We start from the raw sequence: 853,264 nt of genomic DNA on the forward strand, positions 1-853,264 counted from the left end.
ACTACGACCTCCGGCGCTCCCACGGGTCCCTGCGTAGATGGCCGCCGCTGGACTCCGAGGGATGTGGACGGGGTGCTGAGCTGGAGTACTGCGGGTGATTGCGGGGGAGGAAACGCTGGCCGTGCGACTGGAGTCAGACCCTTACGTCCGGGTCGGACTCCCCCGAGCGCCGGCAGTGGTGTGGACGACGTCGGAGCCCCCTAATACTAGCTCTCCTCCGCCACCCTGAAGACAAGCGAGCGGACTCCATTTCGTAGTGTCTTCCTGCGGCGAGCGGCCGGTTCTCGCGGTGGCCGTGGGGCGCTCTCGCCCGTTGCAGTTCCCGAGTGGAGCACGACGCTTTTCCGGTGTCTACATCCTCGGATCATAGTCATTTTTGTCCCGTCACTAATTGCCCGCAGTGGAGATGGCAATGGCGTCTGCTCTTCTTGCTGAGACGCTGGCTGACCCTGGACTCGCAGTGTCTGCGCGCCCATGTGCCCCGGAGCTGATTGCCGCATCGGAGGAACAGCGGGATAGTGCGGACCGATGCTTGGTACAGAGGGACCCGACCTGTTGGGATGTATTGGCCGCCCTCGTGGCGTTAAAAGTGGCAATGCAGAGTAATTGCCGGGCGCTGACCCGGAGAATCGATGAGGCACTGTTTGCAACGGGACGTCCCCGGCTGGAGGATCCCCCGCCGCCCCTGTTTTCTCCTGGAGGTGAAACAATGTCGCAGAGTGAGGGGACGGTGGCGCGGAGTCCTCCTGGCTACAATGTAACGCGTCAACCCATCGACACGGCTACAGTTGCAGGGACACCCTTCACTTTGAACGTCGTGACTCTGCCTACGAACTACCTGCTGAGACCTAGCCTTTCACTTCCCTTGCCAGTTGTTACCCTGAATGCACCTATCGCTCGAGCCTCTGTGGCATGTTACTGCTGCGTTTGGGACCCTGCGGTACGATACGTCTTCATTGTCCCCTTTCCTCGAGAGCGGCCATCTTGTCTCTTTGTCCTGGCTGAAGGTGACTCGCAGCAATGGACGGGCCTGAATCATATCTGCCGGTCCGGACAGGGGTGATGGCATGCCGGTTGTCGCTTTGGTTGGATCGGCATACGGGGCCCTGGACTGATACACGTTTTGTAATTTTGGATGCGTAGTCCTTAATGACCAGTTTTTGTTACATGTCGCTGTGATTTCGCCTCCTGTTTCCTTCTTCTGCCGGGGGGAGGACTTGTGAAGTGCTGAAGTGCTGGGTGTTATTGAATCGGGACCACTGGGTTTAAGTGGGTCTTTTGATACTGTGCTGTACATGGCGCAGGATGTATGGGCGGCGCGGGAGTCCGGGAGTTCGGCAGTGTGGTGGGCTCCTCCCCGCTTTATGGTCTTTTTTCCTTTCTTCTTTCCTTAATTCTATATTTCGGGTTCCTATGGGGCGACAGACACGTAGCTAGGGGGGGGGTAGGCCATAGCCTCGGCATGCGTGTAGGGTGGGGGGTCTTCTTCGATACGTTTTTTGTTACTATGGGCCTTCTTTTTTTTTTTCTTCCGTCCTTTTCCTACGTCTTTTTCTAGGGTCAGTGGGGGGGAATGGTGTTAGGAGGGTAGCGGCTGGGAGGCACATTTCGCTGCGTATCTATATCCTGGTATTATAGTTTCGTGCCGCCATTTTAGATATGTTCACTGTTAGTTGACTCTCCTGTTGGATGTTACCCATTTATCGTATGTCTGTTCTGTGCACTGATCCGTTCTAGCTCTGTATTTCCTTAAATTTAAAACTTTTTAAAATTAACCTTACTGTCTCCTGCCACTCAGTGCACGTGGATTTTGCAACATAGGTCGTATGCTTTTATGTGCTGCCGTGCCACCGAGTGGACGTATACTTTGCTATCAAGCATCAGAAGTGTCGAGGCCGGCCGGATGGTTGTAGGCCCGTATTTGTCTTGTACACAGTGCTAAATAAAGGTTTTATAAAAAAAAAAAAAAAAAAAAAAAAAAAAAAAACCACACGACACCCTGTTAGTGGAAAAAATTGCTGCAGGTTTATTTGCATAACAAATATGCCAACATGGTGGGTTATCTTACGGGCGATCCCAGGGCAGGCCAACCCTTATGCCGCCTGCCCGTCTGATGAGCCAAATTACACTGTGGCCGTCGCCAATCGGTGTTTATCAATTCTTGGGAGCGGCCACCCCTCCCATCAGTGGACCACCAGTCCACTCCCTTACTCACGCCCCCCAAAAAGGTGGGCGGAGCGTTCCAGGCAGCCCCCGGTTGCTCAGACCCACAACCGCCCGTAGGACTAACGGGGCGCCGTAGTTCTTCCAGGGGACAACGCTAAGACATCCCTGGGTATCCTTGGCTTAGCACCATACTGTGCTGCTGCATGAAGTACCCCTTGGTAAATTGTAGACTCTGGATCGCCCTGTAACTCCTCCTGCAACACAAAACAATAGGTTAGAAATTGTACCCCCCCCCAATCCTCTTCATTGTCCGTCCGCAGGGTACGCGGTGGGGCGGGCAAGGCGAGACGGGCAGCGGACAAGAGGCTGCTCAGTGGGCGGGGGACAGTATATGTACCCCTGTCCCCCCTCCCCTCCCACTACCGGAAGTGGCCGGCCGAAAGTCCCCCTGGTCCCACGCCCAGGGAAACTAGGTGGCCGACTCCAGTGCCTTCCTGTGGCACTAAGGCGGCCGCCCTGTTGAGGGGCCACTGCGTGGCCCCCCGGGCAGCCTTGACAATAGCAAACGCTTCAGTGCGCTCTGTGTCCTAGTGATGAGTGTTGTTGGTTGAGCAGTGAGTGACTTGCAGGTCGCGTGTGAAGGGAAGAGGAACAGCACGAAGACGATACGTTCAGCTCCTGGTGATCAGTGGGCCCTTTAGTCGGTTTCTCCTGACAGCCATCCGCGAAGGCAGCCATATTTGTAAAGTGTGCGTATCTCGCGCGCTCCGCCTGTTTGGCTAGGTGTTACGGCGTCTCGGCTTGGCCTAATAATACTTTTCCGTACTCCTAGTCCTAGAGAGATGTGTGCGGAGATGTGGGTTTAATTATGATATGATTACGAGGGTATCAGGAGAAACTCATGTTCTTGGGGTTGGCTGTCATCTCTCTACCTACCGAGTCTCCAAGAATGTGTTAGGGATCCTGTTATGTAGGGATGGTCTGTTACCAATCGTTTGGGTTAGCACGACAAATACTTTCTGGAAGTTAAGGCATGCATTCAATTAAACCGCTTGTACTAATACAGTTGAATACTGGGGACTTGGGTATGGAAAATCGGGACCTGGGAGTCGCACAACAGGGGTTCATGTGGTCAATCTACCGAAACTGAATTAAATCGGGGTCATCCGGTATCTCTGCCCTTGTTGGAAAATCTGGTTGATTACCAACTACCATGTATGTTGTAGGCTTATTTCTAAAGCGTATATTATTGATGTCCTGGCCCCGAAGTGCTGTGCGCATGCGCAGCAGGCTCTTCCGTATAGCCGGAGTGGTTTTGAATTGTATTGTTGATGGGAGTGGCCAGTGGTGTAAACAATTCTGTCATGCTTAAAAAAAAAACGCAGTACTGTTTCATTGGGTTGAGCTCCTCTTAGCCGTGTTGCTCCAATTTATTAATTGTAATGCACATTGTGTATCGGCTCCTTGTGGGGGGGGGCCCTTCATAATTCGGTAGGGGAGAGACGGCTTTAGAATGCTTCCTGAATTCCAGTTAGTCTGTGGTGTTTATCTTTGCTACTGGGAAGCTGTAACAAAGGGAGCTGGTTTGTAGAGAGGAGGAACACATTGACAACCATTTTGATCCAGGGTGCTGCCAGAGTTCAGGAAGTTTATATATATTAGTTTTACTGCCAACAGGTCTCGCCAATGCCCCAGCATCTTTCCTCGCTTACTGCACTATTTCCTACTTATACAGGCCACTCACCGAGTTCTGTCTGCTATTGAAATACAAAATGGCAGACCCTCGCTGAAATGTCTGTCGCTAGGCAAACGCGTCTCCAATGTAGGCCCCCTGCAGCTTTAGGGCATCATATTGTACACTTTCAGACACCGCTTATATGCGCCCAACAGCGTGTATTCAAACGCTCCGTTTTTATCAGCGTGGCATCATAGTTTCGTCTTTGATCCCCCCCATCACGCTAAACGTGAATGAATGAACTTCCTTTGAGGTGTGCAGAAAAAAAAATCTGACTGCTATCATTGTGCTCAGGACTTGACTTTCAACTCTCGAATCAAGCAGTTCTTCCTACACCTAAAACTAACATGCAGATCAGGGCTGAAGCTCATTTAAAAAAAAATACAATGAACGATTTCCAGTGCTTGGTGTTTTCCACCCTAATGCATTTTTTTAATATATTCTCTTTAGAAAGAAAAGTAACAGTTTCGCAAACTGTTTATTGGAGTCTTAAGCTTTGAAACAATGTGTGCACCTAAAAACCTAGGTAAAATACAATATAACAGTTTGCCTTTTGAGTCTTGTATTTCCATGGCTTTTGAGTCTTGTATTTCCATGGCTTCTGAGTCTTGTATTTCTATGGCTTTGAGTCTTGTATTTCCATGGCTTTTGGCTTTTGAGTCTTGTATTTCCATGGCTTTTGGCTTTTGAGTCTTGTATTTCCATGGCTTTTGAGTCTTGTATTTCCATGGCTTTTGGGTCTTGTATTTCTATGGCTTTTGAGTCTTGTATTTCCATGGCTTTTGAGTCTTGTATCCCCATGGCGTTTGGGTCTTGTATTTCCATGGCTTTTGAGTCTTGTATCTCCATGGCTTTTGGGTCTTGTATGTCCATGGCTTTTGAGTCTTGTATTTCCATGGCTTTTGAGTCTTGTATCTCTATGGCTTTTGAGTCTTGTATTTCCATGGGTTTTGAGTCTTGTATTTCCATGGCTTCTGAGTCTTGTATTTCTATGGCGTTTGGGTCTTGTATTTCCATGGCTTTTGAGTCTTGTATTTCTATGGCTTTTGAGTCTTGTATTTCCATGGCTTTTGGGTCTTGTATTTCCATGGCTTTTGAGTCTTGTATTTCCATGGCTTTTGGCTTTTGAGTCTTGTATTTCTATGGCTTTTGAGTCTTGTATTTCCATGGCTTTTGAGTCTTGTATTTCCATGGCTTTCGAGTCTTGTATTTCCATGGCTTTTGGCTTTTGAGTCTTGTATTTCCATGGCTTTTGAGTCTTGTATTTCCATGGCATTTGGGTCTTGTATTTCCATGGCTTTTGAGTCTTGTATTTCCATGGCTTTCGAGTCTTGTATTTCCATGGCTTTTGAGTCTTGTATCTCCATGGCTTTTGAGTCTTGTATTTCCATGGCTTATGAGTCTTGTATCTCCATGGCTTTTGAGTCTTGTATTTCCATGGCATTTGGGTCTTGTATTTCCATGGCTTTTGAGTCTTGTATTTCCATGGCTTTTGAGTCTTGTATTTCCATGGCTTTTGGCTTTTGAGTCTTGTATTTCTATGGCTTTTGAGTCTTGTATTTCTATGGCTTTTGAGTCTTGTATTTCTATGGCTTTTGAGTCTTGTATTTCCATGGCTTTTTAGTCTTGTATTTCCATGGCTTTTGGCTTTTGAGTCTTGTATTTCCATGGCGTTTTGGTCTTGTATTTCCATGGCTTTTGAGTCTTGTATTTCCATGGCTTTTGAGTCTTGTATTTCTATGGCTTTTGAGTCCTGTATTTCCATGGCTTTTGAGTCTTGTATTTCCATGGCCTTTTACGGTAGCGAAGTCTGCATGCCTCCTTGCTATCTAAACATTGATATTGATTCGTCAATCTTGTCCAGAATGTTCTTTAATTTGCTAGTGAGGCCTCGTGGTCGAAAACCTTGATCATTCCTTCAAATTTAAATCGGTAGCCTCCACTATTGGATCTTCATTGATAATTCATTTGTTTAAGGGGTAGGGGGGCAATTGGTCTGACAATCATTCCTAGACTGACTACTGGGACCAGTTCAGGCACGTGAATCTGAAATTTACCAGCACTCCAATTTTGTTTTCTGGACCTTCCCTGAGAACTACATCAATTCTTTTTTTTGTTGCACATTGTGCTGGAGAATTCTAGCTACAGATGAGTTCTTATCTTTCTGGGCCATTCCCGAAGGGGACCTTATTTTGTGTTCTTGGACTTCATTTCTCCCATACAAAGTGTGATATTTTTGTCAAGAAATGGGGTTTGCCTCAAGCAGTCAAGAAAACAAACATTGAAAATGCAATAGGTCTCGCCTTTGATTAAGTTTTAAAGACATTTGCTTTGCTAATGGTATTATATAGCAAAGCAAATGGCTTTAATTTAATAAAGGGCGAGACCTATTGCATTTTTAATGCTTGTTTGTTTATCTTGCTCCTACGCCCAGTCCGACTAACCAAACACCCAAGATTGGCTATCCATATGGACTACCGCTCAACCAGACGGCGGGGTACACATGTTTCATGCTTCTTTCTCAGTACCTCTTCCTGGATCACTTCATTTTTTAATCCCTATCCCACTGTGTTGCGATGGCTTAAGAAAATACTTTATAAGCAAACAGCAGAGCATCTACAGGACATACAAATCTGAATTATCATTTGAGAAATGGATTGGCTTTGGGGCAATTGGATTCTGGAAGCAATACCAATCAATCAATCAGTCTTCTGACCAGCTACCAGTAAAAGACTATTGCACCTTCGACTGAGTTGAGCTTTTCTGAATGAAGAAATGACATTTTTATGGAAGAAAGTGGCCATCCAAATATTTGTCACGCAGTTCTTTTTCCCGTAGGAACTCCATAGAGAAAATTCCTGACTCAAAGAAAATAGATCTATTTACTTAATTATAGGTAGTATGACTTTTTTTATAATCACATTTTATTGTTTTTCCTCAACGTATACAGTCGCAAAACAGTCAGCAGACCATATTTAAGGACAATAATTATCACTTTGATATAGAACACCCAAAATGGCTTCAAATTAGACATGACACCTGACCATTTCCCCAGACACTCGTTTGAGGGCACCATCTGGATTTGTAGAGTGGCTTCTCAAATTTAGCACACCAATCCATCAACACCCTCCAACATGTCATGGTTGGGGTGAGGGGGCACGCCATTGTTTAGCAAGGTCTTGTTTGGAAGATGATTGTCCCAATACCAAGGAAGGTAGATCTCCCCTTGACCCCTCAAAATCTTTCTCGTTGGCGAGCAAGGATATTCTTGAGGAGGGCTCCACGGATTCCCCGATCACCTGTGAAAGTACAGTAAACCCTATCATCCAGTACCTCCCAATGAAGGGAGATTCCTATATCGCATGGTAGAAATGGGTCTCTTTGCACTGGCATCGATTACAGGGCGAGGCGGCCAGCATGATCGCAGGGATGTGAGGTAGAACATGTGCAGGTAATTGAGCTGGATGAGTCGTACGTGGAGGGGATCCCTAACACTATAGGCGACATGCAAGCACCTCTCAAGTCCGATCATTGGGGGGGGGGGGCAGCCACTGCTCCCATTGTGCTTCTAGGCCTGTGAGGGGCTTGGGGGGGCTCTATGACCAGGGATCTATAGCTGCAGGAGATACTTGCCTTACCCATGGGGAGTTATACCTCTAGTAGACTGCATTCGGGGATGGTATCAAGAAGTAAGTGTTGGGAGTGGAGCGCATGTCGTGATTGTAAGTAATGAAAGAATTGGGATTAGTGTAAAGAGTATTCCTCCTGGTGTTCTTGGAAGGAGTTTAAATGGTGACCCTGCCAAACAATGCCCACTCTGGTGATTCCGGTTAGGTCCCACCTCTCAGATCCCTTGAGCATTTCTGCATGGTGTAACCAGTTACCTGTCCAGAGGGGAGTTTCAATAGTAAGTTATTGGTCCCAACCTGTCCATTTAAGTGCAGAGCGCCAAGACCAAAGGTCCTGGTGATGCCATGGAGGAAGTGAGCCATTAGGCCATCATAAAGTACATTGAGTATGTTATCTCGTCCTATCTGGGCCAGTTCAAGGGGGTAGGCCGGGCCATGCCGGCGCACACTCAACCAGACATTAACTGTCAGGAGTTTCGAGTCCCATGAGTATACGCAGACATTTACTATGCCCGTTCCTTCATCGGATGGGGACTGAACACGTTTGTCAAACGCCTTTCTGAATGGTTGATTCAGCCCGAGGAAGGAGCAGATTTTGGCAGCCATGTTTTGGAACCAGGGTATCGGCAGCGGAATGTTCTGCACGGTGTCAGGTATGCACGGAAGCATGATCAGTTTAAACACCACCACCCTGCTGAGCACATTTAGAGGGAGGTAGGACCCAGTGGGGAGGCTGAGCACATTCAGAGGGAGGTAGGACCCAGTCGGGAGGCTGAGCACATTCAGAGGGAGGTAGGACCCAGTGGGGAGGCTGAGCACATTCAGAGGGAGGTAGGGCCCAGTGGGGAGTCTGAGCACATTCAGAGGGAGGTAGGACCCAGAGGGGAGGCTGAGCACATTCAGAGGGAGGTAGGACCCAGTGGGGAGTCTGAGCACATTCAGAGGGAGGCAGGACCCACTAGGGAGGCTGAGCACATTCAGAGGGAGGTAAGACCCAGTGGGGAGGCTGAGCACATTCAGAGGGAGGTAGGACCCAGTGGGGAGGCTGAGCGCATTCAGAGGGAGGTAGGACCCAGTGGGGAGGCTGAGCACATTCAGAGGGAGGTAGGACCCAGTGGGGAGGCTGAGCACATTCAGAGGGAGGTATGACCCAGTGATGAGGCTGAGCACATTCAGAGGGAGTGAGGACCCAGTGGGGAGGCTGAGCACATTCAGAGGGAGGTAGGACGCAGTGGGGAGGCTGAGCACATTCAGAGGGAGGTAGTGACCCAGTGGGGAGGCTGTGCACATTCAGAGGGAGGTAGGACCCAGTGGGGAGGCTGAGCACATTCAGAGGGAGGTAGGACCCAGTGATGAGGCTGAGCACATTCAGAGGGAGTTAGGACCCAGTGGGGAGGCTGAGCACATTCAGAGGGAGGTAGGACCCAGTGGGGAGTCTGAGCACATTCAGAGGGAGTTAGGACCCACTGGGGAGGCTGAGCACATTCAGAGGGAGTTAGGACCCACTAGGGAGGCTGAGCACATTCAGAGGGAGGTAGGACCCAGTGGGGAGGCTGAGCACATTCAGAGGGAGGCAGGACCCAGTGGGGAGGCTGAGCACATTCAGAGGGAGGTAGGACCCAGTGGGGAGGCTGAGCACATTCAGAGGGAGGTCGTGACCCAGTGGGGAGGCTGAGCACATTCAGAGGGAGGTAGGACCCAGTGAGGAGGCTGAGCACATTCAGAGGGAGGTAGGACCCAGTGGGGAGGCTGAGCGCATTCAGAGGGAGGTAGGACCCAGTGGGAATGCTGAGCACATTCAGAGGGAGGTAGGACCCAGTGGGGAGGCTGAGCGCATTCAGAGGGAGGTAGGACCCAGTGGGGAGGCTGAGCGCATTCAGAGGGAGGTAGGACCCAGTGGGGAGGCTGAGCACATTCAGAGGGAGGTAGGACCCAGTGGGGAGGCTGAGCACATTCAGAGGGAGGTAGTGACCCAGTGGGGAGGCTGAGCACATTCAGAGGGAGGTAGGACCCAGTGGGGAGGCTGAGCACATTCAGAGGGAGGTAGGACCCAGTGATGAGGCTGAGCACATTCAGAGGCAGTTAGGACCCAGTGGGGAGGCTGAGCACATTCAGAGGGAGGTAGGACCCAGTGGGGAGGCCGAGCACATTCAGAGGGAGGTAGGACCCAGTGGGGATGCTGAGCACATTCTGAGGGAGGCAGGACCCAGTGGGGAGGCTGAGCACATTCAGAGGGAGGTAGGACCCAGTGGGGATGCTGAGCACATTCAGAGGGAGGTAGGACCCAGTGGGGAGGCTGAGCGCATTCAGAGGGAGGTAGGACCCAGTGGGGAGGCTGAGCGCATTCAGAGGGAGGTAGGACCCAGTGGGGAGGCTGAGCGCATTCAGAGGGAGGTAGGGCCCAGTGGGGAGGCTGAGCACATTCAGAGGGAGGTAGGACCCAGTGGGAAGGCTGAGCGCACTCAGAGGGAGTTAGGACCCAGTGGGGAGGCTGAGCACATTCAGAGGGAGGTAGGACCCAGTGTAGAGGCTGAGCACATTCCGAGGGAGGTAGTGACCCAGTGGGGAGGATGGGCACATTCAGAGGGAGTTAGGACCCAGAGGGGAGGCTGGGCACATTCAGAGGGAGGTAGGACCCAGTGGGGAGGCTGAGCACATTCAGAGGGAGGTAGGACCCAGTGGGGAGGCTGAGCACCTTCAGAGGGAGGTAGGGCCCAGTGGGGAGGCTGAGCACATTCAGAGGGAGGTAGGACCCAGTGGGAAGGCTGAGCGCACTCAGAGGGAGTTAGGACCCAGTGGGGAGGCTGAGCACATTCAGAGGGAGGTAGGACCCAGTGGGGAGGCTGAGCACATTCAGAGGGAGGTAGGACCCAGTGTAGAGGCTGAGCACATTCCGAGGGAGGTAGTGACCCAGTGGGGAGGATGGGCACATTCAGAGGGAGTTAGGACCCAGAGGGGAGGCTGTGCACATTCAGAGGGAGGTAGGACCCAGTGGGGAGGCTGAGCACATTCAGAGGGAGGTAGGACCCAGTGGGGAGGCTGAGCACCTTCAGAGGGAGGTAGGACCCAGTGGGGAGGCTGAGCACATTCATAGGGAGGTAGGACCCGGCGAGGAGGCTGAGCACATTCATAAGGAGTTAGGACCCAGTGGGGAGGCTGAGCACATTCAGAGGGAGGTACGACCCAGTGGGAAGAGGTGTTGACAGTTTAGTCAATACGAGGACTAGGATTAAGCTCTGTGTAACGATTGATTACTTTATATAAAGACTGTTGAACTGGCTATAAATGATGACTTCCATGTTCAGAGTGGATGCAGTTTGCTCACTTCATTCATTTTTTTTCTGGGAGCTTTAAGTTGATTCTGCATACCAACTCTATACATATACAGTATCTTGCAGGTATAAACGTATAGATCCCCACCTTTGAGCTCTAACATCAAATCTCTCTACATTTGGGGTCTCAGTTAAAAAAAACTACATGTAAAATTGTACTAAAAAAATACCATTAGCTTAAGTCAGCAAAAGGTCATCATTTAAGTATCCAGTGTAACCTAAAAATCAGCAGATGCAAAAATAGTGTTTTTACTGAGCAATCCAGTCATAAAATGACTCGACACACAATGCAAACTTTTCATTAAATAGGTGCAGTTTTTATTCGGTAAAATCATTTTGTTCTGTATTTCATAAGAGATAAAAAACAAAAATATACTAGCTTTACAAAAATGCAAAAGGAAAATTGTGATACATTGGGCTAGACCAAGAGTCTGAAAATATGACCTATGTAAGAGGGACATGTGGAAAGGGCACTGGCAGAAGAGCAGCATTTTAAACTCACTTGATTGGACGGCAGACGAATGGCGGACATGTCCCTATGGCCTGAGATATAGATGAGGAGAGAGAGCAGTCTCCTACGAGTACCCCTTTGATGATCTGAAAAGAGAAGACCAAAAATAAGCTGCTTAAAGCTTTGGGAAAATACTTGGAAAAACCGAACCGTAATAGCACATTAAAGATGGCGTTAGAAGGAACTTAGTAGGAGAAATTGCGGCGATAATTTTATCGCCTGTCTTGATAATATGCCCCTTCGTAGGAGAAATTGTGAACGGAACAGTTTACAACAGATACAGCTGGGGAGGCCTGCGGGAAAGAGAGCAGATTTGATGGGACTGCTGCTGTCTTTAAGTATTGGACTACTTGATTTGACCTACTGTGGATGTAGTGTGCATTCTCCAATGATGCTTCTGTGTATGAAAGTTGCTGGAAAAAATACAATATACAAATTCATAAAAAAGTAAACTTTACAGAAATACTAGACTATGATTTATTGGAATTTAAAGTTGGTTGGGATGGACGGGAACCAAGGATTACATTTAAATAAGAGCACAATAAAGGAGGGCAGAGAGATGGGCCAGCAGAGGCAGCCACACAATCACCAACAAACTAGATGGTTTAACCAGTCTGACTAATAGCTTGTCATTTTAATGCCAAATTCGAATTACTGGATCAGCCAAGAGATAACATGGCCACTTCTGAATGAAGAATCGAGACTGGGAGCTCATATGTTTAGTAAGGGTGGGCGGAATTTGCAAAATTGACTTTCGCAAATTATCGTGAAATTGCGCAAAATTTCCGCGAGCGTGCGAAACTTTCACGAAGATGCGGAGATTGCTTTTCCCACCCGTTTACGATGTGTTTTTGCGTGCTCGCGGGGAAATATATCTAAAACTTGCCCATGCGGTCGCTAATGGGCGCGGCCATCTTGCTCGCGATGCTTATTTCCTGTTCGCGTTCGCAATGACGTGTTCGCGATCGCAAATTCTCGCGGGATAGCGCGACCGTCTACCAACAATCCAACATCTTGTGGCGTGCGCGAACGGATAGGAAAACTCGTCGGCGAACGCAGGGACCCGGTAAGTCGCGACCGTGCGCGCGATAATGCATTTTTAAAGCGTGAACAAGAAAAATACTTCCATTTCAATGCAGGTTGCGAAAGTTTTGACATTTTCGCGCTCTCCGCGGAGCGGAAAAATTTCAAAATATCGCAAATTCCGAGAGCGGAACGAAATTTACCGCCCAGGCCTAATGTTTAGCACGTGCCGAACACAGCGAGCTCCAATTGCCAGAGAGGAAATAACACATTTGATTATTTTTCCAGTGTTTTATAGCCATCAGTGTGGAAAAGATAAAGGCTATGGAATACGGGTGCTGCAATATGCTCTTCAATTTAACATAGTGTGACATAAGAATGTATTAAAACAAGTCACCCAAATAAAGCCGAAACATGTCATTCAAGAGAACTCATACAAATGACGAGCCATTCTTTTTACCATTGAACACAGAAGGAGCTAGACAGGAAAAAGGGAAAAGCGCACATGCAAACGTTTATTAGCTAGAAATCACCGATCTACACTCATCACATTTCTCTCTTGTACTTGGTGTTTTCTTAGACATACCATGCCACGAATTTTTGAATGTATAGATGCACTATGCTCCGCAACAACTGAGAAAACCCTTCGAACATGTACCCCTTTCTAGATTTGTATTCAATCTGGGCACAATTATTATATTAAGTAATAATGGGAACTATCTCGGTCCAAAATGTGTCACAAAAGCTGGAAAAGCTACTTGACTCCGCTTCGATTATGTTGGTAAGGTAAATGTTTCAAAAGTTGAGAAAAATACTTTACTCATGTGACGTGTGCAGACGTTAACAACTGTAAAAGGTTAACAATACAAGACTGATTCCATAGGTTAAACGTGTCACAACAGCTTTCAGGAAAGCTCACTCTGAACAAGACATGGTAACAGCACAAATAAATGCAGTCAAACAAAAATAAAATAGATGGGCTAAGTATGGATGACAATAGTAAAAATTAATTTCACGGTTGCAGGGTCACTCACATTTTACAACCACGTACTTGAAAAATATAGTAAAACTGTCTAAAATCCTGTACTCATGGTCCACAGCGTTTACTCAGACAGTCATAAAATAAAAAGGCAATGTATGGATAAAAATGATAAACACATTTTGTGGTTCCAGGACATTAAAGTCTTTCAGCCAGCAACACACCAGAACCCCCTGGGTTGCCTTCAAAACCTGTTAACGATACTTTTCAATGTAAATATTTGTAGACCATGAAGCCAGTGAGCAGAACGAGGAGAAATAACAAAAACAAAGGTCAGGTGGAAGGTCAGGCGGAAACGCTCACAATTGAATGAATCATTGCTCTGGTGATGAACAATGCTCAGAAGCGATATAGGCTGATTCCAAAGACCATAAAGCAGAGAAACAAGCCACGAGTTTTAATGAAACTACACCCAAATCAGACTTCCAATATGAAATAATAAGGTAAAGTGCACGATTTGTTTAAATCACTTTACAAAGTTTACATTCATTTGAACGGAGCCGGCGGCTGCGGCAAGCTTCTCAGAATCAGCGCTTATTGGCCCTTATCAAGGATTTCCACACAGTCACATTAATTTGTGCACGTGCAACTTTACTGTGCCACAACTCCACTTTCCGGATCGAGCGCGTACTTTGCTCACAGGAAACTCCAGGGGGAAGTCAGGATCTTCTCCCCCAAGATCGTACTTCACTCAATGCCCTGAAGTAGTTCATTGTATATGAACGAAACGCGTTGGCTGGTAACTTTAACTGTTTGGATGCTTATGAAAATAAAGGACTTACCAAGACAAAACAAACAAAACTATATGACTTGTTGAAAAACAAACTTTGCTTCAGAGTAGTGCACCACTCCAACTTTTGGTTCATTCTCTCTTTGCCTAGCAGCTGCCACCCAACAACAGTGGCCGGATTTCGTGCTCGCCCAGGTCTGGAGTGTACGGGCGACAATCGCGGGGGCCGGTCTACGCTGATCGGGCCATCCCGGGGCCGAGCTGTGCCGGAACGGGTGGACGGCGGGCAGGAGCCGAAAAGCGAGCGTCCTGTCTCGCCGCCATATTGGCCACGCCCCCCCTGTTCTTAACTTTACAAAGTTTTGTGACCCACTCAAAATAAAGAATATAACTGACAGAAGCAAGACTTTCAGGTGCATCAAATGTGAGAAATGTTAATTCACACTGAAGCTACTAGACGATATTGTGTACGCATCACCTTCATTACGATACAAAATTACTAAAAACAACACAATATTTGAAACCTTGGGGTAAACTTTTTAGATGAAAACTGAAGTAGAACACCATTCTAGCATTACTCGAACTGAATGCACATTTATTGTTTTAACAGTTTTAATAGTTTCATTCAATGCAATTGACATCCATCAAAAAGTATTATTTTCAACAAGTAAAAATAACAAATCACAAAAAAAAAAATGGAAAACACTGCAAGCCCGTTATGAATCTTTTGTAGACTGGCTCGACAGCATTCTGTGTGACATTCAACATGCACAAGGCTGCACAATAGGCCATGTTCTAAATTCTGCAATAGTTACGCATTCATCTATGGAAGCTAGTCACTGTTCATATTCCATCTTTAGGAGGCATTTCATGGCATCAAACTGGTATGATCAAAGCGAATACATACAACATAAAAATGCTACCCAGGTAGATTCGGTTGATGAACTGGGCAGTGTAGACACCAACAAAAGACTGAGTAGGTCGCTACCGACACTGCTGTCACTGCACACTAATTATCACTTCCTACCCAACATGGAGGAAGTCTGCACTTTACATCAAGGCATGAGGGTTAATATTCTGCAAGCTCAGAGCCTAGCAACAACAGGTCCAACATAGAATGTTCTGAAAGGGGAACCATGGAACTAACTTGTCGCCCTAAGAGGATCTCGCAAGCGCCACGTCAGAGGACATCTTTAAACTGCATGCCACTGAGAGCAGTGTGCACCAAGCTTACTCAATTACACACCAATTAACTAAAGAACTGTGCACCTTCTGTGGTTAGAGGTAGTTATCAAGCTTGTCAGAAGTTAGGCTTTAGAAAGAGATCACAATCCGAGGAAAGCGTCATCATCTGCTTATAAATCTAAAGGCATTAGACAATGCACACAGGTAGCTTAAAAACACAAGCATTTGCAATGCAATAGGTCTCGCATTTACATGAGTTTGAGCTATTGACATTGCAAATAACAATGGCTTTTATTTTTGTTTTTAAAACATAAATAAAAGGCATTGTCATTTACAATGCCAATAGCTTAAACTCGCGTAAATGCGAGACCTATTGCATTGCAAATGCTTGTTTGTATAGTTGTGAGTAGTAAGCTAATTAAGTATAATAAACTTGTTTTTAAATAGCAAATAAAAAATTGTCAAATCCTCTGCTACTGTATGTGAACTACTGAGTCAGCCTCTCCCTCGTGAGGACGTCTTCAATGACTGTTGTCCATGTTATAGCATGTAAGCTTTAGCCTGCGTAAACTACCCCCGTCCGCGTCCATTAGACCCCGCCCGTCTGAGGGGAGCCAGGGAGGGAGATGTCACTTCCTGTGTGCAGTTCAGCAGGCGCGGGGCCTCATTCGTGCATGTCATCGGATTTTTTCCAACGTTTTCATGTAAAAAATGCAAAACGGTTGAGGGGTCCGTAATGCCTGAGTGAGAGTGCGCGGAGGTGTGTGATATGGAAACATGTTCTGCTGCACGTGTGTCTCTTTCGTGGAACCTCAAGGGCGCAGCATTTTAACCGGCCCTAGGGCAGTTCCCCCTTAGGAGCGGGGCAAATGAGATATACATTTCCTCAGCTCCTCTACAGTGGTCTAAATGTAACACTTGGTTTACTCCAAAATTCAGCATTTCTTTTGAAATTGGAGGAATTCCCATTCCAACCTAATAAACGGGCCCCTTTGTCTGACTTTCCTGTATCAGCATAAGTGGTGCAGAGGTGTGTTCACATTTTTCTTCTATTACTCATCTTCGTCTTTTGGTAATTGTTCTCTGGCAACCACTTCCTGCTACATCTGTCCCCTGAAACATGGCAGAGAGGGAGGGAGCGCCGTGTCTCTGCTCTGCGAGGACAGCTGGAAGAGTGAAAACTCTTCAGCCTTTCTTTCTTGATTCGATCTTCCAAAAGCCGACCATAAAAGGTGCATGAATAAAAACATACAATTAAAAGGCAGAAATATATATTTTTTTAACTTTTCAAAATGGCAGGGTGGGTTCGAAGTGTTACGAAGCGTACTCCAATTTTTTTGCCTCACTCATGCAGAGAGGAATTCCCTTTAAAAAAAAAAGAAAGAAATGGGTGATAGACTTGAAAAAAAGTGTCACCTCCCGGCTAGATTTGGAGATACGGGTCTTCTCAAAGGGACAGTATAATGAGCCAGACTTTCAGAGCTCAAATGAGGGTGAAAGTGCAGCACTGAGAGAGAGAAAAAAGTTGTAAACCCTGAGGGCACCGAAAAACAAGCCCGCGAATGGTGCGCGCGTGCGGGCCACAGCGAGCGATCTGTTTTCACTTATCGCGCCCGTGTCTGGGCACGATAATTCAAAACAGATGCCACCCGTGCGGGTAACCGCAAGCAATAGGCCGTGGGCGGAGCAAAGGCGGGACATACACCCGCCTTTGCCCAATTGCGTGCTATCTTTCTTAGAAAGTCGCACGCAAAGGCCAATAGCCTCTGACCAAAAACAAACCACACGCACAAGCATGTGGTCACTCATATCTCTCTCAGATATCTACCTTGCATTGTAGGTCTGTTAACTTCCTCACTTCAAGCGGTCTTCCCAAGTCTGCTTCCTTATAGAGCTCTACAAAGGCTAAAAATCCGACACTTGAGAAAAAGCGTGAGTTATTCTGACTTGATTCCGCTAGCTCAGGAAACAAAATAAGCAATCTCGTGGTTAGACCACCTTCAGGCGTGGAATGGAAGGTAAAATTTCAATTCTACCCCAGGGCTACTATTAGAATCTAACACTAGTTTTTCAGCATGGGCTGCAAGATCCAGCCAGTGATCGACTGGCAGCCTATGGTCTTAGACGGAGTCAGCAATGCATATAAATATTTAGAGCTGCTTGCAGGTTCCTTTGCTATCCAGATGCTTGCAAAGATCAGGTTTGCTGTTCCATCCCTCTTAGAATGGATAACCTGATGGATGCCTGGTATATCAGTCACTTCAGAGGCACATGCTTCAAACTGATGGTGAACCTAGCAAAACAGCTTTGGGAATTTGGTCTTTTTCACCCTATATCTGTATATTTGGAAGATTTTTCAAGTGGATCCCCACTGAGTCCAGGAAAAAAGTCCCCCATGTGCTTGTCAGCAGCAGATTGGACTACAGCAATGCACTCTATGCCGGCACCACCCAAAACTCATTAAAAAACTGCAGACTATCCAGAACACCTTCGTCAGACTCATCCTGAACATCCCCCGCCACAACCACATGACTGGTCACCTGAGAGAAGTCCACTGGCTTCTAATCAACAAAAGAATTACCTTCAAGCTCCTCACACATACCTACACAGCCCTCCACAATGTCGGACCTGCTTACCTCAACCACCGCCTCTCCTTCCACACACCCACCAGACATCTCCTTTCCACCCAACTGGCCCTGGCCACCATCTCACGGATCCACAAGACCATGACTGGAGGAAGATCCTTCTCCTACCTCACTGCGAACACCTGAACTTCCCTGCCTCCACATCTCAGGCAATCACAGCCTCTGCGTCAGTTCAGGAAGGATCTCAAGACCTGGCTCTTTGGCTGAACTGCAAACCCACCACTCCCCCACTCAGCTCCGTGAGACCCTTACGGGTGAGTAGTTCACGCTTTACAATTGATCGGTCACAGCAGTATGCATCCGAGGTCAGATGAACCCAGTGGTGGATTGGTGTTCTTTTCACCTTACAATGATTCGAAACTACACATTCCAGTTTTCCTTCGCATTCAAGGGATAAGGTGCCACAAACGCCTTTCTCCACAGTTGGAACCAACAGCTCCTTTACCCTTTTCCTCCATTTCTGATGCTGTGCGATGCCTAGCAAAGATCAGAAGAGACCTTTCTCCTGTGATCATATTTACTCCATTCTGGCCGTCTCAGGTACCCTGATCTTCTTCAAGTGTCTGTATGTATTCCATTACCTATACCTAATGTTCTGCATCTTTTCCAGAATCTGTCAAGGAACTTTCACAGCTTCACCTTGTCATGCAGTGGAAGGTGTTGGGAATCCCTGGTCAATCCCAGGCTTTTCATCAGGAACTATCAACCATATCACCAAAGCCTAGGCTCCCGGTAACAATAAGGCTTACAAATCGGCCTGGGCCCAATGGTCTGGTGTCTGGGATCAAATCAGACCCAGTTTCCGCAGATGTCCCTATTGTAGGTACTTTTGAGTCTTCAGGTAAGTCATACAGAACAATAGACTTAAATAGTTTAGCTATTTCTTTACATCACCATTACGTGGAGACGAAATCTGTTGGAGATCATATTTTAATTTGGAAACTCTTGAGAGGAACTAGGATAAGTTTGCCTCCTTGAACTAAATACAGTTCTTTATGGGACGTTAACTTAGTTCAAAAATTGTTTGTTGATTGCCCTCATAACTCGTTTTTATCCTTAAAGGCATTATCTGCAAAACTAACAATGTTCTTATGTTTAGTCTCTCTGTAAAAGAGTGTCTGATGTAAAAGCTTTCGATCTTTCTGGAAGGCAATTTTCCCCGTCCGAAGATCTTATTTTCTGCAGTAGAGTACCCTGCTTTTCATGATCATCCTAAACTTTGTATTGTGAATTGCCTCTCTCAAGGAATATGAGACTCGTACAGCTGCTTTCAGAACATCAGTTGCTCAACTACTTATTTCCTATTTGAAACCCCATTCCCAGTCTGTTCCGCCACTCTCGTCAGATGGGTCAAATTGATTATGTCTTTAGCAGGTGTTGATGTTTACATTTTGGAGCACATTCTTCCAGAGGTGCAATGGCTTCTAACGCTTTCTGGGTTGGAGCCAGACTGGAGGATAGTCTGAGAGTGGCCGACTGGCCTGCTGTTTCTACTTTTAAAACATACTACTGTAAACCTCTTTCCCAAAAAAGCATATGTTTCGTGACATAAAATCTGGATTTTCCAGGAGCTATTGCAGGAAAGTCCTCATTTCATTAAAGACCTGGAGGCGAGTATTATCCCACCGCTTTCAGAATAATTTTCTTCTGATCTAGCCCTATTTTCTTTGGCATATAATTGCTTGTTTCTTTCTAGTTCCTCAATCTACACTTGTCCAACACAACCACGGATGACAAGGAGTTTAGATAATGGATTGTTTTCTGGCTGATGATGCTCATCTGTATCTATTTTATTCTGTTTCTATTCTTTAATAAGTTGGACTAACTGTTTCAGCGTCAAGAAAGAGGACGCTGCGGCCCTACACAAGTCAATTTATACTTGGACTAATGCAACACCTGTGCTGTAAACATTAGTACTCCAAGCGTCAATGGGATGCAGGGAATTGTAGTTTTTGGTTATCTAGTTACCGTTTTCTTATCTTGCAGCTATTTAAATAAACACAATAAAGAAGGTATCATACTTGCCTCTGTGTCTTTAATAAAATTAGGAATTTCAAGCAGCAGCTTTTGAAAAAAACGGATTTTTCACTTGGTCTGTTTATGTCACCATAAATACATGCAGACTTTCTTGTCCATGTTCCAGTTACTTTCAGAAGTTCAGGTTTAGTACGAGCTGGGAAAGGCTCAAGCAGGAAAGCTGGCTTCAAAATTGTAAATGTATTTAAATAGCATTTATGAACCCTGATGAGGCATTAAAGTGTTTTTTCAGTGAGTAGCACGCTGCTCCGGAACCCAAGATTAGTGGTTAGTACAGTTTTTTTTCTGCTTGTGCATTAGTTGTGTTATGTTTGTGCTCTTGAGTTCTTGCGTGTTTGGTTGAGTTTTGAGTTGGGATAGAATGATAGGAATGGATTTTAAAACGGGGAGTTTGGAGTAGGGATAGAATGATGGGAATGGATTTGAAAAAGGGGAGTTTGGAGTAGGGATAGAATGATAGGAATGGATTTTAAAACGTGGAGTTTGGAGTAGGGATAGAATGATAGGAATGGATTTTAAAACGTGGAGTTTGGAGTAGGGATAGAATGATGGGAATGGATTTTAAAACGGGGAGTTTGGAGTAGGGATAGAATGATGGGAATGGATTTTAAAACGGGGAGTTTGGAGTAGGGATAGAATGATGGGAATGGATTTTAAAACGGGGAGTTTGGAGTAGGGATAGAATGATAGGAATGGATTTTAAAACGGGGAGTTTGGAGTAGGGATAGAATGATGGGAATGGATTTTAAAACGGGGAGTTTGGAGTAGGGATAGAATGATGGGAATGGATTTTAAAACGGGGAGTTTGGAGTAGGGATAGAATGATGGGAATGGATTTGAAAAAGGGGAGTTTGGAGTAGGGATAGAATGATGGGAATGGATTTGAAAATGGGGAGTTTGGAGTAGGGATAGAATGATGGGAATGGATTTTAAAACGGGGAGTTTGGAGTAGGGATAGAATGATAGGAATGGATTTTAAAACGGGGAGTTTGGAGTAGGGATAGAATGATGGGAATGGATTTTAAAACGGGGAGTTTGGAGTAGGGATAGAATGATGGGAATGGATTTGAAAAAGGGGAGTTTGGAGTAGGGATAGAATGATGGGAATGGATTTGAAAAAGGGGAGTTTGGAGTAGGGATAGAATTATGGGAATGGATTTTAAAACGGGGAGTTTGGAGTAGGGATAGAATGATAGGAATGGATTTTAAAACGTGGAGTTTGGAGTAGGGATAGAATGATGGGAATGGATTTTAAAACGGGGAGTTTGGAGTAGGGATAGAATGATAGGAATGGATTTTAAAACGGGGAGTTTGGAGTAGGGATAGAATGATGGGAATGGATTTTAAAACGTGGAGTTTGGAGTAGGGATAGAATGATGGGAATGGATTTTAAAACGGGGAGTTTGGAGTAGGGATAGAATGATGGGAATGGATTTTAAAACGGGGAGTTTGGAGTAGGGATAGAATGATGGGAATGGATTTTAAAACGGGGAGTTTGGAGTAGGGATAGAATGATGGGAATGGATTTTAAAAAGGTGAGTTTGGAGTAGGGATAGAATGATGGGAATGGATTTTAAAACGGGGAGTTTGGAGTAGGGATAGAATGATGGGAATGGATTTTAAAACGGAGAGTTTGGAGTAGGGATAGAATGATGGGAATGGATTTTAAAACGGGGAGTTTGGAGTAGGGATAGAATGATGGGAATGGATTTTAAAACGGGGAGTTTGGAGTAGGGAGAGAATGATAGGAATGGTTTTGAAAAAGGGGAGTTTGGAGTAGGGATAGAATAATGGGAATGGATTTTAAAACGGGGAGTTTGGAGTAGGGATAGAATGATGGGAATGGATTTTAAAAAGGTGAGTTTGGAGTAGGGATAGAATCATAGGAATGGATTTGAAAAGGGGAAATAGTAAGTCGCTATTGTACGTAATGTAGTATGTGCTTGCTTGTTGGGGGCATGCCTAAAAAAATAGGCGTGAAAACTTGAGAAGGATTTTTGGGAGTTCATAGTAGTCAGAAAGGTTTGAGATGAGACAATGAGAGGAGAGATGGGAAGGACGGCAGGGATTTTATTATTGCAAAATGTACATTATTTATATATACATATATATGGTGCATTCTTTATGGCTTCAAATAACTATAATTAACATCTATATACATAAATATACACATGCCACTTATTGTAGTTATTGGTAGCAGGTATAACACTCTATATATGCACCTATATGTACATAGAATCAGTCATTTTAATGTGGTCTGATAGACACATGTATCTTGTAGTGTAATATATAGTGTTCCCTTATATAAATGTAAATGCTTATAACAGGAGGCATAGTTCAAAGTACAATGACGTGTACTTGTATAACAAAAGCTCTTTTCCATATTGTGAGAAGTATAGTTTGTCATGTCAGGTTATACTGTTATGGTACATTCTTGAGTTGTGAGTATAGTCATCATGTGGGCAAGAATCAGCTCTTTATGCCTCCCTACTTTATTAAGGGGAAACTGTCACTATGTTGATGTATGTAGTGGAGGGGGGATCTCTTTCAGTGAACTCGTTTTACACATGTGCCAGTACCCGGTTGTTGTTTGTATAAATAAAATAAAAAAACGTTTAAAAAAAAAAAAAGAATCAGCTCTTGACTAATCTTCTGAAGTGGAGATGGGTGTCCGTGGATCTCAGTTTGTGGGTAAGAAATTCCATAGTTTGGCTGTTTCAACATTGAAAGATGTTCCATCCATTTACTTGTATGTAGGAATTATGAGGCAGGGATGCATTCTTGCGTGTAGGTGCCTTTGTTGTATCCATTTGTTGATGTTCTTCCTGATGAAGATTGGTCGTTTGCGATGTATTGCTTTGTGTGTGATACAAAACAGCATAAAGTAGGATCTTCTGGCAACTGGTAACCAGTGTGGGGGAGATGAGTGCTTGTGGCTTTCCATGTAGGAGGAGGCTAGCGGCAGCATTCGGAAAACTTCATGGTCTTCTAATAGTTGAAGAAGTTGAGCCATGATACCGACCATTGGTATAATCCAGTTTAGATAGGACAAGAGAGAAGATGGCTTGAACCTTGTGTAGGAATCCTAGGTGTGGGAAGATGTGTTGCTGTGTTTTCATTGAGAGAAAACTTGAGTTGGATACCTTATCCACTTGTGGATTCTATGGCAGTTTGGCATCCAGGGTAACTCAAAGGTTTTTTACATTCTTGGATACTTTTAGAAGTGGCCTGATGTCATCAGGCCAGACAGAGGCTCATAGGTTTTCCATTTACCACAGGTGAATATACCGGTTTGGGAGGTTTTCAATTTGAGGTGGCTCCATGCCATCCATTAGTCAATGGCCTGAAGGCATTTGACAATTTTTGATATTTTAATATCCTTTGGGCTTTCTAATTTCAAAAATATGTAAGTCATTTGCATAGTTTTTTTTTGGCAAATTTTTATCGACAAATATAAGTCATAGCACAATTTAATAAGCTACATGACTGGGTATAAGTACAGATGGAATACAAGGTGGGCACAGAAAGTGTTAGCCAATTTAGGACTGTATTCAGGATCATAGCAGTCCCTTGCCATTGGCCAGGAGTGGCGTGCAAGTGCTGTATCTTTTGGTCGTGATGAGAAGGATAAGTCTTTATAAATTAGCAATAAGAAAAGGAACTAGAATCCACTCCCCACAAAACTCACCAATACCTTGTTTTCAAACATGACAACAAAGGACATTGATATCAAAGTTCACGTCCATACTGTCAGGGGGGGATGGTACATAGCTGCCAAGGTTTCAGATTGTTTATGTGTGAAGTCATCATTTCAGTGTAATTATGAGTGACTTTCAACAACTTCAGTGACACTTTCTTGCAATCAAAATCAAGCAGAGAAAATGAGGAAAACATAAAATATCAGAAATTACACCCATTTGAGCAACAAGAAACTCAAAGATCTTAAAACTGCTGCAAAGCACCAGAACTGGAAGGGCACTGTGGGACCCAACTGTACCAAACACAAAGCTGACAATTTTTCAGTGTGCTTTTGAGTGACATTCAACTGTAAATGTGACACTTAGGCCATATTTACGAGTCTGGGAGTCTGAGGACTGCCAGACTCGTGGGGCGCTGCGGTAGCGGTCCAGCCACCACTGCAACGGTGGTCCAACCGCCCCATTATGAGTTGGCGTGGCAGTCAGAAAGCTGCAATATTCTTGGCAGGACTGCTGTGGGCCCGCCAAGCATATTACGAGTTTCCTTTCCTCCAGGGTTTACATGGAGATTCTTACTCCATGTAAACCCTGGAGAAGAGGAAACAAAAGGGGCCCTTCAGGGCCCCCTGTGCCTCCTATGCTTGAGGATGCACACAGGGGGGCATAACACATGCCCTCTATGTGCATGTACAACTGTTCCTGCATGGCATGGACTTTCAAATCCATGCCGTGCAGGAACCTTAGGAGGCGTTCCCATTGTGGTACATTTTTCAAAGGCACTGCCACTTTTGAAAGAGGCACCACCCTGGGAATGTCATGCCGCCCGCCTGCCAGACTACTTTAAAGTCGTATTCTGGAGGGTGGGTGGCGGGACCTTCGGCGGAGTGGTGAGCGGTGGTTTGCACCGTCGTGGCACCACTCCGCCAAAAGTTGTAATCAGGCCGTTAAGAGTGACAGTTTCTTGCGAGTAAAACCAAGCAGTGAAGTGCACGGAATGTGAAAAATATCCGAAATTACACCTGTTTGATCAATGAGAAGTTCTAAAAATATACTGAAACTGCTTCAAAACGCCTGAAATGGAAGGTGAAAACTTAGGGGCAGATTTACAAGCCCCTTGCGCCACTTTTGCGTCACTTTTCTCATGTTAAAAATGACATAAAAGTGGCGCAAGGGCCTTGTAAATAAGCCCCTTAGAGCCTAACATGCAAGCGTAGGTGTCCATGTGCACACACTGCTTCACATGACTGGAGGACTCGAATTTAGGGACAGTGGAGATGAAATCGCACCATACAACCAAAGAAATACATATTTCCTAAACTTGCAATTCAGGAAAGCAACACATCCGCGCTCTGGGCTCCTCCGTGCCCACAGTGGCCCATCCTCTCGTCTTCAATCTCTCTGGCGCCGGGCAGCAGCAGCAGCAGCATTTCAAGGAGCCCAGATGGGAGGGCAGGACATTGAAAGTCGACATCCTCACTGACAGGACCCTCCAGTGGCATGATCGAATCGTTTTAATCCACGTGAGACTCGACTAGAGCGTGAAGATTGCCGGCGGCGCCCGGGCCATTCCCCATCCCCCGGCGGCCGTGCATTCTTCAGAATGCGGAAGCCGCCAAATTAAAGAAAAGATCACCGGAAAATCTGCAACAGCCAGAAGGTCACGTGCCACCCTGTTAATGAGTGTGCTCATTATGTGTCAAGCAGTGCAGCATCCTGAAAAAGAGTGATTTTATTTATTAACAAGCATTGGCATAGCTTTTTGGACCGTATAAGTATTTAGTTATGCAGCACAATATCCTTGGTGCAACAACATCAACCGTTGCATGGCTAAACACTTATAAGGTCCCACAGGCGAGACCTATTGGCTATGCCAATGCTTGTTTTATTTCTGCGACTGCATGGACGTTTGCGGTAATGTTTTCAGGTGAGTGTTGCATTGGCCTATATATAGATGATCCTAGCGCTCAAAACAACAGGCATCGTAAGTGTGCGCGTATGTTTACTGGTTAAATAAAGTGGAATTATGTAAGTAGTGACAATCTTTTACAACACGGAAATCAATTATGGAAAATGAAAATAGGACAAATACAGACAAGATGGACAAACAATTTATAACTAAAGATGGAAATATTTAAAAGTATTGACATAAAACTGAAAGCGGTTATTTTGGGTAAGAAAACCTTGGATACAAAAATTACTTTAGGTTCCCACAGTTTCAAATTATCAAAAAAGACACTGAAATGCTATAATTCAATGGACACAGACGTTACTTGTCAAATGTACAGAGAACGCTGGCTCTAAAAATATTTTAAACAATTTTTATTGCAAACTGAAGGATGTGGGTACCACAGAAAAAAATATATTGTGAACTTTGACACTGCAATTATATTATTGCATGCTCTTAGATAAGCTGTCGATAGCAGAAAGCCAGGGCGCTGAAATAGTACCGTATTTCCCTAATTCTAATTGTTGGGGTGAAGTCAGTGGCGCATGCGCGTGGGTGGGTTTGACCTCATGAACATCACCTCTTCCCATTTGCGGCATGCACCGATGGCAATGACTTCACTTCCACCCGCCATGAACAAAGCGGCCTTAGAGTGGAAAGACTTAGGTCACTGCTCCTGAGCTGGGGAGGCAGAAGTCACATGTTGCTGATGTAACTACGGGACGAACGCTGATGTCCAGGATCACTGTGAGACGTAAAGATTTTTAGCTCACAGAGTACTGTGGATAACATGGAGTCAGAATACGTCTCAAAAGTGAGTATGGAAAGTGAAAGTGATCACGGGGAAAAATGCTACCGCCGGCCACAGCTTGCAGTGCAGGTGCGCGAGTGGTGCGTGCGCAGCAGTAATCATGCCATATGGCGCCTCTGCTGAAGCCCGCGCCGGCGCACATGCACTGCAAGCTGTGGCCGGCGGTAGCATTTTTTGAAGCCCATACTTAAAGTCTCGCCAAACCAGCACGAGCGCTGGGTCAGGCGAGACCTAATAAAAACAGTGCTGCAGACCTGACGGCAAGTGTGGCACACTGTCTCTTGACGGCACAGTGAGACAGACACACTGCAGCGCCGGAGAGGCCGGCAGCTGTAAATGCTGCAGTCAGGCCGGCTCCCGGCTCATAACATTGCTCCCATCATCCCTTCAGACAGGCCCTGCCACAGGAGCCAGCTAGACGGACCCACAACGCCACGACTGTCCCTCATTTAGCAGTGAGCACTTGGAAGCCGCACTGCTGTAATTCAATGCAGATCCGATGGTTGCGGTCACCCTGCTCGACCTCTCACAGCACGTTGGTGATCATGGCACTAAAAATACGTGATTATTGCATTTTAATGCGGTGATGCAGGCCACCACATAAACAAATGCGTTAACCTAACGCACGATGCGTAGTATTTGGCAGGACTGATGATACTCAGAAAAGCAGGTGGGGAGGCGGTGAGGTTTGAGTGTCAATATCTGCAGGAGTGTCTAAAATGACTAGGTAGTGTCTGATCTGCGGTGCAAATCACGGAGAACCAAATAACATAGTTGCCAACATTTGAAAGTAAATTCCAGGGACACGTTGCAGCACAGTTATCAATTACTTACTTGAAAATTTACCACACGCACTGCCCCAAAGCTCCGCCCATACCACCCAACTCACATAATTAATATAATTTAACCCTGCCTACTTATCATAGTGCAGATTATAGGGTCTACTCAATACAGAGAGATTGTTGATTTCCCAATTAATATGCAGAGAGAATCTTGATTTTATTAAAGACAACGGAGGCTTACATTATGCAAAGGCTTTTATTGCCGCTTCCAACTGCTGCCCCTTCAAAGAACGTTTAACACATCATAAAGATAAGAATGTTCATAACAGTGTACAAGTATCTGGTGCACATAGCCATCTTCCTCTTTTAACTGCTGACACAAGAAGACGACGAACGAACTTGGAAACTTTGGTATCATCCTATAAGGTGTTCTCTGGAAGAAAAAGAAAGAGAAAGAGAGTCCCAAGTAAAAGGAAATCTTAAACATTTTGTTAAGACAATCTATGCAGGTTAACCAAGATAAACCAAATAAAATAAATATATACCAATACCACTTCTCAAGGGAGAGGAGGGTGGGATAATGTTAGCCTCCGTTGTCTTTAATGAAATCAAGATTCTCTCTGCATAATAATTGGAGAATCGACATTTCATTACAAGACCGGAGGCTACCATTATGCATTTTGAAAGCCCCTTAAGGCTACGTTACTTACAGGCTCTATTAGTTTTACGTAGAATTTAACAAATGTGCTTGCGTTTGACCAGTCAGCTGTTTTGAGAATGTCTGGTAAGGAGCCACCTGACCAGAAAGCTTTACTAGACATTATACCGCTAGAAGAATGAGCACGAAACCTTGAAAGGTCGGCACCTGCTTCACTCATACCCATACGGATCCATCTTGCGAGACTCGCAGTTGAAACCGGTCTGTGAGGTTTCACATAAGATAAAAGAAGTTTGTCAAACCCATGTGCTCTGCACTCTGAAATCTTACTCTCATATCCCTTCATGCCTCTTTTTTTTTAAAACATACTTTATTTGTTTTCTCCAGTAACAGTAGAGAGGTACAGAGGAAGGAAATGATCAAAGATCTAGTTCTACATAGCAAGATCAAGATCATATAGATATACATGATGATGAGATAGCTCGTGTACAATCAGAACAGATCTCAGCCTTGTACCATCATATCGTACCTGTGAGACCGGCCTCACGGCGTATGCCCTCCCGATCATTCAGCCAACCTGCAACCACCCCCAAGACACGGCATCTCCGACTCCGGCCGCCCCAGCCACACAGACCCAAGGGCCGGCCAGAGCCCCCGACAGACTCGACACCCTATCACGCATGTCCGACCGAGGGAGCGGGAACCCCCGAGCCAGACCCAGAGGCGCCAGCCCAGTCACACCTCGGGTCGCCTTCCCCCGGGAGGACTCGATCGGCCACCAGGCCCCTGGGGAGCAGGCGCCTCGCCTGCCGAGCGTCTGGGGTCCCTCCCAGACCCACCTGAAAAGACCAAAGAAACGAGCGGCAGGAAATCCCGCCGAACCCCCTCAGTCTCCCAAGGCCCCTCCCTGCGAGGACTCCGGACTTCAAACGGCAGGGGGAGTATAATAAGCCTTTCCAACAGTACCCAACTTAACGGTTGTCACCCGAACATAACATCTATGCTCGTCGTGTTATTTGATAATTATACCTTTTTCCTGGACAAATATCTAGTCAGTGAGATACATTTTATAAACTCCCCAGCCCCCACCCCTACTGACGAGCCAACACAGAATATTGGAAGGTCTAAATAATAAGTGTGTCTAGGAGCTGGGGTATACACACTGAAAGAGTGGAAACGAAACCTTAGTAGGAAGAGTCTTCACAGATAGGGGGGTAGTTGGGAATAAAGGAAGAATTAAACCTGACTGTTGCCCAATCTAGGATGCAATAGTAATGTCTTCTCTTGGGGTAGGGGCTTAATAATGGAATAGAATGCCTCATTTGAAGTCCTATAGGGTGAGAATGTCGAATGCTATGAAAGTTTCCAACAAATGATCCCAGTTCATTGCAATTGGTTCCTTTCGTAGGCCTCTTTTGTCCTCTCTACGGATCGCCACACTCTCCGCCAAACCCCACCTTTCCACTTCCTCCTTCCAACTGAGTAGTGTGGGGAGCATTGGGGATATCCACCTTCGAGTAACACCTCGTTTGGCAAGGAGTAAAGCCAAATCCGCAAACCTGGCTTGTACTTTGTATTCTTTGCGTCTTTTGTATAGCCCCAGTATACTTGCCTCTACTTTGTGCCATCCTGTGTCCCCTACTACCTCTTTTAAGATAGTGGTTATTCCACCCCAGTATCGTCTCAGGGTGGGGCAAGTCTAGAGCATATGCAATAAATCTGCATCTTGTTCAGGACATCTAGGGCAATGTGGTAGAATGGCAGAAAAGACGGCATGTAGTCTATGTGGTGTCAAGTACGCTCTCTGTTTGATCATATACTGAATACATTTGAATCAGGTGTTACGGGAGGTTCGTTATGAGTATTCCAATATTGTTGCTAATTCCTTGTCTGACAGCGATCTATCGATGTCCTGTTCCCATTTGACACGTGTTACAGTGAGGGGAATGGGACGGTGTGTGCGTATGCCCCGATAGAACCATCGTGTTAAGTGGCTATCCGTCCCCAGGAGGTACATTAGGTGAACTGGTTCAAGGGTATTTAGTTTTTTCCCCGTTAGGCGCTCAGTACTTTTTGACATACCGTAACAGACTTCAATTGGTCAAGATCAGTGTCTCTGTGACACCCCGTACGCTAACTAAATCAGTATGTATGAGCAACATTTTGTCCCCAAATAAGTCCCCTATCGTTGTCACTGCAACTACGGTTCTAATTTACAGGTGGTGAGTGTTCCTAAGTTAGTCGGGGTGCCCAGTAGTGGAACATTCGGTGCATATGCAGGGAGAGTATTTGTGTAATTTATTGCCTGTTTCCAGTATGTGAATGCAGTTCTGAGGTGGGTTCCTGCTGTATGTGGTAATGATCTGCTCGGAGAGAGTAGTCTATGCAACGTGCCTTGAGCTAGCATACGTTTCGAGCATGCTATTTCCTGTAAGTTACAGCCTGCCATCCACTAGGAGAGCCATTGTAATTGTGAAGCTAGGCAACATGCATAGAAATCTGAAGCTCCCATTCCCCTCGTATCTGATGGAAGTTGGAGCTTTACTAAGCTCAGGCGTCTCCGGCCTGTGCCCCAGATTAGAGAAGTCAATAGTGTATTCAGGGTCATGAATACAGCTCTCGGGATTACCACTGAGAGATTTGTAAAGTAGTACAGTAATCGCGGGAGCATAACCATTTTGGAAATTGCCAAACGTCCCGCCACCGACAAAGGAAGTGATGTTCAGAAATCGATCTGTGCCCTCAGGACCGGATTGCTTTATACAAGTTGCCCTCAATAAGATCAGCTTTGGTTCTATATACTTGGATCCCTAGAAATTTAAAGGTAGTATGAGATATTGTTATTTCGCGGTGTCCAAATGCTATAGTCAAGTCTTCCATATTAGTACCGAATGTAAGACATAAGATTTCTCGTAATTAATTGCTAATCCAGCAATACGCTCGACTTGTGTAAAAAGTTGTGCTACAGGGACTAAGTTGTTCGGCAATCTCCTTGTGTATAAGATAATGTCATCTGCGTAAAGTGATAAGGCATGATGGGAGTTGTTAATGTTAATCCCCCACTCCGTTGAGGATGCTCGAAGTTTGTGGGCCAGTGGTTTGAGGGCAAGAGCAAATAGTATCGGTGAAAGGGGGCAACCCTGTCTTGTTCGCCGTTGTATTTGATATGGTTCTGAGATGTGTAATCCTGTGCGCACCCTTGCTGTGGGAAGATGATATAGCAGTTGGATCCAGCGGGTATAGACTTTTGGAATTTTCCTCAGTACAAGCAAACATGATGTTACACAATCTACGTATATTCAAAGATGTGCTACGCCCAGGGACAAAGCCACATTGGTCTGTATGTACCAGCCTTGGTACAAGGGGCTGTAAGCGATTGGCTAGAAGTTTACTCAATATCTTGAACTCGGTGTTCAATAATGAGAGTGGGCGGTATGCAGATAACTGAGAGTGGTCCCTCCCAGGTTTGGGGAGTGAAGTTATTAATGCTTGTATCATAGAGGGGGCTAGTGTACCTTTTTGAAGGCTTCCTTATATAGTTTATGTAATTGTGGGGCCAGCTGTTGTGCATAAGTTGCATAAAACTCCACGGGGAGGCCATCTAAGCCCAGGCTTTTGTTGTTAGGGAGGTTCTTAATTGCAGCTCCTATTTCCATGATAGTTATAGGCTCAGCTAACATTGTTTTGTTGCCATCTGATACCTGCGGAAGTTCCACTGATTCCAGTAATGTGTTAATTTCTAAATGATCGATCTGTGGTGGAGCGGTATACAATGCTTTGTAATAATCATAGAAGGCTTTATTAATGTCCGTTTGCGTAACTGCTTTAGCATGTTGGGGTGACCAGATTTCAGTTATAGGAGTGGGGGGAGTGGCATTTCTCAGAATCCGTGCCAGTAATGTACCTGGTCTATCTGATTCTGTGTGTGTTTTATGTAAATAAGTACGGTAATCAATTATATGGAGTTGGACCAATAAGTCTGCATATTTAATTTGCTCGTTCCTGGAGATCTGGTTGAGCCAGTGGGTCTCGAGCTGCCCTAGTTTCAAGCATTTGCAGTTTATCTTCAGTGACCTGCAGGTCACGATAGACCTGTTGTCAGACTCCAGAGGCAGTGCTAAGGGCCGTACCTCTTATTACCACCTTGAATGCCTCCCATTCCAATCCAACCGAGGACGCTGTACCAGCGATCTCTGTAAAATAATGTGTTATGGTGGATGCCAATATTGTGTGGTATACCCTATACTCTAAGTGGCCAGGGTTAAGACGCTATGTGAGAACCGGAGTTGGAACATGACTCCATGCAAGCGCAATCTCCAATGCGCTATGATCTGATATTGTTTTGCTCACATAGGCAGCTCGGGTGGTCTGTGTAAGGAGGGATGAGCTACATAATATGTAATCAATTAGTGTGTGAAGATAATGTGTGGCCAAGTAAAATGAGTATTCTCTTATGCCCTTATTGTGATTGCGCCATATTTCCATCAAATCCCAACCCTGTATCCAATTAAGCAATGTTTTCGGATGACGTATTGACTCAGCTCCAGCTAGGGGCGGATGGGATCTATTTAAACCAATGTCTGCTGCCGCATTAAGGTCATCTCCAAGTACCCAGCCGACATCTGACCAGTCAGCTAGTGCCGCATTGATTCCTGATCGGAATTAGGTGCATACAAACTTCCCAACTCCACTGGGCTCCCATCCAATGTTTCCCAGACCAGGAAGAACCTACCCTCCTTATCTATTTGTGTTTCCTGCACCACAAACGGGACCCCAGCTCGTAACCAGATAGCCGCCCCGAGCAAAAGCAGAGTAGGTCATATTATACAATTACCCTCTCCATTTAGTTTGAAGTTTAGTGGCTTCCAAAGTGGTTAAATGAGTTTCCTGTAAGAACACTATTTGTGCTGTTTGTCGGATCAATTCGGCGTGCACTCTATGCCGTTTATGGGGTCAAAGCCACCTCCCTATTGTTCTATGTGGTACAAGTATAGGACTGTGTCACACTTGATCTATCCATCAGCATACATAAGGATAAACCAAAGAAGAAACAGTGTCCATAACATCCGGCCCGTCAGCACCCCATTCAGACACCCCATACACGGTCCAACTGCGGAACTTGGTTCGACCAAACTATGATAACAACACATAATAATTCAAAACATAAAACATGTGCTACTGTAATGGGGGTCATGGCTGAAAGGTACTCCGGGAGCTGCCAACGCTCCAAAAAAGGAACCTTACTTCAGCAAGGGAGAGAGGGGGTACCGCCGCCCCCCAGCCCCAGGGACCCAACATCTGCGCCCTAAATCAGTGATCAAGTCTCTGTGAGAACAAGAGAGGGAGCGCAGACACCCGCCCCCACCCGGGGAACTATTATAACTTCTCTGACATATATGAAGTACACAAGGTGTCCAATACACAGTCTTACCTCCTTTGGCGGGAAAAGCAATATCGTCTCCCCCATCATAAATATGTTTACTTACAGAGTGTGGCACAGGAAGTCCGCCACAGCAGTATGGACTAGCCCATTTCAATCAAACATCTTACAGGTCTTTTAATTGAGCAGTGTACTCCCCGCATGCAAGGACGTTGAAGAAAACAGGGGTGGGCTATTGTCTGGTTCCAACTGAACCGCATCTCCTGTGGATGATTCGTCATCTGTGACTGTCCTTGAGTCTCTGAAGGTGGCAGCGGAGATAATAGCCCTTATTTGCTCTTCCAGTGCTTGTGCAGGTGTTGGAGCTGTGTCTTTCTCATATCGCTTAGGTTTAGTACGCTGTCGCTGAGGTTGCCATCGCCTGAATTGGGACTCCTCGGATCGCCAGTGAGCCGGAACAATGGGAATGTCCAGGAAGGTGTATTCGATCCATTCCCACGCTTCTGTTGGGGTATAGAAGAAGTGGCTCTTCTGTTCATGTATTATTTTAAATATTGCTGGATATAGGAGTGTATACCTCACATTTATCGCCTGTAAATGTTGTTTAACTCCGTGATATTGCGCTCTCTGCTTCTGTACTTGGAGAGGAAATAGGGAGATGTGTACATTGTCTTTTAAGATTGTTGCTTCTTCCCTTGCAACTTGAAGTATCTGGTCAAGGTCTCTGTAGTTGAGCACTCTAACTACGACAGGACGGGGCGGCATACCCGGAACTCTTCTACGTGTGGGGACCCTGTGAGCGCTTTTGATACAAAAGGTGTCAGTCAAACTTTCGGTGGTATAAAGGATTTGAGCCATGTTTCAATCTAGAGCGCTGCATTTTGACCCTCTGCGTTCTCCGGTACGCCAATAATGAGCACGTTATATTGACGCAATCTCCCCTCTGCATCTTCCACCCTCTCTTGCAGCACCACGATCTGGTGCTGCAGCCCTTCCAGTTCCTTCGAGTGTTCTTTTTGCTTTGGGAGTAGTTCCTGCACGGCCGTTTTGTTGGCAGAGACCTTTTCGGCAAGTTTCTTGTGGTCGTCACAAATTATGGCAACGTCTGCCGTCAATGCTCCCAATTGTTGTTCCAACAGCGCCCTTGACTGTCGAATTTCCTATAGGATGAGATCCAGTTTGTCTGGTTGTGTGCCTTCCGCTGTGGGTGGCACCGTCTCTGTAGAGGCGGCTGTCGAGGCTGAACCGGGCTCCTCCGTGTCCTGGTTCTTGCCCTTCGTGCATCCCATTTTGTTGCAGATAACGTGACGAGGTCCGATGCAGAATTATCAAGGTAGTATAGTTCAGCTGTTATCATCCGTGTCGCTTCAATTGCACAAGTACAGTTACTGAACCTTAAGTAGTGATCTCTCTGGGCCCCTCAAAAGTGAATACTATAAATACATCTGTCTTGATGTAAGGACCCTTCAGAAGTATCAGACACGCTGTTACAAGCAGCCCCCAAGTGAGGAGGACATCAAAACCCAGATAGGTATATGTTTTGACCACTAGGTTCGGGCACCAGAAATGTGTTTTCTGTGAATCCTGGGCTATTACCAACTCCAAAAAGTATGTGCCGCATGCCAGCTGGGCCCCAGCGGAGGGCAGCTCCCCCAATCCAGGCAGTTTTCACCAAATGGCCTGAGTGACAGTTCCACCATACTGCGTGGTCCGCAATTATAAAGGAGCAGTGGAAGCCAACACCCCAGCCCACCCCAGGCAGGGTCAAACAAACTGTGAAATGCCGTCCCCTTTAATAGCTAACCCCATTCTGGGCTCCCGTGGTTGCTCGATCAGGGTGGGCAGCTGCACCTTAGAGTTCATACACCGGCATGCAATCTGTTACCGCAGCACTCAATGGTGGACAGGGGTTGTATCACAGCTAGTGTCCCCCAGGGCAGGGGTTGCCCTCCCCTGTAGGCCTGGGCAAAAATTTCGTTCCGTTCGCGGAAATTGCGATAATTTGACATTTTTGCGTTCCGCGGAGAGCGCGAAAATGTCAAAAATTCCGGTTTCCGCAGCTTGGCGATAATTTGTTTCTTGCTCGCGCTGTAAAATAATACATTCTCGCGCGCGCGCGATCGCCTTACCTGAATCCCTGCGTTCGCCGACAAGTTTTCTTGATCCGGTCGCGTTCTCCATGAGATGTTGTATTGTTTTTAGCCATTTGCGCTGTCTCGCGACAGTTCGCGCCCGCAGTGACGTCATGCGTCGCGCGATCACGTCTTTCTTCTCGCGATCATGCACCGCGAGAACAACTCAAAACAAGATGGCCGCGCCCGCAAGCAACCACATGGGTAAGTTGGCGACCCGCAACCATGCAGAAAATCTCGCGAACATGCCGGAAAAAAACTTCCGCATCTTCGCGATATTTCTGCTTGTTTGCGATAATTTTAAACATTCTTGCGATAATTTGCGAAGGTGAATTCCGCAAATTCCGCCCACCCCTACTCCCCTGTGCTGTCTATTCCGCTGGGGTGACACAGTCTCGGTTGCCCCATATGATCTGCGCCCGATGAACACAGTGAGCCTCAGTGTGACTCGTATAATGATGCCTTTATATGATTCTTCAATGGCGGCCAGGGGCCATCTCGCGCATTAACTCACGGAGTCCGCCTCCAGCACGGAGCCCTCCAGAGCAACCGTGTCTAGTGGGGTCTGGAGTGCCCCTCACATAATGAGCTGCAATAGAATGAAAGACTCACTCCAAAATGTATCCTCCACTGGAGGACAAAGGCGCCGCGTCTGGTAGCTGGCCCCGCCCAGGGTGTCACCGCCCCACAGGAACTCCGGAGGCTGCCACTCCGGGGCACTCCGGTCTCCAGATCCGACACACACAGCATGTCCCGGCTTAGCTCGCCGCCGTGCTCACGAGATGCCCGGCTGGGCTGCAATTCCTGGCTGCCGACAGGAGATCTCCAGGGATGGCCTCAGGGCAACCCGAAGTGCACCGTCGCTCCTGTTCAACCCTATGTTCCTTCCTTTAAGCAAAGACGAGGGCCGCCATCTTCTTCTGGGCGAGTTATTGCGCACCTCCATCCATCAGGGTTCTTCGACAAAAATGCAGGGCTCCAGTGCAAGTATCCGGTCCACAATATTCTTGCCGCTCCTCCAGAGCTTTATGGGGGTTACAGGTGCCGCCTCAAACAGTGGATTTGGTGCCGACGGGGACCCCCGGGCCGGGTGACCAGGGATCACACAGCCGCCATGCTTGGTGGTAAGCCATGCCCCCTATCTTTCATGCATCTTACCACACATAATTTTTTACAATCATGAAAGAAAGGGTAACAAGCATTGGCATAGCCAATAGGTCTCGCCTTTGGGACCTTATAAGTGTTTAGCCATGCAACAGTTGCATAACTAAACACTTATAAGTTCCCAAAAGCGAGACCTATTGGCTATGCCAAGCTGCCCTGCGGCCCCGAAAGTGATCGCGATCGGGATCAAACATCAAAGCGGTCGTGCGGCCCCGAAAGTGAAAGTGATCGCGGTCAAGCGCGCGCGCCCGCACACATGCACACATGCACTGTAGCTCTAGGCTGGCCTGGTAGCACTTTTTGGAGCCCTCTCAATAAGTCTCGCCAGACCAGCGCATGCGCTGGGTCAGGCGAGACCTAAAAAACGGAATTAGACATGGTCTTGGTTCTTTTCCAGACTTCGAAGTGAACACCCTCACTAGAATAGAATCTGTTGGATATTTCCAATGCTTTGATGTCTGATACCCTTTTAAAGGATATCAAACAAAGAAGAGTAGCAAGTTTCATAGAAATTTGTTGAAGGGAGAGATAGGTGTTGTTAGGCCAAGAACTAAAAAGTTTAAAAATCAAGTTGACGTCTCACATTGATTCGTAACAAGTCGTAGGAGGTCTCTTAAGTCTCACACCTTACATAACTCTTCTGATCAAGGTATCACTCCTGATCGCCAAGTTATTAACTAAGGCATGACCAGAGGAGATAGCTGATCTGTAGCAGTTGATAGTTCAATAAGAAAGTCCTGATTCAAAAAGACTTGCTAAAAAGTTTGCTTTGAATTGAACAGGGGTTTTCACAGGATCAAAATCCCTTTACAGGCACCAACTGTACCACTTTCCATACCCCGTTATATCTTTTTCTTGTCCCCGGGGCCCAAGATTCGTCCAAAATGCTTTTAGCTTGTGATGAAAGATTCGGGTATCTATTTGATCTCCTGAAATCTTCCAAACAAGAAGGTTCATCTAGCCCTCAAAAACCAAAGGATTGTCCTCTCCGTCTGGTCCTTGTAGGAGGCCCAAGGACACCAGGACCAGGCGTGGGATATCCATGGCTAGTTCCATCACCCCGGAAAACCAGACTTGGGACTTCCAGAAGGGTGTTACTAGGATAATACTGCTGGATTCTAGGCTCACTCTCCATAGGACCCTTTGAATCATGGAGTAGGAGGGAAAAACATAACCTTTGTTCTTGCCTCATGATTGAAGAAAGGCATCCACAACTGTTGCTTTTGGGTCTGGTCTCCACTCTCCAACTGAAGTATGTTAGGATCTGAAAGGTTAGTCTGCTCGCAAATAAATCTACCTGGAATGGACCCTATAATTCTTGTATTCGAGAGAAGACATCTGGATGTAACTTCAAATTGCTCTGAAGCCCTGGAATGAATTCTGCCCGTAACACAATTTCCTCATCCCTGCAGAAATACCAAATTTGTTTTGCTAGACTAGAGAACATTAGAGATATGGTACCCCCCAGTCGATTTATGTATGATACAGCTGAGAAACTTTCTAAGCGTATCAGTGTATTTGAGTTTTGTAAGATCGCCTTGAAGCTCATAAGGGCATTCAGGCCAGCTAACATTTCCAGTTTATGTGGAGTGACTGTTCCTCTAAGGACCATCTTCCCCCTGTTTCTTGATTACCTAACTGGGCTCCCCAACCTTGGTTGCTCGCGTCTGATTCTAGGATAAAGTCCGGTACATTTCCGAATATGGCTTTGCAATTCCATGCTTCTAGATTCTTTAGCCACCAGTCTAGATCCTCCTGAGCCTCTTGGGTAAGGGTAAAAGAAACTTTGTACCACAGGCCCTTCCTTAGGCTTAAGGCATTTAGTCTCTGTACCCCCGATACTGGAGGGGTCCTGGGGAGATTGCTTGAATAAAGGATAATAGGTGACCCAAGACTCTTGTGAGGTCCCTCAGAATGACTGACTCTCTTGATAGTACCGATCTCACTTCATTTTGTATCTTTAATACTTTGTTGTGAGGTAGGATTAATTGGGATAGAATTGAATTGAATTGAAACCCCAGAAAATCTATTTCCTGAGTGGGGATCATGACAGACTTCTCTGAATTCACAATGAAGCTTAGATTCTCTAAGAGTTCTATTGCCCAGGATAGGTGTTTTAGCAGTACTGACCTGTCTTGCGACATGATGAGAATGTCGTCTAGATATATGATAAGGCGAACTCCCCTTTCTCTGAGATGACTGACCACTGGACGAAGGACCTTGGTGAAACACCATGGGGCCGAGGTTAGGCCGATGGGTAGGCAGCAGAACTGGTAAGTCACGCCCTTCCAAGAAAAATATAGGTATTTCTGGCTGTCCCTGTCCATGGGAATAGTAAAATAAGCATCCTTGAGGTCCAGTTTTACCAGCCAGTCATTGGCTTGTAAAATACCTCTCAAGAGGTGACTTACCTTCATTTTGAAATGTCTGTATATTAGGAACTTGTTTGGTTCTTTTAAGTTTATGACAGGTCGCCAACCCTTGTCTTTCTTATTTACCAAAAGAATTGTACTCACAAAACCTTTTATTTTCTCCCGATCTGATGTCACTCGAATTAAATCTCCTTTTTCTAACATCTCGGTCACCTCCTTGTCTATTAGATTCATTTTTTCCCTGCCTAAGCATAGCTCTCTGGCTCTTATCAATTGCACAGGGTATTTCCAGAAATCTATCTTGAAACCTGTCACGGTTTGCAGAACCCATGGGTCCTTTATTTTCTTTTCCTAATTTTGAATGAATAATCTTAGTCTTCCCCCTACTTTCTTGGTAGAAGAAGTGGTATTGCTTATCTTGGTAACCTTGGTTTGAGGCTCCTTTGGTTCTTCCCCCTCTGGTTCTCTGGTTCCTCCCTCTTTGAGGGTAGAAATTTCCGCTTTGATGGTAGCCTCTTCCATAATTGGTGAACCCTCGTTGCTTCTGAGGGTAGAACTGGGACCTGAATGTTCCTCGGCTGGCAGCCAGTCCCCTCCTGTCAGCCCTTCCAAAAAGGTGTCTTGAACGAAACACTCTGTGCATGTTGTTTTGCACTTTACTAAACGCCATAAAGGTAGAAACGCATTTCCCCAAGGTCTTGAAAAAGTCATCTCCGAAAAGGAGACCCTTTGTATGGCTCACATACTCTTTACTTGACAGGTTGGGAAGTTTTGGGTTCATTCTCATTAAGACGGCTTGGCGTTTTTCTGAAATCAAATTTGCGTTAGCGTTACCTAAAATGCATATGGCTCTTTGGGCCCATCCTCTTAAGAGGTCCACGTTAAGAGGTGTCTTATTACCTCTAGCGTCTTCAGCCATATAAAAAATGCTGGTCAAAGGACCTAGGATTTTCAGGAGTTTGTCCTGACATTGCTTCAGGCATTTCTCAATTCCCTTCCTAAGGTCCTTTCCAAATTCGAATAGAAAGGTTATTAAATCTGGATCTAAATTAGGGGTGTTACACACTTTGTCCAGCATTGAGGGTCTTGGGCACTAATTTCTGAGGCGGTTAGATGTTTCCCGGTCTAGGGGTTTCTTAACCCAGTGTGACAGGTATTTTGAATTGTGGTTCAATGGCCACCACTCTGCGCTTCGTGGGTGTCTTATAGAAGTAGGATTAAACATTTCGCCCCCAAAGGGGTCTTTAATTTCCTGTGATGTAGAGGGTTGTATTACATGTTCATCAAAACTTTCCAGGGTGTCATAATTGTCTTGGGGATCGAAAATGAATTAGTCCACCTCTTCATTATAAGAAAGATTGTCACTCAACATAAGGCTGTCTCTATGGTCTTTTGTGCCAAGAAGGTCACTCTTTCTTGAGACGCTGATCTGCTCCAAGCAGATAAGTTCATTTTCCTTCATTACCATTATTAATTTTTATCTCTGTTTTGAAGTTCCCTTGCGTGTGGCTTAACCCCACCCCCCCCTTCCTACTGCCTCTATACCGATCTCCAATTTACGGAGATCTCCCTGCACCCCCTTCCCTAGTCCCATCCTTGCGTGACTGACCAGATTAACCTGCCTTTTCTTTCAGCTTGTGTACTATTTCTAATGTTTGAATATATTTAAAGATTTTTAGATGTTTAATCGAACCTTAATATTTTGTTTTTTGTGTAAACCATTATTCTTCAATTTCATCCTTGTTCTACTTCCTCATGCCATAATTAGCTTACCTAATGTCTTCATTTAACTCCAGTTTGTCACCTCTTTCCACCGATGCAGGCCGCGCACTCCAACACGGCTCTGCATCGCTACCCTTTATTATTTCGGATTTCATCCGCAAGTAGTTATTATTTTACAAACTTATTCATAAAGAAAAAAAAAAGGGGTTTAGCTGGAAATCCTCATTTAACTGGCCTTTTCAACATTCTATAACAAAATTAATTATAATAAGAGAGGAATTATTCTCTTGACATTCCTTCATCTATAAACCGTGTCACTATTATTAAGGGAAATCCTCCCTAATTATCTTTCATTAAATGGCTTTACCACTTTTTACAAGTTAACATTTCCTATATACCATGTCTGTCTCTGACTCAGACAAGGCTCCTGCCCCTACTCCTAACATAGACAACGAAGCCCTGCAAAAAATCCTTCATAAGGAATTGAGGTCTGGCATGTTTGAGACCTTAAGTCAGATCCTGTCCTCTAAAAGGTCACTCCCTGATGAGGACGAAATCTCAGAAATTCCAAACCCCTACTCTGACAAGATCACTGAATTAAGGGGTAAAAGACTTAAGAAAAGTAAAAACATTGATAAGAGCAATATAGGAGGTCCAAGCACCTCAACTTCTAATGGAGGTCCTCGCACCTCGAACTCCCAAGGTGTCCCTAGCGGCATGACTTATCTGGGTGTCCTTAGCGGCACGAAACATCTGGGTGTCCCTAGCGGCACAAAATATCATAATGCTCTTTACAATATGGGAGATAACGAATCTAATGATATAGAATCCTCAGACACACCTGATGAGTATGTCCTTGATCTTTATGAAGATGATCAAGAATTTTACAATCCATAAGAGGAACTTCCATTATCCTCTAAGGACATTATCCTTGACCCCTTAGGGGAAGAAATGTTTTCCCCATTAAATATGAAACACCCAAGAAGTTCTGATTGGTTCCCTCAGAACCACGTTGCAAAATTCATAAAAAATGGATAAGAAACCTCGTAGAAAGGGACACTCGTAACATCCTTAGAGCCGAATGCTCTAGACCTTCTACTGAGGATAAAAGCTGCTATACCCCCAATTTGGACCCTGAACTCATTAAATTCCTATTAAAACTTGGAAGTGATCCAAGAAAAGGGATGGAAAAATCCCTGAAAGGGTGCCAAGACCATCTTCTCGACATACTGGGACCATTAGCCAGAATCCTAGTTTCCGCAGGAGACAGCCACATCAATGGCACCCCTCTCAACACCAATCTCGTCAGGGGATGAAGCCAGAGAGGATTAATTCTACTGGGCAATGCCAACGCTAGCATTAATGCAGAAAGACAAAGAGTCGTTTTGACTAAAATAAATCCAAAACTAACTGACATGGCGGATAAAGAACCCTCGCAAAACCCAAAAGGTTTACTCTTTGGAGAAGACCTCATTAAATCCTTGGGAAAATACGTCTCCACTTTCACCGCCCTGGACAAGGCACAGCAATATATGCGCAGAGTTTTCAATCCTAACCTTTTTGGGAAGGCCAGAAGACGAGGCCTCTCTTCCGGCCGCTTCAATGAAAGGCCATTTCCAAGATTCTGTGGTTTCGGAAGAGGGTATCAGCAGTACAACGTGCCTCAATTTTACCCCCAGAGAATTAGAGGCCAACGCATCAGAGGATTTAGATCCTGTGGAACCTTCATCTCAAACAACCCTGCAAGTGAGAACTCTCTCCCCTCTCCCTTCTCCTTCTTTCCCCCAAAAAGTGGGTGGCAGACTCAAATACTTCCTTCACAATTGGAGATTGATCAATCAAGATCCTTGGTTCTTAAACACCGTCAATGGGTTTATGATAGATTTGACTCACATACATTTACAAACTTCTTCCCCGAGAGACTTGCCTCTCTCTCCAGAGCAACAAAAAATAATAGAGGAGGAGATCTCCTCTATGCTTCAGAAAGGAGCCATAATAGAGATCCCATTAGAAACTTTAAGATTTATAAGCACACTCTTTCTTGTAAAAAAGAAAGACAAAGGTTGGAGACCTGTCATAAACGTAAGAGAACTAAACAAATATTTGGTTTACAGACACTTCAAGATGGAGGGCATCCATCTCTTGAGGGATTTACTTCTAGAGGGAGACTGGCTAGTCAAACTGGACCTAAAAGATGCTTACTTCACCATTCCTATGGCCAAATCCCACCAACCATTTCTTCAATTTGTCTGGAAAAATCACCGTTACCAATTTCAGCCTCTCCCCTTCGGACTCTCCTCTGCCCCTTGCTGCTTCACCAAGGTCATCAGAGCCGCTGCCTCATCTCTAAGAAGAAGGGGCATTCGTTTAATCATTTACTTAGACGACATTTTTATAATGTCTCAAGATCCTTCACAACTAGCCAAAGACCTGAAGACTGTGATGGATGTCCTAGAAAGTTTAGGATTCATCATAAACAAAGAAAAATCAATTCTGTTCCCTTTCAGATCTCTGGAGTTCCTAGGTTTCACAGTAGACACATTGAAATGTCTCCTTTTACTACCTTTCAAAAAGATTACCAAAATCAGGAAGGAAATAAGACACGTCCTGAAACAGCAAGACTTATATCTGAGAGAGCTAGCCAGACTTCTGGGTCTCCTCTCCTCCTCCATCCAAGCCATCTTTCCCAGTCCCCTCAACTATCAGGGCCTCCAAAGGGTAAAGGTGAGAGCCCTAAGATCTGGCCTATGGTACGGAGATCGGATCTGTCTGGATCAAGAAGCCAAATCGGAACTAGCCTGGTAGCTCGAGAACCTAGACACGTGGAACGGAAAGCAATCTTTGGTTCAAAACCAGAGTTTGTTTTAGAATCAGATGCAAGCCTTCATGGCTGGGGAGCTTGCCTTCTCAATCAGAACACTGGTGGTATCTGGTCACAAGAGGAATCATCTCACTACATAAATTATTAAGAACTAACAGCTGGGCTTTACGCCCTCATGAGCTTCAAACACTCTCTCCAGGGGAGGTCCGTCATTCTAAAGATAGACAACATGTCAGCGGTAGCCTATATAAATCGTCTGGGAGGCACCAAATCTGCGGACCTCTCGAATCTAGCAAATAAACTTTGGATGTTCTGTCTGGAACACAAGATCGCTCTCAAAGCGGAATACCTTCCGGGGAAATCGAACATCTCTGCAGACTGGAAGTCAAGATTCCTGTTAGATCACAGCAATTGGAAACTGAATATTTCCGTGTTCAGTACCCTGAACAAGATCTGGGGCCCTCTAGAGATAGACTTATTTGCGAGCAGACTAACCTTTCAACTGAAGAACAACTTCAGCTGGATGCCTGACCCGGGTGCTCTAGCAGTCAACGCCTTACTACAATCTTGGAAAGGAGCTAAGGTCTACGCATCCCCTCCCTTTGCCATGATTCAGAGAGTTGTTCAGATAGCGAGACAGGATCAGTGCTTCCTTGTCCTAATAACTCCCTTTTGGCCATCCCAAGCATGGTTCCCCACCACTCTAGAACTAGCTTGCAACCCTCCCTTCTTAATTCCTACACTAGAGAATCTTCTTGCAGATGTAGACGGAGGAGTTCACCCCCTAATTCAGAACAGGAGTTTAACCCTTCTTGCCTGGAGAGTGTGAGGAGATCCGATGAAATCTCAGGACTTTCAGCGACGGCTGCAACTCTCCTCTGAGAGTCTTGGGCCCCAGGCACTCACTACAGATATAACATATGGAGAATCTGGGTACGTTGGTGCCTGGAAAGAAACCTGGATTCCTTGGAAGCACCTACTGTTGACATAGTTAACTTCCTTGTTAAACAATTTGATAAAGGCCTCAGCTATAGAACTATCAATTGCTATAGATCGGCTATTTCTGCTGGTCATGTCCTTGTCAATGGTAAAACGGTAGGTAAAATTCTCATTGTTTGTAGAGGGATGAAAAGCATTCGTTTAAGAAGACCTCCTAAACCTAAATATGAAAGTCTTTGGGATGTCAAACTAATCCTTAATCTTTTCAATAACTGGCCTGTTAATACTCTTCTCAATAGAAAAACACCTTTCCATTAAAGTGGCTACTCTACTATGCCTAATCTCATGCAGAAGGATCTCTGATGTCAAAGCCCTGGAGATTACGAATAGATCTTATAACATGTTCGGAATCAAATTTGAGATTTATAGAAGAACAAAGACTATGTCTGATTCAATCTTTTACCCACGTTTTGATTTATGTCCAAAACTTTGCGTTGTGGACTGCATGAGAGAGGATGATCGCAGAATGTTTGCTCTTCGCCATCAGGATGTTAACCAATTACGTATATCCTTTGTTAAACCCCACAAAGGCATAACCTCGACCTCTATTGCTAGATGGGTTAAGACTGTTATGAGTTTAGCAGGTATTGACTTAAAGAAATTTCAAACTCACTCCCTTAGAGGGGTGCTATGGCCAGTCAATCTCTCTGGTCTGGAGGTAAGTTGGACAACATTCACAAAGCTGCTGACTGGTCAAATGCTAGCACCTTTGCACGTCATTATAGCAAGCCTATTAAACATATGTCTGATGTTGTTTTACAAAGCTACCAACATGCATAATGTAGCCTCCGTTCTTGTAATGAAATTGCGATTCTCATATTACCATGACTAGAGAATCTGGATTTCATTAAAGACACGGAGGCTGACATTATCCCTCCCATCCCTCCCCTTGGTGGTCTTACAATGATTTATGCTGTTTTTGTTACAGTTTATTACTGTGATTTTTATTAACAGTACTTGTTTCATCTCTTTTTCCTTTTGGCTTGATAAGCTTGACACTATTTTTTACATTCAAGAGATGTTTACTTCTTTCTCTTTTCAGGTAACGCTCCTTAACTGTGTGTCGTCTGGCCTTTGGTTTTACCTTCGCTCTTCCTTCTCCTTCGTCCTGCTCATCAGAAGATCGTTTTGATGTTTCAAGTTTCATGAACTTATTTTCCTCCATATTTAAAAGAGGCAGATTGTTGATGGCTCATGCCTTTCATGTGTTGCTATTGTTCTATTCTGGAACCTTTTAATATTGTGATGTAAGCGGCTGCTTGGACTGCATTAAAGGAATAATGCATAATGTCAGCCTCCGTGTCTTTAATGAAATCCAGATTCTCTAGTCATGGTAATATGAGAATCGCAATTGTCATTCAACATAAGGCTGTCTCTATGGTCTTTTGTGCCAAGAAGGTCACTCTTTTTTGATATGCCGCTAAGGGCACCTCTCCTGTTCAGGTGGCCAGTCTCTCTTGTGCTGCTTCAAGCACCAATCTCTATTGCAGTGCGATGGCTGCCATCGCTGAATGCATCATATGAAGCCTTATCAGGGAGTTTCTTCTTGTGAGAAACCTTTCCTCCTCTTTGGGGTTCAGAGGTAGAAGGCGATTCACCATCTGAAAGAAAGGAATACATTTCCTCTACAGGGGAATCCCTCTTCCTCTTGGCCAATGCAGTGTTCACCGCATCTCTAACCGAGGATCTGAGCTCCTCTAAGAAATGTCTTGATGTTATCACCCATTAAGTCATGGGAACCGTTATTAATATTGTTTCTTACAGCCATAATTTCCAAATATATATATATTTTTTTATGGATACAAATTAGTGGTATTTTACTCACAGTTGTTGATTCTTTATCACAATATAAAAGAGTGCTGGACGAGTCACTCTTTAGTCTGCTTTTAAATATTTAGGATATTCCAAAAGAAACGGGAACTATTCCCTTTTATTAATTATCAAAAGCGACCCTTAGATGGCGATATCATTGTATTTTTAAATGATAAAATATGTTTCACAGCACAGAAACAGCTCCTTCGGCTGTATCGGGCGTTTGTGGCAGTTTGTATTAGCTGCTGCCTAACAACGCTGTCAGGAGCGTAGGCGACAACAGGAAGGGAGGACTAAAGTCTCTCGCTTCCGTGTTGACGTCCAGGATGAGTGTTACAATGCACGAGATGAAAGGAGACGCGTCGCTCCTCATCTCGGCGCCAGCAGGCCAGTGTTTGAATGGCGCACTTCGTGTTGGGGGTTCGATCCTGTCTCCGAAATGGGAAAAAAGGCAGAGAACTCTGCTTCTGCGCCTAAGAGAAAAGGTAACAGCGAAGGGAGAGGAGTACGATTTTAATTATCTCCGCACAAATTCCTAACATAAAACACGCTTACCTTAATCTAAATGAAGTGGTAATGAATCCAGACGAATGGAGGTAAATTGAGAAACGAAGTTTATTGAAATACCCCACCCATCACACGGAGCATCCCTTTACGTCGAGACCCAAACAGTAACTGACTCGTACCGTTCGAGTCTCTGACAACGGACACCCCATGCGTGAGCCCCATATTCAAACACATACAAATAAACATCCTACAACAATTGGATGCACGAGTACCGCATCATGTGAATGATGCATTGCACGCCAGTCGCGCGATGCATGACTCACACATAATGTCGTACCGAGCGTAAGTAACCACCACATCACCTTCCCCCTTATAAAAATTAACAGAAGGAAAACATACAAATCATTTTTTTTTTTTTCAATATCTATTAAACATATTAAATCTTTCTGGTGCTCTGATCGTACGCCCTCGAGAAGAGCGAGGATAAACCCTTGAAGAATTCTGGTTAACAGTAAGAGGAGCACAGGGTGTAGAAGATGGAGAGGAATTAATAACCCTACCAGAAGGTTCTAACCAGTGACTCCAATGAAGGTCCTCCTTGTCCCTCCCACGCCTGTCCTGCATTATACCAACTTGGCGTGTGGACACCTTTACCAAATGTCTTTTATTCCACCAGCCTTTTCTATCAATAATCGCAGCCCCCTTACTGACTTTCATAACTTGAACTGGATCATAAAAAATAGATTCGCCCTTCCTTTTTTTTTTTCTTTTTTTTTTGTATTCCTCATATACCAATGTGAGCATTCTAGATGGAGAGTCCCGCCCTCTCTCCTCTGCCCGCGATGATCCGGCTCTGTTGTTTGTGACCCGAGGAGAGAAGGGAGGGAAAACAAACCCTCTAGTAGAAACTGTTTTCTTACTCCACTCCAATCTATTCAGTCATCACACCCCTTCGATTATTTGGAGGCAAGATACCAACAGCGCTCAGGTGAAATCATTGGAATACTCTCATCTGTTCCGCCATGCCACAAGGGCTGCCCAGATCTTATCATAGCTGGTACTGTCACAAGCCATATCAGATTCGCTTATATATATGAGATGTTTGAGACACTCTGAGAAAGTGGGAGCATTCTCATTTTTCCATTCCCTACATATCTCCCGCCTTGCCAGGATGATAACATAAAATATAAATTTGGATGCCATGTCGTTGAGATCGGAATCAATAACAGACCCAAACATGATCATCCCGGTAGTGACCACAACCTGTGTATCTAGAACCTCAGCCAAAAAGACTTGTATTTTGGACCAATAATCCTTTAGTTTTGGGCATTCTACGAACATGTGCAAGTCATCAGCGGCCAACAGATTGCATCTCGGGCAATGGTGTGCTATACTTGTGATTTTAACAAGTTTTTTTGGTGATATATAAACTCTGTACATAGTGAATAGGTGATTTCTTTTGAGAGGGGCTGACTTAACCACTGAATGGAGCATGATGAAGGAGTTCATCCACCGTTCCTTTAAGCTATTAGAGTCTAGATCAATAACGTCCCCCCACAGCCTTTGCAATTCAGATTCTGTCACTCCTTCTGCCTCAGTCAGAGCCCAGTACCAATAAGATAACTCTTTTTTCCATCTGCCCTTTCTACTTACTAGGTCAAACTTCAGGTTGGAAGCATTAACATCCCATGATATAGTGGTCCACCATCCCGAGAGCTGGTAATATTTAAATCTAGTAAGAGTTCCCCCTGTCAAACAAGTTAACGATTCCCAATGTAAAAGTGCTGAATCCCTGTGTAGATCACTCCAATACGTTAATCCTGCTGATTTAAGGGGGCGTGAGAGCTGATCTTTGAGGCAATCTGGCGTCCCTGGAGAGTCCCATATGGGGGCATTAAGGGCGTAGTAGGGAACTCTCAGCCTTTTCCTAATATACATCCAATTTTTCAGGGCTGTGCCTAAAACTTTTAATCTCACCCTTTTGTAGTACATAGCATCACCATATTTAAATAAAAAGTATTCCTGCCCTTGAGGTATACCATGGAGGAGTGCCTGGAACAGTAGACCCAAGGATGATGCGTCCGTCTTATCTGCCATGAGTCTAAAATTTTTAAAATGATAGGAGTGACAATATAACAATAAGTCCGGTAGAGCTAACCCTCCAGTTTTCAGACTTCTCCTCATCCTCTAGGAGATTCTCGATGTCTTTGTATTCCATATGAACGAGCCAATTTTTCCCTGGACTTTGGCTATGTCAGATGGACTAAACATTAGTGGAATGGAATTAAATAGGAAGGTAATCTTGGGTAAAATGATCATCTTAATTAAATTTACCCTCCCAAAGATGTTCAGCGGGAGGCCTGACCAGCGTTGCAGAAGACTGCACACGTCCTTGTAGACTCTATTTAGGTTTGCTTTTGCTATCTCTGAGATATCCTGGACCAAGTGTATTCCAAGATACCTCATGCGTGATTTTGTATCTGGAGCTTCCACCTCCTGATTCCATTGCATAATCTCGGTCTTCTCCTTATTGATCTTATAGCCTGATAATTTCCCAAAGGACTCTGCCTGCTCCAGTAGCCTGGGAATAGCATCTTCCGGATTGGAAGTTAACATTAAAAGATCGTCGGCATATAAGGCAAATTTTAAGGTGAGATCGGCAATATTAAAAGGTTTAATGACAGGGTCTAGTCTCAACTGGCAAACTAAAGGTTCAATATATAAATTAAACAGCAGCGGGGAAAGAGGACACCCCTGCCTTGTTCTATGTGAGATATAAACCCAATCTGTTAGCAAACCATTTATTAGAATTTTTGCCCTGGGAGTAGAATAAAGCAATCTAATTGAGGTAATAACATTTTCTGGAATTCCGAAACCAGCCAATGTCGACCATAGGTAAGACCATTTAACTTGGTCAAAGGCCTTAGCTGCATCGATAGCCACAATGGTCAAAGGCAGTTTTTTTTCGATAGCGACATCTATGGCAGCAATGACCTGAAACGTTAATTCATTTAACTGCCTACCAGGGATAAAGCCTCTCTGGTCACTATGTACTATCGATTTTATAACTTTTGCCAATATCGCCTCCAGGACTCCAGCAAAGATCTTATAGTCTGTGTTTAGCAGTGAGATTGGCCTGTAAGACTCAATTCTTACGGGGTCCTTATCCGGTTTCAAGATCATGGTGACTGTGGCTTCTGACCAAGATTGTGGAGTTGCCTCACTAAATATGTGTGTTTTATTAAACAGGATCGTAAGGGCCGAGACAACTTTATCCATGCCGATTTGATATATCTCTACCGGAAGCCCATCAGGTCCAGCAGCCTTCCCTTTAACCATTCGTTTAATCTGATTATGAACTTCACCCTCTTGTATTTCTGAACTTAAGTATTTTCTATCTGCCTCTGATAGCTGTGGTAATTCGAGCTGATTTAACCACTCTTCTGCACCCTGATTCGGAATGCCTGTTTCTTCTGCATAGAGATCCTGCATAAATCGTTTTGCCTCGTTAGAGATCAGGACATTGTCATGGGAAATACCCCCTATATCCCGTATATATCAGCCCTTGATCGAATTTCTGGCCCTATCGGACCTAACCTTCCAGGCAAGTAATCTGCCACATTTCTCCCCGTAAGCAAAATTTTGCAGTTTACTTGCATCCCATCTATCTTTGACTATTTTATCAATGTGAGCCTGATATTCGACTCTCAAGGAGTCCAGCTCATTCTGTATGATGGCTAAGTTAGGCAATTGATCTAATGAGGCCTTCTGTAACTGTTGTTCTTTCTGTTTTATTTTCATGAGCCGGTCTTCTTCTTCTCTTCTTCTCACTTTATTTCTCCTAATCATTAAGGTGGTTAACTGCCCTCTCAAACATGCCTTGAAGGCCTCCCAAACCGTTTGATCTGTCGCCGTACCGCTATTTACCCTGAAGAACTCAGTAAACTCAACCTCTAGGTACGATTTCACCTCCTTATTTAAAAGTAATGATCTATCCAGAGTCCACCTTCTTGATTGCTCACCTTGCTTAAACTTAATCATTAATTCTACTATAGAATGGTCCGAGAGTATGGCTGGAATATAGGATATCTTTTCCACCCCAGGAAGTAATGTTTGGTCCAGAAGAAAGAAGTAAATTCTGGAATGATGCCTATATCTACGGCTGTAGAAGGAGTAATCCCTGCCACTATCATTTCTGGCCCTCCAGATATCAAGCAAGTTAAAGTCCTTCATAATATTTTTAAGCTCAGTTAGTGATTTGCGTGGGGGGGTGAATTTAGCCCTCGAAGTGCGGTCTAAAGTTTCGTTAAAAATCAGATTGAAGTCCCCTCCTATAATGATCAGTGCTTCGTAGTTCAGGAGACTCGTTTTTAGGCTAAATAGAGCACCTGGGGCATCTAAATTAGGCCCATAGTAAGCTGCGCAAGTAAATCGTGAGCTGTCTACCACTAGAGATGCGGTCAGCCATCTACCTGAACCATCGGTCTCGAATTTCTCTACCCTAATCCTGCTGTTTACCCTGACTATGATTGCCACTCCCCTAGTCTTTCCATTCTGATCGGAACAGACAAGGTCCTGAATCCATTTTTGATTCCTGAATGCTGTCTTACATTCTTGTGACTCCAAGTGAGTTTCTTCGAGAAGGCAGATATCAGCTTTTAATGTATTTAAACATTCGCAGATTCTACAAAGTTTCCTACTTTCCCTTAGTCCATTGACATTCCAACTTATTATTTTAATTTTATTTACAGTGCCTACCATAGAAGAAAATATTCTGAGATATAAGACTCAGAGATGTCCCAATCATGTTTCTACAGAGGAATTGCATCTTATTTTTCTCAGCCTTTAAGGTTGCATGAGGAATGTTTTTTTTCTTCATAGACCCCACCCTCCCCCAAACCCATCCCACACCCTTGAGGAACCCTCCCTTTCTAACCTTGGCGATCATGTCGCCCTATGGGAGCCCTTACCCCCGACCTAGGATCAGCCTCTATGTCATAAGTGAATAAAAAGAAGCGTTGTGCTAATTAAACCACCTACTACCCCCCGATGCCCCCCTTTTGTATATGTATATATTTATTTTTTTATTTTTATATATTTATTTTTTTTCCTTTCCTCTATCACCCGTCCCTTCCTTCCCTTTTACCTTTCTTCCCTTAATCTTTTACTCACTTTTGTTGACATTTATACTTCTTTTCATTTTTTTTTTTCATTTTTTTCCTTCCTTATTTCTTCTTCCCTCCTCCCCTCTCTCTTCTCTTCCCCTTCTCCTTCCTTCCTTCTTTCTTCCCCTTTTCCCTTTATTATCTATTCTCGCCTCTTTAACTTTCTCTTAAAAGGGACAATAGGATAAAAAAAATAAATAAAAAAAAGAGAGATTAGGTTCTAACGTTGGGTCTCCTTCATACTGACTAGAAGGGCATCCACCTCCTGGGGGGAGGTAAAATTAAATGTTCTGTTTCTCCAAACCACCCTCAACGATGCGGGAAATTTCATTAGGACCTGAGCTCCTTGACTTCTTAGATCTGCCATTCGAGATCCCAACTCCCACTGCCTTTGTGCAGTAACCCGACCCACATCCGAGCGTATGAGGTATTTAGTAGAGTCTATCTGCAGGGAGGAATCTACGAGGGCCCTACCCAGTATCAGCTCTTTTATGGCATAGGTGTGGAAGTTAACCAATATCTTTCTAGATATAGAGAGTGAAATCCGGCGGGCTCATAGGGACCCTTATAGACTGCATCCTGATAGAAAAGCCCCTGGAAAGAGATTCGCCCTTCCTAACACAATTCGGTTTCTTAATAAGAACCCAGTCTCCAACCAGGACATCTTCATAAGACCCACTCTTTTTATCAAAATTAGTCTTCATCTGATCTTGTTTCCTATTCACCCTTTTATAAACTTCGTTCATGTTAATCTTTTTCTCCCCAGCAATATTTTGGAGCCAAGTTGGGAATAACTTGGAATGTACCTCCCTGCCTCTTAACAAACTAAAGGGAGAAACCCCTGTTGTGCAATGAGGAGAAGTATTATAGCTCCAAACTTTTTGTCTGATAAAATCCTTCACGTTAATCCTGGACGACAAGGCGGTTTGTATCCCTTCTTTGATTATTTTATTACCTCTCTCAACTAATCCATTCGATGAAGAGGAATATAATGCCACCTTCAATTGCTTAATGTCTAAGTTCTTCAAAAACGTGCACATTTTCTCTGAAACAAAATGAGTACCATTATCTTTAGGGAGCCTTCCACAAGAAAAATCCTATTTAAAAACGAAATTGTTGTGTCGGTGTCAGGAGACTTTACGAATTCATAGTACATCCATTTTGAATAGTAATCAATTAGAAGAATGGTGTACTTATTATCCTGATCCAAAATGGTATAAGGACCAGAAAAATCAATCCCTACTTTTTCCCAAGAAGAGTGAAGAAATTCGGTAGGGTGAAGTGGGACCTTAAGTGTTTGCCAGTGCTTATCAGACAAAAGACACTCTGGACAATCATTAACTGACTTTCTCACTTGACTGTCCAGAGAAGGCCACCAATAGTGTTGTTTGATCCTCATAATGGTCTTGGTAACCCCAAGATGCCCCTGATGAGCTTTATTTATAATTAAAGGTCGCAAATTTGTCGGGGGAACAAATCTGTCCCCTCTACGGACGATCCCGTTCTCCACCGAAAGTTCCTCAGCTATTTGGGCAAAAACCCGAAGGTCACCATTGAGGCATCTAGGATCAGTCCAATTTTTAGTGGAATACTCCATTACTTTTTGAAGTACTCCGTCCTCCCGGCCTGCTGAATTCCAATCATCTTCCGATAAAACTGAACAAAATTCGGAAACGGCGTCTACAACTGTGACACATTCAATGTCATCAGGTACAGACAGAAATTCTTCCATCACTGAATGTATTTCACCACAAAATTAAATTCTTGCAATCTAGAAACTAACCGCATTAATCTGGCGGACATTGAGGATGAATTAACTTTCTCAAATATGTAAATAAGTGGTTTGTGATCGGTGACCAGTTCGAACTTCCGACCCCATATGTACATCTTAAATCTTTGTACGGCCCACACACATGCCAAAGCCTCTCTTTCAATTGTACTTTATTGCTGTTCAAACAATTTGAGGGACCTAGACGCGAAAGCCACTGTTTGTTCCTGGCCATTAACTCTTTGCGTGAAGACCGCGCCTAAACCAGAGAGGCTCGCGTCCACTGTTATAATTGATATACAATCATCTCTAAACACGTGTAAGGCTTGTGCAGAAGTAATCATTTTCTTTACATCGTTGAAAACCTTATCTAGTTCCGGAGACCAGTTAAAGCTAGTGCCTTTCCTTAAGAGTAACCGTAAAGGTTCTACCATCTGAGCATAAGCAGGTACGAACCTGGCGTAGTACTCAGCTAGTCCTAAAAATAACCGTAAAGAGTCTTTGTCAGATGGGTGTTTTGCATCTGTAATGGCTCTGATCACCGAAAACTTTGGTTTGATTCCATTCTTCGAAACCGTATGGCCCAAATATTCCAGCTCTTGTACAGCTAATTTACATTTATCCGGACAGTCATGTTCCTAGATGAAAGAATTGATAAAACTCTTTTCAAAACTATGTTGTGTTCTTCAAATGACTTTGCAAAAATTAGAATGTCGTCTAAGTACGCTTGTACCCCGCTGATTCCATTAAACAGCGTATCCATAAGTTTCTGGAAAACGCTTCCGGCTGATGCCAGGCCAAAAGGAAGGTGTAAAAACTTAAAAGCTCCGAACGGTGTCACGAAAGTAGTCAACTCTTGAGATTCTTTAGCTAAAGGAACTTGGTGATAAGCAGATCTTAAATCTATCAGAGAAAACCGTTTCGCACCACCCAGGTTTGCAAGTAGTTCATGAATCTTAGGCAGCGGGTGGCAGTCAATTATAATATTTTTGTTTAGAGCGCGTAAGTCCGCACAGAGCCTAACCTCGCCATTTTTTTTTCGTGCGACCACAATGGGTGCGACCCATTGTGAAGAATCAGTTGATTCTTTAATACCATGGTGGCATAATGTCTTTAACGATTCCTTCAATTCCTTCCTCACACTTAATGGGACAGAACGTACTTTGTGGGTTACCGGCTGGGCCCCAGGGATTAACCTGATACGATGTTCAAAACCTTTTACTGACCCCACTGAGCTGCTAAAAACTGATTTGAACTCAGATATTATTTCTTTCGTAAATTCGGACTCAGTATTGATGTTGTTACATTCAACGTTACACACTGGTAGATCACCTACTTTAATTGGGTTTGCATCCCCTGGAACTAAATACAAGCCCATACGAGCAAGATCCTTCCAACCAATAATATTCTTGCCCTTTTCAGCAACATAGATCTTTGTCATAGTCTGTCTACCTAGACACTGTACCAAGCCTGGGAAATAACCCAGCATGTTAATATCTTTTTCCCCAAATGCTTTTGGATTTACATCGGACATCAACAGATTATTTTTTTCTTTCCATAACTCATAAAAAGTTGAATCCCTCAATATCGTGATCGGGGAACCTGAATCTGCCATTACCTGCAAGGAAACATTATCAATTATGGCAGAGCATAAAGGGCCCTTTATGTGATTTGTTTGATCATCACAATCTAAAGTTATCACAATGTTATTCAAAGAACTACTACAAGTATCAACAGCAGGATCTACATAGTTCACATTAAATGACTTTCTAACATTTCTACACACTCCTTGAAAATGACCAATCTTTTTGCATATAACGCATCGTTTGTTAATAGCTGGGCAATTAGGAGTATTGCCAATGTGGTTTTTAGATCCACATCTATAACAAAACATTGGTTGTCTCCTTTGAAAGTTTTTTTGCGGTTTGCTCCTAACATTCACTGTGCATAATGCTTTGTCATTGTCTGATTCAGGGGTTGAAACAATGTTAACTCCGCTCTTAGAGCCCTCTTTAACTTTGCTGGAGATTGTAGAACATTCAATGCTTAGAGCCAGATCAATTACTACAGACAACGTTGGATTCTTGCATCCTAGAATTCTTTGTTTAATTTTCCGTGAAGCACAATTAAAAACAAATTGGTCTCTGATATAATTGTCGGACAACGGCCCAAAATTACATGTGATAGACAAGACTCTGAGAGCAGATATGTATTCTTCTACTTTTTCCTCATCTTTTTGTTTCCTGCTGTAAAAATTCTGCCGTTATAGCATTATATTAGGTTCATCTGAAAATTGTTTTTTTAAACGAGCTACTGCTTCCAAGTACACATTTCATTGACCATCCCCTGCATGAGATGCTGGTGGGGGAATAGGAACAATACTGTCAAAAATCCTTTGGGCGGCCCGGCCCAAACATCCAAAGAGAATAGCAAATTTGCGGTCAGGGTAATAACCAACAGCGTCAATAGCCACCAAAAGGTTTTGGAAAAGCCTGAACCATTCAGACCAAATAATCTCAGAACTACCAGGTTTGCTGAGAAATGGAGGAGGTTGAGTAATCTGTTGGACATTAGTCATGGTGAAAAATACTTTATAAATACACACAATGCAGAACAATTAGAATGGGTTAACTATCACTCTCTGTGTAAATCAATGTATAAGAATCAACACTTATTAGATTACTGCATTTCACCCATCATCTAAAAATGCTTATTCAAGTTTGGTTCAATATATCTTTTAACTCTCTTAAAGGTCGGTAGTGTTTTAAAACCCTACACAAAACCAAATAGACTAATGTATAAGGTTAAAGTGACAACATGTTAACCAAAACCGTAGATGGTTGTAACCTATTAATGCTATGAGTTCATTTATAAGAATGCAGTAATGTTGAAAAAGGAAAACAATAATGAATATTTGTGTGGTCCGCTTTTCTTTACAGGTAACCTAAATATTAATTTTCTAAAATTTTGAAGCCAGTATTTAAATAATCCAATTGTGTATAGGCGTGCGCGTCGCTGAATAACAAACGACGAGCTGGGTGGAAGCCTGTATTTAAATAATCCGATTGTGTGCAAGCGTGCACATCGCTGAATAACAAACGACGAGCTGGGCACATGCAGAACAGTGAACTCGTTCAAGCGTGCGCGTCGCTGAGAAGCAGATCGACGCGCTGGACAAGCTCAATGAAATTGACACATCCAAGCATGCGCGTCGCTGTTAACACTAAAGATGCGCTGCAACAATAGCAACTCTATATCCGTTTTCTCAATACACAGAATCAGACATGCGTCGCTTTTAAAATCTCCAAACAGCTTTGACCAATCAGAATATGTCTCACGGTATGCTTGGGGAAAGCGTACGAGCCAATGGGACTCCGTGTCAATCAAATTTAATAACGTACCTCTTCCGGGACAAACCCTGATGTACGTGAAATCCGGCTTTGAAGACTGCCGAAGCGTCGTAGGAAGGACTTCAGGTCATAAAATCCGCTGGAATTGAATCCAAATTTTGAAGAGCGTGGGTATGGGTGGAGTTTCCCGATCGTCGCCAAATGAAGTGGTAATGAATCCAGACGAATGGAGGTAAATTGAGAAACGAAGTTTATTGAAATACTCCACCCATCACACGGAGCATCCCTTTACGTCGAGACCCAAACAGTAACTGACTCGTACCGTTCGAGTCTCTGACAACGGACTCCCCATGCGTGAGCCCCATATTCAAACACATACATATAAACATCCTACTACTATTGGATGCACGAGTACCCCATCATGTGAATGATGCATCGCGCGCCAGTCGCACGATGCATGACTCACACATAATGTCGTACCGAGCGTAAGTAACGACCACACTAACGCAGCCGTAAATTGGCTGTGTGGAAGTACATGGTACCATTAACATTAAAAATACATAATCCCATGTTTAAATTAAAACACTAAAATAAACATTAGATGTTAAAGTAAAATGAAAATACAATCAATTTGAATACAGACTTAAAGGCAGTAGTAGTCTAGCACTTAGTGTATCAGTGTTAGTAATAACTTAACATCAAAGAGCTGTAAAAAGACATGGTCTAAAGCAAGGTTTGTTTTAAGTGATAGAGGGCATACTTATCTTGGTGGTAGCAGCTAATAAAAGCGGAAGATGGCTATGTGCACCAGATACTTGTACACTGTTATGAACATTCTTATCTTTATGATGGGTTAAACGTTCTTTAAAGGGGCTGCAGTTGGAAGCAGCAAAAAAAGCCTTTGCATAATTGTAGCCTCCGGTCTTGTAATGAAATTACAGGGAATTGAGCCAGGAATTTCAAACTTAAGGCCAAAGTAGCTCAGTTGGACAAATTCTCCCATTCAGCTGCATTGGATTTGCTTTGCAACTCGTCTACTTTGGCCAAAAGTTTGAATTTAGAATAGTGAATTACCCGGAAAAGTCTCCAACTTGCCAGGACTATCCCGACAAAAACAGGACAGTTATCAGCTATGCAACTCCCAGTGCTAGGGAGAATTTTTGCAGACCTCAGTGTTCTTCTTTGCAGAATGCGGTGTTTTCTGTTTGCACCCCCTTTTGGTGCCGTCTGTGCGCCAGTGTGGGGCCGAGGGAGAGCAGTTATAGAAGGTGATGTTAACATACATGCTAACATTTCAGGGGAGAAAATTGAGGGATTTCAGAAAGTAATGCATTTCTCCCACTGACTTCTATTGAAGTAGAGGAAATTTCAGGTGGGAGACAGTAAAGCTATTTTTGGCTTCAAAATTTGGGAGCCTCCTACCTGAATCAGGTTTATTGGCATGTATGTGTTAAACCCCTTGATCAGGTGTGGTAAAGAGTAGGCTTTTGCTCTCATTATAACATGTGGTATGTAAGGAGGTTAAAACCTGGAAAATGCAATGCATACTACAAAAAGCCTTTTGAGGTATGTTCACAAATGGTAATGTGGATTCTGTGTCAGGACCGGAGGCTCCGATTATGCTTTTCTTTCCTTTACTACTTTTTTAACAGCAGCCAATCACAATAAAGTTTTAATAATTCTACATTTCCCATGATACCATAATATCACGTGAGCAACCATAGACCCACTGTCCTATATAATCCCCTCACAGCATCTCAGTATCCTCTTTCTTTGCTGCTTCGCAGCCACTTAAGTGCTCTTCAATTTGTCCTTCGGATATGCTTATTCAACTTGCCTAAATGTGATTATTGCGCATGTATTGATAAGAGTGATATGATTTTAAGACAGTAGTATGACGCTCGCGCGTTTGTAAAAGGGCATTGGTGGTAAAATAGCATCGCGTGGTAGGTGCGAATATTAGTGTGTGCTGAGAGCGCTTTGCCTCCCGATGTGGCGCCCGGCACCTGCGTCATGCGAATGTGGAGCGGGAGAAGGGAGCGGGGATGCGCGTCTGACTGACGTGCGATCCTCTCTTTATTATTACGAGGGGTTGGCACCACGCATGCACGGTGGCCATTTTGTGGGCCTTCAGTACATCAGGAGGCTTAAATCGAATGCGGGGAGCCGTGTATAAAAGCTACTTTGTCTCAGAACTTCTTAGCTGCTTCCAAGTGACGCCCTGCATGTTAAGCCTCAGCAGGGGTGGAAAATAAGCATAGGCACTGCCTAGAGTAGCAAGCAAGCCCTCCCTCCAATATATATCTACTTAATACAGTAATTCTACTGTGACCTGGCTTGCTTGGGTTGGTTCTACTCCCCCCTTATTGCTCCTGATTGAGGGTGTGATCACCCTAGTTTAACAGTGTTGGTCCTTGGTCTTAACCTGCTGGGACATTTCTCCTGCGTTGCAGAAACACCAAGTATGGCAGATTTTTATGAAGAAAATTATTCCCCATGGGTCCCCGGAGCAAGACCTGGTAAATGCATTGGATGTGGGGGTGCAGCATTCAGTCAACCGTGCCCAAGGACGGGCCATTGAACCCTTGAAACGTCATCTCTGTGACTACACTGAACAGCAGGGCTGGCTGCCTACGCCCCCCCCCCCCCATTGTGCCCCAGGACCAGTGGGAAGATCTCTAATGGTCCCCATGCAGCAGATTGTGCCAGGTTGGCCTCCAACCTGAATTGTGACCACGATTATAGTGTCTCTTCTGAGGCAGTGGCTCCTGAGCCACTGCCTCAGAAGACGAAAAAGGCTCCTCATCCCGCCAGAGCTCTGATCAAGAAGACGCCCCAGGATCCAGTAAATTCCCAGGGAAAGAGCGTCATGTTGACTACATCCCACAACCAAAACTACTGACCTTTGAGCCCTCAGAGATTATCCACCCAAAATCTACAGCCTAGCTGCCACCCCGAAAGTGGCCGAATGTGCAGACTCACCTGCGTCAGGCATTCGATAAGGAGGTTAAGGCTAGATTACGATCCGAATGCCCGAGACCAGACCTCCAGGGTAAGGTTGCAGATACTCCGGAACCCCACAATGATACCTACATCAAGAAATACTCCAAGGACCCCAAGAAGAGGATTGATAAGGCCTGCAGCTCCTGCCTGGACAAACTTCTTGACATGACCGGCCCCTTAACAAAAATACTAGATTTGGGCTTCCAGACAAAGGAGTCGGCCATGTCAATAGACCCAGATAAGCTACTAGGTTGGGCACAACAAGCCATATGCCAACTGGGGAATGCAAACTGCGCCATGTCTAGTGAGAGACGGCGATCCATCCTCTTGAAATTAGACCCCAAACTCACTGAGCTTTCCACCTCAGATGCCGGTCCCATGGCCCAAGGTCTTTTGTTTGGTCAACCATTCCTCAATGAGCTGGCCAAATTTGTGGCAACCTTTAGCAGTCTGGACAAGGCACAGGAGTCCCTCCGTAAAGCCTTCCAACCGGTTTTGGACAGGGCCGGACGATTTAGAGGGCGTTCGTTCTGCTGGGGATACCAGCAAGGTATTACCAACAACAACGTGAGGGTTATCAAGACCCTAACAACCCCACCATCTACCCAACTTGACGCTCCAACAGACACTGCTTCAGGAAGTGTAGATATGGAGGAAACTAAGGAGCCGTCCAGGATTCAGGGACCACAGGTGAGACTTATTCTGTGTTCAGAGGTGGTGTTGGGGTGCAGGATCCAATCCTTCCTTCATGCAAGCAATCTCGCAGAATGCATGGGTCCGGGAGACAGTTGAGGAATACAAATTCTCTACAACTCCCCCAGGCAAATCTCCCTTCCCCCAATAAATTATTTTTCCCATCAAGAGAAATTTTTTAACTCCTCCGAAATTCAGATCTTCCTACAAAAAGGAGCCTTAGTGGTCTTGGAAGCTCATCACCTCTGGTTTCTCAGCAGTGTCTTCTTTGTAGAGAAGAAAGGGGGCGAAGCACGACTGGTATTGAATTTGAAAGACTTCAATGGTTGGGTCATTTAAAAAAAAAAATGTACTTATTTGTTTTACAGTTATCGTGTGGCAACCATTTCAGTTCAATCATTCAACAGGTATTACACTCAGTATGTGAGCAGATTGCTTTGTCTCTTATTGGTGTTATCAGCTCATATATCCTACTAACCCCTCCCAGCTTCCTCTCCCCATTGCAGGCCTTTTCCACACGCTAATGATTAATGTTCAATGGTTGGATTGTTTACTGCCATTTCAAGATGGAAGGCATCCATCTGCTCAGCGATCTCCTCGAGGAGGGGGACTATATGTTCCGTTTGGACTTAAAAGACACATACCTTTCCATTTCCATTTTCGTGCCTCACAGGCGTTTACTGCAATTCCCATGACAAGGAACATGTTAAGAGTACAAAGTCTTTCCCTTTGGTCTCTCATTGGCGCCACAGTGTTTCACGAAACTCCTACGACTGGTGGTAAAGTCCTTGAGGGTTTGGGGGTCCGGCTGAATATTTATCTGGATGACATAATTATCATGGTGTGTTGTCCCAAGTTGGTGGTTACTCACCTGGAGTGGTCAATCTCTCTCCTTCAGAACTTGGGATTCATTGCGAACCCACAGAAATTGATTCTGATACCATTTCAAACAATAGAATGTCTGGGGTTCCAGATCGACTCTCGCAGTTGCCAACTGATTCTACCGATGCAGAAGGTCAGGACCATCAAGAGGGAGTTGAGATTGATCTTGAGCAGGCAGACTGTATCCTTGCAGTCAGTAGCCGGGAAAGTGGGTCTGCTGGCCGCCTCGATACAGGCCATTTTTCCTGGACCCCTGCACTATTGAGCACTCCAGAGACTCAAAATTTGGCATCTCCCAAAGGCCTCAGTTACGCTGAGCAGATTATCCTCTAAGAGGATGCGAGGTTGGAGATGTTGTGGTGGTTGGATCACATGGATGCATGGAACGGCAGGGCCATATTTGGTTATATTCCAGAGATAGTGATCGAGTTGGATGCCAGCCGCTGCAGTTGGGGAGCCAGGTGAGGACCGATCTCCACGGGAGACCGGTGGTCCCAAGACGAACTGACCATGCATATCAATTGCCTGGAGCTTCTGCAGAGCTCCTTCGCAATTCGCAGCCTCTCGCCGGTGAAGCCGGACTTTTGCATTTTACTCCGCATGGACAATGTCTCAGCGGTTTGCTATATGAACAAGCTGGGGGGACGAAATGTCTTGTGTTGGTGGAGAGATCACCAAAGATTTTTGGCATTTTTCCTTCAACACCGGATATCGGTGGTGGTAGAGTATCTACCGGGTCGCAACAACACTGTAGTGGATTGGCAGTCCCAACATCTACCGGATTTCAGCGATTGGAGACTTCACTGCAGAGTTTTCCATGTGCTGAATCGTCTCTGGGATCCCTGTCGGATAGACTTGTTTGCCTCACGGCTCAACCGACAAGTCCCGAACATCTTCAGTTAGTGCCCGGACCCAGATGCCTTAGCCACAGATGCCTTTCTCAAACACTGGAACTCCAATCTGTGTTAAGCGTTTCCCCAGTTCTTGATGATTCCCAGGGTACTGGCGCAAATGCACCATCAACTAGCACAATTGATGTTGATAACGCCTCTTTGGAGAGCGCAAGCATGGTTCCCAGCCCTCCTGGAACTGTCTTGTGCATCCCCGATCCTTTTCCCATTCTGTTAGAATCTCCTTCTGGATCCAGGGGCTCTCCTCATCCATTGTTATTGCCAGGTCACCTATCCCTTGTGGCTTAGTGGGTTTCCGGGACAGATGGAGTGTCCCTGGGATTTCATGAGAAGCTAACAACTTCATTAGTGAAGGTTGGTCGGTCAATACCTCCAAGCTCTATTTCTCTGCTTGGAAACAATGGTGTGGCTGGTGCCTTGAATGGGACATCAATACCGTTGGAGCACATTGCACTTTGGTAATTAATATTCTGTCTTCACTTGCCTTTGCAGGTATGGTTTACAGGACTGTTAATAATTTACGGTCTGCCATGTCAGCTGGCCACGATCCGGTTGATAGTAAACCAGTGGGAGAGCATCCCATAGTATGCAAACTTCTCGGGGGTATCCATATGGTCCGCCCTCCATGTCCGAAGTACTCTGTATTATGGAACATGTCCATTGTCCTATGGTTTCTGGAATCATGGCCAGTCAATAAATACCGTTCGAGAAAGCAATTATCTGCCAAACTGACCAAGTTGCTCTGTCTCGTATCATGTAAAAGAGTTTCAAATGTACCTATTTTAGATTTGGCCGGACGCAGTTTCTCCCCTGAAGGGGTTATATTCTCCATTTCTAAGCGTACCAAATGCAATACTTCTTCAGTCTCTTATCCGGCCTTTCTGGATAATCCCAAACCATGTGTGGTGCAATGTTTAAAAGCGTATGAAGTGAGTACTGCTGAGTTTCGTACAGATATGAAAAGGCAAATATTGATAGCTTTGCAGAAACCCTTTTGTCCAGTGACTACGGCCACTCTGGCAAGATGGGTGCGTTGGCTTATGGGTGAAGCAGACATTGATGTTTCCATGTTTGGGGCACACTCGGCATGTAGGGCCATGGCTTTCAAGTCTTTTGCCATATGTGTCAGCCTCGCTGACATCATGAAATCAGCCGACTGGTCGACAGAATCTACTTTCAAGAATTTTTATTATAAACCTACTGTTGATGTGGCTTATGTTGTGGTGGCTAAGCTTTAGACAAGCATAATTGGAGCCTCTGGTCCTGACATAGAATTAAAAAATTTCAAACATTTGTGACAAGAATTTTCAATTCTATTAAGGACACAGAGGCGAGGATTATCCCACCCAGGTTAAGATGTTTTACAGTTTATTGATGTAATGGATCAATCAATCAATCAATCAAGGAATTGTAAGCAGCTACTCACCCGTGAGGTTCTCAAGGCGCGGGGGAGGAGGAACGCAGATCTGTTTAGCCGAAGAGCCAGGTCTTGAGAATCAGTGCGAGGTTGGAAGATCGGAGGTTTCTTTTGGGTATGTGGAAGTTGATTCTGTCGTTCGGGTATTTGGGTCCATTGTTGTGTAGGCATTTGTAGGCAGGGGTGAGGACTTTGAAGGTGACTCTCGTCTCCACGGGGAGCCAGTGGAGTCTCCGTAAGTGTTGGCTGATGTGTTGGTGCCGGGGGATTCCGAGGACGAGTCTGGCCGCTGTGTTCTGTATTGTCTGGAGTTTGTTAATGTTAATGTTATTGGTATTTATAGAGCGCTAACTGTTACCCGAAGGTGTCCTGGTGCTGTGTGAAGGGCTACTGCAGACTAAAACAATGTGGGAATTTAACCAGATCAATTTGAAAACAACCATGTTTTCAGTGCTTTCCTAGAGGCCAAAAGATTGGTCATGCTTCTCAAGGATAGTGGAAGAGCATTCCATGATTTGCCCGCATTAGCTATAAAGTTCTGCCACCCCAGTTGGCTTTTTTCACCCAGGGAACAATCATGAGTTTTGCATCCGATGACCGCAGTGCTCTTTTTGGTGTATACCAGCGGAATCGCTGTTTTAGAAATTCGATTCCAGTTCCCTGGAGGGCTTTAAAGACCAAACATAGAGACTTGAATTGAGTCTATTTCCTGACCGGCAGCCAGTGCAGTTTTTTTTTATTTGGCTGAGATTGATTCGAACTTTGGTGTGTCTGTTAGGAGTCTGGCTGATGCGTTCTGCAGAATCTGTAGTTTATTCAATGATCCTTTATGGGTTGTAAGATATAGACTGTTACAATAGTCCAATCTGGACATTATTAGTGCAGTAACAACTGTTTGTTGCGCATCTTTGGGTAGTAGTGGCGTTATTTTTTTGCAAGATTTGAGGATATACGATGTTGATGAAGCCACTGTGTTCACCTGGTCCCTAAAACTTAATTTATCATCTAGCCATACTCCCAGATTCTTCACCTTCCTAATAGGAGTGGTGAGCGGACCTGAAGCCTCCGGCAGAGTAGGGACTTGTTGATGCGTGCGTAGAGTGCTTTTCCATAGTCGAGTCCGCTGGTGATGAGTGCGTGGGTGACTGTCTTCCTTGACTCAGAAGGGATCCATTCGAAGGTCTTGCGGAGGGTGTTGAAGCAGCTGGAAGTGACAGCGTTGATCTGTCTGTTCATGGTGAGTGATGAGTCGAGGACGATGCCGAGGTTTTTGGCATGGTCTGAGGGGGTGGCTGGGCTTCCGAGGGTGATGAGCCACCAGTTGTTGTCCCATGCTGATGGGGTGGTTCCAAGGACGAGTACTTCTGTCTTCTCGGCGTTGCGTTTGAGGCAGCTGTTGGTCATCCAGACTGCGATGTCTTGCATTCCTTTCTGGAAGTTGAGTCTGGCTGTGGTGGGGTTTTTTGTGAGGGAGAGGATGAGCTGGGTGTCGTCGGCATAGGATACGATGTTGAGGCCGTGTTGTCGGACGATGGCTGAGAGGGGGGCCATGTAGATGTTGAAGAGGGTCGGGCTCAGTGATGACCCCTGTGGGACTCCGCAGGTGATTTTCGTGGGGGCGGAGAGGAAGGGTGGTAGTCTGATCCTTTGGCTTCTTCTGGTGAGCAACAATTGGATCCAGTCCAGGGCTGTCAAGACTTTGACAACGACTTCACACATAGTGAGATATAGCGTAAAAACCTACAAACCTTCGTTAAAACAAACTAGGTATCCGCGTTGGAGAAGAAGATGTTTGGCGTCGAAACTCCTGTTGAGGCAATGCGTGAAAATAATAAAAAACTCTGGTGAGGAAAATGGTTGCGCAGGTGAGGACAGATCGAAGGCAGGTTGGCGGTCTAGTGTTTCCCCTCACGCGACTGTTAGGGAGCTCAAGGTGCGCGTTCCAAGAAGGAACTGCGCACTTCAACTGTAGCCCTCCGTGAGAGTGTAGCGTCTCCTCATAGTGCAGAGTTAGTCTTCTTCTATGTTCACGAAAACGAACTATTTTTACTATTTTGGTCAGCACACGCATGCGCAACGTGGGAGTCAAGTATCCTGACAAGGAAAATCAGAGTTTTGACAGCGCGAATGAGGAGAACATTCGTGTAGCACAATCGTTGTCTTTATGCCTTCGTGTTCCAGATAGCGGTATTTCTGTTTCACCTTCCTAGAGCAACTGAGGTATTGTGACTGAATTCTTGTATATAAAACATCATACATTTGACTCAGTCACTTGACAACCAAGGAATTCAAACTTATTACATATTTATTATTTTTATATTTTTTTGGGAGAATCTTAGGAGGGTTTCATAACTCTTCCCCTAGACAATAAGAAAACTACAGTTGGAGCTATACGCTATTATTTGTAGTAAAAGGTAAAAAGGGCAGTTCACTAGGTATATAGAAAATCATTGTTTACTAGTGTAGAAATGTTTATCTAAATGCTGTTGTTTCCCTAAATACAGATGCTGTAAAACAAATCACCAGAAACAACAAAAAGGGAGAAGCAATAGCCTGAGGTCTACTGGGTAAATCAAGCATTGTGTTATAATAACGAGCATAGAACAGAGTAGGCTGTATTTACATTTGTGTCTCTCATCCAGGTGCAGTTAAGAAGACGCCACAAAGACCATGGTGTGAAGTTCCATCTACTTCCGAGGCTGTCTCTCTTGTTTCTCTTCCACTTCCCCTTTCCCCCCGCTTTAGTCGTTACCTTGAGTAACATTCGGGTGGCGACTGAGGTGGCGGGGCGTTGGGACCATCATCGGCTCCTGTGGATTTCTTGGTACCTTGACAAGGGCTTTTCCTTATATGCCGGTGTCGTGTAGTCTGGCGACTAGTGTGCGGTGAGAGACGGTGTCGAAGGCTGCTGACAGGTCGAGTATGATGAGGGCTGCGGAGTGGCCTTGGTCCAGGAGGGTGCGGATGTCGTCTGTATCGGCGAGTCGGTGGTGTTGGTGCTGTGGTTGCTCCGAAATCCAGATTGGGACGGGTCGAGGGTGGCGTTCTTTTCGATGAAACACGTCAGTTCTCTGTTGACTGTTTTCTCTGCCACTTTGGCTGCGAAAGGGAGGAGCGAGATGGGCTGGTAGTTCTTGAGGTCGGTGGGGTCGGCCGTGGGCTTTTTGAGCAGGGGCCTGACTTCTATGCGTTTACAGTGGTCTGGGATGGTGCCTGTTCTGAAGGTGGTGTTGATGGTGCATTGTAGTTCGGGTGCGATGGTGTCTGCAGCTCTGTGGTCGTGACAGTGTCCTCGGTCGTGATCGGTGTCCAGTTAGAGATGGTGGGCTGGCTGGTGTCTTTGGGGGCGGTGGGCTGGCTGTGGAGTCTTGTGGGTGGTCGACGAAGTTGTCGTAGGGTGTTTTGATCTTGAGGTGGTAGTAGGTTCCAAGATTGTTGCAGAGGACTTGGGACGGGGTGAATTCCTGAATGACACTGAAGAGTTCCTCGGAGTTGAGGATTTTGTTGTGGATGAAGTTCCTCTTGATCGTTCTGATTTGGTTGTGGTAGTCATGGCATCCTTATAGGTGGAGTGGTTTTTGGTTGTCTTGGTGCTCCTCCAGTTCTTCTCCAGGCATTTGCAGGTGCGCCTGGCTTCTTGGAGATCGTGGTGAACCAGGCAGATTTCCTGGGGTGCTGTTTGCCGGGGTTGCGTAGCGGGGAGAGCTTGTCTGCGCAGTTGAAGATCCAAGTGTGGAGTTCTCTGGCTGCAGTGTTTGCATTGGATGCCCAGGTGTGGTTGGCTCGGGTGAGGTTGGAGTTCAGTTGGTCGTCGGTAACCTTGCTCCTGTTTCTCTGTGGTAGGTGAGGGGCTGGTTTAGGTGCCTTGGGTTTATCGACGGTGAAGTGTACGCAGTGGTGATCAGTCCATGGCAGTTGCGTTGTGTGACTGAAGTGAATGTTGTTACCTGCAGCGAAGATGGGGTCGAGGGTGTGTCCTGCTTTGTGGGTCGGTGTGGTGACGAGTTGGTTAAGTCAGATGTTGGCGAGGTTGTCACAAAGGATGGTTGAGTTGGGGTCGCTGGGGTTGTCGAGGTGGAAGTTGAGGACTCTGAGTATGTAGTTCACTGATGCAATGGCGTGGGGTGTGATGAAGTCGGTGATGGAGGTGGCGAAGGGTGTCCGTGGGCCAGGGGGTCTGTAGACAAGGGTTCCTCGGAGTGTGGTGTTGGGGCTTGTCTGGATCTGGAAGTGCAAGTGTTCGGCAGAGGGGAAGGCTTTGCTGGAGGTTGTAAGGTGGAGGGTACCCTTGTGGGCGATGGCGAGGCCCCCTCCCGGGTGGTTGGGGTGGTCCTTCGGTGTTGATGTCAGGGGCGGAGGCGGTGTTGGTCCAGGTCTCAGTGAAGAAGGCGATGTCGGGCGTGAGAGAGTCTAGTAGATTCCAGATTTCTATGGTGTGTTTGTGTATGGAGTGCACGTTGAGGAGGATGCATATAAGGGTGTCGTTGGTGCTAGCATCGGTGGTGTTGGGTGCCGAGGTGGTGGTGAAAGTCCGGCAGCAGTGGAAGCAGGAGAACTGGCAGTGGGTCGTGCGTGGCGAGGCCTGTTGGCAGTCTCCAAGTCTTCCGGGATTGAGTGCGAAGAGGGCGGTGGAGTCGTAGCGCTGGGGGGTTGTATATCCAGGGTTCCTGGCCCTGGTCGCGTCGCGGACCGGCGCAGACGGGCCTGCCTTTGGCGTGCCTCCGGTGCCCCAGCGGCGCAGCCGCTGCGCATGGCGGCTGCGCAGCGGCCTGAATTAAGTAGGGGAGAGGGGTGGAAAAGTGTAGCTGGGAGGCAGGAAGGGCAGGAAGCGGCGAGCGGCGAGCGGGAAGTGAGCGGGGTCTGCAATCCACAGAGAATTGCAAGAGAGGGCAGAAATGAAAATGGCAACAGAATAAACTAAACCAAAAACTAATAAAAACTAACCAAGGGCAAAACTAATCTTAATTTACGCAATGCCGAGAAAAAGCAAGCCAGGCATAGAGAGTGAGTTGATAGCGGTCTCGAATCCTGCTCCTCTAGGTCAGTGGCAGCGGTGACAGCCAGGCGGAGCTGCGTGGAGGGAGAGCAATTCCCAGGCCAGAAGGTCAGGGCACTTGCTTGATCCTCCGTGCAGCGGCCTGCATTAAGCAGGGGAGGGTGAGGGAAAGTGTAGCTGGGAGGCGTGAAGGGTGGGAAGCAGCGAGCGGGAAGTGGGCGGGGTCTGCGATCGACAGGGAATCGCAAGAGAGGGCAAAAATGAAGATGGCAACAGAATAAACTAAACCAAAAACTAATCAAAACTAACCAGGGGCAAAACTAATCTTAATATACGCAATGCCAAGAAAAAACGCGGCAGGTACAGAGAGCGGTCGAGAGTGGTCTCGAACCCTGCTCCTCTAGGTCAGTGGCGGCAGTGACGGCCAGGCGGAGCTGCATGGAGGGAGAGCGGTTCCCAGGCCAGAAGGTCAGGGCACTTGCTCTGATTCCTAATGTTCCCTCCCTTCCCCCTTCATAAATGTCATTGCTTTGTGACATGGGTGGCAAGATCAATGTTACGGTATTCCCTTTTACCTTCCCAGGTTCGGTCGGCCATATGCTATGGAGCGGATGTTCCTGGTCTATGGAAACCTTGGTTTGGTGAGGAGCGGGCCCACTGCTGGTTGCTGGAGAGTCGTTGAAGGATTCTTTGCATCCCGTTGGTCAGAGTTTTGAGTTGGACCCTAGTTGGGTCACGTGTTGTGGACCGGAGGCGAAAATTGGCCTATCATGGCAGGATTCACATACATGCCAATAGACCCGATTCAGGAGGGAGACTACCGATTTTTCAAGCCAAACATGGCTTTATTTTAGCTTTCTCCTGCCTATTATTGCATTTTCTACAATAGAAGTCAATGGGGGATTTTCATTCTCCCGATTTTTTATTTTAAATCTCCCATGTCCCTGTCCTAAAATGTTGCCATGTATGGATTCATGTTCGAATGTTTTACAAAGTTGTATAGTTTTGAACTGACTTAACTGTTTCTACTGGATTCTGAACAAAGAAAGAGGACAGTGAGATGCTGTGTGGGGATTTTATTGGTGCAGTTGCTCTATGGTTAGTCATGATAGTATTGTATCATGGGAAATTTAGTATTATTAAAACGTTATCGTGATTGGCTGCTGTTAAAGAAGTAGTAAAGAAAAGAGAAGCATAATCCTTGCCTCATTGTCCTTAATAAAATTTAAAATTCTTGTCACGAATGTTTGCAAATTTTTAATTGAGCTTCAATTTTAAAGAATACCATTTGTAGACGGTAAAAAAAAATCAATGTTTGATACATTTTGTAATTTCAGTTAATATTAATCAGAACAATCATAAGTAATTCGTGTTATTTTTTATTTTGGTGGAACTATATTCGTGTGTTTAAAGTAAACAAGCTTTTGAGTAATCACTTGTTTGTAATTTTCAGTGGATCACATTTTCGAAATGGCCGCTGCCGTCGCCTCAGTGAAAGTCACTATCCTATTTCTATGTTTACATGGCTGATGTTCCTCAGCTTCGCTCCTCTGTGCTCCATTTTACAAACGGGGGCCGCCATCTTTTCGTGACGTCACGGCGCAGCAAGCTTGGAAGGGATGGCGGGCGGGAGGAAGAACGGCACCTAAAAAGAAAATAAACAGAGGTCGCGCGGTGACGTCAGAGACAGGAGGCGGGGCCTCCGAGCCGGTGGGAGGAGGCTTGGAGCCGGCCAGGGCATCACGCAAGGGCCGGTGAGTGCTAGGCCTGGCCGGGCTTAATGGTTTCAGAGGGTGGGCGGCGGACTGGGGCGTGACAGGGTGAGGGGACGAGGCGAGGCCCACAGCAAGGAACTGGGGAGCGGCTGTCAGGTGAGAGCACACGTGAGGCAGGTTTCCACAGGTGGGGGTGACATAGAGGCGTCATTCATAACTTCCCGTGACCTGTCAATGAAGCCCTCCCCTGTGCTTCCTGTGAATGTTAATACTGCTCCCAGAAGTATCCCGGAGCTGCTGCGTGCACATTGGGAGTTATAACACCCCAGGGGGCTGGGGCGACCCTTCCTAGCCCCACGTTTACCAAAGTCCTCGAGCACCCCAGCTGGTGGCCTGGGGCGCATGCCTGCTGTTGACAACTTGCAAACCACCCTGCCTTGCCCTAGTAGGAGAGACAAAAACTCGAGGGATAGGTGATGGTATAGTGTGGCACAAACGTTACGCTTTATAAAATGTCAAAAGTCAAACTAGTGCTGTTGCACTTCCAAGCAATGCATTGGCAAGAAAAATGCAGGCATGGTTGCGTAAACGAGCTACAGTGCGAGTTTGCAGACAGTGTCATTTAGTTACATAATTTCCAAGTAACCAAGTTAACGTCGCTCTATGGACGCTCCCTTGCAAAAACTTCTTAATTATTCATTAGTGTCTTCAGCTCGCCTAGGTTCACTGGTTTTACATGTGGTCTTGGATACCACCATTCCCAGTTCTCTTGTAGGATTGCTATGCTTACCTTACACCCAAAGCAAGAGGTCTGTTGCAGCGTGCCCCTGCTTCCCCGTAGAAATGCCATTATAGTGCAACATAAATACTGCTTTATTGGACTCGGTGAGTCGGGTGGTATCATATCACACTTTTTCTGTACTGAGATCTACTTGTGCTCAATAAACATCCCGCACTACTAATATTAGTTTTGTAATAGTGACCACATCAGACAAGATTTGATTAGTGGCCGTTATATGCAAGATTATTAGCAGTAATCCCCGCGGTGCACCATGGAGGGTTTGCTAGCAGTAATGTAAACAAGTTTTCTCCGTTTCGGAGGCCTCCACGCAGGTAATACGTCATGGCTGTAGCTGAAATGCCCGTCACAAATGTAATAGTATCGTTTCCCCAAAACCACCTGAATTGGCACTTAAGTATCACCTCTAAAAACATTAGACCTACCAGGAGAAGCCTGGGCTAAATTTACATAATTTACCAAAGACTATTACGGCACCCATCCCAAAGTTGAATGTTGCCTGTGAGTGCCCGTTTTTCCAGTTGCCGTGTAAATTGTACTGCCTCACACTCAGCATGTCACTTCAAAGCACCCGGCTGCTCAGCAAAAATTTGCCTGCCAAACTCAGCATTATCCTTTTTTTGATAAGCAAATTTTTATTTTTGCAAATAAACAAACAAAAATACATGGACAACCGTCCAAACGAACTGGCATCAAAAGACATTGGATACATTCAGTGACCATCAGCAGCCCAACCCCCCGCCCCCTCCCCAACCACGCCGCTCCCCACACCTGCGCTGACACCCTTAAATTATACCCCCCAGCCACTTCCCCCACACTCTGCGAAACTTCTTGGGGCAGCCCCACGCCGAGTACATCGTGCGTTCCTGCGTCGCGCACCAGTCCACCCCCCTCCTCCATGCAGCACATAGGGGGGGGTCAGATCGCTTCCAGGCGGCAGCAATATCTCGCTTCGCTACCACTAAAGCCGTAGTGAGGAAAAATTTCTGATGACGGGAACCGTCCAGATCATCCGTTATCCCCAGCAGAGCCATTCGGGGGTCATGGGGAACCTCCCACCCCAGTATTTCAGTGAGTTCAGCCTCAATCTCGCCCCAATAGGGTCCCAGGCGCGGGCAGGTCCACACCATGTGGAAGAAGTCCGCCGGGTTCGTCCCGCATCGCTCGCATGAAGCGTCTGGGGAGAGACCCGCACGGTGAAGGCGTTCCGGGGTCAGATAGGCAGTGTGCAAATAGTACAGTTGGATGAGCCGCAATTTGTCCGAGGAGGTGATCAACCGAGGTGCCATAAGGGCGTCCCTCCAGTCGGCCTCATCCAGTGGCCCCACCCAGGCCTCCCAGCGCGCCTTTGTGGCCTCGCAGTCCGTTGGGGTGTTGTTGACATGGGCCCGATAAATGCGGGAGATACCCCCCCCCCCTACCCAGAAACCCCAACATCACCTGCACTTCCGGCTGGCTGTGGTCAGGGATCCGCGTATCCAGCGGGACATGGGACCGAACCGCGTGGCGCAGCTGAAGATATTTGTAAAACTGTGAGGGGCACAACGTGAAGCGAGCCTGAAGCTCCTGGAAGGAGCACATACGACTCCCCGCCACAAATCGCCTAAGCAGGAGATCCCAAGGAGGTCCCACGCTCTAAAGCCCTCCAGGCCCGCAACCTCCTGCAGCCAGGTCCCATGCCAGAGTGGACTCAGCATTATCCTTAATGTTTATGTACAGTGTACTACCTGCATGGTAAGAACTTCTGCTTCAAGACTAGTGTATTCCGGAATATAATTTGTTTGACGTCATTTCGCTGCCTACACCCAGTTACGTCATATTCACAACTTCTACATTGTAATGTTGCGTGGCGGAATCCCCTTTTTCCAAAAATCATGTAATTCACACAGTTCCTAACCCCAATTCAAATGTAGCCTGTAAGGTTCCCCGTTTCCCTGAGTTGTGCTTCCATTTATTTACTTTTTAAAAAGCAAGTGCTGGCAACCTGATTGCTGTGCAAATTAAAACAAATCATGCATAAGTCTTATAATCTTTTTCATGGGAGTTTTATGAATCTTGAAGCTTGACTTGATCCACTGTTTGAGAAAACCTTGCCCCACTTGCGTTATTTTAATGACATCAGGATTAACAGTGCAGTTCATTGTCCATTTCCGTTCTGGAAACGCCATATTAGCAGACGTGGACATACTGATTATGTAGTGTTTTATTGTCACTATTATTTAATAGCAGGTCCTTCCTGTAAACCACGTGTCTGCTGTATTTATGCATTTGAATAATCGAATAGTTCTTTTTAGAACGAATAACAAAGATTATGAACAATCTACCAGTCTGATCCAAGTAGAACATTTATTCACATTTTGAGTTCAATAACTTGAGAAATATGTTGCACTTTTTCTGTACTTTTTGTATTACCTATATGTGATATATTTGAAGATACCCTTCGATTGAAGGGTGTCCTTAAGGATGTTTTATTTAATGGTTTAAGAGTGTATGTAACAAATGGCACCAGTGGGTACCTGCTGTCTTAGTGTTGCGCCTCTTACGCCCAGTCCGTAATCTAACTACTGTTTATACTATACACTCAAACATTTACAGCATCATATTCATTCATAGCATTAGGTTGTTAACCAAATTACTCACTTTATTTAATTATGCTCATTGAAACCTGGCTTTTTCGGGACCAGAAATGCAGAACCATACTGTTTTTTTGACATAACAAACCGCAGCTATTTAAGATTTCAAAACTAAGTACTCTGCTTGTATTGCTCTACGACAGACACAGTAAGCCATCCCATTACAAATTACAGGAACAATAGAAATATCGTACTGTTTCGTTGCTCACACAAATGCATTTTAAATTGGTGTATAAATATATTTTTTTAAAGTATCCCATGTAAGATATTTCGAATGATATTGGTAGGAATTGAGGAATACTACACCACCAGGCTGATTATGTGTCCCGTCCACAGTGCTGTATGAATCTTGCAGGAAACATGATGTTGGAGCAATATAGAGCCAGGTATTGAGAAAGAATAAATCGGTGCTTTGCATATGTGTAGAAAGGTACAGTAGAGTGCATGCTTTGCAAAGCCTCAAAGTGATTAAAATATCATATCCAGCTTGCTTTATAGCCGTTGGCGGGTGTGCAGATGTGCAGGTCTTACTCACTTATGCTTGAAGCTTGCCGGCAGTCATTGTTTGGTTGAGTCACTGGGCTTGGTGATCTGTCATGCCTGGATGCGCCAATTGTGAGTTGTTTTTTTTCTGGTAGGGCATACACATGGAATTTGTAATGTTTCAGCATATGCATTTCTGTGTTTAGATTTCAGTGGAAGCATGCATTTTGTAAAGGAAATATTGGTAGTAGGAGTAGATATCCAGGTCTTAGTAAAATTACATTTTTTCAATTTTTGAAGTTAAGGCTTATTTGTGCACTGTAGTATATATGGTTGTTAGTGCATTAAGATTAGGGCTACTGGAAATATGTGGCAATGGAGGTTAAAATTCTGCCACAGGGTTAACTAAATTATGCAGCAATAAAAGAAAAATGATACTGTTTGATGCAGCATATTTCTTGCAGTATTGTAATTTTAAGACTGATTAATACTGTGTGAGCAAGCGTTTCACCTTGTTAGTTTTGATTTAAAGTCTGAGTAAAGCAGTCCACAACATAAAGGTGACTTTTGATAAGAGCTAGAATTTTTTTTTTGTTGATATCTGCAAAGTATGCAGCAAATGGTGGATTATGTGCAAGAGATAAATTCACAATTATGTGGAAAATGCCAAGGCCATAGAATCACATACTCCAGTGGCCCTGATCAAAATATTGTTTCCTGACTGGATGGTGTCATGATTTCTAAATGACGTTATTTATTTGATGCCTAATTGGCTTTTCTATATTTTCAATTACAGTATCGCTTAATGCCATGAGAGTGGTGGTGTTTGAGAGCTTTAAGTCTGTTAAATGAAGCCAGAACGTTTGGTTTACTTTTCTCTTTTTTGACCCCCCACCTATATTTTGGAGGGGTCAACTCTTAAAGCTGTACTATTTTTCTGTTTGTTTAGGTCGAGCCTGTAACAGCGCATGCGCTGTTCTGGCGAAGACTTTATGTAAGGGCTTTCAGAAATCGCAGCAAACGCTCACGCGTGTGCTTTTAGTTTTGCCCCAGGCTATCGGCCTTTGCGTGCGTCTTTTTAACAAAGACAGCACGCAATTGGCCAAATGCGGGCCCATTGCTCCGCCCACGGCCTATTGGTTGCGGTTACCCGCACGGCCGCCATGTGGTTTCAATTATTGTGCCCAGATACGGGCGCGATACTTGAAAACAGATCGCTCGCTGTGGCGCGCGCGCACCACTCGCGTGCTTGTACTAACCCATCTACCGCTTTATCTTTGCACTATAAATTTGAAATTTCCGTTTTCCCACTGCCTCCCCCTGCTGCACAGACGCGACGGTTCATGCATCAAGAAGCGGGTGCCATTGTGCACGCTTCCTCCATGTGCCATTGTCCCTCCTCCCTTACACATCCATGGCTTCCAGCGCGCACTCTACTTAATCTCAATCATGCTTTCCTGTAAACAATGTCGGCCGCCTTCAAAACATTCTTTGTTTTTGAAAGCGCCGCCGCATTCTGCGCTTTCAATTTAACAATGGCGGGTTCCAGGTCAGGACGGTCTTCTGTTGCACATACATCTTAGATGTGAGCTTCTTGAAACTGTAGTAGGACCTGCTTTTCAAAGAAGTGCTGTCGAAAGAGATGCTGTGACTTTAAAGACCGCTTTCATTTTAAAACCAAATGTAAACTGTGGAAGGCTGCCGGCCGTGGCTACCAGCGATGCTTGCACTGCAGTAAAATGTGTCTAAAAGAAAAAGAGCAATCCCCGCGACAGGACCCCAACCTCATGGACCGCGGCAGCCAGTGTGCAGCTGATGCTGAGCCTGAGAGTGTGAATCGTTTGGCAGCCTATGTTGGCAAAGTAAGTGGGTCAGTGGCTGGAGTGAGGTATACCTCCCTCAGCTGCTGCTTTAGTTACACTGGCATCGGGCCTGCGGGATCTCTGGTGAGGGCACACCCGGCTGCCTTGAAACTCCCCCCCGCTTATACTGCACTGGTACTCTGCCACAGGGTAGCAGAGGCAGGCGGCTCTGCTCTCTACTTGCAGCTGCTTCCTGGTATGCTTCCCTCACTGCACATATCTGGTGAGCATCTGCCCACTGTTGGGGCTTGACGGCGGCTGCTTCCCGGCTGGAGCCTCTGGCATCCTACTTGAGACACTCGTCCCAGGTCCATGTGGGGCAGAGAGGTCCTAGACTCCAGAGGGCACAGCACACCAGGCTATGTTTGTCCATGATGCTGCCACTTGTGTGCGTGTTTTTTACTAAGACAGCACTCAATAGGCCAAAGTCGGGCGCATTGCTCCGCCCATGGCCTATTGGTGTCTATTACGCGCACCAAAGGCCATGTGGTTTCAATTATCGTGCTCAGACATGGACGCAATAAGTGAAACCACATGTATCGCTGTGGCGCGCGTGCGCGCACCACTTGCCGGCCTGTTTTTATTTAATTTATTTATTTATTTTAACAATAGTGATCGTTTTCGAGATCGCTTTCACTGCCACTTGTTTTTTTAGGGTTGGGCAGCTTCCATCCTCTATTTTTTCTGAAGCAGTAGGGCCTTAAGATAGGCTTATACATCTTTTTCAGGCTCGCAACAATCGTGCACGATTTGAAAAGGCCACTTTAGAAATGTGCTGCCGCAGGATTACTGCTTCTGTGGTGTGTATTCGGTTTTTCTGAAATACTCAGATGCAGAACATTTTCTCGTGTTGAAGGCATACAAGGTGTACTAGTCTGCATACAAATTGTAACACAAACGTGCACTCACACTTTTTTGTTGTTTCTTTTGAATGAAAATGTTTTTTGAGAAAGCCCTTCCAGTACATGCACAATTATGGTGGTATCTGCAGTTTACACACAAGAAAGGTGCTTACTCCTGCTTTATGTTCAAATTATTGGTAACATAGAGGGGTTCACCAACGTTTTACGTGCAGTACCCCCAGGATCAACCACATACTCGACACTACCCCGAAGTTTAACTGCAGAAGTACAACTATGCTGATGAATTTCTACCTTTGCGAATTCACTCTGAAAATGGAAAGGCCCCTCGTAGTAGTGCATTTTCGGTGCGTTTTTAAGAATCTGCCCTAGTCCTTGAGGAGCCAGTGTGGTGCAGTCCTTGTGGTGTGGTTTATGCAAGTGTGTTTTAGAGTGAACACGCCCGGTGCACTGAGGCAGGTGTGAGCACACCCTCCTTCAGGCACGCGCATACGTATGTATGTCAAGTTAAACTTGCTGTCTAACCACATCCTCAAGTTATATTTCAAAGCCTGCCTTCGCTCCAGTGCTTATTGCAGAGAAAATCTCGTATATGTATTTTTTCTACCGCCACCATCTGCAACTAAGAAAACAGTTCTCTGTGTCATATATATATATATATATATATATATATATATATATATATATATATATATATATATATTCCAATCGACATTGCTCCCACAGTTGAAGACACCACACGCGATGTTTACACTTCACCATTTATTGCTTAGCAGGCTGCAACATCTACAGGTACGACTTCACAGCGTCAAATCTGCCCTCTGCCATACGCGTTTCAGGTTTCCCCTTGTTCTCTGGCTTGGCTTCTGGTGAAATAACGGCTATACAGAGTCTCTCGCACATGCGAGTAATTTTATAGTCCCGCCCTTTTGGGCGTGTGCATTGGTGCACTCTGGGTCTTGCAGTTTGGCAAGGCGGAAGAAATGCTACACTCAGCTACGATCTAATCAGCGACCCAACGGGATTGTATTAAAGGAGGAATTGTACAGCGGCACTACTATAGACAAAATAAACCAAACTGCAAGACTGCAAGATGTTGCAGCCTGCTAAGCAATAAATGGTGAAGTGTTAACATCGCGTGTGGTGTCTTCAACTGTGGGAGCAATGTCGATTGGAATATTTAGTGGCCTGCTCTGGCCACGAAGATACCCCACTGCTTCAGGGCGGGTCCTCGCGCTGTGAAGTTCGCAGCGCATTCAGGAGCGATGTTACCAGTTTAGCAAGGCGGAAGAAATGCTACACTCAGCTACGATCTAATCAGCGACCCAACGGGATTGTATTAAAGGAGGAATTGTACAGCGGCACTACTATAGACAAAATCAACCAAACTGCAAGACCCAGAGTGCACCAAAGCACACGCCCAAGAGGGCGGGACTATAAAATTACTCGCAGGTGCGAGAGACTCTGTATAGCCGTTATTTCACCAGAAGCCAAGCCAGAGAACAAGGGGAAACCTGAAACGCGTATGGCAGAGGGCAGATTTGACGCTGTGAAGTCGTACCTGTAGATGTTGCAGCCTGCTAAGCAATAAATGGTGAAGTGTAAACATCACGTGTGGTGTCTTCAACTGTGGGAGCAATGTCGATTGGAATATATATATATATATTACCTACTGGCGGTCGCCAGTAGGTAGTTATAGTTAGGACCCTGTTTCCATAGGAAAACCGCAACATTCTATTTTGAATAACTTTGGCGCCGGTCGACGAATCCTCGCGAAATTTTCAAAACTAATGGGGCGCTACGCTCCGCTCCTACCCTGAAAGTCTCGGGGGGATTCGTCAAGCGGGGGCTGAGAAAAAAGGGGGGTCCCAAAACGCGTTTTCCCCATGCATTTTTCCATAGGAACTTTAGACACAGCTACAGCCCGAACGGCTGAACAGAGTTACTTGAAATTTGGCAGAGAGGTAGTCTACAGGTCAAGGAAGTGCCTTTTGTAGGTCTGGTGTAAATCTGTTCAGTAGTTCCTGAGAAAATAGCATTTAAATCAATATATATATCTGTGGCAGCTTACGGTGCGCTTACCGTGCGCTTACGGTAAGCTTACCGTACGCGTACGGTGCCGTGCGCGAGCGCGATTCTGATTGGCTGTTAGATCTTAGTAAACATTCGAATCGGTCGAAACCAGGAAGTGTCGGCCGCCATTTTCTCTGTCGCACTCTGAGGGGGGGAGGAAAAACAAAGTTGGATAATATGAATAGGGGCAGGCTAGACAGCTCCTAACCACCTAGCCTTGGTAAGGGTGTCCCAAAAGAACCCCCAAGGCCAAAAATTCAATTTTTTTCCCCGAAAAAACGCCGATTACGCTTACCGTACGCGTACGGTAAAAAATAAATAAAAATAAAAATAAATATCCACCTATGGATATTGCACGGCATATCCATCAATTGAACATTTAATAGATAACCTTTCACAACGAAGCGCATGATATGTCCTCCGTGTGCGGACGGTGCGCGAAGCGCATCGTGCGTACATGGCCCATCAAGCGTAACGTGCACGGCACTAACTGCGTAAAGTGGGCACGCGGTGCGCGTGCTCACTGTGTGCGCACGGTGCGCGAAGCGCACCGTGCGCGCACGGAACGAACTGCGTGAAGTGGGCGCGCACGCCACGAACGGCGTAAAGTAACTTAGCATTTAAAAAAACGTACAAATTCACTGAAAAAACCATAGGTTTCACACACGTTATAGTTAGGAATTAGCATTTAAAAAACCTTGCAAATTCACTGAAAAAACCATAGGTTTCACACATGTTATACTTAGCTGGACATTTTACTCGTAAAAAACCATTGAAATTCCCCCGTTATAGTTAGTGCAGGCAACTATAACTCACGCGACCGCAATCCTCTGCGTAGTCATCACCAAAAGTGACAAAGGTGGCAACATCATTATTTGGCCCAAGAATCAGTATGTTGAAGAGGCACAACGTCAATTACAAGATGCATCGTGCTATGCAAGAACCAATTGGAAAGAGTACAACACAGCAAAAGACTCTCTCAATAAAAAGCTACATCAATTTAAAAGGGAAGGGATGATCTCACAGGATGAATTCAATTTTTTACAAGTGCAACATCCAGTAATTCCCATAATCTATTTCATCCCTAAAATCCCTAAAATCCATAAACAGACTGTTCCAATCCCAGGACGCCCAATAATTTCAGCGATCAACAGTATGAGCGAGCATGTCTCTCAGTACATTGACTTTTATTTGCAGGATCTAGTTAAAAACTTACCAACTTACGTGAGAGACACTGGAGATTTCCTGAATAAAATCAAAAATATTGAATGGGACAACAACATGATTCTGATGACATTGGATATTGAATCCCTTTACACGTGCATACAACATGACATAGGTCTTAAAGCAATTCAAAACTTTTTAAGTTTACGTCCTATTGAATGTTACCAACACAACAACACGCTACTTGAATGTATTGACTGGTGTCTCAATAATAACTTTTTAGGTCGAGGACTATCCGGTCTGCCGAAGGCAGAACCGGAAGTCGAGATTTAATGTTTCCTAGAGTGGCTATTTAGCCCGCCTCTCTTTTTGCTTCTCTTCCATTGGCTGGCTTCCTAAACGGAGGCCAGCCATTGGAGGAGAGAGCCGTCCCTCCAAATAGGCTCCGTCTTTTTCAGATTCGGGGGCGTGTTCCTTGCTGTTCTTTCCACTTTTTAGCTACGCCCTTTTAGACCAGCAGGAACACGCCCTCGAATCCGAAAAAGCTTGGAAGCTTCCCGTGTTTTCTTTTGTTTTGTTTGGCTTGACTTTCTAAAGCCATTTTTGGTCTGTTGCCTCGTCTCGTTGTTTGGCTTGACTTTCTACATTCTACGAGTGCATCATGAAACTATGTCCCAGGTAAGCGTGGATTTTTGGTCTATTGCCTCGTCTCGTCTAACCCTAATCGTCTTGTTTAAGTACTTGTGCCCTGTATATCTGGATGCAATGACAGAAACAGGAAAATACAAGTCGGGCGGCACACTATGCTCAGCACGGATTTTTAGCTCTCGAGTTTTTAAGCCACGCCCTTAATTACATTGGTCGCGCCCCTTTGAGAGACCCCTCCGTTTTTTCATCCCACTTAAAGCCCTGTGTACAACAACAGCACGTACAAACACGCTTTGGCGGACGAGCACTGCCCCTATATGTTTTGTGGAGTGGTATACAAAAGCATGCCTGAAAACAGACCTATTAACATCCTTATTATATATACACTTGCCCGCAGCTTTGTGAATACCTCTGCGCCGCCGTACACACGCATTCATCCCTTCTTCCCCACGCAAGAACCCGTCTCTAATTTCCACCTCCCGCGCTGTGGCGTCCCTCGCTTGTGCTTATAATCATATTATTGAAATAATAAGTATTGACAGAGACTCGAAAACAAATTCTCAATTTTCCTGAAAATTTAATTACAGTTCGTTTATTCTGCTGGTCGATACAGTTAAAATCGGGAGGATTCCAGACGCCCTGCTCGCTGCCGTCCTTCCTAGCACACGGTGTCTATCAGCCTGATTTGATCATTGCCCCAATCAATTCTTTGAAAGCATTTAGCGGGTCTGATAATGAACTTTTGTCAAAATAGCCTTACAGAGCAATAAATGAGAGCAGATTAATATTTCCTCGTAAAGCGGGGCGGGGTTTAACTCTAAAAGTTGATGCATGTTTTATGGAGATCTTTACTCATCCCTTCTGTCCGCAGAGAGGGTGGGCTGCGCCGCCGCGGTGGAGCCCAGCAGCCCCCGGAGAGCCTCGGGAGAGGCCCGGAGATTCCCTGCTCCCCTGGGGCTGTGCGTGTGCGGTTTCTGTTTGTGTACGGGATGGTGTTGTTGGGAATCATATAGCGCCACATGTTACTCATGGGTCTGTGATGGTGCCTGGATTTTCAGGGCACCAGGAATAATGTTATTTTGCCTCTGGAGCGCTCTTATGAACAGAAGCGGGCCATTTGTGTTTTTAGATGTCCTCTATTGGCTACTGCCTTACTTCACTCTATGGAAGCGACAACTACGTCTCAGAAGCTTTATGATACTGCTAGAACCACTGTGGGCATGGCCACAGGCCAGTGTACAAATATGCTAATAATACAAACCCTTATTCCTCAGGGCTTGAACATGCATTCCTCTCCCCTGTACCGAATTTATTTCATTCCGCCTATGTGCACGAACCAGATGTGTTCCATATTCGCTGTCAAGTGCTGCATAAGTGTCAATGCATAATAGGCACTTAAAACAACTTCCCAGACACACGTTTCAATACATTCATCTAGGACACTTGATTCTGAGTACGGCCAACTACTACCTTTTCTACCTTTCAGCATATTTATTTCTGAAGCTGCTATAAAAGAAGACAATCTTTTTTTGCATGAAGGGTCTGCAGCAGCCCCCCGCCCCCTTCTTCTCTACTCTGTTACTAATCCAGATATTGAGTGTGGATTTTGACTTATTGTTTTAGGTGTGGCATTGGCCTATAACTTTTGATTTTACTAAAATTACACACACACCTATGAATATACTTATATTACACCACTAAGGTTCAATCCACTACAGCCTGGAACAACGAGTCCGCCCACTTCAGCCATTGGACATCTTCCCTGTGATTGACAACATTCTTCTCCTTCTCACATAAGTACTTTCCTTCAGTGCCAAGGAATACTAAGCCTAACGGTCACCGATAACATATTTTTGCTTTGCTTTTTATTTGTTTATCTGTATTTGGGAGGGCCTGACTGCTCTGCCTAGAATAAACTTCACAAAAAATAACAAAACAAAGCCGCATTTACAAAGCCAAAAGGCTGGCAGCCAACAAAAGTCCTATTGGCTTTCACAGTGCTTGCTAGTAGGGTGCATATGTTCTTCCGCTCAATGAAAAAGCCTGTGGACTGAGAACCATGTTGTCCTTCCCTACGGTGATTAGCGAATGTCTTCAACATTCCCTTTAGCAAAGACAAGTGAACCAATACTTCTAGCCTATCTTGTTTGTTTCTGAAATTGAGGAATGGATGGACTCCCTTTAAAAGGTGACAGGAAAACAGCACACTGCACTGGCCCTTGCCTTCCAAGCCCAAAAGACACATATGTATGACTTCTGTAAACTTGCCAACGTGCTGGGGTGTTTTATGTAGTGGTTATTAGTGGTAGTTGGGTTTACCATGGAAATCCTTCAGTGCATTCCCTCCAGTCTCGTTGTGGTAGATCATTTGGATGTGGTCATCAGTCGGGGTATGTATGTTAATGTGAGTTCATGCAATGGCTGGTGGGATGGTTGAATAGGCAAGGAGAGATCAGATGCTGTCATGCTGCAGGGCTATGGTTTCAAATAAGCAGATTGTGATCTACAGGGTGAGGCGGGGGCAGTTTTCAGGAATACAGCTATATAGAGTAAGCAGACAGACATGACGCTTAGGGTAGGCTACGCTCAGAGAGAATAAGGCATACAGTGAATGGAGGGAAAGAAGAGTCATTTGATAAAAAGGGGAAGCAGTGCTTAATTTGTAAAAAATAAATAAGTACCAGGGCCCTCGTCAAGAGGCAAGTGTAGCTCAATCACTACCTCAATCACTCTCTATCTCACTACCTCACTCTTTCTATCTCACTAACTCACTTTCACTCTCTCTTTCACTACCTCTCTCTCTATCTCACTACATCACAACATCACTCTATGCTTATATATGACTACCTCACAACATCCCTCTCCCTCACTACCTCACTCTTTCACTACCTCACTCTCTATCTACCTCACTCTCTATCTCACTACCTCACTCTCTATCTACCTCACTCTCTCTCACTACCTCACTCTCTATTTCAATACCTCACTCTCTCTCTCTATCTCACTACATCACTCTCTCTCTGCTAATGCAATAGGTATCACATATGCAAAAAAGCTAATGCCAATAGAAATGACTATGCCATTTATTTAGGGATACAAAAATGATAAAAAAAATAATGAGCAATACCAATAGCTCTACCTATAATATTGCCGAGACCATTGCATTGTAAATGCTTGTTTCTTTTTGGTTCAGAGGTATTTAAGCAGCTGCGCGGTGTGGCCATGGGATCCTGCTTCTCTCCCAGCTATGCCTGTTTGATGGTAGGCTGGTGGGAGGAGCAGGTCCTGAGAGGTACCCACGCAGCAATGTACAATCAGCATGTGAAATTTTGGTATAGATACATTGATGATGTGTTTGTGGTTTGGCAAGGCAATTCAGATGAAGCACACACTTTTGTCAATACTATAAATAACAATCAGGTCAATTTGAGATTTACATCTAATATACATGCAGAAAAAGTAGTATTTTTAGATGTTGAAATTGTCATTAAAGAAGATCAGCTAACCACAACACTCCACAGAAAAGATACGGCGGGGAACTCCACCCTACATGCTTCAAGTAAACATCCCCCACATTTAATAAGAAGCATTCCCTATGGCGAGTTACTCCGCATTAAAAGAATCTGTAGCCAAACACAAGAACTTGAAAAATGTACAGATGAGGCCATCACAAGGTTTAGAGACAGAGGGTATGATGAAACAATCCTCAAAGCAGCACAGGTCAAAGTAAAACTGAATACTAGAGAGGAACTCCTGGAACCACAAACTGCCAAAGTCCAAGGAGCAGATACTGATGATTCTGAACCAAGATTGATTATGACTTTCAAACAACAAGAGAAAAAAATCAAGGCAATTCTCAAAAGCAATTGGCCCATAATCTTGACAGATGCGGTATTGGCACCACAACTGTCTGATAATCCCACAATCACATTTAGGAAAGGTTTTTCGATGAAGTCGCAGTTGGTCAAAAATAGCCCAGAGATCAACTTAGATAAAAAAATGTGGTTACAACCAAAACAGGGATTCTTTAAATGCTCAAGTTGTAGAACTTGTAAATTTGGAATTAACACCAGTAGCTATGTTATTCCTTTCAACACTAAATCCAAACAGATTGTGGGCCACTATAATTGTAAGACTGAGTTTGCCGTTTATGTTTTGGCGTGCACCTGTGGTTTAAGATATGTGGGCAGTACAAAGCTACAGGTGCACGTCAGAATACTGCAACATATCCGAGCAATCGTGAACAACGATGATGCTTACCCAGTCGCCAGACACTTCAAAGCATGTCATAACAACAATTTGAGTTGTTTAAGTTACTTTGTAATCAGCTCAGTATTAAAATCCCGCAGAGGCGGCAACAGAGAACGACAGCTGCGCCAATTAGAATCGCGGTTTATCATTGAGCTAGATAGCAAATACCCGAAAGGTCTAAACAACACAGAAGATCTTCACAATTTTCTATAATTACAACTCATTGCGTAAGTAGGTGTCTGGCTATTGCAAGGGCAATTAAAAATTAAAAATAAAACAAATATAAAAAAAAGTTATTTACTCATTTTTCCAACTCAGTTTCACTAGTCTTGTACAGGTATGCAGAACAACTGGCCTGCTTTTTAAGTTTAAATTCAAGACATTATGCAATGAAGATAGTCCAATGATAAATGTACTTACCCTTATTCTGATTATTCTGTAAAATAGTTTCTATTTGTCTCACTAAACAATTGATAAGAAGACAATTACAAAAAATTTTGTTTTCGGTTATTTATAACGTTGAAGACACAATACGTATGAACAGCTCATCGAAGCCATAACTTCCCTTTATTTTTTCTCAACATATTTTCTTTTCTATTTTTTCATAAATTATGCACCTAGAAACCTTGATTTTAAGCACTAGCACTTTAAAAAGCACTATGGGAACACTCAGCACTTTACATTGCACTATCGACCGTACCAACCAAAACAATATACAAATGTCAACTAGCGACATACAAGCACAATTTATGTGTGGTCAAACCTTGTTATGAGCAACTGAATAACATACTAGGTATAGATCTGTGTGTAACTCATTGAAAATCCATACAGATTTTAAGCATTTATGCAGCAATAGGCACAATGTGCACTTTATGTGTTTACACAATTTTAAACACAAAAGTATATCTTAACAAATCTGTGTTTTTTTACATATTTTAAAATATATATTAATATGTATTTATAATATTTAATTTTGGGTTTTAACCATCCGGAATTCTAACAGACAGCTTTTATTCATATTCAAATGTTTATGAGTGATTCAAATATACAAATAAGTCTCATCCATGCAAACGTATGTTTATGACCACATTATACATGCAATGTGCATTTGTCTTTTGGTCACCATTTAAATACCGAGGTGACAAGAAAAAGAGTAGTTAAGTTCAATGTTGTAGAACTTTTGGTATGAGATCATGTTAGTAAGTGTTTCTTTTATGTTTAACACAGGTGATTTGCAAATTCAAGTATAAAAATAGAAAGCGGACTGCGTTTCCGCATGTGATCAAGGGTACGTTGTATACCCGAAACGCGTCATAAGGCTTAAACAATAAAAAAAAGTTCCAGCCACGAAACCTTGGGTCCGTGATTATATATTCAATATCCAGGAGTCATTTATGATTTTATATATATATATATATATATATATATATATATATATATATATATATATATATATATATATATATATATATATATATTTTTAAACCGCCCCCAAAAAGTCCTGTCCTGTGTCCACTGCCTTCCTCAGTGGTCTCGCTCGTGGCCGCCGGTGTGACATGTTTATCCTCAGTACGCGCCTAACGCCGGGCCTGCTGCTAATACCCTCCACCTTCAGGCTCAACGGCTCTTTTCTTACTGACTGTTTTCTCTTTGTTGTTCCTAATCTGGAAATAGCAGTATTTTTCAAGTCATTTACAGTCATGCCTCATTTCGTAGTCGCCACTCGCAGGATCACTTCTCTCTTGCTTCCATTTTTTTTTTTAAGACATGGGGCCGTGTTACAGAATGTGCAGAGTGGGGTTTGGGGTGGAGGAGCAGGTGGGGGCAATGGGTCTATGCCCCTTTTTTTGCGCACATGAAAGAAAACAAATATCTTTTTTTACTATAAATATACAACGTCCTGATCCCAAGGGGTGTGCCCTCTGCACTGGGTTATCACCCATTGCAAATGAGAGAATATGTTATCTTTGCATCAACGCGGACGCTTCTCCTGGCGCTCTGTTATTGGGTTGCCAGGGCTCCGATCAGGGCAGTGCACTCTGTAAGTAAGGGGCGCCCCCAGAGGAGTTAACTGCTCACCCATACGCATGTGATGCCACTCCAAAAACAAGCATTGGTAATGCATGCCAATGGACTTGACAAACGTATGCTTTTCTTTTCTTTTTCATTATGTGAAAAATGCAAAAAATATTTTTAAAAACGCGTGGCCTAGCAGCTTAGCCATACCAGGCACTAGTTCACTCCTTTTCAGGCGGATGTACATTGTAGATGAAAGAAATGCTGCCACTCACAGTTCAAGGCAACCAATGTATTGGTTGACTCGCTGTCATATGTTGCATTTTCATACTGTTGTGGGCAGACACTCGAGCAGACCAATGGATGAAGAGCGCTGATGAAATTTTGTGCATGTGTCTGTATTATCATCCTACATTTTTGGAAAACACTTTGCTTAATGTACCATATACAATTACTCCGCCCCTCTGTGGGGTTTCATAGGCTTAGCACCACTCCCTTAGACCCAGAGGCCTTTTAAATATCTGAATTGAAATTTTCTTTAAATGTTGCAGATTTATCTGGGGTTAATTGCATGCTGAAATGCTTATACTGATATTTCATTATACTCGTTCATAGTAATTTTACGTCATTTGATTTGCTGCCTTAGGTGCTTCATACATCGGTCAATGTAAAACCCGGTGCATTTTGAGACTTCAATTTGTAAAGTAGATTCAGCAGAAAAAAGTAACTAGTTACAGACAAAATGTACAAAGTAATCGATGTGAAACATCATTCTAAATAATTCTCTCAATAGAAGCTTAGCCAAAAGTGTGGTCAGACACATTTTTGGTAGTATCACAGTTCCTCTGAAGATCTGGGAGTCTGGTGTACACAGTCAGTCTTGCCAGTCACGCAGTCTGATTCTCTGGTAGGCGGTCTCCTGCAGCAAGGTCAACTGCTTTAAGGCACTTTAAATGGACAAGCTCTGGATTTCAGGGTTGGCTCGCTCCTTCCTTCCCGCTCAGGCAGGACGGCTTGGAATCCTAGGCAAATCTTCTTCCTGATCAGACTTCAGTTGATGTCCCTTCACCTCTGGGGATCTGGATGTCAAGCACACACCAGCTCTGGTTGAGCAATGATTCTCTGGACACTCTGTGGAGCATCCCCTCCTTGGTCAGAGAGAACTTGGAACTGGATGTTGATTTTTGTTTTTTTGTCTGTTTTAAGCAGAACTGGTTTGGATTGCTTCCTCTTCATGTGTTTGAAGCTGTTTTCCATCCTTGGCTTTTGTCTTGAGTGATGCTGTTCAAAACAGTCATTGCTAGATTGGAGCATCCACAACAGAGGCACAAAGAGGTGTGAGCAATCTCCATCTGTCAACAACAAAACTTGACAGTAATCAGAAAGAGAGACAAAGGTCTGCACCTCTTTTAATAGACCCTTCTCACTCTGACAACAAAAACTGCAGTCCCACCCCCACACCCCTGTCTTTCACCAAATTGCAATCTCAGGAAGACTATTAGCTTCCCGCTGTATCAGAAAGGACCTACAAGGGAAAAAGACTGTCAATGCTTTCCCCACTTCACTGTCTGGGTTCCCTCTCTCCAGTCCAAGTAATGTCAGCAATACACTTCAACTATCTGGGAAAGCAACCTGACCTCCATCTTGTGCATATGAACAAGCCAGTGGCTTCCAAAATAGAACTCACTGGTCTAAGTCACTCTGTTCACTCAGGCACTCATTCAACGCATACCAAACTTCACTAGCATACATACACACACACCCAGGCACCCTGGATTGCAACAGCACTGTAGGTGAAAGGCCAGTTGGCTCCCATTTACATGACCAGGGTAAAAAAGACCTTGCCATACTAGAAACACTCCAAAACATGTATACTGCAACCACCATACTACATGCTTAAATGAGTGACAGCAACAGTAGTGGTCCTATCATTAAAGAGGGTCCCTTTAGTGCGTTCTGACCAGTTACAAATTAAAGCCCTTGTGCACACTGTAGATTGGCTTAAGGTTTTGACCAAAATCTGAAAAACAGGATATCTGGTACTACCAGTCTGGCAGTCAGGACAGGGTTCACAGCTGTACACCATACAGGGAATGTTCTATTCATAAAATTCACTGTCTTCCGCTGACAGTGATTTTCTTTGCCAGTGTTTCCTAGTGTCACTCACATCCACGTGTCTATTTCTTCGTGTCTGTGTTTAACCATGCTCCCTTTAATGCTCTATTGATTTTCTACATCCTTGTCTTCCTAAGTCTGTGTCTTCTCATGTTTTCTAACATTAGTCTCCAACATTTCTTCAATGTTTTTGTAGGAAGTTGGAATCTGACTATATGGTTGCCCCCGCTTTTTTCCTGGTGTTTGAATGGTTTTTGACTAGTCTGGCTGGGATCCTGCTATCCAGGACCCCAGCCATCTGCTTACTCCCTTAAATGATTGGTGTGCATATTAGATGCACTAGTGATTGGATACTGTGGTACCTTATGAGCCCCTAGTATATGGTACCTTAGGTACCTAGGGCATTGGTACTCCACAGGCCTACCAGGGGCTGCAGCATGTATTATGCCACCCCTGGGAAGCATTCTCAATCTGACACCACAGGCCTGCTACTGCAGCCTGTGTGAGGTAGTGTTAGCACTCCTCACTGAGGTATAGGTTCCTATATCTCACCATACACACACATATAAACCTATCAACCACCCCTATACCAGGCCTAATCAATCCTGAGGGCAGGGTGCTTGGTTTACTATGTGAGGAGGTGCTTCTGCATGAGCAGGACCCCTCTGCAGCTGGCCGAGTCTATTCTCTGTGGCTGTTTGTGGATGCGGTTAAACCATATACTCTTAAGTGCATCAAAACATTTCAAGTTGTTTGACACCAAACATGACATCATACCCCCACACCAGTAACTGGTGTGGAAGTATGATCCCACCCTTCTAGAGGGGATGACATGTACCCACTGTACTAAACGACAGAAATCCTATAGAGCCCTGGCATCACAAAATGGATGCCACCAGCACAGACACTGGGCTGCCCTCCTGCGGCTGACTGAAACTCGCAGTAGAGGAAGCCCAACAAAAGGTATCCTGTCACAGGGAGGTGTCGCCACCTTCCAGACAGGATTTAGTGTATTTGAGCTGGGTGGGTGCACTCTTAGAGTGCTTTGAAGTCCTGCACTGGGGGAGCAGTAGGCTCCTCTGTGCATATGCCATCTCAAACCGGTTCAGAGGTACCTGCCCCTGCTCTGGGGCGAAACTGGACAAAGGGAAGTGGGTGCAACCACCCACTACCCTGACCCTCCTAGAGGAGTGGTCGTAGAGCTTGTCCCTCCCCTATCTTCACTATAAGATAGCAAGCATTGCCATTGCAAAGCAGATTACCCTGGACGACGCTCTACAAAGAAGAATCCTGGCCCTTGGACGTTTCACTACTTTTGGAAGACAGAAGAATACCCCTTGGAGTCAAGGAGTGACTCCCCTGCATGGCAGGCACCAAAAACCTCCATCAACGGTTGCAAACTTTCCCGCTCCTGCCGGAGTTCGAAGTCCCTGCTGGCCCGAAAGTGGATTTCCTGACTTCTCGATGGCCATTGTGAGTCCCCAGCAAAGCTGTGGCGAGTGAACCCCACGAGTGACGAGGAACAGCAATACCCGGGGACCGTGCACTATTGTCGAGTGCAAACCCTAAACAACATTCTACGAACTTGTGCATTGGACCATCTGTGGCCCAAGCCTCCAGCAGGTCTTGCACCAAAGATCAGCGGCCTACCCCGTCCTGAGTGACCGTGGGCTCCTGTGAAGCATTTCCTGAAGAGGCGTCTTCGCGATCAATTGCCCGTTGGCTAGTGGGTCCCCCGAAAACTTTCTCATCGACTAAAAGGGCTCCCCTGGTTGCTCCAGGCTTGCCCTCACTCACCCTCGCTGGGTGAGTCCATCAGACATTGCTGGTCTGCACCATCGACTTTCTTCAGTCTACACAAGACTTGCAGTTGCCAAGGCTTGTTGGCTCCAATCCGGTTGCCGACACAGTCATCAGCTGCAGACGTCGTGGGACACTCCGAATCCAGCTGCTGGTCATCGTCGATCCTTCCTGGACCTCGTGAGCGAAGAGTTAAAACACCATCGACGACCTGAATCGATGCGACCTCTGTGGTCATCCATCTTGCTGGCCACCGGTCACTGGCAAGTGACCTTGAACACTGTCCCTTCAATTTTCAGTTCTTCTGCATCTTGAATCCACCTTCGGATTCCACCGGATACTTCTTCAGTCGACGTAAGCAGCAAGTCTTTTTGGGTCTCCATTGAAAACAGCGACACGACCCGACACCAAAAGACACCTATGCACCCGGCTTCCCTGGGTGAGGTAACTCCTGCACTCCGGTGCCCTAGTGTGTGTTGGCCCTCGAAGTACTTACCATGTAAGTGGCTTGCTTGTAGTCCTCCTCGAAGTACCCTAGAACTTTAAAAATCAAACCGCGACTTGCACCATTATAATCAATAGGGAACCCGCGGCTGTGTTCACACACTGCACGCGTCTCCCGGGGGCCTGTTACTTACCTGCTAACACTGCAGTAGTGAAGCCCCAGCGATTTCCCCAGGCCCTAGGCCTTGTCATTTTGCAAGTCGACATTGTTATACCATTTGTTTAGTATATGGTCTGGTACGCCCCTAGGGCTCAGCCATATTTGTGCTTAATTTATTGTGAAACGTTGACATTTGAATGTGTACCTGGCTTTTAATCTCATTAAGAGATTAGTAGAGTGTGTCTAGTAATAAATACATATATATTTGATATATATACCTGTGTGGTGTCCTTTCATTTGGTAATTCAAGAGATTATAAGGTAAAACAAGCTGCTTTACATTCCTCTGAGACTTAGCCTGAAGGCTGCTCTCCACAGCTACCACTAGGATAGCTTTCTTTAAAAGGTTGTCTTAAACCTATCTACCATAAGAGTCGAATTGGACTGGTGCAAGGTGGCCACTATAACTAGTGACCAGCATATGCCAGGCCAACTTCTCACAGTTTTCCTGTTTTTTTTGTTTCCCCCGTGTTCAGGTCGTTGAATGCGTATACTTATTGCACAAGCTTGTCTCTGTTTCTCCCCAACATTAAGTCCCACTGTGTTGGTGATTCAACTTACCCTCACTGCTTCCTCTAACTTTCTTCACTGTGTCTTTCTTTGCCTCGTAAAGGCCAAGTCTCACTGTGTTTGCTTCTCCACATGCCTTCCCTCTTTCCTGTAACTTTCTCTGCTCCCCTGTTCTATTTTATAAAGAACTTGTAAAGTGCATAGCTACCCATAGGTATCCCAGCGCTGATAGTGTGGCACAGAATAATTAGACAAGTTTTTGTTTCCCTCTATAGAAGGGAGTTCTTCTGAAACAGCCATGTTTTGAGCATTTTCCGGAAGGGGGGTAGCTTATTTATGTAACGTAGAGCGAGAGGGCGAGGCTGATCCACAGACTAGCTGCACTTTATGAAAAGTAGCGCCTTCCGAATCTTTCCCTTCTGACTTTGGGTACATTGGCCAGGTGTGCATTAGAGATCACAAGGTTCTTCTAGGGGAACAGGAGGATAGCAGAGAACAGGAGATCAATGACTCTTTATCGGAATGCGCCCTGTGGGCAATACAGAGAGATTTCAATTTGATCCTCTCAGTTATAGGGAGCCAGTGAAGGTACTTCTGGTTGAATGCATGTTTGGACACTGGGACACATTTCTTGATAAAGTGGGATTGAGGTCTTGAATGTCAGTGTGGTGAGCTGTGTTTACGTTATGTTCACCCCATGTAAGGTGGCCCAATTGGTAACCATCTGATGTCTGTTAGTGCTAGTGCAGCATGCAATTTTGACATATTTCCCAGGCCTAGCCATGCATATACACTCCATCATCATACTGTGAGTGAGAAGCAGAGTGGAAGTAGGTGAAAGAATTCGCATAAGCTGTTCAGATGTGAAACAGTTGTTTGGAGACCATTAGATTAGCACAAAAGGGATACTTTCAGAAACATCTCAGGGATGTAACTTCTATTTTCTGTTCTTGATACAGTGTCACTCAAAAGGTCTCACAAATGCCACCGAAATGACACACACAAAAAACTTCACACACAAACAACCTGAAAGCTTGACAGCTATGACTCTTTCCTGCATGGGGCCTCTCCCACAGCCTTTCATTTCTAATGCTTTGCAGCAGTTTTAAGAACTTAGCGTTTCTGCTTGCACAACTGAGTGAAATTTTGATACTTATATTTTTCCCACGTCTTCATTGCTTGATTTCGCTCGCAAGAAAGTTTCACTCATAGTCGTCTAATGTCACTCATCATTACACTGAAATTATGAAAATGTATCTTCTGTGGGAACAGGAGATTACGCCCCTACTCTTCACTTTGTTTTGCAGAATTTCGCTTTGTTAGACATGTCTTTTTCCCCTATATGTTTGTAAAATCCTTTATCTTCATATCTCGCATGCAATTTTCGTACTTCACTGTTTTCACTGTCCTATAGGAACTTGTGCTTTTACCTCCTTGTGTGCTCTTTCACCGTGCCTGCTGTCGTAAACACACCAACTGTTTGACCTATAAGCACACCGTTTTCTGTGTAGTTGTCAATAAATGGTCAGCTTTGTACCTTCACGCACTTTGAGACAAAATGGTAATTACCATTGGAAAATAAGTTATCATTGCTCAGTGCGCTATGCTTTGTTTAAGAATTCGATGAGCACAGTGTCAACACCTCTAAGATGCAGTGACAGGCACTGTGAGAAACTCTTTACTTGCCTCCTGCCGCAGCTCCAGAGCTCTGTCATGACTATGCACACAATACTTCACTCGCCCATCCCTAGAAGTCAGTTTACAGTATTTCGCTATAAAAGTCATACTTAATTTTTTTTTTTTTAAAAGACAAACGCCAATCCTGGAAAACAAAGAGTTTCAGGCAATGCAAGAAAACATGGGCTGCTTTTCTAATGTGTTAAAATGTGTTAATTACTCCATGCTAAAATCAGTGCCACCTTGGAAAGGGTTAGTATCTCCTTCATGGTGTGTTGTATGCACAAATATTTGTTACATGAGGGCCACACCTATTGGCATTGCCAATTCTGGTTTTACACACAGCTAAGTCAGCTCCTACTTTGCTGCTTCTGCCATTCAGCAATGTAACCCTCTCTTCCCTCCATTCTTTTTCCCACATCTTGCTTTATTATAAATTTGATACGGGGCTACTCCTTCGTTCAAAAAAGAAAAAATGTTTAGTGGCACGCTCTTTATAGTTTTTGTTTTAATTAACCCTCCAAGACGATGTCTAACCATCTTAAAATGGTAAATGAAAACAAAATGGACACCATGTCATGGTGCATTTGCAATTGTATATACTAAAACATGAACCCCTATGTGTTTGTCACCACGCAGGTGTCAGTCACTTTCCTGAAGTTCACAGGTGCCACTTTCTATGTGTGCGCTTTTTTTTAATGTGCATTTTTATTAAATAAAAGGAAGTCCCTGTCACCTGCTATACATTCCATTTTGCATTTTAAGATCTTTATTCGTATTTTTATTCATCCATTCACACCCCATTGCGTTAAAATAGCCATAGCTTTACTGTACAGTTACTATAAAAGCTTAAAGTATGGTATAGTAAGTACTTTTTTCTTTAAATTATCACTCCACTTAAAAAGCATAAATAAAAAAACATTGCCATTTACAATGCCAATAGTTCCAACGCCAACAAATGCGAGACCTATTGCATTGCAAATGCTTGTTGAACTTCCGTTCGTGTTTTGGTGGCAGGTATTTGAATGTGGTGTCTAACTATGAAGGCCGCAGAGTGCACTCTGCATCTGTTTTTCCTCTTCACCGTAGTTTGGTGTATTACAGGTTTCAGAGCTGTTTGGGAAGAGGGTGTACTTGGCTTCGACCCATTCCTGTTGATGACACACGCGTGTTGGGCTGCAGCTCTGTGTGCTCATGGTGTAGACTGTAAACATGAATCTGTTTCCAGGGCCATACTGCACGTAGGAGTGCTCTGTGTGTTGTGGTGCTGTTTACTAGGTCTGTCGGACTGGGTGCACTGGCTATTTTCTCATGCTAATGCCAGCAGCCCTTGCGAGCCGCTCTGCTTGACTTATTGATCGTCTCTGGACAAGACTTTCAACTTCACATGCACGCCAAGACAACCATTTAATGCTGTGATTCAGCTGACCTGCGGTCGGAAAAGGTCAGACTTCTCAATAATTGGCAGGCGGGTGGTCGCTAGCTTTATGTGCGGGTCTATTTTTAACCATAAACTGTTTCCTAAGCGTTAGAATTCTGTTACAGCCCCCCCACCCTCCATGATGGGACCGGATGCCAGTTGATTTTATTAAAGCTATTTATTGATGAGACCAGCCTCTCTCCCCCCCCCCCATTGGTCTATTGCTGTATTATTCAAATTTTTCTTCTGCCCATTACTGCCTACGATGTGGGGTAGTGGGTCTCCTCATGCACCCGTTGTCTAACTCCACTGTGAGTGATGGCATTCTACTTACTCAAGGAGCACATCTGTTTAAAGTTAGTTCACTTCTAGGCTAGTGACTACTATTGCAGTTTGTGCTTTGAAGACAAAAAATGTGTTTTTCTATTGGTGAGGGACCAGTCGGCTCCCTCAACATTTTGCAAAAACCATGCCAAAGTAGGTAAGTATTGACCAAGCCAAAAGGCTGCCAGGCAACACTAGGCAAGTTTGCTTTGAAAATGCTTGTTTAAAGATTACCATGCGCTTGAAGCCTGACAGTGCCTGTCGGTGTCGGGAATGAACATGGAGGTGTGAAATAACTTGGTTCTCAGGGTAGAGGTATGGAGGGAGGCGGCAGCATCAATTACATTTCAGTAGCAACTTGATTACCAGGAGACCTGGACTCCAGAGTAAACAACTCAAGATATCTACATGCACATTCTTCCCATTCCATACCCTTTGGGTGGTAGACTCCTCATCGCTGCATGGGCTCTGTATCTCAGTGCGGCTCTTAAGCTATGGTGGCACATGCACTCTTGCCAGACCTTTTACTAGTAAAGTCACGCTTTCAGTCCTTCAGGTACATCACTGGGATGGACAAGCTGCGAAGGTCCTACAGAATAATTTCACCATCTCTAGCAGTGCATACATGCCTTACACCGCTGACTTCACCTGCTTTCTTAATGTATATATTTTGTAGAATCAATGAAGAAATGAACAGCTTTATTTTTCTCTTTTATGGAATAAGTTAGCTTTCATTACTATTGGATGTAGTGCATTTTGTATGCAGTTGTATAGCAGGCATACACACTAAAGTCTGCAAGTTAATGGCCCATTTCGTTATAAGCTTACTCGGGCCCGGCTCCAGGATTTGGGATCTGGGAGGGCCATGAAGAAGAATGGGTGGGCCATAAAGATACGTGAGGCTGTCCAGAGACTCCCAGGTGTTGGAGAGCTGGGGCTGGGCATGCTGGATGGGCTTGTATGAATATGAGATGCATACCATACCTATTGCCAGGTCCTGACAACTAATTTTACCTGTGCATTTCTAGAGGTTTTAACGTATAGGTTTGATCTGCTCTATACCTCACCCTCCTGTCTGCTGGTGTCACCCTTCTGTCTTCCGACATCACCATCCTTTCTCTCCACTTCACCTTGCTGTCCCGCTCACTTCCCCCCTCTACTTCCTCCCACCTCGCTCTCTTCTTTCTTTATATCATCCTTCTCTCTTATCAGTTTAGGACCGAAATAGCAGCAGCACTATAATCAGGGCCTCTGGAATTATGCAACATGCGAGAATCAGATTATGCAGCGGGGTTGAATAAATGTTGCAGTGCAATGTGGGACAGTTTTACTTTATCAATTTTTGCACGTTAACACTGTGTGGAAGAAGGTTTCACTTCATTAGTGACAAGTAAACCTTTGTGAAGGGATATCTACTGTGCAACAACACATCATTGCATTTTTAGTAACATTTGACCCTTGTATAAGAGAGTTTTCTATTAAAAACTTCAAATTATACTGCAGATGAAGGATTATGTGACCAGTGCAAATCCAAATTTACTTGTAAAAACGCTGTGGCTGCAGAATCGCTTAATTCCAATGGCCCAACATAGCCAAAAGTTCTGGCTAAATACATAAGGTCCCAAAGGCGAGACCTATTGTCTATGCCAATGCTTGGTTTATGTTTACCTTTAATGCTTTATGCATAGTAATTATAGGGGACAAAAAGTCTTTTCGGCTCTGGAGAGTTTGCTTCTCTGTTGTGTTGATCTCCTGTCTCCTGACAAGAGACTGGAAAGTTGCTGCAACTTTTCTTTTTCCTCGATAACAATGAAAATTACGCATGTCCACGGAGGGTCTCCCTGTTAAAATGCACTGTAAGCGTAAAACTTGGCTCATAGGTTGAGGGGGCACGCAAAGTACACTTTTTAATAGAAAGTGTTTCTGCACTGTTTACCCATGTTGTAGTAGACTAAGTAGTGGTAGCATTAATCTATAGTCAAGATGTACCTGTACCTCTTGGGAGGGGTTGCCATCCAACTCCCCTCATGCTAAAGTTTTGTGTAGTCTGTCTTACCTGGATTCTTTTGCCCACTGTTGTGTTGGGGATATGTGTGTTTACAAGGCGAGGATGGATCGGTGCGTCCTTGTGTTTTATGTAAACCAAGCTTGTATATGTTCTGGTGGGCATCCCAGCTCCCTCGTGCCCTTCCTTTGTCCTCGCAGTAGCTTGGTGGGTTGAGGAAGAACCAGCCCTTATCTGTGGTTCGCTCATACGTTCCTTTAGCTGTTTAATGGTCCGGGTATGGGAGCCGAATCCTAATAATCACCTGTACCCCAATATCTGTAACACCCCCAACTATTACTTAATTAACTTGGCTCCAGAATCTCCAATAGATCATGCAGTTGGAGACTACACTCCTAATAAAAAATATACATTTCAGCAGAGTAAAACGGAATAAACAAGAAAGTGCTAATAACCGAGTTCTAGATCAAAATTAAAACAGATGTATTACTAACTTATTATTAAAGGCATATAGAAAAAAATGCATGGAATATCAGGAAACGGCATTACAGAAATAGTCATAAAACTTCGCCCCAATTAAACAAGTCTAAGCAAAATCCCATGTCAAACTCATTGAGTGCTGACAGCATCACCATAGGAAAATCCAAGTCAAATGGATATAAAAATGAAAACAATCTCCTCAGCACCCCTAGAGACACGTATTACAACTCCCAGCTCCTAACATGTAGGTGGAGCCAAAGCCATTCTCCTGATAATTCCTACATAATAGTCTAGCCACAGCTGAGCTATCAAGCCAGACCATAAAATCTATGCTCATGATTTTAAACTCAAGAGTTTTTATGCACTTGCCACACATTCTATTGATAGATTCTGCAAATTCAGTATGGTATGACCATAGTTCGTCTGATAGACCTTTTAGCAAATCAGAAACAGCCACACAATATTTAAAATCTTTATTGCTAACCCGTTTCTTAAGGTGACACAAACCTTCCTCTTACTTTCTCAACAACTGCACTTGAGATCAGCACAAAATGAAACTATTATTAAACAATGGTTCATAGAATTAACACGTGTTCAGCGAAACTCATTGAATATGATACCTTGGATACACAATGGAAGCTTGATTCACAACACACACTTTCTAACACAATTGTTCATCTTTTAGTCTTTGACGTCATTCACTTGGTGCTAGAGGCAACATCATTTGACGGCCTGATAGCCACTCTGGATGTGTACAGTGCTGTTGTTTGTTAAAATTGGGATGTGTGTCCCTTGGGTAGAAGTGCTCTCCTGCAGAGCTTTACAGAACTTTTACCTCCTACATGTTCGTTTTTAATGAGATTTTGGAGAATGCTAGTAGAACTTGTAACAAGAACAGAACAAGAACATGGGCAGAGATGGGGGGCGTGGCCAAGATGGCGGCTAGAGCGGACGCAGAGCCTTGAGCTCCGCTCTGTGCCCGCCGTAGTTATCCTGTTCTACACTTACCTGGCCGACTATCCTGCAGTGTACCCGGCGCGGAAGGTGACCGGCCTCCTGATCCTGAAGAAACCGAACCTCTCCGGGGTCCTGTGGTTGCAGCGAGCTCTGGTCTCCGGCTCCACGACTGGGTGTGCTCCCGCGGCCTGGAGCGTTTCCACGGAGCTGAAGTGATTCAGCGCCGGACGTACATCGGCGGCGCGGTGTGTGCGCCCACTCCCTGCTGCGGCCGGGTGCTCGCGAGGCTGTGCCCTGAACGCCCACTTGAAGGTGCCCGCGATGATGTGCTGCGGTGTGTGACGCGCGCGGACTTGCCATTTTGAATCGGGCGGCTTGTGACGGCCAGGCCGGCTGCGGCGAGAACCAGTACCTGGGGAGCCTAGCGGATGTGCCCTGGATGTGGTGAGTGGCTGCCTGGGGATCCCCCCTCTCTCTTCCTGACTCCCTCACGACTGGTGAGTGTTGAGCGGACTGTGGCCGAGCTGCCTGACCTGCGCACGTTGCACTGTGTGCAGCGGGCGTGACTTACGGGGACTGCCTGGCCTGCGGTAACTCTTAGGGCGGCTGGGGTCAGCTGGCTGGCTGTGCGCTGCCCCCCACGGCGACTGGAATCATATCTGAACCTCTGCTCTTAGTCTGTGGACCTACGGGGGGGGGTGCATATCGGTGCCGGGCCTGTGAGTGCCCCGTGGTGAGCAGTGAGGTGCCTTACTGGTGGGTCATACCTTCCAGCAGGAGTTCTGCGTGCCCCTCTGTGGTCTGCAGGTTGGGGTGTGAGGTAACGCGGAGTGCACTAATAACTGCCTGCGTGTGTAGCGCTGGGGGAGTCTGGTGTGGCCCCGGCACTCTGGAGTCGTCACTGCTGCCAAGATGTGTGGGACGCCACAGACATCGTGCGACGGTGTGATGCTAAGCGGTGGAGACACGCATCAAGGGGCGCCTCGATCTCGGACAGTGTACTACGCGCACCTTATCCTACTCCTCCGTCCCCTGCTAATCCTGACCTCTGGAGGTGTCCCTATACTAGCAACCAGTCTGTGATCTCTTGCGGGTGGCATAATGGGCAAACCCAGGGCGGACAAACCTCAGGCACAGCCTCCGGAGATGGCGTCCATGGACCGCGGGGGTGCGGACCCCCCACGGCTTTCCACCCAGGGGAAACACAATGATCAATCTCATTGCTTTGATGAACTATAAGCGGCGATACTGGATATCAAAACCACCTTGGGTGCGAAAATTGACTCTCTCCGTATTGATATGGGGTTCCTATGTGAGGATAACAAAAAACTCGAGGGACGAGTTGATGAATCTGTCTTGGTGTCCATGAGGCCTACGGTGACCACAACGACCACCTCGACCAGCAAGAGGTGGACTATCTCAAGGTGCGTGTGGAGGATCAGGAAGGGCGCTCGCGCCGCAGTAATGTGCGCCTTGTGGGTCTCCCAGAGCGGGCGGAGGGTCCCAGCATGGAGCTATTCCTGGAAGACTGGTTCTCACGTGAAGTCCTGCAGGGCAAAATGTCAAAATTTTTCTCCATCGAATGAGCGCACAGGGTCCAGGGGGGGCCTAAGTATTCATCACAAGGAGGGCATGGTCTCCTGTAAGAAGGCCGAAGAAACATGGGTTTGGATCGACCAGCAGGGTATGACACACGATCCTCCTATGCCACAGGCGGGCTCCACACGGCCATGGACCTTGGAGGCGGCACGTAGGGGCCGGGGCCGGAATCGGACACGGCGCCCAACGCAGACACCGGTTGCGCAGGAACGGGCGCGGGCCGTCAGGTCGGTGGAACAATTGGGCTCTCCTGGATCATCTCCTCGACAGGACTCGGACCCCGATGCCCAGATGGACTGCACGCTGCGACTCACGGACTCATAGATCGAGGCATTGGCGGGACGGCCCGGCCCTCACCCCGCAAACGGCAGATGCACAGGGTTGAAGACATCGAGGTTGGGCCAGTTCTTTGATGTGGGGACGGACACAACCCGCACACGCCAGCTGAGGGCTGGACTGATTCATGGGAGGCGGAATGGACGCTGCCCACGTTCTTTGCGATACCCTCCCCAACGAGCGATAAGTAGCTGATACAGCAACTCCCTTGTGGTTTTTTTTTTTTTTTCCCTTTATTATGTTTTGATTTGTATGTTCTTGAATTTGCAGTTTAGTGCGAATGGCCCATTGCCAACCAGGCCTGGGGTGGGATGTAGGGGTATTACTGATGATTTTGTTCTTTTCTTTTCATGTTTACAATTCACGAGTTCTGGTGCCAAAACATGTCTGAGTTCGGTAGTATGGGACTGTGAGTGTGTCGATGGGAATGCGGGCTGTCGCACAATAGGGGGCTCAATGCAATTTTCTCTTACACACCTATGCAGATGGCACTCTGGGATAACTCCTTTTTGACCTAGAATGTGAGGGGGCTAGCGGGATGCGCCAAGCGTCACAAAGTGGACCAATACCTACGCAGTCACAAGATCACGTTCGTGTTGCTCCAGGAGACGCATCTCACGAAACACACTAGTGTCGCTCCGCAAGCGCTGGTGGGGCACAGTCCTGGGCACGATGTACTCTGGCTACGCGAGGGGGGCGGTTATTTGGGTGGCTCCTGGGACTCCTCTTCAAATCACACACTCCAGGGTGGACTCGCAGGGCTGTTATGCTACCATGGCGGGCATGTTGAATGGTTTTCCCCCTGGTGCTGGTCTCCCTGTATGCCCCGAACTCGGGTCAATCCAACTTCTTGTGAATGCTCATACCATCGCTGCTTATGGACCCCACAGTTCCCACATATTGGGGAGGTGATTTCAATGGAGTGTGGGATCTCGCCTTGGATCGCTCCCGCCCTCATCTCACAGGGGTGCAATCCATAACACTAGCACACCATATGTGGGAATGGGCGCCTCAAATGAAGGTACACGATGTGTGGCGCAGATTACATCCGCAGATGCGCGTATACTCTCATTACGTGACACTGCATGATTTTCATACGCGGATCGACATGGTTTTGCTCGTATAATGCTCTACACAGTGTGGTACATGCTGAGTATTTGGCGCGCGCGCTTTCTGACCATACACCCTTACAACTGAACCTGACCTGGGGTGCTCAGCGTCCTGTGATTCCTCCTACCGGGCCACCCTGGTGGAGTCCATCACCTCCTACTTAGAGGAGAATGAGGGGACTGCCTTTTCGGTAAGGGTGGAATGGGACGCCTTCAAGTCTGTTCTTAGAGGCCATGCCATTAAGACCACGTATGGGGCTCATAAAGCCCTGACTGCAGCGCTTGCCACACATTGTCTTTGATCCAGAGTCATGAGCAGCGCATTCTGAATGATCCCCTGCTTGCCCACTCCCTCACCCAGGCTCGATTGGCGTATAAGAACGTGATGGATGACCTGTGTGCCTTGGACTACAGAATGTATTTGGCGCGTAGGCATGCAGAGGGAGACACGGCCGGGAGGCTCTTGGCATGGCTCCTTCGATCCGACACTACCCAGCCTCCTATTACTACATATACACGAGCGCTGGGACACTAGTGAACACACAGGCAGCTATCAACCTCTCCTTTTATGAATACTACACTACGTTGTATGCAGCCCTGGCCCCACACAACCCTGCTTTCATTCGGGAATTCTTTGCGGGAGTCCAGCTCCCACAGATCACCCCGGCCCACTGTGATGCCCTGGAACAGCCCATTGCGCTAGATGAGATCACGGATGCCATCTGACAGCTGGCAACTGGGAAGAAGCAGGGGACGGATGGGTGGCCAGCAGAATTCTATCGTACCTTCTCTGCGCAGTTGGCACCTAGACTGGCCAAGGTGTACGCTGAGGACTTTGAGGCGGAAGAGTTACCGCCCACTATGAGAGAAGCGACGCTGGTTATCTTACTTAAAACCAGGTCGAGACTCCCTTCTAATGGCCTCTGACTGCCCCCGGTCGATGCTAAACGTCTATTATAAGTTCCTGGGGAAATTACTAGCTAACCGACTACTCGTTACTGTTCCCCTGCTGGTCCACGAGGACCAAAATGGCTTCATCCCAGGCCGCAATACGGGGCTGAACCTGCAGCGGTTAATTACGCTCCTGGTGTGAGGGGGGGGGGAAGAACAGCCTTGGATCGCCTCACTTGACATAGAAAAGGGTGTTTGACATCCTTAGCTGGGCTTACCTTGAGGCGACACTGGCAGGGTTTGGCATAGGCCCCCATTTCCTACAATGGATAAGACTACTGTACTCTGGGCCACAGGCTAGGGTGAAAATGGGTCGCACTTATTCACCGCTTTTATCGATGGTGAGGGGGACATTCCAGGGCTGCCCCTATCACCGATCCTTTTTGCTCTAGCCATGGAGCTGCTAGCATGTAAATTACCGTTGCGGGAGAGGGACTAGGGTCTACGGGTCGATCAACGATGGCACATTATCTTGTTGTACGCCGATGACTCGTTGATTTACCTCCTCGGCGAGACCAAAATATTACAATCCATCATGGCTCTTTTAAATGATCATGCAGGCATCTCTGGAATCCAGGTTAACTGGGCTAAATCTGTGGTGTTTCCAATGACACCGATGATGTCGGTGCAAAGACCGTTGGTGCCGCTTACTCCGCTGAAGTGGGCGTTCGATAACTTTAAATACCTGTGGTTCAGATTTACCACTTGGAATCGGACACAATCGACGGGAACCTTGGCCGAGCTATAACGTGAGCTTGCTCGTCCCTTCCGTTTTGAACGGGCCTCCCTTTGTCTCCAATGGGCCGGGTAGCAATATCCAAGATGTTAGTCCTTCCTCGTCTCTTATATTTTTTTCTACGCACTTCGAAACCTGGAATCACTGCTGGTATCACTGATATGGGGTATTTCATGGGCTAGAGTGGCACTCCATAAATGATTCTTGTCACTGTCGGTTGGCGACCTGGGCGTGCCAAATTACGAGCGGTACTATGCAGCGGCACAGCTACAGTGGCCAATGTGGTGGCTGGCCAAAAGCAACCTCACTGAGTTGATCACTGGTGCTGTGACCTGGGACCTCCCAACACTCCAGAGGCGACAAGGCAACCTGTTAATGACAGCAGCCAGACGGCCCTGGGTTAGGGACGTGTCAGGGGGATGATTCCGAGTTTAGGGACAGCTCGATGCTGACTGGAAAAACAGTGTGTACGGAGTTACAAAGGAAACTGGCCTCGCCCGGTGCGTCATGGTCCGAACGTCCTGCTCAGTTGGTTCATGACCTGTGCTGTGTGCTTCCAACTGGCAGAATATTTCAAGTCAAAGTACCACGCTGTGCTTTAATGAAGAAGTGAATTCTTAAGCTGAATGCGAGTCTTCCATCGGACATGCCATGTCTATTACCACAAGTGAGAAAAGAATTGCCTGAACCTCAATTTATTTACAAGCTCTTATAATTTATGCTTCATGGCCAAACACATTTCTTTTTGTTTGTTTTATTTATACCTTTTACTTCATACGTTTATACTTTCATTGAAGTTTTCTGTATGAAAAGGGAAATAGTCCACAATTTTAGACAATACATATATACATAATGTCAAAAAAAAGTACCAAAAACATTTGAAATCCACATATCTGTTAGGACATACTCTACATACTACATCACAATACACAATTGTATACAAAAAAGTAGACAAAAAATCATAACCTTGTTCACAGGTTACAGTGAATAAATCAGTATCATAGATTTTTTAGGAAAATATCTACATATCCATAAGAGCACAAAGGCATTAATCACATAGTCAATCAAATAGAAATTAATTCTAATTTTAGTGAAATGCAAGTTTTTTAATCCTTAATCCTTATTCTATGCTCTTTTGTTGTGCCAACAAAAGAGCATAGAAGAATGTGCACGCATGTCGTCTGACGCATATCACTGGAATGCATTGATCCAGGGCCCAAGTCGGGGGTACACGTGAGTAAACAGTGTCCACCCACTATTTTCACAAGGTGGACGCCATCTACTTTGCCAAAAGGTTGGGCCCCACTAAAATGAACTCGCCCCGGTGTAATTTTCAGGCACCGTGACACATTTAGCAGCACCTGCACGTTGTCTGCTTTTGTTCTAAGCAGCAACATGCAGACTGGGAAGAGGGCTTTATTTTAATTTCCATATGGGCCCAAAACAAAGGCCGAATTTACGGGTCCATCAGGACTCCTTTTGTTCGGGTATGCTTGGCTGGGAGCCTCACACCTAGATGCAAATACAATGGAGGAGAAACAAAGGCACTCCGCTTGTTACTTAGCAGGCACTTAAGAGAGGCGTGGTTTCGACTTTGTTCAGTCCCTGTGTACAAGATATGCATTCACTGTGAAAATGTGGGATGTTGGTCTGTCACAGTATTTACACAAATAATCGTTTAAATGCCGCTATTTTGTTTTATTTCTTAGATAGCGCTGCTCAGCGCAATGCAGGGTTTCGAAACTCTTTTATCACACGTATACATTATACATGGGCAAGAAGTCCTACAAGTGTGTACAGCAATGTACAGGTTGATGTTTTATGTAAGACAGAGTAACAAGCGTAGGAGTCACAGGATCTTTGTTCACTGTGTTATATTAGCAGGGTTACAATTTATGGACTGCAGCTAACAAAATGATCTCTGCGTTAAAAGCAGTAACCCACTTACATATCTACATAAACATGTTACATGATGTGCTTTGCGGGAGACGCATTAACCTCCTATGCTACTTTTATTCAAAACTGGGTCTAGACAAAATTCATATTTTTCCAGCAAATGTGTTAACCTTGAGAGTTCTCACCTCTATTATTATTATTGGCACACAAAGATCTCTGCAGGAGGTGCCCTAACCCCAGAAGATATTTTTTAAAATGAGGACGTTGCAACCATTTAATTATAAACGATTCACCACCATGTTTCTCCTCGCTGCCTGTTTCTTAGTGGCAAAGTTTTTTTTTTAATGTGTATAAATTGAGGCCCTGATCTTGCGTTGGGAATGTGTCACTTTTTGGGCAAAACCCAGATGCAAAATCTCATTTGGTAAATCTCGCAGTGCGCTCAAATGTACTCTTATAAACCGGCTAAACGTGTCCGAGGTCTCAAGATCTGATGCCCCTTCCTGTGATGTTACATTCTGTGATGCCATGTGCCCTTACATCCCGATGACACTTGGATACTGGCTAACTTGGTTAGTCCGGCCCACCACACCCTTCTGTTTTTTTTAAGACTTGTGCCCATACGTGACCTATATATATATATATATATATATATATATATATATATATATATATATATATATATATATAATCTACTGGCGGTTGCCAGTAGATAGTTATAGTTACAACCTAGTTTCCATAGGAATTCTCAAAATTCTATTTTGAATAACTTTGGCGCCGGTTGACGAATTCTCGCAAAATTTTCAAAACAAATGGGGCGCTCCGTTCAGCTCCTACCCTGAAAGTCTCGGGGTGATTCGTCAAGCGGGGGCCGAGAAAAAGGGGGGGGTCCCAAAACGCGTTTTCCCCATGCATTTTTCCATAGGACCTTTAGTCGAAGGTACAGCCCGAACGGCTGAACACAATTATGTGAAATTTGGCAGAGAGGTAGCCGTAAGGTCAAGGAAGTGCCTTTTGAAGGTCTCGTGTAAATCTGTTCAGTATTTCCTGAGACAATAGCATTTAAAAGCATATGAATATCTATACGCGCGCACCCTGCCGTGCGCGAGCGCAATTCTGATTGGTTGTTAGATGTCGGTAAACATTCGAATCGGTCGAAACCAGAAAGTGTCGGCCGCCATTTTGTCTCTCGCAGTCTGAGGGGGTGAAAAACAAAGGTGGAGAACGTGAAAAGGGGGCAGGGTGGACAGTTCCTGACCCCCTAGCCTTTGTCAGGGGGTCCCAGAAGGATTTTCGAAAATTTTCGAAAAATCACGGAGAGCGCGCACGCTGCGCGCACGCTGAAAAAACCCACGTAAAAAATTTGTGAAAAATTTTTAGCGGAAAATTAAGCAAGGTTCGCGCACGCTAAAAATCCCATAAAAAAATACATACAGAAATTAGCATTTAAAAAACCTTTGAAATTCACTGAAAAAAACCATAGGTTTCACACACGTCATAGTTAAGAATTAGCATTTAAAAAACCTTGCAAATTCACTTAAAAAACCATAGGTTTCACACATATTATAGTTAGCTGGACATTTCACTCGTAAAAAACCAATGAAATTCCCCTGTTATAGTTAGTGCAGGCAACTATAACTCACGCGACCGCAATCCTCTGCTGATGACGTCAGATATTGCATCACTGATAATATGTGTCTTTCTGAAAAATAAATATTTGTAATATATGTATAGCTAAAGATTAATGGAAGAAGACATGGGTAAATAAGTGTCTAAATACAGTGATGTAATATCTGACGTCATCAGCAGAGGATTGCGGTCGCGTGAGTTATAGTTGCCTGCACTAACTACAACGGGGGAATTTCATTGTTTTTTTACGAGTGAAATGTCCAGCTAACTATAACATGTGTGAAACCTATGGTTTTTTAAGTGAATATATATATATATATATCATATTTTTTTTAAATGCTGCAAAGTGTGTTCTGACGTAGCACTTTACAGCCAAAAGTATGTGATAAAGCAAATGTCAGGCAAGTGAAGCGTCTTGGCTTTGTCAATGCATGTTAAATAAAGCAGTTATGCATTTTATGACATAAATGATAGAGCAATGTAACCCTCTGTCCTCAGAACTTCTGAAACATGCAGTGAATATGCGTTTTTCGCGTGAGCTTACATTTCTATTTATCACGTTCTACTGACTTAAAATTAGGTGGTGTTGCATTATTGCAAAAAACGCGGTAAACCTCGTCGTGCTCAGAAATGTCCCAGAGGTTTAAAATCTGCTGCCTGTGAACCGTGGAAACCCCTCCGTATTACCACACCTGTGGAGATGCTGCTGATCCTGAAGGCAGTCGGGTAATTACCGCATTGTGGCATTGCCCTCGGTGAGTTAGCCTGGCACTCGAGCAGGGGTCGATCAACTGCCTGCCTTTACTTTTGCCCTATAGACCCCCACCTCCTGCCTTGGGAAGCAGGCATGTGAGTGTAGTGTTTTGGCACAGCTCTGAACAGGACGTCCCCCCCACCCCCGGGGGCACCGTGCGCGCAATTTATGACTTGCGGCGCCTCCTGTGTCGGCTCAGGTTACCCTGGCACAGACGGTGGCCTGCCCCCGGGCACAGCCCCTCGCCGCTCTTTGAGCGGGGGACTAGAGGCATGTGTCCGGTGGGACCAGCGACTAGACGCCGCTCAGGGAACCAGCTAGTTAAAGCTTGCACGTGAGGCCACCCTGGTGCAGAACACCGATGCTGCGGGGGCGTGTGCACGTCGGTGTGTTGGTACACACATCCGTCCGGCTGGAAGGGGAGAGGCACGATAAACAAAGGAACAGGCCGCCTTCAAGATGTGTGCGGTGATCGGTGCCACCTGTGAGGTGGTGGCCGTGTGCGGCACACGGCAGAGGTACAGAGCGTCCGTGCAGAGCCGGTGTTTGTACTCTGCAGCCATGCGGTAAAGTGCCTTCCAAGGCGCACAAGTGTGCATCCGAGATCCGACCGCGTCGTGTGCAGCATGTGGGGGGGGAGGCGAGCACTCGGGGAGACGGTGGGATGCACGAAGATGCTCCCGCGTGTGGGGTGCAGCGGATGAGCCCCGGGCCAACAGGGCGAGGAGGTTAAGGGATTATTATTTTTTGTTGTTGTGTGAGTAGTCCAGTGCCCTCGGCAGGGTGCGGCGAGGGTTGGCGTGGACGAATGATGGTGAAGTGTTCTGCGCTGCGCTGGCGCAGAAGTGGTCCGTGCGCTTCTTTTTGCCGTCGCGCACACTCAGTAGCTGGCAATTATTTCTAGTGAATGCATTTTTTTCTGACATCTTGAGTCGGAAACACAGAGGCAGTTACGACAAACCAGGGGTCAGCGTTTCCCAGCTCTTTAGTCCGGTAAATATGTATTAAGTTGAAGAAATATTTCGATTGACCATATGTGCTCAAGACGCCCAAAAGAAGCGCACATACCCCCTGCACTGGCGCAGCGCAGCGCAGGAGACGCCATCGGGTGTCATTTGTGGAATTAGAGCAACGACTCCTGCTCAGTGGCAGAGATGAAGGGAGGTGTCCTGTGCGCTCCAGGAGGCCATCCACAGAAGTGTGCTGTTCGGTGTGTGACGGCACAATGTGTGCAGCGTGTGAAGATGGTACAGGGGCGTGTGCTATTTCGTAGGTAGAGAGCGCAGGACAGAGTTACGCAGGGAGAGGGCACCTGGGTTGCAGTGAGATAGGTAACTCGTTTTTGCAGAGTGTCCAGATACACGTGTCTTTGGCAGTGTGCGGAGATGTAGACCGGTGTCTTGTGCAGTATGCAAAATGCAGCATGTGTTGTGCAGTACACGAAGAGGAGTGTGCTGTGCACGGTGCGCAGCACCATAGACTCGTACCCAGCAGTGTGGTACTTACGATAAAAGAAAGGGCCATGTGCCTTTAAGTATTTGAATGCTTAGGTTACCCATTTCGCCTCCCAGACAGCACCATGCTCCTTTATGTGGTTTATCAAACCTGCAAACTGAAGTCTCATCTCACTGGACGTTTTCCCTTACCTTGACCCTCGTCCCGCATGTTTGTGCGTGATCTCAAAATCGTCTGGGTAAACGCTAAATGCAAATATTTCCGTGATCTTGACCCCCACCAACATTCCACCTAACTCTAACACATGGAAGGAAAAATAATACTGGATCTTATCTATTGTACCGCCAAAGGACGACATCTGTATGAATTGACAGCTGAGTAATACTCAATGGTCCCCCCCCCCCCCCATCAGAAATTTCACTGCAGGACCTTTGGAAACGGGTCTTACTGCAGGTGTGACCTAATTGATCTCTTAGGGGGACATCATGAACTCAGTAGATCACTACAAAAAGACAATCAAACGGTTGATAGATGCAGTTGCTCCCCTGAAACGGACTAATAACCAACCTTGATGCTTCTAGCTTGCAGAGAAAACCAAACTCACTAGAAATACCGACAAACAAATGGCCCCAGTCTAACTCCACTTCGCTTGTCTAAGCTAAAGAAACTGAGAAGGGAATAGAAGGCAGCCATGAAGTCAGCCAAAGCAAGCCACATCTGGTAGCAAATTAATACAGCAACAGTCAAAATCCACTCAATTGTTTGGCTTGTAAGATCCAACGCATCGCATCATATTAAAACGGTCCCATCACAAGAAAAATGTGATGAGTTTTCCAGTTGTGTAGTGAAAATCCAAACGATCGGAATTGACATCAGATCTCTCTCCACAGCCATGCAAGAGCTGCAGAAGGATGTTCAAGCCAGTAAAAAGTGAGCAACCCTCATCAAGAAACTAAAAGATCACATATCAAAGACTGGTATGAACTCCAATGCACCCTAATATAGGCCTAGGTAGCTACACAACATGACCTTTTACCTATATCTGTCCTACCATTGTTGTACATAACGGGTCTGGCACTGACCTTTTACCGAGTTAGAGGCTACATGACTAGTGTGGTTTTCTCAGAAAAACTAGCCTTGAATTATGCATCAGGATTCTCATTATCACAGCAGGAGTAACACCTCTGCATAATAACTCTGTATGAGTGTCATCTCTATCGTCATCCTTGCCCGACATGCCCATAGTTAACGTCTAGATAGAACCCCAGAGGGTACCTTTCGAGTAGAACCGCACTAGATCTTCCCTGGGCAAACTAGACGATAGTTGCCAGAAACATTTTGCTCCTTGGTAAGAGGGGCAGATAGTGGCACTGAGTGCTAGCTTGTCAACAGACTGACATATTCTTTGGGGGTGTCCGGAATCAGTCTGGACACCAATCCCTTAGTATATGTTGTCTAAATGCGCAGATCCTATATAGATTTGTCAATTTCTCCCAAAAATTAGGAAAAAGACCACCATTGGAATTGATCAAAATATACAATTCAAAATGTATAAGTGTAGCAACATACGGGGAAGGGATCTGGGGACACCGGAATGTCTTCGAACTGCAGAAAGTGGAAAATGCATTTTTAAGATATTTATTAGCGGTTCCGACTTCAACATCCACTTTCGTCTGCCACGCTGAGTTGGGAGTCCCTTACATTACGGACATCATAAAAATTCAACCCATAACTTTATGGCACCGTATTTGGAAGTCAGAAATAAACCACTTTAATCAGTTAGTAATAAAAAACACTTCTATGCGGACTCGATTAGGCAGGCAGAACAATCCAGCAAACAAGTGTTCAAAGTTGTACAGTCCTTCCTCAAACCTCAATGTATTGAGAGAGAAGTCACCCCCACACCTTTACTCTGTGAGCAAATTTCAGAATACTTTGACCATAAAATCAAGAGAGTTTATGATTCCTTTGGTCCAGCGATAAATACTGAGAAACAAGACATAGCGTACAACAGCGAAAAAAAAGAAACCCTCACCCAGTTCGCGCATGTCTCTCTGAACGAGGTGAGGCAAGAGCTCAACCGTTGTAAATCCGGCTCACCCGATGACCCTTGTCCGGCTAAACTTTGGAGCACCTTAGCGGGCCCTGTAGCGCCCACACTCCAAAGCATCTGGAACTCTTCCATTACGTCAGGAATCTTTCCGGACGCTTGGAAGCATGCTACGCTCCTTCCCCTAAAGAAAAAACCAAATGGGGATCCAGATGATCTGACGAACCTCCGCCCAATATCCCTTTTAGCCGCACCAGGAAAAATGCTGGAAAAAGTGATACAACGCCAACTGAGTATCCTAGAGTCTCCTGAGGCGGAAGCCGGGAGTGTGCTGCCACTGTTTTAACTATTGTTTTAACTTTTGTGTGTGATACCCTGTAGAAATACCTTTTTAAAAACTTGCTCGATCTCGCCTGAACAGCGTGTTGTAACGCTGCAACGTTTCCCCTGACAACCGCCACTCCGAGGGCGAGGCGCGTCATCGGACACGCCCACCTCAGTTGGCCACGCCCCCTCCCTGACTACAAAAGAGCGCGCAGCTCAAAAGCGCGACTCCCACGTATCCTAGAGTCTCCTGAGGCGGAAGCCGGGAGTGTGCTGCCACTGTTTTAACTATTGTTTTAACTTTTGTGTGTGATACCCTGTAGAAATACCTTTTTAAAAACTTGCTCGATCTCGCCTGAACAGCGTGTTGTAACGCTGCAACGTTTCCCCTGACAACCGCCACTCCGAGGGCGAGGCGCGTCATTGGACACGCCCACCTCAGCTGGCCACGCCCCCGTGACGCCCTCCTCTTCAGTCATAAATTATGTGTCTCGCTAGGAAGCGCAGCGGACGAGCGCAGCGGGAGCGCCGTTTGCGCGCCGAAGGCGCGCCTAAGGCAAGCCCGTCTGCGCCCGTCCGCGACCAGACCGCGGCCGGGGCCAGACATGCTGCCAAAAACGGTACATCCGGCGGACGGACAGTATGGTCCGGTGAGGACCTAAAGGTATTCAACCCACCATCCAACTGCTGCCCCCACTCTATAGATCCAGCAACTCCTGACCCCGCCCTAACCTGCAACAACTGTGGGATAACATTCGACAACGCCGCCCCCGCAATACAGCCCATCCTTAAAACCCCCCCTCAAACCCACATCAAAGCGGGCCTACTCAACTGTAGATCCCTTGTCAAACACACTGATGAGATCTGGATCTTACTAGAAGAACAGAACTGGGATATCCTGTTCCTAACTGAAACATGGATCAAAGAGGACAGCCTGTCCTCTACCGCTTTGGCTATCCCTCTGGGATTCAAAATATGCCTCGCCAACCGGCCTGGGACAAAAAGAGGCGGAGGCGTAGCAATCATTTTTAAAGAGCACATAGTACTGACATCCTCGGCTGCCACGACGATTCAAGGTATGGAAGGTCTCCACTTTTGCTTTCAAGTGAGCCCTCAGCTCTCACTAGCAGGGCTAGTGATTTATCGTCCCCCGGCCAGCGCAGACTTCATCCTCACTTCCCTATTAGATACAATAGTACAGAGTTCACTTCTTCATCCCCTTTTTCTTGTGGTGGGTGATTTTAATATCCATATGGATAAAGTAGATTGTGTCTTGGCAGAGACACTCCGAACAACGTTAGATGCGGCCGGCCTTAGACTGATCAATGAGGGCCCCACACATACTGGGGGCCATACGATTGATCTTATCTTTACCAACATTAAGGACGTGCGACCTGAAAAACCTCTCCCTCTGATATGGTCAGATCATTTACTTATCACAATCACCTTGGACTTCCGTAGTGATACTAAGGTGCCCAGTAAGCGCTACTTTATGAAAAGACAATGGAACAAACTGACCCCCGAGGTTATGCTCCCGGCACTGGCGAGTACCACTCCCCTCCTGACAAATAATCCCAATAGGGACGCAGTGCTCCTTAATGAATGGATAGGAGGAATGGTATCCTCTATCGCCCCGGCCTCTCGTGCCCTATCTAAAAGACAAGCCCCCTCAGCTCCCTGGTTTACGCAGGAACTTAGAGAGGAGAAAGCGGCCTGTAAAAAACTGGAAAGACTTTGGAGAGAAAAGTACGATCCAGTAGGAAAAGCTATATATAAGGATGCATTAAAAAAATTCCGGAAAGCTATTAGGAATAATAAAAAACACTTCTATGCGGACTCGATTAGGCAGGCAGAACAATCCAGCAAACAAGTGTTCAAAGTTGTACAGTCCTTCCTCAAACCTCAATGTATTGAGAGAGAAGTCACCCCCACACCTTTACTCTGTGAGCAAATTTCAGAATACTTTGACCATAAAATCAAGAGAGTTTATGATTCCTTTGGTCCAGCGATAAATACTGAGAAACAAGACATAGCGTACAACAGCGAAAAAAAAGAAACCCTCACCCAGTTCGCGCATGTCTCTCTGAACGAGGTGAGGCAAGAGCTCAACCGTTGTAAATCCGGCTCACCCGATGACCCTTGTCCGGCTAAACTTTGGAGCACCTTAGCGGGCCCTGTAGCGCCCACACTCCAAAGCATCTGGAACTCTTCCATTACGTCAGGAATCTTTCCGGACGCTTGGAAGCATGCTACGCTCCTTCCCCTAAAGAAAAAACCAAATGGGGATCCAGATGATCTGACGAACCTCCGCCCAATATCCCTTTTAGCCGCACCAGGAAAAATGCTGGAAAAAGTGATACAACGCCAACTGAGTAAATTTGTGGAAATCAGCAACATTCTCCATGAAACTCAGTCTGGTTTCCGGCCCGGTTTCAGTACTGAAACGGCGCTCTTAGAGGTGGCCGAGTCAGTGAGGTGGTCGATGGATGCAGGAAGTTCAGCTATGCTGGTACTCCTGGATCTATCGGCCGCCTTCGACACGGTGGACCACGCCAGATTACTTTGTCGACTGGCAGAGATAGGCATTCAAGACCACGCGCTGAGCTGGATTAACTCCTATCTATCTCAGAGAACACAGAAGGTGGCACTCGGGACGATCTCTTCCACACCTAAAACCCTTAACTGTGGAGTCCCGCAGGGCTCAGCCCTCAGTCCTCTTTTGTTCAACATCTACCTGGCCCCCCTCTTCACGCTCATTGCCAACTGGGGTGTTAAGGCAATTTCTTATGCCGATGACACCCAGCTGGTATTCCCCTACACAGAAATGACACAGGAATCTTTTGCAAATTTCAAAGGCTGTCTCCAGGACATTGCACACTGGATGAATACCAACAAACTAAAATTAAACGCCAATAAAACCGAAGTCATCTTCTTCGGTAAAGGCCCTGTCCCAGCCCCAGAGCTATGGTGGCCGGTGGAAATGGGTCCCTCACCCTTGCCCAGTCATTCGGCAAAAAATCTTGGAGTGAGATGGGATGATAAGATGTCTTTCTCTTCCCATGTCCAACAAGTGGCCGGCGGCTGCCTAAGTAAATTAAGAAACCTCCGTAAATTTCTTAAACTCCTTCCCGAGAGTTGCAGGAAAATGGTAGTCCACGCAACTGTCACTTCACGGCTGGACTACGCCAATGGTCTTTACCTGGGCCTCCCTAAATTCTTAATCCATAGACTGCAGGTAGTTCAAAATGCGGCTGCGAGGCTGCTACTGCGAATTCCATTCAAACAGTCAGTCTCTCCGCATCTTCGAACCCTGCATTGGCTGCCTGTCGCCAACCGGATAAAATTCAAAGCCCTGACACTCGCGTTCAGATCTCTGCATGGCTCCTGCCCATTCTACCTAAAAAAACGCCTTCCTAGGTATACCCAACACCGTGCATTACGGTCTAATGTCCGTATCCTGCTGGCTGTCCCACGAGAAAAAAAGGCGCGCCTTGGTGGTCGCACCTTTTCAGCAAATGTCTCTGTGCTATGGAACTCCCTACCTCAAGCAATCCAGCAGGCTCCATCTGAACCCTGCTTTAAGAAGTTGCTAAAGACTTGGCTCTTCTCTCAGCCTCGCTAGGTCTCCCTCTCCTGCCCCTGGACCTCTGTGGTACGTTCCCCTCTTCTAGCGCCGGGACACCTCCCTGTGAGGTAGCTGTTCGCGCTCTATAAATCACATTATTATTATTATTATTATTATTATTAGTGCTTCAAGATGTTCTCAAACTGGACCACTGCCTCGAAATAAAATGGATTAAGTATGTGAAGGATTTTATGACAGACATTGGTAATCCTGAATATTTTAACAATCCTTTTTCCATGTCAGCAATTGCAAGGAAAGATTTTAAGAAACGCTGCATGAATCACATGGAGAGTCTGAGACTAACTAGTGAAGCCACAAAATTATCAGTGAGCCATAACCTAATGATATCCACTTCACTTGGCATGCAACTGTATCTTCAAAAAACAGACAAAAGTTACGATAGATTTGTGCTCACCCGCTTCCGTTTGAACGTTTTTCATAGGCTGGTGACTTTTCCAACTGTCAACAATTGGTCAAACGAATTATTACACTGCCCATGTGATTCCGTTTCTGAGCAAACAACAATTCATGTCATTTTATTTTGTAAATTTTATGAAGAACTGAGAAGGAAATGGTTGAAACCAATTTTTTAACTATGGGGAATTCGTCAATGTCGACCAGCATTCTTGGCTCTTCAATGTCTCGATAACGACAGTATAAACTATAATGTTATCGCCTTCTTAAAAAATCTGATTAAATACAGAAATAGTATTGTTCTAGATTCATCGTGAATAGAGTAAACTTTAGAAGAACGGTAGATATCTGTCACCAAACGTTGTTTTGGATTTATCCCCCAACGCATCCTAATAATGCAGTAGGGGGCATATGTTTCTTCTTTTTTGCTCCAAAAGCTGTTAACTCATTTTAGCATTTTTTATATATGGATTTTTAAACTTGGTAATATTGTTTTGTATATCTGTTGGGTGGATTACCTCTATTGTCTATACATTACACTTAAATGTTTTTTAGTGAAAATGAAATGTTCCTTTTACTATGCACATACGCACAATGTTCTTGCACGCATTTGATCATACAAAGTAATAGTTCCTAGTTAGGCTCCAGGTGAACAGAGGGACAAATAGTACTATTGACATAAAGACATAGCTCCATACGTTGCTTTGGACTTATCCCCCAATCGCATCTTAATAATGCAGTAGGGGGCGTATATTATATCGTTCTTGATCCACAGTTTCACCTAATTTTAACAATTTAATAATCGGGTAGATAAATTCGAAATAATGACCTGCATATTTCTGAGCTGTAATGTTGTCATCGCTTTTCATAATCTCGTACCGTCTATCTCTTTTTTTTGAAGTATTACTTTGTTGGACTCATTTGTTACTTTCTTTATAAATCATGGAAATGAGTTCTCTTCGAATTATATTGTGTACATACAGGTTTTTACAAATCTTCTTTGTGTTTTATGTATTTAGAATGTTATGTTATAATGTACATGCTTTTATGGATTGAAATTAACTTTCCGAATAAAGCCTATTTTGATTTGATTATAGATTTGTAGGAACTACACAAGACCACATCCCACCAAAATCTTAAAGTACAACTTTAATTTGCCAAAATCATAAAAGGCAACTTTAACCTCTTGAAACCTAGTTGATGTCCTTAGTAAACTCTCACAAGGAACATTCCCAGATTCACTAAAAACAGCCACATCCCGAAAAACAGCAAAACCAACAACCAGAACACGGATCTCCAGATCGACTGCTGACCATTTTCTCCATATCCTCTACCTACGAGTTTCCAACACTCACTGCCGAATGAATTAATCCAAAATAAGTCCCGGTTTCAGTGTGGCTTTCAAGCAGGACTTAGTATAGAAGTAGATACACTGTGAGAGTTCCGATGACCCCCCACCACATCGTAGAGGGTGGCAGATCTCTTCTTGTCTCCCTATTTTAACCCAGCATCTATTATTGCATCTGATGTCATTACATCAGGACTCTTAACAATGCAGTAAGTACATCAGGCGTGTCTTTACATTGTAAGTGGCATTACTTCGCAGATTAAGAGTGTCAATATCACTACGAAAACCACACACACACATTTTTTAAGTGTACTCATTTTTTTTACAAATCTCACTAATTTAATTAACTTAATGTTATTTTAAACTACCCATTCCTGACTCCTTACCCGAACTCCTTACTAACCGTACCCATCCTTGAACAGTAAAACTCCTTACTACCTCATTCACTGCCCACCTGTCCATCCTAAATAGCCCTTAGTACCCCATATACTACCTATCAGTGAACCCTAAATACTCCTTACTACCCCAAAACAGTTTCCATCCCTGAACCCTAAAAAACCCTTATAGTTAAAAAAAAAAAGACTGCAACTTAAATCATATCCCCATATATTGAACTACAAATTTAAAACAACATTCAGTCCAATTCATATTTATAATTAATATATAGGCCTATTTTTATTTCCATTACTTGATGAATTAATAACCTTAAATATAAATCTCTAAAATATATTTTTTTAACTTGCTATTTAATGTAATAATTTAATTGAAAATACAATTTCAAATTAAAGAAATTGAACCTTTTTAGGTGTAAAAACAAAGGTTAAAGTGACGTTATAATGAGGTGTTGAAATGACACGAGAGCTAACATAAAAAAAAGAAACAAAAAAACCCACTGAAATACGCCAGTTATATTTTTTGGTGAACTTACAGGAACTTTCTCCCCCTCATGCACTGTTTATGTTCTCACATATTACAATACTTACAACACATGTACTAAACCCTCCACATGTGCCAATTCCCCTCCCTACAACACCCTTTTTAGGTCTCGCCTGGCGCAAGACTGCGCAGACATGCGCAGTCTCGTTGGCGAGATTTAATGATTTGAGGAGATTTCTCTAGTGGGCTTTAAGCCCCGCCCCTCTTTTCCATTGACTGGCGTTACCGTTTATGCTAAACGGTGGCCAGCCATTGGGAAAGAGCGTCTAGTGACGTACACTTTTCTCTTTTAGAGCCGTCCCAGTTGGACTGGCTGCCCCGACTTACTGCTGGTGTAAAAGTTTTTTTTCTTATCCTTATGGGGCCAAACACATGGCTCCATAAAGATAAGAAACCAGTCCGGCGAGCCAGTCCAACTGGGACGGCTCTAAAAGAGAGTTGTTGGCGTTGGCAGCGTGTGCTATATATAAAAGAGACAAATACGCAGCACGTCAAAAGATAGCAGTTGGTGCTGCGAGTGTGTCTGAACCCTTGTTTGGCTGGGAATCGTAAGAATGCGCACACCCCCTATACGGGGAGCGGCGGTGGAGGGCTCTCTCCCTGCAGCTCGCAGAGCAGCCCGCCTGTTGCGCCCTCCCTGCCCGTCGTCCTCCCGTCCCAACCCCCATTTCCTCTCCCAGCAGCTTGAACTGCAGCAAGTAATTGCCATTCAAGCAGGAAGAGCAGGCAGCATTCCTCCCCCTCCGCTCGCTTTTTGTCATTTTCGGTGGACAAACAGTTTCAGGGCAGACCTTGAATCCTTAAAAAAACACGACCGGATACCTTGCTGCTCTACCAGGGACTTTTCTTTCTTCGCGAAGCTGTGCCTCCAGGGAACTTTGGGAGGCTTGCATCTCCACAGTTTAATTTTCGCCAGCTCGCTGCTTCTTCCTTGTTTCTTAGCTCCAGGATCCTTGGTGGTGAGTTGAAAGTTATATTACTTGTTAGTCTGCAGTGCGCAAGCTATTAAAAGGTTGCACGCGCTTCAATGGGCGTTTTTACAGCTGCAGATGGAAAGGGATGTTTTCGCAGCTACGTTTTAAGTACCATAGAGTTCTGCAAAGTGTAATGTTTCGAAAATGTCTTACGGTGTTTATAGCTTAGGTACTTTTAGGTTTGCTTTGTTGCTGTGATGACCGGTCTGTGGCTTTTTAGCCCCAGCTGCACTTATGCAGTCGAGCTGTAGGGGGCGCATCTTGGGGTTACTTATGTGAGGGAAGCTTGTTGCTGTGTCTCATACTCTGTACTGTCAGGTTTCCGGGGGCAGTTCTGAAGGAGATGAACTGAACTGTCACATGAAGCAAACGTCTGAAAAACATTTAACAGCCTATATCTAATGCCCGTGTACGTACAAGGGAAGCGTGACGTCTCAGACGGCGCTTTTTCATAATGTCCCAAAGACTTGTTAAAGCGGGTGTTATTACCAACATCAGCAGTGCTTATTGTTCTGAGCTCAGAAAGACGAAGGAAGATGGCTGGAAACACTGAGGTTCGAGCTGGTGAACAGCGATTATCACTCAAAAACATACTCCAAGATGACAACTTCATTACCTGATAGAAATCAGTTGGTTCAATAATTAGGTACCGCGAGATAATGTTTTTATTAAAGGTCGACAGAAAGCTGTTCTTGGAACAATATTTAGATTAACTCTTTGCTTAATTCAGCGGATGTCTGTTAGGAGACTAAACATGTTAAGGAGAGGATCATATTAATGCCCACGTAAGTTTCACCCATTATCTAATGTCATTTCCGTGCATTCAGTCCCGGAGCCCCGCAGAAGAACATTGTTCAAGCAGGATCATGTTTACGGTTGTGTCTCTTCTTGATGCTTCTTCCCAAACATGTACATTAAGGGTAACTCCAGTATGTGGTTTTGGGTTCATTGAGACTGACGTATGATGTGGGTTAAAGACCACAGAAACAATATTTGATTTTGCTTTTTTAAATTTAATTAGCGCACCTCTAGCCTGTTCCTGTTGGGGGTGGGGGAGGGGGGGTGTAGGCAGTAAAAAGGCACAATACAATTCGTTAATAAAATCATTTGTGTTAGTAAGATTAATGGAACGCCTTGGAGCCAGGGATGGCAGGATTATCTTTAACAGCAGGGGTCACTTCAGTTTTGTCCACTGTGAGCAGGCTCTGCTTTAACAGCCGGGGTCACTTCAGTTTTGTCCACTGTGAGCAGGCTCGGCTTTAACAGCAGGGGTCACTTCAGTTTTGTCCACTGTGAGCAGGATCTTTAGCAGGGGTCACTTCAGTTTTGTCCACTGTGAGCAGGATCAGCTTTAAGAGCAGGGGTCACTTCAGTTTTGTCCACTGTGAGCAGGATCAGCTTTAAGAGCAGGGGTCACTTCAGTTTTTAGCCATGACGGGCATTATCAATATGTGGCGCATGCCCTTGACGTGCACTGAAGAGCCGCGCTCCGGGGCAGCCGCGCGCACCACAATGACGCTGGCTCGTGCTCCTCCCCGGTTGCCGGGATGTGACAGAGAAATCTAATGACGGTGCCAGTGGGCCCTCTGCTTTTTCGCTTCCCTCCTCAGACAGTGAAGCTGTACAGGCACTAATGAAAGGTTAAATTAATAGGGATGGCTGACCAGAGGTACAACAAGCATTGAAAATTCAATAGGCCTCGCCTTTTATGAAGTTAAAGCCATTTGCTTTGCTATATAATACCATTAGCAAAGCAAATGGCTTTAACTTAATAAAAGGCGAGGCCTATTGCATTTTCAATGCTTGTTTAATCTACTTTGAACAAAAGGAGGGAAGTAAATTTGGTAATAGCAATTTCTTCAAAAGATTTCTTTGTTCAAAAAATTCATACCTAATCGTAAAAAGAGCCAATGCGTTTCGTTCCCAAACTGAGGAACTTCATCTGGGCTTAAGGTTGTGATCTAAAGCACCGTGACTGTAGATCTTGCAATGTAATGTCGCCTTATGATAAAGGTAAGCTCCAAGTGCTACAGCTTGACACCTTGTTAAGTTTCAAGATTCTCCTTTATACGGCGCCGCGCTGGTATGTTTAAAGCGCTGCCTGAAGGAGAGCAGTGGCGTTTCCTGGTTTCGGTTCCTGTGTGTGTGGTTTTAAGTATGGTTTTATGCCCGCTGCCTTTGTTTAGTGTTGTTTTTCCTGCAGTTGGGCCACCTCGCTCTCTGGGTGTGTTGGGATGAAGGAGTGTGCTTTGTTACTCGCGAGGATTAGTTCTACTGAGCGACATCCCCGCACCTGGCCTGGTGAATGGCACAGGACAGTTCATGGAGGGGTAGGGAACACATTTCGCAAGGCACTTGTCTCAGGAGGCTGACAAAAGTTCGAAAGGATTTTCATGTGAAGTTCTAGCCACCGACTAGGAACGTAAAGCAGCAACTTTCTTTCATGTCTCAAATTCATCCGCAAGGCGGGGTGCGCATCTTTTATTCGGACATCTTGCAAATATAGAATGAACGCTGACTTTTGTTTTCTGCTCACGAATACAATTGTTGCCCTCCATTGGTACCTGGAAGTCTTTCGTGCTTCCATTTTCCGCTGCCAGTGGAAGGCAGCAGTCTTTGCCTAAGGTTCAAATATAGACTGTCATATTTCCCATCTTTAAGCTGGAGTAAAGCTTTAGCCATCACTGTAGCAGTCAATGTACTGCGCTCTGAGTTCACATTTTCCTTCCTTGAGCTGGAGTAAAGTTTTGGCCAGGAGCCTGGCCGTGCCTGAGTTTGTGTAGTCCACTCCAATGTTTCATGGGTCCAACCAGGGCTTTAAGTGGGATGAAAAAACTGGGGGGGTCTCTCCAAGGGGCGTGTCTGATGTAATTAAGGGTGTGACTTAAAAAGAGGAAGCTAAAAAAACATACCTTCCAATTTGAAGAACAATCCCACAGTGTGAGGAGGGGGTGGTGCCTCATGCTGAGAAGTACCTACCAAGATGAAACCAATATTTGCAATCCAATTGGTCTCACATTTTCTAAAATTAGAACTTTTGGTGCTGTAAATGACTGTCTTTTACTTATGTTTATGGATTGGATGTATTTGGTGTGGAGCAGAATTATGTGGGTTGGACTGAAATTGTTAGTTATTGAAATGCGTGGCGTGTAATAGTGTGGTGTAAAGTGGATTTGTGTAGTGGAATTATGTGGCATGGTGTGCAGTGGAATTAGGTGGATAGTAATTATGTGGTATTGAGTGTGCTGGAATTATATAGAGTGGGATTGTGTGCAATCACTGTATGTTAAACAAGCCTCCAACTAATGGTAAAATGTTTTTTTACGAAGTATCATGTGCGCTTACTACACACCTCCTTTGCATTCGTAAAAGGATCATCTGCAGTATGGCCCATGTAATATTTTGTTGTATTGAAAGGGACTAAACATTAAAGTAAAGTTACAAAATAAAATGACACTTAAACAAATACCCAGTCTACACGCTGTACAAGTTGCTCAGTGCAGTAAGTCCTTTTACAAGATGTTTTACTGATGAGCTGGTTAATCAGCTGCCAAGTGGCTGAAGTCCATGCAGCATCCCATCAGCTAATTATGGTTGTGTTTGCTCTGGAAAAGCGCATAATCAAAAAGGAAACAGGAACTTGCAAATCCCACATTTCAGTGTTCCTGGCACCAACCTCCCACCCCCCAAAAACGGAACTAGATAAATTGAAAAACGATGTTTCGTTTCCCACTTAGCATATTTTCATTACAAGGAAATTACATGATAAGATTAGCAAGACAGTTCCGAGCTGCCTGCAGCTGGAGGAACCACTGTTTACCTAGATATGTGTGTTTTCTAGTTTAGCTTCCAGCCACTGCTGCATTTTGTTCTCATAAACGGGAACTTCCGAAAACAACTGACCGATGTAGAAAGGATACATTTAGGCCCTTGCCCCCTATTAGTGCGTGAGGCTGCAGTGTCTGGTTAAGAGGAGTGTTCTTTTTGTATGCTTCAGACATTCCAGTCAGTGTGAGCTAGCCTGGCTGATGAAGGGTGTTACCCAAAAACCGGTCCCGGGATGCTTGTTTACAGTTCAGGGAAGACCTGGCTTGGCATTTCGGGCTGGACTGTTCCCATGAGGCGCAGGGTCAAGACTGATTTGCATATAGCTGGGTCTGAACTGAGGTGGTGAAGTGCGCTAAAGAATGATGATGGATTCAACCCAGATCTGTGACTGGGGGTGAGTGTCTGAAATGTTTCAGCGCTCCGTCCATAATCTCCTTGTGTTTGCTTTATTCGCCCTAAATTGGCAGGGTATGCCAAGACGTGGACCCCTTGCTCACTTTGCCACTGGATTCAAGCTAGCCTGGCTGATGAGGGGTGTTACCCTGAAACCGGTCCCAGGATGCTTGTTTCCGGTTCAGGGAAGACCTGGCTTGGCATTTCGTGCTGGACTGTTCCCATGGGGCACAGGGTCAAGACTTATTTGCATAAAGCTGGGTCTGAACTGAGGTGGTGAAGTGAGCTAAAGAATGATGATGGATTCAACCCAGATCTGTGACTGGGGGTGAGTCTGAAAAGTTTCAGCGCTCCATATATCATCTTATATCATCTCATTGTGTTTGCAGTGTGAGGAATGGAGCAGTGAAGATGACTCCCTTGGCTATGTCGCCGATACCTCACAAGGAAAGAAACATGCTGAAAAGACTGGTACGGCTGGGTCAGCTAACTACACGAGGAACTATACTCATTGCAGCTTATTACTCAAAATTAATATGGATAAAGATAAAACGAGCAGAAAATAAATATAGATAAACAGGTAGACATGGTAAAAAAAAAAAAAAGAAGAAAATACCATAACACCAGGAGCCCCTATCAAGAACATAGGGAACACATGTGTTCTGGAGTTCAACCAGGTGTGTGTTCTTTGTTGATAAACCAAGAATGCTCCAGACAGGAAAAAAAAATCTCAAGCACAGACCAAATTCTCCAGAAAAATTGTCCTCATTCGAAAATCTGTCTGCCCTCTAACCCGATTCTATCTGAAATGATTCATGAACACAATGTACATGTGCTACCCAGAGTGTCACTGGAATCGATTTTAGGCCACACCCGATATTGTGGCACTATCTTAACAAGTGTCTTGAGCCATCAAATGAAACCAGGGTGCCGAGGCTAGAAACGCAGCGATTCACACGAAGAAGGCAGCCCTACTTAAAAATCCTTGTGACTCACGAATTCTGTTTGACATCCGTCAATAAGTGCATCACTAACACATGCTTAGAAAGGAACCTTATAAAACAAAAGCGAATATATATTTTTAAAAATTCAGAAACTTTGGAAAAGCAATTAATTTTGGGAGCGAGTTCACAACTTGCAGAAAGCACACAGGGGGCCGGGGAGGTGGGGGTGGGGGGGCATTGCAGTGCGCCTTGGGGGCAAATGGAAAACAAGCATCGACCTTGGAGGACTGTTGTGGCGGGCTTGCACTGTTGTGGGATGGGTGAGGTGGTGTGGGAAAGGGCACAGGGAGATTAACATCGGCCCAGCGGGCACCAACAAATGAAGGACCGCTTTCAGTGTATAAGAGCATTGCCAACGAAAGCAGCACACAGGGCAGATACTGCTGGTATCCGCACAGACCCCTCCAAGATAAATCGCTACATTTGAGAAGTAAACCTACAGCCTCACTGCACCTTCCCACCGTCACTTACCTCGCCTAACTCCCAGGTTTGCCTAGATCTTCCCAAATTCAATCAACCCCCTCCTGCAAGTATTGAAAACCGAAACTCGGCGCTAAAAGTTAACAGCAACTGTGCTGCTGAAGAAAGAAACATGGACATGTGTGAGGGGTGATGTGGTGTGGGGAACTGCAAGGGGAGATTTGAAGCGGTACAGCGGTCGCCAAAGGTAACCAGCATTTGCAGTGCAATCAGTCTCGCCTTTAGTACCTTATATGTATTTAGCTATGCAGCACATCAGCCTGGGTGCTGAAACATCTACTGTTCTTTAACATGGAGGGAAAGCAAGCACCAAACTGCGTGACACGCCCGGTATGGGAACACATGGATAGAAGTATGGCCTTTCAGCGGGGAATGCTAGTGTCCAAGGCTCTGTTTTTAATATAAAAGCAGGGCCTTCGGTGGTCATATCTCTGAAAATAAAAGATTTGAAAAATATTATTGTCTACGGGTGCTTGCGGAAGACAATTTCTATGGACTGCAATCTAGAGAATGCTAAAGTGATTCTGGTATTTTACTGACCTCTGCTGGTCGTATTCTATCAAGACAGTTAAATAGAGGCAGTTGAACAGAAAAAAGTCCTTAAGCGGAAGCAGACCAGTCCTAGGGCTGATCTCCATAGCCCACAAAGTTCATACACATATAAGTATATACCAAAGTATGTACAAGAGGTCTCGAATGCTTGAACTAAAAAACACTGCCTGCCGGCTGCCAGTCCATCCCCGCCTCTTTAGTCGGCATCCCTGGATAAGATGGATGTGGTTTCTCATCCAGTGGACATTACGTATTATGTTTTTGTTGCATATTTATATAGCGCAAACTCGACCCGAAGGTATTGGAGCGCTATACATGAGCACCGTATTTACATTACACATTCAGACACGGGGAGATTAAGTGATTTGCCCAGAATCACAGGATGTGGACGCGACCTCGAGGCTCGAACTCTGGTTTCCAGCACCAGAGTCGGCAGTTTAAGCCGACTGACCACATCCTGCTGTCATCAGGGAAACGGGTGGGACTATGCTCCTTCTGGGTGGATGATTTTTGTGAACCTAAACAACCCGTCCGATATTTAGGGAAAATCTGCAATTTGAGTGGCAGTGGCAGGTTGGTTTAACAGACTGACCGCGTTTGATTATAAACTGGTCCTGCAAGCCAGGTAATCTCACTTTTGACTTGAAGCTCTGTGCATCAGTTTCTACTAGTACTTCTTGAACAAAAGCAAGCTGGAGAGCGGTGGAGTGTGGAAGGCGGTGAGACTCTGCCTTACTCATGCCCAGAGCTACAGGGCCAGCTGCTCTGTGTTGATGTCAAGAGCTTTGATTCCAAAGCCCTGCTGAGACATTAGACCTGTTGCTAGTGCCTAGTCCGATCCAAGAGGCTGGTCATCGAGATTGAAGCACTCTTCACTACTGCATTTCCCTGAGACAGGAGAGAATGCAGTGTGACATGCGCCACAAGGTGGGCGTGAAGGAAAATGTACGTAGCCCATGGAATGGAGCCGTACGGAAGAGGTGGAGTACTTGTTTCCATCTTCAGTCTCATTACTTTTGACTTTACTTTGTTATGGTGTGCTCAGATGAGTGCAAACATTTATATTTCTCATTGTTTCAAGTACATTAGTTGCACATTATTCATCCACAGATTTGTATATATTTTAAAAACTCCTTTACATACGCATTGACCTATCCAGTGCTAAACGACCATAACAACTAATCGAGCCCTGAGGAAGCCTCTTGAGAAGACAAGACGCGTTGGCTACTCGTGAAAATAGGATTTTATGAAGATTTAATAAAAAGTTTTTAAGATATAAAAGTCTGTGGATTAATAATGTGCAACTAATGTACTTGAAACAATGGAGAATATATATTTATAGGAGAGAAATTGTGTGCTGGTCATCTATGTGTAGTAATCTTACCGAGGGTCCATCCCCTCTGGGCCGGTGGTCACTTTCACTAGCAAAGCGTGCAGCAGTAGGGTGAAGAGGCCAGCAAGAGAAGTTCATCCTAGCGAGGTGTGGCTCCCTTCGCTAGTTCTAGATAATGAACCTATTATTGCCCTTGCCCCAGATGTCTGCATTTCAAGAATAGCAGCTTGTCAGTCTCTCAGTACATCTTGTAGACTGGGAAAATCCGGAAATGAACATGAAGAGCCAAGTAAAACACAAAAATGACTCAAGTTGATTATACAGTAAAAACCCACAACCACACAATCCTCTCTGGCTCTCAACTCCCCCAAACCATTCCCCACATTCCAGAACCCTACAGAAATGACAGGCACAAGCGCTTAATAAGAACATTACAGAAATCACAGGCGCTTAATAGGAACATTACAGAAATGACGGGCACAGGCGCTTAATAGGAACATTACAGAAATGACAGGCGCTTAATAGGAACATTACAGAAATGACAGGCACTGGCGCTTAATAGGCACATTACAGAAATGACAGGGACAGGCCCTTAATTGGAATATTACAGTAATGACGGGCTCAAGCGCTTAATAGGAATATTGCAGTAATGACAGGTACAGGCGCTGGATAGGAACATTAAAGAAATGACAGGCGCTTAACAGGAACATTACAGAAATGACAGGCACAGGCGCTTAATAGGACTATTACAGTAATGACAGGCTCAAGCGCTTAATAGGAATATTGCAGTAATGACTGGTACAGGCGCTTGATAGGAACATTAAAGAAATGACAGGCGCTTAACAGGAACATTACAGAAATGACAGGCACAGGCGCTTAATAGGACTATTACAGTAATGACAGGCTCAAGCGCTTAATAGGAATATTGCAGTAATGACTGGTACAGGCGCTTGATAGGAACATTAAAGAACTGACAGGCGCTTAACAGGAACAGTACAGAAATGACAGGCACAGGCGCTTAATAGGACTATTACAGTAATGACAGGCTCAAGCGCTTAATAGGAATATTGCAGTAATGACAGGTACAGGCGCTGGATAGGAACATTAAAGAAATGACAGGCGCTTAACAGGAACATTACAGAAATGACAGGCACAGGCGCTTAATAGGACTATTACAGTAATGACAGGCTCAAGCGCTTAATAGGAATATTGCAGTAATGACTGGTACAGGCGCTTGATAGGAACATTAAAGAACTGACAGGCGCTTAACAGGAACCGTACAGAAATGACAGGCACAGGCGCTTAATAGGACTATTACAGTAATGACAGGCGCTTAATAGGAGCATCACAGAAATTACGGGCACAGGCGCATAATAGGAACATTACAGAAATGACAGGGACAGGCCCTTAATTGGAATATTACAGTAATGACAGGCTCAAGCACTTAATAGGAATATTACAGAATGACAGGTACACACGCTTGATTGGAACATTACAGAAATGACAGGGACAGGCCATTAATTGGAATATTACTGTAATGACAGGCTCAAGCGCTTAATAGGAATATTACAGTAATGACAGGTACAGGCGCTTGATAGGAACATTAAAGAAATAACAGGCGCTTAACAGGAACATTACAGAAATTACACCCACAGATTCTCAATCAGAACTTCACGGTATTGCCTGATAACCTAGTCCACACAGAGCGCTGCTAGCATAGTAAGGCCTAAGTAACAGATTTGTTTCTGTTTCTAATTTCCTCGTTACCCCTCCAGGGATGGATGTTGAGGGGCTCTTGGTAATGCCAGTATTGCCTGTAAGGTTTGCCAGTGTGATTGCCAGGCTCAGGAGGCAGCAGTGGGTGTAACTTCTCAGCCCATCTCCTTTTACAGCAGTGAAAGATTCCCCCATAACTCAAGACCTACATTTAAAGCACTTCTCGGTCCCCAAATGTTCTGCATTTTAAAATATTTGCCTCAGTGTTATTTACATCTTCACTGGCAAGAATACCGCATGAGAAGCGAAAGTGTAAGATATGATTTGACCATTTTTGAACGTCTCCTCTCTACTTTCTTTGAAAAGTTGAGATGTCCTTTCATCGATGGGATACCCGAGGCTTACTTTAGCATTCGCTGCAGATGCCCTATACACTAAGGTATTAAACAAACCACAGTACAATGCCACGCAACCTAAACAGCACTGTCCGAGGCGAGTGTACTTAGGACTGGTGAACACCCGAAATATCGATTCCAAACTATCGACTGCCCAGAATATCGAAGTTTAAATATAGAGTGGACAGAATATCGAATTATCAAAATATAGATAGGTCAGAATATCGAAATTGGGGTACAAAATATCGATTTCCATAATATAGAATGTAAAAATATAGAATTCCATAATATCGAATTTTAAAATATAGATTACCATAATATCGTTTTTTTTTTTTTTTTTTTTTTTGTGTTATGTATGGTAGTATATGTGTTAAAATGATGTATTATTTTTGTAATGTATGTTTAAATTATTTAAACTAATGAATGTTATGTAATTTAATTTTTGCGTAATTTAATTCCGTAGCGGGTTTAGGGTTTATAGGGGAATAGGGTGGGAAGTAATTTAATTATGCTTAATTAAATATTAATTATATTTATATGTTTTGATAATTGATTGATAATTAATTATTAATTGGTAATTAATATTTATTATTTGGTAATTAATTTATATTAATTGGTAATTATGTTAATTGTATTTTTTATTAGGAGCGGGTTGTGGGTTTCTAGGGGAATTGGGTGGGAAGTAATTTAATAGTAATAAAGTAAATAATTATTTTTTTATTTGTGTATTGATAATTAATTAATAATTAATTATTAATTGATAATTAATTTGTATTAATGGGTAAATACTTTGTATGAATTGCTCGTTAATTTTTATTAATTGCAAAATTATTTTTATTAATTGATTAATTGCTAAAAATGTTAATTGTATTTTTTATTATTGGGAGTGGGTTGTGGGTTTATAGGGGAATTGGGTGGGAAGTAAATTAATTGTAATAAATATTGGGTGGGAAGTAAATTAATTGTAATAAAGTAAATAATATTTATTTTATTTGTGTATTGATAATTGATGATTAATTAGTAATTGGTAATTTGTACTGGTAATTAATTTTTATTAATAGCTAATACATTTTTTTCAATGGTAATTGTTATAAATTGGTAATTATTTTTAATTAACTTTTGATTGGTATTGATGATTAATGTAATCTTATTTTAAAAATAAATCTTTACTTTCTCTACTGTTGCACTCACTGGAGTGGGAATAGTAATTTTTACCCGTACACTATCCAGCGTTTTCCCTACTGTTGCATTCACTGGAGTGGGAATAGTAATTTGTACCCCTACGCTATCCAACGCTTTCCCTACTGTTGCACTCTCTGGAGTTGGAATAGTAATTTGTACCCCTACGCTATCCAACGCTTTCCCTAGTGTTGCACTCTCTGGAGTGGGAATAGTAAATTTTATCCTCCCGCTATCCAACGCTTTCCCTACTGTTGCACTCTTTGGAGTGGGAATAGTAATTTTTACCCCTACGCTATCCACAGTTTTCCCTACTGTTGCACTCACTGGAGTGGGAATAGTAATTTTTACGCTCTCACTATCCAACAAAATCTCTACTTTTTTTACATTACTTTTATTATGTTTACATTTGAAGCTTTTTTATATTATATTATGTATGTTTTATTTAATTGTTTTTAATATTTAATTACTTTTATATTATTTTTAATACATTTAAAAAATTCGATATTTTAGCCAACTATATTTTAACATTCTATATTTTGGAATCGATATTTTAGTACTTACCTGTTTGTAGATAGGGAGTCGATATTCTGTCTTTCTATATTTTGGCGTCGATATTTTGTGTAGTCGATATTTTGTCTCTCGATATTAAGTCACTGAACCCTTAGGACTCGGGGCGCTAAGGAGCTAATAGCGGGAGCAAGTATCTCACTCGAGCGTGCTGCTTGGCTTGTACCTTCCTCTCATTGGTCAGTTTCCCTATAGCACAACAACGCAGGAAAGTAGCCAATTACTCAAGTAAGATACTTTAAAAGCCTATATCCTCGTAGATATATTTTTATTGTAGCCAGGCAGCATTTCAGTGGGGGCATGTTGAAACAGCAGTTTCCAAAGTGCCTTAACAAACTATGGGGGAAATACTTAATTTCTGTCCTTTCCAACAGCTGTTTCAATTTACGTTGAAGAGTAAGGCGATGCTGTGACGATTGTTGTCTGACTCCGGATACAGAAGTCTGGGGTTGTGCATTAATTTGAAAGAAATTCCTTTGGGGGGGCATGGCTCATTGTCGGAGCACTGCAGTGGACGGCAACAAAGACTACACTTTAGGTGTATGGTGACTTCAAATGGATCTTGGGAACTGCAGAAGTGTTGGCACCCAGGAGACTGTCACACACATTCCTATTTTGATACCGGCCTCTTTCTGCTCTTTCTTCTTTTCTAGTGCACCCTTCTGTCTCTTTCCCCTCCCTTGGTTCTCTTTTTCCACTTGTCTGTATTTTCTATCTGTAGTCCTCCTTTCCCTCTTTTTGACCAGTTGCTGTCCTCTTCCCACTGCATTTTCAGCTCCTCTGTTCCTCTCTCCCTTCTTTTGTTTCGACCCTTATGGCGTATACATATCCTTGTTCTCTCTTGATCTTCCGGTATCTAACATGATCTGTCCATTTAGTCATTATGCTTTCCTGCCCTTCGTGCTAGCTCATCGTTCTTACTCTTCTGTGCTGCTCATCTTTAGTGTCATTCCATTTCTCTCCTCTTTCCCATCTCTTATCCCTCTTTATTTTCCACCTCCCCATTCTAATTCTGTTACATTCCTTGTCCTGCGTCTCACCTCCCTGGTTTTGGCTTCTCAATAACTACTTCTTCTTATAGCAACCTCGAGGAGAAATGTGGCGGTGATCAGGCCATGGTAGAGCATCCTGCATCTTTAGTCTGAGCAAGAAAGACTTTGAGGAGCCAACCCTACCCTTCGTACATAGCTCACATGGGGCTCATCTTTAGGGTATGACCTCCTTATGTCTTTGAAAAATGACTTACTTAACTTAACCTCCTAAAGCCCAGACAAAAGTTTGCTAGGAAATATCGGCGTTGGATCACCGTCTCATTTTCAGGGCAGTCTCATAAGTTTGCCAATTTGAGATTCGATAGACCCAACCGCGCTAGCAGTCGATGCACTGCGTACTCAAGCGAAGGTGTCACTAATGGAATGGCACGAGCAAAGCACACTAGAGTGCAGCTTTAGAACTGCGCTCCTTGTGCAGTTCACCAGTCAGCTGGCTTTTTCAAAGTACACTTTTCACCCAACAAGATTAGACTCGGGTGAAATTTAAATGATACCAGTGTAATCTTCCTAATTTCATTATTTTGCATTACATTTGTTATGCAAAATCCAGAAATTCCAACATTACATTATGCTGTACAATTACGTCATCGTTTGTGGAAAAATTATAATGCAGGAACAGTGCGAGCAATCAGTACATGAGCGTCTGTTCTTCACGGCACTTGTGCATTCTATGCTTTTTTTTTTTTTTTATTTGAATTTTTTTTTAAAGCATGAAATCTTTCTTGTGTCCTACATTAACCAGAGGGTGCAGTTTGCACCAAAATATAGCACTAAGGGACAGATTTGTATTTCTGAATCTTTGGTTTGTTTTTACAGAAATATGAGCACATGTCGTTGGTGCACACCAAGTGGCTTCTCCACCAGCGAGTTCCTGAAGCAGTATGCCACCAGTAGCTTATCTCGTGAGGACTTCCTGTCTGCAAACGATGACCTCAGCTACTGCCTGGAGTGTGTGGTGGAGTACCACAAGGCCCGAGATGAACTTCCTTCATTGCACAAGGTAATTATGTAGTCTGGGTTATGAATTCTGTAAGGTGAAAACCTAGGTAGCACAAGAGTTCTGTCATATTGAAAGGTGGATAGGCTAAACTCTGCCATAGACGCATAATGTGTTTTTTACACCACAGACATTTTTCTCCTTGACACGACGACATTCCAGCAAATATTCTGCATAGTATGGCAGTGGACTGCAGAGCAAAGTTCTTTTTTTCATTAGAAAGCTGCCTGTTGTGCACAAGGCAGCAGTCCGAAAGCAATGCCTCCTAACGTTGCTCCAGAAGTCTTTCCAAATGGGGAGTGTTTTGTATTTGCCTAGTATCCTGAATACATCACAAACGCTCACTCCAGCTATGACTAAGCTAATAGCTCATGGGCCTCCCTGGACTAGCCAGTGAGACAACCTCAGGGAAGGTGTTGAGCTCAGACAGCCTACTCCTTGCCACTCAAGTTGAAGTAAATTCTGGGGTCAAGCCTTAACCCTCTGTGGAGTGTGACTCTCCAAAGGTGATGCCTCTATCCTACCAGAAGCTTAACCTCTTATTGAATTTAGGTGGTTTTCAGCACACCTCCCTCGTCCTGCCTCCCAGCGGTTGGCCCACAGTTTAATGTATCTGTTGTACAAGAGGCTTTAGGAGTGATCTGACTGTAGACATAGCGACGGGGGACAGGCAGCCCCCAATCTCCGAGAGGGTCTGTTCTGTCTTCATATATTTCTTACCCTGTTCGCGTTATTTCAAACTCCTGCCATGCATGACTCCGCCACCCTTACACCATGCATCCCATCATTCCTTCCCCTGTACTCCTGTGCCTTGCATCTCCAGCCTCTCCTGCTCCCTCCTGTACTACGTGTTGGTTAGACACTGTTAGGCGTGAGTTTAATGTTATCCCTTCTCTCTCCCCCTTGATTTTGTGTACCTTTGTTCTTGTATAGCACTAGGTAAATGAGCAACATGAATAACATCATACAAAAACTGTTAAGTGAATCTGTTGGGAAAAGAAAACATATTTTGATGTACTGTACGTTTAGAATGATATTTCGAATGTGTTCAGTTTCATGTTTTATGCCTTTTGTACTATTTTATTGCCCATTTTTCACCTTTTTTGAGGCTCCTTCTGACCATTTCTACTGAAGACAGTAAGATAATTAGAGGTGAAGGACCTAAGCCATAACATTGTTTTAGCAGAGGCGTTGGCAGTTTTTTAACTAGAAAATTACTTTTAGTTGAAACCACTTCCACAAGTCTCTACTCCTGGAAATACCAGCTTGAATCACCTTTGTCAGTGGGAGAAAGAGCAAACCTCAGTAACAGGCTGTAGCTGCGACTTCTATTCCCCCTGCACGTTAAAAACTAAATATTTTGAAAAAAGCTTTATTTTCAGTTTCCTAATTTTTGTTGTTGTTTTTTTGTACTGCTCAGGAAAGCCTTGGCTACGTCTCACAGACCGCTCTCGTTGATAAACTGCGAAGCTAAAATCCTTGCTAAGGCAGGACTAAATTTGCTGATGGGCAGATTCGTTCTGCCCGATCAGGCCGGATTTATCCCAGGTAGAGCGACATCGCATAACCTTAGAACACTGTTATCAGTCCTGCAGGATATAGACCCAGACACTGCTGCGGTGGCGGCATTTCTTGGCACCACCAAAGCATTTGATTCTGTGGAATGGGACTTCCTCAGCGGGATACTTTGACACATGGGAATGCCCCCCTGGTTTCGTGATGTGGATACAGCTCCTATATCGGAAACCCCAGGCTATAGTCCTCCTTAATGGGTCCCGCTCACCTCCATTTGAAATTACCAGAGGTACGAGACAAGGATGCCCGCTATCCCCCATGTTTATTTGCACTAGTAATTAAACCATAAGCTGCAAAACTAAGACAGCACCATAAAGAATGGGCATTGGCATACCCTACCAGGCACATCTAATATCACTATATGCAGATGACATTACTCTATATGTAAAAGACTCACAAGAAAATCTGAATCCCTTGTTGCGAGAAATCACCAAGTTCGGGGAGTACTTGGGTATACAGATCAATTGGAAAAAATCAAGCATGTTCCCTCTCACAGACAAAACTATACCCTACGCCCTTGACTATCCCCTGGAATGGAACAAGACGGAAGATAAATACCTTGGGATCAAGGTAACTAGGGTTAAGAGTGAATTGATACGCATTAACTATGGCAAAACCCTAGACACAATGACACACTGTATCTCGGATCGCGATGCTGCTGTCCATGGCGGGGCGCATATTATTAATAAAAATGGTCATACTCCTCAAAATGCTTTACCTATTCACAAACATCCCATACAATCCAAGCAGGGTTTTTTCAAAGCCCTGCGAAACGCAAATGATCAGGCTAACATGGGGAGGCAAACAACCTCGACTCAAGTGGGAGGTACTTATATTCCCATACTCTCAAGGAGGATTTGAGATACCAGACCTTGAACTGTACTACTACTGTGCACAGGCACACCATGCAGCATATTGGTTCCACCCATCCCCCTTCATGCCACATTTAGTAGTAGAGATGGGAGATATGGACCCAATCCCCTTGTCAGGGTTTATCTCCACAAAGCCAAAAAACCGGTAGCATGCACCAGCACCGCACAGAAGAGAATAGCGAATAGACTAGAAGTGCCTATGCTATACTCCCCTCGCCTAACAATTGAGTACCATCCAGACCTCCAGGTTACCTACGAGAAGACATATAGGCAGGTCCTAGACAGAGTTCAGAGGAAACCATCGGTAGAACTCTATGAAAATGGGGAGTTTTTAACAAAGGAACAATATTTCAGAGACAAAATTCCCACAACGATGGAGTTATTCATGTTTGTTAGAATCAGACAAAGTGTCCGGGCCATCACACCAGATATCCCACAAGAGCCCCAGATTTTAACTCCATTACACGATATACTCCAAACAGAACCACCTCGGCATGTGACATTGCGCATATATCACAATACACAAAGTGCTATCAAAGCACCTCCGATGTTATCCCAAAAAGCTTGGGAGGAAGAACTAGGCACATGAATACCAGACAAGCAGTGGGATTATTGTTGTAAACAAACCGGATATATCTCCACTAATAGTAAGCTATAATGGATACATTATAAATTCCTACAGCGACTATATTATACACCTGCTAGACTATATAAGCTCCACTTAAGAGATGACGACGGGTGTGCACGATGTAGGTGGGAAGGGGCGGGATTCCTACACCTGGCTTGGGAATGACCGACCATCAATGAATACTGGCAACAGGTGTTCATAGCCACGAAACAAATAGTGGGCTCTCTTCTTCAGGCTACCCCGATTACGGCTATACTGGGATTATCAGATGGGGTTGAAACTATACACAAGAAGTTTGTTTCATTGGGGCTAATGATGGCAAAATGCAAAATCACTTGCAGGTAGGGTAGAGGCAGAGCCCCTAAATGTAAAGATTGGCTTTTGGACATGACAACATGGCAGGTACAAACTCTTACTTATGCAGAATTACTTCCACCCTCGTCAAGATATATGGGAACCCCTCAAAACCTACCTTCTCTCAATTCCAGATACTACACCAAACACTCTAGAGAGGCGGGAGGCGGAAGGACCACAAGAGACACAGCAAAAGTCACAGACAAATCAAAATATTACGGGGGCACAGTAGTGATCGAGTCCTGATTAGACCCAGCAGTAGCATACAGTGTAGATGCATTGTGCTGCCAGCTCATGACATAGGCAGTCTCACTGTGACATAAGGCACCTGTAACCTGCATATAAAGTGCAGACCTCTGTATAGACAACCAGGATACGATTAACAAGTACTGTTTTTTTCCCCCGACGATGAAAAAGGTAACGCTACTATGCCAACATGCACCGAATGTAACATATAATGCGAAGACTGTAAAGTTTATTTCTTTTTTTTATTACTTAATGCGAATGTTAAGTATAAGCTGTATTGATTATATGAAAACGCTTAATAAATAAAATAAAATGTAAAAAAGGAAAGCCCCGGCTCCAGTCATTGGTTGTCCATGCATTGCTGATCCTGCTGCAGGGCTGCTTCGCTAACTGAAATTAAAAGATAAGCGAGTGGGCATTTCTTTGTGCGGGTGCGAGGTGATGGTCCAACCTAGCTGTGGTTCAATGGAGAGAATTTTCAGAATAAACAGCTGTTGCGATGCTGGCCTACTTGACTGCCAAAAGGTGACCAAGAGACAAAACCGTGAAGCATTAGGAACAGAAGGAAAATGCTCTCTCTGCGACACTTGTAGACTCGAGCATAGCAGTGTTGGCTCTCATGATGGAGCACAGAGGTGTTGTTTTATATCTTGTTTGTATTTATTTATGCTTCCCAGCCTAGCTGCCTCCTAGCTGCTCAGCCTGAGTGAGAGTTGCCATTGAAATGTTGGTGTGACTGTGGTGCTTGGAATGTTTGGGTGCCTGTGTGGATGAGTGGTGATGGTTTGAGATGGGCTGAGCAGCAGGCAGGCTGTTCCTGGTAGGGCTGGCACAATGGACTCACCTGGTTTAAAGACTTGCATATATTTACTTACCTGCAACTTGGAACTAATAAAGAAACCTACAAAACTTTTCCTGGCTACCTGTCATAGGATACAACATATTTTGGCGACGACCTGGACTCGAGCTTACTTTTGGATCTTAAAGGAACTGTACATGATTTGGACAAGTAGAAACTAAAAAAAACAAGAATAAAGCACGAAGAATGGAGATACAGGCAAGCCAGCCCCACCAGTGTCCTTTTCAATGGACGGCCCTCCTACCAGTGTCCTAGTTAACGGACAGCCCCAGCCTGGATATGCTCCATTTGACTTTGATTAAGGACTTTTAACTAAGTTGGTAAGTGGTGCGTCTCCCACTAATTCCACATCTCTATTTGGCTATCTTTCACATCCAAATGGATCTACACGGTTTGTGGTGTTTGGAGGTTTACAAGTTCTACATCAGTGGCATGTACATGCAACGGAGGTGTCTGCCACCATGGTGCTTTGGTTAATTAGGAAACAAGGAAACCCTACCCACAAGGAGCCTGGGTATTATGTGTTGTAAGGAAACAGTGGCTCGTGTGGATTAATACTTGCTAATATAATGTATAATACATGATAACAATCCAAAGAAGAAAAAGGATTAAATGTGATGTCAGAAAGAAAAGCACAGCCATACACATTAGATCTTTTGTAGAATTTTTTTTCTTTTTTTATATTTGTAATAAAAGGGTTTTATGGGAAGTGGACATAAATTCACAATACAAATTGACAATATTTATACAAATTTCAAATAGTGTCCCAGTGAAAAATTAACCTAAACAAACAAGTAACATAAAGTGCAACATACATAAAGGTTTCAATTTGTCATTACAAAGGCAATCATAAACAATTAATAAATCCAATTATCAACACTAAATCATTATAAGTGTTGAAAGAATGATTCGCCTTTCACGTCAACGGCGTTTCGACCCTTTGACAATTAGAGGGTCTCGTCAGGACAGTCTAATATGGGGACACCTACGAAAGAATAATAAAGGAAAAAATCATGTCAGAAAAATGCTCTTTTATCTCTAAGAAAAAAGGGTTTAGAGGAGCATTGATATTAAGTCTCTCTACCTGGTTGTCATAGATGATATGTAACGTTTTAGTGTGCAGTGTCACCGTGCTCAATGTGAAATAAAATACTCACAAGGACCCAGCCGGGTGCTGTGTGAGAACAATGAAAAAACTATTAGTGCCAAACTGGATAGATTTTTTCCTTTATTATTCTTTCGTAGGTGTCCCCATATTAGACTGTCCTGACGAGACCCTCTAATTGTCAAAGGGTCGAAACGCCGTTGACGTGAAAGGCGAATCATTCCTTCAACACTTATAATGATTTAGTGTTGATAATTGGACGGAACAGACTTTCACCGTGTCAGAATTGCTGCGCAGCAAACCTGAGCTGCTTCGGGACGTTTTTGTGCACGCACACGCCTGGAGCCACCTGACGCGACGTCAGCGCACCGCCTCTTGCAGTTCAATACGTTGCTGTTGAGATAGGTGCACATATGTCTAGACCGCTCCGGTTCAGTTTTGGCCAGTCGCCTCCATCAGGAGCCAGCCCCGAGTTTTGGGAGCATTGGGAGATTTGCTGTGTTTTGCTTTTGGACAGAGTTATTAGTTTAAAAAAAATTATACAAATGACTAAAGAAAAGTGCTTGATTGAGTTTTAGCTCGTGTGGTTAATGTTAACTCTAGCAATTTGATTTGTTGATGTTAAGGATTTGGTCCCCTTTCGCAAGGGAAGTTCTAACCTAGTAGTTCTCGGGTGAGAGGTCGCTCACCGGCATGGGTTACAGTCGATATGTTCTACTGTTATAGGAATGGATTTTTGCATTGCTCCTGATCATTTTGTTTCTATGTTCATCTTAGCATACTGTTTCGTGATGCCACAGTTTACGCTTCATTACTCAAGGGTGGCCATTGAATTTTTGTGGATGTTAGTCACATTGTACTCCCTTTCCTGAGAGTGGTTCTGGTATTCCTGGTTCCATGTGTTGGTCTCCCTCTACTTACATTTTGTGTCGTGTTTAATGTGTGTAAGTCGTCATGCGCTGCACATTTGGTCTGCACGTCTTGTCGGTTCTATGTCATGCCGCGCCTCACTTGTTGTAGTGTTTGTCGCCCTGCGCCTCACGTGTTGTAGTGTATGTCATCCTGCGCCTCACATGGTTGTTGTGTGTAAGTTGTCTCACCGTGGGTACACTCTGTGTAGTTCACCATGTGCTACATGTGTGCTTTTTCTCTCCCTACTCTGCGTTGGTCTTTCGGGTTTTCTCCCTTACATGTTGGTTTCACCCTTTTTGCCTGTTTTGGGGTTCGTCTTGGGGTGTGGCCCACCCTTCACTACATTTTTTAAATTGTTTATTGGGAAGGATGGGTGTATTGCTTGTCAATGTTTTATTCTTGCTAGCCCATATTTTCCTTTTCCTTCAGGTTACACAGTGTTCCTACTCTTGTGAAGTTGTATTTAGTTTTGCTTCCCTCAATTTGAACCTTTTTCTCCGTCTGTATATTTTCTTGTCTTGTTTATTGTTATTCCAATGTTTTTTCACACTTAGAGGGGGATAATGTTATATCCTGTTTGTATTTATTTATGCTTCCCAGCCTAGCTGCCTCCTCGGTGCTCAGCCTGAGTGAGAGTTGGCATTGGAATGTTGGTGTGACTAATGAATGGAATGCCTGGGTGCCTATGTGGATGAGTGGTGACAGTTGAAGATGGGCTGAGCAGCAGGAAGGCTGCTCCGGGTGTGGCTGGCGCAATGGACTCACCTGGTTTAAAGACTGTTGTATATATTTACTTACCGGCAACATGGAACTCATAAAGAAACCTACAAAACTCTACCCGGCTACCTGTCATAGGATACATGTTGGCTCTCATGATGGAGCACAGGGGTGTTGGCTCTCATGATGGAGCACAGAGGTGTTGGCTCTCATGATGGAGCACAGAGGTGTTGGCTCTCGTGATGGAGTACAGAGGTGTTGGCTCTCGTGATGGAGCACAGAGGTCTTGGCTCTCGTGATGGCGCACAGGGGTGTTGGCTGTCGTGATGGCGTACAGGGGTGTTGGCTGTCGTAATGGCGCACAGGGGTGTTGGCTGTCGTGATGGCGCACAGGGGTGTTGGCTGGCGTGATGGCGCACAGGGGTGTTGGCTCTCGTGATGGAGCACAGGGGTGTTGGCTCTCGTGATGGAGCACAGGGGTGTTGGCTCTCGTGATGGAGCACAGGGGTGTTGGCTCTCTTGATGGAGCACAGGGGTGTTGGCTCTCGTGATGGAGCACAGGGGTGTTGGCTGTCGTGATGGAGCACAGGGGGGTTGGCTCTCATGACGGAGCACAGGGGGGTTGGCTGTCGTGACGGCGCATAGAGGTGTTGGTTCTCATGACGGAGCACAGGGGTGTTGGCTCTCATGACGGCGCACAGGGGTGTTGGCTCTCATGACGGCGCACAGGGGTGTTGGCGCTCATGACGGAGCGCAGGGGTCTTGGCTCTCATGACGGAGCGCAGGGGTGTTGGCTCTCATGACGGAGCGCAGGGGTGTTGGCTCTCATGACGGAACGCAGGGGTGTTGGCTCTCATGACATAGCACAGGGGTGTTGGCTCTCATGACGGAGCGCAGGGGTGTTGGCTCTCATGACATAGCACAGGGATGTTGGCTCTCATGACGGAGCGCAGGGGTGTTGGCTCTCATGACGGAGCGCAGGGGTGTTGGCTCTCATGACGGAGCGCAGGGGTGTTGGCTCTCATGACATAGCGCAGGGGTGTTGGCTCTTATGACGGAGCGCAGGGGTGTTGGCGCTTATGACGGAGCGCAGGGGTGTTGGCTCTCATGACATAGCACAGGGGTGTTGGCTCTCATGACGGCGCGCAGGGGTGTTGGCTCTCATGACATAGCACAGGGGTGTTGGCTCTCATGACGGCGCGCAGGGGTGTTGGCTCTCATGACATAGCACAGGGGTGATGGCTCTCATGACGGAGCGCAGGGGTGTTGGCGCTTATGACGGAGCGCCGGGGTGTTGGCTCTCATGACGGAGCGCAGGGGTGTTGGCGCTTATGACGGAGCGCCGGGGTGTTGGCTCTCATGACGGAGCGCAGGGGTGTTGGCTCTCATGACATAGCACAGGGGTGTTGGCTCTCATGACGGAGCGCAGGGGTGTTGGTGCTTATGACGGAGCGCAGGGGTGTTGGTGCTTATGACGGAGCGCAGGGGTGTTGGCGCTCATGACGGAGCGCAGGGGTGTTGGCGCTCATGACGGAGCGCAGGGGTGTTGGCTCTCATGACGGAGCGCAGGGGTGTTGGCTCTCATGACGGAGCGCAGGGGTGTTGGCTCTCATGACGGAGCGCAGGGGTGTTGGCGCTTATGACGGAGCGCAGGGGTGTTGGCGCTTATGACGGAGCGCAGGGGTGTTGGCGCTCATGACGGAGCGCAGGGGTGTTGGCGCTCATGACGGAGCGCAGGGGTGTTGGCTCTCATGACATAGCACAGGGGTGTTGGCTCTCATGACGGCGCGCAGGGGTGTTGGCTCTCATGACATAGCACAGGGGTGTTGGCTCTCATGACGGCGCGCAGGGGTGTTGGCTCTCATGACATAGCACAGGGGTGATGGCTCTCATGACGGAGCGCAGGGGTGTTGGCGCTTATGACGGAGCGCCGGGGTGTTGGCTCTCATGACGGAGCGCAGGGGTGTTGGCTCTCATGACATAGCACAGGGGTGTTGGCTCTCATGACGGAGCGCAGGGGTGTTGGTGCTTATGACGGAGCGCAGGGGTGTTGGTGCTTATGACGGAGCGCAGGGGTGTTGGCGCTCATGACGGAGCGCAGGGGTGTTGGCGCTCATGACGGAGCGCAGGGGTGTTGGTGCTTATGACGGAGCGCAGGGGTGTTGGTGCTTATGACGGAGCGCAGGGGTGTTGGCGCTTATGACGGAGCGCAGGGGTGTTGGCGCTTATGACGGAGCGCAGGGGTGTTGGCGCTCATGACGGAGCGCAGGGGTGTTGGCGCTCATGACGGAGCGCAGGGGTGTTGGCTCTCATGACATAGCACAGGGGTGTTGGCTCTCATGACGGAGCGCAGGGGTGTTGGTGCTTATGACGGAGCGCAGGGGTGTTGGTGCTTATGACGGAGCGCAGGGGTGTTGGCGCTTATGACGGAGCGCAGGGGTGTTGGCGCTCATGACGGAGCGCAGGGGTGTTGGCTCTCATGACATAGCACAGGGGTGTTGGCTCTCATGACGGAGCGCAGGGGTGTTGGCTCTCATGACGGAGCGCAGGGGTGTTGGCTCTCATGACGGAGCGCAGGGGTGTTGGCTCTCATGACGGAGCGCAGGGGTGTTGGCTCTCATGACGGAGCGCAGGGGTGTTGGCGCTCATGACGGAGCGCAGGGGTGTTGGCGCTCATGACGGAGCGCAAGGGTGTTGGCGCTCATGTTATGTTATGTTATGTTAGGGCATTTGTAGTGCGCACAGCTGCCCCAGCTAAGGGGCGTCCTGGCGCATGACAAGATAGACATAGCTGCACCCAACAGAACCAAGGAGTGACAGACAGACAGCGCGGAGGGGAAGAAATTAAAATAACACCGTCTTTAAAGCTTTGCGAAATGAAAGGAGATCATCCAAAAGGCGGATCTCCAACGGGATAGAATTCCACAGGATAGCTGCTTTTACCCGGAAAGACCGACCTCCCATACGGCTCAACTTGAATCTCGGGACCACCGCAAGCGTTTGGCCCATCGATCTCAAGGAGCGAGAAGGTACATAAAAGGACAGGAGATTCCACAGGATCCGAGGAGCTGAACCCTTCAAGATCTTAAAGGCCAAGCAAAGAACTTTAAAATCAATTCTAGTTTTCACCGGAAGCCAATGTAAGGATCGGAGAGTACTAGAGACAGAGCAGGACCTGGGCAGGCCAACTATGGCTCTGGCCGCTGCGTTTTGGACGCGTTGGAGGCGATTAATTTCCGCCAGATTTGCCCCCACCAGAAGGGAGCTGGCATAGTCCAAGCGAGAGATTACAGTTGCCTGTACCACCAGCTGCCTCGTAGGGGGGGTCAAAAAACTTCAAGACGGATCTTAGGCCTCGAAGAACCCCAAAACAGCACGCCGCAGTCTTCTTGGAATGCCCCACAAAACTGAGGGCGGGCTCCAGCCACACTCCCAGGTTTCACAGCTCCGTAACTGGAGTTGGAACTGGCCCAAGCTCAGGTGGCCACCATCTGTCTCCCCAGAGCTCTCGCCCCTTCCCGACAACCATGACCTCAGTTTTCTTCGCGTTGAGCTGGAGACAATTAACATTCATCCAGCTCGCCACCGCTCTCAGTCCGCTCTGGAACCTGGGGGCATCGCACTCAGCGTCCCCGCTGATAGTGACCGCTAGCTGGGTGTCGTCAGCATAAGAGACCATCGTCCTGTCCCACTGCTTGACGACATCAGCCAGCGGCCTCACATAAAGATTGAAAAGCGTCGGACTCAGCGAGGAACCCTGCGGCACCCCCAGGCCCAGGGGATGGAATTTGGACTGGTGAGGAGGTATGGCAACGCAGAAGGAACGGTTGTCAAGGAAGGAGCGGAACCACTGTAAGGCTACACCGCCAATGCCCATCTCCTCCATGCGACGTAAAAGAATGGGGTGTGAGACAGTATCGAAGGCGGCGCTTAGATCTAAAAGTATTAGCGCCGCCGTCTTTCCCGCATCCAGCATTCCACGTAGATGCTCAACCATTGCGAGTAGAGCTGTCTCCGTACTATGCCCAGCACGGAACCCATGCTGGCTCATGACGGAGCGCAGGGGTGTTGGCGCTCATGACGGAGCGCAGGGATGTTGCCGCTCATGACGGAGCGCAGGGGTGTTGGCGCTCATGACGGAGCGCAGGGGTGTTGGCGCTCATGACGGAGCGCAGGGGTGTTGGCGCTCATGACGGAGCGCAGGGGTGTTGGCTCTCATGACGGAGCGCAGGGGTGTTGGCTCTCATGACGGAGCGCAGGGGTGTTGGCTCTCATGACGGAGCGCAGGGGTGTTGGCTCTCATGACGGAGCGCAGGGGTGTTGGCTCTCATGACGGAGCGCAGGGGTGTTGGCTCTCATGACGGAGCGCAGGGGTGTTGGTTCTCATGACGGAGCGCAGGGGTGTTGGTTCTCATGAAGGAGCGCAGGGGTGTTGGCTCTCATGACGGAGCGCAGGGGTGTTGGCTCTCATGACGGAGCGCAGGGGTGTTGGCGCTCATGACGGAGCAGAGGGGTGTTGGCGCTCATGACGGAGCAGAGGGGTGTTGGCGCTCATGACGGAGCACAGGGGTGTTGGGGCTCATGACGGAGCACAGGGGTGTTGGGGCTCATGACGGAGCAGAGGGGTGTTGGCTCTCATGACGGAGCAGAGGGGTGTTGGCTCTCATGACGGAGCAGAGGGGTGTTGGCTCTCATGACGGAGCAGAGGGGTGTTGGCTCTCATGACGGAGCAGAGGGGTGTTGGCTCTCATGACGGAGCAGAGGGGTGTTGGCTCTCATGACGGAGCAGAGGGGTGTTGGTGCTCATGACGGAGCAGAGGGGTGTTGGCGCTCATGACGGTGCAGAGGGGTGTTGGCGCTCATGACGGAGCAGAGGGGTGTTGGCGCTCATGACGGAGCAGAGGGGTGTTGGCGCTCATGACGGAGCAGAGGGGTGTTGGGGCTCATGACGGAGCAGAGGGGTGTTGGGGCTCATGACGGAGCAGAGGGGTGTTGGGGCTCATGACTGAGCGCAGGGGTGTTGGCTCTCATGACATAGCGCAGGGGTGTTGGCTCTCATGACGGAGCGCAGGGGTGTTGGCTCTCATGACGGAGCGCAGGGGTGTTGGCGCTCGTGACGGAGCGCAGGGGTGTTGGCGCTCGTGACGGAGCGCAGGGGTGTTGGCGCTCGTGAAGGAGCGCAGGGGTGTTGGGGCTCATGACGGAGCAGAGGGGTGTTGGGGCTCATGACGGAGCAGAGGGGTGTTGGGGCTCATGACATAGCGCAGGGGTGTTGGCGCTCATGACGGAGCGCAGGGGTGTTGGCTCTCATGACGGAGCGCAGGGGTGTTGGCGCTCATGACGGAGCGCAGGGGTGTTGGCTCTCATGATGGAGCGCAGGGGTGTTGGCTCTCATGATGGAGCGCAGGGGTGTTGGCTCTCATGATGGAGCGCAGGGGTGTTGGCTCTCATGATGGAGCGCAGGGGTGTTGGCGCTCATGACGGAGCGCAGGGGTGTTGGGGCTCATGACGGAGCAGAGGGGTGTTGGGGCTCATGACGGAGCAGAGGGGTGTTGGCGCTCATGACGGGGAGCAGAGGGGTGTTGGCGCTCATGACGGAGCACAGAGGGGTGTTGGCGCTCATGACGGAGCACAGAGGGGTGTTGGCTCTCATGATGGAGCGCAGGGGTGTTGGCGCTCATGATGGAGCGCAGGGGTGTTGGCGCTCATGATGGAGCGCAGGGGTGTTGGCGCTCATGACGGAGCAGAGGGGTGTTGGCGCTCATGACGGAGCAGAGGGGTGTTGGGGCTCATGACATAGCACAGGGGTGTTGGCGCTCATGACGGAGCACAGAGGGGTGTTGGCTCTCATGATGGAGCGCAGGGGTGTTGGCGCTCATGACGGAGCGCAGGGGTGTTGGCGCTCATGACGGAGCGCAGGGGTGTTGGCGCTCATGACGGAGCGCAGAGGCGTTGGCGCTCATGACGGAGCGCAGAGGCGTTGACTCTCATGACGGAGCGCAGGGGTGTTGGCGCTCATGACGGAGCGCAGGGGTGTTGGCGCTCATGACGGAGCGCAGGGGTGTTGGCGCTCATGACGGAGCGCAGGGGTGTTGGCGCTCATGACGGAGCGCAGGGGTGTTGGCGCTCATGACGGAGCGCAGAGGCGTTGACTCTCATGACGGAGCAGAGGGGTGTTGGCGCTCATGACGGAGCACAGGGGTGTTGGGGCTCATGACGGAGCACAGGGGTGTTGGGGTTCATGACGGAGCGCAGGGGTGTTGGCGCTCATGACGGAGCGCAGGGGTGTTGGCGCTCATGACGGAGCGCAGGGGTGTTGGCGCTCATGACGGAGCGCAGGGGTGTTGGCGCTCATGACGGAGCGCAGGGGTGTTGGCTCTCATGACGGAGCGCAGAGGCGTTGGCTCTCATGACGGAGCACAGGGGTGTTGGCTCTCATGACGGAGCGCAGGGGTGTTGGCTCTCATGACGGAGCGCAGGGGTGTTGGCGCTCATGACGGAGCGCAGGGGTGTTGGCGCTTATGACGGAGCGCAGGGGTGTTGGCGCTTATGACGGAGCGCAGGGGTGTTGGCGCTCATGACGGAGCGCAGGGGTGTTGGCTCTCATGACGGAGCGCAGGGGTGTTGGCTCTCATGACGGAGCGCAGGGGTGTTGGCTCTCATGACGGAGCAGAGGGGTGTTGGCGCTCATGACGGAGCGCAGGGGTGTTGGCGCTCATGACGGAGCGCAGGGGTGTTGGCGCTCATGACGGAGCGCAGGGGTGTTGGCGCTCATGACGGAGCGCAGGGGTGTTGGCGCTCATGACGGAGCGCAGGGGTGTTGGCGCTCATGACGGAGCGCAGGGGTGTTGGCTCTCATGACGGAGCGCAGGGGTGTTGGCTCTCATGACGGAGCGCAGGGGTGTTGGCTCTCATGACGGAGCGCAGGGGTGTTGGCGCTCATGACGGAGTGCAGGGGTGTTGGCGCTCATGACGGAGCGCAGGGGTGTTGGCGCTCATGACGGAGCGTAGGGGTGTTGGCGCTCATGAAGGAGCGCAGGGGTGTTGGCTCTCATGACGGAGCGCAGAGGCGTTGGCGCTCATGACAGTGCTTCATGAGGCTGGGGAGAGGCCTGGGAAGTGCTGTTCATCTTAGCCAGCAGTAGAGTTTCAGACGAAGTAGTGATTTTTCAGGGAGGTGGAAGGGATTCAAGGCCGGACCCCTGAAGACCACGGTCTTAATAAATATTTAAGGGTATTTGTCGTCTTAACCCTGAGACACACACCGAATGCTGGCTGCAGGTCTTGTCCATTCTTGCTTCATTTGATGTAAATAAATAGGGCAGGGCGGGAAATCCTGTCGTTTGGTCAGAGTGATTTGAGCAGGTCCTGGTACAACACTGGGGTGGGAACAGATCCTGCTCTTTGGAGCACACGGGAACTATCACAGGAACATGTGGTGGTTAGATTAGTATCTCACATCCCATCGTATGAACTGTGTAGTAGGACAGAGAGAAAATGGGCACCTTCTGTCACCAAGCCAGAAAGCGTGTGCTGCTTTTCTCATTCTCGATCTTCTGTTTCACCTGCAGCCTGGCACTGTCATTGCTTCACTGTACTTCCATTCCTCATAACAAAGCAGGGAATGAGCGGCCCACCATAGCAGCGCCAGCTTTCAACAGGAAGAGCTGCTATTTCCAATGCTGCAGTTTGTCAGATCGAAGAACCCTTCACAGTTGTGTGTTGCCACAAGTTGCTGTGATATACGAAGTCAAGCAGCCACCACATCACTTCTTTTAAAATGAACCGTGCCCCACGCACCGGGAAACCAAAGGAAGGTGTTAGTCCAAACCGCTTACCAAGTTTAGCTATAGAGAGCCTCAGCTGTCTGACAGAGATTAAGATAACAAAAACACCGTAAAAAGTCGGTATGTAGAGGGGGAGAGGCTATAGCTCCAGCCCTTTGTTGATCGTCTTCACAGGGATTGGGTGGCAGCAGTTGCGTTAGTCTGCCTGTGAAGTAGTTCTCCTGCTCATAACTCATGGAGGCGACGTTGACACAGACCTCGAGTCAAATAGAGATGTAAGGGGCTTTGCATAGTTCAACCCCTTGAAAAATGCAGCAGTGAGGGGCTTAGCATTGCGAACTCTTTGGCAAATGCAGTAAGAATGGGTTTCTCGTTGTGAACTCTGGAAAAAATACAATAGCAAGGGCTTTACAATGTCAATAAACTGTGACCAGTACAGTAGAAGGGGCTTCCATTGTGAAATCAGACAAATACAGTAACAAGGGCCTTACAATGTGAACTGTGACCAGTACAGTAGAAGGGTGTTCACTTTGTAAACACTGACAAGCACGGTAGCAGGGGGCTTTACAATGTGAACTGGGACCAGTACAGTAGAAGGGTGTTCACTTTGTAAACACTGACAAGCACGGTAGCAGGGGGCTTTACAATGTGAACTGGGACCAGTACAGTAGAAGGGGCTTCACATTGTGAACTCGGACGAGTACGGTAGCAGGGGGCTTTACAATGTGAACTGTGACCGGCACAGTAGAAGGGGCTTCACTTTGTGAATTTGGACAGGGAAGCTCTTAGCATGGCAGGCAAAAGACAAATTGGTCCGAAATCGAATTGAAAGTATTTGGGACGAGGTAGGCAAAATACAACTAACTAGAACCGAGGATATCGGGGATGCCTTTTTTAAGCGCTACAAGGGAATGTATCAATTAGACCATCAAATGTCTTCTGACCATATAACAGGCTTTCTAGATAATTTGCCAATTCCCCACCTAAATAGGGAATTCAGAGAAGAACTATTAGATTAATTCACAAATGAAGAATTTGAATATGTGATCGGTTCTATGGCAAACTGTAAAGCTACCGGAGAAGATGGTCTGCCAGTCGAATTTTATAAAAGATTCGCATTAACTCTCAATGCACAAATTTTAATACTCGCTAACCACTTACTTAAAGGCGGTGAACCTCCGGCATCTTTTCATACAGCAGTAGTGGTTAGCGTTCTGAAGAAGGAAAAAAACGGAAAATGTCAACTCTTACAGACCCATAAGTCTCCTCAATGTTGACTATAAAAGTTTTACTAAGTTGCTTACAAACAGACTTAATAGAATCGTGGGCTCACTTAAACATGTGGATCAATTCGGATTTGTGGCTGGGAGACCGCTTTCTACCAACACGAAGATTTTAATAGAAGCACTAGATTATTTTAATAAAAATGAGATAGAGGCTCAGGTGTAGTTTTTAGATGCTGAGAAAGCATTCGACCTGGTATCATGGGAGTGTTTATTTTTAATTTTGGAAAAGTTTGGCTTCCAAGATGGGTTCATACAATTAAGAAGAAGCTTATACAAGGATTCACAGGTGCAAATATTAATTAACTATAAATGTAGGCACCTGTTGAATAAATAGGGGTACTAGGCAAGGTTGCCCTTTATCCCCGATTTTATTCGCCTTGTTTATAGAACCCCTGGCAATAGCGATCAGACAAACAAAATGAGTACGGTAGCAGGGGGCTTTACAATGTGAACTGGGATCAGCACAGTAGAAAGGGCTTCACTTTGTCAACTCGGACGAGTACAGTAGTAGGGGGCTTTACAATGGGAACTGTGACCAGCACAGTAGAAGGGGCTTCACTTTGTCAACTCGGACGAGTACAGTAGTAGGGGGCTTTACAATGGGAACTGTGACCAGCACAGTAGAAGGGGCTTCACTTTGTGAAATTGGACCAGTACGGTAGCAGGGGGCTTTACAATGGGAACTGTGACCAGCACAGTAGAAGGGGCTTCACTTTGTGAAATTGGACCAGTACGGTAGCAGGGGGCTTTACAATGTGATTGAACTGTGACCAGCGCAGTAGAAGGGGCTTCACTTTGTGAAATTGGACCAGTACGGTAGCAGGGGGCTTTACAATGGGAACTGTGACCAGCACAGTAGAAGGGGCTTCACTTTGTGAACTCTGACAAGTACAGTAGCAGGGGGCTTTACAATGGGAATTGGGACCAGCACAGTAGAAGGGGCTTCATATTTTGAACTCGAACAAGTACTGTAGCAGTAGCAGGGGGCCCGTTGATACAAAAAATTGCCAAATTTTAGGTCAATGTATAATTCTCGCCCGAAGAGATATCTAGGGATTTATGTGACGGAGAGAGTAGAGGATCTATTCCAATTGAATTATATCCAGTTGATACAAATAGTTAAACGTCTTTTAACGTGATGGAACCAACTCCCACTATTAATACTAGGCCGTGTGGCACTCGTATGCATGTCTATCCTGCCTATTCAATTTGCAGCTGCTCCGTGTGCCTTACAAGCATCTTTTTTAAAGGAGATAGACTGTTTGTTCTCATCCTTTTTATGGGCTAATAAAACACCTAGACTGGCACTTAGCACTTTAAATTACTCTATTGAAGATGGAGGGTTGTCCCTTCCAAGCATAAGAGACTGTTATCATGCGCACTTTGCACACAACAGCCACAGATTTTTCTTTCAGTCGGACCCTCTGGATGTAGATAATTTTTTTATGAATAAGATCTTGATAGAATATAAAATTTTAGATCCAACAAGAAAGAATAGTTAAGTAACCTAAGAAAGTATGGTATAAGGCTCTCCAATGGATTTTTCAACAAAAAACTTAACTGTTAGCATTTCATGTCAGCACAGTAGAAGGGGCTTCACTGTGCGAACTCGGACGAGTACAGTAGCCGGGGGCTTTACAATGGGTACTGTGACCAGTACAGTAGAAGGGCTTCACTTTGTGAACTCGGACGAGTACGGTAGCAGGGGACTTTACAATGTGAACTGGGACCAGCACAGTAGAATGGGGCTTCACTGTGTGAACTCTGACGCGTACAGTAGCCGGGGACTTTACAATGTGAACTGGGACCAGCACAGTAGAAGGGGCTTCACTGTGTGAACTCGGACGAGTACGGTAGCAGGGGGCTTTACAGTGTGAACTGTGACCAGCACAGTAGACGCGGCTTCACTCATTGAACTCGGACGAGTACGGTAGCAGGGGACTTTTTTACAATGTGAACTGGGACCAGCACAGTAGAAAGGGCTTCACTTTGTGAACTCGGACGAGTACAGTAGCAGGGGACTTTACAATGGGAACTGTGACCAGCACAGTAGAAGGAGCTTCCATTGTGAAATTGGACCAGTACGGCAGCAGGGGGCATTACAACGTGAATGAACTGTGACCAGTACAGTAGAAAGGGCTTCACGTGAATTCGGACCAGTACAGTAGCCGGGGGCTTTACAATGGGAACTGTGACCAGTACAGTAGAAGGGCTTCACTTTGTGAACTCTGACGAGTACATTAGTCGGGGGCTTTACAATGTGAACTGGGACCAGCACAGTAGAAGGGGCTTCACTGTGTGAACTTGGACGAGTACAGTAGCAGGGGGCTTTACAAAGCGAACTGTGACCAGCACAGTATACGCGGCTTCACTCATTGAACTCGGACGAGTACGGTAGCAGGGGATTTTACAATGTGAGCTGGGACCAGCACAGTAGAAGGGGCTTCACTGTGTGAACTCGGACGAGTACAGTAGCCGGGGGCATTACAATGGGTACTGTGACCAGTACAGTAGAAGGGCTTCACTTTGTGAACTCGGACGAGTACGGTAGCAGGGGACTTTACAGTGTGAACTGGGACCAGCACAGTAGAAGGGGCTTCACTTTGTGAACTCAAGCAAGTACAGTAGCCGGGGACTTTACTTTGCGAACTGTGATCAGCACAGTATACGCGGCTTCACTCATTGAACTCGGACGAGTACGGTAGCAGGGACTTTACAATGTGAACTGGGACCAGCACAGTAGAAGGGGCTTCCATTGTGAAATCTGACCAGTACGGTAGCAAGGGGCATTACAATATGAACGTTAACAAGCACAATAAGGAGGGACTTTACATATTGATTTCCGACAAGTGCAATGAGATGGGGCTTAACATTGACAACTTTTTAACATTACGTGTTATTATTATTATTTGTGAAGTGCTAACCAAAGTACGGGACAATACATCGGTATCGGCATGGTGCAACAGCTCCAGGGGGGCAGGTGAAACAACATGTTGGTTATTTCTCAGCAATACAATAATATCATCCCTCCATCAGCCACCACTCTCAGATACCCCCCAGCAATAGTAAACAAACCGACAACAATCCTAGCTGGGCAACTAATAAGGGTTACTCTGATTGCCATGTACATGAGGTAAGTAAAAAGTGCGCAAAACTGTGTCCAGATATATCTCGGCTGGGAGGATGCAGGCAGTAAGTCACTATACTGCTCTGTTTGCTACCGCATGTGAGTTCCTGAAGCCATTAATCTTTCATCTGGCTTTGCCACGTCCCCAGTACCGTGCCATCAACCTCTTAGCTAATAGCGGTGCAAGGGCAACAAATGTACGATTAGCCATGAACCCATCCCAGCAGTGCAACTAGTGGAGTAATTCACGTCTGCAATTCAGTCATTTCCTGCAGAGTATGCGTAATCTGTGACCAGAAGAGCTGAATCGGTTTGGAATGCCCTCCCACGTGAATAAAGTCTGCCTCACCCCAACCACAGTGCGCACAATTAGAATTGTCTCTCCATCCACACTGGTACAACTTCCAAGGAGTGTAATGAAGACGGTGAAGGAAGCGGAAGTATACAAGTCATAATCTACTACTTGGGTGTAATTCTCTTGTTTGTGCACAAGAGTAGGACCATATCTCCTCCTTTGTGGGTTGATTAAGATCTGCAATTTTGTCACTCCCCCCCTTAGAGAGAGTTCTGCCATAGTTTATGGACAGAACTTCCTCTTTATCTAAACTTCTCCAAACCCCCAAGTACTTGATGGGAGAGTCCACCCATCTCATATTGATGGGTACAAGGAGTGAGGGGAAAGAAGTATGATTTGCCCAGTTTATGGAGAGTCCAGACCACTCAACAGAGTATATAAAGGCCTGAATAATGGGGTGACGCCCATTACGCCAAAATACAGATGTACAGTGTGATATCATCCTCGTAGAGTGAAATTAAAAGGGCTCCACCCTAAAGTAAATAAAGCCCAAATTATAGGGTGAAGCCCATTACATTTCTTCGTAGAGCGAAATTAAAAGGTATCTACCCCCAAAACTCGGGTATTAGTTGCTGTATTGTTGATGTAATGTAGCCGCAAGTGGCTCCAGCGCGATTGCGAAAAAAATAGGAGCTAGAGGACACCCTTGCCGCGATCCCCTTCTAACCACAATAGACGCAGATATCTGTCCATTCAAATACAGTCTGGCAATTGGTTTGGTATAGAGCAATTGAACTACTTGCGCAAAGTTGCAAGGGATACCCATAAGATTAGGCATAGCGGATAGAAAGCTTCACTGAAGGGAATCGAATGTCTTTGTGGCATCTAGGAAGATAGTGGCTTCCGTATCTGTGTTTACTTTATTAATTAGGCTGAAAAGCGTGCAGACATTTTGTGCCGCTGACTTTCCTGTTATGAACGCTAGTCAAGTAAAACCAAGCTGAGCAAAAGTAGTAAAAGTCAATTGGCCAGAATTTTTGCAAGGGTTCATTAACGATGGGGGGCGATGAGAGTCACAGCAAGTGTTCCTCTTGTTGGGTTTGAGGAGCGCGATTATAATGGTCTCTCTCAGAAAATCGGGTAGCTTCTCCCCTCTCTCAACGCCTCCATGTAAAAAGCATTCAGCCAAGGCGCCAACAGATCGATATACATTTTATAAAGCTCCGCTGAGAGTCCGTCTGAGCCTGGTTCATTTTTATTTGGCAGCTCTTTAATGGCATCAGTGATTTCCCCTAGGAAATGAGTTTTGCTAAAAAAGCGCCTTTTGGCATCACTCAGCCAAGCGAACGCCACTCTGTTAAGACGCCCTGCAATACTATTGATGTCATGGATCGAACGTGAAGCATACAGTGTCGTAAAGTATTGTACGAACACCGTTCCTGTCATCCAATGCATATTGCAGCTCCCCCTCGGAATTGTGAATTTGTGTCACACTAGCTGCCGCCCATGGTTTTGTAATTACTGGAGCGAAGGCCTTGCCTGGCCTTACACTCTTGCAGGAAGTGCAAGGTGGTGCATATTTTCCTAGGTATCGAGCCTCCCTTTCTGCAGTGTCATTGTATTCTGAAATCTTATCACGCAAGGCCTCCAGCCAGTTTATACTCCAGCTGTTTGATGTCTGCTTCTAGCCTGGCGAGGTGAGATCACAATGTTCTCAGCACCCCATGATGCTTGGAGATGCATGCCCTTCTGAACATCACCTTGAATGCTTACCACGGGGAGGAATGCGTGTTCACTGGTCCTCATTAGCATGAAAGTAGCAATCTCTCTGTCCTAAGTTCCTCTCTGAATCTTGCATCCAGCAAAGCATTTGTCGGGAGTCTCTACAGATGGGTAGTCTGGGGATAACCAGGTGGGCGAGTGCGCATCAAGACCGGCAAATGATCAGATAATGTTCGAGTTAGGTGCATCACTTCCATAGTCTAGGTGCTGATATCATCTGTCACTAATCAGACGTCTAATCTCGACCACATATCATGAACCCCATAATCGAATGTGCCCTGCTGTAGGTCGGGATACCCAAGTCGCCGGACATCCCTCAGCCGTACTCCAGTACGTGGTGAAGCACCTGAGCATAGTTTACGTGTCCCCTCGCCAAGGAGTGTGATCTATCCAAATGCGGATCAAGAATCTTGTTATAATCAACTCCAAGATTACAGAGCCAACTTGCTCCGTTTGCACCAAAGACCATAGCTGTTGATAGAACTCTGGAGTGTCGTTATTAGGATCAAACGTTTTCACAAGGATCAACGATTGCACTGCCACCACCCCGCAGAAAATTACATATCTCCCATCAAAGTCGGAGCTGTGTGAAGTGGCCAAAAGAGGGTGCCCCGCTTAATAAGAATATCAACCTCTCTGGCATTAGAGGATTAGGAGGCCGTGTAGCACAGTGCTCCCTATTCAGGAAGCTAAGTATGGGCCCGGTCCAGGCAACCAGTGTGTCTCTTGTAATAAAGCTATATCATGTTGCAGCAGAAAGGAGGCCATTTTCAGTTTTTCATGATTACTGAGACCCGCACATTCCAACTTAGGAAAAAGAATGCAGTTTATGGTTGGCTGAGTGGGTCATAAAGCGACAAATAATGACATTACGCTATCACCCGTAGAGTAGCTTGCAAGTAGTTAGGAATACGTGTTGATACCCCACAGCTCCCCCCCCCCCCCCCCTTCAGCTCCCCCAACTCTGCTGATGGCTTGCATCCGCACACAAAATAACTGACAAATAGGTAAGAAAGCAGTGCTATAAAGAAAGCCACGCTGGAGTTTACCAGCAGAGGGTGGCAAAATCCTGGGGTCACAACCATGGGGACCTCCGCAGTAAAAATAGCAGATTTTTTGGGTCATCACAGTATCTAACAGTAACTGATTGGAGTATATACCTGAAAGAGTTCACTACTTGGCTGTGTACCATATTGTGTTTAATGGCGATCCTTAATGTGTAAGTCATAGGGGCCCTCCCAAGCCTTCATTAAGCCTGGGTCCCTATCTCTGTGTGCAAAGTAACTGGAGAATAATCAGCCTCCTCACTGCAGCATCTGGCACTGCTTCCGAAGTGTCTTAACGTAGGCGGTCACCTCATGCTGTTCAGTGAAAATCTAGGTGTTTCTCTGATGAGAAATACACTGCCTTGCCGCGTACATCATTGCATAATTGGAATTTAAGATCGCATGGTTTTTGTTTTATTTGCAAAAAAAAATATGACCAGCATCTTGTACTGCCAAAGGATAGAAGGAAGTCCTGTCACTCTGAAAGAGCAGGTCCCCATGCACCCTCGCGACTTGAAGTTCAGTGTCCCTGTCCTGATAGTTGAGCAGCTTGGCTATAATGGGATGCGCGGGTGCTCCAGGAGGGTGCCTGGTAGCTAAGGAATTGTGGGTTCTCTTGACAAGAAACATTGGAAAAAGCACCTGCTCCGAAGAGATTGGTGAGCAGGGTCTCCATCTTCCCTATGTTTGTCAATTCTGCTAACCCAGAATGTACAGATTACTGCATCTAGATCTGGCCTCTACGTCCTCAATTTTTTGCCTTGACTACTTTAAAAATTTGGTATAATTCATGAAGCTTCTTTGCCCAACTGCTGCGTATCTTCCACAGCAGAGATACAGCACTCCACTTCCTTAAGGCGCCAGTCATGTTTCTCTAGTTGGGCAGCAGTCATGTCAGCCAAAAAGTTTGTCTAGTTTATGGTAAATGGCAGTGAGGCTTGACTGCAGACATAGAGGGGAAGACTGCAACACGTGTCGTGTCGATCATTCCTCTCCAAAAAAACTCTGTGGGACTGTCGGGCTCGACAAATAGGCATGCAGTGGCAGAGTATCGGGACACCCCTGATATCTTCAGAAAAGATATTGAGCAAGGAGAGATGGCAGCGTCGGCAGCTGAAGAGGAAGAAGCCTTCTCCTTCCAGGACTCCGATTCAGAGTTGGAGATCGAACTGGAGTCCCAAGATGTTCCAGCTGGACAGGGTGCAGTGAGTAACAAAGTCCCTCTGCCCACTAAACCCACTCCAACTAAACAAAAGGCTATTGGGCCACCACTTCAATAGCCCATGGTAAGCAACGAGACTGATTCCAACGCCCCGCCTTCTGGCTCGGCACCAAAAAGTCCAGTCAAGCCGTCCGGATTGGGTGCGAACCCAGAATACCCCTTCGACTCCAAAATATTCTGGATCCAAAGAGAAAAAGGACATATCCAGCTCTGCACCGAAAATGTTGGCATCGAAACAGAAAGAAGCACCTTTAAAACCACCAGAGCCTATTTTAGAGATAATGAAACAAAACCTGGATCCAAAGCAAAAGAAAATTGATATAAATCCTGACACTGGCCGCATTACAACTAAGCCAACAGTACCATCTTCCAAGAGGAAAATAGACAGTGAATGTAAGAATCCCCTCAAAACGAAACAAGCATTTGCAATGCAATAGGTCTCGCATTTACGCGAGTGTGAGCTATTGATATTGCAAATAACAATGCCTTTTATTTTTGTTTTTAAAACCTAAATAAAAGGCATTGTCATTTACAATCCCAATAGCTTAAATTTGCGTAAATGCGAGACCTATTGCATTGCAAATGCTTGTTTCTCCAGAATACGTTGCAAGTGTTTTCATGTCATGCATGATGACAACCTATGTGCAGTTATCACATTATGGGGAAATTGCGACGGGCAGTTTGGGTGAGGGTATGTAAGAGACAGGCACACAAGCTGTAAGAACTAAAATATATAAGCTGTTAGACTACACCAGCCTAACCATAGGAGCAGAAGGATGCTGGGAGTATGCATCAAAAAAGCGTGTTAATCAGAAAATCTGTTCTATATGGTAACATGTACCAGGCACAGACGGTGCTGAACAAGTAAAATGATGCCAAGAAGGGCAAGGATGGAAATTGGTGACACGATCAGTAGACATAAGCCGTTATTTGTTTTTATTTTTAATGCAGGGAAGGGCACCGCTTACTCCTAAATAAATGCACCCTGTTAACGAGGAAGGAAGTGGAAATGCAATCCAGGCTCACAACTGAGCAAAAACGACAACCTCTTTGAAATGCTCAGATTCCTCCTACTGCTAGGCTGAAGTAACCTTATATTTTGGAGCTGGTATGTATACCCCGAACCCCTCCCAAGCTCCCGAAGACTACCAAAGCCAGGTACACCCTAGTTTGGTCTTGGCTCAGACACTAGGCGGACTGGCACCCCACGTGTGTGAGCATGAGAGGTGACGCGCCTGGTGGGTTGCTGTCCCGAAAGGGAAGAGCAAATCAGCAACGTGTACCGAGAACAAAGGAGACGGGTCACCACACCAGATGTGGCCTGTGGCAGAAACCCAAGCAAAAATGCCTGAGCAAACAATGAAGCATCAGTCCAGAATTTGTACACACCACAGAGAAAGCTCAAATAACTACAGCCAACAGGAGCCAAACAGTGGTTCACAGCGTTCTGATCACAAAAACAAACAGAATTGATCACTGTCGCACACTATTCCATGAGGACCCCATTCAAAACAGCAGCTGCAGGATTTCGAGTTGCAGGTCCGCATCAAAGATGGGCACAATCTTGTCTTTTTACTACTGTCACTCCAGGTGTATATAATAATACACTCCTCCCCACGAGAGGCAATGCACTCTGCTCTGCAAGACATATCCACATACAGCGCTGCCAGTGGAGAAACCAAACTCAACACACACTGCACACCGAATGAGGGATACACCTAGATAACATAGCACAATGGCAGTGCTAAAGGATTTATATTCAATCTGTTTTGAACACTGCAACACTATTTTACGGACTATAACTAATTGCTAGACACTAGATTTTTCCATAATGCTATCCAATGAGTCAGTACTAGGGTCAACTCAGTAAACCGCGGACGTATAGGGCCTTTCAACCAGTGAAGAGTTCCCTGAGGCTGCAATGAGATATGTGCCAGACATAAATGAAACCATGGCAGCAACCTTGCTAGGATATTTCTAGGGGAGTCTGGCGAAAGCATGCTGAAGCCTCAATTGCTCAATTTTCATTCACTAAAGTAAACCAGGTGTGAGGCAGCACAAAATAAACATGGCAGGAGGGGTGACCGAAGCGGATGGCAAAATAATCAATGACGAGCGGAAAGCATAAAAACAAGCGCGCGCGCCTCGCGCTGAAAGTTAAACAAAAAAAACAAATAATGCACGTGAGAGAGTGGTGGAGCAGGGGAGTGCTGCGTGCGTGCGCGTCTGCTCATTTTCAAGCACTGCACTCGTGCTTGTGGCGCGCCCCTGCGTGCTCCTGCAAGGTGGATGCCGCCACAAGCATGAGTGTGTGCTTGAAAATGACCAGAGCGACGGCTAAAGGTCCTCCTAAGCAGCGCATGCGCGCTGCATAGGCGAGACCTAAAAGGATATAGTAACTAGTCCTATTAACATTCCTCAGACACCACCGCCTTCTTCTTCAGTACCTATTATACCAGATTCAGACACTTTACACATCACACCACCAGGCTCTCCAAATACAAATCCTGAGATAGATGATGATGACCCCCTATCATCAGCCACCTGATCCGTGGGATGACATACAGACCCACCTTGAGGCATATTATTGGGGGCATTGTTGAATTCTAAGTTTGTAATCCGCACCCTTTTGTCTGAATAACCCTTGAACTGTGATGTCTTGCTACCCTGAGGGCCAAGTGCTAAAGGGATCTACTTGATGCTCCGTGTATTTCCAATCGTAAGGTGGCCCAGGACACCTGAAGTGAAAGACTAAAATGGTCATAGTTGGAGCTCACTAAGGACTGATAACCCTGGGTTTCACCTCTGAACCAATTCCCACATTCCTATATGAACTGTAATTAAGATGTATTGTTATCTCCGACATATGGAATGGACTGGTGGGCAGTGCCTGTTCCATTAAGCATCAAATGCCTTAGTTGCTGCAGCCTATTGACAATCACTGGGCAAGAGTTCTCTAAAAAAAAAAAAAAAAGAAAAATAGAATACTATGGTCTTCTGATAGAGCCTTCTAGTTCCAGATTCCCCATGTGTCAGGCTGGATCTGGAAACTTTTCAGTAGTACCTCTGCGTACCGATAGGTGTTGGTGTTCCTGTCCAGAAATGTTATGCAGAGCTTATATAAGTGCCACTCTGGCGCTGTGATGTCAGTTCCTTTCTTGCCGCACCACCACCAAATTTGTCTTTGGTCGAGCTACCAATCTAAGGCCTACAGTGAACCCTGAGGCCATCGAAGACCTTGAGGTGAAACTCGCACCAGAGAACTCCAGGATGAGACCGTTTCAAGTCAAAAGTTTGATCATGTTCGAGATCCAGAAGTTGCTGTAAATGTTCCAGAGGTGCCTGTTACACCTATAGGTTGCTCAAGATCTCTCTCTTGAATTGGGAAAAACTTTGGCTCGATATGTTTGCTGCCGCTGAGAATGTGCAATGTCCGCACTTCTGCGCGTTTTGAGATTCCAATGCATCTCTCGCACAGAGATTCGTTTCTTCTCGAGTAGAACTTGGGACTCCTATATGCCTTTCTGCTGATACCATTCTTTGCCGAGTACTTACAAAGAACAGGACTGGCTGGCCCCAAGTCATCCTAGTGGTCCTGGACTGGGAACGAAGAGTATGGTATCCAGAACCCATGGGCAACCTTCTGTCCTACTATGAGGCTGCTCCTCCGACAGGGTGTGCCATTGCAGCTTCAGTGCAGGGTTCTATACCCAGGCCTTCACAACCTCTTCCTTCTTGCTTGAAGATTGAGCAGCGACAGCTGAACACCTTCGACCTTCCTCCGGAGGTGGTCGATGTCATCTTGGCAGACCGACATCCCTCAACAACAAGCATTTACAATGCAATGGTCTCGGCATTGTTAAAGTTAGAGCTATTGGCATTGCTCATGACATTATTTCCGTTTATGTTTTTTTTTGTAAAACATTTAAAGAAACGGCATTGTTATTTACAACGTCAATAGCTTAATCACTCTCAAATGCGAGACGTATTGCATTTGCACCCACACAGAGCCACACACAAAGCCACCCACACACACAGAGCCACACACAAAGCCACCCACACACACACACAGCCACCCACAGAGCAACCCCCCCCCCCCCACACACACGCAGTAGCCCTCTGACCTATTTACATTATGTGGTTTTCCGCGACTGTATAACATCGGCACAGCAGGCTTTGTAATCTGAATATTTCTTGATTAACCCCTTGTGTGCCCTTGACGGAACCACGCCGTCATGAGCCACGGGCACCGTGTGCTCATGACGGCGTGGTTCCGTCATGGAGCGGCCGCTCCTCCCACGCGGCTCGAATTCCCCGCCTGTGCGGGCGAATTAGAGAGTGGGCGGAGTCGTGACGGAACCACGCCGTCATGAGCACAGCTCGCCCGTGACTCATGACGGCGCCGTTCCGTCATGAGCACCGCGCCACCGTGCTGCCCCCAAACCCCCCCAGCGCTGCGGCGGAATTCGCGCCGCAGCGAAGGGGTTAAAGAATACTCAAAACAAAAGAACCTCAATATAGATCTCACTATAAAGTGCAAGTGACTATTTACAGAAACATAATTGTCATAAAACAATTGCCAGCAAAAGATTTTTAACCAATACCACAGTTCTGGCCTGAGGTTTCTAAGGCTAAAAAGAAGCATTTAATTACATTTAGCAGCATCTAGAGGATAACAAAGACCCACAGAGGGTTTCTCGTTAGCACGCTGAGCTCACCACTGGTTCAGCATAAGGGTGGCAGGAAAGCAAAGTGGTCTTCAGGCAACACTGCCAGCAACATGAGGATTCTTGGGGTTGAAGCGACTGTTGAAGATCCTGTTGCCGAAGTAACTGATGACATGTTCCTACCCCTTGTCAATAATCCACCTATCTCTGAAAGGCAGATTTAAAGGGCCACCCAATCAGTGATGTCACAGTAGGTCTCTACAGCCAAGCAGACAAAATCTGGAATCCATGCTGCTGGTGATTAACAGTGCTACAGGGCATGATAAAGACACCCCCCCCCCCACTCCCCTTATGTTGTATGACCCTTTTAACTAGTGCACTATTAGAACTTGACTTCACAATCTCCATTATGTTTTGGGCGTCCTCTCTTGTTGCCTTGATCATGCATGAGGTAGTAAGTGCGTATTACCTTGCACTGCTCTCGTCTGACATTCGGGCTCTCAGATGCAGCTATCGAACTCTGCCTTTAAATGGAAACATTTATGGTCTGCATCCCTGCTTTCAGGCTGCTGCACTGCCTCCTCCAGGGTCCCACGAGGCTCCCTTATTATTTCCATCAATGAACTCCCCAGACCAAATCACCTACTTGGCTCGGCTTCTACACTTCTGCAGGAGAGCGACTCTGCAGCACACACATTTACACAGAATCGCAAGTGCAACTGGCATATGTGATCACTGCTCTGTGCGCTCTACAGAGAGGCCAAGGACTGGATGCCCATGTGTTATGAACACCTTTTGGCCGACTGACAGACACTGAGAAACTCGCGCTGCCTTCACCCTTAACTCAAATATGGGACCTATCTTCACCTAGATGCGACTCAATTCAAAGCAGGCACTATACAAGAGTAATACGCTGCCTGAAAAAACTACCTTAACACATCCTGGAAGTAAAGCTCTTGGGGGAAAGAAGATATGTAAGGCATGCGAAATATAAACAGCGATGTCTTGCATTACCCTTACTTATTTACACTAGTTGTTCAGAAATCGATCTGATTTTTTGCCTGTAAAGTTAAGGATATGAATACAGTCCCCGAAATTGACCCATTTCAATGTCCGTTTATAAATACTTCCAGGTCCGAGACCAGGCCCACTTAAAGCCCTGCGTTGGCATGTTTTTACCCCTCTTTGTAGAAACGCCGAAAGCCATCAATACATACATTTCCAAAAGATTTTTTTGTGTGTTTAGGACGAGGCACAGAGGGGCCGTGAGAGGAAGTTAGACCGAGGAACCGCACAAAAAAAGATTTCTTACATCACCCGGGAAACATTGAGGTAGACATTTCCAGAACAGGCGCGTGACAGAGGAGAAATGCAAAACATAAAAATGCAAAAAAGCAATAATCACGATGACCCTTTTAGTGCACCGAGTCCAGTTTATTCGTGCAGCTGTTTCGCTGACCTCCGCATCACCCCAGCAAGATCATTTTCAAAGCGGCCCACAGTGAACACAAGCCAAGAAGCTGTTCCCGGCTCTCTGGAGGGATCCGGGCCCTGCTCCGGACATGAGGCAGAGATTAACAGGGAAGGCGGCACCGTAAATCAGGACGCAGGGGGTGTTATTAACCCCACACCAGGAATGACACAACCGGTGTGAAGGGCACACCCCAGTCATATTACAGATCCTTCCCCCGCCTCTAGGCACATCCCTGGCCCCACTGCTCCTCTGTCCTCCCAGGCCCCGCTGGCTGAAGTTTACCGTCTTCATCTTGAATACCCAAACGTATACAAGCCGCCGCCTCCGTGATTATTTTTTTACAGACTTACAGCTATAGCATCGACTCATCAACATGTTCAGTCACGAGCAGCCTTTCTGAAAATGAAAAACACTACACCACGACGCAGTAAAAGTCACTTCCGCTTCCAGGCCGCACCCAGCCCTTTAACTGCTCGTTTACTGCTGCGTCCTGCCTTTGGCCTATGTACGCGCTGTACAAATATCACATCCACACATAGCTGGGAGTCGTCATTTACAACAACAAAATCCTACGAGGCACCCCCCTCCGCCCACGCACAGCCCCACACAAGCTCGCCACATGTACTTGCCTCAGAGGAACCGCCTGTGCCCATGAAGGGGCGGGAGCTAGCATGATAGGCAGACCCATCCCTGCAGGAAGTGGTAATGTTCGCGACTCATCAACATGTTCAGTCACGAGCAGCCTTTCTGAAAATGAAAAACACTACACCACGACGCAGTAAAAGTCACTTCCGCTTCCAGGCCGCACCCAGCCCTTTAACTGCTCGTTTACTGCTGCGTCCTGCCTTTGGCCTATGTACGCGCTGTACAAATGTCACATCCACACATAGCTGGGAGTCATTATTTACAACAACAAAATCCTACGAGGCACCCCCCTCCGCCCACGCACAGCCCCACACGAGCTCGCCACACGTACTTGCCTCAGAGGAACCGCCTGTGCCCATGAAGGGGCGGGAGCTAGCCATGATAGGCAGACCCAGCCCTGCAGGAAGTGGTAATGTTCGCGACATCTGTTGCAGATCCAGGCTCTGGATGAGATCATGTGTTTACTTCTCTTCCCGTTTTCACAAGTGTGGATGACACAAGGCGAGCTTTAGAGCAGGAGGAAGCAAACACCACAACTCCGTGATGATGCTAGGGTAGAAAACATCCGACTAGGCCGATTACGACCATCTCTCCAATCCCAGCCGATCCCCAGGGGGATGTATGACGTTACAACGCATGCTTTTACAACGCATGCTGTTACAACGCATGCTTTTACAACGCAAGTCTTTACATCGACATACACTAGATGGCGTGCTGACATTAGAAATGTGTAATTTAATATTCTAACTCCAGTCCACGTTGCAGTAGGGAAGGTGTTTGGATAGTAAACGACACTATTTCTAATGTTAGCACGCCATCTAGTGCAAGTCGATGTAAAGACTTGCGTTGTAAAAGCATGCGTTGTAACATCGCATGCGTTGTAAAAGTTTCGTTGTAATGGTAGTGCGGTGTAAAAATTGCGTTGTAAAGGTTGTTCCCCCCCCAGGGGCATAATATAATTAAACCGAAAATACGTAGATATTTAGGCAGTGACATTCTGGGTTTCTACCGGGATGTAGGTTTCGCAACAGAAGAGTAACCCGAAAACTGCCATGGGCCTAAACAACACACCACTGCCTTTCTCCGAGGCAGAGCAGAAATGCCTCGGGGAAACGCAGCGGCGTTTTCGGATTCGGGGGCGTGTTTTGCTGTTATCTCCTCTTGCCATTGGCTGGAGGAGATAATTAGACTTCTTGCAAAAAACACGCCCCCCGATCCGAAAAGGACGGGGCCTGATCGGAGTGACGGGCCCTCTTCTCCAATGGCTGGCCAGCATTGAAGAGGCCAGCCAATGGAGAACAGGGGAGAAGAGGGGCGGGTTCAAGCCCCTCTTCTCCAAGTCATTAAATCTCAGGTCGAGACTGCGCAAGCGCAGCCTTCGAGCCGAGACCTAAAAACTGTATGTGCCCATCACTGGGACAAATTTGTGGCTTGGTGCAATACTCTGAAGATGGACCCCCTTCAAGCAAAGTTATCTGATATTTTATTTGTTTTGTCCCTAGCCCGGCAAGGCCTTGCTCTGGGCACAGTTAAAGGGTACTTTTTCGGCTCTTTAAAAATGTTGCTTCCCAGATTATTTTTTTTGCAACATCACGCTATGAGGTTCCTCTGTGTGCAGCAGGAAGGCATGTCTTTTTGCTGCTTGTTCACCCTCCCAATCATGCTTTAAACTAGCATTTGCAAAGCCAATAGGTCTCACTTATGCTGGCATTATGTTGTTTGTCAATGTGTTTTAGCCATGCTGTACAGCTGCGCTGCTGCTGTGCCACATGCCTGAAAGTAAAAACCTCTTGCAGCCATGCCGCGCTGTTGTACAACAGGCTTTAAAAAAACAAAACATTGTCAAAGCCAATAACTCTTGCGTGGGTGAGACACATCGGTTTTGCCTATGCTTGTTTCACTAGCTGCCAGGCTTCTAGTTTCAAGAGTAAGAATCCTACAACACAATGAGCCTACTGCAGAGATTATTAAAGAGATGTCCTTGCCTGTATTTAGAGGTGTCGTTTCACACAATTTTGAGGAACTGTGAGTTGTTGTACCTAAAATGTAGTCTGCTGTTTTAAAACAAGTATCGAAATTGTTGGAAGTGCTCTGAAAAGCAACTTTTTAAATGTGTTTAATGGACGCGTTTATTTTTGTCCCACTGAATACTTTGACAGATGAACTCTAGCCGAAGCACCGCAGCTGAACAAACAAGATAGCATGTTTGATTAATTTTACCTCTTGGATGCCTTAAAGCGGGCCGAGAGTTCGCTGAGCCAAACTAAAGATTGTAGAGGAAACCACCAGGGACAACGTTGGCACAACATCCTGGGATTTTGGGAAACCACTCAATCTATCTGCCCCTGCCTAAAAAACATGAATGTGACCATGTGTAAATGTAACTGGTCCTTTTAGAAGTATCAACAAATGCCACCTTTAGGAAGTCCCTGAAGGCTTTACCTTTCTTTTAAAGCACTCTGGTTGGGCTTCTTGGGCCTAGAAGCAATCTTGATAGCTTGGTATTCAGTAGAGCGGCGTTTCTATCAATCCACATCAGTGATCCTTAACTAAACCCTCCATTTCTCTTGATGGTAAAATGAAACGTGCAGAATCCATTATTACATTCAGTGGAACGCTCAATCTTCAAATGAAGTATTGAACAAAGGAAGCGGGTGTATAAATGGCCGATCACTCAGACCTTCCTCTCCCAGCCACACTTAAATTTCATAAAAGACCGTTGTCTTGTTTTTCGTGCTCCCTTTCTTTACAAGCTCTTTCAATTGATTCAATCTACACACAGTCAACTCACGAGGTTCAATTATAGCTTAATTCCAGAATGTGTAATTCTATATCTAGCCCAAATTGCATCCACGTATAAAAAAAGAAAAACTGCACACAAAATAATGTGTATGGCAAATTTCAGGCACATGACGTGTGAAGAAAAGTAAACAAGTGGCATTTATTTGATTAGAACAGAAAAACCACAATTTACCGTAACTAAATCCAGTTCTTCACGCTGCAAGCAAATGAAACAGCACTCAAGTGCACAGAAACCGGCAACCCACAACGTGGCCCGAAATGACTGAGCTCCAAGATGAAGATGCCAGACACAACAAGGCGGATGCCGCGATTGAAACACAACATTGTTTTCTAACATATAAACTCCCGACCGGCAAGAAATGCAACTAGCCGAGGCCTAAAAACTGGGAAGGCGTGATAAACAAGGCGTCACTTCCCTGATGACATCGGAGCTTGGGAGCAGTGACGTATTCCACAATAGAGTACAATCCGGGTGGCTCAAGTCAATCCTAAGCCCCAAACACTGTTAAATTGCACGGACTGCTCCCCACACTCCTTGTGTGGTAGTTGTGACAACACTTTGAATTCAATTAAAGTGATGCCTTGTTAAATAAAGTGAGTTCTTGTAGCACTCTTTAGGTTATTTGATTTTGCAAGTCGATCTCGAAGCCCTGCCGTAAACCAAATGGGATGGGGAGAGGTCAGGTCAACATGGAACTACTTGGGTGGGTCTCTTGGGGGATGGAGTTAAGCATCATCAATGGGCAAAAGCACTAGCAGGACACAAAGAAAAAATAGTTCCCTAAACTAACACACAAACACCAAAGCATAAAGTTACCAGTCATTGGGCACTGCTCCGTTGCAGTAAACAAAAGTCAAAAAGGAGGGACAAAGAGGAAGGATTAACCACTAACAAGCACGTTATTTTAAAGGACAGTTAAAGTAAAGAATAAAAAGGCAAAATAAGCCCACAAAGTGTATACAACATGTCTCGAGACAGCTCAAGCACTGCCTATGCTCGACGTAAAAATGTAACATGGCCTTCCTCTGCTCTTCCTTCTCCCTTTTACTGGAGTTGCTTCAGGGAGTGGGGTGAGTGAGGAAGCCAGGCCTGTACCAATGTTGCCTTAAGATTTTCCAGAAGGTGAACATTAGCTTTTCACGTGTAGCGAGTTTGCTATATTTTAACTTTTACATACCAGTCCGAGTTTTCTTTTCTTTTTGTTTTTTATTTTATTTTACTACTTGCTTCACCCATCCTTTTGTCCACTCAAGGAGTGGTAAAAATATGGCAGAACTCTCTACAGGTGAAACGCTTGTACTCCTCTTTTTGAAACTCTAAGAAAATGATACTATACTATTAGTTAACAAGCGTATGTGGCTTGGATTCTTATTGTAGATGGAGCAACATTATAGGTTATTATAATCAAACTCTTTAGAGATTTTTGTATCCGCATGTCCTGAGATCACATATTTGAAGGTTTTCTCATATGTGGTAATGAACAAAAAGAAGGCTCAGTCAAATAAAGTATTTTGCCTAAGGTCACACATTTTGGTCAAGCAGGAAGCCAAGATAATATATCCTTTTTTTTTTTTTTTTTTTTTTTTCTTCACTGAAAAAAACATTGGTTTCAGTGACGTTATAGTTAGTTGGACATTTCACTCGTACAAAACCAGAGAAATTCCGCCATTATAGTTAGTTCAGCTAACTATCACTTGCGCCCCTCAATGCACTGCTGATGACATCACCGATGACATCATCCAGTGACTGTGTTTCTTTAAAGTTTAAGTATGTTTTATATATATGCCAAGGTGTATTGAAGAATAAGTGTGTGTTTACGTGTCTGGATGGAAGTTTTAGTGGTTGCGTGAGTGACTGTATAAGTGAATGATTAAATGTGTCTTACTGAATGCATGGGTTAGTGACTAAACTTGTGTGAATGTCTCAGTCTGTCTTGTGAAAGCTGCTGCATGGGTTGGTCAGTAGCTACATGAGTTTGTATATGGGTTATTGATTGGTTGCCTGAGTATTTGTATGGGAGACTGACTGAGTGTGTGTGGGTGGGAGGTGTGTGACTCTGTGCATAGATGTGTGAGTGGTTGATTCACTGGATGTATGGGTGGGTTCAAGAGTGCCTGTGGAAACAGCTGTATGGGTGGGTGAGTGTGTGTATGGGTGTGTTGGTGAGTGAATGGATGTCTCAGTGGTACATGTCCAAGTTAATACATATGTAAAAGGCAGTGTATGTGAGAGTTGGAGTATATAAAATTACTATACGTGAGAGTTTGTGATTGTGAGAGTGGCTATATGGATGAGTGTGTACTTGTATTTGTGATTATAGAAGAGTAAGTATGCATTAGTATCTGTACGAATACGTGAGGTGGATAACTGTATAGGTGAGTAAATTGGAGTGTGATTGATTGTTTGCATGAGTGACTAGGTGTGTGAGTAACTATGGATGAGTGGCGGTATTTGTTTGTATAGGTGTATAGGTGTATGAGTGCAAATGATAGTGCTGTATTGATCAGTGACTACATGTGTGAGTGACTGTATGGGTGAATGAGTGAATGTGTAGACCTATGAATCAGTGAGTGCGTATGTAGTAACTGGTATTGGTGTTTTAGAATCAAAGGTTATATTAGAGTGTGAGGAGGTGCATCAGATTTTCACGTGGGTGATGTCATCAGTGATGTCATTTGAGATGTCATCAGTGATGTCACTGACCATGTCATGAATGATGTAATATGTGACGTCATCAGCATTGCATTGCGGGGGAGCGAGTTATAGTTAGCTGAACTAACTATAATGGCGGAGTTTCTCTGGTTTTGTACGATTGAAATGTCCAACTAACTATAACGTCCCTGAAACCAATGTTTTTTTCTGTGAATTTCTAAGGTTTTTTAATGCTAATTTCTAACTAGAACGTGCCTGAAACCTATAGTTGTTTTCAGTGAATTTCAATGTTTTTTTAAATGCTAATTTCTAACTATGCCTACAGAGGTAGGACATGTGCAGAAAAAGAAAAAGGGCCAGAAAGAAGAGAAAAATGCAGAAAGAGGCAACAGAAGTCCAGAAAGACAAAGAAAGGTGCAGAAACAAGCAATAGATGTGCACAAAGAACCAACAGAGGAGCAGAAAGAGGCCTTGTTGCAAAGTCATCCTGTGCCCCAACCTTTTGCTGACGGGTACTGGTGGTAATTGACTCTTACTAAAGCCAGTGCTATGCGAAAAGACACTTAGAATACAGTGAAACACCTACATACACTGGGGAACACTATGTGTTGGGGTACCCCTGAGATTGGTATGACCTCCTCTGTAATGCCCTAGTACATAATAGGGCAAGGGGATTAAAACTACCTCTAACTAAGAGGTGCAGGGAGGCAAGAGAAGTACAGAAAGAAACACAGGTGCCGAAAGAGGCAAGAGAGGTGCAGAAAAAAGCAAGTGAGGTGCAGAAAGTAGCTTGAGCAGTGCAGAAAGAACCAACAGAGGTGTAAAAAGAGGCAAAAGGGGTGCAGAAAGGGGTAGGAGAGGTGCACAAAGGGGCAAGAGAAGTACAGAACGAGGCAGGAGGGATGCTGTAAGAAGGAAGTGCAGAAAAAGCCAAGAAAAGTGATTTAAGAGGCAAAAGAGGTACATAAAGAGACAACAGGGGTGCAGAAAGAAGCAAGACCGGTACAGAAAAGAGCAAGTGACTTCTTCCCCCATACTGAAGTCTGCCAGTAGGTGTGTTTGCAGAGTGGTGGAGAAAGGGGGGCATGGCCTCCTTAGATGTCTTAGCAATCCTACTGTGTGGGACTTAGTGCAGGTAACAAGAGGGGTAGTTGGCCTCCAAGGACAATCTTGAGGGCCAACTACCCCTCCTATTACCTCCAGTAAGTCCCACACAGCAGGATTGCAAAGTTCTCATAGCAGGCCACACCCCCTTTGCCCACCACTCTACAAACACGCTCCCTGGCAGGCTCCGGGATGAGGATTTAAGTCCCCTTTGCTGCTGGGGGCCCTTTAGGGGCCAACTAGCCTACGTCTTACCTCCAGTAAGCCCCACATAGTGGGATTGCTGAGAGGTGTACAAAGGCCACCCCCTCTTTCCCCACCACTCTTCAAACACACCTCCTGGCGGGTTTTAAGTTGAGATATTTAGTCCCCTTCATTCATGAGGGTCCTTGGAGGCCAACTAGCGCACCAGTTACCTCCAGTATGACCTCCGGACACAAGAGGACCAGCATTTGCAGAGTGGTGTAAAAAGGGGCATGGCCTCGGACCACCTCTCTGCAAAACAGCTATGTGGACCTTACTGGAGGTACCTGGTGGGCTAGTTGGTCTCCAGGAACCCTCCGTATTCTTGGGGACTTAATATCCCATCTTACAATGCGCCAGGGAGCGCATTTTCAGAGTAGTGCAGAGAGGGGGCGGGGCCTCCGGCGTGATGCTGGCATTTTTATTTTATTTTTGTTTTAAAGCGGGGGCTGTACAATGGGGCCCTGGGAACCCCATCTACCAGGGTCCCCTGGTTCTAAAGTTAAATAAAGAGAAGCAGGATGCTGCCCAGGAGATGCTTTACTTAAATCATCAGACCTAATACTTCACCTGATCACGTGCCATCATTCTACCAAGAAACGAGTGAGGCAAGTGAAGTCAGCCCAAGGCCGCTTACATATCGTTTTTTTTAGTTTAATCCCTTTCCAGGAGAAATGTCTGTAGAAATTTAACAGATCCATGGTAACTTCTCAGTTGAAAGGTATCTGGCATTTCTCTGCTCGCTCCACCTTCCCCTGTTCATTCGCACACATTCCATGTTTGTTGGGGGGGGGGGGGGGGATATGAGGAGACTGAGTGTTGTAACTGGTCCCTACGAGTGTGCTAGGTGCGGGATACGACTGCATTAACGCTGTCATCTGTGCCAGGAATTTCAAAACACCTGGCCAGTCGATTATAAAGTGTCTTAATATAATCTCCTCTGCTACAGCTCCACTCACGCCGGATAGGTGAAAGACCTAGTCTCTGTTAAAAACGCACACTACCAAAATTGGTAGAAAACTGCTAGCTTCAAGGTACCCATGGTTTTGGCCTGCGCTCTAATTCCGTCCATTGTGGTATTTCCCAAACTCTGTGGAAAGCCAATCATTGATAAACGCGCAGCCCATATTCCAAAATGTCTGTCTTCCCCAGCAGCATCATTGTCTCTGGCAAACAAACAATATAGGTGAATTCTGTAATATGACCAGCTACCTCTAAAGAGCAGAAATTATGAACCGAGGACAGGCAGAAAGAATAATGTGGGGAGGAAAAGCAATCAGTTTGTCTCCTCAAGTTAGAAATGACCCCCAACTCTGCTGTGGCAGTGAGAAGAGTTATGATTTAGAGGGAATGTTCTCGATCCCAATGCCCTTGTGTTGGGTCTCAGGAACGGTCTGCCTTTACAAATAGCAGCGTGGGTGCACTTGAGCATGTGGTGTCACCAGCTGGTGCCTGAAGAAAGCAAATGCGTGTTGTGCTACCGCTAAAGTGCGAGCAATCACAAACTGCTTCACATATGAATGTTCTGAGTTATATGGCATTGCTGTGAGAAACGACTCTCCAACCTTCGCACTGGTTCTGGGTTTGTACACGTCTCCGAAGAAAGGAACGCATCATGAACCTCTTAAGACCTCCCTCACAAGAACCAGCTGGGCAAGCGTGCTTGCAAAAGACGCCACCCTTTTAATATAGGTGCTATAAGAGTTGGCACACAAACACACAATTGTGGAAAACATATAAAAAGAGGTACAGGTCGATATATGGGAAGAAACTGGGCAATAAACGGGACCCACATCTGTTAATAAGCTTGTACGTAGAATTACTTCTAAAACAATGTTTTAACACCTCCATTACATACTTGATATTCAACCAGGAGCTAAATAAAACTAGTGACTGTTTTTTTGCTACGCGTCAACTGCCTTTTTGAGCATTTACGAGTTCACTTGAATTAGGAGCATTTCCAATGAGTAAATAAATGTGTCTAAAAACAGAGCCTGCTCTGGGATGAAAATAAATAAATAAAGCAATCGATTTTGTGTAGAAAGTGCAATCTGTTACATCACATCAAAAACATCTAGCCCGTTTTAATAAGTACCGAAACCATCCAAGGGGAAATGAGATTCTTGAACCGTAAAATTCGTACCAACACTGATGCTGGCTGATGAACAGGCACTGGGGCCATTTCCTGTTTACACCAGATAGCCAACATTGTCTCAGGAACATTTAATTAGATGAGGATGAAAGCGACGGGGCTTGGCACTGATCATCTAAGTGTAAAAACTGTGGAAAGCAGCAACAGCATGTCTGGGATTTTAGGTCTCGCCAGGCGATAGCAGCGCATGTGCTGTCCTCGCCATGCGAGTGCCTTTTGCGATTGATTCTCTGAATGCTTAACCTGCACGCGTAGGGATGGACAAAGATGGCTGCTCTCGCCATTCATCCAAACCTAAGAACATGCGCACGTACGTACGGACAGTGGACAGTCCAACGCCATCTTGTGCCAAGCTTTCCATTGTCATGGCAACTAAGCTTCTTATCAGAAGCTTCGTCACGCTGCCTTGTTTTTATAGCGCAAACTTCACCCGAAGGTATCGGGTATCAGAACGCTTTACATGAACACCAGTTGCGCTACACAAGGACACATATGTGACACCATGTCACGTGCAACGCGCTGACTCTTGATCCAGCAGCAGGCCCGTTGCGTGATTCCTGAGCCCACATCATTTGTAATCCTAGAGAACGCAAATTAAACTGCTTTTCCCAGAGTGCATGTGCCAGGATTTAGTGATCGTATCACACGTGACTCGTGGCGGCTTGTCACATCTGGGTCACCTCATCAGCACTGTAACTAGTGACTTGTCAGGAAAGTGCGGTCTGAGCGCAGGTGCCCCAAGTGGCTGAGCACCTTTTCCACCATTGTTCTTTAATTACATCGGATGCGGCCTCGCGCATGGTAATAAAGCGCCTCTTTTGATGTCCTGCGCGCGAGGTAATTTATCCGCTGCCAGGTTTAGGAACGTGATCCGTTCCGTCGCACCCTGCGCTCCTCTGAAACCTCAAGAGGAATGTGCGGAGGGCCCGGCAAACCTTTCAGCTTTCGCGCCCTTGGGACGGCGCCCGGTACAATTAACCTTAGAGTGCCTAGAAGGGTGCGGTAATCTGATCACCGGAGGTGTAGACTTGCTCTCGAGACACCATGACGTTCTCAACGAGACCCTTTGCAGTGGCTGCTGAGTGACCCGCATGTCATGCTTGACACACTCCGCTGGAACTTAATTTTCAGAGGACTGCGCTTATATCTGAGATTTGGGCCCGCAAATATGTTAACAAAACTACAAGTCCCAGAATGCAACATTCTGTCAACTAAAACCCAGGAGTGACTGATTGCAGCTCAAATGACATGCCACCGTTTGGCGGAGTTGGTAAGTGCTTTTTTGGGGATGTGAAATAATATTAGCACAGGGCTCTGAAACCCTGATCCCAAACCTAGCGAACGCACCTGCTACGGTCTGCTCTTTCCTTCTTGGGACTTAGAGACTGTTGTAGGAACTGCGAGTACAAGGGCTTCTGAAACCCTCCATGGGGTAAGAGCTTTAAGTGGGATGAAAAAACTAGGGGGTCTCTCAAAGCGGCGTGGCTTAAAAACACATAAGCTGAAAATCTGTGCTTAGCATAGTGTGCCACCCGACTTGTATTTTGCTGTTTGTCATGGCATCCAGACATATGAATACTACAAGTAACATCATACCTACAACAAGTCAGGAATATTGGCTTTGTCAATGGTTGTTAGTTGCATAAGATAAATAAGCGGCAACTATGGCTTGTATATAAAGATTCTACTTAAAGCCCTGGTGACACCAGGGCAATGTTGCTGCTCCTGAGTTTCAAAAAGAGAAGGGAAATCCAGAGAGAAAATGACTCTTTTTTGAAGGATTTCCCTTCCCCTACCACGTTCACCTGACATGACGTCATGCCGTAACTTGTCCACTAGTGAGAAGTGAGCAGCGCACATCGATGTGCCTCACTGCAGTCCGGAAAAAAACGGACCACCTGTGCTAGGGCACAAAACGGAGCCCAATAGAGACCCTTTTTGAGGCTTCCTTTAAAAAACTGCCGGTGCTCAGCACCAGTGAGACCCAGCCCACTTAAAGCCCTGGGTAAGAGGCACTATAGAGAAGCAAATACTGCAAGGATAATTAGAAAACAAAGTCAGTAGATTTGATTTACGTGTTCAGACCCGTCTAAAACAACAAAAAGGCTGTTGCAATGAATAAAACAAGCATTGGCATAGCCAATAGTTCTTGCTTTTGGAACCTTATAAGTATTTAGTTATGCAGCACAATATCCTTGGTGCAACATCAACTGTTGCATGGCTAAATACTTATAAGGTCCCAAAGACAAGCCCTATTGGCTATGCCAATGCTTGTTTGTTTCTGGCCCACCCTCTCCCTTCAACTTGATCTCCACCACTTCCTGAACACAATGGGGAACTGTACTGTAGGTGAAAGCGGCGAGGGGCGGGTGGGAGTGTCAATGTGCAGCACAATGCAATAAATTAGAGCGAGGCACAGTTACATAACAATAATCAAAATCATGTTATTCTGCATTTTACTAAACAATAGATGTAATGCAGGTGCTGCTTACTTAGGCAGGGACTAGGGTATGCATGTTTGATTGTGTTTGGTACGTTATTGCTGCTGGTCATTGTATGCGTTGTGTATAATTAATGGCGGAGGTGAGTGCATATGTCAGTTTTTGTGCATAATTGTACGTGATTGTGAGCTCGTGTATGTTTGCTTTCTGTAATTTATATTTTGTAGATCTGTGCGACTGGTGTGTGGAAAGAATTGTATGTGCATATCGAGGCAGTGTATGTAAATGTGCAAACGTATCGTTGTGCGTTCCAAAGTAGAGTACGGTGCACTATTCTTCAGTGCAGGTGCTAAATAGTGCGCGCTCCTCCCAGGCAATGTATCGCAGGGAGGGTAGACTGGTCCCCACTCTGAGCAGGCACATTGTGCTGAGAGAGCACCACCCCTCCACCCTGCGCTCTGGATCCACACCTTGGGCATTGTGTTTTACTTCCCCCTACTTATGGGCAGCTAACTGAATGGTGTGTAAAGAGGATCATTTGTGCACACTGTGGCGCCACGGTGGGGGTGGGGGCGTTGTTATTGGCGCAGCATGAGCTCGCTCTGCGGTGTTGGCTGATTGAGGTTGTACCGGCAACTGTATGTGCATAATCTCAGGCTGCGACAGCTTTAAACACCATGGACAGTGGCCGGGCCGTCAGCAGTTGGAAGAAGGACCAGGCCCCGCTCCTCATCAAGAGGGGGCCGAGAGCGGGCGCTTGGGAGCAGGTCTCCGTACCACAGACTGAAGGCCACTATTAGAGATGGCACACCCCTCAAACCGGTCTCTGCTTCGATTCACTGGATGCACAGATTCCGGTTTATTTTTATTTATTTTTTTTAAAAAGTTTTATATAGCGCAAACAAGATCCCGATGATTAACATATACACGTCATTCACACCTTCCTCCGAGGAGCTGGCTGCGTGTGACACCCACAAAAGTGCAGAGTAACGAGGGGGCCGTGGGCAGAGTACAGCGCCCAGGACCCACACAGCACGTCTACTGAGTCGCCATGCGGACACAGAGCCACACACTGCAGCATGGCACCATGGAAGAAAGGGAGTTCCAGGGCAGGAGAGGGCGTTGAGCTGTTATGGGAGCAGACTTCAACGCGTGAGTGGTCACTCTTGTGGTGCAACAGTACACCCAGTTGTAGGCTGCATGCATGTCATATGGCACGAGGGCTGGGACATTGCACCTATGGTGGGAGAGGATGACACGCACGAGAGTAAGCAGCTCCTACGAGTTCTAATGTAAACTACAGGGAAATACAAAAGGACATTTCCAACTGGCAAATTAAATAATAAGAGGCTCTAGCGCGGGGCACTAAGGAACACAGGGATGTATGGAAGCTAGCCTAGGAAGCGTGGGACCCTCCAATATTTGAGGTCACTGGCCAGGAAGCTGGTGGCATGCTGCTGATCATGGTAAGCACCAAGCGATCTTCCCTATTCAGAATTGTTCTAAATATAGCAATTTAGTAAAAGATTTCCAAAGTAGAGCACCTGCGCGTTCAATCCCTCCATGCAGGATGCTGCTGGTTCAGAAGGGGTGTGGTCTCAGGGAGAGTGGATTTCTCTTTGCGCCCCACATGCACCTGCAGCGGCTCTAGACGAAGGGGTACAGCCTCGTACAGTCACAGGGCAGGAGCCGTTCTGTGAAACAGTAAGGCATCGGAGGGGACGGACACGTGCTCGTAGTCATTCACAGCGGGCTCAGGCGCGCACAGTGACGCCAAGGGTTCCGAGCCAGCCCAGGATGTGGGAGTAAGTCACCAGAAAACACCCAGCTCCGCTGTAACCAGGCGTAGTAGCATACCAGGGAGGCATTCGGCCTCTCTGGTGGGAACCCAATGATGAAGCATGTCACCAACCAGGTTGATGAGTGAGGGTTCTTTTAACTCACAAGAGTGACTCTATTTCCCTTTTTTTCCTTTTAAACTTACCATGCACTCTTCTGTTGTTTTTTGTCTAGATTACTGAGGGGATCAAGAGTGTCATTTTCCTCCCTTCCTCTCTTGTTGTTATATTGTATTTAGACCATTGGCCTTTAAACAACACAACATTTATGTCTAATACACAATATAAATACCTTCTAACACATTTTTTAAAAGAAGAGAGCAAATGCATATATAACAGTAAATTTGATCTAATAAGACCATAAAAAGCTACTCATGTAAAATATGTGTTCAAATAAAATTTGCAGATAGTCCCATAAAATACATCAACCCTCATAGATACTAAACCTCAAAAATCACTGCACTGGCTAACCTCATGAATCTTCCAATGACACTTGCAGGTCTAAAAAGCGCATGTCAGTTAATTATTCAGCAGCATGCCCACTGGTCATAATCCCACATTTCAGGATTATTGGGCGTAATCACGGTCTCTGCTGTTGTTTAATTTTTAAGCAGTCCAACAGAATATGCAACATATCACATTTAGTATTCAACCCACAAGAACAATTTCCTCCTGTACGAATCATTTTTGCTTTTACCATGTCACTTATCTTACAAGGGTTGAGTCCAATTGCTTACTCTCAACACTTAGTTTCTTAATAGCTGGTTTGGTAGGGTATTCACATACGGGTAACTCACTTTATTCCGCAATGAGTTTAACATAAAATGTACTGGATATTTTTTTCTCACTTAAGTATTGATAGTCTGTCGATGAACAGTTCTTTGCCTAGTGCTTTTAGCTCACTCTTGGAGATTCTTATGTGTAAGTTCTGTGGGAGCAAAATTACTTTCATATCTTTAAAAATGGCACCTAGTTTGGTCCTATCATTTTTGCCCATTTTAATTCACTTTGCACAATTTTGTTCTTGCGCCACTGAGAAAGTTTCTGTCCGTCCTCCCCACTCAATTTTTCCCAAAATCTTATTAAGGCTTTTGGAGCCAATATATTCCATGAAATCATGCCAGTTTCTAATCTTATTGCTTGGATCATGGCAGAACTGGGGAGTGACATTAAATGCTTCAAACACTTTTCCTCCTCATCATCCCACCTATTTTTACCACTAATGTATAACAATTCGGCTTCGTATTGCAACTGCAGGGGGATCATTGCTGCGTAAGCTTTTGGGGCTAATCTGTATGACATTTCTCCGAAGGCCTTATTGAATTGTTTTCAGCCCAATCACCGAGGCAATAGCCCTGGTCTCCAGTGCCTCTAGGTGAATTTTCCAACTCAAGGACGGCTCGAACCAGACTCCGAGATACTTATAATCGTTAACTAATTCAAGTCTCTCCGAGACTAGGTGCCACTTAAATGTACTTTTGGTCTTACTGAAGCGAAGCACCCCAGTTTTATCCTTATTTACCACTAATTTTTTCCACCTACAATCCTCAAATGTATTTAACTTCCTTTGCAGGCATATTTCTGTCTAGTCTAAAATCACAAGATTGTCTGCATACAGAAGGCATGCCACATGTTTACCCTTCATTTTAGGAATAAATCAGTTTGCAGCAGCTAAGGTCACAGGCAGATCGGCGACAAATAAGGAGATGAGTAAAAGGCCTAATAAACACCTCTGTCTCAACCCATTATTTACTTGTATTTTTTTCGTTGAAGTTCCTGCAGTGTTCTTAATGACCTGGGCCCAGGTAGTCGTATGTAACTCCTGAATTAGTCTTAAGAGGTCTTTTGCGATGTCAAATGTTTCCATCTACTCCCATAGGCGGTTTCTGTCTTCCAGATCAAAAGCTGCACGAAAGTCTACAAAGCAGCAAAATAAGCTACCCCTGTGCTCCACAGACTTGCATGAAATAGACCAAAATGAAAAACAGAGGTCAATTGTCGAGTGCAGTTCCTTAAAACCCCCCTGTTCTGGTGGTACTATACCATTAAGATCAGCCCATTCCTTTAACATTCCCAGGATTCTTTAACATTCCCAGGATATAGTGGAGTTTCCAGTTGTGTTTTTGTCCCCTACCAGCCTGTCAGAGAAGGTATAGTATTGCATCCACACCTGTCCGTCACAGGACACACAAGCAGAACTACACCAGGCACATGAGAAGTCTGGAATAAGTGCATTTTTGAGGAAGCCGTTTTCCCTAAACGGGGGGCACCCCTTCCCTTGGAGTGTTCCACTTGGAGAAGGGCTAGCGTGTTTTTGGTCAGTGTGTGTAAAATGTATATTGCTCCCGTTCACTGGGTAGCTTGTGATAGTGATCCGCAGCTGTTTGTCCCACGTGGCAAGGAAAAATGTAATTCCACTAAACCTTTTTTTTTTTTATAACAAATTTTATTGGATTTTAGCATAATATTCAGGCTGGAGCAGCCTGTCTAAAGAAATAAATCATACAGCAAATACTTTGAAACAATGGAAACACAAAAACGTGGGCCTTTTATTGGGGTGTGCTTGTGCTACAGACCGAAATGAGCCATCCCAACTCTCTCAGGTAATTTCACATTGCACCATGGTACCTGCAGTTTGATTTCCCCGTTGTTATTTCATTGCTCCAAAGGTCCAGAATGCAAAACACATGACTGCATGTGCTGCCCATGCATGGGGCAAGCACAGATATTTTGGAATAATATCTTGTTTAGGTCTCACCTAGGCAGCGCTTGCGCTCTCTTTTCAAGACATGTTGTACCTACTCTGTGGTCTTACAGCCCCTCCATCACTTCCTATTTGTTACTTCATGAGCCCTTCTAAAAGACTTTCTTCTATCTGATTATTTGTGTTCTTTGTCACTCCTTTTGGTATCTGGGTTTGATTTGATTGATTTGATTTGAACATTTATAAAGCGCTCAACTGCCCATGGGCGTCTAGGCGCTAGTAACCTGAAGTTCAGCACGGTTGCCAAAAGGAATGTATAGGCGAAGTTAGTTGATGAAGAGCCAGGTTTTTAATGCCTTCCTGAAGGCTAGCAGTGTTGGGCTGTTCTTTATGCCATATGGAAGCATGTTCCAAGTTTTAATAGTCCCTTCCAGGTAGAAGTTAGTTGATGAAGAGCCAGTTTTAATAGTCCCTTCCAGGTAACTTCTTCCACCCCAACTCGCTTTTTAGGTCGAGGGACCGTCTGGTCTGCCGAAGGCAGAACCGGAAGTCCGGAGATCTTATGTTTCTTATAGTGGCTATTTAGCCCGCCTCTCTTTTTGCCTCTCCTCCATTGGCTGGCTTCCTAAACCGAGGCCAGCCATTGGAGGAGAGAGCCGTCCCTCCAAATAGGCTCCATCTTTTTCAGATTCGGGGGCGTGTTCCGTGCTCTTTTTTCCACTTTTTAGCCACGCCCTTTTTTAGGCGTGTTTTTCTCTGCTCCAGCCAATGGCAAGAGGAGAGAAAAAGAAACACGCCCCCGAATCTGAAACCGCTGCTGCGTTTCTCCGAGGCATTTCTGCTTCGCCTCGGAGAAAGGCGGCGGTGTGGGTGTTTTGGTCTTACTCGTGACTCTGCAAGTTGTGTTTCTTTTCTGTAGGTATTGTCTGGAAACCAGAGTTCGACCCTCGGGGTCGCGTCCACGTCTTGTGATCCTGGGTAAATCACTTAATCCCCTCGTGCCAGAATGTGCAACGTAACCGGCGCGCATGTAAAGCGCTCCAATACCTTCACAATGTAAATGAGTATCCCCTGAGCGGAATGCTAAGTGGGCGCCATTGGTGCGGAGGGCGCAGGAGTCAGAGGAACAGATGCAAGGAGTCTCTGGGCTGTGGCCTCAACGTTCAGGTCCCTAAAAAGATTTGCCATCACCCACAAAGGGAATTGCACACCTTTGCCCATCAGAGCCGTAATGTATGCAGCTTGGCCCGCCCCTACTGCCCGAGCCCGATAATCACTGCCCCGGCAGCATCTGTGTTTGCTCCTGTGGAAACCCTGGTTCCCTGGACTCGTGTTTCATTAACGCACTAAGCACTGGTGACAAAACCGTGACTCGTCTCTCATTTCTAAGGCACAATAGACAAGATCGGGGCTTCTTAGCTGCGGACATTGCAACTTTTAATCTCCCCGTGCCCGAATGTGTAATGTAAATATTGTGTGCTTTTTTCCTCCTGCTGTCCCCTTCGCTGTCCCCGTGATTCTGTGCCTTTTTTTTTCTCTTTCTGTCCCCTTCGTTTCCCCCAGTTACCCTTTCCCCGGCCTGCAGACTTTCAGTAGCTGCCCCGTTGTCTACCCCATGGGGATGTCGTTCATTTGTTCACCTCTCGTGTGCGCTGCGAGGGCGCCCCTCCACAAAACGCTTGAAGTTGTGGGGTACTGGATGCCATTATACCCATCTGATAAAAAAATAATGAGCAATACCAATAGCTCTACCTATAATATTGCCGAGACCATTGCATTGTAAATGCTTGTTTAAACCTGGGTGTTTGTAGAAATTTGCAGTGAGCAGATCTTAGGTTTCTCGGAGGTAGATACCACTTCAAATGATTCTTCAGGTAGTCAAGACCAGATCCATGCAGTGCCTTAAACGCTAGGCATTGGGATTTGAATTTGATCCTCTTGTCCACTGGGAGCCAGTGCAAGGTTCTCAATTTGTGAGAGACTGGCTGAAATTTCAGGATATCCAGCAGCAATCTAGCTGCTGCATTTTGAAGTCGCTACAATTTTTGAAGAAGTTGCCCTTGGATACCTACTTACAGTGCATTACTGTAGTCCAATCTGGACAAGGCGAATGCTGTCACCAGAAGTTTTAATGTGTCCGAAGGACTGAAGGGGCAAACTTTCCTGATCATCTTTAAAATAAAGAAGATTGATGAGGTGAGGGCACTAATCTGGTTTTTAAAGGTAAGCTTATCAAAGATAAAACCTAGATTGTTTGCCTTGTGCACAGGGACTGGAAGGTCTCCCATGCTGGATGGCCACCATTTAGGTGACCAAAAAGAGGTATCTTGCTCCCTTCCATGGAGCGCTGTCCTATTACTAATAGGCTTTGACTTTTGGCCATTTGTATTTGTTTCGGTGCACTATGTTGTTCATTGGTTTCTGCCAGTAACACGAGCGCACATATTTTCAGTTGTTCCGTGCCTGTTTATCATCACATTCACTGTGACAAATGTCACTCCGAGCTCCATTCTGATTTATCATCACATTTGACAATTGTTTTTACATTCTGGGATTGTCATTTTGTTTTTTTCTTTCTTTCAAGTATAGAGTTTTATTTTTAAAATGTTGGCATGTGATGTAAAGATCCTTGGCTCATTTTGATCTTCATAACGCTCATTTCGATATAGTGCTTGCCTTCTGTTTTGCCCTTTTCACAGGACTGTAGACAAAGGGTGAATGGTTGTTTGAATGCCCAATGTTGTTGTGATGCTCAAGACGCTTGAGGGCTAATAGGTTATGCGATTTGAAAAAGGATCCATCTCACTCTTCTGTGCCTCTGCCATATTGTAGCGACCTGTAAAGTGTTCATCTACCGCCAAAGTTATCTTAGCGCTTCGATGACCTTTGGTTTGATTGGGTATGCCAGCAATAGACACATGTACGTATTTCTGTTTCTTACAAAACCGCAGACCCTACTAGTCGCCAGTTTTGTTTTTGCTCCTACATTTTAACTAACCTAATTCTGTACCAGGATATTTTGAATTTTGAAGCGCATGTTTGATCCGACTATATTGGTTATGTGATATCAGGCTGGCAAATGCTATGTGTAAATTGCTTGTTACCCCATTTGCTTTACATTTGCAGTCTGGTACTTGTTGTCTGGTGTTGTTTATTCACCCCCGCCAATGTGGCAGTTATTTAATACCCCTCCGTGTTGCTTAGTCCCTCCCCAACCACTTTCGCTGGTTTTAGAAATATTGCACAGCAGAGCAGACTGTTGGGCTACATGGCTTAAAGGAAAGTGCTACGATGCATTTTTGTTTTTCAATTTACACTTAAAGCCATGTTGCACAACAGCCCGCGCAGCTGTACACCTGTTTTTATCAAAATTATGTGTGTTGGTTATTTTTTAAATTGATTTATATAGCAAGCATATGGCGTCCACCTTTTGAGGGACATTTTCTTTTAATCCCTTCTTTTATGTGGCCTGTAGTTAAAATTAAAAAGAAAATTGTACCAGCTTGCCAAGGCAAGATCTTTTGTCATTTCCAGTGCTTATTCTGTCTTCAACGTAGCTTCTGATAAGTGATGTTAGTTTAACAGCTGGAGCAGGTCTTTCAGTGTATTCATTCATGTGATTAAAGATCAGTTTACTACAAAGACAACCACTGCAGTTTGTGTTCGAAACGGAGTGTCCCCAGGATGCATCTAGAGCACGAGTGCAGCTTACAGATCTGAGTAGTGGTTTAAAAACCGTAGCAGGGCCCCGAGAAGAATAAATGCATGTCATGCATTACCTATAAAAGGGGCCATCCGATGAAACCCCTAGCTGATGTCATCACCCACAGCAGCGTTCCGGAACGCTAGTTGCTGGTGATTGCTAGAGACCCAGGACAGGTGGAAAGATCTGTTTTCTCTATGCTGGATGGCTGCTTTGATACAGGCTTTCAAAAAGTACACACAAATTGTTAAACAATAAAGTGATTGGTAACAATTGTTTGCAAAAAGTCTTAATATTTTTTGTTTGTATTCTGTGGCCAGGCCTTATGGGAGGCCGAAACGTCACGTCTTGTTGCCCAGTTTGAGAAGACTATGAAAGATGAGAGCATTGATGAAGAGGAGTTGCTTTTTGTGGAGGAAGATGGGGAGACAAAGCTACCGGAGTTTGTGGGCCCAGAGTTTGAGAACAACCTGCGCGTACCTCTTCTGGAGGTTCTCAAGTATCCATACCTGCTGCTCGATGAACGGCTCAGTAAGTATCTCTCTCTAGACAATGATGAGCTGCACTCTTTTTTTTTTTTTTAGGTCGCAGTGTACCAGACAGTGCATCTAATTTTGCTTAAGACCTCTTGTGGACATTCTGAAAGTTGACCTAGGAATACATTCTGCCCTTTGCTTTCCATTGGCTTTGTAGTTTGTTACTCACATTTTCTGGCTTTATATTTGCTAGCTTTATTTCCTTTAGTCTGTCCAACTCGAGTTCGACCCTTCTGTTGCCCAAACCTTGTTTACTGTGTTCTTCAACAAGCTTGCATTCTGTAGGCAGGCCTTTAAGTCTTGTCCTTATCTTGTCACAGTTGCTGTGCATTCAAATACAAAGGTCAGATGTCAAGCTGTGTCTTCCAGGGAGTTTGGTGTTTCTTTTCTCCGACTTCAAAGTGAGAGGATTTATGTGACATGCTTGCTGGTGGGGGTCTACACCAATTCACTCTACTCTATGCCAGTGCTCTCTACCATGCCCCACTGCACTCTTCACCACTCTATGCCACTTCACTCTGCCCCAATGCACACTACACCACTACTCTACACCACTCCACTCTACCCTGCACCACTCCACTCTACGCCACTTCACTCTTGTCTGAAACAATCTACTCTTCTTCACTCCACGCCACTTCACTTTACTCCACTCTGTGCCACTGCAGTCAACGCTGCCCCACTGTACTCTATGCCACTCAACGCCACTGCACCACTCCACTCTGAAACAACCTACTCTATGCCTCTGCAGCACTCTAAACCACTGCACTCTACTCCAATTTACTCAACACCACTTTTCTCAAAATCAACGCACCCTACACCATCGTATCTATGCCAGCTACTTTGCACCACTGCACTTTACGCCACCATGTTCTACAACATTCTACTCTATGCCACTGGACTCTACGTCACTCTAAACCATTGGGTTCTACGTCATTGCACTCTGACCCTCTATTCTGCTGTGCTCCACTGTACTGCCACTGCTCTCTGCGCCACTGCTCTCTGCGCCACTTCACTCTAGAGGACACACTGCTCTGCATGATAGCACTGTACACGCTTCACTCTATGCCACTGCACTGTATACCACTCTACTCCACTGTACGCTAATGCACTATGCCACTCGGTTTCACTCTATCCCACTGCGCCACTCTACCCCAATGTACTCCACACTCTACTCTACCATTCTGCCCTGCACCACTCCACTCTGCCATACTCCACTCTGCCATACTCCACTCTGCCATACTCCACTCTGCCATACTCCACTCTGCCATACTCCACTCTGCCATACTCCACTCTGCCATACTCCACTCTGCCATACTCCACTCTGCCATACTCCACTCTGCCATACTCCACTCTGCCATACTCCACTCTGCCATACTCCACTCTGCCATACTCCACTCTGCCATACTCCACTCTGCCATACTCCACTCTGCCATACTCCACTCTGCCATACTCCACTCTGCCATACTCCACTCTGCCATACTCCACTCTGCCATACTCCACTCTGCCATACTCCACTCTGCCATACTCCACTCTGCCATACTCCACTCTGCCATACTCCACTCTGCCATACTCCACTCTGCCATACTCCACTCTGCCATACTCCACTCTGCCATACTCCACTCTGCCATACTCCACTCTGCCATACTCCACTCTGCCATACTCCACTCTGCCATACTCCACTCTGCCATACTCCACTCTGCCATACTCCACTCTGCCATACTCCACTCTGCCATACTCCACTCTGCCATACTCCACTCTGCCATACTCCACTCTGCCATACTCCACTCTGCCATACTCCACTCTGCCATACTCCACTCTGCCATACTCCACTCTGCCATACTCCACTCTGCCATACTCCACTCTGCCATACTCCACTCTGCCATACTCCACTCTGCCATACTCCACTCTGCCATACTCCACTCTGCCATACTCCACTCTGCCATACTCCACTCTGCCATACTCCACTCTGCCATACTCCACTCTGCCATACTCCACTCTGCCATACTCCACTCTGCCATACTCCACTCTGCCATACTCCACTCTGCCATACTCCACTCTGCCATACTCCACTCTGCCATACTCCACTCTGCCATACTCCACTCTGCCATACTCCACTCTGCCATACTCCACTCTGCCATACTCCACTCTGCCATACTCCACTCTGCCATACTCCACTCTGCCATACTCCACTCTGCCATACTCCACTCTGCCATACTCCACTCTGCCATACTCCACTCTGCCATACTCCACTCTGCCATACTCCACTCTGCCATACTCCACTCTGCCATACTCCACTCTGCCATACTCCACTCTGCCATACTCCACTCTGCCATACTCCACTCTGCCATACTCCACTCTGCCATACTCCACTCTGCCATACTCCACTCTGCCATACTCCACTCTGCCATACTCCACTCTGCCATACTCCACTCTGCCATACTCCACTCTGCCATACTCCACTCTGCCATACTCCACTCTGCCATACTCCACTCTGCCATACTCCACTCTGCCATACTCCACTCTGCCATACTCCACTCTGCCATACTCCACTCTGCCATACTCCACTCTGCCATACTCCACTCTGCCATACTCCACTCTGCCATACTCCACTCTGCCATACTCCACTCTGCCATACTCCACTCTGCCATACTCCACTCCGCCCTGCACCACTCCGCTCTGCCCTGCACTTTACTCAACGTCACTTTACCTTGCAACACTGTTCTCTCCGTCACTGAAATCTACGCCACTCTACTCTGCATATCTTCATTCTGCTCCACTGTACTCTATGCCAATCCACTCTAAGCCACTTGAACCTACTCTGCATCAATGCACTCGGTGCCAATACACTCTAAATCACTCTAATTTACTCTGCACCACTGCACTCTGACACTCTAGATCATTACACTCTCCGCCACTTCACTCTACTGTGAAACAATTTACTCTATGCCACTGCAGTCTACGCCACTCCACACCCCTAAATTTAATACCACTGCACTCTAGGCCTATGCTCTCTACACCACTTACTCAAAACCAATACGCTCTACGCCACTGCACTCTGTACCAATCTACACTGCACTCTACACCATTGCACTCTGCACCACTCTACTCTGCACCACTCTACTGCACTCTACAATACTTTACTGCACTACACTCTATGCCACTTAAATCTGCGCCACTCTACTCTGCACCACTTTACTGTTCTCTGCGCCAATTCACTCCTTGCTGCTGTAATCTACTGTACACCACTGTACCCGATGGCACTGCACTGTACACTACTCTATGCCACTTCACTCTCCACAGCACTCCACTCTGCAACACCGCACTCTGCGACTCTAATCTACTCTGCACCACTGCACACTAACCTGCACCACTGCACACTAACCTGCACCACTCCATTCTACACCACTTCACTCTATGCCATGCTGCGCCACTCCATGCCACTGCAATCGATGCTGTGCCACTTTACGCCTCTGCACTCTACCCTGCACCAATGCTCTACTCTTTATAATAATCCACTCTATGCCACTACACTTTACTCCAATGCAGTTTACGCTATTCCACTGTACTCTAAACGACTACACTTCACGCCAATGGCCTCTACACCACTTTACTCCAAATCAGTGCACCATACGCCACTGCACCTTTTCCAACTACTTTGTACCTCTGCACTTTATGCCACTATATTCTGCAACATTCTACTCTCTGCCACTGCACATCACTCTACACCACTGTGATCTACATCACTGCTCTTTGCACCACTCTACTGTGCCCCTCTCTATGACTCTGCAGATCCTGCACTCTGACACTCTACTCTGCAGGACTGTATTCTGCCACTGCACCCTACTTGGCACCACTCAGCTCCATGGCACTTCACTCTATGCCACGTTACTCCACCCTGTGCCACTCTACGCCAGTGCACTCTACTCTGCACCACTCTACTCTACGTACGCTACTACACCCAATTTACTCAAAACCAATGCACTCTATGCCAATCTGCTCTGCACCACTGTACTTTACACCATTTCACTCCGCACTGTACTCCACTCTACGACACTCCTTTACATGATACTCCCCTATGTGATGCTCTACCCCACTAAACTCTGTTCCACTGACACTTTACTCCACTCTATGCCACTCCACAGCACTCTACTCCACTCTATGCATTTCGAAGACACTACTCCACTCATCTCTACGCAACTCACTTCACTCTGCCACTCTACTCCACTCTGTTCTGACACACTACTCTGCTCCACGCCAATGTACTCCACTGTACGCCACTCTACTCTACAACACTCTACTCCCTCCACAACACTGTACACTACTCCATGACACTCCACACCACTCAACTTTACTGTACACCCCTCCATGCCACTCTACGCCTCTCTGTAAGGCTCCATTCTACTTTGACACTCCACTCTACACCACTCTTCTTTACCCAATTAACTTTTAGCCATGCTGAACAGCAGCTGCTCTGCTAAAACATATTGGCAAAGCCAATAGCTCTAACGCAGGCAAGACCAATTGACCTATCTGATAAGGAAACTTAAGAAGGTAATGCCTTACATTCCAAATGATCTCAGGAAAACAGTTGTAACAACTTTGGTGCTGTCAACATTAGATTATTGTAATGGCCTATATATATACCTTGGGCTACAGACACAACATCTGAAAAAACTTCAGATGGTACAGAATGCTGCAGCCAGACTTTTACTAAACATACCTAAGTACCAATCAATCAAAGAGGAGATCCAGAAGCTCCATTTGTTGCCTGTGGTGCCATGTATTATGTTTAAGGTACTCTGCCTTGCCTATAAAGCAGTGAATAAGATAGGACCGGTACCATTGAAAAACCTCTTCTCATGGTACCACCCAGGGAGACAGTTAAGATCTACCAATGCCAGATTAATGTTGGTACCAAGTCTCCGAACTGCGAGTGCGGGAGGCCGTAGTATTGGCTACTGCACGGCCAAGTTATGGAATACACTCCCTGCACACATGAGAGAGGCCAACTCTCTCCTCTCCTTCAGAAAATTATTAAAAACGTGATTATTTCTAAACTAATCCCCACCCAACCTTCTCAGGGTTTACGTTCCAGTTCAGCGCCAAGACACCCCAGGGTATTTGTGTGCTTTAGAGATCTCACTAACATTAACAATGCTTGTTATTATAGGGTTGGGAATGCTGCACCGAGGTGTGTGGAGTACTGACCGCTCCTGGTTTTGGATATCTGGCTTCTAAGGCACGGAGTTCAGAATGCGTTCCCCACATTCACAGGCAGCGTTGTCCCAGTGGTATCTGGGTTAGTCAGATGCAATTGCTTGTTGCACGGGTAGCGCAAGGATTTCGAATGTGGAATGTTGGTTGATGACAGTTGGGTTAGTGCTGGCTGTGGGCAAACAGTTACTGCTTGTTCTCCTGAATGAACCAGAAGTAATCCTTCACAACTGGTGTAATTTACCACAAGTTGTCTCTGTTTGGCTTGCAAATTTACGGTGATGAGCACACCTGTTTGCATGACGGTTACCGATTGTGACTTAATCCTATAGTGCCATACTTTGGGTGCGTCATACCTCATGGTGTTCCACGGTGACACGCACACCATTTTATTGAGATAATTCTTGTACTTGTAATTATGGATTCTTCGGTGACACGCACACCATTTTATTGAGATAATTCTTGTACTTGTAATTATGGATTCTTCACTCGTGGGTGCAAATTATGGTGATGCGCACACCTGATTATCAGTAAGTGAGTTACCACTGTTGTTTTTAAATCATTTGGCGTGTTTTACAATTGTGAACTACATTGTACTATATGGTGATACGCACACCAAATTTATTGAGGCTCCCTCTTACCTGTTGTTCAGGATTCTAACTATACAGTCTCACTCTGGGTGTTTCCTTGCACTTGTGTTCCAGGATTTCTTACTTTAAGTTTTCACTGTGTTTGTGGGATCTACTCCACAATTTATTAATTTGCCGTGTATCTGAGATTTAGTTAACTGTGATTCACACACTGGATTTGTTTTAGTTCTGGTTGGCAAAGTATTTCTATTGTATTGTATTTACATTGTTAATTACGTTTTAACTCTGTCAGCCATGTGTGCACACACATTTTCTCTCACTCCACCATTACCTTTTCTGATGTTTCCAGTGGAGCCACAAATGAAGTAGCCATAATGGAAGGATTATTTTATGTGTAATATTTCAGCTATTGAAAAAGGTGATTATGAGGAATTTTCTGCATCAAAAAAACAATTCTCTTACATAGTCTAGGTCCGAAGGGTTTATGAATGTATGATCAAATGGAGAAGAAAATCAGAATTGAATTGGAAGGAGAGGTTTTCTTGAACATATCAAATACATTTTTATGGAGGAAGTAAGGGAAAACGGACCATATAGAGGTGTATGTAGCTGAGCTGAAGAAATTGCTGCATCTCGCAAACTTGGTTCTTTACACAATGAATTAATTGGCACCAGAAAGAAATACATACTGACTATTCCAATATACAGGGTACCTTACGAGTGAGTGGGGACTCACTGCTTAAAGACGTTGTAGCCATTGTAAAGCAAAATGAACTTTCTTAAACGTGTGCGAAGGCAGCCACATTGTCCTCTACCAAAGATAAAACGTCAGCATGTAAAGTTTCATATCCCAGAATGGTCAAAAGTAGTGATACTAGAACTGTTAACGATAATAATATAAAAGGTAGCTTCAAAGGGAAATCTGACATGGGGAAACACCTTAGTTGTTTTAGGGGTGGCAGCAGAGATCATTTTGACAGAGATAAGACTTTTCCAGCACCTTGGGCCAAATGCCCTTACTGTGGAGTGATTGGGCATTTTGCAAAAGTGTGCAGGAAGAAAAACAAAGTTATGGAACAAACTAAAATATGTTGCTAATAGTCTGTTTCTAAACAGACTATTTAAAGGGAGTTGAGTGAAGCTGAAGGGGTGCTCTGTGTTGACAGTCCCAGTTTGAATTGGTAGTGGGGTCAAAGGTCAGACCTGTGTGTGATTTGAGGATTGGTTGGTGGGGTTGACATCTCCATTGTTACGGATTCTGGGTCACTATGTCCAATTGTGACTAAATCTGTATGGAATGATAAGTTTATTGAAGTGCTGGGAAGTAATTTGGTGGCTACAGACATTCATCCTGTCACTTTAATGGTGAGGAAATTCTCATGATGGGGTGCAAATTTTAGATTTTTGAGTTCAAGGGAAGGAAGGTGATTGGTAAACTATATGTAGCATAATTGGGACCTTCAGTATTGGGTTGGATTGGATCAAAGGGCATTCGGTATCATGATGGACTCCAATAGCGGAGAAAAAGGTAGTTGTTGAGTAAATCAGAATTTGAGGCGATGTAGAGGTTGAGGACTTTTGATATTTTTGTTGTTGTTGTGGGGAAGCTTAAAAGATTTGTACACAAGATTGTTCTTAAGAGGGGAGCTACGTCAATTTGTTTAAAAATTAGGAGTATTCCCTTAAGTGTTAGGGTGGAGGTGACCAAGGAAGTGGATGAGTTGGAGAGGAAGGAGATCATTAAACATGTGCAATGTCCTGAGTGGCTTTCACCTTTGGTTGTGGCCAGAAAGGCAAATGTAGCAATAAGGTTATGCATTGATTTGTGTGATCTTAACAAGACTATTGTGGTGGACAAATTCTCTCTTCCTAGGATTAATGAGTTATTGGCCAGAACTAAGGGTGTACAAGTGGTTTTCCACGATTGCGTTGTCTTCCGCTTACCACCAGATATCTCTTCATAGGACTTGCAAAAACCTCACTGCATTTTTTATACCGTTTGGTTGAAATAGATTTGTCCACATGCCGTTTGGATTGGTGTCTGCAGCGGCTATCTTCCAAAGGTTAATACATGGGTTGTTTAAAAGGGTAGAAGGAGTTATGTATTTTCAGGATGACATCTTGGTTGAGAGGGAAAGTAAAAAAAGAACATGATGGTATCTTCCAGAAAGTCATGGAAATATTAAGGAAGAATTGTTTGACAGTAAAGTTGCGGAAATGTAAGACTAGGAGGAAATAATTTACCTACCTGGGTCTTAAAGTCAGTGAATTTGGAATATTACTTAGGAAGGAGATTATTGAATCCATCTGAGATTCTCTTATACCTACATGTAAAGAAGTTGTAATTTCATTTTCAGGATTGTCAGGGTATTATTCCAAATTTGTGGGGAATTTTGAAGAGAGAACCTTGAATCTGAGACAATTCTTAAAGGGACGTAATGTTTCATGGGGAATGAGGGCTTGCAAAATGATTTCCAGAGCATAAAAATGTATGTTCGAGGCATATGAGCTGCAGATTGTACACTTAGCATAGATCGCCATCTGGTGTTGGGCCCGGATGTTTGCAGTTTGTTTTTCTTCTTGGACAGTCTTTGGAAGTCACGAGTTTAGTGACTCCTCCTTCGGTCCGTACTGCGCATGGGCTTCGGCTCCATCCTCCAGATTTTTTTTTTCCGCCATCGGGCTCGGATGTGATACTTCGTGCTCCGGCTTCGAACTTCTACGGTTCCAGCCTCGACGGAAAATCCTTGTTTCTTCGAGTTTCTTCATCATCATCTTCATCTCTCGAAGCGGCACTTTTCTCCATCCCGTACATCGGCACCGGCCTTCGGGCCCTCCTCGACTCCGGTCCCGGCCGATGGAAAGGACTCCGTTCAAAAAGTGCCCAAAATGTGGGTCTAAATTTCCCCACACCGACCTCCATCAGGTGTGTAATCTTTGCCTCTCTCCAGAACACGAGGCCAGAGACTGCCCCGCCTGTAAGTCTTTTCGATCGAAGAAAACCATCCGGGATCGAAAAGCTCGACGCACCATGGCGCACTCATCGTCTGCAGCTCCACCGGACATCTTCGGAGACGGCGCCGAAGCTTCGGGGCAAACACACACCGAGCAGGAAGAAGACGTAGTCAGCGCTTCCGAGGCCGACGACTCCGACGTGGAGGACATCACACCGGCGCAGCGGGCCGTGAGTACTGTGCCCCCTCCCACCCCCGCGCCCAAAACCAAAGAGACTCAGGTTACTCCCTCGCCTGCCGGCCTGGGCAAAACCAAGACCAAAGCTTCGATCACCCCACCTTCGGGCCCGGTGTCGAAGCCTCCAAAGTCTCACGGCAGCTCGGGATCGAGCCAGCCGACGCCCGGTGCCGAAAAACAGCATCCGGCACCGAAGAAAGCAATATCCAGCTCGACTCCGAAGCCACCGGTGCCGAAGCCTGGACTCTCGGTGCCGACCAAACACAAACACAAATCTGTCGGCACCGACGCTCCGGCGCCGAAAACTCCTTCGACGCCGAAAAAACCGGAGGCCCCAAAAAAGCATGGCGCACACAAACCATCGAAGTCCTCGGTTCCGAAATCACCGGTGCCGACGGACGATTCGGCGCCATTGGCTCTGTTTACACCAGACCCTTTACAAAAGACTCTGTCCAAAGATCCAAAGACTGGGCTATTGACTTTAATTATCAAGAAAAGACGCCTTGATACTCCGGCTCCTCCTCCACCACCCAAACGGAAGGACTCTGCTACTTCTCCCCTCAGAGTGCCCTCCCCACTACCACCTCCCCTACCTCCTCCACCCCCTCCCCCCCCTCCCCCTCCCAGGTCTCCGCCACCTTTACCTCACTACTCTCCGTCCCCAGATCCGGATGACGGGGACCCGGACAATTATCCGGCGGACGCCCCAATGGATCCCACTCCACCAGGGACCCCAGACCCGTGGGAGGATTACAATAACCCTGATGTACCCGATATTCCTCAGGACGACCTATACCCATCCAGGCCGTCTCCTCCAGAGGACTCCTTAGGGTTCCATCATTTAGTGCAGAGAGCAGCACACTACCATGGGGTGGACATGCACACTGAACCAGTGGAAGACGACTTCTTACTGGATACATTCGACATACAGGACAAATCCACCTCTATCTTACCCATGCTTAAGGGTGTCACCAAGCATGCCGCAGAGGTGTTCAAAGACCCTGTCAGGGCCAGGGTACTAAACCCTAGAATAGAGAAAAAGTATAAGGCGGCACCCACAGACCCTGCATACATTAAGGGCCCTGCTCCCTTAGATTCCCTAGTTGTCTCTACAGCTAGAAAGCGGGCTAACTCCCAGTCCTCAGGAGAAGCCCCACCGCCAGACAAGGAATCCAAACTCCTAGACGCGTCTGGCAAGCGCACCGCCTCTCAAGCTGCAAACATGTGGCGCATTGCAAACACACAAGCGCTACTTGCGCGCTATGACAGAGCACACTACGACGAACTTGAGGCTCTTATGCAGCACCTCCCCGAGAAACACAAGCGTAGGGCTCATGAGCTAATACAGGAGGGTAAACTCATTACAAACACCTGCATTAAATGTGCCCTCGATGCAGCCGACACTGCTTCTAGAGCCATAAATACCAGTGTCCTGCTTCGTCGCCATGCCTGGCTCAGGATCTCAGGGTTTAAGCCTGAAGTCCAGGCGTCCCTACTCAATCACCCCTTTGACCAACAAACTCTCTTTGGGCCCAAGGTAGACGAAGCGTTGGAAAAGATGAAAAAGGACACAGACACAGCAAAGTCTATGGGGGCACTCCAAACACAAGCCTCTAAACGTTCCTTTCGACGCTCCTCCTTTCGTGGCACAGGCAGAGGCTTCTCCACCGATAGCACCTCTACCTCCTACAAATCCCCTCCTCAAAATACCTTTTCGAAGGGCAACCAAAGAGGTGGTTACAGAGGCAACAACAATAAGGGCAGGGGCAAAACTAACAACACCCGTTCTGCCACCCCGCCCACACAATGACTTCCCTCCGCTCCCCCCAGACCATTCCACTCCGGTCGGGGGCAGACTACAAAACTTTATCCACGCATGGGAGTCCATAACATCGGACAAATGGGTGACCCAAATCATTCGGTCAGGGTACTGTCTCGAGCTAACATCTACCCCGCCCAATATCCCACCAAGGCACCATCCAATGTCTCAAGAACATTCCACACTGCTCAAACAGGAGGTACTCTCCCTCCTCCAAAAACACGCTATAGAGCAGGTCCCCATCAATCAGCAAAATCTAGGGGTTTACTCCCTATATTTCCTAATACCAAAGAAAGACGGTACCCTCAGGCCCATTCTGGACCTCCGGCCTCTAAATGCCTACATACATTCAGACCATTTCCATATGGTCACCCTACAACAAGTCCTCCCGCTCCTCTGTCAGGGAGACTTTCTCACAACCTTGGATCTGAAAGACGCATACTTTCACATTCCAATACACCCCTCTCACAGGAAATACCTCAGGTTCGTGGTGGACGGGCAACATTACCAATTCACGGTTCTCCCCTTCGGGGTCACCACCGCACCACGGGTGTTTACCAAATGCCTAGCGGTAGTAGCAGCACACCTCAGACGTCAACACATTCACGTCTTCCCTTACTTAGACGACTGGCTGATAAAAGCCGCGTCTTACCACCAATGCGTGCAGCATACAAACAGCACCATCCAACTGCTCCACCAGCTAGGCTTCACGGTGAACTACCAAAAGTCCCACCTCATACCATCTCACACAAAGCAATATCTCGGGGCCACTATAGACACCTCCAAAGGTATTGCCTATCCAAACACAGCCAGAATCACAAGCATTCAAGCCTTACGCAAAACATTCCTTCCCCAACACTCTCTTCCAGCAAGAGTGTTCATGAAGCTCATAGGAATGATGGCGTCTTGCATCTTCATAGTGCCCCATGCAAGACTCCACATGCGTCCACTTCAAGAGTGCCTAGCACAACAGTGGAACCAGGCCCAGGGTCAGCTGACGGATCTGGTGTTGGTGGACGGCCGCACACATCACTCTCTGCAGTGGTGGAACACCACAAACCTTTCCAAAGGGCGGCCGTTCCTGGACCCGGTTCCTCAGGTGATTCTAACAGCGGACGCATCGCTCTCCGGCTGGGGAGCGCACCTCCTACACCTCACAATGCAAGGTCTATGGACGCCACAGCAAAAATTGCTCCACATCAACCATCTGGAGCTCTTGGCGATCTTTCTAGCCCTAAAATCTTTCCAAAAACAGATTTCGGGCAAAGCAGTCCTCATTCGCACAGACAACATGACTGCAATGTATTATATCCAAAAACAGGGGGGGACACACTCTCCCCAGCTCTCCCGCTTAGCCCAGAGCATATGGAGATGGGCAATTCCCCAAAACATCTTTCTCCTGGCACAACACGTTCCAGGCGTACAAAACACCATGGCAGATCTGCTCAGCAGACAAACGCAACAACTACACGAATGGGAACTGCATCCGCAAGTTCTTCAGCCATTCTTCCAACAGTGGGGGCATCCTCAGATAGACCTCTTCGCCACCCACGAAAACAAAAAATGCCCAAGCTTCGCCGCCAGATACCCACACCCATTGTCCAAGGGCAATGCGATATGGATGAACTGGTCAGGCAGATTTGCATACGCCTTTCCACCTCTCCCACTAATTCCATTAGTGGTCAGGAAGCTACAACAGCACTCCCTCACACTCATTCTGGTAGCTCCGACGTGGGCCAGGCAGCCGTGGTACACCACGCTACTACAACTATCAGTGGTACCACATCAAAAACCGCACCTATCCCCATGCCTCCTAACCCAGAACCATGGAGAAATCAGGCACCCGGACCCAACTCAGCTCAACCTGGCGATCTGGCTCCTGAAATCCTAGAATTCGGATACCTTAACCTTCCCCCTGATTGCATGAACATCATCATGGAAGCCAGACGTCCTACCACTAGAGCATGTTATGCCGCAAAGTGGAAAAGATTTGTTATTTACTGCCGTAACAATACAATCAACCCTTTAGATGCATCCATACAGCACATCATATGCTATCTGCTCCATCTTCACAGGTGTAACCTGGCATATTCATCCATACGCCTACACCTAGCAGCGATCGCTGCTTATCTACAAAACAGACAGCATTTATCTCTCTTCAGAGTGCCCGCTATTAAAGCCTTCATGGAAGGCCTTAAACGAGTAATTCCTCCCAGGGCACCACCTTCCCCTGTATGGAATCTAAATTTAGTTCTTACACGACTAATGGGTCCGCCCTTCGAACCAATGCATAAATGCGAGCTACAGTTCCTCACCTGGAAAACAGCTTTTCTCGTAGCTATCACTTCCCTTAGAAGGGTTGGTGAAATACAAGCGTTCACTATACAGGAACCCTTCATACAAATACATCACAGCAAGGTCATACTTCGCACAAATCCGAAGTTCCTGCCCAAGGTCATTTCCCCCTTCCATCTCAATCAATCGGTGGAATTACCTGTCTTCTTCTCGCAACCTCAATCTGTTGCAGAAAGAGCCCTACACACACTCGATGTAAAAAGGGCCTTGCTATACTACATACAAAGAACGCAACCCTTCAGGAAGACTAAACAATTGTTCGTCTCCTTCTCTCCACCACATAAAGGCAACCCCATTTCTAAATCAGGGATAGCTAGGTGGATTGTAAAATGCATACAGATTTGCTACCAAAAGGCTAAAAGAACATTATCTGTTCCGCCTAAAGCCCATTCTACAAGAAAGTTAGGGGCTTCTATGGCCTTTCTAGGGAATATACCCTTAGATGACACCTGCAAAGCAGCCACATGGTCTACACCGCACACCTTCACAAAACATTACTGTGTAGATGTGCATTCCAAGCAGCAAGCTAGAGTGGGCCAGGCTGTACTAAAGACACTATTTCAAACCACTGCAACGGATACCGGTGTTCGCCGCTAGGGTTGGGTACTGCTATATAATCTATGCTAAGTGTACAATCTGCAGCTCATATGCCTCGAACGGAATATGCTACTTACCAGTATGCATCTGTTCTTGGCATGTAGAGCTGCAGAGTTGTACACGCCCACCCGCCTCCCCGGCTACCTGTATCCGTTCCAGTACATCTTATTTAGATACTACACACATGGGTTTCTCACTGTGATTACCAAGCTCCATCATTTCCCTGTTGGCGAAAAACAATCTGAGGATGGAGCCGAAGCCCATGCGCAGTACGGACCGAAGGAGGAGTCACCAAACTCGTGACTTCCAAAGACTGTCCAAGAAGAAAAACAAACTGCAAACATCCGGGCCCAACACCAGATGGCGATCTATGCTAAGTGTACAACTCTGCAGCTCTACATGCCAAGAACAGATGCATACTGGTAAGTAGCATATTCCATTTGGATGGCGATACCATTTCAGGGTTTTGACCTATCCCCTCCTTCCCTTCTAACCACTGAGGCTAGTGGCAAGGGACTGGGAGCCGTTCTAAATTAAGTCTCGGAGGAGCAGGTCGAGAGCTCTGTGTCTTTTACCTTCTGTTCAATATTGCCTGTTGAAGAATAGTACTCAGCCATTGAGAGGATGATGTTAGCATGCATGTGTGCGACAGAGAAATGTAGACAGTACTTGCGAAGATCCTGGTTTATGCTACGCACCGATCACAAGCCTTTAATAAAAGCGTTGGCCACTGAAGGTTCGGCGAAAGCTACTTTCCGTATTGCTAGAATGTCACTTAGATTGTTGGACTATACATATGATGTAGAATATCTATAGTACTTAAGAATAAATTTGCTGACCATTTCAGCGAATCCCTGCTGCTGTTACAGGAACACATTTCTAATGAGTTGGATGAATATAAAGTTGCTGTTGTGAAAGGTGAAGTTCAAGCTATTGCAGTGAATGAGTGGTTGTGGGGTTATGACAATGATAATGTGCTTTGTAAGATTAAGTAATGTGTTTTGCACAAGTGGACCATTAAGAATAAATTGGATGAAGAGAGTAAGATGTCCTGGGAACTCAAGGATGAGGTATCCATTTTTGTTGAGGGTTTTTAGGATTGTTCCTCCCTGATCCTGGAGACCAAGGATTTTGGAAATTATGCATGAAGTGCATTTAGGCATTGGTAAATCTAAGAAAAGAGTGAAGGCTTCATATTGGTGGCCAGGAGTTTATTTAGATATGGAAAATGTGTAATATTGTGTGAGAGTTGTGAAAATATGGATAAATCTCAGAAGGTTTACAGACCTCCCTTAGGAGTTGGAGAGATTCCGGAAGGGCGTTGGGAAGAGTTAGCAGTTGATATTTTGGTTCCCATTTCGGACTACACAGGAGTGCCCTAAATTTGTGCTGTTAAATTTGTATTCTAAGTGGCCTGAATTTGAAGTGTATCATAAAGTGGATGCGGTTGCCATGGCTTCTTTATTGAAGAAATGTTTAATGAATGAAGGGATTCCAGAAATCCTACTGAGTGAAAGTGATTTACAGTTTACTGCAGAGAAGTTGAAGAGTTTCCTTTCCAGGAATGGTATCAAAGCCAGTAGTACAGTAGTTTATCATGCTGCTGGTAGCAGCTGTTGAGTGCCTCAATAGGGTGATTATATTATAGGGAACATTCAAGCTGCCATCAACACGGGCAAGGATTGGGAGAAGGAATTGTGCAGGTTGGTTTGGACTTGCAGGATTTCTCTTTCTGTGACGGGTCACAGTCCTTTCAAGTTGTTGAAGGGTCGGGAACCTTTCACGAATGATAGTGCTTGGTTGTTGTTAGAACTTTAAAATAAATAGTCCCCTAAGGTGGTTAAGAACAACCTGGAGTTGGCTCAGAAGACATATAAGGAGTATTCTGACAAATAAAGTAGAGTTAAGGATGTGGTCTAGTAAAAAGGAGGTTGGGTGAGTGCAAAATTATAGGAAAGTTACCAAAGGAAGTACCACATTTTTTCAACCACTTTTGGTTAGAGAAGAGTGCATGTTCAGCAAAGTTGAGTGATGGTAAAGTTGTCTAGGTGTAACAAAATCTCGTTAGGAACTCTCCAGGAGTAAAGGTGAATGGAAATGTGGTAGGCAATGGTTCATGGTTGCGGGAGAATGATGATGAAGTGAGCTCATTGAAACATAACCAATGTACTGATGGATGTAGGGTGGAGTCCTTCATGACTGGCGTAATTTCCGCAGCCCCCGACCCCCCCATAGCTGCTTCTGCCGTGCCACAGCCCGTTTGTTATTTTAACCACCCTTCATGTCACAGAGTGAGCCTGTAGGTTCAAGATTGAGTACCTGAGGCCAAGACCGAGAGCCTGAAGCCACTCTGTAAGAGCTAGAAACATAGTTTTACTACTGCACCAGTGTTGGCCTCCCTCTTAAAGGATGCAGAGGCTGCTGTAGGCACTGAAGCTCTTTTGCTGTATTTTGGAAACCTGTGAATTCCAGGGTTTGGTAACTAAGTCAGGTCAGCCCTATTCGTAATCCCCTTTGTAGTGAACAAGTAATGTTGTACTTGGCAACTCTTCCCAGGCGGGAATTGTCTGGTGTTTTATGCAAGGGTGTCCTCTTTTTCATTTTCCTTCTTTTTCTTCACCTTAGGTGAGCTGTGCGTGGAAGCCTTGTGCAAGATGGAGAGAGTTGGCTACTCATTCCAGGTCTTTGACAAGCACCCTGGTATCTATCTGCTCCTGGTGCACCCCAATGAGCTGGTGAGTCTGCTCTCTTGCAACTGTTTGTCTGTTTCACCTCTCACTAAGACGCACCTCCTTTGGAGTCAGTGCTTGTGCCAGTAAACTTCACATCCTTTGCAGTAGCTGAATAATTTTTCTCTGCTTAATGGCAGGACACCTTACTGAAGTGATAATTACCGTACACATGTGAGACTAACTTGCCATTTAAAAGTTTGAGCCCTGCTGGGGCCGACTGAAGCATTCATTCTTCCAAGGTTCATTAAACCAAAGCATTCCTTAATAAGACCCTCTGGTTATGCATTGTTCTATGAAGCTGTAAACGTTTGGGGTAGCGAGAGTGGAATTAAAAATGAATAAGAATTAACATGCTGTTATTTGTCCCACTCGCCTTCTGCTCCTGCTCTACACCAGTAATCAGTGCTCATCTATAGTGTTCATAGTACCATCAGGTTTCGCCACGTCTGTTTGGAGGCTGGGGGATGGCAGAGGTTTTGTCAACTATGCGTGCGTGGGCTTTATGAATATAGTAGTTGTTAGTACTCAGTTTTCACACACCACTTATCCAGAGTCCAGGGGCTCAGCATGATCTCCCAGTAGAGCGGTGTGTTGATGGCATGCAATGACACCTCATGGTTTAGTCTGACTGCAGTTTTCTGAACCTGCCTTCTCTGGTTCTGGAGGGAAGTGTGCCTCAGAATCTATAGCTAACTCAATACCTGTTCCAATTGGTGTGCAAAATCTAGACCTCTCTGGCTCCTCATGTTTTCATCTGAGCTCTAGAGGTCCGATTTGGAACGCAAGTAAACCAAAATTTGCAATTCATGCTTCAACATTCTAGGTAACGAGCAGGTTCATGAATGGAGCACACGATTTTGCCAACTTAAAGTGACCCCGCTTCTTGTAGAAGCGAGTTGGCAGACTTGCGTCTGTCAACTTTGAAAAGGCTGAACCATTTTCTTACGAAATTATAATGGAGAACCTTTGGTTAATATCACTTCTCAGAATGCTTCTTGAATTCCTTTTTAGGTCTCGCCTGGCGTAGGCTGCGCACATGCGCAGTCTCGCTGGTGAGATTTAAGGATTTCGGGTATTTCTGTAAAGGGCATTAAGCTCCGCCCCTCTTTTTCATTGGCTGGCATCACCGTTTATGCTAAACGGTGGCCAGCCATTGGAAAAGAGGTGTTTGTGACGTTTTTGTTCGGCTTTTTGAGCCGTCCCATTTGGACGGACTCGTCTGCCTTCCGTGCGTTGTGAAAGCTTTCTTATCTTTATGGGGCCATGTGTTTTAACCCCTTCCATGCTGCGCAAATTCCGCCGCTGTGCTGACGGAATCTTGCGCGGGCGTGGTCATGACGGAACGGTTCCGTCATGAGCACAGCTCAACCGTGGCTCATGACGGAACCGTTCCGTCATGAGCACCGAAGGGGTTAAACACATGGCCCCATAAAGACAAGAAAGCTTTCACAACGGACGAAAGTGAAAGCGGACCGTCTTTTTGGACTCCTGGCTTGTTTCAGATTGCAACGTGATTTTCTGCATTTGAACTGCTGAATGCTAAAGGTGACATGGATTGCAAGGAGTGACGGTTTGCTCGGAGTCAAGTTCAGTTCTACACTGACTGCTTGGCTTCTTTGTTTCACACACTACAGAAAACATGGTGAAGGGAGGGGCAGGCTTGGAGCTGCGAGGTTTGTCCCCTTCTGGTCTGACAGCCAAGAACCGGATTCCTGGGTTGCTGTTTCGTTCATTCACTCCAGGATCAACCGTTGCTGCTCTTCTTGGCAGCGTTCCCGAGGGGGTACATTTTTAAAGCCATATTAATATTGAATTGGTGGAGGGGGTTGTCATGGACCCTGGTAAGTGAGGCTTTAAGTGCAGCACGCAAATAAGGTTTCATATCGTAGGATGTTTGTTGCAGAGAAGGTACGACAAAACTAATGTGTTGGATGAATTCATTTTATTACTTGTTTAGTATTGATTGGTCACTGCGCAGTGAACTCGAGGTTTGGGTCAAAGGTCGTCGCCAGCGACCAGGCTTTCATACGTGTAATAAAGGCTGTTACTAGCCATTCGCATTATAAGTGTTTCATTTTGTTCTTTTCTTTGGTGATGAATTATTTAGGCAACTGGACAAGATCCCCAGCTGTTTGTTCGTACCTTCAAAATGTTTGTTTGTTGAGTAAGAAGGCCGGATGTTTTTTTCCCTCAATCCAGAAACTGCTGTTCTTTTTCCAATCCAAGGAGGCACGTGCAATCTAGAGTTGCTTTCGCTTTCTCCTCCAGTTCAAAACCGGGTTTGCAGGTTGGGAACCGCGTTACACACTGGACGTGCAGCTGTGGTATTTGCGTGATATTTGGTGACGTTGTGTACTATTCTTGAGCTGGCAAATACTTGTTTCGTTGTGTTTACATTGTAATGTTTATTATATAGAAGTATGCTTACTTCTGTAGTTCTATGACATATGGCGTATTGCAGACGTACTTTTTCGCGTTTTAGTGTTTTTTGTGTGTGTTTGTGTGTGTGTTCGTGTGTGTTCAACAGCATCTTATGTTTTGTTGGGCAAATTTGTGGTTCCCGTTTTGGCGCCAGTTGGTATGTTTAAATACTTGAAGCACGAACACACTGGCTGTGCCATCAATTCCCCTTTCAATTACTGTTTTAACCCACTGATTGATCTATCTGAGGGAAATTATTTTTTTCAGGAGACTTTTTGTATTTCCCCTTAAACACGAGACTGGTCTGGATAGCATTTAATAGTGCCAATATTAATTGCGGATTGTCCGTGCCTCGTTGACGTGAACTGAACCTCTCTCAGTACTTCACTGACCACGTTTTCTTCAGCTTCGAGAATCACTAGATCAGATGTCCACTTTGAAGGGTTCAAGCACAAGTGGATATCTTTATTATATCCGCATGCCGTCTGCATGTTAGATTTGACCATTAGTGACGCAACCTGCAACTTGTACCCCAATGCCCCTGAAGGCCATCTGCAAGCAGCAGGCCTGGTTATTTTTGGTCTAGTTCTGAAGGGACTTTCCAAGAAGTAGCCTTTCTCTTACAGGCAGATCACCTGTGAGGGAATGATCTCCAAAAAGATCTTCCCACAAAAAGAAAAACGCCGTAGGAAAGAAAAATCTTCCTTGAGGAAATCGTGCCATTCCAAAACCCTGGAATCTTCCTAGTCCCCTGAAGCTGCAATAGTTTCCATCTGCTTACCTCGCGCAGGCCAAGGCGCTCTGACAGCGATGCTGGACATCTTTAGGCTCCAATTCGTTCTGGGACACTCTCAGCGTCAGGCCCCCTCTTTTGGGCTTGACTACTCTGGTCCCTCCACAGATTCTGGTCTCTGCACTTAAAAGAAATTGCTTCTGCCCGTCTTCCTCCACAACTTTGTCCCTGGAGCAGACCTCCTGGCCGTACAGGCGCCTTCCTGCAAATCAGCTGAAGTTATCAGTGTCACAAAAGAGAAGGTCTGAACTTGCTCTTCGGAGCAGTCTTTTCCTAGGGCCCAAAAATTCACCTGGATGGAGGAGTTATTCGCCATGACTGAGATGCCATAACACTCCTTAATGAGGATTGTGTGCACACAGAGGATGGCAGTATTGAGACTGACAGTCTGCTTCCTCCTCCTTACTGTGATGCTGTCAATTATGTTGACTTACATATTGCAGGTGACCTATATACCTCTCTGGGACAAGGCATCCCTTTATCTCTGGGACCTTGATAGAGGAAGTATGTTCCTCTAATACAGTGTTGCCTGAACCTGCAAAAACTTCGGGTCTGGCTTTGCTACCTGAGGAGCAGAAGTCTTAATATTTTGCTAGAAATCTTACAAAATAGTTCTTCAGTAGCAGTACCCTCGCTCCTTTTTAAGGAGACTGTACTGGAACCTGTCTTGGCTGCCTGAGATAGAAGACCTTGGCTCCAGCACTCTTCATACAGATTGGTAGGTGCCTTAGGCCCTCTCTTGGTCTCATGACTGGAGATCATGGGCAAGAATGTTTCTGCTTCAGGCAGCTTCACAGTGAATGCCATGTGCCTGCTAGGACACCACGTTCATGCCATGTGGGAATTGGATAAACTGGCTGTTGTAAGCATACCAGAACACACAAGGAAACCTTTTTAGGTCTCGTCTACACATCGCGCATGCGCTGCATAGGCGGTCCTTTAGCCGTCGTTCTGCTCTTTTTGGAAGCACACACTCGTGCTTGTGGCGGCATCCAGCTTGCGGGAGCGCGCAGCGGCGCGCCACAAGTGCAGTGCTTCCAAAAAGAGCAACCTGTGTGCGCATGCACCACTCCCGGGCTCACCTCCTGCTCCCTCTCTCTCACGTGCGCACTTAACGAGTACAGTGATTAGGTAACAGACATATAATTTTATTAGTTAATATTTAGGAGAACCCCAAACCACGTTTGTTTTTAAGAACCTGATTGTTGTTGTTTTTTTTTCTTTTTCTAAACCTGCACGGTAAAGGTATAAATACTTACCTACGTGGTAATGGCATGCTTGGTAAATGCTGTTTCCCCTCCAGATGTCATGGCATTTACGCTTTCACCCTCTTCCAGCCTGCTCCGTCGCCAAGGTGCAGCTGAACGACCCTTCATGCACTGTAGTGTTTCTTTTCACAGACACTAAGATAGTGAAATGAAAATCACTGGTAAATACTGCTGCCCCTTTTCCCTTTTTCGTCATTGTATCTACTGCCCCCTTTTCTCCTTTCCTTCCAGCACCACTCATGGACTAGTCACCCCCACCCCACCTTCTCCTTGCTCTCTTCTATATGTTCCTCATTGCTGGCGTGTACCTGATGTAGGGGGCACGGGGCTACATAGTAGACATGCAGTGATATTCATTCAAATTTACAGAAAGGTCCAGATCCTTGCTGCTCACGTGCAGGGCCGGACTGGCCGTAGCGGGCACCGGGCAATCCCCCGGTGCGCTGCAAGGGTGGGGGCCTGTGGCCGTTTTTGTTACAGGGCCGTTCTTGTTACAGGGCCGTTTTTGTATCGGCTCTGTAACAAAATCGGCCGAAAACTGGCCCTGGCAAAGAGCTTGGCGGCACCCCCAAGCCCCGGGGGGGTGGGGGGAAGGCAGCTGAGCACTTTGTCAGGGTCGGTTTAGGTTCACAGTCCGGCTCTGCTCACGTGCACCTGGACTGTGGACCTCTTCGTAGTCTGACCAGCCCCTTTGGTGGGGGGCGGTGTTCCCGTCAGACACCCCATGTCGGTCACAACTCCCCGTGCCACTGGGTACCCATTGCTTTGCACATTTCTGTCTCCAGCGTCCTCTGTAAATCTTCTTTAGGGGCAGTAGCCGACTCGGCCGACAGCACGAGCCACAGAGTGTGGGGCCTAATCTGATGATTCGCACAATTAAAGGCTCTGCTCTCCTCTCCCACTGTAATCTTAGTACCACCGGATTGTCTGCCGACACCGCAGGAAGCATCTCAGCCACGCAGCAAGGCGCACCCAGAAAGGTTTTTCTGTGCACAGTTTGCCCATGGACAATTTGCCGCCAACAACAAAACAAGCATTGGCATAGCCAATAGGTCTCACCTTTGGGACCTTATAAGTGTTTAGACATGCAACAGTTGATGTTGTTGCACCAAGGATATTGTACTGCATAACTAAATACTTAAAAGTTCCAAAGGCGAGACCTATTGGCTATGCCAATGCTTGTTTAAGAGGCTTCCAACCTCTGATTCCTTACTTTAGATTATCCCCCAGGCATTAGACTAGATCCGACAAATTTTGAGCAGCACCCCTGCGCACTTTTAGGTTAAGTCCATAGCTCTGCTTTAACGTAGTCTGTGCCGGAAGTGATGTGCGGGCAGGTAGTGCACTGGTTTCTTTCTTTCTGTGCCAACAGTCATGGATCTAGTGAGCTACCTCAGTCACTTTTTAAGCAGCTTTGTCTCAACGTTTGTTAAGCCGTTTTTCCAAAACTATTTCCAGTCTGCTAAGGACATGTACCCACAGAAGCCCACGGGTTTCAAACCTTGCTAGAAATATCGCAGGCAGATGTCTGTGATTGATCCCTACTTGATGTACCTGTGGTTCTTGGGCCGCGACACCAAGTACTGTTCGAGCTGCCTTTCGATTTCGAATGCCATTCGGGAGAGGTTGCTTAAGCTTTGTGAGCCGCAGCAATGCAAAACCCGTGGCTTACCTGCTCCCGATGACCGTCTCGGTCATGCAGTCTCCAAACAACTCCCAGAGCAGTTTCCGTGACCAGACATTGTTGGGTAAGTCCAAAACGAAAAAGTTGAACCATTTCTTGCCTTCACCGTGCCCTCCCTAGTCCCCAGAAGGAGTTTGGGGCTCTCCCTCTGAATCCAGCTCTCACGCACCTCCGGTGGATCAAGCACAGACTCCTTCTCCATGCCTCGTCTAGTTTCCTGGAGCCAGTTACTCCTGCCCAGCTGCAGGAGGTCTATGAAGCCCCAGCACATATCTTTGCCAACAGACTCCCTTCGGGCCCCAAGGAGTTAAAAGTTGTCACACATGGATTACCCATCGATGGGACTTCCCACAATGCTGGTTGGATCCTCTGGATCTGCACCCTGATCATTACAGACTCTGGTCCCGTGCTCCATTTCATCTAAGCTACCCTCACGGGATAGCCATCCCGCGACACCTTCATCCCTGACGCCACATGATGAGGGTGAATCTATTGTCGTTTCTGACTCTGTGATGGTGCCATGTTGACCTTCTTCAAAGTTGGTGCTGCTTGGGACAAGACAGGTTTCGGGATCAGACACGGTGATCCTGTCCTTTGGGGGGGGTTGAAGACTGATAGTATTTTGTTTTTGACCCCATTGACAACATAGCCCAACCCTTCCTGGAGGAGAACTGGTATGAGGAGTTGGGTCACGCCTTTGGGCTGGACACCTCGCTAGATAATCTTCCCACCTGGGCCAGCCACTGAGGAGTCTGCGTTATTCACAATTGTGATGAGGAGGGCTGCTGAGTTCTTTGCTCTCTAGCTCCCATCATTTGAGGTTGAGGTTAATGTCTTGACAAAGGTGCTTTGGCTGGAGCATCCCAGTGCAGAGCCCCTATGTCCTTTTAACAAACCCTCACAGATGTCCTCCTGGGGGACTGGTCCAAGTCCTATTTCTTGGTTCCTATTAAACAGTTGGGTTGCACGTTAGCAGCGTCCAGCGCCAAGGGATCCTGCATTCCTCATTCATCACCCACACCCCCAAGAGCCTGGTGGTGCAAGCTTTGACACCCATATTCAACCAAAACAACTTCCTGCTAACCCTCAGTGTAGGTAATCTAAATGATTAGAGATCTTTGGGAAGAATTCAAGGCACAGAATGGCAGCAAGGTTCATCAACACTGCACTATCAAGTCTAGTCACTAATGTATTATGACACAAGTATTGCCCGCCTCAAATGACCAGCTGCCACATGGCCACAAATAAAATTCAGTTTGAACAGAAAGATGATAGGCAATACAAATTAAACGGGGATATGTCAGTGTTCAATGATGGTTCTTTCACACGTTTTTTGTTGTGCAATGAAGATTCTTTATTCTAGAATTCTTCTGAATAGGGCCACTTAGGTACACCTGTGGAGGACTCAGCGTTTGCACAATGTATTGGAAACTGCCGAATAGTCGTGGTTGGCGGCTGGGGTCTGGATGGGTGGCGGGGGGGGGGGGAGTGTCTCCGGTCTCTTAAGAGCAGTGGACGTGCTCTTTTGATTGCCTTGGGCTCGGATTTCTCGGACCCCGGGTCCCTCCCAGCAGAAGTGAAGGATGGGTTGATGCGGGCACACTGGCAGGGGGGGTAGAGAGGGTGGAGGGTTGGGGCCTTAGGGAGGAAGCGTGGGTAGTACGGATTTCTTCTGGCATGTACATTGAGGGATGAGTCTTTTATATGTTGTTGGTTTTGATGTGCTGACGGACAAATGTAATAAAAATATATAAAAAAAAAAAAAAGCACTACTCTAGAATTCTTTGTGTGAAACGCCAGCATCAAATTGCGTTAATACCGTCCCTTGTTCGGTCATATCATTTTATTCAAATGCATCAATCCTTGTACTCTGATAGCCTTAGTAAATCGATTAAGAAATTGATCCTTAGTTGACGCTTGACCATACACTGGAGAAGACTGTTACCTAATTGGAATGAGTCACTGACTTGGAAACGCCTGAGGTGGCAAGGGAGACACCGCTGATCAATTTCTTAATCGTTCTTACTAAAGCTACCAGAGTGACATATCACCGTATAATTTGTATTGCCTCTCATCTTTCTGTCCAACCTTTAGGAAGAAGGTCTTCTCTTTCACTAGCCCATCCTTGCATTCGGTGAACACCACTTTACTTTTGAGCATGCATTTCCACAGTCTGAGACTCAATGGCACAGCCCATGGTCCTGGAGGAGACTTGGGTGATCTTGACATACGCCATTCTTAATGGCCAAGATGCAGCAAGTTTCACCATCCAATCTGCAGGACGATGGGTTCCATGGTGGTTCTTAGATACCATGTTTGGTTGTGGTCAATGGGCTCTTGGGGTTGTCTGGGCGAGCCTCATGAACATGTTCTTTGATGGCTCGTGCCTGTTTGGCGAAAAAGCAGATGCAGCGCAAGAGCCACTTTAAGGACCCCGGCTCCCTCCTTGGGTTTGACCGTTGCCCCTTGCCAACTACATTCCTCCTTTCAGCACTCTAGGGACTACGGGAGGGACTTCGGACACGCCAGTATCAACCATACACACAAGACCAGCAGGCTTCCCAGCATTTTCGGGGCCTTGGCAGAGGCTTCCAAAGACCTCACGGGCATCAGGGACATTGTACTACTCAGTCCTCCACACCTCCCGCTGTCACCCCTCCCAAACATTTTTAGTGCACCCTTCACAATGCACAGCTATCTGGTGGGTGGCAGAATGTCATTTTGTACTGAAATGGCAGTCTGTCAACTCTGACAAGTGTGTGCTACAAATCATTCATGGGGTTGTGCTCTTCATTTTCTAGAAACCCAGCCGGCAATGCCACAATAGCTGTTGGAGGACCATCTTCCATTGCTACACCAAGAAGTGCAGGCTCCTTTGGCCAAGGGAGCCATTAAGAGGGTTCTGACACCAGAAGTAGGGTGTGGATGCTACTTTCCGGCTACAAACCTCTGCCCTATTCTATACTTGTGCTTTCTCAAAACCTTCCTAAGAAAAGGTTCAAGATGCTCACCACCCCTGTCCAGGCCCTGTCTGTCCTGGACTCTGGAGACTAGATGGTAACGTTGGAACTACAGGACGTGTATTTTAATGTTCCTGTCTTGCAGACCAATAGACAATACCTGCGTTTCAAAGTAGGACAGGAGCATTTCTAGTTTACCGTGCTCCCCTTTGGCCTCACCAGAGCCTCTTGGGTGTTAATGAAATCTTCAGAGGTTCCAGTCTTCCCCTACCTCGATAACTGGCTGTTGAAGACTGGCTCACATGAGTCACCCACCACCAGATTACGGCAAACCGTAATTTGTTAGGGTTCTCTATCAACGTGCCGAAGTCACTCCTGACTCTTTCTCAGATACTTCCTTTCATCGTAGCTATGCTGGACCCGGTGCAGTTTTCAGCCTTTCCTCCGGCGCGAGGAGTCCAGGACATTTGAGCTATTTTCTAGATGTTTCAACCTAGGTCCTGGATTCTGGTGAGTCAGTCTCTGAGTCTGCTTGGTCCGATGACTTCCTGCATCCTGCTGGTGACTCGTGTCAGATGGCCCTTTCGGACTCTGCAGTTGGAACTGAAGTCCCAAATAGTGCAGCACCAGGGGAATCTCTCAGATTGTGTCCTAATTTCACGGGAGACTGCATGAGATAAGCAGTGGTGGCTACTGAATTGCGATCTGGCCAGTAGCAGACCCCTCTCCCCTCCCCTTCCAGAGTTGGCAGTGGTGACTGATGCCTCATTTCTGGAATGGTGTCGCCACCTGGGGAAGGTGGAGGTCAGAGGACTCTGGTCTCCAGTGGAAATCTGGCTCCACATCAACCATTTGGCGTTGAAAGCCTTCTTGCCATCTTCAGGAGTTCATCCAATGAAAGGCTGGTGCAGGGGTTCATGGTCAACACAACTGCAATGTTGTACTGCAGCAAGCTGGGTGGGGTGGGGTCGTGGCTCCTATGCCAAGAGGACCTGTGTCTCTGGATCATCAGGACATCTTCCTGGTCGTACAACACCTGATAGGATCCCTCAGTGCCAGGGAAGACTAACTCAGCTGTCGACACCTTGTGAACCACAAATTGAGTCTACACCCGGATTTAGTGCAGGGTCTCTGCCCCAATTGAGAAGAAGCATTTCCCCTATACAATTCCTGCCCAGAGTCTTCAGAAAGATCAGAGCACGGAGAGAATCAATCAATCTATCAATCAATCGTACGTTTGTGTAGCACTGCAATTCACCCTTCGAAGTCTCGAGGCACTGGAGCTGTTTGCTCCTTTTTGGAGGTTTGGTCATTCAAACATGCAGTTCTTTAGTTCTGTTCTCAATTACTGGAGCGACGGTGCAGTCCTGAGTTACAGGGAGGGGGGGGGGGGGGGGGGAGGGGGGGTCAGGGGGCGGAGGGGGGGGGCGGGGGGAGGGGGGGGCGGGGGGTTGTTCCAGGTGTTGGCAGCCAGGTGCAAGTTAGCTTGGCGAATTCGTGGAGTGTCTGCGAGGAAGGGGGAATTCAAGCAAAGGTGTCTGGTAGGTTGATGGAAGGTCAGGCGTTTGTTGATGTAAATGTGGGCTCTTTATTGCACAAGGCCTTGTATGCATGGGTCAGCATCTTGAGCTGGCATCTGTTCTGGATCGGGAGCCAGTGTAGTTTCTTGAGATTGGGGGTGATGTTAGTCCTTCTGGGGATGTCTAGTATGTTAACCACAATTAAGGTACAGACCATTAGTGGTCAATAGGGGTGCACTGTAATGGGAAAATGTGACGAGCTACGTGAGGGGATATATCTTCCATCACCTGAGCAAGGAAAAAATTCCTTTTTGTTTAGTTACCCTCACACACCCTAGTGGTGTCATGCTTCATCATCGGGTCACCCCGACGCCTATAAGTCGGGGTGGGCTCAACCACAGTGTTGGGAGCTCTTTGAAGAAGTATAAGACCTGGGGGGTTGAAAGATTAAAACACCTCAGACAGATCCCCGATATCCCTTTATTTTTGGGTCTGCCTGGGTTACTAAAACAAAAAAGTATGGGTCTTATTGGAAGTCTTATGGTCTTAAGACCCTAGTGCCAACATGTTTCAGTCCATATGTGGCCGTAAAGGTCCTGGACTTTCTTGAGGGCAAAGTAGGCCTCCCTAGGGGACAGGAGAGGGGAGTTCCTATCCTGTACGCAGTTCAAGGGCAGAGTAGCTGCTCCTTGTGCAAGTGATTGGTTATTTATCAATCACACGCCATCCTCCATCCAAATTCTGGAGAGTTCCTGTATCTCGGGGAACCGTAAGGCTTCTAAGGGTAGCTCTATAGTCAAATCTTCATCAAGAGTCCTGCCCTGCCTGCAAACCTATTTGGCTTCGGTTCCCGGCTTTCGCTGTCTAGTATGTGTCTTGCTGCTGAGTTCTGTATTGTCTGGAGTGTTTTCAGGAAGCGTGAGGTGATTCCTACGTACAGTGTTTCCGTAGTCCAGTCTGCTGGTGGTGAGGGCCTGCTTGACGGTCCATCTGGTGTTTTCCAGGAGTCATCAGAAAATCTTGCATAGCATGCGAAGGGTGTGGAAGCAGGCAGATGAGACTGTGTTGACTCATGTGGGTGTTGAAGAGGGTGGGGCTGAGGGATGATTCTTGGGGGATTCTGCAGATGATCTGCTTGGGCTCCGAGGTGAACGATGGGAGTTGGATCCTTTGGGTTCTGCCGGTGAGGAATGAGGGTGTCTCCTTGGATCTCAATGTGGTAGAGGCTGTTGATCAGGATATGATGGGAGACGGTTCCAAATGCTGTAGACAGGTCCAGGAGGATGAGGGTTGCCATTTCTCCACTTGTCAGGAGGGCTCTGATGTCATTGGTGGCTGCGATCAGGGCTGTCTGGGTGCTGTCGTTAGCTCGGAATCCGGATTGGGAGGGGCCCAGAAGGTTGTGGTCTTCTAGGTGTTGGGTGAGTTTCTAGTTGATTGCCTTCTGGAGGACTTTAGCTGGATAGGGGAACAGAGAAATGGGTAGGTAGTTCTTCAGTTTGGCTGGTTTGGCAGATGGGTTTTTTATGAAGGGGTCTGTGTGTTTCCAGTCCTGTGGGAAGGAGGCAGCAGTGATGGTGGTGTTCAGGACCCTTCCGGAGCTCATCGCAGATTGTCTTACATCCAAGGTTGAAGACTTGGTTGGACAAGGGTCCATGGGTGCTCTCGTGTGCACAGAGTTCATGATGGAGATCGGGTCTTTCATGGTGAGGGAGTCCCAGTGGGTGAGCATAACTTTGAGGTTTGTGTTTGTGGGTGGGTGCTGGTTGATGCTTTAGGCGGCGGAGGGTATCCTAAATTCCTGGGCATGAGCATGTGTACTCTGACTAGGCTTCTCCTTTGGAAGGATCTCCTCTTGCAGCAAGAGGGCCGGTCCTGCAACCCAAGCTGCGCATGCTACATCTTTATGCTTTGAGGTTGAAAGGCAACAGTTGAGCATTTTTTATGTTCCTACTGAGGTTGTTATTGTGACAGCCAGGCGGCCCACATCGAAATCTGTATACAGTTGACGTTGGACAAGTTTGTGGCTTGATTTTCAAACAAGCATGTTTACCAACTTCATGCCAAACTGTTTGGCGTATTATTGTTTGTGTTATCATTGGCCTAGCAAAGCCCTGAGCTGTGCACTGTTAAGATGTTGGTTATACTGGTGTTTTTGCAGTTACCGGATCAACATTCTCCTTTTAAATCACATGCAGCACTGGTTTCTCGCCTTCTACCTTAATTATGGCCCAGTGGGAATTTAATTTGTTTTTGACCTACCTGATGTGTTTTCCCTTTTAACACCTTCGCTGCTAGGCCCCCCACCCCGTGCTAAGCCTTTTTTTTGGCTGTTTGAGGTAGTTCGCACTTTTTGACCACATAAGGTATCCACACCAAATTTGCGTCCTTTTCTTCCAGCATCCTGGGGATTCTAAAGGTACCCAGGGTTTGTGGATTCCCCTGGAGGGGACCCAGAAATTAGCCAAAATACAGCTAAATTTTGTTTTTGGGGGGAAAAAAGTGCTGCAAATAAAAGCTTCTGGGTTTTTCCCTGCAAAAGGGTTTGTGGGGCTGAAATCACCATTTTCCCAGTTTTTAGGGAATTACAGACTTTTGTCAGAAACCCAAAGCAACATTTTTTACAGTTTTGGCATTTTTCTGGGACGTAGCCTATTTTTGCTATTTTTTTGTGCTTTCAATCTCCTTCCAGTTAATGGTAGAAATGGGTATGAAAGCAATATTGGATCCTGGAAAGCTATACACTTTAGTAAAGTAGACAAAATTCTGAATTCAGCAAGGGGTCCTTTGTGTAGATCCTTCAAGGTTTCTTTATAGAAACTAACAGTTAAGTATAGGAAAAATTGAACATTAGTTGAAAAAAAACCAGCCTTTTGTGTCAACGTTTTCACATGTAACTTCTTCTAATTATGACAGCTCTTTGAAAGCAATATACTGTTACATCCACGGGACCTTACTGGTTCTGGGGATATATAGGACTTGTAGGTTCACCAAGAACCCGACGAACCCAGAGCCAAAAACTGAGCAGCAACTTGCAATGGTTTTTTATTATGTACCGGGTATATAGCAATTATTCTGGGAAAATGTATACATGGAAAAATTGGTATGAAAGACACCTATGTATTTCTGAAATGGGAACAAAATGTAGAGTTTAGAAACAGTAGATATTTGCACATTTCCGAAATTGGGAATACTCGTACTGAGGAAATATGAATTTTGTGATCAGTTATGTCCCCTATCGTAGACCCCAACGGCTCCATGTGCATGCTATAAGTACATGTATGTTCCCTCCAGTTCCAGTTATGAAGACGCAAATACATGTGCGTCCACCGTCAACATGTCCTCTTTCAGATCCGCCATGAATGGGTCAGATATTCCATTCCTAAGTATGAAAGGCCACCGACTTTATGTGGTTCACTTTCCACATTTTACAGATTCAGGCGAGTAGGCCCTGAATTCTGTCACCAAGCCTTTTCCTGCCTTCTGCCTCTGAAAGCTCCAGTCTGAGCCTGCATCTGTATCCATGAACTTTGTCCTACTCCCTGCGCGGCTAACGGTGCCTGATCCAGCCTGTTGCCTGCCAAAAACTGTATTTCACCTTCAAGATTATCTGCTCCGCTCCTCATCCGATGCATTCCTGTCTAGTAGTTTAGGTAAACATTCTTCCAGCTACCGTGCAAAGGGCCAGGCCTCACTGTCCTCATGCAAGTAATTCATAGCCCCTGTTACCATGGAAGATTCCTGCCCCCTTGCATCTCATGTAGACACTTAGACGCTTGTACACGCACTAACAGTCAGTATAGAATAGATTCTGTCCGAGAGACCTTTCCTTTTGGATAATACAGTTCTTTAAACATAAGATATTAGATATGATTTGGGATTAGGTTGACATGACCCCCCAGACTTCTGTCTCCACATGTAGAGCTAAATGTCAAGTCCCCTTCACCCTCTAGTTGCACGTCAATCACACGTCATGCGGCTGCGCGCGCATCTCTGCCAAATATTTCTGCTGACATTGCAGGATTCTCTTATGGATCCACCCACTTGTGACATCATGTATAATGACGTTTTCTAAGTTACGCCTATATGTCCGCCTTTTTTAGTTACGTATGCATATTTTATCTATCTTATCAACTGTTACGCCTCCTGCATCTGTTTCACTGTAATGCATTTCTTATAAAAATGATTACCTGTCAATAATGTATTGCCTTCCTTCCTGAACCTCCATGGTGATGGAATTTGAAGCCTGCAGTTCGAACTGTAATTACTTTGTAGAGGAATAAAGCCTTTTAGAACCTCTAATACCACGGATTCTGCCTCTTATATTTACTGAGTTATTCTTACTAGACTTTACCGCATAAAAAATAGTACCGGTAATGAAATATTTACCACATAAATTGGCGCCCGAATAGGGACACTTTCTCATCTCACGCGCCGGAGGTGCGTTGCAGGCCCGGTCTCCTGCCACAGCTGAACGGACAAAAACGCGTACCTGCAGGATTTCCTGTATCTCCCTCCGGCCAAGCGGGGGTGACTGAGGCTGCGATCAACACCCAGACGAGGCGGTGAGAAGTGCGAAGTATCCCGACCAGAGCCTAGCTGAGAGAGCAAGATCCGAGGTATACAGAGGCCCACCAAGTTCCGAAGTTCCGAAGTTCCGAGTCCAGTCGAGTCGAGTCCAGTCCGGTCCAGTTTCAGTTCAGTTCCGAGGCCTTCCGTTCCGCGCTACCCGGTGAGTACCATTGCCGGGGAGGCATTTAAACGTGCACATAGGTTGTGCCGGTCAAGACGGGTTTGGGTACACAAATCCGGTCTGCACTGTTTCAGCAGTGTATCTGTACTGTTTAGCAGTATATCTAGTATGTCTTGCATATAATTCGGTATTATCTAGTGTCAGTAATATGTCAGTAACTAGTTTTCTATTAGTTATTATCGTTCGTTAAACTGTTAAATGTTAATTGTTTTAATACGTTCTATACATTGTGGTGTGAATGATTGTTCATTATTGTGTTTATTGTATAAAGTGTGTTCTAGTAATAAGGTCTAAAAATGCCGCTCTTTTCGAAATTAAGACAGATCAAAACCAGAAAAGGGGTACTCGAAGAAGCTGTTCCCATCCCACCTAGGGACACTCCAGGGTACTTTATGTATCATAAACATGGCTTAGATGCCGTATTATTTCTTGATTTATGGGTGGACTACACCAAAGAGTTACCAGAGAGTCAGAGATGGCCCGCAGCGGGGACCTGGGATGCAGATTGCATCATGAGAGTAGAAGAAGAATTATGGAAAAAGAAAGCCAGACAGTCACAGAAAGATGCCATTGAATTATGGCGTAAAGAATCATATAGACGTACAGAAAAAGCGCTCAGACAGGAAGAGAAAGGTAGGGAGATTTCAAATAAAGCCCGAGAAAATCTATTAATTGAGGAAGGTACCCGAGTAAAATCAGAACAAGTAGATAGACAAAGAAACACTCTTATGAATGGTATGTATCCTCTTCTGGCCGAAGGGTTACCTAAGGCTACCCCGGAAATACCAAAAGACTTGACTCCTCCATTGCTCCCGATAAAAGCACATCCCAAAACACATCCTAAAACAGCAAAGGACGTTTTCCTTTCCTCCTATTTAGATGACGTAGCTCCCGAGTATGCTAATACCATACCACACACACCGCATGACGATGGTGTTCAACGTCAAGATCATCCGTCTGTGTCCCCGCAACAACAACCTCCTACGCCCATTCCCACAGGTCCATCCGTTTCTACTGTTTTTCCCGCATCTACAATTTCTATCTTACGTCCAACGAATCCTTTTTTGCCCAGCACCTCAGATGGTGCTACAGGAGGTACGACAGACATGTTTGCCACACCGCCGCGAAATAAACAGACCCTTAGAGATTTAGCACTCCAACGTACACCCCAACTAGCGACACCCGACATGTTTAAAGAACATCTTGTGGATTGTAGATATGATCAGTGCCAGGTAAACAGGACAGATTGCTACTATCATCACTACGTATAAGACGAGCTACATTGTATTTAATGACGATACCAGGAATGGTTGAACACCTAGACAATATATATCACTTCGTCCAAACAGGGCGAGGCCCAGAAAGTATTAACGAAGCTATGGAATACCAGAAAGTGGATGTACAAAGACAACTACTACGTTTTTTCATAAACTGCGTGATCAGGAACCAAGACAGGCCTGGGGCAGATCATGATACCATGCAAACACTTGCCAAATGGGGTCAGAACATATCAGATGAGAAACATGATAGACAGGCGTGTATAATCGCCATGTATCGAAAGATCCGCAAGGAAGTAGAACGAATACATAAAGAAAGACAAGAAGCAGACAGAATTGAATCAGAGGGAGAGGAGGAGCAAGAATCAGAACAATTAGATACGATAGCTTACGTAGGTAGAGGAAGACCCCATAATAATGCTAGAGGCTTTAATGATCCGATACGTCCGATACGTCCAGAATGTAATAGACATTTTCAAACCCCTATGTTAAATACAAGATCCCCTGAACACCTATTCCAAGCCGCTGATAAATTACTCCGAGATCGAAGGGGATACCATATGCTCGATTCCATGGATGAACAGGAATTAGCTAGGTCAGCAGTACAATGGGCTGACAGTCCCAGCAAATACAGTGATGATGCACTAGCACACACGTTTCTGAATCTTGCCCCAGACGAACAGCGTTTAGCTAGTATATACATGATTCAACACCTCCTTATATTCTATAAAAGCCAACACTCCGATCCTGGACCCTTACCTGACATATTGACAGAACTACTCACGAATAAATGGAGAGGGTCAGGTACTGATTTAATTGAAGAAATTCTAGAATTTCGAAACCAGTATATAGCTCTCGTGTGCCCAGAACACGTTCCAATTCCCACTATGGGAAGAAAAATGTATCACATAGATAGACTGAATCCGTTACGCGAAGTACACCCAATCAGAGGTGAAGGTAATAACTTTACACGCGTGTTTGTGTACACGCCTATAACCAAAATTGAATTATTAGAAATGAAGAAAGTAGTACCCAGCCATGACAAAGATCCAGCAGGTTTCCACCGTGAGATAAAAGACATGTTACTCATGGGAGAGTATACCTATCCCGACATTATGAAAATATTGAAAGTACTAATGCCTGCCGGTGTTTACGAGAAACTCAAAGAAAAGGAATGGGAGGTGGGAGACCAAAAGATAGATTGGACAGCATTAGAGAACGAAGAAAAGGCCCGAGCTGCAGGATCAGGGCTTGGGGAAAAGACTACAGCACTACCAGGATTACTAGTGCAGGTACTGCCACGTTTATTAACTACGAAAAAGGAAGACTGGGGTGCAATCTCAGCCTGTAAACAAAAGCAAGATGAAGACACTAGTGATTTCTATTCCCGATTTGAAAAATGTTTTGGTATTAATAGTGGCATAAAAGCAAGTAGCGAGTCATATCCACATCTGTTTGTGACAAAATTAGTTGAAAATTCCCTGCCGCAAGTTAAGAATAGAGTATTGAAATTTGAGAGTACCTGGCAAGGTAACACCCCGTCACAGATGTTACAGATGTTACAATATCACCACAATAGAATTAGAGAAGAACAAGAACACGAACAAAGACGTATGAAAGATACAAAAATGAAAATGCTTGTTGCTCAGTCAGTTCCAGCTGATGGTCATAAAAAGGGTGATTCCTTAGGTCCGACGAAAGGGACATGCAACTATTGTAAACAACAAGGTCATTATATACACGATTGTCCAGTCCTGAAACATAATATTGCCACAGGTAGAACCCAGGAAAGACCACGTCCACCTAGACAGGATCAGAATCAACAACAAATCCCTCAGCATGCACAACCTAGGTCAGCTCCGCAACAACTAGCTCCGCAACAGGCAGCTCCACAACAGACCGTAGCACCACCTCAAGTGCAGCCTATTGCTGCCACACAAGCAACAACACAACAGATGTATCAGTATGCACAAGCAGATTATCCCGATTATCAGCGATACACATGAAATAGCCTAGAGAGGGAAGTTGGCTTACCCCTTATCGAGGTTCCTGTAGACCAAGAGGGACCTTATGTACATAGTGAACTATTAGGGGAAGACAGAAAGTTTTTACTTGATACAGGGGCAAGCAGAACAACTATACGACGCAGTGAAGTTCCAGGGGCACCCCTCTCAGGCTCACAGAATATTTCCCTTGGATTCTCAGGAAAACCTATAATTAATGAAGTAACGCAACCCCTTCCACTTACGGTTGGTCCATTGACACGTACTACAGATTTATTGCTTACTAAATCATGTCCAGAAAACTTGTTAGGAATAAAAACATTGAAAGCTCTAGGAGCTATAATATGTTGTTCTCCGGAAGGAGTACGATTATTTTTACGTGACTTTAAAGGTCACTACGTGTCCAGAGACATGGATCACCGGCTGCAGAATTTACCTACACATTTATGGGCACAAGGCCCAACTGATGTTGGTTGTATGAACATTACACCATATCGAGTCACACTGAAAACAGGAGTAGGACTACCACGAATGCGACAATACAAGTTACCACCAGATGCTGTTGTGGCTTTGCTGCAAATCATTGACGAGCTCATTGCACAAGGAGTGGTTGTAGAAACCGACTCCAATGTATGTAATTCCCCAATAATTCCGATTCTTAAAAGAACGGATCCAAAGGCACCACCAGTATATCGATTGGTTATTGATCTGCGCGAATTAAATAAATGTATTGTACCACAATACCCTGTGGTCCCAGATATCTCTTCATTACTAACAGCTATTGACTCAGAAGCAACGTTCTTCACTGTAATTGATCTCAAGAATGCTTTCTTTAGCGTCCCAATAGATCCGGAAAGTCAATATCTGTTCGGATTCAGTTTAAATGGACGAAGTTTTAAATTCACACGCGCACCTCAAGGATTTACAGAAAGCCCCAGCATCTATAGCCAAGCATTGAAACGAGAACTTGACAGTATCCACATGCCAGTCAACACTGCCTTGCTTCAATATGTCGATGATCTGCTGATCACCGCCCGAAGCGAACATGAATGTGAAACAGCGTCACTGACGGTTTTGAAATTTCTGGCCGACAAGGGGCACAAGGTGTCCCCTTCTAAGCTGCAATTCTGTGTCCAGCGAGTTGTTTACCTTGGGCACTCGCTGTCCAAGGAGGGAAGACAGCTTACACCCGACCGCATCCAGTTAATTGCTAACATGTCACCACCCAAGACACAAAAGGAGGTGCGGGCTTTTATAGGTCTCACTTCATACTGTAGGCAGTGGATCCCTCAATATGCATTTCTAGCAAAACCACTCATCCAGTTGACAACACAGGAGGCAGCCACATCGACTGTTCTCCCTTGGACTCAAGAACATACACATGCCTTTGAAAGCTTAAAGAAAGCTTTATGCCAAGCACCCGTTTTAGCAACACCATGTTACAGTAAACAGTTTACACTCTTTGTTACAGAACGCGACGGTACTGCCTTGTCAGTACTCACTCAGGAACAAGCAGGATCACACAAACCATGTGCTTATTTCTCTAGTACATTAGATCCAGTAGCTCAGGCTCTTCCTGCGTGCCTGAAGTCAGTGGCAGCAACAGCTTTAGCAATCAGACAAAGCGATGCCCTAGTGTTAGGACATCAATTGATAGTACAAGTACCACACGCAGTAGAGGTTCTCTTGAACCGCACACAAACACAACACTTGACTATAGCAAGACTCACCGGTTACGAATTGACATTGTTTCAGCCACACATAGAAATCAGACGTTGTAATACGTTAAATCCTGCCACACTTTTGCCAGTAAATGGAACAGATCCATTAGCACATGATTGTATTGAAGTCATTACTATCACGACGACGAGAGTTAGTGGCCGCTTACGCAGTCACAACAGACACTGAAGTCATTGAAACAAATTGTATTAACACTTTGTCAGCTCAAGCAGCAGAGCTCATCGCTCTGACACAAGCCTGTATTCAAGCCAAAAATAAGAAAGTCAACATATACACAGATTCACGTTATGCATTCGGAGTCGTCCATGACTTCGGCGTACTGTGGCGAGAGAGAGATTATTTAACTTCTCACGGTGCCCACATCCAACACGGACCCCTCATTCAAGCCCTATTAGACGCGATTCATTTACCTACTGCAATATCGATTATGAAATGCAAAGCCCATACAAAAGTTACCGATATCATTTCTCAGGGTAACGACTTAGCTGACAGAACAGCTAAACAGACTGCTCAGAATCAGACTCACACAACTGACACGACAAAGACAATAGTTCCGATACCAACACATTGCATGACAGTTAAGGATCCCGCCCTTGATGTAATTGACATACAGACACATGCTACACCAGAAGAAATAAAGAAATGGACTGAATTAGGAGGGATCCAAACGGATCAAGGATGGATGACGAAGGAAAAATCTATATGGTTTCTTCCCGACTCCATGGTTCAAGTCATCATTAACACAATACATAGTCCAGCGCACCTAGGAGAAAAAGCTATGCTAGATAGTATTCAACACATTTGGTTCAACAAACACTTGCGAGCAGCAGCCAAACAGAAAGTACGTACCTGTATGATATGTTGTCAGTTTAATCCAGGTAAAAGCATCCCCGTAGAACAGGGTGGATTTCAACCTCCCGATCATGCTTTTGAAGTCCTCCAGATGGATTATATCCAGATGGAACGATGTCGAGGATTCAAATATGTTCTCGTAGTTGTCTGTGCTCTTTCCCGTTGGACAGAAGCCTACCCGGTTTCAGATTACACTGCCCTGACTACTGCCAAACAGCTAGTTCGAGAATTCTTCCCACGATTCGGTTTACCACGTGTTGTATACTCAGATAACGGCCAGCCATTCTCATCTGAACTAATGAAACACGTTTCACTTTTGTTAGGTTACCAATGGAAATTCCACTGTGTCCGACATCCCGAGGCAGCAGGTCTCGTGGAACGTCATAATCAAACCCTGAAAATTAGATTGTCCAAAATATGTAGAGAAAAAGGTGTCGATTGGATAGTAGCCTTACCAGTTGCGCTCTTTTACATGAGAATGGTAGCACATTCTCGAACAGGGCTATCCCCGTACGAGGTGATCTTCGGTAGACCACCAAATATGTGGGGGACGCCTATACCTCGCAAAATCACTGATGTTGACTGTAATATGCTGACAGATTACCTGGCTTCCTTGATGTCTGCACTACAATCTTGTCGTTCACAGGTAGCTGCAGCTTTTCCCGATAACACTGAGGTGAAACCCCATGACGTGGTTCCAGGTGACCTGGTTCTGGTACGGAATTTCGACCGGAAGACCCAACTGGAGCCTAGGTGGAAGTCGCCTAAACTCGTTCTACTAACAACAAGGACAGCCGTGAAGATCGAGGGATGTAAAGGGTGGTTGCACTCGAGTCATATCAAGAAATTTTATGGACTACCGTCCAGTGTGAACACTCAGCCCTGCATTCCCTCACAGACAGACTCAAAGCTCCCCTTGGTTGAACAGACAAAAACGGAACTTTATAAACTGAAATTAAGGTCTAGCAAGTCAGACAATTTGATTGTTTAAGTCCTCTCCAAGGTGAATCGGTTGAATTTGTCTCTGACATGTATCCTCTAGACCGGAATAGAGAAAGAAATAGACAGATGCAGCTTAAAAAGCATGCGTATTGTAAATCACTTCGTAGTCACTGCACAGTAACATTATTAATTTTGTTTTTTCTAAGTCTTCTGATCATCATTTCTAGTATATTGCTGCATATGTATTACCCTATTTCTAAACGTGCTTACAATGTTACTGCTGAACATTCTTTTAGCGAATTACCTCAGCATGAGTTGTCTTATAGATTTGCGCTGCGCAACAACACATTCATTAGTATGTTACATCATTCCCATCAGACCAGCAATGCTACAAATTGTTGGATATGTGGCCGACTCCCTCCCTATCAGAACTATAAGGGAGTTTTGCCCCTCTTTCCATATCCGTTCACACACAATGGCTCCTGTGGAGCATGGTTTAGTTTGATTAATTCCCTAGATTCAAATTCACTAGTTTATCAAGACAACTGGGTATGGGGAAACCTGAACCTAGTTTTGCTTAAAGTCTGCTACCCTAACAAGGAGGGACTTCCCAAAAGAACAGGAACTGATCTAGAAAATGAAGTATATGGATTAGGTAATTTTACACTTAACCTCATGATCCTGAATGTTGAATCCGAAGCCACACCAATCTTGCCCGCTATGTCAGTATTCCCAGTTAAAGGGGAATTATGTGTAAGAAAGAATGGTTCCATACACATGGGCCATAGTAAATGCACCACTGTGATAAAATTCAGTGATCAAGGCAAGTCTACATTTAGAGCTTCCCGTCATTCCTACTTAATATGTGGCCAGACCGCATATATACGTCTACCTCTAGATTGGGATGGTACCTGTTACATATCATTCCTTCTGCCACCTGTTTTCCTAGCCCCTCCTGATTATCACAGAAATACCCATTTAGTACACAATAGACAACAGAGAGATCTCCCGATTGTCGATTACACTGAAACGGCATGGGAGCAATACACAGATTTCAATAAAGGTTTCTTTCCCTATATAGGTACAGTCACTAATAGTAAGTTGATACGTAGATTAACTAGAACCCTTGAAGCAGTAGTGAACGAGACTACTTCCGCCTTAGGCAATTTAACAGAAGAGCAGTCTGCTATGCGGATTGTTGTGCTTCAAAATCGTCTTGTCCTTGACGTCATCCTGGCTGATAGGGGCGGAGCTTGTAGGGTCATCGGATCAAGTTGCTGTGTTTTCATACCAGAAAATTCGCTGTCAGTATATAAAGCCATAATTCGCCTTCATAAGATTGTGAGCCAGATACACCAGAGTCCAGGCACCTGGACTTGGTCCGGTTGGTTCTGGAGCGTGTTGTCAGCCTGGGGATGGAGGATCCTATCCTTCCTAGGTATTGGCTTTCTCATACTATTCAGTTGCTGCTTATGTCTACAATGTGGGCCAGCGATTTGTGGTCTGTGTGCCACATCGTGTATCCCGCATCCAAGTTTTCGTTCAAGATCCCGGAAGAAGAAAGAAGAACAAATGATGCTATATGAACAGATCGATGGATTGATGAAGATCGATATCTCTTGAGGGTCCGTAGGGGACAAGGAGGGAATGAGGAAATATGAATTTTGTGATCAGTTATGTCCCCTATCGTAGACCCCAACGGCTCCATGTGCATGCTATAAGTACATGTATGTTCCCTCCAGTTCCAGTTATGAAGACGCAAATACATGTGCGTCCACCGTCAACATGTCCTCTTTCAGATCCGCCATGAATGGGTCAGATATTCCATTCCTAAGTATGAAAGGCCACCGACTTTATGTGGTTCACTTTCCACATTTTACAGATTCAGGCGAGTAGGCCCTTAATTCTGTCACCAAGCCTTTTCCTGCCTTCTGCCTCTGAAAGCTCCAGTCTGAGCCTGCATCTGTATCCATGAACTTTGTCCTACTCCCTGCGCGGCTAACGGTGCCTGATCCAGCCTGTTGCCTGCCAAAAACTGTATTTCACCTTCAAGATTATCTGCTCCGCTCCTCATCCGATGCATTCCTGTCTAGTAGTTTAGGTAAACATTCTTCCAGCTACCGTGCAAAGGGCCAGGCCTCACTGTCCTCATGCAAGTAATTCATAGCCCCTGTTACCATGGAAGATTCCTGCCCCCTTGCATCTCATGTAGACACTTAGACGCTTGTACACGCACTAACAGTCAGTATAGAATAGATTCTGTCCGAGAGACCTTTCCTTTTGGATAATACAGTTCTTTAAACATAAGATATTAGATATGATTTGGGATTAGGTTGACATGACCCCCCAGACTTCTGTCTCCACATGTAGAGCTAAATGTCAAGTCCCCTTCACCCTCTAGTTGCACGTCAATCACACGTCATGCGGCTGCGCGCGCATCTCTGCCAAATATTTCTGCTGACATTGCAGGATTCTCTTATGGATCCACCCACTTGTGACATCATGTGTAATGACGTTTTCTAAGTTACGCCTATATGTCCGCCTTTTTTAGTTACGTATGCATATTTTATCTATCTTATCAACTGTTACGCCTCCTGCATCTGTTTCACTGTAATGCATTTCTTATAAAAATGATTACCTGTCAATAATGTATTGCCTTCCTTCCTGAACCTCCATGGTGATGGAATTTGAAGCCTGCAGTTCGAACTGTAATTCCTTTGTAGAGGAATAAAGCCTTTTAGAACCTCTAATACCACGGATTCTGCCTCTTATATTTACTGAGTTATTCTTACTAGACTTTACCGCATAAAAAATAGTACCGGTAATGAAATATTTACCACAGTACTAGCATGAGAATTATTGGTCCTTTTTTCAAAATGACTTTTTTTACACATTGTCTTTAATTTGGAAGCGAGAAATGCATTGAAAGTCAATAGGTAATAACAGTTGCTTTACAAATCTGAATTAGCCTAAGTCTCCCGATACAAATGGTACCTCACTTGTGTGGGTAGGCATAGTGCCCACAACAGGAAACGGCTCAAAACGCAACGTGAACACACCACATTTTCACAATGTAAAATTTCCCTTTTTTTGCAAAGTGCCTAGCTGTTGTTTTTGAACCCTAGCTCTGCCGGCACCTAGGGAAACATAGCAAACCTATAAATGTTTGAAAACTAGACACCCAGGGGAATCCAGAATGGGGTTCTGTTACCGGGAATCTATTGCAAACCTCAAAAAAAGTTTTAAAAAACCCACATTTTCCTCACATTTCTGTGGTGGAATGTTCTGAAATCTGCGTGGATCAACACATTTCCACCCACCCGCATTCCCCAACGTCTTCCGAGAAACATGGTACCTCACTTGCGTGGGTAGGCCTGGTGCCCGCGACAGGAAACTGCGCAAAACGCAACATGGACACCTCAATTTCACAGTGAAAAATGCACGCGTGCACTCGCGAACCGCTAGCCTTCAGCAGCACTTTGAAAACTCACCTACTAAAGTCTCTCTGAGCAGTGCATGCGCGTTGACTCAGCGAGACCTAAAAACGCCGGCCATGCTTTCGTAAAGCAGCTCGCCTCCGTCAGGTCTTCGGAAAGCGGCTTGTTAAATCACATTACTTGGCTCGCGCAACCACAGCTCGCGCACCTCACCGTCTCCCTGGTGCTGCTGGAGCTTTGCAGTCTTCTGTGACGTCTTCGCTGGAGCTTTGCAGCTCCACGCTGACTTTGGACGCTTTGCACCTAAGGCGTGCCTTAAGCCACTCGGAGTACGTCTCAAGAGCGTACTGCCATCTTCCGCTGGTCACGTCTGATGTGCTTTGCTGGAGCTCTGCTTTCACAACGTCAACCTCGTTTTTATCGGTGGTGTTGCACTGATCTCAAGTGGGGGCCTGTATTCCAAAGTCATCTGTTCGCGCTTGCACTTCATTCAACAATGCTGCTGGCATTTCTCTGCTTTCCAGGACTATGTCAATTTGCAGCTTGTTGTTTAGTTCCGTTGCAGTGATAGGAAAGATCCACTGTTGCAGTTCACACAAACACTACGAAAATACTAAGATGTTCAAAATCATACGGCGGTGAGCACAAGAAGAGGGAGGTTATGCTACCCAGAGTCCACATTGTCACCGGAGCACCAGAAGTGACTTGCTATTTACCCACATCCCCCCCTTCCACAAAGAATGTAATTTAGGGGGGCGGGGAGCTTTGTTTCGAATGAAATTTCCAAATGCTTCGTTGACCAGTGACTTGTGAATAATGTTTGCTTCAGTGTTGGGTGCCTATAAAAGGTTGGGAGTCTGCCAGTTTAATCTCTCGGGTGTTGCTTTGAAATGTGGTGTTTACATTTGAAGTAATGGGCTTTTGGACTCATATACTCAAAGGCCTCCTTCTGGCAATGACATTATGCCTCAGGTGCATGGATGCCCATGCAGCAGTGGAAACAGTCATAGAGAGGGGACTAGGCTCAGTGGCACAAGCGCACACAACCCCACATACACAACCCCACACACACCCAACCCCACACACACCCAACCCCACACACACCCAACCCCACACACACCCAACCCCACACACGACCACAAGCACACACGACCACACACACATGACCACACCCACCCAAACACGACCACACACATGAACACACACACACACACAAACACACACACACACATGAACCCACACATGAACCCACACACACAACCACACACACATATGAACACACACAACCACACACACAACCACACACACATATGAACACACACAACCACACACACATATGAACACACTCAACCACAAACACATATGAACACACTCAACCACACACACTCAACCACACACACTAAACCACACACAGCCCCACACACAACCCCACACACACACAACCCCACACACACAACCCCCCACACACAACCCCCCCCACACACAACCCCCCCCACACACAACTCCCCACACACACAACTCCCCACACACACAACTCCCCACACACACAACTCCCCACACACACAACTCCCCACACACACAACCCCCCACACACACAACCCCACAACCACAGCCACACCCACCCACCCACACAAAGGAAGGAGACCACTGCAGCAGGACCTTCGGCTCGATCAGGACAGCAGAACCACCGGAAAAGGAACCCCTCGGCACGACCTGGGCAGCAAGAAGTTGTCACTAGAGACATCGTGATCCTATGAACAATAGTGTCATCAATGATCTAATCCAAACGGTAAACTGTGACAAATAACATCCCTGTATATTGCAGTACCACAAAAAACAGCAACAAGCATTGGCATAGCCAATAGGTCTCGCCTTTGGGACCTTACAAGTGTTTTGCCATGCAACAGTTGTTGTTGCACCAAGGATATTGTGCTGCATAACTAAATACTTATAAGGTCCCAAAAGCGAGACCTATTGGCTATGCCAATGCTTGTTTGGCAAAGTGCCTAGCTGTAGTTTTTTAACACTAGCTCTGCCGGCACCTAGGCAAACCTAGAAAACCTATACATTTTAGAAAACTAGACACCCAGGGGAATCCAGGATGGGGGGACTTGACTGGCTCTCACCAGGTTCTAATACCCAGAATCCCTTGCAAACCTAAACCAGCATTGGCATAGCCAATAGGTCTCGCTTTTGGGACCTTATAAGTATTTAGTTATGCAGCACAATATCCTTGGTACAACAACAACTGTTGCATGGCAAAACACTTAGAAGGTCCCAAAAGCAAGACCTATTGAGGTATCATTTTACTTGGGACACTAAGGAGAACACTGTGGGGGTAGGACATTTTTGCCGGCACGGTGATTCCACACAAAAATGTGTAAAATGTGTTTTTTTCAGCTACATTTGAGGTTTGCATGGCACTCTGGGTAGGAAAACGTAGGGGGATCCACGCAAGCCATACCTCATTGGACTCCCCCGGGAGTCTAGTTTTCAGAAATGTTTGGGTTTGATTCTTTCGCAAGATGCCGGCCAATCCCAGGGCCAAAATCTCAGGTGCCCCCCCAAAACCAGGTAGCTTTCTTATAGGTAATTTTGAAGTCTCCACAGTACGATTTGGGCCATTTCCGTTGCAGCCACTATGCCTACCCACACAAGTGAGGTACCATTTTTATCGGGAGACCTGGGGGAACGCTGGGTGGGAGGAAATTTGTGGATTCACGCAGATTCCAGAACTTTCCCACACAGAAATTTGAGAAAAAAGTGATTTTTGTCAGCGAAATTTGAGGTTTGCAGGGGATTTTGGGTAGGAGAATGTTGGGTGACCCACGCAAGCCATACCCCGCTGGACTCCCCCAGTTGTCTAGTTTCCAGAAATGTGTAGGTTTCCCTAGATGGCCGCTGAACCCTGGGCCAAAAACTCATGGGAACCCCCTTGCAAAACCAGGTTGGTTTGCGATAGGTAATTTTGATGTCGCCTCAATAGGTTTTGGGCCCTTGCCTGTTGCGGGTCCTTGACCCACCCACGCAAGTGAGGTACTATTTGTATCGGGAGACCTGGGGGAACGCTGGCTTGGAGGAAATTTGTGGATCCACGCAGATTCCAGAACCTTCCCACACAGAAATTTGAGAAAAAATTGATTTTTTTTTTCAGCGAAATTTCAGGTTTGTAGGGGATTCTGGGTAGGAGAATGTTGGGGGACCTAGGCAAGCCATACCTCGCTGGACTCCCCCGAGTGTCTAGATTCCAGAAATGTGTGGGTTTGGTAGGTTTCCCTAGATGGCCGCCGAGCCCAGGGCCAAAAACTCATGGGACCCCCCTTTCAAAACCAGTTTGGTGTGTGATAGGTAATTTTGATGTTGCCTTAATAGGTTTTGGGCCCTTGCCTGTTGCGGGTCCTTGGCCCACCCACGCAAGTGAGGTACCGTTTCTATTTGGATACTTGGAGAAATGCTGGGGGGTTGGAAATTTGGTGTTACTCTCTGCAGCGTGAACATTTTAGCACAATAATGCAAGGAAAATGTCAGACACATTTTAAGGTTTGCAGGACATTGTGGGTAAGATAACTTGTTGGGATCCACAAGAGAGATATCACCATGTACTCCCATGGGTGTTTAGTTTATGACAAAATGTACAGTTGATAGGTTATTCTTAGATGAAATGTGCACCTTGGCGGAGAGACTAAAAAGACAATGATTACTGCACAGCCATCTATTCCTCAAGCACACACATACTGGTTGGATTTGGCACGAGGGCGAGTGATGGTTCAGTATATAAAATGTTATTAACGACAGATTTCACAAAAATGAAATGCACTGTTAATAATTGAAAGGACAAAAAACTGAACTAATGACTCGCAGCTTGTGAGCTGTAAAGCCACAACAAGGCACCGACCTCTTTACAGGCCATTCATACACCTTTCTTACATGTGACACATACAAAACCATTCAAACCGCCAGCTGCGGCCCAGCACATTACAACACTCACACCAGCAGACAGTGCCATTCAAGGGCACATCACTATCACACACCCACATTCCTGACACAGCAATCACACCAGCTCACGGATTGCGTGGAGTGGCGTTTGGCTAGCAGTGTGTGTAGTGACCAGCAGCTAGTCACTACTCACACCGCCAGCCAAGCGCCAGTCCACGCACACCACCAGCCAAGCGCCAGTCCAAACACCCCGCCAGCCAAGCGCCAGTCCAAACACCCCGCCAGCCAAGCGCCAGTCCAAACACCCCGCCAGCCAAGCGCCAGTCCAAACACCCCGCCAGCCAAGCGCCAGTCCAAACACCCCGCCAGCCAAGCGCCAGTCCAAACACCCCGCCAGCCAAGCGCCAGTCCAAACACCCCGCCAGCCAAGCGCCAGTCCAAACACCCCGCCAGCCAAGCGCCAGTCCAAACACCCCGCCAGCCAAGCGCCAGTCCAAACACCCCGCCAGCCAAGCGCCAGTCCAAACACCCCGCCAGCCAAGCGCCAGTCACGCACACCGCCAGCCAAGAGCCATTCACGCACACCGCCAGCCAAGCGCTAGTCCAATCACACCGCCAGCCAAGCACCAGTCCAAACACACCACCAGCCAAGCGCCAGTCCACACACACCGCCAGCCAAGTGCCACTCCACGCTGTGAGAAAGTGCCATCTTTCTTGCGTGGTATGCTCCCACTTTTTGCTGAATTGCTGATGTACTTTGACTGAGTGTGCCCTGGGCTCCTGCCAATCAGGTGCCCAGGGCCTGAGTTCCTTCCCTATAACTGTATTGAAACCTAAACCCAATTGGCATCTCTGGCCACATGTCAGCCTCTGGTAAATGGTACCCTAGGAACCGTGACCAGAGAACTATGGGCTGCAGCACTTATTGTGCCACCCTTAGAGGCCCTGTACCCTGACACACTGACACTGCCTTTGCAGGCTGAGTGTCTTGGTACAGAACAAAACAAAGAGTCGACATGGCACACATCCCTGTGTGCCATGCCCGCAAAACACTGCCCTGGCATACCTCAGTCACCCCTCTAGCTGGGTGCCCTATACCAGTGGTGTGGGTACAGGTGCATGAGCCCTGTACCCCTACAGTACCCAGGTCCATTCCTGGGCACTAAGTGCAGTGCTGCCATTAAGAGTATATGGTGCTGGGAGGTCATCATCACGAACTCCACAGCACCATGATGGCTACACTGAAGACTGCGAAGTTTGGTATCAAACTTCTCAGCACATTAAACCCACACTGATGCCAGTGTGGGATTTAATGTAAAATGCACGACAGAGGGCAACTTGGAGTTGCCCCCTGAAACTAACCCATGTCCTGACTGAGAGGATGCCTAGGTTGCCACCCAGCAGACATGTTGCTGGACCCCTGGGTAGAGAGCCATCCGCTCTTGTGGGCCTGAAACAATGCACATCCTGGGGCGAGGCCTCCTCCCCCAGGATGGGCAGGTGAAGCTTCAAAGGCATGCCGCCTTTGTGAGCCTCCCCAGACCACTTGCTGTACTCAGCAACTGGTCCCCACCGGTTCTGACCCCCACTCTGGCGGGAAGACTGGCAGTAAAACCCAAGTGAGGAAAGGGGGTGTGCCAGCCTCTGCCAACCCCACCCCTCAAGTGGGGAGGTGAGATGAAGCACAACTCCGGGCTCTCGCCATCTTGAGGATGGGGAGCCCTACCCAATCAGGACTAGGCTCCCCCCCTCCCCCCACTGGAGAGTGGCAGGATAGGGGGTGCACTCACCCCAGGAAAGGGCCCCATTGGTCCCTGACCTTTCCCCACCTGTAACGCCCCTAAATTTAGTGTTCGAGGCATATGAGCTGCAGATTACACACTTTTGCATAGATCGCCATCTGGTGTTTGGCCCGGATGTTTGCAGTTTGTTTTTCCTCTTGGAAAGTCTTTGGAAGTCACGAGGTCGGTGACTCCTCCTTTGGATCGTATTGCGCATGGGCTTCGGCTCCATCCTCAGATTGTTTTTTCCCGCCATCGGGCTCGGATGTAATCTTCGCGCTCCGGTTCCGAACAGTTTCCAGTTCGACGATCGACGCGGAATCCTCACCCCAAATCGCGGTATTGTTTCGATCGCGATCTCCTCAATTAACGCACTTTCTCATCAGCAAACCTTCGGTTCCAGTCGTCGACGGCGGCTTTCAGGCCTACCCAAGCTCCGGTCCCGGCTGATGGAAAGAACTCCATTCAAGAAGTGCCCTCCATGTGGGTCCAAATTCCCCCACACCAATCTTCATGAGGTATGCAACCTCTGCCTCTCCACTGAACACGAGGCTCGAGACTGTCCGGCTTGTAAGTCTTTCCGATCGAAACAGACTATTCGAGACCGAAGAGCCAGAAGGAACATGGCACACTCCTCGACCTCCGTTCCAGTCGATATCTTTGGAGACGACACCGAAGATCGGGGACAGCAGCGCACCGAAGAGGACCTCGTCAGCGCTTCCAAGGCCGGCGAGTCAGATGTGGAGGACATCACTCCGGCGCAGAGGCTCGTGAGTACTATAACCCCCCCACACCCTTGCCAGTTCCGAAAAAGGCTGCGGTCACGCCTTCGTCTCTGGGCCTAGGCAAAACCAAAGATACCGCTTCACACACCCCACCTTCGGGCCCGGTGAAGAAGCCAAGCAAGCCTTCCGGCGGCTCGGGCTCGAGCCAGCCTACCAGTGGTGCAGAGAAACACGCTTCGGCACCGAAAAAGAAAATGGCCTCCACCTTGACACCGAGCTCCGCACCAAAGCTTTCGGGGTCGAAACCCAGCTCTTCGGTACCGACACCATCTTCGGTACCGACCAAGACCCATAAGGCCACCGGCACCGACACTTCCAAGCCGAAATCCATCTCGGCGCTGACCCAAAAATTGGAGGTTCCCAAACCCGGTGTTAAGCACACTGGCATGGAAAAGCCTAAAAAGACGTCGGCCCGAAGGCTTCGACGCCGACGGACCAAACACTTTCTCAGGAACTATTTACACCGGATCCCTTGCAAAAGACTCTCACCAAGGATCCAAAAACTGGACAGTTGGCACTCTCTTCCAAAAAGAGACATTTGGACAAACCAGCTCCGCCTCCACCTCCAAAGAGGAAGGACTCTCCGACTCTGTCTCCAGACGATGATGATCAGGGGGACCCGTATCAAGATATAGGGGATGTGCCCCAAGACCCCACCCCTACAGGATCACCAGACCCATGGGACGACTACAATAACCCAGATATCCCAGACGTCCCACAAGATGACCTTTACCCTTCCAGGCCATCTCCACCGGAAGACTCATTAGGGTTCCACCACCTACTTCAAAGGGCGGCACACTACCACAGGGTAGACTTGCACACTGACCCCGTGGAGGAGGATTTCTTCCTCGACACATTTGAAACCACACATAGGTCTACCTCCATATTACCTATGCTTAAAGGTGTGGTAAAGTATGCGCCAGAGGTTTTTAAAGACCCAGTTAGGGCCAGGGTCATTAACCCGCGCATAGATAAAAAATACAAAGCTGCCCCCACAGATCCCTCCTACATCAAAGGGCCAGCGTCACTAGATTCCCTAGTGGTTTCCACGGCACGAAAAAGGACAAATTCTCAGGCGTCAGGCGAAGCACCACCACCTGACAAAGAGTCAAAGCTACTGGACGCATCAGGAAAGCGCACTGCGTCACAGGCAGCCAATATATGGTGTAACGCCAACACCCAAGCGCTATTGGCCAGATATGATAGGGCACATTATGATGAATTAGAAACCATAATGCACCACCTCCCTGAAAAATATAAAAATAGGGCCAATGAATTAATCCAAGAGGATAATAACCAACCAATAACCAACACCTCTATACGCTGTGCCTTAGATGCAGCAGACACAGCCTCCAGGGCCATTAATACTAGCGTTGTCCTCCGTCGCCATGCTTGGCTAAGAATATCAGGGTTCAAACCAGAGGTACAAGCCTCTATCCTTAATCACCCCTTTGACCAGGAACACCTATATGGCCCAAAGGTAGATGAGGCCCTGGAGAAAATGAAAAAGGACACCGATACGGTGAAGTCCATGGGAGCCCTACAGTCACACCCTCCTAGGCGCTCCTTTCGCCGCTCTTCCTTTCGAAGTACATCTAGAGGCTACTCCTCAGATAACGCATCCACTTCTACAAATCCCCTACTCAGTCCACCTTCACATGGGGTTATCAAAGAGGCGGCTATAGGGGCAACAATAATAAAGACAGAGGCAAAACAAATACCGGCCGCTCTGCCACACCGCCTACCCAATGACTTCCCCCCCGCTCCCTCCAGACCATTCCACTCCGGTCGGGGGCAGACTCACAAATTTCCTTCATGTCTGGGAGACCATCACCTCCGAAAAATGGGTGACACAAATAATTCGGTCAGGATACTGCCTGGAATTACCATCTACCCCCCTCCCCCCCCCTCCCCCCCCCCAACATTCCACCCAGGCAAGGCCCAATGTCACAAGAACATTCCACATTGCTAAAGCAGGAGGTAATCTCCCTCCTACAAAAACAGGCAATAGAACACGTTCCTGCCAATCAACAAAATATGGGGGTTTACTCCCTATATTTTCTAATACCAAAAAGGGACGAGACTCTACGGGCTATCCTAGATCTCCGGACCCTAAACACATACATGCACTCAGACCATTTTTACATGGTAACGCTTCAGCAGGTACTTCCTCTACTCTCCCAGAACGACTTTCTCACCACACTGGACTTGAAAGACTCATACTTCCACATTCCAGTACACCATGCTCACAGAAAGTACCTCAGATTTGTAGTGGACGGACAACACTACCAATTCAAAGTGCTCCCGTTCGGAGTCACAACAGCACCACGGGTATTCACCAAGTGCCTAGCGGTGGTGGCGGGACACCTCAGAAGACAACACATTCACGTCTTCCCATACTTGGATGATTGGCTGATAAAAGCCACTTCCTACAACCAATGTGTACACCACACCGCTACCACACTCCAACTACTTCACCAACTAGGCTTCATGGTGAACCACCAAAAGTCCCAGCTAACACCATCCCACATAAAACAATACCTCGGTGCCACCATAGACACCTCAAAAGCAATAGCCTACCCCAATCCGGACAGGATTGCAAGCATTCAGGCTTTGCGACAAAAATTCGTACTTCAACACTCCCTTCCAGCACGAGTGTTTATGCAACTGATAGGGATGATGGCCTCTTGCATTTTCATAGTGCCTCACGCAAGACTCCAGATGCGTCCACTCCAAGAGTGCTTAGCGCGCCAATGGAACCAGGCTCAGGGGCAACTGACAGATCTGGTGTTGGTAGACGGTCGCACCCATCGCTCTCTGCAGTGGTGGAACACCACAAACCTTTCCAAAGGTCGACCGTTCCTGGACCCGGTTCCCCAAATAATACTAACAACGAACGCATCGCTCTCCGGCTGGGGAGCTCATCTATTACACCTCACCGTGCAGGGCACATGGACGCCGCAACAAAAGTTACTCCATATCAACCATCTGGAGTTACTAGCAATCTTTCTAGCCCTAAAATCCTTTCAACCACGGATTTCAGGCAAAGCAGTCCTCATTCGCACGGACAACATGACGGCCATGTACTATATTCAAAAACAAGGCGGCACACACTCTCCACAGCTCTCTCAATTAGCACAGAGCATATGGAGATGGGCAATTCCCCACAAAATCTTTCTCCTAGCTCAACATGTCCCAGGAGTCCAAAACACAGTGGCAGATCTACTCAGCAGACAGACACAACAGATCCACGAGTGGGAACTTCACCCACAGGTTCTTCATCCGTTCTTTCAAATGTGGGGGCATTCACAGATAGACCTCTTCGCCACCCACGGAAACAAAAAATGCCTAAGCTTCGCCACCAGATACCCACACCCATTGTCCAAAGGAAATGCGATATGGATGAACTGGTCAGGCAAATTTGCGTACGCTTTTCCGCCTTTCCCACTCATTCCATTAGTGGTGCGAAAGCTACAACAGCACTCCCTCACACTGATCCTAGTAGCTCCGACATGGGCCAGACAACGTGGTACACCACGCTGCTGGAACTCTCGGTAGTACCACACCAAAAGCTACACCTCTCACCATGCCTCCTAACCCAGAACCATGGAGAGATCAGGCACCCGGACCCAGCTCAGCTCAACCTTGCGATCTGGCTCCTGAAATCCTAGAATTCGGGTACCTGAACCTTCCCCCTGACTGTATGAACGTCATCAGAGAAGCTAGACGTCCTACCACTAGAGCCTGCTACGCCGCCAAGTGGAAAAGATTTGTTGTTTATTGCCATAACAACACAATCAATCCTTTAAACGTGTCTATACAACACATCATATGCTACTTACTCCACCTACAAAGGTGTAATCTAGCCTATACCTCCCTTCGGCTACACCTTGCAGCAATTGCAGCTTACTTACAAAACAGGCAGCACCTATCACTTTTCAGAGTACCTGCCATTAAAGCCTTCATGGAAGGCCTCAAGAGAATAATTCCCCCCAGAGTACCACCCTCACCTGTGTGGAACTTAAATATCGTTCTCACAAGGCTGATGGGGCCTCCCTTCGAACCTTTGCATAAATGCGAACTGCAATTCCTCACATGGAAAACAGCTTTCCTTGTAGCCACCACTTCCCTTGGAAGGGTCAGTGAGATACAAGCTCTTACCATACAAGAACCTTTTCTACAAATGCACCAGAACAAGGTTGTTCTCCGTACCAACCCAAAATTCCTACTTAAAGTCATTTCCCCCTTTCACCTAAACCAATCTGTGGAATTACCAGTTTTTTTCTCGCAACCTGAGACCGTTGCAGAAAGGGCTCTGCACACGCTAGATGTCAAATGAGCCTTACTTTACTATATCCAAAGAACACAACCATTCAGAAAGACCAAACAACTGTTTGTCTCTTTCTCTCCACCACACAAGGGCAACCCCATCTCAAAATCAGGGATAGCTAGGTGGATTGTAAAATGCATCCAGATTTTCTACCACATAGCAAAACGCACGCTATCCGTTCCCCCCCCCCCCCTAAAGCCCATTCTACACTGAAGATAGGGGCTTCCAAGGCTTTCCTAGGGAACATCCCACTAGATGATATCTGCAAAGCAGCTACATGGTCAACACCGCACACTTTCACTAAACACTATTGTGTAGATGTGCAAACCAAGCAACAAGCTAGTGTGGGCCAGGCTGTACTAAAAACACTATTTCAAACCACTGCAACAGATACCGGTGGTCGCCGCTAAGGTTGGGAACTGCTATATAGTCTATGCAAAAGTGTGTAATCTGCAGCTCATATGCCTCGAACGGAATATGCTACTTACCAGTATGCATCTGTTCTTGGCATGTAGAGCTGCAGATCTACACACGCCCACCCGCCTCCCCGGCTACCTGTATCTGTTCCAGTCTATCTTATTTAGATACAACACACATGGGTTTCTTCAGTACTGTTACTACGCTCCATCTTTCCCTGCTGGCGAAAAACAATCTGAGGATGGAGCCGAAGCCCATGCACAATACGATCCAAAGGAGGAGTCACCGACCTCGTGACTTCCAAAGACTTTCCAAGAGGAAAAACAAACTGCAAACATCCGGGCCCAACACCAGATGGCAATCTATGCAAAAGTGTGTAGATCTGCAGCTCTGCATGCCAAGAACAGATGCATACTGGTAAGTAGCATATTCCATTTAGGGGCACCCTGAACCTTCCTTCCTCAGATCCCGATTCCGAAACTACAAAGAACAAGAAGAAAGAAGACCTGCCGTGCAACTGCTAACGAGGATGCCCAATTCCTGGGTGCCTACCTAACCTACAGCTTCCCAACTTACCTCTCGAAGTGGTGGTCGCACCTGAAGAATCTCCGTCTCCGAGCCTGCAGCCTTTGTTCGTCTTGCAGCTTTCCCATTGAAGTCCATTGGGCGCCCGACGGCCCAAATGCACCCACCAGGCAGCCGCCCCAGTGTCGCTGGGAGTGCAACCTCTGTTCTGTTCTACTTCTCCACTTGCCCTGAACCAGTGACCAGGAGCCCAGCTCCCACAGCCGCGTGGCCTGCCTGCTAGCAGCCACCAACTAAAGGCCCCCTACCTGCCATAGGCTAACATTGGACCTACTCTCTCTGCACCCGGCTGCCCCTGTGCCGCTGAGGGTGTAACTACTGTACCTACCTGAACCTGGGAGACTGCCGAGTCTAACCCCAGAACCTTAACTCTGCCAGTCGAGTACTTACCTGAAAGACGATAACTTAACATTTTTCCATAGGGTAACATTGACTGGTTTTCACTTGGAACTTCTGCCAAGTGTCGAGTTTTGAAACTTTGAAATATTCACTAAAAATCATCCGATCAACGAAAACAAAATTACTCACCTGTTACCAGGAGAGATCTCAGTGCTGGATCTTGGTGCCCAGCACTGACCCTGAAAAGTAATTACGACCGTACTTCCCTCTAACTTGATTTTCCCCCATAGGATAACATTGCCTGGTTTTCACCAGAAATTCTTTTAAGTGTCGATTTTTGCAACTTACAAATATTCCTTAAAAATCGCTTGTTTACTATAAACGATTTCTTTCAACTGTTTACAGGAGATGCACCAGGGCTGAATCCAGGATCCAGCCCTAAGTAATAAAAACATATTCAAAGTAATTGATATTGCATTTAGTTAAAATTCCCATTGAGCTCAATGTTATTATTTTGTTAGGATTGTGTTGCATATTGCAACAACTGTATCTATTGCATTGAAAAGTCTATTGCTTATTGAAAGTATTCAACTATAGCATCTCATCCTGAGAAAGTATTTTTATACCTACTTGCGGTTCTAAAATAAAACAACAATACATTTTTACATACAAAACAATTGGCCTAGAGTTCAGTTCTTGAGTATGTGAGACCATTTGCTGACTGTGTACAACAAATGCTTTACACTGTCCTCTGATACTGCCTTACTGCTCGACCAAGCTACCGCTTTAGAGAGTAAGTTTATATCTAACTTTAACCTCTGCCAAACCTCTGGTGTCTGTTGGACTCTGTACACACTTAACCTTGCGTTGGTGCAGTATATACAGAGCCACTTTCTTACACACGCACACTGCCATCACATTTAGGATTTTTTTATACAAATAAGAAAACAAATTGCAAATAGATACAAATCTACTAACACAAAATCTGAAACGAAATACACTCCACAAATGCCAACCTTGAAACTGAACAAAAATTATTAAACAATAGACACCAGGCAGTTCACTTTACCACTCATAGATGCTCCCAAAACTTATTTTGCGTGTGGTAAATACTAAAACAAGCAGGCACACACAGCCCAGGGTTAGAAGGACACTCTGGGCAGCACATATGAGTCTTTTTCCGCGTACCTCTTCGCCAACAGACTACATCTCCTACTGGGAAAGTCTTTTGAGGGTGTGGGAGGAATGGGATCAGGAAAGTGGCGATCTTTCAATCTAGCCACATCCTCCACCACTCCAACTCTAGGAACACTTGCCTGTTCCTCTAAAACAAGGCTGCCTATTACAGACTCCTGAAACTTTGCAAAAGTCATCTTTGACTCAGGACAAGAATCCTTGTAAACAACAAAAGCATTAAAGGTTGCCAAGTGGAAAAGATGGATAGCCAACTTCTTACACCAAATGTAAGCCTTACGAAGAGCAGCATAAGGTTCCAACCTCTGATCTACTGTCAACACCACCCATGTGCCTATTATAGTCTAAAATGCACACAGGTTTGCGCGCTTCAGCAACCTGACCCAAAACAGTCACAGGTGAAGTGCTTCGTCATGGATGGTAGTCAGCATGTAGACCTCTCTCTTGTCTGAAAACTTCACAGCTAGAAGTTCCTCGCAACGCACTGCACTGTCCCCGCACAAGCTTTCGACAAACAAGTTCTTTTGGGAAACCTTTACGGTTAGAGCGGATTGTGCCACAAGCAGCAGTGTCCACTTTGGCGGATTCCCTGAACATTCGCACACCAGTGTAGAAGTTATCTACGTATATATGGTGACCTTTGTTAAAAAGTCCTCTACCAAGTTCCCACACAATTTTCTCAGTCACTCCAAAAATGGACGGACAACCAGGGGGATTAATCCTGGATTCCTTACCAGTGTACACCCTGAAATTAGAGACATATATCCAGTCCTACTGTCACACAGCATATAGAGCTTAATTCCATAGCGTGCCCTCTTACTAGGAATGTATTGCCTAAAATCCAAGCGGCCCTTGAACAAGACCAAAGACTCATCCACTGCTATTTCTTTCCCTGGAGCATAGATCTCAGAAAATCGATCTACAAAGTGATCAATGACAGGCCGAATCTTAAAAAGACGGTCACACTCAGAGTGATATCGTGGCAACGCTAAACCATTATCGACAAAATGCAGCATCGGAAGCAGAAGCAAATACCTATCATGACTCATGACTGCCGGAAATATAGCCGTTGCCATCAAGGGACTAGTAGACCAATATGAAGACATTGATGGCTTCCTTAGCAAGCCCTTCAAAAAAGTTAAACCCAAGAACTTCTTCATCTCTTCCAGATTTGTGGTATCTGGTAGCTCTAGAATGGGGCTTAAGGCTGGCACTGTTGTCCCTCAAAAACTGTTCGACATTCAAATTAGTCTGCTCAACAATCTCTGCCAAAAACACATCGCCCGTAAACAACTGAAAAAATGTTATTGGCAAAATGTTTTCTGTATTCACTCTACACCCTGGAACACCAGTAAAGTCTGGTCATGCCGGCTGCACCATGCCTGGGGCAACGCAGAGATAATCACTACCAACTGGAAGCCTTGCAGCCCCAGGCTGCAACCTAGATGCCTCTTGCTGCACTATACCAACGGGAAGGCTTGCAGCCCCAGGCTGCAGCCCAGATGCCTCTTGCCTCACTATACCAACGGGAAGTCCTGCAGCCCCAGGCTGCAGCCCAGATGCCTCTTAGCGCACTATACCAACGGGAAGCCTTGCAGCCCCAGGCTGCAGCCCAGATGCCTCTTGCCGCACTATTGGCACATCAATGTCCTCCTCTAACACAGGCACTTCATCCGCACTGAGAGTAGCTTCATCCGCACTGAGAGTAGCTTCATCATCTGATGATGCCATGTGGAGAGAAAACTCACTGCCTGAATCTTCCACTCCCATCTCTGCCTCAGAATCAGTCACTATCTGAACCATGATCAGAGGAAGACTTGAAAAGCATACCAACAACCTGCTGAGCAGTAATCCTGCGGCTAGCCGTTATCCTTACTAAGAAAGGAGACTGCACCAACAAGTCAACAACAACCAACACTGTGCAAAATAAGTAAAAAAAAGTGTGCCTTTATCACAAAGATCTATATACTCAAAAACTATACGATTCACTTGCAAGAGACCGCTACACTCACCTGCACCTACTCTGCAGAGAGACAGGAAAAACGATATCCCACTAGAAGGAAGAAAAACAAAACCAATTACTTACAAAACAACAAAATACACATCGAGCATAAATGCAAAAAGTTTTTTACTCTCAAAAAACAGAAGCCAAACATTCTGCAATTACACCATTTGCAAAAAACACATTCATGCAGAGAAATGAAACTCATTTACATTGTACAAAAAAAGTCTCTTACCAAACATATACAAAACAGCAGAACCTCCAGTAAAAAAAACGCAACCTGGAACAGTCTAAAGAGCAAAAGCCTTGAACTAGAACAAAAAGGGAGAAATAAAGCATTAAAATTGTAATTCACAAGAAATAAAACAATTAACATTCTAACACGCAATGTCACTACCCAAATGGTCAGTCGGCCAGATGGGCCTTCAAATAGGGCTGAGAAAAATCGGGGGTGATCTTGCCCAAGGGATCAGATGAGGTTGTCTGCCAGGTCAATCTGTCCCCCTGATGGGGCAGAAAACAGCAGAAAGAAATGTGCCCCCCTTGCAAAAGTAATAAATCCCTAGTGCCTAGTAGAGTTTTCTGCCTCCCCCTGCCCACCTTGGGCAGAAAGGTCAAAAAAAGGGGCAAATCTGTCCCATGTTGCTTCCATTACACACAAAAAAAAATCCCTGGTGCCTAGTGGGGTTTTCTGCCCCCCCCCCTCTCCTCCCGGGGGCAGAAAGGGCAAACAGAATACACATAAAAAAAAATAATTGCCCCCTGGAAGCGATCCTTGCCCAAGGGGTCACTTCAATTTAAAATAATTCCCTGGTGTCTAGTGGGGGTTTCTGCAGCAAGGCCATAATACCGGGGTGATCTGCCCCCAGGGCAGCAGAATTCCCATACAAAACAAATTGGCCCCCTGGAAGCGACCTTTGCCAAAGGGGTCACTTCCATTTAAATTTGAAAAGAATCCCTGGGTCTAGTCGGCTTTTCGACCCCCCCCCCCCCCCCCCCCCGCCTCCCGGGGCCAGAAAATGCCAACAAAAATGGCAGATTTGCCCCCGGGGGAGGGGGGGGGGGGGGGAGAAAAGTCTTTAAAATAATTGGCCCCCACAGGAAGCGACCCTTGCCCAAAAAAGGACATCCCTGGTGTCTAGTGGGGCATTCCTGCTGCACGATCGTGAAGCAGGAATGCCCTGCATTGAGACATCAGGGGAGAGGAAATACTCTTTCCTCTCCCCCGATGCCTCAATGTGTGTGCATCTGGCCCCCCCCCGCCCCACCTGAGCACACAAACTCATCCTCTCCTCCGGATTCCGGCAAGCAAATGGCTTCCAGGCATCCCAGCGCTTCCTGATGATGTTCGTGCGCGCTGTGCGTGCTGACGTCACAGTATCGCCTGGGGGGAGGGTCGGGGGTAGCAGCGGAAGCTCTTCCGCTGCCATCCAACTTGGTGCCAGCATGTTGGGTTGCCCATGGGGGGAGCGCAGGTGCATCCCCCATGGGTGGGTGCCATGACAGAGCGGTTCCGTCATGAGCACAACCCAACTGATGCTCATGACGGAACCGCTCCGTGGTATGCTGTGGTATCTATTCTAAGGTAAGGAATCTGCAGTTTGAAGTCTTTTCCAAAAGAAAATGTTAATTACCTTCAGTAACTCCTTTTCTGGTAGCGAGACTATCTAACCTCATATTTCTTCCGACCCTCCCTTCTGCCCCACTCTGCGAACTACACTCCTTCCTTTAGCACACTGGTCGCTACCATTCTGACGTGCATCAATGTCTGTAGGCGTGTAATGTGTCCCGAAAGAAGCTGATGTCATGCTGGTGTGGCGGCTATAGAGGCAGCGCACACATCAATTCCAATGAGACAGCACTGATGCAGTGTAGTTAGTGCCACCTAGTAGTGCGCAGAGGTACTGCTCAAGACTTTCTGGATCCATTCTGACACCTGGGGGCTATTCTCAGGTAAAGAATCTGCTCTTAGGTAGAGTCTCTACCAGAAAAGGCTTTACCAAAGTACTTTGTGTAAAGACTGTATGGATTGTTTTGCAATGCCAATCCTCTTTTTGATGATTGAGTTTTTGCAGATATGTAAACTTATGTATGGTGCCTTCCTGACATCGTTTTCACTCTTTGTATAATGCCATTTAAAAAAAAGATGCAAAATTATGTTCTTGTGCCCGAGATTGGAAGCATTTCTTGTGGTGAAGCATGTAGAGGAGTTAATGTGCAGTTTTTTTTAAACTAGGTTCATGTCTCAACAGTCCTCCCTACATGCCTTTCACAGTTGGCCTTCGAAGCCTCTGCAGGTGGAATTGAAGTCTTGAACAGTTCATGTTTGTACAAGAGAGCTCTGCTGGTTATGCATTGTTTCCTCTTGTGAGAAACACTGCTAATAGATTTGCTTTTCCATAGCTTCCCCAGTAAAATAACTTCCCTTGGTCACAGAGTGCATTTTCTTGCCCCTGGATCTGTTGTTTCACTTTGCAAAAGATGTGTCCAGGCAGTGCCAACTGCTGAAATAGAAGCAGAGCTGGAGGTCCAGTAGAGAGAGAATGACACAGTCCTTAACTTCTGATGCCCCATGTGTTTGCCTGGTGTCATCCCTTTTCATGAGATATAACCTGTTTGTCTCTATTGTTCCTGTTATTTCTCTTGGCAGGTCCGGCGGTGGGCAATCCTCACAGCCAGAACCTTGGGCAAGGTGGACCGTGATGATTACTATGACCTGCAGGAAGCCTTCACCTGTCTCTTCAAGGTCATTGAGCTGGGCTTGTTCGATAGCCCTGATATTTACAGCTTTTACTCTGTTGAGAAAGGGAAACTCATTCTCCTGCCGTCACATCTCTACGATACCAACAACTACAAGAACTACTGGCTGGGTGAGAGGAAATGTCTTTCTGTGCTTCTTATTGCTGTTGATTCATTATAGTATGAAAGCTAGTCCTGCACAGCGCACATCTCCTGATAACTGGGGCATAATCTTTGGAGTACCTGCTTTGGCGTGTCTGTGTTATAGGGAGTCTGTACCCACTGTTCTCTGCTACCATTGAAAGACCCTCCATTCCTAGTTGCAGTATGCAGTGCTTTAACTCTATGGGCTGCCAGTAAGATTGTGCATCCTTTAAGCATTTCACCCCAGTGTCACAACCTTATGCTATTTTTTGATCCCCCATTCCTCAAATCAATGAGTGGACTGCAGGCTAATATTCTTCAAAATCAGGGCTCACGCAGCACAAAGGAGTCACTCAGAAAATCCATCTTCTGTTTGTCCACCTGGCAGTGCTATTGACAGATAGGAAAATCACTGGGGAGGAAGGAAGGATGCTGAAGTCATTCCTTCCGCATGGCCAGGCACATTGCAACTGCCTGTGGCAGATGCACCAATGGGATTTGCAGCCCCAAGGTAATTTACTAGCTTTTGTTGTGTAACCTAAGCTGTGCTGCTTCCTCCATGTGGCTCTATTAGTGAAGGTGATATAGGTTTTACGCCTGAAGATGTTTTCAAGGCGATAAATTCCATACTGATCATTGGGTGTTCAACGCCTCTTGTGCTTAAGATTGCAAAATTGGACTGAAATGATTTTTTATATACAATGTGTAAATATTCTTTCCTTGCCTTTGCGTGTGGCAGAAAAGCACCTTCTTCTTGTCCCTCTTCACCTGTCTGTCACCACACTTATTTTCTGTTCCCCATGGAGTGAAATTTTGAAACCTGAAGGGATTGTTGCGACAAGTGTATTTACTACACTCATCCCTCATAATTACAAGTCATCCTGGGAAAGCCGCGTGTACCCACAAGCCTGGGTTTAATTCATGTTTCACTTAGAAAAGTTAGGTTTCAGCTGGAGGTAAAACCTATGAAGATTGCACCAGTAGATTATTTTTATTGACCGGTTAACACTTTTATACGCTTAATCTGTAACTTTTAGTTTTCTTTCCCTCTTTTGTTTGATGCCCCGCTTGTAGAGATGATGTTGATGTACCCAGTAACCTTTTTTGTTTTGCATGTTTCACAGGCATCTGCATGCTCCTCTCGGTGCTGGAGGAGCAGACCCTGGATTCGCTGCTGCTAGGCCCAGACAAGGAGAACGATTTTATGCAGTCCATTCTTCACACCATGGAGAGGGATACCGCAGGTGAGGGCAATCCTGATCACGACGGACTATGCAGGAAAGCATGGACCCTTTGTAAAAGCAGATGCTTTCCTGTAATTGCATTGAGAGATGCAGGGCAAATAACTTTATGGCAATATAAGGACAAAGGAAGATGCAGAATCTGCTTGAGTGGCGAAAGATGGTAATACATGTGGATGAGTTATTATGAGGGTGATTAGTAACTTTCAGATCAGAGAATGGCTCTGACCATTGTGAACATACAACAACAAGAACACTCTGGGTCTTGGGCGATATTGGTAAGACCCATTCTCTGTCTTCAGTCGGTCAGCAGCTTTTGGAAGGAAATATTGCAGCGTGCTAGTCAGTCAGGGTGTACTCACTATGAATCTAAATGTGCCTAACACGCACGCCAAATGATCCATTCTGAATCTGTGGTTTAGATCCAGTTAACCCATGTATTTTCTGTCCCTTTTTCATGTTTGTTTCACGTGTTCAAGAAAGTCCAACCTGGTCTTGAAAATGTCTTCTAGCATATCTTTAAACAAAGCCCAAGCATTGAAACCATGCCCATCTTCACTTACCACTTGTCCTAGCTAGGCCCAGAGTCATATCCTCTGTCTTAAGACCCTCCCTGCCTCACAACTGAAAAGAAAGATACAAAGATCATCAAGAACACAGCCTGTGTATAATTCACTCTCCATTCCTCATTCCCTACTAAGCCTCTTCTTAACACAAACTTCGGCCAGCACTGCCCTACCTTGTATCGCTTCCTCAGAAATGTCAACCGTGCAGTCCCTGATTTGGTGCCTCCACTATTCACATGACTTACACCACCTCCTGAAAATGAAGTTGACAAACTGTCAGTATATGTTACACCGTAAAACCCCTCTCCCTTACCTCTGTCAATTGCTACTTCCACTCCCCACCCCTTCCAGCTACTCCACTCTGTAACTCCTGGTGTGCCTATTACACTGACTTGCTTCCCCTGGTACATAGATCCCTGGAGTTGGGGGTGGGTATCTGAGCTGGAACTCATACTGGAAGCAACATATCAACATTTCAGGGGTAGCAGTGTTGACATTTGTGGGAGTTGAACAGCTTGAAGAAAAGATAAACCTAAGCTCCTTGCTCATTTATTTAAAAAACGTCTGGCCCCTCTGGCTCCAATTGGGAGGACCCAGATTTGGTGGAGCCAGGTTTTAAGCACAAACTCGGGTAATGGAACCAAAATGGACACCTGAGGCTTGAGCCGGGTGTTTAGTGTGATTGCGCGACGCTGTGAGGCTATTTAGCATTGTTTTTACAATTTACTGCTTTTAAAAATTAAATTGTCACCCTACCTGTTGCTACAGACTCCTCTTTGCTATTTTGCACTTTTGGGCTGGTCGGAGCATTCTTGCACAGTTCGTGAGTCCCGGTTGCTCACACAGAGCCGCCATCTTGGGAGCAGCGAGGGTAGCGCTCTAGGCTTTCTAGCGAGATCCTATTTAGGTCGCTGCTCTCGCGACCGCGCTAGAGGACACCTGAGGCTTGAGCCGGGTGTTTAGTGTGATTGCGCGACGCTGTGAGGCTATTTAGCATTGTTTTTACAATTTACTGCTTTTAAAAATTAAATTGTCACCCTACCTGTTGCTACAGACTCCTCTTTGCTATTTTGCACTTTTGGGCTGGTCGGAGCATTCTTGCACAGTCCGTGAGTCCCGGTTGCTCACACAGAGCCGCCATCTTGGGAGCAGCGAGGGTAGCGCTCTAGGCTTTCTAGCGAGATCCTATTTAGGTCGCTGCTCTCGCGACCGCGCTAGAGGACACCTGAGGCTTGAGCCGGGTGTTTAGTGTGATTGCGCGACGCTGTGAGGCTATTTAGCATTGTTTTTACAATTTACTGCTTTTAAAAATTAAATTGTCACCCTACCTGGTGCTACAGACTCCTCTTTGCTATTTTGCACTTTTGGGCTGGTCGGAGCATTCTTGCACAGTTCGTGAGTCCCGGTTGCTCACACAGAGCCGCCATCTTGGGAGCAGCGAGGGTAGCGCTCTAGGCTTTCTAGCGAGATCCTATTTAGGACGATGCCCCCGCGACCGCGCAGCGGACGCGCGCAGCGGGCGCGCCGCTGGCGCGCCAAAGGCAAGCCAGTCTGCGCCCGTCCGCGGCCGGCCGGGGACAGGGGCCATAACCCCTGTCCAAAAAAGCCCTGCTATCTGCTGGAGCGCCCAGCAACTCCATGCCCTCTGCCGGCCTGTCGATAAAGCTTGTCTTCACAGTCTTAAGGCAGAAGATACTTCCATATGCAATGTGTCAATACAACTGGCGCATCGACCCTGCGTGTAAGATTATAAATAGAAGGCTCCTATGCGGATTACTGAACACTAGGTCACTGCGAAAACATAGTCTTGACATCTATGAGCTACTCATAGACCATAAGTTGGATTTATTATTTCTTACTGAAACTTGGCTTGATTCTGATTCTGAACCTGACATAGTGGCGTCTCTACCTCGTGGCTACGCCATGTCACGCTTAGATAGAACTGTGGGCAGAGGTGGCGGAATAGCCATAGTTTATAAAAATCCGCTATACTGCCAGCTTGAACTACTGAACATTGCCGACAGTGAAGCGGGTGCTTTTTCCATTAAGGTTAATGATGGAAACGTATTGAAGGGCCTTTTGATTTATCGTCCTCCAGGCCCTTTCACTCATTTCTCTAATAGCCTTATTGAGAGTCTGACTGAGACAGCTCTACGCAGAGACAAATTTATGCTCCTAGGCGATCTTAATATCCACTGGGAGGACCCACTGGACAAAGGAGCTACTGATCTCAGTCAGCAATTACAATCTCTTCAATTAGAGATTAAATCTGAAACCCCCACCCATCAAAAAGGACATTTATTGGATCCGATTTTTATGAACTGGAAAGAAATTGAAATTCACCCCCCCGTTCCACTCTCTTGGTCTGACCACTTTCTGGTGCCCTTTACACTAAGCATCCCTCCTAGCCATAACTATAAGAGCATTAACTCTAAATATATGAGTCGCAAATGGACTGCTTTTTCTAAAGCCAAGTTTGACATTGCTCTTACCAAGGATGGGAATCCAGGAGGTGTGGATGCTACATCTGCATCACAGAAACTAGAAGCTCGTATAACCAAGGCCCTAGATGATATTGCCCCGCTATGCTATAAGAATCCGCTTAGCAGATGTCAGAAATCCGCCCCATGGTATACTAAAGAACTACGTCTGATGAAAGCTGATTGTAAACAACTGGAAAGACAGTGGAGACTGGCTTATTTGGATCAAGCAAAACAGAAATATATCGCTAAACTTAGAGAATACCACACCCAAATTAGGCGTGCCAAAACCAACTATTTCTCTGGCAGAATAGCTGATGCCAATAACTCCACTAAAGAGCTTTTTAAAATTTATAAAGAGATTGCCGTTTGTGGCCCTTTGACTGACCCGTTACTGGTCTCGGAAGATTCATGCAATCGCATTGCTGCCTTCTTTTCGGACAAAGTGGCCACTATCTATTCCACCTTCTCGGGAGGAAAAACAAATGGAACAGCTTTCAGGGAGAGTAAAGCAGTCGATGTAGGAACAAACAGCTTGACTAACTTTCTTGTTCCTTCCTCGAAAGAGCTTCAGCGGTTATGTCGATCAATTACGTCAGGATCCCCACGCGATTCGGCATCTCCTAAGCTTCTGGCAGATCCTTGAACCTTACATCCGACAGGTTTTGGACCTTTCTTTTGGCCTCGGCAGCGTACCTCAAAGCTGGAAACAGGCTGTGGTACTTCCGATCCAAAAGAAACCCAACCTTAGTTGGGACAGGCTGGATAATCTCCGACCCATTTCACTCCTACCCTATATGGCTAAAGTGGCTGAAAAGGTGGCCAATCTCCAACTTATGGCTTTTGTGGACAAAGCCAACCTGCTTCACGCTACTCATTTCGGCTTTCGGGCCCTTCACTCTACTGAGTCTGCGTTACTTTTGGCCACTGAGACCATTAGGAAAGGGGTTGATGAGGGGCACACTGGCCCTTATACTACTTGACCTTAGTGCGGCCATTGACACTGTAGCACACTTCACCTTGCTACAGTGTCTTAACAAAGGAGGTATCACTGGTTCGGCACTTATGTGGATTCAGTCTTTTCTTACTGACAGGAGTTTTCAGGTTAGACAGGGAGAACATTACTCTCGCATGTTCTCTCTCAACCAAGGGGTTCCTCAGGGCTCGGCCCTTAGCCCCACCCTGTTTAACCTTTATGTTTCCCCTGTTGCCACTATTGTGGAAAGACACGATCTCCAACTAGTGTCATATGCCGATGACACACAGCTGGTCATCTCACTGACACGAGCTCCTGACGCCGCTGCATCCAGCTTCAGTGCCTGCATGCAGGAGCTTGCATCCTGGATGTCTAACAACTGCCTGAAGTTGAATGGGTCAAAAACTGAAGTGCTCGTGATAGGAGGTGCACCAAATGTGTGGTCATCGGCATGGTGGCCGGACTGCCTAGGACTTACCCCTATACCTTGTCAGCAGGCAAAAAATCTGGGAGTGGTGTTTGACAGCAAACTTTCCTTCACGGCCCAGATTAATCGGGTGGTCGGAATCTGCTTCGGCATACTTAAGAGTCTTAGGAAGACTCTCGACTTACTCCCAGTTAGTGCTAGGCAGACTCTTGTTCATGCCTTGGTCACATCCAGACTCGATTATTCAAATCTTTTGTATCTGGGTGTGACAGCAAAATGCCTCAACCGTCTCCAGGTTCTTCAGAACGCTATTGCCCGTTTGGTATTGAGGCTTCCAAGAAGAACATCATCTAAAGTGGCCTTAAAATCCCTCCACTGGCTACCCGTCAGGGAACGGATTATCTTTAAGGCACTATGCCTATGCCACCGCATCATTACGTGTAAGGCACCCACTCCTCTCTGTAATCTCATTACTCCCTACAGACCTGGGCGGTCGCTCAGATCCTCGGGCACTGGACTGGTCACCATCCCCAAAGTTCGAAAGGCTAGAATGGGAGGAAGATCCTTCAGATTTTTGGCGGCAAAAAAATGGAACCTACTCCCGTTGGAGCTGCGCCTTGAATCCTCAGAAATCAGTTTTCGTAAAGCACTAAAAACACATCTGTTCCGCACCGCACTGGTATGATCTATTGCACGGCTCGCCTTTTTGCTTCTCATCTTAGCGCGGGGACACGCCGGGGTGCGTAACCATGCGCTCTACAAAACTCCATAATAATAATAATAAGAACTTGCCACTGGGCAGGTCTTTTCCTAACCCACAGCTCCAAGTTACCTTCAATACCGACACATCTCTCATGTATTGGAGAGCACATCTGGTTCCACTAAGATTTCAGGGTAGCGGTGAACACATCAAGCAGTGCTACACATCAGTGTGCCGGAACTAACAGCAGAGTAACTAGACCTTCAAGCTTCTCAATAGCAAATTTGCAACAACTTAGTTTTTATTCGCACAGACAGCACCACAATAAAGCACCGCATTCAGAAGCAGGGAGGCATACACTGAATATGATCGTGGTCAAGCGCAAAACATTTGACACTGCTCCAGCAGCCACCACTGAGTACATGTGTTAGTGGAACACATCCCAGAGGCAAACCGTGAATTTTTTTTCTTTCTTTGTTCAGTAGGAGCTATCTGCAAGCCTAGGAGTGGGACATCAGTAATCACGTGCCAAACACTTGCTCTCAAGTTTGGGGCACACCATCAACCTGTTTGTAACCCATGAGAAGGCAAAATGTCCTAATGTCACTCCCCGGTGTCTTCACCCGTGGTTCCTTAGCAATGTCCTGTTTCTGTTGGTATGGATAATTACTGCCGCTACTACCACTGATACCTTATGTTTTGTGAAAAATATGTCAAAGGGACTTATTCTCCTAACTCCAACCTGGGTACAGCATCACTTTATTAGTACTTATCAGTGCTATAGGAAATATCAGTTTGCCTGCATAAACGGCTGCAGCTCTACACAGAGGGGTCCTCAGCAGCGGAGTCACTTATGGGATCCCTATCTCGGGGAGCACAGTCTTGTGATTGGGCACCTGAGATCTTAGACCTTTGGTACGTACGACTTCCTCCAAATGTATATAGATACTAAAAGAGGCTCGAAACGAGGGCATGTTATGCAGCTGAATGGAAATGTTTGTCCACTACTGTAACTATTTAAATGTACAGCCCTGACATGTTAATGTACAAACAATTTGTTATTTTATTAGATCTGTAAAAAACAAAACTTGCACACGTCATACTTGTACATTGGGGCTCCATAGCGACTTACTTGCAAAACAGACAGCAGTCTACCTTTAAATTTTTAGTTGTGAAAACCTTCCTTAAAGGTTTAAAGCAAGTTATACCCTCCTCTTTACAGCGGATCCCTTTGTGGGATCTAAACATTATTCTTAGTAGACATCTAAAGACCTATTTTAAACCAATAAATTCATGCCCACTGCAGTTCCTTTCTTGGAAAGTGGACTTCATAGTACAATCACATCCTTGGCAGAGTCAGTCATTTGCAAACTTTGCCAGTGGAAGTAGCTTTTACACAAATACATAAGGACATAGTTGTGCTGCGAACACACCCTATTTTGTGTCAAAGGTAGTGTTGCTATTTCACGTTAATCATTTGATTGAGCTAACTTCATATTTCCTGCATCCGTCACTTGCTGAAAGAGATTTTGATGTTATCAATTATATATTACATTGACCTGACAAATACATGTGCAACAAAGTTGTTTGTTGCACTTGCCCAAATGCATGTTGGGAAGCCTGTGTTAAGACATTTGCATTGCCAGGTGGATTGTCAGGTGTAGTCAAATACGTTAAGCCAAGGCTAAGCACGCAATACACCACTATAACTACAGCACATTGAACTGGAAAGAAAAGAGCAACAGTGGCCTTTCCAGCTAATATACCATTAGGTGATATATGTACAGCTTTTACGCAGGCATCCGTACATACATTTGACAAACACTAGGGTGTGGACATTGAAGCCTGACAAGAAACACGTGTCGCACAGTCTGAAGACCGCTGACCTCACTGACTGAGACTTCATGTTGGCTATGTTCTAATCCCCCTACCCCCCACTTACTCCACCTTCAATCTCTTAAAGAAATACACAATTTGTGAATAATTAGAAACCAATAGAAAGATGTAACAAAAGAAGCACGAGTTGGTCAAACTATACTTGACACATTATTCCAGCCATCTCGGATCTTTACTTGCAGACCACTGCTTTGGGGATTGGAAACAGCTTTTTAGTCTATGTACAGCTTGTGATCTTTAGCAGCACATGCTTTAAATGGAAAGTTACATACCTATAACAGTTTGGCTATAGATGGGCAAGTGCCTTTTCCACCTCTATGCATGTGAGCATGCTTCATATTGTCTACTCCCAACATATTATGCTATTATTCCATTTCCCAGACAGTGCACTGGTTGTCATCTCATCATTAACACTCAGTTTATGAGCAAATCTCGATCTGAGGTTCAGTCTGTGTCCTAGAGCGTTATGTGTTTCCTGGGCGGTCTTGAGACACCTTTAAACCGAAACCCCTTTTTTAAAGTAAAACAATCTGTCATTAAGCGTTGGCCTCGTAATTTTCAGTCTTGTGAAACCTACAGCACTACAAGCTGCAAACAGATTGTTACAGGTAAGTAATGTTATCCTTATTCATGGTGGCCCATTGTCATGGTTCCCTCCTAAGCAAGAGATGGAGTCCCTACTGGTTTCTGTTTCAAATGTCCTTTTGGCTCATGCAGATTACAAATGAATAGGTTTATTCTCGTTCAGTATCATTCTTTCTGGAGGATACTTTAACTGCAGATGCCTCACTGCTCTCCCTCTTTCCATTCTGCGCAAGGGCTAGCTGTAAAAAATTATTTTTTAAAAGGTTATAATAAAGGTTGCGTGTTAGACTTTGGCACACAGTTACTTGCAGTTTGCCTCAGCTGACCCACGTCTGAGTGCACAGATCTGAAAGAAACTCGTAGTGATAAATTCCTTACCTTAGAATTACCCCCAGGCGTCAGACTGGATCTGGAAAGTTTTTCGGCAGCCGTACCCCTGTGCGTCGGAAGGTGGCATCGTGCGGCTCCGAGTCCGTCGTTGGCGTCATGGTCCCCGAGATGACGTCACGGCAGCTACTTAGATGCCGCCCTCGTGCGCTGACGTCAGTTCTTTCTTTTTCTGTGCATATTGAGACGCAGAGCCCTTCACCACGAAAAAGAAAACTAGCGGGAATACATCGAGCCTTACTGCCGTGTAGACAGTATTTTAATGAGAAGTTTGCACCAGAAACGGGAGCGTCTCCTTTCTTACAAACAAGGTGAAAGTTACTCCGAGGTCCGACTACTAAGCGGTTTCTCGTGACTCGCTCAAAGCGCAACCACCTGACGCTATTCTTGGCGTATTTGAGCTAAGAATTTTGAATTTTGAATATAAGGACCGACCATTGAGCGGTACATGTATGTTTTTAACGTGATGTCACCTGCACATCTGAAGTAGAAATTGAGCAAGAAAGAAGATTGCCAGATAAAAGTGGTCCATTTGACAAGGACATTCAGAAAAGAATGGTTCACCCAAATGAATATCTACTTTAATGATATAGGCTTTGAATTTGAAAGAGGGATAGAATATATGTTGTCCTGAAGAAGGTGGTTTTATGCAGTTTGGGTACCACCGAAACACGTCGACGCTCATTTTTAGGAGGTTACATCCAATGAACGAATAGCATTGATCATAAAAAAATAAGATATTGTCAATACTGTTATCGATTCAGATGGAATAACCATTGTCAAAAGATTCATTTTTATATCTGTTCTTTTTTCTCTCTGTTTTTAATGAATTTTGTATTAAATAATTGAATTATGTATTTTAGAAATATTGTGATGTACATTCTGATGATGTTTTAAAATAAGATATAGATAAAAACATCCCCTTGGTTTTTCCTTCTCAGTACTGTTGAAGTTTATGGTGTGATTGAGGTGTAACAAATAGTGGATTTTGACTTGCCAAGAGTTGTTGTTTTTTTAAATCTTTCTTTTTCTGCGCCAGCAAGCGCAGATCCGGGAAGAGCAAGAACCCCCAGTCACTTTTTGATTGAGTTTTTCAAGGGCTTTTGTCTCACTTTTTTCGGGTCGATCGACTCCTGGTGTCGTAGGGATGCCCGGCTTTAAGAACTATGGAGACTGTCACAGCATGATGTCGGTGATGGACCCACACCGCGCGTGTCTCTACTGCCTGGGTCGCGACCACGACTCCAACTTGTGCCCCGACTGCCGGGACATGGCGCCGAACACTTTGCGGGAGCAATCCCAAAAGTTGCTGGAAGTCCGGCAGTCTGCTCCACGCCGCTCAAGGTCCCGGTCCCGTGGGAGGTTGAGGGACCGGTCGCGGAGCCATCCCCATCGTTCCTCTGGATCTAAGTCTTTTCACTCTGGGTCAGGTAAGTCGAAGCATTCCAAAAAGAAGTCGTAGAAGTGTCGTCGTTCCTCGACTTCCCGTCGCGGCTGAGGGAGCGCGTGGTGCCACCCCTGCGGCTCCGGCAGAGCCTGCGACGTTGCCGCCGGCCTACCCGCCCTTTCTGAGTCTGTTGGCGATGCCTGCTCAGGTGCAAGAGTTTCTTGCTGCCGTGGCCCGACTCTTTGGGCCGTCTGGCCCAGCTGGTGCGCCCATGTGCCCCACGGGCCCGACTGCGGGGTCCAGTCCTTCCATCGCCGGCGGCTCTGGCGCCGCCGTCTGCTTCGGCCCCGGCGCCGCAGGACCCCCCCTGGATCTGGGCTCGGATCCCAGGTGACACCGGTTGACCTCGTAACACCTCAACCGGTATCGACCCCTCTTCTGGCACCACCTCCGACGACGTCCGGTGCCACTGCCGATGTTGACCCCAGTTTCAGCCCCGAACCGGACACGGTGCCTGTTAGACCTGTCAGCCCTTTGGGTGGTCCCTCCTCATCATTATTTATTTTGTCCCACTTTTGCCTCAAACCCTGTTATACTTTTTCCTTTTTGGGAACTGTTGTGTTGTGTACCTAACCTTTTCCCTTAGCCTATTGCTTCTCACCGCGCGCCCCTCCCTCCTGCGCGCGACAGTTAGCAGCTGGAATGTTGACAGCTGACTTTCCTTGTTGACAGTTTAGAACGTTGGTGTTACCCTGAGGAACTCAGTATGCCCCGTGCCTCCGGTTGAGTGTGTCGTCCTGTAGAGGAATAAATTACTTAAAAGCAAACCTTCTGACGCCTCATCTTTACAATTTGGCGACGAGTTATGGTTGGTCGACGCACGGATGAACCCACATGAAGATGAAATTGGAATTTTAAAGAAAAGGACAATTAATATAATACAACGGAGGAATAAGTACCTAAATTAAAGCTGATAAGGAACCTTACAGAAACGTGAGTAGGGGCATAGTGAAGAGCGTTTTTAAATACGCATTGTTTGCTGACAAGTGGAAATTAAATTGAGGCGGAAATAAGGAAAAATTTTGTGGCTGAGAAAAAGGAACTGAGCTTAGAGTAACTTGAGCAAGGACCTTGTGAAGAGCATTTGAATTACGCTGTGTTTAATGGCAAGTGAAAAATTAAATTGAGGCTGAAATAAGTAAAGCATATTGACTGATAACAAGGAACCAACGTGAGGGGCAACGGAACAAGTAGACATAGCAAAGGAAGGAAAATACCTACAGCGGAAAGAATCACACGCGAACTGGGAAAAAAAAAAGAAGAATTTACAAAGACTACAAAAGTGCGAGGAGAAAAGAGGAAAAGTTGGAAGTGCCTTTTTGTCTCACCACGGTCTGTACAGCTACCTCGCTCCCGCAAAGGAACGTCCATCGCTGTGTGGTAGGAGAGAATAATGAAATTTGAAGAAAATTGACGTGGTTTGAATTCACCTCACAATAAAGGCGTTCCTGTTAGAACGCAGTGACGTAAGTAGAACTGCCTGAGTTTCCGGAAGAGTATTTGCGCACCAGTTTGTTCAACGTGGTGACGTAGACAAGTTGCGTGCCACCATTTTATTTTTAGTATGCGAGTGTAAACAAAGCAGTAAAACGCTCGCAACCACGAAGGAGCACAGTGGCACTACGGAGCATTTCGAGGCTACTTCTGATCGGATTGAGTGCATCCTTGGTTGAGTCTGATGCTGGTAAAGCGCAATAAATTTGGAAGGTGAGATTCTTGTGAGATTCAAAGGAATGTGATATAAACTGATTAAAAACCTAAACACTGAGTAAATATTAAACTAATTAGAAGGCATTTGCAATCGACTTCACTGGTGCAAGAAAAGTAAAGGGAAATTTGGAAAAAAACTAGACAAAAAAAAAAAGAATAAACACTTGGGTCTGAGTGAATACAACTGTGGCACACCGATTTGACTGTACTTGTAAAAGTATAGTATTTAGAGACATTTAGTATTTTGGAAAAGAAATTTTGAAATGGCGTCGGCGAATATATACAATTTGCAACCCCCAGAAGCATTTTTAAAAGGGTCTGGTGTGCCAATTGTGAAATGGGAAGAGTGGAAGGAGTATTTCAGTAACTACATATCTACATTTGATAAGGAGGATGAACCACTCAAGCAGGAAGAAAAGAAAAAAATATTGTTACACTGTTTAGGCGCAGGTGGGCTTACAGTGTACAATAATATAAATAAAAAAGTAAGAGTTGGAGAAGATAGGAATGTTTATGATGAGGCAATAGAGGACTTAGATGGTTATTATAAGCCTACTGTATGCGTAGCGGTGCATAGGTATAAGTTCTACAGAAGGAAACAAGGAAAAGAAGAAAATATAGATGACTACGTTGCTGCTTTAAAGAACTTGGCGCTCTTATGCAAGTTTGGAAACATGCATGATGACTTAATTAGGGATCAGATAGTGATGTGTGCTGCAAATTCAAACATACAGGACGCCTTATGGGCTAAAGGTGAAAAACATCTCCAACAAGTTATTGATATCGTAAAGAAAGCTGAATTGACAGGTCGTTGTGCGAAGGAAGTCATCAATGAGGTAAAAGAAAAAAATGAGGAGACCAGTGTAGTGGCAAAAATAAGCGGATACAAGAAAAGTACTAAAGATAGAGTGAAGGACACAACTAAATTCAAAGGGAATGCTAGTTCGTACGAGCAGTTGCGGTGTTACCGGTGTGGTAGCAGTAAACATTTGGCAAATGACTGGAAGTGCCCAGCAAGAAACAACAAATGTACCCAATGTGGGATCATTGGTCATTTTCAGAAAGCATGCAAAAGGAGAATGAAAGAACAAGTACAATTTGTAGAGGACGAGAACGAGGAAGAAATTGAGCATGACTCTTCGGATGATTCAGAGTACAACTTATGTGTACTAAATGTGAATGAGGCAACGGTTGAAGAGAATGAAGAGATGAACAAGAAAGAGAAACCCATGTGCTTAGTGGATATTGGAGGTGTAAATATAGATATAGTAGCTGACTCTGGTTCACCATGCACTATAGTTAACCGTGATGTTTGGAGTGAGAAATTTAGAAGCAAGGTAGGAAGACAATTAGAAAGACCTGACATAACACTTAAAACATTCACGGGAGAACCGATTGAACTTATGGGTTTCAAAGAACTGACATTTGCATTTAAGGAAAGAAAAACCCGAAGCAAGTTATATGTTGCTGTTACTGGCCCTTCGGTGCTGGGTTGGAAGGATCAGGGAAAACTTGGAATAACTCTGAACCCGAACAGTGTTGAACAGGTCCTAGTTACACAACATGAGGTATTACCGGAATGGGGGAACAAATCACAAAAAGTTGTAAATGGTAGACTAGGTAAACTCAAGGGATTCCAACAAGTAATGAAACTAAAAGAAGATGCGGTGCCCTGCCTGCATAAGGTAAGACAAAAACCATTGTCATTAAAGGATGGGGTGAGGAAATGCATAAATTCAGGTGAATCAAAAACGACCCTTAGACCTCCTCTCCAACCAGAGAAGTGTCCGGACAGGGCATGGGAGAGAGTGGGCATTGACATACTCGGTCCTGTAAGATGGAAAGAGGAACATGTACACATTATGGTCTAAGTAGATCACCGTTCAAAATGGCCGGAGATTAAGATTTGTAGGAAGGTCGATGCAACTGACATTATAACATTTATGGACGAAATATTTACTAGAGAGGGATTACCTAAAACAATTGTCAGCGGTAATGGGAGTCAGTTCACTTCTGAGATCTTCAAAAAGTTTGTTGACAGGAATGGCATCAAACACACAATTAATTCTGTTTACAACCCTGCGGGCAATTGTGCTGTAGAGAGATTGAATAAGGTCATAAGAGACATCATCCAGGTGGCCAACAATAATGGAAAGTGTTGGAGGAAAGATCTAAACAAAATGGTCTGGGGGTACAGGATTACACCTGCAGAGAAAACCTTGGTGAGCCCTTTTGAAATTATGAGAGGCAGAACTCCCGTATCAAATGACAATATCAGATGGCTCAAAAGAGCAAGGGAATCGGAGTGGTCTGTAGAAGGAGCCAGAAAGAGTATACAGGAGGAAAAAAATCTTAGCAAAGGAAAATTAGACAATAAGTATAAGTGCAAAGTTAACAAAGTACAAGTAGGTGACGAGGTGAGAATGAAAAGGAGTGGTAATGTTGTAAAAGAACAAAGGAGATTTACAAATCCACAAAAGGTGAAAAAGGGGCATTGCAACTCTACACCCCTTAGTGATAGAAGAGCATGGCACGCATCGGCAATGTCTGTCTGTAAGAGGACAGATGGTGTTCAAAAGGACAAAACTGGACAAGAACGAAAGATAGCGGATGAGGAATGGGATGTGCCATACAAGCAGGTTTGGATACAACATGTTTCATCTGATTCTGAGGATGATTTTGATGGCATGTTACCACAAACTATAGGAGGAAACAAAGGAGGTAGTGATGGTGGTGAGAATATCGAAACCATTGGGGGGATGAGAGAACCTAGCACAAGCATTCCCGAGGCATCTCCTGGTAAGGCCAGTGATCAGGTGTCGGTGGAAGTCCAAGAGGTTTCAGGGCCTAGAGGAGAAGTCAGTTTTCTTGATACGGGTGCCACAAGGAGTTCCGTGGATTCAAGTGACAGACAAGAACTGAGTCATGAATTGGTGCCAGAGAATAACACTGGGAACGAAGTGACCATCACCAGCAGATGCTGTTGCAGAGTAGTTAGACATTGCAAATATAATGACTATATTGTGAATGGTTAACTAGACATGGCTCTTGCCTGTGTTCCCTTCTTTCTTTCCTTCTTCCTTTAAGTTTTCCATTCATATGGGAAGGAGATGTGTTGTGTTGTGTACCTAACCTTTTCCCTTAGCCTATTGCTTCTCACCGCGCGCCCCTCCCTCCTGCGCGCGACAGTTAGCAGCTGGAATGTTGACAGCTGACTTTCCTTGTTGACAGTTTAGAACGTTGGTGTTACCCTGAGGAACTCAGTATGCCCCGTGCCTCCGGTTGAGTGTGTCGTCCTGTAGAGGAATAAATTACTTAAAAGCAAACCTTCTGACGCCTCATCTTTACAGGAACCACCAGACTTTTTAGTGTTGATGCAGGGTCAGGGAGCCATTTTCCCTACCCCTGGAACTTCTGTCTGAGGGCCTGAGACACAAAATGGTGGCCACCCATTGTCACCTGTGACATCATCAGAACCCACTGGAGATTTCTGGAACCTTCTGCAACATTCTAGAACCTTGTGACAGAGGGAGAGGCAGTTTAGAATGTTGGGAGGCCATCTCAGAGTGGCAGTTGGCACTTGACTAGAGAGGAGAGAGGACAGAGATTCAGAAGGAGGAAGGAGTGAGGCAGCAGGGGTGGAAACCAGTGCTTGGAGTGGGGTCCAGAAACCCACCCTTGATGCTAGTCCCTACTGACCAAGCCCAGCCTAGAGCCCTGTGTGGGACCAAGACCAGAAAAACCCTCTTAAGGACCTGAACAGTTGGAACAGGCCTTACAAAGGAAGAACAGCAAGTTCCTGACCTGTACAGCAGTGTTCTCCTGGAGTCCTGACGTCGAGAAGCCTGGAGACCTGGAGCCCGAGGTGGAGAAGCGGCGCTGACTGAAAGCAGACGTCGTACCCGGAGCCGCCAGAGGTCGATAGAGGGCGCCGACGGAGGTCATGGAGTCACCGGAGGTCGAGTAGGAATTCACCTGAGGTCGAGTTGAGGCGTCGACGGGGGAGTGAAGTCCGCCCTCCGGAGTCGCCGGAAACCAAGGTGAAGTGCGCAGGAGGTCGGGAGTGGAGATCGCACTCCGGAGTCGCCTGAGGTCAAGGTGAAGCGCGCAGGAGGTCGGGAGTGGAGATCGCACTCCGGAGTCGCCGGAACCCGAGGTGGAGCCGACGGAGGTCGGGAGTGGAGGTCGCACTCCGGAGACACCCGGAAGCGGGGAGACCGTGACCCTGTGACGCCGGAACACGACATCGAGCCAAGGCCGCCCAGCGACATCGATCCGGAGCCGCCTCACGGCACCGACCCGGCGTCAAGTAAAGCAGATCGACGCGACATCGAACCGAGGCCGCCCCGCGACATCGAACCGGAACCGCCAGACGGCATCGACATGGCGTCAAGTGGAACAGAGCGACGCGACATCGAACCGGAGCCGTCCAGCGACGTCGACCCGGCGCCGAGCGGAGCCGATCATCGTGAAAAGGGCAGTAAGTGGTAGGAAGGGCATCTGAGGCCCTGTGGAGCCCTAAAAGACCAGTCTAGGGGCTAGAGGGGTGTTAGAACCAGCCTGGGAGTGCCAGGGGTGAACTGAGACTGGTGTAGTGACCTTTGTGAGGGGTTGTGTATTGTGGGGGATCCAGATCCATAGGTTACCCTGATTCTACCTCAGTTCAGGCCCAGCCTTGACCAATCTAGGTGGGACACCCCCCATGTCATCCAAATAACCACAAGCTGTACTTGGGCTTAGTAAAACCAGACTACCTCATAAATGTGATATGATTTGCACTTGTTATTGATTGCTTATATTATTTATTGAAGGCGTTTTATTTATGGTCTGACTGTATTTATTCCTGCATAGTATTTATTGTCTGACAGTATTTAATTGCCCTCTGTATTTATTGCACCTATATTTATTCCGTATTTATGACCTGATCCTATTTATTGAAACCCCACTGTGGTATTATTTATTTGACCTGCTATTTTCAAGAAAAGTCTTATGGTATTGTATGTATGTTTTGAAACCTGCAACTAAGAGAAAATAAGATAAAGACAAACTTCTTTCTTTCATAATTTTTACGGTGTAGTGTCGTTTTTGGAACGGATGAACGCATGGTTATTGTGAGGGTGTGACGTACGCTTCACACGGTGCCTGACCCCCGACCGCTCGAGCCAAGCTACCACCGTGTTGGGAACCTGGTGACTGCTAACCCGGTTGCCCGGTTTCCAACATAAAATTGGTGTTCAGTGGTGGGATTGAGCTGTGCTTGCGTCTACTCGACAATAACTGTGGGTAGTCCATAGGCCTACACCGGGAGTTTTCTCCAAGCGGACTTCCTAATTTTGGGTTTGTTTTTTCCAAATTTACTTCTGGTGGTGGGAGGAGGTATTATAAAAGGTACCCCCCTGCATAGATTCTGTACGCAACTGTCTTCTATTCTGAGTGGGCAAAATGGAGTTTGTATTGGAGGATGTGGAAACTTACACTGTGGCCCAACTCAGAGAGTTTTGTGAGCGAGAGGGGGTGTTTTGTCCCCAAGGTGCAAAGAAGGGTGAACTCCAGACCAGCTTAAGGGCTTGGGGGGAGGCACGACGAGAAAGTAAGGTGGAGAAGGAAGATAGGGATGGAGAGCCTGTCAGTGAGGGGGCTGGTTTGTACCAACCTGAGGTGGGGGACCTAGTAGCGGGGCCCAGAACACTTTCAAGGAAGGGCAGCAGTGTCTCTAGCAACGGCTTATTAGAAGCAGAATTCACTGACCGGAGGGAGAAAAGACAACTCGCATGGGATTTGGCGAAGCTGGAGAAAGAAAAAGAGGAACGGAGGATGGCTCACGAGTTGAGGCTCAGGGAGATAGATCTCCAGATCCTACGGGTCGGGGCACACCCTGTTCCTAGTGGTGGCAGCGAAGAAAGAGGAGTCACCAGGGAATCCAAACCCTATTTGCCAAAAGACATAGTAGCTAGTTATAGTGCAGGTGATGATATCGCCAAGTGGCTAGCAGCCTATGAGATCTCATTAAGAGTCCATGGGGTTCCAGAGAAGTATTGGGGAGGGGGATTGTACAAATACATGCCTCCAGCTGGTAGGGATACATTATTGGCCCTGGAGCAGGATGAGCAGACCCACTACCCCACCATGAAAGTGGCGCTCGTGAAGAAGTTTGGACTAACACCCGAGAAGTATAGGCAGAAGTTCCGGGGTAGCCACAAACTGGGCACACAGAATTGGGTGGATTTCCTGGACTATGCAAAGAAGGCATTAGAGGGTTGGATACAAGGCAGTGAGGTGAGGGACTACGAGGGGTTGTTTGATTTGATGTTGAAGGAACACCTGCTCGAAAAATGTTTCCCTGAACTGCGTCAACACCTGGTGGATAGCAAGCTGACCAATCCCCGGAAGCTTGCTGAGGAGGCGGACATTTGGGCTAGTACCCGGGTGTCCACAAGGGGGACTGGACCGGACAGGGCGCCCCCCAGAAGAAAGAGGGAGGGGAAAAGAAAATGGAGTTCTCTAAAGGCCCCCAAAATAGTTCCCAAGGGAAGGGAACAGGATTCACCCCTAGGGCTAACCCACCCAGAAACCCTAATCCTGGCCAGAGTCAGCAGCCAAGGGTTGTCCATTGCTACGAGTGCGGTGGTGTCGGACACTATAAGGGAGATGTGAAGTGCCCGAAGAGACCACCCCCTCCCATCGGAGGAAAGACCCCCGGAGTAGCTAGTGTAGTGCTCGGGGAGGAGATGCCCTTAGGTAAGGGAAGGGAGTGGGCGGGTGTCACTTTAGTGTCCCTGGGAGAACGGGAGATGGTTCCTAAGATCCAGGTGCCCGCAAATACCACAAAGTATGGGCAGTGGGTCACCATCAACGGCCAAAGAGGGGAGGCTCTGAGAGACACAGGAGCCAGTATGACTATGGTACGTAGCCAACTGGTGTCTCCAGAGCAGGTGATTCCCCATGTACTCCACCCCGCCGCGATGGCTGACGGCAGAATGGGCCACTATCCGGTGGCCGAGGTTCCATTTGAATGGGAAGGGGTTGCAGGGTTACTTCGAGTTGCCGTAAGCCCTGCCGTGCCAGTCGATTGTCTGCTGGGGAATGACATGGAGCATAATGCTTGGAAGGAGGTGGAATACCGGACTCATGCTGAGATGCTGGGTACACCTGACTGGGCCTGTGTCAGCACAAGGTCTGCGACTACCCGGAGGGGGAGTTCGTTTAGGCGGGAGCCTGGAACAAAGGCACCGCCGGCTGCCAATCAAGGGAAGAACCGAGGACAGGAGGAGCCTGCCTCGGCATCCACGCCCCGTGTGACGGATAGGCCACCGGAGGTGGTGGACCAGGAGTCCGCGGAGGGGGATGTTACCAAACTGGAGAACCTACCCATCCCGGCCGAGTGGCACGTGGAGGGAGGGCCGACCAGGGAGGAATTCTGCAAGGGCCAGAAGGAGTGTCCTACCCTTGAGGGACTGAGGCGACAGGCCGAAGCCCAGGCAGCAGGGAACGTTGAGGGGAACTACAATATTTACTGGGAGGATGGCCTCCTCTACAGTGAACCCAAGGCACCCATGCACGGATCGTCACGGGCCTTGGTTGTCCCTCAACGTTACCGAGCCTTCCTTCTGGAATTGGCTCATGAAATCCCCTTGGCAGGACACCTGGGGCAAGACAAGACCTTTGCCCGTATTGTCCCACACTTTTATTGGCCTCAGATGAAAGTGTCGTCCGACACCTACTGCCGGACGTGTGTGTCTTGTCAAGCCAGTGGGAAAACAGGGGTGAAGCTGAAAGCTCCCCTGGAACCACTTCCTGTCGTTAGCACCCCCTTTGAAAGGGTGGGCATTGACATTGTGGGTCCGCTAGATCCGCCTTCCACAGCTGGTCACAGGTTTATCCTGGTTTTGGTGGATCATGCCACACGGTACCCAGAGGCTATACCTCTGAGGACCATTACTGCACCTGTTGTGGCTAGGGCCCTGATGGGAATCTTTACCCGAGTGGGTTTTCCCAAGGAAGTTGTGTCCGACAGGGGGACCAACTTCATGTCAGCATATATGCGGGCGATGTGGAAGGAGTGTGGAGTGACCTACCGGTTCACCACTCCTTATCACCCCCAGACCAATGGTCTGGTGGAGAGGTTCAATAAGACCTTGAAAGGCATGATCAGAAGTCTGCCTGAAAGCCTGCGGAGGAAATGGGACGTCCTCCTACCCTGTCTATTGTTTTCCTACAGGGAAGTGCCTCAGAAGGGAGTGGGCTTCAGCCCCTTCGAGCTTTTGTATGGGCACCCTGTGCGCGGACCTCTCAGCCTGGTGAGAGACGGATGGGAAAGAACTCCCAGAAAGCTTCCCCAGGACGTGGTGAGCTACATGCTGGCCTTCCGGAGCCAAATGGCTAAGTTGTGGAAGCAAGCTTCTGACAACTTGGAAGACAGCCAAGCAGTGATGAAGGCGTGGTATGACCACAATGCTTACCCGGTGGAGTTGGAGCCTGGCCAGAAGGTGTGGGTGATCGAACCCGGAGAGCTTAGCGCCCTCCAGGATCGCTGGTCAGGACCCTTTGAGGTGTTGGAGAAGAAGGGTAAGGCTACCTACTTGGTGGACCTGAAGACCCCTCGTCAGCCCCTACGGGTGCTGCATGCCAACCGCCTCAAACCCCACCATGAGAGGCCCGAAGTCATATTGCTGATGGTGACTGACGGAGCAGAGGACGTGGAAAGCGAGCCTCTCCCCGACTTATTTGCGTCTCAAGAGAAGGATGGGTTGGTGGAGGGAGTGATTCTCTCCCCGTCCCTAACTCCTGAACAGCAGGAGGACTGCCGCCAGGTCCTGGGACAGTACTCTTCGTTGTTCTCCCTTGTTCCGGGTAGGACTCACCTGTGCGTCCATGACGTGGACACAGGAGACAGCCCACCTGTGAAGTCAAAGATCTACCGGATGACAGACAAGGCAAAGGCCAGCATTCACAGTGAAGTCACTAAGATGCTGGAGCTAGGAGTGATTGAACCTTCCAGCAGCCCCTGGTCCAGTCCGGTGGTATTAGTACCAAAAGCTGTACCACCGGGTGCCCAACCAGAACTGAGGTTCTGTGTGGACTACCGGGGACTGAACTCAGTAACCAAGACTGATGCTCATCCGATTCCAAGGGCGGATGAATTGATTGACCGGCTGGGAGCTGCCCAATATCTGAGTACCTTTGACCTTACTTCCGGGTACTGGCAGATCTCTCTGACTGATGGAGCTACGGAAAGGTCAGCCTTCTCCACGCCGAAGGGCCACTACCAGTTCTGCGTGATGCCCTTTGGGCTCAAGAACGCACATGCCACGTTTCAGCGTCTGGTGAACCAGATCCTCGCCGGAATGGAGAGTTTCTCTGCTGCTTATCTGGACGACATTGCCGTCTTCAGTAACAGCTGGGAGGATCACTTGCGTCACCTGCAAGCTGTTCTCCAGGCCCTGAAGCAAGCTGGGTTAACGATCAAGGCCAGTAAATGCCAGAGCGGGCAGGGGTCGGTAGTGTACCTTGGACACTTGGTGGGTAGGGGAGCGGTGCAACCCCTCCAGGCAAAAATCGAGGCAATCATGGCCTGGGAACCCCCCCAAGACTCAGACTGAGGTCCGAGCTTTTCTGGGCCTCACAGGATATTACCGCCGCTTCGTGAAGGGGTACGGGACCATTGTGGCCCCCCTCACGGAGCTTACGTCCAAGAAACAACCTCGACGGGTAGTCTGGACGGAGGCTTGCCAGCAGGCCTTTGTGAAACTGAAGCAAGCCATGTGCGAGGCCCCGGTCTTAAGGGCCCCAGACTTTTCCAAGGAGTTCATTGTCCAGACGGATGCATCGGAACATGGCATTGGGGCAGTGTTATCGCAACTCAATGAAGAAGGTCTGGATCAACCCGTGGTCTTCCTATCCCGGAGACTACTTCCCAGGGAACAGAAGTGGAGTGCAATAGAGCGTGAAGCCTTTGCCGTGGTATGGGCACTGAAGAAGTTGCGGCCATACCTGTTTGGTTCGCACTTCCTGGTTCAGACCGACCACAGACCCCTTTGTTGGCTGATGCAGATGAAGGGGGAGAATCCCAAGCTGCTAAGGTGGTCTATTTCCCTACAGGGAATGGACTTTCAGGTGGAACATCGGCCTGGAGTGGACCACGCCAATGCAGATGGTCTCTCAAGGTATTTCCGCCTCAGTGATGAGAACTCCCAAGGGGTTGGGTAGCTCTCCCCACTTTCAGCTGGGGGGGACGCGTGTTAGACCTGTCAGCCCTTTGGGTGGTCCCTCCTCATCATTATTTATTTTGTCCCTCTTTTGCCTCAAACCCTGTTATACTTTTTCCTTTTTGGGAACCACCAGACTTTTTAGTGTTGATGCAGGGTCAGGGAGCCATTTTCCCTACCCCTGGAACTTCTGTCTGAGGGCCTGAGACACAAAATGGTGGCCACCCATTGTCACCTGTGACATCATCAGAACCCACTGGAGATTTCTGGAACCTTCTGCAACATTCTAGAACCTTGTGACAGAGGGAGAGGCAGTTTAGAATGTTGGGAGGCCATCTCAGAGTGGCAGTTGGCACTTGACTAGAGAGGAGAGAGGACAGAGATTCAGAAGGAGGAAGGAGTGAGGCAGCAGGGGTGGAAACCAGTGCTTGGAGTGGGGTCCAGAAACCCACCCTTGATGCTAGTCCCTACTGACCAAGCCCAGCCTAGAGCCCTGTGTGGGACCAAGACCAGAAAAACCATCTAAAGGACCTGAACAGTTGGAACAGGCCTTACAAAGGAAGAACAGCAAGTTCCTGACCTGTACAGCAGTGTTCTCCTGGAGTCCTGACGTCGAGAAGCCTGGAGACCTGGAGCCCGAGGTGGAGAAGCGGCGCTGACTGAAAGCAGACGTCGTACCCGGAGCCGCCAGAGGTCGATAGAGGGCGCCGACGGAGGTCGTGGAGTCACCGGAGGTCGAGTAGGAATTCACCTGAGGTCGAGTTGAGGCGTCGACGGGGGAGTGAAGTCCGCCCTCCGGAGTCGCCGGAAACCAAGGTGAAGTGCGCAGGAGGTCGGGAGTGGAGATCGCACTCCGGAGTCGCCTGAGGTCAAGGTGAAGCGCGCAGGAGGTCGGGAGTGGAGATCGCACTCCGGAGTCGCCGGAACCCGAGGTGGAGCCGACAGAGGTCGGGAGTGGAGGTCACACTCCGGAGACACCCGGAAGCGGGGAGACCGTGACCCTGTGACGCCGGAACACGACATCGAGCCAAGGCCCCCCAGCGACATCGATCCGGAGCCGCCTCACGGCACCGACCCGGCGTCAAGTAAAGCAGATCGACACGACATCGAACCGAGGCCGCCCCGCGACATCGAACCGGAACCGCAAGACGGCATCGACACGGCGTCAAGTGGAACAGAGCGACGCGACATCGAACCGGAGCCGTCCAGCGACGTCGACCCGGCGCCGAGCGGAGCCGATCATCGTGAAAAGGGCAGTAAGTGGTAGGAAGGGCATCTGAGGCCCTGTGGAGCCCTAAAAGACCAGTCTAGGGGCTAGAGGGGTGTTGGAACCAGCCTGGGAGTGCCAGGGGTGAACTGAGACTGGTGTAGTGACCTTTGTGAGGGGTTGTGTATTGTGGGGGAGCCAGATCCATAGGTTACCCTGATTCTACCTCAGTTCAGGCCCAGCCTTGACCAATCTAGGTGGGACACCCCCCATGTCATCCAAATAACCACAAGCTGTACTTGGGCTTAGTAAAACCAGACTACCTCATAAATGTGATATGATTTGCACTTGTTATTGATTGCTTATATTATTTATTGAAGGCGTTTTATTTATGGTCTGACTGTATTTATTCCTGCATAGTATTTATTGTCTGACAGTATTTAATTGCCCTCTGTATTTATTGCACCTATATTTATTCCGTATTTATGACCTGATCCTATTTATTGAAACCCCACTGTGGTATTATTTATTTGACCTGCTATTTTCAAGAAAAGTCTTATGGTATTGTATGTATGTTTTGAAACCTGCAACTAAGAGAAAATAAGATAAAGACAAACTTCTTTCTTTCATAATTCTTACGGTGTAGTGTCGTTTTTGGAACGGATGAACGCATGGTTATTGTGAGGGTGTGACGTACGCTTCACACGGTGCCTGACCCCCGACCGCTCGAGCCAAGCTACCACCGTGTTGGGAACCTGGTGACTGCTAACCCGGTTGCCCCGTTTCCAACAGTGCCGGATCTGCGTCGCTCGATGCAGATTCTGACGCCGATGGGGCCTTTTTAGGTCTCCTGCTCAGCGGTGCAGTGCGCAGCACAAGACTTTTTCTAGGGGGTTTGAAAACGTACCTAGGAATCGGACACGCTCGTGCGTGTGCTTTCCTTTTTGGCCATGCTATTGGCCTTTGCATGAGTCTTTATAGAAGACAGCACGCAATTGGCCAAAGGCGGGCGCATTGCTCCGCCCATGGCCTATTGGTGTCTATTACGCGCACCGCTGCCATGTGGTTTCAATTATCGTGCCCAGACACGGGCGCGATAATTGAAACCACATGTCTCGCTGTGGCGCGCGCACCACTCGCGGGCTTCTTCTTTTTTTGGATCCATTTCACAGGGAAGCAAGTAAATGAAAGAAGGAAAGAGAGGTGGGCTGCTTGCGCGCACCACTCGTTTCCTTCGGCTGTTGCTAGTTACACATATCAGCGATTTCTACTCAACACACCTACTGGTATTGAACGGCAAATATAAATTGAAATGTTAACTTAATTAGTACGATACAGCGAGAATAAGCCCGCGATCTCAGACATCAGATTGTCGACGCCTGGGTTGACGTCATGTCCGCTGGAGTATGGCCATATTCTCTCCCGCGTGCCTGCATGGACCCACCGTGTACATCTCCCTCTTCTGCCTCTAGCCTGAAAAAAGTATAACATTCATTCCTCTAGCTGCCCAGTCCTTGTCCTTGCCTTAAATCGTAATAAATTACGAGCAATGTCCAGCGAAGAAAGCCACCTCGCTATCCTGCGTTACTTAATGGACCACAAGCAGCCGTATGTGCCTGGTACCATGGGTAATGCCAAACGTAAAATACGCAAGGCAGCTGCTTGCTACGTTGCTCGGGGGAACACACTCTACTATCAGCGACGAATACGCGGACGTCCGCGCTTCTGCGAGTTGGAGGTAGTGAACTCGCCTGCAAACCTGGCAGCAACTTTCCCAGCGATATTAGTGGAGAGGTACGTACCCGCGGGTAGGAAGAAGGCGCTCTCATCACAGTTCATCTCTACTATAGTGTTAAAGACTCGCGCTCCTGCAGGTTTCTGCAGGTCCCGAGATGGCACAAATGTGGCTGCTGGTTACTGCTGGCATGCACCGTTGCACTCTGATACCTTTGGGTCAAGTTTGCACTATACTTTTTATGTGAATAAAATATCCTTCTGCTCTGGCCACCCCCCATTGCTCCACTCTTTCCCAGTGTTCACTCCCCCACACTTTCGTCCGTTGCTCCCTTCCAAGATGGATTCTGCAGTGCAGAGGGCAGTTAACAAGGCTTGGAATGCAGGGAACCTCGGGGTTTGCCGGCGGAAGACTGCTAGTCTGTGATGCTGATGCCAGATACTGAGCCAGGTGGCAGAAGTTTTGAAATATTTTGAAATAAAAAATGTTTTCTATTAAAAGTTCCTTTTCTGTTACTCCTGTGCCCACTCCCCATTTTTCCTCTCTCCCCCAGTGTTTGCTCCCTCACCCTTTCATCCGTTGCTTCCTTCTTCCTTCCTCCATTTTTGTTTTTTTTAAAACATGCATTAGTAAAAAGGGGGTTGTTTTACAATGTATTAGGTTTAACTGGTGGCTGCCTTTTACTGCTGGACCGCTCTGTAACGCTCAGATACCTTCGGGTCGAGTTTGCGCTATATACTTTTTCATTTACTTAAAATGTCTTTCTCCTCTGTTACTCCTGTGTCCGCTCCCCATTGCTTTTGCAAAGCAATAGGTCTCACATTACTAAATGTTTGCTCTATTAGCGTTACATTATTTGTAGCAATGCCAATAGCTCAAACCTTCACAAATGCGAACCCTATTGCATTGCAAATGCTTGTTACCCCTGTGTCCGTCGTCCTTATTTTCAGCCTGTTTCACAGACTTCGGAGGAAGGGGAGGACTGGGAAGGGTCTGAGGACCCTCTTACACAACAGTGTGATTATGATCCGGACTGGGCAGAGGATTTGGGGGATGCCAGTGGTCTTGACACCTCACCTCACCTGACCTTGGCATGGTGTCTCCTCCTACCGTGGCTACGGAGGAGGGAGCCAGTTACGCAGTGGTGTTGCGTAGGACAGCCGAGGCCCTCCACCTCGACCTCCCTACAGTGGCCATCAGGACTAACCTCCTGAAAGAAGTGCTTCAGCCGACGGCAACCTCTTCAGAGCCCTTTCTGCTTTTTAATGACGCACTTTCTATCGTTCTTTTGGGTACTTGGTCCAGGCCCAACACAGGGGCTCCTGTGGACAGGAACGTGGCCCGACGCCATCGCCCGGCTCCAGGCGACCCCCTCTTTCTCTCCCAACACCCCACTCCCGAGAGCTTGGTGGTCAAAGCCTCTGCTTCCCAGTGCAAGTTCCCTTCCGCAACTCCGGTTAGGGAGTCCAAGAACCTGGAGCAGCTTGGCAAGAAGCTGTTTTCATCTGCCAGCTTAGGGCTGCGGTCTGTGAACACTGCATGCCTCTTGGGCTGTTATTCCCACTCTGTGTGGGATATGGTTGCGCAGGTGCTGCCCAACTGTCTGGAGGAGGCACGGACAGTACTCTCCCGAGCTATAGCAGCTGGGAGAGACGCAGCTAAGTTCACAATTCGTTGTGGGCTTGATACCGCCGACTCGCTGGGCAGGGCAGTTTCCATGACGGTGGCGCTTTGGCGCCACGCCTGGCTGAGGACAACTGGCTCCTCAGGGGATGTCCAGAACACTTTGATGGACATGCCCTTTGATGGCATTTGCCTTTTTAGCAATAATGTGGATAGTGCGTTGGAGCGCTTTAAGGACTCGGGGGCTATGGGCAAGTCCTTGGGCCTGTCAGCCACTCTTCCTCCTCCGCCTTCCGCTCCTTTCGTGGCCACGGAAGGAGTGCCCCAACACGTCCGTTCCAGAGCCACAGGCCTGCGCAGCAACATCATCGCAGCGGACGTGGGAACCATTGAGGCGGTTCTGGGGGCCAGCGGGTGGGTCATTCCACCTCCACCCCTGCAGCCTCCACTGCAAAGCCTTCCTAGTCCGACCTTTCAGGCCCATCAAACACCAGTGCGCCGCAGAATTCGCCATCTCCCCCACTTGCGCAATATCACATCGGACAAGTGGGTGCTGCAAATTGTCCGAAGGGGCTACTCCCTCCCCTTCGAGACTTACCCTCCAGCCATGCCACCTCAGTGCCACTGCATGTCGGGGGACCATCTTGCGCTTCTTCAGCAGGAAGTCACGGCCCTCTTGGCCAAGGGGGCCATCGAGCGCGTTCCTGGGCCAGAAGTAGGTCGTGGTTGTTATTCCCACTACTTTCTCGTCCCCAAGAAGTCTGTGTCCTTTCTTAGACCTTCAGAACGTCAATCGCTTCCTCTGGAAGGAGAAGTTCAAGATGCTCACATTTGCTCCGGTCTTTTCTGGCCTAGACCCGCAAGACTGGATGGTAGCGTTGTACTTTCAGAACACTTACTTTCATATCCCCGTCCTGCCGGCCCACCGGCGTTACCTGTGGTTCACAGTAGGGCACAAGCACTTTCAGTTCCGCGTGCTCCCTTTTGGTCTTACCAGCGCCCCTCGGGTGTTCACGAAAGTGATGGCGGCGGTCGCAGCTAATCAGCACAGATCAGGGGTTCCAGTCTTCCCCCTATCTCGACCACTGATTGTTAAAAGCGGGCTCGCCCCAGGCAGTCATCTTCCACCTCCAGACTACGGCCGACCTCCTGCATTTGCTTGTGTTCTCCATCAACGTGCCGAAGTGGCACCTGATTCCCTCTCAGAAGCTCCTCTTTATTGGAGCGGTTCTGGAATCTGCGCAGTTTTGGGTTTATCCTCCTGAGCAGCGAATCCGGGATATTCAGGCTATGATTCCGAACTTTCAGCCTCTATCCCGGGTCTCGGTCAGGATGACCCTCCGGCTACTGGGCCTGATGGCCTCCTGCATCCTGTTAGTGGATCATGTCAGATGGTGTATGCGGGCTCTGCAGTGGGACCTGAAGTTCCAGCGGGCACAGCATCAGGGCAACCTGTCCGATCACGTCCAGATCTTGGAGGGTACTGCACGACAATTGCAGTGGTGGCTCACGAATCACGATTGGGTCAGTGACAGATCCCTCTCCCTTCCCCAACCGGAACACTCAGTTGTGACGGACACGTCCCTTCTGGGATGGGGCGGCCACATGGGAGAGGCGGAGATCAGAGGACTCTGGTCTCTGGCGAAGTCCCGGCTCCATATCAACCTTCTGGAGCTTCTGCCGATCAGACTTGCACTGAAGGCATTCCTTCCCTCTGTCAAGGGGAGAGTAGTGCAGGTGTTCACAGAAAACATCACCGCCATGTGGTACTGCAACCAACAGGGTGGGGTGAGGTTATGGCCCTATGTCAAGAGGCTCTGCGCCTCTCGACTTGGCTGGAACATCAGGGCATTTCCCTGGTGGTTCAACACCTGGCAGGTTCTTTGAATGCCAGGGCGGACGACCTCAGCTGCAGGTGCATGATGGATCACGAGTGGCGTCTGAACTCGGACATGGCGCAAGGTCTCTTTCAGCAGTGTGGAGAGTATGGTTAGATCTATTTGCCACCAAAGAGAACATGCAATGTCAGCAGTTCTTTGCGTTGAAATTTCGTCGCGAGTGGAGTTGTGGTCTACTATACGTCTTTCCGCCTATACCACTTCTACCCAGAGTGCTGAAGAAAATCAAGCGTGACTGGGCCCAAATAATTCTTGTGGCTCCGGACTGGGCTCGAAGAGTATGGTATCCTGAGCTACTCAGCATGGCTATCAATCCCCCGATCCGACTGCCTCTTCGGCAGGATCTTCTGTCGCAGCAACAGGGGACGTTCCTACACCCAAACCTGTCCAGTCTCCACCTCCTTGCGTGGCGATTGAGCAGCGGCAGTTTGTGATGTAATTTTGGCAGCCAGGCGTCCCTCCACTAAGACGGTATACGCCTGCAGGTGGAATAAGTTTGTGGCGTGGTGCACAGCATAGGCTGTGGGCCCCCTTTCTGCCCCTCTTTCAGAGGTCCTTTTATTCCTCCTTTCTTTGGCCCAGCAGGGCTCTGCTCTGGGCACAATCAAGGGCTATCTCTCGGCCATTTCAGCCTTTTTACGGCTTCCAGATCAGCCTTCCCTTTTCAAGTCCCTCCTGTTCCTTTCATAATGCCTCAGTGGGACTTGAACCTGGTTCTGACATATCTGATGTGTGCTCCCTTTAAAGACAGCTTTCCTGCTGGCCATCACCTCTGCCAGTAAGTGAGCTCCAGGCTCCTTCTTCTAAACCTCCTTTTCTCTCTGTCCATCCCGACAAAGTGGTTCTAAGGACTGACGTCCGCGCGCGAGGGCGGCGTACAAGTAGCTGCCACGAAATCATCCCGGCGACCACGACGCCAACGACTGACGCGAGCCGCACGACGCCACCTTCAGACGCGCAGGGGTACTGCTGCCGAAAAACCTTCCGGATCCAGTCTTATACCTGGGGGTAATTCTAAGGTAAGGAATCTATCACTACTAATGTTTCTTATAGGTCTATCGTTACTGAAGGTAAGTCACTTGTGCAATGAGAACAATGAATAAACTGACGTTTGTATGCAGGGTTGGCACCTGCATACGGCTCATCTCTGCTGCATCCAGGGCAGAACGAAGTATCTAAGGAGCCAATGTGGCAAAACCAGAAGTATACAAAAAAGTGATGGATGGAATGCTTGAATTAACACCGTTAGTAACTCAGGGCGGCATGCCAGTCCATTGTTATTTTCACACCGTGCAATATGAGTTTGGACTTGGCTGTATGCACATCAGTCGACCCAGCCATATGCACATCAGTCGACCCAGCTCCAGTGGGAACAGTCAAGCTAGGTCAGATCCTTCCTGAACTGGAGCACAAACATCTCAGGACCGGTTAGGCACCTTATTAGGGCTCCTCAGCAAAACCTGGCGGCACACAGGAACTGTTGTTTAGCAACATCTGGATCCTGTCTGGCCCCTGTGTATATTCTAAAGGTGATGAGTCTTCTGATGGATATTTCTAACTGCATATTCCTCATGCTTAGATTAGATACCCCGGCAGTGCTTCCAAATAGGCGGCAATACTTCCGAACGGGGTGACAGGAATCCCCAATGATGTCTGGGGAGTAGATTTAAGCCAGAAAGCTTGCAGGAGTGAGCGAGCAAAATGACCTTCACTGCGCACCTGGCTTTCAAGCAGTAATGCTTGTTGAATGTGTGCTGTGATGCCCATGTTGCGGCCTGGCACATGCCTAACACAGGAACCCACCCCCTTGCTGAATGCTATTGTCGCGTCCTTAGATTTGGTGGAATTGTCCTGGAGCCCTTCACTGCAATTTTGTGGCAGGATGTAACAAATGTTTAAACACCGGACAGTCTTATCTAGACAGCGTCCTCCTATGTACTGCCTTTAACTTTTTACCATCAGCCAACTCTACGAAGAGCTTGTCTTTAACACAACACTCTTTCATGTAACATAATATGTATTTGTAAAGCACACGTTCACCCAGAAGAGCATCGTGGCGCTTAATAACAGATGTTTTTTACCCAACTTAATCATACTCACTTTATCGACCTCAAAAAGATGAAAGGCTGGGTTTAAACCTGTGACCATTTGGTCAATTACAGCCCCCTACAGTAGAGTCATTAGTCCACTAAGCCATCAGACCTGGATGTGTTCAACCTAACAGCTTAAACCTCTCTTGTGGTCAAACTAATTAAGTCTCTTCTTCTCTTTCAAGGGATGAAGTGGAGAGAAGAAAAGTCAGAGTGACTGATTGTGCTATGTGAAAAGGCAATACTAATTTAAGTAGAAAGGTGGCCTGGGCCCTCAGCACTAATTAGTCTGGAAAAATAGTGCTATACGGAGGGTGCACCTGCAGCTCAGTAACACTACATGCAGAGGTTATTACAATGCGGAACACAGTCTTAAAAGTTAATTGTGTGCACTTGAGGAACCTCTGAGCCACATTAAGGTCTCTATAAGGCATTATGAAAGGTTTTGGGAGGGAACCTATATCAGGAAACTCATCACAGCACGTTATTTGGAAAAGGAAGCTTAGTCTGGCAGACAAAAAAAGCCAAAAGAGCCAACATATAACCATTAACTCTTCCCACTGCAGAGCCTTGCTCGGCTGAAGATAAAACATATAACATATCCAAAAGTTTGCCTATAGAGGATCAAGATTATGGCCCATACACCAGGTCACAAACTTTTCCCAGAATCGAGATACCTGGGTTCAAAGGGTGTTTGGCTGCAGAGATTAAGTCCTCTACTTTCAATGGCAAATCAAAACTGTAATTTTGCAGCTGGTCTTCTGTAAGGGGAAACTGAATCGTATGGCACATGCTCCGACTCAAGAGAGCTGGGTACCACACTCTCCTGGTCAAATCGGGGGCAAACAGAATGACTTTGACCGGGTCTGTCCTGACTTTCTTCAGAACTGTAGACATGAGAGGTAATTGCAGTAATGCGTACAGAAGACCTGTGTTCTGCAGCGGAATGCATCTCTAAGGAAACTTTTTTGTGACTATTCTAGTTCACAGTAATCTTGATACTGCATTTTCTTAGCAGTAGCAGAATGATCCTGCTAGGGCATGCCCACCTTGGAGTGGAGACACCATTTGTGGTCCGTCCACTGACGTCTGCATAACTGGTCTGTTCTGGCATTCAGGGACCTTAGCCAGGTGATTATCCACCAGCAAGATTCCCTGCTGGCTCAGCTACCTCCAAAGGCGTGTGAGACCTAGGATCCCAGCGGGCCCTGTTTGTTGCCACTGGATAGTCATGTTTCCCTTGTGAACCTGCACCAGTCTCCCTTTGATGGTCAGTAGGAAGGATTCCAGTAGATTGATATTGAGCTGTACTTCGCTGAAGACCATAGACCTTTGAAATCCATGGCCACCAGGAGACCTTCTCTCCCAGAGGCCACGCATCCATCACTACTATGAGCTGTAGGTGGCCACAAGTCTGGTCAATGTCCACTTACCTCCATTGACGGTTTTCCACTGTCTGAGATGCAGATAGTATCGGACGGAATGATCCAATGCTGAACCCACTGAAAGTGAAGGTTCCAGAACAAAGACATCATGTTCTATCTGGTGCATGGGACAAGGAGGATTAATGAGGCTTGGAGCTCAAGAAGCCTCAGGCTAAGCCTTACCGAGACTCCGGATTGAGCCTGACACATAGGAATGATATCTGGAATGTCCTTGATGCGCTGGGGTGGTGCAAAGGCATTGAATACCACTGTTGCCAGGGTAGCTCCTGCAAAGTCATAGTCTGCAAAAGCGCCAGGTGGTAGGCACTTAGATTCGCTAATAGAAAATACCATAGATGTCAAGAAATTGGCTGTCTGGAGGTGGTCCGCGACGGACTGGCAGACCTGCCTTGAGCAGCCATTCAAAGTACAGCACTAGTGTCCAGCCCCACTGCGAATCGCAGGGTTGGACTGCAGGACTGTTTTTTGAAAATACGTGTCATGTAAAACTAGGGCCCTGAAATAGATGACAAGCACCTCATCCAGTCTCCTGGATCCAGAGCAGAAAGAATCTGAGCCAGAGTGAGCATTTTTAATTCATTCTTTTGCAAAAAGTTAATTTAAAGATAATAGGTCTGAGACCTCCATCTTTCTTGGGCACAAGGAAGTAGTGCATATAACACCTCCAACATTTCCCTGATTCTGGCACCCTTTAAATGAAACAATTTGCCAGAAGAATGCTGGCACACATACCTGGGAAACTGAAGATCTCTAGAGAAGGCATTCTGCCCAATCAGTCTTTTACTTGCTTGTTCTCCTGTAATGAATTGTTCTGTAGATAATGGGTATGATACCTCAACTATGCAGTATAAGGATATTGCAAGTAACTGAGGTGTTCCATGACTCTTCAGTGCAGGAAAATGCCCTTAACCATTTGTCCTTAACCGCGACACCCTGCAATTTAAAGAGCGATAGTAGAGTCAAAAACAACACATAGGAGGGGACCGGGTGCAGCCATTGGGAGAATACAAGTTCAGCTTGAACTTTGGGAGACAGGTGGAAGGCCAGTATGAAATGGAAGATAATAGAAAAATTCTACAGCCTGCGCATCAATTTGCAGAGCTGCACTCTACCTACAATAAAAGATTATGATAAACAAAAACTGCAAGTAATCCTGCATATTAATGGTCAACATGTATACAAGGGAGCAAATGCTGTTTCCCTCAGGGTCCAAAAAGACACTTGCTGGGCCTGCTATGAGGGCCTTTATTTTTTTGAGATGGCCCATTTTTAGGTCTGGTGTTTGCCAAGATCTTTTCATTTTATTCAAATGAAATACGTAATCTACTGATGGGTTTCAGCCAGCTGTCTTCATCTAGTGGTCCGTTAGTGTGTTGTTAACATCTTTGTTCCTCCCACCATCGCATACGGCACAGGAACACGGTCAGCCCACTTGAACCACTTTCTGAGTTGCAGCATTCTGCTTTTGTGCAGTGTGCACCAAATGCAAACATGAGTGCCCTTGTACCATTTTACATTGTACAAACACAAGCAAAACTAAGTCATTAGCCACGGTCAGTCCTGTTGGCTTTGTCAGTGCTTGTTATTCGTTAGTTCTGCCATTAGCCAAGTCCTTTAGAGTTTGATTTAGAAAAAGAAAAAATACATATAGATAATATACTTATTTTGCAGACTTTAAGTCTAGTATCTGCATCGATTGGTCTAGTGTAGTCATTCACATTTTGCAAGTGGTGTCCATTTCTGTATGTACTGCAACCCCTTTCCAAAATGGTCACCTATATGTGCACATCTTCACATGAGCTTCTAACGCATTAAAAAATGGCTACTCATGCGTAAGCGTGCGCTCATTTGGGTGGCAGTCCATAGTGGGCAAGTTTTCAGTTGGCTTACTTGTGACATTTCCATGGTTTCGCTGAATGTATGAATGACCTTCTACTGCCAAATGTGAGACACTTAGTCACATTGTATTGTGAGAAAAATCAAGCAATAAAATTCATGTAAAGAAATAAACATCAGCAATTATCCCCCTTTGAGCAAGGAGATTCTCTCAAAATGTAGAGAAAATACTACAAAAGCCCTGAAACCAACCAACTAACCAACTTCTCCCTTCTAAGTTGATTGCGTTGCAATCTGTTCTGGCTGGTGTCTGAGGGACTCAGCTGGGCATAGGTGTACCTACTGCTGCAGTCAGTGGTGCATCGGATTTACCATCTTGGTCTGCTGCATGCATTCTCTTGGGCTGTCCTCAGCTAAAGTTGAACTCCTCTCCCATGGGAAAGGCAAAGGGAACTTCAACTTGTTGGTAAGGTGTTGGGCCCCGGCGGTGCTGATGATCATATCCCTCTTCAGCTCACAAGTGGCTCTTTGCTGCAGACAGTGAGCCCTGAGAGGCAGCTGGCAGGCTGCTGCTTTATAACTCTAGGGCCATGTTCAAACGATGATGCTCATGGACAGTGGGCAGTCGGTGAGCTCTTCTGATTCCAGAATCGATACACCACAATGGACGATGACTGAACACACTGTCTGGCCACGAGGAAATAAGTATAAGACATCCTGTATGTCCTACCTGCCACCCCCAGTCTGCATGATGGCTGCTAAAGAGGTGGGCCGCACTGCAGCAATAAGTTGCGACCACAGTGAATTGCAGAGTGCAGTGATGTTTGGACCCGGGGGACATAACACCACCGTGTCAGCGGCATCCGAAAGAAACTATACCGGCCCAATTTCAGAGCACTAGGATGCTGGATCGGGGTTCTACGCGGGTAGAGTAGATGTCTGGAGGCCGCCTGACTCTTCTCCATTACTATGTAATAATACTGTCCGCCAGACTCATTCAAGTAAACAAGCCAGGCCTCCGCTATGATGGCTACCAGCCACCTCCTTGAGCCTGAATCCTTCCTCAAACACCGAAAACTGCTAGTGGTGGGACACAGCATGATTATAGTAAGGGCTGGAACCTGCTATTGAGTACCACTGCTCAGTAAGAGCTGCTGCAGCACCTCATCGCCCAAGTCACACTGGAGAGTAATTCATGTGCATCATATATTTTAATGTAGTCCTGCACACATTAGCAGTAAAATGCGTTTACTGATCTGCAATGCATGGCATTTGGCTGGTCTGGCCTCATTGCAATGTTTAGTAAAACTTTATTACAAAACATTAAAAAGATGACTGCTTTCATTAATTCGCGCTTGGGCGCCCTTTTTTTGTTTTTGTATGAAATAGAAAGTTTTACACAAATCTAAAACGAGCATTGGTTGGAGAAAACAGTCTTGAGTATAAGACCTATTGCCAATGTTTTTTTAGCCATATTGAATAACATCTCTGCTGCTGTGCAGCGTGCCCGAAAAAAAAAAAAAAAAAATTGGACGTGGCCGCTGTTTTATTTTGTAGTCGTGTGCATGTGTTCAACATGCATGCACACACCTGTAAAAGGACACCGCTTTAAAAAAATAAAATGCCAATCTGAGCAGGATTGCGCTTTTTCACAACATAATGTTAGCAGTCTTTAGAAAGCTCCGGGAGCCACCTAAGGGAGGTTGAAGTAACATGACCCACAGGGGAGAAGCAATATGAAGGAGAGAACACTGGCGAAAGAGAGCACCGTGGAGTGTGGAGGGGGAGAGAACACCAGGAGTGCAGGTGGTTGTAACGTGGGGGGTGAAGCACACCAGGAAGACAGCTGGAAAACACAAGCACTGTCATGCAGTATTTAAAAAGAAAAACAGTAGTTCCCTAAAAGGAAGGATAGAAGCCAGCCAGTCAAGGAGATTTGAAAGAGGCTATGTTCCATGGTTGAGACAGCACAAGATGGACAGGGTGAAACAAGGAAAGTCATTCAATAGAAATCAAGCAAATAGGAGTGACAGTAAAAGCCAACCATTGGTAAGCTGTGGGCGGGCTGCAAGGCCACTGTTTGTCTTTCACATCCAGACAACATGCACTGTCTGGTAGCTTCGAACTAAAAATCACTAATTGGCAAAACCAGTGGGCTGCCAGCCAACACAGACTTATTGGCTATGTCATTGCTTGTTACCCCAAATCCATATTACAGTCCCTTTTAAACATGTATTTAGAAGTGTGTACTGTCATGTGTGTATTGCTGCTTCACTGCCACCACTTATGTCTTTCAATACCGTTTGTAATTTATCACACCATGTATGCTTTATTTGGCTGCACCTTGATTTGTAAAAAATAACTGCTCTTATGTTTGGTTTTATGCCATATTTTGCCTCCTACCTTGCCAATTAATACTAAAAAAAATAAAATTATAAAAAGAAAGCAATTTACAGAAAAAGTTTTTTACATGCCATAGTATTTTATCACCCTGCAAGTGGAATAATTCATATGCTTCCTCCACGCAGTCTCCTCGCCCTCTCCTTTGTATTACAAGGTATTGGAAAACCACTCCCACTCTGGAAGGGTGGTGGTGTTCTTCCGGACACACTGTGGTAGCTTGGCTCGAGTGGTCAGGAATCAGGCTCCGTGCTAAGCATACGACATACCCATACAATAACCATGCGTGCATCCGTTCCAAAAACGACTCTACACCGTAAAAATTATGAAAATATCTGTTTATCTTCTTTTTCTCTTAGTTGCTGATTGGATAAATAAATAACAATCACAATATACAAACTTTTTAGATAGTGCAGGACAAATAAATACTGACTTAATGATTCAATAAATAGGGGTGATCATAAATAATGAAGGCATAAATATAAGTGCAATGCATACAGGCAATTAAATATTCTGAGGCAATAAATACTGTAAACCAATAAATATTGTGCATCAATAAATACTGTCGACCAATAAATAGGTTAAATACAATAAATACAGTGCCCCTAATAGATACTTAAAAGCTGACAGTGACACTCATAGAATCAGATCACTTTTGAATTCCTAAGGGCTGATTTAGCCCAGGCACAGCTTGTGGGGATGTGGAAGGCTTGAGGGTGTCTACTCTCTGGCTTGGACAAGGCTGAGGCCTAAACTGAGGTAGATCAAGGGGGGAATACCAGAGACCTGGCTCTCTCCCTCCACACAACCTCTCTAGATTAGTCCCAGCTCACCCCTGGCACAGTCAGGTTGGTTCCAGCACCTCCCTAGCCCCTTAGAGCAGTCTCTCAGGTCTCCACAGGGCCTTAGGCGCCCTCTACTCCACTTACTGCCCTTTTTCTGATGCTCCGACACCGCTGGAGTCGTGTCGACGCCGTGAGGCGGTTCCGGTTCGATGTCGGCGGCCTCGGCACAATGTCAGTTCCTGACGACGCCGGTAGGCGGTTCCGGATCGATGTCGGCGGCCTCGGCTCGATCTCGACCTCCAATTCGATGGCGTCGGGCAGTCTTTACTCGATGTCGACTTCGGGCGGCTCCGGTCCGATGGCGACCTCGGATTCGATGACGTCGGCCGGCCTTGACTCGATGTCGACTTCCGGCGGCTCCGGAGTGCGATCCTCACTCCCGACCTCCGGTGCTCCTCTCCTTAGGTTTCCGGCGACTCCGGAGTGCGACCTCCGGCACGATTCTCTCAGGTTCCGGCGACTCCGGAGTGCGATCCTCACTCCCGACCTCCGGTACACCTCACCTCGGTCTCCGACGACTCCGGAGGGCGGACTTCACTCCTCCGATGACGCCGCTCACTCGACCTCGGGTGACTTCCTCCTCGACCTCTGGTATTCCTCACGACCTCTGACGGCGCCCCCTCTCGACCTCTGGCGGCTCCGGGTACGACGTCCGCTTTCCAGTCGGCGCCGCTTCTCCACCTCGGGCTCCCGGTCTCAGGCTACTCGACGTCGGACTCCAGGGAAACCAGTTTCCAGGTCAGGATCTTGCTGTTCTCTGTTTCTAAGGCCTGTTCCTGCTGTCCAGGTCCTTAGGATGGTTTTTCTTGCTTCTTCCCACACAGGGCTCCAGGCTGGGCTCAGTCAGTAGGGACTAGTATCAAGGGTGGCTCACTCTTCACCAGTCAGGTGCCAACTGCCAGCTCCAACTGCCAACTCTCTGTCTTAACTCCCCAACATTCTAAACCGCCTCCAACTGTCACAGGGTTCTGGAATGTTCTGGAAGGTGCTAGCAGGTTCCAGTGGATGCTGGTGATGTCACAGGTGGCCACCATTTTGTGCTCCAGGCCCTCAGACAGAAGTTTCAGGGGTAGATAAAATGGCTCCCTGAATCTGCAGCAACACGAAAAAGTCTGGTGGTTCCCAAAAAGGAAAAATTCAAACAGGGTTTTAGGCAAAAGTGGGACAAAATAAATAATGATGAGGAGGGACCACCCAAAGGGCTGACAGGTCTAACACGCGTCCCCCCCAGCTGAAAGTGGGGAGAGCTACCCAACCCCTTGGGAGTTCTCATCACTAAGGCGGAAATACCTTGAGAGACCGTCTGCATTGGCGTGGTCCACTCCAGGCCGATGTTCCACCTGAAAGTCCATTCCCTGTAGGGAAATAGACCACCTCAACAACTTGGGATTCTCCCCCTTCATTTGCATCAGCCAACGAAGGGGTCTGTGGTCGGTCTGAACTAGGAAGTGCGAGCCAAACAGGTATGGCCGCAACTTCTTCAGAGCCCATACCACTGCAAAGGCTTCACGCTCTATTGCACTCCACTTCTGTTCCCTGGGAAGTAGTCTCCGGGATAGGAAGACCACGGGTTGATCCAGACCCTCTTCGTTGAGTTGCGATAACACTGCCCCAATGCCATGTTCTGATGCATCTGTCTGGACAATGAACTCCTTGGAAAAGTCTGGGGCCCTTAAGACCGGGGCCTCGCACATGGCTTTCTTCAATCTCTCAAAGGCTTGCTGACAAGCCTCCGTCCAGACTACCCGTCGAGGTTGTTTCTTGGACGTGAGCTCCGTGAGGGGGGCTACGATGGTACCGTATCCCTTCACGAAGCGACGGTAGTATCCCGTGAGACCCAGAAAAGCTCGGACCTCAGTCTGTGTCTTGGGGGGTTCCCAGGCCATGATGGCCTCGATCTTCGCCTGGAGGGGTTGCACCGCTCCCCTACCCACCAAGTGTCCAAGGTACACTACCGACCCCTGCCCGATCTGGCACTTGCTGGCCTTGATCGTCAATCCAGCTTGTCTCAGGGCCTGGAGAACAGCTTGCAGGTGACGCAAGTGATCCTCCCAGCTGTTACTGAAGACGGCTATGTCATCCAGATAAGCAGCAGAGAAACTCTCCATTCCGGTGAGGAACTGGTTTACCAGGCGCTGAAACGTGGCAGGTGCGTTCTTGAGCCCAAAGGGCATCACACAGAACTGGTAGTGGCCATTGGGCGTGGAGAAGGCTGACCTTTCCCTTGCTCCATCAGTCAAAGAGATCTGCCAGTACCCTGAAGTAAGGTCAAAGGTACTTAGATATTGGGCAGCTCCCAGCCGGTCAATCAATTCATCCGCCCTAGGGATCGGATGAGCATCAGTTTTGGTCACTGAATTCAGTCCCCGATAGTCCACACAGAACCTCAGTTCTGGTTGGGCACCCGGTGGTGCAGCTTTTGGTACTAACACCACCGGACTGGACCAGGGGCTGCTAGAAGGTTCGATCACTCCTAGCTCCAGCATCTTAGTGACTTCACTATGAATGCTGGCCTTCACCTTGTCTGACATCCGGTAGATCTTGGACTTCACAGGTGGGCTGTCTCCTGTGTCCACGTCATTGACGCACAGGTGAGTCCTACCCGGGACAAGGGAGAACAACGAAGAGTACTGCCCCAGGACCTGGCGACAGTCCTCCTGCTGTTCAGGAGTTAGAGATGGGGAGAGAATCACTCCCTCCACCGACCCATCCTTCTCTTGAGACGCAAACAGATCAGGGAGAGGCTCGCTTTCCACGTCCTCTCCTCCGTCCGTCACCATCATCAAGATGACTTCGGGCCTCTCGTGGTGGGGTTTGAGGCGGTTGGCATGCAGCACCCGCAGGGGCTGACGAGGGGTCTTCAGGTCCACCAAGTAGGTAGCCTTACCCTTCTTCTCCAACACCTCAAAGGGTCCTGACCAGCGATCCTGGAGGGCACTAAGCTCTCCCGGTTCGATCACCCACACCTTCTGGCCAGGCTCCAACTCCACCGGGTGAGCATTGTGGTCATACCACGCCTTCATCACTGCTTGGCTGGCTTCCAAGTTGTCAGAAGCTTGCTTCCACAACTTAGCCATTTGGCTCCGGAAGGCCAGCATGTAGCTCACCACATCCTGGGGAAGCTTTCTGGGAGTTCTTTCCCATCCGTCTCTCACCAGGTTGAGAGGTCCACGTACAGGGTGCCCCTACAGAAGCTCGAAGGGGCTGAAGCCCACTCCCTTCTGTGGCACTTCCCTGTAGGAAAAAAGTAAACAGGGTAGGAGGACGTCCCATTTCCTCCGCAGGCTTTCAGGCAGACTTCTGATCATGCCCTTCAAGGTTTTGTTAAACCTCTCCACCAGACCATTTGTCTGGGGGTGGTAAGGAGTGGTGAACCGGTATGTCACTCCACACTCCTTCCACATGGCCCGCATGTACGCTGACATGAAGTTGGTCCCCCTGTCGGACACAACTTCCTTGGGAAAACCCACTCGGGTAAAGATTCCCATCAGGGCCCTAGCCACAACAGGTGCTGTTATGGTCCTCAGAGGTATTGCCTCTGGGTACCGTGTGGCATGATCCACCAGAACCAGGATAAACCTGTGACCAGCTGATGTTGGCGGATCTAACGGACCCACAATGTCGATGCCCACCCTTTCAAAGGGGGTGCTAACGACAGGAAGTGGTTCCAGGGGAGCTTTCAGCTTCACCCCTGTTTTCCCACTGGCTTGGCAAGACACACATGTCCGGCAGTAGGTATCGGACGACACTTTCATCTGAGGCCAATAAAAGTGTGGGACAAGACGGGCGAAGGTCTTGTCTTGCCCCAGGTGTCCTGCCAATGGTATCTCGTGAGCCAACTCCAGAAGGAAGGCTCGATAACGTTGAGGGACAACCAAGGCTCGTGACGATCCATGTAGGGGTGCCTTGGGTTCACTGTAGAGGAGGCCATCCTCCCAGTAAACGCTGTAGTTCCCTTCAACGTTCCCTGCTGCCTGGGCTTCGGCCTGTCGCCTCAGCCCCTCAAGGGTAGGGCACTCCCTCTGGCCCTGGCAGAATTCCTCCCTGGACGGGCCTCCCTCCACGTGCCACTCGGCCGGGATGGGTAGGTCCTCCAGTTTGGTAACGGCCCCCACCGCAGACTCCTGGTCCACCACCTCCGGTGGCCTATCCGTCCTACGGGGTGGGGACGCCGAGGCAGGCTCCTCCTGTCCTCGGTTCTTCCCTTGACTGGCAGCTGGCTGGGCCTTTGTTCCAGGCTCCAGCCGAAATGAACTCCCTCTTCGGGTAGTCGCGGACCTTGTGCTAACACAGGCCCAGTCAGGTGTACCCAGCATCTCAGTGTGAGTCCGGTATTCCACCTCCTTCCAAGCGTTGTGCTCCATGTCATTCCCCAGCAGACAATCGACTGGCACGGCAGGGCTTACGGCAACTCGAAGTGAACCTGCAACCCCCCCCATTCAAAGGGAACCTCGGCCACTGGATAGTGGACTGTTCTGCCGTCAGCCATCGCGGCTGGGTGGAGTACATCGGGAATTACCTGCTCTGGAGACACCAGTTGGCTACGCACCATAGTCATACTGGCTCCTGTGTCTCTCAGAGCCTCCCCTCTTTGGCCGTTGATGGTGACCCACTGCCCATACTTTGCGGTATTTGCGGGCACCTGGATCTTAGGAACCATCTCCCGTTCTCCCAGGGACACTAAAGTGACACCCGCCCACTCCCTTCCCTTAGTTAAGGGCATCTCCTCCCCGAGCACTACACTAGCTACTCCGGGGGTCTTTCCTCCAGTGGGAGGGGGTGGTCGTTTCAGACACTTCGGATCTCCTTTATAGTGTCCAACGCCACCGCACTCGTAGCAATGGACAACCCTTGGCTGCTGACTCTGGCCAGGATTAGGGTTTCTGGGTGGGTTAGCCCTAGGGGTGAATCCTGTTCCCTTTCCTTGGAAGTTATTTTGGGGGCCTTTGGAGAACTCCTTTTTCTTTTCCCCTCCCTCTTTCTTCTGGGGGGCGCCCTGTCCGGCCTTTTGAGTATCCCCTCCAGTCCCCCTTGTGGACACCCGGGTACTAGCCCAAATGTCCGCCTCCTCAGCAAGCTTCCGGGGACTGGTCAGCTTGCTATCCACCAGGTGTTGCCGCAGTTCAGGGAAACATTTCTCAAGCAGGTGTTCCTTCAGTACTAGGTCAAACAACCCCTCGTAGTTCCTCACTTCACTGCCCTGAATCCAACCCTCTAGTGCCTTCTTTGCATAGTCCAGGAAGTCCACCCAATTCTGTGTGCCCAGTTTGTGACTACCCCTGAACTTCTGTCTGTACTTTTCGGGTGTTAGTCCAAACTTCCTTATGAGCGCCAGTTTCATGGTGGGGTAGTGGGTCTGCTCATCCTCCTCGAGGGCCAATAATGCATCCCTACCAGCTGGAGGCATGTACTTGTACAATCCCCCTCCCCAGTACTTCCCTGGAACCCCATGGGCCCTCAACGAGACCTCATAGGCCGCTAGCCACTTGGAGATATCGTCACCCGCCCCATAGCTAGCTACTATGTCCTTTGGCAGGTAGGGTTTAGGTTCCCTGGTGATCTCTTGGGTTTGGCTACCACCATTAGGAACAGGTTGTGCCCCGATTCTCAGGATCTGAAGATCTATTTCTTTCAGTCGTAATTCATGGGCCATCCTCTGCTCCTCCTTCTCCTTCTCCAGCCTTGCTAAGTCCCATGTGAGCTGTCTTTTCTCCCTCCGGTCTGTTAACTCCACTTCAGACAAGCCACCGCTAGAGGCACTGCTGCCCTTCCTGGAAATGGTTCTGGGCCCCGCTGACAGGTTCCCCACCTCAGGTTGGTACATCTCAGCCCCCTCGGGGTCAGGCTCTCCATCCCTGTCTTCCTCCTCAGCCTTGCTTTCCCGTCGTGCCTCCCCCCAAGCCCTTAAGCTGGTTTGGAGTGCACCCTTCTTTGCTCCTGGGGGACAGTACACCCCCTCCCGCTGGCAAAACTCCCTGAGTTGGGCCACAGTGTACGTTTCTAGATTTTCTAGTACAAACTCCATCTCGCCCACTCAGGTTAGAGGACAGGTTTTGTGCAGTAACTATGCAGGGGGGTACCTTATATAATACCTCCTCCCACCACCAGAGTAAATTTGGAAAAAACAAAAACCCACAATTAGGAAGGCCGCTTTGAGAAAACTCCCGGTGTAGGCCTATGGACTACCCACAGTTATTGTTGAGTATACGTAGGCACAGCTCTTTCCCACCACTGAACACCAATTATGTTGGAAAACCACTCCCACTCTGGAAGGGTGGTGGTGTTCTTCCGGACACACTGTGGTAGCTTGGCTCGAGTGGTCAGGAATCAGGCTCCGTGCTAAGCATACGACATACCCATACAATAACCATGCGTGCATCCGTTCCAAAAACGACTCTACACCGTAAAAATTATGAAAATATCTGTTTATCTTCTTTTTCTCTTAGTTGCTGATTGGATAAATAAATAACAATCACAATATACAAACTTTTTAGATAGTGCAGGACAAATAAATACTGACTTAATGATTCAATAAATAGGGGTGATCATAAATAATGAAGGCATAAATATAAGTGCAATGCATACAGGCAATTAAATATTCTGAGGCAATAAATACTGTAAACCAATAAATATTGTGCATCAATAAATACTGTGGACCAATAAATAGGTTAAATACAATAAATACAGTGCCCCTAATAGATACTTAAAAGCTGACAGTGACACTCATAGAATCAGATCACTTTTGAATTCCTAAGGGCTGATTTAGCCCAGGCACAGCTTGTGGGGATGTGGAAGGCTTGAGGGTGTCTACTCTCTGGCTTGGACAAGGCTGAGGCCTAAACTGAGGTAGATCAAGGGGGGAATACCAGAGACCTGGCTCTCTCCCTCCACACAACCTCTCTAGATTAGTCCCAGCTCACCCCTGGCACAGTCGGGTTGGTTCCAGCACCTCCCTAGCCCCTTAGAGCAGTCTCTCAGGTCTCCACAGGGCCTTAGGCGCCCTCTACTCCACTTACTGCCCTTTTTCTGATGCTCCGACACCGCTGGAGTCGTGTCGACGCCGTGAGGCGGTTCCGGTTCGATGTCGGCGGCCTCGGCACAATGTCAGTTCCTGACGACGCCGGTAGGCGGTTCCGGATCGATGGCGGCGGCCTCGGCTCGATCTCGACCTCCAATTCGATGGCGTCGGGCAGTCTTTACTCGATGTCGACTTCGGGCGGCTCCGGTCCGATGGCGACCTCGGATTCGATGACGTCGGCCGGCCTTGACTCGATGTCGACTTCCGGCGGCTCCGGAGTGCGATCCTCACTCCCGACCTCCGGTGCTCCTCTCCTTAGGTTTCCGGCGACTCCGGAGTGCGACCTCCACTCCCGACCTCCGGCACGATTCTCTCAGGTTCCGGCGACTCCGGAGTGCGATCCTCACTCCCGACCTCCGGTACACCTCACCTCGCTCTCCGACGACTCCGGAGGGCGGACTTCACTCCTCCGATGACGCCGCTCACTCGACCTCGGGTGACTTCCTCCTCGACCTCTGGTATTCCTCACGACCTCTGACGGCGCCCCCTCTCGACCTCTGGCGGCTCCGGGTACGACGTCCGCTTTCCAGTCGGCGCCGCTTCTCCACCTCGGGCTCCCGGTCTCAGGCTACTCGACGTCGGACTCCAGGGAAACCAGTTTCCAGGTCAGGATCTTGCTGTTCTCTGTTTCTAAGGCCTGTTCCTGCTGTCCAGGTCCTTAGGATGGTTTTTCTTGCTTCTTCCCACACAGGGCTCCAGGCTGGGCTCAGTCAGTAGGGACTAGTATCAAGGGTGGGTTTATGGACCTCACTCCAGGCACAAGTTTCCACCCCTGCTGCCTCACTCCTTCCTCCTTCAGGTTTCTGCTGCTCACTCTTCACCAGTCAGGTGCCAACTGCCAGCTCCAACTGCCAACTCTCTGTCTTAACTCCCCAACATTCTAAACCGCCTCCAACTGTCACAGGGTTCTGGAATGTTCTGGAAGGTGCTAGCAGGTTCCAGTGGATGCTGGTGATGTCACAGGTGGCCACCATTTTGTGCTCCAGGCCCTCAGACAGAAGTTTCAGGGGTAGATAAAATGGCTCCCTGAATCTGCAGCAACACGAAAAAGTCTGGTGGTTCCCAAAAAGGAAAAATTCAAACCGGGTTTTAGGCAAAAGTGGGACAAAATAAATAATGATGAGGAGGGACCACCCAAAGGGCTGACAGGTCTAACACAAGGGTACTCTAGAATCCCACGCAGTCAATGTTTCTGATGCATGTGAGAGTGTACTGTTTAATCAAGGAGTAAGTGTTGCCCCTTGGTTGGTGAATTTGATGGACGAGTAGAGATGCTGTGTTTTTTTGGTTTTTTGAAATGTTCCTTTACCTGGAACCTGTTACATACTTGATACTTTGCAATGATCTGACTCATTATTGGCGTTTGGGATTGCCTCTTCCAGTTGCACATTTGAACCTATGGTCACACCCAACTGCTTGTTATTGTAATTGGTAATATAGAAAATTCTTTATATTTTTCAGCTGAGCCTGTTGTGTAAATTCTTACAAGAAGTGAAATAAATATCATTCCGCCACCACCCAAAAGAAAGAAAACTGCTTTTCGTTTGATCTCAGAAAATGTCATGCTTCTGTTTTAGGCAGTGGAGATGATCCTTTTTGGCCTGCTCTTCACTGCTTCATGGTGATCCTGGACAGACTTGGTGCCAAGGTCTGGGGACAGCTGATTGACCCAATCCAAGCTTTCCAGACCATCATCGACAGTCGGAGCTACAAGAATGAGATTGAAAACATTCGGCACAGCGCCAGGAGGTCAGTCTATCACTCATCACTTTTAAGGTTTTGGGCTTCATAAGCATGTGCCCGAGTGGCATTGGGTGATGTAACCTGCCAGTTACCCTGTCATGATCCAGGTTTGTACTTCTGCCAAATACCATAACACTGTTTATTGGCCAACTGTATTTGAGGAATCACTAATATGATTGGTTGATCTGTCTTTTTCGGGTGATTTAACCTTGTTTGGACTTCTGACTCAGGTTATCCAAGTTTAGAACTACTGAAGTCTGTCTGCTATTAAATATAATGACCGGGCATGACTGCAAATTATATAGCAATGTAGATTGAAGCAGCTGTAAAGCAACAAAGACCTGTACTATGTGCAGTCCTTAAGAATCCACTCACTTCTAAAACTTGGTGAATGACCTGAGACATTGTCATGGCGCCACATAGGACGTAATGTTGCTTCAATTTGTCTTCGTGGAGAATCAAAGTGCTATTGGTTTTTAATATTCTCTCGATGAGCTTGGCACTGCTATAGTGACTCTTCTTAGTGGATGTACTACCAGAGTATAGTACTCCTTATAGGGATGCTCCTAGGTATTGAGAAGCTCCAAGTTGCAGTCCCTGTGCAATCCCATTTCAGAACTTAGTCCAGCTTGAATTGCTTGGATAATTTAAAGCGTACAAGAAAGCGAGACAAAACTCTGCTCCATCTTGCAACTCAAAATCAGGCGCACAAGCGCTGTCAGTCCAAGTGTCATACCTCACATGCATCTTGGTATTCACTTGGTCGTTTTCTACCCTGCAGCTAATTATGCTTTTCAAGGAAGTGATGCTTTCCCTTTTTCCGATGCTTCTGACTCCCTATTGCATGACTTTGGGCCCACTCGGCCATAAGTGGCTCCAGGTGGACGTTGCCATTGAACTCTCCCTCACACTAGCTGACCTTGTTGGACTTGTTCCAGTTCATGCTTCCTCTCCAACTATTAGTCACAGTAGTTCACTCTTTTAACATCATGGTTTCACAAAGAACAAACACTTTACTTCTGAGTTTTTATGCGATAATCATGGAATGAGAAAGTCCATTGTCCAATGACTGGACTGGCTTACAAAAAAAGAAAACAATTGTGATGCATAATATTGAAGCAATCTTAGCAGTGTGATCTCCTATCCACATAGGATGCGTGTGGAGTACAAAATGGCACTCTATACTCCCTGGGTGATTTAAGCATGCCAAAAGCATCACATATCTGGAACGAATTGATAAACATGAAAAGGAGGATCTAAAGGATATGATTTCTCTTTTTGTGTGTTCTTTCATTTTTTTCTCAGTTGCAGGCCAGAATACCTGCAACCAAGGTTCATTTTGAAAAAACAAAGGAATGTAAGTGAATGTGCTGACCTGAAAAACTAGATTGACGGGGATCTGATCATTTAATGTCCTGAAAAAGACCTCTGACCCCTAGCGACTATTCTGTCTGAAACATGTTAGCCCCCTCACCTGACGCCAAGCATATGTAATTTGTCCCACAGCGCCGCAATCTGTTTTTAACCTTACCTCTCTCTTGATATTAAGAATAACATTTCCTATTGGTGTAGGAGGTAATTTTAACAAAACTGCCTGTATAACCTTCCACACACACTCCCTCCAGTAAGAGGCATCGCTCACCTGGGGCAGAGTACCCAGGTGCAGAGCCTGATGTTTATGCCACACAACAAAATGCACCAACAGGAATGATGCTGGAGGCAAAGAGGGTTTGAGGGTTTTCAGGACAATTCCTGAGAGACTCTGGCACAGTATCTGGTTGGGTTCACTCTCTTTTGATTATATATTCATGCCATCTCGGAGCCGAGTGGACCCACTAACTTTTGCTCCTATCTCCCTTTCTTTTGTTAGTGAAGGACTAAATCATTTTATATCCTTGCAAAACCATCTCTGTAGTCCATTACTTGCTTGGTATTTTTAATTCAGTAGAAAAAAGGTCTCAATACGATTGCAACCCAGTATTCCGAGCACCATTTTGAAACCCTTTATATCCTATTTGATTTGCCCGCCAATTCCAAACCAGGCGGTGTTACCCCAAAAGTTATACCAAGGTTCCCCTAAAAAAACATTGTTTCTCAATACGGAATCTCCATTCAGTTGCATGTGACAAAAATCGGAATCACCCATAAATGCCAAATTTACTTCAGACTTCATTGTAAAGATTTAAAAATAAAAATAAAACATACATTTCTTTCTTAAAAAGAAGTATTCAAAACCCTACTCAAAAGGCTTGCAACTTGGTTCTATTTTCCTTTTTGGCACGCTTTCCACACACATTTGGTATTCTATATAGGCTTAATTTAAAAGTATAAGTTCGAGGCATATGAGCTGCAGATTACACACTATGCATAGATCGCCATCTGGTGTTGGGCCCGGATGTTTGAATTTGGTTTTGTCCTGGAAAGTCTTTGGAAGTCACAAGGTAGGTGACTCCTCCTTAGGATCATAGTGCGCATGGGCATCGGCTCCATCCTCAGATTGTTTTTTTTCGATATCGGGCTCGGATGTGTTTCTCGCGCTCCAGTTCGGAACCGTTATCGATTCCTGTTTCGACGCGCAATCCTTTACCCTTTCGACGGTATTGTCTCGATCGCGAACCCCAATCGGCGCGCATCTCTACAAGTCTTTGATTCCGGTCGTCGAAGAAGGCCTTCGGGCCGACCTGAGCCTTGGCATCTGGCTCATGGAAAGGACGCCTTTCTAAAAGTGTCCTCGATGTGGGTCGAAGTTTCCCCACACCGATCTGCATGAGGTGTGTAACCTCTGCCTCTCTCCCGAGCACGAGGCCAGAGACTGCCTAGCTTGTGCCTCTTTCTGCTCGAAGAAGACCATCCGGGATCGACTAGCTCGATGGACCATGGCTCGCTCGTCGAGTTCGATCCCCGGCAACATCTTCCAAGAGGGCGTCAATGTGCCAGAGGAGCGGGACGAAGAAGGCCTCATCAGTGCCTCCGAAGCTGATGACTCCGCTGTCGAAGAAGTGACTCCAGCTCAACAGATCGTAAGTAGAGACGTCGACCCCGACCCACTCCCTACAACAACAAAGGCTTCGGTCACACCTTCACCTTCAGGCTCAGGTGCACACCGACACACTGCTTCCCATGCCCCGCCCTCGGGCCCGGCAAAGAAGCCTACCAAGCCTTCCAGCAACTCGGGCTTGAGTCTGCCTGCCACCGGCTCCGAAGCCCAATCATCGGCACCAAAAAGAAGTCGGCCCTTTGACCCCGCTGCACCCACCCCCGCGGAGACTTCTATCACATGGTGTGGCTTTGCCCTGCGTTAGAGGTACTGGGAGTCCTTAATAGGAGAATTGACGGAGGTCTTGGGCTGGGAGGTTCCTCTGGCTCCTACACGTATTCTCTTGGGTATCACTGATGGACTGGATGGTAGCAGAGCCGAAAAGCTTTTTCTTAACATGGCCTTGGTGGTAGCAAAGAGGGATATCGCTGCCCATTGGCTGACGGCTACCGCACCAAGATTGGTGCGTTGGCGCAAGGGGGTGGACTGCTGTACCGCCCAGGAACGACCTCTTTATGTGGCCTGGGGATGCCCCGGGAAATTTCGCCGAATGTGGGGGAAGTGGGTGCAAGTGATAGAGCTTTAAGGTGGAGATGTGGACCTTTGATTTGCATGTACGTCACTTTTTATATCGATGTGGAATGTGCTTACCCTGGACTATTCTCATGCAATGTAATTCTGAATGGTGCTGTTTGTTTGGTTACATTGAAAACTCAATAAAATTGATTATCAAATAATTTTTTTTTTTTAAAAGTCGCGCCCATCCTCCAGGCCGACCTCTACTTCCACCCCGAAGCCCTCGGCAACGAAGACACCAAGCAGTGACTCCCCGGCACCGAAAAAACACTCGGAGCCGACGAAGAAGCCACACCCCAAAAGTTCGGACTCCCACTCTTCGGAGCCAAAAAACCATCGACACCGAAGAAGCACACAGAGACTGGTAAACCACACCTCTCCAAGCCCAAAACCGCTCCGGAGCCAGCGCCGAAAAAGCCCTCGATGCCGACACACTCGGCACCGAACACCCAACCTTCTTCAGAAGAGCTTTTTCGACCAGACCCTCAACAAAAAACTCTAAAACTGGTCAATTGACTCTGAGTTCCAGAAAAAGACCACTGGACATACCTGCACCAGCTCCACCATCTAAAAAGAGGGACATAGCCACATCACCTCTTAGGGTCCCTTCTCCAGCTCCAACTTCTCCACCTCCTCCACCTCCACCTCCACCTCCCCAACCACCTTGTTCTTCAACACCATTCCCTACACCAGTAGATGATGACACATATGATGACACAGGGGGCGGTGACAATGACCTGCCACTAGGGGACCCCAGTCCAGCAGGTTCCCCTGACCCCTGGGATGACTATAATACGCCTGATGTCCCGCAAGATGACATCTATCCCTCTAGGCCTTCCCCACCAGAAGACACCATGAGTTTTAATCAGCTGATACACCGGGCTGCCCAGTACCACGGGGTCGACCTACATACAGAACCGGTCGAAGAGGATTTTTTAATGGACACTTTTGACACCACCGAACAGTCCACATCCACTTTACCCATGCTCAAATGGGTTATTAAACGCACTACAGAAGTATTTAAGGACCCTGTCAGGGACAGAGTCCTCAATCCTAGAATAGAAAAAAAATACAAAGATGCCCCTACAGACCCAGCTTACATTAAGGGCCCTGTTCCATTAGACTCCATGGTGGTCTCAAATGCTAGAAAAAGGGCTAATTCACAGACATCAGGTGATGCAGCTCCATCCGACAAAGAGTCTAAACTCCTCGACGGCTCTGGCAAAAGAACAGCGTCACAGGCAGCTAACATTTGGAGCATCGCAAGCACTCAGGCCCTGTTAGCCAAATACAATAGGGCTCACTTTGATGAGTTGGAGTCCCTACTCCAACACCTCCCGGACAAATACAAACATAAGGCCAACAACCTCATACAGGAGGGTAAAATTATCACCAATACCTCCATCCGGTGCGTTCTTGATGTCGCAGTTACGGCATCCAGAGCAGTAACCACAAGCGTCCTTCTCCGCAGGCACGCGTGGCTACGCATTTCCGGGTTTAAACCTGAGGTGCAAAGCTCTATCCTCAACCAACCATTCGACCAACAACACCTTTTTGGCCCTAATGTTGATGCATCCCTTGAGAAGATGAAAAAGGACACAGACTCAGCCAAATCAATGGGAGCCTTGCAATCGCAAGCTCCCAGACGTTCTTTTCGTCGCTCATCCTACAAGGGCAACTCCAGAGGATACTCGTCTGATACCTAATCCACCTCTTACAAGGCTCCCACCCAATCCACCTTCACCAGAGGTTATCAGAGAGGAGGATACAGAGGCAACAATAGCAAGGGCAGAGGCAAGACTAACAACACCCGCTCTGCCTCCACCCCTGCCCAATGACTTCCCTCCGCTTCCCCCGGACCATTCCACTCCTGTTGGGGGAAGACTGCAACAGTTCCTTCCTTTCTGGACCAACATCACCACAGACAGGTGGGTGCTACAAATAGTGGAATCGGAGTACTGTCTCGAACTTACCTCTACCCCCAAACATTCCACCCAAACAGCGTCCAATGTCAGCAGACCATTTGTCACTCCTGAAACAAGAGGTCATTTCCTTACTACAAAAAAGTGCAATAGAACTAGTTCCCCTGCACCAACAAAACACGGGAGTTTACTCCCTGTATTTTCTCATACCAAAGAACGACGGCTCTCTGAGACCTATTCTAGACCATGGCCACTAAACCTATACATACAATCGACCATTTCCACATGGTCACACTTAAGCAAGTCCTCCCTCTACTTTCACAGGGCGACTTCCTAGCTACCTTATATCTCAAGGACGCCTATTTCCATATTCCCATTCACGCAGCTCACAGAAAATATCTCAGATTTGTAGTGGACGGGCAGCACTATCAATTCAAAGTACTCCCTTTCGGACTCACAACAGCACCACGGGTATTCACAAAGTGCCTAACAGTAGTCGCAGCCCATCTAAGGAGACAACACATTCATGTCTTCCCATACCTCGACGACTGGCTCATAAAAGCAAGTGTGTTCATCACACTCACGCGACTATCCAGTTACTCCACGACATGGGGTTCACAATAAACCACAACAAGTCTCATCTGCAACCCTCTCACACGCAACAGTACCTCGGCGCCACAATAGACGCCTCGAAAGCGCTAGCCTGTCCCAGTCCAGCCAGGAAAGCAAGGATTCTCCCTCTCCTACCCAAATTTCAGCCGCATCACTCTCTTCCAGCTTGGGTGTTCATGCAGCTCATAGGGATGATGGCCTCTTGCATATTCATAGTGCCTCACGCAAGACTTCAGATGGGTCCCATACAAGAGTGCTTAGCACACCAATGGAATCAGGCTCAAGGTCAGCTAACAGATCTGGAGTTGGTAGACGGTCGCACTCATCGCTCTCTGCAGTGGTGGAACACCAAAAACCTTTTCAAAGGGCGACCGTTCCTAGAGCCAGTTCCTCAAATTGTCATGACGGCGGATGCATTGCTCTCCGGCTGGGGCCGGCTGGGGAGCTCACCTATTACATCACACCATGCAGGGCAGGTGGACACCTCTACAAATGTTATTCCACATCAATCACCTGGAATTACTGGCCATATTCCTAGCCTTAACAGCATTTAAAAAACAAATATCAGGCAAGACTGTCCTAGACCGCACAGACAACATGACAGCCATGTACTACATACAGAAACAAGGCGGGACACACTCTCTGCAGCTCTCTCAGCTGGCACATAACATATGGAGATGGGCTATACCTCAGAACATTTTTCTCCTAGCCCGACATGTCCCAGGAGTCCAAAACACCATAGCTGATCTGTTAAGTCGTCAAACGCAACCGATCCACGAGTGGGAACTCCATCCACAAGTTCTTCAACCATTCTTTCAAATGTGGGGGCAACCACAGATAGACCTCTTCGCCACCCACGAAAACGCCAAATGCCCAAGCTTCGCCACCAGATACCCACACCCATTGCCCAAAGGCAATGCGATATGGATGAACTGGTCAGGCAGATTTGCGTACGCCTTTCCGCCTTTCCCACTCATACCACTGGTGGTGCGCAAACTATGGCAACACTCACTGACTCTCATTCTAGTTGCTCCAACTTGGGTCAGACAACCGTGGTACACCACATTGCTGGAAGTGTCAGTAGTACCGCACCAAAGATTACACCTCTCACCACGCCTCTTAACCCAGAACCGTGGAGAGATCAGACACCCGGACCCAGCTCAGCTCAACCTTGCGATCTGGCTCCTGAAATCTTAGAATTCGGTTACCTTAACCTTCTTCCTGACTGTATGAACGTCATTAAGGAAGCTAGACGCCCTACCACTAGAGCCTGCTGCGCAGCCAAGTGGAAACAATTTGTGATATATTGTCATAACAATAACATCAATCCCCTAGATGTGTCTATCCAACACATCATAAGCTACCAACTACACCTACAAAGGTGCAACTTAGCCTATACGTCTGTTAGGCTACACCTTGCTGCCATAGCAGTATATCTACAAAATAGACAACATTTATCACTATTTAGGGTACCTGCTATCAAAGCCTTTATGGAAGGACTCAAAAGGATAATTCCTCCCAGAGTTTCACCCTCACCTGTGTGGAATTTAAATATCGTTCTCACAAGAATAATGGGACCTCCCTTGGAACCTCTACATAAATGTGAGCTACAATTCTTAACATGGAAGGTTGCTTTCCTAGTGGCCATAACTTCTCTAAGAAGAGTTAGTGAGCTACAAGCACTAACTATTCTGGAACCATTCTTACAAATCCATCACAATAAGGTTGTTCTCCGAACTAATCCTAAATTCCTTCCTAAAGTCATTTCTCCCTTCCACCTTAATCTGTGGAGTTGCCCGTATTCTTCTCGCAACTACACACAGTCGCAGAAAAAGTTCTTCATACTTTAGATGTTAAAAAAGCATTGCTCTATTACATTGATAGAACACAACCTTTTCGAAAAACTAAACAACTTTTCGTTTCTTTCTCACCACCACACAAAGGCAATCCCATATCAAAGACTGGGATAGCCAGATGGATTGTTAAATGCATACAAATTTGCTACCACAAAGCAAAACGTACGTTAACTGTTCCTCCTAGAGCCCACTCTACGAGAAAAATAGGGCTTCTATGGTGTTTTTAGGGAACATTCCATTAGATGACATCTGCAAAGCAGCTACATGGTCTACACCGCACACGTTCACAAAACACTATTGTGTAGATATGCAATCAAAACAACAAGCGAGTGTGGGCCAAGCTGTACTCAAAACCCTCTTTCAGACTACTGCAACAGATACTGGTGGCCGCCGCTAAGGATTGGGACTGCGATACAATCTATGCATAGTGTAATCTGCAGCTCATATGCCTCGAACAGAATATGCTACTTACCAGTATGCCTCTGTTCTTGGCATTTAGTGCTGCAGATCTACACACGCCCACCCGCCTCCCCGGCTTCCTTTATCTGTTCCAATATTATCTTATTTAGATACAGCATGCAAGGGCATCTTCCTGTTTCTTACAAAGCTCCATCATTTCCCTGCTGGCGAAAAACCTACCTCGTGACTTCCAAAGACTTTCCAGGACAAAAACAAGTGCAAACATCCGGGCCCAACACCAGATGGCGATCTATGCATAGTGTGTAGATCTGCAGCTCTACATGCCAAGAACAGATGCATACTGGTAAGTAGCATATTCCTTCCTATGCCCAGCCTAGCTCAATTAATGTCACATCATCAGTAAAATTAGAGCTTCTAGGAAATCTCCTAGTTCATTAGTATCCAACCTCATCTAGTTATTATTCATCCATATAACTTTCAAAATTGTATTCTTCTGAAATGAAAATTCTTACTTGCTAATTATTATAACATTAATCAGCTGTTCTGCCTCACGATTAAATTATAGACCCAAAAAGATTTTCTGTTCTACATTTTTATATTCTCTTTATATCCATTCTTTAAAAGGAATTTAGAAAAGTAGTGTGATATGTTATCTGGCCTCAAACCTTTCAGTCATGGGCATTTCATCCCCAATATTTCTCCATTGTCTTAACATCGCAAATCTATTGCCTCCGATTCAAAATCCTTATTATTCTAAATTGCCAGTGAAAACTTTTCACTCCAAGGGACTTCTTCAAACTCCTGTTCCTTGTGCAAAATGCATCTTCAATCAACTATATCATTATTACATTTTTGAATTTGAATATTTTTCATTTCACAGTAATGTCAGTGTTGTCCCAATGCAAGTACTTAAGCCGTAACTTAAATCATATAGACTTGAACCTTGTATAAAAGAGAATCTCATCACCAGAATCTTTCATTGTGACGTGGCAGATGCTTTGCCTCTAGTTAATGCTTTACTCTAATCAGCATCTCTATATTATCTGATATCTAAAATTCCTTTCAGATTAGATATGAGCAGAACCACTCCTATTTATTAACTATCATACCACAGTAAATTATAAAGTTCTCTATCCAAATAAGGCCTTAATTGTAAAGTAGTTCATTTACTAATCCAGAAAGTTTCTGCTGCCCTGACCCTTTTCTGTACATTACTCCGTCTTCTACTGGTAATATGTTTCAGTGCATCCCCATTGAATATTTAAGAATCCTGATACTTGATAACTGTTTTTTCCAACATTCCTTTAACTTTCCTCGTTGTAGATCCAATATATTGTTTGTCACAAATTACAATATAAACGCAATGTTTAGTGTTACAATGAAATAATTATTAAATTCACTTGTTTAAGTATATGTCCACGAAAACCTTTTGTTATCTAACATATATTTGCAACAAATACAATTTCCACATTTCTCACACCCTTTTTGTAAATTTGGTAGCCATTTTCAAGTTTCAGAAGAGGAATCAATATATTACTTGTATGTAATGGTGTCACTGGGACTGAGGAGTGTTTTTAATATGGGTGCTGTTTTTGCATATTATGAAATGTTTATTAGGTAAAATACCACAGATCTCTGGATCCAAGGAGAGAACATATCAATGTTTCAAAAGACGTCTGTAAAGCATGTTACTATTACTAGATGTAGTAATAAGTCTAATATCTTTTTTGTCTCCCAGTTTTCTACCTTTTTCCTTCAATAGTTCCTTTGTTTATCTTGCTAGGTCGTTCTCTAGCTGAACCCAAATTCTTTTCACTGTTCCCTCTCTGTAGAAACCTTTCCGTAATTACCAATACTTGTTTCTCATATTCACAATGTAAACTGCAGTTTCTCTTGGCTCTCAAATATTCCACAAAAGGATTATTGTTGATCTTCTCCAAGTGGGCCCTATTTGGCATGTAATATAGTATTAGTTGATGCCTGTTTCCTGAAGAGCCTAGATACAAGTTTCTCATTCTCCATTTACAATTCCAAATCTAAAAAGCATATTTAGGCCTTGCTGTATTCAAGAGTTAAGTGATGCTGAATCTACTATGATTTAAATGATTATGTAATACTTCAAAGTCCTCTGCCTTACGTTTCCAAATAACAAGAATGTAATGTAAATTGAAATTTATTAAGCGCTGTCACTCCGCTAGGAGTATCTTGGAGGTGAGAAGAGGTCCTAGACATACTCGCTCGTGGCCATGTTAAATCATTGTAAGACAGCAAGCATCCGGGGTATTCTATATCCATGTCTTCAGAGCCTTCCTGAATTTTGAATTTCTGTTTTCTGTAGTCTTAAATTGACTGGGAGTGCATTCCAGGCTTTAGTCCCCAGAACGGCAGCAGTTTTTCCTCCTTTTGTTATTCGTTTAAAGGTGGGAGGTTTAAGGAGGTTAGATGTCGAGGATCTGAGAGTCCTAGTAGTAATATAGGGGGAAAACCGTGCTGAGAGATACTTAGGTCCTGATTTAAGCGTGGCTCTATATGTAATTAGCTTTAAGAGCAGCGGATGCTGAGGCTCTACGTGGGAGCCTCAGGACAAGCCGCAGCGTTTTGGACCACCTGCAATTTTTTTTATCGTGGATTTGTTGGTTCCTGCGAAGAGGCTATTGCAGTAGTCTAGGCGTGAGAGAATCAGGGCCACTGCAACAGTTTTCTTTGCATGGAGTGGAATCAGATCAAATAATTTTTGTAATGATCTGATAAGGCCGAAGCAGGTCCCGGCGATAGCCGATGCGTGCGGGAGAAAAGAGTGCAGTAGCAAACTGTACCCCTAAATTCTTAGCTACCTTAACCATGTCTGGTGGGGGGAGTAGTTCCCTCTGGCCACCACATGTCTGGCTGGAATATTACATCTTTCCCAATGGGGAGGATTTCCGTTTTATCGGTGTTACATCTAAGGGGGTTATCCCTCATCCACTGGACGACTTTAGATAGGCAGCATTTGAAGTTTCATTCGGCGTTCGTATCGTTGTTATCGAGAGATACAATCATTTGAGTATCGTCTGCATAGGACGCTACTTCAATTCCGAAGGAGCTTATGAGGGAGATGAGCGGGGTCATGTAAATGATGAACAAACAGTGGGCTCAGTGAAGAACCTTGTGGAACTCCTGTTTTACTTTTCTCCATTGAAAGGAAGGTGCCAAGAGTCACCGCTTGTCTGCGGTTAGTAAGAAATGACTTCATCCATTCCAGCACAGTCCCTGAGATGCCTCCTCGTTCGAGCCTCTTTAGAAGAATGTAATGCGAGATGGTATCGAACGCAGCCGACAGATCGAGTAGGATAAGGACTGCTTTCTTGCCTTTGTCTGCCAGCATTTTTAAAGCGTCGGTGACTTCCAGAAGGGCTGATTCTGTTGAATGCTTTGGGCGGAAACCTGATTGTTGTGAGTGCAGAATATTAGCAGTTTCAATGAACTTGGTAAGTTCCTTATGTACAACTTTTTCTGTAATTTTACCTAGCAGGGGGAGCAATGAGATGGGCCGGAGATTAGAAAGCATGGAGGGATCGATGTTTTGTTTCTTTTTAAGAGGTTTTACCAGAGCCAGTTTCCACTCATCTGCTACTATTCCTGTGCTTAATGAAGCATTAATTATTTGATTTATAACCGGGTTAACTATGTGAATGATTTTATGGAAAATCATGGGAGGAGGGGCAGGCATCTAATGTGGAACCAGATTTGCAGGCTATGATAGCCTCATAAGTCTGTTCTAAAGGTACCGGCTCGAAGGTTTTAATGCAGTGGGCAGTGTAGAAGGGAACTGATTCGGTGATATCGTCCCAGTTGTGACTGGGAATGGTTAAAAAGTTCTTTTGGTTATTCAGAATCTTTTCTTCAAAATAAGTTGAGATGTCATCGCACAAGGTTTGTGATGGGGGCAATACTTTCTGCAGCGCTTCAGGGTTGGTGAAAGATTTTATGATCGAAAAAGAATAACATCAATATAATGTCACCAATACACAATTTTATCATTGTCTTCCCATAATCCAGTCTAGCATGCTCCCTCTTATCAAACCCATAAAATGGTGTGCATAAGAGGGAGCAAACCTGAACCCCATCGCTGTTATCCACACCTGCTAATACAATTCATTCTGATGCAAGAAAATGTTGACTATGAGGAACTCTTCAGGCAAATCCATATTCAGAGTATGTTGTAAGTAACTAGCTGACTTGGTAAATAAAAAGACTTCTAGACTCGTTTTATGTTCAGTATTCGTATATAGGTTGCTGACATCCATAACCTCCAAAAGGTCATCTTAATGGCAGGTTATATCCCTCATCTGTCCCAAAAGATCCTTTGTATTCCTTATGTATGAGAGTAACGTTTTAACAAAAGTAGCCAAATGTACATCGATAAATTTGGAAACCTGTTGTGTGTGACCCAGTTTCCAAAATGATAAGTCTACCCAGGTGGATCCTCCCTCCCTTTTGTATTTTTGCAAAGATGTTGATGGGAATAAGAGTGCCTTCAACAATAAAATAATTATATTCTTCCGTATCCAAGTTAAAGTTTTAATTTTTCTTTGAGTCTTTTTTTGATCTGTCCAAAGCAAGGTTATAAACTCTCATGTAGTTGGATCTATCTTTTTATTGCCAACAGGCCTCCCTATTATAATCTTGGAAGTTCAAAACAACTACATTGCCTTCTTTGTCGGCTTGTCTAATAATGATTGGCTCATCAGACTTCAAATCTTGTAAAACTTGAAATTCTTTTTTATTCACATTAGAGTCATGAGCATTATATCTAAATGCATTGACTTCTCTCATTATTAAGTTCTGGAAAATCTCAATCACATTCTCAGCCTGTATGGGAGGAACAAACTAAGATTCTGACTTCTAACTGCTTGACATAGTAGTTTCTTATTCAAATTTCAGTTTGTATGCAAGATCCTCTATATCACAATCTTCTAAATTTTGCAAAGTAGACATATCAAATCAGCTGTTTCATATTTATAAGGCCATCATATTTACAAATATGAAGGTTTCCTCATTTCAGGTGTACTATCAAAGTATTTCGTCAGTTTGAGGTTACATGTAAATCTGATAAAACCCACTTTCACGGTCAAATCATTCCCTACCTTAGTGGGTGCAAAGCTTTAAACACTTGTTGACAACACTTTTTTCTATATCTGTTAAAAGTCTACCTGAAACGTTCAAAACAATGTTTTGTATTTGTTAATTTGCTTTGCTCTCTGAGCCCTGGTTTTGAATGTTTCATGCCTTATCGTCCTACCCAGATTAGTGGCATTTCGCCAGGACATCCATGTAAACCTAATCTACTGAAATGTGAGACCTGTTTGGTATACTTTTATAGTCCCACCTCGATGTGACCAGTATTTAGTGTAAGAAAAGTAAAAACAGTATCTTCTGTGACTTACATCCCTTATTCTGATGTATTGTCCAAAAGACGCTTCTGACTTGAAAAGAATACATGCATAGTACAAAGTAAGATAAAACAAACAATCTGGTTGGCAGAATGTAATATTTTGTCCACATTATGCTTCAGTTTTTCATTTTTATGAACAGAGACCGCATTCACGATGTGCTAAATTTGTGCCACATGTGAAGTTGCCACGCGGTCCACATTTGTAATTGAGTGGGTATAGCCATAACAAACACACACATTAATGCCCCAAAAAATATATCTATTTAAGAAGTGGACTGAGCATTTAGCACTTGGTAAAGCAAAATTGGTTTCTCACCCAAATCCTGTAGTAAGTGTGCACCTCGGGACCCGTGAGAAGCAGACTACCAAGTGGCTTTCTACCTAGATAAAGTGGAATAGTAGAACTAATAAATGATGGTAAATGTAACATTCAGGGCAAGTGAGGTGGTTCTGCGTACTGCCATTAGCGGCATCACTTACTTGACCCCATCCATATTTGCTGCATTGAGCCTACCCTTTCTCACTGTCCCGCAAGTGAGAAAACAAGGATCGGTTAACTGTATATAATGGGAAGGAGCCTGTGTTCATTCAAGTCATTTGTAACAGGGACATGCGTAGTGATGTCACAACTCACTTAATGCATTCAGTGTGGAATCCTACAGTGTTTTCAATTAAAATGGCATTTAACAGGCGCTACATTGAGCAGTACGTCTATAGTTCAATCTCCCATATTAGTATTCTTTTTTCACTTCTTATCACTAACCAAAGACAAAAAGATGAGGATTGGGCATGCAAATACCCTCATAGTGCCTAAAGTTTGTGTGCTGGGTTCAAGAAGGACTTTTTTCTTGCTTTAAATTATCATCAGTTAGAAAGAAGTATGCTTCCAGTGTGGGTGTACAAGTTGCCTCAATGTCTGGTACTCTGTTTGTAAGCCAGTTCAAATTTGGAGGGGTTGAAAAAATATATGGCACCAAACCACCATTATACCTAGCTAAACATTATGAGCTCTACGGTAAACAGCAGGGTTTTTCTGTATATTACTAAGTGGGGACAATATGAAACTGTTCCTGTTACCCGGTCAGTCTACGATTTCACTCATCTCAAAATCCCCTGTTCACGGGCCATTAACTTGTAAAATGGAATACCTCCTATGGGAAGACTGTCAATATTAATTTGTCATAGCTAATGAAGACCAGAGAATGTCATCATTCAGACCATATGTTTTTGTTGGTAGCTTGATGACCCATTTTGTTCCTTCTCAAGTAATCTGCCCTGCATGTTGTAGGTCTCACCCAATGTGTCTAGAATAACTGATAAGTGAACAGTTATTTTGTTGCAGGCTGTTCGGCATGGGATGTTTCATGTGTCCTTACTTTGTTGTCATATTGCTCTGCATCTGAGAGCTTTAAAGGGCGTAATTCCAAACTCTTCTCAATATCAGAGCCAACTTTTACCTTTAGTGGTTTTAACCGTAAGGAGTGTGGCGGAGTATACGGTTGGGCACTGTAGGAAAAAGTTTAGTTTACCTAGTCACATATGCTGTACTGCAGTGTAGCCAACATGAGCTCCCATCTTGTAAAATATTGAAAATCAGCTCTTGAAATGGTGCCATCCAAGTTTCTGACTATGCAGAAAGAACAATTGATGGACAGAATCCTGAACAATGTCAAACATTCACCCCAGTACAAAGATCTGGGCCTAAATCCATAGTTATATTTCTCCCCAGACCATTTCAGTTTAAACCCAGCTATATGCAGATCAGTTTTTACCCTCCTCCCCATGGGAGCATTCCAGCACGAACTGCCAGGTCACAGAGCCGGTTTCTATCACCCCTCATCAGCCAGGCTAGCTTGTCTCCAGTGGCAAGGAGAGCACTGGACCCACGTCTGGGCAAACCCGTCCCACTAAGGTGGCAAATGCAAAAAGAACAATTAATGGACTCTTCCCATGGGGAGCAGGGTCAAGGCTGATTTGCATATGTCTGGGAACAAACTGGAATGGCGTGGTAAGCAAAAAGAAAATGGATTGAGACCCAAATCTCTTTACTGGGGGTGAATGTTTGACATTGTTTAGCATTCCGCCATCAATTGTTCTTTTTGCCTCCATCTTTCTGAGGGCATGTGCTTTGTTGGTCTGAAAAACTGAGTTTCTGCTACAGTCTCCTGCCCCAACTTCCTAAAATTGCTATCAGTTGCTTTTCCACTCATCCCAAAAACGTACTGCATTGTTTTTCTGCTTAATTGTGAGTGAATTGTGTTGTGTTGTAAACATGTATTTCAATGCATCAAATATTGATTCACCTCCTTAAAATACTATGTCTTTCTATGTGCTTGTTTTAAGAACTAAAATTGAGCCAGACTCCGACTATGGTGATGATCAAGTGACTTGCAGCCAGATTGTGTACGACTTCAATACAGAGAAGCCAAAGAAGGTATTCCCATTTTTTTTTGTGGTCTTTGCTTCATGTGCACAAAACATAAAGGGGCCCTTGGAGTATTTAAAGACCAGTGAGTATTAACTCCTACTCCACTGTCAAACGCACAAAACACCCAGGTCTATTCATTATCATGAAACTTATTGTCACTCGGTAAGGAAAGGTTTTCCCTCCAGCATGCTAACGGTAGACATTTGTCATGACAAGAACACTCACCCACCCTTATGTGGGGTCCATTCATATAGGGTTCCACTTTGTATTGAGCTTCAGAGTGACTGGGAAGAACTGAACAGGGGTTGTGAACCTTAAAACACAGGGGGTTGTAAAATCCCTAGTGGATGCAATCAACCTTATTGTACATTGTGAGGTTCAAATGCAGTTCTTCATGCTGGTCATATTGATGAAATGATGGTGAATGTTTCCTAATGCTTGACATCAAGTTGGAGAGTTTCTTTTCTCAGATTTGCATTTGACAATTTCCCTAAAATCTAATGGGACATGGGCTGGTCAGACCATTCCTCTAGTTCAGGGTGCTAGAAGTTTTCTTCTGATCAAAACCAGTTGTGTCCAGATTTAGTCACCCTGGAGTGTTCTTGCATGTCTGATAACTTACGTGTTACTCTTGCTTCATAATTGCCTTAAACAAAAGTGGGTCCGAGCTTCAGACTGTCTGCAATAAAGTCTTACCCCTGTTCCTAATTCATAACATTATTTAGGCTGTGTCTTGGATCCCTACCTATTACCTACTCTTTGTTGTTATTGCCTGATCACCCCACATGTCAGTAACACATATTGCCATGACAGTCATTAGGGTTTTTTTGCTGATGGTTGAGCTCCCAATCTCTTATGAGATGGAAGATCACATTCACACTCGCCACTTTTAACTTTGTTGTCTTTCCTTTGTAAGACTATCTCCAACATTGAGTTTCTGTTCATTGGGCCACTGCTACTGATTCCCTCTTAGTCTATTGCCAGCTTTATAGATTTCTCTATATTAATGTGTTTTTAGGTCTCGCCTGAGCCAGCGCGCATGCGCTGCTCTGCAAGACTTTTTGTAAGGGGGCTTCAAAATCTGACCACACGCTCGTGCGTGTGGTTTTTTTTGGTCAGAGGCTATTGGCCTTTGCGTGCGTCTTTCTAAGAAAGACCGCACGCAATTGGGCAAAGGCGGGTGCATGTCCCACCTTTGCTCCGCCCACGGCCTATTACTTGCAGTTACCTGCACAGGCACCATCTGTTTTGAATTATCGTGCCCAGACGTGTGCGAGATAATTCAAAACAGATGTTTCGCTGTGGCGAGTGCACCACTCGCGTGTTTGTTTTTGTTGGTGAAGTCTTTCCCTTTCACTCCGCTTATTCTTTAAATGTGTTTCAACATTGCGCGCGGTTTAGATCTCCATATTGGACTTGTTTGGAAATACTCGTGGACGCATCTGACTAAGTTAAGGATTGGCCCTATATGGATGCGGCTTCTGGTCATTAGATCTACGGTATTTTGGCACTCTGCAGTGTATGTGTTTATACGTAGTACGTAACGTATGTTATTTATTCTGCGTGACCATAGGTAACCATATGTTAAAGTGGCTTCATATTTGGGATCATGCAACACTTAATAGCATGCCACATTTTTTTAGATTTAGCCTCCACTAGGTTTGTGTGCGCAGTACGCCTCATAACAATTTCCATTAATGGGTACTATTTTTTCCGTATTCGGATGCGGGGTCTTATTTTCATCATGCCGCATCTCTTAATGAGGAGCCTTTACTACGGTTACGTGCACAATATGCCGTTTGTGATTGAGCACTGACTACGATCCTCACTATTGAGGATAGCCTTTAATTCAACTGCTGGGCACTGTGGCACCCTAACTAAATATAGTGTGTGGCATCTATGTGCTTGAATAGCTGATATACACGTTTCTTAATATCGACTTGCTAATGGTGCTTTCTCTTTTTTTAGGTCTGCCTCTCGTATTCAGCCCTCATACCGCCTCCCACCCGTTCCTACCCTTGTCCGTTTTCTTCCCTTGTTTCTTGCCCTGCCTTCATCCCTCTTACACCCGCCCTTCATTTGACCTCACTCCGCTATCTCATGCCCCCACCCCACCACTCCTTTTGTTCTTATGTCAACCCTTTAGTCCCCCTCTTCTTGTCTTTTGTTACCCACCTCTTACCTGATAATTTCCTCTCCTCTCAAATCCTGCATGCCCTCTTACCCCTCCCCTATAACTCTTCCCCAGCTTCATTTTCTCTGCCCCTCCCCATTTTCTACACTTCTACTCCAACTTCCTTCAGTGTTGCCTCTCCACCTTCCTTCTCTTTTCCCCTTTCTCCCATTCTCTTTTTTAACCCCTCTCCACCACCGACTCTTCCCCTTCTCTCTCATTCTCTCTTCCCTCTTATACATTTCTTTAACCTTTGCCTCTCTACCAACCCTCTCTCTCATTTACACTTTAGCTTCTTGCATGTCCTACCCAGGAGGTCTGCCTCCCTCCACTATCCCTTCTCTACCCCCTACTCCGCTTTCCCTCCTCTCCCCCTTCGCCCCCATCTATTCCTCTCTTTTTTTCTAATACCTCAAAGGTTTTCTAATGTATGATGCAATGGCTCTTTCTCATAATATAAACCACCTAATCTTATCTTACTCAGCCCCTGCCCTTCCACACACTCACCTATTGCAGACTAACATTGGCAAACATAGAAAAGTCAATCTAATAGCTCCAGTCAGTCATACATATTTTAGGTGTGTTGCAAATCGCCTATGGCTCCTTCCGGTACCTTCTGAGCGCTGATATCTACACATATACGTGCATTTCAGCGTTGCCAGTAAACAGTGGCACAGCAAGGAAAATTTCTCCCACTGCAACTGTTTTGGTCGTAAAACAGGCCTGATTTGGGGTGCTGTGGGCCCCTCACGCGCCATTGCCCCAGGGCCAAACCACCTGCTGCACCAATGAAAGTGGTGAATCCGTTCAGTATTAGGAATGCGCTCCATTGCTCTGATGGGGTGTCGTGATCTGGGGCTTGACCTATCGTGGGTGCAGGGGCCTGCTACAGGATACATGGCTTTGGTGTGGTTTCTCGGTCACTAAAGCAGCCATAAGCAGCCCGAACTGGCGCGGACTCGCCTGAGCAGTCATGATGTCGGGATAGACAAACCAAAACAATCAATAGAACAGGCAGGAAATAGTTGCCAACATTCCCTCCCAAAAAAGAAAAAAATAAACATTTTTGTATTCTCTTTTTAATAAGGTTGTTCAGGTATACATATCATCTTAATTATAGAAAAGGTAACAAAATGCTTACAACACTTTTTACTATTACTTTGCTACACACAAGCCACACTTATCTACAACATAGCTTAAACATATTAGCAAAGCCAATAGGTCCAGCTAAACACTTACAAGGTCCCAAAGGTGAGACCTATTGGCTATGCCAATGCTTGTTTTAAATTATTTTTAAATTATTTTATCCCCGTTTTTATACAACGGCAATTTCGCTACAATAAGTCTTGGCATATTCATCAGAAGACACGACACACAGAATGCAATGGCAAGCTTGGAATAACAAAAGATAATAAACAGATATACTGCATAATTCTCGAATAAAGCCGAGAGTTTGGATCGAGGTCCACTATCCCCCCCTGTTTAACAAAAAAGGAGTAATCCGACAAAAACAAAAGCTCATAGAATACAAACAATATATGTTTATATATTTCCCAGGCTTACTGCAGCCAATTTGTACAGGAGCCCATATATGATAGCCCAAGGCCCTTTTTCTTCGTCCTCTTAATTTATATATTGAAGATTGTAAGTTATAGATAGGTAACAGCCTTGATCGCCAATTACTAAACGTAGGGGGATCGGGACTTATCCATTCGGAAGTGATACATAAGCGAACAATAGCCATTGCAATAAACAAAAATCCGGTCGTAGATCTCGGCCTTGTATTTCCTTCCATGTCAAATCCTAAGCCCAGAATTACAAGATCGGCCGTGATAGGTATCGGAATCCCTAAGATAATAGCCAGAAAATGTTAGACCTCTTGCAGAAAGACACCCAGTCTAGGGCAAGAAAAAAACATATGAACAGAATCTGCTGCCTGCAATATACACTTATATTTCCTCCCCTCAAATCCCTCCACTTAGCAATCTTTCCTGGAGTATAATAAAGATCAATGACAGACACAAAATACTGGCTCCGGAGACTTCAGTTATTAAAATCTGATTCGCCAAATCCAAACATTCCTCAATGTTTATTCCTATCTTTCCCAGCTTGCTTTCCCACTTTATATTCCAAGTGTAGATATCAGTGAGAGCTTCCAGTAATTGTTGATAAATCTTTCCTATCGGAGATTTTTTCCGTATTATTTCGATCAGAGGAATCTTATCAAACCTTAGATCTGATCCATGCATACTTCTCCCTAAAAAACTTCGAACCTGTAAATATTCAAAAAAGTCTTGTTAATTTCCCCTGTAAATTAACGAATGAAAGAAGTTGGCCTCCATCAAAAAAATCACCCAGAAAGAAAACTCCCTTAGTCCCCCATGTAAATGTAATATGGTCCTGAAAGATTAATGGGAGGATACCGGAAGCCGATAATGAAGTATAGTATTTAGGATCTTCATCTACGCCGAATTTGTTTCGAGACTGAATAAGCAGCTTTAAGAATTTAGTCTTTTTATAGTAGCTAGGTTCTGCTATCCTAACCAGGCAGCTGTTTGCTTCGTTCCCCAGCCCAATTTCGTATATGGTTGGTCTGCTAGCTAACTGAATTTCAGCCTTAACCCAAACTAAAAGGATCCCCATATGTTGTATCATGGATGCCCAATAATATAACAAACAAGCATTTGCAATGCAATAGGTCTCGCAATTACACGAGTTAAAGCTATTGGCATTGTAAATGACAATGCCAATAGGCATTGTTATTTGCAATGTCAATAGCTCAAACTCGCGTAAATGCGAGACCTAATGCATTGCAAATGCTTGTTTTTCTAAGTTGTCAAAAATAGTCAGGATAAATGCAGAACAGCGCACGGAAGAGGACAGGTTTCCCGCCTCCGTGCCCCGCTGCACTCCTTAAGCATAACTCACGAGGGGTACACAAAGGGCATAGACAATGAGGGCCGTGGGGAGCCTGCTTATACCTCGCTGGGGTGGTGATGAGAAAAGCAAACCCATTCTTTTTATTGAGCCAGCCCCACCCTCCTCGCCTCCCCTCATGCACACTCCCTTCCGAGGGGGTCTGTGCCGTACAAAGAGTCTGTGCCCAGGTGCACCTCTGAGCCGCGCGAGCAGGGGGTCCGAGTGTGTGTGGGGCTCAGCCTCACCCGGTGCACCCACTGACACACTGGTAGGTGTACAAATGCCGCATGCTGGTTACAGCGCAGGGGGTTAATGCTCCTAGCACACCCCGCTCCCCAGTCTTCTGTCCTGTATTATCAGCCCGTCTTACGCTAGCCTCGCGCCTCCTCCTCACGCGAGTAAACATTTGGCTAAAGGCCTCAGCTCAACCTGAATGGCGGGGGTGGCCTTGTGAAGTGCCTCGCGCGCCCCCCGATCGCTGATGGTTTTGTGCTGAAGTACACAGCTGATAACAAGCCTGTGACCCCGGCGGCGGCCGGGCCGCTAGAATTACAGGGTAACCAGGCGAAAGCTGGCTGCAATACACATATATCATAGATGTTGGGAATCTTTGAGCCGCTGACTATCTGTCAGGTCTTGCGAATTCGTACTGCCAATACAGCTCTAGGTGGGATTTCGTGGTGATGAAGGGCGGGTAGATGTGCCCAGGTGTCACTTCTTCTGCTTTTCGTTCGATTAATGTATTTAAACACCCCTTGCAACCAACAGGCACTTTCAATGAGATTCATCTCGGGCAGCGCTGCGAGGTCATATTAGTGCAATGCAACGCTGCACAGATCTCTGTAACATAACATTCTAGTCACCTACTCTGTCATGGGGTATAAATCAACATCAGGGCTTTCTATCTTTTAAAATCTGCGCGCCAAGCACCCCTCCCTGCCCCCGGCCCGTTCCCTACAGAAACACCTGGACTCAGAGCTGATGACGCACATCCCATGCACGCGACCGGCCAGGGTGCACAGAGAAGCGCGTGGCGCCACGTGAAGTGCTTTGCATAATGGTACAGTTACAAACCAGACCCGCGTCTACTCTCAATCGGTGCCCGCCCTTTGCATATTAGCCTCGAGAGACAGATGTTTTTCCAAGAGACAATATGAAAATTACCCTCTGAAGAACATCCCGGCGGCCGGTGGGCCTCGGGTCCCAGTGACGAAGCCTGCAAATCTAAGTTACAATAAAAGCATGTTGACTTTTGGGTACTCTTGTGTAGCCAGAGGAAAAAGTGAACTTTAAAGCTGTTCATCGTATGATGAACTAGCCGGGCATACTCCAGAAGGAAGGGCACGTGAGGGAAGAGAAAAGGGGCAATTTTGCAAGGCTAATGTCTGGTAGGACAGGACCGGTGACAGCCTGACAAAAACAGATATGCTTTGAAGTCACTGCAATCCTCTTTCCATCAGGCCTTGACGCTTCCATATGGAGGGTGCATGTCAATTGCCTCTGACCCAGTTCACATCCCAGCCAGTGGCGTAGCTAGATCTTTTGGTGCCCATGGTGGTCCCTGCGTTTGCTGTCCCGCGACGGCAGTAGGTAAGAGCGAGTGTAATTTCTGGGTTTAATATGCCTGTTCAAAATATTGTAACGTTGAGATATTTTGGTACCCAATTGATGATATATGGAGAAAAAAAAGTGATGTCATTACGACGTGTGCTCTGCACTGAAGTGTCTTTCAGAAGGAGACCGCACAAGTACCGTTTTGCGCAGCTCTTAGTTTAAAAATCCTATCCTTTATACTGAATGAAATAAAAAAAAAATACATTGCAATGTGAGACTCCAAAAGCTCTGTTCCTGTACGGTTATCATTTGTGGAAAAGCAGCTCGACCGTGCATATATCAAAAGTGTCTGGGTTGCAAAGACATGCGTTTTTGTGTATTTTCAAAGCACTGCCTATTTGGGTTTACCCTGTCGTGTCTGCAGAAGGGAAGCAGCTTGATTATCATTTTGACATGAAAGAGTGAAGATGGACAAAGTAAACGATTGTGACGAAGAGACGTGGGGCAGAGCAGAAAGCAAGCGCCAATCCGCTATGAGTGGTGTAATCAGGTCTTAGGACACTCGTGCACGGGGCAGTCAGTACCTGAAGTTCTGCCCACGTATACAAGTCGGGGGCAAATGACGTGGGAAATGGGTAAAAAAACACAAGACAAGCCCGCCGCTGGAAAAAAACATGAAGCTGACGAGGAGGGAGTGGGAGGGGCTTTCACTGAAAGTGACACGGCAGTGAAAGGAAAACAAACAAGCCCGGCGGAGCGTGGCGCGAGCGCTTGGCAGGGCAATTTAAAACGACCCATTGCTCATTGAAGGTGGGAACAGGCTATGCGTGCAGCCAGAGAAAATAAACAAACGAGAGGGGAGGGGGGAATGCCAGCAACAGAGGAGCCCGCGAAAGTGAAAGTGATCACGATCGCTACGAAGGAAAGACACATGGCGCTGTGCACGTTCACGTGCACTGTAGCTTTAGGCCACGGCAGCACTTTGAAAAGCCCAGATATAAAATGTCTCTTAGAGCCTTTGGCTCACGAGACCTAAAAATGACTTGGAAGAGTCATCCATTTAAGCGCCCTTCTTGGTTTCCGATACCCCCAAAAAAATCTGGAACAGATCCTCTCTACACACTTTGCGTTACAGGCTGTAGACAGGCGTTTTTTTTTTTTTTGTACATGAAATGTCAGATTACTGTAGTGGGCAGAGTTATGTAGTCTCTCCCCCCAAAGACAAACCCTGGGGTGTAGAAATGTTTCCCTGTGATTCTTTTAAACGCCCTTTTGCGAGGGATTGCACATTTGTCATTTTTTACATCTTTGCAGTGTTATAACAGCAAGCATGATGGTTACTAGCTTTATGCACAATTCATTAGCGCTCAATTCTGTAGGCTTGTTTATTATGAAACATTATGACAAACCCAGTAGGCTTGACTAGCTTATTGTGAAAAGAAGGTAGAAAAGCCAATAGATTTTTATGTTGGATTGTGATTACTCTGTGCTAATACCTGTAATCAGGTATTTCTTTTATATGGAAATTTACAGATTATCACAGTAGAAGAAGGTTTTGGTGTTGGTCATCCACTCCCGCAAACCATGGCGATAGAAGGTCTACACTGTGTTAATCCTTATTAGGCCATCTTATGGGGACTATATAATGTTTTGACAACTGGTGTTTTGAACAGATTTGTAATTTATTACAATGGACCGAATGGTTGCTTTGTGGAAAAATGTATGCTCTATTCAGTTGATTTTATCTGGTTATTTTGACAAACCAATCCTGAAGCCTGTGGTTGGTTCATGGGGAATAAGTTATTTCAGATACCATAAGTCCAATCTGTTTATTATAAAAAATCATGACCAAGTATGTAGGTGAGATTTATATATTAGGAATGTAGAACAAACCAATAGGCCTTTAAGAGTGGATTGTTACTACACCGTGTTAAAGCCTCCAGACATATATATGCATACAAAATCTCACTGGCTACCCTTATAGGCAAGGAGTTTGGTGTCTGTGACCCACATTCACAAACCCTAAGAGGTAAAAGATTTGCACTGTAATACGTTTTGCTAGAATCACTTTGACTAGCCTGATGGGCTAATTTGCGTGTTAGGATTGCAGGATCTTGCTAAAAAAAAAAAAAATCTCCCATCCACCCCCATGTTTTGCAGAGTATTATTGCGCGCACTCGACCCAAAGGTGTTCGAGCGCTTTACGTGAGCACTAGTTACTTTATACAAGGACACTTTTTAAAAAATTTTGAGGCACGGGGAGATAACGGGATTTGCCCAGAATCACAGGATGTTGAGGTGACGCCAAGACTTCAACCTGGATCAATAGTTTCGAAGTTGGCAGCTCTGGTTGTAACACCACACTAATATATACACAGTCTCTCTCTCTCTCTCTCTCTCTCTCTCTCTCTCTCGCTCTATATATATATATATATATATATATATATATATATATATATATATATATATATATATATATATATATATATATATATATATATATATAGATATCTGATTGTAGAACATGTGGCTGTAGATATTATGCTCTGAATACTCCTGCTATCTGATGCTAATTCTAATATTTGCAAATTGTTATCTTCAAAGAAATCAGAGTTATAAGAACTGTTAGCACAATGGTTTGACCTCAGATTTATTCCATCGGAACCAACTAAAGTCGAAGCAGTATATGCACTGACTTGCCTAGATTCAGGTCTGTTTTGGGTTCTGTGGAGAAGTGTGGCTCACTGGTTAGAGGAGGCAGACCTGGAAGGAGAGGTCAGCCCGGGACCAGGGTTCAATTCCCGGCTCGGCTGGGTTTTGAGTCCATAATGTCCATGGCCTCGACAATTCTCGCTCCGGTGCCTACTCGATTCATGGGTTCACACTCTGCGACTCTGGGCAATAGCTTGCTTAATCTCCACAACGGCCCCTCGCGGTGGGATGCCTGGCTTTCACCTTGCGGATGCCCTGCCGGGTTATTTCACAGGGGAATACCAGGACGGGTTCCCTAAGCAAGCGCTTAGAGACCGCTTGGTGATTTGCGCTATATAAATTCCTGTACATTTACATTTACATTTACATTTACATTCTGCAGCTCCCTCTTGTATCCCAACAAAAGAATCTACTTTGCATCAAATAAATCTGAATTTCTGAATCAACTTCACAATTGTACTGCTACTTCAACTTGCTGTTACTCCTTTCAGGCTGGTTGGGGTGTTCCTTGAGAATGCACCTGGAACTGAGTTTTGAATGCACACCATTCCAGTTTTGCCCTAAGTGTAATTCAAAATACTCCTGGGCAGATAGCCTTGTAGTCTGTAACCTGTGCCTGTCCCTCATAACACAGAGAATGGCCCTGTGACACCTGCCTTGCCTTCCACTGAAAAAAAGACTCAGACCTAGGAGGGAGGGCACATTATAAGATGCTGCATGAAGAGTTATCCAGATACCCAACATCTTGGGTACCAAAGACACGCCTGAAGTTTAGGAATAAGACGTAGCCCTTCACACATGCCTATGATCAGGGGCAGAAAGAAACAGAGGACTGTTTCTTGGAGACCTCCAATGTTAAAGAAAAGGCAGAGTTTCTCAAACTGACCCCACAGCAGACCTCAGCTTAAGGTTTGTAGGCCAAGATTACATCACGCTCACCACCTGCACCTTCAGGTCACTATTGAACCCTGAATTACTCTGTGGTTCAGGCAGAGCACTGTTCCCAGGGGAGTAGGACGTTGAGGCAAGTGTTGAGCTGAAAGAGGCCAAAACCCTTGAGGTCTGCACCTCCTAAGGTCAGCTAGATGTTTAGCAAAGCCAAGAACGGCCCGTGCACTGAGAAGCCTCACTTGACTCTAAAGCCGTACTCTGTCTGCACAAGACTCAGCCCAGTGCCGAAACGACTTATACCTTGGCCCCACACCATCGTCTTGCTTATCTCTGAGTTAAAGTTGATGGCTAAGAGCCAGAGCATCGAGGCCTCAAAGTCCATGCCAAAGCCCCCTCTATGCCATGGTCATATACCTTGGAGAGATCCAAATTTGAAAGACTAGTTAACGTCCAGTATGAGAAGCAGAAAAACGTTTTTTCCCCACATACTGGCAAGATACCCACTAGACCCCCAGCACCAGCACTCCTCTCATTCTAAATAAATTGCACCTTGCCTTCAAGGAACGACATTCCTTTCCTCTTGTAGCACCATCAAGCCCTAAGAGAGTTAGTCATATGGCTATTAACTCTACATCCTTCCAGCCACTGCCTTCCACACTTTCTCCTCCACCACCACCGTCTCCTTTGCCTCCACTTTTCCTACCACCTGACACACAGGACATGGACCCCAATGCAGGTAGCCCTTACTATTCATACAACCCAAATGTATAGCCTATTCTGAGGATCCTTGGGAAGAATATATAGTTGGCCCACAGGATGACCCAGATCCTGAACAATGGTTTGTCCATCCGTGCCCACCACATGATGCTCCGCACCACCAAATCAAGCTACATTGAATTGAAGGTGAGAACGATTTCCTACTGGAAACTTTGTCGGAAACGGAGCAGTATTTCAGTAAGCTGCCCAGGCTCTAGGACATCTTAAAATAGACCACTGATAATTTCAAAGATCCAATCAAGGCCAGAGGGGTAACTCGCTGAATTGGAAAAAAGTATGACCCTCCTGAAAATCCCAGCTTACATTAAAGGGAATATTATCCCAGACTCATTAGTAATGCACACTTGCTGTAAGTGGGCCTTGGCACAAGCTGCAGGGGATACTCCTCCCCCTGATGAAGAGTCGAGAAGTAGATGCTGCTGCTAAGAGGGAGGCCTATGGGACAGCATATTGCTAATAAGGTGGATCTCCATTTAAGGGACAAGCAGTACCATTGGGAAGCTAGGGAGGAGGTTGTGAAGCATCTTCGTGAGGCTCACCAAAAGAGGAGAGAGATGCTCGTTGCAGAGGATAAAAGTATCAGTAATGCCACTACATGATGTGCCCTTGATGCAGCGGATACAGCTGCTAGGGGGATCAATACTAGTGTCATCCTCCACAAGAGAGCATGACTTAAAGTATCGGGATGTAGTCTAGGGGTGCAACAGCCCCTCCTAAATGTACCTTTTTAATGGTGAACATCTTTCAGGCCACAGGTCGTCCATAAATCTGGGAAAAAAATCCTAAAAAGAAAACAGATATAGTGACGTCTATGGGTGCCCTAAAGTCCCCCCCTCTCAAAAACCTAGTTTCCGCAAACATTACACCAGAGGAGGTAACCTGCAAGGGGGGTTCTGCACAGAGACCCTTTTGCCCGCAGTACCAACTAACCTTTGGGGTCCTCAGCAAAGTAAGTCCTTTCAGTGACCTAAAGAGAGCATGGCTGGATAGAGATAGGAGTTACCCTACAGGGGGCACCTGTGCTGCAAAGCAGTGATTCCCTTTCCTTTGTCCAGATCACACTACACCTTTTGGGATGAACCATGCTTTTACACTCTAAAACCATTACATAGGATCAGGGGATCCTATCCATTGTGTTGAAAGGTACTGCCTTGAATTTCCCACACCCCTTACCTACATCTCTACCGCCACCATATTCTGTGTTCAGACCACGTTGACTTTCTTGAGGAAGAGGGGCAGACACTCCTAGCAAAGGGCACCGTAGAACTAGTTACTATACACCTTTAAGGGGAAGGCGTGTACTCCATCTACTTCCTTATTCCCAAAAAAGATGGCACACTCAGTCCGATCCTTGACCTTAGACCATTGGGTTCATCTGTGACAAACACTTTCACATGTTGCTATTCCATTTAGGTCATCCCCTAGTTTTGTCAAGGTGACTTTTCGATGGTACTGGCTCTGAAATACACATTCTTTCATATCCTGATACATTGAGCAGACCACTGGAATCGTAGGTTCCATGGTAAGTGGAAAACACTATCAGTTGAAGGTGTCAACCTTTCAGGTTACTGCAACCCCAAAGGTATTTACAAAGCCATTCACATATTGCCTTACTTAGATGACTGACAAAAAGCTGCAGCAAAAATCAATACCTATCACACACTTAGCAGTATCTCTACTCTCAAGCTAGACTTTAAGATCAGCCTTCTCTAGGATCTTTAATACACAGACAACAAAGACATACCCCAAACTGCTGTGGATGATGGCATTCTAACAGCCATGGACTATGTTTTCCCCAGATACCCTGTCCCATCACGGTATGCATTGTAATCAGACTGTTAAGAATGACGGCTTCCTGTGGAGTAGTTGTGCCAAAACCCCAGTTACATTTGTGTGGATTACAAGAGTGCCTTTCATAGCAGTGGGCACAAGTGGACGGACATTAGGAAGATCAGTGTTGGTATTGATCAGGGCCCAAGGCTCAGTTAATGAAACGGCAAAAGCTTGTTGTTGGTCAGACCGTTTCTTCACCCTCTTTTGCAGGGGAGTGTCAGCACAGGTGCATTGTTAGTGGGGTGTGTGCCCAAATCCACCAAATGAAAATTCAAGGAATTTGGGTGCTACAGCACCAGAGTCATCACATCAATCGCTTGCTACTGTTAGCCATTAGGGTAACCCTAAAAAACTTTTCTCTCACACCTCAGGGCGAAAACAGTACTGCAAAAGACACACAACATAACAGTCATGTCCTTCATAGAGAAGTAGGGAGAGTCCTCTCCCTCCAGCTCTTTCAAATGGCCATTGAGATTTTGGTGAACAATTTTGCAGACCTGCTCAGCAGGATGCATCAACAGGTACACGAGTAGAACATTCACCTGCAAGTTCTCTAAAGTACTTCCAATGCTAAGTGACTCCCAAAATACACCTTTTGACTACTTGCAAAAACGCATAACGCCAAAACGCTGGTGCCAGACCCACAATCAATGGACCATGCACTATGGATGAACTGGTCAGGGACATTTGCGTACACTTTTTCACCTCTTCCCCTCATTCCGTATGTGGAAAGGAAGATGTGGCAAATGTCCATGACTCTAATCCTAGTCTCATCAACCTTCGCAAGACAGACTTGGTACTTGATGCTCCTCAAGAAGTTAGTCTTCACAAGAAGCTCCCTGTCAGGGTGGACCTTCTTACTCAACATCTGGTTCAATTCAGATACCCAAATCCCAAACAGCTCAAACTCTGTTTGGCACCTGAGTATCTAGAGTTTGACTACCTATCAGCAGTTGCAGCATATCCCCAAAATACACTATTCTTCTGTGTTCAGTGTACTTGTCATTAAAACATTTGATATAGGGTTAAAAAGGTTATCCCTCCAAAGACACCTTCGCATCTGTATGGAATCTAACTGTGGTACTCGTTTGGCTTATGGGCCCTCCTTTCAAGCCTGCATACTTGTGTGCCTTACATTTCATGACTTGGAAGGTGGCCTTCCTCTTAGCAGTTACCTCACTCGGATGTATTAGTGAGCTTCAAGCTCTTAAAATACAGAAAACATAGAATGCAGGTCCATAGGGACAGGGTAGTTCTTCGCACTAACCCTAAGTTCCTGCCTAGAATTCTCACATCAACTAAACTATTAAGGTACCTGGTTTTCTTTTTACAACAGCCATAGTCGGTAACTGAAAGGGTGCTTAAAACTCTTGATGTAAAAATAGCACTCATGTATTATATTGATAGAACTAAACCATTAAAGTTCAATCAACTTCTTGCAGACTGTCAATAGCACACCACTGTGGGATTTAGCAAATCTGTCATTGCTAGATGGATAGTTAAATGTACTCAAACCGGCTGTGCTAAAGCGAAGCGTACTTTTCCTGTGCCACCAAGAGCACATTCAACCTGGAAAAAGGGAGCTACACTAGCCTTTCTTGATAATATCCCTCTTGGACATCTTTAAGGCTGCTACTTGGTTAATGCCACACATGCTCACTTAGCACTACTGTGTGGGTGCTGCAATATGTGCTAGTTGGTCAAGGCCACTTTTCCAAACACCTGCTGGCTGGGGGGACTAGTTTACAATCTTAGTAGCGCATGTGTATCTACAACCACACATGCTACAAATAGAAATGACTACTTATTCTGTAACCTGCTGTAGATTCACATCCGCCCCCCTATCCTCCCCAGAAGTTACTGTTGATCAGATGTTTTCTATTTCTTTATTATTCTCACGTTCTTATGCACAGCACGCTGTCTTCTCAATGCCCTCCACTTACACTACCTGCCTGCTGACTGGAAAACAATCTGAGGCGAAGCCGCTGTGCTGATGCATTCTGGAAGTAGGAGTCGCAACAATAGATGGCAGAAGCATGTATTGCATGTGAACTACAACGCTATATGCTACGAATAGATGGTTACACATTATTTTTGTGCATATACACCCCTCCCCACCCCAAACTCCCAAAGAGCCCTATTCTACTGTTCTGTGTGATTCTTATTTGCACTCTGCTTCCATCCATAACAGTGTACTTCTGGCGTAATGGATCAGTCTGCTTTAGTCATTGGGTCTTTTGCCCTGTGAGTGACAGCATTTATATGATCACATGCATATCCGTCGAAAACGTATGTACTTCAGTGCCGCAGCTTGTGGGACAGCTAGTTTTCCATTTTCTCCTTTTGTAGATCCCTTTTCATTTTTTTTATTCCCCTCAAAACTTTAATTTATTGAAGCATACTACAGTTCCCCAAGCAGCTGATTCTATCTGTGGTGCCGCATCCTCCATGGCCACCACCTGCCGACCATGAAGTGGTATTGACCATAGTGTATCGTTAATGAATTATTCCAAGACTTTGTTCTAAATGTAGTGATGATGCTGGATCATTAGTACAGTGATACACTACGTAAAACACCTTTGCTAGAAGGCCACCCACTTAGTTTAATTTCATTTGTTGCAAGCATTTTTGCTCCATGTTTAGGAGGGAGCATGATTTCTTTTTTCTACTTTGCTTTTAATTTATTTTGCGTATGTTGAATTTGTGTAAGTAGGTTAATGCAAGAATGAGTCAGAGGGTGGACAAATGGATGCATAAATAGAATCGTCAGTGACCGATTGCATGCATGATGGCTGTTGAGCGCCTAAACCCATTAATGACTGAAGAGACACCTTCATTTATAAGCCAGACTTAGTTGGTATTACCTATGCTTTTTACCATCCTTGAGGAAGGTTTTGACTTACACTTTAGCTTTTCTTTCCTCTTTGAGACTCATGTTGCACATTTGAAAGTCGGCATTTGTTGTCAAGAACCTTACAGTGAAAACTTCTGGAGACCTTGCTGTGCATCAGTCACATAATTAACAAGCATTGGCATAGCCAATAGGTCTCGCCTTTGGGACCTTATGTGTTTAGGCCGAATTTTTGGGTATATTGTAGAGCATTGTGGCTGCTGTGCATTATGTTGAAAAGTTATAATACAAAGTGTTAAGCATTTTTGTTACCTTTATAGAAACGAAGATGACATTATATACAACTGAAAAACCTTATTAAAAAAGATTTTAATTAAAAATGTCTTCTATTTTTTTTATACTTGCTTTGGAGTGTGTGTTGCATTGAATGCAATGTATTTATATAGCATATAATTATGTGGCACTGAGCGGTATTGTTTGGAGTGCATGTTGCATTGAGTGTAGTGTAATTATGTTGTATATAATGTGGAACTTAGTGGTATTGTGTGGAGTGTATGTTGTATTTAGTTGTGTTTAATTATGTGGCATTTAGTGGTCTTTGGAGTGTATGTTGCATTGAGTGCATTCTAATTATGTAGCATTTAATTATGTGACAGTGTGTGGTATTATGTGGTGTGTATTGATGTTACATTGAGTAGAGTGTAAGTATGCAGCGTGTAATTATATGGCACTTAGTGGTATTTTGTGGCGTTTTTTTATGTTGCATTGAGTAGAGTGTAAATATGTGGTGTGTAACTATGTGCACTGAGTGTAATTATATGGAGTGTATTTACGCTCAATGTCTTGATTTTACCAATGTTCATTTTCGATCAGTTCCAAATTCTAAATGCTCAGCGACGTAGTTAACACATTGTAGCAGAGACTAGACCCAGCGAGAGGGGACAGACTAAACCCAGATACCAGTTTGGTCAAGATACTTGTTGACACATTGCATATGCTGCACCCACACATGGTGGTGCAAACCTTTCCCAAGTGTGAGCCGAGGGGGCGGCGAAGTTATACCGTAGGCGTGCTTGGGGTAAACCCTAATCCGCTCTGGCGGAGGAGAGACATCTGATCGCCTCCAGTGCAGCCACCACCAGCAAACACGGTTTCTGTCAGCCCGGCATCCTGTGCGTTCAGCGCCGTTTACAACAAAGAGGCTGATTAGAGGGAAAGCAACGCGCGCTGATATACACGCCCACCGCGAACAGGCGCGTCTCAGGAAATGTTTACTAACATGTTCCTGAACAAAAGGGCTGTACGTTATTCAGAAACCTCAAAAGAAATCCAAACTGTGGCTTATTGGAACGCACAATCATTATTTACAATAGAAACTCACTGCTGTACGTTTTCCATCACATGGCTTTCTAAGAATTCATTAGTGAGGCGCTTGTTTTGTTTTCATTGCAAAATTTAGAGGGTATGAAAAGGGGAATGGAATGAGGCACCAGGAGGGTGAAAAAACCTGCCCGTCTCCCTAAACCATATTTGCATGCAGATTGTAGCTATACTTCAGCGGTGTCCTAGTAAACAGAATAAAAACACAGCTTTGGAGTTTCGAAAATCGATTTACAATATCAAAAAACACTTCCCCATTTTTTACCAAGGAGAATTTAGGGGTCAGATATGCAAACCGGAGCGTATTAATGCCAAACGCTCTAAATGTATGGCAACAGACCATTTTTGATGTCCGATAGACGGATATAGGGAATGAGGGAAGGGATGCTGTTTGTTGATGCAAGCTCCTAACAGGCGAGCAACAGGCCATTAAACAAAAGCAAGGCAGCCACAAACTCAGGACAGTGGGAGAGAAATCCGATTTAAAAGACCAACATGAATGGTCTGAATTGGAAACCGTCCCCTCCCCAGAACCTTATCTGGGAGGAGCCACGAGTAACAGGGTGACTTGGAAGCTTTGAGTCAAATACTTAAGCATTGTAGACCACATTGTATTGCACCAGCCTCATGCGAGAAATGGCACAAAGGCCATTAGGAGCCCTCCCCCCAGCGACACCCGGAGCCGGCAAGAGAAAGCATTTTTCAACAGAGTGCCAACAGAGATGGGTTCTCCAAATAATACCTGGCTGCAACCGCGAACCTTGGAGACTTTATGCTGTGTGCCGCCTTTGAACAGTGTGAAATGCAAAGTGAAAGCACATCTCAAAATTCTGCTGCCCTCGATACGTTGAGTATAACAATTATTAGGATTTATAGTGTAAATGGTGCATCACTGGCACTATATAGTAATTTCATGCGATTTAAAAAAAAAAAAACAAAAAAAAATTCCCCCCCATTAAACTGATTTCCAACTTCAGAGGCAGCAAATGAGAAGTAACTTCCAGGTTCAAAAGGGTGCGCATGCTTTCAGGCAAATGGAAATAATACAACAGTACTGTACATTAAAGAGGGAACAGGGAAGATTGCAATAGTCAATGGGCAGAATCAACACATTACCAGTAATGAAAAGAAAAACAAGCTTGGTACAGTTCCAACAAATAATGTAGTGTTATATGTGCTGAGAAAGAAACGGTCAGAAATAAAGTCTGAAGCTCAAGGTAGACTGAGAAGATGATCAGCAGCAAAGCAGGAAGTTAGATGTACAGTGCAGGGTTTGAACAATGCTGTTAAAACACTAGCCCGGAAGTGGTGCGCGCGCAAGCGGGCTTGTACCCGCCAAGGCGAAATTTAAAGTGCCACGTTTGCCCATATGTTTCCAATTAACGCGACCGCGAGACGCGGTGCGATAATTGGAAACATATGGCGCTCATGCTTGCTCCCGCTGGCCCTAGGCCACAGAACAGAGAAGGCGGGACATGCACCCCCTTGGGCCAATTGCGTGCTGTCTTTCTTAGAAAGACAGCACGCATAGCCAAATAGCAAGTGATAAATTCCAAGCACACGCACGAGCATGTGTTTGGAATTTAAAAGCCCTTACAAAATGCCTCGCAGAGCAGCTCATGCGCGCTGGCTCAGGCGAGACCTAAAAATGGGCTTCTTGCCCCAGGTTCGGTAACAAACGAGAGCAATAATTGAGGGGCGGTGAGCCCTTCACACCCAAAGCCTGAGGGTCAGTGCATCTGCTGCCAGCGGCGTAGCTAGCGGGAGGGTGGGGCGTGGTTCGCCCCGGGCTGCACTTTTTTGGGGGGGCAGCGAAAGGAAGGTACTTTCCTTTTTTTACTCTCCCACGTCATCGTCTGTCACCTTTACGCACCCACCCCCCGCTCTTACCTACACCCACCGTCACTGGGCGTCACAGTCAGGGATTAACCCAGGAGGCAAAAGCTCTAGCTATGCCACTGCCTGCTGCACTAATGAAAACTATGCTTAAAAGTGAGAAGTGATGTTACAGCATCACCTACTACTCTTAGTACCACTTTGAGAACTCCTGCATCTGCATCGTCAGTGTGTCAAAAATGAGTACTCTCCAATAACAGTGGGTGCGATGAATCAGACGGATGGGCTATCCTGGGCAGTGCCTGTCTGTGTACCTTGTGCTTTAATTCCCATTCAACAGCTCGTCCGGGGCAGTAAGCCTTTTGTAAAAGAGTATATGTGCTCTCACTGCACAGTGTATTTTGCTCCTGTGCCAACTTAGACAGGCCTTGAAGCAGAATCACTTCTGTCATTTTGACCCCGCCAAAGCCTAAGCAGTAAATCAAATTCTTGTGTTTTTTAATTTGCTTTGCAGGTCTTTCCTTTGTAAATATATAACTACAAAACTGTAAGTCCCTGATTGTAACGAAAAGTTGGTTGCCTCAGCTACTCCTATCTGACCGCGGACAACTTACGGTGTCATTTGTTTTATTTTGCCATAGGTCAGTGCTGCAGATCTTGCTGCTGCGCTGCCCTACGGTAAAAGAAAAGGGCAGGATTGCGCTGTATCTATCAGATACAGCGCTTCCTGTCCTTCTCCCCAATGCCGGCCGACAATGGGCTGCCGTGCGCCAACGCAGGCACCTTCGCACCATGGTGCAAGGGTGCCTGCGTTGTGGGGATGATTATTTATGTGCAAGAAGGGAGCCTTCCTGCACAAAAACAATCACAAGAGGCAAGAGTGAAAACGAGGAGAAATGAAGATATTTCTCCTTGTTGTGCGTCCCTTACACCTCACCTGGGAGGTGTAAGTTTTTAGCGCTCCCTCAGACTTACGATTTCTTGTAAATCTGGGGCAGTGTCAAAAAACCATGGCTATTGCTAGGAACGCCCCCAGTAACACCCATGGGACACCCATTTCACACAGTTTTTTTTGCGTGAAATGTGCGCATATTTATGAGGCCATGAAAAGCCAGGTAGCGTGGCTTCACGTGGCTTTATAAATATTCCAGTGGCACATTGCGCCACCAGAACCTCAATAAAGTGACATTCCGGCAGCGCAAAAGTGCTGTTCGGCGAGCCCTGCAGATGGGTGGAAGCAGCCACTGAGGATGTCGCATGAAATACCCCGCAGCTGCATAATAATAAGGATATTGCAAACCAATTCTGTGGCTTTAAATAGGCCCTCGGCCTATGGTCTTTAACTTAATATAACATCAGAGCTTTTCTTCAGAGGAGTACCCCCATTCTGAAGAACAGCAGCTTGGGCATAAAATTGCACTTCCAAAAAGAAAACCTTTTAATATTTTTTGAACTTTACAGGGCCTAATAACCCACTTTGAAAGTTGAATTCCCATTGCCATTTGAGTAGTTTTATCAACTAATAACCCACTACGCAAAATAAGATCGTTTGCACAATTTGTTTCCCTGGCCTCAAAGTTTCTTGGGGGCTGTTATCGCCGGGAAACAGTTTGAACGTTATTCAAGTGCACGCTGCAACCCGGCCATAAAAACAATTCCAGTACCACTTACTCACTACAAAGACGCTGCTTTATATGGCACAAATATCATAGTGACTAACAGCACGCTTCTAGTGTACCTCTTTAAAGACACAATCCTTCGTAAACACGTGGGTGCCATTTTCGCTGAGCCCTTTGGTGAGCTTTGAAAATGAAACTGAAAATGGTTTCAATTTAGAGAGTTTGGCAAATATTACGGAAGTTTAATGTATAAAAAAGGGCATGCGCCTCCACTGAAAGCAGGAAGAGAGGAAAGGTATCTCCACAGACCAGACACGCGGAAAGAGAGAGCGTGAAGGGGCGGCAAGGGAAAGTGGGCTCCGCTTGGCACCGCGCCCCAGTCGTGGCTGAGGGGGATGCTTCCTAGCCTGCTCGGTGTCTGGCCCCGCACGGCCCTCCCGGCAGTCTTCCTCCCAGAATGGTTGATCCCCCCCCCACTCGCTTCTCACAGACTATACAAAGCGGAGCACGCGGCCTTCCACCCGAGATCTAGCCAGAGCAAGATGTTGAGGCACACACCGGCCTTAAAGATGCGGCCTCCACCGTCCATGGCCTTGCCTCATTGTAGCGTCCGTCTTGCAATCCGAACCCTTTGAGCGATGTTGTGCAGTGCTAGGGTACCCGAGCTCCAGGAGCTGTCACGGTTACATCAGGACAGTAAATATATAGATGATAACCTGCGTTTAAGGGCCCCATAAACAATGGCGCATCAAGAGGGCATTGGTCCCGAGGGCATTCGTGAGCCACCCTAAGAACCCATTGGGCGGATGCAAAGACAGCTGCTATTAGAGTGCAGTGGGCCACTCATACCCTGGGCTCTGGTGCCCCTGCACGTGATGCACTAATCAAAGCTACTCGCCAGTTTATGACGAGTTCCTCGCCAAAAGGGCTCCATCACCGGCACCATTAGAATGACAAGGTCCACACATTAACCACGGACGTGGCCGATTACGGGATCCATGTACTGTGCGATGACCAGCTGCAGTCCAGTCCCTGGAAAGAGAAATACCCACGCGGACCCGAATTGACGGTGTTCTTTACTGTATGGCTATCGGCGATTCCGGGGACTTTCCTGCTCCCATTTACCACCTGCTGTGAGCACATGTTAAATAGAAACGTGGAAAGGAGGCTTATGCGTTTAGTAAGGTTTCTGGAGAAGCTGTATGTGCCCCCCGAACAGAGAAGGAAGTGGGGGGGAGGGGGGTGTACACCCAGCCCCTGTCCTAGAGTGTAAGGAAATGGGCACAGTATTCCAGTACCTGGTAATTTCGGGTTTGAAACCACTAGGCCTCTTGGAATTGAGTAGGGCAGCTTCCTTCTCGATCATTTTGCTCTGCTCGACTGGCCCCTAGCAGGAAGCTGAATTGTGTATCCAAACAAGATAGTGGACCAATGAGCTGCAGTAGTGCCCAAAACAGGCATTCAGATGATAAACAACATTAAAAACAATCTTGACATGCAAAGTGTAAGAGTTCTGAACTAAAAATGTAAATAGCAGAGTTGCCTCTTGGCACTTAAGGTGGCCTAGCTTACATCAGCCACGACAATGGTGTTGTGACAAGTTTTCCACTTACAAGAACTGAAAGGAGACTCTCCCTTGTCTAGTTTCCCATGGTTACTGTCCCTTAAAATGGCTGTGCTGACAGATTTGCCAGGGATGTACCAGAAAGTGTTTGCCCACTAAGAGAGCACACCCTCAGCACTTAATTTACTGCCGGAGGTGGTCACCCATCGCCAGACTTGGACCCTGTGAAAGAGAGAGAAAGGCAGAAAAGGGAGAATGAAGGAGCGAGCAAATGATGGAAAAACAATGAGAAAGAAGGAATGAACAAGAACCCACAGGAGTGAGATAAAGATACAGGAAGTGTAGGGTGGTGGGAGAAAGAGGCATGTGTTGGAATCAAGCGTAGGCTGCCTTGGTATTTAGCAATTCAGCATTCTGCTGCACTGGTGGCTCATTCCACTGACAAACGTTGAATTCTGCACATCCCCCCCCCCCACACACACACACACACAATCTAAGCATTGCTTTCTTGAGCCACAGGAAACAAAGAGGGTGTGGGGGTGTCACATACCCCTGGGGGTCAAGGTGTGCTTACCTTGCCCCTTTATATTCCTCATTAATTCATTTTCAGGGCACAGGGAACATGTTTCTGAGTCCTGTAATAGCTGCCACAACATATTGTTCATGATTCGCCCAGCCAGTAGGGACTGACCAATCCCCTTTAAATTGGCTAATCAGAGCATATCTGGACACCAACGGTCCGAATTTTACTAACTCCTTCTGCAGGGTAATCCCTTCATGTCCCATCTAAACACTTATTTAAATGTACATTTCACGAAAACTACTGAATGGATTTACATAAAATTATAAAAAGCAGGCTTTCTGAATAAAGCTTTAACTTTTTGCATAATTTTATGAAAATTACACTGAAACGTTTTCCGACCCCCTCCTTTTTCTTGCCCCCCCCCTTAATGGATCAGCACCAACTGCTCCCCAAAAGGAGCCAAGGTGGTTGAACTTTTTTTGGGGGAAAAGTTTTGTGCAGTTTTGATGAATGGCGTTAAAGTTATTAGGAAACAAATAGCTTCCTATGGAAACTCTGACTCGGAGTGGATTGCAGACTCCACTTCATCGGCCGAGTCGGTGGAGTTATGCTGGTCCGTGCTCCTCTTGGAGTGCGAAGTTAGGCAAAGCTCCTCTAGGCGCCACGCAGTGGAGTTTGCCGCCTGAAGCCCACCAGTTTTTGTTCAACTACCCAATATGGCTGTGCGTTTGCTTAATCCTTTAGCTGTCTGGTGTTTATCACTTTTTATATGGTGGGAACTTGGGATGCACTAGGTGAGAGTGCGGCGAGAGAGGGAGGTCTACTATGGTGGTCGCTCACCTGGAATGAATCCGACAATTGCGCACATAGACAGTCACACATGACATGATAGTAGGGATGGTGGGAGCCCGGATACTGGCGCAGGGATGAGGCGGCCTGGATGTTGCTGTGAGGACGGTGCAGGACGGGAGCCATGGCTTGTGGCAGACTCTATAAAGAACCGAATCCCTCACAGGTGGAGCCTGCTCGCCAGGGGCTGCTTGTCTGCACACAGCCTGCCCCAGCTAGCTCTCAGCTGCTTTGTAAGTGACCCACCTCTGGTGGGGCTGGAGGAACGCAGGGCCTTTAGTGGGCAACAGCAGTGGGAGCTGGAGACGGGAAGTGGGGGCCTACTGCTGGAGCGGTTACTGAATACTCTGTCTGAAGGAGCGGGACACCTACACGGGTTACAACGATGGCTTCTGTCAGGCCCCTGTCTCTGAAAGGCCCTTGGCTGAATCTGGCCCCAGGAAGCCTGAAGGGCTGGGAGGGGTTTGCCCCACATCAGGCCTCTGCCTCCATGTCGGCCCTCTGAAGGTAAGTGCAGGTACACTTCTTCTTTTAGAACCTGACATGAGGGCGATAAGGTGTCTGTCAAAGCTAATGCTAGAGGTATGGCTGCCCTTTTTACCACAAACTCCACTCAGTTTGAGGCGAGCCCAATGTTGATTCTGAAGGGGATGGGACAAAATATATAAAAAAAACTCTCATCCCTCCGCACAATGCATTAAGCCTCTTTCTGCCTTTCCACTTCGGGCTAACCCCATTGTCAGCATTTCAGAGAAAAGTACACCCCGTTGTGAAGACCATTTTTTAGCGGTCGGAAATGGAAAATCGGTTCGCTTGTGACTGCTAAAAAAGGGTTGTTATATGTACAAACTCTGTTTTGCGAATCGGTAACCTATTACCTACTCGCAAAATAGGGTTTGAGAGTCGCTGTCAGGAAGGGGCCTGCCAAGGGCGTCCCTTCCTAATAGCGAGTCGCAGAGGGATATACGATTGTCCACTACCTGCACTTAAAAAATGAAAGAAAACTGGCTGCATTTGAAAAAATATAGTTGCTTTATTTTTATAAAAATCAAACACAAACATGGTAGTCTGCTGTCCCCAGCGGGCCACCACCCCTGTGATTGTACCCCAATCCCAATGGGTCGGAAATTGCGACCTGCCTCATGAATATTGATGAGGCAGGCCATTTGCGACCCCATTGGGAATCACAAAATGTTTCTGAGACACATTAGTACATTTTGTTTTGCGAGTCGCAAAAAAAAAACCACAATTTGCGAGCCACAAAACAGAATGGCCATACATCTGGCCCTTAGTGCATTGATTTTGCTTGCCTAACCTTAATTAAGAAGTTTTTTCTCTTATTATCCCATTGACAACATGGAGAATGGTGCCCTATGTCATACGTACTGATAATTGTAGTAGCATAATTAAGCCAGCAATGTTGCACCTAACGGTCACATCATGTGGCAGCATTGTATGCTGCAGCACAGGAGTTAAGCAAATGGGAAATCAAATTCTGTATCGAGTCTCGTATGCAGTCTCCCGAGGAATATTTGTACAAACCTCACTTCTTTTTATTTCTCATGGATAACGTTGAGCGAGGGTGTAAAGTAAATATCCAAAGAACATCATAGCTAGATGGTAGAATCCTTACTCGGCCCGCTCACGGAATTCCACAAGGGTTTTTCGGTAACTCCGTGGAATTCTGTTGAGCGAAACTCTTCGCGCTCTGCCCAGGCCTAACTCTAACCTAATTATAACTACTCTGATGCCACCAATATTAGCTCGGTTGGGATTTGAATGCTGTTTCTGCATAAGTGGCAAGCTATTTCAAGTTGAAGACCAAAAAAGGAGAGCCTCGGCCATCTCAAGGTATTAGGCGCCATGGTCATCGTTGAGATTTGAGTCCATTCCATTTCTTTATGAACAGTTCTAGTGGACACTGCTTTCTGCCGCATCAGTTAACTCAATCTGCCCTACCATAGAAGCTAAACTCTAATGAGGTCTTGTATGCTAGACAATCACCAAGACACTTTGATGATACTATAGCACTGTACGGCTATTCGAATTAAACTCTGCTTTTCAAAAGGGGACTCCCACTAGAGGAGGAGAGTACTCTAAACCTATATTGAAGAAAGACTAAAGACCCTGACTCTCATAATTTTCAAAAGTGACCTTAAACAAATGTGTTTCCTTGCCTCAGAGAATGCCAGGTGCAAGATCTACTATATCCTCCACAGTTTGTGGATTAAAGCTGTTGTCAATTACCACTATAAGAAAGGGGAGTGGAGTGAGAGAGCGAGAGAACCGGTAGAGATGCATCAAGAGATGCCAGATGAACGAGAACTACAGATGGAGGCATGAGAATCTAGTCTCTAGATTGCCCTTGAGGAGGCATGGTTTGGTTTCTAGGATAAGACAGAATGATGACAGATTGTTACCCCTTCAAGTGGCAAATATTACCACTTTATCTTCTAGGTAAGAGAGGAGAAGCGGGCCTTGAAACATCACTTATCCTCCTGCAGCAAACATATTTTATTCAAACTTTACAATACATCTATAACTTGACCGGGCCCACTAGAAAAAAAATGATTTAGCATTCTTTGTTTTTTTGGTGTAATTGTGGATTTATCACGCTTACCACATATTTCACCTTCCGCAGGAATAATTTGCAGATTTAGACCAAAAAGTAGCAAAAAAGCATCAAAATGTACTATATAAAAATGGTGCAGTGCAGTGGCAGACAGTTTGTAAGAGTTGCTTGCATTCTGGTGCTTTTGATACTGGTGCTAATGAGGTGAAACTTGTGCCGTGAACTGTGCTTTCAGGAGAAACTACCAGTCCCAAGATTACAAAGGGCTAGGAGGAGTCCTGCTATGTTGTTCAGCACCTGTGGCCAGCACTAATAAGCACATTAGGAGTCCAGAGAATGGCCCATCCTGTGCCCGTCAGCACCAAGAGTCCACGGGGTAAGGCCACCCTCCTTGGCTGTGTTTTTGGATCTTGCAGGAACATTGTTAGGAATCTTGAGCAAAGGTATATTTATTCCTTCTCTTTTTGGACCCTCTCCCTGGTCAAGGACCTAAAGTGGACCCTACATTTTCAATACTGTAACTGACTATTGGTTTTAACACAAATTAATGCTAAGCAGAATGCTGGGTTCTCTCATTGTGTTTGTGAGGTGGCACTTGACAAATTCCCATCCTTGAAGTGTGATAATTGATTTGTGCTTCTTTTTTTCTGAAAACCTCATTTGACTACTGACAGCTGTGAAAATATTAAGTGATCCTGATGAGTGCAGGAAGGTCTACCCTATTTAAGAGGGTCTCACTGGCCGCCCATGAAGAGGGAGGACCTGTGTAAGAGCTATTTTATTTTTAATTCCACCGGTTTCTATTTGGGCTTTTTGATTGGAAGGGAATAACTTCTCGCCCACTAGAGCTTTAAGCAGGGATATGGTCCCTATCGGGGGAGTGTAGCACTTTACTTCAACGGAAATAGTTTCTAAAGGAACCTTTCTTACAAATAAGGTTTGTTTGTTATGTTATGTTATAGTGGATTTATACTGCGCACAAATACTCAAGTGTCCTGGCGCGCATTTAATGTATTTATTTTCATTTCAACAAAATAATATTTCCAAAATAAAGTATTATCAAATATTCAGCTAAGGTGCTCCTATTTAGTGATGATGCAATGAAAAGTGATACAGTAAATCAATAGATTGCTGGTGCTATATATAATACTATTTACATGTAACTGGCAGGGATAGTGTGATGGTATTTAAGACATCATCTTACGAGTGTCACAATCCACAACCAAATTAAAAATCAGTCCACATTTGTAAATTGGCAATGTTTTGACCCGCAATGCCAAATGAATCAGAAAAGGGTCACCATCAGGACAGAAAATTGAAGGAGGCACCAGGGAACTGCAGCAGCAGTCCTGCAATCCTAACGAGTATCCGCTCGATGGGTACAGGCACTCATGTACCCACTTGCAGAAGCACTCCTACACTGTCTCACTGACTCACAGATCTACTCATAGATCTACTTATAGACTCGTGCACCGACTCACAGACCCTCTCAGAGACTCACACCCGCTCACAGAACCACTTGGACACTCATACACCCATTTACAGCCCCACTCATATTCTCTCACACCCATTTACAAGCCTACTCAGACACTCAAACACCCACAGACACTTACGCACTCACTCACACACGCAGTGTCAAAGGTTAGTGGTTACAGTTAGGAAAAAAATAAAAGCCTTACTAGTTCACTGAAAGAAACCAAAGGCTACATGGATGTTATAGTTAGGAAATGGAATAAAAGAAAACCTTAGAAATTCGGGTTCTCTATTCGCAAGGCAATGGTGCATTTTACAAGGGACTTGTATGTGAGCCAGAGGTGTGCCAATTGTGGAAACAATGGTGCTGTTTTGGGAAAGAACACTGGAACTAGGAACCTGGTTAGCAGGTACCCAGTACTCTACAGTCAAAGTTGCATCACAAGTCAGGCAAAACCTGTGGGGTACTGCAAAAGAAACCCACTTTCCTACAAGTATACTTTGTGTACTACTAATGAGAGATTCCTTTTCTTTGCATAGTTTGTGAGCCACTGTGTGAGAGTGGGTGTCTGAGTGACTGTACATGGAAGTGAGTGGGTTTTTGAGTGGCTATATCGGTGTATAAGTGGGTGTCTGAGTAGCTGATTGGATAACGTAGTGGCTGTGTGAGTGCTGTATTGGTGAGTGAGTGGGTGTGTCAGTGGATATATGCATGAGTGAGTTAGTGAATGGTTGTATGGGTGGATGAGTGGGTGTGTCAGTGACTGTATGGATGAGTAATTGGGATCTGAATGGCTGTATGAGTGAGTGACTGGGTGTGTATGCGGCTGTATGGGTGAGTGACTGGCTGGCTGAGTGAGTGTTTGGTTAAGTGAGTTGGTGTGTAAGTGGCTGTATGGAAGAGTGAGGGTCTGTGTGATTGGCTGTATGGGTGAGTGAGTGGCTGTGTGAGTGAGTGGCTGTGTGAGTGGTTGTATGGATGTATGAATGGGTATGTAAGTGGTTGTGGGGGTGTGTTAGTGGGTGTATGGGTGAGTGAGTGTCTATTTTGAGAGGCTGTATGGGTGAGTGCGTGGGTGGCTGTATAGGTGAATAACCGAGCGTGTCAGTAGCTGCATGAGTGAGTGTGTGGCCATGTGAGTGGCTGTATGGGTGAGTGACTGGTTGTATGATCAGGTTATATGAGTGGGTGTGTGAGTGAGTGACTCTATGGATAAGTGAATGATTGTGTAAGTACTTGCATCGGTCTGTGAACGGGTATGTGAGTGGGTATATGAGAGTTTGAATGGGAGTGTGAGTGGGTGTGTGAATGGGTCTGTGGATGAGGTCATCAGTGATTTTATCAGTGATGTCATTTGATATGTCATCAGTGATGTCACTGACCATCATGAGTGATGTAATATGTGAAGTCATAAGCAGTGCATTGTGGAGGTGTAAGTTATAGATAGCTCCGGTAACTATAACTGCTGAATTTCACTGGTTTTATATGAGTGAATTCTGAGCCTAACTACAATGTCCCTTAGCCTTAGTATTTTTCAGTGAATTGCAAAAACAGACAAAGGGTCAGGTTACACTTAGCCTAACCCCATAGGATACATAGAGGGAACTCTTAGGGACCCCTTGTGGGCAAAACATTGCCCACTTTTTTTTAAATGTCTGATCCGTGGATTCGCAGATCCCCCATGGGGCTCTCTGTGGCCCCCTGTGTAAAATCACGGGGTATCTGCGTATCCAGATAAAAAATAGAGAAAAAACCCTCTGCATCCAAGCCCATGCTGCACACTGCCAAAGGCCTTGCACAGCTTGGGTTTGGATGCTTGTGATAGGGTTGGCCACAGGGCCTGGCCGTAGACCAGGCCCTGCAGCCTGACCCCCGCCCCACACTCCTGAAGGCTGTGCGTGGACTGGTTATATTAACGTGCCTGCTAAAAAAAAAAAAAAAAATTCACTGAAAAACCAAAGGTTTGCAGGGACGTTGTATTTAGGTTCAGAATTTTGTCGCACAAAACCATGAAATTCAGCAGTTACAGTTATACTTATAGTTCGACTTATCTGAAGAAACTAAGTCGTGTCATTAAGTAACTTAAGGCAACGAGTCCTAGTTTCTTAAAATATGTCTAACTATAAGTATAACTATAACTGCTGAATTTTTATGTTTTTGTGCAGCTAGATTTAGAACCCAACTATAACGTCCCTGTAACCTTTGTTTTTTTTTTTGTGAAAAACAAAAACAAAATATATATATGGTTAATACTTGCTTATAATATTTTTACCATATAAGTATTTTACAGTTCAGTATAAACTTATTATACTTACATACATATGTAAAATAAAATTAGCTTATACTTTCCAGGCAAATACTCACATTTTTATGGTAAAAACATCCATGGTAATGACACATCGGTGGTAAAACTTTGGATGTAAAGGAAGGCATTTTTAAGACTTTATTGTTGTACAGCCTTCATTGTAAAGGCTTTCGTTGTTTAGCCTGTCGTTTCAACATACAACCGTCACCCAGTTGGGTGGGGGCCTTGTGCACCACCTGCCTACAGCCCCACCCCCATAGCACTGCAAGCAGGTCTGAGCCTGGTATCTCCAGGCCTGGAATTACTGCCACTGAATGTTTTACATTATCGAATTTATGTAGCGCTTTTCTCTTGCCAGGGTCCCAAAGCTCTTTCCAGTCACATGTTACACTTCTGTATTGCATGGATGGGAGAAGGGTGTTTATTAAAGAGTGATTTATTACGATCTGCACAATGCAGCATTATTTGTCTTTTTGAATGCATTATTTAGTTTATTCTGCCGCATAACTGAATGCGTCCCGCTCGCTAAACCTCACCTCAACCCCCATTAGCCCCTCCGCGCGCGCCATTATTTCCATAATTCTTTCACATGCATCGAAATCCCTTTGGCCGTCTTCTCTGAAGCCCGGAGAGATGCTGTGCATCTTAGGTAAAAAAAAAAAAATGGAAAAAAAACCCTGCATAAAACGCAACACGGGCCCCTGACTCATTATGTAGGTGCACCATTATATTGAATTATATTCAACACTTTGTTTTTTTTAACCAAGCCGATATAGATAAATACATTTTTAAAAAAGTAGCACGAAAGTGTTGTTTTAAAACAGCATGAAAGTGCTTTTAACAAAAAATTCATGAGAGGGTCGCTGGAGCTGCTTGGAGGTTGGTGAGAAGCAAAACGGTTGGCGAGGATGAGGCAACACACAGGTGGATGGGTGAAAAGCAACTGAGAGAGAGAGGATGGGCAAAAGAGAGGAATATGGTGCTGGGCAGAAGCACACAGGTGAAAGAGAGCACCAAGAGTGTGGATGGTGGAGAGAAGCACATTGGCAAGAGAGGGAGAGAAAAGCACTTCAGGGAGACAGCTGGAAAGCACATGCACTCTAATGGAGACCTTAAAATGAAAAAAGTAGTTCCTTAAAAGTGACCAGAGGATGCATAGAAGCCAGCTAATGGAAGAGATGGTAAAGAAGCTATGCTACATGGGAGGGACAAACAAGATTGACATAAAGTAATCAAATAAGAAGCAGCTAAAGGAGAGTGATAGCAAAGCCCACCAACGGAAACCACAGAGTGGGCTCCAAGCCTCTATATGTTCTTAGTAAGCCCGTGATATTGTCTTTTGCAACCAGACAGCGTGCCCTGTCTAGCAGTCTCATACTAAAATGGGACAACATACCCCTTAGACCGAGGCCACAAAAGTAGCAATACAGTGCATCTGTAATAATAGCTCACAAGGAAAACAAGCATTTGCAAAGCAACAGGTCTCGCATTTACATTAGTTTGAGCTATTGACATTGTAAATGACAATGCCTTTTATTTATGTTTTGGTTTTTGAAACATAAATAAAATGCATTGTCATTTACAATGCCAATAGCTTAAACTTGCGTAAATGCGAGACCTATTGCATTGCAAATGCTAGTTTTTATTGCAGTGCAGTAATGTAACCGGTAAAGCAGCTGACTTTGAATCGAAAGCCTCACTGAGAGCATGCCTCGGTCCTGCAGTTGAGATCTTTTTAACACAGTGTTTTTGAGCTTGTAATGTGTCTCCCTCAGGCAAAGCTTAAGTATTTGCATGGCAATGAGATAAGCATCCTTCGGGGATTAAAAGCGGTTTAAAAGGAGATCAGTGTGATAATGACTGAGCCCGGGGACACACAAAATAATATTAGTTTGAAAATTTAACGAAAACATAGAGGAAACGGCTTAAAATCAGGAAGCAGGAGGCATAGACAGATTGCTGCTGTGTTTGTATGTTTTTTACAAAAGCAGCATGGATGGGGTCTAGTTGAATAACAATGAGATTTAGAGCTATTGACGCTACCCTGAATGGCAGTATTTTATAGTGTTGGATGTGCGAGGATACCTGTGTTAATACTGAGGGCACCACACAGGGGCTGACTGCGTGAGCAGTCTGAGACAGCACTACCGGGATGCACACTTTATGCACACAGAGGTGGGGTGGTAGACTGGAGCTACGGAGTACGTGGAAGTTGGGATGTCCTGCACTTACTGGTAGTTGTGGAATGCAGCAGCAGCCCTGCTCCAGTCTCTATGTGCTGTGCGCAGAGCAGCAGTAGGCAGAGCCCCAGGCTGCAGCTTGTTTGAACGGGATGCTGGCGGGGGGAACCCATTGAATCTTAAGAATGTATCAACAAGAACAATTTAGGAGCGGATGGAACTCAGCAGCCACTGCCCCTCTGTAATGAGAACTACAGGGGAAGCAATCAAGGGAGGAGTTGCATGTCGCTGTGGAGAAATGAAGCTGTGTTTTGAAGCGCAGCTCTTGGCTCTATCCCTGAAATGTAAAGTAAAAGTGGGGCTGTTGATAAATAAAGGTGCATGCATTGGGAGGTGGGAGGGGCGTGCATTTGAGGCATTTGAGGCGATCCAATAAACAGCACTCCAAGCAGACGACTCCAAAGTGAAAGCGGCACTGTTATTAAATAAATAAAGGCGCAGCGATTCTGTTTTTGAGGTGGGAGGGGTCTGCTTTGAAGGAAAGGCAAGAAATAATTTCGAAGTACATGGGCGCCGTTAATACATAAATAAAGGCTCACTGCCATGCTGTGTCAGGAGGTGGGAGGTGTCTGCAAGCGGCGTTATTAAATAAAGGAAGGCGCTCAACCATGCTGTGTCTGAGGTGGGAGGGGACTGCCTTGAACGAAAGGCAAGAAACAATTTTGAAGCACACAAGCGCCATTAATAAATAACAAGCGCTAAAACACAACCGCGGCAGCGAAAGTTAACTATTAACTGAGAGGGGGAGCAGGAGGTGAGCTTGCGAGTGGTGCGCGCCCCTGGAAGAGCGACGGCTAAAGGCCCTGAGAGGAAAGACAGATGGCGCCTGTGCGCGTTACTGTGCACGTAACCGCTCGCTCTCGGCCACACAAAAAGCTATGGTCGGCTTTTTGAAGCCCACTTACTAAAAGTCTCGCCAGTACAACGCATGCACGGGCTCAGGCGAGACCTAAAAAATGTGCTGGATTCAATGAGTTATGCTTTCACTTAGTTTGTCTGATATGTCACACAAACAAACCATCATTTAGAAAACAGAAAAATCAGTTGTATAAAGAATGTATTTGTTGAACAGAACCATATGGCATTCATTAATTAATGCAGTGGTGAAATGAGTTACGAATTACCAAAAATGTTCAAATGCCATAAGCACTTCAGTTTGGCTTCTTGTATAGAAACTGTATGAGCAGTTTGTGTTCTAGGTTCATTTTTTATCATGTACAGTTTTCACTGGGTTAAGTCTGGACCCCCCTTCTAAGATACTCAGTTGCAGACTACCAATTCATTTGTAATTTCTCCCTTCAGTTTATAGAACGCTATACACTTCTGTAGATTGTCCATTCTAACTTCTGTGTTCATTGAGTATTTTAAAGAGGTTTTGAACTGACAATCTCAATGTATTTTGTTTACCTCTCTTTGCAGGACTCCGGTTGGAGGAATGCCATTTGCCCAGATTACTGCCCCAACATGTATGAAGAAATGCAGACCCTTACTAATGTGCTTCAGTCCGATATTGGGCAAGACATGCGCGTGCACAACAGCACCTTCCTGTGGTTTATCCCTTTTGTGCAGTCAGTGATGGATCTCAAAGACCTTGGTGTAGCCTACATTGTAGAAGTCATCCACCATCTCTACTCTGAAATCAAGGACGTCCTTAACAAGAGGCTGGAGTACTGTGACAAGGTCACAGAGTTCTTCATTTTGATCCTGGTGTCCGTCATTGAGCTCCATAGGAATAAGAAGTGCCTTCATTTGTTGTGGGTCAGCTCTCAAAAATGGGTGGAAGCCCTGGTGAAATGTGCCAAGCTCCCAGCCACAGACTTCAGGCGCTACTCTGAGAAAGTGCCTGGCACTGGCCCAAGAATAAGTTCTACCTCATCTGCGGCTCTGTCCATGCATTCACAGGCTACAAACTCAGTGCAGTACTCTTGTGTGCAGCTGATTCGCAGCCTTTTACGAGAGGGATCTCAGCTGGGTCAGCAATCTAGCTGTAAGCGTTTCCTCGATAAACTGAACCTCCTCCTGAGGGGAAATGTTTTTGTAGGCTTGCAACTGAGTGAAAAAGAAACACAAGACTTGCAGATGTGCTTAAAGCAAGTTATTAGAAGTTCAAAAGACCGAAACTCTTTGAATACTACCTCACCTGCAGAGCAAAATTCAGTTGACAGGTCTCCCACTTTCAATTTGAACAAGGTAAAGAGGGAGGATACAGAGGAGTGGTCTAGAATGAGAACGTACTGCCAGCTGAACAGCCCCAGCCCACCATTGCCGACTGAAAGTAGGTCCACCGAGGGATGTACAGGGAGCCCCTCTTCTCGTAGCCGAAGTAGCAGTTGCGGGGAAGATCCCTGCATCAAAGAGCCCACCACGTGTGGGGATGGAGTGTTTTCTTTTTCTAAGATTGATTCAGGTTTTAACATGCCCTGTGAGAGAGATGCTGTGTGCGAACATGTCCAGGAAACTCAAACCGCCAAGAATGTACAGGACTGTGGCAAAAACCCTGTGGAGGAGTGCACAATGGGCAAGGCCTCATCTCAAACTGGCTGTAATCCTGACGAGCAGAGGCCTGCCCTCGCAGCAGAGAGTGCCTGGGAGGGAAGGTGTGAGCAATCTGCGGGGACCCCCAACCTGTTGCTATCTAACCAAAAAGTAAATGATCCAAGCACAGATAAAGGAGCACAAAAGCCTCCCTCACTCTCAGGTCCTGCTCTGAATTCTCTTAAATTAAAAATCCCAAATGTGCGCTTGCTTGATCTCCATTCAAAACTGGCGAAGGCAATAGAAAAATCTTCAGCTTTCCTAAAATTCCAAAAAGGAAACGAAAACACAGAAACGCAGAGGTGCAAACAGGATTCTGGGTTTTTAGTTCCATCTTTGGATAAAGATCAGTCTGCTGATTGTGCAGGTAAATCGGAACATGGGCAAGAGTCCAATAGCTGTGCAAGCGAAGGCCGTTCACTGGCTAAGACACTCTTACATTCCAACCTCCAGATAAAGAATGAACCGCAGGAAAGTTGTGAGGACCTGAACTTTTCAAGAACAAAATCACAAGAAAAAGTAAGTGAAAGCGATAGTGATGACAACATACCACTTTCAAGGCTTAAAGACACCTTCAGCAGGCAGAAGGAATCTCCTTTCGGCTCTAACAACGTGACGGAATGTTCATTATATAGAAAACTAGGGGTATGTGCCGGCCAGCAGTCACCTAATACTTCAGAAACGAGACCTGGAAAATCCCCAAGCATGGTTGTGAGGCTCAGTCCGGTTAAGTTACGTGACTTACAAATTGAAGTGGGGAACAACTGTGAAACAGCAAAGGAATTAACAAGAGCAAGCGAAAGTGACAGTGATGATTCTATTCCACTGATGCAGGTCAGATTGAACCTACTTAGTCAGAGAAAATCCCTATCTATGAACGTAGATACCTCGGAAGACTCGGAGGGTGATGCGGGCAAGATGACTGGGGGATCTATTACAAGGGCTGCTAAAATCTTGCCTGACTCCAGGTCAGACACCAAAGCATTGTTGCCCGAAGATCATATTGAAAGGAAGGTGAAGGGTGCAGTTCGCTCCTCTTTGATTGAACGCCCTCATAAGTCTAGTGATGCACATAAAGATATCATAATAATTTCTGATTCCACTTCTGAAGAAGAACAAGATGAAGAGGACACTCTGCCGGATCTGTCTAAAACTATAAAAAAGGAGAAGCCCTACCACGTGGGTGGATATTCTAACTATCCGCCATTGCCTGCGTCTGCCTCTCAAAGTGGACAGAAGGCAATAAAACAGGAAGTGCCCGAGAAGGAAAGTTCTCCCGATAGGTGTGACCAGTATGATTCCCAGTTCTTTGAATTTGAAACTGAGGACGAGGTGTATTCAGTTTGGCAAGATTCTCAGATTGAAAAGCCTCAGTCTCTTGGACAGCAAGACCAACTAAGAGACTCTGTTTCAACCTCAACAGAGAACAATAACCAGGAAGAACTAGATATGATGGACAAGTACACTGAATGGGGCTATGACACAGATTACATACCCGAGGATGTACTTGAGGAAGCAGCAGTAGCTGCAGAGGAACAGTTGGAGAAAGAGCATGCTGATCAAACATTCTTAGGTGAAAAGGTAGCAGCAGAATTCAGAAAAACCCCAGCACACCAAGAGCTTGCAGTGCAATCACAGTATGGTAAAAAGGCAAGCAGGCAGGTGCTTGCAAAGCCTGCAGACAATTCAGAAAAACGAAAGCCACTGCTAGCCTCCAAACCCTCTCTTGGGAAATCTAAAGATGCCACAGAAAATTCTGTTTCCAAAAAAGTGGCTAAGCCAAGTAAAGCCAGGACGAATAACTTGCCTAAAAGCTCTGATAAGGCTGTTCAGAGAACAGTAAAGCAAAAAAAAAGAGACATTGCTCAAGCTATCCAGAGAAGTCCTGTCCTTCCTAGAACCACTCCTGCTGTGGTCCCACCCAAAAAAGACCGCAAATTACCTGAGCCATCATCTACAGTTGAAAAACTTGGCTTCAAAAAGCCTCCCCGCAGAGCATTTGATTTGTCTCAGAGATCTTTAGATAGCTTGACAGAGTTACGAAATCATGGCATAGGTGCAGGGGCCTTTAGGGTAAAGCCAAAGCAAAAATCCATGTTAATTTCTGCTCAGGCCCTCCCTGTTAAAGGTAATAGAAAGTTATTGGCATGCCAGGATCGTCAATTTTACCGGGAGGGAGCAACAGCCAAAAGAAGTGAGGATGCATCTAAAAGTAGTGATGGAAATGACCAACCTAAGGTGATGGCTAAGGTATTAAAAAAGAAGGTTCAAGAAGTAACATCAACTGTGACATTGAGCAAGCAAAGTTTTGAAAAGGCTGTTCCTAGCAATGCTTGGTTTTCAAGTAAAGAAATGCAATTGAACTCCCCTGGGACAGATAATTTCAAAAAAGCTAAAAATGTTAACATTGTCTCACCGATACCCCATGGGCCTGCTGCCTCGGATTCTACAGTCCCAGCACCTAGTGTAGCGGGGAACCTTCCAGGCTTACCTGCAATTGGGACCTCCACTGGCATGTTCATCGGTAGTACAGAAGAGGACTGTTATGATGCATACCACGCTTCATCTTACGTTGGTGAACAGCAAAGTTCATCTCTGAACAAGGAAAGTGGTGCATTGAGTGAAGATGAAGATGAAGAGGAAATGGGGCAAGACAATTTATTTTTAACTCAGCCAGACCCTGTGGATATGGAAATCTGTTCCCAGTCAGAAACTGGGGGCATAATTGAAACATGCCCAAACCATGAGCAGGCAGACATGGAAGTTGATGCTCCTGGAGTAGATTCTACAGATGTTACTCTCCCACCAGAGTTCTATAGGTGCAAGCAAAGTGAATGTGCTGAAGTAGTGAAGATGGCAGGATCTTACTGTCCTAAGCATGTCATTGTGGAAACCTCTGTTGATCATGTTTTTGCTGTACCTGGCCTTCCTCCTCTTAGCGCTAAATCTGCAAAGCCACCTACAGCAAAGGTTTTCAGCGCAGGTATTTCTTCGCGAAGTGCAAATCTTTCAAAGGACCTGGAAAACATGCCCAAGGCCCCGGTGGTCTCGAAAGCCAGACTTCTTGTTTCCAAGTCTTCCACCCCAAAAACAAATCCCCCTGTGCTCATTAGGGACATGACCTCCAGGCACCCGAGTCCCTGTGCTGTCCTCCAGGATTTGAACAACCAATCCAACATTGCAATGGGTTGGCAAACTAATCGTGCATCTACTGGCAATCCTGGTTCTGGAAATGGTGTGTACCGTCAACCTGCCATTTGCACCTCCTACGCTCCAACCAAGCAACGTGATTCAAGCTTCTTGATCCAGGAGATCTTGTGCTGGAGCCATGAAATGTTCACCAGCTTCAACCAGTTTGGAGCACCCAATAACCTCAGCCAGTTCCCCTGTAGCAATGTCCCTCATTTTTTTTCTGGGTACGAGGAATATTTCCGGACTTTCTTTCCTTTGCTGATGCTCAACACATTTGAATCGGTAAGTGTATCCTTGATATACTATAGTGCATTTCAGTATATTTTATTCACAGGATGGAAACATTTATGGTGCAGAGGATTGTTTGGTGCCTCTAGTGTATATAATTTTTACATGGTATAATGAAAGCAAGAGCTGTTATGGGTTATTATACAAGGGATTACTCCTAGGGTGTGATAATGACTCAAATGAATGGATTAGCGCAAAAGTGTTAGCATATTTAAAGTCCGTTCTGGCGAGGGCAGTCACTTTTCAGTGCCATCAAGCCCAGTAGTATACATATATAGAAGCATATTTTATTATAAAAAATGTTAATACAATTTGGAATGTACAAATATACTGTGCATTTCTATGACACCTTTGCAAATTATGCACTTTAGGGCGTTTTTTAGCGACAAATGGTGAGTGTTCGAGTAGTGGTAAATTGGCAGTGTCATCGAATGCCATTTCTGCAGTGGAGTCTTCGGAATATATCAGCACTATTTTGCATTACGGATTTGTCACTGATCCTATGAGGTACAGGGTCTAGAGAGATCCTACTTGATGCAACTTGTTCATAGTATTGGAGCTATTGGTAGTTAATTAGTAGTGATTGTCTACCACCTCTGTTCAAACAACAGGGCCGAGGGAAAGCAATACTAAAGGACCGTCTTGCCCTCTGTTCTTTATTGTGCCAGGGAGTTAGGCCTGTGTTATTATTGCCACCTCACATTTGGGTTTGCATACATAGAAACTACCCTTTGTTAAGATTATTTTTGGTCATTAAAAAGATTTTTTTTTAGAAGACCCATTGTGTGCGTACTATAAAATAATTTGGTAGTACCTAGTCTCAGAACCAGAAAAGGGGGACAGCATATCTGGTTGTCCTCGTGGGAGAATTAAGGAGATATGGGGTATAGAGATTGGGTACCAATGGTACTCTTTAGACTGATTATAGAGAGCTTTGGGATCCTTTGGTCACTTGGAAGCACTCTTTTGTGGAGAGGCGATGTTGAGTTTTTGATTATCTGTTGTCATTTGGAGAATTTAGTACTGCATTTTTCCAAGGTTCTCCATCCCTTTAGTGTTAATGAGATGGTTCTTTTAAAATCAAGGGCAGCAGTAGCAGCGTGCCAATGTTCTTTGTTTTTATTTACTTTCCTGTATGGATGCCTCCCTTTTTTGTCCTTATTATGCCTTATTTGGTCAATTTCGATGTCCAGTTAGAACCCCTTAACAAAGTCTTGTGATGCATCCTCACTTGTTTGACAAAGTTTCATCATTTTGTTCATGGTATTCAACCCCTGCTTATTCTTCAGCTTATTCAGTAACACTGATTCCCCCATCTTTTTTTTTTTTAAATTACATTTCTGATGGTTTCTTCTAACGCACATTCTCACATTGACTTGTGCATTGGTACAGCCAGTCTGTAGAACATGATCTTTTAATCAATGTGCACATTCTCCTGACACTGTTGCCCAGCCAGTCGTGCCACCTTGCTCCTTTACCGAGTTGACTCATGGATAGGTTCCTCCCCCTACAATAACATCTGTTGACAGAACTCTTCATCCTCTGTGGTGTACGATACCCCCAGGCCATGATCTTAGTCTCTTGTCCTTCCCAGCTTAGTTTGTAGTGCTCCCTCCAACCTCCCTAGATATTCTCAGACTTTCCTGGGCACCCACGGCTAGTGTAGGCCACTCTTTCTGCTTCATAGTCCGTGCCTGCGGTCCACTGCTCTTTAGGTCTCACGCCTAGCGTTGCAGTACATAGCACTGCTCGCGCAGCGTGAGACCTCTTGTATGGGGTGCTGAAAGCTGACCACACGATCGTGCGTGTGATTTTGATTTCGGCGGCAGGCATTGGCTTTAGCGTTTTTTTTTTGTTTTTTTTTTAAAAGGCACGCAAATGTGCAAAGGTGGGCGCATGTTCCGCCTTTGCAACGCCCATTCCCGTCCGTGTCTAGCGCGCGCAGCAGCGTGCGTTTGCCTCGCTGCCGCGTTCCCGCTCCCCCGCTCCTCTGTGGTGCGCGTGCACCACTATTTTCAATTCCCGGCCCTGCTCCTCTGTGGTGCGCGCGCACCACTGGTTTGTTTTGCTTGTTATTTATATATATTTGATATAGCGCAAACTCAACCCGAACATATGAGAGCGCTTTACATCAGCACCGATTACGTTGTACAAGAACACATTGGCATGGACATATCGTTATGTTAACGACTACTCACAAGTGTGTACATGCAGGTGGGTACGCGCACACGCCCCTACTGTGTTCCTTTCACAGACAATAAGGAGTGTTTGGTTGCAGGGCTCGCACCCCTCCAACCACCCCCCAGCAGTGAGCGGCCTCTGAAGTGCTGTGAAGCACTTTGCTGTTGTGTTTGTGTATTTATATATATATTATATAGCGCAAACTCGACCCGAATATATGCGAGCGCTTTACTTTTGCACCGATTACGTTATACAAGAACACATTGGAATGGACATATTATGTTAACGACCACTCACAAGTGTGTACACGCAGGTGGGTACACGCACACATGCACACGCCCCTACTGTGTTCCTTTCACAGACAATAAGGAGTGTGTGGTTGCAGGGCTCGCACCCCTCCCCCCACCCCCCACAGAAGTGCTGTGAAGCACTTTGCAGTACGCACAGGGCCTGCCCGGGACGCAGTGCAAACAGGAGTCCCTAAAGGCAGGGCCCCCAACACCCTCTGCTCCCTGGATTATTTTCTGGAGCAGACTTTGTTGGTTTAAACTTCCACCCCCTAGGCTGCGACCTGAATCCCTGTGCTTCGAGCAGGGTGGGGGAGCAGGAAGCGCCGCTCCACACAAGTGCTTGTGTTTGGGCACATGGCATACAGAATTCAAGCCATCATCTTCACAGCTCAGACATGAGGCTGGGGGTGTCGCAGGTGAAACAATTAGAGGGCCAGTGTGAATGCCCCACCCCCGCTGCACTGGACTCCCATGATGGGCAGAGACTGCAGGGGGTCCCAGACCCCCTCTCCTTTGCTAACAGGTCTGTTGTGTGATGTGAGGAGACCAACCTGTTGGTGCTCGGTCGTGAGTTGGTTCACTTTACTAACAAGCACAGAACATTCATGAATAAGTGCCCTGCTGGAGGCCTTGCCCTTCCTTACCTGACCAGAGCTCTGTTCTGGGGAGTGGAGGGGGGGGCTGTCTGAGGGAAGGGGAGGGGAATGTGCATTAACTGCATTAACTGACCAACTTTAAGCCGTGACGAGCTCAGCTCGTCATGATTCACAGTGGAGCTGTGCTCATGACGAGCTGAGGTCGCCATAACTGCCGCGGCCCGCCCACGAGCGATTAATTGCCCGCTGTGCGGGAGAATTAATCAGTGGGCGGGGTCGTGACGAGCTCAGCTCGTCATGAGCACAGCTCCACTGTGAGTCATGAGCACAGCGGCGCCGCGGTTCTCCCCGCCCCCCCTCCCCCGCACCGCGGGGGAATTACCCCAGCAGTGAAGGGGTTAACACAGCCTGTGGAGAGCATTCGACGGCCTTTCACGAAATCTATTTTAAACAAAATATGAGTTTGTAGTTTATCTCCAGCCCTGAATAAATAATTACACAAATGTATTTTTAAATATTACATTTATATCCCCAGTCCTCCATATTTGGAGTATTCTGTAAATTCAAGTAGTGTTTACCACATATTAACAACTGAACCACGTTTTAAATGAAAGCACTACCCTTGTTATTGTTGTCTAAACAAACGGGTGTTTTTATGTTATGCACTCACCTTTCAGAAAAAAGGTCAGTTTTTAAAAAAAACAGCTACCAGCCTTAATTGAGGAAGTCTCTGAGCGGTGTATACTTATTTCAGCAATAAAATAACTCAGACATAGGTACAGTCGTCGCTTGCCCTGGTGTGTGCATGAATATTGGTAACAGTTCTACCACGTTATGTTGGATCTAATTTCAAGGCACAAATAGATCTTATGAAGGATTTCACATTTCCGCGCAATTTGAGGCAGAATTTAAGCGCCTTTATGTTCCTTTATTTTTACCAATACAGAATAAAGTATGGCTTAGTGTGTATATCAATTGGTTGCCAGAAGACAGTGTTCGAGCTTTAGGCTGTGCACCTCTGCACGCGGGGTTGTGCACTCCTGCACAGCGAATGCAAAGATGTGTGTGTTTTTGAGTAAAGGGCCACATCGGCTAATTTAAAATAGTCACGTTACAATTGATGTGCTTGGCAGAGTGGAGTAAGAATGGAGTATTATTCACTGTCTCACGGAGACTGGGACATCTGACTGCTGGAGTAACCTTCGAGTACTATTCACTGTCTCTCATGGAGTCTGAGGCACTCTGAGGCTGGAGCGTAGAATGTACAACGCATCTGACAGGGCCATGTGAGCCGGGGCTGAGCGGGGCAGATACATTGAGGGTCGAGGTTGTTCTGTATTTCTGACAGAAATTGAAGAAATAATCAAGACTTCCAGCTATTGGCATTGTAAATCATACTGCCTTTTATTTATGTGTTAATTATCAAAACCGATAGATAAAAGGCATTGTCATTTACAATGCCAATAGCTTAAACTCTCGCTAATGCTGTTGGTATTGTAAATGACAATGCGTTTTCTTTGTTTTGAAAAACAATAGCAAAAAGAAAAGGCAATGTCATTCACAACGTCAATAGCTCAAAATAGTGTAATTGCCAGACGTATTGCATTGTATATGCTTGTTGGTTGGTTGGAATCCCTACAACCTAGCTATGTCCCTTTTTGCTACAACGAAGCCCAGACTACAGAACAGGTTAGCCTTTATTTTATTTTGAAGGTTTTATAAGCGTGAACAAGACCCTCGCGGGTATCAGAGCGCTTTACAATGTAAAATATAGAAGACATACATGCATTTAGTTAAAAACATACAGCTCCATACAAAACAAGAATGGTATAGTCACGGTAACCCTGGCTCAAGTGAATTTGGCCATGAGAAGAGTTTTCACTTCTTTTTTGAAGGAAGCAGTGGAGGGATTAAGTCTAGTTTCTGGGGGCAGAGCATTCCATATCCTGGGCGCCATCCCCGAGAAGGCTAGATTGTATGTTTTCTTCTTGCAGAATCTTTGTGGTTTAAGTAAAAGGTTACTGGCACTTCTGGATGCTCTGTTGCCACATGAAGGCACCCATTTTTAGGTCTCGGTGCGAAGGCTGCGCTTGCGCAGTCTAGCTCCGAGATTTAATGACTTGGAGAAGAGGGGCTTGAACCCGCCCCTCTCTCCCCTGTTCTCCATTGGCTGGCCTCTTGAATGCTGGCCAGCCATTGGAGAAGAGGTCAGTCATTCCGATTAGGCCCCGTCCTTTTCGGATCGGGGGGCGTGTTTTTTGCAAGAGGTCTCATTCTCTCCTCCAGCCAATGGCTGGAGGAGAGAAAAGACAAACACGCCCCCGAATCCGAAAATGCCGCTGCCTTTCTCCGAGGCATTTCTGCTCTGCCTCGGAGAAAGGCGGTGGTGTCTTCCGGTGCCCTCTGCTTGTTTGTGTGGTCATTTAGAGGCAATGTTCCCAGGCGAAAAGAAACGCGGGGAAGAGCAGCAGTGCTGCCTCTTATCTGAGACTGACTAGAAAACATGTCCCTGCTTTCCGAGCCTGCCGTGATAAGGCGCCTCTTTATCGGCAGCCTCGGACCGCACTGAGTAAAATGTAGAGTTGTGTTTACTAGAAAGCTGCATACCAAAAATGACACACAAAACCGTAGGCTGGCTGCGTGCATTGAACTTCTTAACGTTGTTTTAAGCCGAGGTCGTTGCTGTTCTTGGTCAAACAGCTCCCCTGTTTTCTAGAACTGCCCCCCGCCCTTCGTCAGGCCCCCTTTGCTCGCTGGGCCGTTTCCCTCTCTTGCTATGGGGGCCTCCCTTGAATAGGAGCAGGGAAATGAAAAGGCCAGATTACATTCAGCGGCGATGGTCTGTGGAACGGCAGATCCGCGAACAATGTCATTCAATGCAGCACAGGAAAGGGGGAAAGAAAAGAAAACCCCATGCAAATGAAAGCTGACTTCACAGTTAGGTGCCAGTGAGCACTACCGACATGGCATCATGGGGCATTCACACTGAGACCAACGTTCCAATGTGGTGGGGGAAAGTATACATGGAGGGCGGTGGCTCTGCAAGGCGCCGGGTGTCAATATGGGATCGGTGGGGGTACACAGGGCTAAGGGTAATTATTAAGGGGGGTCTCTGCAGGTCTGCGGGTTCTATGTGTGTGGGTAGTGTCCGGGCGGCAGACTCCTCCTTCCGCCCCCGCAAACTCCTCCCTTTCATCCGCCCCCTCAGGCTTTGTGCCTCTACTGCTCAGACTGGATGCTGGAACAGGCAGAGTGCGCCTGCCACCACGGTAAAGGAGGAGTAGCGTCTGGGGGCGAGAGGAGCCCCCGCACTCCGGAGAATACTCCTGCACCGCATCCTCGCTGCCATGAGGCCCCACTAGTAGCCCCACTCTCCATCACCTTACAATCGTTAGCTGAAGGCAGCAGCAGCAGATGCGAAAGGACCCCTCAAGGACAAACACCCCCCGACCCTCAGAAATGCTACCTGTCGCCTGCAGCATATAATGTGAAACAACTCGTGTATGTTTCACGGCCCCGCCCTCGGCTCCGGCGGCCGCTGAATGAGAGAGCCTGCAATGCGTTGTGCTCAGAGAAGTGTGAAAGGGCCTCTGTTACCGGCGCTGGCGCCGCATACAAAGCAAACAGGCCTGTCAAGCCCTCATTGAAAGAGGCACCCTGGAATTAATCTGAGGAAGCAGGCTGTGCTAGGAAGTGGACTCTCCGACTGCGCGCTCCAACTCCGGGCCCTCCACTGTGGGCGAGTAAACACTACAGTCGGTGGCTGCGACTATCTGCGCGAGTTGGCGCCACCGCCCCCGCCACCCCCATCAGACCAAAGGCTGGTTACAATGTGCGCAGTAAAAAGCGGCCCAGCAGCCATCTGTGATTAGAGGTGACAATAACCCATGTGTCCGCCTCCACTCTCCGAATACGCTGTGAGGCGCACGCTGGACCTCTCAAATAAATGTTCTACAAAAATATAAAATTTGCAGCACATCTCTCGGCACAGTGCACTGGCACTTCAGTCACGCCCACTCAGCCAACGCTAAAATGTGACTGAACATATTTTCGGTTTGTGACCTCTTTATTTATTCGGCTCAGGTTTATGCTCCAACTCCCAGATATTGTCCATACATGAATTGGCAATCTAATTCACACCAAACAAATCGTAACTCCCAATGCGTCCGGCTACAGGGTCGGTCTCACTACTGGAACGTGTCAGGACAGATCATTGCTTGCTGCACGCCATTTGCGCATGCAATGCAAAGCGATTACATCCTTTCACCACAATTTCTGGTTTGTTGTGGTCGGGGAGTACATTTTCCTATGGCTCTTAGACAATGCTTAATTTGAGCCGGTGGTTGCCGGTGGAGGCCACCAGCACTCATTTTGGGGGAAAGCCCTTATATTAACTTATCAAACTTTGACCCAGAGCAACAAAGAAACCATACAAAAGGGGGGAAAAGGAGGAAGAGAAAGACGTAAAAAAATCAGTGACATAGAGAGAAGACAGGGGAGAACGACAAAATTAAATAAAGGGATAGGGACTGTCTGAAGGTGGATAAAAGACGCATGAGGTGAAATCAAGACTTAGCCGATAGAGACCCATTCGAGGCCCCCTTAAAACAAGCATTTACAATGCAACGGTCTCGGCATTGTTAAAGTTAGAGCTATTGGCATTGCTCATGACATTATTTTTGTTTGTTTTTGTTTTTAAAACATGTAGAGAAACGGCATTGTTATTTACAATGTCAATAGCTTAATCAGTGTGTGTGTAGGTGGCTCTGTGTGTGGGTGCAAATGCAATAGGTCTCGCATTTGAGAGTGATTAAGCTATTGACATTGTAAATAACAATGCCGTTTCTTTAAATGTTTTCAAAACAAAAACATAAACAAAAATAATGTCATGCGCAATGCCAATAGCTCTAACTTTACCAATGCCGAGACCATTGCATTGTAAATGCTTGTTGTTTATCCCAAGAAGAAAAGGAGGCTTTAAAATGCTTGAAGAAAGATGGCACAATCACCCTCAAACCCTTTGAGAGTGGGGCTTTAGCTAATGGATACTGCTAAGTATTGTAAGAAAAGGAAGAGATGTTAGCGGTTAATTAACCCGATGAGAAGTGAGATTTGGTATCCGAACAAGACCATAGCGGTTACTTCTGGTGCTCTACCAAGATGCAGTTTGTCAACAGGAATTTTACTTTATTAATTCAACGCACCGAAGAGTACCAGCATTTCGAGTTCTCCTTAAAACACATTAGGATGAAAAATACCCTCCTCCAAGGCATATAGTGTATTAATTCTTGTACTGAACATTGTCCAAATTTGCAGACATGTTTTCGAAAACCTCTGCATCTTATATATTAAGGCCAGTACAGAGATTATTTAAACATCATTGTTTCAATTTGAATTATGAAATGTCAATCACGTTTGGTGTTGAAGCGATGTATTAATATATTTTACAGAGGAAAGCAATAGGAGTGATAGGAGATAATTTATAACAAATCCGCAAGACTGCCCAAGCACATTTATTTTGGATTGCTTAAAAACTGTTTGGTTGAACAAATATTTTTTTGTTGAGCAGTAAACTTTAGAAACAGTTAAAGGGCACTAGAGTAGTGTATGAGGGGGTCGTTTGAGGAAAGATGCATCTTGAATAAAATTGGCCTTTTCTCCAAGAACACACTACCCTGGTCGTGCTTTTTTAGGTGACATTCTTAATCTGGAGAGTTGAAGATTCGCAGTTGTATAAATTGTTTCTTTGAATAAATCTGTGATGGAAACTTAAAATCGACAGCTAAAAAAGGTAAACAAGTGGGGTAAATAGATATCTAGATTGTGAACAAAAAAAGGTCACCTAGAGGGTGGAGCAATTTAGGTAGGCTATCTCCTGAAACACCTGACTACAAAATTGATAGTGAGGCGTTACTCTAAACGGTTAGTAAAACAATCTTTTAAAAGGGTTATTTTGTTTGATAGGGGCTTGTGATATTAATTGGCGCAATCTAAAGAGCGATTAAGATAACATACAGAAAGAGCTTTCTGGAGGAAGGAATACCAACCAGAAAGCCAGTTTGGTATATTGTGGTCCTATGGGAACATATTCATATCTCACAGAAGGCCATTCATAATTTACTTTCTGCAAAAAGGTACTCATGGATGCTGAATGTATCAGTCACGTGATGCAGCTTGGGTTACTGACAAATTTGAGTTCAGTTATACTATCAGTCACATTAAACAGGCGATGAATTACAAGGTGCGAAATGTGATTGATTTATTAATCTGTCCTTGCAAAAAAGAATATGTTGGGGAGGCTAGTAGAGATAATAGAGCACAGAAAGAGTTCAAATGGAATATTATTGACAACATAGGGGGAAATGGGAGAGGTGGGAATGTGCAACGCGAAGACAATTTAGAGTTATTTTGAATGTTTACATATTCTACCAATGAATAGGAATTGATTAATATTTTGCCTGGGATACTGGTGCACTGTTCAAATTTGAAGTGATCCATAATGTTAAAGTACTCTTTAGAGGAAGTATGCTATATTTTACATCCTTTTTGCTCCATTGCACTACTGATACTTTGAGACCTACAAATTTAGATACCTGTTGAGAGAACAACATTCAACTGTACAGATAATAGATTTCAGCTGGCAAAATGTTCATATGGACATCCCAGAAGGATATCCGCATGCATGTTCGCTCACTTTATATTCACTTACCAGTCTCTACAAATTGATAGCAAGGCTTCTTACTAACATGTCTAAAATGGGAGTCTGCATGTGTGCCCCAATAGTTTCTTATTGCTGACTGAGCTCTCCATACTTTGAGCGATCTAGTTCTTGGACTTTCCTTTAAGTAATCTGGCCTTCCTTTTGTAGCTTTAAAGATTTTGCATTAAAATATTTGTCACTTAAAGCTTTTTTAGGTCATACAAAAGTCAGTTGTGTTTTATGCCACCTGTCAACTCTCCCTATCTTGAGGGACTCCGTATTAGCTCTTTGATATTTTTGATATTTTCTTTGGTATTCCTTTCACATTTGCAACTAGTGTAACATTAAAAAACTATGAGTTAAATTGGAACCTTGCTATTACGTGGAATTTAGTGGTTGCACTGTGCTTACACTGATAAATTGGGTCGGCCTACTGTTGACTTTACAATACATTGTACAATATTGGTCAATTTGATTTCTGAATAAAAAATAGCATTAGACAGACTCTTTTCCTCAAATGAGACTCTATAATCAAGCATTCAGTGTGGTGGAATTTTCAGTTATGTGATCCTGTAAGCAGTCAGTTTATTACCAGTTGCTTATAGGGGGATTATAATCCATGCAAAGTAAAAACATGCAAAATATCGCTTCTTTTACAGCGTTGGGATATAACATGCCTTTCACAATGACCATACAACACAGACAATTGAGCAGCAATATAATGTATTTGCACAGTAATGTGGAAGAAATGTGTAAATGTACCAAGGCTTTGAAGGTGTAATAATATTGGAGATGGTCATTGATGAGGAGGCTTAGCTTTTAGTTTTAACAGAACATTTTTGTTCTATTTATGGAGTTTGCAGTCTTTATCTTTATACATCCCAACAGATAATTTGATGGAATAATTTATTACAATACTGATCACCACCGTAGAAGTGGTACATTTTCTGTTGAAAAGAAAACTTGTGCTGAAAACTAACTTTGTGGGTCACCATCACTTTTTGTATGCCAATATGACACATGGGTGTGGTGAAGCCTGCCTGTATTTCTGTTTTTCCCAAATTGAGTCTGATGGGATTCACCGTTCTTTTTTTAGTTCCTGATCAATGTGTATATTTTTATTGTTTAGCTATTGTTTAAATAAGATTTATTACAATTATATTAATTACTGTAAAGGATCATATGCAACAAAGAATCAGTTTTAGAAGTGTGAAAGAGTAGCATCTTTGGTGGTACCCTTTGATGAATGCATATGTTAAATATATTATATTAATAAAGAAGTAAAGAAAAACATTTTAGCATCAATGTTTGTCTTGAGTGGGAAACAAATTGGGTACTGACATAGTCCGGATTTGTTTCTGATTTGATATTAGCACGGACACAGTTCCTTGCCATAGTTATAGGAGTTCCTCTCTACTTTGAGTGCTGTGGAACCTACCTAGTCCTTCCAGTTTCTCACTGTTAACCATTGTAAAAAAACGTACATTAAAGGCTAGTGAAAGCATCAGGCTGCGAGGGAAGCTAGAAGACCTTACTACAAAGTAGTAGAAAATGAGTTACAAGCCCACGAGGAAAGAGTGTTTCTGCAGTTACTACATCTTCCATCCGTAAAGACAAATACAAAGGAATATTAAGGGAAGGAAAATCTAAGAAAGAGGAAAGTAAGTCATTGGCATTCCTGACATCAGCATTTCTGTTTGACGTTGATGGCTTCAGCAGCATCGTAAGTTATGGTACTGACTTGTTCGCACTAGAGGTTGGCTTCTTGCTTCTCATCAAACATAACCACTTTTTAGCTTCAAGAAGTCTTCAATGTTTAGATGCTCATGGCCAGTGTAGGAAAGTGCCCCTTTTTGCATGGTTACCCACTGACTTTTTGGCAGATACCTGTTGCTACCTTGATTGATTGTGTGCTGGGATCCTGCTAACTTGGCCCCAGCACCAGTGTTCTTTCCCAAAACAGTACCTTGCACCCACAATTGCCACAACTCTGGGACATATGTAAGTCCCTTGTAAAAGGTGCCCCTGGTAAGTTCTATGGAACCTCTGCTTCCGTTTAATGAGGCCTTGACGGATGTTTTGATGAGCACCTGGTCTAGGCAAGCCACAGGGGTTCCTGTGGATAGGAACATGGCCAGGCGTCATCGCCCGGCACCGGGTGACCCGGCCTTTTTGACAAATCATCCGACTCCGGAGAGCCTGGTCATTCAGGCCTCCACTTCCCAAAGTGCGTTCCCCACCGCCCCGCCGGATAAGAAATTGAAAAAGCTGGAGCAGTTTGGCAAGAAGTTATTTTCCTCTGCCAGCTTGGGGCTGCGGTCAGTCAACACCGCATGCCTCTTGGGCTGCCACTCTCATGCTGTGTGGGACACAGTGGTGCAGACACTGCCCTAGTCCCCGGAGGAGGTTTGGGGTATACTTTCCCAAGCTGTTGCGAAGGGGAAGGATGCCGCGAAGTTCGCCATTCGGTGTGGCTGGACACCGCAGATTATTTAGGGAGAGCGATCTCCACGACAGTAGCCCTGCGTCGCCATGCCTGGCTGCGGTCCACTGGGTTTTTGGGGGACGTCCAGAGTTCCCTCATGGACATGTCTTTTGATGGTACTCGCCTGTTTGGCAATAAGGTAGACAGTGCGCTGGAGCGTTTCAAGGACTCTCGGGCTATGGCCAAGTCCCTGGGTCTCTCTACCACACGCCCGGCCACGTCTACCTTTCGTTCCTTTCGTGGCCATGGAAGGGGCTTCCCAGCACGCTCATTCAGCCAGAAGCGCAGTACCAAACTCGGCACGGCTGTGGGCGTGGAGGCCGCCATGGCGGCACAGGGGGGCCAGTGTGCGGGTCAGTCCACCTCCGCTCCCGCAGCATTCGCCTCAAAGCCTTCCTAGTCCGGGCTTTGGGGTGCACCCCACGCCAGTGGGCGGCAGGATCCAGCATCACCTCCCCCACTGGCGTTCTGTCACTTCAGACAGGTAGGTGCTGCAAATCGTCCTGAGGGGTTACTCCCTCCCCTTAGAGTCTACCCCCCGACCATGCCACCTCAGTTCCACCGCATGTCGGGGGATCACTTTGCGCTTCTCCAACAAAAAGTCACGGCCCTCCTGGCCAAGGGGGCCATCGAGCGCGTTCCTGGGCCAGAAGTAGGACGTGGTTGTTATTCCCACTACTCTCTGGTCCCCAAGGATGACAAAGTGGGCCTGCGCCCCATCTTGGACCTCAATTGCTTCTTCTGGAAGGAGAAGTTCAAGATGTTGACTTTGGCTCAGGTTTTGGCTGCCCTCGACCCTGGAGACTGGGTGGTAGCGTTGGACTTGCAGGGCGCATATTTTCACATTCCTGTCCTGACGGCCCACCGGCGTTACCTGCATTTCACGGTAGGCCAGGAGCATTTTCAGTTTGCCATGCTCCCCTTCGGCCTTACCAGCGCCCCTCGGGTGTTCACGAAAGTGATGGCGGTGGTCGCAGCTCATCTGCACAGGTCAGGGGGTTCAGTCTTCCCCCCCCTACCTCAACAACTGGTTGTTGAAGGCGGGCTCACCCCAAGCAGCCGTCTCCCACCTTCAGACTACGGCCGACCTCCTGCATTTGCTTGGGTTCTCCATCAATGTGCCGAAGTCACACCTGAGTCCCTCTCAGAAGCTCCCCTTCATTGGGGCGGTTCTGGATTCAACGCAGTTTCGGGTTTATCCTCCCGAGCAGCGAGTCCGGGATATTCAGGCTATGATTCCGATCTTTCGGCCTCTATCCCGGGTTTCAGTCAGGATGACCCTCCGGGCCCTAGGCCTGATGGCCTCCTGCTAGTGCAAAATGCCAGATGGCATATGCGGGCTCTGAAGTTCCAGTGGGCACAGCATCAGGGCAACCTGTCCGATCATGTCTAGATCTCGGAGGGCACTGCACGACAATTGCAGTGGTGGCTCACGGATCGCGTTTGGGTCCATGGCAGGTCCCTCTCCCTTCCCCAACTGGAGCACACAGTAGTGACAGATGCGTCCCTCCTGGGATGGGGCGGCCACATGGGAGAGGCGGATATCAGAGGCCTCTGGTCTCCGGCGGAGTCCCGGCTCCACATCAACCTTTTGGAGCTTCGGGCGATCCGACTTGCACTGAAGGCATTTCTTCCCTCTGTCCGGGGAAGTGTAGACAACACCACCGCCATGTGGTACTGCAACAAACAGGGCGGGCTGGGGTCGTGAACCCTATGTCAGGAGGCTCTGCGCCTCTGGACATGGCTGGAACATCAAGGCATTACCTTGGTGGTTCATTACCTGGCAGTTTCTCTGAATGCCAGGGCGGACGGACTCAGCCGCCGGTGCTTGATGGATCACGAATGGCGACTGCACTCGGACGTGGCGCAAGGTCTCTTTCTGCAGTGGGGAGAGCCTTGGTTAGATCTATTTGCCACCAAAGAGAACGCGCAATGTCATCAGTTCTGCGCGTTGGAATTTACAAGTTGTCACTCGCTCTGCTACGCTTTTCGTCACGAGTGGAGTTGCGGTCTGTTGTACGCCTTTCCGCCTATATCACTTCTGCCCAGAGTGCTGAAAAAGTTTTGGCGCGACCGGGCCCAAGTCATCCTTGTGGCTCCGGATTGGGCACGAAGAAACTGGTATCTCAAGCTACTTAGCATGGCGATCGATCCCCCGATCCGACTGCCTCTTCGGGAGGATCTTCTGTCGCAGCAGCAGGGGATGGTCCTCCACCCGAACCTGTCCAGCCTCCACCTCCATGCGTGGAGATTGAGCGGCCACAGTTGACAGCTTTTGATCTTCCTCCCGAAGTCAGTGATGTTATTCTGGCAGCCAGGCGTCCCTCCACTAAAACGGTATACGCCTGCAGGTGGAACAAATTTGTGGCATGGTGCACAGCAAAGGCTGTGGATCCCCTTTCTGCCCCTCTTTCTGAGGTCCTTCTGTTCCTTCTGTTCCTTAGCCCAGCAGGGCTCTGCTCTGGGCACTATCAAAGGTTATCTTTCGGCCATCTCCGCCTTTCTACGGCTTCTAGATCAGCCTTCTCTTTTTAAGTCCCCGGTTGTTAACCGTTTTCTCAAAGGCATTACGCACACGTTTCCTCCCGTGCCTTTCATAATACCTCAATGGGACTTGAATCTTGTTTTGACTTATCTGATGTGCGCTCCCTTTGAGCCCATTCATAACTGTCCTTTACGTCTTCTCACTCTAAAAGACAAGGTGGTTTTAAGGACCCGTCCTTCTTTCTTGCTAAAGGTTGTCACGCCCTTCCACATTGGGCAGACCATCACTTTGCCCACCTTCTTTCCGCATCCTTCAAAAGTGGAAGAGAGGCTCCACCGTCTGGACCCAAAACGTGTGCTCTTGTTCTATCGGAAGCGCACACAACAGATCCGGGTGGATGACCAGCTCTTTGTTTGCTACGTGGGCGCCAAAAAAGGTCTGGCTGTGCACAAACGAACCATCTCTCGTGGGTCGTTCTGTGCATCAAAGCTTGTTATTCGTTGGCTAGGGAGGAGCCTCCTGTGGGGCTGCGTGGCCATTCTACCAGGGCGACGGCAGCCACTGCTGCCTTGGGACGCGGCGTTTCTTTGCAGGACATTTGTCAGGCAGCTACGTGGGCTTCGCTGCTCACGTTTACCAAGCATTACTGCCTTGACAGTTAAGCCCAGAGAGATGGCTTCTTTGGCTGTTCTGTTCTCCATGACTTTCTGGTGTAATCTTATTCGCAGACCCACCACCGGGGTTGGTATTGCTGGGGTATCTATTCTAAGGTAAGGAATCTATCACTAACGTGTCATTTTCAGATGCACAAGTTACTACTTGTGTAACAATATATCTGTAAGAGACATTAGTTGGTGATAGATTCCTTACCGCCCCACCCATCCTCCCCGTTCTGCGAACTGATTTCTAGGGTTAAGGTCATCCCTTTCATGGCCCTAGTTTCATGGCACCAGTGGTCAGTTTCTGGCATGGCGCGGAAAGTTGTGTACAGAACTGACGTCAGCACGCATGGGTGGTGCCTAAGTAGACTCCGTGACGTCATCTCGGCGCAGACGACGCCAGCGACGGATGCGGAGCCGCACGACGCCACCTACCGACGCGCAGGGGTACTGCTGATGAAAAAACTCTCCGGATCCAGTCTGACGCCTGGAGATATTCTAAGGTAAGGAATCTATCACTAACTAATGTCTCTTACAAATATATCGTTACAAAAGTAGTAGCTTGTGCTACGGCCCTAAAGGCAGGGTGCACCATACCCGGGTGAGAGCAATATGCCCCTAAAACGTCTGCCATTCACAGACATTGTAAGTGCAGTGAAGCCATTTTGAATGCATGGGCTGGGAGTTTGTCAACACAAACTCAATAGCTCCATGATGGCTTTGCTGGAGTCTGGAAAGTTTGGTATCAAACTTCCCAGTACATTAAACTCCTACTGATGCCGGTGTGGGAGTTAATGAAAAATGCACTCAGAGGGCATAGTAGAGATGCCCACTGAAAAACGACCTACCCAGGCGTGGTTCCTTACTGGCTCCCAGCCATCTGCCACAACCAGACAGGTTTCTGGACCCCTGGGTAGAGAACCTCTGCTCTCTGGTTCTGGAAACAAAGCACATCCTGGGCAGAGGTGTCATGCCTCCTCCCCTGGATGGGCAGGGTCCTCGCAGAAGGAGCTTCAAAGGTCATCTGCCTTTGTTAGCTGGGCCCAGCCTTTTGCTGCTTACAGCAGCTGGCTCCCACCGGTTATGACCCCCATTTTGGGCGCGAGTACCAGCGGGAGAACTTAGCCAGGAAGAGAAGAGTGCCCAACTTTGCCAACCCCACTCCCTCACGTGCGGAAGGCGAAGTGAAACCCACCTCAGTCTCCGCCATCTTAGAGATGGCGGGAGGGCGGAACCCCTCTAATCGGGAAGAGGCCTATGCCCCCTCCCACTGGAGGGTGGCATACTAGGTGGTGTAGACAATCCAGAGAAGGGATCCATTGGTCCCAACCTGCACACTCCTGTAACGCCCCTAAGTCTAGTATTTAGGGGCACCCCTGAACCTTGCCTCTTTAGATTTGACATGACAAGATGGACCGAAGAGCTGTGGTGCAGAAGAGTAGAACGACAACTGCTTTGGCCCCAGCCCTACTGGCCTGTCTCCTGGTCTGAAACCCTGCAAGTTGAACCCAGCATGTCCTGCAGCCAACAGCCTCCAACAACCCTGGGGACCTGCCCTGACTTTCTAAAGAACTCTGATCTCCCGTGGAAACCGGATTTGTCCAGCACCAACTGGAGCCAGGACTCTAGATCCGACCGGAGTCCTTACCACTCTGCACCCGAAGACTACGGCCCACGTCCATGTGGTCCAAAACCCCAGTGAGACCTCCCCAGCGATCCTGGCATGTGTTCTAGCACTCTCCACCAACCTCCTTCTCTATGCTTGCAGCCTCATCCTAAATGGTCCCCCCGACCGGAACCGATGAGAAGGACCCGAAAGGACACCTCTGCACCTTCAGCTCCTAAGACCGGAGGTGCCCAATCAACAATGTCCTTCTGTCCAGCAACTCTTCAATTTCACACCCCCGTCGTTGGTTTCCTTCATCCAGTCTTCTGGCTCCAGTCTACAGTCCTTTTACACGACCAACATCCTCCATAAGAAAGCATTGGGCTCCCGAAACCTCCTGAGCACCCTGCACCCGGGCGACCCTGCACCGCTGGTGGTGTGGACTTGGTGCCAACCTGAGACCCCCTTTGCCCTCACCTTAACCTCAGGAGCTTGACTCTCGAGACAGTGTGGCCTGCCCGTGAGCAGCCCCCAACCAAGGTGCCCCATTGGCTAACATTGGCACCCTGCACCCCTAGTGCTGCTTGTTGTGCCCCTTAAGTGCCAACCTGAACCATGGGGATCCTAATTCTACCCTCCAAAACTGCAACCCTGAAACCGTTTAGTTACCTGTAAGCTTAACACTTTGTTTTTCTCCATAGGAATGAATGGTGGGTTTTCTCTGAAAATTCTTCTGTGTTGAACTGTCCTGTACTGCAACAAAAAATAACTTAGTGCCTTCACTAGAGTTAACCTGTTTCTCAATGTCCAGTGTTGCTTAAACTGCGTTAGGAGTGTGTTTCATGCAAAACTCAAAGTATTCTCAAAGTAATCCAAAAGTACGCTAAAAGTAATTTCAAGTGTTTTTGAACAGTTTACCAATTGCTTTCCCGACTGCAGAAGTAATCTAAATAGTCTTACCTAACCAGTATTCACTATCGTTTGAAAAATAACATTATATGAAGAGTTTAACTTACCTGCTACTGAGCCAATCTTGGTTCTAGAAATAAAACAACTAAATAACATGTATTATACAAACAATTGGTCTGGATGCAGTCTTTCAGTGTTTGCAATCATTTCTTGCCTGAGTGTGTACAACAAATGCTTAGCACTACCCTCTGGTAAGCCTGACTGTTCAACGACACTATCACAAAAGAGAGTAAGGTATTACCTACTTTTGCTTCTGCTATACCTCTGGGGATTCACTTGACTCTGTGCACACTATACCTTACTTTGGTATAGTATATACAGAGCCAGCTTCCTACAGCCAACATCACCATCTCATTGTCCTTAGCTCCACCGGTGTTTCTGCATTGCTTGGTGTCTCACCAATTGGCGCCAGAAGATCCCTACACATTGCATAGATCAATGTGAAGATGTTTGTGTCAAGCCATTCTGCAGATGCTGTACCTTAGCCCAACAAATGGCTTAGACTCTGTCCCCTGATCATCACCCTGAATTGCTGAGGCCTCCTCGCTTCATTCCTCCAGTGGTGGAACCATTACAGACTCTTCTAGCATCTGTTTTTTCTGAAACCAAAGTCTGTCATTGTATCTCGAAAGACATCTCAGAAACCCTATCTAGTCTCAGGCAGGCTCTGGCTTTACTAATTTAGTCTGTGGTACTGCCTTCTCCAGCAAGGGCATTTAGATAAGAATCAGCTTCCATAGAAGCACAGGTGTGAAAGATCTCTTAAGGGAGAACATCAGTCCTAGACCTAAGGGTTCTTCTCGGTTTGGGCTGAGCTCCTCCGGTGGCACCGGTGGGGGGGGGAGCTAGACCAAGTGTCAGGATCAATAACTCCTACACTGGCCCGTCTCCAGATACACATCTAATGTCCCGCACCATCACAGTTCTATCTTGGAATATCGCGGGATTAAGGAATAGGGGTGCTGCTCCTGATTGGAACTATTTCATAGAAAAGTTTGACATCTGTGCCTTCTAGGACACCTGGTCTGTGGAGCCCCTCTACCACCCTGGGTACTTCAACTATTACATTCCGGTTTCCCAGGGTGATAGGGGTCGTCCATTGGGGGGCCTTACACTTTGGAATAGACAGGATATTTGCCTTGAGATCCTGGTATTGCCCATAGAGAGTAATGATGTTCTTGCAATTAGGCTGGCAGCCTGCTCACACGGGCCAATTGTCATATTTAATGTATACACGCTAGAGGCCTCAGTGGGGGGCGGAGATCCGACACCATCGATACCTTAGGTAAGCTCTTAGATATGGTCCCAGGGGAAGCTGCAGTTGTTGTAGCCGGAGATTTGAAGACAACGTTTGAACCCTTTGATAGCGAGGATAATGATCTGGTAAGGGATGAGGACGAACAATGGGGCGTACCACTCTTAAATATAACCCCAATAAGCGATGGACAGAGGCTGCAATTCAACTGAAAGCTCTTTGTTTAGAGTATGGCTTAAGAGCGGCTAATGGTGGATCCCCATTCAATAGAGATGGGGCAAACACATTTAATAATGGTTATCACTCAATGCGAATCGATTATCTCCTAGTCAGTTTAAATCTACGGCACACTTTTGAGGATATGGACGTGCAGGCATGTGCAATAGCGCAAACTGCCCTCTATCTATTACTAGTGCTCTCCAGTGGGCCATAATCTTAGTGCCCCCTGAAATATTATCCTCTATATGTAGGGAGATGGAAAGCACTATAAAAGCAATGGAGACGCCTTCGTAATCACCAGCGGCTAAATGATCTTGTACAATTGCACAACTCGTTGTTCTCAAAACTGCATACCCATTTTTTAAAGACCGAGTAAGGCTAGGGTGATTGTCAAAAACCCAAAACATCACTGGTATAATACCGACTGTAGACATGCCAGTAGAGCTCTTGGTGAAGCAATCAAGTCAGGTGACATGGCTAGAGTGTGAACTGCTAGGTCAATATATAAGAAGGCTAGCCACTGTGCTAAAAAAAATCCAGTGACAAAGACAGGTGGTTGAACATAAAGCAAGCTTGAGATAGCGACCCTCAGCAGTCTTGGAATTTGGTTAAATGGGGGTAGGGGAGGAGCACCCCAGTCCCCGGAAAATATTGTTGACCAAGGTGTGTGGGTTAGTTACTCTCAATACGCTTGTGATGAAACTGAGGATAGCGGACCTCTGCTGACTCATCTTTACTCCTTTGAGAAAGCATTTAATGAGGCAGGCTTTGGCTCCGCTCTCAGAGCTCTCACTGGAAGTAGAACCTTGGGGATAGATTGTGTACCTGCCGACATCTTTTTGCAGGATCGACATAAATGGACCTAATATATATTAATATTAGCTAATACTATTGCCCACGGCACACCAATCCTGGACACCTGGTGGGGGTGCAGAGATTATCCCTGTATATTAAAAAGGAGATAAATCCCTCCCTGGTAACTATAGGCCAATAAGACTCAGATTCCATACATAAAGTGGTGACCCGGCTTGTCCTGGCCAAGGTTCATGCATGGCTAGATGAAAACTCTATTCTTCCCCTCCTCCAGGCTGGCTTCAGGGCCCACATTAGCCCAATTGACCAGGTCTTTCGTTTTGTTCTATTACACTGGGGGACAATAGTCCTCGGCAAGGGCAGCATGTATGCTGCCTTTGTTGATCTCAAATCCGGTTTTGACATCGTCTCTCGGTGCAAGTTGTGGGAGGTGCTGAAGGAGATGGGAATGCCACGTGACCTACTTTCCCTCATGGCTCGTTTTCACGAGGATAATTATGCACAGATTTGTTGGGGGGCGTAGGGAAACGAGACTGATCCCTTTCCTGTTCAAAAAGGTGTCCGCCAAGGATGTGTGCTGGCTGCCACACTGTTCTCCCTTTTTAGGTCTCGGCAGGTGTTAGCAGCGCACATGCACTGCTCTCGCCATGCGAGGGCTTCTTGGAATCAATACGGTTGCAGAAGTCGTGTCTCCGCCTCCAATTTTCATTGGCTTGCGTCGTTTCTCGTCCGTAATTATGCTGAACATACTTCGTTGATTGCACTGGAGGGTTTTTAGTCCCTCCTGGTTGCCACCCTGTCCTCTTTAAGCTACGCCCACCGGGATTGGATGTTTTACTGGCGGCGTGAAACGGCATATTTAATATTTACTCTTGGCACTTTTTTTTTTTTACTTTTGTATGCGTCTGCGTGTGGGGTGCATTTGCGTCTCCTTGTTTGTTTCAAATTTATTGATTACCTGGCGACAATCAAGATCGTGTTTATCTATCCGTATTATTTTTGCGGACGCTACTTCTAGAACTTGTAACGTAAAAGACTTGCTTCGAGCGTTGTTCGGGCAGTGGCTTCAGCTCGCGCTCCCTCCTCTGATTGAGAAGAGTTACTTATGGAAATTGTAACATAAAAAGACTTGCTTCGTGCATTGTTAGGGCAGTGGCCTCAGCTTGCACTCCCTGCTCTGATTGATGAGTTATTAGCGCGGACTAGGGTCTGCATTGCTGATCAACATCCCCGCAATGCTGCCTTCTGTCTGAGCCGCCGCTGCACTAATAACCCGGCTCCGGGGCCCTGCGCTTGTTCGAAAGCGGAAGGGGACGGACAGCAGTGGCAGGCGATACAACCGCATCCAGCACGGGCAGTGCATCTACACCTTCATCCTGCCGGACCAAGAGGCAGACTGTCGGGAGAGCGCCACCACGGAGCAGTAGAACGCCAACGTGCTGCAGCGGAACGCCCCGCACGTGGAGCCCGAGCTGCCCTCCCAGAAGCTGTAGCTCCTGGCGCACACCATGAAGAACTACACGCAGTGGCTGCAGAAAGTAAGCCCCTCGCCTGTAAACACAGTGGTGAATGTGTCCGTGCTGCTGCACTCTGGTTATGTTCCCTGTTATCACGTTGCCCGTGTTTGTGGTTATTACCCTGGTGCCGTGGTTAAACATGCTCAGTGTTGTCACCCTTGTGCTATGGCTAAAGGTGTTCCGTGCTATCGACCTGGTGTTGTGGTTTGTTGTATTTCGTGTTATCACCCTGGTGCTGCGTCTGTGTCATCGCCCTAGTTCACGGGTTCTATGGTTAAACATGAACCATTGTATCACCCGCGTCCTGTGGCTAAACATGGTCCGTGTTATCACCTGGGTGCTTTTGTTTGCTCCGTTTTATCACCTTGCTGCTGTTATTAAACATGGTACATATTATATTACAGCATGGTGCTGTCATTCATTGTGTCACATATTATAACTCTGGTGCTGGGGTTAAATGTTTCCTTCTATCGCCCTGGTGCTGTCGTTAAACGCACTCCTTCATCGCCGTGATGCTGTGGTTAAACATGCATTTTGTTTTCACCCATGTCTCCTTATTTAATGTGTTCCATGTTATTACACTGGTACTATAGTAAGCAGTTTTCTTTTTTTCGATCTGATGCTGTGGTTCAGCATTAATTGTACCCCCAATGCTGTGGTTAAACCTGTTGTTTATCAACTTGGTGCTCTAATTCAGTGTATTCAATGTTATAACTCTTGTGCTGTGGTTAATCATGTTTAATTCGATCACCCTGGTGCTGTGGTTAAACATATCCCTTTATCTCACAATGCTAAGGTTAAACGTGCAAAGCATCTCTGAACCCTGCATACAACCAACACACGTGTGTGAGGCTTACCGTATCAGTGCTCTCACATGTAAACACCAGTAACTTTGGCAGGGGTGACTTAACCCCTTCATCCGGTATGACACACACTCATTAAACTGGGCAGGACGCTTTGCAATCGAAGTTTTTTACTTTAAGATTTCTTTTAGTGCTACAGTGCCCTCTGAAGTTTTATTTACTATCTAACACTCTATATTACTGCAGGTGCAGGCTATCTTTCCTCCTCAGCGCTCGTTCTGCCCCCACCACTCGCTTTGCATTCTTTCCTCTCGCGTCATTGCTTACTGGTCCCCCAAACCCCACTGCCTTGCTGTAGTAAGTAGAAAGCTAAGCAGGGCTAGAAAGGCTAAAAACAAATGTGTAAGCATGTTGGGTTGTTTAAATTATTTGCTTTATCAATAGTAGTTAGTTACATATAATAAATAAGCACCATATATGACTTTCTTGTATATAACATTCAAAATGCTTTAGGTCTGACATCATGATGCACTAAAACAACTACAACAAGTCTCTTTGAAATTGTATCAAGAGCAGTGAAAGGTGGTACTGCTAGAACAGTAAATGTTTCAGCACCCAGGCTAATGTGCTGCATTGCTAAATACATATACGCTCCCAGAGGCGAGACCGATGCATTGCAAATGCTTCTTATTAATGGTGTTGCAAACTTTCTTGCTGCTATTCATACCGATGCACCTGTTTTAGCTGGTAGAAAGATCCCCATTTTAATGTTTGCAGATGACACGTTCATCCTAACCAAAACCCCAAGTGGTCTTCAGCGTGCGCTGCGACGTTATGAAGAATTTTGTGTTTTACGTGGCTTGAAAATTAATGCTGCCAAGACAAAGTTCATGGCTTTTAATCAGCATAGATCTTTTGAGAGTAGACTGATGATGGGGGGGTTCCCCCTTGAGCAGGTTGATGCAATTGTTTATCTTGGCATCAGACTGCAGAACTATAGGAGATGGAAGCCACACATTGAGGCCACAGTTGGTGTGGAGTTATAAGGAAGGAATTTACAACCTCCCTGACCAAGCCTCTTAGTTAGCCCTGTGCTTCAAATCTATAATAGCAAAGTGGTCAGCTCAGTTCTCTATGGCCAGGGTTGTGGGGTCTGGTGAACATGTCGCAGCTAACATCTGCCGAGAATGCGTTCATGTGAGCGACTAATAGTCTCCCGCAAAGCACACCCATCCTCCCACTAAGGATTGATTTAGGTTGGAAAGCTCTGGATGAACTAGCCAGGCTAAGCCCATCTTATATTGGCGCAGAATTTGGTGTACAGCGGAATTGGCTGTATTTTCAGAGAGGCTAAGAGATATCATAGATATGGATCTATTCCATAAAACTAATTTGTTGCGAGACCTGAGAAGCCTTTTTAATAAGATGGGTGTATCACATTTGTGGGAGTCACCTTCTAGCACCACATTCCCGTCAAGAGATTCACTCAAGGGTACATACTGGGAAATGGTTGCTCGTGAAGAGATAAAGCGCTGTGATTCTACCTCCCTTTCAGGGTCCTTTCTGCAGATAAAACCACGCCCCAGCCTAGAGTATTACTGGGATGCCGTCACAAAGCCCCTCGATCAAAAATTTTATTTTCAATTTAGATCTGGATCATTACCTTTAAAGTGTTTTACATCTAAATTGTCCACTACTGATAATAACAAATGCCATGTATGTGTCTACTATGTAAAAACCTACTTGCATGTGCGGTTTGTCTGTCCCGCATACGCTGGCCCATGTAAAGCTTCACTGGTGCAGACCTGCTGGAATATGGGTACAAGATCATGTAGTACTGCTTTGCGTATTCTCTGCTCCGACCCCTCACCTAGGTATGCAATTCCGGTGGCACAATTCTTAAGGTGGATGTGGCATATTCGATCCAAGAAAAATTGTGGATAATTTGCATAAGTGGAATACTCCCCCAATCATGCAGGTGCATCTAGACTAAACGAGGTGTATGCGGCCCAACCTGTTTTTAAATGTTGTAAAATATATGGATTCCATGTTTCTATCCTTATAATGCTGTGGAGTTAGCCTTGAACTATCTGTCCACAATCTTTCCATTTTGCACAAATTGTTTTTAATTTAAAATTTTAAACTTTCTATTGTTTTAACTATCTTTTAAGTACAATGCTTTTATGACTTGTTTAGTGGAATAAAGCTTCTTTTTGACTTTGAAAGATCTCCTAATGCTATTTTCCCAAGATCATATTACTTAAATGATAAGGACATACCCTCCTTTTACACCCCGACATCCATTACCGACTCTCCCATGAGGGTTTTTCATATGAACAACCTAACCGCAGTCCATAATGTTTTGGTTATGAGAAGCAGCAAAGCTGAATAATACTTTTGAAGTTCCACAGACATCAGTATCCATTATTATGGAATCACTGCAGCCTATTACCTCACATAAACCATCTATAAAAGTTCATAACTCGTCTGTGGTGAAAACAGTGAGCACCCTGCTTAATAAAGGATTACAAGCCTCCGCAAGGAGATCCTGCCTTATTTAAGTCAGAAATAACACTGGAGTCAGTCTTTTGGCTGTCAGGAGAATATATGCTTTAGCCTCTTGATACATTGGCACCTCTTTACAGCAAGATTGTCCGAGGATAGCTGAAGCTCAGAATAAAAATTATGAAACAGCAATAACTGCTCTTTTATGATGTTATGCCCAGGAATAATGGGACAGCCTTGAAACATTCACAGAGGCCCTGTTAAGAAAGCACTGACAAGACTTTGAAGAGTTATTCTGAGGAGTCATTCTCTTTTGAAGTGAAGTTATCATTGTATTGATTGACTATGCAGAGCCAGTCATGACAGGCTACTGCCATGGTATTATGCTGAAACATTCTTCCTGGTTGCCTCTCACCACACTGAAGCCTGACGCTGTGTTACAAATACTCAGCCTTTCTATCTCGGACTGTTATCTTTCGCCAATCACTGAAAAGGAGCTGCAGAGAATGAAAATGAATCAGACCTATAAAGGCTTTCAGATTGAAGGAGAAGAATTTTATTTTAATCTCAATACAGACAATGGCACCACTATTCGTATTCTGGGCAGTGTGTTTATCCCCTCTCTGGTCTTATCAACTGCAGTAGCAACATCTCCAAGGCCGTAGGTACTCCTACAAAACAAAAGCTACGGTCAAAAAAACAAATCATTACAGCTCCATTCTGCTAGTCATCGGGAGGGTCCCCGTCGAATAGGAAATAATGAAACCTCAGTTTTCAAGTGGGGGGATGACTACAACGCTGCAAGAGTAGCGATACATCACTTACGATAAGTTAATTATGACTGTGTCCCACCAAGTCAGACTCCAAAATACCATGTAATTTGAATCATTCAACGAGACTGACTCTTTTTTGGACACTTTGGTTGTTGGTCCTTCCTTCCCCCTAAAAATACTTTCTGGTTCTAAAGAAAGGCACAAAGAAGGATTGCAGATGAATTTCAGACCAACAATAGGCCAACAAGTGGATCAGGTAAAAAAGATTTTGCATGTCAGCACCCCATCAACCTTTTTACTCACCTCAGAAAGTGGTACTAGATCGCTGTGGGCGTCAGCTAGCATATATTCACCTCCCAGACTCAAAGCTGAGATTCCTACTGGTTGTAGTTAGGCATTCCAATACTAATAACTGGTTCCCCCTTTTGCTTAATCTCTAATCCCCTGCTCTTTACGAGCTGCATGGCCGATATAGCTGCAGCCCATCTTATTAAACGAAAATAATCATCATATTAAAGTGTCTGAAACAATTACATGCTTTGAGCAATTTTTAGCGACCAGGGTCTTCCACAGTTTTGTTTAGTATTTTAACTACTGTGGTGAAAAACTCACTACACTCTGAGGAGATCAAGTGGGTATTACACTGCTAACTGAAAACAACCAAAGCTTTAAGAACGCCTAGCCAACATTGTATGTACTACGCCGCCAGACCTGAAACCTTGGCCACTTAGATTCAATCACTTCTGCATTGGATTGTCTCGTGGATATCTCCCAATCAGTTTTCTGAACCCTTTCAGATAGGCCCAAAGCGCAGTCCACCAGAAGGAAAGATGCAACTATGGCTTGATTAAGAAACTTCCAGTTCACTGATATGTGTAAGGGGACCACATGTCAATCTGTTTATCCATTTACAAAACACTCTTGCCTTAACTCTTTTTCTAGAGCTGACTCTAATGTAAGTCAAACAACCTTAAGATAACTTTTGGTTGACTCCGTTTGGAAAAGGACTGTTGTGAGTGAGTTTACTATAGTTTACTCTTCTTGTCAGCGATGTAAAAAGGTTTTGTTTGCTTTTATATTCTAATATGTAGGACTATAAATTAAGATAATACAGTGCAGAAGAAATGGTTAGTACTTGTAATCATTTTTCTGCATCTTTGGAATCTACATTGAAGTTATAAACGACCCTCTAATCCTACCTCCCCAATGTTTTACTTCAGCCCTGGGGGATCAGAGACTAGATTCTTTTCTTTAATTCAACTGATCATATCCTCCAAAAATAACTGAGTCTCAGAGGCAACTATCGGTACTAAACACCATGGGATATGGAACCCCACTCCTTAAATTGAATAATCTTAAAACCGAACAAGCTGCTTTTTTTCTTTTTTGTTTTCTGACATTCTATGCAGTAATTTGAGTTATAGGTGATGTAATGCGGTTTTGTGAAATGTCTTACCACATTTTCCTATATCACACTTGGGATCTGAAAGTAGTGTAATTCATAATAGTCTGTGAAGTAAAGCTATGGAAAAGAAAAGGGCAACGGTATCCATATCTTCCTGTGTGTGTGTGTGTGTATACATATATATATATATGTGTGTGTATATATATATATATATATATATATATATTACCTACTGGCGGTCGCAATAGGTAGGTATAGTTAGGACCACGTTTCCATAGGAAAACCTCAACATTCTATTTTGAATAACTTTGGCGCCGGTCGACGAATCCTCGCGAATTTCTCAAAATAGGTGGGGCGCTACGCTCCGCTCCTACCCTGAAAGTCTCGGGGGGGATCCGTCAAGCGGGGGCTGAGATAAAAGGGGGGTCCCAAAACGCGTTTTTCCCATGCATTTTTCCATAGGACCTTTAGAACGAGCTACAGCCCGAACGGCTGAACAGAATTACTCAAAATTTGGCAGAGAGGTAGTCCCTAGGTCAAGGAAGTGCCTTTTGTAGGTTTGGTGTAAATCTGTTCAGTAGATTCTGAGAAAATAGCCTTTAAATCAATATATATATCTGAGCCCGCTTACGGTACGCTTACCGTACGCTTACGGTAAGCGTACGGTGGCGTGCGCGAGCGCGATTCTGATTGGCTCTTAGATCTTAGTAAACATTCGAATCGGCCGAAACCAGGAAGCGGCGGCCGCCATTTTGTGTATTTCACTCTGAAAAAAAAGAGTGAAAACAAGGAAAGGGGACAATGAGGAGAGTTACAGACCCCCTAACATTTGTAAGGGGGTCAAAGAAGGACAGAAAAGTACAAAAAAAACATTTATTGATTTTAAAAAAAATCACGGGGTACGCGTACGGTAAGCTTACGGTAAGCGTACGGTAGAAAAAAAAAAAAAAAAAATGAAAATCAGATTTAAGTGTTTAGATATTAGGGGGCTCTAAAAAGAGCCGTTGTGTTTATGAAATGATTTTTTAGTGGTACCTACAAGTAAGTACCGATGCAGAGTCTAAGGTTCAAGAGGAAGACTCTGTTCCCTTCATCATTGAAGTGCACACCATCTCCTCTATAAATGTCTTGCATGTCATAACGCAAGTTGTTGTGGTAAATGGCACCCATACCATAGTCACGGAGGAAAGCAGAAACAGATTTGTTGACGTGCTTTCTTGCTTTGTCATCGCACCGCGTGCCCACCGTGCGTGCACGGCACTAACTGCGTAAAGTGGGCGCGCGGTGCGCGAAGCGCACCGCGTGCTCACTGTGCGCGCACGGTGCGCGAAGCGCACCGTGCGCGCACGGAACGAACTGCGTTAAGTGGGCGCGCACACCACGAATGGCGTAAAGTAACTTAGCATTTAAAAAACCGTACAAATTCACTGAAAAAACCATAGGTTTCACACACGTTATAGTTAGGAATTAACATTTAAAAAACCTTGCAAATTCACTGAAAAAACCATAGGTTTCACACATGTTATAGTTAGCGGAAATTTTACTGATAAAAAACCAATGAAATTCCCCCGTTATAGTTAGTGCAGGCAACTATAACTCACGCGACCGCAATCTTCTGCTGATGACATATGTGTCTTTATGAAAAAAAAATATTTGTAATATATGTATAGCTAAAAATGTATGGAAGAAGACATGGGCAAATAAGTGTCTAAATACAGTATTAGCATCAGCAGAGGATTGCGGTCGCGTGAGTTATAGTTGCCTGCACTAACTATAACGGGGGAATTTCATTGGTTTTTTATCAGTAAAATTTCCGCTAACTATAACATGTGTGAAACCTATGGTTTTTTCAGTGAATATATATATATATATATATTTTAATTATAAGGTTTGTAGCTTTTATTTTTGAGGGAAAAATGTTTAAGCATGAGTGAATTTGGAGGTACACTGCTGTGCATGTTTATGGAGGCTTGCATATCAATAAATTGGCATCCAGATTTGTTTTTAGTTTACGTATCTTGGAATATGTCATTTGTGCGCATTAGTATGTATAGTATTAGTTTGTGCTTCTTGTAAAGAACAGCGGCTCCCACCAACTCTGAAAGCAAAGATTGAGTGCCCCCTTCCACTCTTTTTGTCTTGATGCCTAATTATATAAATAGCTCAGTTAAGAGGTCGGTATGGTTAATGCCAGGTGTAGGTGATAGACCTCATGCACCAAGAGAAATGTTAATACATTTCAGAGGTATGTTTAGATTATAGATTTTGGTAATTAGTGTTCGAGGCATATGAGCTGCAGATTACACACTATGCATAGATCGCCATCTGGTGTTGGGTCTGGATGTTTGCATTTGTTTTTGTCCTGGAAAGTCTTTGGAAGTCACGAGGTATGTGACTCCTCCTTAGGATCATAGTGTGCATGGGTATCGGCTCCATCCTCAGATTGTTTTTTTCCGCCATCGGGTTCGGATGTGTTTCTCGCTCTTCAGTTCGGAACCGTTACCGATTCCTGTTTCGATGTGCAATCCTTCACACTTTCGACGGTATTGTATCGAACCCGAACTCTAATTGGCGCTCATCTCTACAAGTCTTCGATTCTGGTCATCGAAGAAGGCCTTCGGGCCGACCCGAACCTTGGCATCTGGCTCATGGAAAGGACGCCTTTCGAAAAGTGTCCTCGATGTGGGTCGAAGTTTCCCCACACCGAATCTGCATGAGGTGTGTAACTTCTGCCTCTCTCCCAAGCACGAGGCCAGAGACTGTCCCGCTTGTGCCTCCTTCCGCTCGAAGAAGACCATCCGGGATCGACAAGCTCGAAGGACCATGGCTCGCTCGTCGAGTTTGATCCCCGACGACATCTTCCAGAAGGGCGTCGATGTGCCAGAGGAGCGGGTCGAAGAAGAGCTCATCAGCGCATCCGAAGCCGATGACGCCGACGTTGAAGAAGTGACTCCAGCTCAACGGGTCGTAAGTAAAGACGTCGACCCTGACCCACTCCCTACAACAACAAAGGCTTCGGTCACACCTTTACCCTCGGGCTCAGGTGCACACCGACACACTGCTTCCCATGCCCCGCCCTCTGGCCCGGCAAAGAAGCCTACCAAGCTTTCCGGCGTCGCTGGCTCGAGTCTGCCTGCCACCGGTGCCCACACCCAATCTTCGGCACCGAAAAAGAAGCCGCACCCATCCTCGGGGCTGACCGCTACTTCCACCCCAAAGCCCTCGACACCGAAGACTCCAACCAGTGACTCCCCGACACCGAAAAATCATTTTGAGCCGACGGAGCCACTCCCCAAAAGTTCGGACTCACACTCTTCGGAGCCAAAAAAAGCATCGACACCGAAGAAACACACACACTCTGACAAATCACATGGGTCCAAGCCCAAAACCGCTCCGCAGCCAGTGCCGAAAAAGCCCTCGATGCCGATGCCATCGACACCGAACACCCAATCTTCTTCAGAAGAGCTTTTTCAACCAGACCCTTTAACTAAAGACCCTAAAACGGGTGAATTGGCTCTGTTCCAGAAAAAGACCACTGGACATGCCTGCACCAGCTCCACCACCTAAAAAGAGGGATATAGCCACATCACCTCTTAGGGTGCCCTCTCACCTCCACCACCATCTCCTCCAACTCCTCCTCCACCTCCCCAACCTCATTCTCCTACGCCATCCCCTACACCGGTAGATGACGACACATATGATGACACAGGGGACGGTGACAACAGCATGCCACTAGATGACCCCAGTCCACCAGGCTCCCCTGACCCCTGCAATGACTATAATACGCCTGATGTCCCTAATGTCCCACAAGAGGACATCAACCCCTCTAGGTCTTCCCCAGCAGAAGATATCATGGGTTTTAATCAGCTAATACACCGGGCTGCCCAATACCACGGGGTCGACCTACATACAGAACCGGTGGAAGACGATTTTTTAATGGACACTTTCGACACCACCCAAAGGTCCACATCCACTTTACCCATGCTCAAAGGGGTGATTAAACACGCTACAGAAGTATTTAAAGACCCTGTCAGGACTAGAATCATCAATCCTAGAATTGAGAAAAAATACAAAGCTGCCCCTACAGACCCAGCTTACATTAGGGGCCCTGTTCCATTAGACTCCATGGTGGTCTCAAATGCTAGGAAGAGGGCTAATTCGCAGACTACAGGTAATGCATCTCTGCCCGACAAGGAGTCTGAACTACTGCACGCCTCTGGCAAAAGAACAGCGTCCCAGGCAGCTAATATTTGGTGCATCGTAAATACTCAAGCCCTGTTAGCCAGATACAATAGGGCTCACTATGATGAGTTAGAGTCCCTACTCCAACACCTCCCTGTCAAATACAAACATAAGACCAACAGCCTAATACAAGAGGGTAAAATTATCACTAACCCCTCTATCCGGTGTGCTCTTGATGTAGCAGATACTGCATCCAGAGCAGTAAACACAAGCGTCCTTCTTCGCAGGCACGCGTGGCTACGCATTTCCGGGTTTAAACCTGAGGTGCAAAGCTCTATCCTCAATCAACCATTCGACCAACAACACCTTGTTGGCCCTAATGTTGATGAGTCCCTTGAGAAAATGAAAAAGGACACAGACACAGCCAAATCAATGGGAGCTTTGCAATCGCAAGCTCCCAGACGTTCTTTTCTTCGCTCATCCTACAGGGGCAACTCCAGGGGATACTCGTCTGATACCTCATCCACCTCCTACAAGGTTCCCACCCAATCCGCCTTCACCAGAGGTTACCACAGAGGAGGATACAGAGGCAACAATAACAAGGGCAGAGGCAAGACTAACAACACCCGCTCTGACTACCCTCCTCTTCCCCCGGACCATTCCACTCCTGTCGGGGGGAAGACTACAGCAGTTCCTTCCTCTCTGGACCAACAGCACCACAGACGGGTGGGTGTGACAAATAGTGCAATCAGATTACTGTCTCGAACTTACCTCTACCCCCCCAAACATTCCACCCAAACAGCGTCCAATGTCAGCAGAACATTTGTCACTCCTCAAACAAGAGGTAATTTCCATACTACAAAAAAGTGCAATAGAACTAGTTCCCCTGCACCAACAAAACACGGGGGTTTACTCCCTGTATTTTCTCATACCGAAGAAAGATGGCTCTCTGAGACCTATTCTAGACCTCAGGCCACTAAACCTGTACATACAATCAGACCACTGCCACATGGTCACACTTCAGCAAGTCCTCCCTCTACTTTCACTGGGCGACTTCCTAGCCACCTTAGATCTCAAGGACGCCTATTTCCATATACGCTGCTCACAGAAAATATCTCGGGTTTATAATAGATGGGCAGCACTATCAAAGTACTCCCTTTCGGAGTCACAACAGCACCACGGGTATTCACAAAGTGCCTAGCAGTAGTCGCAGCCCATCTAAGAAGACAACACATTCACGTCTTCCCATACCTCGACGACTGGCTCATAAAAGCTAGCTCGTACACCCAGTGTGTTCATCACATGTACACAACTATCCAATTAGTCCACGACCTGGGGTTCACCGTAAACCCCACCAAGTCTCATCTGCAACCCTCTCACACAAAACAGTACCTCGGCGCCACAATAAACGCCTCAGAAGCGTTAGCCTATCCCAGTCCAGAAAGGATAGCAAGCATTCTTTCTCTCCTACCCAAATTTCAACCTCAACACTCGCTTCCAGCTCGAGTGTTCATGCAACTCATAGGGATGATGGCCTCTTGCATATTTATAGTGCCTCACGCAAGACTCCAGATGCGTCCACTACAAGAATGCTTAGCACGCCAATGGAACCAGGCTCAAGGTCCGCTAACAGATCTGGTGTTGGTAGACGGTCACACTCATCGCTCTCTGCAGTGGTGGAACACCAAAAACATTTCCAAAGGGCGACCGTTCCTAGAGCCAGTTCCTCAGATTATCATGACAGCGGCCGCATCGCTCTCCGGCTGGGGAGCTCCCCTATTACCTTACACCATGCAAGGCAGATGGACACCTCAACAGAAGTTATTCCACATCAATTACCTGGAATTACTACCTGGAATTACTAGCCATATTCCTAGCCTTAAAAGCATTTCAAAAACAAATATCAGGCAAGGCTGTCTTAGTCCGCATGGACAACATGACAGCCATGTACTACATCTAAAAACAAGGCGGGACACACTCTCTGCAGCTCTCCCAGCTAGCACAAAACATATGGAGGTGGGCTATACCTCAGAACATTTTTTTTCTAGCCCAACACGTCCCAGGAGTCCAAAACACCATAACCGATCTGTTAAGTCGTCAAACACAACAGATCCACCAGTGGGGAACTCCATCCACAAGTTCTTCAACCATTCTTTCAAATGTGGGGGCAACCACAGATAGACCTCTTCGCCACCCACAAACGCCAAATGCCCAAGCTTCGCCGCCAGATAACCACACCCATTGTTCAAAGGTAATGCTATTTGGATGAACTGGTCAGGCAAATTTGCGTACGCCTTTCCGCCTCTCCCACTCATACAACTAGTGGTGCGCAAACTACGGCAACACTCACTGACTCTCATTCTAGTTGCTCTAACTTGGGCCAGACAACCGTGGTACACGACATTTTTGGAACTGTCAGTAGTACCGCACCAAAGATTACACCTCTCACCACGCCTCTTAACCCAGAACCTTGGAGAGATCAGACACCCAGACCCAGCTCAGCTCAACCTTGCAATCTGGCTCCTGAAATCTTAGGAGGAAGGTTAAGGTAACCGAATTCTGACTGTATGAACGTCATTAAGGAGGCTAGACGCCCTACCACTAGAGCCTGCTATGAAGCCAAATGGAAACGATTTGTGATATATTGCCATACCAATACCATCGACCCCCTAGATGTGTCTATGCAACACATCATAACCTACCTGCTACACCTACGAAGGTGCAACTTTGCCTATACGTCTTTTTGGCTACACCTTGCTGCTATAGCAGCATATCTACAAAATAGACAACATTTATCACTATTTAGAGTACCCGCCATCAAAGCCTTTATGGAAGGACTCAAAAGGATAATTCCTCCCAGAATTCCACCCTCACCTGTGTGGAATTTAAATATCGTTCTCACATGGCTAATGGGGCCTCCTTTTGAACCTCTACATAAATGTGAGCTACAATTCTTAACATGGAAGGTTGCTTTCCTAGTGGCCATAACTTCTCTAAGAAGATTTAGTGAGCTACAAGCCCTAACTATTCAGGAACCATTCTTACAAATACATCACAATAAGGTGGTTCTCCGCACTAATCCTAAATTCCTCCCTAAAGTCATTTCCCCCTTCCACCTTAATCAATCTGTGGAGTTGCCCGTATTCTTCTCGCAACCACACACAGTTGCAGAAAGAGCTCTCCATACTTTAGATGTTAAAAGAGCATTGCTCTATTACATTGAAAGAACACAACCTTTTTGAAAAACCAAACAACTTTTCGTTTCTTTCTCACCACCATACAAAGGCAATCCCATATCCAAGTCCGGAATAGCCAGATGGATTGTTAAATGCATACAAATGTGCTACCACAAAGCAAAACACACTTTAACTGTTTCTCCTAGAGCCCACTCTACAAGAAAAATAGGGGCTTCTATGGCATTCCTAGGGAGCATTCCATTAGATGACATCTGCAAAGCACCTACATGGTCTACACCACATACGTTCACCAAACACTATTGTGTTGATGTGCAATCAAAACAACAAGCCAGTGTGGGCCAAGCTGTACTCAAAACCCTATTTCAGACTACTGCAACAGATACTGGTGGCCACCGCTAAGGAGTGGGACTGCTATATAATCTATGCATAGTGTGTAATCTGCAGCTCCTATGCCTCGAACGGAATATGCTACTTACCAGTATGTATCTGTTCTTGGCATGTAGAGCTGCAGATCTACACACGCCCACCCTCCTCCCCGGCTTCCTTTATCTGTTCCAGTATTATCTTATTTAGATACGGTATACGAGGGCATCTTCCTGCTTCTTACAAAGCTCCATCATTTCCCTGCTGGCGAAAAACAATCTGAGGATGGAGCCGATGCCCATGCGCACTATGATCCTAAGGAGGAGTCACATACCTCGTGACTTCCAAAGACTTTCCAGGACAAAAACAAGTGCAAACATCCGGACCCAACACCAGATGGCGATCTATGCATAGTGTGTAGATCTGCAGCTCTACATGCCAAGAACAGATGCATACTGGTAAGCAGCATATTCCTTATGGATTTCTTCCCATAGTGATTTTACAAATCTGCAGAGGTAGAACTCGTTTCATGTCCCTCATACTCTCACTGCATTTCTAGCATTCGTTAAGAGTTCACCAATCACTAGTGTAACTATTTTGTTGATAGTCCTGTATGACTTATGAATTAGATCGAATTTACATTGTACAAGTGACTGATATCTTAGCGGTTGTAGAGTATTCCATATCTTGGGCCATATTACTGATAAGTTTGGCTGAAAATTCAGCTTGAATAGCGAGTCGTTCTATTTACCTTGTAGACTAAGGTTTATGTTAGACTTTTAGTATTAGTTTCTAAACCTTCACAACAATAGGGCCATGTGTGGAGAGATTCTTGATTAGAGAGAGGTAAGATAGGGATTCTGAGGCTTCCCTGATTTGTTTAAGGAAAACTTAAGAGGGAGAAACTAGCAGAAGTTTACATTGGACAGTTTAGGTTTCTACTGTAATACTGTGGATGTGAGTGGTTTATTCATAGTTCTCGGTTCACCAGTAGGCAGAACGCTCTTAGAGTCCCAGTCTTTCCATGTTAATTATTGATACTCTATTAAAATATCTGACACTTGTGGCGATTTACGAATTTTGTTACCAAGATTATTTTTCAAGAGTGTTAACGTATCTGCAGTATCTCTAATGATGTTGAAAAAATATTTCACATGTATTTATTGCTCGGCGTAGGTAGATAGTGGTGTTAGTGGGAGCATTGTCTGTTGGAGCTATATAGGTGTAAAATTGGTACCCTTTTGCAGTAGTGGCTGGTAGAATTTGAAAGCGTTAGGGCGCCTCTTGCATGCTTTTAATGTGTGGGAGTGTTTCCCTTTAGTACAACAGCTTATATATATTGAGATCCATTTATTTCAACAGTTGATAAATGCCTCTCAATGTAGTGATATAAACTTATGTACTACAGTAAAACACACCTGCATGTTAAAAGCATATAAGGGACTATAGCACTTTAAAAAATGTGAGTTATGGATGCACACATCCTGCACTCACATATTTAAAAGTGATTTCTTGTATGCTTTAAACATGCGGGAGAGTCTTACTTTGGTACGTCTGTTTATTCAGAATCGGATCTTTCATAGATTCACGTGCTTGAATCATTCCCACAGTGCTATAGTAAAGCAGTATCTAAGAGTATAATATGGCAATGCAAAGTCACTTTAATAGCCTATCTATGTCCAATTTCGAAAAAAAAGACCACATTTGAACTATACCCAATCAGGCGACAGCACCCTCTAGAACTCTCCCAACAGAGGCAGAGTCCCTCAGATTTTTTACCACATGTTGTGTGAAGGGTGCTTTCCTGAGCTCTACCCTACTATATACCAACTGGTAACACCTTTCAAGGATTACATTCATTGCCTCCACCCTCTTCATAAGGTAAGAGGGAAGGCTACTCTTATGGCGTCTAAAGTAACACCTACTTTTACAACTATAAAATAAGGAAAACATAAAAGGAGTAAGGTACTCCAGACGTCCTTAAAGACTCATCGCGGGTGAGGCGCTAGAGAGCCCACGGCAAGATGGCCGCACTGTAGTGCTGCTCTGCCCGCCGGAATAAAGAATCCAGCAATTATCTGCAGTATGGGCACTCATCTGCAGGAATAAATAATGGTGATTTGTGGCGGAATGTATGAGAAAGTACAAGATGCCACTTTGAACTGCTAATGATAGCTGCTATCTGGTGTTCTGATGATCGCGGCGTGTGAGACTGCGGCCTGTATCATAACAAGATGGCGGCAGGACAAGAGCCGGGCCCCACTGGAGGCGAAGATCGTGATTCCTGTACCCTACTGACAGTGTCCCGGACCAGGAGCGGTAGGTGGAAGGACTGAGGGCTGCATATGAGTGTGCAGCATGTGGCCGGGTGAGCGCTCCTGAAGGGCACAACTGTGTTAAGCAAGCAGGGTGATTTGTGAGGTGGCGCCCCGCGGTCGCGGTGCCGCTGTTGGTGGAGGAGTGGCTGTGTGAAGCGGTGCGGCTGCAGGTGCTGCCCATGCTATCGGAGCAAAGGCAGGAGTGTGGTGGGCCACTCCGGCATGCGTTTTGTGCCAGCTCAGTGATTGGCGAGTGCTTCAGCACACGCTGTGGGCCTGCTACGGGTAGGAATCCATCCACAGCATGGGGCGAACCTGCATGGCTCGGGGAAGCTCTCCAGTGTATCTGGAGGCGAGAGAGTAATATAACAGACTGCGGGACGCTTGGATAACACAGATTAAAACACTGAGCCTCAACCCTTGCTGGTGCCGGTGGAGCCTGGCGTGGGCTTGTGGAGTGGAGCATTAGCAACCTGGGGTCTGGTGCATGCTGGCGGGAAACCTAGCTCCCTTTGAGGTGCCCCTTATGTATGTGAACCCACGTGTGTACATTAAAGCAGAACGGCACGTATAGACATTCCTGTACGCTATTGGTGGAAGGCCCACGTGTGGGCATCGTGATCGTAAGCTGTGATTTGGGGATACGCAGTGACGTCTCTGGCCATTAGATAGCTGTGTGGGGTGCCCATTACTTCAGCTGTCGGGTGGCTGCTCTGGTACGGCAAAGATGGCAAAATCGGATAAACAGTCTAAGCTGTCCTATGAATCTCAACGCTCATCGCGACCTGCAGTGGCACATTCAGATACTGAGCTGGAGGTGGGGCAATCGAGTACACCATCATTGGAGTCCACCCTGCTGGCGATACAGCAGAGTCTGCAGGCGATAGGTGGAAAAATAGATACCCTCACGTTTAGGATGGACAGTATGGACGCAAATCTGGACAAACAGGGAGCATGCTTAAATGCCAAAGAGCAGCTTTACCTCTGTCGAGGACGAGTCACATGAGACAATGGACAAATGCCACGACATGGAGAAAATCTTGGATGTTATCACAGTGAAGAATGAAGATTTAGAGGTGCGCTCCTGGCGCAACAATCTGCGAATAATGGGGGTTCCAGAAAACACCAATACAGGCCGCCTTGAAGACTACATAGAAGGAATGCTCAAGGATATGTTTGGGGCAGAGAATCTCTCACAAGTGCTCATTATTGCGAGGGCACATAAATCATTGGCTCCCAAACCACCACAGGGCGCCCCGCCATTGCCTATAATAGCCATGCTTTTGAATTACCGGGATCGTGTTGCTGTTCTACGATTGGCGAGGGAGAACACTAGCTATCAAGGGAGTGTGGTATCTTTTTCCCAGATTTCACCGTGGCGGTTCCAGTGGCTTGCAAAGAGTTTGCACCTATCAAGAAGATACTGCGAGAGTCGGAAATTCCTTATGCGATGCGGTATCCCGCGCGACTGCGGATTTCGCATGAGCGCAGTATGAAATTCTTTCCAACACCAAGAGCAGCTCAGGATTTTCTGAAACGGGTGCAACCCAAAAGTAAGAGTCCCAGGCGGTCTCCCTCCCCCCCTCATCCAGAGTCATGACTGCTGGAGAGATGCGGCCATTTGAGCTGGAATTTCCGCTGGAATTGACGGTAGAGCCGGTAAAATATCTGTGAGCATGGAGTCACAATGATTCTGAGATAGTTGAGAGAATTTTGGTCGGGCACTAGTACAAACAGAAGAACAAGTCGATAGATGGATTAGGCTACCGCTGTCATTGGCGGATACAATGGCCATCATAAAAATTAACATCCTTCTGAAATATTTATATTTGTCCACCTACGTCCCTATCCGGCTACCGAAGACATTCTTCGCAAAACAGTGCTCTGCCCTAATCAGAATGGTCTGGGCGGGTAAACAACCTTGCTGTCGATGGGAAGTCCTCATAAGGCCATACTCTCAACATGTCTTGGGGCCCCTGATCTATATCTTTATTACTTGTGTGCACGGACGCACTTTGCCCACTATTGGTACTTCCCTCCGCCCTTCCTGCCACATGTGGTGGTAGAGGCTGATGATTATTATCCCGAGCCGCTGACTGCTATGCTGCACAGGGCACAATCAGTATGCCCCCGTCTTGAGATGAGCACGATATCTTGCACAGTTCAGGCATGGCGGACATTGGCGGGGAAACCTCTAATATATGCCCTGGCGCTGCCATGAAACCCGGATATCGCTGTGGCGTGTGAGCACCAGGCGCTTTCAGTCCTGGCAGATATACGTTTTGTTACGATGGACGATGCATACACTGAAGGCATATTTATTACACTGGAGGATATACAGGTAAGAAAGCCCAGTTCTCCGTTGGTAGTATTTACATATTACTGTTTGATGGAGGCCCTTAATGCTTTTAACGCATAGCATCCTGTCGAATCATTAACCTTGAAGGCGCTACAAGCTATGCTGGCAGGTCCCTCCCTTATGAAGTTGGTCACTAGACTGTATACCTCATTGCAAGCCAACACTGCACCGCAACATAGCAAGGCTATGGAGAACAGAGAAGAATTGCGTCTATTGTTGTTATCTAACGGGGCTATTGACCGCTAACTGTAATATGCGTATTATTCATTTTAAGTTTCTCAACAGTTGTATTATACACCCAAGCAGTTACAGAGGTATGGGATGAGAGAATCGACTAATTTTTCTTAGATGTAAAATGCAAGATGTGGATTTCATCCATTTGGCTTGGCTCTGTGGGTGGGTGCACGACTTCTGGGAGCAGGTTACCAAGCCCTTATGTGATATTGTTCTGGAATCGGTGAGATGCACGCCACAGCTTTGTTTGTTGGGCCTTGCAGGTCATCTAAAGCCGCAGAATAGAAGGTTGGTGCTGATTGCTTTGCTTTTGGCAAAGAGAAAAGTGGCTCAAAACTGGGATGGTAGAAATGCCCCCAAACTACAACAGTGGTTGGAGGATGTCATATACTGTAGAGATCAGTTGTCGTATTATGCTGAAGAACTTCTGTTACCATCTAGCCCTAAGGACTTCTGGGCCCCTCTTGCGTCCTATTTGCGAACATCACATGAAACAAACTCTCCTGCAATAACTACGGGTGACTGAGTCCTTGGCCAAGACAGAACAGATGTTTGTATTTGCTATACTGTGTAACTGAACACTGGTGTATATTGTATTCACTCAATGTCATGGGTTGTACATGCTTGGTTTTCACTGTATGTGAAATGATGTTGTATTCACATAGGAGCAAAAAAAAAAAAATTTACTCATAGTGTGTAACAAAAGGACAGTTCAAAGGGAAAACATAAAGACCCTTCCTCAAGAACTTTGTTGTCGGAGCTTACAACTTCTACTGTTACACCTGGAGTTCGCACTACCTAATGCTCCACAGACCCATTGACAGCAGGGCCTAAAGCTAAGGTCTTTACTGTCTCGACGATACCAATGACATCGACAGCGTTGACTACAACATCAACGCCTTGGTCATCAGCTCCACCAAACTACACTGTCCACCATTGCCTCGTTGACTTGTCCAGCCCGTCAGCGAGGGGCTTTGTCAATGTTTGTGCATGTCTCTTTCGATGACTGCCCCATCGGCACTATGCCGTCGATCATAGTCTTGTCCTATATGGTGTCCTGCCATTGTCGATAATTATGACGGCGGTCGGGGACCACATCATCGATGGTGGTGTCCGGACTCTACGATGGCGGTTATCGATGGCGGTCCGCAGCAGTCGGACGATGGTCGTCGGCATCATATATTATATAGTTGTGGGATGACTAGAATTGTTGCGGGTATTCTGCTCAGGAGCAGAACTATGCCTGGGACCATAGTTCCTTGGCATGTAGGGACTGAGTCACCATACTACTGTAGTATCCATGAGCCTGAGTCTGACTAGCTAAAGTGCCTCACTTGCCCTCTTAACCTTACCAGAGAGACAAGGGAATTTGTACCCCAGAACACAACACTCTTGAGCCTCTCAGGTGTCTCGGTAACAGGACACACCCTTTCGCGCTCTCGCTCGTACTTGTCCACAATAATGTAAACAAGAGACACAACGGAAGTTTCGAATATTTATTAAAACTATCGTGCTCTGAAATGCAGTATTCATGCCACAATTATAAAACAAATGCATACTAACAATAGTATGGTCAATGAACCGTATAACATGAAAAGCCATACAAGACAGATTTGTCTAAACCTCCTCCCCTTCTACTGAAGCTAAATGATTATATATCAAAGATCTCTGGGATTAGTGGCGGACACTGTACATTAGCATACACAGATAGACGCTCTACATCTCGCTTGAGGCAGTGCTGTCTCTGAATTCTCGCTCCATGTTTGTTTTGGACCTCTGTGCTCATCTATATGACCAGACGTGGTCTCATAAACAGCTGCATTCTCGTGTTATGTCTTGGTGCTTGATCTGGTCTGTGGTGTGCAGACTAAATCCCAGGAAAAGAACAGACCACAAAAACATATATGCAGGTTCTGTGGGAAAATACAATGTGGCACAAAAGCAAGTGTGCTTAAATAGTAATGTGTGCAAAGTAAAATGCGGCCTACACCGTTCATAATTCGGCTAACGTAGGGAAAACTACGATAGGCCATGCAGGAAACACACAACACCCTCCCTTTTGTCAGGATAATAGCACAAAAATGAATACTAAATGAAATACTCACACACTCACACACTCCCACTCTCTGAAGGTAAACCTACTCAAAGCATAGTTTTTAAAAATGGCATTTACTGAAAAGAAATAGAAGAAAGTGTCAATTTGGAAAAACTGTCAGATTTTGGTGCTTCGGAGAAATCCATTGTGCTAATTGCCAATTCAGAGGCCAAGGACTCCATAAATGAGTCTGACTCAACATACGATGATTGGTCAACTGCCAAAGTCACGAGGTCCAAAGAACAAACATGATCTCCGGTCTAAGCCGATGCTGAGACAGTTACCGGGCAACCTGCATCAGTGTTAGTATAACCCATATACTGTGGTCTATGTGCCGATGCACCTGTTTCTTCGTAGGCCAATGTTTCAAATCTTGCATTGTAAAGAAGTCGCAAATCCAGAGGACAGTGCTGAAAATGGGTTGCTAAGGGCCTCATCCCAGCCCAAAATCCGAGGAAACGGGAGTCTGTGAAGCCAAGCAAATGTCTACTGGCCATTTGAAGGGGCACCAGATACAGTGGAACACAGGTTGCACACTGGTAAACCAGGCAGGCTAAAATGTTGGTGACCAGTCAAAATCCAGCTCATGTAGTAGAAACATTCCAAAGTTCTGAAGCATACGCTCACAGTAGTGTTGGAGTGGTGCCAGTTCCAGAACACCTTCAGAAAGAGCATCCATTGCGGAGAAGCAGGATCAGAATGAGAATGCCACAAATGAGTAATAACAGCAACGGCAGTCCTCCAAATACACAAGGAAAAATGGAGTGGATGGAAGCTAGAATTACTCCAAAGATGGTCTGAAAAGTAGTAGTGAGGCCAGTGCCTACAACCTTAAAGAAGTGGGCGAGGTCGGCCGTATTGGAGGCATTAAAGATTTGATGCACCAATTCTCCTAAATGCAGGGGGAAGATTTGTATTTAACAATGACTGTAGTTCACTAGAAGTTCCAGTCACCTGAAGGCATTCGAAGGTCTTGCGGGCAGATGTGAGTGCTACTTCTTGTTGGAACAATAATGCTTTGAGTCTGCTTAGCTTGTTGAAATCTGCCTTCAAAGTTGGAATCGAAGGCCACAATGAGCTATCTACAGTCCCATGTGGAGGGGGAAATAAGACGTTGCAACAAGTGAATAACTGGGAAACGAACAAAATATACGGGACTCCAGACCGCATTCCACAATAGTCTTGATTGCTCAGCATAAGATAACTCCCATTCGAGAGTACTGTTATGAAAGGTAGAATTGCGGAAACTAGAATTTCCTTTTTAAAAAACAAGCTCAATTAGGCGCTGAAGTATTGCAAGCAACGTGTATTTTAACTTATTTACAAACAAGTCACTGTCCGGTAGAGTTGCATTCTTCTTCAGTTATAAAAACGTCTTTATAAGTACACACACAACTATAAGTAGAGGTAAGTGACCATAATTCACGTATGAAGGTGGTCACAAGGAGTTCATTCTAGCTATGGCGAATGTTTCATTTAGACTGAACTGAAATGTTAAGACGGGCAGTGAAATCACACTGTGCATCAACCATACTGCAGAAGACGTCCCAGCTACAGTAAATGGGAGCCGTTCTAATTTTTCTAAATGCAGCACTGTGTATGTTGCATCCCCAATCGCCACCAGTTGTCTGCACGCTAAATTAACATGCATTGAAAATGCAATAGTTCTCGCCTTTGATTAAGTTAAAGCCATTTGCTTTGCTAATGGTATTGTATAGCAAAGCAAATGGCTTTATCTTAATGAAAGGCGACACCTATTGCATTTTTAATGCTAGTTTTAACCTGAGAATAATAAAAAATGTAATAGCTTGGCACAAGAAAACAAAAGACGTGGCTCTATATACCATGTCCACCATTTCGCCAAGTTTTAGAAGTACATTCAGACATTAACTCCCATATTTTTTTTGTAAACAAACTTTATTGCGCTTTTAATACGACATGCCAGTAAGTACAGCAATGACTGATGCGAGATGGACTGTGCCTAAATAAGTCACGTTCTCTAGAGCTCCTGCCAAGGCCTCCCGAACAAAGCCTGACGCATCGATAACCCTCTACCATCAACATCATAAGGCAGGGTCATTCCCTAAATCCCCCATGCTGAGAGCTCATCCTGCACATACAATATCACAGGCATCAGGAAAGAGCATCACTCCCCCAACCCCTATTCCCCCTCTTGGTCCTGCAAACCTGCACATCGTCAGCAGTGCCAGGTTAGGCACTGTCTATAGACCCATCCTGAGGATCCAGTTCAAAAGTGTCCTAGGAGGCCTCGCTGCAAGCCTCCGCAATGGATAACAAGTTAACAAAACACCCTCGGCCCACCCCCAGTCCCTCCAACTCCCCCCGCCTCACCCCCCCCCCCCCCCTGTCAGACATGTCGCTCCATCTGCTATCTTTCAGTAATAATGATGAGCTCCGCTGATTGGACCACTGGTATCGTACTGTCAGGGGACAAATGAACGGGAGTTACCACTCAATACCCGCTACCCTCCAGCCCCCCCACCCGCTCAGGAAGGGCGATTCGGCTATGCATGTGCACTAGTGTTGTCGTGAAGGAGATCAGTCAATGTCAGCTGTCGGTGTCCGAAGCAGGTTCACCAACGCCCCCCATGATCTGGCTGCAGTCAACATTTTGTCATTATCGGCCGTCTGGGCCATTTGGCGTCTGAGAGTCCCCTCGCAGTCGGCCCACTTTGTAAATTCTCGCAGCCATCGCGCGGCATTTGGCGCCGTGGCCGCTTTCCAATGACTGGTGATTTCTCGCTTAGCTAGGACTAGTCCCAAGTCAATAAATTTACTAGTCACCTTGTTACGGGCAGTGTGGGGAAACCAGTGTATTAAGCAAAAACCCGGGGTCTGATCAATGCTCCTATCCGTTATGTCGCCCAGTTTAGCCGTTACCTCCCCCCAATACTCATGTAACAATGGGCACTCCCAAAACATATGCAAAAACGTGGCATTTTCCAATTTACAGCGGGGGCAGGCAGTGCAGGATCCCCAAAATTCGTTGATTTTGTGCGGGGTGAGGTACGCCCTATGAAAGACATAAAATTGTATCAGCTGAAATCTCGCATTTCTAGAGCATTTCCACGCCCGCTCCATCAGATCCTCCCACGGTCTCTCCTCAATAGGCATCCCAAGGTCCGCCTCCCATTTGGTCCGGAACCTCTCTAAAGGGGACCTAAGCTCCTGTGTAAGACGCCTGTATAGGCAGGTTACCGCTTTAATCGTCCCTGCTGCATATACCACATATTGACAGGGGAGAGAGATCGGGGGTTCCTCCATCCCCCTCTTCCAGTGCTTCCGGATAGCTGCCGTCACGGCAGCATGTAAGAGAAAGTCCTGACGGGGTAGTTCGAACCGTTCCAAGAGGTCCTGGTAAGGTAAAAGCACACCATCCTCATAGAGGTCTCCAATAGTGGAGACCCCCATTGCCTCCCAACTTCGCAGGTGCTGCCAGTGCCCCCCCATGTGGCAGAGCCTCGCAGACCCTCAACGGGATCTCCGGGGCGTACGGAGGACACATCTTGGCCCTTCTGCTCGCCTGATTCCAGCACTGTCGCATCACCCATAGAGGTGAAGATGCATGCCCTACACAAGAGTCTTGCAACATTTTCAGATTGCGTGCCTTGGGAAAATAGGAACGGTTTGGGGGAAACAACGGAGACGTTCTATCGAGTGGCTGGATAAAAGTCTACATTGCAGATGGCTTGAAGACTTCTGGAGATAAGGATACCACAAGGGGAGAGTTACCTGATTGGTTGCTGTGCTCGGGTGCGGCATCCGCCGGAGAGTACTAACGGCTGAGCATTGTTTTCACTTAGTAGGGAAGCAGTGTGGTGCGCTGGGTAAGGGTGCGGAAGACTGTTTTAAGCCTCTTGCTATGTCGTGGCACCGAAGTCTGGCCCGGAGCACGGCATTCCGAAAGATTATGCAGCTGTAAAACGGAGCAGTGTGGTGCGCTGGGTGAGGGGAATGGAAGAGTGCTCCAAGCTCTCACCATGCTGTGCCATAAGTGTAGCGCAAAAGAGGAAGCATGCGTGAAGACACAAAAGCGAAGGTGGGGGTGGAGGCATGCAAATGAAAATTTAAAATAAATACTGTCATTTGTAACAGGTGAACGGTAGTAACAGCTGAGCGACAGAAGATAAAGCACTGCGCTCGTGAATTGGGCGCCGTGCTGAGAGTTAAAGTATAGTTAGTCTTTTAATAAAACGGAGGCAGGTGAGTTGCGCGGTGCAGAACAAACTGCTCGGCCGTCACTATAAAAGATGCACCATGCCAGTAGCTCAAACCCTTGTAAATGCGAGACCTATTGCATTTAAAAGTAGGAACCGCCATTGTCCTGGGCTGCTTGTAAAGTGAGAGCGCGCATGGCGTGATGAATGTTGCAGAAAAGCATGCCGTGCCTGCAGTAGGAGAAACTCATCAAAGAAAAAAGAGCCAACCGACTAAATACGACATACCATGTAACAGAGATAAAATGGCCAGTCCTCATTGGAGGTTACAAATGAAGACAAGGCGGTATTAAGGAGGGACTAAGCCTATTAACGTTGCTATGAATGTTCATTTTTTTTTATCGATGTTCATATTACATTTAGATTGCACTGGTGTTGTGTTTCTTTGTACTTGTGCCTATAGCTTGCACTGTTACACTCTGTGCTATACTTTTTGCATTAGTGAATCTCCTTAATATTTCTATATGGTGTGATGAGGCGTCCGCTTCAGGGCATTCCTGTTGGTGACACCCAGTGACGGCTAAACACATTAAAATAGCGCTTTTCAGGGTATGGTGCGTCGCACGGTAGCAGTGGAAATTTTCACAACTTTACGCTTGCACTGATTTAGGCACCTGTTAATTCTGTCTAAAACGTGAGGAAACCTTTAAACAGAAACCACAACGATTTGCTTTGCCAAATGCTTACTTATAGTGCCTCTGTTTCCTGTTTTCCCTTTGAAGAGATCTCTGGCTCTGCTCGTGCATTCGTTTTCAAATTTAAATAGCTCATATTACCTCCTGACGAGGCGCTGGAAGCCACAGAGACCTGGCACATTTAAAGCCCTGGAAATAGCGCATTCTATAGCTGAGGTAAGGCAGTAAGTTAGGGCTCCACCAACAAATTACAAGAAAATGTTGGAACATAGGCTCTTGTATACCGAACAGGGTGCATGCTAATGGCACAATTTTATTTTCCCAGTAACACAGAAAATCCTTGCCCCCTTTCTGCTGGTGGTTTATTGTAGGGTTTCATAAAAGAAGTTCCTGTAAGAGAGGTTCATAGTCAGTCCGTTTTCCCGGCTGCAACTCACATACAACAGGTAAGCACAGGCAGCCGCAATTCGCTTCAGTGACACACAGAACAGGTGATGCAGCTGCTTTCCTTAAGTACACAACCGGCACAGTAAAAGAGAAGGAGCTCTAGCTTCCCTGGAAGAAGAGCCCCCCGGCTTTAAGTGGGATGAAAAAAACTGGGGGGGTCTCTCAAACGGGTGTGGCTATTGTAATTAAGGGCGTTGCTTGAAAACACGCAAGCTAGAAATCTGTGCTTAGCATAGTGGGCCGCCCGACTTGCATTTTACTGTTTGTCATTGCATCCAGATATGTGTCAACAAGTAACATCATACCTACAACAAGTCAGGACTATTGGCTTTGTCAGTGGTTGTTAGTTGCATAAGATAAATTAGCAGCAACTATGGCTTGTATATAATATTGAAAAAGCTTCCACTTAAAGCCCTGGTGACACCACAACAATGTTGCTGCTCTTGCGTTTCAAAAAGAGAAGGGAATTCCAAAGAGGAAATGACTCCCTTTAAATGATTTCCTTTTCCCTACAACGCTCACCTGGCATGACGTCATGTCGTAACTTCTCCACTAGTGAGAAATGAGCAGCTCACATTGATGTACCTGCTGTCACTGCAGTCAGGGCCAGGGCACAAAACAGAGCCCGATAGAGACCCGTTTCGAGGCCCCTTTAAAAAACTGCAGGTGACACCCGGCCCACTTATAGCTTTGCCCTCCCACCCCCCAAAAATGGCAACCACTGACCTCCTGTTTCCAGCGCTTGATTTCGGATCCTAGCGCCAAGATACCTATACTAGAGAACGAATGCTTACATAAATAAACACATTTTCCAGTTCCACAGCACTTGCAGCTGCTGTGTAGGGTACAGGTACAGTGTGAGCAATGGCAGCGGGCAGAATTTCAGCAGCATTGCCACTTTTCCCTAGAGCAAGAAGTAGAGTAACATGGTCTCTAGCACCGCAAACCTACATGGCCACACAAGTGACAAATCACGGACAGATGTTCAGCAGGTACAGCATACGCAGCAACATTACACGCGCCCTTACATACACAGAATTAGAACACAGGCCTTAGCGGTGCAAGCCTTCTTCAAATGTAGTAGAGGTGGGAGTATTGCAAGCTTCCGAGCACGCAGGGGGAGTCTAGCACAAGGAGCAGCACAGCAGGTGCTGTGTCGTTCTTCAACACATTCCCTATGCATTTCATGTTTCTTTGACGTGTTCAGTCTGCATTTGATTCCTAAATATGTAGATTAAAGGACTCTACAAAACAGGGTGCACACAGATTACTCTATCCCAGGGGTCTCCAACCGGTCGATCGCGAGCTACCAGTAGCTCGCCAAGACCCCATGAGTAGCTCGTGCCAGTAAGGTCTCAATTTAGTAACCTATCAACGTTATTATAGCATTTAGGCCTTTTTTTAGGCGACATTCCCCCCTCTGCCAAACCAGCTGCTCAGATTGACTTAACTGAGCCAATTAGAGCTGTAGTACTTTTTTCTGCATCCCGCAAAGCAAAGGTGGTGCTAAACTTTATCTAGCATATCACGTTTTTTCATGTGGATTGCCATATTTCTGCAAGTCATCAAGTCATTTATTACAAATGACCCAACTGCTAGTAATGAAACCAGTATGGCAGCCTTCAATAGCATACCGTTCAATAATGGTCCGAATACCGCTTTTTACTTAATACTGCCAAGAAATCTCCTGAGATGTGTTTTCAGAAGTTTTTCTAACTTTTAAATGAATGGCATGAAATAAGTGATGCTCTCTATGTTGTGCAACTGAAAAGCAGCGATGGCAGCCCTGTGTGTACATTCTGAATGGAAAAGAAAAGGCGTTGAGTCTGAAGAACTCCCTTATTGATGTCGATGTCTGCAGCACAGATTTAAGCAGGATTAATATCCGAGTGACCTTGACCGAAGGAAATGGAGCGCCAAGCAAAGTAAACGGTAAGGTTATGTAAAAGAAAGTGTTTAGGTCCTAGGCCTTGTTGTTTTATTAATGTTCCACACTCGAGGACTGATATTTTGCTGCTCTTTTTTTTTTTTTTACTGTCTGCAGTTAGAAATTCGATCATGCTGAAAAGTTGATGTAAACTTTAAGATTAGGAGCCTGCATGAAGTACAGTTTTGTGCTCATTTGGAAACATATTGCCTCCGTCGAATCTGGATTATGTCCCGTCAATTGAACTTTAAGTTCTTGATAATGAGAATAAGCCCTGTCTGTGCGCTGTCTGTACTGTCGCAGCAATCCATCTTTCAGCACCTGTGAAATCAAAATGGCGTCATGTGCTGGGCATTTGACATGGATGACATGCAGTAAACGCCTTATTATCAAGACTTAGGCTTTTTTAATACAGTAATGTTCCACACTCGAGGACTGATATTGTGCTGCTCTGCTGTTTTAACTGCGTGAAGTTAAAAATTCGATCCTTCACGTTTTCTGAAAAGTTAAAGTAAACTTTAATATTAGGAGCCTGAATGAAGTGCGGTTTTGTGCTCATTTGGAAACGTATTGCCCCCGTTGAATCTGGATTATGTTCCATCACTTGAACTTTTAAAGTTCTTGATAATGAGAATAAGCCCTGTCTGTGCGCTGTCTATACTGTGGCAGCAGCCCATCTTTCAGCACCTGTGAAATCAAAATGGCTTCATGTGCTGGGCATTTGACATGTATAACATGCAGTAAAAGACTTATCATTGAGACTTAGGCCGTTTTATTTCCGTAATGCTCCACACTTGACGACTGATATTGTGCTGCTCTGCTGTTTTAACAGCTTGCAGTTAAAAATTCGATCCTTCAGGTTTTCTGAAAAGTTGATGTAAACTTTTAGATTAGGAGCCTGCATGAAGAACAGTTTTGTGATCATTTGGAAATATATTGCCCCGTCGAATCTGGTTTATGTCTCATCACTTGAACTTTAAGTTCTTGATAATGAGAATAATCCCTGTCTGTGCGCTGTCTGTACTGTCGCAGCAATCCATCTTTCAGCACCTGTGAAATCAAAATGGCGTCATGTGCTGGGCATTTGACATGTATAACATGCAGTAAAAGCCGTATAAGCCTTTATGATGTGCTGACAACATGGACGATTCTTAAAACATCATCAGCAAAAACACACAAGATAACAAGCACATTGTTAAAAAAGCGATCAATGCGCGAATTGCTTGGCCTTAAGTAGCTCACTTTGATTTTCGCTGATCAGAAGTAGCTCTCATTTCAGAAAAAGGTTGGAGACCCCTGCTCTATCCTGTACTAAAAATACGTAACCCTGATTCGGACCAAAGAAACTGGCTTAAAGTACTCCACATTCTCCCTGCATTAGAATCCCGAAGTACATGGATTGCTCTGATTAATAGAGCCAGCATTAGGTTAAAGGATCTCATTCAGAACACATTACCTGAATGAGATTAGGCTGAGTGCTGTGATTACACCACTCTGCATTTTGTAGCAGTGGACGATTACTCTTTTTGTATTACCCTTTGCTTGATTACTTAATGAGATCACTTTGACTGCTTTAAACTAAATTAGGATACGAAAGGGTTTAGTAAAGACCACCTAAGTTGAATCCCAGCAGCGCAGGCTCATGTGTCAGGACCTCTTCGGTGGGGAGTAATCTTGCAGCTGAAGAAAGATACGTCCCAATTAAAAAGATAAGCAGACTTCTGTTGTTGATCATCAGCAATTCTGTTCTTAGATTTCCAGGGTCCCCGAAATCCACAGCTGATACCCAATGCCTTTCAAAAAGGGAGGAGACTTCAGCGCCACTGTCCAGGTGCCCCTACGATTTCATAGTTAATACGAGCAACGTAAAACTATAGGTCAATAAATGCAATTTTCTTGTGTCCGAAAAGCCAGAACCAGACGTGATATGGAACACCTTGGCAGCCGAGGAGCCCGTGAAAGCTTCCAGTGCAGCATTTTGGCCCTTTAAGTGAGCAAACGTGTGGGAGGACCGGGTAGGTCCTTTCCACGTAATGGAGTGATTGTCACAAAGATAAGTCTCCAAGCGCCGAGAAGAAGGAAGCTGCTATTTAGGTACAGAACGCGGAAAATAGACTTTATTTCCACTGCGTGGCCTGCTGTTTGTCCTCCCGCGTTCCTATCATGCACTTAATCTGTGTAAATTTGATAAATTTTACTTTTTCATTTGGCAGATTTTTTTTAATTACTGTGATGGAACAAAGCATGTTTTTTTTAACACGCGTCTGCTGCGTAAATTCTCTGCAGTGTGACTCCTTTACCCTTTACAAGCTCTTGAGTCTGAGGGAGAAATTTGCATTCTGGGACCCGTAGTTTCACGTTTCTCAGAATGCGTTTGGGGGTTGCAAGTCAGAGTATACCGAGCACTGAAAGTTGGCTAGAAAGCCAGGAATACCTCAAACGGTCATGTGACTTGGGTGAGTCACATGTCCGCCACAAATAAGCGAGTAATCCTAATCAGAAAGTAGCGTTTTAGCATTTGAAAGCCAGAGGGAAAGGAAAACAGAAATGGACATCCGTCCCCAATTCCTGGTTTTCGACACTGCTGTGCACGTGCGAACCTGCCTTGTTGTGGACAATTCCTTCTCACCGACCACCACCGCAAATACTAGTAAGCGCTTCAATAGAAAAACGTAAAATAGTGAAAAATTTGAGTTTGCAAACAGCGCCGAAGAAAAGAACGATGCGGCTCGGCAAACATCAGAGCAGACCCTTTAAGGCGAACACAGGGATGCCCACAGTGAGAGGCCGTCCGTGAGGCAGCAGTTAGAGCTGGCAACTTGAGAGCTGGGGATCTGTGTTCGAGCCTCGGCACATCCTGCTGATTATGGACAAATCACTAAATCTTTCCCCCTGGTCACTCTAAATGCACTAATTTAATAAAAGGTGGCGTCGGGATGTCCACATGGGCCGTCCTAAAAGTGGACAAGGAGGGAACCAGGAAGCCACATTTCCAATCAAGCACCATCGTTTACCATAAACGATGACGTGAGCCAATGGGAAACAGGGGCGGGGCTTCAATTCAAGTCAGATCTTGTTTCACTGCAGACAGTGTGGAATGTTCCAACAATTGTTGACATAACTTTCCCTCCGAATAGGTGATAGCAATACCAGAATGTGTTGACTGTGGATATCTGGGATCAGGTCTGCTTGATTTAAACCCGGGTGTGGAATTACGAAAACGAGCATTACACCCATTCGTGTCCACCGGCCAGAACAACCACCCACTAGGACCTGAAAATGACGAATTAAATGTACCTGTTCGAGGCATATGAGCTTCAGATTATACACTGTGCATAGATCGCCATCTGATGTTGGGCCTGGATGTTTGCAGTTTGTTTTTCCTGTTGGAAAGTCTTTGGAAGTCATGAGGTTGGTGACTCCTCCTTTGGTTCGTATTGCGCATGGGCTTTGGCTCCATCCTCAGATTGTTTTTTTCCGCCATCGGGCTCGGATGTAATACTTCGCGCTCCGGTTCCGAACTTTTCCAGTTCAACGATCGACGCAAAAATCCTCGCTTATCGAGATCCTTCAGATAATAAATCATCTTAATCACCTTCTCTTCGGCACTTCTTCGATTCCGGTCGTCGACGGCGGCCTTCGGGCCTATTCCGGCTCCGGTCTCGGCTGATGGAAAGAACTCCCTTCAAGAAGTGCCCTCGATGTGGGTCCAAGTTTCCCCACACCGATCTTCATGAGGTGTGCAACCTCTGCCAATCCCCTGAACACGAGGCCCGAGACTGTCCCGCCTGCAAGTCTTTTCGCTCTAAAAAGACTATTCAAGATCGATGGGCTAGACGCAACATGGCGCACTCCTCGACCTCCGCTCTAGTCGACATCTTCGGGGACGACGTCGAAGCTCCGGGACAGCAGAACATCGAAGAAGAGGACGACTACCTCGTCAGTGCTTCCGAGGCCGACGACTTAGATGTGGAGGACATCACCCCGGCGCAGAGGGTCGTGAGTACAATACCCCCTCCCACACCCACGCCGATACCCAAAAAGGTTTCGGTCACACCTTCGCCTTCGGGCCTAGGCAAGACCAAGGATACTGCTTCTCACACCCCACCTTCGGGCCCGGTAAAGAAGCCTATTAAGCCATCCGGCAGCTCGGGCTCGAGCCAGCCTACCAGCGGTACCGAATAACACCCTTCGGCACCGAAGAAAAGATCGGCCTCCACCTCCACACCGAACCCAGCACCAAAGCCTTCGGTGTCGAAACCTGCCCTTCCGGTGCTGACCAAACCTCACAAGGCCCTCGGCACCGACACTCCCGTGCCGAAGCCTTCTTCGGCACTGACCAAAAAATCGGAGGTCCCAAAGAAGCACGGCTTAGACAAACCTAAAAAGCCGTCGGCCCCGAAAACTTCGGCGCCGACCGAACAACCAGTGTCGCAAGAACTTTTCACACCGGATCCTCTGCAAAAGACACTCACCAAGGATCCAAAAACTGGACACTTGACATTGTCTTAAAAAAAGAGACACTTGGACAAACCCCTGCCTCATCGTTCCCCAACCTTGTCTCCTGTCCCAGATGATTTAGGACACCCTTATTATGATCCAGCAGATGTGCCACAAGACCCCACCCCTACTGGATCTCCAGACCCATGGGACTGAGGAAATATGAATTTTGTGATCAGTTATGTCCCCTATCGTAGACCCCAACGGCTCCATGTGCATGCTACAAGTACATGTATGTTCCCTCCAGTTCCAGTTTTGAAGACGCAAATACATGTGCGTCCACCGTCAACATGTCCTCTTTCAGATCCGCCATGAATGGGTCAGATATTCCATTCCTAAGTATGAAAGGCCACCGACTTTATGTGGTTCACTTTCCACATTTTACAGATTCAGGCGAGTAGGCCCTGAATTCTGTCATCAAGCCTTTTCCTGCCTTCTGCCTCTGAAAGCTCCAGTCCGAGCCAGCCTCTGTATCCATGAACTTTGTCCTACTCCCTGCGCGGCTAACGGTGCCTGATCCAGCCAGTTGCCTGCCAAAAACTGTATTTCACCTTCAAGATTATCTGCTTCGCTCCTCATCCGATGCATTCCTGTCTAGTAGTTTAGGTAAACATTCCTCTAGCTACCGTGCAAGGGGCCAGGCCTCACTGTCCTCGTGCAAGTAATTCATAGCCTCCGTTACCATGGAAGATTCCTGCCCCCTCGCATCTCACGTAGACACTTAGACGCCCGTACACGCACTAACAGTCAGTATAGAATAGATTCCGTCCGAAGAGACCTTTCCTTTTGGATAACACAGTTCTTTAAACATAGGATATTAGATATGATTTGGGATTAGGTTGACATGACCCCCAGACTTCTGTCTCCACATGTAGAGCTAAATGTCAAGTCCCCTTCACCCCCTAGTTGCACGTCAATCACACGTCATGCGGCTGCGCACGCATCTCTGCCAAATATTTCTGCTGACATTGCAGGATTCTCTTATGGATCCACCCATTTGTGACATCATGTTTAATGACGTATTTTAGTTACACCCATGTTTACGCCTTTTTTGGTTACGTATGCATATTTTATCTCTTATCAGCTGTTACGCCTCCTGCATCTGTTACACTATAATGTAATTCTTATAAAAGTGATTACCTGTCAATAATGTAGGCCCTTCCTTCCTGAACTTTCGTGGTGATGGAATAGAAGCCTGTAATTCGAATTACATTCCTTTGTATAGGAATAAAGCCTTTTAAAACCTCTAATACCACGGATTCTGCCTCTTATATTTACTGAGTTATTCTTAATAGACTTTACCGCATAAAAAATAGTACCGGTAACGAAATATTTACCACATAAATTGGCGCCCGAACAGGGACACTTTCTCATCTCACGCGCCGGCGGTGCGTTGCAGGCCCGGTCTCCTGCCACAGCTGAACGGACAAAAACGCGTACCTGCAGGATTTCCTGTATCTCCCTCCGGCCAAGCGGGGGAAACTGAGGCTGCGATCAACACCCAGACGAGGCGGTGAGAAGTGCGAAGTATCCCGACCAGAGCCTAGCTGAGAGAGCAAGATCCGAGGTATACAGAGGCCCACCAGGTTCCGAAGTTCCGAGTCCAGTCAAGTCGAGTCCAGTCCGGTCCAGTTTCAGTTCCGTTCCGAGGCCTTCCGTTCCGAGGCCTTCCGTTCCGAGCTACCCGGTGAGTACCATTACCGGGGAGGCATTTAACGTGCACATAGTCTGTGCCGGTCAAGACTGGTTTGGATACACAAATCCGGTCTGCACTGTTTCAGCAGTGTATCTGTACTGTTTAGCAGTATATATAGTATGTCTTGCATATAAATAAGTATTACCTAGTGTCAGTATTATGTCAGTAACTAGTTTTCTATTAGTTATCATTGTTCGTTAAATACTGTTAAATGTTAAATGTTTAAATACGTTCTATACATTGTGGTGTGAATGACTGTTCATTATTGTGTTTACTGTATTAAGTGTGTTCTAATAATAAGATCTAAAAATGCCGCTCTTTTCGAAACTAAGACAGATCAAAACTAGAAAAGGGGTACTCGAAGAAGCTGTTCCCATCCCACCTAGGGACACTCCATGGTATTTTATGTATCATAAGCATGGCCTAGATGCCGTATTATTTCTTGATTTATGGGTGGACTACACCAAGGATCTGCCAGAAAATCAGAGATGGCCCGCAGCAGGGACCTGGGATGCAGATTGCATCATGAGAGTAGAAGAAGAATTATGGAAAAAGAAAGCCAGACAGTCACAGAAAGATGCCATTGAATTATGGCGTAAAGAATCATATAGACGTACAGAAAAAGCGCTCAGACAGGAAGAGAAAGGTAGAGAGAATTCAAATAAAACCCGAGAAAATCTATTACTTGAGGAAGGTACTCGAGTAAACTCAGAACAAGTAGATAGACAAAGAAACACTCTTATGAATGGTATGTATCCTCTTCTGGCCGAAGGGTTACCTAAAGCTATCCCGGAAATACCAAAAGACTTAACTCCTCCATTACTCCCGATAAAAGCACATCCCAAAACACATCCCAAAACAGCAAAGGACGTTTTCCTTTCCTCCTATTTAGACGACGTAGCTCCCGAGTATGCTAATGCTATGCCACCCACACCGCTTGCCGATGGTGTTCAACACCAAGAGCATCCGTCTGTATCTCCGCAACTACAAACTCCTACACAAGTTCCCACAGGTCCGTCCGTTTCTACAGTCTTTCCCACATCCACAATCTCTATCCTACGTCCAACGAATCCTTTCGTGCCTAGCGCCTCAGATGGTGCTACGGGAGGTACGACAGACATGTTTGCTACCCCGCCGAGAAATAAACAGACCCTTAGAGATTTAGCACTCCAACGTACCCTTCAATTAGCGACCTCCGACATGTTTAAAGAACAACTTGTGGATTGTAGATACGATCCAGTGCCAGGTAGACAGGACAAATTGCTCATATCATCACTACGTATACGACGAGCTACATTATATTTAATGACGATACCAGGAATGGTTGAACACCTAGACAATATATATCGCTTTGTCCACACAGGGCGAGGTTCCGAAAGTATTAACGAAGCTATGGAATACCAGAAAGTGGATGTACAAAGACAACTACTACGTTTTTTCATAAATTGTGTAATTAGGAATCAAGACAGGCCCGGGGCAGATCATGATACCATGCAAAAACTTGTCAAATGGGGTCAGAACATATCAGAAGAGAAACATGATAGACAGGCGTGTATAATCGCCATGTGTCGAAAGATCCGCAAAGAAGTAGAACGAATACATAAAGAAAGACGAGAAACAGACAGAGTAGAATCAGAAGAGGAGGAGGAGCAAGACTCAGAACAAGTGGAGACGATAGCTTACGTAGGTAGAGGAAGACCCCATAATAATACTAGAGGCTTTAATGATCAGATACGTACAATACGTCCAGAATATAATAGGCATTTTCCAAATCCTATGTTAAATACAAAATCCCCTGAACACCTATTCCAAGCCGTTGATAAATTACTCCGAGATCGAAGGGGGTACCATATGCTCGATTCCATGGACGAACAAGAATTAGCTAGGTCAGCAGTACAATGGGCTGACAGTCCCAGTGACTACAATGATGATGTACTTGCACACACGTTTCTGAATCTTGACCCATACGAACAGCGTTTAGCTAGTATATACATGATTCAACACCTCCTTATATTATATAAAAGCCAACACTCCGATCCAGGACCCTTACCTGACATATTGACAGAACTACTCACGAATATATGGAGAGGGTCAGGTACTGATTTGATTAAAGAGATTCTAGAATTCCGAAACAAATATTTAACTTTCGTATGCCCAGAACACGTTCCAGTTCCCATCATAGGAAGAAAAATGTATCCCATAGATAGACAGAACCCGTTACGCGAAGTACACCTGATAAGAGGTGACGGGAATAACTTTACACGCGTGTTTGTGTACACGCCTATAACTAAACTAGAATTATTAGAAATGAAGAAAGTAGTACCCAGCCATGACAAGGATCCAGCAGGTTTCCACCGTGAAATAAAGGACATGTTACTCATGGGAGAGTATACCTACCCCGACATTATGAAAATATTAAAAATCCTATTACCAGCTGGTGTTTATGAGAAACTCAAAGAAAAGGAATGGGAGGTGGGAGACCAAAAGATAGATTGGACAGCATTAGAAAACGAAGAAAGGGCCCGAGCTGCAGGAGCAGGACTTGGGGAAAAGACTACAGCACTAGCAGGACTACTAGTGCAGGTACTGCCACGTTTATTAACTACGAAAAAGGAAGACTGGAGTGCAATCTCAGCCTGTAAACAAAAACCAGATGAAGACACTAGTGATTTCTATTCCCGATTTGAAAAATGTTTTGGTATAAATAGTGGCATAAAAGCCAGTAGTGAGTCATATCCACATCTGTTTGTGACAAAATTAGTTGAAAATTCCCTGCTGCAAGTTAAGAATAGAGTATTGAAATTCGAAAGTACCTGGCAAGGTAATACCCCATCACAGATGTTACAGATGTTACAATATCACCACAATAGAATTAAAGAAGAACAAGAACACGAACAAAGACGTATGAAAGATACAAAAATGAAAATGCTTGTTGCTCAGTCAGTCCCAGCTAATGGTCATCAAAAGGGTGATCCCGCAGGTCCTACGAAAGGGACATGCAACTATTGTAAACAACAAGGTCATTATATACACGATTGTCCAGTCCTGAAACATAATATTGCTACAGGTAGAACCCAGGAGAGACCACGTCCACCCAGACAGGATCAGAATCAACAACCAATCCCTCAGCATGCACAACCTAGGTTAGCTCCGCAACAACTAGCTCCGCAACAAGGAGCTCCACAACAGACCGTAGCACCACCACAAGCGCAGCCCATTGCTGCAACACAAGCAACAACACAACAAATGTATCAGTATGCACAAGCAGATTATCCCGATTATCAGCGATACACATGAAATAGCCTAGAGAGGGAAATTGGCTTACCCCTTATTGAGGTTCCTGTAGATCAAGAGGGACCTTATGTACATAGTGAACTATTAGGGGAAGACAGAAAGTTCTTAATTGATACAGGGGCAAGCAGAACAACTATAAGACGCAGTGAAGTTCCAGGGGCACCACTCTCAGGCTTACAGAATATTTCCCTTGGATTCTCAGGAAAACCTATAATAAACGATGTAACACAACCTCTTCCATTTACGATTGGTCCATTGACACGTACTACAGACTTATTGCTTACTAAATCATGTCCAGAAAACTTGTTAGGTATAAAAACATTGAAAGCTCTAGGAGCCATAATATGTTGTTCTCCGGAAGGAGTACGACTATTTCTACGTGACTTCAAAGGTCACTACGTGTCCAGAGACATGGATCACCGACTGCAGAATTTACCTACACATTTATGGGCACAAGGCCCCACTGATGTTGGTTGCATGAATATTACACCATATCGTGTCACATTAAAAACAGGAGTAATACTACCACGAATACGACAATACAAATTACCACCCGATGCTGTTGTGGCTTTGCTGCAAATCATTGACGAGCTCATTACACAAGGAGTGGTTGTCGAAACCGACTCCAATGTATGTAATTCCCCGATAATTCCGATTCTTAAAAGAACGGATCCAAAAGCACCACCAGTATATCGATTAGTTATTGACCTGCGCGAATTAAATAAATGTATTATACCACAATACCCTGTGGTCCCAGATATCTCTTCATTATTAACAGCTATTGATTCAGAAGCAACGTTCTTCACTGTAATTGATCTCAAGAATGCTTTCTTTAGCGTCCCAATAGACCCGGAAAGTCAATATCTGTTCGGATTCAGTTTAAATGGACGAAGTTTTAAATTCACACGCGCACCTCAAGGATTTACAGAAAGCCCTAGCATCTATAGCCAAGCACTGAAACGAGAACTTGACAGTATCCACATGCCAGTTAACACTGCCTTGCTTCAATATGTCGATGATCTGCTGATCACCGCCCGAAGCGAACCTGAATGTGAAAATGCGTCTCTGACGGTTTTACAATTTCTGGCCGACAAGGGGCACAAGGTGTCCCCTTCTAAGCTGCAATTCTGTGTCCAGCGAGTTGTTTACCTTGGGCACTCGCTGTCCAAGGAGGGAAGGCAGCTTACTCCTGACCGTATCCAGTTAATCGCTAACATGCCACCACCCAAGACACAAAAGGAGGTGCGGGCTTTTATAGGCCTCACTTCATACTGTAGGCAGTGGATCCCTCAATATGCATTTCTAGCAGTTAACAACACAGGAGGCAGCCACATCGACTGTCCTCCCTTGGACTCAAGAACATACACATGCCTTTGAAAGCTTAAAGAAAGCTTTATGCCAAGCACCTGTTTTAGCAACACCATGTTACAGTAAGCCTTTTACACTCTTTGTTACAGAACGCGAAGGTACTGCCTTGTCAGTACTCACTCAGGAACAAGCAGGATCACACAAACCATGTGCTTATTTCTCTAGTACATTAGATCCAGTAGCTCAGGCTCTTCCTGCGTGCCTGAAATCAGTGGCAGCAACAGCTTTAGCTATCAGACAAAGCGATGCCATAATGTTAGGACATCAATTGACAGTACAAGTACCACACGCAGTAGAGGTTCTCTTGAACCGCACACAAACACAACACTTGACTATAGCGAGACTTACCGGTTACGAATTGACATTATTTCAGCCACATATATAAATCAGACGTTGTAATACATTAAACCCTGCCACACTGTTACCAGTGGGCGGAACAGATCCATTGGCACATGATTGTGTCGAAGTCATTACTATCACGACGAAACCCAGACAAGACTTGACAGATATCCCTTTGTCAGATCCAGACTTGACATTGTATGTAGATGGGTCATGTATGAGAACAAGTACAGGAGAGTTAGTGGCCGCTTACGCAGTCACAACAGACACTGAAGTCATTGAAACAAATTGTATTAACATTTTGTCAGCTCAAGCAGCAGAGCTCATCGCTCTGACACAAGCCTGTATTCAAGCCAAGAATAAGAAAGTCAACATATACACCGATTCACGTTATGCATTCGGAGTCGTCCATGACTTCGGCGTACTATGGCGAGAGAGAGGTTATTTAACTTCTCACGGTGCCCACATCCAACACGGACCCCTCATTCAAGCCCTATTAGACGCGATTCATCTACCTACTGCAATATCGATTATGAAATGCAAGGCCCACACAAAAGTTACCGATATCATTTCTCAAGGTAATGACCTAGCTGACAGAACAGCTAAACAGACTGCTCAGAATAAGACTCACACAACTGACATGACAAAGACAATAGTTCCGACACCAACACATTGCATGACAGTTAAGGATCCCGCCCTTGATGTAATTGACATACAGACACATGCTACACCAGAAGAAATAAAGAAATGGACTGAATTAGGAGGGATCCAAACGGATCAAGGATGGATGACGAAGGAAAAATCTATATGGTTTCTTCCCGACTCTATGGTTCAAGTCATCATTAATACAATACATAGTCCAGCGCACCTAGGAGAGAAAGCTATGCTAGACAGCATTCAACACATTTGGTTCAACAAACACTTGCGAGCAGCAGCTAAACAAAAAGTTCGTACCTGTATGATATGTTGTCAGTTTAATCCAGGTAAAAGCATCCCCGTAGAGCAGGGTGGATTTCAACCTCCCGATCATGCTTTTGAAGTCCTCCAGATGGGTTATATCCAGATGGAACGATGTCGAGGATTCAAATATGTTCTCGTAGTTGTCTGTGCTCTTTCCCGTTGGACAGAAGCTTACCCGGTTTCAGATTACACCGCCCCGACTACTGCCAAACAGTTAGTTCGAGAATTCTTCCCACGGTACGGTTTACCACGTGTTGTCTACTCAGATAACGGCCAGCCGTTCTCATCCGAACTAATGAAACACGTTTCCCTTTTGTTAGGCTACCAATGGAAATTCCACTGTGTCCGACATCCCGAGGCAGCAGGTCTCGTGGAACGTCATAATCAAACTCTGAAAATTAGATTGTCCAAAATATGTAGAGACAAAGGTGTCGACTGGATAGTAGCCTTACCAGTTGCGCTCTTTTACATGAGAATGGTAGCACATTCTCGAACAGGGCTATCCCCATATGAGGTGATCTTCGGTAGACCACCAAATATGTGGGGGACGCCTATACCTCGCAAAATAACTGATGTTGACTGTAATATGCTGACAGATTACCTGGCTTCCTTGATGTCTGCACTACAATCTTGTCGTTCACAGGTAACCGCAGCTTTTCCCGATAAAACTGAGGGGAAGCCCCATGACGTGGTTCCTGGTGACCTGGTTTTGGTCAGGAATTTCGACCGGAAGACCCAACTGGAGCCTAGGTGGAAGTCGCCTAAGTTGGTTCTACTCACTACAAGGACAGCCGTGAAGATTGAGGGTCGCAAAGGGTGGTTGCACTCGAGTCATATCAAGAAATTTTATGGACTACCATCCAGCGTGAATACTCAACCTTGTATTCCCTCACAGACAGACTCAAAGCTCCCCTTGGTTGAGAAGTTAAAACCAGAACTTTATAAACTAAAATTGAGGTCTAGCAAGTCAGACAATTTGATTGTTTAAGTCCTCTCCAAGGTGAATCGGTTGAATTTGTCTCTGACATGTATCCTCTAGACCGGAATAGAGAAAGAAATCAGCAGACGCAGCTTAAAAAACATGCGTATTGTAAATCACTTCGTAGTCACTGCACAGTAACCCTATTAATTTTGTTTTTTCTAAGTCTTCTGATCATTATTTTTAGCATACTATTGCATATGTATTACCCTATTCTAAAACGTGCTTACAATATAACTGCAGAACATTCTTTTAGCGAATTACCTCCGCATGAGTTGTCCTATAGATTTGCGCTGCGCAACAACACATTCATTAGTATGTTACATCATTCTCATCAGACCAGCAATGCTACCAATTGTTGGATATGTGGCCGACTCCCTCCCTATCAAAACTATAAGGGAGTTTTGCCCCTCTTTCCATATCCGTTCACACACAATGGCTCCTGTGGAGCATGGTTTAGTTTGATTAATTCCTTAGATTCAAATTCCGCAGTTTATCAAGACAATTGGGTATGGGGAAACCTGAACCTAGTTTTGCTTAAAGTCTGCTACCCTAACAAGGAGGGACTTCCCAAAAGAACAGGAACTGATCTAGAAAATGAAGTATATGGATTAGGTAATTTTACACTTAACCTCATGATCCTGAACGTTGAATCCGAAGCTACACCAATGTTGCCCGCCATGTCAGTATTCCCAGTAAAAGGGGAATTATGTGTAAGAAAGAATGGTTCCATACACATGGGCCATAGTAAATGCACCACTGTAATAAAATTCAGTGATCAAGGCAAGTCCACGTTTAGAGCTTCCCATCATTCCTACTTCATATGTGGCCAGACCGCATATATATGTCTACCTCTAGATTGGGATGGTACCTGTTACATAGCATTCCTTCTGCCACCTGTTTTCCTAGCCCCTCCTGATTATCACAAAAATACCCACTTAGTACACAATAGACAACAGAGAGATCTTCCAATTGTCGATTACACTGAAACAGCATGGGAAAAATACACAGATTTCAATAAAGGTTTCTTTCCATATATAGGTACAGTCACTAATAGTAAGCTGATACGTAGATTAACCAGAACCCTTGAAGCAGTAGTGAACGAGACTATTTCCGCCTTAGGCAATTTAACAGAAGAGCAGTCTGCTATGCGGATTGTTGTGCTTCAAAATCGTCTTGTCCTTGACGTCATCCTGGCCGATAGGGGCGGAGCTTGTAGGGTCATCGGATCAAGTTGCTGCATTTTCATACCAGAAAATTCGCCGTCAGTATATAAAGCCATAACCCGCCTTCATAAGATTATAAGCCAGATACACCAGAGTCCAGGCACCTGGACTTGGTCCGGTTGGTTCTGGGGCGTGTTGTCAGCCTGGGGATGGAGAATCCTATCCTTCCTAGGTATTGGCTTTCTCATACTATTCAGTTGCTGCTTATGTCTACAATGTGGGCCAGCGATTTGTGGTCTGTGTGCCACATCGTGTATCCCACCTCCAAGTTTTCATTCAAAATACCGGAAGAAGAAAGAAGAACAAATGATGCTATATGAACAGATCGATGGATTGATGAAGATCGATATCTCCTGAGGGTCCGTAGGGGACAAGGAGGGAATGAGGAAATATGAATTTTGTGATCAGTTATGTCCCCTATCGTAGACCCCAACGGCTCCATGTGCATGCTACAAGTACATGTATGTTCCCTCCAGTTCCAGTTTTGAAGACGCAAATACATGTGCGTCCACCGTCAACATGTCCTCTTTCAGATCCGCCATGAATGGGTCAGATATTCCATTCCTAAGTATGAAAGGCCACCGACTTTATGTGGTTCACTTTCCACATTTTACAGATTCAGGCGAGTAGGCCCTGAATTCTGTCATCAAGCCTTTTCCTGCCTTCTGCCTCTGAAAGCTCCAGTCCGAGCCAGCCTCTGTATCCATGAACTTTGTCCTACTCCCTGCGCGGCTAACGGTGCCTGATCCAGCCAGTTGCCTGCCAAAAACTGTATTTCACCTTCAAGATTATCTGCTTCGCTCCTCATCCGATGCATTCCTGTCTAGTAGTTTAGGTAAACATTCCTCTAGCTACCGTGCAAGGGGCCAGGCCTCACTGTCCTCGTGCAAGTAATTCATAGCCTCCGTTACCATGGAAGATTCCTGCCCCCTCGCATCTCACGTAGACACTTAGACGCCCGTACACGCACTAACAGTCAGTATAGAATAGATTCCGTCCGAAGAGACCTTTCCTTTTGGATAACACAGTTCTTTAAACATAGGATATTAGATATGATTTGGGATTAGGTTGACATGACCCCCAGACTTCTGTCTCCACATGTAGAGCTAAATGTCAAGTCCCCTTCACCCCCTAGTTGCACGTCAATCACACGTCATGCGGCTGCGCACGCATCTCTGCCAAATATTTCTGCTGACATTGCAGGATTCTCTTATGGATCCACCCATTTGTGACATCATGTTTAATGACGTATTTTAGTTACACCCATGTTTACGCCTTTTTTGGTTACGTATGCATATTTTATCTCTCTTATCAGCTGTTACGCCTCCTGCATCTGTTACACTATAATGTAATTCTTATAAAAGTGATTACTTGTCAATAATGTAGGCCCTTCCTTCCTGAACTTTCGTGGTGATGGAATAGAAGCCTGTAATTCGAATTACATTCCGTTGTATAGGAATAAAGCCTTTTAAAACCTCTAATACCACGGATTCTGCCTCTTATATTTACTGAGTTATTCTTAATAGACTTTACCGCATAAAAAATAGTACCGGTAACGAAATATTTACCACAGGACGACTATAACAATCCGGACATCCCAGATGTCCCACAGGATGACCTTTACCCATCTAGGCCATCCCCACCTGAAGATTCGTTAGGCTTTCACCACCTACTACAAAGGGCGGCACACTACCACGGGGTGGAGTTACATACTGACCCAGTGGAGGAAGATTTTCTCCTAGACACCTTCGATAATGCACATAGGTCTACTGCCATTCTACCTATGTTAAAGGGAGAAATCAAACATGCACCGGAGATTTTTAAAGACCCAGTCAGGGCCAGGGTCCTAAACCCCCGTATAGAGAAAAAATACAAAGCCGGCCCTGCACCATTGGATTCCCTAGTGGTATCTACAGCTAGGAAGCGCTCAAATTCTCAGGCGTTAGGCGAAGCACCACCACCTGACAAAGAGTCCAAGCTCCTAGACGCGTCAGGGAAGCGCACTGCGTCACAAGCCGCCAATATATGGCGTATCGCCAAAACGCAAGCGCTATTGGCCAGATACGACAGGGCGCATTATGATGAGTTAGAGACCATCATGCACCATCTCCCTGAAAAATACAGGAATAGGGCTAATGAATTGATCCAAGAGGGAAAACCAATAACTAATACCTCTATACGCTGTGCCCTAGATGCAGCAGATACAGCCTCCAGGGCCATAAACACCAGTGTCCTTCTCTGTCGCCATGCCTGGCTCAGAGTTTCAAGTTTTAAACCTGAGGTACAAGCCTCTATATTGAACCACCCATTCGACCAAGATCATCTATTTGGCCCAAAAGTTGATGAAGCCCTCAAAGATGAAAAAAGATACTGACACGGCGAAATCCATGGGAGCCCTACAGTCACACACTCCTAGGCGCTCTTTTCGCCGCTCTTCCTTTCGGGGCACGGGCAGGGGCTACTCCTCGGATAGTGCATCCACGTCATACAAATCCCCTCCTCAATCTACCTTCACAAAGGGTTATCAAAGAGGCGGATACAGAGGCAATAATAATAAGGGCAGAGGCAACACAAATACCGCCCGCTCTGCCACACCGCCTACCTAATGACTTTCCCCTGCTCCCTCCAGACCATTCCACTCCAGTCGGGGGCAGAATACAACATTTCCTTCACGTCTGGGAGACAATCACCTCAGACAGATGGGTGACACAAATTATTCATTCAGGGTATTGCCTAGAATTAACATCTACCCCCCCAAACATTCCACCCAGGCACCGCCCTATGTCTCAAGAACATGCTACGTTATTAAAACAGGAGGTAATCTCCCTCCTGCAAAAACAAGCCATAGAACAGGTCCCCATAAATCAACAAAATTTAGGGGTCTACTCCCTGTACTTTCTGATTCCAAAGAGAGACGAGACTCTACGACCTATCCTAGATCTCAGACCTCTAAATACTTACATATAGGGGAGTGTCCCACGTACCTGGAAAAGGGCGATGGTGATCCCCCTCCTGAAAAAGCCCGGTTTGGATGCCGAGGTCCTGGCCAACTACAGGCCAATTTCTCTTCTTCCGGCTCTGGCGAAGATTACAGAGAAACATGTGCATGGCATCCTGTCGGGTTTTTTAGAAACAAACAATCCGGATTCCGGACTAATTTAAGTACGGAAACGGCTTTGTTGGAGGTCTCGGAGGTTATTCGCGAGACTCTGGATGTTGGAGGCAAGGCCATGCTTGTCATGTTAGACCTGTCGGCGGCCTTTGACACCGTCCCCCATGTGGCGCTCCTCGCCATGCTCCATGCCATCGGCCTTAGGGGGACGGTGTTCAAATGGTTTACATCTTTCCTTGAGGGCCGCCGCCAGACGATCTGGGTTTCCCAGAGCGCCTCCGAGATGCCGCCATTGGGAGTCTGAGTTCCACAGGGTTCTGTGTTGAGCCCGACGTTGTTCAACATCTTCATGTCTCCCCTGGCGGCCTTGGCGGAGGCTCATGGGGCCCAGATCGTGTCTTACGCAGATGACACGCAACTCCTCTTCACATGCGGAAAAGATCAGGCATTTGATGGAGAGAGTATTCGGGGGTGCCTGGGAATGGTCTTCGACTGGTTCCAGCAGAATAGTCTGAAGGCCAATTCCAGCAAGTCGGAGGTTTTATTCTTCGGCTGTGCTACCGACCCGGAGTGGCAGGAATGGTGGCCGTTTGATATGTGTCCTCCTGCACAGTCATCGCTGGTTGCCAAAAACTTGGGAGTCAAGCTGGACAATAAGCTTTTGTTGAGAGCGCATGTTCTTGGTCTGGCTGGCACCTGCTTTGGCATTCTGAAGATGCTCCGCAAGTTTTTACCATTGCTTTCTGTGGAGCATAGGCGGATCACTGTGCAAGCTCTGATTGGATCCAGGCTGGATTACGCGAATGCCCTTTTCCTTGGTCTTCCGGATTACTTGGTCCAGCGCCTGCAGGTGGCGCAGAACTCTGCTGCTCGTGCCATTTTTGGCCTTCACAGGCGAGCGCGAGTATCTGGGCTGCTGCAGACGCTCCACTGGTTGCCTATCCGGAAGCGGATTATATTTAAATCCTTGACGCTGATGCATAAAGCACTTTTTGGCTCTGGCGCAAGATATTTGCAACGGAGGCTGTCTTTTTACCGTCCAGCCCGTTCACTGCGGTCAGATTCTCTTTTCATGGCCGTGGTTCCGCGTGTGAGGAAGGATCGCACTGGGGGGCGCTCTTTTAGCCTTAAGGCTCCCCAGCTTTGGAATTCGCTCCCGCTGGTTTTACGCAGCACTGCTAATTTGCTGCAGTTCAGGAAGAGCCTGAAGACCTGGCTTTTTAACCTTTAGGTTTCTTTTCTCCTTTGTTGCCTTGTGCTCTGTTATTTGTCTGTTGTGTTATTTTACACTGAGCTGCATGTGGAAAGCGCCGGGACACTCTCTTAGAGTAGCCGTGCGCTATATAAACACAATATAACATAACATAACATACATTCAGACCATTTTCACATTGTAACCCTTCAACAGGTTCTTCCACTCCTCTCCCAGAACGACTTTCTCACCACTCTAGACTTGAAAGACGCATACTTTCACATCCCAGTACACCAGGCTCACAGAAAGTACCTCAGATTTGTGGTGGACGGGCAACACTACCAGTTCAAGGTGCTCCCGTTCGGGGTAACAGCACCAAGGGTATTCACCAAGTGCCTAGCAGTAGTGGCTGCACACCCTGTAAGACAGCACATTCACGTCTTCCCATACTTGGACGATTGGCTAATAAAAGCCACGTCCTACGAACAATGTGTGCAACACACTGCCGCTACAATCCAACTGCTTCACCAGCTAGGTTTCACAGTGAACCATCAAAAGTCCCACCTGGTACCATCACACACAAAACAATACCTCGGTGCTACCATAGAAACCTCAAAAGCCATAGCCTATCCCAATCCTGCCAGGATTGCAAACATACAGGCTCTGCGTCAGAAATTCAGATTTCAACACTCTCTCCCAGCAAGAGTGTTTATGCAACTGATAGGGATGATGGCCTCTTGCATTTTCATAGTGCCCCATGCAAGACTCCAGATGCGTCCACTCCAAGAGTGCTTAGCGCGCCAGTGGAACCAGGCCCAGGGGCAACTGACAGATCTGGTGTTGGTAGACGGTCACACCCATCACTCTCTGTAGTGGTGGAACACCACAAACCTTTCCCGAGGTCGACCGTTCCTGGACCCGGTTCCACAAATAATCCTGACAACAGACGCATCGCTCTCCGGCTGGGGAGCTCATCTGTTACATCTCACAGTACAGGGCACATGGACGTCGCTACAGAAGTTACTCCACATCAATCATTTGGAGTTACTGGCAATCTTCCTAGCCCTAAAATCCTTCCAGACGCAGATTTCAGGCAAGGCAGTCCTCATTCGCACAGACAACATGACTGCCATGTACTACATTCAAAAACAGGGGGGCACTGTGGTGATGTTTAGAACTGAATGTTCAAGTCATGATGTAATGGAGCTATGGTTAAGGCTGTGTTCTAAATTAAACCAGTATTGGATGTAGTGCTGGAGGTTGTTACATGAAGATTAATAAAGATCCTGGAAACCTTTGGACTTTGGATTAATTTTCTACATATTGGCGACGAGCGGACTTGGGGACTTGTGCAGGGAACAAGCAAGCAAGCAACCTTCATCCCTGGAACGACACTGATTTGAGAATCAGTGCTATTAGAATAATAATTTAGCTGTTTCTACAACTGTAAGTAACGACTGGCAAGTGACCTTTGTGGTTATGGTTAAAAGGCTACACACAACGTCGATTACAATTTTATTGAAGATGTTGGCGTGAGGTTATTGCATCGTGTGACAGGGAATTCACACTGAGAAACGGTCGTTAACGGTACTTGTGTTAATATTCGGAAATGATTGCAAGGCTTGTTGACTGCAGACGGAAATAAAAGGAGATTGAATTTGGAGGTTTTCGGGCATTGTGAGATTGGCGAAACCCACGTCTTTTATTTCGAAGGTTGTCAAGCGCTGAGAGATCGGCAATCGGTGATCACGAGATTGTGCTGTTTTGCTGGAGAGAGACTCGAAACGAAACAAAACGAACGAAGGATATTTTTGCCCGTCGTATGCTTTAAAATTAATGCGGAAGTTGTGTAAAGCATTAATTTGAGTTATGAGAGCAACGGAAGGATCAAGCGAGTTGATGCGTGCCGAATTCGAATGTAAACACTGCGCATGCAGCATGCGTTAGAGTGGGAATAACTGTGCGCGTGTTCATTATAACGCTGCTGATTGCTGCAAACACGTCATTTCCAATTAGCAGTTCTACAATAACGCAAACCAACCATCGTACCTGTTATACACCGATGTTGTGAGGGAGTGGTGCAGATTGAAGAAGACTTGCTAGGAGTGCGACATTCCTGGAAACAGTAAAGGGACTAGCAAAATACAAAGGAAGATACGAAATACAAAGGAAACAAAGGAAGGACTGACGTACAAGGCGAAGTGGAGAGGACACAAAAGAAGGAGTAATTGAGAAGGCTGAACAGAATGGGACATGAGTTCAAGTTGAAGGATTTGAGTGATTATTTTGATTAGTTGTTTTAGTTGATTATTTTAATTAATTATTTTAGTTGATTATTTTAGTTAATTATTTCAGCTAATTATTTTAATTATTTTGTGATCATCATCAAATTTGAAAAATGGCTGATGATTCCATGTCAGCTCCACCAAAATTTTTACCTGTGCCTGGTGAACCTACTATCCCATGGAAAAGGTGGAAAAATATATTTTTCACGTATTTGCTAGCCATTGGTGGCGATAAGTATGGGCCGGTTAGGAGGCAAGCCATATTATTGCATCATTTAGGTGTTGAAGGGAGGAGAATCTATGATGATTTGCCAGAAATTTCCTTGGGAATGGGGGATGGGCAACCGGTTAACATTTATGAAATGTCATTGCAGATGCTGGAAAAACATTTCTTGCCAAAGATTAATGTTGTGTTTGAGAGACATAAGTTTTTTTCCAGAGGACAAAAACTTGATGAGGGTGTTGTGTCGTATGTAGCAACTCTTCGGGGGTTAGCTGTCACGTGTGAATTTCAAGCATTGTGTGATTCGTTAATTAGAGATCAGATTGTCAGATGCACAAATAATAAGAGAGTTAGGGAAAAGTTGTTATCTAAGAATCCCACTTTGGAAGAGGCCATCCAGATTGCTAGGAGCATGGAAGATACAGACCATTGGATTAAGGAGATAGATAAAGAAAAGAAAAATCCAGAAAGCTCATTAACGGTGATGGAAAAAGAAATGTCTGCTGAGGTAAAGGATGTCAAAAAAGAGATTAACAAAACAATGTATAAGGGTTATGGGAATCTACAGACAAGACCGGGAGAAAGGAGACCGGTAATTTGCTACAGGTGTGGTTGTCCCGGGCATATAAGTTCGAGTTTTGCATGTGGAGCCAGAAATGCTACATGCAGGTCCTGTGGGAAAAGGGGTCATTTGGCTAAGGCGTGCAGGTCTAAAGGGAGTATGCCAGCTGTAAGTGTAAAAGAGGTAACAAACGAAGAAGAAAACAGTGGAGAGATATTTTTAACGGTTGATGGTGTTGAACTAGAAGAGAGCCAATTAGTGGAAATAAAGGTGAAAGATAATGTAGGAATAGTTTCTAGAGTCAGAAAAAATTCAATGAATTTAAAAATGGAAAGTACGGAAAAATTGGAAAAACCACATTGTGAAATTGCTGTGGGAGAGGGAGTTGTGAAATTATTGGTGGATTCAGGGAGTTTATTTACTCTTATTTCTAAGGAAACTTTCTTAGGAAACTTAAGGGGAGAAATGAGTGAATTGTCAACTCCTGATGTGAAGGCTGTTGGATACGGGGGTTCTAAAATCAATATTGTGGGAATGCAGTGGACAAGCATTATATTTGAGAAAAGAGGGGTTTATGGTAGAATTTATATCACGGAAGAAGGATCCAATTTGCTAGGGTGGAGACACCAGAAGGACTTGAGCATAATCCTGAATCCTAATGCTTCAGAACCAGTGATGACAGTGGAAAGTAATGTGGTAAATGAATCACATCAAGATGATGCAAAGAGTGATTGGAGTGAGAGGATAATGGACAAGTACTCCAAGGTATTTACTGAAAATCTTGGATTGTTGAAGGGTTTTACACACAAAATTGTTTTGAAGGGTAACGCAAAACCAGTGGTACATAAAGTAAGGTCGGTACCTTATATGATGAAGGAAGCTTTGCAAAAGGAGTTGGAAAAATTATTGCAAGCTGAGGTTATTGAACCAATTGAGTCATCAGAGTGGTTATCTCCGATTGTCGTAGCTCCTAAAGAGGGAAATAATATTTGTTTATGTATTGATTTACGGGATCTAAACAAAAACATCTGGGTGGACAGGCAACCCTTGCCTAATATTGGAGAAATGTTGAGCGTGATGGGTGGGGGATGTATTTTCAGTGTCCTGGACATGTCTTCGGCGTACCACCAGATAAATTTACATCCAGATTCACGACATCTAACCTCATTTGTGACACCATTAGGGGCATTTCGCTATCGGAGGATGCCATTTGGGCTGGCATCGGCTTCTGCCGTTTTTCAGAGAGTGATGCAGAATATATTTAAGGGTTTAGAGAGAGTAATGTGTTTTCAGGATGACATCTTGATAGTAGGTAGGTCATACAAAGAGCACGACGAGATTATGGAGGAGGTTTTACGTAGAGTTGATGAATGTGGATTGACGATAAAGAAGGAAAAGTGTCAGGTCAGAGTGGGTGTGGTTAATTATCTTGGACATCAAATATCAGCGGAAGGGATAAAACCTAAGAATAGTATTGTGAAAGCGGTTAAGGATGCACCATCTCCCACCAACAAGGAACAATTGAAGTCTTTTCTTGGACTAGCAGAGTATTGCTCGAAGTTTGTTCCTAGGTTCAGTGAGTTAGTGGAACCTATGAGAGTTTTATTGAAAAAAGGAGTTGTTTTTGACTGGAATTTGGATTGTGAAAGAGCGTTTGGAGATGTGAAGTCGTGTCTTGCAGCTGCACCGTCATTGGGACATTTTGATCCTAAAAAAAGAACCATTTTGGTTAGTGATGCAAGTAATGTGGGGATTGAAGCTGTATTGCTGCAAGAGTGTGATGGTGATGAGAGAATTATAGGGTTTGCTTCCAGGAGACTGCAAGGGGCAGAGAGAAGTTACTCTACAATTGAAAAAGAAGCGCTTGCTTGTTGGGGGATAGCGCACTATAGGTATTATCTGTGGGGCATACCTTTTGTACTTAAGACAGACCACAAACCTCTAATCCATTTGTTCAAAGGTGGTCGGGGTTTAGATGGTAGTGTGACTCCTCGCATATCTAGGTGGTTGACATCGGTATTGGATTACAATTTCATGGTAGAGTATGTGCGGGGAGATAGAAATGTGTTGGCTGATTGTCTTTCCAGGATGCCAGTGGAAGAAGATTCTGGTATTTTAGGTGTGGATGTGGAAGAAATAGTTGTAGAGGTTGATGGTGAATTTGCGGTTAGCAAAGATGATTGGAAGGAAGCAGTGGAGATGGATGAGGAGTATAAAGAATTGAAAGAAGTCATTGTTAATTGCTGGGTTGATCCTGGTGTGTTACATAAGTACAAACAATATTTACAAGTCAAAGAAGAATTGAGTTTGCAAGGTGATAAGATTTTGCGTAGAGATAGGATTGTTCCTCCAAATAGGTTGAGATTTAAAATACTTAAAATTGTACATGAGGGACATCTAGGTAGAAGTTTGACCAAGAGGAGGTTGAGGGAGTCATTTTGGTGGCCAGGAATGGACAAGGATGTGGAAGACATGGTGAAGGAATGCAATGTGTGCAGTAATAGTGACAAGATGAAAGTCACGAGGAATCCTCCTTTGAAGTGCATGGAGCATCCAAGGAAACCATGGGAAAAAGTGGGCTTAGATATATTAGGCCCAGTTGACAGATTGGGTAGTAATAACCGGTATTTGGTGGTGCTGGTGGATTACCATAGTAAATGGTTCATTTGTAAATCCATGGGTGAGGTAACTTCAAGGAGTGTAATAACATTTTTAAAGGAAGTTTTTTTTGAGGAAGGTGTGCCAAAGACGCTTGTAACTGACAATGGTGTCCAGTTGGTTTCGTTGGAGATGAGTAATTATTTGAGTAGTATTGGAGTTTTTCATCACAAAGTGGCGTTGTTCCATCCTCAGGCGAATGGATTGGTGGAGAGAGTGAATCGAATGATTATGGAGTCTATTCAACTTTCCTTGGCAAATGGTTTATCTTGGAAGGATGAGTTGCGGAGGATGATGTGGGGTCATAGAATCACTCCTCACACTGTGACTGGTGTTTCTCCTTTTGTTGCACTAAAGGGAAGGGAGCCTGGAACAAAAGAGTCCCCGATGTGGTTACAGGATAAAAGACAGATTTGGGTTGATAGAGAAGGAATGAGTTTAAGGGTTTTAGAAAATCAAAAGCGAAATAAAATGGAGTATGATCAAAGGAAGGCTGTTAAAAATTTAGTCTTCAGTGAGGGTGATTGGGTGGTAGTAAGGAAGTTTGGATTTGTGAGTAAAGGGGAAAGCAAATTTTCGCAACCATGTAGAATAATATCGGTGGAAGGTTCGGTGGCTCTTCTTGATGATGGGAAAAAAAGGAGTGTGGGAAATTTGTGTAAGGTATCTCATTTATGAGATACACTTATGTTTATTTACATGTTGCATTATTTTGTTTGTTTTTATAAGGGGGAAGATATGTGGTGATGTTTAGAACTGAATGTTCAAGTCATGATGTAATGGAGCTATGGTTAAGGCTTGTTCTAAATTAAACCAGTATTGGATGTAGTGCTGGAGGTTGTTACATGAAGATTAATAAAGATCCTGGAAACCTTTGGACTTTGGATTAATTTTCTACAGGCACACACTCTCCACAGCTCTCTCAATTAGCACAGAGCATATGGAGATGGGCAATTCCACAGAAAATCTTTCTCCTGGCCCAACATGTCCCAGGAGTCCAAAACACCGTGGCAGATCTGCTCAGCAGACAAACGCAACAAATTCACGAATGGGAACTTCACCCACAGGTTCTTCACCCGTTCTTTCAGAAGTGGGGGCATCCACACATAGACCTATTCGCCACCCACGAAAACAAAAAATGCCCAAGCTTCGCCGCCAGATATCCACACCCATTGTCCAAAGGCAATGCGATATGGATGAACTCGTCAAATGAATTTGCATACGCTTTTCCACCTCTCCCACTAATTCCATTAGTGGTGCGAAAGCTACAACAGCATTCCCTAACACTGATCCTAGTAGCTCCAACATGGGCCAGACAACCGTGGTACACCACACTGCTGGAACTCTCGGTAGTACCACACCAAAAGCTACACCTCTCACCATGCCTCCTAACCCAGAACCATGGAGAGATCAGGCACCCGGACCCAGCTCAGCTCAACCTTGCGATCTGGCTCCTGAGGTCCTAGAATTCGGATACCTTAACCTTCCCCCTGATTGCATGAACATTATCAGGGAAGCTAGACGCCCTACTACTAGGGCATGCTATGCTGCAAAGTGGAAAAGATTTGTTGTTTACTGCCACAACAACACAATCAATCCTCTAAATGCGTCCATACAGCACATCATATGTTACTTGCTCCATCTACAAAGGTGTAACCTAGCATATACATCCATTCGGTTACACCTCGCAGCAATTGCTGCCTACTTACAGAACAGGCAGCACCTATCACTTTTCAGGTGCCTGCCATCAAAGCTTTTATGGAAGGCCTCAAAAGAGTAATTCCACCCAGAGTACCACCCTCACCTGTCTGGAACTTGAATATCGTTCTCACAAGGCTAATGGGACCCCCTTTCGAACCATTACATAAATGTGATCTGCAATTTCTCACATGGAAAACAGCATTCCTAGTGACCATCACTTCCCTTAGAAGGGTTAGTGAAATACAAGCACTCACCATACAGGAACCTTTTCTCCAAATGCATCAGAACAAGGTTGTACTCCGCACCAACCCAAAATTTCTACCCAAAGTCATTTCTCCCTTCCATCTTAACCAGTCGGTAGAATTACCAGTCTTTTTCTCACAACCTCAAACCGTTGCGGAAAGGGCTTTACACACACTGGATGTTAAGAGGGCCTTACTTTACTACATCCAAAGAACACAACCTTTCAGAAAAACCAAACAGCTATTTGTCTCTTTCTCTCCACCACATAAAGGCAACCCTATTTCTAAATCAGGGATAGCTAGGTGGATTGTGAAATGCATACAGATTTGCTACCACAAAGCAAAACGAACGCTATCTGTTCCCCCTAAAGCCCACTCTACAAGGAAGATAGGGGCTTCTATGGCTTTTCTAGGTAACATACCACTAGATGACATCTGCAAACCAGCGACATGGTCAACACCGCACACTTTCACAAAACATTACTGTGTAAATGTGCAAACCAAGCAACAAGCTAGTGTGGGCCAGGCTGTACTAAAAACACTGTTCGAAACAACTGCAACGGATGCCGGTGGTCACCGCTAGGGTTGGGTACTGCTATATAGTCTATGCACAGTGTATAATCTGCAGCTCATATGCCTCGAGCGGAATATGCTACTTACCAGTATGCATCTGTTCTTGGCATGTAGAGCTGCAGATCTATACACGCCCACCCGCCTCCCCGGCTACCTGTATCCGTTCCAGTCTATCTTATTTAGATACAACACAAGTGGGTTTCTTTACTGTTATTACTACGCTCCATCTTTCCCTGCTGGCGAAAAACAATCTGAGGATGGAGCCGAAGCCCATGTGCAATACGAACCAAAGGAAGGAGTCACCAACCTCGTGAGTTCCAAAGACTTTCCAAGAGGAAAAACAAACTGCAAACATCCGGGCCCAACACCAGATGGCGATCTATTCACAGTGTATAGATCTGCAGCTCTACATGCCAAGAACAGATGCATACTGGTAAGTAGCATGCTATTTAATTGTTTCTCAGTGTAATTTGTTATACTCTGCCAATTATCAAAGTGGGCCACTGAAGGAACAGTTGGGGATTCATTTCTTTAATTGTTGCTAATCCCAGACAGCTAGTCTGCTTGATTGTTTCATCAAAAAAAATGTGTGTGGGAATTAAATATGCTCGGAATAAGGTCTCCGTTCCCTGAACCTGCCAGGATTTGGCCCCATATGGCTTTCAAGTCAATGGTGTCTTTCCAGTAATCATCACCTCTACGGCTAATTCATTGACAAACACAGCAGTGTATATAAACTTAGTTTGATTTAGCATATATTTTTTGGGTGGAGTGGGAACAACCTTAAAGTAATAAGAGTTTGGGTCTGAATTGTTATATCCTGTGAAATATGTAAATTTGTCTTACTGATTTTTGGAACTCCTTTGATTGTTAGTTGGACAATTTTCCTATTGTGTATATTTAAAAGGGACACACTGTCCACTAGCTCTGTGCAGGAAATGATGTCCTTGATGATAGCAGAACATCTCAGTGTAATTGTCAGAATGTAGATATAGGTCTTCTTATTCAAAAACGGTATAATACTCCAATTCAGAAAGCGTAGAATTTACAAAATCAACATCCCAATCATCCTAATGCAACCCCAGTGCTATTACATCACCCATAGAAGCTTTGCACACACACATGGTATCTGCAGGATCTCCACAGGACCAAATATATTGAATGGGACTTTATCCCAAACGATTCAGTCAGTCACTTGAACGGCTGAAATGTTGACAAGGGACACGTTTTGTTTCAGTTTATGCAATGAAGGAATGTGGGGGGGATTGGCAACATTCCGTCGACCAGCTCTGTAGCAGAAAGTACCAGGAGGTAATGGCCATTAATTAGTAGGAAAAAAATCTATAGGAACATAAAAACCAAGTAAAGTATGACCAGACATATATCCAAGGAGGGACTAGAAAAGTGTGTTTTAACCAAGAAATAAAAACACAAATCCATGCTGGAATAGAAGAGCTGTCTGAAGAAAAATCATCTTGATCCTTATAGTACCTTGAGATAGTTAGCTGGAAAACAGGAGGCAGTAACTCGGCAATAGAGCTAGAAAAATCCAACTTAGAAAGATTTGCCATTGGTGGATCATGATAAATGATATCAATTGTAGAAGACAGGATAGTAGAAACAGGTAGTGTGTCAGTCAAATTGTCGACAGAGGTGGTGCTCACAGGCTGCAATTTAAAGTCTTGTTGTGTAAAAGAATGACTACTCTGTGGCATACTATGGAGAATCAGCCACATGGTGTAGTTTTAAATTTTCGATATATACAAAGAATTTGTCTTTATATCCTAGCAGTGGTGGCAAAATCATAGCTCGTGTTCCTTGGACACCAAGAACTGGAACAGGAGCATGGTACATCGGGCCAAATTCCTTTTGATCGCCACCTTCTCTCGAAATAGACTCCAATCTTTGGAAGCCAGCCGGAAACTGGAATTTGATCCGCAGCACTGGAAGTGAGACTTAGGCAAGTGTTCGAGATTAAACTTCACAAAACTTTTGTAGGTCCTGTAAGTGAGCACAATGGTTATCTGTGTCAAGGTTGCGGCAGCCGCCACAACGTCTGGAATGTCCTTGTCTGGAACATACATCTTGATGCTAAAAGCACTTATAACTGGGTCTGCCCACCCAGAGATCTTTTGGGAGGTTATTTAGTGCTCGTTGAACCCCATAAAGATGGTTCAACTAACCACGCCCTGTACCGAATACTCTAGCCGTTAAGGACTACTTAAGTCACAGTTCATTCTTTCCACAACAGAAATACCCTCGGGTCTATATAGAGAAGAAAAGTGCCCTTGCACACCCGTGGTGTTCATCGAATCATTGAATACTTTAGAAGGGGATGCCGGACCATGATCCGAGGCAGTCACTATAAAGACTTGCAAGACTTTTTGTTGTTTTCGGTTTATTGAGGTTATAAAGCAATACACAATAACAGTAGCCATAAGTCAGAGTAACATCGACATATTCCACATATCATAACCCTGTCAAGTCATTGCATATAAAAGTTTGACAACCGACTTTATATTTATCACTAATTTCTTCTACTAACTTCTCTACAAGCGAATACCTAAGGTCAGGAAGAAAAAACAGCTAGAATAAATAGAAGGAAACAAAAGTAGGAGGGGGAAGGGGAAAGATGCCTCGGAACATCAATCATTCAGTGGGTCTCCACAGTTTCAAATCACCCAACCTATCATCGGAAAGCCATGCATACCAAGGGTCCTCCTTTCCGTCCTCACAATCACAGGCAATCTTGAAGGGGGCTCCAAATGTCTTTTGGCCGCAAACTGGCCATCATTAAATCCCAGTACGTTTTTAACTCACTCCCACAATATACTGCATCTTTAAGCCAGTCTTCCATTAGGGGGACCGTACGACAGCCCAACACATGGCCACCCTGCGATTGCCAAGTGGCAGGAACAATGAAATCAGCCTCCGACTGTCGAGGGGAGGGGGAGATGAGGGGTGAGGGCCTTAACATATCCCAACAAAGTAGTGTGTGGGGGGGTTCCTTTCAGTTGAAAACTTGTTATCTCCGATATCACATTAAAAACAGACCTCCAGTATCCTGTCAGGCCACACCCAAGACAGGTCTGAAAAATGAGCGCAATGGGCCGAGCAGCTAATGCAACATGCATCTTCTCCTAGGCCCACCCTGAGCAACCATTCCAGCATCCCATACAAACTGTGCAGAAATTTAAATGTAACCGGACGAAGCCTGTAGTTGGGCGAAATTGCTCTTGCCTGAGCGCAGCAAAACGTCTTGTCTGATATAGCTACATGCAGCTGGGCTTACCACTCCTGTCATGCAGTAGGGACCCGCACCGGAGCGGACCGCAGCATTTCTGACTACAATCGTGTTATTGATTTGCGTGAGGAAGGGTTGCCAAGAAACCCCTCTACTGCCTAGAGGCTGGGTGGCGCCGCAGGGAAGGACGCAAAGCCAGCCCGCAGGGCAGCCCGCAATTGATAATAAGTAAACATCTCCATCTGTATTCAGTCGAAGCTGCTTAACTCTTTCGCAAGCGCTTGCATATTGAGAGAAGGGCAGGGCAGGGCAGGATGCCTGGCCAACGGGATAGAAGAGTCAAACAATACCTCCAGGTGAGCCCGCTGTCTCTGCTCATACCATGCCCAAACAGTGCAGCTAATCGTATCCAATGCTGCTCGCAGCCTGGTCTGTGGCGGAAAAAAGGTCAAATGCAAAGGAGTAGGTGTCATGTGATCATGCTCCGGGGGCACTGTGTGGGCCATGAACTGCGTAGGGTAGAGCCAGAAAGAAAAAAAACTATGCTTGTTCGCAGCTATAATACAAATCCATGTCGGGGCTCCCAGCTCCCCCCTTGTTCAAAAGGGAATGTAAGGATTTCCCAAGCAGTTCTGGGCTGTTTCCCTACCCATGCCAGCGATGCCAAACAGTAGCGGAGGCTTCGTCTGAACCCTCTAGTAGGAGGAAGATGGAGATTAATGAAAAGCTAAAGAAATTTTGGCAATATAACCATTTTAGCCATGGCTAGCCATCCCGTCAAGGAGCGCGGGAGACATGTCCATTTAGCCAATCGGTCCTCCAACCATTCCATTAAGCTGCAACAATTCGCCCCTCCAGAGGACATCAGTCTCCCTACTCAACCATATGCCAGATATTTAATCGGTTCTGTCGTCCATCTGAGAGGGATTCCGAATGGAACTGCTCCGTGGCCTCCGTAAGAGGGAAAATCCTCTACTTGGCCCAGTTGACAGATATGGCGGACAGTCCGACAAACCTGGTAAATTGTCTTTTCAGAGGATCGAAGTCGACAGCGAGGGTTTTAACATATACAGTCACATCATCAGCATACACTGATACCAGCACCACCCGGGGGAGAAAGCCAAGCCTCTTTGCGCATGGTGCTGCCGAAGCCATGCCACCAGGTGCACCATAGCTACAGCAAAGAGTATGGGGGAGAGCGGGCATCCCTACCTCGTTCCACGGGAGATTGCAAATGATGGAGAGATCATCCCGTTAATCCAGAGGTGCGCCTTGGGTTCAGCATAGAGAAGGCCAAATAGTTGAATAAATTTAGGACTACGACCCAGGTGGGACAGCAGTACAAAGATACTGCCATTCAAGCGAATGAAATGACTTGGTGGCATCACGAAAGAATGCAGCTGCCGCAAGCAAAGGATTGATCTCCTGAAGGATGGCAAAAAAAGTGGGCAGTTTATGCATGGTGCCTCTTTCCGTTAAGTATCCAGATTGATCTGGTCTCAGTATGAGGGGCAGCAGGGGGTTTAAGCCTCGAAATAATTAGCTCGGACAGAATTTTATTATCCACATTAGTCATTGACAGAGGCCTATACGATTTGCAGTGCTGTGGATCTTTATCAGGCTTCAGAATGGTAATAAGAGCCTCCCTTAGTGAGAACTGTAATTCCCTCCTCTCCAGTGACTCCCTATACATATTGATAAGATGGGAGGCCAAAATAGCTGCAAACGCCTTATATAACGAATCCGATAGGCCATATAGTTCCAGGGCCTTATCTCCTGGGAGAGCCTTAATGGCCTGTATGACCTTTTCCTCCGTAAAAGGCTCATCTAAAAAACGTCTATGCTCATCTTTAAGCCAGAGTAGCTGAAGCGAGTCAAAAAAGGAATCCAGATTCAGAGGGCAAGCACCTGCGACGCCTTAGAGTGACCAGTATAATAACCTGGTATTTGTAAAGCGTGAACTAATCACCCCTAAGAGTCGCAAGGCGCTGGGGGTCGTAGGGAAGATTAAGTGAGCTATTGTCCAGAGTCACATGTTGCTGGGCTGAACTGGCACCGGTGCCGGGGAGAAGATTGCCTACTGTACCGCCTCCTGGCCCGCCGTCCGCTCAGTTTGGCAATATAATCATTGGCCCTGGGTTTTCTAAGCAAGCCCACCAGGGACTTACCCACCCTCTCCCCCTCTACACATCTTCTAGTGCAGGCCTACTTACCAAGGTAGTGCGCCTCCCGCATCACAGCCTCCCCCTAGTCATCTATCCTAGCATGTATATGACTCTGCAAGTAGCAAAGTACTTGCGCTCAAGTCCTCTGATCTCCTCTTCTAATTTCCTCAGGTTTGACTATGCATTCACCCCTAACTACTGTTTTAGATGCTTCACATAAGACTGAGGAGTCAACCGTGCCAACGTTATGCTCAAAGTATTCCACTATTGCTGCACGAATGGCCTCACGGAACACCTGGTCTCGTAAGGCTCCAGGGAGCAATCTCCGTTTGAATGTACTCCAGCATTTGTAGCTCTAACAGCACCAGTGAATGATCCAATAGAGTGCTCGAGAGGTGGGTTGCAGCTGTCATCCAAGCCTCCATATCATGGGAAACCAGCCAGAAATCTATCCGCGACCAGGAGGAGTATGCAGTGGTCAAACGAGTGCCTTACTGACTATCCCTATGTCTATTCCTCCACACGTGGATTCGATCATTATCTACAGTGATGGAGTGGAGCTGCTGCCTTGGGGTGTGTTACTGCCAGGAATCTCCCGATCTGTCACTCTGGGGTTCCAGAATCACATTAAAGTCACTGCCCACAAAAACCGCTCCTCCAGGTCTCAATGAAAAAAGCCAGATCATCCACATTAGGGTTGTACAGGGACACAAGCCTGATTGGGTACTCCTCAAGCGCGCCAGCCAGCATCACATATCTACCTTGCTTATCGCATAAAGCTGTGCGCATGCGCCAAGGCATACCTTTTCTGATGATAATGCCAAACCCTCTGGCATAGTTCGAGTACCAGGCTATATACTTCTCCCCTAGCCACCCCGCCCGCAGACGCGTGCCAGCCCTTTCAGTTGAATGCAACTCATGTAATAGGCAAATATCATAGATGGCGTCCGGATGGAATCTTAATCTTCCTAAACAGTGACTCCGAGTAATAGTGTTAGTGCACATCAGAGTCTCCCCACTACCCCAATGCAATAAAGGCCAACCGTAAGCGAGGCAATAAATAGCACCGAGGAAAAAACAGGAACAGACATGTCAGTGCGAACCCTCCCAATTCACATGCACCCTGCACCCACTCCAGCCCCCAAATGGGCCGGAAGAAGACCTCCCCCCCTTCCAACCACAGCCTCCTAGGGCTAACTATTGAATCTTGAGGGACTCATCCCTAAGGGGGAAGCACTAGTCACCCGGCACATCCCAGCACCAGAAGGGCCTGGTGGCCGGAACAGAAAAGTAGAGAGGTGGAGAGGTGTGGCTCACTGGTTAGAGGCGGCAGACCCGTAAGCCGAGGACGGCCCGGGACCAGGGTTCGATTCCCGACGCGGCAGGGTCGTGGACCAGGGTCAGCGGGCTCGATAATTCTCGCCTCGGTGCCCACTCCAGTCAGGGACCACACTCTGCAACTCTGGGCATTAGCTTGCCTCATCTTCACAACGGCCCCCCCAAGACCGCCGGGGATGCTTGGTCGCACCTTAGAGATACCCATTAGGGACCATCTCTCAGGGTGAGCCAGGACGGGTTCCCCAGCGGTCGAAGTGCGGAGATACTCCTCCGGGTGTCGATTCTAGCGCTATATAAACCCACAATTAAATTTAATTAAATTAAATTAGCTGGCAGTCACCAGCCGGAAACAGGGGAAGGACATAACTACACAATCCAACATTAACAAGAGTGAGATCCACCTCAAACATCATCCCAGCGCTTCTTCCCTGGGGAGAGAGAATCCAACAGTAGCCCACATAACTAACTTAATCAACTGATCAGTCAATGGACCGGACCCCGGGGTGGTTTGTGTGACTCAAAAGGCAGCTTGGACTGCCTAGCATCAGATTTCCCCATCTTGACTAGGATAAAACAATACTCCCCTACTGCAGTCCTGAATTCTCCAGTGCATGGATCAAGGCAAGTCACTGTGTAACCATTCCTGCTCCATAAGTGCTCCGGAGGTGCGGTGATTCTTTGAAAGTGTACACACCTGTGTGTCCCTGCACTTCTCACCTCAGGGGACAGCATCCTCAGTTAACACTCCGCTATTCACGACTGTAGGAGCACTGCTGGGTCTGTGCCCCCTTGTCCACTGTGCTGGACACACACGATCAGTCTGGACTACTCCAGCCTGGTCCCAAGGGCGGCGGTGTGCAAGACCCCACCTCGCCAACAGGCCAAACTGTCAATTGAGCTTGGGGCCAAGCTCTCAGGACCTCAGTCTCTTCACTCAACCGTGCCTCCGGTAGCGAGGAGTACTTGTCAAAGCGCGTTCCCCAGTCCCCCCGAACACAAGGTGTGCAACTAGAGCCTGCTCCTGTACCCCGGTACTGTCCTGGATAGGCTCTGTCTTCTTCCCGCAATTGAACCAGGGCGACTGTCCTTTTCTTCTCCCCCGGTAGGCCCAGCTCCAATTCCCTTCTGACTGTGGGTCCTCTCTCCTGCTGGTGCCAGCGGGCCCTCCAATATCTTACCGCCCAGCCCTCCGAAGGTCTCCCTTTTCTCGTCTCGTCTCAGTTAGTCAACTTGCTCTGCGCGCTCCCGGGTCGACTGGCAGGAGCGGACATCCACAACATCTGACCTCAATACCTCAACAACCGCCTCTCCTTCCATGCACCCAAGAGAAACCTACGATCAGCAGACCTCTCCCTACACCATTTCACGCTTCTACAGGGACAGAGCGGGTGGAATGTCCTTCTCCCACCTTGAAGCCAAGCCATGGAACGAGCTTCCCCTCCGGCGAAACCCGACACTGGACCAATTCAGGAAAGACCTCAAGACCTGGCTCTTTGAATGACCCCAACGGAGCTAGTCCCTCCCCCAGCGCCTTGAAACCCTAACGGGTGAGTAGCACGCTTTATAAATACTGATTGATTGCAACGTCCTCATCTTAGACCCTTCTTTGCAATACGAACACGTTTATCCATTGCCGCCTTCTGTATGGGACCATATTACAGATCTTCCATCCTCTCCTAAAGGCAACAGCTAGCTACCCACTACCCTACCCCCACGTGTTCCACACTGGACTCCCCTCCAGAACATTATCCATCAGTTTCTCAACTGCCATCACTTTCCAATTGCCAATGACTGCCAAACTGACAGATTGTTTTAGATAGCTTCTAGGAGTAATACAAGCAAGTCTACGTATATTGTTCCCATAGTGGATTATGTTTGGGGAGAAAGCGTAATAATACTGTGGAACTTAGCCACAGTTGTAGCTGCATTACCGCTAATATTGACAAATTTAGAGCGGCCTTTCTAGCGCGTCACCCTAAGCTGCAATATGTAGTTACCCAAGCGGTTTAAAGTTGCCCTACAATTCCCATTTACTAGACGCAACACCAAATTGTGGCGGTAGTCATCAATTAATGTATGCAATCACTATCGGGGCTATCACCTTCTGTTTAGCTGCTTCTATTTCTAATTTGGGTCGGACTGACCAACCATTCTCATCTAAGACATGAGTCCACTAATACTTTTTCTTCCCCAGGATAAACAATTAGAGACTACAAGAATTCTTCCATAAACACATCGTCGGAACTTATTGTTTGTGCTATAGCCATCGCTTGCACAGCATGCAGTCTGCAATCTTGAAACGGCAGGCAAGGCCTTACAAACATCTTTGACGTCATTTACTGTAGCCCAAGATCCTGGGCTATTCTTATCAAACCTTATGCGATTTGCATGATAACAGACACAGCCGTATCCTTTAGCACCTTTCATATAAACGGTTTCCCTTTCGAGGGACACAACCACCACCTTTCACCTCAATTGCGAGAGAATATCTCCGAACCCAGCATTTCCTACCCTTCCAGTTGTAAAACCAGACCGTTTACTAGCGATAACGACATTATCAACAGCCTGAGGAAACGGATCGGACCAGCGGAAGCGTTCCTGTCTCATTTCCCAATGGTCGATGAAACGAAAGCATCCTCTGCTGAAGGTCTCCCAGCGCCGGCCAGGCGCTCGATAATGGGGACCTCAATTAGATGACACCCATCTCATATCCCCACTCCCCCCCCATGGGCGTACACTTTTCCAGCTATCTTCCACACTGGGATAGGATGGCTTCAGTCAAATAGGTATTATATTGGTCGCATCAGCCATTCCTGGGAGTTCGTTAAAGGCCCACATATCAAGGGGACATCTCCCCCTTCTTTTTCTTTGACTCCCGCTTCTTTTAAGAAATCAAAAGCAGAACGATACTGACCCATCTTGGGTCAGGGATGGTTCCTATCTCACACATCCATTGTCTTCCACACTGCTCAGGATTTACTGCATAGCTGGACTGCCCATGCCCCAAACACTGCAACTATCTCCTGTTTCCAATTCCGAATTCTTCCATTTGCCATCACATCAACCACACATTCCTAAGCCGCATGTTTTCAGTACCAGCTACCCTCCTACTTTACGGTTATCACTTGCTTTCCAACCACTGATGACAAGCTGCCAAACCATCTAACTTCACAAACCGTATGCTGCTTTATACGACAAGCTGAATGTTCCAGTGGATGTCCAGCTGTCAGTCACTGTTCCAAGTCTTGGGCTCCATCTATATCATCGCTTCTCTATCTCTCTCAGGACAGCCAGTAGAAAACATTTGTCACCTAATGTCTCCAAAAAAAGGTCAATTTCAGTAACTCTGTACAGGTCGTTGCTAGGCTTTATATTTTTCAAAATCAATCCACTTCTTTCACGTGGCGGAAAAAAACGCACCATAAGGACATTTCAACACCTATAGATAGTTTGTGGACGTCCTAAGCACCCCCTTAAAAGGATGAAAATTCTAGAGTAGTGGTCTCGTATCTCGCACTTTTCAGAAGCCTTCACGTCCACCCCACTGTCCCAACACCAGTACACATGTAGATGTATCTCTAGAGAACTGGGCGGACATCTTCAAGACCTGCAAATTCTGTAGACATGATCTACAATGCACAAAGCTATACACACTAGCAGCTTGAAGTTCAAACAAATATTCCTCACCCGGCAAGATTTTTTTCCTAGTCAAACACACTATTCAAAGATCGCACATACTACAGTATTTTCCCAGACGTTCAAGAGCTGTGAAGATAACTGATAAACCCTGAGATAGCGCTCAGACCTTAACTGGTGTCTCACCTGATCAGTACTTCATCACACGCTCTGAGCACTGCCTGGAGCAGCTACTAACAGTGGTAACTGGTTCCATCACTACTATACACACTATTTTTACTTAAGTGAACCACCACAATAGCTCTTTCCATACACTAAAAAAAATAAAAGCCAGTTTTATGACAATACTTACCCCCTCTTAAGGTCTTTGGTTAGAAACTTTTTTTGTTGAGATAATCCAGGATTTATACATAGTTTTTTTACCCTTCTAGGTCATTACAAAGGATCGGACCAAATAAAACAAGCATTTGCAATGCAACAGGCCGCGCATTTACGCGAGTTTCAGCTATTGGCATTGTAAATGACAATGCCTTTTATTTATCTTTTGGTTTTGAAACATAAATAAAACGCATTGTTATTTACAATTCCAATATCTTAAACTTGCGCAAATGCAAGACCTATTACATTGCAAATGCTTGTTTCACTTAGTGAAAGCCTGGATTCCAATGTGCTAGCTCAGGCTGTTCCATCCTTTTATGACAAATTCCCCCAATAGTTGTACTCCTTTTCCACTCTAGTCATGTTCATTCAGTAGTGAGTCAATTCACTCCTTCTTGAAAAGATTTGAAAAGCAGAAAAATCAAGTGAGTTGGTGAATCCAAATTGTTATTTATTTGTTCAAATGAAGGACTTGTATTTCAGCTGATCCAATCATTCAAGCTTAAATTTATCAAAATAAAGCGAACAAGCCCATTTGGAGCGGAGATGAACAGCCGACATGTGTTTCGCCCTTATGGCACAATATCTGGCCAGGGCTTTCTCAAGGCTTAATGTTCAGGATGCAGCACGATACATTAGCTTCATATATCACTATTCAAGGTCACTGTACAATACATTCGGTCAGACCTTTCAGATTTGAAAGGTGAAAGTCTCAGGATAATTCCAGGCGCTTATTCGTCCCACCGTGGTCTGACCGAATGTATTGTACAGTGACCTTGAATAGTGATATATGAAGCTAATGTATCGTGCTGCATCCTGAACATTAAGCCTTGAGAAAGCCCTGGCCAGATATTGTGCCATGAGGGCGAAACACGTGTCAGCTGTTCATCTCCGCTCCAAATGGGCTTGTTCGCTTTATTTTGATAAATTTAAGCTTGAATGATTGGATCAGCTGAAATACAAGTCCTTCATTTGAACAAATAAATAACAATTTGGATTCACCAACTCACTTGATTTTTCTGCTTTTCAAATCTTTTCAAGAAGGAGTGAATTGACTCACTACTGAATGTATGTACTTTTTTGAGACCATAGAGGTCCAGTGTCTTGAGTCATCCTCCACAAGAAATAAGTAATATAACAAATTGAGCAATTTTCTCCAGAATTGGGATCCCTGGACCTCGGTATCTCTGTAATACTCTAGTCATGTTCACCTGCTTAATGATTATTCTTCTCTCCCATCCCCTGGTGGTCTAGTAGTTAATTTCGTGTCGAAGCAATTATTAGGGCTCTGCTGCCCGTCTTTGAAGTGCCAGAGGTCATCTGGGAAACTGACCATGTATTGACACATTGCTGTATTGACACCCCAACTCTCTTTATAGATACTGGTGTTCCACTCCACTAACGCTTTGTGTCTCTGGTGCTTCAGACGCCTCAGTCCTCTTTGTGTTGTTGCCTCCTGCACCCTCCTTTCCTGGTTCACCAAAAGCCACAGTGCACTTGTTGCGCCGTTTAAAGCCAAGACATTCTTCGCAACGCGCTTGGGTATCTGATCCTCACTACACCACCCCTTTTCACTTGTTTTTATGAATACTCAGTCCTCTCCAGGTATTGGGTCAGACACTGGGATAGGCAACAGATAGTGCATCTTTCCTCTGGTTGAAGTCCTAAACTCATTGACCAGAGGCACCAGCCACCTACCGGCCCCTTAACCACAAAAGTCCCAGGACCTTTAAAAGCCTAACCAGGCCTAATGAAGGCTCAGGATTGTGATGTTTCCGTTAAGCACAGTCTTTGGGAATGCCTTCGCCACAGAGCTACAGTTTTAATATATATGAACAGATTCAACCATGATAGATTGTTCTCGTGCACTTCACCAACAACTAAATAGGTACTATAAAATTAAATGTACTTTGCTCGGAATTTAGAATGTGAATCCAATTAATAAAACACAATTAATTATATTTAATGTCATTATTTTTATTTTGATATGTTTTTGATTTCGATTTAACAATGAATTATTCAAAGTTGCAATATTTACCAACCTCCGTCCTGTAGTGCCTCCTGATTCGACCATGTATTAGGGCACATAAGTGACACTAAGGTACGCAAATAGTAACTGACGATTGCACTATTACAGCAGTGACTCAAAAATGTGCATTGTCTCTCGAAAATTAATTGCCCCATACTTTCAATTTCAATAGATATGGTAAATCTACTCACATGAGTGAACTGTTGGAGCCAAAGGAGGTTGAGCACTACAAACTCATACATTTTCTCCTTCGGGGTTACTACGGTGTTTGGATTAAATACTCACCTTCGTGAGAATTTAAATGAATTCCCAGAGTGATCCTGCAAAGCTGCAACGTTAGCACTCCAATTGGTGGAACCACATTTATAAACAATTATGCATTTGGAAATTAATCAAGTATGTATTTTCGAATAGGTAAATGTTATGCATAAATGCGTTTGACCTTGAGAAGCTCCTTCATGGGCACCCTTACCAATTTTGAGGTTTTCCCTCTGCTTATACCCCAAAAATGTGCAGAAGTAAACCTTGGGCCAGCAAAATCCATGGGAACGCGCTCAGCCCTATGAGTTTTTTAGGTCTCGGCTATCGAAGGCTGCGCTTGCGCAGTCTCGCTCGCGAGATTTAATGACTTGGAGAAGAAGGGCTTGCACCCGCCCCTCTTCTCCCCTGTTCTCCATTGGCTGGCCTCTTGAATGCTGGCCAGCCATTGGAGAAGAGGTCAGTCATTCCGATTAGGCCCCGTCCTTTTCGGATCGGGGGGCGTGTTTTTTGCAGAAAGTCTAATTATCTCCTCCAGCCAATGGCAAGAGGAGATAACAGCAAAACACGCCCCCGAATCCGAAAAGGACACTGCGTTTCTCCGAGGCATTTCTGCTCTGCCTCGGAGAAAGGCAGTGGTGTGCTTGTTCCCTCTTGTTTTTATTGCGTGAACTCGGGGGGGAAAAGCACTGGAGCGCTTTACATGAGAACCAGATTATGTTACACAAGGGCAGACACTTTTTGGACCCGGCGAGATTATGTGTTTTGCCCAGAATCACAGGATGTCGAAGCGATGGCCGATTTGGAACCTGGCGTTTTATTTTTGCAGTTTTATAAAGCACGAACTCGACCCGAAGGTAGTGGAGGTCTTTACATGAGCACCAGGACACGTTCATTGTTGCCATGAACCACACAGCTGTTGAGCCGACGTCCGAAACTCGAACCTGATTTCACGGTTCCAAAGTCACATTCCCTTTAATGCTGTGCTTTGGCTGTATATGTTTGTATTCTGCTTCAAAAATTTCGTTGCTTCTGGTATTATTCCTGTCCGTCTATAACGTAAGTCCTTCGTCTCTGTTTACTTTACGATTGAGTGTACTAGTCTTTCTTCGGATTTGTCCTGTGCTTTCTATGGAGTAGGACGTCATCCATGCGCCCAATGCAGTTGTTTACAAAAGTCTATCTTCTGTTTCAGCAGCAACGGTCTGTAAAATATAGTCCCTCTTCGATCGCAAGGTCCCCAAAATGGCCCCTGAGGTGCGCATGCGCGGGTCCCTGGCTGTAGTAGCTGTATCCCTGAGAACTGGGGGTCTGCTGCAGCCAAAGGCTGAGTCTGAGCAGGAAAGGGGGAGGGGGCAGCAGGGAGGACGGACAGAACAGCTGCAGGAGCAATCCAGCACTCACACAAGTGCCCCATCACTTAGGGTATATGGGATGGAAGCAGGACCCTCCACAGCAGGTAAGGGTGTATATGTTTCCCTGAGAGCTACTCATCTCAAAGGTCCGTGGGGCACAGTCTGCAAGCGCGGGTGCCAGGGGCATCCAAAGGGCAGGGGAAACAGCCAACGTTTCAATTTCCGGGCTTCGGGGGGTAGACTTAGGCTATGGGCCACAGACTCAGTGCTCTGGAGAGGCAGAAGGGGGGGGGTCGCTGCTCTACCCCTGCCGTGAAGTGTGGAGTCACCGATGCAAACTAATTTCCTGTGAGTAAAATGCCGGTCTGCTTGCCAGCAAGACATTACATCCCTGATGCAACTCCAAACAAGCATTTACAATGCAACGGGCTCGGCATTGTTAAAGTTAGAGCTATTAGCTCTGACTTTACCAATGCCGAGACCATTTCATTGTAAATGCTTGTGTTCAGTCTTTTGCTGGTGTCTCCCCCCTGGAATGATCACAGGCCCCCCAGGGTACATTTCATCTGTACTGATGTTTTCATGTGAGAATATTCGCCTTTTAATGTCCAAATTCTCCTTCAGGGAATAATTAGGCTTAATTTGCACGCTTTGCATTTTGCTCCACTTTGTGGCATGGGTATACAAAATAGCTATGTGGATCGGCCCCTTTAGTTTGGAAATGTTATGAATTGGGTCCTCGGTAGCTGTAAGTGGTGCTCTTCCTGTTCTCGTTTGTGAAATTTCACACCTTCCCTGTGTGAGAATCATGGGCAATCCACTTAAATTATATTTTTTATACAATTTCCATTTGTTTACAATTCACCTATTCGAATGTTCCGCTTGCTATGTCTGTCACGCACGGGAATCAGTCTTGCGGTGACCTCTGTACAACTATTCCAGTCACTCATGAACGCCGTGTGATTATCTGGTTATGCGGGTGTTGTATCAAAACATGTCCCGCAAAGCCTCGGATTCCTGAGCGGTAATAGGTAGCTAGCCTCAGACGTTCTTAAGAGTTTAGGCACAGGGCAGTGATGAACATCTGCCGTAAACCACCGTTATCCATCTTAACAAGTGGCGCTAGTGTCAACAAAAAAACAGTGGTGCGCTTTGGGGCAAAGGCACGCCCATTCCCTCTGTGGCCAGCACGCGCGCTGCTGCGAGTTTATGGAGGTACTCCTGCTCTCAGACACCAATCCCAGGCATTTTCCGGCCACACCAATCCTATTGACCATGAACCAACGCCGGGTCCTACATCCGAACCAGTCGTCGATTTTCCACTTCGCCGCATAGCTACTGAAGTCTAGGAGTCCAGGATCATAGACATTCCTTGCGACTGCAGACATAGCCTATGCAAGGAAAGAGCGGAAATAACTAGCAAAGTATCCAAACCAAATAGAACCAATTCTGCCTATAACATTAACAGTGTGCCCTACACCCATTGGCAGCATCACCAAAGTGGACTGTTGTTCATATCTCTCTCTCTCTCTCTGTTCCACAACACTTATCTAGCACTCTTTCTGGAGTTTTTTTTTTTTTACATTTCCCACATCTCTCCAGTTAAAGGTCACTTTCCATGGGCCCTCGCTTCAGCTCGCACAGTCACTAAATGCAGGCTATCACAGCGCAAGAGTTTTTCCTGCGCCTCTCTCAGCAATATGTGTTTCTCATAACAAATTTTTACTTATTCCCAAACTTCCATCATAATTTTATCTCGATAAACCTACCATACTACATATTTCTTTCCCAATTCCAACATCACCAGCTGACATCAAACAATGTCCTCATCCTCACTCAGGCACTTCTGTTTTTATTGGACTAAACAAATATGACAGGTGGATCAACTACTAATGTCATAGGGGTAATCTACACAATGTACTTCAGCGACAAGCGCAACCATTGCCAGATGTTTTCTGCCACTATTCAGTTTTTGCCACGCTAACACTACAAGCTTTTAATTTTAAAAGGCTGTAGCACAGTATTTAAGGGTGGTTTACACCTTTGCTAACCTTTTTTGCCGATAGCCCTTCGAAAGGATCTGCCACACTAGAACATTGAACAGTTCCTCATGTTTGCGCCTGACTACGGATTAGAATCCTCACGCTGCAGTAATGCAGCTGTGGGACAGGTGTGTTATGGCATCTATTCCTCTAGGGTGAGCCCCTATGTCTGAGTTATTTGAACAGGGTTACTTGTAGTTATATTCACATTTATTTGATCATATCATACAAAGCATACTGGTTCAATCATGCTTACAATATTTACACAACCATAGCTGTATAGTACTATATATACACATGACTTTTTCAACATTCAAATAAAAGGTGTTTCCTCTCAAAACCGTTTTTCCTTGCCTAATTGGAGTGAGCCAGTGATCAAGAGGAGAGTATCCTCGAAACGCGTATGGCAGTCACTTTTTGAGAACTGGAGGGCTGGCTGAGAACCCTGCTGCCGGTAGCTGTGTGCGCTACCTCTTCATGTGTGATATCCTCACTTGGGGCAACCTGTGGCTTTTGTATTTAGCGGCTGGTCCGGCCGCGAGGATGTCCTGCCGCTGCTGCGGTTCCTTGACGCTCGAATTTGACGAGCGCTGTTTGGGAATGAAGGGGGCCTAGCTGCTGGTTTGACATTGGCAGAGTTGGAAGCAGCCTTTTCGGTCCTCGAGCCCACTGGGGCAGACATTAATTCAGTGAACATTCCTTGTGGGAGAACGGTACCCAACCGGTTTTTATATGGGATCTTGACTCAGCGACGATGGGCTGTACTACAAAGACCATGATGCCCTGTTTTGCTTACGCCCACATGGGCGGGTCTACACATTCAAATAAAAGGTGTTTCCTCTCAAAACCGTTTTTCCTTGCCTAATTGGAGTGAGCCAGTGATCAAGAGGAGAGTATCCTCGAAACGCGTATGGCAGTCACTTTTTGAGAACTGGAGGGCTGGCTGAGAACCCTGCTGCCGGTAGCTGTGTGCGCTACTTCTTCATGTGTGATATCCTCACTTGGGGCAACCTGTGGCTTTTATATATATATAGATATAGATATAGATAGATATAGATAGATATATATGTATATTTATATATTTTTAACTCCTGTTTTGGCAATCTTTGCTTATATTTAAAGATTACAGATATGAATACTTACAATTGCTATATCTATGGTTATTTATGTTTATATATATATATATAGATATATCTATATCTTTATCTCACTCTCGCGCTCTCTATAGCTATATATATGTATATCTTATCCGCAGTCTTCTCCAATTAGACGTTGTTCACGTAAAAAACTGAGACAGCCAGTACTCATATAAATTCTGCGTGTTTTATATCCTCAATAAAGCCGCACAATTGACGTGTTTCGAAGCCTTCGCTTTTTGTTCACAGGTCATTTATGTTTACTTTTTAGTGTCATATAAACACGTGACTCCCCACCACTATTGAAATAGGAGTACATGGAATAACATTGTCTGTAAGAAAAACATGGCGGCCATCTTATAACTTTCTTTTTATGTTACAAAGCTCGCACAGTTAATTATATTTCACTTCTCCCAACTGAAATCATCATTGCTTATTTAGCAGTTTGTTACTGTATACATATGATTTCTGATGCTTATCATTGCTTACAATTTTGCATTTTTTGTGAAAGAATATAGTTAATTTTTGGATATATCACAGCAAATATCCAAACAAACTGGTGTCTTACCCGAGTGGGTATTCAATCCATATGCAGTGTATCCACTTTTACTGCAATTTCATACTTACTAGTTTTCCCCAAAATAATTCGCCCCTGTGGGCCATCAATTCAACTATGTTATTTCGCAATTACATTTCTTTCGCCCTTTATATTACTGCTATAAGTCAGTTCTATAAAATTGCTTTCCATGCTCTGTAACTCCGCTTTCTCCCGTCAACCCAAATATATATTAGCTCTTTTGTGTTTCTTCCTTCTCCACTTCTTTTTTTCTTTTCTCCATGTTACCTAAAATATAAAAACAGTGTCAGGTCAACCATGACCTCATTTGCTATCTTATAAAACCAGTAAACCTCTTTTCTTAGACTTGCATACCTTTGTTCTCCTCTATTCTTACTGAAACTCCAGCACTCTACCACTTAGTTATGCTTTTATCCTGAGTGCCCTGCTAATTCTTCATTTCTATTCAGCCGTATTGGATACATCGTTTCATATTTCACTATCATCTTGGACTCCAATCTACGCAACATTTGTACTCTGTTGCCTCCTCTTTCTAGTGCTGGAATTCTATCCAATTCACAGAACTTTAATAGACTTGTGTCTTTATGTTGTTCCTTAAAGTGCCTCACTATTTGGTATTGTTTATCTTCATTCACAATTGCTCTCAAGTGTTCTAAAATCCTTATTTTTTTTATTTTTTTTTGCTTTATGTATTGTGCTTCCAATGTAAAACAGTGAACATGGACATTTTAAGCAATATACACAAAAATCAGAATTGCATGTCAGATGTTTAGTGATAGATGCATCTGTTTACATCTGGTACTATTTTTGCAAGCCTTGCATTCTCCACTTACATAATATCCTTGTATAATGGTCCTATTCAGTTTCTCTTGTACCTGACTGCTACATAAGATATCTTTCAATGATGCACATCTCCTAAAGGTTACTTGTGCATTTTCACTTACAGATTTAACAAGGGTTTCACCTGTTTTTAAAACTTGCCAGAATTTGTTAAGGCTTGTCTTCACTTCCCAAGCCTGGGTGCTAAACTCGGGTATAAGTCCAACTGGTTGTTCCTCCTCTTTCTTAACTTTTGGTATCAACAGATTTTCACTTTTCAATTCTCTCGCTCTTTTGCATGCCTGGTCAATCACTTTTAGGGACTATCCTCTTTCCTTAAACCTCCTTATCATTACCATAATTTCATTGTTTAATTCCTCATCTGAACTACAGTTTGTCTTTGCTCTCAGTAGTTCCCCATAGGGTATACTTTCAACCAGGTTTCTGGGATGACAGCTGTCCGCATGTAATAAACTCTTCCCCGCAGTTTTCTTGCGGAAGAGTTTACTCTCTAGTTTTTATTACATGCTTTTATCTCCATATTTAAAAATTCAGTTTCATCTGGGTGTATTTGACTTGTAAACCTCAGATTCAGAGTATTGTTGTTCAATATATCCACAACCTCATCAGCTTCTAACCTTGTTTCTTTCCAGATACAGAGAATGCCATCTATATACCTGACCCAGAGCACTGCATGGTTTTCAGATAGTCTTGATGTTACTCACTACCTGCTCCTCCCACGAGCCTAGGTAAAGACCTGCAAAACTGAGGGCAAAGCAAGTTCCCATTGCAGTTCCCTGGGTTTGCCTATATGTCACTTTATCAAAAATGAAGACCTTTTTTGTTAAACAGATATAGATCATATTCAGAATCATCTCCATGCACAACAGGTAGGACACTGAACGGGCTCTGAAAAAATGTCTGCAGGCATTAATTCCCTGTTCATGTGGTATACAAGTATAGAGACTGTTAACGTCCAAACACGTTAACATACATTCCTTCTCCCATACTATGTCATTGATTAGGCGCAAAAAGTCACCTGTATCCCGTATATATGAGGGAAGTCCTTGTACATAAGATCCCAGAAAGTGATCTATATATTTCGAGGTATTTTCATACATGCTCCCTCTTGAAGAGACTGTCTACTCGGGGGATCACCTTCATTTTTATGCAACTTAGGCAGCATATAAAATGACGGTAATTTAGGAAAAATGTAATTAAAGTTATATTCGTCGTCATCAACCAAGAATTCATCCCTCCATCCCTTGAGACAGTTCGTATATATCATTGCTTTTTAGGTCTCGGCTCGAAGGCTGCGCTTGCGCAGTCTCGCTCCGAGATTTAATGTTTTGGAGAAGAGGGGCTTGAACCCGCCCCTCTTCTCTCCTCTTCTCCATTGGCTGGCCTCTTAAATGCTGGCCAGCCATTGGAGAAGAGGCTTTGTCTCTCTGAACAGGCCCCGTCCTTTTCGGATTCGGGGGCGTGTTTTTTGCTACTTTTCTAATTATCTCCTCCAGCCAATGGCAAGAGGAGAGAAAAAGAAACACGCCCCCGAATCCGAAAATGCCGCTGCCTTTCTCCGAGGCATTTCTGCTTTGCCTCGGAGAAAGGCAATGGTGTGCTTGCTTTTCAGCATGGAGTCAGGAATTAAGGTGAGTGAACGGGGAAGGTTGGATTAAATATAGTATTAGGACTATTCCACTAGAACAGTGCCAGTAACAACGCCACTTTGTAGAAACGTAACTAGCGTGTTTTTCTTGTTCGTTTTGATAATATGAAATGGCTATGACACGTACACATGTTACCGTAGCAAGTCGGTGAAACAAGCGTGAAACCAATATACCATAAAGAGCGTGGGCCAGGAAGAGGACCCGCGTGCGGTATGATCAGGGGGGAAATATTATCTGACTGGAAATGTACCCGCTCTGGTATGTTTCTGCGGCTCAGTATGAGTAATGGTGGCATCACGCCCTTTTATGTGTGCCTGCGGACAAGACGCAATGTTTACAATGTTCTCAGTGCAGGGCTTGGCGATCGTTTTCGGTTTCACGATCGCATGTTCTTATACAGCACTGGCTACTACCAAAAAAACTTGTTTCTCCCTTGTTTATGTCTAAGTTAAGCACGGGATGAATACGTGACTTGCTCAGAATCACAGGATGTTGAACTTGCGCCGGGACTCGAACCCGATTCTCCTATTCCAAAATCTCCAGCTCTGGCGCTAACGCTAATTGCACTGTAAGTGGTTTTACGTTGGCTTTTAACAGTGGGTCTGAAAGGCTTGTTTTACTTTAGAGATAAACGCGGTGCCTGATTCAGAGACACCGCGCTTTCTGTTTAGTTTACTTTTCTTTTAACCCCCCTCGGACGGAAGTTCCAGAAGGGCCTATTGGATGTGCGGTGCGCGGGTCATGTTACAGGCTGCAGCGCGTGGAGACGCTGGCAAACATGGCCTAGAACTGGGGCCCAAGGACTGGCTTCAGATTTGGGGCGGGCCTGGTTCCTCGTGTGGTGATATTTGCACCCGATCTTGTGGTAGGTTTTTGCGGGCTCTTTGTTCCGACTCCCATAGGTGCCTAGTACCCCCCCAGCACACTCCAAGTTCAGCTGGATGTATTCCCGCACTGCTGACATGCTCTCCTTGGTAAACAGACCAGGCTGCGCGTTAGCCTTTCCCCCGGGACCTCCGGTAGGCATATGTCCCACCTTCAGGAGTACACCCCTCCCGGGACAGCTGAGTGTGGTGTCCGTCTGTCCCGTCTCCTCTTTTGAGGAGTTCCTCTGCGTGCTGTGTGCTCAGTGCTGCGGCCAGCACTGCACTCCCTCCCGAAACTGTCCCTCCGCTTCCCCACTCTGTCCCATTGCCCTTCTAACACTCCATTCTAACCCTCAGCACTCCGTGTCTTTTACAGTTCTCGTTCGTTGTTTTCCCGTCTCTGTCACCCTCTGTCTAGTCTAGCCTTGTTGCTTATTCGCTCCCCCATCCCTAAAACGCACCACACACTCTTTATTGCCTGTCATGAATTACAAATGCGGAGCTCCGGTGAAATGGAGGTTTACAAGCGAACCGTTCTCCTCCCCTTGCTGGCTGCGCCGCTCGAGTCTCACAAGCGTTGGACGAGCCTACAAAACACCACCACACACTTGCAAACCCCTTCAAATGCGTTTTTTTTATATAACCTTTCTACTAAAAATTGGTTCGACCTTTCTATCGTAAAAGCATGCATCTAAAACATTGCCTTTTATTTCTGTTAATGCATGTGCACCTATGCACAAAGTGGTGAAAATTCGTCTAAAAGAGGAATTAACACAACAGTAGAATGCAGTATGGTTCGATATACTGTACACACTGCCGTGTGTTTTTAAATATTGCATAACTCATAGAGTAGCCAGCAGCCATATGGTTGGGTTAATTTGCTGCCTGCTGAATTCGCCGCTGTTTGGTTTGGACTCTGGGTACCTCAAGCATACGGCTTCACCGGGTGAACGCCGCTGCTATAAATAAATAACTGCGGTATTGCCTGCGTCCTTCCATCTTCAACACAGTATTCATAGTTTAATCCATGCACTCTACAACTGGATCTATGGTAGCGGTGACATTTGAAGTAGCAAAAAGGAAATATGTGTCGAATTTTGAGGTGTGTGTGTGTGTGTGTGTGTGTGTGGGTCTGTGTGTGTGGGGGAGGGTCTGCTTGTGTGGGGGAGGGTCTGTGTGTGTGGGGGAGGGTCTGTGTGGGTGGCTCTGTGTGTGGGTGGCTCTGTGGGTGGCTTTTTTGTAGGTCTCTATCTCACTACATCACAACATCACTCTATGCTTATATATCACTACCTCACAACATCCCTCTCCCTCACTACCTCACTCTTTCACTACCTCACTCTCTCTATCTCACTACCTCACTCTCTATCTACCTCACTCTCTCTCACTACCTCACTCTCTATTTCAATACCTCACTCTCTATTTCAATACCTCACTCTCTCTCTCTATCTCACTACTTCACTCTCTCTCTGCTAATGCAATAAGTATCACATATGCAAAAAAAAAGCTAATGCCAATAGAAATGACAATGCCATTTATTTAGGGATACAAAAATGATTAAAAAATAATGAGCAATACCAATAGCTCTACCCATTATATTCTCGAGAACATTGCATTGTAAATGCTTGTTTCATTTTTCAATCTATCTGATATTTCATAGTTATTTTCACAATTCAGTTCTCTTTCCTGCTTTTGAGTACATGTCAAATGGCCATACCACTAAATTACCTACTTTATCTGATTTTTTTTAATGACCACTGATCTATTATTTTTCAGTTCATTCAGAGCGTTCACCTGCTGTGCATTTAGATTCCCTTGAATAGATTTTCTTTTCCTATCTATTTTTTTGAATTCTTCAACCATCCCTCTTTCAAATACATCGAATTGTCTCATTAGTGATCTGTGGTAAAAAGATAGATTTAGGTTTAAAACCACTTTCACTTGCATAGTCAATCATCACACCATCGTTAATCAAATTCAAAGTTGGATTCTCTATCCAATTATCAATTCCTTTGAGCTCCCCCATCATATGTAGAATCTCAATGTCCTCTGTCGCTAAGATCGAGGGTTTATCTTTTTTTGATTGTATCACTCTGATCTTGTTAGCATACCATTGTTAAGCATTATTTTTCTTGTGAAATGGAACAAATCTGTCCTACTGTTAGTGTATTTGAAGGGGGCTGTGGGGCAAAATTATAAGCCTAATACTAGAACTTCAGTTTGGGTTTTCGTTTGTACGTAATCCAAAAGATTTACCACAGTTATTTTATCCATCACTTGGAAGCTGTCTGGCCTCTTGTTTGCACTTCCACAAAGCCGTCTAAATTGCCTTGGTTTTTGCGCCTCTCTTGGTGCCTCCTCTGCCTCCTTGTCCTCGACCTCCATATTCCTGGACTCTTTGGTTGCCCCTGATCGCCAGTCTCCCTTGGGCCATGAGGTCGATTTCTTTTAAAATGTTGGATTTTACTCCAGTCGTTTCTGATTGTACTGATGCAGCGCTCTCTCTCGCATTACTTTCTATTTAATCTTTTGTCATCACAGTGGTTGTCACCTTTCATTTTTGGCCTGAGGTATTCCCAGAGGCAATTACTTGTGGTGTTTGAGATTTATTATTTTCTCTCAATTGATCAAATTTACACCCAAAAGTAACTCTACCTTTTCCAATCTTGTGTGTGTTTGTGTGTATGTATGTATGTAAAGTTTCACATTTGCCAAAGTTTTTAGGACGCACTTTCCATCGTCAAAATAAGGCAACAACACCATCTGCAGCTCCCTGGATAAATAAATTGCCTTACGCGTTTCAGACATCAATCGTCCTTATTCATAGGCAGAGCAACCTCACATGTAAGGCACAGAATGCTGTTGAGTAAAACAAATACCTTTTATTAGCCACAGGTGGAGCCTTGCAATCAAAGTAGAATAGCATTTTGGGAACAGCAGTTCTGTGATTAGCCTCGTAGTTCATGATAAACAACAAAGTCACTCAATGTATGTATATATATAAATTCACTTAAAAAACCATAGGTTTCACACATGTTATAGTTAGCTGGACATTTCACTCGTAAAAAACCAATGCAATTCCCCGGTTATAGTTACTGCAGGCAACTATAACTCACGGGACCGCAATCCTCTGCTGATGACGTTAGATATTACATCACTGTATTTAGACACTTATTTGCCCATGTCTTCTTCCATTAATCTTTAGCTATACATATATTACAAATATTTATTTTTCAGAAAGACACATATGTCATCAGTGATGTAATATCTGACGTCATCAGCAGAGGATTGCGGTCGCGTGAGTTATAGTTGCCTGCAGTAACTATAACGGGGGAATTTCATTGTTTTTTTACGAGTGAAATGTCCAGCTAACTATAACATGTGTGAAACCTATGGTTTTTTAAGTGAATTTGCAAGGTTTTTTAAATGCTAATTCGTAACTATGACGTGTGTGAAACCTATGGTTTTTTTCAGTGAATTTGTACGGTTTTTTAAATGCTGTTATGTTTTTTTTTTTCCAGGTTTTTCACCGTGCGCGCACCATGGGTGCTCTGTGGACGCGCACCGTGCGCCCACGGTTCGCAGTGCGCACAGGGTGCACGCACCTCGCGATTTAAAAAAAAAAATTTGTTTTTTTCTCCCTTGGGGGTCCTTCTGTGACCCCCTGACCAAGGCTAGGGGGTCAGGAACTGTCCATTCTGCCCCTTTTTCACGTTCTACATCTTTGTTTTTCACCCCCTCAGACTGCGAGAGACAAAATTACGGCCGACACTTCCTGGTTTCGACCGATTTGATGTTTACCGACATCTAACAACCAATCAGAATTGCGCTCGCGCACGGCAGGGTGCGCGCACAGTGCGCGCACGGTGCGCGCGTATAGATATTGATATGCTTTTAAATGCTATTTTCTCAGGAAATACTGAACAGATTTATACCAGACCTGCAAAAGGCACTAACTTGACCTTATGGCTACCTCTCTGCCAAATTCCACGTAATTCTGTTCAGCCGTTCGGGCTGTAGCTGCGACTAAAGGTCCTATGGAAAAATGCATGGGGAAAACGCGTTTTGGGACCCCGCCTTTTTCTCGGCCCCCGCTTGACGAATCACCCCGAGACTTTCAGGGTAGGAGCTGAACGGAGCGCCCCATTCGTTTTGAAAATTTCCCGAGGATTCGTCAACCGGCGCCAAAGTTATTCAAAATAGAATTTTGAGATTTCCTATGGAAACCAGGTTGTAACTATAACTATCTACTGGCGACCGCCAGTAGATTATATATATATATATATATATATATATATTCACTGAAAAAAGAGGACGTTATAGTTAGTTGGACATTTCACTCGTACAAAACCAGTGAAATTCAGCCGTTATAGTTAGTTCAGCTAACTATAACTTACATCCCCTCAATGCACTGCTGATGACGTCACATATTACATCATTCATGACATGGTCAGTGACATCACTGATGACATCAACCAGTGACTGTGTTACTATAAAGTTTAAATATGTTTTATAAATATGCCAAGGTGTATTGAATAATGAGTGTGTGTAGAAGTGTCTGGATAGAGGATTTAGTAGGTGCGTGACTGTATAAGTGAGTGATTAAATGTGTCTTCCTGAATGCATGGGTTAGTGACTAAACTCTGAATGTTTGTATCAGTGTGTCTGTTGGGTAAGCTGCTGCATGGGTTGGTGAGTTGCTACATAAGTGTCTATATGGGTTATTGATTGGTTGCCTGAGTATCTGTATGGGCGCCTGAGTGTGTAGGTGGGTGGGGGGGGGGTGTGACTGTGTGTTTAGATGTGTGAGTGGGTGATTCACTAGGTGTATGGGTTCAAGAGTGTGTCTGTGAAGGGCTGTATGGTTGAGTGAATGTGCATATGGCTGTGTTGGTGAGTGAATGGATGTCTCAGTGGTATATGTGTGAGTAACTACATATGTGAAAGGCAGTATATGTGAGTGTTGGAGTATATACATGACTATATGTGAGAGTGAGTGAGTAGTGATAGTGGCTGTATGGATGAGTGTGTGCTTGTGTCAGTGAATGTATAAGAGTAATTATGTGTTAGTATCTGTATGAATAGGTGAGGTTGTGTGTGTATAACTGTATAGGTGAGTAAATGAGTGTGATTTATTTTTTACATGACTGACTAGGTGTGTAAGTAACTGTATGGGTGAGTGGCGGTGTGCGAGTGTTTGTATAGGTGTATGAGTGCATATGATAGTGCTGTATTGATGAGTGACTGCATGTATGAGTGACTGTATGGGTCCCCCTCCCTCTCCCTCTCCCCTCCCCCTCTCCCCTCCCCCTCTCTCTCCCCCTCCCCCTCTCCCTCCCCCTCCCTCTCCCTCTCCCTCCCCCTCTCCCTCTCTCTTTGTCTGTCTCCCCCTCCCTCTCCCCCTCCCCCTCTCCCGCCCCCTCTCCCGCCCCCTCTCCCCCCTCTCCCCCTCCCCACTCCCCCTCCCTCTCCCTGTCTCCCTCCCTCTCTCCCTCTCTCTCTCCCTCTCTCTCTCCCTCTGTCTCTCTCTCCCTCCCTCTGTCTCTCCCTCCCTCTGTCTCTCCCTCCCTCTGTCTCTCCCTCCCTCTGTCTCTCCCTCCCTCTGTCTCTCCCTCCCTCTGTCTCTCCCTCCCTCTGTCTCTCCCTCCCTCTGTCTCTCCCTCCCTCTGTCTCTCCCTCCCTCTGTCTCTCCCTCCCTCTGTCTCTCCCTCCCTCTGTCTCTCCCTCCCTCTGTCTCTCCCTCCCTCTGTCTCTCCCTCCCTCTGTCTCCCTCCCTCTGTCTCCGCCTCCCTGTCTCTCTGTCTGTCTCCCTTCCTCTCCCTCCCTCTGCCTGCCTCCCCCAGACTGAGCTTCTCTGTCTCCATCTCTGTGTCAACCTCTGTCTCCCTCCCTCTGCCTCCCTCTCCCTCCCTCTGTCTTCCTCTCCCTCCCTCTGTCTCCCTCTCCCTCCCTCTGTCTCCCTCTGTCTTCCTCTCCCTCCCTCTGTCTCCCTCTGTCTTCCTCTCCCTCCCTCCCTCTCCCTCCCTCTCCCTCTGTCTTCCTCTCCCTCCCTCCCTCTGTCTTCCTCTCCCTCCCTCCATCACCCTCTGTCATCTCACCCCCTGTGTGTGTGTGTCAGCCCTCAGCCCCGGCTGAGACAGCTTCCCAGCGCGCGCACACAGCCACACCGGAGTACTTCACAGGTCTTTAAAAGACCATTTACATGTTAATAAAGCTTTGTTGTATTTCACCTCTTAGGCCCCTGCATCTCCACTTTGACAATCACTGGAATCCCCCAGCCCCACAGAGCAGAGTCTCAGAGTCCGGGCTGCTGCACCCGGCAGTGTTTGCAAATTCTTTTTTTTTACAACACATGTAGGATGTCTGCAAGGTCCGCGGGCCGCCAAGGAAGGGCCCGCTGGCCTTACTATGAGTAACCGAGTATTAGGGTGTGAGGAGGTGCATCAGATTATCACGTGCATGATGTCATCGGTGAGGTCATCAGCGATGTCACTGACCATGTCATAAATGATGTAATATGTGATGTCATCAGCAGTGCATTGCGGGGGCACGAGTTATAGTTAGCTGAACTAACTGTAACTGCCGAATTTCACTGGTTTTGTTCGAGTGAAATGTCCAACTAACTATAACGTCCCTGAAACCTACGTTTTTTTCAGTGAAGAAAGAGTAACAAAGGTACAGAAAGAAGCAAGACAAATGCAGAAAGAGGCAACAGAAGTCCAGAAAGACGAAGAAAGGTGCAGAAAGTAGCAACATATGTGCAGAAAGAACCAATAGAGGAGCAGAAAGTCCTCCTGTGCCACTAACTTTTTGCTGACTGGTACTGGTGGTAACTAACTCTGACTAACCAGGCCTAGAGCCAGCGCTATACTAAGACACTTAGAATACAGTGAAAACACCTACATATACTAGGGAGCACTATGCGTTGGGGTACCCCTGTGATTAGCATGACCTCTTCCTAGTACATAATAGGGAAGGGGGATTAAAGCTTCCTCTAGTCAGAGGTGCAGAAAGATGCTTCTTTAAGTAGTAGTCACGTTTGCAGAGTGGTGGACAAAGGGTGCTGGGTCTCCGACCAGTGCTCAGGAATTCCGCTGCATAGGACTTACAGGAGGTACCAGGAGGGGTTCTTGGCCCTCAAACTCCCTCAGGACTAAATTGGACTTCATCCCCCATCCCGTAGTCTGCCAGGAGGCGTGGTGAAGAAAGGGGTGCATGGCCTCCGAATAAGTTTTAGCAATCCCACCGTGGGGGACTCACTGGAGGTAACAAGAGGGGTAGTTGGCCCCCAAGGACCTCCTTGGGGGCCAACTTCCCCCTCATTACCTCCAGTAAGTCCCACACAGCAGCATTGGTAAGTACTCGTACCAGGCCACGCCCCCTTTGCCCACCACTCTACAAACGTGCTCCCTGGCGTGCTCTTGGATGGGGATGGAAGTCCCCTTCGCTGCTGGGGGTCCTTTAGGGGCCAACTAGTCTACCTCTTACCTCCAGTAAGCCCCACACAGTGGATTGCTGAGAGGTAGACAAAGGCCGTGCCCCCTTTCTTCACCACTCTGCAAACGCGCCCCCTGGCACGTTGTTAGATGGGGGAATTAATTCCCCTAGAATAGTGAGGGTTTCCTGGGGGCCAACTAGCCCACCAGGTACCTCCAATATGCGCAACGGAGCTGGATTGCAGAGAGGTGGTCCGAGGCCACGCCCCCTTTTTACACCACTCTGCAAACTCACCTCTTGGCGCACTGCTGCTCTCGGGATGAAGTCCACTTGTGTCCAGAGGTCCTCGTGTGTATATATCTATATATACACTTTAAGTCTGTTTTTCCCTACTACAGGGGTATATTGCTTTCTACCCACAATCTTCTGAGAGTAGTTAGGTTACCTACAACACTGCTTGTTGTTCTGATTCAAGCATGTGAGTCTATGAAAGATCCAATCCTGGATAAGAAAATAAGTTACTTACCGTTAACCTCAGTTATCCAGTATTGGTATGCGACCCAGTCTCCTCCCCTAAGAGGGCTCCCCTTATAGGTCGGGTTTATATATTCTCACTTGTTCTTAAAAATCTGAGGGACTCGGCCTCTGTTGTGAGTGTTCAAGAGAGTGGTGTTGCCTGATTAGTTGTAGTTCAAGTTTGGTCCTTTTTAAAAAAAAAAAAAAAGGACATAGCTATTAAAGTGACTTTGCATTGCCATTATAGCATATTATACTATAACATACTGCTGTACTATAGTACCGTGGGACACCCACTTTGACGACTGGGAATGATTCAAGCATGTGAATCTTTAAAAGATACCGATACTTAAGACCTGCAGTTACAGGTAAGTAACTTATTTTCTTATATCACTATATCTAGAGGCATTTATTAGGTTTTAATATATGCCTCTCAATATGGTGATATAAACTGATGGTCTAAAGTAAAACGCCTCTGCATTATAAAAGCACACAAAGGGAGCACTTTTAAACTTGTGAGCTCTGGGTGTGTGCTCTGCCAGCCTGTGGTTTGTGAACCACAGGCTGCCAGGCATGATGGGAGGCCTTCATGCCCCCTTGCCCTTCTTACCTGCAAATCCTGCTCTGGAACAGGTATGGCGGTCCGCAGCTAGGTGTCTGCTGCTGCTATTCCAGTCCAGGATGGCAGGCTTGAGAGTGCTGAACGTGTCCTCTCGGCCTCCAGTCGCTCAAGTTCAGAGTCTCATGACTCTGACCTAGAGTCATATGCCTGCAGTCCATCATAGGATGCAAGCAGCACCCTTTCCCAACGAGTTGGGTAAGGGTGTTGCTTGCAACCTGTGCAACTGATTGACAGGCAGTTCTTGGAATGCAGGGCTTATGCCTCAGAAACCCAGACTGCTTCTAAATATGACGCTCTTGGCATCATGAATGGGAGGTCTCTTCAAACCCTAGATAATTGCAGGCCAGGGCTGGTGCTATGTCAGCCTTTAGCCCTCATGGGGATTTGTTTTTAAATGCAGAGGGATACATGCTCACCAGAGCATGTGTCCTGCTCGAACGTACCTGGCAGCTTGGCTCATCACATTGACTGCGAGAGGCAGCCAGGCACTTAAGCAGCAGCCGACATGAGCTTAAAGCCCTTAATTAATAATAAAAAAAAAAAACGATATGAATTACCATCCACAGAACATGAAAAACGATGTGGGCGGCACCCTGGTGCAGTCTAGTGGCAGCCGTTGCTGCCCTTTTGAAGCCAATGTACACCTTGTTTTAGCAGGAAAGCTACCTGATATTTATAGAAATCTGGTATGTTTATGCCACCTAGAGTCTCTTATTAGGTTTTGTCAAGGAAATCCTTGCTCTTTCTGATTTCCAAAAACAATTGGTCATCTATTTGTCTAGTGTATTGAAATAGGTCTCGGAGTTGTAGAAAAAGCATGCTGGTGATAAAATTCACTAGTGGAGCAGTCATGGTCTTGGTACAGTCAATCCTTACCCACCATGGTATTTGTCTTGGGGACAAAGTTTCTAACATAAGTTTTACTTTTGTATGGAGGGATTTCTTTTCTCTAAGTTCCAGAAGGACCATATCTCAAGGTATTTAATTTGTTTACTTTGCGATTTCAAGTCTGTTTGTCCTTGTATTCCTGGGTTACATAAATTAGGAGGAATACCTTAATTCTCTCACAATATGGCGAGCATCCAGATATCACTGTATAATACTTGATTACAGTTAGTATTTCAAGACTTGCCATTTCTGCATTCTCTGTAAAGATCAAAACTGTATCTGCATATGTAGCCACCTTCTGAGTAAGGGATGCAAATGATATACCTTCAATATTGAGGCTCAATTGAATGGCCATGAAAGGTGGCTCAGTTGCTAATAAAAATAAGAAAGGAGGTAGGGGACATCCCTGCTTGGTTCCTTGTTTGTTCAAACTGATCTGGCAGAGAATTGCTTATTCTCATTCGGGCTGTTGCTTCTGCATATAGAGTGAATACCCTATATTTCAATTCTACACCAAGATCAAATTTACGTAGTATTTAAACACAGGAAGTAACTTAATACTTTATTGAAGGCCTCCTCTGCGTCCATATGCAAAAGAAACAATTGATGGTCGGAATGCAGGACAATGCAAGCATTCACCCCCAGTCACAAGGATCTGGGTTAAATCCATAATTCTTTTGCTCACCACACCACCCCAGTTTGGATCCAGTCATATGCAAATCAGTCTTGACCCTGTTCCTTGTGGGAACAGTCCAGCCCGAACTGCCAAGCCAGGTCCTCCCTGGACCGGAAACAAGCATCCTGGGACCGGTTTTAGGGCATCACCCTTCATCAGCCAGGCTAGCTTGAATGCTGTGGTGTAGTGAGCATGGGACCCACGTCTGGGCATACCCTTCCCACTTAGGGTGACGTATGCAAAAGAAACTGGTCCTAGGATGCTTGCTTCCACTCCAGGGAGGACCTGGCCTGGCAGTTCGAGCTAGACTGTTCCCATGGGGCACTGGGTCAAGACTGATTTGCATATGGCTGGGTTCAAACTGGAAGGGCATGGTGAGCAAAAAAAGGATAGATGTAAGCCCAGATCTCTGTACTGGGGTGAATGTATGACATTGTTCTGCATTCTGTCCATCAATTGTTCTTTTTGCATTGGTCACCCCGTGTGGGACAGTTATGCCCAGACGTGGGTCCCATGCTATCCATACCACTGAAGTCGAGCTATCCTGGCTGATGAGGGCCGAAAGCCTGAAACCGGTCCTAGGATGCTTGTTTACAGTCCAGGGAGCACCTGGCCTGGCAGTTTGGGCTGGTCTGTTCCCATGGAGCACAGAGTCCAGACTGATTTGCATATGGCTGGGTCCAAACTGTAAGGTCCTAGTGAGCAAAAAAAACTGTAGATTTAGGCCCAGATCTCTGTACTGGGGTGAATGTATGACATTATTCTGCATTCTGTCCATCAATTGTTCTTTTTGCACTTGTCTGCGTCCAAGCACATTATCTCTTCCAATGTCATGGCCAAGCAGTCCAACATCAGTCACAACTTCTCGCCTTTCTGAATGTCACTATGGTGATGATGTCGGGTCTCTACTTGAATATGTAATATATGAGAAGAAATTGACAATCAAAACATATCGAAGGAATTTGAGACGGTAAAAAAGAGGACGGAGTTTAGATACATTACATATACTGCTGTATTGTTTCAATATGGCCGCCAGTTCGCTTACTTTGAATCTGGTCGCTTCAGGTGCTAGTCCGTTTTCTGTGTCGATAACTTCTACTTATACATCGTAATGGCGGGAGGCATTTGGTTGACAAACGCCCAGGGACATGCGGGAGAAGCTATAACGTGAAGGAGGTGAGTGCGATATGGGCAGTGTCACGCAAATAATTGAAGTGATACCAAGCGCGGTGTAAGGAACACTAATACATTTCCGTTCGCGTTACAGACAGTGTCACGTAAATATTTGAAGTGATACGAAGCGCGTTGTAATGAACAAGAATACATTGCCATATGCGTTTGGACCTTAATGCATAAGTTGAATTACTTTGGGGAATAAAATAGCTACATAACTGTCGGCTCGATATGTAGATACATAGCATACAATAGGTGCGGTAAAACATTGACCGTTAGCAATCTATATGAAACCATGACCGTCATTAGATCACAGCAAGCATCTACAGTCCTCCAATTGCTCACGCATGTAGTATTTAAGTGGTCATCACTAAATGATGACCCGGACACTACACAATAGTAAATTTTTGTTTTCATTGCACTTTGAATTTAGAGGGGACGGATCCTGGTCCTTGATTACATGTGACTGACTACAAATACGAAGAAACATTGACAGTGCCTTACTTGGGTCACGTATTACTGGATCTTTTGGTGGGAACTAGGTAAGCAATATAGACTGTCACAATAGATGTGTTGACGATTACCATTTGAGTTATATTGTCAGTGGTTACAGTATATTACAACTCTACTTTTCAGGTATAAGTTTGGGAATTTCCCTTACACCTAATACGAACAATAATAGTGAAACGTACAAGGTGAGATGTCATCACCTTATATCATATGACTTGGAGCACTTGAGCACCAATGACTGTTCGGATATTGGCATTTAACACGGGCACATCCATTAACACTCACTATATTCCTCGGTGTAAGATGAATGACGAATTCTGATAATTTATGACAGTAGCATTTAGTGATTCAGTGGTTTCTTGGACTTCGACGTTCTATCCACTTGGGGAACCTATCGGGATCTATCTCTCTACTAATTTTACAAGGAAGGGGATCACTTTCTATCCCTTGGGGAACTCTTTCCCTTTAAATTTGATGATTAATTATGGATCTGTTTTACATTAGATTGTACGGCATAACACAGCTGAAAATATTGTGTATGTCTCTGTATATACAGAAAATTAGATACGTTGTTTTTTCTTTTTCTTGTTTGTATGCAGCCTTGAGAAAGCCCGTTGGGCGAAACGCGCGTCGGCTGCGTTGTGAAAACTGGATACTTATATGATTATGAAAGAATAAACATAACATATCCTGTCACATCAAGATCGGATATTTATGGTGTTTTTCGTATGAACATTTACCATATTTTGACTACACCCAGGAATAAGACTGTCTTAAGGGGTGAAGGTTACGTTTGGGGTGTGCAGCATTGCCTTTTTTGTATCAGTCACAACTTCATTTTATACGTCAAGTTTGTGCTGGGTGAACCAGTTTGTCAAGGGTTTTACCAGCCACACTGCTAATACTTTTTTTTTTTTTTTTTTTTTTTTTTGGAAAAAGTTTTTATTGAACAATAATTCGGTTACAAGTATGGGCCTACAACCACCCGGGCCGGCCGCTAGGTACATAAGGAAATATACACATATCAAGGCTGCAATCCGTTCCCAGGGCACTGCCCCGCAGTGGCTCAAGATAGTCCTCGAAGAACAGCAAGCGTCAGTCCAACAATAACAGAAACAAAAAAGAAAAACAATAAAAACAAAAGGCGAGTTACGAGGGATATCAGTGCGGTTCAGGCTCCCCCCGGGAAACTCCAGTCAGAACATTTGAGCAATCCGCTAAAGAGAGGAGGACCGGGAGGCCGGGAACGGAGGGGGGGGGGAAGGGGGTCAAGGGAGATGAACGTCCATATGTGGTTGTTACAAAAGGCTCTAGGAGCCGTCAAGGGTCAGGGGGACATGGCGATATCAGTGTCTACCAGGGGGGGCGTACAGATGCCTCCGCGATACGCATTCCATTGACCCCAAATTCTACCCCATGCCCCCGGCTTGCCACGGGCCACATACACTGTCTTCTCCCGAAACATACACCAGTCCATATTCTCCTTCCATACTGACACGGTGGGCGGCCGTTGAGCGCCCCAAAGTTGCGCTATATCCCTCTTGGCAATCATGTTCCCTAGGGCCGCCCATCGGGTCTGAGCCGCGTTGTAGTCATTGGGCTCCCACACATTCAGGACACAGCGACGCACCTCCGGCAGCAGCACAACCCCGGTGACCTGTCCCATAACCGTGTGGACCCGGCGCCAGTAGTCCGCCACCTCGCGACACTCCCAAAGGATATGAAGAAAGGTGGCGCTGAGCCCGCAGCCTCGTTTACAGAGTCCGTCGTCAGAGAATCCCATCGCGACCAAGCGCGGACCCGTGACATACACCCGGTGGAGAATCTTGAGCTGTACCAACCGGAGACGAGCCGGAATGGCAACCTCCTTGGGGGACGACAGTGCAGACTGCCAGTCTTCGTCGTCCAATTCAACCCCATCCCCAGTCCAAGCCCCCCGAAGGCGCACCAGGAGATCTGCCCGGTGATTAATCAATTTTTTATAAATTAAAGAAATAGTACTATCAGGGACATGTCCGTCAAGTACGCGGTCCTCGAGGGGCGAGGAAACAGGGATCTTGGTCCCCTCCCCGAAGACCGAGAGCAGGGCGTGTCGAACCTGGGCGTAGCGGAAGAACTCCCTGTCGGTCAGCTCGTATTCGGCCTGGAGCACCGCGAAAGTCTTGACCGCGCCCTTGTGCCACAGGTCTCCCACTTTGCTGATACCAATCGTGTCCCACTGGTCAAACCCCTTGGTGGTCCACAAGCTGCCCAGGCGGTCGGAGGCAAACAAGGGAGTAGCACATGTCATTCGCTCACTCCAGCCCGTGGCCGCAGTGGCAGCCCTCCAGGTCCGCACAGCAATCTTAGTAGGACCCGTAAGGATCCGGTCAGCCAGGCGGGAATAAAGTGCCCTGTTGTAGTTCCCGCCGGGAAGCAGGAACTTGTCCATCTCATACGCCGGATTCAAGCCGGGCGCATACGTGGCGTGGTTAATGGCAGATAGCTGCGAGGCCCAATAGTACCTGCGAATGTCAGGAAGCGCGATGCCCCCGTCATACCAGGGAAGAGTGAGCTTGGCAAGAGCAATACGCGCCCGGCCGTTCCACACCAGTCTCCTCTGCAGGCTCTCCACCTCCCGAAAGTAGGCCACTGGGATAACGTCAAAGGAGTTCTGGAGTGCATAGAGGAACCTGGGAAGGGACATCATTTTAAACAGCGCGGCCCGACCCAGCGGGGACAGGGGCAGCCTGCACCACCGGGCCGTGTCCTCCCGCAGCCGCCGAAGTGGACGCAGAAGATTCTGCTCGTAGCGAGCCACCGGGTCCAGCGAAACGTATATCCCCAGGTACTTAAAGCCGCTCAGAGATATTTGAATCGGGAGCCGAGGTGGCAGGAGAGGAGGACCACCAGCGATGGGATAAACGCAGGATTTAGACCAATTGATCGTGAGACCCGAATTGTTCCCAAAGGAGGTCAGAACGTCAAAGAGGACGTTGAGTGACTGCCGCGGTGAGGTGAGGTACAGGAGAATGTCGTCCGCATACAGCGAGACCCGATCTTCAAAGCCCGGGCCCCACCGGATCCCTCTAAGCGAGGGCTCCCAACGGAGCCAGGCAGCGAGTGGCTCCAGGGCGAGAGCAAAAAGCAACGGGGACAACGGGCACCCCTGCCTCGTGCCCCTGCCAAGGGCAAAGGGCCGAGAGACCCGCCCATTCACCACCACTTGAGCCATGGGTCCCGTGTAAAGGAGCCTCACCCAGCCAATAAATCCCTCTCCAAAGCCGAATTTTTCCAAGACGGCCCAGAGGAATGGCCACTCAATAGTGTCAAATGCCATCGTGGCATCCAAAGAAACCAGCACGGCCGGTTCGGGGAGGAACTCCGCCCTGGCGAGGACCCCGTGCAGACGCCGCAAGTTAAGAGCGGTGTTGCGGTGCGGGATAAAGCCGCATTGGTCCGGATGAATAAGGTCGCACACTACACTCAACAATCGATTGGCCAGGACTTTCGCCAGGATTTTAGGCTCCGCATTGAGCAGTGAAATAGGCCAGTAAGAGGTACAGCGGTCACGAGGCTTGCCCTCCTTGGGAATAACGACTATAGTGGCCAAGCGCTGGTCGGCAGGAAGGGAACCCGCCGCAAGAGAGTCGCGGAACATGCGGCCGAGGAAGGGCGCAAGCTTATCAGGACGCAATTTGTATAGTTCAATGGGCAGCCCGTTAGGACCCATAGCCTTGCCCGAGCGAAGGGAACGGATCGCGGTCGCTATTTCATCCGACGATAAGGGGGCGTCCAACCGCTCCCGGTCCTCAACGGACAGGCCGGGCAGAGCAATATCTCTCAGTAGGAGGCGAGAGTCATCCTCGTCCCTGTCAGTCACCGGGGAGTACACCGCCCGGAGGTGATCAGCGAAGCATTCCACAATCTCATCCGGCTCAGTCACACACACACCATCCGCAGCACGCAACTCGGGGACCACACGATTCACTCTCTCTTTTTTGTCCAGCCACGCAATCAACTTACCCGCCTTGTCCCCCGCGTCATACAGTCGGCCCTGCCGCTCCCTATACATAGTTTTGGCCGCGTCAGTGACCAGGGACCTATATTCGAACTGTTTCAGGCTAAGGGCATGTAGTCCGTCCGGAGTAACATTCGCCTCCAGGGCCGACTCCAGCCCCGAGATGTCAGTCTCCAGCTTCACCACCGCCTCGCTCCTAACCTTCTTGGCCACCACTATCTGGGCGAGGGCGTGTCCGCGTAGCACAGTTTTAAAGGCTTCCCAAAGGGACAACGCAGACGACACCGACCCCTCGTTTTCACTGAAGTATTGGTCCATGGCCTTAACCAGGCTGTCACGAGTCACAGGGTCCCGCAGGTACCAGGGGTTAATGGGAGCTATCCGACCTGCGGACCGCGACCCGGTGTCAAAGAGAAGCCACAGCGGAGAATGGTCGGAGATACCACGCGCCAGGTGTCTGACCTCTCGAATCCGACCAGTCTGCGCCGCAGGCATAAGAAAGTAGTCTAACCTGGAGAGACTCCCATGCGCCCCCGAATGAAAGGTGAACTGACACTGGGTCGGATGCAATAGTCTCCAACTATCCACCAAGCCGAAGGTCTCCAACATCCCACCCAGCCATGACTGGGCAGCGGGGAGGGTCCTTGGTGGGTGACGATCCAGTTCACCCGAAACCACAGAATTAAAGTCCCCGCCCATGAGCAGGAGGCCGTCCGGAAGGTCAAGCAGCATTCGACCCAAGTCAGTGAAGGTGGAGTTCTGGAGGCCCGGGGGGACGTAGACTGAAACCAGGGTAAGGGGCTGCCCCTCCCACCTCCCAGTCAAACACACATAGCGCCCCCTGTCATCCGAGACTATCCTCGTGATCTCCACCGGAAGGGAGGTTCGCAGGAGAATGCCCACCCCCCTGGAGCCAGTTGTGAAACCAGAATGGGCTACGAGGCGGTATCCCCCCCTGTTCATCGCATGGCAGACATTGCCGACCAAATGCGTCTCCTGGAGAAACACCACATCAGGAGTCAAACGACGCAAATATTGCAGTACAACACCCCGCTTAATACGGTCCCCCAACCCATTGACGTTCCATGACATAAGCCTCAACCCGTCTCCCCCCATCCCATCCAATAGCTCAAGAGGCCCCCAGCCCGCAGCACCGCTCCCAAATATGGATAAAAATCAATACCTCGCCTTGTAAACAAAAAACACACAACTAAACAACCCCTCTTCCCCCCCAACCCCACCCCAAGTCCAACGCCCCCCACCCTGCACCCCTGCGGGCCAAAGACCCCCCCCAACTTGCAGTGTGCCTGTCGCCCCATTAACCCCATTCTACAAAAAGACCCCGGAGGAGGAAAGGGACCCGTACCCGCCCGCACCCCTCACGGGTCCTGGTTAAGCACAGTATGCAAAAGGAGTAAGACCCAACTGTACAGTGCCAAGCCGCAAAAAGTAAGGACCAAAGGTCAGTCTAAGGGGACCCGTCACCTGCGGTGCCCCCAGAGGGCCCGGGCCGGCCACCCCCGTCCGGCAGCGAGTCCAGCCAGTCACTTGCGGCCACAGGAGAGTCAAAAAAGGCAGTCCGCTCTCCATGCTCCACTCGAAGTTTCGCCGGGTAGATCATTGAGTACTTCAGGCCTAGCTCGCGGAGACGGCGCTTCACCCCTTGGAATCCCATCCGCTGTTTCTGGACCAGTTGCGTGAAGTCCGGATAAAAATTGATGGTCGAGTTCTCGTAGCGGACCGGGCCACGGGTCCGTGAAGCCTGCAGAATAGCATCGCGGTCCCTGTAGTGGAACAGTTTAGCCACGATAGGCCTCGGGGGGGCCCCCGGCCGCGGCCGGCCGCCCGGAACTCGATGGGCCCGCTCCACAGCGAAGAATTTGCTTAGGCCAACCGGGGACAGCTGTTGCAGGATAAGTTCCTCGACCACGAGGTCCACCGGGCGGCTGTCGGAGGACTCCGGTACCCCAATGATGCGGATATTGTTGCGTCGGGCCCGTCCCTCGAAGTCCTCAAGCCGCCGGGCCATATGGTCGTTGACCACTCTAATGTCCCCGAGCGCGGCCCGCAGATCCGACACCTCCGCACCCAGGGTGGAGGTCCGTGCATCAAGGGCCTGGACCTTCTCGTTGGTTTTAGAGAGGTCGGCCCGAATCAGGGTGACATCGATCGCGACAGTGTCGATCTTACGGGCCAGGGCCTCATATTGCGTCGCGATAGTTTCCCTGATGCCCTCGATGGCGCCCATAATGTCCTGCAGGGAAGGTTCCGCAGCGACGGTCGTGCCTCCCCCTGCAGCGTCCGGGGAGAGGCCAGCAGCGCCAGGGGACCTCCTGCCCTGGGTATAGCGGTCCATGTTGTTGCTCTGGACCGCTCCCCCGCGCAGTGAAGCCTTGGTCTTGCGCCCCTCCGGACCCCCCTTGCCCGCCATGTGAGCGCAGTCACTCAATGGGACCTCCGATCAAGGGGTGCGCGGGTGCCAGCAAAAGGACCACAAACCGTCGGTGTAGGGGCCGGAGGCGTCAGACCCGCCAGTAGCAGATGAAAGCAAACCTCGGGCAGAGGCCCGGGAGGCACCTCGCCACCTTGAGCACGCACGCCAGCTGATCTCCTGAAGGCCAAAACCGAAACCGAAAGTGCTGAATCGGTAACTGGCACCGCGCTGAGGCCGCTGTTGTTCAATTGCAGCCCGGCCCCACGGGTCACCTTCACCCCGGCCACCTCCGTCGGGTGGGTCCCAAAAGTTCCGGCGACGATAACTCAGGATTCCCAGGTCCGATTGGAGTTTTGAAAAGAGATATATGATCAGCTGGTCTTCATCTCCCAGATTCCATACACCAAATCAGGATAGTCTCAGGATATATTCCGAGGAGCAGAAAGGGTCCGGGGAGCCCTGTGCTCACGCGACCATCTTGGATGCGCGCTAGGCTCCTCCTCCCACACTGCTAATACTTGAGCATAGATTTTACAATCCATTTTAATTATTGAAATGGGTGGGTTATTCTTTGTTTCTAATGGATCCTTCCCTCTTTGTGGACCAGTATCGTTGTCTGTTGCAGTTCATTTCATAGGTCCTGCCTCTGGAAAGTGGAGAAATAGCTTTTCTAGATGGTGCACAAGAGGCATTCCTTAAAAGAAAAAATAGCAGGAATCCAGTCTGTGTGCGGGTCCTTTCCAAATTTTAGCGAGTTAAAATTAGGTGTTTTCTTTTTATCGATTGTGTTTTTTTTTTTAGATCTCCTTTAAATGTAGCTTCTAGGGATGGTAGTGATATATTTGCAGTCCTCTGCAGATTGGAATATTACATTTGTAAATGAAAATAATTAAAACCTCTTTAAATAGGCTCTTTTTTGGTTGTATGTGTCCTAATTTTTAGCTTTAATCGCATACATTGTTTTTTCCCCAAAATGTTTTAAGATAGTTTGCTAAGGTTTTGCCTATCATTTCGTTCCCAGAAATTCGCGTTGTTCTTTTTTGATTGACATAGTGTACTTGGCACTCATAATTTTATTCATACTTCAAGTTTTATAATTTAAATAGTGCATCAGAGGCTTTGGTGTGGGCATGTGTGTGTTGTAGTGCCATGGCTTTTTCTCTTTTTTTATTCATCTAGTTTTTGATATTTACTCCTATTTTTCAGTCCATAGTGTTTATCATTGCCGATCTTGTTGTAGCCTTCATAGTAACACAGAAGAGTTTGACATTTTTATATCAATTTCTTTGAAGTGTTTTGCTGTAATAATTTGACGTTTCGTGTCTTTATTGCACAATTCCTTATCATTCGTTCTCAACACTTTGGACTCAGGGTTCATCATAAAGCTTTCTGAATGTAGTGATATACATGAATTGTTCAAAATTATTGCCTGTTCTGTTTATGCATTTCTAGTATTGGTAACCAAGGTGTCTCATTAGTCAACAGATAATCAGTACTTGTGAATGAGTTACAATAGAAGGTAAAGTCCTTGCCAGTGGGATTGTGTAAGCGCCGTATGTCTATAAGCTTATTAGTGGAGAAGAAGAATTTAATCTGTTCATGCATCTTATTCTGCCTATTTTTATGAAGATATTCTATCTAATGTTCCATCCCAGGGGAATGTTGAAATCTCCACCGAGAATGGTTCTTTCATTTACCGGGGCCTCACTGATTCACTTAATCAGTATAAAGAAAATATTGGGATTGTTTACTGTTGGTTAATAGATGTTAACATGATTTAGAATATGACCATCCATTGGGATGTGAATTGTGGCCCATCTCCTCTCTGTCATGTGACCTAGAGTATCTTTATGCCAGGCGTTTTTGTTAGATGATCTTAGACTGCCTTATTGTTCTTCCTAATTGCCAATGAGTATGTGAATTCTAAAATCCATTGGATTCTCATGCTCCCAATCTCCCCTAAACTAATTCTCATTTCTTGTGATAATGTCACTTCTGAGTTAACTGCAGTAATCTAATATCTTTCATTTTGACTGACTGAGTGATTGTTGCTTTGCGTTCAGAGAGCGAACTCTTAAGGCTTTTTTTAGGCAACTCCTAGGTAGAGGGTTGGTGAAGAATTGGTACAGTGAGTAATGCTAGGCTAATTGGCATCCATTTTGCCCTCACTCTTTTCTGTTTGTGGTTTAAAACGGAGATTATTGATGTAACTAATCTGATGCAATTATTCGGTCCTGTGGTTCTGATAGAGGACTTGATTAATAATAAGATAGAGAAAAGTAGAAAGAAATAGGATAAAAGAGAAACCAGAGTAAAAGAATCGCAAATCCCAATACCTTACTACCCGTTCTCTAATCCCCCCCCCCCCTCCTCCCAGTCTTGCCAAATCTTCTCCATCAAAATGTTATGAATGATGTTAGAGGCCATGAGAGACCATCCCGCATCTGTCAGCGCCACAGCAGCTGACAGATAAAGATATACTTTCTAAAATTATACAATTTACAATATAAACATTATGATGAATATGATCATCCAGGTATCAATCTTTCCTAACCAACCAAGGTTAACATGTAACAATATTTCACAGGCAGCAGTGTGGTGGAAGTAAGATGACTTTACTCTGTTAATTAATAAAACCTTAACAAGAAACATTGTTAAATGTTGCTAAACACAGTTGAGACTGTCCTGATAAATATTGACATAATTACTGCGTACTATTAACATATTGTAAAACTTTGTTGAACTCTACAAATACTATTTTTTTCGTTCTTTTATGTCGTGGCATTTCAAAGCCTATAGTTGATTGAAAGCTGCTGAACACATTTGACTGTCTTGTTTGTAGAATACAAAACATCATAGTTAAGTAAGGTTTATGGCCTGCTGCAGTAACTGATGAGTTGCTAGAGTAGAGCCTATCAGTGAAAAAAACTAAAGCAAATTGGAGCAATGCCACTAATGTTTACATTTTATTGATCCATAATGTTTGTGTATTAGGGTCCCGAAAATCCAGAAATCCTTTCCTTTGTGTGAGTATCTTCTGCACAGTCCTGTTCTATACCAGTTTTAGTGATGTTTTATGTAATAGTATTGTTTTTATTTGTGTGAGAATGACAAGGCGAGGTATCATAAGGGCTTAAAGGTCATGAGCCTCTGTTGTCTGTGATCCCACAGGCTTTCATGAAATCCTGTGCACCAGGGTATTACTTCCTCCGCTACAAATTCAGGGAGTCCAAAAATTCTTAGGTGTTTCATCTGTCGTCTTCAAGTTCAGCAACCTCCCTTTACATGTTGCATACCTTTCCTGTCAGTTGAGTTGTTTTGCTTCTCTAATTTTTTCTTCCTACACCCTGCTTGCTTTTAATTCAGCATCTGCTATTCTTATCTTTAGGTGTCCAGAATCTCTCTGAAGGTCTTGCTTTTTGATCATAAGAGATTGTTTTAGTCTTTGTGCCAGATCATGGAGGGCGGATAGTCGGTGTAGTAGTGTAGATCCATGTTTGTCTCTCCTTTCTCTTTGATCTGTGATCAGGCAACTGTGGTTATCACAATGTGAGCATAGCCCTCAAATTGCGTTGTCTTCCATTACCCTGATTGTGTGTAATAGTAGAGTATGTGCACGCATGTGCTCCTAGCTTGTCTTCAAATAGACTTGCTATTCACATACTCCCAAAGGTGTGGTGTTGGCAGAATTAATGAGGTATGGCAAAATGTGGTCCTTATTTCAGAGTAGCAAATGTAGATTAACAATGCCGGCTCTTGTGGGCAGAGTGCTGTGTCTCAACAGATTTGCAGTCTGCCCCCAATTTTTTTGCCGTTATTGCCATTGTTGCTCTTCGTCCAGGGTTCACTAAGTTTTATTGGTACATTTTTGCCATTCTTAGCCAGTGAGTTTGGTCTTTTACCAGTTAGCAATTTAAATCTTATAAATATAGCAAGCGTTTTGGTGGGAAACACTGACTTTTTAGATCAGTGTTTTTACTGTGCAACTGCGGTATCTGATTTCCGTTTATGTAACATTGTGATCGATTGTTGCACCTTTCATAGAAGCTCATCCACTGCTTGCTTTGGCTGAGAAGTTTAACATGTATTTAGATGCACCTCACTCACTCTCCCATCCGGAGCGAGGCAGCCAATGAGTTATCCCGAGCCCCAGCATTACAGAATATGGTGTCTTGTGCATTAAAAGGTCTGTGTCAATTCCAAGATGGATAACCTTTCGCAGAATGTGCTTTGAGCCCATCTACTTTGTGACCAGCTTTACTATGGAATCCATCTGGTGTTGGTCTTTTCCAGCGATGGCCCATATTGTAGATCAAAGATGCTTGCCTTTGGTTCTCAAAACAGCTTCTCTTTAAATGAATGGTGCCATGTCTTTCTTGAGTCTCATCCTCTATGCACATTTGATAGAGCAGGTTGAGAGGCATTTGTGCATCACATTTACTTTACAACAATAGTATGTTGGTCAACAATTTATAGCATGTTCCAGTGTCACAGAATAGCTGGCAAGATGATCTGTGATATTTACAAGGGTGGCTGGCTTTTCCAGATTGCACCATTAGTGTAACAGCCCCAGCACCAGGGTGGTCAGCTTTACGGTGGAATCTGTCCGGTGTAAACTATTTCCACCCTGGGCACACACAGATTACCACCTTTCCATTAGTGTGAGCTTTATCTTGTATTTCCTCATGTTGAGTGGCTGTGCCTGCCAGGTCTTTGTAAATTTCAGCCAGTTCAAAATTCCAACTGTATCGCTTGTGCTATACTTTACTAGAGGCATTGCAACACCCTTCTACAGTCTTAAGAATCTGGTGTTTGCCTCGGCGCTTGCTGATTTTCTTCCAGTTGGCTTGGAGCTGCAGAATCCGCCAACCATCTTTCTTTCGCATTAACCATAAACGTAGAAAATCTTGTCTTTGATAGACTTTGATGGGGGATTCTCTGCTCTCGACATGCTGAACTCTTCACCTTCTCTGAACTATCTTTGGATATAGGGTGTTCAATGAACACCGCGTATAGCAAATTATTGTAGCGTTTATGACTATAATGAACATTTGTTCTGACTTTAGTATTTGAAATGTTTTGCACAGTAGCATGTATGTGTTTCAAACTTGTAAGTATTTGTCTACACTCCGAGTTGGGTCTTTTTGTTTACTTTGCGTTTTAAGCTCTTTTGTTAGCTCTCTAGATAAATCTGGATATGCTTTGAAAATGGGACAGCGATTGTGTGTGCGCGCGCCCTTAAGGGGCATACTTCAGTTTGGAGGACCATTCTAATGAGAGTGCTTTTTTGTTCCAGATCGTACAAGAATGGCAAGAAAACCAAAGGAGAAAGTTTAGGTCGACTTACCAGCTACAGCTACAAAATTTCTGCACAGACAGTCAGATAAACCGTGTAGATTTTCAAGGTAGGATTCGCTTAGTAAACACATAAGAATAATGTTGTATATCTTTTATATACAATGGTTACTGCACTCTTTTTGAAAATGTAAATGGATCCGATCTCTGTATAAGTTTATTACTTGCGTATAGGTAGCTTGTATGGCTTATTGATAGTAAATCGGTTTTCTATGAAGATTGAAAGGACTATTCAATTTCTTAGAAGGACAATTTCTGATACGGTCTCAGCAAACTTTCCAAATACTCGTAGACAAGCTGCAGCTAATGCAGGGGTGCAATCACTCTGCTGGCGGTGTTCCCAAAGAACCTTATAACAGGCATGACCTCTTATTTATTGATCGCAGGTTGACACAATCCAGATTAAGGGCACTTGATTTCCAAAAGGACATGCATACCATTTATATCACCTGAAGCGCAAGGCAGTGCATCTAGCTCTGAACTAATGTTTCCATCAGTTCCGGATTACCAGATAGGCAAAGTAGGCACTGGTCTGTGGGCCCCACTCCTTTTGGGAGCCCCGTGACAACAGATCAAAATATTATTGTTTTGATCTTGAAATAAAATTACAATCAAGCTTTCTTAAATATTGTTTCCAAAAGAGAGAACAAAATGAATCAACTCAAAGAAACGAAAACTTTACATTAAAACACTCCATAGAGAAAATACTGTATTAATGTAATGTACCCATTAACAATTTATTTCAAAATCTGTTTATTGAAATGTTCCTTGGAGAGTGAGATAATAAGGATTACATAGGCAACAACATTCATGAGAAGATTCAGCCCGGAGTTACAGTTATCACATGAAGGTTACAGCTTTTCCACAAGGTCCGTGGCGAATAAACGTTGTAGGAAAAAAACAGTGTTATCAAAACATGTTGCTTCCCAGTCAATGTTTCTGAGCATCAGCCTACCCTCCCAAGAGAGTAACATGAAAAGGAAACTTAAACATACCTAATAAAAGGAACGTAACTATGATGTCACGGTGCAAATTAAGATAAGTTAAGCATAAGGATTGGGTTACTGGGGCGTCTGCTCAGGTGGTCGTGCCCCAGCAGCGGTAGTGTGATTAGATGTGGAATAGGTTGAGGGCCCTTAGCCGAGGAGCGCAGGCTACCAAAGGGAGCCCTTCCGATAAGTAGTTCACTAGCGGAGACCAAATATAGCCAAAGCTTTTCCTGGTGTCATCCACTATGTCAGCCATGCGCTCCATCGCTAAAGCCCTCCATAGTCTTGCATGCCATTGGGTTAGAGGGGGCCTTTTGTTTTTTCCACGCAGCGGCAACTGCCATCTTGGCCGCCCCTGAACAAAGCCACCAAACAGATTTGTCACTCTGTGTTTGGCGTTTCAAATTTGGGTCTCTAACCCCTAATAACACATGTTCTATAGAGCTGGGAATAGGGTAACCCAGGATAAGCTTAATCTGGGATAGGATTTTCTTCCAGAAAGGCTGTATAGAGGGGCAGTCCCACCATATGTGTCGAAAGTCGCCTAATAAATCACAACCCCTCCACCATCTGTCCGACGAGTGGGGAAAAATCTTGTGAAGTGTCTGAGGGTATAGGTACCAATCATACATGGTTTTATAGTGTGCCTTCTTGAGGTACATTGAGCGGTTGAATTTCACTATATCTCTACCTAAATGTTCCCAGTGTTTATCTGCTAAGGGAGTAGTCAAGAGCGTGTCCCAAAAGTGTTTAAAACGTGGGGTCAATCTGGGGCTCGCTGCTTGTATGAGGGCAAATAAGAAGGAGATACAACCCTTGGAAGTGGATCCAGACTGAGCAAACTTCTCGATAGGGAGCAGCTCCCTGGTGGCGGCCAGGCGCACCAGAGGCTGCTGCACCCAGTGTTTGAGCTGTAAATACTGGTATTCTTCCTTAGCAGTCAATGCAAATTGCTTCTTACATTCCTGAAAAGAGAGGAACTCTCCGCTGTCAAACAGGTGAGATATCATGTGGCAACCTCCCACCCTCCAAGCCTCAAAGGGACCTTCTTGTAACGCAGGGGGGAACGCCGCGGTAAAGTGTATAGGCGTGTAGGGAGAGGGGAAGGTTGTTAGATGCAGTCTCTTAGTAAGTATATCCCAAACCTTCAGGGTGGTGGATGTAGGTGTGCTAATATAAGCGTTAAGTGGTCTGTCCTGCTTTGGCTTCCACAGAAGATCCCAGATGGTGTGCCCTGTTATCTGTCTGTCTATATGAAGCCAGTGCTTCTCCGAAGCCCGCAACATCCATTCCGTGATTACCCGCAATTGTTCCACTCTGTAATAGGACTAAAAATCCAGTAACGCTAAGCCTCCCTCCTTGCGCAGTTTTATGAGCAGATTATAGGGAAGTCGTGCCCTTTTTCCCTGCCAAATAAATTTGAGAATCATGTATCGTAGCTCCCTATACAAACCTCCCTCCACCGGAATAGGTAACCCCTGAAAGAGGTACAGCAGGCGTGGGAGAACATTCATCTTGATGGTGTTAATCCTGCCCAACCAGGTGGTATATGTCATACTCCATTTGCCCAAATCAGTCTTCAGTTGCCGAAGAAGGAAGGGGGGGGGGGCGGAGTTAGCCTACTGGAGATCTCGTATATGAGGTGATCTCTTTAGTAGTGCAGCGGAAAATAGGCGACGCCCCTTCTAACAGTCGCCACCCCGCCACCCTTTCAAATGACCTCAGCTCGCCGTGGATGGCCGTTAGAGAGACAAAGGGATCGGAGACTGGGAGAAGCACGTCATCGGCAAATAGCGAAATCTTATGGTTGTCTGTACCAAAACGTATCCCACAAATCTTTGGGCTTCCTCTGATCCTATGTGCCAGGGGTTCTATGCTCCGAGCGAAAAGGAGGGGGATGAGGGACAGCCCTGTCTCATCCTGCAAGCCAGGCCAAAGGGGGAAGAAGCAACTTCATTAACAAGGACCCGAGAGCTGGGAGAGTGATAATTGGCGCGAATCATCCCTATAAAGGTCTTGTTGAAACCAAAGCGCTGGAGCACTTGAAGCAAAAAAGAACATTACATGCGATCAAATGCTTTCTCCGCATCTAGCGAGAGAAGCACCGCTGGAATTTTTTTCTTACGGGCCTTTTCAATGATATGGATGGTACGTCGCAGGTTATCGTGGGTCTGTCGTCCCTTAATAAATCCGGATTGGTTCGGATCTATAAGACCAGAGAGAATTGCTTCGAGACGAGTGGCCAGGACCTTAGACTAGATTTTAGCATCTAGGTTCAGAAGAGCAATCTGGTGAGAAGAAGAGCAAGCTGTGGGATCCTTACCAGGCTTAGGAATCACTGCCACTATCGCTTCGCCCATGGAGGGAGTGACTTGTTGCGTAGAGGCTATGACGTTAAATAGAATAGTTACAAAGGGCACAAGCTCCGGCACGAAGGTACGATAGAAGTGGGCTGAGAAGCCATCCGGCCCAGGAGCTTTCTGGAGTTTAAGGGAGTCAATTGCCTTCTGCACCTCCTCCTCTTCCTGTTGCAGCAGACACAAAATAATTGGACACCTTGTTTCTGGGGGTCCTTTTGTGTGGCATATGGGTAGTCAGTACCTGGTCAGCACCCGGCAGCCTACTCACTCAGGTAGAACCAATGTGCTTCGGGCATCAGCGTGCGTGGCCCCACCTGCGCCACTCCGCCGCCCCAGCGGCCACCAACAGTCTCACCTCCAAGTGCTGCCGGACAATTGAGTTATCTAGCGGTCTCCTGTAACAGTGTCAAACCTCTCCGCACCAGCCTCTCGTGATGGGTATGTATTCATAGAAGGTATCTCCTTGGCGGCCATGTTAAGGTCTGGCATGGAACTGCTGGCAGCATTTCACATGGAGTTTCAATCCCCAGCGCTTCCCTAAGTTGCAGCAGAACAAAGCTCCTTGGGAACACAGCTCCAAAGCAGGGAGGAAGACGTTCCGCCCTCTGCAGCAGCATCGGAGGTTCATGTGCCTGCCAAGGTATCACCGCAGCCGCCAAAGAGGGACCCGAAGCAGATTCCTGCCCCTCAACCGTTAATCACTACTGAAGCGACCTCGAGGCAGCAGGGGCAGCGCTCAGTATAGGAGGGTGGCCGCCAGACTCCAGGCCTCGCTCCCGGGGGGGGGTCGCATATGCAGACCGCCATTTTGTAAACTGCTGAGTCTTCAATAGCAGCCCGTGCCGATGTCAGCAACCCCCCGGGTGGCAGAGAGGGAGCTGCTCCGTTAAGGTGAGCTTCCTGATTGGCAGAATCTCCAAGGGCCCCCAGACAGCGCAAGGATTCAGTCACTTTCTAGATCGGAGCTCGGCGCTCGCGAGGCCGCCATTTTCTCCCGCCACCATCGCGCCTCCCGCTGTTCACCGGCTCGGCTTTACCTCAGCGTCAGAGGTCCCCAAGGTAGCAAAAACCGCTCCGGATCGTCACCACATCCTCCGCTGTGCCGGACTGCGCTCGTGGTGCCTCAAAAGGTGCCTTATGTCCTAGGTGCAGCAGGGCCTGGGAAGGAGCATATCGGAATCACGTCTGATCGGCCATATTGGTTGACCACGCCCCCCCCCTTAACAATTTAAAGGACATAAACCAGAGACATCAGATTAACATAACAGTTTGTCTCTTAAGAGCTCATCTTCTGGCCGCTGTCCATTTGTAAAGCAAAAATCGTGCATTGGGGATTAAGAGATGATTTGTGAGCCCACCCCCCCCCCCCACCCCCCTCCCCGCCCCCTTGCCAACTTTTGACTGCCTAGGGGGCTCTACAGGGTTAAATCCGGCACTGGTTCCCATTGTTCATCAGCAACTCCTTGTTGTTGGAGATTACCACAAAAGTGTTCTACGTGTGCTAACAGCATACCACAAGATCGAGCCCCATGGCAGTAGAACCACAATCCATTACAAACCTGTCGAGTAGAGTCAAACATGGTAAGTAGATCCTTCCAAGAAAGGGTTACACAGGTTCTGAATGACAGACTACTGTGTGGTATCTTGAAAGAAGCAATCTGTTTCCCTGCATGAGCTATGTCCATTTATCTCAAGATCAATGGTTCCTTCTGTGGATTAGGCACACTGGAAGCTAAAGTTTGATTGTGACCACCCTGGATTGAGAAATCGCCAATTCAGTTTATTGGTATTTAGGCAGACCAGTGGCCAGCTTAAGTAGGTTTAGTTTAAACCCCTCCCCCCCCCCCCGCCCCTCCTTCTCTTCTTCCCTCTCATGACTTTAAAACTGATCCTTATAGGGTTTTTTTGCTTGGATGCCCCAGTAAAAGGCATCCAGGAAAGTGTTCTGTCTTGTTAGGCCAGTCTGTCTGCATTTGGGCCAGGGACCAATCACTATGTTACTGTTACACCAGAATAATTCATTAGTGGTGAGTCCATAACTGCCCATTAAGGCCTGTTGTGCACATCACACTCGCAGACCATTGTTTTTGTAATGATCATTCGTAAATGTTTCAGGTCGATTTAAATGGGCTTTACAACAGAAATAAGGTACAACTGTGTAAATCTTGACCTGCAATGAAAATGTTTCATGTGTGGCTAGGAGTATTTAAATTTGTGTGGTATCCTGTATATGTTAATGGCTAACGACTTGCACAAATGCGATTGCAAACTGCTTCTGTATCCTGTTTCTTTACAGTCTTTGCAATCCCAAGTAATACTTTAATTATCAAAATATTTATTAGTGCTTTAGTGCCATAAACATGAAATGATTGTTTTGTCCTTTGATTCACTGTAGAAATGTCCAATCTTCTTTGCTCATGCACACTATAATTGTTTTCATTCTTAGCTCAACTAGATATGCACTGTTATATTTTCACTGTTACCTTTGTACTGTTGCCATAATATACTTTTATAATAATCTCGTATTATTCTGTATTGTTTTTTTGAGACCTTTAATTGATTTTGTCTATTTTATTTTTGTAAAAGGCTATTTATCATCCTGGCGTAGCCTGAGAGTGCTTACCCTCGCTACTCTGTGTCAAGCCTTTGCTATACAGTGATGTTTTTGTGCTTCGTGATAAATCATAGTCTGTATTTCTTTCTGTATGACGTGCTCTGTTAGGCTCATCAAATATATATTTTCTTTTGTGAGGTTGGGTATATTGGTGGAGCTCCTCTGAAGTTTCCTACCTACCTATATCATTCCGACTTACCTAAGGGAATAGGACTCACCTTGATTCCCTGAATCGCTTAAACCCTCCCTTTCACCTTCACTGTTATTTATGTCAGCAAAAACACTTGCAGAAAAAAGATATTGCCTCAAAATTCTTCTGGGCGATGGAGGTAACAATAAAGTGGGGATAGTATGCCACCTTGATAATCAAAGAATGCTAAAAAATAACTGGTATTCTGGCCCTTGGATTTTCTGTATCAGTATGGTAACACGTCCACTGGTTAACTAAATAGTACATTTAGAACATAACAAACAGACCCAACACAGCTCAGCTATATGCCTTGGATGACTGTTTTGGGGCCCTAACAGAACTGAGAATGCAAAGTCCTGCTGAGCTTAATAAACAGTTCCTGCCATTGAGTTAACTATGGGGTTGCAATCTCTGCAGTCCATTCACATATGTCCGCATACACAAATAAGAAATGCCATGAATATTACACAATGCTTCAAAATATAGCAACCACCTGAAGCTGAACAATGTACACTTTTACACTCATGTGGGATGAAACAAAGGTCCACGTTTCAGTACATGTGTCTACGCCAATAGTACTTCACATAGCTCCGTAACAAGGTTCTGTGATCTACTGCTCATTACATTGCATTTTTAAGCAATACAGTGTACAACAATCTTGTTGACTGCTACCCAATTGGAGTCTCATCTCACCAAAGGAAAATGAATTAAAAACAACAAAAATTGACCATTTTCACTCAGGTCAACAAGATTTCCTGCTGCGCAAGAACACTCAAATTGTACCAAAGTTTCTGAGATCACAGAAGTAGTAGACAGACCTATACAAAGACATTATACATCAATCAATATGAGATTTTCCAAAGTTAATATGATTTTGTAAATGGCCAAGATAGAGTATCATGGCTGACTACCTGGTCTCTGAGAGGCAAGGTATGAGAATACTGTGCAGACCAAATCGCCTCTTTAGACTCTTAGTCAATATCCTCTGCTCCAGTCGTCCATCCTGAATTCCTTCTTCCCTAAATCAGATAGACCATAAGAAACTGCTCCCAGCCAAACATCAATCCACAAAGACATTATGTGCTTTCTGCATCTGGGGTTTACAGAGATTGTATTTAAAGAAGCAATATAGGGGTTGGCTGCGCACAAGCTTTTATTTGTATTCCGTTTGAGATTTTGTCGCGTGCCTCGGAGTTTTCACTCTCTGAACCATGGAGTGTTTAATTCAGAACAATGTATGCATCCTCTAATCTTAGAGGACGACCCTCTGGGCGCTGCGAAATTGATCGCGTGTGCGATTCACATCAGTTCAAGATAGATGTCCTCAATAAAATTAAAGCGATTATTCAATTGAAAAAAGAATTTTTTAATTCAATCCATGAATATATCCATTTGTATGTTGTATAATTTCAATAATCTTCTAATAATGTTTCAACATTCTTTGAAAAAAGTTCCCAGTGCATTTTGTGCACTCATGTGCACTTCTTCAGGGGAAGTCTAGATAAGAACCAAAAATTAACTAAATGAGGTTCCACATCCTGACATACATATGTCGGATTGTTACAACTAGAGGGAGCATTCACGAACCAATTGGAAAATTCTTGGACACACACTTGCAACAGTTTGTGATAAAGATGAACACCTATGTTAAGGACACTACTGATTTCTTAAACAAAGTTGAATTCATTCAACTGCCTGACAATGAGGAAGTATGGATGTGTACCATCGACATTAAATCTCTCTACACCTCCATTCCCCACAATCTAGGGATTGAAGCAGTCGAAGAGATCCTAGTAACATCACAATTGAACTTTGATTTTCAAGTGTTTCTCATGGAACTGTTAACATTATACCAGAGCTATTTCAGATGGGAAAATGAGTACTATCTACAATTAACAGGCACTTCGATGGGCAATTGTGCTGCTCCTGTCTATGCGAAAACCTTCATGAATGTTTTTGAGAACAAACATATATTGAGTTTGGACACTTGGAAAAAACATGCATTATTGTTTTTGCGCTACATTGATGATATTTTTGTACTATGGCAAGGTACATATTTGGATTTGACAATGGCCCTTGAATACCTCAATTTCATACCTCGATGCATTATTGACAAGAAAAGGGAATAAAATTGAAACTACCATATTCAAGAAACCCAACGGACCATAACAATCTCTTGCACTACAGAAGTTTTCGCCAGCTTCCATTAAAAAAATCACTTGCCACTCTTGCAACTCTACAGAGTTAAAAGAATAGTATCTGAACACACTGAGTTACAGATACAGACCAAAAACATGGTGAATCGTTTCCAGGAACGTGGATATCCGGAAGAAATACTGCAACAAGCAATCACGAAATGTTCTCTCAAAACTCGTAGAGCATTATTGCATCCATCAACAAAAATTGAACAATCCAGAATGGTTGTAATATCAAAATATTCCACCATGAGTCATCAATACAAGCGCATTATTCGTACACATTGGCCACTATTGGCGGGTGAACTGGACTTCAAAGGCATTTTCAACAATGAACCAATGTACCAATGTTTGCCTATACAAGAAGTAGAAACATTCATGAATTTCTCAAACTAACTGTGAAATCAGATCCGATCACACATAAAGGAACCATTCCCTGCCATAATTTCAGTAATTGCAACAGCATAATCAAAGGTAACACTATCATGCACCCAACGAGAGGTACACCAATAAAATTGAATGTCACAACCACCTGCGATACTTCAAATGTAATTTAACTTTTGAAATGCCCTTGCAACCTAGCATACGTCGGTAAAACCAACAGAAAAATAAAAACGCGTATATTAGAACATATGACCAACAGCAGAACGAAGAATATCAAATCAACAGTAGCCACCCACTTCAATGAGAGACAACATAACCGTGCACAACTGAAATTTACAATTCTGGAAATTGTGGAAAAGACAGAAGGGAGACACCATAATAAAGTCCTCTTTCAGAGGTAGAACAATTTGATTTATAGGTTAGATTCAATGAAACCGAAGGGACTCAATGATCGCTTGGAATTTGCTTGTTTCCTGTTATCACTCGCCAAAATAAGGATCTTGCCATAAATGCACTATTCATCCAGCAATTTCATGTAATGTTTATTTATGTTTATTATTATTTTTCTTAAAATGTTTCCTTTGTTTTGTCACACCTTTTTTTGAAATCTCACCTTACCGCAGCCAATTTCTCAGCGTTTCCTTTAGTCATTAATAACATATCATATAACCATTAGCTCTCACGAACCCAATCCAACATGATGCTCAAATTTGTTTGAGAAATACGAATAGTATCTATTTTAACCCAAATATTCTCTAACTACAATCATAAACACATTGTCTTTTCAGACTACGAGATACTCTCTTAACAACTAGATGTATTCAGACGTTAAGCCAACACACACAGCACACTACAAAATGGCGCCCATTTTAGTTGTAATAACATGGAACCAGGTCACAGGCCCGCTAGTCCGCTTTCTATATCCTTAACACACGCCCGATATGAATGGCGTCTCACACGAATCGACAAACTCAGATACTTGGAACACACTGCCAAGACGCAGCTTTAGTTACTGGAAGGTAAGATTCAGAAATTTGGTATTAGCAACCGTAATACAACCTCTTCAAGAGATATTAACATGGCACGTTTTTAGAACTCACAGCGGTGTACACTGTGACACTTTATTTATCAAATTAACGCACTGTTCAGCCACCCGCTGGATATGCTCTAGACCATTCTTCAAAACGATCTATTTCACTGCACATACGCATATAATCATTACACTTTCTTCAGTATCTTTTATATTACGCCATCCACGCGTTCACTAAGAGCACTTTTCACAGCACCGCACTACTGATGTTTCACGTTCTACTCAATTAATTTTTTTCTAACAATATGGCAAGACAAGAACTACCAACCGAATGCATGACACTTCATATATATCATTGCTTATAAATGGACACAATAACCATAATCGAATTTTTGATCTGATGTTTCCGACATATGTATGTCAGGATGTGGAACCTCATTTAGTTAATTTTTGGTTTTTATTTAGACTTCCCCTGAAGAAGTGCACATGGGTGCACGAAATGCTTTGGGAACTTTTTTCCAAGAATGTTGAAACATTATTAGAAGATGATTGAAATTATACAACATACAAATGGATATATTCATGGATTGAATTAAAAAAATATTTTTTCAATTGAATAATCGCTTTAAAATTATTGAGAACATCTATCTTGAACTGATGTGAATCGCACACGCGAGCAATACCGCAGCGCCCAGGGGGTCGTCCTCTAAGATTAGAGGATGCATGCATTGTTTACAGAGATTGATCAACCTTTTTACTTGTCAAGAGGAGACAAAATTGGCTATACAGCCTACACATTTCAAAGTTTTACCTGCAGTACTCTTCCATTAAGGTATACATAACAGCTTCCGTTGTCTACATGAAAATGCCTTTGCTAGTTTCCTTTTTAAGTCGAGCTTTCGAATTCTGTTGTATATATTTTAGTATAGACATTGAGTATATACTTCTTTGTAGGCTTACAGCCCCCACTGCTTTTCCGTTTTTTGTTTGTGTCCTTTAAAAATCCTTGCTTGCTAGTGGTCAATCCTTCCTATTAGTCCCTCCATTTTGACTTTAATTTCCTTCCACGGAGCAGGGACCAAGTACTGTATCTTTACTCTTTGGTTGTTTATCTGTTGGTTTGGGGACAATTTTTTTTCCTTTCCTTTTGGTGTTACACTGTGGGTGCGTGTTAAGCTTCGGCGCCTGTATTTTCTTGCATCGTCCCTTGCCCTCGTTCCCCTGTTGCTGCCATCCTTCCCACACCTACCGCTTCGAACATATACTGAGTGTTCACAAAAACGACTCCTCATCAACGTTTGTGTTGGGTTGCAAAAGGTGCCAAAGCTGCAGCGCTCACATTGCTGTGTGCGTCGGCCGTGTTTACAGTTCCTGTGTGGCTGTTATGTGTATTTATTACAGTACCTGCACGCCTGTGATATGTGCAGTACTTTTAGTGTGTACAGTGCCGCTGTACCATTTCATGAGCCCAGTGCTCCTCCAGTCTGCCAAATGGATTGTGCAAGATGATCTGCGTTTGTTACATTCCTGGCCCTTTGTCACATTCCTTGCCCTCCACCATATGTACATTGTGCTTTACAAAACAGAGGTCTTAAATATGAAATTCTGAAAATACTATTTTTTTAAATTATTTAGACCCATGTGAAAGCAATGATTCAAAAAGTTTGTTCAAAGTTTAAAGAACTAATGTCTTATTGGTTATATATAAGGCAACAAAAATGCTTATAAGTTTATTATAATTTTTCAGCATGCTGCACAGCATCCATGCTGCTCTAAAACATACCTTAAAGACTTTGGCAAAGCCAGTAGCTCTGACTAAACACTTATAAGGTCAAAAAATAGAGACCTATTGGCTATGCCAATGCTTGTTTACTCTGCTAATACTTCATTACTTCTTGCATGGCAGTAAAAGGTTTTCCGACCTTTAGCGGCCCCCTGCTTCATAAGATCTTAATGAAGCCCTTTTTAAATTGTCCGTCCCTTTTCTCTGTGCAGTCACTTTTCTATCTTTTTTTCCAGAAAGTAACCATTTTAGTGGCTAGTACCTCCGCCCATAGAGGAGACCAGATCCAAGCCCTGTTCTTACAGGCTTTACACTATTTGTCACTAGGAGTGTTTTATATGAATCCATCTTTCATCCTTTCTAAAAGCGGTGGCAACTTCCATGCAGATCAGCCCACATCTCTACCTGTTTCCGTTTATAAGAAGACATTCTGTACAACTGAACGACCCTATCAAACTAGCAAAGGCTACCACACGCAAATGATGCTTTGATGGAACCGCACCAGTGGTCCGCACTTTATGAAGAATGTTTGGATGATCTGAGACACAAATGCATAATGTTGGTTTTGAATCTTGTCTGTTAATAATGTATCTGTTCAAAAATTGGAATTCGGTGAAATGAATACTATGGGTTTACACTGTAAAAACTTGCATTCAATTGAGTACCAGAACAAAAGACTCCAAGGAGTGTTATCTGAACGTCTGTCATGTCCTTGGGTCTTTGACGCCATTTACAGAGGCCAAAGGTTCTGTAAAGCAGGAAGCATTGCCAGAATTGATGTAGACTTTGGGATTATTTGGGATAAAGAAGAATGAAACCTTCTGTTTTGGACAGTGCTGCTAAGTGAGGTCCACACCCTCAGCTGGTTGTTTGATTAAAGCTAATAACCCTTTTCTGTTTCAAAGCTAACCTGTTGGGGAGAGGAGTTGGCCTTAGTATCTTGTATAATTCTATATTAAGAAAAATCCACTGAATGTTTTCCTGCTTGGCGCAACGGTTCACTCCACGAGGGAAGAGTTGTCGCTTCAGCCTTATTGTATGTGTTCCATTGTCCGAGATCTGATGTTCTGGCATGGCCAGCCACACCATAAAAAGATACTGTCGTCTAGATGCTGATCCCAGAACAGATGGCTCCGGGGCTATTGCCTCAGTCTGTTTGGCTAGAGTGTCTTGACCCCGTTTTAAATTTTTTTTATTTTATTAACCGACGCTTCTGAAGGCAATTTACTTCAATGTTTGTCTGTGAAGATTCCTTCATAGCAATCATGTGAATCTTCTTTGGAGTTACATATTTTTCGAAATTTCAGTCCTCTTACTTCTGTTGCGCTTTGCTGTTGAAAGGGATTGCTATTCACCAGGCTTATTTGACTTTTTAATTAAGTCTGCTTTATTCTAAAAAAGGAAGCTGAAACAAAATCCTATGTATGCAATCTTCAGCAAATCATCGAAAGTGTCTTTTGTTTTTGTGATGAGTTCGAGAGTTTAGCGCCTAAGAATCCGTTTTAGATTCCACTAAGGGACTGGACTCCCTAGTGTTTGGTTTCATGGAGTGTTCCCATAACATGGAACCAGGATTTAAATTGACTTGTCCCCTGAAACTCCGCGGCCCCGATATTGAGCAGGAGTTTTTGTCTCTCCTGTGCGAGAAATTGAGGCTAATCTATGTTTCAACAGGTTTCCTTTGTTCTTCTGCCCTTTATCTCTGGACAAGGCCATTCGGTAGTCCACGATGAGTCCATGTCTGTGCCTTAGTACACTTTGAGCATCAGTTGACTTGGTATATCTTTAATATTGTACCTTTCCAAGAGATAATGTAACAACACTTTGACAAATGTCCCCGGCATAAGTCAGTTGTATGAGAGGATGCTGTGGGAATGTTTTGAAAGTTCCTTTACTAATTCCCTCCTGGTACTTGCAGTTTGGATTCGGGACGCAGATCTGGCCAAGCAGTGTCACATGAAGGACGACGACCTGATCTTCCTGGTGAAGCCCCAGAGCAGTGACGGTGCGGATGGAGAGATGCGTGGCCAGCCCGTTCATCACATCGGCCATGTGGCACATTTCACCCGCTCCCAGTTGAACGAGACACGTGAGTACATATGATGATTCTTAGTAAACATCACGGCGCAAGCATTCTGACACTGCCGGTAATGTCAGACCTTTGTGGTATAAAGCTTGCATTCTCAAAAAACCAAAATGCTGTTTAAATGCAAAATACGTGAACTTCCTAGCCTTTGGAGTGAAATAATGTAGAGCAAATGGCTTTGTGCCAGCCTCGTTGCATAGAAAGTTGTGCAGTAGCGGACCAAGAGGGGAGAGGATGTGGCCTAATGGCTAGTACGGTCGACCTCCAATTTGGGGAAACGGTTTAAAATGTCAACAGCAACACTCAATCCAGTTATTTTGGACAAATCACATAATCTCCCCGTGCCTAACAAAAAATGAATGTGTCCTTATGTAAAGCAACTGGTGCTCATGTAAAGCCCTCTGATTCCTTCGGGTCAAGTTCACGCTATATAAAACTCCAAAAACAAGAGAACATTTTGTATCTCTGAAGAGTCTGTCTCAACGCCTGCGATAGCTTTTTTTTAATTAACTTTATTTATTCATTATGAGTAACCATTAACACAGGAGTGCATTCTATAGTGAGCCTTCATAAATAGCTTAGAAATGGCCACATTAGTATTAGTTACATTCCCGGTCATTAGACATACATAAACTATTCTATGTGGGTCCTTACCAATACACCAGTCAGATAATCCCTTTCCTCTTCAGAGCTCGTTGCCCCCAGATGTACTACGAGGGCTCGCCTGTGTCTCCTCCACCAGCAGTCCTTGTCAGAGTTCCCTCCCTGCTCTTAAGTCCTCTTCTAGTTTCTTATCTCTATGACACCTTTACATGTGCACCTCCTCTGCTAAGGCCCATTCACATGCATCCCTCAGCAACGCTGTGACCTCAGGTGCCCCCACACCTTTCCAGACAATTGCTACTCTACGCCGCACTAACACTAGTAGTAGTTGCTGAAGCTTATAGGCCATCCTTGTTTGTTTTGTATGTTTTCGTATTAAACCTAGCAGGCAGTGGGTTGGCGTCAATTGTACACACGACAGCTAACACTACTTCTGACCCTCTCCACCACCTCTGTCCAAAATCGTTGTACCACGGGTCACTCCCAGGCCAGATGCAGGAAATTAGCCTCCTCCTTATGGCACCTGGCACATATTGGTTTTATCTGGAGCCACGCGCTGTATTCTCTCTGAGGTTATGTATGTACAATGCACATAATTATACTGAATAAGTCAGAAGTGGGCATTACATGAGATCGTGTGTGAGAGAGCACTCACCATCTTCCAGTCCCCATCCCACAGAGGTGTCTGTCTGTGTTCCATGTTGCGAATGCCCTTGGGAGAGGGTCATTCGCATCCTCCCTCATGGCTTTATGCAACAGAGATATGAGGCGCCTGCCAGTTCCGCATGTGAGAATTATGTACAGGATCTGGGTATGAGACGGGATCGAGGGATATGTGGGCCATTTTTCTGTGAATATGTTCGAGAGTGCAGAGTATTGTAGATATTGTCCCCATCCCAGCCCAAAATCACAGCATGCCTGCTCATATATGATAAAACTCTCGCCCGGGTATAGGTCTGCGAGAACACTACATCCCCCTCCTGCCAAGCCCGATAGGACATGTTGGCCATCACTCTCTTGACTGGTGGTGGGTCCCTCACCGACAGTTCCCGTGGAATGGAGCATGTTTCAGGATTCGCTCCACAAAGGTCTGCCAGGTGCGGGCCGTCTGCCTAACCACCTATGGCACCGTGTCAGACTCCCGCTCCCTCCAGAAGCAGCGACGGCAGGGTGGCTGCTGGTGCCCTATCGTGGAGCAGCCTCGTCTCTGAACTGTCGCCCTCATCAAACCACCTAGCAGCATGTTGTAACTGTGCTGCGTAATAATAAAGGTCTAATCTCAGTGCCTCTAGCCCACCGCCCTTGTATGTGCGATTTAATGTGGCAAGCACCACTCTACTACATTGGCCTGCCCAATACAAGTCTACTGGTATGGAGTCCAGCGTCCTAAATATCTGTTTTGGTATGATGGGAAACAGTGCAATCTGTAACATGTACAGGCAGTGGGGTAGCACCACCATTTTAGCCATCGCCAATCTACCCATTAAAGACCGAGGAAGAGTGTTGCAGGGTCTCAAGATCATTTCAACGCATCAGTTGCCTTGTAGACGTTGAGCTGTAGTATCTGTGCATCCTGCGCTGTCACCTGAATGCCCAAATACCGGAAATGATCTGTCTCCCACCGCAATTCCAGCAGAGGAAGGGCATCCTGGGGAAGGCCCGCCAATCGAGCGAGGGGTAATATCAATGATTTGTGCCTATTTAGCTTTAATCCAGAGAATCCACCAAACTCCTCTAGCATCTGGAGGAGCTCTGGGGCCGCCTCCCGGGCGATTAGATGTAGAATAAAGCTTAATCTGCATACAGTGATATAACATGGGAGGTCCCACCCGTGTTGATGCCCCAATGCCCCAGATCTATGTTGCTAAGGCGAACAATAGGGGGGGCACCCCTGCCGTGTCCCCCTCCCCTGGCGCCACTTGCCACTCCTGCTGTGTCCCACCCGGACTCTAGCGCTGGGCGCAGTGTGCAGTATCTGCAGCCATCGGCGGAGCCGCGAACGCCTGCGATAGTTCATAAAGAATTCATTTGCTGGTCATTCTTAACCGCTGGAATTTCTGAACGCTGTGAGGCATTTAAAAAAAAAATTGCCCTCCTCCATAGGCAAGGGGATTGTGTGCATGAAACCTGTACCTGTTTTTGTGTTTCTTGGAATTACTTTTTTGTAGTGCTCCTGATGTTCAAAGAAGGTTTTGTGGGACTGACAGGGAGGTTTCAACAGTTGCAGATAGCTTAATTGTTCTGGAAGTTAATTTCAGAATTTTCTCTTGTAGGTTTGGCACTGTAGTATATAGTGGGTAGCCTCCCCATACATTTCCTTCAGTCTTCCCCATGCTGTAACTTGCAAACGTTTCTTTGGCCAGAGTGCTACAGTATAAGCGTTGTTATTTGCACATTTACATATTTTACGTAAGTGTGTTCTCTTTTTTCCCTCCTCACTCATCAGTGGCCAGGTTCTATAGAATGGTTGGTTATGATGACATGACCGTTAGTAATCTTAACTCCCGTGATGCTGTCTGTGCGGGATTGTCCTCCAGGCTGACATCAGTTCCGTGTTTTCACCTGTAGCTTTGCATGGTCATGTGGACGCTGCTCCTCTAGACTGTAGGCATATTCAAAATGTTTTTAATTCTCACTATATATTGTGTTTTTTCTAGAGTCTGGTTGTGAAAAGCTCTTGGCACCTGTTCATTCAACTACCTGATAATGTCATCTATGTTGAACACCTTTCCTTTTTCTTATGTGTCTTTTTATTATTCCTCATTGTAATCCGATTTTAGGGAATGGTGAAAAATACACAGCATGCCACCTGTCTGTCCAAACTAAGGGACAGTTTGCGGGTGCCCGAAACCAGCTGGTGATGTGTGAAGTGATCGGGGGCCTGGTGTCTACACAGCGACAGTTCAAAGCTCTGCTGCAGTTGCGATGGAGCCCGCTCGCTAAATGTATTATTAACCCAAATCCTCCGGAGTTCCTGCCGAGAACCAAAGTCAACTTCGCGACCGAGGGCGGCATTGTAAGTGCACTTGATTTAACATTTCTTTTGTGCTTGGGTGAAGTACACCCAGGACTTGACGATCAATGAAACTTGACAAATGTTGTCGTACTTGCTAATTAAAAACATGATTCAGTTAACAATATTTTTAATGACTTAAGTGAGTCAACTAATAGAATTTTCTTTTGCTGCTTTGTTTGTTGCTTAATCCATGCCTTATCGCTATCCGTCTCGAGACACCTGATCTGTCATTCAGTTGGATAGGGAAGAGTTAATGACATGATGGAACTTGAAAATGTGCTGGACTTGGACATCACTGGCAGCCAGCATAGACAGGCAGGACTGTGCAAACAGTATTCACTTCATTCCTTCAGCATTAGATGTTCCAGCATCTCATGATTTGATGAAATATCCTTTGGCGTTGGGTGGGAGCCGCCAAGATGCTTATTTGTTGCTAGCATTTGATAACTCATGATTGCCCGACAGGCGTTTATTGGGCCGCTATGTGAGGCCTCTTCCTGGTTGTATCATTTCAAACCAGACTTGAATTTCTAGATACAGGTCAGTTAAATGAGCAGCTAAAGATGCGAGTCTTAATTTTATGGAACAATTATGTTTATTAAAGACCAATCAAGACATTTATACAGCGCTTTGCCTACAACCAAAGTCCTGCACCTGTCCATAAAACCTATAGTGCTCGTATCGCTGCTTTTCCACCTACAACCCTTCGGCCAGCAGCACAAGTCCGACAAGTACCAGTCAAAGAACCCGACCCCTCGATTCTCCGTAATACAGCAGTTATATGGTCGATAATGTGGACCTCACCATGTGGTGTGGTGTAGGAAAGGGAAACAGCAGGATCCCCAGCAGCACTCAACCATCTGTGGGATCTTAGAGCGGATCATGCGGAGCAGCCGTAGATAGGCCGGGCATGTCAGTTCTCCAAACTCAGAGGAAAGAATTTGAATGAAGGGTGCCCACCTGTCCGGACACAAAGTGCAGGTCAGATCCACTCACAAGGACATTTCATCCATCTCCAGGATAAACCACAATCAATGTAGTCAGGATGTGTGGTCGGAAGCCAAATCGGTGCCCCAGGGTGATAGAATAATTTGCTGAGCCGCCCGAAGGCTAGGGCCATTTGCCTCCCCCGGTTAGAGCGTAGCGTATAAGTCAGGGGGTTTAAGAGTCCAAGGTTAGTGTATGCCGGGAACCTTGGGATGGAAGTGTTAAATGCAGAGTCGATGTCAGCCAATACTTGATCCCAGCAATAGGTGACTTTCAGACAATGCCATAGAAGGGGGAAAAATATCTCCGCACCCCTGCCAGCATTCTTTCAAGCGCCCTGCTTTACATTTGTGGAGTTGCGCTGGGGTCAGATACCAGTAACAAACAATTTTATAGGCATTCTCAGTACTGGCCATGTTATGTGCTGTGTGAAATACCCTGTAGAAAATATCCTCCCACTCCTTTTTACAGATAACCTACAGACCGAAAACAATCTACTGAAAATTGTACTTTTTGTGAGTGACTCTCCTTGTTGTCCTTCATGAATTCCAGACCAGCTGCTCATCAGCTAGACACCATGGGGATTTAAAAACAGGATGACATTTCCTTAAATACAGGCAAATATTAACATATATTTGTATTTTATAATTATCTGTCGGAGGTGTGTTTTGATATATTTGCCTGCTTAATTTGCTAAAACACGACGAGCATCAAAGTATGAGTGCATGTTTATCAGTTAAATGTGGAATAATACCATTTTACGACTGCCAAAGAATAATGATCCTTGAACTGGTCAAAGGAGATATGCTCATGAAGATCAAAGAGGCATCCCATTATTTTTGCAACCCTCTTTGTTGCATTGCCGGAACATTTCTGGTTCCATCCCGAGGAGAAATCTGGGTTAGCTAAAATCGGGGTTATTGGGAAGAGGAAAGTCGTGAGACCTGCTGAGTGCTAGAGTCCCTCACTTTGAGTGTAGAGCTAATCACCGGCGAGGAGTAGAGGCCCCAAGTCCTATGTTTACGTGGCAACCAGACTTCTTTCCATATGTTGGAACCAGCGATTGTTTGATCCATGAACCAATGTTTTTCAGAGAGCGGGCAGTTCCATTCCTCCAGAAATCGGAGTTGTATAGTTTGGTAGTAGCGGAGTAGTAGAGGAACTGCCAGCCGACCATCTTGCTTCGAGTGGTAAAGCATGTGTTGATAAAGGTGGGTTTTTTTGGCGTCCCACAAGAATTTGTTGATGTGCAATTGGAGGGAGTGAAAGGCAGTGTGTGATGGGGTCAAAGGTAGGGTTTTTAACCAGTAAAGTATTCACGGTAAGATGCTATTCTACCCATCCAAACGAGGCAGAGACTGTTCCATGCGAACAGGTCCCTGCGTATTTGAGAAGTCAGGTGGTATATTTAAAAGACAAGGTCTTAGGGAGAGTCGGGACCAGCTCAATACCCAAGGATGGTATAGCGTCCTTGGCCCATTCGAAGGGAAACATGTAGCGCAAGATATGCTCTTGAAGGGGAGTGACTGAGAGGTTCATAATCTGGAATTTCTGCCTCTTTACTTTAAATTTGGAGATCTCGCCAAAGGTCTGGATATCTACGACCATAGCGGGAATCAAGGAAATTGGGTCGGTGATCGATAGAATGATATCACCAGCGTAGAGGCTGACTAGGTGATGATCACCTCCAAAGGGGATCCAAGCAATGATCGGATTGTTTCTCTGCCATTGTGCCAAAGGCTCCATGTATATAGCCAAAATGAGAGGGGACACAGGGGTGTGTGCGCCCCTTTGTATAGTAAATGGAGGGGGTGCATGCCACTAGACAGAAGCTCAGGGGGCACTGTAGACTCATCTGACCCATCTGCAAAACCTCTCACCAAGGCCAAATTTCTGCAGTGTCTCAAAAAGGTAAGGCCAGTAAACATGATTAAAGGCCTTCTCGGCATCGATGGAGAGAAGTAGTGCCTCTTTCCATAACCTATGGACTTTCTCTAGGAGGTGCAGCAGGCGTTTGGTGTTATCGCCGCATTAGCATGCTGTTATGAGTCCCTCGTGTTCGGGCTCTATCAGGCCAGGTATATTTGGGTTCAGATGAGATACTAGTAAACAACTTTGAATCTATGTTCAAGAGAGAGCTAGGTCTAAATGACCCACAGAGGGCCTGGTCCTGGCTTGGCTTCGTATTGACCGAAATAACTGCTTTCAACATGGAGTCAGTGAAGGAGCTGGAGTTGTCTAAGGAGTTGTAAAGACAGGTAAGCAGGGGGGCTAACTCGTGGCAGAATTTGTTTTTTAATTGTGTGCTAAAGCTATTGGGCCCAGGCGACTTCATTGGCTTTAAGCGGGCGGTGGCCCAAATAACCTCTTCTATTTGTAAGGGTTGTTCCAGAGCCTCAGCCTCTGTGTCTGGAAGGAAGGTAAGTGGAGATGGAGATTGTCTGAGGGGTCCCTGCTTGGGCCATCAGAGGTAGAGTACAGGGAACCATAGAATGCCTGGAACTATCTCCACTAGACCCTGCACACCCACATATTCTATACAAAGGGATAAATGTAATTCTCCCCTCGCTAACTGAGTTACTCAATCGCTCATTAGACTCTGGACTTGTCCCCAAAAACTGAAAGCATGCAGTATTTAAACCACTACAAAAAACCTCATCTAGACCCAGCAGTACCTGGCAACCTCTGACCCATATCGTTACTCCCTTTTGTTGGTAAACTTTTGGAGAAACATGTCAACGGGACACTATCCAAGGATAATGACTTTCTTTATCCTACCCAGATGGGCTTTCGTACCCAACACAGCACGGAGCTGGCACTTCTGGCGGTCACGAAGGAGCTTAAAGACATACTGAACAACAGGGTTTTGCTCCTTGACTTAAGCGCAGCGTTTGACACTGTAGACCATACCATATTGAGAGATAGGCTCAGGGAAGTAGGAATTCAGGACAAAGCCTTGGATTGGCTATCCTCCTTTTAGAATCAATCTTTTTATTCAGTGATACACCTGCAAAGTACACAGCTCGACTGCCTACATCCGGTGGCTGGCAGAGCGAAACAAAATATGCCATACACAGCACACAGGTCTACAGCCCGGAGGGCGACCCCGCAATAAAAGGATGGAACACAGGCCAGGCCTGTCAGGCATGCGCTCGCGTATCACAGGTTTAAAAGAAGAGTCCAAAACATATAAACCCCCTCGTCCCCCTCCCCTCCCCTCCCTCTCCGCATCAGCCTCTACCCACCACCCCGAAGCCCTGAGAGTCGACAGTCTTGATCAACGTGGAATCAAACCTCCCCAGTGCCCCTTGCCGGTTCCAGTGGGATAAGCTGAAGAATTTGCAAATATTTAGGGCGCGTAACTTCCCGTACCTCCTTGGAAAGAAGCCGCAAAAAGGGGGCCCAAATCTTCACATAGTCCGAACCCCTCCCATCGATTCTGAGTGATAGACGCTCCATCGCCAGCAGATGCCAGAGCCTCCGGATCCAGTCCCTCGGATCCGGCGCAGCCGGAGAGCCCCATTGCGCCAACAGAACATGCGGCGCCGCAAGCAGCGCCAATGCCAGTTGCCTACCCCGCATCGTGCACAGGGGAAAGCACTTGGGATGAGGGAGACCCAACAGCGTGTGCGCAGGTTCCCGCGGCAGCTTAATCTGAAACGCCTCGTCAAGGTCATCCAAGATCGCCGCCCAGTACCACACCAACTTCGGGCAGCGCCACAGCAAGTGAACAAGAGTGCCAGACTGCCCACACCCCGCCAACAAAGACCGGATTTAGTAGGGTCCCAAGATTGAATGCGCGCCGGAGTATAGTACCAGTATGACGCCACTTTATAGGCAGATTCGGCCCCCGCCGTGTCGGACGCCGTATGGTGGACACGGTAGAAAACGTGCTCCCACTCCTTGCTCGGTAACGGACGCCCCAGCTCAGTCTCCCAGTGAACCTGCGCCTTCGACCTTTGCTGCGTAGGACGTGCCATTATCAGTGCATATAGCTCCGAAATGAGCTTCCGATCATCTTTCTTGTAAATCAACCAGCGCTCAAAAGCGGTTAAGGAACGGGACGTCCAGGCGAAGTTGTGAGGGAGGGTCACCCAATGTGCAAGCTGTGCGTGGTGATAGGCGTCGGTGGACGGCAGGTCAAAATAGTCTTTGCGCAGTTGGGCGAAAGGGATCACACCATCCGGCTCCAATAGGGAACCCACTCTCTTACAGCCTTCTTCACGCCAGCGCTGAAAAACAGGCGACGCGCATCCCGGCGGAAAATTGGGGTTGTCCACGATAGGCGTCATAGGGGAGGGGAACGTGGTCCATCCCCGAGAGCTCATTAACTGATCCCACACCTTAAGAGTCGGAGAAGTCACCGAGGATGAATAGAGACCCCACGCCCTGTGCTTCTGCGGAAGCCAAAGTTCACGCCAGATATTACAACCCGCGACGGTCTGATCCATAAAAAGCCAATGCTTGCGGTTCCACTCCGTGATATATCGGAGGCAAGAGGCCTGATAATACGCCCTCAACAGCGGAAAACCCAACCCTCCGGCAGCCTTCGGCGTAGTAACGAGCGATAAGGCGAGCCTTGGCCTCTTATTGTGCCATAAAAACTTATTAAGCAGATCTTGCAACTTGCGGATGGCACCTGAAGGCGGCTGCGCGGGGAGCATCTGAAACAAGTAAAGGACCCTCGGCAACACCGTCATCTTGACCACCGCGAGCCGCCCATACCGGGCCAGGCGAGACCAATCAGATAGCCATTTAGTAGTTTGCTCCACCAATAATTTATAATTAAGTTGGGCCGTTTTGACAACCGATGAGGCCAAGAGAATCCCCAAATAGGAGATATCAGAGTGCACCCATTGGAAGGCAAGGTCCTGCTGCAGATCACCAACTTCCTCTTCAGAGATAGAAAGGTTAAGCACCAGCGATTTTGAAAAATTGACTTTAAATCCTGCAACCGAGCCAAAATCGCGGAGCTCTCGCAACAAATACCGCAAAGAGGTGCGTGGGTGGGTAAGAGAGAGAATAACATCGTCCGCATAGAGACTAATTTTATGAATGATCGGCGCCAAACTTAAGGCCCTCGACATCCGGATTTGACCATATGCGCTGGGCAAAAGGCTCCATATAGAGCGCGAATAACAGTGGAGATAGGGGACACCCCTGTCTCGTCCCTCTAGTGATGGGAAAGGGGGAAGACCGGCACCCATTCACCCTCACCGACGCCTTAGGGGCGGCATAGAGACAGTGCACCCAGCGAAGGAAGTGTTGCTTGAAGCCAAAAGTACGCAGGACCTCGAACATATAGTCCCAGTCCACCCGATCAAAGGCCTTCTCGGCGTCAATGGAAAGGTGACAAGCTTGGGTTCGAGACCGATGGACCAAGTCAATAAGATGGAGAAGACGCTTGGTGTTGTCCCCTCCCTGGCGCGTAGGAATGAACCCTGATTGATCCGGGTCTATGATGCCATCCATCAGTGGACTGAGACGAGCCGCCAGAATGCCCACGAACAAATTGGCGTCGATATTTAAGAGGGAGATTGGCCTATACGAGCCACAGTCCCTCGGTTTAAGGATAACCGTAATCGCCGCTTCCGACATAGTGGGGGTCACCTCCCCCGTCTCCAGAAAAGAGTTAAAAAGACGCGTTAAAAGCGGAGCCAGCTCAGCACAGAATGTCTTAAAAAACAAAGTGGAAAAACAGTCAGGGCCAGGCGATTTGGCGACCTTAAGGCGAGCTATTGCCGATATGACTTCCTCAATACGGATGGCAGACTCCAACGCATCAGCAGAGGTCGTGGACAGCGGTGTGATACGGCAGGAGGCAAGGTAGGCCTCTCGTTCCGCCGGATAGGTCGCCTCCCTGGTATACAAGCGCTGATAAAACTGCCGGAAAAAATCCACAATAAGGGCGTCAGTAGTCTGCTCCACCGCCCCAGCGTCTCGAATGGACTGGATCACAGCGCGCTGCGTGCTCGCTCGGAGCCTATGGGCTAATAAACGCCCCCCCCCTTATCCCCGCTAAGGTAAAATTTATGCCGCAGACGCAACAGCACACATTCGGCCCTGTTGAGATCCAGGTGTTTCAGCATACGCCGCTTCGTTTCAAGCACTCTCCACACCCTGGGCGCTCCAGTGCGCTTATGGATGGACTCCAGGGCCCCAACCTCACGCTCCAGCTCCACGCGCTTATCCCTACGAAGACGTGCAAACGCAGCCGCCAGCGCAAGGAACTCCCCCCCCCCCCCCCCCCCCCCCCGTACCACCAGCTTGAGGGCCTCCCAAACCGCCGCCACAGACATAGTGCCCTGATCATTAACCGCCAAATAAGCCATGATCGCGTCACGAATACGAGTAACCGTGGAGTCGGAACTGAGCAAAGATTCGCGCAGGCGCCATCCAGACGAAGAGGGACGGACCGTCGGAGAGTTGAGTTGCACAGAAATGAGTGCATGGTCGGACAGGGAGCGGGGAGTGATGGTCGCATCGATCAGGCATGGCAAAAGGGAGGTAGAGGCAAAAAAATGATCAAGGTGGGCATAAGTTTTGTGCGCTGCTGAGTAGAAAGTATAATCGCGCTCGGTGAGGTGCTGTATGCGCCAGTCATCATGCAGACCGCCATCACTCCACCATCGTCTGCCTCCCGGCGAGAGAGCACCCGCCTGATGTGACCGCTGCCCTGACCTATCCAGACCCGCATCCATCACCACATTCAGGTCCCCCCCCACTAATATCAGAGATTCAGGCGAGGCCAACACCTCAGAAAAGGCCATCTTTAGGAAAGACTCCTGATGCTCATTCGGGGCGTATATTGACCCTACAGTGAAGCACATGTCCCCCCATTGCACGCGAAGCGCCAGAAGTCTCCCCTTCAAGTCAGCAACCTGGGCGAGAATCTTACAATGAGCACGCGCACAAAAAAGATCTGCCACCCCATTCGTCTTAGCCGCCCCCGAAGACCACACTTGCAGAGGGAAACGCCGATCCCTCATCCGCTTAATATCTTTAGAGAGAAGATGAGTCTCCTGTAATAAACACACATCAACCCTGCGCCCTCCAGGAGGGATAGAATAGCTGAGCGTCTAACTGGATTTTTTAAGCCCCGAACATTCAGACTCACCACTTTAAGACTCCTTCTCATGAAAGACAAGGGAGGAATAGCCAATTATCGAGCGCGAGAACCCAGAGCAAGGAGGCAGACCTACCGCCAATAATTCGGGGACAAACAGATCCCCGCCCCGAAGAGGACTGATGCGGAGCCCCAACACATTCCCAAAAACAACCCATGCCCTCTCACCCCTGACCCCAGAAGCAAAAAACACCCCAAACATAGAAAAGACACTGCAAAACACAGAACCAAAGGCCCCGAAAGGGGACAACAGTCCGTCATGTAGAACAAACGATGTGGGGAACGTGGAATCCAGGAGGACGACACCTTGGCACGAAGGGCACCAGCCATCCAACCCCCACAGGGCAGTTGACGACAAGCACCCCCAGCCAAGGACCTCCCACCCCCCCCCCCCGCCCCGGCGCCGCAAGAGAAAATCCACCTTATGCTAGCTATAGCAGATTCATGGAGCGCCGTTGCTGTCCGTCACCTGCGCCACCCAAGTAACCGCCACCTCCCGCTCCAGAAGACTAGTGGACATGTCGGGCTCCGAGGACCAGGGGGAGCAGCCCACCTGCTGCCAGCCATCCGAGCGTCTACGCCGCCGCGAAGGCGCGCCAGCTACCCCAGACAGGGAGGAGGGCCGCTCCAGCCCCAGAGCCTCATAAGCTGCAGTCAATGAGCGGAGCTGATGGAGTTTGCACTGGTGTTTAAAAATAAGACGGAAGGGATGACCCCACGAGTAAGGAATGTTGGAATGTTATTCTCGCGCAGGTGAGTAGTGATGGGCTTTAACTCCCTGCGCTTCACCAGAGTAGAGGCAGCTAAGTCCTGGAAGAGGGCCGGCTGGTGACTGCGAAACTGCACCGGATTAAGCTCACGGGCCCTGCGCAGAATCTGCTCCTTAAGCTGAAAATCGTGCATGCAAACCAATATGTCCGGTGGTGGAGCCCTCGGCAAGCCAACCCGATGCACGCGATCCATCTGAATGTCCCGCTCTGTCTCCTCCCCGAGAATCTGCCGGAAAGGCTGAAGCACATAGTCTCGGAGATCATCCCCCTCACCCTTCCACAGCACCGCACAAATTCTAATGTTATTCCGTCGGGACCGGTTTTCGAGGTCCTCGACGTGGGCATGCAAGTCGAGGTTTTGCTCCCTGAGAAGGAGGATTTCCTGCTGAAGTTGATGCATATCGTCTTCACGCCCTAAGTCATGCTCTTCCACAGTGACGACGCGGTCCCCGAGAGCGTCCACGTCGTGCCGCACTTCTCGAAGGTCAGAAGATAGTGGGAGCGGAGTTCTAGAATGTCCTCCTTAATGGCAGAGAAGAGGTCGAGCATAAAGGCCTTAGTGGCCGGTTGGTTGCTGTCCTCCGAAGATGGCGTAGGGGGAGACGACTGGGAAGAGGACTGTCCCGCGGACCGCTGCAGAGCGTCCCTCATGGTCTTATCTCGCCGAGCCTTAGTGGAGGACATGACGGCAACCCGGGCCCCCCACCAAGCAGCCAAAGCAGCAAGGCCCCCGAGACCAAAGGAGCAGTCCTGCACACCAACACCACCCTAGCTCAACTCCAGGACACCGGCGGGTAACCAGCACCCTCACCGGCCGCCGATGCGCGACCCGAGTGCCGCCACCACTCCAGCAGCTAGTGCCCCTCAACCGTAAGGCAGTGTGAGGCCCACCGGTAGCGGCAGCAGAGAGTCCCAGTCCCCCAGATCCAGCCGGCCTCACCACCAATCCTCGACTGAAGCACACTGTGCAAAGCGCACCGCCCGCCGAACTGCAGGCCAAAAAGTGGGCCCAGGAGCCAGAGCCACCGATCCCCCGCGCCCTCAGTCAGACCCGCCACACATAGGTAATGGCAGGGAACATACAAGGGGACCCAGCGCTCCGTCATACAAGATCACTGCCAGCACAGGACCACGTGGAGCACCACCACCAGCGGCCGATAACAGTGCCCCAGTCTGGTCCCTGGCGCACCCCAGCAGCTCCAATCTCACCATCTGCCGAAATGCGGACCGATCAGGCCTCACCACTGGCCCCTCACTGCAGAGCCTCGGCCAGGGAGCACCGCCCGCCGAACTGCGGACCGAAAAGCAGTCCCAGGATCCAAAGTTGCCGCGCCCTCAACCATACTCTCTGGCACTCAGGTAAGGGCAGGGAACTCTCCAGTAGCCCCCAACGCGCCGCGACACAAGTGCACTGGCAGCACAGAAGACACGTGGAACACCGCCACCAGCAGCAGGCTACAGGACCCCAGCCAGGTTCCCGGCGCACCCCAACAGCGCCAACCCCACCGTCCGCCAAAATGTGGACCGAGCACAGCCCCCAGCAGCCCGCACTCACCAGGGGCGCGTGAAAGCGATGAGGCCGATAGGGGCGTGAAGACCCGCCAGGAAATCTTCAGCCCGTGCAGCAGGTCCGCCTCTCCGCTCCTGCACACTCCAGCCGGCGCAGGGGACCCTCCCCAGGCAACACCGCCGACGATCCCAGGCCCAGCGGCAGCACCAGAGGAATCTAAGGGGCCGCCGGGTCGCAGCAATGCCGGGACCGGAGGGCCCCACCGGAATCACTGAGCAGCGTCTCTCTGCCAGGGAGCGGACCCAGAAGGCCTCAGGGTCCGCCAATCACAGCGCTCCCACTCGCAGGCCTCCCGCAGCGGCTGACGCCACACCAGCTCCTTCAGTCCGCAAATGGCGGCCACCACTGCGCGGACCCAGGTCACCGTGAACCGCTGCCGTCGCTCCTACCACCACCAGGGGCGATACCACAGTCACGCCGCCAGTGTCATCAGACAGTGCCCAGGGGTGCCGCAGCTCCGATCTCTTCGCTGTCCGGCACTGCGAGCAAGTCACCACCGAGGGCCGCAACGAGGCCGGGGCCGGGCAGGCCCGCCCGTCGTACAGGGTATCGCCGTTCCCCGAAAGAGGGGGTACCAGAGGCAGCAGGTAAATGGTCCGCACCTAAGGGGGGCAGAGCAGGAGCGGATGGGCATCAGGGGGCTAGATATTCCGTGCGATGATCGGCAGCGCCGGAGAGACGGAGAAACACGTCTCACTCGGCCGCCATCTTAGCCACGCCCTGGCTCACCTCCTTAAAGAAGACAGATCCTATCAAGTCACAGAAAATGCTTGCATCTTTGATAGTCTGCTATCCATATGTGGAGTGCCACAGGGATCGTCGCTCATCCTGACCCTGTTTAACGTTCACATTCCACAACCGGCTACAATTGTACAGGAGTTCAGTATCTTGGCTGTCTCCTATGCAGATGATGCTCAGTGGTGCCGACACACTTGCCCAGATGAGGTGGGGGCAGGACAGGCCTTGTCCGATCCGCATTGATCAATGGGTTCGGCAAGGGTGTGTTCTGGCGCCCACCCTTTTCACATTATACATGGTGTAATCAGCTTTTTAGATCGAAATGGGTGTGATGCACCTGGGATAGGTGGGCAGAGGGTCCCGCACTTCTTTTCGCGGACGACACGTTGTTAATCTCTAAATGCCGCAGGGCTTGCAGAAGCTCCTTAAATCGTTCCAATTGTTTTGTGTGGAGCGAGACTTGGCGCTTAACAGCTCCAAGACCAAATGTATTATTTTTAGCAGACATATGTCGACAATCTGCAAGAGAAGTATGCTAGTGAGTGACACAATTTTAGATGTGGTACCAAGTTTTGAGTACTTGGGGATTAGATTGACTAAGAACCTAAGTTGGGCACCACAGATGGCAAAAGCCCACCTATCTTTGATTCAACACACAGCACACATAGGAAAAATTCACAGAAAAGCAATCTCAAAAAGGGTGGCTCCAGCATTTGAAATTTATAATGTGAATGCCTTGGGGGCGGTTCTCTACGGTCCAAAGCTGTGGTTATTCCCATATTGAGGGCCTATCCTTAGTGGAGCAAAGGTTCTTAAGAACTTCATTGAATTTCCCCGTAAGCACACCATTGGCCCTGCTATATTTAGACTTGGGGTGAAAAAAATTGCTGACAAGACAGCATGTAGAATGCTTACCTTCTGGTATAGGCTATGGACAACTCCTGCCCTCGAGTCTTATAGTGAGTGTATTAAAGATCTCTTGTTTCCCAGTTTGCACGGAAAATACCATGGTTCCTTGCTATGAGGAACTACTTTACAGATGCAACTGAAGGAATATTAGACCACTCCTGAAAACGTGCTTGATTGGCAAGGCCAGTATAAAGGGACTGTTTTGGGAAAACGTGGCAGGTGACAATGTTAGGGTGTGCAAAGGCTCTTTATCGGTCTCCTATATTGACTGGAAGCCGTTGGCTGCCTATGAAGGCACGATTAACAAAATTGCCCCTCCACTGGCTGTGAAACTTTATCTGCAATTTAGGTATGATACCCTACCCATACGGTCATTTACCAATCGATGGCAACAGGAAAAGGTGGCAAAATGGTGAAACGTGCCCAGGTTGTGAGAATTGTCCTGAATCGCTTGTTCATGTTTTGTTTTTTTGCCCGTTCTATAAGCAAATACGTGCAAAATGGATTGCTCCCCTGTGTAAAAATTTGGGTTGTAGGGTGCTCGGGGAAAGATTCAGAATATGGCAGAGCGACACTAGTCAGTGTTTTTTGTGTAGCAAAGTTTCTCAAGGCTTTCTGAATTAAGCAAGCAAAGCGCATAAAGCCTGCCACGATTTCCTTGCAAGAATTTTTATAATGTATCGAGTGCTGTATTGTAACATTTTATATCCTATAGATGAAGGCACTACTCGAGATTTAGACATTTCTACATTTTTAATAGTGAAAACGCAAGGCATTCTAGTGCCCTTTTATAGTGTCTTTTTTAACTCGTATGGTTATTTATTGTTTTATGCAAAATCGTATTTTTATGTATTTATTTATTATGCTATTTGTTTCTACTTTTATGATCCACTGTAAAATAAATAAATTGCTGATGATGATACTGAGTTGGTGGTTTCTTTGGCAAATGGGCCGAATATTGAACATCAACTACTGGTATCTTGCTAGGAAAGAGTGGCCAACTGGATGAGGAACTGCGGTTGGAAATTAAATTGCAAAGAAACTTAATTATTGATATTCGGGAACATGGTCATACCTAGACCACTGAATAGCTGGCCAAATTGCATGGGCAACACCCCAGATCCCAAATCCCCTATAAAAAAAATTGGGAATGTGGCTGGATAGAGCCCTCAGGATAGAACAATAAGCAGAAAAATTGTCTGGCATCTGCTTTGGTCTACTTGATCTGGAAGATATTAGCACTGATCCCAGATCATCTAAGAAAAACTGATTCAAGCCCTCCTAGTTTCCCGTTTTGACTAAGGTAATTCTCTCTATGTGGGCTCACCAAAGTATGTAATAAAGACTTCATGTGGTGCAAAATGCGGCAGCAAAGCTTCTACTCAAAGTCATGTCCCTGTATGTCTTTGAAACCGCTCCACTGGCTGACGGTTGACGCAAGGATTACGTTTAAATCCCTTTGCATTGCACATAAGGCCATAAAGAATAAAGGTCCAGTTAAGCTCACAGGTCTGGTATTTTATTATTCCCCAGCGAGACTCCGAAGATCATCTCAAGAACACCTTCTTAGCACTACTAGTGTCAAAAGAGCAAGATGGGGCGGAAGATCATTCGCACACCTGGTACCAAAGTTATGGAATGGCCTCCCACTCGGTATATGATTACTTGAAGGTGAACTAACTTTTAGGAAAAAACTCAAGACCTGTTTGTTCCCCCTCTATACCGTTACCATGCACAGTTATCCAGTTCAGCACTCATCAGCGTGGTAAAGCCCTTGGGTAGCCATGCGCTTTACAAAATCCTAAACATAAACATAGCTCTGTCTCTGAGCTGACCTCTGTAGAAGGTCTGGTGCGTATCACCTTCACAGGTCCTCAATGAATTTTACTACGTAATGGATGCAGGGTCTTGGTAAAACACAGGTGTGTGACCTCTAAATCAGGTGCTTTGCGAAGTTTATTGTCCTTCAATTGAAAATCGTGGACACACACTAGGATGTATGCAGGAGGGGCTTTCTCTGGTTTCGGTGTTCCCACACGATGGACCCAGTCCAGCTTTGTCTTTGTCTGCCTAGGTCCCCCAGGAAATGCCGAAAGAGAGTGCCAACATATTCTCCTAGGTCGGCACCTTCTGCATTTGTCGGGACCCCTTGATGCGCACATTAAGCCGTTAGCCAGTTTCCAAGTCTTCAGCATGGGTCTAAAGGTCGAGCTGTTGTTCCATGAGGCAAAGCCGAGGCCCTACACTCCACCCCACGCAGGGGACCTGGGCTTGAGGCCGGGTGTCCCAAAGCCAGGTACAGGCGGCGGCAGACTTTCAGTCTGTGTGATATTCGCAAATGGGGCTCAGCTGTGGTTGTTCTCAGTCCCCAGGTTAAGGGGCAAAGCGGGCCAGGGCTGTCCGCAACACAAACAGGTGGAAACCCCAAGTAGAATTGTCCGCTGTGGAGTGGGGAGGCCACCCAGGAGACCCCCGTCCTTCAGGCATACCAAGGCCTTGTAGCGATCGTTCAAGCGCCCCAGGCGGCGACGGTCTTCCTCCAAAGATCTCCGAGGGAGGTGGCCTGTGGTAATCCACATGGAAAGGAGAAACTCCGCTCCTACTCCTGCCCTGCCCGATAGGTGCCAGTGGCAAAGTGGAGGACCGTGGCTGCCCAGGCCCCACATGGTGGCTGTCCAGGATCAGGAGCTCGACCGCTCCCCAATGTCAGGAGCCAAGTAAGTGGAGTCTCCCATGGTAGGACTCACTCCACGGTAGGACTCACTCCACGGATGGCCACTGAGTCATCATTTGGGGCACAGCAGCAGACAGTATGTAGGAGGCTGCAGGGCCAACCACCATGCAGCAGCCAGGGCATGGACTATGGCCACAGCATCCGCAGCCTGAATGTGGACCAAAGAGCGCTCATGGATAGTAGGAAGGGCGCCTTATGATGCTGATTTGGTGGCAGGGACAGAGAGACAAAGAAATATGTCTCAACCATCCACCTTCTTGGCCACGCCCCTGGGTCATAATTATAAGTGCTCTTTTTACTTTCCTATAAAGAAAAGTCCTTTTCCTCTTATAGTTATAGAATTCAAATAACATTGAGTTTATTTTGTTAATGAGTGTGTAATGATGTATGTAGATTTCAGACTACTTACTCGCCTTCTACAGGAAGACTTGAATGTGTGACTCCTATATGGGGAAAGTCAAGTGCCTGAAAGGAGTAACTTTGTTCTCTATTTGACATGCAGTAGTATTGGTGACCCTAACTGCTGCTTCATATCAGTTGGAAAAGGCTTCACAATGATGGGCAAACTGTGTGTAGGGATACACTAGGTTCCGAACGCTTTGCGAGACACTAAATACAACCGTGAGTCCCTAAATTATTTGAAACAGGATAGGTAAATGGTGGAGGAGTCTGCATTGAAAAAAATGAAGCAAAATGATCCGAAAGAAATACTTCTGGTTAAAGGGCTTCCTCTTACACAACCACCATGAAGTGTGGACTGCAGAAGCTCAAACTGCAGCACCATAGCAAGGAAAAGGAAACTGCAGGAAAACAAAGATGGACGTATTTTTGGAAGATATGAAACTTGCCTGTGTCTTAAAACTTTGATTTAATTTGGAGACCGACATTATCTTTACTGGTGTCGCGGCAGCCCCAACTGCAGTTAATTCTAATCCCTCTATTTGCCTAAATATTTCCATGGAGAAACAGTGCCCAACTAAACTATTGTTGCAGATGTTTTGGCTTGTCCAGTAGCTAGCCTGATCCATTCAGAATTTGTCTTGATGAGAAGGCAGTTCTCTTCTGAATCATCTCTACGCATTTGGAATTAGACCACATTCAAGTTCAATGGGAATAACAGGACAAGAGTAAATATATTAAGGATGCATTGGAGACATAGTTGGGGCTTAACCCAGTACCACAAAATCTTTTAAAATTGCATTACGTCTCACATGTTCTACTTTGAAATCGGGTTACAAAATGCAAAGTAGATTTTTGTTGGCTGATAGAAAGGGAGGAAAACTGGACCACTTATACATGAGCTTTCAGTAGATCTGTGAATGTAGATTCCTGACTGAGATGAGTGATCTACAACTTTCCTGAAGATCATGTAACATCAAAGAAAAGTGCTCCCTATACCATGCATACCACTGGTGCATTGTCAAAAGCTACTGTAATTTTGAGTGCCCAAGCATCTTCCCTCTTAGTCAAATATTGTGAGGATAGTTTGACTGCGACTCTTTGTAAATCAATAAATAAGTAAATAAAAAGTGTGTGTATATGTATAATATCTTTTTTTGTTTAAAGGGAGTGTCCTGTTTTAGTCCTGAACATAAACCAAAACCTATATCTTGCCTTTTCAGTTGTCTTAAAGTATGCAGCACATGGTGCTGTGCACACTCCTGCCATGTAGTACTGGTTCAGAAGAATAGAAAGTGTTTTTTGAAGTGCTTTCTGTTTTGAGGCGACTTGTGATACCTCCTGCCCAACCAACAATTGTGGCATGACAGACTCCACCACATCTCCATCAAAGCTGTCCATCAAGTATTCTGACTCTAGGGGGGGGGGGCAGAGGAACTGAAGACTTTTGAGGTTGGTATAATCAAGAACTTTGGTGAGTAGATTAGCCAGTACAAAAGAATACAGATTTACTTTTGAAGAGGCCATTTCAGGAAAACTTGGTCCTATCTTATTTCCCAGAAAATAAACTGCTACCATTAGGGCACCTGTTCTACAAGATCCAACCTAGTCTATGAAAAATCACACAGAAGCAAAGGGAAGCATAGCTTCTTACCTGCAATTCCACTATCGGGACCCAGTGAAGGAGAATATCAAGATGGTGCACAGCATACCGGTTACGTCGATTTACAAGACAATGAGCTACAAGAGCTATCTTGGCAAAGGTCTCTCCTCTCAATGACACATCAGCATCCGACTTGTACTGCCCAGTAACTGAATGTCCCTTTGGATGTATGAGAAGAAGAGGTGGATTCTTTATAAACACTTTCAATACTGAGAACATAAGGCAATATTTGTGAGAAAGTTCAGCTGATGGGTAAAACCCAGAACCTGTGCTGACATCAAGTGTCATGTTGAATAATTGTATAGTATGCATTTAGTACATGTGTGATAGTAAGAGTGTTTGTGTATGAGTACTGAAGCCAGTGGGGTCCTTTTTTGGATGCCCCTTGTTTGGCATGGCACACAATGAAGGATGAGGACAGCTTCCTCCGGCTGTGTAAGTGTATTGCCTGCATTCCTGTAGCTGGAGGGTGAAGACCTGGAAAGAGGTGGATGGAGACAGTGCTACCTTTATAAACTCTATGGGGGCTTTGTTAGTAAGGGTCTGCTGATTAGTTCTAACACTGCCACCGTTAGATGATTGGGGTGAAGGAGGGGAGCGCAGTATCTGTTTTTAAGGTGGAAAAGTTTCTGGCCCAGGTCTGATAACTGCTTCAGAAAGGCTGATGACAGCCAGGTGCTGAATACTCACACTTTGTTTTGCTCCTGTGTTGGGTATTTATGCTTTGAGCCAGTCCAAGGGGTACTTGCTGAGAGAGTCTTCTCTTTACACTAAAGCTGGGTTCTGGAGAGTCGCCTTGAAATGGCATTTGATAGAACACTAACCCAAACTGATTCTGATGCATTAGACAGTAGATCCACGTCCTTTGGCTGGAAAATGTGTAAAAGTGTCATCCAAACCAGCCCATGTGGTTCTAATCCCAAATTCTCTAGAAAAAGAAATTCAGACTCCGCAGGAAAGAGAGGGATGCTAGGTAGAAGCGGGATGTAGTGCTTCACTTTTAGATGCAACTGATTACAACCCTGTATCATGCTCTCATCATAAATCTAAATCCGATATTTGTAAAGCGTGAACTATTCACCCCGAAGGGTCTCAAGGCGCTGGGGACCATCAGGGAGATTAAGTGAGCCATTGCTCAGAGTCACATGGTGCTTAGCTGCTGCCGGAGTAGGGGATCGAATCGTGAGCCCTGCGTTCCAGAGTCCGCTGCCCTGGCCGCTGCGCCACACCTCTCCCTCATGTTTTTCTGTGTGATTAATGTAACTACTTGTTCGAGGCATATGAGCTGCAGATTACACACTTTGCATAGATCGCCATCTGGTGTTGGGCCCGGATGTTTGCAGTTTGTTTTTCCTCTTGGAAAGTCTTTGGAAGTCACGAGGTCGGTGACTCCTCCCTTGGTTCGTATTGCGCATGGGCTTCGGCTCCATCCTCAGATTGTTTTTTTCCGCCATCGGGGTCGGATGTAATACTTCGCGCTCCGGTTCCGAACATTCCAGTTCGACGATCGAAGCGGAATCCTCGCTCTCCGCGGTATTGTTCAGATCCTGATCTCCTCAATCACCTTCTTCTTCGACACACCTTCGATTCCAGTCATCGACGGCGGCCTTCGGGCCTATCCAGGCTCCGGTCCCGGCTGATGGAAAGAACTCCATTCAAGAAGTGCCCTCGATGTGGGTTCAAATTCCCCCACACCGATCTTCATGAGGTGTGCAACCTCTGCCTCTCCCCTGAACACTAGGCTCGAGACTGTCCCACCTGCAAGTCTTTTAGATCCAAAAAGACTATTTGAGATCGAAGGGCCAGATGAAAAATGGCGCACTACTCTACTTCCGTTCCAGTCGACATCTTCGGGGACGACGTCGAAGCTCCGGGACAGCAGCACACCGAAGAGGACCTAGTCAGTGCTTCCGAAGCCGACGACTCGGAAGTGGAGGACATCACCCCGGCGCAGAGGGTCGTGAGTAAAATACCCCCTCCCACACCCGCGCCGACACCCAAAAAGGCTTCGGTCACGCCTTCGCGCCTAGGCAACACCAAAGACACTGCTTCGAACACCCCACCTTCGGGCCCGGTGAAGAAGCTAATAAGCCTTCCGGCGGCTCGGGCTCGAGCCAGCCTGCCAGCGGTGCCGATAAACACACTTCGGCACCGAAGAAAAGATCGCCCTCTACCTCGACACCGAGCTCCGCACCAAAGCCCTTGGGGTCAAAACCCAGCCTCTCGGTGCCGACCAAACATCATAAGGCCCTCGGCACCGACACTCCCGCACCGAAGCCTGTCTCGGCACCGACCAAAAAATTGGAGGTTCCAAAAAAGCACGGCACAGACAAGCCTAAAAAGCCATTGGCCCCAAAAACTTCGGCGCCGACCGAACAGCCAGTGTCGCCAGAACTTTTAACATCGGATCCTTTGCAAAAGACACTTACCAAGGATCCAAAAACTGGACATTTGGCACTGTCTTCTAAAAAGAGACATGTGGACAAACCACCTCCACCTCCAAAGAGGAAAGACTGTGCTACCTCCCCTTTCAGAGTGCCTTCCCCACCTCCTCCACCCCCTCCACCCTCCCCACTTCCACCTTCTCCACCCCTGCCTCATCGCTCTCCGACCCCGTCTCCAGACCATGATGATCAGGGGGACGCATACTACGACCCAGCAGATGTGCCACAAGACCCCACCCCTACAGGATCCCCAGACCCATGGGATGATTATAATAATCCAGACATTCTAGATGTCCCACAAGATGACCTTTATCCATCCAGGCCATCTCCACCAGGTTTTCACCACCTACTTCAGAGGGCGGCACATTACCACGGGGTAGAGCTACACACTGACCCAGTAGAGGAAGATTTCCTCCTAGGCACCTTTGATACTGCACATAGGTCTACTTCTGTACTACCTATGCTCAAAGGGCTAATAAAACATGCGCCATAGGTTTTTAAAGACCCAGTCAGGGCTAGGGTCCTCAACCCACGCATAGAGAAAGTATAAAGCTCCCCCCACAGATCTTGCCTACATCAAGGGGCCAACCCCACTGGATTCCCTAGTGGTATCCACTGCAAGGAAAAGATCAAACGCACTGCGTCACAGGCAAACAATATATGGCGTATCGCCAACACTCAAGCGCTATTGGCCAGATACGACAGAGCGCATTATGATGAACTAGAAACCATCATGCACCATCTCCCAGAAAAATACAAAAATAGGGCCAATGAATTAATTCAAGAGGGTGAGACCATAACTAACGCCTCTATACGCTGTGCCTTAGACGCAGCAGACCCAGCCTCCAGGGCCATTAACACTAGTGTCCTCCTCCGTCGCCATGCTTGGCTGAGAGTTTCAGGCTTTAAACCTGAGGTACAAGCCTCCATATTAAACCATCCATTTGATCAAGAACATTTATTCGGTCCAAAGGTCAATGAGGCCCTCGAGAAGATGAAGAAAGACACAGATACGGCGAAATCTATGGGAGCCCTACAGTCACACCCTCCTAGGTGCTCCTTTTGCCGCTCTTCCTTTCGGGCACGGGCAGAGGCTACTCCTCAGATCGCGCGTCCACGTCCTACAAATCCCCCCTCCTCAATCCACCTTCACAAGGGGTTATCAAAGAGGCGGCTATAGAGGCAATAACAATAAAGGCAGAGGCAAAACAAATACCGCCCGCTCTGCCACACCGCCTACCCAATGACTTTCCCCTGCTTCCTCCAGACCATCCCACTCCGGTCGGGGGCAGACTACAACATTTCCTTCACGTCTGGGAGTCCATCACATCAAACAGATGGGTGACCCAAATTATTCGTTCAGGGTACTGGCTAGAACTCGCATCTACAAACCCCCCCCCTCCCCCCCCCAACATTCCACCCAGGCAACGCCCAATATCACAAGAAGATTCCACGTTACTAAAACAGGAGGTAATCTCCCTCCTACAAAAAGAGGCAATGAACAGGCCCCCCCCCGATCAGCAAAATGTAGGGGTCGACTCCCTATATTTTCTGATACCAAAAAGAGACGAGACTCTACGACCTATCTTAGATCTCCGGCCTCTAAACACATACATACATTCGGACCATTTTCACATGGTAACACTTCAGCAGGTACTTCCGCTCCTCTCCCAGAACGACTTTCTCACCACACTGGACTTGAAAGACGCATACTTTCACATTCCGGTACACCATGCCCACAGAAAGTTCCTCAGATTTGTAGTGGACGGGCAACACTACCATTTCAAGGTGCTCCCATTCGGGGTCACAACAGCACCAAGGGTATTCACCCAGTGCCTAGCGGTAGTGGCGGTAAATCTCAGAAGACAGCATATTCACGTCTTCCCATATTTGGATGACTGGCTGATAAAAGCCGCGTCCTACAACCAATGTGTACACCACACCGCCACTACAATCCAACTACTTCACCAACTAGGGGGGGCGCTAGGTGGCGCTAAACCAACATGGCCGCACTGTAGTGAGGCTCCCGCCCGACCGGGCATTACCAACACACTTCAAGCAATCCTGACCGGTCTTATTCACCCACAACCCTCACCGCTGCATTGGTGAGAACCTGCGGACTCCAGCGGTGCAAAACTCGAGGCGCTCGCGCATCGGTGAGCCGAGATACTCGCAGGTGTGCTGGAGGGTGGGAGACGGCCCCGGCGCGAGACCTGACTTGGCCGGTTGCTGCCCGCTGGGAGACCCCGGGGATCGAAGGCCTGCCCCGGACTGCTGCTACGGAGGCCGGTTGCGGACGCTGGATTGATGCGGAGGGGGCACCGAGCTGCCTACAGCGCCGATGCATGACCGCCGCCCGGATGAGGGGAGCTGAGGAGTGGGACGCATTGCGGTTCCCTGCGGGCCGTTGGCGACCGCTCCGGACCGCCGCATGAGGGTGCACCCATCCCGAAGGTACTGTCCTGTGCCACACGATACTGGGACCCGTTACACTGCTCCAGCCGGGATCGCCTGCTGCCGGTCGCCCTGTGGTCCCGGGTGAAGTGCCTGAGACCTTGCATTGCCTTCCGCTGAAGAGGTGGAGCTGGGCCGCCGCTGACTGGATGTGTACGCGGGACCCCGGTGAGTCGGCCGCATCCTAGCCGCCATCTTGTCTACTTGTCTGCTTGCCTGCTTCATCGTGCTGCCTCCCCCCGGCCTGGCTGGACCCTCGTTGCCCCCTACTCCTCCACTCTGCTACCACGGCCTGGACTGGCTCCCCCCCCCCCCCCCTGAAACGTGCTCCCCCATCCATTGCGGCCTTCCTGATCACCGCCCGTGGGTATGTGGCGGACCCTGAGGGGGGGCCGCTACGGTGTGAACTACATTGGGGCCCGACCATCTGAGTTTGCCGCATGGGTCTCCTGCTGGGGTCTGGTCCTTTCGTCCACTGCGCCTACGGCCCGCTTTGCTGACGTCAGAGCCCCTGACTGTGGTACGGAGGGGACCTGACAATACCGCTGCCTTCCCCGGAGCCATAGGGCCTCTGCCTCCAGTCTGGGCCCGGACTGCTCGACGGACTCCCGGCTAGGCCTGCGACGACCTCTGTTGTCCACACCCTTTCGCCCGCATTGACGCGGCCGCCATTGCCCCTACCGGACGCTGGCCTGAGTCTGGAGGTTCCGGGACCCCTTCGCCTGCCGGTTGCCTAGGGACCGGTCTCGATTGCCGACTGGGCCCTCCCTCTTGGATCCCGACCGGGTCTCCTCCCCTGGCGGAGTGGCCGGACTAACGGAGGGGCCGACACCTCATCGCAACATGGGCCCCAGCGACGCCTGCCAGTCCAAACTGCCTTATGAGGCCAAAAGAAACCCCCCCCCCCCCCCCCGTCGGGTGGCGCGGAGGGGGGACCCCCGCTCGCTGAGGCCCCGGACGCAGACTGGAAGTCCCTCCTGCTGGGCATGAAACAAAGCCTCTCTTCAATCGACTCCAAAATTGACAGTATGAATGCCAGACTGGAGGGAGTTGTGGCTAAACTGGATCAACATGACGCCCGTATCCGTGAGACGGAGGAGCGGATATCATCCCTCGAGGACGGCGCAGCCGCCTCGGGCAAGCAGATGACACAGATGGACAGGCTCCTCAAAGTTATTGCTGACAAGAATGAGGACCTAGAGGCCCGTTCCCGACGCAATAACGTTCGCATCCTAGGCCTGGCAGAATCCACAAATACTGGAAAGGTTGAGACCTTTGTTGAGAACCTGGTGATTGAACTCTTCGGTAGGGACTCCTTTTCCCCACACCTTATCGTTGAGAGGGCACACAGATCCTTGGCCACCCGCCCTCCACCTTGAGCCCCCCCGCGGCCCATCATCGCCCGATTCCTGAACTACAGGGACAGAGATGCCGTACTACGCCGGGCGCGGGAGGTGGGCACCGTGCGCTACGGCAATGAAACCTTATCCTTCTTTCCCGATTTCACCGCCACCGTCCAGGAATCTCGGCGTAAATTCGCAGCGGTCAAGAAGAAATTGCAATCACAGGAAATACCTTACGCCATGTTGTATCCAGCGAAACTGAAAATAACACACAATGGTAAACAACTCTTCTTTCAGCAGCCTCAGCAGGTGGAAGACTTTCTCACACGCCACAAGAGGGACAACGCTCGAGGTAGAGATGGACAACGCCGCTCTAGATCGTCCTCTCCACTGGCACAGCAGGACTGACCCCTCACACTGTACGGATGCTGACATTCTTAGGTGCCACTACTGCATACATCTGCTTGAACTGCTACACGCCCCGGTGAGGTAACCCTCTACTGTTATCACTGCCTGGGCCGGTCATTATAGATGTATGTGCCCGGTTACCCATCTCCGTCCCACATTGAGATGCTGGATTAGCTATCTGGCTCTCGTGGGTGTAAGTAGGGAGATGGGAGGCTGGTTGGGCGCCCCCTGGGCACTATCCCCCCGTCGGGCGAACCCCATTGCACCCCCCCCCCCATGTGGGGCAGGGGATGCTGCTTTTCAGGTTTTTTTAGTTGGGATGATATTGTTTGGGAATGGGTGGGCAGGGTGGGGTCCTTATTCCCGGCCAGTTGGGGTTGCCGGTGTGGGTGGGCATGTATTCTGCTTTCGATTTCCTATCACGTACTCCCCAGTTACTGAGGGGTGGAGTTGGGTATTAGAAGTTATCCCCAAGAATGTCCTTATATATCGTTACCATGCTTGCTATGACTTGTCCCAGGCTGGGTCTGCTGGTCAGGTACTATTGTGCTTGGATCCATGGGGAGCGTAGAGAACACTGAACCAGCACAACAGTTTCAGTTAGTCTCCTGGAACGTGAGGGGGCTGAATGACCCGAGAAAACGTCGCCAAGTCCTGGGCTACCTAGATAGGCATAAAGTATCTGTTGCCATGCTTCAGGAGACGCACTTGCGGCCGGGAGGAAGCCCCCCCTTCGCGTCGAGATGGGCTGCGTGCAGGGTCTTTTCATCTTATTCGACTTACGCGAGAGGGGTGACCATATTGGTGCGGCGTGGGGTGGGGTTTATAGCAGCGGGTACTGAGGTGGGGACGTGTGTCAGATATTGCATGATCTGGGGGACACTACACTCACACACCATACTGTTTGCCTGTTACTATGGCCCCAACGTGGATGACCCGGCTCCGCTCCTGAATCTTTGGGGAAAGATACACACGCTGGGTATCTCTCATGTAGTACTGGGGGGGGACTTCAACACCGCCCTTAGCCCCGCGATGGACAGGTCACACCCACAGCCGTCACACTACTCGCAAACCCAGCGCAACTTGGCATACTTAGGGGACCAGCACCAGCTGGTAGACGCGTGGCGACACCTTCATCCGACGCTTCGTCAGGGCACCCATCACTCCGCTGTGCACTCTTCCTGGGCCCGTCTCGATTATATTTTCCTTTCAGCGGGTCTCGCCCCATGGCTGCTCAGGGCATGTCACCTTGCCCGGACCTTCTCCGATCATTCCCCTGTCTTACTGTCGATCCGCGTTCCCCTTGTACCTCCCCATACCTGAGCTGGCGTCTCAACCCCGCGCACCTCACGGATCCTGCCTTTATGGCAGAAATGGAGGATGACATCACTGACTTTTTTGATCGTAATGCTGACTCAGTCTCCCAATTCACTACGGTATGGGAGGCTTTCAAGGTTACTGTGCGGGGTTGGTGCATTGCGAAGGGGGGGGGGGGTTCTTAAGGTTCTACGCGGGGACGTACGCAAACGTGAAGCTGAACTACTCCTCTTGGAACAAGAAATGGCTCGGGCCCCACATGATCGCGCTGTCGCGGCGCGTCTGCGGGATAAAGTGACCGAATACACTGACGCGGCTGCCAAGGAGTGTAAATTCCTGGGGAAGCCTTATTTAGCACGGATACATGGGGAGGGCGACAGACCCGGCAGAGCTTTGGCCGTTGCGGTCCGTCCCCCTAGGTATCGAAATTACGTTTCCACCCTGCTAGATGGCCAGGGAGTTCCGCAGAGGGACCTTTCGGCCCAGCTTCAAGTCCTTACCGACCATTATGTAGGTTTATACACCTCTCACAGGACTACTCCGATAGTCCTGCAGGATTACCTGGAAGACACCGCGATAGCGTGGCTGGGACCATCCCAGCAGAAATTCCTGCACCTCGAACTTGATGAGATAAAGGAGGCTATCATGTCTATGAAATCTGGCAAGGCGCCGGGTTCGGACGGCTTGCCGATAGACTTTTATAAAGCCTTCATTCATGTTCTTGCCCCTATACTGAAAAGGGTGTACTACTCTGCCTTGGAGGAGGGCATCCTGCTGGGAACGATGCGCGAAGCCCTAATCACATCTCTGCTGAAACCGGGTAAGCCCCCGGAACATTGCGACTCTTATCGACCCCTCTCCTTATTGAACACGGATAGCAAGATCCTTGCTAAAGTGCTGGCCACGCGCCTTAATCTGCTTATGGAACGTCTTGTCCTTCCCGACCAGGCCGGTTTCGTGCCCAACCGAGCGACCTCCCACAATTTGCGCACCCTGCAAGCGGTATTGCAGGATATTGACCCCAGTTGTGAAGCCGCGGCGGTTTTCTTGGACGCCACCAAGGCGTTCGACACTCTGGAGTGGGACTATCTTTTGGCGTTGTTGGAGCGGATGGGAGTGCCCTTTAATTTCCCAGACTGGATCCGGTTGTTATATCGACATCCTCAGGCCACGGTTCTGCTGAATGGGTCACGTTCCGCCCCCTTCACCATTCACAGTGGCACCCGCCAGGGATTCCCCCTCTCTCCCGTCTTGTTTGCCATTGCCATAGAGCCGTTAGCGGCCAAACTACGACAACACCACAAACACCGCTCTCTTATTTATCCGGAGCGCCAACTCCTTATCGCGCTATATGCAGACGATATGACCCTGTTTGTCCACAAGCCGCGAGAAAATCTTAATCCACTACTGCGGGAGGTGACTAAATTTGGAGCCATAGCGGGCGTACAAATTAACTGGGCGAAGTCTGCTTTATTCCCCCTGACGGACAGTACTCCGCGGTTCCCTTTGGACTATCCCTTGGTGTGGGAAGCGGACGAACTCACTTATCTGGGGATACGGGTGACCAGGAACAAGGAAACCATGATACGGGCTAACTACGGGACTGTCCTGGATAAACTCTCGGATCAAATCACACAGTGGGTCCACCTCCCCCTGTCCATGGCGGGACGCATCTCCCTGATCAAGATGGTGGTACTACCCAAATTGTTATACCTATTTACCAACATCCCCTATAACCCGGGGACATACTTTTTCAAGACCCTGAACTCCCAGGTTTCTCGACTAATCTGGGGTGGGAAGCAGGCCCGGATCGGACTAAGGACACTTATGTTGCCCTATCATCAGGGAGGGCTCGACGTCCCGAATTTCCAGAAATATTATGACTGCGCCCAGGGCCACTTCGCGGTTTACTGGCTCCACCCTCCCCCCTTTATGGCCCACCTTGCAGTTGAAGATGGGTTCATGAGGCCTGCGCAACCATCGGGGTATCTATACACAGTGGTTCCTCCGGGGACCCGTGACCCCACTACGGTCGATTGCACAGTGCAGGCCTGGAGGCGCCTGGCAGACTACATGGATGTCAAATTTCTATATTCTCCCCGTATGGTCCTGGCGCATGACCCCAGACTGAGTGTTACTTGCGAGGAACTGGGACGCCGAATGCTTACTCGTTTGGCGATCCACACGTGGGGAGACCTATACCACCAGGGGAGCTTTCGCTCGGCTGCGCACTTTTTTGGGGACGCTACCCCATCGGCAATGGACACATTCCTCTATGTCCGCCTTCGGCAAAATATCAGGGCTGTCACGCCGCAGTTCCCTGCTGAGCCGGAGACTGTGGCGCCACTACATGCCCTGCTCCAGACTCCTGCCCCGACGCATGTGGTCTCTCTGCTATATACACACGTGCAGGCGGCTCCCACCCCCCCCTCGCTCAGGGCGCGGAGGGATTGGGACGGTGATCTGGGCGCTCCCATGTCGGATGACCAGTGGGAGGACAGCTGCACCCACATCACTGCAGTGACGGGAAATGCGCGTCTTCGATTGGTGCATTATAAATTTTTGCATCGACTTTATTATACCCCTGCCAAATTGTACCGCTTTGGACTCCGAGATGACGACCGCTGTCAGCGGTGCTGAGGACCGGGTGCGGATTTTATACATCTGGCGTGGTCCTGCCGTGCAGTAGCTACGTATTGGACTGAGGTGTTTGCTGCCCTGTCGGTGATGGTTGGGCTGGACATAGCGCCCTGCCCCGCCGTTGCCCTCCTGGGTCGCTCCTGCCCCGAGCTAAAGGCACATCGGAGGTTCCTCGCGCTGGGGCTCTTGCTGGCTAAACGGCACGTGGCGTGCAGATGGGGACGTGGACGAGCGCCCAAATTTAAGACTTGGCTGTCATCAATGTCGACCTGGCAGGAACAACTTCACAATTACGCGGACTTGTTACCCCGCAAGTCTCGTCCCAAAGACTTATGGGGGCCCCTCAAGGCATATCTTTTACGCCCTCCGGACGCGACTGAGGCGGGAGGGAGCCCGCGCGGAGGTTCGGGGGGGATGACCTGCCCGTTTCAAACTGACCTACACCTAGCCCCAGTTGCGCTCCTCGCTGCTGTCTCCCCTCACCCCGCTTCCCCCCCCCCTCTCCTGGCACGCACCGCACACGACGCCACTTGACACTTCCGGGTCGGCTGCACGCTCTCCAGGGTACTCACATATCGCAGGCCCGCGGCTCGGGGGAGAGGGGCGGGGGCTCGGCGGTTCCCCCTGGCTCCGGGGACTGGTGCCCCTTGCTCCCTACTGAGTATGGTGGGCACACCCTGGGAGGGTTTTGCTGTTGTGATTTCGTTGAGTTAGTTAATATAGATAATCGAACCTAGACTACTCCATGTTTGACCTCATCTGGCTTTCGCCTATGCACTCGCTTTCCACATAGGTAGTCGGTTATTTCTATTCTGCTGACGGCCCATAAGGGTTGTAGGCATAAGAGCTGTGTTAAGTGATCGATACTTGCCCTGCAATGCTTATCACTCTAGATGCTGAGTTGTCGCTACCGGCCTCTATCAAAGCAGGATGTAGGTAACAAGCTGTGTACAATTTGAACTATGCAATAAAGGTTTTAAAAAAAAAAAAAAAAAAAACTACTTCACCAACTAGGCTTCACGGTGAACCACCAAAAGTCCCAGCTAACACCATCCCACATAAAGCAATACCTCGGTGCCACCATAGACACCTCAAAAGCCATAGCCTACCCCAATCCGGCCAGGATTGCAAGCATTCAGGCTTTGCGTCAAAAATTCATGCTTCAACACTCCCTCCCAGCAAGAGTGTTTATGCAACTGATAGGGATGATGGCCTCTTGCATTTTCATAGTGCCTCATGCAAGACTCCAGATGCGTCCACTCCAAGAGTGCTTAGCGCGCCAATGGAACCAGGCCCAGGGGCAACTGACAGATCTGGTGTTGGTAGACGGTCGCACCAATCGCTCTCTGCAGTGGTGGAATACCACAAATCTTTCCAGAGGTCGACCATTCCTGGACCCGGTTCCACAAATAATCCTGACAACAGACGCATTGCTCTCAGGCTGGGGAGCTCATCTACTACACCTCACAGTGCAGGGCACATGGACGCCGCAACAAAAGTTACTCCACATCAATCATCTAGAGTTACTGGCAATCTTTCAAGCCCTAAAATCCTTTCACACACAGATTTTAGGCAAGGCAGTCCTTATTCGCACAGACAACATGACCGCCATGTACTACATCCAAAAACAAGGCGGCACACTCAACTAGCACAGAGCATATGGAGATGGGCAATTCCACACAAAATCTTTCTCCTAGCCCAGCATGTCCCAGGAGTCCAAAACACCATGGCAGATCTGCTCAGCAGACAGACGCAGCAGATCCACGAGTGGGAACTTCACCCGCAGGTTCTTCACCCGTTCTTTCAGATGTGGGGGCATCCACAGATAGACTTATTCGCCACCCACGAAAACAAAAAATGCCCAAGCTTCGCCGACAGATTACCCACACCCATTGTCCAAAGGCAATGCGATATGGGTGAACTGGTCAGGCAAATTTGCGTACGCCTTTCCACCTCTCCCACTAATTCCATTAGTGGTGCGAAAGCTACAACAGCACTCCCTCACACTGATTCTAGTAGCTCCAACATGGGCCAGACAACCGTGGTACACCACGCTGCTAGAACTTTCGGTAGTGCCACACCAAAAGTTGCACCTCTCACCATGCCTCCTAACCCAGAACCATGGAGAGATCAGACACCCGGACCCAGCTCAGCTCAACCTTGCGATCTGGCTCCTGAGATCCTAGAATTCGGATACCTTAACCTTCCCCCCGACTGTATGAACGTTATCAGAGAAGCTAGACGCCCTACCACTAGAGCCAGCTACGCTGCCAAGTGGAAAAGATTTGTTGTTTATTGCCATAACAACACAATCAACCCTCTAGACGCATCCATACAGCATATCATATGCTACTTACTCCATCTACAAAAATGTAACCTAGCTTATACATCCTTTCGGCTACACCTCGCAGCAATTGCCGCTTACCTACAAAACAGACAGCACCTATCACTTTTCAGAGTGCCTGCCATTAAAGCCTTCATGGAAGGCCTGAAACGAATAATTCCCCCCAGAGTACTACCCTCACCTGTGTGGAACTTAAATATAGTTCTCACAAGGCTAATGGGACCGCCCTTCGAACCTTTGCATAAATGCGAACTGCAATTTCTCACATGGAAAACAGCTTTGCTTGTAGCCATCACTTCCCTTAGAAGGGTCAGTGAGATACAGGCACTTACCATACAAGAACCTTTTCTCCAAATGCACCAGAACAAGGTTGTTCTCCGTACCAACCCAAAATTCCTACCTAAAGTCATTTCCCCTTTTCATCTAAACCAATCGGTAGAATTACCGGTATTTTTCTCGCAACCTCAAACTGTTGCAGAAAGGGCTCTACACACGCTAGATGTTAAACGAGCCTTACTTTACTATATCCAAAGAACACAACCTTTCAGAAAGACCAAACAACTATTTGTCTCTTTTTCTCCACCACACAAAGGCAACCCCATCTCAAAATCAGGGATATCTAGGAGGCTTGTAAAATGCATACAGATTTGCTACCACAAAGCAAAACGAATGCTATCTGTTCCCCCTAAAGCCCACTCTACACGAAAGATAGGGGCTTCTATGGCTTTTCTAGGGAACATCCCATTAGATGATATCTGCAAAGCAGCTACATGGTCAACACCGCACACCTTCACAAAACATTACTGTGTAGATGTGCAAACCAAGCAACAAGCTAGTGTGGGCCAGGCTGTACTAAAAACACTATTTCAAACCACTGCAACAGATACCGGTGGTCGCCGCTAAGGTTGAGAACTGCTATATAGTCTATGCAAAAGTGTGTAATCTGCAGCTCATATGCCTCAAACGGAATATGCTACTTACCAGTATGCATCTGTTGTTGGCAGGTAGAGCTGCAGATCTACACACGCCCACCCGCCTCCCCGGCTACCTGTATCTGTTCCAGTCTATCCTATTTAGATACAAAACACATGGGTTTTTCACTGTTATTACTATGCTCCATCTTTCCCTGTTGGCGAAAAACAATCTGAGGATGGAGCCGAAGCCCATGTGCAATACGATCCAAGGGAGGAGTCACCGACCTCGTGACTTCCAGAGACTTTCCAAGAGGAAAAACAAACTGCAAACATCCGGGCCCAACACCAGATGGCGATCTATGCAAAAGTGTGTAGATCTGCAGCTCTACATGCCAAGAACAGATGCATACTGGTAAGTAGCATATTCTTTTCAGTTTGAAGTTACAAGTTTTAAAATGGCTGCTATTGAAAATAAAGCAAAGAGAGATTAGCATAATCCGAAGCCTCCGGTCCTGACATAGAATTCTTTAATACGATTTACAACATATTTGCAAAGATATCAACACCGTACGAAGCCCTCTATGGCTCGATGGTTCCAGAATGGCTCCATGAAATGGCATGGCTCCCGCTGTTTATGCCATTTCAACCGACACAGTTTAGTGCTGCAACTTCAGATCTGGCACCCCTGCCTTGCTTTGATGCAGCATTAAGGTTCTCGGTACTGCAACTATAATTATGGACAGCTCTGCCGCTGTACCACCACGTCCACTGGCTCTAGATACGAAGTCACCAGTACCGGAGCTTGACTGTAATCAATGAAAGACATGAGGCAATTAGATTTCCAACATATCTTATTAACAGCTGCCAAGGAGCTAGGTGCTTCATGGACTCGCTCAAAATACAAAAGTTAACATGGGTTTTTATAGATTACAATACATATTGCACACATTACAAAAATGATACACAACCAATGAGTGAGTTGTCTGCGAAAAAATTGGAGTTTCCACATATTTATCCAATAATTTATCAGATAAGGCCATTAGTTATACATGGGCATTCATTTATGTAATCACCAAGGGAAGCATAACCGTTTCACGTACACTTGCGACTTGGTCAGTTCCTAAAGCATTGTGGTGACAGCAAAAGTACGGACAGTTCATGTTCACTTAAAGGCCATTGGCCTGCGCACTTTATGCAGGCTTGCTCCTACTGAGCATCACAAAATGTAACCTGAAATAAAATGGATTCCACATTCCCTTCTCTGACACACGGTAGTGTCATTTAATTGAGTTCAATGGCCATCATCCTTGTTTCCTGCTCACTGGGAAGCTCTGCTCTGTTCTTCCTGGGCCTACTCATTTTAGTTGGGATGCATCGTGGTACAGCTATCATTATTATGCCAAGAAGTATCAAGATGCCAAGCCCCATCAATATTGCTTCCAATATCCATGTTCCCCATTCACCCACACAGGTAGCCATGGAACCCCGTAGCCCTTCTTTCGTGTATTTCTTGCTTTCTACCTTATCTAATGTACCTTATCTATTGCTGTTGCCACTGTTGTCCAGTATGTAGGCACAACACTTTGACCCACTACCTGACATATTCTAGCTTCCTTAGCAAGCAAAATATTGAAAGACATTTTGTTCTGTATAAGTCTGTTCCTCACTGCAGTCATTTCCTCTGTGATATTTTCTAGGACAGCTGTGGTGTTATCTGACAAGTAGTCAGTCCGCCTTGCCACCTCATTCATCCTATGACTATTATGAGAGAGCCCGAGTGATGGTATTATTATTTCTAGACCTGTTAGTATGCTTCTAACCCAATTGGCCATTCTCCTGTGCCTCATCTTTCTCTTGCTTGCTCCAGGCCTTACTTCAGGCAAATGTTGAACATGGAAAGTCCTGGGTGTAACAAAAGCTAGGTAACTTCTTCCATACCAACCCTATGGCAGATGACAGTAAGCTGATTTTCCACATACAAAGTAAATCCCTTTCTATCCAGAGGCACCCCCTCAGCCTTTCCTTCCTTTCTACTGAGGTCTATATATATATGTAATTTTGGCAGGTACTATTTCCCATGTATATATTTCTGTCCGGAGGTTTCTCTCCGGTTAAATGCATCAAGTAATCAATAAGATTGCATTTCTCTTCTTCCTCTAATAATTGTAGAAAGAACTTGCGAGAGAGATGGGTGACGAATAGCTCAGATGCACAGTGGCGCTACTGCTTCTTGTTCTATTATCAATTTGGGAATCTCATGTTTGTTCTCTAGTGCCTCGTAACACCCCCAGGCTGCTGTTCTCAGTTCTGTCCTAGGAATTCTATCATAATCTCTTATTAGCGATACTTCTTCCGGTTTGGAACCCCTTGTCATGCAAAGAGTGATAATTGCTTATGGTGTCCCCTTCTAGCATCTCTTTGATGCATTTTCACTGGTAATTTTTTTACTGCCCTGAAGCAGAAAGCATATCCTATTAATAGAAAAATAAAAAAAACACAATTCGCAGCTCTTGTTAAAGGCAATACGCTGTATGTCATCTCTTCAGTGCTGAAAGGGCGGTGTGTGCAAACATAAGATTTAGAGACATTGAAGATTGCAACAATATTTTTCCAACAGTCTAACACACTTATTGTATGAAGCTGGCTCTTTATATAGTGGACCAAAAAGGGGTACAATGTGTAAAGAGACCAGGCAAACCCCAAAAGAATTACAGAGGCAAAAATGACACCTCAAATCCTCTTCTGTGGTAGTGTGGGCGAGCAGTTTGGCATATCGGAGGGTAGTGCTAAGCATTTATTGCACACACAAAGGCAGTAAATGAGACGCACTCAATCAAGAAATCCGACACTGATTTTATAAAAAAATAACACATAATTTTTTATGAATTTAGACTCCCTCTTTGCTTTGGCTTTTGCAGAAAAGGGACAAAAAGGTCAGCTGGGCCACTGTGTGTGGATCTCATTGTCCCCAAAGTCCCTCGATGTGCAGGTTGGGATTTCTTTTGTGTTTGTGTCCGTACTAGACATAACAAGCCTTGGTTGCTGCAAAGAGTCCAGTACTGCAGGTATTGGTACTGCGCGGCTCCGGTCAGTCCTGGCGTCCCCGCACTTTGCGGGAGGATGGATCTGATTAGGCCTGGGCGGTAAAATCCGTTCCGCTCGCGGAATTTGCGGAATTTGCGTAATTTCGCGCTCCGCGGAGAACGCGAAATTGCTCAAAAGTCTGCTTTCCGCGATTTCGCGAAATTTTTTGCTTGTTCGCGTTCTCAAAATGCGTGTTCGAGAGATATTTCTCCCAGAGCACGCAAACAGCAATTGTGAACAGGAAAAAACCATCGCGAACAAGCAATTCCGCGTGTTCGCGGAATTTCTGCGTGTTCGCGGAGATTTTTTACCGTTTCGCGGAGATTTGCGTAACGCAATTCCGCAAATTCCGCCCACCCCTAGATCTGATCTGTAGGAGCACTGCTACCTCTTCCTGGGCTATCGCTGCTTTGGTAGTCTCAGTGAGCGACAGGTCCGTGAACTGAATCTTGCTTGTTTGGTACCTGCGGCTGCAAGGGAGAAGCTCCTCTACGCCAATTTCAATTTATCAATTTACGAAGCACTGGCAGCCCTCCGGGTTTCTTGAGGTCTGCACCGCGGCAGTATGAGTCGGTTGCTGCATGAGAGTCAGATGCAGCAGGCAGGGTGGCGGGGTTGGCACCAAGTCAGTCGTGGGCCCCTGTTCTCATGGCCAACAGTCTTCGTTGTCCACTCCTTTTTTTTGTTTCCAATGAAATTTTGTGACGTTGAGGGGAGTGTGGGGTAGCCAATGGGGTCACTACACCCCCTAGATGACCACTTGCTTTGGGGAGTGGGCATCACCCTGTCCCAGAATGCCCAATTCCACCATGCGCAAGATGGTGGAATCCCTAATTTTGTGTTCACTTCAAGCTGGTCACCCTGTAGGTATTTTCAGCTTGGAAGAGCAACACACCTCCCACATAGCTGTTCTTGCACCAGGTGGGCCCAGGGCAGGGAGTGGCATCCCCCTGTCGCGGGAAGCCTTGGGTCACATATCAAAGGCTTTGAAGCATCCTGCCTTGATATGCTGATTTGCTAGCTGTTCTGGAGGAGGAGGTGTAAACGCCTCTCTCCAGAGCAGACATTGTTTCTGGCCTCTGAGAGTGAGGCTCTCACTTCCTAGGGGTTCAGAAACATATCTATGGTGGCAGGCTGGACTAAATCAGAGGTACCCCCTGAATGCTTCTAGCTTTCTAGTGTGCTGGCTGACTAAGATTCCTTCTGGGTGCATTTATTAATAAATACATCCTTGGAATCATGGTGGATTTATTAATATGGAGTGATCTGAAAGAAACACGTTAGTTAGATTCCTCACCTTAGAATATCCCCAGGCGTCAGACTGGATCCGGAAGATTTTTCGTCAGCAATACCCCTTGCGCGTCGCTAGGCGTCATCTGCGGCTCCGCGTCCGTCGTCGGCGTCGTGCGCCGGGATGACGTCGTCGGAGTACTTAGACGCCACCCTCGCGCGCTGACGTCAGTTCTTCTTTTTTCCCCGCCAGTAAGCGCAGATCCGGGAGAGCTACCCCTTTAGTAAATTTTTGACTAACTTTTTTGATCCTTTTTGATCGTGTCTCGACACCGGTGCCGGTAGGATGCCTGGGTTTAAAGCCTGTATGGACTGTAACCGATTGATGTCGGTTACGAACCATCACCGCCGGTGCCTTTACTGCTTGGGCCTCGATCATGACGCGGAGTCGTGTTCGGACTGCAAGGCCCTGACCTCGAAGGCTAGACGGGAGCGGTCCCGTAAGCTTCTCGAGATTCGCCACTCGGCTCCGCGCGCCTCTCGATCCCGGTCCAGGAGCAGGTCCAAGGATCGGTCGCGGAGCCGCAGCCGACGTCACCATCGGTCGTCGGGATCCAAGTCTTCGGGTAAGTCGAAGCATTCCAAGAAGTCCAAGAGGCGACATCGCTCTTCGGACTCCCCTCGCCGGTTGCGCGACTCGGCCGAGGGTCAGGGTGGTTCCACCCCCGCGGCTCCGGCGGAGCCGCAGGCGCCGCGCCCGTCCCCATACCCTCCGGTCCCTGGGACTAACGCGACGCCGGCGGAAGTCAGTGCCTTCCTCTCGGCCATGAGGAACCTGGCTCCGCCGTCGGAGCCCGCTGGTGCGCCTTCGGGCCCCGCGGACCCGACTGGGCTGCCTTGCCTGCCGGTGGCTCCGGCCCCGGCGCCGTTGACGGCTCCGGCCTCGACGCCGCAAGCGCCCGAGGGACCCGTTCTCGAGTCCCCGTCGACGCCGGTCAACCTCGTCACGCCTCCTCCGCCGGCATCGACACCGGTACCACCCCCGACGCCGACGTCGACTCCGCTCGACGTCGTACCCCAGTTCAGTCCCACTCCGGGCCCGGCGCCGGTCCGGCGTCGATGGACGCCGAGATCGGCGCCGTTAGAGACACATTATGTCTACCGCCCGGCTCCGTTACTTTCTCCTCTATACCAGGAGTCGGATGATGGGGACAACTGGGAGGGATCCGAGGATCCTATGGCCGCTCAGGCTCAACTGTCCCAGGACTGGGCAGATGAACTGGGGGAGGCCAGTGGCCTGGATACCTCTCCAGACACTGGATTTGTCTCTCCTCCGACTGTGGCTTCGGAGGAGGGCGCTGCTTTCTCTGTGGTGCTGCGCAAGGCGGCCGCAGCCCTTAGGCTCGAGCTGCCTGCCGTGGCTGTGAGGACTAACGTCCTTACTGAGGTGCTTCAGTCTGCAGCAAGCTCCACTGAGCCTCTGCTGCAATTCAATGAGGCCCTCATTGACGTTCTGCAGGGCACCTGGTCCAAGCCCTCCACAGTTCCCCCTGTGGACAGGAACGTCGCCAGGCGCCACCGCCCTGCTCCGGGCGACCCCAGTTTTCTGTCCCAACACCCTACCCCTGAGAGCCTGGTTATCCAGGCCTCCACCTCCCAATCCTCTTTCCCGACCGCCCCGCCGGACCGGGATTCCAAGAGACTAGAACAGTTTGGCAAGAAGCTGTTCTCTTCCCTTAGTTTGGGACTGCGGTCTTTGAACACCGCTTGTCTCTTGGACCGTTATTCCCACTCTCTGTGGGATGCGGTGGAGGACGCGCTGCCCCTGTGTCCGGAGGAGGTCCGGACACGACTTACCCAGGCTATGGCCGATGGGAGGGATGCCGCGCGACATGCTATACGTTGTGGGCATGACACCACGGACTCGCTGGGTAGGGCCATTTCTACCACAGTGGCGCTTAGACGTCACGCCTGGCTGCGGTCCACGTCATTTTCGGGCGATGTCCAGAGCACTCTCATGGACATGCCGTTTGATGGCACTCGCCTGTTTGGCGAGAAAGCAGACAGTGCGCTGAACCGCTTTAAGGACTCCCGGGCTACGGCCAAGTCCTTGGGCCTCTCGGCCCCGCGGTCGCAATCTTCCGTGGCCAAGGAAGGGGTGCCTCCTCACGTGCGCCTAGCCACCAGCCGCAGAACCAAACTGCGCGCGGTCGCGGACGTGGTTTCCGCCGAGGCGGTTCTGGAGGACGACGAGGTCAGCCCACATCCACCCCGGCAGCATCCGCCTCAAAGCCTTCCTAGTCCGAGCTTTCAGGCCCATTCCACGCCAGTGGGCGGCAGAGTTCGCCATCACCTGCTCCACTGGCGGTCCATCACATCGGACAGGTGGGTGCTGCAAATCGTCCGAAGGGGCTACTCCCTCCCCTTCGAGACGACCCCTCCAGCCATGCCACCGCAGCACCACCGTATCTCGGGGGATCATTTGAATCTTCTCCACGAGGAAGTTTCGGCCCTCTTGGCCAAGGGGGCCGTCGAGCGCGTTCCGAGTCCAGAAGTAGGTCGTGGTTGTTATTCCCACTACTTTCTGGTTCCCAAGAAGGGCAAAGGGGGCCTACGCCCTATCTTGGACCTCCGGAACGTCAATGCCTTCCTCCGGAAGGAAAGGTTCAAGATGTTGACTTTGGCTCAGGTTCTAGCTGCCCTAGACCCCGGAGACTGGATGGTAGCGTTGGACTTGCAGGACGCATATTTCCACATCCCCGTCCTGTCGGCCCACCGGCGTTACCTGCGGTTCACGGTGGGCCAAGAGCACTTTCAGTTTACCGTGCTCCCCTTCGGCCTCACCAGTGCCCCTCGGGTGTTCACGAAAGTGATGGCGGTGGTCGCAGCTCATCTGCGCAGATCAGGGGTTCCAGTCTTCCCCTATCTCGACGACTGGTTGTTGAAGGCGGGCTCGCCCCAGGCAGTCGTCTCCCACCTCCAGACTACGGTGGATCTCCTGCATTTGCTGGGGTTTTCCATCAACGTGCCGAAGTCACACCTGAGTCCCTCTCAGAAGCTCCTTTTCATCGGAGCGGTTCTCGATTCGGTGCAGTTCCGGGTCTATCCACCGGAACAGCGGGTCCGGGATATACAGGCCCTGATTCCCATCTTTCGGCCTCTATCCTGGGTTTCGGTCAGGCTAGTGTTGCGGCTTCTGGGGCTGATGGCCTCCTGCATCCTACTAGTGCATCACGCCAGGCGGCGCATGCGGGCTCTGCAGTGGGACCTGAAGTTTCAGTGGGCTCAGCATCACGGCAACCTGTCCGACCATGTCTTGATCTCGGAGGGCACTGCACAGCAGTTGCAGTGGTGGCTCACGGACCGCGATTGGGTCATGGGCAGAAGCCTCTCCCTTCCCCCAACCAGAGCATGTCGTAGTGACGGATGCGTCCCTCCTGGGATGGGGTCGCCATATGGGAGAGGCGGAGATCAGAGGCCTCTGGTCTCCGGCGGAGTCTCGTCTCCACATCAACCTGTTGGAGTTGAGAGCGATCCGACTTGCACTGAAAGCCTTCCTTCCCTCTGTCAGGGGAAGTGTCGTGCAGGTGTTCACGGACAACACCACCGCCATGTGGTATTGCAACAAACCGGGCGGGGTGGGGTCGTGGACCCTTTGTCAGGTGGCCCTGCGCCTCTGGACGTGGCTGGAACACCAGGGCGTCACCCTAGTGGTTCAACTTCTGGCGGGCTCTCTGAACGCCAGAGCAGACGAACTCAGCCGCCGGTGCATGATGGATCACGAATGGCGTCTGAACTCCGAAGTGGCACAAGGTCTCTTTCAGCAGTGGGGAGAGCCTTGGTTAGATCTATTCGCCACCGAAGAGAACGCGCAATGTCAGCAGTTCTGCGCGTTGGAATTTCCAAGGCGGCACTCGCTCGGCGACGCTTTTCGTCGCGAGTGGCGTTGCGGTCTATTGTACGCCTTTCCGCCTATACCACTTCTGCCCAGAGTGCTGAAGATCAGGCACGACCGGGCCCAAGTCATCTTGGTGGCTCCGGATTGGGCATGAAGGTACTGGTATCCCGAGCTACTCAGTATGTTGACCGATCCTCCGATACGTCTGCCCCTTCGGGAGGATCTTCTGTCGCAGCAGCAGGGGACGGTCCTACACCCGAACCTGTCCAGCCTCCACCTCCATGCGTGGAGATTGAGCGGTGGCAGTTGATGCCATTTGACTTGCCTCCTGAAGTCTGTGATATCATTCTGGCAGCCAGGCGTCCCTCCACAAAGACAGTATACGCCTGCCGGTGGAACAAATTTGTGGCATGGTGAACAGCAAAGGCTGTGGATCCCCTTTCCGCCCCTCTTTCTGAGGTCCTCCTCTTTCTTCTTTCTTTGGCCCGGCAGGGCTCTGCCCTGGGCACCCTGAAAGGTTATCTTGCTGCCATCTCTGCCTTCTTGCGGCTTCCTGATCAGCCTTCTCTTTTCAAGTCCCCTGTAGTTACACGCTTTCTAAAGGGCATTACTCACACGTTCCCTCCTGTCCCTTTTGTAATGCCTCAGTGGGACTTGAATCTTGTTCTCACATTTCTCATGTGTGCTCCTTTTGAGCCTCTTCATAATTGTCCTCTTCGTCTGCTGACGCTTAAGACTGCTTTTCTGGTAGCCATCACCTCGGCTAGACGGGTGAGTGAGCTCCAGGCTTTATCTTCAAAACCTCCTTTTCTCTCTGTTCATCCGGACAAGGTTGTCCTTCGGCCTCGTCCCTCCTTTCTTCCGAAAGTGGTGACTCCATTTCATCTTGGGCAGTCTGTCACCTTGCCCACCTTCTTTCCGCCTCCGCATCCTTCCAAAGAGGAAGAGAGGCTCCACCGTCTGGACCCAAAACGTGCGCTCTCCTTTTATTTGGATCGCACAAAGCAGTTCCGGGTGGACGACCAACTTTTCGTTGGATACGTGGGTGCTAAGAAGGGGAAAGCTGTGCACAAACGGACCATCTCTCGGTGGGTCGTTTTGTGCATCAAAATTTGTTACTCCTTGGCTAAAAAGGACCCTCCTGTTGGGCTGCGCGCCCATTCTACTCGGGCCACAGCGGCTACTACTGCTTTGGGACGGGGTGTCCCTTTGCAGGACATCTGTCAGGCGGCAACGTGGGCTTCGCTACACACGTTTGCCAGGCATTATTGCCTTGACAGCCAAGTCCGGAGGGATGGCTTCTTTGGCCGTTCTGTCCTCCAGGACTTTCTGGTGTGATCTTGGTTCGCAGACCCACCTCCGGGGATGGTATTGCTTGGGTATCTATTCTAAGGTGAGGAATCTAACAAACGTGTTTCTTTCAGATGATCAAGTTACTTACCTTCGGTAACGATGTATCTGTAAGAAACATTAGTTAGTTAGATTACTCACCGACACACCCATCCTCCCCGTTCTGCGAACTGACATCTAGGGTTAAGGTTATCCTTTTCAGGCCCCTAGATTTTATTTTTGGCACCAGTGTCGGTCTTTGCATGGCTCTGCGTTCCTGGCGCGGAAGGCTATGTACAAGAACTGACGTCAGCGCGCGAGGGCGGCGTCTAAGTACTCCGACGTCATCCCGGCGCACGACGCCGACGACGGACGCGGAGCCGCAGACGACGCCTAGCGACGCGCAAGGGGTATTGCTGACGAAAAATCTTCCGGATCCAGTCTGACGCCTGGGGATATTCTAAGGTGAGGAATCTAACTAACTAATGTTTCTTACAGATACATCGTTACCGAAGGTAAGTAACTTGTTCTTTGATACCAAACAGCATATGTTTCAGTGAAGCCATTATGTAACTGGGGAACTCGATTTTGACCAGTGCCCTGTACATGCCTTAAGATGGCTTTCCTGCTCACTTACAAAATCTAGTTATAGAACTAGACATCACAGGGGCTTATATCCTCGTGCAGATGTGTTCTCACATAGAAGATAATGTACCCTGCTTTAGGGCTTAAAGACTTGCTGTATATGTGACTTACATATATAAGATGCAGTGACATTGGCATGGCACACAGGAGCGAATCATGTTATGTTTTCACTCATGGTTTGAACCATATCTCGCAGCCTGGAATGGTAGTCTGTGTAGAATTTGTATGTGGGTCCTTTAGGTTCGCATAAGATATGCTGCAGCTCGTAGGGACCCTATTTAAAAACCCATGCCCTCATTACCTGGGGTAACAATTACCAGGGACTTAAAGCGGGCTAAAGTCCTTAGCCAATTATAAAACAATTAGAGAACAACTTGATTTAGGGAAGGAGCACTGGCACTGAGGTCTGGTTAGCGGTGTCAGTGCGCTGTCAGATTTGAAAACCAGCATCCAGTAGCTAAAAAGGGGCCAAAAAGGGTGTGGGTGGGCTTCGTGGACAGACAAGTGCAACAAAAGCCCAGTTTCCTATAGTGTCTACTACTGGAGGTAGTCCAGGACATCTTTGCCCAGTGGACCACTCCTCGGATGGACTTATTGGGTTCTTCGCAAAATACTCATTGCTAGCAATTCTGCGACCTCCAGTATCTGAAGAGAGAAGTCTTTGGGGGATGTATATCAGTTGAGGTTAAACTTTCAGCTCCATTGGGTTTTTCCTCACCCATACCTTTGATTACTCTGGTTCTGAGAAATATTCGCCAAAACCTGGCCAAAGTCATTCTTATAGCGCCGGATTGGCTGAGAAGGGTGTGGTAGGCAGACCTCCTGTGCTTCTCCACATTTCCTCCGCCTGCCTTTCAGACATGACCTTCTCTTCCAGTCTGGTTGACTGGTTCTGTATCCCAATCTCTGAGATCTTAACCTACATGGCATGAAGATTGAGCTGGGACAATTGTGCTCCTTTCAGCTGCTGCCGGCGTTGGTTGACTATATTGCCTGCGCTTTGCTGCTTCACTTAATCAGCGTGCTCCGGAAGATGAGGCAACTTCAATGATTCCTTTGCGGACAACTGTGTGGATCCCTTGCTCGCCAAGCTATCCAGAGTGGTGCAGTTTATACTTTCCCTAGCTCAAAGAGGATGTGCTGTGGGCACTGTGAAGGGCTATTTAGCCTCCTTGTCTGCTTTCCTCGGTCTAGAGAATCGACCATCCTTTTTTAAGTCTCTTATTGTCTTACGTTTTCCTAAACACCATACTAGCCTTTTGCACTCACTCTATTTGTATTTCCACAGTGGGACTTGAATTTGATGGGGACTCCATTTGAGCCTCTACATAGTTGTACGCTTTGCATGCTGACTCTTAATACGGTGTTTTGGTTGCCATCACGTCTGCTAGAAGGTTCAGTGAGTTGCAGGCCCTGAGCTGTCGCCCCGGTTCACTACCTTCTTTCCAGACAAGTTGGTGTTGCAAAGCAGGGCTACTTTCTTTCCCACGGTGATCACTCAATTTCACCTGGCCCAATCCATTAACCTCCCAACCTTCTACATTCCACCTCATACTTGGAAGGTGGAGAAACATTGCATTGGTTGGCTCCGAGGCACAGTGGTTAATTAGTAACTGGATGGCACCAGAGAGTATCGTTCAGATGACCAGCTCTTAGTGGGCTTTTGTGGAGCCAAGAAGGGGAAGGCGGTTCAGAAGAGGTCTGTATCCCAATGGATCATCCTTTGCATTAAAAGCTGGTGCGTCCTTGGCAAGAAGGAGCTGCCTGAAAGAAGCCAGGCCCATTCCAATAGGGGCTGAGGCCACCACTTCATCACTGGCTCGGGGTGTTCCGATTGCAGAAATAAGTAAAGCGACAACGTGACCTTCCTTGCACACCATTGCAAAGCATTTTGCCTTGATGCAGAGGTTAGCAAAGATGGCCGCTTTCGTAGATCCATGTTTGAGGATTTCCTGGTCCGAGTCATCCATCAATCCTCCTCCTGGGCAGGGTATTGCTGGGAAATCTATTCTACAGGTAAGGAATCTGCAGGTAGAAGTATCTATTGGAGGAAAAAGTTACTTACCTGTGGTAACAATGTTTCTGGTGGATACTCTATCTACCTGCCAATTCCTCCCCTGCCTTCCCGTTTTGATGGATAAATTGTAGGGACAGTTAATAAGATTCCACACTATTTATATATACTGGTACTGCAAAGTCTCACTATTTTCCACTCCCTCTCACCTGGAAGGCTTAAAAAATGGAGGGAAAGGAACATCGATGCCGTGGAGCAGACACTTTATGGACTGGGCGCGTTGCCTGGCGCCACTACAGGCACCGACTGAGTCTAGGGCCATCTACTGGCGAAATCAAGGCTTTAAGTTTACCGGATCTAGTCTGGCGCCTGGAGATTGCTCTAGATGTGAGGAATCTACAGGTAGAAGTATCCATCAGAAACCTCATTAACACAGGTGAGTAGCTGTTTTTTTAGGTCTCGCCTGACCTTGCGCTGGTCTGGCAAGACTTTAAGTAAGGGCTTCAAAAAATGCTACCGCCGGCCACAGCTTGCAGTGCATGTGTGTGGGCGCGTGCTTGAGCAGAGGCGCCATATGGCGTGATTACTGCTGCGCGCGCACCACTCGCACACATACACTGCTAGCTGTGGCCGGTGGTAGCATTTTTCCCCCGCGATCACTTTCACTTTGGCCCCGCGGTTAACTTCCTTGTTAATTGTGCAGCGGCAAATAAGATAATGCATTGTTTTGAATTCTCTCATATAACTCTCGTAAAGATGGCCCTACTTAGTGACTTCATGCTTCCAACCTTTGTTTGACTCTGCAACGGAAGAATGCTGCAAATGACTTCACATTTGAAGTTAAAAAAAAATAAAGCCGGTATTTTATCAGGCGTTGGAAGTCACTTCACATAGTACCCAAAGCAATGCTTTTGCACACACCCAATAAATGTATAGGTTGGCAATGAAGCGAGTTGTATACATTATACGTCTAAGGACTGCAGGCAACACATTTACAAAAATGTGCAGTGTACTGGTTCCACTCACTGGCCTTCTATGTCTCTCTTTTTTTTGATGTCCTCTTTCCCTCGCCTTTCCCATTATTTTTTTTCTTTCTCAACAATGTTCTCCCTCTTCCACTCCACCTGTCACTCCCTTTGCTTTCATCTCATTCTATCTCCTTCACTGTTTCCGTTCACTCTCTCTGCTTCCAATGTCTCGCTCGTTTAATACATCTGTCTTACCTCTGTCTCTCTCTCCCTATTTCACCATTCTCTACTTCTCCCTCGCACTTCCTCTATATTAGCCTCATCTCTCTACCTCATCTGCACCTCTTTTTCTCTACTTCTCATATCTTTCTATTTTTCATCCCACCGGCTCTACCTGCCTCGCTACTTTGTTTACCTGACCTGTCATTCTGTGCTTCCCCTTTCTATTTGTGCTATCTCATTATAACTCACCTCTCTTTCTATCTTATTTCTCTCTAGACCTTGCCCCGCGGGTTGGCACCTTTCTTACCAGCCTTTGCAACAGTTGATGTTATTGCACCAAGGATATTGTGCTGCATAACTAATTACTTATAAGGTCCCAAACGCGAGACCTATTGGCTATGCCAATGCTATGCTTGTTTTTTTCATCTGTGAACCTGCTTGAATTTAGTATACAGCTGCTTTTATCAAGAGAAAGTTTTCATCACATTGATCTAAACTGCTCTTGTTTTGTTTAGGTTTCCTTCTTGAAAGACTACAACGAAAGTCAAAGGAAGTCAATTGAGACAGCTTATACTATGGTGAAGCATCACCCAGGCCTTCCACGCATCTGTTTGATTCACGGCCCACCTGGTACGGGAAAATCTAAGACTATTGTGGGAATTCTCATCCGCATCCTGAGCGAGGTAAAATTGTTGCTGCTTAGTCATGACTCCATGACTTCCTCCACCCCTACACCTTGTAGCAGTTAACATTCTGCATTATGACTCTGGCTTTGACTGATTCTCCACACCCTCTTCCCTGGCATGTCTCATTTTTCCTTGAATTCTTACATTAGTGGAACTATGTAACACAAACATTTTCACAGGGTTTATAGAAAAACTCTTCTGATGGATATTTCTAAGTGCAGATCCCTCACCTTTCGAATATTTCCCCCGGTGCCAGAATGGATCCGGATGATTTAATAGCTGTTCTCCCACACGCTACTATAGGACGCTGTGTGGCTCTGCATTCAGGGCACAAGTCGGGGGTACACTCCGGTACATCCTCTATTTTCAGGGGGAGGACATCGTCCACCCTGCCAAGAAGTTGAGGCCCACAGAAGTATGTTGAACTTGTCCCGGTGTAATTTTCAGGTTCGAGGCATGTGGGCTGCTGAATTCATATCTGTGCATAGATCGCCGCCTAGTGTTGGGTCCGGATGATTGCATATTGTTGTCCTGGAAGAGTCTTCGAAGTATCACAAGATAGGTGGCTCCTCCCCTGGACTACAGTGCGCATGGGCATCCCCTCCATCCTTAGATTGTTTTTTTCCGCCATTGGGTTCGGATGTCCTAATCTTAACTCTTTGAGTATTTAGGAAAAACTTAATTTTTATTAGGCCAAAAGGCCTTTAAACTCGTCGGTATTGTTTTCGTTCGGCGCCAAGTACTTTTGTCGAGTTAGTTCTCAAGAAGAGCATCGAAGTTAGCCGTTTGCCCTTGGACACCAGAGGCCTGATCGAGATCGACGATGGAATCAAATAGTCCAAAGAAATCGAATAACCCCTTTAAGCGTTGCCCTCTTTGCAACGCTAAGTATGCTCGCTTCGACGTGCACCCAGTGTGCAACAAGTGCCTCTCTCCAACACACGACGAAGCCACCTGTATGGCGTGTTCCAGGTTCCGATCGAAGAAAACTCTTCGCATTCGTCGAGCAGGTCGGTTCGAGGCTCAGAAAGCGGCGCCAAACCCGGACAACATCTTCGGGACCGAAGATGAAGAGGTCGTGGACCTTGAAGTTCAGGAGGGAATATCGGATCCGGCTTCGGAGCGTGAATCCGACTATGATGCCGAAGACGAGCGTCTAGTAGATGAAGAGGAAGATGATGTCGTCGACAAGGTAGGAGACGACGAAGAGGCCCTTGGGGCCGAGGAAGATGGCTCGGAAGATGAGCTAGGCCCAAATGTCGGTACAGGGCCCGAAGAGGCACTCGATAAGGCTCAGGTCGAGGGATCGCCACACGGCCTTACCCAAGATCTTTCCTCTCGTTCTACAGCCCCGCCTAAAGGCCCGGCTTCGAACTGTCCTGAAGAGCCATCGGTATCGAAAGCGCCATCATTCGATCAAGATAAATCGAAACTGAAGGCACCGAAATCGAAACCGAAAGAGAAAATGTCTCTAATCGGCAACAAGGCCTCGAAGCCGTCGGAGCCGAAGACCCAAAAGACGGCACCTAAGACCAAGGTCAAGGTGGTCGACCCAATAAAATCGGCGCTGAGGATCGTCGATACAGAAAAAGAGGGCGACCCTCAAGAGCCGACCCCTCCCAGTCGTCGTGTCGAGAAACCGACGTCTGGTACGGGGCTCCATGCCACTACAAAGAAGGTCTCAAAGGACCATGTCGAGTCGACAACACCATCTCCCTTCTTAAAGAAGACGGTGTTGGAGTCGTTATTACGCATCCAAGACAGGGCTTCGCTGCTCAGCACGAAAACAGCCCCGCAGCCGAAAACGAGCAGCACGGTTCAGACCGCGTCGACGCACATCAAGTTCGGATTACCACCGGCGGTACGACCGAAGATGTTCGACGCAAAGAAGGGTCCCAAACAGAAGAAAGGTATCGACACGAAGAAAACTGTTGAAGCGCCACAAGGGGTATCAATGGGACAAACAGCTGTTGAAGTACCTCAAGAAGATGAGGAGCCGAGGCAGTTTATCTATGCAGCGACTGGTCAACTTTCAATACATAAAAGAAAGATAGTGCCAGAGAAATCTATGGAGCCATACAAAATTCCATTAAAGAAAAGGAGAACCACATCACCAGTTCTTGTGGAACATATTCAATATTATAGCCAGGAGCCTCAGTCATTCTCACCCACACAGTCTGATGTGGATGCAGGGGATGCTGGTGATGATGAGGGCACTTATCCATTGACCACTGACCCTGAAGACCAAAACCAACCTTGGGTGGACAATACTGGTACAGGGGACCCACATACTGCTCCAGACACACAAGCATATGCGGTGAAGACATCTCCAACTGAGGATACTGCTGCCTTCAATGCATTAATTGAGAGAGCAGCTGAGAACCATGATGTACAGCTCCACACTGATCCTATTGAGGAGGACTTTCTGATGGATACCTTCTCTACCTCAGAAAGATCTGTTAAGACTCTGCCCATGCTGAAGGGTGTCCTAAAACAGGCTACTGAAATTTTTAAGGAGACCACGAGGGCGAGAGTACTAAACCCTAGGATTGAGAAAAAATATAGGCCAGCTCCGGTGGACCCTACCTACATAAGAGGCCAGCTGCCTTTGGACTCGTTGGTGGTTTCCAATGCTCGGAAGAGGGCCAACTCACAGACAACGGGTGATGCTCCTCCGCCTGACAAGGAGTCTAAGGTCTTGGAAACATCAGGAAAGAGAGTTGCTGCATAGGCAGCTAACATATGGAGAATTACACTCAGGCACTTCTGGCTAGGTATGACAGGGCGCATTAAGATACCCTGGAGACACTGCTACAGCACCTCCCAGATCAGTATAAGGAAGGAGCAGAGTCACTAATTACAGAAGGGAAGCTCATAAGCAACGCTTCCATTAAGTGCGCTCTTGATGAAGCTGACACTGCAGCTAGGGCTATTAACACCAGCGTCATGATAAGAAGGCATGCTTGGTTGAGAATCTCAGGATTCAAACCAGAGATACAGACAACTATACTCAATCAACCTGTCATCCCTCACTCCCTCTTTGGCCCCGAAGTTGACACCACCCTAGAAAAAATCAAAAAAGATACAGAGACTGCAAAGTCTATGGGGGCTCTGCAATCGCAGCAGTTTAGGAGTGTGTCCCTTCGTCGCTCTACCAACAGAGGACCATCTTGAGGCCAGAACTCCCAACAGTCGCATTACACTAAACAAGGTACACAGACCACGTATAATAAGAATAACAGAGGTGGATACCGTGGAAACAAAGTCAAGGGCAGAGGCCGAGGAAACAACAGCTCCAGGTCCTCCGCCACCAACAAACAGTGACGCCTTGTCACTGCCCCCCGACCACATAACACCTGTCGGGGGGAGACTCCAACGGTTCCTGCCGGTCTGGAAATCCATCACTACAGACGGGTGGGTGAGAGAAATTGTCCAGTACGGTTATTGTCTGGAGCTAACATCCACTCCACCAAACATACCACCATGACACCGTCCTATGTCCGCAGAGCACTTGCACTTATTGCACCAGGAAGTGCTCAGTATGCTCCACAAAGGAGCCATAGAACTCGTGCCTGTACAAGACCAAGGATCAGGGGTGTACTCACTGTATTTTCAGATCCCCAAAAAGGACGGGTCTCTCAGACCCATACTGGATCTAAGACCTCTGAACCGTTACATTCTATCAGAGCATTTTCACATGCTCACCCTGCAGCAGGTGCTGCCGTTGCTCAGTCAGGGAGACTTTCTCGCAACCCTAGATCTCAAAGATGCGTATTTCCATAAACCCATGCACCCATCACACAGAAAGTATCTCCGGTTCACTATTCAAGATCAACATTACCAGTTCAAAGTCCTCCCTTTCGGAGTAACAACGGCACCAAGGGTGTTCACCAAGTGCCTGGCAACAGTGGCGGCACACTTAAGGAGACAGCACATATCCTTATCTGGACGACTGGCTTATCCAGGTAAAGTCAGCCCAGCAGTGTGCCAGCCACATATCCCACACCATTCACTTTCTTCACAGCCTGGGATTCTCACTGAATTATCCAAAGTCCCACCTTCAACCCGCCCACGTACGGCAGTACCTAGGCGCGACCATAGACACTCTGGCAACCAAGACACAGCCAAATTCCATGAGGATCAACAGCATGCAGTTGCTAATAAAAAAGTTCAGACCTCAACATTCACTACCGGCACGAGTGTTTATGCAGTTGATAGGCATGATGGCTTCCTGCATCTTCATAGTACCGCACGCAAGATTACATATGCGCCCGCTTCAGGAGTGCTTAGCACGTCCGTGGAATCAGGCTCAAGGACAGTTGAAAGACCTAGTGTTGGTCAGCGGTCGGGCATACAACTCTCTGCATTGGTGGAATCCGCAAAACCTTGCCAAGGGCCGACCGTTCCACGAGCCTGTACCACAAATAATACTGACGGTGGACGCGTCTCTCCAGGGATGGGGAGCTCATGTACTCAATTACACAGTGCAGGGACTATGGACAACACAGCAGAGGGGGATGCACATCAACCTACTGGAACTGATGGCAATCTTCCTAGCAATGAAGGCATTCAAAGTACACTTGTGCAACAAAGTCGTGTTGATCCGGACGGACAACATGACTGCCATGTACTACATACAGAAGCAGGGAGGAACACACTCTCCACAGTTGTCTCATCTGGCTCAGAGCATGTGGAAGTGGGCCATTCAGAGAAACATCTTCCTCATGGCGGAACACCTCCCGGGCAAGGAGAACGAAATGGCGGATCTGCTCAGCAGACACAGCCACCAGATGCACGAATGGGAGATACATCCATCAGTACTCCAACCGTACTTCCAGCAGTGGGGTCATCCAGAGATAGACCTATTTGCCACAAGGGAAAACGCAAAATGCCAAAGCTTTGCCACCAGGTTCCCACATCCACAGTCGCAGGGCAATGCGATATGGATGAACTGGTCAGGCAGATTTGCGTACGCTTTTCCCCCGGCAACATTAATACCGCTAGTGGCACGCAAACTGAGGCAACACTCGATGACGCTCATCCTGGTTGCTCCAACGTGGGCACGCCAGCCATGGTACACCACGTTTCTAAAACTCTCCGTGGTACCGCATCAAAGACTGAGGCTAACACCCAGGCTTTTAACGCAGAGCCATGGCGAGATTCAGCACCCAGATCCGCACCAGCTAAACCTGGCGATCTGGCTCCTGAGATCTTAGAATTTGGCTACCTAAACTTGCCTCCAGAATGTATGAATATCATCAAGGAGACCCACGACCAGAGCATGCTATGCGGCTAAGTGGAAAAGATTTGTCATTTATTGTAAAAATAATGACATCAATCCGCTGGATGCATCAACTCAGAACATTATCTGTTATCTATTACACTTATACAGATGCAATCTAGCATACAATTCCATCCGTATACATTTAACCGCACTAGCAGCTTACCTTCAGAACAGGCAGCACCTCTCACTGTTCAGAGTGCCTGCCATCAAAGCCTTCTTGGAGGGACTCAAACGAGTGATTCCTCCTACACACCCACCTTCACCAGTCTGGAACCTAAATGTGGTCCTCACCAGACTCATGGGACCACCTTTTGAACCTCTACACTCCTGTGAGATTCAATTTCTAACCTGGAAAGTAGCTTTCCTAGTAGCCATTACTTCACTAAGAAGAGTTAGTGAACTCCAGGCACTAACCATTCAAGAGCCATTTATACAGGTTCATGCAAACAGGGTCGTACTACGCACCAACCCTACATTCATGCCCAAGGTGATATCGCAGTTCCATATGAACCAATCCATAGAACTACCGGTGTTTTATCCTAATCCTAAGAATGTAGCAGAGCAAATGCTCCACACACTTGATGTCAAGAGAGCTCTAATGTACTATATTGACAGAACACAGACATTCAGGAAGACAAAACAACTGTTTGTTGCCTTTTCTCCACAGCACAAAGGCAACCCCATTTCCAAAGCAGGAATAGCTAGGTGGATCGTTAAGTGTATACAGATTTGCTATGAAAAAGCTAAGCGCACACGAACGATTCCTCCAAGAGCCCACTCCACACGAAAGTTAGGGGCCTCCATGGCTTTCCTAGGGAATATTCCTCTAGAGGAGATATGTAGAGCAGCCACATGGTCCACTATACATACATTTACAAAATACTACTGTGTAGATGTACACTCAAGACAGCAGGCCGCTGTAGGACAGGCTGTTCTCAAAACTCTTTTTCAGACTGCTGCAGCTGGCACGGACAGCCGCCACTAATTGGAGGGACTGCTATATAATCTATGCACAGATATGAATTCAGCAGCCCACATGCCTCGAACCGAATATGCTACTTACCAGTATGCATCTGTTCTTGGCATGTAGGGCTGCTGACATTCATATCGCCCACCCTCCTCCCCGGCGCCTGTAGCAGCTGTAGCATTCAGTAATTACTAGTTAGCATGGTCATCATTCACTATATTACACTCCATTTATGCCACAATGGCGAAAACCAATCTAAGGATGGAGGGGATGCCCATGCGCACTGTAGTCCAGGGGAGGAGCCACCTATCTTGTGATACTTCGAAGACTCTTCCAGGACAACAGTATGCAATCATCCGGACCCAACACTAGGCGGCGATCTATGCACAGATATGAATGTCAGCAGCCCTACATGCCAAGAACAGATGCATACTGGTAAGTAGCATATTCGACACCGGGACACATTCAGCAGCACCTGCACATTGTCTGCTTTCTCTTCCCATGAGCAATGTGCAGGTGGTGAGGGGGCTTTTTTTTCCACCTCCAGCTGGGCCGAAGATAAAGGCTGAAGTTAAGGGGCCATCAGGCCTCTTGTTTAAATATGCTGACTGGAGGAGACCTGGAACCTCACAGTTAAAAGTAAATGCAATGAAGGGGAAACACAAGCACAGCTTATCTTTTCACAGGTACTTAAGAGAGGCATGCTTTTGACTTTGTTCAGTCCCTGCACATTAGTGCATGCACTGTAAGAATGTCAGATATGTTGGTCTGTCCCAGTATTTACACAAATAACAATTTCAATAGCACTGTTTTTTTTCTTTTATAGCGCTATGCATCCCAATGCAGGTGTCCGAGTTCCTTACAGAACATACACACTATACATTGACGATAAATCTTGTAAGTGTGTAAATCAATGTACAAGATAAGTGACATGAGGCAGGGTTACAAGGTGTAGGAGTTGCATGTCCATATCTCCCTGTGGTATATTAGAAGGATTCTAATTTATGAACTGCAGGTAACAAAAGGATCTCTGTGTTAAAAGCAGTAACCCGCTTACCGATCTACATAAAATAAATGTCATCTGCATGTTACATGAAGTGCTTATCAGGATACACATCAACCTTCTATACTACGTTGATTCAAATCTATGACTTTATAAAACACAGATCTCTCTCACAAATGCTTCAACCTCCAGAGTCATCTCACCATTACAACTATTCCCTGAGATTTACTGGGCACCTGTAGAGCAGATGCTGTAACCCAATCAAATGTTTTAAAATGCAGACTTTATAACCAATTAAGCAGAACTGATCTACTGCCATGCTTCTCATAGTTGCCAAAATCTTTTTGGCAGGGTTTAAAAAAAAGTGTATTAGTTGAGGATCAGATTTTACTTAAGGATTGTGCCACTTTTTTGGCACAACCCCTACGCAAAATATAATTTGCTAAATCTCATAATGCGCTTAAATGTACTCATGATATACCTGATAAACATGTGTGAGGTCTAAATAGCTGATGTCACTTCTAATGTCACTTCCTGTGATGTCACGCGTCGTGACATCATGCGCTGTGATGACACGCGTCATGCTTTCACTTGCATACTACCTAACTTGGTTAGTTCCCCCACTTTTGTTAGGACGTGTTCCTTGTCCGCATTAAGTTTGTTCTGCTCTGGAAGTAATAGAGGTGAACCACCTATAAGTGTCACCCGCATGCCAAAGTCTGTTTTTCTTTCCGCGAGTTAACTCCAGTATGCAAGGGAATGATGTCCCCCCGCCCCCAAAACTAAAATGTTCAAACCAATCCGTGAAACAAAGCTATACCTTGCCTAACATCCAAAGAAGTCATGAACCTCTCTTAAGTCGCACTCCTAGTCGAGGCCATGGACCCGTTCAGGCTCTTGAGGCATATCCAGCAGCAGGTTTTCTGTGCAGTCGAACTCTTAAGTTGAAAAAGAAACAAAAGAAGGCAAAGTGGGAACCCACTCCACCACTCTGAATCAATCAATCTGCATTTGTAAAGTGCGGCTAATCACCTGTAAGCATATCCAGACACTGAGAGTACTGCTGCCGAAGCCCAGTTGAGCATCCAGGTCTTAAGTCTTTTCCTGAATTCCATTAGATAGGGTGAGGTCTGTAGGTAAAGGTCATTCCAGGACTTTGCCGCAAGGTAGGAGAAGGAGAGCCCTCCGCTGTTACTGCAGCAGATGTGGGGGGTGTGGGCGAGGGCAGAGGTAGGCAGAGTGCAGGTTTGTGGCAGGATGGTGGAAGTTAAACCAATGGTTGATGTACAGTGGTCCCTAGTTGGGGAGGCCTTTGAAGTCGTGGGTCAGCATCTTGAACTGACATCTCTTCCCTGGGGGCTAGGGTTGTGGCCAAGCTGTTTGCCAGGGCCTGTTTCAGCCGATTTTGTTACAGTGGCCGACATTGCAGCTATGCCGCAGAAATGGCCCTGTAACAAAAACTGCCCCGGGGGCCAAAACCCGGCCCCCACCCTGGCGGCCCACTGGGAAAATTCTCAGTGTTCGCTACGGACAGTCCAGCCCTGCTTCCATAGGTGGGGAGTGATGTCCGACCGCTTGGAGAGGTCTAGGACGCGCTTGGCTGCTGCATTCTGTATCGCCTGCAGTCTCTTGCGGAGCTGCAAGGCAATTCCTGCATAGAGTGCTTTGCTGTAGTCCAGTTGGCTAGTGACCAGGGCCAATGTGACGTAGTGTCTGGTGTTGATGGGGACCCATATAAAAATCTTGCAGAGCATGCAGAGGGTGTGAAAGCAGGCAGAGGAAACGGTGTTGATTTGCTTTTTCATGGTGAGCTTGCTGTCCAGAATAATGCCACGGTTATGGGCATGGCCAGTGTTGGTGCTGGTCCTAGTTTGTGAGGCCACCAGGCATCATTTCATGGGGAGCAGTTTCCTAAGCTCAGCACATCCGTCTTGTCTGTGTTGAGTTGTAGGCAGTTGTTTTGCATCCATCCGGCGATGCTAGTCTTGCATCTGCGGAAGTTTGTCAGCTTTGCGGAGGTGTCTTCTGAGATGGGTATCTTTCGCATAGGATATGATGTTGAACAGGGTCAGGCTGAGGGAAGAACCTTGAGGGACTCCGCAGATGTTGTTAATAGGTTCTGAGGTGAAGGGCAAGAGGTGGATTTTCTGTGTCCTGCCTGTGAGGAAGGAGGCAATCTACTTGAGGGTGTTTCCTTGGATTGCGATGTTGTGAAGCCTTCTGATCAAGGTGTGGAGACCTACTGTGTCAAACTCTGCTGAGAGGTCGAGGATCAGGGCCGCTATTTTCCCTTGGTCGAGAAAGGATCTGATTTTTTTATTTTTTTTAAACCATTTTATTGTTTTTTTCATTTTATTTGATACATTTTCATCACATGGTATCTTTCAGCAGAATTTATATTTTTTTATTCCAATAGCTGTGCTTGTATACAAGTGTAGATGTAGGTTGCTAGTCAAGTAGTGGCAATTGGTTTAGTGATGAGCGTTTTCTCGCCTCATGTAGAATTGTCCTTCCTGTCTTACGTCTGGTTTGGGGAACCACCAGGAGATTCAATTGGCTACTAACTTTGGCTTAAAAGTGGGTAGAAGTGGTTGGGAAGGGGGGTGCAGATGGCTGTTCTCTGGTGGCTTTGGTATGGGGCTCATGGGGTCAGTTTCTATTTAGGGTGGTTCTGTCCTGTGAGGGCCTTCTGGAGGGCTTGTTTGTCTTTTGTGCGTGAGGGGGTTCTGTGATGTTGAGGATTCCGTAGGGGCCTCTGTGGGAGGGATTTGGTTTGGTTCCCCTGTGGGTGTTAGTGAGCCCACATGTGATGGGGTGTCTGTTGCCTTTTGTCAGAAGCATTGAAGGAGTTCGGCCCATTCCGTGGAGATGTGGCGCCGGATAAACTCCCCGTATCTCCTCTTGTCTGATGGCGTCTTCCTCGGCTGTGCCCCATTTGCTGACTGCTCCTGTTGAGAATGGACCTAATGTCTGTGGCTTCAATCAAGGCTGTTTCGGTGCTGTGGTTGGTGCGGAATCCAGATTAGGAGCTGTCCAGAAGATTGTGGTTCTCCAGGTGTTCTGTAAGTTAACTGTTAATGGCCTTTTCCAGGACTTTGAATGGAAAGGGGAACAAAGAGATGGGGCTGTAGTTTTTGAGATCAGCAGATGGTTTCTTGAGTAGGGGCTTGACCTCTGTGTGCTTTCATTCATCGGGGAACGTGGCTGTGATGATCGATGCGTTGAGGATGGATGTGAGTTCACTGCTGATTGTTATGCTCCCGAGGTTGAAGATGTGGTGGATGCATGTGTCTCAGGTTGTTCCCGAGAGAATGGAGGTCATGACTGCTGTGGTGTCTTGCGTGGTGAACTGGTTCCAGATGGTCATGTTGTTCATTTGTGTGGTCAAGATGGCTAAGAAAGTTGGTGACTTGAGGTTTGAAGTTTCTTGTTGGGGGAGATATTGTTGTGGAAGAAATCCGCTTGGGAGTCGCAGAGTTCTTGTGAAGGGGGCGATGACGTTTCCGTTGGCTTAGGGGCTAGAGATTTCTCTAACTATGTTGAAGAGCTCTTTGCTATGGTTGGAGTTTGCTTCAATGTGGTCAGCCAGTGCACTTCTCTTCGTCTTTTTTAGGAGTAGGTGATATTGAATGAGAGCTGATGTGACGGTTATTCAGTCCGTGGGCTGCATTCTAGTGTGTCATCTCCTTTTGAATTGTTTGCAGCTGTGCTTCATGGTTCTTAGTTCAATCCTGTACCAACTTGCTTGATTGGAGGATCTTTTAGGTTTTGTGGTTTTGCAGGGGGCGACTGTCTGCTCAGTCTGTGATCCAGGCGGAGAAGTTCTTGACTGCCTGTTCAAGGTTGGTTGCAGTGTGACGATGGGAGAGGTTTAGGGCGTCAGTCTATTGGCTTTCTGAGATCTTGTTCCAGCTGTGGTCTGCTGAGTGGCTTGGGGGTCGTGCCGGGGAGTCCAGAGATGGTGAAGTGGATAATGGTGTGGTCGGTCCAGGTGAACTCAGTGACATGGCTGTACTTTATTCTGTTGCTAGCCATGAAGATCGGGTCAAGTGTGTGTGTCCTGCGATGTTGGTGGGGTTTATGACCAGTTGTATGATATTAATGTTGCTCATGCTTTCCATGTGGTTGGCTATGTTGGTGGTGTTGGTCGTCAAGGTGGAAATTGAAGTTGCAGAGGAAGATGTAGTTATCGGAATCGATAGCGAGCGGGGCAATGAAATCTGGAGTGGCATTGCAGAAGACCAGGCAGGGTCCCGGGGGTCTGTAGGCAAGGGTGCCTCTGATGATGGTTTTGCTGTCGGTTCGGATCTGCAAGTTGAGATGTTCCTTGATCAAAGTGACATCGTCTGCGGTGGTGGTCCAGTGGATGGAATCCGTATACAAGATGCCGTTTCCGCCTCTGTGCTTGGCGATGCAGTCTTGGTGTGCAATCTTGTAGCCTTCTGTTTCTCGGAGGAGAAGTTGTGAGGGCGTCAAGGTGCCACATGAGCATGCTCCCGGTCTGCGAATGTGGAGTTGATTCCACAGTTGATCCCAATGTGCCCCTAGTTCCCTGAACCATTAATGACACAAGAGAAGGTTGAGACCTTTAAGGTGGCCATACAACCAATTTCTGGAATTTTCTGGCTCCCTCTGGTGTGCATTCTGAAGCCAGGAACAGGATCCTCCAGGCAGGTTACAACTGGTGGATCTGTCCTCTGCACCTTCTAAGCCCCTGGAACCTGCCCCCGTTTCCATTCTGGCTCCAAGACTTGTGCCTGTGCCGCTTTCATTTATGGCGGTCCTGATGGGTGAAGGGAATCCGCTGATGACTCTGGTGTACGACCACGAGCAAAATTCCTTCTCGACTCGGACACAGGTGTCACTTCGACTCCACTGGGGCACACCCAGTTCCTGTACAGTCTGATTCCTAGAATACTCTCTACCAAGAAGTTTTCCTCAGGGGCTCTAGCAGCTTTTTAGTTCTGATTCTGACCAGTTTGCCACCTCTCGAGTTCACAGTGGAGATGATGCAGATGATTTACCCCACCCATTATAATGGTGACAGTTTATACATGAACTCACTGGAGGCCCTGATAGAGGTGGATTTCCCCCTTGTCCTGCCAATGGAAGAGAGCGCTTCTGAGGTCCTGGCCCAGCAACTATCTTATGTTGAAGTTAAGACAAACGCCTTTACAGACGTTCTGCAACCTGAGCCCGCTGGTGAACAGGCAGATAGCCAGGTGCTGCAAACCGACATCCCTGATTTTAATTTGCAGCACTGTACTACACTGAGTTTAATAGTCCAAGCTTCCACCAGCAAGTTGAATCCTAACTGTTTTCCACCCATCGGCTCTGCAATCACTCCAGCACCCTTGTGGCTGGGAATGCTGATCATGCAAGCAACGTGCAGGTTACCTGTAGCATCGATCACGCCTGGCATCAGCCTCCAAGCTGCTTTAGTTTGCTCTAAGCGGTACTCAACCACCCTGTGGGAGATTGGAACCTACATCTTTTCTCAGGGTCACAACCCATAACATCTAATAAATGGGCCCGCTGCATTATCCAGCAGGGTCACCACAGTTTCCTCCCACATCGTGGATGGTCAAATTCAAAATGCTCACCCTGGCCCAGGTTCGGTTTGCCCTAAATCCAGGTGGCTGGATGGTAGATTTGGACCTGCAAGACTCATACTTTCCTATGCCTGTCCTGCAGTCTTACAGGCTTTTGCTGTTTCAGTTTTGGCCAGGAGCATTTGCAGTGTGATGTGCTCCCCCTTTTTCCTTCCCAGTGTCCCTTGATTGTTCACGATAGTGATGTCTGTGGTCCCACACTACTTCGTAGGTTGGTGATACCAGTTTTCCACTAGCCCTAAGAGTAGCTGTTAAACTCGCCACATTTAATCGTAGACTTCTTCCAGACATGAGTGGACTTGCTGACATAGCTGGTCTTCCCGGTTAATGAGCCTAAGTCACTTCAGACTCATTTGCAAAGGCTTCCTCCTTTTATAGGCGCTGTTCCAATAACCGTGAAGTTAATGGCCTTTTCTCCGTTGCAACAAGTCCATTAGTCTGTGATCCCACTGTTCCAACCTTGGGCCAGAATCTTAGTGAGAGCATTTCTGAGGCTTATTGGCCAGTTGACCTCATACATCCTCCTTGTCAACGTCACCAGGTGAAGTAGAGTTGGAGGATAAATCGAGTGACAAATATTTTGTTGACTTGTGGTGTAAGTAGGTTGATAAAATCAATAGCGTGAATAGGATAAAGCAATACTTAAGTCATCAAAATATTTGTCACTCTATTTATCCTCCAACTCTACTTGACTTATGCCCCAATGGGTAAGGGGCTTGCGATTTCTGAGGATAATTGAGTTTACTTAAATTTGATACACTAATCAAGGTCTGGAGCTCTTTGCGACATTAACCCCTCCTTTACTTTGCAACTTCACCAGGTGGCATATCCAGGCTGAAGTCAGTGGGCCCAGTACCAAAGAAACCTGTCCGAGGAGATCTGCAGTTGTGGCTTCTCAACCACAACCTGACCAGCAGTAAACCTCTCTCTCTTCCCCACCCAGGCTGAAGGTGGTAATGGATGCATCACTGCTAGGTTGAAGAGGTCTTCTGGGAGATTTGGAGGACTGTGGTCTCTGGCAGATATAAATCTTTTGACATTACGGGCTATTTAGATGTGGTTGATGGCCTTCATAGCTCCTATGAAGGAGAGGCTGGTACAGGTTTTTAAGGACAACATGACAGCCATTTGGTACTGCACAAGCCGGGTGGAGTGGGATGCTGGATCCTGTGTGAGGAGGCTCTGTCTCTGTGGTGGTGGTTGGAATGTCAGAACATCTCCCAGATTGTGAACAACCTGACGGGATCATTGAACGCAAGAGAAAATGATCCCAGCGAGTACCTGGTGAATCAAGAATGGAGGATATACCCCAAGGTGTACAGGGTGTCTTACAATAATGGGGAGAAACGAGGCTGGACTTTGTCGAGAACAAGCAGTGTCCAAACGTCTGTGCATTGGAGTTACTGTTAAAGTCCTACCTTTGAGGTGCATTACGACACAGGTAGGGCACAGGACTGTTGCATGCCAATCCGCTTCAGCCCTTCCTGCACAGAGTTCTGAAGATGATCAGCAACGACTGTGACCAAGTCGTCCTAGAAAGTATTCATAAACAGTGGTTCTCATTTGAATCATTCAAACACAATGTTCGAGGCATATGAGCTGCAGAATTCACACTCTGTGCATAGATCGCCATCTGGTGTTGGGCTCGGATACTTGCACCTTGTTGTCTTGGAAGAAGTCTTTTGTAGTCACGAGATAGGTGTCTCCGCCCTTAGACGATAGTGTGCATGGGCATCTACTCCATCCTCAGATTCTTTCTTTCCTCCATCGGGTTCGGATGTAACTTCAGCGCTCCGGTTCGGTACCATGTTATCCAAACCTTTTTGACGTGCAAACCATCTCAAACTCCACGGTATTGTTTTCGATCGCGTACTCTCGAAGTGCTACTCAATACTCTACTCTGGTCGTCTACGCCATTCGGGCCTATGGCTAATGGAAAGGACTCCTTTCAAAAAATTCCCCCAGTGTGGAGCTAAATTCCCACACAGCGATCAACACAAGGTCTGCAACCTCTGTCTCTCGCCCGAGCACGAGGAGAAAAATTGCCAAGCCTGCTCCTCCTTCCGCTCCAAGAAAACTATCCATAATCGTCGGGCCCGACAACATGTTATGGCGCAACAGACTACACCAGTGCCCGAAGACATCTTCGATGAAGGCCCCGATGGTCCGGAGGCAGAGGACTCGGAGGATCTGGACATCGTTTCTGAGGCAGACGACTCGGACGACCACATCACTCCAGGTCAACGAGTGAGTACAAGTGCCCCTACCCTCCCCGAGAAATGAAGGCACCGGTCAAGACTTCGTCTGCAGGCCCCAGTCGTGACCGAAACAAAGCTTCAGAAGCCCCACCCTCGGGCTTGACTCCGAAGACAAAGGAAATCCTTCTGGCGGCTCAGGACCGAGCAAGCCACATATCAGTTCCCCATAGACACCGTCGGCACCGAAGCCGGGAGCTCATCCTACTCCCGAAAAAAAAGCCATCGGAACGAACACCTCGGCACCGAAGGAAAAGGCCTCAGATCCGAAACCAAAACATTCAGAACCGAAAAAGATTTCTGACTCTACACCAAAGCCGAAGGATCTAAAAACCCATTCAAAGGCTCCAGAGCTGAAATCTGAACCCCGCTCGAAACTGAAAAAATCTGCACCCAAAGCAATTACCGAAGAGGAAGAACTTTTTTGACCGGTTCCCATCAATCCGAAACAGAAAAACTCTCCAAGTGAACACCAAGACAGGCCATGTTGTCAGTGTTCCACACAAGAAGGGGAAGTTGGACACCCCACACATGCCTGCTGTGCCTGTAAAGAAAAGGGACCGTGCCACTTCACCGTTAAGACCCTCTTCTCCTGTTCTTCCTACTAAGCCTTTCTGTCCTCCAAAGTCTCCCATACATCCTCCATACTCACCACCACCACAGGATGATGATTTAGGGCGTGGTGGAGGGGAAAATGACCCTTTCACTGACCCTGATGATGACACAGACGTACCACAGGTCCCAGGGGATGACTATGATGACCCAGTAGATCTTCCAGATCTTCCTGATCCCGATGCATACCCAACAAAGCTATCTCCCCCAGACAATATTGGCTTTAGTCAGCTCATTGATCGGGCTGCCCAGTACCATGGTGTTCAAATGCATTCGGACCCCACAGAGGAAGACTTCTCAATAGACACTTTTGCACAGTCACAAAAAACAGTACAAACTTTGCCCATGTTAAAGGGAGTCTTTAAACATGCCCCAGACATCTTCAAAGACCCTGTAAGGGCTGGAATTCTGAATTCTAGAATTGATAAAAAAATATAAATCCGCCCCAAATGATTCCACCTACATCAAAGGTCAACTTCCCTTAGATTCTCTAGAAGTGACAAACGCCAGAAAGCGTGCCAACTTTCAGACCTCTGGTGATGTCCCACCTCCAGACAAAGAGTCTAAATTATTAGACGCTTCGGGCAAGCGAGTTGCTGCCCAGGTAGCTAATCACTGGAGGATAGCCAATGCGCAGGCGTTACTTGCCAGTTACGATAGGGCTCATTATGGCGAGCTTGAATCCCTAATGCAGCATTTGCCTGATCAATATAAGGCCAAAGCCAATGACTTGATTCAGGAGGGTAAATTAATAACAAATGCATCAATTAAGTGTGCCCTCGATGCAGCAGACACCGCCTCTAGATCCATCAACACTAGTGTGTTACTAAGAAGACATGCCTGGCTACGCATTTCTGGTTTCAAACGAGGTACAAACAACTATCCTCAATCAGCCGTTCAACCAGGAACAACTTTTTGGTCCAGCTGTAGATACAGCTTTAGAAAAAATGAAAAAGGACACAGACTGCTAAATCCATGGGAGCATTACAGTCTCCATCCACACGAGGTTACTTCTATAGAGGAGCATCTAAAAACATCAGTACAGACCCTGCTCCTTCCTCCTATAAAAACACCACACAAACATCCCCCAACAAAAGGGATATTTTAGAGGTGGGTCCAGGGGAAATCACAACAAAGGAAGAGGCCGAGGTAAAAACAACACTCGCGCCTCTCCCTCTAATAAACCGTGACTTCCCTCCAGACCATCCCACTCCGGTCGGAGGGAGACTGTCACAGTTCCAACCTGTCTGGAATTCCATCTCTACAGACAAGTGGTTAAGATAAATTATCCAGTATGGTTACTGCCTGGAACTTACTGCAACTCCCCCCCAACATACCACCCAAGCAGCGTCCGATGTCCACAGAACATCTGACACTCCTCAAACAGGAAGTTCTCTCACTGCTTCAAAAGCATGCCATAGAACCAGTCCCCATACAGCATCAATGAACAGGAGTATACTCCCTGTGTTTCCTAATCCCCCAGAAGGACGGTACTCTACAGCCAATACTGGACCTCCGACCTCTCAATCTCTACATACAATCAGATCATTTTCACATGATCACTCTTCAACAGGTCCTCCCACTGCTTCAACAAGGCAACTTCCTTGCCACACTTGATCTCTAGGACGCCTACTTACATATTCCCATACACCCTGCTCGCAGGAAATACCTAAGGTTCACAGTGGACAGTCAACACTATCAGTTCAAAGTTCTCCCATTCTCGGTGACCACAGCACCTAGGGAATTCACAAAGTGCCTTGCGGTAGTAGCAGCGCACTTGCGAATGCAGCAAATCCATGTATTTCCATACCTGGATGACTGGCTGATAAAAGCCAAGTCATACAACCAGTGTGTTCACCACTGCCATTCAGCTGCTACACAACTTGGGGTTTACAGTAAACTATACCAAGTCACACCTTCAGCCCTCCTACCTACATCAATATCTAGGAGCCACAATAGACTCTTCCAAAGCCCAGCCAGGATATACAGTATGCAAACCCTCATCACCAAGTTTCAACCCCAATACTGTCTTCCAGCACGAGTGTTTATGCAGCTCATAGGGATGATGGCCTCTTGCATTTTCATTGTACCTCACGCAAGACTTCAGATGCGTCCTTTACAAGAATGCTTACCACGTCAGTGGGATCAGGCTCAAGGTCAACTTACAGATCTGGTGTTAGTAGACAGCCGCACACATCGCTCTCTGCAGTGGTGGAACAAACAAAATCTTTTCAGAGGGAGGCCGTTCCTAGAGCCAGTTCCACAGATAGTGCTAACAGCAGACGCATCACTCACTGGCTGGGGAGCCCATCTCCTAAACCACACAATTCAGGGCAGGTGGACCACTCAACAAAAAGCGCTCCACATCAATCAACTAAAATTACTAGTAATATTTCTAGCGTTAAAGTCATTCCAAACATCTCCTCAACAAAACTGTCCTAGTCTACACTGACAATATGACAGCAATGTATTACATACAAAAACAAGGAGGAACACACTCTTTACAATTGTCTCAACTAGCACAAAGCATATGGAGATGGGCCATTCCACAAAACATACATCTTCTGGCGGAACATCTGCCAGGAGTGAACAGTCAGATTCCAGATCTGATAAGTCGTCAGACTCAACACATACATGAATGGGAACATCATCTGCAAGTTCTTCAACCCTTTTTCCAAATGTGGGGCCAACCAGACATAGGTCTGTTCGCCACACATGCAAACGCCCAACCTTCGCCGCCAGGTTCCCACACCTGTTGTCCAAGGGCAATGCGATATGGATGAACTGGTCAGGCAGATTTGCGTACGCTTTTCCGCCACTCCCGCTCATTCTGCTAGTAGTCCGCAAGCTCAAACAACAGTCTGTCAAGATGATCCTAGTAGCTACCACATGGGCACGGCAACCATGGTTCACAACACTACTCAAACTCTCAGTAGTTACACATAAAAAACTACGTCTCTCCCCAAAGCTGCTCACGCAGAACCATGGAGAGATAAGGCACCCAGATCCAGCACAACTGAATCTAGCGATCTGGCTCCTGAAATCCTAGAGTTCGGTTACCTCAACCTCCCACCCGACTGTATGAACATTATTAAAGAAGCCAGACGACCTACTACTAGAGCGTGCTATGGAGCTAAATGGAAAAGATTTGTCATTTACGGCTATAACAACAAAATTGACCCATTAGATGCTTCAATTCAAAACATTTGCTATTTGTTACATCTACAAAGATGCAATCTGGCATACTCCTCTATAAGCGTACATCTGCCTGCCCTTGCCACCTACCTACAAAACAGACATTTGTCATTGTTTAGAGTACCCGCTATCAAAGATTTTATGGAATGCCTTAAAAGGATAATTCCACCCAGACTTCCACCCTCTCCAGTGTGGAACCTAAACATTGTTCTTCCTAGACCCATGGTTCCCCCATTTGAGCCTTTACACAAATGCGAATTGCAATTCCTTACATGGAAAGTAGCTTTCCTTGTTGCAATCACCTCTCTCAGGAGAGTAAGTGAGATCCAGGCTTTAACCATACAAGAACCATTCTTACAAATGCATCGTAACAAAGTGGTTCTTAGGACAAATCCAAAATTCCTTCCCGAAGTAATCTCTGCTTTCCATCTTAATCAATCAGTAGTTACCAGTGTTTTTCCAAAACCCGGATTCGGTAGCCGAAAGAGCTCTTCACCTGCTCGACGTCAAAACAGCTTTACTTTATTACTTAGTCAGGACTAAAGCCTTTAGAAAGACAAAACAACTGTTTGTAGCTTTCTCTCCACCTCATAAAGGCAACCCCATCTCCAAAGCTGGAATTGCCAGTTGGGTAGTCAAATGCATTCAAATATTCTACCAGAAAGCAAAATGCACATTAACAGTTCTCCCTGAGCGCATTCAACTCGCAAACTAGGGGCTTCCATGGCATTCTTAGGGAACATTCCCCTAGAAGACATTTGTATGGCAGCGACATGGTCTACAACACACACCTTCGCCAAACACTATTGTGTAGATGTGCTGGCAAAGCAACAAGCTTCTGTAGGCCAGGCTGTTCTTAAGACACTTTTTCAAACCACTGCAACTGATACAGGTGACCACCACTAGGGGAGACACTGCTGTGCAGTCTATGCACAGAGTGTGAATTCTGCAGCTCATATGCCTCGAACAGAAAATGCTACTTACCAGTATGCATCTGTTCTTGGCATGTAGAGCTGCAGAGATTCACACGCCCACCCACCTCCCCGGAACCTGTATCTGTTCCAGTGTTATCTTACTTAGATACATTCACATGGACATCTTTTCTGTTTCTACAAACTCCATCTTTTCCCATCAAGGCGAAAAACAATCTGAGGATGGAGTCGATGCCCGTGCACACTATTGTCCAAAGGGAGGAGTCGCCTGTCTCGTGACTAAAAAAGACTTCTTTCAAGACCACAACAAAGTGCAAGCATCCGAGCCCAACACCAGATGGTGATCTATGCACAGAATGTTATGTTATAGTGGATTAATACCGCGCACAAATACTCAAGAGTGTCCTGGCGTGTAAAGTAACCGTGACCCAGTGGAGTGAAGAATTGAATCGGCTGATTAAAAAGGAAGGTTTTAAGTTGGTTTTTTTAAAATGTCTGAAGTCCTGGATATACCAAAGAGTGTGAATCTCTGCAGCTCTACATGCAAGGAATAGATGCATACTGGTAAGTAGCATTTGCCTTTCAATGTTCAACACAATCACTGTATGCAGTTCATGCCTTAAAACCCGATGAAACCTATGACCAGCACACTCCTAGTGAGGAAAATCTTTATCCAGAATCCTTATCCAGCACTCATTATCAAAACCTAGATGGAACAATGTAAGTTCAAAGTTTCCCAAGTGAATCAAGAAAAATCACAATCGAGAATAACTAGAAAATAATTAACTTTGATGTAACTGTGTGTTCATAACAAACATAATTTCTTGATTAATATTAATCCAGTGGCATGTTGTAGTTTGCTTGTTATCTTAAGTTGTCGGTGTTGCAACCCTCAACGAGTTACACGGGTGTTATCAGGATATAATTGATGTAAGGACATCTATAACCACTTAAAAAGATAAATTAGGTTGTGTGTTAAATGGTCAATTCTGCTGTGTAGGAATTAGGTGGAAAATAGAGACATGCAAAAGCCAATTTCCTATATAGATTAATGTGGGCTGGTAGTACAAGGTGGCGACATACAGGTTGTGCTCACCAGTGGTAAAAAGTAAATGAATATACTCATTCAGGTGCTATTGTGCAACGTATATCAGGATAGACATTACTAGCAGGATAACCATTACTATCTTGACAGTTATATGAACTATTATTAGTGTATTACTCCGGCCAGCAGCATACTTACCTCTGGGTGTAGTCGAACAAGTAATTTTCAACAAGGAGGCAAATTGCTTGATCTCCCTGTGCCTAACAAAAACAAGCATTGGCATAGCCAATAGGTCTCACCTTTGGGACCTTATAAGTGTTTAGCCATGCAACAGTTGCATAACTAAATAATTATTAGGTCCCAAAAGCGAGACCTACTGGCTATGAAAGTGAAAGTAATCGCGGTAAAACGCGTCTGCGCACCTGCACTGTAGCTCTAGGCTGGCCTGGTAGCACTTTTTGGAGCCCTCTCAATAAGTCTCGCCAGACCAGCGAGACCTAAAAATGAATGTGTCCTTTGGTGCTCATGTAAAGCGCTCTGATGCCTTCGGGTCAAGTTTGCACTATATAAAACTCCAAAACAAACAAGACACCACAGTGGGTGTTAGTCCAGATAGGGATTGGTGCCGTTCTGATAAACCAGCAAAAAATCACCTCAATGAGACAGGTTATGAAATTCTACTTCGGAGGAGTGCTAACAGTGCAGTAAGGATGACCGTCACTGTCCTGAAGGATTCATAGTGCGGAGCGTGTTATGATGGCGGCCTTAAACAAGCCTTGACTTGGGACATGCGTTTCAATCTAATAATTGACACTATCAGTGACAGTTCATCTTGGGGAATCAGCTGCATATAAGGGTTACGTGGTGGTCTCTTCCTTGGATGGAAGTTCAAGGGGACTGAAGGCGCAACAATCTCTGAAGTGTGGAGGTGTGAGGGAGATGCTGTACTACGCAGACAGAATGCAACAGCAGACAGTACACAAAGAAAATGAAAAAAACAGAATTTAAATCGAAGCTTGTCACAACTTTAACATATTACTGGCCTCGAGAGATCTACTCACCCACTCGCTATGGCAGGTCAGATTCTTTTAGGTTGCGGCTTCTCGTTTAACTTCGCACTTCAACACGAGGTAGGACAAAGCTCACTTTCCAGCCGCAAACCCATGTATGATGCGTTAAAACAAAACAACCATCAATGCTTCGGGTTAACCTTGAGCGTTCGGCGTTGGCTCACAGACTCGTTCCCCAACTTTCCAGTCAGCGGGCCTGCAGAACCGGTAGCACGTTAAGGAGGGGTCCTCACACCGCACCCGCCAGCGCCCCCGTCATCAAGACTGCATCTCGCCTCGCAACGAAGGTGTCGCTACAGGTGCAACGGCATCCATTGCAAAGACGAACATGCAGACTTCTACCACGCGAAACTGCAAACGCGCAGCACTACGAGAGAGTAACTATCCATGGTGCAGCAGTGGCACAGGGGCTCGGAGTGCCACTGCATCCCGTTTATAGCAAGTTCTACTACCGTACAGTGGAAGGATGGTCCATTTTCCTAATTTGCACTGGGGTCCGTGTCACCCTTGCTATGCCATTGCAACACCCACTGTACATTTTAATGGATAATATTTTTGTGTTAAATACAGCGATGCAAATGGGGTAGGTGGGTCCCTCTCAGAACAAGTGCAGTTCATATGTGTAGAGAGGGATAGTAGTGGCACGTGCAGTGTGTATCTGTGAAAGTCCAGGATGGTTTCTCACGCCAAGCACTTCCAACCTGGGTCACTGGGTAAAACAAGTATGACAGACGCAACCAAATCGAGCTTTGGTGAGGTGCGAGTCTATGAGACAATCAATGGAAACTAATATTTACCCTATATGGCTTTTGGAACGGTTTAAGTGTCAGGAATGCGCCTCGTTAATTCCTCTTACTTTTATCTATTTTTGTAAGGTCCAGTGAAAAAGAAAGCTATTGAAAAGGATGCAGCTCAACAGTTTCAATTTCAGTTTTCCCAGGATTTCCAGCCCATAGATTTAAAGTAAAGAGGCCGAGTTACAAGCATTTCATTACAATAAGCACAGGATCACTTGGACCATATCACTAATTCTAAAACCAGCATTGGCATAGCCAATATGTCTCGCCTTTGGGACTTTATAAGTGTTTAGCCATGCAATACTTGATGTTGTTGCACCAAGGATATTGTGCTGGATAACTAAACATTTATATGGTCCCAAAGACGAGACCTATTGGCTATGCCAATGCTTGTTGCATTTGTCACCCCGAGTGGGACGGTTATGCCCAGACGTGGGTCCCGTGCTCTCCTTGCCACTGGAATCAAGCTATCCTGACTAAAGAGGTGTGAAACCCCGAAACCGGTCCTAGGATGCTTCTTTCCAGTCCAGGGAGGACCTGGCTTGGCAGTTCGGGCTGGACTGTTCCCATGAGGCACAGGGTCACGACTGATTTGCATATGGCTGGGTTCAAACTGGAATGGCATGGTGAGCAAAAGAACAATGGATTTAGGCCCAGATCTCTGTACTGGGGTGAATGTATGACATTGTTCTGCATTCTGTCCATCAACTGTTGTTTTTGCATTCCTTCTGGAGAGTTAGCATAACACAGGTGTTCTCTTCAATCAAAAAGCGAATGAGCGGTAAAGATGCCTTTAAATCTTCGTTTTATCTTGTCACAATTTTTAAAACGCAGGCTGAATGTTCCGCTTAGTTTTCTGACAAATTGCTGAACAGCTTAGCCTTGATTAGTGTTTACTTTTCTTTCTCTGACTGCAAAGTTAGTGGATTTTATATATTGAACTGTCTGACAGTCGTGCTGGGCACACATTTAAATTGCTTGCGAATGAACAGTATAAATAAAGTATACAACTCTACAGCTCTACATGCCAAGAACAGATGCATACTGGTAAGTAGCATTTTCCTTACTTGGTTAGGAAAGCTCTTTTTTGTGATTCTCAAGTGAGATGGAAACAGATTTTAATATGAGCAATACATATCAGAATACTTAACTTGATGATGTGAAAATGATAAATATTTGCTGAAACCAAATTTTCACACATTGTTTGTACCTATATAATTATATAAGTAAAACTGCATGTCTGTTGGAATGTTTGTGGCCATTTCATTTTCCTCTAGTAATATATTTCTTCAAATCAAGAGTTTTTAAAAGTGAACTAAGAAACATTCCTCCCCCCCCATCCCCCGCCCTGATGCCAGTGCTATTAGTGAACTGAGAGGCAATTCAAGAGTCATGTTTACCGTGTATGTGGTCTAAATATTTATTCTACATGGGGCAAAAGTTTAGCCTGTGAAATCAAATTAGTTTTTTGTACAGCAGACATGCTGCACTCACATATTTGAAGTTTGTTCTGTACATGGTAATAAAAATGACTGTGAAATAAAATATTTGCCTAGGATCACACAGTTTGAGTCGAGTTCTTGATCAAATGTGTTACAGAGAGGTTGAGCTGATTACTAAAGTAACTAGACTTGCAAGTCTTGACATTTTTCTGATTTTTTTCGAGGCTTGTGATAGTATCTCAGAACATTTTACACTTTTACAATGACATTAATTAGTATCCATACTTTAGTTAAAAATCCTGATCACAAAATAGTGACGTTGCCCTCACTACTTCTTAGCGGTATAGAATCCTTATCCCTTCTTCTATGTATATATCTACAGTGGCCATGCAATGACACATGGTGTGCAGCTCAACGCCGTAGTCCTGGATAGTGACAAAAAGCTGCGGCACTCCTCCGTGGTGCTCCGTCCAATATCTATGAAGTTACATTTGGTTATCCATTTGCATTCACGTCATTGTAAAATCAGTGAGCGCACTCCTCCTTTTTGACAAGTATGCCAAATCAATACCCTGCCACCTGATTTCCTCAGCGGTATGATTCTTCTCATTCTAGTTCAGGCCCTCAAGGTGCATTAGCTACTCTGTATTTGATCCTTTTATGGTACTTTTCAAGGCAGGTTTGTACCTGTTGTGTGGTGTGCCCAATATAAAAGCACTGGTGTGGACAACAGATACAATTATCCACATTGCCTGTATTACAGTTAGTAAAATGTCTGTTCTACGTTTATGGAATCCTGTTCAAAACGTTTGCTATATTAAGTGAACTGGCAAGCCAAGCAGTTCTCACAACAGTAGTGACCCTTTACGGGTTCTAGTTCCCAGCATTTTTCGAGAGTGTTTGCAGTGATTATTACTGACCTCGTGAGCAATAGGATCTTTGTTTTTGCCTCTTTGAAAGGCAAACCAAACCATCTGAAGGAATGAATCAATGCTCTGCAAAATATGGCAGTGTTTTTTTGTATTTATTAATGGCGGTGTTGGCCTTATTTGTGTTGGCACAAAGTTATTACACATACCTTTTTCACTAGATTATGTAAAGTGTACTGTGTACAAGTGGGTGGTGATGGATTTGCCTTTACCATGTTTTATCAGTGGGTCCAGGAAAGCAATTTGTTGATTATTGTTCTGACAAGTAAAATGCAGTCTCGATTCAGTGGCACCCCAGATCAAAAAGTATTTTTGCCAGATTTGGATCAAAAGATTTTCCCATCAATGTCCCACTACACTGCGGAAAGTGTTGGTTATTATATTTGAAAATGTTTGTCATCAAGGCAGTGGTCAAAGGATCTATGATTAACTCATTGGGCACTTGACTGGTAATGGACGTGTATCTAATGTTTGTTCAATCACCTTAATGCTTTCATTTTGGGGTACTGTCATGTATAGTAAGACCATGTCCAATGTAGCTTGCATCTCCTTCTCAGGAAAAAAAGTCCTCCCTTCCAGTAAGTTGCTCATTTATGTGCTGTCACTACACAAGTTTTCAATTTGGGAACAACGTCCTTGGTAAAGACATTGATGAATTGTGCCAGGGGCTGTAGGAAGGAGTCGCACCCTCAAGGGATAGACCTCCCAGGATGGCAGTCTATTCTTGTAGACTTTGGATAGTGTGTATAATACTGACACCTTCAGACATTGTTTGTTTGCGAATTGAAATTCCTTCTGGGAAAGAATTATTTGTGTGTTTTAAGTAATGTCCTCTGTTTAATTATTTCTGTGTTGTTAGTCTTGTGTATCTTATACTGTAATGCCTCTCCCTTTGCCAGCTGGTTTGATGACTATAGATGTTTTCTGTTTAAGATCTTGTAAGGCTTGCAGCTCTCCTAGTAAGATACTGTAGGGTGCAAGTGTATTCCAGTTTTCAAGGCATAAAATATTTTTCAGTACCATTTTTTCGAAGGTAAGGAGTTCTGGCGGTGTACTTGGAGTTGAGGGGAGTAGATGTTGGGCTTAGTCATTTATTGTAATCTTCCCTACAAAGAATGTTTTCAGTCGGAGCTCCTGAAAAAAACTTTAGCAGTTCAGTTTGTAAAGTAAACAAAACAATGCTATTTTTTAGTTATCACAAATGAAATACTCTTGCTCAGACAAGAATTTGCTTAGACAGATTAAAAATGGCAATTGTTGGATAATTTTCTAGGTCCTTTGACTCAGTATTGTGTGAAGCTAGGGGCCCCTCCGTTCCCCATCAGTAGTATTTCCATCTCGTATGACGGTCCACTGGAGTATGGTTCTATTGTCTCCCCTTGTTCCCTCCCCCCTCTCTGTGCTCCCGGTGAAAAGGCTACCTCGAATGGCCTGCCATGCCACTTGGACCATCCTGTGACTCTTAATTGTCTGATACAGCGGAGGATTCAGAGAAGGTAACAGCTTTTGGATTTTTTAATCTTCCCCTGTTGTATGCCGTATTCTTTTTTTTGTTTTCTTGTTTTTGGACCAACAGAACTTAGTTGTTTTGGGACTTGCAGTATGCCGAACACTGCAGACATGCGTTATGGCGTATGCAGCTACCAATTGAAATAGGTTGTGTCAACAGTGATGTATTGACTGGCTGTCCAAAGTGAGCACCCATTTTTTGGATTCCATTTATATTTCACAAGCCCTGATGAAGTGATATGAGCAAAACGTGTTGCCTGTCTTGCTGAATTTATGCTGTTTATTAGAAGAAGAATTAAGAATACATCTATAAGAGAAACCTGAATTTCCTTGGCTCTTTGGAGGTTAAGACTATAGTTTTTTTTTTAGGTCTTGCCTGGGCATCGCTTGCGCTGTATCCTCAAGACATGCTGTAGTCAGGGATGGACTTTAAGCTCTGCCCATTTTTAGGTCTCGCCTACGCACCGCACATGCGCTGCATAGGAGAGGGCTTTTAGCCGTCGCTCTGCTCATTTTCAAGCACTGCACTCGTGCTTGTGGCGGCATCCACCTTGCGGGAGCGCGCAGCGGCACACCACAAGCACGAGTACAGTGCTTGAAAATGAGCAGACCGCACGCACCACTCGAGAGCTCACCTCCTGCTCTCCTCTCTCACAACAATAAACTTTCGTGGCCGCGAGGCCGCACTTGTGGTTTAGCGCTTGTTGGTCCTTTCCCGTGACTTAAGGTAATACACTTTTTTTTTAGATTGGAAAATTCGAAATTTCAATCAGTTTACTCACTGGACCACCAATCTGGTACCAATTGGTTCCATTTTACTTTACTGCTAAAATACATCTTCTGGACGAAGCTTCCTCATCATTACTTTTGAAGATTTAAATAAGTAAGCAGGAATATATACATATGATATATACATCTGGACCTGGTGTCTAAGATGACTGAAGGTCTGGGGAAAAAGGTAGGTAGGTCGGTAGGTACACCGAGTTACTAAAATACCAACCAATGGCAGCAGCCTATTGTGAAAATAAATCATGGCTTTTGTTCACATTTTGAGATTAGCCAGAGTACTTGTGGGCTTCTGATTAAACTACAAAGAAGTTTATTTCTTTTGTTTTTATTCTAATGTGGATCATTTCTTCCCTCCAATTGAAGAAACTGCTCACGCATCAGCCTCTTTTAAGAATGTTTATATTTGTTACACCAACAGGCGTCTTAGAAAAATGTATGTTGCCACACCGCAGTTACTGAATAGCGCACAGGGCATTTCGCTGGATCAATAACTACTAACCTTGACCACGCACTGCTGACTACCCCCTTAATGTTGCTGTACGTATCCTTCTGTTTAGCGATCTTCTCCTTTATAACGTATCCCATCCCCAAAAATGGAGAGCTTTCATTTTGACCATGGGATGTTTTCCTAACAAATCCGCCTTCTCTCCTGACCCAATAACCCATTCGTTCGGGACAGTACCACAAAGACAGCGTAGTGAGCGTTTTAACCCTTACTGAAACAGCTGACAGATGTGTGGCTTTCAATGGTTCCGTGTAACTTGCCTTGTTCTGCTGCTTTGACATTGGGTTCCTCATATAAATACTGCCTCAAGTGGTGTATGCCTTATGACACAGCGCTTGGTATTGGAGGGTGGTCGATTTTTTTCCTATTGGGAGTGGGTACAGCAAAGGTTTTGTTTCCCAGCGAATGAGAGCCGTTGACATCATATTCCTCCAGCTGATATGTGTTTTGGTAGTGGATGTTCATCTGCCTTGCAGAACACTGGTGCACAGGTAGTATCACAAGTGTGCTTTTTTTAGGGTTATAGGCTGGGTCACTGGAATTGTACTGCTCTGAGGCAGTATTGTTTCCGCATAATTATGGACTTTACGCATTTGCCATGTAGTACATCATTGCTGCATGATTTGCAAAATATTTAAAAAGAATCGTTTCTTGCTCAAAACGAATCAAAAGTTCTGAAAACGACATTCCGTCGTGCATTGGAAGTAGACTTGTTACCTTTTAATTGCTTGTTGTATTTGAGTGTTAAACAGGTGTCCTTAGTCCAGCCAGTGTTAACACATGTAAAAAAGACAAAATAACGCAATAATACTGTCGAAATGCTTTGCATACTTTAACATTTACTTGCCTCTTTGTTTAGTTAACCCTGCAGCATAAATGTATCCTTCCCTGTCGCATGTGAGTGCATGTGGTAGTGGCCCGGAAGAGAAAAGATGGGTGTTTACCAGCATTAATTGTGGTGTCTCAGTTTACACTTTGCTAGAGCATTACCCTCCTTAATAATTTTCAGTCCCATCGATGAATGTCTTCTACTGTATCGCAACAGTTTTTTCGTAATTTTCTTTAAAGTAGTTTGTTTATCTAGAAATGTTTCTTATTTAAAGTGTTAAGTGAGGGCAAACGTAAGACCAACAACCATGTGGAAACTAGCCATGGCACACAGTATATCGACTGTTTTCACAACGACAGTAGTCGATGGGTTAATCCACTTAACAAAATTGGACTCTAAATTACTCTCGGGATAATTCCCAGTCTTTCTCTTCTCCGGCCTTCTCCTTCTCTTATTACTACTCGCATCCTCTGTTCTTAATACAGTGGTAGGTTAGCATGGTAACATACAAGAATAATGTCCTTTCCCAGCTCTCTGCTCCTCTTCACTGCCCTTTTCCCAGCTCTCTGCTCATCTTCACTGTCCTTTTCACAGGTCTCTGCTCCTCTTCACTGCCCTTTTCCCAGCTCTCTGCTCCTCTTCACTGTCCTTTTCCTAGCTCTGCTCCTCTTCACTTCCCTTGTCCCAGGTCTCTGCTCCTCTTCACTGCCCTTGTCCCAGGTCTCTGCTCCTCTTCACTGCCCTTTTCACAGGTCTCTGCTCCTCTTCACTGCCCTTTTCCCAGCTCTCTGCTCCTCTTCACTGTCCTTTTCCTAGCTCTGCTCCTCTTCACTTCCCTTGTCCCAGGTCTCTGCTCCTCTTCACTGCCCTTGTCTCAGCTCTCTGCTCATCTTCACTGTCCCTTTTCACAGGTCTCTGCTCCTCTTCACTGCCCTTGTCCCAGCCCTCTGCTCCTCTTCACTGCCCTTTTCCCAGCTCTCTGCTCCTCTTCCCAGCCTCCAGTGCCCAAGTCCGGTGTTCCTCTCCCACAACCAAAGACAAAAAGGGGAAAAGGGAGGATGAGTAATAGTTGAAACGATGGTCGAAGGGAGAAAGTAGGGATGAACCTGCCCTATAGAGATAAAAAGACAGGAAGTGTAGGGGGTGGGAGAGAGGCAAGAATGAGGTTGAATCAAGAATCAATAGCCTCGGGATTTGTCAGCAGGACGATATTCGGCAGCGACCGCAGTGGACTCTTGATAAAGGCTTTGGACTATTCTTGTTTATTTAGGTTTTCATTTTTATTTGTAATGTACAAAGCACAGTACACAAACTCGTCACTGCCTGGGAGCAAGATCATACACTGTGGCATCCAAAACAGGGGTTTTCCTCGGAGCGCTTCTCATACAGATGGTTTACTGCAAGGAAGGAACTATAGAAACAAGCATTGGCATAGCCAATAGATCTCGCCTTTGGGACCTTAGAAGGGTTTAGTTATCCAGCACAATATCCTTGGTGCGATAACATCAAGTGTTGCTTGGCTAAACACTCATAAGGTCCCAAAGGCGAGACCTATTGGCTATGCCAATGCTTGTTTCAATTGGCTTCTATTATTGTCCTTTGTAAATGGCCGCTTTTTGATTTGTGAATAGCCTTAGTATTCTCTCCTTAGTACCTTCCTATCTTCTGTTGTTCCCTCCCGTGAGGATAGCCCCTTTTACATGTGTCCTTACTCTCTAGGTTATCTTAACAGTTAGTGATCACTATTTAGTTAATGTCTTGTTGAAGCAGGCATGACATGCTGTCTGGCTTTTGCAACCCCCCCTCGTTTGTAGTTGGTGTACGAGGCGCGACAAGCTATCCCTCTTCTGCAACCCGTGATGCTGCAGAGGAGGTAATTTGTTTAAAGTGTGCTGTACTGTTAAATTTACAAAGTAATTTTTGTTTTACAGTTTATTTATTTCGTGTTTCGCGGCACGCCATGCCTTAGCTCCACACGTTTAAAGATAAAGCGTGGCATGCCGCTATTGTTTCAAAATTAAATAAATAGAAAATAAAAGGCGTGGTGTCGCCGCATTTGTTTTCCATTTATTTACTTTTGTAACATTCGCAGCACGCAGTGCTTTACCTTTAAACATTTCAAGCTAAAGTGATGTGTTGGGATTGCTACAAAAGTAAATAAACAGAACAAAAAAGCAGGAGGATGCCACATATCTTTTCCATTCATTTACATTTGTAGCAATCGCAGCACTCTGCGCTTTAGCTGTAAATATTCAAAGTTAAAACACAGTGTACCACGATTGCTACAAAAGTAAAAAAAAAAAATAGAAAAAAATGCAGTGGATGAAATCGCGTTACGTGTGGGCACAACGCGCTTCATCTTTAAAATGGCAGCGTGCTTTTGTTTTGCTCTGTGGGCTCGCCAAAAACAACTTTTACAATATTATTTGCTTTTTACCAGAGCGCCATGCCGCGCTTTCACTTTTATAATAGCAACAACATGCCTTGCTTTTGGGCACACTGCGGCTGATCTTTACATTGCGGTCACACTTTTAATTTGTTGTGCGCGACTTGCCCAAAACACTGCACACATTTCTTTAATTTTAAACATCACACCATGCTGTGCGTTCACTTTAATAATAGTGACCAACCTGGAGGTTTTGTTTATTTCTGTTAATTCGCACTCCACCACTGCAAAAAAAAGAAACATCTTTACAATGCCAATAGCTGTAACTTTCACAAATGCGAGACATATTGCATTGCAAATGCTTGTTGTTGCCTCTGTTTTGTATGAACTATTCTTTTGTTGATTCTGTACGTCTACAGCTCCATGCGTGGAGATTGAGCGATGACAGTTGATGCTGCTGACTTGCCAACAGAGGTTGAGGATGTCATCCTGCCTGTCAGGACCCTTCCTCAGACTCTATGTACACCAGACGCTGCACAACAGACCCTGTTGCAAGCCAATCTGAAAGATATTTTGTTGTTTGTTTTGTCTTTGGCCCTGCAAAATCGTATAGTGGATACTATTAACTGTTATTTGTTGGCCTGTTCAACTTTTTCTTTATTTACCTGACTGACTGTCCTTGTTCAAATCACCTGTGACATCGAATTGGACCAGGAGACACACCCATGTTCTCTCCCAAACCGTTTGTGATGCCACAGAGGGACCTTAATTTGGTTCTGACTTTCTGCTTTTTGATTCTTTGAACACTAAAGACTGTCTTCCTCATTGCAATCACTTCAGCTCATTGCATAAGTGAGGTTGAGGCTCTGTGCAACTCCCATTTGCCAACTTTTTTCCCCTGAACAAACTGGTGCTGAGGACTCGCGTGGCCTTTTGTCTGAAAGTCGTGAAAAAGAAGTGGAACTCCATCGGCTCGGCCCCAAAAGAGGTTTAAACTTTTACATTGATGTACCAACGTGGTTGATTATCTTTTTGTGGAGTTCTCTGAGGCAAAGAAAGGTAAGGTGGTGCAGAAAAGGACTCTGTCATGGTGGATAGTACTTTGCATTGAAGATCTGCTATGTGTTGGACAATAAGTAGTCTCTGGAAGTACTTCACAGAGGGCCCATTCCAGCCAGGCGAAGGCTACCACCATTGTGTTGATATGCTGAGTGCTTGTCCTTGACATCTATCATGCTGTGACATGGACGATGGTGCACTCATTCACGCAGCACTGTTGCTTTCACAGCCAGGATGGGCATTTCGCCTGTTCATTCCTGCAGGACTTTTTGGTGTAAATCCAATCCACTGACCCTATGCTGGGTGACGTACTGCTTTTAGTGTCTGTTCCACAGATGAGGAATTTGCGGTTTGAAGTATCCATCCGAAGAACAAGTTACTTACCATCAGTATCTATTCCTACTGGATACTCTGACTTAAAGTTCCTCCTTGCCCTCACACTTACCTGTTCTGTGAAGTAGTCTCTTTTTGCGATCTAAAGTCCCAAATTAGAAACAACGTCCGATAGGATGACAAAATGTTGTGGACTAGCCTTGAAAGTCCTTGTTTTTTCAAAGACTGTAGCAGCGTACCGACACTATTTGCAAAATAAATAAAAGGTCCCGGTTTTGAGACACTATTGGGTGAGCAAGCACATTTATCACTGTGCTGTGAAGGCTCACATTCACATCCGCCCTCATCACATCAGGGACCTTTACTTGTTTAAAGAGTCTACTGCTTTGCTGTCTGACCTCAGGTGGAGCAAGCATGTGCTATGAGCAACATTGACCTTGTACCATACACTTCACGGGTAGCCTAATACACATTAACAATCAAGCACAGATGTATGGGAAACCCTCATTGCACACAGTGTTCAATATGTATACAACTGTTCAGAGAAAGCCAAGTTATTCAAGATATTTGGCGTCTGTCTCAGGATGAATGCCCTGCTTACAGACATCTTTTATTTGTATCAAATCCCCCACAGTCACTGAACTTTAGTTCAAAACGTTAATGTTGTCGCTGACATTAACCAGGGCTGGGCTTGGATAGCAAACCAGCCCTGGCAATTATGTCCGACCACCACCTGGGGGAGGGCGGGAAGGGCACCAGGGAATTGCAGCCTCTGACATTCAGCTAACTAGAACGTTACTTTAACCTTTGTTTTTTCAGTACACACACACAACACAAAAAAGCGAACGTTTACAGGGACGTTATAGTAAGGTTCAGATTTTGCACACACAAAACCATAGAGATTCCACAGTTATAGTTCTCTCAAGTAACTATTACTTGTGCCCTATGGTAACTATAACTTGACCCCCCCCCCCCCCCCCCATGTGCAATTTTCTCATTAATAATTTTACATCAAATGTTGCACTGATATTATTAATAATGTCATAGGAGATGTCATGGTTGATGTTATATGTGAGGAGCAATTAGCAGTGCATGGCGAGGGTGCAAGGCAATTTGAGTGTGTCAATTCTGAACCCAACTATAATGTCCTTGTAACCTTTGTTCCTATTAATGAATTTCAGTTTTTTTTTTTACTTCTGTGTCCTATCAAACTATTACGTCACTTTAACCTGTTTTTTTCAGTGAATTTCTAGTTTTTTTTTATTTTACGAGCAATAGTACGAGTAGTACTTAATCACCATGCATTGATCCAACCGCCTTCGTGTAGAGCCGAAGGTCCTGCGGCTAACCTCCCGCATGCAGCCAACCCCATGCCATGCACTGCCTTTGGCGATGGGGCTTGGCCTGCGGCCAACTTTCTGCTTGCTGTCAACTTGTACGTGGCCTCCCTCCCTCTCCGATAATGGGCCCCCCACTTAATGTATGGAGAAGGGGAGCACACAGCCCCCCACCGCGGGCCGATTTCGGCCCCGTGGGCCCCATCTCCGTAGGCGTGGACCTATTGTAGTTGGAGAGGGGACATGCAGCCCTTTATTTATTGACATAAAACTCAGTACCTTAAGAATACATTCAGTCTCCACCTATGTGTTCATGATGATTTTGAAAAGGGAGAACAAGGGCTATGTCAATAAATATTTTTATTATGTACTAGGGTGAAGGAGCTTCTCATGCCCTCTCTCATTCCGTCTTGCCCAAGGGGGCAAAAGGTAATCTTTGATTATCCTGATGCACACAGTGGATTTGCCCAATTTGAGTTTGCTTTGTGTTCGCTTCTCCCACTGCCTTGTCCAAAGACCAGTGGTCGTGAGGGTTGGAGGCGATTATGTTGAATATTTTTTTGTTTGCCTCATGTTCTCCAACATTGGGAAAGATAGGAAAAATAGTGCAAGTTTGTTCAGCAACATTCTAGTTTTTTTTGTTTTGAACATCTGTTTACTGTAGAATTGCAATTTACGGCTGTCATCCTGTACCTACCAACTGCTTTTCACAAGTGGGGAGTGTGCGTTTTTTATTTTTTTATAAAGTCCCTCTTGGCCAGAGGGAATATATTTGGTTCCTTCACCTTACCTCAGAGCTTGGGGAGGGTGTTTCATATCTAATGGACACCAGTACATTGCTGAAGAGTGGTGGGGTTATTTATTGTTTACATTCTAACAATATCTTAAACCTAACGAAGAAAAAATTGTTCCAAGAAATTCTCTGTTTTGTTAGAGAGCTGGTCCCAAAATGTTTATTCCTGTGGGGAAGAGTGGAGACTATAACATGCATGGTTACTCCTGTAGTTTATTACCTCATTAGCATTTTCCCTATCTGACCAGTAAGTTTGCCAGTAAATTGACAGGATTTTACATCATTTTCTTTGAAAAGGGGAATATCCACGCATTTCCATTTTTAAAAAAAATTAATAATATTTTTTTTTTAAAAGCTTCCAAAAAATCAAGGTGGCTTGAAGTTAGCAGATTTTAAATGGTACGAGCAGCCTTCCTTTGACCCTCAGCAAACCACTCTTGCAAGCCTCTCTTGGTTACACATTCACAAATCTCTTTCAAAATCTCATAATTTACTTTCTTACTGAGCACAAGATTTCACCAGCTATCACAAACATTTTAGTTTCTATCTTTCATTCCCCCAGATGTTGAACCAGAGCTACCTCTGGTCTTTTTGAGACTCTGATTACATCACAAATTTTTAACAGTGTGCAAGGGAAAAGTCACAGCCCCAAAAAACTGTTACAACATTCTAGTGACTATTGCTAACAAACGTCTGTGACGGACCGTCCTAAGATTTGCCTGGGGTCGGGTCAAGACTCCAAGGCTTGCAATGATTGTGTGTCGATGAACCTGAAGTCCATACGAGACCTCAGGGCGAAGTTCTACATTGCCAAGCCGCAGATGATTGTGCGGTGTGACGGATTCAAGTCAAACGTTTGCTCCTGTCCAAATTCCAGAAATGACAAGATGCGTTCCAGAGGTTGGTTGGTCTTCAAAGTCGTCAGGTAAGTTAAAGAAAAAAACACAAGAAATCTAAATAGAACTTGGACCCTACCACCACACTCACTCTACTGAGACGGCGTGGAGGTGGTGTTCTACTTCTCAAGCTTATGATTTATTATAAGTCGATCGAGATCGGAGCCTATCCCACAACTTGTTCCGTCACAACCCCAGCTTCCAGGTCCATCTGCCTCTCCAAAACAGATCAAAGAGTTCTGTGAGGCCTTTGCTCAGACTTTTCAGATCTTTGCAGACTCCCTCCTGCATGCCTTAGGCCCTCATAGAACCAAGAGGCCCCCCATTTGGAACACGGACAACAGGATTGCCCTCTCGCCTGTTGGACCTTGTGAGCCCACCACCGTCCCGTTTTCGGCACTATTTCCGACTCCACCTCCGGTACCCTGGTCCACGCCAGTTCCTGGAACTTAGACACCGACTCCATCGACACCAGAAGATGAGGTGCTCATTGTACTCTGAGTCTAAGTTGGTGACTGTTCAACCTCAACCTACGCTGCGCCCACCCACTGTTGAAGCACCACTTCCTCCATCCAATTATTCACAAGGGAGAAAACCTACTCTGCATTACCTGTTTGCCGCGGATTTGGGCAGTGATTATGACACGAGTGATGAGATTGACCAGCCATAGGGAATTGTTTTGCCGAGTTACAAGAGACTACTGACTTTGATTTGTTCCCTTAGTTATGGCTCTTCTCAGCCCATGATCCTACTACTGAGGAGAATGCTTCGTACTCCATGGTAATGCGTAGGGCGACCGAAGCCCTTGACTTCCAGCTCCCCACCTTGGAGTTCAAGACCAATGTTCTGACAGAAGTCCTTCACCCGTGGCAAACATCCATTGAGCACTTCTTTCATATTTAAGAGGCCTTTACTGATAGCTTATTGGGGGCAGGGGCCAAACCTTGCTCTGGCCCTTCTGGTCAACCACCAGATTGCACAATGCCACTGCCCTGCCCTGGGTGACCCTGCATTTTTATCTCTGTGCCCTTCACCTGAAAGCTTGGTGATGCATGCGTCTGCAAGCAAGACTAACCTCAACACTTTTCCAACCACTGTCCCAGGACATTTGGAAAGAGTATTTTCTTCCACCCGCTTGGTGCTTTGATCTGTAAATGTCCGCTACCTTGCCAGGCACCATTTTAATTCCCATTGGTATTCGGTGGTTCAAGTTCACTTACGTGTTCCTGTAGATCTCCGTCCTGTCCTCGCCCAGGCAACAAAAGAAGGTTGTGACGGAGACCAGTTTTAATTAGTTGTGGCTTGGACACCTCTCATTCCATCGGGCAGTCTATTGGCACCAGTGTCCCCAATTTGCAGCCACGTTTGGCTGCTGTCCACTAGTTTTTTAAACGATGTCCAGTCGTCCTTCATGGGTATTCCTCTTGACTGTACTCGCCTGTTTGTGGGCAAGATAGACTCTACTCTTGAATGGTTCAAAAAGAGTAGGGCCACTGCACACTCCCTGTGATTATCTGCCCACCACGTCAACTGCATCAGCCCTAACACTCCTTTCACAGGGTTGGCTTAGGTGCCCTATATCACCAGCATATCCAACCTCAACAAGGTGCTCAGCAGTTTTGCAGTCAAGGCTGTGATGCCCACTGCTTAGGAGGTCAAGGTCAACCCCTTTTCCCCTTAGTGGAGCACACCATCATCCCCACCTGATGGGAGGCAGAATCTGATGATTTGTGCTGGGTTGACAGGTTATAACATCAGAGAGGTGGGTCCTGCAAATTGTTTGGCAAGCATATGCCTTACTTTTCATTCTCTCACCAGTGCACTGTCCCCACCCATGCCTGACAGAGGGCCATCTGTCCATTACAGAGCAGTGCAATCCCTTGGGCCCAAGGGGCTCTTGAGAGAGTGCATGCACCGGAAGTAGAACATGGTTATTTCCCCACCTTTCTGGTGCCAAGAAGGACTGAGATCTTTGTGTTATATTAGGCCTGCACACTCTCAATTCATTTTTTCTAGAAGGAAAAATAAAAAATGCCCACCTAGCCCAGGTCTTGTCTGGCTTCAACCCTAGAAATTGTATCCTGGCGTTGAACCTGCAGGATGCTGATTTCCATATACCTATCCTGCTGGCCCATCAGTGCTACTTGTGGTTTGTAGTAGGACAGCAGCATTTTAAGCTTGCTTTGCTTCAAGGAGAGTTCAAAAGATCTGCCGTGGTGGCTATAGGACCACTATTGGGTCAGCGGCACACATCTCTCCCTTCCCTAACCAGAGTTGACAGTGGTGACTGATGCATAGTTTCTGGGTTGAGGTGGAGATCAGAAGCAACTGGCCTCTGGCGTAGCCCATGTTCCATATCGACCTTCTGAAACTGAGGGCCATCTTCTTGGTTTAGAAAGCCTTCCATCCATCAAGAGGAGGCAGGTACAGGTGCTCACGGACACCTACGCCGCTATCTGGTACTACAACAAACAGGGCGGGTGTGGTCACTGACCCTGTTTCTGGAGATCCTGCACCTTGAGACCCTGCACCTCAAATGGCTGGACTGCCAGGGAATTTTTCTGGTGGTGAACAATCTGGCAAGATAGTGAAATGCTAGTGAGGACAAGCTCCGCCGTAGGTACCTAGAGGATCATGAGTGGTGTAGTGTCTCTTCACGAATGGGTAGAACCTTGACCTGTTCACTACTGGCAAAAGCGCACAATGTTAGTACTTCTGCGAGTTAGAGTATTCAAGTCGGTGGAGCTCTGGACTCTTGTATGTCTTTCCTCCGATACCACTCCTGTCCAGAGTTCTAAAATAGATCAGCTCCAACCAGGCCCAAGTCATCCAAGTGGCCCTGGGTTGAACTGCCCCTGTGGGAGAATCTACTGCCGCAGCAGCAGGGCAGGGTACTGCACCCTGACCTTCACAACTTCCTTCTTCAAGGTTAGGCGATTGAGCTGCGACATCTGAACACCTTTGACCTTCGTCTGGAAGTGGTTTGTCATTTTGGCAGCCAGGCGTCCCTCAACAAAAAATACGTACACCAGTTTTTGGGACAAATCTGTGGCTTGGTGCGGTACTTTGGAGATAATCCCTCACCAGGCAAAGTTATCTGATGTTTTGTTATTTTTGTCTCAAGTCCGTTAAAGCCTTGTTCTGGGCACTGTTAAAAGGTTAAATAAAAAACAGGGGGGGGGGGGCTGGGGCAGAAAAAGGTCCAGCATACGTGCCCCTACAGGTAATTTATTGAGAAGGGTATGCAGTTCCTGTCAAGGAGAAATGAGCCAGGGGCAGCTAAAAGGCAGGTGGGAGGAATGCTTCCTTGTGAGCAAGTGCCCTCACACACCCCTGGGGGCGAGGGGGGGGGGATATGCTTCATCATCGGACTGCTCCTGGCTGGGCCGGCGCTGCAATGCCCAAAGGGCCAAGATGGGGGGCTCTTTGCCGTAGTTCTTTTGTTTTTGCCGATGTGAAGGGTGTGGTGAAGTGTGTAAGCAATGTGAGTAGATTGGTTAAACAAGAATGTGCAGTAATAATAACTGAAAGAGCCCAAAATGCTATTTAATTACTAGGTTCCTTTGTTATGATTAAAAATGTCGAGTCTGGCGAGAGATAGATGTAATGATCCACTCCAGCACTAGGTGGTCTCTTTTTTTTTAAAGAAAATAGCACGTTTGCATATTTCATGCCTGTTACTATCCAAAAGATCATGGCATTTCGTCGGGACCAAAAAAATCCTGATCTACTCATGTAGTGATAAACAAGTGCATGTAGATGGTGCCATGCCCTAGATAAAGCACACATAAATAGTATACCTTCGGGGTGGAAACCGAAATAGGGGGAATAAAGGACCCCAGCCGTATGGGCTGAGCGGGCGCTCGCTGTCTTACCGAAGGTCGGTTGTTGGCATGCACGTCTAGCGGGCGACCTACCCCCTTGTTCTGCCAATACAGGAGACCTGCTCCAGACAAAGTTATCTGATGTTTGTTCTTTTTGTCACTAGCCCCACAGAGCCTTGCTTTGGTTACTGTTAAAGGGTACCTCAGGTTCTTTCAACCTTTTGTGGGTGCTGGAGTTACCTCATTGTTTAAGTCTCCAGTTGTTATGTGCTTTTGAAAGGGTAACATTTGTTTTCTCCCTTTACCTTTTGCATCTCATAGTGGGATCTTGACACTGTCCTCACATTTCTGATGTGCATTCCCTTGAGCTACTTCACAGCCACCCCTTGTGGTTTCTCACCCACAAGACCATGTTCCTAGTCACTATAACATCAGTGCGGTATGTTAGTGACCTTCAACCTATCTGTGTCAATCCTCTGTACACCACCTTCTACCCAGATAAGCAGGTTTTGCAAGCATGGGCATCCTCCTTGCATAAACTTGTGACATGTTCCCCATCGCTCAAAACATCACCTAGCTGGTGTTCTATACTCCGCCTTACCGCTCTTAGGAGGAGGAGAGACTCCACTGTTTGGACACCAAGGGAGCTTAAATCTTTTATGTTAATCATACCAAAGTACACCGGGTAAATGATCAGCTCTGTGTAGCGTGAAAAAAGGCAAGGCTGCATAGAGGAGAACCATCTCCTGCTGCATTATGCTTTGGATTAAGATCTGCATTGCATTGGTCAAAAAGCCGCCCCCTGAAGGACCACAAGCCCATTCTACCAGGGCCAAAGCTGCTACTCCTTGTTGACCTGGTCTGGACATTTTCCAGGCAGCCTTGTGGGCATCCCTCCACATGTTCTCTAAGCACTACTGTCTTGATGGTCGGGTTCGTCTGGAGGTGCATTTTGTCCACTCAGTCCTACAGGACTTTCTATTTTGAGTCCATTCACATACTTGCCTCAGAGTAGGTACTGCTTTGGTATCTGTTCAAAGAGGGAACAATTTGCTGCTAAAGGTCGCTATTAGAAGAACAAGTTACTTAGCTTTGATAACGCTCTTTCTGGTAGAGAGACTGTCTAGTCGCAGATTCCTTTCTGGACCCCTTCCCCTGTTCTATGATTGGACTCTTTCCGTTAATAAGATCCCAAGTTTAGGAATCTGCACTCTGTTCGGAACTAATTTGCTATTCGGGCTCTGCATTTTAGGTTGCGGCAGCCTTGAAAGCAATTGACGTCAGCACGTGGGAGTCGCTCCTATATAGGCTCCTCAAGTCATTTCTGAAGCGGACACCATCAGTGCGGAACTGCATGGATCCACTGTCCGGCACACAGAGGGTACTGCTGAAAAGCTTCCAGATCAAGTATTGATGCCTGGGGAATGTTCCAAAGGTGAAGAGTCTGCAGTTAGTTTCTTTCCCAAAGAGTATTACCACAGGTAAGTAGCTTGTTCATTAATGCATAATTCCATATCTGATATTTTGGAATATGAAAGAGAATTATTTTAGGCATTCAGAATAAAGTGGCATAAGAATTCACATCTATAATATTCTGTTTTGGAAAAATTTAATTTGTGTTGTAGTTCATAAAAGATAAAATCATATCCTCCCTGAGAAATGTCAGTTACAATAAAAAAACACTAGCCTCGATCAAAAACGTCTGATATATGCGTGTTCATCTTGAATATTGGATCATACCTCTGAGAAACCTTTTCTTTTTTTTAGTTTTTCATATTTGTTCATAACCTTGCATCCAAGTTTAATACGTTATTTGTAGCAATAATTGGAAAAACTTTTCAAATTCACTATTGCAATAGTTGGGAAAGCTGGTAGTGGGATAGGTTTTGAAAGATTTGGTTCTATGAAAATCAATTTAGAAGTAGATGAGGTATCATTTAGAAATCACAGTGTACTTTGTGAAATTTTTAAAAAGTATGGTTTATCTTAGTCTGGTAAACCACACAACCAGCTCTTTAAATTTGGTAATTAATATGCTCAAAGTCTTAGAGAAAATTAGCCTGAAAACCCAGTGAGAACACAGTGGTTACTGATCATTTTGATAGCATCAATCCTACCTTCCTAGATTAAGTGACGTGATGACTGCTTCTCCAATGTTACCTTTGTTTTAGTGATTACATTTGTACAGTTTACTTGAACTACTTTTGATAGAATTTGCGAAGATTGCATCCAGCAATTTGAGTTGAGAAGAACTTTGTGTTTAATAACCGTGGCAGTACACAAGGAATTTAAAGGCAAAAAACTGAATAATATTTCAAAAGAACTGTCAATTGTGGAAGAGTTTTTAACATATAGCAATATATCATTCGCATATGCTGATACTTTTGAAACAACATCTTGTATTATAATATCTTTATTTTCCTTAGCATTGAAAATAAGATTTGATAAGGACTCTGGCAATTAAAAATGAGGGGAAAGAAAGCACCCTTGCACCTTGATGTAAATTAAAAGGAGATGCTAGTAATGTACATTGGAGCTGATGTTACTAGTATGCAGTGCTTAAACCACATTAAAAAATTAGGACCGAAATGTGGAAAAATGTATTTTAAATAAAAATTGTCTATTTAATCTTAGCAAATTTTTTTCAGCATCCACGGTGTAGGAAAGTGGGTTTCTGCTGCAGTGACCCCCCCCCGTGTTTTGGTGCAGAACAAACTGAAGAGTCGACATGGCACACATCCTGTATGTAATGCCCACAACCCACTGCCCTGGCACATGTCCGTCACCCCTCTAGCTGTGTGCCCTATACTAGTGATGAGGCTGCAGGTGCATGAGCCACGTACTCCTACAGTGTCTAAGTCCATTCCTAGACAGTGTAAGTGCAGTGCTGCCATTAAGAGTATATGGTGCTGGGAGTTTGTCATTACGAACTCCACAGCACCTTAATGGCTACACTGAAAACTGAGAAGTTTGGTATCAAACTTCTCAGCACATTAAACCGACACTGGTGCCAGTGTAGGATTTAATGAAAAATGCACACAGAGGGCATCTTAGAGATGCCCCCTGAAAAACGACCAGCATCTGGTGGGCTCCCTGACTGGTACACATCAGCCTGCCACCACAAGACTTGTTTCTGGACTCCTAGGGTGGGAGCCTTCGCTCCCTGAGCCCAGACACAGTCTTTCTGTGGCGGAGGTGTTCACACCTCCCCCAGGCCAGGAAGAGCCATCTGTGGCAGGCGAGCTTTGAAGGCCTGGCAGGCTTTGTAGTGCGACTCCCGGCCTCTCCTGCAAACAGGAGCAGGCCCCTTCCTGTCTCCCCTCCTTTTGGGTGGGAAGACATGTGGGAAATTCTAGCCAGCCAGAATGTGTGCCCACCTCTGCCAACTCCACCCCTCAGGTGGGGGAGGCAAGGCGAAGCCCTCTCTTCAGTGCCCGCTATCTTGCAGATGGCAGGCACTCCCCAATCAGGATTAGGGATTGTGCTCACTCCCCTGCGTGGGGTGAGCACACCCAGGGTGTAGTCACCCTAAGGTCCGTAGCCCATTGGCTACTGACCACGAGACCCCTAAAATGCCCACTAAATACAGTATTTAGGGGGCAGCCCGAACCAAGAAGGGAGATTCGCGCAACCTAAGAAGAAAAAAGGACGAAAGAAGATGCCCAGCAGAGGAGACTGCAGAGAACAACTGACTTGGCCCCAGCCCTACTGCAGTTTTCAGAGATCCTGCACCACAAATCGTCTTGTCCTGCAGCTAGTGACCTCCAGAACCACTGGGAGGACTGACTGCCTTCAACAAAGACCGGATATCCTGTGAACAGCAGAGCTGTTCAGAAAAAACACCAAAGAAAGACTGAGCCTGCTCAGGAGAAAGAAACCCGATGCCAGGAACCACCACTGCAGCCGTCGCCTATGGCCCGAGTTTGTGTGGCTCACCAGTCCCAGCGAGGTCCCTTAGCGCTCCAGAGTCTTGAGTCCACCGGCGGTTGAACCCTCCAGGACTCCCCAACGTCACCTGCAGCCTCTGCACGGAGACCCCCTTCCCCCCCCCCCAACCACTAATGGCCTGGTAAGGCAAAATCAGACCTCAAAAGACACCCCTACATCCAGCCGCCCTGCGCCCTGGAGAAAAGAACCCGAGGTACACCTACGTCCCCGAGCCCTCCAACTTACCTGTCCAGCTGTTGGTTCACCCAGAAGTCTTGCTGGACCGAGCCTGCAGCTGAAAACCAAAACCGAAAATCCCCTTTGAAAACAACAGGGCACCCGACGCCAAAACAGCACCCTCCACCCAGCCGCCGCTGCGGGTGCACTTTGTGTGCTAAACCGGATCCCCCTTTGCCCTGAGCTTAACACCAGGAGCTTGGCCCCCACAACCTTGTGGCCGGCTCGCCAGCAGCCACCAACCGGAGGCCCCCTATCCCCCATTGGATAACATTAGGCCTCAGCACTCTGCACCCGGCTGCCCTAGTGCCGCTGAGGGTGTAACAAGAGTGCATCCTTAACCCTGGGGGACCCCTGAGTCTACCCCAATATATTGCGTTTCTCTGCAACCATACTGTAAGTCAAAACAAAGTGCATATACAATTACAATTCAAACTGTTTACAAACTGCATTACTACTGTAAAATATGTATTGCTTATCTGTGCCAGGCTTCTAGAAAATAAAATAACAAATAGAATATTTTTTATACAAAAATAATTGCATAACATTGGGCCTCAGCACTCTGCACCCGGCTGCCCTAGTGCCGCTGAGGGTGAAACAAAAGTGCATAACTGACCCTGGGGGACCCCTGAGTCTAACCCCAGAAGCTCAACTCCAAAGACCGATTACTTACCTGGTAACCGTTGACTTCATTTCTCTCCATAGCAATCCATTGACTGTTGGGGAGTTGATTTGTATGGGAACCTGAAAAATAACATTTGTACAAAAATTACTCTACTCACCTTTTCTCTAGGAAATGGCCTAGTGTGATATCTAGGCATATCACACCGAGTAGGAAAAGTAACCTAAAAAGTAATCTCAAAAGTAACGTAAAAGTAACTTACCTGTAATTCTTATTGCAAAATCCATACAAAGTATATCATTCCACAGTATTACATTACCAGTAACTCAAACTGTAACCATTTCAAAGTACATTTACACAATTGCATTTCAAACTGTATATTTACTGCAAAGTATTTATCAACTTACCTGTGCCAGGCTTGCTTGGTTCTAGAAAACAAGATCACTAATAGAATATTTTCATACAAAAACAATTTGGTCTAAAGTTCCGTCTTTGAGTGTGTGAATTCATTTGCTGACTGAGTGTGCACAACAAATGCTTAACACTGTCCTCTGATACTGCCTTACTGCTCGACCACACTACCACAAATAGAGAGTGAGGTGCTATCTAACTTTACCTTTGCCTACCGGTGTTCCACTGGACTTGTGAACACTATACCTCACTTTGGTGTAGTATATACAGAGCAAGCTTCCTACACATGACTGATATGCAAACAGGAGATTTTATTTTGTAAATAGATGATAGACCGTGGGGAATAAGTTGTGCTATGTACAGAAAGCCTATTTTTTTAGAAAGCCGCTTTGAGCGGACTATAATATAGAAGATGGAATTGGGGATAATGTATTTGCTAATATTGTGGCATAAATCCTACAGTCCTGGTTTATAAGGGAGATTGGTCGATAGGTAGTGAAGTATGGTTTTTATCGGATTTTGGTTAGACAGTAATTATGGTGTCTATGAAAGAACCTCAACCGCAGCATTAAGCTACAAATCATGGAATAATCGAGTAGAGTAGAGGAAAACTGTGTCTGGAATGTTTAATAAAATCTTGCTAGGTTACCATCCAGATCAGGATTCTTTCTCTTTTAAAAAAAAAAATTGGAGGCTCAATAGCTAAGGCAAGTTCTTCTATATAGGACTGTTTAAAATTACTGTATTGATTTCAGAAATTTGAGGCAAATTACGTTTCAATGCACAGTCCTGAATAAATGCAGTATTTTTTTTTTTTTTTTTTTTTTATTTTTTTTTTTGAAAACCTTTATTGACATTTCAAGCAATTACACATATGGGCCTACAACCCCCGGGGCCGGCCGCTAAACAATCAGAATAACAGAAAGCAGGTCTATCACAGTCAGTACCTCGGGGAGCAAAATCTCGACACTAGCATACTCCCAGTCTCTGAACAGCCCAGATAGGAGACCAGGATAATAAAGGTTTACATTTTATAATAGAAAAGGATGGAAGGATCAGGTGCTAAACAGTTTCCCAGCAGCGAAAAATGGCAGGCAGAACGATGAACGTAAACAATACACAGCAGTCTATCTAAGCAATGGCGCTGAAACAGTAAGTTCAGGATGTGGAGGAATGACACGGCCATTTGCGCCTGCAACCCCCTGCCCCAAGACCCAGGAAACTCCACGGAAATTATGGCACTCCGGAAACAGCAGTGATTAACAACAAAGGAGTACTACCATACTGATCCCAGAAAAAGACAAAGAAGAGTAAGAGAAGAAAAGGAGGCCATAGAAAAAGGAGGTGAAAGACTAAAGGATCCCCCCCCCCAACCCCCCACCCTGCACCTCTGCAGATGAGTACGCCCCCCCCAGCAGTGTGCCTGTCGCCCCGGAACCAGACCCGAAATATAGAAGAACAGAGAAAAGAAGTGGGAAAGAAGCCCCCACCAGACGGGGGGGTAGAGAGAGTATTAATAAACTGGAGGAGGGCCTGCAAAACACGCCCCCGGCTTCTCCCTCCCGCACCACACGGTTTCCCATAAAGCATACAATAAAGAACACAAAATCGACCCTGTCAAAAGAGGAGTAAGGAGCATTACGCACTTGGTACACTAACAATTATGCCATGGGGGCACACAACTCCCGAGCCCGCCCGCCTAGTAGGTGACCACCTCGGAAGGGTCAGCATCATCCTTGGCCACTCTTTGCAAACCCACCCATGCATTCCCCTCGTCCCAGTGCCATGTCCAATGTTACCAGGAAGAGAAGTGTCCAATAAAACTCAGGAAGCGACACACACAGGTAGGGTAAAGGGATCTGAAGATCGACACAGTCAGCTCTAGGGAGGATCATCTTTCCCGATGCCGAGCCAGGATTTACACTGCACACCAGGCCCAGGAAGGCGGAATCAGCCAGGGCGGGCGACCGTTGCTTGGATGTTGCCTGGGTCGTCGGAGACCGCGCACGGGACAAGGCCACCCCCCCCCCCCCCGCTCAGGTCCGAAACCTCCGGAACAGACCAAATCCACAGCCAGCTGATCGCACGTTAATATACTGTCCGGAGAGTCCAGGTGTGCACTATTCACAGGGGCGGCCACGACACGGTCCCCCCGTGTGCGGCGTGAGAAGTCCCAGTGTACCTGGGGATAGGCAGGCGGCAACTGTTCCGACGCTGATGTCACTCCATCGAGCTTGCTCCCCAACACCCAGGCTCCGTGAATCAGGGTGGAGTGAAGGGCACCGAGAGCCTCGAGAAGGTCACCGTACCCCAGTACAGCTCCCGGCGCTCGCTTCGCTACGCTCCTCAGAGTCACACCCTCCCAATCCTGCTGCAACCCAGTGTACAGGATGGTGGACTCTGGCATACCAAAATGGCCGCTGGGTAGGTCCATCCCAGATCGGGACCGGGGCTCAGACACAAGCGCCTCGGGTTCCATGGCACTGGTAACCGGGTTCCGAGGGCAGGCAAGCAATGTGTCCGGTGTGTGGTCACGGGCCACATTCGTCCCCACCACGGACCAGCGCCCGCGAAAATCCGGGAGCAGCCCGCAAGAATCGGGACAAGTTACGGGCGGCGTCCGGGCAGCTCACCGGCGAAGGCTGAAGCAATCACCGGAGAGTCCTGTAGTTGCCACCTCAGGCACGCACTCGTTCAGCTACGCTTAGTGGTAGGAGCGACCACGGCGAAGCGCAGTCCGACATTCGCACCACTCCGGCAGTCCGACCCCACCCAGTCACCAAAGGCCGTTGTTGTTGCACTGCCACCCGGCCACGGCGTTCACTCGAGATCCTGGCTCCGGGGCTGCACAGGCCGCAAACTTCAGACGGACATTTCTCCGGCGGTACCGCTGCCAGAAATTTCGGGGTCACACGGCCGGTTGCCGCTCGCGTTCACCAACACGGGTAGGTAGCGCAGGCTAAGGATCTCGTGCAGGATATCTGTGCGGGGTGCGGAGGTTCACGGAGCCGGGAGCCTACGCTGCCGTCCCGGTCGCCATCTTGGCTCCTCCAAATGCAGTATTTTTATAAAGTTTTTAGAATAGCTATTAAAATTCCTGGGCAACGTCATGGTCTTTGAGAAGTAATTTTCCAACTTGTGTTCAAAACACATGAACAGGATTTTTATCTCTTTTTATACATAGGTAGTTAGCACATAGATGCTCTTATTTAGTAGAGTTAAAATAATCGACTTTTTCCGAGAGACGAGTGAACCTGCTCTTTTACTTTAAAGTTGAAATTATTTAGATCTTATTTTTTTAAAGCTGAAATTGATTTTATGATCTCTCAAAGACCTGAAGTCCCTCCATTTCAACAATTTGTTTCTCCAATCATGATGATCTAGATTAAATTATTTTTGTCTTGTGTGCTGTTATAAAAATAGTTGTTCGTCTAAAGCATGCCAATTGATAATCATAGAGTATTTGTAGCTGTATTATTCTAAAAATAATTATTGATAACATGTTTGATTTTTCTCTTGGTTTAACGCAGGTTCATTGTTCATTTTTCATCTATGTTATGGGGTATGTAAATTACGCAAAGTTAGAGAAGAAAAGATTAAAGTAGGATCTTAATTTGTTCAATTTTATGATTTCATAATCATGTGACCTAAATGTATCGAGGGAAGCAAGTAATTTCTGGAAGATGGAAAATAAGTATTTGGAAAAAAGCGAATTCTTTACCTCTGTAGCTGTACGCCTCGAGAGAACAGCAAGTTTAGTAGTGGATTTGTTTTTTTAAGAAAGGTGAAAGATTTAGTAGATTGAAATTTAAAAGTGGATAGTCTTTCTAAAAAGGGATATTGAATGAGATTAAAATCCCTCCCAAAGGATAAGCATTTCATTACCAATTGATATCGTTTTTGTAGTAATATCTATGCAGAACAAGCATTGAAAATGCAATAGGTCTCGCCTTTAAGTTAGTCATTTGCTTTGCTAATGGTATTGTATAGCAAAGTAAACAACTTTAACTTAATCAAAAGCGAGACCTATTGCATTTTCAATGCTTGTTTTCCCCTGGGACCGCCTTATGGGCTCCTAAGGACACCCAAGGGCAAGCCGACAGTCACAGCTAGAGGGGGTTTAACTCGTGCTGCTTTACAGCTTTCCCTACAACCTCTTTCTTTATCCCCAGTCCTCCCCCTTCCTTGTCGCCCTGAGGCGGGTTTCCCCTAGGACCTCACTGCTCCATTGTTGTACTGCTCGTCGCACCGTTGTTCTGATCCTTCTTGCCGCCATGTTCTGTTAAGTATAAATATTAAAGATTTTCATGATTTTTATATTTCTAAAATGATTTGTTTCAGCAAATTAATATACATGACGTATAACGGTGTTGATGTTTTGTATACCTAGCTTTTTGTTTCAGTGATTTGGCAGTGCGCCTTCCTTCTGAAATGCATACGTCTTATTTTCTGACGTATGCTCCAGTACTATCCGTTATTTCTGTATCCCATGAAGACGCCATTTTGAATTCTGGTTGCTTCCACCTTGCCTAAGAAGGAGCACAAAGGATGAGGAGTCGGAGTTCACACAAGATGTGTGTGATTTACTAGGAAATGTCATCCTGTTTAAAATGTCAGTGTGTGCTCTGAAAAGAAAAGCTAGCCTGCTACAACAATGAAAAATGCATACTGTGTTTTTAAATGTGTGCCTCAAAGTTAAAGCAGAAAGACACTTCTGAGCAGTCCTGTGGATGGTGTGCACTCCTTTGAAAGGCAGACCATGTAATTTCAACTACAGGTAGTAACTTACAGCACTGCATTATTTACGTCTGAAGGAGTGTTTCAAATATATGTAAAACAATGTTGTTGTGTTTAAGCTGATCAGGCACCGCTGACCGTAAAATCCAGTTTCCAATATATTAGACAGTGCTAGTTTTTAATAAACAGCGGATAGCATTCTGGGACGTGTAGTTTCATTTTAGCATCATCTGTCTTGGATTAGAAATCCAGGCTCCAACGTCCTGGCCACATAAAACGCGTGTTCCTCTTTGTAAATAAATGATACAGTTTTAGCTGCAGGAGTCGCGTGGCAACTCTGCTTTTGCCTGAGCTCCCCTCGAGAATTCTCTCCCTCGCCCAAGGTCGAACTTGGGGATGATAAGTGTGTTTGACAGAAGGCCCCAGATTACCAATAACGCTGTACTCCAGGCCTGGGCTTTTCTGCGTTCTGGTGCGTTAGTTCCATGGACGTGAACGAGGACTACAAGTCCCAGAATGCATTTGGTTGCTGAACTACATGCTAGCGAGGAGAACAATGTCCCCGGTGCCATGGGGACATCGGGTAACATACTAAGGCGAGGCCTTGTCAGTCACGTGCTGTGAACACTGTGTGCGCTAGGACCGAGGGGATTGTAAGCGACCGCAAAAACTAAAGTGAGAAGCTGTTTCCATAGTTGCAAAAGTTGTGCTTAGGAATTGCGAACTCTTCAAAGAAAACAAGGAAGACGAATGCGCCTGCCATACTATGTACACAGCAGAAAAACCCAACAAGCCAGATGGACGTATGCAGCCTATGTGGTCATTGGGAAACTTTTTGCTGGACACTTTGTCACACATCTTGTCGCCATCACGGTGGACCCCGCAAACTCCTATGTCCTGGCCAAGAAAAGTTACAGCCTTGTGTAGCGCAACTGGTGTTCATGTAAAGCGCTCCGATACCCGATACCTTCGGGTGAAGTTTGCGCTGTAAAACCAAGGCAGCGTGACGAAGCTTCTGATAAGAAGCTTAGTTGCCATGACAATGGAAAGCTTGGAATAAAGATGGCGTCGGACTGTCCACTATCCATACATGCGCGCGCATGCTGTTAGGTTTGGACAGATGGCGAGAGCAGCCATCTTTGTCCATCCCTACGTGTGCATGCAAAGCCTTCCGAGAATCGATCGCCAAAGGCACTTGCATGGTGAGAGCAGCGCATGCGCTGCTATCGCGAGGTGAGGCCTAAAAATTGGGTCCTCTTTGGTAGGACTGCAAATGTTGAACAGGCTTTATTCATATTTAGCGAATTTAATCAGAGCGTTAACAAATCTGTCTATTGAAACATTGCAGTGATTAAGCAATTGCATTTGTAATTTACGAGAGAAACAAATGGCTATACCATTTTCAGAAGCACACACTAAGTATACAAGGACGAATGCTCAAAACAGAACAAAACACATTGCAATAACATGTTATTGAAGAGAAAACAAAACTGGTATGTTATGGGGTTGTGTTTTCATCGAGAAGTTCCTGAAGTATAGGAATCCATCTTTATGTGATCATGTTCGTCCAAGTAGGATATTGGTTCTGTTGGAGAAGAGAAGGACCTGGATATATAATTTTTCTAGATTCTCATTATGGTCCGATCAAGAAGACCGTTTTTATAACCAGCATCTTTCAGTGTGGGTCTTAATTCTCACAACTATTTATATTCACAGTCCCCCTTCCCCCCCACCCAAACTCTTAAGAAATTGGGCTTTAAGTCCTGTCGCTCCGGTCATGGACATATGTCCAACTCCGACACACGACGACTGTTGTGCTTTGGCCCGAACCCTGCACATCAATGTTGCTCCCGCCTGTGAGAGAGTTCACCTTTGCATTCACCACATCATGCAGTGTCATCTTCTGAGCCATTGTTAGTGGGCATTACTCCACCTGTGCCTTTCAATGACAGAGATACTCCTGATACCTACTCCAAACCTGGCTCCTTTTTTACTCCACCAACAATTTCTAAGAAGATGCAGACTCCTTTATCGTTCCCTGCCACAACAACCTTTCTGTACCACCCACAGTTCTGGTGCCAACCCATCACATATCCTGCAGACTACGATGATACTTTTAACAAATTGAGAGGTTCCCTCTGGTGCCTGTGTAGCCACTGTGGTTCCATCTGAGGCTCAGGAGGTAACATACATAGAAGTATCAAGGATATGCAGTTTGACGGCTGTCACTGTTTCTGACACAAGGCTGATTCAGCTCCGTAACATTTCAAGGTGGGGAATGCAACTGCCCACCCCCTATATTTAACATCTCTTCCACAGACATTATAGAAAGTTTTGGAGCTACTCCAAAGGGCTTGTCCTTTACTAGAGCCAACCCTCCCAGTCATTTCAACAGGCAAAGCTATTTCTCGGGCAGTACAGGGGCAGAGATAAAGCTAAAGACAGACCGGCCCAGCAGCGCTCCTCCTGACCCTATCCTGCAGCACTTGAAAGCCACTTTATTTCTCCCTTAACAGAGTACATGCAGCCAGTAGGAGGACCTATTTTGTCCTTTAGGTTGGCCTGAAAGGCTACCACGATGGAACAATTGGTCCTACAGATTATTAGAGAGGATATGCTCTACTTTTCCAACAGACCCCTCAGATTCTGCCCACTCAGTCTCCTATCAGGGAAACACTCCTGAAATCTTCAGCAGTAGTTGCCGATCTTTCTGAAGAAAAGAGCAGTGGAGTTGGCCTCGGAGTAGGAAGTTACTGTTCTCTGGACTTCCTGGTTCCCAAGAAAGACGTCTGTCTGTGTCCGATCTGTGAAGGTCTTGAACATTTAACTCTGCAGTGAAGAGTTCGAGGTGCTATACCTGACTCATGTACTTTTGGCTTAGGAAGCAGAAGACTGGATGGTGTCTCTTCACTTGCAGGATGTGTATTTTAACATAGCCCTGTAGTCACACAGGAGAATATATATTTTAATATAGCGATCCTGTAGTCGCACACAAGGTAGTTGCAGTTTGTTGTTGGCTCCACTTACTTTGTTGAAGGTCCTCCCATTTGGACTACCATCGCCACTCAGGTTCTTCACTAAAGTAATGGTGATTGCAGTGGTTGCAGCACATCTGTGCAGGTTGGTGATGTCATGGTTTCTGTAGCTGTATGATTGGTTGCTCAAGACGGAGTGTTGAACCACCTGAATGAAACCGCTTCCCGGCTGTTCCATCAATCTGCCCAAGTCGCACCTACTGCCCTCCCAGAACCTCCTGTTAATAAGGGGTGTGCTAGATACAATATCTTTTAACGTCTTCTCTTCTCCACAGTGGATCCTGGACATTTGGGAAATGTTTTGGAAGAGAGCTTTAGTTCCAGTCCTGACGGTTCTAAGCCTTCTAGATCTGCGGGCTTCCTACAACCGGTTGGTCATGCATACATGCTGCGACGTGAGAGCTCTCTAGTAGTGCCTCCGTCAGCAGTGGTTCCAACATGGGATGATTTAACTGACATCATCAGGATTCCCCCAGACACTGCTATGGATCTTATCTGGTGGTATGGAGGAGAATTGGACACAAAAGAAAATATTTTTTATCCTCTACTAGGAGTTTCCATGTTAGTGCTGGATGTTTCCCCCCTCAATTATGGTGTGCATCTGAAGGACCTTGAGATCAGAGGTTTATGGTCTCCAGAAGAGCAAAGCTTGCACATGAACATACTTGAGTTGTAGGTGATTCACCTAGAACTGAAAGCTTCCCTGCTTTCTCTTTGCTGTTGACCTGTCCAGATCTTGACAGACATAATTACCCCAGACTGTCCCAAGGAGGGTTTAACATGCAGATTGCCTGTCTTTCTCCTTGTGCACCCCTACCTTCATGTCCAGTTTGACATGGGGCAGCTGAGCTCCTTTCACCTGTCAGTGGAAGTGATTGATATTATCCTGTTGTCATACGGCTTCTGCTATCTCAGTAAAACTCGTATGATGAACGACATAAATATCAAAACTGCGCAGGACTGATTCAGTGCACACCAGCTGGATATGTTGGCCTAAGTCCTGCTTGTTCACAGTGCACCATCAGTACCTCTAACATGGCTAGGTAACAGGTAGAATGTGCAAACCTCAGATTATGACAACCCTGACTCCCCGAGGAATTCGTGGTAGCCGATCAAGAACCCTTTTGTTTGGTAACTCGTGCATACTCAGAGATTCACAAGAAATATACAACTTGGCTTTTCATTATTTATTGAAGCAATATTATTCTTGTGTAAAACACGTGCGCTGCAATTAATAGAAGGAACAAAGCAGAGTAATCAGCATCATGAGAATGGTAAAGAATATAAACAGTTAAACCATTGCACTGATACATAGATTATATTTTGTGCTCCTACCTAGTGCTGCCTGTTCCAGGATGCCTTGTGTGGGTGAATCTGCCTTTATGGTGACCTAACTCCCTCATTACCTGTGGATAAGTGTCATCAGGGAATTCATCTTGGTGGAGAGCTGGGCAGCATTGCTCGCAGGTGGACAGTAATCAGCTGGGCTGGAATTCCGTCAATGGGCGACCTCGACAGTGTCCGCAAAATGCTCCTCTAACAATGGGGTCATGTTTATGTAATAAACTTCACTCATGTAATCATGCCCAATACCCAGTCAAGCCGCTACTATGGAATCTTTTGTGATGGCTCTGCCACCAAGCAGACAATAACAGCAGCCACATTTTGAGCAGTGAACTTCGCACTAGAACAGAATGTTCAGTGCACTCTATAACATGCCTACGAAGAAGTTTAAATATAAGCAAAGCCATTTCAGAGAATATTATCATACATAGGCACACAAGCAAATTATGTGCTAAATGTCAACGGTAAAGAAAAGATGGCAAGTTAAAAGCACGTGCATGTAAAATGGTGGCGTTCCTATTTGGGCCTAATATGGCCACATGACACTGTCCGTTCATCCTCTCTTTGAAATTGCTTTACTCTGGACAGTGGCATCACTTCGTTGTTTGGTGTGCAAACAGGTCTTTGTATCCTGTAAAAGCACACCTTGCATGTGTTTTACACTTTTCTGTTTCTTTAGCCCAGCAAGGTTGCGTGGTTAAGGCTACATTGCAGCCCGTTCAGCTGTAATTTGTCTTCCGGTACAACCTTCTTTGTTCAGGTCCCCGATTGTTTTAAGCTTTCTGAATGGGCTGACTTGCATGTCCCCACCTTTTCCTTTTGTCATGCACCAATGGGACCTTAATTTGACTTTTCTGAAGGGGGCTCCGTTTGAACCTTACACAGCTGCCACTTGTGGCTGTTGATCTTCAAGACTGTGTTCTTGGTGGATATTACTTCAGCATGACGTGTCAGCAGGATGCAAGGCAATGTCTCAGACACAGAGGTTCTGAGAACTAAAGCAGCTCTCCTGCTCAGAGTGGTTACCCCATTTTATATGAAAATCTATTACACTTCTCACTTTTTTCCCTCTGCCCCTTCCCACCAAAAATTAGGAGAGGTTACGTCAATTGGACCCGTAAGGCAGTCCGTTTCGACATCCGCCAGACAGAGTTCTGGTCTGGTCAAAAAATATGAGTAAGGTGGTTTCCTCCAGAATGTTTTGAACTTTTGCATGGTTCATTCAAACATTTTGATTTAGTATGATAGATATCATTGCATCTCATGGCCAGTCACTTTCATTTGTGGTTGAGTTTTTATATATTTTATTACAAGTCAGTGCATCTATTTTTATATACAGAACCATGAAAAATGACAGAATACATATAAACCACATTTATGAGAAGGAAGTAATGATCCCTATTCTCTGTATACCAATGTTTTTGGATTAAGTTGATATAATTCGAAAAGTTATTAAGATACCTTCCATGGTGTTCAAGCAAGCCTGGACTGTATTGCAATATTTTATGCCCAATTCCTATAGTAGTGGTACTAACATTTCATGTTTGTTTTTTGTTTTTTTAAAGCTTCACAACAACAAATAATTCTCTTTGTTATAACTGCAGAAGTGGCATATAACATTTTGTCTTTGATACTGACATTGTCTCACTTCCCCATATCAAATAATCTGAAGCTCAGTTTGACAAATTTAAGTCGGAAATACCTTGTAATACATATGTCATGGTGAGGTCTAACCTTGTTATAGCTTAATTTGTTTTGTACTAAGACAGCATTTGACATTTAAAATACATATACATATTTTAAGATCAAGTTCACAAGATTTGTGAATTATGTATTTTCCTAGGAGACACTTAAAGGAATTGTCAGTTAGCACCCATGGTGGTATCAATTTTAGATCTTGTAGGATTCCATTTATTGTAGCATGCCAGGGACTGTTGTCAAGTTAGCACGGTTGGTCACATTTTTTGTGAAATATATTTGTAAAGGAATTTTCCCCTACTCACATCAGTTGAAACCAATTTCTTAACCAAACTTCATTTATGGCCTGAGGTTGACCAATTGAATTGAATTCTAGGCATTTTTAAGCTTGTCTTGTCGGTGGGGCAAAAAGATGGTTCTAAACAATTGGTTCATTTTGCCAGGAAGTACTTTCGACCCATAACTTAGAGAAGGTAAAAATATTGCCTTAGTAGCTTTGAGAAGTAGTGCTGTTGTAGGGCTATTAGGGTTCAATGTAGCTGCTTTGTTTTTCATGGATTACAAAGCAAGTGGCATTTTTCATGAAATTTGGCTCCTAGGTAGCATAGGTTTTTGGTGCTTGCAATAATCGCCTCACCTAACCACCGTGTATCCCCAGTTCTGTTTACCTCTGAATCTTACATCTTTAATTTGATAATATTTTATTTCTTCTTGCTATGCAGTATGAGCTCAGTTTGTTTAAAGTGTGCTGGTAAGATCGAACAGTGCTGTATCATCAGCAAACTGAATGATGGATACTGAATGTCTGCTTTGTTTAGGAGGAAAGCTTTTGGATTTATAATGCTTCTTCAGTGTCTGCCACACACAGGTTAAATGAAAGTGGGGCTAAGCACATCCTTGTTTTGTTGTTTTGATAAAGGCATGTGTCAAGGTTGTGTTATCTCCCCTTTTAAACTGGAGCCAATTGTTTGTGTGTAGGATCATGATGGCCTTTAGAAACCTTTCAGGAATCCCAAATAGAATAGTTTGCCTTTAGTAGATCTCTATTTATAGCGGTAAATCTTTTTTTAATTCTGTAAAGTAGACACATAGGTTGCCACCACTGCATATTGTTTTATGGTTTATAAGCGCTAATGCCTTAATGTTATTTATGGAGCCATTCGACAGAAAGCTTGTTTGAAATTAAGGAAATAAGGCATTTTCTGTTGTCCATTTCCTCAGGTTTTCTGATGATAGAGATGCAAAATACTTTGAGTCTGCATACAAAAGAATAATCGATCTGTAGTTAACAGGATCTTAATTGTTATATTCCTTTTATATTGGGCATAAATGCAAGCCGTGCCAAGAAGTTGTCGCATTAACTGTTAACCGCATCTCTCAAACAGATCTTGAAACGGTTCTAGCTAATAACTTGGTTGCACCTTAAAAGTTGTTCCTGGTAGCCCATTTGGCCCTTGGGCTGCCTCTTTCCTGCTTGTATTGATTGCTTGTAGTACTCGTCAAGAGGTTTCCCAGCAGTTTAAAGATAGACAATTTTTCCTGTTGGGTTTGTTAGTCAGAAGGTTGTTGGGTAACCTGGCCACCATAATTTCCTGGAGACTCTGAGATGTTAAATTTCCATTCCAAATTACTTTTGGGCTCATCAGACACATGTTATAATTTAACAAACCAACTCTATTGTGAGACTTTTACATTATTTGCCGATGGACTGCCTCTGCAACTGGTGATCTTGTTTACAGGGAACCAAACGTTTCTTGAACTCCGGGATAAACCGTTTTTGAAGAGATGACCACTGTCTTTTTTCTTCTGCACATGTGTGACCACCAGCCAGAGGTTGGGTCACATGACCTCCGCCCTCCCCACCACCACCTCTAGCTGCCACAACCTCCAAACCCCTTTAGTTTGCTCTTATAGCCACATGGACACCCAGTGGGAGGCAGAATCTGCCATCACCTGCCCCACTGGAAGTCAGTAACATCTGAAAAGTGGGTTTTACAAATCATCCAGAAGAGCTACTCCATCCCTTTCCTGGAAATTCCCCCACCCATGCCACCAGCTGGCGGAGGACCAGCTCTCCTTGTTCTGTCAAGAAATGTTGACTCTTTTGGCCAAATGAGCTGTCAAGACAATGCTGACATATGAAGTAGGTCATGGTTGCTTTTCCAGCTACTTTCTGGTGCCCAAAAAGGAATAACGCCTTTGTCCTTTTCTAGACCTGCGCCTTCTCAACTCCTTCCTGATAGAGGAAAAGTTCAAAATGCTCTCTTTATCTCAGGTACTGTCTGCCTGGTACCCTGCAGATTGGATGGTAGCATTGGGCTTACAGGACACATATTTCCATATCCCCGTCATGCCGGCCCACAGGCGCTACCTGTGGTCCACGGTGAACCAAGAGCAATTTCAGTTTGCCTGGCTCACATTCGGCCACACCGGTTTTATGTGGGAGTAAGGAATTCACATTTATTCTAACTGTGTTTTAAAATATGCCACTTACGCTTATTTTTATATTTAGAAAAGGCCAGTCACCATTTTTAGGTGGTAAAATATCCCCCACCCTTCAAAGAATTACTTATAGCAGTGTACATTCCATTCATATGACCCTTACATTGCTTGTCAAATATACTTAATGAGCACTTGTTCGCTTTAGAAATAATGTTCTTTTTCTCCCCTGCCTCTTAGAATCCGCCTAGTGATAACAAAGCACCAAACATGAATGTGAAGAACAAACGGAACCGCATCCTGGTGTGTGCCCCATCCAATTCAAGTATTGACGAGCTTATGAAGAAAATAATCCTGGGGTTCAAAGAGAAATGCAAGGACAAAAATCATGCTCAAGGTATGGGATCTTGTGAGATGCATCAGCACCAACTGCCTGCGCTCAGTATTCATTTATGCTTTTGGTTCACTTTAGATAACACCAAGGGTGGCTACGATGTGGTTGAGAGCCATTGCTAGGGAGATATTACATGAAGTAGAGAAAGAAAAGACTATTCCTTGTGCGGAGGCATTAGTTGTATTTGTGTGCTGTGGATAGGGTTGACCTTGGCGTTCAGGGTGGGGGAGCGGAAGGGAGTCACATGTGCAGCCTGGACTAGGGCAAGTGAGGGCAACCTAGTCGTAATCCGGTTAGTGTAACCCCCTGTCCTCTAGAAGAGGGTTATTTTAAGTTTCTATTCTCCCTTCATATTATGTTGGATTTATCAGTTGAGGAGGGTTTTTTTTCGAAATGGTGATTCTGTGGTCTCTGTAATTAATTCATAAACCTGTGCCATTGTTTGTGAAGTGTTGGGGTCTTTGTGCAAATGTTTGCTGCATGGTGTGTAATGATTAGGATTTTTTTTGTAAGTGTTTTGAATTATGTTTCCAGGAGACCTTGTGTGAAGCTTGGAGTTCCGAAGAGCATGATGTATCTGCTTTTATTTGGATTTGTTTTTACATGGTTCTGAAGGGCTTAAAGTTTCTTTTAGTACTTTCCCTTTTAGGTTTGACACCTACCAAACAGCTCAGTCGTCTGGTTGCAAAGGCAATATGGGGGTTGTGCTGACAGCTTACCTAGGAATGCATTCCTCCCATTGCTTAGCATTGGCTTTGTGTTTTGTTGCTCATATTTGCTTACTTTCGATTAGCTGACTTTCTTTGTTTTATCCTGTCCAGCATGTCTTAGTCCCTCCATTGGAGCACAGCCTGTTTACTGTTTCCCTGATTGATTTCATTTATTTGTCCAGCAGTGCTTGCTTTTCATGCGCTCTATTTTTCTTTTTCGTGAAGCACTCCATGAGTGCATGCGTTTTCCAGCTCTCTTCCTGGTGTGCTTCCCTGTACACCCCCAACGCTCCACATTGTTCTCTCCCCTGTATGCTTTTCTCACTCCTCACGCAGCTCTCCATGTTATCCTTTATTGCTCTGTCTTCTTCGTCCATCCAGTGCTATACGTTGATATATCTTGTCCTTCATTGTCCTTTCGCCTGTTATGCTCTTCCCCACCCAACCCCTCACATTGTCCTCTCACCTGTACCCTTCATTTCCCTGCCCTCTGTGTTGCTTCGTCTCCTGTCCACTCCACCATGCTTTCTTTTTTTTAAAGCACTTTTGACTCCAATATGTTTTATGTTTAAAACGTTTTTATTGAAACAAAAACAAACCATGGGGGAGGGGGATAGGAGGTCAGGATACATGGAATACAGTCAAAGAAAAAGGGTGCAACTCCAGAGGGTTGGCAATAGGTAGCGCAGTAAGTCAGGGGGAAAAACACAGTAGATGAAGGCTAGAAATACAAGCTATGGAACCCCGCCCGCGCATCCGACACCCCAAATCTAAGCAATGAAAGCCATCAGCAACTCAACAGAACACAATCCCCCCCCCATCCCCCATCCTCCCAGTAACGAAACCACCCCCCCCCCCCCGTCCTATGGTCCCGCACCAGAGTAATCCTCACCAGGAAGCCCCGCACCCCCCCCCCCCTCCCTGGGAGGTCCCCGCCTCACATGTAAACTAGTCCGCCGGGGTCACCGGCGGCGTCAGCCTGAGAAGCCTAAGATACCTCGGGCAGGTGAGCTCCCGGAATTCAGTGGACAGCAGCGCTAGAAAGGGTTGCCACAGCTCTTCAAATTGGTCTATCTCCCCCGCAACCGTAAGCGACAGCTTCTCCATCCCCAGCACATGCCAAAGCCTGTGCAACCAACCGGTGATGGAGGGGACGGTGGCTGTGCGCCAGTGGATTAGGATGTTCTGAACCGCAGACCCCAGCGCAATTGCGATCTGCCTACCCCTACGGGACTTCAGTGGGTACATTAGGTCATTGGGGAGGCCCAACAGGACATACGCCGGGAGTCGCGGCAGCTCTATCCCAAAGTGCTTATCCACCTCGTCCAGAACTTCCTTCCAGTAGGCGGTCAGCACTGGGCAATCCCAAAGAATGTGTGAAAGGGTACCTTCCTGCCCGCAGCTCCGCCAGCACCCCCTGTCAGTGTGCTTATGCATTTCATACAGTCTCTCCGGGGTGTAGTACCAGTATGTGGACACCTTAGTAAAGGTCTCCGTAAGGTCCGTGTGATATGCAGAGTGCCGCGCCCGATACGCAATTTTGTCCCATTCCTTGTGGCTGAGTGTCCTGCCCAATTCCCTGTGCCAGCGCTCCCTCCCCGGGTTGTAATAGTGAAACGGCGGGGGTTGTAGGTATTTGTACAGATCGGTAATTAGCTTAGCGTCGGAGGTCCGAGTAGCCAACCACCTCTCATACGGTGTAATCGGACGGGCGGCGGTGGCACGCACCTGGGGCTGGAGGGCCCAATGCCGAACCTGCATGTAGCGCAATCTGTCCAGCTCCGTCAGGCCGAACTCCTGGCGGAGCTGCTGAAAAGGAACCACTCCTTCCGGGCCATAGATCTGGAAGAGTGCCCTGCAGCCCGCCTGCACCCAGTGGGAGAAAACCCCCGGCTCCATCCCTGGGGAGAAGTCCGGGTTGCCCACAATGGGCATGAGCGGCGAAGGGAAGGTGGTAAGGCCCCGGGCCTCACAGACTGCGTCCCACACACGCAGGGGGACCCGCGTAACAAAGGAAGCGTAAAGATTAGGGGGGCGATGCGCGCGGCGCAGGAATGGAACCTCTTGTAAGGTGCGGCCCGCCACTGCCTGGTCTTGGAAGAGCCAATGTTTGTCGGACTCCCACCTGCTCCACTCCACCAGATAGCGTAGCTGTGCCGCCTGAAAGTACTTACGGAGGTCTGGAATACCGAGACCCCCCGCCTCCGGAGCAAGCGTGGAGAGGACCCTCTTCATGCGTGGCCTGCGGCCCTGCCAGACAAAGCGGGAGATGTCATCCTGCATTTGTCGTATCCAGCCCACCGGGGGCTGGAGCGGGAGGGCCCGGAAAAGATATAGTATCTGGGGCAACACCGTCATCTTGACCGCCGCGATTCGCCCCAGCCAGGACAGCAGGCCTTTGTTCCAGCGGCCAAGCTCATCCTTGATCTTCCTGCTGAGGGAGGCATAATTGGCCGTAACCATCTCCGGTAATGTAGGCGCCAGTAGGATCCCCAGGTACGGCACCGTGGACGAGGACCACTGCATGGGGAAGAGCCGCTGAAGATCCCTCCTGGTATCCGCAGCCAGGGACACGTCTAACGCCATCGACTTGCTCATATTCATTTTGAAGCCGGCCACCCCCGCAAAGGCGTCCAGCTCCCGGAGGCAAGCAGGCAGCGACCTCCTAGGGTCGTCCAAGGTCAACAGGACATCATCCGCGTAGAGACTGACGGTGTGGACGTACTGGCCCATCCGGACCCCGACAGCATCCGGATTATTACGAATCCTCTGAGCAAACGGCTCCATGTAGAGGGCAAACAAGAGCGGCGAAAGAGGGCAGCCCTGCCGCGTGCCGCGCTCGATGGCAAAGCCACCGGAGCTACACCCATTGACCCGCACCGACGCTGAAGGATGCTTATAGCAGTTAAATACCATGGTGCGGAACTTATCGCCGATTCCCAATTTCTTGAGGAGCAGCTCAAGATACGGCCAGTGGACTCTGTCAAAGGCCTTCTCCGCATCGACGGACAGCAACATCCGCTCCCCCGAGATCCTTGAGGCCTTCTCCAGAACATGCGTCACCCGCTTGGTGTTGTCAACCGTCTGTCTGCCAGGCACAAAACCAGCCTGGTCCGCCTCCACCAGACCGGGGAGGTGTGGACTCAGCCTGGACGCGAGAATCCCCGTGTACAACTTTAGGTCGACATTTAAAAGCGAGATGGGTCGGTACGAGCCGCAGAGGGCCCGGTCCTTCCCAGGTTTCGGGATTACCGCGACCGTCGCCCTCAGGAGATCCGGAGGGATGGCTCCCGGTTCGGAGAAAGAGTTAAATAGCCGAGTAAGGACAGGGGCCACAACCGTGCAAAAAGTCTTGTAAAATAGCGACGTGTACCCGTCCGGGCCCGGGGCCTTGCCATGTTTCAGCCGCGCGATAGCGGAAATCACTTCCTCAACATGGATGTCCCGCTCCAGGTGGTCCGCCTGAGCCGGATCCAGTACCGGGAGGGTCACCGACTCCAAATAGCCGTCGGCATCCCGTGGCGAGGAGGGCTCCTCAGCATACAGCGCCTCGTAGAAGCCGCGGAAAGATTCCGCTACCTCCGCGTCCCCGGAGACAACCCCCCCGTCCGTGCCCACCAATTCTTTCACAACGCTACGCTGTTGCGCGACCCGGAGCCGGTGTGCTAGGAGCTTGCCACATCTGTCCCCCCCAGTGTAGTAGGCATGTTCCAAGCGTAGGGCGGCATACTCCGCCCTGTCAAGATCCAGAGCCGACAGGAGCTTCCTCGCTGCCTTCAACTGCCTCCACACCCTCGGCGCCCCCGTGCGGCGGTGGACCTGCTCAAGCTCCCGGACCTGAGCTGTCAGCTCATCCCTCTTCCGTTGCCGCTCCTTATTTTCAGCTGCAGAGATAGAGATAAATTCCCCCCGGAGGACTGCCTTCAATGCCGCCCACTGTGTCGCCTGCGAGGTGTCAGTGTTGCTATTGTGGGTGAGATAGTCCCGTATGACCTCCCCGATGCGTTGCACCACCGACTTCTTGTGTAGAAGGGTATCCCGGAGGCGCCACACCCCCCGAGAGGGGGAGGCCGCCGGCCACTGGAAAACGCCGGTGACTGGGGAGTGGTCAGACAGGGTCAGGACCCCGATGTCCGCCGCCGTGGCAGCGGCACGCATAGGGCCACTCACCAGGAGGTAGTCCAGCCGTGAGTAGGTTCGGTGTGCGTGCGAGAAATAAGAGTAGTCCCTATCCGTGGGGTGCATGGAGCGCCAGAGGTCGTGAAAGTCCATTTCCGCAATCCGGGCCCTCCCAGCCTGGGACAGTTCCCCCGTCTGCGGGAAGCGCTGCGCCGATCTGTCCATCACAGAATCGAAGACAATGTTAAGGTCCCCCCCCAAGATAATGTGGCGGTCGGGGGAAGCAGTGACATCCACCAGCGCGGAGTCTAGGAAGCGCTCTTGGTGATCGTTTGGGCTATAAACGGAGCCGACCGTAAATGCTATGCCTCCCAGGCGCATGCGATACGCAAGGAGCCTCCCCTTCTGTTCAGCACACTTATGCAAAACCTCCCCCCGAAAGGAGCTCGCTAGGAGAATGGCTACCCCCGCCGTCTTGTTCGCTGCCGAGGAAAAGAACTGGGTAGGGAACCTGGCAGAACGCATCCTATGGCAATCTCGGGGCAATAAGTGTGTCTCCTGCAAAAGGCAAATGTCCGCCTGCGTCCCCTCCAGCAACGATAGGATCGCTCTGCGCTTCACCGGGTTATTCAGACCCTGAACATTAAGGGTCACTACCTTTAGGCCCGGCATTCCTCGCGGGGATCGGGAGCGCCATGCAATGGGCAGGGAATCAGCGGGTGGGGCCGCCGCGCAGGACAAGCCAAAACAAAGCGGGCATAGACAACATTGGACGGGACCTTCCCAACCCCAAAACAACCCCCTCCCCCACCCCAAACACACCCCTGGCAACTAGCCACCCACAAACTCAAACACCCCATTGTCTCAGTCAAGCCCCAAGACGGGCAAGTCCGTAGAAAAGAACGAAGTGGACGTCCAGCCACTCACCTCCATCCGCTCCCCCCCCACCCCCCCGCCCCGTACCAAGCATGTAACGAAGCTAAAGACATCTCCCCCCGGAGTGTGTGTTAGGCCGTCAAGGCCACGCCAGAGGAGCCGGTCGAGTCCCCGGCCGCCGCCCTCAGAGCGTCGGCCATGTCCGCCCTGATGGTAGGGGAGTCCGGACGCCCCACGCTGGCCGCTGAGCGCCGCCTCGTTGACCTCCGCCAGTTCCGTCTCTCCGAGGACCTCCACGACGGCGTAGCTCCTTCTTCCTCTGCCGCCGTGAGCCCCAGGACACCACAAATGTCTTGCAAGGAGCGTAGCTGGTGTAACACCCCATTCCACCGAAAAATCAGGCGGAAGGGGTGACCCCAAGAGTACTGCGTCTCGTGTTCGCGCAAAAAGTCAGTGGCAATCCTAAAGGACCTGCGTTTCTGCAGCGTGATGGCGGAGAGGTCCTGGTAAAGCGCCACCGGCCGATCCCGGAAAGTCAGGGGCTGTTTCCTGCGGGCCTCAGCCATGATGCGCTCCTTCAGTGGAAAGTCGGGCAGGAAGGCCAGAATGTCCGGTGGAGGTGCCGATGACTGGCGCTGCCGGCCGACCCTATGCGCCCTATCAATGCTGATGGGAAAGTCCGCAGCTTCCCCCAGGATCTCTCGGAACAGGGCCTGCAGGTAGCCCCTCAGATCGGACCCCTCATCCGCAGTCGGCACACCACGCACTCGGATGTTGTTCCTCCGAGATCTGTTCTCAAGGTCCTCAGAGTGGGCCTGGAGCTCCACACACTGCTCCCGGAGGCGGAGAACGTCCTGCTGTAGGTGGACTATCTCCTCCGCTCGATGTTGGCCCTCCGTCTCCACCGCTTCAACACGTTCGCCAAGGCCCTCCACCTCCCTGCGCACTTCTCGGACCTCACTGGCCACCTCCCGCTTCAGTGTCTGGAAGTCCTCCCTGAGGGAGCTAAACAGTTCCTCCATAAAGGCCCTCGTGACGGGTGGCTCCCCCCCAGTCACATCCGCCGGAGCCCGGGAGGACCCCGGTGAGGGCTGCGTCCTGTCCCGCAATTGCTGGGCCCTGCCAAGCATGTCCGGCAGGGTACGGTCCCCTTTCTTCGGGCCGCCTCTTCCAGACATCGCTAGCTCCGCAGTCGAACACAGATCCAGGCGCCCCAGGGGCTCTCAGTCGCCGGCAAGCACTCGACGTGGGTATCCCCCACGAGCGAAGTCGCTGCGTCACAGGTGACAAAATGGCGGCCCAGTCCGGTCACCGTCAGACGCGGGAGCCCGTGCGAGACAACCAAGGGGGCCGCAGTGGGGGGGTCTCATCAGCACATCCCTCCGAGAGTCAGCCCAGCAGCAGCGGGGGTCACTTGCATCCAGCAGCCAGGACTCCGGCGAAGGCTGCCACCACTGCTCCTTCGGGGACAAAATGGCGGCAGGGCGGAGCAGGCCAAAATGACCAGGCCCGACGACACCACCGGAGCCCCTGAAGCACCCCACAGTCAAATAAGTTCCACCACCGGCCCCAGTCCGTCACGCATAGGGCCCAGCTGGTCCAACCCCGTCAGGGAGTCCGCTGTACCTCGGCTAGGGGTTAGGGGCCCCCGCAGTGCGGGGCGTCGCCGTCACAAGTCCGAGTGCCGGGGCGCCCGTCTCAAGCCCTCCGCCCCGTCGGGTCCTCTCCCGCAAGGCTCCTTCGATCTCCGTCGAGCGGCGGGCCAGATCCCCTCCAAATCGCAACTTTCAGCACCAGGCCCAACCGAGGCGTCCGGACAGCACTCCAATGCGCTCCGCCCCTCGGGCTCGCCGTCGTCTCTTGAACTCGATCGAACTTTTGGGGGGGTTCCCCCGGGGCGATCCGAACCAAAACAGCACCAATATGCACCCCTGATGCTCCGCCACTCTCCTCTCCCGCGCTGAGCCTCAGCAGGGGGAGAAAAGCGTAAGAAAAGGGCTCAAGCTTGGCCGGGCCGGAGGAGCTACGGGAGGAAGCGTCCGCTCACCCCGCCATCTTGGCCACGCCCCTCCAATATGTTTTAAATCGCTTTTGGAGCTTTCTAATTGCAAATGCATCTCTAATTCATCAAAAAGAAAATGCTCACCTCATTTTGTAGGTTGGCGTGCAACTACAAATTTACACTGTGGTGTCAGTTCTTTTTTTTTTTTTTTTTTTTTTTACTTTACTGACCATTCCATGTGGGATTGGTAAATAATCATTTTGTAGATGCATGCAAGTGTGTTGGTGCACTCCTACAAATCAAAAGACGAACAATTGATGGACGGAATGCAGAACAAATCAAAACATTCACCCCCAGTCAAGAGATTTGGGTTAAATCCATCATTCTTTTGCTCACCATGCCAGCCCAATTTAGACCTGGCCATATGCAAATCAGTCTTGGCCCTGTGCCTCATGGGAACAGTCCAGCCCGAACTGCCAAGTCAGGTCCTCCCTGAACCGGAAACAAGCATCCTAGGACAGGTTTCGGGGTTTCACCCCTCTTCAGCAAGGATAGCTTGATTCCAGCAGCACAGTGAGCCCAGGACCCAAGTCTGGGCATACCTGGCGCACTTACGGCGAGAAGGCAAAAGACAAACAATTGATGGACGGAATGAAGAACAAGGATGCTTGTTTCCAGTCCAGGGAGGACCTGGCTTGGCAGTTCGGGCTGGACTGTTCCCATGAGGTAATTTTGCTGTATCTACTCACTTGGCCAAATCTGGTTTGAAGTATACGTCCATAAAAGTGCATTTGGCAGCCATCACGGTATATGGAAAATCACCTAACCAGCCTTCTTTCTTTCAACTTCAGGTGGTCAAGGACTTCCTACAGGGGTTGAAGAAGGTTTATCCTCCTGTCCGACCTCCTTCTCCGCCTTGGGAGTTGAATCTAGTGTTGTGCAAATTGATGGGTCCTCCCTTCGAACCCATTCATAAGGCCACATTACAACACCTTACATGGAAAGTAGCTTTTCTAGTGGCTATTACATCAGCACACAGAGTAAGTGAAATCCAAGCACTCTGCTCTAAGGAACCGTACCTTGTTTTCCATCATAGTAGGGTGGTTATGCAAACTCACCCTCCCTTCCTACCCAAAGTAGTATCTGATTTCCATGTAAATCAGACAATTTCTCTCCCCGCTTTCTTTCCCAATCCTGCTACACCAGCAGAAAGGTCTCTTCATTCGTTAGACCTCAAGAGGGTTCTCAAATTTTATTTGAAGGGAACAAAATCCATTAGAAAAACTGATCAATTGTTTGTAAACTATGGCTCTGTCAGAACAGACGTACAGCTTCTAAAAGATCCATTTCACGATGGAAAGTGTCTTGTATAAAAATGGCCTACCAAATAGCGAACAAGCCTCTGTTAGCCTCCTCTAAAGCTCAATATACTAGGGGCAAAGCTGCTACAGTTGCCTTCTTACACAATGTACCGATGGCCGAGATTTGCAAGGCCGCAACTTGGAAATCGGTCTATACCTTTACCAGGCATTACTGACTCCATAGCAGATACCCAAGTAGGCCAGGCCTCCTTGAGGAATCTGTTCCAATGTTAGCTTCATTGGAGTCTTTATATGCTTTATGGGTATTATGTATCTTGATTGTACTCTGGTTACTTGCCAGCAGGATCAGGGGATGGGTTTGCTATTCTATTCATGTGCTTATGACTATTGACGAGGATCCCCTGGAAGAGAAGGATAAGTTACTTACCTGTAAACCTAGTTGTCTTCCAGGGGTATCCTCATCAAAGTAATAAGCAACCCACCCGTCTCCCCGGGCAAGTGAGCAAGATGCATGTTTTTTTCTTTGTGCTATGGTCTGCGGGTCTCCACAAAGAACAACTGACCTAACTGTCACCTCTGAGGCATGATGGGAAGCTAGGGGTCATGGCTGCCTTAAAGCCACAGTGTCAGTTTATCTGTGTGTTTCTGTGGGTTAGCTTTCCAGATTTCTACACTGAGGTTTTCTGCAATGCAGCCTATGTGCTGACAATGTTTTTCATTCTTCCTTGCAAGGTTATGATTTCTGCTGTATATTAAAGCAGTTTTCAAATGTATTTTCTTTCTCCCTGCTTTATTGAAATGTATTTATATACAAGATTCAGGAGAATTTCTTACAACATTATTCAGCATTGCTATGGAAGGCTGCATTGTGTGTGTATGTATGTATATATATATAATATATTATTATAATATATTTTTATAATATATATATATATTATATATATATGAATATATATATATATATATATATATATATATATATATATATATATATATATATATATATATATTCACTTAAAAAACCTCAGGTTTCACACGTTATCGTTAGGTGGACATTTCACTCGTAAAAAACCAATGAAATTCCCCCGTTATAGTTAGTTGAGATAACTATAACTTGCGCGCCCGCAATCCTCTGCTCATGACGTCACATATTACATCACTCATGACATGATCAGTGGCATCACTCATGACATCATCCTTGTGATAGAGTGGCGGTCGCGCGAGTTATAGTTATCTCAACTAACTACAACGGGGGAATTTCATTGTTTTTTTACGAGTGAAATGTCCACCTAAATATAACGTGTGAAACCTATGGTTTTTTAAGTGAATTTGCAAGGTTTTTTAAATGCTAATTCCTAACTATAACGTGTGTGAAACCTACGTTTTTTTCAGTGAATTTGTACGGTTTTTTAAATGCTAAGTTATGTATTTATTATTTTATTTTTTATTTATTTATTTTACAATAAACTAGTTGCTGTTATGTGGAATAATTCCTCGCTAATATTGGCGTTTTTATGGGGGAGATGCTATACGCTAAGCTCTGTTTTGAAATAAGCTTTATTTGATCCTCGCAGTTGGCATGGAATCGAATCAATTACTTTGACGCCACCGGGGCCCATCCATTCAAAATTAATCCTTAAGGTACTGACCTTTTATGTAGTATGATCATTAATTAAATTCCTGTGATTTATCATGTACATTTACCTTAAGTATGATTTCCCCCTCCTTCATAAGATTACGCTGGATTAGCATATCCATCCTGTCGGATTCACTAGAGGAACCACGGACCCCAGTTCTTACCTTTAAATGACGGGTGAGACAATTTAAATACACATACAGTTCCAATTACGTCCTAAGTTTTTAACTCTTGAGTGCAACGACCTGACCTATGGTCCCCCACTTATTTCAGGTTGCCCCGCCCTGTCCTGATGAAGATCCGCAAGGCCGAGGAATTAATCGCCCTCATGGCTACAAGTCGGATCGAAACGTCGACGCCCATTTAATCAAGCCTGGACCCTGAGCCTTATCCCCACGTGCCATCCTAGAATTGATTTCTAGTCTGAATTGATAAAAAATTCTTGTGATTGTATTTTGGCCAGGCGATTAAAGGACGGTGATTTACAACCAGTCCCTTATGTTTTTTGCTTTGACATATCAAAATTCTTTATGTATTTCTGTTGAAATATTTCTTCTCATCACTTCACTCTTGAGCACTCTCCCTTTTTCTGCACGTCTCTCTCTGGAGCAACCCTTTTCAAATTGCTATTTGTATTGAATATTGTCTGGGTTTCACCAATTGATTTAAATAAATACATGGTGATCCAGAATGTGGTCGTTTTGCACTTTTTTATGTTAATTTACAAATATACTTATGCTAAGTCATAATCATTGATTGATTTAAAATATAGGTCTAGGACCACTGTCTTTTGTATCAAATATTACCCAGGTCCTTGACTATTATTGGGTTACCCCGTTCTTTGTAATGGACAACAAAGTGAGACACTTAACTCTACTAAATTCATTAAAACCCAAATCTGCCTCATCAAAATTTGTTTTTCATACCATCTCCAGATGAACAAAACAGACGTAAAGGCCAAACTCATTCCCTCACTAGGTTATGGCTCAGAAGCTTTCCAATGGAAACTGGGCACCTTCTTAAACACGACCCAGAGCTCTGTTTTTTAGATCACTGTTCATTCTCCTTCATCACACTTCTGCAGCCCATAGCAGGATGGAATTCAGATTGTGTAACCAATATTTAGCACAGAAAGCCAGCCTCCTCAAATCTCTGCCTTCAGCAGACCACGCAAAAGAAAGTATCTTAAAGAATCTAATCTGGCTTGAAGTATCATCAGTGAACAATTTAGCACTTCAAAATCCCTGGAAGCTTGACCTTTCAGATGCCCTGTGTAGGAGAGTAGGATCTGCTTCTCATAGTTACCCCCACTTTTTGCTGATGTTTCACTGTTTTTCGACTTTAGTCTGGCTGGGCCCTGCCTAGCTGTATCCTCTCTAAATTGATTACCAGTACTTTAGGTACACTTCAGATAAGATTCTGGGGGTACCCTTATATGTCCCTAGTATATGGTATACTATGTACCCAGGGCATAGGTATCCCAGAGCCCTACCAGGGGCTGCAGCATGTATTATGCCACCCCTGGAAAGCCTTCCAATATGACACCACAGGACTGCTACTGCGCCTGGGTAAGGTGGTGCATGCACCCCTTACTAAGATATAGGTTCACTATATCTCTCCATATCACTGCACATATAAACCTACAAGTCACCCCTATGGCAGGCCTTAATAATCCTGAAGGCAGGGTGCTGGGTTTTATGTGAGAGGGTGCCCATGCATGAGCTGAGCCCCTCTGCAGCCTTCGGAACCTTTATTCTGGGGTTGTTTGTGATGCAGCCAAACCCTATACTCTTAAGTATTGGGATGGCTGCACGGAAACATGTCATGTTTGGTGTCAAACACCTTGGAATCATACCCCCACACCAGTAACTGGTGTGGGAGTATGATCCCACCCTTCTAGAGGGAGAGACATGACAGCACCTGTATACCCGGTACCAGATAAGAGCCCTGGCATCACAAAATGGATGCTGCCAGCCACAGACACGAGTCTGCCCTCCTACTGCTGGATGAAACTTCGGCAGGGTTGGCCTGGACAATAGGTTTCCTGTCACAGGGAGGGGTCACCACCTCCCAGACAAGCTTTAGTGTATTGGGGCTGGGTGGGTGCACTCCAAGAGTGCTTTGAAGTCAGAACTAGGGGCAGATTTGGTGTCCCTGTGCATAGTCCAGCTCAAACTGTTCGCAGGGGCTACCAGCCCCTGCTCTGGCGCAAAACTGGACAAAGGAAATGAGTGTAGCCACCCGTCTTTCCTGACCCTCCCATAGGTGGGTCCCTAGAGTTTGTCCAACCCCTTCCTTTGGTATAAGATTGGAACCCCTGGCTACAGGACTTTAGATTACACCTGGACGAAACTCTGATACTGAATCCTGGAACTTCGACGATCTACATTGACCTAGATGACTGAAGAATCTACCTTGGAGTAAAGGAGTTACTCCCCTGCAAGGCAGGCGTCAAAGACCCATCTGACCGGTTTGCATCTCCGAAGCTCCCGTCGGACTCCGAAGAATTTTGCAACACAGGAAGTGGGTTTCAGTGGTCATAGAGGCCGATCAGTTCCCACAGCAAGTCTGAGGCCTGTATCACTCGCGGCGACCGTGCAACCCGAACCCCTGGACACCGCGTCACTTTGCAGAAGCATCAACTCTCCAACGACTCTTGCAGCTGATCTTTGGGTTACTTGTAGCACTGACCCCGAGCAGCATTTGCTCCGAAGATTGCCCGCCTACACTCCACGAGTGTTCCGTGAGCTGGCCCTTTGTGTTTTCTTTCGAGGTCCCTTCGCGATCCCTGGTCCGTCGACTGGTGGGTCCCTGTGAAGGCAACTTTCGCTTTAATTGGGCTTACCTGGTTGCTCCAGACGTGCCCTGACTCTCCATCGCTTGGGGAGTCCCCAGGACCTTGCTGGTCCGCACAAAGCATCTTTTTTCTTCCTGCGTGGGTTGCTGTTGCCAAGGCTTGTTGGGTCCAATCTGGGCACCGACACCGCAGCACTCGACATCCTTCGTGGGACAGCTCGAATCCAGCTCCTGGTCGTCGTCGACGCCTCCTGGTCCTCGTGGCTGCAGAGTTAAGCTTCACCTCTTCGCACCTGAAACACCGAACATCGGTGGGCATTCGTCTGTCATGCCCCTGGTCACTCACTGGCAAGTGACCGAGACTCTGTCCCCTCTGCTTTCAGGTTCTTCTGATCTTCGATGCAGGCTTGGATCACACCGTACACTTTTATTCTTCCCAGCAGCAGCAGATCGCCATTGAAATCGACGACGATTCCCGACCCCATTTGACACCTATGCACCCGGCTTCCCTGGGTGAGATAACTGGAGTACTCCGGTGCTCCCGTGGGTGCTGGGCCTAGAACCCCCAAGTCTAAAGGGGTTTACTCAAAGTCCTCTCCTAAGTGTCCTTACCTTCTAAAATTCCAACCACGACGTTCCCATAGAATAGTACGGGGCTCGCGCCTGTGTTCTCACACTGTACGTGTCCTCCATGGGTCTCCTGTGTCACTACCTTGGGTGGTCCCTTGGGGTCCCAGCGATTCTACATGCACTAGGCACTGTCTGGTCAACTCGTGGTTCTTATACCACTTTCTTAATATATGGTTTGGTCCGCCTCCAGGGCTCATTGTATATTGTGCTATTTACTGTCGTTTTAGAACTGTATTATTGTCTATCTTGTACTCTAATCTCATAAAGAGATTAGTAGTGAGTGTTTAGAAATAAAGACATATATTTTATATATACCTGGTGTGGTTCTTCTTTCATTTAGTAATTCAAGAGGTTATAATCGGTAAACATGGCTGCTTTAAACTCCTTCAAGACTTAGCCTGAAGGCAGCTCTCCATAGCTACAACTAGGATAGCTTTCAATAAAGGGTGTATTTAAACCTATCATCAATAAGGGTTGTTTGGACTGGTACAAGGTGCCCACTATAACTAGTGGACAGCATATACTAGGCCAACTTCTCACACCCTGGAGCTAAAAAACGCAGCAGCTTACTGAAACCATAATCTTCCCCACCAGCGTTTCAAATGTGTCTTAAACAAAGTGCTACTCTAAAAATCCTGAGGATTGCCAGACCTTTAAGGGCAGAAAGCATGCAGACCTTGTATTGAGGAGCTACGACAGAAGAGGAGTGCAAAGATACATCCCTGATACTTTATTCCTGTACTACAAAACCAAGTTTTGTTCTATCTGAATGGGCAACTTCACTTCACTAGACCTTCTCCCTCCATGTGCGATTCGCCCTTTCAGTAACAAGTGCTGCCTTTGTGGACTGCTACAGGAGTCCGTATCCCATCTGCTATGTACTAACCAATGACCGTACAAGATACCTTCCTCATCTACTGGTCAAACAAGGATCTCAGACAAAACATGCAGATGTGAACTTTTTTCTGATGACACTCCCCCTCAAGCAATCTCTGGTGTGAATTCCTGAGCAAAGTGGATAAAATGTTAAGAAGCCCAGCCTTACTCCCAAACTTCTCAGGCTTTGAAATGTGTTTGTGGAATGAATTTGCTTCCTGAGTTTGATTGTGTAATGTTCTTGTTAGTGAAAAAAAAACTGTGGGTAGGTTGCTAGGTGAGTTCAGTCAACATGTTATGATCACAGGCTGAATCTGTCCATCACTACTTGCTGATCTTTTGCTGAATCTCACCTATCCTACCCCTTTTGTCACTTCCCCTTAGCTAGCCTTTTTTGTCACTTCCCCCTAGCCTGGCGGCCGACACAGTCAACGTCACTAGTGTTCTGTAATGCTGCTATCGCAATCACTCTGCTCTTTTTGACTTTAGCACAAGGTACATTTAGACTCCAGTACTTGAAGCCTAATTCCTGTTTTATGTATTTTTTTTTAACTATTCCTGTTTTAACTGTGCGCTAATTGTAGGAATTTTTATGTTGTACCTTGCTGTGGATAAGGATCACTCACAGACCCACTATCAACAAATACTGCGGCAGGTTAGCTATTGCACGCCTCACTTTATAACTTAGCCTAGCTCAGCCACCCAGTGAACTACAATAACAAAAACTCACGCACTATGAGGTGTGTCAACGTAGCAGGCTCTTGCGTAGTGTCCAGCATTCATGACCCAATCTGGCTGCTTTTTCGTACAGTGTCGCACCCATGCCTCTAAAATAGCCGGCCATTTTGTCAGACATTTGTTTACATTACAATGTCACATCCTATCTATGCTATAATTCCATTTATGAACTGATTGTGTAATTCATGGAGTCTTGTATGCCCTTTTTATGCATTGTATCAATTTTAATCACACTTCTATCATGCTGTTCTTAACTTGATGGACTTGATTGTCTAAAAAAAAGTATTCTTAACCTTGAAACTATATATACATACATTCATCATGCTGCACAGAAGCCATGCCTCTGTACAGCATGGCTGAATATTTTTAGCAAACCCTATAGGTCCTAGAGACGACACTTATTCGCTTTGTCATTGCTTGTTCTGAAGTGCATTCATCTTGCCTAGCTTCGACTGCTGTCAGTACTAGTTCAGATAGAAGATTAAGCACTGCTGTCCTTCCTATATTCCCGATATTTGTGCAGCCTGACGTGTCCCCTGTGGCAATTGACAAGGCAATCACAGGCCACCTACCTCTTGTTCATTCTTTTACTGTCACTCATTCATTTACATCTCTGCAAGATTAACATCTCTGTTGAATAATTCAGAAAAAACAGAAGAACGATTGAACATATCACTTGGGCAAAAAAATTATTTGTAGACCTCCTTTTGCGCTTTTGTTTTTGTTCATAATTGCTGTAGACTGAACCAATATTCTTTTGCTTGCCTGTATTTTCTGTTATACATGCAATAGTGACTTTTGTAGTGTAAAAAACACAAAAGGGAAATGAAACATGATTGATTCCCTAAGGGCATAGAGGTAAAAGAGAACACTCAATGCATATCTAGAGAAAGGGTAGTGGGAGAAAAAGACTATTATAACATGGAACTTACGTAAGAGTGAAGCCCACCAAAGGAACTTTTTTCAAATTGTAAACATCAATACTGATACATCAACTGTTACCAATTATCCTTTCACTGGGAGCATGGGGCAGTGAGCTGAACAATTTGTACTGGAGATCATGATTTTGAATCTGGGGCAAGATTGACTCAGCCTTTAATCCTTCAGAGCTGGTCAAATTGAGCAGTATTAACATCTGGTTTGCAGCATGCGTGTTGTAGGTCGCATGCTGAACATACAGCTGGCAATTAGTTGTTGGGGGTTGTAATTACCACTGTCGTGAGGGGGTTTGCTTTCAGACCCTTCTAAGGTCTACTTCCAAGAACTTTAAAATGAATAAAAGCAAGTGGTAGATCCATCCATAATCCTTAGAGGTTGGAAGTGTGCACAGCTTCTGAATTTGCAACCCATGTAGCACACTCATTGCTAACTAGAAGTTACTTTTTCTCAATTTTCAGTGCTTGGAAATAATGTTAGTCCTGTAATTATCTTGAAGGAAAAATAAATAAGTTATCCTAAATAATTTCAGGAAGTTCCCTTAGCAACCTCTTCAATTTTGATGCTTATTACCATTCGAAGTAAGCATTTTCTAATGGAAACATGCATCTGATCATTAATCAATTGTCCAGAAATGCAGGTGTTTCAGCTACAGTCCTCCAGTCCATCCTCATGTGTTGCTACCACCACAACATCAGATTTTTGCGCTGTATGGAAGCCATTTAACATCCGTCAAGTGTGGGGTTTCCCCTTATGCAATGCATACAAAGTTAACGTGTTATAGAACAAAAACTTAGTTTATCTGTGATATTGTTTAGAAAAGTGCAGTAGGCCACATCTGTTGTACACTGTTCCTTATTCTAGCACTCTATTGAATTTCACATTACATTTGTCTGTGGTGAAACAGCCGTGCAACAATATTGGTGATAGCTGGAGGCAGTAACACCGCATGATATCATATACAGCAGGAAGATCATATACAAAGTGGCCAAGAAACAATTCAGTGTGAAATAAATTGCCTGTGTCACTGCATGTCCTACTCCAATTCATCCACTGCCATCTTCCTCTGCTGCTGCTGATGTGTGAAGTGAGCAGATCTAGAGCACAGACAGGTCAGAAAATTAGGACACCCGCAGGGTCAAGAACCCTCTTCACTTCTCTCATTTTTCACAACCCCTCACACAGCATTATTGAGTATGGAAAGCGGTCAAGAGCATTCCTTCTCTGAGGGCGGGTCCTGCACATAATTTCCTTGCCTGTGGTGCACCTTAATGAAGGGTAAAGTATTGCTGACTCAGTACATGTTAATGCAGTTCAACTAGTCCTATATCTGGAGTTTGATTTGTGTATATAAGGCTTGGGGGTGCTGTGTCTGTACTGTCCTGCTTTTTGCTTTTCCTGTTAAAACAACCCAGCTTCCAGCAGAGTCTGGTGTAGAGTATAGGCTTCTCACCAAATGCATTCCATGTAATTTCTCAGTCATGTCCTAATGATGCTGCATGTGCCTTTGTTGGCTGAGGGCAGTTATGCATTGGCTCTGCTGGACATCAAGTTGGTTTTTGACTCTCTGGAGTGAGGGTACATGTGGCAGGTGTTGAGCACCATGGGGGTTGAGTGCTCTTTTCTGTGATGGGTGCAATTACTATATAGCGCGCCGATGGTGCGGGTGCATGTTGGGGGGGGTGTGGGGGGGGAGGAGTGCCTGAGAGCTTTTTGATCTCTAGGGGACCAGGCAAGGCTGCCCTCTATCATGGTTGCTTCTTGCGATTGGACCCTTAGCGTGTAGGTTGCAGATGGAGTTGTGTTGTTTGGAAACGACTGTGAGATCAACCACGTATGTGGTCTCCATGTACGCGGATGATGCGCTGGTATATTGCTGTCAACCAGAGTAATGTTGCGCTGGTATATTGCTGTCAACCAGAGTATTCAGTCCCCATATTACTGGTGGCCTTAGCAGAATTTAGCACAGTGTCGGGGTTTGCCCGTGAACATGGCGAATTCCAAGTTGTTCCCACTTTGGCAGAAATGCTGTTGCGAGAACTCCTATGAAAGGGGCTCCGTTTGAGCTTGGTAGTGTACGATACCTTAGAATTTGTGTGACAAAGGACCGTGAGATTTTTCACAAGCTTAATATGGGTAGAGTACTGGTGGGCCCCAAGTCCTTTATCCAATTTTGGAAAACCCTCCGGCTCTCCCTGATGGGTAGGAGAGCCTTGTTCAAGATGATCATGTTACCCAGGTGTCTATACATTTCTTAGGACACTCCCTTCGAAGTACCCAATCAGACCTTCAAGGAATTAGTCAAACTAATTGTAGAACTGTTGTTGGCCACAGGGAGGAAGAGGGTCAAGTGTGCTACACTCAAGTGGACCTGGGAGAGGGAAGGTATGGAGGTGCTCTGCATGGAGCTTTATCTGGCGTTTCAGCTACAGCATGCAATGCATTGGCTAGACGAGGGGGGCAACTGGGAGAAGAGACTGTTGGATGGTGCGCCTGGGGAGAGCTCCTTGCCGGGACTACTAATGTAAATGTACAGTATTTGTAAAGCGCACAGCTACCTCCGAAGTGGTGTCCCGACGCTGGGCGCCGTCTGGAAGATTAAGCGAGCTATTGCCCAGAGTCACATGGTGCTGGGCTCATCTGCCGCCGGCACCGGGGATCGAACCGTGTGAGTCCCAAGTTCCGGAATCAGTCGCCCTGGCCGCTGCGCCACACCTCGAAGCAGGTGCCCCCTGCACTGTGCCTTTTTGTTGTGCACTAGCTTTAAGTGTAGGAACGCAATGTCCATAAGTGGGTGCAAGGAAAGTCTACTAATGCCCGGTTTAAGCTAATCAAATATAATTTTGTGCACCAAGTGTGTTTGGACCCCAAACTGTTGCACAGTATGTATCCAGGGCGTCCACCCTCCTGCCCATGCTATTCTGGGGCTGATGCCGACTTTATGCATATGGTATGGGGGTGCCCGACAATCTGGTACTACTGGCATGCCATGGTGGCAGGACTGTAGAGAGCCTCAGGATGGTTGCTCACTTTGAACATTAAAGTATGCCTCTTGGATAAGATTCCCAACCACAAGAAGAAACAACTCAGCAGGTTGCTGCTAGAGTTAGTGCTGGATAAGGTCAGGATTGCTATTAAGTGGCTGTCAAGGAATACGCCAAGGCTGACGGATTGGTTGCAGGACATGGCAGAGCGGGCGTAGCTGAGGAAAGACAAATGCACAAGATTTGGAGGGCGAAAATAGCGACAGGCATGGGCGGCCATGTTAGCTGAATTGCAGGAACCAGAAAATGTGAGTCCCCCCTGAGGAGAGGAAACTTGGGGAATGATTGTGGTGTCTGGAACTATGCTGCAGAGAATGGTCGGGTGGGGGAGGTTAGGTGGGAGACGTGAGGATCAGAGAAGGTGCCAGCCTTATTCGCCAGCATACTGGGTGGAGTCCATCTAAATGGATTTGTCCTGGTAAATGTTGTCCGGGTAGTAATGTACCTTAAGTAGAGCAATGCAGAGGTGGTGAGGAAGGGTGGCTGTTTAATTTTAATGGGATATTACTACACCATATTATGGCATTGTGTTGCACGTTAAACTGTTCTGATACCATCATCATCATAAACTTTATTTCGGTCCTCAGACCATAAGAGTGCAAATGCGTACAATTCATACAAAGATATTAGGTACGACCAAAAATACACTGGTAATAGATTAAGAAAAATACCCCGTTAATTAAAAGTTTGGTAAAAGAATAAAATAATACGGAAGCGCCTAAAGTCTAAGTCAGCAAGAGCCTGTCCTCAAATAGGTGTAAACGCATGGCCCACCATGCTGGCTTAGGGGTTAAATAGCGCTATGATCGGGACCAATTAAAATCACCAGTTTCACAGTTATACAAAGATTAATTAAACAAAACACCATGAAAGGTACTTAAAAGAGCTGTACATTAACAAGTGTGATGTTACATTTTCAATACAGACCTTTGAATTGCCCACATATTGCAGAGAAACTTTGCAACTACGCCGACTACCAGCAAGCTAGAATCAGATTTTAGAATGCACAGTGCTTCGCGATGGCAACAAATGCCAAAGCTTTTGCAAATGGAGCTAGCTATTTGCCTCTTGGCTGCTGATACATTGGGCAAGCAAAAATTATGTGACCAATTGACTCAATAGCAGAGGGACAGCCTGGGTGAGACCGTGATGGAGTCGAAGCCTGTCGCCAGAAACCTATGTAAGAGTTCGCGGGAAGTAAGCCGAATCTGAAATGCATGTAAAGCTTCCTATCCTGAGGAATCATGATAGCCTCCAGGTATTGTTCATATGAACAGAATATTTTGAATTCCATGAACTCCATGGTAAAGCGGCCCCAGGACTGATGCGATAGAGAAGACTGAGCCACCCAGTTCCAATATAGTTTCTTGAGCAGGTCCTTGTTAGCCAGCTGTGCTGGATCCTTGACATCCCACAACCCCTCTAGCCCTATTACAGTAAGCAAATTGCTATGGGAGGTCCTGTGCTCTTTAATCAAAGCCCCAGTTATCCATCTGTGTTGGAGAGTACGCTTCGATACTTGAGGCTTCCAGGAGATATCCTCCGAGAGAACGATCCCCAGATAGTCGAAGGTACTCTCTTCAACAGGACCCCACCCGATGTCAGCTTCCCTTTGTATGATTTATGGGGGTTCAGCATTAAAAGCTTGGTCTTCTAGGTATTGACCTCTAGGCCTCGGGAGTCACAGAGTCTTGAAGCAGTCTAAAAGCAATTGTAGCCCTCTAGGGGTTTTAGAGACTAACAACGTGTCATCAGCGAACAATAGTGTTACCACTTTGTCGCCTCCTAGGGTGGGGGCATCTGTGGGGACCTAGGAAAGGTACTGGACTACTCCATTTAAAAACGAGAAGAGTGTAGGTGCCAGTACGCAGCCCTGTCTGACCCCCTTGTTGAGTTTGATCGAAGCAGTGAGCTTTCCTTTGTTACCCCAACACACCCTTGCATAGTCTGCCTCATGGAGGCGGATGACAAGTGCTAAGACCTTGTAGAAGAGGCCCATCTCTTTGAGAACACTCCTGAGCTTATTTTTTGAAACTAGGTCGAAAGTTGACTTTGGGTCAATGAAAGCTACAAAGAGGCTTCCCTGGCCAATAACCACAGTCTTCCAGGACAATAAAAGAAATCAGAAGACCTGATTGACGATGCTTATTTCTTGTCTGAACCCAGCTTGATATGGGGACAAGTTATTGTGGTTGCTGATCCAGGCCTGTATCTTCAAAAGGAGTGCACGAGCGAACACCTTTTGGACACAGTCAATAAGGCTAATAGGCCTGTAATTGGAAGGTATAGATCTATCGCCCTTCTTGTAAACTGGGATTATCTCTACTCCCTTCCAGGAGGATGGTGTCTGGGCCCCCGCTGCTATCCCATTAGCTAGGGCCAAGATGTAGGTAGTTACAGTTCTCAGCATCGTTCACAAAGACGTCACCCGGAATGCCATCCGGACAAGGGGCTTTGGCCCTTACGATGTAGTTAACACTAGACCTGATTTCATCTCTCGAGAAGAAATTGATGGCAATAGGGTGAGCATAATCGGGGGTAGGGTCTTCAATATCTGTGACAGAGGGTCCAGAATAGTGTGATGAGAAGTGGTCGAACTAGGCTGCTTTTGAAATATTTGCATCCCCCCTGGTTACTAAGAGCCAGAATTGCTGGGAGTCTTTTCTGGCACAGGCCTCTCTGATTAGCATCCATCTATTCCTATCCCACTCCCTTTAAGCTCTAGCCTGGGCTAACCTATAGGACCTCCTCACTTCCCTTAGTTGGCTGATATTGTTTGCCCTAATGACATGGGCTAATTAGTGTTGGAGGCTCCTAAACTCTTGATTGAACCAGGCAAACAGCAACCTGGTCTTCTTTCCAGTTGCCTGGGAGCGTTTTGGTTCACTAAAATATGTAGCCAACTGTTCAAATCAGTGTCTTTGGCAAGGTGGCATCTCATCAAGCCCTCCCTGATGTTGGGCCAATCTTCGGAACTCTGCAGTGCTTACCAAGAGATTGGACTTGATTATTTTGAGTTTGCCTGCATCCAAGGCTACCTGTGACTATTGTAGGCGCCTGTTGTCATTTGTTGGATGAACCTCCCTTGTCATGAGGGTGTTGTTGGGGGAACTCAAGGGAATGTCCCAAGGGGATCCCAAATACAATTCCAAAGGGTTGTGGTCGCTGTCTGTGGTATGACCCATGGTCATATCGACCATTCTGGGCCACAGTTTCAGGTGCAGCAATAAATAGTCCATGCAGCTTATGATGGTGGCTCTATTTTAAATATTGGTCCCCATTTAATCTGACTTTGTGCGGCCATTTACTTTCCTAAGCCTGAACTCGAGAGTGAGGGCATTGAGCTGGAGTGCTACTTGTGACCGTTTTCTGATGGGGGTATATCAAGGTGGGGAATAAGCCACATCTCTTCCTCCTCCCAGCTCCCACATATGTCCTCCTTTTCTAGGGGTTCAAAGGTGACGTTTAAGTCGCCAGCTACAACCAGTGGGGGCTGTGTGGCCCTGTTATCCAGTAGTTCTTCCAACTCTTGCAGAGCGGTCGACCTCCTGCCTGCTCTGGTTCCTCGCGCATAGACATTAAAAATGTCAATTACAGTACCATTATTACCTGTAATTTGGACAGTCAGAATGTCAGGGCTATTGGACGGGAGCTCCTGTATCGTACATTGGAGCGCTATTTTCACCCAAATCAGCAACCCCCTGCTGGCCGGCCTGGTTTATTGGAGTTTTCTGGGCGATGGAACTTGAGGCAGCCTGGTATGTAAACGGGGTAAATAGTCCAGGTTTCCTGGAGGATACAGATATCAAAGGGTTCAATAAATTGAATCCAGTGCACAAGGTACATTTTCGACCTCACACCTCCCACATTCCATGAGACCAGACTAAGCCTGCTGGGGTTTACTTGCTTGTTAATAGGGGTGAGTTGCGTGGTGAACCCTGCTTGTGATTCAGCACGGGTTAATGGTGGAAGTTAAACCCCTCCGCTAGGCCTTTCATTGGGGACAACAGAAACTTTTGATTCTCGGGGACATTGGGTTGGAGGACTTGCGAGAGGATATCTGGGTGGTGGCTATCATTGGTCACAACTGTTTGGGTGCTGTGAAAGCTCGCCGAATATATTTTAGTGTGTGCAAAATTAACTTGGTGTTCGAGTCAATCATTTGTTGCTAGGTTGGAGTCTGAGTCTAGGTGGGCATCTGAATGGTAGACAATAGGCAGCAGTGTGGGTTGAGGAAGTCGATACTTAAGCTGTATGTCAGTAGGAGTAGGAGTAGGAGCGCTCGATCTAGCGATCAGATTATGCAGGCCCATTACTCTGGTAAATTTGGAGTGTGGTTACCTATGTCCTGGGAGGACCCCATATGAACTAACCACAAGATGTTCTTTCAACTTTGCTGAAGCCGAGGTGTGACGTGACTTGTCAGTTCCTGTTTTACCCACTGTCCTTCAGCGCGCACTTGTTTCCAAGTACAGGTCTGTCGTTAATTGCATAGATTTGATGCTATCTCTAAGCAGAAAGGACCGTATGGGGCCTGGGGTTTTAGAGCTTCAGGGGTCCCAACAAGGTGCATTTCGTTCTGCTCTCCATCTTTCATCCAAGATTGGTGTTACAACTTGAGCAATTGTCTTTTACTGTTGGTAATAATTGAAAATTGCCTATTTACATATTTGGATTTCAAAGCATTGGATAAATAGTGCTCTCAAACTTAACCTGTAAAGGGGACCATACCAGTATCCCTGATGAGAAATGTGAATGCCGTTAAGAAAGTGGACAAATGCAGATTACAATAAATTCTTCAGAAAAAGCGCAGCCTGCTTTGCAAGACTACTAAGTCTACCATCAAAGACCTAACTTGTTGACTGTTTTGGGTAGAACCTGCGATCAGTATAAAGTTCCAGATATAATTGCGGTAGGTGAAAGTAGTGGTGTTGGTGTGGAAGGTAGGAAACAACTAGAACAGATGGATGCCAATAGTCATTCCATTTGGGCAGTAGCATCAGATTATTGGCAACTTGCACGACCCTCAAAGTAGAGGAATGAGTGAGAGATTTCAGAGATTGCTAGCCAGTGGAGACAGCAGCCGGGAGGCATCCAGACTCATAGGCATTGGTGAGTCGACTCATTCTTTTTAAAAATCTGTTATAAAAGAGTCCTTTTTCCAACCTTAGAAGTGAGAGGTTGTCATGCCATCGCCTATTGGTTATTAACACTGTTCTAGCATCAGCATCTTTTGAGTGATATTTCGCTACACAACGCCAGCATATCAACCATTTTGTCTGTAATTACTTGTTTTTACCTGTAATACTTTGTTACTGTGCATCACCCCTGGATATCGCTCCACTACTTGTGCCCTTCAATAAAATTTTCATATTGTTAAAAGCTTAGCCCTGATGAAGCGACATGTGTTGTGAAACACTTATTGGCCCTATATTGCTTGTTCTTTAGTAATTCTCGCAACCCAAACCGAGTTTATTGCTTTTTGAGCATTCTACTAAAAACAGTCAGGTGAATTGATTACATATCTAAGGTGACCTCAAAACCTAATTTCAATTTTTTTGACCTATTTACTGATTCGGCGAAAAGGTCTGCTGAGATCTACCTTCAAATCATATGCTTGAATCTTGGGCGGGACAATTTGCTGTTTAATTTTTTGGAGATTGTAATCCCGGGGATGCTTCTAATTGCCAGTCCCTCACCTTTGGAATATTTCTCTGTCATCAAACTGTATCTAGCAACTTTTTAGCAGTGCTCCTGTGTTGTTGTGCAGCTCCGCCCTAGAAATTATGGAATGGAGCCATATATAAGCGCCACCTTTGCGCGCTGACGTTGGATCCTTTCTTAGACTGCTGATGCGGACCCAGTGTTCCCTCCACATTTCTTCGATCTTTCAGCGACTTCTAAACAAGAACATTGAGTGTGCTAAGTAATGATGCCCCCTACTAGAACTGCAGATTTCAAATATTACCTGTGCTGTCAAAAACAGATGTCTGTCATGGACCCTCACGTTGCGTGTCTGGTGTCTGGGCTTGGCCATGACTCAGTCTTGCAAGTATTCTCTCAGGCAGCTGAAGGCGATCCAGGACTAAGAAGCAAAGCTGTACGTTGCTGGACACCAGAAGTCACGGACTTCATGTAAGTTCCACTTCTGCTCGAAGTCAAGGACATGGACCTCTTTCTGAGGTTGCTCCCTCAGTCCATGTCCTCTGGTAAGTTGAAGTTCAAGCATAAACACAAGAAGGCGAAGCAGAACTCAACCCCATCTTAACACTCTTATCTGAAGAGAAGGCGCAAAGGCTTCAGTGTCAATCTGTCTCCCTCTGAATTCCAGTTACGGAGCAGATTCCTGCGTTGGTCCCAGCGGGGTCCGTATTCCCCTGGGCCATCGGTGACGTCGAGGTCTTTAATGAGGCCATGTGGCAGATATTTGGCACTTTTCGCTTCTCTCTGGTGCATCTTAAGCTCCAGTGTTCTGCTAGAGTTGTGTCACAGGTTACTGCTGGTAGATCTGTCCTCGTTTCCACCTCTTATGCTTTCACCCATCAAGGGCTCCGTACCTGCACTGCTACAGACTTGCACTCCAGTGTCACAACTTGTATCCACTCCCTCCCTCATCGTCTCATGTGGAGGATCTGATTCTGCTTTCGATGTTTACCCTCAAACCGACTTTAGTAATTTCACAGTATTGCATTGGTCGGGATCATGCTAAATCCAGCTGGTGACTATACAACCTGATTCCAGTCTTGTACCTCTACTACAGTGGACGCACCCCCAGAGGCTACACTATCTTTTCGGTTCATATTCTAACCAAAGTAAAGAGAGTGCTTCATTTGCATTGGTAACTGGACATACAGCTTAGATCTCAGACCTACAGCTACCCTCCATTGATGTTAGGACAAATGTCTTTTGGTCCATTCGGTGAGACCATCTTTAGCGGCACTTGGCCAAATCTTTGTTCTTGCCATCTTGAATCTGCAGGTGGCCATACATCAGACTGGCATTTGGCAACCCTGGTTTCCTCTCCAAAGATCCTCTTCCTGAAAGTCTGGTGGTCAACCAGCTAGGTGAACCCCCGATGCATTCCCTACATCTCCCCCAGTTAGGAACTCTCAGAGGAAGGAGGTGTTGATGACGTCTTGCTTGGGAGAGAGGCAGAGATTTTAGCCATTGAGAATGTGCAGTGCGGAAGCATTTGCGCTTTGAAATTTCTGCAGGAACCCTTTTTTGGGTCAAACACCGAACTCCTATATGCCTTCCTGCAACTGCCTCTCCTGACCAGAGTTCTAAAAAAGATCAAAAACCACCCTGCCCAAGTCCTCCTATTAGCTCTGTAATGGGCAAGGCCAGTGTGGTACCCCGAACCTTTAGACATGAGTATCTGATCTCTGATTAGGCTGTTTCTTCAAGAGGACCTCCTGTGGCAGCAGCAGTGCAGGATCCTTCACCAGAGTCTGTGCAATCTCCACCTCCATGCGTGAAGATGGGGCAGTGACAGTTGACTACATTTGATCTGACACCTGAAGGTGTAGAGGTCATCTTTGCCACTAGGAGACCTTCCATAAAGTCATTTTATGCAGGCGGTAGGATTAATGTGTGGCCTGATGTAGAGTCCGCAAGACAGACGTCTTGCAAGCTAAACTGTGGAACGTCGTGTTTGCTTTATCTTTGGCCTAGGAAGGCCTTGCTGTGAAAATGGTTATGGTCACTTGTCTGTCCTTCTTTGCCTTTTTTGCTTTTACCAAACCAACCGTTTTTGTTTACATATTGTGTTGTAGTTTAATAAAGGTGTTCAACACGTTTGCTCCAAAATAATTTGCTATGCTGCAATGGACTTTAACTTGGTCTTGCTGTTTCTGGTTACGCCCTGTCACAGATGCTCCATTGCATCTCCTTCTTAAAGACTGTTGTGGTTTTTGTTATCGCTTCAGCTCGTCGAGTGAGTGAACTTCAGGTCGGTACTATTGGTGAAACAGCCCTAAACCACTTTTTTTCTAGACTAGCTGAGGGCTCAGGTGAGCTTCTTGCCGAAGTTGTGACTCTTTCCCATGTTGGGCAGTCTATCTCTTTTCCAGTGTCCTTTGCCCCTCCTCGTCCCTCAAAAGAGGAAGAAAGGCTCCATTGATTGGACCCCAAATGAGCTTTAAGCTATTACGTACCCCTCCTGCCTCCCACAGATATTCTGCCGCAGAGAACTGAGCCCTGGACCTCAGACGCTGCAACAACAAATGCTGCATTGCATCCAGACGATCAAAAATAGGTCCTTTCACCTGTTGCTGCTGCCTTTTTGTCCTGCAATTTTGAAGCAACCAACGCCGCCGAAGACACCACAAACATGACTGCATCCACCTTGCCAACATAGACCGCCACAGGAAACTCCAATGAATCCTACTCAACACACGATCGCTCATCAAACACGCCACGGAGATCTGTAACACGATCTCATCCCTCACCACAGGTGTCATCTTCCTCACAGAAACCTGGCTGAACCCAAACTCCGCACCGGACATCGCCACCCCCGAAGGCTACAGGATTACACACCGGCACCGAGCCAGCAAACACTGAGGCTGAATTGCCATCATCAAATGCAAAAACAACAGTTGATGGACAGAATGCAGAACAATGTCATACATTCACCCCAGTACAGAGATCTGGGCCTAAATCCATTATGTTTTTTGCTCACCGTGCCGTTCCAGTTTGAACCCAGCCATATGCAAATCAGTCTTGACCCTGTGCCTCATGGGTACAGTCCAGCCCGAACTGCCAAGCCAGGTCCTCACTGGACTGGAAACAAGCATCCTAGGACCGGTTTCGGGGTTTCACCCCTCTTCAGCCAGGATAGCTTGATTCCAGTGGCATGGAGAGCACGGGACCCACATCTGGGCATACCCTTCCCACTCGGGGTGACAAATGCAAAAACAACAGTTTATGGACAGAATGCAGAACAATGTCATACATTCACCCCAGTACAGAGATCTGGGCCTAAATCCATCATTTTTTTGCTCACCATGCCGTTCCAGTTTGAACTCAGTCATATGCAAATCAGTCTTGACCCTGTGCCTCATGGGTACAGTCCAGCCCGAACTGCCAAGCCAGGTCCTCACTAGACTGGAAACAAGCATCCTAGGACCGGTTTCGGGGTTTCACCCTCTTCACCCAGGATAGCTTGATTCCAGTGGCATGGAGAGCAAGGGACCCACGTCTGGGCATACCCTTCCCACTCGGGGTGACAAATGCAAAAACAACAGTCTGTGACGGTCCAGGGAAGGCATGGCTTGGCAGTTCGAGCTGGACTGTTCCCATGAGGCACAGGGTCAGACTGATTTGCATATGGCCATGTCTGAACTGGGGTGGCAGAGTGGGCTAAAGAACGGTGATGGATCAAACCCAGATCGGTTGACTGGGTGTGAGTGTTTGATTCTGATGCTCCGTCCATCACCACCCCCTTTTGTGCCACTTTGTTCGCCTTAAGTTGGCAGGGTATGCTCAGACGTGAGTCCCTTGCTCACTTAGCCACTGGATTCAAGCAAGCCTGGCTGAAGGCGGCTGAAATGCCAGAAACCGGTCCTAGGAAGCTTGTTTCCAGTCCAGGGAAGGCATGGCTTGGCAGTTCGGGCTGGACTGTTCCCATGAGGCACAGGGTCAGACTGATTTGCATATGGCCATGTCTGAACTGGGGTGGCAGAGTGGGCTAAAGAACGGTGATGGATCAAACCCAGGTCCGTTGACTGGGTGTGAGTGTTTGATTAGTCCTGATGCTCCGTCCATCACCATCCCCTTTTGTACCGAATAATATGCAACCTAGAACAGGCTGCAAAGAACTTTTTCTAGTGAATCACTAAATGCGCCAACAACGTCCCCCCCCACCAAGCCAGCCAAATCCAAATGACCTACCAGAGGAGCCAGCTGGTTCACCGCGGAGTTTAAATCTACCGAGCGCAACTGCCGGCAGCTAGAGAGGCAGTGGGGCACCAGGAAAGAGACAAGAGACCATTCCACCTTCAAGACAGCACTCTACCAGTTCCACCGCCTCTTGAAATAAACAAAGAAGAGCGCCGTAGCAGACCGCATAGAAGCCAGTGCACATCGCAGCAAGGAGCTCTTCGCCATTGTGAAGGAATTCTCCAACCCCGCATCCACCGAGAACAGCATCACCCCCTCCCAAGAACTGTGACACACCCTAGCAGACTTTTTCCACAACTAGATCTCTGCCATCTGCGAGAAATTTAAACCCCAAACCACCGCTGCTGACCGCATTAGTCTGCTCACATTCACGAACACAAACGTCGAACATCTGATCACCCACTGGGACCCTCTCACTACTCAAGCCACTATCTCCATCATAAACACTGTGCAACCAGGGAACCCTGTCCCCACCATGTCTTCAACCTCGAGTGCAAGATGATTGGCGGCGAGCTCTAGAAAGTCCTGTACACCTCCATCACCATGGCCTCCTTCCCTGAGGACTGGAAACATGCGGATTGGAGGCCCCTCCTGAAGAAACCATCTGCCAACGATGCAGGTCCAAAGCACTACCGGCCCATCTCCCATCTCCCTGCTCCCCTTCCCAGCGAAAAATTTCAAGAAGGCAATCAACAAGCAACTCCTCAAACTCCTAGAACACAACAACCTCCTGGACAACTCTCAATCAGGATTCTGAGCTAACCACAGCACTGAGACAGCCCTGATCGCTGCTATCGACGGTAACCGGGCCCTTCTGGACTGTGGCAAAATGGCAGCCCTCATTCTCCTATGACACCATCTCCCATCACATCCTGATCAACAGACTCCATCACATCGGAATCCAGGGAGACCCTTTCTAATCACTTCACCGCAGGAACCCAGAGAATCAGTCTCTCACCGTTCACCTTGAAATCCAAGAAAGATAATCTGCGGTGCCCCCCGAGGATCATCCCTCAGCCCCACTCTCTTCAACATGTACATACCCCACCCTGGCCAGCACGTCCGATCATACAGACTCAACAGCATCTCATATGTCGAAGACATCAGCTCATCATCTCACTGTCAGAAGACCCATCTACTACCAGAGCTAACTTCCACAGATGTATGATAAACGTCACCGAGTGGATGAAGGGCAACTGTTTCAAGCTCAACACGGACTAGATCAAAGTTCTCATCTTTTTAAAAAACACCTCTCTATGGAACAACGCATGGTGGCCTGCTGAGCTTGGCCCATCCCCCGCCCTGATGGTCCATGCCTGCAACCTCAACATCATCTTGGACAGCAAGCTTTCCTTGAAGAAGCAGGTAAACACAGTCTCATCCGCCTCCTTCCACAACCTATGCATGCTCCGAAAGATCTTCAGGTGGCTCTCAGTCAACACCAGGAGGAATGTCACACAGGCACTCATCACCAGAAGGCTGGACTACGGTAATGCATTTTGCATAGGAATCACCGTATGCCTCCTAAAAAGACTTCAGGCCGTACAAAACTCAGGCTCCAGACTCGTCCTCAACCTGCCTAGATGTACCCACATCACATCCCACCTCAGGAAGCTTCACTGGCTCTTAATCCAGAAGAGATGCCAGGTCGAGATGTTGACCCACGCATTCAACGCCCTACACAACGAAGAAACGGACTACATCAACAAACGCTTGACCTTCCACCAACCAACCATACACCTAGGGTCCACCGCCCTTTTCTTTACACCCTACTCCCCCCTTCCCCATCTGCTGAAGCAACAGCTGAGGACGCTCCTTCTCACACCTGGAGGCAAAACCTGTAACAACCTGCTCCTCAGGACCTCTTCATTGCTCCAGCAATTCAGGAAAGGGCTCAAGACTTGGCTGTTCAATTGAGCAGATCACCACGAAACAAACAGCAACCCCAGCGGCTTGAGAGCCTCACAGGTGATTTGCCACGCTTTACAAATCCTTCATTGATCGCACTGGACCATTGAGTGGGCGATCAGCTTTTTATGGAGTTCTCCTGGCTGAAGAAAGAGAAGACTATACAAAAAAGGACTCTGTCTTGCTGGGTTGTCCTCTGCATTAAGATCTGCTGTGCGCTTGCTAAAAAGCAGCTGCCGGAAGGGCTGTCCATCCATTCCACCAGGGCTAAGGTTGCAACCACTGCTTTGCTAAGTGGAGTGCCTGTCCTAACTATTGCCAGGCTGCAACATGAGTGCACACCTTCATTAATCACTGCAGCCTCTACAGCCAGCCCCGAAGGAAAGAACATGTTGCCCATTCTGTAGTGCAAGGCTTTTTTGCCTAAGTCCGCTCCACAAAGCCTCATCTCTTTGGAAGTCACTGCTTTGGTAGCTATTCTAAAGCTATGATTCGAAGCATCAACCAAAATAACAAGTCACTTACCTTTGTAGTTGACACCACTTCAAACAGCAGATTCCTTCCTGCCCTCCCACCACGCTATTCTGTGGAGTGGCCTCTGAAACATCTAGATAAGTTTCATGTTAGGAATCTGCACACTGCTACTGATGATTGTGTCATGCTGTGCATCTGAGGGCATGGAGAGAGCCAAGGAAGGTAACGTCACTGTGCAAGGTTGGTGCTTATGTGCAGCTCTGCTTCATCATGTTTTGGGTTCTACGAAGCCACACAGCACCCCCTACCGGCTCGCATGAGTGGTGCCAGAACGTTTCCTTGATTCAGCGTGACCCCTTGGGAATATTCTGAAGGTGAGAAATATGGAGTTTAGGTAAAGTGTCCTCCAGGAAGAGCCTTACTACTGATTAGTAATTTCAACAATGCCATTGAGTTTAACACTTAGTACTAATATTTGTTCATAAATAAAGATCAATACATTCAAACTATGGAAAGGATTATTTCTTAGCTTTCAGTTGTCTTTCAAGCAACTACATTTTGATGTAAAATAGTTTATCTTGTTCCCTCCATTGACCTGAAATCTTCTTTTTGTTTTATTGCATTATGTTTGTTTTCTGGCCATATGTTCTTTCATTGCGCTGCTCGCCTTGTTTCTTCTTTATTTTGATGCTAGACAGAGCCCTTTTGCCCACTGTCTCCTGCCGCCTCTGCCTTATGTCTGTGTGGGCTGTTTGTATGGACTGTGTACCCCACCATCTGTTCTCCAAGCTGTGCCTAAAGTACAAGGCACGATCCAGAGTATATTCATGCTTATTAGGTTATGACAACGGTAGAGACCTTTGGAGAGTCTTATTATGTTTTCTTTTTGTAGGAAACTGCGGGGACATCAATCTTGTGCGTCTTGGGTCTGAAAAAGCCATATCCAGTGACGTCCAAAGGTTCAGTCTCGACAGCCAAGTCAGTCGCAAAATGAGTATGTCTTTTGTTTATTTACGCCGTGTCTCATGTCATCAATTATTCAGAACAACCTTATGTCTCGTGTCACTTCCGAAGTGATTTTACCTGCTTGGTTTTGGTAGCCGTGCATATTTTTAGCGCTGCACGCTCTTCTTTTACAGTGTTTCAAAAGTCCCTCAAGCTAGTGCTAATGATGCTGTGTTGACACCCATGCAGAATGTTGTATCACTACTGTGGCACTCTGAGCAAGTGCACCCTCAACATAAGTGTAGAACTTCTGCTGAAATTTCACATATTCATTTGTCATTTGCAGACAAGAATGCTTTTGGTCTTGACCAGGATATCCAAAAGAAGAAAGAGTCTTTGGACTGGTTGTTGGATGATCTTTCTCGACGGCGTGCCATTGAAAGATGTGACAAGCAGAAGAAGGTGAATTTAAATGCTCCTTCCAGATGTTCTAGAATTTCCAACTTGTTCTTCACTTGACTGGGTATTTGGGAGAACAAGACGATTTACCAAAGAAATATCAAGAAAGGCAAAAAAATGTAGGCTTGTCGTATGCAGGGTTTTACGAAATAGGCGTAAAATGAGTGGCACATTTAAGGGCTCTAGGATGGTACATGGGTATTTTGCAATGGTACACACTTTTTTAAATGTATGCCTTTCGTTTTTAGGGCAATCTGTTCAATGTATTTACTCATCTTTATTTTAATGAGGTTCTTGAGGAAAAAGGCCATTTCACATTTCTATATTGTTCCAATAAATTAATTCATTTGGGTGCAACCACAGTAATCTATAGGGTTTGAACATTCTCTGCTTAAAATTGTTCCGGACTTTCTGTGCAGTTTTGTGGGTCTTGCTCGGATTGTCCACTTGCGTACACCTCACCTGGTTTGCAAATGTCTGTTTTAGCAGCCACTTTAGGAGTATTTATCTGGAGTGTTCAGTCCCCTTCTGGAGGCCATTAGTGGAATTACGACCATTTCCGGGGTAATTTCTCATGGATAATTATAACCACAGATTCCTTACCTGCAGATTATCCTTTGGCACTAGACTGGATCCGGAAGATTTTCATCATATGTGACTTTGTACGGCTCTGCGTCGACCCAGTTCTGTCCTTGAAGTGATGGTTGGAGGCGCATAGAAGCAGCACCCAAAGGTGCTGACCTTTGTACCATTCTTTCCGTTGCTTCATTTGTGGATCCAGAGTTAGTTCCTAACTTTCTCTCAACAATTGACACATTTTTTGTGACAAAATCCTTTTACAGTGTGCAAGGGAATATGTCCCCCTCCTTAAACTACAGGGTTCAATCCTTGCAGGGACTGCTGCAGGCAGATGTCTGTGACAGATCCCCACATGGTAAGTCTCTGCTATTTGGGTTCGGACCATGAATCCAAGTTGTGCAAGAAGTGTGCCCTTCTGCACCGAAAGACGATTCAGGATTATAAGACCAAAATGTAAATCACCAATCACCTCGGAAAGTCACATCAGCCCCTGGAAATCGCATAAGCCCTTGTTCCTGCTTGAAGTCTAGAGTGCTGACCTGTTCCCGCTCTTAGGACTGCTCCTGCTACAGGCCTTTATCACAGTCTAAGTATTTGTCCAAGTCATAATCCACAAAGAAACGTAGGAAGGCTAAACTGAACTTGTTCCAGTCTTGCCACTCTCCCTTTGAGAATTTGTGAGAATGTCAAGGTGTTCCCAGATCTTAACCTACGCCAAGGAGAGAATCCTGCAGCTGATCCTGATGCTTTCCGAATTACTGGGGCGGTCTGTGATGTGTCAACAGGTTGAGGCTTTCAAGGAAGCCATGTTCTTCATCTGACACCCTGCTGCGTTCTCTGGTGTGCCTTTGGGTCCCACTGATCCATGGAGGCCTTCAGTCGGGTTACCGCCAATGGATCAGTCTTTGGCGCCATCTGTGCCTCCATATTCCATTTGGGTTCAGTTCCAACTCTGGATCGGACTCCATGTCCTGCACCATGATCCATGCAGGTTTATGCTGCTGATGCTGGAGGAGGATTGTGACCATATTGTTATCCTGTACGATTTCTGTACCAAATCCTTCTTACCCTCGACCAAGGTTGTTTACTGGAACAGTCTCAAGGCAACTGGCCACTGTTCACTGTGACAAAATAGCAACCTTGCCTGGAAAGCTACAAAAGGCCAGTGGACTGGGCACTTTCTCAACATGGGGCTGTGTTCTCCCACTGATCCTGCAACAGAAGCGGCAAGACTACTGTGGTCATCAGATGAGGAGCTGGAGTCCTGGACTTATAGTTGCAGTCTATTGTAGTGAAAACTGATGCCATCACTGAATTGTTGCAACCTGGGCAGAGTGTGTCCGAGCCCTTGCTGTCAATCATTGATGACTTCACTGACTCTTACTTGGGCGCCTGGGCTAAACTTTGTTCGTGCCCACCTGTAAATAGGCAGGTAGCACAACGCTATAGTCTTGCTCCAGGTGACCCTGCTTTTTTGCCACAACATCCTACCCCTAAGAGCCTAGTAGTTCAGGCCTCCACTTGCAGGATTGATACAAACTCATTCCCTATGTCCCTCCTTGATGTAGAGTCAAAGAGAATTGAGGCATTCAGCAAACTGGTCTTGTGTTCGGCTAGACTCGACCTTCGATCAGTTGACACCAGCTGCTAGCTGAGTAGATAGTCCAATGCACAATGGGAATTGGCTGATATCAGCAGCCCTGGATGAATTCAGCACCAACTTGGCTCATTCTATTCAGGATGGCTAGGATTCGGCCAAATACATCATAAGGTCTGGCCGGGAACACAACTGACTGATTAGATAGAGCAGTTTGGATTAGCGTGGTGTGGTGCTATGGTGCCACACAAGGATGAGATCCACAGGCTTGTCGGGTGACTTCCAGGCGTCACTCAGATATTACTTTTGATGGCTATCTCTCTTTTTGGCATGCAGACCAACTTCACTATTGAGTGCTTCAGAAAGCAGAGCCACAACACTCTCCCTCGATCTCTCTACACCTGCAAGGCAGTTTCCCCAACAATCTTACACCTTTCAAGGCATCACCAGAAGTTGTGCATACAGGCAACGCCAAGATCCACCGCCAAGCAAAAATAAGACCTGTTTGTAAAACCACAGGGTAAAGGGTTAAGTGCATTAAACTCATTAGGAAGGTGATGGTGAAATATATCATTGAATTAAAAAGACCATAGACACAGTGTAAAGGTAATAGACCAGTAGCAAAATCAGAGCGCAGTGGGGTTAAGCAACAACAGTATTATTGGGAAACATGCAGACAATGCAAACATTCAAACAAATGTTTTTGTTTCATCTGTAAACATTGTTTGCACATCATAATTGCTTGTGAAATTCACAAGAAAAAAATGGAAAAAGTCTCACCTTCTGTGTGGAAGATATGCAAGATAAATGCTAGCCTAAAAATCGGCTATGTGAAGTCTTTGTACATAGCTTGAGTTTATTTACACAACCATTATACATTTCAAGATTTCCAAAAAGGATCGAGGTTATGACTACACTGAGTCTATGATTTTATATCGGACATGGTGGATTAGACAGGCTCAGAACTCTGATTCCTCATTTAATGTTGGCTTTGTTTGTGTGAACTGTGGAGTGCTGACGGGATGAGCACAGTGGATAATCGGTTTCCCTGGATTCTCTTTACAGAATGAAGACCTTGATCAAGAAATTGGCCGAGTGGCTGCAGAAAGGCAACAACTGGCCAGTCAACTGAAAGAGGTAAACGCATTCCTTTACTCACTAGAGCCCACTGAGAAACTCACATGTATGCAGTTCTCTTCCACTTTTGAAGGGAGCTTCTTATTCTCAGTGTTTTTTCTATTCAGTCTGAATTTTTGCAAGCCACTGTTAATGATTTCCCAAGTCAGTACAAAGTGAACTTCCTTCACTGGGAGCATAATGTTACTCCACCTGATCAGCTGGAAAAACAGCATATGACCTTGGATGAACAAATGTTAGGGTTTCGTCTGTAGCCCTAAAGTTATGGAGGAGCTGAAAGGACATGGATGGACTACAAATCCCTCTCAGTATTACAGAGATCCACTTGGTAACCAGCAAATAGCCAAAACAGCTTGTGATTAGACTTACCTACTCTGGAGAACCAGAAGACCCACTCTTACTAGAAACTTACATTTTATTTGCATTGCACAGCGTAGGGTATGTCCATGATCATCACTAACACAAACTCTATTTCCTTTCACAAGGTCCGCAAACACCTCCCAGAAGTCCAGAGCAAAATCATATTGGAGTCAGACATCATTTGCTGCACCCTGAACACCAGTGGCAGCTTCCTGCTTGAGACTGCTTTCCGGAGGTTGGGGCATGACCCCTTTAGCTGCGTTATAGTTGATGAAGTGAGTGGGATTATATGTACACCCCTTGAGTCATTTGTTGTATCTTTTCAAAGCTTGGTTAGCTGGTTTATTTCTGGTGTCCAGCAATTATTTGAGCAACAGGTTTGTAATTGCAGAGTTCCCCCTGACTTGTGTTTTAATAACTGTGGGCTCTGCCCTTTGACTTTGCACTGTTTTTCCCTACGGCAAACTATCAAGTGGTTTTTCAGCATATGTTCCTTCTCCAATTCAGTAGCTGAGAATCTTTACATGGCGCTTCTGTTTTTTGGTCTCACTTACAGATAGATTTTACTGTCTGTTTTTGAAAGGCCTATTGTGCACTGTACCAGTACTTGGAAAATACTTAAGATCAGTCCATGTCATACTATTTTGTCAATCCCATTAGATGGATTCGTATTCAATGGCTTTCTCTCCTCTGCATTTGTTTGCTTCTTCGCCCTCCTTGTTGCTTCCTCTTCCAATGCTGCTCAAAATGTTCTTTTTTAATAGCCCCCAACCCCCTTCCGTTGCTCCCACATCCATTTGTGACCTTTTTTGCTGCCACTTGTCATTAGTATTCACTAAATGTCTAGCTACCTATTTAATCTTAATTTAGACTAATCCCAGTGTCACTCTGTTCAGCTCTGTGTTGGGCTAAAATAAATCTTTCTTTCCATGAGCTGAGACTCTCCTTATTTGACATTCTTTCAAATGACTAAAATGAAGTTGCTAAAAGCTGTTTCTAAAGCAAGATGAGGAACTACAGCTTTTCCCAAACTGTAAGTCACGACCCACTGATGGGTCACCAACCAAGTTCTGGTGGGCGGTTAAAGTCCAGGTCTTAAGAATGTGAAGGAGCAACAGATAAAGATGCCTTTAAATTTTGCATTTATCCTGTCTCATTTGCTGTTCTCAAAAGTGGAGGTCAGATGTCCGCTATGTCTTCTGACAAATTGCTGATTATTCCTTCAAACATGGGGATTAATGTATTTGAGGCATGTGTGGCTATAGATACATATGCTTTGCATACTCCTGCCAACTAGTGTTGGGTCCAGATGTGTGTTTTTCTTGTGTATCGTCATGTACACTTTTCGATCTAGCCGAGTCCAGGGCTTGTTTTTCGGGGCCTCCTGCAGTCTCCATTGTATCTCTCAAGAATGCCTTGCTGGTGATGGAACTGACACCCTTCTCTTACTGTCCATTCCTCCACGAGCAGTACTGTTGAACAGACTTACATCAGGTCTGCAATCTTGATCTGTGGCTAGCACACACACAAGGCTGTTCCTTACACTCCAAGAAAACTTCCTGAGACAGTCACGCATGTCGGCTCAAGATGTCACGTAGGATCATAGAAGATACACCAGACCTTTTCGGTCATGGGGACGTCAAGGGAGAGCACCTCCCTCAACCTTCTCCTGCAGAGGAAGAGGTGCTTCCGTCAATGGCAGCTCCGGATTTGACATTGTAATGGAGAATGTAACACCTGCTCAGTATCTGAGTCCAGTACCCTATCCTCCTCCATGCCATTACGACCAGCCTCTTACTAAAAGACAGTTCGAGGCATATGAGCTGTAGATCATATGCGTTAGCATAGATCGCGATCTGGTGTTGGGCTCTGATGTTTAAAAAAGACATCTTCAAAGAAAAACAAAGTGCAGTCACAATGTAGATGACTCCTTCTTTTGGTGATAGTGCGCATGGGTATCGACTCCATCCTTAGATTGTTTTTTTTCCGCTATCTTGTTCGGATGTGTATTGCTGTGCTCCGGTTCGGTATTGTACTCCAACCCCTTCGACGCGCAATCCTCTACGGTATTGTCTTCGATCGCGCTTTCCCATTCGTCGCGTATCGCCCAAACTGTGAAACCTTCGATCGAGAAACTTCGAGTCGGGCCTACCCGTGCCGACCACACCAGCAGTCGATGGGAACGGACACCGTTCAAGCTGTCCCGGGTGTCGTGCTAAATTTCCACGCACCGACCTGCATGAGGTCTGCAACCTTTGTCTATCCCCGGAACACTAAGAATCATCCTGCGAAGCGTGCCGATCATTCCGATCGAAAAAGACCATCCGTGACCGGGCTAGACGCCACGAGACGCAACGCGGCAGCGGCTCCGTGCTCATCGCTCTCTGCAGTGGTGGAATACATAAAACCTTTCCAAGGGACAGCCATTCATTGATCCGGTTCCACAGATAGTGCTAACAGCAGACGCATCCCTCACTGGTTGTGGAGCTCATCTTCAGACACATACCATTCAGGGCATGTGGACACCACAAACATCTAGTAGGCAAAGCTGTCCTAGTTTGTACAGACAACATAACAGCAATGTACTACATACAAAAACAGGGAGGGACACACTCTCTACAGCTTTCTCGCCTAGCTCAAAGCATTTGGAGGTGGGCCATTCCTCAAAACATATACCTTCTTGCACAACATCTCCCAGGAGTAGACAATCAGATTGCAGATCTACTCAGTCGTTAAAGACAACCGATCCACGAATGGGAACTACATCCCCAAGTACTCCTCCCATTCTTCCAAATGTGGGGCTACCCAGAAATAGATCTGTTCACCAAACACCACAACGCAAAATGCCCAAACTTCGCGTCCAGGTATCCACACCCATTGTCCAAGGGCAATGCGCTATGGATGAATTGGTCAGGAAAATTTGCATACGCTTTTCCAACTCTCCCGCTAATTCCATTAGTGGTTTGGAAGCTCACTCAACAATCCCTCACAGTGATCCTAGTTGCTCCCACATGGGCTCGACAACCATGGTTCACAACCCTGTTGAAACTATCAATAGTTCCTCATCAAAAGCTATTCCTCTCCCCCCAAGCTTCTCACTCAGAACCATGGAGAGATCAGACATCCAGACCCCAGTCAACTCAACCTTGCGATCTGGCACCTGAAGTCTTAGAATTTGGCTACCTTAACCTCCCATCAGACTGCATGAAAGTCAATAAAGAGGCTAGATGTCCTACCACAAGAGCATTCTATGCAGCAAAATGAAAGTGATTTGCTATTTATTGTCCAAAAATCAAATCAACCCATTAGATGCCTCAAATCAAAACATCATTTGCTATCTGTTACACCTATAATGTGCTAACTTAGCATATACGTCTGTACGATTACATCTAGCCGCTAAAGCAGCTTACATACATAACAGACAACACTTGTCTTGGTTTCAAATGCCCCCTATCAAAGCCTTTATGGAAGGACTCAAAAGAATCATTCCTCCTAGACTTCTACCTTCTCCCATGTGGAATCTTTATATAGTCCCTACAAGACTCATGGGCCCACCATTTGAGCCTATGCACAGATGCGAACTACAGTTTCTAACCTGGAAAGTAGCCTTCCTTGTAGCTATCACATCTCTTAGGAGAGTTGGTGAGCTCCAGGCACTAACCATACAATAACCATTTTTACAAATTCACCAAGTTGTTTCTGCTTTTCATCTCAACCAGTCCGTTGAGTTACCAGTCTTCTTTCCTCAACCTGACTCGGTAGCAGCTCTTCACACATTAGAACACAAAATAACTCTGTTGCTTTCTCACCACCACATAAAGGCAACTCCATTTCAAAAGCAGGTATTGCACGCTGGATAGTCAAGTGCATACAAATATGCTACCTCAAAGCTAAACGCACCTTAACAGTTCCCCCTAAAGTGCATTCTACACGCAAAATAGGGGCTTCCATGGCTTTCTTATCAAATATACCCTTAGATCATATTTGCAACGCTGCAACATGGTCTACACCACACACATTCACAAAGCATTATTGTGTAGATGTGTTGGCAAAACAACAAGCTAGTGTGGGCAGACCACTGCAACAGGTACAGGTTAGCCTCCGCTTGGGAAAGAACTGCTATATAGTCTATACTAACGCATATGATCTACAGGTCATATGCCTCGAACGGAAATGCTATTTACCCAGTATGCATCTGTTCTTGGCATATAAAGCTGTAGATTCATATGCACCCACCCGCCTCCCTGGGTACCTTTACCTGTTGCAGTATTATCTTACTTAGATACACTATACATGGACATCACTTTCTACTCTTACTAACTCCATTATCACCCTTACGGCAAAACATTCTTAAGGATGGAGTCGATGTCCATGCGCATTATCACCAAAAGGAGTCGTCATCTTCCTTGTGACTACAAAGACTTCTTCAAAGAAAAACAAAATGCAAACATCCGAGCCCGACACCAGATGGTGATCTATGCTAACCCATATGACTCTACAGCTTTATATGCCAAGAACAGATGCATACTGGTTAATTAGCATTTTCCTTCCTCCCGTTTGGAACACTATAGAGTCTATTGGTCCAACACTGTTTTCCGGCCATGGTCAGCACAGAGCAGCTGCTTTGATTGCCCTGTCTTCCAGCTCTACTCCAAAAAAGCATGTCAAACCAAAAACTTGGGCATCGCCCACCTCTGTCTCGGACTAACCATCGGTGCCCTCCCAACTCTCTGTGCTGAACTGAAATCCAGCGTCCACTTCCTCCGCTACAACGCTGAGCGGATCTTTGGTACCGAAACAACATTCAGATCCGAACATTTCCAAGCCGGTTTTGAAGCCTGACTCTGGCAGACCAGTGGAGCCTATCCTCTATTGACTGCCACAACAACTTGACTCAAAGCAAAAACAAATATTGATCCAGCCTCATACGGGTCTGATTCCTGCCCGCCGTTTGGCACCGGCTCCTCTACCACCCAAAAGATAGTTGTCTTTTCAAGATGCTCTCAACACTCCAATTCCTGCCAACATTCGCAAGAAGGCAGACAAAGCCACCAGCCCTTTACCTCTTGCACCATCACCACCACCACAACCACCTATCCCACCATGACCCTACCCAGCTCATTCTGTAGGGGACCCACTTGACATTTTACCTCAGGGGCCTCCACAATCTGACACAACAGGACTTGGTGGAGGACAGGACACTTTTGGCATTCCTCCACATACCTAGTGATACCTATGACACAGACACCGCTCCCCCCCCCCCCCCCCCCCGAGACACTGGTTTCTATTCTGCCCGACCTTACACTCCTGATAACTATATCATACCAAGACCTTATAGTGAGAGCTGCCTCTTTCCACCAGATGGAGCATCATAAGGAGCCCAAGGAGGAAGATTTCCTGTTTGAAACCCTCTCTTCCACTCACCGGTCCACACAATACCTCCCAGTGCACATACTGCAGACATTTTTATAGACCCTATTCGAGCTAGTCATTACACCCTGGGTGGGCAAGAAGTACAAGGATTCCCCATCTATATTAGGGGCCAACTTGTACCATGCCTCCTGATAAAGAAAGTAAAAGAAGCGGTGTGCAAAAGCGCAGTCAGCCAAACATTGGCGTTTTGCCAACTGTATGGGCCTTCTTTCAAAGTACGACTGTGCCCATTGGGACGAGATGGAGAAACCTACTCCAATACCCCCCCCCCACACCACCCAATGCTTCAATTCCGTGTACCTTCGACTCACCTTATACTTCAGCCAGGGGAATTAAGACCAGCATTCTCTTACGTAGGTGTGCCTGGTTCCGTATTTCTGGTTTTAACCCAGAGGTTCAGCAAAAACTCTACTTTTTGTTGCTTTCTTACCACCTTATAAAGGAAAGGCCATATCTGTCGGTTGCATGTAGTGCTGTAGATTAACATGCTCCCAACCCTCCTCCCATGACACCAGTGGCCGTTGCAGTTACTTTTCTCTTCTTATATGCATGGACATCTCTTTACTTATCTCTTACTCTCACACTCCATTCTAACCTTCTGTGCGGTAAAGCAATCTACCAATGGAGTCGATGCCCATGCGCTTTATCACAAAGAGGTGGAGTCACTCTACCTTGTGGCTTGAAAGACTTCTTTGAAAAAAAAACAGCTTACACACATCCGGACCCAACAGTTGATGCAGGAGTCTGCAAAGCATGTGAATCTACAGCACTACATGCCATGCACAGATGCTTACAGGGCAAATAACATTTTCCTCACTTTTCTTTCTCTGATTACAAAGTGAGAGTAGTTTTTAAAGTGAAATACATGACCAGCTTACTGGGTGCAATGAGTGTGAAAGGAAAGTCTGTTAGATGTAATTTTTTTGTACATATAGTTGAGAGATTTTAAGAGGATCAAAACATAACATGACGCTTTAATTGGCGATGCTAAAATAATATTCACTGAAATCTGATTTCCAACCATTTTCATTTGTGTGCTATGCAGTTTTATCAGTAATATACTGAAAATGATCAGCACCCACTATAGGTCCATATTTCTAAACATAATCGGTTTTGTTCAATCAGTAAAGCACAACACAGATTCTGGACCTGGAGGTGGTGGACATACACCGCATACTGAATCGGATCAAAATGACGACATGGTCCATGCAGGATATTGACACTTGGTCGCTGAATTATGCCGTTGTAAAATTAAGATATCTATTACAATAATCAAGGTCCTTGTTTACACAAATCGATAAAAAAAGGTGTTTATAAAAAATGCATCTCGAAAAGGACAAACCCTGAAGAAGTCTTGTGTAAAGAGATGAAATACGTTGGCTATGCTGATGTGAATTTTTTTTATATTTCATCAATAAATACATTTTTTGAACAGACAACATGTTTGAAGTGATGTTAATGAACACAAGAAACTCTGAAGTTTGTTTGGGAACTGAACGAGATCCAGAATCAGTGTTGTGCTTTACTGATTATTGTTTGAACAAAACCGATTATGTTTAGAAATTTGGACATATAGTGGGTGTTGCTTATTTTCAGTATATAATTGTGTGGATAGTATCTGCCTATGCGGACCCAGGAGGCTGTTTGCCCCGATTCGAGCACCACCCTCCTAGATTAAACACCACGTCTTGGGTGCGGCATTGAGGGTCTAAGCCTCCTTTTTGTACACTTGCTGTCGTTTCATCAGTAAAACTGCTTTTTTGTGCAAGTTTAGTGCGCATTTCATGTGTGCTGCCTGCATGTGATCGTATGCTACCATATAATACTTGAGTAATATATTTGTGACAGTGTGCTCCAAAATGCACCCCCAGCTACATACTACACCCTTCCCACTCTCATGCTGAATACATTTTACGTACTTGTTTTTTTGTGTGAAGCAATGTTTTTCACAATTTCTATGACTTCAGTGATGTAACATTGATCTCCCCACCCACAATCTGGAAATTGTTCAAGCATTGTTGGTACAAAGGTGCTGAAATATGCCCTTAAGTCCAGTTTTAAAACAAATCCTTGCAAGTATTCTCAAGCAAGACTCTGGTTGAACCTTCCAATATTGTTTTGCTGCTGTTTTTCCTTTCCTTTCCTTTTTTACTTCACAAAGTCATTTCAACAGAGATTGTCCTCACTACATGTGATCATACACAATCATAACACTTATGTATAACTTTCACGAATAAATTGAGAAATACTGTTCTGTTTTAGCAGCCAGAGCTGCCAAATTAAGATCTTGAGAAGAGGAACCAGGTCCGAGCCGCGGCGTTGGCTCACCGTCCTTTGGGTTTGGGCAAATCACTTAAACTTGTGTGCTTTAAATAAAATTATCTGACCTTGTTTAATTTAGTCTGGTGCTCGTGTAAAGCGCTCCATGGCGATGTACATCATTAAAATGCAAGGAATTACCACGCATGCCTTTACCACGCATAGGCCTTTACGACCCAGTTAAGTATGACTAAGTATGACTAAGGTAATTGTGTGTGTGTGTGTGTGTGTGTGTGTGTGTGTGTGTGTGTGTATATATATATATATCTCATTACCAAACCCCGGAAGTCCGGCGCTTCCGTCACGACGGTCCCGGATGGGTTCCAGACATCCGTATATCAGCAGCAAACTCTCCAAGTGATTCGAAAAGAATTCCAGGACGCCCAGGTGTGCTATTTCAAGATGTATTGGGCAAGGTGACGCCTCACCAACACGTTTCGCTTTACAGCTTTATCACGGTATGGCGATTACTCGCTTGTACCCTTATTTACATACATTTTTGTTCAATGACACATAGAAAGGACTTCAAAAGTACGAGCATGTACCCAGATTAACATGAGCACCATTTTGAGAGGTCACCCCTGAGTAGGAATATAACAGATACTATTGTCATCGGCAAGATTTTAAACATGTGGATAAAATATCCCATATAAAGTACATTAACACATTGCCTCATACAAAATGTAAATATCAAAATAAAAAATATGTATACACAAACATTATGCGAAAGTTATGCGTAATCCAGGAGCTAGCGTCTATTTGATGCCCTGCATAGAAAATCAATGTAGCCCTAGTGGGCGAATGCACTGCCAATGGGATGTGTTTATTTTAAATAATATCAAAGCAGTCTTCTCGGCAAAGGCTTATAATAATATTTATACCAAGCAAATGCATACATAAAGTTAATAACTGATCTCTAATAGATGTATCATACATAGTTCAACCCATGTGGGCTTGATCTCGTATCAATATGGTGGAGATAGTCCTGCCCCAGTGGGCCGCAAATCTATTAAATGCAGTTCATCTGGTTCCGCTCTAGCATATTTAAGTCACACTAAGCCTTCTCAGGGATCCTCTTATTCGTTGTCAGGCGCTCGCCTTTCCTATTTATGTACACATCAACAAGGAGATAAAAAGAACAAATCTCTTATTATTTCTTTAATCTCATTCTCAAGACAAAATTATCATAATTGAATCAATAATCATAAACTCTTCATAAAATTCAAGCTATTTACATCAGAAACCTCAAAATTAGAATTCAAACAATCTACAAATGTACAGCTATCTCCTCACTAGAGTTCAAACCTTTGGGTGTCAGGGTGACAATCAATAATAAACCTTGACTCCCTACGCCTTAACTGGCGTTCTCTATTGCCTCCCCTCTCCTGTTGTGCGATTGCATATAAAATCACATAAGACAGTAATTTTTCATTTTGATAATGCATCTTAAAAAAGTGGTGAGCCACTGGATACTGCACATCATGTTGTCTGATTGCAAGTAGATGTTCAAGAACTCTTTTCTTTGCTCGATGGACCGTACTGCCTATATAGAGTTTCCCACAGGGGCCGATTAAACAGTAAATACATTAGTCAGTTTCACACGTAAAATTATCCTTGATAACAAACTCTCTTTTTGTATTGGGTATTCTCATTATCTTACAGTCAGTACTATTGGCACATGCTTTTCAGTGTTTGCAGCTTAGCAACTAGAACCACCAATATCTGAAGCAGATATTTCATTATTGCATAGATCATCCTTTAGAGATCTGCTTCTCCGAAAAGTAATTTGTGGTGAATCATTCAAATATTTGTTCAAAATAGAATCACTTCTTAAAATGTGCCAGTTTTTATTAAACTTCTTTCTGATCTTAAAAGCACTTTTGGAAAAAGGAGTTATGAATCTTACATGATCTGTTTGTTCCACTATTAAGGGTTTAGGTCATAGTAAATCTGGCCTTGCATCTGCTTTTATCATCGCTTGTTTAATAGTTTTATGGCTGTAGCCGCGTTGTCTGAATCTCTCACTCATTATTAATGTTTCTTCCTCATATTCATGCGGTGTACTACAATTCCGTTTGGCCCTTATTAGCTCTCCATACGGAATACTTTGGATTAAGCTAGAAGGGTGTGCACTGTTAGCATTAAGAAGGCTATTCTCAGCTGTTTTCTTCCTATGTAGCTTGGTGACTAATGTTCTGTTTTTTACTTGTATCTCTACATCCAAAAACACAATGTTTGACTTACTTATTTACGAGGTGAGTTGCAAGTTCTTATCATTGTTGTTAAGGGACTCTATAAACAGATTAGCTGACACTTCATCGCCTCTCCATATCAAGAAGATAGTTTATAAATCTCGCCCAGGTAACGATGTCTCCATGCAACTCCCAGCTTTGGGACACCTGCTCCTCCCACCAGCCCATGTATAAATTCGCATAGCTGGGGGCGAAGCAGGTGCCCATTGCCGTTCCTTGTATTTGTATGTGTGTTTTGGTTGAATAAGAAATAATTGTTAGTCAGGCAGTACCTAGTCATCTCTAACACCATTTCAGTATGCAGTAGCAGCGAGATCTGCCTGGCTCTCAGAAAATGTCTTATGGCCTGGATCCCCAGGTCATGTGGTATGCTGGTGTAAAGACTAGTTACATCCAGCGTGACCAACAAGAAATCTTCCTCCCAAACTACACCATCAATCCGTGTTAAAAAGTGTGTAGTGTCCTTTAGATATGCTGGTAGGGCACAAACAAAAGGTCGTTAATAGTGGTCAATGTATTTTGATGTAATTCCTAATTGGGAGCCCATTGAGGAAACTATGGGCCTCCCTGGTGGCTTTTCACGATTCTTGTGCAGTTTAGGAAGTAAGTACATGATGGGTAATCTAGGATGTTTACAGTACAAACTGGGAAATTCCTCCCATTCTAGTAAGCCCTGATCTCTCCAGTTTACTAGCATCTCGTATTTAAAGTATGATGCCAATACCTCTGATTTGTTACTCAGTACATAACATTAGGGATCACTCAGTTGTCGTATTCCCTTCCCTCGTTCAAATACTCGGTCGTACTCCACACGACAACATTTCCTCCTTTATCAGAACATCTGATAATCCATCTGTCATTCTGTAAATCTTCAATTGCCTTAAATTGTTCACAATTGAAATTACATTTTGTTCTATCATCCATTTTATATCTCATTTTCTTTAATTCTAGAGTTGCACTCCTTTCAAACACTTCTAATGCATCACAGTGAATGTTTGGTGTAAACGTCGATTTAGGTTTGAATTTACTGGACTCAGAAGAATCCATTGGTATATGCAGTACATCCAAGTTAATGAGTGGATCTTCATGATGCACTATATTTTCATTAAGTTGTGCATGTAAAGTTTCAATATCAGAGATACATAGTGTCTCTGCCCCTGGTTCGGTATTTCTTCCCGCCTGGATGTAACCTGGGTGTGAAACCATTTTTTTAATTTGAGTTTTCTCAAACAGAAAATGTCAATTCGAGTTTGTACATAATCCAATTGTCTAGATGGACAGAAAGATAATCCCAATGAAAGTAAATTAATATCCAAAGCTGATAACTTACGGTCCGATAAATTCACCACAGTAATTTTGCACCTCTCTTGGCTCGAGTCAACCATGCTACTGATTTGCCGGTCTCTCCTTTTTCTTCTGCTTGTCCTTGCTTCTTTGTTCCTGCGGTTCCTCCTCGTCCTCTGGTTTTTTCGCGTGTGCCACGTCCTCGGCCACGCCGAAAATCCTGTTCCCCTTGTAGTTGATTTTGTTTAGCTGTAGTTAGCATCTGGAACTGTTTTAGGAAGTTGTTCTTTCCCATACTACCATTCGGTGCGTTCTGTGCCAATGTTTCCACTGATACATCAGACACATTGCTGTCTGAGACGTCACTTTCTTCCGTAAGTTCACCTCTAGTTGTTTTATCACCGGTCTAACTTGGCTTTTGGGTTACATTCTCACTGAATAAGTGATCATACTTCTTGTGAAATGTTAGGGTCCTCCCCGACTGGTAGTCTTTGAAGTCTCTGATAAACTTCCTCTGTTTTTTACTGGTGATTTTTTCTTCCAGTTTTGTTAATTTGAGTTGAACTTTAGCATTAAACTCTTCAAATGCTTCTCTGGAAATTAATTTCAGCAATTCTTCACTTATTTTTTCAATTTCTGCAAAGATCACTGTACGGTCTTTTAGGGCGTATTTAATAAGAATCCGCATCATGACTGTGGAACACTCTTTGGAATTCCCAGCCCACTGTTCTAACATTTCTGGGTCCAGGTTTTCGTAAGTCAGGACTGTGTAAATACGAAGTCCTCTCGGTACACGACCAACATCAATGCATATCTGAAGGGATTCAGCTTCCCACCATTTTGAGAGTTCTTTTTTTATATAGCTTTTCCAATTTATCGCACAATGTTTGGATTAGTACTTCCTGATTAATTTATACATATTCTTGACGCAATAAACCTGCCCCAGCATACCCTTCTGTTGATTGGGTAAAATACAACCGGTTTGAAATTTCCTTCCTTTTTGCCTCTATCAAAGTGGCCATTGTCAAAGTCTCTCCTTGTTTCCAAACACTCTATAAGCACCCCTGTACCAGCTGACTGGCTTGTCAGCTCACAGCCTTCTAGCTCCGTTCTGCATATTCCCTCTGTTACGATCGACCTAGCTCGCACGTCTTCCACTGGGTTGAGTTCACCTCCGTGACTCCTCCCACTGGCCGTGTTACACTTTCCACAATCGCTAGTTTTCATGCATTTATTCTCACCACTCGTGCGGTTTTTCGCGGGGTCTCGCCGCACATGGTGTCCTTTCAGGTGTCGCCGGCTGTGATCAGCCCTCCACCGGGAATCTCTACGGGTAGTGCCGGTCTTGACGCAAATATCATTACCAAATCCCGGAAGTACGGCGCTTCTGTAACGGCGGTCCCGGACAGGTTCCAAACACCTGTATATCAGCAGCAAACTCTCCGAGTGATTCTAAAACAATTCCAGGACGCCCAGGAGTGCTAGTTTAAGATTTATTGGGCAAGGTGACGCCTCACCAATGCGTTTCGCTTTACAGCTTTATCACGGTATGGCAATTACTCGCTTGTACCCTTATTTACATACATTTTTGTTCAATGACACAAAGAAAGGACTTCAAAAGTACAAGCATGTACCCAGATTAACATGAGCACCATTGTGAGAGGTCACCCCTGAGTAGGAATATAACAGATACTATTGTAATCTGTAAGATTTTAAACGTGGATAAAATATCCCATATAAAATACATTAACAAATTGCCTCATACAAAATGTATATATTAAAATATAAAATATAAATGCATAAAAATTATGCAAAAGTTATGCGTAATCCCGAAGCTAGCGTCTATTTGATGCCCTGCATAGAAAATCAATTTAGCCCAAGTGGGTCAATGCACTGCCAATGGCGCTCGTGTTAATCTGGGTACATGCTCGTACTTTTGAAGTCCCCCAAGTGCAAGAAGAGTAGAAGTCGTCCATCAGTGTCATCTGACTAGACGAGGGAGTGTCTTGATTCAAAGCCTGGCTCCGCGGTTGAGCCTGTGCCTGGGCCAGCTCCAAGTCTCCTTGAGTTCCCTGGGAGCCGGAGCGAGCCCCGCCGAACGTAGTGAATTTTTTGAGGCCATGCACCTCATATTGGTGTGGTTCTTTCCTCTGGCATGCCTTCCGGACCCGCAGGTTCAGGAGGGGTACCCACAGGTTCTCTGCAGACGGCTTCGCCTCCAGCTCAAGTTGGACCCCTTGGATCTACGAATGGACCCGGACTGGTGTTGGCCCTACCACCTCAATCTTCCTTTGCGCTGGTCCCAATGCTCCTGGTGCCGCCGTCCACATTCTCACCTCTCTGCCTTCCAGACTCGAGTCCATGCCCTCAAAATGGGTTGGAATGAGGAATTGGCAGATGCCAATGGATTGGACACCTTTCCAGATACTGGCATGCTCTCTCCTCCTACCGTGGCTACAGAGGAGGGGGCTTTTTTTTGCTATGGTGTTAAGGGCGGCTGAGGTCCTGGACCTTAGCTTACCCTAAGTGTGTGTCAGGAATAACGTCTTGATAGATGTGTTTTACCCTGGACTGCCCCCCTCAGAACTTCTTGTGCTATTTAATGAACCCCTAACGAACTTCCTGCTGTGAACTTGCCCCAAACCCTGCACAGAGGCTCCAATGTACTGGACAATTGCCCGCTGCCCGCCCCAGGGGACCAAGCCCTATGGGATTCGGTGTGCAGGTGCTGCCCATGGTCCTTTAAAAGGGCTGGGCCATACTCTCCCAAACTATTTTGGATGGGAGAGATGCCGCAAAGTTCACATTGCGATGTTGGCTGAACAAGACCAACTCACTGGGCAGAGCACACTGCAGTTTTGGGCCTATCCTCCAGAACGGAAATTGATACTAATGTTTCAGTCTCTTTCCTGGATGTCAGTGAAACTGACTCGGAGGTTGCTGGGACTCATAGTCTCCTGCATCCCGCTTGTGACACATGCCCTCTAGAATATATATGCTCTGTAGTGGGATCTGAAGTTCCAGTGGGCGTAGCATCAGGTGAACTTCCAGATCTTGGAGGGGAATTGCAAAAGATCTTCAGTGGTGATTAACGAACCGTGATTGCAGCAGACTCCTCTACTTTTCCAAACCAAATCCAATAGTGGTGACAGAGGCGTCCCTGCTGGGAAGAGTGATCATCTAGGAGAGGTGGCGATCAGATGACATTGGTCTCCGGAGGAATCCGGACTCCTCATCAACCTACTGGAGCTCCAGGTGATCTTCCTGCTGGCATTAAAAGCATTTCTGCCCTCTGTCAAGGGAAGGTTAGTGCAGGTATTCACAGACAACACCACCGCCATGTGTTAATGCAACAAACAGGGCGGAGTAGGATCTTGGACCCCCTGTCAAGAGGCCCTGCCTCTCTGGACATGGCTGTAACATCCAGGCATATCCCTGGTGGTTCAACACTTGGCAGTATCTCTGAATGCCAGGGCAGGCACACTTATCAGAAGATGCCTAGCGGTTCATAAATGGTGTCTCCATCCAGAGGTGGTGCTAGGTTTTGTTCAGCTGTCGGGAGAACCTTGGTAGATCTATTTGCCACCACTGAAAACATGCAATGTCAGCAATTCTGCATGCTGGAGTTTCCAAGACTGTGGTCTGGACGATCACTGGGTTTACAATCTCCGCTTACCTTAGACCATGAGGAATTGAGCTGGTCGCCCTGCTAGTCTTTTAAGATTGAAAATACTAAACACTGTAGAAGCAGTCATTGGTAGGTGCATTACAGAATGCCACACCAGGGACCTACTGAGCCATTGACTGCCCTATGTATTGAGAAGACCGAAGGTACCTATTTAGAAGAGAAGGTCCATCCAGTATCCCAGCGAGCCATCTGCTTCAGCAGCCCAGAAACCCTCTCCTTGGAGGACTCAGACTACAAGGAGGAACAGTCTTCAGAGTCCCCAGGAAAACTGCACCAAAAACACACCATCTGTGGATCAGCCATTCAGGGCTCGACCTTAGTAAGAATCTTGCAGGCAGGACAAGAATTGGACTTGAGGGTGCAGAGTTTTAAGCCCCTAGACTAGTTCACCAAGGCCTCACCCGTTTGCTTTGGGCACTACAACCGAACCTGCTCTGCACTGCCAGCCACTGCGTGCTCTAGAAAAACTTTGAGCAGAAGTTGTGGAGTCTCAAAACCAGGCCATGCCTTCCCAGCACTGAAGCACCGACCTGCAACCTTTGATGCGTAGTTCGACTCAAAGACCTGCACTACCGAGACCAGAGAGCTACTATAGGAAGTGGACAAGAGGCAGAAGAAGCTTTACATTCACCCTACATCATGAAAGATTCTGGCTTGACCTCTCCAACAGGAGGTGGACCCAACACCTTTGAAGAAGAGGAAGCTAAAATTTAAGGAGTCCATCTTTGAGGAGCTGCAAATGCTCCCTAGCTCAAAGAAATGCTGGCAGCAAAAAACAAAGTGTTTGTCAGCCTTCCCCCATCTCCGTTCTTCCACTACCCCAGTCACCACTGTTGTTGTCTTTCACCTCAGGAGTCAGTTCAAACTGACTCTGATCAGGACAGACCGTTTGACCCACAAAACTATTATGATGACCCTGTTGGATACGTGACTGGGATGATCCTTGGCAAGCCTACAGCGGGGACCATTAGGAGAACTCCAACCGTGGTTGAAGTCTTCACTCCCAGATAGGATGACCGCATACCACGCTGTAATTTAAAGAGCTGGAGAGCACCAAAAGGGGAAGTTGCACATCATAAAGGAAGAAATGGACTACTGGTGGATCCTTGCCTTACGCAGAGAAGTCTGTTCAGTTCCTCTCCATACTGAAAAACATGACAAACTGAACAGCAGAGAATTTCAAGAAGCAATCAAGGTCAACGTGCTTGCACCACAAATACAGAAAAAATACAAGCTGGAGTCTGATGACCTACTTTACATCAGCGGCCTGTATACCTCTTTACTCTGTGACAGTCTTACAGCTAAGAAGGAGGTTACTCGCCAGGGAACAGGTAGAGAACCAAAAGATTCATGCAAGCAGAAAGCAAAATGCAGTAGCAGGAACACAGTGGTGCGTAGCCTGTCCTCTCAAGGTATGACCGACATCATTGGGAGGAGATGTAACAGCTAAACCAGCATCTCCTCGATGCCTGCTGCAAATGTGGCAGAGAGCTGGTGCAAGAAGGGATAATGAATCATGATCTCAAATGCAAATATTTACTGTATGTTAGATACTGCAGATGCAGCCTCTAAGATGATAAATACTAGTGTCATTCTCAGAAGATATGTCCTGCTTTGGGTATCTGTGTTGTGCTCAGAAGTCCAATAACATCTCATCATCACCCTTTTTGATGGCAAGTAGCTGTTTGGTCCACAGGTGGACATGATAAAGAAAGACACTGATACAGTGAAAGCCACAGGGCACTCCAAACACAAACTGGAACAAATCTGTTGTCGGTCACCATCGGGCACACAAGAATGTAAAATTGCCAGCGGCACCAAGGTGTTCTGGCTTTCAGAAGCATCATCCCTTTCTCGAGGGACAAACCCAAAAGGCATACACCAGAGAAGACTGTAAAGGAAGCAGTAGAGGCAGCCCAGGGAAGGGTGGCTCTTCCTCTGACAGTGACTTACCAGCGATTCCGCTGATTACTCAACAGGTGTTGGGGAAGGATCTGGTTATGTTTTTTTTATGGTGTTATAATTACTGTAGGACTCCCACCTTGACCACAGGGACGATTCAATCATGTGGATCTATGAAAGGTGTCATACTGGAGGACTATATTGTACAGGTAACTAACTTGTTTTTTCCTGTCAAGGAAAAACATCATTAGTACCTGTCCTTTACAATAGGAGTTCTGCCTTCCAAATACTATTTCCTTGTCTTTTAGCTCGGTACGGCCCTCAAGAGCATGGATTAAGGTACTCTGCTCTGCAGTGGCCTTCCACTACGGCCTACAGAATATGCACCTTTACTCATGTTTGCACAGGTGGCTAATAGTCTGTCTTCAGACAAAGGACCTGATTTTGAGTTTGGTTGACAGGTTACTCCTTTACTAGTGTGATGGATATCCCGTCCTCTGTTTTGCAGGCACATTATATCCAGCAACGCTTGTAGTATGGCTGACCTGATATACATTACGTTTGTGAAAGAGTAACTTGTCCGCCATACTCCAAGTCATGCCCAAAGTCTCTCACAATTTACAGCCGGTGTGTAACACACTCCACAACTTTGAATTCTCCAACCTAAAGATTCCCGTCTGGTTCCTTGCCAAAGACTGTGGTGTATGCACCCTTTACTGGGCACTGCTTTTGGGGTGGCTTTTCTTCCCTGTGAAACGATGGGGGCCCTAACACAGAGAACGCATCACTTCCCAATGAGGCCAGAAGCTGGGCATTTCAAAATCTCCTTGGCATTAGGACATTCCATATTCACATAATAGACCTAGGGTGAAGATAGTATATTTGTGGGAATCCTTTTATCGTTTTATCTTGCACTGAAGACCATTCCCAAACATTGTTAAGAGCTAAGCAGAGAATTGAAATCACCTTGAAGGTAATTTTCCATAATTTGTCACTTCATGGTACTGGCATTGATTCACAAAAGCCCTCTGTATATGGGGCAGTGTATGTGTGGGCCATTTACTAGCCAGTACTAAATCTCTGCTCTTTTTTCGGAAAGCGATAGTGTCTAAAAACCCTATTTTAATGTGTGTTGGCACTTTATGGTTTTATTCCTTACCGTGCACCTAGTGTTGCCTGCCTTCCCCATTGCTTTAATTTTATTTGTTGGCAATTTCTTTGATGCTGTTTCTGAGCTGCAATGAGAAGGTGATCAAGGGAACTGGGGCAGTGAAAATTCAGTCTCAGTCGAGGATTAACAGAGTTCAAGACTTTTGACTGCAATTATCTTGCGATTATACTTTTAGGCCTTCGTAGGCTCTTGAGGAACTGCTGTAAAATGAACAGTACTATTTAAACTAAATAAGTTTCTCCTGGAAGTCACTTAATGTACCTGCTTTCTACATTACGGGTCTTAATGACGTTTCTCAGATGTTTAATAGTTTGTTTTCCTTCTGCCTCCTAGTCTGGGCAAGCTTGTGAAGTGGAGACTCTCATCCCGCTTATCCACCGCTGTTCTAAGCTCATCCTAGTAGGCGACCCGGAGCAACTCCCAGCCACCGTCATCTCCACGGTAAGGTCTCTTCTGCCCTGCAGCAGGTTTCTTCTTCAGAGTTGCATGGGTGGTCTGCAAATCAGCATAAGTGGGCTTTGTCCTGGAGTTTGTGCGCCGTTGGCAGCAGCCTTGGGTAGGCATCCCCCTTTTGGTTATTCCCTGATAGGGCTCAGTGTGAGTGGACACTATCTTGAAGTATCTGCCTTGCTTTAAATTGGGGAGGGTGGGCATAGTCCTGGAGTGCTCTCCCTGCTGGGAATCTGTGTAACTGGGCACTGTCCTGGAGAATATGCCCTATGTGGAATCCGCTTCAATGTTCCCTATGCTTTTTTCCTCTGTGTGCGGTGGTGCAAGGTCCCTCTGCATTGCAACCAAGGCTATATGTGCCAAGAAACGGATTATGCTTGTGAGTGCTGCGCTAAACAATATAAGTCTGTAACAATTACCATTTCAAACTTCTGTTTACAAGAACACAAACTGGTGCATTACACACAGATAGCTCTATATAATAAGGTATTGAGACAATTTTGCAACACCGATACATGCCGTTGTGACATGAATTGTTCACTCCTGTGGCACCTACACCCTATGTTTAGAAAAGTGCAGAACATAGAAAGTTGTACCATTATAAGATTTTACTGAACAGCAGGGTTAGGAGGAGTCCACTATTATTGAGCTCGATCTGAGATCCATACCGGACCCAGTGAAATATGCTGACATTTTCAGCGTCTGCAGTCTGTCTGCTTTATTGTTACTAACAAGAATATGCAGATTGTGAAGGGGCTTTCTTCTTTACAATTTGAGTTGGCCCAAAACAAAGGCCTCATTTAAGGTGCCATCAGCCCTACTTTTATTCAACAAGGCTGGCTGGGAGTCACCTGGAACCTAATACATATACGCTAAGCAATGGAGAGGAAACAAAGGTACACAACTTATCACTTTACAAGTAAAGTACTTAAGAGAAACATTATAGACCGGTTTTTGACTTTGATTACCCTTTCATTATAAGCTATATGCATGTACTATAAGAAGGTAGAAATATGTTAAGAGTGCATAGCTGGTTGAAACAAGAAGTCTGAATTTAAAATGTAACAGTGCTGGGGCTCTCTCTATTTATAAGACTTTTATCACTAATCAATTGAACCCTTTTTTAGCAGCTTTATTAGACAAATTGAGAAATAAACCAATAAGCTTCTAAACTCATACCTTGCAGTTTGTTAGCAGCTTGTTTGTGCCGGTTCATAGCTTACGGTGTTTTATTATAAAGGTTGCAATTTATGAGTTGCAGGTAATAATGGATATGTCTCAAAAGCAAAAACCCTCATACCTATCTACAATTAAAATGTGTGATTTGCATGTTACATAGTGTGCTTTACAGAAGATATATTAGCAATCCTTGCATCATTATGCATCAAAACTGCAACTAGACCAAACATCTCTCCAGCAACTGCATTAACCACTAGAGTTGTCCTTCTGTTGCTATTATCCACCGAGATGTTGTGGGCACACAAAGATTTGTGCAGAAGGTGCCTTAACACCATGAGATATTTTAAAATGCAGCCTTTGTGATCAGTTAAGCCAGAAAAGATGTACTGTTAAAGTGTGTCCTTTTTAGGTCTCGCTAGCGTAAGGCTGTGCGCATGCGCAGTCTTGCTGGCGAGATTTAGTGTTGAGGCAGTGTCGGGTCTCATTACATGTTGAAGGGAGGTGCCATGGGCACAGACAAGGTGTACAGCACCTGGAGGCTAATTACATCTGGGTTTCTCCCCTCCCGCTATCCTCATTTCTCTTTGTCCTCAGGTGGAAGGGGTGGGGTGGGCTTCCGAGGAATCCCTCGGCATTCCTGCCACATCTGGAAGTGGAGGGGTATGGGGGTTTGTAGTGCCAGGCACTGGTGGGCGCTACACCCACGGCTGGGGAGTGCAGCGTTTAGGCCACGGGTGACTAGGGGTGAAGCACTATCTGGAGAGGGATGAGGAGGCACTATACAGGGAGCAATGTCTTCGGGTTATGCAGAGGTCCCTCGGGGGCGGGTGATAGGAAGAACACACTGGGAGGTTGATGCAGTCCTGGGGTGAGGGAGAAGGCGAACCTTTCCTTCTTTAAGAAGCACATTTAGACATTGGGGGTTTGTGCCCCATCTCAGGGTGCGTTTTGTGCATTTATTCCTATTATCCCTGGTTCAGCAACATGCTCATGGGTGCCATGTCTACTCTGTATCTATGTCAATATTCTTTATGACACAGACATGTCGCGTGAAGTAGCCCGCTGAGTTGGGGAGCTGATGAAATGTATCTCTGGATGTTATATCTCCATAGGTCTGCTCATGGCCTCACCTTCAAGTTGCTGTTTGATTCTGACTTAAGTCCTGAGTGAGAGGGCAGTGGTTGGGGGCTTTCCGTGTTCCTGCTAGGGGGTATTGTACTGTGAAGTTATGGAGCACAATGTTGGGTGTGAATGGGCAGTCAATTATTTGAACTCTGCATGGTTTAAAACACATTCACACAGTCACGTGAACAAATATGCCTTGGTGACAGCACAATGGGCATGCAGCTATATTGTGACTTGTTGTCTAACATGGGGAGGTTCATAGAGTCACTAGAGGATTATGAGGAATCTGCTGTGAAAGTGATGGAAGAGCACTGATGTGGAATCCCACACTCCTGTGGTGTTTAGGCCCTATTATAAGTGCGCACGGACCCAGATACAGCTAACATTTAAAAAGCTTCTGGCAGGCATCTGTGAAGGCCATAACCCCCCGACCCCTGGGGATTGTAAAGATCAAGGGGCCTTCATGTCAAGCTCAAAGACCTCATAATAAATCAGTTCTTATCTCCGGGAAACTCATTCCTTAGCTGCCCTCTAGGCAGGGACAGGAAGGCAGGATTACGGTTCCAGCACGAGACAAGCATTTGCAATGCAATGGGCCTCGCATTTACGCGAGTTTAAACTATTGGCAATAACCATGCCGTTTATTTATCTTATAAAAACAAAAATAAAAGGCATTGCCATTTGCAATGTTAGCCCCTTGGGTGCCAGGCCTTTTCCCCCTCCTGTGCCTGGCGCTTCCCTAGTGGGTGGGTTTCATGACGAGATAGTCTCGTCATGGGCACAGCGCGACTGTGCTCCATGACGAGACCATCTCGTCATGGGCACAGAAGAGGTTAATAGCTCAAACTCTTGTAAATGCAAGACCTATTGCTTTTTTAATGCTTGTTGTCAATTTATTTGCTGCAGAGTTTGAAAAAAGTAAAGGTATGCGTTTGGCGGCCAGACTGATTTTTATGACTCTGTTTCACGTGACTTCACCCTCTTTCTGGGCCATGCCTTGACCACCAATTTATGGGCTCGCACATCAATGACGTCTTTGTAGTGGGTTCATGGTGAATTGGCAAAAAGTGCATGTTGTTCTAAGATCAGTACCGACAGGATAAAAGCCTAACAGAGCCATTCATTCCTCTGACTCCACAAGTTGTAACAGCACCATATCTAAATGGTATGGCTTGGAAAGTGTTGCACTTTTATTTGCGCGAGTTGAGCCTGGAAAATATTTCGATTGTAAAACATTCAACAAATATCATTTTAGGATATGATAAGGTTACATATGATAAAGTTGTCCCGAAAGCGGAACCCTTCAAATGCGATGTGACACAAGATGAGGTTTTCACTAAGTCATTTTGTTTTTAAATATATGGAGATTAGCTGATTTTACCCAGAGTCACAGTATGTTGAAAATGCACGCTTTGTCAACATTCTCCCTTGGAGGCTAACACTGCCTTTGGTTATTTTAAAGGCATTTCGGAAGCTTTTCTGGGGGGTGAGCACAAAAAATAAAATTGATGTGAGCGTGGACTTGAACTCGGCTCCTCTGTTCCATAGACGAAAGCACTCTCATTACACCACACTGTCTCTGCAGACCTTAGCAGCCCCCTGACATTAACAAAGCAAGCAGCAGCTGTGGAAGCTGCGAGCTCTGTAATGGGCAGCATATCTCGCGTGCCCATAACAGCTGCTCTTCTGTCTGGCCTTTTACAAGTGCTGCCACTGCTCCTCGCACTTTGCCACGAAAGTGGCAGTTTTACCGCCGTTCATCAGCAGGTCTTCAAGCTTGTGGTTGAAGAATACTTGGTGACGTGCGTGCTTTGCAAGTGTTTGTGTGCCCGCCCGCGCATGTTAGAAGAAGCTATGATTTGCTTGGGTGGGCACTGTTATGGTGTAAGCACCCTGCTGGGAATCAGCATGGCTGGTCACCCTACTTTACTATGTGCCCTGCTGGGGACTAGCATGGATGGGCACTGTCCTTGATTAAGAGCCCTGCCAGGCATGGATGGGCTCTGTCCTGGTGTTTGTGCCTGGCTGGGAATTGGCGAGAGTGGACCGCCCCCCCTTCCCCACCCACCTTACTGTGTGCTCTTATGGGTACTAGCATGGACAGGGACTGTCCTGGAGCAAGTGCCCTGCCAGGGAATCAGTGAGAGGGGAATCCCTCCTTTACTTTGTGCCCTGCTGCTAATCATCGGAAATTGGCTCTGTCCTGGTGTTTGTGCCTAGCTGGAAATATCGAGAGTGGACCCCTCCTTTACTGTTTGCCCTGATGGGAAGCAACAAGAGTGGGCACCCAGGGGATCAGCGTGTGTGAACACTGCCCTGGAGAATGTGCCCTGCTGAGAATCATAGTGGGTGGGGACAGTCCTAGAGTGTATGCCCTGCCAGGGATCAACATGGGTGGGCACTGTATTGTAGTAATTGCATAAATCAGAAATAGTGGACCTCTCCCTTACAGTCTGTGCAGATGGGAAGCAACAAGAGTTGGCACCCTGGGGATCAGTGTGCATTAACACTGCCCTGGAGCATGTGCCCAGCTGAGAAGCATAGTGGGTGGACACTATCCTGGAGTATGCGCCCAGTCGGGGATCATTATGGGTAGGCACCCTTCTTTACTACGTTTCCTGCCGGGGATCAGTGTAGATGGTTGCTATCCTGGAGGATGTGCCCAGCTGAGAATAGTGGGTGGACACTACCTGGAGTATGCGCCCAGTTGGGGATCATTTTGGGTAGGCACCCTTCTTTACTACGTTTCCTGCTGGGGATCAGTGTAGATGGTTGCTATCCTGGAGGATGTGCCCAGCTGAGAATAGTGGGTGGACACTACCTGGAGTATGCACCCAGTCGGGGATCATTTTGGGTAGGCACCCTTCTTTACTACGTTTCCTGCCGGGGATCAGTGTAGATGGTTGCTATCCTGGAGGATGTGCCCAGCTGAGAATAGTGGGTGGACACTACCTGGAGTATGCGCCCAGTTGGGGATCATTTTGGGTAGGCACCCTTCTTTACTACGTTTCCTGCCGGGGATCAGTGTAGATGGTTGCTATCCTGGAGGATGTGCCCAGCTGAGAATAGTGGGTGGACACTACCTGGAGTATGCACCCAGTCGGGGATCATTATGGGTAGGCACCCTTCTTTACTACGTTTCCTGCCGGGGATCAGTGTAGATGGTTGCTATCCTGGAGGATGTGCCCAGCTGAGAATAGTGGGTGGACACTACCTGGAGTATGCACCCAGTCGGGGATCATTATGGGTAGGCACCCTTCTTTACTACGTTTCCTGCCGGGGATCAGTGTAGATGGTTGCTATCCTGGAGTATGTGCCCAGCTGAGAATAATAGTGGGTGGACACTACCTGGAGTATGCGCCCAGTCGGGGATCATTATGGGTAGGCACCCTTCTTTACTACGTTTCCTGCCGGGGATCAGTGTAGATGGTTGCTATCCTGGAGTATGTGCCCAGCCGAGAATAATAGTGGGTGGACACTACCTGGAGTATGTGCCCAGTCGGGGATCATTATGGGTAGGCACCCTTCTTTACTACGTTTCCTGCCGGGGATCAGTGTAGATGGTTGCTATCCTGAAGGATGTGCACAGCTGAGAATCATAGTGGGTGGACACTACCTGGAGTATGCGCCCAGTTGGGGATCATTATGGGTAGGCACCCTTCTTTACTACGTTTCCTGCCGGGGATCAGTGTAGATGGTTGCTATCCTGAAGGATGTGCACAGCTGAGAATCATAGTGGGTGGACACTACCTGGAGTATGCGCCCAGTTGGGGATCATTATGGGTAGGCACCCTTCTTTACTACGTTTCCTGCCGGGGATCAGTGTAGATGGTTGCTATCCTGGAGTATGTGCCCAGCTGAGAATAATAGTGGGTGGACACTTCCTGGAGTATGCGCCCAGTCGGGGATCATTATGGGTAGGCACCCTTCTTTACTACGTTTCCTGCCGGGGATCAGTGTAGATGGTTGCTATCCTGGAGTATGTGCCCAGTTGATAATCATGGTGGGTGGACACTACCTGGAGTATGCGCCCAGTTGGGGATCATTTTGCGTAGGCACCCTTCTTTACTACGTTTCCTGCCGGGGATCAGTGTAGATGGGTGCTTTCCTGGAGTATTTGCCCGGCTTGAAATCCTTACGGGGGCACCCTCCTTTAGAGTGTGCCCTGCTGGGGATTAGCTTGGATGGCTACTGTCCTGTAGTGTGTGCCCGGATTGAAATCAGTATGGGTGGGCACTGTCCTGAAGTGTGCGCCCAGGCTGGGAAGCAGTGTCTTACGGTATTTCCAGGCCATGTCCCTCTTCATCTTCTGTGCCTGTTCAATGGAAGGGGCGTAGGGTGGTGAAAGGAAACGGCACAATAAGGTCATTATTGCTTACGAGCACCTTTATTGACACCGGGATCAAGGATCGCTTGGAGCACATACCTGTTCTCTGCAAATAAAGGAGTCCTGAAGCATGATTCTCCCTACGGTAAGAATCACCCAAACTCTAGCTGCCATTGCAGTGCTCACTGTTCTCAGGAAGGGTTTGGTTTTCGGTCTTCTCGGTGTCGCCCTCCAATAACACTTCTGTGTACAGTCTGAGTATGATATGGGGAAAAGGGGATTTTATTTCCAGAACTCAATTTGGACCGACGATGAATTTTGAAAAACACAGAAATATGGATGCAAAATCAAGGGTAAAAACTCAGAGAAATTAACATCAGCCTATGAAGAACCATGTGAAACGGTTTCCTCTTGGTAAGGTCTAGGAATTTTCTAATTATGGTACGATATTTTAGCATGGTACTTGAAATTGATTTTTATTTATTGAGGTCATGCGATTGACCAGCCTCAGACACACAGTTTATGTTGAAGGATACTGCTAACTTCACCATATGCATTTTGAGGTCTGTTTTAGGGACCCTCTGAAGCTATGGACAATGAAAACGCATTCTTGACAAACCTACCAATATAAACGGTAGGCCACTGATTTCCATGCAGCCCATCTGCCTACAGAATTCGGGTCACAACCCCAGGGATCTGTATACGTCCTACCACCCAGTCTGAAAAGACATCATTGACTAGCTGGGGGGCCTAGGGGCGGGTTGTGTGCTGGTTTTAAAAGCACAGGCTGGCCCACCCTGAGCCTCTGCTCGTCTGAAAGAGAGGGCTCTGCTCAATCAGTAGCCGCCCCGCCTCTGCTGCAAGTGGTCTTGAGGTTTCTCGGCTGCAGGTCTCGCGCTTTAGCAGCACCCCCTGGACTCACAAGGACCCATGCATGTCCAGGTTTGTCCCCTCTTGGTTGTTGCTTGGTGCCTCCCGGCAGGCAGGCACAGGGTGGAATGCTGCAGTGTCTGTAAGAAACCACAACTATGCCCTGCGACACTGTGCTCTACTGAGAGACCACCAGTGTGTGACCCTCGGGCTTAACTGTTTGTTTGATTGCTCCCCTTGGAAGCCCTTCTTAGTGGGTTGCCTTGTTGAGATCCGTGTTTATAGCTCTTACGTTGGTCAAACTACACTATTAAAATCTTCAGTTTTACGTGGGCTCTGTTACCTAATTGAGACATCATGTATTTATAAACTTTTGTCAATTACAGCATTAGTGCAAGTTCGGTTTAGATGCGCTATCAGATGGAATGGATGTATTTATTGCAGTCCAATGGCTCTCTGCATTGTCTCCAGCGATTAGGCCGCACATAACGGGTGTGTTCTGGAGTGGTCACATTTGTATTGTGATCAGTTCAAGGCACTTAATATTGTTGTTTACACCAACATCATCCCTGGCAGCCAGTGCAAGGGCCAAGCTGTGCAGGCAGCTGGTCACAGCACGTTTCATGTAAAGGAAGTGTGTCCATTTGCAGGACGCCCACGGTCAATAGAAAATGAAGCAGTGAATAGTGGAGTCTTGGAGAGAGAGAGAAAAAAGCCAGTCACAAGGTTAAACCTGGCCTCAGTACAGAAAGCACACATTCGTGTCAGGACATTTTTCTCATGATGACATCTGTATCAGAAGCCACATGGTTATTTTCACTAAAATGGCTCCTTTACTCTATAATGTTAGTTCCTTTTATGCCGTCGTTAAGTAAAAGGTTTTGTGAGATTATTTCAAGTGACACATCTTCTAATTAGTGGTATTTAAACGTGCGCATTATTCTCTTTTTGGTCACAGAACGTTGTATGAAACAGGGATTTGGAATTCCTATAGCCCGACGCCCATGACATTGTTTTGGGTCAAGGGCAACACTTTTTCATGTGTATTTTGTCCTTGGGGCAAGTAGGCCCAACCCCCTGCAGCACAAACTCTGTGGCTGCCAGTTTACAGTACCAGATTATGGATCACGGAAGAGCATTGCCTTCAGTTAAGGGAATATTTTTGTCCATATGTTAATTCTGTTCAAACTTGTGTTTATGGTCCATTAATTGAAAGCCTTTATTGTTAGGGTGAGCGCTCTAAGCAAACTGACAGTAGTTCCAGTATAAAAATAAGTACACACGTTTTCAAAGTTTAGCAATATGAGGCTATGTGTAATGCTCAGAGAATGCACTCTGATTTGATGCAAATATTTGCAGAAGCTTAAAAGCAAGATTGACGATTCTTTGCTTTCAAAATAAAATGTGCAAAAAAAAAAATGAACGCACGGGAAAAAAAACATTTTGCTAAACTACTGTAAAATTTCAGGTACCGTTTCTTTGCAGCATCATTTAGTAACATGTGCTGATGCATGCTAGTATTTCCCAAAAATATCCATAATGGAAAATCAGTGTAACCAGTTTCAATAAGATTATGGGTAACAAAAATAAACAAGCATTGGAAAAATCAGTAGGTCTGAAATTGGTGGTCAGCTTTATAGTTTCATCAATATGTGAATTATTTTGGCATGGTTTTTGTAAAACCTTATTGGTGTGGAAGCCGCCGGGCTCTCACCATTATAACAAACATTGGCAAAAGCAAAAAAAAGAAAATGTTGGTCTCAAAAAGCACACACTGCTACAGTAGTTACTGACACTGAACAAAACCACTTTATGTGCAGATATGGCCCTGTCACTCGCATTGAAGCCAGCCGATGCAGAGAGAGACAGAATTTTAATAAACACAGAAGGTCACAGTCAATGCCAGACCAAATTATTAGGGGCCTTGCCATTTGAAAAGAGTCTCAAAAGTGCACCCATGGTATATGACCTTGCATTAAGTGCAGCTATAAGGCTTTCGTGAATTCCCAAGAATTTACAGAAGTAAGACAAGAAATAGTACTCCTAGAAAATATTTGTGAACTGCATTTTAGCATGAGCAAATATGCATGTGCAGATTTGCTCTTGCAAAAAAGTGGGTATTTGCAAGTTCACTTTTCCTCCAACCACTTTTTTCCCAACTCTGGAAGGTGGTTTACATCTGCCATTGTCAAGAGTAAATTTCCAACATTTGTCAGTATGGGAAAAGATTGGAGAAGTGTTGGTGAAAACCCTTAAAACATGCAAGTAAGTAGGTTTGCACAGACTCAAAGGGCATTCTAACCCTGGAACTATTGCTTACCACTGCCTTTAGCCCCAGTATGTAGATCTGCGGAAACTTGGCAACATAAGGGGATTGTAACTATTCAAACTCTACCATGTTATGAGCCCTGGCATGTTCAGAGAGGCTATATAAGAGCTCTTCTGTAATGAGATTGCTGCCATAATTTGTCGCTGCACTACATGACACCAAAGGAGTAATCAGATTTTGTTACAGGACAAGTAGATTTATGAAGCAACCTGCCCCATGGACAAGTAGATATTTTATTAAATACCATACCCCTGATGAAAGTATATTTTTGAGCATCTGACATAAGTTGATGTTCTGACTTCATTACTTAGTAATTTGTCTCCTTTATATTTTGAATGATTATTGCTTCATGGTGTCCTGCAAGTATTTTAAAATATTTTTGAAATGTTCAGGAGACACACATGCACATGTCAATGCAGATCGAAACTAGCCCTACTGTGCCAGTTTTGTTACTCACAAATTGTCACTATATTTTCCAGAGAAGAAGACCACATAACTCTTATGTTCGAGGCATATGAGCTGCAGATTGTACACTTAGCATAGATCGCCATCTGGTGTTGGGCCCGGATGTTTGCAGTTTGTTTTTGTTCTTTGGACAGTCTTTGGAAGTCACGAGTTTGGTGACTCCTCCTTCGGTCCGTACTGCGCATGGGCTTCGGCTCCATCCTCAGATTGTTTTTTTCCGCCATCGGGCTCGGATGTGATACTTCGTGCTCCGGCTTCGAACTTCTACGGTTCCAGCCTCGACGGAAAATCCTCGTTCTTCGAGTTTCTTCATCATATCTTCATCTCTCGAAGCGGCACTTTTCTCCATTCCGTACATCGGCACCGGCCTTCGGGCCCTCCTCGACTCCGGTCCCGGCCGATGGAAAGGACTCCGTTCAAAAAGTGCCCAAAATGTGGGTCTAAATTTCCCCACACCGACCTCCATCAGGTGTGTAACCTTTGCCTCTCTCCAGAACACGAGGCCAGAGACTGCCCCGCCTGTAAGTCTTTTCGATCAAAAAAGACCATCCGGGATCGAAGAGCTCGACGCACCATGGCGCACTCATCGACCGCAGCTCCACCGGACATCTTCGGAGACGACGCCGAAGCTTCGGGGCAACTACACACCGAGCAGGAGGACGACGTCGTCAGCGCTTCCGAGGCCGACGACTCCGACGTGGAGGACATCACACCGGCGCAGCGGGTCGTGAGTACTGTACCCCCTCCCACCCCCGCGCCCAAAACCAAAGAGACTCAGGTTACACCCTCGCCTGCAGGCCTGGGTAAAACCAAGCACACAGCTTCTATCACCCCACCTTCGGGCCCGGTGTTGAAGCCTCAAAAGTCTCACGGCAGCTCGGGCTCGAGCCAGCCGACGCCTGGTGCCGAAAAACACCATCCGGCACCGAAGAAAGTAATACCCAGCTCGACTCCGAAGCCACCGGTGCCGAAGCCTGGACTCTCGGTGCCGACCAAACAAACACAAATCTGTCGGCACCGACGCTCCGGCGCCGAAAAAACCGGAGGCCCCAAAAAAGCATGGCGCACAGAAACTATCGAAGCCCTCGGCTCCGAAATCATCGGCGCCAGCGGACGATTCGGCGCCACTGGCTCTGTTTACACCAGACCCTTTGCATAAGACTCTATCTAAAGATCCAAAGACTGGGCTATTGACTTTAATTATCAAGAAAAGACACCTTGACACTCCGGCTCCTCCTCCACCACCCAAACGGAAGGACTCTGCTACTTCTCCTCTCAGAGTGCCCTCCCCATTACCTCCTCCTCTGCCTCCTCCACCTCCACCCCCTCCCAGGTCTCCGCCACCTTTACCTCATCACTCCCCGACCCCGTTCCCAGATCCGGATGACGGGGACCCGGATTATGACCCGGCGGACGCCCCAATGGACCCCACTCCACCGGGGACCCCAGACCCATGGGAAGACTACCACAACCCTGACATACCTGATATGCCTCAGGACGACCTATACCCATCCAGGCTGTCTCCTCCAGAGGACTCCTTAGGGTTTCATCACTTAGTGCAGAGAGCAGCACACTACCATGGGGTGGACATGCACAGCGAACCAGTGGAAGACGACTTCCTACTGGACACATTTGACATTCAGGACAAATCCACGTCTATTTTGCCCATGCTTAAAGGTGTCACCAAGCATGCCGCAGAGGTGTTCAGAGACCCTGTCAGGGCCAGGGTACTGAACCCTAGAATAGAAAAAAAGTACAAGGCGGCACCCACAGACTCTGCATACATTAAGGGCCCTGCTCCCTTAGATTCCCTAGTTGTCTCCACAGCTAGAAAGCGGGCTAACTCCCAGTCCTCAGGAGAAGCCCCACCGCCAGACAAGGAATCGAAACTTTTAGACGCGTCTGGCAAACGCACCGCCTCCCAAGCTGCAAACATGTGGCGCATTGCAAATACACAAGCACTACTTGCGCGCTATGACAGAGCACACTACGACGAACTTGAGGCTCTTATGCAGCACCTCCCCGAAAAACACAAGCGCAAGGCTCATGACCTGATACAGGAGGGTAAACTAATTACAAACACCTCCATTAAATGTGCCCTCGATGCAGCCGACACTGCTTCTAGAGCCATAAATACCAGTGTCCTGCTTCGTCGTCATGCCTGGCTCAGGATCTCAGGGTTCAAGCCTGAAGTCCAGGCGTCCATACTCAATCACCCTTTTGACCAACAAACTCTCTTTGGGACAAAGGTGGACGAAGCGTTGGAAAAGATGAAAAAGGACACAGACACAGCAAAGTCTATGGGGGCACTCCAAACACAGGCCCCTAAACGTTCCTTTCGACGCTCATCCTTTCGTAGCACAGGCAGAGGCTTCTCCACCGATAGCGCCTCTACCTCCTACCACTCCCCTCCTCAAAATACCTTTTCAAAGGGCAACCAAAGGGGTGGTTACAGAGGCAACAACAATAAGGGCAGGGGCAAAACTAACACCACCCGTTCTGCCACCCCGCCCGCACAATGACTTCCCTCCGCTCCCCCCAGACCATCCCACTCCGGTCGGGGGCAGACTACAAAACTTTATCCACGCATGGGAATCCATAACATCGGACAAATGGGTGACCCAAATTATTCGGTCAGGGTACTGTCTCGAGTTAACATCTACCCCACCCAATATCCCACCAAGGCACCGTACAATGTCTCAAGAACATTCCACACTGCTCAAACAGGAGGTGCTCTCCCTCCTCCAAAGACACGCTATAGAGCAGGTCCCCGTCAATCAGCAAAATCTAGGGGTCTACTCTCTGTATTTCCTAATACCGAAGAAAGACTGGACCCTGAGGCCCATTCTGGACCTCCGGCCTCTAAATGCATACATACATTCAGACCATTTCCACATGGTCACCCTACAACAAGTCCTCCCGCTCCTCTGTCAGGGAGACTTTCTCACTACCTTGGATCTGAAAGACGCATACTTTCACATTCCAATACACCCTTCTCACAGGAAGTACCTCAGGTTCGTGGTGGACGGTCAGCATTACCAATTCACGGTTCTCCCCTTCGGGGTTACCACCGCACCACGGGTGTTTACCAAATGCCTAGCGGTAGTAGCAGCACACCTCAGGCGTCAACATGTTCACGTCTTCCCTTACTTAGACGACTGGCTGATAAAAGCCGCGTCATACCACCAATGTGTGCAACATACAAACAGCACCATCCAGCTGCTCCACCAACTAGGCTTCACGGTGAACTACCAAAAGTCCCACGTTTGTACCATCTCACACAAAGCAATATCTCGGGGCCACCATAGACACCTCCAAAGGTATTGCCTATCCAAACTCAGCCAGGATCGCAAGCATACAAGCCTTGCGCAAAACATTCCTTCCTCAACACTCTCTTCCAGCAAGAGTGTTTATGAAGCTCATAGGGATGATGGCGTCTTGCATTTTCATAGTGCCCCATGCAAGACTCCACATGCGTCCATTTCAAGAGTGCCTAGCACAACAGTGGAACCAGGCCCAGGGTCAGCTAACGGATCTGGTGTTGGTGGACGGCCGCACCCATCACTCTCTGCAGTGGTGGAACACCACAAACCTTTCCAAAGGGCGGCCGTTCCTGGACCCGGTTCCTCAGGTGATTCTAACAGCGGACGCATCGCTCTCCGGCTGGGGAGCGCACCTCCTACACCTCACAATGCAAGGTCTATGGACGCCACAGCAAAAATTGCTCCACATCAACCATCTGGAGCTCTTGGCGATCTTTCTAGCCCTAAAATCTTTCCAAAAACAGATTTCGGGCAAAGCAGTCCTCATTCGCACAGACAACATGACTGCAATGTATTATATTCAAAAACAGGGGGGGACACACTCTCCCCAGCTCTCCCGCTTAGCCCAGAGCATAGGGAGATGGGCAATTCCCCAAAACATCTTTCTCCTGGCACAGCACGTTCCAGGCGTACAAAACACCATGGCAGATCTGCTCAGCAGACAAACGCAACAACTACACGAATGGGAACTGCATCCACAAGTTCTTCACCCATTCTTCCAACAGTGGGGGCATCCTCACATAGACCTCTTCGCCACCCACGAAAACAAAAAATGCCCAAGCTTCGCCTCCAGATACCCACACCCATTGTCCAAGGGCAATGCGATATGGATGAACTGGTCAGGCAGATTTGCATACGCCTTTCCACCTCTCCCACTAATTCCATTAGTGGTAAGGAAGCTACAACAGCACTCCCTCACACTCATTCTAGTAGCTCCGACGTGGGCCAGGCAGCCGTGGTACACCACACTACTACAACTATCAGTGGTACCACATCAAAAACTGCACCTGTCCCTATGCCTCCTAAACCAGAACCATGGAGAAATCAGGCACCCGGACCCAGCTCAGCTCAACCTTGCGATCTGGCTCCTGAAATCTTAGAATTTGGATACCTTAACCTTCCCCCTGATTGCATGAACATCATCATGGAAGCCAGACGTCCTACCACTAGAGCATGCTATGCCGCAAAGTGGAAAAGATTTGTAATTTACTGCCGTAACAATACAATCAACCCTTTAGATGCATCCATAGAGCACATCATATGCTATCTGCTCCATCTTCACAGGTGTAACCTGGCATATTCATCCATACGCCTACACCTAGCAGCGATCGCTGCTTATCTACAAAACAGACAGCATTTATCACTGTTCAGAGTGCCCGCTATTAAAGCCTTTATGGAAGGCCTTAAACGAGTAATTCCTCCCAGGGCACCACCTTCCCCTGTATGGAATCTAAATTTAGTTCTTACACGGCTAATGGGTCCGCCCTTCGAACCAATGCATAAATGTGAGCTACAGTTTCTCACCTGGAAAACAGCTTTTCTCGTAGCTATCACTTCCCTTAGAAGGGTTGGTGAAATACAAGCGTTCACTATACAGGAACCCTTCCTACAAATACATCACAGCAAGGTCATACTTCGTACAAATCCGAAGTTTCTGCCCAAGGTAATTTCCCCCTTCCATCTCAATCAATCGGTGGAATTACCTGTCTTCTTCTCGCAACCTCAATCTGTTGCAGAAAGGGCCTTACACACACTTGATGTTAAGAGGGCTTTGCTGTATTACATACAAAGAACGCAACCTTTCAGGAAGACTAAACAATTGTTCGTCTCCTTCTCTCCACCACATAAAGGCAACCCCATCTCTAAATCAGGGATAGCTAGGTGGATTGTAAAGTGCATACAAATTTGCTATCAAAAGGCAAAAAGAACATTATCTGTTCCACCTAAAGCCCACTCTACTAGAAAGTTAGGGGCTTCTATGGCTTTTCTAGGGAACATACCCTTAGATGACATCTGCAAAGCAGCCACATGGTCAACACCGCACACCTTCACAAAACATTACTGTGTAGATGTGCATTCCAAGCAGCAAGCTAGTGTGGGCCAGGCTGTACTAAAGACACTTTTTCAAACCACTGCAACGGATACCGGTGGTCGCCGCTAAGGTTGGGTACTGCTATATAATCTATGCTAAGTGTACAATCTGCAGCTCATATGCCTCGAACGGAATATGCTACTTACCAGTATGCATCTGTTCTTGGCATGTAGAGCTGCAGAGTTGTACACGCCCACCCGCCTCCCCGGCTACCTGTATCCGTTCCAGTCCATCTTATTTAGATACAGCACACATGGGTTTCTCACTGTTATTACTACGCTCCATCATTTCCCTGTTGGCGAAAAACAATCTGAGGATGGAGCCGAAGCCCAAGCGCAGTACGGACCGAAGGAGGAGTCACTGAACTCGTGACTTCCAAAGACTGCCCAAAGAACAAAAACAAACTGCAAACATCCGGGCCCAACACCAGATGGCGATCTATGCTAAGTGTACAACTCTGCAGCTCTACATGCCAAGAACAGATGCATACTGGTAAGTAGCATATTCCTTTTTTACATACACTTAAAATGTGTTTTCATTTGTTTTTTGTGGCCATGTCTGCAGGAAGGCACTTTCACTCAAATGTTTGCAACTTGAGCAGCATGACCACACCCGTTTCCTCAGTACCATCTACTTTCCCCTTGAACGCTACAACGAAAACCTTATTGTGCTGCTGAGAAATTCTAGCCATCGTGGTGGGACTTACGGCCCAACGCTCACTGACCATTAGCCTTTGACGCACCTTGCCTCTGGCCTTTAGTCCTCATTGAACTTAGACTTCTTGGTTGTCTCATGGAGAATGCCCCAGGGTGAGTGTATGGAATGTACATGGTTTCCTATACTGCTCTAGATGTAACTTCAAATATAACTGGAGCAGCCAGCATGGTGGCTCCAATTTGTGCTTTTCAACAGACCACGAGGAGACCTCTGGTGGTTCTGCTTGCTGCTCTTTTGGTACCGGAGGGAAAAACACTTGGCTTACCACAAAATGCAACAAGTGCTGTTGGAGATCCTGGGCATTTTGGGGCCGAAGACCTGCCTGGTGCTGAGGAATAAGCCAGGCCCTCAGATATTCCAGTAGGCTAAGGAGGAGAGAGTCCAGATGCCATCTACTTGAATGCTTCTAATACCGAGGAGGAGTTCCTAGAAACTTGTGCAGCCTCCTGTTCAAGCAATTTGCAAAGTGGTTTAATGAAGAGCTTCTATTATTAAAAAAATAATTGTGACTGCTTAGAGCGCCAGTCGCGCAAGGATTATAGCATCACAGTGAATAATACGATAAGGCGAAAGATCTACTACAAACAGATTAGGCCCACACAAAGCCAATACTATGGTCATTAGTTAGAGCAAGTGCAGATCCCACCCAGCAACTCTTTCAAATAGTGAAATCACTGTCCTCCTTGGAGCGTGTCTCCTCAGTGGACAATTGTAATGCAATAGCCCAATTAATTTCAGATAAAGTTGTTAAGATATGAGGCTTTTCCTAAAGAAGCCAGAGACTCTCCACCCGGAAAACTGTCCCAGGCCAGGTAATTCCAACAGTGGGCTCTTAAGCATCAGCGCAATAACCATACAGAAGTGCGTGTGCTGGCACTTAAAGTGAAATCAGGCTCTCAGCTTATCCCAGCCCCACCCTTGATACTTCAGCGAGGACTAGAGGCTATACCACCTAGACTATGTGACTTAATCAATCTTTTAAGACAGGCCAGCTAATTAAAAGGTGGAAACATGCAACACTAGTACCCATACTGAAGAAGCCAACTCTGGATCCAGCCAAACCAGAAAATTTCAGGCCCATCTCCCTGCTCTCCTTTTTCTCTACAGTAGCGGAGAAACACTTCAATCAACCGCTTATAAGTTACATTGAGGCAAATGACTTGCTGCATGAGACTCAATCAGGGTTTCGGCCTCAGTACAGTGATAAATCTGCATTGCTGCTGGCTTCCGAATCTCTCAAACTCAGTGCTGATGAAGGCAAAACTGCAGCACTGAATTTTGAATTTGAGTGCAGCATGCAACACCGTTTCCCATGGCCTGCTTGTTGAAGGGCTGTGGTTGTACGGTGTCACAAATCTAGCCTTAAAATGGCTGATCTGTTTCTTTCAAAATCTCACTTTTCGGGTGGTCCATCAATCCTGTTCCTGAGAGGTTTTCTCACTACAACAGGGTGTTCAACAGGGCTCAACTTCGAGCCTGACACTTTTTAATTTGTACATGCGCTCCCTTGTGGAGGTGATTCAATGTCATAGTGTTAAAATTGTGCAATTGTGCCTTATGCAGATGACACACAACTTATCACCCTGACACAGGATGCTGGAACCTCTGCTGCCAGGTTCCGAACCTGTTTAGTGAGCTTTGCAGCATGGATGGACAATACTTGTCTTAAAATAAATGCTGAGAAAACGGAGGTTCTCATTCTATGGAAACACCCATCCTTCTGATCCACAGCATGGTGCCAGATACTTTGGGCCCTGAAACAATCCCAAAGCCAAATGTAAAGAATCTTGAAATCTGGTTCAACAACAACCTCTTGTTTGATAACCAGATATCAAATCTTGTGTGTCTGTTTTGACATTTTGAAAAGGCTACGTAAGATCATAGGTATTCTTCCAGAAGTGGCCAGGAAAACTGTGATTCAGGCACTACTGATTTCTAGACTAGAGTGTTGCAATGTACTTTGCTTAGGCGTCACGAAAGCAGACTAAAAATGCTTTAAAGGGTACAAAATGCAGCAGTACGTCCGCTGCTGAACATCCCCAGACAGTCTTCTGTGGGCTCTGCACTTGCTAGACTTCACTGGCTTCCGATCTGTAAAAGAATATCCTTTAAGGCTCATTGTTTCTGCCATACAATTGTATACAACAAAGGTCCCCGTTATCTTCATGCTTTGATCAAACCCTATAGACCGAGCAGGCGTCTTAGATCTGCTGAATCTGCACTTGTGGTTGTCCCAAGGATGAAGAGGGCTTGAATGGGTAGCCGCTCCTTTAACCTTCTGGCCCCAAGCTCTGAAATACCCTTCCATTCGATCTGAGGCAGGAAAGCTCAGAATTGGCTTTTCGGAATAAGCTCAACACTTGTTTTAAAAAACAGAGCATAGCGGATGATCTCTTAGGGCAGGGACACTCTGTTTTGGAGTTACCAAGCACTTTATGAATCTCTATACACTCGTTCCAGAGTCCTTAGAGAAACATATGGCAGGCCAGGGCTTGAACCCCAGGTTTAGTCCCAGTGCTTGGACTGCATCAAAGCCACCACAAGATCACTCTTGATCCCTGAAATCCCTACGAGAGGAAGCACAACACAGTGTTGTTTCAAAAAAATGTTGCAAGCCTTTGGGTTTGGTTTCTCTGAACGTGATGCCCTGGACTAGAGAGACCAGGTCGACTCCAGAAAAAGTTCTATCAGAGGGCACTGTATCGTGTTGGGCTGCCTTGACCTTGAGGCCCGACAAGCAGCACTTGAGGCAGGAATCTATGCCGAAACCTGTGCCTCCACTGTCCACAAAGGCAACGCTAAAGACCCTGCCGACTCCCCAGACTTTGAGATTTGATACAAAGGAGGGGTCAAGCTTTGAAAAACTGTCCGAGGTCCTCGATGCAAAGCAGAGGAAGCGGTTTATACATCCAGAAACTGCAAGTCCTGCAACAACACTAGCACCGCTACCAAAAACTCCCTTATTCCTGAGCCACTGACTCAGGTCCTGGGAATCCTTATTCCCCATAGGATCCTAATGAGGAGCCTTTCAGGCCTCTGGAAAGAGAAGGCCCGTGAAAGGATTACATAGTTGACCTGTAGAGAATCACAACCTTGAACCCTACCCTGCCAAGGCATTGTCACCAGGCAATGTTACTGCCTACCAAGCAGTGATACAATAGGCTGCTCAACACCATGAAGTAAAGATGCACACAGTGGAAGTCCGCTTTGAGACCCTCTCCAAAACTGAGCAGGCAGTGCACTACCCCCCCCCATGCTGAAGATAATGCTTAGGTGGCCACAGGTAACTTTAAATAGCACTTAAAGGTCGAAGTGTTCCCGCACAGGGTTTTAAAAAAAAAAAACAAGGTACCAACCGACCTACAATTACCTTACATATATTGGTGGGTAAGTCCTCCTTGACATCTTAGCTGTGAACACTGTCCGTAAGTAGGTGTCTGGACAAGCAACAGCTTACACTTCGCCACCTGATAAGGATCCAAGTGCATAGATATAGGTGGGAAACACTTAGCACTTGGAGCAGCAGCCCATTGGCATATTGCCAATTCTATGATCCCCCTCTCTCAGTTCAAGCAGTACTACTGGGATAAACTGGGGCAGCTAGTGAAGCACCTCTTGGACACCCACAGGAAATGGGGCAGGAACCTAGTTGTTAAGGCAAAACGATCACCAACGCCAAAATAAGACGCACCCTTGATGCAGCGGATACTACCACTAGAAGACTTGCAGCATCCTCCTCTGTAGCTGTGCCTGGCTTAGGGCATTTGGGCTTCCAACACACCTGTAGCAGGACAGTTCCAATAAAGGACGGCATGATCGCTATGTTCTATATCCAGAAGCAGAGGGAACCCACTCACCCAAGCTGTCTGCCCTAGCTAAAGCAATTTGACACTGGGTAACCTGCAACATCATCCGCCTGTCAGCGGAGCAGTTGCCAGGAGTGGAGTACGATTTTGTGGACCTGCTTAGCAGATAAGATAAGATAATGTTTATTTTGCTTGATTAATTAAAATCTTTGCAAATACGCAGCAATAAAAATTCCCATTGTACACAAATTATTACATTTAAAAGCGACATTAAGGATCATTAGTAAAATATTCTCAATTTATACAATTATCTGATTTAAAAGCAGTTCTTACAGGTTCTTATATCTCAGGTACTAAACTGACAATGACAACCATTAATTCCCAAGCCGGGTAACACAGCTTAACCAGGTCCATTGTTCAAATAGAGGCTTGGTAATTGAAGTGTGGGTGCAACTAAAATAAGATATAAAGTTAATTTTACACAGGAGAAGCTTTTAACGTGTTTCAGATAACGACAGGGTTTTAAGTCTCTTTGTTACCGTCTCGAAGAATTTGGTTAGCCGACAGTTAAGCTGGACGTCAATGGGGTTGAAGCAAAGCTTCACTGCCTGCCTACAGGACCGGATGCCGTAGAATCTGAAAAGGGATGTAACAAGGTGCATCTTATATCCTTTAAATTGGGGCAGTTGCAAATTACATAAATGATGTCTTCCTTCAAGCTTCCACATACACGGGTCGGGATGCATCCTTTCCTTTCCCATTTTGGAAGATAGGGTTTAATCGCAATTACCCCCCAAACACAACCTTAGGAAGTTTTCCTTCGTTCTTATCTTGATTCCTGCACTCAAGTAGGCTTGGGGTTTGGGCCTTGCGTAGCCACTGAGCACTATCCATCCATGTGCCTTGTTAGTAAGAGTTTCTTTATCTTCTAAAACAGATAATATAGATGTTGTTTTTTCACTGCTTTTTTGAAGGAAAGATGATCTGTTGGGGCGGCTCAGAGTTCAGACAGACCCAATGTCTCAATAGAGTCGAACAAATAATCCCTAGCTGGACATTTTTCTTGATGAAGTAAGGCGTTCCAGAGGTGGGAATTTAGAGATCCTATTTCAGCACTTTGGATTTTATGCCAGCTCTTAACATAAGCACTACTTCTTTCCACAGTTTCTTTGGACCCCGAATTCCAGCCGTATTTGAGCCGGAGAGACATATTTTGGAAGATGGAAGATTGCTCTATAGGAGTTGGCTATAAAATCGTCAAGAACTGCAGGAAACATCAACAAGTCCACTGTTGGAAACTCCAACCCCTAGTTTATCCTAAGTACTTTCATGGGCAGGGGACCTTGACTGTAGACCAGTTTGCCACTCCATGACCCTCATCCTAGAGACAGCAACCTTAGGCAAGATAGCCCTAGCTTTCATTGCTGCTGGATATGTCAGTCAATCCCCTCAAAAACCTACAGCTGAGGTCAGACTTTCTGACTCTGCATTAGGTCAAGCTCAAACACTCAGATCCCAGACAGCTGAACCTTGCTGTCTTGGACTTGAGTTGCTAGAGTTCAGCTATCTCAAACTTCCAGAGGAAGACTTGAAAGCCTACTACTCACACTATCTGATAAGTAGAAAAGGTTCATGCACTTGTGGTAAATATTTAAATTACCTGTACTATTTTTTATGCGGTAAAGTCTAGTAAGAATAACTCAGTCAAAATAAGAGGCAGAATCCGTGGTATTAGAGGTTCTGAAAAGGACTTTATTCCTTACAAAGGAATTATGGTTCGAACCAGGCAATCTTATTCCATCACCACGAAGGTTCAGGAAGGGATAGGCAATACATTGGACATGATTTCGTAAGCAATAGATCTGTAGTCCGTGTTAATGGACCGACTGTAAATGCAAGTGGTTGCGATACTTCGTTAATAGTAGGCTTTCCTGAAAAACCAAGGGAAATATTTTGTGAGCCTGAGAGGGGTGCCCCTGGGACTTCGCTGTGACTGATAGTGGTTCTGCTTGCCCCTGTATCGAGTAGAAACTTTCTGTCTTTCCCTAATACTTGACTCTGTACGTAAGGACCCTCTTGATCTACGGGAACCTCGATAAGGGGTAGGCCAACTTCCCTCTCTAGGCTATTTCATGTGTAGCGCTGATACTCTGGGTAGTCATTTTGTGCATACTGGTACATTTGTTGTGTCGTGTTTTGTGTTGCAGCAATAGGCTGTGGCTGTTGTTGTTGTTGTGGTGGTGCGGTCTGTTGTACAGCTGGCGTAGGTTGTATATTCTGAGGTACTTGTTGTTGGATCTGATCCTGTCTAGGCGGACGTGGTCTCTCTTTCGTTATACCCGTAGAGATATTATGTTTCAAAACTGCGCAATCGTGTATATAATGACCTGGCTGTTTACAATAGTTGCATGTCCCTCTAACAGGACCTACTGAATCATTGGACTGTGTCATACCCTTTTTATGACCGTCAGCTGGAACTGACTGAGCAACAAGCATTTTCATTTTCGTGTCTTTCATACGTTTTTGTTCATGTTCTTGTTCTTCTCTAATTCTATTGTGATGATATTGTAACATTTGTAACATCTGTGACGGTGTGTTACCTTGCCAAGTACTCTCGAATTTTAATACTCTACTCTTAACTTGGGGCAGGGAATTTTCAACTAATTTTGTCACAAACAGGTGTGGATACGACTCACTACTTGCTTTTATGCCACTATTAATACCAAAACATTTTTCAAATCGGGAATAGAAATCACTAGTGTCTTCATCTTGTTTTTGTTTACAGGCTGAGATTGCACCCCAGTCTTCCTTTTTCGTAGTTAATAAACGTGGTAGTACCTGCACTAATAATCCTGGTAATGCTGTAGTCCTTTCCCCAAGCCCTGAACCTGCAGCTCGGGCCTTTTCTTCGTTTTCTAATGCTGTCCAATCTATCTTTTGGTCTCCCACCTCCCATTCCTTTTCTTTGAGTTTCTCATGATTCATGGGCCCTGCCGTTCAGCCCCTGCACTCATTTGGCCTATAGTTCTTGTTCTGGAAGATGGCCTTCCTAGTTAGTCACCTCCCTCACACTCATTTGTGAGCTCTGATCTCTTAACGTACAGGAACCATTCATCCAGTTTCACAAAGATAGGGTAGTTCTCTCTTAGGGGAATCTCCATTGCAGTCATAAGCATTTGAATAGTTCCACCCACGTGGGGGAATCCCAGAGCACTTCATCATACAGTATCTTCTTAAGTGTGGATGTTCGCCTTTCTTCAGAAAGGACTGCAGAAACGCTTAAATAACATAATGTACAGCCTAGAAAACAGGCTACATTGGAGATATACTTCAGATTTTATTTACAAAAGGGTTCAAATACTCCTTAGTATGTATAATTTTGAAGAGAAAAGGTCATAAAACAGCTTAAATCTCTCACAAACCCTTTTTTTGTAAACAAAAGAGCTGAAGGCTAGCAGGACAGTGTAGCCACATAGGCTGACATTATGTGAGTTTTAAACAGCATCTGTGCCTTTAAGGACTCTGAGACCACCAGTATTCTAACATGCCTAGCAGGTGGCAGTTGCCTCCGTTCTTTTTTCCGACACCTGGTGACAGGATCATGGAGCATTGTGCTCAGCATTTAAGGCATTTTTTTCCTTCAAAATTCACCTGTGGAATGTTGTTTTCTTTGTTTCACTCAGTCTTTCATCATCCTCTCACTGTTTTAAGCCTTTTCTGACAGAAATGTATGGCATTTTCACAATTATGCTGTCTCCGTTTGCCCTGCCTCCGGGAGGATGAAAGCCAAATCAGACCTTCACAACGTCTGCATTCTCCTCGCACCCAGAGGGAGACAAAGATAATTCGCCTTCATAGCACGGAAGAACAGCGCAGGCAGCAAGTCCAGTCTCAAGGTGAGACCGCAAAATGAGGAGAGGATCTCTTCTCTACCAGGGCTCTTACATTCATCTGCCTCTGAGGGATGTGCAAGGTCCAAACAGTGAATGCCAGTCAGAAAACGGCATGTTTCTGGTTGACTTTCAGGGGCTCGACGTCGAGACCAGGTAAGGCTTGCTGTCCAGGACTGGATCGCCGTCAAGGAAGAGACACAAATTGAGATCGAGGCAAGGTAGACCTCATGCACCATCAACACGCTCTGAAGACAGACGTCGGGCGAAGTGATCCATAGACGCCGAGGAGCGGTTCGGCGTCGGCGGAGATCACCATCGAGGAGAAGGTAGACTTTGAACTATTAATAAACATTATTATTCCACCAAAATAAGTGCCTCCCTTAACTTCACCAAAGAACTTTTCGCTACGGTGCAGAAACTGAGTAAACTCCCCGCCCAGAAAAATACAAGACTTTTGTAACCAGTTAGCACTTGCCTTTCAAGCTAAAGTAATATCAGTCTCAGACTCCTTCATTTCCACTCAGGGAGTAGTGGGAGAGCAACCCAAAGGACCCCCACCACTACGATGGAAGCTTCAAGCCAGGAAGGCTTTTCAGCCGACACTATCCCCTGCTTCTACAACTTTAGCACTATCTCTGTAATGCAGGTTAGGACTATGCTTAGTCAGACGAGATCAGGATCGCCCAGGGACCCCCCCACCCAAAACTTTTTGCCACATGGCCCCGGAGGCTACGGCCCTCTACCTTACAGGTATTTTGAACCGGATGCATTTGGTTGCATACTTTCCAATCGCCTGGAAGAAGGCATCTATTCTCCCATTGTTGAAAAAATCAAACCTGGATACTATAGATGGGAATAGCTACAGGCCTATCTCTCGTTTGCCCCTGCCCACTAAGATCATTGAGAAGGCCATGAACAAAGAATTACCAAGTTCATCGAGGATAACAAGATATTCGACTGCGCGCAATATGGCTTCAGGAGTCAACACATTACCGAGCTGGCCTTGATCAATGTGTCAGAAGAAATTGGAGAGGCTCTGGATAAAGGTGGGAAGTCTGCTCTGATCCTTCTTGACCTCTCGGCGGCCTTAGATACGGTTGACCACAATCTGCGTGTTAGCCGTCACTTTTCGGTTGGGATCAAGGGCAAGGCTCTGGCTCTTCTGAAGTCCTTTCTCTCTGACAGAAAACAACAGGTGGAGCTTGACGCGCACATCTCGTCCTGGTTCTCCTTGCCCTGCGGGGTCCCGCAGGGCTCTTCACTGATCCAAACACTTTTCAACCTTTGTCACCCCTCTCTGTTTGCTCATAAAGTCTTTTGGATTCAAAACCGTGTCTTATGCCGACTGCTCACAAATTGTGGCGTCGTTCTCTGGAGACGCTACGGACACTGCACTGAGATTCCAAGAGTGCCTGCGCAAAATCGGACATTGGATGTCCCAAAACTACCTCAAGCTAAACACGGAAAACTGAGGTGCTTCTATTTGGTCGTGTCACCTCTTTCTGGCAACCAAGCTGGTGGCCACAGGAAATGGGTGAAATCCCCACCCCAGTCTCTAAGGTGAAAAACCTCGGAGTTTACTTTGATTTCAAGCTATCCTTCGATGGGCATATCAATGCAATCACCTCCACCAGTTTCTTCATGATCAAAACCATCAGAAAGATCCTTCCCTTTATCCCACTTCAGCTCCAGAAAGTGGTGGTAACAGCGCTTATATTGTCTAGAATATATTGCAGTGGGCTGTTCCTTAACATACGAGCACGCTTCCTCAACAAAATGCAGGTCCTCCAAAACGCAGCAGCTCGTCTGCTGGTTGATACCCCGTGGCTCATGCATTACCAACCTTGCACTGGTTACCTGTTAAAAGAAGGATCAAATTTAAGGCCCTCTGCATTGCCTTTAAAGCACTTCATGGACTCGGCCCTGACTTTTTGACAAACAAGTTCAAGTGGTATCTTCCAGGGAGGCAGCTTCACTCCGCAACATCCGCAAACCTTGTAATTCGCAGGGCCAGAATGGCCTCGTGGGGAGGGAGAAGTTTCATTGCAGGCACAGCTAGACTGTGGAACTCGCTTCCAATAGCATTGAAAACAGAAAACAATCTCCTGGCTTTTCGTGAGGCCTTAAACTCAGCTTTTTAACAACTAGCCTATCCTCACTTTACGAACTCCCTGCGCAGGCTTATAGATTATAAAGAGCCGCCGTGCCTAGACACCTCCAGGTATTATTGCGCGTTATAAATCTAAATTTAATTTCATTTCATTTCAAGACACATGAAAAGAGGACAAAAAGGATTCAAATCTATTTGTCACCTAATTCGGAGGACTTGGGGACTTACTCTCCTGCCTCCCCGATAGTACTTCTAGATTCTCCCTCTCCTCCACCTCCGCCACCAACACCTCTGGTGCCTGCACTTCCAGCGCCTAGTTCTCGCTCTAGAATGCGCCGTCTGTCAGACAATTACAGGCTTCATTCAAGGCATTCATCTTCGAGGCGCTCTTTCCATCACAGCCACAGATCCTGGTCAAGGACACGTACATCATCCAGCCATCGATCAAGGCATACAATGTCATTTTCTACATCAACAGGACGATATTCACCGACACAATCCGATTCTCCACCTCCTCGCATCTCTCCAGTGGATGACATCACCACGTTCCAGGAGGTTCTGGTGAGAAGTTCTGCAAAGCTAAATATCCAGATATTTCTGTTCTCTTTGTAACGCTGCACCAGCGGTCCACTTCAAGACCTCTGCTTCCATTGGTTCCCCGTCTTTCTGAGCCAGCGATGGAACGGTTTCTGACCCCAGCCTCAACCAAGCTGCCCCATTGAGGCTACAGAAAAAATATCGACCTCATGAGCGAGACCCTCTTCTCAGAGTGGATCCACCTCCTGACTGTGGTCATTCTGGCAGCCAAGAAGCATCTTGCCACCACCCCTGGTTCTTCAGTCCCTCCTGAGAAGAGCGAAACATTTGACTATGTGGGTAGCAAAGTTTGTAACACGGCCGCCACCACCAGGAAAGCGGCCAGTGCTGCTGCTGTCCTGGGTAGACTTGACAGAGCGCTCTTGGACTCTAGCCAGAAACATTTCAGACGACCTTCCAAGGGACAAAAGGAAAGACTTCCTGGAGATTGTGAACAAAGGCCTCATGGTGTCCTAACCAAGTAATCAGCGCCGCAATAGACTCCTCCCTGTTGGCGGCACATTAATATTGTCATGGCATTTCTTTAAGGCGACATTCATGGCTTCACCTCATGTCTCTGAAACAAGAGTCTCAGCAAGGGATTTTAAATCTTCCTTCTTTGGGGCCTACCCTCTTCGGCAGCCACACTGATGAGGAGATAGCTTGCCTGAAGTCTGATATGGAGACTCTTAAGGCTGTCAACCTAGAAAGAGCAAAAGCGTTCTTCAGGCTTTTGCTACAACGGTTTTACTCTGAGGGTTCACACCCCTCATTGGTAGCAGGATTGTCAATAGCCACAACAAGAAGTATTTGCAATGCAATAGGTCTCGCATTTATTAAAGTTAGAGCTGTTTGCATTGAAAATGACAATGTTTTTTACTTTTGTTTTTTTATTTGCAGTGGAGTAATTATATGTGCAAAGTGCTATTGCCATTGGTGTAAAAAAGTTAAAGTAAAAAAAAATTCATTTTCAACGTCAACAGCCCTACCTTTTAACAAATGAGACCTATTGCATTGCAAATGCTTGTTTAAATAGCCTGCTTTGTACAAACTTCCATGCGCACAGTAGAGGTGTATTTCATAATCGCGGCTCAATATATATTCCCTGTGGAATCCGTTATTTATGACGCCAGTTTCAGGACACACTCACAGCAGAGCAAAGTACTGTAGATGTCTTCAAAGAATTAATGACGTTTTAATTTTTTTAAACCGACTTACCTTGCTTTCGCACAAAAGCCTTCATGAATTGTGTAGTCAAGGTTAAATAGGCATTGTTGACAGTGTTCACTGCCCCAATGAGTTCCCAATCGCTATTTACTTAGTGTCCATTTGAGGAGTACAAACTGCTTTATGAGGTGATGGGAGACAGAGCCTAAAATTAGCTTTTTGTTCTCATTTACCAAGGCCTTCGTCTTGCAGTAAAATGGTCCAGCCTTGGATCTGCATTACTAAAAAGAAAAAGGCCACTGCGTCTGACATTCTCCTAGTTCCAAAAACGCTCTGCACGAAGGATAAGTAAGGTTTTATTTATTTGTTTTGTTTTATCATGGAGAAAAGTAGGCTTAGGCAAACTTTAAACAAACATTTAGTCCTCTTACTTTGGCCATTCATTTTGTACTTTCAATACATTTTGCATCAAAAGAAGGGTAAGGAATACTGAAATGCTAACAGAAGAGATTGTGTTACAGTTATAGCCGTGTCTGTTGTAAGGCCAGAAATCACTCACTTATATTTACCATCAAACCCGCCCGGCTGTGCGTTTCAAAAGTAGGAGGCAGCTGCAGCCATAACAGTCCTCTGTTTTGAAGGCACAGCAAATGGGGCAAGATAAGAGCAAGATTTACAGCCCTGTTTACAACAAAGCTCTGTAAACCACAAGCACTGGTCTCCAGTGTTCCTTCTTAAAAAAATAAATAGTGCTCACAAGCTCTGAGTAACAACACATGTAAAAGGGTCAGTCCTTGAAAATGGGCGGAGCTTCCAAACCCCATATCCTGAATACAGCATGTCTCACAGACAGTGCAAGCACTGTCTAGGCAAGAGTTAAAAACTGAAAGGGTAAGCAATGGCCGGGGAACACAGAGCATGGACAGATGGAGTTGGGATTTGAAGAGGAAGCAGTATGAGTGCACGAAAAAAAAGAAACTTGCACCCCCACCCAAATGCAGTGCAGAAAGAGAAAAAGTATTCCTAAATGTAAGCAATGTAAACAGTGAAAGTGTACAAGTAGCTGATGAAAATGTTGTTAAAGAAGCTATGCTTAACGGAGGGACAAAAAAGGTAAAGGAAAATAATTGATTAAAAAACAAGCAAATGACACTGACTAGAAAGCCAACCGATGGTGAGCAGTGGGCAGACCCTTAACCCCACTTAGTATTATTACAGCCGACAATAGGTCTTAAAAAACAAACAGCTAAAAGCATTCTGTAAACGAGATCCATTTATAATGGGAGATCTGACAAGTAGCAAAAAAAAAACACCCATCTTATTACTTAAGGTAAATGATCTGTGTGGTCGTGTTCAATTTAACCTTAATGAATACATATTTTTTTCTTCAGAATTTAAGTCATTTAATTCAAGTACTTATTTGAAGTCCAAATTTAGATAACCCTTCAAATTGTGAAATTAAAGTCACCCTCCACTATTTCCCAAAATAACGCTTTTGGCAGAAAAAGTAATGGGCAAAGGGATAAAAGCATTCTATATCGAACCATGGTATGTAGTGTAAACATGCTGTAATTAATACCAAGACCATTATGATGAAATCTGAATATAATACTTGATTTAAAAAAATATTTAATTAAGAATTGAATGAGGACCTTTAGAGCAATACTGAAAGTGAAACTCTTAACATACCAGTGCTTTAGAAAGTAATCACCACAGCTCATGTCGCTAACTCTTCATGACTAGGCTGGCAAAGTTCTGACACTTAGTTCAGCAAGGCGACTATATAAGGTATTTCACTGCGGGTGCCACATCTACCAGGACATATGTGCAACCCATATAAGCTGTAAATACAAACTGATCGCATCTAACTAATGCAAATAACTGTTTCGGGGCTAATTAGTACAGAGTAGAAAAGGCGCTCTCCAACGCTTATTGCTGCTGTGATGAATTGCAAGTGTGAATGCATGTGTGGCCTGGTTGAGAATGCTGAATTTCAAGTAGAGATCTGGTCTGGTCACTAAATGGGAGCATTGAAGTGTGCATTTCTAAACTCAAATAATGATCACCTTCCAAAACCATGGGCAGAACATGGCACGCTAGAATGAAATAGTTTAGACTAGACGTCACTTAGGAAGGAGAGTAAAATTAGAATCAAGTCTTAACTTAGCCTTTATGGGGGCGATAAATTCACTAGTAAGTAAATTATTTTAATATGCATCTCACTACAAAGGGTCTGTCAGTAAAACTCCATCTGAAAGAAACCCGTTAGTTAGATTCCTCACCTTAGATTATCCCCAGGCGTCAGGCTGGATCTGGAAAGATTTTTCGTCAGCAATACCCTTGCGCGTCGCTAGGCGTCGTCTGCGGCTCCGTGTCCATAGTCGCCGCCCTCGCGCGCTGACATCAGTTCTTCTTTTTTCTGTGCCATTAAGCGCCAATCCGGAAAGAACATACCCTTTTAGTCACTTTTTGACTAAACTTTTTTTTAACTCTTTTGGTTCCCTTTTCAGTCGACCTCGACTCTGGTGCCGGTAGGGATGCCTGGCTTCAAAGCTTGTGACGCCTGTCACCAACTGATGTCGGTCACGGATCACCACCGCCGGTGTCTCTATTGCCTTGGGGCCGACCACGATGCAGAGTCGTGCCTCGACTGCCGGGCCTTGACTTCGAAGGCTAGGTGGGAGCGGTTCCGCAAGCTGCTCGAGTTCCGTCAATCAGCTCCACGCCGCTCAAGGTTCCGGTCGAGGAGGAGGTCGAGGGACCGGTCGCGGAGCCGCAGTCATCACCACTCGTCGGGGTCAAAGTCTTCGTGCTCCGGTAAGTCGAAGCACAGCAAGAAGTCGAAGAGGCGACATTGCTCTTCTGGCTCCCCTCGCCGGTCGCACGACTCGGCTGAGGGTTCGGGTGGCACCACCAGGAGTCCCGTCCGACCCCCATACCCTCCGGTCCCTGGGTCTGATGCGACTCCGGCGGAGATCAGGGACTTCCTCGTGGCCTAGCGAGCCGGCGGCTCCGGCCCCGTCGTTGACTCCGGTCCCGACGCCAGAGGCCCCCGCGGGATCCAGGCCTGGTCGACCTCACAACTCCTCCGCTGGCGCCGACCCCTCTGGTGCCGCCTTTGGACGACGCCGTTCCCCGGTTTAGTCCCGGTCCGGGCCCGGCGTCGGAGCGGCACCGTATCCGACGCCGATGGGTGACAGGTGCATCTTCCGCCTGCCTCCGATCCTTCCACCTGTGTACCAGGAATCGGATGACGGAGACGACTGGGAGGGGTCTGAGGACCCTCTGGCACGGCAGGGCCAGTTATCTCAGGACTGGGCAGACGAACTGGGGGATGCCAGTGGTCTTGATACCTCCCCTGACACTGGCTTCCTCTCTCCTCCGTCCGTGACTTCGGAGGAAGGTGCTACGTTTTCTGTGGTGCTGCGCAAGGCGGCCGAAGCCCTTGGGCTGGAGCTGCCTGCTGTGGCCGTGAGGACTAATCTCCTCACTGAAGTGCTTCAACCGCCAGCAAGCTCCTTGGAGCCTCTGCTGGAGTTCAATGAAGCACTGACTGACGTTCTGAAGGGCACCTGGTCCAAGCCCTCCACAGTTCCTCCTGTGGACCGGAACGTGGTCCTGCGCCACGGCCCTGCAACAGGCGACCCCAGTTTTCTGTCGATGCACCCTGCGCCCGAGAGCCTGGTTATCCAGGCCTCTACCTCTCAGACCTCCTTCCCGTCCGCTCCCCCGGATCGGGAATCCAAAAGGTTGGAATAGTTTGGGAAGAAACTGTTCTCCTACCTTAGTTTGGGGTTGTGGTCAACACCGCGTGCCTTTTGGACCATTACTATCACTCCTTGTGGGATACGGTGGAGGACGTGCTGCCCCAGTGTCCGGAGGAGGCCCGGACACGGCTCGCCCAGGCTCTTGCCGAGGGGCGGGATGCGGCACGGCATGCAATCCGATGTGGACTGGACACAACGGACTCGCTTTTTTAGCGAAAAAGCGGACAGTGCGCTGGAGCGCTTTAAGGACTCCAGGGCTACGGCTAAGTCCTTGGGCCTCTCGTCCCCGCGCCCACAGACTTCCGCTTTTCGTCCCTTTCGTGGCCAAAGAAGGGGCGCCCCCTCACATCCATCTAGCCACACGCCGCAGAACCAGCTTCAACGCGGTCGCGAACGTGGAATCCGCCGAGGCGGAGCAGGGGGACAACGAGCCGGTCCGTCCACATCTACCCCGGCGGAATCCGCCTCAAAGCCCTCCTAGTCCGTGCTTTCAGGCCCATTCCACGCCAGTGGGAGGCAGAGTTCACCATCACCTGCTCCACTGGCGTACCATCACATCGGACAAGTGGGTGCTGCAAATCGTCCGAAGGGGCTACTCCCTCCCCTTCGAGGCGACCCCTCCAGCCATGCCACCGCAGTACCACCGCATGTCGGGGGATCACTGGCAACTTCTGCAGGAGGAAGTTACGGCCCTCTTGGCCAAGGGGGCCATCGAGTGCGTTCCTGGCCCAGAAGTAGGTTGGGGTTGTTACTCCCACTACTTTCTGGTCCCCAAGTAGGGCAAAGGGGGCCTACGCCCTATCTTGGACCTCAGGAGCATCAACGCCTTCCTCCGGAAGGAGAAGTTCAAGATGCTCACCTTACCTCAGGTTCTGGCTGCCCTAGACCCTGGAGACTGGATGGTAGCGTTGGACTTGCAGGACGCTTATTTCCACATCCCCGTCCTGCCGGCCCACCGGCGTTACCTGCGGTTCACGGTAGGCCACGAGCATTTTCAATTTACCGTGCTCCCCTTCGGCCTCACCAGTGCCCCTTGGGTATTCACGAAAGTGATGGCGGTGGTCGCAGCTCACCTGCGCAGATTAGGGGTTCAAATCCTCCCCTATCTCGACGACTGTTGTTGAAGGCGGGCTCGCCCCAGGTAGTCGTCTCCCACCTCCAGACTACGGCCGACCTCTTGCATTTGCTGGGGTTCTCCATCAATGTGCCGAAGTCGCATCTGAGTCCCTCCCAGAAGCTCCTCTTCATCGGAGCGGTTCTGGACTCGGTGCAGTTCCGGGTCTATCCTCCGGAACAGCGGGTCCGGGATATTCAGGCTCTGATTCCCATCTTTCACCCTCTATCCCGGGTTTCGGTCAGGTTGGTGCTACGGCTTCTGGGTCTGATGGCCTCCTGCATCCTGTTGGTGCATCACGCCAGATGGCGGATGCGGGCTCTGCAGTGGGACCTGAACTTTGAGTGGGCCCAGCATCGGGCCAACCTCTCCGACCATGTCTTGATCTCGGAGGGCACTGTAAGACAATTGCAGTGGTGGGTCACGGACCGCGATTGGGTCAGTGGCAGATCCCTCTCCCTACCCCAACCGGAGCACGTAGTAGTGACGGATGCGTCCCTCCTGGGATGGGGGGGCCAAATGGGAGAGGTGGAGATCAGAGACCTCCGGTGGAGTCCCGGCTCCATATCAACCTTCTGGAGCTGAGGGCGATCCGACTTGCACTGAAGGCATTCTTTCCCTCTGTCTGGGGAAGTGTAGTGCAGGTGTTCACGAACAACACCACCGCCATGTGGTATTGCAACAAACAGGGCGGGGTGGGGTCGTGGACCCTTTGTCAGGAGGCTCTGCGCCTCTGATCATGGCTGGAACATGAGGGCGTCACCCTGGTGGTTCAACATCTGGCGGGCTCTCTGAACGCCAGAGCAGACAAACTCAGCCGCCGGTGCATGATGGATCACGAATGGCGTCTAAACTCGGACGTGGCGCAAGGTCTCTTTTAACAGTGGGCAGAGCCTTGGTTAGATCTATTCGCCACCGAAGAGAACGCGCAATGTCAGCAGTTCTGCGCGTTGGAGTTTCCAAGGCGGCACTCGCTCGGAGACGCTTTTCGTCGCGAATGGAGTTGCGGTCTGTTGTGTGCCTTTCCACCTATACCACTTCTGCCCAGAGTGCTGAAGAAGATCAGGCGCGACCGGGCCCAAGTCATCCTGGTAGCTCCGGATTGGGCACGAAGATACTGGTATCCCGAGCTACTCAGTCTATCGCTCGATCCCCTGATCGGACTGCCGCTTCAGGAGGACCTTCTGTCGCAGCAGCAGGGGACGGTCCACCCGAACCTGTCCAGACTCCACCTCCATGCGTGGAGATTGAGCGGCGGCAGTTGATGCCATTTGACTTGCCTCCTGAAGTCTGTAATGTTATTCTGGCAGCCAGGCGTCCCTCCACAAAATCGGTATACGCCTGCAGGTGGAACAAATTTGTGGCATGGTGCACAGCAAAGGCTGTGGATCCCCTTTCGGCCCCTCTTTCTGAGGTTCTCCTCTTTCTTCTTTCCCTGGCCTAGCAGGGCTCTGCTCTAGGCACCCTTAAGGGATATCTTTAAGCTATTTCTGCTTTATTACGGCATCATGATCAGCCTTCTCTTTTCAAATCCCGTGTTGTCTCTCGATTCTTTAAGGGCATTACTCACCTGTTTCCTCCTGTCCCTTTCGTAATGCCTCAGTGGGATTTGAATCTAGTATTGACCTATCTGATGTGCGCTCCCTTTGAGCCACTTCATAATTGTCCCCTTCGTCTTCTGACTCTTAAGACTGCTTTCCTGGTTGCTATCACCTCTGCTAGAAGGGTGAGTGAGCTCCAGGCTCTCTCTTCTAAGCCTCCTTTCCTTTCTGTCCATCCAGACAAAGTTGTTCTCAGGACTCGTCCTTCCTTTCTCCCTAAGGTGGTAACTGCCTTTCACTTCGGACAGTCTGTTACACTGCCCACCTTCTTTCTGCCTCCGCATCCCTCGAAAGAGAAAGAGAGGCGCCACCGTCTGGACTCAAAACGGGCGCTGTCCTTCTATCTGGACCGCACCAAACAGTTTTGTGTATCAAGGCCTGTTATTCCTTAGCTAAAAAGGAACCTCCTGTAGGGCTGAGGGCCCATTCCACTCGGGCCACAGCGGTGACCACTGCCTTGGGCCGGGGAGTTCCCTTGCAGGACATTTGTCAGGCAACATCGTGGGCCTCGCTGCACACGTTTGCCAAACATTATTGCCCGGACAGCCAAGTCCGGAGAGACTGCTTCTTTGGCCGTTCTGTTCTCCAGGACTTTCTGGTGTGATCTTGGTTCGCAGACCCACCACCGGGGTTATTGCTGGGGTATCTATTCTAAGGTGAGGAATCTAACTAACGTGTTTCTTTCAGATGAACAAGCAACTTACCTTTGGTAACGATATATCTGTAAGAAACATTACTTAGATTCCTCACCGCTCCACCCATCCTCCCCGTTCTGCGAACCGATATCTAGGGTTGAGGTCATCCCTATCGGGGCCCTAGAACTTTTGGCACCAGTGTTGGTCTCTTGCATGGCTCTGCGTTCCTGGCGTGGAAAGCTATGTGCAAGAACTGACGTCAGCGCGCGAAGGCGGCGTCTAAGTACTCCGACGACGTCATCCCAGCGATCACGACGCCGACGACTGACATGGAGCCGCAGACGACACCTAGCGACACGCAAGGGTATTGCTGACGAAAAATCTTTACGGATCCAGCCTGACGCCTGGGGATATTCTAAGGTCAGGAATCTAACTAACTAATGTTTCTTACAGATATATCGTTACCGAAGGTAAGTAACTTGTTCGATACCGATATATAAATAAAGAGTTGCTAGTGCAGTGATATCTCTTAGAGTTATACATAAATCCAATGCCAGTGCATGTCTTTTAGGTTTCACCTGCACAGCGCTTGCACTGTGATTGTGAAATGTCTTGTATTTAATATACCTTAAAGGGGGCTCTCACCAGTTCCCACAAGCCGAATTGCTGTGTTCATCTGCTTTTGTGTGGAACTTCTTCTTTTTTTTTTTTTTTTTTTACTTTCCCTGGCTGCACACATTTACAATACTTCTAAAGCTGTTCATACTGTTTAAGCCCCATTCACTGTCAAGATAAGATATCTTCCCACAGAAAAGGCAGACAGCTTTCAACAGTATGCTGCAATGCTTGATTTTTATTACTTAGTTGTGTAACGCAGATGCTTTAGCCGTAGAACATTTGTGGCATTTCCTATTCATGACTCAGTACCTTTCTTTGCACTTTGCATTTTTTCAACTTAATTTATTTGGTTGTTATGATCAAATTCTAAATTTTGTAATAAGCATTGCGGGTTTAAAATGAAGCTAATATACAAGAGCGTTGCTATATTTAACTACTAAACAGGCAGTTAGCTTGCAGACAACTGGGTCATGATCTCAATGGTGCAGGAGCACCGGGCCCAAACGTTGTCAGAACTCCTCTAAACACCTTATATTGCTATATTTTATAACTAGACAGGCAGCGACAATTGCAGTTACCTTGCAGTTAAAAGGGACTTAATTTGAATGCTGCAGCAGGTGTAGTGACTGGGGCCAAAAGCTGTAGAGGCTCCACTAAACCCAGATTATTGCTAGATTTTACTATTAAACAAAACGGTCTCAAGTGCATTTATCTAGCAGGCAATAGGGTCATTATTTGAATGGTGCAGCAGGTGCAATAGCTCCAGGACAAAAGCTCTTACTACTGAACAAGCAGTCTCAAGTGCAGTTATCTTGCAGACAACAGGGTCATGAATTGAATGGTGCAGAAGGTAAAGTGGCAGCAGAGCCAAAAGCTCTAGGGATCTCACTAAACACAGAATATCTCTAAATTGTACTACTAAACAAGCAGTCACAAGTGCAGTTATCTAGCAGACACTAGGGCCATGATTTCAGTGGTGCAGCAGGTGCAGTGGCACCGGGCACAACAGTTGTCAGAACTCCTCTAAACACATAATATTGCTATTGCATCAATACATTTTATTATTTCCTTCTTTCATTTTTCAAAATGTTTCTATTACTTACCTGCAATATACCACTAGTAACAGCACAATATATTGCATTTTTGTACATAAAGGCTTCATAACACTTTAACCCCTTCGCTGCGGCGGAAATTCCGCCGCAGCGCTGGGGGGTGCGGGGGGGCAGCGCGGTGGCCCGGTGCTCATGACGGAGCCACGCTACAACTTACAACAAAAAACAGCTCATTGTTAATCACACAAAACCTAATGCATTTACTAATGCCTGTTACTTCAGTATTAGACAGGAAGGCAGTACGTTTGTGTCTGTCTAGCTACTGTAGAATAAGGGGCCCGAGCGACAGTACACAATACCCACAATAAAAGGACGTTAGGGTGGCTTAATTATTTGTAATTATTGAAGAACAGGCCACAAAAATAACAAAGGAACAGATGTCAAAAACGAATCATTGACTTGCAAACAGTTATGGAAGATCTTAAATCCTTCGCGATGGACAACTATGATGTATATGACTAGTATTGGCATAGCACGTGCAGCAAAAACAAACAAGCATTGGCATGGTCAATAGGTCACGCTTTTGGGACCTTATAAGTATTTAGTTATGCAGCACAATATCCTTTGTGCAACAACATCAACTGTTGCATGGCTGAGCACTTATAAGGTCCCAAACGCGAGACATATTGGCTATGCCAATGCTTGTTCCACATGTTATCACTGCCTGGGCAAAGGTCTCACCTCATTACCAGTTTAACATCCAAATGCAGTCATAAGCATCTGAAAGATGACCAGTCAACCGTAACATAGGGCCTTCCACTGCAGGGCAAACAGGTCACCGTGATTTTATTAACGTTTGTTCCCTTTGAGTTGGAAACATTTTTGTTGTTGGTAAAATCTGTAGATTGTATAGCAGATGACGAATTATGTTGAAAAATTCCCACAAATCCATAATTATGCAGAAAATATGGCAGCCAAAAATCCGCATAATTCTGGTAGCCCCGACTGTAACAGAAAGAAGTAGATGAAAGTATTGCAGCGGTGGGAGGGACAGGATGGAGGTAAGGGCAATGGAGGGGGCACTCGGAGGGGGAAGAGGAAAGAGACACATTTTCAGCAATTGGGATGCAGACAGAGCCCTCCAGGGCAGCCCACTCTGTCACAATCTGATCTGTCACAGGGCCCAGCGCTTCTACAAAATTGTTGTGCTGTGGGAGAGAAAAACATGCTCAGTGCAGTAGTGGAGCTGTGGGTGGCAAAGCACTTGGTGCTAACCTTGAGAGTTCTTTTTGAGGCTGGGGGCAGGTGAGGAAGGAGGGGGTCAATGAGTGCAGCTAAGGTTATACGGCATCTCCAGCTGCTCTGTGTCACGATGTGTGGGGTGAGTTAGGATGGGTGGAGGGTCAGGACATGGGCAATGCCAATGCTTGTTATTAGCGAGTTAACCACATCCACTGGACTTCGAAAGAGGGTTTGGTGTCTGATGATTGGACTGTGTTACTCTGCCTTGCAGTGAAACAAAATATTCTGGTTTTTGCGGGGGTGGGTGGCGGTAGCATTCGGCTTGTGTGAGTTACTGCCGAGCGCTCTGAGCTGAGGTATCTTTATATATCTCCGGGACGGGTTCAGCGCAAAGGGAGGACGGTGTTGAGGTAAGTGAAGAAGAAAGGCGGAGAAGGGAGAAACATTCCGCAGTCGCCCCACTGCCCGGACTCCTTAATCTGGGAAAGATATTAATCCCGGCGCCTTGGTCAGACAAAGGAGCGGAGTAGGCGATGAGGGATAAAATGACGGACCATGGGCTGTGATAAAAGGAAACATAGGGAATAGGACAACGGAGAGAGCGGCAGCAGCAAAGTGAATCACAACAGGATAGTTACTAAACAAGCAGAGGAATAAGAAAAAAAAGCCCACTTACATAAAACAAGACGCGCGGCCGCGAGACACGCTCTGTGGTGAGGGAGGGGCGAGCAAGACAGGCGGAGCGGGGCACGCGCGCTTGGGGGAGCGAGCGGAAAGCCAGATGTCGCCTCTGCTCGTGCCTGTGCGCGTAGCTGCACGCAGTATGCCACCCAAAATCTGTGGTAGGCTTTTTAAAGCCCACTCACTAAATGTCTCGCCAGAGTAGCGCATGCGCTGGCTCAGGCGAGGCCTAAAAATGGCCATATCAGCATTGACAATCTAAAGGGCGCTGTCTTCCCAACAACACACCCAGGGAGTTAACCCACAACCGGTGCCAAAACCTGAATCTTTCCTTTCCTCCTCCCCCGTTACCCACTGCAGAAGAGGCAAAAAATCACAAAAGACGCCTGGGTTCTAAATATTGTCCAAAATTGCTATTCTCATGGATACATCTGCCAGTGGATTCCTCACCTTGTGAATATCCCCTTGCTAGCAACATTCGGAAACTTTTGTAGCAGTCCACGCCGATGGGGTCGAAGACGACATCACAGAGGCACGGCTCCGCTCGCGACTCCGCTGACGTCACCGGCTCCATAAGAAGACCTCGTCGGCGTGATGACGTCAGTTCCCTTTTTTCCGCGCCGGCGACGCCAACGGATTTCGGGAATCGTTACTAGTAGCTTTACCTGTTACTTTGTGTTTATTCTGAGAATTTTCTGTCTTTCTTCGAAAATGTCGACAAGGAAGTCGGGTTTCAAGCCCTGTTGAGAATGTGGCAAGCACATGTCTATTACCGACCCACACGAGGACTGTGTTTGGTGCCTTTCATCCGACCACGATGTGGGTGGTTGTTCCAGCTGCCGCAAGATGAGCTCGAAGGCTCTCAAGGAGAGAGAAGCGAAGCTCTTCATCGCTCGGATGAAGAAGAAAGAAAAAAGAGGAAGGAGGAGGTCTGGATCCAGGTCGAGGTCGAGGCCGGCGTCCAAGTCGACTTCGGGGCATGCTTCGAAAAGTAAGAAGCATAAGAAAAAGAGGAGGCATTCTTCACATCATCACTCCGACAAAGATTGGGCTCCGAAGTCGAAGTCGCCTACTCGACGTCGGAGGGAGTCAGTGTCTCCTTCTCCAGTCCTGGCTTCGCCTCCAGCTCCTTCTTCTCCGGTGACTTCGCCGGCTCCGGCTGAATCTCCAGTGCCGGTATCGTCCCCAACGCCGGTTCCATCTCCGGCTCCAGCTGATTCTCCGGCTCCGTCTCCGGTCCCGGGTGAGGATCTTCAGGCTCCGGGTGAGACTGTGACGCCGCTTGTTCCACCGTTGGCGCCGCCAGGCCCGAGTCCGGTGTTGCCTGACCAGTATCCTGCATTTCCTGGTCCAGGACAAGACCCCTCGCATTATCTAAATGCGATGTACGGGGTGTTTTCAAGGGCCATGTATACCTCTGGTGCACCTGTGGGTCCGATGGGTCCGATGGCTTTCAATTTGGGAGTGCTGCAGGTCTACCCTCAAGCTCCGTTCATGCCATTCTTTCCGGCGACGCCGTCTTGGCAGCTACCGGCGCCGAGAACATCGACGCTGCTTCCTTTTTCAGAAAACAGCACAAGGTCTTGATGTTCATAGTGGGGCAGGACCATTATCAATACCGGGTCCTTCCATTCGGCCTCAAGTCAGCTCTCAGAACCTTCTTGAAGTGCATGGCAGTAGTTGCTGTTTATCTCAAGAGGAACTGAATCTTTGTCTATCCCTATCTAGACGATTGGTTAATCATGGCGTCAACTTCACAGAAAGCCCAACGACATTTCAACTAGACATGCGATGTCTTTCAACGGCTGGGTCTTTACCCATTGATCCTTTGGAAATGTCACTCTCTCATGAAAGCCTCATATCAGAGGTTTTCTTCCTCAACCCGAAGGCACACCTTCACATGCGTCCTCTGCAGGAATGTCTTAAGGACCAGTGGGACCAGGCAACTTGTAAGATCAGATCATTCTCCCCATCATGTGAAGCAATCTCTGACATGGTGGTGCTCTTTGACCAGTCTCCTTCACGGGATGCCTTTCCACCAACAGGCTCCCTCTCAAACCATAGTGACGGATGCATCATTACTGGGGTTGGGAGCCCATATGGATCATCTTCAAATTCTAGGCACATGCTCTGCGAAGCAGATGACATACCCATCAATTGCCTCAAGCTACGGGCAGTACACCTTGCATTGAAAGTGTTTCACTAGTCATTCAAGATTCAGTTCCTGCTTGTTCAGACGGACATTACCATGTATTTCCTCAACAAGCGTGGGGACAAAGTCCAGACCTATATCCCACTAAGCCCAAGCAATTTGGCATTGGCTAGTAGCCAGGAACCTGCAGATCACAGCAACTCGGCTCCCAGGTGTGCAAAATGTGCAGGCAGACTCACTCAGCAAGGTTCTGGAGGAAAATCATGAATGGGTCCTTCACGACAACATCGTGCGAGACTTCTTCCGGCTGTGGGGATCTCTGCACATCAACTTATTCACCACTACAGATAACTAAAAAATGCCAAGATTTAGCCTCGAGGTACTTCCAACCAGGGACTCGGGGGGGAATGCCTTTTCAAATAATTTTTTAGGCTAAGCCCAGCAAGGACAGGGCACCAATCGAAACCAAAGGAGAATATGGAATCAATATACAGGCAAACCTCAAACCCACAGGCAGTATTGCACGTGGGGCCCTGAGGGCCAATAGAAAACACAAAAGACCCTTATATAGAACACCTAGCAATGCCAGACTGCCTCCAATTACGGAATTGTGAGGCCCTAGATCACAGCTTTCCAAACTTTTCATCTTGGTGACACACATGTTAGCACATTTTCATCTTGAGACACGGTAATGCGAGTGCAGCGAGCGAGCCCGAACAACCTAAGGGGGGTTCACCCCGAGCAAATTTTGAAAAAATAGTGGGCAAATGGTGCATTTTCAAGCAAATTTGAGAAAGCAGGAAGGTTAATAAAGCAATTGTGAATCTGTTCTAACAAAGACAGTGACTGGCAAAACTGGGTGTAAGCAAGGCTAGGTTTGTGCCTGAAACAAGAATACAATCATGCACACATTGACACATGCCCCAGTGATTTACGGCACAAAAAGGGGGGGTGCACGCACTGCCAACCCTTTCAACCATGCACAAGGTCTGCCTGCTGCCTTGCTGAATATGGGTTATACAAAAATCCGTTCAGGAAGGGGGAATTGTGAGTGGTAAAACAATCATGCAACTTATCAGCCGGTCTCTGCGCATTGAGCTCAGGTGTGACCGCTTTCCTCAGTGCAGCGCGCCAAATGGCAACAGAAAATAAGACGAGTCCTATGTTTTTCCATTCAGCACTTTGAGGTAAAATTAACTGGATATAAGAGATAATGACAAATACATATGTCATATAAATTGTAAATATCAAAATGTATGGGGACACAATATATCTCATGAAAACCTTTCATTGATCTTGTAAAAAAAATATGATTTGTAATGTAACACACATACATTTCCAAAACATGTTGTCCTTTATGAGTAAAAATATGCAAATATGTGCAAGGATGAAAAACTTTGAATAAAAACAGCACTTACTATTTTATTGACATGAATGAGGTGGATAGGATGAACACAGCTGGCCAATATTTGGTGGAATATTAGATAAAGACACTCGCCTTTCGTCATTAAGCATTTTCAAGCTTCCACGTTTCAGTGTCATGTTTTATTTCCGCTAATTCTTCTTCAGAAAGTGAAAAGTTCCCAGTTAACGAAATGGATTTCTGATGCAATTATAGTCTTGGATTTCAACATTTGGGAAGTAATGATGAAGGTTCTCGCCGAGCAATGTTAAATGGTCAACAATCAGGGGGCTGCTTTCACATTTCAGCGGGCACTCAGCAGTTTTGGAAAACATTTAAAAATTTCCCTCTTTCACTTTGCTTTTCCAAATTGCTCTTTTGTCTCTCATAGCACAAGAATTACAAAATTTGAATAAAAACAACAGCACTTGTCTTACTATTTTAATGAGATATATGAGGCTGATAGGATGAACACAGCTGGTCAATATTTGGTTGAATATTTGATAAAGACACTCGCATTTCATCATCATGCATTTTCAAGCATCCACGTTTGTGTCTTTAAGTTTGTTATCGTTGAGAAGGATACTTCACAAATGTATGTAGTAGAAAACTGCAAGAGAATATGTAAAGCTTTTTTACCTATGTTTGGATGCATTTTTGTAACACGAATCCAAAAGCTGTCTAAATCACCCTCTGCATGCATCATGAACATACTGCGATAATTTTTTATTTCAGCTAATTCTTCTTCTTCAGTTAGTGAAAAGTTCCCAGTTGCAGTTGTAAGAAATGGATTTCTGATCCAATCATAGTCTTGGATTTCAACATTTGGGAAGTAATGATAAACTTTCTCTCCGAGAAATGTTAAATGGTTAACAATCAGCGGACTGATCTCGTTTTTCAGCTTGCACTCATCAGTTTTGGAAAACATTTCAAAACTGCCTTCTTTCACTTTCCTTTCCCAAATTCTTATTTTCTGTCTCAAAGCACAAATTGTATCTACTGCTGTTAAGATATGTTCTCCTTTTCCTTGCATACTGGTGTTAATTTTATTGAAATGTTCAAATATGTCAGCAAGATATGCCAATTTTGTGCACCAAAGTTTGTTTTGAATTAGATCGCAGAATTCGTGTTGCTGATTTTTCTCAAAAAGTTTAAGCATCATTTCCCGCAATTCGTATACACAACAAAGCACGCGACCTCTTGAGAGCCAACGAACGTCTGTGTGCAGTAGGAGCTTTTTAAACCTTGCCCCCATTTGTTCACAAATATGAGCAAATATTCTTGATTTAAGAAGTCTACTTTTAATGTAATTGACTATTTGAATCACTTTGTCGATAACTTTTCTTAATTCAGTTCCAATGGTTTGCGAGACTAGTGCCTCGCGATGTAAAAAGCAATGAGTAAATATGATATTTTCATTTTCTTTCTTTGCTAAAGCTCTAAAACCTTTTGTTGAGCCAACCATTGAGGGTGCACCATCCGTGCATATCCCGACACAATTTAACTAGCGTAAATTATCTTCCTTCATGAAGCAATCTAAAGTTTGAAATATATCCTCACCTCATTGGAAGTTCTAGGCAACACAGGAATTGCTCAATAATTCTGTCAGTATGAATTAAACGTATAAAAACCAGTAATTGAGCTAACCCACTGACATCTGTTGATTCGTCTAGTTGCAATGTAAAGATCATATTGTCATCTTGAAAAATATCCTTCATTTGCAGCTTAACGTTAGCAGACATATCTTGAATACGTCTTCCAACTGTGTTTTCTGCCAAAGGGATTTTATTAACTTCTATCTCAAATTCTGGCCCCAAACATTGTTCGAACAATAGCACAGCAAGATTGCTTTATGGTGGTTTCGGCAACAGTGTGTGGTTCCTTGTTTTTGGCAATTATTTGAGCAACCAAGTAACTTGCCTTTTGAACTTTCTCTGATGTCTTCATTCTCTTTGTGAATGATGCAGACTGCTTCCTTATAGATTTAGAAAGCTCATTAAAGTATTGTACTGGTTTTTCTGACAAATGGCTGTGTTTTGTGGTAAAATGTCGTTTTAATTTATTTGGTACCATACTTTCATTTGCAAGTATTTCCCCACAAACTAAACACTGGGGACAAGGATGGTTTTCATTACCAGAAAATGTGAACCCCAGTTTCATATAAACTTTATTATATGAACGAGGATTGGAGCTTTTCCCTTTACACTGCTCACGTACTGAGACAGACCGTTCAGTTGATTCTTGGGTACTTTGCTCAATAGCTGCTACATTGTGTTCTTCGCAAACGCCATCTTCACCAGCTTTTCGCTTCTTAATTATAAACTTATCCATTTTGAGTTTCTGTTTGCCTTCCAGGAAAATGAAGATAAGTGGAAATCTAGAGATAGGAAGACCATGAGATACGAAGTTTAAGATCCTTACGCCTTGCTTACAGTCCTCATTCTCTGTAGTAACATTTCAGGATTTGTGTAGTAGATAACCATGTGAAATCAGAGCTCTCAGCATAAGGTGAGACAGAGGTAATAACTGCATTGACGCTGGCTCGGACAGATTCAGGATTCTAAGTGAGCTGCCCAGAACCCACAATTATATTCCATCCTTTATCAGAAGGCCCTTACATTTCCATGCCATGGTCTTCCCCGCCAAACTAGATTGCTTACTTTCCTAAAAAAAAAACAATTTATGTCTCATTTTTAATCTACTTATTTGAACAGGAAGCAATCAAGAGATAATCACATTAACAACCACATATTCCTCTGCTATGACACCGAAGCCTTTTTGACTGGATCAGAGACAGGCAACCTAAATGAGGTAGCAGTGCGGCTCGTGAAAAACATGACATTGAAGGTGGAAGATCCACGCCAACATTGCGCATGGGAAATTCTAATTAAGCTGGAGGACCACGTTTCTGAAACCTCTAAAATGGTTGGGAAATCAAACTGTTGCCCAAGCTGTGTTGAAAATAATGGCTGCCATCTTACAAGAATCTAGTTATAATCTAGTCAATTATACCACTGGACTTAAGATTGGTCTAGAAGACAACGAAGCAAACACAAGGAGATGATGGACGTAGCACTGAAACTTTACAGACCCTGATCCCAGTCACAGCTCTGGGTTGAATCCATCATCGTTCTTTAGCTCACTTCACCACCTCAGTTCAGACCCAGCTATATGACAATGAATGTACACTGGAAGAGTAAGCAGTAAACACAGGGCTGGAATCTCAACCAATTTTGAAAGTCAGAAATATAAACAAAGCATTTACTTAACAGCAAACAGCTTGCTTGAAACATGACTTTCGGAATGCACAAACAACCAGAGTGCAACACCTAAATACAATGCAGAAACATAATGCATTCGTCACGGGCTTAGAACGTGGAACACAAGCACTGTGATAACAGACGTAGAAGCACATTAAGCAACATAATATCAGCCCTGGGGCTATGACGCCTTTTCTTTTATTAACAGATGGGATCTCAGAACAAGAGCCCTGCAAATGTTTTGGAACACAAACCTTTTACCACTCATTTCTGATACTAATTCGGTGATTCAGGGACACAAAACCATACTAGGTATCTGCTGTAATGCCAACTAAACCAAATATCAGAGCAATCACCAGAAGGGCCAACTGACCCCTGGCATTCGAGAATCCCCAACCTTTGACTTCCCAAGACCCTTCATCTCCGCCTTTGCAACAACTCTGACAAGAATAAAAGGACCAGTGGTCGTACCCACAACCATTGTTCATGCACAATAGCGTGCATGCTGCTGATCTAATCCAGAACTGGTGGCCTCTTGCCACCTGCGCCCCTTCGAATCACCACAATAAAAAAAACATTTAACATGAAAAAGGCAATCTTAGATAACATGTTTCACCTGTAGCCCATTTGAAATAATTTCAGCCACACCGTACCACAGAAGCAGGTACCTGGGTATGTAAACGTGTCTCTCATACCTCCCCCTCATACTCTGCTTACAGTGCTGGAGTATGTAAATATCTCCCATGCCTACCCCTCATACTCTGCCACAAACATGCATAAATATGCAGACAATGAATGACTGACACATGTTCAAAAACAAACATACAATCACATGCACAAAAATATGTGACATTTCCAGACTCAAGCACACGCTCTCTCCCACACATACACACACTCACACAGAGATGACCCAAAGACGCGAATACCTTACGAACCACTCATTCGGTGTGTCGAAACTGCCCTCATTTTCAAACATTGCCACTTTACTAGCTGTATAATTCACTAATGGGGTCCACTTTTATTTGATGCCAGGACTATTTTCTGTCCCAGTCCGACCCGGCACCAGTAAACTGATCGAAATGCTCAGTCAAGAGTGCTCTCGTCTTTGCTATGTGCCGTTAAGATGTTATTTCTCACTCCCTACCTTTGTGGGTTAATCAAGTATTATTTTGAAGGTATTTCTTACTTTATTTTTTAATTATCTCGCAATCCGGTAGATTGCTTTTATAGGAATAAAAATAAATACCTTCATACGGTTAAAATATGAGGGGTTGACGGTCTCATGTTACAACTACAGCTGTTTTAATGAACTCGTGGTTAGGCTGTTTGAACTCATTTATTCATGTAGCGTAGTGCTTGGGGAAAATAATGTCTTCTAATCTTGTTTAGAAACATCTGTTAGCAGTAGTAAACATATCAGATTAAAAACACACCACCCTCTTTGCTGGCGAAGTTGCTTCAGTCTAGAAACATAACAGCATTACAGCTGTGCAATCAAATGATCATTTCCTGTCATGCTATGGTCCTGCCTACAAATTACATTTAACAAACTATGCAAGACCGTTCATCAGATGACGGGAATGGATTTAATTGAAAATATTTGCATAAGGAGGTTGTTGAAAGTTCTGATTCGATGTACTACCCACCATTTGGGAAATTATTTAACAATATTCCGTTTTGCAGCATCGTATTGGAATACAGTGCAAGTTTTTAAAAGGTTGTGACTTCCATTTCAGATTTAGTCACATCTTGTGTCATCTCAGTTTTTGAAAACTCCTTTTTTAACTTTTGTGCCAGGCTTATGGTGAAAAGTGTTATCTTTCTGCACGTCACTTTGAAAATAGTTTTCATACACTTAGAAAGTTCCGTTTATAACAATCCGTGTTGTTTAAATTTGTTTGAATTGCATTTATATAGCGCTTACTGTCACAACTGAATTGTAAAAAAAACAAGCACCTTTTACAGTTTCAAATCTGTTATCCCCGTGTCGGTATTCCATGTTGCTGACGAGATTTAATGACATAATGTTGCCGGCTCAAAACGTGGTGAGAAATTAAAGCCGGAATAGTCAAAGGCAAAATAAAACACATCAATGTCCGAATCGAAACCTCCGCTTCTATTACAACTTTAATGTATGCGCAATTCACACTGCTCACCTATTTGTATTTAAATTACAATTTGAGGGAGACAGCATCAAATTTAAAATAAAGAAGACATTCATTTTTTTACCGACCCTTTATTGCCCTGCCGCTGAGCCTTTAAGCGGGAGGGACATCGAGGGCATGGACATCGATCTCACCAGAACAAGCCGAAGGAGCTCTGACGTTGTACTCACGAGTTCTGTGAGCTCTACGCCATCTCTACGTCCCATTCATCCAAAACACCCTTTAAAACGCCCAGATTTTTAAAGGGTGTGCGCCCCTCTCAGTGTGAACGCATAAAGAAGCTTATTTTTATGTGGCAACTAGGTGTCATAGCACTAAAAGTTTGGAGGAATAACTATACTTTTAAAAATACATCCGGGTACAACTACAGATTTGTTATTTTACGATAACGTGTTGAGCTTTCCACGTTCTGCTTTCTCAGCGATCCAGAATAGGAGCCTAGATTTGGTTTTGGTTTCTATCACCAACTTCCGTGCAGGCTAAACACAATCACGCTAACCAAGTTTGTCAAAAACATCGAGTCTCCAAGCCAACAAAATGGCCAAATTTGCATCTTTAAAAAAGCCCTGAAATCCACATGGCCTGCACGGAAGTCATGCCACTAGATTTAGCTTACCGAGCGCCTGGGGAGCAGAGGAGGGTCCGGGGTCTCTGCGTCTGAAATGGAACAAGGCTGCGCGCTCAGCTCACGTTCTCCTTCCTCTGCATACGTCGCTGTACTCCCGCGTCACTGAATGCAAGTCTCGAGAGCATTCGCCCCAATATGCCCGCAGACGTCATCGTCACGCGACACACCCACGCATGGGACGCAACACAGTACTGTGTCGCGACGGAGACTTTGGAAATCTCTGCCCTAGATGCTATTACCATTGAGCAAGAAGGAGCTATCCCTATTTTTAATCTCTCTAACCATCAGCCAAAAAGAAATGAAATATCCCTTTTGAGTAAAGGATTGTCCTATGTTATCACAGAGAGGACTGACTTTTTCAAAATACAAACAAAACTCCACAAATTCATTAGAGTCCTTAGACTAAAACATTGTTTTCAGGACAGTGAAATCGGATCTAATACTCAGATGTCCAATCTGCGACTAAAGTCATCATTCATACCCACAAATTCCTTGATGCCCCCAGAGATCCTTGCATTTGAAAAGGATGTACTGGAGGACATTAATAACATGAGAACGATTAAGACTTTCACCCCCTATAATATTTCCCTGTTGGAGGGACAGTCATTACTCCATCTCAAAAGAGAAGAGACCTCATTATCAAACCAGCAGACAAGGGTGGGGGTATAATTATCCAAGACAGGGCCACATATGAGGCTGAAATAACTTGATAACACACCATTACAAGAAACTCAACAAGAACCCACTATCGGAGATCAAGCAGCAGATACAAGAAGTAACTACGAAAGGACCTGAAAAAGGCTTCCTCCCTAAATTGGAATTTTTATTCCTCAACAAGAAGTGTCCAGAACCCCTGTCCTGTATACCCTCCCCAAAATCCACAAGGATTCCACCAATCCACCGGGCAGACCGGTCCTATCAGGCTGCGGCTCAATCTTAGAACCAGTTGGTGAATACATAAACTCCTTTATCAAGGAATTTGTCCCCGTTCTAGACACATATGTGAGAGACAGTACATACATGATCAACCTCATTGAAGGATAAGACTACAACCCTGTACAAGATATTCTAGTAAAACTAGATATAGAATATTTGTACACAAACATTCCCCAACCTTAAAGCATTGAGGTAATAAAAAGAATCCTTGACTCACGCCCTGCACCATGCATGTTCCCATGGCGTTTATCACTGATCTCCTAGAAATTGCACTGACCGCTAACTACTTTATGTTCAACTCTACATACTACCAGCAGTGCTCAGGAACATCAATAGGGGCTATTTTTGCTCCAAATTTAGCCATTCTGTATGTTGGCAACCTGGAGCATCAATACATTACTACCAGAGAAAATCCGTTCCATGAGAACATTAAATGCTGTCAGTGTTCTATTGACAACATCTTTTTGATTTGGAAGAGTACGGAAGACCAAGTCAAATAGTTTATATCATACTTACATAGCTGTTAGTCTTCCCTCATCATCACTTACAACATGAATAAAGAAAGGATCCCCTTTCTGGATCTGGAGATAAAGAACAGAGATAATAAACTGATTGTGAGCCTATACAGGAAACAGACAGAACCGAACACACTATTAAAATACAAAAGTTTCCATCCTCGAGCTCTAATACATGGACTTCCATATGGCCAATTTTTGAGATTGCGTAGAAATTGTACCGAAAAAGACTTTTTTCGAGAAGGAAGTATACTAAGCGGCCAATTAAGAGAGAAAGGAAATCCGAACAGGTTAGTCAAAACATCCATGAAAAGGGCCTGATATAGCCCACGATGAGGGATCCTAAAACCCAAACTAAAGACCCTCTGTAAGAAAAATATTTGTGACTACATTCTGTTCACACAACATGAAAATTGTGAAAACCATCAAACGGCACTGGCCCATACTGAAAATCATGAAGATATTTAAATCACTTCTACTGTTTTCATAGAGAAAAGGCAGAAACTTTAGAGATCTGGTACATTCAGACACTAGCACCATTAGCACTTACAAACAGGAGGGCACAATTGTAAACATGTGGGGACTACCATCCATCAAAGGTCACTTCAAATGTGGAGGATCACCACTAGCACCAAGGAATTTGTTCATGGAGATATTAAGATGACCCTACAGCATCATACAAATAGTTCCACCTCACATGTAATTTACTGTATAGGGTGTCCGTGCAACTTAATATATATAGGTAAGACATTACAACCATTCAAGGCACGTATTGGACAGCATAGGAGCCGAATACAATGTCTGATAGAAAATGCCCCACTAGTTCAACACTATAAAGAAAAAACCCACACAGCCAGCGAACTGCTTTGGCAGATCATTGAACAAGCCAAAATCCCTCGGAAAGGCGGTGACTTATCCCTGATTTTACAGAGTCTAGAGTGTAAATGGATAGAGAAATGCAACTCAATTAGACAGGGGTTAACAGTCTAGAGGAATGGCGCAAGTTTATAAGTCTGAGTTAGGTATATGATCTGCCTTATACTAGACTTATAATAAGAAGCTACGATTGTGAATGCTCATCGATAAGTTGTAGATAAACTGGGTGAATCCAATTAATCTGTACAGGGATGGGTAATCAGTGATGATATACATGTGAGATGAACTCCTATAAGGTATGATACATTGTCTCTGTATTCTAGTCACTGTTAATCCGACCACGTGGTCCCATCACAATGTTGTCACATATAAAATCCTGTATCGTGCACTTCTTTCTCGCTCATGTTCCTTGATGCTATTACTCTGTAACATGACTTTAAAATGGTTTTAAGATGGTATTACATGCGTTATAAAATAGTTAAGAAAACACAATATTTGGCGCAATCCATAACATATATTAACATGTGAATTAGGATTCTATGCATAATATGTATATCTAATATTTGGCAGAAAACTCGCTCACCGATTCCCTCTAAGATGGCAGATATAATTAACTGAGCCTCTTAGACCTGCTCTTTATATTATCCCCATTCTGTCACCAGTATCGTTGTATACCATAAACAAGCCATGAACAGGAGTTGAGCTGACCAAATAACATATTAAGATATGTATAAACAATTGACAATCTCCTTGAAGATGGCTGCCTTATCAAACCCATCGAATGACACCACATTTTGTGAACCTTCAGGATTGATAAAATTAGCAAGATTTATTGCATTAATAGACAGTCTATCGGCTGAAGGGCTATGCTAAGGTAGAATCTAAATAAATGACCAATGAGATTTTACACTAGTACAAAGAGATTCTCTGGCCACATCTTTCAAGATGGCCACCAGTAATGACTGGTTGATCTTCCTCAATACGATCCTCCGCGCCCTTGCATTCAGCCTGCAATAGGCGTCGTCATCTTTTATTTCTATTATGGAACCATGGAGTCTGAATTGCAAGACCGGACAGAGCAGTGAGTCTCTTTGTGCCCCGCAGATTGGAATTCTCCAATGGCTTCTTGATCTAAGTAAGTATAGATTGTTGGCTGGATAGCAACAGCTGCCTCCCTGATTCATTCGGCTAACCGCAACATTTATGCCTTCATAGATCTTATCCAGTCTTGAGCCGCTGTATCGCCTGACTTGCGGTGAGTCCCTTATCACGGTACTCTGCTCTCAAGTGCTTCTTCATCTAAAGTCACATCGGACACAATTTTGTCCCTAGGACCGTATTGAGAGCCACTGATCAGGACAATACGTTTCTCATCCACTTACGATCCGTGTTATTCTTGAATTTATGTTCTACATGATGAGTTGAACCCACCCAACCCCGCTCACCATGTATATTAATTATCTTGACTGCACAGGTCGATTAAAACTGCCTCCATCCTCCTCTCTAGGTACTGAATCTAAATAATATACAACCCTGAAGTACCTGAATTAATGATAGACATTGTATTGATTAATGGATTTTTAAGAAGACGCATGCTACACCTGATTCGGCGCTTGCTACAGGAGCTTAAGTGCTCCTATGTAAGCACTTTTCTTAAATAACTCTTTCAAGTAGCCCTCACACACCTCACGAAATACAATACGAATTTCAATCAATGCTTTGCAGTCTCCATGAATTTCCTGTCCTTAAGAGACCCTCTTATCCTCAGTTGGGTCGAAACGTTGGCAACCATTAAAAATAGTCTTAAAAGCACTAGAAAAGAATCTGGTCCTTGATCTGGAATAGTGAATCAGAATCACAAAAGGCATCCTTTTCCTCCAATAACCTGTCGTTAAAAAAAAAAAAAAATCACTATTTTGTTTTAATAAGCTTTGGTTATGGCCACTTCACTGGGGCACAAATGTCACTTTTTTCCAATCACTGCTTGTGCATTGTAAATATATATTGGTGTGTTATTTATAAATATTTTTTGTAATGATGAATAAATATATTACTCATTTTGGCTGAAGTGAGTAAAAATCAGTTTACACCTTGGGCTACTGTCTTCACAGTATCAATTAATATTGCCATTATTTAATTAATTTGGGTATATGGATCCCATCATATTCTATACTCCATTTATTTTTTCGGTTTATGATTAAATCATTGCAAAGGTTAAAACTTGCAAAATAGAAAACATTTGTTTTCAAAATGAATTCCTTGTGAAAAATTGTTGCTCGCTAAATTAATTTTGGATCAACTGGTCAGGCAAATTTCTTTTCACCAATCCCTCTGATTCCGGCAATCCTCAAGCAGTCCCACTCGAGAGCCAGATTCATCTTGATAACCCAGGAGTGGCCAAGTCCTTTGTGATTCAAGGACCTCCTTCACTGGTCACAGCACCCACATCTCAAGCTGCCATGCCGCCCAGACCTGCTAACGAAGTTCAGAGGCCAGATGGTTCACCCCAATCTCTTTGAATTTAGAGGATGGCTACTGACCTAGTGTAGTATGGGCACTGGAATTTGCCACAAGACTGCATGGACAGCCTCAAAGACGCAAAACAGCCATCTACCCATTCAGCATATGCCTTCAGTGGAACAGATTTTGTATTTAGTGTTCCTCCAAGAATGTACATCCTAATAATAAATAAACCAGTATTTATAAAGCACAAACTAATCACCCTTAAGGGTCTCAAGGCGCTGGGGGCCGTTGGGAAGATTAAGCGAGCTATTGCCCAGAGTCACATGGTGCTGGGTTGAGCTGCCGCCCGGGATCGAACCGTGGGCACGGTACTCCGGAGTCAGCCGCCCGGGCAGCTGAGCCACACCACCTACTACTTGCCAGCAAGAAGTAATTCTTCCCTATCTTTTCCATTTGACAAAATCTGGCTGGCAATTCTCCTCCATACAAGTCCAGTTACCGGCTCTCACTGTCTAGAGGAAATGTAATTTTACAAAACTATTTTTTCAAAATTTCAGTGATTAAGGACTTACTTCAAGGGCTAAAAAAAAATGTCCCTTCTATTAGGTGTACTTCCCTGCCCTGGGAATTTAACATAGTCCTTTCACTTCTCGTACAGGCCCCTTTTTAACCTATTCATAAGGCGTCCATACGGCATCTCTTGTGTAAAGCAGCTTTTCTTGTAGCAATTAAATCAGCTCGTAGGGTTAATGAAATTCAGGTGTTATGCTGTCATAAGCCCTACACTGTTTGCCACTCTAACAAAGTAAATATGAGGACCCACCCTAAATTCCTCCCCAAGGTAGTTTTGGACTTTCATGTCAGACAGTTTTATTGCCAACTTTTTCAGCACCCATCAACTCCGCTTGAAAGAACTCTTCATTCCCTAGGTGTGAGGCGAGTCTTCACATTTTATCTGGACAAGACTAATGACCTACGTAAATCGGACACATTGTTTATAAATGATGGCCTGGTCAGTACAGGTTTAGCTACTTCCCAACAGTCCATCTCACAAAGGATAGTGTCTAGCATTCTCTTATGCGATCAGAAAGCCAACAAGACCTTATCAGCTAGACCTAAGGACCACTTGGACCAGAGGTAAGGCAGCTATTGCCACTTTGATGAGAGAAAGATCTATAGCGGAGATCTGCAAAGCGGCTACAGGGTGGTCTGTTCACACATTCACCAAACATTACTGTTTGGATTTGTATGCTCGAGCAGACGCTTGAGTAGGACACGCTTCCCCAGAAACGTATTTGCTCAATTCACGCCCATTGTCATTCCTCTGTTGTTTACCACAGCTCTTGGTGGAATGGACTTGCCATTCTATTCAAACACTTATGATTATCAATGGAGATCCCCTACGAGAGAAGGATTTTTTTCTTACACGTAACTCTACTAGCGGAATCTCCACTGAAGTCATTAGCGACCTAACTGCCTCCCTGGTGGCTATAACATAGGATATTATTGGGTTCTCCCATCACCACTAACACATTCCTTTAAAAAGAACGGAGGCAACTACCACCTGCTAGGCATGATGGGATACTGATGGTCTCTGAGTCCTTAAAGGCGCAGACACTGTTTAAAACTCACATAATGGCAGTCTATGTGGCTACACTGTCCTGCTATACTTCAGCTCTTTCCTCAACAAAAAAAGGGTTTTCGGAAGAGATTTAAGCTGTTTTTTGAAATTTTCACTTCAAAATTTTACATATTCAGAGATATTCTAACCCTTTTGTAAGTAAAATCTGAAGTATTTCTCCAGTGTAGCCTGTTTTCTAGGCTGCACAGTATGTTCTTTCTTCAGTGTTTCTGCAAGAATTCCTGAAGAAAGGCGAGTGTCTAGACTTAAGAAGATATTCTATGATAAAGTGCTCTTGGATTCCTGTATATTGGCGGAACTATTCAAAGGTTTATGACTTCAATGGAGGATTCCCCTACAAGAGACCTGGAGTTACAGATAAGAAACGAATCCTTCTCTGTTCCAACCCTTAGTTTCACCTTTTCACATTAAATAAATCATACCAGAGTCTGTAGTGACAAGGGCCCTTCACACTCCGCATGGTAAGAGGATGCTCATGTTTTATATTTATAAAATTAAGCCTTTTAGGAAATCCAACGAACTTTGTGTAGCCTTTGTCAAACCTCACGGATGTCATGCATCTCCTTTTAAGCCGGCATTGTGAGATGGACATTTAATTGCATCCAGAATTGCTATGCTGAAGGGCAAGCGCACAATCCCCTTGACCACTGTAGCCCACACAAAAGTAGGGGGCCACCCTAGCCTTTTTTGGTAGGATCCTTTTTAAGGGGCATTTAATGGGTACTTGCAAGACTGCTACTTGGTCTATGCCACACACATTCTCCAAGCATTACTGTATAGACTTTCTAGCACATGAACAGACTTTAGTTGGTTAAGCTGTCTTAAGAGCCCTCTTGCTAGCATGTGCACTATCTGCTTACTAGCCGTCACTTCAAAAAGGACTCCTTTGTAGTCTGTGCAGAGCATGTGTATATACTGCCACACATACTATGAACAGAATGTTTCCCTGTAATTAATCATCTGTTCATAGCGTGTAGTGCTGTAGTTTTAGTTGCACCCACCCTCCTGTCTGAAGCCAGCAGTTATCACTGATGTTTTCGTGCCCTTTTCACTTTTTACTGTGCACAGAACACTATCATTGACACTCCTCACCGCTTGCACTACTCGCTCGCTGAATAGAAAAACATCTGAGGTGGAGCCAGCGTGCTGGTGCATTGTGGACCCTGGGTGCAATCACAAATTCAAATTTCCCTGAAGAAAAACAAGTTGCAAATGTCTGGGTCCAACACTAGATGATAGGAGTGTGCAGAGCTGGTGAATCTACAGCACTACACGCTATGAACAGATGGTTACAGGGTAAGTAACGTTTTTCATAGAGAGATCACTTTAGCTGTAAAGGTACTCCTGATGCAATGTTCCCAATGTAAATGACTTTGCAGTAATAGTTGCCATTTGATCAGAACCTTTAAGACTGTTTTTCCGCTCCAATCTCCATCTCATTCTAGACACTCTGATGTTTCACTCTGATTCATATCAAGTCCTGCTTGCAACCCTCCCAAACACTTCCTTTTCTTAGGAGACACTGGGCACGTACTTGGATCTGCCCTCTGATCCCCATTGATGGTCTCTACCATCAAGGGCTCAGTTTGGGGGATGATTGCAGGGAGTTCTTGAACCTATGATCTCTTGTGTTCCTTTATTTCAGTATTCCAGCATTACAAAGAAATAAAAAGGAGTCTCACCTTGTGGTGTGATCTGAAATGACATGCCCCGTCCATGCTTATAGAGTCTTGCTTTCCCCTTTCATTCAGGTTCACATACTATCTGGTCTTGTCTGAGAATGGATTGTTCTTTAAAGCTATTGTACCTCTGAAAACTGAGTAAAGCATTATATTAAACCTATTGAATGTTGCCAACATGCACACTTTTACCTTGTTCTCTGCTTGAACGCTTGAGCGCTTCAGCACTAGATGGCATAAACATGGACTGCATGTACTCTGCAACATTACAACCTGCGAACTGATTATTACAGGCAATAAACGTTGTTGTTACAAGTAAGCAAAAATATTCTTCCTCTGCAGTCAGTCCAAGATTAATTATGTTAAGTAGAGGAACTGCTTCTGTGGCCATTGTGTGAAGGAGAGCTGGGTCAAAAAGCAAAAACAATAATCTGTGACTTGATTCTTGTAGAAAGCAGAGGACTATGGCTATGGGCAATCCATGATGGCACGCATGCGCACTCGCCTGCAGGAAGCGACCTCGAAGACACCAGTGCTGCAGCTGACAGTGCAGTACCGCATGCATCCTGACATATGCCTCTTCCCATCCGCTTACATCTATGGCAAAACTTTGCAGACAGACAGGTGACTAGAATTTTTCATAGCAATGTCTTTCTCCTCCTGGATTGTTTGTTTCAGTGCTGAACTGGAGTGTCTGCAATGCCGAATGAGGGCCTAATGGATTCCTTCCCATGCGGTGCTACTGCTGTGTGGAATTGTGGTGGCGACTACAGTACCGAATGGTAGTTCCACTGCAGTGTGTAATGGTGGTCGACTTAATACTGTAAGGAAGAGCGCCTACTGCATTGTTGAAAGTGTAGAAGACTCATGTCTTTATATGGGGTCATGTCACAGTCTTACAGTGGGTTGCCTTATGTTGCCATTGGGGCGAATAATGATTTACAGCTGCAGATGGTAGCTCATCTTTGCATGTGTGACTACGATAGATCTTTGCCTTTTATTATCATTATTTCCGACCGGGCTTCCTCGGATAAAGAACAGCTTTCTTGAAGCGAAATGATCTATTATCATTTTTGCAGGATGACCGAGGAACTCAGGTGTTCGTCTAAATGGCCCTTCCAACCATACCTTTTGTTTGACGTGTCTGACGGTACAGAGCGACGAGAAAATGAGTAAGTTACTTTAGAAAAAACTCAAAACATTTATCACTATTGGTTGTTGTCCCTTTTTAATGCTGTCTGCACTCAGTTTCAGTTCTCTGGTCTCAGAACATAGGATTAAAAGGAATCTGGCTTTTACAGAAGTGATAAATAGCTCAGGTGAGGTAGGGAAAATGGATTCCTGGGTTGGTTCCTTATTTGCTGCAGTCACATGAAATTAGGGACTGGATTGTGTTTCTGTGGTTACAGAGCAGCAACGTGCAGTTTTTTTTAACATACGCAGTGTCAACAGTGATACATTGTAAGATTTCAACAAATTAACAAGGCTCTGCTTTCACGCAGGTGCTTCTTTTACACATTAGTGATTAGTGTTTGTATGACAGAGCATTGCTTCTGACTTCGTTCTCAGGGAGTACACCTCTAAGATTGAAAGGGCAGACAAAGAGTCACATCACAGTGATTAGTGTTTGTATGACAGAGCATTGCTTCTGACTTCGTTCTCAGGGAGTACACCTCTAAGATTGAAAGGGCAGACAAAGAGTCACATCACAGTGATTAGTGTTTGTATGACAGAGCATTGCTTCTGACTTCGTTCTCAGGGAGTACACCTCTAAGATTGAAAGGGCATACAAAGAGTCACATCACAGTGATTAGTGTTTGTATGACAGAGCATTGCTTCTGACTTCGTTCTCAGGGAGTACACCTCTAAGATTGAAAGGGCAGACAAAGAGTCACATCACAGTGATTAGTGTTTGTATGACAGAGCATTGCTTCTGACTTCGTTCTCAGGGAGTACACCTCTAAGATTGAAAGGGCAGACAAAGAGTCACATCACAGTGATTAGTGTTTGTATGACAGAGCATTGCTTCTGACTTCGTTCTCAGGGAGTACACCTCTAAGATTGAAAGGGCAGACAGAGTCACATCACAGTGATTAGTGTTTGTATGACAGAGCATTGCTTCTGACTTCGTTCTCAGGGAGTACACCTCTAAGATTGAAAGGGCATACAAAGAGTCACATCACAGTGATTAGTGTTTGTATGACAGAGCATTGCTTCTGACTTCGTTCTCAGGGAGTACACCTCTAAGATTGAAAGGGCATACAAAGGGTCACATCTGCTTGCAGTTGACAGTGAGTTGTATGGTACCTGTTTGCTGTTCTCTTTTAAGGACTCCTGCACAGGCCATCACTTTCATCTTCTTTATCTCTTCCCTCACTTTCAACTTCTTTATCCCTTCCCTCTCTTTAATCCATCACTTTTATCTTTTTTCTCTTCTCTCACTTTCATCTTTTCTCTTCCCTCATTTTTATCTTCTATATCCTTGTCCTCACGTTCATCTATTTTATGCCTTCCCTCACATTTATCTCCTTTATCTATTCCCTCACGTTTATCTTTTTATCCATTCCCTCGCTTTTTATATTTTATCCTTTTCCTCACTATCATCCTTTTCCCTTCTCTCTCTATTATCTTCTCTATCCCTTCCCTCACTTCTGTCTTTTCTATCCATTCTCTCACTTCTATCATCTTTATCCATTCTCTCACTCCTATCTTCTTTATCCATTTCCTCACTGTTATCATCTTCATTCCTTCCCTCTTTTTTTATCCCTTCCGGTTTTCTTCCTTGCCCTATCACCTGCATGGGTCGTTCTAACCCCACCGACCCCACTCCCAGTGCAACAATTGAACTGGGTTGGCCCCCTTTTTCATCTTTACCCTTTTCGCCATTGAACTTATATCCCCCTCCCTCTGTATCTTGCCCCCTCCCTCAGTCTCTTGCCCCTTCCATTCTTTTGGTCTCTTCTGGCCTTGCTCCCTTTTGGTCTCCTTTTTCCGGGTCTTTACTAGTTACTCTTCAGTCTCTCCTTGCCCACACTTCATTTAGTCTCCTTTTGTCTTGAACCCCCCTGGGGTCTCTCCCTTGCCCTGTGCCCCCACCCAGTCTCTCATTAACCAGCTTTTTCTTGGGTTTTCCTGGACCCATCCCTCCTCTCCCCTTATCCCCGCCTCCCCTTTTGGTATGTCTGTGCAACCCCCTTAACCTCGCCTCTCATTTACTCTTCTTGACCCCCTACTTTTTTACCTTTGCTTACCTGGTGGCCCACCCTTTCCCCATGCTTCACCCTTTTTACTGATCTCTCTAGCCCTGCCTACTCTCTCTAGTCTCGCCTTTCCCCAGTTCCCCACTTTAGTCTCTCCTCTCTCCAAATCCCCAGTCTCTCTCTTCCCATCTCCCTCCCTCACTTTGCCTTTTGATCTCTCTATCTCCTTCACCCTGTTTCTTCTCCCCACCTGCCCCCCATTGAACTTTCCTTCTTCCCATTGGACTCTTTACCCCCCACACCCATATCACATTTTAATTCTTTGGGGTAGGAGGGCTGCAGCAGGAGTGTTCCATTGACAAAGAGGTATATACAGGGGTCAAGGTATGTGACTGAATGGCAAAGTCAAGGGGTGCAAGTTCTTTTGCCGAAAACTGCCGAGGGAGGTTATATTGGAGTAGTGCTACAGATGGGGAAAGTGGGGTTCCATAGATGAGGAGGCACCTGGGGAATTGAGATGTTATGGCTGGCAATGCCCATATAGGAGAGTGATGTTAAAGGGTGGCATAGCTGGAGAACTGCTATACCTTGGCTACAGTATGTGAAAGCCGCTCAAAGGATGACATTATAGGCTAGATTTTCACCAACAAAGGATCAGTGTTCTGTGACTGGGGAGGTGAAAAAAATGGGAAAGGCGTCCCATGTCTGGATATTCTTAGAGATGGAGGTAGAGGTACATATTGGGGTACATTTAATTTTTTACAGCCAAAGCAGCTTACATACCAGAGGTTGGCTATCCATGACTGCATATGCAGACCCCTGAGGTGTGTAAAAGCATAGGGTTTGTGTGCTGAGAAGTGTTATCTTTTCCTCTTTTCAGATCTTCATATGGCAATTTCCAAGAAGTAAAATTGGTAATTACACTTATTAAGTTGCTCAAGGAGAAGAAGAAGGATATGGGCTTTCATAACATTGGAATTATAACACCCTACCGTGCCCAGAAGTACATGATCATCCAGGAGCTTGGCAAGGAGTTTGGTGCACCCAACCGGTAAAAGCGAGACCGTTGATGCTGAATTACATCAAACTCATGTATTTTCTTATGACAGTGTAGCAGCAGCAGACTCTTGTGGGTCAATGATGGAGTGAGAAAGCTAGAGTGAATGTACTGCAACATTCAATCTGTAATCTTACTACAGATCATATTTTTTACAGTGTTATGCTACAACTCCTTGGCTAAAGGTGATGCCTTCATGGTTGTACGTTGCATGATTGTAACCACTATGGTCCCTTGTAACATGGCTGTAGTCGTGTATCTTTTAATGTGTCATATTCGAACACCTGCATAGCCTGAAAGCTGCATAAGATGTCTGACTATTTCCTTCCTGTATTGGACTTACTAGTGAGCACTTCTGGTCATGGAAAGTTTTTTTTGCTGACCATTATCAATATGTTGTTTCAGTTATCCATGGACCGAGCAGTGCCACTTTTTGTTTCTGCCCCCCTACTGGATAGAACAGAACAGACAAAGCAAGGCCTTGAGGGTAGTCGATTGTGCATTAAGATGACTCTATAGATGGAGTCATTAAATAGCATGTTCGAGGCATATGAGCTGTAGATTGTATACTTTAGCATAGATCACCATCTGGTGTTGGGCTCGGATGTTTGCACTTTGTTTTTGTTCGAACAAGTATTTGTAGTCACGACATAGGTGACTCCTCCTTATGGTGATAGTGCGCATGGGCATCGACTTCATCCCCAGATTGTTTTTTTCCGCCATCAGGTTCGGATGTGACTTGCTGCGCTCCTGGTCGGTATCGCTATCGAAGCACCCTTCGACGCGCGATCACTCAACAATATTGTCTCGATCGCGTTCTTCCCTTTTCGACGCGCATCTTCTACATTCAAAAAAACTTCGATAAACTTCGCCGCGGGCCGTTGGACCTACCCTCGCCGATCACGACAGAAGCCGATGGAACGGACTCCCTTCAAGAAATGTCCCCAGTGTGGTGCTAATTTCCCACACTCGGACCTACACCCAGTGTGTAATCTTTGCCTCTCTCCAGAACACCAAGAGGATACCTGTGAGGCTTGTCTATCTTTCAAGTCGAAGAAGACCATTCGTGATCGTCTGGCTCGACCCCACGAAATGTCCCGAGGAAGCGGCTCCATTCTGGACATCTTCCATCCAGACCCGACAGCTTTCTGGAACAAGCCCAGGAGCAACAGGTCTCAGTCTCCGAAGCAGATGACTCCGATTTAGAAGACGCAGTCACCCCAGCTCAGCGGACCGTGCGTACCGAGACCCCTGCCCTGTCCAAGCCCATACCAAAGGCTCCGGTAACACCTTCGCCACAGGGCCCAGGTCCACACCGGTTGAACATTTCAGATGCCCCGCCCTCGGGCCCGGCTATGAAAGTCAAAGACAAGCCTTCTGGCTCGGGCTCGAGCCAAACGCACTACGGTCCTGAAAAATAAAACCTCAGGCGCCGAAGTCCAGGCCCTCCGATATGCCACGCCCTCCTCCATCGGCACCAGCAAACCCTCCGGCGCCGAAACAGTTGGAAGGCCAAACCCTTCGGAGCTAAGGCAAAAGGATAAAACTCCGACACCGAAAACCTCAGAGCAGAACCAATCCAAGGATAAACCTTTGAAGCCTAAACCCCCCAAAACAAAAGTCTTCGGAGCCGAAACAACCTACACCGAAGTCTTCGGAGCGGGAAAAAGCTGCCAAACCGGACACTGTCTCTATGCCTAAACAGTCTAAGACTCCTCATTGGGAAAAATCTTCGGCACCAAAAAATAACACCGGACTTGAAGAACTTTTTGTGCCGGATCCAAACCAGAAAACAATTTATATTCATCTAAAGACTGGTCATATTCTTTCCGTATAACCTAAAAAGAGGAAACTGGACCATTTGCAAGACTCACCAGTTCCTGCTAAGAGAATAGACACTGGCACTAACACCTCTCCATCCCCTCCACCTCCTCCTCCACCTATTGATACCAATCGATTGATCTCTCCAGTGCACTCTCCAGAACTCACTTTTCCACGTTCACAACCAGAGGATAGTGATGATGGAGATGGGTATGGACAATGGGATGATAATATAGTTCCACAACAAGATAATGATTATCCCCCACAGGAGCCAGATCCATGGAGGGAGTATAATACAGATCCTGACTTAAACAACGACCCAGATCTTTACCCCCCCCCCCCCCCAAGCCATCCCCACCAGACGATAATGTAGGTTTTGCCCAACTAATCCATAGGTCCGCAACATATCACGGGGTAAATTTACATTCAGATCCTGTAGAGGAGGATTTTCTCTTCGAAACTTTTGCTCAGCCACAAAAAACCTCACACGTCCTACCAATTTTAAAAGGTCTAATTACACACACACACCAGAGGTGTTTAAAGACCTTGTTAGGACTAGGGTTCTTAACCCCAGGATAGACCAGAAATACAAAGCAGCTCCCTGTGACCCCATATACATTAGGGGCAACTTCCTTTAGGTTCCCTGGTAGTAGCTAATGCGCGCAAAAGGGCGAACACTCAAGGTTTAGGTGACACCCCGCCCCCGGATAAAGAATCCAAATTATTAGTATTGCGTCTCAAGCTGCAAACGATTGGAAAATAGCCAACACACAAGCTCTCTTGGCAAGGTATGATAGGGCTCACTATGATGAGCTGGAGAAGCTCATTCAACACCTACCAGAGGAATACGACGACAAGGTTAATGACCTCATACAGGAAGGAAAATTAATCACAAACACATCAATCAAATGTGCTCTAGACGCAACGGACACCGCGTCCCACGCAATCAATACTAGCGTATTGTTACGGAGGCATGCTTGGCGCAGGATATCTGGATTTAAATAAGAGGTGCAAACCAGTATCCTTAATCAGCCCTTTGACCAAGAGCACCTCTTAGACCCTGCAATGGACATATCTTTAGAAAAGATGAAAAAGGACACGGAAACTGCTAAGTCTATGGGAGCCTTGCAGTTATCTTCTCCTAGAGGCTCCTTTCGACGCTTCTTTTATAGGGCTGGCTCTAAAACCAACACACCAGAGCACCCAGCCTCATCATACAAAAGCCCCAATGATACTTCAGGGGAGGTTACAGGGGTAAGAACAACAAGGGCAGAGGCCGTGGTAATAACACCCGCAGCTCCCTTACCACCAAGCAGTGACTTTCCTGTGCTTCCACCCAACCATCCCACACATCCCACACCTGTCGGGGGACGCTTTTCACAGTTCCTACCTGTCTGGAATTCCATCACTACAGAGAGGGTGGGTAAGACAAATTATCCAGTATGGTTACTGCCTGGAACTCACATCCAGTCCCCCACACATTCCTCCCAGACACCGTCCAATGTCCGCAGAACATTTGACTCTCCTCAAACAAGAGGTTCTCTCTCTGCTACAAAAAATGCATTAGAACCAGTCCCTTTACCCCAACAGGGCACAGGGGTTTACTCACTTTACTTTCTGATTCCAAAAAAAGTACGGCTCTCTCGGGCCAATATTAGACCTCAGACCCCTAAACTTCTACATCCAATCAGACCACTTCCACATGGTCACTCTCAAACAGGTGCTCCCACTACTTCAACAAGGCGACTTCCTCTCCACTCTGGATATAAAGGACGCCTGCTTTCATAGTCCTGTTCACCCCTCTCACAGAAAGTATCTCAGGTTCATGGTGGACGGACAACATTATCAGTTCAAAGTCTTCCCATTGGGCGTAACCACGGCACCAAGAGTCTTCACCAAATGCCTCGCAGTGGTAGCAGCTCATTTAAGAAGGCAACACATCTATGTGTTCCCTTATCTGGACGACTGGCTCATAAAAGCCAAATCCCACAACTGTTGTGTACAGCACACACACAGGACTATACATCTACTTCATGACTTAGGTTTCACATTAAACCTCGCCAAGTCTCACCTTCAGCCATCCAACAGTATCTAGGGGCTACTCTAGACACCTCAAAAGCTCTAGCATACCCCAATCCAGGCAGGATTCACTCCATACAGGCTCTAATATTACAATTTCGGCATCAGGACTCGTTGCCAGCTCGAATATTTATGCAGTTAATCGGAATGATGTCTTCTTGCATCCTCATCGTCCCTTATGCAAGACTCCAGATGCGTCCATTGCAGGAATGCTTAGCACATCAGTGGAACCAGGCCCAAGGTCAGCTAACAGATCTGGTGTTGGTGGACGGCCGCACACATCGCTCTCTGCAGTGGTGGAATACACAAAACCTTTCCAAAGGACGGCCGTTCCTCGACCCGGTTCCACAGATAGTACTAACAACAGACGCGTCACTCACCGCCTGGGGAGCTCATCTACAAAGTCGAACTGTTCAGGACCTATGGACCCCTCAACAGAAACAACTCCACATAAATAACCTGGAGTTACTAGCAATCTTTTTAGCACTAAAGTCTTTTCAGTGCTTGCTACTAGGCAAAGCTGTCCTAATACGTACAGACAACATGACAGCAATATATTTCATTCAAAAGCTGGGGGTGGGGACACATTCTCTCCAGCTTTCACGCCTCGTGCAAACTATATGGAGATGGGCTATTCCTCGAGATATACCTCCTCACGGAACATCTCCCAGGAGTACACAATCAGATAGCGGATCTGCTCAGTCGTCAAAAAGAACACATCCACGAATGGGAACTTCATTCTCAAGTTCTTCTTCCATTCTTTCAAATGTGGGGACACCCACACATAGATCTGTTCGCCACACATCACAAAGCAAAATGCCCAAGCTTCGCCTCCAGGTATCCACACCCATTGTCCAAAGGCAATGCGCTATGGCTGAACTGGTCAGAAAAATTTGCTTATGCTTTTCCGCCTCTCCCGCTCATTCCGTCAGTGGTTCAGAAACTTAAACAGCATTCCCTCACAATAATCCTAGTTCCTCCAACATGGGCCCGACAACCATGGTTCACAACCCTCATGGAACTATCAGTAGTTCTGCATCAAAAGCTACGCCTCTCACCCACATTTCTTACTCAGAACCATGGAGAGATAAGAGATCCCAATCAACTCAATCTTGCGATCTGGCTCCTGAGGTCCTAGAGTTTGGCTACCTCAATCTTCTACCAGATTGTATGAACGTCATCAAAGAGGCTAGACGTCCTACCACAAGAGCATGCTACGAAGCAAAGTGGAAGCGATTCATTGTTTATTGTACAAATAACAAAATCAACCCACTAGATGCTTCCATTCAAAACATTATCTGTTATCTCTTGCATCTACAACAATGCAATCTAGCATATACATCTATACGGCTACATCTGGCTGCAATAGCTGCTTACCTCCAGAACAGACAACACTTGTCTTTATTTCAAGTTCCTGCTATCAAAGCGTTTATGGAAGGACTTAAAAGAAAAATTCCACCTAGAGTTCCACCTTCTCCAGCCTGGAACCTCAATATTGTCCTTACTAGGCTCCTGGGTCCCCCATCTGAACCTCTTCACAAATCTGAGTTAAAGTTCCTCACTTGGAAGGTAGCCTTCCTGGTAGCTATCACATCCCTCAGAAGTCTTTGTGTACTCCAGGCATTGACCATACAAGAACCATGTTTGCAAATGCATCATAGCAAAGTGGTTCTTAGACCTCACCCAAGATTTCTACCAAAGGTAGTTTCTGCCTTCCACCTTAATCAGTCTGTTGAACTTCCAGTTTTTTCCCTCGACCAGACTCTGGCAGAACGTGCTCTTCACACGCTAAACGTCAAAAGGGCGTTACTATATTACATAGAATGAACTAAATCTTTTAGAAAGACCAAACAACTCTTTGTATCTTTCTCCCCATCTCACAAAGGCAATCCCATTTCAAAAACCGGAATTGCAAGATGGATTGTTAAGTGCATCCAAATATGCTATCTCAAGGCTAAACGCAAGTTAACCATTCCCCCTAAAGCTTATTCCACACTCAAACTAAGGGCTTCCCCTAGATGATATCTGCAAAGCAGCAACTTGATCTACACCACACACTTTCACTAAACACTATTGTGTAGATGTGCAAGCAAAACAACAAGCTAGTGTGGGCCAGGCTGTATTGAGAACACTTTTTCAAACCAATGCCACAGATACAGGTTGCCACCTCAAAGGAGGAAAACTGCTATATAGTCATTGCTAAAGTATACAATCTACAGCTCATATGCCTCGAACGGAAAATGCTACTTAACAGTATGCATCTGTTCTTGGCATGTAGAGCTGTAGAGTTGTATACGCCCACCCACCTCCCCGGATACCTTTATCCGTTGCAGTATTGTCTTAATTAGATACATCACACATGGACATCCTTTTCTATTATCTTACTAACTCCATCATTACCCTTTATGGCGAAAAACAATCTGGGGGATGGTGTCGATGCCCATGCGCACTATCACCATAAGTAGGAGTCACCTATCTCGTGACTAGTACTACAAAGACTTCTTCGAAAAAAAACAGAGTGCAAACATCCAAGCCCAACACCAGATGGTGATCTGTGCTCAAGTATACAACTCTACAGCTCTACATGCCAAGAACAGATGCATACTGGTAAGTAGCATTTTCCTTATCCACTCCACTCTTCTCTTCTGGCCCTTCCCCCTAAACTGTGCACTATTCCTAGGTCACTGTAGTGAACAAATCACTACCTTTAACAGGGTGATGGCAAGTAACAGATCTCGGTTGAATCCATCATCTTTTTTTGGATATGGATTTAACCCAGATCTGTGACTGGGGGGTGAGAGTTTCTGCGCTCCGTCCATCATCTCCTTGTGTTTGCTTTGTTCGCCCTAAATTGGCAGGGTAGCCCAGACGTGGGTCCCATGCTCCCTTTGCCAGTGGATTCGAGCTAGCCTGGCTGATGAGGGTTGTTACCCTGAGACCGGTTCCAGGATGCTTGTTTCCGGACCAGGAAATACCTGGCTTGGCAGTTTGGGCAGGACTGTTGTCATAAGGAACAGCGTCAAGACTGACTTACATATGGCTGGGTCTGAACTGGGGTGGCGAAGTGAGCTTAAGAATGAGGATGGATTTAACCTAGATCTGTGACTAGGGGTGAGTGTCTGAAAGGATTCAGTGCTCCGTCCATCATCTCCTTGTGTTTGATTTAAGTTTGCCTTGTAGCCTAGATTTTAGAGAGTCACTGATGAATAGAGTAACAGAAGAAGGTGGGATTCCCTACTGTAGGGACGTGAAATAAATAAGGGATTGCTTACTGTACAGCAGCTTTTTCTGTATTGCAACTTTGGTGACTGCTTATTTGCAGTGGAGGGTGGTTGTGAACGTGGGACTGTAGTAGAAGTATAGCTGCTTTTTAGGTCTCGTCTAGCGACGCAGCGCATGCTCTGCTCGCCTTGGCGAGATCTATTGTTGTCGACTTTATTTCCGAAGGAGGACAGGCTATGTGCATGCGTAGAAAGGACAGCAGTCGTGCACGTGTATGGCGCCGTCAGCAGAACTTGGAGGACAGAAGATGTGCACGCATATGGCCTGCGGCACGTTAACATGCCTCCTTCTTTCTTGCTCCCACGCGTACAGCGGCGTTAGCATAACTTACAGGACAGCAGATGTGCACGCGAGTTGTAATACGTCTTTTAGTACATCCTGCTCGCTCGCTATCTCAGCGCCGCGCCTTTTAATTGCTCCCTCCCTCCCTCCCTCTTTTTAAGGCACATTCTGCTTTAATTACATTACGTGCTCCTTCCTTTCCTCATACGATCAGGCTATGCTCCTAGCCACCTCTCGTAGCAATACGCTACCTGGAATCAGCCGCACTTCTCCTTGCCCTCAGTCCCTGGCACAGCCATTATCAAGCTTTCCCATGCCGCAAGTGTTAAAACAATAAAGCAAACTCACCGTTCCTTCTAATTTTTAGCTCACATTTGCGATCCACTGTCAAAGCTAGCGACTATGTTCAAAGTAGCGACGTTCACAAGTACAAACTGTAACCTCACACACTAAAAGCCGCCGCACTAACTGATGCTACTTCCCTATAAACACTCAGCAACACCGCTTGTCCAACAGCCAAAACAAAAAACTCCACTGAGCATTAACGCAAGCCCCAAACCTCTGCACGCCACGTGCCGCACACTTACTCATAATGCTTTACCAAGGACTTACCGTTTAAACTGCTACTCCAATACTGCTCAGCTTCTCGCCACCCGCCTCAAATTTGTGCACACGTACAAACAGCAGTTGTGCATTCGTATAACTTTGTTAGCAAAACTCGGAGGACAGGACATCACTTGGTGTTTTGAAGACACCGATCATTGTATCTGGACTTCACAGTGGAGGGCATGTAAACCCCGAGATGGACTACTATGGGATTATGGAGGCAGAAACCAAGGGGGTTGGGCCAGTAAATTGCTCCAATCAACGAGAATCTACTTAGACTATCAACGAGCCTCCAGTTGGTAAATATTGAGATAGTGGAGCGGGCACTGAAGAAAGCCGTAAGGCTGAAACGCGTCTGCCCTAGCGTTTCGCTATTTTAACTAACAACGAAGCCTTCGCTGCAATAAAGTTTCCTTTGCCATGGAGCATGTGTCGGACCCATTTCTTGAAATGGGATTGGTCTTTCATGTTTTAGACGGACTGCAAACAACCGTCTTACCCGGCACGCCTCTCGGTCTGGAGTGACGCGCAAGTTTGCGTTGTGGTGTGGTGTTTAGAAGGCACAGCGCGTCACCCCCTCTGATGGTTGGATATACTCACCGGAGTCTGAACTGTTGGAGGAGAGAGCAAGCAGCGGTCAGTAGCGGTCCACTGCTTGGAAGTGGTTAAAGATGCAATTACATCCTTGCACTCTGGTTGGTCTGCCGGGGCATAAGTGTTTTTCACAGCCAAACAGTCGTTTGGGACATCACTTGGTGTTTTGAAGACACCGATCATTGTATCTGGACTTCACAGTGGAGGGCATGTAAACCCCGAGATGGACTACTATGGGATTATGGAGGCAGAAACCAAGGGGGTTGGGCCAGTAAATTGCTCCAATCAACGAGAATCTACTTAGACTATCAACGAGCCTCCAGTTGGTAAATATTGAGATAGTGGAGCGGGCACTGAAGAAAGCCGTAAGGCTGAAACGCGTCTGCCCTAGCGTTTCGCTATTTTAACTAACAACGAAGCCTTCGCTGCAATAAAGTTTCCTTTGCCATGGAGCATGTGTCGGACCCATTTCTTGAAATGGGATTGGTCTTTCATGTTTTAGACGGACTGCAAACAACCGTCTTACCCGGCACGCCTCTCGGTCTGGAGTGACGCGCAAGTTTGCGTTGTGGTGTGGTGTTTAGAAGGCACAGCGCGTCACCCCCTCTGATGGTTGGATATACTCACCGGAGTCTGAACTGTTGGAGGAGAGAGCAAGCAGCGGTCAGTAGCGGTCCACTGCTTGGAAGTGGTTAAAGATGCAATTACATCCTTGCACTCTGGTTGGTCTGCCGGGGCATAAGTGTTTTTCACAGCCAAACAGTCGTTTGGGACATCACTTGGTGTTTTGAAGACACCGATCATTGTATCTGGACTTCACAGTGGAGGGCATGTAAACCCCGAGATGGACTACTATGGGATTATGGAGGCAGAAACCAAGGGGGTTGGGCCAGTAAATTGCTCCAATCAACGAGAATCTACTTAGACTATCAACGAGCCTCCAGTTGGTAAATATTGAGATAGTGGAGCGGGCACTGAAGAAAGCCGTAAGGCTGAAACGCGTCTGCCCTAGCGTTTCGCTATTTTAACTAACAACGAAGCCTTCGCTGCAATAAAGTTTCCTTTGCCATGGAGCATGTGTCGGACCCATTTCTTGAAATAGGATTGGTCTTTCATATATATATATATATATATATATATATATATATATATACACACACACATGTCCTGCGCACGGCATCATCACACTTCCCACTTCCTGCTCACTCGCTCCCTAGCTCTGTGCCATCCCTTATATGTTATGGTTCAGCTACATAGCTGCCAAGGTATCAGATAACTATGTGTGACATCTTCTTAATTTCAGTGTAATTATCAGTGACATTTAAAGGACTATCCGTGACACTTTCTCGTAAGCGAACTCAAGCAGTGAAAATTGGGGAAACATAAATGGTCTACATTACCAAAATTCAAGCTAGTAATGTTGCATTAATATTTGCTACGCCAAAAACTCAAACTTTTACTAATGCGAGACCTATTGCATTGCAAATGCTTGTTCTAAGATGCTGTTAACAAACTGTAAATATGTGATAGTGTAGTAGATTTTGTCAACGTTTGTTTTTAATTAGGGGAAGGATTTCCTGCTTTGTAAAGAGGTGCATAATGTTCCTGTAGAAAGAAAGGTGTTGGCAATATTAAGGGAAGTGCTTTTCTTTCCAACTCGTTTATTAGCCTTAAGCAAGGAGGGGATACTTCCAAAGGCCTCTCAGGGCATGAATAAAGGTGATGCCACCCAGGTATGTTGCTTGGTAAATCAGTATGATTGTAGTACTAGCTGTTGATCAAGTCAGTGTCCTGGTCTCATTGGGTAAGTACTGGTTATAGTCATCACAAAAGTCATGTTGTCTTTGAACAGTCTCACCGTTGTATCCTGCCATGCTTGGGCTGCCGCTGGGTTTCTGTGTGCCACCTACCCCTCGTCTGCTGGTGGATTTTGAAGCCAAGATGTGTCCACAGGCATCAGTCTAATTACTAAACGCCATGAGTTTGCATAACTCCTGATCTGTTGGTCAACGGGGATGGGTCTAGTTGTGCCTGGGAAGTTTCGGGGCGATCTGTCAAGCGGCGGCCAAGAATAAGGGGGTGGGGTAAAAAAAAGTGTGTTTCACATGTTAAATCTGATTGGGATTTTATACACGACTACAGCCCAAACTGTAGACATAGACACCTCTGCGAGCGATGCCGGTAAGCAGGTACTGCGCTCCTCCAAGCATCGCAGTCGTCGATCAGGAGGCCACTGCTGCAAATCATGGTCCTCTACTTACCGCAGCTTCTTAGGGTGCAGGCAGGACAACCCTCCGCAGAGGTTAGTGCCCCGAGGGGTCTCAGTGCCACAGAGACACCCCTCGTATGGCCTGCTGTCTTCCATCGTGCTGTCCGGTTTGGCAACTCGGGTCAGATTAGGTGGCACCCTCCACAAGAAAACATTGCAAGGAGGGGGCACCACTCCGGGAGCAGTGCAGCCTTTGGGCGGGAGCCAGGTGCGGGCAAAGTGGCAGGAGTGGCATGGGACTCAAGGCCTGATGTTTGAGTATGCCAAATTAGTGCCTCCTGAGCATCACCGACACTGGTTCCAGGAACAGGGGAGCTGTGTAAGCACGGGGGGGGGGGGGGGGGGAGGAGGAGAGTTCCTTTTGTGCCACCGGAGCCATTGAGAGTTAGTATTTGCGAGATGTAAGGCAGGCCGTGCGCGGAGCTTTCTGTCGCGCGTCCGCCTTGATCTCCATCTTGCCTACGCCCCAACAAAACCACCTACTCGATGCCTCACAATCAGGATTCCGCGCCAACCACAGCACTGAGACTGCGCTGATTGCCGCAATGCACAACATCAGAACTCTCCTTGATCATAGTGACTTTGGCCCGACCCTCTTCGAACTTTCTGATGCCTCCCACCACACCCTCATTAACAGACTCCACAACATCAGCATAAAGCAAAACGCCCTCAAATGGACTGCTTATTTCCTTGCAGGATACACACAGAGCATCCGACTGCCTCCCTTCACATCCATTCTGAAGAACATTATACCCTACCCTACGGATCATTCCTCTCACCACCCTGTTCAACATCTACATGATCACCCTCGAGAAGTTGTCAGATCCCACGGACTCAACATAATCCCTTACATCAACAACACTCAACTAATTCTCTCCCTCACCGAGGACCCCTCTAACGCCAAAATCAACTTCTGCAACACCATGACCAACATAGCTAAATGGATAAGAGACAGGTGCCTCAAACTCCACTCTGACAAAACAGCAGAACTGATCTTTTGGAACAGCATCTCTGTATTCAACCACAGCTGGTGGCCAGAGTACTCGGACCTACACCCTCACTGACAGACCATGCACACAACCGTGGCATAATCCTTTCAGCCAACTGACCATGAAATAAGTCAATGCAGTCATGCTTCCACACTCTACACAGACTCTTCAGATGGATCCCTATCAATCCCTGAAAGAGCGCCACGCAGGCCCTCGTCCCAGCCACCTCGACTATGGCAACACTCTCTATAACGGAAACTCCACACAGCTCCTCAAAAAACTCCAGACCATACAGAACACCACAGCCAGACTCATCCTGGAACTCCCCTGATGGACCTGCATCATCCCATACCTCATACACCTCCACTGGCTCCCCATCCAGAAGAGATGCCAGTTCGAGATCCTCATGCACGCATACAAAGCTCTACATGATCAAGGACCATCCTACATCAACCACCCACGGAACTACCACCAGCCCGCAAGTCACCTGCGCTTCGACTCACTTGACTTCGCATACAGTTCCCGCATCCATCGCAGCTGCAGCAGAGGCCGCTCCTTCTCCTTCATCACTGCCAGGAGCTGGAACGAACTGACCCTCCGCCATCCGAACAGCACCCTCCCTGATGGACTTCAGGAAGAAACTCAAGACCTGACTCTTCGATGGGACACTGCACTCACAGCATCCAGATACCCTTAGGGGTAGCAGTGCTTTGGCATACAAATGCTGATTGATTACTCAGAAATTCAGACACCAGATGTCCAAGTCAGAACAGACTGGGCCCAAGTCATCTTTGTAGTCAACAACACGGCCATGAGAGCTTGGGCCCAGAGCTCTGAACTCGTGAGCATTTCTCCTCTGATCTGGATACTCGTTTCAGCAATATAGGAGGGCCCTACATCAGTTGTCCAGAACATGTTACACTTCAGTGTGTGCAGCTGGAGGAGTGACAGTTGAATTCTTTTGACCTCCTGAATGAGGTGGTAGATTTCTTTTTTTAATGTTTTTTTTGCAAATATTCAAATATACACGTTAAAGACCAATCCCTATTCACCCCCCCCCCCCCCCCCACCCCACACGTTGTGTGGACATATCACACAGAGAAAAAAAAAATATCCATCTTGTACCACCACCTATAGTCATTTGGATGCAATATATAAAACACCATTTCATTATAATAAATTACAGTTCAATTTAAACTCCTAGCCCTCCCTTACCATTTAAAGTGACAAGTGCAATAGCAGCCAAGTACCAAATCAAGAGACCCATAGGGCCCTCTAATTAGAGGATTAAACCACATATTCCGTTGATGGTGCCGAAATTCTCAGTCCCTTTTTCCGAGACTGACTAGCCTTTCTTGCTTTGACAGCTTTCTCTAAGTTATACACCACTAGTAGCTGAGCCAACCATTGCTGAAACTTTGGGAGAATAGGGTCCAACCAGGCTGAGGCGAAATATAATCTTGAGATGGCCGTAGAGAGACAAAGCAAAGCTCCACCAAGCTCTACCACCTCACTTTCCTTTACCCCCAATAAAATCTGTGTTGGAGTTATGGATACCTTCAACTTATGTTTGTCATTTTAAAATCTAGTCATTTCATTTTTCAAGGGTAAAAGAGCTCCACACGAAGCAAACATATGAAAACCAGGGGCAACATGTTCCTTTACCCCCCACCAGCCCCCAATTTAGCAATACTGTACAGTGTATAATATGGGGAAAAAACATGTATTATAAAACTGGCTTGTAAATTTGCCAACATTAAAACAGACTGTGCTAGTGAAAAAGATCTAAAAAAAAAATAGCATTTCCGATATCCCCAATTTATCTTGCCATTATAGGGAGTATTTTTCTAGGTCATCTTTCATTACTGTATTCAGGAGATGGTATATTGTCCCAATTCGGCATTTATTCCGATCTAACAACCTCTCAACTAACTTTAAAAAAAAAAATGTTTTAAACCTGCTGTTACTCTACCCTTGTGTTGCACAAAATCTTTTATTTGAAGGTATTTTTAAAAAAATTATTTGACTAATGTCAAACTCAGTTTTAAGTTAATCAAATAAAGCATTACTATTTGGGGAAAACAACTCCCCCACTCTATTTAGCCCAGCATTAAACCAGGTAAGCATGTATTGATCCCTGAGAATCTCTGGTAGGTTCTTATTATATAATCACAAGATAAAAAGTGGATCTCTGATCCTTTCATCCTGTAACATCCAATTCTCCATCTCACTAGCCCACCAGCGTGTGAAACCCCACCCTTTCCCCAAGACCCCACCACAACCCGCCCCCTCCCCATTCCCCCACCCCCAACTGAAAAATTATCAATCAGGCCTGGCCAGAATGATGTACATCTGAAATAACACACAAACCACCCGACCCCCGCCCAGAAAAAAACCTCCAACGTGAATATGCTTTATCCCACATTTTTTGCCCCGCCATTACTCAATTACCTTATCTTTTCTGGATATCTTTGTCGCAATCCAGCCCTCCCAGGGAGCTTTACAGCTATCTACCTAATGTGGCCAGTCCTCCTGCGAGCTCTTTGAGATATTCCTGTGCTTGAATTCAAAATATAAAACTTAAAGTTCGCCCATTGAAAATGATTTTCAGTATAGCAGGTTTTTTTTCCATAATTCTTTTTATTATTAAACAATATCGACATCTTACAGTCTAGCAGGGTTTTGAAGATAAACCTCAACACCCAATTTCTGAAAAGCAACAAACTACTGCTGCAAGCACGGCTTTCACTCAAAAGTAGCATGTGCAAAATCTGGCATAATAAAGAATGAAACCCCATGATGTTCTTTTTTTGGAATTTGGGCGAGCCTGATTATAAATAAATTGTCTTAGCCAAAAGTTCCCAAAATACACAAGCATTGTAGCTTGTCGTTTTTTCAGCATTACGGGAAAGCGATGCAAATGTTGATATTCTGCATCCCGGTCCCATTTTGTTATGTCAGGAAATGCGCCTCTAAAGGGTTACCGCAAAAGCTCTGCAATACCCCCCTCCACACCTTCAGGAATCTCCCAAAAATCTTAAGTTATTCCTTCATTATCTGTTCTCCAGATCTTCTAGCTTCCACATGACATCTGTCATAATAGATTCTTGGGATGCACTTTGGGTTTTCAGGATACTAACCTCGGTCTCATGGCACTCAGTCCGCCCTTCCACCATTTTTATCCTCTCTGCGATGTCTGAGCACTTCATTTTTCTCACCGCACCCTGCGTTTTTTAGACTAGCCTATACCAGTGACCGTCACTCCGTACTTCATCCTGCAGTTGTTTAATTGAGAAACTAATTGTAGCCAGGGTGGGTTCCGCAGTATCAGCCGTCCCTGCCCCAGCTGCCGCCAAGGATTTCCCTTCCACACTCAGCTGCTATTCGGATTTCTCTCCATTGAGGTAAACAAGCTGTGTGGCAGAGTAGTCCCATTTTGGTTTCTTCATCTCTCTTCCGCTTGATTCTCCTTGACGACTATTCTCCTTCCTTCTCTTTTTTTAATGAGGATTTTTTCTGTTGCGTCAAGATCACAGAGTCGGGAGGAGGAGCCTAGCGCGCAACCAAGATGGCCGCGTAGGTGCGAGGCTCCCGAGGACCTCCGCAACCTCCCACGACTATCCTGAATTTATCCTGTCTCGGATGAGGGGAATGTGTTGGTGAGCCCGAGCTGAGGTGGCACCCGTTTCCCGTTGTCAAATCGGACCTCGGACACCGGAGTGAGCACCGATTGAAGTCTGCGGCCTTCTCCTCGCCAGACCCCGGATTTGCTCTGCGGGGTGACCCAGTGACAAAGTGAACAACAGCGGCGGGCCGGGCCTGGCGAGTCGCGTACCCCGCGCTTTCGCTTTCGCACCCCCTTGCCGTCACTGCAGGGTTGGGTCGCGGGGCTCTTTGTGTTGGTGTGGTCTCGCTGGGAGACTCCGCCTGCCCGCCGGCTGTGACCCACCCCGCCGATCTGGGGTGGCCCCCCCCCGGAGCTTGTGGCCCTGATTGCCTGCCCTTCACGACGTGACTGGTGCGACCGGGAGACTAGTGGCCATGGCCACCAAACAAGATGGAGACCGGGCAAAGACCAAGCCGACCCGGCGTGGCACCACCCATCAGGCCAACAGTATGGACCGCTATACCCTCCAGAAGGGATCTCCCGGCGGACCGCACAAACCCCCTGAGGACCCTCCTGATGCCCCGGACCTGCCCACGGATCTGACTCTGCGGGATGTCATGGGCGCCATTGCCGAGATGAAGGCCTCGGTAGGCCAGCGGTTCGACACACTGGCACAGAAGATCGACTCGGTCCTCGTGGATGTTGGCCTTGTGAGGGCCGATCTTTCCAAGACTAACGACCGAGTTGATTCTTTGGCCCACACCGCATCGGGCCTTACTACTGATGTGGCGGCGCTACAAACAGAGGTGCGCCGGCTTAGTCAGGCGAGCGCGCTTATGGATCGGCGCCTGGAGGACTCCGAGAGTCGGGCCCGGAGAAACAACATCCGCATCATCGGAGTACCCGAGGGACGGGAGGAAGCGGCGGCGGACCTATTTGTGGAGGACCTGATCGCTACCCATCTCCAGCCACGGGGGTTGAGTAAATTCTTCGCGGTGGAGCGGGCCCACAGGGTTCCCGGGGGAAGGCCAAAGGTCGGAGCCCCTCCGCGGCCCCTCATTGCCCGGATTTTCAACTTTCGGGACAGAGACGCTATCCTGCAAGCCTCCAGACTGTTGGGGCCGGTGAAACTTGACAACGTGGAGGTGAACTTTTACCCGGATTTCACCCCAGCGGTCCAGAAGCAGAGACTGAGCTTCCAAGGCGTCAAGCGCCGTCTTCGGGACTTGAACCTTAAATACGCAATGCTCTTCCCAGCCAAGCTGCGAGTGGAGGTAGAGGGTCGCACGCACTTTTTTGATCGCCCCGAAGCGGCCGGAGACTGGCTGGACACTCTGTCTGGGGATCGTGATCTGGGGGCGGGGGGGGGGGGCGGCGGGGGGAGACGGCACACTGGATCGGAACTGAGGGGGTAATATTGGGCTTCACTCTGGACAAAAATGATGCCGCTCTCGATTAAGCGTCTGTCTGTATAATTTCCCCTCCTATGGAGGTTGTGTGGGGTCTATTGGGGGTTTTCCCTCCTCCTCTAGGGGGTTTAGCTAGTTTTTACTATATATATGGGGCGACAGGCACACTGCACGTTGGGGGGGCTGTTCGGGCTCATGCAGGGGTGCAGGGAGGGGGGAGTTTTGTTGGGGTGGGTGGGCAGGGATGGGGGGGTGTTGTTCGTTTTTACCACAAGGCAAAAGTATCATTGTGCTAGCTCTATAGTGCTCTCGGGGGGACGAATGGTGGCTTCTGTCTATGATGGGGGGTAGGGAACTAACTCTGTTGTCCTGGAACGTGAATGGACTGGGGGACAGGATTAAACGTGGAGTGGTCCTGCAGTTCTTGAAGCGAATCTCGCCCGATGTAGTTTTTCTGCAGGAGACACACCTCATTGGTAACTCCTTCTGCGCCATGAATCGGCGTGGCTATCGCCTAGTGGCCCATTCGGGCTTTACGTCCGGTTCAAGGGGTGTGGGCATCATGGTTAAGAACTCGCTTCCGCTGGAGATTGATGAGGTGCTCCATGACGACAGGGGAAGTTATGCGGTCTTGGTGGGAAGGATGGAGGGCAAAGTGGTTGTTTTTGTGTCAGTATACGTCCCACCGGGGCTGCAGTCGACTACCTTTGCGGACCTGGGGCGCCTCCTCCTTGGCCTTCCGGGGGGGGATTCTGGTGGTGGGGGGGGATTTCAATGCTGTGGTTTCCGGGACTGTGGATCGTCACCCCCCTAGGGACCTCCCCCGGGCCCAAGCGTGGCTATCTGGTCTATTGGACACTTTTGGATTGGTGGATTGCTGGCGTTTGAAACATCCCACGCAGTCACAGTATACCTTCCATTCGGGGGCCCATGGTAGTCTCTCACGACTAGATTATGTCCTGGTTCCGGCGGCCTATGTTGGGAGGGTGGGAGAGGTGCGCCATTTGGCACGGGGTATCTCGGACCATTCCCCGCTCCTGTTACACCTGGACCTTTTCCCGAGGGGTGAGGGTAGGGTGGTCCCGATCAATCCCTGGTACTTGCGCGACCCCACCATTCGTGCTGAATTGATTAAATCCCTCCAGCGCTACTTTGGCGAGAATGTGGGGTCCGTGCCTTCGGCTGTCTCACTGTGGGAGGCATTCAAGACAGTACTACGAGGAGAGGCCCTGTCCCTCATTTCCCACACCCGGAGGCGCGAGCGGGAGGAGGTGACCCGGGTGGAAGCTGAGATAGCCGAGTTGGAGGGTAATCTAGAAAGTGGGGTGACGGATGCCGTATTACATGTCCTCCAACTCAAGCAAGCGGCCTACAGGGCCCTTGTCACGGAGGCAGCCAGGGGCCTCAGTAGAGAGCAACAGGGGAGACTGTATGATGTGGGTGATAAGGCTGGTAAATTGATTGCGTGGCTGGACAAAAAGGAGAGAGCGAGTCGTGTAGTCCCGCTGATTGAGAAAACAGACGGTGTGTGTGTTACTGAGCCGGAAGAAATTGTCTCCTGCTTCGCGGACTATTTCCGCGGGGTGTATTCCCCGGTGTCTTCCTGCTCTGAAGAGGATTCCCGTACCCTGCTCAGGGATATCGCGCTGCCTTCCCTTTCGGAGGAGGACAGAGTGTCGTTGGACGCCGCTCCAACCTCCGACGAAATCGCCCTCGCCATACGTTCGGTCGCTTCCGGCAAGGCCATGGGTCCTAATGGTCTCCCCATCGAGTTGTACAAATTGAGACCGGATACGCTGGCGCCGCATCTCCGATCGATGTTCCTGGAGGCTCATTCGGTGGGCTCCCTCCCGCTGGACCAGCGTCTGGCTACAATCGTGGTTATCCACAAGGAGGGGAGACCTCGGGACCGGGTTACATCCTATCGGCCCATTTCGCTACTGAACGCGGAGCCTAAAATTCTTGCCAAGGTCCTGGCCAATCGGCTGGTCGGCGTGGTGGGCGAACTGGTTCACCAGGATCAGTCCGGCTTTATTCCCCATCGTAACACGGCTCTTAACTTGCGGCGTTTGCATGGGGTGCTCGCACGTGTTCAGTACATACGGGAGCCGGCCATTTTGGCGTCCCTGGACGCCACCATGGCGTTTGATACGCTTGAATGGCCATACATCTGGGCGATGCTTGCGAAGTTTGGCTTTGGCGCAGGGTTCTTCAGCTGGGTCAAATTGCTGTATTCGGGCCCATTGGCGCAGGTGGTGGTGAACGGTAGAGTGTCGGCTCCGTTCGAGCTGGGCCGGGGCACGCGGCAGGGCTGCCCCTTATCGCCGCTCCTTTTTGCGCTTGCCTTGGAGCCCCTGGCGGAGTGGCTGCGGTGGGAGCCTTCCATCCGTGGTCTCCGTTGGACCCCCGAGTATGAGGACCGCGTATCCCTATACGCTGATGACATCCTCTTGTACCTAGCTTCCCCACGTAAATCACTTATAGTACTGGTTGATGTTTTGCATTCATTTGGTCGTAACTCCGGCCTTGTCATCAACTGGGCTAAATCGTGCGTGTATGTTCTCTCTGGGGAGGCGCCTTTTCTCCCGCGGGGCTGTCCGATCCAGATCGCCCCGCAGGGATTTCGGTACCTGGGTGTCTTCATTACTCTGGACCCGGATGCCCGGTATGATCGGAACTTGCTTCCCCCCCTCCAGCGCCTGAAGGAGGATGTCACGCGCTGGCGGCGCTTGCCGCTCTCGCCGCTCGGCCGGGCGGCATTGTTTAAGATGATGTCTCTGCCGCGCTTCCTCTACGCTTTGCAGAATACTATGGACCTCGTCCCAGCGCGCTACTTCCGTGAGGTGGAGAGTTTGCAGCGCCGCCTGTTTTGGGACGGGAGGCCGCGTATCGCCCTGGCAAAGCTGACGCTCCCATGGTATGACGGAGGGATTGCCCTCCCGGATATCAAACGATACTATTGGGCCTCCCAGCTGGCTGCGATTAATCATGGCCTGTACGGGCCCGCTTTAAACCCGGCATTCGAAATGGATAAGATGCTACTCCCGGGTGGGGACTATAATCGAGCGCTCTACTCCGGCGCGCCCGACGCTCGGCTGACCGGCCCCACGCGCGTCATGGTGCGTGTGTGGCACGCGGCCAATGTGGCGATGGGGTGGAAGGATCGTCTGACCCGGGCAACACCACTATACGCGTCCGAGCGGTTGGGCTCCCTGTGGACCTCGAAGGGCTTTGAGAAGTGGGACATGATAGGCATCAGTAAAGTGGGGGATCTCTGGACGAGGGGAGGATTTAAAACGTTCGAGATGCTGCAGACGGAATTCCAGTTGCATGACAGGGAGTACTTTCGGTATTTGCAGATCCGTCATGCACTGGGCTCCGTCTTCCCTGACGTTGCCTCCATCCCGGAGTATTCCCCCCTGGAGCATAGAGTGCTGGATGGACACGTTCCTGACAGCACGATCTCACTGATCTACAAAAAACTGATCAATGACCGCTCGGGATTGCTGACTGCCCTTCGTGAGGCTTGGGTGGCCGATGGACTGGAGCTGGACGACGAGGACTGGACCTCTGCGGTGGCCTCCCCGAAAGAGGTGGCCATACCGGCCCGCCTTCGCTTCGTCCAGCTCAAGATACTCCATAGAGTCTACATGACGGGGCCAAGGCTCCTGCGTATGGGCTATGCTGTGGACGGGTTGTGTAGGCGTGGGTGTGGTGCTTTGGGGACCTTTCTGCATATACTGTGGGAATGCCCGGAGATGGAGCGATTCTGGCGTGGTGTGCATGAGGTCCTGCGTGAGGTTACACATGTGGTGCTGCTACCCGAAGCGAGGAGATGCCTGTTGAATGTGTGGGAACCTACCGACTATTCGGCGCCACAGACGTGGTGGGTGACTCTGGGATATATGGTGGCCAAGCGTGATATTGCTCAACTGTGGGGATCCCAGAGGTCCCCGACTGTCTCGGCTTGGAAGGAACATATGGACTGGTGCATGTTTCGGGAAAAGGTGGTGTATGTGGCGAGAGGTAAGCCTGGGACATGGGTGAAAGTCTGGGGCCCCTGGAATGCCTACCGCGGGGGAGTCTGTACTCCGCCGTTATTGCCCGATCCGTCACCTGCCCCATCCCCCTAGCTGATCCATCTTCCCTGTTCCAGGCACTGAGTTTACCCAGCCCTAATCCTGATCTCTTCCCCTTCTTGATATTCCTATGGATTGGTAGGGTCCCCCTCTCAGGGGAGCACATGCTGCTATTTCTGATTGTAGATTGCCTTGTGGTTTTTTTTTTTTTTGGTTGTTATTTCAGTTTAAAATGAAACCGTACAGTGGGGTCCGGATGGTGTGGCTATCAACGCTGCTAACTCCTGTGCATCTTCCTCAGCCGCAACACGCGCTCTACAATGTGTGTCATATGCTCCTTTTGTTTGCTAGCGGCCGGCCGGACGGTTGTAGGCCCATCTTTGTATATTTTTTGAGTTTTGTAATAAACGGTTTTAAAAAAAAAAAAGATCACAGAGTCTTCCAACCAACTACTACTGCTTAAATCCAAGGCCGCACCATCACTTGAGGATGAATTGCCAAAATAGGAATTTTCCGATTCATTGGTTAAAGAGAAGAATTTCTTACCCACTGTGTCAGGGGAAATAACTGTTTTGTGCTTCCTGTCCACAAAATTACTCCAGGCAATAGCCGAGGGGCAGGCAATATTTCTAAGAGGTATATTTGTATCGCTACAATGTGCCCCTGTAGCGTGGTCTTTGTGGCATCCATAATGGATTCTGTTGCCTACAACTCCCTCGTAACCCCTGATAGCATTGACTCAGCCTGCATTTGGAGAATTAAAGGCTCTTTTTGCTCAACGTGTGTGTTGCTCCTGTGGTCTCTGATCACTCTGCCAGGGTTTCCATTGAAGGAGCCACCGTGGTGTTCAGGGGAGGGGGTTCTCCTGGGCTTTTCCCTTTAATCCTCTGATGTTGGGAGCCGCAAACAGGTTAGTGATTAAAGGTTGGGATCCTCCAGACTCCGCCTGCAATGCTCCATGGGCTAGCTGCAGTGTTGGTTTTTTAACAGCCTCATCCTTTCCCTTAATGACTGTCATTCTCCTTCCTACCGCCTTTAATTTCAGCGCTGGATTCACGGCGGGTCAGTGCTTGCATGTACGCCATGGAAGCCGCCCCATTTGCTACGGCACCAGAGACTGCAGACACGGCAAGTCGTGTCTTAAAATGTTTACTTCCTGGCCTGTCATGACTTCGGCCAAGAGCACTCTGTGTCCAGAGTAGTTCGACTCTGAGTCCTTTGTCCACACTTTAAAAGCGTACGTCCATGCAAACTGCACCCAGACCCCCACAAGTTTAGTCATATTGTTCTAAAGTCAGACAGAGAAAAACACCCCAGTTAGAGGAAACCTTATTCTAGAGTTGGAGTGGGGAGGGGGACGTGTTTTGTGATGGTGAAGTGCAATTTACTTACCTGTAGCATTAGTTTTGAGGTCTAGAATGCATCCATGATGGACAATGTTGCGCTTTGGTAAAGTGAGGAATTTGGGCGCTTTGGTAAAGTGAGGAATTTGGGCGCTTTGGTAAAGTGAGGCATTTGGGCGCTTTGGTAAAGTGAGGCATTTGGGCGCTTTGGTAAAGTGAGGCATTTGGGCGCTTTGGTAAAGTGAGGCATTTGGGCGCTTTGGTAAAGTGAGGAATTTGGGCGCTTTGGTAAAGTGAGGAATTGAGTTTTATTACTAAGTCATTTTGTGCTCTCTTTGTTCCTTTCAGACATGGAGAAGTTGACACAGTGGATGGTTTCCAGGGACGCCAAAAAGACTGCATCATTGTGACCTGTGTCCGGGCAAACAGCTGTCAGGGTTCTATTGGGTAGGTCTTCTAGCGTTTTGCACGTTTTTCCTCAAATACCCTTTTGGTGATATTTTTCCCAGTGTTGTTTCGGGTGTCGTTTTTAGAGATGATATCTAGTAGACAAAAAGAACTGGAAGTACAGTACTTGTATTTACTCTACATAAAATAACACTCCAGCTCGCAGTGCTGCACAGAAACTTCGATCTGATCGGCCACCAACATAGAATGGCCTTCTGTCATTTAATTCCAATCAGTCATCCTGGAATGCAGTGACGCAAGCAGTCACACTACGTCTCCACCCCCTTAACAAAAGGAAAAAGAAAAACTAAATAACAATGTAACCCTTAAACTGTTCAGGTACACCCACATTCTTACTCTTGTGAGTAGACTTTCCTCTATTAACAATTTCTAGTGCAGCCGTTGGTGCACATAAAAACTGGCACTCCTCAACCTCGGTGGGAGAATTCATACCTGGCATAGGAGCTAGCACAGAAGACTGACTCACTATTGTCAGAGCTAAGGTCCATCACACTATTTTCTAATTTTACTATTCCCAATTTTGACTTTTTCTGCATCTTTTCTATTCTATTTAGCCAATTTACTAAAATCACATGTTTTTCCATCACTCAATTTAGCTGTGTTTCAGTACAATCAACTGTTCTGAACCTCTTCCAGTTGTCTGAACAAATTTACCCCTCGTAACTCCCCTCACCCATCCATTTCCTATGCTTCACATTTGTTTTTTTACTGTCCCATCTTACGCTCTCTCCACCCCTTATCAGATACACCATACCACCACTCACTTCTCTGTTCCACTTCTCCTGTTACAGTTGATTTCTTTTGTCCACTAATATTCTACTCTTAAACTACCTTCTCTGTGCCCGTAGTCGTATCTTACCTGCTAGACTCTTGACCAATAGAGCATTCCTTCCCTCCTGCTTTTCCAGTTAATCTTCTCTTGCCTTCCTTTTTTATCCACTCATACATATTTTTTGATTACTATGTTTGATGTGTCTGCAGTTAGCTTGAACTTTTTACTTCACTGTGTTATGTTAATAAATGCAATTTAACAACCTATAGCATGCTGATAAACTCTGCTTGAGCATCCTTTATAAGAGTACTCAAATAATTGAAGAATCCTCTCGACCCATTGTTCTGGGTTGGGGTGAATGAGGCTGCCGAGAGGGCCCAAACATTTTGGCGGCATGGGTCGATTGTTAAAAGCTTTTCCCCACTAGAGTGGAGTGAGCTTACTGAGATGTAGCGGAGGAGGACCCTGAATCCCCTTGAAAATCATTACTGACATCAGGTTTGTATTAAGGGACAAGCTTTTTTTCTTCAGCATTGGATATTTCATAGATTCACAAAGTTGAATATTTCCCCCGTTGTCCGACTGGGAGACGCTGGTTATTTTCCAACAGCAGTACATACTCTATCTATAGCATACCACCATAGACCAACAGGCATCTTTTGCAACTGATCCTCATCTATTTATGATCCAAATACCAGCCAATAAAAATGCTCTATGTCCAGGTGATCTCCCACTGAACCTTCCAGCTGTCAGATTTTCTACTGCACGCACCCTATCTGACAGCTCATCAAAAAAAGGATTATTTTTAATTTGGCTGAAGCAATATTGATGGAATATTTGTTTAAGATATACTTGTCATGTGGTAAAATGACGATTTCCGTGGAGGATCCTCATGTAAAGTGTCTTTACTGTTCACAGTCAGCTGGCTTATGCTTCAGATGTAAATATGTCAGATTTTCGCAGTTGAAACCTGGAAGGACAGATGGGGGTGGCTGGCTGTGGCACTTGTGGGTAAGGAGATGAACAAAGAGAAGGCAGCAGAGAAAAGCGGTAAAGGACCCTTTGACTCTGCTGTTAAGAGTCAGACATTAGGTCCAAAGCACTTGCGTCGTAATGATGAGCATCGCCATGAGGAGGACATTGCTGAAATGCCTAAAAAGAAACCAAAATGTGTCCCCAAGGTAACCGTAAAGAGAGGTGAGGCTGATAAATATAGCACTTCTAAACCGGCAAAAAATATAAGGAAAAAAAATCTCCGTCAACGGCATAGACGATAAGAGAACTGTGGATTAAATGAGGAAGAGAAGTATGAATGGAGGAACCAGTTTAAGTTCCTCTGCGACAGGGGAGTCATCAACTCGAGCGGCGTCAATGAAGCAGTGTATGCCTTTGACAAATGCGGCTACAGTGTGGCCTTCGCCGACGAAGGAAACATGGTCGGCAAAGAAGAGGCAAGTGTTTAATGAGGCAGCAGCAGGAAGACTGTTGCCGTCTGTGTGCGGCTACAATGATGCCTTCACCGACTTAACAGAATGTCGTCGATGAAGAGGCAAGATTTAAAGGAGAGCTCACCAAGAAATATATTGCGGTCGGTGAGCAGCGACTAGCTAACTCTTTTGACGGCAGAAAATCTAGCATTGGAAAAAGCAAATATTTTAGTTAAAAAAAACAAGCAAAGGCGACTATATTAAGTAAGAAACTGCATTGGCAATGGCAGATAATCAAGCATTGACAACACCAATTACGTTGCATTCAGGTTTTGGTGAGGTACAAGAAGAAACAATGGAGCCAGTACTGGAGACTGGTGATGTCACCTGTGCAACCTAGACCACCACTCAAATTATTTCAGGAGAATTTCCTTTCACCACAGCAAGACAGGCCTATAGTTAGTGAGGGAAATATAGTACCTGATTTGGATGAAATAGAGGCATTTTTTAGTGTTGACAGTGATGAGGAAGAAAGGGCAGGTCACCCAAGTGATCTGAACATACAGTACGTTGTTGAGGCGGATGATAATTATCAGTGGAGGCAAGTTCAAGGTCATACGTCTTACAAGTTGATACAAGTGCCTTAACATATTTTTATGTCTCTTCTGAAAATGGTTGAAGACCTTTATAATTGGCTGCAACTGCATCTGGAACTGAGGGAAAAGAAGAACAATGCAACCTCACGGCTACCAATTTTGCAGCCGGAAAAATGTAAACTAAAGCAAAGGCAGCAACAGTCTGGGAATGAGAGTCCGGACGAGAGAGTGCCAGATGCTGAGGATAATGATGAGCAGGTGAGTCGATTAGATTCATCCTTTAATAAAGCAGATGATGATACACAAAGCCGCTCCGGGATGCCTGAGAATGATTCAGAATGGAATCAGTTCAACACTCCTAAGGATGCCGGTCCAGAACTTGTGAAACGTAATTCTCCCCAAGATGACATTGGGAGGTTTCATTCCCTGATAGAGAAGGCCTTGGAATGTTTTAGTCTGTGGCAGAGAAATCGTGCTTTTTGTTTGATTTTAAGGAGAAAAAGCAGAGAGGCACAAGGTCTATTCCTATTATGTAGCACCTATGGGAAGGTGTGTCGATGATGCAGAATACACCAACTGCTTTGGTAAATCTCTCTAAAATTGAGAAAAAGTACAAGGCCACGGAGGACGCAGCGGATGTATTTTGAATCCGGTTTGAACTGAGTCAATCATATCGGCTGCAAAAACAACAGTTGATGGACAGAATGCAGAACAATGTCATACATTCACCCCAGTACAGAGATCTAGGCCTAAATCCATCGTTTTTTTGCTCACCATGCTGTCCCAGTTTGAACCCAGCCATATGCAAATCAGTCTTGACCCTTTGCATCATGGGAACAGTCCAGCCCGAACTGCCAAGCCAGGTCCTCCCTGGACTGGAAACAAGCATCCTAGGACCGGTTTCGGGGTTTCACCCCTCTTCAGCCAGGATAGCTTGATTCCAGTGGCATGGAGAGCACAGGACCCACGTCTGGGCATACCCTTCCCACTCGGGGTGACAAATGCAAAAACAACAGTTGATGGACAGAATGCAGAACAATGTCCTGGGCTCACTGTGCCACTGGACTCTAGCTATCCTGGCTGAAGAGGGGTGAAACCCCGAAACCGGTACTAGGATGCTTGTTTCCGGTCCAGGGAGGACCTTGCTTGGCAGTTCGGTCTGGACTGTTCCCATGAGGCACAGGGTCAAGACTGATTTGCATATGGCCAGGTCTACACTGGGGTGGCATGGTGAGCAAAAGAATGATGGATTAAACCCAGAGCTCTTGACTGGGGGTGAATGTTTTGATTTGTTCTGCATTCCGTCCATCAATTGTTTTTTTTTTTCAATCATATCGGCAGCAGCATAGCGCAGGTCGAGAAATAAATCATCGCCATTCACAGCGCCTACAGACAGAGGGTAGGAAATGGAATTCGATGGGAAAGCGATTGTGTGCTAGTAGCTGATGCAATTAAAATTGTGAACTACAGCAATAGTAGCTCGTTTTGACAGGCACTTATGGAGCGACATGGCCCTGCTCCTAGAGAAGTTGCCAGAGGAAGATGAGAAAGCGAAGCCGATTTTCAAGGACAGAGCTTGCGTCGAAACCATTAATAGATGTGGCCATGGACTTGTCAATATGCGCATTTAGACAAGTCGGAAGTGCAACAGTTGTGGGAAGGTATGGCTGATTGAAAAGTACGACATTCAGACCAGAGGTTCAGACATGGGTGATGGATATGCCTTTTGATGGTAAAAATGTATTTGGCAGGAAGGTGGATGAGGCACTTCAAGCGATAAAGGCAGAGACAGCTCGCTCGCTTGGTATGCTGCAAGGAAGACAACCATATAGAGGTTACAAGAGGCAATTCTTTAGACCAGGGCAGCATGAATCCTATTTTCGTTCCTACAGGACAGTACTGTTATAACGGTCAACAAAATAGACCAGAAAGGCAAAGAGGACAAGGTTACAGACAAAATCAAGGCAGAGCAAGAAGAGGAAATCAGCCTTCCAGGTATAAAGGTAAAAGCAGTGACGTAGCAATCACTTTGGACACCCGTGGTAGTCCCTGTGTTTGCCGCCCCACTGCGACTGAATTAGAGCGGGGGAATCGGGGTGCCTTGAGGATTTCTTTCTATTTGCCGCCCCTCGGCGGCCGATTGAAGAGCGGGTGGGGGTTGGGGGCGATTGCCGCCCCAAGAACAGCAGGTAAGAGCGGGGGGAGGCTGCTGCCCCCAAACACATGCCACCTGGGGTGGACAGACCCCCCACCCCCCCTTGCTACACCACTGAGCAGAAGGTCATGACTTTCAAAAGATTGCAGTTCCTGATGTTCAGCTGCCAGTCAGGGAAAGGATGCACTTTTATTACCAGGAATGGCAGCAAGTAACAGACAAGTCAGTGTTAGATATTGCCAGGCAGGCACATGTCCTGGAATTTGTGGAGGAGCCACCAACTACCCTTCTATAAAGGAAAGACCCAAGAATCTAGGAGAGCTACGAAAGGAAATATTGAAGCTTTTCAAGAAAGGAGCAATAGAAAAAGGGCAGATGGAAGAGCACTGTGAGGGATTTTATTCACAGTTTTCTCATATTAAAGAAATCAGAAGAGTGGCATCAGATATTAGAATTAAGAGAATTAAACAAGTATATAAAGCAACAAAGTTTCCGCATGGTGCATTGCAGGAGATTTTGCCTTTAAAGAAGATTTTCTCCGCTCCATAGATCTGGAGGATGCGTATTTCAATATACCAATTCACAGGATCTCAAGAAGTATCTCTGAGCTGGTGGTGTTGCCCTGCAACCATTAAACAAAGTCCTACCCTTTGGTCTGAGGACAGCCGTGCGAATCTTCGCAGAATGCATGGCTCTTGTGGCACCATTTATAAGAAGGAAAGGCAGTATGGTGTGTCCATATCTAGACAATTGGTTGATAAAAGCTGCCACATGGAGTTGAAAAGAGGAGATCATGAGATTAATCAGAAAGGTCTTATGATTTTAGGACTTGCAATAAATACCACGAAGTCAAAGATGGAACCAGCTCAGGCTTTTGTGTTTTTAGGAGTGCAATTGAAGACAGTGAAGGGCATGGTGTACCTGTTACAGGAAAGAGGAAAGAAATTGATGATTCAAGTGAAGACCTTGGTAAAACAAAAAACTGAAGGTGACTTGACTAATAAAGACAGTGTTAGGAACAATGTATTCATGCATCCTGTTGATAAAAAGCTGACTGCAAATGAGGGTGCTTTAGAAGGAGTTAGCCAGATGGTAGCAACAAAAAGATGTAGATTGGGACGACTTGGTCGAGGTTACTCAGAGTACGAAGAAGGTACTTCAGTGGTGGATGAGAAGCAGCAATGTTTTCAAAGGTCAAAGCTTACAGAAAAGGAGCCCACAGATGCCTCCATGATAGGTGGTGGAGCACATTTATCAAATCAAGTAGTTCATCTAATTTAGGCCAAGGAAGAGAGCGAACTTCACATCCACGTGCTGGAACTCAGAGCTGTTTCATAGGTATTAGCAGCTTTTCAGCTACTGTTCAGGAACTCTCATGTGATGGTGAGAGCAGACAACACGACAACAATGTATTTACATGCAAAACAAGGAGGAACAAGATCGTTGCTCCTATTGAAGGAGGCATAGGAGCTCTGGGAATGGGTCAATGCAAAGAATGTGTCATTGCAAGTCTCTGTTGTAGACCACGAGCAGGCAGCATTTCAATACTCGCCAATGGGAAGTAGAATCGGAGCAACAGAGAACAGTGTTTCAGAGATGGGGAACATTTTCCTGGAATATGTTTGCCATGAATCAAAACATCAAATGCAGGAAGTTTGTGAGCTGGTGGTATTGTCTAGGAACCCAGGACAATGCATTTACTATCAATTGGAGAGGGAAATGTATGTTCGAGGCATATGAGCTTCAGATTTCATACTTGTGCATAGATCGCCATCTGGTTTTGGGCTCGGATGCTTGCACCTTGTTGTCTTGGAAGTAGTTTTTTGTAGTAACAAGATAGGCGACCCCTCTCTTGGACGATAGTGCGCCATCGGGTTCGAATGTAACTTCTTCGGTTCGGTACTGTGTTTTCTAAACCGTTTGACGCGCAAACCTTCGCAAACTCGAAGGTATTGTTTTCGTTTGCGTGCCTTTCGTTGCGCTAACTCACAAACTCGATTCCGGTCGTCGACGCGGGCCACAGGGCCTATCTTCGTCATTCAGGCTTACGGCTAATGGAAAGGACTCCATTTAAAAAATGCCCCCAGTGTGGAGCTAAATTCCCACACAGCGACCAACACAAGGTCTGCAACCTCTGTCTCTCGCCCGAGCACGAGGAGAACAATTGCCAAGCCTGTGCCTTCTTCTGCTCCAAGAAGACTATCCGTTATCACTGGGCTCGACAACACGTTATGGCGCAACAGACTGCTCCGATGCCAGAGGACATCTTCGATGAAGGCCCCGACGTTCCAGAGGCAGAGGATTCGGAGGATCTTGACATCGTATCCGAAGCAGATGACTCCAATGACCACATCACTCCAGGTCAATGAGTGAGTACAACTGCCCTTGCCCTAACCTCACCTGAAAAGCAAAAGGCTCCGTTCAAGACTTCGCCTGAAGGCCCTAGTCGCGACCGAAAGAAAACTTCAGAAACCCCGCCCCCGGGCCCGTCTCCGAAGACAAAGGAGAAGTCTTCCGGCAGTTCGGGACCGAGCAAGCCGCACGCCAGTGCCCCAAAAACAACATTGGCACCGAAAGCGTAAACACATTCTACACCTGCGGGCTCCAAAAAGGCCTTGGCACAGAGTACCTTGGCACCCAAAAAACACAAGGCTTCGGGACCGAAGACACCTCAAACCTTTGGATCCGAAAAGATTTCGGACACGACACCGAAATACACAAAAAACCCTTCTAAGGCTCCAGATCCGTAATCCAAACCACATTCGGAACCGAAAAAATCGGCGCTGTAGGCTACCATCGAAGAAGAAGAACTATTTCTGCTGGAATCAATCGATCCTAAGCAAAAAACTCTCCATATGGAACCAAAACAGGCCATATTGTCAGCGTTCCACACAAGAAGAGGAAATTGGACACCCCACACATCCCTGAGGTGCCTGTGAAGAAAAGAGACTGTGCTACTTCACCTTTAAGACCCTCTTCTCCTGTTCTTCCTCCTAAGCCTATCTCTCCTCCGAAGTCTCCCATACTTACCCCATATTCACCACCACCGGATGATGATGACCTAGGTGGTGGGGGAGGAAATAATGACCCTTTCACTGATCCTGATGATGACACTAGCATACCACCAGACCCATCGGTCGACTACAATGTCCCTCTAGATCCTCCAGATCTTCCGAATCCAGATGCATACCCCACTAGACCGTCTCCCCCAGATGACAACATTGGGTTTAGTCTGCTTATTGATGGGGCTGCCCAATATCACGGCGTCCAAATGCATTCAGACCCCACAGAGGAAGACTTCCTAGTGGACATTTTTGCACAGACACAAAAGACGGTACAAACACTACCCATGCTCAAAGGTGTCTTTAAACATGCTCCAGACGTCTTCAAAGACCCTGTCAGAACCAGGATTCTCAATCCTCGGATTGATAAAAAATATAAACCCACCCCTAATGATACCACCTACATTAAAGGACAACTCCCCTTAGATTCCCTGGTAGTGTCCAATGCTAGAAAGCGTGCTACCTCTCATACCTCCGGTGAAGCTCCACCTCCAGACAAAGAGTCTAAATTACTAGATGCTTCAGGCAAATGAGTGGCCTCCCAGGCAGCTTATCACTGGAGGATAGCCAATGCACAAGCATTACTTGCCAGATACGATAGGGCTCACTATGACTAACTCGAGACCCTCATGCAACGTTTGCCTGACCAATTCAAGGGCAAAGCCAATGATCTGATTCAGGAAGGCAAGTTGATCACCAGCGTATCCATTAAATGCAGCAGATCTAGATCAATCAACACCAGTGTGTTCCTACGAAGGCATGCCTGGTTGTGCATTTCTGGGTTCAAACAGGAAGTGCATCCACTATCCTGAATCAGCCATTCAATCAGGAACAACTTTTTGGCCTGGCTGTGGACACAGCTTTAGAAAAAATGAAAAAAGACACTGAGACTGCAGATACCATGGGAGCATTACAGTCTCCATCTACACGAGGCTCCTTTCGCAGCTCCTTTTATAGAGGCGCATCCAAAACCATTAGTACAGACACTGCTGCTTCCTCCTATAAAAACCCCGCACAAACATCCCCAACAGGTGATATTTTGGAGGAGGGTACCTGGGAAATAACAACAAGGGAAGAGGCTGAGGTAACAACACTTCTGCCTCTCCCACTAACACAGTGACTTCACTCCCTCCAGACCATTCCACTCCCGAGAGGGAGACTCTCACAGTTCCTACCTGTCTGGAATTCCATCACTACAGACAGGTGGGTAAGACGAATTATCCAGTAAGGTTACTGCCTGGGAACTTACTGCAACTCCCCCCAAATACCCCCCAAACAGCGTCCAATGTCCGCGGAACAACTGGCGCTCCTCAAACAGGAGGTTCTCTCACTGCTTCAAAAGCCTGCAATAGAGCCAGTCCCCATAAAGCATCAAGGAACAGGGGTCTACTCCCTGTATTTCCTAATTCCCAAAAAGGATGGGACTCTCAGACCAATACTGGACCTCAGACCTCTCATTCTCTACAGTCAGATCACTTTCACATGATCACTCTTCAAGTCCTTCCACTGCTTCAACAAGGCGACTTCCTTGCCACATTAGACCTCAAGGACGCCTACTTCCATATTCCCATACACCCTGCTCACAGGAAATATCTAAGGTTTAAAGTGGACGGATAACACGATCAGTTCAAGGTTCTCCCATTCGGAGTCACCACTGCACCCAGAGTATTCACGAAGTGTCTTGCGGTAGTTGCAGCACACCTCCGAAGGCAGCACGTCCATGTGTTTTCACCACACTTGCCAAACAATTCAGCTACTACACAACTTGGGGTTCACAGAAAACTACACCAAGTCGCACCTTCAGCCCTCCTACCTTCATCAGTATGTAGGAGCCACAATAGACACTTCCAAAGCTCTAGCATACCCCAATCCAGCCAGGATAGCCAGTATGCAAATCCTCATCACAAAATGTCATCCCCAACACTCTCTCCCAGCTCGAGTGTTTATGCAGCTCATAGGAATGATGGCTTCCTGCATTTTCATAGTGCCTCACGCAAGACTTCAAATGCGCCCTTTACAGGAATGCTTAGCACGTCAGTGGAACCAGGCTCAAGGTCAACTTACAGATCTGGTGTTAGTGGACAGCCGCACACATCGCTCTCTGCAGTGGTGGAACACACAAAACCTTTCCAAAGGGTGGCAGTTCCTCGAGCCAGTTCCACAGATAGTGCAAACAGCGGACGCATCCCTCACCGGCTGGGGAGCCCATCTCCTACACCACACAATTCAGGGCAAGTGGACCGCTCAACAAAAAGTGATACACATCAATCACCTAGAATTACTGGCAATATTTCTAGCGTTAGTCATTCCAACCACATCTTCTCAACAAAACTGTCCTAGTCTGAACAGACAATATGACAGCAATGTATAACATTCAGAAAGGAGGAGGAACACATTCTTTGCAGCTGTCTCATCTAGCGCAAAGCATATGGAGATGGGCCATTCCACAGAACATATATCTTCTGGCAGAACATCTTCCAGGAGTGAACAATCAGATTGCGGATCTGTTAAGTCGTCAAACTCAGCAGATACACAAATGGGAACTTTATCCGCAAGTTCTTCAGCCCTTTATCCAGATGTGGGGCCACCCAGACATAGATCTGTTCGCCACACACGCAAAATGCCCAACCTTCGCCGCCAGGTTCCCACACCCGTTGTCCAAGGGCATTGCGATATGGAGGAACTGGTCAGGCAGATTTGCGTATGCTTTTCTGCCACTCCCGCTCATTCCGCAAGCTCAAACAGTCTCTCAATTTGATCATAGTTTCTCCCACATGGGCACGGCAACCATGGTTCACTACACTCCTAGAACTCTCAGTAGTTCCACACCAAAAACTACGTCCCTCCCCAAATCTACTGACGCAGAACCATGGAGAGATAAGGCACCCAGATCCAGCACAGCTGAATCTAGCAATCTTGCTCCTGAAGTCCTAGAGTTTGGTTACCTTAACCTCCCACCCGACCGTATGAACATTATCAAAGATGCCAGATGCCCTACTACTGGAGCCTGCTATGCAGCCAAATGGAAGCGATTTCTCATGTACTGCAATAACAAAATTGATCCGCTAGATGCTTCCATTCAAAACATCATCTGCTATTTACTACATTTACAAAAATTTGATCGTGCATACTCATCCATAAGATTACATCTGGCTGCCCTTGCTGCTTACCTACAAATCAGACAACATTTGTCATTGTTTAAAGTACCCACTATCAAAGACTTTATGGAAAGCCTTAAAAGGATAATTCCACCCAGGCTGCCACCCTCTCCTGTGTGGAACCTAAACGTTGTGCTTACTAGACTCCCCCTTTTGAGCCTTTACTCAAATGTGAATTACAGTCCCTTACATGGAAAGTAGCTTTCCTTGTCGCAATCACCTCTCTCAGGAGAGTAAGTGAGATCCAGGCTTTAACCATACAAGAACCATTCTTACAAATACATTGCAATAAAGTGGTTCTTAGAACAAATCCAAAATTCCTTCACAAAGTAATCTCTGCTTTCCATCTTAATCAATCGGTAGAGTTACCAGTGTTTTTCCAAAACCCCGATTATGTAGTGGAGAGAGCTCTCCACACGCTTGACGTCAAGAGCTTTACTTTATTACATCAAGAAGACTAAAGCCTTTAGAAAGACAAAACAACTGTTTGTTTCTTTGTAAAAACAACTGTTTTTACATAGACCGCACCAAGAACTATTAAGTGGAGTGTCAACTTTTTGTGGGGTTCTCCAGAGCAAAGAAGAGGAATGCTGTGTTGAAAATGACTTTGTCGAGGTGGATACTCAATTAAGATTTGCTGTGCACTGACCAAGAAGCAGGCTCTTGAAGGTCTGAGGACCCATTCCACCAGGGCCAAGGGTGCTACCACTGCATTGGAGTAGGGGGGGGGGGGTGTGCAGAGGGTGCCTGTCTTTGGTATCTGCTAGGCTGCAGTGTGGGTGCATACATTCACAAGGTACTACTGCTTTGACACCAGGTTTGGTGACAATAGAATTTTGCCTGCTCAATTCTGCAAGATTTTTTTGGTGTGAGCCCACTCCATCCCCTGCTCTCCATCTTGGGGAGGCAGTGCTTTGGTGCCACTTCTAAGGTAGATAATCTTTGGTAAGAAATATCCCATCAGAAAACCAATTTACTTACCTTCTGTAATGGTCTTTCTGATGGATACTTTACAGATTCCTCACTGCCTTCCAGCTTCCCTGTTCTGTGTAGTGGGTACTTTTTTTGTTAGCAATTTTAAAAGGTCTCCAGTTAGTGGTCTATAGATTGCTACCAACAATTGGTCACGCTCCGGGTCTCAGGGCATGGAAAATGGAAAGACAAGAAACCAACATCAACGTGCAGGGGTGGTGCTTATATGTGACTCGACTTCGTCACTTCCAGGACAGTATGGAACCAGTGTGGAGCTGCATCAGGTAGTGACAGGCAGGGTAACTGCTCCAAAAATTCTGTGGCTCCATTCTAAAACCTGAAGGATATTCTAAGACAAGGAATCTGCGGTTAGATAGATAATCCATTCTAAACTGTCACTGTGTTAGTCGTATGAAAAGAATACAAAAGATCCATGTCTGTATTTATTTCTTATTCCCAGGTTTTTGGCCAGTCGACAGCGGATGAATGTGACGATTACTAGAGCCAAATCAAGTCTGTTCATTCTTGGAAGCTTGAAAACGTTGATGGTACGTTGCAAATGTATTTGCTAGGGGGTTACCTCGTTGAGGATAATGGGGAGAGAAGAGGATGAGTGTGAGAAATGGGCAATTGAAGCTCATCTTTGGGAGAAAAGCATAATACCAGATATTCTGAATGTCGTTGGCAATTACTGTTGATTAGTGCTTCATGTTCAATATTCCTATGATGTATTTCTTCACCTCCTTTGCATGACTTGCATGCATCACTACCTCTGTTGATTTTTCCTGCGACTTATGCCATTGTCCTGTTTGGTAAATCTGTGTTAGCTCGTCCAATGCCTTTTGAAATTGTTTTAAATGAGCAAGGCCTCAGTATTTCTTTACTGCTCTGTCTCTAGTGCCAGTTCTTTATGCCATAGCAGCCTAGATTGTAATATGCAAATCCTGAACATGTTCTGTATTAGTGGTAAATTTGTTTGGGCTTAGGTATGCTGCCTTGGACACTTGCACCACAGTTCAGCTGCAAGTAGAGCTCACAGATCATCCTCCAGTAGATACCCAAGGCACAGTGGATCTAATCCTCCAATATAGACCGGGGTACATTAGAGACCCACTGTACAATAGATCTAATCCACCAGTGTACACTTGGTGTTCAATGGATCTCGCTCTTCATTGCAGAACAGCTGTTAAGTGGATTTAGCCCTTCAAGCAAGGCTCCGTATTCGATGGATCCCAGCATGCACTGGAAACCCCATGTATAATGGATCTCATTCTCCACTGTAGACCCAGTGTGCAGTAGGTCCCACTCTTCATTCCAGACAAACTGATCAGTCCTTCTCACCATACACTACATCCAGTGTAGGGATTTAGAGACCCCGGTACAGTGGATTTCGCCTCCCAAGAGAGTATTTAGCGCTCAGTAGAACTTGTGCTTGAGTAGAGATCCATTTTACTTTGGATCCCTCTGTCCAGGAGGGACCCAGTGTACATTGGATCTCATCCTCTTATGTAGACCATGTGTTCATGGGATCACAGGATCACATCCTACACTAGAGAACCCATGAACAGTGGTTCACATTCTCCAATGTAGACCCAGTGTAAGGGGATCTCTTCTTTAATTAAAAAAACAAATTATGTTGGATCTCCATGTCCAGTAGAGAACCAGTGTGCAGTGGAAACTGGCCTCCAGTACAGACAGCTTGTGGCTCTAGCCTCTCCCGAAGGGATCTAGTGTCCGCTGATCACACACTACAGTAGCAACCCTATGTACAGTGGATCTCACCATCCAGTATAAATGTACTAATGTTTAAAATGAAACTCTCCACTAGAGACCTGGTGTATGTGAATCTTGCCCACCAGCACGCAGCCAGTGGAGAAAGGATCCCACCCTCGAGTGCAGATCCGTTGTTCAGTGAATCTCACCCCAGTAAAGTCCCAGTCCACGTTGACTCTTAACGTCCAGTAGAAATCCAGTGTACACTGAATTTCATTTACTTTAATCTCAGTTTGGTGGATCGTACCGTACCATACCCTGGAAGCTCTGTGTTCACTGGCTCTCGTCCTTGATTACAGATAAAATGTGTGATCGAGCTTGTCCCCGAGGAGACCCACCCTTCACTACAGACCCTTTGTACAGCGGATCTCGCCCTCTAGAAGACATCCAGCGCATAGGCGATCTCACCCTACATTATAAACGCACGTTACTATTAATCTCACCCTTGCCTATTGATCATGTCAAGTTTCTTGACTGTTTCAAAAGCTGCTCCTCCGAATGAAGTACACTATGTTCAACTAATAGTGCCCTCGAGTCGGGTCGCCTTGCTCTGGTGCTTTCAGGAGTGTTGGCATTAAGCCTCTTAAAGAAACGAATAGCAGCTCATTTGTTCTGTCCCTTCCTCCGATTGCCGATTAGAAAATGTTCCAGAAGTTGTTCCTTTGGAGCCCATAGACTGACAGTGTTCCATCATGATAACCTGATCAGCGTTTCTCTTAGTGTGCTAGCCTACTGCATTTCTGTGGTTATGATCTCCGTCATCTTTCAGACCTAAATACTTTTCCCCAGCTTCTTCTGGGGCAAGCGTGCCGTGTTCTACCTTGCAAACTCTGGTCCTCTAGGGATAGCGCCGGTTGATTATCTAACTACCACGAGTAAATGCCTTGAAGTTTCACATGCTCATTAGCCTTCATTGCAACTAAGTCAAATGGAGGGTGAACTTCAGGGGACCTCCACCTATTTTACTCATTGGGTTCAGTCAACCTACGTAGCCCATGACTGCAATATAGGCAGAGATTTCTAACAAAGTCCACTCCTGTGAACTGACCCGTGCTGTTCCTTTATAGTTCCCTTCCTTCGATGATTTAAGTGTGGTCTCTTGGTTTGCAGTCTGTTCTATATCTCCGATCTTGTGTTATTGTCCACAATCATTGCCTTCCTTCTCCTTCCTCGTGGATGGCTGATTCTCGCACACTCTCCTCTGTTGTGATTTTAGATGCTATGTTCCTGAATTTGTAAACTGTATTCGCTTGATGGTGTATGACAGCAATTGAGCTGCTGTTCCCACTGCACAGAAGTGCTCTGCAAGAGTTCATGTACCAGTGAGCAGCTTTATTGGGCCTCAGATGGAAAGATTCCTGAGTAGGATGAGAGGTCCATCTCTAGGCACTTTTTACTACTTTCCTGGGCAGTTTGTCCTCAAAGCGAATTCCCAGGTTTTGTCTGAGCTAGCATTACATTTACCTCTTACCCAATGAGCATCTGTTACAGTGCTCTTCCCTAGCCTCATATTGGAGTTAATTCTCCATTTGTCAGAAGTGTTTTAGATTTTTAACATAAAATGACCTTAAAGCAATTGCTAGAACCTATCCTTTTTTTGTAGTTACTGTACGTTGGGGTCAAGGTAGGCAGAGCTGTATTTATCACCTAATGTAACATCCCAGTTCGATTTAATGTAGGCACACCGCAGCCAGGTGTTTCCCGGGATACCCAAGTACCGCTCAAGTGTCCAAGGAGCTTTTTCAGAGAAATTTCACTGGTGGATACATGTGGCTGTCACATGACTTCTCTGTGCACCTTTCCTAATCACTGCAGCGTGTGCTCTTCACACCACGATCGTTGCAAGGTTTGGCCTAGTGTTGCTTAAAAACCTTCCTCTCTGAAATATTCATATAGACCTTAAGAGCTAGCTCATTTCGAGTGGGGCTGCTTAGCTCTAGCTTTCCATTGTTGGTTCTGTATTTGCTTGGCACAAACCATATAGAGCAGTAACCTATGTTGCTAAGCTTCAGTATGATGTGGTCCTGTAGACTGTGGTATTTAAAGTAGTTGAGCAGTGCTGGTGTTGTGTGATCTTTGAAATGTGTGCCGGCTGCTAATGGCTTCAGAGAGAAAAAGGCATTTGCTATAGGTCTTTAAACTTTGGGAGTATGTTTTAAAGGTTGAGTGTGGCCAGTTTTAGGGCTGAGACTTGTAAAGAACAGGAGAATTTTTGCAAAGCCCCAGTTTTCAATGGAGGACATTTGAGGTGACGCTCAGCAATCCACCAGTGAGGCTTGATTTTAGCAAGACTGTAAGCATAGCATCAGCGATGTGCAGTCCACTCTGAGTCTGCTAGTAAAACTGATTAATCATTCTAGATTCTAAAGGTAAGTGAGGTGCAGTCTGAATGCGGTCCTGTTTGCGCCCTCAGATTGTGCCTGGCTGATAGCTGCTTGCCTCCCAGCTCCTGATGTTTCTTGCAAGTGACACTGACAGGGCTCAACTCTTCTCCTTTCTGATTCTTCTTGTCCATGCTTGTGGTGGTTGATCTATGTTTCTTGCCCCCTTTTGTGTCCCTTGTAGTGTCTCTTGCTTAGGCTAAGTTGATCCTTTTCTAGAGTTCTTACTTTAGTGATGATAGAGGCTCTGGGAATTGGACGAGGTATGGGTGGAAGTGGTTGCATGTTCCTGTCTGTAGAAGACATGATCACTGAGAGCAGGGGGCCAAATAGTCTTGTCTTTTCTGGAGTTTAATAAGTTTGAAAGAGAAGATTTTGCCTCGATTTCAGCTCACTGTAGGTACCGGTCTAGTGTATCCTCACTGTTTTCTTACCGCTGCTGTTTGAATTATGGGTTCCTGGTGGATTCGCTTGAGCTTGACCCCTTGTCAAGTTCAACATTGACACTCCTTGTGCTTTAGGTGGACTGTTCTAAATATTTGCATTTTTGTTTTCACTCATCAGGAAAACAAAGATTGGAATCAGCTGATCCAGGATGCACAGAGAAGGGGTGCCATCATCAGAACCCGAGAAGAAAACTACACTAAAGACGCCACCAAAATCCTCAAACTGAAGCCATCGTTTCTGCGCAGCCATTCTTTTCCCAATGCTGAAGAAATAAAAAGGCCATTGAGTGACCGACCTCAGCACACTGTGCCTCAGACAGAAAGAAAGGAGAGTGCCAGTGGTTCAACCCCATCATTGCCAGTACCAGGTCCTTTCGTGCACTGGACTGCTGGCGCCCCTCCTGAGGCAGTGCCACAGCTCTTTGGTTCTAAATTGCTGCCAGGTGCAGCTTCTGCAAAAGCTACCTCTACTGCACCGGTGCCATCTATAGGACCAACGTTGCCTAATGAGCGACCACGGGACCCCCGTCTATCTCGCAAACCTGAACCCGCAGCCGTGGTCACTCAGCCCAGCCACACAGGACACACATTACCACATGGCTCTGGCCACTTCCCAGGACAGACATGGCCCATACTGCCCCACCGAACTGCGGGAGGCTCAAGTACACCGAGCCGGACTCCTCAAACAATTTCATCCAGCGACAATGATAGAAATATGGACAACAGGTTATCATGGCAGGCTAATAGGAACCAGACACAAGGTAACTGGAAAAGTTACACTGAAAATAGGCAATGGGACAGACAACAGGATGACCATTCTAGAAATAAAAGGAGAGAACACTCACAGCAGAGCGATGATGCAAAAAGACAGAAAACCTCAAATTATAACATCAAATAAAAAAAATATAGAAGTTTGGAAAATGTGAATGCTGGCATTCCTTGATATCAACTGTGACAGTGGGGTGAAAGGGTGGAACCAGGTGGAGTATCTGTCGGCCTATACGCTGCCCGCTCCACAAAGATACAGTAGGGTCTCTAATGGACTCCAGAGATAGTGCTGAATGACTTATGCAGCTTCATTCCCTCATGGTTCTGCTGTAGAGTGGGGATAACGTGCCCCTCCCCCAAGGGAGATGAACAATTGCTGTGCAGCATAGACTGTAGCGGCTTATAGGAAGATTTTTTTTTTACATGTAAAACTTTCTGTATTATATCTGTACAGGTGGAACTGTTTATTTTAGACTGGATAGGTGTAGCGCTGTTTCTACACTTGCTTGAGTGGGGTCCTTCGACGATGGAGGAGGTAGGTAAGTCTGCATAGTGACATTAAGAGAAGGCCTCATAGTTGGTCCAGTTCCTTTTGTATCAAGAGGAATGGACAGGGCATATGTGTTTGCATAAAGGTGAGCAGAGTCCATGTCCCCCCATACTTTAGAGCACTTTGTTCACAATTACTCCGGGCTTTTGGCAACTCGCTCAGTGTAACAGTATCCGCACTAGTGCCTTGCACACATACTTCCATGTCTTCCAAAGCTGCTTCTTTGGTGTTACGTTCCTATTCGTAGGGAATTCTAACCACAGAGCTAAATATGGAGGTCTGAGCGCCTGTGTTCTTGTGACCTCCACCCTTGATCAAAGCTCTTACCTGTAATTCATTGCTAATAGAAGCAGCAGAAGTAATTCTTCTCTGGATCTTGCATTACTTCTGTATGTTGCAATAAAGTGCGAGTTTCACCTCTCTTTGGTGCCTTTATGTTGCTGATTGTGCAGCAGTTTGTGTCCACACAGACCAGAGGATGCCAGATGTAAACCTAATGTCACACCTCGTATGGGAATGAGTTTGATGTGTGTGTGTCTGAAGGAACTTGCAAAGTAGTAATAACAGCCTACAAAGAGCAGAAACTGTCAACTCTTCAGCTTTTTTGCCATAGCTATTGATTACTTTGGTAAAACCCTGTGTGAAAAATGCACTGTAGGTGAAAAGCTATCCAAAATATTAGTTTGTTGAATGTGTTTTTTTCCACTGGATTTTTGACCCAGTCAATATTTTCAGCATCATTACTTTGACGTAACCGTTCTTTTCACTCACACTACAAGAGCTAACACCAGCACCCACACTGGCTGTGGCTGGAGTCAGAATAGGTAAATAGCCATATGTGGTATTTTCAAAAGTCAAAGTTAGGTTATTAGAAGAAAATTTAGAGTATGCAAGTGTTAATGTGGGGAAAAGAAGACAACCACCTTGGAAAAAATGTTGGGGAAAACATATCTCCTCAGTTTCAGGTGCTTAAAAATTTCTGTCAAATGCCAAACAGGTTGATAGCAAGAAACAGTCTGGAATATTGGAGGTATGCGCCTCCTCTGCCCTTAAAAGGAGTAAAAAAATTAAATAATGGAGGGCAGGTGTGTTATAAATGCTAAATAAATTTAAAATTACAGTTCACTCTATTTGTCCAACAACAAGCTTTTTTTCAATTCAATTGCCATGGCACAGGATATCGTCATTTTTCATCCATTTAGTTCAAATAAAAGTTTCAACAAAGTATTCTTGACTTCTTCGCTTATGTCTGTTTTCACATCTCCACAAAAGATCTACTCTAAAGTGCAACTCTCCAGGTTGTCAGGTACATTTGTTTGAGTTATCCCAGAAGTTGCCTTTCTGTTTTTCCAGTGAAAAAGTCAAGGGAACGTACTTTTACATTTTTTTCCCCGCTCATCTGCACCGTAGAGCCCTTTCAAAAGCTTGTTTTAGCAGAGAGGTTAGTGCTCACGGACCTGCCATGATTACCTTTTTTTAAAAGAGACCGTGCAGAAGTGAACTCTTGGTCAAAATCCCTGCAGAATGTTCAGCCAAATATCTTTCGTTCCAGACCAACAAGCAGTTACTCTTTGAGTCCTCCATTCATTCTGAAGTTCATTCTTAAAATCAGGCATTCGGTCCTCTACGTTTTGAGGCCGTTTCTCCGAGCAAGAATCTTGCTTTATATGTTTGAGGTTTTAACCAGATTTATCAAGGGCTAGCTGTATTCTTATGGTTTTGCCAATTACTAAATGGGGTGTACTTGACAAACATTTCTAATAAGCAAGTGAATGCTGTCCTGACTCCCCGATTTCAGTATTTCACAGGAGGCTCCCTCCGTTTGGGGGAGAGAAGGCTGCTTCTGCAGCATTGGATCTTCCAGTGCATCACACACTGTGAATGTTCCTTGGCTATAGGCAAGACTCTCACGCCAAAATAAATCCCATTGGTAGGGAAATTGTGCTGAACACTAGCATGATTGCATCATTTCCTTCAGATGTAACCTCCTTAGTGTCAGACCAGGTGGCCACCCAGCATTAGGGCCCTTTCATGCCTTTTCTCATTATCCAGTGAAGTGATATTTCTTTTTTTGCTGTTAAATACTGTTCATATCAACAATATATCTTCTGACATCGCTGTTGGGTTGTATTTTTATCTTGTCTAGGAGGTTTGTAACTCATTTTAAAATTACCCTATCCACACCACTATACTAATGTGCAAGGAAGTACCCCTGAAGTCCTGAAAGCAATATTGTTATGGTGTGCAGTTATGCTAACCCATCCTCAGTTTAAACCCCACTTTTGATGTTAAATAAAGCATTGTTTGAGCCCAGTGCTGGCATCCTACTCCTGTGAAGCTATTCTGCAAAGGAACTCAGTGTAATGTGGGCATATGTACCACTGAGTGAAATAAAGCTGCCATTATAGTGAAATGGTGGTGTCAGGAAATCTCACAAAGAACTTAACAATATTTTGCTACAGAGAGTGAAAGGGTACTTGACTGGTGAATGTGTAGAGGATTAAAGTGGTTATCAAGGCCAAAAGGAATGTTGCAAACATGCAAAATGTCGCTTTGCCTGCCAGCTCATTGTTTGATATCGAATTACTTTTTCAAATTCCTTTTTTTGCTCATATGCTTAGCATTTAAAGAGTAGTAATGCCATTGAAATTACAGAAGTCAGTCCTCATCAGCTCTTTCATATTCCTCTGCACTTACCTTATGAGGACTCTTGAACCACGACTACATGCAGGATTAGTTGCCACTCCATGTAGACTGGCAAAACCTTGTACTAGGTTCCATAAATGCTTTGCCTAAACTGCCACCTTATTCCAGTGTTTGAAATTTCTATCTGTGTTTGTCTATTGGTAGTAGCGAGGAGCCAGACATAAAAGTAGTGTAAAGTTAGTCATTAGTAGTCTCTAATGTAGTCTTGTTGTATAGGCTCCATATGCATGTTCTCCAATCCTTAACTGCTGGACTCGTGCCCAGTGCTTCTCCAGTATTGAATCTGTCATAGATTCACATGCTTGTATCTTCCCCGTCGTCATGGAGGGAGTATCGTGGTAGTTAGAAAAGAAGTAACATAGAAACCATCCAGAAGGAGAGACAAACTTTGTCGTCAGCCTCCTTATGTAGGTCCAAACTTCGACTAATCACAGACCAGCCCTAGACCTCAGCTCCCCAGTCACAACCACCAGACCTCAGATTTCTGCCGCATGTGTACATGTGTAAGGGAGTCTCCCTGAGCTCTGCTCACTTTTCCAGTGGTAAGCTTTTGGCCTTGTTTGAATTCACCTAAAGGTACTGTTTTTTTCAACCTTCTTTTCTCAAGATGTCTGAAGGTTCTAAGAGGCTGTTCAGGCCCTGTAGATCCTGTGGAAAGGCAAGACTTTTTTCAGAAGATCCTCATAAAGTTTACCTTTATCCTAAGCATAAGGCCAAAGACTGTAAGTACTGTAGAACTTTTTCTGTAAAGACTTTAAAGGCTAGAGAGGCCAGGTTATTGTTATGGCTCCAGAAAAAGAAATCAAAATCAGAATCTGGATCAGATCTTGAAGAGAGCCCTGGGCCATCCTCGGCTGAGAGGAAGCGTGTAAAAGTGAGGATCCTACCTCATTAAAGGCTGATGTGAAGAAATTAAAGGCAGAGAAATCCACCACTGCCGAAAAAAAACAGCCCTTAAGCTTAAAGAACCAGGCCTGAAGAAGTCATCTCCTGCCTCCCTACCTGTCACTCCTCTCAAACAGGCTTCGTCGACGAAAAAGGCACCGTTGACGGACCTGTCATCGAGATCTTCATCTAAATCCCTGACTTCTGTGGTGATGACGGCTTCGTCGACGTCCGTGGCGACGGCAATGTCGAGGAGAAAAGTCACTACTATTTCTTCGTCGATTGCCTCGACGACTGCTTCGACGGCGACGTTGACGACGGTCTCTACGTCGACAGTCGCGTCTATGACTTCGTCAACGGTAGTCTTCAAATCACCCCCTCGACCAGTATCGACGACTGTCACTATACGGCATCTTCCGTTGTCGACTGCATCCTTGACGGATCATAAACAAGATAATAAAAGTTTGCATCTGGTGCCAAAGTCACCAGGATTTTCACCTTTAACTAAGGTTTCACCATTACTTCCTTCTCACCTTTTGGATACGGAGGAATCCGGTGATGACTGTCTTTTTGGTCTGGCCTATAGTCCCTCACAGCTCAGAGTCAAATGCCAGGATACTGATGAGAAAGAGGAAGTGCAAGCACAATCTGAATATATTGAAGGGGACTATTAATTTTCAGGGCACTCTCAAGCTCCGCATTACGACTCTTTTCAAGAGCATTACCCTTATGAAGCTTATGAAGAACGTCAGGATTTTCGGAGAGATTCCATGCTGGTCTCAATCTCTCTAGTCACGGACCTGAGACATATGGTAAATGATTACTATAAAAGATTTCCGGACTCTCACGCTCCAGTTCCTTTAATGCCAGGCGGGCCGAGTATTCAGGTGGCTCCGCCTCCTCGTGCAGTTACTCCGCCTCCTGTTGCGCAGGTCGAGAATCAGGCTCCTCGATGTATTCCGATTCAAGATGATTGCATCCAAAGTGAAGCAGACGATCAACCTGAGGAAGGCGAGCTAACGCAGGATACGGATCTTCTTGGCCAAGAATGGGATGATTATGTGGCTCCGTCTTCTCCGTCGCCTTCTCCTTCTCTGGCAACTTCTCCCCCAGGAGACAGCGGTGACTTCCATGAAGTGCTTGAGAGAGCCGTTAAGAGATTTGACTTGCCAATACTTCTGGTGCAAACCAAATGTTTCCTTTACGATTTTAAGGATGCATCAAAGAGATCGGTTCGATCCATCCCGATTGTCAATTTTATTTGGAGTGAGGGTTTAAAAATAATGAAGAATCCAGCCTCTGTCCAGGCTGTGTTACCAAGGATGGAGAAGAAATACAAGGCACCTGATTCTGCTCCAGCATATTTAATTGGACATCCTCGTCCGGATTCCGTTATTATGCAGGCTGCCCAGAGGCGTTCTAGGAATCCCCAGTCTCCTTGTGCAGTGCCTCCGGACAGGGAAGGCAAACGCCTGGACAGTATAGGCAAACGTTTTGCGACTATGGCAGCTACTGCTATCAAGGCCTCTAATGCCTTAGCAATTTTAGGAAGGTATGACCGTCAGTTATGGTCAGATCTGGCTCCTCTTCTCGAATTCCTCCCTGGGGATAAAAAGAAAGAAGCAAAGAACCTCCTGCAGGAAGGTGCTAGATAGTCTTCGAAAGGTGATTGACTCCGCAATGGATTTGTTATCCATTGCCTTCAGGCAAATTGCAGGTGCCGCAGCCCTTCGCAGGCAGGGCTGGTTGAGAGTGACGACTTTCCGCCCTGAGATCCAATTATGGGTGCTGGACATGCCCTTCGATGGGGAAAATCTTTTCGGAAAGTACGTAGTCGAAGAACTGCAGGGCACTAAATAGGATACTGAGACTGCACGGTCTTTTGGCATGCTGCAGCAAAGGCGATTCCAGTCCTTTCGAGGAGGTAGAGGTAGAGGCCAATTTCAACAAAGAACATCTTACCAGTCTTACAGCCATATGGTCAGCAAGGCTACAGATCACAATATGGAGGACAACAACAACAGCAGCAGTTTCGTACCTCTAACATTTCATACAATCAATAATCAGCTAGACGTAAGCCTGCGAGACGAGGAAAATTACAGGGTTCCTCAAGACGTCAGTGACGTTTCTCCTCCTCCGGTCACCTCATTTCACTCTCAGCATCTTCAGTCTCATCACCTCTTTCCATTTCTGAACTAATGGCAATCCATCACAAGGGACAAATGGGTGCTGGATATCATCCAGCATGGCCACACCCTAGAGTTTGTCCACAAACCACCTCGAACTCCGCCGCCAAGGAAAACACATCATCATCACTTGTCCTTGTTAAGGCAAGAGATTTCAACTCTACTAAAAAAAGGGGCGATAGAAAAAGTGCCTTTCGAACAGCGAGGGAAAGGCTTTTATTCTAAGTTCTTTTTAATAAAGAACAAATGCGGGAAATCGAGGCAAATAGTGGAGCTAAGGCAGTTGAACAAATATATCAGATAAGCAGACGTTCAGAATGCTGTCCCTCCAAGAGATTCTTTTATTAATAATCGAGGGAGATTATCTAGTGTCCCTCGATCTCCTAGACGCTTACTTTCATATCCCCATTCATGCAAAACATCACCAATTGCTGAGGTTCATGGTGGCTGGAGATCACTACCAGTTCAAGGTTTTGCCATTCGCCCTTCACTCAGCTCCTAGAGTCTTCACGAAATGTATTGCTCCAGTAGCGGCCTTTTTGAGACAGCAGGGACACCAGGTTTACCCCTACTTGGACGATTGGCTGGTGAAAGGGGCTACATTTCACTCTGCCAGAAAATCTACACAGGCCTGTCGGCGGCTCTTCAAGTCTCTGGGGTTACAAATCAACGTGGAGAAGTTACATTTGGTTCCAAGTCAGAAGCGTGTTTTTCTAGGATCGCTTCTAGATGCAAGATCAATGAAGGCGTATCCCACTTCAGAACGGAAGCTCAAGATAATGCGCTTCGCATCCCTTCTACGCGCAAAAGAGTACACTTCTGTGAGAGTATACAAGTCCTTACTGTGGATGCTGTCATCATGCATCCCATTGATTCCAAGTTGTCGGCTGCACATGCGGCCTCTTCAGGAGCAGTTGGACATGCAGTGGGTGCAGATGCACGGCTCATTCGAGGAAATCATCTCTCTCTCTCCCAGGCTATGAAACGGTCTCTGTCCTGGTGGGAAAAAGAAATCAATAGCTCTCCAAGCCTCTCGTTCCAACCAGCTCAGCCTCTTTACATTACATGACGGCAGACGCCTCAATGGATGGTTGGGGGGGGCGCATCTTCAGGAGCTGCAAATACACAGGAAATGGTCCCATCAAGAAACACGTTCACACATCAACCTTTTAGAACTGGGGCTGCAGGCCTTTCTTCCCAGGATCCAGGGATCCCCCGTTCTAGTAAGAACAGACAATACCTCAACAATGTTTTACCTTGCCAAACAAGGGGGCACCAGGTCTCTCACACTATCAGAACAGGCCCAGAAAATTTGGAAGTGGCTCATCACCACATAACATTGTAGATAGAGCAGTTCCGGGTGTGGACAACGATTGGGCAAATTCTCTCAAGTAGAACCAATTCACAATGTCACGAATGGAAATTGAACGAGGTCCAGCTGAAGCGGGTCTTGAAACTGTGGGGCTCTCCAAAACTGCATCTGTTTGCGACAGAAGACAACAGGAAGTGCGAAAAGTTCGCCAGTAGGTTTCCTCAGAGGAATTCTTGGGGGATTGCTCTGCAGATGTAATGGACGGAAACATTCGCCTATGCGTTCCCGCCGTTTTCCCTCATCCCAAGAGTGTTGAACAAGATGAGGAGAGAGCCATACCATATCATTCTCGTAGCTCCGGCATGGCCGACGCAGTTTTGGTACACAGAGCTTCTCCTTTGTTCGATATCTCCTCGCATTCTCTTTCCTCTGTTGCCAAACCTACTCTCGATGAACAACGGTCAAATTGTTCATCCGCATATAAGGTTTGTCAGCTTGGAACCTCACGACTATGAATTCGCAAATTTAAACATCTCTCCGGATTGCAGGTCCGTTCTCCAGCGAGCCAGAGCTCCATCCATTAATAAGTCTTATGTTGCAAAATGGAAGAGATTCTGTCATTGGTGCGAGAGTAAGGAATTACATCCTTTCTTATCAACTCCGGAACAGATCCTGCCTTCATCTAGCTAATTCAAAATTAGCTCACTCATCAATCAAGGTACACCTGGCGGCAATCTCCAGGTTTTGCAGAAAACCAGGTGAACTCTATTTGTGGTCAACAAGAATCGTTACGAGTTTAAGAGAGGAATCTTCAGGGTTTTCCCACCCTTAAAGCGCCCTGCAGCCCCGTGGGAATTGAATGCAATTTTAGCTCAGTTGATGACATCGCCGTTCAAGCCCATACATAAGGCTGATTTGAAAAATGTTTCTTGGAAAACGGCTCTTCTCGTAGCCCTCACGTCAGCTAGAAGAATCAGTGAGATTCAAGCGTTCACGATTGCTGAGCCTTTCCTCAAATAAGACAGGATAAACTTTTCTTGAGGACTAATCCTCCATTCTTTCCTAAAGTTCCAGCTTCATTTCACTTGGAGGAACCAGTTGTGCTTTCTACGTACTTTGTAAATCCTTCGGCCAACGCGGAAAGAGCATTGCACTCTTTAGATGTGAAGAGATGCATTAAGTTCTACATGCACAGGACAAGGACTTTCAGAAAATCAGATCAGTTATTTGTGTCCTTTACATCACCAAAAAAGGGTCAAGCTCTTTCAAGAAACGGTATCGCACGTTGGATTTCCTCTGCGATTGTTTTCTGCCACTCCAAGGCGGGTAAGCCTTTATCTAGAAAAGTGTATGCACACTCCACGAGAAAGATGGCAGCCTCTACAGCATTGTTTGCTGGTGTTTCACTTCCAGACATCTGTAGAGCGGCAACATGGTCCAACGTGCATACGTTTACTAAGCATTACTGCTTGGACTCGGCAGGGATAGAGGACGCTGCTGTGGGTCAAGCGGTCCTGATTCATCTGTTTGCTTAAGGTACAGTCTTTCACATCTTTTAATTCTATTGTTTTGTGTATCTAGTTTTCACTGTTTATTGAATATTTTACCATTTAATTCGTTTTATGATTCATATGTATTAGTATGTGTCAATATGTCTCTTTTATGGCATAGGAAGGTCTTCGCCTAGCCGCAAGCTAATGGAACTACACTACTAACTACTCTGAAAGATTCAATACTGGAAAAAAACAAGTTACCTGCACACTGTGGTTCTCCAGTATTGATATCAGGGACACTCTCGTACATACACGCCCGAGAGAGAACCCCAATCTGAATATACGAACTGTCACTGAAGCATGGGGTTTACCTAAAGTTGTGGGTCATTTCCCCTGTACCAATTGTAGTGTTTGCCACCTAACTGCACATACCAAAGTCCTCAATCTCGAACCTGGGAAAACATGGATACAGCGTGCCCACACAAATTGCAACTCTGCAAATGTGATATATCTTATCACATGCCCATGCGAGTTGCGGTATGTGGGCATGACCACCCGTAAAATTAAACAGACTGTGTGAACACAGAAGCAACATAAGATGTGGGAGAGCCACTACCAAATGAATGAGCATTTCCTTCAACATAATCATACAACGAACGACCTCCGATGGACCATCATCGAACAGGTAAAGTCAGTGAACATACACCAGACCTTATTTGAAAAGGAACAAAGATGGGTCTATCGGTTGGGTACATATAGACTAGGATTGAACGACAACATTCCTTGGGGGACAGTACTAAAACGCTAGCAAACCTCATTGTGTCCTATGATCCTTATGCTATGTCTCCTATGTTATAAAATACTCTAACTACCTGGGACCAAAATCATGACAGTTGTTCCTTTTATATAATCCTTTTAACTTTCGTTTTTACCCGGGGGACAGATCCATGTGACCAGCACCCCCTAGGCACAACATTTACCACACTTTGCTTCCTGTGTCACAATACACCTCTAACAGGGTTAGATTCACATCATAATCCTGAGATTAGATTGACTTCTTCATTAGAAATGACGTATGACTCTCTTTTGTAATGACAGTTTCTCCTTCAATAGCATTCATAATTGCGTTTTTTCCTTTTGTAGTAGTTTGTGTCTAGTAAATAATAAAATAGATTTACAAGACAATAATTACTGATGTCTGCTCGACATCGGGTACTAATAAAGTTTTTGCTTTCCGAAATAAAATCTAGGAGTTACTATTCTAGCTTATTCTGGCTATTGGCCGAGCGTATGACCATGACAGAAGCGCCAGAGGCACTGAATGGTGCAATCTGGATAATCACGTAGTACGCGTTCCGGGATTGGCCGCGTCTGCCGCCACGTCTTACACTCAGTTGTAATGACGCGCGCAGACACGCCTACGGCCTCACCGGGACTGCATTCTACGGTTCTGGCGGTTCCTATATTAATCCTCCAGGGAAACCGGCTCAGTTAACGACTGGGTCTGGTGTAAAAGGGTAATAGCAGATGCTGAGCGGGTGCCTGGCAACGAGGGCGTAAGTCACCATCACGTGCCCGAAATGAGATAAGTAATCATTGGTTTTGTGGTTATTACATTGATTTTCATGTTGTTATCTCTACCTACAGGGTGTGCCATATTTGCCACTACCCCCCTCCCGAGACACATGGTGTGAGATTTTTTCACACTACAAGTGAGACTTTATTGTGTTTTCTGTTTTAAATATTGAGTGCAGGACACTGGCAAAAGCCACACCGGCACATTCGTAATTATTTGAATAGCATCACTCACAGTACTACTGATAACGATAAACACCCTAGCTGGCATGCAGGTGATATAGCGCTTTATTTGTGGTACCTGAACAAATCATGTTGGCCATCCTGATAACGGTGAATTTAAGTGCATGCTACTATTCACTACTAGATACTCGTGCACTCAGAAGTTATACAGTAAGTGCACTATGAAGAGCACCAGAGCATGAGAATTCCACGATGACAAACACGCAACATGAATAATATACATTTATTTGTTTTCTTTGTTTTTGTCTATTTTCCTTATTCCATCAACGGGTGCAATCAGGTTTCTCTAAATTGAGCAACCACTAACAATTTTAGATTGCATTTTTTCACAATTTCATGTTCTCTGGTCAGGGTGGGCCTTTGCGCGCCCATACCGCCGAGGTACAGTTTGCTGGTCCTGAAGAATGCCTGGTAATTAACACCATTAAGGCAGAAACATGTCGACCCCATATAATGGGATATAGCTGAGCAATTTACTCAGTTTTTTATCCCTCACCCTGTTTTTAGTGTGTCTGATTGGCCATTTAATAAACCCCTTTTTTCAGATACAATCTAGACACTTTTAAATCACCACACTTTCACTTGTCACTCAACAAAATCCAGCTCCGCAGTAATCCTGGCGTTGAAGCACACCGGGGTGGCATTCGGCCTCACCCGGTGGGGCCCGATGATGAAGCATGTCACCAACTAGGCTGGTGAGTGGGGGCTTTCTTAGAAATCAAATTGAGATTCTTCATGCTTGCTCTTCTCGAAAGAAGGCACACTCTACTGTTGTTTTCATTACCTTGATCGGGGGACTAAGAGTGCTCCTTAAATACATTTTCCCTCCCTCTCTTGTTGATACTTAGTGACGTTGATTATGCGCATCAAGGTATGTGTCCCAGACGTTTCCTTATGAACACATAAGGCAAAAGGAATTCAGACTAAATTATTTTGGTTATGTCTGTATGTATTATTTAACCTTGACATGGTAAGGAGTAGACATTTAACCCAGACGAATGATGCATTAGATGTTGAATCTGTCATTTATTGAAGAGCTTGATGCTGTCACATTTCCCTGAAAGTTCAGTCCTGGCGAAATCTGCGTCTAAAGGTAGACATGACAATGATCCTGCATAAATGAGGGAATATGGTGACTTCCATTGTCTCCCTTAAGGAAGATGGCGACCTCCATGGAATTGGGGCCTGCGCAAGATGGAGTCGTGCCTTAGGGGATTTACATCAGATGTAGAACTAATGCAGCATCCTCCCCATGCCTGTAAAAGAGGACTAGAGAGGTTGTGGAGACGGGGATACTGAGTTGCAATGCTGACATCAGGTGTGTGTTGGAAACAGAGGATTCCACTTCAAATAAGGTAATTCCATATTTTCTGTTGTGGCACCTTGCTTGCTTAAAATTTCTAATTATGTTCTGAAGATCAGCAAGTCTTGATAGGTTTGCTGTTTGATGAGTAACATCTCTTCTGACCTAAGGTAGATGATATGCTGAAGAAAGTAAAGAAAAACATTGAAATAGAAAAAGAGTGGGTGTCCTCAAGACCAACTTAAAAAACATAGGCTTCCAGAGGCCAGTTCCACCTCATTTGCTGGGATCAGTGGTGCCACACCGTCATATCAGTCGCAGCAGTCCTTTCCAGAAAGTCATCAGCAACCCAAGAAAGGGACACAATTCTAGAGGAACAAATCATGGCAGAGTCTGTTCCAGGAGGAGAGGTGCAGCTACCAAATAATGGCCTTCCTTGCTTTCCCACCACCACACTACACCCGCCGGGTGTAGGGAGGGGTTCTACCCTATGCTGTGGGAGGAAATAACCCTTTATCAGTGGGCGTTATCCACATCGTGCACGCCTGCTACTCGGTGTTTCACCCCACCCCTCCCAGTCTTTTGCACGACGTTACAAAATCAGCAAGGACTGCCTCTAAGTCTTTGATACATGAGGTGCAGTCCCTAGAATTGGTGCCAACACATAAACGATGGAAAGTAGTGTCCTCTCTCTACTTTCTAACTGTTAGACCCGGCCCTCGTAACATAGCCATCCCTGTCCCCGCACCACATAACCTGACCCCTGCACCTCACGCAGCCCCCGAGCCCACGGCCTAGCCGATCCTTCCCACCAGAACACACACACACCCGACCCGGGCTTCCCCGTCCGTGGCCTTCCTCCCTTCGGCCACACCGGGCCCCCGTGCCCACTCCATGCACCATGATGGCCGCCCGGCCCCAGCGCGACCCTGGCCTAGAGGCGCCACTCCGGCTGGAGGACATCGCGCTCCCATTGGGATAAGAGAGGGAGGAGCCGTTTCCATCGCACCTCTGAGCTCCCCTGGGAAGGTGGGTTTCGATTGGCCCTCCGACCTCCCCGAGGGCTGGCTCCACGCCTGCTGGGTGTCTGGGACTCCTCCCGACCCGGCCCTGAAAGGATCAAAAGACAATGGCAGGAAACCCCGACAAGCGACCCCCAGGTGACAAGACCCCTGCCTGCACAGACTCCGGACATCAAAGAGGAGTCATCCTATAACAAGGGGTGCTCTGGGACTGTCCGGCAGATTCGTCTTTGGAAACACCTGAGCCCTGCTGAGTGACTCGCGGCTCCCTGAAGATCGTAAGACCTCCGAACTTGTGCTTGAGCCCTGCTGAGTGACTCGCGGCTCCCTGAAGATCGTAAGACCTCCGAACTTGTGCTTGAGCCCTGCTGAGTGATTCGCGGCTCCCTGAGTATCGTAAGACCTCCGAACTTGTGCTTGAGCCCTGCTGAGTGACTCGCGGCTCCCACAGACTCTCTTGGTCCCGCCGGACCCCGACGACGACAAGCGTATCCCCCAGCTCGAGGATTGTGAGCTGTGCGCCGGGTACGCTCCTGCATTTGATCCGTATCCCCAAAGACTGTCCCGCTACCTCCTACCCCCCCTCCAAGACTCTGTGAGCCCGCGCTCCACTTGTATATATTTGCCTTGCTGATCATAAAGATCCTACAACTCCGATCTGATAAAGATTTGCTCTTAAGAACTCCCGGTGTGGTGTCTCTTTGTCGTGTGGTGCCGAGTGTACGATCCTAGATACGAGATTCCTCCCCTGAGGAGTCTCCCGCCAGTGCCCGGCTACGATACCTCGAGGGTTGGTCTCAGGATAGCCAGGGCCCCCTCCGGGCTCCTCTGAGGTCGCCTTCTAACATTGGTGGCAAGCGACGGGATTTGGGCCCATAATCTAGAGATTGTACCGTGAACGGCTGACGCACTACCGACAAAGATGGCAGAAGGAAACGCCGTGGTTCTCACAGAAAACGACACCAGTGCCGTGTTCCAGGCGGAACAACTGGAGGAGTACACGCACAGAGAATTGAAGCAATTCTGCAAAGAACTCAAAATCGCTACCACTGGTCTCAACACCAAAGAAGATATGCAGAAGGCACTAAAAGCTTGGGTGGATTCTGGAGCCCCCCGCCCAGAAGGAGCGGTGGAGCTCCACGATGAAGCTGGACCCTCCCAAGGAGAACGCAGCAGCAACCAGGTGCGAAGCTTCGTACCAGACGGGGGCCTATCCCCGGAGGAACTCACAGACAGAGAAAGAAGTCGCCATCACGAACTCGAATTAGCCAAACTCAAAATCGAGGGCGAGTTGAAATTAGCCGAGAAAAAGCTAGCAGTGGAACAGATGCGGGTGCAAGGAGAACTAGAAGAGAAGAAACTCCAACGGGAACACGAAGGAAGGAGACATCAACTGGAGCACGAACGCAGCTTGAAGGAAATGGAGCTAAAAGCAAAAGGCGAAGAACCGCGGCCCCCGGGGAACCGAGAGGCGGCCTTTCCGGCGGAGCAGAAGGTCCACATCCCCAAGGACGTGGTCAAAGAATATTACAAAAACGATGACATTCAACAGTGGTTCAGGGCCTACGAGGTCACCATGACCTCCCATCGGGTCCCGCAGAAGGTTTGTAGGGCCGGGTTGTGGGGACGATTCCTGAGCGAAGGGAGAGACACCCTGCTCGACCTACCAACCTCCATGCAGACCTCCTACGACCACATGAAAGACGCCCTCCTCACAAGGTACGGCCTCACCCCGGAGATGTACCGCCAGCGGTTCCGGGACTGCAGGAAGATCCCGGGCACCACCTGGGTGGAGTATGTAAACTTCTTCAGCCGCGCATTCGATGGGTGGATCAAGGGCAGCAAGGTAACCACCCTAGAAGAACTAACCGACCTCACGTTGTGGGAACACCTGGCCGCGAACTGCTTTGTGGAACTGCGCCAGCATCTGCTCGACAGCAAGCTCACGGATCCGAGAAAGCTGGCTGTCGAGGCGGATCGCTGGACCAACACCCGGGTCTCCCGGGGCCCTGTAGGAGAGTACCCCCGAGCCAGTCAGGGACCACCCCGCCAGAGAGGGGGGGGGGAACCAGGGAGGGCAGAGAGAGTCCCAGTCCAGTCCCCGAAGACCCAACCTCCGCCTTTCCCGGCACCCCCACCAGCTGTATCCGGCCCCCCCCTGAGACGGGGGCACCGGGTGACCATCACTTGTTTCCGTTGTCAGAAGCCCGGGCATTACGCCAACGACCCTGAATGCCCCATGGCCCCACACTCCAACCAGGCAGCACCCCCCGCTAGACAGATAGCCAATGTAGCACTGGGGGAGGAGGTTGAGGAGACCGTAGAGTGGGAACCCGCAGCCATGGCCCTAGTATCCTTAGGAGATAGAGAAATGGTCCCTGGAAGCCTCCTGCCCTCCAACACGAAGAAATATGGGCAGCTCGTAACGATCAATGGCCACCAAGTAGAAGCCCTCCGTGACACCGGGGCCAGCATCACCGGTGTCCTCAGTCATTTGGTCAATGAAGACCAGGTCCTCCCCAACGTCTTTTGCCCGGTCATTTCCGCTGACAACACGGAAAGTCTGTGTAAAGTAGCCCTGGTGCCTTTTGAATGGGGAGGGGTGGTCGGTAAACTGAAAGTCGCAGTGAGAACCTCCCAGCCAGTCGACTGTCTCCTGTGGAACGACCTGGAAAGCTCCCCCTGGAAACAAGTCGAGCGCAAGACCCACTTAGGGATGATGGGTCTCCCTGAGTGGGTGTGCGCCACCACCCGATCCATGGCGACCCGACTGACCCCCATGGGGGAAGTTGACGACGCCCCAACCACTGAAGATAGGATGGTCCTCGCCGAGGGTCCCCACATCCCCCCACAAGAAGGGCCGGTCGCCAGTGACGAACCCCCACCTTCCGACTCCGCACAGGTCACCGAGTTAGGCGATCTGCCCGAATTGGCCCAGTGGCGCCACGAGGGGGGCCCCTCCCGAGAGGAGTTCTGTCGAGAGCAGGCTACCTGTCCTTCCCTGGTCGGGCCCCGGCAACAGGCAGAGGCCCAGGCCGCGGGCGACCAAACTGGAACGCACCGGGTGTATTGGGAGAATGACCTTTTGTACAGCGAGCAGAAGTCGGTGGAGCTGGGATCCGCCCGAGTGCTGGTGGTACCCCTACGCTTCCGAGACCTCCTCCTGGGCTTGGCCCACGACGTTCCCCTCGCAGGCCACTTGGGCCAGGACAAAACCTACAGTCGCCTCGTGACTCACTTCTACTGGCCCAGAATGAAAGCAGATGTAGAAGCCCACTGCAAGTCCTGTCCCACGTGCCAGGCCAGTGGGAAGAGCGGAGGAAAGCGCAAGGCTCCCCTCCAACCCTTCCCTGTCGTCAGTACCCCTTTTGAGCGGGTCGGGATCGACATCGTGGGGCCTCTGGACCCCCCAACCTCCCAAGGGCATCGCTTTATCCTCGTCCATGTGGATCATGCCACCCGATACCCTGAAGCCATACCCCTGCGCACCGTCACAGCCCCCGTGGTGGGCCGGGCATTGATGGGAATCTTCTCCCGTATGGGTTTTCCCCGCGAGGTCGTGAGCGATCGTGGTACGAATTTCATCTCCAGATACATGACGTCCTTGTGGCAACAATGCGGAGTGTCCTATAAATTCACCACCCCGTACCACCCCCAAGGGAACGGCCTGGTAGAGCGGTTTAACCGGACTCTGAAGGGGATGATCGCGGGCCTGGAAGCGCCCCTCCGGCGTAAGTGGGACGTCCTGCTCCCCTGCCTCCTGTTCGCCTACCGAGAAGTTCCCCAGAAATCCTTGGGGTTCAGCCCCTTTGAGTTACTCTACGGGCACCCCGTCCGGGGGCCCCTCAGCCTGGTCAAGGAAGGGTGGGAGGCTGCGCCCCGAGGCCACCCCCGAGATGTGTTCCGATACGTCCTGACTCTCCGAAACCAGACTAGGAAGTTCCGAGAGATGGCCGAGGCCAACCTGGAGGCGAGCCAGGAAGAGATGAAGCGCTGGTACGACCAGAATTCCACTCTGGTCGAGTTTCAGCCGGGCCAACAGGTATGGGTCATGGCTCCCGTGAAACCCTGCGCCCTCCAGGATAAATGGACCGGGCCCTTCAAAGTGGTTGAGCGGAAGAGCCAGGTCACGTACTTGGTGGACGTCCAGTCCCCACGGGACCCCCTCCGGGTCCTCCACGTGAACCGCCTCAAGCCCCACTTTGTGCGGACAGAGCTGAGCCTCCTGCTGGCCACTGATGACGGGTCCAAGGAGGAGTCGGATCCCCTCCCTGATCTCCTGTGCACCAAAGAGAAGGACGGCTCCGTAGAGGGAGTGAACCTCTCCCCATCCCTCACTTCCCAGCAACGTAAGGATTGCCGCCAGCTCCTAGGGCAGTTTTCCGACCTCTTCTCCCTGGTCCCCAAAGTCACCGACTGGTGTGTCCATGACGTGGACACCGGAGACAGCCCGCCGGTGAAACACCGAGCCTTCCGAGTCCCTGATCGGGTTCGGTCCTGCATTCAAGCCGAGGTCTCGAAGATGTTGACCTTAGGAGTGATCGAACCCTCAGACAGTCCCTGGGCCAGCCCCGTGGTTCTGGTCCCGAGAGCAGCTGCCCCCGGTGTCGCCCCAGAACTCCGCTTCTGCGTGGACTACCGGGGACTCAATGAAGTCACCCGAGCCGATGCCCACCCCATTCCCCGAGCCGACTAGCTCATTGACCGACTCGGGGCTGCTCAGTTCCTCAGCACCTTCGATCTCACCTGCGGCTACTGGCAAATTGCGCTCACAGAAGGAGCCAAGGAGCGGTCCGCCTTCTCCACCCCGGATGGGCACTATCGCTTTCGCGTGATGCCCTTCGGGATGAAAAATGCCCCGGCCACCTTCCAGCGACTGGTAAATAGAGTCCTGGCCGGGCTGGAAAAATTCAGCGCTGCCTATCTAGACGATATCGCAGTTTTTAGTTCCGAATGGAGTGAGCACCTCCAGCACCTCCGGAGGGTGCTAACCGCCATGCGCCAGGCAGGCCTCACCGTGAAAGCCAGCAAGGGCCAGATTGGGCAAGGTTCGGTAACCTACCTGGGGCACCAGGTCGGAAGCGGCCAGGTCGCCCCTCTACAGCCCAAAATCGACGCCATCCTAGCCTGGGAACCCCCCACTACCCAAACGGAGGTCCGCGCCTTTCTGGGCCTCACGGGCTACTACCGGAGATTCATCCGGGGGTACGGCAGCCTCGTCGGTCCCCTCACGGGGCTCACGTCCAAGAAACAGCCCAAGAAAGTGCAGTGGACCCCTGCCTGCCAAGAGGCGTTCGATGCCCTGAAAGCGGCCATGTGCACTGCCCCCGTCCTCCAGGCCCCCGACTACTCCAAGGAGTTTGTGGTCCAAACGGACGCCTTCGAGCATGGAATTGGGGCCGTCCTGTCCCAGGTGAATGACCAAGGCCTAGACCAGCCCGTAGCCTTCCTCAGCCGAAGGCTGTTGCCCAGAGAACGGAGATGGAGCACCGTAGTCTGGGCCCTCAAGAAATTACGCCCCTATCTGTTCGGCACCCATTTCAAGGTCCAAACCGACCATCGCCCCTTGCGATCGCTCATGCAGATGCGAGGAGAAAACCCCAAACTACTGCGGTGGTCAATCTCCCTCCAGGGGATGGATTTCACCGTGGAACATCGCCCTGGTACTGACCACGCCGATGGCCTCTCCCGGTTCTTCCGCCTCAGCGAAGAGAACCCCCAAGAGGATGGGTAGTTCTCTCCGGCTTTCAGCTGGGGGGGACGCGTGTTAGACCCGGCCCTCGTAACATCCCTGTCCCCGCACCACATAACCTGACCCCTGCACCTCACGCAGCCCCCCGAGCCCACGGCCTAGCCGATCCTTCCCACCAGAACACACACACACCCGACCCGGGCTTCCCCGTCCGTGGCCTTCCTCCCTTCGGCCACACCGGGCCCGCGTGCCCACTCCATGCACCATGATGGCCGCCCGGCCCCAGCGCGACCCTGGCCTAGAGGCGCCACTCCGGCTGGAGGACATCGCGCTCCCATTGGGATAAGAGAGGGAGGAGCCGTTTCCATCGCACCTCTGAGCTCCCCTGGGAAGGTGGGTTTCTATCGGCCCTCCGACCTCCCCGAGGGCTGGCTCCACGCCTGCTGGGTGTCTGGGACTCCTCCCGACCCGGCCCTGAAAGGATCAAAAGACAATGGCAGGAAACCCCGACAAGCGACCCCCAGGTGACAAGACCCCTGCCTGCACAGACTCCTGACATCAAAGAGGAGTCGTCCTATAACAAGGGGTGCTCTGGGACTGTCCGGCAGATTCGCCTTTAGAAACACCTGAGCCCTGCTGAGTGACTCGCGGCTCCCTGAAGATCGTAAGACCTCCGAACTTGTGCTTGAGCCCTGCTGAGTGACTCGCGGCTCCCTGAAGATCGTAAGACCTCCGAACTTGTGCTTGAGCCCTGCTGAGTGACTCGCGGCTCCCTGAAGATCGTAGGACCTCCGAACTTGTGCTTGAGCCCTGCTGAGTGACTCGCGGCTCCCACAGACTCTCTTGGTCCCGCCGGGCCCAGACGACGACAAGTGTATCCCCCAGCTCGAGGATTGTGAGCTGTGCGCCGGGTACGCTCCTGCATTTGATCCGTATCCCCAAAGACTGTCCCGCTACCTCCTACCCCCCCCTCCAAGACTCTGTGAGCCCGCGCTCCACTTGTATATATTTGCCTTGCTGATCATAAAGATCCTACAACTCCGATCTGATGAAGATTTGCTCTTAAGAACTCCCGGTGTGGTGTCTCTTTGTCGTGTGGTGCCGAGTGTACGATCCTAGATTCCTCCCCTGAGGAGTCTCCCGCCAGTGCCCGGCTACGATACCTCGAGGGTTAGTCTCAGGATAGCCAGGGCCCCCTCCGGGCTCCTCTGAGCTCGCCTTCTAACACTAACCCCAAAGCAACAAAAGCCTTAGATCAATTTTGGATTTGGATGGCTCAACTGATACATCACCTCCAGTCACTTTAAGTCAGCCACTGTCAGTTCTACTTTCACATCCTTTTACATCTGGTATATCAGCACCTGCGGTTTGCCATGCATTCAAGGTGCCACTGTTCAGAACATCTGCAGAGCCACAAGTATGTACCCAATGCCTAGTGGTAGCAAACTTATACAGCAGCCAAATTCTTATGTTTCCATACATTGACAACTGAATAGTGAAGGGGACAAGTCATGAACAGAGTGCTGTACCCACTCTTAAAAGGTCATCTTCCTTCACAAGTTAGACTTTGTAATGAATGTCAAAACGTTGCAGATGTTCACAACAATCGGTGATTTCTGGGACTCATTGACATTACACTCACAGGGAGTGCTTGGGTCATACGTTACACACTGCACACAGTTTCAATTGTAAGCTTGTTTTAAAGAGCCACATCTTCATGAGTTTCCTGAAACTGGTGTAACTGGGGATATTCCTGATCTCGTGTGGAAGGGAGTTCCAGATCGGGGGCTTAGTACAGAGAATCTGGAGCCTACGAGTTTCTTCTTGTTAAATGAGGGGGATAGTGAGAAGATTCAACCCGTCTTGAATACTGTTTGATGTTCTACTGGCAGCCAGTGTAGTTTCATCATGGGGGGGAGGGGGGGTTGACTGTGACGTGGCAGTTTCTGGGCTGTTGGTAGATTAGCCTAGCTGCTTGTTTTTGTGCTGCTTGTAGTCTACGGTCTTCGGCCCTTGGGTAGGCCCAGGTAGAGGGAATTAACATAATATCCTTGAGGTCACTAATGCAATAATGACCTGGATAGGAGCTCAAAAGTAAGATATTTGCCTATTTTTCCGATTTGGTGAAGTTGCAAAAAGCAAGATGAAGTAACTGCCCCTAGTTGGGGTTTCATAGACCGGTTCTTGTCGATCAGAGCTCCGAAGCTTTTAACTGAGTTCTTAGGCTGTGGGAGCGCCCATTGCTGCTGGCCAGAGTGTGGGGTTCCACAAGTCATGCTTGCTTCTGGTTATGACCATGTCGGTCTTGTCAGAGGTTAGTTTGAGTTGGTTACTATTCATCCAATCGTGGATGAATAACATTGTGTTTTGGAAGGTTTCTTTGGATTCCAGAGAGTCATCAGTAGCAAAAAGCAATTGCATATTGTCCGCGTAGTTGTAAATTCTGACTTTTATTTTTTTCAAGGACTGCACTAGGAGTCGTATCTACAAATTAAAGAGGTGGGGGGAACAGATCTTTGGGGTTCTCCACAAGTTAGTCGAACCTTAGGAGAGCTGAAAGGGGATAGCAGGACAGTCTGAGATCCGTCCGTCAACAAGGAGATAATCCAATCCAGTGCAGTGCCCTGCAGGTCTACGGCTCCGACACGTTAAACCAACCAAGAGCTTGTCTCAAGTCCCTGTATCTGTTTGACGCCTGGGATTTTGGATTTGGGTATTTCCATCTACCAGAAGTATTCATGCAAATTCGTAAATAGGCTAGAAAACCTACTGCTAGTACATACTATGCATCAAAACGGAAACGATTTGTCCCTTTACATCTACAGTACATCACATTATCCGGTACCTGATACACTTGCAAAACTCGGACCTTGTGCATACTTCCATATGCACTTAACAGCAGTTGTTGTGTACCTGCAAAATAGAGAACATCAATTAATTCAATTCTATATTGTGGATTACTTAAAGCCATCACAATATAAATGATAAAATAACTTATAACTCAGCTATCTTAATATTACATAAACTTAAACCATGGTTAAACAAGCCTCGCTAGTAGAAACCTTAAATATATTTACAGGACCATAAAATACATCAGCTTGCAGAGCACTTGCCTCATTTTGCATCGCCAGGCCCTCAAGGGGTGACCAGGGGTACCATGTCGCTGTTTTTGGCAATGTAACTACGGAAGAGAAAAGGAACATTCTGCAGTCTAAGCTGAATTAAATATAAAAAAAAGTAATCGAACTACTTGGGCACTGCCAGTCTGTGTGTGCAATACATGTAGAAAATTGCATACTTAATAGTAAATCCCGTTAGCCGCCAAAGATGGGTCTCCCCAGTCATGCTGTTCATCTTGTCTATGCTGTTCATCTTGTCTATGCTGTTCATCTTGTCTATTCTCTTCATCTTGTCTATTTATGCTGTTCATCTTGTCTATGCTGTTCATCTTGTCTATTCTCTTCTTGTCTGTGCTGTTCATCTTGTCTATGCTGTTCATCTTGTCTATGCTGTTCATCTTGTCTATGCTGTTCATCTGGTCTATGCTGTTCATCTGGTCTATTCTTTTCATCTTGTCTATTCTCTTCATCTTGTCTATTCTCTTCATCTTGTCTATTCTCTTCATCGTGCCTATTCTGCTCATCGTGCCTATTCTGCTCATCGTGCCTATTCTGCTCATCGTGCCTATTCTGCTCATCGTGCCTATTCTGCTCATCGTGCCTATTCTGCTCATCGTGCCTATTCTGCTCATCGTGCCTATTCTGCTCATCGTGCCTATTCTGCTCATCGTGCCTATTCTGCTCATCGTGCCTATTCTGCTCATCGTGTCTATTCTGCTCATCGTGTCTATTCTGCTCATCGTGTCTATTCTGCTCATCGTGTCTATTCTGCTCATCGTGTCTATTCTGCTCTTCGTGTCTATTCTGCTCTTCGTGTCTATTCTGCTCTTCGTGTCTATTCTCTTTGTGTCTATTCTCTTCAACTTGTCTATTCTCTTCATCTAGTCTTCTGTTCATCTGGTCTATTCTCTTCTTCTTGTCTATGCTGTTCATCTGGTCTATTTATGCTGTTCATCTGGTCTATTTATGCTGTTCATCTGGTCTATTTATGCTGTTCATCTGGTCTATGCTGTTCATCTTGTCTATGCTGTTCAACTTGCCTATTCTCTTCATCTTGCCTATTCTGTTTTTCTTGTCTATTTTCGTCTAGTCAATTCTATTTTTCTTGTCTATTTTCGTCTAGTCAATTCTATTTTTCTTGTCTATTTTCATCTAGTCAATTCTATTTTTCTTGTCTATTTTCATCTAGTCTGTACTGTTCATCTTGTCTATTCTCTTCATCTTGTCTATTCTGCTCATCATGTCTATTCTGCTCATCGTGTCTATTCTCTTCAACTTGTCTATTCTCTTCAACTTGTCTATTCTGCTCATCGTGTCTATTCTGCTCTTCGTGTCTATTCTCTTCATCTTGTCTATTCTCTTCATCTTGTCTATTCTCTTCATCTTGTCGATTCTCTTCATCTTGTCGATTCTCTTCATCTTGTCGATTCTCTTCATCTTGTCGATTCTCTTCATCTTGTCGATTCTCTTCATCTTGTCGATTCTCTTCATCATGTCGATTCTCTTCCACTTGCCGATTCTTTTCCACTTGTCGATTCTCTTCCACTTGTCTATTCTCTTCATCTTGCCTGTTCATCTGGACTATTCTCTTCATCTTGTCTGTTCATCTGGACTATTCTCTTCATCTTGTCTGTTCATCTGGACTATTCTCTTCATCCTGTCTGTTCATCTGGACTATTCTCTTCAACTTGTCTATTCATCTAGACTATTCTCTTCATCTTGCACCTGATCACTGGAGCAGATCAGGTGAGCGAGCGGCTCTGATCTCTCACGCAGAACTGCAGCATGTACGCTTAAAATTTCCACCTCTCCTGAGAACATTCACCTTTAAGAATTCCTGTAATCAAAGCATTTATGGAAGGACGTCAAAGATTATTCTCATCTAGTCTGCCACCTGTTTATTCTTGGGACCTAAACACTGCCCACTCTTGACCTTAGAGACATCCTTTGAGTCATCGCAGTTGTGCCCACTGCAGTTCCTATCTTGCAAACTAGTTTCTCCTGCAGCTATTACTTCTTTCTTTAGAGTTAGTTAACTTCAAGCTTTGTCAGTTAAGGAACCCTTAATACAAGGTCACAGAGGTGTGCTGCGTACTCGCCTTCAGTTTTTGGCAAGAGTAGTATTGTCCTTTCATGTCACCCAGTCCATGGAATTAACTTTTTTCCAATTGTCTGCAGTCGCTTCCGTAAAAAGAACTTCACACCCTGTCTAGAGAACCACATGTAGTATGTTGATCGCACTCATACTTGCTCCATTGGAAAACCGCAACTTTTATTGTCTTAGTACAGCTGCGTCCTGGCAATACCATGTGTAAAACGGGGCTTGAAGGTGGTAGTTGGATACTTTCGGCTATGCTGTGCTAAAGCCAGACACAATGCATGATCTACCAAGGGCACGTTCCACTCATAGGAGAGGAGCCACAACTGTGTTCTTGGGTGATATTCTACTAGCAGACCTAGGCAATGCTGCTACCTTGGCTTCCATTTACACATTCACTAAGCACTACGCTCAAAACATTTTCAAATGTCTTCGGTCTCTTCTCTCAATCCACCGCATCGGGGTATGGGCATTGCTAGTCATTCTATGCACTGCAGGTAATCTACATTTCTTATCCATTGCAATCAGTTTGCAGATTGTACTACTGTAGGTTCAGATATGCCCAGCCGACGTCTTCTGAAGCGATCACAGGGTAATACGTTCTCTTTAATGATGTTCACTAGCACTTTAAGGATTCTCGTCTGTATGGAGACATTTTAACACTGGTCTTCTACTCAAATACACTAGCCCTCAGGGAGAAACACATAATCTGATTTGGAGTCTGTGTCCTAGTGCACTGTGAGCTTCAGGGGAGGGTTAACATGTCACGTTGAAATGGAAACTCTTTTGAAGTAAAACAACTTGTGACTTTCTCAGCCAGACACTGCTTGGCAGGAGTGTACAGCCTGAGAATCTACAGCATCACAGCTGCAGCAGGAGTATACATTACGAGAATCTACAGCATCACAGCTGCGGCAGGAGTGTACAGCATGATAATCTACAGCATCACAGCTGTGGCAGGAGTGTACAGCATGAGAATCTACAGCATCACAGCTGCGGCAGGAGTGTACAGCATGAGAATCTACAGCATCACAGCTGCGGCAGGAGTTAGTTAGTTAGTTAAAAAGTACTTGGTAGAGCGCACTGTGACCGAGCGGCTTCCTGGCGCTAGGGTAGAGGACTGAGGAGCATAGAAGTCTGCCGATTAGAGAATCAATAAGAGTATACTTGGGAAAACAGGAAGGTCTTAAGGGCCTTACGGAAGTGTAAATAATTTGGAGTAGATCTGATGGACAGTGGAAGACTGTTCCAAAACCGGGGGGCTAATACCGAGAATCTAGTCCCACCGGTCTTAGATCTACGAAAACGAGGAACAGTAAGAAGAGCCTGATTGGAGGAGCGGAGGGCACGGCTGGGAGTGTAGGGATTAATGAGAGAGTTAATAAAAGCCGGGGCAGTGCGGGCACGGGCCATGAAAGCCAGACATCCCAGCTTGAAAGGGATCTCTGGCAGATGGGGAGCCAGTGAAGGGACTTCAAAACAGGAGTGATGTGGTGGGACTTAGGGAGGTGGAAAATAAGACGAGCGGCCTGATTCTGGATAGACTGAAGACGGCGTAGTTCGTAGGCAGGAATGCCCACATAGAGGCTGTTCCCATAATCGAGTCGGGAGAGAATCCTTGCCAAAATGATAAGTTTAAGAGCATCGGGGGAGAAAAAACGAGACACTTTCCGAATGATCCGGAGGGAAAGAAAGCAAGAAGAAACAACTGAACTAACCTGGGCATGCATGGAGAGGTCCAGACTGACTTTAATGCCTAGGGTCTTTGCAGAGGCCACCGGTACTGGCAAAGGGCCGAAGGTGGAAGGCCAAAAGGCGGCAGACCAAGGAGAGGCAGTGAGGCCAGTCAGGACTAACTCCGTCTTGTCCATATTAAGTTTGAGTTGGTTGGTGTTCATCCACTCAGAGATAAAAACTAGGGTAGAGTGGAATTTAGGCAGGGAGTCCGAAGGAGAGGAAAGATCAAAGACCAACTGGAGGTCATCCGCATAATTATATACGGAGACCCCCATGTCAAGGAGAGAAAGGATAAGAGGATAAATATAAAGATTAAAAAGAAGGGGGGATAGGGAGGAACCCTGGGGGACCCCGCATGAAACCAAGCGGGTGGGGGCAGAAAAGCCAGAAAGGTGGACCGCCTGAGTCGGTTCTTTAAGAAAGGAGGCGAGTCAAGAGACGGCAGTGCCCCGAACGCCCGCTGCGCTGACGCGGCCAAGAAGGATGGAGTGATCGACCGTGTCAAACGCAGCAGACAAGTCAAGGAGCACCAAGGCTTGGGGAAGGTTGGAATCAGTTTACTCTTTAGCTCATCTAGGTCGTACAGGACCACTGACTCAGTAGAGTGGGCCGGGCGGAATCCCGCTTGGTGGGAGGCCAAACGATGGTTGTCCTCAATGAAAGTGGAGAGACAGGAAGTAATATGACTCTCCAAGATCTTCCCTAAATAAGGAAGAAGCGAGATGGGACGAAAGTTAGATGGAAGGGAGGGGTCTAACCCAGGCTTCTTTAAAATGGGAAAGACTATACCCGATTTAAAAAATTTCGGGACTAGGCCTGAAGAAATAGAGGCATTGAGGAGGGAAAGGGGAGGAGCAGGGCAGTGAATGAAGAGCTCTCTCAGAATGCGGGCTGGAACACAGTCAGCTGGAGAGCCTGACTTCACTTTCTGGAGTAGAGCAAGAAAGGAATCCAAAGGGATAGGAGAAAACTGATCAAGAAAGAGAGGGGGAGAAGAAAAAACAGGGAGAAAAGATGGCGAGGAAGCTGAGGGGATGATGGATTTGATCTTCGCAATCTTCTCTATAAAGAAGTCGTTCAAAGATAAACAGAGAGCTTGAGACGGAGTGAGATTAGGGTTGGCCCTATCAGAGGCAACTAAATTGCGAACTATAGAGAAAATCTCTTTGGGCCTATTGGTGGATGAAGTGATTTTATCCGAGAAGTAAGTGGTTTTGGCTGAAAGAATAGCCTTCTTGTAGTTGGCTAAGAGAGACTTGTAATTAGCATGCAAGAGAGGACAATAGTTACGCCTCCAGAGGCGTTCGGAGCGCCTAAGGTCCAGTTTGAGGGTTTTCAGCTTGTCCGTAAACCACTTTTGGGCATCGTGGGGGTGACAGGCCTTGACTTTCCTAAGAGGGGCAACTAGGTCACAAGAGGAGGACAGCCAATGAGTCACGGCGTCAACTTGAAGGTCAAGGGAAAGGTTAGAGAGATCCGGCGCACCACCCGGTTCCAATTACGGGCAGAAATATTCCTGGGTAAGAGAGATTTCTCTGGTACGCCGAGCTCAATAGAGAAAGAGATCAGAGAGTGATCAGACCATGTGCAAGGAAGAATGGTAGGGGAAAGAATAGTGCGACTGGCTGACCATATTTGGTCTAAAATATGACCGTGAACATGAGTAGGAGAGTGAACATGAGAGAGGAAGTTAAGGCACTGAAGAGTGGCCGAGAAATCTTTAGAAAACTGATCTTCCTTTGGGTTGCCCGGCCAATAATTGAAATCGCCCAAGAGGAGCACAGACGAATTATTGACCACAAGCGTAGCCAGGAGTTCCTGCAAAGCAGGGACAAAGGAGGGCATGTTCTGAGGGGGGCGGTACACAAGAACTATTGTAAGAGGAACCAAGAGGTTAACTGAGCGGGCAACTAAGAAATCAGCGCCGGGCATGGGAAGATGAGAAAGAGGCTGAAACTGAAAACTGGAGTGAGTAATCATAGCCACACCCCCACCCCCACCTGTTTTACCATCAGGACGGTCCGCCGAAGGGCATAATAAGAATTGGGGAGAGAGGATAAAAGGTCAGGGAGAGAGTCGGCTGAGAACCAGGTCTCTGTAAGAAACAGAAAATCAGGGGCTTCAGTGTCCAGTAGGTTGAAAAGCTCAAGCTGGTGCCTACCTGCTGATCGAGTGTTTAGCAGGTAGGCGGTAGCCACAGTGGGTGGAATAGGGGAGGATGGGGCAGGGGAAGAGGGAGCGTATAGCAAGGGGGCATGAAAAACAGAGCCAGATGGAGGGAGCAAAGGTGCAGAGATACCCAGAGCGGCTATATGCTGAAGCAGGGAAGGGGCAATGGGCAGAATCGAATTAAGAGACAGCAGTTGAGCTGTACAGCATGAGAATCTACAGCATCACAGCTGCGGCAGGAGTGTACAGCATGAGAATCTACAGCATCACAGCTGCAAAGCGATTGTTGTAGGTACATAACATTTTCCTTATTGATCAGTGTTAACTTTTTTCTCGTTCTTTGCTGGGAGACTTTTTTCTTTTTTTTCTTTAAGCTTTATTTCGGCTTATATAGCCATAAAAGCAAGAATACATAACATTTCCAACATGCAAATACTAATACACAGACCAAATCTTTAAGATAATACATACGGAGGACAAACCACAATTAATCACATCTCGGTTATGCAATTTACAGCTTTAAAAACAAAGACATACATTATAATTTAATTTAAAAAGCCAGATTTTTTAAAAACTTTTTCTAAAAAGATATTAAAAAGGAGGAATCAGTGCAATTCGTAATAACTAACCAGGCCAGGGAAGGGTGCAAACCGCATCTGTGCATTACAACTTGCAACCTATCTGTTTCCTTATGAGGTACACATTAAATAGGAACCTACTTATACAAAACACTACTAGTTGCGAGGTATTTGACTTGAGTATACGTTCTGCCTCTTTATAGGACCTAATCCCCATGTTTTTACATAAGGGTTTGATCCAACGGTCCCTTGATTTTTTTATAGGCTGGGCAGAAAAGCAATAGATGGGCATCATCTTCTTTTGCTTTTTGAAAGCAAAGGGTACACAGCCCACTGGCCTCCTTACCCCCCCACCTACAAGTATTTGCAGAAGTCTGTAAGACCTCATATCTAAATTGCAAATATAATGTTTTTGCTAAAGGTGGTCTTATCTCGTCCAGGAATTGATCAAATTCAGGAATATCCTTTATGGTCAAAAATCTCTGGGTCAATGTGCCTAATGTTGAACTAGAAAGTGGTTCGCCATTGATATATGTCCAGAAAGTAGACTTCACAAGCTTTTTGAAGGGCGGTGTCATGTTCTGAGGTTCTTCCCAAAAGTGGGAGAACCCTAGCCTGGTAAACCACTGGGAAATGTGCTTCAACCACGCAATCTTCTTAAACCCATCAATCCGGATTATTTCTATCAGTCCACTCTTATAGTCACTCAGCTCCGGAGTTGTCCATAACCTAACCCAGTACAATAGTGGCCTTAGTATGGCTTGGTAGTCTGTCCTTAAAGGTTAATATCCATAAACACTGGAACTATGGGGGTTCTAATTGGTATTTTAAGCAACCTACGTATAAAATAATTTTCTTCCTCCTCGAAGTTGCTTTTGCAAGAATGCCCCCATACTTCAACGCCATAAAGTGCCGCTTATTGAGCCTTCGCTTTAAATAATTCGAGTGCCTGCGTAATAGCTTTAGAGTGACTACTGCCGTGCACCTTTAGAATAGGCATTGAATTTTGTTTTAAGATTAGTTTACTTTTTTCCAACTGCCCCTTCCAAGAAGGCGTACTATCGCATGATTCCTAGATAATTAAAACTCTCCACATACTCCATTTTTTGGTTGTTTAAGGCCAGGTTCTTCCTAAAGGACTTCTGGGGATTTATGGACATATATTTTGTTTTAGATACATTTATTTCTATCCCCTTCCCCACACAGTAATTATTAAAGGAATTCACTAAGTTTTGCAGACCCTTTGGAGTCTGTGAGATGAGAATTGTATCATCGTCAAAAAGTAATGCCGTGATCGCCTCATCTCCTAGTTTCGGGGAGTCATGTTTACAGTCTCTTAGGTAAGTAGGTATATCATTAACGTATAATGAGAAGAGTGTAGGCGCCAGCACACAGCCTTGGCGTACACCCCGTCCTACTGGAATAGCTTTTGAGGTTTCACCTCCCTTCCCCCATCTAACTTTAGCATAATTCCCTGTGTGTAGTCTAATGAGTTCTTTAAGTAACTCGCTAGGGACCGCCATGTTCTCAAGAGTAGACCACAACAATTTACGTGGTACGAGGTCAAAGGCGGCCCTCAAGTCAATAAATGCCACGTACAAACTGCCCTTCCTTATGTTAATGTATTTCCAGCAGATGCATGTGAACCTGAATACTTGATCAACCGTGCTGGTTTTTAACCTAAACCCTGCCTGGTATTTAGTTAATATCTGAGTCCCCTCTATCCATACTAAAAGTCTATTTAAAATATGTCTGGCAAAAACCTTTTGTAAAAGATCTATTAAACTTATAGGACGGTAGTTGGCCGGATCATAACGGTCGCCTTTCTTAAAAATCGTTACAATTTCAGCCCCTTTCCAGGTTTCGGGAATTGGCGTTCCGGCCACTATAGAATTACATAGGAAATTAATATAGGGCCCCCAAACTTCCACATAGTGCTTTAATAGATCACCAGGGATTTTGTCAGGACCAGGGGCTTTACCCATTTTGACGGCCTGTAATGCCTTGATAGTCTCTTCTAGACCAAATCGCAAGGGAGAGTTATCCGATGTTAGATTAGTCTCATGGTCCCCCATGGTCAACCCCTCATTGACATTAGAATATAGTTTAGAAAAATGGTCACACCATGTTTTTTCGTCTAAATAGATATCCTTAGGTGATCTGCCCTTTTTATTTCCTTTTGAGATTAAATTCCAAAAAGCGCCCTGATCTCTCAGTTTAGCCGCATTTAGAAGATCATCCCATAGGGCATCATCCCACGCTTTTTTTGCTTGGGTCAGTGTTTTATTATATACCAATCTTTTATACCCTGAGGGTTCTTTAATCTAACAGCCTGGATCAGATTGGACTTGGCTACACGACAATCCTTATTATACCATTGATTAACTACCTCTGAATGATTGTCTTTCTGATTCTTATCCTTTTTATAAATTTTACTTAAATGAGGAGTTGGCGCATCTACTAATTTATAATGCAGATCTAAAACACCCTGGGTGCCCAATAAGGGCAACTGGCATGCTTCAATGGTATCAGCAAAGGTATTGTAAATATTTAGCATCGTCTCTTCTTTAGCCAGGATGTAGGGCCATCGTATAGCACGCCTATTGTTTGTTACCTGGAGTTCCCCAATGGGGCTACTTAACATAACTTCTACAGCTATGTTAGATATAAAAGGCTCTGAGTATAACCATAGTTGAAGAGGAAGATGGTCACTCTCTATCCTATGATCTATTTTAAAATCAATTAAGTACCATAGGCTCATGGAGACAAATATAAAATCTATATGTGACCTACAGTTGCCTTTACAAAATGTTGGAGCCATTGGTCTATCGGACTGGAAACGGCCATTACATGCCCTTAAATCATGGGTCACTGACATTTGTAAAATCTGCATAGCAGCTATGGAGTTTTTAGCTGAACCAGTGGAATCCCGAGGCAGGACATTGTTTGCAATATCCTGTTCGTCAAATAGAAGGTCCAGGCCCAACACTGGTTCATATTTACAATTAAAGTCCCCTCCAACTATTACCTGTTCATTTGGTCTTAGTGTATCTAAAAAAGAATCCAAGAGCTCTACCACCTTCGATTCCTTATTAAGAGGGTGTGGTCTATTATAAATATTTAGCAAATATATAGTTTCTTTTCCCCTAGTCACCATTTTTAATCCCAGTAGATCAGGGGAAGAAATCAACAATTGGGTTGTATCTAATTCCAGAGTAACCCTTACCCAAATCACCAAACCCCCAGACGCTCTTCCTCTTACTGACGGAGTTGCGCCACAACAGAATGTTTTGTACCCTAGTCTATGCGGCATTTCTATAGCCCACGTCTCCTGAAGGAGAATATCATACTCCTCAATATAGGAACACCAGGCTGCGTCCCGTAGGTTCCTGGCTAACCCTGCTATATTCCATGATGTTAATCTAACAGGTAAGTGTCTTGCTGCGCCATCTACAGGGCTACTTGAGGTATTCGTTCCATCAACTGGGAGTTTTACAGTATTAATCAGACCCCCAGGATATAGCGGCATGGATTAGCAAATTTAGCGGCACAAATATGGAAATTTAGCGGCACAAATAGGGAAATTTAGCGGCATTTTTGCGGCACTTTATTTTACTCATAATCATTCATTGTCAGCCTTAAATCAATGGAAACTGTTTTAGCAGAGTATTCCGCTTTGAAATAGGCAACCTGGGATATCGAACATAGGAAGCAGCCCACAGGTGAAGGCTGTTATCCCTTGGAAATGCAATCCTCCATTTGCTTTAGTATAGTTTCTGAGAAGCCCATCAAAGATGGCCTGGTAGCATCCCATAGGAAATGGCATTCCAGAATCTACCTTAGTGAAATTAAATATTTGCATAAGATCACACAATTTCAGCATGGAAGCCATGATTTTATCCAGATTTTCTGGTTTCACTCTGAAGTGCGGTGAGAGGCCCCCGGGCAGTGAGAGTCAGTGCCCCCTTTGTGGTGGGGCCAGGGGCCCTGTTGTGTGGTGAGAGGACCCTGGGCAGTGACAGTCAGTGCCTCCTTTGGGGTGGGACCAGGGGCCCTGGTATGCGGTGAGAGGGCCCCTGACGGCCCTTGCAGTGTGACCTTTGTGATGGAACCAGAAGATGTGCCCAACCCCCCTCCTATTTAAAAAGGCTCCCTTGAGCTAACGAGCTGACGAGCTCTGGTTGATGCACCTGCGCCCAGCGAGTGGTACTGAGACCTGAGAAGACTTTGGGCAGCATCTCCAGCACCCCCAAAAAAGTGTTGCTCTACTGAGGAAGGACAATTCTCCTCAAACACGTGTCTAAAGATACACAGCACTGGCTGCACCAACAAGGGTGAAAAACGAAAGCTTGACACCGAAGAAAGTGTTATCATGCACTGCATTTATTATGATGCATCGGGGTTGAGTGCTAGAGTGTGAGGCTGTGTACGCCCACCCCCCTCATATTTGAACCATAAGATGTGTTTGTTAGTTAGAAGGAAGCACGCTCAAGTCGGAAATTCAAACAATCATAAGAACGAACAAAAAAGACCTTTAATGAGGTTATGTGAACAAAATATATACTTTGCAGAGAAAATAATATGTATAAAACTATTAGATAAGAAAACCAGTTAAGTCTTTCTACTGTGGAACAGTGTACTGTGTTAATGTCACCAAAGATTTTTTACACATGTAAGAGTGCAAAGTACAACTCTCTTTTTTCTGTTGTTAACCATGGATGCATTTTTTAATTTCATGATACAGTATGTACATTTTCCAATGTACAGCACTCTAAACCTGTGATGATGGTAAAATCTACAGAGGTGTTATAGAAACGGTGCTGTGGGCCTGATGGAGGAAAGAATTATAAGTGCAAATGTTAAACACAGTAACAGTAGCATCTTCTCAGTGGTGGCCACTCTTGACCCATAATGTCTCCATTCTATTTCTATCTCTCTTTGGTTTCTTTCTCTGTTTCTCCCTTGCTTGTTTTCTTCTCTTTTTTCGAATAAATGTCCCTCTTTTTTGCCCTTACCTCTCTGTGACTTGTTTTCTCTCTCTCTCTATTCCTTTATCTCTTTATCACTTTTCCAACTGTCCTGTCTTTCTCAGTCCTCTTTTTGGTAAAGCTGCCAAATCTTCTTGACTCTCTTTGGTCTAACTATTTTTCTAACTCATTCTCATGCATCCCAATACACCTTTCTTTACGTTCCCTTGACTATTAATATTTGTATTCCCCATTCTTTCCCCTTCCATTAGTCTCCTAGGCTATTCTGATTGGCGGTTGCTGATTAAATAAGTGTGCCAGTTGGCTGTCGCTCTGGTTGTTGCTTAGTGGGAGGTGACTTATCCTGAAGGAAGTGTCTGTGAATGGTGGAAGTGACTGTGCACAATGTTTATTTATATGTATGTCTGACACCTGTCATACAATTGCATTCACACACTTCTCTCTTTCTTTTGAGTACTTCATGGAGAATATTAAAAAGTGTGTGTTCATGGGAGATTAAGGATGTGTGAAGTGCATCTAAGAGAAATTGGGAGGCAGAGCTTACAAGAGGCAGTGCAAGACCTGCTACTAACCATGTGCAAAAGACTACTTCGGATATGGTAGCCGACAACATATACTTTACGGAGGGATATGCAGAACTGCCCTCCCACATCACCACTATGTAGCTTTTTAACTTGACCTCTATGGACTTAAATGCTCTATTTAGCACAGGACCCTTGAATGAGACCTTCTCAAAACCACCTATGATGGTCATATTTAAGACTGACCAGGCTTTGGCCAGTTTTTCAACCCTAATGTACTTTGAAATATACAATATGTCACCTATTTCCCAAAATTTCCTTTAGAGAGAACACCTTAGCCTATCTCTAAATATAGTCGTTAAATCTGGTCAATTTCAAGGTACTTTTTAAAATCATTTTTACCCATCTCTAATGAATAACAGAATTTATATATTGCAGACGTCATTGTCAGCCGAGGGTTATTGTGGTTTTTACAAACGGGGGAATATCCTTTAGGGATGTCCATCACCTTCTGTGACACCACAACAAGCAACACACTTGAGCCAATGTGCCAAAAGACAGACTAGTCTTGTGTTAAGATATGATTGTATGGTGAAAAAACAATCAATTGTTTAAAGGGTATGAATGCTCCTATATTGATGAATTCCTTCAATTTCGTGGACACTTTTGTAAAAATCGCGGAATTTTTACAAATGTGCCGATTTCGCGGGCACTTTTGTAAAAATCGCGGCATTTTTACAAAAGTGCCGATTTCGCGGCAAACCGCGGAATCGCGAAATCCTGGAGGGTCTGATTAATCCCCTCTATCTCAATACTCCTAATGCAACACTGTCCAGCCTCACCCAGACTAGCATTAGTAGGTCCTATATTGTTTGGGAGCTCATCAATTGCCACAGCTTTAAGAGTCGAGACAGGCCTAGCTCGTAGCATCAGAAGATAATGTAAGAGCCTCCATCTTTGTTTGTTCAGGCTCTACAATACTCTAATTCATGTCCCCAGCCTGAGTGACTACAGTAGCCTCTACATCAGAATTACCGACCGACAAAAGTCAATCATTCTGATCCAGGGTACTTAATGCCAGATATGTTATTTGTAGGGATCTGGAAGGTTGGGCATTTGTTGGAATTTTGAGACCTACTTGGAATATTTACCTGGGGAGCCCTGGTTAGATGACTATAGAAATATCCCAAGGGATGCACACCCACACTATTCTCTCCCAGTACCAACGATGCTGCTCTGAGTAACACAGTTGCAACATGTTGGGGATATTTAAAATTTATAATTATACAATCACCTCTGCAGGTTTTCCTGGCATTGCCAATCCAGGAAACCCGTCTAGTCGATAGTATCTGGTCCGAATAGTTTACGGGGAACCCACAGTTTTTGTTCAACCAGGACACTGTTTTCCGTTTAAGAGAGTCATGTGATTCATTTTGTGTACTAGGCTGTGAGGAGTCTAGGGATGGAACGTTTGAAAGAACAACAACATATGGCTCACACTCTGGAGGTAGATTAATGGAGCGTATTTTTCTTACTGGGGCCGAAGTCCATGCTGGGCTAGTTGAAGCCATTTTAGACGGAGTGGGTTTTATCGGCCATCCGGCTTCTTGCCCTGGGATTAGGTGAGCAAACACTCTCAATCAACGGTAGCTGTACAGCTTTTCCATGTTGTTCCACTATCCCACTCTGTAAATTACTCTGGACATCAATTATTTTAGGTAGAAGACCACCCAATCTAGTCACTTCTGCTGATAGTAAATCTATTTTTTCAACAAGTGGTTTAACGACAGCTTCCAATTTGGCTTCTAGTACCTTAGCTATATGGGCCAAAATTTCTGAGCTCATATCTATATTAGTGCCACAATTGTTGGTCATAGTTTCCTTATGGCCAATAGAACTTCTCTGAGCTGGTTCGGGTAGTAGCTTGTGCTGTACACCCCCCCGCTTAAATTGCGTTTTCCTACACTTCCTTACCGCTCTCTTTACAGGAGAGTGTACTATTGGAGCGACCCTGGGCTCGTCTAATAGATTCAGGTCTAATACATCCTGGTCCACAACCATTAGTGCAGGAGACTCCGCTAATAAGCAGTCAGTAACAATAGGTGCAATAACATTTGGTCTGGCGCTAGCGTCAATGGTCGGAGATGTTAACCCCGTGCTACTATCACGGCCCAATGATTTTCTTCTGTCATTATTGATTTTACTCACCACCTTTACTAGGTAGTTATCCATAGTTGATTTGTTTTTAGCCATTGGTGTGCTTATATTACACTTTTTAACTCTTAGGCTAAAACACTTCAAATAAATGCTACCAGCAGTAATCAAGCTTTGCAAGTACTTGTTAAATAATCACCCAAACATTATGCACAAAACACAAAGAAAATCTTGTTGCTGCGACCAAGCGCAATTAAGAGACGCAACAGACCGGGCGTAGCCGTAACAGGAAAACAGGCGACAAGCAGCCCCGCCCTTCTCCTTTCACCTGGCGTGAAGTAAACAGCTCAACCCACAAAGTACCTCCTAAAGCTTTCAAAGCGAAAAAGTAAGCAAGCCCACGATATTTTGGGGAAGCTATTCGCTCTATCGCACGATAGAGCACAGGAGCAACAGAAAAACCGTCATCAACACCCCCCAGGAGCTGGCCACCAAGGCGACACAAGTCACAGCACAAATAAGGGGGCTCTGTCAATAATATTTGGTTTGGTCCTTGCAACGAATGTTCAACACAGTCAATGAGCAACAAGGGAACTATCGTTAATCAAGGATAATCCCCCACCTTACCTAGCGGAAAGAGGGGTGGCCCAGCCCTGCCTCTCCCTGCCCCGGATGGCCACAGACGGCCCGCCCTTTGCCCAGGCTTAGCCCGGCGCCGCCCACGCGCGTCCCGCGACACGGAGGGAGCCTCGATCTTTTAAGCGCCTCCGGGCGCGAACACTGCCGGAAATTGGCCGCAATGCGAGCTGGGAACTGTAGTCTCCCCCTCTCAGGCCGCGTTGGGATGAGGCGGCGTCAGGGGGACCCACAGCGTCAGGGCCCCAGGAATGATGGAGTGTCCGTTTATACGTGCAGCAGGTCCGTAGGTAAGCACCAAACACCAAACCTGGGAGACTTGTCAATGGTAGCCCAAGAACAAAAGGATAGGTACATTATGCCATTTCTTGTAGTCCGGCAACTTTGGGGTGAAGATCCTGCTATCACACATTTGAACCTGGGAGTAGGCATCATAAATCCAGTCTGTTCACTATCTGGGCTTAAATCCACTCTTGAGGTTAACCAATAAATCCACAGAGCGTGGTTCATCTTGCCTCAGCGATTTCAGAAAAGCAAACGTCACATTGTTGAAATATGATGCTAAATGCAAATTGAGACTACTGTTGAAACGTGAGCTGAGATGCAATTGTGAAGACCGGATAAAAGATGGGATGATCTATCGGCAAAAGTAAATGTGTGCAATGTCCTATTTCACATCAGTCATGCCTTGGTGCTCCGTCTTCCCGCGTGTGGTTTTTTCCTTCAAGTGCTTTATATTAATAGAAATGTTTGAGTATTAGAAAGATGTGAAATGTTGACAAAAAAGAACATAAGAACATAAAACAGTAATGGTTTACATGAAAGCTACATTTGTACAAAAAGTCCTATTTTGCGTGACTCATATTTTCACAACAGTTTGTTTATACTATAAAATTGTTTGAAGTAGTGTTTGATCAGCTGTCCTGTGTTCTTCAGAGATTATGCTTCTATTGTCATCTCAGTTGGACTTCGTGTTATAAAAGATTGTCTAACTAATAATGTAATGGGAACATTATTTTACCAAAATAAAGATAGCCTGAGAAAAGCGCCGGTCCCTTTTCAGACTTTACGCTTCTAGTAGAGGTGTCTGGAAATGGCCCTGTGTGGACCGTGTGAAGAGCAGAGTCTAGGTCCAGTGAGCCACTTCCTGTGCATTCACCTCACTGGACAGTGGTCTTTTGGCGCTTGCCTAATGCGAAGGGGGATGACTTGAATGAATAGTCCATCACTGGCCTGTGGTCAAGCCAGGAGCATGCTTCCACACCAGAATCCTGGCAGTCGGGACCATCAAGTTGTCCCTGGAACTGGAAACAAGTGCAGAACCAAGAGGGTTGGGGTAAAAAGGATCCCAGAGTTTGAGGTGTACCATTAGTCGGGTCGCTGAGGTTTGGACCTGTTGCAGTTTGTTTAGGAAGAATTTTGGCACTCCTAACTAAATCCCCTGTGCAGTAGAGAGAGTACAAGGGCTTGAACTCTACAGGGGAAACCTGAGTAAGGGAAAATATGTTTTAGGATTCTGAGCGTGTTAGTAGATGACTTCTCTGATTGAGATTGCAAGGTTAGGTCCTCGTGTAGCAGGGTTACCTGACTTTTTAGTCTGTGGAGGGGCGTATGTTGTAGAACTAGGCCAGGCTGAGATGTATTGAGCGGTCGGCAGTTTCCCTATCGCAGTGTTTGTTTTTTGTCCAGGTTGTGTTTGCGACGGCTAGTAGTCATCCGATCTTTGATGGCCATTAAATAAGGTGCAACCTTGAGATTCTTAAACATAGTTGAGGTTCTTGACGATGGCCTTCTTACAGCTATGTGATTGCTCCCGCCCTGAGGGTTTGTTGTTTCAGATATGGAGGAGGGGGGTATTGATGGTTTCTGAGGGACACCACTTTCTAGATGAGGTAAGACCGGGGTGTCTAAGTGGTCACGGTTTGCCAGGAGGCGGCCGTCCAGTCCAAGGCTTTGCCATGGATGCACCCATGCCGGAGTCTGATCAGTAGGGTTGGGTGACACCCAGTGGCGTGCAGCTGTCCCATCAGAATCCCCTTTATTCTGAGCTCATCCATAGCTGACACTGGGGTAGAACTAGTTCCTTTACTGGTGCAGAAGCGGCCTCTGTATCAAGAGGGTGTTACTTTTATCAGCAAATTGCTGAATTTGAGCAATGGCCACATTCTCTATTAGTTTGGTAAGGAAGCATCAGTTTTCCACGTGACCAGATGGATCACGCTGTCTCTCTCCTTTGCAGGCCGCGCATCTCTCATTAAGATGGTAGTTCTTCCTAAGCTCCTTTACCTCTTCCTAAATATCCCATATTATCCGGGCAAGTCCTTTTTTAAACTTTTGCGTTCTGAGCTTATTCGCCTGGTTTGGGGAGGGAAGCGGCCACGTCTGAGCTGGGACATCTTGACTCGTCCATTCGCGCAGGGTGCTTTGATTTACCGGAGTTTGAACTTTACTATTACAGTGCTCAGGCCCACTACGTTCATCTCTGGTTCCACCCCACTCCTTTCCTGCCACAGATAGCGGTGGAACATTGGTTGGCGGATCCTATCCCATTGGAAGGTGCCATATTTAGTGCGCCAGAGACACGGGCTGCATGCCATACCACGGTTTCCAGCTCAGTCCTAGCATGGCGGTATATTGCGAAAAAAGCCCACACGACATTGGTGTATTCTCCATTGCTTCCCTTAGCATACCACCCCCTATTACCCATTCTGCAGGAACAATTATTTAAGAAATTTATGGCCAAACTCAACATTAAGACATGGGGAGATCTTTATCAGGACGGACGCTTTCGTTCACAGACACACATGTTAGCCGACCTTACACCTACTCCCATGGACACATTTCTTTACATTCGGCTTCGCAGTGGTATCCGTGCGCTGACGGAGGGGTTTCCTGACGAGCCACCCACTTTAGACCCTCTACATCAGTTGTTCAAGGCTGCTACTCCTGCACATGCGGTCTCTAACCTATATCATTCACTACGCACTGCACCGGACTCAGAACCTTGCAAAGCGCGCACCAGATGGGAGGTGGAGTTGTGTGAGCCCATTGACGACGAGCTCTGGAGCTTTTGCTGTTTACAGACCGAGCAGATCTCCTCCAGTAGTAGATTCAGGGTCATTCACTATAAGTTCCTACATAGGCTCTACTGTACTCCAGCTCACATGTGTAGGGTGGGCCTCCGAGAGGATGATCTCTGTTGGCGCTGTCGCGCACCAGCGGCGGACTTTCTGCACATGGCCTGGGGATGCCGGGAGATTGCCGACTATTGGCGACAGGTATATTCTGGCATTTCGGAGATGATAGACGCCCCATTGACGCCCTCTCCAACGCAGGCACTTTTGGGCTACACGAAAACCGTCAGAAGACCGGTCCGCAGGTTGCCACAGTTGCTTTTCTCATAGCGAAGAGATTAATAGCTTGCAGGTGGGGGAGGGGCAGGGCTCCTAAATTCAAAGACTGGATCAGAGACATGGTACAGTGTCAGGACACGCTGCTCAGATATGCGGAGCTTCTGCCTACCGCATCCAGACCGGTAGATATCTGGGGTCCTCTTACGACATATCTGTTGTCGCATCCACAGTCGTAGCAAGCCTTCCATATAACTGTCTGTTCCGATTCCACAACACTACATCCATTTGGGGCGATCGGCTTGAGCGGGCGGAAGTTGTGATTAGCCTGGGTGTGGGTTATTCTTCAGTCTCACTCCTTTCCGGCATGCCCACGCTTCCTTTGCTAATTGACAGAATCTCCAGGAGTTGGCGCGCTCCACTCTGATGTTGCTGGCGGGTGGCGGGATTGGGGTTCTCCCTCACTTTTTTCCTCCGACATCTGTGGGTTTATGATGTGAATCTGCTGTACTATACACCTGGGATATGGGATGGTATGCCACTGCACATGGCGGTTTCAACCTATGCACAACTTGTACATGTTGTACGGAACAATTGACAAATACAGGTTACAAACAAAAAAAAAAAATGCTGCAGCCCCACTGGTCTATCATACTACATATCGGTGATTACTGTGACGCGGCCGGCCCCTGGCGGGTTGTAGGCGGTCAGATGTGTACACCACTACCTTCAATTTCTCATACCACGCTGCCGGCCACTCGTTGGTTGTAGGCATGGGGCTGTGTACTGATTGTTCAGGCTGAATAAAGGTTTTTGAAAATAAAAAAAAAATAAAAAGGAAGCATCAGTTTCCCATTGGCCTGTGATGTACCGGCCTTTTACATTAAAATCAATTTTTGGGGAATTGTTTTAACGAATGTGCATTTATGGTAATTGGTCATATTACCAGTCTTGGTGGAAGCATCCACTGTTGTCCATGTGCCTTTGCTCCCTCTGCAGTTGGTTTATTACATGGAATTGGCCTGAAACCTGCTGGTGGAATGGACCCAAGAAAACAGAACAAACAGTTCAAGCTGATAAATACTCAACACAATACTTTAATGGCTCCTAAAAAGAAATGAAACTAAAAAGGAGGGTTTTAAGAATTACCTTATTATTTGACGGAAATGATTTGAATTTATTTCATATTTCAAAAATGATCTTGCGCAGAGACATTTCTTTTGTTGCGCTAAGGTCTAATGTACAAAATTTAACAAGACATATATTACAATGACACATAACTAATGATCCCCTGAAAACATATGCAAACATTCATCAAACACTCATGGCCATTATACTCATGCATACACGGCAAACATACAAAACCTGTCAAAAACTGGGTCCTTGTGGCGACCTTTCTTCCCTTGTACAATTAATTACATCTCAATTAAATGTCAAAAAACATTTCATTATTGCATTGCCCAAATGAATATAACAAATTGTTTTAAACTTCACATGGAAAAAATTTTTTGAAAGCGGTGCGACACAAGGAAATGAGAACTGGTCGACGCGTTTCGAACCCCAGAATTATGGGTTCTCCTCAGGACCAACCAATTTCTGAAATGAACAATAGAAAGGTTTTAGGATGTAATATTGAACTCAGAGTAACTACGAAGCACCAACAGGGCTTCTCAAACACCCACCTTAGAACGTGGAAATCTATCTGCCTGAAATGGATGCGAGTAGTTTCCAATGCAGAGGGACCTAAACATAAAAAACACCAGAACCAACTATGTTAAGAATTCAACTTTTATACCACAGGCTGTACAAATAGCACATGACACACAGAAGACTTTGGACAAGGGTAGGAAAGGTTTGCTCGACTTACTGGAACAAGAGAACGTGTCCTCTTTTCCGGCTGCCAATTATTGAATACTTCTGTATCTAAAGGGAGGGAGAACGGTCGAAATGAATTGCGTTAACTATCGTCATCTCTTTAATAACTATGCACCCGTTGACATGCGCATACGAAAACCAAGACCACAACCAGCTGCATGAAGTTTAGAACTTACTTAGATAAGTTTCTCAGTCAACAAAAAGATGCTCATCCCGCGCCGGAATCCTAAAAATAAAACGAGCTGTGTAAGACATCAGCGGAGACTCTAACGACCTGATATCACAGATCTCCTATTCCCTAGACATGGCAAAACCTTATTTCCTTACCGGGAGTACATTTTCCATCCGTCCGCAACCTAGTCAAACCACGAATGAAGCTACATTCAGCCTTGTGGGTACTAGTGACGTATAGCTTTCCTTACGACTACCAGAAGCGCAAAGCTTACTGGTACATGTAGTTTATGCTCAGCGACCCCACAGGTGGAATGGACCCAGGCTTTTTGCTGTGGGATAGTCTTTAAATTACACTTCTGAGATTGGAGAGTAGACTCTCCTGTTTGTGTCGGTTTTGCACCGTGTCTTTGAGCTCAGGATGGACTGCAGATGTTTAGCCTTTAATTTAATCGCGCTGCAGGGATTTAATCCCTGGTTTTGTTGTTCTTGTTGAACAACTTTATTTTTAACTGCTTTTCTGACTGCTGCCTGTGATAAGAATGCCTGACATAAGCCCCACTTGGAGATGCATGAAGAATTATATGCTGTTCATTACCACTGGTGAGACCGGCATCATGACACACTTGAGACAAGGGAAAAGAGTCTACAGTGGCGACCAACACAACACTAACGAGGTTAACAGTGTGTCATCTTCTCGGCTTCCTCCGATCGCCCCACTGCCTAGGACTGCCTACTCACCGGGCTAGGGTTGTGGTTCGTGCCCCTGCTTGTGGATTGTGAGTTTACTGCATGTTCTAATATCTTGTTTTCTTGTCTACCACAGTGGCATTTTGCCGTGGGGTCTTTAATCCTTCCCAGACTTTGGTTTTGGTCCGAATTTCATGACACAAAACAGAAGCTGCTACATGGTTTTTCCTGAACGTTGATCAGCTATCCTGTGTTCTCAAGAGATAATCATTTAACTGTCATCTCTTTTGCAATTAGTGTTATAAAATATTCTCTAAAAAATAATGCAGTGCGGACATTCTTTATTTTACCTTTTTGCTGAAACGCTGAAGATGTTTTTCTGGAAGCTCCCCGGGGTTGCTTGCTCTGCTAGTGATATTAACTACATAAGGTTTGCAAGAGAGTCCTAATTCGGGTTTGGATTTGGGAGTAGGTATTGGGGCTGGATTTTGGGTGATAGATTTTGGATGGGCCAGCACCATTGGGGGTCAGTGCGCTTGTGGCTATTAAAGGAGATGTCCCATCAGCTGGATTTCACTTCGCTCTGAACTGCCAAATCACTACCTTTCAGCCTTGAGGAGAGAGTCATCCGGAAGGGATCCTTCCTCAGGCCTTTGTCTCCCTTTTCTGCAGCTCATGAAGGCTCTTCGGGGCTGGTATGTAGCACAAACCGAATTTCCAGATCAATGCATGTGGTTTTCAGAGAATCTCACGTCTCCCTAATAATTGGATTTTTGAGAGCCCACAGTAGCGGGGCCACAGTCCCTCCAACTGTTTACTCGGAGATCTAATTTGGTCCAGTAAAAGCTCTGAATTCTCCCTCCCTTGATGCTCCCTCCCTCCATGTTTGATCTATTTTTGTACTGCCAGACCTGTATTCAGAGGTCACATGGTTAACATTTTGAGTTACAGAATACAGATAGCACCTGTTTCTTAAATTCTCTCAATTTTACCCTTTTTTTCTTTGGTGGCTTGCAGCCTTGTCCGGGTTTAAATTCTGCTGCTACTTTTTATTAGACTGGGTGAGTTCTTGACTAACTCTTGTCTCGTCCAAGGTTTTTACCTGTGCAGTTGTCCTTATGCTTGGGAGACAACTGCCCTGTACCTCCTGTGGGACCTTACGTCAAAATCCAAGGCGGCCACCTAGTTTCAGTCTATGCGGTCCCAAGGAAAGTGTTACTAGTTGCCCTGATGCATGAACATAGGGGTCAGGCTTCTAAAAGGATATTTCTGAGAACATCATCTCACAATTTTCCGTCTCAGCATTCAGTCCAAATAACTCCAGATATGGACAGAGAGATGAAGTGCCTCATATTAAAGATTTGCCCCTTCTACTGAACATTCATAATGCCCCAATGCTTGCAAAAATAATTGTTCATTTTTGTTGCTTTACTGACAATCAAAAAGTCCATATCGTGGAATGTTCAGATAGTGAATGTACACGTCAACGATGCAGAGCTAAATTTTCAGATGTCTTATTTTTCGGGTTGTGGCTTTGGCTGTAAACCCATCCGGGTTGTGGCTTTGGGCAATTGCCATTGGCAGGATTAATTCAAGCATTGCATACCCAACATTTTATTTTTCTACAGGTAGCCTGGTTTTAAATTTTCACTGGAGACATATATTGCACCCAGATGGCTTCTCCCCAATACCCTAGGATATGCCTCACAAAACACAAAGGTGAGCGGATTCTGTCCAGCCCAAGGAGTACCTTGGAGTTTTGCAGCAGGGGTTTAGGGAAGGGCGCACATGTGGGTTGTCCTGGCCTCAAGAAGTTCACCCTCTGCAGGGTTCCCTAACTCATACACACATGAAAGTCTATACACACTGTATACTACTTACAGTACATCAATAGGGGTTAGAAGAACCCCGGTTTTGTGGGACAGGAAAGAATGGTAGGTCCTTACCCCTTCAGGGATTTAGTTAAAAAGCCTGTGCCCACGTGACTAAAGTCATCTGTCTTCTGAGTTAGGCTGCCATGACCAGGCATAAAGGGACATTACTCTACTGTTGAGGTGGGGGTACAATTTGAATGCACCACCAGTACACAGAGCGTAGGCTGTGTTTATAGGCACCTGCTTAAAACATGCAGCACCTCCCCGGTGAACTTGCAGATGGTCAAGTCCACGGGAGGAAGGGGGGGGGGTGTAACATGGCAGCCTACAATAGCACATCTTTATCCAAGTCAATAAAGGACTTTTGTCTCTACAACCTCTACAACTGAATAGTACTCTCCAAGTAAGGCCTCTAGAGTCTGACAAAGGACCCCTGTGGTCTGCCTCAGAAATGGACCCAGCACTCCAGATGGGACCTCCAAAATGGGATACACTTATCTGTATTAATTTTTTTATTTAAGGAGTTTTATATAGCATTGGCAAGTAGGGCTGGACTAGAAACCAAAACTGGCCCTGGCAAACTGCTTGTCTGCCCCCAACCCCCCACCCCAGGGGAGAGGATGGTGCCAAGCTGTTTGATATGGCCGGTTTTGGCTAATTTTGGTACAGGGGGCCGGCAATATAAAAAATGGCCCTGCAGGTGCCCAAAACCAGCCCCCACCCTGGCGGCCCACCGGGGGAATGCATGGTGCCCGCTACAGCCAGTCCGACCCTGCTGGCAAGACCCGAGGGTATCCGAGCGCTTTAGATCCGTGCATGCTCAATACAAGTAGTGAGCAAAATCACACATTAGAGATACAATCCAAATTACTTCAAGATTAAGCAAAGGGGAGGACGATTTGCAGGGGAGGTATACAGGGACACTTACGGTTAGAGGTCATGTCTTCACTGTCGGTTGCAATCCTGCCAGGTAAGATATCTGTTGATGAGGAGATCCTTTAGCTGTCTCTTGAAGCTCAAGAAGGAAGGGTTTGCCCTGATGTGATATTGAGAGCTAGACACATTACTCCAGATGGGCTCTCAAGTACTGGGAAGAATATGCCAGAATTGTCCTCGAGCTTGGAGCTCTTTCTTCCAGAGATGGCCTCTAAATAAGGTATTGGAATTTCAGGTGCAACACTGAGGTAAAAAGCCAGGGTTGAGCTTACAGCTCTTGACACGGTGCCTCATAGCAGCCCTCCAGAACTGGGTAAAGCACTAGATGTGTCCTCCAGAACTGGATAAACACTCTAGATGTGGCCTTCAAAATTGGATTAACACTCTAGATGTGACCTCTAGAACTGGATAAACGCTCTAGATATGGCCTCCAGAACTGGATAAGGCACTAGATGTGGCCTCCAGAACTGGATAAATCATTAGATGTGGCCTCCAGAACTGGATAAATCACTAGATGTGGCCTCCAGGACTGGATAAACACTCTAGATGAGGCCTCCAGAACTGGATAAAAGACTAAATGTAGTCTCCAGAACTGGACAAAACACTAGATGTGGCCTCCAGAACTGCATAAAACACTAGACGTGGCCTCTAGAACTGGATAAAACACTAGATGTGGCCTCCACAACTGGATAAAGCACTAGATGTGGCCTCCAAAACTGGATAAAACAGTCTAGATGTGGCCTCCAGAACTGGTTAACACACTAGATGTGGCCTTCAGAACTGGATAAAACACTAGATGTAGCCCCCAGAACTGGATTAAACACTAGATGAAGTTCCCAGAACGGGATAAAACCCTAGACGTGGCCTCTAGAACTGGATAAAACACTAGATGTGGCCTCCAGAACTGGATAAAACACTAGATGTGGCCCCCCGAACTGGATAGAACACTAGATGTGGCCACCAGAACTGGAGAAATCACTATAAGTGGCCTCCAAAACTAGATAAAACACTCTAGATGTGGCCTACAGAACTTGTTAAAACACTAGCCATGGCCTCCACAACTGGACAAAACACTAGATGTGGCCTCCACAACTGGATAACACGCTAGAAGTAGCCCCCAGAACTTGATAAAATACTAGATGTAGTCCCCAGAACTGGATAAAACACTAGATGTGGCCTCTAGAACTGGATAAAACACTAGACGTGGCCTCCCCAACTGGATAAAGCACTCGATGTGGCCCCCAGAACTGGATAAAACACTAGATGTGGCCACCAGAACTGGATAAAACACTAGATGTGGCCACCAGAACTGGATAAAACACTAGATGTGGCCCCCAGAACTGGATAAAACACTAGATGAAGTTCCCAGAACGGGATAAAACCCTAGACGTGGCCTCTAGAACTGGTTAAAACACTAGACGTTGCCTCCAGAACTGGATAAAACACTAGATGTGGCCTCCAGAACTGGACAAATCACTATAAGTGGCCTCCAAAACTAGATAAAACACTCTAGATGTGGCCTCCAGAACTTGTTAAAACACTAGTCATGGCCTCCAGAACTGGATTAAGCACTAGATGTAGCATCCAAATCTGGATAAAACAGTCTACATGTGGCCTCCAGAACTGGAATAAACACTAGATATAGTCTCCAGACTGGTTAAAACACTAGATGTTGCCTCCATAACTGGAGAAAACACTAGATGAGGCTTCCATAACTGGACAAAACACTAGATGTGGCTTCCACAACTGGATAAAACACTAGAAGAAGCCCCCAGAACTTGATAAAATATTAGATGTAGTCCCCAGAACTGGATAAAACACTAGATGTGGCCTCAAGAACTGGATAAAACTGTGGATGTGGCCTCCAAAACTGGAAAAAACACTCTCGATATGGCATGCAGAACTGAATAAAACAATAGACGTGGCTTCCAGAGCTGGTTAAAACTGTAGACGTGGCCTCCAGTACTGGCTAAAACACTAGACATGGCCACGAGACCTGGTTAAAACACTAGACGTGGCCTCCAGACCTGGTTAAGACACTAGACGTAGCCTCCAGACCTGGTTAAAACACTAGACGTGACCTCCAGAGCTGGACAAAACACTAGATATGGCCTCCAGAACTGGATAAACACTGTAGATGAGGCCTTCAGGCCAGGATAAAACACTAGACGTGTCCTCCAGAACTGGTTAAAACATTAGACGTAGCCTCCAGACCTGCTTAAAACACTAGACGTTGCGTCCAGAACTTGATAAAACACTAGACTTGGGCTCCAGAACTGGCTAAAACACTAGACGTGGTCTCCAGAACTGGATAGAACCCTAGAAGTGGCCTCCAGAACTGGTTAAAACATTAGACGTAGCCTCCAGAACTGGATAAAGCACTAGATGTGGCCTCCAGAACTGGATAAACACTCTAGATGAGACCTCCAGAACTAGCTAAAACACTAGACGTGGTCTCCAGAACTGGTTAAAACACTAGACGTGGTCTCCAGAACTGGTTTAAACACTAGACGTGGCCTGCAGAATTGGTTAAAACACTAGACATGGCCTCCAGACCTGGTTAAAACACTAGACGTGACCTCCAGAGCTGGACAAAACACTAGACGTGCCCTCCAAACCTGGATGAAACACTAGATCTGGCCTCCAGAACTGGATAAACACTGTAGATGAGGCCTTCAGAACAGGATAAAACACTAGACGTGTCCTCCAGAACTGGTTAAAACACTAGACGTAGCCTCCAGACCTGCTTAACACACTAGACGTTGCCTCCAGAACTGGATAAAACACTAGACTTGGGCTCCAGAACTGGCTAAAACACTAGACGTGGCCTCCAGAACTGGCTAAAACACTAGACGTAGCCTCCAGAACTGGTTAAAACACTAGACGTGGCCTCCAGAAGTTAATAAAGCACTCTAGATTTGAGCTCCAGAATTGGATAAAACACTAGATGTAGCCCCCAGAATTGGATAAAACACTAGATATAGCCCCCAGAACTGGATAAAACACTTGAGATGAGGCCTCCAGAACTAGTTAAAACACTAGACTTGGCCTCCAGAACTGGATGAAGCACTAGATGTGGCTTCCAGAACTGGGTTAAATACTAGATGCCACCTCCAGAACTGGGTAAAACACTAGATGTAGCCTCCAGAACTGGGTAAAACACTAGACGTGGTCCCCAGAACTGGATAAAACACTAGACATGGCCTCCAGAACTGGATAACACACTAGACGTGGCCTCCAGAACCAGCTAAAACACTAGACGTGGCCTCCAGAACTGGATAAAACACTAGATGTGGCCCCCAGAACTGGATAAAACACTAGATGTAGTGCCCAGAACTGGATAAAACACTAGATGCGGCCTCTGGAACTGGTTACAGCACTACACATAGCCTGGTTAAAACACTAGACGTGGCCTCCAGAACTGGATAAAAGACTAGACATGGCCTCCAGAACTTTATAAAATTCTAGATGTGGCCTTCACAACTGGCTAAAACACTTGAGATGAGGCCTCCAGAACTAGTTAAACTAGCTGGGAGGGGGGCCGAAGCCCTTGACGCCGGCACAGGCTTTAAATTCATGCCTGAGACGCGGGCGCGTGTCTGGGCAGAAACTTCACGCTCGCTGCATTCTATTATAACGCTATTTGTTATGTGATAGTTTAGCTGTTTAAAAAAGATCCATTAACCTCGCCGTATCTTAATGCTTTCACTGCTTTTACAGTGTTGCATTTCAATTGCTCGCTTTCTTCCTGACACCGGCTTGTTGACTACGTCACTCCCCGTTTTGCCACTATCTAATTGGAGCATTCGCCATCAGCTGGGAGGGAGGTGGAGCCCTTGACGCCGGCACAGGTTTTAAATTCATGCCTAAGGTGCGACAGCGCACTGGGCGCGCCAAAGGCAAGCCCGTCTGCGCCCGTCCGCGCCAGGCCGGGGCACGGGGCATGTTACTCTTCTCAAAAGTTTGTTTACTCTGAAGCTAGTCTTAAAAGTATGGCGCCTAAAAATATGCAATTGCTTGAACTTCAACTTCAGCAGAAACTGGAACAGCTTAATCTTTTCTACCCTTCTATCGGTCATTTCGTGACACATATGCAACTTAATAAAAATCTCAATGTCATGTACCTTAACACCCGTTCCGTTGTTAAACACCAACTAGAAATCTTTAACATATTAGCCACTGACGCTCCTGACATGCTGTTTTTGGCCGAAACATGGCTCCCAGAGGAATCTTCCCCTGAAATACTAGCAGCCCTTCCAGAAAACTATTTTCTCATACAAACTAATAGATCTTCAGGGAAAAGAGAAGGGAGGGTGGCCGTTGCTATTAAAAAAGAACTACCTTTTACTGCTTCAGCTCATTTTGAAATTTGCTCAGACGATAATCTAGAAGTCAAACTGGATATCCACAATAGTACATTGGATAGAAATGCCAGACTTCCCTAAAGTCTTAGCAAACCACATTGCTTCCTTGATCGTAGACTATGACAAAGTCTTGGTTATAGGTGATCTGAATTACTGGGCTAACGAGGCAGAAGGGGTGTGCTAGCAAGGGAACTAACGGAGTCCCTTACAAGTTTAAATCTTACTCAACATATTAACCCCTTCGCTGCCAGGCCTTTTCCCCCTCCTGTGCCATGCCCTTTTTTGGCTATTTGGGGTAGTGCGCGCGGAGGCCCTTGTAACTTTTTGACCACATAAGGTATCCACGCCAAATTTGCGTCCTTTTCTTCCAACATCATGGGGCTTCTGAAGGTACTCAGGGTTTGTGGATTCCCCTGGAGCGGTCACGCAAATGAGCCAAAATACGGCAAAATTTAGTTTTTTGGGAGGGAAATGGGAAAAACGGGCTGCAAATGAAAGCTTATTGGTTTTTCCCTGCAAGTGTTATCAAAAAAGGGTTTGTGGGGCTGAAATCACCATTTTCCCAGCTTTTAGGGGATACCAGACTTTTGTCAGAAACCCAACATTTTTTACACAGTTTTGGCATTTTTCTGGGACATAGCCTATTTTTGCTATTTTTTGTGCTTTCGACCTCCTTCCAGTTAATGGTAGAAATGGGTACAAAAGCAATAATGGATCGTGGAAAGCTATACATTTTTGAGAAGTAGACAAAATTCTGAATTCAGCAAGGGGTCTTTTGTGTAGATCCATCAAGGTTTTTTTATAGAAACTAACAGTTAAATATAGGATAAATTGAAATTTGTTGAATAAAAAAGCCTTTTGTGTCAACGTTTTCACCTGTAACTTCTTCTAATTATGACAGCTCTTTGAAAGCAATATACCGTTACTTCCGCTGGACATTACTGGTTGTGGGGATATATAGTACTTGTAGGTTCACCAAGAACCCGACGAACCCAGAGCCAAAAACTGAGCAGCAACTTGCAATGGTTTTTTATTATGTACCGGGTATATAGTGATTATTCTGTAAAAATGTGTACATGGAAAAATCGGTATGAAAGACACCTATGTATTTCTGAAATGGGAACATAATATATAGTGTTTAGAAACAGTAGATATTTGCACATTTCCGAAATTGGGAATACTCATACTAGCATGAGAATTATCAGTCATTTTTTAGAATTACTTCTTTTTTTACACAATGTCTTTCATTTGGAAGGCAGAAATGCATCGAAAGTCAATAGGTAATAACAGTTCCTTTACAAATCTGAATTACCCTAAGTCTCCCGATAAAAACGGTACCTCACTTGTAGGGGTAGGCATAGTGCCCACGACAGGAAATGGCTCAAAAGCCAACGTGAACACACCACATTTTCACAATGCAAAATTACCCTTTTTTAGCAAAGTGCCTAGCTGTAGTTTTTGAACCATAGCTCTGCCGGCACCTAGGGAAACCTAGCAAATCTATACATTTTTGAAAACTAGACACCCAGGGGAATCCAGGACGGGGTGACTTGACTGCCTTCCACCAGGTTCTGTTACCCAGAATCCCTTGCAAACCTAAAAAATTGCCAAAAAAACACTTTTCCCCAAAATTTATCTGGTGGAAAGTTCTGGAATCTGCGTGGATCCACAAACTTCCACCCACCCCGCATTCCCCAAAGTCTTCCGTGAAAAATGGTACCTCACTTGTGTGGGTCAGCCTAGTGCCCGTGACAGGAAACGGCGCAAAACGTAACATGGACACACCTCAATTTCGTAGCGATGAATGACCCTTTTTTGGCAAAGTGCCTAGCTGTAGTTTTTGAACCATAGCTCTGCCGGCACCTAGGGAAACCTAGAAAATCTATACATTTTTTTAAACTAGACTCCCAGGGGAATCCAGGATGGGGTGACTTGACTGCCTCCCACCAGGTTCTGTTACCCAGAATCCCTTGCAAACCTCAAAAATTGCCAAAAAAAACCACATTTTCCCCATATTTCTGTGGTGGAAAGTTCTAGAATCTACTTGGATCCCCAAATTTCCACCCACCCAGTGTTCCCCAAAGTCTTCCGAGAAAAATGGTACCTCACTTGTGCGGGTCGGCCTAGTGCCCGCAACAGGAAACGGCACAAAGCGCAACGTGGACACACCTCAATTTCGATGTGAAAAATGACCCTTTTTTGGCAAAGTGCCTAGCTGTAGTATTTGAACCATAGCTCCGCCGGCACCTAGGGAAACCTAGCAAACCTATACATTTTTTAAAACTAGAGACCCAGGGGAATCCAGGATGGGGTGACTTGACTGCCTCCCTCCAGGTTCTGTTACCCAGAATCCCTTGCAAACCTAAAAAATTGCCAAAAAAAACGCATTTTCCCTACATTTCTCTGCTGGAAAGTTCTGGAATCTGTGTGGATCCACAAATTTCCACCCACCCCGCGTTCCCCAAAGTCTTCCGAGAAAAATGGTACCTCACTTGTGTGGGTCGGCCTAGTGCCCGCGACAGGAAACGGCGCAAAACGTAACGTGGACACACCTCAATTTTACAGCGAAAAATGACCCTTTTTTGGCAAAGTGCCTAGCTGTAGTTTTTGAACCATAGCTCTGCCGGCACCTAGGGAAACCTAGCAAATCTATACATTTTTGAAACCTAGACACCCAGGGGAATCCAGGATGGGGTGACTTGACTGCCTCCCACCAGGTTCTGTTACCCAGAATCCCTTGCAAACCTCAAAAATTGCCAAAAAAAACACATTTTCCCCATATTTCTGTGGTGGAAAGTTCTGGAATCTACTTGGATCCCCAAATTTTCACCCATCCAGTATTCCCCAAAGTCTTCCGAGAAAAATGGTGCCTCACTTGTGTGGGTCGGCCTAGTGCCCGCGACAGGAAACGGCGCAAAACGTAACGTGGACACACCTCAATTTCACAGCGAAAAATGACCCTTTTTTGGCAAAGTGCCTAGCTGTAGTTTTCGAACCACACCTAGGGAAACCTATCAAGCCTACACATTTTTGAGAACTAGACACCCTGGGGATTCCAGGGAGGTATGGCTTGCGTGGATCCCCCAACTTTTCATAACCCAGAATGCCCTGCAAACCTCAAATTTAGCTGAAAAAATCACCTTTTTCACACATTTTTGTGTGGGAAAGTTGTGGCATCACCGGGCTGACACAAATTTCCTACCACCCAGCGTTCCCCCAGGTCTCCCGATAAAAACGGTGCCTCACTCGTGTGGGAGGCCCAAGTACCCGTGACAGGCAAGGGCCCAAAACGTAGTGAGGCGACATGAAAATTGCCTATCTCAAAACGACCTGGTTTTGCAAGGGGGGTCACTTGGGTTTTTGGCCCGGTGCTCGGCGGCCACCTAGGGAAACCTACCAAACCCACACATTTCTGAAAACTAGACACCCGGGAGATTCCAGGGAGGCATGGCTTGCGTGGATCCCCCAACGTTTCCTTACCCAGAATGCCCTGCAAACCTCAAATTTAGCTGAATAAATCACCTTTTTCACACATTTTTGTGTGGGAAAGTTGTGGCATCACCGGGCTGACACAAATTTCCTACCACCCAGCGTTCCCCCGGGTCTCCCGATAAAAACGGTGCCTCACTCGTGTGGGAGGCCCAAGTACCCGCGACAGGCAAGGGCCCACAACGTAGTGAGGCGACAGGAAAGACTGGAGTTCCTCTGTGGGTGGGGTGGGGGTATTGTCATGCCCATTTTGGGGAGCCCCTACCCCTACACTAATAAAACAAAAAAATCCATGGTTTCTAGTGGGTTTCTGCGCCCCCCCAGGGGGGGCCAGATTGAGGGCTACAGCTCCCATCTGCCTCCTGAGGTCAGAAAGACTGTCATTTTTGTGGGGGGAAGGGTGGGGGCATTGGCGTGCCAGTTTCGGGCAGCCCACACCCTAAAAACAATTCCGCCAAAAAATCCCTGGTGGATAGTGGGCTTTCTGCCCCTCTGGGGGGGGGGGGCAGATTGGGGGCTACTGCCCCATCTGTCCCCTGGGGGGGGGGGGGCAGAAAGGCTGTAATGGTGGCGGGGGTAGGGGCATTGGCGTGCCCGTTTCGGGCAGCCTCCACCCTAAATAAAATCCATCACCCTAAAGAAAATTGCGCGAAAAAAGTCCCTGGCGTCAAGTGGGCTTTCCGCTCCCCCCGAAGGGGCAGATTAGGGGCCAATGCCCCATCTGCCCCCAAGGGGGGACAGAAAGGCTGTAATGGTGGCGGGTGGGTGGGCGCATTGGCGTGCCCTTTTCGGGTGACCCCCACCCTAAAAAAAATCTAAAAATCAATCCATGGTGTTTAGTGGGCTTTCTGCCCTACCGAAGGGGCAGATTAGGGGCCAATGCCCCATCTGCCCCACGGGGGGGGCAGAAAGACTGTAATAATTGGGGGGGGGCATGGGCCTGCCCGTTTCGGGCAGCCCCCACACTAAAAAAAAAAACAAATCCCTGGTATTTAGTGGGCTTTCTGCCCCCCCCCCCCCCCCCGAAGGGGCAGATTAGGGGCCAATGCCCCATCTGCCCTCTGGGGGGGCAGAAAGACTGTAGTAATTGGGGGGTGGGGGCATGGGCCTGCCCGTTTTGGGCAGCCCCCACCTCTATTTTTTTTATTTTTTTTTTATTCCCTGGTGTCTAGTGGGCTTTTTGCCCCCCTGGGGAGGCAGATTGGGGGCCGATGCCGAGGCAGAAAGGCTGTAATGGTGGCGGGTCGGTGGGGGCATTGGTGTGCCCCCACTAAAAACTCATCCCTGGTATTTAGTGGGCTTTCTGCCCCCCCCCCCCGAAGGGGCAGATTAGGGTCCAATGCCCATCTGCCCCCCGGGGGGGCAGAAAGACTGTAGCAATTGGGGGTGGGGTGGGGGCATGGGCCTGCCCGTTTTGGGCACCCCCACCCCTATTTTTATTTTTTTAAATGTTCCCTGGTGTCCAGTGCGCTTTTTTTTCCCCCCCGGGGGGACGGGTGGGGCAGGTTGGGGGCTAATGCCCCCATCTGACCCCCAGGGGGGGCAAAAAGACTTAATTGAGCCAAAATAACCAGGGGGGAGCAAAGGCCCTTGCCCAAGGGGCCCCTCCCACCTCCCTGGTGTCTAGTGGGTGGATCCCTGCTTGGCGATCGCCCCCCTGGGGGGATCCCCAAGCAGGGATCCACCGGGGAGGGGTACCATTGGAAAGGGGAGATTCTCCCCTTTCCAATGATACCTCTCCGGTCTTTCTACGTGCTCAGGGGGCTGAGATAGCCCCCTGAGCACGTAGAAAGTGAAACTGAAATGAGCCTCTTGACTCATTTCAGTTTCAGTGAAAGGGGGGGGGGCCTCGGGAGATGGGGAAGCTCTTCCCCAGCTCCCGAGGCTATTTTTAATTAAAGGGAATTCCCCAGGGAATGCCTCATGACGAGCTAGACTCGTCATGGGCACAGCGCGACTGTGCTCCATGACGAGTCCAGCTTGTCATGGGCACTGGAGGGGTTAATTCCCCCACGCATATTAACGGCTATATACTTGATTAAGTGTGGTCCATTAATCTCACACCGCTAAATCTGGCTATCCACCCTTGTGTATGGTCAGACCACTATACCATCTGTTTCACCTTGTATGTCTTTGTTGAAACCTCCATGTCATCAAAAAATTACATTTAGAAATTTGAATTGAATTTACATGAAATCCTTCTTGGGCACATTATCTTATGAGCAGCCTCCTTCTGAAGGTGATCTAGATAGCCTTGAAAGAGATGTCCAATTGGCAAATTAATGCTATTAATAGTCATGCTCCCCTACAGAATAAACGCTCTCGTCCCAGGCCACATAAAGCATCCAAATTGTTCAACATGGATTTGAAAACTCTAAAACTCCAGGTACGTCAAGCCGAATGGAAATGGCGTAAAAGGTACTCAGTAGAAAAAAAACAGTACATTGCAAGTTTAAGTACTAACAAAAGCACCATTTTGGAGGCTAAGAAATCTTTCTACACTAACATGGTACTTAACTCTAACAATAGATCAAAAGACATTTTCAAGATTGTGAAGGAATGATCAAATCTCGGTCGTGTGATTTTGCCCACGATTGCTACCCAGAATCTTTGTGATGATCTCAACTTCTTTTTTGTGGAAAAAATTAAAAAGATTCAAAACTCTATTGATTCTAGCAATTATAAACCGGTTGACCATTTGGTCTTCTCTAACTCCTCCTTCTTGACTTCCCTTCCTGGTCTAGATAAAAAAAATCCTTTTTGGATCTTGTAGTGAAGGTTAACCTCTTCGATGCCGATGACGGAACGGTTCCGTCATGCACGCCGGTTGGGCTGTGCTTATGACGGAACCGTTCCGTCATGGCCCCGCCCGCGCTCAGATCTTTCAGCACTGCGCGGGAATCCGCGCAGCGCTGAAGAGGTTAAATCAGGTTCCCCTAAAGAGGAATGCCCCCTCCATATCTTACAAGCTATCTATCAGTCTTTCCCAGACACTATTTGTGAATTCCTTAACCATTCCCTTTCCCAGGGTATGGTGCCATCTGTCTTTAAGGCAGCAGTGGTTATCCCACTGCAGAAAAAGCAAGGTATGGATCCTCATAAGCTGGAGAATTATAGACCCGTATCTCTTCTCCCTTTTCCGGCTAAACTATTGGAAACCCACGTAGCCCGTTGCCTCAGCTCTTTTTTAGAAGCCACCAACTTTCTGGACACTTATCAGGCAGGTTTCCGTCCATTACATTCTACTGAATCTGTCATTCTATCTGTCCTAGACGATCTAAAAGGGCAGGCGGATGTAGACTGCACTCAGGCACTGATCCTCCTAGACCTGTCTGCGGCTTTTGACACCGTAAACCACAATATTTTGTTGGATCGCATCGGCGCAGCAAGCTTGGGGGGGCTCTGTTCTGGTTCAGGTCTTTTTTAGAGGGCCGTAAGCAATCAGTGTGGCTCTCCCCCTACAAAACCAGCACTGGAGAAATGAATTGTGGTGTTCCTCAAGGTTTTTCCCTTTCACCCATCCTTTTTAATGTGTATATTCGCCCTCTCAGCTCTAGCCTTCGACAGAAGGGGGTTAGGATATACAATTATGCTGATGACATGCAGCTAATTTTTTCCATCAAGGATTCAACGGCATCAGAGGACTTTGATAGGAACTCCATGGTGTTCATCAAAAATTGGATGAATAATAACCAATTAAAACTGAATTCAGAGAAAACTGAAATAATTGTTCCAAGAAATAAACTTTTACACTGGACACCTTCTCATTGGCCTTCGGAGCTCGGTGTGGTGCCACTCCTTAAACCAGTGATTAAGAGTCTGGGCATTCAAATTGACTCAGATCTCTCTTTGAGCCCTCAGATCAGCTCAGTTACCTCTGCTTGCTTCTTCCAACTTAGAAAGCTGCGTAAGATCAGGAGATTTTTCAGCAAAGAAGCCAGCATTCAAATTGGTATTGCCATGATTCTGTCCAAAATCAATTATGGCAACGTACTGCATCTTGGCCGTCCACAAAACCAGAAACATCGTTTACAGATGATCCAGAATCCAGCAGCAAGAATCCTCTATCAGAAGGTCAGAGGATGCCACATTAGCCCGCTATTGAAAAATCTCCCCTGGCTCCCGGTGGAGCAGCAAGCTATGTTCAAAGCAGGCTGTATTCTTTTCAGAGCTATTCGGGGAACTGCTCCCAGTTTTATCTCCTCGAGAGTCAGCAACTACGTACCCCAGCTCGTTCTGAGATCTATGCACCTGAACCTTTTTGGTAGTGCCCAGATTCAGACGCAAACGCACTGGTGGGACTTGGTTCTCTATTTTGGGTACGAAGTTCTGGAACTCACTGCCGACCCCGTTGGGACTTGAGGAAGATTATATGCGGTTTAGGAAACCGCTCAAGGCCTGGCTGTTTACACTAGCTTACTACTAGTCTGCCTCCGGCCTGATCCGTCTCTTCTCAGACTTTAGCGCCAAGAGACCTGCTGGTGAACGTGCGCTCACATAAATACCCACCTAACATAACATAGCATGGCCTCCAGAACTGAATAAAACACTAGACATGGCTTCCAGAACTGGGTAAAACACTAGACGTGGTCTCCAGAACTGGATATAACACTAGATGTGGTCTCCAGAACTGGATAAAACACTAGACATGGCCTCCAGAACTGGATAAAACACTAGAATGTGGCCTCCAGAGCTGGACAAAACACTAGATGTGCCCTCCACACCTGAATAAAACACACTAGATGTGGCCTCCAGAACTGGATAAACACTGTAGATGAGGCCTTCAGAACAGGATAAAACACTAGACGTGTCTTCCAGAACTGGTTAAAACACTAGACGTAGCCTCCAGAACTGGTTAAAACACTAGACATGGCCTCCAAACCTGGTTAAAACACTAGACGTTGCCTCCAGAACTGGAGAAAACATTTGACATAGCCTCCAGAACTGAATAAAACACTAGACATGGCCTCCAGAACTGGGTAAAACACTAGACGTGGCCTCCAAAACTGGATAAAGCACTGGACGTGGCCTCCAGAACTGGCTAAAATACTAGATGTGGGCTCCAGAAGTTGATAAAGCACTCTAGATGTGGCCTCCAGAAGTTGATAAAGCACTAGACGTGGCCTCCAGAAGTTGATAAAGCACTAGATGTAGTGCTCGGATATGGATAAAACACTAGATATGGCCTCTAGAACTGGTTAAAACAATAGACGTGGCTTCCAGAACTGGAAAAAACACTAGATGTGGTCTCTAGAAGTGGTTAAAACACTCGACGTGGCCTCCAGAACTTGATAAAGCACCAAATGTGCGTCCAAAACTGGATAAAACACTAGATCTAGTCCCTAGAACTGGATAAAACACTAGAGGTAGTGCTCAGAACTGGATAAAACACTAGATGTGGACCCCAGAACTGGATAAAACACTAGATGTGGCTTCCAGAACTGGTTAAAACACTAGATGTGGTCTCCAGAACTGGCTAAAACACGCGACGTGGCCTCCAGAACTTGATAAAGCACCAAATGTGGCATCCAAAACTGGATAAAACACTAGATGTGGCCTCCTGATCTGGATAAAACACTAGATCTAGCCCCTAGAACTGGATAAAACACTAGATGTGGACCCCAGAACTGGATAAAACACTAGATGTGGTCTCCAGAACTGGTTAAAACACTAGACATTGCCTCCAGAACTGGTTAAAACACTAGATGTTGCCTCCAGAACTGGATAAAACACAAAATGTGGCCTCAAACTGGATAAAACCCTAGTTGTAGTCTCCAGGACTAGTTAAAATACTAGATGTAGTCTCCAGGACTAGTTAAAACACTAGATGTGGCCTCCAGAACTGGACAAAACACTAGATGTGGTCTCCAGAACTGGACAAAACACGAGATGTGGTCTCCAGAACTGGACAAAACACTAGATGTGGCCTCCATAACTGGACAAAACACTAGATGTGGTCTCCAGAACTGGTTAAAGCACGATGTGGTCTCCTGAACTGGATACAAACACTCTAGGTGAGGCCTCCATAACTGGATAAAACACTAAATGTAGTCCCCAGAACTGGATAAAACACTAGAGGTGGCCTCTAGAACTGGCTAAAACACTAGACTTGGCCTCCAGAACTGACTAAAACACTAGACGTGGTCTCCAGAACTGGTTAAAAAAACAGACGTAGCCTTTCAAAACTGGTTAAAACACTAGACGTGGCCTCCAGACCTGGTTAAAACACCCCATTTTAGCCTCCATAACTGGTTAAAACACGATGTGGCCTCCAGAACTGGATAACACACTAGGTGAGGCCTCCATAACTGGATAAAACACTAAATGTAGTCCCCAGACCTAGATAAAACACTAGAAGTGGCCTCTAGAACTGGTTAAAACACTAGATGTGGCGTCCAGAACTGGATAAAACACTAGATGTGGCCTCAAACTGGATAAAGCACTAGACGTTGCCTCCAGAACTGGATAAAGCACAAAATGTGGTCTCCAAAACTGGATAAAACCCTAGATGTAGTCTCCAGGACTAGTTAAAACACTAGATGTAGTCTCCAGAATTAGTTAAAACACTAGATGTGGCCTCCAGAACTGGACAAAACACTAGATGTAGTCTCCAGAACTGGAGAAAACACTACATGTAGCCTCCAGAACTGGATAAAACACTAGAAGTGGCCTCCAGAACTGGATAAAACACTAGAAGTGGCCTCTAGAACTGGTTAAAACACTAGATGTGGCCTCCAGAACTGGATAAAACACTAGATGTGGCCTCCAAAACTGGATAAAGCACTAGACGTTGCCTCCAGAACTGGATAAAGCACAAAATGTGGCCTCCAACTGGATAAAACCCTAGATGTAGTCTCCAGGACTAGTTAAAACACTAGATATAGTCTCCAGGATTAGTTAAAACACTAGATGTGGCCTCCAGAACTGGACAAAACACTAGATGTAGTCTCCAGAACTGGAGAAAACACTACATGTAGCCTCCAGACCTGGATAAAACACTAGAAGTGGCCTCTAGAACTGGTTAAAACACTAGATGTGGCCTCCAAAACTGGATAAAGCACTAGATTTAGTCACCAGAACTAGTAAAAACACTAGATTTAGCCTCCAGAACTGGGCAAAACACTAGATGTGGCCTCCAGAACTGGAACAATCACTCTAGAATTGGCTTAGAAAACTGGATAAAACACTAGATGTGGCTTTCAGAACTGGTTACAACTCTAGACGTGGCCTCCAGGACTGGATAAAGTGCTAGATGTTGCCTCTAGAACTGGATACAACACTAGACATGGCCTCCAGAACTGGTTAAAACACAAGACGTGGCCCCCAGAACTGGTTAAATAACTAGATATGGCCTCCAAAACTGGATAAAACACTCTAGTAGAGGCCTCCAGAACGTGATAAAACACTAGATGTGGCCCCCAGAACTGGATAAAACACTAGACATGGCTTCCAGAATGGGCTAAAACACTAGACGTGGCTGACAGAACTGGATAAAACACTAGACGTGGCCGCCAGAACTGGATAAAACACTAGACGTGGCCTCCAGAGCTGGATAAACACTAGACATGGCCTCCAGAGCTGGACAAAACATTAGACTTGCCCTCCAAGCCTGGATAAAACACACTAGATGTGGCCTTCAGAAAAGGATAAAACACTAGAAGTGGCCTCTAGAACTGGTTAAAACACTAGATGTGGCGTCCAGAACTGGATAAAACACTAGATGTGGCCTCAAACTGGATAAAGCACTAGACGTTGCCTCCAGAACTGGATAAAGCACAAAATGTGGTCTCCAAAACTGGATAAAACCCTAGATGTAGTCTCCAGGACTAGTTAAAACACTAGATGTAGTCTCCAGAATCAGTTAAAACACTAGATGTGGCCTCCAGAACTGGACAAAACACTAGATGTAGTCTCCAGAACTGGAGAAAACACTACATGTAGCCTCCAGAACTGGATAAAACACTAGAAGTGGCCTCCAGAACTGGATAAAACACTAGAAGTGGCCTCTAGAACTGGTTAAAACACTAGATGTGGCCTCCAGAACTGGATAAAACACTAATGTGGCCTCCAAAACTGGATAAAGCACTAGACGTTGCCTCCAGAACTGGATAAAGCACAAAATGTGGCCTCCAAAACTGGATAAAACCCTAGATGTAATCTCCAGGACTAGTTAAAACACTAGATATAGTCTCCAGGATTAGTTAAAACACTAGATGTGGCCTCCAGAACTGGACAAAACACTAGATGTAGTCTCCAGAACTGGAGAAAACACTACATGTAGCCTCCAGACCTGGATAAAACACTAGAAGTGGCCTCTAGAACTGGTTAAAACACTAGATGTGGCCTCCAAAACTGGATAAAGCACTAGATTTAGTCACCAGAACTAGTAAAAACACTAGATTTAGCCTCCAGAACTGGGCAAAACACTAGATGTGGCCTCCAGAACTGGAACAATCACTCTAGAATTGGCTTAGAAAACTGGATAAAACACTAGATGTGGCTTTCAGAACTGGTTACAACTCTAGACGTGGCCTCCAGGACTGGATAAAGTGCTAGATGTTGCCTCTAGAACTGGATACAACACTAGACATGGCCTCCAGAACTGGTTAAAACACAAGACGTGGCCCCCAGAACTGGTTAAATAACTAGATATGGCCTCCAAAACTGGATAAAACACTCTAGTAGAGGCCTCCAGAACGTGATAAAACACTAGATGTGGCCCCCAGAACTGGATAAAACACTAGACATGGCTTCCAGAATGGGCTAAAACACTAGACGTGGCTGACAGAACTGGATAAAACACTAGACGTGGCCGCCAGAACTGGATAAAACACTAGACGTGGCCTCCAGAGCTGGATAAACACTAGACATGGCCTCCAGAGCTGGACAAAACATTAGACTTGCCCTCCAAGCCTGGATAAAACACACTAGATGTGGCCTTCAGAAAAGGATAAAACACTAGACATGGCCTCCAGAACTGAATAAAACAGTAGACATGGCCTCCAGAACTGGGTAAAACACTAGAAGTGGTCTCCAGAACTGGATAAAACACTAGATGTGGCCTCAAGAACTGGCTAAAGCACTAGACTTTGTCTCCAGAACTGGCTAAAACACTAGAGGTGGTCTCCAGAACTGGTTAAAAAACTAGACGTAGCCTCCAGAACTGGTTAAAACACTAGACGTGGCCTCCAGACCTGGATAAAACACTAGATGTAGCCTCCAAAACTGGTTAAAACACGATGTGGCCTCCAGAACTGGATAAAACACTAGGTGAGGCCTCCATAACTGGATAAAACACTAAATGTAGTCCCCTGACCTAGATAAAACACTAGAAGTGGCCTCTACAACTGGTTAAAACACTAGATGTGGCCTCCAGAACTGGATAAAACACTAGATGTGGCCTCCAAAACTGGATAAAGCACTAGACGTTACCTCCAGAACTGGATAAAGCACAAAATGTGGCCTCCAAAACTGGATAAAACCTTAGATGTAGTCTCCAGGACTAGTCAAAACACTAGATGTAGTCTCCAGGATTAGTTAAAACACTAGATGTGGCCTCCAGAACTGGACAAAACACTAGATGTGGCCTCTGGAACTGGTTAAAACACTACACGTGGCCTCCAGAACTGGATAACACACTAGATGTAGTCTCCAGAACTGGCTAAAACACTACATGTAGCCTCCGGAACTGGATAAAACACTAGAAGTGGCCTCTAGAACTGGTTAAAACACTAGATTTGGCTTCCAGAACTGAATAAAACACAAGATGTGGTCTCCAAAACTGGATAAAGCACTAGATTTAGTCACCAGAACTAGTAAAAACACTAGATTTAGCCTCCAGAACTGGGCAAAACACTAGATGGGGCCTCCAGAACTGGAACAATCACTCTAGAATTGGCTTAGAAAACTGGATAAAACACTAGATGTGGCTTCCAGAACTGGTTAGAACACTAGACGTGGCCTCCAGGACTGGATAAAGTGCTAGATGTGGCCTCTAGAACTGGGTAAAACACTAGACATGGCCTCCAGAACTGGTTAAAACACAAGACGTGGCCCCCAGAACTGGTTAAATAACTAGATATGGCCTCCAAAACTGGATAAAACACTCTAGTAGAGGCCTCCAGAACGTGATAAAACACTAGATGTGGCCCCCAGAACTGGATAAAACACTAGACATGGCTTCCAGAATGGGCTAAAACACTAGACGTGGCTGACAGAACTGGATAAAACACTAGACGTGGCCGCCAGAACTGGATAAAACACTAGACGTGGCCTCCAGAGCTGGATAAACACTAGACATGGCCTCCAGAGCTGGACAAAACATTAGACTTGCCCTCCAAGCCTGGATAAAACACACTAGATGTGGCCTTCAGAAAAGGATAAAACACTAGACATGGCCTCCAGAACTGAATAAAACAGTAGACATGGCCTCCAGAACTGGGTAAAACACTAGAAGTGGTCTCCAGAACTGGATAAAACACTATATGTGGCCTCAAGAACTGGCTAAAACACTAGACTTTGTCTCCAGAACTGGCTAAAAAACGAGACGTGGTCTCCAGAGCTGGTTAAAACACTAGACGTGGCCTCCAGAGCTGGATAAACACTAGACATGGCCTCCAGAGCTGGACAAAACATTAGACTTGCCCTCCAAGCCTGGATAAAACACACTAGACGTGTCCTCCAGTACTGGATAAAAACACTAGACATGGCCTCCAGAACTGAATAAAACAGTAGACATGGCCTCCAGAACTGGGTAAAACACGAAGTGGTCTCAAGAACTGGATAAAACACTAGATGTGGCCTCAAGAACTGGCTAAAACACTAGACTTTGTCTCCAGAACTGGCTAAAACACTAGACGTGGTCTCCAGAGCTGGTTAAAACACTAGACGTGGTCTCCAGAGCTGGTTAAAACACTAGACGTGGCCTCTAGAACTGGTTAAAACACTAGATGTAGCCTCCAGAACTGGTTAAAACACTAGACGTGGCCTCCAGACCTGGTTAAAACACTAGATGTAGCCTCCAGAACTGGATAAAACACTCGATGTGGCTTCCAAAACTGGATAAAACACTACATGTGGCTTCCAGAACTGGTTACAACACTAGACGTGGCCTCCAGGACTGGATAAAGTGCTAGATGTGGTCTCCAGAACTGGATAAAACACTAGACGTGGCCTCCAGAACTGGCTCAAACACTAGTCGTTGTCTCCAGAACTGGATAAAACACTAGACGTGGCCTCCAGAACTAGTTAAAACCCTAGACGTGGCGTCCAGAATTGGTTAAAATACTAGATGTAGCCTCCCGAAGTTGATGAAGCACTCTATATGAGGCCTCCAGAACTGGACATACAATTCTTGCTGTGGCCTCTGTATATTTTAGCCATGCTCCACATTGGTCATTAAGAACCAGACGCAATATCTCAAGTTCTTCATTTGTTGCAGACGCTGGTAACTCTCTATGAGGCCTTAGCAGTGATGTGTACACTACAGTTGTAACGCAATTGCCCTGATTTCCACTGTCCGTGCCCAAACACTCTGTTTGCTGTCCTCGTGATCTTGCCGTGTTGTTTACTCACTTTGAGGTCATCCAGTGTGGCAGTCTAAAGATGCTGAAGGACTTGGGAATCTTAAACTGTTGCTTTTTGAGCTTTAACTGTTCTCTTGGTTTCTTCAGTGGTGGCTGGCATCTACCGGGGAGGAGGTGGTTGGGGAGCTGGAGGGGGTGGTGTGTGGTGGTCGGCGACACAAGTGTGCACAAATAAAATACAACAAACTAAATATAACACTTATCGAACACGTCCTCCGCTCCGGACCTCTTCTTCCTACGACTGCAGTGCGGGCACCAACAAACAAACTTCCTGGCGCTGCTCACATGCTGTTAACCAGCATGAGAGATTCACCCTGATTGGAGGGGGCGGCCTCTCTCTGTGCTCCCAAGGGCACTGGAGGCCTACACCTGCTCTCAACTCAGCTGTCTAAGACAGCTGGGTTGAGAGTTTTAAAGTGCGCATGTCTGGCTGACTGTCGCCACATTAAACGGTGCACAGGCAGCGCTCTGCCCACCACTCCTTCCTGCTGCCCCTCAGCAGGCCCTGCCCCGTCCTGACACTCTGTTCAGGACGGGCTGCTGAAAAACAAAATGGTAATCAATTACCATTTTATTTGTCATCTCTGTGGCCTCGGGGGATAATTAAGTGGGGCGACAAACCTCTGCTGTAATGGAGGAGCTGCCCCTGTGTGTAACAAACGTTTGCAGTGCTATAGCTGTCTTGTAATTGTGAGAAAAGCTTGTACTGTTGCTGCATATGCACTGGCCTGTTCTATGTGCAGGAAGCTTGCATTGGTGCTACTGCTTGCCTCCTCTGTACCTGTGTTAAGGAAGCTTGCACTGCTGTCTGTGCAATACCTGTCTGTGTAACGGATACTTGTACTGCTTGCGTTGTAGCCTGTCGTGTGCATGTGAGTAAAGCTTGTACTGCTGCTGCAGATGCAGTGGCCCAGGTCTGTGTAAAGAAGCTGGCACTGCTGCTCCTGCTTGCCTCCGCTGTACCTGTGTCAAGGAAGCTTGCACTCCTGTCTGTGCAATGCCCATCTATGTGTAACGGAAACTTGCACTGCTTGAGATGGGGCTGGTCTTGGACATGTGAGGAAAGCTTGTGCTGCTGCATATGCAGTGCCCCAGATCTGTGTAAAGAAGCTTGCAGTGGTATAGGAAGGGGGGTGCGGTGGGTGTGGGCCGCCCCAGGTGTCATGAAATGAAATAAAAATTGATGTTCGAGGCATATGAGCTGCAGATTGTACACTTAGCATAGGTCGCCATCTGGTGTTGGGCCCGGATGTTTGCAGTTTGTTTTTCTTCTTGGACCGTCTTTGGAAGTCACGAGTTTGGTGACTCCTCCTTCGGTCCGTACTGCGCATGGGCTTCGGCTCCATCCTCAGATTGTTTTTTTCCGCCATCGGGCTCGGATGTGATACTTCGTGCTCCGGCTTCGAACTTCTACGGTTCCAGCCTCGACGGAAAATCCTCGATTCTTCGAGTTCCTTCATCATCTTCATCTCTCGAAGCGGCACTTTTTCCATCCCGTACATCGACACCGGCCTTCGGGCCCTCCGCGACTCCGGTCCCGGCCGATGGAAAGGACTCCGTTTAAAAAGTGCCCAAAATGTGGGTCTAAATTTCCCCACACCGACCTCCATCAGGTGTGTAACCTTTGCCTCTCTCCGGAACACGAGGCTCGAGACTGCCCCGCCTGCAAGTCTTTTCGATCGAAGAAAACGATCCGAGATCGAAGGGCTCGACGCACCATGGCGCACTCATCCTCGACAGCTCCACCGGACATCTTCGGAGACGACGCCGAAGCTTCGGGGCAGACACACACCGAACTGGGAGAAGACATCGTCAGCGCTTCCGAGGCCGACGACTCCGACCTGGAGGACGTAACACCAGGACAGCGGGCCGTGAGTACAATGCCCCCTCCCAGCCCCGCACCGAAAACCAAAGAGACTCCGGTTACTCCCTCGCCTGCCGGCCTGGGCAAAACCAAAACCAAAGCCTCGATCACCCCACCTTCGGGCCCGGTGTCGAAGCACTCAAAGTCTCACGGCAGCTCGGGATCGAGCCAGCCGACGCCCGGTGCCGATAAACACCACTCGGCACCGAAGCCTGCAAAATCCAGCTCGACTCCGAAACCACCGGTGCCGAAGCCTGGACACTCGGCGCCGACCAAACACAAACAGAAATCGGTCGGCACCGACGCTCCGGCGCCGAAACAGCATTCGACGCCGAAACACACGGAGACCTCCAAAAAGCAGGGCGTACACAGAACATCGAAACCTCCGGTTCCGAAATCGCCGGTGCCGACAGACGACTCGGCGCCATTGGCTCTGTTTACACCAGACCCTTTACAAAAGACTTTGTCCAGAGATCCAAAGACTGGCCTTTTGACTGTGATTACTAAGAAGCGTCGCCTTGAGGCTCCGGCTCCTCCTCCTCCACCCAAAAAGAGGGACTCAGCTACTTCTCCCCTTAGAGTACCCTCCCCACTGCCACCCCCCCTCCCACCACCACCCCCTCCACCTTTACCTCACTACGATCCGGCCCCATCCCCAGATCCGGATGACGGGGACCCGGACAATGACCCAGGGGACGCCCCAATGGATCCCACTCCACCAGGGACCCCAGATCCATGGGAGGATTATAATAACCCTGATGTACCCAATGTACCTCAAGACGACCTATACCCATCAAGGCCGTCTCCTCCAGAGGACTCTTTAGGGTTTCACCATTTAGTGCAGAGAGCAGCACACTACCATGGGGTGGACATGCACACTGAACCAGTGGAAGAAGACTTCCTACTGGATACATTTGATTTACAAGATCGTTCCACTGCTATTTTACCCATGCTTAAGGGTGTCACCAAGCACGCTACAGAGGTATTCAAAGACCCTGTCAGAGCCAGAGTACTAAACCCTAGAATAGAGAAGAAGTACAAGGCGGCACCCACAGACCCTGCATACATCAAGGGCCCTGCTCCTCTAGATTCCCTAGTTGTCTCCACAGCTAGAAAGCGGGCTAACTCCCAATCCTCAGGAGATGCCCCACCACCAGACAAGGAATCTAAACTTCTGGACGCGTCTGGTAAACGCACCGCCTACCAGGCTGCAAACATGTGGCGCATTGCAAATACACAAGCACTGCTTGCGCGATATGATAGAGCACACTATGATGAATTAGAGGCTCTTATGCAGCACCTTCCAGAGAAATACAAACGCCAAGCTCATGACCTGATACAGGAGGGCAAACTAATCACAAACACCTCCATTAAGTGTGCCCTCGATGCAGCAGACACTGCTTCTAGAGCCATAAACACCAGTGTCCTGCTTCGCCGCCATGCCTGGCTCAGGATATCAGGGTTCAAGCCTGAGGTCCAGACATCAATACTTAATCACACCTTTGACCAGCAAACACTCTTTGGCCCAAAGGTAGACGAAGCGCTCGAAAAAATGAAGAAAGATACAGACACAGCGAAGTCTATGGGAGCGCTCCAGACCCAAGCCTCTAAGCGTTCCTTTCGACGCTCGTCCTTTCGTGGCACAGGTAGAGGCTCCTCCACCGATAATGCCTCTACCTCCTACAAATCCCCTCCTCAAAATACCTTTTCAAAGGGCAACCAAAGAGGTGGTTACAGAGGCAACAACAATAAGGGCAGGGGCAAAACCAACAATACCCGTTCTGCCACCCCACCCGCACAATGACTCCCCTTCGCTCCCCCCAGACCATTCCACTCCGGTCGGGGGCAGACTACAAGATTTTATCCACGTATGGGAGTCCATAACATCGGACAAATGGGTGACCCAAATCATTCGGTCAGGGTACTGCCTCGAGCTAACATCTACCCCACCCAATATCCCACCAAGGCACCGTCCAATGTCCCAAGAGCATTCCACACTGCTCAAACAAGAGGTACTCTCGCTCCTCCAGAAACACGCCATAGAGCAGGTACCCGGCAATCAACGAAATCTAGGGGTCTACTCCCTATATTTCTTAATCCCAAAGAAAGACGAGACCCTCAGACCCATTCTGGATCTCCGGCCTCTAAATGCCTACATACATTCAGACCACTTTCACATGGTCACCTTACAACAAGTCCTCCCACTCCTCTGCCAGGGAGACTTTCTCACAACACTGGATCTGAAAGACGCGTACTTTCACATTCCAATACACCCCTCTCACAGAAAATACCTCAGGTTCGTGGTGGACGGGCAACATTACCAATTCAAGGTTCTCCCCTTCGGGGTCACCACTGCACCACGGGTGTTTACCAAATGCCTAGCAGTAGTAGCAGCACACCTCAGACGTCAACATGTTCACGTCTTCCCTTACTTAGACGACTGGCTCATAAAAGCCGCGTCCTACCACCAATGCGTGCAACATACAAACAGCACCATCCAACTGCTTCATCAGCTAGGCTTCACGGTGAACTACCAAAAGTCCCACCTCATACCATCTCACACAAAGCAATATCTCGGGGCCACCATAGACACCTCAAAAGGTATTGCCTATCCAAACTCAGCCAGAATCACAAGCATTCTAGCCTTACGCAAAATATTCCTTCCTCAACACTCTCTACCAGCAAGAGTGTTTATGAAGCTCATAGGGATGATGGCGTCTTGCATCTTCATAGTGCCCCATGCAAGACTCCACATGCGTCCACTTCAGGAGTGCCTAGCACAACAGTGGAACCAGGCCCAGGGTCAGCTGACGGATCTGGTGTTGGTGGACGGCCGCACACATCACTCTCTGCAGTGGTGGAACACCACAAACCTTTCCAAGGGACGGCCGTTCCTGGACCCGGTTCCCCAAGTGACTCTAACAGCGGACGCATCGCTCTCCGGCTGGGGAGCGCACCTCTTACACCTCACAATGCAAGGTCTATGGACGCCACAGCAAAAAACGCTCCACATCAACCATCTGGAGCTTTTGGCGATCTTTCTAGCCCTAAAATCTTTCCAAAAGCAGATTTCAGGCAAAGCAGTCCTCATTCGCACAGACAACATGACTGCGATGTATTATATACAGAAACAGGGGGGGACACACTCTCCCCAGCTCTCCCGCTTAGCCCAGAGCATATGGAGATGGGCAATTCCCCAAAACATTTTTCTCCTGGCACAACATGTTCCAGGCGTACAAAACACCATAGCAGATCTGCTCAGCAGACAGACTCAACAACTACACGAATGGGAACTGCATCCACAAGTTCTTCACCCATTCTTCCAACAGTGGGGGCATCCTCAAATAGACCTCTTCGCCACCCACGAAAACAAAAAATGCCCAAGCTTCGCCGCCAGATACCCACACCCATTGTCCAAGGGCAATGCGATATGGATGAACTGGTCAGGCAGATTTGCATACGCCTTTCCACCTCTCCCACTAATTCCATTAGTGGTCAGGAAACTACAACAGCACTCCCTCACACTCATTCTGGTAGCTCCGACGTGGGCCAGACAGCCGTGGTACACCACGCTACTACAACTATCAGTGGTACCACATCAAAAACTGCACCTTTCCCCATGCCTCCTAACCCAGAACCATGGAGAAATCAGGCACCCGGACCCAGCTCAGCTCAACCTGGCGATCTGGCTCCTGAAATCTTAGAATTCGGGTACCTTAACCTTCCCCCTGATTGCATGAACATCATCATGGAAGCCAGACGTCCTACCACTAGAGCATGCTATGCCGCAAAGTGGAAAAGATTTGTAATGTACTGCCGTAACAATACAATCAACCCTCTAGATGCATCCATACAACACATCATATGCTATCTGCTCCATCTTCACAGGTGTAACCTGGCGTATTCATCCATACGCCTACACCTAGCAGCGATCGCTGCCTATCTACAAAACAGACAGCATTTGTCACTCTTCAGAGTGCCCGCTATTAAAGCCTTCATGGAAGGCCTTAAACGAGTAATTCCTCCCAGGGCACCACCCTCCCCTGTATGGAATCTAAATTTGGTCCTTACACGACTAATGGGTCCGCCCTTCGAACCAATGCACAAATGTGAGCTACAATTTCTCACCTGGAAAACAGCTTTCCTTGTAGCTATCACTTCCCTTAGAAGGGTTGGTGAAATACAAGCGTTCACCATACAGGAACCTTACATACAAATGCATCACAGCAAGGTCATACTTCGAACTAATCCGAAGTTCCTGCCCAAAGTCATTACCCCCTTCCACCTCAATCAATCAGTGGAATTACCTGTCTTCTTTTCGCAACCCCAATCTGTTGCGGAAAGGGCCTTACACACACTAGATGTGAAAAGAGCGTTGCTATATTACATACAAAGAACGCAACCCTTCAGGAAGACCAAACAGTTGTTCGTTTCCTTTTCTCCACCACATAAAGGCAACCCCATCTCAAAATCAGGGATAGCTAGGTGGATTGTAAAATGCATACAAATTTGCTATCAGAAGGCAAAGAGAACATTATCTGTTCCCCCTAAAGCCCACTCTACAAGAAAGTTAGGGGCTTCTATGGCTTTTCTAGGGAATATACCCTTAGATGACATATGCAAGGCAGCCACATGGTCTACACCGCACACATTCACAAAACACTACTGTGTAGATGTGCATTCCCAGCAGCAAGCTAGGGTGGGCCAGGCTGTACTAAAAACACTCTTTCAAACAGCTGCAACGGATACCGGTGGTCGCCGCTAAGGTTGGGTACTGCTATATAATCTATGCTAAGTGTACAATCTGCAGCTCATATGCCTCGAACGGAATATGCTACTTACCAGTATGCATCTGTTCTTGGCATGTAGAGCTGCAGAGTTGTACACGCCCACCCGCCTCCCCGGCTACCTGTATCCGTTCCAGTCCATCTTATTTAGATACAACACACATGGGTTTCTCACTGTTATTACTACGCTCCATCATTTCCCTGTTGGCGAAAAACAATCTGAGGATGGAGCCGAAGCCCATGCGCAGTACGGACCGAAGGAGGAGTCACCAAACTCGTGACTTCCAAAGACGGTCCAAGAAGAAAAACAAACTGCAAACATCCGGGCCCAACACCAGATGGCGACCTATGCTAAGTGTACAACTCTGCAGCTCTACATGCCAAGAACAGATGCATACTGGTAAGTAGCATATTCCTTATAACGCGCAACTTAGCCCAATGGGCGTCAAGGCGCCTAACCAAATATAGGATCTTCAGTCACAGTTGCTTACTGGTAGGCCTTAGAGAAATACCAGGTTTTGAGTGCTTTTTTGAACATGGTCATAGAGGGTTGAACCTTGATATCAAAGGGGAGAGCATTCCACAGCCGTGGGGCCACAACAGAAAAAGCCCTACTTCCCCATCTGACTTTCCTAAAACGAGGAACTACCAACAAGTGCATATTTGCAGAACGAAGAGCCCTGCTGGGAGCGTAGGAAGTCAAGAGAGATCCCAGAGCATTAGAAGGATCTGCCCTTAAGGCTCCAAAGACCAGAATCAGAAGTTTAAAAGAAATCCTGTATTGGATGGGGAGCCAGTGGAGGCTTTTCCTGGCTAAGGTGGCCGAAGATGCAGCAGGAGAAGATAGAACAAAACGCGCTGCCGCATTTTGTATCACCTGAAGGCGATGGATCAAGCCCTTATTAATTTCAGCATATAAGGAATTACAGTAATCTAGTCTTGATCCAACCAATGCCACCACAATCTGCATACGTGATTGAGGAGAGAGATAGTGGGCAATTCTCCTCAAAATCTTAATGATCCCCCAGCAAGTAGAGACCGTTCTGTTAACCTGGAGGGTCATTGACAATGAAGTGTCAAATATGACGCCCAGGTTCCTGGCGGATTTAGATGGAGTAGGACAAGAACCCAAAGAAGGGGGCCACCACTCATCAGACCAACAATCTTGATTGTTCCCAAAAATCAGGACTTCGGTCTTATCACCGTTCAACTTCAGAGAGTTTAAAATCATCCATTCGGAGACTGCCTGCATGCAGCTCCTAAAGTTGAACGCTGAGATATCCTTCGAGTGGGTTAGGGACACCATAATTTGGGTGTCATCGGCGTATGACAGGACCTCCATCCCCTGCGATTTCACAAGCCTTGCTAGAGGGGCTGTGGCAAAATGGCATAAATAATACTTGTAACTGTAAGTATCTTATATTTCCTTTTAATAATTTCAATGTGGGGGTGACAAGAAATGTTACACTATGGGTACCACCTGACCTCGCTACGCCACTGGAAGCTTGCACTGCTGCTCCTGCTTGCCTCCCCTGTACCTGTGTGAAGGAAGCTTGCACTCCTGTCTGTGCAATGCCTGTCTGTGTGTAACAGAAGCTTGCACTGCTTGAGATGGGGCTGGTCTTGTGCATGTGAGGAAAGCTTGTACTGCTACTGCTGCTCCCTCCTGCCTCCGCTGTACCGGTGTGAAAGAAGCTTGCACTGCTGTCTGTGCAATACCTGTCTGTGTAATGGAAGCTTGCATTGCTTGAGATGTAGCTTGTCTTGTGCATGTGAGGAAAGCTTGTGAGGAAAGCTTGAACTGCTGCTGTATATGCTGTGAGGTGGCCCAGATCAGTGTGAAGAAGCTTGCACTGCTGCTCCCTTCTGCCTCCGCTGTACCTGTGTGAAGGAAGCTTGCACTCCTGTCTGTGCAATGCCTGTCTGTGTGTAACGGAAGCTTGCACTGGTTGAGATGCAGCTTGTCTTGTGCATGTGAGGAAAGCTTGAACTGCTGCTGTATATGCAGTGAGTTGGCCCAGATCGGTGTGAAGAAGCTTGCACTGCTGCTCCCTCCTGCCTCCGCTGTACCTGGGTGAAGGAAGCTTGCACTCCTGTCTGTGCAATGCCTGTCTGTGTGTAACGGAAGCTTGCACTGGTTGAGATGTAGCTTGTCTTGTGCATGTGAGGAAAGCTTGAACTGCTGCTGTATATGCAGTGAGTTGGCCCAGATCAGTGTGAAGAAGCTTGCACTGCTGCTCCCTCCTGCCTCCGCTGTACCTGTGTGAAGGAAGCTTTCACTCCTGTCTGTGCAATGCCTGTCTGTGTGTAACGGAAGCTTGCACTGGTTGAGATGGGGCTGGTCTTGTGCATGTGAGGAAAGCGTGTACTGCTGCTGCATATGCAGTGCTCCAGGTCTGTGTAAAGAATCTTGCACTGCTGCTCCTGCTTGCCTCTGCTGTATCTGTGTGCAGGAAGTTTGCACTGCTGTCTGTGCAATACCTGTCTGTGTAACGGATGCTTGCACTGCTTGAGGTGTAGCTTGTCTTGTGCATGTGAGGAAAGCTTGTACTGCTGCTGCAGATGCAGTGGCCCAGGTCTGTGTAAAGAAGCTTGCACTGCTGCCCCTTCTTGCCTCTGCTGTAACTGTGTGAAGGAAGCTTGCACTGCTGTCTGTGCAATACCTGTCTGTGTAACAGATGCTTGCACTGCTTGAGTTGTAGCTTGTCTTGTGCACGTGAGCAAAGCTTGTACTGCTGCTGCATATGCAGTGCCCCAGGTCTGTGTAAAGAAGCTTTCACTGCTGCTCCTGCTTGCCTTTGATTATAGTTGGTGATGTCATTGTTTGCTTTAAAGTGCTGTAGAGAGTGACAATAAAAGACTGCATAATGCCAGCCTCTGTGCTCCATGTTTTTAATAAACTCCTGATTCTCATCGATGTGTAACTGAAGCTTGCACTGCTTGAGAGGTAGCTTGTCTTGTGCAAGTGAAGAAAGCTTCTACTGCTGCATATGCAGTGCTCTAGGTCCGTGTGAAGAAGCGTGTTCTGCTGATCTGGCCTGCCTCTGTTGTACCTGTGTGAAGGAAGCTTGCACTCCTGTCTGTGAAATACCTGGCTCTGTGTAATGGAAGCTTGCACTGATTGAAATTGGCATGTCTTGTGCATGTGAGGAAAGCTTGTACTGCTGCTGCATACACAGTGGCCCAGGTCTGTGTAAAGAAGCTTGCACTGCTGTTCTCACCTGCCTCTGCTGTACCGGTGTAAAGGAAGCTTGCACTGCTGTCTGTACAATACCTGTCTATGTATAATGGAAGCTTGCACTGCTTGAGATGTAGCTTGTCTTGTGCCTTTGAGGAAAGCTTGTATTGTTGCTGAATATGCAGTGGCCCGGGTCTGTGTGAAGAAGCTTACATTGCTGTTCCTGCTTGCCGCCGCTTTACCTGTGCGAAGGAAGCTTGCATTGCCGTCTGTACAATACCTGTCTGTGTGTAACTGAAGCTTGCACTGCTGTCTGTGCAATGTCTGTCTCTGTTTAACGGAGGCTTGCTGTGCTTGAGATATAGCTTGTCTTGTGCAGGTGAGGAAAGCTTGTACTGCTGCTGCATATGCAGTTGCCCTGTTGTGTGTGCAGGAAGCTTGCACTGCTGTCAGGTATTGTACAATATGTAACGGAAGCTTGCACTGCTTTAGATGAGGCTTGTCTTGTGTATTTGAGGAAAGATTGTACTTCTGCTGCATATATGTAGTGCCCCAGGCCTGTGTGAAAAGGATTACACTGCTGTTCCTGCCTGCCTCCACTGTACTTGTGTGAAGGAAGCTTGTGCTTCTGTCTGTGCAATACCTGTCTATGTGTAATGAAAGCTTGCACTGCTCGAGATGGGGCTTGTCTTGTGCATGTGAGGAAAGCTTGTACTGCTGCTGCATATGCTGTGCCCCAAGTGTGTGTAAAGAAGCTTGCACTGCTGCTCCTACTTGCCTCCAATGAACCTGTGTAAAGAAGCTTGCACTGCTGCTCCCGCCTACCTCCACTGAACCTGTGTGAAGGAAGCTTGCATTGCTGTCTGTACAAGACCTGTCTGTGTAACGGAAGCTTGCACTGCTTGAGATGGGACTGGTCTTGGACATGTGAGGAAAGCTTGTGCTGCTGCATATGCAGTTCTCCAGGTCTGTGTGAAGAAGCTTGCACTGCTGCTCCCGCCTGCCTTTGCTGTACCTGTGTGAAGGAAGCTTGCATTGCTGTCTGTACAATGCCTGTCTATGTGTAACGGAAGCTTGCACTGCTTGAGATGGGGCTGGTCTTGGACATGTGAGGAAAGCTTGTGCTGCTGCATATGCAGTGCCCCGGTTCTGTGTAAAGAAGCTTGTACTGTTGCTGCATATGCAGTGGCCCAGGTCTGTGTAAAGAAGCTTGCACTGCTGCTCCCGCCTGCCTCCGCTGTACCGTGTGAAGGAAGCTTGCATTGCTGTCTGTGCAATGCCTGTCTATGTGTAACGGAAGCTTGCACTGCTTGAGATGGGGCTGGTCTTGTGCATGTGAGGAAAGCTTGTGTTGCTGGTGCATTTGCAGTGGTCAAGGTCCGTGTGAAGAGGCTTGCACTCCTTCTCCTGCCTGCCTCTTCTTAATGCATGTTCTGATTATAGTTGGTGATGTCATGTTTTGCTTTAAAGTGCTGTAGGGAGCGACTATAAAAGACAGCATAATGCCAGCCTCCGTGCTTCGTATCTTTAATAAAATCCTGATTCTCCGGTCACCCAATTTGGGGACTCAATAGTCACTACCAGAATCTACGCTATTTCACTAAACATGGAAATGCTGCCCTCGGGTGGCCGTTTGCGCACATTGCATGTATCTTCTCCCCGTACTGAAAACAGCCGTTGGGAAGATAGTTTTCCACCGCGGCACGGACTATATTACCAAGAGTTCAACAGTACAGTCTGTGGGTAATGTGTCAAGGCCGGGTTGCGAGGATGAAACTGTTAAGGTTTTAAGATCTACTCATGCCACAAGTGTGAGCCTCCTACTGAACTATCCAACTCTTCTTATCAGAATGCTAGCTCTCAGGGCTTTAAGTAGGCCGGGTCCTGCCGGTGCTGAGCACCAGCAGTTCTAAAAAGCAGGTGCTGAGACGGGTCCCTATCGGGCTCTCTATTTTTGCCCTCACCCTTAGGGTGAACAAAAAAAATTCACTTCTCTGCAGCAGTCCCGCCCTTCCCTGCCCTTGATGTAACTTTAAAGAGACTCGTCGTTCTTTCACAGTCTCATTTCACAACAGAAGCAATTTCAATATCATATACCACGAAACCATAGTTGTTGCCTATGTATCTTCTGCAACTAACAACCGTTGGCAAAGCCAATAGTCCTGGCTTGTTAGGTGTAATGTTGCTTGTTGTGTTATATATCTTGATACAATGACAGAAGCAGCAAAATACCCGTCCGGCGGGACACTATGCCAAGCACAGATTTTTAGTTTATGCGTTTTGAGCCACGCCCCTAACTGCATCGGCCACGCCCCTTTAGGGGACCCTACCCAGTTTGTTCATCCCTCTTAAAGCCCTTCTAGCCCTCGCCTCCTCTGCAGTGACCGTCCACGGTGGACTGTATCTCCTGCTCAGTTCAGACCTCTTTCTCATCCTGAACGCGTCTTCTCTGCTCTCTCTGTAGTTTGGGATGCTGGCCCCTCTGTGTGTGGGTGGAGTACGTGGGTGGGTCACGGCTGTGGGTGGCTGTGCCGTGTTGGTGCAGGGCACTCACCCTGGGTGTGCACCTGCTCCCATCTCTGAGTTCAGGTGTCTCTAGGGAGAGGCGTTTCTGCATGTGACCCTCATGACCTGCCTGTGAGGCTTTCACCTAGGTTTGTCTTCACCCCAGTTCAGAGGGAGGTTTTGCTCAGACCATGTAAGAGAGAAAGGAGTTTGTCTCTCATCTGACTGGAACAACACATTCAAGCTGGAAGGGACTTGGGGTGATTCGTTGATACGGATCAGAGAGCCACAGGGGCCAGGAGGCGAATGACAAACCCGGACTAGATATGCTCCAGGACACGTTTCTGTGAAGCACTGGCGGGGGGCGGGAGGGGGTGAGGGGTGACGATGGGGGTGATGCCCATAAATCCGAAATGAGAATTATTTTATTCCCTTTATAGGTAACCAAATAGAAACCCTCCAGGACATTTTTTCAGAGTTGATACAAAATAGAATCATTCAGAACACATGTAGAGGCTGTTACACCTGGCGCAGAAAGAAGCCGTGTGGTGTCTAGTGTGTTCCCTGCCCTGCCTGGGGGTTCCAGTTCATGGGTTGTTACTTTCCCTGACCCATCAGTCTCTTCTGGAAGGACCACAGGGCATCTGCAACCCTGCCAAGTACCACGCATCGGGCGTTAGACTAACGCATGTCCGTGTGGTGTCCTGTGTGTCCCCTGCCCTGGTTGAGGGTTTTATTGGTGGGATGTTGTCTGTGCTTAGCTTGTCCCTTTCCCTGATCCAAATAGTGTCTGCTGGGAGGGCCAGAGAGCATCTGGGGGCTGAGCTGGAAATCTCAATATCTCCTGGTGGAGGGTTAAAGTTATCTCACACGCTTATGTGTAGTATGTAATCAAGAATAAACTCACACTGTGTTGTACCTGAATGCGTGAAGTCTTCTTTCTGCCAACGCAGAAGATGCCTTTTTGCTTGGTTCCCGTGCTCACATGACGCCCAGTGAAGGCTCCTTCCACTGAGTACTGACTGAGGACCTGCCCCTACGATGTGAGGCCCCTCTCTAATGCCTGCTCCGCTTCACATTGAGACGAGGCAGTGCATCACCAGAGCTAACGTCTGTCCATCGTGTGCCTTAGCTAGAGCGGGTCATGGTATCTGAGCCCGAAATGCATGTTAGGTGCGGTGCATGCTCAACTGCCCCTTCTGTGAAAACCAGGACGTTTTTAATTTATTGAAAAGTGTCTGGATGCCAGGACATCCCACGAAAAAACTGGAGTTTTGGGGATGCGGCCAGGGCCAGTGGCCGGCACCAGACACCACACAAGCAGCCGTACCTCGAATGGGTATAGCAGGCAGAGATAGACAACACCAGGCAGCTAAGACCTCGGAGATGTAGGGAGAAGGGACTGCTTCTCCCGTAGAAGGGCCTGGAGGGATAAACTGATGTAGGGGAAGCCCCAGTCGAGCATGGTTCCCGCCGCCTGGTAGCACTTTGCACATTAATCAGTCAATCAGGAGTTTGTATAGTGTGGCTACTCACCCGTGAGGGTTTCAAGGCGCTTAGGAGAGGGGAGTGGGGGGGGCTGCTGCTCCGTGTGGGCGTGGAGGTTCAGTCGAAGAGCCAGGTCTTGAGGTCCATCCTGAATTGGGTCAGTGACGGGGACTGCCTGAGGTGGAGGGGCAGGGTGTTCCAGGTCTTGGCGGCGAGGTAGGAGAAGGATCTTCCTCTGGTTCGGGTCTTGAGAATCTGTGGGACAGTGGCCAGGGCAAGTTGGGCAGAGCGAAGTTGTCTGGCGGATACGTGGATTGAGAGGGGGTGGTTCAGATATGCTGGTCCTGCGTCGTGGCGAGCCTTGTAGGCATGTGTGAGGAGCTTGAAGGTGATTCTCTTGTTGACACGGAGCCAGTTCAGTTGTCAGAGGTGTTGAGTGATGTGGCTGCAGAGGGGGATGTCGAGGACCAGTTTGACTGCTTCGTTTTGAATGTTCTGTAGTTTCCTGAGCTGTTTCTGGGTAATGCCGGCATAGTCAAGTCTGCTTGTGATGAGTCCGTGGGTGACTGTCTTTCTGGATTCTGTGGCATCAATCTGAATGTCTTTCGGAGCAGGCAGAGCGCGTGGAAGCAGGATGAGTACAGCATTGATCTGGCAGTACATTGCGTGTGAGGAGTCCTGTATTATGCCGAGATTGGGTGGTGGTCCGTGTTTGGGGTTCCCAGAGCGGTGGGCCACCAGGAGTCATCTCAGCAGTGGCGGCTCCCCCATTGGGGCGTGGGGGCATTGCCCAACTGCTTTCTCGCAGTGCGAGAAGGCAGAAACATAAACGGTAAAAACTACCATTTATGTTTCTGCCTTCTCGCATTGCGAGAAAGCAGAAATGCCTCTGGGCCTGGTTGGGGGCGTGGGTGTGGGGTGGGCGGTCGTGCTCGAGGGCCGGGGGGAGTGGCTTACCCACTGAAGTGGGTACTGACTGTTTGGTCGGCCCTGAGCCGACCAAACAGTCAGTACCCACAACAGTGGGTAAACCACTCCCCCCCGGCCCTCGAGCAGGACCGCCCACTCTCTGTCTTTCTCTAGGCAGAGAAAATGTCCCGGCTGGGGCGCTAGCTTGCTGCGCCTACCTGCGTTCAGATTGGCTTCCCTTGCGTTGCGTAGTGGAGGGAAGCGGACTCACCACCAGGACAGGCCGGAGCGGAGGCAGCACTCGGGTACGTTTACTTTTATTTGAATTTATTTAGTTTTATTCCCCACCCGCCGGCCACGATCCCCCCCCCCCCCCCCCAGCATGCCGGCCGCCGCTGGACTGTACATATGATTTTCTTTCTCCCAACAGAGTTTGTTGCATCTTTGCACTGGGCCGTCGTCATTTGAATTTTAAACGTTCGTCACTGAAATGCAAAAAATGCCGTCGCAGCTTTCTAGTGGTTTCTCCGGGTTGCGAGATCTTTGAATGAGTACTGCAGATTTTACTAGTGTCAAATAATATTTCATTATAGACATTCCAGCCGTAAAATGTGAGCCTTACAAATGAAAATAGCAGAGCGCGAGACCGATGCGCCTGGAAGTAGCCGGCACGGGTACCGCGCGCCGCATGTATAATTTACTGTAAGTCGCCAAGCTGCGCGCGCGCCGTAAACACCTGCTTGGTAAAACTGGCACTGCTAGACGTCCCATTGAAGATATGTTCGTTCTTTGAAATTAAGGTTTTGTAAGAGTTTGGCAAAAAATGTATATATGTTGCAAATGCTAGCTCTGTGTACCCAATATGCCGCCCCTCTATTTATGTGCTGTGTAACGAGGTACAGTTGACACAGGGCCGGCTTTAGGGCGGTGCGACCGGTGCCACCACACCGGGTGCTGGCTTCCTGGGGGCGCCGTGTTTGAAAGTTTATTATGCTTTTGAAGCACCTGCTGCAGCGTTTCTTTCCCCCGGCAATTCCCAGGCCTCACATAAATATCAAGATAACTCGTGTGATTAATTATCTTCCAGGAGAGAGATCAGCATTTTGTATAGTTGACGTTTTGACTTTTAGGTGAAGTTAGTGCAGAGGGTTAATATGCCTGCAGGAAATTACAAGCTTGCATTAGGGGAATTAATGAAATTCGAAGCGTGCATCAGGAAATTACAGGCGTGCATTATGGGCAGTGATGAAAATACAAACGTGCACTATGGACAGTGATGAAATTACAAACGTGCACTATGGCAGTCATGAAATTACACGCGTGTCATTCATCCGCCATCCTGTGGTGATTTGATCTGCGGGCCCCCCGCTGACTGACTATTGCTGAAACGCACTTGATGTGACAGTGTTGAATGGTGTCTGCGGGTAACACCCTCATTCTTGTGCTAATCTGTCCACCTGTTCGCCAATACAGACGAACAATGATATTTCGTTATTTTGGTCTCTGGATGTCATTTTAAAAGAAAGGCTTGACATTTCGCGCCAGACCGCTTAGGTCTGTAACTCCAACGGGCCGTTGCACGCAGTTTCTGCAGAGCTGTAGGTGCCTAATACGACTGTCAGCACGGTGGCACGCGCGCACATACTCTGTGAAATAGAAGAAGGCGCGTGCACAGTCGCATGGCCCCATATGTGCATTAATTACACTTTAGAGGTGACCCCACAGTCGCGCACACACGTATAATAACTGCAGATGAGAATGACAGTGGCTAATTACACAGACAAACTCAGACAGGATTGTATCTCGAAGTCTGTTATGAAGCACGGTGGTTATACTGAATAGGATGGTACCTATGTTTTTATATGACATCTATTTATCAATGTAATAACTGCACTTTCACAATTGCTTTATTAACCTTCTTGCTTTCTCAAATTTGTTTGAAAATGCACCATTTTCCCACTCTTCTTTCAAAATTTTGGTTGTTTGGGCACGCTCGCTACGCTTGCTCGCCGCGGTGCACTCAAACACAAATTTTACGCCCTACCACTTTCAAATGTCACCAGCCGCCACTGCATCTCAGGCTGAGGGTGCGGGTCCCAGGATGAGTACTTTGGGCTTGTCCGAGTTGAGCTTGAGGCAGCTATCTTTCATCTAGGTGGCAGATGGGCAATTGCACACGGTTAATTAAATAACATAGATATAATTCTTGCAACAATGTATGCACCAATTTTAGATAACTCTTTGCCATTTTTACAGCTGAAGAACGCCACAACAGGGCTCCCTGGGTTAATCTTTTGGGGGGGAGACTTTAATTTTCTCCAGAATCCTTCATTGGACTCCTACAAAAAAGATTGCCGGCAAAATAAACCCCAAACTGCTTTGGCTATCCAAACTTGTAAATCAGACCTTGATATCACGGATCATTGGCGATTCTCCAATCCTTTTAAACGAGAATATTCATGCCATTCAGCAAAGTACAACTCTGTATCCAGACTGGATTTTTTTTTAACCTCGCATGATTTAGAGCTATATAATTATGTACATCTGTTTAATGCTTTCTCCGATCATGCGGCAGTCTGCATGGAGGTAAAGTTGGGATTACAAGACATAAGCCCTATTAGAAGATGGTTTTTTAATAATCTCAACCTCCTTGATCCTAAATGGTGTACAGACATTGAAGAATTTATCGAGCAGTTTTTTTACACAGAATAGAGGTACTGCCCCATTATGTACGATTTGGGACGCATTTAAGGCTACACTTCGCGGGTTAATAACATCTAAAGAAATACCAAAGCAGAAGGCAAGAAAGGAGGAGAAAATAAAACTTCAAACTGATCTCACGGAGGCAACCCAAGAACACTTCAGGGTCAGTTCAATGCACTCTGGGCAAAAACTTTACGAGGCTAAGAGCAGGATGAGGGATTTTTATTATGTTTTAGGTGAAACTAATAGTAATCGCTATGCCCAGAACATCTATGAGGAGAGCGAATACACAGGAAAGCTCTTGGCCTGGCAAGCCAAAGAAAAGCAGGCTCGTTACAGAATAGATCAATTAATCAACCCCATCACTAAATTATATGTTAAGACCACAGCCTCTATTGGCGAGTTGTTTTTAAAACACTATGAGGGAGTCTATCAAGCGACCGAAGGGGCCTCTTCTGTTTCCATTGGGGAGTTCTTAGAGCGATTGATAATACCGAAATTAGATGATGGGGGCAAGAAATGCCTCACAGAGGACTTCTCACTGTTAGAATTAGATGAGATCATTAGCTCCCTCCCCAACGGTAAGGCTAACGGTGATGATGGTCTTCCGATTGAATTTTTTAAAAAATTTGGAGGAACCCTATATAAATAATTTTTACTTTTACTAAATGACCTACTCCAAGGAGGCTCCCCGCCAGACTCTTTCCACACAGCTGTGGTGGTTAGCATTTTAAAAAAAGGAAAGGACAAGGAGAATATAAATTCATATAGACCCATAAGTCTCCTAAATACAGATTATAAAATTTTTACAAAACTGTTAGCAAACCGATTGAATAAAATAGTGGGATGTCTGGTAGCTAACGACCAGTGTGGTTTTGTTGCAGGCAGGCATCTCCATTCAAACACGAAGTTCGTACTGGAGGCACTAGATTTTTTTTAAACTAATAAAGTGAAAACTCAAATCTGGCTTTTAGATCCGGAGAAGGCCTTCGATCTAGTGTCATGGGACTGCTATTTTGCACAGCTTTAATTTCCCGGAGGCTTTTATCATTCTTTTAAAACATTTATATATGGATTCTAGGGCACAGATTATCATCAACAATTCTCATATTGGGACATGTCTGGTCACTAGAGGCACCCGACAAGCCTGCCCCCTGTCGCCAATTTTATTCGCGTTATTTATCGAACCTTTGGCGATTGCAATTAGGAAAATACGGACCGACACAGTCCCAGTAGATGGCATGACTAATATAAAATTATACGCCAATGATATTCCCCTTTTTTTAGACTCTAAACCCTCTAGCCAATTGAAAATTTTAAAAATAGTCTCGGATTTCCAAAAACTAGGGGGTTATAAAATTAATGTTAATAAGACGGAAATTATTCTAGTAAACTGCACTGCAGACACTTTAATACCAGAATTCAGGCAAATATACAACCCATCCCCAAAGAGGTATTTGGGAATATTTATATCGGATAATTTGGAAGTTCTGTTTTTATTGAACTTTTCACCTCTGTTAAAAAAGGTTGGGTCTCTTTTAGATCGTTGGAATTTATTACCCCTGACCTTAATGGGGCGAGCAGCATTAATACGAATGTCGGCCTTAACTCTTTTTAATTTTTTGTTCGACGCCGCACCTTGCGCAATCCAGGTCTCCTTTTTTAATAAAGTGGATGCCCTGATTTCCTCTTTTCTCTGGGCTAAAAAATCTCCTAGGCTTGCACGCGACACTTTATACCTTCCTTTTGCACAAGGAGGGTTGTCCCTTCCAAATATTAGAGAATATTATATTGCATCCTTTGCACACCACAGTTTTAGTTTTTTTTTTCAGACACTATCGTGGCAGACAGTTTTTTTATGAAGAAGATGTTGTCAGAAGTAAAAATAATTGATCCGATTACAATCATAAAAGACCCAAAGAAAGTTCGTTACAAGTCCCTTCATTGGATTGTCAAACAGAAAACTCAGTTTTTGAAATTTTACTCTATTCCTAGAATAAGTAATACAACGGATTTGAACAACTTTAACTTCGGAGAAGAGGGAGGTATGGATAGTAAAATATTAAATCTTTGGAAAGAAAATGGCTTTGTGAAGATTGAAGACTTCCTCACCGGAAATAGGTGGAAGTCATGGGATGAAATCTCCAGACAGGTACATCATTCTTATTCCACCTTGAATTGGTCTTTCTGTATGTTCAATCCAAGGCTTAGAGAGTTGGATATAGGAAATCTATACCACAAAGAAAATATCTCGACAGCTTTGAATAATAAAATTCAAAAAAAGATGAGTATCTGGATTAAATTATTAAAAGAGGACAAAGGGCAGGTACTCTCCGGTAGGATCATTGAGAGGTGGAAAAAGAGGGAAAATATTGAAATCAACAAGCTTGTATGGGATAAGATAAATAAATTTAATAAAACAATTTTCCGTGGTGCGAATTTTAGACGCATGCAATTTTACAATAAATGGTTGATTTATAGAACTCCCTCTTATCTCCATAGTATCTTCCCCCTAGTTGCTGATAAATGTTTTCGGTGTGAGGAGAAAGGGAACTGGAAACACATTGTCTGGGAATGTCCTAAAATCCAGCCATTTTGGAAGGAAATTGAAAAATACCTCTCCCTTGAGCTCAAAGCCACTATAATATTTGACGATTTAATTCCAGTACTAGGCTGTTCTGTGAACCATACTCCATATGACGAGTCCCTTTTCATAGCCTCTTTAATAGCCAAATCCCTTGTTTTGCAGTCCTGGAAAACCGATCAAGTACCAACTTTTCAGGCTTGGAAGGCAAAATTAATACGAATCCAGGGTAGGGAAAGAAAATACGCATTGAGTTCAGGGGCACTTAAGAAATATGAGAAGTTTTGGAGTGTGTTTGAAACGTAGTCTTTTTTTATTGTATTTTCTGACCGCATTCAATTTTAACTATATTATCTTAAATAATAGTCTGCTAGACTGCTCTCCATTATGCATTCTGCGCTTTACAAATTGAACATTGCACTTTATAATTAAGATCTGAATTGTTGAAAATGTCTTTTTTTTTTTTCCCTCTACACTTTGCACTTTATAATCAAGCTCCGAAGTGATGAAATTTGAAAATGCTTTTGTACCTACGTGCCTTGTACCGTATTAATTCTATTACAACTGTGCCTTGTATCGTTTATTCTGCTTTTATGAACTCTCAATAAAAAGAATAAAAAAAAAAAAAGATCTAGGTGGCCACTGCCTTCATCCCAATGTGGAGGTTGGTTCTGGTGGCAGTGGGTTCGTTGATGAGTGAGATGATCAGCTGGGTGTCGTCAGCGTTGGAGATGTTGAATCCGTGGTTTCTGACGATGGACGCGAGTGGGGCCATGTAGACGTTGAAGAGGAGCAGCCCTGGTGATCAATGTAGGTTCTGAGAGGAACAAAGGTAGTTTGACTTGTTGTGTTCAGCCGGTAAGGAAAGAATGGATCCAGTCCAGGGCCTTGATGCGGATGCTCGCGTCATGGAGTCTCATGATCAGGGTGCGGGGGGAGACGGTATTGAAGGCGGCCAAGAGGTCCAGTAGGACGAGGGCTGTGGTGTCCGCCGTGGTCGAGAAGGGAGCGGATGTCATAGGTGGCATCGAGGAGTGCAGTCTCGGTTCTGTGGTTGCTTCGGGAGCTGGATTGAGAGATGTCCAGGACATGGTTCTCTTCGATAAACTCCGAGATCTGTGTGTGGATTGCCTTCTCGATGATCTTGGCTGGGAAGGGGTGGAGGCAGATGAGTCTGAGGTTCTTGAGGTCTGTCAGGTCCATGGATGGCTTCTTCAACAGAGGGTTTATCTTGGTGTGTTTCCAGTCCTTGGGGAAGGTGGTGGTTTTGATGGAGCAGTTGATGGTGCGTCGAATCTCTGGGGTGATGGAGGTGGCTGCTCAATGGTAGATGTGATATGGGCAAGGGCCCGATGGGTCTCCGGAGTGGATGCTCTTCATGGTCTTGAGTGTGTCTGGGGTAACCGGAGTCCAGTTGAGCAGGATCTGTTGGGGGTGCAGCTTGGTTGCATGCGGCGGTGAGGGGCATTGTGGCAGGGTCTTGGGTGTCAAAGCTGTTGTAGATTTGCCTGGTCTTGTGGTGGAAGAAGGTGCCAAGTTTGTTGCAGAGGTCTTGGGAAGGTGGGATGTCTGTGTTCTCTCTTTTGGGCCTGGCAAACTCTTTGACGATGGCGAAGAGTTCTTTGCTGTTGTGTGCATTGGCGTTGATTCTGTCTTGGTGGGCCATTTTCTTTGTGGTTTTGAGTAACCCTGGGCGTGACACTACGCTTCACCCACGTAGTGTCCGTAGCGCTGCCTGCTTTGCAGTTTTTGAAGTAGGCGAAGCAGGCAGCGCTATGCACACGCCAGGGCGAAGCGTAGCTGCCTGCCGCCCACCACCCGCCTCCCGCCCGCCCTCCTTTTAAAACATACCCTGAATGTAAAATAAATAAAAGTAAAGACACTTACCTGAAGCGCGGCGTCTCCGGGGCTCCCTCTTCCAGGTTTCCAACTTCTTCTGACAAATGCGCATGCGCGGACACCCGCGCATGCGCATTTCTCGCAAGAAGTTGGAAACCAGGAAGAGGGAGCCCCGGAGACGCCGCGCTTCAGATAAGTGTCTTTACTTTTATTTATTATAAATTCAGGGTATGTTTTAAAAGGAGGGCGGGCGGGAGGCGGGTGGTGCGTAGTGGGGCTACGCGGAGCGCGTACTGTGCGTAGATTTGGGCACACTACATGCTGCTTCACGTAGCCCCACTACGCCCACCCTTAGTTTTGAGGAGGCGGTGATGTGCGTTGGCGGCAGTTTTGAAGGATGCATGGGTTTCCAGGTTTTTTTTGTTCCTCCATCTCTTCTCGGGTCGTCTGTGCGCTTGGACTTGTGCAGGGCGGGAGTGAATCAGCTGGCTTTCTTGGAGTGTTGCTTGACTGGTGCCTTCTTGAGGGGTGCCAGAGAGTTGGCGCAGTTGGAGATCCATCGGTGAAGGCTGTGTGCTGTGGAAGGTGGTGAGGTGTTCTTTGATGGCCTTGTTCCAGCAACTACGGGGAGGGGCGGTGGTGGACGGTGGGAGTGGCGAAGGCGAAGTGCACGCAGTGGTGGTCGATCCAGAGGAGTTCGGTGTTGTGGTTGTAGGTGATGTTCCCACTGGCGGTGAAGACTGGGTAGAGCGTCTGTCCGGCTGCGTGGGTTGGGTGGTGACGAGCTGCTGTTGATGTTGAAGTCTGATGTTGGTGAGGTTCTTCAGAAGTGATGTGATGTTCTGGTCACTGGGCTTGTCCAGGTGGAAGTTGAGGTCACTGAGTAGGATGTAATTGGCGGATGCGAGAGCCCGGGGCACGATGTGGTCTACGATGGCATTGGTGACGGTCCGGGAGACCTGTAGACGAGGGTGCAGTGAAGGATATTGTAGGAGTTGGTCTGGATATGGAGGTGTTCCATGGTAGTCATAGGGTCGTTCGAGTGAGTTATTGGACTGAGTTTGTTCTTGCGGAAGATGGTGATGTCTCCTCCTGGTTGGTCAGTGCGGTCCTTGTGGTTGATATTGTGGTCGTCTGGGATGGTGGTGGCGATGTCCAGACCGGAGCAGGGGTTGGTCCAGGTTTCCGGTCAGATGGTAATGTCAGGAGAGGTGGCGTCGATGAGGTCCCAGATTTCTGTGACATGTTTGTGGAGGGATCGCATGTTGAGGAGAATGCAGTTGAGCTGGTTGGATATGCAGTTGGTAGCCTCGAAGGTGGGAGGAGCTGGCATGTTGGGGTGGGGGCGAGGTTTGGCTGGAGTTCCGGCAGGAGAAGGGTCCTTGAGGTGTCCTTTGGCAATGCAAGGTGGCAGGCGGCGTGGTGCCCAGTGTTGAAGGGTGAGGAGGGCGCAGGAGTCATATCGGTGGAAGGTCCGAGAGCCAGGGTCCCTGATGCTGGGTACTGTCCAGGCTTGGAGAGACGGTGACGGGCTTGCCTGTGGCGCACCGCCTTTAAGTAGTGAGCGTGGGCTGGACAACTAGGAGGCAGGAAACGCGGTAGCGGAAAGGGTCACTGAAGGGGAGATGAGGCCGAAGGGGATCGCAGCGGTGAATACAAAACACAGGAAAAAAGGTAGACGCAGAAGAAAGGCAAAAGAGGCAGAGAAAAGCAGAAAAAAAGACAGAAGGGCAGCCAAGCAGCAGAGCAGTGACACTCTACCACTAGAACATCAGGGATGAGGCGCTGGTGGGAGCCTGCAGGTGGACGAGGGCCTCGAACTCTTGACCAGAGGGTCAGCAGCAGTAGCTACCAGGCGGAGCTGTGCAGTGAGGGGAGCTGTCCACTAGAAGGGTCAGTGGGCTGCATTAAGACCTCCACGGTGCATGATCCATATGCAGAAAAAAGAAGAAAGTGCAGTAAATTGATTAACTGAATGAGACCGTCATGGAGCAGCAAATAAGAGACTTCCAGCCGGCGTTCTCGAGGATAGTATAGGTTTGTGAAACCTCATAGCTTTGACAGGCTGGGAAGCACTGAGGCGCCCACGTTTGTGCTTTTTTGAATGCAAGGAGAAAACACATGGAGGGATCTAATTCACTAGAGATGCGGCAAACAGTACAGACGATGCTGGTTTCAAAACAGTAAAATGCAGAGTGGCCAGCATCCTTTGTTCACTTCGCAGGGCGCTTCCCATGCGTGGAGGCACTGGGCGAGTGGGTGCACCAGAAGATGTCTGTAGGGGTGCGAGGGCTACTATTAATCAAGAGGCACATGGGGGGCTCCTTCCATAACCACAGGGACACATGGGGAGGCGTGGCCATTCCATAACCACCTTCGCCAAATCCGGCCCCTTTAAAAGATCTAACTTAGCTGGGTGTTGAGTGTGGACTCCAGTCCCTTCACCATCTTCTGGAATAAGCCTCGACTGCTCGTTGTTGCCACCTTCGAAGAGGGAAGCTTAGAAAATCAAAAACTCTGTTATACAAACAGAATGAAATGGTACTCTTTTCTTTCAGCACTAACATCACGTGTATTTTTAAAGCTCACGTTCACTGAATAAGTTGGTGCCGAATAACAGATGTTTGTTGTTACCCAACAGTACTCATTTTATCAACCTCAGGAGGATGAGATACTGAGTGGATCCACCAGGATTTGAGCCTGTGACCATGAGGTCTAGCACAGGCCCCTTAGTCCACTAAGCCACCGACCCTGCCTATATGAGCTGTTCAGAGGTGCCTGTCTGCAGCAAGCATGTGTTTCATGCCTGCCTGGGAGGTAGAACCCGCAGCACAAGAGAGGCCCGGCACATCTCACTTCAAGAACACCGTGGTGTTTAGAGCAGGCTCACCGTTCACTCCAACTAGCCAAGGCCAGAGGACTGGGGGTCTTCAAAGGGTTCGGATCTGGCCTTGTTGGTTCAGGGACACTTCACTGTAGGTGTTCACAATCCTCATTATCGGCATAATTTTCTAAAGCTGTGTCCACTCCCTCCCTGCCGGGCACCTCTGCACCGGTCTGGTCCACAGTGTGTAGTGCTGTGGGAGGGACATTAACTCCCCCACCCCTGCCCCCCCCCGGATGCTCCTGCGGTATCCTTTGAGGCCACTGAATGTCCCTGTCCACCCCTGGAGCAGGGCGATGTGAGACAGAAGAGGAGGGCTTCGGAGAGGTTGAAGATCTTTAGGACCGGTCGAGGTCCTTGAGTGACCTTGGAGCAGCCCAAAGCCGTGAGACCGAATCATGTGAAGAGGCCAGCTGCACCCTGCTCCTACTGGGGACATGTGGTCAGTGCCACCAGAGCCCCCCCCTTTCAGGCACAAAACACTCTTCACACTCACTGAATAAAACACCCACCAGCACAGTGGGACACTATCACAATGTACTAGCAATCCCTCTTAAACCCCTAGTGGAACTATCAAATGCTTTTTCATAATATTCAATCAGCCTTTATTGCAAACTTTCTCAGTAAACTAATGCGATGGACGATATGTAGCATATCGCGTCACTGGCATGTCATCGTAACCCACTCAGACTTCCTATGTCGAGCATTAGCTTTGCAACCAGGCATACGTGCAATGTAAACACCCCTTTTCAGTTGACGCACACAACGTCTGTTCTGTCGGCGGAGACATATGTTATTACACATGCAAGACTGCTGACCTAGGAAGCACCATATGTGAGAAAGTGGGTTTCTGTTGCAGTAAACCCCCCCCCCCCTTCTTTTTTTTTGTTGCCAGACTACTGATGCTCTTTGACTTGATGTGCCCTGGGGCCATGCCAACCAGGACCCCAAGGCCTGTATTCCTTCCCCAAAACAAAACCCATTTGACTGCTCTGGCCACAGGTAGGTCCCTGGTAAATGGTACCCCATGTACCCAGGGCACTGTGACCAGAGAAAGCTCCTAAGGGCTGCAGCACTTATTGTGCCACCCTTAGAGGCCCTGTACCCTGACACACACACACACTGCCTTTGTAGGCTGAGTGTCTTGGTGCAGAACAAAACCGAGTCGACATGGCATGCATCCCTGTGTGTCATGCCCACAAACACACTGCCCTGGCATACCTCAGTCACCCCTCTAGCTGGGTGCACTATATGCCAGTGGTGTGGGTACAGGTGCATGAGCCCTGTACCCCTACAGTATATGGTGCTGTGAGGTTGTCATCACAAACCCAACAGCACCATGATGGCTACACTGAAGACTGAGAAGTTTGGTATCAAACTTCTCAGCACATTAAACCCACACGAATGCCAGTGACAGAGGGCATCTTAGAGATGCCCCCTGAACCTAACCAACAACCAGCATCCTGCCTGAGAGGCTGCCTAGGCTGACACACAGCAGACATATTGCTGGACCCCTGGGTAGAGAGCCATCCACTCTCCTGGGCGTGCAACAATGCATGTCCTGGGCGAGGTGCTTGGTCTCCTCCCCCAGGCTGGGCAGGGGGATACTTCTAAGGCATGCCGCCTTTGTGAGCCTCCCCAGACCACTTGCTGTACTCAGCAACTGGTCCCCACCGGTTCTAGCCCTCACTCTGGCGGGAAGACTGGCGGGAAAGCCCAAGTGAGGAAAGGGGTGTGCCAGCCTCTGCCAAACCCACCCCTAAGGTGGGGGAGGCGAGGTGAAGCACATTTCCGGGTTCTCGCCATCTTGAAGATGGGGAGCCCTGCCCAATCAGGACTAGGCTCCTACCCCCTCCCACTGGAGAGTGGCAGGATAGGGGGTGTACCCACCCCAGGGAAGGGACCCATTGGTCCCTGACCTCTAACTACCTGTAACACCCCTAAATTTAGTATTTAGGGGCACCCTGAACCTTCCTTCCTCAGATTCCGAAACAAGAAAGAAGACCTGCCGTGCAGCCGCTAACAAGAGGACGACACCTACTGACTTGGCCCCAGCCCTACAGGCCTGTCGACCCTTGAAACTGCTGATGCTAAAACCTGGCGTCTCCAGTGGTCAGCAACCTCAAAAACCCCGGAGGACCCGACTGCCTTGTCACTCTAAAAGACTGGGACTCCCACGAGCAGTGGTTCTGCTCAAAGCAAGTAATAAATCCCTGGTGCCAGCCAGGAACCGCGACTCCTGTACCCATCAAGCCCGGCCTGTGCCTGAGTGAACCAAGACCCAGAGGACGTCCCCCCGGTGACTGTGACCAAGAATCCAGCACCCAAGGACCCCCCTCGACGCTCCAGACGACCCCTGCAGCCTCAGAACCAAGGACCCCTCCAACTGCGACCAGCAGAGGGTAAGATTTCCCGACGCCACAAGGCACGCCTTCACACGGCACCCTGCGGCTCCCTGTGCCCAACTCCTGGGTGCCTACCTAACATACAGCTTCCCCACTTACCTCTCGAAGTGGTGGTCGCACCCGAAGAATCTCCGTCCCTGAGCTTGCAGCCTTTGTTCATCTGGTAGCTTCTCCATTGAAATACATTGAGCGCCCGACAGCTGAAAAGCACCCTGCACCCAGCCGCCCGAGTGCCCCTGGGAGTGCAACCTCTATCCTATTTTTCTTCCCCACTTGCCCTGAGTGAGTGACCAAGATCCCAGCTCCCACAGCCGCGTGGCCTGCCTGCTAGCAGCCACCAACCAAAGGCCCCCTGCCCGCCATAGGCCAACATTGGGCCTAACTCTCTCTGCACCCAGCTGCCCCTGTGCCGCTGAGGGTGTAACAACTGTACCTACCTGACCCTGGAAGACCCATGAGTCTAACCCCAGAACCTTAACTCTGCCAGTTGAGTGCTTACCTAAAATCCGATAACTTACCTTTTCTCCATAGGGTAACATTGACTGGTTTCACTTGGAAATTCTTCTCAAGTGTTGAGTTTTGAAACTTTAAAATATTCACTAAAAATCAGCCGATCAACGAAAATTACTCACCTGTTACCAGGAGAGATCCCAGTGCTGGATCTTGGTGCCCAGCACTGACCCTGAAAAGTAATTACATCCGTACTTACCAATAACTTGATTTTCCTCCATAGGATAACATTACCTGTTTTTTGCCAGAAATTCTTTTACGTGTCGATTTTTGAAACATACACATATTCCTTAAAAATCGCCTGTGTAACAAAAACGATTTCTTTCAACTGTTTACAGGAAACGCACCAGGGCTGGATCTGGGATCCAACCCTGAGTAAGAAAATCACACGCAAAGTAATTGAAATTGCATTTACTTAAAAATCCCCATTGAGCTCAATGTTATAATTGTGTTTGAATTGTGTTGCCTATTGCAACAACTGTAACTATTGCATTTAAAAGTCTATTGCTTATTGAAAGTATACAACTACAGCATTTTATTCTTAAAAAGTATTTTGGTACCTATTGTTGGTTCTAAAATAAAACAAGCATATATTATTTATATAAACCATTGGCCTAGAGTTCAGTTCTTGAGTGTGTGAGACCATTTACTGGCTGAGTGTGCACAACAAATGCTTTACACTGTCCTCTGATACTGCCTTACTGCTCGACCAAGCTACCACTTTAGAGAGTAAGGTTATATCTAACTTTAACCTCTGCCAAACCTCTGGGGACTGTGGACTCTGCACACACTGAACCTTACTTTGGTGCAGTATATACAGAGCCACCTTCTTATACCGTAGATGTCTGACGAAGCGGATTCAAGGACATGATTGCAACATCAACAAAGATGACAACAAACAGCCTATGGTTGATCACTTTCTTGAAAAACATGAACACAAACGAGAATTTAACTTCAGCGGAACAGAAAAGAAAAGAAAAAACTACAGAAGGTGACCGAGAACTGAACCACTCCAACAAGAAAGGTATTTGGTTCTTCCACCTTAAACACAGAGCCCAATTCACAAAGTTAAACTCAGTGATAGTGAAGGAATTTCTAGAGCGCACAGCTTCCCGTTTCTCGGCGCTACACAGTATAGTCCAAGAAAACAGAGGGAGAGGACAGTTACTGTAAGAACAGCCAAGTCTTAAGCTTTTTCCTAATTAATGCTTCAGCATTTGTCTGTCGCACATTCAGAGGAAGAGTGTTCCAACCAACCCAGCCCAGAGAAGAGAAAGTGCAACCTCCTGCTTTAGCCCGATGAACCCTTGGAATTCTGGCCCGATAGTTGTTGGCGGAGCGAGCACCCTCGACGGGCTCTAGTTGGCAATCCTGGCAGATAAATTATCTAGTCTTGAATGATGCAGCCCGCTGAGCATTAACAGAGCGGACTTTAAAAGAATCCATTTTACCACGGGGAGCCAGTGCATTATATAAGTTAATAGTAATATGTTCTCAGCTAGGAAATCAGAGAACCAGCCTACCTGGCACCTTCTGAACCGTCTGGGGTCTTCTCAGAAGGTATTTTGGCAGGCCTGCATAAAGTGCATTGGCATAGTCCAATCTGGACATAACCAAGGCCAATACCACTGTGATCCTAGTAGGAATTGAAAGAAACTGCAAAAAGATTTTGCCCTGCGTAAGATGCTAAAACGCATGCCTAACCCCGAAATAATTTGGTTCTGGAAGGACATTTGATCATCAAATTTGATCCCCAAATTTTGTTTTTGTGAGTCTACTTGATATCCAGTGGAGATGCCCCTGCAGGCCAGTGGACATCCACATTAAGAACAAAATTGTGTCCACAACTGCACACCTCCGTCTTTTCGGCGTTACACTTCAATTGGTTAAAGGTCATTCACCGAAAAAGTGCAGAGAGACCGGGTTGAATGGAATCCTGCTCAATGGGCACCCCTTTACTGAAGGCAAAAACAATCTGGGTGGCACCCACGTAAGAGATGATCTTAGCCCCAAATGATTCCACCACCATAGCCGGGTGTGGGGGGGCACACAGATATTAACATTGTGGGGCTAAGTGCTGAGCCCTGAGGCACTCCTACTGAGACACGTTGCCATGATGAGCCAGACCTCTTGACTCCCATCCTCCAGAAGGGACTTCAACAATTCCAGGCGTTGTCATTGATGCCAATCTCCGTGAAACGTGCTAGCAGCCTGGCATGTGGGACCGTGTCGAACGCTGCCGACAGGTCCAACAATTTCAGGACTGCCCTAACGCCTGCATCGATGGTACTTCTGTTCAGTTCAGAGACCTCCAACAAGGCAGTCTCCGTACTGTGCCTAGGTGTAAATCCTGATTGGCTAGGAGGAAGTAGCCTGTTGACCTCTGGGTAATTGGGGAGCTGACAGTTCACAATTTTTTCTGTTAACTTAAAAGGCGCAGGAAGAAGGGAGATAGGCCTATAATTTCCCGAGACAGCAGGGTCCGCACTAGGCTTTTTTATGAGAGGGACAATTTTGTCCCTCTTCCAACATAAAGGCCCTGGAGCAGTGACTAAAGATTTATTCAGCACCGCATTCAGGATGATGTTGATCACATCAAGTCCCAGAGCCAGGATAGAGGGGGGCATGGATCATCAGGGGAGCCAGATTTGAGATTTAGAATCGCAACTCTAGAGTCTTCCGCTGAGATTGTGCTAAACTCCAATAAGTCACATGATTTGAAAGTGGCATCCTGATTAAAGCTACCATCATCTGCTTCTGAGTTCAAGACAGCGGAAAGACTACTCTGGATTCCCTGGAAGTTATTATGGAAAAATGCAGCGAGGTGCTCTTACCCTTGGGTCAGCTTACGTTTGTTTTGGAATTCACAAACTCGGTAAGTTTAATGGTAAGTTTACAAGTGCACAGACTCCACAATCGGGGCGACAAACTCCTCAAAGAAATAGATAGGCACGACTTATCTTTTTATATGTGGAGTTTCCACCCATAATCTTACTATTAAATCGGAGTTCTTGAATTCCAAAACAAACATAAACTTACACAAATGTGCAAGTTTATCTTTTTGAATCGGGCCCAAGCTGTCCTGTTATATTCCCGAGTTAGGCCCATGTAGCAAGACAGCTTATTCCTTACATTGTCCTAGAAAATAACGTTTCAGGGGTGACCTTTCGCACACATTTGCATGTCCGACAATGTTGGAGTAGTTTCTCTAAAACTACTTTGTTTATACATCCAGCTTTGCACTCAATAAGAATGCATACATGTTGTATTGGTTTGATTCAATGCATTTTACTGCTGCCTGCTTCTCGTTGTTAATAAGCTTCCATTGATGTTTCCTTATTTTTTTTTTTTAAATAAAGATTACTTTTTTTATTTATTGCAATGTTTTGTTTGATATACATACAATTGTTTGCATAGATTACGATTTATTTATGAACAGAGGCATTACTTACCACTGACACCATTTTCTTGTCCCAACATAGACTGAAGCACAACACAGCTAAGTCATTTTGCATGTCTCTTTCATTTTTTTCTCCATTAATAAATTCCGACATGACATGTCTGAGATTTCAAAGTCCACAACCCACATCAGGATGGAAAATGCTGTCAAAGAACATTCTAAACATACACCAAACTAATAGACAATCGGGCAAACACACGTGTGCCGTACGCCCTAGCATCATATGTCCTTTCGCGTTATTGGTACCCCTCGAAGTGATAGGTCAGCCATTTCTAACCACAAAAAAACATACAAGGGGCTGTAGAGAATCTGACGGTCGAGCACATGTCCCCCAGTTACTGAAATAATCATCCAAACGAGGAGTGCTGCTTCGGTGAGAGATTAATGCTTTAACGGCGTTTCAAGTTTATTGTAAAGTCAAACAGAGGAAGCATCAGCAGCGCATCCTTTGTCGGATGCACAAGCCCTCACCCACTGCAGTGTCATGCTTCATCATTGGGCGGTGCTCCTCGCCGGGCGGCAGAGCATCCCTTGTCGGATGCACAAGCCCTCACCCACTGCAGTGTCATGCTTCATCATTGGGCGGTGCTCCTCGCCGGGCGGCAGCGCATCCCTTGTCGGATGCACAAGCCCTCACCCACTGCAGTGTCATGCTTCATCATTGGGCGGTGCTCCTCGCCGGGCGGCAGAGCATCCCTTGTCGGATGCACAAGCCCTCACCCACTGCAGTGTCATGCTTCATCATTGGGCGGTGCTCCTCGCCGGGCGGCAGAGCATCCCTTGTCGGATGCACAAGCCCTCACCCACTGCAGTGTCATGCTTCATCATTGGGCGGTGCTCCTCGCCGGGCGGCAGAGCATCCCTTGTCGGATGCACAAGCCCTCACCCACTGCAGTGTCATGCTTCATCATTGGGCGGTACTCCTCGCCGGGCGGCAGAGCATCCCTTGTCGGATGCACAAGCCCTCACCCACTGCAGTGTCATGCTTCATCATTGAGCGGTGCTCCTCGCCGGGCGGCAGAGCATCCCTTGTCGGATGCACAAGCCCTCACCCACTGCAGTGTCATGCTTCATCATTGAGCGGTGCTCCTCGCCGGGCGGCAGAGCATCCCTTGTCGGATGCACAAGCCCTCACCCACTGCAGTGTCATGCTTCATCATTGGGCGGTGCTCCTCGCCGGGCGGCAGAGCATCCCTTGTCGGATGCACAAGCCCTCACCCACTGCAGTGTCATGCTTCATCATTGGGCGGTGCTCCTCGCCGGGCGGCAGAGCATCCCTTGTCGGATGCACAAGCCCTCACCCACTGCAGTGTCATGCTTCATCATTGGGCGGTGCTCCTTGCCGGGTGGCAGAGCATCCCTTGTCGGATGCACAAGCCCTCACCCACTGCAGTGTCATGCTTCATCATTGGGCGGTGCTCCTCGCCGGGCGGCAGAGCATCCCTTGTCGGATGCACAAGCCCTCACCCACTGCAGTGTCATGCTTCATCATTGGGCGGTGCTCCTCGCCGGGCGGCAGAGCATCCCTTGTCGGATGCACAAGCCCTCACCCACTGCAGTGTCATGCTTCATCATTGGGCGGTACTCCTCGCCGGGCGGCAGAGCATCCCTTGTCGGATGCACAAGCCCTCACCCACTGCAGTGTCATGCTTCATCATTGAGCGGTGCTCCTCGCCGGGCGGCAGAGCATCCCTTGTCGGATGCACAAGCCCTCACCCACTGCAGTGTCATGCTTCATCATTGAGCGGTGCTCCTCGCCGGGCGGCAGAGCATCCCTTGTCGGATGCACAAGCCCTCACCCACTGCAGTGTCATGCTTCATCATTGGGCGGTGCTCCTCGCCGGGCGGCAGAGCATCCCTTGTCGGATGCACAAGCCCTCACCCACTGCAGTGTCATGCTTCATCATTGGGCGGTGCTCCTCGCCGGGCGGCAGAGCATCCCTTGTCGGATGCACAAGCCCTCACCCACTGCAGTGTCATGCTTCATCATTGGGCGGTGCTCCTTGCCGGGTGGCAGAGCATCCCTTGTCGGATGCACAAGCCCTCACCCACTGCAGTGTCATGCTTCATCATTGGGCGGTGCTCCTCGCCGGGCGGCAGAGCATCCCTTGTCGGATGCACAAGCCCTCACCCACTGCAGTGTCATGCTTCATCATTGGGTGGTGCTCCTTGCCGGGCGGCAGAGCATCCCTTGTCGGATGCACAAGCCCTCACCCACTGCAGTGTCATGCTTCATCATTGGGCGGTGCTCCACGCCGGGCGGCAGAGCATCCCTTGTCGGATGCACAAGCCCTCACCCACTGCAGTGTAATGCTTCATCATTGGGCGGTGCTCCTCGCCGGGCGGCAGAGCATCCCTTGTCGGATGCACAAGCCCTCACCCACTGCAGTGTCATGCTTCATCATTGGGCGGTGCTCCTCGCCGGGCGGCAGAGCATCCCTTGTCGGATGCACAAGCGCTCACCCACTGCAGTGTCATGCTTCATCATTGGGCGGTGCTCCTTGCCGGGTGGCAGAGCATCCCTTGTCGGATGCACAAGCCCTCACCCACTGCAGTGTCATGCTTTATCATTGGGCGGTGCTCCTCGCCGGGCGGCAGAGCATCCCTTGTCGGATGCACAAGCCCTCACCCACTGCAGTGTCATGCTTCATCATTGGGTGGTGCTCCTTGCCGGGCGGCAGAGCATCCCTTGTCGGATGCACAAGCCCTCACCCACTGCAGTGTCATGCTTCATCATTGGGCGGTGCTCCTCGCCGGGCGGCAGAGCATCCCTTGTCGGATGCACAAGCCCTCCCCCACTGCAGTGTCATGCTTCATCATTGGGCGGTGCTCCTCGCCGGGCGGCAGAGCATCCCTTGTCGGATGCACATGCCCTCACCCACTGCAGTGTCATGCTTCATCATTGGGCGGTGCTCCTCGCCGGGCGGCAGAGCATCCCTTGTCGGATGCACAAGCCCTCACCCACTGCAGTGTCATGCTTCATCATTGGGCGGTGCTCCTCGCCGGGCGGGGGATGCAATGCCCAACAGGCCCCAACAAGGGCGCTCTCTGCCAGAGATCCTTTCTTACCCAGAGCTGCCTGGGGAAAGCAGTTCAGTAATGCCCTGCACCTGGCTTGAGAGAGGGATGAAAGATAAGGTGGTGGATTGGTAATAGGTGAAATTAAAATTGGCTATGGGTTATCAATAGGTAGTTCTCTATTCATGCTGGAAACTCGTCCTAAAATTAGAAACAAACATAGAACCTAGAGGGATATGAACAAATCCCAGGTTTAAGAAATGTCAACATGTTTCGGGCCTCAATCTGCTCACAAAGAGTCAATGGCGATTCGTCAGGGCAAGTTATCGGTGCCCTAATCTGCCTAGTTCACAGTGCTGTTCATATAGGTAAAGTCAAAGGTGTAAAGATAATGATTATTTGGGAAATCGGTCTCACGTTGGAGATTTTCTCTACATGATCTGTAGAGAAGAAGAATAAACAGTAGACAAACATGAAACAACTCTGATGTAAAAATAGGCTGTGAAATAAGTTCACCTGCTGAAATGGCATTTAAATATATCATTGCCTTGCATCTGTACACGTCATCAAGTCTTTAAAAACAAACAATAACGAGTACAAAGAGAGAGTGGACTTTGGATTGTCCCCCTTCAGCCATTGGCTGGCATTCATTTTTCTTGGATCTTCATTGCTTGGATGAGCTGTCCATCAAGACCACGGCCTTTCAAGGATAGTTACAGTGTTCGATTTGTGTTCTCCTTTGGTTTTCGTGATGCGTCATCAAGTAATCCTTTGGTTAGACCGCAGATGTGACACGTAGCTTCCTATTGAGACTCAAAGGGGCTTATTTACAAGCCCCTTGCGCCACTTTTAAAATGGGAAAAAGTGGCGTACTCGTGGCGCAAGGGGTTTGTAAATAAGGCCCCGAATGTTCTGATGTATTTACTTCCTGACACTAACATTTTAATTGCTGATTTATGTTTTCTTTTCGTTTAGCACGTGTGTGTTGAGTGGATGCCTTAGCCTGTAAGAAAGACACAGCGCTAGTAACGAACTCTGCGCGCTTCTTTGCTTCCAGTTGCTGGGTTTACAGCTTTTGTGTTCACAAAGCGAACACCTAGTGCACATCTGCTTTCTTGAAGGTGCAAGACGATTACTGGCTTTTTCTCAGAAGTATCTTCTGTGCAGTATTTTGCTGTACACACCTTTTAAGATCACTGCTTTCCAAGCAAACACTCCTATGTGGACGCCTTTACATACAACTCTTCTTTGAGGGAAGTGCGTAACTCTGATAGCGCAGCCTGCTCAGCAGAGGGGCAGAACAAACTACAGATTGTTGAAGCCCAAGATGTTGAGATTGTCTTTCTTTCTAGGACAGCTAGGGCCATTCACACACACAGAGCCGTCCAACTGTTTCCAACCACTTCCCCTAGCAATAAGCCACAGCTATTGGCGTTGCCAATGCTTGCTTTTGTGGCTGACAGATATAATTGGTCAAAAAGAGGTTTAGGCAATGTTGACTTCCACCACTCTTTGGGGCTCCGCTTGGATCATCGACGGATGGTCGCAGTGCTGGCCTTTAATCCACATTCTATTGTTGCATAGAAGTGAGCGGGAGGCCCGGCACCGGGGAAAGGTCTTTCAAAGCTCTGTTGTAAGTGGGAATAAAATTATACCTGAAACCGTTCTATTTGTTCACTCTCGTGCGGTGCAACATGTTTTTCTACAAATTCGTCAGTTGTCTGTGTGTAGTTGCACATTCTGCATATGTAGACACAACCTCACAATGGAAATCAGCAAACAAATCAATGCGCTCAAATAACACCTTCCCTGAGATCGTGAGTGGATGCAAGGCAGGGAAGCCAAATGCTTTGTGTATTTTTTTAAACATCAATGGCTGCGCAATGTGCAAAGTTAGAGGGAAAAAAACAAATTCTACTTGTCAGTGGGAAAATATTCCAGTTGCCACTTGGGGCTATGACTACGAGTCACTACTGCCCAGTAGCTGCATGCCACCCATTCCAAGGAACCACTGCCACTAAACAGCTGCCTGCCACCCATTCCAAGGAACCACTGCCACTAAACAGCTGCGTGCCACCCATTCCAAGGAACCACTGCCACTAAACAGCTGCTTGCCATCCATTCCAAGGAACCACTGCCACTAAACAGCTGCATGCCACCCATTCCAAGGAACCACTGCCACTAAACAGCTGCGTGCCATCCATTCTAAGGAACCACTGCCACTAAACAGCTGCATGCCATCCATTCTAAGGAACCACTGCCACTAAACAGCTGTGTGCCACCCATTCCAAGGAACCACTGCCACTAAACAGCTGCGTGCCACCCATTCCAAAGAACCACTGCCACTAAACAGCTGTGTGCCATCCATTCTAAGGAACCACTGCCACTAAACAGCTGCGTGCCACCCATTCCAAGGAACCACTGCCACTAAACAGCTGCGTGCCACCCATTCCAAGGAACCACTGCCACTAAACAGCTGCATGTCACCCATTCCAAGGAACCACTGCCACTAAACAGCTGAGTGCCACCCATCCAAAGAACCACTGCCACTAAACAGCTGCGTGCCATCCATTCTAAGGAACCACTGCCTCTAAACAGCTGCGTGCCATCCATTCTAAGGAACCACTGCCACTAAACAGCTGCGTGCCACCCATTCCAAAGAACCACTGCCACTAAACAGCTGCATGCCACATATTCCAAGGAACCACTGCCACTAAACAGCTGTGTGCATTCATTTTAAGGAACCACTGCCACTAAACAGATGCGTGCCACCCATTCCAAGGAACCACTGCCACTAAACATCTGTGGGCCACCCATTCCAAGGAACCACTGCCGCTCAGCATCTCAGATTTGTTACGGGGAGTCTGTGGCTACTGGAGATGGCTGCCTTGCAGAGCCCTAAATGGCATCCGCGTTCTCGTCTGGAAGCGCCTTTCTTGGGACCGAGGGCTGATTTATACAGGCAGCGCTAGAACAGTGTTCTAGGTCCTTACACAGGCAGCGCTAGAACAGTGTTCTAGGTCCTTACACAGGCAGCGCTAGAACCGTGTTCTAGGTCCTTACACAACCAGCGCTAGGACAGTGTTCTTGTTCCTTACGCAGGCAGAGCTACAACATTGTTCTAGGGCCTTACACAGGCAGTCCTAGAACAGTGTTCTAGTTCCTTACACAGGCAGCGCTACGACAGTGTTTTAGGTCCTTACACAGGCAGCGCTAGGACAGTGGTCTAGGTCCTTACTCAGGCAGCGCTAGGACAGTGGTCTAGGTCCTTACACAGGCAGCGCTAGGACAGTGTTCTAGGTCCTTACACAGACAGCGCTAGGACAGTGTTCTAGGTCCTTACACAGGCAGCGCTAGGACAGTGTTCTAGGTCCTTACACAGGCAGCGCTAGGACAGTGTTCCAGGTCCTTAAACAGGCAGCGCTAGGACAGTGTTCCAGGTCCTTACACAGGCAGCGCTAGGACAGTGTTCTAGGTCCTTACACATGCAGCGCTCAGTGTTCTAGGTCCTTACACAGGCAGCGCTAGGACAGTGTTCTAGGTCCTTACACAGGCAGCGCTAGGACAGTGTTCTAGGTCCTTACACAGGCAGCGCTCAGTGTTCTAGGTCCTTACACAGTCAGCACTAGGACAGTGTTCTAGGTCGTTACACAGGCAGCGCTAGAACAGTGTTCCAGATCCTTACACAGGCAGCGCTAGGACAGTGTTCCAGGTCCTTACCCAGGCAGCACTAGGACAGTGTTCTAGGTCCTTACACAGTCAGCGCTAGGACAGTGTTCTAGGTCGTTACACAGGCAGCGCTAGAACAGTGTTCCAGATCCTTACACAGGCAGCGCTAGGACAGTGTTCTAGGTCCTTACACAGGCAGCGCTTGGACAGTGTTCTAGGTCCTTACACAGGCAGCGCTAGGACAGTGTTCTAGGTCCTTACATAGGCAGCGCTAGGACAGTGTTCTAGGTCCTTACACAGGCAGCGCTAGGACAGTGTTCTAGGTCCTTAAACAGGCAGCGCTAGGACAGTGTTCTAGGTCCTTACACAGGCAGCGCTTGGACAGTGTTCTAGGTCCTTAAACAGACAGCGCTAGGACAGTGTTCTAGGTCCTTAAACAGACAGCGCTAGGACAGTGTTCTAGGTCCTTACACAGGCAGCGCTAGGACAGTGTTCTAGGTCCTTACACAGGCAGCGCTTGGACAGTGTTCTAGGTCCTTAAACAGGCAGCGCTAGGACAGTGTTCTAGGTCCTTATACAGGCAGCGCTTGGACAGTGTTCTAGGTCCTTAAACAGACAGCGCTAGGACAGTGTTCTAGGTCCTTAAACAGACAGCGCTAGGACAGTGTTCTAGGTCCTTACACAGGCAGCGTTCGTGCAACAAAAACTGCTGTCCAGCCATAGATCAGTGACAAGGGCATTGGAGAATAAAATGTCAACTAACCTCGCATGCAGCTGCCGCCATCACGAGGGCTGCAAAGCGTCCATCTCTTCAATGTGTTTCTCCTAAATGTCTTTGATTTGGGATATCTGGAAAAATGGCATTTTGTCTTTTCAACTATTTGAACTATCCTGCCCCCCAACTGCAGTCGCCCTTCCATAATTATGAAAAATGTATTTTTAATTGCATCAGCAAATCTGGCGGTTTTGTAAGTCTGCCAGAGTATGCACATATATGGCGCAGGTTGCATACAACTGGAATCCTAGATTTATTTCTGCAGAGCAACTTTATACCACTTACATCTAAAGCAAAAACTACAACACATTTGTGAGTGAGAAAAAGTGCATCACGCACACCACACAGTGTCTCTTGGTGTCTGCTTGGAAACCGCCATGGAGCAGCACACCCCAGGCCTGAACATAGTTTGTACACCTTAAACACCTGATGTAACACATCTGTCAGGCATCTAGAACTATGCATTAAAATGTACACAAGCTGCTTAGGCCCAAATTTATCAAGAAATCACTCGACGCAAGTACATTTGCTGCGTTGAATGAAAGGGAGGGAGCAGAACACCGCCTTATCTCCTAGTATATGGTGCTGTTCATCTTTCCCTGCGTTGGCGCACTTTAGGCCGCCATGTGCCAACGCGACAACTGTGTTGTCTGAAGCTTTGGAATTTAATGCTATTCTGATGAATTCTTTCCCCATTGATGTCTGCCGGGGAGTTATTGCGCTTCTCAGTGCCTTCTCATATTGTCTCTGCCTCATGATAGATGTCGGAGTCCCTATGAAGACCCTGGTATTTGTTCAGGATCGAAACGCGTTGACTGGTTACACAGCAGACCCGCTTTTGAATATATGATTTGTTCTGACGGGCTATGTTAGTTTGACACCCAAGAAGATCACGTTTATCACATGCGTGTCTCTTATGAAGGAACCCTGGGCAAGCTGTTCTGCACTGCGCCATTATTAGTTTAATTGATTAAAATTGTCATTTGACTGCACATATTTTCTGCAAATGTCTTCAGCTTGGGACTTCTGTTCCTTGTTCTCTATTTTGGTGAACTGTATCACAAGGCGCACTCTCTAGTTGTGGGTGGAAATGAGGACTGGTTCTGAAGATCTGTTCATTGTGGGCATCAGCAACAAGCCAGTAAATGGTTTTAAAGGACATAAACCCCTCTACATCTATTTTCTGTTACATGAATGTTCTTGTGGGCATTGCTCTAGTTCAATGCCAAAAATAAATGCACTGCTGCCCTCCTGTGGCTATTATGAGACTCGTAGCATCTCTAAATCTCACCAAGAGAAATCGTTTATGTTTGAAAGCCTCGTGGAGGCAAGAGAAGCATCTTTCAGGCAGCGGAGACCATTCAAGGATGCAAACGGTATCTCTGTCACTGCGCCATGAAGGGAGCATAGAGGCGCTATTGATCACCATTGACGCTGTTTTATCATCATCTTCCAGATGAATCTTTAAAGACTCACCTGGTTGTCCTGCTGGCCTCCAAAATCTCTTCATATCATTTTTCACTTGGAAATGAAGATTTTAGGTGTCATTGTGACATGCTTTTCTGTACATTTCTCTCTCTTCATGAGACCTGGTCCTGTGTTGAATGCAAACACGCAAGGCAGCGAAAGAACCTTTTGTCCAAGGTCTTCGGGCTACTCATATTGTAGTCATTACAAGCCTCCCTCAGGCCCCAACTCTGCCACCATCCTTTCTTGTAACCTTGCAGACAGGGACGGCTTTAGCGCTGGTGGCGCCCAGTGCGATAGTGTTTGTTGGCGCCCCCCTAATGACCACCTTTGCCACGGATTCCCTCACAACCATCCTTTCACAGTACCCCTGAAGTCTCCATAACCACTCCCTCTCAGATGCCTTTAATTATGTAGCGCCAGTCATACTTTTGTAGGGTGTCCGAGCACTTTATATCGCACACACACTAACTACACAGAAACCATCAATCATAGGTGTGTAAATCAGTGTACATGAAATGTTACGTAAAACATAGGACTACAAGTCGGAGTCACGTCATCCATTCTGGTAGACATGATCGTTTGAGAGTGCTTGGTCTGGAGATGCACAAACTTAGGGCGTATTTATGAGCCATTGCGTCACTTTTATGCCACCCATGCGTCACTTTTTAATGACGCACCGGCAGGGTAAAAAATGCGCCATTTTGTGCTCTATTTACAAAGCGCATCTAGGCAGATGCGTCACTTTGTAAAACCCTGCGCCACATTATACCTGTGCCAGGTATAATGTATGCAGGGTGGGCGTTTCCCTGCAAAAGGCCTCGTAGAAGTGGCAGATGAAATCTATGTGATTTCAGTGCGCCACTTCTGGGACACCATTGCGTCAATATCTTACGCCTGCCTCACAGCAGGCATAAGACTGATGCAGGCCCTTTCACATGGGGCTTGCCCCATGTGAAAGGACACATTGCTGCAGTTGCTTCTGTTTTCAGACACACCCCAGCCATGCGTCAGTTTTGCGCCCACAGATACGTCAGAAATACTGACGTATCTGTCATTTCTTGCAACATGATGCGTCATACAGTAAATATGACGCATCAATGGTGTCGCAAGGAGGGCGCACTGAGACGTGTTGCATTGCTGCTTTCACGCAATGATGCGACACTTCTCATAAATGAGGCCCTTAGAATAAAAAAAATAAAAACATGGTTGGAGGTTGTCTTTAATAATAAGAATTGATTTTTACCCTGATAAGAACCCTCTTTGAAACATTAGGATAATGAAACACTGGGGAAAAATCCTAACTCTCCAGCCTGTATCTTGAAGTTTTCTTGCAGTTCTTTGATGACAGTTAATAGCTCACTGTATTACATTAGGATTCTAACTTATAAACTGCAAGTAACAAACCGATCTCTGTGACAAAAGCAGTAACCCACTGACCTATTTACTTTATAGGCACGTTATGATCTGCATGGTGCAAGTTCTTTGCATCACGCATATTATTCCTCTGTGTTACCTTAGGATGATTAAAAACGACCACTTTGAAATTTTTATTGTTGGCTGAAAATTTTCTGGAGGTACAGAGCAAAGAAATGGATGCTTTTAAAACAATAGTATATGGCGTCCCACCCGCAGTCAGCACCCGGTGCGATGGCACCATTCGCACCGCCCTAGAGCCGGCCCTGCTTGCAGATGCTCAATGCTTTACCCTGGTTCTCCTCTGTCCTTATTAAACCAGGAGAGGCAGCATCTCTTCCACATTCCAAATGTCTCAACTTTAGTGGACATGACTTCCACAAGGATTTAGAGAGCCACTTTCAATCTTTTCACAGGCTCTCAACAAGGATTTGGGCACGTTGGTTTTCCCACTGGGTTCTATCCTAGTGCAATATTTAGACAATTTATTGTTGGCGTCTGTTGTGCTAAATCAGTGCGTGTTCGACTTAATCCATCTCAGCACAGATCTGGCTCATAAAAGGCACCAGGCTTCAAAGGAAAAACTACGGGTCTACCTTTCCGAGTGTGATACCTTGGTCAAGAAATGTCTGCTGGCAAATGCCAACTGTCTTCTGAAAGAGTTGACCCATCCGTAAGTTTCCCTCCCTGTAACTGTCTCCCAGGTACATACATTTTTGGAATGGCGGGGTAGTGCACACAGTGGATTCTGGATTACGCTGAACCAGGCAAGCCTTTGGAAGGATACGTACAAAAAGATACCCTGAACCCTTGCAATGGTCGAGTGAAGCTGAAAATACATCTGTAAAAATGAAACACATGCTGACCTTCATGCTCACGCTAAGGCTTCTAATGATGCCGCACCTTTTACTTTGTATTGTCATGAACGTGGTGGATTTGGACTGGGAATGTTAGTACAGACTCATGGGGATCACAGAAAGCCCGTAGCGTATTACTCTTCTGAACACAGTTGCAGCTGCACTAGCACCATGTTTACGGTATGTGGTGGTAGCTGCAAATCTTGTTGGAGCTTCTAAGAATACTGTATTGAATTCTCCTTAAACTGTGGCTGTGCTTCTCCTTACTACAAACCCCAGCACCTCTCCATAGCTCAGCTGGCTCGATGTGGAATGTTGTCTGCTTCCCATGCTACCCTGGTCCATTGTCCAGCTTGAACCCAGCCTCTCTGATGCCCACGAGCGTGGATGAAGATCCTTGTGATGGGGTGCTAACCACTGTCCTCATTACTAAACCCCGCATTGACTTGACTGATGCGCCCAATATCGACTGTGAGTTAACCTACTGCATTGATTGGTCATCTCTGGGAAACAGTGAGGGCGTCCTGGTGAGGCTGTGCGCACTGTGTACCAAATTGTGGAGAGTTGCCATTTGTGTCAACTGTGAAATCATCTCAAGTCATAGAACTTGTCACTCACACTCGGCAGCATCCACGCCAAGGAGAAAACTGTTACTGTATATACAAACTCAAAGTATGCATTTGGAGTGATGCACAACTTTGGGCTCCTGTGGATGTAAGGGGCTTTCTAACCTTGCTCTGAAATCCCATTAAGAATGGGCTGTCTGTGCAAAACCTTTTCAAAACTTTGCAATTAGCAGAGAAAGTGGCAGTGGTGAAGTGCGCTGCACACCTGCATCCTCCGGACGATGTTCCAAGGGCCAATGCTTGTCTGAAACTGCTCATGTTGCTTTGTATGTTATGAGAACTAATCTATTTCTTGTACCCACTTTAAAGGATGTGTCTCAATTGCAAGAGCAGGCTCCCGAAAATGAAAAACCATTCCACATCAAGCAGCGGTGTAAAAGAGACCCTGAGGGGGTGCGGGGAGACAGCACTGGGTGCGGCTGCACCAACATGTTTATTCCCTGACCTCTCCCGATTGTATCTTGGGGCAACCCATGTTGGTAGAAATGGCATGGCACGTGCTGCTACAACCCATTGGCCGGCACCTTTGTTTTCTTCCGTAGCACCAAGGGATTGCCAATCCTGTGCATCTGCCTGTAACACAATGTTGGAAAAGGAATTAAGGTCACCCCTGCTGCTCACCCTCTCTCGTTTTGGGCCCCTTCGTGCACACCCAAACATACTTTATCCAGATCCTCAAATGTGCAAATTACTGGTTTGCTCTTGTCATGTATGTGTGTTTTCAGGGTGGCTGGAATCATACCCCTGTGCCAGGGTTGGATTGAGATTAAAAATCGTCCCGGGCACGCTAAATAAAGTGGCCCACATTTGCATATAGCCTTTCCTCAAAACACTTTATTTTTAAAAAAGGGGTTAGGAGAGGGTAAAACAAATGCACGGATTAGTTTGCACTGGTGAAACACACCTGAAAACAAGTGAGGCCACCTCTGCTCAGGCCCCCTGCCCCGCTCAGGTTGCATACATTAAGGAGTGACACCTCTGCCCGTTGCTGAACGGGAGTTAATGAGTGCCCATCGGCCTCCAGAAAGGCCACTCAGGGCCCCAGTGGGCTGCTGGCTGTAGGTGAAGAACAGCGACACCGCCCAAATCGGTCCCCCAGACTGCTCAAAAAGGCAGCCCACAGCTGGAACTCGGACACTGGCCCCTTGGGCGTTGCCAGAGTGCCTGCATTACCAATCGGACGCTGCCCTGTGCCCTTGCAGATGCCATCATGGTAGTACAGCAGTTACTCATAAATGTTACCTCTTGTGTTGGGTACCATGCTAAATCAGACATTACTATGGAACACACTTTATGTTGACAATAGTGCAGGCAGTTTGTAGGGTCCTAGGATAATCCAGGATTTTTACTGTGCCGATCACCCAGAGTCCGCTGGCAAAGTGGAAAGAAGTAATGGTACCCTTAAGAAGAACAAAATACAGAAGATATGCACAGAAACACAGCTCAAATGGCCCGATGCCCTGCCATTAGCATTATGCGAACTGAAAGCGATTCCTTCCCAGAAGACAAAATAAAGCCCCCACAAATGAATCATGGGCTGACCAATGAGGCACCCCTTCATTCCCTGATCTCTCCTGTTAAGCTGCATTTACAGTTCAAAGATGATGCAGTATTTCAATACTGCAGGAAGCTTATACAATGTGTTTACAGTCTTGTTCTTCGCAGCAAGAAAGCAA

The 853,264-nt window shown here is 46.5% G+C and overlaps 1 protein-coding gene across 2 annotated transcripts; it reads left to right on the forward strand.

The window, feature by feature from the left end:
• Positions 1-70,603: 70,603 nt before the first annotated feature.
• Positions 70,604-745,018, forward strand: SETX (senataxin). Of its 2 annotated transcripts, none has more exons than XM_085613922.1 (25): positions 70,604-70,774; positions 132,927-133,110; positions 183,667-183,877; positions 200,275-200,384; positions 244,051-244,270; positions 245,408-245,527; positions 290,638-290,809; positions 307,004-307,094; positions 340,580-345,169; positions 466,407-466,515; positions 479,929-480,099; positions 483,480-483,715; positions 528,381-528,548; positions 586,645-586,801; positions 619,658-619,759; positions 620,057-620,172; positions 623,411-623,482; positions 623,968-624,117; positions 642,225-642,332; positions 699,200-699,372; positions 699,828-699,920; positions 702,829-702,999; positions 725,714-725,812; positions 738,436-738,523; positions 742,694-745,018. In XM_085613922.1, exons 2-25 carry the CDS (start codon positions 132,931-132,933, stop codon positions 743,471-743,473), a joined length of 8,487 nt encoding a protein of 2,828 aa, XP_085470048.1. In that variant the 5' UTR covers positions 70,604-70,774; positions 132,927-132,930; the 3' UTR covers positions 743,474-745,018. The 2 variants fall into 2 exon arrangements, with proteins under 2 accessions (XP_085470048.1, XP_085470049.1); XM_085613923.1 differs by having other exon boundaries at positions 70,733-70,891.
• The last annotated feature ends 108,246 nt before the right edge of the window (positions 745,019-853,264 follow it).

This window comes from Triturus cristatus, chromosome 1_2, assembly GCF_964204655.1.
Source record: "Triturus cristatus chromosome 1_2, aTriCri1.1, whole genome shotgun sequence".
Taxonomy (NCBI): Eukaryota; Metazoa; Chordata; class Amphibia; order Caudata; family Salamandridae; genus Triturus; species Triturus cristatus.

Bases quoted from the DNA above. Each gene is read 5' to 3' on its own strand.
- SETX (XM_085613922.1), top strand. From the start codon at position 132,931: ATGAGCACATGTCGTTGGTGCACACCAAGTGGCTTCTCCACCAGCGAG. The intron at 466,516-479,928 runs GTAGGATTCGCT...TGGTACTTGCAG, and splicing joins AAACCGTGTAGATTTTCAAG to TTTGGATTCGGGACGCAGAT. The intron at 623,483-623,967 runs GTAAACGCATTC...TCCTTTCACAAG, and splicing joins TGGCCAGTCAACTGAAAGAG to GTCCGCAAACACCTCCCAGA.